Source organism: Rhamphochromis sp. 'chilingali' (genome assembly GCF_963969265.1).
Source record: "Rhamphochromis sp. 'chilingali' genome assembly, chromosome: 1".
NCBI lineage: Eukaryota > Metazoa > Chordata > Actinopteri > Cichliformes > Cichlidae > Rhamphochromis > Rhamphochromis sp. 'chilingali'.
In genome coordinates, this window is record NC_137929.1 from 12,031,191 (window position 1) to 13,184,623 (window position 1,153,433).

The 1,153,433-nt window shown below is 42.3% G+C and overlaps 27 protein-coding genes, 11 long non-coding RNA genes and 1 pseudogene across 72 annotated transcripts; 15 read left to right on the plus strand and 24 right to left on the minus strand.

The window, feature by feature from the left end:
- Window positions 1-572: 572 nt before the first annotated feature.
- ap1s1 (adaptor related protein complex 1 subunit sigma 1) lies at window positions 573-12,266 on the minus strand. Of its 2 annotated transcripts, XM_080896588.1 has the most exons (6): window positions 12,079-12,266; window positions 11,025-11,167; window positions 9,664-9,842; window positions 6,050-6,158; window positions 4,792-4,929; window positions 573-4,353 (listed from the first exon to the last, which is right to left on the minus strand). In XM_080896588.1, exons 3-6 carry the CDS (start codon window positions 9,840-9,842, stop codon window positions 4,306-4,308), a joined length of 474 nt encoding a protein of 157 aa, XP_080752714.1. In that variant the 5' UTR covers window positions 11,025-11,167; window positions 12,079-12,266; the 3' UTR covers window positions 573-4,305. The 2 variants fall into 2 exon arrangements, with proteins under 2 accessions (XP_080752714.1, XP_080752713.1); XM_080896587.1 differs by lacking the exon at window positions 11,025-11,167.
- A 4,802-nt stretch (window positions 12,267-17,068) lies between these two features.
- serpine1 (serpin peptidase inhibitor, clade E (nexin, plasminogen activator inhibitor type 1), member 1) lies at window positions 17,069-21,392 on the minus strand. Its single transcript, XM_080892259.1, has 9 exons — window positions 21,327-21,392; window positions 20,305-20,543; window positions 19,817-20,041; window positions 19,511-19,705; window positions 19,209-19,407; window positions 18,989-19,089; window positions 17,923-18,009; window positions 17,510-17,593; window positions 17,069-17,424 (listed from the first exon to the last, which is right to left on the minus strand). The coding sequence occupies exons 2-9, from the start codon at window positions 20,540-20,542 to the stop codon at window positions 17,381-17,383; spliced, it is 1,173 nt and encodes a 390-aa protein (XP_080748385.1). The 5' UTR covers window position 20,543; window positions 21,327-21,392; the 3' UTR covers window positions 17,069-17,380.
- A 15,168-nt stretch (window positions 21,393-36,560) lies between these two features.
- On the plus strand, window positions 36,561-40,142 carry LOC308407452 (MAM domain-containing protein 2-like; the record flags this gene model as incomplete). Its single annotated transcript, XM_080899093.1, has 5 exons — window positions 36,561-36,564; window positions 36,904-37,053; window positions 37,180-37,445; window positions 39,749-39,833; window positions 39,982-40,142. 5 exons carry the CDS (start codon window positions 36,561-36,563, stop codon window positions 40,140-40,142), a joined length of 666 nt encoding a protein of 221 aa, XP_080755219.1.
- A 388-nt stretch (window positions 40,143-40,530) lies between these two features.
- Window positions 40,531-142,627, plus strand: zanl (zonadhesin, like; the record flags this gene model as incomplete). The annotated part of the gene is made up of 148 exons (XM_080899106.1): window positions 40,531-40,561; window positions 40,661-40,758; window positions 40,849-40,927; window positions 41,042-41,323; window positions 41,430-41,623; window positions 42,492-42,633; window positions 46,276-46,520; window positions 48,537-48,685; window positions 49,153-49,281; window positions 49,368-49,506; window positions 49,706-49,847; window positions 50,248-50,444; window positions 50,633-50,771; window positions 51,299-51,415; window positions 51,690-51,814; window positions 52,115-52,260; window positions 52,702-52,845; window positions 52,975-53,082; window positions 55,273-55,442; window positions 56,010-56,212; window positions 56,749-56,893; window positions 57,160-57,353; window positions 57,443-57,584; window positions 57,747-57,991; window positions 59,763-59,911; window positions 60,379-60,507; window positions 60,594-60,732; window positions 60,932-61,073; window positions 61,474-61,670; window positions 61,859-61,997; window positions 62,524-62,640; window positions 62,915-63,039; window positions 63,475-63,620; window positions 64,062-64,205; window positions 64,335-64,442; window positions 66,634-66,803; window positions 67,371-67,573; window positions 68,110-68,254; window positions 68,521-68,714; window positions 68,804-68,945; window positions 69,108-69,352; window positions 71,123-71,271; window positions 71,739-71,867; window positions 71,954-72,092; window positions 72,292-72,433; window positions 72,834-73,030; window positions 73,219-73,357; window positions 73,819-73,935; window positions 74,210-74,334; window positions 74,771-74,916; window positions 75,358-75,501; window positions 75,631-75,738; window positions 77,549-77,718; window positions 78,241-78,443; window positions 79,132-79,276; window positions 79,543-79,736; window positions 79,826-79,967; window positions 80,130-80,374; window positions 82,455-82,603; window positions 83,718-83,846; window positions 83,933-84,071; window positions 84,271-84,412; window positions 84,813-85,009; window positions 85,198-85,336; window positions 85,864-85,980; window positions 86,255-86,379; window positions 86,816-86,961; window positions 87,419-87,562; window positions 87,692-87,799; window positions 90,156-90,325; window positions 90,848-91,050; window positions 91,739-91,883; window positions 92,150-92,343; window positions 92,433-92,574; window positions 92,743-92,987; window positions 95,071-95,219; window positions 96,334-96,462; window positions 96,549-96,687; window positions 96,887-97,028; window positions 97,429-97,625; window positions 97,814-97,952; window positions 98,499-98,615; window positions 98,890-99,014; window positions 99,450-99,595; window positions 100,037-100,180; window positions 100,310-100,417; window positions 102,220-102,389; window positions 102,912-103,114; window positions 103,803-103,947; window positions 104,214-104,407; window positions 104,497-104,638; window positions 104,801-105,045; window positions 107,128-107,276; window positions 108,391-108,519; window positions 108,606-108,744; window positions 108,944-109,085; window positions 109,486-109,682; window positions 109,871-110,009; window positions 110,536-110,652; window positions 110,927-111,051; window positions 111,487-111,632; window positions 112,090-112,233; window positions 112,363-112,470; window positions 114,778-114,947; window positions 115,469-115,671; window positions 116,360-116,504; window positions 116,771-116,964; window positions 117,054-117,195; window positions 117,358-117,602; window positions 119,686-119,834; window positions 120,949-121,077; window positions 121,164-121,302; window positions 121,502-121,643; window positions 122,044-122,240; window positions 122,429-122,567; window positions 123,094-123,210; window positions 123,485-123,609; window positions 124,046-124,191; window positions 124,645-124,788; window positions 124,918-125,025; window positions 127,463-127,632; window positions 128,154-128,356; window positions 128,989-129,133; window positions 129,296-129,543; window positions 130,051-130,228; window positions 130,334-130,442; window positions 130,745-130,839; window positions 132,453-132,629; window positions 133,388-133,596; window positions 133,682-133,826; window positions 133,927-134,024; window positions 134,115-134,261; window positions 134,364-134,528; window positions 134,708-134,835; window positions 135,799-136,070; window positions 136,149-136,357; window positions 136,539-136,683; window positions 136,781-137,028; window positions 137,119-137,248; window positions 137,341-137,536; window positions 137,811-137,972; window positions 138,232-138,362; window positions 138,745-138,947; window positions 139,030-139,165; window positions 139,583-139,726; window positions 140,218-140,314; window positions 140,521-140,564; window positions 142,055-142,627. The coding sequence occupies 148 exons, from the start codon at window positions 40,531-40,533 to the stop codon at window positions 142,108-142,110; spliced, it is 22,800 nt and encodes a 7,599-aa protein (XP_080755232.1). The 3' UTR covers window positions 142,111-142,627.
- On the minus strand, window positions 95,229-95,956 carry LOC308411926. The gene is made up of 3 exons (XR_013974471.1): window positions 95,798-95,956; window positions 95,580-95,724; window positions 95,229-95,496 (listed from the first exon to the last, which is right to left on the minus strand). It is a non-coding gene; the product is annotated as an uncharacterized lncRNA (long non-coding RNA).
- On the minus strand, window positions 107,420-108,013 carry LOC308411937. The gene is made up of 3 exons (XR_013974478.1): window positions 107,855-108,013; window positions 107,637-107,781; window positions 107,420-107,553 (listed from the first exon to the last, which is right to left on the minus strand). It is a non-coding gene; the product is annotated as an uncharacterized lncRNA (long non-coding RNA).
- Window positions 119,868-120,571, minus strand: LOC308411932. Its single transcript, XR_013974474.1, has 3 exons — window positions 120,413-120,571; window positions 120,195-120,339; window positions 119,868-120,111 (listed from the first exon to the last, which is right to left on the minus strand). It is a non-coding gene; the product is annotated as an uncharacterized lncRNA (long non-coding RNA).
- Window positions 142,628-148,738: 6,111 nt separating the features above from the next.
- Window positions 148,739-165,308, minus strand: trappc14 (trafficking protein particle complex subunit 14). Of its 4 annotated transcripts, none has more exons than XM_080903794.1 (12): window positions 164,758-165,308; window positions 162,386-162,448; window positions 159,158-159,287; window positions 158,878-158,964; window positions 157,904-158,024; window positions 157,639-157,786; window positions 154,475-154,536; window positions 152,985-153,157; window positions 152,364-152,497; window positions 151,981-152,126; window positions 151,104-151,265; window positions 148,739-150,616 (listed from the first exon to the last, which is right to left on the minus strand). In XM_080903794.1, the coding sequence occupies exons 1-11, from the start codon at window positions 165,190-165,192 to the stop codon at window positions 151,124-151,126; spliced, it is 1,641 nt and encodes a 546-aa protein (XP_080759920.1). In that variant the 5' UTR covers window positions 165,193-165,308; the 3' UTR covers window positions 148,739-150,616; window positions 151,104-151,123. The 4 variants fall into 4 exon arrangements, with proteins under 4 accessions (XP_080759920.1, XP_080759921.1, XP_080759919.1 ...); XM_080903795.1 differs by having other exon boundaries at window positions 157,639-157,708; window positions 162,365-162,448; window positions 164,758-165,307; XM_080903793.1 differs by having other exon boundaries at window positions 151,996-152,126; window positions 162,365-162,448; window positions 164,758-165,307.
- Window positions 165,309-167,669: 2,361 nt separating this feature from the next.
- gal3st4 (galactose-3-O-sulfotransferase 4) lies at window positions 167,670-192,195 on the minus strand. Of its 4 annotated transcripts, XM_080882471.1 has the most exons (5): window positions 192,068-192,195; window positions 189,831-190,086; window positions 176,262-176,378; window positions 172,706-173,006; window positions 167,670-171,945 (listed from the first exon to the last, which is right to left on the minus strand). In XM_080882471.1, exons 2-5 carry the CDS (start codon window positions 189,845-189,847, stop codon window positions 170,869-170,871), a joined length of 1,512 nt encoding a protein of 503 aa, XP_080738597.1. In that variant the 5' UTR covers window positions 189,848-190,086; window positions 192,068-192,195; the 3' UTR covers window positions 167,670-170,868. The 4 variants fall into 4 exon arrangements, with proteins under 4 accessions (XP_080738597.1, XP_080738596.1, XP_080738595.1 ...); XM_080882470.1 differs by lacking the exons at window positions 189,831-190,086; window positions 192,068-192,195 and adding an exon at window positions 180,487-180,798 and having other exon boundaries at window positions 172,706-173,003; XM_080882469.1 differs by lacking the exons at window positions 189,831-190,086; window positions 192,068-192,195 and adding an exon at window positions 180,487-180,794.
- An 8,369-nt stretch (window positions 192,196-200,564) lies between these two features.
- On the minus strand, window positions 200,565-204,373 carry LOC308403142 (lysophosphatidic acid receptor 6; the record flags this gene model as incomplete). Its single annotated transcript, XM_080892399.1, has 2 exons — window positions 204,114-204,373; window positions 200,565-201,527 (listed from the first exon to the last, which is right to left on the minus strand). The coding sequence occupies exons 1-2, from the start codon at window positions 204,213-204,215 to the stop codon at window positions 200,565-200,567; spliced, it is 1,065 nt and encodes a 354-aa protein (XP_080748525.1). The 5' UTR covers window positions 204,216-204,373.
- A 1,439-nt stretch (window positions 204,374-205,812) lies between these two features.
- Window positions 205,813-208,513, minus strand: mblac1 (metallo-beta-lactamase domain containing 1). Its single transcript, XM_080871105.1, has 2 exons — window positions 208,061-208,513; window positions 205,813-206,623 (listed from the first exon to the last, which is right to left on the minus strand). The coding sequence occupies exons 1-2, from the start codon at window positions 208,478-208,480 to the stop codon at window positions 206,381-206,383; spliced, it is 663 nt and encodes a 220-aa protein (XP_080727231.1). The 5' UTR covers window positions 208,481-208,513; the 3' UTR covers window positions 205,813-206,380.
- A 3,863-nt stretch (window positions 208,514-212,376) lies between these two features.
- mpdu1b (mannose-P-dolichol utilization defect 1b) lies at window positions 212,377-217,798 on the plus strand. The gene is made up of 7 exons (XM_080898902.1): window positions 212,377-212,536; window positions 214,406-214,471; window positions 215,821-215,953; window positions 216,070-216,155; window positions 216,459-216,577; window positions 216,894-217,004; window positions 217,183-217,798. The coding sequence occupies exons 1-7, from the start codon at window positions 212,410-212,412 to the stop codon at window positions 217,300-217,302; spliced, it is 762 nt and encodes a 253-aa protein (XP_080755028.1). The 5' UTR covers window positions 212,377-212,409; the 3' UTR covers window positions 217,303-217,798.
- A 3,820-nt stretch (window positions 217,799-221,618) lies between these two features.
- Window positions 221,619-225,546, minus strand: sox19b (SRY-box transcription factor 19b). Its single transcript, XM_080905327.1, has 2 exons — window positions 224,522-225,546; window positions 221,619-222,957 (listed from the first exon to the last, which is right to left on the minus strand). The coding sequence occupies exons 1-2, from the start codon at window positions 225,181-225,183 to the stop codon at window positions 222,696-222,698; spliced, it is 924 nt and encodes a 307-aa protein (XP_080761453.1). The 5' UTR covers window positions 225,184-225,546; the 3' UTR covers window positions 221,619-222,695.
- A 4,283-nt stretch (window positions 225,547-229,829) lies between these two features.
- Window positions 229,830-234,591, minus strand: eif4a1a (eukaryotic translation initiation factor 4A1A). Its single transcript, XM_080866782.1, has 11 exons — window positions 234,476-234,591; window positions 233,258-233,300; window positions 233,026-233,158; window positions 232,787-232,926; window positions 232,504-232,672; window positions 231,982-232,091; window positions 231,737-231,880; window positions 231,514-231,651; window positions 231,337-231,426; window positions 230,648-230,727; window positions 229,830-230,495 (listed from the first exon to the last, which is right to left on the minus strand). The coding sequence occupies exons 1-11, from the start codon at window positions 234,496-234,498 to the stop codon at window positions 230,351-230,353; spliced, it is 1,215 nt and encodes a 404-aa protein (XP_080722908.1). The 5' UTR covers window positions 234,499-234,591; the 3' UTR covers window positions 229,830-230,350.
- A 2,268-nt stretch (window positions 234,592-236,859) lies between these two features.
- Window positions 236,860-256,426, minus strand: senp3b (SUMO specific peptidase 3b). Its single transcript, XM_080867080.1, has 12 exons — window positions 256,256-256,426; window positions 254,782-254,924; window positions 252,586-253,260; window positions 252,081-252,194; window positions 249,936-250,047; window positions 248,401-248,548; window positions 247,368-247,415; window positions 243,067-243,144; window positions 239,769-239,906; window positions 239,266-239,349; window positions 239,089-239,139; window positions 236,860-238,134 (listed from the first exon to the last, which is right to left on the minus strand). The coding sequence occupies exons 2-12, from the start codon at window positions 254,867-254,869 to the stop codon at window positions 238,024-238,026; spliced, it is 1,647 nt and encodes a 548-aa protein (XP_080723206.1). The 5' UTR covers window positions 254,870-254,924; window positions 256,256-256,426; the 3' UTR covers window positions 236,860-238,023.
- A 783-nt stretch (window positions 256,427-257,209) lies between these two features.
- On the minus strand, window positions 257,210-285,295 carry lrch4 (leucine-rich repeats and calponin homology (CH) domain containing 4). 2 transcript variants are annotated; one of them, XM_080881609.1, is made up of 18 exons: window positions 284,928-285,295; window positions 270,000-270,144; window positions 269,071-269,200; window positions 268,771-268,876; window positions 268,282-268,528; window positions 267,331-267,427; window positions 267,096-267,189; window positions 266,929-267,020; window positions 266,784-266,836; window positions 263,970-264,125; window positions 263,738-263,806; window positions 263,544-263,607; window positions 263,396-263,459; window positions 262,999-263,100; window positions 262,825-262,922; window positions 262,525-262,662; window positions 262,031-262,108; window positions 257,210-257,608 (listed from the first exon to the last, which is right to left on the minus strand). In XM_080881609.1, the coding sequence occupies exons 1-18, from the start codon at window positions 285,097-285,099 to the stop codon at window positions 257,498-257,500; spliced, it is 2,016 nt and encodes a 671-aa protein (XP_080737735.1). In that variant the 5' UTR covers window positions 285,100-285,295; the 3' UTR covers window positions 257,210-257,497. The 2 variants fall into 2 exon arrangements, with proteins under 2 accessions (XP_080737735.1, XP_080737734.1); XM_080881608.1 differs by lacking the exon at window positions 257,210-257,608 and adding an exon at window positions 260,137-261,840.
- A 10,299-nt stretch (window positions 285,296-295,594) lies between these two features.
- LOC308393358 (histone H2A.Z) lies at window positions 295,595-297,335 on the plus strand (the record flags this gene model as incomplete). 2 transcript variants are annotated; one of them, XM_080877061.1, is made up of 5 exons in its annotated part: window positions 295,595-295,705; window positions 296,005-296,082; window positions 296,227-296,340; window positions 296,418-296,547; window positions 296,774-297,335. In XM_080877061.1, the coding sequence occupies 5 exons, from the start codon at window positions 295,595-295,597 to the stop codon at window positions 296,833-296,835; spliced, it is 495 nt and encodes a 164-aa protein (XP_080733187.1). In that variant the 3' UTR covers window positions 296,836-297,335. The 2 variants fall into 2 exon arrangements, with proteins under 2 accessions (XP_080733187.1, XP_080733186.1); XM_080877060.1 differs by having other exon boundaries at window positions 295,606-295,722.
- A 12,711-nt stretch (window positions 297,336-310,046) lies between these two features.
- LOC308394433 (uncharacterized protein) lies at window positions 310,047-312,233 on the plus strand (the record flags this gene model as incomplete). Its single annotated transcript, XM_080878769.1, has 5 exons — window positions 310,047-311,151; window positions 311,279-311,366; window positions 311,447-311,555; window positions 311,787-311,895; window positions 312,124-312,233. The coding sequence occupies exons 1-5, from the start codon at window positions 311,088-311,090 to the stop codon at window positions 312,231-312,233; spliced, it is 480 nt and encodes a 159-aa protein (XP_080734895.1). The 5' UTR covers window positions 310,047-311,087.
- A 52-nt stretch (window positions 312,234-312,285) lies between these two features.
- On the minus strand, window positions 312,286-313,814 carry LOC308394662. The gene is made up of 2 exons (XR_013971272.1): window positions 313,452-313,814; window positions 312,286-312,776 (listed from the first exon to the last, which is right to left on the minus strand). It is a non-coding gene; the product is annotated as an uncharacterized lncRNA (long non-coding RNA).
- A 2,930-nt stretch (window positions 313,815-316,744) lies between these two features.
- Window positions 316,745-432,349, minus strand: LOC308407468 (NACHT, LRR and PYD domains-containing protein 12-like; the record flags this gene model as incomplete). Its single annotated transcript, XM_080899117.1, has 10 exons — window positions 316,745-316,991; window positions 320,169-320,345; window positions 367,116-367,292; window positions 413,538-413,714; window positions 416,902-417,078; window positions 425,994-426,170; window positions 427,909-428,082; window positions 429,593-431,420; window positions 431,537-431,932; window positions 432,325-432,349. 10 exons carry the CDS (start codon window positions 432,347-432,349, stop codon window positions 316,796-316,798), a joined length of 3,504 nt encoding a protein of 1,167 aa, XP_080755243.1. The 3' UTR covers window positions 316,745-316,795.
- LOC308393988 (protein NLRC3-like) lies at window positions 381,756-384,483 on the minus strand. Its single transcript, XM_080878070.1, has 3 exons — window positions 384,338-384,483; window positions 382,429-384,196; window positions 381,756-381,810 (listed from the first exon to the last, which is right to left on the minus strand). Exons 1-3 carry the CDS (start codon window positions 384,453-384,455, stop codon window positions 381,771-381,773), a joined length of 1,926 nt encoding a protein of 641 aa, XP_080734196.1. The 5' UTR covers window positions 384,456-384,483; the 3' UTR covers window positions 381,756-381,770.
- LOC308399841 (neuroligin-2-like) lies at window positions 398,674-403,600 on the plus strand (annotated as a pseudogene). The gene is made up of 4 exons: window positions 398,674-398,712; window positions 400,403-400,573; window positions 401,124-401,449; window positions 401,755-403,600. The product of its transcript is annotated as a neuroligin-2-like (transcript).
- A 2,095-nt stretch (window positions 432,350-434,444) lies between the features above and the next one.
- Window positions 434,445-567,867, minus strand: LOC308393937 (protein NLRC3-like). Of its 2 annotated transcripts, none has more exons than XM_080878005.1 (5): window positions 567,751-567,803; window positions 438,364-438,495; window positions 438,181-438,279; window positions 437,935-438,033; window positions 434,445-437,171 (listed from the first exon to the last, which is right to left on the minus strand). In XM_080878005.1, exons 2-5 carry the CDS (start codon window positions 438,450-438,452, stop codon window positions 437,021-437,023), a joined length of 438 nt encoding a protein of 145 aa, XP_080734131.1. In that variant the 5' UTR covers window positions 438,453-438,495; window positions 567,751-567,803; the 3' UTR covers window positions 434,445-437,020. The 2 variants fall into 2 exon arrangements, with proteins under 2 accessions (XP_080734131.1, XP_080734130.1); XM_080878004.1 differs by lacking the exons at window positions 434,445-437,171; window positions 437,935-438,033; window positions 438,181-438,279; window positions 438,364-438,495 and adding exons at window positions 555,717-556,156; window positions 557,667-559,494; window positions 559,611-559,687; window positions 564,942-565,077 and having other exon boundaries at window positions 567,751-567,867.
- On the minus strand, window positions 463,279-501,074 carry LOC308407479 (protein TANC1-like; the record flags this gene model as incomplete). Its single annotated transcript, XM_080899128.1, has 10 exons — window positions 463,279-463,387; window positions 484,783-485,019; window positions 486,225-486,347; window positions 486,585-486,693; window positions 488,782-489,389; window positions 494,021-494,187; window positions 494,297-494,528; window positions 499,402-499,436; window positions 500,146-500,472; window positions 501,068-501,074. 10 exons carry the CDS (start codon window positions 501,072-501,074, stop codon window positions 463,322-463,324), a joined length of 1,911 nt encoding a protein of 636 aa, XP_080755254.1. The 3' UTR covers window positions 463,279-463,321.
- On the minus strand, window positions 504,511-506,917 carry LOC308407488 (carboxy-terminal kinesin 2-like; the record flags this gene model as incomplete). The annotated part of the gene is made up of 4 exons (XM_080899138.1): window positions 504,511-504,662; window positions 504,901-505,039; window positions 505,171-505,335; window positions 506,909-506,917. The coding sequence occupies 4 exons, from the start codon at window positions 506,915-506,917 to the stop codon at window positions 504,511-504,513; spliced, it is 465 nt and encodes a 154-aa protein (XP_080755264.1).
- Window positions 546,061-863,485, minus strand: LOC308393841 (NACHT, LRR and PYD domains-containing protein 12-like). Its single transcript, XM_080877862.1, has 14 exons — window positions 863,097-863,485; window positions 862,468-862,696; window positions 860,535-862,326; window positions 858,249-858,425; window positions 854,879-855,055; window positions 851,514-851,690; window positions 746,844-747,020; window positions 744,299-744,475; window positions 706,039-706,215; window positions 650,893-651,069; window positions 647,523-647,699; window positions 639,275-639,451; window positions 589,374-589,547; window positions 546,061-546,964 (listed from the first exon to the last, which is right to left on the minus strand). The coding sequence occupies exons 1-14, from the start codon at window positions 863,097-863,099 to the stop codon at window positions 546,955-546,957; spliced, it is 3,801 nt and encodes a 1,266-aa protein (XP_080733988.1). The 5' UTR covers window positions 863,100-863,485; the 3' UTR covers window positions 546,061-546,954.
- Window positions 567,929-572,426, plus strand: LOC308394565. Its single transcript, XR_013971239.1, has 3 exons — window positions 567,929-568,432; window positions 569,684-569,735; window positions 571,755-572,426. It is a non-coding gene; the product is annotated as an uncharacterized lncRNA (long non-coding RNA).
- On the minus strand, window positions 600,769-602,133 carry LOC308394625. 2 transcript variants are annotated; one of them, XR_013971261.1, is made up of 4 exons: window positions 602,022-602,133; window positions 601,809-601,930; window positions 600,932-601,063; window positions 600,769-600,847 (listed from the first exon to the last, which is right to left on the minus strand). It is a non-coding gene; the product is annotated as an uncharacterized lncRNA (long non-coding RNA). The 2 variants fall into 2 exon arrangements; XR_013971262.1 differs by having other exon boundaries at window positions 601,809-602,108.
- Window positions 616,385-617,741, plus strand: LOC308394616. The gene is made up of 4 exons (XR_013971257.1): window positions 616,385-616,699; window positions 616,952-617,059; window positions 617,165-617,280; window positions 617,423-617,741. It is a non-coding gene; the product is annotated as an uncharacterized lncRNA (long non-coding RNA).
- On the minus strand, window positions 621,775-626,628 carry LOC308394590. Of its 2 annotated transcripts, XR_013971245.1 has the most exons (5): window positions 626,498-626,628; window positions 624,477-624,568; window positions 623,593-623,750; window positions 623,110-623,167; window positions 621,775-622,188 (listed from the first exon to the last, which is right to left on the minus strand). It is a non-coding gene; the product is annotated as an uncharacterized lncRNA (long non-coding RNA). The 2 variants fall into 2 exon arrangements; XR_013971246.1 differs by lacking the exon at window positions 626,498-626,628 and having other exon boundaries at window positions 624,477-625,375.
- LOC308394035 (protein NLRC3-like) lies at window positions 657,900-660,794 on the minus strand. Its single transcript, XM_080878151.1, has 3 exons — window positions 660,700-660,794; window positions 658,767-660,558; window positions 657,900-658,145 (listed from the first exon to the last, which is right to left on the minus strand). The coding sequence occupies exons 1-3, from the start codon at window positions 660,719-660,721 to the stop codon at window positions 658,106-658,108; spliced, it is 1,854 nt and encodes a 617-aa protein (XP_080734277.1). The 5' UTR covers window positions 660,722-660,794; the 3' UTR covers window positions 657,900-658,105.
- LOC308399852 (protein NLRC3-like) lies at window positions 711,346-716,566 on the minus strand (the record flags this gene model as incomplete). The annotated part of the gene is made up of 4 exons (XM_080887264.1): window positions 716,484-716,566; window positions 715,226-715,361; window positions 713,333-713,409; window positions 711,346-713,216 (listed from the first exon to the last, which is right to left on the minus strand). The coding sequence occupies exons 2-4, from the start codon at window positions 715,333-715,335 to the stop codon at window positions 711,346-711,348; spliced, it is 2,058 nt and encodes a 685-aa protein (XP_080743390.1). The 5' UTR covers window positions 715,336-715,361; window positions 716,484-716,566.
- Window positions 729,418-734,441, plus strand: LOC308399870 (neuroligin-2-like; the record flags this gene model as incomplete). The annotated part of the gene is made up of 4 exons (XM_080887279.1): window positions 729,418-729,456; window positions 731,162-731,332; window positions 731,901-732,214; window positions 732,520-734,441. The coding sequence occupies 4 exons, from the start codon at window positions 729,418-729,420 to the stop codon at window positions 733,346-733,348; spliced, it is 1,353 nt and encodes a 450-aa protein (XP_080743405.1). The 3' UTR covers window positions 733,349-734,441.
- On the plus strand, window positions 794,600-800,536 carry LOC308394245 (uncharacterized protein). Of its 11 annotated transcripts, none has more exons than XM_080878493.1 (11): window positions 794,600-794,766; window positions 795,841-796,305; window positions 796,401-796,469; window positions 796,622-797,220; window positions 797,444-797,675; window positions 797,773-797,951; window positions 798,048-798,141; window positions 798,451-798,568; window positions 798,643-798,734; window positions 798,836-798,929; window positions 799,291-799,730. In XM_080878493.1, the coding sequence occupies exons 5-11, from the start codon at window positions 797,619-797,621 to the stop codon at window positions 799,422-799,424; spliced, it is 768 nt and encodes a 255-aa protein (XP_080734619.1). In that variant the 5' UTR covers window positions 794,600-794,766; window positions 795,841-796,305; window positions 796,401-796,469; window positions 796,622-797,220; window positions 797,444-797,618; the 3' UTR covers window positions 799,425-799,730. The 11 variants fall into 11 exon arrangements, with proteins under 11 accessions (XP_080734619.1, XP_080734621.1, XP_080734620.1 ...); XM_080878495.1 differs by having other exon boundaries at window positions 797,121-797,220; XM_080878494.1 differs by having other exon boundaries at window positions 795,841-795,932.
- LOC308394078 (uncharacterized protein) lies at window positions 826,705-832,604 on the plus strand. 12 transcript variants are annotated; one of them, XM_080878244.1, is made up of 15 exons: window positions 826,705-826,854; window positions 827,929-828,020; window positions 828,489-828,557; window positions 828,710-829,084; window positions 829,209-829,308; window positions 829,532-829,763; window positions 829,861-830,039; window positions 830,136-830,229; window positions 830,537-830,654; window positions 830,729-830,820; window positions 830,922-831,015; window positions 831,377-831,447; window positions 831,677-831,842; window positions 831,968-832,123; window positions 832,351-832,604. In XM_080878244.1, exons 6-15 carry the CDS (start codon window positions 829,707-829,709, stop codon window positions 832,404-832,406), a joined length of 1,083 nt encoding a protein of 360 aa, XP_080734370.1. In that variant the 5' UTR covers window positions 826,705-826,854; window positions 827,929-828,020; window positions 828,489-828,557; window positions 828,710-829,084; window positions 829,209-829,308; window positions 829,532-829,706; the 3' UTR covers window positions 832,407-832,604. The 12 variants fall into 12 exon arrangements, with proteins under 12 accessions (XP_080734370.1, XP_080734363.1, XP_080734362.1 ...); XM_080878237.1 differs by having other exon boundaries at window positions 827,929-828,013; XM_080878236.1 differs by having other exon boundaries at window positions 828,489-829,084.
- LOC308394439 (uncharacterized protein) lies at window positions 846,323-847,751 on the plus strand (the record flags this gene model as incomplete). The annotated part of the gene is made up of 5 exons (XM_080878786.1): window positions 846,323-846,668; window positions 846,796-846,883; window positions 846,965-847,073; window positions 847,305-847,413; window positions 847,642-847,751. The coding sequence occupies exons 1-5, from the start codon at window positions 846,605-846,607 to the stop codon at window positions 847,749-847,751; spliced, it is 480 nt and encodes a 159-aa protein (XP_080734912.1). The 5' UTR covers window positions 846,323-846,604.
- A 232,882-nt stretch (window positions 863,486-1,096,367) lies between the features above and the next one.
- On the plus strand, window positions 1,096,368-1,098,532 carry LOC308394570. The gene is made up of 3 exons (XR_013971240.1): window positions 1,096,368-1,096,780; window positions 1,097,684-1,097,770; window positions 1,098,129-1,098,532. It is a non-coding gene; the product is annotated as an uncharacterized lncRNA (long non-coding RNA).
- Window positions 1,098,533-1,100,256: 1,724 nt separating this feature from the next.
- LOC308394620 lies at window positions 1,100,257-1,102,661 on the plus strand. The gene is made up of 3 exons (XR_013971258.1): window positions 1,100,257-1,100,909; window positions 1,101,813-1,101,899; window positions 1,102,258-1,102,661. It is a non-coding gene; the product is annotated as an uncharacterized lncRNA (long non-coding RNA).
- Window positions 1,102,662-1,104,531: 1,870 nt separating this feature from the next.
- Window positions 1,104,532-1,106,513, plus strand: LOC308394577. Its single transcript, XR_013971241.1, has 3 exons — window positions 1,104,532-1,104,761; window positions 1,105,665-1,105,751; window positions 1,106,110-1,106,513. It is a non-coding gene; the product is annotated as an uncharacterized lncRNA (long non-coding RNA).
- Window positions 1,106,514-1,153,433: the final 46,920 nt, after the last annotated feature.

A 1,153,433-nucleotide genomic window follows, 5' to 3' on the forward strand; every position in this document is an offset into this window, starting at 1 on the left:
GGGCAGACGTTACAAAGACAACAAGTGTAGTGGTACAGGCTTAGTACACAGAGACAAGGGTGCCGGATTTAAGCGCTAAGGTGTTGGGAAAAATGAGTGAAAAAAGTAAACTAAGCAGCACTTGGCTGCATTTTAAATAATACTGAAGACTGCTGAGTGCAGAATCTATCAAACTAGGAGCTGGCTAAAGTGACACCAGATTTTATTTTCAGCCATTTGCCATTATGGAGGACAAAAGGTTTCAAACTTGTCCAGGCCTTAAAGCTGATGTGTGCTCTCCCATATAGTAATAAATGCATAAAAAAATAAGGCTTTTCTGAAAACAATGAATAGAAAAGTCTCACAGGCCAGAATACATGCTTCAAGCCATTTATAATTCTTACCCTGTTTGATCTGTTGCTCACCACAAACAAGCACAAGAAAAATTTGTTACCCTAAACTTTAGTTGCATAAGTTTTACAGCTTTCCCCACTGATAAAAACGCTTCATACTACACAAAATAATTAAGCAAAAACAACTGAATGAAAAAACAACTAAACGTATATCAAAAAAATGGAGTCTGAGCAATGAGCTACCAGAACTTTACACATTTATTTCTTACACTGAAAACCAAAGAGTCATGCTGACAGATTTGTCACAGCAGCTTTTTCTTTACCATCTAGAAACAGTTCAGAATCAGAATCAGCATACTTTATTAATCCCTAAGGAAATTATGTAAATATGTAACTTCTTTACAGTGACGTTGAGTTTCACTAGTCCAGCCCCTTAAGATCAACATTTGCTGTAGATCCTGGTGGTGTGGATCAGTGAACCAGTGTCTCCTTCACTCCTGGCATACAGCTTGATATCATCCGTGTAGAGGAGGTGGCTAATAATTGCTTAAGTCCTTGGCCAGCCTGTTTGATGATCTGACTGACGGGGGTTCAGGCCTATGCAGAACAGTAGTGTGGGGCAGAACATCTCCTTGGTAAATCCTGCACTTGAAGCTGACCTCTAGTGTTCGCCAAATCCCCATCAAATTCCTTATGGTCCTGTCTTGTACAGTCAGAGGAATCCCAGGATCCATGAGTGAGGCACTGAGTCATAGGCTTTCTTATGGTCAATCAAGGGAGTGCACAGGTTGGTCAGTCTTGTCTTACAGTCTCTGGTAACTGCTCAACCAGTAGCAGGTTTTCACCACTCTCACCACCCCAACATAGCACACTGGAACCTTCAACAGTTTTAGTAAATCCTTTTGTAACCAATGCCATCAGTATATTTTGTAACAAGCTTGCGAAGCTCTTGACAGAGCACACTGGTTTTACACAACATGAGATGTTCCTTGTGTGACACCTTTTTATAGGCCATCAGTTGGGACTTGAGAATTAGCTGATATTAATCTGCACCTGGCGGCAGGAATGCTTTCTAATTACAGAGGGAGTCTGACAAGAGCCAAATTGTGATAGCTAGACCACTGGATCAGCACATTTCCAAAACTGCAGCTCTTATGGAGTGTTCTCAGTCTGCAGTAGTCAAAAGTGGTTGAAAAGGACTAGCGATGAACCAGTGACAGGGTCATGAGCGGCCAAGGCTCACCAGTTCATCTGAGGAGCAATGGCTGGCCCGTGTGGCTGGTCCAACAGACAAGGTACTGTAGGCTTAAACTGCCCCCAAAATATTGGTTCTGAAAGGTTACTGAAAAACAGTGCATTGCATTTTGTTGGGTATGGAACTACATAACAGCAGAACAATATGGGTGCTCATGACCCATCCATCACCAAAAACACCAAAAATGGGCACTTGAGCATCAGAACTTAAATGCCTTAATGCAACTGCTGTTGTGATTTGGTGCCATTTAATTGAAATGGAACTGAATTGACCGTGGTGCCATGGAAGAAGGTAGCCTGGTCTGGGAATCATGCTTTCTGGGAATGGCCAGGTTCTGCTGGGGAACCTTGAGTCCTGTCATTCATGTGGATGTTACTTTGACATGTACAGCCAACCAAAGCCTTGTTGTAGACCATGTACATCCTTTCACTGAAATTGTAATCCCTGATGGCTGTGGCCTATTTGAGCAGGATAACCCTCGCTGCCACAAAGCAAAAATGTTTCAAGAATGGTGTGAGGAGCTATCTGTTTCTAACGCCTTGGTGCAAGGTGTGTGTGTGTGTAAACTGTAATCGTTTTAGCAGTTTATCTATTAAGAAGTAGGGATGGGTATCGTTTAGGTTTTATCTGATACAAGTACCAAACCGGTACTTTTGAAACGGTGCCGGTGCTTAAACGGTGCTCAAACCGGTGCTTAAAGAATGGAGAACACAAAATTGGTCCAAAAACCTCTCATGTTTAGCTGTTTTCCACTTTTTCTTTGGTCATTTTAGCCTTTTTGGCCAGGGTGAAGGGAGTACCTGTCATCAAACAAGAAGACAGCTGCATGTAACTACGACGGTGTTTGCTAGTTCATCTTACATGCATTAATGTAATAACGTGGTTAGCCTACTCAACGTAAATTACACACGAACAACATTAAGCTACTCACACAGAGAAGAGGAACGGCAGAGATGTGCACGGTGTGAGGTCTCGCAGCAAGCTATCAAATACGACGCTTTTCTCGGCTTTTAAAAAAACGCTATGCGTCGCCAGGTGTTTCATCAGATTCGAGGTGTTACCTCCTTTGCACAGTATCAGCTTAAAGCACTTGTTGCAGGCTGCTGAGTTTTAATCTTTTGCTGTGAAGTACAGCCAGACTTTTGACCGCTTCGCCTTGGGCATTTTTAATCTGTAGCTCTGCTCTAAAAGAATGTACGTACCTGGGCCCGCCTACTACGCTCGCAAAGGTAAAATGATTGGCTGGAATCCAAAGTGCATGACATCTCAGGAAAAAAAAAAAAAAAAAAGCACCGAAATAAAGCACCGAAATGTGCGCTGCTTTTCGGTCTGGTTACTACCATTTATGTCAGAACCGATACCGGTACCCATCCCTATTAAGAAGTCTATTATCCTGGAATTTTGTCAGGGGTATCAGCCTGGAAATTTTTCAACTTGTTCAACTGATTTTGAATGACCCGTTCCATTACTGCCCACTGCTCATTCAGCAAAAGTCTGTTTTTCACACAGATGTCACACTGAAAACAAAACTTTGTAAAACATTTACAGAACAATAAAATATAGTTAAGCTAGATAATTCTATCTGCCTTGTAATTTCACCCCAGCCCAAACAAGTAACCACTGCACACAGCATGTCCCTCCTATAACTTTCAACTCTGACCTTTACCTGTGTTCCTTCTCATTCTAAGTTGCACTTTTCTTAAACTGCATATGACATTTCCACCTCATCAGGATACAGTACATATTAATGGTTCAAATGTAAATAAGATCCTTTTTTTTTTAGTTCTGATGCCATTCTAAAATGTCTTTGGTTTATTCTTCACTATCAGTTTATCAAAGTTGTGCAATGAAAGATGGGCCAATAACAAGGAATATTCATACAATCTAAAAATATTAAACACCTGAAATAAACGTGATATATTCACACACCAATTGATTACCTAGTACAAGAACAATTTGAGTGGAGCCAGAAAATTAAAATGTCTAATTCTTGTAATTGTTTTGTTTTTAATTTCTTCACTGTTTTATGTAGCGCCTGCATTTCTTAACATGGTGTAAATATACTGTACAAGGCAGGAACACAAGCCATCATACGAGCGAATGGATTATCTAAATAACAGAATGACATTAAATGTTGTTAAATGTATGTATAAATTAAGTGTTTTTTCCCCAACTTACCATCGTCAATGCTTTAAAATTCACTAGTAGCACTTGTAGTGACATTAAATATTTATTACAGTCTTACTACTCAAGTGAGCCCATAGTCAGTACCTGACAAAGCTTCATGACATAATGTGCCTGCTCAACCAGTTTTTGTATCATAGCCCAGTCACACTGCAAAATCACAATACTGTGATAAACATTCAGCAAAATGTTACTTTGCTGAAGTGTATATAACCCACAGTGGTAAACACTGTGGGTTATTTTCTTAGCTGGACTCTGCCTTACTCCTTAAAAAGAATATAAACACACAACTCTGGCAGCCACATAGAAGTGACCTCCCCACCCACACACACGCACACTATCACCCACCCACCCAGAGCTAAAGGGCCTGGCACTGCAAGGTTCTTCCACTAACTGAGTCTCTCCCCCAGTTAAACAGTGTATATCAGTCCCCATTCACATATACATAGTACCAGTACTGTCAAGTTGATGCATGTTCTACCCTACACTGACCCACCCCCTGCCTTCTATATTCTCCCATAACGCTGCTGTGGGCTATGCCAAGCCCATCTCCTCCAGTACACTTCTCGGTGATTCGTCCTCCTGAAAAGATAAACAAATGGAAGACGCAACTTAAATTACAGACAACAAATTGTTCCATTCACATTGCATGGAGCTGTCACCTCTCACAGGCATACGTAGAAAGATGACCGTATGCCATTTATATTAGTATTACTGTATTATATGCAAAAAAAAATGCAACAGTTAGGGCTAGCTGACTCAGAGTGCAGGCAGAGAGGAAACTTACACAAAACTGTTTTTTCACCGACCAGGGAGGAACAAAAACGACACAAATTTACATATGCAGAGTGTACGAACTGCACAACTCCAAACTGAAGTTAGTCTGGTGATCATTAACACAACAAAATGTGTCCCACAGTCAGTCCATGACTTGTGACTGACTTTTCAGTGATAACTCACAGGTCACTAACTTTAACGCATCGTCTTCTTGAGTCATGTCAACTCTGAAGCCCAGCTTACCTCCTGCAGTAGGTCAGCTTGTTCAATGGCTTTGAGGACACTCTTTTTAGATGTGTCCTGAATCTCTCCTCCCATCAGGAACTCGTCTAAAATGAAGTAGGCCTTCTCAAAATTAAAGATGATGTCCAGCTCACATACCTACACATACACAAAACGCCACTCTTTACCATGCCAGGGAAAGTCTCAGAATGGTCTTTCAACTTTTCCCTTTTGAGAATTCAAACAAAATTATGTTTGAATTCATTGTGAGTACATTTTAACAAGTAGACATTTATCTTTCTGACAATAATAATTTTAGAAAACGTATACAAAATGATTCAAAGAGTGACTGCATGTATTATAGGAGTACATTTTTACTTAAACCAACTAAGGATAAGTTGCTGTACTAAGAATTATTGTTACCCCTGGACAAAATGTCAAACGAAATGTCAAACGATCACTGCGGCATCAATGAGTTAAACTGTCTAAATGCTTTCATCTTTAATAAAATGATCAGTGTTGCAACTTTACCAGGTGTAACAATTAAGTTTAACATCCAAGCATCCATGAAAACAGCATTTATTAAATTCAGCAGTTAGAAGTTAGCAGGAAGTTAGCTTGCTAGTTTCCATGTAAATATACCATGCTCTGAGAGATTTCAGAAAGAAAAAAAAATCAAACTTACAGCACTGCTGTCACTTAAATGAGGACAGAAAAACTAAACCGAACTGACCTTTGTAGGGTTACTGAAGTTGGGCTAGCTGGAATATAATGGTTTGCTACATGCTGGCTAGCTACAGAGCTATAGTTAGCATGATATAAAAACATTAGCACAGTGAAGCTGGAGGATGAAATATAAGTTTTTCCTGTTCCTGTTTCCATGTTAAGTTCCTGATCTTCAGCTTCATGTTCCCATTCCAATCTTTATTTGCCTCAGAGTGATTCTTTTCTGACTCATTCAAATTTTTGGTGTCTGAGCAGCTGGGTTGTAGTTACATGGTAAGGTTTTAAAACTGAGCTTTAAAAAGTGTTGCAGATGAATAGTAGTAATGAAAACCCAGACAGGTCGACAGTGATCATGGACTATTTTTAGGGGCTTGTTCTGATTAAACAGAACAAGATGCAAAGCATTAAAACATGCCAAAAACACAACAGCCTTAAAAAACGCAGAGTAGTTTGGACCCGGAAGCAGGATTCATATGCCGTCAACTAGTCTCTTCCTTCAAAGTAATTCACATGCAAATCAGAAAAATCACATTAAGATGCACATATGACTTACACTGCCAAAATATTTATCCAGCAACTCTACGAAACGGTGTATAACTTCGAGTGTGATCAGCTCATTGTCTTGCTCTTCAATGGCACAACAGAAATAAAGGCTGGCATACCTGCAAGACAATATACACAGAAGTAGAAACAACTTTAAAATCCTACATTGCCTTGTTCTCAAGTTATCGCATTCACTAGATTTGCAGAAAACGTAACCTCTGACCTTTATGTTAAGGCCACTGAGATTGAAACTCAAACATATTAAGTGGATTCACCTATGGTATCAATTTGAAAACCCAATGTCGCCTCGTTCTCAAGTTAACAAAAACCACCAAGGCCGCAGACTGCCTGCTGTGAGATCCAGTTAAGACTTTCTGCCTCAAAATTCATCACAGATTTTAAAAAAGAAAGAAAGACGAAGAACAACAACAACAACAACAACAGAAATGTACATACAGTCGAAGTATGACAGTTTACCATACCTGTGTAGGGCTGCCAGACAGAGCAAGCGTGCAGAGTTCTTTCAGTCCAATAACCTGTGTTTGGGTGCTGACCTATGAAGTAGCATCTGTGTTTTAATCAGTCACTTATCCCCCTGATCTTGTTGACTTGCCTGATTTTGTAATTTGTCCAAGGTAAGTGGGCTAAATGATTAAATCCTTAATTCTGCTTTCTGTTTTAAATGCATTGTTTGCCTAGTTGTGTTGTAACCTCCAAGTTGTGCTTGCGTTTTGGTTATTAACACATCAATATCTCATTATTATATCAATATCCCAAAGGTGTTCTATTGAATTAATATCTGGTGACAGTGGGGGCGATGTGAGTATAGTGAACTCATTGTCATGTTCAACAAACCAGGTGACTGGGGGAAGCTGTCGTCACAGGATGGGCACAATGTGAGCATAAGGGTTGGACGGGTCAGGAAAAATACTCAGGTAATGATCCCATTTAACACCTGCCTGAACATTTCATACAGTGTAGGATAGCCCCATGCTTACAGTGTAGGATAGCCCCATGCTTGCATACTATTTATGTCGAACTCTGACCCTCTCATCCAAACGTCGGATAAGAAACTGAAGCTCAACAGACCACACAATCGTCTTCCAATATTCTATTTCCCTATTTTGGTGAGCACATACAAAGGAATGGCACCCAGTGTGGTCTGCTGCTGCCATCTTGTCTTTTGCATACTTTGGCTGTAATGCAGGGTTATGTTGGTACTATGGTAAATGGACTGGTTCTTATATAGCTCTTTTCTACTCCACCTGAGCATTCAAAGTGTTTTATACAACTTGTCTTGTTCACCCATTTACACAAGCTCTTATTTTTCTCTGTACATGCTTTCTACCACATTCACACACATTCAAACTCAGATGGATGCATTGAAGAGCAACTTGGGGTTAGTATCTTTCCCAGGGATATTTGGCACATATGTATTTGGAACAGCCATGGATTGAACCACCAACCTTCTGATTAGCGCACAATGTGCTATACCTGCTGAGCTACAACAACCCTTATCAGATAGAAGAAGTCTTCTTCTCTGAAATGAACAAGTTATTTTTGCCCAAAGACCCACTGCTCCCTGCATATTTTCTCCTTTTCAGAACTTTCCCTTTAATTTCTAAAGAGGGTTGTTAGAAAATAGATCACCAATTTGTGAAACACTCAGAATAGCGTGCGTCAGAGCAACATCCATGCCACATTCAGTCACCTGAATTACATTTCTTCCCCATTCTGAGGTGCTGACCATGTCTACATAAATGCATGGACTGGGTTGCTGCAATGTCAGTGGCTGATTAGACATTCAACAAGTAGTTAAAAAGTTGTACCTAACAAAGGTATACCTAACCTATCTATAGACTTGGAGTACTGTGTTAAGCCACCCATCCTTTCTTTATATTTTGCTTCCACTGAGCCAGACTCTTAATTTTTTGTAATTTTTATTCAAAACTTTTACCTGGACATTGTTAGGGCTGTTTTTGTTTTTGTTGTGCATCTGCACCTTATTGTTGTCAATGCCTACGCATGGGACAGTGTGAAACGTAATTTCAATTCCTTTGTATGGCAAGTACATTTGAAGAAATTGACAAATAAAAGTATTCTATTCTATTCTATTCTAATTGTAGTTCACTGCCCAGACTGTCCTGTATTTACGAATCACTTTTGTTTTTTTGATTGATGAAATCTCCATAGTAGATAGTGAAAAACAGGAACTTTCCTGTCAATTAAATGTTTATGCTGGTGTAGCATGAATGGCTGTAGATGAAGTCTTTATCAACAGAAAAGATTGTTAGAAATTATTATTAAAAAAAAATAAAAATACAGTTAAAAGTCCAAAAATGTATGCCCTCCATCACATGTTCCAAAGACTCCAGTGGGCTGAATTGGTGTCTTTGCTGGATTGATTCTGCTCCCCTGGTCTTATGTTTAGCACCACTGATTTAGTCCAGTGTTAGACTATACTTGTAGAGGGGATGCGTTCTTTAGTGATGGTCAAGGGTGGTTCTGTGCCACATAAGATGGTTAGTCTAATTTCCTTCCCTTCGCCTCAGCTGAACTTGTCCGGTCTGTAAAATCTCAAGTATGCCTTCCAAAGCTCTGATGCAGAAAAGCAAATGTTCTAAGGCTTGTTGTGTCAACATTGGACTCAGCCATTAACTCTGCTAGGTGTGGCAAAGCCAGCTGATGTGGCTGGCCATAGTGGGAAGTAGGAGAGGCCACTGTGTCACTATATTAGTTACTATAGTGTGAAATGTGTAGGCTTCTTCAAATTTCAAATGACTCATAAAAATCTAATAATGTAACATTCAACAGAAAGACCTGATGCATCTTCTAAACCAAGTTGTTTTCCTTGGGTACAGCTGGTTTAAGTCCTTAAGATGTGTTTCTCTGACCAGGGAAGTCAAGGGAAGCAGGCCAGTAGTAACTTGCCCTGATGCTAAGAGCTCCTGGCAGTTAAGGCAATGCAAATCCAGCCCATGGCCCTGGTGATCAGGGCCACCCATATTCCTCCACTGATCACCGGATGTATGAGGCCATGGTTAGGTTCTCTGTAGTTAGAGCTCAAAGGCAGTAGTTCACCTAATTTGCCAAAGCAGACTTATAGTTCATCTACGTGTTCCACCAGTGGGGGCTGGGCTGGCAGTGAAAGACCATGTACCACTGTGGTGGACGTGGGCCTATCGTCCCCATCTATATGAAAGCAGCTTCTCTTTCCAACAGACATTAATTTTAATGAAATACTCAAATACAGACAAATATGTAGTTTTCCTTCCTGCTGTTTCTTTCTTGGAGACGAAGCACTGCCACATCTCATCCTTTTTACATGTTTAATACTGTGTTACTAACATTTCTTTTAAAAATTTCTAAACAATAAAGGCTACTGCCTAAATGTATAAAAGCACTAGTGCATTTCTTTAGTTTCTTGATAATTAGTGATAAATCAACAGCAGTTCATAGCACGAGTTAGCTACAAAAGAAAATGAAACTGTAAATATCTACTCTAGAAACAACTGTCAGTAACGTTAAAATGAGAAAAGATGAAAATAGTGTAAAGAAAGTACCACAAGAAGCACGTGATGATGTGATGAGTACAAAATGCAGGACTGCCCATGGCACTTTTACCTTTTATAGACAATCTTGAGGTCGCGCCATTCTAGAAAACTGCACATCTTTGGTTTGCGAGCCAACACTATCTGCATCAGCTCCCTGACCATCTTCTTCTTGTCACGCTCAGCTGTGGCTGTGTACCACTTCTGCAGTCGCAGCTTGCCCTGCCGGCTGAACAGCAGCATGAAGCGCATCTACATGCAAAAACAGAACAGCCCCCAAAAAGACAGTACAGCATATATGAGAACATGTATTCAATGTGTAGGTACATGTCAATACATAAATGTAAATTTGAATTACTGGCCCAGTAAAGGAACCTTTCCTGTTAACTGCATTCTTGTGCCCAATTATGAGTCACTTCATCACAGTTTTTTATCATTTGCTCTTTTTGTAAACATTATTATCAAGTCTGACATCATTAACAATTTCTGTGTTCAAATGCTCTTTCAACTCCCAAAAGCAAAGAAATACAGGGACGTCATTAAGAGTTAAATATGGTCAAAACTATTTCAGCTCCAATAAAATAATCAGTGTGGCTGCTCAAGTGTTGCACCATTATGATAAAGAGGATAAATAGGAGGGCCCCATATTAATAGAGGCAGATGCCATCATATGGTAGGAATCAATGGTATGGTATCAACGTTTTGCAATGTGGTCTGGATTACTTGCTTAGAAAAGGTTCAGGTTCAAAGTTTAATATACAGTGAAATCTGAAGTCAGCCCAAGAGAATCACATCCTTGGTGACAAATAAACCTCAGTGTGCACTGTGAGTCTTTAGAAATTAAACCATGTCAACAGTGCACATCTTTTAGAGCACGCGGCGGCTCCTGTCTGCTCAAATAACAAAGAACTGCACCATGTTTGAAATCCAGCAGAATAGATGCTTGGACTGAGATGTGCTGCACTCAAAAATCAACTCTGACATTTTGTGAGACTTTAACTTGTGGTAAACATTTCAGTAGACATATACTGCAAAAAAAGAGAATAGCATGCCAAATTGTTTTCTCAAATCACAATTAAAAAAAAAAGGTCTAATCTCCACTTGGTGTCTATATTATTAGATCATCATCCCATATCTACTTGGTCCAAGGGAGTGTCACAATGAAACACATAGGGAGTTAAGCCAGCATTATAAAATAGCCATTTTAAAATGTTATCCAGTCAAACCTACCAAAAAAACAAATAAAACAAAACAACCTCATGGCTTTCTGTAATAGGTTATTTAAATTCCAGTCTACTTATCCCACGCCCTCCAAATCCCTCAGTTGTTAATGCAATATCTCTCTGATACGTCCCAAGTACACTACTGAAAACTGGCAGTTCAAAAGTAGAAGGTGAACAAAGTGGAGCATTTAGCAGTTGAAGAGTCAGTTACCTTTTTCAGGTGCTGGAAGACCAAATTAGGACTAAAACCAAAATTAATAATGGATTTGGTCACTAAAGACTTGCACTAGGATGACAATCTTTAAATATTCTTTGTGAAGTCAGCTGGGATAGGCTTCAGCACCCCCCGCGACCCTGAAAAGGATAAGCAGAAGCAAATGGATGGATGGATGGAATGGATATGAAAGTCTATAATAACATAATGGCCATGACAAATTTACATTGCGATTGTATGTGGCGAGTGTTTCATCATCCTATGCTGTTTCCCCACTGGTAAAGGAAAGGGAGGAACTGACATCAAATGGCTATAATATTTTGGTTTGATATTACCTACACACATAGACGTCTTATACTGCATTTAAAGCAAACCCATATACATAACACTTCAATCACATAATGAAACCACTGGTATAAACTTAAGCTGTAATGTGTATTACAGCTATTTTAAAACTTTGCAGATTTGGCAATACTAATCCCCCGTATCACTTACTAATTATGTTTACTTACATGTGCCTGTTACCAGTCTACAGTCTATTTGGCAGGGACGAGTGTGGGAGCTATGGCAGGTAATATTAACATCACCAGTGTCAGTCACATCATTCGGCCACGCAGAGTTTCAAAAACAACTGCGCTGAGGTTAAGCAGAAAGTTAGCCACATAATGAAACCTATTTCATTACTTTATGTTGTAACCCTAGGCTGGCAGAAAGTAGGAAGCACGGCATCACCTCCGTTGCTGACGATAACTAAAACCTACAGATAAACTAATTACCTGCAACAAGGGCAGTCACACTAGTTTGTCCCTTATCTGTCATGCTAAAGTCTGACTAACATCACACAGATCACAAGCTGCACGAAAGCTATATACAGCGTAAAAAGCATGAAGCATGTTTCTTATGCTGGCCTGTTAGCTTGCAAGGCTATGCTGACAGAAGCCAGGTGTAGTTACCGCAGGTGGTGACTTCCTGGAATCATACACCTTGATAGCATTAGCGTAGCATACCCTCCACGTACACTTTTCCAGGCAGGTGAGACGTAATAACTTACCATTCTGTGGGATTTTTAACGTTTGTGTCACGTTACAAACGGACTGTACTCCCTCGTTGCCCACTCAGACGTACACCCGAACTAATGCCGAAAGTTCATTCCCGTGTGAGGTGCTCAACTACTGCGCTTGTAATAAGCGCAAACCCTTCCCCGACCGTTGCTTCTGCCAAAGCGCTTCCACATCCGAGGAGCATGCGCACTCCGGCACGTCTAACGTGACGTTTATGATTTCGTCTCACTTCCGGAGGGTTCGAATGATCTTAAAGTGTATGAAGTGTAGTGTTACATCCTCACCGTGTGTAACTGCGGACACTGAGTCCCTGGTAAAGAAAAAGAGAGAGTCTCCGTAGCGGTAGGATTTTCCATCATCATCATTCATTAAACACCGAAAAACCAGGTTTCTCTTCAGCATTGAAGCCACGCTCACAAAAAGTCAGAGCTCTGCTGAGTCAAGCATTCCTTTAACTTCATTGATTAAAAAAAAATAAATGAAATTTTATCTATTGAAGAACAAATACTCAAAGCCATAGACACATCATTATTTTAAGCTACTTTAAATGTCATTTATATTTATTTAGACTCTTTCACTTCAGCTAATCTAAATCTGAAATAACTTTAGTAATCGCTTCCTCCAGGTCATCAACGTGTCCATTAGACCTCATTACCCATTCCTGCTCAAACTATTACAATTAGTAAATGCTTTAATCTTAAATATGATCATCTATCTCTATTAATAGGCTATGTGCAATTAAGGTGGCAATCATTAAACTATTACTTAAAAAGCAGTAACTTGACCCAGCTGTCTTATGTAATTACTGACCACTCTCCAGCATTCCTTTTATCTCAAAAATTCTTGAAAGAGTTAAACAGCTAACCGATCATCTGCAGAGGAATGAAAAGAGTTTCAGTCAGGTTTCAGAGTTCATCACAGCACAGAAACGGCTTTAGTGAAGGTTACAGATCCTTTCCTCTGGCCTCTGACAGTGGACTCATCTCTGTGCTTGTTCTGCAAGACCTCAGTCCATCGTTGATACTGTTGACCACAGTATTTTATTACAGAGATTAGGACTTGCCATAGGTTTTAAAGTATGGCACTGTAGGGCTTTGCATGATATCTGTCTGATAGACTCCGTTTTTTTTTTTTTTTTTAAATAATAATGATGGATTGGATTTATATAGCACTTTCCAAGGCACCCAAAGCGCTTTACAATGCCATTATTCATTCACTCTCACATTCATACACTGGTGGAGGCAGCTACAGTTGTAGCTACAGCTGCCCTGGGGCAGACTGACAGAAGCGAGGCTGCCATATCGCGCCATCGGCCCCTCTGGCCAACACCAGTAGGCGGTAGGGTAAAGTGTCTTGCCCAAGGACACAACGACCAGGACAGAGAGCCCAGGGATCAAACCGGCGACCCTCCGGTTACAGATACGCTTCCCAACCCCCTGAGCCACGGTCGCCCTGTTTTTCATGTAAACGGAGAGTCCTCTTTACACACTAAGTTTAATTATCCAGTCTTTAAGTGATGGCGGGATGAACCCTGCTTCTGGGTCAAAACTACTCTGCGTTTAATAAGGCTGTTGTGTTTTTAAAATGTTAAAATCTTTTTCTATTTATTCTGAACTTCAGCACCCCTAAAAAGCGGGGTGGCTTTTTAGGGACTTGTGCTCAGTTGGTAGAGCAGGTCAGATACTAACCGGAAGGTTGGTGGTTCGAGCCCAGGCTCCTCCTCTCAGTGATGCCGCAGTGTTCGTTTGAGTTTGGGACCTGAAGCGGAGTTTGGACCCCAAAACAGCTAATGATGTCAGACTTAAAGACCGGATTGAGTTCCACATGGTTCTGTGCTAGGACCAATTCTGTTTACATTATACAAGCTTTCAGTAGTATCATTTGAAGTCACAGTATAGATTTTCCTCGCTAGCAGATGACACAACATGGTGTCTAACCAGATACTTAGTATCTAAATATGATGGGACGCAGAGTCTTCAGCTTTTAGGCCTTCTTTTCTAAAGTATATAGTTAGTGCTCGATCTGGTAACTCTAAATCCTTCCTTATTTGGACCTAGACTGCTGCAGGCTTCCTGTGATGCACGGACTGTTTCTTCATCTTCACTTACCTTTTTCACATGTGTAACTTGCTAACCTAGCCCTGTAGAGTCAGTGTTAAACACCTGGAATGCACAGAGTTGATTGGTTAAGTGGTATCATGTGGTATGGCTTAGCTTCCATCCAATTGGTCTGTGCATTTCTGCAGCCACTGAACCACTATCATAAAGACCAGAATAGCTGAACCAGTTAAAAATAGAAGTGCCCTCCCTGGTGTTAAATCATAAACTTCTGTTTTGGCTGTAGGTCTGGGTCCATATGGGACAGCCTGTGGGTCTGGATCTGGACCTTGGTCCACATAGTGGCCTCTGCTATAGAGGTTACACAGGTAGTCCAACTCCTCCAGGATGGTACATTAATATGTAAGGTTTTGCTGTGTCTCCCAGCATAGTCTCAAAGCATGAAGGAGATTGTTACAGAACCGCTCCTTTGTCACAGTAGGAACAGAATTAACAATTTTTGGAGAGTCTTTGAATTCAGCCCTCTGTAGGTTGAAAATGTTCATTTCCAGTGAACATTGTGGCATCTTTTTGTTCCCAACAGATCGCATATTACATATTATTATAGCTATATAGCACATTTTTTTTCTTATCAAGATCTAATATGTTTTCCAAGTTCCTTTAATTATGTGTTTGGGATATGATGCTGAAAAATGAAGACCTCTTGCCACTCATTTTCACTCCAGTTCTTGTGTAATGTTTCCCCTTCTTACAGTTTTTCTCAGTCGCTTTGGTGCATTTCTCACAACAGAATTAAACATTGCACAACAGTTAGTTCAACCACCACAACATGTAGTCGTTTTGGCACAACCCTGTGGCGGTTTCACGTTCACTGCGTCCAAAGGCAAATGCCTTTGGACATGAAGCAGTTGAGTGAGTACAAATATCTAAAGAATGGTCACGTTTGACTTCCTATTCATCACTATCTCCTTTCTTTTATCATGAATGTCACAATTATTCATACTTGTACCGGCTGAATAGTCATTGTCCTCACAACTAATAGTCTTCATTTCATTGCTTGTGTCAGTGCACTCAAAATTGTTGAACATCTTGTCAAACACTTTGTACACCCATTTTGAAAACCCTATTTTTAAGGAGTTTCCATGAAACCCCTGCACACGTTTGTATATCTTGACGAAGCGGGATTCAATCTTGCAAAAGGCGTGAACGAAATCACATTGGAGAAATAGCCACCATTGATGTCCCAGGCCAACGAGGAGGAAATATTTCAATGTGTGCAGCAATCTCAGAAAATGGCGTTCACACCCATATTCCTCGTATTGGTGCATACAATACACAACACCGGTTGGCTTTTCTGGACGCTCTTTATAGGGACCTAATCCCACAAAATGAAAGGGATGATCCTGGTGACAATCGGACAATGTATGTAGTGGTTTGGGATAATGTTAGCTTCCATCACTCTGCTGTAGTCGGGCAGTGGTTTGCAGCACACGACAGGATACTTATGGAGTTTCTTCCTCCTTACACTCCATTCCTAAATCCAATTGAGGAGTTTTTCTCTTTCTGGAGGTGGAAGGTATATGACAGGCATCCACATACCCAAATGACCCTGCTAGCAGCTATGGATGCAGCTTGTGATGACATCACAGCAGAGTCCTGCAGAGAGTGGAGTTGACACTCCAGAAGATACTTTCCCCGATGCATCGATAGAGCTGACATTCGCTGTGATGTTGATGCAAATATGTGGGCAGACAGACGGGAGCGTCTAGATATCAATGATTGATATGCAGCAGTGTCTGTTTTTCAGTTTTGTTTTTTTGTTTCATAACCACTGGAGTGAGGTTTACTGTCTAAGTGAGTTTATGTTTGCTGTAAAATGTTTGATTTACTGTATTTCCCCAGTTTGCACAATGCTGTGAACAGTTTCAATTAAATATTATCAAGAGTGCATATGGAGTGTCTTGATTTTCCTTTACAATTTATGGTTTTCAACATGCCATGCATGCTGTCCAGACTTGACATGTCATTGGGAAGCACCTACAAAGAAATCCGTCACAATGAGAACATGTTCAAACCATTTGATTTTGTGACCAAAGGTGCTGGTGTAATGACTTGTAATTGTGACAGCCCTGACACTTTGATTGATATAAGTACTTGCTTTTGATGAATGTATTATCTGTTTTGCTCAAGGGATTTGTTGTTGATGCATTGACAACTTATTTTGGACACCTGACTTTTCTTTTTGATGGAGTGACTCACTTTTGCAAGTTATCCACCATGTTTTGCAGTTTGCACTAATTGTTTTGAGAAGTGCCTTAGTAGTGGTGGAGAGTTCAATTCTGTTGTGAGAAATGCACCAAAGCGACTGAGAAAAACTGTAAGAATGGCTTCCTGACAGGTTTTCTTTGCTTTGGCGAATCAGTGACCCCACCCCACCCTATATCTTGCTTTCAGATACTGTTCATCTACTGTAGATAGATACAGATTTTTTTAGACATGCTTTTGTCTTCCACTTGTCTAGTTTCCTCAGTCACTGCACACCATGCTAGGTGTTCAGGTTTTCAGCTAATACCTATTTTGCAGCTTAATAGTACAAAAATGCTGTTTTGTGCGAAGCTTATCTTTGGCAGATTTAACTAAAGCAATGGGAACTAATATTTCTGTTATGTGTAGAAACTATATTGATTTGTTAGGTCCCTTTTGATGCTTGAGTCAGGGGGGGAACAGAAAAAGTCAATGTTAACCTTTCAAAGAACTCCTCAAAGACTGCAACAATGTAAAAAATATAGTAGTTTAATAAATACAAGCATAGTGACAGAAATAAAAATGTAAGAACAAAACAAACAAAAAGTATGAAATATATTTTTTAACAGTAATAATATCAAAATATAACTATTTATAAATACTAATCCATTCAGCGTCCCTCCCTTACAATTAAATCAATATCTTTTGTATCAGGAACAGGTGAAATACCTCATATGTTCACTTTCCTTTATATCACAATATGTTTTATCACTCAGAAACATTCAGAGAAATAAATAATCTATAAAGAAATATATATATATTTAGCAAAATCTTTTTCAATAATGTTGTAAATAAACCTTCCAGTGATAAAGTTTACAGTTTCAAATATGTCATCTGATGTAAGTAGTATATGTCAGATATGTCATCCATTGGATGGTCATGTGGAATTTTAGTAGCCTCACGCAGGGGAATGAAAGGTTTTCAGAGCGGGTTACTGCTGAGGCTGGTTGAACTGACCCATGAAAAGAACAGCACCTAAACATAAAAAGGAGAACATTAGGGAGCCACTCTACCAATTAGCAGTCGGTCATTGTAAAATTGTATTCTAGTGAAAGGTTACCTGTGAGTTTGTGCTGGATAAGGAAAAGGAACGGTCGGTCTAGAATGATCTCCTCTACGGCCATACGAGAAAACAAGACAGCAGCTAACAGAATAATGAAAAAGAAAGGGGGGTCAGTGCTGGGTTTATGTGGGGACCTCATTTGGACCCCTCACATCATCTTCAAATAGTTCTCCTGATACATTTTTTGTTGAAAAGTATTTGTTACAATTTGATTAATCACAAAAAATGATTAAAATATTTTCTCTGTGTCTATAAATCAATATCTATAAACATTAAGAACTCTGCTTCTGTTGCCTATTTTCAACATCCCCTTTTAGCTTACATCATATTATGTTCCATACTACCATAAAAAATCAATTATATCACCTGTGCCACAAATAAATATATATAGACTTGAGAAATGAGGGTACCTGTTGATGCTGCTCCTTTGGTTCCCTCTTCATTCACCTCAATTTTCAGTTTTTGCAGGACCTTCGACACACACAGCCTTTGATCCACTTGAGGCAAAAACACAAAAAAACAAAAACAAATGAGTAAATAAAGAACAAAACAATTACATAAAATGTGTTTTTTTTTCATTATGTAGTTTTTTTAAACCTTAAATTTTTTTATCTGCTTATTTATAATCTATCATTAAGGCTTAAAATGCTTCAATTTTTAAATATGGATAGTCTTGACACACAGGCTTTTAAGGTGGTTGTAATGAAAAGATAGATAGATAGATAGATAGATAGATAGATAGATAGATAGATAGATAGATAGATAGATAGATAGATAGATAGATAGATAGATAGATAGATAGATAGATAGATAGATAGATAGATAGATAGATAGATAGATAGATAGATAGATAGATAGATAGATAGATAGATAGATAGATAGATAGATAGATAAAAAAACTGAATGATCATCTCTGAAAGACTGGTTTATTTCAAAAGCTCCAGTCAGGATTAAGAGTGTATCATAGTGCAGAAACAGCTTTAGTGATGGTCATGAACTATCTTCTGGACTCATCTCTTTGTTTGTCCTGCTGGACCTCATTAAAACACCATTCGTGTTAAACAGTTCAGTTGTTTGAATTCTATCTGTAACACACTCCGATTTGTTCATATAACAACACAATACACTCATGACTCCAAGTTTGTAAGGAATCTTGGAGTCATTCCTGACTCCAAGATGATAGCACTGATAGCACTGTTCTATCTACCCGAACACTCACAGTGCTTTATACAACTTCTCTCATTTATACCATTCATATGCTTAAGTGCTTTCTATCTAACATTCACACTTAATTATTCTCCAGTGGATGCATCGGAGAGCAGCTTGGGATTAGTATCTTGCCTGAGGATATTTGGCATACAGACTGGGGTAGCTTGGGATCAAACCTCCAACTTTCTGATTGGTAGATGACCTGCTGCACCTCTGGAACTACAGTTACCCCCAAGAGGTGAACATTTAACAAAAAGGTTGACTTACAGGTGATGCGTGTGAAGTCTGCAGTAGCTGGGTTGAAGATGTCTCCTAGTCCCATGTTAACTAGCGCAGTCTTCAGATTCACCTCGGAGTCCAGAGTAAACCTTCAAAACACCAGTCTTTCAGTTTCTTGTGTTTTGTTTAGGCTGACAGCCTTGTGATAATCAATATGAATCAATATAATTTATTGTTAGCTCCAAAGATACACTCTGACCACTCTTACCTAGGCAAGGCCAGCTGCCTCCTGACATTCCTCAGCTCTGTCCTCCACTGTCGGATCTTCTGGCTGCTCAGATCTGCACTGAGCGTGCTCAGAGGAACTTCAGGCTCAAAGGGAGACACCAAGAGCATGCTCAGTAAGTCGCCCTCATATGGGACCTCAATCACATCGTAATCCACTCCATCAGCGGTTACAAACTCTCCTGTTAATTGAGGGGAAAAGAAAGGCCTTAATGAGTAAATACAGATAGAGACCTTAGTCATCTGTGGAACCGTCTGATAAACAAGTGCAACAACGTGGCCCACCGTAGTTGAAGCGGTTGGTGATTCTCATCATGTGGACTGGCACAGTGCTGCCATTAGCACAGTGGAACATCCTCTCCTGTGTCAGTTTTGGGTCAAAGGGAATTTTCCAGAGCCCCTGGAAGTGGAGCGCATTAAGGAGGACGAGGCGTGTCTGATCAGTCAGAGATCCAGACTGCAAGAATTCAGGGATAAGACCTGCAGAAGAGATGACCAAACGATTTCAAAGATGGACACAAAGATAGACGTCAGCAGAAATCAAAGCTGATGGAGGTTTCAGACGGGTTTGAGTCTGCTATATGAATATACCTGCAGTGTGATCTGAGACCCATGCATTGATAACGCTGATGGCTTGGTCTGGCTTCGTGAAGTCCACCTGGTGAGGGTTGGTCTTGAAGGCCTTGGCCAAGGTCCGGTGATATCTCTTCTCCAGATTCATCTTCCTCTCCACCATCACCCCGTTGGCTATTTCTACCCCTTCCTCAGTGGACAGGCCCCGCTGCAGAAGCCACTGCTGCCGAAGCATCCCCCGCTCTGCGGGACGAGTTTTGTTTTTTCATGGTTATGGTCTTGACATGCTCTAGTCTACCAAAGTCACAAAACTACCTTTTTTTAATCTTTCTTTAACTTAGTTACAAACTTCCTTTTGCAAACGCTACAGTATGTGTAAAAACAGTAAATAGTGCCATATTGTTGTCCTGATGCTAAATACTTTATGGATATATTCTCATTATTTCCTGTAACCTGTTCCTGTTGCCGCAGTCCCACTTTGTTGTCTGGATCTAGATGTCACTCACCTTGCAGAGAAAAACCCATAGCTGTAGTTAAGGCCTTGCTGGTGTTTCCATTTGCACCAAGCTGAGCCATGGCCAGAACAGAGGCCACGCCATATGGGGACAAGACCACATTCTTGTCTGTTGACTCCTGGGCCAACTGGTAGAAGACCTTCAGCCCAAAATCAGTCTGCTTATCCTGCAGAGAACTCAGTCCCACTCTGCTCAGAGCCAGCACCAGGAAAATATATACACAAAGCATTCTGGAAAAGAAAAATGAGAATTTCATCAAATATGAATAGTGGTGATTCAGTATGCAGCAGACACTCTGTATCTGGCACCTGCAAGTATAACCTTTCTTCTCAAACAGCTTTTCTCGCAGTGATTGTACACTACATCACTAAAACTGATGCATTCTTTAGAAATAGGTATTGTTTCCATTTAAAGAGGAGTGGGTTTTTGTTTAACCTTGTGTCTGTAGATCCTTTCTGATTCTTAGTAAGAAACTGCACTGGATTACACAGTGGTACAGAGAAAGGTTAGAGACCTGTCAAAAGTTGGCCATAAAATGATGTCTTAAAAGTATGACTGTAAAAACTTGCATACAGAAAGGTTCAAGCAAAGAGTATGAAAATAAATAAAGACAGAAAGAAAACGTGTCAAACTAGCCACAACTGGTAGATGTAAAAAAAAAAGAAAGAAAAGAAGAAGAATATATTAGTCCACTTCTAACTGTGCTTCAGTCAAACACTGACTCAGGATAATGAGATTTAATAATAATAATTCAGGATAGGATTTATAACAGATTCAGTTTGTTCTTAGGAACTGAATGCAAGTCAACATAATAGACATGTGTATTAAAAAAAGCTGTGCACATGTGATTGATGATGTAATTTATGGATGTGGACAAGATCCACTGAAAACTACTCAAGAGGCTAAATTACACTTTATTGTATTAAATACCAATTTCCCTTCTAATTCCTTGTAATGCTGTGTGTGCCTGTATGTATAAGATAAAGTCTGAACTGTCAGGTTCAGGTCCTTACCTTGTAGCTGGCGTGTGTCCAGTGTAGTATTTCAAATCCCTGTTTGTTCAGGTTGGGTCTTCTCTGCTGGTCCCTGAGTTTGAAATACTGACAGCGGTTTGCCTATTTATACTAAAAGACTGCCTCCCTCCTACGCACACACATAAACACACAAAGCGTTGGAGACGATGATGTCATCTGACACTGTCTGGACAGACTTCCTTTTCATGAACACACATGTCCACTCACCCTCCCTCTCACTTTTTTCCTTGTCTCTTTTTCCAAGTTATCATTGAGGATATGGAAAGTCACTTAACTCTTTCCCCACACGGACACACACACATTAGTCTGTTCTTCCTGCTCATGCTGGAACAGTTAGTCAGAGGTGAATGCACAGTAATGTTTCGTAATCACTAATAAATATTGCTGGCTGACAGGCAAGTGCTGCACTCTCGAATGCTCTGCATTTTTCTACAGGAAATATGGTGTGGAAGTAAAAGTGCTATCTGTTATTTGTTTTTCTTTGGAAGGCTATTTTTGACTTCTTTTAGCGTGTCACAGGTTAAAAACATATATAATCCAGTGCTGCAGTGAGTGGTATACATGCTCATGTGCTTTCACTTTGGGTGGGGATGCATCAGAATTCCAAATTTAGTCACAACTTTTAACATTCCTTATCCCACTACTCACCAAGCATCTGGTAGACAGGACAGAGAGTTGCATTTTACACACTTTTTCCAAGTCTATCTACGGAAGCTTGTGGCAGCCTAACAAAATTGTAATTGAAGCCATTTGTTATATAGAAGAAAGCAAAATCAAAGAGCTTCCTGGACCTGATTTTGTTATGGAGTGTTTCAATTTCCATTACTAAGAAACAAAGAAACAAAAAGGACAAGAAGATGTTAAAACACTGCAGATACCCAGGAGACACAGAAATTACCAAACTGCATCCCTTAATCATCAGAATACAGTGTCAACAATTTTTCCTAAGAAGTAGGACCAAAACCATCTGTGGATTATCCAGAGTAACAGAAACATAAGAATCACCAAAAACACAAACTAAGTATAAAATACATAAATAAAAAAGGTGAACAGATGTTGTGCTGCTGGAACATCGTTTCTGTGAGGGGACCTTATATAACAAGCTGCATTCACACAAGCTGTTTCATCCTTGAGAGCTTTTCTAACATTCACTCACATTCTGATGGATGCACTGGGAGAACTCGGGATTAGGATCTTGTCGAAGTATAGTTGACATGCAAACTGAAGCATCCAGGGATCAAACCACCAACCTACTGATAAGTAGATGATGTACCTCTTGAGTTATACTCAGACTGAAAAGATGTGCAAATGTAATTTCATGAATACCTTATTAACAGAGAAAATCAGTTTAAACTAGTTCACCTTGTGTAAAACATTCAAAATAATTCCAAAGAAAAACACAAACCTAGGCTACAAATTTTAATGACAAGGTTTGGGAACCAGATCTTTCTTTATTCTAAGATAACTGAGTCTTTGACAAATGTTTATGGCCATTGACAGTGTCTGGCATTTTTTGCCCTGGCTTTTAAATAGATGTAGTTTTCTGTCTTCAAAATACTCAAAATTTGTTTATTAAGCCTGAGAAGCTCCCACTACTAATACCCTGGGAATGTGACACAGCCACAACAGTGAGAGAATAACAACAGTGAACAATGGGATGACAAGTCCGTTATCAAGCCTTTAGGATCACCACTGTTATTTTTACACATTATGCTGTTTTTGCTTTAGACAATGTTTCCTAAAATATAAAGATGCATCAGCACATCTGGTTACTGTAACTTGGCCCCACAACCCCTGAGGATTTAGTACATTCCATGTAAGGCTGTGACTGGAAATTTGGTTTGTACACCCACTCAGTTCTCTGTGAGAGAAAACAGGAATGAACTGTTGCCAAGACAGCAAATAACACCACACACTGACTCTTAGTTTTGTTATTGCTTAGCTATTGATTTGTATTTATTCCCAGGTATTTTTGTCCTAGTTATTGGGTTTATTTGTTCCCTCTGTGGGGCTCGTCCCTCTGTATCACTTTTCTCTGGTTAATTTATTTATACATCCATGTTTCTCTATTTAGTTATAAGTCTTATTTCCTGTTTTATATCACCTTCTCATATTGGTAAATGGACTGGTTCTAATCAATCTGAGCGCTCGAAGCAATTTACACAACTCCACACAGTCTGGCTACACTGTCACTAATAACTCTGCGTGCTCTTTGGTTAGAATCCAGGTGACTTGAATAAACCTCATGGGTTTGAAAATAGAGTTAAAATTAAGAGGATAAACAGAAATTTCAGTTCAGTTGTATTTATATTGTGCTAGTTCACAACATTATTACTTTATATATAATTATAAATTTCAACAAAACCTAAAGGCTTAAAATTAACATTTGCACTAATTTTCAGCAATAATATGGTATATTACAGCTGATATATTGTTATAGTATAGCCTAAAAAAAGTGTGGTGACTGCTGCCTTTTGAGTAATACGGTGAGGGATGATCATGTTATGACTGATGTGTCAGAGTGTGGTTGTTCCTCTGTATCAGCCCATCACAGCTGCAGGGACATGTACAATAAGTCCTGAGTGTAACATTTCTGTAGAGACCTATCTCCACACATCAAAGCTGATGTGGTCCTTGTGTTGACTCATCCACTTTCTGTCTGTCTTGCTACATCATGCTCTCTTCTCTCCTGTTTTATGTTCATTAACTGCACCTTCTGTTTCAGGGTCTTCCTCTGTGTGCCACCTTTGCATCCAGCACACCTATATTTCTTCTCTGTGCAGGTACCTGGTTGTGTCTGAGGGACTTGCCAAGAGCGAGTTTTTCCTTGAGAAACAGTTTATCTGTGAATCTGTAGTGGAGACCAGGACATTCCAGCTATCATTCCTTATGCTGTCTGTTGTTTTTACCTTCACTGTAAATAAACACACTGTTAGTGAACCTACTGAGTCCAGTCTTCTCTAGTGTTCATGATGAAAGCATTTTGGCAGCTACCAAAATGCATCCTGATTTTTCTTAAAAACAAGAAATAATGGACTGTAATTATTCTGCTGATCAGTTCTAATAGTTTGTGGTTTAAAAGTAATTAACAGGGTTCATAGCAGTTTGGCCGATCTCAGATGAAAATAATTTGTCAAAACAATTCATCCATGTGTTTTATCTTAATTACTCCCCTTTTTATCCATTTCTTTCAGAAAACTATCAAAAAATGTCAAAACTTTGAAGCGCTCCATATTAACAGCAGGTACTTTTGTTGACTTGGAGGCCCCATTATTTCAGAAGTTTTGGTTAAAACTTAAAGTACATAAATATCTCTGAAGACAAAAGTCACTGATGAAGATACACTGTCTTACTTTCAAACTAGCCTCTCCTTTTCTAAATGTATTCTCTATGAAATAAGCAGAGAGGGGGCCAATCACATTTATACTGAAATTTACTAACATGGTTATCATACAAAACACTAGAGTAATGTGACAGTTACTTTTAGTGTATTGACTATCATGTTGAGCTGTATACGACACGGCTCTCAGCCATCCTACCAAAATGAGATAAAACTGAGGCACAGTTATCATATTCATATCCAGCAGTATTCCTCAATTATTTTAACATTTTACTGATATACAGGGACCAAGCCTACAAAAACAACAGAAAGTAATTTTGTTACATAAGTTCCTGCTGTATGTATGATGAAACAGTTTTATATAATCCCTGAAAGTGCAAAGCAGTCAATGAGAGACAGAAGAAATGGAAAACTCAAGTGTTTGTGGTTAGGTGAGTAAATGGGTGTGATTGTGGTGAACAGATAGAAGATCGCTTATGTTCAGAAAACGGGAATTTCCATCCATGAAATGTATTCGCTACTTCATATTCCACAATCAACTGTTTATTATATTCTAACAAAGTTGATGCGATTTGGATTGAAAGCAACTCCACGTAAAATCACAATGGGATCAGTGGATAGTGAAGCGCGTGGTGTACAGTCGTCCCAACTCTCTGCAGAATCAAACGACAGTTAGTCTGCTGTCTGCGGCAGGGGAGCAAACTTCCGGCGGCATGCGAGAATGTGTGACTTATTAGTGACCCGTCAGTAAGTGCGAGCTTCACCGGCCTGCTGACAAACCATGCAGGCAGGGGCGGGGCTTTGTGTTTATGGACACCAATCACACGCAAAGACAGACTAGGATCATACCATTACGTGAAACAAGGAAGGGGGAGGGGGCAGACATTCCAAAGACACCAAGTTAGTGGTACAGGCCGGGTACACAGAGGAGATGAGCATCTGGCTGCATTTCAGTGCGATTGGAGACCGCAAAGCAGAATGCAGAATTTATAAACTTAGGAGCTGGATAAAGTTTTGGAGGATGAAAGGTTTCACATTTCTCCTTAAACCTCATGCTCTTCTCCCTAGCAGTAGTAAATGAATTTAAAAAAAAATGATGTAGCACTTATCTATCTATACTATTAGGCGAGTTATGTAAACTGCTTTGAGTGCTCAGATAGATATAAGAAGGTGAAGGAAAACTAAGCACGAGAAACAAATAACTGTCAAAGCAGGCAACTTCTAAATATCTCGTGTTGCCACATGTATTTCCACGTGTGGGACTAATAAAGGTTATCTTATCTTATCTTATCTTATCTTATTGCCTTCCAGTAAGTTTTAATAACCCGACAGTCCCAGAAAATATAATAGTCTGCATTTGTGTTTCCACATCACAGTCATAGTGAGATTTTTGGTATGTTGTAATAAAGTAACTTATCAGGCTTTTCCAACCAAACTCCCTCCAGCTCACACAGCGTCTTTGAATGGCAGAGATGTAGAAATGTGTGCATGTAGCACAGAGTCATGGTTCACTGAGTCTCAATGAGTCTCACAGGCCGGAATGTGCTTGAAGACTTTTACAATTCTTAACTTGTTTGATCAGCTGCTCACCACAAACGAGCACACATTTGACTTTTAACAGTTTATCCCACATTCATACTACGTGAAGTCATCAAGCAATAAACAGGAAATGACAAGAGTTTGTTTTTACTTTCTAATGTCCAAGTTTGTTTTGTTTTCCAACTACAGGTTAAAAAACAAAAAAAAAACTGGAGAGTCGGGGCAATGAGCAGGACAATACAGGACTGTTAATTAAGACACTTTATTAACAAACATTAGCTTACAAGGCTCGCTGTCACGATGCTGTCCTAGTTAAAGAGCAGCTCAGTAAAATATTTAAACAACCATTTTGACCAGCCACTTGGGGAGGGAACCTACACGGGGGAGTGCCCAAGGGTGCCACCAATTACTCACCCGTGCAGTCTCTCTGCAACTTAAACTCCTATTAAAAGCATGATTAAAGTACAACAGTTAACACTAAAACACCATAAAACACAAAGAACCAGTCTATGCCAGTCAACACAACCACAACAAAGCAACAACAAGGCTACAACAAGACAGCAGCAGTGCGTAGGCCTGTAACAAGAGAAAGAAAGCAGTGATCCAGGGCCCACCCTGCTATAAGCCAAATTCCAGACAATCTACAACAGTGGTCCCCAACCCCCCAGGCATCGGACCGGTACCGGTCCGTGAGTCGTTTGGTACCGGGCCGCGAGAGTTGAGGCTCAGGTGTGAAATGTATAGTTTTCAGGGTTTTTATCGGTTTTCAGCATTATTTTGTTATCGTTTTTATCGTTTACTCGGTTTTCCTTGGTCTTTTCACTGTGTTATGAATAAATTTTCTGTTTTTCGGTACCGGTACTAGTTTTATTTTGTTGTATTTATCCGCGACACCTTAAAGGCCGGTCCGTGCAAACCAGCTTCTGGTTAACAGCTAAGGGAAGGGTGACTGTTCATGCTGCAATCAGACACCATGTGTGAACCTAACACCTCCTATCAAGTCTAACCCACTCATACCTGTTATTAATCTCTGTCTCTCTTCCACAGCATGTCTTTGTCCTGTCTTCCTTCTCTCACCCCAACCGGTGGCAGCAGATGGCCCGCCCCTCCCTGAGCCTGGTTCTGTTGGAGGTTTCTTCCTGTTAAAAGGGAGTTTTTCCTTCCCACTGTCACCAGTGTGCTTGCTCATAGGGGGTCACATGATTGTTGGGTTTTTCTCTGTATGTATTATTGTAGGGTCTACCAAATTGCCTTGAGGTGACTGTTGTTGGGATTTGGTGCTGTATAAATAAAACTGAATTGAAAAAATGACTTCTCGTAGCCTCTCATAGTGTGAGATGCTTAGGTCAAAGATATATCCAAACAGAGATATAGCCTGACTGCTCTTGAATACTGGAATATTGTGGAGTACTGTACATGTGTACCAGCAGATAAAAAGTTTCCTCTACCTGTAGTGACTAAATCCATTATTTTGACACTGTGGTTTCTAATTGTTTGGTAGTAGTTTTAACGTTCACTCAATCAAAGTTCACCATGCCGATCTTTGTTTCCATTCATATTCATGAGTCATTTATTTCATTTGCATTGTCTGGTTTTCTTGCCATTTCCATTTATAAAACGCAACAGGTAACTTGATTAAGCACAGGAGAAAACCATTTCTCATCAGCAACACCTGAACAGAATTACCCATGACCTTAAATAACCCTGTACCCGCTTCTGCCATAACCAGTACATAAAATGAAAAACAACCCTCTAGTGGTGATAAAGATAGGGAAACACTACCTCTGTGTGAACCTCTTTGCTCCACTGTTTGACAGTCAAAAGAGGCACGATCCCAAAGGTGTCAGACTGCTTACCCATAAAATGTTTTAGAGTCCATCACTCATGGGTTAAACAGAAAGAAAAACCTAAAAATGGCTAACCATGCACTGTTACAAAGGTTGTTATATGTCAGTATAATCATAAAAAGCAGTTTGTAGAAATTCCCATAATGGTAATATATGTCCATATTTTTTTCTAGACATTTACCGTATTTTGTTCCTCAGGAGCCCTGGAAGCTGAAGGCTCTGCCTTCCATTCAACTTTTCCAACTTTGTTTTATTGATTTCAACCATGACATACAAAGTCAGCAACAGCAAAGTCGATTTTGATTTCAGAACAATTGTATGTCCATTACACCCTCCCAAATTCTCCCCCTTCCAGGTCCACCCTAGACAAGACACCGCAGAGATCCAGTCTCTGCACATAAAAAATACCTCAAGACCCATACACATAACAAGCATAACAAAAAAAGAAAAAACCCACCAACAACAAAACGAAAGGAAAAAACCCCCAAAAGAGAACAAAACAAAAGCTTTATAACGTAGCCTCACTCAGTTCACTTCAGTCTCAGGAAGTACAGTAATGGTGACAACCAGTAAAAGAAATGATTTCCAGGTTTTGTTAAATTTCCTAATAGAACTTCCATTCAACTTTTAAATACCCTTTGAGCCACAAGTGAACCAGCAGTCTTTGTCAAAGGGTGTGACACTGGCGACATGTTTTACCATCAAGCACAAAATTGCTGTACTCAAAGAGACCTTGTCTAATCTTGTCCTTGTCTAATCAACGCGATAACACTGATATGGCCGTTGTTAGCAAAAGTTAAAGTGCCACCTAGTGGCAACTGGAAATGTCACGTTTGAATTTTTAATGCACTGCTCCTCACATGTTGATCCCATCCACCTGAAATCTAGTGTGGGTACATATCAGACGCTTCATTGTGAAAATTGTGAGATTTCACTGAAAGGCATGCCGAGTTACCAGGGAGCAGGAAGTAGCTTTAGAGGGGCTTGGAAAGCTCAAAAACTCATGAATCTTAGCATACTCCTCTAATGTGCAGCTTTCCACTTCTGTAGCTGTTATTAGAGCACGAATCTTAACAGTGATTTTTGCACATCAGGTCATCTTGCATATTAAGCTCATGGCTCCTTTGCATTTTGTTTTCTTTCTGTCAACCCTTAACCTATCCGGCATTTGTGTGTGGCAGCAAAGAGAAATGCTTTTTCTTCTTGTACATATGACAATAAACGCTTTGAATATTGAATCTACAGACCTTGATTATGCTAAACTGAGAAGCTTTTGGGGTTTCGTGAAACGGCGTGGTCATGACAGCATGCCGAGTTTCGATCATTCACCATGAAGCATGAAATGCTGTAGCTCATTGACTAGCCTCTATCAAGCTTGACAGGCATGGTGACAGTCCCACCCCGAACAGATTGATATGCTATTTGTCAGCAGTAGTTAGAGTGCCACCTAGTGGGAAAAGAAAATATGCAAATAGGTATAATTATCAATCTTAATGAAAATTTACTTTGCAGTTCCACACACGATATGCATCAGTGTGACATTTTGGTCAATTGTTATCCTCCATTGCCACCTAGTGGGCTTAGAAGGTGCTCAGCAGGGCTCGACCGCATCGGGGTGCAGCTCTCGCATGGCTGCCTGCAGTGCCCCACTTGATTACTTGCTGTTTCTCCCCGATGCTACTAAATAACAATATATTAAGTTTATATTAACTTGTAATACATTTCATTATGATATTGTGACTAATATAGACAACTTTTAAATAAATATTTTCTTTTCATATCAGGCGTGTATAGCCCTTCCATCCATTTTCTTCCATGTATCCTAACTAATGGTTGAAAACTCATTTAAAGCCGATCTTCAGCGAATTCAAGTTCTAGTTAGCTCTCTCCAGAAGTCGGTGACCAGGTTAGCGCCCCATCTCCGTACATCCCTGGCTCAGTTTGAATACGTCTTTATCATAAGTCCTCCTCATGTTTACTAGAGTTCCTCTTGACTCAGCGCTATGTTAAGGATTGACACATGTTTGGGTCCGGCCGGTCTTCACAAAGTTTCGTTTTAAAATTTTCCGGGTAAGTCTACATCTTTAACACAAAAATAGCACGGCTGCGGAGTAGGTGGCGCCGTGGCTTAGTTGGTTAAAGCGCCTGTCTAGTAAACAGGAGATCCTGGGTTCGAATCCCAGCGGTGCCTTTTTATGGAAACACATAATTTACTGCCAATTGTTAGAATAATTGTGAAGTACTTTTAATATCCGTATAACATAGACTATCGGACTGACATTTAATCAATGACTCAAATGGGCTCATAGTCTTTTTTCGTTTTAGATAGCGTAATATTTTTATTTCATAGATAACCATCTTTAGATTCCAAGAATAGAGTCAGTAAATTTACATTTTTCTATGAATAAAAGTAGTGAAAGGAAAGCACACGCTGCGAGCAGGGTTCGAACCTGCGCGGGAAGATCCCATTGGATTTCAAGTCCAACGCCTTAACCACTCGGCCATCGCAGCTAAGCCACTACATGGTGGGTATTGTTTTGATAAGTGAGTAAGTCGTATAAGTCGAATAAGTGGGAAAAAAGTGGGCATGTGTTTTGTTTTTCCTTTTCCAGAATTCTGAGAAAAATGTCAGAAGACTTTAGTATCACACATTAATCTCAGAATTCTGACTTTAATCTCAGAATTCTGGAAAAGAAAAAAAAAAGATGTGCCCACCCTCACTAGTTATGTTTCTGATTGAGGCAGTATCACTTATAATGGAGATGTCAGGAATAGACACGGTTGTGGCACTGATTCACTCTTTAGCACTATGGTCACCCCGGTGTGTTGGCCAGAACACCACTTAAGGCCAAGTTGTCCCAGAGTATAGAAGAAGGAGCTTGAGGTTTGGTTTGAGGCACTTTATTCTCAAAGCTCAGTTCCTGTGGCTGTAATCACACGGGTGTGTGTGTGATTTTTTATCATTCACGCACACATCACATCCCACAGGAATCAGTGCATCCCCACCGGACTAACACCGCTCGTCCGACACTAAAACTGCCCACCTTACTAACTGGATGATGTCACCAGACGGTGGGCTGGCTCAAACTGACAGAAGAAGAAGGATTTTCTCCTTCCAAATTGAGTTAAAACTGAGGTTATTGTACTCTGCCGTAGATGTGCCTTAAAAATGTGAAAGCTTAACTTTATCTTATCTTATATCTCAGAAATGTGGTGTGAAACCAGATACTTGTCTTCCAGTAACATTGAGAGGAATCGAGGAGTTGTTATTGACTAGAATATGTCCTTCAAACCACAGATTAAAAAAAAATTCTGTGTAGTGTTTTGAAAAAAGTTTTTTAAAACTGCAATTTGAGTGTAAAGCAGGACTTGTGCTTGTAGTTTAGCAGGATTGGTTCTGGGGATTGGTGGATCAGTTACATGTTGTAGTCATTGTGTCTGAAGTACAAGTAATTGTGTGTAAACAATTGGGGGAAACTGTAACAGGCTGTACTAAAAACTCCCTGAAAAGCCTTCAGTTAATCCAAAATGCTGCAGCAAGAGTCCTGACAGGGACTAGAAAGAGAGAGCAGATTTCTCCTGTATTGGCTTCCCTTTGTTGGCTTCCTGTTAAATCCAGAACCAAATTTAAAATCGTTCTTCTCACACACGAGGTCTTGAATAGCCCCATCTTATCTTAAAGGCCTCATATAGAGCACTTTGTACTCCATCCACATGTCAAAGGAAAAGTGTTTCATTGTTGCTACCCTACTGTATGTGTTGTTAATTTCATTTACACATAAGCAGCTGAAACTGATTAACAACCCTGTCTGCTACTTCACTGACCAGACCAAGAACCCAGAACTTGAACTGACTTGATGCCATACTGTCATTACAAAGTGTTGCTTTAATCTTTTGAGCAGTATAGTATCTAAAACTTGTCACTTGTTTAAGACCGACAGGCAATTATTCATTGTCACATCTACACTTACAGCTTATTTAGAATAACCACCTAACCAAAGAAGCATATAGATCACGCTCCACAGAAAGGGCACAGCTACTTTAGAACAGAATATTTCTGCATTCAGGCGACTCACTACCACAGCACCCAGATCTCATGTGAAACACTTGGTTCTTACTTGGTGTAAAAAAATTTAACTTCTGGTTGCAGTGTGTGATTTTAAACCACACCCCTGAGAAACACACTATGGTCACAATGGCAACCAACACAAAGGTCCTTACTTTGAAGGACTTCACTCACGTCTCAGTATCTTTATTGGACTAGAACTTTCATGCACACCCATAGCTGATTCATGTTGATGATTTTATATTTTAATGATTCAAGCTAAGCCACCATCCACAGATCATCTGTGTTTAAAGGTTATTTTTCTATATGATGCGTTCACAAGTAAACATAGAAGCTTGTCCGTTGATTTTAAAAAGATCTCATTTGAAAACGACGTACAGAGCTATTATTAAATTAGGTTTATATGCTGTCCAGTACAATCGATGCAATGCTTTACTTGTAAGATTCACTGCAAGGTAGAAAACTTATGTAACACTTTTTAGGGCATAGTGTGATAGCTCTGCATTCATCAAACCAGCAGGAAACTCAAGTCAGAGCTGAATCAGTTTAAAACAAGGATGTTACCTCAATTTTAACATTTTATACCTAATTCGGAATTATTATTATAATGTTGCTGCTGAGCATGTTTGCTATTTGCCTCATTTAATTTATCTTATTTCATAATTTATTCAAGAAATATCAGGAAAATGTTTTGTCTATGTGGGTCATAAAAGCCCAAACCCATTTTCACTGTCAGGAAAACGATGGGAGAGTCCCTGTTGAAACTTTAACAGGAACTTTCTTCCGTGTGTAAAAGGACAGTGACACCTGTATCACCTTGGGTTCTTATGGGTTTAGAACTAAGGAAACAAGGAAGTAGTCCAGGGACCAAGATATAAGAAAAGATAAAGATAATGTTCTGGACATTAACATAGTGCAGTAATATGAGAGAGAATCAGCTGCATCTACGATGACATTCAAGCTCCTGTATCATTTTGTGCATCGTCCTGTATCTTTATTGTTTAATCTCTTCTGTCCAATTCTTGTCATTGACATGAAATATGAGAGCTAGTATTCTGAATTGTTGAGATAAAGTCATTGCTAAGTTGATTGTTTCTGGGTGTGGCCATCATATTTTATTTTATACGTGTTTTATTACAAATTTCTCTTTGGTTTTTCCCTACTCTCAGATCTCTGATATGATACCACACAAATTCTCAAAAAAGATGATTAGATGATTCTTCATATCAGAAATGTCATTTAGGTTGTCATCTAATGTTGTGTCCACTCTTAATAATTTTAAGTGGAGCATGGGATTCAATTTTCCATAACTAAAACCAGCAGAACTTCGAGACTTATTTATGCAATCATGCCAAAGGACTGTTTTTCTAGAGCTTTTAAAGTGAAGGGCCACCACCGCTACCTATAAACCTTTGCAAAAACTTAATGAGCTTAATTGTGAAAGCAGAAAGAGTGTCTGTCTTCAAATCTGAACTGAGATGAGATGATGATGAGATGAGAGCCTTTATTTGTCAGTTGCAGGTCTTTTACCCACAACCGAGATGACAGACCTTGCCGACCATACATACAATACACAAACATCACATTGGGGAGACGGGTCAGGCTAGGTAGCGAGGAAAAAAACATTGAAATGTGTAACACTGAAGGATAATAGAGGAATGCACAGGTATCAACACACCATAGCACAATAAACACAGACAGCAACATGGGAAAGAGTTCCAGTGTGTACATCTGATCTGGGGCCGCTGCAATCTTCGACTGCGCCTCCAACTGACCCGATGTCCACATCAGAGGGGAGGTAAGCGTTGGAGGTGGCGTTGGATCCGGGGTAGGGAGGGTGATGCGTCAGTGAGGGCTTATCAGTATCAGTATATCTATGTGTGTGCGTGTCCATAGTTCAGCTGAGACAGTGTCCTTCGCCCTGCCAGGCTAAGTAAACAGTCTTCCAGCCAACCCAGGTGGCCTTGCATGGAATGGGAAGGAACAGACTCAACACAGTCGTTATCAGGGTGTTGATGTTCAGCTCCGGTCTTGCAGCTGGCGCCGAGAGGGTATCCGCATAAGTGATGGTATTTTTTACTTTAGTGCGAACAGCTCATATGAATTTCAAAGCAGTTCTACAGTCCAACACTGGTCTCTCAATCTCCCGTTGGAGAGCCGCGAGCTTCGCCATACTTGCGTTCTGTGATGTTGTCATTTCTTGTGCTCAAGGAGCCGATTTCTGAGAACTCACGGCAGTGTGCCTCCCCGAGATGTCATCCAATTTTGCGCCCAGAGATGTTATTCCGAGCGAGCCCTTCCGAGATGTATCCAGTCTGCAGTCAGAGATCTTATTCTGAGTATTCACAGCAGCCGTAGCCTCTCCAAGATCTTATCCGTGCTGCGCTCAATGAGCCCATTTTGAGAAACTCACGCCTCTCCCATCGTTTCAATCCCAGCGGGCAGCCTTGTGGGGGTTTGAACAGCCGGTTCCGCTTCCTTAATTCTTCGATAAGTCAGGGCCAAGCCAGCTCCGATCAGCCAGAACCCTGTTACCATGGTTCCGAATAGGTAGCACTCAGGCTCACCCCAGCCCAAACTTCTCGTTGAGAAAGGGGTGTCAATTGCAATCCATAATTCCTCTTTTAGGTTTTAGAGAACAGACTGTGAGAGAATGTAAGCAGGGAAGATAAGGGAGAGGAGAAAAAGTGTGTCCGCCAAAGAAGAAAAGCTGGGAGCTTGTTTCACAGAAGGCGTCTGAAAACTGAAGGTTTTGCTTCCTTATCTACTTTTAAATACCTGAGGAGCAACAAGTAATTCTGAAATCTGAGAGAGAAGTGCTCTTTTGGTTCTTTAAGAGTTCTTTAAGATATGATGATAATACATGCATGAACTAGTTTTTCAGTGTCACTCTGAGACAGGGTCGTTCTAGTTTTTCTGGTGTGAAACATTTCTAAGATACCTGAATGTAGAAGTAGTGTGTACTGTTCATGCTGATGCACAGATATAAAATGTAGGTATATCAGATAAAGAAAAGGAATAGGAAATGCTGATGTGAGGTTTCGTATTTGCTGCAGTATGAGCTGTCCTCACAACATGATTCCTTGAAGCTTACTGGTTGAGAGTCCATGCAGTAGTCGGTCCACATCGTGTTAACGGTCCATCCGTAAGTTGGTGGTAAAGAAGAACAAATATGTGAACGCAAGTGGCCTTCCTAGAATCACTGTCAATATACATTACAAGCTAAAAAGGTGTGTCCCTCTGATCAAAGTTTCATGTTTATTACACAATAAGCTTGATAATTTCTTAAGTTCTTTTTTATAATATGATGTTTGAGGAACATCCCCACCCTGCTCGTGAACTCCTGAGGTCAAAAGGCACACATGCACACACGTATCCAGTCACGCCTAACGGGACCACACCCTCTCCCTATCATTCACAGTTACTCATTTACTCATTTTGATACACAATATACAGCAGTTCAGCATCCACACCACCTACTCAATTTATCCATCCTGGTTTCCACCCAGCATGCCCCTGACTCATCCCCAGCCTATAAAAAGTCCTGTACTCTGTGTCTCTGTCTTCTTGCACTGGTATCTCAAAGTTAGCCATGGAAATATTAAAGTTTTTAATTTTCTTATTGTGGATGTGTGATTCCAGAGCAGGACAGTTACAGTACAGGTGAGTTCTTAATGCATAACAACTATATAATCAGTTAAGTTGCTAATTATTCATATAGCTGGATCCTTCTAATAAGTTATGACTTTATCGAGCAGGAACGCGTCGTTTCTTTTCTGGTTGTTCTCAATAGCTGCCTTCTTTAATAATTGCTTTAAGTGATCAGTAAGCCTAGAAAAGCACTATGCCACTATGACTCTTATGTATAAAAATGTAAGGCTTAAATCACAAATATATGTCATTATTAGACCTTTTTTTTTGTTAAGAATTGGGAATTTATTTAGTTATTTATTTCTACCTTTAACTTGACTTTCAGTTTCTTTGGATAACTAGGCCTTCTTTGGAATATGGAATGAGTAAAGTGCTTCTTAAATGGACAAAACGACGAGTTTCCTACTTCACAAATGACTGTCACGGCCCATCCATGTTCATGTGCTCATGTGTTTTTTGTAATTTGGCGAATTGTATCGCAGTAGTTGCACTTAATTAATTAACTCTAATGATGTAAGCCACCACATGAATAACAGAGACACAGAGAATTCTGTTTGAAGCACATTTACTTTATGCACTTTGGCCTGTCTTCCACCATCAATGTGTTCCTTGGAGAGTCTTTTTTCTTCTTTTCAATGTCCTGCGCAGTTTTAACCAGACTCTAACCTGCATCTTTCTCTTGTTTGCAGTGCGCAGAATGAGCAGACAGAAGATGGTATGTTGGTTTTTTTTATCATCTACGACATGTTCAAGACATATAAAGTGCACTTATGGGTAACATACTATCACAGAGATGTGACATTACTGCAACGCTGTATCCAACACAGTCCCTGTGTTGGATTTGAACCTTAACTCTTTACAGCTCCTTATCTTAAGTAATGATAATAATGTCCGGCCTAAACGTACAGAAAAATAAACAGTTGTCTCTCATTGTAGAATCAGTTTAATGTCTGTTACTGGGATGTTAACTGTCAGTAACGATTAGGCATAGCTTGAAACCTGACACTAATAAACAGATGCTTGTTTGCATTTAAACACTTGAACTACTCTATCATAGAGAATTCTTCATGAACATGTTTGGCCTTGTGTTCCGTCTGTAATGTGTTTCTACAGCCGTAGTGGTGACTTCATGCGACTTTAACCAAGACAGTGGCCCATTCTGCGATTTCATCCAGGATAGCACAGACAGCAGTGACTGGACCCGGCACAGAGGTCCAACTCCCACAACTGACACTGGTCCCAGTGGAGACTACCCTGATGGAGGTTTGCATGCTTTATTAAAAACACGTTTATTCCGTACTATTGTCGTGATTGTACTGAATGGGATTAATTAAGAGTTCGAGGGTGTAAACAAATAAACATGTTTCGTCTGTGTCCTTCTTTCTGCAGAGGGATACTACATCTATCACGAGGGGGACAATGTGTCTAATGGACAGAACGCTCGCTTGCTGAGCCCCCCCATCACCTCATCAGCCTCTGAGATCTGTGTTCAGTTCAACTACTACATGTACGGGATTGACAATGCCAATAATTTGAGAATTCTGGCAAAATTACCCAGTAGTGAGGCAGAGGTGTGGAAGAGGACTGGAATCCAGAGTCCAAACTGGTTGACCGGCTCTGTTACCGTATCGAAAGCGAGCAGCCAGAGCATTACCGTGAGTGTTACCAGATCACTTTAACAACTTTAAACAGCATCAACAGTAGCAACAGGAGCTTGGGACTTTAGCTATGAAGTGAAGTCATTCAGACACTAAACTCTCATCAGACATTAGTAAGTGACATTAATAAGGTGAAGGAAGCTGCTTTAAACAGCTTTGCAAATATAGAAATCCTTCTGTATTATTATCCTCTAATTTTATTAAGGAACTAATTTAAAGTTTCATTTTGTCGCTGATAATTGAGAACAATTTTTCTACATGCCAAATGAATACACGCAATAAGCAATATTTAGCATTACAAAACAGATAGTCGAAGGTAATAATAGTCAACACACGTAAAGATTATTTTACAGCTGCTTTTATGTCTTTGTAATTGCAACAACAGCTGTAAAACAACCATTCAAAATGCTGAACGAGACAAGAACAGACAGATATGTGCTGAGGCCCATGATAACGCTCTGCTCTTTAAAACATGTTCATAAAGTTTCGGACTGTCACACCCTCAACAGTATTCTGAAGGAGTTGCTTAACGTCTAGTGTATCATATTTGATACATACAGTTTTTGGCACTTCCACATCATCAGTGTGAATTTTCCCCCTGAAAAACCTAAATAAATTGCACAATACCTTTTTTAGCAATTAAAAAAAACAGATAAGCAAATACAAATTAAATTTCATATACAGAAATTGAAATGTGATTTATTTTTTAAAAACTTAAACAAAAGGAGGTTAAATAAACACTATTTTCAAAGAATTACAATTTTCTGGCAATGATTTCATGATTCAGGCTTTAAAGGGTTAAAGTAACAGCTGTGCTGTTTCTTACATTTTTTGCACAGTGCTTATCATGTAACAGCTTACCCAGTGCTGTTCAGAACCACACTGTCTGTTATACGCTTCACTTTTGGTGAAGTGAAAGCTCAGGAGGAGGAATTTGAAACGAGTCAGGAAACTCAATAATTAAAGATTGTTTGCAGGTTATTATGTAAAATCAATATATAACACACACAGTGTGTTCTAGCAGACACTTCTGGTCATGTATGTGTGTCGGTTACATCGCAGTATTTAACAACATGAAATCAAAGTACTTACATGCAGGACTAAGGTCGTAGCTTTATGGTCTGAACTATGATACCTTTGTGTCTCATTAGTCTGATACTTCTTCACCTTTTCTAAGAATCCTTTGGTGCCTCTTCTGTCTGTCACACTTCTCATCTCTCACCTCTTTCTTCTCTTGTTCATAAGAGGCCAAATCCTTAAAAACGTTTTGTTTTCATGACTAAATGAAAAAGCTTCAAATATTTAAGAGTCCAGCCACTACCACATGTCAAAGACATGTCCTGTAACCAGTTTTTACTGTCTCAGTTTCTTTATTTTTGAAACACATCCTTATGAGTACATTAAAGTGTAACGGCAGAATGCTGCTGGAATGACACACAGCGGCGGCTTCCTCTGTGTGTCTATTTCTGGAGGAGTGGAATGATTCTTATCATCTTTCACATTTTATTGTTTGGCCAACTCGTCCACTTTGTCACGTGTAGACATGATTTTCTGCTTCCTAAAAGTTAGCTGTAAAAATATTTTCAGGGCCCAAACATCAATGTGCTGAAAAACTGATGAAGCACACAAAGTTATTCATCACTGACACTTGTACTGTTTATGTTGAGGTTGAGCTGACATGAAAACTTTTTGTTCACTTGCCCGCCAGACTTTTATTGGGCAACTAATCTCACTTGCAAATGTTTCCTTCCATCTCTAAAAGCATCAGAGCAATTGTCATTTTGATCAGAAAATGATGTTTAGATAAACTGACTATAGCTTTAAAAATTACTGTTAAAATATGATTGTTATTTATTATAAATTAATTAAAATTACTAGCAAATGGTGCAGATGGCCCCGCCCCTCCCTGAGCCTGGTTCTGCCGGAGGTTAAAAGGGAGTTTTTCCTTCCCACTGTCACCAAAAGTGCTTGCTCATAGGGGTCATATGATTGTTGGGTTTTTCTCTGAATGTATTATTGTAGCCTTACAATATAAAAGCGCCTTGAGGCGACTGTTGTTGTGATTTGGCGCTGTATAAATAAACTGAATTGAATTGAATTGGATTACTTGGGTATCTGGAATAAAAGAAAATAAACCCTTAAGTCTTTTACACCCCCCCAGTTTGTTTCTGCTCCTACCGCTTAGATGGAAATCAAGGCTTTATTGAAGAAAAACTCTTTCTTTAAGTTACTGTGTATATTATGTATATAAATCTCTAGCTTTTTTTGTGTAGGGTGATATTTTCTTTGCATGTCTACAGATCGTCTTTGAGGCTCAGAGAGGCTTATCTTCTTCTTGTGATTCAGCTTTGGACAACATCGTCATCACTGAAGGAGCATGTCCCTGTGAGTTCACACACATGCACATAAAGACACACACACACACACACACACACACACACACACACACACACACACACACACACACACACACACACACACACACACACACACAATCACATTTTGAGCTGATATATAAATGTTTTGTTCACAGCTTGTATTTTTGGCTGTGATTTTGACACTTCCGGTGACCTCTGTGGATGGACAACTCAAACTGAGGATCCCAATATGTTTGGCTTCAGTCAGTGGACAGGAGGAACTGAAACTGAAGGCACTGGACCTGATGATGACTTTTCAAAACCTGGTCGTAAGTGATTTTTCTTTGTGAGGTCTAAATGGAAGTGAATGTTTTACCAAGACTGGCTCTATTTTCCTCTTGCAATATTTGCAAAACATAGAACGCTGCTTTCTGGCCTGATTAAGCACTAACTGACACTATTGTGGTACTGACAATAAATCAGAAATATAATAACAATTCTAATAATAATTTACAATTATTACTACTAGTAGTAGTAATATTATTTGCATTGTTATTATTATGCTTTTAACCCTTACACATGTAGTTGGATCCTATCTGTTGTTGGATTCTCCCGAGGCTATACCTGGAGTCAGTGCTCAGATCACAAGTCCTTTAACAACTCCCTCCTCCTCTGCATGTCTCGAGCTTACCTTCCATTACTACCTGTATGGCACTAGTACTACTATGCAGATCAGTGTCCACACGATCACTACAGGTAAAAGAAAAAAAGGGTGCACTATCATAATAGAAGAATGTTTGACCAAAAGCTAGAAAAGAGGAAAATCTTTTTTTGAATTGTTTTTCTCTTTACCAGATGAAACCCTCGGACCTGCTCTCTTCACTGTAACAGGGAACCAGGGACAAGGCTGGAAGCCGGCAAACGTCCGCTTTCTGGGAAATAATGCTATTAAGGTAAATAGTAGAACACCACAAGTCTCTTTATGTGTGTATTCCTGTGTGTGCACAGGCTTCACATCATATGCACATTTATATGCATTTCAGTTTGCAATTGTGGGTACCTATGGAGAAACGCCTCAGACAGATATTGCTATCGATGCTGTTTGTATCATGACCTGCACAGGTGAGAAATCAACCCAAGACGTTTAATTTGCCTTCTTGCACATTCAGAACCTTCAGAAATATGGATCAGTTGTGTCGGTGTTTACATGAGAAACTATATCTGTTTCATTTATAGGTCAGCCTGTTACACCCAAACCACCAACTGCTGCTCCAACTACACCTAAAACAACAACACCCAAACCACCAACTCCTGAACAAACTACACCTAAAACAACAACACCCAAACCACCAACTCCTGAACAAACTACACCTAAAACAACAACACCCAAACCACCAACTCCTGAACAAACTACACCTAAAACAACAACACCCAAACCACCAACTCCTGAACAAACTACACCTAAAACAACAACACCCAAACCACCAACTCCTGAACAAACTACATCTAAACCACCAAGTAAGACTTGTTTTATCAGATATTTCCATTAATACTTCATTCCAGAAGTCCAGAAGTTCTTTCATTCATGCTCCTTTTTATTTTCCATCTTATTCTTTCTATCCAGACCCCTGTCCTCCTAACGCAGAGTATATAGAGTGCGGTCCAGCTTGTATACCCACCTGTATGGAACCCTCCACCAATTGCTCCGGCTCCTGTATCAGTGGCTGCTTCTGCAAACCAGGCTTTGTTTTTAAGGGACGGCGTTGCATACCACTGGAGAGTTGTGGCTGTTTAGACGATGAGAATAACTATTATGAGGTCAGATGTCCTATTTACATATACTACATAAATTCCCGGTCAGTAAACACAGATATACAGTCAACCTCTGCCTATTCAGTATTTGTTGATTTTTCTGTGGAATGTAACTCTAAATTATTGGCAGAAAATTTGCCTATTTGTGGATTTTTTGATAAAGCATATCTAAAATATTCATTAGTTATTTTCATCACGGTGATTTCATGTTTGAACTATTAAAACAGGCAGTTATAAGCGTTTTTAGAGGGCGTTCTTAAGTATTCCCAGAGTGATTGTGGTCCCTAACCACAATCGGGGGTCGACTGTAGTAACAAAATAGCAAGCATAAGTTGTATTTCAGGTCCCTCTTCTGTGAAACCAGCCCTCAGTTTAGATTTGCAAAACAGACGCGCTCTCTGCTTTTAGGATTATGCTTACAATTTTTTGATAAAGCTCATACTTAGGGTAGAAGCAGGTGACCCTAAAATAGTTAGTTATACTGCAATAGGTCAAGGCTACTAAGGCGTTCGTATGATAGACTGAATGTCTCTTCTTTGCTTAACTCTTTTCACTTTTTGTGTTTATTTATAAAACACTTTTCATCTCATCATTACTTATCTGGCTGTGTTCCATAGTGTGTCTTTTTTCTTATTTGCCTTTATTTCTCTTTTTCTCAACTCCAACCAGTCACAGCGGATGGCTACTCCTCACTGTGCCTGGTTTGGCAGGGATTTCTTCCTGTCAAAAGGGAGTTTTTCCTTCTGACTGTTGTGAGAAATAAAATAAATATAGAGGCGACTACTGTTGTTAAATAACTAAAAATGGAATGAATTGAATAATATGTAATTATACACCACGCTTTCTTAGTTTTGATTGTGTTAATTCTTTTCAGCCTGGTGAGATCGTATTTGGAGATGGCTGCTCAAAGCTGTGTCGCTGTGCAGGGAACTACACTTTGGAATGTGTTGATAACTCCTGTGACCCCACTGAAGAGTGTCGGGAAGTTAATGGTGTAGCAGGCTGTTATCCTAAAGGTAATAATGTTTGGCAACAAAAAATTTGTCTTGAAACTACAACATGCATCTTAAAATGTGTAATTTTAATAGATGAATATGCAATGGATGGTCTAGTCACATCTAAAGAGAAAAATATTTTAAAGTAGTCACGTCCACAACTACCACTCCACTGTTCAAAGATTGTTGATATAATACTCCAGAGGTTGATTCTGTTCATCTGGACGTAGCGTTTTTGTGGGAGAAATGTTTTGTCACTCATCCAAGTGACTTCTTCAGTCTCAGCTGACTGCAGGTTTCTCCAATCTCATAAACAGTACATTTGCATAATGACTGAAACCAGCCCGCAGAAGGAACAATGGGCTGGAGCCTGGAAAGAAAAAGCATCTGGACTTCTTTAAGTTGCTTGAAGACATTTCACCTCTCATCTGAGAAGCTTCTTCAGTTATAGCGTCAAATGGTGGAGAGTCCCAGATTTAAACCCTGTGGGAGTAACCCCACCGAGAGGGCCAAAGGACCCCTAATGATCCTCTAAATAATCGCATGTCAGATGGCCCAGGATGTGAGTGGGCGTTGAGGCGTCTGGGAAGGAAAAACAAAACTGGATTATAGATGGCAGACAGTTGGTGTCGTAAACCACCGCTTCTGTTCAAAGATGGTCGCTCACAGTGGACAAATGGCTTATTTTATTCCTCTTTCAAACCATCTGTCTTCTCTGTCCAAAATGTGAACATTGGCATCCTCGAAAGAGTGACCTTTGTCCTTTAGACGCAGTTGGACAGCCGAGTCTTGTCCTGTGGAGGTGGCTTTTCTATGTTGTGCCATACGTTTGTGAAGTGGCTGTTTGGTCTCTCCAATGTAGAGGTCTGGGCATTCCTCGCTACACTGTACAGCATACACCACATTGTTAAGTTTGTGTTTAGGAGTTTTGTCTTTAGGATGAACCAGTTTTGGTCTGAGTGTGTTGCTGGGTCTGAAAGAAGCTTCTCAGATGAGAGGTGAAATGTCTGTAAGCAACTTAAAGAAGTCCAGACGCTTTTCTTTCCAAGCTCCTTAGACTACGATGACCTGGATGACTGAGAACCTTCACAGTTAGTTCCTTGATCTTAATTATGCAAATTCTCATGACCATTGATCAACAACCACTGATCAATAACCATGAGTCCCATTCACAGAGAGTTGGGGAATGGCTGCAATCACAGCATTGTAAGATGGTGACAGATGTACCCTTAGGCCCCCTCCTCGATTCAGAGATGGTCTTTCCCTTTTCACGTAAATTTTCACGTTCCTCCCTGTCCAGGATGTTACATCCTCATCATTGAAAGAGTGTCACTGGCCTGTAGGTGTAAATAGACTGCAGAGTCCTGGCCTGACGAGGTGGCTCTTCTGTGTTGTAGCCAGAGGTTGTTTGGTTTCCCTGATGTATAAATCCTGACAATCCTACTGGCACTTAACAGCGTACACTATGTTACTCTGTTTGTGTCGGGGGACCCGATCCTTGGGGTGGACCCATTTTTGGCGCAGCGTGTTTTGGGGTTTAAAAGCCACAGAGACCCGGTGTTTAGAAAAAATGCATCTCAACTGCTTCGATACTCCTGACATACTCCTGACATGTACGGGATAGCTATAGGTCACTATATAGTCAGCGGTTGTCCTTCTCTCCTGGAGCTTTCTTTAGGTGGCTTTTCTTTAGGTGGTAGTAGGAGGACGCAATGTGCAGACACTCAGAGGCGGAACGTAAACTGAAAAGGGTAACAAAACTAGGAATACAAAATACACTTACACAGATAGAAAACGCAGCTAGATAACGGTAGATCGCAACGCGGACACAGAGAAACACAGGGCTTAAATACACGGAGGGAGGAATCAGGGAATGGGTAATAGGAGGGAAACACAGCTGAGGGCCAGGACTCTCCTCTTCGGGGATGTTGCTAACTCCGGGTCAATAACAGGCACCACATCCGCAGTAAATGTGCTTGGTGCGAGGTCTTGCAGCAAGCTATCAAATACAGTGCATTTCTCAGCTTTTAAAAAAACGCTATGCATCGCCAAGTGTTTCATCAGATTCAAGGTGTTACCTCCTTTGCACAGTATCACCTCAAAGCACTTGTTGCAGGCTGCTGAGTTTGCATCTTTTGCTGTGAAGTACAGCCAGACTTTTGACCGCTTCGCCTTGGGCATCCTCGGAAACGTAAAATGATTGGCTAGAATCTAAAGTGTATCACAGCTCAGGAAAAAAAAGCACCGAAATGTGCGCTGCTTTTCGGTCTGGTTATCAGAATCAGAATCAGAATCAGAATACTTTATTGATCCCTGGGGGAAATTATTTTTTGTTACAGTGCTCCATTTTAAACCAACATTAAGACAAGACAGACAATACACTAACTAAGAATAGTACAATATATACATATATATACATACATACATACATAAGTCACTCATAAATAAATAGTTGGAAAAGAAACATGTGTAGTTGTAGCAGCAAACAGTCTGTTAAGTGGATGCGTTGTACAGGGAGATGGCCACAGGCAGGAAAGATTTCCTGTGTCGTTCAGTGGTGCTTTTTGGTAATCTCAGTCTCTCACTGAACGTGCTCCTGTGACTGACCAGCATGTCATGGAGTGGGTGGGAGGTGTTATCCAACATTGTCTTTATCTTGGACAGCATCCGCCTCTCCGACACCACCTTGAGGGAGTCCAGCTCCATCCCCACAACATTGCTGGCCTTACGGATTAGTTTATTAAGTCTGTTGGCATCTGCGACCCTCAGCCTGCTCCCCCAGCATGCAACAGCATAGAGGATCGCACTGGCCACAACAGACTCATAGAAAATCCTCAGCATTTTCTGGCAGATGTTGAAGGACCTCAGTCGCCTCAAAAAATAGAGACGACTCTGGCCCTTCCTGTAAAGTGCTGTGGTGTTTGCAGCCCAGTCCAGTTTATTGTCAATGTGTACTCCAAGGTATTTATAGTCCTCCACAATGTCAACACTGACCCCCTGAATTGAAACAGGGGTCAAGTGTTTATGTCATACCGTTTATGTCAGAACCCATCCCTAATTGGGAGTGGACCTAAGGGGGCCATGGACCCCCTAATGTTCCTCTCCATTATCACATGAGCCACGGTTAGAAAACAGGTGTGGGTCACAATCAGCACAGGTTTCGGGTGAATCCATTGTGAGACCTAGCCTCAACCTATCATGTGACTTACTGAGGTGAAATGACCCAGTATGTGAATGGGTGTTAAGGCGTCTGGGAAGGATCTCAAAACTGCATTATAGATGGCAGACAGTCGGTGTCGTAAACCTGTCCCTCTGTTGAAAGATGGTCATTCACAGTGGACAAATGGCTTATTTTATTCCTCTTTCAAACCATCTGTCTTCTCTGTCCAAAATGTGGACATTGGCATCCTCTTAGGGACACTCCCAATAGGGCTTAAAAGTCTGTGACTGTCCACCAGTTGCTCTTAGAACTGAAGAAGCTGAAGAGGTGAAATGTCTTAAAGAAAAGTCCAGACACTTTTCTTTCCAAGGTTCTTAGACTACGATGACCTGGATGGCTGAGAACCTTCACGGAAAAATCTGCCTTAAATTCTTGATTACATCAATACATTACATTCGTATCAAAATGCCAATATACCATTTATCTCTTGTTATTTTCTTTAGGTACATCCACGTGCGTTGCATCTGGCGATCCACACTACACCAGCTTTGACAAACGCAAATATGACTTCATGGGCAACTGCAGCTATCTGATGTCTAGTCCATGCAATGACACAACTGTGCCCTACTTTGAGGTCCATACTGACAATGAAAACCGGTATAACAGGCCGACCATCTCCTATGTGAATGCCGTACATGTATACGCACAGATGATAAAGATCTCCATTCTCAAAGGTGGCACTGTGCAGGTAAGAAATAAGAGAAGGAAGGAAAACAAATCACGCTATCACGTTATCAGGCACTACTGCATTACAAACAAACATCATTCTGTGGTACAAATCACTGCACATGCTCAGGAACACTTCTGAAAACCACTGCAATTGACCATGGAAAGAAACTTGCACTTACACTTACCACTTTGCACATGTTCAGGAGTTGAGTGATCACATTTGTTGATCACTCAACTGGCACTGGTTTCGCTAGCTACCAGTGCTAGCTAGCGAAACCTGGCTAGCACTGGTAGCTAGCCAGGTTTCGCTAGCTACCTGGTTTCGCTAGCCAGGTTTCGCTAGCTACCAGTGCCATCGGAATGACAATAGTTCAATAGTCTGATCTTGATCCTAACATTCAGGGACGTCGAGTTCCAAATAGGTTAGAGATAGGTCCTTCTCTCACCCCAACCAGTCGCAGCAGATGGCCGCCCCTCCCTGAGCCTGGTTCTGCCGCAGGTTTCTTCCTGTTAAAAGTCGCCTTTGTCGCCAAAGTGCTTGCTCATAGGGGGGTCATATGATTGTTGGGTTTGTTCTCTGTATGCATTATTATAGGGTCTACCTTCAAATATAAAGCACCTTGAGGTGACTGTTGTTGTGATTTGGCACTATATAAATAAAATTGAATTAAATTGAGTAGAACTGGAAACATCGGAAGACTTCGGCCGCCTTCCCTACTCTGAAGTCGCATCCTTGTCTGATGCCAGTATTAATCTTGAAGAACTCCATTGAGAAATCGTCTCTCCGGACGCAGCAGCAGGAGTTGGAGTAGAGACCACAAAAGGCATCTACAAACTTGCTGGGGGACTTCATATTGAAGTTAGATAGCCCTTAGAGTCAGCCGGTGGACGCTGTCAAAAGCCGTCTCAAAGTCGATGAAATTAATAGAAATCTTCTTTTGGTATTACGATGTTTGTTCAATGATCATGCGGAGGGTGAATATTTGGTTGACTCAGGACTGGCCACTCCGAAAGCCAGTCTGCTCTTCTCCCAGTCGTTCGCCCACTGCACATCGTAGCAAACTCAAAAGAATGAGGAAAAACACTTTCCCGGGTACCAACAGCAATGTGATGCCCTGCCAGTTGTTACAGTCGCCCAAATCACCTTCCTTCCGAAGTTTGATGATGATGACTGTAATTGAGCATTTCAGGGAGGATCTCGTCCAGGCCAGCAGCCTTTCCACTCTTGAGGAATCGGATCGCTTTCTTGACTTCGGCGTGTGTTTGACTCAACGTTGGTCTTGCTCAGCTAGGGTGAGCGGGACTCGTCCATTTTTCTCTTGGATTTGGACGCAGCAGCCACCGCGAGCCCCAGTTAGATCTCGTACAATGCGACATAAGGTTCAGGTATCGTTCGGCTGCTTCTTGGGCTTCCATGCCTTTGGTTTCGATCCACTCTCACTTGTCACACCGGCAGCTGCATTTGACCTGTCCGACAAGGTCTTAGTATGCGGCCGTGGCCCTCTTAGGCTGCTCTGCAGGAGCATGCGGGTCAAAGGCCAGCTGGTCCTGAACCAACTTCACCAAACAACTTTGAACTAGAAGGCTTTTGACAGCGTCCACCGGTTTGGGACTGGCAACGGTGGAGTTGATGTAAAGAAAACAAACATATAATAAGATCCAGAAAGGCTTCCATACCACATCACCAAAAACAACTACACCCAAACCAAGAACTCCTGGGCCAACTACACCCAGACCCAAACAAACAATTCAAGGACCGGTTGTGATTTTGTTGCGTTAACACAGCTATAAATGTGCCCATGTGCCAATTGTTATTGAAATGGGTTAGAGTGGAATCAAGTTGAAAATAATCAATTATTATGTTGTCCTTCTTTTTTTTTTATGTCATAATCTGTTGCTCAGCCATCATTGGCATGATGAGGGAACGTTTCTTTTTAGTTACGGTTAGTAATGTTGTGACATGGGTAATTCGAAAATGAAAATGTTGGCTAATAATTGACCAGATTTGATGTACTGCGCCTATTTCCCCATACAGGTTAATGGGACCAATGTCAATCTGCCACTGTCCCCGGCCCCTGGTATTTCTGTGTTCAAGTCAGGAAAACACTACACTGTCTCCATGAACTTTGGTGTGACGGTTCGCTATGATGGAAACGCCTTCATGGACATCAAAGTAATCGAAGAGTGAGTGAAGACCAAATTCATGGTTTCCTTATAAAGTGGTGTTTTAATCACAAGTTCACCAGTCCAGAAATCTACATCCATACTGATACAACTAAAACTATAACACATATTCATATACTGAACATGAATCCTTTATCTGTAAGGAGTAGTAAGGTGATGAAGGCAGAGATTAATGACACAGCTAGGATATTTTATTTAAACAATTTAGCAGGGGCAACACAAACAGCTCCCTCAAAATTTCAAGATAAAATCACACAAAACTTCTAATTTCCTGACTAGTTAATTCTATGCTGATGCTATCAAACGCATCAAATGTACATGTCTGATCTTTTAGTCTTACTAATGTGTGGGGTTTAGTCTACTGCTGAAAAGAAACTTGGCTGGAATTAAAACACGTTGTAGTTCTGGCTGACTTGTTAGTCTTTCTTGCATAAGACTCTAACACAATCATTTTCTGCAATCTGCAGCTATCATAACAAGCTGTGTGGCCTGTGTGGCAACTATGATGGAGATACCAAAGATGACTTCCGCAAACCAGATGGAAGCTTAGCTGAAAATGCCAATGACTTTGGACACAGTTGGAACATGAATCCAGAGTGAGTATTGCAGAGATGCAAGTGTAAAGAAACATTTACCATTGACAAAAGACAAATGTTCTTAAGATGATGGTCTGTCTTGACAGATGTAATGAGAAACCCAACACTACCATCCCTGGGTGCAATGAAGAAGAACAGGAACTGTATGAAAGCTCTGGATATTGTGGCATTCTGCTGGACAAAAATGGACCTTTTGCTGTGTGCCATCCCAAAGTCAACCCCAATGTATGTTCATGTAGAGGATAGTGCACATATAATGAACAAATGTGGAACCAGTCCTTATTCTGAGCTTGTTGTATTTGTCTATGTGTGTGTGCATTCAGGGTGAAAATGTGATATTCGTAATAGTGGAATAATTTGAATATGTGGTTTTAGATGGTCACACAATATAAAGCATTGTAACAAAGTGATTGTTTGTTCTCAGAATTACTTCAGGGACTGTGTCTTTGACTTGTGTGAGCTGGATGGTGCCAAGCCCATTTTGTGTGAAGCCATTGAAGCCTATGTCAATGAATGCCAAGATCGTGGGGTCAACCTTGGACCATGGAGGAATGAAACCTTCTGCCGTGAGTATTGGAAGGACAAATGATTTAATTTAGTAGTAAAATATCTTTAGGTATATCATTAGGTAAAAATCAGCTTGGCTGAGTAGTTGGGAGAAAATAACACAAAGAAGTTTATGTCAGTTTTGACTTGTGGAAGAGTACTTCATACGGGCTTCCTACTCACTAAAGTTAACCGAGGGAGTGCTGCTTTAGCATACCTAGTTGGGCAGACAACATATACCAAGAGGCTGCAGGAGACTGGGTTACCACCAAACTCAAACAATCTAGTTACACGGAAGACAACACAGCTGGAAGTGCCAAAGACGTATCTCTTTTCTTGTGAAAAGCTGTCATTTTATATTTTAACCAGCACATACTTTTGTTTCCTATCACTAACTTCAACCTCTTGTGGTCTGCTTAGCACTGAGCTGTCCCCCAAACAGCCACTACGAACCTTGTGCAGATCCTTGTCAGGAAACATGCTTTGGAAAACCCCCCTCCTGCTCTGGTCCCTGCTCTGAGTCCTGTGTGTGTGATCCCAGCTATGTCCTGAGTGCTGGCAAGTGCGTTAAGGAGAACATGTGTGGCTGCAACCACACGAACGGCCAGTATTATGAGGTATGGTGAAGTGGGTCTGATAGGCCGGCAGTGAATCATTTGGTCCTTTGTATTTCAAGTCAGGTCACTTGCAGTCTCTTTATGTCCTCTCTAAAACAACATTTTCATACATACATGCATAAAAGGATCTACAAAGAATCATCTGTGCCTGCTATGCTTAATTGTCAATTTTGTTGTCTGTTTGTCAGCCTGGAGAGGAGTTTTTTGAGGAAGACTGCAAGCGAAAATGTTGGTGTGGTGCAGCTGGAATTACCTGTGAAGCCTCTGAATGCCCCCCAATGCATGAATGTAAACTTCAGGATGGAGAGCTGGGCTGCTATCCTACGAGTATGTTTGTAATGTTCACGCCTAAAAAAACACAGCAAAGCTGTAGCCATTATATTCTAAGTAGGTTTCCAGATCTCATGGGTTGGACTGCCAACCTGAAAAGTTTTGCAACTGTGTCTGACGTGATGCTGTAGACTTTGTCAAAGTTCTCAAACTAGCATTTTCTATCCCTGCTCTAATATACATAATTAGATTGAGTAATGGAAGATAGAGAAGCACAAACCACAGGTGTCTTTTACTTTCAATAACAGTGAAATATTTATGTGTGTGTTGCTGTTATGTTTCTTTTGCTCTCTTCTGTACAGTTTGTCTATAACAACACGTGTTACATGCATTTCTTTATAATACAAAATCACAGAGTTGCAGAAAAATTTTGTCTAGTCAGGAAAGGATATATTCCTTGCATCTATTTTAATGCCAGTACAAGTCCAAAGCAGCAGTGAACTGCACTGTTATTAGGTAATTGTTCTACAGTGGCTTCATCTGTGTTTCAGTCTGATGTTCCTGATGTTTTTCCCCTCTCTCAGGCTTTCAGGATTGTGTAGTTTCTGGGGATCCACACTACAACACCTTTGACAAGAAGTACTACAGCTTCATGGGAACCTGTACTTACACACTGGCCAGAAGCTGTAGGAACAGCACAGGTACACACTATTTTGAGACATTTATTCATTAAGATGTTTGGGTTTCATTGCACCTGTTCTAGTCTTGCCACACCACACGCACAAATGAAAGTTTAAATGAGCTAAATTTACTCATTTATTATTTTCATCGCAAAGCATGACAGATGTTGTTTTCATTCACGTTTGCTGCAAAGAGAAGACACTGAATGTCAGTTGTGGTTTGTATGTTAATGCCAATATTCACCTTTAATATAAACACACAATATTCCTGATTGTCGTGGTCTTCCCTGTGCAGGCCCTTGGTTCTCTGTGGAGGCAAAGAATGAAGAGAGAGGAGTTGCAGGAGTGTCATACCTGAGGAAGCTATATGTGACAGTGGATGGAATTACTGTGACCCTGATGAAGAGCAGTAGAACACTGGTCAGTATATGAATGAATTACTATCTCTTGTATTTCCCATCTTTAAGTAAAATGTGTGCCAGCAGACATCCCACACAGAAGTTGTATCATCACCATGGATGTCTTATGTCTACACATAACTGACATTTTAGCAAAGAACTCAAATTATATCTTTAGTTACTTTGTTGCTAACAACATGTAAAAAAAACAAAACAGATTTTTCCCATTTTGTCAGTTGAATCTATGCCAAAGATAACACAGTCTGTTTAACATCTTTATATTCTTATGTTCTTAACATCTTTTTCTTCATCACTGAATCAGGTGAACGGAGTACGGGTGGCTCTGCCCCACTCCCCCTCTCCTCTCATGTCTATTAGTCTTGCTGGTCAGTTCATCACGCTTCAAACATCCTTTGGCCTGAGGGTGCGTTGGGATGGAAACCATTATGCCCAGATCTCAGTTCCCAGGTTAGTATAAATATTGGTTTGAACTATTTTGATATTGTAGAACTTCTTTTTATTTGCTTCACACATTCATACAATACACCTGACCACTGTCTCCATTGCTCCATCATTCTTTTTTTGATGACCACTTTCCTCCGATGCAACCATAACCTAACGATCTGAAGAAACTCTGATAGATAACGATCTAAACTGCTGAACATCACCAGTTGTTTTATGTATGTTGTGAAAACAAAGCAGTCCATTTGTGTGCATATTGTGGACTTATGCAACTTTTAATATATACTAACGATGCCCTGGTTTATTGTATCAGGGATTTTTGCATTCTCTTCATTTGTTTCTAGAATTACAATAAAAGGCCAAGCAACACCTTATTAAACATTGCAAATATTCTTAAGCTTGTCTTATTTTAATCCTACATATCCTGCCTTGACTTTGTCCTACCAGCTCCTACTATGACCAAATGTGTGGCCTTTGTGGTGACTATGATGGGAACCCAGACAATGACTTCACTAAACCAGATGGCACTGTGGCAGGAAATAGTAATGACTTTGGGAACAGCTGGCAGACCAAAGACGATGAAGATGACTCGTGAGTTCCAACATATCTATCTTTCTGTCTTTTGGATTTCTTCTGGTTACGTCTTTTGTTACCTTACTGTCGGACTCTTTCTGACAAACTGAAGAGGATGTAACTGTGTTTTGTATTTGTGTTGACCAGATGTACCCCAGGAACAAAGCCTGATCCAGACTGTGACCCCAACTTGGAAGCTGAAGTTGTAAAACCAGAGAAATGTGGTAAAATTACAGACCCTACTGGACCCTTCCGGTAAGAATTCACAACCCCTCCACTTTTGGTTATCGACTTGGTTAAACTGATGGGATTCCTGGGTTTTTACAACGTTTTTTCCTGACCTTATAAAATCATGAACTAGATGGCAGCATGCCTGGTAATCACCCAACTGACCTGTAAAATATGAATAAATATTTTCAATACTATTACTGTAATGCTGTAATGAACCCGTCTGGCACTGGGATGCCAGTTTCGTTCTTTGTCCCTCATTCTCAAACGCAGCAGCAAGTTTTTACCAATGACTTGCCAGTTTATCTCTATCTATCGTTGCAAAAAACCTGGGATACCAGGTTCTTTCTATAACCCTCCTTTGCAAATGCCACAGTGAGCTTTTGGCACCAGGATGCCAAGTTATTATTCCTCATTTGCAAATGCATCAACAAGGTTTTCTACCCAGGAGATTCCAGTTTCCCTTCCCCTCTATCCCTCCCTCGCACAATGCAGCAGCATGCTTCTTGGCACTAGGATGTCAGGCTTTCTTTATCTACCCCTCCTTCTTAAATGCAGGAGCAAGCTTTTAGCACCGGGTTGCCAGTTCCTCTTCCCTCACTCCCCTTTTCACAAAAATGCAGCAGCATGTGTTTTGTCACTGGAATGCCAGGTTCTCTTTCTCTGTCCCTCGTTTGCATATGTACCAGCAAGCTTTTGGCCCCGGGATTCTGGGTTTCTTTTTCTGTTCTTCCTTTACAAATGCAGCAGCAGGCTTTTAGTACTGGGATGCCATGTTTTCTTTCTCTTTTCCTCCTTTACAAATCCAGCCGAATGCTTTTTGCAATGGTATTCCAGGTTCTATTTCTCTGTCCGTCTTTTTCAAATTCGCCAGCATACATCTGGCACCGGGATGCCAGGTTCTTTTCCTTCATTTGCAGTAGCAAGCTTTTCTTCCCTCTATCTCTCCTGAGCAAAATGCAGCAGCGTGCTTTTTGGAACCTGGAAGCCAGTTTCTCTTTCCTCTTTCCCCAATAACTTGGATGCCAGGGTCCATGCATCTATCTATCTTTCACAAAATGTAACAGTGCACATTCCTGACACCATATTGCCAGTCTTTGTCTCCATATCGATCATTTTCAAACACAGCAGTAAAAGCTTTTACGAGCCGTCAAGCCATTGCCTCATGTCTTAAAATACAGACATGCATCCATCCAGCCTCCACACCAGTCGAGCCACGTTGCCACTCGATCAGGGGTTCTCCTCATTCAACTATTATGGTCTTTCGTTGTCTGAAATTTGCTTTGATGTCTTCTCCCACCATTCCTTCGTAATTTTCCGAACTCAACCACTCCACTCTCTGGAATCCTTGACCACCTTCTCCCTGCGCTTCTCTTTTGTCCTGCTTTCCTTCTTCCACCTCAACCTGTAGCGGCAGATGGCTGTCCTTCCATGGGAATGGTTTTGCCAGAGGTTTCTTCCCGTTAAAAGGAGTTGTTCCTTCCCACTGTCGCCAAAGTGCTTGCTCATAGGGAGTCATATGATTGTTGGGTTTTCTCTGTAGGTATTACTGCAGGGTCTACCTTACATATAAAGCGCCTTGAGGCGATTGTTGTTGTGATTTGGGGCTGTATAAATAAATTGAATTGAAAAATTGAATTATTACTGCAGAGGTCTTTCACCTTCACAATGCACCGTTATTGCTGCCTCTAGGGGGCCAGTCCCCTCTGCGCCCTTCCCTAAAGCTCAGTTCAAATCATGTTTAAGCCATTCACCTTTTTCTAATAGAAACACTGTAAAATGTAAAATGAGGATGTGGGCTCAGCTAGTGAATTAGAGATAAAGTATCCAAACACTTCCCTTCCTGTTCTTATCTATATATAATCCCCCAGTTCTACTAGCTGTTTGTTCTTCCATTCATTCCCAACCCTCCCTCCCCTTTTTCAATTTCAATTCTTTCACTGTTTCACTTCTCATTAGTACATGGGGATCTGCCAGCCCAGGAGCCGCCGCCAGTCCCCAGCGAGGCCTTCCCCAAACCGCAGTTCAATTCATGTTTAAGCCATTCACCTTTATTCACTGGCCCCATCTAGTGAATTGTTGCTAAACTTATGCAACAATTGTTGACTGTTTCACCACCAAATGTAGCTTTTTTGTTTGTTCGAACTCAGATTTTCAGTATATATGAGCCTCTGCCTTTTCCTACCTAAGCTAAGTGAGTGCTTTTCTCTGTTACAGGGAGTGCATCAGTGTAGTTAATCCCACTCCATTCTTCCAAAGCTGTGTGTATGACATGTGTCAGTTCAACGGCCAGCAGCATGTGCTGTGTGACCAGCTCCAGGCCTACACTGACGCATGTCATAGTGCTGGAGCCAAAGTCTACCAATGGAGAACTCCAGACTTCTGCCGTAAGTTTGAATCTGAGATATACCAAATATATCTAAATGATATATGATAGTTTAATAATAATATCAGCTGTTCTTTCTGAACATCATAAAGTATATATAAAACATAGTCACAGTGACATCACCCATTGGCTTGATGAGCCCCAAATTGAAGCATGAATGAATAAAGCCTTGAATAATACTTTTTCATGTTGGAAACATGAGCCTTCAGCATTTTCCCTTTTAAATGGGGTGCATGCCATAGCTTCTCCATTTGGAAGTTGTCTCCACCTGTAAATATAACTAAGATATATTACATCCTGCTCACCAACATTATAATTGAACTTATAATCATATTTATAATTGTATAGGGAGGAGAGTTTAAGATACAGTGCACAATGCTGAAACCAATGTAAAATATTCAATGCAGTTAATATTGTCCTTGCTTTCATTTATGACACTGAGTTAAATCAATATGAGATACATAGGTGCCCTGTCTTTGAATCATCCTACTCCCCCTCCCTTCTCTGTTGCTATTTGTCCACCATTGTTCCCTCTCATTATTGTTCATCCCTGTGTTTGTCCACACAGCTCTGACCTGTCCTCCCAATAGCTCCTACTCCCTTTGTGTGAATTCATGTCCTGAGACATGTCTTGGTGTGGTGGGACCACCTGGCTGTGAGGAAGTGTGTGTGGAGGGTTGTGAGTGTAACCCTGGCTTCATTCTCAGTGATGACAAATGTGTGGAACTGAGAGACTGTGGTTGTGTGGACCCCAGTGGAACCTATCACCCTGTAAGTGGAAACAGCCTCCAAACAATTAAAACCATATTCCATTTACCTTTAAAATGTGCTAAGCTCATGCTAACATCATTTTCAGTTCTCTTTATGACTTCAACAGGAGAGACGCCAAAAGACACAAAGACCCTACAGTAAAAAAGAAATTAAAACTCAACTAAATTAAGGGTGCATAGACTGCAGTGAACTGTTGGCACACAAATATTGGTTTTACAACAAAGATTTTTACTTTCAACTTATCAAGCACAGGTTATATTTATTATGCTGTATTTTGCCTGAATTTAAAAGACACTGGTGTTATAGAATTTGTATTTTTGTCACAGCATTTACATACTGGTGCCACCACAATTAGCAAGCCCAAAATCAATAAATAAATGAGTAAAGGTTGGCCTAATTAGTTAGTGGCATACAGAATCCCTGGTTTGCATCCAAATGTATATTTATCATTTAGATCTTTATATTCGTGTGATGTATAAGAGAGAATTACATGACAGAATTTTGATTGTTTTTTGTATTCTGTGTACATTTGTCAGGTGGGCGATGACTGGTACTTGGAGGGTTGTGAACAAAAGTGTATGTGTCACAGTGGAGGTCTGCTACAGTGTCATAACACCAGCTGTAACCCAACTACTGAGAGCTGCCAACTACAAGATGGAGAATATGAATGCCACCCTCTGGGTATGTTAATCACACAGCTTCACATAGAAATAGCTGCATGAATGCATGGATGTGGATTACAGTGTCAAGTGCTTTATCCGACTGGCCCTAGAAATGCAGTAAATAAATGCAGTCATTTTAGCAACAGGCGCTCCAAACCTCCACTGTCTCAACTGATGTTGTTTTTTTGGACTGAGTTTGTTAAGACTGCATAATAACTTCCTACCTTTTTAGTTCCTGAAAGAGTATCTGCACATTTTCCAGTAATCCTTTTTCTTTCTACCCAGACCTGTGTCCTCCTAACGCAGAGTATATAGAGTGCGGTCCAGCTTGCATTCCTACATGTATGGAACCCTCTACCAACTGTTCTGGCTCCTGCATCACTGGGTGTTTCTGCAAACCAGGCTTTGTCTTCAAAGGACGGCACTGCGTGCCGCTGGACAAGTGTGGTTGTTTAGATGACAACAATAACTATTATGAGGTCAGATGTCCTAGTTAGTACTGTGTACAGTGTACATTTAAAGACATACAGTATACTTTCTCAGTACTGATTGTTTTCATTTTATCCAGCCTGGTGAGATAGTATTTGGAGATGGCTGCACAAAGCTGTGTCGCTGTGTAGGGAACTACACTTTGGAATGTGTTGATAACTCCTGTGACCCCACTGAAGAGTGTCGAGAGGTTAATGGTGTTGCAGGCTGTTATCCTAAAGGTAATAATGTTTGTTGACTTTATTGTTGTTGACTTGATTTAATGCAGTGTAATAAATTACATCTGCACAAGGAGCACATTGTGTTGTGCTTTACAGTCAGTCGGTATAACTTGATAGTTGACAGTGTGGAAATTACAATTTTCTCATATATTATTCCTTTAGGTACATCCACATGCATTGCATCTGGCGATCCACACTACACCAGCTTTGACAAACGCAAATATGACTTCATGGGCAACTGCAGCTATCTGATGTCTAGTCCATGCAATGACACAACTGTGCCCTACTTTGAGGTCCATACTGACAATGAAAACCGGTATAACAGGCCGACCATCTCCTATGTGAATGCCGTACATGTATACGCACAGATGATAAAGATCTCCATTCTCAAAGGTGGCACTGTGCAGGTAAGACATGAGAAGAAGAAACAGGATGTTTTGCATGTGAAAACCAATCACGCTTTCACGTTATCAGGCACTACTGCATTACAAACAAACATCATTCTGTGGTACAAAACACTGCACATGCTCAGGAACACTTCTGAAAACCACTGCAATTGACCATGGAAAGAAACTTGCACTTACACTTAGCACTTAGTTCCTCCTACGCCGAGCAACGCATCAGGCAGCTAACAATCTCCATCGATGTCGGTCAGGGGCGAATGTTTCAGCTTCGTCCCAGGCGATGTCGACTGTTTTCAGATCATCCATAAACATTCGACGTCATGTGATATTTGGTCGGCCTTGCTTTCGCTGGTTCTGCCAAAGGCTTCTTCCTGTTAAAAGACGCCTCTGTCACCAAAGTGCTTGGTCAATGGGGTCATATGATTGTTGTTTTTTTTCTCTGTATGTATTATTGTAAGGTCTATCTTACAATATAAAGCACCTTGAGGTGACTGTTTTTGTGATTTGGGGCTATATAAAAAACATTGAATTTAAATGAATTGAATTGGAGATGTCGGAGGACACCGGCAGCCTTCCCTACTCTGGAGTTGACATCTTGATCAGAGATCCCATAATTCGAGATGATGCTGCCCAGATATGTGAAATTTTCCAACTTATCAGCACGTTATTGGTTGATTATGACGGGAACATGGGCAGTTGTGTAGCCAACTCCGAGTACCTTGGTTTTCTTGGCGCTGATTCGTAATCCGACTTCCTCACCTGCCTCTGCAAAGCTGCAGTCCATTCTTGGAGGTCTTCCGTAGTCGAGCCCAGTAGGGGCCCAGTAGCCAATTCAAAAGAATGAGGCAAAGCACTTTCCCGGGTACCGACAGCAGCGTGATGCCCCGGCAGTTGTTACAGTCACCCAAATCGCCTTTCGGGAAGTTTGGTGATAACACCTTTTGCCCATTCATAGGGTACACGCGATGTTGTCCAGCAGGCGTTTAGGGGTCTTCTAAGGGCGCCATCCAATCATCTGTCTGGACGCAGAACCGGGAGTTGGAGCAGAGACCACAAAAGGCGTCTACAAACTGCTGGGGGACTCCATATTGACGTGGGATAGCCCATAGAGTCGGCCGGTGGACGTTGTCAAAAGCTTTCTTGAAGTCATTGAAATTACCCATTCATAGGGTACACACGATGTTGACCAGCAGGCATTTTGGGGACTTCTAAGGGCGGCATCCAACTGGGCTTCGTCATCCTTCAGCATTGTGGGGAGGAACTCGTCCAGGCCAGCATCGCTGTCTTGACTTCGGCGTTGATGATTTTTCCGATATCGACAGGAAGAAGATCCATGGAGGGTGCAAGTTCTTTGGCCTCGAACAAGTGGAGTGGCTCGGGCTGGTTTAAAGTATCGCAGAACTGTTTGGCTCAACATTGGTCTTGCTCAGCTTCAGTGAGGAGGACTCGTCCATTTTGTCTCGGATTGGGACCAAGCGGCCACTGCGAGCCCCTGTTAGATCTGGTACAATGCGATTTAATATTCGGGTATCGTTCTGGTCTACTGTTTTCTTGGGCATCCATGCCTTTGGCTTCGATCCACTCTCGCTTGTCATGCCGGCAGCTGCATTTGACATGTCGGGCAAGAGCTGAGTTGTTCAGACATCATTGGCATGATAAAGGAACGTTTCTTTTCAGTTACAGATAGTAATGTTGTGACATGAGTAATTCAAAAATGAAAATGTTGGCTAATAATTGACCAGATTTGATGTACTCTGCCTATTTTCCCATACAGGTTAATGGGACCAATGTCAATCTGCCACTGTCTCCGTCCCCTGGTATTTCTGTGTTCAAGTCAGGAAAACACTACACTGTCTCCATGAACTTTGGTGTGACGGTTCGCTATGATGGAAACTCTTTCATGGACATTAAAGTAATCGAAGAGTGAGTGAAGACCAAATTCATGGTTTCCTTATAAAGTGGTGTTTTAATCACAAGTTCACCAGTCCAGAAATCTACATCCATACTGATACAACTAAAACTATAACACATATTCATATACTGAACATGAATCCTTTATCTGTAAGGAGTAGTAAGGTGATAAAGGCAGAGATTAATGACACAGCTAGGATATTTTATTTAAACAATGTAGCAGGGGCAACACAAACAGCTCCCTCAAAATTTCAAGATAAAATCACACAAAACTTCTAATTTCCTGACTAGTTAATTCTATGCTGATGCTATCAAACGCATCAAATGTACATGTCTGATCTTTTAGTCTTACTAATGTGTGGGGTTTAGTCTACTGCTGAAAAGAAACTTGGCTGCAATTAAAACACGTTGTAGTTCTGGCTTACTTGTTAGTCTTTCTTGCATAAGACTCTAACACAATCATTTTCTGCAATCTGCAGCTATCATAACAAGCTGTGTGGCCTGTGTGGCAACTATGATGGAGATACCAAAGATGACTTCCGCAAACCAGATGGAAGCTTAGCTGAAAATGCCAATGACTTTGGACACAGTTGGAACATGAATCCAGAGTGAGTATTGCAGAGATGCAAGTGTAAAGAAACATTTACCATTGGCAAAAGACAAATGTTCTTAAGATGATGGTCTGTCTTGACAGATGTAATAAGAAACCCAACACTACGATCCCTGGGTGCAATGAAGAAGAACAGGAACTGTATGAAAGCTCTGGATATTGTGGCATTCTGCTGGACAAAAATGGACCTTTTGCTGTGTGCCATCCCAAAGTCAACCCCAATGTATGTTCATGTAAAGGATAGTGCACATATAATAAACAAATGTGGAACAGGTCCTTATTCTGAGCTTGTTGTATTTGTGTATGTGTGTGTGCGTTCAGGGTGAAAATGTGATATTAGTAATAGTGGAATAATTTGAATATGTGGTTTTAGATGGTCACACAATATAAAGCATTGTAACAAAGTGATTGTTTGTTCTCAGAATTACTTCAGGGACTGTGTCTTTGACTTGTGTGAGCTGGATGGTGCCAAGCCCATTTTGTGTGAAGCCATTGAAGCCTATGTCAATGAATGCCAAGATCGTGGGGTCAACCTTGGACCATGGAGGAATGAAACCTTCTGCCGTGAGTATTGGAAGGACAAATGATTTAATTTAGTAGTAAAATATCTTTAGGTATATCATTAGGTAAAAATCAGCTTGGCTGAGTAGTTGGGAGAAAATAACACAAAGAAGTTTATGTCAGTTTTGACTTGTGGAAGAGTACTTCATACGGGCTTCCTACTCACTAAAGTTAACCGAGGGAGTGCTGCTTTAGCATACCTAGTTGGGCAGACAACATATACCAAGAGGCTGCAGGAGACTGGGTTACCACCAAACTCAAACAATCTAGTTACACGGAAGACAACACAGCTGGAAGTGCCAAAGACGTATCTCTTTTCTTGTGAAAAGCTGTCATTTTATATTTTAACCAGCACATACTTTTGTTTCCTATCACTAACTTCAACCTCTTGTGGTCTGCTTAGCACTGAGCTGTCCCCCAAACAGCCACTACGAACCTTGTGCAGATCCTTGTCAGGAAACATGCTTTGGAAAACCCCCCTCCTGCTCTGGTCCCTGCTCTGAGTCCTGTGTGTGTGATCCCAGCTATGTCCTGAGTGCTGGCAAGTGCGTTAAGGAGAACATGTGTGGCTGCAACCACACGAACGGCCAGTATTATGAGGTATGGTGAAGTGGGTCTGATAGGCCGGCAGTGAATCATTTGGTCCTTTGTATTTCAAGTCAGGTCACTTGCAGTCTCTTTATGTCCTCTCTAAAACAACATTTTCATACATACATGCATAAAATGATCTACAAAGAATCATCTGTGCCTGCTATGCTTAATTGTCAATTTTGTTGTCTGTTTGTCAGCCTGGAGAGGAGTTTTTTGAGGAAGACTGCAAGCGAAAATGTTGGTGTGGTGCAGCTGGAATTACCTGTGAAGCCTCTGAATGCCCCCCAATGCATGAATGTAAACTTCAGGATGGAGAGCTGGGCTGCTATCCTACGAGTATGTTTGTAATGTTCACACCTAAAAAAACACAGCAAAGCTGTAGCCATTATATTCTAAGTAGGTTTCCAGATCTCATGGGTTGGACTGCCAACCTGAAAAGTTTTGCAACTGTGTTTGACGTGATGCTGTAGACTTTGTCAAAGTTCTCAAACTAGCATTTTCTATCCCTGCTCTAATATACATAATTAGATTGAGTAATGGAAGATAGAGAAGCACAAACCACAGGTGTCTTTTACTTTCAATAACAGTGAAATATTTATGTGTGTGTTGCTGTTATGTTTCTTTTGCTCTCTTCTGTACAGTTTGTCTATAACAACACGTGTTACATGCATTTCTTTATAATACAAAATCACAGAGTTGCAGAAAATTTTTGTCTAGTCAGGAAAGGATATATTCCTTGCATCTATTTTAATGCCAGTACAAGTCCAAAGCAGCAGTGAACTGCACTGTTATTAGGTAATTGTTCTACAGTGGCTTCATCTGTGTTTCAGTCTGATGTTCCTGATGTTTTTCCCTCTCTCAGGTTTTCAGGATTGTGTAGTTTCTGGGGATCCACACTACAACACCTTTGACAAGAAGTACTACAGCTTCATGGGAACCTGTACTTACACACTGGCCAGAAGCTGTAGGAACAGCACAGGTACACACTATTTTGAGACATTTATTCATTAAGATGTTTGGGTTTCATTGCACCTGTTCTAGTCTTGCCACACCACACGCACAAATGAAAGTTTAAATGAGCTAAATTTACTCATTTATTATTTTCATCGCAAAGCATGACAGATGTTGTTTTCATTCACGTTTGCTGCAAAGAGAAGACACTGAATGTCAGTGGTGGTTTGTATGTTAATGCCAATGTTCACCTTTAATATAAACACACAATATTCCTGATTGTCGTGGTCTTCCCTGTGCAGGGCCTTGGTTCTCTGTGGAGGCAAAGAATGAAGAGAGAGGAGTTGCAGGAGTGTCATACCTGAGGAAGCTATATGTGACAGTGGATGGAATTACTGTGACCCTGATGAAGAGCAGTAGAACACTGGTCAGTATATGAATGAATTACTATCTCTTGTATTTCCCATCTTTAAGTAAAATGTGTGCCAGCAGACATCCCACACAGTAGTTGTATCATCACCATGGATGTCTTATGTCTACACATAACTGACATTTTAGCAAAGAACTCAAATTATATCTTTAGTTACTTTGTTGCTAACAACATGTAAAAAAAACAAAACAGATTTTTCCCATTTTACAGTTGAATCTATGCCAAAGATAACACAGTGTGATAGGCATAAAGCAATGTCTTTCTTGCTTGTTAAAACTATACAAAGTCTGTTTTTGCCTGATATACTGCACATTGCACACTCTTTGTACTTTTATACTCCCTGACCTGTCCACCAATTAGACGTTTACACAGTCTGTTTAACATCTTTATATTCTTATGTTCTTAACATATTTTTCTTCATCACTGAATCAGGTGAACGGAGTACGGGTGGCTCTGCCCCACTCCCCCTCTCCTCTCATGTCTATTAGTCTTGCTGGTCAGTTCATCACGCTTCAAACATCCTTTGGCCTGAGGGTGCGTTGGGATGGAAACCATTATGCCCAGATCTCAGTTCCCAGGTTAGTATAAATATTGGTTTGAACTATTTTGATATTGTAGAACTTCTTTTTATTTGCTTCACACATTCATACAATACACCTGACCACTGTCTCCATTGCTCCATCATTCTTTTTTTGATGACCACTTTCCTCCGATGCAACCATAACCTAACGATCTGAAGAAACTCTGATAGATAACGATCTAAACTGCTGAACATCACCAGTTGTTTTATGTATGTTGTGAAAACAAAGCAGTCCATTTGTGTGCATATTGTGGACTTATGCAACTTTTAATATATACTAACGATGCCCTGGTTTATTGTATCAGGGATCTTTGCATTCTCTTCATTTGTTTCTAGAATTACAATAAAAGGCCAAGCAACACCTTATTAAACATTGCAAATATTCTTAAGCTTGTCTTATTTTAATCCTACATATCCTACCTTGACTTTGTCCTACCAGCTCCTACTATGACCAAATGTGTGGCCTTTGTGGTGACTATGATGGGAACCCAGACAATGACTTCACTAAACCAGATGGCACTGTGGCAGGAAATAGTAATGACTTTGGGAACAGCTGGCAGACCAAAGACGATGAAGATGACTCGTGAGTTCCAACATATCTATCTTTCTGTCTTTTGGATTTCTTCTGGTTACGTCTTTTGTTACCTTACTGTCGGACTCTTTCTGACAAACTGAAGAGGATGTAACTGTGTTTTGTATTTGTATTGACCAGATGTACCCCAGGTACAAAGCCTGATCCAGACTGTGACCCCAACTTGGAAGCTGAAGTTGTAAAACCAGAGAAATGTGGTAAAATTACAGACCCTACTGGACCCTTCCGGTAAGAATTCACAACCCCTCCACTTTTGGTTATCGACTTGGTTAAACTGATGGGATTCCTGGGTTTTTACAACGTTTTTTTCCTGACCTTATAAAATCATGAACTAGATGGCAGCATGCCTGGTAATCACCCAACTGACCTGTAAAATATGAATAAATATTTTCAATACTATTACTGTAATGCTGTAATGAACCCGTCTGGCACTGGGATGCCAGTTTCGTTCTTTGTCCCTCATTCTCAAACGCAGCAGCAAGTTTTTACCAATGACTTGCCAGTTTATCTCTATCTATCGTTGCAAAAAACCTGGGATACCAGGTTCTTTCTATAACCCTCCTTTGCAAATACAACAGTGAGCTTTTGGCACCAGGATGCCAAGTTATTATTCCTCATTTGCAAATGCATCAACAAGGTTTTCTACCCAGGAGATTCCAGTTTCCCTTCCCCTCTGTCCCTCCCTCGCAAAATGCACCAGCATGCTTCTTGGCACTAGGATGTCAGGCTTTCTTTATCTACCCCTCCTTCTTAAATGCAGGAGCAAGCTTTTAGCACCGGGTTGCCAGTTCCTCTTCCCTCACTCCCCTTTTCACAAAAATGCAGCAGCATGTGTTTTGGCACTGGAATGCCAGGTTCTCTTTCTCTGTCCCTCGTTTGCATATGTACCAGCAAGCTTTTGGCCCCGGGATTCTGGGTTTCTTTTTCTGTTCCTCCTTTACAAATGCAGCAGCAGGCTTTTAGTACTGGGATGCCATGTTTTCTTTCTCTTTTCCTCCTTTACAAATCCAGCCGAATGCTTTTTGCAATGGTATTCCAGGTTCTATTTCTCTGTCCGTCTTTTTCAAATTCGCCAGCATACATCTGGCACCGGGATGCCAGGTTCTTTTCCTTCATTTGCAGTAGCAAGCTTTTCTTCCCTCTATCTCTCCTGAGCAAAATGCAGCAGCGTGCTTTTTGGAACCTGGAAGCCAGTTTCTCTTTCCTCTTTCCCCAATAACTTGGATGCCAGGGTCCATGCATCTATCTATCTTTCCCAAAACATAACAATGCACATTCCTGACACCGTATTGCCAGTCTTTGTCTCCATATCGATCATTTTCAAACACAGCAGTAAAAGCTTTTACGAGCCGTCAAGCCATTGCCTCATGTCTTAAAATACAGACATGCATCCATCCAGCCTCCACACCAGTCGAGCCACGTTGCCACTCGATCAGGGGTTCTCCTCATTCAACTATTAAGGTCTTTCGTTGTCTGAAATTTGCTTTGATGTCTTCTCCCACCATTCCTTCGTAATTTTCCGAACTCAACCACTCCACTCTCTGGAATCCTTGACCACCTTCTCTCTGCGCTTCTCTTTTGTCCTGCTTTCCTTCTTCCACCTCAACCTGTAGCGGCAGATGGCTGTCCTTCCATGGGAATGGTTTTGCCAGAGGTTTCTTCCCGTTAAAAGGAGTTGTTCCTTCCCACTGTCGCCAAAGTGCTTGCTCATAGGGAGTCATATGATTGTTGGGTTTTCTCTGTAGGTATTACTGCAGGGTCTACCTTACATATAAAGCGCCTTGAGGCGATTGTTGTTGTGATTTGGGGCTGTATAAATAAATTGAATTGAAAAATTGAATTATTACTGCAGAGGTCTTTGACCTTCACAATGCACCGTTATTGCTGCCTCTAGGGGGCCAGTCCCCTCTGCGCCCTTCCCTAAAGCTCAGTTCAACTCATGTTTAAGCCATTCACCTTTTTCTAATAGAAACACTGTAAAATGTAAAATGAGGATGTGGGCTCAGCTAGTGAATTAGAGATAAAGTATCCAAACACTTCCCTTCCTGTTCTTATCTATATATAATCCCCCAGTACTACTAGCTGTTTGTTCTTCCATTCATTCCCAACCCTCCCTCCCCTTTTTCAATTTCAATTCTTTCACTGTTTCACTTCTCATTAGTACATGGGGATCTGCCAGCCCAGGAGCCACCGCCAGTCCCCAGCGAGGCCTTCCCCAAACCGCAGTTCAATTCATGTTTAAGCCATTCACCTTTATTCACTGGCCCCATCTAGTGAATTGTTGCTAAACTTATGCAACAATTGTTGACTGTTTCACCACCAAATGTAGCTTGTTTGTTTGTTCGAACTCAGATTTTCAGTATATATGAGCCTCTGCCTTTTCCTACCTAAGCTAAGTGAGTGCTTTTCTCTGTTACAGGGAGTGCATCAGTGTAGTTAATCCCACTCCATTCTTCCAAAGCTGTGTGTATGACATGTGTCAGTTCAACGGCCAGCAGCATGTGCTGTGTGACCAGCTCCAGGCCTACACTGACGCATGTCATAGTGCTGGAGCCAAAGTCTACCAATGGAGAACTCCAGACTTCTGCCGTAAGTTTGAATCTGAGATATACCAAATATATCTAAATGATATATGATAGTTTAATAATAATATCAGCTGTTCTTTCTGAACATCATAAAGTATATATAAAACATAGTCACAGTGACATCACCCATTGGCTTGATGAGCCCCAAATTGAAGCATGAATGAATAAAGCCTTGAATAATACTTTTTCATTTTGGAAAAATGAGCCTTCAGCATTTTCCCTTTTAAATGGGGTGCATGCCATAGCTTCTCCATTTGGAAGTTGTCTCCACCTGTAAATATAACTAAGATATATTACATCCTGCTCACCAACATTATAATTGAACTTATAATCATATTTATAATTGTATAGGGAGGAGAGTTTAAGATACAGTGCACAATGCTGAAACCAATGTAAAATATTCAATGCAGTTAATATTGTCCTTGCTTTCATTTATGACACTGAGTTAAATCAATATGAGATACGTAGGTGCCCTGTCTTTGAATCATCCTACTCCCCGTCCCTTCTCTGTTGCTATTTGTCCACCATTGTTCCCTCTCATTATTGTTCATCCCTGTGTTTGTCCACACAGCTCTGACCTGTCCTCCCAATAGCTCCTACTCCCTTTGTGTGAATTCATGTCCTGAGACATGTCTTGGTGTGGTGGGACCACCTGGCTGTGAGGAAGTGTGTGTAGAGGGTTGTGAGTGTAACCCTGGCTTCATTCTCAGTGATGACAAATGTGTGGAACTGAGAGACTGTGGTTGTGTGGACCCCAGTGGAACCTATCACCCTGTAAGTGGAAACAGCCTCCAAACAATTAAAACCATATTCCATTTACCTTTAAAATGTGCTAAGCTCATGCTAACATCATTTTCAGTTCTCTTTATGACTTCAACAGGAGAGACGCCAAAAGACACAAAGACCCTACAGTAAAAAAGAAATTAAAACTCAACTAAATTAAGGGTGCATAGACTGCAGAGAACTGTTGGCACATAAATATTGGTTTTACAACAAAGATTTTTACTTTCAACTTATCAAGCACAGATTATATTTATTATACTGTATTATACCTGAATTTAAAAGACACTGGTGTTATAGAATTTGTATTTATGTCATAGCATTTACATACTGGTGCCACCACAATTAGCAAGCCCAAAATCAATAAATAAATGAGTAAAGGTTGGCCTAATTAGTTAGTGGCATACAGAATCCCTGGTTTGCATCCAAATGTATATTTATCATTTAGATCTTTATATTCGTGTGATGTATAAGAGAGAATTACATGACAGAATTTTGATTGTTTTTTGTATTCTGTGTACATTTGTCAGGTGGGCGATGACTGGTACTTGGAGGGTTGTGAACAAAAGTGTATGTGTCACAGTGGAGGTCTGCTACAGTGTCATAACACCAGCTGTAACCCAACTACTGAGAGCTGCCAACTACAAGATGGAGAATATGAATGCCACCCTCTGGGTATGTTAATCACACAGCTTCACATAGAAATAGCTGCATGAATGCATGGATGTGGATTACAGTGTCAAGTGCTTTATCCGACTGGTCCTAGAAATGCAGTAAATAAATGCAGTCATTTTAGCAACAGGCGCTCCAAACCTCCTCTGTCTCAACTGATGTTGTTTTTTTGGACTGAGTTTGTTAAGACTGCATAATAACTTCCTACCTTTTTAGTTCCTGAAAGAGTATCTGCACATTTTCCAGTAATCCTTTTTCTTTCTATCCAGACCTGTGTCCTCCTAACGCAGAGTATATAGAGTGTGGTCCAGCTTGCATTCCTACATGTATGGAACCCTCTACCAACTGTTCTGGCTCCTGCATCACTGGGTGTTTCTGCAAACCAGGCTTTGTCTTCAAAGGACGGCACTGCGTGCCGCTGGACAAGTGTGGTTGTTTAGATGACAACAATAACTATTATGAGGTCAGATGTCCTAGTTAGTACTGTGTACAGTGTACATTTAAAGACATACAGTATACTTTCTCAGTACTGATTGTTTTCATTTTATCCAGCCTGGTGAGATAGTATTTGGAGATGGCTGCACAAAGCTGTGTCGCTGTGTAGGGAACTACACTTTGGAATGTGTTGATAACTCCTGTGACCCCACTGAAGAGTGTCGAGAGGTTAATGGTGTTGCAGGCTGTTATCCTAAAGGTAATAATGTTTGTTGACTTTATTGTTGTTGACTTGATTTAATGCAGTGTAATAAATTACATCTGCACAAGGAGCACCTTGTGTTGTGCTTTACAGTCAGTCGGTATAACTTGATAGTTGACAGTGTGGAAATTACAATTTTCTCATATATTATTCCTTTAGGTACATCCACATGCATTGCATCTGGCGATCCACACTACACCAGCTTTGACAAACGCAAATATGACTTCATGGGCAACTGCAGCTATCTGATGTCTAGTCCATGCAATGACACAACTGTGCCCTACTTTGAGGTCCATACTGACAATGAAAACCGGTATAACAGGCCGACCATCTCCTATGTGAATGCCGTACATGTATACGCACAGATGATAAAGATCTCCATTCTCAAAGGTGGCACTGTGCAGGTAAGACATGAGAAGAAGAAACAGGATGTTTTGCATGTGAAAACCAATCACGCTTTCAGTTTTTAGGCACTACTGCATTACAAACAAACATCATTCTGTGGTACAAATCACTGCACATGCTCAGGAACACTTCTGAAAACCACTGCAATTGACCATGGAAAGAAACTTGCACTTACACTTAGCACTTAGTTCCTCCTACGCCGAGCGACGCATCGGGCAGCTAACAATCTCCATCGATGTCGGTCAGGGGCGAATGTTTCAGCTTCGTCCCAGGCGATGTCGACTGTTTTCAGATCATCCATAAACATTCGACGTCATGTGATATTTGGTCGGCCTTGCTTTCGCTGGTTCTGCCAAAGGCTTCTTCCTGTTAAAAGACGCCTCTGTCACCAAAGTGCTTGGTCAATGGGGTCATATGATTGTTGTTTTTTTTCTCTGTATGTATTATTGTAGGGTCTATCTTACAATATAAAGCACCTTGAGGTGACTGTTTTTGTGATTTGGGACTATATAAAAAACATTGAATTTAAATGAATTGAATTGGAGACGTCGGAGGACACCGGCAGCCTTCCCTACTCCGGAGTTGACATCTTGATCAGAGATCCCGTCATTCGAGATGATGCTGCCCAGATATGTGAAATTTTCCAACTTATCAGCACGTTATTGGTTGATTATGACGGGAACATGGGCAGTTGTGTAGCCAACTCTGAGTACCTTGGTTTTCTTGGCGCTGATTCGTAATCCGACTTCCTCACCTGCCTCTGCAAAGCTGCAGTCCATTCTTGGAGGTCTTCCGTAGTCGAGCCCAGTAGGGGCCCAGTAGCCAATTCAAAAGAATGAGGCAAAGCACTTTCCCGGGTACCGACAGGAGCGTGATGCCCCGGCAGTTGTTACAGTCACCCAAATCGCCTTTCGGGAAGTTTGGTGATAACACCTTTTGCCCATTCATAGGGTACACGCGATGTTGTCCAGCAGGCGTTTAGGGGTCTTCTAAGGGCGCCATCCAATCATCTGTCTGGACGCAGAACCGGGAGTTGGAGCAGAGACCACAAAAGGCGTCTACAAACTGCTGGGGGACTCCATATTGACGTGGGATAGCCCATAGAGTCGGCCGGTGGACGTTGTCAAAAGCTTTCTTGAAGTCATTGAAATTACCCATTCATAGGGTACACACGATGTTGACCAGCAGGCATTTTGGGGACTTCTAAGGGCGGCATCCAACTGGGCTTCGTCATCCTTCAGCATTGTGGGGAGGAACTCGTCCAGGCCAACATCGCTGTCTTGACTTCGGCGTTGATGATTTTTCCGATATCGACAGGAAGAAGATCCATGGAGGGTGCAAGTTCTTTGGCCTCGAACAAGTGGAGTGGCTCGGGCTGGTTTAAAGTATCGCAGAACTGTTTGGCTCAACATTGGTCTTGCTCAGCTTCAGTGAGGAGGACTCGTCCATTTTGTCTCGGATTGGGACCAAGCGGCCACTGCGAGCCCCTGTTAGATCTGGTACAATGCGATTTAATATTCGGGTATCGTTCTGGTCTACTGTTTTCTTGGGCATCCATGCCTTTGGCTTCGATCCACTCTCGCTTGTCATGCCGGCAGCTGCAGTTGACATGTCGGGCAAGAGCTGAGTTGTTCAGACATCATTGGCATGATAAAGGAACGTTTCTTTTCAGTTACAGATAGTAATGTTGTGACATGAGTAATTCAAAAATGAAAATGTTGGCTAATAATTGACCAGATTTGATGTACTCTGCCTATTTTCCCATACAGGTTAATGGGACCAATGTCAATCTGCCACTGTCCCCGGCCCCTGGTATTTCTGTGTTCAAGTCAGGAAAACACTACACTGTCTCCATGAACTTTGGTGTGACGGTTCGCTATGATGGAAACTCCTTCATGGACATTAAAGTAATCGAAGAGTGAGTGAAGACCAAATTCATGGTTTCCTTATAAAGTGGTGTTTTAATCACAAGTTCACCAGTCCAGAAATCTACATCCATACTGATACAACTAAAACTATAACACATATTCATATACTGAACATGAATCCTTTATCTGTAAGGAGTAGTAAGGTGATAAAGGCAGAGATTAATGACACAGCTAGGATATTTTATTTAAACAATGTAGCAGGGGCAACACAAACAGCTCCCTCAAAATTTCAAGATAAAATCACACAAAACTTCTAATTTCCTGACTAGTTAATTCTATGCTGATGCTATCAAACGCATCAAATGTACATGTCTGATCTTTTAGTCTTACTAATGTGTGGGGTTTAGTCTACTGCTGAAAAGAAACTTGGCTGCAATTAAAACACGTTGTAGTTCTGGCTGACTTGTTAGTCTTTCTTGCATAAGACTCTAACACAATCATTTTCTGCAATCTGCAGCTATCAGAACAAGCTGTGTGGCCTGTGTGGCAACTATGATGGAGATACCAAAGATGACTTCCGCAAACCGGATGGAAGCTTAGCTGAAAATGCCAATGACTTTGGACACAGTTGGAACATGAATCCAGAGTGAGTATTGCAGAGATGCAAGTGTAAAGAAACATTTACCATTGACAAAAGACAAATGTTCTTAAGATGATGGTCTGTCTTGACAGATGTAATGAGAAACCCAACACTACCATCCCTGGGTGCAATGAAGAAGAACAGGAACTGTATGAAAGCTCTGGATATTGTGGCATTCTGCTGGACAAAAATGGACCTTTTGCTGTGTGCCATCCCAAAGTCAACCCCAATGTATGTTCATGTAGAGGATAGTGCACATATAATGAACAAATGTGGAACCAGTCCTTATTCTGAGCTTGTTGTATTTGTGTATGTGTGTGTGCATTCAGGGTGAAAATGTGATATTAGTAATAGTGGAATAATTTGAATATGTGGTTTTAGATGGTCACACAATATAAAGCATTGTAACAAAGTGATTGTTTGTTCTCAGAATTACTTCAGGGACTGTGTCTTTGACTTGTGTGAGCTGGATGGTGCCAAGCCCATTTTGTGTGAAGCCATTGAAGCCTATGTCAATGAATGCCAAGATCGTGGGGTCAACCTTGGACCATGGAGGAATGAAACCTTCTGCCGTGAGTATTGGAAGGACAAATGATTTAATTTAGTAGTAAAATATCTTTAGGTATATCATTAGGTAAAAATCAGCTTGGCTGAGTAGTTGGGAGAAAATAACACAAAGAAGTTTATGTCAGTTTTGACTTGTGGAAGAGTACTTCATACGGGCTTCCTACTCACTAAAGTTAACTGAGGGAGTGCTGCTTTAGCATACCTAGTTGGGCAGACAACATATGCCAAGAGGCTGCAGGAGACTGGGTTACCACCAAACTCAAACAATCTAGTTCCACGGAAGACAACACAGCTGGAAGTGCCAAAGACGTATCTCTTTTCTTGTGAAAAGCTGTCATTTTATATTTTAACCAGCACATACTTTTGTTTCCTATCACTAACTTCAACCTCTTGTGGTCTGCTTAGCACTGAGCTGTCCCCCAAACAGCCACTACGAACCTTGTGCAGATCCTTGTCAGGAAACATGCTTTGGAAAACCCCCCTCCTGCTCTGGTCCCTGCTCTGAGTCCTGTGTGTGTGATCCCAGCTATGTCCTGAGTGCTGGCAAGTGCGTTAAGGAGAACATGTGTGGCTGCAACCACACGAACGGCCAGTATTATGAGGTATGGTGAAGTGGGTCTGATAGGCCGGCAGTGAATCATTTGGTCCTTTGTATTTCAAGTCAGGTCACTTGCAGTCTCTTTATGTCCTCTCTAAAACAACATTTTCATACATACATGCATAAAATGATCTACAAAGAATCATCTGTGCCTGCTATGCTTAATTGTCAATTTTGTTGTCTGTTTGTCAGCCTGGAGAGGAGTTTTTTGAGGAAGACTGCAAGCGAAAATGTTGGTGTGGTGCAGCTGGAATTACCTGTGAAGCCTCTGAATGCCCCCCAATGCATGAATGTAAACTTCAGGATGGAGAGCTGGGCTGCTATCCTACGAGTATGTTTGTAATGTTCACACCTAAAAAAACACAGCAAAGCTGTAGCCATTATATTCTAAGTAGGTTTCCAGATCTCATGGGTTGGACTGCCAACCTGAAAAGTTTTGCAACTGTGTTTGATGTGATGCTGTAGACTTTGTCAAAGTTCTCAAACGAGCATTTTCTATCCCTGCTCTAATATACATAATTAGACTGAGCAATGGAAGATAGAGAAGCACAACCCACAGGTGTCTTTTACTTTCAATAACAGTGAAATATTTATGTGTGTGTTGCTGTTATGTTTCTTTTGCTCTCTTCTGTACAGTTTGTCTATAACAACACTTGTTACATGCGATTCTTTATAATACAAAATCACAGAGTTGCAGAAAATTTTTGTCTAGTCAGGAAATGACATATTCTTTGCATCTTTTTTATCATCTGTGTTTCAGTCTGATGTTCCTGATGTTTTTCCCTCTCTCAGGTTTTCAGGATTGTGTAGTTTCTGGGGATCCACACTACAACACCTTTGACAAGAAGTACTACAGCTTCATGGGAACCTGTACTTACACACTGGCAAGAAGCTGTAGGAACAGCACAGGTACACACTATTTTGAGACATTTATTCATTAAGATGTTTGGGTTTCATTGCACCTGTTCTAGTCTTGCCACACCACACGCACAAATGAAAGTTTAAATGAGCTAAATTTACTCATTTATTATTTTCATCGCAAAGCATGACAGATGTTGTTTTCATTCACGTTTGCTGCAAAGAGAAGACACTGAATGTCAGTGGTGGTTTGTATGTTAATGCCAATGTTCACCTTTAATATAAACACACAATATTCCTGATTGTCGTGGTCTTCCCTGTGCAGGCCCTTGGTTCTCTGTGGAGGCAAAGAATGAAGAGAGAGGAGTTGCAGGAGTGTCATACCTGAGGAAGCTATATGTGACAGTGGATGGAATTACTGTGACCCTGATGAAGAGCAGTAGAACACTGGTCAGTATATGAATGAATTACTATCTCTTATATTTCCCATCTTTAAGTAAAATGTGTGCCAGCAGACATCCCACACAGTATTTGTATCATCACCATGGATGTCTTATGTCTACACATAACTGACATTTTAGCAAAGAACTCAAATTATATCTTTAGTTACTTTGTTGCTAACAACATGTAAAAAAAACAAAACAGATTTTTCCCATTTTGTCAGTTGAATCTATGCCAAAGATAACACAGTGTGATAGGCATAAAGCAATGTCTTTCTTGCTTGTTAAAACTATACAAAGTCTGTTTTTGCCTGATATACTGCACATTGCACACTCTTTGTACTTTTATACTCCCTGACCTGTCCACCAATTAGACGTTTACACAGTCTGTTTAACATCTTTATATTCTTATGTTCTTAACATCTTTTTCTTCATCACTGAATCAGGTGAACGGAGTACGGGTGGCTCTGCCCCACTCCCCCTCTCCTCTCATGTCTATTAGTCTTGCTGGTCAGTTCATCACGCTTCAAACATCCTTTGGCTTGAGGGTGCGTTGGGATGGAAACCATTATGCCCAGATCTCAGTTCCCAGGTTAGTATAAATATTGGTTTGAACTATTTTGATATTGTAGAACTTCTTTTTATTTGCTTCACACATTCATACAATACACCTGACCACTGTCTCCATTGCTCCATCATTCTTTTTTTGATGACCACTTTCCTCCGATGCAACCATAACCTAACGATCTGAAGAAACTCTGATAGATAACGATCTAAACTGCTGAACATCACCAGTTGTTTTATGTATGTTGTGAAAACAAAGCAGTCCATTTGTGTGCATATTGTGGACTTATGCAACTTTTAATATATACTAACGATGCCCTGGTTTATTGTATCAGGGATCTTTGCATTCTCTTCATTTGTTTCTAGAATTACAATAAAAGGCCAAGCAACACCTTATTAAACATTGCAAATATTCTTAAGCTTGTCTTATTTTAATCCTACATATCCTGCCTTGACTTTGTCCTACCAGCTCCTACTATGACCAAATGTGTGGCCTTTGTGGTGACTATGATGGGAACCCAGACAATGACTTCACTAAACCAGATGGCACTGTGGCAGGAAATAGTAATGACTTTGGGAACAGCTGGCAGACCAAAGACGATGAAGATGACTCGTGAGTTCCAACATATCTATCTTTCTGTCTTTTGGATTTCTTCTGGTTATGTCTTTCGTTACCTTGCTGTCGGACTCTTTCTGACAAACTGAAGAGGATGTAACTGTGTTTTGTATTTGTGTTGACCAGATGTACCCCAGGAACAAAGCCTGATCCAGACTGTGACCCCAACTTGGAAGCTGAAGTTGTAAAACCAGAGAAATGTGGTAAAATTACAGACCCTACTGGACCCTTCCGGTAAGAATTCACAACCCCTCCACTTTTGGTTATCGACTTGGTTAAACTGATGGGATTCCTGGGATTTTACAACGTTTTTTTCCTGACCTTATAAAATCATGAAATAGATGGCAGCATGCCTGGTAATCACCCAACTGACCTGTAAAATATGAATAAATATTTTCAATACTATTACTGTAATGCTGTAATGAACCCTTCTGGCACTGGGATGCCAGTTTTGTTCTTTGTCCCTCATTCTCAAACGCAGCAGCAAGTTTTTACCAATGACTTGCCAGTTTATCTCTATCTATCGTTGCAAAAAACCTGGGATACCAGGTTCTTTCTATAACCCTCCTTTGCAAATACAACAGTGAGCTTTTGGCACCAGGATGCCAAGTTATTATTCCTCATTTGCAAATGCATCAACAAGGTTTTCTACCCAGGAGATTCCAGTTTCCCTTCACCTCTATCCCTCCCTCGCACAATGCAGCAGCATGCTTCTTGGCACTAGGATGTCAGGCTTTCTTTCTCTATCCCTCCTTCACAAATGCAGGAGCAAGTTTTTAGCACCGGGTTGCCAGTTCCTCTTCCCTCCGTCCCCTTTTCACAAAAGTGCAGCAGCATGTTTTTTGGCACAGGAATGCCAGGTTCTCTTTCTCTGTCCCTCCTTTGCAAATGCACCAGCAAGCCTTTGGGCCCGGGATTCTGGGTTACTTTCTCTGTTCCTCCTGTACAAATACAGCAGCAGGCTTTTAGCACTGGGATGCCATGTTTTCTTTCTCTTTTCCTCCTTTACAAATCCAGCAGAATTCCCTCCCTTTTTCACAAAATGCAGCAGCGTGCTTTTTGGCACCTGGAAGCCAGTTTCTCTTCCCTCTTTCCCCAATAACTTGGATGCCAGGGTCCATGCATCTATCTATCTTTCCCAAAACATAACAATGCACATTCCTGACACCGTATTGCCAGTCTTTGTCTCCATGTCGATCATTTTCAAACACAGCAGTAAAAGCTTTTACGAGCCGTCAAGCCATTGCCTCATGTCTTAAAATACAGACATGCATCCATCCAGCCTCCACACCAGTCGAGCCACGTTGCCACTCGATCAGGGGTTCTCCTCATTCATCTATTAAGGTCTTTCGTTGTCTGAAATCTGCTTTGATGTCTTCTCCCACCATTCCTTCGTAATTTTCCAAGCTCAACCACTCTACTCTCTGGAATCCTTGACCACCTTCTCTCTGCGCTTCTCTTTTGTCCTGCTTTCCTTCTTCCACCTCAGCCGGTAGCGGCAGATGGCTGTCCTTCCATGGGAATGGTTTTGCCAGAAGTTTCTTCCCGTTAAAAGGAGTTGTTCCTTCCCACTGTCGCCAAAGTGCTTGCTCATAGGGAGTCATATGATTGTTGGGTTTTCTCTGTAGGTATTATTGCAGGGTCTACCTTACATATAAAGCACCTTGAGGCGATTGTTGTTGTGATTTGGGGCTGTATAAATAAATTGAATTGAAAAATTGAATTATTCCTGCAGAGTTCTTTCACCTTCACAATGCACAGTTATTGCTGCTTCTAGGGGATGTCTTCTTTGGGGATCTGCCAGCCCAGGAGCCGCCGCCAGTCCACAGCGAGACCTTCCCCAAACCGCAGTTCAATTCATGTTTAAGCCATTCACCTTTATTCAATGGCCCCAGCTAGTGAATTGTTGCTAAACTTATGCAACAATTGTTGACTGTTTCACCACCAAATGTAGCTTTTTTGTTTGTTCGAACTCAGATTTTCAGTATATATGAGCCTCTGCCTTTTCCTACCTAAGCTAAGTGAGTGCTTTTCTCTGTTACAGGGAGTGCATCAGTGTAGTTAATCCCACTCCATTCTTCCAAAGCTGTGTGTATGACATGTGTCAGTTCAACGGCCAGCAGCATGTGCTGTGTGACCAGCTCCAGGCCTACACTGACGCATGTCATAGTGCTGGAGCCAAAGTCTACCAATGGAGAACTCCAGACTTCTGCCGTAAGTTTGAATCTGAGATATACCAAATATATCTAAAAGATATATGATATATAAAACATAGTCACAGTGACATCACCCATTGGCTTGATAAGCCCCATTCTGAAGCATAAATGAATAAAGACTTGAATAATACCTTCTCATTTTGGAAAAATGAGCCTTCAGCATTTTCCCTTTTAAATGGGGTGCATGCCATAGCTTCTCCATTTGGAAGTTGTCTCCACCTGTAAATATAACCACGATATATTACATCCTGCTCACCAACATTATAATTGAACTTATAATCATATTTATAATTGTATAGGGAGGAGAGTTTAAGATACAGCGCACAATGCTGAAACCAATGTAAAATATTCAATGCAGTTAATATTATCCTTGCTTTCATTTATGACACTGAGTTAAATCAATATGAGATACGTAGGTGCCCTGTCTTTGAATCATCGTACTACCCACTCCCTTCTCTGTTGCTATTTGTCCACCATTGTTCCCTCTCATTATTGTTCATCCCTGTGTTTGTCCACACAGCTCTGACCTGTCCTCCCAATAGCTCCTACTCCCTTTGTGTGAGTTCATGTCCTGAGACATGTCTTGGTGTGGTGGGACCACCTGGCTGTGAGGAAGTGTGTGTGGAGGGTTGTGAGTGTAACCCTGGCTTCATTCTCAGTGATGACAAATGTGTGGAACTGAGAGACTGTGGTTGTGTGGACCCCAGTGGAACCTATCACCCTGTAAGTGGAAACAGCCTCCAAACAATTAAAACCATATTCCATTTACCTTTAAAATGTGCTAAGCTCATGCTAACATCATTTTCAGTTCTCTTTATAACTTCAACAGGAGAGACGCCAAGAGACACAAAGACCCTACAGTACAAAAGAAATTAAAACTCAACTAAATTAAGGGTGCATAGACTGCAGAGAACTGTTGGCACATAAATATTGGTTTTACAACAAAGATTTTTACTTTCAACTTATCAAGCACAGATTATATTTATTATACTGTATTATACCTGAATTTAAAAGACACTGGTGTTATAGAATTTGTATTTATGTCATAGCATTTACATACTGGTGCCACCACAATTAGCAAGCCCAAAATCAATAAATAAATGAGTAAAGGTTGGCCTAATTAGTTAGTGGCATACAGAATCCCTGGTTTGCATCCAAATGTATATTTATCATTTTGATCTTTATATTCGTGTGATGTATAAGAGAGAATGTAAAAGGAGTCTGCAAAGAAAGGCGTCTGGACTTCTTTAAGTTGCTTGAAGACTTAAAGACTTAAAGAAGTCCAGACGCTTTTCTTTGCAAGCTCCTTTGACTACGATGACCTGGATGACTGAGAACCTTCACAGACATATAAGAGAGAATTACATGACAAAATTTTGATTGTTTTTTGCATTCTGTGTACATTTGTCAGGTGGGCGATGACTGGTACTTGGAGGGTTGTGAACAAAAGTGTATGTGTCACAGTGGAGGTCTGCTACAGTGTCATAACACCAGCTGTAACCCAACTACTGAGAGCTGCCAACTACAAGATGGAGAATATGAATGCCACCCTCTGGGTATGTTAATCACACAGCTTCACATAGAAATAGCTGCATGAATGCATGGATGTGGATTACAGTGTCAAGTGCTTTATCCGACTGGCCCTAGAAATGCAGTAAATAAATGCAGTCATTTTAGCAACAGGCGCTCCAAACCTCCACTGTCTCAACTGATGTTGTTAGTTTGGACTGAGTTTGTTAACACTGCATAATAACTTCCTACCTTTTTAGTTCCTGAAAGAGTATCTGCTCATTTTCCAGTAATCCTTTTTCTTTCTATCCAGACCTGTGTCCTCCTAACGCAGAGTATATAGAGTGTGGTCCAGCTTGCATTCCTACATGTATGGAACCCTCTACCAACTGTTCTGGCTCCTGCATCACTGGGTGTTTCTGCAAACCAGGCTTTGTCTTCAAAGGACGGCACTGCGTGCCGCTGGACAAGTGTGGTTGTTTAGATGACAACAATAACTATTATGAGGTCAGATGTCCTAGTTAGTACTGTGTACAGTGTACATTTAAAGACATACAGTATACTTTCTCAGTACTGATTGTTTTCATTTTATCCAGCCTGGTGAGATAGTATTTGGAGATGGCTGCACAAAGCTGTGTCGCTGTGTAGGGAACTACACTTTGGAATGTGTTGATAACTCCTGTGACCCCACTGAAGAGTGTCGAGAGGTTAATGGTGTTGCAGGCTGTTATCCTAAAGGTAATAATGTTTGTTGACTTTATTGTTGTTGACTTGATTTAATGCAGTGTAATAAATTACATCTGCACAAGGAGCACCTTGTGTTGTGCTTTACAGTCAGTCGGTATAACTTGATAGTTGACAGTGTGGAAATTACAATTTTCTCATATATTATTCCTTTAGGTACATCCACATGCATAGCATCTGGCGATCCACACTACACCAGCTTTGACAAACGCAAATATGACTTCATGGGCAACTGCAGCTATCTGATGTCTAGTCCATGCAATGACACAACTGTGCCCTACTTTGAGGTCCATACTGACAATGAAAACCGGTATAACAGGCCGACCATCTCCTATGTGAATGCCGTACATGTATACGCACAGATGATAAAGATCTCCATTCTCAAAGGTGGCACTGTGCAGGTAAGACATGAGAGGAAGAAACAGGATGTTTTGCATGTGAAAACCAATCACGCTTTCAGTTTTTAGGCACTACTGCATTACAAACAAACATCATTCTGTGGTACAAATCACTGCACATGCTCAGGAACACTTCTGAAAACCACTGCAATTGACCATGGAAAGAAACTTGCACTTACACTTAACACTTAGTTCCTCCTACGCCGAGCGACGCATCGGGCAGCTAACAATCTCCATCCAATCTCCAGGGGCGAATGTTTCAGCTTCGTCCCAGGCGATGTAGACTGTTTTCAGATCATCCATAAACATTCGACGCCATGTGATATTTGGTCGGCCTTGCTTTCGCTGGTTCTGCCAAAGGCTTCTTCCTGTTAAAAGACGCCTCTGTCACCAAAGTGCTTGGTCAATGGGGTCATATGATTGTGGTTTTTTTTCTCTGTATGTATTATTGTAGGGTCTGTCTTAAAATATAAAGCACCTTGAGGTGACTGTTTTTGTGATTTGGGACTATATAAAAAACATTGAATTTAAATGAATTGAATTGGAGACGTCGGAGGACACCGGCAGCCTTCCCTACTTTGGAGTTTACATCTTGATCAGAGATCCCATAATTCGAGATGATGCTGCCCAGATATGTGAAATTTTCCAACTTATCAGCACGTTATTGGTTGATTATGACGGGAACATGGGCAGTTGTGTAGCCAACTCCGAGTACCTTGGTTTTCTTGGCGCTTATTCGTAATCCGACTTCCTCACCTCCCTCTGCAAAGCTGCAGTCCATTCTTGGAGGTCTTCCGTAGTCGAGCCCAGTAGGGGCCCAGTAGCCAATTCAAAGGAATAAGGCAAAGCACTTTCCCGGGTACCGACAGGAGCGTGATGCCCCGGCAGTTGTTACAGTCACCCAAATCGCCTTTCGGGAAGTTTGGTGATAACACCTTTTGCCCATTCATAGGGTACACGCGATGTTGTCCAGCAGGCGTTTAGGGGTCTTCTAAGGGCGCCATCCAATCATCTGTCTGGACGCAGAACCGGGAGTTGGAGCAGAGACCACAAAAGGCGTATACAAACTGCTGGGGGACTCCATATTGACGTGGGATAGCCCATAGAGTCGGCCGGTGGACGTTGTCAAAAGCTTTCTTGAAGTCGTTGAAATTACCCATTCATAGGGTACATGCGATGTTGACCAGCAGGCATTTAGGGGACTTCTAAGGGCGGCATCCAACTGGGCTTCGTCGTCCTTCAGCATTGTGGGGAGGAACTCGTCCAGGCCAACATCGTTGTCTTGACTTCGGCGTTGCTAATTTTTCCGATATCGAAAGGAAGAAGATCCATGGAGGGTGCAAGTTCTTCGGCCTCGAACAAGTGGAGTGGCTCGGGCTGGTTTAAAGTATCGCAGAACTGTTTGGCTCAACGTTGGTCTTGCTCAGCGTCAGTGAGGAGGACTCGTCCATTTTGTCTCGGATTGGGACAGAGCGGCCACTGCGAGCCCCTGTTAGATCGTACAATGCGATTTAATATTCGGGTATCGTTCTGGTCGACTGTTTTCTTGTGCATTCATGCCTTTGGCTTCGATCCACTTTCGCTTGCCATGCCGGCAGCTGCGTTTAACATGTCGGGCATGACATTTACAGACATCATTGGCATGAGAAATGGTAAATGGCCTGTATTTATATAGCGCTTTACTAGTCCCTAAGGACCCCAAAGTGCTTTACATATCCAGTCATCCACCCATTCACACACACATTCACACACTGGTGATGGCAAGCTACATTGTAGCCACAGCCACCCTGGGGCGCACTGACAGAGGCGAGGCTGCCAGACACTGGCGCCACCGGGCCCTCTGACCACCACCAGTAGGCAACGGGTGAAGTGTCTTGCCCAAGGACACAACGACCGAGACTGTCCAAGCCAGGGCTCGAACCGGCAACCTTCCGATTACAAGGCGAACTCCCAACTCTTGAGCCACGATCGCCCACTAAAGGAACGTTTCTTTTCAGTTACAGATAGTAATGTTGTGACATGGGTAATTAAAAAATGAAAATGTTGGCCAGATTTGATGTACTCTGCCTATTTTCCCATACAGGTTAATGGGACCAATGTCAATCTGCCACTGTCTCCGTCCCCTGGTATTTCTGTGTTCAAGTCAGGAAAACACTACACTGTCTCCATGAACTTTGGTGTGACGGTTCGCTATGATGGAAACGCCTTCATGGACATCAAAGTAATCGAAGAGTGAGTGAAGACCAAATTCATGGTTTCCTTATAAAGTGGTGTTTTAATCACAAGTTCACCAGTCCAGAAATCTACATCCATACTGATACAACTAAAACTATATGTCATGCGCCACGGCGCGCGTGCACAAAAGGATCCAGATGCAGACTCCGCGCTAACAGAAAAGACACTTTATTGAAATAACGAAAGGCGACCCGGGAAAACTAGAGAGCAAAACAAGAAACTAAAAACCCGGGGAATAATGACACGAGGAAGCCAAGATCGGGACCATGGGAGGCTGCAATAGAAAGGGGAGATGATTACTAGGGAGCCGGAAAGTAGGGAAAACACATCAGGACTGAGTTAGAGTAGGGGGCTTACGATGGAACGGGACTGTGGGAGCTCGGGAGGGAAGTGTGGCAGTCCGTGAGCAGAAAGTCCGTGGAAATAGCGAATGGGCCAGATGATGCACCGAGTGATCCAGTTGAGCCGGAGGACAGGCAGGTGGCAGACGCCGAGTCGAAACCTGGACACAAGTAGGCAGATTAAACACAGTTCCAACCAGAAGGGAATGCACGCTTTCGTGGAAGTCTAGTTACCACTGTGGGGGGACTAACGGACTGGCGTGGAGCCTTCCATCAGTGCCGGGTTCAGTAGATCTCCGTGTAGTCACCGTGATGGAGAACAGATGTGCCGGTGATAGCCCGGGGGTGTGGCTACCCGAGCGTCACGCATTCCTCAGACACAGGACCACGGACCATGACACTATAACACATTTTCATATACTGAACATGACTCCTTTATCTGTAAGGAGTAGTAAGGTGATAAAGGCAGAGATTAATGACACAGCTAGGATATTTTATTTAAACAATTTAGCAGGGGCAACACAAACAGCTCCCTCAAAATTTCAAGATAAAATCACACAAAACTTCTAATTTCCTGACTAGTTAATTCTATGCTGATGCTATCAAACACATCAAATGTACATGTCTGATCTTTTAGTCTTACTAATGTGTGGGGTTTAGTCTACTGCTGAAAAGAAACTTGGCTGCAATTAAAACACGTTGTAGTTCTGGCTTACTTGTTAGTCTTTCTTGCATAAGACTCTAACACAATCATTTTCTGCAATCTGCAGCTATCAGAACAAGCTGTGTGGCCTGTGTGGCAACTATGATGGAGATACCAAAGATGACTTCCGCAAACCGGATGGAAGCTTAGCTGAAAATGCCAATGACTTTGGACACAGTTGGAACATGAATCCAGAGTGAGTATTGCAGAGATGCAAGTGTAAAGAAACATTTACCATTGACAAAAGACAAATGTTCTTAAGATGATGGTCTGTCTTGACAGATGTAATGAGAAACCCAACACTACCATCCCTGGGTGCAATGAAGAAGAACAGGAACTGTATGAAAGCTCTGGATATTGTGGCATTCTGCTGGACAAAAATGGACCTTTTGCTGTGTGCCATCCCAAAGTCAACCCCAATGTATGTTCATGTAGAGGATAGTGCACATATAATGAACAAATGTGGAACCAGTCCTTATTCTGAGCTTGTTGTATTTGTGTATGTGTGTGTGCATTCAGGGTGAAAATGTGATATTAGTAATAGTGGAATAATTTGAATATATGGTTTTAGATGGTCACACAATATAAAGCATTGTAACAAAGTGATTGTTTGTTCTCAGAATTACTTCAGGGACTGTGTCTTTGACTTGTGTGAGCTGGATGGTGCCAAGCCCATTTTGTGTGAAGCCATTGAAGCCTATGTCAATGAATGCCAAGATCGTGGGGTCAACCTTGGACCATGGAGGAATGAAACCTTCTGCCGTGAGTATTGGAAGGACAAATGATTTAATTTAGTAGTAAAATATCTTTAGGTATATCATTAGGTAAAAATCAGCTTGGCTGAGTAGTTGGGAGAAAATAACACAAAGAAGTTTATGTCAGTTTTGACTTGTGGAAGAGTACTTCATACGGGCTTCCTACTCACTAAAGTTAACTGAGGGAGTGCTGCTTTAGCATACCTAGTTGGGCAGACAACATATGCCAAGAGGCTGCAGGAGACTGGGTTACCACCAAACTCAAACAATCTAGTTCCACGGAAGACAACACAGCTGGAAGTGCCAAAGACGTATCTCTTTTCTTGTGAAAAGCTGTCATTTTATATTTTAACCAGCACATACTTTTGTTTCCTATCACTAACTTCAACCTCTTGTGGTCTGCTTAGCACTGAGCTGTCCCCCAAACAGCCACTATGAACCTTGTGCAGATCCTTGTCAGGAAACATGCTTTGGAAAACCCCCCTCCTGCTCTGGTCCCTGCTCTGAGTCCTGTGTGTGTGATCCCAGCTATGTCCTGAGTGCTGGCAAGTGCGTTAAGGAGAACATGTGTGGCTGCAACCACACGAACGGCCAGTATTATGAGGTATGGTGAAGTGGGTCTGATAAGCCGGCAGTGAATCATTTGGTCCTTTGTATTTCAAGTCAGGTCACTTGCAGTCTCTTTATGTCCTCTCTAAAACAACATTTTCATACATACATGCATAAAATGATCTACAAAGAATCATCTGTGCCTGCTATGCTTAATTGTCAATTTTGTTGTCTGTTTGTCAGCCTGGAGAGGAGTTTTTTGAGGAAGACTGCAAGCGAAAATGTTGGTGTGGTGCAGCTGGAATTACCTGTGAAGCCTCTGAATGCCCCCCAATGCATGAATGTAAACTTCAGGATGGAGAGCTGGGCTGCTATCCTACGAGTATGTTTGTAATGTTCACACCTAAAAAAAACACAGCAAAGCTGTAGCCATTATATTCTAAGTAGGTTTCCAGATCTCATGGGTTGGACTGCCAACCTGAAAAGTTTTGCAACTGTGTTTGATGTGATGCTGTAGACTTTGTCAAAGTTCTCAAACGAGCATTTTCTATCCCTGCTCTAATATACATAATTAGACTGAGCAATGGAAGATAGAGAAGCACAACCCACAGGCGTCTTTTACTTTCAATAACAGTGAAATATTTATATGTGTGCTGCTGTTATGTTTCTTTTGCTCTCTTCTGTACAGTTTGTCTATAACAACACTTGTTACATGCATTTCTTTATAATACAAAATCACAGAGTTGCAGAAAATTTTTGTCTAGTCAGGAAATGATATATTCCTTGCATCTATTTTAATGCCAGTACAATTCCAAAGCAACAGTGAACTGCACTGTTATTAGGTAATTGTTCTACAGTGGCTTCATCTGTGTTTCAGTTTGATGTTCCTGATGTTTTTCCCTCTCTCAGGTTTTCAGGATTGTGTAGTTTCTGGGGATCCACACTACAACACCTTTGACAAGAAGTACTACAGCTTCATGGGAACCTGTACTTACACACTGGCCAGAAGCTGTAGGAACAGCACAGGTACACACTATTTTGAGACATTTATTCATTAAGATGTTTGGGTTTCATTGCACCTGTTCTAGTCTTGCCACACCACACGCACAAATGAAAGTTTAAATGAGCTAAATTTACTCATTTATTATTTTCATCGCAAAGCATGACAGATATTGTTTTCATTCACGTTTGCTGCAAAGAGAAGACACTGAATGTCAGTGGTGGTTTGTATGTTAATGCCAATGTTCACCTTTAATATAAACACACAATATTCCTGATTGTCGTGGTCTTCCCTGTGCAGGGCCTTGGTTCTCTGTGGAGGCAAAGAATGAAGAGAGAGGAGTTGCAGGAGTGTCATACCTGAGGAAGCTATATGTGACAGTGGATGGAATTACTGTGACCCTGATGAAGAGCAGTAGAACACTGGTCAGTATATGAATGAATTACTATCTCTTGTATTTCCCATCTTTAAGTAAAATGTGTGCCAGCAGACATCCCACACAGTAGTTGTATCATCACCATGGATGTCTTATGTCTACACATAACTGACATTTTAGCAAAGAACTCAAATTATATCTTTAGTTACTTTGTTGCTAACAGCATGTAAAAAAAAACAAACAGATTTTTCCCATTTTGTCAGTTGAATCTATGCCAAAGATAACACAGTGTGATAGGCATAAAGCAATGTCTGTCTTGCTTGTTAAAACTATACAAAGTCTGTTTTTGCCTGATATACTGCACATTGCACACTCTTTGTACTTTTATACTCCCTGACCTGTCCACCAATTAGACGTTTACACAGTCTGTTTAACATCTTTATATTCTTATATTCTTAACATCTTTTTCTTCATCACTGAATCAGGTGAACGGAGTACGGGTGGCTCTGCCCCACTCCCCCTCTCCTCTCATGTCTATTAGTCTTGCTGGTCAGTTCATCACGCTTCAAACATCCTTTGGCCTGAGGGTGCGTTGGGATGGAAACCATTATGCCCAGATCTCAGTTCCCAGGTTAGTATAAATATTGGTTTGAACTATTTTGATATTGTAGAACTTCTTTTTATTTGCTTCACACATTCATACAATACACCTGACCACTGTCTCCATTGCTCTATCATTATTTTTTTGATGACCACTTTCCTCTGATGCAACCATAACCTAACGATCTGAAGAAATTTTGATAGATAACGATCTAAACTGCTGAACATCACCAGTTGTTTTATGTATGTTGTGAAAACTTTAAAAAAAAAAAGCATAGCAGTCCATTTGTGTGTATATTGTGGACTTATGCAACTTTTAATATATACTAACGATGCCCTGGTTTATTGTATCAGGGATTTTTGCATTCTCTTCATTTGTTTCTAGAATTACAATAAAAGGCCAAGCAACACCTTATTAAACATTGCAAATATTCTTAAGCTTGTCTTATTTTAATCCTACATATCCTGCCTTGACTTTGTCCTACCAGCTCCTACTATGACCAAATGTGTGGCCTTTGTGGTGACTATGATGGGAACCCAGACAATGACTTCACTAAACCAGATGGCACTGTGGCAGGAAATAGTAATGACTTTGGGAACAGCTGGCAGACCAAAGACGATGAAGATGACTCGTGAGTTCCAACATATCTATCTTTCTGTCTTTTGGATTTCTTCTGGTTATGTCTTTTGTTACCTTGCTGTCGGACTCTTTCTGACAAACTGAAGAGGATGTAACTGTGTTTTGTATTTGTGTTGACCAGATGTACCCCAGGAACAAAGCCTGATCCAGACTGTGACCCCAACTTGGAAGCTGAAGTTGTAAAACCAGAGAAATGTGGTAAAATTACAGACCCTACTGGACCCTTCCGGTAAGAATTCACAACCCCTCCACTTTTGGTTATCGACTTGGTTAAACTGATGGGATTCCTGGGATTTTACAACGTTTTTTTCCTGACCTTATAAAATCATGAAATAGATGGCAGCATGCCTGGTAATCACCCAACTGACCTGTAAAATATGAATAAATATTTTCAATACTATTACTGTAATGCTGTAATGAACCCTTCTGGCACTGGGATGCCAGTTTTGTTCTTTGTCCCTCATTCTCAAACGCAGCAGCAAGTTTTTACCAATGACTTGCCAGTTTATCTCTATCTATCGTTGCAAAAAACCTGGGATACCAGGTTCTTTCTATAACCCTCCTTTGCAAATACAACAGTGAGCTTTTGGCACCAGGATGCCAAGTTATTATTCCTCATTTGCAAATGCATCAACAAGGTTTTCTACCCAGGAGATTCCAGTTTCCCTTCCCCTCTATCCCTCCCTCGCACAATGCAGCAGCATGCTTCTTGGCACTAGGATGTCAGGCTTTCTTTCTCTATCCCTCCTTCACAAATGCAGGAGCAAGCTTTTAGCACCGGGTTGCCAGTTCCTCTTCTGTCCCTCCCTTTTTCACAAAAATGCAGCAGCATGTTTTTTGGCACAGGAATGCCAGGTTCTCTTTCTCTTTTCCTCCTTTACAAATCCAGCAGAATGCTTTTTGCAATGGTACTCCAGGTTCTATTTCTCTGTCTTTTTCAAATTTGCCAGCATACATCTGGCACCGGGATGCCAGTTCTTTTCCTTCATTTGCAGTAGCAAGCTTTTCTTCCCTCTATCTCTCCTGAGCAAAATGCAGCAGCGTGCTTTTTGGCACCTGGAAGCCAGTATCTCTTCCCACTTTCCCCAATAACTTGGATGCCAGGGTCCATGCATTTATCTATCTTTCACAAAATGTAACAGTGCACATTCCTGACACCGTATTGCCAGTCTTTGTCTCCATATCGATCATTTTCAAACACACCAGAATAGCTTTTACGAGCCGTCAAGCCATTGCCTCATGTCTTAAAATACAGACATGCATCCATCCAGCCTCCACACCAGTCGAGCCACGTTGCCACTCGATCAGGGGTTCTCCTCATTAAGCTATTAAGGTCTTTCGTTTTCTGAAATTTGCTTTGTGGTCTTCTCCCACCATTCCTTCGTAATTTTCCGAACTCAACCACTCCACTCTCTGGAATCCTTGACCATCTTCTCCCTGCGCTTCTCTTTTGTCCTGCTTTCCTTCTTCCACTTCAGCCGGTAGCGGCAGATGTGTCATGGTCCTGCGACCATGACTCAGTGACTTTATGTTTATGTACTTATTGTTAATACTTTCATTATTATTCATGGCTGTTTTGGGATGGTTTGTGTTTGGGATTTTAGACACTGGGTTCTGGGTTTGTGCTCCCTCTGTTGGTCCCTGGTGTTAGTGTTCCCCTGTCTCGTCAGGTTAATCAGGTCCAGCTGTTTCCCCCATCTGTGTGTGATTTCCCAGTGTCTCTTTGTGTATTTATAGCGTGTGATTTCCTCTGCTCCTCGTCGCGTCGTCTGTGTTCCTACCTGTGTTCATCCTCTGTGTTACCCTGCGTACTCTGCATCTACCCTGTGAAATCCTCTGCGTGCTCTCCCTGCTGTTCTCCCTTCGTGTTCAGGTTTGCCACTCCTTTGTGTAGTTTCACCCAGTTTAGTTCATCCGTAGTTCTGTTTTGCCATCTCCTCTTTATGTTTGTTATTATCAATAAATCACCCTCACACCTGAATGAGTGCGGCGCTTTGAGTCCTCCTTCCACTATCCACACGGCCGCTGCCCCGGACCATGACAAGATGGCTGTCCTTCCATGGGAATGGTTTTGCCAGAAGTTTCTTCCCGTTAAAAGGAGTTGTTCCTTCCCAATTCCCAAAGTGCTTGCTCATAGGGAGTCATATGATTGTTGGGTTTTCTCTGTAGGTATTATTGCAGGGTCTACCTTACATATAAAGCACCTTGAGGCGATTGTTGTTGTGATTTGGGGCTGTATAAATAAATTGAATTGAAAAATTGAATTATTACTGCAGAGGTCTTTCACCTTCACAATGCACAGTTATTGCTGCTTCTAGGGGATGTCTTCTTTGGGGATCTGCCAGCCCAGGAGCCGCTGCCAGTCCACAGCGAGACCTTCCCCAAACCGCAGTTCAATTCATGTTTAAGCCATTCACCTTTATTCACTGGCCCCATCTAGTGAATTGTTGCTAAACTTATGCAACAATTGTTGACTGTTTCACCACCAATTGTAGCTTTTTTGTTTGTTCGAACTCAGATTTTCAGTATATATGAGCCTCTGCCTTTTCCTACCTAAGCTAAGTGAGTGCTTTTCTCTGTTACAGGGAGTGCATCAGTGTAGTTAATCCCACTCCATTCTTCCAAAGCTGTGTGTATGACATGTGTCAGTTCAACGGCCAGCAGCACGTGCTGTGTGACCAGCTCCAGGCCTACACTGACGCATGTCATAGTGCTGGAGCCAAAGTCTACCAATGGAGAACTCCAGACTTCTGCCGTAAGTTTGAATCTGAGATATACCAAATATATCTAAAAGATATATGATATATAAAACATAGTCACAGTGACATCGCCCATTGGCTTGATAAGCCCCATTCTGAAGCATAAATGAATAAAGACTTGAATAATACCTTTTCATTTTGGAAAAATGAGCCTTCAGCATTTTCCCTTTTAAATGGGGTGCATGCCATAGCTTCTCCATTTGGAAGTTGTCTCCACCTGTAAATATAACCACGATATATTACATCCTGCTCACCAACATTATAATTGAACTTATAATCATATTTATAATTGTATAGGGAGGAGAGTTTAAGATACAGCGCACAATGCTGAAACCAATGTAAAATATTCAATGCAGTTAATATTATCCTTGCTTTCATTTATGACACTGAATTAAATCAATATGAGATACGTAGGTGCCCTGTCTTTGAATCATCCTACTACCCACTCCCTTCTCTGTTGCTATTTGTCCACCATTGTTCCCTCTCATTATTGTTCATCCCTGTGTTTGTCCACACAGCTCTGACCTGTCCTCCCAATAGCTCCTACTCTCTTTGTGTGAATTCATGTCCTGAGACATGTCTTGGTGTGGTGGGACCACCTGGCTGTGAGGAAGTGTGTGTGGAGGGTTGTGAGTGTAACCCTGGCTTCATTCTCAGTGATGACAAATGTGTGGAACTGAGAGACTGTGGTTGTGTGGACCCCAGTGGAACCTATCACCCTGTAAGTGGAAACAGCCTCCAAACAATTAAAACCATATTCCATTTACCTTTAAAATGTGCTAAGCTCATGCTAACATCATTTTCAGTTCTCTTTATGACTTCAACAGGAGAGACGCCAAGAGACACAAAGACCCTACAGTACAAAAGAAATTAAAACTCAACTAAATTAAGGGTGCATAGACTGCAGAGAACTGTTGGCACATAAATATTGGTTTTACAACAAAGATTTTTACTTTCAACTTATCAAGCACAGATTATATTTATTATACTGTATTTTACCTGAATTTAAAAGACACTGGTGTTATAGAATTTGTATTTATGTCACAGCATTTACATACTGGTGCCACCACAATTAGCAAGCCCAAAATCAATAAATAAATGAGTAAAGGTTGGCCTAATTAGTTAGTGGCATACAGAATCCCTGGTTTGCATCCAAATGTATATTTATCATTTTGATCTTTATATTCGTGTGATGTATAAGAGAGAATGTAAAAGGAGTCTGCAAAGAAAGGCGTCTGGACTTCTTTAAGTTGCTTGAAGACTGAAAGACTTAAAGAAGTCCAGACGCTTTTCTTTGCAAGCTCCTTTGACTACGATGACCTGGATGACTGAGAACCTTCACAGACATATAAGAGAGAATTACATGACAAAATTTTGATTGTTTTTTGCATTCTGTGTACATTTGTCAGGTGGGCGATGACTGGTACTTGGAGGGTTGTGAACAAAAGTGTATGTGTCACAGTGGAGGTCTGCTACAGTGTCATAACACCAGCTGTAACCCAACTACTGAGAGCTGCCAACTACAAGATGGAGAATATGAATGCCACCCTCTGGGTATGTTAATCACACAGCTTCACATAGAAATAGCTGCATGAATGCATGGATGTGGATTACAGTGTCAAGTGCTTTATCCGACTGGCCCTAGAAATGCAGTAAATAAATGCAGTCATTTTAGCAACAGGCGCTCCAAACCTCCACTGTCTCAACTGATGTTGTTAGTTTGGACTGAGTTTGTTAACACTGCATAATAACTTCCTACCTTTTTAGTTCCTGAAAGAGTATCTGCTCATTTTCCAGTAATCCTTTTTCTTTCTACCCAGACCTGTGTCCTCCTAACGCAGAGTATATAGAGTGTGGTCCAGCTTGCATTCCTACATGTATGGAACCCTCTACCAACTGTTCTGGCTCCTGCATCACTGGGTGTTTCTGCAAACCAGGCTTTGTCTTCAAAGGACGGCACTGCGTGCCACTGGACAAGTGTGGTTGTTTAGATGACAACAATAACTATTATGAGGTCAGATGTCCTAGTTAGTACTGTGTACAGTGTACATTTAAAGACATACAGTATACTTTCTCAGTACTGATTGTTTTCATTTTATCCAGCCTGGTGAGATAGTATTTGGAGATGGCTGCACAAAGCTGTGTCGCTGTGTAGGGAACTACACTTTGGAATGTGTTGATAACTCCTGTGACCCCACTGAAGAGTGTCGAGAGGTTAATGGTGTTGCAGGCTGTTATCCTAAAGGTAATAATGTTTGTTGACTTTATTGTTGTTGACTTGATTTAATGCAGTGTAATAAATTACATCTGCACAAAGAGCACCTTGTGTTGTGCTTTACAGTCAGTCGGTATAACTTGATAGTTGACAGTGTGGAAATTACAATTTTCTTTTTCTCATATATTATTCCTTTAGGTACATCCACATGCATTGCATCTGGCGATCCACACTACACCAGCTTTGACAAACGCAAATATGACTTCATGGGCAACTGCAGCTATCTGATGTCTAGTCCATGCAATGACACAACTGTGCCCTACTTTGAGGTCCATACTGACAATGAAAACCGGTATAACAGGCCGACCATCTCCTATGTGAATGCCGTACATGTATACGCACAGATGATAAAGCTCTCCATTCTCAAAGGTGGCACTGTGCAGGTAAGACATGAGAGGAAGAAACAGGATGTTTTGCATGTGAAAACCAATCACGCTTTCACGTTATCAGGCACTACTGCATTACAAACAAACATCATTCTGTGGTACAAATCACTGCACATGCTCAGGAACACTTCTGAAAACCACTGCAATTGACCATGGAAAGAAACTTGCACTTACACTTAACACTTAGTTCCTCCTACGCCGAGCGACGCATCGGGCAGCTAACAATCTCCATCGATGACGGTCAGGGGCGAATGTTTCAGCTTCGTCCCAGGCGATGTCGACTGTTTTCAGATCATCCATAAACATTCGACGCCATGTGATATTTGGTCGGCCTTGCTTTCGCTGGTTCTGCCAAAGGCTTCTTCCTGTTAAAAGACGCCTCTGTCACCAAAGTGCTTGGTCAATGGGGTCATATGATTGTTGTTTTTTTTCTCTGTATGTATTATTGTAAGGTCTATCTTACAATATAAAGCACCTTGAGGTGACTGTTTTTGTGATTTGGGACTATATAAAAAACATTGAATTTAAATGAATTGAATTGGAGACGTCGGAGGACACCGGCAGCCTTCCCTACTTTGGAGTTTACATCTTGATCAGAGATCCCATAATTCGAGATGATGCTGCCCAGATATGTGAAATTTTCCAACTTATCAGCACGTTATTGGTTGATTATGACGGGAACATGGGCAGTTGTGTAGCCAACTCCGAGTACCTTGGTTTTCTTGGCGCTTATTCGTAATCCGACTTCCTCACCTCCCTCTGCAAAGCTGCAGTCCATTCTTGGAGGTCTTCCGTAGTCGAGCCCAGTAGGGGCCCAGTAGCCAATTCAAAGGAATAAGGCAAAGCACTTTCCCGGGTACCGACAGGAGCGTGATGCCCCGGCAGTTGTTACAGTCACCCAAATCGCCTTTCGGGAAGTTTGGTGATAACACCTTTTGCCCATTCATAGGGTACACGCGATGTTGTCCAGCAGGCGTTTAGGGGTCTTCTAAGGGCACCATCCAATCATCTGTCTGGACGCAGAACCGGGAGTTGGAGCAGAGACCACAAAAGGCGTATACAAACTGCTGGGGGACTCCATATTGACGTGGGATAGCCCATAGAGTCGGCCGGTGGATGTTGTCAAAAGCTTTCTTGAAGTCGTTGAAATTACCCATTCATAGGGTACATGCGATGTTGACCAGCAGGCATTTAGGGGACTTCTAAGGGCGGCATCCAACTGGGCTTTGTCGTCCTTCAGCATTGTGGGGAGGAACTTGTCCAGGCCAACATCGCTGTCTTGACTTCGGCGTTGCTAATTTTTCCGATATCGAAAGGAAGAAGATCCATGGAGGGTGCAAGTTCTTCGGCCTCGAACAAGTGGAGTGGCTCGGGCTGGTTTAAAGTATCGCAGAACTGTTTGGCTCAACGTTGGTCTTGCTCAGCGTCAGTGAGGAGGACTCGTCCATTTTGTCTCGGATTGGGACAGAGCGGCCACTGCGAGCCCCTGTTAGATCGTACAATGCGATTTAATATTCGGGTATCGTTCTGGTCGACTGTTTTCTTGTGCATTCATGCCTTTGGCTTCGATCCACTTTCGCTTGCCATGCCGGCAGCTGCGTTTAACATGTCGGGCATGACATTTACAGACATCATTGGCATGAGAAATGGTAAATGGCCTGTATTTATATAGCGCTTTACTAGTCCCTAAGGACCCCAAAGTGCTTTACATATCCAGTCATCCACCCATTCACACACACATTCACACACTGGTGATGGCAAGCTACATTGTAGCCACAGCCACCCTGGGGCGCACTGACAGAGGCGAGGCTGCCAGACACTGGCGCCACCGGGCCCTCTGACCACCACCAGTAGGCAACGGGTGAAGTGTCTTGCCCAAGGACACAACGACCGAGACTGTCCAAGCCGGGGCTCGAACCGGCAACCTTCCGATTACAAGGCGAACTCCCAACTCTTGAGCCACGATCGCCCACTAAAGGAACGTTTCTTTTCAGTTACAGATAGTAATGTTGTGACATGGGTAATTAAAAAATGAAAATGTTGGCCAGATTTGATGTACTCTGCCTATTTTCCCATACAGGTTAATGGGACCAATGTCAATCTGCCACTGTCTCCGTCCCCTGGTATTTCTGTGTTCAAGTCAGGAAAACACTACACTGTCTCCATGAACTTTGGTGTGACGGTTCGCTATGATGGAAACGCCTTCATGGACATCAAAGTAATCGAAGAGTGAGTGAAGACCAAATTCATGGTTTCCTTATAAAGTGGTGTTTTAATCACAAGTTCACCAGTCCAGAAATCTACATCCATACTGATACAACTAAAACTATATGTCATGCGCCGCGGCGCGCATGCACAAAAGGATCCAGATGCAGACTCCGCGCTAACAGAAAAGACACTTTATTGAAATAACGAAAGGCGACCCGGGAAAACTAGAGAGCAAAACAAGAAACTAAAAACCCGGGGAATAATGACACGAGGAAGCCAGGATCGGGACCATGGGAGGCTGCAATAGAAAGGGGAGATGATTACTAGGGAGCCGGAAAGTAGGGAAAACACATCAGGACTGAGTTAGAGTAGGGGGCTTACGATGGAACGGGACTGTGGGAGCTCGGGAGGGAAGTGTGGCAGTCCGTGAGCAGAAAGTCCGTGGAAATAGCGAATGGGCCAGATGATGCACCGAGTGATCCAGTTGAGCCGGAGGACAGGCAGGTGGCAGACGCCGAGTCGAAACCTGGACACAAGTAGGCAGATTAAACACAGTTCCAACCAGAAGGGAATGCACGCTTTCGTGGAAGTCTAGTTACCACTGTGGGGGGACTAACGGACTGGCGTGGAGCCTTCCATCAGTGCCGGGTTCAGTAGATCTCCGTGTAGTCACCGTGATGGAGAACAGATGTGCCGGTGATAGCCCGGGGGTGTGGCTACCCGAGCGTCACGCATTCCTCAGACACAGGACCACGGACCATGACACTATAACACATTTTCATATACTGAACATGACTCCTTTATCTGTAAGGAGTAGTAAGGTGATAAAGGCAGAGATTAATGACACAGCTAGGATATTTTATTTAAACAATTTAGCAGGGGCAACACAAACAGCTCCCTCAAAATTTCAAGATAAAATCACACAAAACTTCTAATTTCCTGACTAGTTAATTCTATGCTGATGCTATCAAACACATCAAATGTACATGTCTGATCTTTTAGTCTTACTAATGTGTGGGGTTTAGTCTACTGCTGAAAAGAAACTTGGCTGCAATTAAAACACGTTGTAGTTCTGGCTTACTTGTTAGTCTTTCTTGCATAAGACTCTAACACAATCATTTTCTGCAATCTGCAGCTATCAGAACAAGCTGTGTGGCCTGTGTGGCAACTATGATGGAGATACTAAAGATGACTTCCGCAAACCAGATGGAAGCTTAGCTGAAAATGCCAATGACTTTGGACACAGTTGGAACATGAATCCAGAGTGAGTATTGCAGAGATGCAAGTGTAAAGAAACATTTACCATTGACAAAAGACAAATGTTCTTAAGATGATGGTCTGTCTTGACAGATGTAATGAGAAACCCAACACTACCATCCCTGGGTGCAATGAAGAAGAACAGGAACTGTATGAAAGCTCTGGATATTGTGGCATTCTGCTGGACAAAAATGGACCTTTTGCTGTGTGCCATCCCAAAGTCAACCCCAATGTATGTTCATGTAGAGGATAGTGCACATATAATAAACAAATGTGGAACCAGTCCTTATTCTGAGCTTGTTGTATTTGTGTATGTGTGTGTGCATTCAGGGTGAAAATGTGATATTAGTAATAGTGGAATAATTTGAATATGTGGTTTTAGATGGTCACACAATATAAAGCATTGTAACAAAGTGATTGTTTGTTCTCAGAATTACTTCAGGGACTGTGTCTTTGACTTGTGTGAGCTGGATGGTGCCAAGCCCATTTTGTGTGAAGCCATTGAAGCCTATGTCAATGAATGCCAAGATCGTGGGGTCAACCTTGGACCATGGAGGAATGAAACCTTCTGCCGTGAGTATTGGAAGGACAAATGATTTAATTTAGTAGTAAAATATCTTTAGGTATATCATTAGGTAAAAATCAGCTTGGCTGAGTAGTTGGGAGAAAATAACACAAAGAAGTTTATGTCAGTTTTGACTTGTGGAAGAGTACTTCATACGGGCTTCCTACTCACTAAAGTTAACTGAGGGAGTGCTGCTTTAACATACCTAGTTGGGCAGACAACATATGCCAAGAGGCTGCAGGAGACTGGGTTACCACCAAACTCAAACAATCTAGTTCCACGGAAGACAACACAGCTGGAAGTGCCAAAGACGTATCTCTTTTCTTGTGAAAAGCTGTCATTTTATATTTTAACCAGCACATACTTTTGTTTCCTATCACTAAGTTCAACCTCTTGTGGTCTGCTTAGCACTGAGCTGTCCCCCAAACAGCCACTACGAACCTTGTGCAGATCCTTGTCAGGAAACATGCTTTGGAAAACCCCCCTCCTGCTCTGGTCCCTGCTCTGAGTCCTGTGTGTGTGATCCCAGCTATGTCCTGAGTGCTGGCAAGTGCGTTAAGGAGAACATGTGTGGCTGCAACCACACGAACGGCCAGTATTATGAGGTATGGTGAAGTGGGTCTGATAAGCCGGCAGTGAATCATTTGGTCCTTTGTATTTCACGTCAGGTCACTTGCAGTCTCTTTATGTCCTCTCTAAAACAACATTTTCATACATACATGCATAAAAGGATCTACAAAGAATCATCTGTGCCTGCTATGCTTAATTGTCAATTTTGTTGTCTGTTTGTCAGCCTGGAGAGGAGTTTTTTGAGGAAGACTGCAAGCGAAAATGTTGGTGTGGTGCAGCTGGAATTACCTGTGAAGCCTCTGAATGCCCCCCAATGCATGAATGTAAACTTCAGGATGGAGAGCTGGGCTGCTATCCTACGAGTATGTTTGTAATGTTCACACCTAAAAAAACACAGCAAAGCTGTAGCCATTATATTCTAAGTAGGTTTCCAGATCTCATGGGTTGGACTGCCAACCTGAAAAGTTTTGCAACTGTGTTTGATGTGATGCTGTAGACTTTGTCAAAGTTCTCAAACGAGCATTTTCTATCCCTGCTCTAATATACATAATTAGACTGAGCAATGGAAGATAGAGAAGCACAACCCACAGGCGTCTTTTACTTTCAATAACAGTGAAATATTTATGTGTGTGTTGCTGTTATGTTTCTTTTGCTCTCTTCTGTACAGTTTGTCTATAACAACACTTGTTACATGCATTTCTTTATAATGCAAAATCACAGAGTTGCAGAAAAGAAATTGAAATAATACAAATTTTTGTCTAGTCAGGAAATGATATATTCCTTGCATCTATTTTAATGCCAGTATAAGTCCAAAGCAGCAGTGAACTGCACTGTTATTAGGTAATTGTTCTACAGTGGCTTCATCTGTGTTTCAGTCTGATGTTCCTGATGTTTTTCCCCTCTCTCAGGCTTTCAGGATTGTGTAGTTTCTGGGGATCCACACTACAACACCTTTGACAAGAAGTACTACAGCTTCATGGGAACCTGTACTTACACACTGGCCAGAAGCTGTAGGAACAGCACAGGTACACACTATTTTGAGACATTTATTCATTAAGATGTTTGGGTTTCATTGCACCTGTTCTAGTCTTGCCACACCACACGCACAAATGAAAGTTTAAATGAGCTAAATTTACTCATTTATTATTTTCATCGCAAAGCATGACATATATTGTTTTCATTCACGTTTGCTGCAAAGAGAAGACACTGAATGTCAGTGGTGGTTTGTATGTTAATGCCAATGTTCACCTTTAATATAAACACACAATATTCCTGATTGTCGTGGTCTTCCCTGTGCAGGCCCTTGGTTCTCTGTGGAGGCAAAGAATGAAGAGAGAGGAGTTGCAGGAGTGTCATACCTGAGGAAGCTATATGTGACAGTGGATGGAATTACTGTGACCCTGATGAAGAGCAGTAGAACACTGGTCAGTATGTGAATGAATTACTATCTCTTATATTTCCCATCTTTAAGTAAAATGTGTGCCAGCAGACATCCCACACAGTAGTTGTATCATCACCATGTATGTCTTATGTCTACACATAACTGACATTTTAGCAAAGAACTCAAATTATATCTTTAGTTACTTTGTTGCTAACAGCATGTAAAAAAAAAAAACAGATTTTTCCCATTTTGTCAGTTGAATCTATGCCAAAGATAACACAGTGTGATAGGCATAAAGCAATGTCTTTCTTGCTTGTTAAAACTATACAAAGTCTGTTTTTGCCTGATATACTGCACATTGCACACTCTTTGTACTTTTATACTCCCTGACCTGTCCACCAATTAGACGTTTACACAGTCTGTTTAACATCTTTATATTCTTATATTCTTAACATCTTTTTCTTCATCACTGAATCAGGTGAACGGAGTACGGGTGGCTCTGCCCCACTCCCCCTCTCCTCTCATGTCTATTAGTCTTGCTGGTCAGTTCATCACGCTTCAAACATCCTTTGGCCTGAGGGTGCGTTGGGATGGAAACCATTATGCCCAGATCTCAGTTCCCAGGTTAGTATAAATATTGGTTTGAACTATTTTGATATTGTAGAACTTCTTTTTATTTGCTTCACACATTCATACAATACACCTGACCACTGTCTCCATTGCTCTATCATTATTTTTTTGATGACCACTTTCCTCTGATGCAACCATAACCTAACGATCTGAAGAAACTCTGATAGATAACGATCTAAACTGCTGAACATCACCAGTTGTTTTATGTATGTTGTGAAAGCATAGCAGTCCATTTGTGTGCATATTGTGGACTTATGCAACTTTTAATATATACTAACGATGCCCTGGTTTATTGTATCAGGGATCTTTGCATTCTCTTCATTTGTTTCTAGAATTACAATAAAAGGCCAAGCAACACCTTATTAAACATTGCAAATATTCTTAAGCTTGTCTTATTTTAATCCTACATATCCTGCCTTGACTTTGTCCTACCAGCTCCTACTATGACCAAATGTGTGGCCTTTGTGGTGACTATGATGGGAACCCAGACAATGACTTCACTAAACCAGATGGCACTGTGGCAGGAAATAGTAATGACTTTGGGAACAGCTGGCAGACCAAAGACGATGAAGATGACTCGTGAGTTCCAACATATCTATCTTTCTGTCATTTGGATTTCTTCTGGTTATGTCTTTTGTTACCTTACTGTTGGACTCTTTCTGACAAACTGAAGAGGATGTAACTGTGTTTTGTATTTGTGTTGACCAGATGTACCCCAGGAACAAAGCCTGATCCAGACTGTGACCCCAACTTGGAAGCTGAAGTTGTAAAACCAGAGAAATGTGGTAAAATTACAGACCCTACTGGACCCTTCCGGTAAGAATTCACAACCCCTCCACTTTTGGTTATCGACTTGGTTAAACTGATGGGATTCCTGGGTTTTTACAACGTTTTTTTCCTGACCTTATAAAATCATGAAATAGATGGCAGCATGCCTGGTAATCACCCAACTGACCTGTAAAATATGAATAAATATTTTCAATACTATTACTGTAATGCTGTAATGAACCCTTCTGGCACTGGGATGCCAGTTTTGTTCTTTGTCCCTCATTCTCAAACGCAGCAGCAAGTTTTTACCAATGACTTGCCAGTTTATCTCTATCTATCGTTGCAAAAAACCTGGGATACCAGGTTCTTTCTATAACCCTCCTTTGCAAATACAACAGTGAGCTTTTGGCACCAGGATGCCAAGTTATTATTCCTCATTTGCAAATGCATCAACAAGGTTTTCTACCCAGGAGATTCCAGTTTCCCTTCCCCTCTATCCCTCCCTCGCACAATGCAGCAGCATGCTTCTTGGCACTAGGATGTCAGGCTTTCTTTCTCTATCCCTCCTTCACAAATGCAGGAGCAAGCTTTTAGCACCGGGTTGCCAGTTCCTCTTCTGTCCCTCCCTTTTTCACAAAAATGCAGCAGCATGTTTTTTGGCACAGGAATGCCAGGTTCTCTTTCTCTTTTCCTCCTTTACAAATCCAGCAGAATGCTTTTTGCAATGGTACTCCAGGTTCTATTTCTCTGTCTTTTTCAAATTTGCCAGCATACATCTGGCACCGGGATGCCAGTTATTTTCCTTCATTTGCAGTAGCAAGCTTTTCTTCCCTCTATCTCTCCTGAGCAAAATGCAGCAGCGTGCTTTTTGGCACCTGGAAGCCAGTATCTCTTCCCACTTTCCCCAATAACTTGGATGCCAGGGTCCATGCATTTATCTATCTTTCACAAAATGTAACAGTGCACATTCCTGACACCGTATTGCCAGTCTTTGTCTCCATATCGATCATTTTCAAACACACCAGAATAGCTTTTACGAGCCGTCAAGCCATTGCCTCATGTCTTAAAATACAGACATGCATCCATCCAGCCTCCACACCAGTCGAGCCACGTTGCCACTCGATCAGGGGTTCTCCTCATTAAGCTATTAAGATCTTTCGTTTTCTGAAATTTGCTTTGTGGTCTTCTCCCACCATTCCTTCGTAATTTTCCGAACTCAACCACTCCACTCTCTGGAATCCTTGACCATCTTCTCTCTGCGCTTCTCTTTTGTCCTGCTTTCCTTCTTCCACTTCAGCTGGTAGCGGCAGATGGCTGTCCTTCCATGGGAATGGTTTTGCCAGAAGTTTCTTCCCGTTAAAAGGAGTTGTTCCTTCCCAATTCCCAAAGTGCTTGCTCATAGGGAGTCATATGATTGTTGGGTTTTCTCTGTAGGTATTATTGCAGGGTCTACCTTACATATAAAGCACCTTGAGGCGATTGTTGTTGTGATTTGGGGCTGTATAAATAAATTGAATTGAAAAATTGAATTATTCCTGCAGAGGTCTTTCACCCTCACAATGCACAGTTATTGCTGCTTCTAGGGGATGTCTTCTTTGGGGATCTGCCAGCCCAGGAGCCGCTGCCAGTCCACAGCGAGACCTTCCCCAAACCGCAGTTCAATTCATGTTTAAGCCATTCACCTTTATTCAATGGCCCCATCTAGTGAATTGTTGCTAAACTTATGCAACAATTGTTGACTGTTTCACCACCAATTGTAGCTTTTTTGTTTGTTCGAACTCAGATTTTCAGTATATATGAGCCTCTGCCTTTTCCTACCTAAGCTAAGTGAGTGCTTTTCTCTGTTACAGGGAGTGCATCAGTGTAGTTAATCCCACTCCATTCTTCCAAAGCTGTGTGTATGACATGTGTCAGTTCAATGGCCAGCAACACGTGCTGTGTGACCAGCTCCAGGCCTACACTGACGCATGTCATAGTGCTGGAGCCAAAGTCTACCAATGGAGAACTCCAGACTTCTGCCGTAAGTTTGAATCTGAGATATACCAAATATATCTAAAAGATATATGATATATAAAACATAGTCACAGTGACATCACCCATTGGCTTGATAAGCCCCATTCTGAAGCATAAATGAATAAAGACTTGAATAATACCTTTTCATTTTGGAAAAATGAGCCTTCAGCATTTTCCCTTTTAAATGGGGTGCATGCCATAGCTTCTCCATTTGGAAGTTGTCTCCACCTGTAAATATAACCACGATATATTACATCCTGCTCACCAACATTATAATTGAACTTATAATCATATTTATAATTGTATAGGGAGGAGAGTTTAAGATACAGTGCACAATGCTGAAACCAATGTAAAATATTCAATGCAGTTAATATTATCCTTGCTTTCATTTATGACACTGAGTTAAATCAATATGAGATACGTAGGTGCCCTGTCTTTGAATCATCCTACTACCCACTCCCTTCTCTGTTGCTATTTGTCCACCATTGTTCCCTCTCATTATTGTTCATCCCTGTGTTTGTCCACACAGCTCTGACCTGTCCTCCCAATAGCTCCTACTCCCTTTGTGTGAGTTCATGTCCTGAGACATGTCTTGGTGTGGTGGGACCACCTGGCTGTGAGGAAGTGTGTGTGGAGGGTTGTGAGTGTAACCCTGGCTTCATTCTCAGTGATGACAAATGTGTGGAACTGAGAGACTGTGGTTGTGTGGACCCCAGTGGAACCTATCACCCTGTAAGTGGAAACAGCCTCCAAACAATTAAAACCATATTCCATTTACCTTTAAAATGTGCTAAGCTCATGCTAACATCATTTTCAGTTCTCTTTATAACTTCAACAGGAGAGACGCCAAGAGACACAAAGACCCTACAGTACAAAAGAAATTAAAACTCAACTAAATTAAGGGTGCATAGACTGCAGAGAACTGTTGGCACATAAATATTGGTTTTACAACAAAGATTTTTACTTTCAACTTATCAAGCACAGATTATATTTATTATACTGTATTATACCTGAATTTAAAAGACACTGGTGTTATAGAATTTGTATTTATGTCATAGCATTTACATACTGGTGCCACCACAATTAGCAAGCCCAAAATCAATAAATAAATGAGTAAAGGTTGGCCTAATTAGTTAGTGGCATACAGAATCCCTGGTTTGCATCCAAATGTATATTTATCATTTTGATCTTTATATTCGTGTGATGTATAAGAGAGAATGTAAAAGGAGTCTGCAAAGAAAGGCGTCTGGACTTCTTTAAGTTGCTTGAAGACTTAAAGACTTAAAGAAGTCCAGACGCTTTTCTTTGCAAGATCCTTTGACTACGATGACCTGGATGACTGAGAACCTTCACAGACATATAAGAGAGAATTACATGACAAAATTTTGATTGTTTTTTGCATTCTGTGTACATTTGTCAGGTGGGCGATGACTGGTACTTGGAGGGTTGTGAACAAAAGTGTATGTGTCACAGTGGAGGTCTGCTACAGTGTCATAACACCAGCTGTAACCCAACTACTGAGAGCTGCCAACTACAAGATGGAGAATATGAATGCCACCCTCTGGGTATGTTAATCACACAGCTTCACATAGAAATAGCTGCATGAATGCATGGATGTGGATTACAGTGTCAAGTGCTTTATCCGACTGGCCCTAGAAATGCAGTAAATAAATGCAGTCATTTTAGCAACAGGCGCTCCAAACCTCCACTGTCTCAACTGATGTTGTTAGTTTGGACTGAGTTTGTTAACACTGCATAATAACTTCCTACCTTTTTAGTTCCTGAAAGAGTATCTGCTCATTTTCCAGTAATCCTTTTTCTTTCTACCCAGACCTGTGTCCTCCTAACGCAGAGTATATAGAGTGTGGTCCAGCTTGCATTCCTACATGTATGGAACCCTCTACCAACTGTTCTGGCTCCTGCATCACTGGGTGTTTCTGCAAACCAGGCTTTGTCTTCAAAGGACGGCACTGCGTGCCACTGGACAAGTGTGGTTGTTTAGATGACAACAATAACTATTATGAGGTCAGATGTCCTAGTTAGTACTGTGTACAGTGTACATTTAAAGACATACAGTATACTTTCTCAGTACTGATTGTTTTCATTTTATCCAGCCTGGTGAGATAGTATTTGGAGATGGCTGCACAAAGCTGTGTCGCTGTGTAGGGAACTACACTTTGGAATGTGTTGATAACTCCTGTGACCCCACTGAAGAGTGTCGAGAGGTTAATGGTGTTGCAGGCTGTTATCCTAAAGGTAATAATGTTTGTTGACTTTATTGTTGTTGACTTGATTTAATGCAGTGTAATAAATTACATCTGCACAAGGAGCACCTTGTGTTGTGCTTTACAGTCAGTCGGTATAACTTGATAGTTGACAGTGTGGAAATTACAATTTTCTCATATATTATTCCTTTAGGTACATCCACATGCATTGCATCTGGCGATCCACACTACACCAGCTTTGACAAACGCAAATATGACTTCATGGGCAACTGCAGCTATCTGATGTCTAGTCCATGCAATGACACAACTGTGCCCTACTTTGAGGTCCATACTGACAATGAAAACCGGTATAACAGGCCGACCATCTCCTATGTGAATGCCGTACATGTATACGCACAGATGATAAAGATCTCCATTCTCAAAGGTGGCACTGTGCAGGTAAGACATGAGAGGAAGAAACAGGATGTTTTGCATGTGAAAACCAATCACGCTTTCAGTTTTTAGGCACTACTGCATTACAAACAAACATCATTCTGTGGTACAAATCACTGCACATGCTCAGGAACACTTCTGAAAACCACTGCAATTGACCATGGAAAGAAACTTGCACTTACACTTAACACTTAGTTCCTCCTACGCCGAGCGACGCATCGGGCAGCTAACAATCTCCATCGATGACGGTCAGGGGCGAATGTTTCAGCTTCGTCCCAGGCGATGTAGACTGTTTTCAGATCATCCATAAACATTCGACGCCATGTGATATTTGGTCGGCCTTGCTTTCGCTGGTTCTGCCAAAGGCTTCTTCCTGTTAAAAGACGCCTCTGTCACCAAAGTGCTTGGTCAATGGGGTCATATGATTGTTGTTTTTTTTCTCTGTATGTATTATTGTAGGGTCTGTCTTAAAATATAAAGCACCTTGAGGTGACTGTTTTTGTGATTTGGGACTATATAAAAAACATTGAATTTAAATGAATTGAATTGGAGACGTCGGAGGACACCGGCAGCCTTCCCTACTTTGGAGTTTACATCTTGATCAGAGATCCCATAATTCGAGATGATGCTGCCCAGATATGTGAAATTTTCCAACTTATCAGCACGTTATTGGTTGATTATGACGGGAACATGGGCAGTTGTGTAGCCAACTCCGAGTACCTTGGTTTTCTTGGCGCTTATTCGTAATCCGACTTCCTCACCTCCCTCTGCAAAGCTGCAGTCCATTCTTGGAGGTCTTCCGTAGTCGAGCCCAGTAGGGGCCCAGTAGCCAATTCAAAGGAATAAGGCAAAGCACTTTCCCGGGTACCGACAGGAGCGTGATGCCCCGGCAGTTGTTACAGTCACCCAAATCGCCTTTCGGGAAGTTTGGTGATAACACCTTTTGCCCATTCATAGGGTACACGCGATGTTGTCCAGCAGGCGTTTAGGGGTCTTCTAAGGGCGCCATCCAATCATCTGTCTGGACGCAGAACCGGGAGTTGGAGCAGAGACCACAAAAGGCGTATACAAACTGCTGGGGGACTCCATATTGACGTGGGATAGCCCATAGAGTCGGCCGGTGGACGTTGTCAAAAGCTTTCTTGAAGTCGTTGAAATTACCCATTCATAGGGTACATGCGATGTTGACCAGCAGGCATTTAGGGGACTTCTAAGGGCGGCATCCAACTGGGCTTCGTCGTCCTTCAGCATTGTGGGGAGGAACTCGTCCAGGCCAACATCGCTGTCTTGACTTCGGCGTTGCTAATTTTTCCGATATCGAAAGGAAGAAGATCCATGGAGGGTGCAAGTTCTTCGGCCTCGAACAAGTGGAGTGGCTCGGGCTGGTTTAAAGTATCGCAGAACTGTTTGGCTCAACGTTGGTCTTGCTCAGCGTCAGTGAGGAGGACTCGTCCATTTTGTCTCGGATTGGGACAGAGCGGCCACTGCGAGCCCCTGTTAGATCGTACAATGCGATTTAATATTCGGGTATCATTCTGGTCGACTGTTTTCTTGTGCATTCATGCCTTTGGCTTCGATCCACTTTCGCTTGCCATGCCGGCAGCTGCGTTTAACATGTCAGGCATGACATTTACAGACATCATTGGCATGAGAAATGGTAAATGGCCTGTATTTATATAGCGCTTTACTAGTCCCTAAGGACCCCAAAGTGCTTTACATATCCAGTCATCCACCCATTCACACACACATTCACACACTGGTGATGGCAAGCTACATTGTAGCCACAGCCACCCTGGGGCGCACTGACAGAGGCGAGGCTGCCAGACACTGGCGCCACCGGGCCCTCTGACCACCACCAGTAGGCAACGGGTGAAGTGTCTTGCCCAAGGACACAACGACCGAGACTGTCCAAGCCGGGGCTCGAACCGGCAACCTTCCGATTACAAGGCGAACTCCCAACTCTTGAGCCACGATCGCCCACTAAAGGAACGTTTCTTTTCAGTTACAGATAGTAATGTTGTGACATGGGTAATTAAAAAATGAAAATGTTGGCCAGATTTGATGTACTCTGCCTATTTTCCCATACAGGTTAATGGGACCAATGTCAATCTTCCACTGTCTCCGTCCCCTGGTATTTCTGTGTTCAAGTCAGGAAAACACTACACTGTCTCCATGAACTTTGGTGTGACGGTTCGCTATGATGGAAACGCCTTCATGGACATCAAAGTAATCGAAGAGTGAGTGAAGACCAAATTCATGGTTTCCTTATAAAGTGGTGTTTTAATCACAAGTTCACCAGTCCAGAAATCTACATCCATACTGATACAACTAAAACTATATGTCATGCGCCGCGGCGCGCGTGCACAAAAGGATCCAGATGCAGACTCCGCGCTAACAGAAAAGACACTTTATTGAAATAACGAAAGGCGACCCGGGAAAACTAGAGAGCAAAACAAGAAACTAAAAACCCGGGGAATAATGACACGAGGAAGCCAGGATCGGGACCATGGGAGGCTGCAATAGAAAGGGGAGATGATTACTAGGGAGCCGGAAAGTAGGGAAAACACATCAGGACTGAGTTAGAGTAGGGGGCTTACGATGGAACGGGACTGTGGGAGCTCGGGAGGGAAGTGTGGCAGTCCGTGAGCAGAAAGTCCGTGGAAATAGCGAATGGGCCAGATGATGCACCGAGTGATCCAGTTGAGCCGGAGGACAGGCAGGTGGCAGACGCCGAGTCGAAACCTGGACACAAGTAGGCAGATTAAACACAGTTCCAACCAGAAGGGAATGCATGCTTTCGTGGAAGTCTAGTTACCACTGTGGGGGGACTAACGGACTGGCGTGGAGCCTTCCATCAGTGCCGGGTTCAGTAGATCTCCGTGTAGTCACCGTGATGGAGAACAGATGTGCCGGTGATAGCCCGGGGGTGTGGCTACCCGAGCGTCACGCATTCCTCAGACACAGGACCACGGACCATGACACTATAACACATTTTCATATACTGAACATGACTCCTTTATCTGTAAGGAGTAGTAAGGTGATAAAGGCAGAGATTAATGACACAGCTAGGATATTTTATTTAAACAATTTAGCAGGGGCAACACAAACAGCTCCCTCAAAATTTCAAGATAAAATCACACAAAACTTCTAATTTCCTGACTAGTTAATTCTATGCTGATGCTATCAAACACATCAAATGTACATGTCTGATCTTTTAGTCTTACTAATGTGTGGGGTTTAGTCTACTGCTGAAAAGAAACTTGGCTGCAATTAAAACACGTTGTAGTTCTGGCTGACTTGTTAGTCTTTCTTGCATAAGACTCTAACACAATCATTTTCTGCAATCTGCAGCTATCAGAACAAGCTGTGTGGCCTGTGTGGCAACTATGATGGAGATACTAAAGATGACTTCCGCAAACCAGATGGAAGCTTAGCTGAAAATGCCAATGACTTTGGACACAGTTGGAACATGAATCCAGAGTGAGTATTGCAGAGATGCAAGTGTAAAGAAACATTTACCATTGACAAAAGACAAATGTTCTTAAGATGATGGTCTGTCTTGACAGATGTAATGAGAAACCCAACACTACCATCCCTGAGTGCAATGAAGAAGAACAGGAACTGTATGAAAGCTCTGGATATTGTGGCATTCTGCTGGACAAAAATGGACCTTTTGCTGTGTGCCATCCCAAAGTCAACCCCAATGTATGTTCATGTAGAGGATAGTGCACATATAATAAACAAATGTGGAACCAGTCCTTATTCTGAGCTTGTTGTATTTGTCTATGTGTGTGTGCATTCAGGGTGAAAATGTGATATTCGTAATAGTGGAATAATTTGAATATGTGGTTTTAGATGGTCACACAATATAAAGCATTGTAACAAAGTGATTGTTTGTTCTCAGAATTACTTCAGGGACTGTGTCTTTGACTTGTGTGAGCTGGATGGTGCCAAGCCCATTTTGTGTGAAGCCATTGAAGCCTATGTCAATGAATGCCAAGATCGTGGGGTCAACCTTGGACCATGGAGGAATGAAACCTTCTGCCGTGAGTATTGGAAGGACAAATGATTTAATTTAGTAGTAAAATATCTTTAGGTATATCATTAGGTAAAAATCAGCTTGGCTGAGTAGTTGGGAGAAAATAACACAAAGAAGTTTATGTCAGTTTTGACTTGTGGAAGAGTACTTCATACGGGCTTCCTACTCACTAAAGTTAACTGAGGGAGTGCTGCTTTAGCATACCTAGTTGGGCAGACAACATATGCCAAGAGGCTGCAGGAGACTGGGTTACCACCAAACTCAAACAATCTAGTTACACGGAAGACAACACAGCTGGAAGTGCCAAAGACGTATCTCTTTTCTTGTGAAAAGCTGTCATTTTATATTTTAACCAGCACATACTTTTGTTTCCTATCACTAACTTCAACCTCTTGTGGTCTGCTTAGCACTGAGCTGTCCCCCAAACAGCCACTATGAACCTTGTGCAGATCCTTGTCAGGAAACATGCTTTGGAAAACCCCCCTCCTGCTCTGGTCCCTGCTCTGAGTCCTGTGTGTGTGATCCCAGCTATGTCCTGAGTGCTGGCAAGTGCGTTAAGGAGAACATGTGTGGCTGCAACCACACGAACGGCCAGTATTATGAGGTATGGTGAAGTGGGTCTGATAAGCCGGCAGTGAATCATTTGGTCCTTTGTATTTCAAGTCAGGTCACTTGCAGTCTCTTTATGTCCTCTCTAAAACAACATTTTCATACATACATGCATAAAAGGATCTACAAAGAATCATCTGTGCCTGCTATGCTTAATTGTCAATTTTGTTGTCTGTTTGTCAGCCTGGAGAGGAGTTTTTTGAGGAAGACTGCAAGCGAAAATGTTGGTGTGGTGCAGCTGGAATTACCTGTGAAGCCTCTGAATGCCCCCCAATGCATGAATGTAAACTTCAGGATGGAGAGCTGGGCTGCTATCCTACGAGTATGTTTGTAATGTTCACACCTAAAAAAACACAGCAAAGCTGTAGCCATTATATTCTAAGTAGGTTTCCAGATCTCATGGGTTGGACTGCCAACCTGAAAAGTTTTGCAACTGTGTTTGATGTGATGCTGTAGACTTTGTCAAAGTTCTCAAACGAGCATTTTCTATCCCTGCTCTAATATACATAATTAGACTGAGCAATGGAAGATAGAGAAGCACAACCCACAGGCGTCTTTTACTTTCAATAACAGTAAAATATTTATATGTGTGCTGCTGTTATGTTTCTTTTGCTCTCTTCTGTACAGTTTGTCTATAACAACACTTGTTACATGCATTTCTTTATAATACAAAATCACAGAGTTGCAGAAAATTTTTGTCTAGTCAGGAAATGATATATTCCTTGCATCTATTTTAATGCCAGTACAATTCCAAAGCAGCAGTGAACTGCACTGTTATTAGGTAATTGTTCTACAGTGGCTTCATCTGTGTTTCAGTCTGATGTTCCTGATGTTTTTCCCTCTCTCAGGTTTTCAGGATTGTGTAGTTTCTGGGGATCCACACTACAACACCTTTGACAAGAAGTACTACAGCTTCATGGGAACCTGTACTTACACACTGGCCAGAAGCTGTAGGAACAGCACAGGTACACACTATTTTGAGACATTTATTCATTAAGATGTTTGGGTTTCATTGCACCTGTTCTAGTCTTGCCACACCACACGCACAAATGAAAGTTTAAATGAGCTAAATTTACTCATTTATTATTTTCATCGCAAAGCATGACATATTGTGTTTTCATTCACGTTTGCTGCAAAGAGAAGACACTGAATGTCAGTGGTGGTTTGTATGTTAATGCCAATGTTCACCTTTAATATAAACACACAATATTCCTGATTGTCGTGGTCTTCCCTGTGCAGGCCCTTGGTTCTCTGTGGAGGCAAAGAATGAAGAGAGAGGAGTTGCAGGAGTGTCATACCTGAGGAAGCTATATGTGACAGTGGATGGAATTACTGTGACCCTGATGAAGAGCAGTAGAACACTGGTCAGTATGTGAATGAATTACTATCTCTTATATTTCCCATCTTTAAGTAAAATGTGTGCCAGCAGACATCCCACACAGTAGTTGTATCATCACCATGTATGTCTTATGTCTACACATAACTGACATTTTAGCAAAGAACTCAAATTATATCTTTAGTTACTTTGTTGCTAACAGCATGTAAAAAAAACAAACAGATTTTTCCCATTTTGTCAGTTGAATCTATGCCAAAGATAACACAGTGTGATAGGCATAAAGCAATGTCTTTCTTGCTTGTTAAAACTATACAAAGTCTGTTTTTGCCTGATATACTGCACATTGCACACTCTTTGTACTTTTATACTCCCTGACCTGTCCACCAATTAGACGTTTACACAGTCTGTTTAACATCTTTATATTCTTATATTCTTAACATCTTTTTCTTCATCACTGAATCAGGTGAACGGAGTACGGGTGGCTCTGCCCCACTCCCCCTCTCCTCTCATGTCTATTAGTCTTGCTGGTCAGTTCATCACGCTTCAAACATCCTTTGGCCTGAGGGTGCGTTGGGATGGAAACCATTATGCCCAGATCTCAGTTCCCAGGTTAGTATAAATATTGGTTTGAACTATTTTGATATTGTAGAACTTCTTTTTATTTGCTTCACACATTCATACAATACACCTGACCACTGTCTCCATTGCTCTATCATTATTTTTTTGATGACCACTTTCCTCTGATGCAACCATAACCTAACGATCTGAAGAAACTCTGATAGATAACGATCTAAACTGCTGAACGTCACCAGTTGTTTTATGTATGTTGTGAAAACTTTAAAAAAAAAAAGCATAGCAGTCCATTTGTGTGCATATTGTGGACTTATGCAACTTTTAATATATACTAACGATGCCCTGGTTTATTGTATCAGGGATTTTTGCATTCTCTTCATTTGTTTCTAGAATTACAATAAAAGGCCAAGCAACACCTTATTAAACATTGCAAATATTCTTAAGCTTGTCTTACTTTAATCCTACATATCCTGCCTTGACTTTGTTCTACCAGCTCCTACTATGACCAAATGTGTGGCCTTTGTGGTGACTATGATGGGAACCCAGACAATGACTTCACTAAACCAGATGGCACTGTGGCAGGAAATAGTAATGACTTTGGGAACAGCTGGCAGACCAAAGACGATGAAGATGACTCGTGAGTTCCAACATATCTATCTTTCTGTCTTTTGGATTTCTTCTGGTTATGTCTTTTGTTACCTTACTGTCGGACTCTTTCTGACAAACTGAAGAGGATGTAACTGTGTTTTGTATTTGTATTGACCAGATGTACCCCAGGAACAAAGCCTGATCCAGACTGTGACCCCAACTTGGAAGCTGAAGTTGTAAAACCAGAGAAATGTGGTAAAATTACAGACCCTACTGGACCCTTCCGGTAAGAATTCACAACCCCTCCACTTTTGGTTATCGACTTGGTTAAACTGATGGGATTCCTGGGATTTTACAACGTTTTTTTCCTGACCTTATAAAATCATGAAATAGATGGCAGCATGCCTGGTAATCACCCAACTGACCTGTAAAATATGAATAAATATTTTCAATACTATTACTGTAATGCTGTAATGAACCCTTCTGGCACTGGGATGCCAGTTTTGTTCTTTGTCCCTCATTCTCAAACGCAGCAGCAAGTTTTTACCAATGACTTGCCAGTTTATCTCTATCTATCGTTGCAAAAAACCTGGGATACCAGGTTCTTTCTATAACCCTCCTTTGCAAATACAACAGTGAGCTTTTGGCACCAGGATGCCAAGTTATTATTCCTCATTTGCAAATGCATCAACAAGGTTTTCTACCCAGGAGATTCCAGTTTCCCTTCCCCTCTATCCCTCCCTCGCACAATGCAGCAGCATGCTTCTTGGCACTAGGATGTCAGGCTTTCTTTCTCTATCCCTCCTTCACAAATGCAGGAGCAAGCTTTTAGCACCGGGTTGCCAGTTCCTCTTCTGTCCCTCCCTTTTTCACAAAAATGCAGCAGCATGTTTTTTGGCACTGGAATGCCAGGTTCTCTTTCTCTGTCCCTCCTTTGCAAATATACCAGCAAGCTTTTGGGCCCGGGATTCCTGGTTCCTTTCTCTGTTCCTCCTTTACAAATGCAGCAGCAGGCTTTTAGCGCTGGGATGCCATGTTTTCTTTCTCTTTTCCTCCTTTACAAATCCAGCAACATGCTTTTAGCACTGGGATGCCATGTTTTCTTTCTCTTTTCCTCCTTTACAAAACCATGGAATACCATTGCAAAAAGTGAATACTTTTTGCAATGGTATTCCAGGTTCTATTTCTCTGTCCTTCTTTTTCAAATTCGGCTGCATACATCAGGTACCGGGATGCCAGGTTCTTTTCCTTCATTTGCAGTAGCAAGCTTTTCTTCCCTCTATCTCTCCTGAGCAAAATGCAGCAGCGTGCTTTTTGGCACCTCGAAGCCAGTTTCTCTTTCCTCTTTCCCCAATAACTTGGATGCCAGGGTCCATGCATTTATCTATCTTTCACAAAATGTAACAAAGCACATTCCTGACACCGTATTGCCAGTCTCTGTCTCCATATCGATCATTTTCAAACACAGCAGTAAAAGCTTTTACGAGCCGTCAAGCCATTGCCTCATGTCTTAAAATACAGACATGCATCCATCCAGCCTCCACACCAGTCGAGCCACGTTGCCACTCGATCAGGGGTTCTCCTCATTCAGCTATTAAGGTCTTTCATTTTCTGAAATCTGCTTTGTGGTCTTCTCCCACCATTCCTTCGTAATTTTCCGAACTCAACCACTCCACTCTCTGGAATCCTTGACCACCTTCTCTCTGCGCTTCTCTTTTGTCCTGCTTTCCTTCTTCCACCTCAACCTGTAGCGGCAGATGGCTGTCCTTCCATGGGAATGGTTTTGCCAGAGGTTTCTTCCTGTTAAAAGGAGTTGTTCCTTCCCACTGTCGCCAAAGTGCTTGCTCATAGTTAGTCATATGATTGTTGGGTTGTTTCTGTAGGTATTACTGCAGGGTCTACCTTACATATAAAGCGCCTTGAGGCGATTGTTGTTGTGATTTGGGGCTGTATAAATAAATTGAATTGAAAAATTGAATTATTACTGCAGAGGTCTTTCACCTTCACAATGCACAATTATTGCTGCTTCTAGGGGATGCCTTCTTTGGGGATCTGCCAGCCCGGGAGGCACCAGTCCCCTTTGCGCCCTTCCCTAAAGCTCAGTTCAACTCATGTTTAAGCCATTCACCTTTTTCTAATAGGAACACTGTAAAATGTAAAATGACAATGTGGACTCAGTTAGTGAGTTAGAGATAAAGTATCCAAACACTTCCCTTCCTGTTCTTATCTATATATAATCCCCCAGTTCTACTAGCTGTTTGTTCTTCCATTCATTCCCAACCCTCCCTCCCCTTTTTCAATTTCAATTCTTTCACTGTTTCACTTCTCATTAGTACATGGGGATCTGCCAGCCCAGGAGCCACCGCCAGTCCCCAGCGAGGCCTTCCCCAAACCGCAGTTCAATTCATGTTTAAGCCATTCACCTTTATTCACTGGCCCCATCTAGTGAATTGTTGCTAAACTTATGCAACAGTTGTTGACTGTTTCACCACCAAATGTAGCTTGTTTGTTTGTTTGTTTGAACTCAGATTTTCAGTATATGAGCCTCTGCCTTTTCCTACCTAAGCTAAGTGAGTGCTTTTCTCTGTTACAGGGAGTGCATCAGTGTAGTTAATCCCACTCCATTCTTCCAAAGCTGTGTGTATGACATGTGTCAGTTCAACGGCCAGCAGCACGTGCTGTGTGACCAGCTCCAGGCCTACACTGACGCATGTCATAGTGCTGGAGCCAAAGTCTACCAATGGAGAACTCCAGACTTCTGCCGTAAGTTTGAATCTGAGATATACCAAATATATCTAAAAGATATATGATATATAAAACATAGTCACAGTGACATCACCCATTGGCTTGATAAGCCCCATTCTGAAGCATAAATGAATAAAGACTTGAATAATACCTTTTCATGTTGGAAAAATGAGCCTTCAGCATTTTCCCTTTTAAATGGGGTGCATGCCATAGCTTCTCCATTTGGAAGTCGTCTCCACCTGTAAATATAACCACGATATATTACATCCTGCTCACCAACATTATAATTGAACTTATAATCATATTTATAATTGTATAGGGAGGAGAGTTTAAGATACAGCGCACAATGCTGAAACCAATGTAAAATATTCAATGCAGTTAATATTATCCTTGCTTTCATTTATGACACTGAGTTAAATCAATATGAGATACGTAGGTGCCCTGTCTTTGAATCATCCTACTCCCACTCCCTTCTCTGTTGCTATTTGTCCACCATTGTTCCCTCTCATTATTGTTCATCCCTGTGTTTGTCCACACAGCTCTGACCTGTCCTCCCAATAGCTCCTACTCTCTTTGTGTGAATTCATGTCCTGAGACATGTCTTGGTGTGGTGGGACCACCTGGCTGTGAGGAAGTGTGTGTGGAGGGTTGTGAGTGTAACCCTGGCTTCATTCTCAGTGATGACAAATGTGTGGAACTGAGAGACTGTGGTTGTGTGGACCCCAGTGGAACCTATCACCCTGTAAGTGGAAACAGCCTCCAAACAATTAAAACCATATTCCATTTACCTTTAAAATGTGCTAAGCTCATGCTAACATCATTTTCAGTTCTCTTTATGACTTCAACAGGAGAGACGCCAAGAGACACAAAGACCCTACAGTACAAAAGAAATTAAAACTCAACTAAATTAAGGGTGCATAGACTGCAGAGAACTGTTGGCACATAAATATTGGTTTTACAACAAAGATTTTTACTTTCAACTTATCAAGCACAGATTATATTTATTATACTGTATTATACCTGAATTTAAAAGACACTGGTGTTATAGAATTTGTATTTATGTCATAGCATTTACATACTGGTGCCACCACAATTAGCAAGCCCAAAATCAATAAATAAATGAGTAAAGGTTGGCCTAATTAGTTAGTGGCATACAGAATCCCTGGTTTGCATCCAAATGTATATTTATCATTTTGATCTTTATATTCGTGTGATGTATAAGAGAGAATGTAAAAGGAGTCTGCAAAGAAAGGCGTCTGGACTTCTTTAAGTTGCTTGAAGACTTAAAGACTTAAAGAAGTCCAGACGCTTTTCTTTGCAAGCTCCTTTGACTACGATGACCTGGATGACTGAGAACCTTCACAGACATATAAGAGAGAATTACATGACAAAATTTTGATTGTTTTTTGCATTCTGTGTACATTTGTCAGGTGGGCGATGACTGGTACTTGGAGGGTTGTGAACAAAAGTGTATGTGTCACAGTGGAGGTCTGCTACAGTGTCATAACACCAGCTGTAACCCAACTACTGAGAGCTGCCAACTACAAGATGGAGAATATGAATGCCACCCTCTGGGTATGTTAATCACACAGCTTCACATAGAAATAGCTGCATGAATGCATGGATGTGGATTACAGTGTCAAGTGCTTTATCCGACTGGCCCTAGAAATGCAGTAAATAAATGCAGTCATTTTAGCAACAGGCGCTCCAAACCTCCACTGTCTCAACTGATGTTGTTAGTTTGGACTGAGTTTGTTAACACTGCATAATAACTTCCTACCTTTTTAGTTCCTGAAAGAGTATCTGCTCATTTTCCAGTAATCCTTTTTCTTTCTACCCAGACCTGTGTCCTCCTAACGCAGAGTATATAGAGTGTGGTCCAGCTTGCATTCCTACATGTATGGAACCCTCTACCAACTGTTCTGGCTCCTGCATCACTGGGTGTTTCTGCAAACCAGGCTTTGTCTTCAAAGGACGGCACTGCGTGCCGCTGGACAAGTGTGGTTGTTTAGATGACAACAATAACTATTATGAGGTCAGATGTCCTAGTTAGTACTGTGTACAGTGTACATTTAAAGACATACAGTATACTTTCTCAGTACTGATTGTTTTCATTTTATCCAGCCTGGTGAGATAGTATTTGGAGATGGCTGCACAAAGCTGTGTCGCTGTGTAGGGAACTACACTTTGGAATGTGTTGATAACTCCTGTGACCCCACTGAAGAGTGTCGAGAGGTTAATGGTGTTGCAGGCTGTTATCCTAAAGGTAATAATGTTTGTTGACTTTATTGTTGTTGACTTGATTTAATGCAGTGTAATAAATTACATCTGCACAAAGAGCACCTTGTGTTGTGCTTTACAGTCAGTCGGTATAACTTGATAGTTGACAGTGTGGAAATTACAATTTTCTCATATATTATTCCTTTAGGTACATCCACATGCATTGCATCTGGCGATCCACACTACACCAGCTTTGACAAACGCAAATATGACTTCATGGGCAACTGCAGCTATCTGATGTCTAGTCCATGCAATGACACAACTGTGCCCTACTTTGAGGTCCATACTGACAATGAAAACCGGTATAACAGGCCGACCATCTCCTATGTGAATGCCGTACATGTATACGCACAGATGATAAAGATCTCCATTCTCAAAGGTGGCACTGTGCAGGTAAGACATGAGAGGAAGAAACAGGATGTTTTGCATGTGAAAACCAATCACGCTTTCACGTTATCAGGCACTACTGCATTACAAACAAACATCATTCTGTGGTACAAACCACTGCACATGCTCAGGAACACTTCTGAAAACCACTGCAATTGACCATGGAAAGAAACTTGCACTTACACTTAACACTTAGTTCCTCCTACGCCGAGCGACGCATCGGGCAGCTAACAATCTCCATCGATGACGGTCAGGGGCGAATGTTTCAGCTTCGTCCCAGGCGATGTAGACTGTTTTCAGATCATCCATAAACATTCGACGTCATGTGATATTTGGTCGGCCTTGTTTTCGCTGGTTCTGCCAAAGGCTTCTTCCTGTTAAAAGACGCCTCTGTCACCAAAGTGCTTGGTCAATGGGGTCATATGATTGTTGTTTTTTTTCTCTGTATGTATTATTGTAAGGTCTATCTTACAATATAAAGCACCTTGAGGTGACTGTTTTTGTGATTTGGGACTATATAAAAAACATTGAATTTAAATGAATTGAATTGGAGACGTCGGAGGACACCGGCAGCCTTCCCTACTTTGGAGTTTACATCTTGATCAGAGATCCCATAATTCGAGATGATGCTGCCCAGATATGTGAAATTTTCCAACTTATCAGCACGTTATTGGTTGATTATGACGGGAACATGGGCAGTTGTGTAGCCAACTCCGAGTACCTTGGTTTTCTTGGCGCTTATTCGTAATCCGACTTCCTCACCTCCCTCTGCAAAGCTGCAGTCCATTCTTGGAGGTCTTCCGTAGTCGAGCCCAGTAGGGGCCCAGTAGCCAATTCAAAGGAATAAGGCAAAGCACTTTCCCGGGTACCGACAGGAGCGTGATGCCCCGGCAGTTGTTACAGTCACCCAAATCGCCTTTCGGGAAGTTTGGTGATAACACCTTTTGCCCATTCATAGGGTACACGCGATGTTGTCCAGCAGGCGTTTAGGGGTCTTCTAAGGGCGCCATCCAATCATCTGTCTGGACGCAGAACCGGGAGTTGGAGCAGAGACCACAAAAGGCGTATACAAACTGCTGGGGGACTCCATATTGACGTGGGATAGCCCATAGAGTCGGCCGGTGGACGTTGTCAAAAGCTTTCTTGAAGTCGTTGAAATTACCCATTCATAGGGTACATGCGATGTTGACCAGCAGGCATTTAGGGGACTTCTAAGGGCGGCATCCAACTGGGCTTCGTCGTCCTTCAGCATTGTGGGGAGGAACTCGTCCAGGCCAACATCGTTGTCTTGACTTCGGCGTTGCTAATTTTTCCGATATCGAAAGGAAGAAGATCCATGGAGGGTGCAAGTTCTTCGGCCTCGAACAAGTGGAGTGGCTCGGGCTGGTTTAAAGTATCGCAGAACTGTTTGGCTCAACGTTGGTCTTGCTCAGCGTCAGTGAGGAGGACTCGTCCATTTTGTCTCGGATTGGGACAGAGCGGCCACTGCGAGCCCCTGTTAGATCGTACAATGCGATTTAATATTCGGGTATCGTTCTGGTCGACTGTTTTCTTGTGCATTCATGCCTTTGGCTTCGATCCACTTTCGCTTGCCATGCCGGCAGCTGCGTTTAACATGTCGGGCATGACATTTACAGACATCATTGGCATGAGAAATGGTAAATGGCCTGTATTTATATAGCGCTTTACTAGTCCCTAAGGACCCCAAAGTGCTTTACATATCCAGTCATCCACCCATTCACACACACATTCACACACTGGTGATGGCAAGCTACATTGTAGCCACAGCCACCCTGGGGCGCACTGACAGAGGCGAGGCTGCCAGACACTGGCGCCACCGGGCCCTCTGACCACCACCAGTAGGCAACGGGTGAAGTGTCTTGCCCAAGGACACAACGACCGAGACTGTCCAAGCCAGGGCTCGAACCGGCAACCTTCCGATTACAAGGCGAACTCCCAACTCTTGAGCCACGATCGCCCACTAAAGGAACGTTTCTTTTCAGTTACAGATAGTAATGTTGTGACATGGGTAATTAAAAAATGAAAATGTTGGCCAGATTTGATGTACTCTGCCTATTTTCCCATACAGGTTAATGGGACCAATGTCAATCTGCCACTGTCTCCGTCCCCTGGTATTTCTGTGTTCAAGTCAGGAAAACACTACACTGTCTCCATGAACTTTGGTGTGACGGTTCGCTATGATGGAAACGCCTTCATGGACATCAAAGTAATCGAAGAGTGAGTGAAGACCAAATTCATGGTTTCCTTATAAAGTGGTGTTTTAATCACAAGTTCACCAGTCCAGAAATCTACATCCATACTGATACAACTAAAACTATATGTCATGCGCCACGGCGCGCGTGCACAAAAGGATCCAGATGCAGACTCCGCGCTAACAGAAAAGACACTTTATTGAAATAACGAAAGGCGACCCGGGAAAACTAGAGAGCAAAACAAGAAACTAAAAACCCGGGGAATAATGACACGAGGAAGCCAAGATCGGGACCATGGGAGGCTGCAATAGAAAGGGGAGATGATTACTAGGGAGCCGGAAAGTAGGGAAAACACATCAGGACTGAGTTAGAGTAGGGGGCTTACGATGGAACGGGACTGTGGGAGCTCGGGAGGGAAGTGTGGCAGTCCGTGAGCAGAAAGTCCGTGGAAATAGCGAATGGGCCAGATGATGCACCGAGTGATCCAGTTGAGCCGGAGGACAGGCAGGTGGCAGACGCCGAGTCGAAACCTGGACACAAGTAGGCAGATTAAACACAGTTCCAACCAGAAGGGAATGCACGCTTTCGTGGAAGTCTAGTTACCACTGTGGGGGGACTAACGGACTGGCGTGGAGCCTTCCATCAGTGCCGGGTTCAGTAGATCTCCGTGTAGTCACCGTGATGGAGAACAGATGTGCCGGTGATAGCCCGGGGGTGTGGCTACCCGAGCGTCACGCATTCCTCAGACACAGGACCACGGACCATGACACTATAACACATTTTCATATACTGAACATGACTCCTTTATCTGTAAGGAGTAGTAAGGTGATAAAGGCAGAGATTAATGACACAGCTAGGATATTTTATTTAAACAATTTAGCAGGGGCAACACAAACAGCTCCCTCAAAATTTCAAGATAAAATCACACAAAACTTCTAATTTCCTGACTAGTTAATTCTATGCTGATGCTATCAAACACATCAAATGTACATGTCTGATCTTTTAGTCTTACTAATGTGTGGGGTTTAGTCTACTGCTGAAAAGAAACTTGGCTGCAATTAAAACACGTTGTAGTTCTGGCTTACTTGTTAGTCTTTCTTGCATAAGACTCTAACACAATCATTTTCTGCAATCTGCAGCTATCAGAACAAGCTGTGTGGCCTGTGTGGCAACTATGATGGAGATACCAAAGATGACTTCCGCAAACCGGATGGAAGCTTAGCTGAAAATGCCAATGACTTTGGACACAGTTGGAACATGAATCCAGAGTGAGTATTGCAGAGATGCAAGTGTAAAGAAACATTTACCATTGACAAAAGACAAATGTTCTTAAGATGATGGTCTGTCTTGACAGATGTAATGAGAAACCCAACACTACCATCCCTGGGTGCAATGAAGAAGAACAGGAACTGTATGAAAGCTCTGGATATTGTGGCATTCTGCTGGACAAAAATGGACCTTTTGCTGTGTGCCATCCCAAAGTCAACCCCAATGTATGTTCATGTAGAGGATAGTGCACATATAATGAACAAATGTGGAACCAGTTCTTATTCTGAGCTTGTTGTATTTGTGTATGTGTGTGTGCATTCAGGGTGAAAATGTGATATTAGTAATAGTGGAATAATTTGAATATGTGGTTTTAGATGGTCACACAATATAAAGCATTGTAACAAAGTGATTGTTTGTTCTCAGAATTACTTCAGGGACTGTGTCTTTGACTTGTGTGAGCTGGATGGTGCCAAGCCCATTTTGTGTGAAGCCATTGAAGCCTATGTCAATGAATGCCAAGATCGTGGGGTCAACCTTGGACCATGGAGGAATGAAACCTTCTGCCGTGAGTATTGGAAGGACAAATGATTTAATTTAGTAGTAAAATATCTTTAGGTATATCATTAGGTAAAAATCAGCTTGGCTGAGTAGTTGGGAGAAAATAACACAAAGAAGTTTATGTCAGTTTTGACTTGTGGAAGAGTACTTCATACGGGCTTCCTACTCACTAAAGTTAACTGAGGGAGTGCTGCTTTAGCATACCTAGTTGGGCAGACAACATATACCAAGAGGCTGCAGGAGACTGGGTTACCACCAAACTCAAACAATCTAGTTCCACGGAAGACAACACAGCTGGAAGTGCCAAAGACGTATCTCTTTTCTTGCGAAAAGCTGTCATTTTATATTTTAACCAGCACATACTTTTGTTTCCTATCACTAACTTCAACCTCTTGTGGTCTGCTTAGCACTGAGCTGTCCCCCAAACAGCCACTATGAACCTTGTGCAGATCCTTGTCAGGAAACATGCTTTGGAAAACCCCCCTCCTGCTCTGGTCCCTGCTCTGAGTCCTGTGTGTGTGATCCCAGCTATGTCCTGAGTGCTGGCAAGTGCGTTAAGGAGAACATGTGTGGCTGCAACCACACGAACGGCCAGTATTATGAGGTATGGTGAAGTGGGTCTGATAGGCCGGCAGTGAATCATTTGGTCCTTTGTATTTCAAGTCAGGTCACTTGCAGTCTCTTTATGTCCTCTCTAAAACAACATTTTCATACATACATGCATAAAAGGATCTACAAAGAATCATCTGTGCCTGCTATGCTTAATTGTCAATTTTGTTGTCTGTTTGTCAGCCTGGAGAGGAGTTTTTTGAGGAAGACTGCAAGCGAAAATGTTGGTGTGGTGCAGCTGGAATTACCTGTGAAGCCTCTGAATGCCCCCCAATGCATGAATGTAAACTTCAGGATGGAGAGCTGGGCTGCTATCCTACGAGTATGTTTGTAATGTTCACACCTAAAAAAACACAGCAAAGCTGTAGCCATTATATTCTAAGTAGGTTTCCAGATCTCATGGGTTGGACTGCCAACCTGAAAAGTTTTGCAACTGTGTTTGATGTGATGCTGTAGACTTTGTCAAAGTTCTCAAACGAGCATTTTCTATCCCTGCTCTAATATACATAATTAGACTGAGCAATGGAAGATAGAGAAGCACAACCCACAGGCGTCTTTTACTTTCAATAACAGTGAAATATTTATGTGTGTGTTGCTGTTATGTTTCTTTTGCTCTCTTCTGTACAGTTTGTCTATAACAACACGTGTTACATGCATTTCTTTATAATACAAAATCACAGAGTTGCAGAAAATTTTTGTCTAGTCAGGAAATGATATATTCCTTGCATCTATTTTAATGCCAGTACAATTCCAAAGCAGCAGTGAACTGCACTGTTATTAGGTAATTGTTCTACAGTGGCTTCATCTGTGTTTCAGTCTGATGTTCCTGATGTTTTTCCCTCTCTCAGGTTTTCAGGATTGTGTAGTTTCTGGGGATCCACACTACAACACCTTTGACAAGAAGTACTACAGCTTCATGGGAACCTGTACTTACACACTGGCCAGAAGCTGTAGGAACAGCACAGGTACACACTATTTTGAGACATTTATTCATTAAGATGTTTGGGTTTCATTGCACCTGTTCTAGTCTTGCCACACCACACGCACAAATGAAAGTTTAAATGAGCTAAATTTACTCATTTATTATTTTCATCGCAAAGCATGACATATATTGTTTTCATTCACGTTTGCTGCAAAGAGAAGACACTGAATGTCAGTGGTGGTTTGTATATTAATGCCAATGTTCACCTTTAATATAAACACACAATATTCCTGATTGTCGTGGTCTTCCCTGTGCAGGCCCTTGGTTCTCTGTGGAGGCAAAGAATGAAGAGAGAGGAGTTGCAGGAGTGTCATACCTGAGGAAGCTATATGTGACAGTGGATGGAATTACTGTGACCCTGATGAAGAGCAGTAGAACACTGGTCAGTATATGAATGAATTACTATCTCTTGTATTTCCCATCTTTAAGTAAAATGTGTGCCAGCAGACATCCCACACAGTAGTTGTATCATCACCATGGATGTCTTATGTCTACACATAACTGACATTTTAGCAAAGAACTCAAATTATATCTTTAGTTTCTTTGTTGCTAACAACATGTAAAAAAAACAAAACAGATTTTTCCCATTTTGTCAGTTGAATCTATGCCAAAGATAACACAGTGTGATAGGCATAAAGCAATGTCTTTCTTGCTTGTTAAAACTATACAAAGTCTGTTTTTGCCTGATATACTGCACATTGCACACTCTTTGTACTTTTATACTCCCTGACCTGTCCACCAATTAGACGTTTACACAGTCTGTTTAACATCTTTATATTCTTATGTTCTTAACATCTTTTTCTTCATCACTGAATCAGGTGAACGGAGTACGGGTGGCTCTGCCCCACTCCCCCTCTCCTCTCATGTCTATTAGTCTTGCTGGTCAGTTCATCACGCTTCAAACATCCTTTGGCCTGAGGGTGCGTTGGGATGGAAACCATTATGCCCAGATCTCAGTTCCCAGGTTAGTATAAATATTGGTTTGAACTATTTTGATATTGTAGAACTTCTTTTTATTTGCTTCACACATTCATACAATACACCTGACCACTGTCTCCATTGCTCTATCATTATTTTTTTGATGACCACTTTCCTCTGATGCAACCATAACCTAACGATCTGAAGAAATTTTGATAGATAACGATCTAAACTGCTGAACGTCACCAGTTGTTTTATGTATGTTGTGAAAACTTTAAAAAAAGCATAGCAGTCCATTTGTGTGTATATTGTGGACATATGCAACTTTTAATATATACTAACGATGCCCTGGTTTATTGTATCAGGGATTTTTGCATTCTCTTCATTTGTTTCTAGAATTACAATAAAAGGCCAAGCAACACCTTATTAAACATTGCAAATATTCTTAAGCTTGTCTTATTTTAATCCTACATATCCTGCCTTGACTTTGTCCTACCAGCTCCTACTATGACCAAATGTGTGGCCTTTGTGGTGACTATGATGGGAACCCAGACAATGACTTCACTAAACCAGATGGCACTGTGGCAGGAAATAGTAATGACTTTGGGAACAGCTGGCAGACCAAAGACGATGAAGATGACTCGTGAGTTCCAACATATCTATCTTTCTGTCTTTTGGATTTCTTCTGGTTATGTCTTTCGTTACCTTACTGTTGGACTCTTTCTGACAAACTGAAGAGGATGTAACTGTGTTTTGTATTTGTATTGACCAGATGTACCCCAGGAACAAAGCCTGATCCAGACTGTGACCCCAACTTGGAAGCTGAAGTTGTAAAACCAGAGAAATGTGGTAAAATTACAGACCCTACTGGACCCTTCCGGTAAGAATTCACAACCCCTCCACTTTTGGTTATCGACTTGGTTAAACTGATGGGATTCCTGGGATTTTACAACGTTTTTTTCCTGACCTTATAAAATCATGAAATAGATGGCAGCATGCCTGGTAATCACCCAACTGACCTGTAAAATATGAATAAATATTTTCAATACTATTACTGTAATGCTGTAATGAACCCTTCTGGCACTGGGATGCCAGTTTTGTTCTTTGTCCCTCATTCTCAAACGCAGCAGTAAGTTTTTACCAATGACTTGCCAGTTTATCTCCATTTATCGTTGCAAAAAACCTGGGATACCAGGTTTTTTCTATAACCCTCCTTTGCAAATGCCACAGTGAGCTTTTGGCACCAGGATGCCAAGTTATTATTCCTCATTTGCAAATGCATCAACAAGGTTTTCTACCCAGGAGATTCCAGTTTCCCTTCACCTCTATCCCTCCCTCGCAAAATGCAGCAGCATGCTTCTTGGCACTAGGATGTCAGGCTTTCTTAATCTATCCCTCCTTCTTAAATGCAGGAGCAAGCTTTTAGAACCGGGTTGCCAGTTCCTCTTCCGTCCCTCCCTTTTTCACAAAAATGCAGCAGCATGTTTTTTGGCACAGGAATGCTAGGTTCTCTTTCTTTCTCTATCCCTCGTTCACAAATGCAGTAGCACGCTTTTAGCACCGGGTTGCCAGTTCCTCTTCCGTCCCTCCCCTTTTCACAAAAATACAGCAGCATGTTTTTTGGCACTGGAATGCCAGGTTCTCTTTCTCTGTCCCTCCTTTGCAAATATACCAGCAAGCTTTTGGGCCCGGGATTCCTGGTTCCTTTCTCTGTTCCTCCTTTACAAATGCAACAGCAGGCTTTTAGCGCTGGGATGCCATGTTTTCTTTCTCTTTTCCTCCTTTACAAATCCAGCAACATGCTTTTAGCACTGGGATGCCATGTTTTCTTTCTCTTTTCCTCCTTTACAAAACCATGGAATACCATTGCAAAAAGTGAATAATTTTTGCAATGGTATTCCAGGTTCTATTTCTCTGTCCTTCTTTTTCAAATTCTTCAGCATACATCTGGCACCGGGATGCCAGGTTCTTTTCCTTCATTTGCAGTAGCAAGCTTTTCTTCCCTCTATCTCTCCTGAGCAAAATGCAGCAGCGTGCTTTTTGGCACCTGGAAGCCAGTTTCTCTTCCCTCTTTCCCCAATAACTTGGATGCCAGGGTCCATACATCTATCTATCTTTCACAAAATGTAACAAAGCACATTCCTGACACCGTATTGCCAGTCTCTGTCTCCATATCGATCATTTTCAAACACAGCAGTAAAAGCTTTTACGAGCCGTCAAGCCATTGCCTCATGTCTTAAAATACAAACATGCATCCATCCAGCCTCCACACCAGTCGAGCCACGTTGCCACTCGATCAGGGGTTCTCCTCATTCAGCTATTAAGGTCTTTCGTTTTCTGAAATCTGCTTTGTGGTCTTCTCCCACCATTCCTTCGTAATTTTCCAAGCTCAACCACTCCACTCTCTGGAATCCTTGACCACCTTCTCTCTGCGCTTCTCTTTTGTCCTGCTTTCCTTCTTCCACCTCAACCTGTAGCGGCAGATGGCTGTCCTTCCATGGGAATGGTTTTGCCAGAGGTTTCTTCCTGTTAAAAGGAGTTGTTCCTTCCCACTGTCGCCAAAGTGCTTGCTCATAGTTAGTCATATGATTGTTGGGTTGTTTCTGTAGATATTACTGCAGGGTCTACCTTACATATAAAGCGCCTTGAGGCGATTGTTGCTGTGATTTGGGGCTGTATAAATAAATTGAATTGAAAAATTGAATTATTACTGCAGAGGTCTTTCACCTTCACAATGCACAGTTATTGCTGCTTCTAGGGGATGCCTTCTTTGGGGATCTGCCAGCCCGGGAGGCACCAGTCCCCTTTGCGCCCTTCCCTAAAGCTCAGTTCAACTCATGTTTAAGCCATTCACCTTTTTCTAATAGGAACACTGTAAAATGTAAAATGACAATGTGGACTCAGTTAGTGAGTTAGAGATAAAGTATCCAAACACTTCCCTTCCTGTTCTTATCTATATATAATCCCCCAGTTCTACTAGCTGTTTGTTCTTCCATTCATTCCCAACCCTCCCTCCCCTTTTTCAATTTCAATTCTTTCACTGTTTCACTTCTCATTAGTACATGGGGATCTGCCAGCCCAGGAGCCACCGCCAGTCCCCAGCGAGGCCTTCCCCAAACCGCAGTTCAATTCATGTTTAAGCCATTCACCTTTATTCACTGGCCCCAGCTAGTGAATTGTTGCTAAACTTATGCAACAGTTGTTGACTGTTTCACCACCAAATGTAGCTTGTTTGTTTGTTCGAACTCAGATTTTCAGTATATATGAGCCTCTGCCTTTTCCTACCTAAGCTAAGTGAGTGCTTTTCTCTGTTACAGGGAGTGCATCAGTGTAGTTAATCCCACTCCATTCTTCCAAAGCTGTGTGTATGACATGTGTCAGTTCAACGGCCAGCAGCACGTGCTGTGTGACCAGCTCCAGGCCTACACTGACGCATGTCATAGTGCTGGAGCCAAAGTCTACCAATGGAGAACTCCAGACTTCTGCCGTAAGTTTGAATCTGAGATATACCAAATATATCTAAAAGATATATGATATATAAAACATAGTCACAGTGACATCACCCATTGGCTTGATGAGCCCCATTCTGAAGCATAAATGAATAAAGACTTGAATAATACCTTTTCATTTTGGAAAAATGAGCCTTCAGCATTTTCCCTTTTAAATGGGGTGCATGCCATAGCTTCTCCATTTGGAAGTTGTATCCACCTGTAAATATAACCACGATATATTACATCCTGCTCACCAACATTATAATTGAACTTATAATCATATTTATAATTGTATAGGGAGGAGAGTTTAAGATACAGCGCACAATGCTGAAACCAATGTAAAATATTCAATGCAGTTAATATTATCCTTGCTTTCATTTATGACACTGAGTTAAATCAATATGAGATACGTAGGTGCCCTGTCTTTGAATCATCCTACTCCCACTCCCTTCTCTGTTGCTATTTGTCCACCATTGTTCCCTCTCATTATTGTTCATCCCTGTGTTTGTCCACACAGCTCTGACCTGTCCTCCCAATAGCTCCTACTCCCTTTGTGTGAATTCATGTCCTGAGACATGTCTTGGTGTGGTGGGACCACCTGGCTGTGAGGAAGTGTGTGTGGAGGGTTGTGAGTGTAACCCTGGCTTCATTCTCAGTGATGACAAATGTGTGGAACTGAGAGACTGTGGTTGTGTGGACCCCAGTGGAACCTATCACCCTGTAAGTGGAAACAGCCTCCAAACAATTAAAACCATATTCCATTTACCTTTAAAATGTGCTAAGCTCATGCTAACATCATTTTCAGTTCTCTTTATGACTTCAACAGGAGAGACGCCAAGAGACACAAAGACCCTACAGTACAAAAGAAATTAAAACTCAACTAAATTAAGGGTGCATAGACTGCAGAGAACTGTTGGCACATAAATATTGGTTTTACAACAAAGATTTTTACTTTCAACTTATCAAGCACAGATTATATTTATTATACTGTATTATACCTGAATTTAAAAGACACTGGTGTTATAGAATTTGTATTTATGTCACAGCATTTACATACGGGTGCCACCACAATTAGCAAGCCCAAAATCAATAAATAAATGAGTGTAGGTTGGCCTAATTAGTTAGTGGCATACAGAATCCCTGGTTTGCATCCACATGTATATTTATATACATTTTGATACATTTATATTTATATATTTATTTATCATTTTTGATCTTTCCCACAAATTTCCCACGTGTGGGACTAATAAAGGTTATCTTATCTTATCTTATCTTTATATTCGTGTGATGTATAAGAGAGAATTACATGACAAAATTTTGATTGTTTTTTGTATTCTGTGTACATTTTTCAGGTGGGCGATGACTGGTACTTGGAGGGTTGTGAACAAAAGTGTATGTGTCACAGTGGAGGTCTGCTACAGTGTCATAACACCAGCTGTAACCCAACTACTGAGAGCTGCCAACTACAAGATGGAGAATATGAATGCCACCCTATTGGTATATTAATCACACCGCTTCACATACATCTAAAGATTATTATTTCATTTAACACATCTGACATCTCAGTGCATTATCCATTTTATATAGTTCCACTGAAATCTGCATTTGTTTTGCTCATCATGGTAAATGATAAAGTAACTCCCTGCCTTCTTTGTTCAGGAAATGGTATCTGCTCAGTTTCTGGTGATCCTCACTACATAACCTTTGATAAACGTACTCACCATTACATGGGTTCATGCTCCTACACCTTGACCAAACCCTGCAATGTCTCCTCTGGCTTGCCACATTTCACGGTCCATACCCAGAATGAGCACAGAGGAAGTAATAAGAAGGTTTCCTATGTGAGGGCTGTGGTGATCAATGTGAATGGTATCACTGTCATCCTTGGCAAGGGACACACGGTCCAGGTAGGCAGAGGGTTCTTCCAGTCACTCATACAATAAACAGTATCTCTGTTTGCTATCTTAGTGCTTTTACCCATTTTATTTACTACCAACTGAATAATTTTAAGGCCAATATGTACAGCCTAGGCCTATTGGAACAAGAACCACTTGTAAGATTTTCTTTAAATCTCTTCATAATCAGATTTAAGATTTTTATAATCTGCAGCAGTCAAAATAAAACACAATTTTTAAAAAAATTAAACTAGTTCTCCACCAAATTTAAATCAACAGAATGCAAGTATAACAAAGCTATATTTATAGCAGCCTCTTTACTGAATGTGTTTTCCTAACATGTGTTTTAATAACAGATTCAGCCTCTTCTCAGTAGAAGGTGGAAACTGTCCCCTGCTGCATTTGTATATAAAGATGGTTGATTTAAAGGAAAAGTCTACTGTAGAGGAACAAAGAACAAGTACACATAATAAGCTGTGTTTTTCTGGCAATAATATTGTGATCTCTGGCTGTTGTCAGGTCAATGGCACTGCGGTTGTTCCACCTGTTACCTCCATCAGGGGAGTTAAGATCTACTTGAGTGGAAAGTTTGTTGTCTTAGAAACATCTTTTAATCTGAGGGTGCGTTTTGATGGAAACCATCATGCTGATGTCACTTTGCCAACTTCCTACAATGGCCTACTCTGTGGGATGTGTGGTAAGAGCCAGTGCAATTATTTGCTGTTGTTCCTTACTAAGTGAATAAAACACAGGATTTGACTAATTAAAATAGAGTGATTTTGAATATCTGTTGTCTCCACAGGAAATTTCAATGGGAACCCTAATGATGACAACTTGAAACCAGATAACACACCAGCTGCTAACACCAATGAGCTAGGAGACAGCTGGCAGGTTGCTGACTCAGACCCCGAGTGAGTCACATTACAGAAAACAGAATATAAGACCTTTAATTTTATCTATTTGTAGATTTTCATTTCTTCATCATTATGTCAATACAAGAATTGTTGATCCTACTTTATTCCTAAGTTCCTTTTATTTCATTGTCATTCGGCTTTGACTGCTACGTCTGCATTAAATATTGCTATTAAACTTTTCAAGTTCTTCCCAGAAATTGTCCTGTACATGTCACCAGTCTCCTGCTAATCTTAGCCTTAGAATTACCAAACACAAACATGTTGACTCCATTGCAATGAATTCTCCCATTTCCTCTCAGCTGTACTGATGGTACAGAAGAAGAAGATTGTGATGTAAAGGTGGAGGAAGAGGCCACGAAGCCTACCAGCTGTGGCATGATCACTGATCCCAACGGTATGAAAAACACATATGTGTGTGCACGCGCTCTCTCTCTCTCTCACTAAGATACACACACACACGCACACATAAAAGAATGTTATCATTACAACTAATAGTCTAATATCATCTACCCATCCATCCATCCATCCATCCATCCATCCATCCATCCATCCATCCATCTATGGTCCTGGGGGCAGTAGTTTAAGGAGACAAGCCCAGACTTTCCTCATCCTAGTCAGCTCTTCTGACATTAATAAGTTATATTTCCAGCGATCTCTCACTCCAACAAGTCCTGGAACTGACCCGCCTCCTTCAATCACAGAATACCTTAACTCAAATGTGTCCAGGTGGCATCCTAGTCAATGCCCGAACCACCTAATTGGCTCCTTTGAATGTGGAGGAGCTGCCACTCTACTCCAAGCTCTTCACCCTATCTTGGAGCCCAGCCACCCTTCGAAGGAAGCTCATTTCCACCGCTTATGTACATGACCTCATTTTTTTCGGTCGCTACCCAGAGCTCTGAACCGTAGGTCAGGGAAGGATCATAGATTACCCAGATGCTATCCCAATCCGTCTGTCAAATCAATTAAATTTTATTTGTACAGCCACAAATCACAATAACAGTTGCCTCAAGGCACTTTATATTGAAAGGTAGACCCTACAATAATACATATGCACAAGATCCCAAGACCCCTGAACTCATCCCTGACCTGGAGTGAGTGCTCCACCTTTTTCTGGCTGAGAACCGTGGTCTTGGACTTGGAGGTTCTCGCTTTACACTCAGCTGCGAAACGTTCCAGTGGAAGCTGGAGCTCACCATGTGATGAACAACAAAATCTGCAAAAGGCAAAGATGGAATCCTGATGCCACCAAATGGACAGCCTTCATTACTTGGCTGTGCCGAGATATTCTTACATAAAAACTATGAACAGAATCAGTGAGAAAGGCTGCCCCTGGCAGCCTACCACTGATTTTCCCAGGGAGGGTGAGAAATGTGATCCCTTATAGTTGGTGCACAGACTCTGCTTCCATTACAGAAGACCTGACTGTAGGATTGAGGATTGTTTGCCATTTTAATGGACTCACCAAACTCCTCCTTTTTCATCTACTGCCTTTCACTCCATTTGGCCCGCAGGTACCTGTTGGATGCCTGTAAATACTAAATAGACTGATTCTTATATGATGCTTTGTATTGTCACAAGCACGTGACTAGAACACACAAACTCCTCCACTGAAACAATATGCTGGTTTACAGTGTGTACTTAATCTTATTAAGCACTGACATTTGATGACTTCAGCACCCTTGTAGACAAAACATGGCTCTCAGCACAAGCCAGGAACTGTGGAAGCGATGCTTGGGAAATGATATGACGTATACATGCAGTAAAACAACCAATTGGTTTGGTGATGTGAAATATAGATATGTGCTGTTAGCTGAAGTAAGCCCTTCATGCCTTTTTCCCACTTTGTATATGTTTCACATATATTAAACAATCTTTACATTTACCTTAAAACTTTTGGGCTGGCCTCTCTGATATATATCACTGTTAGGCTAGACAATGTGGTGAAAATCATCCCCAAGCAGTCGCTTCAACTACACTTTGTTCTATCTTTGATCTTAACCTCAGGAATCTTTAAGCCCTGCCACTCTGTTGTATCCCCTGAGCCATACTTTGAGAGTTGTGTATTCGACATGTGTGCCACTGGAGGTGAGACCGTGGCTCTGTGCCAGGCCATAGAGACCTACGCCGACATGTGTGCTGCTGCAGGAGTCCCCATCGAATGGAGGACAAACACCTTCTGTCGTGAGTCCTGTTTTTCTTTGTGTGTGTATAGAGAAAAAATAGGATCTTAAGTAATACTTTTTCCATTGCTACCAAACGTATTACTAAAGTAATAATAACAATATTAGATGTTTCCCTGAGAAATCAGTGCCTTCATTTTGAGCGTGACAAAATGATCAGTTTAAATATAAAAAGTTGAGTATAAAGTAAGAAAATCCCCATGATTTGTCCAATACACCCAGGTCATCTTCCACTTTCTTTACTACTAGTTACATTATAGTACGTAGTTTATATTTCCATTTAAAACTGCAGTGTCTGCTGTCTAACAGAGGTTACATACGCTTGATTTTTAGGTGCTAAGGAATAATGCTTATATGCTGCTTTATGGGAAACACAAAGGTTTATTGGTCCACAGAAACATATAGTGGACATTCCAGACCCTCCCAGATTTCAAGAAAATTTACCAATATTTGTTTGTTTTTTCAGAAAAATATCCCGGTGAAAATAGTGCAGTTTAAACTATATACTCTCATTTGTTTCACTTTCACTAGGTTACATCTCTCACAACGTTTAGATAATTCCACTGCGAGCACCAAAACTGTCCCTCTTCTGAGTTAGGGGCCAACAATGGTTCAAAAAGAAATGATGTACACAAACTTTATGAGTTTTGCTGTAACATGTTTCCTGTAGACAAATACAACCTTCTTTTTGTTTATAGATATGTAACAACTGTTGTGCATTTTTACAAACAACCCTAAAAATTGCTTGACTCCCTCCAGCTCTGAAGTGCCCCCCAGGCAGTCATTACACCTCATGCGGCCCTGCATGTCCTCAGCCGAGCTGTCAGAACCCTGCAGGACACGGCGGCTCTTGCGATCTTCCCTGTGTGGAGGGCTGCATCTGTGACACTGGCCTCATCCTCAGCGGAGACAAATGTGTCCCAATCAGCCAGTGTGGATGCACTGATGGTGATGGGAAATACAGGCCGGTGGGTGTGCAGTGGGAGATTTTCCTTTTTGCAAGAAAATGTGTTTTATGTAAGGGTGCATTAAACTTTTTTGGTATATGTTTAGGTTGGAGACACTTGGTTCACAAAGGCTGACTGCTCAGAGCAATGCAAGTGTGCTGGAAACAACAACATCAGCTGTGAGTCTTGGCAGTGCAGCCCTGCACAGGAGTGCAAAGTGGTGGAAGGAGTACTAGGCTGTCATTCTACAGGTAAACTGAACGAAGGGCTGGATAATTACATGTTCACGTCACCTAAAGCTGTGTCAGTGTATGTTTTTGCCCTTTTACCGAGTCTCATATCCGACCTCAGGTAAAGGAGTGTGTCATGTAGCTGGAGATCCGCACTACTACACTTTTGATGGTGTGATGCATACGTTCATGGGAACTTGCACATATACTCTGGTGGAGGTATGGGAGGAGTTTAACTTACTTTGTACACAACAGATATTCCTGTGGTGCTGTTTTGTCTTTGAAAACAAAATATACACTATTTTAAAGGTGTGCAACGCCACCCAAGTCACTCCTTTCAACATAGTGGCTAAGAATGAGGAACGTGGTCAACCAGAGGCATCATATGTTCGCTCTGTGAAAGTCACCCTGTACCCTGGCACTGTTATTGAACTGCAAAAGGGCCGCAGAGTTCTGGTATGTGACATAGTTTATGATTTTACAGACATTCAAATATAGAGGAACTACGCCATACTGAAACAATCAGCAGCTGACATGATTTCACTTTTCTGTGCTCAGGTGAACGGACAGCGGGTGAAAACCCCAGTTTCCGTTGACTTGGCTGGAGCTAAAGTGATAACCAGTGGAGCCTATAGTCTGCTGGACACAAACTTTGGTCTACAGGTGAAATTTGACGGAGTCCATCACGTTGAGATCACTGTTCCAGGAGAATATTTTGATAAGGTATCAGAAATTAAGACCATGTTTTCTAGTGTCTGCATCACAACTCTTTCAATGTCAAGTCACATGAGGAAATTAAAAATTACAAATTGTGTATGCTAGTCATGGCTGCTTGTAGTAGCTGCTCTGCTGTATATTACAGAAACATTGCAATAACCTTGTTCCACTGGCCTCTTCTCCAGGTGTGTGGCATGTGTGGAAACTACAACCAGAACCCCTCTGATGACAACCTAATGCCCAACAAGAAACCAGCCAAGGATGACATTGAACTGGGAAACAGCTGGAAATCAAATGGAGACAGTGATCCTGGGTCAGTGGGTAACAACCAGTGAACAACTTTTAGTGTTGTTATGCGGATATTAGTTGTAACTCTATCCGGTCTTTAAGTGATGACATGTTGAATCCTGCTTCCAGGTCCAAACTACTCTGCGTTTAATAAGGCTGTTGTGTTTTTAACATGTTTTAATGCTTTGTATCTTGTTCTATTTAATCTGAACAAGCCCCTAAAAACAGTCGGCTTCTCTTGTTTTTCTTTTCTGTTTTTTTACCACTGTTCATTTTAAAGCTCAGTTTTTAAAACCTTACATGTAACTACAGCCCAGCCCATGCAGCAGTACATTAATGACTAACCTCGTATTGTGGATGGATTATCTCAGTTGTTCTCCTGACTGAAGTTTGGTCCGTTTACAGCATCCTGCCATGCGATTGCATTTTTCCCTAACCATCTGGAACCCTCATGTTAACTTTTATCGAGTGGAAAAAGTGATATATAAACATGTAGCACATGATTATATACCAGCTAGCCTACAAACGCCACTGCTGTTTAGTTTTCTGTCTTCATTTATGCTGGAAATGATAGCAGAGCTGTACATTTTGGAAATCCCTCATTCAAACATGCTATATTACATATAGATGGAAACTAGCGAGCTAACTGCTTGCTAACTTCTAACTCCATTACATTTCATAAATTCGGTTTCCATGGATTCCTGGACATTAAACTTAATTGTTCCACCTGGTAAAGCAGCAACGCTGATCATTTTATTAAAGATGAAAGAATTTAGACAGTTTTTAACTCTCAGTGATGCTGCAGTGATCGTTTGACTTTGGGACCTGCAGCGGAGTTTGGACGTCAGACTTAAAGATAGTAGTGGTCTCCAGATTCACCAAACACGCAAAACACCCCTGGTTCCAGATAGTGGTTACTCTAATGAATCAAATGTATGCTGTCCATGTTGGCGAAATTACACCCTGATCCAAATGTTCTTCTGTTCAGTTGTCAGCCAGACACCCGTCCAGACATCCACCCAAAGTGTAGCAAAGAAGAAGAGATGCTGTATGAGGCTCAGTGTGGTGGGGTCATTCTCTCCAATAACTTCAAGCCGTGCCACGCTCTAGTGCCCCCTGAGGCTTTCCTGGCTAACTGCGTCTATGACATGTGCGAGTATGACGGCATGCAGACTACGCTCTGTGACAACGTGGAGGCATATGCTCAGGCCTGTCAGAGTGCCGGTGTCACCATCAGCTGGAGAAACAGCAGCTTTTGCCGTGAGTTACAGTAACAAAGATTCACATAAAGATTTGAATTTATTGTTTGTCTTACCTCATTCTCGTCCCTCTCTGCAGCCCTGCCCTGTCTTCCTAACAGCCACTACTCAGACTGCACAGCCCCCTGCCCTCCCACGTGCTCTGACCTCTTCCCTGTCTTCTGCCATCTGCCTCCAACTACTTGTCTCGAGGGCTGCCAGTGCAATGCTGGTTACGTCCTCAGTGACGGCAAGTGTGTTACTCTGGACCAGTGTGGCTGTCTGGACTCAAACAGGGAGTACCATGATGTGAGTACAGTACTGCCCGTACTGTTGCTAGATGATGGACTCAGTGGGATGTTCCATAATAGAAAATCCTGAGCTCAAAAGTACACAGAGGCTATGAGGATTTAATATTAGCATATTGAAAACCCTTTATTCTAAGTCCAGGTATAACCAGTCCCATGCATGTCTGTGTGTGCGCCCACAGGTAGGAGATTTGTGGCTAACAGATAAATGCACTGAGTCGTGTACCTGTAACCCTGGTGGTGAAGTCAGATGTGAGGACCACAGCTGTAATTCGAATTCACTGTGTGACCTGGACAAGAATGGAAACCGCTACTGCAGACCCACCGGTGAGTTTGAGAGACTTCAAACCTTAATAAACAAGCAAAGTAACAAAAATGACTGTGGTTTTTGACCATGAATCCTCCCATTTCCCACCATCGTTAGAGTTCAATCAGTGCAGCATCTGTGGGGATCCTCACTACCTAACATTCGATGGCTTCAAGCATCACTTCCAAGGTGTCGACACCTATGAACTTGCTCTGGGTCACAACCTGTCGAGCTCCCTGACGCCCCTGGTGGTGAGAGGAAAGAACGTTAGACGTGGAATGAACAAGAGGGTGTCGTTCCTGGAGGAGATGGACATCAATGTTTACGGTGTCAATGTTAAATTCCTGCAGAAGAAGACTGTCCTGGTCAGCTGACACTTTGTTAAAAAAGAGCAGGTTTTCATGCATTTCTAATGGTAAAAATGATGTAACGCAATCCTACCTGATCTCCTGTAGGTCAACGGGGAGTATGTAACACCTCCTCTCACACCAGTTGATGGTTTGACCATCACAAGGAACTCCAGGCAGATCCAGCTCACCACTGACTTTGGACTCACTGTACGCTTTGATGGCAACAGTCGAGGAGGTAAAAGAAGAAGACAGTTCTGTCTGAGAACGTCTTAGGCTTTTGTACAAATCTGTTCACGTTCCTCTTATGTCTCTCTGTTTGTGTATCAGAAATCATACTTCCTGGTACCTATAAGAATTCTGTTAGAGGACTGTGTGGGAACTATGATGGCATCACCAGAAATGAATACATGAAGCCAGATGGGACATTAGTCAGGGATCTTAAAGAATTTGGAGATAGTTGGAAGGTCAATGATCGACCTGCCAACAGACTTAGGATCTTGGACCGTCCTATCCGTGCACTGAGGTACGATTACAACCAGGCTCACTGCTTCTACAGATTTCTGTCACTATTTAACAGAGAATATTGTTGTTAAAGAAAACTGCCTTATGTTATAAAATAAAGATAATTATTGCTGCCCGACAATAATTAGCAGAGCTTGGCCCAAGTCTGTCTGCCTGTTAAGTGCTTGATAAAAGAAAATCTTCAAACGGAATAGGCTCGTTTCATGTTACAGTTTTTGTGGAAACTAAACTTCATGTTACACACGGCTGTTACACAACAGTTTCTCTGTCTCCAGACAAGAAGCAGAGACTGATCCAGACTCAGGGTTCGAGGTGTCAGACTGCTCTCAGTCACAGCTCAGCGACTACAACAGCCCGACGAAGTGTGGGGCGCTGTCTGATTCCAGTGGGCCATTTGCTGCCTGCCACGCCACCGTGTCACCCCAAATCTACCAGGAGTAAGTAGTCTGCACTTAAGTGGGGATATGTATGAAGCTGTCTTCTGGACACATTTCAGTACAATGTTAACTTGAGCATAATCGATATAATTCATCTGAAAAACGCAACATCTAGATGAACAGAATCAGCCTTTTGGGATTTACGTACCTGGATGATTGAGCGTGCATCAAGACATATTCAATATAACACATGACAGCAGCTGTATGAACCAACGTGCATGTGTGAGCTTTTTGCTTGTGCTCATGTTTGTCCTTTCAGTGACTGTCTGTTTGACCTGTGTGCTGAGGGAGGCAGTGAAGCTATGCGCTGTGCCAGTTATGAAGCATATGCAGCAGCTTGTCAACAGGCTGGAGTTACATTAGGATTGTGGAGGCAGCAGCTGGACTGCGGTAAGAAATGCTGCCCTTCATTCACATCATGTGGGAAGACAAACAGTTCAGAGTCCATCTCCTCACTCCACCTGTTGTGTGTTTTTGTTTGTATTCATAATTTGAAGTAAAAAAAAAAACAAACTGCATTCCAAAACTGTCAGAAAACGCAGATTGTAATGTGCTGTCCTCACTGAGACAGATATGTGGTAATGCAGTTTGTATTCATCTTATATAGTTTACAGTTTCTTATTTCTTCTTTATAGTTTCTTATATAGATACTCTTGCACATTATCAAATCTCCTGTAAACGTGAGGCATTGAACTAAGACACATTTGCAAAACAAAGAATTACATTCTGTCGAACGGTTTGCTGTAAATAACATCACGTTTCTCTTTCCCAGTCCTCTCTTGCACCGCCAACAGCACTTACTCCCCCTGCATGTCATCTTGCCCCGCCTCCTGCGCCAACCTGGCAGCACCCTCGGAGTGTGAAGTCACTTCGTGTGTCGAAGGCTGCCAGTGTGCCGCCGGCTTTGTTATGAGTGAGGGGACTTGTGTGCCATATGCACAGTGTGGCTGCACCTTCCTAAACAGATACTACCCTGTAAGTGGCCTTCAGTTACACGAGTGACTGTGTATCTATGTGACCACGTGACGATGTGCGCTCATATCTCTCCATCCTGCAGCTCAAAGAGAAGTTTGTGACCGAGGACTGCTCTCAGTCTTGTGAGTGTAGCAGTACCGGTGCTGTGTGTGAGCCGAAGACCTGCCAGGACGCTTACGTGTGCACCATCTACAACTTCAAACGTGACTGCTACAAAGGTACGTGTTCATGCAAGTGTTTGAGCACTGTGTATTTTGAATCATACAATCATACAGCAGGGCTGTGTGGGAGAGTCTGGGTGCTGAACTGGTCTGTGTGCAGTCCAGGCTGATAACATAAAAGCAAAAATACAACAAAGAAAATCCAGGACCATGGAGCATCTCTAATCCCACAGTAAACAGGAATGGGACAACATTCACTCCACTAACTGGTCCCAGTTCACAGCTGTTTATGGACAGCTGTTAAAAAACTGATGTTTTTTCACAATTACCTCGTTTTTTCCTAAAACTTTATAGATTCTCAGTTTAATTCCGTGATTATGTGTTTCCTGTTGTGAATAAAATATCTTACAAATTAACTGAGAAATGAACTAAATTAAACTGTCAACAACAACACCTATTTTTGTCTTCTTGCAGCAAGTCCCTGCCTCAATTACCCCTGTTTGAACGAAGGCACATGTCAGGACTCAGGCAACAACACGTACACCTGTCTGTGTGCAGAAGGCTTTGAAGGCACAAACTGTGAGATGGAAGTGATGCCACCCACCGGTGGAGGACTTGGTACGACTGAAACATGACTTCATTCTTTAAAGCTGTCACATTTCCTCGTGAACTTTCCTGTTTCTATACTACTCTTTGTGTCTGCGATGTCTTTGTGTGTCTTTGTGGATGCAAGACTAAACACAGAAACATTTTAGTATCTAACACTGAAAAACTAACGTTCAGCTAGATGTCTCATACTTCACTGTTTATCATCATAAGATCTGTTTGCACTAGGATCAGCTGATATCAGAGGTATTAGCCAACACGGCGTTCTGGACTAAAGTAGAATTATAATGTCCGTGGTTGATATAACCCAGAAAAGTGACAATATAATGTCGAGATAAGAGGTATCATATAAAATATTGACTTAATATCTCCTCCAAGCTCAGTTTCAAATTCATGTAAGGACCCTGCACTCACTGTGATTGGTCAAATGAATTATTTCACTGAGAGTGGAGGACATATGGTTAACGGTTAAAGACTTTGTTTCTCATTTTTGTGTGTTTCAGAAACTAAGTGGATTATCCTGATTGCGGTTCTGCTCCCAGTTGCTGTCATTATCATCACCGTGACTACCATTGTTCTTGTTTGCAAAAAGAAAACCATGTGAGTGTTAACAGATCATCTTAACAAAAATATGCGCTTGAATAAGTATGTCTGTGTCCACTGTATGAACACAAATACATGTCTTAAAAATATATCTGGGCCAATATTTTTTGTTTTTTCCAAATACCGTTATAAAACTTCAAATAAATAAATAACTGTATGCATGCACACATTAAAGTCTCTAACCTCCGTTTTTCTCTTTTCAGGAAAAAGAAGAAGAAGGAGACAAATATCAGCATGGAATCAACAAGTAAGGATCAGGAAAAAGATTAAATGAGCTTAAAAACAAATCCCCAAAACGCAATAAAGCTGCTCTACCACAATAAACATCTAGTTAGTGTAACACTTGCTACTGTTAGTAGTTGTTGTTGTTGTTTCCATAATGTCACTATAAGCATCAAATTGAAAGGGTGTGTAGCAGTCAAGCTCCTGCTCATCAAATCCACATGACCATCAGAGTGACCAGTTTGCTGGGCTGGAACATTCAGGTGTATATTAACACTACACCACCAGGCAAGGATGTGCCAGCAAATCCACTCAAAGGTCTGACAGTAAAAAGCACAACGAAAGAGCAAAATATAAAAATCTCAGACTCTGTGTGCCTCGCTCAGCATGTTATGGGTAAAAATCCACGACAGCGTCCTTCGAATAAGAATAAGTGTCGCTTGTTCGGAAGCTTTTTCTCTCTTAAAAAAAGGAGCATGGCAGCCCACCTTAGGTCTGCAAAGACTTCTCTTCCTGTCAAACTGTCAACAATAGTAGAGGAGGGATGTGCTGGTCGCAAGTGTGAGTAATTCCACAGATTAGAAGTAGGTGGGTTTCTGCTTCTCGAGTCCAATTAAAGTCAAAAACACAAAAATCACAGGAGAGGAGCAAAGGTCTACGCCAGCTGTTTTATTAAACAGAGAAGCTCAGCAAAACAGAAGGAAAGGCAAAGCTCCCCTAGGGTGTTCGCTGTTAGCGCATGCAGGTTGGGACCAACCCCAACGGACAGACAGCAGGAAAAAGCCCAGAGGACTTTCCCAGATCCCCTTCTACAGGAACTCACCTCCCTGCTGTGGAGTAACTTTCCCACGCGCCCAAAAACAGCAGGTGCAGGGTCAAGTACGGGCCAGGACTCTGGCTGAGGGCCCAGCACAAAGGGGCACCCTTAAATTAACCCTTTGCTTTGCCTTCTGACAATAGGTCACAACATGGTCAAAGGTCACACATTACTACAGCAAACAGCGTACTTTTTGTGATAATCTTATGATGTACATGTGAATAATACTTGGCCTAACTACATCAAATATATGGGTTAAATACTTTACATAATAATAAACACTCCATCGTAGGTTAATAGTGTGTTTCAGTATCTCTGTTACCATGTTACTATTTTCTAAGAGCTGCATGAAAAATGTTTATTGTGTGTGTGTGTGTGTGTGTGTGTGTGTGTGTGTGTGTGCATGCGTGCGTGTGTGTGCATAAGGGCAAAATACCTCATGCCTAATATTCTACGTGAAAGCTATCTAGTACAGATAGATATACAGTGTATAGAGTTATATAGGTATACATGTCATACAAAAATCCACCACAGGGGGTGATGAAGGGGCAACATGAACTCCTCTGTATACCAGAGTCAAATGTGATGTCATCTCTCTGACAACTAAAGCTTTGTGTATAAATACTCGTATGTATATAATGTGTGTGTATTTTACTTATTTTTCAGCTCTAATATGTCTCCCATGTCTTCTGTTTTAGGTGTTCCATACACAAACATTGATAACCAGAAAAAGGAGAAAGTCACTGCTTTTTGATGACAAACTTCAATGAAACTATTTTTTCTCTATGTAACCACTTGTCATGTCAAAGAAGAGTAAAAATGAAGATAAGACTTGCTTATTTGTTTATTTGTTGCTTTTTTAAGTTATGCTTGAACATGTCATTTGAAGTGAATGTTTAATTAAATAAATAGTTATATGTGTATGTGCTTCTTGTAGTGTCTGCCCACAGTTTTTCAGAGTAATAAGTTCCACCCTGTCTTTACTTCAGAGTGTGCCCATTACTAACCTGCTGTCTAATAACCAGCCAGTAGATGTAGAGAGAGACAGCAAAGCGAAACACCACTGTCCCCTCTGCACCAAAGCTCATGGAAAAAACGACTGAAAGTAGAAAACCATTCTGTATTCAGGCAAATCAAACATTTTTCATTCTTTTGGGAAAACATGAACTCCAGACAATCTGATGGAGTCACTAAAATCATATATTAAAACAAGAATAGGACAACATTCCTCTCAAAGAAACCTCAGTTCTGAAATATTTGCAGACTGTTGAACGAATAGGAAACGCTGCACATTAGTACGCACTGCCATATCTCCTCTTTTTTGATAAATGTTGCTGTTATCAAATTTCAAATTATTTTTCCCAAAAAATCCATTTTAAATACTGGAAGTTCTGTTGTGAATAATAAATGTTTTTACAAAACTGGCCCGCTCTGTTTGTATTTACCTTTTACATGGAGTCCAAACGTTTTCAGAGCATTTGTAAGAGAGGTGGCACATTTCTGGAAAAAGTCTTTGGACAGATACAATCAAGTTTAACTTGTATCCAAATGATGGGAAGATAAAAATATAGAGAAGGAAAGGAACACCGCATGATCCAAAGCACATCATCATCTGTGAAACACCGTGGAACGTGAAGTGTGCCGGGCTACAATCACTGTGGAGAGTCAGCAAAGTGCTATAACACACTGCAAATGGGGGAAAAATGTATACTATTACCGCGCAAGCAGTAGCTGGTAGTCGGGCCACATGCGTGTCCTTGTGCAGTTGAACATAATCAACAAAGTCCGCTTGTAGTTGAAAACAAACAGGCAAACATTTATTTCCAGTCTTGAAATACAGTGATCCGTTTGAATGTTCCTGTACACGGTAAGAAAACTGTTTGACTCCACAGCTAGTTAAAGCCCCGTTACTCCACACTCGTGCACGGTTACCATGTATTAAAGGAACAGTACGTCAAAATTAAATAAGGAAAGAAAATACAATTTAATTGTAAATATTACGCTAAACAAAATTATATAGTAAAAACTGAAATTCCCTATTATCTTACACTTATCCAAACTAATTCAAATTATTAACAAATATACATTCTGTGCAATCTGAGTAAACTAAGAGATGATTAGACCTTTATCTTACACAGTATACTGTAAATGCAAGCTACATGTTTTTAAAGGCAAAACACAGGAAATTGTTCACGAGCCCAGCAAGTCAACTGTCCTCTACTCAACAGAGTTATCAAAGAACAATGCAGAAAACCCAGGAACTGAAGGCAGGGCAATAAAAGCCTGCCAGAGCATGTCACGGGCATCTGATGATGTAAATGAGCTCTAGATTTTAGGGTCACTGACTGCAAAGGATTTTATTCATATATTTAAAAAACAAACTCCTATATTTACAAGTTTAGCCTCTAAAACGTGGGAGAACATCTAACTAATGACCAGCTGGTCAACTCTACTAAAAATACACGTCTGAAAGTATGAATAGAGAATATTTTGCAGAGGTTTTATACATATTTTTATTCACAGCTTTATACAGTGTAGAACAACTGATGACACTATGAAATCCCAAATTTATTAAGAAAGTGAGCTCAAACTTACAGTCAGTCATAAAAAAGAAGAATCTAGATCGATCTATGCACGCACGCACAAACGCACAGACTTCATAGTTTCTCACACGGTACAAAATACTAAATAATCAGGAAGTTGTCACGGTCCGCTGTGACGGACCGAGTGGAGAATGCGTGTAATGGACCCAGGTGCGTACACAAGTGAACAGACGGGAGTGAGCTTTAACAGAAGGCGAGCCTTTATTATGGCTGAAAACAAGGTGTGCAAATACAGCAGGGATGGCGTGGCTAAACAAAAACCTAAACTGGTGTTATGGTTCGTTCGAGTTAGGGAAGAGAAGAAAGCAAGCCCAAGCCGAAGTAGGTGTCAAAAATAGTGATCTTTATTACACACTTTGTGCACTAAGTGTGGGAAAAGACAATTTGCAATCGAATCCTCTCGTCAACTGAAGCATCAGTCTCCTTATATTGCCATTATGACATCACAGTTGGATCTTTACTGGAAATGATCTCAAATGATGACAATTCCCCGCCTATCACAAAGTTTTCCCTTATATAGACATCAACTGCTACTCTTAAGAGAAAAACAAGTGTGTATTACATTGTGCATTTTGTGAAAGTGTATCTATCAGAGAAACTGTCCTCAGACGACCCTCCTATTATTACTAAATGTGTAGGTGAACGTGCGTGTGTGTTACATAAGTGCGTGCATGTGGTTACAGGCCGGCGTACGTGCAGAACTACACGCAGGCCTGGGCCCAACAGGACTAGTGGGTCTGTATGGTGTGACTGCACTAAAGTGCAACAACTTAAGTAGATAACAAGAATGATACAGAACCTCACTGAACAGTCAGTGTGCATTAATATTTGCTCAAAGTAACACAAATGTAATTAAAAGATTATTCTGTCAACCGATTTAACAATGGTAAATGATTAATCAATGATAACTGATTGTGAGAATACAAAATAAAATATCTCCTGATCACACTCCTCCTCTTTGGCCTTTTGAAAAAAGGCCAACATTTAGAGATATTGTGTCACTCCTCCGTCCAGGCGGCTTCTCGCAACGGCATCATATGTTCCGGACCAGCTGACCCAGCTGAACCAGAAGCTATGGCCCTGCTCACCAGATTACCCAACACCTGCCTCACCAGAGGAATGAGACAACACCCGATCAGCAACAAACCTAGAAAAACTAAAAGAGAAAACATGGCAGACATAAACAATCCCTTGTATTGCCCAAAAACAGATGTGAACCAGTCTCCCAGCCTCGAGTTCACGCCTGATTGCTCATGCATGGTTCTAGATAACGCTTTCAGATTCTCCAGCGCCCGCGTGACCGTTCCGTCCGGAGCTGTATTGTTGGGAATAAAGGTGCAACATAAATCTCCGAACATCGCACACACGCCTCCCTTCTCAGCCAATAACATGTCCAGCGCCATGCGATTTTGGATTCCCATTAACGACGTCGGACCTAATTGTTCTGCAAGACCTTCCACCGCGTCCCTAGTGAGATTAGAGAGTCTCAACACATTATAATGAACATAATTAATGCGATCAACATTTTTATTTGGAGTCACCCACAGAAACACACTTTCAAACCCAGCCGCTATCTGATCAACTAACTTATACTCATCTGGAACTCCTCTGGGAACTCCTATTGAGTCTATCCAGGTTGGCGAGTCCCGTCTTGGATCATACTTGTGGATAGCTCCTGTGGCTCTCCTCCGTCTGGGTGTAGACACATCCGCGCCTTGCTGTGGAACTGTCTCTAGCCTACTGCCTATAAGCATCAAAGGTGCAGCTAGGCGCACCAGAGCACACGTTCCCACACTCCCCAAGGGAACCTGCACCAAAAGGGTATACTCCCCACAATAATAATATAGCCCACCTCTCGCCCAGGTGCCTATAATTGTGCTTGGGTCACTTACATCATTAGTAGTCCTACCTGTGATTGTCCTCTGACACCAGCTTGGATCAATCCTTCCTAGCCTAAATCTCACTCTGTCTGTAGAAAACTCAAAACAGGTATAATTATCTCATTTTGGTGTGAATGAACCTGGTTGTGTACGTTTATCAATTGGCGGATATAAACCTGACAAAGTGGTGCAGTTACCTGTGTCCACCGCCTCTCTAGTTAATCTCAACATGCAATTATATCCCCACTCATCCTCTGGATACAGAGGAGCGGGTTCAGTAAACAAATGTGGTCGAGCGGTAGCACAAGCAACACAATCAACCACTTTCTGCTCCTTAGCATTTTGAGCCACCCAATCTAACCAAAGATTCCTATCTCCAAAACCTGTGGCACGCTCTATCAACTCCTGAGGTTTTAACCTAGTATAATCAGTGGCAACAAACCATTTTTCTTCTGGATCCTTGTAAGTAACTGTCTCTACGGGATCCGTTTGCACCGTGAGATTCAGTGCTGAGTCATTTCCCAGCGGTTTAGACCTGGGATTAAATAAATTCACCCGAATTAACCCGAATGGATCTGTCCCTACTTTATCTACCCCTACTACTAAATAAAACGCACCTCCATCAAACCCAGGTTCAGGGAGTTCACTCCATGGTCCTAGGGAAAGAGTAATAGGGTTATTTGTAACAGAATAATCTCTCTGAATAGCTATTCCTTCAAGGGCCGGTGGCACCGTTGGCTGCCATCCTACCCCTGTCCACGCGACCACATCCTGCCAAGAACACCACTGATCCATTACATAGGTGTAGATGTCACTATCCCATGATGGGCCCCACACCGACTTAGGGTAACACATCATTGGATGATAACAAACCCACACATTATATGTTCTCCAGCTATTCCCGTCACCCGAGCATTTAATTACCTCACACAAATCGAATGTGAACGCTGTCGTGGATCCATTAACATACCCAAACTCGACTCCGCCACTGGCTTTGAGACACCCATCATCCCCACCTGAACCAACCGCACGCTTGACTTTTTTCGACGATTTGATCGGTTCGGGCTCAGGAGCGGATAGACCTCTGTGTCTGGGCAATTCACCTGTCTGCCAAAAAGTCAGGTGAAATCCAAAAAGCAGAAATCTTCGCAATTTTATTCTTCAGGTTTAGATTCATTCTTTCTACCTTTCCCTGCGACTGGGGATGATATACCGTGCCAAATCTATGTTGCAACCCCAGCTTCTGTTCTACCTCTGCCAAATCTTTGTTTTTAAAATGAGTCCCATTGTCGGACCTAATCCGCTTAGGGAAACCATGCCGGGGGATGTAATGATTGATTAAACACTTAATTACACTTTTTGCATCCTCCCTCTTGGTAGGCCATGCCTCAGGCCAACCCGTCAAAGCATCTACACTTACCAGTAGATATCGAACTCCTCCTGGGCCTGGATCAATCATGTCAGTGAAGTCAATGACAATCTCTTCACCTGGTCTTTCTGGAATGGGGAACTTACCTGCCTCTGGTTTAATCACTGGCTTCGGATTGTGCCTCCCACAGATCAGACACGTCCTAGCCTTCTCCTTGATCATATCCTTCAAAAAGGGATGCCACCAATGGCACAGATGTCTCCCCATCTGGGCGACACCCACATGTCCAAGGCCGTGCGCTTCGGCAATCTTCTGTTTTGCCAAGTTGGCTGTCAACACTGGTCGACCGTCAGGTCCTCGCCAGAGACCTCCTTCTTCCCAGGCTCCTCGACTCTTCCAGATCCCCTTCTCTTCTGGGGCAGCCTCCCCTTGGGCCTTCCGGGCTTCCTCTAGCATGTTAACTCCTAATTCTTCTTCCACCGTTATTTGTACCATCTGTCGTGATGCTTTATACCCCGCTGCCTCTTTTGCAGCTCGATCGGCTTCCTGATTTCCTCTGGCCATCAGGCCGGTCCCTGAGGAGTGGCCTTTGCATTTTATGATGCTCACCTCCTCTGGATCTCCCAAGGCCTGCTCAAGTTCCTCCATTTCTTTTTTGTGGCAGATTGGTGCGTTATCTGCTGTCCTGAATCCTGCTCTTCTCCATTGGGCCAGCTCCACATGAGCCGCTCCAAAAGCATAAGCTGAGTCCGTGTAAATGTTGACTCTTTTTCCTTTTGCAAGTCTCAAAGCTCGACTTAGAGCAATTACTTCTGCTCTTTGGGCTGACTGCTGCCCTTCAAGTCTTCCAGCCTCCTTCACTTCAAATGCAGCCCCTTTTCTGCAAACTACCGCGTAGCCTGCTTTTAATCCTTCATCATCCCTGTAGCAGTATCCATCAGTGAACCAATCTTCAGCTCCTGTCAGAGGTTGTGCTTTCAAGTCTTCTCTTATCTTCTCGTCCACTTCAACTCTCTTTGCGCAGTCATGAGGTTCTCCTCCTGACTCCATTAAATCTGCCATGTTAATTCCTTCATGTGTGAAGGTCAAGTTAGGAGCGTCTAAAACTTTACACACTCTCTGTTGTGTAAGAGGTGTCATGGTGAAGGCTTGTGAGTTAACATATGCCACCACACTGTGGGTGGTCAGCACCTTCAACGGATGGTCCCTCACTATATGTGCTGTCTTTTGTATAATTTTTGACACCCCAATGGCATGCTGAGTGCATCTCGGGTGCCTTGTCTCTAATGAATTCAGCCTGATGCTGACGTACATAAGTACATCTCTTCCCCCCCCTTTTTTCTGAAACAACACCCCATTAGCTATCCCGTGTGTTTCAGAAACATCAAGATAGAAGGGTTGTTCATAATTAGGGATAGCAAGATCAGCCGATCTGGATAAGTCCTGTTTTAATGCAATAAACGCCGACTCAGTGGCCGATGTCCATGGCAGTTCAGCCTTAAGATTTCTGACACCTGCCGTTTTTACTGTGTAGCACCCACAGTGTGGTTGATGCCACTTGCTGCACTAGAGAACCAGGAACGTATATTTCCAAACTGGGTTACGTTGTTAGAAAGGTCGCTCAATACTTTTAACAAAAGCAAAAACCCAGCAGCTGTGCACAGACTCACTAAGATTACAGTCTCAGCTGCACATATTCAGGATGTTGTGTCCTATGTACACTGTGCTGAACACAACTGTTCTAATGAGAATGAGAACTTTGATGGCCCATGATGCCCTAACCCTAATACATTCACAAAGTATTACATCATCTGACCCTGACAGTCACTGCACATACCTGTAACTGTTACGTCCGTTTTTTAATTGTAAGCCTATTTTTGCATTTAACTCTACTAAACTGTGCACAATGTTTAGGCAGATGCTCAGATTCTAAGACATTGGTACCACCAGTGCAATGACTCCAAACATGCACTCGCACATGCAATCATCTTCAGTCTCAATAAAAATGAGTTACAGTGGGATGCAAACGTTTGGCAGCCTTGTTAATAGTCCTTATTTTCCTGTATAAATCGTTGGTTAATAAAGAATGTCAGTTAAATATATCATACACACACACAGTGATATTTGAGAAGTGAAATGAAGTTTATTGGATTTACAGAAAGTGTGCAATAATTATTGTAACAACCAACGATTTATACAGGAAAATAATGACTATTAACAAGGTTGCACAAACGTTTGCATCCCACTGTACGTCCTCTTTAAACTGTCAGCCTCCTACAGTATCGCTCGTTTTCTACTGCACAGAAAAAGCAGTTTTAATAAAATCAGTGTTAGCAAAAATTATATTCACAACTAAAGTGCAGATTTTATAATTGTTAATGTTTTTTATGTAAAAAAAAATCAAGCAGCTGTTTCTAAGCCGCATCGGGCCCATTTTTGGTCCACGTTCACAAAGTTGAGTGCGCTGCCCGCCAGCTCAGCTGCTGGGATATTTACTCTGGTTATCCTCGTCTTTTTATGATCTGGAACATGCAAGTCTAATAAATCAAAAACAAGAAGGAGATGAAGGAGGGGGCAAATATCACAGCAGGAAGGTCTGAAATATTAGACAGTGCTGCTAGAAGTTAAATCAAAAGATAAACTGAAAGTAAGTAAGTAACTACTGCAAGGGCTCGACACACTCTGACTGGATCCTACTATAAAACAAAACTTTTAGCCCATCAGTCTCTGTGCAAACCATAGAGGCTGACATAAGAATAGTTTAAGACATAAATCCTTTAAGTTTGAGGCAAGAAGCCAAGAACCAGCTGTAAACCTTTGACATGTTAAATAGAATGAGTAATTACATTTTTATTGTTACATATAAAGGCCACATGGCACAGTATGCAAAACAAAACAAAAAACATTTCTTTACAAAAACGTAAAAAGTAAAAAGTTTTGTTATCACATCCACATTTTGAGACATGAACATACTGGAGCTTACTTTGTGCTATTGAGCCTGACTCAATGATGCTAAAAGGAAACTCGAGCGAAACCAACAGATTCAAGCATAAACAGAGACGTGTATGAACAGTTATACACAGTTAAACAGGTTTAGCAAAAACAAACATTTTTAAAAGGTCTTTAAAGGAAATAAAAATGTTGATGTGATGGAGGGAATTTGTCATCAGGGAGAAGCGTAACAAACAGAAGTATCCCTCCACTGACCTGAGCTCACATCAGAATCTCATCAGCACCAGTCCTCTGACTCATCTTTCATTCCTCATTCACTGACTCCATCTTTACCATTTATTATAGTAGGACTGCTGCTTCTTCTTCATGAAGACAAAGATCTGACGGCTGCTCTGTGTTGAAGCACAGCCACAGAACAGTGATGCTTTTGTCATAAGCTCCCACAGTCCAGATCACCTGAACGGAGAAACAGAGTGAGAAGAAGTTTAAAATGCTCCTAGGAAATGTACCAACATTAGACCAGTTTGCAGTAGATTTACATTTGTGTACATTTTGATAGATGGACATTTTTCACCACTATCCATTTGATGGCAAATAATCGAAATACAAATTTCATTCCAATTAATTTTAGGGGGTCTAAAGTTACTTAGAATCAAACCGCTCCTTCCAGTCAGCTTGGACAAAGGTTACTAACACTTTCGGCTGTCGTGTTGCTTTAGTCCCATGATAGCTTGTTGTATTGTTTTTCTACAGCCAGAAGCTGAATGTTAACCATGAACATTAAGTAACATGAAACGTATTTCACTCCAGCTTCCTAAGTTTTGTCTTATTTTTACAACATTAAGAGCCAGTCCATTTTGATTGTGCAACTACAGAAGGCGGTTAATGTTTCACCTCAATAAAACAGGTAATGTTGAACAGTACATGCACCAAAGTTTCCTACCTTTTGTGTACATCTTTGATTCATTCCAGCACTAGCACCTTACACTCTCTCTTGGCTATTTTTACCAGTGAAACAAAGCTGGGGTCGGGGGGCAGGTGAGGGGCTCGATTAACAGTTCCTGCAGGAGAGGTTGTTGTCTGGAGCTCTGCCATAGCGCCTGACCTGGACCCAGAACAAAGATATCACAGACATCATTGTGGACTGCAATATGAAAGATTGTCTTAAATGCGTCTCCAATCTTGCATAACTACTACAATGTCTCTAAAAAGTGTATCGTCTATTATGTGAATCTTTTATACAAACATATTTGGCTTAAATCTGACATAGCTCAAAGGAATTTCCATCCATCTTCTTCTTCTGGAAACAACCTAAGCAGAGAAGTCTCCAGCCACCTCCCACAGCTTATTCAGGGGGACGCCAAGTCGTTTCCATGGCAGCAGAGAGATATAGTCTTACCAGTTTGTCTTGGGTCAGCTACAGGGTTTCCTCCAGGTGGGACACCTTGGAACACCTGACCTGAGAGGAGCCAATGAGGCAACCTATAGATGCCCAAAACAATGACCCGGCTCATTTCCAGAAGCAATAGCTCGACTCTGAGCACTTCTTGAATGACTGAACTTCTCACCATCTCTAAGGGAAAGGGCAGCCACCCTCTGGAGAAAGCTCGTTTCTGTTGCTTGTATCTTTGATCTTGGTCACAACCCTCGCCCACCCAAGTTGATAAAAGGTCATTTCTTCCCTTTTTACAGTTTTCAATTAATTCAACTTAACTTTACTCATTTAATAAAAACTTTTTTTCCCAGTCGCCCACACCCCAGTGGAAGTATCTCAGTGCCCCACAGTTTGAGAAGCAGTCTTGTACAATGACCCTCCATACCTGAGATTTACTGACCAAAATGGCTGGTGGTGGGGGAAGCTCTTTAACCGGCTCAGGCTTCGTCCTTCGAAGGTGTTTTTCAAAGGTGACTGAGGCTCCGTGGGCGGTGCGGGCACAGAAGCTGTAAACTTCATATGCTGGCTCAGCTACCGCGTTATCATAGACATGTGGAAGATGGAAAGCCATTACTTACATTTTTTGTCAAGCAAAACTGTGCTAAATAAAAACAATACAGCAGTATGAGCGGTGTAGTAATTCCTGGTTTAAAGTTCTTCAAGGATCAAACATTAAACGGAGCATAAACAGGATTTACTGGGCTGGGTTTGTGCACTGTTAATATTAAGACAATGTCAATACATTTAACAACTTATTTCCTTTGGTACCTCAAAAATCCCAGTTTTGAGAATCTGGAAGGCCACAGTGAAGGACAGCATGGAACCTTTCTTACACTGGCCCAGGTTGTTGAGTGGAGACTGGCACACAACCGCTCCCACACTGGGATCCTGCTCACTTCCTCCTAGATGGATGCATGGACAGTGAGGAGCAGGTAACAAACATAAGCAGGGGGAAGAATGAGAATTTAGACTGGATTAGGTATCCGATAGAGGATTGGAGCAGAGAATATTTATCCAATGCAAGAATCTAAGGCTACGTTCACACTGCAGGTCTTAATGCTCAAATCTGATTTTTTTTATCAAATCCAATTGTTTTGGCTGCTTGTTCACAATACAAATAAAATGTGACAGCAAACGCGCTCTAGGGTGAACCCTCAAAGCGGCCCGCATGTGCAAAAGCAGACGTCACACACAACGCGCTCTGTTTACGGAAGTAAAAATGGTGGCTACGGATCTAGTAGGTGTTGTTGCAGCAGTCTATCAATTTCTCTCCATGCTAATCAAGTCCAAAACCTCAGTTTCTGTCCATTGACTCGCTGCAGATTCAGGAGAGGGAGCAAATAATTATTTCCCACACGCTAGGAACTGTCTGTAGGATTTGATACTCACCCTCTGAATTCCAGATCAGACGAACAGCAAGGAAATCTTGCAAATTGTTGAGCAGCGTATATTTCACCCAGAAGTGTTGTTGAGGCCTGACGGTCCTTGGGCAGGACGCCATCATCACCAACTCCGGACGATTTAAGTGAACACTGGGTATCGAGTAACAAGTAGAGATGCATCTGGAGAGAGCATGATAAGTATTATATTTCTATTATTAGAACATATAGCAGGAATTCTTCTTATAAGAGAAAACAAATAGCACAACAAGACTACAATTTCAATTCTATACAATTATAAACAGAAAAAAGTCATTTAATGTTCTTATATGGAGAGTGTTTTGGTTTCTTCTTTAATACATTTTGTATTTCACACATAAAGGCATACAAAATGACACAATGTGCTTATCCCTGTCAGGGTCACGGGGGGCAGGAGCCTAGCTCGGCTACCACAGGGCGAGAGACAGGGTACACCCCGGACAGGTCGACCAGTCTATTGCAAGACTGATACATAGAGACAGACAACCATTCCCACTCACAGTCGTACTTATGGGCAATTTAGAATTATAAGTTAACTTAATCCCACTAAACTTTGGTCTTTGGACTGTGGGAGGAAGAGAACCCACGCAAACTCCACACAGAAAGGCCCCAGGCGCTGGAACTGTGTTACTCCTGCTTGCGTTTGTTGAGCAATTGCTGTCCTTCTACAGCAATGCATAGTGGTCAAAGGTCTAATGTAGTGCAGCCACATACATGATCCATAGTTGCTACAGTCTGCGCTAAGGGTGCAAACACGCACTCAGTTGTTATTTAAAATAGATGTTAAACTACAAATTCTGGAAGTCATATAAATATCATCTCTTAAATTGTTTAAAAAATTGTTTTTATTTTGCCACAGTTGGTGAAATTAATCAATTTACTTTTATACTAATTTTCTCTAAATCCTGTTATATGTTTGTGTTCAGTCAAATAACATAATAGTGCTGTAGATCCAAAAATATAGGATTATAGATCTCTCTCTCTCTCTCTCTCTCTCTCTCTCTCTCTCTCTCTCTCTCTCTCCATATATATATATATATATATATATATATATATATATATATATATATATATATATATATATATATATATATATATATATATATATATATATATATATATATATTAAAGGTTATTTGTATTTAGAAGCCTGCAGCCTTTTGATGATCCTTTGGTGCCCTCTAGTGACTCATGTGAAATAGTGATCAACTGGGAAATTAATGTTATTTCTGTTAAATAAACTTGTACGATCTTTATTTGTAGACCACACTAAGCAAAAGATAAATAAAAACTCAAAGGGAACTTTAAGTCTGTTTGCCATCCTTTACTGGATGCAAGCAGCAGCTGTAATTACTTTAAAATACACAGCAGTCGTTTCATATACACAGTACATGCAGACTCCAGGATTGTTATGTACTGCTACTGCTACAGAAATACCTCAACAAGAAGACAAATAGTTACCTCATGGCAGGATGTACTGGACTGTGCCACTGTAGGACAGCCAACAATGGGACTTCCAAACCCTATGAAAAGACAACAACATTATTTAATAATTAAAACCTCCTCTTCGACCCCTCTACCTCTCACATTGGACTCTCCGGGAGGCTTCAGACTGAAAGCCCCATAGAGGGCAGAGAAGTGACAAGGTGATGAGAGGCATTATGAGGTATGGTCTTTCCATGTGATTTCCATGCATCCTCATTAAATTTTCAGTTTTTACAGGTGGGATAAGGTCCCTAGGCTAGTTGCCCCATGCTAACCAAGCCTACCTCGGATATGGGCAAGAGAAAAGGGAAACCATACCATCGCCAGGATTAACAAGGTCCCTGTCAGGTGTTGAGGAGCCAGGATACTGATGAAAAGTGTACTGAAACAAGAAGGCTCAAGTCGGCAAGAGATGAGAACAGGGCACTGTTGGAGTACTAATATGCAAGTAACCCCAGGAGAAGAGGTTACATGAGCGGGATGTGGGACCTCTGGTATCTCCAGCATCCAGATTGTCAGCAAAACAACTACTAACTCAGTGTTCCAACATTTGGAGGAAGGAACTGCTGTCACAGCTAGAGACTGACGAGGTACAACACACAAGCTACGGCAAGGGGGAGCCAGGAAGACAAGTTGGGGGGAGATATCATCATCACCCCCACCCGAGCTTGGGTACCAAGCCCAGGTACGATGGAAGAAGGAGCGCTGAGTGTGAGAGAAACTGACCTGAAAGGTAGGATCATGGTGAAGCTTTAAATTTGGACCCTCCGTATTCGGTTACCAAGATTACGTGAAGCACTCTCTGAAGGTCTACTAGATGATGTGAATGCAGCACTACGGACAGTTCCTACTGTAACCATCACTGAGACTAATCAATACCCTTCAGTACCCTGGAGAAGGAGACTGGAGGTCAAGATCAAGGTAGCGTGGAGGGAAGTTATCGGTATTGAAGTAGAAAGAAATACAGCAAGCATGATAACCTGCCTCAGTACCACATGGAAGCTCCTGTCAGGCATCATATCGGAGGCTGAACAGGCAAATGGTTCAATACATGAGCGGCGCACAGAAAGGAATCAGCAGGAATACTAGAGGAGTGAATCCCCAGCTACTGGTAGACAGAGCAGGCGCCTGAGACTGCAAGAGTTTGAATAATACAGGCTAAGGGAAGCATGTATAAAGTAAACAGAAAAGGCAGAGTGCCTTTAATTCCTATGGCATGTTCTAACCTCTGTAATACAAACGGTGGTGACCAGTAATGAAAGCAGCACTGTGATGTGGCAGATTTCTTTTCTGATGTATTAATCATACATTTTTATCGTGTCACATTAGTAATAGTAATAGCAAGAGCACTCCTGTCACTTAGTTGTATGCATGTGCACTACAAATGGGCCTTATGCTCTACACACACACACTTGACGCAGTGAGGCCAGTGTTAGTTCATGGGAGAGGTTAAACAGATAGTGAGCCTCCTGTTTATCAGGGACGTAAATCCTTGGGTGACGGCCAAGCAGAAAACAAAGTCATAATTCTGTCTGTGAGGGAGAATTATGACTCTGCGGTCCTACCTACCTATGTCATGTTTGGTGACAGGGTGTGTACCACACTCAACATGGACCAGAGGAAGCAAAGGAAAGAGTTGTCTCAGGAGATTAGAAAGAAAATCATAGACAAGCATGTTAAAGGTAAAGGCTATAAGACCATCTCCAAGCAGCTAGATGTTCCTGTGACTACAGCTGCACATATTATTCAGAAATTTAAGATCCATGGGACTGTAGCCAACCTCCCTGGACGTGGCCGTAGGAGGAAAATTGATGACAGATCAAAGAGACGGATAATCCGAATGGTAACAAAAGAGCCCAGAAAGACTTCTAAAGAGATCCAAGGTGAACTTCATGCTCAGTGAACATCAGTGTCAGATCGCACCATCCGTCGCTGTTTGAACCAAAGTGGGCTACATGGGAGACAACCAAGGAGGACACCATTGTTGAAAACAAATCATCAAAAAGCCGGACTGGAATTTTCCAAACTACATGTTGACAAGCCACAAAGCTTCTGGGAAGATGTCCTGTGGACAGATGAGACCAAAATTTTACTTTTTGCCAAGACACATCAGCTCTATGTTCACTGACAGAAAAATGAAGGAGGAGGAGGCTCGGTTATGTTCTGGGGCGTCCTCTGGGGTTGAATCTGTGCAGGGTACATTGAAATCTGAAGATTGTCAAGGTATCCTAGAGAGAAATGTGCTGGCCAGTGTCAGACAGCTTGGTCTCAGTCGCAGGTCATGGGTCTTGCAACAGGACAATGACCCAAACACACACAGAAACACCCAAGAATGGCTGAGAGGAAAACACTGGACTATTCTAAAGTGGCCTTCTATGAGCCCTGACCTCAATCCTGTTGAGCATCTTTGGATGAAACATGCCGTGTGGAAAAGGCGCCCTTCAAACTGGAAACAACTGGAGCAGTTTGATCAGGAGAAGTGGGCCAAAATACCTACTGAGAGGTGCAGAAGTCTCATTGACAGTTACAGGAATCGCTTGACTGCAGTGTTTGCCTCAAAAGGTTGTGCAACAAAATATTAAGTTGTGGGCACCATCGTTTTTGTCCAGGTCTGTTTCATGCATTTAGTTTTTTTTAAATAATTCTGTTCAAGCATGGTTAAAAAGCAATGTGTGACTTTCAATGGTTAACATTCATAGAATTTGTATTTACTTATACTTTTGTTTTACAGTTATTTCTGTGACCATTGTGAGTTTTTCGCTCATTGACTGAAGGGTACCAAGAATTTTGTCCACGTCTGTAAATCATATATAAATCACGGTTTATGCAAGCAAATTGTTAGTACAATCACTTCCTTTATTTCTACCGTGTGTGGACTCAGTGGAGACCTTCAAAAAGCAGCTAAAGACGTGTTTATTTCAAAAAGCTTTTAATTGGAACAGGGTTTTATGATATATGTGTTTTTACCTTGTAAAGCACTTTGTGACACGTGTCTGTGAAAGGTAATATATAAATAAACTTTACTTCCTTACTATTTATTGTAATCATTTGGCAGCTTTAACTTTGCACTAAAACTTGTTTTCACAAAATCGCACTGGTTTTAAAAAAGTAACGACACACTCTCCAGTGTGCCTTCTCACCTTGCTGGATTGCTGTTCTTCTTTCTCTTGTAGCTGCAGCTGAAAAATGAAGGTCTGCTCCTCCAGGGCACTAAGCATACAAGGTAAATGTGATGATTTGTTGTCTATCCGACAGAATGAAGCCATGCTGATCTCTGCTGACTGGTGGCTTTAATAGAAAGTATAAAGCGTTATGCTCATTAGGAGGCTAAAGAACACAGAAAACAACTTGCCAATTACTTCCCTGCTTACAAAGCATTTGCACACCGAGTGCATATGTACTTACCAGACATTGTCGACTACGAGCACTGAGCCATCAGGCATCATGGGAAGGTAAGACGAGTTATAGTTTGGAAGAATCTTCACATCTTTGACACACATTCTGTCCTGTGAGCTGCAGTTCATCACTGAGGAAAAAGTAACCCACTAATCATTAGCTGTTTATGAGCTTATTGTACTTCTAGGTACAATTGCATCATTTTGGTGTTTTGCTAACTTGACGCAGTTTTCTGGACCATTCAAATTCCCAATTTTTGCTAAATTTAACAGAATAGTATTGTATATTGTGTATATTCATTTTGTTTGAAGTTTAAAATGCAGTAAAAATCAGATGAAGGTAGCGTGACAGACGTTTACTTTGATTACACAAAAATGAGGCAGGACTACGTGATGGATAATTCTAAGGAGCTCGGAAAGCAACCAGCTGGGCTTCTTTAAGTTTCTTGAAGACGTTTCACCTCATACTTAAGCTCTAAAATCAAATAGTGGCGAGTCACAAGTAATTACACCCTATTTAAACCCCAGTGGGCTGCCCCCTACTGTTGCATTTAAACCGTATTTAAACGTGTTTGGGTTTATGTTAGGACTACTCCTGGCAACGAATTTCTTACTTGACTAACTATGTGGGGGGGAAATGAGACACTTGCTTAAAACTAAGAAACACTCAAATATTCATTTGAGAACTGTATGATGAAAAAATGTCAATTCCATAATAACAAAAGGGATTTGAAACCACGTATCACACTGTTTAGTAATGAATCATGGCGCTTAACTGTGTGGCGTCTGACATGGTTAATGATCAACATTAAACATTACACGTAGCTGCTTTAGTTTAAGGGTCGTGATATAGCGGCTGCTGTTTCACTTAATACTGAGACAGGTAGCTGTCGTTTAGGAGAGATCCAGATTTGGGAAAATACAATTAAAAAAATAATAAAAGTCCACGTTTTGTGTCTGTGTGTGCATGAGCTGCTGTTCTACCCTTGAGGACGGTCAGATGTTTTCCAGAAACAGTCATATGTCGACACTGGACACTGGGAGGTGGAAGAACATCCAGGGTAGTGCTGACTAGGAAAGAGGAAACCATGGTGTTTGTTTACTATCAGACTGGACAATGGAATTATAATTTATATGTAATCCAATGGGACAGATACTGGTTTCCTAGTCTTATGACCTCATTAGTTGTAGGTTTTAGACTACAATCCTTTTTAACTCTTGTGACACACAGAGCTCATTCAGTATGTTGAGATGGCGTGTTTACCTTGTGCCTTGAAGGTGCTAAGATCTTGTCTGAAGGTGCATGTTGGACTCCTAAACTGCAGCAGAGTCAGGTAGCCAAGCTCCCTTAATTCTGCATTTTCCTCCATCTGCTTCCACACAGTGACTACAATCTGTCATCACAGAGAGGCATTCAACTACAGGTTCCACCTCTAGAGTTCATCATACAGGGTACTATGCAAAAGTCTTAAGCCACCTTTAATTTCTTACACTTTGTTAGGAAAACTGGAAATAATAATAATGGATTGCATTTATACAGCGCTTTTCGGGGCCCCAAAGCACTTTACAATGCCACTATTCATTCACTCTCACATTCACACACTGGTGGAGGCAGCTACGGTTGTAGCCACAGCTGCCCTGGGGCAGACTGACAGAAGCGAGGCTGCCATATCGCGCCATCGGCCCCTCTGGCCAACACCAGTAGGCGGTGGGTGAAGTGTCTTGCCCAAGGACACAACGACCGAGACTGTCCGAGCCGGGGCTCGGCAACATTCCGGTTACAAGACGAACTGCCAACTCTTTGAGCCACGATCGCCCTTATACATAAATACATAAAGTTTTACTGAAACTCAAGTTGTCTGCAGCGTTTCCTGACTGCCAGTGCCAGCCTTGTCCCTGAGACGCTGCGAAGGGCGAACTGAACCTCCAGCCTCCCGGGGATCCGGCAGCTTATGCGCCACAGCAGACGCAGCTGCAGCAGGAGGCAGAGGGCCAGCAGCTGCTGGAGCGTCGTCATCCTCGGCTCCTAACGTGTTCGAGTCAGGGGTCACCAATGTGGAGGTAAACACAGACGAGACGAGAGCTCTCACACGCCAACGTTTCTCACTCTAACGTTATTCTTGAACAAACAACAACTGCAAACATCGTACCACAAAACTCAGCAACACACTTCCTGCGTGTGAGTGGAGTCCACCACAGTGGAAATAAAGCAAAAACAAGAGTTTGTAGATAAGATAAGCTTTCTTGTCATTTCTGTCTTCACAAAGATTTTTCCGGGCTTCTTGAAGGGCTTTCCAGAGGTCTAATAGGGTTGTTGGCTGCTGCTGTTCTCTGTAAAGATGATGCGGGCTCCGAGGAGGCCGATCCATGATGTACTCCATTGTGTGTTTTTCTCTTCAGGTACGCTTTTACTCCTCTTTTTTACTTTAGTTTGGTTTTAAAAATTTTGTCATCTAGTTTTTGTTTTTAGTTTAGTTTTGGTTGATTGTAATAACATTTCTACTCAGTAGTGTGCAAGCCTGACAATATCAGGCAGAACTGATCCAGGGTATCACTGAGCTGGATCGTCTCAGGTGCATAGTCTCAGATTGACCGAAACAATGTCTAGATTGAGGTCAGGCATGTGTGGGGGCTGGTCAATAGTATCAGTTCCTTCATCATACTCTTGTCACATGAGACCATGTGACCATTCTGGTGCAACACAAGAAACCCAGGACCTGCTACACCAGCGTATCATCTGACAGTGGCTCCAAAGATTTCACTCTGACACCTAACGGCCATCAAGCTGCCGTTGCCTAGCTTGCAGAGGGATGTGCATCCCTCCATGGATGAGGTTGCCCATTCCCTAACCTACAAACAAACCAGTCATGCTGAGCATTATTACAGGCAGCATAACATCCCCCATGACTTCTCCATTACTTTCACATTTGCCACATCCACTCAGGGTGAACCTGTTAAGAGGTAAATGAATTGGTTTTTATCAGCACCTCCAAGTCTGAGGCCATGTACCTCAGCTGGCAAAGGGCGGAGAGCCCACGCCGGGTCAGCGACAAGTTCCTGGTTGAGGTTGTTCAGGAGTTGGGTGCCTCCTGGGTGAGGTGTTCCAGGCATGTCCTACCAGGTGGAGGCCTCGGGGCAGACACAGGACATGTAGGAGAGATTATATGTCTCTACAGGCCTGCGAACGCTTTAGTGTTCCACGGGATAGGCTAGAGGAGGAGGCAGGAGGTCTGGGCGTCTCTGCTTAGGCTGTTGCCCCCGTGACCAAGGGTTGAATTTATTTAATGCTTTACTTTGATTAAAAAGTGTTCCTGTAATTAGTTTGAGTGTATAAAGAAATCAGGGATGAGTCAAGACTTTTGAACAGTTTTGTACCATTTAGGAACAATAAGCACAGTACAAACAAACACTAACAAATATAAACACTAGAACCTATACAATACATGTTTACGTTTTTTTACACCATTTAAATTCCTTTTACTGAAGGCATCAGAACTATGAATGAACACATGTGGAATTCTGTAATAACAGAAAAGTGTGAAATAACTCAGAACATGTTTGATATTTCAGGTTCTTCCAAACAGCCTTTGCTTTGAGTCCTGCTTTGCTCACTCTTGGCGTTCTCTCCATGAGCTTCATGAGGTCGTCTCCTGAAACGGTTTCCAACAGTCTTGAAGGAGTTCCCAGAGATGCTGAGCACTTGTTGGTCCTTTGCCTTCACTCTGAGCTCCATCTCATCCCAAACCATCCACACTGGGTTTAGGTCAGGTGACTGTGGAGGCCAGGACCCATCAGACCAAAGCACAGATGTCCTCTGGTCTAATGTCCACTCCTTGTGTTTCTCAGCAGCTGTTTGACCATAAAGGCCTGATTCACACAGTCTCCTCTGAACATGTAGAGATGTGTCTGCTACTGGAGCTCTGTGTGCATCTATCTGGGCTCTGATCTGAGCTGCTGTTAACTTGTGATTTCTGAGGCTGGTGACTCGGATGAATGTAGAGGGGACTCCTGCTCTTCCTTTCCTGGGGCGTCCTCATGTCAGACAGTTTCATCGTGGTCTTGATGGTTTTTGTGACAGCACTTGGGGACACATTCAAAGTTTTAGCAGTTTTACAGCCTGACTGAGCTTCAGTTCTGAAAGTAATGACGGACTGTTGTTTCTCTCAGCTGATTGGTTCTTGCCATAATATGAATTCTAACAGTTGTCAAATATGGCTGTCAGCTGTGCACCAACCTGACTGCTGCACAACACACCTGATGGTCCCAACCTCATTAAGAAGGCAAGAAATTCCACAAATGAGCCCTGACAGGCTCACCTGTGAGGGGAAACACGTCAGGTGACCCCATCATGAAGCTCACTGAGAGAAGGCCGAGGGTTTGCAGCGCTGTCAATCTATCTACATCTATACACACACACACACACACACACACACACACACACTACGTGTACATGCATACAGGTGTGTCCAACCTTGGCTTTACGTGTACTGACTGGCAGCTTGTCCAAAGAGACAGTGAGACAGAAGATAAGCTGGTCTTCCAACACCCAAGCAGACTGCAGGAGATCAACATAAGACAATTTTTGTTTAAATAAATAAAATAATATGGACTGAGTTAAACAATCAGTCACAACAGTACGATATCTAACAGCTGCCATCACAGGTAAAACTCTTAAAACAAACACTTTGGTAAATAAAAAATGAAACCTGTGCTCGCTTAATGCTAGTTTAGCTTTAATTGTGGTGGAAAATAATGTATGCGTTTCAGTTTTCTGTTTGCAGATATTTATGTATAGACATTTACAACAGCTGATAAATTAAAATTTAAAGAATAGTTTTACAATCATTTGTTGTATGTGTTTGTTTTTTCCTGAACAGTTTGTTGTAGCAACTCTTTTAACTCTGCATGTTATGGTAATTCAACTGTGCAGGTGCCCTGCTGCGACTGCTGCATGGATGTACGGCTCCTGAATGACTGGCTGCAGCCTTATATATAAAGCCTGGAGCGCTTCACACACTTCTCCTAACAGCTGAGGAAGTGGAGTGGGTGAGCTGCCGTTACTTTGAACACATCGTTTTCTCCTGTTTTTGGACAGGAGGTCAGACTCTGTCTTTATTTTGGTTCCTTTCCTCTGTGAGGTCGTGTATGTTGGCATCCATCAGACCTTAGCTTTGTTTTATTTACTATTTTGGCCTCAGGTCACCCTGAAGTGTTGACACTCCTGTTCTGTTGTTTTTGCCTCATTACTTTGTAAATAAATGCCATGTAATGACCAGTGATTGTTTCCTGTGGCTGCGTGGGTGTTGGTGGGGAGCAAGTGCCTCATCCATGCCATCTCCTGGCCCGCAGACGGGTTGTAACAACAGGGACTAGACAGGAGAGTGCTGGGAGTGTTTTTGTACTTATGTAGTTTGTTTTTCTAAAAGTAACCTTTTACTTTCACTCCTCACATTTTCAAAAACAGACTCATTACTTTGCATTCAAGAGGAGTTATTATTTGTTACTGCGAGCCTCCAAACATCAAACTGATTTATGTGTAAACAGTAACACATCCATGGCAGTCCTGTTGTGTAATCGTCAGCAGAGGATGATGCATAAAAGAGCTGAAGTGTGTCAAAGTCAGGGGTTAAAACTGGGCTTCATGAGCTGCAGGGCTTCAGCATCTAGTCAGCCCCACAGAAGGTGAGTGAACATAAAGGGAGTAATGTGTTACTGAAGGTCATTTCAAATGCAGCATTTCTGCAAACACACAAATTGTTTTTGCGCAGTTTGTGTAACAGTGTGTTGACAGGGAGAGAAAAGAAAGAGCTAACTTCACTCAGACAGACAGGACGTGGCAGGAAGAAGAGAGCTTACATTTAAAGGTAAGGATGCTCGTGGGATTTTTTAAAACGAGATACTTTGTTTGTATATGTGACTTTTTTTTTAATTTTGAAACATGCTGCAAATCAAACTAAGGCATGAAAACCCTCTGCAGGTTAGTTTTCTGCACTGGGACGACTTAAAGTAAAGCACATTGGCTGTGGGTTCATGGCCACAGTTAGCTTAAATCACATGTAGCAGAGAGTCACATGAATTTGATGAGCTTAGATCCACTGATGAACTCCACCTTGATACTGGTTTTATAGCATCTAGTATAAAGACAGTATAAATTGTGGAGGATGAAACATCTGCTCACATCTGGTTGAATCCAGGTGTGTCCATCCACAGAGAGCAGCAGGTCAGCTGATCACAGCCTGCACAGTAAGAACACCTACTGGAGCTCTCAGGAGAAATGAGTGTGAGTTTGATTCAGTTCCCCACACTGAGCCGTGACAACCAGTTTTAGGTTCCCCACCTGCTGAACCCACTTTAACCTCTGACTGTGCACACTTCCTGTTTACAGGCAAAGTCCCCTCTACAATGGAGGCAACAGCAAATAGATTTGATTTTCCTTTTTCTTCAGACTCAAGCTGAGTATAATTAGAATCAAAAATAGACTAAAGTTTGTGTTCCCCTCTACTGATATTATTCTATCATTATGTTCACATAGCACAGGGTTCAGCATCCTCCTTTACTTCGAGCACATTTAGAGCCTTTACTTTTTTTTAATCAAGTAAATAAGTAGAATCAGTACTGTAACTTTTACTGGAGTATTTTTACTAGTAGTATCTGCACTTCTACTCGAGTACAGACAATCTAAACCACCCTGTTTTTTGTTTTGTTTTTTATCTAATTAGGACATATGTGTAGGTTACTTAAAAACCAATTTTTTTCCTGTCTCGTTGTAGGTAACATGCGACAATGAGTGATGACAGTTCTGCAGAAACATTAGATGTGTGTAAATCTATGGACTTCCTCTTCTTCAGTACTGGCTTATTTTACCTTGGCTTGTTCTGTCTCGCTGTGCATCGCTGCACTACTGGGTGAGCACTTATGACTGAGGAGTTGGTGACACTGTGTGAAGGTCTGCTTGTCCCCCCGTCTTCTTCCGCTCTGTTCTGCGGTCCTACACTCTACATCCTCGCTGTCTTCACTGCAGCTGCTCATGCGGTCACACTGCTCAGCCGGTGTCTGCCTCCAGCTCTCCGCGGCGCACACGCTCGCCAGAGCGCACAAAGAACCCCCCAGGTCCTTCCGAGACAGAGCACCATCGTCCCTGTCCGTTAAGCCCCGAAACCGCAACACCAGCAGAAACTGGAGAGTCTCCCCGAGGTAGACGTTCTTTCGCTGAGGAAGCGTTGTGTAGTTTGCTGCGTCTGATAAACTCGATATTTGGGCGACAGGAAAATACAAACAAAACTTGTATTGCGACTCCATCGTGGCGGTGGCTAACTCTGCCTCTGCATTTCACCGCGCCTGAACAGGAGCTTACTGAAAGCGCCCACCGATGTGTGCATCCTGCTTCCTTTCACTAATAGCGACAAAACAACAGGACGATTAATCGATGTAGAGAAGACGAATCAGACCAATGCAATCAAAAGTCAGTGACGAAAACCAGAAAAACGAAGGCATGCTGTACCAGGATGCAGTTTACATAAATAACATTTATAATAAGATCATTTTACGTCACCTTGCAGTGACTTCCTACTAAAGCTTAACTCTAAGCCCATGCAGCCCTAACTGACAGCTGCCACACGATATTGCCAACAATATTTGCTCATCTGCAAACACACACATGAACCTGAGTGAGATCCCATTCTTAATCAGCTCACCTGGGAACCTTGTTTTCCACAAGGTGCAGGTCTGTGTTTATGGGAAATCTGACCAGTCTGACCATTTGTGAGGTCAGACACTGATGTTGAACCAGACGCCCGAATCACAATCTCTGCTCTAGTTATTTCCTCAGGTGTTCTGTCAGGTGTTCATTCACACCAAACTGTCTGATCCATGAACAGGGAGGGGTCGTACCCATCACTGGGAGCATGAAGCTGAAATCCATGAAGCTCTCTGCACACTGTTCTTAAGGTAATATTACAGCCACAGTCTTGGAGGTTTGCTGGCAGCCTCTTTCATTCCCAATCACGTCCACTTCATTATAACTGTGTCAGTTGGCGATATCCTCCTAAGACCCAGCAATTAACTTTTGTCCTCCTTTGGGGACACGAGTCTGATACTTCTACATCATGCACCATATATATGACTCCTGCTGTACTGTCAGGGGGCATCCTGGCTTTTGTGTGGGCTGGGCAAACAGAACACATCAGCTTCCATATTTTATGGCCATGAGAGATTAAGTGATACTTCTGTTTTTTGTAGATTCTATTGCTTAAACTCAAATTGTTCCTTCTTTAATTTGAGCATCTTAACTTAGATCTAGATTTCTCAAATGTGTAGTAATTACAGGCTTTCCAAAACAAAACTTTTATTCTGTGTTCTTTTAAGTCGGCAGAACTTACTACCTCATAACCGATTGGAACAGTGTCTATACTTCAGGAAGTAGAGGGCAGAATGAGGCAGAAAGGATTTTACTCAGAGCTGTCGAAAAGGAATCAGTCAAACGATGAAGTGGAGGAAGGCCAGACATCAGAGAGGGAAGGTGAAAGCTAAAAGGAGGTGATGCACCTCATCCAAAATAAGAACTGTTAAATGTAGGGCTGTGAAGTTTTTAGGCACAACAGTATCAAACAACGTGGCCCACAACCACGTGATTCTCTGACTACATCAAACAGAAAATAGGCAACACTTTGAAATAAATATTAGCAAGTCCATTAAGGCAACAAATGAGAACAAATGTCCTCAACAAGGCTGCCAAGGAAAGATGTTTCCCTTCACAGGCGATCTCCTGTCTGAGAAACCAAACCTCATAACTTCAGAGCTTATACATCTTGTCCATAATAGACTGTGGGTGTCATCATTTTGCCCGTTCTCAGGCTCCTCAAACGCTGGCACGTCCTTTAATCTTTTTGTTTGCCCTGTCTGTCCTGCATCTCTGACAACTTCCACAGTTCTGAATAAAATATTTTTCAGCTTCACTCAGCTTCACATTCTGTGATCAAACAAGCTGATGTCCACTTCAAGGAACAGAATATTACAAAAAAAATGTTTCTGTGAAATTAAATTATCTAAAAGAATCTAAATATCAAAACATGTCTCGGGAGGAGTGTTATGAACTCCTTGGCCTGCTGTATGATCTGATTCGAGACAGTTTATACCTCAGTATATTTCTGAGTGCTAACTATAATGTACAAAGCAGCCTGCTAACTAAACTCACTAGCTTTAGCTGATAACTGAGCAGTCCAACCTGTCGATCAAATATGGTTGTTTCACAGAATAGTTATAAAATGACATGGTTTCACGTATCTACTAATTCTACGTCATTTAAACCTGCAGTGTTTCTAATGCTGGCAGGGCATCCTCGGGTTGCATGAACACTGCATAGAAGTCTACGGGAAATGATTGTGTAGGTCTGTGAGCTCAGTAAAAAGATTTTTAAAGACATTTTTCATTGAATAAAATGTGGAGTCTATGAAGATGTTCAATATGTTCAACTTGAATATGATCTAACGATGTACACAAGCTTGAATAACAAGTTTTAATTCTTAAATTTAAAGATGAAACAATTGTGAAAATAGTCACAAATATGGAGGCTGATATTTGCACAGATGCAACGGCAGCTGTAAACTTACAGTTTGCTTTGCACTCACTGCATTTTCTGTTTCATGATTATAAATGTAACAATTTACACATAAAGTTCTTTGATCTTTTTACTCAGGACATTTTAATGCAGCACAGAACAACCACCGTATCACACAGCTGCTGTCAAATGTTACAAACAAGGAGGCAAAAAGACGTAGGAGAGTTAAAGATTTTTTTAATTATTTAGTACAAGAAAACAAACACAACAGATGCACACAAAGAGCGTGATCTACTACAAATTTCCGACAGAATACAGTTTCAAGTAAGATCATAGCCACATATACTGCAGCTGCTCGGCCTGCTCAGTAACATCTGGAGCAACATGAGGAGTTCTCTGTGAAATGTCCTGTCAGGGCTGTGGGAGTGGCTGAATAGAGATCGTTGGCGAAGTGGGCATGACAGAAGGTAAATCACACCACCTACCACTGCTTCTTACTCTGACCTGTACCGCTCTTGTCCACTATGTACAACATGGAACTTTAATACTGAAAACGAGCTACAAAATGAGTCACATTACAGTATTTGCGAAAATTCAAATAAAGCTTTATCCTAGATCGGGAAGCAAAGTTTGACTTTCTGGTACCTTCTAGTACCAGAAGCTGTTTTTAATGGAGTGTAATTAAAAGGAAGAAAACACACACACACGTGTTTAAACACCAATAAAAAGTATGAGCAGACAGAGGTGACAACACAGTTACTGTCCTGAATTTAAGAAACAGGTTTAACTTTGTTATTTATTTATGTGAAAATGTTTCACCTCATTTTATTTTTACTTGTTTACATTTTTCAACTTGTTTGCCATCTTCCATATTTATATTGGAATTAAGTGTGTAATAAAGAAATTTCCTCAGCATTAATAAAGTCTTTTTATTTCTTTATTACACTGTGCTGATTACATGACACGACTGTGGTATCCTATAGAAGGGCGCTCGAAAAGCACAAAAACATTATGATGGAGTTTTCAGCGTATTAACTGTTTGTCGTCCATGTTGGCAAGAATTGATTGGCATTCGTCAGCGATTGAGTACCGACATGTATGCTGTGTGTAAATATGACTTATCACCACTAACCTTCAGAGAGTGACAAAATGTACCTGGATATAATAGTCACAGTTATCTAATAACCAAAATATAAGGGACACTTATGTTACAGCATGTAGTAGCACTCTATGATAAAAAAAAATCCATATTGTGTAATTTTTTGAATGTTCAGCTGTTACTGGTGTAAAACACGAACAAGCAGAATAGGAAGCGATATTCTTCGAAATCTAAACGAAAGCTGGCAGGTGCAAAAGACAGAAAGGTCTCTTTCAGTGAAGTCAACACGACGTGACTTGGAAACCAGGAAAACCACGGGAAAGGAAACCATTTACTTCAGTTACGCTGCTGTGACATAGAAGCAGCCGTGCACACGCTGCTGCTGTAACATAGAAGCAGCCGTGCACACGCTGCTGTGACATAGAAGCAGCTTCTGTCATTCCAAACGTCTGCGTAGGCTTGACCTCCAGAGACCTTTCTGGATGTGACATCGAGCACATTTTAATTAGCGCGACTGAAACAATGTTGTTGAGACCCCAGACAGGACTATGACACTCCTGAAGCAAGAGTTTCACTGTTAATGATGGCTTATTTATGAATGAAGAGAAAGTCAGAGTTTTAGAGTAAACTAAAATAAATCACTGGTTTCCTGAGTGAAGGGAAATAAACACCTTATGTCCCTTTGATTTTAAGACGTTGTTCAGTATTGACTCTCTTTAAACAGACTGACTGTAAGAGATGAATAATATCCTTTCATCAGAGGAGGTAGCCACTCAAACACAGTATGCCTGAATCTCCCTTACGGGCCACTGCTGAGGTGACCAGATGTGCGCTGTGTAGGGTGGCCGACTCTGGACGGAGAACAAGACGATCGAATGTTTGACACTGGGCAATAAATTCAATACTTTCAACAATGAACGAACATGTACGATCTAGGAAACAACCTGTTGTAAGGAGGTTCATTTAAAAACAAAGTGGCGCATGCATATTTCCTGTATATGCATGCAGTCACGTCTGACGCTGTCTGTCACCTGTGCTACCTCGCATGCAGGGATGACCCTCACTAAGGCAGGGCCAACACTGTCAGTGAACCCACTCTGTGACACTTCTTATGCAATCAAAGAAACGTTGTTTTCAGCCTGTGTTAGATTGTACGGACAGCAGTTGGTGAAGAACACAACTGAAACAGTCGTCTAGCTTTAGCACTTTACCTGCTAAAACTCCTAATATGATCTGTGACTCTACTTTCCTTCCACAGGCACGTCCTCAGAAAGGAGGGAAAGGTAAGCATGCTGGCCCTGCACTTGCCCAATGTAGCTTTGGACCTCAGTATGGAAGAGCAGGTCAATGACAAAATGAAACTGGGACTGCTGTGAGTCACTGGAAACAACAGCGAGCCATAAGCTTTCTGCCCGACAGGTGCAGACGTGGTTAATGTTGCTGAAAGTGTGGATCTGAAACAATATAGCAATCTTAGTCTAAAGCTAAAAGATGTATTTTCCTAAATGTAAACAAACTGTGGCAGAAAACTGAAACTCATAATCCAGAAATAGCTTTTAGAGTCCAGACTCACCACTCGACAGCACAAACAAGCCTGTGGTGTTTCAGGAGACACGCCCACAGGCACTTATTTTGAAGCACTACCTTAATTTCACTGGGAAAAAAATCATTACACAAACCTGATGTAAATCAAAACATTTAAAATCCTGCCTAAAAGTGAATTTTTAAAAATTCATCTGGAAGATGTACCTGCACCACCACAGCTGCTATCTGCGGACTTCTCCTATAGATGAGATTTGCTGTCTCTGAGCCGCGTTTAAAGGCAAGCTTATGTAAAAAACAGTCTGTATGTTAAAATACAAAAAAAGATTTGAGCAAGGAAGCGATCATTTGTCTGATGAAATCAATAACAGCTGTTAATGCAACAACAAACCTAAAATGTCTTGGTTTTCTGCAGTGCTCTGTCCAGCGAGACTGTCTTCATGTTTTTATTTTCACAAACTCCCGCCTGTGTCGGATCAGCCACAAGACCCGAGCGGTGTACCCCTCCTCTGTAACCTTGGGACAGCTTGTAACTTTCATTTAATTTAAGCATCAACACAATAAGAAAATGCAGTTCCAATAATAAAATAGACTGTCACTGGGAGTAATTGCCAAAGATGAAAACATACCAAACCAGAGAGTGTGTTCAGGAAAAGAAAGAAAACTGGAAGTGCTGCAGAGAAGCTTGTTTCTTTCTCACATGTAAACTAAATTTGGCTCAGGCGTCTCTGGTCCGTTTCCCCTCACAAATCAAAGGTAACATGTAACTCACCTTAAACTATCTCAATCTTTCTTTTTCTCGCACTCCTTTTAAAGTCTGGTTACGCTTCATTATACGGCTTCCATCCCAGTCTCTTTCTCTTTCCATCTCAGCTTCTCCCATCATCATTTTCTCTCCTGTCCTAGATGAATCATGTCTTACAAAAGCACCACCAGCTGCTAGCTGTCCCTGCTGTCCCAGCTGGGGTTGGACAGCCCGTGGGAACTGTTTACTATCCAGCAAATCTTTGTATTGGATCTCGGGCCTAATCATCCTCAGACAGGCCGTCCTGGTAGCATTGTCGAGACCCGGCTGGAGCTCGTATCCAAGAATCTTTACTACTCCGCTCTGAAAGGGTCGGATATTTTTGTCTCGTATCCGGTATGCTTCTACGGGCTTTCCACCATCCTTCAGACAAACCCGGCCCAGGATTTCCCGCCGCATCCTGAGAAGAGCTACTTCTTGCTCCATCTGGGCACGACCAAACTTGTCGATATCCTCCCAGAACGTGCGGTTGAAGGCTTTGTATAGGTACCAATCTAAGGCGTTCCACTGGCGTAGCTTCTCCCGCTGATGATCCGTTAGCGACAGATTGGGCAACATCTTGCCTTGTAAGCGTCCAGCTCTAGCACCGACGCCAGCCGCTACGGCAGCTTTGCCGACCCAGCTTCCGCTCATTACGCTGTTGCTGCTGGGCTTTTGCTGCCGAGCGTTAAGGCTAAATGAGACTACAGCATCCAGTGGCCAGCAGAGGGCATGTCTCAGCAGGATCATAGACTGGTCAAAGTACTCGGACACAAGAATCAGTCTGAATGTCTGGCGGATCATGGCCTCACCATGCTGAGCTAATTCCACTGAGAAATTAGCATTATTGTCCATGCCAAAATCAAACCACAGCAGGTTGCGGGCATAGTGGTTGTTGCGAAGACGAGGGTCATAGTATTTATTTGGGTCGTCGACAAAGTCGCCCAGCCCTTTTGCCTTCCGAAAGGCAGGAGCTACTTCTTTGTAATAAGCAAAAGAGGACTCCGCCAGCGCGACAGGATCCCTGATGATAGAAAAGTAGAATGTGTCTGCAGGCATCACTTTCTCCACCTGGAAGACAAAAATTGAAACAGTTACAAATAACGATACTACTGCAGTAGCATCACGTATTGTCTCTGACATCAGCAACGGTTCAACTATCCATTGTTGTAATTATGAAACCAACAGAAGCTCCTCTGATGTCATTCTACCGCTGAGCATGCTCAATCTGGACAGAGGGTTTGGCTTGCTGACACGGGTATTTACAGGTATTTACACTAGCAGTCTGGTGATTAGCCAGAATGACAAATAGTGCTAATGCACAGCCCGGCAGAGTTAGGCTAACCAATCCCACTGGGACCTTCTAGTGCTGGTTGAAGGGTTCAGTTTCCTAAGAGTCTGAAGGTTTGGATGGGCTGGCAGTCCTCCTACAGTCATACAGGCAGTTAGGTTAAGTCAGACTAAGCATGGAGTTTAGTGTCTGTAGTGTTTTTAGTCCAATTTGAGCAAATTTCTAAATGAACATCACTTTAGCCCACAAAACGACCTCTGTGTATTATTTTTGTGTATTTTGTTCATTAGTTGTTGTTGATTATCTTCTGCCAATTTTTATTATATGGCTGAGGCTACTGATGTCACATCTGTATATGAGTTTGTACACTTTCATTTTCTATATATAAACTATAAAATGAGTCTCTTTAAGATGTCCAGCCATGTTGGAAATTTGAACAGTAGAGGATTATACAGATGGCTGTATGATTATCAAACCATTTTCAGTCATTACTGTCAGCCTTCTATTTTACCCACCATTCTCTTCGTGTGAACGACTTACCTCTGGCTTATTAAACCTCATGTGATTGCCCATGATGTGAAACTCCGTGGCTCGGGGACCTCGATAACCTTTGACTCTGTGAGCATTGAAGGGTAGTGGGTACCCCAGCTGGTAGCCCAGTGGAAGGGCAAAGCGAAGGTTGCGTTCCTCTCCAAAGCGGTACAGCATGTTGAGCACTGTGCTGCTTGCTGTCTTGTGTGTCTTGAGGAACATGATGTGAGTGTGGGGCTGACAGGAGCCCAGAGATGGCCCCTGGGCATCAGGGGATGAAAAGATGGAGTGAGCAGCTGGTTGGGCACTGCTGTTGGACGAGTGGGAAGAGAGGAGCAAACTGTAAATAATTATTGTTCAGAACATCTCTGGGATTTTACCACAACTCAAATCTACTCACCATATGATAGTATTGACATTTCTACAATCAATGCAAATCAATTCTTGGTCTTACTTGTACTACAAAATCAGTAGGTTTTCACCCCACATCAGAAATCATGTTTAAACCAAACAGCTTAGCAGCATCACACTGTCTCAACCGATAGAACTGATGTGGCTGTTCACAGGAAATGTAAAAGAAAGGCAAGGCAAGGCAAGTTTATTTGTATAGCACAATTCAACAACAAGGTGATTCAAGAAAGGACAACAAACAGAAACAGTTCAGTTGCTGAGTACACTTTGAACCTAACTCCTTACTTCATGCAAAGTTAAAATGTCTTAAAGAAGTATAAACGTATGAGCTTTGAATTTATTAGTTGCTGTGAACTGATTTTATAACTGAGTTTTATTCCTGTCTGGATGGTTTCCTTCTAAGCAGATGTTACATAAACACAGACACATCACAGCCAAAATGTTCAAAGCTATACTGTGGTAGCACGGGGATTTCATTTCACACAGGCACAAATACTCCAAGAAAGCAGCAGCAATCATTTCTTCATCATTAATAGCAAACTGAATGAGAAGCATGTGATTGGGTAGCATTTGTCCTGCAGCTGTGGCTTAATGGTTGGGTAATAGTGTGACAGCAAGGACAACAGTATTTCACAACATTCAGGGCCCTGTTCTGTGGAACCAGGGTTCAGGAGACAGACAGTATCTCTACTTTGAAGACTAGGCTTACAGATACAGCCACTTTAAAAACGGCTGTCTCATCCCTGACAGGACCGTGGGTGGGCGCGTGACGGATTTCTGACCAATTGCCAGCTGATGGGTGGCTGTAATGATACCCTCACCTGGACGATGCAACCATGGGTGGTAACGTCCCAAAAGCAGCATTTAGGAAAACCGGTGGTAATATCTTGTGTATCCACCAGGGGGCGCAGTGTGGAGGCTCTTCTGCATTGTTTGGTCTCATGTGTCTCATCTTTCTCTTGGCAAAGCCCGTTCAGGTCACGTGAGTTTGCTGGCCAATCAAGCACAATTATCCCATGGTCATTGAACAAGGTTTTACTAAACCGTCATGACTTTGTTTCTGAGAGTGTCTCATGACAATGACGTAAGCCCGTGCGACGTCCGTGGCAGCAACAGATGTTTGCAGATCAATAATGGACGACCATGCAGCGTTTAAAGCGTGAAAGTAATCACATTACTTTGAGTTTGATTCTGTAAAAAGTGACAAAAACATCAGCGTTTGCTGCACACTCTGCGCGGAAAGAAAACTTCTTTCTACACCGAAACATTAAACTTCAACTCTGAGCGAGCAGCGAGCACGCTGCCACGGGAATGTGACGTTCACAGAGAAACCCCCGGATCCTCCCACTGACAGGACCACTGTGGGCAAACCTCCACCCGCCCCACTCCTGCTAAACAGGTGACAATAGATTTAAGAGCTGCTGAGTCTTTGATTTTATTTATTTTCTGCTGTGTTTTACTCGCATCTATTTGAAAGAGTGAAAACACAAAACATTATTTTATTTTATGTGCTGGAATATGCAGAAAATAGATTTAAATGTTAAACATTCTTCCAGTCAGAGAATGTCGCATATTATTTAATTTTTGCTTCATGCATGAAGTTAAAAGATTAAAACTAACAAAACAAGTTTTTCATTTGATTACATTTTATATGATGGATTATGCAGAAAAAGTAGAACTGGGCTGAAAGGTCTGTTGCTCTATTACATATTCAGGTTGTTTATCATGGTTTTAAAATGTAACTAAGTAACTAATTACTTTTGAAAATAAGTAATCAGTAAAGTAACAGGATTGCTTTCTTGGAAAAGTAATCAGTAATTAGTAACTAATTACTTTTTCAACTAACTTGACCAACACTGCTCGCCATTCTTCCTCCAGACTCTAGGACCTTGGTTTCCAAATGAGATGCAAATTTTGCTCCCACCAGAAACTGGACTTTGTGCCACAGATTAACAGAGCAGTTCTTTTATTCTTTAGCCAGGTGATTCTGTTTGTTGTTCAGGATCAGCTTGACATGAGGAATAGAGCATTTGAAGCTCAACTCCAGGATCCGTCTGTGTGTTGCACTAACTCCAGCCTCAGTCACTCCTTGTGAAGGTCTCTCACACTGTTGAACGGCCTTTTCCTAACAATCCTGTCCAGGCTGAGGTCATCCCTGCTGCTTGTGCACCGTTTTCTTCCACAGAACTTTCTATTAATGTGCTTTGATGCAGCACTTTGAGAACATCCAACCTCTTTTGCAATTACCTTTTGAGGTGTTCCCTCTTTATGGAGGCTGTAGTGATGGTTTTCTGCACAACTGTCAGGTCAGTAGTCTTCCCCATGAACCAGACTGAGAGACCATTTAAAGGCTCTTTGCAGGTGTTTTGGATTAATTAGCTGATGAGAGCGTGACACTTTGAACCTACGATATTGAACTTTTTCAAAATATTCAAATTTGCTGAGCTTTTGAATTTGAAGTTTTCATAAGCTGTAAGCCATAATCATCAAAATTATAACAAATAAAGGCTTGAAATATCTCGCTTTGCATGTAATGAACCCAGAGCAGCATCTAGCGGTGTGGCTGTTATTTTACTATTACTGTATTATAGTATATATATTGCTATATGCAATACTGTTGAGCATGTATTTGCCTATGTAGAGCTTACAGAGAGGGGGTTTTCAACCACTGCAAATGTACTCCCATGCTGTAGTCCTCCACAATACCAACTGCATGTTGCTCGACATGGATGATGCTGTATGTTAGTTAATGCCAACTGGTTGACAAGTCAACAGGTACTAGCGCGATAATAGTTGACCAGGAATGAGACAAGTACAAAGACATTACACACTCGTTTATGCTGAGTTAGTATGAAACGTAGAGAGAGCTGTTTATGACCACAAACCAGTGATCTCTGTTTCACTTTCGGTCTGTACAACTTCACTTTTCTTCACAGATGGACGAAAAAAGGACATCCAATGGTTGTACCAGCTCTACCACATATTTGTGACACTGTTACCATGTGACAAAAACCCACTCTATAGGAACACGGGCAGCCCACAGTTGTCCATGAACTGCCAACATAATTTCCTCATAATAGAGAGAAAGAAAACTAAATCTGACGCAAAAATGTAAAAATCCAATGCAGTTCAAATTGAAAAAGCAAAACCATACCTCTTGTTGAAGATGATTCCCAGCAGCTGGGTGGCAAAAGCAATGGCCACAAAGAATAGCAGCGCTTTCCACATCCAAACTGGACCCAGCCGACCACAAACCAGCGATCGCAACATCCTGTGAGGAGGAGAGAAGGATGGATGAATGGAATGATGCACATAGTTGTGAGCCCAAAGCAGTCAGTGGAAGAGGAAGATACAGAAAAAGAAGGGGAAAAGTGTGTGGAAAGAGAGTAATACGGATGGATGGATGGATGGATGGATGGATGGATGGATGGATGGATGGATGGATGGATGGATGGTAGTCGGACGATTGGATGGATGGATGGATGGATGGATGGATGGATGGTAGTCGGACGATTGGATGGATGGATGGTAGTCGGACGATTGGATGGATGGATGGATGGATGGATGGATGGATGGATGGATGGTAGTCGGACGATTGGATGGATGGATGGTAGTCGGACGATTGGATGGATGGATGGATGGATGGATGGATGGATGGATGGATGGATGGATGGATGGATGGTAGTCAGACGATTGGATGGATGGATGGATGGATGGATGGATGGATGGATGGATGGATGGATGGATGGATGGATGGTAGTCGGACAATTGGATGGATGGATGGATGGATGGATGGATGGATGGATGGATGGATGGATGGTAGTCGGACGATTGGATGGATGGATGGTAGTCGGACGATTGGATGGATGGATGGATGGATGGATGGATGGATGGATGGATGGTAGTCAGACGATTGGATGGATGGATGGATGGATGGATGGATGGATGGATGGATGGATGGTAGTCGGACAATTGGATGGATGGATGGATGGATGGATGGATGGATGGATGGATGGATGGATGGATGGATGGATGGAAGAATCAAACACAGTAAGATAATGTCATTAAAGTGACAGGATAGGGTTTGAAGAGGAGAAAAGGCATGAAGAGACGGGGACAGCTGGATGAGTCATAAAACAAAAACGACTGAAGTATCTTCGGGAAGGAAACCAGTCTGAAAATAGATCTTGTATTCCTTAGATTCCTTAGATACTGATGTCCGGTTCATTCTTATAACAGAAGATGAATAAACTCAAAGCATACTTTTAACCAAAATTTAAATACTAATCAGTTAAAGGTTCAAGTTAATTTTACATAGCACCATGGACTTTTCCTTGGCTAGGAAAGGCTACCACTCGCCATTGAACAGAGTTTTTTATAATGTGGCACAAACAAGGCATGAATGTGATTGGTTTGAAAAAGTTGGGGAGGGGTCACAGTTTAAACCTGGCCTCCCTACTGGTCTTTGTTCTGGTGTCTGGCTCATGTTTCCCCTTACACTTTGTGCAGGGGGCTTGTCTCTGTAATGAGAAGAAAGATGACTCCTCTCTACTTTACCATGGCAACCACCTCTCTTCTCGAGTCAGTCCACTGGAGAGTGAAACTCTTGACACCTTGAAATTTTTGTACCGTGCTGCACCATCTCCAATGAATTCATTCCCCAAAAATTCCTAAGGGGGGACGGGGGGGTCCTCCCTGTTTATGCTGTGTTTTAGTTAGTATCCGTGTACCAGTCTGCCTCTGATACCAGTGTCTTGATTTTTCCTGTGGGTTTATATGTATGGGTGTGGCATTTTCTTACAACACTCTATTCTATGATACATATTTGTGTAGTAATGTTAGAACAAATTATGAGGTAATTGTGAAACCTAAAATAATGGGGTGTATATGTAATAAAGATTTTTAAAAATGTGTTCAAATGTGTATCTGTTCATTGTAAACATGTATGTATTAATGTCTGTAACTGTAACTTTAACCTCAGCCAAACGTCTCCGAAAACGTCGGAGCGCTTTTGCAAATATGTGGTGTCTTGATAAACCGAGCAGATATTTGAAGTTTACACAGCTACAGTATCGCCTGAAAATGTGTTAAAGGTTTATTTTGTGACCCAGAAATAATAAGAGTAATATTAAAACTAAGTAGCTGCTGCCATTGTTGGAAACTGGAATTGGCTGAGTTGTGCTATGAATTCTAGGAAAGGTTGGTCCACGAAGGATACACCCATCCTTCAAATCTGGGGAGAAGGAGGACACATTTTTCTGAGTCTTCGAATTTAGACATTTGTCACGTCGCTGTAACGTAATCAGCCAACAAATGTGGCCTGCGAAGGATGCAGCCCCTGAATTTGTACACAGCTACGATACTGGACACAGCTTCTTCTTCTTCGGGGTTTAACGGCAGCTGGCATCCTTGTACATGCAGTGCTGCCATCTTCTGTTTCAGTCCGTTATTACACTCTTAAATCCTGCTACTTATTCCTGCGTCTTTTGGGATCTTACAAAGCTTCAAATGACGCGTCGAATATTAAATCAGTCGTCGACGATTTTGATAGTCGACGTAATCGTGACTGGTCGACTAATCGTGGCAGCCCTAATGTCTATTGATGTCTATGGTGTTTCCATAGTTGGCACTACTAATTATTAAAAGGGTTTGCCCATCTTAAACAGTAAGTGTGACAATACTTTCCATTATCAAGCATTTAAATAAAAACCCAACACCACTAGAAAAGGGATAAAAATATACATCAATAAAAGTCTTTTTTTTAACATATTCATGCATATGTAACAAGTTCTATGTAAAAGAGCCTGTAGTGAGCTGTCAAATGAAATAGTACTTTCAGACAGTCTGTTTTTCAGTGACATTGATTGCTGTCACACAATCACACTGGAACAGATCAATGTAACAGGATTTGTGATAGATGTGTGTTCATTGGTTTGGAATCACACACAGATGTCATCAGAGCGTGAACACAACTGGCATGGTCTTTTTGTGTTTGATAACAAAGGAACACTCACAGGAAGTGGCTGTTATGTCATACAATTGCACGTATATTAAACCTAATTTAACCTAATGCATTTTAGTAAAATGCTTATTGGTAATAAGCTGCTACATATTGCCAAAACAACCTTGCAACTCTGTTGAAAGGAAGCGTATTTCCTCACTTTTGGTTTTTATCATACTGATAAAGAGCTGATACACTTATCAAAGCCTCCCACGGGTCTTTAAAGCTGAGAGGGGCTCAGTGTAAAGACCATAACATATGATTCACATCAATTCAATTTTATTTTTATAGCACCAAATCACAACAACTGTCCCCTCAAGGCGCTTTATATTGTAAGGTAGACACTACTAAAACAATCATATGATACCTATGAGCAAGCACTGTGCTGGCGACAGTGGGAAGGAAAAACTCCCTTTAACAGGAAGAAACCTCCGGCAGAACCAGGCTCATATTCATATCTATCCAACTTAACAGTGATGCCTCGTTCCATCCAGCTGGGCGAACAGAAAAAGAAAGAGACCATTCACACTATTACAGCAATATTGTTTTCAGAGGATAAAGGCAACTTTGTCGACTTTGCCACATTAGCTTTGTACTGTTAATACGTGCATAGAATTTATGCTTCTATTACAATTTTGTAAAAACATCTTTATTAACTTTATTTTTTTTATTTAACCCTAAAAAATTAATTTAAAAAAACCTCTACAGTTAAAAATGTCTTATACTGATGTATATTACTATTTCAATCGACCCAGTTACGTTACTGGCTAATGGGACACTGGAAAAGTTTGGGGAAAAACTTCTTCAGTGGACTTGGAGACGTTGATGACTAGAATAATCTTCTGACACTCTCCTAATATGTGATGGACTAGTTCTCTATGATAATTTGACATTTAAACCCAGACGGATTCATAACTTTGCAGTCAGGCACGTTACAGTGTGGTATGTCATATGACAGCTGAAATCACACTTCCTCTAAATAGATTTGTGCATTTCACTGTTCACTTTGATCAGATCTGATCACACTGCCTCTCCGTCTGATTGTCACTTCTGCAGACCAATGTGAGATTAATATTAGGGCAGCAGCCACCACCCTGTTCACCACATATTACAAGTCTGAAATGCCCAAGCGGAGTTGGAGGGAGAGGCTGTATATATGTATATGGTTCCCGAACTTGTGACCATGTTAAGACTTGGCGTGTGAAGAATCCCTACACCCACACCTTCGCCCATGTCTCTGCAAAATCGCAGCCTAGCGCCGCCCATTGTACACCACAGTCTCTCCATCCTAATAACCCCGTTATGGTTTTGCTATCAGCATCTTGTTCTGTGCCCACTTGTTCCATTCTCACATCTATTGCTAGCTATTTCAAGTTACCTGGCTCTCCGTCTGAAAATCATAGCTGTGTCCCCAGGCCGGTATCGGTGACGCTGTTATTGTGCAGCTGCAGAGAGCTCGGAGCATCTCGGAGGCTTCAGCTGCGGCAGATCCACTGCTCGGGCCGTGGACCCGGATCAGCCCCGCGGAGGGACACGGGCCGGAATACGTCCCTGTTGGGCTGAAAGCCCGTCTAGTTCCGAGGACGTAAAACGAAATTTTCTTTCTTCCAGCTGTAAACCTTCCTGCCTATTGTGCTGATAATGAGAATACAGTAGAGTCAAGAAAAGAACAGAGGATGTGGCGTACTTCCGGTAAACATCAAAATAAAAGCATTCATGTGTCTGGACCGTGAACAAGCCGTGAAGGGTATTAGCGTTAGTCGACGTGGGTGCCGAGCAGTGGGTCGGGGGGTCTGGGTCCGTTCATAAAACTCACTGTACCCCGTCCGATGAACTATATACATACTCAGTCTACAGGTTTGAATTTGACATGTCGCCTGTAAAAGTGGCTCCGCGTTGTATCCGGCTGCTCTTGCTGTCGCACACCGTGCTTTTATTAAGTGCGTTATTCCGCTTCGGTTTGTTTTATTGACGTCAGCTTGGCGAAGGGGGTTCGCCATATGTGACGTCACACGGTGACGCTGTTAGAAAGGCATCCGCAGAAAAAGAAAGATTCGTTCCCATCGCTTTTCCTTGACCTCCAGGGAAACAAATCCAAGTCCAGGAAAGGTGGTAAGAGAACTGATAAGGAGTTAGGAAAATGCTCTGAAAATCCGAAAGACCCTGCGCTTGTCTCATTATCAGTGTGATGCCGGATATCCGCCATATTTAAACTACTAAGTGCACGTTCTACTCCTTTAATCGAATCTCGGCAGTATTTGGACCTTTATTACAAAGGTTGGAAATTTGACGAAAACGGAAAAATTAGGCCAGATTTACTAACGCAAGGGGGAGTAAAAATACATGGCCTTGTGACATGTATTTGTAAAGAGGAGAATATTTAAATGAGTCACTACAAAATCTGTGCCACACAGTTTATTGCAAATTGCATAATATCTAAAGCCCCAAAAATCATGTCTTATGCCTGCTGCTGTTGTGATAGCTACATCTTTTTGTTTGTTTGTTGCTTAAAGACAGGAGATAGATGGTGATGTGGATGTTGCAAAGCTGTGCCAAAACCGTGTCTCAGTAAAACTTTGCACTCAAGCTTATAGGCGAGCCCCGCGTATTGCTCTTCAATAATTCTGGGATTTTCATGTAAAACTACAAAAACAACCACAACTCAGATTCTCTTTCTCAGCAGTGTGCACACAATACATCTTATTTTCTCGTATTAACCTGCTGCGATCTAGTGGAACTCCTTTCCTCCACGGTTAGGATTTGTGTGACTGCAGTACATCCATCCATCAAAAGTTTATCAAAAGAAGTAAAAGTTTATGATGTCCCTAAAAGGACCCATCTCATCTTCAAGAACTCATTGTACTGTATCTCCTCTTTAGAGTACTTTGCTCTAAGACTGCTGGCTTACTTGTGGTTCCCAGGTAGACGTAGTAATGGGAGGCAGAGCCTGCTCTTCTGTAGAAGCCTGTTTCTGCTGGCACTTAACCGTACAATCGAATGTGCCTTAAAGCAACTGTTTATGTGGTTTGGTGATTGAATTGAATAAAGTCTGCAATGTGACAAAGAGCATTACCAATAATGCAAACTAACTGTACAGAACCTCAGACAGACTGTTATCAGTAAATATATATCAGAATTTTTATCTTCTAAATCTGCCTTCTTAATAGGAGACCGCGACTCAACTAAAAGTTGTTTTTATTCCTGTTGTGTAATGTTCAGAGTGCAGCTGTGCATTTAACAGGCTGTTGCTAAAACTAAAAATATAGGGTTGAAGAAACATTGGGACGAATGTGTAAAATGTATCATCCTGATCCATGCTCTGGTAAGAAAATCCCAGAAAGTTGATTCAGTGTTTTCAGAAACGTTTCATCACAACAGTCCTCAAATGTCTGGGATATACCTCATCATAACTTCTTGGAGGTTTCCCTGAGAGAATAAGCAATCTTATAGCTGGTGGCTGCCCACTACACCTAATCTTAAGGTCAGCATAAAGTTATTTTCCCTGTAGGAATCAGTAAAAGCTACCTTAGTCTACAATTTGGGGCTTAATGTTGAAAAAGATCTAATACCTTTTGACACAAAATTCCACTAATCACTGTCACACTTTCCTGATTTGGTCTCACTGCCATTACTGAATATTAAAAGTAATAAATGACAGGTTTGGTGATATTTTCATAAACTATTCATTTACCACATCAATAAACACCATGACGGCGCAAAATGTTTTTTCTAACATGGCAACCTTTAAAAAGTGAAAGGAGACAGAAAGACAGGTGGGAAAGAATACAACTTAATGAACTTTTTGATGCCATTTTACACACAGTACTGGTGCAGAATCTAGAAAATGTGGGGAAATACTGGCATCATATACAGTACTTACTTCTGAAGAAATTATGATGGGACCCTGAAATCAGTGGCGTGTCTAGAAAATTTTTGTTGGGGGGGCCAGGTAGGGGCACAGATTTGGAGAAGGGTGGCAGATGTAATTGGCAGATAATGTTAAAAACAATTCCACCAACCCTTAACCATAATTCAGTAACCCTGTAAACCTAATAACCGAATGCGCTTTTAACTCTTATTAGAATGAGATTTTAACCACTACGGTGCAAAGTTTTTAGATACTGCGTTGATAAAGTACAAGAGATACAATCAGTCAGTGTTTATTCAGCATTCAAGGACATCAATAGTTGCATAGTATTTTTACTGACATGTAGTGCACATATGTTTTGGGCAAAAACATTTTTGAATATTAAAATACGAACATTTGTAGCAAACAATTGACAAATTAGCCAGTTCCAATGTAAAACTTTCTCTGCCTGTTAAAAAAAGAAGATAATCTTCTCACAAACTGGTGATTTATTTTGAAACAGGAAAAAAGTGGAGAAACAACTGAAAAGACTAACATTTGAATAGAACCTGAAAGCAAGTAAATACTTTCTCTGCTGCCTTATGGTAAACTTTGATAATATTGATAAAGAACAACACTGGCTGATGATGAAATACAGTCAGCTGGCATGGTGACACTGCCAGTATTAACCTGCAGGGCTGGACTGGGACAGAAAATCGGGCATTTTGACTACAGACCGGCCCACCAGGTATTAAAGCCATAAAGCCTTTGAATGAAAACAAACCCTGTTGTGACAGTGATGTACAGTCTTGTTGGTATATGTATGATTTCTATACATTTTACGTCAGATAAAAACGTTGGTTGTAAGCTTCAGATAATTAATTAATAAAAACTAGATATTTTAAATGAGAATAAGAAAGTATTTCCTTGTGCCCCCCTTTCCCTGTTAATGCTCTACCTGCCCCCTGGCAACACTTTGCTAGACCCGCCCCTGCACAGTTACCAGCTGTCAGCTACATAAAAAAGGATCCTGGTGTTATTTGTCTCTCAGAAACAGTTCATAACTTCCCTTCAACTCATTCATGTCACCTAAAAGGTAAACCTGTTTCTCCATCACCTGTTCAGCTCTGATGATTCAGTGAGGACATCTCCTGGTTTCATCCTCATGTTTCCCTCTCACCACATATCCAAACCGATATCATGACCAGCAGCTTTACAGCTGTGGCTCCAGCAAACATCAGCTGATACTAGAAATTAATATTAAATAAATTCTAACAACAGCTGATCAAGCTTAAACGTGCTGCTGTTGTTTAGCGCGACATCCGCTGGTTTCCTCTTTCTGGCGCAAAGTGGGCGATAAACAAACAAGAGAGCCGATCAGCTGATCATTGATCAGTTTCATGATTGAAGTAGAAACAGGAGAGGGAGGGGGAGAGAATGAGAGAAGAAGAAACAGCTGTGCAGCGTAACGACAGAATGACTCCAGCTTTGTGTGTTTTTTTTTTCATTGTAGCTGAAGTCCGGGACAAACTGTGTTCCTTTTCAGCTCAACACGAAACGCGTAATATTTTCTCTGAATACGAGACGATTCCGTTTTTTACAGGACGGTTGGCAACTCTACTAACTAACCTTATGAATAAAGTTCACTATCAGTAACATCATAGCACCACCCAGCTGTATAAACTCCGTCATGCTAGCTAGTACGCAGTACGAGTTATTGTAACTGACTGTAAAAAGTCAGCATAATGAAAATAAACTCCACCTAAACTTGGTTTATATCTGACCCAGATAGACTGCAGGTCATAACTTCTTACCTGAAGTTCAGTTCACCTGACACTCCGGCCGCTGCTACCTTGGGTCTCTGCTCCTCCTGCCTCCCCTTTCCCTCATCCACCTGTTGCCTCTGTGGAAGCTCCGCCATAGCCACCACCAAACAACTGACTTATTTTTACACATCTGCCAGCATCTGGCCAATCCACCACCGTTCATTGTTTGTACCGTTAAGGGAAGAAAGACAACAAAAAAGCATTGACACCAGGCGGTGGGCCGATGGCCAGTCCAGCTATGGAGAGTTATCAACCTCTGTCTCTCTTCCACAGCATGTCTTTATCCTGTCTTCCTTCTCTCACCCCAACCAATCACAGCAGATGGCCCCGCCCCTCCCTGAGCCTGGTTCTGCCGGAGGTTTCTTCCTGTTAAAAGGGAGTTTTTCCTTCCCACTGTCGCCAAAGTGCTGCTCATAGGGGGTCATATGATTGTTGGGGTTTTCTCTGTATCTATTATTATAGGGTATACTGTACAATATAAAGCACCTTGAGGTGACTGTTGTTGTAAATTTGGCATTGTATGAATAAAGTTGAATTGAATTAATCTGTAGTGGAATACATTTAAAAACATCCATCATAAAGACAGGGGCTGTTATTGTCCCTGAATCTTCTCATGCTTTCCTGCCTGTTATCTCTCTCTGTCTCTCTGTCACAAAGGTAGTGGTTGCCCCATGATCGGAAGGTCAGGGGTTTCAATCCACTGAACGGCTACCCTGAGGTACCCCTGAGCCAGGTACCGTCCCTACACACTGCTGCCTGGGTGCTGCACTGGTGGCTGCCCACTGCTTCACTGGGTGAATGGGTTAAATGCAGAGGAGTAATTTCCCTACAGGGACTAACACATACACATTAGGTATATCACATTAGCCACCTGAAAGCATGAAGAAGGCTAAAAGCACTTGGTTAAGGGAAGAGATGAGAAAGATGGGTCTATATGGTTCTCTGTGGATTATTTGATGCTTATTCACTGCCCTGGGTCGACAAACTCCTGGTTGGATTAAGTACTGTTCGTCTTTATACAACACACCAAGGACTACTTGTAGATTGCCTTGTCTCCAGAATCCACACAGATATATATTTTGGAATATCACGTTTAATGGGGGCAACTTTTCTAATGTGCACCTCGAAAAATTACACAGTGTAGTAACCAGAGATGGGCAGTAACGCGTTACTTGTAACGCGTTACTGTAATCGGATTACTTTTTTCAAGTAACGAGTAATGTAAGGGATTACTATTGCAAAAACGGTAATTAGATTACCTTTACTTTCCCGTAGGAGTTCCTACGTTACTAAAACCGTGAACTTTTTGCGAGAATGTCTCATGACAATGACGCAAGCGAGTGCGACGGCTATGGTAGCTCGTGTGTCAACAATAGAAAACATGGAGCGAGGGATAGAGTACGATCGTGCAGCATTTAATACTTGGAAATACCGACATTATTTTGAATTTGACTCTTTAAAAAGCGACAAAAACATAAGCGTACGTTGTACACTCTGCATCGGAAGAAAACTTCTTTCTACGTCGAAAAATTCCACTTCCAACCTGAGCAAGCACCTAGCACGCTGCCACAAGAATGTTAAATTGACAGAAAACCCCCAGGATCCCCTCACTGACGTGACCGCTGTGGCTACCACATCTACTTCCACCGGGCAAAGCTCAGATGGACCCACTCCTGCTAAACAGGTTAAACTAGATGTAAGAGCGACAGGACTTAGTGCCGCTGAACTGAAGAAGCTTGTCGCTGCCTATATCGTCGAGGACATGTTGCCGATTTCCACTGTTGACTCTGAATCATTCCGACGCATCGTAGAAAAAATACCAACTAAAAGTGGTGTCAAGCTGCCCCAGAGAAAGTCATTTGTAGGACACCTTGAGAGAGAATATGACAAAATGAACTCTAACTTGAAGGCTACACTCGAAGAGGCAGAGTTTGTTTCCACCACTGCTGACATCTGGACGGTAAATAATAAAAGTTTTATGGGTGTAACAGTTCACTGGATTAATTCCACATTACAACACAACAAGGCCGCTCTAGCATGCAAGAGAATTAGAGGCAGCCATACCTATGATGTAATTGGAGCAGAGATTGAAGAAATCCATTCATCATATGGACTACAAGGCAAAGTTATTGCCACTGTAACGGATAATGCATCCAATTTTGCCAAAGCATTCAGAGTATGTCAGCCCTGTCATTTGGAGTCTGAATCTGAAAATGAAGAAGGTGATGACGAGGAACCGACCTTTACTGATGTCATAGAAGCTCTTTCAGCTGCATCTGGTGATGCACAGTTTAGCCTCCCTCCACACTACAGATGTGCATCGCACACAATTAACTTGATTTCAACAAGCGATGTTGACAAACATCTAAATTCCTGTGCAGACACCAAGGCTGTATATAGGAGTAGCACTGCAAAATGTTCTGCTCTTTGGACTAAAGCAAGTCGATCAACATTAGCCTCTGAACAGGTGGAGGAAGTCAGTCGGAGGAAACTAATGGTACCGACATCCACAAGGTGGAATTCCCTGTATGAGGCCATTTCTAGAATCATCACAATTCCCTTGAATGAACTTAATCCCCTGTGTGTAAAACTGGGAATCAAGTGCCTTAATGAAAGGGAGTACCAGTTCTTGAAAGAGTACTGTACTGTGATGAAGCCCCTGACAGTGGCTCTGGACATCTTACAAGGGGATGAGTGCACCTACGGGGCTTTACTGCCAACACTCACAAGCCTGATGTCAAAGACCCTTGCCCTGAAAGATGACCTCTCTAGAATGACAGCCAGCCTTCCAGATGTCATTGTAAAGGTAAGATTATTATTAATTGCTTTGGGTGGATTTGTTAAATTTATTATACCATTCACAGTGGGTGGATGTTATACTTTGTTTTAAGCAGTGGGTACAATTATTAAAATGATAGAATAAAAGACCAAGTATTCACCCCTTGTTAAATATCAGGGACATTGATCATCATTAATCATGAATATTAATCATAATATCAACAAAAGCCTCAGCCAAAATTAAATCTCATACAGTATTGATAATAGAAAATATAGATGGTTTAGAGCTGTAAAGCCCACAAAATATTGACAATAGGTAATTATACAGTAAAATAATTGTATTCTTAGTTGCATCATATTGTATGTTACAGGCCATCAAGACTCGTTTTGATGCTGTTCTGGACAGCCAAGAAGGACTTCTCGCAGCGGCCACTTGTCCCAAGTTTAAACTTCGTTGGCTGAGAGATGAGCGTAGGAGAGAGTATGTGAAGGAGCTCCTGATAACAGAGTGTCGTAAAGCTGCTCCTGCAACTGAGAACACTAATGTGTCCCAAATCCCAGCCAGCCCAGCCGAAATGGACTTTTTTGAATTTCAGAATCAGCCCACAGAAAGCTTCTCAGCAGAAAAAGAAATAACTGACTTTTTAAGGTCAGGCTATGAGCTTGAGATTCTGAATCAGTTCCCAAATCTCAAAAAGATGTACATGAAATACAACAGTCCAACTCCATCCAGTGCACCAGTGGAACGGCTGTTCAGTTTAGGTGGATTGGTGCTTTCCCCAAAAAGGAACAGAATGTCTGATAGAAGGTTTGAGAAGCTTCTGCTGATGCGATATAACCACTGTTTCAGTCCAAAAGAAAACAATAAAACATAGGTCTTTTTCAGGGTTGCCACAAACTGAGACTGGATTAACAGCCTGAATGTAGCATGCAATAGCATTTTCTGTTTTTGTAATCTCAATATTATGCCTCTCTGCACTTTACAAACTGTTAAAAGATGTTTTTGTTAATTTTATTTATTTTATTTATTTATTTTTTGCTTTATTTATATGAAAAGATGTGTGTATACACAAAAATAATTTATGTTATATGCTGGAGTATGCAGAAATACAGTTTAAGCCTTTATTTTCTTAAAATATGGTGTAATGTGCAGAAATATGTTCAAATGTTAAACAAATTTATTAAAGTCAAAGACTGTTGAATTTAATTTAATTTTTGTTTGATGCACTGTTTATAAAGTTAAGATTAAAAGTAATAAACAATTTTTTAAAAAGACACTTTTCCATTTGATTCACTTTTATATGATGGATTATGCAGAAAAAATAGCATTGGCCCAAAAGGTCTATTGCTTTATCAAGCATTCAGGTAGTGTATCATGTTTTTTAAAAGTAACTAAGTAACTAAGTAATTAATTACTTTTGAAAACAAGTAATCAGTAAAGTAACGGGATTACTTTTTTTGAGAAGTAATCAGTAATCAGTAACTAATTACTTTTTTCAAGTAACTTGACCAACACTGGTAGTAACCAAACGTGATATTCAAAAAGATATATCTGGACAATGATTTTGTTTTTTGTTCAACTAAACCAGGGGTCGGCAACCTGCGGCTCCGGAGCCACATGCGGCTCTTTAGTCTTTATACTGCGGCTCCGTGGTTTGGGGAAATAAATTGTAAAAGTATTTAGCTGAAGTGTATTTTATTTATGTTAGTTTTTTTTTAACTTGTAGTTCTAAATTGGAAGATTATCGTGATCTTGAAATATCTTGAAAAAAATAAAATCCCCACATCCCCACGGCTTGCCCTGGCAAACCGTGACAATGCCTAATTTGTGGATTGTCGATCTTCAGATCCTCATACGTATTTGAGCAGCTTTTCTCCACCATGAACTATGTTAAAAACAAAAACCGCTCACGCCTCACAGACAACAGCTTACAGTCCTGCGTAAAGATGAAAGTGACTTCGTACAGCCCCGGTCTCCAGACGCTGTGCGCAGAGGTTCAGGAGCAAAAGTCCCATGTCAAACATATCACGGCAGACCCAACGATGTTTGCATGAACAGAATGGCTGTCGCCATCCTCCATCTTTAAAATGTATTACCCTTCCAGGACCTGAAGTTAAGTAAAGCGCCAGGGTTCTTATCAGTGTTTTCCGTATTGGACCTTATCACTGTTTAGTTTTCACATTTCCTGTTTTATTGTGTTAGCCTCGGACTGTGTGTATGTTCCACTTCCTGTGTCATTAGTTAGATTTAGTCCAGCTGTGTGTACTCACCTGTTTCTTGCCATCATGAGCCGGTGTATTTAAACCCTCAGTTTCTCTCAGTTCCTCGTCTTATCATCGTCTAATCCACAGGTGTGTTTCCAGGTCTACTTCAGTCAGCCAGTCTTTCAGTTTCAGATAGCTTCTGTCCGTCCAGCCTCACTAATAAATACCATCCACACCTTCAATCTGCCTGCGAGTCCTGCATTTGGGTCCACTCGCCCTCTCTCTACAGTGTGACCCTGACAACTTGACATCGACCAATCAGCTGAAAGGAAGAAAAATCTTGTCAAAATTTGTATGTGCAAGTTGAAACTCACACGCATGCGAGGGAACTTGAACAGGAAGCTTCACACATATTTTTTTGCCTTCTATCCGTAAACAGACATTAACCAAACAACTTGTAACTTGTTTAATTATCTTTTACAAATACAAATCTTTTTTAGGCACACATTTTAGATATTTTGATTTACAAGGTTACAAAACTCACTTCACAACTAGACAGTCTGATTTACAAGTACAAAATATTTATGACCATAATTTGAGCCTCTGAATCAATCTGCAGTCCTAATCCCGAGACCCCTTTGCACAGTGTTCAGAAGAGTTGTTCCTTATATTTCTTAAAATGTTTCTTAAAGGCACATTTATATTCCTTCAGCCTCCTCTCATTTTGCATATAAAATAAAATACATCTAATTTTCTTTGATGTACTTGCTGTGTAACTCTTGTCCTCCATACATCACAGACCGCTAATCACACTTTTATCAGTTAATATCTAATATAGCGTTCCATGTTCTTCCTCCTGCAGCAACTGTGTTATAAACAATGAAACGCAAAATGCAGTTACAACGAAGATTCACACAATCTGCTCAACTGTGTTTATGCTGCTCTCTATAAAACAGGAAGTGATGTGTGACCTAATACAACAGACTTCACACAAGAGGGAGAAACGCTGAGGGAAGAATTTGGAACAAATAACTGGATTAAGTTCACAAAGAGAACCAATACAGGAAATAACCTAAACATTATAAAAAACCATCCCTTGATAAATAACCAAAACAGTCCAAAACACTGAAAACAACTGACCGAGGACCATGACCGTGTGTATTTGGGGATTTGTTTGCATTCATTTACACACACTCCATTTTCCCAAGACTTCAGGATGGACACATAGTTGAAAAACTAGATGAAGTTCCCATCGATCCAACCATTCTCTTCCGCTTATCCTTTTTCAGGGTCATGGGTGCTGGAGCCTATCCCAGCTGTCTTAGGGTGAGAGGCAGGGTACACCCTGGACAGGTCGCCAGTCTGTCGCAGGGCAATGAAATTCCCCAAATCCGAAAAGCAAATCCAGAATCTAAAAGTGTGTATTTATTTAGGAGTTTAAATGTAATTAATTCCCAATTAAAAAACAAGTTAACTTTGCAGAAACTCACCACTGCTCACACTGTGGGGACAGGAAGCTGTCCTGATTCTAAATTTAGAAGCAAAGCCTCTTATCAGTTCACTGGTGCCTTTGTTAAGGAGCACAACACCTGCTGCTCCTGACCAGAGTCTACTCCACTTTAATCTACATGGCCCAGTTCAGAGAGTCGTAACAAAAACGAGCACAAGTAAACATGCACTGCGATATCTGCTTTTGTTCTATTAAACACAAAAACAGCTGCAAAGAGGAACTGATGAAGTCACTGTGTTTAGAATAAGTAACGGTGTGCTTAGTGGTTGTGTTAATGTTTTGTCCCAGCATGGTTTTCTAATAATGACGACAAGTACAGTAATACTCATCATTACATTATCAGAAAAAAGAGAAAACAAACTGTGTCAGTTTATTTTTATAAAGCTTTTATAAGTTTTATAAAGCCTTATGAAGGGAATCGTTTTACAACATCAGTGTTACATCCCTGAATCAATGTGACATCATGTGCACCAAACTGCACCGTTTATGCTTTTGTAAAATGACTTTTCCTGTGAAAAACTAAGAATGCTCCATGATTCAGTGCCACCTTTTACACCTTTAGTAAGAAGGTACAGGCGTGAGGCAGGTTAATGCTTCACTGCTGTGAAGCTGTAATAAACCTGTCACAAATCTTTCTCTCTAATAATTTTGTCTTAACTTCAGATTCAAGTTTTATGTTTCATTAAAGGGAAATCAGACTGCCTCGTTTTATTGCCACCTCCAGGTTAACACCCTGATGTTGCGCAGTTTACAACGTCGCTGTTTGGATGTTTTAAAAGCAAAATACACTCACGGTGCGGTTCAGCAGGTCTTCCTCGTATAGCGGTGTCCGGTTAGTGAAGAAAACAAAGGGCGTCCTTGTTGCACTGCTCCTGTTGGCTCAGCAGACGGCTGAGAAAGACCTCTGAAGTTACCGTGTCATGTGGTTCCTCTGCGCCACACAAACACCATCACGGACACGTCACTTACCCACTTTCCCGTTTTTAACTTTAGCTCCTGAATAAAAAAGTTTTAAATTCGGTATTGGGGGAAACAGTAATGAATACATGTGAGCTGGAAAATGTCTCAACACGTTTATTATAATATACAACCCTGAATTATACTGATTCAATTCAAGTCTATTTTATTTATATAGCGCCAAATCACAACCACAGTCGCCTGAAGGCGCTTTATTACTGATGACCCAAAGACAATTCAGTCCACTGATGAGCAGAATGCGCATCAGGCAGCTACGTGAAGTTCACCACAATTAAAAAATGAAGCTTGGAGAAAAAATAGATCCCGGGGTCAAATACGTGATGAAACAGGCTTTTGTGTAGCTACCATTCACTGCGCGTTGTTAGTTAGTTTATGTCACACTGGTTACAAACTATACTGCAGCTAAAGTATGTTGATAGTCGCACTTTCATTCCAGGCGCATTTGTCTGTCCTGCTTTGTGTTTCTTTGCTTTTTGCGCTGTCCACGGCACGTGCTGCAGAGACATCTTGTGGTCATCTTGTGAACGTTTAATGGGTTGTGATTGTTATTTTAGAAATTCAGAGCTTTGAATTCGTTTTAGAATAGTAACATCACAAGTTTAAATTAGATAAAAGACTCTTGACAGCTTACAGGAAACAGAATCTGCATATACTGCACTATTTCAAATTGCTGACTGAATCCTCCACATTGCTGCTGTCTTTCCAATTTGAATAAAGCATTTGTTTTTCGTACATGGCTTAATTTTTAGCTAGATCAAATCGTTGACTATTTCAGAATCAGAATCAATGAAACGTACAACAGACACCAAGCAATCATATAAAGTATAGAAATAGAGATATAAACATAAATATTAAAGTATTAACACTAATGTTTCTGGGATATTACAGGTGTGAGTGCACAGGTGCACAAATATACTTTGTGGCGTACAAAAAGTGACAGAGTGTCTGGTTCAGTGTGTGGGTCTGACCCAAGTAGATGCATTAGTTTGATAGAGGGAGGCAGGAACAACCTCCTGTGTCATTCCCTCAGACTGCAAGGTTGAAGAAATCGCTCTTCAGTGTGTTACGGAGAGGGTGGGAGTCATTGTCCGTGACCGGCAGCTGTCATGAAACGGCCCAAATGCAGGCTCGTATGTGGGGGGAGCCTGCATCTGTGAGACAGACACGCAAAATTAAAAAGGAAACCATGAGAACAGACATGAAAACTTGACTAGACGTGACACATGGAGCACAAAGGAGGCACAATAACAAAACCCAAGATCTAAAACTCATTAAAGAAAACCAGAAACTAAATTCAAGATCCAAAATTATTTATTTGTCACATGCATCGTTATACGAGTACAACATGGGCTCCGTAGGCTGCAGCGCCCCTGAGAAGGACAAATGGATGGATGGGTTTTTAAATAAATCTAACACCAGATGTTTGTTCTGACTGATAGATCCACCGCCCATTTCCCAATAGGAAGGGATCTAAGCAGCTTCTAAAGAAAAATGTGTGGACTTCTTGAAGTTTTTCAAGAAACTTTTCTTTCCAGGCTCTTTAGACTTCGATGACCTGGATGACTGAGAACCTTCACAGACATAATATGAAGGGATATTGATTCATCTATTTTGGGGAGCTGTTACGGTTCAGCGTGGGGGACTCAAGCGCAGGAAGCCAGAATCAGCTGTACACAAGAATTTATTTACAGAATCCACCAGGTGTATAAACAGGAAGTGCAGGGCAGTGCTATATACAACAAGGTGAGGGACGGCGCTCCAGGGAAATCCAAAGGGGTAGTCACTCGTTCTCCAATTCTCCACACACACACATGACCACAGGTCCACTCTCCACTCTCCACACACTGATTCACACGGGAAGGTATCCAGGAGTCCTGTAGACGAGGAAACGAGAATTAATTACAACGTTCACAATGTTAACTGAGCTGTAACTTTGACTCTCACTGACGGGTGGCAGACAACGATCCAGCGAAGACCAGCAGACTCCTTCTGGCTTAAATGCCGATCGCCTTGATGGGCATCAGGTGTGTTCCCCTTCCGTGGGCGTGAACCCACAGTGAGTTCTTCCCCGGCGACAGAGAGGAGGAGAGAGAGAAAGGTAGAAATGGCCGATCAACGTCCTGCTGACCCCCCAGGCCGTGACAGGAGCGTCCTATATATAACTTGGGAGTTCTGAGAAACTGTGCACACTTGATGGTGTTTTTCATTTAGACTTGATTAGGTTTAAATTTCTTTTTTATTATACATTTCATTTGTTGATATTCTAAAAATCTTTTCTTGTTGAACCCGTACTGTAGAACTAATCTGTCGAACAGAATAAAGTCTGTTCCTTCTAAAATATGTTCCAAGTATTTGATTCCTTTACGACTTCAATCTGTGAAGTTTATCATATTATTGTTTTGTAATATGTCCGGATTGTTCCAGATAGGTGTACGTTTGCATGGGATTCATGAAGACTGTTATTTTTAGAAACTCCCACCATGCTGTCAGAGAGGAGCTGATGTTGATGCTTTTAAAGCATTCATGTCGTTTGATGTTTGAGCTGATAAATGGTCAGAAATCTCCAGATTATTGCACAGTGCCTGTTCTACAAGGCTCATCTTAGTGGGCGTGTTTTAACCATCCAGAGATGAACTGAAGCCTGTTGGTTAAAAAGTAGTGTTGAAAGTTAGGCGGCTCTAGTCCTCCTTTATCCTTGGCCCTTTGTAGCATTTTTCAGCTGATACGTGCAGGTTTATATTTCCAAAGGAATTTAGAAATGTACGAATCCAGAGATCTGAACCAGGCAGCTGATGGTTCACTCGGGATCACATAAAATAATCAAACCACCATTTTTCTTGAAGCAATCCTTCCCATGAGTGATAGGGACAGAGACTTCCCTCGAGTCAGATTGTCTTCTACTTTCATTAAAAGTGGCATGTTGGTTAATTCAGTTAAATCTGCAAGCCTAGGAGAGTTAGCTCTTCTGTGTTGTGCCACTGGCTCAGCAAGAGGTTGTTTAGTTTCCCTGGAGTGTAAATCTTTGCAATCTTCCTGGCACTTCACAACAGTCCTGGTGATATGTTAAATAAGGAATTGTTGTGGAATTTGGTGATATAAATTAGACTTGTTTTGCGGTAAATCTTTTAGAACCTACCATCATATTAAACACTACAGCCAAAGAAACGAAAAAGTGCTCACAGATTATCCTAACAAAGGAAAATTAACTCAAAAAAGCCTTTTAAACAATCTTGTGTTTTTGGATTACAAATGAATTAATTTACGAGATGCACTGTAGGTACTGTGCATTGCCCAAGAATGTAAGTGTGCACATTGTTTTCATGATCAATAATATAAATTATTGATCATTTTGAAGTAGATGTTCTTGCTGATGTTCAGTTTTACATGAATGTCTGCAAGAACTTTTCCCATCCTTTTGTTCAACCACTTGGAGTCACCAAAAGCTTATATTTTACACTGCATGATTTACACTGAGATGTACGCTTCATTGCCCAAGTGTACAAATAACTAACTAATATGTAAACCGTTTCACCATAACGTAGGAATGCTACTGTGTTTAGTAACGACTGTGTCGTCCATGTGGCCTCGGTCTCCACATCAACCAATTATTCTGATTGATTGACTGAGTATTTGCAGATATGTCCTTACAGCCTTTATTATAAAGAAGATGTGATTGTGAGCTTCTGATAAAGCTTCAAAGCCAGAAAGTATAATCCTAGAAAAAGTGAAAAAATGCTGTTCTTCTTTTTATTTTTAATGCATTTTGTTATTAATAGTTGTCCTACATTGTCACTGTAATACATCGAAATGACAAACACATCTGTACCATAGCTACAAAAATAAAAGCACTTATTGGTCAGGAATCGTCGCATATCCACCACTAACTAAAGTAGTGATTTAGCAAACGCCTCCTTGCCTGAGACCCTCTGAGACTTTATACAAACTCTTTTTCATTTGAAGGCTTGTGCAGTACTCTGCTCTCTGCTCTACTGATGTGTTATTATAGGGCTGATCCACCTCTGTGTGTCTTTAAATATTACATTATTATACTACTTTAAAACATAAGGGAAATGATCTGATGCCAATGTAAAACTGTACAGTTGTATGATGAAGAATAAAATGTGTAGCCTTCCAATAAAGACATGGTTGATATTCCAGGTCCTAATGCTGGATGAAGTGTTCAGATTTTTAAAGTAGCATTCTCAGCTGAACCTTCCGATTGCTTTGATTCTAAATGTTGATTTTAAACTTAATTTGGTCCTCGCAAAGAAACACACTCCTTAAAGCCACAGCGGCATGCTTTTCACAAGTAAAAATACAGTTTCTTTACACATTCAAGCATTTCAGTTTGAACAAGAGGAAGTTACAGCAAAACTAGAGCCTTTGTGTCTAAGGTCTGTTGTTTTTAGAGATCACACACATAGACAACCACACCACAGGAAGCCACAGACATGAACACAATTTCAACTTCTCATAAAGATCTGTCTGTTAAAGTTGTGCAGTCAAAGCAAAAGCAGAAGGTTCAAGGTTCTTTATTTGTCACATGCATAGTTATACAAGTATAACACACAGTGAAATGTAGCCTGACACGCTCCTCGACATGAGCAAAAAAATGGGGGGGGGGGATGTAGAGGAAGAACATTATATATATATATATATAGTATATACACATTGGGTGAATGTGCAGTAGCAGCAGCAAGCAGGTGAATTCTGTACATTAATATGAATGGACATCTGACTATTTTACAGGATAGACAATATAAACATATTTAAAATTAAAGGAATTGAAATGTACATTGTGCCTTGGTTTAGTGTCTGGAAGAGAGTCCTGTCTCAGTCAATTATAGATGATGTGAGAGGGCGGGTGTGTGTGTTTAGGGCCCGGATGGCTTGGGGATAGAAGCTCCTCTTGAGTCTCTCTGTCCTTGCCCGGAAGATGCGGAACCTTCTACCAGATTGCAGAAGTTGGAACAGTTTGTTGCCAGGATGGGACGGGTCCTTCAGTATCTGCGCTGCTCTAGTCCGGCATCTCCTGGTGTAGGTGTCCTGAAGCGGGGGGAGAGCAATCCTGCAGCAGCGTTCTGCTGTACGGATCACTCTCTGGAGAGCTTTTTGGTCCTTCACACAGCTGTTCCCGAACCACGATGTCATGTTCTGTGTGAGGATGCTCTCCACAGCGCCTGTATAGAAAATCCTGAGGATCTTTGGAGAGACCCTGAACTTCCTCAGTTGTCGTAGGTGATACAGGCGCTGCCTAGCCTTTTTGGTCTGGACCTGAATGTGGGCAGCCCATGTCAGGTCTGAGGAGATGTGGACACCAAGATACTTGAAGGACTGCACCCTCTCCACTGGAGCTCCATTGATGATAATGGGCTTGTAGTCTCTGTGCTGACTCCTTCTGAAGTCCACCACCAGCTCCTTGGTCTTGCTGACGTTCAGCTGGAGGTGGTTGTCCTGGCACCACGATGCCAGATTCTTCACTTCATCCATGTAGGCCGCCTCATCGTTGTTGGAGATGGCACCCAACACCACTGTGTCATCAGCAAACTTCACAATGGTGTTGGAGCCATGGGTGGCCACACAGTCAGAAACACCAAAGCTGTTCCTGCCCTTCAATTACAGAGCACACTGTTTTATTCACTTCAGCAAACAATTGTAATTACAAGAAAAACGCTGTGTAAATTCTTAAGTTGAATACTTTGTATGATGCTGAGGTATAATGACCTTTGAAGACACCGTCTGTATGAAGAAACATGCTGCAGGCACTGCTCAGGTGTGGCTTTGGCCCATTCTCCCACACATTCAAATCCTGAAGGTCCCGTGGCCCGTGCTATAACTCCCCATAGATTTGGATTCAGGGCAGCTGATTGGCTGGTACCAGTTTAGAGTTTCCTTGGCCGTGTGTTTGGCATCATTGTCTTGCTGAAACATGCACTCTTTGTTCATCCTCCTGGTAGATTTTTGTCAGGAATGTCTCAGTACATTATTCCATTCATGCAAATTCAGCTCCCAGAGTCCTCAGTGGAAGCTTCGGTAGTTTAGACATTCTTCTGTAACCAATGTCATCGTTATGTTTCGCAGCAATACGATTGCAACAGTCCTTAGACGCTCACTGGTTTTATATATCATGAAATGTCCATTGTGTGGCACATTGGTAATGACACAACGTTTTATTGGCCATCAATTAGGCCTGAACCAGCTGATAATAATCAGTACTAAGTGACAGGATTGCTTTCTAATTACTGACAGATTTCAGCTGATGTCATGACTTTCCATGTGATTTCCCTTTCTTCATGTGTTCGGTACTTTTTCCCCGCATCTTTTCTTATTGTTACACATCGATGGTTTGATTTCTTTAGATTTATCGCATAACTGCTGCATCTATTTCATGCATCAGGCATTCATACATTTAGTCCAAAATGTGTTTATAGAAAGATTATTTGACTTTAAATTCACTTTATCACAATTCCAAGGCTGCTCAGCACCTAAGAAGCCACTGCTTTACAATGAAAAGCCAGGATAAAGTTTCCAACTTCCCAACAATCTTACTTTAGTGAGAACTCCCCAGTAAACTGATGGAACAAAATGTTTGGCCATAAAGGCTGAAATAAGCAAACTTGAAGCCTAAGAGGTCCAATTTTGATATTCCTTTGAAACTCCCACGATGAGGAACCTAATGAGGAGGATGATTGAAGGTTGTTATCATCATGTCCTCATCCAATCAGAATGCAAAATAAAACAGCCACCAGGTTGTTGTTTGTTTGTTTTTTTTAGTTTTGTGACCTTTTCAAAGTGGACAGACAACAATAAAGAGACAGGAGATAACAGCAGGGGACTTTTCATTTAGCGACTTGACACAGAGAATACAAGAATATCATTTCATTTATTCATTATACATGTTTTGGAGCTGCAATATGCTGGTGTACAGACAAGCTCTGTTTCAGAGATGGGCTTTTAACCAGACGCATTATCTACAGTTTCCAACAGCATTGCTTTCTGGTAAAAGAGTCCAGGTGCTGAACTTGCAAGATAAAGTTACAACATTCGATTTGTTGTGTCCAGTGTCCTGACTTTTTTGGAAACAGGTTTAGAAATGATGAAAGAATACAATCAAGTCTTGGCCCCTGTGCTATCCAACATAACAGAACATAGTAATAAATAATATGGTCTTCAGATGATGCACATACAATTTCAGGTGAACAACAAAATCAGACATCTTACATCGTATAATTATTTATTTAACAAAACGAAGCCAACACACAGAAGCAGTGTGTGAAAAATTAAATACAATATTACTGCTTCAGCGGGAGTCACGTAGCCGCTAGCTGCTAATAATCAGATAATCTGTTTATGTGCTTCTTATATAAATTTTTTAGTGCTGTCAGTGTTAATCTCTTTAAAATGATGTTAACGCCATGACCGCATTAATGCGGCAAATCTCAGTTAGCGAGTTAAGGTGGATCTCCCCGTGCGTGGGGCTGCACGGCATCAACGTGTTGACGAGCTAACCACGCTAACGCATTGATGCCATGCAGCTCTATGCACGGGGCGATCCACTTTAACTCGCTGAGATTTGCCGCATTAATGCGGACAGCACTAAAAAAATTTGGAACAGAATAAATGGACCCTTGCAGAGCAATAGCAATTCATGTTTACGTAGTTCAAACGTGTATAATAAAAGATATTATCTTCTACTTTTTTATAATAGAATATTATTTTATTGCATCTCCATGAGCTTTGTGCATTACATTGTTTGTTTTTAGAATCTGTTATTGCATGGTAAAAAAAACCAAAAAAAAAACCTTTATGACCATTGTGAAGACATAGTATATACAAGATTATGCAAGATGTGTTGTTGTGGAGAAACACTTCCCTGTGATGGCTTAGTATTGTGCAAGCATAATACTTGCCTTGGTGGTTGATGAAACAGTGTCTCTGGCTGCACTGTGCTGTGCTGCAGGTTTGATATTAAAACTAAAATTAATGCCAGTGAGTTAAGAACCTTTTGGAAGGACCCTCATTTAAAGAACACCTCATAAATAAGACGTTAAAGGTTGAGTAGCAATATAGAGAAAAGCAAAAGTCATTTCACAGTCTGCTTGTATTTCATCAAATGTGATGGAAAGAGCACAAAGGAGAAAAACAGAACTCTTGCTGGTGATGATGTTGGTGAGAACATAAACCAAAGACAGACAGCTACAGACAACTGAGGAAAACATGCCCAGAATGCACCTTTCAGGATAACAGTGACCCATGGAGCTAAGTGGGACTAAGAGATCCTCCAACATCTTTCAGCTATTGTGAGCACTCAGCTATCTCTGCCCTGAACTCAGATTGTACAGGGGGAACATCTTTTGAACAGTGCCTATCACCATGTTCTTCCTGAAGGTATCTGTGGTGAAATAATACGCAATGGGGTTAAGCACTGTGTTTAGACAAGCCACCACCAGGCTGTAGCGGTATGCAGCCAACATGGGGTGCATACTGCTACAAGTTCTAGAGGTTATAGGCTCTCTGTGCAGGGAGAGGACAACTAGGGTAGCATGGTATGGAGAGAAACTGAATAGGAAAATAAGCAGACTTGTAGCAATCATCCTCCGGATCTTTCTGCTGTTCAGCAGATTTGTCTGAGCCACAGTGCTTTTTTGAACAGTATGAACCAATATCCAGGAGCATACTAGCATAATTGCTAAAGGGAGCCCAAACCCCAGAAATAAAGTGGAAAAAACTACTGCTGGTTGTGTGGCATAAACCGGTGGGTTATCAAAGCAATGTTTAGTAACATTTAAAGAAACATTTTCACGCTTGAGGATGTAGATTGGCACACTTGGACCAAAGGACAGTATCCACACTCCAAGACAAATCAACCATGACTTCTGTCTTGCTCTCTGAATTCTTGTAGACATAGGAAAGCTGACAGCGACACAGCGGTCAAAGCAAATACAAGCGAGGAATAAGATGCTCCCATACATGTTGGCCTTCAGGATCAAGCCAAGGCAATCACACAACACCAGAGGAATGCCTTCTAATCCAAGGTGGTAGTAGATTCTCACTGGCAATGTGAGGATGAGTAAAAAGTCCGCCACGGTCAGGTTGGTCATGTAGACAACTGTTGGGGATCTGGATTTGATTTGACAAAAAAAAAATACCAGAGCTATAACATTCAAAGTAAGACCCACGATGAAGATGAAGGAGTACAAGCACACGTGGATGATGTCGAAGTGGTTCGTACTGTCATTGGTGCAGGTAGTGGTGTTGCTGATGGACATCGTGACCTGTGAGAAAGCAGAAAAAATAATGCATGAAAAAAACAGGTTTGTTGCAGGTTTAAGTATCAAAGAACAATTCATGTTCAGCTCAGATGTCGTCAATCAAATAACTGTAACTTATGTCATGTCAACATAAAGCTTCTTTGATTACTACGGCAGCAATGTTACAAACTACTATCTCAGCTGGGAAACAGTCAAAGAAGCACACGCTGATCAGAACCATAAGTGAAGCAGCTCACTGAAGTGACTACACACAGTCACACACAGTTCTGAACTGGTGTAAGAAAGACAAACTGTCAGACTCCAACCTGATTCACCAAATCGAAACTGGACTTAAAACGAATCACAGTGAAGCTGGAATTACTGAAGCCGTCGTCAGGCCTAAGTCTTTGCAATATGTTAGTGATTAAAACAGACCTCGCCCTCGCACAGCTTCATACCACTGAAGGGACACTACAAGGATGATTGAGCTCTATCATTGGCTATTTGCTGGGTGGGCTGAAATCACATTCAGGTTACCCACAGAAGAGGCTCCGCAGTCAAAGCTTCTAGTACCAGTATTAGTAGCTCAGGAAGATAGGGTGGCAGAGGAGCCAATCACTGGCTTCAATGTGATTGAACACATGTTAGAGAGGGGAATAGAGCCGCCTCGTGCTGTGAAGGAGGATGTTAGCACAGTATTCTCCACTGACTGTAAGAAAGCGGAAGTCTTTTTAAAGGTGAGTTTGTTAGGAGCAACTCAGGCGGACCCCAGCAGCAGATCACAGTACGCATTTAGCTAGAGTGTAAATGACTTATCTACAGTGACAGAGTAACAATAACAGTTCTGGGATTGCAGGGATAACTGGCGGAGGACTTGAACGGTCTATGGGAAGAAAAGGGAGCAGAGATTACTGAGTGGACACTAGACTTGTAGTCAAGACCGCCTAAACCAAGACAATACCAAGACCACAAGGTATCGAGACCAAAACCAAGACCAAGACAAAGTCGAGACAAGACCAAGGCCACGTAAAAGTGGTCTCGAGACTGGTATCGAGACCAAGACAGGTCTTAAGACATCCAACTCTAGTGGACACGGAGAGAGGAAGACGAGGGTTGTGTGAGGTAATAGAGTTGGAGAGCTTATTTGTCACGAGTTTGGTAGAAGGCTCGGGCAGTGGTAGTGAGGAGCTGGGGGCTGAGGAGAGAAGAGTGCGTGCTGGTGGCACAGGCAGATGGGCGTGGCCAGTTCCCCTTCTCCAGCACAGCAGCAGAAGGTAAGACAGCTATTGAGGGAGGAGATTGACATGTTTGCACCCAATGGTTTTTCTTACAGCACCTCCTTCTCAAAACTCCACCTGTCTTCTCCTGCCTGCTCACCCTCTCTGCCTCTCTGCATGACTCCGAGGAATTTGGACTCAGTGTATCCCTCTCATTTGAGTAAATTATGGTTGTGGAGAGATTACTCGAAAATGATGCATGGACTAATTCTCCTGTCTTCCTTCCCCCAGACCATATCTGTTCCTCGAGTCACAGTCCACTGGCTTCACTTAAACCCTCACCACCATATGGCCCAAGTGTGTGCATGTGTTTAACTGAGAACATGCAACTCAGTCCTGCTCTCTTGCCTGTTCTCGTCTAGGCCTTGCACTTGCACTTAGTCTGCATGCCTCCAGTTTAACCATTCATAACAGAACAGCACAGGAAATAAAAATCTGGAGTCTGGCAAAGCTGTTTCCACAGGGTGCAATCGTGGAAAAATAATCCCCCTCTGTGGAGTTTTTGCTACATAATCTGTAAAAGCTGTACTCAAAAGGCATTGTAGCTCCAACAGTACATACACAGTATAAACTTATTGCTTCACTAACACGTTATCAGGAAAGATAGCACTTTAAATGGCATATGTCCTTAAGTAGTTTGGGAGGACGAATGTAAAACAGTCTATCACATATGTTGCCATGCATATCCCCCAACCTACTCAAATATGTATGTGAGAAAAGAAATGAATGGACATGATGAAAAATTAGTCGTCCTATGTATTCTTTTGTTACAAGATCCCAAATCCACCATAAGAGCCTATTGCAGAGTACTTAAAAGTACTTCTAATGTTACCTTTCATAATTACACATCATACAAGTGCTCTGGGTTTACAGCTCATTCACTGTAACATTTCCATTTGGTTATAACAAATAGCTGTCATTGGCTACCTGGAAGATTTTAGCTGAGAGCTTGTAAATGAAAATCCACGTTTGGCCAAATGTTGCGCTTTACTTTAGTTTACTGGGTTTTTGTTTTTTTGACAATTTGTAAAACATTTCACACCATGAAGACATGCAAAGGTACAACAGTATCTCTGTTTCTAAACATTATTTGTGTATGTTTGAAATAACATGAAATAGTCAGTGCATTTTCAAACCAGTACATTTCTTTCAGTTTCATGTCGTTCACACAGACTAAGATAAGGACAGGAAGATACACAAATAACATTCCCCACAATTTTCTGGTTTGGTTTTACCCTCTGTAGAGCTGAGTGACAAGTACTAAAATAGTGTTAAATAGTATAAAATAGTGTTTAAAGGTAATTTGTAAATGCGCTGATAGTGTGAGTTTTACCTGTTTGATGATTAAATTTATAAAGATCCAGTGGAAGCAGAAGAAGAGCACTTCTGTGGTGAGCTGATATCTTTGCCACAAGGCAGCTTCCTGTGCTGACATCGGTCAGCTTCTCTCTGCTCAGTTTTCACACGTGTGTGTGGTACGAATACTTTCTTTACATTTTCTGTACGTGTTATGGAAATGTATCCACACACAGTCTGTAGTTTGCTCTCATATCGTTATTGTTTGTGTAAACATAAACAAAATTAATTATGTTACAAATGTTATTGGGTCATCTCCAAGCAGATCTAAAAATCTTTGTATTAAAATAAAAATGACTATTTTCTAAATTCAAAGTCATGTGACAAAACAGACGAGGCTCGTTGTCTTTTTTAAGTTTTAGTTATTATTGACTGGCTTACATGAATAATGCTGAGCTTGATTTACTTCTAGCTTGATGTTAAATTTACATCATATTTATATCTTAGAAGAGAGATCCCTCTAGAGGCGAGCAAATCACCCGGGTTCTGTTCATCTGGATGTTGGAGGAAACATCAGTGGAACAAACCTTTCTTCAGTCACAGCTGACAGGATGTTACCCCAACCTTCCCCAAACCCCAACTAACAGTGACCCTGAGAGGTCAAGTGGACTGGAACTTAAGAAAACAACAGCAAATAGAAAAAAGCTGCAAAAGAACACAAAACACAACAGAAACAGGAAAAAACACAAAACAAGCCCCAAAACTGGCATCGTTTTGGGGCTACATAGTTCTACAGTGGCAGAACTATGTAGATGTAAATGTGACTGAAGGAGCAGAACAAGTGTCAGGCTTAAAGAGTGTTTCAGTATTAGACATGCTGTGGCATATTAACATATTAATCTGTAGAGTTTAATTCGGCTCTCTCGTGTTTGTCAAATATTTTCACTATGTAAAAATAAATTTTTTAATTCAAGTTTCTTTTGTTTTTTCTCTTTTTCTGCTGTTTTTTTAAAATCGTCAAACACGTGACCTTTCATCAGAGTCGGATATCAACCACACACAAAACTGCATGTCAGGATCCAGACTGGCTGGTCCTCCTCCTCCTATCAACCCTCCCACATATCTGACTTCCTGAGTGGGCCGTAGTTCTTCCCACAGTTCTTCAAATCAGCGAGGAAGAGCGCGACGGTGCGAACGACTGAGTCTGCAGACAGTTTATGTAGGAGGCTCGTCGCACACCCTCCTGTACACGCTGAGTCTGCAGAGTTCTGCTTTTCACCAAGTGTCCACATTTTCAAGTTTACAGATAAAATGTTCATGTTTGTGTTTTAGCTCTCATGGGTCCTCAGATGCAGCTAAAGGTGGGGCTTTAACAAATCACCCCTTCAAAGGAGTTCTCTTTAACTCATCGATCCTTGCTTCTTTGATATCGAGTCCTCTAAAGGTCAACAGCACTAAATGTTTAAAAAAGAAAATGTATTTTCTCATCACGAGCCCTAAATCAGCTGAGTCACATGTCACAGATGCACCTCCATGCATTTGTGTTGATAACACACTGATAACAAGCTGTGGGTCTGTGTGAGGGTACGTCGATGATTTTGATCTTTTCAGAGAAGAATTTGTCTTTGGGCTGTGGAAATGACTTTAACCAGACACGAGCAGATACATGTAGCTTCAGGCTCACCTGTTTGTTTAGCTGTATGTCCGAGACTAACTTCACATGTGGGACAGAAAAGTTTGTTTCTTCGTCTTTAATCCATTACATCGTTTCAAAACCCAGCTCGTTTTGAATAGTCTTTATTAGATGACGCATTAATGATTACAGACAACGGAGTTTGGATTTCTTTGGAAGTTCAGGATCGGTTATAAACTTGCTGACCAACAGTGATAAAGAAACAATGGAGATTTCTTTGTGAACAAATGTTCTGTAGACACCAGTTTGATATTTGAGGCTTTAATAGTGGAACAATAAACATTTCCTGTCACTGACCTCATTTGTGTCGTGTGCTGATGTCAGTGGTTCCACCACAACTTTGCAGCTACATGTTGAAAAGTCCATACAAGTTTTATTATGAGTTCATTTAACATTAACCAGAGAATGTTTTTTCTCAGTCCACTGTGAAAGGTAAGCGAATTAAGGCAGAAATGTAGAAAATCCCACAGCAATTCACAGAAAACTACATTCAGTGTCACAGTGGTGTATGTGGAAGTTTGTCTTCCTGCCAGAAGTTCTTAACTTTGGCTTGAATGATCCGAGTCGAGCTCCTAGTATTCAGTAAAGTCCCTTCAATTCACAAGTTGGAGTCACTTGTTCCTGAGAACTCTGAATGGAAGTCCGTGTCCTGGTATGATCACGTCGGCAGTACGTAAGGCCTCCTGGCGGCTGACCTCGTGTACTGCAGCGTTCATACTTAGATCCCGCCAGCTGTTCTCGTCTGAGCAGCACTCAAACAGATCTCCTGCGATCAGCACGGTGCCTGCTGAGGTCCCCTTCACCTGCACGCTGATATCTTGTCCTGTGTGGCCTGGAGTGGGAACTATAGACACCTGTGGATGAAACAAGACTATTTAAAAACACTACATACATTTAGAAAAACCAACGAGATCACCAACTCTGTCACAGGACTCAAATTTTGAGATTATTGTTGAAATTATTTAATAGTTTTTCTTTATTTTTACTACTTTCTACATTGTAGATACAAACTGAAGACGTCACCTATATGAAGCAAGATATATGGGATTATGTAGTAAAGACAAAAGTGATAAATATGTTTTATATTTTAGGTTCCACCCTTTGCTTTGTTGGCAGCGCTGCAAACCCTCGGCCTTCTCTCAGTGAGCTTCATGATGGGGTCACCTGACGTGTTTCCCCTCACAGGTGAGCCTGTCAGGGCTCATTTGTGGAATTTCTTGCCTTCTTAATGAGGTTGGGACCATCAGGTGTGTTGTGCAGCAGTCAGGTTGGTGCACAGCTGACAGCCATATTAGAGAACTATTATAATTCATATTATGGCAAGAACCAATCAGCTGAGAGAAACAACAGCCCATCATTACTTTAAGAACTGAAGCTCAGTCAGGCTGTAAAACTGCTAAAACTTTGAATGTGTCCCCAAGTGCTGTCACAAAAACCATCAAGACCACGATGAAACTGTCTGACATGAGGACGCCCCAGGAAAGGAAGAGCAGGAGTCCCCTCTACATTCATCCGAGTCACCAGCCTCAGAAATCACAAGTTAACAGCAGCTCAGATCAGAGCCCAGATAGATGCACACAGAGCTCCAGTAGCAGACACATCTCTACATGTTCAGAGGAGACTGTGTGAATCAGGCCTTTATGGTCAAACAGCTGCTGAGAAACACAAGGAGTGGACATTAGACCAGAGGACATCTGTGCTTTGGTCTGATGGGTCCTGGCCTCCACAGTCACCTGACCTAAACCCAGTGTGGATGGTTTGGGATGAGATGGAGCTCAGAGTGAAGGCAAAGGACCAACAAGTGCTCAGCATCTCTGGGAACTCCTTCAAGACTGTTGGAAACCGTTTCAGGAGACGACCTCATGAAGCTCATGGAGAGAACGCCAAGAGTGAGCAAAGCAGGACTCAAAGCAAAGGCTGTTTGGAAGAACCTGAAATATCAAACATGTCCTGAGTTATTTCACACTTTTCTTGTTTACTACAGAATTTCATGTGTTTATTCATAGTTCTGATGCCTTCAGCGAGAATTAATGTAATCCGAATGAGAATACTTTATTAATCCCTAAGGTAATTATGTAAATGTAAATAGTGTAATAGTTCATTACTGCGTAAATAGTAATGACAACTGGTACACACACACACACACACACACACACACACACAGTCCGTGTTTGCATCGCGGTGGTTTCAGTGTGTTGTATTCCAGCTAAATGAAGATCAAAATAAGAAATAAATCTCTCGGTTCAACCTTTAAATTTCAGTGTGTGTTGTGACAAAAATGAAAAACTCACATGTTCATCAACGGTGTAAGTCTGTCCCTCTGCCAGCTCGCTGGGACTGTATCTGTCCCCTTCACTGACGTCATATCCTACAATCATCTTTGCAGTTGGGAAAAGACTCAGATTTCCAATGTGGTCTGAGTGTCCGTGGGTGCCCACGACCAACTCAATGTTTTCTGGGTCCAAACCTCTCTTTTTTAAGGTCGTCAGAAGGAAGTCCCGGTCCCACGGCCCCCCAGTGTCGACCAGGATATTCTTCAGTCCCGTTATCAGAGTGATGGTCCCGTCGGCTCTGAAGTTCCCGTCAGTCTCCGGACAACAATATCCGGGTTTCAGGACGGACACGGAATACGCCTGACCGCAGAAATCCAACTCCGTCTCTGACAGAGGGACTTTCTTAAGGGAACAACATCCACCAGAGGTTACCTCCATCACTGCAGTTACGGAAGTGGTGTGGAGCGTTTCTTCTTCTTCCTGAAAAAGCGGAATAAACAGAGAAGTCTGCTGCCCTCTAATGGTTGTTATCTGTTACTGCGGGTTTAAACCGACGACTGAAAGCATCTTTTATATAGTCATTGGGTTGGAGCAAAGCACGAAGGAGTATTAGGGCTTTATTCAGAAAAATATATTATTGATCAGTTTGAGAATAAAGCTGAAATAATACTCTGGACTTTACTCTCTTTATTATTAAAAAAAAGTCTGTGGTGATTATTGGCCTCTGCAAAACGCCTTCTGTAGATGAGTTAATGAGATCATACTTCAGAGTCAGTTTTAGTCATAGGAAATGATTTCTCTTTCAGCACAAACACAGTGTGGTGATAAGAATAAGGACAATGAAGAGATGGAACAGAAAGCAGGAAATGAAATGGCTGGAAATAAGACAGATGCCAGCATACAGATAGTTACACCCTCGTGAAAAAAGACGATGTATGTTGTTTCACAAGACACAGTAAGACAGCTGGTCAAGTGGTCTGTGTAGGTTCACCATCATCTAGGTCATGGGAATCTAGAGTTTAGAAATAAGAGCAACTGGACTTCTTAAGTTTCCTGAAGACGTGTCACTTCATATCCGAGAAGCCTGGAACTGAAGAAGCTTCTGGATGAGACACTGGGAATGTCTGAGGCCCCAGTCTGCCAGTTCTTCGACTTCCACCTTAAGCAAAGCTTCAGTTGCATTACAAGGGAAGCTGAAGCTCATGGTTCTCCTCCAATTTTCTCAAACTTAACAGTAATAAAACTGAAGTTTTATTACGTCCTGGATTGATTACTGTAATTCCCTCCTGTTTGGTCTTCCTGAAAGGTCCCTTCATAAACTCCAACTTCTTCAAAGTTCTGCAGCTCGGGTCATAACTTGCACTCCGTGAAGAGCTCATATTACCCCAGCTCTTCAGCAGCTTCACTGGTTGCCCATAGAAGCCAGGATAAATTTTAAAATCTTATTTCTCACGTACAAGTGTCTCCATAAATCTGCTCCTTCATATTTGTGTGACCTGCTCCACTGTTTCCCGCCCTCTCAGATCCTCATCTGCTATTCATCTTACTGTTCCGTCCGCGGGTCTCATCACTGTGGGTCACAGAGCTTTCAGTGAGCTTTCAGTCGCTCGGCTCTGGAACTCTCTTCCTCCAGCCATAAGAAATATTGACTCCCTTTCTGTGTTTAAGTCACAGCTCAAAACACATCTGTTCAAACTGGTTTATTCACTTTAGTGCTGATTTGATCTGTTGTCAAGTTCTGTTTTGCAATTTTAACTTATTTTATGTATTTTATGACTATTGTTCCTTTTATTAATTTTGTTCTTTGTAAGGTGACTTTGGGTTTCTCGTAGATCTCTTAGGACTGTCCTGGCTGACATGTGTCTGCAACGTTGAGGTTGGGGTGGCCTCTAGATGGGCAAACTGAAGTGATGGTTCCCCTGATTAAGAAGGGGCCTGTAGGATGTGGCTCCAACTATTGAGGGATTATACTCCCCAATAAAGTCTATCCCAGGGTAATGAAGAGAGAGTTTATCTGTTAGTTGAACCTTGGATTCAGGAGGACACATGTGGTTTTCATCCTGGTCATTGAAACACTGGACCAGCTCGTTATCCTCTCAAGGATATTCGGGGGGGTGTGGGAGGTTGCCCAACCAGTCTACACGTGTTTTTATGGAGAAGGCATCTAACCAGGTATCTCAGGGTATCCTCTGGGTGCTTTTGGAGTATGAGGTGTCTGGCCTGTTGTTAGGGGCCATTCAATCCCTGTACAACCATAAAGCTTGGTTTGTATTGCCAGCAGTAAGTTCAACTAGCTTCCAGTAGGTGTTGGACTGTGTCTTTGTTACCCTTTATCAGCAGTTTTAGTCATAGCTTTTATGGACAGAATAGCTAAGTGTAGACAGATGATGGAGCAAACTAACCAAAAAACAAGTTAAACATAAAGGAAATCGCACAGAAAGAACAATATAGTGTCCACAGCTCCACCACAGAGTAACACAGTGAAACATTAGGTCCCTGTTAGTATACAAATTAATGATGAATTAATATATTGATTGACTCTGTCTTACAGAAACATAAAGGTTATGATTATGTTAGTTTAAGCACCACCCCGACCCATACTAACTATCTGAATACTTGCCGCACAGGCTGAAGCGAGGAAATGGCAGCAATCACCCCCTGTAGCATAGCAACCAAAGACACAGACAGTGTTTCAATTCGTTTCAAAGCCTGACGCTTGTCTACCCTGGAAAACTCAAACACGGTTTTATTTGTGTTCACTTGGCCCATACTCTGAGCTTCTATCTGATCTCTCTGACTTTTTGTCTTATTTCATGTTTTCTAAAAGGAAACTCATCTGTTACTATGCTAAATAAGTGAAGCTCATCTATTTGTTAATTCTAGCTTCCTTTCCATATGAAAGTGGAGATCATAACGGATCTCAGAACACCAAAAGCCCTCAGAGAGAAAGACGACTACACTTTGTAATGAGACTAAATACAGCTTTCAGCAACAATAGCTAACTGCAGCCACAAGATGGTAGTAATGGAAAGGCTGGATGCACATATTAACAGACAGGAGCTTTATGATCAAATCTGTTTCAGCTGCTCCTGACTTTTTCTCCTCACTTTTTTCTTTGACTTTCACTCAGTATTTTAGAGTATTCATTTGTTTCAATAGCTTTCTTTTCAAAAACCAAGACATAATTTTCGTAAGGCTTAATAAAGTTTTCTGATTCTGAAAGGACAGAGATTGGTCTAAATCTTAAATTCTGTTTTAGATTTGACAAACTGCTTCCCTTGCTTGTCCTAATGGAATCCCACTGGTAGGACTGCTTTCTTCCATTTGCGCAACATCTCTAAAATTAGAAATATCCTGTCTCAGAGTGACACTGAAAAACTAGTTCATGCATTTATTACTTCCAGGCTGGACGACTGTAATTCATTATTATCAGGAAGTCCTAAAAACTCCCTGAAAAGCCTTCAGTTAATCCAAAATGCTGCAGCAAGAGTCCTGACAGGGACTAGAAAGAGTGTGTGTATTTTGCCCATAATGGCTTCTCTTCATTGGCTCCCTGTTAGGTCCAGAATCAAATGTATAATCATTCTCATCACACACAATGTCTTCAGGCCCCTGCTGCTTTACTTGTGGTTTAACTACATAGAGTATTTAAAAGTAGAATGGGAGGCAGAGCCTTCAGCTCAGACACAGACACCGTCTCTACTATTAGAATTGCACTTAAAAATTTCCTTATTAAAAAATGCATAGTTAGGGCTGGATAAGATGACCCTGAATCCTGTCTTGGTTATACTACAAAAGGTTTAGTCTTTCTTCTTCACGTACTTTTTTCACTCACTGTGTGTTTATACACCACTCTGCATTTATTTATTAGTTGATCTCTGGCTTTCTCTCCTCATCCCCAAACGATCGTGCCAGATGGCCAACCTGATGTCTCAGCCTGATTCTGTCAGAGATTTCTTCCTGTTCTTCCCACTGTCACCAAGCGTCAGGCTTAGTTCTTGTGAACTATGGCTATAGAAATTGAATTGAAATAGTAATCGACCTAAAACCATAATAAGTGTGATTTACTTTAATTCCACTGTAATAATGCGGTGAATTTGATTGCTATCCGATCCCTTACAGTTAGTTACAGCTCCATCGTTTGTAAAAGACACTTTTTCAGCTTCTAGAAATGTTGTTTTTATCTTTTAGGTGGTACCTGTGTAACTGATATATATGTAAGAAATTAACTAAACACGTACTGTAATGTTACATGATGGAGTCGAGCACTTTATGACAGCACACTGTTAGCGGAACACTTGTGATGTCATTTGAACCGGTGGGATCTTGTTTCTGTTACACATTAACGGCGACGTCACATCTTGACAATGGCGGAAGAAGCCGTTGTTGTTGAGGGTTTGTCTTTCATGGATCCTTTCAAAGGGCTTCTGTTGACATATTTTATGCCAGAATCATGCTACGACGAGTTCTTCCTCAAGTTCAACTTTCTAGACGGTAAGAGGCTCGTCGTAGTTTGACAAGCGCAGTTTATTCCCGGAAAGTGTAACTCTGAGGGTCCGATGACAGGACACGAGCGACGTTTCCACGTTAGGTGTAAATAAAGTGAGAGTCATGTGGTGTCGGAACGCTTAGTTAAAATGTAACGATATTTGAATACAGCTGCATGCAAACAATGAGGGAGCTCGTTTGAACCAGCAGTCTGCTACAAAGTAACGACACGAATGTACCTGAACACGGGCTCGACACGACTGGCAACACCGTGTCAGTTCCACTCTGTTACTCCAACTACGAACTACAAAGTCAGAAAAACAGCAAACAGGAAAAAGTTATTGGAGGAATATTTGTGTTTTTATTCTCTCAATTTATTTCAAAAAGTTCATTTTAAAAAATCAGGTGAAGGAAATGTCTTTAAAGTTGATTCACAGATTTAAGTCACGATGTCATTTACTGTAGAAACGTCGTTTTGTTAGCTCTGATTATTCTAGCTACCTTTTCTCTTATTAATCACATGCTGATTTTTGCCAAGTTCATTATTCACAAATGTAGGTTTACAAGCAGATGGCTTCATTTTCGTGAGATTATAAAAGAATTGTAGCAAATGTCTCCGTGATTTCTTTTTCACAAAATCGAAACGCTGGCAGTTCCAATCTCTGTAATGTTGAAGTAAACTTAGTGTAATCCTGTTTGCCGTGTGTTCTGTTTCACTGGAGTTAGAAGTGAATCTTATTGAGAGAGGAAAATGTATTTACGACACAGACTGTGGTACAGAGTTATTATAATTTAATATTTAAATTAGTTTTTGTTCTTGTTCACTTTGGGGGCCTCAGGATCTGATCTTTGGTTTTTGCGGGCGATGCGGTTCTTTTAGCTTCTTGGGATCATGACCTCCAGCTTGCACTGGAGCTGTCTGTGGAGAAGAGAATTAGCGCCTCCATGTCAAAGACCATGGTTCCCAGACAGAAAAGGGTGGCGAGCCCACTCTGAATCTGGGATAGGTTACTGCCTGAAATACAGAAGTTCTCGGGGTCGTGTTCCTGAGCGAGGGGAACGCCGGATTGGGGCGGTATCTGGAGCGATGCGGACGCAGTTTGTTGAGGTGAAGAGAGAGCTGAGTATGAGAGCAAGGCTGTCGATTTAGCGGTCTATATTCCTACCTCACCTGTGGAACAAGCTCTGAGTAGTGACTAAAGAGGTTACGGCTACAAGTGCCAAGAGATGAGTTTCATTCAAAGAGCGGCCGGGCTCTCCCTTACAGAAATGGTGAGCTTGGTCATTGAAGAGGGACAGAGTAGAGCCATAGCTCCTCCACATTGAAAGGAGCCAGCAGAGGCATCCACTAGGATGAATCCTGGACACCAGCTAGGTGACGTGTTCCAGCCATGTCCTACCTCCTGCCTGGCCTCAGTCAGACTTGCAACCTGAGCCCAGATACACAGCAGAAAAATTACTCTATAATTTCCTTCAGGATTAATAAAGTATTTCTGATTCTGATGGATGCTTTGAACCGAGTTGAGTTGTTTCCTTTTCGGTTAGTTTCCAAAATAGTTTTTCTGGTTTTAGTTTAGGCTTTATTACTAAATATGAAATTAAAGATGCCTAAATGTTTGTTCACTAATAGGTTCAGTTAACTTTAATATCCCTGCTGTAGAAACAAAGGCCTGTTTGTTTGGTTTGTTTTGCAACTTTACGATTTTTATTCAAAATCAGTTTAACAGTGCAGTGATTTTTTTTTCTTCACTTAACTGTTTTCCTTTACTGCAAATAAAAAAATAATAAATAAAATAATAATAAATAATGAATGTATTGCTGCAGACATTACATTCCAAAGGTCCTGATAATCATTCAGCCTGTGTTTTCTTCCAGTGCCATGTCTGAAGATTGTACTGAGCAAAGGCCTGGGGATCGGCATCATACTGGGATCAGTGATGGGTAAAATGCTTCCTCCACCTCTCTTTGTACCTGCTGTTATCTGAATTGCTGCCTTAGTCAATCAAAAGATAGAATATATTATTTGGCTTATTTGTTTTTAATTATAAATAAACATCAATTTCATTTAATTTTAGTGAAATAATTAATTATAGTCATATATCCTATGTAGTATAGGCCCATATTTGCCTCAAGGTGCTTTATATCATGAGGTAAAGGAAGGTTGGAGATTGGCCTATAATTAGCTAAGACTGCTGGGTCTAGAGATGCTTTTTGAGTAAAGGTTTATCTACAGCCAGCTTGTGAGAAGACGTCAGGAACAGTAAGATGAATAGCAGATGAGGATCTGAGAGGGAAACAGTGGAGCAGCTCACACAAATATGAAGGAGCAGATTTATGGAGACACTTGTACGTAAGAAGTAAGATGTTAAAATTTATCCTGGCTTCTATGGGCGACCAGTGAAGCTGCTGAAGAACTGGGCTAATATGAGCTCTTAACGGAGTGCAAGTTATGACCCGAGCTGCAGAACTTTGAAGAAGTTGGAGTTTATGAAGGGACCTTTCAGACCAATAATAAATAAAATAATTAATAAGCAATTGGAGTTAAAAAGAAATCATGGGATCACTTTATGGACCAAAATGTAACAGCTGAACACAGTCGTGGCTTCTTTCTGCAACAGAAATCAAATCTTCTCCCGTATCTGTAGCAGAAGTTCCCATGAATGTGGGAATTTATGGTTGCTTTGCTTTCAGTCTTCTGTCCAGTTCAAACCAGCTCGATGGGGTTTCAGTCTGGAGGCTGTGATGGACACTCCGTGTTTCCAAGCTCTCCATCTTGTTCTTTTTTTTCAGACCTGCATGTATAAGTGTTGTGATCTTCTGTCTCTCTTTCATTGTTAATCGCCTTTTCCTCACATCACTCTACTTTCTGCAGTACAGCACTGTTCAGCTGATGCTGACGAGGCTTTGGTACCACAGTGTGTCCAGCACTGCTTTATGCAGACAGAGGGGGCTGGAGCTGTAGGAGCAGCAGCTTCTGCACTGCTGCAGAGCAGCTTCAAACTGTTAGCCCATGTTGTCCCTGAAAAAGGGCTTTTTGTATCATTGTGAATGAGCATTATGTTGTTTAACCTCTGACAGTTCAACACTTTGTACCATTTCAAGCTCTTGACTGGTAGTGTATACACTGTATACAAATCCAAAACCCATTGTTTGCTTCAGTAAATCGCTGCACCCATCTTCCACCTATTTTCCTTGAAAATATAAAGAGGCGAGGGGCGGTGCAGGACTTCTGTACGGCGGTACTGTGTGTTAAATTATTTTATAACTTTTCCCCAATTGTTTTTTAACAGTGAAGCTTCCTCAGATCTTAAAGCTTCTTGGAGCGAAGAGCGCTGAGGGGCTGAGCTTCAAGTCTGTGCTGCTGGAGCTGTTGGCGATCACAGGGACAATGGCTTACAGTGTTGCCAACAACTTCCCTTTCAGGTTGGACCATGTTTGGTTGAAGTAGAAATGGACACAAGGTGCTCTGAATTCTGCATGTTATTGTAATCAGTGTTTATTAAGGGTCCAGGTTTTCTTTATGCCGTATGTCACTGCAGTTCCTGGGGTGAGGCTCTTTTCCTCATGCTGCAAACAGTCACCATTGGCTTCCTCATTCAGCATTATGGAAAAAGAACCAGCACAGGTAAGACTTCATGCAAACTGAACTGTTACCAGAACTGCTTCGGTCGTTGTAGAATTTTGTGAAGCTTATAGTCGCCTCGAGCATGTATTCATGTGGCGTATAACTGTGACCAATGGTTTGACTTCTCCCCTTGATGTTATTAAATACCAAAATATACATGAAAAAGACATTTTACATCTCACAGCTAGTCTTAACTGAACGGATACCTTTTTGTTTGTTTGTTTTTGTGGCGGAAACGTGCTTCCACATGAGACGAATCATTCAGTTTAACATTGTTACATCGACATGTTGCTTCCCTTGCAGGTCTCCTATTCATGGTTATATACTTTATCCTGCTGGTCCTGCTGCTGTCTCCAGTGACTCCTATGTCAGTGGTTACCTCCTTGCAGGCCTTCAACATGCCGGCGATCATCATTGGGAGGGTAGGCCTGCACACGTCACACGCGTGGTTTTAAATCATCTGTAGCTTTTTTCAGACGTTGTCTTTTCAGGCATTCCTGTAACACAGTACAGTGCATCCAGACAGACTGACAGTACTCAGAGTGATTAGCTTGTAATACATTTTCAAGACCTCATTGTGTGTATGATATGTCAGCTAACACGTGTCATCAGATGAATCCATCTTTACAGTTACACCGACAGTGTCCACTAACAACATGCAGATAGAAGAACGTGTCAGCCTCCACAAACAAACGCTCGAGCTTGAGTAACACGTGATAATCTGTCCGGTTCTCTCAGCTCATCCAGGCATCCACCAACTACGCTAACGGTCACACCGGCCAGCTCTCCGCCGTGTCTGTTTTCCTGCTGTTCGCTGGGTCCCTCGCACGCATCTTTACCTCAGTACAGGTGAGACGATTAAAATACAATGCACACCTCCGTGTCTTTGCCCTGGTTTGAGCAGTTTTTACGGGGACCATTCCTCATCAGAGCGTTAGCTCTTTATTGAACTAAGATCTCATTATAGAGGACATGGTTCACATTCTGCAAAAAGTAAATTATTGAGCTTTATGCTGTCTTTTTACAGGAAACTGGAGACTCACTGATGGCGCTCACCTACGTCATATCCTCAACCTGTAACGGCATTATTACTCTGCAGGTTCTTTACTACTGGAACAGTTCACCTCAGAAGAAAAAAGAGGATTAGACAAATAACCGTCACTAAACGTGGATAACAGAGAGCCATCTACATGTTCGTTAGACACTATGTGTGTCTTTAAACTTGGAAGACCAAACTTACACATGAAATGTTTGTACAAAGCCTTTGGGACACATGGTATTATAGATGTGCACCTGACTGACGTACAGGTGAAATTGTAACAAGCCAGGCTGATCATTCAGCTTTTATGATGAACAGCTTTGGTGGTGGGGTTAAATTATGGGTCGAGCTGCTGCTCTAGTCCTCTCCCTCCCTGCACTGTCCTTACATTCCTTTTGATGCAGTTTCCCTGATTGTGGTTCACACTGGTTTTAATCATCACAGGGTTAAATCTGTAGGCCCTGTGGAGGAAACACGCCGAGTAACCATTGCACATTTGTTTATCATATATATTCCACTGACTTGTATTGTAACAGCAGCGAGCGACACAACATATCCTTATATTGAATTTCTCTTCAGCTGAAATAAAATATTGTGATTCTAAGTTGGAGGTTTACAGTTTTTCTTTTCTGCATCATCACATAAAGAGTGTGTGTGTCTGTGCGTGTGTGTGCGCGCGTGTGTGCGCGCGTGTGTGTGTGTGCGCGCGTGTGTGTGTGTGTGTTCCTGTCTAGCTATCTTTGTGAGGACCGAAATCTGCATTCTACTATAGTTGTGAGAACCAACAGGCACTTGTGAGGACGCACTCACCGGTCCTCACAAGTGTGAAGCCATTTTGAGGCTCAAAATGTGGTTTTAGTGTCAGGGTTACAATTAGGTTATGGTCAGGTTTAGAGTAAGGGTGAGGCATTCATTTTTAATGGTTAAGATTAGGGTAAGGGGCTAGGGAAACCATTCTGTCAATGAAGGTCCTCACTAAGATAGCTGAACGGGCTTGTGTGTGTGTGTGTGTGTGTGTACATATTTTTTTCCTGTTTTCTTATAAGTTCAGTGAAGTGATGCAGAAACCAGAGACTGAGAGCTGAACGTGTGCATATTTACTCGCTGGTTAACTTTGAAGAACGTCCACGTCCTGCAAAGAGTTTGTGGATCTCAGGTTTTTGGGTCTTTACCTTACAAAATAAAGAGTTGTTGTTGTTGTGATTTGTTGTCATTTAAATAAAACTAAATTGAATCTTGAATGTAAACACTGAATCACACTTTAAAGCTCTGTTGGTAACCACCACCTGATGCTCACACACAACACTCACACAAACAGAGAATGACTGCAGCTCTTTGTAAAGACTTTTAAGTCACTCTTGGCATATCCATGGCAACCACTTTTTGAAGCCTCATTGCTTGTTGCTAGGTGAGGAGATGTACTGGACCAGAAAATCCTTCCATTGACACTCCCTCCACCTCCTCCTCCTCCCACACTACTCTTTCTCCCCCTTCTATCCAATTCCTATCCTCGCATGGTCCCATGGACCTCAGCAAAAACACCAACGTGTGTGCTTCAACGTCTCCCACTTAGAACAAATGGTCAACGATTGTTCCCGTGCTACTTCTGTTGTCATGTCACATGGTTTGCTGTTCTTGGTTTTTATATTTTTATAGCTACTCCCTAAAAGATCCCTGTTTTACATTTTAAGAATCAAGAGTGTTGTGGGAAAGTGTTAAAGGTCCACATCCTAGGAGGGTCCATACCGCCTTCCAAGAGATGGATGGATATAGAGATGTGTGTCACCCTAAAATATGTCATGTTGAAGGGCTGAGAAGCTATAGGTTTTTGCAGTCTCTTATATGTGCTCTATGTTGTTATGCCCCTCCTGTTGTTGGTCTCGGTGCGCTCATCTTTTCTCCCTTTCCTCAGGATCCTATCCCCTCCCCTCAGTGACCGATTAGCCAGTGCGTGATTCCCTCCCATTTCCATGAGAAAGGCGCTGCTCGGTGAAAGGGTTAAGCCTGTGGACTAAGTCCTAAAAAGCAACCCTAATTTTCTGCTCGGTGGGGGAGTGAGGAAAGCGGGGAGTGGGAACAAAGACGCCCAGGGGAGGAGCGGGGACTCTGGGTTTACTATATGCACCTGCGACTTGAAAAGCCACGGACAATGTGCTTCTGAAACGGCCAATTACGAACGGGCCATCCACTCGCTTTTTCTGTGGAAAGACGTGGGGGAGGAGGAAAGACGAGTCTAAAGGAAGGAAGAGACTAAGGAAAGTGAATTTTTAAAGAGGGTAAAGATAAGAAAGTAAATAATCGAGCTCTAAATAATTCTGGGGACAATAGAGGACACCCTGTCCTGCCTTCCCAGCCCCCAAAATTCATCCTCCCATATCACATGATCCCCTGTGTTCTCCCGCTTTAAGTTCATTTTTGTCCCAAGTGTTATCCTGCCTCGGGCAGAGCTAATGGCTCCACCCGGTAGGAGGAAAAGTGTCTCTGGAATGCTGAGAAACACAATTTAAACTTGTTCAATTCAGCTTTAAAGTCAAAGATTCTCTTTTTTTGATGCAAAGCAAAAATTTACGACTGATAAACTCAGAACATTGTGACAACAGGAAAAAAAGGTTTTCCTGTTTTTCTTTTTTTGCATATTTGTAACAGTTTTCAGATCTTCAAACAAATTTTCATATTAGGCAACAATAACCCAAGTAAAACAAAAGTCCTGTCCTTCTGTTGAAGGACAATTTCATTTATTAAGAGGAACAAAGTTACCAAACCTGCGGTCCAAAGTGAAAAAGGAATTGTCCATTTTTAAATCATAAATTAACACGAAGGCCTGATTACTGCCAGAACTGATGAACAACAAATCACTTAAACCGGGCTAAGTGAAGTTGGGTTAAGTGAAGGTTAAGACATCTCAAAGCAACACTTTATGTTGTGATCTAAAGAAACTCACTAACGGATCAGAAACAAAATCATCGATATCATGTCCAAGTCTCCAGCGGACCACGGTGACAACTATTATCAACGAACTTAGCAGAGCGGCTGTCTTCCCGGGAGTGACCGGCCTACCAAATGACTCCAAGCCTGTGTCGCTGACGTGTCCAGGAGGCGATAAAAGAACCAGAACTACATGAAAAGAACCTCAGGCCTCACTTACCTCAGCTAAGTGTTCATGATTCAACAGGGAGAAATAGACTGGGACAAAATGGCATTCATAGATTTCAGAGTGAAAAAGAGCTAAAAAGTCTCGGGGAAAATCACAGGAGTCTGATACAGAAATGTAACTCTGTCCCATCCATCAGGGATGTGTTAGTGTTTGTTGGTGTCAACTTTGGGAGCCGACACGTTTCATAAAAATGAAACCTTACCAACAGTCGAACATGGCTGCAGCGTGACGGTCTGGGGCTGCTCTGGTGCTTCAGGATCGATGACTTGCTGGAACCACGAATTTGCAAATTGATGGAACAATGAGTTCTGCTCTCTACCAGAAAATCCCAAAGGAGGATGTCGGATGTCAGTTTGTGCCCTGAAGCATGAAATGATGTTCGGCCTTCAGGGTTTCAGGTTATGGAGCAGAATGATGATCTAAAACACACCAGTCCCCTTTAAAAAGGGGAAAAGTGAACAAAACAATGGTTTTGGAGCGGCCTGGACAAAGTGCTGACTTAAATCCTCACCGCCGTTCGTACTCAAAACCCTCCATTAAGGCTTATAGTGGGGTACACTCATACTGCATTCATAATGCAAATATTATAATTCAATAAAAGTTCAAGTGTCAAAGCAGGTAAATACTAGGCCGACATTAAAATGGTGAAAAATCAAATTGTATTAAAACAATGTCAGAATCATCAGTCTGTGTAAATGTGGCTCATGATTGTTCTCTTGAGTAGTTTTAAGGGGAAATCGTTTCCAGAATTACTTGTATTCACTATATAATTGTAGTATTCTAACCCACAACCTACCCACCTAATCCAGCCCAGCACTGTGCAAATGGATGAATGATTACAATATAAACTAAGAAGCCGGCGAGAGCATGAAGGCTGGATTAGTGAGTTATTGGATTGGAGACAAAGTGAGCTGCTGTAATTTCATTTTCATGAAACGTGTTGGCATATACCTAATTTATTAATGTTGTTATGAAAGCCACAAATCTTTTCCATCAAAAAGGAATCAGACTCTTAGTCTAAGAGCTTCATATACATACTGTTTGCATAAATGCTGCCTACGGTAACTTACACATGACACTGGGCAGGTTAAACCCCGAATGCTGGACATAGTTCAGCTATGATGACTAGAACAGAATTATATCACAGTACGTGACTGACATGTCCCGCTTGTGTTTGAAGATCACACTTTGAATCCAACCAGGACTAAACTTAAAAAAGAAATTAGCATTATCTCAACGTTTGTTACTGCAAAAAGTTTAGAAACAAGAATAAAGGTTTTCTGAGGTTTAATCAGGAACACGCATCCATTCTCTTTAAAAGTTATAAAAATACAACTGACAGTTCATTTAAAAACAACTCTGGTCTTTTTCCAATCCAGCGTCCTTGTATGGAGACATTTGAAAGACCAACTGAAAATCTAGCAGTTCACATAAAAATCCTTTCAATTATTTAAAAGCATAGAAAAAGAAATACTACACCTGCCTAGCGCAAGAGGACATGAATATAAATTCAGCATGCTCAGTTCAGATCGATGCATCGAAACATGAAAATGTCCTAAAACTAAATTATAGCAAATAAAACACCTGCACACAGTGAACACAGTCAGATCTTAGAGCCGAAAGTGTGATTCTGACTGAGGCTGCTTGTATTACTGCATGTAGGAGGTACTACTGCACAAAGCCAGTCCTTTTCCTCGTAGACACGGTGGTGATTGTCCAACAGAAGTTTGTTTCATTTCATTCAAATGTAACTGAAGAGTAGAAGTCCAGATCTAACACAAGGCTACTAAACCAAAGCCACATGGCAAAGAGTTAGATTTTAAAAAGCTCTGTTATTCAAGTTGTGCATTTCATTCTCGAGTTTCCTGCTGACGCGTCACAGCAGGACTAACGAATGGCCAGCAGCTCAGGTGATGTGGCTATCACATGATTTCAGATGGCAGAAAGTGACAGTCGCCATTCGAAGACGTGGCCACGGGAACCAGTCCAACCAGCACTGACTGTGCTGGAACCATAATGAAAGCCAGTATCGCAAGTATTTAGGGTGGTTCTAAAACACAAGTTCTATAATACACAAAACACTAGAAAATATTACATGTTATGTACAACAGACACCCCGGCTTCACTCCAGACATTCAGTGAGAGACGCCTGTGGCAGGGTGGTGGGTGGAGTCTCAGCGCTGCGTGTGTGGCCTGGATGCGTCGTGGCACCAAAGAGTACATTCGGATACTTGTCGTACTGCAGACACATCATCAAAAACTTCACAACTTCTTTATGCTGACATTCTGAAGTACTCCACACCCGATTCCATCTCCTCTCTAGCTGCTCGTGAACCGTTCGTCAGTCCTAGATGTGTGTGAGAGGAACCGTTCCAGTGAGGTAGTGCTGCTGCACACTGGTGTAGCCCCTCTGTGCTGTCGAAGGGTCGCTGGCATCTCCTCCCGGTCCAGGAATGTACATGCTGATCATGTCTCTGAGGTCACCCTGCAAAGCCCCCCGATGGTGGTTTGGTGTTCCCGTGGGAGGAGAGTGGGACACCGGTTCTGATTTCACCATGGACATAGTGACAGGGCTGGGCTGCTGTGGACTGCTGCTGTATGACATGGGGCTGTGGGGTGAAGACGGCATTACAAGTTAAACAACATCAAAACAACGTAATTGTTTTGGAATAAAAACGTCAGGATGTACTGCTGAACTACAATTCTGTCCTGTCTTTGTCCACCATAAAAACCAGTGTGCACCGAGCTAGTTACAGCACTTTATCATCAAACACACTCCTGCATTACTGGAAACTCTGCAATAGTTATTTGAATCCGGTGTAGTAATTATATCCAGTTAACTTTTAAGCACCAGATATTTTCAGTTCTGTGTAACATAGATAATAATGCCGCAGAGCGAAATACAGAATTACTTCTCTTACACTGAGAATTTATACATACATATTTTTATCTTGCACTGGGGATTTTGTTGCTATCATCACGTATAAAAATTCCCAATATGTTAACAAACCACAGCGTGAACTCTACAACAGACATGAGTGAGCGCACAGCAGACTATGTTTGATTTTGTAGGAAAACTGACTGGTCTATGTGTCACAGCTGTTTTCTTTCAGTACATCTGCTTTTCTATCTGAATCCTCTATCATAGTTAAATGCGTATTAATGTACACTGATGCAAACTTGTCTTGATTTTCGACACTAAAATGCATTCATTAAATACATGTAGAGAGATATTTTCAGTGTTGGAAGAGACTGGATGGATTATAAAGTTGATACGTGTTCCTGATAAATCTTCAAAATACTGTCTGAGAAAATTTTTAAAATTTGGATTCGACTTGTGTTTAAAAGCTTAAAGGAAAAATCTCAAGCTTCAATGATTCCACTGCTGTATTAAAAATGCAGTGACAGATACAGCTGCAGACCAGTCAGCAGAACCAATCAAACTGGGAACTACTGCAATAAATTGCAGCATCATCCATCCTTACACCTGAAAATTTATCAAGTGTTCAGACTTTGTTTAGGGTCATGAGATCTGTGCTAGGAGGCAAAATCTCCCCTAACACAGGACAATGGTTTGGACGGGGGTCTGTGGGCAGGGGACCACACACGGAGCAAGCCTGCTTGCCAACAAGTTATACTGATAAAGACTGCAGGCAGAGGAATGCAGACAAACCTCGTTGCTCAATCATATGTAGACTTCTTTGTGATTCGGTGGGAATGGATGCAACATATGTGCCTCATTTGAATAAACTCAGCATGATGAGTCCTGTGGCAGTTTGAGAACATCCAGCATTACTTATTTCTGGTATCTTAATTTTCATTCAGTAAAAAAGACATTTCTCAGACTCGTTTTTTAAAATCAGAATCAGGATACTTTATAAATCCCCAAGGAAATTATGTAAAACAATATAGCAGTGAGGGGATTTTCAGCACAGAGAAATAAATTCACCGAGTGAAAGTCCAAGGAACCATGAAGTCGCACTAACGAAGGATTGCACGCTCCGTTTCCACCAGATTTTAACACCTTTGACCTGAGTTTGGAGAACTCAATGAAGAAGTAACCTACAGTTTAAACGCTGCTGCTCAGTATCGTATCTGCGCGCTTTGCCATCTTTAACGAGCGCTGGGAACATGCGCGGTTGTTGTTTTGCAGAAACGCAGACACACACTCACCTGTATGAGTTGGCCCCGTTCATGTACGTCTGCGGCGCCGTCATTGCAGGTGGGTACTGGAGAGCTGACAGCTCATACCGGTGGAGCTGCTGTGTGTAGCCCAGTGCCTCGCCCTGCATGCCGGCGTATCCTCCGGTGGGGCCCCAGCCATAGCTCTCCATCCTGGGGCTCCCACCTTGGCTCTGTGCCGCTGCCACCAGCAGGTTTCCCGCTGTCAGTGGGTACTTGCCTACCTGAGTGTCTTTTTTGAGTAAAGGCTTTGTCTTGCGTCGTGGCTTGTACTTGTAGTCAGGGTACTCCTTCATATGGACCGCACGGAGCCGCTTGGCCTCGTCAATGAAAGGCCGCTTCTCAGCATCGTTCAGAAGTTTCCACTCGGCCCCCAGCCGCTTGCTGATTTCAGAGTTGTGCATTTTCGGGTTTTCTTGTGCCATCTTGCGCCTCTGCCCCCTGGACCAGACCATGAAAGCGTTCATGGGCCGCTTGACTTTATCCATGGGGTCGGCTCCAGGTGCGCATGCCGTTTTAGAGCTCGGGTGAGAGTTTCCATTGCTGCCCATGCTCCCGGTCATGGTGCCGGTGACCGGTGACATTCCCTGGGAGGTCTGATGAGAAGGGGGCTGGCCAGTCGGCTTCAGCTCGTGTTCCATCATGCTGTACATGCTGGGAAAAGTAGGAAAGTTGAGTTACAAATAAACGATCGAGCACTCAGGAGCCTTCGTCGCCGTCAATCTGGCGACTTTTGGCCAGGTTTAGTTACACGTTTCCCCGGGGCTTACGCACGACACACCCGTGAGACTGCAGCGGACAACCTGCCCCCCCCTTTCTTAAATTAAAAGTCTCTCGAGGCAGTCATTAAACTAGCACTGAGATACACTTTCACAGTAAAGTTTTGCGGTTTCAGTGCAGTGAAAGAGTTTACGGAAAACCACTTGTTGTCAGACAGCCAGCTCACACACTGAACTCATCTGTCTGTTCACTCCCAAAGTTCTCCTATTCTCGTGCAGTCAGGCATGAACCAATGGGAATGGCAAAAAGCTTCATTCTGTGCGTGTGCATTTGCAAATGAAAGGGCTCCGGGGGTGCGTGAGACACTTGTTGATGACGGAGTTGGTGAGAGGAAGCATTCCAGTAAGACAAGACGATCTTAATAATCCCCGGGCAACTGTAAACTATATACTGAAAACGAGGTTTTAGCAAAGTTGTCTGTGGAGGCAGCCACGCAGGCTGTCACGCGTCTCCGGGCTTAAAATATGGTTCGAAAGATCCGCAAATATAAATGTATCTATAATCATGAAAGTTGAAATAGTACAAACAACAAAAACTAAAAGAGTAAACAGGGTTTTGTGTTTATAACCAGTTCGATTTCATTTATAAAGCACAACAACAACAGTGTTTGAAACTGCGGGGTAACCGTCCGACAATATCACAAAGAAACCCCCAACGATGAGAGCTCCTCTGTGGGCAACACGGGGGACACAACTCCCTCTAACTGTTAGCCAGGGCCAGGCTGAGAGAGGAGCGCATGCTGCCGCTGGTTGGTTAGGGAGGTGCAAGAGAAAAACCATCAATAATTTCATTTCAACAGAGACATATTGTGTCGCACAGCCTGTCGGGACTGTTTCACACACGCAGCTCTGGTTCCAGAGTTTTTAAAAGAGCAAGAGACTTTCAACTTAGCATTTCAAACCTAAAAGTTTTTCTAGAAAGAGTAAATTATTTGCACACAGTAACAGAATTATGTAAAAATAGCTCCTGAAAACTAACCATGTTATTGAGTAATAGCACAAACCATGGGTGTGCAATGGCTTTGTAAAACTTGTAGCTGGTAAAATCTGACTGAGGCTTATCTTCCAGTTTACATCCAACAGAAGTTTGAGCTGCAGCTTTAGAAAGCTTCATGCCAAAAGCGAAAGAAATCAGTTTAGCTTGAGGAAAAGATATGTTGGTGTTCATAACTCAGGAGGTGGATATGAAAAGTTCCAACTGTCAAGAACTGGAGTGGAAGTGTCATCGAGAAACTCAAAGAGAGCCAGAACAAGCCTTACAGAGGTAGGAAGTAAAAGACTAGTGAGAGATGCATCCAAAGATCCCAGAACAACTGCCGACACACAAGTGACCCCAGTAGGACAGTCACAATTGTTATTTCAAGGAAGACAGTTACTTGCACCCTGCACAGGAAGCAGAGCAATGGAAACTGTGCAGACACCTTCAAGTCAGACTGAGATACGCTAAAGACAACCTGGAGAAAGACTATGCACACTGGAAGCCCGTCCTTTGGTCAGAGAGAACTAGCCATAGAGACGCTGCTTATGTTTGGAGAAAGAACACAATCCCCACAGTGACACACAATGACGAGAGTACTAATCTGCAGGGATGCTTCGGAGCGTCTGGAACTGTGAATGTCGTCAAAGTGGAAGGAATCGGGAAAATCTGGAACCCTGAAGCAGTCGGCAGCAAAGCTGGGTCTGGGTCGCTGCTTTATCTTCCAACATGACAACAACACCAAACACACATCCCTCATGGTGAACCACCTTCAGAACAACAAGTAAAAAAGCTCTGACTTGAATTCCATTGAAAGTCCTTGACAGTTTAATTTGGAGGAGCTTGAAAGTCGCTAAGAATGTACTGGGATTACTTTGGAGATGTGCGAGTCTTGTTGAACCACAGCAAACGACTGCAGCAATGTCGACAACCCTGGTAGTTTTGTAAAATGATTTTATCACCGTGAAGTGAAGTTGCTTGAAAAAGCTGAATTAAAAGTGTTTGTTCTGTTGGTACGTAACCAAATCATGTGTTAACATCAGTTATCAGAGTGTCCTTAAAGCCAACACTGATGAGACAATCATAACGAGAAGCTTCAGATGAGAGTTTGGGTCGAATTTAGTTCCAAGAACTTCAACGTTATTTATACCAAATCACAACAACGTGTTTTATATTGGAAGGTAAAGACCTCTACAATGTAGCCAGCTCTGATTAGTACTCACAATCAGAGCCTTAAAGAATGATAATAGAGTACGATGTGGCTGTTTCGATTACTTTAATTATGCCGTACTATCTCCTGCTGACTTTGTGAACATGTCAGAGAATCAGAGACTCTTTTAATGTTAAAGAGCTTGGACCGTGACATTTCCATTATATCTCCTCATTCAGCAGACCCACGAAATAATGATGAGATTCAAATGTTTTGGAACGCATCAAAGTCCAAACAGCTTGATGGAAAGGAGGGGAAATCTGAATGAACAGAAATAAAGTTGGATAAAATACGCTGGGGTTTGGAGGTCAGAGAAGTGGGTAAAGGCTATAGATTTATAGGGGGAGAAATAACCAATGAAAACAGGGAAGGCCAGAAAATGAAGGTGAAAAGAAAGGAGGAGGGATGCAATGATGAAGGGATGGATGATGAAGGGGTGGGTGATGGGTTGGTGCAGGAGGGTGGATTTGGATGACAGGGCTTGAATAGACCTCTATTCTTCCCTACGCTGGCTTCTCTTATCATGCAAAACAGGCCCGTTCAGCCTCCCAGCCATCCGTCACACAAAGAAAGACCATGGCAGCCTTTTTACAAGCCTCACACTCACATAATCCACCCACCCCATCCCACCATCTCTCAACCCTGCGATCCAACACCCAACAGGGAGCGAGTTGGTACCCACAGTGTGCATGTGGCATTTGGGGGATGGGCACAGGGTACATTCACCACAAACAGCGCCTTTGGAAAAGGGACCACCTAACCTGAGAAGCAGGCCACAAAGTTGAGCTGTGCACCATGTTTTGAGGCTGTGCAGACACGATTATTGAACCACGGGAAGCTGGAATAAGGCTGCCCGTCCATCCCAGGGCTAACATTTCTCTATCTTACGTCTGTGCCTGTGAGCTGGAAATTAGTCTGTGGATAAACTGTCAGTGTCGCTCCTCCAGCAGGCTGGGAGAGAAAGAAAATGCAAATCCACAAGAGTGTGCATGTGTGCTACAGAGAGTACAGGGCTGATTATGTTAGCAAGGCTGAATCGACGTCTCCCTCTAGTGGACGGAGACGTTATCGTTCATACATTTGTTGGCCTCCTGCAGGACATGCTGATGGTGCTGCTTCTCAGACAGCTTCTATTTGCTCAGCAGGAAAAACACTGTATGCGTCTCTATTTCATCATTTTATATTCCAGCTTTATTACAAATGCACACATGTATCTTTACCTTATCGTAGACATGCCTTATGCCGTTACATGTTTAGTACTTTATTATGAAGAATTGCACTCTATGCAAGAGTCCGTCAACCAGCCGCAGCCTCAGTAAACTGGTACGGTCTGTAGCTGCTGCACCCACGGTGGGTGAGTCAACCTCAACACCGTTTCACACAAACATCAAATATTTGAATAAGAGCAAATTAATTCAGTCCTATGACGCTCCTGTTGTCTCAGGGCTGTCTCTTTTTAATGAAGAGTCAGATCTTAATGAGCTCTCTTTAATTGGGAGAAAGAAAAAAAAGACAACGGGAAAATAAATGATGGGAAATGCAACAGAGACACTGACACGTTCTCCTCTGATGGGACACAAACGTGTCTGAAGATGTGACTATTATAAGAGTTCCAGCTCTAACATTGACTGCTCCACTCCATCGCCCACGTCACTGAGTGAGCTTTGCCACAAAAGTAGACACCACACAGGATTTGGCCAACAGAGGGCTGCTTTACAGCTTTAAAGAAAAGGAAAAGAAAAGGATGTTTTTATTGTTTTTCTTTTAAAGACCAATAAAATAAATACTATACAGTATCCAATGTAGAAAACCTGATACACTGTCTCAAAAAAAAAAAAAAAAAAAAAGAAAGAGGGGAAACAATCCATACATTTGGGGGAAAAATAAAAAATATTAGCACTGATAGCACACACCTCATAATACGAGAGCTCAGAAACTTTTGGTGGAGTGGAAAGCAAGATAAAAATCTCTATATACTTTTATATTTGTAGTTTGGTCCAGATGACACTCCCCATTCATCTATAAGATTTGGATGAGGTAGGTTACAAAACATGACCACAACCATTTGAAATCTTATATTCCCTGTAAAAAAAAAAAAAAACAAAAAAAAAAAACTCCTCCAATCTCAACTAACTGGAGACGGGGAAAAAAATAAAAACCAAAAAGCCGCTTGGATCTGGGTCAGGAGGCCAAATCGCTACAACTCACCGTTTCTGCCTGCAAGCACTCCTCATCTGAACTCTACTGTACAAATGGCTGAACAGGGTTACGGCCGCAATGGGAAAGGAGGAAAAGCAGAGAAGCACAGCAGTAAAGAGGATCAAATTTGTCAGCCACTGTACAGCTCATTTTATTGATCATGTCCTGTTTACTTCCAGAACCCAAAACCTGCTGTAAACATGACCGTGGGCGTGCGTTGTGCAAATACACTGAAGATTGTTTAAATACTGAGCTAGTCAATCACACCGCTGTTCATTCAGAACACCGTCGAGTCCAGACTGCTCGGGTCAGCCGACCGACGCTGCAACAGCCAAACCTCACACAAGCTGCAAATCAACAGTGTCTCTTTGCCAACAATCAGCAAGTATAATGTCATCACTGGACTTTAAATGTGCTTTTGGAAACAGTTCTGGCGTGAAGCAGAGTATTTAACCGCTGGGAAAATTTCAGGGTCGATAAAAGACAATGGCAGATGGAGCGGGTCAGCAAGTCATTCTTCCAAAATCATGTCAAATGCTGAGTAAATTCAGGGTGGAATTTAGAAAAAGGAAGTTTTTAGTATTCGTATTGTAGGAAACAAGCTTTTACTTCTAAAACAATCGGATATGGGTGGACAAACAGAAGCGGGGAGTCTTCTAGATAAGATCGGCCACGTTCATGGGCATCTCCTCCACGGTGGTGTTGTAGAATGTCTCAATGTCCCTCAGTGTTCGCTTGTCATCCTCGGTTATCATGTTAATGGCTACTCCCTTTCTGCCGAAACGACCTCCCCGACCGATCCTGTCAAAAACAAAAGGGATCACCGTCACTGCAGATATCATCTCTTTGGGTTTGCTGCTCATGCTCACGTTGGACAAAGAGTTGACGTGAACATTTCATTTGCCTGTTGTGCATAGCTGCCAATCATGTCTGCAAACCGTTTATGTCCTCACCTGTGGATGTAGTTTTCCCTGTTGGTTGGCAGGTCGTAGTTGATGACAAGGGAAACCTGCTGAACATCAATACCTCTGGCCTGAGAAGAAACAAACACCTTTACTTACATGGCACAACTCAATTTTGGATCTAACAGCGAGCCAAAGCAGGAGAAGGATGGTCTCTGAAAATGTACTGCTCCCCCCTTCCCCTGGAGTTTCTCTGCATCACTCTGAGACAGGATATTTTAGAGATGGTAAGCAGCCTTACATATTTGTTTAATATGTGCATTGAAGGATATGTCCTGGTCAAACAGGAGGCCGAGGTCATGCCATCCAAGAGGAATCTGGCTGTCAGGGCCGAGCACAATAACCTCAGTTTGATCTTTATGGCCATCTATCAATTAAAATTGGGCCGTAAACTGGATGTTTCTTTGCACTCATGTCCTGAATAAGAGCTAACCCCACATACAAACTGGTGGTGGGTCCAGTTTCTATGACCCACCACAGCTTTACCCAGAACTCTCACAGGTGAGCTAAAGGAATAAATGTAATCTGCCAATTAGTTGTGAGTCAGGGATTTCAACCCAGCTACAGTGGAGGGCAGATCTCTGCTCTACCAAGGAACTTTCAGTCCTTTACCAACACTGCAGCTGGCAGGAGAGGGAACCTTGGACTGCAAACAGCACTAATAAGAAGCCGTTACATACCAACAGGTCAGTGGTAATAAGGACTCGACTGGAGCCCGAGCGGAACTCCCTCATGATCAGGTCTCTCTCCTTCTGGTCCATGTCACCGTGCTGAAAAGACAGAATGAAGTCTTACAACATGCACTGAAAGTTTCCACACTTGTACCAAATGTGTCAGTCACACAAAGAGGTTCGTACCAGAGCAGAAACTGTGAAGTCTCTGGCATGCATCTTCTCAGTAAGCCAGTCCACTTTTCTCCTTGTGTTGATGAAGATCACAGCTTGTGTGATGGTCAAGGTTTCGTACAAGTCGCACAAGGTATCCAGCTTCCATTCCTGAGGACCACCAGGTCAGACTGTTAGCACAGCAAGCTCAGCATGAACACCCTGATTACAGGGAAAGCGAGTGCACGTTTTTCACCTCTTTTTCCACATTTATGTAAAACTGGCGGATGCCCTCAAGTGTCAGCTCCTCCTTCTTCACGAGGATTCTGATAGGCTCACGCATAAACTTCTTTGTGACCTCCAAAACATCAGCTGGCATGGTGGCAGACAGTAGGACAACCTTAAAAAGATTTAGAGATATCCGTCAGCTACAAGCAGAGTTCATATTTCAAGCAAGGATCTTTGGCTCGGCCGTTACGGCGCTGACACCAAAGTTCTAACCTGGATGTTGCTCGACAGCTTCTGGAAGATCTCGTAGATCTGATCCTTGAATCCTCGACTAAGCATCTCATCAGCCTCGTCCAACACGAACATTTTGATGTATTTAGAAGCTGCAAAAAGGGAACCACCATGTTACACATACGGGCACATAACACAGCCATACGTTTGCACACCGATACAACTGATTCATGTTGGATTTAGGAATCACGTGCCACTAATGAGGTTTCGGTAATGAAGCGTCTTCAGGTGTAAAGGTGCCGTATTCAGAAGTAATGAACGTATGATCATGCCTCTGGACCTCTGTTGTCATGAAAGCTCGAGCCAGCAGAACGCCGACCACAGCTACACCACAGCAGGGGCTTACAGTGTCAGCTGACACGCATGGGTTTCATCATTATACAGCATTATACAATAACTGACCTCCGAGGTGATCAAAGTCACCAGAGACTCGTGTTAATTTCTTTCTTTGTGGTCACACATTTCAAACTAAGCCTGATTTAACTCCTTCTCAGGAAGACTTACAAAGGTTTTTGCGAGTTAGCATGTCAAAGACGCGTCCGGGAGTTCCCACCACGATGTGTGGGGCTTCAGCCTGCAGTTTCTGGACCTCACTGCGGATGTTGGTCCCTCCAATGCAGGCATAGCAGCTGGCTCCCATGTAGTCGCCCAGGGCAAGGACCACTTTCTGAATCTGAAAGAAAGTCAAAGACCAGACGTTAAGCCATGCAAAAGGCTACATGAGAGATCCTTAAGAAACAATAGCACAATATGTCACTAGTGTAAGAGGGCGGGTGTGGAAGCCTACCTGCTGAGCCAGCTCCCTAGTGGGAGCCAAGACCAGAGCCTGAGTGCCTTTCAGCTCCACATCAATCTGCTGAAGGATGGAAATGGCAAAGGTGGCAGTCTTCCCAGTGCCAGATTGGGCCTGAGCAATCACATCGTAACCTGAAATTAAAACATGTGCAATTTAGTATCCAGGGAATTCTTGGGGTTGTTAACTGCTAAGTGTTAGAAACACATCATTATATATTGAAGCACGCTTACCCTTGATACAAGGCATAATGGCCCTTTGCTGGATAGCTGAAGGTTTCTCAAAACCATAGGCATAAATTCCCCTGAGCAGGGTCTCACGTAGGCTCATCTCATCAAAACTATCCACAATCTGGTTCCAATTGCTCTGGAAAGGTTAGAAAGAGCACAGGTTTATTGTCAGTTCATTACATGCTGTGCTGTGAAGAACGTCACAGTGTTGGTGAGAGTTTCATAGGAGACTTACCTCAATGATCCCATCTGGCTCCATGCCTTCAGGGCCATTGTCTCTGTGAATGACAGAAACTCAGTTATCTTTCCTCTCAAGCTGCACTTGTAAATGACCTTAATGCACTAAATCCTCTCTGCCCACGAATAATGAGAATAAAAAGAATCTTCTGTGGCACAAAAATATCCCCCTTTAAGTAAACGCGCTGATATAATCATTACCAGGCTCGCCGTTATATCATTCTTCCCAAACTTGGCATGAAAAAAGAAGCCTTCGCCCCTTGTGCTGTGACGCGCGGCCTTGTGGAGAGGCCGCCATTTTTGCTACATACAATCAAGATGGTCGTTTCTCCATTCAGGGGAGGAAAAGACAGGGGCGGGTGGACGCTTCACGGAGGAAACAGAGCCACAGCCACGTCGAATGTGGCCAAGTAGTCGACAAACGCCGACATCTTTGTGTTCAAAGCGTTCGGATCATTTAGAGTTGTCCGCGATGCTATGAAGAAAGCGGCAGAAGAAGCTTCGCGGCTTTCCGCCGCGGCCTGCTCCGCATTAGCTGCTAGCAACAGGGCCTGCTAGTCTGTAACTGTCGGCGAAAGTCGGCGAAAGCTATTGTTCCTTTAGACACGTAAGGCACAGCGCTTTATGGAGGCAGCACACAGCTCCACCACATGCAGCGTGTGTAAGCGGAAAAACGACCATTTTCAGCGGCCTTAAAGCGGCCTTTGTTTAAAACGCCGACCATCCGTACTAAGACCATGTGACTCCATCGAACAGCACGAAACGGCATTAATTCACCTTTACAGACAAAATAAGGTTCGTTACGTGTATTACACCCGAAAATATCGTAGTTCCGATGTTTTGGCTTCAATATCAAATTACTACAAATGAAAAGAGGAAGAATTTTTAAAGGCCTACATCAGGCTTGTTCACGTGCTGTCGCCGGATGCCGATAACGACCGCAGTCTGTATCCACATCTGAAGCATTAAGACTAATATAACTTCTGACTAGCATGACTTTAACGATCTAAAACATTCAATCTTATTTCACACTCGTCTCCTGAAACGCGCAGAGTCCTAATGTTCATCTAAGACAAAAAGTCCCCGAATGTTACTCGACTACAAAACTCGGTTAAAAATCTGCATTCTTGAGAACATCAAGTAAAATATGACGGATTGAAGAAGAAAATACGCCCTAGAACTCACACTTTATGCGACCAAAAGTAGCCCTCCTTACCTGTTATCATATTCAGCCGACATTATTTCAAAGAAAGAATCCGCAGCAGAAATCTCTTATATAGGTTATGCGCACAAAGAGGCTTTCTCATTGTAAAAGCTCACCGTCACTTAGCTGTGGTCCCGCCCACAGGCACTTGCGATTGGACGAGCTCTACGTCACGTAAAAGTAAGCAGACCCACGGGGCGGACCGTTTCCGTTTACAGTATGCTCGTAATTCACGCTCGTGCCCGAGTTCTTTAGCCAAAGAGGCGGGGTTTCAGTTTTTACGGAACCCGTTGGTGACGCAACCGGGTTTCTTCAGTCCGCCTGCCCAGGTGTGTCCCCGCTGCTTTGTTCAGACATTAAAAAACGCCGAATTAAAAATAAACACAATTTTTAAAAATTAAAAATAAACACAATTTTTAAAAATTAAAAATAAACACAATTTTTAATTCGGGTCATGCAACGTGTTAATGTTCCAGCATTACGTCGAGTATTTACAGCCTATCAGAAATGAGGCTCCTGTGTAATATGCATCAACACACTGCTCTTTACATTCACTCATACTCTATCACGGGAAAGAGTTAAAAAAAAACTATTTCTGTTGATTATCTCAATTTCGTGCTGAATCTGGATAATGGACAAATCTAATGACAGTGCAGTAGGTTAGCTCCATAAATGTAAATAAATAAATAAAGCTTGAAAAACTAATGTCTATAATGGCACATTTTAATGCTTTAAAAAAACCATAACCACAAAATGACACCATGAAATTAAACTGAACATTGTCCCAGTGACAATAATGTGGCATCTGTACCTGGTTTAGAACTTTTTAAGTGTTATCATGTATATGAAGAACCCATCGTGTCTTTCTAGTCTCTACATGTGCTGAGAATCATTCAGATATTTGCTCTGAAATGGGGTTTTATTACTTTCATGTAATGTGTTTTTTATTTCTTGATCTAATATTCTGTCTCCATTAAAATTAAACTACCATAAACAACTAGGCTGCTCATTTCTTTGTGAGCAAACTTACAAATTCACCAGATCATCAGATGATTGTACCACTGTACTAATATTCACTTTCTACACAGATTGATGCTTTTTCTTTGTGGATTCCCTCATCAGGTATTGCTTTTCTGTATGGGGCCGATTTGGACTTCACACCATGTGGGCAGCAAAAACAAAAAAGCACTTGGGTTTTGGTTACGACTTGTTCTCTCAGTGCTTATGTATCGTCTGAGTGTCGACACCTATCACAAAAAATACTGCAGTGGCTTTCCTCACTTTCACAGCCGTTAGAAAGGGACTGTGAAAAGGTGTTGTGGCAGTGATCGAAGCGCCCATTACAGCAGGTATCAGTGTGAAAGGGTCTGCAACCATCCCCTCTGCAAAGAGCTGGTTGAATACCTGATACTGCAGGTTAATGAGGCACGCATTCACACCCCTCACCCACCACATCCTGGTAGTAGTCACTGCAAGGCCCCCTTTGTACTTTGTGGATGATGCAATCAATATGGGACTGAATGATATCCTATAATATCTAGATGCAGTTAGTTTAGCGACATGTTCAAGGCCGTCAGCTGTGCACCCCCAGCTTCCCCAGAGAAAGAGTCTGGTTTGGTGCAGCCACAGAGCACGGAAGCTCAAAGCAGACAGTTCAGAACTGGGATCACTATCACGAGGAACAAACCATAATGTGATGAAGAAATGACCCAAGAAGACCTCTAACTACTTTAACTTTTCATGAAACCCAAACATATTACCACAATCACTGACAGAGACAGGAAAAAATTAAATGCAATGTAAATATAGTTCTTTGAGCCAACAGGTCATTTCAGTTCAATCTCCCACAAGCTGTTTGTGACTAGAAAGTTTGACTAGGACTAAATTACATCTGCAGAGCTTATGGGGTGTTCCCCGTTTGCAGGAAGAAACAGTGGTTCTGATGGAGACTGCATAGCTGTCTACATCTGCGTGCCGGTTAAACACACTCTTTCAAAATGCTAATGTCCACATTTTGGACAAAGGTTTGAAAGAGGAGTGAACGACCCTCTTTGAACAGACGTGGCGTCTCACACCGACAGCGTCTGCCATCTACGATACAGCTTTGAGATCCTTCCCAGACGCCTTAACACACATCCTGGGCCTTTTGACTTCAGTAAGTCACATGATGGGGGGCAATGGGTTCACCTGAAACCTTGGCTGAGTGTGACCCACCCCATTTTCACACCTTGGCTCATGTGATTATGTAGAGAATCAATAGGGGGTCAACGGCCCTCTTAGGGACAACAGGGCTTAAAATCTGGGACTGATTCTCAGACGAAACGTCTTGAAGAAACTGAACGTAGTCCTTCCATTACTATGATGTGGACGAGTGAAAACCTTCACACACACACACACACGTTTGCCACATATTTTTATTTTTAGCAGTCATAACGTATTGTAGAAGATATATAAAACAGCTCTCTTGCATCAGCTCCTTCTTGGAAAAAAAAAAAAGCAAAGCCAAAAACAACTATTCACAAGTTTTCTTTTGTTATAAAAAGAATAAGAGAGCACTGTATCTCCACTGTGGACATATGCCTGGTGTGTATTTGTGGTCCTCAACAAAATGGCTTTTATACTAACCAGAAAATCTAAACAAAAACAAAAAAAATAACAAGAAAAAAAACAAATCGTCTTTTTTCTTGATCTTTTATGAAACCCAAACATGTTACCACAATTACTGACAGAGATTGAAACACATTAAAAATTAAATGCATTGTAAATATACTTCTTTGAGCCATTTCAGTTCAATCGCTTTCAAGGTTTATGACTTGAAAGCGATCGAGGGGGAAAGTTTCTACTGTGTGGGCCAGCATGAGGCGGGACTCATGGATGCTGCAGAAATCCAACTTTCCCTGAGATTCACCAGAAAAAAGTTTTACCTGCCAACATAACCATGGATTCCCACTAAACTCCAGCTGAGCAGACCGCAGGAAACTGTTAAAAATATTGTACATGGAAGTTTCACACTGTAATACACTGGCAAACATTTTGTGCTGAACAGCTCGTCCACAACGGTGGCCATTGCATGGGGTACGTTTCATTTGCAAAGATGTCAAGTAATGACTGGCTGGATGGAAAAGTCACTGCAGCCCTCTAAACACAAACTCCACTGTGGGACTTCCCTTCATACCTCCTGGACGCAGGCTTTTCCGTACCTCAGTGCTCCCTCTCCAACCAGAAAACTAGTGGACTATCTTTACACGGATAACTAGCACATCCCCAAAATAAGACAGCTAGTCTTGGCCTCTCACAACCACAAAGAACTATGACAGATATTTAAATCAGTGTTTTTCAAACAAACCGAGGGAAGCAGAACCTGAAAAAATAAAGTCAAACAATGTTCGCATCTAGAAGAATTTCTCTGCATGGTGGAAGAGAAAAAGTTAGGTTTGTAATGTTTATTTTCCCCCAGTCACTTGCTCCCATTTTCCTCTTGTTTTAACACTGTCCCTCCATCCTGTTAGACTTCAGGGACGGAGCAGGTGTAGCTGGCCACAAACGATGGAAATGAAGGGTCACACCATAAGCTTGCAGTGACACAGTTCTTTGTACATCTGTCTTCTGAGGCGGGGCATGTCTTGCTGCCCAAAGTTGAACTGCTGCCCGAGTGCCAGACACTTGCAGTACTGCAGGATAGCAGATAAGGAAAGGTCAGGGTCAGATACTGAAACACATTTAAAACAATCTGATGTGTGGTAATTACCATCTATGCAGTAGGTACATGTTTCCCTCATAAATGCTATAAAGAAGTGGAACAGACTAATCCAAATTGTCTATGGCTAGCTCTCAACAACGAGAGTTCGTGTTTATATCAGGGCTGGGCGATATATCGAGTATATTTGATACGTACGATGGTTAAAATGGTTTTATCGTAACCATCGAGTGTAGGTTCCCGCACGCTGCAAATGCATCATCAATCCCCCCTCCTAGCTGGAAAATGTTCTACCTGCCACACTGTGCTGAGCATGCGTGTTTATATGCTAGCAGATGGGAGAAATATGGTGACAGCGGGAGTTTCGGACTCGCTGTCGTCTGGATTTCACGAGAAGGTTGTCGAACAACATGAATAAACTCTGCATGTCAACATCTCCCCACACACCAAAGGAAACGTTAAATACACCAGCTGTGATTAGAGCTACGACGGCCTCTGTTGAAGGAAACCGTTCACGTTATTGTTTATCGTTCCTGAAGCATATTTGTGGCCTTCTTTTGCTGCTGGTTCAGATCGTTTTGGTTGGAGAGTGACGAAACCTTTGATGTTAGACAATGTGACGTTTGCTGGGTTACATGAAGCTGAGTGTGGCTTTGTTGTTTGTGTTTAGGCACATAACCTTTTTAATTGTTGTGTTGGCCGTTTGGTGTTTGCAGAAATGGTTTCTATGAGCTTGTGGCTGAGACTTGGAAGTTTCTGTGGATACCACACACGTTGATATTTACATAAAAAACCCGACCTCACTGAGGCTCACACTGCAGCCCACCCCCTTTGCTGCTCAAGACATATCGCGATATAGCCAAACAATATGGCAATATTAGAGTTTCCTCATATCACCCAGCCCTCATGCACACTGTAGAAAACTCACCTGTAACACAAAAGCCCCACAGTCACTGTCATTGTTCTGGCGGCCCACATTCTGCAACATTACAAATACATTAGCATTAGCAATGGTACCATTTCAACTAAAGTCTACTTCTCGTTTGATTTTTACTCAAAGTCTCACCAGAGCTTTGGTAAGTGTTATAAAGAAAAGTCGTGTTACCATTTTGAAAAAGCCGGTCCATCCTGTCAGGAAGTCTTGCTGGTCTTTTTTGATGGCTTCAGCTTGCAGGTATTTGTAAATGTGCTGGAATCAAAATGAACACGTTCAAAGAGACTGAGACACCTGTTTCCAAAAACAGGGATTCTGACTTTGAGCAGTAGATTCATGGATACACTATAGGTGTGACAGCCCGCCCTCTCCTATCAGCAACTGAATCACTGGCAGGACAGACAGAGCAGCAGCTCTGGACCCGAACATTTGGGTTTAACACAACCCAACTGAAGAGGTTACAAAAACTTTGGTCTTTTACAACAAATTTGCAGTGTTAAAAAATACTAAGTTTTTTTAAAAAGCAACAATATTAGCTACCAGAAATATCACGCAGCTGCTTATTTGCTACTATTAATCATTTTGACAGAATAAGCATCTATACCCACTGACCTTTCTTCAAAAACCGTTCTATCATCCACTCATTCCTTTTCCAAAAGCTGCCTGATCCCTACCTTTGGGCAACGCCTGTTCAAAGTCCTCTGAGAGTCAAAGTAGGTGATGGCTCGACGAGGAATGTCAACGCTGACCAGCGACCAGTGGACCTCAAGATGGATGGGGATCAACAACAGATCCTTCTGAAAGATGTCGACCTGATAAATGAACAGAAATAAACGAGAGTTTGAGAGACGTAACAAAAATCTTGGTTAAGCTGTCGGTTTTCAATTATACGATGCCCCCACCCTGTAACACTAAGCCAGCAGTGCTCCTAATGTGGTCTGAAGCAATGTAACCAACACACAGATGGAAAAGCTTGTAAAGTGGTGTATGCGGCTGCTAGCCAAGAGCTAATTCAGTTATGAACCAAACAAAGCCAGACGCTAACAATGTGAGAAGTATGTTCTTCCTACTAAGACAAGCAGATGAGTAAGGCTGTCATCACATCATCGCTTTCAGTTCTATAAAAACCCGTCACAACATTTTTCCATGGGATTTTACAGGTACTGCAGATAAACCACATGCAAGTATTTCATTGCTTTGGTGTATATTTGTTACACGTTTCAGACCAAACTAATTTTACTCACATTTATCCAAAAACACCTTGATGATCAAAGATAGTTTTACACAGAATATTCTCAAAAAACTAACAGCATTGAATATGATAATATATGGTAACATGTGATATTAAACAATGATATATTAATATAACAAGACGAGGACGGAGTAATGTCCATGGCTGCTCTGCTGCTTCGGGACCTGGACGACTGCAATTGATTCAACCATGAATTCTGACCATGTCCAGCCATCAGGTCACTCAGTAAGCTTAACCACAGGTGGGCAATGCAGCAGGACTGAATATTGTCTAATATTTCATTATGTTTGATTATCTTAAAATGTGTGAACAAGACAAACGTGCAAGAAACTAAGAAATGAGGAACGGGGCATATCCTTGCTCAACAATGCTGGATGATCAGGGTCGAACAGAAACGGAGGCACACACGTTATCTCAACAAAAAACTTTAAAGTAAAACTTTAATCTCCAGACACTCGTGGGATCTTTTTAGTCATCAGATCGTAAGGTTGCATGATGATGATGATGATGTGCCTTCTATGTGTATAATATTAGGATGAGATTTAGAAACCAAAACTATTTTATATTTACAAGTGAGCTGGAACTGTGGATAAACAATTACAATTTAAATGTTAAAAAATATTCTGTTTAAACCTTTGAAAAAATAAATTGTAATTGTGCTGTTTATATTATTCCTCTCATGAAAACTGGGACGGGCTTTCAAATCTTAACTTGGAGAAGCAGCTAACTAAACGTATAAAGTTGACTGTTTTTTATTCAAGCACTAAAAGAGCGAGTCAGGATGGCTCCTTTCAGGGGTTTGTAACAAGCTGTAACAGTAATCATGTAAAGACAACATGCTTATCTGAAACTATACAGGAGACAGTTTAAGTTCATTTTGTAACAAAGAACCTTTGAAGTTTGAAAGAACTGGACTCAGTTTCAGATGAACTCTCCGTGCTCTGCTTGCTGCAGAGCTCTTATGTTTGAAATACAAACTAGACTTTTGTCTTAACCAAAGTTAGTCTGACGCCTTGTTTTTGACTAAAGATCCCAGAGAAGATCAAAATGGTCCATTGGTAGTGTCAGTAGATACCAAATAAAAAAGCTGAACCACAGTGGTTTTTGGACAAACAGCTGATTTCCATCTAAAGCCAAAGCACAGAGCAGACACAACTGTGCGTACAGCTCAGGCTTTGTTATGTTTGAATGAAAAGAGCACATAAACAGTCAGATCTAAAAAAAAAAACTAAGACATAAAAATATATGTTCATTTTCATTTTGATGTCACAACGTTCTTTGAAAGTTCAAACTGAAGCAAACTGACATTTACAGCACTGAGCCATCAGAAAATGGTCAACGGTCAGAAATGTACTGAAACATGCAAACACACATGGAAATCTAAGGCAAAAATACATTTGGTGAGACCAGCCTGAACTCTCAGGTTCAGTAAAAACTTTCTAGCTTGAATAAAGATCAGTCCAAAGGTCTTCTTTGTTCCCTTTGTTCCCTTGAGAAGGGAACAAAGGGAACAAAGGGAGGAATCTTGAGGATTCCAGTTTCAACATCTCTGAGGTCCAAACCCTGAGTGGGTCATTCTACGACTGACCAGGTTTCATTGTTTTTCTATCCAGGTCTTTGCTGCATTACCTGTGTGTTTGACATCGCTGCTGTAAAATAAAGCAGTCAGATGCTTTCCAGCTGGAACTGAAGGGTGGCGCAAAATCTCAGTTTGTTCTGCATTCAGTATTACTTCAGGTTTAAGAAGATCCTGAGCTGGCTGACATGCAGTCTCTGTTGTACAGACGAGACCGTTACTGCACCTGTTCATCTACAATCTGAAGCTAAAATCTCACATTTGGACGCATCACTCTATCAGACTGGTTGCCACCAATTTTTAGTGTAGTTGTTGAGTTGTCTGGCACTCCTCAGCTTGTTGTCAGTTTACCCTGCTTCTTTAGATATTTAAGACAGCTACTACTACTTTTGTCTTCCACTTGTCCAGTTTCTTGACTGCATACAATGCCAACATCTGCAGGAGTTTACAGGAAAAAGCTCTTTTTGTCACCGTGTTGGTCACAGAACTACACAGCAGTGTTCAAACAAAAGAAATCTGAACCAATTATGTGTTTCGAAACTGTGACAATGTTTCATCCCCCAGAAAAAAACTACTGCTCAACACCACTCGGGTCTTTCTCCTTGGAAGCAAAGACTTCAAGAAATGGGCGGCTGGCTCAAGACCTTTGTGGAGTTAGTAAAGTGAGAAGACTAATCTGTGTAGTTTTAAAAGCAGAGGGTTTTCCCCACTCTTACTCCAGATGTGTAAGAAAACCCCACGGACAGTGAGGCTTTAACCTAGACCAGTGCAGATCATACAATCATGCATCACACACAGAGTCGTATAGAGATTCTTTGACTCTGATATTATGTACCGACTTAATGAAAAACTCAAACTCTTCTAAGCAGATGAAACACGGTTTCCACTCGTGTGCAGCCTGTCATGACGTTTGAAATGTGCTACTGATGTTCAGAAAGTTCTTAGTTGCAACTGTCTGCATGAGAGGTCTGAATTATTTAGACCACCTTCATAAATTTGTGTTACATTGTAATTTAAAGACAAGACTGAATGTCTTTTATCATCCAGCTCTAACGACACTCCTCATTGTTTTATTCCTGCATATTGATACAAAGTGTTAATATGCTGCTAAACTACTCCGAGTATGTTGGCCACATTCACTTACATTTTTTGTCCACCGTTTGACTCCTTCGTAGCCTTTTGTCCTTAGCTTATCGTAAAAGAAGCTGTTGAAAAAATGGACCTGAAAAAGAAAAAAAATGATTTTGATTGATGACAGTAAACATGTAGTAATGGGATTACACAGACCATTACTACGGGAGCAGCAAGGCTCCAGTCATCGCAGCCAGAGACAGGACTCGGCACAGTCCAACGTTTTGTTTTTATTTTTTTACCATCATAACATGACAGCAAAAGGAAAAAAGCTCCTTAATCCATAATTGGCAGCTCGTTATACCCGTCTGCTGATAGCCACACATCCTGCCAGGCGTGTTTCCACACTTTATAAAAAGAACATCAATTAGCATTCAGACAAACTCTGTGAGGCCCAGGTGGACGAGAACAACAGATAAGACTGGTTTTGGTTTTTCCAGCTGGGGTGGACAAGGCTGAGCATCAGGCCTTCAAACCTCGGCCTGTGCTTCGAGGTTTCCGATGGTTAGAACGACTCAGGGGTGTTGAACCCCGACTATTATGACAAGTTACTCTAAACATGTTACAAATTATCTCCACTACATAAAGACATACTTGAGAAAAACTAAAAAAAAATTTGTTATTCATTAAATCTTTGTTGGTTGAAACTATCTTGGAGCCGTGGGAGCAGCCATGTTTTTTCGCACACAATGCATTCTGGGACGATGACGTGTATTGGTTGTCGGTAGTATAGGTGCTTTCGTTCAGCTAACCTGTTTTGTTTTTTAAAGTGTAGCAACCGTATTAATTAACTTGCCTATTACCTGGTTACGACTTGGTAGACCAGCACTATGCGGTCTTTGAGTCTGATGTTATTAGCCATGTCTGGGCCCAAACTCAGCTGCAAAAGTCAAATGATCACTGCGGCATTACTGAGAGTTAAAAAACTGTCTAAAGTTGTTCATCTGTAATAAAATGATCAGTGTGGCTGCTCTGCCAGGTGTATCAATTAAGTTTAATATCCAGGCATCCATGAAAACTGAATTTATGACATTTAACTGAATTAGGAGTTAGCAGGAAGTTAGCTCACTAGTTTCCATCTAAATATAATATACAGTGGAACCCCGAATTATGAAATTAATTCGTTCCAGAGGGTCTTTCGTAAGTCAAATTTTCCTAAGTCGAAGCACCTTTTTCCATCGCCTTTTGAGTGAGGCGATGCTGGCTGAAGACGAAGTTCTTGGTGGAGGAGGTTGAAGAAAGCATACGCATGCATGCATACATACGTACATGTACATAACATTATGGAATTTAATTTAATTTTTTAAAATTTTCTATATTATCCATTTCGTTACGCGGGCACTTTGCCGTACCACGGGCAGAAATATTGCCGTTAAGTGCCTTCGTAACTTGAATTTTTCGTTAAATGGGGTCTTTGTAAGCCGGGGTTCCACTGTACCTGTACCACTGTGTTCTGACTGAGAGATTTATTATCAAATTCAAACGTACAGCTCTGCTATCTCCTCCAACATAAATGAAGACTAAACAGCAGTGACGTTTGTAGGGTTACTGAAGTTGGGCTAGCTGATATATAATGATGTGCTACGTGAACGCTATGTTAGCATAACATAAACAGTAAAGCTGGAGGATGAACGCTAACAAACTGAGGACTTTTTTCCCACTTGATAAAAGTTCATATGAGAGTTCCCAATGGTTAGGGACGAATGTAATCGCATGGCAGGATGCTGTAAACGGACCAAACTTCAGTCAGGACTGAGATAATCCATCCACAATACCAGGTTAGTCATTAATATACTGCTGCTACATGGGCTGGGCTGCAGTTACATCGTAAGGGTTTAAAATCTGAGCTTTAAAATGATTGGCGGTAATAAAAACCGTGAGAAGCTGACAGTGATCACTGACTGTTTTTAGGGGCTTGTTGAGTTTAAATCGAACAAGATACAAAACATTAAAACATGTTAAAAACACAACAGTCTTATTAAAGGCAGACTACTTTGGGCCCGGAAGCAGGATTCATCACGTTATCACTTAAAGACCGGATACCGGTCATGGAGGCTAACAAGGGCTGCCCAAAGAACATCTGGATTAAGACAAACGCTCTGAGACGCCGTTGCCATTGGCAAGCAGTAGCCGCATAGACACCAGTAGTTTTCCCTCACTCTCTCGTCATCGTTTGACGGATTGTTTTCATCTTCATCTAAACTAAGTGCTGGTTGACTGTTTTCGGTTTGCTCTGGTTCAAACTGGAAAGGTTGAACAGAAGTGATTTCCAGTGCGCTGCTAACTGTGAACTGGATGCGGTGCAACCGTGTGACGTCACTACCCAGAGTGCATTGAGAAGTAAATAACAATGGCGACCTACTGGTAAATCGGTTTTATATAAAATGTGCTTAGAAGGAAAACATTTAGTATATTTTAATACCACATGTGTTATTGAAAGCACAGTACACATTTTAGCGCAAACATGTCTTAATAACCGGGGTTCCCTTTAAACTAACATAATCATCCTGCTGTAACCAGGTAAATCCATTTGTTTATTAATTAATGTACTAACAGGGACTTAGAAGAGAGGGACGCAATGTTTAAAGTTTAACATTTAACTGTTTTACTCTTTGGTGCTGTTGAGGACACGATATTGTTCTTTCTTGGTTATTTGTATTTAAATCATTTGCTCAAGTTTGGTTTGTTTTTGTCTGGCAGCAGAACGATTAGACACAAGAAGGTGTTGGTGGTGTACCGGGGGCTTCTGTTTAGAACTATGCTTCCTCATCCCCGTCACCCAGCCATCTTTTTACTCTCAGGTCAATCTGCCAGGGGAGAGCTAACGGAGCCTACGCTACCTTTGACTGCACTGGCTACAGCGGCCTGGCTAGTTACGGGTTTTTCCAATCAGTGATCCTGGCCTCCACAAACGGGCTACATTTATTACATGTATTTCTTATTCATTAACATCTGACCTAATGAGCAGGAAAGTGCAGGAGGAACAGGTCAAGAGGCCACACTGCTAACAAGTCGGCTATGAGCTAAGCTAGTGAATCGCTGAAGACACAGTGAGTGAAAACTGAAAATAACTAGTGTGTGAATCAGAGAGTGCTCTGGACAAACCACGTGAAGATTACACTCTGAAATAAGACGTTATCTGTAAGTTTCCAATTAAATCGACTACACAGATAAGCTACACAAAAACAACAGTGTATGTTTGAAAAGGAACAGAGAGTGATACAGTACAGACAGCAAACATCAAGTGATGAGGAATAGTCAGGCCCCATCTTATCTTAATGACCTTGTAGTACCATATCACCCTATTAGAGCACTTCACTCTCGCTCTGCAGGCCTACTTGTTGTTCCTAGAGTATTTAAAAGTAGAATGGGAGGCAGAGCCTTCAGTTTTCAGGCCCCTCTTCTGTGGAACCAGCTTCCAGTTTGGATTCGGGAGACAGACACCATCTGTACTTTCAAGATTAGGCTTCAAACTTTCCTTTTTGCTAAAGCATATAGTTAGGGCTGGACCAGGTGACCCTGAATCCTCCCTTAGTTATGCTGCAGTAGGTGTAGGCTGCTGGGGGATTCCCATGATGCACTGGGTGTTTCTTCTTCACTAACTGTGTGTTAGTAGACCTCTCTGCACTGAATCGTTAGTTACTGTTAATCTCTTCCACAGCTTGTCTTCGTCCCGTCTTCCTCCATCACCCCAACAGATCCCGTTAGATGGCCCCGCCCCTCCCTGAGCCTGGTTCTGCCGGAGGTTTCTTCCTGTTAAAAGGGAGTTTTTCCTTCCCACTGTCACCACAGCGCTTGCTCATAGGGGGTCATGTGATTGTTGGCTTTTCTGTTTTCTTTGCACTATTGTAGGATCTCCAACCTGATAATATAAAGCGGTTTGAGGCAACTGTGTTGATTTGGTGCTCTATAATTAACACTGAATTGAACTACACCAATTCAAATAATCAATAGTTTCTGCTCTAAATATATTATTATTATTATTCAGTTATTAGACCCTCCACAAAAATATTTACCATAATAACAATGAAAAACGAAGGAACATATCACAGCTGTAAGATCTTTGTATACTCAGTTTATATATTCTGAGTGGCTGTTTTCATTATGATACATCAAGTATTTGATGTAGTTGATCTTGTGCACTGATGTATCGAGTGAAGCATGGTTTCAGTGTGTTCAGCACAGAAGGTTCAAACAAGGCTGAAGAATCTCAGAAGATGTTACATATGGCTTTTGCAACGACACAATAATAACTGTGGGTAGGTAAACCATCCACAGCACAAGCTGCAACAGTTTCGTTTGCAGCTTCCTCACCTTCTTTGGCACAGAGTCCATGACCAGCTCACCGTACATGTTCATCACCTGAATAACACAAAAACAATGTAAGAATTAAAGTGCAAAGAGAAATGTTCTCAGGCAGCAACACTTTTGATACAATTCTCTTTACTTTTAAGGCCCGAGTGTGAAACCAAGCAGCCGTTTTCATAAACACAGTCTGATTTTAAAGCCTCGCTGAGGGCCTAAACTTTGCACACGCATCTGCTCTGGTGAAAACGTACATATTTTATGGGTCTGGCATGTGGACAGTACAAAATGATTCTGCATACATGGTTCCACCTGTGTGGGTGAAATTTGGTACACGTGTGCAACTTTCCAAGATCAGTTCAGAGAAGCTTTGAGACAAACCCAACAGGAAGTCTGCCGTTTGTCATTTCCAGATATTACACTTTGTGGTTGACAAGGAATGTTGAAACTTTGGTTTGGAAAGTCTTCAGTAGTTTGTTTTACAGTTTGCCTCAAAGTTACGACAGGAAGCACAAACCTGCATATTTGACGTGATCGTTGAGGAGTTTGATTTAAATATGATTAGAGGAAATGGCTCAACTGCACCACTCCACCTCCAGCCAACTGAAATTTTCAATTCAGTTCAGTTCAGTTTAACTTCGATAGCCCCAAAGCACAACAGCAGTCGCTTCATGGCACTTTATTCTGGAAGGTAAAGACTCTACAATAAACCAAAGAGTGAGTGTCCTGTCATCACTGCTCACAGCTTTAATTTGTTTTGCTTTTCTTGATGATGAAACATTGGATGTTGTAACATCTGGACTTTGGAGAACGAGAACATATACTGACGTACCTAACTCAGCCGATGCCATGCACCTGCATCATTTACAGCACGTACAAGTTACGAAGTATTAACAGCAGTATCTCTAAAATGTGCCACCGCAGGAACAACACAGGTGTACTGAATCACATTTTAATGACTCCCTTTGGACTTAGGTGCACTAATGCCTAAGATTAAGTCAAAATTCCCCCCAAAAGCCCCAGTTAGAGTGTACTAGCATACCTGGTCATTGAGCCAGTTCTGTCCATACAGAGTGCCCAGGTCGTCCATGGTCAGAACATGCCGCTTGTAGTTGACTCTGAAGGTTTTAGCTACAACAGATCCTGATGAGCGGTGGAAGGAGTGTATTAGATGTTGGACCACTGCTTTTCTAAGGAAGAACGAATCAAAATCAGATGTACAGTTAGCTCCATGTATTCAGACATCGCTAATGAAAGCTTTCACTACACAGCCCAAATCAAAGGATCGCTACAGCAAGTGAAAGAGGACACCTTTGCTGCAAAAACAAAACAACTGCAGTTACATAGTGATTCTGTGAACATTAAGTTGTGAGTTGTGAAAACAAAGCTTAACGTCTCATTCACCCAAACATTCATGCAAGCATGTTTCTGTACATCTAAGAGCTTTTATCCATCTCCACACGCCGCTGAATGCCTCACGAGCAACTCAAGATTCTGCAGCTTCCCCAAGGATACTGAAGCATGCAGCCTGGAAAAGCTAATGGATAAAGAAAACACCAATTTTCCGATGAGTAGATGACCTGCTCTACGTTCACAGCCACACTAACCCCGGTTCTCTGAAAACCAAGTGAGCTATGAAGTATGCCATCCTGGTGTGACCAATCACGGGAGCTCCGCTTCCACCACATCAAGAAGATGGTTCAAGCACACAGGGTCCCCAGACCCCCTCTATAGGAGCCCCTGGCTCCACACCAGGCAAGTGTTTCTTTGATGTGACCATGAAGTCCGGCAGCATGGTGAGATACCGGCTTTGGTTTTCAGAGAACTGGGGTTGCTCGTGTAACCAAACAGTGTGTATCTCACTACAGGAGACTGCATGCTCCAGAGACTATAACACCTCGACCGAGGACACGCCCGAGCTCGGTACGGAGCTAACAGCATGCTAAGCATCAAGAGTCCAGTGAGTGCACAGTCACATCAAGGCCAAAAACAAAACCCTAACACATGTGTGGGGATGCAACACCCTTAAAAAGAGAGCCCCTAAAGGGTCCACCTTCCTCTGGTGGACTTAGCAGGTCCACAGCAGAACTACCTCACTGTGGTTGGAGGGAAAGTTTCCACAGGAAGTATTGCTACATAAAATTCACTCATCCCCACACACTCCACAGGCTCAAAACTCAGCCCTGAAACTCTGACACTGCGGCTAAGTCCCAGGAGGGAACAACCTGTTTAACAGCAGGCGTCAGGCGGTGGGGCCCCTTATCAACTGCTTCATTCCCAAATGCAACATGGCTGAAATTGGAGCTAAACACACTTTAATAGTGGGAAATGCTCCCAAGTTATCCAGAAAATCCTGAAGGAGCAAAACACATTTGATTACGAGACGCACACATGTCTCAAATATGCATCAGTAAGTGATGGTGTTGAAGCTCTACGTGGTCTCAACCGCCCTCAGAGTAGTGCTGCAGATTACAGCGTAGATATGGACACCAGCTTAACCTTTACTGCACAGAAGGATGAGAGAAGGATGGTAACAACACAGAACACTGTTAACACAACAGTATCACTACGTCTCACCTGTGTGGGTGTGAGAAGTTTTCATTGAAGATGTCCTGAAGTTTCTCCACAACATCATCCACGTGGATGGGGATCAAACTGCCGTACTGCCGTAGCGACTCTTCCAGAATACCTCGAGACAGATGACAGCCACATGAATGAGGGCTGCGCCACACACAGGTATAATACAGGTAACATCATACAACATGTCCAGCTGAGATACATGCATTTACATTTGCGAGCACCAACAATGAGCAAACCCGAGCAGTGAGTTTCATACTGGCTGATGTTCAACAACAGAGGACGTCCAGCACAAACTGAAACACACTCTGTGCTCCTCCATGAAGAGCACAAGGCTGTGACGCAGCAGGGTTACAAACCTGTGAGACTGTACAAGCTCTGGCTCACGTGCTGCTAACGTTCACATGTTCCGCCTCCATCACACATGATGTTAACCATACAAACGGTCTCCCTGCTACCCTCTGGATAAATAACAGTGTGCAGCTGCAGCACTGTGGAAACGCCACATTATTCATGTTCAGTGTTTAGTGCAGTCGAGCTATAGTCTATATTCAACTCATATTCTTTGTGTCAATACTTCACTTTAACTCTTAGCTGTCACCATGTAAATGCCAGCGTTTCACCCACATTTCAAACTATCTGGGAGCAGCGAGTGACAACGTTAAGCCCCACAGCTCCCAGTTTTTAAACAAAAAGCACCAGTGAAGATGATGCTGCCATAGTTTAATGTCCACACACACTAAACAGAAGTGTCAGTCTTCCACAAAAGCACAGCAACTCGTTAGTTTTGTACTTCATTTAGATTTCATATAAACCACATTCATGAAAACGATACCGCTAAGCTGAAAACAGTTTATTTGAGAACATGAACACAAAGGTTTCATTTGTTTTTTGACAGATGTCAAACTTTAAATGAAAAACATTTGTAAGATGAAACCAACGAGCAGTTCATGTTGAGACGTCTTTTCCTCTTATCACGGCTCATTAATGACATCCAAATATTTCTTGGCCAATGATGGAAATCAGTGGAATACTCGATTACTAGGATAATCTGACCCACCTGCCACAGAGGCAACAACAGGGAACGAGTGGGTACAAAGACACAGCTCTGCTTTACACGGGTCCAGAAAGACTTTACAGAACCAGGTTGGACCGACACGGCACTGCTGACACAGTTACACACGAGACATACAAGGCCACAGACACAGCATGAACTGTTACTGATGCATCACACATGTGTGAGCATGTGTTACAGTACACTCTGTAACATGAACACTGTAGGACCTCACATTGATGCTGACATGAGAAGCAGCGCACACTGAAACACAACAGGGAGGTACACAAGGACGGACATGAACCAGGACGTCACCCAGTCACAATGAAGGGACGCACTACAGGAAACACGTGTCAGTCTAAAAGCAGTTTAGAGACTCACAGCTAAAGACAAACTCTAGACCCAACAAAGACAGCGGACACCTCAGACCCTGGACGTAAAGTCCGGATCGCTGCAGTCAAAGCAGCTGTTACGTGAGGTTTACAGCTGAGGATAACAGGACATTATGGAGGAGCAACAAGTGTGTGGACTGATTGGTGCCTCCATATATATATATATGAGATAAAAGCAATGACAGCTGGATGAATCTCGAGTTATGGGGTCCCGGGCTGCCGTGTAGAGTGTCCCCCCGACTCAGACATGTGACGTAAGGAACATGAAAACAGTTATGTGGAAACAGCCTTCCTCACTATCAGTACGACACATTCAGCATCTGCAGCTCAGACTGTTCAGTAAGGATACGTGTTTAACTCCAAGACTGATTCAAGTCTTTGGGTATTAAGACAGAGCAGACGTCATGTTTGATGCGAGCTGGCAATCACCGCTGCTGCCCGTCAGCCTCCTGCTAGACACACCGATGTTTTTCATTTTCAAAGCCTACGTCGCCTCATTCACAAGCTCTCACATTCAGAAAACCTGACCTCTTCAGCTCGCTGATATTCAAACTCGTCCAAGACTTGATGCCCATGCTGTAGAAGTTTGAAGCGCCTACGTCGCCTCGTTCTCACATTCACGACCTTGAGCGTCCGTGCTGCCCACGCTGGTACTGCACAAACATTTAAGGCAAGGCTAGAAGCATTTGTGATACATACCATTCACACAACTTGTGTGTTCTTCAGTAAGAGCCAGCTCTGCCGGCCTGACCTCTGCCTCCAGGGTCACTCGGTCCTCCTGCTTTCTTGAGGAGGAGCCGTTTATTTGCTGATCTGCCAAAGGAAAGAAATCATATTTGTTATGGAATCTGCAGACTCAGGCATTTTTATCAAATTCCAAAAATAACAGTTAAATCAATTTGGGTCAAAGGTAACTTAACTGCAACTTTTAACAGTAACAGGGAGGCTAAACTAAACTCTACTAAGCATGACGCTGCAGCGTATCACAGCTGGTGTCACTGCAGGTTATGGAAATTTATTATTATTCCCACTTATTCAAATGCCTCGTGGGGATTTTTTCACAAAAGCAGTAAAACTGGCGACTGAAGCAGACTGAAAACATCTGTTACTTTTGTTATGGTACTCTGATTGTTGCCACTGACAAAACATATCATTTTAAATGCCTGCTATTCCCATTACTTAGCATTCCCACACGAATACGTACCTCTGTCAGACTCTGTGTGCCCGTCATCACTGCCGTCATACTCCTCGTGCCCGTACGGGGGGCCCTCATACCGTTTCAGTCTCCTCTGTTCTCTTTGAGTGTTCCTTTGCCCTTTGTGGCTGCACCTGGGTCTTACGGAGCACATCCACCGGGCCTGCTGGCGCCAGCTCTTCCAGTGCTGAGAGAGCCGAAATCCAAGACCTCCACGGCATCGCAAGCGCCCGAGTCTTCTCAGAGCCCTGTACTTGCTTAGGCGGGACCTAAACAAGTCTCCCGCTTCAGCCTGGCTTAGTGCGTGAGCTACGGGGGCCTCGCCGATCTCTTCAGCCTTCTGTTCTGGTCTCTGATGATCGTGCTGCTGTGAATGAAGGTGCTCGGAAGACTGGGAAGAAAAATCTGAGATTCCCCACTCCTCCACCTCCTGGTCTCCATCCTCTTCAACATCTTCATCCTCGTTGTTTTCCAAACTCTTGCTGTCAAACTTACCCATGTCTTCACCATCAAAGTTGTTAACTTCATCGTCACCTACAGCTTCAGTCCCACCTATGCCATCTTCCTCATCCACTACATATTCACCCGTCCACACCTTTTCTTTATGTTCCAGTCTCAGGTGCATGGGGGTGGATACACTGTGATCTGACACTGGGACTATGAGGCGGTCCGCTGGAATCCCACCTATGAAACAAACAGCAGTGATTATCGACCAATCAGGCATCACGACAGCCCAAAAGTACTGCTGCAGCTCATTACAACAGGTAACAATGTATCTATGAGCTCTTCCTACACAATATAAACAAGGCACACTTATCTGTACTTATCTGTATCACATTACTTAGCAACCACCTACCAACAGGCCAAACTATCCCATTTGTAGTGAGCATGGACCTCTGACACATTAAAAAAAGCATCGTATCGTCTTCATTTCACTAAAAAATAACATCTACCCCACAGTGCTGTCCAAAGGCCTTGAGTCACCCCCTCAGGCTTACTTTGAATATTTGAACACAGCCTTAAGTAACAGCTCTAGCTGCTGCTTCAGTTTTCCTTGGGACATCATTAATTTTTTATTTTTGGAGGTTTGGTTTTTGGCCTCATTTCACTCAGTGACGTTGGGGATCTTGTCAAAATCGAAATCTGGAAAAGTATGTCCAAATTTGGGTCGACCCTGCAAAACCACGAGGAAACGTTCTGCCTGGGAACACATTCAATCATTCGTCTGTGTGTTTAGTATCGGTTAATCCGACATCCTTTGTATCCTGGCAAAGAGAGACTACCAGAGTCTGATTAGTGTTTGTTGTATGATCACCAAAAAGAGCTTAAAGACACTATAGAAAAGCAGCAGTTATAATAAGATGAGAGCATGTGTGCATACATTCAGTCCGTGTTTATTAAGGTATCGATGTGTGCTGTGATCACTCCATCCTCGATGAAATGAATGAAATATCCTGGTGGGAAACCTAAGCTGCATGCTGGTTTCACACACCACCCACGTCCACGTTTTAGATACCAAGTAGATCGGGGGTGGGGAACTCCAGGCCTCAGGTCCTGCAGGTTTTAGACCTCACACTGGGTCAACACACCTGAATCAAACGAGTTCATTCACAGGCCTCTGGAGAACTTCAAGACATGTTGAGGAGGTCATTTAAATCAGCTGACACATCTAAACCTGCAGGACACAGGCCCTCGAGGCCTGGAGTTCCCCACCCCTGATGAAGACTTTGAAATCAAAGACTTTCTGGGGCCCCTGAGGGCCACAGCTCACTGCTGGACTTCACTGGTTACTAGATCGATTTTTTTTAAATGGCATAAAAAGCAAGTTCTTAAAACATACATGAGACACAATAAAGAAAAAGGAAAACAAATTGAGGCAAGTTTTATAAACCTACACCACACTGTTGTTGAATATTCACTCATTTATCACCGACATTTAACTTCAGGGGCACAGAGAGGATGAGAAAGTCAGTGCAGGGACTCCAGCAACACGTCATCAGGGTGATGATGACCCTGATGAAGGCCACAAGTAACTCCGTAAAGTTGTTCCTCTTTACTTTTAAGTGTTGTGACATTTCATTTCAAAAATGGAAGTGACCTCGTGTCCATCAACCTCTTAGGGTTTCCACAGATGCCTGACCCAGTGGTCTGAACGTCCACCCTACTGGGGGGTAAATATTTTACACACAAACAGTGAGTGCTAACCTCCTCCTGTGTCGTTCTGCCCCACAGCGGTCAGACCCAGGTCTCTCTGCCAGCGGTTCTGGGCTAGGCTACCACCACTGTCTCGCATTATCCAAGAAAAACCCACAACCTGCGCCAGCTCGTCACCTACAAACAAACACAGTCTGCAACGGTGGGAGAGAATACAGTCAGTTCATGAAGTCCACAGTGGACATCAGAATAACACAGTAGCTGCTTCTGTCTGTTTGGATTTTTAAGTGACAAAAAGAAAACTCTATGAATCACTTTGCTTCATAGAGATGCAGTGTTATATACCAAAATGTAAAGATGAAAGTACACATTTCCATGCAGATTATTCTAGTTTGTAAATTACAACGATATGCAGTTGAGTGTTTTCACAGCATTTATACATGAGTTGATCTGATTCAGCATAGATCCAACACTGAGACAGTGCTCCATAGGCAGTACAGGACACTCAGGACCCTGGGATAGCCTGGGATATTGTATTTTGTAGGGGAGTCTCTAACACTTTAGGGCTACCGTGGACCCGCCATGTCTTACAATAAAATAAGAACTGGGTGGTTACAAAACATATTCATAAGTAGCCTATAAAAGACAACTTCACACGAATGAAAGCCTATGGTTCAATAAAAAGTAGAAGTATTAGTAAATTTCATTAATTTGACATGGCAGCGCTTTTCTAATCTTACTGAACACTTGGAATGTAAACAAGCCGTTACATAGTCTTGACTTGTTGTTACGAAGTACTGAAGCTAATTTTGGCACAATTATTACAAAACAACTACTAGGAATATAAAGGCAGTAATAATGACCTAAAACCCCCACGCCGTAATTTTACAACTAACGCGTGGGACCGTTTCAGTGGGCAGCCACAGGCTTTGCTACACAGACAGAATACACGTCCCGGTGCCTCCACGCTGCTTCACTTATCCTGCTCACTGATGTTAGTCCTGCAGTTTGTCTTGCTAGCTTCACTCCGACCACTGTGTGATGACAGCGGCATTGACAAAAAGCGACAGGAACTACACGTAGTTATGGACTTAACTGTTTACGTGCAGGATTAAAAAAATAAATTACTAAATAAATCCTCTTCTCAATAAAACTCTTCCATTATGAACACTTCTGCAGGAAATAGTCTACACCAATGCTATCTCGTGAATGCTAATAGCTAGCTTACCGTTGTTTCATCAAATTAGACTGAATAAAGCTCACACCAACTGCAAACTCCTTTTTATTATAATATATCATGACTATTGACAACCAAAGCATCAACACGAACATAAGGAATAAGGTGAAGTTATTCAAATTTGCCGAGTTCTTTAATTATCTGTTGAGTGTGCGGGCTAACCTTTGAGCTATAACCATGTTGTCCTCAGCTAGCTAAGCGGACTGTAGGCAGATACCATGCTAGCAGAAAAATAAACCGCCCAGTGTGTGTTTGTTTCCTAGCTAAATGTTGCCACTGCATGCTTACCCTTGATCTGTAGGGGTGTAGAAATCTCTATCCGCGTTCTTCTGACAGAATGTGAGCGTATTCTGTGTGCAGAACACTGACCCAAAACAAACGCTAATTGATGTTGAATCTCATTCAATGAAGTCAAGTGTGGGGTAGCTGTTTCCACACTCTCCCTCCGCTTCCTCTCTTCTTCTTGTGTTTGAAGACGATTGGCCATTAGCTGTTAGGCACTATACCGCCCCCACGTGGTATGGTGTGGTATAGCGGTTGGAAAGACTCAAACTCGGACTTCAACGTTTACCGGTTTCCTGCTTGTTTTGCCACTTTTGGTCTGCTCCCAGGGGATGAACCATTATTATGTCTACACATTGCAGACAGCCTTTGTAATAGCAAAAAAAAGTCAGGCTGTATAATTTATCTTTAGAATCTTTTTTCCATATGTACTGCCCATTTATGTTTGCACATTGCAATAAATCACTTCATATGCTTTTTTTTTTTTGGCAAAATAAAGAAATAAGGGATGGCACAAGCCTTTGGTCCTAGAGCTGCTGTGCAAACAGAACCATTAGAAATTATTCAGGTGATTCTTTCATTGTTGGTCTGCTCCAGGCCGTGCAGACCATCATGGAACTAAAGGAAACCAGATTCACACGCAACAGGTTCTGTCCATGTCTACGGTTAGAAGATGGAACGCGTCGAGTGACCCACATTCATTCAAACTGAACTCTGAGGCGAAAGCAGTGACATTAAGTTATTGTTTACTGTGCTGTCAGGACTGAATATTGAGCTGCAGAGAACAGCAACTCACTGATAATGTTCAGCTGAACTTACCCTCCCAGCGTGCTTGGCAGTGAGAGCAGCTTGCTGGTTCCTGCTGAACTGACGACTTGCATCCTTCGCAGTTCATATTTCAAGTCATAGAAACCGTTTTCCATCGCTCACATCAACAAATTGTAGCTTTGATATATTTTTTATTGTTCATTAACCACTTGTGTTTGTTTTGAACTCACTGCAGTACGACTACAGGTACACAAAAACGTCACAGACTCTCTAAAATGGTACGGATACAACGAGCGCTTGAGTGATTTACAGATCTATTTGAACCGTTACCTTTTTTATGAAATTTGAAAGCTGTTCTTAATACAAACTCTGTAAAGTTGATCAAATATGAAGCATATAAAAATAAAACACTGGCCCTGAGATACTGCTGGCGTGGCACTGGGGTGCCGAGACTGCTTTGAGCTAGCAGCCACAAAGGCTTCATGTTTTTGGGGCTCGCTGGTCTGCCAGATCGGACAACGTCTGGACAGTCTGGGCCAACCGACTCAGGCCTTCGTCCTCCATGATGAGTTGAGGTGAACACAAAGAATCCTGGAAGGGGACGGAAAGAGCAGGAAGTAGATCCAAGTAAGAAACATACACTTCTACACATTCACCAGTAAGCAGTCACTCATTAATATCAAAGTAACAGTATGTCCAGCTTTATAACTTTGATAATGCTGCATATTTCTAAGTGTGGTTTGATCAGATTTGAAAAACTTTGCTAATGAGACAAAACCAAGGAGTCCTGTCACTTAATGAGAGGATGCAGCTACATCACAGTGCAAATGTTCCCCTGAATACCAGAGCATGACTTTTACTGACGTATTCATTCTTTACTGAAGATGATGCATTTGACTGTGTGTACTTACCTGTGTGAGCACGAGCTGCCTCAGGACTAATGCAGGTGTTTAAATGGGTTTGAAATACAGATGCTGCTGTCACTGTATTATAGAAACTCTGAAAGGTTTTTGTTCTTCTAACAGAAAAAACTGAACCGAGAGGTTTCAGACTCATTAGCAGTTTTGATATTAGTTTGATGGTTTGTCACAACTCACACATGACGGGTCGACAATGAAGACAGATGAGACAGTTTCAGGAGGCGAGGTGGACGCATGTAAGCTTCACAAAATGAGACACTGAAGCTGCAGGAAGACAACAGCAGCAAAGCAAACACAGCAGAGAAGCACCAAAAAGTTCTTTTGAAATCATTTAATTACAACAGACAAAGAGTCAAAAATCATCCTCGTTAGTAAAAGGTGTAGAAATATACAATACAAATGCATTTGGACTAACATTAAAGAATATGTCTGCATCATTGTGGATTTTATCAGTTAGTGTTCGTCCAGTTTGACCTACAAAAATATACATCTGAGCTGAAACAACAGCAGAGTGCTCATAAAACTGTCAGATATAAGAAGCAGTTATTTTGGTTTTACAATGGACAAAAATCTAAATCAGTATAAAACAGCGTCCTCACACCAGAGCCAATCAATCCCACTGCACTCACACTGAGGGGGCGGAGCAGAGCCAACATCGCCATCGTGAACGGAGCTCAGCTTCTACAACTATCACTTGCACCTACTTCATATATCATGTCTAAACTGAAATAAACACTTGTGTCCTTGATTTTGCTCGGTCATTGGTCTGTAACCACTACAAAAATAGAAATTTAAACACCATAAAACAATAAATACAATAAAATTTCCTTCAGGAGAACCTGTTGAAACAGGAACTCCAGAAAGTGAGAATTGTTAAATAAGCTTTAAACAGAAAGTAAGGAAACGCTGTTTGTTGCAACGAGGCGTCTGTTCTCACACAGCGCGTCCTTCACCATGAAAACCTGCCACAGCTTCTCTGTCAGCACCAAGCAGCCTATTCTGACACTCTTACGCTGACCATGTGGTGCTGACAGTCAGGTGCTGACTGGAGCCTGAACAGGTCAAAGTGTGGAGGTGACATAACAGGACTCTTACCTGATAAGGTAAGAAAGCACCTTTGGTGGGAGATGCGCCAAAGGTGCTCTGTTCAGAGTTTGGGGACGGTGAGGTTGGAATAGCCTAGCCACAGTGCTGACCTCAGTCCCATCAAACACTCCTAGGATCAGCCTGTTTGTCCCAGACTAACCAACACAATCACACCAGTTGACTTGTGACGCATGCTGGTCAGAGGCCGTCCAACAGCAGCGTGTGAGCTGCATGAACCCAGGCTGCTGTACCTGCGTACGGTTCTTCCACAGGCCGATGAGTCGTGTTTCAATCCAACAAGCAGAATAAGCTGTTTGGCATCAGCAGAGAAGGTCTGGCAAGTTTGTCCTGTTATTTCCTCACAAATGTGGCACATTTAAGGGGAAACAGCGGCTCCTGCCAAGCAGCACAGTTACAGCACAGAAGTAAGTGCTCACACACAAATGTGCACACTTACTGTTTGTTTAGACGTTTGTTACACAACTAAATTTACAATAGCTTCTGATTCAGGTACCGAGTGCTTCACATTAAATAATAATGATGAATGCAGTGTGTTACATGTAAATGAGCCCATAATCTATTTACATAGAGAATTACAGGTGGACCCATGTAAGTCTGGGATAACCAAAGTTCATATGAAACAATAGACACGTGTAACAGGAAGGCGCTGCTCGCCGCTCTGAGCTGTGCTGCTCTCTCATCTCGTCAGATTAAAGGCTCGAGGCAGCTACTGTCGCTTCATATTTGGTGCCATTTATATAAACTGATCCAATCAGCTGGCCCACAACATACAGCTGATAGACTGAAGCAGCCTTTAGGTAAAGTGGCCCTGAAGCCAAAAGCCAGACTGCAGCGTCTAGTTTTAGTCCCACAACAACAACAGTGATGGAAATGAATCGTTTGTAAAAAGAGCCATCGTCTTTAAATCAATGGTTTTTACATGAATAATGTCCCATTTTAGTCAGCGGGCTGATTCAGTTGCTGTTACATCTAACAGCAGTGCCAAACTCATCATGAATAAACAACAAACTGTGTCTCAGCAGAGTGACATCACAGGAAGTTTACACCACGCTGACGGGCTAAACCGGCTCCTCAGAGTTCCTTAAAGTGAGATCAACACCAGGCTGTGGTGATGTGCACACTCACTCACTTAGCAAGGACACTGCTGTAAAGCCAAACAGAAAGTTATAGAAATAATAAAGTCAGCACATAAAGAAAGCCCAGAGTTACACAGAGGGACTTTTAATCAGGGCTCATCACATGAAAGGAAGCACAGCAACTTTTTTAAGGAAGTTGAAGTGACGACGTGTATGAAGCTAAAAGGAAACCGTTTTCATTTCCTATTTCTCCCAGTGAAATACTATCGCCTACACTCAGAGTTTCAGATGTTTGAATATTTGCTCAAACACTGAATGTAGCCTGAATCTCCCAAATGTCTCGTCCTGCGGGTTAAACAGCTGCAGTAACGAGTGTGTCATGTTGGTTGCACACACTGGCCCTGAGTAGAAACAGCAAAGTTTCCACGCTGAGCCAATCACATCTGTGAATCTCCAAAGGAAACTTTGTAACAGGGTTATTTTACCTGGATACATCTAATTGACCTGCTAGTGACTTAAAGTGCGCACACTAATCTCACAAAGTTTTAAAACTACTAAGATGTTGGACTTGTTTCACCGAGACAACCAAACATAGAACAAAATAAATAAAGCAATAATTTAATGACCTGTTTACATTTATACAGACAGGTTAGAGTCCGGGTTAACCGTGATTGGTCAAACAGACCATTGACAGTAATGGAGCTGACACAGAGAGCGTCCTGGAGGGGTTTGAACCTCAGGTCTGAGGCAGTAACGGCGCCCCCTGCTGAAGCGCAGGCATGTTTCACTCGCTCACATCAGGAAACATCACAACATGAGCGCTTAAGACGGAAACATTATCCTTTATTTTGTGTATTCTTGTATTAAATAATGAGGTGCAGATGCTCTCTATGAGCTCCTCACGAGGTCAGCAAAAGCAGAGATCCCTTAGATGGGTGTGTCAGGCATAGAGGCCCCGCCCACCTGTCAGGTACAGCTAATCAGACAGACTGGCTAAGAGCGAGGATTATCTGGAGGGGAGAGGGCTGCAGCAAGGGCCAGCGTAGGAAACATCAGGAACTGTGAATCATGCAAAGCATCGAGCCCAACAACACAAACACACACAGTGAGACTTGGTCACAGCTTCTCTCTGTGAGCTGGAACATCCTCCTGCATGTCTAATGAGACACTTGGTTAACCTGAGATTTCAAATACACAGAACAGCTGGGCTCTGTTTCCCTCAGACTTCCACCAGTATAACCAGTGTCATCAGGACAGATAGCAGTTACCTTTCACTTGTCACTAATGGAGCGACCCAGGTTTAAACGAACTTCCAGGAGATGGTTGGTGATGGTGCAGGAAGCTGTGACACAGACAATCATCACGGAGCGCTTCTGTTCAGTCACCAGTACAAAGCAGCACACTTACAGGTCTTACAACACGAGCACCGTTTGCTTTCTATGCTAACAGCCTGTTGCTATGGCGAACGTACTCCGTGTCACATGTCGTTGCTTTAAGGGAGCAGGTAGCAGTAGAGGACGTAGAGCAGCGCCATGACTGCACAGTAGAAGAGCAAGAAGTCTGCGGACAGCAGCGAGGTGGAGGACGACGAAGCCTCAGGCGAGGAGTGGAGGCGGGGCCGGTCCTTCTCCTCCCCCTCCACGGCCAGCAGGGCTGTCACACAGCGCAGCACATTGGGCAGCTTACACAGAAGCACATCAGAGCACACACACACTTCAGTCTGGACAGGAGAGGACACACACGCACGCAAACGCACAGAAAGACAATATGAATAGTTATATTGTTAAAGCTAGGACATCAGAGACGACAGGACAAAGGGCAGAACAGCAAAAAGCAGATTTAGACTTGATTCAAAGCACTGTCATCACAGCAGACTACACCAGGACAGCGTCGGGACATGCACACGTTACCTCGGGGACTCCCAGCCGGCGACAGGCGGCGACAAAGTTTTCCACGTTGAGTCGACACTTTGCCAGGCTCAGTTTGGGCTGCGAAACACACACACACACACACACACACACACACACACACACACACACACACGAGTTATTCTCCATCACAGCAGGAAGCTGCAGCTGTACTTTTACACTCTCTTTGCCGTTTCACATTCAACATCTTCTGGAAGCTTTTAATGTGAAATCTGAGAAGGAAGTAGGAAGAAGCTACAAATATGTAACAGCAGTGTTAGTTGTGACATGAATCGTTCTGCCTGTAGGAGCACTTCGTGTTTCTGATCATAGCGAGCCGACTTTATCTGCACAGACGCGCTGCAGCTCTCACAAACTGCTTGTTTTACAAAGAAAGGTGACGCGACCGACAGGTGAGTGGACAATGACCAGGTGAGTCATACAGACTCTACTGCTAACAGCAGCGTCATATTTCGTTTCAAGGCTTCCAGACTCACCACCGCTGGGGAAGGAATGTGGATGATGGACACAGAGCGTGGGCGGATGTGATTCACCAGCTGGCAGAGGATGGTGCCATTGGCCAGAGCTTCACCCATATCCTCTGGTAGAGTGATCTTCAGCCGGGACTCTAGAGTCTGATTAAGGACACAGAGCGTCATGGTTTAAAGTAGACCCCACTCAGGTGCCATGACACTAACACAACTCTTATTAGTTCGTCCGATGAGGAGCCTGACTGTGACACCAAGCGTCCAGTTTCCCGTTTAGATCACGAGGAAGTGTTGGTCTGTGGGGCTGACCTTGCGTAGCTGAGTGATGTCCGGTCTTTCCTCTTTAGGCAAGCGCAGCGTCGTGCGAGACTCGCTTCTGCCAGACTCCCCAAGAGAAAAAATGGCCCCTGAAAGCAGACAGGTAAATAAAGGTGTAAAGGTGTGTGGATTGTGGAGTGACGCTGTGGCGTGTTCTTTGGGTACCTGTGGGTTTGACGCTGCTGTGAGAGGACGTCCGAAACAGGAAGCTGCTGGGTTTCTGGGCCTGACCAGGAGGAGGGGACGTCTTGGGGGAGGACGGGAAATCTGATGCAAACGTCAACAATGCAAAGTGTTAAAGACGCACTCTCACTCACATCACAACACAAAATGACACACACATACAAACTGAATCGAACATATTTCATAATTACAACACGGCTCCTCTTCATCAAAGCGTGACTGCAACCACTCGTATGTGGAAGACTTGATTGCTTCACTGAAATGTGTGCTTCTGAGGAACTACACTTTGATGTGTTACAGCACATGTTGCACAGTGGGATTTAAAAGAGCGTGTAATTGTGAAACATTCCACCCACACACACTCTCTCTCCTTTGTTACCTGTCTTGCTGCTCGATCGCTGCAGAGAGACTGAAGGAGCGCCTGTGCTCATTTGGTCAGCGCTCTGAGGGAGAAACAAGTGTGATTTAAAACAGCAGACACACAAACCCGTTTACCTCAGTGAACTGAAGACAAGGACAGTACTCACTGCACATCTGTGTCGCAGGCCAGATGTGCCATTCTCTGCTTTGCTGCTTTCTGGTGATGTACCACTAGAGAGAGACACACGCCACTATCAGCAGCAGAACCTCAGCCCTTTGTTACCACTTTAACATAGATTTTTGAACAGGCGTTTGTCTCTATGGCAGGCCTCACGTGTGTTTATCTGCACGCCATCCTTACCATGAACTACTTCCCATCTGCTGTGCAGTGGCCACATGACTTCCTGTTTTGGTGGAGAACTTCAGCGAACTACAAAATAACAGGTTAAGACAGGCAACAGCGTATAATTAGATGAGAGCACAGTTACAGCGTTGACTCGAGGGACACGTAAGGTAAGCAGAAACGCCGAGTCATCTTCAAAATAAAAGAAATGTGCAGACGCTAAAAGCAGAATATCTCCGTCAGTATCAACCTTGCTTTCTCCTTTTGCTGCTGCTGAAGCCGTTCTCTCTCCTGCCAGATAAACAAGGTACCAGGTCTCCTTCGCTCCTCTAGGGAGGGGCTGGAGGGGGACAGAGGAGACGAGGAGGCTGAAGATGAAGAGCCCAGCTCGATGTGGAGGCTAGATCTGGGAGTGACAGACACAAAATGGATACAATCAGAGTTTTTTATCCGATTGTTTCCAAGCTCGTGAGCCGACTTCCAGGACTTCTTATTACTTATCACTGGCAGCTTGTCTGTTAGAGACGCTGCTGACATACAAACTAAACTAGGACTCTCTGAGAAGAAGCTTCCAACATTTAAACTCTGATTCCTCTTCAACAACACAAACTTTCATATCCAAATGTTTCCCATTACTGATGTTTACGTACGATTTACATTCACAGACGTTTGAACCTTTTACTTTATCCAAAGGAAGTCGGGCAAATACGGAGGGCTAAACGTGCACAACTAAACAAAAGAAAAACACATACGCTGTTCCAAATATCGTTTTAATCAGAGAATGGCATCAAGTCGGTTCAACATGTGAGATACTGATCTGGTCATCTAAGGAGCTGCTCTGCTATTAAACTAACAGGAGCAACAATGAGACAAAGTCCAAAATAAATAAAATGGTTTTATAGGTGAAAGCCGCTGAGTTTGGTCAGTGTTACTGCTGACTGGCTGACACCTGGATCATACAGAGGCTGCACAGGTAGTCCGACTCCTCCAGGACGGCACATCAATACGTGCCACTGACACAAGGTTTGCTGCCTCCCAGCACAGTCTCAGAAGCATGAAGGACACAGCTAACTCTAGCTTGACATTGCCAGAGAAGGTGCTTAACCCAACAGCATTACCAGGATCTGCTCCTTTGTGCCATGAGCTACAAAATGACCTTCAGCAAGCCACGAGCGTGACCGTCTCTGACCAACAATCAGACTTGGGCCCTGTGCTCACTGCCTGCCCTGGGGCCTGACAGGTCCAGGAGCGGTGCTCCGTCCTTTCCACAGATGAGAGCAGGTTCACCCTGAGCACAAGTGACAGGTATGAAAGGGTCTGATACCTCCAGACCCGGACTTTCATCAAGCATCTCAAACTTGGGATGGACTGGTCCTGTGGTGATTGACTGGAATTGGACATACCACCACAGACAGACCCTTCAACCACAACTCAAAAGCTTTGCAGAGGTCTTTGGACTGAACTTCCCAAACATCATGCTGAGCCAGTGAAATCTGTAGGAAAAGTCCAAGATCAGAAACAGCAAAACCCCGTCGATGTCAAATATTTGATTTTAAAAAGTCACACATGGCACTATGGCTCCAGTTTTCCTCACCCACCAGCATAAAATACAAAAAGCTTTATCACAACAGCAGCGCGAGCAAAGGTCCACGACAATCGTCACACCGAGTCAAACATTCCCTCAGATCGTCAGAAAGGAGAGAGGCTGTTCTTGTTAACAGCTGGTGTAACCCTGCTCACGTCTCCATCACAGAGCCCACTGCGTGCCTGAACTGTGCGCTGCTGGACTCGAGTTGTGTCATTTGCAAGTGAATTTACCCACGTGACCTTGGTGGCTGTGGACGTTCCTTCCTCTACTAACCCACAGTGCACGTGACACTATCCACTCGGCCACAGCGTGGTTACAGAATCAGCACCCTGGCGTCTCCATTGCTGTCTCGGGTGACTTCAACCACGTCACCTTGGACATGACACTTCCACCCTTCACACAGGACGTGGTCTGTGCCACGGACCGACTGCATGCTAATGTCAGGGAGGCATACAGTTTCTCCTCCTTTCAGCTCTATGTGCCTACTGTGAAGATGCAGAGTGTGACCACAGGAGGTGGTCAGAGGGCTGTTTTGAGGTGACAAGCACCCACTGAGACCCACGGTGAGGACATCAATGGGCTCACCCAGCGTATCACTGAGCGCATAACCTCCTGCACAGACTCTGTTGTCCCTCCATTGTTACCCAGATAACAAGCCGACACTGAAGATGAACTGAAGGAGTCCAGATGTGGACTGACATTAGACTGACACCAGAGCTGAGGACACCAGCATCTACCTACTCAATCGAGTCTACGCCCTGGACCAGCCGGAGAGGAGCGTGAGCGTCATGTTGTTTCAGTTTCCTGGTGCATTCAGCAGCATCAGACAGACCTGCTGGGTGATGATCTGACAGCGATGCAGGTGGATGCCTCGCTCGTCCTGGATTGTTGATTACCTGACAGGAAGACTAGAATATGTGCGTCTTCAACACTGCGTGTCTGACCAGGTGATCAGCAACACAGGGAACCACAGGGGGCCTCTTCACTCTCTACACCACAGACATCAGCCACTGCACCTTAATACCACTTTCCACCACCGACATCTACCAAAGCTTTAGCTTTTAGCTAACTAAATGCAAACAGTCTTAATATATTTGCCAAGTCTTGTTTTGTTTAGTGTGCTGTGTGCAAAATATAAAGTTATGCATCAGCATTGCTCAATCACACTAAAGGCCTAAAGTTTCTTCTAATAACATGTATCACTCTGGGTTCCAGTGTTATAATACAGTATGAAGTGGATTCATGTTGTGTGAACCTGCAACATATTTAACCTGGAGAACTTTTGTGCTGCACAAAGCAAGTATTGCAGCTACACTTTGGGAGGTGAGATTTGTGCAGATAATCAATATTCCTCTTTTAATTTTGAATTCAGATTTCTGCTTGTGGTGTTACAGAGCAGACCCTGCGCTCTGAGGTTTGAACCTACTGCAGGTGATACAGCCATGCAAAACTCTGACTGTGCTTCACACCACTGACCTGGATGTTGTTGACTCCTGGGATTGCAACGGTGACGATCTGTCCTTCTGATCCTGAAAAACCAATACGCAGTCAACATAATCAACACAAACACAGGACACGACACTGCGTGACAGCTGCAGATCGGCGTGAGGATGACTGGTACCGAAGGAGGCGTGGATGTATTGGTCCTGATGTCGTCCTCTTCCTCTGTCACACTGCTGTCAATGAAGTCAACCTGCTCCGCATTTCCATTCACTGTGAAGAGTACGATGGTGTTCAACACGTCTCACAGCACAAACAATGATTTATGGCCTGTGCCTCTTTCCTCACCTCTGTTGGATTCCTCTTCTTCCTCCGCCAGGTTACTTTGGTCTCTGTTGACCTCAGCCATGCGGAGGGAGCGCTCTGAGAAGTCGTCAGCAGACTGAACACACAGCACATGTCAGTGAAACACTGATCTGTTTATCTAATACTACACAATGCATTTCTATATCCACTATTATAGATATTAATAGAAGAATATATAATGCAGTCACATGTGACAGTGTGTATCCTGTAACGTTACCTCGTTCCCAGACCATCGTTTGCTGCCGCTGTCAACGCTGTTGAAGCCAGAGTCCAGCCCTCCTAACTGACCTGGAAACAGTTCCTGGTCTGACAGACTGCAGGGAAAACACCATAAGCACCCATTAAAATGAAGAAGAGCAAACATTGTGTTAGTCGGGGCAAACTGTGAAAGAGCGCCGCTCTAAAGGGCAGTGACTCATGTTTTTAGGCTCTGGTGCAGTGTTAGAGTGGATTTCCCACAGCAGAGTTACTCCTCTTATCTCTGTCCTTGGTTCAAGTACTACAATGTTACTGGGCGGCTAAATGGAATGCATTGAATTACAATGGTACTATTTTCATTTGAGTGTAGATGGATACTGAGCGGTGCCCAACCCCCGGGCCACGGACCAGTACGGGGCCGCGAGAGTTGAGGTTTGGATGTGAAATTGACAGTTTTCAGGGTTTTTATCGTTAACTCTGTTTCCCTGGGTCTTTTCTCGTGTTGCAGTTGTGCGTCTTATTTTGAAAGAAATATTTATGCGTTACCATAGCGACCAGAGAACATTGGGGTTGGGGTTTAAAGCGTTAAGAGGCACAGAGGAGGAAGTTACGCTAAATGTTGTTGGCGCATTTCAGGAGGACGCTGCTAATCAAGTTACACAGTGAATCTGCATTTATTATTATATTTACCAAACCCCACAGTTTGTGTCTTGGTCGTATCATTTTATTTTGTTGTCTCGCTGAGGAAATCAACTTCCAAAGTATTTGTTACTCACAGAGGTAAATTTACAGGATTATAATATCCAGACAATCCAAACACGCTGGCGTAGCACCTCCACATAGAAATATGTATCATCACACGTGTTCTTAGGATCTGACTGTTACAGCAGGAAATTGCACACAGCGTCTTCACTGACTTAACCCAACCAGTTAAAGAAGTCTTGACTATCTCTTAGACCTTTGTCCTTACCAGCTGTTAAATCCAGTGGGTCTCAGGTGTTTCTCCAGCTCTTCTTGGCTCCTCTTACAGGCCTCCATGTTGAGGTACTTGAAGATGTGGTATTTGCCCTTGGAGCAGATCTGCGCTGGTGGCATCTGCAGTGGATTGCTATCCAGTGAGATGCTTTGCAGATGCCTGAGGTGACGGTAGCACAAAGGCAGATGGGAAACTCGGTTGCAGGAGACATCGAGCCTAACGAGGGGCAGCTCGGATATTTCTGTGTGGGGAACAGAGAGGGTAAGAGTCAGTCGCTCCGGGCTTGGAGCTTCGTAAACATTAAACTGACTTCATACAGTTGAAACCTCAACTCCTTCACCACTGGACGTCGATCCAATAAGAATTCACTTCTATATTATATTATCTACATTCCCTCTCTGATTGGCCTGTTCAGCACTCTCTTTTCCTACTGTGGATTTTCAAGTAAGCATGAGTGGCAAAGGGCTCCAAGTTTATTTGTACCTTCAGGCAACGTGGTGAGCCGGTTCCTTCTTAGGTTCAAGTCTCTCAAACACTCCAACTGCCCGAGCTCTGCTGGCAGACGCTGAAGTTCATTACAGCTTACATCCTGAGAGAGAAAAAACTATAATAAACCAAGAGGAAAACTGCAACACAGAAATGTGACAGTGATTAAACTGTAAGACTGGACGTCTGACCATGAATCACAGGAAGGTGAAAGGGATGCTGTGAGGGGTACCACTGTACCCTCCACAGTACAAACAGAACATTTCAAGGAGAAATGATGGTGTGAGTGTGTCGTACCAGCTGTCTGAGTTGTGTGAGGGAGTATATGGAGGCGGGCAGTGAAGACAGCTTGTTGTTACTGATGATGAGCACTCGAAGGAGGGGGAGCTGAAAGACCGAAGGCTGTAAACTGGACAGGAGATTACGACTGTGGAGTCACAGAGAGAGTGATGCAGTTTAGGAGGTGTGACCTGGGACTGCACACAAACACAGTTAGATGCTTTACTACGTTACACAGTGTGTTTGCTGTGAGCTGCACTTTTCCTGCTCCAACTAACAACAACCTGGAGGGTTCGCCTTGTCTCCTAGCAACAGCAAAATTAAAGTGTCCAGGCCCACATTAACAAACACTAAGACACAGAGGCTCGCCTCAGAGGTGAACCTGATTACCGACTGCTGCCTTTGCACTAACCAGCGCCTGGTTCTACCAGCCTACTGTGTGCTCCCTGATTATTATCAACAGTTGGATTAGTGATCAGCCCATGATTGTTTTATATAGACTGGATGAACAGTGTACAGATGGAATGATCACTGTTTGTGTCACTGACACCAAACTATGACTGCTGACTACTCAGTAAGTTTGTTTTTAAAATGTATCATTTTATATGAACAAAAACAGCATTTTTATTGGACTGAACGTGGCCCAACAGTCCACCTAAAATAGTTCAGGACCAAAGCTAAACCTGTTTCCATTTTGCCAGAAATGTTCAAATGTTGCTGCAGAACAGCTGCAGTAACAGTGTTTCTCACTGTTTTTGAAGTAGGACTGGCCTCCATCTGACGTTACGACAGAAGCGCGTTACCTCTGCTCTTCCATTACCACGGCTCTAAGAACTGTTGGAGGTCTACATTTGTCACAACATTACTTACTACAACAGAATACAACGCTACTGCTAAACAATGCAGTGCAGTAATCAGAGTCACGTGTTGCGGTGTGTAGGAGTTACCTGAGGTTGAGGTAGGTGAGAGCCTGCAGGTTGCTGAGGCTGGAGGACAGGGACCGCATCCCATTGTGGTACAGGCTCAGTGTCTCCAGGGAGATGAACTGACACAGCTCCTCTGGCAGCTCACACAGGCGGTTCTTTGACAGATCTGGAAAACATCAAACGGCCCAAACTTCAACAGTTGTAGATACATTGATACAAATGTTAAAATGGACCAAATGTTTATTAAATGTTTTTATGAATGAGATCTTTGTTTTATGCCACATACAGCAGCTTGCACTGTAAAACCTGCAGCATAGACTTAACCACCACCGCCTCCTGCCTTTCACATTACTGTACAACACTGTCAGTCACCATGAAGACAGCGTGGCGCAGCAGTCACGTCTCAGCTCAAATTAGACATTTAAATGAACAAATGCAGTCAAAGGATCAACTTGATACATTTTTTTTGTTTTAATTACTTTACAAATTGTTTTTATTTGTTTATATTTTGTATGTGTTGGTAAACTTAAAGGTCAAAGGTCAAGTTTCCTGATAATCTCATGAATGCAATAACCCTGAAAGAAGTCACCTAGCACTTTGCATTTGATACCACGAGTGTATCCACTAATAATCTCAAACAAGGTTAAATCTCAGGTCAGAGGTCAGAGGCTGACATGTTCATGCTTCAACAGGACATCTGTGCTGTAGCTGTGTCTATGTAATCGCACACACCCCTGAAACCCGACACTGTGACCCGAGGTATATCCTGATGTGCACGCCCCTGCATTGATTTCAAAATCCTACACTGCATTGTTATCTGGAATTATTGCACCTCTGACCCCTGACTTTGAGGTCAAGGTCACTGAGATTCATCAAACTCCAAGATTTTTAAGAGATACACCAATGGGATCAGTGTAAAACTCCTACTTTGCTTCGTTCTTGAGTTATTGCATTCATAACCTCGGGTATTCCGGTCACCCACCTTCCTGCCTGGCATAATGACGACGATATCACATCAGCCTTTCATGGCCGAGGGCTAAAAATGTAACTTAACGTTGGGTCAGTGCAGGTCTCAACTATTGTCATTGGGCCGTTCGATACCATCAGATCCTCCTGGACATTTATGGCTAATTTTTAGATGCAAGTTTCCTCATTTATGAGTGAGACGATAACAATCACCAATATAAGGACTCAGAAATGTCAGCAAATTCCCAGAGGGAGGTTGCTGACATCATCTGAAAGGACATGAGGGAACATAAAAAGAAATGGAGGGACAAATATGTCTGACCTCACGAAAGAGTAGAGACTAAGGAGGGAAAAGGTTACTGCATGTAATTTTTTTCTATCATGGGCAGAAACACATAAAAACAAATAGATAATTAACTGGGACACAAACACACGGTACAGTAATTAGCACCAAACACACCAGCACAAGCAGGTCGTAGGTCTACAAATATTTCCTGCTGAAGCCTAAATCAAAGATCTCGGCTGGTGAGAACAGGACACCGTCACTGTGTGGGTGTGGAGTTTTTGTAAAATCTCTTTCAGTTTAGTTAAGAATTAGATTAAATGACTAGTAAGCCTGGTACCAGGTAGTGACAACACCGATGATTAGTCGATTAGTTATTCCCTAACCTTACCCAAGAAAACCTCACCAGCCCAAACTCTGCTGACCTTGTTAGCAGAGTCAGACTGATTTCACATTAGAAAGTGTCCTGCTGTGTTTCAGCCTGGCATTAAGCAGAAACGCTCCACAGCGAGGAGGCGGCCCAGCACGTCACCATGATAAGAACTGAAACCTTTTGTCAAAGCTGACTCAGACCAGCTCTCTTCAAACACTGCTGTTTTCTCTGTCCTCTCTGGGGAATCAGCTCACATTCAGCTGAGCTGAAATGTGATTGGATTTCCTCGTCAGGACACATGGTGCAGCTTCTTACTTCCTTCAGTGTCTACAGTAGAGGTGAAGAGAACAAATCCACGATACTCTATAAAATCTAATATATGGTTAAAAAACCTGAATGTTCTTTTTATTTACATTTATTTTATTCTCTTATTATTTAGTCCTCGCTCCCACTCTGGGACTCAAAGCAGTTCAGCTGCACACAACCCAAAAGACAAAACATTAAGAACTGAAAAAAGTAAAACGCGTGTTGAAGAAGCAGAACAGAAACTCAAATATATGACAAAAACTTTGTCCACATAGTGTGTAGGGCTGTAATAATCTATCAATTACTCTATTAGTTAATCGAGTGATTATACAAAAGCAAAAAGACAAAATGAACAATGTTTTAATGTTTAACTACGACATTTGTATTTACGTGCTACATTAAAGTGTCATTATCTAAAGAAAACATTTTCTTGAAAAAAAATCTATAATTTTAAGTACAGTCAAATACAGAGTAAATAAGATAAATATGCAAACTGCACTAAGGCTTAAAAAATGCTCTGTGTTGTTTCTGACATTAATAGGAGGCAACGAGACGTTATGAAGGTGCACATGTTAAAATCCACCCAACACCCTCATGGCCTCAGTTTTACTGGTCCATGTACTTTTTTTTATGGGCCTGTGAAAAACTTTACAATTTCATATTTTTAGAAATTACAAAATTTTATATTATTTTACTTTAAAAATGTTATGAAAGCCTTGAAATAAATGTGGTCTAGTACTATCTAGTAATATCAGTCTGCACATGCTCCAGAGAGCTTTTCTTCAAATTCTTTAATTCTCACTCGCTTTCGCAACTTTGTACTTTTGTGTTACTCGATGCTACAAACGCGTTTTCTTTTCCCTGACTCACTTTACCTGTCATTGTTCGATTACTTAGATATAAAAATGCTTTGTTAATATAAATATATATCATGTTTATGGTTATTAAATGACTCCTCCTTGTTGGCTGTATTTCAATCAAAGAAAATTCAGACCAGCTAGATCTGTATGTGTTCACTCAATGAGAAGTAACAACGACTTTCATTGCTAAGCATTGCACATGCTGCTGCACACTCTGGAAAAAGTTCAAATCTAACCAAGCAGGAACAAATGTTGGATCGCTGTTAAGCTAACACATCATCAGAGCTACTTTCTGCGTCTTGAATATCAAGGGTAAGTAATGCATGTGTACAAATATAGACCTGAATATATTCATTTCTGCAGGGGTGGCGAGTAACCCTCTACCTTCATGTCACAGGTCGTTCAGTGTTACCCTGTCTCACAGGATTATCGGCCACTTCAGGATACCTGCTGACCTGGATCGACTCCCGTTAAATTACCACAGTGGGTGTGGAGATGTTTCACCAGGCTTAAGAACAGGGTCAGCGATTATTAGCTCGGAGAAACTGGATCAAAAATATAAACAAGGAAAAGCACACAACAAGAAAAAACAGTATGCAGGTTATAGCAAGCTCTCACTTGCCCTGTGCCACCGTCACACTCTGTGGGTATTTTCCAGTAAAAGTCACAGGCCTAACCAGTTTGAGCCCTGGTCCATATGCAGACACTCTGACAGTGAGCAGAGAGCCGTTAACAGCTGCTGTGGATCAATGATTGTGCTGTGGCCAGAGGGCACAGTAAAACACAGGGTAATGAACCCTGTTAGCAGTAAGACGGCAGCTCTGAAGCTCCACGTCTGCTATAAGGGACCTAAATATATATAAACACTGTCAGATTAACCATAACGTCTCACTGTCAATGCCATTAACTACAGACATCATGGTGAAGCTAATTGGAACGTGACATTTCACAGCATTTGTGCATCCATCAGGTTCATTGATGCTTTTTGTTCTCAACCGTATCAGCAATGGATGTGAATAACTGGTCAAATGAGACACGTCTGGAGGAAGGACCAGCACGCTCTGGGCACGCTTCATGTAACTGAAGGAAGGATGAATGGAAGACGTACCGAGACCTTCTGCTACCAGGATGATGAAGATGAAATGAAGACAATGATCCCAAACACACGGCCAAGGAGACTCTGAATTGGTTAAGAAAATAAAGCTGGCGCAGCCAATCGCCTGACTCTAATCTGACATCTGTGGAAAGAGCTAAAGGTCAGAGTTCAAAGTAGGGGCTTATGGAGCAGGTTATGGAGCACTGTTTATGTGGAAGAATGGGCCAAAGTCATGTGACTAGTTTCTCTATACAGGACGTTACCTCATCAATAGGCTTCTGTACAAAGTACTAAATACATTTTTGTTCAATACTTTCCTGTTTCACTGTGTCATTACTAGAGATGGACCGATCCGATATTACGTATCGGTATCGGTCCGATACTGACCTAAATTACTGGATCGGATATCGGAGAAAAATAAAAAATGTAATCCGATCCATTAAATATCACGAAAGCACCTCACAAAACTTGCAACACGCCGTAACTCACCTCAGAACGTTAGCACGTCGGAGCAGTATGCATCACGTGATAGAGCGGCTGTGGCATGCGGGACCTGTCGGTGGTCTGGATAGCATTTGGAGCTTCGCTAGCAACCCGGCATTTCATCTCCAACAAAGTTATCCCGAGAGAAGTAAAGCAAGTGTGTAAGTCCATCTCTGAATGTTTGTAAAGCATTCCCGCGTTAAGCTTACCAAGCGATATATGGAGCGACTGCCTCTTCTTGCTGCTACTTCAATCATGAAACTGCTAATGATCAGCTGATCGGCTTTTCTGTCGCGAGTCCGTCTCTCTTGTTTATCGCCCACTTTGCACCAGAAAGAGGAAACCAGCGGCTGAACAACAGCAGCACGTTTAAGCTTGATCAGCTGTTGTTAGAATTTATTTATTATTACTTTCTACACCAGGATCTTTTTCTACGTAGCTGACGCTGGTAACTGTGCAGGGGCGGATCTAGCAAAGTTTAGCCAGGGGGGCCGATAGGGCATTAACAGGGAAAAGGGGGCACAAAGACATACTTTTCTTTCTTATTCTCATTTAAAATGTCGAGCTTTTAATAAATAATTATCCGAATCTTACACCGAAAGTTTTAATTTGATGTAAAATGAATAGAAGTCAATTACTGTATATAGTAACTATTAAGTCTAATATATATACCCTAGTAAGCTATAGTACTTTTTCCTTTGGAAAGGTACCATCTGTGCAGTCTGCAATTTTGTTGAAGAAAGATGTTGAATCTATTTAATATTTCTTGAAAAATAATTGATTTCTGTGCATTTTTTTCCACACTGCATCAAATTAAGGTTGATTACGTCGATTAAGCATCATGAGGTGGAGCGTGAGGGGTGGTTCCCTATTTTTTATTTATTTAATTTTGTTGTTGCTGGGAGTTGGAACCCTATTAGTTAGCATAAATATTAAGCAACCTAAGTACTCTTTAAAATACCAGAATAGGGAGGATGGTGTAGGTTTAAGTTTATTAGATTGATCAGTATTGCTGAACTATGAAATTTTTTTTTTTTTGCATACAGGTATAACAGAATAGCTTTAGTGTAGTTGTTGTTTTAAACTTGAGTATGAACTTATACAAAATGCAGCAAGATATTTAAAAAAAAAAAACAGTTTTGTTGATTAAAAAACACTATATCGGATTCATATCGGTATCGGCAGATATCCAAATTTATGATATCGGTATCGGACATAAAAAAGTGGTATCGTGCCATCTCTAGTCATTACACACAAGTCAACATCTATAGTTTCATTTCTTTGCATGTGTGGATTGCATGGCTATTACTGACATTCGGTCACAATGGCAGCACGTTTACTTTTAAATAGAGTTGCAAGTTTTCCAAAATGTAAAAGTAGGGAAGGTGTATTTACTGGAACAATGAAAGCAGATCATGAGGCTTAAAAGGGGGCTGAAGGTTTTAAACAGATCAGTAGAAAGAGGAGGATTTTCCTGTCAGAGCAAAGCTCTGCATCTAATTACAGGCTCTGCAGGAGGCTTTATCCTGGACACTTACGTCACCTCTCACACATTGATCAGACAGAACTCTGTGGAGGGCTTCCAAACACCTACAGCATGATAACACAGGACACGAGCTCGAGACATCAAACAGGTTTAAACTCATTGTTTAAAAAAGAAAAAAGTCAAATGAAGTCATCGGCCCTCTTATGTTCCACCCTGTATTGCATAACAGCGGGCCTGAGGAGCTGCTCAGCACACGTTTGTTTGTGTTATGAGCTTCATTTGATCACAGCTGACACACTGAAACATTACAGCCTTCAAAGTCTGAATATTTATCCAGGTAAGATGGACAGATGGACATAACCTGGACTTCATCTGCACAAAACGCATCTATGTTTCATGAGAAAGTCACCACTACTACAAAACACAGCAGTGTCTCCCACGAGTACTTGGGCGAGTACTTGGGAGAGTACTTGGGCGAGTACTTGGGCGAGTACCTGGTCGAGTATTTATGTAAATATAAATATCATTATATAATCCATTGGCTATGCTGTCCACCCCTGCTGTACATTTTTTTACCAGCTTTAGTCGTTTCTAGGATGTGACTGATGCTCTGCATGAAACTGACCAGGTGAAGACCACATTGTGAATGACATATTAAATAGCATTTCATTGTTGTTCACTTTAACTGCGGTGGCTGATATCATATAAACAACATAAGCACATTTTACAAACAAAATAAAATAATATTTCTTTAGTTGAATTTGTGAAACAGACACAAACATTACAGTTTGACATCATAAAAATAGTATTTCTGCACCAATGAGGTGATTCCCAAAAAGCTATTAGCCAAAATGTTGGCACCTTTAGCATGCTGTGCTTAAAACAATTAGAGGGAACTGGATAACTCAAAGACGTGACGGGGCTAAAAATGACATTTAAAATGAAATCTGATCCTTTGTTTGCAGACGCTTCATCACAAACTCTCATTGGAAGATGTGTTGTCAAGAAGCCATCTCTAAGGAAGGGAAATGAGATAAACACTGAGGTGGATCCAATTACACAAACACTGCACTGAAAATCAGTAGCAACACAGCTCAGAGTGATGAATCCAGATTTGAAACTGTCATTGCATGATCTGTTTAGCAGATCTTATGAAAAACTGGCTCCATTACCGATTGTCCCATATCACGTTTCCTGCACATTCTCCACCTGCCTGTGCTGAGGTGTGTTCACGTTAACAACATGAGCCTGAGTTAGTGGGCAGGCACCACTGCCAGGAGACAACAAAAGAACTGAGAAGACACAAATAAATGAGTCACAAGGAGAGGCTGTAGGCAAACGTGTGCGTCGCTTTTTGTAATAACATGAAACAACTTAGCAACAAGTGCTCGACATATGAGACAACCTTACATTTGTATTCGTGTGTGTCAGAACATCTAATACTGACTGACAGTTATAGACTAAAGTTACTTTACTAGAGTTCGACCAACCACGCGTCTTGGAAATGACCTCGTTTGACTACTTTACAGCATTAAATATGCACTGAACAAGCATTCCTGCTGCTGTGAGCGACTACAGCGACATCAAGCTTTATTATACATTCGATTTAGCGCCATGTAGCAACCAGCTACCTCTTCCCCTCACCCTGGCTCTTTTTCATAAGACAGCATCAGACCGCAACGTCTGTTCTGATGCTGTTTGTTTCGCAATGTTGCCAGTGACAACACAACTCTGTGTCTGCTGAAAGACAGGATGTGGCTGTGTGGATTCCTGTTACAGTGTTAGTGATAGCAAGCCGATGAGCAGCACTACAGACAGAAGCTAAAGGCGTTCGGTACAGCGTGTGTGAGAATAGACAGAAACTGCACTATTTCATTAGGTGGGAATCTAAATGTTTCTGTGAGTGATGGAGACGTGCAGCAAGTTACCATTTAAATCATAGCGAGATGTTTGGATATGACCCGATCTTAACCAGCAGCGTGTTCCAGCAGCGTGTTTCCTACCAGCAGTATAACTAGCAGCTCTGTCTGACTCATGTGAAACAGACTGAGAATGTTGCCTCATTATTTGATGCCCTTATTATTTTATTCATTATCTTTTATCCTGTCACACCTCCAGTCTTCTTTCTGTTAAAGCCATACAGACTGCAGGTTTTGCTTTAGCTCCATATGCAAAGCTCAGTGTGTCCATGCAAAAGGCAGAACATGCTGCTCAGCACACTGACAAACAAATAATACGACACAATGCATGATGGGCATGAAAAACTAAATCTAACTAAATAAATGTCCCATGGTGGTTGGAGGTAAAAACATAAATAACATTGTTTAAAGACTTCTTTTTAGTTTTAGTTTGTTTTCCACTGAGTTATCAGCTTTGTCACTGGTTAGCTAACAGAAACTATTGTAAGTCTAACTGCTACCAACCAACCAAACCCAGTGACGTAAAGGTTTGTACTGGCACCAAACGTGTTCTAGAAACTCTGAGCACTTATGTCTTAAATGCAGTTGCACAGTTTGAGGACAGGGAGGCTCCATAACTGACCTAAACTACAGTTCGTATAAATCTGTTAAACTACTTTCCTTTCATTTAAACTCGCCTGAACCTACCTCTTGATTAAAGACACCAACAACCTACAGCCACATTATTAAGAAGCACATATTTCATCTATCAAATTGTAAAAACTTTGACGTTTGCTACAATAATAACAATAAATGGGTATATGTGCACATACAGTATTTATTTCAACCCCTCGAGGCCCCGTCTTCTACCCACTTGCACAGTGAATCTGCTGTTACGTAAGAGAGGGACGGCCTCAGCTTTCATTATAGAGGAGGCGGTCCTCTCCACACAATTCGATTATTTACACACCAATAGTGGTAGATTGTGTTTGAGGGAAAAACACAGGACTATGTGACCTGGGTTTATGGATCACGTGGTCTCTAGCTCATGTGTGTTGTCATGGCCCCGTAACACAGAACGTGTTATTTTTTCTCCTATACCGGACTATTTAAGATCAGATAACTCTCTTTATTGTCATTGCACAGTCATACATAGTACAATGAGATTGGAAAACTGTCCTACGTCGGCACTACATATGACACAACACGATATGAGACATCACATCACAACGCAACACAAACAACACAACACAGTATATTAACTTAGTAATAAAAAAAAAGAAGAATAAGTGCATGTGTATTGCAAACTGTTATTATTGCACATTAATTATAATTGCACCTTGTTATAAATATAAATATTATTATTGTTTTAAACATCGTTACCTCCCCCCCCCAAAAAAGTCCAAGGAGGTAGCCAGTCAGGTCAGCTATTTGCACTGATCAGGGCTACTGCCCTGTTGTAAAAGCTGTCCTTTTTGGGAATTGAAGATGGTAGATTACTTCATATTTTTTTTTAATGAAACAGGTTAACTTTAAACTTTTAACTGGAAAAATGGAAACGTACTGTTGGAATTTACATCCAGTTTGTAGTGGTTAGCAGGCTACGACTTCCTGAATAATAAAGTAGCCTGGAACGCCGGACCTGTTGGAATTTAATGCATTTAAAACAATGTGGTTAAACAACAACAAACAGCTTTAACAAGGAAAGAAAACATATCAGCAGGAGGAAACTCTACACTCACATACCGTGAAACTTATTCAAGTTCCAAATACAACGTTCAGTTCAGCTCTATTTAAACTAGCACCAAATCACAACAACAGTCACCTCAAGTCACTTACTAGTGTAAGAAAAGGACCCCACAAGAACACAGAAAACTCCAATAATCAGACGACCCCCTATGAGCAAGCACTTTGGTGACAGTGGGAAGGAAGAATTCCCCTTAAACAGGAAGAAACCTTTGGAAGAACCAGGCTCAGGGAGGGGCGGGGCTTAGAAAGATGGGACAAACCATAAACTATTGTCAGTCCTTACAAACAGATCAAAATAACAGTAACATGTCTCACAACTTCCTACACACTGAAGACCAACAGCTATGGGAACATAGGAGTTCTGACTACACACAGACACACACAGGCCACAGACCCAAACTAGTTATCGTCCTTAAAGCTGAAGACAGACTCTGGATCAGAGAGAAAAAACAGCAGCAACCTTTAAAGCAAACAGCTGTTTGTTACTAAAAGCACTACCATGAAAAGATGTCATACTGAAAACTCACTCTGAACTAAAGTGAAAGACTCTGATTAACAGAGCCATCCATGAAGACCACCAGGCTGCCCTGTTCACCAACAAAAAAGAAAACCCTTTTCCTCACAATGAGATGTCCCATCCAGTCTTATCAGTTCATGAGACGCTCCTTCAGTATTCCCATGGATATGTTTGAGGAAACTGGTGGTTGGTTCATAGACTCACTGTGATGTTTTTAGTCTCTTACACTGACATGACAGCTGGATGGAAACATGGTGCCTGGCTAACAGAACCTGCTCGGTAATCGGAAAGGGAAAGCAGGGAGGCTCACAGAAGAAAAAGCAGAACTAAAGACTGAGTGAACATGCCGCCCACATCCGCAGAGTAAAGGAAATAAGACCTCTCTCTCACAGAGCAGATGCCAGCTACTGACAACAAGGCTCGAAGCCATACAGAATCCATACTGAAGCCACACAGCAGGTAAAATAAGTATTGAACACATCACCAATTTTCGTAGTACATATATTTGTAGTAGCACGAATTGCTCAGGTGTGATTTTGGCCCAGATCTCATTATTACACATAACTTATGGACCTCTGTGATTAATTTCTTTAGCATCCGTGGGCTGAATGGGTCGCTACAGACGTCTGGTGAGAATTTCATCTCATTAGCATCTTTAGAAATATATTTAATTTGTTCAATACTTATTTTACCCACTGTGTGTTAAAGTGTGTTCACCGAGTTCACAAAGTACAGAATAGCTTTGTAGCTTCTAGCAACACTTCCCAAATATGTTCCCTTGGATCCCCTGTGGAGGCACCGTGGGCAGACACACACTGCACTGTGGGCCCCTGCAGGGGTTGGTGCTAGCATACCTACATTATGCCCACACACAACTGCTCAAGTGTGGACAAGAACCCCCAAGGGATTTATGTCTCTACCCAGACTCAACAAGATATACTATGGAGCTGTTTACAGAAAATAAGATAATCACATGTGGCCTAATATCATTGACTTCTTTAGTTGGTCAGCAGTACATCAATAAGGTCTCCATCACCCTTTCTCTGCCCCTTGCTGACAGTGTGATGGCTGGAGATTAATAATAACTGATAATTGAATGTAGTGGTGTATAAACATATAGTGAGTGAGAAAGGTGACTGAAAGAGAAACACCCAGTGCATCAATGGAGTCCCCCAGCAGCCTACACCTATTGCAGCATAACTAAGGGAGGATTCAGGGTCACCTGGTCCAGCCCTAACTATATGCTTTAGCAAAAAGGAAGGTTTGAAGTCTAATCTTAAAAGTAGAGATAGTGTCTGTCTCCTGAATCCAAACTGGAAGCTGGTTCCACAGAAGAGGGGCCTGAAAACTGAAGGCTCTGCCTCCCATTCTACTTTTAAATACTCTAGGAACAACAAGTAGGCCTGCAGAGCGAGAGCGAAGTGCTCTAATAGGGTGATATGGTACTACAAGGTCATTAAGATAAGATGGGGCCTGATTATTTAAGACCTTGTATGTGCGGAGCAGGATTTTGAATTCTGGATTTAACAGGAAGCCAAAACAGGAGAAATCTGCTCTCTTTCTAGTCCCTGTCAGGACTCTTGCTGCAGCTGCATTATACATGTAAGCATGTATAATGTAAACAGAATTGGTCCTAGCACTGAACCCTGTGGAACTCCATAATTAACCTCAGTGTGTGAAGAGGACTCTCCATTTACATGAACAAATTGGAGTCTATTAGATAGATATGATACAAACCACTGCAGCACAGTACCTGTAATACCTACAGCATGTTCTAATCGCTCTAATAGGATATTATGGTCGACAGTATCGAACGCTGCACTGAGGTCTAGCAGGACAAGCACAGAGATGAGTCCACTGTCAGAGGCCATAAGAAGATCATTTGTAACCTTCACTAAAGCTGTTGGTGGCTATGAACGATGTCCGTCAATTGAACGGGTGGTGGTGTGGACATGAGGCAGCCAGTCATCACAGAATGCATTTCAAACAGGATCACCAGGAGCAATGGTGAAGGAACGTGTCCCAAAAAGTACGTTCTAACATACTTTTGTTTATGTATCACCAAATATGCAATACATGAGATTTTTTTAAAGCAAGAATGTTGTTGCGGTCGATTTGCCAAGATAAGATAATTACTCCAACATTATCTGAGATGTCAGGTCTAGAATCAGCTCTGATGTTGATGTGTGAGCCTCACAAACAGAAGCTGTCAATAACCAGAAGGGACAGGACCGAGGAGGATTTATTAGAATAAATAACAGTATGGGACAGAGGTGGTAATACCAGTACTCTATCGTATTGTTTTTGCCTTATACGCTTCATTTCCAAATATGAAGACATGATGGGTGTCTCTAGACTTTGGCACATAACTGTATCTATATGAAAAATGTAAAACATAAACAAATGCGCGCGCGCGCACACACACACACACACACACACACACACACACACACACACCAAGTGAGCAGCTGGGGTTCTCAGTGCCGGCTGTCCAAATCCCCTCGTGCTCTCAGCATAGCTGTACGACCAGCAGGACCCCAGCAGCCTTTATTAGGAATTTGGAGACGTGGCGAACGACACTACAGGACAACTTCAATTCTTCAACAATTTTCTTCTTAAAATGCTTAAGAAAAAGTTACCCAAGTTTCTCAGCAGTCCATTTAATCTGCTTGCTGCATTGAAGCATACTTGGGGATTAGCCGAAACCTAACCTCACAGCACTATAGCTCCAGAACAGCTTGGTGAATCAGCACTAGCTGAGTACGTCCCTTACAATCACAGAATCAGTGGGTGCAGTTTTCTGCTGATATAACGTCTGTGTCAGGAGGCACAACTACCAGGTACTTCTGTGAAACTCAAAGCATCTCATTAGGCAAGACACTCAAATACAGGCTAGATGCTACAAAACTGACTGTTTCCTGCTAAACAACAACTGAGTCACTGTGAGCCAGTGTGAATGACAGATGTCAGCAGCTGCCTTGTTAATGAGGACAACTGAAACGCTGATTTCAAGATTCTGCCACATGCCTCGCAAATGTATTAAACTTTAAATAAAAAATGCTTTATTAAGTAACTAACACATTTGTTAAAGGGCTGTGTGTCACCGCTTCTCCAATCAAGCCACAAACGCGTAGTATATGAAAGTCTGTGCACCACTGCATCTGAAAATTTAATTCTCTGCTAAGACTTCAGTCTCCAAATGTTCAATTCATACACTTAACCTTATAGAGTGAAGAGTATGTAAACAGAATTATCATTAACAGTCTCAGCGGCATTCACTTTGATGATATAGTGATGAAAGCCTGAAATACTTCCTCATCCTTTATTATCAAAAAGCACTGACTGAGTGACACACAGGAAAAATGATGTGTCAAGTAGGCATTTAAGCGAGGCCTTGGGACATAAACACCCAATAAGAATCCAAGCATCGTAGCCTCTTTCATATCACAGTCACCACTCAGTGAGAGAAAGCAGAGCTTAAGCTGATGGATAAACTCAAACACCCAGATAAATGATAAAGATTAGGACAGCGATACTGTAACTAATAGATGTCCAGGTATATTTTGCAGCTTATTTTAGCTTTTATTTTTTAGCCTCCCACCCTGTCACAGCACATGCCTGACCTCCCTGAGCCTGGTTCTGCCAGAGGTTTCTTCCTGTTAAAAGGGAGTTTTCCTTCCCACTGTTGCCAACAATCAGGAGGAATGTGGTTGTTTGGGTTTATCTGTATTAGCGTTAAGTCTTTACCTAAAGTGCCGAGGTGACTGTTGTGATTTGGGCCTATATACACTGAACCGAATCCGCCCAAAAAATGTTACAAAAGATTTTTACTGTTGGGGATTACTGGATCCCACCTCTTATTTTGAAAGATCAGATGCTGCTAACCAGCTAGCCCAGTTTCAAGTCCAGTTTCTCTGCTGCAAGCTGATCAAGTCACTGTTGCAGAGGATGTCGTTCAGATGCCTCTCCTTCAGGCCACGAGGGCCCATTTCACAACAGAGTAGTGGCTTTAAATGCTGTGCTTGACTCTTTCATCCAACACAGGTTCTTGAACAGGTTCACACTTCTTCCACTACTGATCTTTAATGTAAAACCACGACATCCCAACATTAATGCTGTACACAGCTATCCCCCACAGTCATGAGTGCCCCACTCATGCCCGTAAAGCAAAGAGCCAGATGGTTACAATATGCAAAGCAGCAGCAGCAGCACTGCGATCAGACTAATTTCACCCGCTTGGATGAGGTAATCCTCTTTCACCATCGCTAGGCTAATCCACACCTACTTCACTGTTTTTACTACTTTTACTCTGTTACCAACAGCACTCTGCTTTGATAATGATAACTAGCATGAATCACCGGTAAACACAAAGTCTAAACCCCGTTGAGGGTTTCACATGATAAGTTGAGGAAGAGGAACCCGTCTGGCGTTTTTTCCTTTTCTCGTTGGAAGTTAGCTTCCTGAGAATAGCAGCTTTCTTAAAAGCGATACTTATGACTGTGCTCAACTAGAAACGGAACTACAACCTCATATGTTTGAAGCTCTTAAGCAGAAATGTATTTGGGAGTTATATTGGCCGCTAACGGCGCCGCTCAGGCCGGTGGGAGACGGGCCAGCTGTACGAGGCTGAATCCCTGTTAGAGATACTTGACGTTCATACGGTTAGTCACGTTAACCTGCCGAAGCAAGAAGTCGCTATGAAACATATAAAACAAGTCAGTTAAAACGTAGAGAGGCTGGCCATGTAGCTAGGACAGGATCGGGGAAACTTTGAAAACAGTGTTGTGCAACGCGGCGGGGAGGGGAAGGATGAGTGTTCGCCCTGAGCAGAAAGAAGCAGGTGGCGATACAACAAAAGGCGTCTCTCATAATTAAAGCTAGCATGATGGCAGGCTTTTTCAACTTACTTAGAAAAGTGAAAAACAAGCTAACCTGCGTGTGTTATGTCGGACAGGTCATAGTTCTTGGCGCTCCGAGGAAACTCCTTCAGTTTACGGTTTGACAAGTTGAGAGCCCCGCTCGTGGCAGCCTCCTCGAGCGCTTTTTCCACGCTACGACTGGCCGCTACTGTGGCAGGCAGCTGGGCTCCATCCCCAGCAGCCATCAAACGTACAGGTCTACCTCCTCTTACACTTTGTTTGAAGCGTCCACTCCACGTTCATACCCTGTAGGTCCGTGTAAAATCCAGAGTGGGCGTTCTTCGTGGACACTTTCAAAGCAGGGAATTATTTCTTTTTTTAACGCAGGCTTCGCTCAACAACGGAAGCTCTCGATTCCGTTACTGAACCAGGGGCTGTCAATCTTCCAGGAAGTCGCGCCAAGCTACAAAATGTCGCAACTGTTTTACGGGAAGCCCGGGTTTCTCCTTCAAAATAAAATACCAGAACCAAAATAAAATAGTGTAGTAAACCTCCGACGGTTATGAGTGCTGCTCTGTATGTGGCAGGCTTTTAGCAGAGCAAACAGAAAAATAACATTGCACCAATAAAAGAGCTCACAATCCTGACAACTGTGCATATTTTAAGTAACTAACTAAACTCATTTTTAGCGATAGATGATATGGTTTGGACATTTTATCGTCAGTTGTGATAATTTTAGGTTCAGATTTTGACTTCTAGGCTCCTCGTTACATGAAGAAGAATTGCAAAATGTTGGGAACTGTAACACTGGCACTATCATAAGGGTTCAGTTTAGAATGAACTGGCTTTACAGCACATATCTATTCGCTTTACATGTCAAATGATGTACGGTCCATCACAAAGAAATATATAGAGAAATAAATGTTGATAGGTTACATGAAAAGTAGAATAGCCTTTTATTGTCATTGTACATGTACGGTGAAATTGTGGGTGCTCCACACTAACTGTGCATGAAATGGTAAATGGTAAAAGCGCTTTACACATCCAGTCATCCACCCATTCACACACACATTCACACACTGGTGAATGTGTGTGTGGAATAAAATATAAACAGTTGTATAGACAGAATTAATAACAGCCAAGAGGAGTACATACAAACAAGAGAACCATATACAAAACAGGAGGAGGGCGCACATTACAGTTTTGAAACTGATGAAGGTTAATCAGACCATGGCTCAGATTGGTAAGTGGGTGGGTAGGGGTGGGGTGTGGGAGGGATAGTGTTTGTTAACAGTCTGAATGGCCAGAGGGATGCAAGGGATGCAGTAGAAGGCCAGCATCAGCTTCTGGTCCAGGTTATTCTTCCTCAGGACACGGAGGAAGTGTAGCTGCTGCTGAACAAGGCTTGGTTTGGTCCAGGAGTACAGGAGGAGGCCCTAATCTATACTCATTACAGAATATTTAAGTGTCCTTCCTGAATGTGGCTTAAACTCTACAATAATCAGGACTGAGTTAAGTAAGGTTAAATTAGAACACGTGGGTTAAACCTCATAAGGATAAGTAATCATACATAGTGCTGAAAGTATTCATGGGTTCAAAATACATATATTAAATGAAAACTGTGCAGAAATGATTTCTGTTGAATATTTGCTGCTCATTGTTGAACTGAGATATAGAATTAGTAAAAAGGTTACTGTGACCATTTAATCCTCTCTGAAACCGAGCGTAGAATTTAAAAAGAAATATTGAATCACAAGTTCCACCTTTCCAACTAGAATGATCTTTGTAGAAATTACGACTACATACGCTCACCGTGATGACTGAAATCCAGTTGTATGGTTGCATAACCCTCAGCACCAGGTGCTGATGGGCAGCTGATGGAAACATGACAGCCACCTACACAAATACTCATTCTTGGCGACCTCCCACACCGTGGTCGACTTGGTCAGCAGCGCTGGGAAATTTAATGTAGACACTGCTCAGTTCACAAATATCCCTGCAGACTTTATCTGCCAGTTGACCTCTATTGATGAGTACAGAAATCACGTGCCTGTTGGTGTTCATTTACTAATATTGCCAAACAAAAGTCAAATCAGTGTCCATGAAGGATTAATTTAAAGCCTCTGTGCAGTCACAGCACTCCTGGTTAAATCTGTAATTATTCAAAAGTCTTGAAAAACTAATCGCTTTGAGCTAAGACAGATGAAATGGCCATTTGAATTAACTTTGTCTATTAAGCGTTAGAACGCAGTTATGTTGCCTATTCTGGGTTTTATTTTGTTAGGATTGACCGGAAGTGAAGCAACGCTGTGTTTGTCGACGTAGCTTTCACGGGAGTTATAAGGGGTGCGGCCAACGCGAGGGTAGAGGGAAGCATGGGCGTCGCCTCAATGAAAGTATTTTTGAGGCAGACTGAGGAGGCGGAGACTATGTGAAGCCTGTTAATATAATAAATGTATTTATATCTACATTAAAGTTTCAGAGTGTAAACTTTTTACAACACAATCATAATCACACACAAGCTTTTTCCAAACGAAGGCAGAAGTTAATGAAATTTTCTTTAATCTTTCATTTTCATTGTAGTACCGTCGGGATTAAATTCAATATTACTGTGTCCAGTATTTTCATGTTTTAAGCATCCATATGAGACATACTATAGCTATAGTTATAGAGTGATTCACTGTGTGTTTGTGATTCGGATGCATTCCGGTTTGCAGTGTGTGGCTCTTGTTGGAGGGTTGTTTGGGTTTATAAATAGTTGATATGGAGGATTCATCATCCTGCAGGAATCATAGGTTTGTCCTTCTTTAATCTACATTCAATGTCCCCATTTTAAAGTGTGATGGTTGTAAAATAGTTTACATTATTAAAGAAATGCAGTTTCTTATCCCTTTATTTCTGCTGGCAATGTGTTGTTTCAGTTCTCTGACTGATCGTTGATAATTACAGTGTAAATAATGTTTGTTTATTCTCCACCATAACTTTGTCATGGTCCTGGATTCTGAGCGTAGCATAATGTTTTAGTTCTGTTTAATATGACGTTTTCCACATAGTCTGCTCTTCATTTACATCCTTTGAAGTTTGTATTTAAGTTTAAATCTGAGTTTATTTTTCATGAGTCTACTCTCTGATTTCCCTACTTTTATCCACAGTTAAAGTCATTCCCTACTCTTCAATCTTCTTACCCTGTTCCCTGTTCTTAAGTCAGCTTTGGTGTCAGATGTTCACGTTTCGTTATTTCCTGTTTTATTATAGCTTCTTCCCTCCTGTGCACTGTATTTAGCTTTGTGTCCTGTGTTTTGTTTTACCTGTTCCAGCTGTGCACAAAATGTGCACATTGTGCTTTTCATTTCAGGTGGTAGAGCGGGTCACCTACTCACCGGAAGGTTAGTGGTTCGATCCCCGTCTGCTCTAGTCTGCATGCCTTGGGCAACGCCCATGTTCCGATGCATCCATCAGAGCATGAATGTGAGTGGATGTTAGATAGAAGCACTAAAAACCTTAGATAAAGTGTGTGAATGGGTGGATGCACGAGTTGTATAAAGCTCTTTGAGTGCTCAGTGACAGTAGAAAAGCGCCATATAAGAGTTGTATCCTTTGTCTCACTTCAGTTCTTTGTTGTGTCATACTAACCATTTGTCTGCCTTTGTATATTAGTCACGTCGCGAGTCGCCTCGGGGGGACACCCTAGCATGTTGATCCAAACCGAGCTGACGTTCCATGTGATGTGACAAAAGATGCCCTGACCGATGTGTCACGTCATGTGTCGCCAGGGACCCACACCGTTGGCCCAGGACCAAGGATCCTTGTTTCCAGCTGGCACCATGAGGAGGTGGTGTTGGGGTTTCACCAGACCCTCCGGATGTAGGCTCACGAGCCTACGCAGCATGGCCTAAATGGTGCGAATCCACTGGCATCCAGTGCGTTAAGAGGATGCCCAAACACCTCAAAGCTAAGATCAACAAGAGAGTCATACGGCCGGTGGCCCTATAGGAGCAGAAGATGGAGATGAAGATGCTCAGGTGGATGGTGGGCGTAACCCGCCTGGATCATGTGACGAATGAAGGTGTTTGAAAACAACTCGAAGTTGCCCCAATTGAAAAGAAGATGAGGCAAGCGCACCTACAGTGGTATGGACACGTCATGTGCAGTGAGGAGAATTTGGTGTCAAGAACAGCCCTCTGACTTGACCCTGGATCTGCCGACTGCAAGGAAGACCGAAGAAGCGGTGGATGGACGCAATCACCAATCTCGCCGTAGAGGACACCCAAAACTGATCCAAATGGAGAAGACAGAGCCATGCAGCATGGAGGAGAGGAAGGCACTCACATCACTTAGTAATGACAACAATATTATCATCCTTCAGACAAGGGTAGGTGCACAGCTCTGCTAAACCAGAAAGACTGTCATGAGAAATAGACAAAAATACTTATGAGGCCTTAAAACCAGACCCAGGTTGTGGTTACAGGAAGAAGGTGATAGATTTTCTGGCTTCGATCTTCAACCCGCTGGTGGGCAGCTCTGAACACCACATCCAGAACATCCTGGGTTTTGTTGAGAAGGTGAGAGATGTCATGATGGAGGCAGATGAAACCATGGTCTCCTACGACGTTACATCTCTCTTCACTTGCATCCCAGTCACAGACGTGTTGGAGGTAGTTCGTAAGAGATTACAGGATGACCCCAACCTCAGCAACAGGACCACTCTCAGCATCGACCAAGTGTGTTTGAACTGTGTCTTCATTCCACCTACTTCACATACAAGGGTCAGTACTACAGGCAGAAACATGGGTGTGTCATGGGCTCCCCAGTTTCACCCATCGTGGCCAATTTGTACATGGAAGAAGCAAAAAAGAGGGCTTTGCTATCCTACCCTGGAACACCACCAAGCCTTTGGTTCAGATATGTGGATGACACCTGGGTGAAAATCAAATCTCAGGATATTCCACAATTCATGGATCACATTAACTCTGTGGACCGACACATCAAATTCACCAGGGAAGATATGAAAAGTGGCAAGTTAGCCTTCTTAGACTGTGAGATTTCCATCAGTAATGGGGGACATCTAAAAGCTGACGTGTACCATAAACCTACATATACGGATCAGTATTTAAGGACACCCACAAACTGGGTGTCATCAGGACGCTACAACACAGAGCGAACACCATCCCCACAGACACAGCAGCCAGGGAGGCAGAAGAACAGCAAGAAGGCCCTGAGTAAATGTGGTTATCCCAGCTGGACTTTTGTCAAAGCTGGAAAAACGCCTAAAGAAAGCTCCAGCCGATCCAGGAGAGAAGGACAACCGCTGCCCAAGCGAAAACCTGTAGTGATCCCGTATGTGTCAGGAGTATCGGAGCAACTGAGACGCATTTTTTCTAAACACCGGGTCTCTGTGGCTTTTAAACCCCAAAACACGCTGCGCCAAAAACTGGTCCACCCCAAGGATCGGGTCCCCCGACACAAACAGAGTAACATAGTGTACGCTGTTAAGTGCAGGATGATTGGCAGGATTTATACATCGGGGAAACCAAACAACCTTTGGCTACAACACAGCAGAGCCACCTCGTCAGGCCAGGACTCTGCAGTCTATTTACTCCTACAGGCCAGTGGACACTCTTTCAATGATGAGGATGTAAAATCCTGGACAGGGAGGAACGCTGGTTTGAGGGCGGAGTCAAGGAGGCCATTTACGTGAAAAGGGAAAGACCATCTCTGAATCGAGGAGGGGGCCTAAGGGTACATCTTTCAATCATGCTATGTTGCTGTGTGTAACTGTGGTCATAAAAATTACTACAGTGAATTTTTTTTTTAATTGTATAGTAGAAAGTAAAAAAGAGACATTTTTCTGTCGTTTACCCGTTTATAGCTTAATGACTTTTTGTAGTATGAAGGCCAATAAGGGAGGTTTTTATCAGCAGGAAACGCTGTTAAAGTCCATTCTGCTTGTACTTGTTTGTGGTGCACAGCAGCTCAAACAAGTTGGGAATTATAATATAATAATAGACTAATTTAAACACCCAGACAATGAACCATGGCTACATGCACAAAGACACTTTGTATATAGTTTATTTTATGTAATATTTAATACTGAATTGTAAACTAAGTCTTTTTAAGGAAGCAAGTTTTTGTTCAGTGTTATCATAACAGCTTTATTTTTATGCATTTACTACTGCCAGGGAAAGCACACATGAGGCTAAAGTTGTGGACAAGTTTGAAACATTTCATTGACTAACATGGAAAATGCCTGAAAATAAAAAAAGAGCATCATCCATCCATCCAGTCGCTTCCACTTATCCTTTTCAGGGTCACGGGGGGCGCTGGAGCCTATCCCAGCTGTCATGGGGCGAGAGGCAGGGTACAACCCGGACAGGTCGCCAGTCTGTCGCAGGGCAAACACACAGAGACAGACAACCATTCGTACTTAGTGGCAATTTGGATTATCCAATTAACCTATCCCCACAAGCTGCATGTCTTTGGACGGTGGGAGGAAGCTGGAGTACCCGGAGAGAACCCACGCAAACACAGGGAGAACATGCAAACTCCACACAGAAAGACCCCGGCCTGATGGTGGAATTGAACTCAGGACCTTCTTGCTGTGTGACAACAGTGCTAACCACCGTGCCACCGTGCTGCCAAAACGAGCATCACTTTATCCTAATTTCACTACTTTACCGCTAATTTTACAGATAGACTCTGGGCATTGGCATCCTTCATGCAGTGGAGCCAGTGCATCCGAACAGAGGGCGGCCCAGGAGGTAATAATAAAGAGAGTTGATGTGTATCTGGCCTCCTGCTCTGACAGTTTCCTGCTCATGTAAATGTTCGGGCAGCTGATCCCCTTTACTTGGAGTGTAGAGCAGGGGTTCCCCACAGAGTAATGTGACGACCGACCCGACACCCTGTCATGCTTGTCACATTGGGAGTGTTCTTTCAGTACCCAGTACAGTGGTCTCCAGCTTCAACTATATAAAGGAGAGAAACCTCATTAGTTTTATCATGCACACCTGTCCCTCCAACCCTACTGCCACTGCCCCTTGAGCTCGCTGCACCACCCCTCCCCTGCAGCTGAGGCAGGGACCACATCTCCGCCACAGCCTTCTCTGTACGAACGCTGCCTGACACTGCTTCGTCCACTGGACCAGACCTGGGGCGAGATCAGTCAACGGGCTGATCAGTTCCGTGAAGCCTGGCATGAACTGACAGTAGCACCCAGCCAGCCCGTGGTCAAATCCAGTGTTGTGAAAAAACGAGCAGTGCGTACCTGGTCCAGGAGCTCAGCTCCCCTTGCTTTCACTCTGTCTTTCCTCAAACAAAGGAACACTGCAGACTCCTATGGGAGTCACTGACAAACTTATGCTTACAGCTAGATAGCGCAATGAAAAAACACCTCTAAGTACTGGGTGAATCCGACAGAACTAGACATGCAGTATAGAATGAAAATATACATTAGGCACTATTCTCAGGAACCAAGAATGCCTGCGGTGAAAATACTGGCTTTGAGGTAAACCAGTACGAAACTAACATTTAAAGTCTACATTTTTTGAACATCAAAGATAAAGTTACCCAAGAGAAAGAAAAATACACTCCTCAAAACGTGAAGTATAAACCGGAAACATTTAGCAACTGCGAATCGGCATCCGTGGACGCTGACAATTGGTCGTCTTCCAGAACACCAATGATGCGGATGTTTTGACACCGGGACTCCAAATCTTCATATTTATCCTCCAACTTGGCCACCGCCTTAGTTAGATGGTCCACTTTTCTCTGGAGGCTGATGATGTCGTCAGTACAGGTGGACAGGGATTGCTGCATCTCGGTAACCGTTACTTTTAGTTAGGTGAAACTCTCCTACTCTACTTTGAGAGCACTGACACGGTTACTATCGGTGGCCTGGGCCCCAGTCCCCGACTCAGGACAGGTCAAGGGCTCATCAGGAGAAGCTGGAGGCGAGGCTGGATCAGGTTTCCTCATTTAGTCGGCTTTGGTGGCATTTTAGTGACCGAAATATAAAAGTTTACAATTGTAAAAGGACTTGTAAAATGTGTGTGTGAATGGGTGGATGACTGGATGTGTAAAGCGCTTTGGGGTCCTTAGGGACTAGTAAAGCGCTATACAAATACAGGCCATTTACCATTTACTTTGATATTGCTTGGGGTCGAGTCAGAGAAAAAGTGCTCAGTAATAATTGAAAAATAGGGGCAGCACGGTGGCACGGTGGTTAGCACTGTTGCTGCACAGCAAGAAGTTCCTGAGTTCAATTCCACCATCAGGCCGGGGTCTTTCTGTGTAGAGTTTGCATGTTCTCCCCGTGTTTGCGTGGGTTAACTCTGGCTTCCTCCCAACATCCAAAGACATGCAGTTTGTGGGGATAGGTGAATTGGTTAATCCAAATTGCCAGTAGGTTGTCTGTCCCTGTGTGTTGGCCCTGCGATAGACTGGCGGCCTGTCCAGGTTGTACCCCGCCTCTCGCCCCATGACAGCTGGGATAGGCTCCAGCGACCCTGAAAAGGATAAGCGGAAGCGAATGGATGGATGGATATTGAACCAATGCCAAATAATAACGTTGGGTTTGTAAAGCTCATTCCTTCAGCACTCTTTAAAGGTTGAATTTCCCGTGTTGGCTGGTAATAACTAGCGCAATGGATTAGTTCACTCAACACATTGAGCTATTTTTGTCTTTCATTTTTGTCTTTCATCAGTGACCCAGTCAGCTACTCTCCAGCTGCACTATTTTCCCACCAAAGATTTTGTTTATTTATTTTCTATTTTTGCTTCCGCTCAAGTCCCAGCAGGAAAAATGACATCAGCGCTTCTCACGCTCTTTATGCCTTTTTCTTCTGAGCTGTCCCTCTCTTTCTCTCCTACACTCAGTATTTCCCTCATGTGGATGTGATCTCTCCATAACCAGGACATGATGGCTCACACTACAATATTACTGATTTTACAGTATTGTGATGCAGCCATGTACAACAAAGAGCCAACAAGACAGCTCTTCTTATGACTTTACAAAAAGTTCTGATGATTTATTTATTTATTTTTTCAAAGTCCATCTGCTGTGTTAGTCAGCCTCCCCTGACACCACACATCCCCCAGCAGACCCATGGCTGATTTCCTCTCCTGCTTAGGGGGGTGGGGGTGGGGTCAGAGGACGCTGACCAACACAGCAGATCTCCATCAGCTAATCATCCCTCCTCTCTTTTAGCCGGCTGTTGCGAGCAGTGCCGGACTGAGCTGGAGTGTGACAGCTGGAAAGCTGCACAAACAGACTGACAGGTCCTTCTGTTACAAGCATAGAGCATATTATTGGTCCCCGGTCCTTTGAATGTTAAATCAGTCTAAAGAAGTGGGCATCGTACTGGATTCACTTTATCTGGCCAGGATCGCTCTGATTTTGAAACAGAACTGTGACCCTACTTTCATCTCATAGTACAGACCTGTATCTCTCCTCTCAGTCCAAGCAAAACGACTAACCAAGATCTAAGCATCTGAAAACTTATACTGCCAAAATCATACTTCTGGATCAGACAAAGTTCATACCCTGTGGGCATATTCATTTCAACATGCAGAGACTTTGATATCATCTACAGTATATCCCTGCTCACAGCAGACTTTTCACCTCTTCCTGTATCATCTGGGGTGGTTGGAACAAGTGGTGTAAAAGATCATTATGATGCTCGAGCCATTTCCTTATCAAGGCTGAGTGGAACAGAGTCTACACCCAGTCTTTGGCTAAAATCTTGCATATCTGAGCCACAGCTGTAGGAAGTGATAGATTTCTGGCTGATCTTTATGAGTGGCCGTTGCTCTGTCTCTCTCTCTTTCTGCCTGGGAATTTTTACAGGTAGCTTGTGACATCTATGTAACACACAGAGATTCATTCAACATTCATTTAGGATGGATGGATTGATGCAGGCTGTAATTAAATTACTTCAAACACAGAGCACCAACTTTTTCTTCAGTTTGCTTTCTTTGTCTGCTTGTGGCTGGTTGCTTTATCCTGTTGATGGTGTGGCCAGTTGTCCCAGTCAGCACAGGGAATCCCATTATTTTAAACATTTGATCATGCTGCTACAGCAAAGTTCTTCCAGTTATACAAGAATAGCAGCAATTTCCCAACCTTAGAGTTAAATGATATTCAGAGCAATTAGATTTCCAGGCTATTGCACTGACCTCTGCTCGAGTACATATGTGTTTTTAGAAAAGAGGTAACGTGCAAGACCCTGATAATTGGTACGTGGGGGAGGCGGGGTGAGCACTCTGCTGTGCTTCATATACTAAACTACATGGTAAATGGCCTGTATTTGTATAGCGCTTTACTTAGTCCCTATGGACCCCAAAGCACTTCACACTACATTCAGTCATCCACACATTCACACACAGGTGATGGCAAGCTACATTGTAGCCACGGCTGCCCTGGGGCGCACTGAGGCGAGGCTTGACCAAATGGGGCTATTTAATTTTACCATCAACTTTGATAGGTTTCTGCCTGCTAAACCCTAAACTGGATAAGCAGATAAGAAGATGAATGTATGTGGGGACTTCTATCTATACTAAATTAAAAGTTAATGCCATGTGAAAGAAAAACTAAAGCCAGCTCATTTCGATATAAAATGGGAAAGAGATACGCCACATAAACTACATTACCCATAAGCTCTTAGAACGGAACCGCACAGAGAGCTCATTTATTGGCTGAAAAGCTTCAGCGGTAATCACGTGACTGCCGTCATCCGGGTAGCCATGGCTGTATATAACGACCCGCGGTGGGGGGGAGGGGGTCTAGTTCAAACAACAGTCGATATTCAGTGTAGACGGAGGATATTATTTTGGCTGCCGAGTCAGAGTTTCTTTGTAAGTTTTTAAATATGGTACGTATTATATGTCGTATTAACAAAATATTATAACGACACACTCTGTTTAGGTAGTTTATTTGAAATAAATCTTTATTTGGTAGCGTTGCGTTTTCTTTATTAGTTAACAGTTGGCCGCTAGCATTGGCTGGTGTAGTGGATTAGCATGCTAAATACCCACTGGCTTCACTGGGGAAGCGCTAGCATGGCTAGCGAATATTAAGCGGACCTTAAGTTAATGTTGGGCTACAATAAGGCGCGTTTCGGCGGAGGCACACTAATAGTACTGGTGTTTTACAGGCTGGTGGTAAAGCTGGTAAAGACTCTGGAAAGACCAAGACCAAAGCGATTTCGCGCTCTCAGAGAGCAGGACTGCAGGTTTGTCCCCAAATTTCATTCATTTTCTCGGTTGCACAAGCACGAGCTATTAGCCAAAAGTCAGTGGCTCTTTGTCGGTGGCGGGCTCTCATCGGGCGGCCAGCACGGCTTTGCTTCTGTTCACTCGTGTCATTATCCCCGCAGTTCCCGGTAGGCCGTATCCACAGACACCTCAAGTCCAGAACAACGAGCCACGGCAGAGTAGGAGCCACCGCGGCGGTGTACAGCGCGGCTATTCTCGAATACCTTACTGCTGAGGTGACCCTAAGCTCCGTTTATCTTGCACTTCGTTGCTTGAAGTGTTGATCTTTTTGTAAAGGCTGTCTCTCTTTCAGGTTCTAGAGTTGGCAGGAAATGCATCAAAGGACCTTAAAGTAAAGCGTATAACCCCACGCCACTTGCAGCTGGCTATTAGAGGAGACGAAGAGCTGGATTCACTTATCAAGGCCACTATTGCAGGCGGAGGTACGAACATTACAGAGAACTGTGTTACGGTCTTATACTCTCGTACTCTAGGGGTTTACACATTTTGTTGAGGCACAAATCCCTTTTGTGTTGCATCTGGTGTAAAACTGTAACATCAACACTATTGTGGCAACTCTTTGTTACAAGGGAGCAGCTGAAAGTGGTTACTGAAATTAAAACTTAACTGTTCAAGTATATAAACTGTTATAACATTGATTTTTTTCAGGCGTGATCCCACACATCCACAAGTCTCTGATCGGGAAGAAGGGCCAGCAGAAGACTGTATAACCTGAAGGGTTCAGCAAGTTGTGCCATCTCAGGATGAAGTCTGCATCAAGTGGTTAAATGTCTTAGATTAGTAATCTTACATTATTTTATGGTAGTGTGCATTTACTACTCTGGGTGGGGTCTGTTTTGGGTTTTTTTGTTTTGTTTTTTTAATAGTGGGCCCCTCCCCTCTCCTGCAGGTTTTTGGGGGCGGGGGGCGGCTCCAGCCGGCTTGTCTTGGATGTATACGTGTATTTGGCCTTTCTGTTTTTAATCTTCACAGCTTTGAAAGGAGCTCACAGCCACCAAACCTAGTCGATACAGAGTACAGGATGTGCATAGCTTTTGTGAAAACTCAAGATGTGCTTATGTGCTTTGTATGTACCTTTAATGCAGACCATCCATTTCAGACTTGTATTTCAAAGCATGTTCATTCTCTTTACCACTGGACTGTCATGGACCGGTTCATAACCTTGTTGGTATTTTTGGATTCCTGAATAAAGACTGGATTTGGCACAGTCTGAGTGTTTCCCCTAGTTTGTCTTATTCTCTTTGAACAGAGTGCTGTGGCTTTTGTCTTAATCATGCAGTGATGTATGACTACAGGTGGTGTAATGTGAAGCTTTGACTTTCATTCCACCTTTGTTCAGTTTTACACAAAATTGGAGGAATGCTAATGGACCAGTTAGGTGAGGTGGCTTCACGCAGTGTTATAGATTTCATCTTTATTTTCATTGCATAAACGGCCAAGTTTTAAACTGTCAGGGTTCATCCCCCTGACGTCCCTACTGCAGTGACCTAAACATCTGTGGTCTAGTGCACTCGGTGGCTTTTTAAAGTGCTGCAGTGCCAACACGCAAGAGTTTTCTGTCTTTGCCTGTGTTCAGAGTTACAGGAGTGTTGTACATGTGAGTTTTTAAAATGATATACTGCAGGCGTAACATCATAAACCCAATTGTAGTATATGATTCACTTCATAGAAACAACTGGGAGACCACGTTTTTATTTCATTTCACTGAAATGTTAAGAATTCTGATTGTTTTTAAAACTGAAGGTGCCTCAAGTTTACTTTTAGAAACCAAAGAAGCGTTTGGACATTTCCCATTACTGCAAACATATTAGACTGGTCTCTGCTGCATTTAAAAGGTTCTTCAATGCAGCACCCATACCTGATATTGAATACATGCTTTCTAATGCATTAAAGTTTACTGAGTAAAATGTTCATAGAAATTAAAACAGAAAGCTAACAGCAAGATATCATTTAATTGTAATTGAACTGTCCACTGTTGCCCACTCACATCCTGGGCCTTCTGACCTCAGTAAGTCACATGATAGGGTGGGGCTACATTTCACAGTGGGTTCACCTGAAACCATGGCTGTATCCCAATTCAGGGTCTGCAACCTTAAAGTACTGTCTAACCTTCGTAGCGCTGCCCAGGTTGCCTAGCAACCATGATAGTAACAGCTGGAAACGTTTCATACAGCTTTGTTTGACAGAAATGAAGGAGGACGTATTTTGTACATTTCTTTCTACATGAGCTCTGTGTGATGTGATAACTATCTGAGGCTGAGACCACAGGACTGTAAAACATGATTGTTGGGCTTCATTTCTGTACTGAACAGTCATTTTAGATTAGTTAGTAAATAACAATTAGTTAATGTTGTTCATGAGACTAAAGTCATCTCACTGTGGTAATGTAAATATAATATGGCCAATATTATATTAATCATTATTAGTTATTACAGCAGTGAACATGAACTCTGAGCTTCAGTAAAGATTCAAGTTGCATTTATTTATATTTCCTATCACCTTCCTATCATCTTCACTCAAAGACAAGTGTCTGTGACAGTGTGTATATAGATGTATTACATACAAGAGACAAATATTGTTCTTTTAATATGTTGGCATTACTAAATGTGGCTCAGTGCTTACATATATGTGTAAAAAGCAAATGTACGAGCTGTGATAACTGTGTCTGATAGAATGAAGAGTAGACTGATAAATGAAATATTCCTTTATTGGGTGAGAAAATCAGACCATGTCATAACTGCTTTAAGTCACACAGAATAGATATACTCAAAGCTTCATAGAACTGAAACAAACATTTATTTTTAGCTCCATTCTGCTGCTGATACAGACTTTAGGTTTCTGAACATTAAACTTGTTGCTGCCTTTCATAGTGTGTAACTTGAAGGCCCTGAGTACTTTCTCCCACACTGAAAACACTGGGATGATCACATTATGTGAACATTACCTAATAAGACTGATTCAGGACAGACAGTTATGTTAAACTTTCCTAGCAGTCCTTCACAAACAGGGAACAGTCTGTCTATTCTCTCCATCTGTCAGCTGCTGCTGGCTCTTCCTCCTCCTCTTCCTCACACACTGCTGAGTTTGTCCTGGTGGATCATCAGGGCTGCAAAGCCTCACAGATGATGTGCAGCAGTGGGTCCCTCAGTCTGTCCTCACTCTGGACACTTGCAGTCGTCACACATGGAAATCAAATGTGTGATAAGCTGCAGGATTCAAACACAAGTGTGACTTATAAACACATGTTCATACTTTTATTCCACAACCAGAGAGAAAGAAACAGAGAGAGAGTGCAGGACAGACAGACAGGTGACAGTCTCAGGTGTACACACTGCTACAAACAGGAGGATTTAGTGTTTGTGTCATTATGAGTGCAAACAAGAAGAGTTCCCAGATGGTGCAGTGGACACATGTGTGACTGCTGTGATTAAAGCATCTTTCTTTCAGCTTAACGAGTGAACCGTCAGCTCGTTCAAACACACGTTAAAGTCCGTTTGGCTCGACACCACCGAACAGAGGCAGCAATATAACACAGCTAACATTAACAGTGCAGTGAATCCTGCTTGTGCCGTGATATTCAGGACTGCAAACCGAGCAGCATCACTGACTTTCAGCTTGTTGTGTTTGTGGATATATGACTGACTTTAATTATCCACAAAATCATCACATTCTCTGTAGGATTAAGGTCGACTATTGAACAGCGTATATTTTAAAGTAAAGGCTTTAAAACCAAGTAAACGCTGAAAGTACAAACATCACTAATGTCACATAACTTTGCCAACATGTGGCCAACAGGAATGTTTTAATGTTCTTCATTATTAAACATTTGCACATAAATAAGTGACATAATATTCAGTACTTACTTCTGAAAGTTTACTCTTCAGCCGCCCCTCTTCCGCCGTTTTTTTAGCAAAATTATCCACACCCACCGCCGCGCTATGGAGTCTGGGATATGTTGGGTCATGAAGTCTACACCGCCACATCCTTAAAATTCAGGGAAATGAAGGACGCATTTGAGGGCCGCATTTCGAGCAGCCTTTGAATTGGGACAGCCTTCGTCGCGTCGCTGTGACGTAATCGTCCTTAAAATGCGGCCTTTGAGGCTTCAGACCCTGAATTGGGATACAGCCCTTGGCTGATTGTGACCTACACCCGTTTTCACACCTTGGCTTGCGTGATTAGGCAGAGGATCAATAGGGAGTCCATGACCCTCTTAGGGGGACACTCACACCGGACCTAAACCTGGGATTCTCCACAGTCGCTCTCAGAACTGAAGAAACTTCTTGGATAAAACGTCTTCAAGAAATTTAAAGCAGTTCAGACACTTTTCTTTCCCAGCTCCTCAGACTGTCCACCCTGTTAGCTTCGTTAAGCAGCCATGAAGAGTAGAAGGCCAAGTATGAGTTTCAAACAGTAAACACATTTTTAAACCCTGCAAACAGTAGCGGTTTCAGATACGGGCGACACGGACGGTTGCCCGGGGCGGCATCATGGGCATCGGCAAAAAAAAAAAAAAAGTTGCTCGTACTCATGCTGCCCCGACGTCAGCCAGCGCATATTGGGAATTGCATACGCACCTATCGGTTTTGGGAGTAAGGGCGCCCTCCATTTGCAAGGTGCGCCTGCTGCCTGCGGCACTGAGAGGAGAGGGCGGGGGATTCTCTGACCGGCTGGAGCAGCATCTAATAACCAACTCACAAAATAAAGAAAAATAAAAACAAACCAACAAACACAAAAACACCAGGCATCATGATACAGACTTATAATTTGCACCAATGTTTTTTCGAAATTCTATACACGAAAGTGAGCGCGAGAGCCCTCGGTGCGCCTGCTCGCTGCCAAAGTCAAAGTAAACTTTATTGTCATCTCTGCTACAGACAGTCCAGTATACAGAGATATGAGATGACGAGGCTCCAGTTACAGCAGTGCAAGTAAACAAACAATAAGAAGAGTAAGAAAATAAATATACACTTTAGGACCAGGGGTAAAGGATCAATAACAATTTAAATTTACAGTTTGAGGGGAGGGGGCCCCTGCTGCTTCCAAAAAGAGCACATTTCATTTATAATGTTGTAAATCCAAGTCCATTATGTATTCATGATTTGAATCCTGGGTTGTGTGAAATCTCAGAAATGCACCCTAGATGAAGTGAATCTGTGAACTAAGGTGTAGGTCTATTAGATCATGTTGTGGTGATCCTTGTGTTGGGGGATTTGTGTTCATACTGGAGTGCAAAATTAAAACCGATGGAAGATGGACAAGAAAAGTTCAAAGCCATCATGGTGCTCAACTTAGAAAAAATAGAAAAGAAGAGGAGGAGAAACGAGCAAAAGATGCAGGTAAGCAGATGTGTGATTGGATAATGGCAGGTCATCCTGAAACTATCAGAATCAGAGTGAGTCAGAAATTATGTGGGTTACAGTTGCTCCAAGAAGAAATGGTAAAAAAACAAACAGTAACAGACTAAACTCCAAACAATACATTATGTTACAGATTTAAATATTAATTAGTCCTTGTCAATTGTTGATTTGTCCTGTTCTCATTGTATGACGAATTATGATGGCTGTTTGGTAGCCGTCTGCATACAATGGCTACTCTCTCTGTGTGTGTGTGTGTGTGTGTGTGTGTGTGTGTGTGTGTGTGTGTGTGTGTGTGTGTGTGTGTGTGTGTGTGTGTGCAGCAGCTTTATGTTAATGTGTGTAAGGATTTGTGTCTGTGTGTGTGTGTGTGTGTGTGGGGGGGGGCGCGCCAGAGGGATTGTTCGCCCAGGGTGCCAAACAGGCTAGGACCGCCACTGCCTGCAAATAAACAACATTGACATCAAAAGTTTTACATTTCCTAAATGTATCCCACAATCTGAATATAACACCCACTTCCCCACGTTTGATCCGCTGTGTTAAATATGATTAAGAACAGAATGCAATCATTTGCAAATCCTATGAACCAGTATTTTAAACAAAGTGAGAAAATGAAACATTTAAAGAAAAATATTAGCCCATTTTGAATTTGATGGCAGCATCCTCTCTCCATAAACTAAAGGCTTTACGATGTTTAGTGCTGGACCATGTTGGTTAATGTGTAAACTCAACAGTTTCCATTTTGATTAACCTGACCAACATCTAACATAGAACACCTTTGAAGTGGACCTCGCAGCCTGTGGATAACTTCAAACACGTCGAGGTCTTCAGAGGCTGAACTTTGACCCAGCATCACAAGGAGCGCCATAAACACTTGTTACGGTTATTAGAAGGAAGCCAGCCTTTAGACATCCCCACAACGACATCGTGACCAAGGGTCTGTTGCATGATTTTTAACATGACTACAATGTGTCGTCTGCTGAGTCATCGTTTAATACAACAACGTACTGAAAGAGAGCATTCAGCATCTGACTGAGCTGGACTAACCTTCCCTTTCAAAAGTGAAAACTGCAACATAAAACTGGAATACAACCAACTTCTAATGAAATGTAACATTTTATAACATGAACACAGATTCCAGGTGAGCTGTGTCTTCCAGGACTGGATTTACCAGAACAGGTATGAGGACGGTGCCTGACGGGCATGTACGAGCTGGAGTGGATCCCAGCTAACACAGGGTGAGGAGACAGACGACTGTTCACGCTCACACTTATTCACCAGTTAACCTAACCCCACTACCTGAATGTGTGTGAACTGTGGGAGGAAGCCAGAGTCCCCTGAGAGGACCCACACAAACACGGGGAGAACATCCAACCTCCACAGAGACTCTCTCTGCACTAAAAGCACAAAATAAAAATCACACCGTCATGTAATTTAAGAAACTGGTCTTAAAAAACAGTTAATCTAATATGTCCACATGGAGCCCGTGTTAAGGTCCGTACTGGGCTTCAGAACATCAAGTGAACAACGTCAGATGGGACCTGGGTGCGTTGTCTCCTGATAGAAAGTGCTGAGGATCAGAAGGACTCAGGGACAACACGATATCTGTCCAGCAGAGGGCGGCATTATTCCAAACGGCTCCATCCTAGAAACATGATGTGGAACAGCTGACCTGTAGATCTGCTCAAGAACAATCGTCACAGTCTGATCACAGTCAGTCCCACGTCTGCCATGTTCTCAGCTTCCTTTAGTACAGGTAGCTTTAATGATCATTTCAAGTGTGGTTGTTTCATGGAAACAGAGAGCAGACTGCAACATCTGTGACAGCCACCTCTAACACTCTGATGGACGTGTGGACAGCAATGCTGCCTTGAACAGTACCGATGTTTCAGGGCTGATGACGTTTTTGGGTGGGACATCTACATCCTGACATATCAAGGTTACTTTACTTTTACGTAAATTTGCTTTACAGAAAAATAATAGCATTTGTCATCCCTTCACAAACACACACATCGATTTAAACCTGACAGACACACATTTGGAAAGTAGACGCGATGAATCAAATCAGAAAAACAGTTATTAGTTATTAAGTTTAGTGACGGCAGCAGGGACAAAGCTGCTTTTATAAGACTTTGTCCTGCATCATTCTCATGATAAAACAGACTCAATGGCCCCAAGATATTTATATGACTGCACTTGCTCAGGTTTGTCCGGATTTCAAACTGTTCTAAAAGTCTTTTGATTCAAATCTGGGGCTGTGTTATTGAAAGCAGCAGAGAAATCGATGAACTGAAGTCCTTTACTCTCTACATGTTTGACAATCAGGTGAAGTAGAATCAAAAGCGCGTCCTCCACTCCTCTGTTGGGCTCATGTGCAATCTGCATTGAATCAAGCTGAAGTTCAGTGTCTTCCATAATCACATTTCTGATGATTTGTTCAAAGACTGAGGTGAGGGCAGCAGGCCTGAAGTCGTTTAGAACTTTTGGACGACTAGATTTAGGACCAGGAACCACGACAGCTTCTTTCCCAAGAGAGGGCATGAACGATTTATTCAGAATAACCTAAAATATAGGACTGAGTTCTTGAGCACAAGTGTAGGAGCCATATGAGTTGTTCCTTTTTGTTTTGGATTAAGAGGGTTGGTTTAAATGCACACCTTGTATTGGTGCACGGGTGTGGGGCGTGACTCGTGGGCGTGTTAGGTGATAAATGTGGTTGCACTCACCTGATGAGCAGAAAGGTCGGGTGAGCATGAGGGGAAACCTGTTGACCCCAGCTTGAGTCATTTTGATGCATTTTTGGCTGTAACTTGATGTATGTTTTATGCACTAATTGATGCCATAGGCCGATGTTGTAGTTTGGTGTAGTAATTGGTGTAATTCGTTGTGAGTTGCAGTCATTGTGTTTGTGCAGTCTGTGCATTTGTTTAATAGTTCGATGAGCCGTTTGGAATAATGCCGCCCTCTGCTGGACAGATATCGTGTTGTCCCTGAGTCCTTCTGATCCTCAGCACTTTCTATCAGGAGACAACGCACTCAGGTCCCATCTGACGTTGTTCACTTGATGTTCTGAAGCCCAGTACGGACCTTAACACGGGCTCCATGTGGACACATTAGATTAACTGTTTTTAAGACCAGTTTCTTAAATTACATGACGGTGTGATTTTTATTTTGTGCTTTTAGTGCAGAGAGAGTCTCTGTGGAGGTTGGATGTTCTCCCCGTGTTTGTGTGGGTCCTCTCAGGGGACTCTGGCTTCCTCCCACAGTTCACAGACATTCAGGTAGTGGGGTTAGGTTAACTGGTGAATAAGTGTGAGCGTGAACGGTCGTCTGTCTCCTCACCCTGTGTTAGCTGGGATCCACTCCAGCTCGTACATGCCCGTCAGGCACCGTCCTCATACCTGTTCTGGTAAATCCAGTCCTGGAGGACACAGCTCACCTGGAATCTGTGTTCATGTTATAAAATGTTACATTTCATTAGAAGTTGGTTGTATTCCAGTTTTATGTTGCAGTTTTCACTTTTGAAAGGGAAGGTTAGTCCAGCTCAGTCAGATGCTGAATGCTCTCTTTCAGTACGTTGTTGTATTAAACGATGACTCAGCAGACGACACATTGTAGCCATGTTAAAAATCATGCAACAGACCCTTGGTCACGATGTCGTTGTGGGGATGTCTAAAGGCTGGGTTCCTTCTAATAACCGTAACAAGTGTTTATGGCGCTCCTTGTGATGCTGGGTCAAAGTTCAGCCTCTGAAGACCTCGACGTGTTTGAAGTTATCCACAGGGTGCGAGGTCCACTTCAAAGGTGTTCTATGTTAGATGTTGGTCAGGTTAATCAAAATGGAAACTGTTGAGTTTACACATTAACCAACATGGTCCAGCACTAAACATCGTAAAGCCTTTAGTTTATGGAGAGAGGATGCTGCCATCAAATTCAAAATGGGCTAATATTTTTCTTTAAATGTTTCATTTTCTCACTTTGTTTAAAATACTGGTTTACAGGATTTGCAAATGATTGCATTCTGTTCTTAATCATATTTAACACAGCGGATCAAACGTGGGGAAGTGGGTGTTATATTCAGATTGTGGGATACATTTAGGAAATGTAAAACTTTTGATGTCAATGTTGTTCATTTGCAGGCAGTGGCGGTCCTAGCCTGTTTGGCACCCTGGGCGAACAATCCCTCTGGCGCCCCCCCCCCCCCCCCCCCCCAAACACACACACACACAGACACAAATCCTTACACACATTAACATAAAGCTGCTGCACACACACACACACACACACACAGAGAGAGAGAGAGTATGCATTGTATGCAGACGGCTACCAAACAGCCATCATAATTCGTCATACAATGAGAACAGGACAAATCAACAATTGACAAGGACTAATTAATATTTAAATCTGTAACATAATGTATTGTTTGGAGTTTAGTCTGTTACTGTTTGTTTGTTTACCATTTCTTCTTGGAGCAACTGTAACCCACATAATTTCTGACTCACTCTGATTCTGATAGTTTCAGGATGACCTGCCATTATCCAATCACACATCTGCTTACCTGCATCTTTTGCTCGTTTCTCCTCCTCTTCTTTTCTATTTTTTCTAAGTTGAGCACCATGATGGCTTTGAACTTTTCTTGTCCATCTTCCATTGGTTTTAATTTTGCACTCCAGTATGAACACAAATCCCCCAACACAAGGATCACCACAACATGATCTAATAGACCGACACCTTAGTTCACAGATTCACTTCATCTAGGGTGCATTTCTGAGATTTCACACAACCCAGGATTCAAATCATGAATACATAATGGACTTGGATTTACAACATTATAAATGAAATGTGCTCTTTTTGGAAGCAGCAGGGGCCCCCTCCCCTCAAACTGTAAATTTAAATTGTTATTGATCCTTTACCCCTGGTCCTAAAGTGTATATTTATTTTCTTACTCTTCTTATTGTTTGTTTACTTGCACTGCTGTAACTGGAGCCTCGTCATCTCATATCTCTGTATACTGGACTGTCTGTAGCGGAGATGACAATAAAGTTTACTTTGACTTTGGCAGCGAGCAGGCACACCGAGGGCTCTCGCGCTCACTTTCGTGTATAGAATTTCGAAAAAACATTGGTGCAAATTATAAGTCTGTATCATGATGCCTGGTGTTTTTGTGTTTGTTGGTTTGTTTTTATTTTTCTTTATTTTGTGAGTTGGTTATTAGATGCTGCTCCAGCCGGTCAGACTCATCTGGCTAACCTAACAGCAGTCCTGGCCAGGCTAGAAAAATATGGATTGAGAGCAAACAAAAACAAATGTGAGTTCTTCAAGGATGCCATTGAGTATTGTGGACACAAGATCGACAGACATGGGCTCCACAAAACCGAGGACAAAGTTGAAGCAGTCCTGAAGGCACCAGACACTAAAAATGTGAGTCAGCTACGTTCATTCTTGGGCTTAATTAATTATTACCACAAGTTTCTACCAAACCTTTCAACAGTCCTGCACCCGCTGAACTCTCTGCTGCAACAAAATGTCAAATGGAAATGGACAAAAAACTATGAAGAGGCATTTAATTTAGTTAAGTTAAACAGCTCATTACATCAGAGGAGGTTCTGACACACTTTGACCCCAAGCTACCACTTCGCCTCGCCTGTGATGCCTCACCATATGGCATTGGTGCCGTGCTATCTCACAAAATGCCTGATCGATCCGAACGACTACTTGCCTTTGCCTCAAGGTCCCTAAATGCAGCCAAGCGCAACTATACGCAGATAGACAGAGAAACACTCAGTCTAGTGTGGGGAGTGAAGAAGTTTAATCAGTATTTATATGGATGACACTTCACCCTGATCACAGACCACCGACCGCTGGTGTCCATCTTTAACCCTCAGAAAGGTATTCCAACCATGGCTGCGGCACGCTTGCTTGGGCTTTGTTCCTGGGTGCACACACCTACACCATTGAGTTCAAAGGGACAAAGCTACATGGAAATGCAGATGGACTTTCACGTCTTCCACACATGCAACCCACCGAAGAAATGACTGATCCAGCTACTGTGTTTCATGTTACACAAATGGAACCCCTACCTGTCACAAGTGCTCAGGTGAAAAGAGAAACGAGCCAAAACACAATCTTGTCAAACGATCTTACTGTGAATGGTTGGCCGTCCTGTAGTGACACTCAGTTCTCTGCGTACTCCACCCACAAAGACCAACTATCCGTTTGCCAAGGATGTGTCATGTGGGGAACTCGTGTCATCCTGCCACCCAAACTACGTACAAAGGTACTGGATTCACTGCACGATGGACATTTGGGTGTTAAGATGAAAGGTCTTGCTAGAAGCTATGTTTGGTGGCCAGGCACTGATTGTGAAATGGAGAATATGGCTAAATCCTGCATTGTTTGCCAGCAGACGCTGCGCCAGCCTCAAACAGCACCTGTACACGCGTGGGAGTGGCCATCCGCTCCATGGCAACGCATTCATATAGACTATGCTGGCCCATTTATGGACTAAATGTTCCAGATTGTGGTTGATGCCCACTCAAAGTGGCCAGAAATCTTCCCCGTAAAGCAAGCAACAGCTGCCAGCACGATCAATAGTCTTTGGTCACCGTTTGCACGCACAGGTCCGCCACAACAGCTCGTAAGTGACAATGGTCATCAGTTTACTGGAGAGGAGTTCCAGTGTTTCCTTAGGAGTAACGGCATACGACATATCACTTCAGCTCCCCATCATCCTGCAACAAAGCTGAACCAGCCAGTCGCACAGAGGGGAAACCGCTACAACAGAAAATTGACAATTTTTTTACTGTCTTACCACTCATGCAACAACTGGACACACACCTGCAATGCTCTTCATGGGATGAGATCTGAGATCACATCTAGATTTGCTGAAACCAGACATTCGCAAGGATGTCCAAGATAAACAGTCTTCCATGGTGGAAGCAACAAGAAACAAAACCAGGTTCTTCAATGTTGGACAAAAAGTTCTCACCAGAGACTACAGAGACCCAAGTCAGAAATGGCATTCTGGCACGATTCGTTCACGGACCGGACCGCTGATATACACCATAAATGTTGGAGCCAACTTAGTCTGGCGTAGACATGTTGATCAGATTCTAGATGCAGAATGTCACGTGGTTCCAGAGCAACCTGAGAGGACACATCTACACCTCAAGATTCAGAAGAGTTTGCCCTCGCTTCACCACCTGAGGTTCAGGGTTTACGTGAAACCACCAATGTTCAAACACCTGAACTTTCCACACAGAGCACTATGGACTCTGACCAAACAGGCAGACGTTACCCTGAGAGAAATCCCAGAGCACCTCAGAGACTGAACTTATAGGTTTCCAGTTCATTTTGTAAGGAAAGCGGTTAAAATGTTTAAGAGGAAACAACCTACCTCTATGTTGTAAATCACTGAATAGGTGTCATATTTCAGTTTAAGTACAATTATTGGGTTACGGCATTTACCTGAAAATATCTCGATTGTTTGATACTTAATGTGTTCATCAAAGCTGGATGGGAGGAACTGTGATGTATTTAGTAAAATCAGTTTATATTTTGTGGTAAAGTAGAGAACACCAAGCGTGGTGCATGTGCGCATTGATATGCCACAACATGGTTAATAAAGTAAGTTACTAACAACCAAAAATGTGTTGTTACTTTACCAGTTAAGTTATAAGAGAGAACATAACAAACTGGTTGAGATCCTGGATTAAAGAGGGAATGGGAAGGGAAGAGGAGTACAGAGGACTGATTGGTCGGTTCGTGAGGAGAATCACCTGAAACTGAATGTGGCCAAAACAAAGGTGCTGGTGGTGGACTAATTGTAATTTAAAATGTGAAAATTTTAGCTGTCCTCCATCATTCTCCCTGAGGAGTCGAGTTACGGTGACTTTGTATCTTCTACAAGAGACGCACAAGAGCAAGTTTAAAAAAAACTGTAGAGGAAAATATGGCAAAGTCCCAAGACTTACAAAAGGAAGCTTATGCTAGACGAGTCCAGAAGTACAGAAACCTTGTGTACAGCGTTGGAGATGAAGTTCTTCTCTTGAACATGAAACGTGGAAGGAAGGGAGGAAGACTTGATCCAGATTTTTCAGGACCCTACACCATTCAAGACATCGCTGGCAAATGTGTGAGATTAAAAAACACAGAAGGAGCAACTTTAAGAAATCACTACAGCATTGACCATATCAAGCCGTACAGAAGAAGCCACCATGTAAATATCAGTGACAATTAAAAATACCCAACTCGCAGTCAGACAGTGAACAGCAGCACAGACCTGAAGATGCCTCCCTGCCATCCTACTGCTAACCCTCAGTGCCAGCAAAGTCCAGAGGATTCATTATGCACCCAAAACGGCTGACACAAGGAGTTTAATTGTGTTCCAGGACCAGAAACGCGTGAACAAGAACTTCCCTCCCAGAAACAAAGCTTAGAAAATGAAGGTGACATAGTGAACAACTCTTTTTGACCAGTTGGTCATTTGTTGCCAGTTTGGCGTTGCAACTTAATTGACTGTTGCATGACTTTGTTTGCATTTTGAAGTCTTCAACTCATATTGGATATAAAGAAACATGCAACGTGCACTGAGCTTGTGGAAGTCTAGAAATGGATCTGCCTGTCAGTAATTTTCTCTTTTGCCCACCCGCTGTACCTTTCCTATTTCTCTGCGTGTAAATGCATGCCTATTGTATTGACTTTTTTCCTGTTGTGGCCCGTTGGCCTTTACCAAGCTTATCCACTACAAATCTCATGCATGCCTGAGCTAACTTATCATATTTTTCTTTTAGTAAAGAGGCTATGGCGTGCAAAGGATACTGGGCGCTTGGAGGCAGCTGTTGGACCATACAAGTTATTGGATTCCTCTTTTCGAACACTGCAGGGGTCACGGTGGCTTTCTGATGAGGTAAGAGAACTTATCATTATTGATTCTGATTTCGAGGTTCTGCTCCTTCTGAAGCATTTGCAGTGCAGAGACCATTAATAGTTTAAAATGTGCGAGTAGGTCGGGGGGTTTGTATTGCAAAACTCTGATAAGGTTTCACCCATTCACTTCAACAGGAAAAAATGTTATCAACCACAACACAGATGTTGTGACATCTGTGACATCATAATACCCAGTTTCAGTATATGCAGAAAGAACCTTTATCAGCAATTCTATTCCTTTAGATGTTTTTGTGTACAGCACTCAAGCAGTTACTTCAAAAATTGTTGCTGTTGTTGTATAAACTCAGATTTTTCAAAACAGGTCATTGATGCATATCTGCACCGTGTTATTGACAGACGAAAGGTAAGTAAGAAATGTCATTTACCTACTAATTTTGAAATAAAAAAAAACCCTATTTACTGTTCTATAACATTTTTCTATACTTGTGCAGAATGCTGCACACCTGCTCTGTTCAGTAGTTGCAAGCTCGTTGTTTTCTGGGCAGTTCAGATGCCTCAACTGGTATGTTGAAAGCTCAGAAGTGGTCCAAACAGTTGACTCCTTTCTGTTGCTGAGGAAAGAGTTCGGTTCCTTTAAAGAAGACTATATTTGAAAACACCCTGAGACGCATGGTACCTAAGTAAATCCAAATTACTCTGCACTTCCAATCCCACAGATGAAGTTCCCAGTTGAAGACGTGGCTGTGCCCTGTGAACTTTGGTACACACTGGATTCTTGTGGTATGTGTTCATTTTGTTATTAATTTGCATAATTTGTTGTGAAGCAGTTTCTTGCACAAAGTGTTATTTTTAAATAAGTTTTCAGTGGCACAAACAATTGTAATTTTTAATTTAACTTTTTCTTTAGATTGTCAACATTTCTGCACAGAAAATACTGCTCATAGACCCCATGGGAATGAAGGTGTTTATGACAGGAAAATTCTGCGCAACTGGAGGTATGTATGATACTGAGGTGTTATTCTTAGATTAAAAAAAAAAAAATCTTGTTTCATTACAAACACTTTTGTTCAACTAGGAATTTTCTGAGGATGAGAGGGCATGAAGACACCATGGAGTGGCAGTTACAGACTATGCAACACAACAAGCGACAGGATTCCAGCAGTTGTGGAGTTTTACTGTTAAAGGTAACCCGTATTCAAATGATTCAGTTTCTTGTTAGCTAGAATTAAGACTTTAAGTGAATTTAAGTGAAGTGAAAGTTATTTCGGTCAACAACAACAAAGATGATCATTTTACATAGAAGTACTTAATCATACAGTAACTGAAAAAGGAATAGGCTGAAGCCTTGTGGCTTATAATTATCCTATCCTTTACCTAATTAAGACTTTACATTCTAATTATGATCAATCTCACAGTTTGCAGAACACTACCTTGATTTTGGAGAGGTCAGTGAGGTGTCAACCACTACAGAGCCAGTTGTGCTGGAGCGAATGCAGATAGCTTGCACCCTACTTGAAAATCGAGGTAAGTCCAGTAAAGTCCTTATCACGTTAGTGCGTACTTCCAATTTAAATAGTGCTTTTCAAACAGCACAGTACAAATAGTGCTCTTCAAACACTTTCAGATAAGACCCTTCTCAAAGTCTAATTTAGAGTAATTTTCCAGGAAGTATATTTGGAAAAAATGTACTATTATTTTTTAATTATTCAATAAATAATGTTTGATTAAAACCTAACTATGATTGTGTTTCAGGGAACGCTGAGGACTACTGCATTGTTTGCTCCATGTTAGATGCTAACGCTGACCGCAGCATGATTGAAATGGTAAAACAAAACAAAACAAAAGAAACACATAAGTCTTAGTATCATTACTTGCCAATCATAATTAAAATGTTGAGTAATAGTATTCACCAAACAGAATATGAGCCATTTATTTTTCCTTTCCAGGTGCAGTGTGAATCTTGCCAAAGATGGGCACATTTTGCATGTGAAAAATATAAAGAGAGCAACCAAGAATATAAATGCCAAAAATGTAGCCAGAGTCAGACAGAGACTGTGCAGAGACTGTAGAAGGACAGAGCAGCAGCAGAGCAGTCCAGATACACTGATGATCCTCTGTCAGATCCAGAGGGACACACAGGGATGATGCTGGACTCTACATTGTGTCTGACAGTGGAGCTGTTCTCAGAGCAGTTCACTCTGCAGCACTGACAGTCATCTGCACTTCTTCTCATTCCTCTGTCAGTCACTGCTGGATGAAGCTCTCCTCTCCACCTCCCAGTAACATGGCCCAGTCAGAGCGTCTCTACACACAAGCTGCTGCTGCTTCAACCTCTCTGGATCATCAGGACACAGCTCCTCCTCTCTCAGCACACACACCGTCCTGTTTACCATCATCACCTCCACCTGCAGAGAGAAGAAGGAAGAGCAGAGGAGATAAACGAGTGTTTCCAGAGACTCTTCATCAGCTGTCAGTCAGTGATGCAGCACATCCAGTATAAAGAGCAGCAGGGACTTCAGTGCTGGGACTGTACTAGGACTCATTGTTGCTTCACTTTTTCTAATCTTTGGATTTTTATTGAAGTTGATGAAAATGTTTTTCCCTCCTAGTTTGAGTTTGGACTTTCATTCATTAGAAGAACCTTGGTGTGTCCACTCTGAGCTCTGTAGGAACCCCAACAACAAGCCCAACAATCCAGATGGACGGTTCCAGCTGTTAACTGGAGGAATTCCATCCAAACATCTGCTCTCACTAAATTCTTCCTCACCTACAGACTGTGTTCTTCACTGCTTTAAACTTGGAAACGAATGCAGTCATTGGTCTGCGTGCTGCTTTGTTCAGAGAGCTGATTGGCTGTTGACAGCGTTTGATCAGAGCGTGTCAGCTGTTACTATGGTGACCATAAAGGTGAGAAACAGGAAGTGTTTGTGTCCAATCCTGAAGCCTGTCACCATTCTCCTCTCACAGCTTCACTGAGAAGCTGCAGCTTTACAGGAAACACTGGATCTTTGTTTCATACTGACTGTGTTTAGTACAATACTGCTGACAGCACCACCCACTCACTCCATCACTCTATTGACCTCAGAGTCTCCAGTCTGTAGTCTGGACTCTGCTGAAGATCAGACAGCTGCTTCACTCCTGAATCCTGCAGCTTGTTGTTGGAGCTCAGGTCCAGCTGTCTCAGATGGGAGGGGTTGGACTTCAGTGCTGCTGCCAGATAATCACAGCTGATCTCTGACAAACCACAGCCCCTCAATCTGTATAAAGAATGAAAGATGTAAGTTTATTAGACAAAGTGTGAGCTTGAAATCATTCAGTGTTTCATCATCTGTTCAGAGCTGAAGAAGGTTCAGAATGTAGAAGTTTAGAAAATGGAAACTCCAAACAGCTGACAGAGTTCATACGCCTTTGTCAGGGTCAAATTCAAGCAAGACCATGTGAAAATTAAAACACATCATCCTAGGTGAACTTAAACACCTTTGTTCCCCTTTTGTTAAGACATAGAAAAGTACACCACACAAAAATACTGCAAAAGGAAACGGTCGCCTTATATACATAGTGTATAAACTCAAAATGCACATTTCACTTCAAATTAAGATTAAGGCTTTGAACAGATCACATAGTTCAGTTCAACATATAAGACTTTAAGAATGCACAAGCATCTACTTAAAATCTATTTAATTTATCATCCATGATATTATTTTGTACAATTCCAATGTATTTTGTTCATCTCCCTTAAATAAACAGGCAGTCTTAAAGTATGAAATATTCATATACAAACACATATAAATGTGTGTACTGTCTCAGTGGCTGATAGTACCCCACAGGCCTCAGTGTGAGCTTGAAGACATTTATAATGTTTAAGTAGTTTAATGTGCAGGTGCTGACGATAAACACATTTTGAATGAAAGCCGGGGAACTTTGGTAGCACAGAAACAAGTGGCTATTCTTTGTGACTATATGGATCACTCACAATACCATTATTTCACACAAAGGCACCAAATTAATACTCAAAAAAGCTGCAGCAATACACACAAATATAAACAGTACTTGGTGACAACTTTGCTTTTAGCCTTTAACCTTTCTTGACTACTTTTGATGTGGCCTCTATATTTTACCTTTAAAAACAGTTCATCTTGCCAATCTGTTATTTTCTCATTTTGACCAACTGTATCAGCACAATTTATCTAAATTCAGACAAAATTTAAAATACACGTAGAAAGTGATATTTTGACTGTAAAAACCACACACATGTTTAACGAATCATCTTCATAACTTGAAATGCAAATAGAGATTGTACACTTTTAAAAATACGCACACGTTTTGCAAACAACAAAGTTATATGGTACTATTTACCAAAAAATGCAGCCAAGGCTCAGACGTTTTTCATATAATCATTTCAAACTATTTACAGAACAATCAGGTGTCAAACAATAGTTTGTGTCACTCTAACACATATGAGAACAGCACAGGGATAAACCTGCAGGTCTGACAGCAGGTGTGTCACTCAGCGTTTACACTGCAATCTGCCTTTGTTGGCTTTAAGGCAGCAACTGTGACGATCACTAGTAGAACTGACACACAAAACAAAACAACAGCTAAATACACAAGACAACAAACTAACTTGAGACCAAACACGGTAAACGTCACAAATCTCTCACGTATCAAAACTCTCTCTCTCTTTCGCTCACTCGCTCTCTCTTGCCGGTCACTCCTAAAACTTCCCCCTTTTGCTAAACAACCAAATGTCATGTTTCCATATCATTTTTGATTGGTCGACATGGTACATTTTCCCACCTATAGGGCTTTGGAGCGTGATGTCATGGGAGATGGGCCACGCCCCCTTCCGCCATGACAGTAGGCCAGCCAAAGGATACCATTTCAGCTATGGATCGTACGTGTTGTGTTGTCGGTTGCAACGTTAGATCACACGATCGTGAAGGCAAGAAGCTGGATAACGGGCTCTCTTTTCATCGTTTTCCGTCCTGGAGGCAACGTGAGGGATCCCATGTATCCGATATTACTAAACAAAGACGTCAGGCTTGGATTGCAGCGGTGAGACGAGCGGATATCGAGTTCTCTGCAATCCCCAGCTTTTTGTTGGTTTGCTCACGGCATTTTCTTTCCGGTGAGTTCTAAATTAATTCATATCACTCTTGAAAGGCTTTTAGTGTTATTTTCAATGTGCTGAGGTCATAGATAATGAGATAAAACATGCTAATGTGTGATGCTGCAGAACCACATCATGTCGACTGAGTAGCTTATGATTTGGCATTATTGCAGGCAAACCAGCATATGAAATGGATGTAACAAATCCAGACTGGGCACCAACACTGCACATGGGGCATGACGACATACCTGTATCAGACTCGGACCGGCACTCAAGGCGTACGCAACGGAAGCGAAAAAGAGCACCCATCGGAGGTAAACAACCCCCCCCCCCCCTCTAAAAACATACTAAATTGCTATCACTGTACACTAATCCGCACATAACTTCCAGATGAATCACACACCTGTCATTGGAATATTGGTGTACATTTACCTTATGTCTAATTTTATCTTACAGGCTTTCGTTATGCAGCTGCAGAGTCTGAAGGTGTGCCCCGTGCAGAAGTGATTGATGAAGATCTGACAGAAGACCAACAGCAAAATCACAATGTCATGGAGGCAGTGGACAGCAGTTGTGTTGGACAAGTGGAGGTTGAGGTAGCAGCTGCAAATGTGGATATACTGAAGAAATGTAAACCTTTTAAAATGATGACAGATTACAAACTCTCAGCTGTGTCTGTAATCAAACCTCTGTAACTTTGCTTCACTTCAGCAGCATCAGCTCATGTTCACATGTTGATTCATGGTTTGCTTCAGTTTTTGATGGACTGCAGAATATTTTGAAGGTTATCTGCTATAAAAAGCCAGAACAGGAAAATCTGCTTCATGTGTTTCTGTTTGATCCTCAGTGACTTTGACACAAAGGTCTGCTGTGATGATCACACCTCTGATCAAGTCTCACAGTGTCAGCTTTGTTTTTATACATATGGATATGTGCTGATAAATGATCAGAGTTATAATATTTCCCACTGTCTGCTGTGTGCCGTGACCTTTGACCTGCTAAAGACAGTCAGCTGTGGATTATTCATTGTTGTGTCTGATACTTAGAACTGTGAGGAAGAACACTACACAGTTAATCAGGGTCCCCTCTCTCTGAATCAGGGAAGGTGGGCAGGCCGCGTGTGGGCCGCGGGCCATACGTTGAGTCTCACTGTTTGAAATGTGAACATTGTTCTGCTGCAGTCAATGGACTAAACCAGAGAAGAAGAAAACAGACTTTACCATGAAGATCCTCAGTGTGGATCAGTATAATATCAGCCTGATGTCTGCAGTTTAGTGTCAGCACAACTTTCACATCATATTCATCTCAGCACAACTAAAACATGCTGACTGACCCCAGAGTTTCAAGTCCACATCCTGGACTCTCCAGGAAACCACACAGATGCTTCACTCCTGAATCCTGCAGCTTGTTGTTGGAGCTCAGGTGCAGCTGTCTCAGATGGGAGGGGTTGGACTTCAGTGCTGCTGCCAGATAATCACAGCTGATCTCTGACAAACCACAGCCCCACAATCTGTATAAAGAATGAAAGATGTAAGTTTATTAGACAAAGTGTGAGCTTGAAATCATTCAGTGTTTCATCATCTGTTCAGAGCTGAAGAAGGTTCAGAATGTAGAAGTTTAGAAAATGGAAACTCCAAACAGCTGACAGAGTTCATACGCCTTTGTCAGGGTCAAATTCAAGCAAGACCATGTGAAAATTAAAACACATCATCCTAGGTGAACTTAAACACCTTTGTTCCCCTTTTGTTAAGACATAGAAAAGTACACCACACAAAAATACTGCAAAAGGAAACGGTCGCCTTATATACATAGTGTATAAACTCAAAATGCACATTTCACTTCAAATTAAGATTAAGGCTTTGAACAGATCACATAGTTCAGTTCAACATATAAGACTTTAAGAATGCACAAGCATCTACTTAAAATCTATTTAATTTATCATCCATGATATTATTTTGTACAATTCCAATGTATTTTGTTCATCTCCCTTAAATAAACAGGCAGTCTTAAAGTATGAAATATTCATATACAAACACATATAAATGTGTGTACTGTCTCAGTGGCTGATAGTACCCCACAGGCCTCAGTGTGAGCTTGAAGACATTTATAATGTTTAAGTAGTTTAATGTGCAGGTGCTGACGATAAACACATTTTGAATGAAAGCCGGGGAACTTTGGTAGCACAGAAACAAGTGGCTATTCTTTGTGACTATATGGATCACTCACAATACCATTATTTCACACAAAGGCACCAAATTAATACTCAAAAAAGCTGCAGCAATACACACAAATATAAACAGTACTTGGTGACAACTTTGCTTTTAGCCTTTAACCCTTCTTGACTACTTTTGATGTGGCCTCTATATTTTACCTTTAAAAACAGTTCATCTTGCCAATCTGTTATTTTCTCATTTTGACCAACTGTATCAGCACAATTTATCTAAATTCAGACAAAATTTAAAATACAAGTAGAAAGTGATATTTTGACTGTAAAAACCACACACATGTTTAACGAATCATCTTCATAACTTGAAATGCAAATAGAGATTGTACATTTTTAAAAATACGCACACGTTTTGCAAACAACAAAGTTATATGGTACTATTTACCAAAAAATGCAGCCAAGGCTCAGACGTTTTTCATATAATCATTTCAAACTATTTACAGAACAATCAGGTGTCAAACAATAGTTTGTGTCACTCTAACACATATGAGAACAGCACAGGGATAAACCTGCAGGTCTGACAGCAGGTGTGTCACTCAGCGTTTACACTGCAATCTGCCTTTGTTGGCTTTAAGGCAGCAACTGTGACGATCACTAGTAGAACTGACACACAAAACAAAACAACAGCTACACACTAAATACACAAGACAACAAACTAACTTGAGACCAAACACGGTAAACGTCACAAATCTCTCACGTATCAAAACTCTCTCTCTCTTTCGCTCACTCGCTCTCTCTTGCCGGTCACTCCTAAAACTTCCCCCTTTTGCTAAACAACCAAATGTCATGTTTCCATATCATTTTTGATTGGTCGACATGGTACATTTTCCCACCTATAGGGCTTTGGAGCGTGATGTCACGGGAGATGGGCCATGCCCCCTTCCGCCATGACAGTAGGCCAGCCAAAGGATACCATTTCAGCTATGGATCGTACGTGTTGTCGGTTGCAACGTTAGATCACACGATCGTGAAGGCAAGAAGCTGGATAACGGGCTCTCTTTTCATCGTTTTCCATCCTGGAGGCAACGTGAGGGATCCCATGTATCCGATATTACTAAACAAAGACGTCAGGCTTGGATTGCAGCGGTGAGACGAGCGGATATCGAGTTCTCTGCAATCCCCAGCTTTTTGTTGGTTTGCTCACGGCATTTTCTTTCCGGTGAGTTCTAAATTAATTCATATCACTCTTGAAAGGCTTTTAGTGTTATTTTCAATGTGCTGAGGTCATAGATAATGAGATAAAACATGCTAATGTGTGATGCTGCAGAACCACATCATGTCGACTGAGTAGCTTATGATTTGGCATTATTGCAGGCAAACCAGCATATGAAATGGATGTAACAAATCCAGACTGGGAACCAACACTGCACATGGGGCATGACGACATACCTGTATCAGACTCGGACCGGCACTCAAGGCGTACGCAACGGAAGCGAAAAAGAGCACCCATCGGAGGTAAACAACCCCCCCCCCCCTCTAAAAACATACTAAATTGCTATCACTGTACACTAATCCGCACATAACTTCCAGATGAATCACACACCTGTCATTGGAATATTGGTGTACATTTACCTTATGTCTAATTTTATCTTACAGGCTTTCGTTATGCAGCTGCAGAGTCTGAAGGTGTGCCCCGTGCAGAAGTGATTGATGAAGATCTGACAGAAGACCAACAGCAAAATCACAATGTCATGGAGGCAGTGGACAGCAGTTGTGTTGGACAAGTGGAGGTTGAGGTACCAGCTGCAAATGTGGATATACTGAAGAAATGTAAACCTTTTAAAATGATGACAGATTACAAACTCTCAGCTGTGTCTGTAATCAAACCTCTGTAACTTTGCTTCACTTCAGCAGCATCAGCTCATGTTCACATGTTGATTCATGGTTTGCTTCAGTTTTTGATGGACTGCAGAATATTTTGAAGGTTATCTGCTATAAAAAGCCAGAACAGGAAAATCTGCTTCATGTGTTTCTGTTTGATCCTCAGTGACTTTGACACAAAGGCCTCTGCTGTGATGATCACACCTCTGATCAAGTCTCACAGTGTCAGCTTTGTTTTTATACATATGGATATGTGCTGATAAATGATCAGAGTTATAATATTTCCCACTGTCTGCTGTGTGCCGTGACCTTTGACCTGCTAAAGACAGTCAGCTGTGGATTATTCATTGTTGTGTCTGATACTTAGAACTGTGAGGAAGAACACTACACAGTTAATCAGGGTCCCCTCTCTCTGAATCAGGAAAGGTGGGCAGGCGCGGGCCATACGTTGAGTCTCACTGTTTGAAATGTGAACATTGTTCTGCTGCAGTCAATGGACTAAACCAGAGAAGAAGAAAACAGACTTTACCATGAAGATCCTCAGTGTGGATCAGTATAATATCAGCCTGATGTCTGCAGTTTAGTGTCAGCACAACTTTCACATCATATTCATCTCAGCACAACTAAAACATGCTGACTTACCCCAGAGTTTCAAGTCCACATCCTGGACTCTCCAGGAAACCACACAGATGCTTCACTCCTGAATCCTGCAGCTTGTTGTTCAGGCTCAGGTTCAGCTGTCTCAGATGGGAGGGGTTGGACTTCAGTGCTGCTGCCAGATAATCACAGCTGATCTCTGACAAACCACAGCCCCACAATCTGTATGAAGAATGAAAGATGTAAGTTTATTAGACAAAGTGTGAGCTTGAAATCATTCAGTGTTTCATCATCTGTTCAGAGCTGAAGAAGGTTCAGAATGTAGAAGTTTAGAAAATGGAAACTCCAAACAGCTGAAGCCAACAGGAAGCAGCTTCAAATAAACACAACAAGAGAAAAAACTCTGAATGTTTCACATTAAAGTCGTACATTTATCATAAAAACAGGACAAAGACTTGAAAAAGTCGTGTTTTTCCTTCCAGGAACCACAAGGCTTCACTTTTAAAGGTGAAGTGTGAAAGAAATGGACATATTTGAAGTCCAACACCTTTTTCCAGTCACATTATTAAAGCAGACAAACTACAAGCTCATTTTCATTCCAACAAGTCATCTTCTGACCTGGACTAACAACACTGGTCTCTATGTGCAGCTGGCTGTGAGACCAGTGCTCAGGGAGCGTCTACAAAGTGCAACACTGAAAGAACATCACACACTAGCTGTGTCCCAAAACGTCGGCTGCATCCTTCGGAGGACCCGGTATTCGCGGTCTACGTGGGCCGGGTCCTTCAAAGATCGAAAAGGCTGGAAGTGCGAGGCTGTGAAATGGGACGGTCGAGCCTTCAGATTTGCGTCACCGCTGTGTTGGTGGAGTTTAATAAACTCGGCCGTCTGCTCCTTGCTATCTAAAATATAACAGGACACTGGCGTAAACTCTCGACCGTCTCACACTTCTGTTTAATCAGTTTCCTGTTTAACGTTTATTCAGCTGTGTGAAAATCCCGGAGGAACTTTGATCTCAGCCAAACCGATTTACTCCGGAACAAATAAAACACAGAAAAAAGGCAAACAATTACATTTTTAAGTTATCCGGGTGACTTATATATCATGTTTAACCTGAGTAGCGAAAGAGCGGGGTCTGAAAACGATGAAGCCGGGCGTCCGCTGCTCTCGCCGGCTGGAGTGACCATTGAACCCCCCGGCTTGCTAGCGAGCGGGTGGGGAACAGACGTCTCCGAAAACGTCGGCACACTTTTGCAAATATGCGATGTCTTGATAAACCAAGCAGATATTTGAAGTTTACACAGCTACTTTCTCGCCTGAAAATATGTTAAAAGTTTATTTTGTGACCCAGAAAGATTAATAAGAGTAATTTGAAAACTTAGTAGCTGCCGCCATTGTTGGCAGCTGAAATTTGGCTGGGCCGCGCTATGAATTCTGGGATATGGTGGGCCACGAAGGACACACCCGACGAATCCTTCAAATTCGGGGAAATGAAGGACGCATTTGTCGGGCACATTTGAAGGAGTCGACAAATACGGACAGCCTTCATTGCCTGGCTGTGACGTAATCGGCCTTCAAATGCAGCCTCTGGAGGATGCAGCCGACGTTTTGGGACACAGCTACTAATTTGCTTCCATCATCCAACCTGAAGAGGAAACAGAGACGCCTCCCCTTCAAAGTAAAAGCTGCTCCTTTTGGACACAGTATCAAAGAAAGTCTACAGTATAACATAGAAAAGACAGAACAAAGTTTTGGTTGTTTTTAAATTGTGCAGAAATGAAACTACACTAAGCTCAATTATGTGACAGACATTTCATCCCATGTCAGTTTGGCCTCATCCTGGGCCGGATTATCCAGCACACACTCTGACCACAGGTCCAGGGGCCACGCACAGCTGGGCTCCATCCAAGAGACAGCAAACAAACCAACACAATAATAAAAAGCACCATGTGATCTTCTTACATCTTCAAGACAAACATAGTAAAAACATGAGCACATTTGTTTCCTGATAAAATGATGTGACAGGTAGAACAGAGTAAAGTGGTGGTGTTACAGCCTTTCTCCCCTCTGCTGCCGAGGCTGTTAGTCTCTCCCAAACTCAGCTACAGGACTTCCAAATGAATGAAAGCAGCAGAAGTGGCTTTACAAATGAAAGAGGAAGAGGAGAAGAAGAGGAGAGGGAGGCCACCCTGACCATCACTCCAGCTGAAAACATCACACTTCCATTAAAGTTGGTGAGGAAATGTTGAGCAGGATGAGCTGCTGGCTAATCTGGAGGCTGTAGCAGCAGCTCACAGTCACAGTGGATTTCCACTCATGAAAAAGCTCTGGCTGCTTCATTTCTCATCTCATATCAGAGACTTTAATGCTTCACTGAAGCTGTACTGTGATGCTTCCATATCCCAGTGAGGCCTCCATAATGATTTCAGCTGTTCTGTACACACACTGTGTGCCCTGTATGGCTCAAAGTCTCTGCAGCCTGTTTTTATCTGCTATCATCAGATCTTCATCATCCTCATTCACATCCCTCACACACTCTACAGCCTCATCAGCACCGACTTCATCTTCACTGACTGATGGAGCACAACATGAACCTGTGGAGGCTGAAACACTGTCCTGTCAAACATCTCCCCGTCACCACTCCACTTCTGTCAGCCTTTAAATGAACCCTGCTCAAGTCTGTCACTTCTGTTTGGAGCCAAAAGAGCTTAAAGATTACGCCACTACATTCTTGTCTAGAAAATATTAAAGTGTATTTGGTGACACACAAAAAAGGGTAAAAGTATAGTTTGGGTCCACACATGTCCAAACCCTGGTGTGTAGGCCTACTTAGTATTGAGAAAAGCCCACTAAAAGAACGCCCACCAGACCAAAGCAATGGTGTTGACTTGATCAGCATTAACCCCGCCCCCTGACTTTGATGGGTGAAGCTGACAAATAAAATGTATTTATGAACAGCAATGCAGGGCCAGGAGTAGCAATGTGAATTAAATAAATACATCATTAAATAATTCATTAAATGTGTCAGTAAAATAATTAAAATAGAAAACAAACCAACAAAATATGTAATTAACTAATTTGAATTGTACATAAATACTTAATGAATTATTTTAAATGAAATTAACCGATAATTCATTGTGATTTTGTTTTGTGTTTTGATGAGCTAATAATCAGCTCTCTTTTTCTCATTGTTGTTCTAAGCCGCTTATCCAAAGGTAAGGCACTACCTGTTGAATTATTTCCAAAGTGTGCCAAATTGGACATTACAAATTAAAGTCTACTCACTGAAATTACTGGGGAATGTCTGCTTTGATTTTGATGAGAATCTCATGACAGTACTGAGGATTTAATGCGGTTGGACTGCTAAAAATGATTGAATGCGGTTGGACCGCTAAAGGATTTAATACGGTTGGACGGTGGAAAGCAGTTGGACTGCTGAGTGATTTTAGTATATTAGGGAATTTGGTTATTGTTTGGGGTGGAGCCCGTATTGGTTATAAGGTTGGACCTGCTTCAGTCTTACACTTTTTTGGCTGTTTTACTGTTGTTCCAAAGTATTATAAATTATTCAAGAACGTCAGTTGGACTGATAGGAAGCGCAGTGCTCAGAGGTAACGCTTGCCAATGCCAAGGACGCTTAGGCATTGTCCTCGAAGAGGGATAGTCAGTTGGTCACTGTGGAGCTTGGGGCACTCCAGAATAACTAGGAGTTAGAGTCTCCTTACCGTTTGGAACGGTAGTCTGCACTTTTTTGGCCAGCAGAAGTTGGACTTCGGGCGTGTAACTTTAACTTAAAACTTCGGGGTAAGTCTTGGCTGTGAAATGCCAAAAATAGAGCTTCAGGCAAAGTTTGGGTTGGTTGACGCTTTTAAATTGAGTTAGGGATTTTAGAGATGAGGCCAGTTGGACAGATACTGGTTAATTGATCACAAAAAAGTTGGACTTTATCGGTTGGACCGTTAACTTAAATTTGTCGAAATTGTTTAGGCGCTAAAGCTGACAGATGTGACAGTGGTTGTAAATATAAGACGTCTTTGTAATATAAAATAAGAGATCTCTGTGTGAAAGGAGTCTGAGGCAGTGCTGGAGCTATTTTTAGACTGTGTGTGTGTGAGTGTGAAAATGCAAATTAGTCAGCAGTGAACTGTTTAAACCACAGTTGGTTTTACAAATACTGCTGCAAACATTGTTGAGTGTGTGTTTAAGACGCCATTTATGTTCATTAGAGGGCTATAAATAAAGTTTTGAGTTGCCGTAGTGGATGTATAGTAATTGACTGAGTTTTGATATATAAATATAGTGAGTGCACTGTATATATTTAAGACTAACATATTACTTTTAGGAGTAACCTCTCATCAGCAATAAATGCTGGTGTGTTTTATTTTTTCTATTCTATGTGTGTGCTGTGAGAATTAATAGAGGTTTCAATTGTTTTCTTTGACTTGCTCTTTCTGATTATGAAAGGCATGTCTGAAATACTCTTAGGAAAGCGTGTTGTGAGTATATTCCTCAACTCTTGTCACAGTTTAAGTGTGTGAATGCTGTGAGTAGCAGGTTTTGAGTGATTGGGTGTGATTTGTACAAAATAATAAATAATAATAACACTATGAAAGTTGATAGTAGAGTGAGTGCAGAAGTGGAAGTGTGAGAGAAAAGGCGGTGTGTGTGTGAGACGATCTGACAAACGCAAAGAATTTAGTATATTTAGAAGTGTGTGCGTGAAATAAGGGTGAATTGTTTTAGATCAAGACTTAGTAAAACAAGAGTTTTATTAGCCTGTAAAAAAAACAAAACAGGAGAGATAGAAACAGAAAATATGGTTCTGAGCAGCTGCAAGGTTGACAGGAAATGGTGTGTGTGACAGGAACTTTGCATGCCCATAAAAGGAACTGACTGTGACAAGTGAGCACACAGAGAGAGAAACATACGAGTTAAACTCCAGGCAGATGAAGCAAATGGAGGTTTTAAGAAAAGAAATGAAAAGGATATTAATTGTATGCTTTAGTGTGTCAATACAGGTGGACTTCTTTCAACCTAGAATCTTGAGTACAAAACCATTGATTAACAGAATTGGGAGGAAAACAGGCCAGATTTTGGCTTAAAATTTTACAGCTTGACCTCCCACTTGTCCCGATCCTGAGAAGAAGCTCATAGGACAGTTAATCTCCTGATGAAGACCGACAGAACATCGTGGACTTCAAGAATTAACAGCAGGCAAAAGACAGTGCAACTGAAACTACACTGACGATACCAGCAGCAGCATGGAAGAAAAGCACGTGATGGAAAATGCACGGTGAACTGCAGGCTGGTAAGAACAGTGTGACATAACTGTTTAAAGACACTGAATGGGATATTTTGCCAGGCTGGGATTTAATCTAAAAGGAAAATACTGAAAAGAGCAACGGAGAAGAAACAGAGAAGAAACAGACTGTGTTTGCTGGGGATCACAAGACAACAAAGGACACTAAGAGAAGGGCACAGGGGCCAGTGGGAAGGTGAAGCCCAGACGAGTTCGACTGCGAGAATAGAGGGTACAATTGGGTTGAAATTGAAGCCGGAACTCAGGATGGTTTAGGGATGTCCACGTCACAAACAAAGAGGTAAACAAAAAGAAGGTAAAATAAAGAGAGAAAATAACTGACAATTACATTAATGAATAGAAGACACACAGATATTACATAGATTTATTTTTAGGATAAAGGGGAGAGCTTATACGTAGAAATGACTTTTTATACATATTGCATTTTGTGCCTTTAAGGGAGTTGTGGCTCAATTCGTCTCTTGTGGGTCACGAGCCTTTGGCTAGCGCTATTATTAGCCAATCTACTGTGAGGATGATATGAGTTATTGAAGGATTGCACACGCTTACAGACATATAGAGTCCATAAACACACATGACAGTATTGATTCCAGGCAAAAGGCCTCAAATTAATTTAGCGTTTAACTGAACTTGAGCTGGCCCTGTAACAAGTGACAGAAAAGAGGAACTGAATAGGAGTTTCTTGCTTTAGAGAAGGACCAAAGGAAGGAAAGCATATATTTTGGTTAAGTCTGATAAACTAGAATGAGAAGGTATTGTTACATCAAAGGAGCAAGATGAAATAAAAAGGCTGTACCAAAAACAGGCTATAACATAGGAAATGTGAGTTTTAAAATGAAGTTAGTGTTAACACACAGGAGTTGTTTCAAGGCAGCGTTTAGCTGTGATAAAATGTATGCAGGAGTAATTGCTTATATGTTTAAACTTAATTGATTAAAGTGGTTGTTTTTTTTGGATCTTTTAGTAGAATAGGCGCTTATAATGATTTTCTTGTGAAAGGAGATTCTAGGTCAGAGTGGAGGCCTTGCAGCAGCGAGACTTCTGTGTACAGGATGTTGATGATTAGATAAGGCAAGCGACAGGAAACGCATGCAGGGACGTGAAAGCAGCGTTTTAAGAGTTTTAAAATGATGAGTAATGTTGAAGAATATATATAAATACAAGTCAATAAGTCAAGAAGATAATTAGGATCAGGCTTTTGATTAAAGAGTCCCAAAGATGATAAGTTAGGGAGGTGCAGGAAAAGGTGTTTGGTTTGCTTTACAGAAGATCTCGGCGACCACAGGGGGGTGAGGATCCTGGAGGCCCGAGGCATGATGGACCACAAGAGAGGGACGCAGAAAAAACCTAATCTTACGCATGGAGTGTTCTCGAGGGGGAGCTGGTGTTTATTACTGGACCACTTAGATGACATGAGGTTGTCTGATTTGCTGAGCCAGAGGACGGCTAGAGAGGGTCAGAGCGGGAGTGGTGACCCCGATGTCCATGATGCCATGGATGGACATGGAAGCAGCTGAGTGGGCCGAGGAGTGACCCAACACAATGTATTGTGACCTCTGGTGTTCCAGAGGTCGAGAGAGGGAGTATTGAGATTGGAGAGATATTTTGCTGCTATTGTTAAAGGCTCATGTTCTCACTTAGATCATCGATTTCTACTTGCATTTCTTTCTGGGAAAAATGGGGATTACTTTGGAAACAGGAAGTATTTTCCCCAATAAGCAGCCCTGGATTAGTAAATCACTCCAACATGTTCTCAGGCAGAAGAAGCTGTCTTGTTATGAGGGAGAGAAGAAAAAGATTGAGGCACAGAAACTTGTTGAAAGAGAGATAAAGCAGCTAAAATCAGGTGTAAAAGTAAAGCAGAGGATGAGCTGAATAAAGGACACTCAAGGCTGGCTTGGAAAGGAATGAAGTCCATGGTGGGGATGCAGGACAAGGAGCAAAGATGAATGTGATGCTGAATCAGCAGAAGACTTGGACTCATTTGATTCCAGCTTTGATATCATTGATTTCAATGAAGAGCTTTGTGATTGTAGCAAAGGGCTGGTAGCTCTGAGAGTCCCACTGATGAGGTGTTTGTGTGGAAATCTCTTAGTGGGACCAAAGAGAGAAAAAGCCCTGGTCCTGATGCTGTGGGAGGGAAATGATTGAAGTGTGCTGTGAGGAACTGACTGGGAGATTTTCACACATTTTCCAGTCCTCCTTGGAACAACAGGAAGTTCCCAGCATATGGAAACAAAGGTTAAGTGTCCTATGGCACTCAGTGATGATGGTGCTGTGGCCCCACCACCTCCACCTCTTTGTAAAGGAACTAACTATAATCTGAAGCTTCAAATGGAACTAAGACTTCCTCCACTAGGTGGCAGTGTCTGATGAGAAAGTGTTAGTGGAGCTGGCCTGGAGTCAGAAACAGGAAGATGCAGGATTTGGGCTGAAATGGGGAAAAGTGGTTCGCACTAGTGCCTTAAAGCAAGAAGGTTGTAGGTTGAAGCTTGTTGGCCTTTCTGTGGAGGTTGGATGTTCTCCCACAGTCCAATGAAATGCTGCTTAGGTTCATTGGTGCTTCTAAATTGGCTGTAGGTGTGGATGTGAGAGAGTGCTTCTCTGTCTCTCTCTGTTGGCCCTGTGATGGACTGCTCACCTGTGCAGGTGGACCACGCCTCTTGCCCTATGACAGCTAGGGCACAGGCTGCAGCCCTGTGAGCCTAAGCTGAATAAACAGTTAGCAAAAATGATCCATAGATGGCCTGAAATCCCCCAGTTAGCAGTTTGGTAGATAGCTATGACATGCTAATCCCATCCAGCAGCTGTATTCTACCTGTAAGCTGATCCCTGCTGAGCCAAAGCACTTTTTCATATACAAATTACAACCTTTAATAGAAACCTATTGGTCAGCATCTTATTAGCCTGCTGTTAGCTTCATTCCACAGAAAACTGAGAGAAACTAACAGAGTTGATAAAGAATAAAGAGAAATGTGCTGATTTAAAGCCTTTGAAGTGCTTCAGATGATCTCTGTCCACTTCTGTCCACTCATTCATTCATGTAAGCTTTCTAATGCAGCTTTGATCTTCACAGTCTGCTTCATGAAACTCATTCTAACCCTGAATGTCAGAGTGTTCCTCCTTCTCTTTCCCATCATTCATGCTGGCAGTGGAGGAGATTTGGATGTTGGACTGTGTTTTGGATGATGTGTGTATGTTTGTGTTGGACTGCTGTCTGTAAAGCAAACGCACATTTTGCTTTGGATTTCAGTGTCAGACAGACTTTAAGGTGGAATGAAGAGTTGGAGAGTTTCACAGTGAATTATCCAGTGGAGGATTTTTCTTCTTCTTTGAAGGTTTGAAATGTGAACATTGTTCTGCTGCAGTCAATGGACTAAACCAGAGAAGAAGAAAACAGACTTTACCATGAAGATCCTCAGTGTGGATCAGTATAATATCAGCCTGATGTCTGCAGTTTAGTGTCAGCACAACTTTCACATCATATTCATCTCAGCACAACTAAAACATGCTGACTGACCTCAGAGTTTCAAGTCCACATCCTGGACTCTCCAGGAAACCACACAGATGTTTCACTCCTGAATCCTGCAGCTTGTTGTTGTACAGGTCCAGCTCTCTCAGATGGGAGGGGTTGGACTTCAGTGCTGCTGCCAGATAATCACAGCTGATCTCTGACAAACCACAGCTCTCCAATCTGTATAAAGAATGAAAGATGTAAGTTTATTAGACAAAGTGTGAGCTTGAAATCATTCAGTGTTTCATCATCTGTTCAGAGCTGAAGAAGGTTCAGAATGTAGAAGTTTAGAAAATGGAAACTCCAAACAGCTGAAGCCAACAGGAAGCAGCTTCAAACAAACACAACAAGAGAAAAAACTCTGAATGTTTCACATTAAAGTCGTACATTTATCATAAAAACAGGACAAAGACTTGAAAAAGTCGTGTTTTTCCGTTCCAGGAACCACAAGGCTTCACTTTTAAAGGTGAAGTGTGAAAGAAATGGACATATTTGAAGTCCAACACCTTTTTCCAGTCACATTATTAAAGCAGACAAACTACAAGCTCATTTTCATTCCAACAAGTCATCTTCTGACCTGGACTAACAACACTGGTCTCTATGTGCAGCTGGCTGTGAGACCAGTGCTCAGGGAGCGTCTACAAAGTGCAACACTGAAAGAACATCACACACTAGCTGTGTCCCAAAACGTCGGCTGCATCCTTCGGAGGACCCGGTATTCGTGGTCTACGTGGGCCGGGTCCTTCAAAGATCGAAAAGGCTGGAAGTGCGAGGCTGTGAAATGGGACGGTCTAGCCTTCAGATTTGCGTCACCGCTGTGTTGGTGGAGTTTAATAAACTCGCCCGTCTGCTCCTTGCTATCTAAAATATAACAGGACACTGGCGTAAATTCTCGACCGTCTCACACTTCTGTTTAATCAGTTTCCTGTTTAACGTTTATTCAGCTGTGTGAAAATCCCGGAGGAACTTTGATCTCAGCCAAACCGATTTACTCGGGAACAAATAAAACACAGAAAAAAGGCAAACAATTACATTTTTAAGTTATCCGGGTGACTTATATATCATGTTTAACCTGAGTAGCGAAAGAGCAGGGGTCTGAAAACGATGAAGCCGGGCGTCCGCTGCTCTCGCCGGCTGGAGTGACCATTGAACCCCCCGGCTTGCTAGCGAGCGGGTGGGGAACAGACGTCTCCGAAAACGTCGGCACACTTTTGCAAATATGCGATGTCTTGATAAACCAAGCAGATATTTGAAGTTTACACAGCTACTTTCTCGCCTGAAAATATGTTAAAAGTTTATTTTGTGACCCAGAAAGATTAATAAGAGTAATTTGAAAACTTAGTAGCAGCCGCCATTGTTGGCAGCGGAAATTTGGCTGGGCCGCGCTATGAATTCTGGGATATGGTGGGCCACGAAGGACACACCCGACGAATCCTTCAAATTCGGGGAAATGAAGGACGCATTTGTGCATTTGCATGCGCAAAAGAAGACTTCACACACAACGCGCTCTGTTTAGACCCAGAGCAAAGAATATTGTTTGACAGATGACCCTTAATATGAAGACTTCGGACTTTACGTTTCCCAATTTTTGCTTTAAGTTATTTTGTTATTTACATAATAATGTAGATAACCTAATAATGATCCTTATTGCTGTTTTAGAGGAGCGGTGCTTCAAAGGATAGCTGCAGATTTCTCTCAGAATCTGTAGATTATACAGTACAAATAAAATGTTCACGTTTCTCCAACGTTGTCTTCCCAACAGTTTCACTGACATCTACACGGGATGGACAGGAAGCGTTCGCGATGTCTTATCGGGCGCTGATAATTGGCGTCTGTCTTGTGTTGGTGACGTAAAAGACGGATTTAATGCGACATGACCGTTCAAACAGCAGTCGCTTTCTAAAACATCGGATATGTATCGGATTCAGTACCACATACGAAAGTGACCCAGGTCGGATTTGAAAATATCGGATTCGCGACGTTCACACTGTCATAGCATGATCGGATATGGGTCGCATAGGGTCAAAAAAGTCAGATTTATAAAGGTCAGAAAAATCGGATTTGATGCGCTTTCGCCTGCAGTGTGAACGTAGCCTTACTCTCAAATCCTCCCTAATAACAATAACATAATTACACTTTAGCCACAAGAGGGCAGCAGCATTAAGTCGCATGTATATAAAGGTACAGTGATTATATTACAGTGATTTTGACAAAAACAAAACAGAAGTTCATGGCAGTGTGTTTTTCATAACATACCAACCAAATTAAATAATAAAAACTTTATAACTTACAGAACTTTTTTAGAGGCTTTGACCACTGGCAGCAGCCTCAGAAGAGCCTCCTCTGAAGCAGAGTATTTATTCAGGTCAAACACATCCAGATCTTTTTCTGATGACAGTAAGATGAAGACCAGAGCTGACCACTGAGCAGGAGACAGTTTATCTGTGGAGAGACGTCCTGATCTCAGGGACTGTTGGATCTCCTCCAGTAGAGAACGATCATTCAGTTCATTCAGACAGTGGAACAGATTGATGCTTTTCTCTGCAGACAGATTCTCACTGAGCTTCTCCTTGATGTACTGAACTGCTTCTTGATTGGTCTTTGAGCTACTTCCTGTTTGTGTCATCAGGCCTTGCAAACGAGTTTGATTAGTCTTCAGACCCAAGAGAAAACGAAGGAACAAGTCCAGGTGTCCATTGGGGCTCTGTAAGGCCTTGTCCACAGCACACTGGTAGAAGTATTTCTTTGAAGATTTTCTTGTTTGAAACACCTTCCAAGTTGTTTCTTGCTCTTCCAGCAGATTGAGTCCAGAGTTGATGAAGGTCAGGTGGACATGAAGAGCAGCCAGAAACTCCTGAACACTGAGATGAACAAAGCAGAACACCTTGTTCTGGTACAGTTGTTTCTCCTCTTTAAAGATCTGTGTGAACACTCCTGAGTACACTGAGGCTGCTCTGATATCGATGCCACACTCTGTCAGGTCTGGTTCATAGAAGATCAGGTTTCCTTTCTGCAGCTGATCAAAAGCCAGTTTTCCCAGTGACTCAATCATCTTCCTGCTCTCTGGACTCCAGTGTGGATCTGTCTCAGCTCCTCCATCATATTTGATCCTCTTGACTTTGGCCTGAACCACCAGGAAGTGGATGTACATCTCAGTCAGGGTGTTGGGCAGCTCTCCTCCCTCTCTGGTTTCCAGCACATCCTCCAGAACTGTAGCAGTGATCCAGCAGAAGACTGGGATGTGACACATGATGTGGAGGCTTCGAGCTTTCTTGATGTGGGAGATGATCCTGCTGGCCTGCTCCTCATCTCTGAATCTCTTCCTGAAGTACTCCTCCTTCTGTGGGTCAGTGAACCCTCTGACCTCTGTCACCATGTCGACACACTGAGGAGGGATCTGATTGGCTGCTGCAGGTCGTGTTGTTATCCAAAGGCGAGCAGAAGGGAGCAGGTTCCCTCTGATGAGGTTTGTCAGCAGCTCATCCAATGAGGTGGACTTTCTTGTTTCAGTCAGGATTTTAGTTTTGTTGAAGTCCAAATTAAGTCGACACTCATCCAGACCATCAAGTATGAACACAACCTGGAAGTCTTCAAGCCTACAGATTCCTGATTCGTTAGTTTGATTAAAGAAGTGATGAACAAGTTCCACCAAGCTGAACTTTTCCTCTTTCAGCACATTCAGCTCTCTGAAAGTGAATGGAAATATGAACTGGATGTCCTGGTTGGCTTTGTCTTCAGCCCAGTCCAGGCTGTATTTCTGTGTTAAGACTGTTTTCCCAATGCCAGCCACTCCCTTTGTCAGCACTGTTCTGATTGGTTCGTCTCTTCCTGGTGAGGCTTTAAAGATGTCTTCTTGTCTGATTGTTGTTTCTGGTCTGTCTGGTTTCCTGGATGCTGTTTCAATCTGTCTGACCTCATGTTCCTCATTGACCTCTGCAGTCCCTCCCTCTGTGATGTAGAGCTCTGTGTAGATCTGATTCAGGAGGGTTGGGCTTCCTGCTTTAGCGATGCCCTCAAACACACACTGGAACTTCTTCTTCAGTTGGGCTTTAAGTTCACGTTTACAGAGTGGAGCAAATATTTCTGAAGGTAAGAAATTCAGAAACAAATATTATATAATAAATATCATAGCCTTTCAGTACCCTGAAAGGATGAATGTCTATTGGTCCATTTCTTGAGCTATTAGGAAAGATCAATATTCAGTCTTTAGAGAAATTCTCTTACTGCTCTGCAGATGGTCAGCCATCTCATGCTGCTTAAGTCTCCTCAAGAAGTGGAGTGTGATCTTCAGAAATGCTTCTCTGCAGCTCTTTCTTTCATCTTCATCCTCACCTTCAAACATCTCCTCATCCTCCATCTGGCTCTTTAAAGTTTCTGGGTGATCTGGACTCAGAAGCTTCTGGATCTTCTTCAGCTCGTTCTTCACAAACATGGTGATGTTGTCCTCCAGCCGCTGGAAAAGAAGACTATATGAATTACCCAGTGGTAAATGGACTGGTTCTTATATAGCTCTCTTTGATACTCTGTGCACACAAAGCATTTATACAACATGCCTCATTCAACCAAGCACATTGTTCTATGCTTAAATACTTTCTTTCACACTCTGATGGATGCATCAGAGGGCAGCTTGGGTTTAGTACGTTACCCAGTACATTTGCCAGCCAGGGTTTGATTCACAAACCTAACTAGTAGCTGACCTGCTCACCTCCTGAGCTACAGTCACCCCAATCTGACTGAAATCATGGAGCCCAAACTCTGACTTATGTTGGACACACTGACAATCCTCTGGTCCACAAAGTGCAGCATAGAGGTGACTGAAAAGAACAAATGTAAACGTAGTACTACAAACCATAACCACAGAGTCCAGGTGTGTTTGATGCTGCTGTGCAGACTGACCAGTGGAAACCTCTGCTCTCTGCTGGTCCACTCTGTGGAGGAGTAATGTATAATTAGCTCATGTTATGTCTGTCCACACACAGACACAAGCTAAAGGTCCATGAAGTGATGTTTGGATGGGTTCAGTCAATCAGATGACTGTCATGGTGAAGCTTTGCTAGTCCTGCTGATCCCACTGAGAATTAACAACTCAGTTTCCAGATGTCTGTAGTTTTCTGCTCAGTTTCTTTAGTCCCAACAGCTCTTACCATCTCCTGCATAAAGCTTTCCCTCCATGCTCAGATGCCCTGGAACAAGGTGCTCTCTTTATATCAGTGACTGGTTTAAAGGGACAACTTGCAGTGCTCGCCAAACTTTGTGTCAGCAAAAGTAGTTCTAATGTTTCTTACATTTATTACATTTTTACATTTTTACACACACAAATCAATGAACGCAAAAACATAAACTTTCCAGATATTTTGTTTCACAATGTTACAAAACTCAGTTCAAAACTACACAGTCTGATTTACAAGTACAAAATATTTATGACCACAGTTTGAGCCGATGTATGTCCCGAGTCTGTGGACTCAGTAGTTTTGTTTTGATTGTTATTGTCTTTTGTTACAATTTCATTCTGATTAAGATTTTCTAGTTCTGAGGTTTTGGTTTCTGTGTTCCCTCTGTACTGTGTTAGTATTGTGTCTCTGTGTTCACTTCCTGTTTTATTTTGACAGTGCCATGTCCTATGTTAGTGTGTCTACTTTTGCTTCCCCTTGTCTGGTTATGTCCAATGAATCCTGCTGTGTCTCCCTTTTCTCATTCCCTGATGGCTCTTTTGTGTATATGAGCTCTTTGTTTTCTCCTGCTTGTTGCTGGTTCGTCTGTGTTGTCTCCCCGTGTCTCCGTTTAAGGTTTCAGGTTAGTTTTGTAGTTTTTCAGTAGAGGTTATCTTAGCTTCTGCACAGGCCATCTCCACTGCACTTCACCGTTTCAATAAAGCTCACTCACTTCACAGCAGTGTCGGCATCTTGGGTCCTTTATTAAATTCAACATGGCTCGCCCCGCTAGCCGTGACATAAGATGTGAAAACAATATCCAAAAAACACGAGAGACAAACAGGAAATAGTTTTAAGGTGCAGGGCCAACAAACTGAGTCTAGCCATGAACTCAGAGTTGATTGAATTAGCATTTTGAATTGGCTGATCTGAGTTACTTCAATCAAGTCTATGTTCACTTTGAGTTAAGATTATACGTGATTGATGGAAAAGAAAAAAGCCATCATCAGCAACTGATTCTGATTTAGCAGGTTTTCAAATCTAAACGGTACCCATCCCTAGCTGGCTGTAGTTAAACCTTTACTTAAAAAGCATCCCTAGACCCAGCTGTCTTAGCTAATTATAGGCCAATCTCCAACCTGACAATCCTTGAAAGAGTAGTTGGGGGGCGACAATCAGAGGGGCAGTGTGATGATCTTAGGTTACGAACTACCGCAGTCAAGTCATTAAGGGAGACGGGATCAAACTGCTCTAAGACAGCTGAGCACACAGGAGAAAGACTCGGATCTGAGGCAGCAGTCGGCGAGACAAGAGCCCTAATAGATAGAAGCTTGTTGTTAAAAAATGCTAAAAAGAGTGACGCTGAAAAACTAGTTCATGCATTTATTACTTCCAGACTGGACGACTGTAATTCATTATTATCAGGATGTCCTAAAAACTCAGTGAAAAGCCTTCAGCTGATCCAAAATGCTGCAGCAAGAGTCCTGACAGGGACTAGAAAGAGAGCAGATTTCTCCTGTTTTGGCTTCCCTTCATTGGCTGCTCCTCACATACAAGGTCTTAAATAATCAGGCCCCATCTTATCTTAATGCTGCACCACAACACCTGATCTCTGGTTTCCTCACCTCTTCAATCCCACTTTAATACTTGACTAAACTCATTTTCCTGTTTAGGTGTTGAGGCAAAGCCGCCCATCTACAATGCAGGCAACAGCAAACGGAGCTATTTTTGATTCCCTTTGAGTTTTTTCTACTTTTGTGCTACAAAATGTTCAAGCTGATTAAATTCATTAGAATAAAAGTTCAGATAATTTTCTCATATTAATGTTGGAGGTAGAAATTCAGGGAACTTTGCACAAAAACTGGCAGAAATTTCCTTCAAAGATGGCGTTTTTACTTTAATACTGTGAGTACATTTCAGAGCCTGTACTCTTTTACCTTTACTTGAGTAAAGAAGTTGAATCATTATTTCAGCTTTAAGAGGGTATTTTAACACAAACATCAGTCCTTCTACTTAAGTATGTTTGACACTTTGTTTAATCATCATTTTTAATGATCAAATATAATTATGTTTGTTATTTGTGGATTTTAAATGTCCTTGACAGAGACAGATGATGATCATTATCCTGCACTGTGGTCTCAGGTTTGGTCGAGCTAGCACAAAGAATGGCTATGTTGAACTTCCTCCTGGGATCTACACTAAGAAGTGAGTCCAACATTAGCAGGGTCTCTTTCCTTTATCTGATTCACTTTAGCATTCACAGTCACGTGGAGCTTGTTATTAACTCGATAAGTCAACCCAGGGTTTCAGCTGAGCGCTCACATGAAACACATGGTGTTGGCAGCATCTGATCAATCATATTCATGGAGACGTGTATCAGCAACAGAGCAGCTGAGTTTGCAGAAGGACGTCAAACTAAACCACAGGAACAATATGAGGAGATTACACACATAATAAAATACTAGCAGTAACACAGCTGCTGCAGACAAATCAGTCGTGTGATCGTGTGTGAGAGGAGAAGGACTGTAAAGGAGTTTGGTGTTAAAAGCTCTGTATGAATGTGGGAGACTTTGAAGGGCTTTAAAAAGGCCAATATAAAATAAAAGGCAGCAAAATTGCTGAGTGTGAAAGTCACCAGACTTATCAGAGCTCTGTGATTAAGACCTGTAAGAACACCTGTTTGTACTTGTTGGCATTATATCAAACACACACGTATATTAAGCCTTTGTTTGAACTCTGGTTGAATTTGTTACTTTCAGACTGTGAAACATCACAGAGGCTGCAGCTGCAGATCTTTTATTCACCTGGAAATTTACTTTAAATGTTAGATGGAAAATGTGTTGCTCAGTTTAACCAAAGTAAGAACAAGAATCCATAAACCTTCATAAAGACAAACATCTCCCAGAACATTGAGCTGCTGAAGTGTCACTGAAGGGAAAAACTATTTGTCCTCCTCCATCCAGCAACACCTGAAACACCTGAGTGGAAGCTCCTCCCTACACTGTGTTTGAAGCAAAGCACAAAGGAGACACCTGCTGGAGCAGCTGGAGTCCTACAGACACTCAGCCTCTTCACTACACAAACACCTCCTACAACATCCACTCTTTCCACTCTGACTGCTGTGTTTGTGGAAACACTCCAACACACACCGCTTCACATACCAACATAGAAATGTGTGTGAAAAAGAGCTGAGCTGATATTAAACATGAGGATTTATTCAGAAATACAGAGTCAGGAACAACATCTAGACACACATTACCTCTCAGCAGCAGAAGAACAGCCTTTAAAGTTTATATCAGCACCCTTCGACTCGTTGCTCTTTAAGGAAACACAGCTGGGTTCAGGTCCAGGCTCTGGATTAGTTTCAGGGTTATGTCCAGCTGAGCCTGGTACGCCCCACAGCTCTGGGCTTTAAAACAACACACACAGAGGTATGAGTGTGAATAATGATGGAGCAGTGATGTGAGTGCTGAGCTGTGACATGGAGAAGAGTCATGGACAGTTAGAGATGGTCATCTCACCTCTGAGCTTTGGTCTGGCTCTCATGTTCCCCACACAGAGTGCTTTTAGAGGGAGGGACTCCCTCCTCTCTGTCCTCACACTGATCCATGCTGCTCAGTTCACATCAGCTCACACACACTTTCTACCTTCACCTGCAGAGGAAACACAAATCATTCATGTGCACATCAACTGAGAGCTGCAGAGGTCGTGTCTGATGTGTTGGACTAACATCCATCTGAGACGCAGCTTTCATCAGTTCACTACAAAAAGTGTCACAGAGCCCAGTTCAGCCTCCAAATCCTCCATTACTGTAGTCCTACAAAGCAGCAGGTCAAACATGGCTGCAGAGAGCAGCTTTATGTCAGTAACCATGTCCAGGACCGAGCTGACTGCTTACAGAGTTCATACTCTAACTGCTAGCTGCTCTGCTAGCTAAGCTAACTCAGTAACAGTGACTCTGACAGCAGTTACTGTGGAACAGCGGCCGAGCTCAGGACACATTCAGTGTGTTTAGTCTGAGTCCTGGACTCTGATTCAATGGATTCAATCCAGCTCAGAGTTTCATGTGTTCATCAGAATAAAATACATGTACTAATATAACAGAAGTAATGCTCTGAATGCAGGACTGTAATGGAGGATAAATAAGGTTTTTACAGCCTGAAAGAAACATTCAGTTCATATATTTGTAGACAGTGAAGCAGTTTTTAATACTGCAGCTGTTTCCTTCACCTGTGTGTGTGTGAGCCACACCTTCATGTGCTGCTTTAGAAATATGTGGTCTGACTGCTCAGACTGAGTCTAGGAGGAAAGTTCACACGCTGGAGAAAGTTTTGTTCCTAACTTTGTCAGAGTTCGGCTCCAAAGACAAAGAAGACGGAGCTCACAGTCTGTAGATGGTCCTCAGTGTGTGTGTGAAGCCAAGAGAGCACACAGGAGTGTGTTTATGTCAGCAAATCAGTGTGTGTGAAGAGTCTGAGGGAGTGTGTGAATGAGACTCAACACTGAAACCAACAGTCCAAGAAAAGCGTCTGGACTTCTTTAAGTTTAACTTAAAGAAGTCCAGACGCTTTTCTTTTTGTCTCCATAATGTCTCCATAATGCTGCAATGTTATCTGCCCCAGAAACACTGTGCAGAAGCTCTGATGGTGACACAGAAAAGTCACAGTGGAGATACTTCTGTCCACCTTTGATTAGACTCATTATAAAAAGGAAAACAAAGTTTGAACACAGTCATGTTTCCAGTTCACTGACTTACATTTATTCCATGGACACTCACTCTAACCTGAAGCACAGCTACAACCCAACATTGTTGAGGCCTCATCTCCTCCTTTCCTGACTGTAGAGGTTAAATATGCAACAACCGACAAATAAAAGAATTTGGTTCATTTCAAAGAAATTCACACGGTGACCAAGTAAAGTAACCGTAGTAAAGGAGACAACATCCCGTTGATGGTGGGATTATTTGAAAGATTTGCTTTGGTCACGTCACCAAATGCAGTTGAACCACCCGTGGATCCATGTTTGACCATTCTACCACTCTGAGCTCTGCTTTTTAATCATTTTATTATTATCATCATTCATTTATTCATTCTTTGGAGGGGGGCTATTTCCTAATGCCGCCCTAATAAGCTGATGTTCAAGGGGAAATATAACAGAAACTCTTTCAGTGTTATTCATTAATAAATTAACAGATAAACTGTGAAGAAGAAAAAACTGAGATTTAAAGGAGAGAGTGAGAAACTTGATCATCCATCCTCATAATACATGTTTATCAGTATCTGCTGTGACCATACTGCAGTAATAACTACAAGTCTACATTTCTGTGACTGTTGATCAATCACAGCAGGAATCTGAGCTCATCTCTGCACACAGAGCAGCTTCAGCTCTGGGATAAACTGCTCGCTTCACGTCCTTCTCAGCTCACAGACACTCATCCTCATATTTTCCTTTAACATTTGATGGTATAATTCATCTGAGTTTACACTTTATCTGCATAAATACAGAAAAACAGACCCAAACACCAGAAACCATCAGTTTCACGATCAACGGGAAGTGGCTCAAACGTCACAGTTTCATAACGTCACCCTGAACTCCACTCACGGAGTTTCTGTCGCCATTGTAGTTTTTAAAGTCCCGTGATAAAGGCGGGTCTTTCTGTGAATCCGCACGCTCATTGGCTAATAGCTCGAGATTGACACATCGTTATCCAATGAGCGTGCGGGAACTTCCGACATAAAGTTGTTTCCTTTGAAAAACCAAAGTCTGATTATTTTTGCCTCCACTGACAGAGCCTGTTGTTCCCGCCACAGAGACACAGTAATGTCAGAGCGGTGTTAACACTCACCCTGCCTCAGCACAGCTCTCACTCTCCTCCTGCTCTCTCACACTAAACGGAGGCTCAGCTAAACTCACTTCCTCTCTACTTACAGGAAACCAGCGCTCAGAGGAGCCGACCGGCCTCACATTTCACCCACAGACACGAACAGCGTGGAATTATTTTATGTCATAAGAAGAAACATATTCATGTTAACACTCACCTGCCTCAGCTCCACCTTCCTCCTCCTGCTTTCACTTTCACTGCTGCTCCCTAAACACAGAGGATGCTGGGACTTGTAGTTTTTTCCTTCCGGTGCGGTCTTCCTCTTTGTTTGTTTGTGTTTGTGTTCAAGTTATTTCGATCATGTAAACATCAACAGAACACGTGAAGCCACACAGAGTTTGTATGTCGAGGTGGGTAGGAGGGTTTGAGGGTTTGGGGAGGGGTCAGAGGGAAGAGGTCTCTCAGTCTTGACAATCCACATTGATGGCATTGCATCTTTCAACGTGTTTGTGGGTCGATTTGGATGCTCCAGGTGTGAGAGCAGCCACTCAGCCTCTGCTGCAGATGTGTGTCACAAGTTCATCTAGTAGTGAGACGGTGGCGCAAGATGGCGAGTTGAGCAGTCGCACGAATTAGGAGCTCGTTGAACTTGTCCCAGAATTTACTTTGTGTTCGTTATTGTTTCCACTCGAAAGTAGTAAAATGACTGCCCCAAGTATAGTTAAACCTGCTAAATTCACGTGTGTTATTTAGGAGTCAATGGTCCTAAATAACACACGTGGGTTATGACAGTTGGAAGAAATAATATTTGCAAAATATTCCCTTTTTGCCTCTTTAACAGTGTTCTGGTAGCGATGCCAGCAGTCTTTGAGAATTTGAAATGATACATGCAGTTTATCCTTTTTCCACCTCCGTTCTGCTCGACGACATTCCCTCTTAACAGCACGACTGCTCTCATTAAACCAAGGCTCAGGTTTAGCCTTAAGCTGCCTGGTTTTTAAAGGAGCCACAGAGTCCATGATTTTTTGACAGCAAGAATTAAACCAGGAATGTAGGTCTTCTGTGTCAGAGGAATTATTTTGATTAAAAACAGTCACATTAAGGGGTTAACTGTGATGGGTGAACAGATAATAATCAGTCAGCTGGCAGATGATACCACCCTGTTTCTAAGAAATGAGGACCAGATTCCTTTAGCCTTGCAGGCGATCAACCATTTCTCCAAAGCTTCTGGCCTACAGCTGAATATTAATAAATGCAAAATTCTAGCTCTGCATGAGTGTCCCCTGCAAGCAATAAATAATATGCAGATCAAAAAAGAGGTGAAGTATCTGGGCATTGTAATTTGCAAGGATAAGACATCAACAGAAAATAAGAATATCTGTACCAATATAGAAAAGTGTAAGTCAATTTTAAACATGTGGCTGCAAAGGGACATAACTCTGTTTGGGAGAATCTTGCTAACCAACATGGACAGTCTGTCCAGACTCATCTATCCAGCCTTTTCTCTGCCCATACCTCCAAAACTAATTAAATCTATAAATACTCTTAATTTTAGGTTCATATGGAGGAACAAATGTCATTATATAAAGAAAAATGATGTGATTAAGAATTATGAAGAGGGTGGGGCTAATGCCACTGACTTTGATGTTATGAATGGTGTACTAAAATTGAAATGGTTAAGATCTTTCATTAGGAACAAAAATTCCTTTTGGAACATTATTCCCAATGTGATTTTTGGCAAAATGGGTGGAATAGACTTTTTGTTACGTTGTGACTTTGATTGCAGTTCGTTACCTGTTAAACTCTCAGCTTTCCATCAGCAGGTCCGTCTCTACTGGAAATTAATCTATAAACATAGCTTTACTCCTCACAACACCCCTATATGGAACAACAGGTATATCCGTTTGTGTAGGAAACCTGTGTACGTGGATGAATGGAGATCTAAAGGGATTTGGGCTGTAGCTCATTTTATGGATGATAATGGGGTCTTACTAAAACATGAGACGTTTTGTGAGAAATTTGATGTAAGATGTACTGCTAAGAGATATAAATCCCCAGTGAAAGCCATCCCAGTCCCTTTGAGATCAATGATAAAAGAAGATATTGTGCACTCTAAAATTTCTCCTGGACTGAGGCAGCTCTGCATAGCTGGAGTTGAATTTGGTGACAGCAGGTTTACAAACAAAGTGATCAGGAATATTTTGATAAATGAAATTTGCCCTAATCCGGTTAAAAGAAATTATATCCTTAAAGAATTTGAGACCATGGAGGTTAAGGCGATAAGACAAAAGTCTACAGGGAGAGCAGAATTATTAGGCAAATGAGTATTTTGTCCACATCATCCTCTTCATGCATGTTGTCTTACTCCAAGCTGTATAGGCTCGAAAGCCTACTACCAATTAAGCATATTAGGTGATGTGCATCTCTGTAATGAGAAGGGGTGTGGTCTAATGACATCAACACCCTATATCAGGTGTGCATAATTATTAGGCAACGTCCTTTCCTTTGGCAAAATGGGTCAAAAGAAGGACTTGACAGGCTCAGAAAAGTCAAAAATAGTGAGATATCTTGCAGAGGGATGCAGCAGTCTCAAAATTGCAAAGCTTCTGAAGCGTGATCATCGAACAATCAAGCGTTTCATTCAAAATAGTCAACAGGGTCGCAAGAAGCGTGTGGAAAAACCAAGGCGCAAAATAACTGCCCATGAACTGAGAAAAGTCAAGCGTGCAGCTGCCAGGATGCCAGCATAGGAAAATTGGGTTGAACAGTGAGACTGCATTTGTGGGGTTTAGAAACATCCAGAGCATCGCAACAGAAAGGTAAATAAAAAAAGTAAGAGAGAGAGAGAGATAAAGAAATAAATGAACTAATAATACATAAATGAATAGAAAAATAGAAAACACACATGTAGAAATTGTCACATGTGAAATTGTTTTTGGAGAGAATCAGAAGTGAGACAGTTTGAATCCACAGTTCAGCGCAAAGATGCAGGAATTAAATCTGATTATAAAAACACATCGAGGCAACGAAGACCAGCTTACACTCAATATTAATATGAACACACAACATACACGCAATGAAGACATGCTTACACTCATGAATGTGAATACATGACATAAATGCTGAATGGTGTAGATTTAACACACTTAAAGGCTGAAGCTGAGGAATAACTCAGGAAGTTGCAGGACAATAGAGCGACTTTTGTGACAAGGAAAAAGTGACTGGGAGGACCAACCAGGGATTAGAAGCTTAAAGCAGGTTTAAAATAGTGAATTAGAAGTGGTTTCCAGCTGATTGAGCAAAAGAAGTGACGACTGTAGAAATAAAAATAAAATAATAATAATTGAATTATGCAGCAATGTTTTGAATATGCATTTCTGTTGTCAGGGCAACTTCTCGAGATGTGACTCAATATGCAAATTAGTTGAATGAGTGGGGACAGAAAAAAAAAGAAAAACTCAAGTTTCCTGTCTGAGACATGAGTGAAGTTTGCATTGAGAGAAATATATCTGTGACTGTGTGAGAAGAACTGTTTGGTAAAATATATGATAGCAGCCGCAGGACAATTAAATAAAGTCTGTGACTAAGTGCAGTCGTGCAGATCTGGAGAAGAAGTTTATAATTTAGTGATGACACATTGTTATAAAGTGTTTAGAAAGGGCTTAATGGGAATATTACTGTTGGGCAAACTGTGCGGCTTTAACAAGATTTTCTGTGTATTTAGCAGGTGAAACTCTGTCAGCTGACTTCAGACTGTCAGGAAGCTGAAGAACCTGAGGCCAACCACTGAAACATGATGTGGGCAAAATGAACAGAGGGAGGGATTTTAAAGGTGAACATTTAGGACTTACTGCAAATGTTACTATGTCAAAGTTACTGTGACTCAAACAGAGGAAATTCTGATTTTTTTCTTTCCACACCCAGCATGTTTTGGGTGTTATATGCTATTAAATACTTTTAAATAAATTAAAAAGTATTTAATAGCATATAACACCCAAAATATGCTTCGGTTCACATTTAACTCCAGAAAATCATCAGTCAAAACATGGATATTACCTGACCACAGATTCGTGGTGACGTCACTGCTCTTTTAACTGTTCGGTGTCTTTGTTTGTTTGCTGGTTGTAGAAATGGTTTATATGAGCTTTGAGCTGAGAGTCAGAGGTTTCTGTGGACACTGCTCATGTCGGCACTTATATTTCTGACCTTTTCTTATAACCGATTAAACATGATCTCCTCCCTTTTGCCCCCATTTTTGGTGGTGTAGGTACAAATGATCAGGCATGACATTCTCATAATAAATAAGATACTGCAAATAATTATTTCTGCATTTGTGCGATTGAAGTGAATTGAAAATGTGTATGAAATGACACTGTTTTAAAGATTTGGCCTAAATAATTTTGGAGTGAATGAGTCTAAACATGATGACCTAACTAGTGATATCCTGACACACACACACACACACACACACACACACACACACACACACACACACACACACACACACACACACACACACACACACACACACACAGCATGTTATGCCAGTTTCAGCTGAAACTATGTTTCAAACCATGTTCCGGGTTTTTAGTTCACCATTTATGAGGCTTCAAGAAGAAAATAAAAGACAGATCTGAATGTTTGAAAATGTTTTGGAAAGATTCTGTAAAGATGAGATGAAAAATACTCAAAGGATAAATTTAATTGGTTTATTATTTAGATAAGTTGAAAAAAGTTAAACAAGTAAATGAAGAAACAAGGCAGAGGAGAGAAAAGCCCAACAATCCCCTCTGAGCAAGCAGTTGGCGACAGTGGGGAGGAAAAACTGCCTTTAAACGGGCAGGAACCTCCGGCAGAACCAGGCTCAGGAGGGGACAGTCAACGGCCGGGACTGGTTGGGGGGGTTAACAGAGGTGGAGCAAGACGAGGCTACATCAGGTGAGGAAGCAGTAGCGTCTCTCCTCCGGAACAAGTGGAACCATTTTCTCTTTTTTTTCATGCACTTTTCCACGAGCGCTTTTTTCTCCAGGATGAGATTTCTCAGCTCATCGATGGTTTCTGCGTTTTGTTCTTCAAGTTTCTCACATCTTTGTTCCACCTCTTCCAATGTTGCTTGTTGTTCTTCAAGCTTGTCTTTGAGTTGTTTGGATGTTGCCTCCTGTATCAGCTTGTCCTTGTGCATGTCTGCATTTCTCTGTTGGACCTCTTTGTGCTTGTCTTCTAACTGCTCGTTTCTTTTCTGGATTTCTTGGAGCGTGAGCTGCAGGTCTTCATGTATTTTGTCTTCTTGTTGTTTTTGCGCCTGCATTTGAGTGTTTTCACGCTTCAAGTTATTGAATTCCACCAAAATCCCCTTAACGAGCTCGGAGTTGTTTCTCGCTATCTGATCGATCCTTCTCTGCATCTGTGAGCAGCGTTTCTCCAGTTTGTCCTTTTCTTCTTCCACTTTAGTTGCTTTGTCCTCCAGCTGATTACAAAACTCTTGCAGTTTTAGATTTTTAGACTCAAAGTCCTGGACGATACGTTTTCCTTCTTTCAGTCTTTCCTGCTGTTGCTCTTTCTGTTGAAGAAGGTCTTTATTTTGGCGCAGTGTTTCATCCAGGCTTTCTTTCAGCATGCGGTATTTTTCCTGCATGCTCTTCAGTTCGTGCTGCATGTCTCGTTGCTTTTTGTCCTGCTCTTCCTTCTGTTGGAGGAATTCTTTCTTTTCTTCCACAGCTTCATGGAGCTGTCCTTGGAGGAGCCGATTTTTTCGGTCCATGTATTGGAGATCCCGTTGTATCTTATCAGTCATCGTTTTCTTGTCTTGGAGCTGGTTGGTCATTTCTTTGAGTTCTGCACTCTTTTGCCTGTTTTCTTTAATGAGGTGCACAATCTGCTCTCGGGTCTGAGCAAACTTGATTCCCCAGCCCTCATTAATAATTTTTATGTCCGGCTGGCGCTGTTGTCTTTCTTCCAGCTCTTTATTTTGGGCTTCCATTCGTCTACATTTGTCCTCCAGTTGAAGTTTCTCTTCTTCAATTTGTTGCATTTTTTTCTGGAGAAGGTAGTTTTCCTTCCTACTCTCCTCTAACGCCCTTTGGAAGGATGAGGAGCCATTTGGGGAAATTGGCCGGCCACGCCAGGAAGGAGAGGCGGCGTAATCTTTTTGAATTGGTTGTTTTTTTCTTGGAAACATGTTGGAGTTTCTATACGATGACTTTGAAGAGCTTGTGGTGAACGTTTTGTAGGCTGCAAACACAGATGCTGCTGAAACGAACTAAAACTTGCTGTTTCTCACCCCTACTTAAGGAAAAACATCAAAGGACTTAAGATTCTTAAGATCTATGACATCATCACTCCCTAAGCCAATGAGATTGTCACAAGACATTTTGGAATGGGGTATTTTTTTTTAAACTGTTTTCAAACTTAACGTAAAATTTCAGTGTTTCCTGGTTGTGGACTATTGGTTAGTCCAGCCGATTAAGAAATTAATTGTCACAAACATCACTAATATTATATAACAGACGACAGAAAACACGAGTTTTTTTTAAACGCAATAGAGGTATAATAAAAGTTTTTTTAATTATCCTACTTTTTATAAAAGAGAACATTTATTAAAGATTATGTATTTAATTAAAAAACTCTGTTCATCTAAAGCAGGGGTCAGCAACCTTTAAGACCCAAAGAGCCAAAGAGCCATAATTGGCCTATCTGGGGTTGAAAGGCTCGATAAATGCACGGCGTTTCGCCGGGTACACCGGCTTCCGCGAGTGTGACGCTTATTTTGAGCGATGAAAAAATAAGAAAATATAATTTTATTTGTATATTGCAAAATCACAATAATCTTCCAATTTAGAACTACAAGTTTAAAAAAAGAACTAACATAAATAAAATACACTTCAGCTAATTTATTTCCCCAAACCACGCGGAGCCGCACTATAAGGACTAAAGAGCCGCAGGTTGCCGACCCCTGATCTAAAGGGTTTAACAAAAAGGGGGAGCTTCCTGCTGGAAATTGAAATGTCCCCATGTCCCAACTGGGCGATCGTGGCTCAAGAGTTAGGAGTTCGCCTTGTAATCGAGCCCCGGCTTGGACAGTCTCGGTCGTTGTGTCCTTGGGCAAGACACTTCACCCGGCAAGACACTTCACCCGTTGCCTGCTGGTGGTGGTCAGAGGGCCTGGTGGCGCCCCAGGGTGGCTGTAGCTACATCACCAGTGTGTGAATGTGTGCGTGAATGGGTGGATGACTGAACGTGGGTGCTTAACTAGTTAAAAAAACAAACAAACATCTGTCTCTTATTTTTTATGTCACACAGGAAAGAAGCTTCAATGTCTGATGAGAAGACATTAATTTGTTGGTGTTTGTGGTGTTTGGTGCAGTTTTCTTGTTCTCTGGCTTGTTGTTTATTTACAGTGGAGATGAAGATCTCTAACAAGTTGATTTGTTCACATTTGCACATCTTAATTTTTAAGAGGAATGTGTTTTTTGAGTTTGTACACTATATGCATGTAAGGCAACCGTTTCCTTTTTCTGTATTTTTGTGTGCTGCTCTTTTAACAAAAGGGGAACAAAAGACATTTAAATCGACCTCAGATGATTTGTTTAAATTTTTACAAGGTCTTACTGAGGTGATGCAAAGTGAAACATGCTTCTTTTTTGGTAATGTGCTGGAAAAGCTTGAAAATTGACCTTGAATGTGCTTAAAAAGTGCTTGAATTTGACCCTAAAAATGTGTATGAACCCTGCATATATTGCAGTATTTACAGTTTATAGTAGGAATTTCATGGCAACAGCTAATCTTTATTTTGTTTACTGGGAAATGAAATGCTGCCAATTCACAAAGCTGTGCTTCAGCTGCACTTCCTGTTGTAGACTTGTGATGCACACAGGCTCTGTTCCAGCACTCAGCATGTTCTTCCTTATTTGCTCCACCAGGGGGAGCTCCTAAACTATGACATCTTGATAGGAGTGAACCAGGGAGAGGGGCTGAAGTTTGTGGACGACAGTGAGGACAACGACGGCATCTCAGCTGCGGCGTTCGACTACACCATCTCCAACTTTGTTGACAACCTCTACGGCTACCCAGAGGGTGAGGACGCCACCTCTGTACACTGCCACTTTTTCAGTTATTCCATTTTACAGCCTCCTCTCACTTAACTGCATTTTGCAGCATCATCAGGTTTTGTCTCATTAGGAGCCGCGTTTGTTGATTTGTTCGTTTTTTTCTGTTTGCTGTATTCATTAAAATAAACGGATAATCGTCAAAATGACAAATGTGGACAATTATCAAAGCTTACATTACAATTCTGACAGCTTGAGTTCACATGAATTTTCAAAAGAATATAAAAAGCTGTGAAAGTGCTTTAAGCGTTTAAAACATGCGAGTAAAGAATGGAATCAGTAACATGTGAGCCCAGTGAAGTGCATCAAACAAGACAAGCGTGCTAAAGAGAGCCACTCATCCACATCACGGCGTGTCTGCGCCTTAACCTTTGAGGCTCTGTGGGCAGTAATGCTATCATCCCCCAGGTAGTGGGCTCCCAATCTCAGTGTCGGTGTTTCTGACAGATCGGCCTGCGAACCCCTCACAGCCGGACCACAGTCACAGTACAGACATGTTTGGATAATGCAGTCATGCTTCCTCTCTGCTGCCTGTCACTCCTTCTGTTATCAGAAAGACTTTTTTTTCCTCTCTAGATTTCTCACTCACTTCCTGTTTACGGACCACCAGTGGGTGGCACCAGCTGTGGCTGTGGCCACTGCCAAACTCCATGCTGAGTTTCAGTCCCCAGTTTACTTTTACACGTTCTACCACCACTGCCAGACCGAGACGCGGCCCGAGTGGGCTGACGCCGCACACGGAGACGAGATACCTTACGTGTTCGGCGTACCGATGATCGGTGCCACGGACCTGCTCCCGTGCAACTTCTCCAAGAACGATGTGATGCTGAGCGCTGTGGTCATGACTTACTGGACTAACTTCGCAAAGACTGGGTAGGCCTCATGTCACAGTAGTGTAAACTGTACACGTTACTGTATGTTCACTGATAGCCTTCTAGTCATCTTGAATACTTGAATCTAGGTTGCTAGTTTAATTCCCGTGTGGCTTTGAAGAATTGAACATACTGGTTCACCAAAAGCATCCAGATCCCAGAGCAGCCGGTTGGTCTTAGATAGTTTAAAGGTTGCACAGAGAATGGGCCTCCTGTCTGTATTCAGTGTATTGATGCCACATGTTACTTATAATGGAGACTGAATATAACTTTGAACTGAAACGTTTAACCTTTATGCTCCACCAGGGACCCCAACCTGCCCGTCCCTCAGGACACCAAGTTCATTCATACCAAGCCCAACCGCTTCGAGGAGGTCATCTGGACCAAGTTCAACTGGAAGGACAAGCAGTACCTTCACATCGGTTTGAAACCTCGTGTCAGAGACAACTACAGAGCTAACAAAGTGGCCTTTTGGCTGGAATTAGTCCCTCATCTTCACAGCCTGCACGACGTGCTCTTTCCCACCACTACGCGCTCCCCCGCAGGCCGTGACCCCGGCACCAGATGATGCGCTGGGCCTTCGTTCTGTCCTCTTATTCTCTTCTTTCTCCAAAAGCAACTACACCTGCTGCGTCATGTGCTGTGAAACTTGGCAGCTCCCTCCACTGGTGGCATGTGGAGGTGCAACTGAAGTGTCCAGCAGCAGATGAGCAGTTTGGGGTGGGTGACTCAGATCTTTCAAAGATACTGTTTTCAAAGACGGTCTGCTGTTTCCAGGCTCATGACCTCCAACATTTGTCAAAGGGACGAATGCTCTCTCGCTCCTCGCTGTTTTCTCTTTTTTACGTTGGCGTCATCTCTTTTTCCATCTCCTGTGTGTTATGTGCACATTATGCTTCTCTTTTCTACATCCGTGTTTTATTACTGCTCTCTTCCTCTCATTTGACACGCCTCCCTCCTGCTCTTCTCTAAAAATTCCCGATCTGCTGAGCAGTTTGGAGGCGGGAGGCGTACACTAAACATATAACTATGAAAACACTGATATCTTTCATTCTACCAGCATTTTTAGGTGCCAAGTAAGTACTGCTGTGTTTCATTTCTCATCGAGGGAGAAGAAAAACCAAAGAAAAATAGAGTTTCGCTATTTACCGTCAACTAACAGAGTTCTGTCATGTTCTCATGACAAAGTGCCAAACTGGCCTCAGTCGTGATTTTCTTTCTTCCATCTTCTCTCTTTTTGTTGTTTTGTTTGAAGCATTTGTTTAATTGTTGTTTTTTATTGTGTGGAAAGATTTTTTCTGAAAATATAGATATAGAGAAATGATATTATATATAGTTCTATATAAAATGTGTACAAAGGAGAAAGTATATAAAAGGGTTTTCTCAGTGGGGGATCTATGCATGAATTATTTTTAAAGACGCGGGGAAAAGGACACTGTACCTGTCGATGCACGTTTCCCAAAATCTAAACGAGTCATATCGCTCCATGTTTGCTACTTTTGGTTTTTGGTTTTCTCCCGCAGAGTAAGAGCAGCGCAGGAGCATCGTAGGAGCATCGCAGGAGCATTGCAGGAGCTCCTGAAGTCAAACGACGCCTCCCAGCACTCATTTATTAAAACGGAGTCGATGCCAAAAGTCTTAAACGTTAGAATCAAAGCAACAGCTGTGAACTCAGTCATGGTGTCATGTGCAGCCTCCGTCTTACTGTCACTACTTTTTCATTTTAGGGTACGTGAGGTAAAGCGTCCGTCGATGTAGCTTGATTGTACAAAACTATTTTTCTACGTTATTAACAAAACAGAGCAGAGACTGATGCTGCTCCTGTCTGACCCCCTTATGTCTGCCACATGTGTATTCTGACTTCATATCATCACTGCTCCCTCCCTCCTCCTCTCTCCATCCTACACCGCCTTTGTTATTTAACACCGCCCCCCCCAAACTGATAATCAGACAAATTCCCAAACAGCTGACTTCACTGTGTCGACACCGTTCCTGACTATTTCTGACCTCAGCTCAGCTCTGCTATTATCCTCACATTAAGGGTTCGTTCACCTGCCTGCAGATGATCTGTGAGCTCGTCGGTTGTAAATTAAACTCTAAGCACACTGAGGGTAACCGGGAGGCGTTCAGGGCCTGCAGTGCAGAGCTGCAACATGAAAAAAAGGGATGGGGGCTCAGATCTCCTGAACAGGGTGGAAACAACACGGTGGGTTTGTGCTGTTTGTGATTCCTGCTCCGTCACTCTGGTGGAGACGACTGCAGCTCAGCAGCGCTCCCTGCTGATCCTCTGATGAAGATGTCAACAGTATGTAAACTGAGCTGATGTGCTGCTGTTTGAGCCCACGTGGTAGCGTACGTCCAGTATGGGAGAACTTAGTCACCGGTGCTGTCTTTGCTTGTGCTCTAGCTTTAGCCTGTTTGATTGTTTGTTTTCTATTTTATTACTGCCTAAAAGGGGAGGTGGGGGAAACACATGCCTGACTTCTCCTGTCAGAGGTTTTGTAAGCTCAGTGGAAGGGAAACGTGCACAATGTAAATCATAAAACAACTGAGTGGGGCTGTGCTGCAGGTGGATCAGTGCTGTGGACAGTAGCTGTGGAAAAGAGACTGGACAAAGACTCTCAGCCTTAAATACAGGACAGAGGATGATCCGATCATCTTTCAGCTAACAGTGTCGAGCAGAAGGACGGCCGGCTGATGCGTCCGTACGAACCCTTTTGTACTCACTCCTGTGTATAAGGAGGTGGCGAGGGGTTGTGTAGTTAACCTCAGTGATAGGTTTGTAGCATAAACCTATTCGTTGGAACGTTAAGGACAATTTAATTACATAGCAAAGCAAGACACGAGTAGGCAAAGTTCTTCATGTTTCCCGTGCACGGGAGAGAACCGGACAAACGCCGTTCCTTCGCTTCACCCCAGTTGCTCTCGTCCGCTCCCCCGTAACACTGCTCTTTTATTGAGGTTACATGAATATACATATGACGTTCATTAACATATGACGTCTACATACAAACAAAGAGTACGTTGCCTGTGTGTGTGTGTGTGTGTGTGTGTGTGTGTGTGTGTGTGTGTGGGGGGGTCAGAGTGTGACCCCATAAAGACTTCCCTAAACCTGCTGGTCTGGAAGTCCAGCAGTTCATCTAAACAAAAGGCACTTAGCCTAAATCAGATATAGATACATTTATCCTAAATGAACAGAGGGAGTGACTTTAAGTCTGATTTCAGACTATGTCAGTATTAGTTAAGCCAAGAGTCGGGCAAAAGCTTTATGACCCGGAAAGTTCTAATTCCCACAACATATTGTTGGATTAGTAAGCAAAACTTTTCTGTGATGAAGATTTTTGGGGTTGTTGTTTTAGTGATGGGTTCATTCTGTCAGTTAGCTTTGGCTTGTTTTCGTATTTCAATAGAGGGAGTTTTACTAAACATGGACATGTCGAGGAGCGGCTCATTATTTCTGTAACAGTGCACTTAGAGAAAACTGTCAGGTGTCGCCCCCTTTGGTGATGATGTTTTGTGCTCTGATGAGCTAATAATCAGCTCTCTTTTCCTCCTTCTTTGTTCTAAGCAGGCCTGCAAGATTGAATTAACAGCGCTGTAAAACATTGTTGTGAGAGCAAATATAAGGTGAGCTTTTCCAGATTACAATGGGCTGAGGAAAAGGTCACCTGTGGGAACCTGCGAGTTCCTGTCTAAAAGGATTGCAGCGAGTCAATCCAGTCCAAGATCATAAAGAACTCTTTTTCTAAAAACAAAAGAAAGAACAAATAAATGAGCTCATATTGATGAGGGTGGAGAATCTGATGCTTTGTGCGTGAGGCTCCACTATCAGCAAGATCTAGTGTGAATGCGTGTGCATGATGTGTGTGACTGGACTGTGACTGGACTGACCATGTGGACTAAAGTGTTGACTGACTTGACACTGAGACAAAGACTGGACCAACGTTAGGATGAGTAGATGTTGACAAACAATTCACGACGCCGGTAAGAAAAGGGTGGATGCTTTGCTTTGCTTTTGGCAGGAGCAGGAGCACAAGAGAGAGAGGGAGACCGAAAGGTATCGATTTGTCACATGGCATCGGTTTGTCACATGGCATCGGTTTGTCACATGGCATCGGTTTGTCACATGGCATCGGTCTGTTAGGTTTTGGGATGAGAACGTGTTGGATGGTTATCTGTCTTGGTCTGGTGGAGGTCTCTTCCCATAAGAAGACTGATGACTTTTTCATTAACACTGAAGTGTTTCTTTCTTCTCTCTCCCCTCAGATGACTTCACACTATAACCAAGGACACCTCATAGGGGATCATCTGATTGTGGCTTCTCTAATAATCTTTCTAATAGTAATATTGTTCACTGTTATGTTACAGAGTGAAGTGAGATTAGTGCTGTAAAACTTCCACAACACTGAACAGATGCCACCACAGATATGTTGAAATCTCAGTCAAAACTAGCAAAAACAAATGAAATCCATGAATCAGAAATGCTGATTGTTGAACAGATAATTCAGTCTGTACATGAGGAGGATCCACTTTAGACTAAACTACATACAGAAACACAGGAACCAGGGCACAGTGTAAATCCAGGACCTCTGTGTGCAACAGCTGACCTGTATGAACACAAAACACTGATTGAAGTCCACGTTGATGCTTTCTGTCTGTTTAACTTTTACATTTGAAGCAACACATTTTACTTCAAACACACAGATCAGGTAGAAAACTGTGGATTAGAAAACAAATTCATCAAGAAGGTCCTGAAGCAAGAAGTTCATCATTGCATAGAGTAAGAAAAAGGACATGAATCATCCCACGGGTCTGTGCAGTCGTTATATTATCATCACCTAAATCATGTCTGCATACTGTGTGTGTGTGTGTGTGTGTGTGTGTGTGTGTGTGTGTGTGTGTGTGTGTGTGTGTGTGTGTGTGTGTGTGTGTGTGTGTGTGTGTGTGTGTGTGAGTGTGTGTGAGTGTGTGTGTGTGTGTGTTGCTTTTTTAAATCTTCTACTTAGAGTTCAAACTTGGATAGTGATAAAAACATTGCACTGCTTCATTTAATATCTAATTGAACACATCTGTGATTGAATTTGAATCTTAAATGTTTTGATTTCAAAGATGTGGTTCTGATACGAAGGAACAGAAAGTAAATTGTTGCCATGGATACAGTGAGACAGACGCCTCAGACCCTTATTTTTTATTTCTTTGACTTTTTATTTTATTGATTCATTTCTTTATTTTTACATTTTAAAAAGTGTATTTGTCTGAATGAACTAATCCCCATTTCCCATGCTTTGTGTCACTGGTCATACTGGGAACAGCCATAGAAAATGTTTGTAAAGAAGAAATCTTAAACATGAGCAGATTCTCAGGCGATTTCTGTTTCCTAACCATTGTTTCAGTGCACACGTCCCATCACTACATGTGTGTTAAAGATTTCTTTGGGATCAAAATCATCCACTGACAGTTATCAGTACAAACAGGATGCAAAAATCCAAAGTTCAGACTTCAGAGTTACTAAAACAGAGATGTGAGGAAAACTGGTTCTTCACACGACGTTTCATGTGTGAACAGTAGAGGTGGTTTCATTTTCACATGTAGGTGTTGCAGTGAGGATTGCAGGGAGACATTTGCTGAATAGCTGCAGCTCTGCTCCTGTAGACTGCCTCTGAATGTGTGTGTGGTAATAAAGTCATTTTAATTAAAGTCACCTGTCAGGGAAAACTTTGTGTTGACTGAAGAAAGTTCACTTCTCTTTCATTGCAGCTCCACTCTTATTTTTGATGCACTCATTTGTTTCATAAATTATTTCAATGATTTTGCCACAGCTCTGCATTGTCAGGTCGGAGCATGTGTGCTTTTGATGAAATGCTGATATGATGACGCTTGATTGGGGAAAGATTTCCACAGGTGGTGTTGTTGGTCTCCTTCTTCCAGTTTTCTTGTTGCTGCCTCTCTCCTCGCCTCAGTTGCTGCAGCTGTATCATGTATGTTGTTATGTTACATACAAAGAGGAATTTGTGACATTAAAGAGTAAAGATTCTTCTAATTGTTTTCATCTCATCTCCTACTGCTTTAGTCTGCGTGGACAATATATGAGTAAATCATTACCAAGTCAGATTATATTTGGAATATTTCAAACAGAGGACATTACAGTGAAATCTGCTTTCAATGTGACATTTACTTTGATCCTTTAAGACACAGTTTATACATCAGACAAGCTGTTTGCAGAGCGATTAAATGTTTGATATTGTTGTTAAAGTTGTACAGATGAGCGTTAATCACCAACAGCTTCATTCATGTGGATGAACTGGACGGTTCCAGGGAAACTATCAGGATCACACGCCTCCAGTGGTCACTGTGAGTAACTACAACTCTGCACATACAATAATTAAGATGAAGAAATGTTTTTATTGTAGAAAGATGAACCAAATGTAGTTTGACTCTCTGACAAACGATGGCAAGATAAAAGTAGTTTGTTAAAAAAGACACAAAAATGGTAACAATGCAAACAAATACAAACAACAGCATATCCTGATATGAGGCTCACAGATCAGGATCAGTACAATACGTAGCAACCGACATTGATGTTGCCATGGTGACCGCTGCTATATATAGTGTTTCTGTTACCTCACTTGTCTTAAACATCAACGCTGGCTGTTTTTCATTTTACTAATGAGTTCACTCTCTTCCCTCACTTTCGTCTCTTCCTCGTGTTTGAGCTCCTCTCAGAGAGGATTTAAGAAAGAGCTTTGATGATGGCTGTAGCTCAGGAGACAGAGCAAGGCATCTAATGATCAGAAGGTTGGTGGTTCAATCCCTGACTGCTCCAGCTGGCACACAAAGTATCCTTGAGCAAGACACTAACCCTCTCCGATGCATCCATCAGAGTATGAACGTGTTAAACAAGAATCAGTCCATTCACCATGGAAACATCAAAGTAGAAAGTGATGGCAGTTATGATTGGCTGCACAGCTGGATCACATGACCAGGTGAGTGGTACAAATAACAGGAAGCTTCTCTTGTGGCTTTAATAATCATTTGAATTGATAACTTGTGATTTACAGACTGTTCTTTATCTTTTCATTGTCGTCTGAAACACAGAAAAATATCAATGTTGGAAAATATGACATTTATATCTAGTTTCTACAGGATGGTTTAATTCTCCAAAGGCCACCACAGACATGACAAAGTTATTTCATCATTATAATGCACAAAAACAAAAAGCAGGATGAGCCCTGCTGCTCACCAAACTTGTGTTGAATAATAATTTGTGAATCATTTAGTTTAAAACATCAACTGACTGAATCCATGAATCTCATCATGTGTTTCTGAGTGAAAGACACAGACATGAACAGACGGAACTGTTTCTCTACCAGGTAAGACTAACTACACAGAGTCACTGACTCAGGGCCAAGGAAAAATCTTCCTACAGTCTTCTTCATAAGTTTGAAAGGAGAAATCTCAAAATCAGAAGTGTTTCTCAACCCAAATCCAGGATAAAGAGGTTCAGTGAATGTGGTGTGGAAGGTGTGGAGGTGGATCAGAGAGTCAGAGGAGACTCTGTAGAAGGACAGAGTGCCAGCAGGACAGTCCACATACACTGCTGCTCTGTTAGAGACAGAGGAGGAGGAGGAGGAGGAGGAGGAGGAGGAGATGGGTGTTTGTCTGTTATTGTGCCACACAGAGGAATAATGATCAGAGCAGCAAAGACTCCAGGACTGATCATTTCCACCAAACACACACTCATCACTCCTTCCTTTCCTTTTGATTCCTCTGTAACTCACTGATATCCGAGCCCTCCTCGTCCACTCGACCTCCCAGTAACAGCGACCAGTCAGACCATCTCTACACAGCAGCTGTTCACAAACATCAAATCTGTCTGGATGATCAGGATGTGACTGAAGCTCCTCCACATGTGTCACCTTCCTGTTGTTGTCAGACAGTTGGAGCTTTGTGTTCACTGTGTTTGTGTCGATTGTGAGTTGACAGGAATCTAAGTTCAAAATACTTATTAAATATATACATCATTGATTTAATGCCAAATAATTTCATTTCCAACATTTACAATAAATTAATTAAAAATTTAATGATTTTTAAATAAATGTAATTAATCAATTAATAACACATTTAATTAATTATTTAAGAATCTATTTATTTAATTCATTTGGGCCCTTCTAGCCCTGCAGCTGTGCATGTGCTCACATATCCACTGGTATGTGTCCTACAGGTATTCTCACAGCAGTGCTGCTGAACATTAAATGACCAGCAGATGTCAGTTCTTCATAATAAGCAGTTAAACTTTGTGTGATCTGCCTTTGGGTGAAGCAACAAAGCCGGAAAAATTGGACACATTCACAGAGCTTTACCACACCATCACTAGACAACAATGGAATTATTTTAACTAAAAACAAATAATCAGAAAGTCTTCTGCCTGGTCTCGTACCTCTGTGTTTCTGTAACATGAATAATGAGCTGAAATTCTCCTCACGACACCACCGATCAGCTCGAAGGGCCCTCGAGTTTACCTGCATGCATCCTGTTCACCTGTCAGCTGTTTAACACCTGCTGCTTATTCAGCAAACACGCCCACATTACCTGGTGACAGTCACAGTTTAATGTGGGCCGCTGTTTGTCAATATAAAATAGTTTAGTTCCAATATTGTGCACATAATTTGCAAATGCACCATATTTTACAGACCATGAGGCTCACTGGATTATAAGGCGCATTAAGCGAAACAAAAATGTCGCATGAGTCAAACTTTACTCAGCTCATTCTTCTTGCTTCCTCCACTTCCGTACCATTGATTCATTCATGTTTAATTCTCTCACAGCTGCTTTATTCCCATGTTGGGAAGGGCGATGGACACTAAGATAACTACAGAATACTTTATAAGTGAACCTGATGCTTTAATCAGGATTTGGGCTATTTGCATTTAAATTAAATCAGTAATATAGTTCTGCCACTTATCTGCTCTAATGACTGGAAATCTGATATCCAGTCACCAGCACAGCTCACTCACTTACAGTCACTGACTTCACTGTTTTTGCTCCTGAGCAAATCAGTTTGTTTTAGATTAAAGTTGTTTCATAACTGCATCATTTTACTGAAGTTTAATGTGTCAGCGGAGCACATGTGGAACTGAACCATTCGCTTGTCTTAATTATCTGATGTTTATATGTGTTACACTTTTTTAATCTTTCATTTTAAATTGAAACTAACATTTAAAAACATTTGGTACAATGTGGAAAGAGGAAGAGTATTTCCAGCAGGAGCAGAAACGTCTGACTCAGCATGACGATGCTGTTGGTGGATACTGAAGAGCTCAGCCTGTCAAGACAGGATTAGGTTATCGTTTTCAAAAATGTTTATTCAATTATATTCTGAGGCCAGTTATCTGGTATAATCTTTGGAAGTCTATTAAAATAAAAATGAAATCAGATGTGTGGACTTTTGGTTGTTTTTTTGTTCAATAAGCAGATGTTGGTGTTTCAGCAATGCAGTAACTTAAGTTTAAAAGGCTTGTTAGAAACTATGAAACACATCATACAGACTTGTGGACATTAGAAGACGACTAATAATCATCATGAATAAGACTAAAGGCAGGAAGGTGTCCTTTATAACTAATAATATTAATAACTAATAATATTAATATCATAGTCTGTCTGCAGCTGAGACAATACAAACTCAAACTGTGGGGAGAAGATTATATCACTTCAGTTTAAATTGACCTTAAGTGCCACATTTTCACAGACTTCTTTATTTACAGCATTTTTTACGTGCTGTATAGATTATACAGTTGGGTCCATAAATATCTGGACAGAGAGAACTTAGTTTCTGATTTTGGTTCTGTACATACACTAAAATCTATTTTAAATGCAACAACTCAGATGTGTTTGAAGTGCAGACTTTCAGCTTTAATTCAGGGGGTTGAACAAAGAGATGCAGAAAAATGTGAGGAACTAAAGCATGTTCAACACAATCCCTTCATTTCAGGGGAAATGTAGAGGAAAAATTAGAAAAATTAAATAACTTAATTAAATTGATTAAATCATAAGATTGTCAGCTGATAACCAGCTTCATGCGACCGCTTATCCTGGTCCCAGTGTTAGGGTCAGTGAATCCAGTTAACAGAAAGATATCCTGGATATACTTGACTGACTTTTTAGACTCAAGATTAATAATCATTATAAAAATTATAGTCTAACATCCAGAAATCTGCACGATGTGTTTCATTATGTCTAACAAGCCTTGTACAGTTAAAGCTAACAGTTACTACATGCATCAGTACATTTCTATATTTTTATATCTATAAAAATAAATCTGACACTTGCCAGACTTTATCAAAGCTGTGAGCATCACAGCAGAGGCCTTTGTGTCAAAGTAGCTGAGGATCAAACAGAAAAACATGAAGGTTTTCCTGGCCTGGGATTTTATACAAATATTCTGCAGTACATCAAAAACAAAAGAAAACCATTAATGAACATATGAACATGACCTGATGCTGCTGACGTGAAGCAGAGCAAAGTTACAGAGGTTTGATTACAGACACAGCTGAGCGTTTTGCAATTTTGCATCATTTTAAAAAGTTTAAATTTGTTCAGTATTGAACGGCAGAAACAAGGCTTTGTTTTCAGAAGTAAGTAAAAGAAAAAAAACAGCGGCCGACAGGCTGTAAGAACGGTAGACTTGTGCGTAACAAGCAAGCGAATAATGCAGAAAACAGGAAACTGTTCTAGAAGTACAGAGAGAGAGAGAGAGAGAGAGAGAGCTGTGCATGAAGTGTGATTTTATCCTGGTGGCAGCAAAACAATCAGAGGGAATTCATGACGATGTTTATGTGAAGCGTAGTTTGGAGCTTCTTTTGCTGCTGGTTTACTCAATATTGTTTGGAGAGACATCAAACCTGCAGCTTCAGAATCAGCTCAAAAAGGGCGTAAACACAAAGCACGGAAACATCAGAATCAGCGAGCTGTCGGCTTTCAGCTCGTGTCCGTGCCGTCAGGTGAGAAAGTCACATCTCACTGATTCTGATGCGTCGGTGGCTCCGCGCTTTGTGTTTACGTCTTTGTGCAGAATCCATGTTCCTGCTCTCATTTACTGTTTTAGCTGTTTGGTGGTTGTTGAAACTTTGGGAGGTTTAACCTGAGATTCTGGCGTTTTGGCCAAAATAAATTTATATTAAAAATCGATTCAGGATTTTAATGAATCGATATCACGTTATCCAAGCCAGAATCGATTTTAATCGATAAATCGATAATCAAAACCACCTCGATGCATATACACGGGTCACACTGCTTATTGAAACCCCCCAAACATCAGATCTTAATCAGACAGGTTTTTGTTTTTTGTTTTCAAAGTTTAGACTTTGCTTCTATTGGACTTTTTATCAGTAACACGTGCTTACTTTTTGCAGGAACAGTTGAAACTAACATAAATAAATAACTCCAGAGCTGATAGTCAGCAGGGGGTTTACAAGTTGTGGCCGCGTTGTCGGCGGTATGAGCTCGACCACTTGCAAGGTGAGCTGGCAGACATCACTGAATTCATCAGAGATGATCAGGTTCATTTTGACAAAGTGAGCAGATATTTAACCTCCTAGGACCTGGCGTCCACATATGTGGACATCACAATTTGGGTTGTTTAGACCAAAATACTACATTTTGCTCTACAAGGGCCTGATATCCACTCACAAGGATGTTACACTGTCACTGTGCTATCAAAATTTTAGACAAATATCCTCATATGTGGCTCTCATTTTTCTCAGAAACAAAAAATGTGGTAATTCTTTGTTTTTACATTCATCAGGTCCCAATCAGCCCAAATATCAAAGAGAAATTAAAAATGAATGCCACGGAGGAGTTTGGGTCTTAGGAGGTTAAAGATTGTGCCACTACATTCTTGTCTAGAAGATATTAAAGTGTATTTGGTGACACACAAAATAGGGTAAAGTTTAAGTATAGTTTGGGTCCACACATGTCCAAACCCTGGTGTGTAGGCCTACTTAGTTTTGAGGAATTGTCATGGGACCGGGGTCTGGGTGACCCAGGGCCTGTAAGAAGTTATGGACATGTGTGTTTTTGGTGCTGCTGTCTCCTGTTTCCATGTTTGTGTATCTAGGTGTGTGTGTGTGTCAGCCAGGAGCCTGGCCACACCTGCGGAGGAGAATTACTCACACCTGCAGCTGATCAAGCCTCGTCAGAGGAGCTACTTAGGAGTGTGGTGGAGCTGTCTCTGATGCTGGATCATTGCGTAACTTCACGTTAGTCTCTTGGCGAGTTAGTTAAGGTTAGTCTGCTGCATTGTGGTGTTGCTGACGGCTGCCTCTTTGTTATTCCCCAGGAGGAGTGTGGAGACGAGAGGGCAGCGAGCACGGGGTGCTCAGACACTGAGGAGTGGAGACAAAGAACACTAACACTGGCAAGAGGACATGTCAGAGTCGGGAACGCACTGGGGATTTATTGTTGTTTGGATTATTTAGCATCACTGTAAATAAACGCACTGACCTCATCAAAGAGTCCAGCATTTGGGTCGTCCTTCCCCTCATCATAGTCTGCCACGCAGGCCGTGACAGAAAAGCCCACTAAAAGAACGCCCACCAGAGCAAAGCAATGGTTTTGACTTGATCAGCATTAACCCCGCCCCCTGACTTTGATGGGTGAAGCTGACAAATAAAATGTATTTATGAACAGCGATGCAGGGCCAGGAGTAGCAACGTGAATTAAATAAATACATCATTAAATAATTCATTAAATGTGTCAGTAAAATAATTAAAATAGAAAACAAACCAATAATTGATTAAATATGTAATTAACTAATTTGAATTGTATATAAACAAATAATGAAACATTTTAAATGAAATTAATGGATAATTCATTATTAATATATTTCTTTAATTGACTATGTACATTTTTAAATTAATTACTGAAATAATTAATTCATTAGTGATGTATTAATTTAATACAACCATAAAATACCATAAAATTGCTAATTTACTCAAAATCTATTTAAAACATCAATATTAAAGGTTAAATTATGATAATGAATACATGCAACTATAACTGATGACATAAAAATGAGGATTTCTTCAGCTGAAGCCAAAGTGCTGACTCATTTTTCATGTTACTCTCAAATGTTTTCCTTAATAACAATAACATAATTACACTTTAGCCACAAGAGGGCAGCAGCATTAATACAAGTCACATGTATATAAAGGTACAGTGATTATATTACAGTGATTTTGACAAAAACAAAACAGTTGATGGCAGTGTGTTTTTCCATGACAGAATAATTACGCACACCCCACTTTGCAGTTATTTATTGTAAAAAATGTTTGGAATCATGTATGATTTCCGTTCCACTTTGTGTTGGTCTTTCACGTGGAATTCCAATAAAACTGATTCATGTTTGTGCTGTAATGTGACAAAATGTGGGAAAGTTCAAGGGGGCCGAATACTTTTGCAAGCCACTGTAAAGTTCACTATCAGTAACATCATAGCACCACCCAGCTGTATAGAAACTCCGTCATGCTAGCTAGTAGCAGTACGAGTTATTGTAACTGACTGTAAAAAGTCAGCACAAGGAAAATAAACTCCACCTAAACTTGGTTTATATCTGACCCAGACAGACTGCAGGTCATAACTTCTTACCTGAAGTTCAGTTCACCTGACACTCGGACCGGCGGCCGCCTCGGGTCTCTGCTCCTCCCGGCTCCCCTTTCCCTCATCCACCTGCTGCCTCTGTGGAAGCTCCGCCATAGCCACCACCAAACAACTGACTTATTTTTACATATCGACCAGCATCCGGACAATCCGCCACCTTCCATCGTTTATACCGTTACAAAAAAATAAAAAAACATCATCAGCCCATAAAAATGAAAAATCACCATCAGTATGCCCGATGGCCAGTCCAGCTATGGTCGTGCCATCAGTTAACCCTTCACGTGGCAGCTGTGACACGCGTGCCCAGGGTTGCCGACCCCTGCTCTGAAGCATCTGATTTGGATTCCTGAGATCAAATATATTTTCCTTTGTGTTTGTTTTCTTCCCATTTGTGGCTTTAATGTAGTGTTACATCCTGTTTGTTTGCTTCCCTCTGTATACATGTCCAGATTCACTGTTATGTTTCTATTCTTACATTGCTGTGTGATCACTGTTCCCTCTGCTGACTGATGTGACCTTTTGTATCTCACACTGATACTTGTCATATTTGTATCTGCGCCTAAAAGATAAAAAGTTTTCCATGCTAAAACACAGCTCCACCTCCTGCAGTTCTCCCTCTGAACCACTAGATGTCTCTGTTATCTAAATGAAGACGTGCAGCACAGCAACCACAGCAGCGCTCAGATCACACGTGTCCTGTTATTATGTATAAAAGCATGAAACAGGTGAGACAGGTGGGATCAATATTAATGTTGTGGAAATATATGAAAAAGCAACAGAAGAGTGAAAACATTTCGTGTTTCTAGAAAGATCTTTCAGCTCATAGCTGCTCACAGACTGTATTTACAAGTGACAAACTGCAACTCTACAGTACATCTACAGTATATATCAAATATATTCTGTATTCAAATCTATTGAGTGATGTTTGAAAGTCTTTCCAGGTGAGTTTGATCCAGGAGGGTCTGAAGCCAGAGTCAGACAGAGACTGTGCAGAGACTGTAGAAGGACAGAGCAGCAGCAGAGCAGTCCAGATACACTGATGATCCTCTGTCAGATCCAGAGGGACACACAGGGATGATGCTGGACTCTACATTGTGTCTGACAGTGGAGCTGTTCTCAGAGCAGTTCACTCTGCAGCACTGACAGTCATCTGCACTTCTTCTCATTCCTCTGTCAGTCACTGCTGGATGAAGCTCTCCTCTCCACCTCCCAGTAACATGGCCCAGTCAGAGCGTCTCTACACACAAGCTGCTGCTGCTTCAACCTCTCTGGATCATCAGGACACAGCTCCTCCTCTCTCAGCACACACACCGTCCTGTTTACCATCATCAGCCCCACCTGCAGAGAGAAGAAGGAAGAGCAGAGGAGATAAACGAGTGTTTCCAGAGACTCTTCATCAGCTGTCAGTCAGTGATGCAGCACATCCAGTATAAAGAGCAGCAGGGACTTCAGTGCTGGGACTGTACTAGGACTCATTGTTGCTTCACTTTTTCTAATCTTTGGATTTTTATTGAAGTTGATGAAAATGTTTTTCCCTCCTAGTTTGAGTTTGGACTTTCATTCATTAGAAGAACCTTGGTGTGTCCACTCTGAGCTCTGTAGGAACCCCAACAACAAGCCCAACAATCCAGATGGACGGTTCCAGCTGTTAACTGGAGGAATTCCATCCAAACATCTGCTCTCACTAAATTCTTCCTCACCTACAGACTGTGTTCTTCACTGCTTTAAACTTGGAAATGAATGCAGTCATTGGTCTGCGTGCGGCTTTGTTCAGAGAGCTGATTGGCTGTTGACAGTGTTTGATCTGAGCGTGTCAGCCGTTACTATGGTGACCATAAAGGTCAGAAACAGGAAGTGTTTGTGTCCAATCCTGAAGCCTGTCACCATTCTCCTCTCACAGCTTCACTGAGAAGCTGCAGCTTTACAGGAAACACTGGATCTTTGTTTCATACTGACTGTGTTTAGTACAATACTGCTGACAGCACCACCCACTCACTCCATCACTCTACTGACCTCAGAGTCTCCAGTCTGTAGTCTGGACTCTGCTGAAGATCAGACAGCTGCTTCACATCTGGATCCTTCAGGTTGTTTCCCCACAGGTCCAGCTCTCTCAGATGGGAGGGGTTGGACTTCAGTGCTGCTGCCAGATAATCACAGCTGATCTTTGACAAACCACAGTAACTCAATCTGTATAAAGAATGAAAGATGTAAGTTTATTAGACAAAGTGTGAGCTTGAAATCATTCAGTGTTTCATCATCTGTTCAGAGCTGAAGAAGGTTCAGAATGTAGAAGTTTAGAAAATGGAAACTCCAAACAGCTGAAGCCAACAGGAAGCAGCTTCAAACAGGAAACTGTGCAGAGTTTCAGACTATATGTCCTGATGCAGCCAGTTGGATTTTGGAGATTTGAATCTCTGTTCTGTGACTAAGTCCTTGAATCATTTCTTCCAGTTGGTCCAACAAGACAGACTAAGTGTTGGACATGTGTTGTGGCTCCATTAGGGGAGCTTCTAAATGTGATGTGATGGCCCCTCTGGGTCTGTCAGGTCACAGGACTGAAGAGAGCTCAAACTGGGCACACAGTTGTTCCAGTCTGGACCAAAGACTCTATACTGGGACTGAGGGACTGCTTTGACTGCACCCACTGGGACTTTTTAAAGGCTCATGTTCTCACTTAGATCATCGATTTCTACTTACATTTCTTTCTGGGAAAAATGGGGATTACTTTGGAAACAGGAAGTATTTTCCCCAATAAGCAGCCCTGGATTAGTAAATCACTCCAACATGTTCTCAGGCAGAAGAAGCTGTCTTGTTATGAGGGAGAGAAGAAAAAGATTGAGGCACAGAAACTTGTTGAAAGAGAGATAAAGCAGCTAAAATCAGGTGTAAAAGTAAAGCAGAGGATGAGCTGAATAAAGGACACTCAAGGCTGGCTTGGAAAGGAATGAAGTCCATGGTGGGGATGCAGGACAAGGAGCAAAGATGAATGTGATGCTGAATCAGCAGAAGACTTGGACTCATTTGATTCCAGCTTTGATATCATTGATTTCAATGAAGAGCTTTGTGATTGTAGCAAAGGGCTGGTAGCTCTGAGAGTCCCACTGATGAGGTGTTTGTGTGGAAATCTCTTAGTGGGACCAAAGAGAGAAAAAGCCCTGGTCCTGATGCTGTGGGAGGGAAATGATTGAAGTGTGCTGTGAGGAACTGACTGGGAGATCTTCACACATTTTCCAGTCCTCCTTGGAACAACAGGAAGTTCCCAGCATATGGAAACAAAGGTTAAGTGTCCTATGGCACTCAGTGATGATGGTGCTGTGGCCCCACCACCTCCACCTCTTTGTAAAGGAACTAACTGTAATCTGAAGCTTCAAATGGAACTAAGACTTCCTCCACTAGGTGGCAGTGTCTGATGAGAAAGTGTTAGTGGAGCTGGCCTGGAGTCAGAAACAGGAAGATGCAGGATTTGGGCTGAAATGGGGAAAAGTGGTTCGCACTAGTGCCTTAAAGCAAGAAGGTTGTAGGTTGAAGCTTGTTGGCCTTTCTGTGGAGGTTGGATGTTCTCCCACAGTCCAATGAAATGCTGCTTAGGTTCATTGGTGCTTCTAAATTGGCTGTAGGTGTGGATGTGAGAGAGTGCTTCTCTGTCTCTCTCTGTTGGCCCTGTGATGGACTGCTCACCTGTGCAGGTGGACCACGCCTCTTGCCCTATGACAGCTAGGGCACAGGCTGCAGCCCTGTGAGCCTAAGCTGAATAAACAGTTAGCAAAAATGATCCATAGATGGCCTGAAATCCCCCAGTTAGCAGTTTGGTAGATAGCTATGACATGCTAATCCCATCCAGCAGCTGTATTCTACCTGTAAGCTGATCCCTGCTGAGCCAAAGCACTTTTTCATATACAAATTACAACCTTTAATAGAAACCTATTGGTCAGCATCTTATTAGCCTGCTGTTAGCTTCATTCCACAGAAAACTGAGAGAAACTAACAAAGTTGATAAAGAATAAAGAGAAATGTGCTGATTTAAAGCCTTTGAAGTGCTTCAGATGATCTCTGTCCACTTCTGTCCACTCATTCATTCATGTAAGCTTTCTAATGCAGCTTTGATCTTCACAGTCTGCTTCATGAAACTCATTCTAACCCTGAATGTCAGAGTGTTCCTCCTTCTCTTTCCCATCATTCATGCTGGCAGTGGAGGAGATTTGGATGTTGGACTGTGTTTTGGATGATGTGTGTATGTTTGTGTTGGACTGCTGTCTGTAAAGCAAACGCACATTTTGCTTTGGATTTCAGTGTCAGACAGACTTTAAGGTGGAATGAAGAGTTGGAGAGTTTCACAGTGAATTATCCAGTGGAGGATTTTTCTTCTTCTTTGAAGGTTTGAAATGTGAACATTGTTCTGCTGCAGTCAATGGACTAAACCAGAGAAGAAGAAAACAGACTTTACCATGAAGATCCTCAGTGTGGATCAGTATAATATCAGCCTGATGTCTGCAGTTTAGTGTCAGCACAACTTTCACATCATATTCATCTCAGCGCAACTAAAACATGCTGACTGACCTCAGAGTTTCAAGTCCACATCCTGGACTCTCCAGGAAACCACACAGATGCTTCACTCCTGAATCCTGCAGCTTGTAGTTGCAGCTCAGGTCCAGCTCTCTCAGATGGGAGGGGTTGGACTTCAGTGCTGCTGCCAGATAATCACAGCTGATCTCTGACAAACCACAGCCCCTCAATCTGTATAAAGAATGAAAGATGTAAGTTTATTAGACAAAGTGTGAGCTTGAAATCATTCAGTGTTTCATCATCTGTTCAGAGCTGAAGAAGGTTCAGAATGTAGAAGTTTAGAAAATGGAAACTCCAAACAGCTGACAGAGTTCATACGCCTTTGTCAGGGTCAAATTCAAGCAAGACCATGTGAAAATTAAAACACATCATCCTAGGTGAACTTAAACACCTTTGTTCCCCTTTTGTTAAGACATAGAAAAGTACACCACACAAAAATACTGCAAAAGGAAACGGTCGCCTTATATACATAGTGTATAAACTCAAAATGCACATTTCACTTCAAATTAAGATTAAGGCTTTGAACAGATCACATAGTTCAGTTCAACATATAAGACTTTAAGAATGCACAAGCATCTACTTAAAATCTATTTAATTTATCATCCATGATATTATTTTGTACAATTCCAATGTATTTTGTTCATCTCCCTTAAATAAACAGGCAGTCTTAAAGTATGAAATATTCATATACAAACACATATAAATGTGTGTACTGTCTCAGTGGCTGATAGTACCCCACAGGCCTCAGTGTGAGCTTGAAGACATTTATAATGTTTAAGTAGTTTAATGTGCAGGTGCTGACGATAAACACATTTTGAATGAAAGCCGGGGAACTTTGGTAGCACAGAAACAAGTGGCTATTCTTTGTGACTATATGGATCACTCACAATACCATTATTTCACACAAAGGCACCAAATTAATACTCAAAAAAGCTGCAGCAATACACACAAATATAAACAGTACTTGGTGACAACTTTGCTTTTAGCCTTTAACCCTTCTTGACTACTTTTGATGTGGCCTCTATATTTTACCTTTAAAAACAGTTTATCTTGCCAATCTGTTATTTTCTCATTTTGACCAACTGTATCAGCACAATTTATCTAAATTCAGACAAAATTTAAAATACAAGTAGAAAGTGATATTTTGACTGTAAAAACCACACACATGTTTAACGAATCATCTTCATAACTTGAAATGCAAATAGAGATTGTACACTTTTAAAAATACGCACACGTTTTGCAAACAACAAAGTTATATGGTACTATTTACCAAAAAATGCAGCCAAGGCTCAGACGTTTTTCATATAATCATTTCAAACTATTTACAGAACAATCAGGTGTCAAACAATAGTTTGTGTCACTCTAACACATATGAGAACAGCACAGGGATAAACCTGCAGGTCTGACAGCAGGTGTGTCACTCAGCGTTTACACTGCAATCTGCCTTTGTTGGCTTTAAGGCAGCAACTGTGACGATCACTAGTAGAACTGACACACAAAACAAAACAACAGCTACACACTAAATACACAAGACAACAAACTAACTTGAGACCAAACACGGTAAACGTCACAAATCTCTCACGTATCAAAACTCTCTCTCTCTTTCGCTCACTCGCTCTCTCTTGCCGGTCACTCCTAAAACTTCCCCCTTTTGCTAAACAACCAAATGTCATGTTTCCATATCATTTTTGATTGGTCGACATGGTACATTTTCCCACCTATAGAGCTTTGGAGCGTGATGTCACGGGAGATGGGCCACGCCCCCTTCCGCCATGACAGTAGGCCAGCCAAAGGATACCATTTCAGCTATGGATCGTACGTGTTGTGTTGTCGGTTGCAACGTTAGATCACACGATCGTGAAGGCAAGAAGCTGGATAACGGGCTCTCTTTTCATCGTTTTCCGTCCTGGAGGCAACGTGAGGGATCCCATGTATCCGATATTACTAAACAAAGACGTCAGGCTTGGATTGCAGCGGTGAGACGAGCGGATATCGAGTTCTCTGCAATCCCCAGCTTTTTGTTGGTTTGCTCACGGCATTTTCTTTCCGGTGAGTTCTAAATTAATTCATATCACTCTTGAAAGGCTTTTAGTGTGATTTTCAACGTGCTGAGGTCATAGATAATGAGATAAAACATGCTAATGTGTGATGCTGCAGAACCACATCATGTCGACTGAGTAGCTTATGATTTGGCATTATTGCAGGCAAACCAGCATATGAAATGGATGTAACAAATCCAGACTGGGCACCAACACTGCACATGGGGCATGACGACATACCTGTATCAGACTCGGACCGGCACTCAAGGCGTACGCAACGGAAGCGAAAAAGAGCACCCATCGAGGTAAACAACCCCCCCCCCCCCCCCCCCTCTAAAAACATACTAAATTGCTATCACTGTACACTAATCCGCACATAACTTCCAGATGAATCACACACCTGTCATTGGAATATTGGTGTACATTTACCTTATGTCTAATTTTATCTTACAGGCTTTCGTTATGCAGCTGCAGAGTCTGAAGGTGTGCCCCGTGCAGAAGTGATTGATGAAGATCTGACAGAAGACCAACAGCAAAATCACAATGTCATGGAGGCAGTGGACAGCAGTTGTGTTGGACAAGTGGAGGTTGAGGTAGCAGCTGCAAATGTGGATATACTGAAGAAATGTAAACCTTTTAAAATGATGACAGATTACAAACTCTCAGCTGTGTCTGTAATCAAACCTCTGTAACTTTGCTTCACTTCAGCAGCATCAGCTCATGTTCACATGTTGATTCATGGTTTGCTTCAGTTTTTGATGGACTGCAGAATATTTTGAAGGTTATCTGCTATAAAAAGCCAGAACAGGAAAATCTGCTTCATGTGTTTCTGTTTGATCCTCAGTGACTTTGACACAAAGGCCTCTGCTGTGATGATCACACCTCTGATCAAGTCTCACAGTGTCAGCTTTGTTTTTATACATATGGATATGTGCTGATAAATGATCAGAGTTATAATATTTCCCACTGTCTGCTGTGTGCCGTGACCTTTGACCTGCTAAAGACAGTCAGCTGTGGATTATTCATTGTTGTGTCTGATACTTAGAACTGTGAGGAAGAACACTACACAGTTCATCAGGGTCCCCTCTCTCTGAATCAGGAAAGGTGGGCAGGCCGCGTGTGGGCCGCGGGCCATACGTTGAGTCTCACTGTTTGAAATGTGAACATTGTTCTGCTGCAGTCAATGGACTAAACCAGAGAAGAAGAAAACAGACTTTACCATGAAGATCCTCAGTGTGGATCAGTATAATGTCAGCCTGATGTCTGCAGTTTAGTGTCAGCACAACTTTCACATCATATTCATCACAGCACAACTAAAACATGCTGACTGACCCCAGAGTTTCAAGTCCACATCCTGGACTCTCCAGGAAACCACACAGATGCTTCACTCCTGAATCCTGCAGCTTGTTGTTCCTGCTCAGGTCCAGCTGTCTCAGATGGGAGGGGTTGGACTTCAGTGCTGCTGCCAGATAATCACAGCTGATCTCTGACAAACCACAGTTGATCAATCTGTATAAAGAATGAAAGATGTAAGTTTATTAGACAAACTGTGAGCTTGAAATCATTCAGTGTTTCATCATCTGTTCAGAGCTGAAGAAGGTTCAGAATGTAGAAGTTTAGAAAATGGAAACTCCAAACAGCTGAAGCCAACAGGAAGCAGCTTCAAACAAACACAACAAGAGAAAAAACTCTGAATGTTTCACATTAAAGTCGTACATTTCTCATAAAAACAGGACAAAGACTTGAAAAAGTCGTGTTTTTCCTTCCAGGAACCACAAGGCTTCACTTTTAAAGGTGAAGTGTGAAAGAAATGGACATATTTGAAGTCCAACACCTTTTTCCAGTCACATTATTAAAGCAGACAAACTACAAGCTCATTTTCATTCCAACAAGTCATCTTCTGACCTGGACTAACAACACTGGTCTCTATGTGCAGCTGGCTGTGAGACCAGTGCTCAGGGAGCGTCTACAAAGTGCAACACTGAAAGAACATCGCACACTAGCTGTGTCCCAAAACGTCGGCTGCATCCTTCGGAGGACCCGGTATTCGCGGTCTACGTGGGCCGGGTCCTTCAAAGACCGAAAAGGCTGGAAGTGCGAGGCTGTGAAATGGGACGGTCGAGCCTTCAGATTTGCGTCACCGCTGTGTCGGTGGAGTTTAATAAACTCGGCCGTCTGCTCCTTGCTATCTAAAATATAACAGGACACTGGCGTAAACTCTCGACCGTCTCACACTTCTGTTTAATCAGTTTCCTGTTTAACGTTTATTCAGCTGTGTGAAAATCCCGGAGGAACTTTGATCTCAGCCAAACCGATTTACTCCGGAACAAATAAAACACAGAAAAAAGGCAAACAATTACATTTTTAAGTTATCCGAGTGACTTATATATCATGTTTAACCTGAGTAGTGAAAGAGCGGGGTCTGAAAACGATGAAGCCGGGCGTCCGCTGCTCTCGCCGGCTGGAGTGACCATTGAACCCCCCGGCTTGCTAGCGAGCGGGTGGGTAACAGACGTCTCCGAAAACGTCGGCACACTTTTGCAAATATGCGATGTCTTGATAAACCAAGCAGATATTTGAAGTTTACACAGCTACTTTCTCGCCTGAAAATATGTTAAAAGTTTATTTTGTGACCCAGAAAGATTAATAAGAGTAATTTGAAAACTTAGTAGCTGCCGCCATTGTTGGCAGCTGAAATTTGGCTGGGCCGCGCTATGAATTCTGGGATATGGTGGGCCACGAAGGACACACCCGACGAATCCTTCAAATTCGGGGAAATGAAGGACGCATTTGTCGGGCACATTTGAAGGAGTCGACAAATACGGACAGCCTTCATCGCCTGGCTGTGACGTAATCGGCCTTCAAATGCAGCCTCTGGAGGATGCAGCCGACGTTTTGGGACACAGCTACTAATTTGCTTCCATCATCCAACCTGAAGAGGAAACAGAGACGGCTCCCCTTCAAAGTAAAAGTTGCTCCTTTTGGACACAGTATCAAAGAAAGTCTACAGTATAACATAGAAAAGACAGAACAAAGTTTTGGTTGTTTTTAAATTGTGCAGAAATGAAACTACACTAAGCTCAATTATGTGACAGACATTTCATCCCATGTCAGTTTGGCCTCATCCTGGGCCGGATTATCCAGCACACACTCTGACCACAGGTCCATGTTGAGCAGGATGAGCTGCTGGCTAATCTGGAGGCTGTAGCAGCAGCTCACAGTCACAGTGGATTTCCACTCATGAAAAAGCTCTGGCTGCTTCATTTCTCATCTCATATCAGAGACTTTAATGCTTCACTGAAGCTGTACTGTGATGCTTCCATATTCCAGTGAGGCCTCCATAATGATTTCAGCTGTTCTGTACACACACTGTGTGCCCTGTATGGCTCAAAGTCTCTGCAGCCTGTTTTTATCTGCTATCATCAGATCTTCATCATCCTCATTCACATCCCTCACACACTCTACAGCCTCATCAGCACTGACTTCATCTTCACTGACTGATGGAGCACAACATGAACCTGTGGAGGCTGAAACACTGTCCTGTCAAACATCTCCCCGTCACCACTCCACTTCTGTCAGCCTTTAAATGAACCCTGCTCAAGTCTGTCACTTCTGTTTGGAGCCAAAAGAGGTTAAAGATTACGCCACTACATTCTTGTCTAGAAAATATTAAAGTGTATTTGGTGACACACAAAAAAGGGTAAAAGTATAGTTTGGGTCCACACATGTCCAAACCCTGGTGTGTAGGCCTACTTAGTATTGAGAAAAGCCCACTAAAAGAACGCCCACCAGACCAAAGCAATGGTGTTGACTTGATCAGCATTAACCCCGCCCCCTGACTTTGATGGGTGAAGCTGACAAATAAAATGTATTTATGAACAGCGATGCAGGGCCAGGAGTAGCAACGTGAATTAAATAAATACATCATTAAATAATTCATTAAATGTGTCAGTAAAATAATTAAAATAGAAAACAAACCAACAAAATATGTAATTAACTAATTTGAATTGTACATAAATACTTAATGAATTATTTTAAATGAAATTAACCGATAATTCATTGTGATTTTGTTTTGTGTTTTGATGAGCTAATAATCAGCTCTCTTTTTCTCATTGTTGTTCTAAGCCGCTTATCCAAAGGTAAGGCACTACCTGTTGAATTATTTCCAAAGTGTGCCAAATTGGACATTACAAATTAAAGTCTACTCACTGAAATTACTGGGGAATGTCTGCTTTGATTTTGATGAGAATCTCATGACAGTACTGAGGATTTAATGCAGTTGGACTGCTAAAAATGATTGAATGCGGTTGGACCGCTAAAGGATTTAATACGGTTGGACCGTGGAAAGCAGTTGGACTGCTGAGTGATTTTAGTATATTAGGGAATTTGGTTATTGTTTGGGGTGGAGCCCGTATTGGTTATAAGGTTGGACCTGCTTCAGTCTTACACTTTTTTGGCTGTTTTACTGTTGTTCCAAAGTATTATAAATTATTCAAGAACGTCAGTTGGACTGATAGGAAGCGCAGTGCTCAGAGGTAACGCTTGCCAATGCCAAGGACGCTTAGGCATTGTCCTCGAAGAGGGATAGTCAGTTGGTCACTGTGGAGCTTGGGGCACTCCAGAATAACTAGGAGTTAGAGTCTCCTTACCGTTTGGAACGGTAGTCTGCGCTTTTTTGGCCAGCAGAAGTTGGACTTCGGGCGTGTAACTTTAACTTAAAACTTCGGGGTAAGCCTTGGCTGTGAAATGCCAAAAATAGAGCTTCAGGCAAAGTTTGGGTTGGTTGACGCTTTTAAATTGAGTTAGGGATTTTAGAGATGAGGCCAGAAACTGTTGGACAGATACTGGTTAATTGATCACAAAAAAGTTGGACTTTATCGGTTGGACCGTTAACTTAAATTTGTCGAAATTGTTTAGGCGCTAAAGCTGCCAGATGTGACAGTGGTTGTAAATATAAGACGTCTTTGTAATATAAAATAAGAGATCTCTGTGTGAAAGGAGTCTGAGGCAGTGCTGGAGCTATTTTTAGACTGTGTGTGTGTGAGTGTGAAAATGCAAATTAGTCAGCAGTGAACTGTTTAAACCACAGTTGGTTTTACAAATACTGCTGCAAACATTGTTGAGTGTGTGTTTAAGACGCCATTTATGTTCATTAGAGGGCTATAAATAAAGTTTTGAGTTGCCGTAGTGGATGTATAGTAATTGACTGAGTTTTGATATATAAATATAGTGAGTGCACTGTATATATTTAAGACTAACATATTACTTTTAGGAGTAACCTCTCATCAGCAATAAATGCTGGTGTGTTTTATTTTTTCTATTCTATGTGTGTGCTGTGAGAATTAATAGAGGTTTCAATTGTTTTCTTTGACTTGCTCTTTCTGATTATGAAAGGCATGTCTGAAATACTCTTAGGAAAGTGTGTTGTGAGTATATTCCTCAACTCTTGTCACAGTTTAAGTGTGTGAATGCTGTGAGTAGCAGGTTTTGAGTGATTGGGTGTGATTTGTACAAAATAATAAATAATAATAACACTATGAAAGTTGATAGTAGAGTGAGTGCAGAAGTGGAAGTGTGAGAGAAAAGGCGGTGTGTGTGTGAGACGATCTGACAAACGCAAAGAATTTAGTATATTTAGAAGTGTGTGCGTGAAATAAGGGTGAATTGTTTTAGATCAAGACTTAGTAAAACAAGAGTTTTATTAGCCTGTAAAAAAAACAAAACAGGAGAGATAGAAACAGAAAATATGGTTCTGAGCAGCTGCAAGGTTGACAGGAAATGGTGTGTGTGACAGGAACTTTGCATGCCCATAAAAGGAACTGACTGTGACAAGTGAGCACACAGAGAGAGAAACATACTGTCAAGGCTCGGCTGTGTGGCAGGCAGGAGGAGGACCCAAACGCAAAACTCACAGACACGGGGATGAACTCAAAATCACAGCTTTAATGCTGGAATGGCAGAACATAGGAAATACAAAACTAAACTGGGAAAAGTAAACTAACATACGCAGAGAGACACAGGGAGATCCACACAACATGAGGGACGACGTCACGCTGAACAGAGGGAGACGCAGACAGAAATACACAGAGGGTTAACGAGGGAAGTGGGAACACACGGGGAACACAGGTGACACTGATAATCATAACGAGACAGGGCGGGGTGAACTGAACACTGACGGGAGAGGTGAAACAGGAAGTACAGAGGTTCAGACAGGAGGAGAGAGAGCACGAGTAGAACACCAACGTAACAGGCAGGGGAGACACGGAATAAACACGAAAAGGGGACGAGGGCTCATAAATACATAGAGGGCACACAGGGGGGAAGAGAGAGCACGGGGAGAACTTAGACATAATGGGCAGGGGAAGCATGGAATAAAACATAAGGAGAGACGAGGGCTCACAGATACACAGAGGGGCACACAGGGGGTAAGAGCCATGAAGGGAGAACACTTAGGGAACAACACAACAGGGCAACTCAGAAAACATGGCCTAAGCAAGGAACAAAATACAAACATACAAGGAAACTAAGAACACTGGGCCAACATGGCCCAGGACCATGACAGTACCCCCCCCTCAAGGGCTGGCTCCAGACAGCCCAAACACAGAAAAACAAAACCAAACAGAAAACAACCCAGGGCGGGCGGCGGGGGCCCAGGACGGAGGGCTCGGAACAGAAAACAAAAGAAGAGCACAGCAAACACCGGAGCCCAAGAAAATAACCCAAACACAGAGCAGTTCAGGGGGCCGACCATGCGGAAGGCAACGGCGGAGACGTGGAAACAGTTCAGGAGGCCGGCCGTGCGCAAGGCAACGGCGGCGACGTGGAAACAGTTCAGGAGGCCGGCCGTGCGCAAGGCAACGGCGGCGGCGAAGGAGACGACGGAGCAGTTCAGGAGGCCGACCGCGCGGGAGGCGGCGGCGACGATGACAGCGCTGGTCCGGGGGCCGACCGTGCGGAAGGCGACGGCGGCCACTCAGGCGAAGGCGGTCCGGGGGCCGGCCGTGCGGAAGGCGACGGCGGCCACTCAGGCGATGACGGTGCAGTTCAGGGGGCCGGCCGCGCGGAAGGCAGCGGCGGCGGCTCTCCAGTGTCAGGCGTACTGGCCGAGGCCCGGTGGGCACAGGACCAGTCGAGACGGGACCAGGCGAAGCACAGGCTGAGGCTGCAGCAGACGAAGGCTCCGAGGAGGCTGCAGCAGACGAAGGCTCTGAGGAGGCTGGGCCAGACGAGGACGAAGACTCTGAGGCGGCTGGGCCAGACGAGGACGAAGACTCTGAGGCGGCTGGGCCAGACGAGGACGAAGACTCTGAGGCGGCTGGGCCAGACGAGGACGAAGACTCTGAGGCGGCTGGGCCAGACGAGGACGAAGACTCTGAGGCCGGACCAGGCGTAGCAGATGCAGAGGCTGAGGCCGGACCAGGCGTAGCAGATGCAGAGGCTGAGGCCGGACCAGGCGTAGCAGATGCAGAGGCTGAGGCCGGACCAGGCGTAGCAGATGCAGAGGCTGAGGCTGGCCCAGGCGATGACGAAGCGGTCGCAGATGGCGGCTGGACAGGCTCCTCGGGCCCTCCAGCTGATGCGGCGTGAGGCTGAACGGGCCCCTCGGACCCTCCAGCGGAGACAGGAGGCTGAACGGGCCCCTCGGACCCTCCAGCGGAGACAGGAGGCTGAACGGGCCCCTCGGACCCTCCAGCGGAGACAGGAGGCTGAACGGGCCCCTCGGACCCTCCAGCGGAGACAGGAGGCTGAACGGGCCCCTCGGACCCTCCAGCTGACGAGGCGTGAGGCTGAACGGGCCCCTCGGACCCTCCAGCGGAGACGAGGAGGTGCTGGCCGGGCTCACTGGAACCCCCAGCGGATGAGGTAGATGGCGGCGTGGGAGCCACGGAGTCCTGGATGAGCTCATCCGAGCTTCCAGCAGGAGCTGATGTAGAGCCAGAGAGGTTTGGGACCCCTGGCTGAATGTTAAGCCGAACAGAAGACCGTATTGCTATCGGGGACTGGGCCAATGGTTCAGGTGCGAGCTGAGCTACTGGAGAGGCGGATGAGAGTGGGAGCTGAGCTACTGATGGTGGTGAAGTAGATAACTGCACGGGGGACTGAACTGAGGGCGTCTGCACTGGCACAGGGGACTGAACTGATGTCTGTTGTAACGGAGGTGGTGAGAGTGGAGTAGGCAGTGGAGTAGATGACTTCACAGGAGAATGAACCAGAGGTGAGTGCACAGGAGATTGAGCTAGAGGTGGTAGTGGTAGTTGAGGGGAAAGTGGAGCTGGTGATTGAGTGGATGACTGCGCTAAGGGATGCTGCACTGGGGACACTGGAGGCTGCACTGGGGACACTGGAGGCTGCACTGGGGACACTGGAGGCTGCACTGGGGACACTGGAGGCTGCACTGGGGACACTGGAGACTGCAGTGATGGTTGTAGTGGAGGTGTAACGGGTGAAGGAGTGGCTGAAGTGGCTGTGGGTCGGGCGGCTAGTGGCTCAGCTACAGGGTATAGTAACGGCAGGGCTATGGGTTGAATGACTGACTGAGTAGCAGCCTGAGTGGCTGGGTGTAGTGACGGTTGTGGTGGAAGAGAAACAGGTGGTAGTGTGGATGATGGAGCTAAGGGCGACTGAGTGGCAGACCGAACTGATGACTGAAGCGATGGTAGAGGTGAAAATGGAGCTTGTGGTGGAGCTAACTGAACTGAGGGTGGCTGCGAGGGAGCTAACTGAACTGAGGGTGGCTGCGAGGGAGCTAACTGAACTGAGGGTGGCTGCGAGGGAGCTAACTGAACTGAGGGTGGCTGCGAGGGAGCTAACTGAACTGAGGGTGGCTGCGAGGGAGCTAACTGAACTGAGGGTGGCTGCGAGGGAGCTAACTGAACTGAGGGTGGCGGCGAGGGAGCTAACTGAACTGAGGGTGGCTGCGAGGGAGCTAACGGAGCTGTGAAGGGCTGCGAGGGAGCTAACGGAGCTGTGAAGGGCTGCGCAGGCGATAAGCAGCTCGCATTGACTTCCGCCACACAAAACACAGCCCCTGAATGAACAGTCATAATGTCTGGAAAAGACACAGAGTTCTCACTCACCACAGCAGGTGAATTAGAAGGCCGAATGTCCGGCTGTGGGGTGGCGCGTCGGCGGCGTGAATGCCGTTTTCCTCGGGAAGCCGGAGGTGCGGTGATGGAGGAAACCGGCAACGACGGAGAGATCGCGGCCGGCTCCTCATCCTCCGACCACATTGCTGCGAGAAAAGCAGCGGGTGAGTGACAGTCAGAGTGGAGGGTGGATGGAGAGGAGTCCAGTGGCAGCAGCGTGGAAACGTTTCCCGATTGCGGCGGTCGCTGTTGCGGTATGACGAGCTCGCGGATTTGTACTGTCTCCTTGGCTTTCTGCAGATTGGACAGTAGGCCCGAAAATCCTGAGAGCTCGTGGAGATGGGGATTCCCTTTGAGAATAGCCTCGATGGCGTTTATCCCAATGGACATGGTTTTAATGTCCGAGGCGTGGGAAACTCGCTCCCACAGGCCGAAGATGCGGGCCAAATCGCTTTCCCGGGAGGAGCCTGCTGGGTCCATGTCTGGTGACGTCGTACTGTCAGGGCTCGGCTGTGTGGCAGGCAGGAGGAGGACCCAAACGCAAAACTCACAGACACGGGGATGAACTCAAAATCACAGCTTTAATGCTGGAATGGCAGAACATAGGAAATACAAAACTAAACTGGGAAAAGTAAACTAACATACGCAGAGAGACACAGGGAGATCCACACAACATGAGGGACGACGTCACGCTGAACAGAGGGAGACGCAGACAGAAATACACAGAGGGTTAACGAGGGAAGTGGGAACACACGGGGAACACAGGTGACACTGATAATCATAACGAGACAGGGCGGGGTGAACTGAACACTGACGGGAGAGGTGAAACAGGAAGTACAGAGGTTCAGACAGGAGGAGAGAGAGCACGAGTAGAACACCAACGTAACAGGCAGGGGAGACACGGAATAAACACGAAAAGGGGACGAGGGCTCATAAATACATAGAGGGCACACAGGGGGGAAGAGAGAGCACGGGGAGAACTTAGACATAATGGGCAGGGGAAGCATGGAATAAAACATAAGGAGAGACGAGGGCTCACAGATACACAGAGGGGCACACAGGGGGTAAGAGCCATGAAGGGAGAACACTTAGGGAACAACACAACAGGGCAACTCAGAAAACATGGCCTAAGCAAGGAACAAAATACAAACATACAAGGAAACTAAGAACACTGGGCCAACATGGCCCAGGACCATGACACATACGAGTTAAACTCCAGGCAGATGAAGCAAATGGAGGTTTTAAGAAAAGAAATGAAAAGGATATTAATTGTATGCTTTAGTGTGTCAATACAGGTGGACTTCTTTCAACCTAGAATCTTGAGTACAAAACCATTGATTAACAGAATTGGGAGGAAAACAGGCCAGATTTTGGCTTAAAATTTTACAGCTTGACCTCCCACTTGTCCCGATCCTGAGAAGAAGCTCATAGGACAGTTAATCTCCTGATGAAGACCGACAGAACATCGTGGACTTCAAGAATTAACAGCAGGCAAAAGACAGTGCAACTGAAACTACACTGACGATACCAGCAGCAGCATGGAAGAAAAGCACGTGATGGAAAATGCACGGTGAACTGCAGGCTGGTAAGAACAGTGTGACATAACTGTTTAAAGACACTGAATGGGATATTTTGCCAGGCTGGGATTTAATCTAAAAGGAAAATACTGAAAAGAGCAACGGAGAAGAAACAGAGAAGAAACAGACTGTGTTTGCTGGGGATCACAAGACAACAAAGGACACTAAGAGAAGGGCACAGGGGCCAGTGGGAAGGTGAAGCCCAGACGAGTTCGACTGCGAGAATAGAGGGTACAATTGGGTTGAAATTGAAGCCGGAACTCAGGATGGTTTAGGGATGTCCACGTCACAAACAAAGAGGTAAACAAAAAGAAGGTAAAATAAAGAGAGAAAATAACTGACAATTACATTAATGAATAGAAGACACACATACAGATATTACATAGATTTATTTTTAGGATAAAGGGGAGAGCTTATACGTAGAAATGACTTTTTATACATATTGCATTTTGTGCCTTTAAGGGAGTTGTGGCTCAATTCGTCTCTTGTGGGTCACGAGCCTTTGGCTAGCGCTATGATTAGCCAATCTACTGTGAGGATGATATGAGTTATTGAAGGATTGCACACGCTTACAGACACAGAGTCCATAAACACACATGACAGTATTGATTCCAGGCAAAAGGCCTCAAATTAATTTAGCGTTTAACTGAACTTGAGCTGGCCCTGTAACAAGTGACAGAAAAGAGGAACTGAATAGGAGTTTCTTGCTTTAGAGAAGGACCAAAGGAAGGAAAGCATATATTTTGGTTAAGTCTGATAAACTAGAATGAGAAGGTATTGTTACATCAAAGGAGCAAGATGAAATAAAAAGGCTATACCAAAAACAGGCTATAACATAGGAAATGTGAGTTTTAAAATGAAGTTAGTGTTAACACACAGGAGTTGTTTCAAGGCAGCGTTTAGCTGTGATAAAATGTATGCAGGAGTAATTGCTTATATGTTTAAACTTAATTGATTAAAGTGGTTGTTTTTTTTGGATCTTTTAGTAGAATAGGCGCTTATAATGATTTTCTTGTGAAAGGAGATTCTAGGTCAGAGTGGAGGCCTTGCAGCAGCGAGACTTCTGTGTACAGGATGTTGATGATTAGATAAGGCAAGCGACAGGAAACGCATGCAGGGACGTGAAAGCAGCGTTTTAAGAGTTTTAAAATGATGAGTAACGTTGAAGAATATATATAAATACAAGTCAATAAGTCAAGAAGATAATTAGGATCAGGCTTTTGATTAAAGAGTCCCAAAGATGATAAGTTAGGGAGGTGCAGGAAAAGGTGTTTTGTTTGCTTTACAGAAGATCTCGGCGACCACAGGGGGGTGAGGATCCTGGAGGCCCGAGGCATGATGGACCACAAGAGAGGGACGCAGAAAAAACCTAATCTTACGCATGGAGTGTTCTCGAGGGGGAGCTGGTGTTTATTACTGGACCACTTAGATGACATGAGGTTGTCTGATTTGCTGAGCCAGAGGACGGCTAGAGAGGGTCAGAGCGGGAGTGGTGACCCCGATGTCCATGATGCCATGGATGGACATGGAAGCAGCTGAGTGGGCCGAGGAGTGACCCAACACAATGTATTGTGACCTCTGGTGTTCCAGAGGTCGAGAGAGGGAGTATTGAGATTGGAGAGATATTTTGCTGCTATTGTTAATAATCATCATCATTACCATTGCATTAATAATATAATCTACAGAATTGATATTGCATTCAGATGTTTAAACAGTGTGTGTCTTTCAGAAAGACTAAGTTGCAGGCTGACAGGAAGTTGCAGGTTTGAAGAGTGTGCCTTTTGCAGAACTGAAACCGAAAGCAGAGTCTACGTGCAGGTTATTTTGAGGAGCCTTTAAGGACGAGGCACACACTTAGTTAAAGAGAATCATTTATAGGTGGAAGTTTAATCATGTTTTGCTCGGGGTTGCAAAAGAGCAGTTTGTCGCAGAACTGCTGCTGATGTGTCAAGATGATAAGCGAGCATCCGGCAGTGACAGGAAGTACCTGCCATGAAGATAGGAGATAATGTTCTTTTAAACTGTGTTAAAAGTCATTGTGGTTTTGATTTGACGTCTGCATATATTCTGTTTGTGACGTATGAGGGGGCGTCATTAAATTCAAGCCCTGATGGTATAAAATATCTGTTTATGCTTTGATTAAGTCGGAGATCAGCCCGGTCTGCGAACGGAGCTGGTCTTCCCACGGGTGTATTTCATTAAAATCGTTTGACCAAGTTCTGGACCATGGTTGTTTGTACTCTCCTTCCCCAATATTTGAACCTTAACATTAGTTTACTCAAAATAAATTTAAGACATCAATATTAAAGGTTAAATTATGATAATGAATACATGCAACTATAACTGATGACATAAGAATTTGGATTTTTTAAGCTAAAGCGAAGGTGCTGACTCTCTTGGCACGTTACTCTCAAATCCTCCCTAATAACAAGAACATAATTACACTTTAGCCACAAGAGGGCAGCAGCATTAATACAAGTCACGTGTATATAAAGGTACAGTGATTATATTACAGTGATTTTGACAAAAACAAAACAGAAGTTGATGGCAGTGTGTTTTTCATAACATACCAACCAAATTAAATAATAAAAACTTTATAACTTACAGAGCTTTTTTAGAGACTTTGACCACTGGCAGCAGCCTCAGAAGAGCCTCCTCTGAAGCAAAGTATTTCTGCAGGTCAAACACATCCAGATCTTTTTCTGATGACAGTAAGATGAAGACCAGAGCTGACCACTGAGCAGGAGACAGTTTATCTGTGGAGAGACGTCCTGATCTCAGGGACTGTTGGATCTCCTCCAGTAGAGAACGATCATTCTGTTCATTCAGACAGTGAAACAGATTGATGCTTTTCTCTGCAGACAGATTCTCACTGAGCTTCTCCTTGATGTACTGAACTGCTTCTTGATTGGTCTGTGAGCTACTTCCTGTCTGTGTCATCAGGCCTTGCAAACGAGTTTGATTAGTCTTCAGACCCAAGAGAAAACGAAGGAACAAGTCCAGGTGTCCATTGGGGCTCTGTAAGGCCTTGTCCACAGCACACTGGTAGAAGTATTTCTCTGTCTGAGAGCTTGTTTCTTGCTCTTCCAGCAGATTGAGTCCAGAGTTGATGAAGGTCAGGTGGACATGAAGAGCAGCCAGAAACTCCTGAACACTGAGATGAACAAAGCAGAACACCTTGTTCTGGTACAGTTGTTTCTCCTCTTTAAAGATCTGTGTGAACACTCCTGAGTACACTGAGGCTGCTCTGATATCGATGCCACACTCTGTCAGGTCTGGTTCATAGAAGATCAGGTTTCCTTTCTGCAGCTGATCAAAAGCCAGTTTTCCCAGTGACTCAATCATCTTCCTGCTCTCTGGACTCCAGTGTGGATCTGTCTCAGCTCCTCCATCATACTTGACCTTCTTCACTTTGGCCTGAACCACCAGGAAGTGGATGTACATCTCAGTCAGGGTGTTGGGCAGCTCTCCTCCCTCTCTGGTTTCCAGCACATCCTCCAGAACTGTAGCAGTGATCCAGCAGAAGACTGGGATGTGACACATGATGTGGAGGCTTCGAGCTTTCTTGATGTGGGAGATGATCCTGCTGGCCTGCTCCTCATCTCTGAATCTCTTCCTGAAGTACTCCTCCTTCTGTGGGTCAGTGAACCCTCTGACCTCTGTCACCATGTCGACACACTGAGGAGGGATCTGATTGGCTGCTGCAGGTCGTGTTGTTATCCAAAGGCGAGCAGAAGGGAGCAGGTTCCCTCTGATGAGGTTTGTCAGCAGCTCATCCAATGAGGTGGACTTTCTTGTTTCAGTCAGGATTTTAGTTTTGTTGAAGTCCAAATTAAGTCGACACTCATCCAGACCATCAAGTATGAACACAACCTGGAAGTCTTCAAGCCTGCAGATTCCTGATTCGTTAGTTTGATTAAAGAAGTGATGAACAAGTTCCACCAAGCTGAACTTTTCCTCTTTCAGCACATTCAGCTCTCTGAAAGTGAATGGAAATATGAACTGGATGTCCTGGTTGGCTTTGTCTTCAGCCCAGTCCAGGCTGTATTTCTGTGTTAAGACTGTTTTCCCAATGCCAGCCACTCCCTTTGTCAGCACTGTTCTGATTGGTTCGTCTCTTCCAGGTGAGGCTTTAAAGATGTCTTCTTGTCTGATTGTTGTTTCTGGTCTGTCTGGTTTCCTGGATGCTGTTTCAATCTGTCTGACCTCATGTTCCTCATTGACCTCTGCAGTCCCTCCCTCTGTGATGTAGAGCTCTGTGTAGATCTGGTTCAGGAGGGTTGGGCTTCCTGCTTTAGCAATGCCCTCAAACACACACTGGAACTTCTTCTTCAGTTGGGCTTTAAGTTCACGTTTACAGAGTGGAGCAAATTCTGAAAGTAAGAAATTCAGAAAAAAATATTATATAATAAATATCATAGCCTTTCAGTACCCTGAAAGGATGAATGTCTATTGGTCCATTTCTTGAGCTATTAGGAAAGATCAATATTCAGTCTTTAGAGAAGTTCTCTTACTGCTCTGCAGATGGTCAGCCATCTCATGCTGCTTAAGTCTCCTCAAGAAGTGGAGTGTGATCTTCAGAAATGCTTCTCTGCAGCTCTTTCTTTCATCTTCATCCTCACCTTCAAACATCTCCTCATCCTCCTTCTGGCTTTTTATGGTTTCTGGGTGATCTGGACACAGAACCTTCTTGATTTTCTCCAGCTCATTCTTCACAAACATGGTGATGTTGTCCTCCAGCCGCTGGAAAAGAAGACTATATGAATTACCCAGTGGTAAATGGACTGGTTCTTATATAGCTCTCTTTGATTCTCTGTACACACAAAGCATTTTATACAACATGCCTCATTCAACCAAGCACATTGTTCTATGCTTAAATACTTTCTTTCACACTCTGATGGATGCATCAGAGGGCAGCTTGGGTTTAGTACGTTACCCAGTACATTTGCCAGCCAGGGTTTGATTCACAAACCTTCTGACTAGTAGCTGACCTGCTCCCCTCCTGAGCTACAGTCACCCCAATCTGACTGAAATCATGGAGCCCAAACTCTGACTTATGTTGGACACACTGACAATCCTCTGGTCCACAAAGTGCAGCATAGAGGTGACTGAAAAGAACAAATGTAAACGTAGTACTACAAACCATAACCACAGAGTCCAGGTGTGTTTGATGTTGCTGTGCAGACTGACCAGTGGAAACCTCTGCTCTCTGCTGGTCCACTCTGTGGAGGAGTAATGTATAATTAGCTCATGTTATGTCTGTCCACACACAGACACAAGCTAAAGGTCCATGAAGTGATGTTTGGATGGGTTCAGTCAATCAGATGACTGTCATGGTGGAGCTTTGCTAGTCCTGCTGATCCCACTGATAATTAACAACTCAGTTTCCAGATGTCTGTAGTTTTCTGCTCAGTTTCTTTAGTCCCAACAGCTCTTACCATCTCCTGCATAAAGCTTTCCCTCCATGCTCAGATGCCCTGGAACAAGGTGCTCTCTTTATATCAGTGACTGGTTTAAAGGGACAACTTGCAGTGCTCGCCAAACTTTGTGTCAGCAAAAGTAGTTCTAATGTTTCTTACATTTATTACATTTTTACATTTTTACACACACAAATCAATGAACGCAAAAACATGAACTTTCCAGATATTTTGTTTTACAATGTTACAAAACTCAGTTCACAACTACACAGTCTGATTTACAAGTACAAAATATTTATGACCACAGTTTGAGCCGATGTATGTCCCGAGTCTGTGGACTCAGTGGTTTTGTTTTGATTGTTATTGTCTTTTGTTACAATTTCATTCTGATTAAGATTTTCTAGTTCTGAGGTTTTGGTTTCTGTGTTCCCTCTGTACTGTGTTAGTATTGTGTCTCTGTGTTCACTTCCTGTTTTATTTTGACAGTGCCATGTCCTATGTTTGTGTGTCTACTTTTGCTTCCCCTTGTCTGGTTATGTCCAATGAATCCTGCTGTGTCTCCCTTTTCTCATTCCCTGATGGCTCTTTTGTGTATATGAGCCCTTTGTTTTCTCCTGCTTGTTGCTGGTTCGTCTGTGTTGTCTCCCCGTGTCTCCGTTTAAGGTTTCAGGTTAGTTTTTTGGTTTTTTCAGTAGAGGTTATCTTAGCTTCTGCACAGGCCATCTCCACTGCACTTCACCGTTTCAATAAAGCTCACTCACTTCACAGCAGTGTCTGCATCTTGGGTCCTTTATTAAATTCAACATGGCTCACCCCGCTAGCCGTGACATAAGATGTGAAAACAATATCAAAAAAACATGAAGGACAAACAGGAAATAGTTTTAAGGTGCAGGGCCAACAAACTGAGTCTAGCCATAAACTCAGATTTGATTGAATTAGCATTTTGAATTGGCTGATCTGAGTTACTTCAATCAAGTCTATGTTCACTTTGAGTTAAGATTATACGTGATTGATGGAAAAGAAAAAAGCCATCATCAGCAACTGATTCTGATTTAGCAGGTTTTCAAATCTAAACGGTACCCATCCCTAGCTGGCTGTAGTTAAACCTTTACTTAAAAAGCATCCCTAGACCCAGCCGTACGGCTTATCTACCGAGCAGCGCAGTGTCAGAGTGAACAACACAGGAAAATGATCAGAGATGCCCAACTCAGATATTTCAGTGACGCACACATCCCGCCCGTGGAAAAGCTCCAAGTCTAGTGTGTGACCTTTTTCATGCGTGGGACCAGTAACCCACTAGGTCAAGTTAAAAGAGTCAATAATATTTAAAAAGTCCTTGACCAGAAGTTTAAAGTCACAGCAGACATGGATGTTGAAATCACCAAGGCAGCCTCATCAGAAGCCATAGCACACCCAGCTCTATCTGTCCATGAAGCCAGATAACACACACCAATGAGTTAAACTGCAGGAATGTCTTAAAGACACAAAGACCTGGATGGCCGCTAACTTTCTGCTTCTTCATTCAGATCAAACTGAGGTTATTGTACTCGGCCCTGAAAAGCTTAGAAATATGGTCTCTAAGCAGATTCTTACTCTGGATGGCATTACCTTGGCCTCCAGTAACACTGTGAGGAACCTTGGAGTCATTTTTGACCAGGACATGTCCTTCAACGCACATATTAAACAAATATGTAAGACTGCTTTCTTCCATTTGTGCAACATCTCTAAAGTTAGAAATAGCCTGTCTCAGAGTGACGCTGAAAAACTAGTTCATGCATTTATTACTTCCAGGCTGGACGACTGTAATTCATTATTATCAGGATGTCCAAAAAACTCACTGAAAAGCCTTCAGCTAATCCAAAATGCTGCAGCAAGAGTCCTGACAGGGACTAGAAAGAGAGCAGATTTCTCCTGTTTTGGCTTCCCTTCATTGACTTCCTGTTAAATCCAGAATTCAAAATCCTGCTCCTCACATACAAGGTCTTAAATAATCAGGCTCCATCTTATCTTAATGACCTTGTAGTACCATATCACCCTATTAGAGCACTTCGCTCTCGCTCTGCAGGCCTACTTGTTGTTCCTAGAGTATTTAAAAGTAGAATGGGAGGCAGAGCCTTCAGTTTTCAGGCTCCTCTTCTGTGGAACCAGCTTCCAGTTTGGATTCAGGAGACAGACACTATCTCTACTATCAAGATTAGGCTTCAAACTGTCTTCTAACTTAACGATTAAGTCCCTGTATTCCACCGTTATATGGAAATCAGCCATTATAACTTGTGTCAAATCTACTTGTACCTCACAGTTTTCTAAGTGCACAGAGAGCAGTAAACCTCAGAGCAGCAGCACATCAGACTGTGTGCAAAAAATCTAGAAGAGAAAATATTTTGACCCATTTCTAAATGATTCTTGTGACCATGCTGCACCACAACACCTGATCTCTGGTTTCCTCACCTCTTCAATCCCACTTTAATACTTGACTAAACTCATTTTCCTGTTTAGGTGTTGAGGCAAAGCCGCCCATCTACAATGCAGGCAACAGCAAACGGAGCTATTTTCTACTTTTGTGCTACAAAATGTTCAAGCTGATTAAATTCATTAGAATAAAAGTTCAGATAATTCTCTCATATTAATGTTGGAGGTAGAAATTCAGGGAACTTTGCACAAAAACTGGCAGAAATTTCCTTCAAAGACGGAGTTTTTACTTTAATACTGTGAGTACATTTCAGAGCCTGGACTCTTTTACCTTTACTTGAGTAAAGAAGTTGAATCAGTATTTCAGCTTTAAGAGGGTATTTTAACACAAACATCAGTCCTTCTACTTAAGTATGTTTGACTCTTTGTTTAATCATCATTTTTAATGATCAAATATAATTATTTTTGTTATTTGTGGATTTTAAATGTCCTTGACAGAGACAGATGATGATCATTATCCTGCACTGTGGTCTCAGGTTTGGTCGAGCTAGCACAAAGAATGGCTATGTTGAACTTCCTCCTGGGATCTACACTAAGAAGTGAGTCCAACATTAGCAGGGTCTCTTTCCTTTATCTGGATTCACTTTAGCATTCACAGTCACGTGAAGCTTGTTATTAACTCGATAAGTCAACCCAGGGTTTCAGCTGAGCGCTCACATGAAACACATGGTGTTGGCAGCATCTGATCAATCATATTCATGGAGACGTGTATCAGCAACAGAGCAGCTGAGTTTGCAGAAGGAAGTCAAACTAAACCACAGGAACAATATGAGGAGATTACACACATAATAAAATACTAGCAGTAACACAGCTGCTGCAGACAAATCAGTCGTGTGATCGTGTGTGAGAGGAGAAGGACTGTAAAGGAGTTTGGTGTTAAAAGCTCTGTATGAATGTGGGAGACTTTGAAGGGCTTTAAAAAGGCCAATATAAAATAAAAGGCAGCAAAATTGCTGAGTGTGAAAGTCACCAGACTTATCAGACCTCTGTGATTAAGACCTGTAAGAACACCTGTTTGTACTTGTTGGCATTATATCAAACACACACATATATTAAGCCTTTGTTTGAACTCTGGTTGAATTTATTACTTTCAGACTGTGAAACATCACAGAGGCTGCAGCTGCAGATCTTTTATTCACCTGGAAATTTACTTTAAATGTTAGATGGAAAATGTATTGCTCAGTTTAACCAAAGTAAGAACAAGAATCCATAAACCTTCATAAAGACAAACATCTCCCAGAACATTGAGCTGCTGAAGTGTCACTGAAGGGAAAAACTATTTGTCCTCCTCCATCCAGCAACACCTGAAACACCTGAGTGGAAGCTCCTCCCTACACTGTGTTTGAAGCAAAGCACAAAGGAGACACCTGCTGGAGCAGCTGGAGTCCTACAGACACTCAGCCTCTTCACTACACAAACACCTCCTACAACATCCACTCTTTCCACTCTGACTGCTGTGTTTGTGGAAACACTCCAACACACACCGCTTCACATACCAACATAGAAATGTGTGAAAAAGAGCTGAGCTGATATTAAACATGAGGATTTATTCAAAAATACAGAGTCAGGAACAACATCTAGACACACATTACCTCTCAGCAGCAGAAGAACAGCCTTTAAAGTCAGCAACAATACCCTTCGACACGTTGCTCTTTAAGGAAACACAGCTGGGTTCAGGTCCAGGAGATTCTGGCCTCTTATTGATCCTAAAAGAAAAACAATAAATGTCACAGCTTCATGAGACAGGAAGGAAAACTGGAAATATTAAATTAAAGACATGATGAACAATGTGAAACTCATAAAAATAATGTGCTTACTCTTTGTCACATAACAGTCTTTTGTTAAATTTTACACCAACACCCTTCGACATGTTGCTCTTTAAGGAAACACAGCTGGGTTCAGGTCCAGGTTCTGGATTAGTTTCAGGGTTATGTCCAGCTGAGCCTGGTACGCCCCACAGCTCTGGGCTTTAAAACAACACACACAGAGGTATGAGTGTGAATAATGATGGAGCAGTGATGTGAGTGCTGAGCTGTGACATGGAGAAGAGTCATGGACAGTTAGAGATGGTCATCTCACCTCTGAGCTTTGGTCTGGCTCTCATGTTCCCCACACAGAGTGCTTTTAGAGGGAGGGACTCCCTCCTCTCTGTCCTCACACTGATCCATGCTGCTCAATTCACATCAGCTCACACACACTTTCTACCTTCACCTGCAGAGGAAACACAAATCATTCATGTGCACATCAACTGAGAGCTGCAGAGGTCGTGTCTGATGTGTTGGACTAACATCCATCTGAGACGCAGCTTTCATCAGTTCACTACAAAAAGTGTCACAGAGCCCAGTTCAGCCTCCAAATCCTCCATTACTGTAGTCCTACAAAGCAGCAGGTCAAACATGGCTGCAGAGAGCAGCTTTATGTCAGTAACCATGTCCAGGACCGAGCTGACTGCTTACAGAGTTCATACTCTAACTGCTAGCTGCCCTGCTAGCTAAGCTAACTCAGTAACAGTGACTCTGACAGCAGTTACTGTGGAACAGCGGCCGAGCTCAGGACACATTCAGTGTGTTTAGTCTGAGTCCTGGACTCTGATTCAATGGATTCAATCCAGCTCAGAGTTTCATGTGTTCATCAGAATAAAATACATGTACTAATATAACAGAAGTAATGCTCTGAATGCAGGACTGTAATGGAGGATAAACAAGGTTTTTACAGCCTGAAAGAAACATTCAGTTCATGTATTTGTAGACAGTGAAGCAGTTTTTAATACTGCAGCTGTTTCCTTCACCTGTGTGTGTGTGAGCCACACCTTCATGTGCTGCTTTAGAAATATGTGGTCTGACTGCTCAGACTGAGTCTAGGAGGAAAGTTCACACGCTGGAGAAAGTTTTGTTCCTAACTTTGTCAGAGTTCGGCTCCAAAGACAAAGAAGACGGAGCTCACAGTCTGTAGATGGTCCTCAGTGTGTGTGTGAAGCACACAGGAGTGTGTTTATGTCAGCAAATCAGTGTGTGTGAAGAGTCTGAGGGAGTGTGTGAATGAGACTCAACACTGAACAGTCCAAGAAAAGCGTCTGGACTTCTTTAAGTTTAACTTAAAGAAGTCCAGACGCTTTTCTTTTTGTCTCCATAATGTCTCCATAATGCTGCAATGTTATCTGCCCCAGAAACACTGTGCAGAAGCTCTGATGGTGACACAGAAAAGTCACAGTGGAGATACTTCTGTCCACCTTTGATTAGACTCATTATAAAAAGGAAAACAAAGTTTGAACACAGTCATGTTTCCAGTTCACTGACTTACATTTATTTCATGGACACTCACTCTAACCTGAAGCACAGCTACAACCCAACATTGTTGAGGCCTCATCTCCTCCTTTCCTGACTGTAGAGGTTAAATATGCAACAACCAACAAATAAAAGAATTTGGTTCATTTCAAAGAAATTCACACGGTGACCAAGTAAAGTAACCGTAGTAAAGGAGACAACATCCCGTTGATGGTGGGATTATTTGAAAGATTTGCTTTAGTCACGTCACCAAATGCAGTTGAACCACCCGTGGATCCATGTTTGACCATTCTACCACTCTGAGCTCTGCTTTTTAATCATTTTATTATTATCATCATTCATTTATTCATTCTTTGGAGGGGGGCTATTTCCTAATGCCGCCCTAATAAGGTGATGTTCAAGGGGCTGTGTACCGGGGCCTGCGCTTTGTCTGTAATAACAGCTCGATTGCTTGCGAGGCGAGCGGGTCTGTCCCACGCTAAAGTAAGTAAAACCAGTAAAAACCACCATCACTTCATGCGGAGACCCCTTCTGCGCCAGCTGCGGTCTCAAGGCTGGAGCTGAACAACAACTCCCTGATAACGACTGTGTTGAGACTGTTCTTCCCATACTATGCAAGGCCACCTGGGTTGGCTGGAAGACTGTTTACTTAGCCTGGCAGGGCGAAGGACACTGTCCCAGCTGAACTCTGGACATTCATGTGCTATGTGCAGAGGTGGGTTTTTTTCTGTTCTCAAACTGATCTCCCTGTTGGAGCTCAGTCTGGGGGGAGTTATTTTTTTCTCCTTATCTTTCCTCATGTTGTGCTTTTCCATGTTATACCCCTCTGACCTGTCTTCCCCATGTGATGTTTGTGTAATGTATGTAGGGTCGGATGGGTAAGACGGCGCTGGCACGGCTGGCAGCCTTAACCCAATTTCCCTCGGGATGAATAAAGTACAATCAATCAATCAATCAATCAATCAATCAATCAATCAATCAATCAATCAATCAATTGATCGATCAATCAAAGCTCCTGGTCATGACGGCTTGACTGCAATCTTTTATAAATTCTTCTGGAAAGAAATAAAAGAATTTTTCTTCAAAACTATTAATGAAATCATTAGTAATGAAATGTTAGCAACGACAATGAAACAGGGTCTTATCTCCCTTATTCCCAAACCTGGTAAAGATAAAAGACTAATCGATAATCTACGACCAATAATATTAGATTGGTTTTAGATCTACTGGATCCTAATCACTTAATTGAAGATGATGGTGTGATTCTTTTTTTAGACTTTTATAAGGCATTTGATACGGTCGAACATCCTTTTATTTTAAAAGCTCTACCCTATTTTGGTTTTGGTAAACAAAACTTCATAGATTTCATTTCTTTATTATACTCTGACTCAATAGTTCTGTTTCTTTACCTTTTGGAACATCTAAACGCTTTAATGTTAGACGAGGAATCGTCAGTTTTTATAGAACATGAATGAAATTTCACTTTTCTCAAAGGCTTCTGGTTTGTACCTGAATATTAGAAAATGAGAATTATTAACTATTCATGATTGTGACCTAGTAGCTCTCTTAACATAGCTGTTAAAACTGACATTAAATATTTGGGTATTATAATGTCAAAGAACACAAATAATAGAGAAAATCTACATTTTGAGCAAATTACCCAGAAATCAAAAAGATTACAGGCTACAAAGACACCTCTCCATCTTTGGACGTGTCTTGCTTACTAAAACAGAAGGTATCTCTGGATTGATTTATCCATCACAATGTTTATATGTTTCCAATAGTCTAATCAATAATAAAAATCGAATTAATTTCAATTACATTTGGAGAAACAAGCAACATTATGTTAGGAAGAATGATATAGTGAAGTCATTTGAAGAAGGAGGTTTGAATGCGATTGATTTTGAAGCAATGATGGTTCCATCAAACTCAAATGGTTGCAATCTTTCATAAATAATTCAAACGTTATTTGGTTTTATTTCCCCAAAGTAATTTTGGAGAAGCTGGGTGGCATTGAATTTCTTTTAAAGTGCGACTTTGAAATTTCCAAATTAAATTATCCAATTTTCACAAACAGGTTCTCCAGTACTGGAAAATGATACACAAGCATATTTTTTCTCCACATACAAATTCGATTTGGAACAACAGATGTATACGATAAAAGAAAATCCATCTTTTATAAGGATTGGATGGATCACGGCATTTGGACGGTTTTACACCTTTTAGACAATGAAATGTGTTAACATATAACAAACTCATAGATCATTATGGCAAATCATGTACTCAGAGTAAATTCATTAAAGTTGTGAAAGCCATTCCCCCTGCAATGATTCAGATGTCTTCCCCCGATTGAACAACAACCTGTCAACAACATGCTGAGCTGTGACTCTTCTTCCCTCTAAAGTCCTGGTGTTAACACTCACCCTGCATCAGCTTCACCTTTTTTAAATTGGTTTTCCTTTTCAAACCGACGGATCATTTGAAGCCAACCATCCAAAAACTGCTTCAGCTGTGTTTGATGTTTATGCTACAGCCTGTTTACCAATATAATCAATATCAGATATCAGAGCAACAGAAACCTCGGTGATCAGGACGCTGGGACTGAGAACAGGAAGTGGCTCAAACGTCACAGTTTCATAACGTCACCCTGAACTCCACTCACGGAGTTTCTGTCGCCATTGTAGTTTTTAAAGTCCCGTGATAAAGGCGGGTCTTTCTGTAAATCCGCACTCTCATTGGCTAATAGCTCGAGATTGACACATCGTTATCCAATGAGCGTGCGGGAACTTCCGACATAAAGTTGTTTCCTTTGAAAAACCAAAGTCTGATTATTTTTGCCTCCACTGACGGAGCCTGTTGTTCCCGCCACAGAGACACAGTAATGTCAGAGCGGTGTTAACACTCACCCTGCCTCAGCACAGCTCTCACTCTCCTCCTGCTCTCTCACACTAAACGGAGGCTCAGCTAAACTCACTTCCTCTCTACTTACAGGAAACCAGCGCTCAGAGGAGCCGACCGGCCTCACATTTCACCCACAGACACGAATTATTTTATGTCATAAGAAGAAACATATTCATGTAAACACTCACCTGCCTCAGCTCCACCTTCCTCCGCCTGCTGCTCTGAACGGAGGCTCAATACTTTCACTTTCACTGCTGCTCCCTAAACACAGAGGATGCTGGGACTTGTAGTTGTTTCCTTCCAGTGCGGTCTTCCTCTTTGTTTGTGTTTGTGTTCAAGTTATTTCGATCATGTAAACATCAACATTAATTACAACAATTAATTACAGCAAAAACCATCATTATAATGATCTTGATTGATATTGTAATCTCAGTTTTCAACACAATTGTTCATTAACTTAAACAATGTTACAAGATAAATATATATTCTTAGTGCTTATTTTCTGATTAGACTGTTTTATGTATTTTAATAAGAGAGGCCTTTATAAACCAATCGCAGTGTGTGTCTGGCAGGAAGTGAAGCAGGAAGTCTGAATATAGCTTGTGAGCTTGTGAGAGACGTTTCAAAATGAAAACAGAGGAATTAGAGAATGAAAGTGCAAAGTAATAGTAATGAAAATGATATTAAATAAATGTCTTAGTGTGTTAATACAGGTGCCCATGGACTTGCTCAACCTCCTGGAAGAATACAGCAGAAAAATGATAGATTAACAGAATTGGGACGAAAACAGGCTTTGGTTTAAAATGTCACAGCTTCACCTCTCATCCTGTCCTTATCCTGAGAAGAAGCTTAAAGGACAGTTAATCTCCTGATGAAGACAGAAGACAGACAGAACAACACCGTGGACTTGAAGAATTAACAGCAGGCAAAAAGACAGTGCACCTGACCTACAACACTGAAGGGTCCAGCAGCATGTATGTTGATGGAAACATGCGCTCTGAATTACAAGCTGGAAAGTGTACCAGTGACATGACTGTGTGAAACCACTGGATGGGACTGTCTGAGTTCATATTTGCCATGCTGGGAGTTAAGCGCCAAGAAAAGACTGAAAAGAGGAAGAGAGAATGAAGAGAGAAGAAGAAACAGCTGATTTGGGCCTGTGTTTGATTTGGGAGGCCACACAGGAAGTTGAGAGAAGAGGGGACGAGGACCGGTGAGAGGTGAAGGCTGGACGTGTTAAAGTGACAGCAGAGGAAAGTTGGGTTGAACATTGAGGCTGAATTTGTGGGTTTAGAAACATCCAGAGCATCACAACAGAAAGGTAAATAAAAAAAGAAAGAGAGAGAGATAAAGAAATAAATAAACTAATAATACATAAATGAATAGAAAAATATAAAACACACATGTAGAAATTGTCACATGTGAAATTGTTTTTGGAGAGAATCAGAAGTGAGACAGTTTGAATCCACAGTTCAGCGCAAAGATGCAGGAATTAAATCTGATTATAAAAACACATCGAGGCAACGAAGACCAGCTTACACTCAATATTAATATGAACACACAACATACACGCAATGAAGACATGCTTACACTCATGAATGTGAATACATGACATAAATGCTGAATGGTGTAGATTTAACACACTTAAAGGCTGAAGCTGAGGAATAACTCAGGAAGTTGCAGGACAATACAGCGACTTTTGTGACAAGGAAAAAGAGACTGGGAGGACCAACCAGTGATTAGAAGCTTAAAGCAGGTTTAAAATAGTGAGTTAGAAGTGGTTTCCAGCTGATTGAGCAAAAGAAGTGACGACTGTAGAAATAAAAATAAAATAATAATAATTGAATTATGCAGCAATGTTTTGAATATGCATTTCTGTTGTCAGGGCAACTTCTCGAGATGTGACTCAATATGCAAATTAGTTGAATGAGTGGGGACAGAAAAAAAAGAAAAACTCAAGTTTCCTGTCTGAGACATGAGTGAAGTTTGCATTGAGAGAAATATATCTGTGACTGTGTGAGAAGAACTGTTTGGTAAAATATATGATAGCAGCCGCAGGACAATTAAATAAAGTCTGTGACTAAGTGCAGTCGTGCAGATCTGGAGAAGAAGTTTATAATTTAGTGATGACACATTGTTATAAAGTGTTTAGAAAGGGCTTAATGGGAATATTACTGTTGGGCAAACTGTGCGGCTTTAACAAGATTTTCTGTGTATTTAGCAGGTGAAACTCTGTCAGCTGACTTCAGACTGTCAGGAAGCTGAAGAACCTGAGGCCAACCACTGAAACATGATGTGGGCAAAATGAACAGAGGGAGGGATTTTAAAGGTGAACATTTAGGACTTACTGCAAATGTTACAATGTCAAAGTTACTGTGACTCAAACAGAGGAAATTCTGATTTTTTTCTTTCCACACCCAGCATGTTTTGGGTGTTATATGCTATTAAATACTTTTAAATAAATTAAAAAGTATTTAATAGCATATAACACCCAAAATATGCTTCGGTTCACATTTAACTCCAGAAAATCATCAATCAAAACATGGATATTACCAGACCACAGATTCGTGGTGACGTCACTGCTCTTTTAACTGTTTGGTGTCTTTGTTTGTTTGCTGGTTGTAGAAATGGTTTATATGAGCTTTGAGCTGAGAGTCAGAGGTTTCTGTGGACACTGCTCATGTCGGCACTTATATTTCTGACCTTTTCTTATAACCGATTAAACATGATCTCCTCCCTTTTGCCCCCATTTTTGGTGGTGTAGGTACAAATGATCAGGCATGACATTCTCATAATAAATAAGATACTGCAAATAATTATTTCTGCATTTGTGCGATTGAAGTGAATTGAAAATGTGTATGAAATGACACTGTTTTAAAGATTTGGCCTAAATAATTTTGGAGTGAATGAGTCTAAACATGACCTAACTAGTGATACCCTGTCACACACACACACACACACACACACACATACATACATACACACACACACACACACACACACACACACACACACACACACACACACACACACACATACATACATACACACATACATACACACACACACACACACACACACACACAGCATGTTATGCCAGTTTCAGCTGAAACTATGTTTCAAACCATGTTCCGGGTTTTTAGTTCACCATTTATGAGGCTTCAAGAAGAAAATAAAAGACAGATCTGAATGTTTGAAAATGTTTTGGAAAGATTCTGTAAAGATGAGATGAAAAATACTCAAAGGATAAATTTAATTGGTTTATTATTTAGATAAGTTGAAAAAAGTTAAACAAGTAAATGAAGAAACAAGGTAAAATGAAGTAATAATGAAAAAAGTTAAACAAGTAAATGAAGAAACAAGGCAGAGGAGAGAAAAGCCCAACAATCCCCTCTGAGCAAACACTTGGCGACAGTGGGGAGGAAAAACTGCCTTTAAACGGGCAGGAACCTCCGGCAGAACCAGGCTCAGGAGGGGACAGTCAACGGCCGGGACTGGTTGGGGGGGTTAACAGAGGTGGAGCAAGACGAGGCTACATCAGGTGAGGAAGCAGTAGCGTCTCTCCTCCGGAACAAGTGGAACCATTTTCTCTTTTTTTTCATGCACTTTTCCACGAGCGCTTTTTTCTCCAGGATGAGATTTCTCAGCTCATCGATGGTTTCTGCGTTTTGTTCTTCAAGTTTCTCACATCTTTGTTCCACCTCTTCCAATGTTGCTTGTTGTTCTTCAAGCTTGTCTTTGAGTTGTTTGGATGTTGCCTCCTGTATCAGCTTGTCCTTGTGCATGTCTGCATTTCTCTGTTGGACCTCTTTGTGCTTGTCTTCTAACTGCTCGTTTCTTTTCTGGATTTCTTGGAGCGTGAGCTGCAGGTCTTCATGTATTTTGTCTTCTTGTTGTTTTTGCGCCTGCATTTGAGTGTTTTCACGCTTCAAGTTATTGAATTCCACCAAAATCCCCTTAACGAGCTCGGAGTTGTTTCTCGCTATCTGATCGATCCTTCTCTGCATCTGTGAGCAGCGTTTCTCCAGTTTGTCCTTTTCTTCTTCCACTTTAGTTGCTTTGTCCTCCAGCTGATTACAAAACTCTTGCAGTTTTAGATTTTTAGACTCAAAGTCCTGGACGATACGTTTTCCTTCTTTCAGTCTTTCCTGCTGTTGCTCTTTCTGTTGAAGAAGGTCTTTATTTTGGCGCAGTGTTTCATCCAGGCTTTCTTTCAGCATGCGGTATTTTTCCTGCATGCTCTTCAGTTCGTGCTGCATGTCTCGTTGCTTTTTGTCCTGCTCTTCCTTCTGTTGGAGGAATTCTTTCTTTTCTTCCACAGCTTCATGGAGCTGTCTTTGGAGGAGCCGATTTTTTCGGTCCATGTATTGGAGATCCCGTTGTATCTTATCAGTCATCGTTTTCTTGTCTTGGAGCTGGTTGGTCATTTCTTTTAGTTCTGCACTCTTTTGCCTGTTTTCTTTAATGAGGTGCACAATCTGCTCTCGGGTCTGAGCAAACTTGATTCCCCAGCCCTCATTAATAATTTTTATGTCCGGCTGGCGCTGTTGTCTTTCTTCCAGCTCTTTATTTTGGGCTTCCATTCGTCTACACTTGTCCTCCAGTTGAAGTTTGTCTTCTTCAATTTGTTGCATTTTTTTCTGGAGAAGGTAGTTTTCCTTCCTACTCTCCTCTAACGCCCTTTGGAAGGATGAGACGCCATTTGGGGAAATTGGCCGGCCACGCCAGGAAGGAGAGGCGGCGTAATCTTTTGGAATTGGTTGTTTTTTTCTTGGAAACATGTTGGAGTTTCTATACGATGACTTTGAAGAGCTTGTGGTGAACGTTTTGTAGGCTGCAAACACAGCTGCTGCTGAAACGAACTAAAACTTGCTGTTTCTCACCCCTACTTAAGGAAAAACATCAAAGGACTTAAGATTCTTAAGATCTATGACATCATCACTCCCTAAGCCAATGAGATTGTCACAAGACATTTTGGAATGGGGTATTTTTTTTTAAACTGTTTTCAAACTTAACGTAAAATTTCAGTGTTTCCTGGTTGTGGACTATTGGTTAGTCCAGCCGATTAAGAAATTAATTGTCACAAACATCCCTAATATTATATAACAGACGACAGAAAACACGAGTTTTTTTTCTACTCAATAGAGGTATAATAAAAGTTTTTTTTAATTATCCTACTTTTTATAAAAGAGAACATTTATTAAAGATTATGTATTTAATTAAAAAACTCTGTTCATCTAAAGCAGGGGTCAGCAACCTTTAAGACCCAAAGAGCCATAATTGGCCTATCTGGGGTTGAAAGGCTCGATAAATGCACGGCGTTTCGCCGGGTACACCGGCTTACGCGAGTGTGACGCTTATTTTGAGCGATGAAAAAATAACAAAATATAATTTTATTTGTATATTGCAAAATCACAATAATCTTCCAATTTAGAACTACAAGTTAAAAAAAGAACTAACATAAATAAAATACACTTCAGCTAATTTATTTCCCCAAACCACGCGGAGCCGCACTATAAGGACTAAAGAGCCGCAGGTTGCCGACCCCTGATCTAAAGGGTTTAACAAAAAGGGGGAGCTTCCTGCTGGAAATTGAAATGTCCCCATGTCCCCACTGGGCGATCGTGGCTCAAGAGTTAGGAGTTCGCCTTGTAATCGAGCCCCGGCTTGGACAGTCTCGGTCGTTGTGTCCTTGGGCAAGACACTTCACCCGGCAAGACACTTCACCCGTTGCCTACTGGTGGTGGTCAGAGGGCCTGGTGGCGCCCCAGGGTGGCTGTAGCTACATCACCAGTGCGTGAATGTGTGCGTGAATGGGTGGATGACTGAGCGTGGGTGCTTAACTAGTTAAAAAAACAAACAAACATGTGTCTCTTATTTTTTATGTCACACAGGAAAGAAGCTTCAATGTCTGATGAGAAGACATTAATTTGTTGGTGTTTGTGGTGTTTGGTGCAGTTTTCTTGTTCTCTGGCTTGTTGTTTATTTACAGTGGAGATGAAGATCTCTAACAAGTTGATTTGTTCACATTTGCGCATTTTTAAGAGGAATGTGTTTTTTGAGTTTGTACACTATATGCATGTAAGGCAACCGTTTCCTTTTTCTGTATTTTTGTGTGCTGCTCTTTTAACAAAAGGGGAACAAAAGACATTTAAATCGACCTCAGATGATTTGTTTAAATTTTTACAAGGTCTTACTGAGGTGATGCAAAGTGAAACATGCTTCTTTTTTGGTAATGTGCTGGAAAAGCTTGAAAATTGACCTTGAATGTGCTTAAAAAGTGCTTGAATTTGACCCTAAAAATGTGTATGAACCCTGCATATATTGCAGTATTTACAGTTTATAGTAGGAATTTCATGGCAACAGCTAATCTTTATTTTGTTTACTGGGAAATGAAATGCTGCCAATTCACAAAGCTGTGCTTCAGCTGCACTTCCTGTTGTAGACTTGTGATGCACACAGGCTCTGTTCCAGCACTCAGCATGTTCTTCCTTATTTGCTCCACCAGGGGGAGCTCCTAAACTATGACATCTTGATAGGAGTGAACCAGGGAGAGGGGCTGAAGTTTGTGGACGACAGTGAGGACAACGACGGCATCTCAGCTGCGGCGTTCGACTACACCATCTCCAGCTTTGTTGACAACCTCTACGGCTACCCAGAGGGTGAGGACGCCACCTCTGTACACTGCCACTTTTTCAGTTATTCCATTTTACAGCCTCCTCTCACTTAACTGCATTTTGCAGCATCATCAGGTTTTGTCTCATTAGGAGCCGCGTTTGTTGATTTGTTCGTTTTTTTCTGTTTGCTGTATTCATTAAAATAAACGGATAATCGTCAAAATGACAAATGTGGACAATTATCAAAGCTTACATTACAATTCTGACAGCTTGAGTTCACATGAATTTTCAAAAGAATATAAAAAGCTGTGAAAGTGCTTTAAGCGTTTAAAACATGCGAGTAAAGAATGGAATCAGTAACATGTGAGCCCAGTGAAGTGCATCAAACAAGACGAGCGTGCTAAAGAGAGCCACTCATCCACATCACGGCGTGTCTGCGCCTTAACCTTTGAGGCTCTGTGGGCAGTAATGCTATCATCCCCCAGGTAGTGGGCTCCCAATCTCAGTGTCGGTGTTTCTGACAGATCGGCCTGCGAACCCCTCACAGCCGGACCACAGTCACAGTACAGACATGTTTGGATAATGCAGTCATGCTTCCTCTCTGCTGCCTGTCACTCCTTCTGTTATCAATATGACTTTTTTTCCTCTCTAGATTTCTCACTCACTTCCTGTTTACGGACCACCAGTGGGTGGCACCAGCTGTGGCCACTGCCAAACTCCATGCTGAGTTTCAGTCCCCAGTTTACTTTTACACGTTCTACCACCACTGCCAAACCGAGACGCGGCCCGAGTGGGCCGACGCCGCGCACGGAGACGAGATACGTGTTCGGCGTACCGATGATCGGTGCCACGGACCTGCTCCCGTGCAACTTCTCCAAGAACGATGTGATGCTGAGCGCTGTGGTCATGACTTACTGGACTAACTTCGCAAAGACTGGGTAGGCCTCATGTCACAGTAGTGTAAACTGTACACGTTACTGTATGTTCTCTGACAGCCTTCTAGTCATCTTGAATACTTGAATCTAGGTTGCTAGTTTAATTCCCGTGTGGCTTTGAAGAATTGAACATACTGGTTCACCAAAAGCATCCAGATCCCAGAGCAGCCGGTTGGTCTTAGATAGTTTAAAGGTTGCACAGAGAATGGGCCTCCTGTCTGTATTCAGTGTATTGATGCCACATGTTACTTATAATGGAGACTGAATATAACTTTGAACTGAAACGTTTAACCTTTATGCTCCACCAGGGACCCCAACCTGCCCGTCCCTCAGGACACCGAGTTCATTCATACCAAGCCCAACCGCTTCGAGGAGGTCATCTGGACCAAGTTCAACTGGAAGGACAAGCAGTACCTTCACATCGGTTTGAAACCTCGTGTCAGAGACAACTACAGAGCTAACAAAGTGGCCTTTTGGCTGGAATTAGTCCCTCATCTTCACAGCCTGCACGACGTGCTCTTTCCCACCACTACGCGCTCCCCCGCAGGCCGTGACCCCGGCACCATGAGGCCCAGAAACAACGTTCCTCGAACCACTCGTCATCCTTACCCTACCTTCCCATCAGATCCTGAGCCCGAGGGCTCAGAGCGCCCGCCCCAGGACCTCTTTCCCGGAAACACCCGCGACTACTCCACCGAACTGAGCGTGACAGTTGCAGTTGGAGCGTCGCTCTTCTTCCTCAACATCCTGGCCTTCGCGGCCCTTTACTACAAGCGTGACAAGCGGCACGAGATGCGCCGGCACCGGCTGTCCCCTCAGCGGGGCGGCCCCGCCAACGACCTGGCTCACAGCCAGGAGGAGGAGATCATGTCCCTGCAGATGAAGGACTGGGAGCACGACGCTCACCACGACATGGAGCCCCTGCGACCCCACGACATCCTGCGGCCCGCCTGCCCTCCCGACTACACCCTGGCGCTGCGCCGCGCCCCCGACAACGTGCCGCTGATGAAGCCAAACACCATCACCGTGATCCCCAGCACCATCACCAGCATGCAGCCTCTTCACGCCTTCAACACATTCCCCTCCACCGGCCACAACAACACCCTGCCCCACCCCCACTCCACCACCAGGGTATAGTAGGGACAGGCCCGACACAGCGCCACCTAGGGACCAGGAACACTGGCTCTGCTTCCGCTCTGGAAGGGAGGCCTCTAGACGTGGGCCTTCGTTCTGTCCTCTTATTCTCTTCTTTCTCCAAAAGCAACTACACCTGCTGCGTCATGTGCTGTGAAACTTGGCAGCTCCCTCCACTGGTGGCATGTGGAGGTGCAACTGAAGTGTCCAGCAGCAGATGAGCAGTTTGGGGTGGGTGACTCAGATCTTTCAAAGATACTGTTTTCAAAGACGGTCTGCTGTTTCCAGGCTCAAGACCTCCAACATTTGTCAAAGGGACGAATGCTCTCTCGCTCCTCGCTGTTTTCTCTTTTTTACGTTGGCGTCATCTCTTTTTCCATCTCCTGTGTGTTATGTGCACATTATGCTTCTCTTTTCTACATCCGTGTTTTATTACTGCTCTCTTCCTCTCATTTGACACGCCTCCCTCCTGCTCTTCTCTAAAAATTCCCGATCTGCTGAGCAGTCTGGAGGGGGAGGCGTACACTAAACATATAACTATGAAAACACTGATATCTTTCATTCTACCAGCATTTTTAGGTGCCAAGTAAGTACTGCTGTGTTTCATTTCTCATCGAGGGAGAAGAAAAACCAAAGAAAAATAGAGTTTCGCTATTTACCGTCAACTAACAGAGTTCTGTCATGTTCTCATGACAAAGTGCCAAACTGGCCTCAGTCGTGATTTTCTTTCTTCCATCTTCTCTCTTTTTGTTGTTTTGTTTGAAGCATTTGTTTAATTGTTGTTTTTTATTGTGTGGAAAGAATTTTTCTGAAAATATAGATATAGAGAAATGATATTATATATAGTTCTATATAAAATGTGTACAAAGGAGAAAGTATATAAAAGGGTTTTCTCAGTGGGGGATCTATGCATGAATTATTTTTAAAGACGCGGGGAAAAGGACACTGTACCTGTCGATGCACGTTTCCCAAAATCTAAACGAGTCATATCGCTCCATGTTTGCTACTTTTGGTTTTTGGTTTTCTCCCGCAGAGTAAGAGCATCGCAGGAGCATCGCAGGAGCATCGCAGGAGCATTGCAGGAGCTCCTGAAGTCAAACGACGCCTCCCAGCACTCATTTATTAAAACGGAGTCGATGCCAAAAGTCTTAAACGTTAGAATCAAAGCAACAGCTGTGAACTCAGTCATGGTGTCATGTGCAGCCTCCGTCTTACTGTCACTACTTTTTCATTTTAGGGTACGTGAGGTAAAGCGTCCGTCGATGTAGCTTGATTGTACAAAACTATTTTTCTACGTTATTAACAAAACAGAGCAGAGACTGATGCTGCTCCTGTCTGACCCCCTTATGTCTGCCACATGTGTATTCTGACTTCATATCATCACTGCTCCCTCCCTCCTCCTCTCTCCATCCTACACCGCCTTTGTTATTTAACACCGACCCCCCCCAAACTGATAATCAGACAAATTCCCAAACAGCTGACTTCACTGTGTCGACACCGTTCCTGACTATTTCTGACCTCAGCTCAGCTCTGCTATTATCCTCACATTAAGGGTTCGTTCACCTGCCTGCAGATGATCTGTGAGCTCGTCGGTTGTAAATTAAACTCTAAGCACACTGAGGGTAACCGGGAGGTGTTCAGGGCCTGCAGTGCAGAGCTGCAACATGAAAAAAAGGGATGGGGGCTCAGATCTCCTGAACAGGGTGGAAACAACACGGTGGGTTTGTGCTGTTTGTGATTCCTGCTCCGTCACTCTGGTGGAGACCACTGCAGCTCAGCAGCGCTCCCTGCTGATCCTCTGATGAAGATGTCAACAGTATGTAAACTGAGCTGATGTGCTGCTGTTTGAGCCCACGTGGTAGCGTACGTCCAGTATGGGAGAACTTAGTCACCGGTGCTGTCTTTGCTTGTGCTCTAGCTTTAGCCTGTTTGATTGTTTGTTTTCTATTTTATTACTGCCTAAAAGGGGAGGTGGGGGAAACACATGCCTGACTTCTCCTGTCAGAGGTTTTGTAAGCTCAGTGGAAGGGAAACGTGCACAATGTAAATCATAAAACAACTGAGTGGGGCTGTGCTGCAGGTGGATCAGTGCTGTGGACAGTAGCTGTGGAAAAGAGACTGGACAAAGACTCTCAGCCTTAAATACAGGACAGAGGATGATCCGATCATCTTTCAGCTAACAGTGTCGAGCAGAAGGACGGCCGGCTGATGCGTCCGTACGAACCCTTTTGTACTCACTCCTGTGTATAAGGAGGTGGCGAGGGGTTGTGTAGTTAACCTCAGTGATAGGTTTGTAGCATAAACCTATTCGTTGGAACGTTAAGGACAATTTAATTACATAGCAAAGCAAGACACGAGTAGGCAAAGTTCTTCATGTTTCCCGTGCACGGGAGAGAACCGGACAAACGCCGTTCCTTCGCTTCACCCCAGTTGCTCTCGTCCGCTCCCCCGTAACACTGCTCTTTTATTGAGGTTACATGAATATACATATGACGTTCATTAACATATGACGTTTACATACAAACAAAGAGTACGTTGCCTGTGCGTGCCTGTGCGTGCCTGTGCGTGCGTGTGTGTGTGTGTGTGGGGGGGGGGGGGTCAGAGTGTGACCCCATAAAGACTTCCCTAAACCTGCTGGTCTGGAAGTCCAGCAGTTCATCTAAACAAAAGGCACTTAGCCTAAATCAGATATAGATACATTTATCCTAAATGAACAGAGGGAGTGACTTTAAGTCTGATTTCAGACTATGTCAGTATTAGTTAAGCCAAGAGTCGGGCAAAAGCTTTATGACCCGGAAAGTTCTAATTCCCACAACATATTGTTGGATTAGTAAGCAAAAGTTTTCTGTGATGAAGATTTTTGGGGTTGTTGTTTTAGTGATGGGTTCATTCTGTCAGTTAGCTTTGGCTTGTTTTCTTATTTCAATAGAGGGAGTTTTACTAAACATGGACATGTCCAGGAGCGGCTCATTATTTCTGTAACAGTGCACTTAGAGAAAACTGTCAGGTGTCGCCCCCTTTGGTGATGATGTTTTGTGCTCTGATGAGCTAATAATCAGCTCTCTTTTCCTCCTTCTTTGTTCTAAGCAGGCCTGCAAGATTGAATTAACAGCGCTGTAAAACATTGTTGTGAGAGCAAATATAAGGTGAGCTTTTCCAGATTACAATGGGCTGAGGAAAAGGTCACCTGTGGGAACCTGCGAGTTCCTGTCTAAAGGATTGCAGCGAGTCAATCCAGTCCAAGATCATAAAGAACTCTTTTTCTAAAAACAAAAGAAAGAACAAATAAATGAGCTCATATTGATGAGGGTGGAGACTCTGATGCTTTGCGCGTGAGGCTCCACTTGTCTGCTGTGCAGCCGTGACAAAGACTGGACCAGCGTTAGGATGAGTAGATGTTGACAAACAATTCACGACGCCGGTAAGAAAAGGGTGGATGCTTTGCTTTGCTTTTGGCAGGAGCACAAGAGAGAGAGAGGGAGACCGAAAGGTTCACATGAGAGTGGAGCTGCAGACTCCACCCTTGGGCGGCTAATTTTGGGTTGCTGATGTTTGCTTTAAGAAAATGTTGTTTTATTGACTGGGTTTAGATGATGGTGTCACATTATATTGTTGGGAAAATGCCAAATGCTGAAGGGGAGAAAATGTTTGATATTACTGATGTTACCATTAACCAAAGCAGGCCACTGTAGAAGTCACTGACATTTTATAGAAGGAAAACAGAACCAAAGCCAAATGTAGGAGTTATATAGGGGATTGGTGGACTTGTCACATTCCAAATCCAGTTATGGAACAACAAACACTGGTCCAAGGGAAAGGGCAGGTGATACGAGGTGGTGCTGGAGGGAAACGAGCAAAGTAAAGACAGCAAACCTATTTTGGTTCGATTTGATAAAGTCAAATTAAAAGAAGTACCATGACACTCAGAGGATCAACGTGAAACTAAAACATACGCACATTTTGTATGAAGCACATGACTGATAACTGTTGTGTTTTAAGTTTAGTTTCTTATAGCACAGAGTGGATCACAGTGAGGGAAGGACAGGGGGGGAACTGAGTTTAAATGTGAAGTTGATGCTAATATACAGGTTTTGTTTCTAGGTCGTTCTGGGGATGCAGGCTCTGGGTGGAGCCAGGAGCTGAAAAGATCGAACATGATAATTAAACTGATTTTATTATTTAAACACAGGTTTGCAGGCCCGGAGCAAATATACTCGAGAGGAGAATCGCTGAGGTTTTCTGAGAAATGATCTGATGAACCTTTTTCTTTTAATTTTCTAGTTGTGGTTTTGTTTGACACATGAAGATGTGTCAAAAGGGGGAGTTTTAGGTCTAATTTGAAACAATGGATTATATGATCGATGATGCAATTCTACACTGCAATCATCGAGTCCATCCTCACCTCCTCCATCACCGTGTGGTACGCTGGAGCCACTATCAGGGACAAACAGAGACTGCAGCATGTTGTGCGCTCTGCTGAGAAGGTGATTGGCTGCAGACTCCCATCTCTGCAGGACCTGTACACCTCCAGGACACTGGGGCGTGCAGCTCAGTCACAGCTGACCCTTCTCACCCTGGACACAGTCTGTTTGACCTGCTCCCCTCAGGCAGGAGGCTCCGGTCCATTCGCACCAGAACCTCTCGCCATAAGAACAGTTTCTTCCCCTCTGCTGTTGGACACATGAACAATAACCGTATGACTGTTCCCACCACTACCACGTGACCCTACGCTGTGTTCACTGCATCATTCCATGTTTGGCCCTGATCACCACCTGCACTCATGTATATATCTATCTACTTAGCACTTTTAATCCTTATTTTTATTTTTATTTAAGTGTTATATGACAGTATGTTTGCACTGAAGCACCGCAGCAATTTCCTAATGTTGTAAACCTGCTCAACATTTGGCAAAAAAACCGTTTTTGATTCTGATTACTGTCAGCATTTTAATCGCTAGTTTAAAGGCTGCAGCTGTTGCTCTAACATAAATGTAACAGGCCTCAGTGCTGGTTCTAATAGTCTGAGCTGCTTCCAGCTTTATTTGTGAAGAGCACAGCAGCTTACAAAACACGTAGCTAGCTCGTACAGCTGCGACGTTAAACTTTCATGAGCTAAGATGACCTTAAAATAACGGGGCTACGTGTGGTGATGCTAGCGTTAGCCACGTTAGCGCGTTAACTTCACAGGTGGTCAGACTGAGTAAACAGGCACTAAGTCAGAGGTTGGGCTCTCCGTTTCGCTGCAGGATCCCTTCATTCATGCAATTTATGCAGTTTATTAAAGTGCAATTGGAAAAAGGATTTTGAAATGCAGTTTTTAAAAGCATTTCAAAAATCAGTTTATTAAATGGGAATTCAAAAATGAATTTACAAATGCAGAATTTATTCTATAATTCATTACTTAAGCACAGAATTCTTTATTTCGATGCGCGTGGCTCTTGTGGTCCTCCATACAGGAGTGAGAACGTGTTGGCATTTGGGTCCTCCTTCCCCTCATCATAGTCTGCCACGCAGGCCGTGACAGAAAAGCCCACTAAAAGAACGCCCACAAGACCAAAGCAATGGTTTTGACTTGATCAGCATTAACCCCGCCCCCTGACTTTGATGGGTGAAGCTGACAAATAAAATGTATTTATGAACAGCGATGCAGGGCCAGGAGTAGCAACGTGAATTAAATAAATACATCATTAAATAATTCATTAAATGTGTCAGTAAAATAATCAAAATAGAAAACAAACCAATAATTGATTAAATATGTAATTAACTAATTTGAATTGTATATAAACAAATATTGAAAAATTTTAAATGAAATTAATGGATAATTCATTATTAATATATATCTTTAATTGATTATGTAGATTTTTTAAATTAATTACTGAAATAGTTCATTCATTAGTGATGCATTTATTTAATGCAACCATAAAATTATTGCTAGTTTAAGTAAAATCAATTTAAGACATCAATATTAAAGGTTAACTTATGATAATGAATACATGCAACTATAACTGATGACATAAAAATGAGGATTTCTTCAGCTGAAGCCAAAGTGCTGACTCATTTGTCATGTTACTCTCAAATGTTTTCCCTAATAACAAGAACATAATTACACTTTAGCCACAAGAGGGCAGCAGCATTAATATAAGTCACATGTATATAAAGGTACAGTGATTATATTACAGTGATTTTGACAAAAACAAAACAGTTGATGGCAGTGTGTTTTTCCATGACAGAATAATTACGCACACCCCACTTTGCAGTTATTTATTTGTAAAAAAATGTTTGGAATCATGTATGATTTCCGTTCCACTTTGTGTTGGTCTTTCACGTGGAATTCCAATAAAACTGATTCATGTTTGTGCTGTAATGTGACAAAATGTGGGAAAGTTCAAGGGGGCCAACACTCGGACCGGCGGCCGCCTCGGGTCTCTGCTCCTCCCGCCTCCCCTTTCCCTCATCCACCTGCTGCCTCTGTGGAAGCTCCGCCATAGCCATCACCAAACAACTGAGTTATTTCTACACATCGACCAGCATCCGGCCAATCCACCACCTTCCATCGTTTATACCGTTACAAAAAAAAAAAATCATAAAAAAACATCATTGGCCCAGAAAAACGAAAAATCATCATCAGTATGCCCGATGGCCAGTCCAGCTATGGTCGTGCCATCAGTTAACCCTTCGCTTGCCAGCTGTGACACGCGTGCCCAGGGTTGCCGACCCCTGCTCTAAAGCATCTGATTTGGATTCCTGAGATCAAATATATTTTCCTTTGTGTTTGTTTTCTTCCCATTTGTGGCTTTAATGTAGTGTTACATCCTGTTTGTTTGCTTCCCTCTGTATACATGTCCAGATTCACTGTTATGTTTCTATTCTTACATTGCTGTGTGATCACTGTTCCCTCTGCTGACTGATGTGACCTTTTGTATCTCACACTGATACTTGTCATATTTGTATCTGCGCCTAAAAGATAAAAAGTTTTCCATGCTAAAACACAGCTCCACCTCCTGCAGTTCTCCCTCTGAACCACTAGATGTCTCTGTTATCTAAATGAAGACGTGCAGCACAGCAACCACAGCAGCGCTCAGATCACACGTGTCCTGTTATTATGTATAAAAGCATGAAACAGGTGAGACAGGTGGGATCAATATTAATGTTGTGGAAATATATGAAAAAGCAACAGAAGAGTGAAAACATTTCGTGTTTCTAGAAAGATCTTTCAGCTCACAGCTGCTCACAGACTGTATTTACAAGTGACAAACTGCAACTCTACAGTACATCTACAGTATATATCAAATATATTCTGTATTCAAATCTATTGAGTGATGTTTGAAAGTCTTTCCAGGTGAGTTTGATCCAGGAGGGTCTGAAGCCAGAGTCAGACAGAGACTGTGCAGAGACTGTAGAAGGACAGAGCAGCAGCAGAGCAGTCCAGATACACTGATGATCCTCTGTCAGATCCAGAGGGACACACAGGGATGATGCTGGACTCTACATTGTGTCTGACAGTGGAGCTGTTCTCAGAGCAGTTCACTCTGCAGCACTGACAGTCATCTGCACTTCTTCTCATTCCTCTGTCAGTCACTGCTGGATGAAGCTCTCCTCTCCACCTCCCAGTAACATGGCCCAGTCAGAGCGTCTCTACACACAAGCTGCTGCTGCTTCAACCTCTCTGGATCATCAGGACACAGCTCCTCCTCTCTCAGCACACACACCGTCCTGTTTACCATCATCGCCTCCACCTGCAGAGAGAAGAAGGAAGAGCAGAGGAGATAAACGAGTGTTTCCAGAGACTCTTCATCAGCTGTCAGTCAGTGATGCAGCACATCCAGTATAAAGAGCAGCAGGGACTTCAGTGCTGGGACTGTACTAGGACTCATTGTTGCTTCACTTTTTCTAATCTTTGGATTTTTATTGAAGTTGCTGAAAATGTTTTTCCCTCCTAGTTTGAGTTTGGACTTTCATTCATTAGAAGAACCTTGGTGTGTCCACTCTGAGCTCTGTAGGAACCCCAACAACAAGCCCAACAATCCAGATGGACGGTTCCAGCTGTTAACTGGAGGAATTCCATCCAAACATCTGCTCTCACTAAATTCTTCCTCACCTACAGACTGTGTTCTTCACTGCTTTAAACTTGGAAATGAATGCAGTCATTGGTCTGCGTGCTGCTTTGTTCAGAGAGCTGATTGGCTGTTGACAGTGTTTGATCAGAGCGTGTCAGCCGTTACCATGGTGACCATAAAGGTCAGAAACAGGAAGTGTTTGTGTCCAATCCTGAAGCCTGTCACCATTCTCCTCTCACAGCTTCACTGAGAAGCTGCAGCTTTACAGGAAACACTGGATCTTTGTTTCATACTGACTGTGTTTAGTACAATACTGCTGACAGCACCACCCACTCACTCCATCACTCTACTTACAGCAGAGTCTCCAGTCTGTAGTCTGGACTCTGCTGAAGATCAGACAGCTGCTTCACATCTGGATCCTTCAGGTTGTTTCCTCTCAGGTCCAGCTCTCTCAGATGGGAGGGGTTGGACTTCAGTGCTGCTGCCAGATAATCACAGCTGATCTTTGACAAACCACAGTCCCACAATCTGTATAAAGAATGAAAGATGTAAGTTTATTAGACAAAGTGTGAGCTTGAAATCATTCAGTGTTTCATCATCTGTTCAGAGCTGAAGAAGGTTCAGAATGTAGAAGTTTAGAAAATGGAAACTCCAAACAGCTGAAGCCAACAGGAAGCAGCTTCAAACAGGAAACTGTGCAGAGTTTCAGACTATATGTCCTGATGCAGCCAGTTGGATTTTGGAGATTTGAATCTCTGTTCTGTGACTAAGTCCTTGAATCATTTCTTCCAGTTGGTCCAACAAGACAGACTAAGTGTTGGACATGTGTTGTGGCTCCATTAGGGGAGCTTCTAAATGTGATGTGATGGCCCCTCTGGGTCTGTCAGGTCACAGGACTGAAGAGAGCTCAAACTGGGCACACAGTTGTTCCAGTCTGGACCAAAGACTATATACTGGGACTGAGGGACTGCTTTGACTGCACCCACTGGGACTTTTTAAAGGCTCATGTTCTCACTTAGATCATCGATTTCTACTTACATTTCTTTCTGGGAAAAATGGGGATTACTTTGGAAACAGGAAGTATTTTCCCCAATAAGCAGCCCTGGATTAGTAAATCACTCCAACATGTTCTCAGGCAGAAGAAGCTGTCTTGTTATGAGGGAGAGAAGAAAAAGATTGAGGCACAGAAACTTGTTGAAAGAGAGATAAAGCAGCTAAAATCAGGTGTAAAAGTAAAGCAGAGGATGAGCTGAATAAAGGACACTCAAGGCTGGCTTGGAAAGGAATGAAGTCCATGGTGGGGATGCAGAACAAGGAGCAAAGATGAATGTGATGCTGAATCAGCAGAAGACTTGGACTCATTGGATTCCAGCTTTGATATCATTGATTTCAATGAAGAGCTTTGTGATTGTAGCAAAGGGCTGGTAGCTCTGAGAGTCCCACTGATGAGGTGTTTGTGTGGAAATCTCTTAGTGGGACCAAAGAGAGAAAAAGCCCTGGTCCTGATGCTGTGGGAGGGAAATGATTGAAGTGTGCTGTGAGGAACTGACTGGGAGATTTTCACACATTTTCCAGTCCTCCTTGGAACAACAGGAAGTTCCCAGCACATGGAAACAAAGGTTAAGTGTCCTATGGCACTCAGTGATGATGGTGCTGTGGCCCCACCACCTCCACCTCTTTGTAAAGGAACTAACTGTAATTTGAAGCTTCAAATGGGACTAAGACTTCCTCCACTAGGTGGCAGTGTCTGATGAGAAAGTGTTAGTGGAGCTGGCCTGGAGTCAGAAACAGGAAGATGCAGGATTTGGGCTGAAATGGGGAAAAGTGGTTCGCACTAGTGCCTTAAAGCAAGAAGGTTGTAGGTTGAAGCTTGTTGGCCTTTCTGTGGAGGTTGGATGTTCTCCCACAGTCCAATGAAATGCTGCTTAGGTTCATTGGTGCTTCTAAATTGGCTGTAGGTGTGGATGTGAGAGAGTGCTTCTCTGTCTCTCTCTGTTGGCCCTGTGATGGACTGCTCACCTGTGCAGGTGGACCACGCCTCTTGCCCTATGACAGCTAGGGCACAGGCTGCAGCCCTGTGAGCCTAAGCTGAATAAACAGTTAGCAAAAATGATCCATAGATGGCCTGAAATCCCCCAGTTAGCAGTTTGGTAGATAGCTATGACATGCTAATCCCATCCAGCAGCTGTATTCTACCTGTAAGCTGATCCCTGCTGAGCCAAAGCACTTTTTCACATACAAATTACAACCTTTAATAGAAACCTATTGGTCAGCATCTTATTAGCCTGCTGTTAGCTTCATTCCACAGAAAACTGAGAGAAACTAACAGAGTTGATAAAGAATAAAGAGAAATGTGCTGATTTAAAGCCTTTGAAGTGCTTCAGATGATCTCTGTCCACTTCTGTCCACTCATTCATTCATGTAAGCTTTCTAATGCAGCTTTGATCTTCACAGTCTGCTTCATGAAACTCATTCTAACCCTGAATGTCAGAGTGTTCCTCCTTCTCTTTCCCATCATTCATGCTGGCAGTGGAGGAGATTTGGATGTTGGACTGTGTTTTGGATGATGTGTGTATGTTTGTGTTGGACTGCTGTCTGTAAAGCAAACGCACATTTTGCTTTGGATTTCAGTGTCAGACAGACTTTAAGGTGGAATGAAGAGTTGGAGAGTTTCACAGTGAATTATCCAGTGGAGGATTTTTCTTCTTCTTTGAAGGTTTGAAATGTGAACATTGTTCTGCTGCAGTCAATGGACTAAACCAGAGAAGAAGAAGAAAACAGACTTTACCATGAAGATCCTCAGTGTGGATCAGTATAATATCAGCCTGATGTCTGCAGTTTAGTGTCAGCACAACTTTCACATCATATTCATCTCAGCACAACTAAAACATGCTGACTGACCTCAGAGTTTCAAGTCCACATCCTGGACTCTCCAGGAAACCACACAGATGCTTCACTCCTGAATCCTGCAGGTTGTAGTTGGAGCTCAGGTCCAGCTCTCTCAGATGGGAGGGGTTGGACTTCAGTGCTGCTGCCAGATAATCACAGCTGATCTCTGACAAACCACAGTCCCACAATCTGTATAAAGAATGAAAGATGTAAGTTTATTAGACAAAGTGTGAGCTTGAAATCATTCAGTGTTTCATCATCTGTTCAGAGCTGAAGAAGGTTCAGAATGTAGAAGTTTAGAAAATGGAAACTCCAAACAGCTGACAGAGTTCATACGCCTTTGTCAGGGTCAAATTCAAGCAAGACCATGTGAAAATTAAAACACATCATCCTAGGTGAACTTACACACCTTTGTTCCCCTTTTGTTAAGACATAGAAAAGTACACCACACAAAAATACTGCAAAAGGAAACGGTCGCCTTATATACATAGTGTATAAACTCAAAATGCACATTTCACTTCAAATTAAGATTAAGGCTTTGAACAGATCACATAGTTCAGTTCAACATATAAGACTTTAAGAATGCACAAGCATCTACTTAAAATCTATTTAATTTATCATCCATGATATTATTTTGTACAATTCCAATGTATTTTGTTCATCTCCCTTAAATAAACAGGCAGTCTTAAAGTATGAAATATTCATATACAAACACATATAAATGTGTGTACTGTCTCAGTGGCTGATAGTACCCCACAGGCCTCAGTGTGAGCTTGAAGACATTTATAATGTTTAAGTAGTTTAATGTGCAGGTGCTGACGATAAACACATTTTGAATGAAAGCCGGGGAACTTTGGTAGCACAGAAACAAGTGGCTATTCTTTGTGACTATATGGATCACTCACAATACCATTATTTCACACAAAGGCACCAAATTAATACTCAAAAAAGCTGCAGCAATACACACAAATATAAACAGTACTTGGTGACAACTTTGCTTTTAGCCTTTAACCCTTCTTGACTACTTTTGATGTGGCCTCTATATTTTACCTTTAAAAACAGTTTATCTGTTATTTTCTCATTTTGACCAACTGTATCAGCACAATTTATCTAAATTCAGACAAAATTTAAATTACAAGTAGAAAGTGATATTTTGACTGTAAAAACCACACACGTGTTTAACGAATCATCTTCATAACTTGAAATGCAAATAGAGATTGTACACTTTTAAAAATACGCACACGTTTTGCAAACAACAAAGTTATATGGTACTATTTACCAAAAAATGCAGCCAAGGCTCAGACGTTTTTCATATAATCATTTCAAACTATTTACAGAACAATCAGGTGTCAAACAATAGTTTGTGTCACTCTAACACATATGAGAACAGCACAGGGATAAACCTGCAGGTCTGACAGCAGGTGTGTCACTCAGCGTTTACACTGCAATCTGCCTTTGTTGGCTTTAAGGCAGCAACTGTGACGATCACTAGTAGAACTGACACACAAAACAAAACAACAGCTACACACTAAATACACAAGACAACAAACTAACTTGAGACCAAACACGGTAAACGTCACAAATCTCTCACGTATCAAAACTCTCTCTCTCTTTCGCTCACTCGCTCTCTCTTGCCGGTCACTCCTAAAACTTCCCCCTTTTGCTAAACAACCAAATGTCATGTTTCCATATCATTTTTGATTGGTCGACATGGTACATTTTCCCACCTATAGGGCTTTGGAGCGTGATGTCACGGGAGATGGGCCATGCCCCCTTCCGCCATGACAGTAGGCCAGCCAAAGGATACCATTTCAGCTATGGATCGTACGTGTTGTGTTGTCGGTTGCAACGTTAGATCACACGATCGTGAAGGCAAGAAGCTGGATAACGGGCTCTCTTTTCATCGTTTTCCATCCTGGAGGCAACGTGAGGGATCCCATGTATCCGATATTACTAAACAAAGACGTCAGGCTTGGATTGCAGCGGTGAGACGAGCGGATATCGAGTTCTCTGCAATCCCCAGCTTTTTGTTGGTTTGCTCACGGCATTTTCTTTCCGGTGAGTTCTAAATTAATTCATATCACTCTTGAAAGGCTTTTAGTGTGATTTTCAACGTGCTGAGGTCATAGATAATGAGATAAAACATGCTAATGTGTGATGCTGCAGAACCACATCATGTCGACTGAGTAGCTTATGATTTGGCATTATTGCAGGCAAACCAGCATATGAAATGGATGTAACAAATCCAGACTGGGCACCAACACTGCACATGGGGCATGACGACATACCTGTATCAGACTCGGACCGGCACTCAAGGCGTACGCAACGGAAGCGAAAAAGAGCACCCATCGGAGGTAAACAACCCCCCCCCCCCCCTCTAAAAACATACTAAATTGCTATCACTGTACACTAATCCGCACATAACTTCCAGATGAATCACACACCTGTCATTGGAATATTGGTGTACATTTACCTTATGTCTAATTTTATCTTACAGGCTTTCGTTATGCAGCTGCAGAGTCTGAAGGTGTGCCCCGTGCAGAAGTGATTGATGAAGATCTGACAGAAGACCAACAGCAAAATCACAATGTCATGGAGGCAGTGGACAGCAGTTGTGTTGGACAAGTGGAGGTTGAGGTACCAGCTGCAAATGTGGATATACTGAAGAAATGTAAACCTTTTAAAATGATGACAGATTACAAACTCTCAGCTGTGTCTGTAATCAAACCTCTGTAACTTTGCTTCACTTCAGCAGCATCAGCTCATGTTCACATGTTGATTCATGGTTTGCTTCAGTTTTTGATGGACTGCAGAATATTTTGAAGGTTATCTGCTATAAAAAGCCAGAACAGGAAAATCTGCTTCATGTGTTTCTGTTTGATCCTCAGTGACTTTGACACAAAGGCCTCTGCTGTGATGATCACACCTCTGATCAAGTCTCACAGTGTCAGCTTTGTTTTTATACATATGGATATGTGCTGATAAATGATCAGAGTTATAATATTTCCCACTGTCTGCTGTGTGCCGTGACCTTTGACCTGCTAAAGACAGTCAGCTGTGGATTATTCATTGTTGTGTCTGATACTTAGAACTGTGAGGAAGAACACTACACAGTTAATCAGGGTCCCCTCTCTCTGAATCAGGAAAGGTGGGCAGGCCGCGTGTGGGCCGCGGGCCATACGTTGAGTCTCACTGTTTGAAATGTGAACATTGTTCTGCTGCAGTCAATGGACTAAACCAGAGAAGAAGAAAACAGACTTTACCATGAAGATCCTCAGTGTGGATCAGTATAATATCAGCCTGATGTCTGCAGTTTAGTGTCAGCACAACTTTCACATCATATTCATCTCAGCACAACTAAAACATGCTGACTGACCTCAGAGTTTCAAGTCCACATCCTGGACTCTCCAGGAAACCACACAGATGCTTCACTCCTGAATCCTGCAGCTTGTTGTTGTAGCTCAGCTCCAGCTGTCTCAGATGGGAGGGGTTGGACTTCAGTGCTGCTGCCAGATAATCACAGCTGATCTCTGACAAACCACAGTCCATCAATCTGTATAAAGAATGAAAGATGTAAGTTTATTAGACAAAGTGTGAGCTTGAAATCATTCAGTGTTTCATCATCTGTTCAGAGCTGAAGAAGGTTCAGAATGTAGAAGTTTAGAAAATGGAAACTCCAAACAGCTGAAGCCAACAGGAAGCAGCTTCAAACAAACACAACAAGAGAAAAAACTCTGAATGTTTCACATTAAAGTCGTACATTTCTCATAAAAACAGGACAAAGACTTGAAAAAGTCGTGTTTTTCCTTCCAGGAACCACAAGGCTTCACTTTTAAAGGTGAAGTGTGAAAGAAATGGACATATTTGAAGTCCAACACCTTTTTCCAGTCACATTATTAAAGCAGACAAACTACAAGCTCATTTTCATTCCAACAAGTCATCTTCTGACCTGGACTAACAACACTGGTCTCTATGTGCAGCTGGCTGTGAGACCAGTGCTCAGGGAGCGTCTACAAAGTGCAACACTGAAAGAACATCGCACACTAGCTGTGTCCCAAAACGTCGGCTGCATCCTTCGGAGGACCCGGTATTCGCGGTCTACGTGGGCCGGGTCCTTCAAAGACCGAAAAGGCTGGAAGTGCGAGGCTGTGAAATGGGACGGTCTAGCCTTCAGATTTGCGTCACCGCTGTCTTTGTGGAGTTTAATAAACTCGGCCGTCTGCTCCTTGCTATCTAAAACATAACAGGACACTGGCATAAACTCTCGACCGTCTCACACTTCTGTTTAATCAGTTTCCTGTTTAACGTTTATTCAGCTGTGTGAAAATCCCGGAGGAACTTTGATCTCAGCCAAACCGATTTACTCCGGAACAAATAAAACACAGAAAAAAGGCAAACAATTACATTTTTAAGTTATCCGAGTGACTTATATATCGTGTTTAACCTGAGTAGTGTGATCAGGAGATATTTTATTTTGTATTCTTATAATCAGTTATCATTGGTTAATCATTTACCATTGTTGAATCAGTGGACAGAATAATCTTTTAATTACATCTGTGTTACTCTGAGCAAATATTAATGCACACTGACTGTCTATTGAGGTTCTGTATCATTCTTGTTATCTGCTTAAGTTGTTGCACTTTAGTGCAGTCACACCGCTCAGACCCACCAGTCCTGTTGGACCCAGGCCCGTCTGCGTTCAGTTCTGCACGTACGCCGGCCTGTAACCACATGCACGCACTTATATAACACATGCACGTTTACACTCACACTTAGTAATAATAGGAGGGTCGTCTGAGGATAGTCTCTCTGAGAGCTACACTATCACAAAATGCACAATGTATTACACACTTGTTTTTCTCTAAAGTAGCATATGATGTCCATATAAGGAGAACTTTTTGAGTGCGAGGAACTGTTATCATTGCCAGTAAGGTCTAACTGTGTGACGTCATAATGACTATAAAGCTTTCTGTCTTTGTGCAAACGAAGAAGAAGTCCGGCTCTTCCCACACTGTAATGTGTGTTTTAATAAATGATCTGTGCTGACCCAAACTATATCCCAGTCGTAGTCTCTTCCTCAAAATCCGGACCATGACAGTAGCGAAAGAGCGGGGTCTGAAAACGATGAAGCCGGGCGTCCGCTGCTCTCGCCGGCTGGAGTGACCATTGAACCCCCCGGCTTGCTAGCGAGCGGGTGGGTAACAGACGTCTCCGAAAACGTCGGCACACTTTTGCAAATATGCGATGTCTTGATAAACCAAGCAGATATTTGAAGTTTACACAGCTACTTTCTCGCCTGAAAATATGTTAAAAGTTTATTTTGTGACCCAGAAAGGTTAATAAGAGTAATTTGAAAACTTAGTAGCTGCCGCCATTGTTGGCAGCTGAAATTTGGCTGGGCCGCGCTATGAATTCTGGGATATGGTGGGCCACGAAGGACACACCCGACGAATCCTTCAAATTCGGGGAAATGAAGGACGCATTTGTCGGCCACATTTGAAGGAGTCGACAAATACGGACAGCCTTCATCGCCTGGCTGTGATGTAATCGGCCTTCAAATGCAGCCTCTGGAGGATGCAGCCGACGTTTTGGGACACAGCTACTAATTTGCTTCCATCATCCAACCTGAAGAGGAAACAGAGACGCCTCCCCTTCAAAGTAAAAGCTGCTCCTTTTGGACACAGTATCAAAGAAAGTCTACAGTACAACATAGAAAAGACAGAACAAAGTTTTGGTTGTTTTTAAATTGTGCAGAAATGAAACTACACTAAGCTCAATTATGTGACAGACATTTCATCCCATGTCAGTTTGGCCTCATCCTGGGCCGGATTATCCAGCACACACTCTGACCACAGGTCCATGTTGAGCAGGATGAGCTGCTGGCTAATCTGGAGGCTGTAGCAGCAGCTCACAGTCACAGTGGGTTTCCACTCATGAAAAAGCTCTGGCTGCTTCATTTCTCATCTCATATCAGAGACTTTAATGCTTCACTGAAGCTGTACTGTGATGCTTCCATATTCCAGTGAGGCCTCCATAATGATTTCAGCTGTTCTGTACACACACTGTGTGCCCTGTATGGCTCAAAGTCTCTGCAGCCTGTTTTTATCTGCTATCATCAGATCTTCATCATCCTCATTCACATCCCTCACACACTCTACAGCCTCATCAGCACTGACTTCATCTTCACTGACTGATGGAGCACAACATGAACCTGTGGAGGCTGAAACACTGTCCTGTCAAACATCTCCCCGTCACCACTCCACTTCTGTCAGCCTTTAAATGAACCCTGCTCAAGTCTGTCACTTCTGTTTGGAGCCAAAAGAGGTTAAAGATTATGCCACTACATTCTTGTCTAGAAAATATTAAAGTGTATTTGGTGACACACAAAAAAGGGTAAAAGTATAGTTTGGGTCCACACATGTCCAAACCCTGGTGTGTAGGCCTACTTAGTATTGAGAAAAGCCCACTAAAAGAACGCCCACCAGACCAAAGCAATGGTTTTGACTTGATCAGCATTAACCCCGCCCCCTGACTTTGATGGGTGAAGCTGACAAATAAAATGTATTTATGAACAGCGATGCAGGGCCAGGAGTAGCAACGTGAATTAAATAAATACATCATTAAATAATTCATTAAATGTGTCAGTAAAATAATTAAAATAGAAAACAAACCAACAAAATATGTAATTAACTAATTTGAATTGTACATAAATACTTAATGAATTATTTTAAATGAAATTAACCGATAATTCATTGTGATTTTGTTTTGTGTTTTGATGAGCTAATAATCAGCTCTCTTTTTCTCATTGTTGTTCTAAGCCGCTTATCCAAAGGTAAGGCACTACCTGTTGAATTATTTCCAAAGTGTGCCAAATTGGACATTACAAATTAAAGTCTACTCACTGAAATTACTGGGGAATGTCTGCTTTGATTTTGATGAGAATCTCATGACAGTACTGAGGATTTAATGCAGTTGGACTGCTAAAAATGATTGAATGCGGTTGGACCGCTAAAGGATTTAATACGGTTGGACCGTGGAAAGCAGTTGGACTGCTGAGTGATTTTAGTATATTAGGGAATTTGGTTATTGTTTGGGGTGGAGCCCGTATTGGTTATAAGGTTGGACCTGCTTCAGTCTTACACTTTTTTGGGTGTTTTACTGTTGTTCCAAAGTATTATAAATTATTCAAGAACGTCAGTTGGACTGATAGGAAGCGCAGTGCTCAGAGGTAATGCTTGCCAATGCCAAGGACGCTTAGGCATTGTCCTCGAAGAGGGATAGTCAGTTGGTCACTGTGGAGCTTGGGGCACTCCAGAATAACTAGGAGTTAGAGTCTCCTTACCGTTTGGAACGGTAGTCTGCGCTTTTTTGGCCAGCAGAAGTTGGACTTCGGGCGTGTAACTTTAACTTAAAACTTTGGGGTAAGCCTTGGCTGTGAAATGCCAAAAATAGAGCTTCAGGCAAAGTTTGGGTTGGTTGACGCTTTTAAATTGAGTTAGGGATTTTAGAGATGAGGCCAGAAACTGTTGGACAGATACTGGTTAATTGATCACAAAAAAGTTGGACTTTATCGGTTGGACCGTTAACTTAAATTTGTCGAAATTGTTTAGGCGCTAAAGCTGCCAGATGTGACAGTGGTTGTAAATATAAGACGTCTTTGTAATATAAAATAAGAGATCTCTGTGTGAAAGGAGTCTGAGGCAGTGCTGGAGCTATTTTTAGACTGTGTGTGTGTGAGTGTGAAAATGCAAATTAGTCAGCAGTGAACTGTTTAAACCACAGTTGGTTTTACAAATACTGCTGCAAACATTGTTGAGTGTGTGTTTAAGACGCCATTTATGTTCATTAGAGGGCTATAAATAAAGTTTTGAGTTGCCGTAGTGGATGTATAGTAATTGACTGAGTTTTGATATATAAATATAGTGAGTGCACTGTATATATTTAAGACTAACATATTACTTTTAGGAGTAACCTCTCATCAGCAATAAATGCTGGTGTGTTTTATTTTTTCTATTCTATGTGTGTGCTGTGAGAATTAATAGAGGTTTCAATTGTTTTCTTTGACTTGCTCTTTCTGATTATGAAAGGCATGTCTGAAATACTCTTAGGAAAGCGTGTTGTGAGTATATTCCTCAACTCTTGTCACAGTTTAAGTGTGTGAATGCTGTGAGTAGCAGGCTTTGAGTGATTGGGTGTGATTTGTACAAAATAATAAATAATAATAACACTATGAAAGTTGATAGTAGAGTGAGTGCAGAAGTGGAAGTGTGAGAGAAAAGGCGGTGTGTGTGTGAGACGATCTGACAAACGCAAAGAATTTAGTATATTTAGAAGTGTGTGCGTGAAATAAGGGTGAATTGTTTTAGATCAAGACTTAGTAAAACAAGAGTTTTATTAGCCTGTAAAAAAAACAAAACAGGAGAGATAGAAACAGAAAATATGGTTCTGAGCAGCTGCAAGGTTGACAGGAAATGGTGTGTGACAGGAACTTTGCATGCCCATAAAAGGAACTGACTGTGACAAGTGAGCACACAGAGAGAGAAACATACGAGTTAAACTCCAGGCAGATGAAGCAAATGGAGGTTTTAAGAAAAGAAATGAAAAGGATATTAATTGTATGCTTTAGTGTGTCAATACAGGTGGACTTCTTTCAACCTAGAATCTTGAGTACAAAACCATTGATTAACAGAATTGGGAGGAAAACAGGCCAGATTTTGGCTTAAAATTTTACAGCTTGACCTCCCACTTGTCCCGATCCTGAGAAGAAGCTCATAGGACAGTTAATCTCCTGATGAAGACCGACAGAACATCGTGGACTTCAAGAATTAACAGCAGGCAAAAGACAGTGCAACTGAAACTACACTGACGATACCAGCAGCAGCATGGAAGAAAAGCACGTGATGGAAAATGCACGGTGAACTGCAGGCTGGTAAGAACAGTGTGACATAACTGTTTAAAGACACTGAATGGGATATTTTGCCAGGCTGGGATTTAATCTAAAAGGAAAATACTGAAAAGAGCAACGGAGAAGAAACAGAGAAGAAACAGACTGTGTTTGCTGGGGATCACAAGACAACAAAGGACACTAAGAGAAGGGCACAGGGGCCAGTGGGAAGGTGAAGCCCAGACGAGTTCGACTGCGAGAATAGAGGGTACAATTGGGTTGAAATTGAAGCCGGAACTCAGGATGGTTTAGGGATGTCCACGTCACAAACAAAGAGGTAAACAAAAAGAAGGTAAAATAAAGAGAGAAAATAACTGACAATTACATTAATGAATAGAAGACACACATACAGATATTACATAGATTTATTTTTAGGATAAAGGGGAGAGCTTATACGTAGAAATGACTTTTTATACATATTGCATTTTGTGCCTTTAAGGGAGTTGTGGCTCAATTCGTCTCTTGTGGGTCACGAGCCTTTGGCTAGCGCTATGATTAGCCAATCTACTGTGAGGATGATATGAGTTATTGAAGGATTGCACACGCTTACAGACATATAGAGTCCATAAACACACATGACAGTATTGATTCCAGGCAAAAGGCCTCAAATTAATTTAGCGTTTAACTGAACTTGAGCTGGCCCTGTAATAAGTGACAGAAAAGAGGAACTGAATAGGAGTTTCTTGCTTTAGAGAAGGACCAAAGGAAGGAAAGCATATATTTTGGTTAAGTCTGATAAACTAGAATGAGAAGGTATTGTTACATCAAAGGAGCAAGATGAAATAAAAAGGCTGTACCAAAAACAGGTTATAACATAGGAAATGTGAGTTTTAAAATGAAGTTAGTGTTAACACACAGGAGTTGTTTCAAGGCAGCGTTTAGCTATGATAAAATGTATGCAGGAGTAATTGCTTATATGTTTAAACTTAATTGATTAAAGTGGTTGTTTTTTTTTTGGATCTTTTAGTAGAATAGGCGCTTATAATGATTTTCTTGTGAAAGGAGATTCTAGGTCAGAGTGGAGGCCTTGCAGCAGCGAGACTTCTGTGTACAGGATGTTGATGATTAGATAAGGCAAGCGACAGGAAACGCATGCAGGGACGTGAAAGCAGCGTTTTAAGAGTTTTAAAATGATGAGTAACGTTGAAGAATATATATAAATACAAGTCAATAAGTCAAGAAGATAATTAGGATCAGGCTTTTGATTAAAGAGTCCCAAAGATGATAAGTTAGGGAGGTGCAGGAAAAGGTGTTTGGTTTGCTTTACAGAAGATCTCGGCGACCACAGGGGGGTGAGGATCCTGGAGGCCCGAGGCATGATGGACCACAAGAGAGGGACGCAGAAAAAACCTAATCTTACGCATGGAGTGTTCTCGAGGGGGAGCTGGTGTTTATTACTGGACCACTTAGATGACATGAGGTTGTCTGATTTGCTGAGCCAGAGGACGGCTAGAGAGGGTCAGAGCGGGAGTGGTGACCCCGATGTCCATGATGCCATGGATGGACATGGAAGCAGCTGAGTGGGCCGAGGAGTGACCCAACACAATGTATTGTGACCTCTGGTGTTCCAGAGGTCGAGAGAGGGAGTATTGAGATTGGAGAGATATTTTGCTGCTATTGTTAAAGGCTCATGTTCTCACTTAGATCATCGATTTCTACTTGCATTTCCTTCTGGGAAAAATGGGGATTACTTTGGAAACAGGAAGCATTTTCCCCAATAAGCAGCCCTGGATTAGTAAATCACTCCAACATGTTCTCAGGCAGAAGAAGCTGTCTTGTTATGAGGGAGAGAAGAAAAAGATTGAGGCACAGAAACTTGTTGAAAGAGAGATAAAGCAGCTAAAATCAGGTGTAAAAGTAAAGCAGAGGATGAGCTGAATAAAGGACACTCAAGGCTGGCTTGGAAAGGAATGAAGTCCATGGTGGGGATGCAGAACAAGGAGCAAAGATGAATGTGATGCTGAATCAGCAGAAGACTTGGACTCATTTGATTCCAGCTTTGATATCATTGATTTCAATGAAGAGCTTTGTGATTGTAGCAAAGGGCTGGTAGCTCTGAGAGTCCCACTGATGAGGTGTTTGTGTGGAAATCTCTTAGTGGGACCAAAGAGAGAAAAAGCCCTGGTCCTGATGCTGTGGGAGGGGAATGATTGAAGTGTGCTGTGAGGAACTGACTGGGAGATTTTCACACATTTTCCAGTCCTCCTTGGAACAACAGGAAGTTCCCAGCATATGGAAACAAAGGTTAAGTGTCCTATGGCACTCAGTGATGATGGTGCTGTGGCCCCACCACCTCCACCTCTTTGTAAAGGAACTAACTGTAATCTGAAGCTTGTAATGGAACTAAGACTTCCTCCACTAGGTGGCAGTGTCTGATGAGAAAGTGTTAGTGGAGCTGGCCTGGAGTCAGAAACAGGAAGATGCAGGATTTGGGCTGAAATGGGGAAAAGTGGTTCGCACTAGTGCCTTAAAGCAAGAAGGTTGTAGGTTGAAGCTTGTTGGCCTTTCTGTGGAGGTTGGATGTTCTCCCACAGTCCAATGAAATGCTGCTTAGGTTCATTGGTGCTTCTAAATTGGCTGTAGGTGTGGATGTGAGAGAGTGCTTCTCTGTGTCTCTCTGTTGGCCCTGTGATGGACTGCTCACCTGTGCAGGTGGACCACGCCTCTTGCCCTATGACAGCTAGGGCACAGGCTGCAGCCCTGTGAGCCTAAGCTGAATAAACAGTAAGCAAAAATGATCCATAGATGGCCTGAAATCCCCCAGTTAGCAGTTTGGTAGATAGCTATGACATGCTAATCCCATCCAGCAGCTGTATTCTACCTGTAAGCTGATCCCTGCTGAGCCAAAGCACTTTTTCATATACAAATTACAACCTTTAATAGAAACCTATTGGTCAGCATCTTATTAGCCTGCTGTTAGCTTCATTCCACAGAAAACTGAGAGAAACTAACAGAGTTGATAAAGAATAAAGAGAAATGTGCTGATTTAAAGCCTTTGAAGTGCTTCAGATGATCTCTGTCCACTTCTGTCCACTCATTCATTCATGTAAGCTTTCTAATGCAGCTTTGATCTTCACAGTCTGCTTCATGAAACTCATTCTAACCCTGAATGTCAGAGTGTTCCTCCTTCTCTTTCCCATCATTCATGCTGGCAGTGGAGGAGATTTGGATGTTGGACTGTGTTTTTGGATGATGTGTGTATGTTTGTGTTGGACTGCTGTCTGTAAAGCAAACGCACATTTTGCTTTGGATTTCAGTGTCAGACAGACTTTAAGGTGGAATGAAGAGTTGGAGAGTTTCACAGTGAATTATCCAGTGGAGGATTTTTCTTCTTCTTTGAAGGTTTGAAATGTGAACATTGTTCTGCTGCAGTCAATGGACTAAACCAGAGAAGAAGAAAACAGACTTTACCATGAAGATCCTCAGTGTGGATCAGTATAATATCAGCCTGATGTCTGCAGTTTAGTGTCAGCACAACTTTCACATCATATTCATCTCAGCACAACTAAAACATGCTGACTGACCTCAGAGTTTCAAGTCCACATCCTGGACTCTCCAGGAAACCACACAGATGCTTCACTCCTGAATCCTGCAGCTTGTTGTTCAGGCTCAGCTCCAGCTGTCTCAGATGGGAGGGGTTGGACTTCAGTGCTGCTGCCAGATAATCACAGCTGATCTCTGACAAACCACAGTTGATCAATCTGTATAAAGAATGAAAGATGTAAGTTTATTAGACAAAGTGTGAGCTTGAAATCATTCAGTGTTTCATCATCTGTTCAGAGCTGAAGAAGGTTCAGAATGTAGAAGTTTAGAAAATGGAAACTCCAAACAGCTGAAGCCAACAGGAAGCAGCTTCAAACAAACACAACAAGAGAAAAAACTCTGAATGTTTCACAGTAAAGTCGTACATTTATCATAAAAACAGGACAAAGACTTGAAAAAGTCATTTTTTTCCTTCCAGGAACCACAAGGCTTCACTTTTAAAGGTGAAGTGTGAAAGAAATGGACATATTTGAAGTCCAACACCTTTTTCCAGTCACATTATTAAAGCAGACAAACTACAAGCTCATTTTCACTCCAACAAGTCATCTTCTGACCTGGACTAACAACACTGGTCTCTATGTGCAGCTGGCTGTGAGACCAGTGCTCAGGGACCGTCTACAAAGTGCAACACTGAAAGAACATCACACACTCATTTGCTTCCATCATCCAACCTGAAGAGGAAACAGAGACGGTCCCCTTCAAAGTAAAAGCTGCTCCTTTTGGACAAAGTATCAAAGAAAGTCTACAGTATAACATAGAAAAGACAGAACAAAGTTTTGGTTGTTTTAAATTGTGCAGAAATGAAACTACACTAAGCTCAATTATGTGACAGACATTTCATCCCATGTCAGTTTGGCCTCATCCTGGGCCGGATTATCCAGCACACACTCTGACCACAGGCCCAGGGGCCACGCACAGCTGGGCTCCATCCAAGAGACAGGAAACAAACCAACACAATAATAAAAAGCACCATGTGATCTTCTTACATCTTCAAGACAAACATAGTAAAAACATGAGCATATTTGTTTCCTGATAAAATGATGTGACAGGTAGAACAGAGTAAAGTGGTGGTGTTACAGCCTTTCTCCCCTCTGCTGCCGAGGCTGTTAGTCTCTCCCAAACTCAGCTACAGGACTTCCAAATGAATGAAAGCAGCAGAAGTGGCTTTACAAATGAAAGAGGAAGAGGAGAAGAAGAGGAGAGGGAGGCCACCCTGACCATCACTCCAGCTGAAAACATCACACTTCCATTAAAGTTGGTGAGGAAATGTTGAGCAGGATGAGCTGCTGGCTAATCTGGAGGCTGTAGCAGCAGCTCACAGTCACAGTGGATTTCCACTCATGAAAAAGCTCTGGCTGCTTCATTTCTCATCTCATATCAGAGACTTTAATGCTTCACTGAAGCTGTACTGTGATGCTTCCATATCCCAGTGAGGCCTCCATAATGATTTCAGCTGTTCTGTACACACACTGTGTGCCCTGTATGGCTCAAAGTCTCTGCAGCCTGTTTTTATCTGCTATCATCAGATCTTCATCATCCTCATTCACATCCCTCACACACTCTACAGCCTCATCAGCACTGACTTCATCTTCACTGACTGATGGAGCACAACATGAACCTGTGGAGGCTGAAACACTGTCCTGTCAAACATCTCCCCGTCACCACTCCACTTCTGTCAGCCTTTAAATGAACCCTGCTCAAGTCTGTCACTTCTGTTTGGAGCCAAAAGGAAAAACTGTTGTTCAGTCGTTTGGAAAGACAACATTTCTGAAAGCACTCAAACTTCTTCACATTTGTCTTCAGACACATCCTGAACATTTAGGAACTAAAGAAAGTTTCAAACATCAAAGACCTGAAATATAGAAAAACAACAACAGCTGCAGTCAGTGAACTCACCTCAGAGTCTCCAGTCCACAGTTTGGACTCTCCAGTCCAGCACACAGAAGCTTCACACCTGAATCCTGCAGCTTGTTCCAACTCATGTCCAGCTGTGTCAGATGGGAGGGGTTGGACTTCAGAGCTGAGGCCACAACTTCACAGTGAGACTCTGAGAGTCGACACTGAGTCAGTCTGTGATGATAGAAAATATAAAATGTGTTATTATAAAAGCAGAAAATCTGCATTATAAACACAGACTGAATGTATATGAAGACAAAACAGAGTGAGGTCATAATCTGATGAATCTGCTCTTCACATCTGTGCTTCAGCTCCTCTTACTGTGTTTGACATGACACAACGATTGAGTCTCTCTCAGACCTGCAGACTTTTAATGAGAATCTTTGTTTGGCTTTAATCTGCAGATGAAGGAGGAAGATGGTGTCACATTTAGGCTTCCATAATGTCCACAGTCTGTCACTGAGATCTGATCCAGAGTCAGAGTGAAGACACACATTTGGACTGTTTCCTGTTTTGACTCCAGAACATTTTGAATGAGTTCAGCTCAGTGAAGAGTTCCAGCTGGAAAGATGATCTCTGTTTGCTACCTGCTGTCAGGTACGACTGTTCACGTACACACGCAGGAAAAACCTGCTGACTGTTACCAAACGTAGCAGAAATCTCATCACTGGACAATAATGATGAATGAACTCAGAGCTGCTGATATCAGATCTGATTTCAGGGGAACTAAACACAGAAATGATTGGCTCATTTGAGCTTTCTGAGCCATTATCTGCTGGTGTGTCGCTAGTTGGCAGAAAATGATTTGTATTCCTGTTCAGGGCTTCAGTGTTTATGAGTCCAGATCCAGGTGACAGCAAGTCAAAATGATGTTACCTGTCTGTGTCCAGCAGCAGCCTGTATTCACTTTGAATATTGTTATAACCTGACATGGATCAGTTTGTCTTTGATTGGTTTGTAAATGTCACTGTTTCCATTGGACCTGAGTGACGTACAAAGACAGAGAGGGAGAGAAAGGAGAGAGAGGATGGAGACAGCAAAGAGAGAGCAAACACAAACAGGTGAGAGTGGACAGGTGACCAAGGTCAGCAACCAATCAGAGAGCTTCTGTTTGACCCACAGTCACTGATGATGACTGCACATAACCAAGCAGTGTGTTACTCTGATATCAAATATGGATCCTGCTCTTATAATAATGATCATCAGATGATATTATTGTGTTATTTTGTAGCTGAATACGATGTTTGTGTGATTATCAGTGAAAGAAGCAGTGAGGAGGATGGAGAGAGAGAGAGGACACAGGGTGAAGTTAGAAACACTAAAAGGATTTTTCATGGATTTCATGGATGATTTGAGTGATTTCCAGCAGGACACTTAAACATGTCAGTGGACGTCCTAAAGAACATATTCACTGATATGAAACGTGTCATTGAACAGGATTAATATCAGTGGAAACATGGTGGAAACAGCTGTGACTGCATGGATGTGACACACTTCAAATCTGTTCTCCACTCTTGGATTTGGGATCCATGGAGCTGCTGCTGAGTCTGTACAATAAAGGAATAGTGTGGAAGGTTGCAGCGTACGGACACAAACACTTTGTGCTTACAATCTGATTTTATTTTCAACATTAAACTACTAACCTACACTGATCAATGATGTTAATGATCACATCTGGACTCACCCAGCCTTTCTGCAGTTCCTCACAGCTGGAATCAGTCTCTGTCGTCCCCGCTCTGATGTTTTGTACTTCAGCAGGTCCAACTCATCCAGAACCTCCTCTGACATCTGCAGCATGAAGGCCAGAGCTGAGCACTGGATCTCAGAGAGTTCCTTCTCTGATCTGTTCTCTGACTTCAGGAACTCTTGGATCTCCTGATGTACTGAGAGGTCGTTCATCTCCATCAGACAGTGGAAGATGTTGATGCTTCTGTCAGGAGAGATTTCATCACTGTTCATCTCCTTCAGGTTGTTGATGACTCTCTGGATGGTTCCTGGACTGATCTCTGTCTGACCCAGCAGACCTACTAAGAGTCTCTGGTTGGACTCCAGACAGAGGCCATGAAGGAAGCGAACAAACAGGTCCAGGTGGCCATTTTTACTCTGGAGGGATTTCTCCATGGCTCTGCTTAGAAATACATCAAGTGATTGGAGATCTTTGTCATCAAAAAGACTGAAAATCATCTTGGTGAAAGATTCTGATTTTAGAAACATCTTCAGCACCTTTGTCTTCCTGTTGGTGTGACAGTGGAACATGTAGACAGCAGCCAGAAACTCCTGAATGCTCAGATGAACAAAGCAGTAGACTGGTTTCTGGAAGATCACACACTCTCTTTTGAAGATCTCTGTACAAACTCCTGAGTACACCGAAGCCTCTGTCACATCCAGACCACACTGCTCCAGGTCTTCTTGGTAGAACATGATGTTTCCTTTCTCCAGATGTTCAAACGCCAGCCTCCCCAGCTTCAGAAGAACTTTCCTGTCAGCCTCCGTCAGCTCCTGTGGACTCGTCTCATGTCCCTCATGGTACTTGTTCTTCTTTCTCTTTGTCTGAACCAGCAGGAAGTGTGAGTACATGTCAGTCAGGGTCTTGGGCAGCCCTCCTCTCTGCTCTGTAGTCAACATGTGCTCCAGAACTGTAGCAGTGATCCAGCAGAAGACTGGGATACTACACATGATGTGGAGGCTCCTGGATGTCTTCATGTGGGAGATGATTCTGCTGGACAGCTCTTCATCACTGAATCTCCTCCTGAAGTACTCCTCCTTCTGGGCGTCAGTGAAGCCTCGTACTTCTGTTAGCCTGTCAACACATGTAGGAGGGATCTGATTGGCTGCTGCAGGTCGGGAAGTTATCCAGACGAGAGCCGAGGGAAGCAGATTCCCCTGGATGAGGTTTGTCAGCAGCTGGCTGACTGATGACTTCTGTGTGACATCAGACAGCAGCTTCCTGTTGGTGAAATCCAATGAAAGTCTGCTTTCATCCAGGCCGTCAAAGATGAACAAAAGCTGAGAGACAGCCAGCTTCTCTGCTGTGACCTTCTGTAATGTTGGATGGAAAACATGGAGCAGCTCCAGAAGACTGTACTGCTCATCTCTGATCAGGTTCAGCTCCCTGAATGAAAGCAGAACCACCACACTGACATGTTGGTTCTCCAAGCCCTCTGCCCAGTCCAGAGTGAACTTCTGCACTGAGAAGGTTTTTCCAACACCAGCCACGCCGTTGGTCAGAACCACTCTGATGGGTCTCTGTTGGTCAGGTAAGGCTTTAAAGATGTCCTGGCACCTGATTGGAGCGTCATGGAGGGCGTCCATCTTGGAAGCTGTCTCCAGCTGCCTCACCTCATGTTGGGTATGAACCTCTTCACTCTGTCCCTCTGTGATGTAGAGCTCAGTGTAGATCCTGTTGAGGAGGGTTCTACTTCCTGTTTCATCACTTCCTTCAGTCACACGTTCACATCTCCTCCTCAGACTGATCTTATGTTCATCTAAAACCTCCTGCAGACCAACATCTGCTGAAAGAAAGAAAAACAATGAGACTAAAGAGAAAGAAAACTCTTCAATGTCTGAACAACACAAGAAGTCCAGTTTTCAGAAATGAGTCCATCAGCAGACAGATGTTCAGTCTTACTTTGTACACAGCTGCTCTGACTGGCTGTCTGCAGTCCAGCTCTGCTTCTGGATCTTTCTCCACACTGGGGACAGGAGGAGTCTCCTGATGAAGCAGACTGGTCCCAGTATGAGGAGATGCACTGTCTGCAGAACCAGTGTCCACAGCTGGTAGAGACTGGATCCTTAAGGACGTCCTGACACAAAGCACAGCAGGACGGCTGCTCCTCCTCACAAACACCACTCCTCTTCCTCTCTCTGTGAACACATTTCTTTATCACTAAAACATTTACTGTCAGTGAAAAACATCCAGATGTGACCAAACTGCAGTTCCTCACAGTTCCTTTGATTTCATCAACACTAATGAGCTGCTCTTCCTGTCTGCCTGTCTCATTAAACACTGAGTGATGAATACAAACTCAACACTTCCTGCAGACTTCCTGACTTCACAATAAAAGCTTTCCATCAGAGAGACAGTTATGACTTTCACTGTTTTACAGCCGCTGTGTGCAGATTATCTGGGTCAGTTCACTCTGAAGCAGCTTAGAAGTGTCCGTGTAGAGCCGTGGTCTGACACACAGAGACTTCTGATTTTCTCTATTTAAACAAACATGATGAAGATGAGCAGGTTTCTCTTCTAGTATAAACTCTGTGTCTCTCTGGCTGGCTCATGATGGCTTTTCAGGTTTTATGTTTTGCTCTCTCCTGCTAGCGTTTTGCCTGCCTGGGTGGAGATTGTAATGGCCTCTCGCTCTTGGTCCACACAGCTATGATGATTACACCACCTGTTGCTGATTCACCTGGGCTTACCGGTAACCATTAAACGCTGCGGCATGGAGCAGTTTGTTGCTGGGACATTGACCCTCCTGTGTTCATGATCTCAGCTCCTTGCTAAGAAATCTCTCTAAATTCACCAGTTGGGTTAAGTTTGAGTATACTTTGAGTAAATATTTCCCCGGACCTGGTTACAGACGCTTACCTGTGACTCCCGTGTGTGGCTGTGTGAGTGCAGAGCAGGACGAGAGTGACTGAAGAGGAGTGAGTGTGGACTCCCGTCCCTATTTTCCCTGGAGCCCTGGACCCCCTCCCCAACTCACTGTACATATATAGAGCACTGTGGTTCACCCCTTTGGTAAATAAACTGTCACCTTTTTGTTTGTCAGAACTCAGTCTGTGCTTGAGTTCCTCTGTTAGCCATGACATTTTGTTGGTTCTCTCTCTTCAGGTCCCTGTAAGTGTTTGATCTAAAACATTATATTTATTCTGCTTTGATTGTTTTGTGTGCTGAGGGACATTGTTGCATGATCCACTTTTTCTTATCACTCAAATATCCTGATACTTTCAGAAAGTTGGAGAGCTCTCCTGGCTTGCTTAGTCTTTGCTCTGTACTGCAGTACTTGCATTGGTTTCACTGGACAAGTCTGCATGTGAATCTACAACTGATCTGACATTGTGGCACAAACACAGTAAACAAACACTACGAGCACCTTGTTTCATGTGCAGTGGCTTTCTTCTCATTCTGTTACTGAACACTGTATGAAAAGCCTCTCACTGCCAGCATCCTTCCAGCCCCACGACAACAAGACCAACTCACATCTTCATAACACCAAGAATTTTTCCCCTTTTCTTTGGAGAAACTGAGAAGCCAATAGGATTGTAGCTCAAACTTGCCCACAGTCCTGCTTCATCACTGCTCACTCCTACCTGTGTTGGTGCTCAGTGGACAGTCATTAGGGTTGCCAACTCCCTGAAAAATAAATAAGGGACACCTCGTGGCCAGGGCCGGGCAACCTAGTTGTCTTCACCCTTCCCAGTGTGGTGAATTTTTTAGCTCTTTTTTGTGTGTGTGAAATTATTTTTTAACCATTTGACTTGAATTTGATTTAAGCAGATGCATGTTCTTTGTGATATGACCATATGGGAAACAAATGATCATTTAGCCATTTATTTTTAGCTCAAAATGACAACATTAACACAGTAAAACAGGTCTCCTTCTTAAACAGAAGCCTGTCATGCTTAACTTTTAAGAATATAAGTAAATCTTTCTTTAAAAGAACTCTGTCCTGCTTAACTTAAAATTATATAAATTAATAGAAAGCAATAGAACGAAAAATATTCTTGTAACAGTGCACATATAGTGCATTTAGTACAATTGGCTTCAGCTGAGGTATTATTTCAGCTTTTCTAATGCTAATCAGCTGCTCCTGTTTGTAAACCCGCTTGTTCCCATGATTACGCATCATAACTCATCATCATTATTCATCTATGTATTACTTTTATGTATTAGTGATCTATTTGTTGTAATCATCTATCCTTGCAGTTGTTTATTACACAAAATAAATTATATTATCACACTTCTGGCCACATAGCGCTGATATTCACTGCACATGCCCATATTAACCTTAACCAGAGGGTTTAAAAAACAAACCAGTGTTTACATACCATATCTGCTTCTGCCGTGGCCTGGTGGACAAAAAATTGGTTTAGGGTTCCCCGAGCTTTCACGCCCCTCATGTTCTTCATGTGCCCACCATTAGAAGCATGCCTATGGAAAAAGTGCGCCGGCACACAGTGCAGTGCGCTTTATATGTGTTATCGTGCACTTTTCCAGCCAGGCGTTTTCCTTTTCCCATTCCTCCCTGTACTTTTGCAGCCTTTTTTTCTTTCTCTGAGGGGAACAAACATTGCTGCTCTAATGCTGGGCTCACACTGTGCGATTTTTGGCCCATTTTGAGATGATTTTTGAGTCATGCGACCGATTTGGCGATCGGCCCGATTTTGCCCTTCATTGTGTGTCGTGTAGTATACGTGGGGTAACGAGAAGCGATTAACACCTCACGACCAGCTCCCGATCATCAATCGCTCGTGAGCGTGTCACCACAGGCGCTCACACTGCTCACGCACAAACACGTAAACGTTGGTGAAAAAGACGGAGCAGCACGGCTGTGCAGCGTGTGATCTGGACACAAGCGATGGAGGCACAACTTGTAGAACTTTGGAAAGCTCATCCGAGCCTTTTCAATGTGGCATCACAAAATTATCACGACCACAACAACCGTGAACATAGTTGGATTTACATTGCTGCTCAATCACAGCTGCCTGATCAATGTTTTTCATTAGCAATTTAGCAAAGTTGATGGTGGTGGTGTGTCTGTGTGAGAGAAAGACAGAGAGAGAGCGACAGATTTTCTGTTATAACCTTCATTTTATGGAGGCACAGTGTGAGCACTCAGGTCGCATCAGAGCATCGGGCCGTATAGTGTGAGACCTGCATCGTGACCTACCAACTGCGAGTCAATCGTGCAGTTTGAGCAGGAGCTGAATAACGTGACTGAAAAAATCGCACAGTGTCTGCCCAGCTTTAGGTGTACTGTCGTCCGAGACTTGCACCGCAGTGTCGGCGTTTGTTTCCCTGTTGGCCATGCTTCTTTTTGTGGTCATCTGTTGTCTTCCGGTATTTTCTCCGCAAGCGACCTTTCCTCGACCAATGAGATGAGCGGTAATCTGAATTGTCATTCTCGAATTGTCATAAGTGTGCTGTCAGCTCATTGGTCACAAAGCAGGAGAGGGGCTGGGAATTATGTTTTCAAACAAAGCGTTAATTCCATTAACATTTATAGACTACTTTTGATTCTCACTGTATTACGGGACAAAGTGCGTCCCTTATTAGCTCAATATGGGACAAAGTGCGTCCCTTATTAGCTCAATACGGGACGTGTACTTTTGTTTCTAAATACGGGACGATTCCGTTTTTTAAGGGACGGTTGGCAACCCTAACAGTCATAGCCTGCTGCTAGCATGAATGCTAAACGTACTGCTGTGGATGATCAGCAGAAAAACATGTGGTCAGTTTGACTGTTTGCTGTATTTAAAGTGTTTTTCTCAGTTCGTCTGTATTCAAAGTGCATTCGGGGCTTTAGCTGACAGCTCTTTGTGCTAACAAACTAAACTCTCTTAGTTTAAGCCAACAGACTTTACCAAACACAAAGCCTGCTGCTGCCTCCATGGGTTAGCTTGTGTGACTGGTGTTTGCACCAATGAAATCTAAATCACACTAATGTGTCCTCCAAGGTGTTTGGTGGGAGCACTGAGTGAAACATAAGAGCTCTGGTTAAGCCTCATCAGCTGGATAGGCTGTCCACCCTAGTCCAGGCTTTAACTCAAATCTCTGACTGGCTTTCTAACAGCTACCTTGTTAGAACAAGACAGAGACCATGATCATAGCTCCTCCTGATCTATATTCTAAAATCAGTCAAGTTGTTGCCCCTTTCTGTTCTTCTGCTGAGCCAAATATTCGAAATCTTGGAATAATATTTGACTCTTCTTTGGGCCTTGACTCACATGTAAAGTCTCTGTCTCGTTCCTGTTTCTTTCATTTAAGGAATATTTCTAAACTGCGACATATGGTCTCCTTAGCTGAACTGGAAAAAATTGTCCATGGATTTGTGTCATCGTGTTTAGATTATTGTAATTCCCTGTTTACCAGCTTGGATAAATCATCTCTTTCTCGCCTCCAAGCTGTACAAAACGCAGCAGCCAGACTACTAACTCGCTCTACCCAGCGAGCTCACATCACTCCTATTTTATGTTCTTTACATTGGCTCCCAATAGATTTTAGAATTCTTTTTAAATGATTGTTTTAACGTACAGAGCACTAAATGGCCCCAGATTATTTATCCAAGCTTCTCACTAAATACACTGCTGCTCGCTGTCTCTGCTCACAGACTCAGAGTTTGTTGGTTGCTCCCAGAACACGTCTGAAGACGAAAGGGGGCGGAGCCTTTCAGTCTGTGGCACCAAGGCTGTGGAACAGTCTACCTCTACAACTACGTTTGGTTGACTCTGTGGGATCCTTTAAAAAACAGTTAAAAACTTTACTGTTTAAACAAGCTTTCTGTTGACCAATGCTGTTTACATTGTTATATTTTTAATTTACATTTAAACTCTATATTGTGTATATTGTGCATTTTGCTATTTATCATACTGTTTATTTTAATCTCTGTGTGCAGCACTTTGTGACTACCTGTCTATGAAAAGCGCTTAATAAATAAACTTTACTTACTTACTTACTAAAATAATAAACAGGGCTGTGAGAGCAACTGAAGTGATAAAAATACTGTTTAAAGATAAAAACACTTTGATGTTCTCTCGTTACCTAACAAAGTCCAAACCCTGTGAACTATTTTAGCTTTAATAACTGTGGATTCAGGTATCCTGAACCCATCTTTGGACATTTGTAATGAAATATTTTAAAACTCCATCAGAGACTCCTGATGTGGCTGTTTGGAGAAGGAAAAGAGGGACAAAGTGGAGCATCGAGCTGAGGCTTCATTCACTGCAAACCTACAGTTATGTTTTCTTATTTCTGCTGTTTGCATGTTCACAGCTGAAATAAAGCTGCCTCTTTGACTTCATCCTGTTGTGTTTGGGTCCAATCCTGCCTGCCACACAGCGCTACAGGACAAAGTCTAAGATTTTTATCTTTTTAATGAATCTTTGGTCATATTTATCCAGGAAAACACAAACATGTAAAGGAGTCATCACAGTTCTCTGACCTCGTTGGTCCAGGTTCATCACTGAACTCTGGAGGTTTATGTCTGGACCGGTCACTCCTCACAGACGGACAGCTGGATCCTGCAGACTGTGACCTCTGACCTCTGCAGACACAAACATGTTTTATTCAATGATCAATTCTCTGATAAAGTGATTGAAGCAGCTGTGATCACACAGACTGCAGATAATGCAGCTGTTTCCTGTCAGTAACAGTCCTCTTAGATTAGAGTTCAGCTTTTTACAGGAAAACAAATGTCCCTGAATGCAACAGTGAGACACAGTCTGCCTGTGTGGCTGTGATAGCTGCCGTTAGGAGCGCTCATGTGTTTGCAGTTAGACGAGGAGATGTTACCATCATGGACACGTTAACAAATCCTGCAGCATCACGTGGCACAAACACTTTGTGTTCCTGTCATCTGCAAGCAACAGGAAGTTCATTAATAAAGGCGGGATGGAGACGCGACTGTGATGGTTCTCCTTCATCCAGCTGTTACACACATCTGGGCTCACACGACGAGCCTTTGTCTAATACAGCAGCTGCTCTCTGAACACTTTTCTGAAGAGGAGCTGCACAAACCTTTGTTTGCTTTCTAGAGCAGCGTATCAAAGTCAAACTACCCACTGCTAGCAGCTGTTTCTATCATAGTTTAGGATCCAGATGTGTGAGGTCTAAATTTACACCTCTGATTAAAATACATAGTTAAAAACAGCCAATTGAGTCCAAATGTGTCTTAAACCAGATAAACTGACAGTTACAGCTGAGCCTGTGTGTCCTTGGAGACACTGCTCTGCTACAGAGATGCATTTTAGAAACCAGGAAACATCAAAATCATTTAAATCAGAGAGTTCTTGTTACTAACAGCTCACCTCTCTGCAGCAGACACAGGCTGGGATTTAAAACCAATGAATCGATGATTGGACCAGTCACTCTTTAAGGACACAGAGCTGGATGGTTTCTCATTGACGCTAAAAATATGTGAACATGTGTCACATCCAATGTGACCAATACATTACATAAAAAGTATAAACTATGTAAATAGTATATTATTTAAATCGTTGAATAGTAAAAAGCTGATTAAAATTTCAAACATTTTAATACTGACATGAACTTACTTTTTGTCAGATGACTTTTTTTGCCCTAAATTACGAAAGAAATGCTTCACCCGTTTGCTCTTAGAGGACACACTTCTGGGTGGAGGTCCAGGCGGGTTCCTGTGAATAATGATGCAGCAGTGATGTGAGTGCTGAGCTGTGACATGGAGAAGAGTCATGGACAGTTAGAGATGGTCATCTCACCTCTGAGCTTTGGTCTGGCTCTCATGTTCCCCACACAGAGTGCTTTTAGAGGGAGGGACTCCCTCCTCTCTGTCCTCACACTGATCCATGCTGCTCAATTCACATCAGCTCACACACACTTTCTACCTTCACCTGCAGAGGAAACACAAATCATTCATGTGCACATCAACTGAGAGCTGCAGAGGTCGTGTCTGATGTGTTGGACTAACATCCATCTGAGACGCAGCTTTCATCAGTTCACTACAAAAAGTGTCAAAGAGCCGAGTTCAGCCTCCAAATCCTCCATTACTGTAGTCCTACAAAGGTCAAACATGGCTGCAGAGAGCAGCTTTATGTCAGTAACCATGTCCAGGACCGAGCTGACTGCTTACAGAGTTCATACTCTAACTGCTAGCTGCCCTGCTAGCTAAGCTAACTCAGTAACAGTGACTCTGACAGCAGTTACTGTGGAACAGCGGCCGAGCTCAGGACACATTCAGTGTGTTTAGTCTGAGTCCTGGACTCTGATTCAATGGATTCAATCCAGCTCAGAGTTTCATGTGTTCATCAGAATAAAATACATGTACTAATATAACAGAAGTAATGCTCTGAATGCAGGACTGTAATGGAGGATAAATAAGGTTTTTACAGCCTGAAAGAAACATTCAGTTCATATATTTGTAGACAGTGAAGCAGTTTTTAATACTGCAGCTGTTTCCTTCACCTGTGTGTGTGTGAGCCACACCTTCATGTGCTGCTTTAGAAATATGTGGTCTGACTGCTCAGACTGAGTCTAGGAGGAAAGTTCACACGCTGGAGAAAGTTTTGTTCCTAACTTTGTCAGAGTTCGGCTCCAAAGACAAAGAAGACGGAGCTCACAGTCTGTAGATGGTCCTCAGTGTGTGTGTGAAGCCAAGAGAGCACACAGGAGTGTGTTTATGTCAGCAAATCAGTGTGTGAAGAGTCTGAGGGAGTGTGTGAATGAGACTCAACACTGAACAGTCCAAGAAAAGCGTCTGGATTTCTTTAAGTTTAACTTAAAGAAGTCCAGACGCTTTTCTTTTTGTCTCCATAATGTCTCCATAATGCTGCAATGTTATCTGCCCCAGAAACACTGTGCAGAAGCTCTGATGGTGACACAGAAAAGTCACAGTGGAGATACTTCTGTCCACCTTTGATTAGACTCATTATAAAAAGGAAAACAAAGTTTGAACACAGTCATGTTTCCAGTTCACTGACTTACATTTATTCCATGGACACTCACTCTAACCTGAACCACAGCTGCGACCATATTTGTAATAACTACAACCCAAACATCAGATGTTAATCGAAATTTTTTGCTCTCTCTCCTCCTTAAATGTGTTTTTAATGTTAGTTATAATTCAGAATTGGCGACTGGAATACGTATGACACATACGAACATCAGGAAATAAAAACTCGATAAATATAACCTCAGTAAATGAAGTCAGTGTACAGCGTGGAATTATTTTATGTCATAAGAAGAAACATATTCATGTTAACACTCACCTGCCTCAGCTCCACCTTCCTCCTCCTGCTGCTCTGAACGGAGGCTCAATACTTTCACTTTCACTGCACCTCCCTAAACACAGAGGATGCTGGGACTTGTAGTTGTTTCCTTCCGGTGCGGTCTTCCTCTTTGTTTGTTTGTGTTTGTGTTCAAGTTATTTCGATCATGTAAACATCAACAAAACACGTGAAGCCACACAGAGTTTGTATGTCGAGGTGGGTAGGAGGGTTTGAGGGTTTGGGGAGGGGTCAGAGGGAAGAGGTCTCTCAGTCTGGACAATCCACATTGATGGCATTGCATCTTTCAGCGTGTTTGTGGGTCGATTTGGATGCTCCAGGTGTGAGAGCAGCCACTCAGCCTCTACTGCAGATGTGTGTCACAAGTTCATCTAGTAGTAGGCTATGGCACTTGGCCACAGGTGGCAGCAGTGGACTGGTATTAAAACCCGATTCTTTGATCCCCATGATAGAACAGAGAAAACCCGACTCATAGTGGTCAAAACATTTATAATTCTTTATTCAATCATCTTCCGGAAGAGATCAGATGGGCCCAATGGCAGTTGTAGGATCTCTAACATTAGAAGCTAAAAATGTGTCTCATATAGGTGTTATTTTGGTACTTTACACGTCACACAGTTTCAACAACTCCTTATATGGTACAAGTTTGTTTTTTCTATCTGGCTTCCTGTATTTATTAATATGCTTGTATATTTCTACACTAACTTCCTGTTTTTCAGTCTGGCTGAGCACTTAGTTTGTGAGTCAAAAGTGGCCTTGCTTTACAAACCTTCATTATTAAAGTACATAAAACAATATAATTAGAAAATAAGCACTAAGAATATATTAATTACATGACAGTTCTTCCCTTTTCGTGTTTCCTAAGAAACACGACATAATTCCTAATTTATCCCATTAAGTTTACCTGCATGTTAAAAGGCTAAAATATAACAAAAGAGATTATGCTAAACAAAATGAAACCTTTCAATTGCCCAACCCTATCTGTCCCCTCAACGGGTTTTATGTTTTCAATGTTTCATTATTATTTTGTCATAATTACTTCTATCCACAACAAATAAATAAAGCTCTAAGACAGCACCTGTGAAATGTGAAATGTCCTAAATCTACTTCCTACACCCCCTTTTTTTACCCAGAATCCCAATTTAAACCCACTTCTGACTTCCCTCAGTGCTCACTGTAAACTGCAGATACAATCAGTTATATATATATATATATATATATATATATATATATATATATATATATATATATATATATATATATATATATATATTTATAAAAAAAAACCCAGCACGCCCCTGCGGGCGGTTTATCCTTCAAGCTCGGGTCCTCTACCAGAGGCCTGGGAGCTTGAGGGTCCTGCGCACATATATATATATATATATATAAGAAAAATCACCTTTGTGAATGGTATACCGGAGTCTCTGAGTGACGATGTCCTTTTACCTCCGGATAAGAACGATGTGATGAATACTGCGTCTGACAGCATAGAAGTTCAAAATGTGTTCACACAATATGTTCATCATAGGAACTTGAGCTGCATGTATTTAGTTCAGAATTTGTTTATGCAACAATTTCGTTGAACACTAATTATTTAACTCTGTTTAACAACCCCAGAGATAAATATCAAATTTCAGTTTTAGGTAGACAGATGTTTCCAGGTAATACAAAATACTTCTTAGAAGCTTTTAATGATGCCACATCCACCCCATACGGGTATCTTCTAATCGATTATAAATCTAAGACGCCTGACTATTTAAGACTCAGAACCAATTTGTTGTCAGATCGTCAAGTTGTTTATATCCCCAAAAAACGGCTAAAGCGGTAAAAAGGATGTCGTATTCACGGATGCAGAGAAACATTGCACTGTTGGAGTTGTTGTATAAATCCCCACCCAGCGTACGGAGGAATATTATTTGTAATGCAAGCATGGATTTTATTAATGCTCTGTGTGAGATATCGCTCAATGTTTTGAAAGGTGTTATCCCGCTGACTGATCAACAGTACTGTTAGGGAAAATATTCTAAAACACTTCTTCAGTAAAGACTGACTGATCAAAATGACTGATCAACAGTACAGACAGCTAAAAAAGAAGTGCAGTGGGAGGGGTCTTAGAAGGTTTGGGTTTATACACATACAAGCCGTTGCCATCCTGCTTAGTAGATGTTGTCTTGGTTATGTTGGATATCACATCAGACACTATGCCTGATGCTGCTGTTTTTAGGTGGGGTTTGACTGTGCTGACTCCTTTTTTAAACAATGGTACAGCAATTCTAAACAGGCTGCTGAACAAACCTCCCAGACCTGCGCCACATTGCGTGCTGGTCCCAATATAACCATTCAATTCGCCACCAGCCTGAAAAAGGGTATGTGTTGATTTTGGTCGTCTTTCAAATCAATTTCTATGTCATCGATTAAGGATTTCGAGACCGGTGTGTAGTGTGGGCTGTCAAACTGAAGAATGGCTCCCCGACGGTCATCGTCTGTTATATTTATTGCTCTTAATAGCCGCGCATGGGCGTCACCCACAAGCTGGTAATCAACGATATCTGCATAAATAAAAATGTTCTATTTTCCGCCGTATACGTCTGCAGGATGTGATGCGTATGTGTTTTTATAATGAAGTACAAACGGGTCTTCTGATTTGAATCCTAAGATTCCTGCCAGTCTCCCTCTAAATGTGAGAACTGTGCCCCTATAGGGCCCATAACACTAACATAGTTACTAACTTCACTGTATTGTGTTTTAATGTCGGTGTTATGTTTTAATGTTTTATTATCTGCGCCACAGATGCATAATGCCCCACAGACAGCTCAATCACGGTTATGGACAATGCTCCATTTGTGACTGGATCATAAATTTCCACTCGCGAATCTGATTGTGGAAAAGACAACCATAGTCTTGGGTATTGAAATTCTATAACACCGACCTCATACGGTTCATTTAAAACAACAGGTGTTATAACCTCAGGATAAAAATGCTCGGAAACTCAAGTGCCAAGTGCCTCTTTTTTTCTGCCAAGTATTTTCTCTATTTTAAACCTTTTGTTTTTGTCAATAGTCACCTGCTGTATCTCAGGTTCGTAAATTACACCTTTCACTGCAGCTCCTGTGAGATCCTCCAGTTTGTATACGGGAGGGTCTCTTCCTAAACGCTCCTTTATGGTAAAGTACTCGTCTGTGTAGGTCTGATGGTAACCCTTTCAGAATATGCCTCGTAGTTTAGATATTCTCTCTGTATCGCCCACATTAAATTTAAAAGTCACCGGTTTTTGGGGTTTCATTTTGTACAGGGTGTTAAAGACTGCTTTCTCATTATCTTTGCACACCTCGGTGGGGTCATTTTGATAGAGCTGTGATAAGACAGGTTATAGGACTGTACAAGATCTTGGATCACATTAACATATCTTGGCGAGTTAACTGATGTTAAGTATTTCCACATTTTCCCCTTTAAGGTGCGGTTAAAACGCTCTACCACACATGATTTCATTTCACTAAAGGTTGAAAAATGTGTGATGTTATGCTGCTCCATTAGTTTTTTAAATGTTTATTATAAAATTCCTTCCCTAAATTTGTTTGGAGTTTTTCAGGCACACGGCCCTCTCTCAGAATATCACCAAAAGCCTCAGCAACAGCCTGTCCTGTCTTGGTTTCAAGGCACCTAACCCATGCATACTTAGAAAACACATCTATGCATGTCAATAAGTACCTAACATTATCATCATCCGCAGAATATTCACGCATGTCAACCAAATCAGCTTGAAACTGTTTGTCAGTCCCGTTAACCAAAACTCTATTTCTGTATCCTTGCATTTCTGTATCCTTGCATTTCTGTGTCCTCTATCCTTGCAGGTTTATGAAGAGTATATGTGTCATCTCCTTTTAAAAACGCTCCACGTCAGGTAATGACGGCTTTAAGCCTGTTGCCTCACTGACAGCGATACGGAGCTTCTTTACACTTCCTAAACCCCCTGGGTGTGCAGGGTTGTGATATATTTTTCTCAGCGTGTTTTCCATAATCACTCTGACCAAACACAAACACAAATGACCAGAAAAAAGTGTTAGCATACGTTTTTATTTCATTTTCTGTGTAGTGCACAGTAAGGTTTTTATAACAGATGTGCATTAAATCTTGTGTCTCCCAGACCAGTAGTTTCCAATCATGTGGAGCAGCGCTGATTTAACTCCGCGGGTGTGATGATTGGTATTTAGCAGGTATCCGACATTCTCATCAGTGGTGCAAACAATGTGCGGCACTGATCTCAGTTCACACAGAAGACGCTCTGCAGTGCTGATGATTTGTGCTTCAGCCTCACTGACACTGTATGAGCAAACAAACAGACGGATGGCCGGGATGAATCGGGGCGTCCGGAGCTTTTCCATCACCTCATCATAGCAGGTCTCGAAGAAAAACACAGGCAGCTCAAACAGGCAACTGTGGTGTAACTGGCTGGGGTGACCGGATTGGCATCCATAACATATCTCCTGCACATACTCATTCAGTGCCATCGACAGCAGGTGGAAGGTTGTGAGTTTAATGTTGAGTTCCGTTTCCTCAGACGGGTGTGATCCTGCAGAGTCCTGTGAGCATCCTGGAGAGGGGGGCGGAGTCGGTGGGGTCTGGATTAGCAGTGCTGGAGGGGGAGACTCTGAGCGGTCCACAATATGGCAGATGTTGTCTGTAAAAGAAATCCACGCATTGCATTTTTTTTTAAATATCGGGTTTAATGCCAACGTCTCTCACACAGAGACAACCTACCTTTTGTTTTGTTTTTTTGTTTTTCTGTCCTCAAGGTTTTTGATGATTTTTGGCCTGAACATGGCAGAAGGTAAACCAATCTTCGGGCCATGTGCGAGCTGATCATATACAAGACGCTTCCTAATATTCTCATAAGAAGAGTTGACCTTGTCTCTCTTGATAGTCTTATCGACCTCATTAAACACCCGCTGCAGTGCTCTCCAGTCTGACCACTGAATAAAAAACAAATCCTTAAACCATGATAAACGTTCTTCAAGGGTGAGGGGGGATGGGTTCAACCTCCAGCTTTCAAGGCCCCAGAGTGAAACCTCTGTAACGTTGAGGTTTCACCCGGTGCAATTGTGGCTCTTGTAACTGTTGTGATATTTTGATACCATGGTAGCATTTACAGGATATTGTTTTATAGTGATATTATACAGGAAAACTGTTACTCAATAAGGCCCATTTACTAGTTGTTTTTCTCTTTCTCTGTAACCTAAGAATTAATGTGTAAGAATCACAGGTTGGTACCTCAAGGTTGAAAACACCACAGAGATCACTTCCTTACTCCCATCCTCCCTTCCTTATCTCTTAGAAAGGAGCTTGTTAAAGGCCAGGTGGTTCGTTTCAGAATTCACTAATGAAAGAACTCTGTATTCTGTGTCTAGGAGTGTATTTTGCTGGGATGATCATAAATTGTAGCTGAACTGATAAACTATACAAAGGATACTTCTTTGCTCACAAGGCAGGAAGACGTTCCCTTATTTGGTCTGTACCGGTTTGAACTGAGAATCTGTTGACAGACGAACCTTTTTCCTCTATATATACTGTTGTCTGATGAATAAACCTTTGAGTTGATTTTGGGAAAGCAACCCGTACAGTCTCTGTGTCGTTTTGTTCTCCCAGCTGCTCCCGACGTCGTAACTAACACGCTGAATGGCATATTTGACTGTTACTTGAGAATATTTCTTTGAGTTCTATAGGTTATGGACAATCTCTGCTGATAGGTGCTCACGCCTCGAAGGAAACCCGATCCACAGACGGAGATTTCTTTCAGTAACCATAAATGGTAAGCTGCTCTTTTGTCACACACTACATACACAATATATGTGTTTTAGTGCAAATTGTACATTGCTACATTGTTTTGAATTACCCTCGGCCCGCAGTATATGTAGGCACCTGTCAAAGGTCATTTGGATTTACCAGACCGCTTTGAAAACAACATGAAACAAATGAATGTCTTTGTTGAGCCATGACTGGATTTATCCTAATCCTTCCTAAAGGCCGTTATAACCTTGCACTGCCAGTGGTGAGCTGCACCAGCTGTGGCCTAATGTGGTCCCCCTCAGTTAAGGACTTCCAGGGTGGTGGATATTGGCCTGGCACCTTAAATTTCTGCACCCTGTTTTCAATGGATGCCTTTCAGTCTTTCTATGACATTAAGGTCATAAGTAGTTTACTGACAATTATTTAACATTTGAAATGAAAAGATCCGTCAGTCCATTCACATATATACTGTTCAGAGAAGGCATGTAGTTTAGAGCAAAGTGTAGTAGTGTGAAGTGGCTAAACACACTCACCAATTGTTCTAAAATAAACAATTTATCAAAACATTAACAGTCTTTCACACATACATACGGTTTATACACTATTTTAAAAAGAAGGGGTTGAAGACCTGATTGATTACAAAAAGTCTATTAAAATGTTCTGGGTAACCACAGAAATCTTAGTCAGTTATGTCTGAGAGAGAATGTTTATGACAGAAGTAATGCCAAAATCTCAACAAACCAAAGTTACATACATGCTAAAGAGAAAGATCAAACAGTGCTGAAATTAGGAAGTGGGCAATATAGGGCTTCCCCAGTGAAATAACTGATCTGAAATAATTGAGGCACAAATTAATAAATGACATACTAGTAATCCACAGAAGGGGAGGCCTCTGGGAAAATGTAGAAAATCAATGGGAATTTCTACAGTAGCACGAGTTACCAGTCAATACCAGTCCTGGTATTGGTTATGTTGAAGTGATGGGTTTTATAATTCATTTTTGGTCCACTGAAGGGATTGTTTTGTAACCCCAATATTGATATTTTGTAAATAAAAAATATGACCTCAATTAAACCTTTAAATTCCCTGCACTTGTCATAGATATCTACATGATGTCCAAAAAATATACATCAAGTCCAAGGTTCTAATGTTGAACGCCATATTGATGTCCAGCTTAAATCATGGTTGGACCTCCAAATTGTTGGAAAAGTTCAAATGCAGTACAGACCTCCAGAATTGGTCATGGACCAACAGAACCAATATAGACACGATCTGTACATCTATCTGACTTTCTTTGTTTAGTTGGTAGCTAACTGAATTGTCTTACTTTTTTTTTATAGATGAAAGAAAATGTCCCTGAAACATACAGTATGAAACAATGAGTGTCAGGTTTATATTTATAGTCTACATCACATTTAAGTGGTACCCATATGTCAATTTGTTTGAGCCTAAAACACAGACTACTCCATGACCCGAATGATTGTTTAATCCTTCCCATCAATACCTCTCAGTTCCACATCTCTAACTCATGTTATTCTCCATGCAGCTCTAACAGCAGTGGTCCAAACACAGCAGACTGTGCTGGCAGCAGTGGGAGAAGATGCTGAATTCAGCTGTCAGCTCTTGGACACTAAAGACGTCCTTCAGGTCACATGGCAGAAAATCTCACGTGATGTGGAGACAAATGTTGCCACCTACAGCAAGTACTATGGTCAGAGAGTGAATGATGGCTTTAACGATAAAGTCAAGTTTAAATACACTGGACTACAGAACTGCTCCATAGTCATCAGGAATGTGACGGAGCAGGATGAAGGATGCTATCACTGTCTGTTTAACACTTATCCTGAAGGCTCCTTCACTGGTAGAACCTGCTTCCAAGTCTATGGTAAGAACTTTTGCATTAATGTGTTTAAATGTGCTAGAAACTGATTTCCTTTCAACAACATATTCCTTGCAATATCTCCTGATCCTTCACAGAGCTGCATGTTGATGTCAGAGAGTCAAACTCTGCTGAAGAGTGGGTTGTTTCCTGTTCAGCCACTGGTCGACCTGCTCCCACTGTAACACTCTCACAACAAGACCTCAGCTTCTCACAGTACAACACTGTCAGTGTGTCCAACACCAACGCTACATTCACTGTCACCACTACAGCTGTGCTCTCAGGTTCACGTAAACACAGCACACAGGTGGGATGTGCAGCACGAGTGCTCTCTGCTCCTCACAGAGAGGTGATGGAGACGATTCCTGAGGTCCAGCAGACGTCAGATTATCAGTGATGGTGAGAAACTGAGATGCAATAACAATGCATTGTGGTAGTATGCATTTTCTCTTTGATCAATAATTGATGTATTCATTTTGATCAGTGTCACATTTTTCCTGCTTTTTCAAGTTTCCTCCTGGATCATTGTATTAGCTGCAGTATTGGTGATGATGGTGTTTGTCAGTGTAGCTGCTCTGCAGTAGGCTACTCTTTAAAGAAAAAGACCAGATAACTTTCATTTTTCATTTCTTGTCATTTTTTTCTACACCAAAATCTATCCAATAATATCTGCATAACATTTTCTACTTGTGATTTAGTTATTAATTCTTTGCTTCATGATTCAATCGGTCTTTGTCTAGTATTAAATTTTATGTTTCCCATTTAATCCCACTGGCTTTAAAGTGTTTCACCAGATTTTTACGAAGTATTTCCAGTCTTTTGTTGTCTCTGTCCCAAATGTTCTGAAATGTGTTGCATGTATTAAAAGAAGTTGGACCAAAAAATGTACTATGTACTTATAAACTTACATTTATGAAAGCTGAACAAACACTGATATACTTGACTTTTGTAACAGTGAAAAGGCGATCTGTTTTTATTGATAAATATATATGTTTGCATTACTGTTATTTAGATTGCCATGTTAGAACGTAGCAAACAACATTGTTTGTTCCTCTATGGTTTCTTTATTTTTACAAATCTAAATGTTTTTTGTCAAAAGATTAATAATTTCATATTGAGGTCAGATGGTCAGCAGTTTTGATGTTTTTGCAGAGATTTTATTTTTTGCAAAATAGCACAAGTAAACATTAAAAGTAGTTCCTAAATCAAGGCATTTATTATTAAGGCGGCCATTATTATGGCCCTGTGTGGAAAAAGTGATTGCCCCCTAAACCTAATAACTGGTTGGGCCACCCCGAGTAGAAACATCTGCAATAAAGCGTTTGGGATAACTGGCAATGAGTCCTTTACGAGGTGCTGGAAGAATTTCTGCCCACTCATCTTTGCAAAATTGTTGTAATTCAGCCACACTGGAGGGGTTTTGAGTATGAACCACCTTTCCAAGGTCACAGCACCTCAATCAGATTCACGTATGAACTTTGGCTAAGCCATTCCAAAGTCTTTCTTTTGTTTTACTTAAGCTGCTTAGAGGTGGACTTGTTGGTGTGCTTTGGATCAAGTGCACTTCAGCTTGTGGTCGTGAACAGATGGCCAGACATTCTCCTTCAGGATCCCAGAAACTGGATTCTGTTCATCTTGACGTTGCATCTCCAGACTGAGAGATCTCAATTACTTTGTTTCTTATTTGCTTCTGAATTTCCTTGGATTGCGCCATGATGTGTAGTTTTTGAGGATCTTTTGGTCTACTCTACTTTGTCAGACAGGTCCTGTTTAAGTGATTGATTCAGCACAGGTTTGGCAGTAATCGGGCCTGGCTATGACTATGGAAAAATTGTATATTTTCTATTGATAAATGCAAATATTTTATGTCTGTTATGTGCATTGCCGTGTGGAGAATATAAGGAAAACAATTGTGTGGTTTACATTGTTTCTTCCTCTTAGATTTCTTGATTTTTTTTTAAAATTGCAATAACTTTATGTTAATTTCAGTGCACTTTCACATTTCTTTAAATTCAAACTACAGTCCTGTGAATAACTAGAAACACTTCTAGCAGCACAAATGTGAGGTAATTGTTTTCTGCTTGACTTTATCAGTCTCTCATATTGTTGTGGAGGAATGTTGGCCCACTCTTCATTACAACGTTGCTTCAGTTCTTTGAGCTTTGTGGGCATTTATTTAAGCACAGCTCTCTGAATGTCCCAGGTTGAGGTCTGGACTTTGCTTTTCAGCTATTCTGCTGTAGATTTGCTGCTGTGTTTGGGATCATTGTTCGACTGCAAGACCTAAACTTTACCTATTAAACAGTTAACTCTGTATTTTACACTTTATGTGAATATTGTTGCAGATTTCAATTATTAATGTTTTTATAACTTTGTTCTTTCTTATATTTAATATTATACAATATTTATACTTCATGTCTCTGTCTTCTTTTGAACACTCCAGCACAGCATCACTATAACTTTGTCCTCACTGACAATAAAGCTGTTTTATATATTTCATTGCAAATGTTTCAAGCAATTTGTAGCTGTATCTTAAGATATTTTGTTAATAATATAGTATTTTATATTGTTTTTTTCCCCATATTTGAGAAATATTTAACATGTAAAAGTCTGTTTATGTACAATTTGGTGATATTAGCCCTGATTATTGGAGGAACTTGTACATGAAGCAGATTTCTGAGACTTCAGATTTGAAGGTTGTTGTCATATAATCTAAATGATGGCAGATTAACGTTCCCTACCTCTGTCCTACAACCACAGGACTCCTTTGCATTCGACTGATAGAAATTTCAAGCTCAGTGTTAATGAAGATTTCAAAGGCCTTAGTGCAGGGGTAGGGAACGTCTAAAACCTGCAGGGACACCGGCCCTCGAGGCCTGGAGTTCCCTACCGCTGCCTTAGTGTGAAAGGAATGAAGCTGTAGCGCCTCCCCGTGGTTGAAAAGAGGTACACAAGAGGTTTTGCAACCTGCTGTTTAATGAAGGTAATCAGCTGGGACAAAGGTACATTATGAGAATAATATCTCTGACAAACCTCTCCCTCAATTAAAAGATGCATTTTGATTTACATGAATGCATTTCATCTTCTCTGCAAAGGCTACACAACCTTCTTTGCCATTTGAGTGTGTCCAGTCCAGCTGAAACCAGCTCATTACTGATGGCATGAAAACGATCTGTGAGGTAACATTTTTACTGTCATTCATTCCTGTTGAAAACTTGTCACGTGTTTGCTTAGGTTCTTCTCAATAATCCTCCCGTATCCTGTGTAAAAACTACCCGAGCTTAAAGTATACAGACTGCCGGGAGGGGCGAGACGGGAATTTTCATTGCATATATATATATATATATTAAAATACAGATAGCAGCAGCCACGAAAACATAGGCAAGAGAGAGCATAGCAGTGTCGTAGATGTAGCCAAATAAGACAGATAAATTAAGATGGAAAATCCCCAAAACAAAACCCAATCTTTAGTGTGGGAGCATTTCCATGTCATTCCCAAAGGTGTAATTATTTTCAGCGACTGCAAACTGAACACAAACTTTTCATAACTGAGTTTGTTTCTTCAGTTGTATTTTGGTAATGCTGTTGTACAGCAGGGAAGCAAACACAAGTGCTAACGCTAACAACATCCAATCAGGATTTATTGGTTAGATCAAAGCTAACATCTGCATTACATGTGAGCACTACACATGTTATTTAACATATATAACGTATAAGATTTTTACATCTTTCTCTTTCCCTCGAGAAGAACTGCTAAAACTGTAGAAATAACATTACAGAAAAGCAGGACATGCTCAAGCAAAACATTATAGAAAGTCTGTCACGGTTCTGGGTCAGTTTGACCCAGTATTTTGAGTTGTCATGTTTTTGCAGGTTTAGTTTAGTTCCATGTGTCATTTTCTGTCTCTCTCTCTATGTCGAGTCTGCGTCTTAGTGTGATGGTTTCTTGTTCCTGTTTTATTGTGAAGGTCTGCGTCTCATGTGAGTGTGTTCAGTTTTACCTCTGTCTCGTCTTGGTGATTATTCCCAGCTGTGTCCACCACCTGTGTGTAATTCCCCTGTGTTTCTCTGTGTATTTAAGTCGTGTCCTCTGTCATTGTAGTTGCTGGTCCGTCTGTGTGTCCACCATGTCTCACCCGTGTGTTTGTGCTCTGTAGTTTAGTTGTTTCCAGTCTAGTTTAGTTCGTGCTCCATTTGCTGTTTGTCCATATTTATTTTTGTGTTCAATAAACCACCTTCACTTCTCCACTACTGCCTGCGATTGGATCCTCATTTATTATTTTCACACGGCTCTCCTCACCCGCCGTGACAGTACGGACCAGCCAGATATGGATCCAGCGGCAGTCACCCCACCTAGGGAGCTTCAGGAGGCCGTTATCGACTCTGCTTCTAAATTGATTTACCAGCTGTTAGAGCATGAGGGAGAAGTGTCTCTTTACACTGTGGAAGCCAACCTACAACACCTTATTTCCAGTTACCCCTGGTTATTGGACTCACTGCATCCGCTCGTACAGAATTTTGTTCTTCACGAGCTTCACCTACACCCCCCCGCCGCTACCGCTCGCCTGCTCATGCAGTGATATCATCAGTGACAAGTCAGGTGATAGAGGCTAATGCAAAATGGTGTTTCAGTGAGGCAGAATTTATTATGACAATACATTTTTTTAAAATACTCAGTATGAATTAAACAGGTTAAAGGTCAATGCTCTGTTGTAATATAAAGACAAAATGATTGACAGCAGCCCAGCAATATCAGTAAAACACAAATTAGCCACATGGTGCAATGTAAGGAGCTCTGTGATTGGTTAGGAAAGGACAGACTGGCCACCTCGATTTTTCTTCACTGCACATTGATCCATAGCTTTGCTCTGTAAAGGCTAACAAAGTGCTTTTGCTTTACAAAGACATTCAGCGTCGGTATTCACTCTTTTAAAATGCCACTGAACACTGGAGTGAAATGGAGCCCTGATCCTCAGAGTTTTATTGTTGCTAACATTTCTTATAGATAGCACAGATAGTGCCCCACTGCAGTAATCACTCATGTCTAGATATTCCTGTTAAAAAGGAGTTTTTCCTCCCCACTGTAACATGGCAAACATAGCAAACGGATAATCCAGCTGAAGCTTCAGACAGCCGTCAGACAGTGAAACACTGCCATCTGCTGGACGCGAATAACAAAGACGCTGCTTTGACGGGTGAGGGAGTTTCAACAAGTCTGCAACGACTCAAGCATCAAACTACAGAACTATTCTAGCGGACATGGTGCTCTAATGACTGCTTCATTAACGCAGCTCAGAAAGGATAATAGAAACTCAATAAATTATGAAATACAAAACTTACTGGTTCACTGCACACACAAAACGTCTCTTATTAGCACAACACTGCTCAGGGCTCAGAGTGTATTCCTTATAACCTATTAAACCTTAGCATGTTATTTTGAAGTGTTACAGGTGAAACAGCCAACCAGTGAAGTTACCTGTAATTTCAACATTGAGCTACAAAAATGCTTTTTTTTAAATTTCTTTTTACAGTTTTGCAATTTTACACAAGTTTTATCATCAGTGTCACAATGACTGCTGCTAAAATTGAGTATGAGCTTGTTGTTGGTCTGATTAAAAGGTTAAATGTAAAAGCATAATTTAAACATGTGATGTGAGGTCATTAATTACAGTGCAGGTGTCCTGCTTTAGGATCATATATTAATACTTCCAAAACAGTAAAGTTGTAGAGAATCTATGTTCATTATCGTTGCTAATCATGGAAAGACAAAGACGTCAGACTCTGCTGAAAAATATTACACCCTCCTACTCTCTGCACACAGCGGTCTGAGGGACCTTCCAGGATCGGGGATTTTATTTATTTTGTTCTTTTTTTGGTCTTACTGGTTAGTAGGTGGTGATTTTGTACCTGGTGATCTCACATTTGGAACATAAATTGCTTTGGAGCAGATTAGGTTCAAAGGATAACTTGGCTCTTGAAGTTAGCCGGATAAGACAGCGTTCTGCTTCACAGTTGAGGCCTCAGAGAGTTGTTGCTAACCAAAGTCTATCTTGTACGGCCATGCAGCATCTTATGACATTTTGTAACCTGAGCAGTGAAATGATTGCTGTTTTAGTGCACATACACAGTGTGGGGATCAGTATCAGGACAATAAAGTTATGGTGCAAAAAGCTGCATCTGGTCAGAAGGAAAAGCACGCACACTTGGAAGACTTGACCATTTGCACAAAATGAATGGCTGACACTGGACAGATGAGAGAATGTGGATGGTCACACCCTCGTGCATTAAAGAGGGCTTTCAGTTCATTGAAAACACAAAACCAAACACACAAAAGACACAATGAGACAGCTGATCAGTTTGCTTCACTAAATCATCGACACAAGCCGTGTTGTAGAGGGTACTGCAGCCGTGGCAGGTTATCATCTTAATGTGGCCCTGACACTCCATTGTACGCCACAAAGCTGTGAATAAATGAAAAGCAAAGAGGCATCATCACTAACATAATAACTGTAGAAGTTATCCCGCTGCATTACATTTATCAGGATATCGTAATAAATGTTCATATGTTGCTTTGCCCCATCATTGTTGTCATTAATATCGGTACGTGACACTGGACACTTCCTGTCATTCATATGTCCTGACTTTGTGATCAGTGTAGCAGCTTGAAAATAACTGCTTGGTTAACAGCAGGTGTACAGGCAGGTGCTCTGATCAAATAACATGTTTGGCTAAAGAAACAGAAAATAAAAACATGTAAATAGGAACACCCACATCTCTACTTCTTCTTCTATTTTCCATTTCACACTTACAAAAAAGTTCTCCTGCGTAGGTGTTGAGACAAATATATGTCAATTTAATACTTCAGACAGGCCCCAGAGCAGGTCTGAACAATTAGTCCACTTAAAATCAAAACTGCAATTTGAAACCATGCAATTAGCAATTTTGCAAAGAAAACTTGGCTAGGCTAAGCTAAGCTAACTGTTAGACAAAGTAGAGGAGTTGGAAGAGTAAAGGATTCTGGTTAACTCCAGTTCAACTTAACATTAAATTAAACTGACAAATATCATGTTTATATTCATATCTTAGTCTTTTGATGAGCTCTATCTTATAAATCTATTAGACTCAGACGAGGTCGGCACAGGGACAGGCCTCGGGGGTCCAGGCCCACCCGGTGAAGTCCTTCTTCCCCAACATCTTCTGATGTACTTCATTTATACATTTTGGTAATGAAGTACTTAAACTACCACCTCACTGATTAGTTATTGCAGTGTGAGCTCAGTTCAATTAATCAGGTCACAGTAGTTTAGCACTTCTACAGCAATCATGCAACCAGCATGACTGAGGAGGACACTGGGTGGACGGGCTTTGCAGGTCAGACTTTGAAACTATCTTTTATTGTCATTACGCCAAAAGCAGTGAAATTATATGCTGTCCCATTCAGTGCAAATAAAGAATCTGTGTTTACTGACAGGACAAAGCACTGAACATGATTTCATCTGTTAACCTGGACAAATTCCAAAACAATTCCTTATTATTTCTTTTTCTTAAGTAAAACCAGTAAAAGCTTCTACTTCAAAAATATGGACTTAACACTGAGATCCTGATATTTTAGACCAGTTGAATTTAGATGATCTTTTTTAGTTCGTTCAGTTTGCTGGTTCTAACGACGACGGTCTTCATCAGTTTTAATGTCACTGTGACTCATATCTCTGCATGGCTGTTTTGTTCTGAGTGCACTGTGACAATTAAGTTAAGATCCGGTGATCAGCACAGCAGCCTGGGAGTGACTGCTTGGTTAACGACAAGGTTTACAAGACCTGATCAAATGTCACACTGGAAATATTTTGCAAGTGAAACAGCAAATGAAAAAATGTAAATATGTTAACTGGACCACCTACATTGTTTCGAGAGCAGGGGTGAACTAAAGAGTGCGACCCATCACTTCAGTTTCAGCATATAATTTCTATTTAACACTCAAAAAAATCTGTTGTACAAGTATTAAAAATATATTCACAAATGAAATTTACATGCCTGAGATGAAAACATTACTCATACAAGTTGTCAGGTAAAGTCTATAGCACTGTTACATCTAAATATGGACACTGAGCTGGGACGATGTCACAGATCTGAGCCTCTGCACCTTCACTATACGTTTGTGTATGTCAGGCCTGTCCTGTATCTCTCCACCACCTGATCCAACACACCACCAAATCCTGATCAGCTGATCATCTCTGCTCCTCTAATCACCTGAATATCCAAGTATCCGAAAGTGTCCATCGATCTGACAATACAATTGTAAACCCGATCACTGACCTGTGCCCTAATGTGTTCTGTGCACTTGTGAACACACTTCCTTATGGAGTACGTTTATTAAGGACACTCTTTCATTAGCACACAGGTTCAATAACACAACAAATAACCTCCAATAAACCTTTTAATAAACTGTCATTGGAGGCTGATGTGTTCTCTCTTGGCTTGTTTTCTTGTTGTGTGCCACACAGAAAATAAATGCATGGTGTCTTAACTCACTGATACTGGGATATCAATGAGCACAGAGTCCAGCCAACGATGGCACAAAGTCAAACCTCCTTCAAGGAAACTGGAGAGTCCAACACTGGCATTGAGGCTACCCCAACAATATCAATATGGTGTAACTTCCTGCTCTAACTCAGGCGCCTTCCCCACAAGAAAGATGATATTTTATGTACTCGAAGTCAGACCTGGAATCTGTGGGTCAGACTTCCTGGGCCCCCGACCCCTGACCTCTGAGATTTTCATGTCTTGTATTTTATAATATTTATCTTTTGTTCTCCTGCCAAAATTGTAAACACTGTCATCATGCCATATTGCACTGTTGTTCGATCAGCTTCATTAAATATACTTTTATATATACTTTTATCCTTTGTTTTGTTATACATCCATTTAAATCCTCATATGAAATTATTACAACCAACTGGTAGTAAAACAAAAATAAAAAGATTGTTCAACATTTTAACTGCAAATGGTCAAAACATTCACTTTATTTGCCAAAAATTATACTTAAAAAGGGGGAAAAGAAGTGTTAATAGTTTATTTGAAAGGTCAAAATATACCAACACATCTTTTTATTTTAAATCTATTTGTTTGTGCATTAATTTTTTTTCTAAAGCCAGATGTGGAAAAACAGGCTGCATCTACATGCAGGTTCTTGTGGTCAGTGGTCATCATATTTGCATTATCTTTCTGAGTCACAAGCAGGGAAGTGTTAAAGTTTCCTAGAAGTGGTGGGCCAGTGATGTAGGTGTGGATGCAAAGGATTATTTGAGGTGGTGCTGATCAGAAGTATAAAAATCAAAGTGTCCAGATCCAAACACACTTTGTTCCTCTGTGACAGAAGTGAACTAGAACTCACAGCAGCATCTGAACTGCAGAAGAGATCTCTGCTCATCTCCGTCTGCATTCCTCTTTTGGTAAGAACTTATTATGTATCATTTAAAATGATTTTCCTTTTAAAGCTGGGCAGCAGGGTCACGTTGAACATCTCCATAAACTGTCATAATTCTGCTGCTACACTAAACACTGCATTCGGTGAGCACACTAAACTTACGTAAGCTGTATATTTGCACGGTGAGAGACCTGTTTTTGCTGATTTGTGTTCAAATACAACAAGATCTTATTTAAACTGACTGTCAGATGTTGCCTATCCAGTTATGTAATGAACCCACTATATACATGAACCACAGACCCTTCACGACATCTTCATCACCTGCTGTTCCAGACAACCAACTTATACCTGAACCACTGCAGGTTAATCATCATCATTAGTAAAGGAAAAAAAGGTGAGTGTCTTATTATTTTTATTTTGCAGTGTGTCACTGTTACTACAGAGCACACTGAAACATGTGACAGGAAAGAATAACTGAGTGCAGAAAGGCATTTATATTAAATCGGATTTAAACTTTGTTCTTAATGAACCGGATCTATTATGACCTGGACTTTTATCTATAAAATGGGCTTGTGAAACCCAGAGGAAAACTCTCTCAATATATCTGTAGATATAAATATATATTTATCCAAATCACATCAAGTAAAAAAGGCAAAATGACAAAATTAAAAAAAAGAATAACAAAAAGTATAAATGAAAACACAAAATTTTAAGGCAAAAACAAATATCTTGATGTCTTAATACGATGAATATAAAATATAAAGTAATACAACAAGGTTAAATATCTAAACATTTAAACTACTTCAGCTTTTCAAAGCTTCTTTTTCCAGTTGAAAATGACATCATCACGCCTGAATCTGCTTCCAGGAGCCGTCCAGATCAGGCTTGTTCAGGATATTTAGAAATCGTCCTAACAGTTGAAAAATAAAAAATAAACAGAGAACAAAGTAATATATATGATTAGAAATAAATAAAAAAGAAAACTATAAATAAAACGACTTCTTTCATTTAAAGAAAAAGGTCTATCAGTCCTCTTGTCGTGTGTTTGCAGCTCACAAAGACGACTTGCTGAGCTGCAGGATCCAAAAGGATGTATCTGCCAAATTCTTAATGTGGAAAAATGTCCATGTGTTTTCTTCTCCAGGAGACGATGAAGACACTGTTTGTCTGCACGATGCTCGTGCTGCTCTTTGCTTCCGGATTTTCCAAAGTGAACAATTTTCAACCAAGCGAGCACCGACCTGAAGAAACACCTTATGAAAAGTTTAGAAGACAGCATGTAGATGCTAAGATGACTGAAAAGCTGTGTAACACAGAAATATCAAATAGGAATATCTACAAACTTGACAACAGTTGTAAGGAAACCAACACATTCATCCTCAGCATTCCAGCAAAGGTCAAATCCATTTGTAGAGGTGATGGGAGGTACGATGAAAATAGCGGCATGACGTATAGTACCGCAACGTTTCGCATAATTAAATGTAAGCTAAAGCATCAGGGAGCCAGGAAACCCAGCTGCCAGTATGAAGGCAGGCTTCTCACTAACAGGATCATTGTCGTGAAATGTGAAGGGAAGTTACCTGTGCACTTCGATCGGGACCTTCTACCCTCTGAGAGCAACGATGGCGAGCAACTATGAGGAAAGAGTGGTGTGGAGGGGGGCGTGGTCTGCGATGCTGCTGCAGGTCAGATGGATGTACCTGCGCTGCATTTGCTATCACGCCTCGCCAACTTAAAAGGCTTTGTGCTGTCTGAGTTGTTGGTGTTGTGGATGTGTTGGCTGGCAGTCCACAGACAGACTGATTTACACAGCTGTGGAAAAAATAAAATTAATAAATAAAATAAATTGGAAAACATAGATGTGTCATTATTTCATATAGATTTCAAATAACATACCATTTGATGTCAACATGGTTTAGTTGCATTTGCAGTGCTCGTGCTGTTATATTCTTATGATTCTGTTCATTTTATGAGTGTATCCTTCAGCCTTGCTTCACATATTTACTGCTGCTTGATCAGCTTTAGTCCTGCTAGCATCAGCACAGGTAGAAACAGATCACACATCAGAGAATCGGCCGTGCATCTAAATGCAAATGGAAACTAAAAATGAAAACATAGATAACTGAGCTGAACTTCATAGATCTGAAAGTTGACCAATGCATACATAGTGCTAAAAATCAGGTATCGGGAAAACACATTATTTTATATTATGCTGATGTCAGGGCTCTGAGTGCGGGCAGGTGGAAATGTGGATCCAAATGCAGGACTCCGAGACGAAATGTAACTAAAACCACAGCTTTTATTGCTGGCATGAAACAAAAACAGAAACCAAACCATGAAACCAAGCAGGAACACACAGGCAGGGTCTGAGGGTACGACGCGACACCAAGCGTGGGAAAACACAGGGCTTAAATACACAGGGTAGTAATGAGGGAATGGGCCACAGAAGGGAGACACAGCTGGGGGAGCTGAACTTCATAGATCTGAAAGTTGACCAATGCATACATAGTGGCAACACATTATTTTATATTATGCTGAAGTCAGTTTTTATCCAATTTTATAACTATATCATATAATAAAGTCTGTTTTGAAGTTTACTATGGTAACAATTCATCTTTTTAGGCTTTTCAGAAACACTGTAACTTCATAGGTATGAACCAACAAACCATTTTTCATCATGACAATAAAAAATAAATCTAAAGGAGATAAACATCACAACTGTTCAACCAAGCATTAAGTCCATTTTGAAACAAAGAACGATGTACACTCAGCCAATCACATGGCAGCAACTCAATGCAGTGTAAAAGGTGAGATGTAAAATAAAACAATTAAAAATATTAATTAATCTTAATCAATCTTAAAATATGAAGCAATCTTCTAACTCCCCTTTACATACAAAGCTGTGGCCAACCTTACAAACCATTTTGAATTTTTTCCAGCCGAGGCGTTCAAAATAACCAAACTGCTAATAGTCACGGTTTAATTTGGGCAGCTGCCTGCCTAATATAATGTAAAATCATCACAATATTTTACACAAAGAGAGTAAATGTATCCTTGTACTCAGCTAAGACAGCTGGGCTGCTGTGGCTTGTGTTTATGTTCAGAGTGACATCTGATTTAAAAGCACACTGTCATGGTTGCGGCTGTGTGCAGGCAGGATGAGGACCCAAACGCAAGCTCACGGAGGCAGGAATGAACTCAAAACACAGCTTTATTGCTGGAGAGAGAAACCATACAACCTAAACGAGGAAACTATAACGTAATACACAGAAACACACGGCCATGAATGAGGGAGAACGCGACACAGAACTGAGGGAGACGCAGACATAAATACACAGAGGGTTAACGAGGGAAGTGGGAGCACACGGGGAACACAGGTGACACTGATAATCATAACAAGACACGGCAGGAGTGAACGCAACACTGACGGGAGACTGTCAAAGTAAAACAGGAAGTACACGGAGGTTCAGAGAGGAGGAGAGACAGCACGGGGAGAGCACGGACATAACGGGCTGGGAAAACATGGAATAAAACTCAAGGAGGGGAAACGAGGGCTCACAGATAAACAGAGGGGCACACAGGAGGTAATCAAATAAGGAACATCTTAACAGAAACCATGGCATAAATAAAGAACAACACACAAAACATACGAAAACTAAGAATGCTGGGCCAACATGGCCCAGGATCATGACAGACAGCAAAAGACACTGAGCAGCATATCAGTCAGCATGGGAAAAATGCCATAGATTTAAGGAACCAGGCTAAAATAATTGGTTTCTAGTGGGTTCTATTGTAAGTGCTCTATATTTCAGCATGACATACTGTATGCATCCTACACTGAGAACCCTTGAAGCTGATCATCAGGGTATGCTGTGTACTTCTTACACAGAAGATAAAATAACATGCAAAGATTTTAGATGGTTGTGGTTGGTCCTTACACACAGATGTAAGGTCAAAAAAAAAAATCACCCACAATGGATCGTTCACAGACGCTGGTCCAGTGGAACCCACTTCCACAAAGGCTGCACCTGCTCTGGCAGAACAGGAAGCATCAACTACATAGTAGCTATTTTCATAATTAAGACATCAACTATAGGTGTTCCCAAAATGTGCCATGTTGTCTGCACACCTGACAGCTCAATAAGTCCTGTGTTGATTACAGATGGTGGTTGTTTCCAGAAACAGCACTTGCATAAAACAAGTACAGAGCACTTTATGAGCCAACCTGCTTCTTTAATGAGCATTTAGGTTGTTTGTATTCAGTGTTCACAGATAATATGCTCATTAAAAGGGGGGATCCACTATGTCCTTCTTCACAATCCTGTCTGCCAACTTTAAGAAGAAATCAGAGTGACGCAGAAGCTTTAAAACAGTGTTCAGAATAATCAGTGATGCTTTTATCTGAACTGATGACAGATAAAGATGAACGTGAGTGTGGCAGAAGAGTAAGTTCTCCCTCTTTCTTGGAAGTATACAAAAGTCTGTTGTTTATAAAAAGTTAATAAACAAACAACAAGTTCTTACAGAATGAGACGTGAAGCCTGGAGACGAGCAGTTCAGACACGCTGTTATTAAATTCTACCTGAGCAGGTTATAGTTCACCTCAGTTACGGAAGAACAAATAACACTTGGCTCTGGGAGCTTCAGTTTTTATACACTGTCGTAGCACCACCCTAAGCCATCATTTGCATCAACACCTACATCACTAGCCCAGCAGTTCTAAGAAACTTCTCTGTTTGTGGTTCAGAACCTAATGTGACACCAATGAGCACAACAGCATGCAGCTGCAGGTTGTTGTTCATACCTGGCTTTACAATAAAGAGCCATGTTTGCAGGCAGCTGTTTGAAGTTTTGTGTAAAATATCATTTTTATAGAAATAAACCAAATGTGTCTAAATATATTAAGTAAACAATCAGAATAAGAACATTTTGAAATAAAATCCAAAAACTGCATCTGGCTTAGTTTTTGTTGAATAAATAATGACTCTGTGTAATATGTCATGTGTTGTATATGTAAGTTGTATTTGTACAATGAAGCCAGGCTTTCTTTGTGTTAGCTGCCTGACAAAACCTAAAACTCTAGTCAGAGATTGCAGGTGTCACAACAGACATGATCAGCTTTCTCTGTCGATCCTATCTTTCTGTTTCACACTCTGTGCACTCATAGAAATAAATCTTTAAAAAAACAATCACATGACTCTTCTTCCACACAACATGATCCCTGAGTGCCGCCTGCTCCAACCAGACATGTTCTCACAGCGACGATGGTGATAATTAAAATCTACAAAGAACGTGATAAACATTATTAAAATGCAGCACTGTTAAAGCAACGTGATTAATGCTGCATTAAAATGAGCCTTTAGCACATAGAGATGATTCAACAGTTTCATTTGACTTCATTGTTTCTAAGGCAGATGCTACACCAGTGAAGGTGCACTTAGTTTTCACACACTGCTTCTGCATTGTGTCTTAGTTTTAGTGGATTAAATAATGACACAGTGTTTGTTTGTTTTTCTTTAGTAACAAATGACCTCAGACCAGCTTATAATATTTTATAAACAAATAAGCATAAATGCATAAACTCAGCCTGGAATCACATGGGATAAACATGGGATGTGCATTTTTTTATTTGTTTTGTGTTACTGAGTCTTGCAAGAATGCCAACCTTACCAGCAGCAGCTTGGTTTTTTTGTTTGTTGTTTTTTTAATTGAATGAGTGCTGAAAGTTGAGCAACAGCTGTGACAACGAGAGAAGATGGAGCCAATCAGAAACAACTGTGAAAATGTACAATATGCAAGCTAAGAAAGCAAAGTGTAGCAATGTTGCCATCATTTTTGTTGTTGTGGGATTTTTTTCAACATTCACTGAAAATCACTTCTCTCATATTTCCTCTTTATTATTTTCATCACTGTTTAAGAAACGTAACAAAGTCTTATAAAGCATCTAAACCAGCATCATGAAGTGATGTTTAAAGATGGCAGCAAGCTCACAGCATCTCTCAACTCAAGAGCAACATTCAAAGTGCACAGGCTGAAGGAAAGTATTGATTTTATCACATGCAATTACAATACGCCTTTTCATCTGTATCTGGATGTACAATGGGTATCGTTGTTTGTCCCAGCAGTTTACAATACAGAATGTGCACGTCTGTGGGGCTTTTATAAAGATTTCTATTTGCATTGATACAATTGCTTGGATCACAAATTGTTCCAACTTGATTAAAGTCACCAATGATAAAGGTATTCTTGCGCTTACAGTTACCATTATTATCTCTGTTTGCTATCAGATCATCACATCCCCCTTGTGGGATCATGTTGATGATATGCTGGTTTTCTGAACACGTCCGTTAGTCATGCAGAGCACAGTGCCAGAGAGCGCCACCAGCAGGAACATGGAAGTCTTCATTGTATTTCTATATCGAAAAAGTAAACAGAGTGAATATATAAATCAGTATTATTTCATTTCATTTATTAACTTGTTTATTTTTGTTTCCTAAATGTTAATCGTGCTTAACTATTAAAGTAAAAATACAGATAGATAGGAAACTCTCTGAAAAGTCAAACTGTTTTCAGTGAGTTTATATATTTGCCAGAGGAAAGGTCAGAATCTGCATATCTGACCACTTTGAATCAATTTATATCTAAACAGAAATCAGTAAAAGTTCAAATCAGTTTATCAATATCCTCACTTATGAGGATATTGATATCCGTATAACTGGAGTTATTATAGATTTTCATACATGACATTTCTGAAAAAGGCGAGGGTGTCAGGGTCCCTGTGTCTACCCGCTCGCCTCAGTGTGGCTACATGTGTTTTTTTGTTTTGATTTTGTCCCCGCTCTCTCCCTCCCTCCTTCTCTCACTGCCTGGGCGGAGCTCATCTGTGGGCTCCTGCCCTTGGCCCACGCACCTGGTGACACCTGTGGCTCATCACCCAACAGTGTTCCAGTCCCCTTATAAGATGGCAGCCCTGTATTTCTCGTCGCTGGACCGTTGCCGACTCTCGTCAGTGTTAACCCCAGCTCAGTTCGTTCTCGTGTTTCCCTAGCGATCTTCTTACAGTAACCTTTTGCATCTCTGTGAATAGATTTCCCTGGACCTGCCCCTGTGTTACCTGAGCGATCAAGTGTGTGAGGATTGGAGCGAGCTTTTGTGTTTCTTGTGGAGTGTGAAGAGGAGCGTGGAGCGTGGATGGAGTGAGGACTTTGGAGCGTGTGTGGACTGCAAGTGTCTTTCCCCCCTCCTGTTCGTGTGTGGAGTTTTATAAAACGATCTCATTTAAACGGATAATCCAGCTGAAGCTTCAGACAGCCGTCAGACAGTGAAACACTGCCATCTGCTGGACTCGAATAACAAAGACGCTGCTTTGACGGGTGAGGGAGTTTCAACAAGTCTGCAACGACTCAAGCATCAAACTACAGAACTATTGTAGCGGACATGGTGCTCTAATGACTGCTTCATTAACGCAGCTCAGAAAGGATCAAACATATCAATAAATTATGAAATAAAAAAATTACTGTTTCACTGCACACACAAACCTTCTCTTATTAGCACAACACTGCCCAGGCCTCAGAGTGTATTCCTTATAGACTATTAAACCTTAGCATGTTATTTTAAAGTCTTACAGGTGAAACAGCCAACCAGTGATCCTAACTGTAATTTAAAATATTCAGCTGCAAAAATGCTTTTAGCAAATAGTTTTTTATGACTGTGCTAAGATTCAATACTAGATTTTTGCTGGTCTGATTAAAAGGTTAAATGTAGAAGTTTTGGGATCATATATTAATACTTCCAAAACAATAAAGTTGTTGTAGAGAATCTATGTTCATTATTGTTGCTCATCATGGAAAGACAAAGACATCAGACTCTGCTGAAAAATTTTACACTCCTACTCTCTGCACACAGCGGTCTGAGGGACCTTCCAGGATCGGGGATTTTATTTATTTTGTTCTTTTTCGGTCTTACTGGTTAGTAGGTTGTGATTTTCTACCTGGTGATCTCTCATTTGGAACATGATTTGCTGTGGAGCAGATTAGGTTCAAAGCATGAGTTGACCTGGCATTATGTCTTGGATTACAAAAAAATCCCACATTAAACCTTGAAGTTAGCCGGATAAGACAGCGTTCTGTTTCACAGTAAAGGCCTCAGAGAGTTGTTGCTAACCAAAGTCTATCTTGTACAGCCATGCAGCATCTAATGACGTTTTGTAACCTGTCACTACAAAGGAGCAGTGAAATGATTGCTGTTTTAGCGCACACACACAGTGTGGTGATCAGTATAAGGACATTAAAGTGATGTTGCAGAAAGCTGCATCTGGTCAGAAGGAAAAAAAACACGCACACTTGGAAGACTTGGCCAGATTTGCACAAAATGAATGGCTGACAGTGGACAGATACAAGGATGTGGATGGTCACACCCTCGTGCATTAAAGAGGCCGTTCACAAAACCAAACACTCAACAGACACAATAAGACAGCTGATCAGTTTGCCTCACTAACTCATCTACACAAGGCGCGTTGTAGAAGTAGAGCAGGGCGATATGGCCAAAAATATTCATCACGATATAAATTTGAAAATGTGCGATAACGATATAACTGACACGAGACAAAATACTTTACAACTCCACTTCATTTGTGCAAAAAAAAAAAACAACAATCAATGTATTTTCACTTAAATAAGCAGCTGCTTTTCATGTGCATTAAACTTATATAAAAATGTAACAGTGCAAATGCAAATTCCTCGCTGACAGTTTAACCAAAAGGCATTTCCAGTGGAAACTGGCCGACATATCCTCAGCACAACCATGTATAATATCCACAAAACTTAAAAAGAGGTTAAACAAACACACAATACAGTAATATTATGTTGAAGCACAGTACGTATCACTCCGCGGGGCTCCTGCCTACGATAGCCGTAATGCTCCAACAATCCATCAAGCGGTGCGGCTTCGTAGCTTAGCAAAGTCGTACTAAAACATTTGACAGATTTTCGAGCGCCGTGCACATAAAATCGTTTCCAGGTCAGTAAACACAACCAGGATTCATACAGTGGCTTGCAAAAGTATTCGGCCCCCTTGAACTTTTCCCCATTTTGTCACATTACAGCCACAAACATGAATCAATTTTATTGGAATTCCACGTGAAAGACCAACACAAAGTGGTGAACACGTGAGAAGTGGAACGAAAATCAGACATGATTCCAAACATTTTTTACAAATAAATAACTGCAAAGTGGGGTGTGTGTTCAGCCCCCTTTGGTCTGAGTGCAGTCAGTTGCCCATAGACATTGCCTGATGAGTGCTAATGATTAAACAGAGTGCACCTGTGTGTAATCTAATGTCAGTACAAATACAGCTGCTCTGTGACGGCCTCAGAGGTTGTCTAAGAGAATATTGGGAGCAACAACACCATGAAGTCCAAAGAACACAGCAGACAGGTCAGGGATAAAGTTACTGAGAAATTTAAAGCAGGCTTAGGCTACAAAAAGAAACAACGTCCCACGGAGCACTGTTCCAGCGATCATTCAGAAATGGAAGGAGTATGGCACAACTGTAAACCTACCAAGACAAGGCCGTCCACCTAAACTCACAGGCCGAACAAGGAGAGCGCTGATCAGAAATGCAGCCAAGAGGCCCATGGTGACTCTGGACGAGCTGCAGAGATCTACAGCTCAGGTGGGGGAATCTGTCCATAGGACATCTATTAGTCGTGCACTGCACAAAGTTGGCCTTTATGGAAGAGTGGCAAGAAGAAAGCCATTGTTAACAGAAAACCATAAGAAGTCCCGTTTGCAGTTTGCCACAAGCCATGTGGGGGACACAGCAAACATGTGGAAGAAGCTGCTCTGGTCAGATGAGACCAAAATGCAAAATGCTCTGTGTGGAAAACTAACACTGCACATGACTCTGAACACACCAGCCCCACTGTCAAATATGGTGGTGGCAGCATCATGCTCTGGGGGTGCTTCTCTTCAGCAGGGACAGGGAAGCTGGTCAGAGTTGATGGGAAGATGGATGGAGCCAAATACAGGGCGATCTTGGAAGAAAACCTCTTGGAGTCTGCAAAAGACTTGAGACTGGGGCGGAAGTTCACCTTCCAGCAGGACAACGACCCTAAACATAAAGCCAGGGCAACAATGGAGTGGTTTAAAAGCAAACATATCCATGTGTTAGAATGGCCCAGTCAAAGTCCAGATCTAAATCCAATCAAGAATCTGTGGCAAAATCTGAAAACTGCTGTTCACAAATGCTGCCCATCTAATCTGACTGAGCTGGAGCTGTTTTGCAAAGAAGAATGGGCAAAGATTTCAGTCTGTAGATGTGCAAAGCTGGTAGAGACATAAGGCAAACCGGATTATAAGGAGCACTGTCAATTTCCAGAAAAATCAAAGGACTGATTTTTAGAGTGCCTCATTTTCCGAAAAGCACAGTAATAACATAATAACAACGGCCCGCTAGCATGCTCTTGGTTGCTGAGGGCTATGCTGTGGCTGAGCTGCAAGATTAACTCTGCAAAACCAACTTTCATCAAGTAACAGGGCTCTAGAGTGCAACCAATTTGGTCGCAAATGCGAATCCATGTAAATGAGAGCAGGTACACTGATTCCACACAAAGACGTAAACACAGAACGGACCGACGCATAAGAATCAGCTTTGTCTTTCTCGGCTTTCTCACCCGACGGCTCGTAGACGGACACGCTCTCGGAGCTTAGCGATCCTGATGCGTCCGGTCCGCGCTGCGATTACGTCTTCTTGCGCTGATTCTGAGCTGCAGGTTTTGTCTCTCCAACCTACTTGGTAAGATTTTGAGTTTTTGCAGTGCATGTGACAATCTGATTGGCTTAGGAGTGATGATGTCACAAGGATGTCACAAGGATGTCACAAGGATCCTTTGAAGTTTTTCTATAAATAGGGGTGAGAAACAGCAATTTTCAGTTCGTTTCTTCGCAGCCTTTGTGTTTGCAGCCTTCAAACGTTGACTACAGAAAAATTTGGAAACCTCTCAGAGTCATCGGATACAAACGCCAACATGTATCCAAGATTACGGCAACCGAGACAAAAAGATTTCGCCGCCTCTCCTTCCACGCGTGGCCGGCCAATTTCTCCAAATGGCCTCTTATCCATCCAAAGGGCATTACAGGAGAGTAGGAATGAAAACAACCATCTCCAGAACAAAATTCGACAAATTGAAGAAGAAAAACGTCACCTGGAGAAGAAGTGCTTACAGATGGAAGCACAAAACAAACACCTGGAAGAAACACTACAGCGCCAGCCCGACATCAACATTATTAATGAGGGCTGGGGGATCAAGTTTGCTCAAGCCAGAGAGCAGATTGTATCCCTCATCAAAGAAAACAAGAAAAAGAGCGCTGAAGTTAAAGAAATGTCCGAGCAGCTTCAAGGCAGGAAAGCCACGATTGATAAAATGGAGTGGGATCTGCAATACATGGACCAAATGAATCACCTGCTCCAAAGAAAGCTTGATGAAGCTGAAGAAAAAAATAAAGAAGTCCTCCAACAGAAGGAACAACAGGACACAAAGCAAAAAGACCTGCAGCGCGAGCTCCAAGGCATGCAGGAAAAGTACAGAATGGTGAAGGCAGAGTTGGAACAAACATTGGTCCAAAATAAAGACCTCCTTCAAGAGAAAGAGCAACAGAAAGAAAGACTGCCAGAAGAAAAGTGCATTATCAAGGACTTTGAGAGTAAAAATCAAAAGTTGCAAGGATTCTGTGATGAACTGAAGGTCAAAACAAGTGAGCTGGAGGGAGAAAAGGAAACACTAGAAAAACGATGCTCACACATGCAGAAAAAGATTGATCACATGGCCAAAAACAACTCAGAGCTCATTAAGGGGATATTGTTGGAATTCAACAACTTGAAGCGGGAAAACACAGAAATGCAGGCCCAAAAGCAAAAACAAGACAAAACGCATGAGGACCTGCAGTGTACGCTCCGCGATATCCAGAAAAGAAATGAGCAGCTAGAAGGCCTGCACAAAGAAGATCAAGTGAGAAATGCAGACCTGCAGAAGGCAAAGCTGACACAGGAGGCAACATCCAAAGACCTCAAAGAAAAGCTTGAAGAAACACAAGCAACATTAGAACAGGTGGAACAAACATGCAAGAAACTAGAGAGGCAAAACACAGAAACCATCGATGAGTTGAGAACCCTCATCCTGGACAAAAAGGCGCTCGTGGAAAAGTCCATGAAAAAGAAGAAAAGATTCTTCAGCTTTTTCCGGTAGAGGGACAATACTGCTTCTTCAACTGATGTAGCCTCGTCTTGCTCCACCTCTGTTCACCCCCCCAACCAGTCCCGGCAGTTGACTGCCCCCTCCTGAGCCTGGTTCTGCCGGAGGTTTCTGCCCGTTTAAAGGCAGTTTTTCCTCCCCACTGTCGCCTAGTGCTTGCTCAGAGGGGATTGTTGGGGTTTTCTCTCCTCTACCTTGTTTCGTTATTTACTTGTTAACTTTTTGCTCTTACCTCATTTAACCTTGTTTCGTTATTTACTTGTTAACTTTTTGCTCTTACCTCATTTAACCTTGTTTCGTTATTTACTTGTTAACTTTTTACTCTTACCTCATTTAACCTTGTTTCGTTATTTACTTGTTAACTTTTTGCTCTTACCTCATTTAACCTTGTTTCGTTATTTACTTGTTAACTTTTTGCTCTTACCTCATTTAACCTTGTTTCGTTATTTACTTGTTAACTTTTTGCTCTTACTTCATTTAACCTTGTTTCGTTATTTACTTGTTAACTTTTTGCTCTTACCTCATTTAACCTTGTTTCGTTATTTACTTGTTAACTTTTTGCTCTTACCTCATTTAACCTTGTTTCGTTATTTACTTGTTAACTTTTTGCTCTTACCTTATTTAACCTTGTTTCGTTATTTACTTGTTAACTTTTTGCTCTTACTTCATTTAACCTTGTTTCGTTATTTACTTGTTAACTTTTTGCTCTTACCTCATTTAACCTTGTTTCGTTATTTACTTGTTAACTTTTTGCTCTTACCTCATTTAACCTTGTTTCGTTATTTACTTGTTAACTTTTTGCTCTTACCTCATTTAACCTTGTTTCGTTATTTACTTGTTAACTTTTTGCTCTTACTTCATTTAACCTTGTTTCGTTATTTACTTGTTAACTTTTTGCTCTTACTTCATTTAACCTTGTTTCGTTATTTACTTGCTTGTTTAACTTTTTTTTCAACTTATCTAACAAAATAAAACAGTTGAATTTATCCTTTGAGTATTGTTCATCTAATCTTTACAGAGTTTTTCCAAAACACTTTCAAACATTCAGATCTGTCTTTCATTTTCTTCTTGAAACCTCATGAACGGTGAACTAAAAACTCTGGAACATGGTTTGAAACACTGAAATTGTTTCAGCTGAAACTGGCAAAGTCATACGTGCGTGTGTGAGTGTCACAGGTGATATGGTGTCATTAGTCCGGTCATCATGTTTAGGCTCATTCACTCCAGAATTATTTAGGCCAAATCTTTAAAACAGTGTCACTGCACACACATTTCAATCACACAAATGCAGGATTAATTCTTTGCAGTATTTTATCTGATTTATTATGAGAATGTCACGCCTGATCATTTGCACCCACAACATCAAAAATGGGGGCAAAAGAGAGGAGACCACGTTTAATCGATTATAACACGAGGTCAGAAATATAAGTGCTGACATGAGTAGTGTCCACAGAAACCTCTGAATCTCAGCTAAAAACTCATGTAAACCATGTCTACAAACACCAAACAAAGCAAAGACACCAGACAGTTAAAAGAGCAGTTACTGCACCATGAATCTGTGGACAGGTAATATCCCTATTTTGATTTATGATTTTCTGGAGTTAAATGTGAACCAAAGCATATTTTCAAAGGTGTTATATGCTATAAAATACTTTTAAAAATTAGGTGAGGGAAATAAAAAATCATTTTTTCTATGTTTGAGTCACAGTAACTTTGACATAGTAACATCTGCAGTAATATTTACAGCTCTGATGACATCTCACCAGTGTTAGCTTTATTTTGACACCAAGACTGTTTACACAGAGTTTGTAATTGCAGAGAAATATATTTATTTTGGTCATTTCCTTTTCAAGCAGGAAGCTCACCCTTCTTGGTATACCCTTTAGATGAATACAGAGTTTTTAATTAAATACATATTCTTTAAATAATGTTCCCTTTTAGAAAAAGTAGGATAATTAAAAAAACAAAACATTTATTATAGCTCTGTCACGTAGAAAAAAACCTGTCTTTTTTCTGTGGTCTGTTATATAACATTAGGGGTGTTCGTGGCAATTAACTTTTTAATCGACTAAGCGGGTCAAGTAAGAAACACTTAAATATTAAGTTACATTTGAAAACTGTTTAAAAAAAAACATATCCCCATTCCACATTCCAAAATGTCATGTGACAATCTGATTGGCTTAGGAGTGATGATGTCACAAGGATGTCACAAGGATGTCACAAGGATCCTTTGAAGTTTTTCTATAAATAGGGGTGAGAAACAGCAATTTTCAGTTCGTTTCTTCGCAGCCTTTGTGTTTGCAGCCTTCAAACGTTGACTACAGAAAAATTTGGAAACCTCTCAGAGTCATCGGATACAAACGCCAACATGTATCCAAGATTACGGCAACCGAGACAAAAAGATTTCGCCGCCTCTCCTTCCACGCGTGGCCGGCCAATTTCTCCAAATGGCCTCTTATCCATCCAAAGGGCATTACAGGAGAGTAGGAATGAAAACAACCATCTCCAGAACAAAATTCGACAAATTGAAGAAGAAAAACGTCACCTGGAGAAGAAGTGCTTACAGATGGAAGCACAAAACAAACACCTGGAAGAAACACTACAGCGCCAGCCCGACATCAACATTATTAATGAGGGCTGGGGGATCAAGTTTGCTCAAGCCAGAGAGCAGATTGTATCCCTCATCAAAGAAAACAAGAAAAAGAGCGCTGAAGTTAAAGAAATGTCCGAGCAGCTTCAAGGCAGGAAAGCCACGATTGATAAAATGGAGTGGGATCTGCAATACATGGACCAAATGAATCACCTGCTCCAAAGAAAGCTTGATGAAGCTGAAGAAAAAAATAAAGAAGTCCTCCAACAGAAGGAACAACAGGACACAAAGCAAAAAGACCTGCAGCGCGAGCTCCAAGGCATGCAGGAAAAGTACAGAATGGTGAAGGCAGAGTTGGAACAAACATTGGTCCAAAATAAAGACCTCCTTCAAGAGAAAGAGCAACAGAAAGAAAGACTGCCAGAAGAAAAGTGCATTATCAAGGACTTTGAGAGTAAAAATCAAAAGTTGCAAGGATTCTGTGATGAACTGAAGGTCAAAACAAGTGAGCTGGAGGGAGAAAAGGAAACACTAGAAAAACGATGCTCACACATGCAGAAAAAGATTGATCACATGGCCAAAAACAACTCAGAGCTCATTAAGGGGATATTGTTGGAATTCAACAACTTGAAGCGGGAAAACACAGAAATGCAGGCCCAAAAGCAAAAACAAGACAAAACGCATGAGGACCTGCAGTGTACGCTCCGCGATATCCAGAAAAGGAATGAGCAGCTAGAAGGCCTGCACAAAGAAGATCAAGTGAGAAATGCAGACCTGCAGAAGGCAAAGCTAACACAGGAGGCAACATCCAAAGACCTCAAAGAAAAGCTTGAAGAAACACAAGCAACATTAGAACAGGTGGAACAAACATGCAAGAAACTAGAGAGGCAAAACACAGAAACCATCGATGAGTTGAGAACCCTCATCCTGGACAAAAAGGCGCTCGTGGAAAAGTCCATGAAAAAGAAGAAAAGATTCTTCAGCTTTTTCCGGTAGAGGGACAATACTGCTTCTTCAACTGATGTAGCCTCGTCTTGCTCCACCTCTGTTCACCCCCCCCAACCAGTCCCGGCAGTTGACTGCCCCCTCCTGAGCCTGGTTCTGCCGGAGGTTTCTGCCCGTTTAAAGGCAGTTTTTCCTCCCCACTGTCGCCTAGTGCTTGCTCAGAGGGGATTGTTGGGCTTTTCTCTCCTCTACCTTGTTTCGTTATTTACTTGTTAACTTTTTGCTCTTACCTCATTTAACCTTGTTTCGTTATTTACTTGCTTGTTTAACTTTTTTTTCAACTTATCTAACAAAATAAAACAGTTGAATTTATCCTTTGAGTATTGTTCATCTAATCTTTACAGAGTTTTTCCAAAACACTTTCAAACATTCAGATCTGTCTTTCATTTTCTTCTTGAAACCTCATGAACGGTGAACTAAAAACTCTGGAACATGGTTTGAAACACTGAAATTGTTTCAGCTGAAACTGGCAAAGTCATACGTGCGTGTGTGAGTGTCACAGGTGATATGGTGTCATTAGTCCGGTCATCATGTTTAGGCTCATTCACTCCAGAATTATTTAGGCCAAATCTTTAAAACAGTGTCACTGCACACACATTTCAATCACACAAATGCAGGATTAATTCTTTGCAGTATTTTATCTGATTTATTATGAGAATGTCACGCCTGATCATTTGCACCCACAACATCAAAAATGGGGGCAAAAGAGAGGAGACCACGTTTAATCGATTATAACACGAGGTCAGAAATATAAGTGCTGACATGAGTAGTGTCCACAGAAACCTCTGAATCTCAGCTAAAAACTCATGTAAACCATGTCTACAAACACCAAACAAAGCAAAGACACCAGACAGTTAAAAGAGCAGTTACTGCACCATGAATCTGTGGACAGGTAATATCCCTATTTTGATTTATGATTTTCTGGAGTTAAATGTGAACCAAAGCATATTTTCAAAGGTGTTATATGCTATAAAATACTTTTAAAAATTAGGTGAGGGAAATAAAAAATCATTTTTTCTATGTTTGAGTCACAGTAACTTTGACATAGTAACATCTGCAGTAATATTTACAGCTCTGATGACATCTCACCAGTGTTAGCTTTATTTTGACACCAAGACTGTTTACACAGAGTTTGTAATTGCAGAGAAATACATTTATTTTGGTCATTTCCTTTTCAAGCAGGAAGCTCACCCTTCTTGGTATACCCTTTAGATGAATACAGAGTTTTTAATTAAATACATATTCTTTAAATAATGTTCCCTTTTAGAAAAAGTAGGATAATTAAAAAAACAAAACATTTATTATAGCTCTGTCACGTAGAAAAAAACCTGTCTTTTTTCTGTGGTCTGTTATATAACATTAGGGGTGTTCGTGGCAATTAACTTTTTAATCGACTAAGCGGGTCAAGTAAGAAACACTTAAATATTAAGTTACATTTGAAAACTGTTTAAAAAAAAACATATCCCCATTCCACATTCCAAAATGTCATGTGACAATCTGATTGGCTTAGGAGTGATGATGTCACAAGGATGTCACAAGGATGTCACAAGGATGTCACAAGGATCCTTTGAAGTTTTTCTATAAATAGGGGTGAGAAACAGCAATTTTCAGTTCGTTTCTTCGCAGCCTTTGTGTTTGCAGCCTTCAAACGTTGACTACAGAAAAATTTGGAAACCTCTCAGAGTCATCGGATACAAACGCCAACATGTATCCAAGATTACGGCAACCGAGACAAAAAGATTTCGCCGCCTCTCCTTCCACGCGTGGCCGGCCAATTTCTCCAAATGGCCTCTTATCCATCCAAAGGGCATTACAGGAGAGTAGGAATGAAAACAACCATCTCCAGAACAAAATTCGACAAATTGAAGAAGAAAAACGTCACCTGGAGAAGAAGTGCTTACAGATGGAAGCACAAAACAAACACCTGGAAGAAACACTACAGCGCCAGCCCGACATCAACATTATTAATGAGGGCTGGGGGATCAAGTTTGCTCAAGCCAGAGAGCAGATTGTATCCCTCATCAAAGAAAACAAGAAAAAGAGCGCTGAAGTTAAAGAAATGTCCGAGCAGCTTCAAGGCAGGAAAGCCACAATTGATAAAATGGAGTGGGATCTGCAATACATGGACCAAATGAATCACCTGCTCCAAAGAAAGCTTGATGAAGCTGAAGAAAAAAATAAAGAAGTCCTCCAACAGAAGGAACAACAGGACACAAAGCAAAAAGACCTGCAGCGCGAGCTCCAAGGCATGCAGGAAAAGTACAGAATGGTGAAGGCAGAGTTGGAACAAACATTGGTCCAAAATAAAGACCTCCTTCAAGAGAAAGAGCCACAGAAAGAAAGACTGCCAGAAGAAAAGTGCATTATCAAGGACTTTGAGAGTAAAAATCAAAAGTTGCAAGGATTCTGTGATGAACTGAAGGTCAAAACAAGTGAGCTGGAGGGAGAAAAGGAAACACTAGAAAAACGATGCTCACACATGCAGAAAAAGATTGATCACATGGCCAAAAACAACTCAGAGCTCATTAAGGGGATATTGTTGGAATTCAACAACTTGAAGCGGGAAAACACAGAAATGCAGGCCCAAAAGCAAAAACAAGACAAAACGCATGAGGACCTGCAGTGTATGCTCCGCGATATCCAGAAAAGAAATGAGCAGCTAGAAGGCCTGCACAAAGAAGATCAAGTGAGAAATGCAGACCTGCAGAAGGCAAAGCTGACACAGGAGGCAACATCCAAAGACCTCAAAGAAAAGCTTGAAGAAACACGAGCAACATTAGAACAGGTGGAACAAACATGCAAGAAACTAGAGAGGCAAAACACAGAAACCATCGATGAGTTGAGAACCCTCATCCTGGACAAAAAGGCGCTCGTGGAAAAGTCCATGAAAAAGAAGAAAAGATTCTTCAGCTTTTTCCGGTAGAGGGACAATACTGCTTCTTCAACTGATGTAGCCTCGTCTTGCTCCACCTCTGTTCACCCCCCCAACCAGTCCCGGCAGTTGACTGCCCCCTCCTGAGCCTGGTTCTGCCGGAGGTTTCTGCCCGTTTAAAGGCAGTTTTTCCTCCCCACTGTCGCCTAGTGCTTGCTCAGAGGGGATTGTTGGGGTTTTCTCTCCTCTACCTTGTTTCGTTATTTACTTGTTAACTTTTTGCTCTTACTTCATTTAACATTGTTTCGTTATTTACTTGTTAACTTTTTGCTCTTACCTCATTTAACCTTGTTTCGTTATTTACTTGCTTGTTTAACTTTTTTTTCAACTTATCTAACAAAATAAAACAGTTGAATTTATCCTTTGAGTATTGTTCATCTAATCTTTACAGAGTTTTTCCAAAACACTTTCAAACATTCAGATCTGTCTTTCATTTTCTTCTTGAAACCTCATGAACGGTGAACTAAAAACTCTGGAACATGGTTTGAAACACTGAAATTGTTTCAGCTGAAACTGGCAAAGTCATACGTGCGTGTGTGAGTGTCACAGGTGATATGGTGTCATTAGTCCGGTCATCATGTTTAGGCTCATTCACTCCAGAATTATTTAGGCCAAATCTTTAAAACAGTGTCACTGCACACACATTTCAATCACACAAATGCAGGATTAATTCTTTGCAGTATTTTATCTGATTTATTATGAGAATGTCACGCCTGATCATTTGCACCCACAACATCAAAAATGGGGGCAAAAGAGAGGAGACCACGTTTAATCGATTATAACACGAGGTCAGAAATATAAGTGCTGACATGAGTAGTGTCCACAGAAACCTCTGAATCTCAGCTAAAAACTCATGTAAACCATGTCTACAAACACCAAACAAAGCAAAGACACCAGACAGTTAAAAGAGCAGTTACTGCACCATGAATCTGTGGACAGGTAATATCCCTATTTTGATTTATGATTTTCTGGAGTTAAATGTGAACCAAAGCATATTTTCAAAGGTGTTATATGCTATAAAATACTTTTAAAAATTAGGTGAGGGAAATAAAAAATCATTTTTTCTATGTTTGAGTCACAGTAACTTTGACATAGTAACATCTGCAGTAATATTTACAGCTCTGATGACATCTCACCAGTGTTAGCTTTATTTTGACACCAAGACTGTTTACACAGAGTTTGTAATTGCAGAGAAATACATTTATTTTGGTCATTTCCTTTTCAAGCAGGAAGCTCACCCTTCTTGGTATACCCTTTAGATGAATACAGAGTTTTTAATTAAATACATATTCTTTAAATAATGTTCCCTTTTAGAAAAAGTAGGATAATTAAAAAAACAAAACATTTATTATAGCTCTGTCACGTAGAAAAAAACCTGTCTTTTTTCTGTGGTCTGTTATATAACATTAGGGGTGTTCGTGGCAATTAACTTTTTAATCGACTAAGCGGGTCAAGTAAGAAACACTTAAATATTAAGTTAAATTTGAAAACTGTTTAAAAAAAAACATATCCCCATTCCACATTCCAGAATGTCATGTGACAACCTGATTGGCTTAGGAGTGATGATGTCACAAGGATGTCACAAGGATGTCACAAGGATGTCACAAGGATCCTTTGAAGTTTTTCTATAAATAGGGGTGAGAAACAGCAATTTTCAGTTCGTTTCTTCGCAGCCTTTGTGTTTGCAGCCTTCAAACGTTGACTACAGAAAAATTTGGAAACCTCTCAGAGTCATCGGATACAAACGCCAACATGTATCCAAGATTACGGCAACCGAGACAAAAAGATTTCGCCGCCTCTCCTTCCACGCGTGGCCGGCCAATTTCTCCAAATGGCCTCTTATCCATCCAAAGGGCATTACAGGAGAGTAGGAATGAAAACAACCATCTCCAGAACAAAATTCGACAAATTGAAGAAGAAAAACGTCACCTGGAGAAGAAGTGCTTACAGATGGAAGCACAAAACAAACACCTGGAAGAAACACTACAGCGCCAGCCCGACATCAACATTATTAATGAGGGCTGGGGGATCAAGTTTGCTCAAGCCAGAGAGCAGATTGTATCCCTCATCAAAGAAAACAAGAAAAAGAGCGCTGAAGTTAAAGAAATGTCCGAGCAGCTTCAAGGCAGGAAAGCCACGATTGATAAAATGGAGTGGGATCTGCAATACATGGACCAAATGAATCACCTGCTCCAAAGAAAGCTTGATGAAGCTGAAGAAAAAAATAAAGAAGTCCTCCAACAGAAGGAACAACAGGACACAAAGCAAAAAGACCTGCAGCGCGAGCTCCAAGGCATGCAGGAAAAGTACAGAATGGTGAAGGCAGAGTTGGAACAAACATTGGTCCAAAATAAAGACCTCCTTCAAGAGAAAGAGCAACAGAAAGAAAGACTGCCAGAAGAAAAGTGCATTATCAAGGACTTTGAGAGTAAAAATCAAAAGTTGCAAGGATTCTGTGATGAACTGAAGGTCAAAACAAGTGAGCTGGAGGGAGAAAAGGAAACACTAGAAAAACGATGCTCACACATGCAGAAAAAGATTGATCACATGGCCAAAAACAACTCAGAGCTCATTAAGGGGATATTGTTGGAATTCAACAACTTGAAGCGGGAAAACACAGAAATGCAGGCCCAAAAGCAAAAACAAGACAAAACGCATGAGGACCTGCAGTGTACGCTCCGCGATATCCAGAAAAGAAATGAGCAGCTAGAAGGCCTGCACAAAGAAGATCAAGTGAGAAATGCAGACCTGCAGAAGGCAAAGCTGACACAGGAGGCAACATCCAAAGACCTCAAAGAAAAGCTTGAAGAAACACAAGCAACATTAGAACAGGTGGAACAAACATGCAAGAAACTAGAGAGGCAAAACACAGAAACCATCGATGAGTTGAGAACCCTCATCCTGGACAAAAAGGCGCTCGTGGAAAAGTCCATGAAAAAGAAGAAAAGATTCTTCAGCTTTTTCCGGTAGAGGGACAATACTGCTTCTTCAACTGATGTAGCCTCGTCTTGCTCCACCTCTGTTCACCCCCCCCAACCAGTCCCGGCAGTTGACTGCCCCCTCCTGAGCCTGGTTCTGCCGGAGGTTTCTGCCCGTTTAAAGGCAGTTTTTCCTCCCCACTGTCGCCTAGTGCTTGCTCAGAGGGGATTGTTGGGGTTTTCTCTCCTCTACCTTGTTTCGTTATTTACTTGTTAACTTTTTGCTCTTACTTCATTTAACCTTGTTTCGTTATTTACTTGTTAACTTTTTGCTCTTACCTCATTTAACCTTGTTTCGTTATTTACTTGTTAACTTTTTGCTCTTACTTCATTTAACCTTGTTTCGTTATTTACTTGTTAACTTTTTGCTCTTACCTCATTTAACCTTGTTTCGTTATTTACTTGTTAACTTTTTGCTCTTACCTCATTTAACCTTGTTTCGTTATTTACTTGTTAACTTTTTGCTCTTACTTCATTTAACCTTGTTTCGTTATTTACTTGTTAACTTTTTGCTCTTACCTCATTTAACCTTGTTTCGTTATTTACTTGTTAACTTTTTGCTCTTACTTCATTTAACCTTGTTTCGTTATTTACTTGCTTGTTTAACTTTTTTTTCAACTTATCTAACAAAATAAAACAGTTGAATTTATCCTTTGAGTATTGTTCATCTAATCTTTACAGAGTTTTTCCAAAACACTTTCAAACATTCAGATCTGTCTTTCATTTTCTTCTTGAAACCTCATGAACGGTGAACTAAAAACTCTGGAACATGGTTTGAAACACTGAAATTGTTTCAGCTGAAACTGGCAAAGTCATACGTGCGTGTGTGAGTGTCACAGGTGATATGGTGTCATTAGTCCGGTCATCATGTTTAGGCTCATTCACTCCAGAATTATTTAGGCCAAATCTTTAAAACAGTGTCACTGCACACATATTTCAATCACACAAATGCAGGATTAATTCTTTGCAGTATTTTATCTGATTTATTATGAGAATGTCACGCCTGATCATTTGCACCCACAACATCAAAAATGGGGGCAAAAGAGAGGAGACCACGTTTAATCGATTATAACACGAGGTCAGAAATATAAGTGCTGACATGAGTAGTGTCCACAGAAACCTCTGAATCTCAGCTAAAAACTCATGTAAACCATGTCTACAAACACCAAACAAAGCAAAGACACCAGACAGTTAAAAGAGCAGTTACTGCACCATGAATCTGTGGACAGGTAATATCCCTATTTTGATTTATGATTTTCTGGAGTTAAATGTGAACCAAAGCATATTTTCAAACGTGTTATATGCTATAACATACTTTTAAAAATTAGGTGAGGGAAATAAAAAATCATTTTTTCTATGTTTGAGTCACAGTAACTTTGACATAGTAACATCTGCAGTAATATTTACAGCTCTGATGACATCTCACCAGTGTTAGCTTTATTTTGACACCAAGACTGTTTACACAGAGTTTGTAATTGCAGAGAAATACATTTATTTTGGTCATTTCCTTTTCAAGCAGGAAGCTCACCCTTCTTGGTATACCCTTTAGATGAATACAGAGTTTTTAATTAAATACATATTCTTTAAATAATGTTCCCTTTTAGAAAAAGTAGGATAATTAAAAAAACAAAACATTTATTATAGCTCTGTCACGTAGAAAAAAACCTGTCTTTTTTCTGTGGTCTGTTATATAACATTAGGGGTGTTCGTGGCAATTAACTTTTTAATCGACTAAGCGGGTCAAGTAAGAAACACTTAAATATTAAGTTACATTTGAAAACTGTTTAAAAAAAAACATATCCCCATTCCACATTCCAAAATGTCATGTGACAATCTGATTGGCTTAGGAGTGATGATGTCACAAGGATGTCACAAGGATGTCACAAGGATGTCACAAGGATCCTTTGAAGTTTTTCTATAAATAGGGGTGAGAAACAGCAATTTTCAGTTCGTTTCTTCGCAGCCTTTGTGTTTGCAGCCTTCAAACGTTGACTACAGAAAAATTTGGAAACCTCTCAGAGTCATCGGATACAAACGCCAACATGTATCCAAGATTACGGCAACCGAGACAAAAAGATTTCGCCGCCTCTCCTTCCACGCGTGGCCGGCCAATTTCTCCAAATGGCCTCTTATCCATCCAAAGGGCATTACAGGAGAGTAGGAATGAAAACAACCATCTCCAGAACAAAATTCGACAAATTGAAGAAGAAAAACGTCACCTGGAGAAGAAGTGCTTACAGATGGAAGCACAAAACAAACACCTGGAAGAAACACTACAGCGCCAGCCCGACATCAACATTATTAATGAGGGCTGGGGGATCAAGTTTGCTCAAGCCAGAGAGCAGATTGTATCCCTCATCAAAGAAAACAAGAAAAAGAGCGCTGAAGTTAAAGAAATGTCCGAGCAGCTTCAAGGCAGGAAAGCCACGATTGATAAAATGGAGTGGGATCTGCAATACATGGACCAAATGAATCACCTGCTCCAAAGAAAGCTTGATGAAGCTGAAGAAAAAAATAAAGAAGTCCTCCAACAGAAGGAACAACAGGACACAAAGCAAAAAGACCTGCAGCGCGAGCTCCAAGGCATGCAGGAAAAGTACAGAATGGTGAAGGCAGAGTTGGAACAAACATTGGTCCAAAATAAAGACCTCCTTCAAGAGAAAGAGCAACAGAAAGAAAGACTGCCAGAAGAAAAGTGCATTATCAAGGACTTTGAGAGTAAAAATCAAAAGTTGCAAGGATTCTGTGATGAACTGAAGGTCAAAACAAGTGAGCTGGAGGGAGAAAAGGAAACACTAGAAAAACGATGCTCACACATGCAGAAAAAGATTGATCACATGGCCAAAAACAACTCAGAGCTCATTAAGGGGATATTGTTGGAATTCAACAACTTGAAGCGGGAAAACACAGAAATGCAGGCCCAAAAGCAAAAACAAGACAAAACGCATGAGGACCTGCAGTGTACGCTCCGCGATATCCAGAAAAGAAATGAGCAGCTAGAAGGCCTGCACAAAGAAGATCAAGTGAGAAATGCAGACCTGCAGAAGGCAAAGCTGACACAGGAGGCAACATCCAAAGACCTCAAAGAAAAGCTTGAAGAAACACAAGCAACATTAGAACAGGTGGAACAAACATGCAAGAAACTAGAGAGGCAAAACACAGAAACCATCGATGAGTTGAGAACCCTCATCCTGGACAAAAAGGCGCTCGTGGAAAAGTCCATGAAAAAGAAGAAAAGATTCTTCAGCTTTTTCCGGTAGAGGGACAATACTGCTTCTTCAACTGATGTAGCCTCGTCTTGCTCCACCTCTGTTCACCCCCCCAACCAGTCCCGGCAGTTGACTGCCCCCTCCTGAGCCTGGTTCTGCCGGAGGTTTCTGCCCGTTTAAAGGCAGTTTTTCCTCCCCACTGTCGCCTAGTGCTTGCTCAGAGGGGATTGTTGGGGTTTTCTCTCCTCTACCTTGTTTCGTTATTTACTTGTTAACTTTTTGCTCTTACCTCATTTAACCTTGTTTCGTTATTTACTTGTTAACTTTTTGCTCTTACCTCATTTAACCTTGTTTCGTTATTTACTTGTTAACTTTTTGCTCTTACTTCATTTAACCTTGTTTCGTTATTTACTTGTTAACTTTTTGCTCTTACTTCATTTAACCTTGTTTCGTTATTTACTTGTTAACTTTTTGCTCTTACCTCATTTAACCTTGTTTCGTTATTTACTTGTTAACTTTTTGCTCTTACTTCATTTAACCTTGTTTCGTTATTTACTTGTTAACTTTTTGCTCTTACCTCATTTAACCTTGTTTCGTTATTTACTTGTTAACTTTTTGCTCTTACTTCATTTAACCTTGTTTCGTTATTTACTTGTTAACTTTTTGCTCTTACCTCATTTAACCTTGTTTCGTTATTTACTTGTTAACTTTTTGCTCTTACTTCATTTAACCTTGTTTCGTTATTTACTTGTTAACTTTTTGCTCTTACCTCATTTAACCTTGTTTCGTTATTTACTTGTTAACTTTTTGCTCTTACTTCATTTAACCTTGTTTCTTTATTTACTTGTTAACTTTTTGCTCTTACTTCATTTAACCTTGTTTCGTTATTTACTTGCTTGTTTAACTTTTTTTTCAACTTATCTAACAAAATAAAACAGTTGAATTTATCCTTTGAGTATTGTTCATCTAATCTTTACAGAGTTTTTCCAAAACACTTTCAAACATTCAGATCTGTCTTTCATTTTCTTCTTGAAACCTCATGAACGGTGAACTAAAAACTCTGGAACATGGTTTGAAACACTGAAATTGTTTCAGCTGAAACTGGCAAAGTCATACGTGCGTGTGTGAGTGTCACAGGTGATATGGTGTCATTAGTCCGGTCATCATGTTTAGGCTCATTCACTCCAGAATTATTTAGGCCAAATCTTTAAAACAGTGTCACTGCACACACATTTCAATCACACAAATGCAGGATTAATTCTTTGCAGTATTTTATCTGATTTATTATGAGAATGTCATGCCTGATCATTTGCACCCACAACATCAAAAATGGGGGCAAAAGAGAGGAGACCACGTTTAATTGATTATAACACGAGGTCAGAAATATAAGTGCTGACATGAGTAGTGTCCACAGAAACCTCTGAATCTCAGCTAAAAACTCATGTAAACCATGTCTACAAACACCAAACAAAGCAAAGACACCAGACAGTTAAAAGAGCAGTTACTGCACCATGAATCTGTGGACAGGTAATATCCATATTTTGATTTATGATTTTCTGGAGTTAAATGTGAACCAAAGCATATTTTCAAACGTGTTATATGCTATAAAATACTTTTAAATATTAGGTGAGGGAAATAAAAAATCTATTTTTCTATGTTTGAGTCACAGTAACTTTTAAAGTGTTTGTGCTAATAACATCATGTACAGTAAGACAGGCATGGAGAACAGCACTGACTGGGAGAGCCTTTGAACAGATGACATTCAGTTCAATTCAACATATAAGACTTTAAGAATGAACAAGCATCTAAGTAAAATCTATTTATTTAGTCTATCATCTGTGATATTATTATGTATAATTATAATGTATTGTTCACCTCTCTTAAATAAACAGGCAGCCTTAATGTATGAAATATTCATTCATTAAAACACTAAAATTTGTCTGTTGTCTCAGTGGCTGATAGTGCCCACAGGCATCAATAGCTTGAAATAGCTTGAAGCTATTTATAATTTTTATGTTTAATGGGTGGGTGCTCACGATAAACAGATTTTGAATGAAAGCCCGGGAACTTCAGTACCACAAAAAGTGGCTATTCTCTGTGCCCATATGGATCAGTCCCTCTTATTACCATTATTCCCTTAAGCCTCAAGTTGGCTAGTTAAGTATCAGACTAACGTTTAAAGCTTTTACTTGAGTGAAGTAACTCACATTACTGCTACTGCTAAGTAATGTTAGCTATGTTTACAGCATATACCATAAATCACCATGCCATAACCAACTACTGTACTATCACACTCAGTGCATTTCTCCAGCACGTTTGATAGCTAGCAAAATAATAATAATAGTTTTAAAATTAGCATGTGTTATGTACACATACTCGAAAATTATTTACTAGGACTCACCTGTCATGTGACTCAGAGTGCAAATTCCACCAGTGTCGTTTTCCATCAAACACTCATTAAAACAGCAACGTCAAGTTAGTGCACTCATCCCCAGGGGGAGGGCGGGGTCACACATTGAAACAGACTGGCACGCAGAGGTGCAAGGCAGACCAGATGGAGAAATTTTGCTTTCACACTTTGTGACTCATTCAGTTATTTGTGGTGAATGAAATATGGTTTCAACCACGTTTAAGCACCACATCTAAAATTCAAGCACTATTCAAACCTTGAAAAGACAATATTTAAATTCAAGCCTTTTTTAATGATTTCAAGCACCCATACAAACCCTGCATATGAAAAAGCCAGAAATCCAGAAAGATGGCCAAATGAAACCAAATGTCTATGATCACAAGAAAACTACATCAGTAGAGTTGTCAAGTAGTCACAATATGAAAAGTCCTCACCTTAGCCTCCTTTTTACAGAGCAGCATGACTTGTCCCAAGTGTCCTGCAGCAGCTGAGAAGCAGAGGGGGCTCATGCCGTTTTCTGAAACAACATCCACGCTGGCGCCGAACTCGAGCAGCAGTGAGACAATTTCCTGGTGACCGAGGTGACACTGGACGCAAAGCACTGGTGCGTTGTTCAGGACTTCTGTGCGGTAATTCACGTTTGCCCCTCCCAGCATCAGGAGACGGCTTACCTGATCATACAAGCAAAAAAATAAATAAAAAATGCAGAAAGCATTCACGTTTGAATATTTATTTCAAGGTCTTTGCAAAGAAGTGAATTTTTTATCACATGTACTTAAAGGTGAAAGAAATCTGAATTAAAAATAAATGTTATTCTCTTAAGAAGAGATGACTGTTTAACTATTTTACTCTTTATTGGCTAAATTATACACTTAAAAATGTGAACTACCACCCATGTTTGAGCAGCAGAATTGTTTCCATTACTCATTTTATGGCTCATACAGAGATCAAACTTCTTATTCTCATCTTCAGATTTTTCAGACGGCAAATGAAACGGCCACATTCTAGCGAATGCAATTATCAAGTGTGGTATTCGCTTTCATTACGAGTAAATCAATAATAAAGGCCTAGTCAAACAAAACCAAAGAGTGAAATGAGTGTTTGACGACAGGAGATGAAAGTGTGTGTTATTTTCTGGATCCTCTGTAGCATAATTAACCCCCCCACCCCTCCCCCAGAGGAGAGAATAAGGTCATTTTGTAAATGTCTGTTTGACTAATACTACACATTTATACAATAACTCACAAACAGACACCAGGTGATGGAACGCCCTCTGAAACAATAACACTAACGGCAAAGAAGTACGGAGGATAATTTTTCTTCGAGCCAGAATGCATCATGCTGGCAGAACAGCCTTTCCAGGAAAGGCCAAATGATTATCGCCCTTCGAAACACGACTGAAAAGCAGTACACAGGAAGTTGGCTCGTGCGCGAAGCTTATTAACATTTACCTGTCAAATTATAATTGGACACATTAACAATATAAAAGGACAGCGGTTATTAATAAAACATTCTCTGCGTGGAGCAACATTCGGGGATTAAAAGTGTAACTAAAATCTAAAGAAAGTTGCAGTTATTTCTGAGATGCATTTGCTTTAAAATGACCTAACCAGTGTATATGATTATATTACTCCAATGTAACAAAAGGGTTATGAAAATGCTGAAAATTGGATACATATACTGTGTGTTTAATATATAGTGTTTAAAGGTTTCCTATATCCCCTCAAGAAGCTTATACTTTGCATTTCAACAAAAGCAACCTGTTGCATTTAGGCATTTCAGGTTATCAATAATGTGTTTTTTTCATCGTTAGCTAATAAGCCGATTGTTCTGCATTCAACAGACGCGCAGGAGCAAACCTGAAGCAAAGGCTTACCTTGACATTAGGTGTGTAGAGGTTCCTCAGGGAGGCCAGGGCTGCAGAAAGGCCGTCAGTGCTGCAGTTTATCCACAGAGCCTGAAGGACACTGGATGACACGCCTGTCTTCTTGCTCAGACCCTGCACGCACGCCGATGCATAAATGCATGAGTAAATACACAAACACACATATGTAAAAACCAGCGAATCTGAGGGGCATAAGCTGTCAATGTTGCTTTCCACATCCCACGGCTTATCCTCTGGTGAACCATTGTCACAGTGCATAAATCAAGAGAAAGTGAACACCAAGAAATTCCTGCAAGGGATGGATTTCAAATAAAGATGAATGCATAGACCACGTAGGTTCCACATCTATACCTTGAAGATGTGTGCTTTGAGTATGTGGTGTCCCAGCTCCATTGTCTGCTGCCGATTCAGTTTCCCCTCTTGGCGCGATAACATGAAAGCCATGAGAGCGTGACCGGTCCTGGGTTAGAAAACAAGGGAACAGATAGGATACTCAGTCGTCAACAGTAGGAATGATTGTTCCTCTGCTTCAAACGACATGAAAGTACTGATTCATTCTGCTGATGACGAGGAGCCTGGCACTGTCATGGAGAACTATTGTATTCTGGAGCTAGTGTGAATAAGCTAAAAATGTTTGGCAATGACCCTCTGAACAACAGGGGGGAAGAGTGTCACTGAGGCACTAATTAATGCAGAACTTCATTAAAAAGGCATGCATGATTGCGAATCCCTTTGATCTGGATAAAAATCCTCTCTAGTTGTGCCCAGGCACAAACAGAGAGGCAGTGCAGGAGGCTTTTGTCTCTCTGTGCATCTCCTGCGCCAGACTACAAGCCTTTGTTTTTTTAATGATGGAGCTGGAAGGCTGTGAATGACCAGAATACGAAGCTCAGCTCTCGTCCGTTTGGAGGCATCGCCGTGTGAGCAGAGGTGAGCAACAGGGAGGAAAAAAGTGACATCATTCAATTTATGAAGTGTGAATGACTGAAATCTCTCATTTGCGTGTGGCTCCAGCATTTCAATTAGGTAAGCACTGCAAGTACTGCTAAAAGAGATAAGCCTGCCTCGCATTGCAACATGCAATATCTGCAAAATGCATAGGTCAGTACCCCCCCTCCCTCACAAAAAGCACTATTTATTAAAACAGGGCAAATCAGTGTGAGGCTGCAAGACAACAAAAAAAAAAAAGCACTGATCAGGAGTCAAAAGTTGTGCGGGTGATCTACTAACAAAGCACAAATTCATGAGCACAGACGCAGCAGTTCATTTTACCGATGACCAATGCAAGCTGCCAACAGCAGCGCAAATTAGTGGGTTGCAAACAAGCAGATGAGGGAGCGAGTAATCCACTAACAACGCTGGTGCGGCTTGTTATTTGAAATTTGACAATTATAATACGGTACCAGCACATGTGAACAATTCAGACCGGGGAGAGGCAGTGGAAGGAGAATTGATGTGTTTGATATGAGGGTGAAGTCTGCAGTCAGGCATCTGAACTCGGATGAATCCTGACAGCTCCAAAAGAGCACAGGATTTATCTGCAGAGGTGCTGCTTTATTACAAACAGCTTCACTGTATCAAAGGTGCATTCTGAGATGACCTTTTGAATGTGCTGTACATCGCAAACAGGCCTTGTGCTAATGAATTTAGTGCTGTGATGTGTCTGTAAATGCTCACATCATCACATCACTTCACACTCAATTTTTTTTCTGCATGCCGTGTGTATTTTTTCCGAGACAAAGGAAAGACTTTGGCATGCAACAAGCTGACACCAACAAACAGGACTTCAGGGAGTCTAATGTTTCTGCAAAATCTCAAATTACATTCAGTGAAGCCTGAATGTCATTGTTGCAAGATTCGAGCATTAATCTAACATGCTTCACTTCCACAGCTGTATTCTCACATTCTCACAAATGTTATGCAATGGAGTCATTATGCAAGAGAAGACGACTCGAAGAAGTGAAACAGCCTGCTTGAAATCTGATCTATGATGTTGCAGGGCTGCGTATGCAAACTGCTGACTAAAGGGGTTTATTTACAAATGGAAGCTTTGGTGCAGTCTGCAGTGTTTATTATGGACCGATTTCTGCGCAGATATGTGAAGAAAAACACTGAATTACTGCCTCTAATACATCCAGAGCCAGCTATTCTCCCCTTCTGCAGACATATCCCACGTTAAATTCTGCTCTCCTGCATTAAAATTGAGGACCGGAAATAAGCAGGACACTGCTTTAAACATTTTAGGTAAGAACTTTGTGACAACCGACAGGATGGACACCAAATTTAGGCATGATTAAAGCTGTCAGAGACCTAAAACAACTAATTCAGAAGCACTCTGAGATGCAAAACTTCATTCACATGAAGACACGTTTATCATATTATTCTGCAGCATTAGTTGTACTTTTCTTACTGTCCTACATGCCTATTTGTGCAATTCAAGAACCTTTTCTAAATGCATTACTGAAACATACGCAAACTCTAAATGCATTACAGAAGCCTGCAAACCACATTGAGAGCTGCGAAGTTATTGCATTAGCAGAAAACTGACCTGGGGTCACAAAGGAAGTCCGTACTCTCTCCATCAGCTCTCCACACCAGCCACTCTCTGAAGGAAGGGTGACAAAACATGCGCGTCTTGTCCCTCCGTTTGATGAGAAAGCACGAGAGCAGCTCCATGCGTTGCTGAAAGTCCTCCCATTGTAGCTCCCCCTGGACGAACCCCGCGTTGATGGCGTTGAACAGCTGCTCGTCAGTCAGGGGGTGCAGCGAGGCGAGCGATACGTTGAGGATCGGCAGTGAGCGCTCAAAGGCTGAATTGGTCATGAATTTCATGTTACACTGTAACTGGTACAGTTCTGCCAGTGAAACAGGCACGACTTTGTAACTGGCACTTTTGATCACGAGGTGGCCTCTTTCAAACAGATCCAGGGTGAGTTTGAGATACAGGTAGGACCCTTGGCTGCGGGAGATCAGGTGGCTACTTAGCTTGCCGACTGTGATAGGATCGGCCTTGCCGTTCAGGCTAATATTGTTCATGATGTCCTTGCTGCCGTTGATACGATACTGGATATATGCGTTGAGGTCATTGCTGATCTCTTTGTTGTCAGAAAAGTCATCCAGGGAGATTTTGGAGAAGGGCAGGAGGCTGGTGATCTCCTATTGAAGACAAGATAAAGACAGAGCGTGACATAAAAACATACACCTGAGCTTCAATGTACTATTAAAGTGTCAATGCATGAAAAAAAGTAATTTGGTGCAGTGTTTGCATTACAGACACAGCTGTATTACTCAATACCACAGCCAATAAATAAATAATTTAATTAATTAAAAGCAAAAATATTCTTTGCATCCTGAGCTGCCATTAAGAAAAACAAAATCTGCCTGTGTACGTGTATTATCAGAAGAGTTTCTTTGAGCAGTGGGGAAGCAAGCATGCTGAGCTATCAGGCCAAAGCAGACACTTGTTACTGTTCAAAATGTGGCTGTGAGGAAAACAGGAGTGGGGAAACTGAGTATTAAGAGGCAGGGGATGGATGGGATGGTAGCTAGCGGGCAAGCAGAGGTCTGAACTAGGGCTCACATTTCAATCTGTGTCCCAGGGGTTGGAGAAATCAATGCACCTTAATCCTCCAATCCTCTGCCTGTCTGAGGCTAGAGAAACATTGCCTCTGCAAGATAACATTTTTCCTCTCCCTCATCATGAGAAGGCAGCGCAAACAGACAAACACACACAAGCACATGTATGCACACGCTCAATAAAACATACCGAACACAATCCACAAGATTGGGGGGAGGGGGTGCAAACAACACCTCAGAGATTGTCCAGATATTAGTCTAGCAGGCAAGGGCCAATATATCGAACCCTTCCTCCGAGGTGAGATGCTATTTGTCTGTTCAAAGCACAAAACAATAGCGTGACAATTTCATCTCTATGCACAACTCTGATTCTGTCTGCAAATAAGAAACATTTCATGCCTTCATATTTTCTTGTCTTAACAATGCTATCTTGATTATTCTTCCATGATTCATTTTTGCTATGCCCCGAGTTAGTCGGGCAGTAAAGCAGATAAGCTTTATTTATTCACTGAGGGTTTTTTTGCAAGAGACACCTGAGTACAAGCGACAAGTACAAATGTACACGCATAATATTACAAGTATGAAGTGATAATGCTTTAAAGTCGATCATTTAGTGCTTCCAATTTCAAGCTAAATTGCAGCTTATACAAACACTAAGCTGCAGAGTTTCTGAACTTGTAGCCGAAAGCTTAGATAGCAAAGCCATACACACACAGACGCAGGTTTACCGATGGCTTTTGCATATTAATGATGGCCAAATGGTTCAGATAACTTACAAAGCCAAATGTAACCACTGTCTGCACTGAATGGCAATGCTGCTGACTGCTGTGTCCAGAGCTTTAATGTTAGGGGAAACGGTATGAGAATACAGCATGGAGCGTACAGTTTGTGCTTTTGATCTTTTGTAGGAACTTGCTCTAAAAACTTTTGAAGGAAGTAGGAACCATCATCATTAGCTCATATTTCAGTTTCAAGAACCTTTGAGTAATGCAAGTGTATGGTCATTATAGTCTATTGCATGGAGCAGGACTGACAACCATCATGTCCAAACAACATTTTATATACATTTTCTTTATTTACTGTATTTATTTCTCTATTTATTTTATTTTGAATGCTGTGCATGGTCCAGTTATCGTAGAATATCTTCAGTTTATCATTAATTCTGTTATTAAGCATTGTGCTGTCGTTATGTGTCATGGCATGTGGTTGTACACAGCCCTGTTTGTTCATTGTTTTCATTTTGAATTCTGCTTTTGTAATATTTCTCATCACGTCCCACCGGACATAGAGAATTCAATTTTGGAATTTCTTTGTGATTTTGCAACCATTTCCTGCATCTTACCCAAATATGTGGACTCGTAGCCCCCCCCCCCCCCAAAAAAAAAATAAACAATAAAAAGAGAGGACATACAGGGTTTTTCTGCAAAAGACTGCCAACTCTCTTAAAAACTATTTAACTGACTTCTGTTACATTTTTGGAAAATTAGACATTTTCAGTCAGTGACTAACAGCCTTTCCATTGCACTTAAAGGGAACTTACTGAACATCATAGGAGCCTGATTTACAAAAACATTGTCAAACCGACTCCGAGGTTTTCACATGTGAAGTCGTCATATAGCTCCCATTAAAACAACAGTGCCATTTGATTCATTACTGCAGACAACTGCTAAGTGGTTACAGTGGGAATGTGAACAAAACAGAAATATAACAAGAAAAATATGATTACAAGAAAGTAAAAGACACATATGGCATGGTTAACAATGTGCTATCCTTTGCCACAGACCAGCATGTGCACAGGATTCACTAACAGAGGTTATAAAAAAAACAGCTACTGTTACATATGCCTTAAACCACACGTTTCCTTTCCAGCACAGTTGTTACTATGAAATCTACCACACGGACAACAAAAACACATCTCCGATAACCGACTGCAACCTTGTTGTTGTTGCTGTTCTTGCTTTGCCAGCCTCCAGGTGGCTAAAAACGTCACCCTAGCAAATTCACACAAACAGTAACTCCCTCTCATTAAACACTGTTTCACTTTGTCAGAAGACATTACAACACATATGTTGCAGTGTTCTGCTTATGGATGGATGGATGGATGGATGTTGCAGTGTAGTCGAAATGTATTACTTTAAGTGCAGTCACCTGGAACATCTTTCCACGTCAAAAAACCAATTCTAATGCATTAATAGAAGAGCATAAGAGGTGAATACAAAATATCAGCGCTACAATATATTGATTCACCACACTGACAGGGCCTTGCCTGAATTCTTAATAGCTAGGCTGAATTCACTATATAGTACAGCCCACACTGATGGACAACACTCGACCCTGGCTTCTGACTGAGCAATAATAACTCAAATTCCAGATGTCAATCAAAAACCACATTATTATCCAAGGCTCAGTGCTTTCTTTTTTCCCCCAGCAAGGAAAATAAGTTTTCATGTAGTTCATCAGTAGTGTCAAAGCCTCAGTTGTCAGCAGCGTGAATTTAATCCAAGTCCATAGCATTTCTGGAACTGGTCAACCTAGTGTCAGCTCAAGGTGACTGACTCATCTCTCTCCTGCCCTGCAGGTCATGTGTCTCAATTCTTTCCTGAATGTTGCTGGATATGCCTGACTCTGTAAAGAGTAGAATAACAAGCGGGAGCAGCTCAGGAAACACTTGTCAAAATGTAAAAATGTGCAGGGTCTGGTGACAGTGAGTGAGTGCCTAGAGAGGTGACGGCATGTCCAGCTAGACATTTGTTAAAATGAGAGAATTTTGATTCATTTCTTTTCTAGGGTTGCCACAGTGTTAGATTTTCCGATTTAGGATATGAAATGTTCTGGTCAACAAATCAATAAATGTGTTTTACAGTGTTTTATGGATTGGGAAACAGGGCCAGTGTGAACTGTAAGTGCAGGAGGACTGTTGGCTACAACCGGCATACTTTTTTTTTCTGCACTATAAGCCGCACTTAAAATCCTTTAATTTTCTCAAAAATCGACAGCGTTGATGCTTTATCAGGTGTAACTATTAAGTTCAACATCCAAGCATCCATGAAAACAAAATTTATTAAATTTAACGGAGTTAGAAGTTAGCTCACTAGTTCCACCTAAACATGATATACATGACTAAGAGATTTCTGAAAAAATTTAAATGTACAGCTCTGCCGTCCCTTTCGACATAAATGAAGACAGAAAACTAAACAGCAGTGACATTTATAGGGTTACTGAAGCTTGGCTAGCTGGTATAAAATGATATGCTAGCGACACAGCTATGTTAGCATAACATAAACACAGTGAAGCTAGAGGATGAAGGCTAACTTTTTTTCACTCATAAAAGTTAATGTGAGGGTTCCCGAGGGTTAGGGACAAATGCAATCGCATGGCGGGATGCTGTAAACGGACCAAACTTCAATCAGGAGAACAACTGAGGTAATCCATCCACAATACAAAGGTTAGTCATTAATATGCTGCAACAACATGGGAATAGAGCAGCTGCAAGAGAATTCAGCATTTATGAATCAATGTGGATTGGAGGAAGCAAGAAAAATGAGTTGACTTATCTGACTGTTTTGTTTCGCTTAATGCGCCTTATAATCCGGTGCGCCTTATGGTCCGAAAAATACAGTATATTAAGTAAGTGAAAACTAGCACTAATAACATTAAAATATATTAAAAGGTAAGACTGTAAAAGCACTTAGTTAAAGATGCTTAGTTAAACCAGCCTGTGCAAATTTCATTCAATTTGTATAAAAAAATATAACAACAGAAGTCTTGAGTGTTCAAACTTTTTGATAAGCTTCAGCTCAGAGCGCTTGGAAAGCAGATAGTAGAGGATAAGAGCAGACACGAAACTGGTAATTAAGTTAAGAATCAAGCCCTTAACAGCTTGCCTGTATCCAGTACTTCACTCAACAGTGTAACAGCCAAACTGCACCTGTGTGAGTTCATTGTGGGAAGCGAGTCTCTGAGTGTGTGAGAGAAGCAGCTGCAGCAACAGAAGAGTGAATGCCATTAGCAGTAGTTACTTTAATCAGCCGTAAAGTGTGCGGATAAGCAGAGTAGTTACCGAGAGGGAAGAAAGAGTGATAAACTTTTTAAAACTAAAACTCATCACCAGTATAATGTGACATCTGTAATTCTGACTCGAGGTGATTATAACACTGAATATTTTGTCATCTGAGTGAACTCAGAGCCATGCTTTATAAGTTCTTTCTTACCACCAAGTTGATTCGAACAGTGACAACCAGTTTTAGCCAGGAGGGGAACTTGGCAATGATTTTTGTGATGAAGGATGCAATGGTGTCTCCATAGTCTGGTTTGTGGAACTCCGCTTCATTCAGCCCGTCTATTAAGATTATGTAATCTTCCTCTGGAATCCTTCGCTCTGCAAAGACATTTACAAATAAATTAATATTAAAATACTATGAAATGAGATTAGTGGTCTCATACACGATGAAAATGAAATAGTGCAATATACAACTACAGTGTTTTACCTTTCCGAAGGTTGGCCAACGGTTCCAGGACTCCTCTCCGGAAAGCAGCCATGGGGTCTTGGACACAGGAGCGCAGACTGAGCATGCTCTGGAGGTGGGGCTCTTTCAGCAACAGCTCCCGGTACGCACTCAGTTGATGAGCTCTGCACAGAAGGGCTGCGATGCTGTGCACAAATTCTGGGACCAAGCAAGTGTACGTGTTATCTGCCTGGCAATAATGATAAGCCACCACCTGGAAGACAAAAGGAACGAGAACAAACGCGAGTGAAGCCATTGCTTTTTGAGAATCAGGAAGAATTAAAAATATGATTCACTGACTGATGGGTACATTTGATAACTTTAAAGCGTTTACAAACAACACGTTTGAACATTCAGACACAAATGAGAAAATCTGATCCCTCATATCGATAAACGTTGTTTTATTTGCAAAGAGGCTGATATCAGCACGCACTGATGTTTGGTCCATTTGTCTGCCTATTACTCCTAAGACCCGAACTCTTCCACGGCATGCATTTTTAATTTCTCTTTGATATTTGGTCACATTGGGGCCCGATGAATGTAAAAACAAAGAATTACCAGATTTTCTTTTTAACCTTATTTTTGTTTTTTTTTGAAAAATAAGAGCCACATATGAGGATATTAGTTTAAAATTTTGAGAGAACAGTAGCAGTATAATGTCCTCATAAGTGGATATCAGGCCCTTGTAGAGCAGAATTGAGTATTTTGGTCTAAATAACCCAAAATGTGATGTGGTAAATATTAAGGGATAATTATTATTGTAATAATTGCATAGCCTTATGCTAAGATCAACAACATTTACTTTAAAAAAAACAAACCACCACTGTAACTGCTCCATAAGCTATTTCATATATATAAATGCCTCTGTGGTTAGCTAACGCTCTGTTCCTTTTAAGATTGGGCATTTGATAAGCCCTAATCTGTCAATGGAGTGCCGAGCACAATTTTAAAAGGGGCTTTCAAACGGATTGATCTGTAACAGATTTTATTTTTCTCCTGCTGTGACAGCTGGACCAAACAATTCTCTGAAAAAAGGGCACGTTAGAAGATGTCTCTGTGACCTTTTCATGCTCGAGAAAATGAATGGGCTTTCTTTCCTCTTTTTGTTTTCATTTTAAACTCTGCACTAAACAGATCAATATATACATGAAGCCAGAAGCAGAAGTGACTCCCGTGTCTACCTGGAGACATCGCACACACTGTTGGCATGTCTTTAAACATGATCACACAGCCTAAAACAATACAATAGACCACATGGTCTCAGAAACTACCGGGAAAGACAGCAAATGAGAGCAAATGAGATAAATTAGTGTGAGATTATTAAATTTAAGGGCTACGCCACTTTATGAGTTTGTAATTACTGTGTGACCTTTGCAAACATCTTTAAATCATAGGTTGTATTTATGTGGAAAAGGTTAAGATGATTTTAGTCGTTCTAATAAAACACAAAAGCATTCAGATGTTACCTCATCAGTGTTTTAGTAGACAAACAACATATCCTCGAATTTGCCTGTCAGCAGTCCACAGTCTTGGCTCCGTTATCATTCGTGAAGAGAGCCCGGCGCACGAGCTTTGCCAGAGGAATGTATGACTTTGGAGTACAAGCGAGCAATGAGTGCGCCATACCTGACTTTGTCTCAAACCACAAAGCTCTGCTGAATAGCTAAACACCACACAAGCATTGTAGCACCATTCCTCCGCCACGGTGACCCTCACTCAAATCTCCCTGTCTGAGAAACCCAACCACAAGCAGCTCAGGCTAAGATTTCAAAACCATGGAATTCCAGTGGCCAACACTAATATGGCCCTTTGACTCTGTAAGCCTTTATAGAGGAAAAAAGAAAAAAGCTCAACTCCAATTACTCAAAATTAGGATTCTTATAAACTGAGTATATCACCTCAGAGAGGAGGTGAAATTCCATCAACAACTCTAGTTTATACAGAAGATCTTACAATAGAGGCGACAGATAGATGTAAATAGTGGATTGCAAATAATAAAACAAAGAAAACACCAGAGCATAGAGTTAATTTACAAGTGCTTATTACTAATCCTGATGCTGAAATTTGACATCAAGTTTAATTTACCACAGCACTGCTTTTTGGTTTGATGGAACTATTTGGGGGAAACAGGGCAGACTGGCTTCACTTTCACAGAAACTGATATAGAGAAGTTCACAAAGCACCTGGAAGCCCGGGAAAAAGCTGTTCCCATTTATTTCAGGCTCTTAGTGCATCTTACACCCAATGCACCTGCCACGTTTGTTAGATTTAATGAACAGCTGTTGTAAACATGATTACACGTAGATTATTTCACGTATTAGATCTTTAAATGCAATATTTCGATGCCAGATGAAAATCAGTAACAATTTTAACAACCTTTTAAATCTGCCTCAGCAGCAGTTTCCTTTAGGAGGTGGACAGTAATATACAATCCCTAATATAAAGCTCTGCTAAAGACAAATCTAAATGAATTCATGTTGTTCTTGTAACATTTGTGCAATTTGTCACAGGACATGTTGGCACCAAAAAGTGGCGCTCCCACCAAAACCTAGGGACACCCACGCTACATGCAACATCAAGGCAGTGCAAACGACAGTTCTCAGCAATATGCAGACATTCCTTCTACATAATTACGGAGACTTCAAGAGGCCCAGCAATGCATCTGTTGATCGGCATCAGACAGATGGCCAAAATACACTCTGACACTAAGAAAGTGTGACCTTTGTCCAACAACGAGCCATTTTACAAACAACTGTCTGGTGAGTCTTGATTTCTGCTGTGACACTTGAATGCTTAAGGTGAGAATTTAGCTTAAACAACATGAAAGCATTGATCCATTCTTGGTGGTGGTTCTCTGCACTTTTTAGCCTGTTAGTACCAACTGAACATGGTTTTAAATGCCACAGGCCACCTGGGTATTGTTGCTAACCATGTCGATCCCTTGTGTCCAAAGTGTACTCATCTTCTGTCTATAAAAACGAGTTTACAGTACTCACTCTACCTCCACAGTCACCAGATCTCAATCCAATAGAGCACCTTTGGGATGTAGTGAAACAGGAGATTCACATCATGGATGAGCAGCAACTATATCATGCCATAATTTCAATCACTCTGAGGAATGTTTCCAGCACCTTGTCTTTTTGGTGGAGATAATCATAAGATAAAATTAAAAACTAATAGCAATACTGTAGCATGAAGCAATTATGCCCTAAATGAACTCATGATTATTTGTTTGCTTCTGCCTTTAATCTCTGTGCTCCTATTTAATATCTATCAATAAAATAAAGAGAAATTTATAGATTAACCAGACAGCTCATTATCTCAGATGCTGTTTCACAAACACAGGACAAACAATAGTCACCAAGGTTCTGGCACAGAATGAATGCACTCATGATGAATACATATTATGTTTCGCCGTGGTAGCTTCTTTTCTCTCATTGCTTCTTTAGACTCGTTACTTTTTGGGGGTTTTTACCGAATACAATTTCCTTGAACAGAAGTGCCGTCTCTGCTATGCTGTGACCCCAAGAAAGATTTTACACTGTGTGACGAAACCCTGGGAGAGAGCATCAAGGACGCGATGAGACAACTTCATTTATGGCCTGAACCAATCTAAGGTGCGTGTTCTGCCGGTCTCAGAGGGCAACACTGCATAACTATGACATCAGCCCATAAACTCTGGGAGGACAGACAGACACAAGCACACCGGTGCTCACACGCAAACCAACACACATAAACAGCCAAACATTTTCTGGTCTGTTAAGCTTTATGAGCCACTGTGCGCCTGGACCGTCCAGGTTTATGTCACACACAATAATGATGAGATGTAAAAATGGTACGGACTCTTGGAACAATAGAATCATCAGGGAACAACACATCCAACTGTGGGCTGCAGAAAATATCAAAGCAGTGGCCACTGTGTAAAATACATGCGCAAGCTATGAGCTATGGTATGCAAGGAAATATCAGTACCGTGAGCCTACCATGTACTACTCCTTACTTCTTCTATAGCTTGTCCTCATCCCATCTTACTCCATTACTGCCTTCACAAGTTAAATTGCTTACCTGCTTCTAATTGTAAGGGCCTAGAGTGGACATTACACAGTTGCATTTCTCTGGTATGTTGAATAGGAACTGGGACTAGATTTTATCAAAGAGAGAAAACAGTCTAGAAGTAGACACACGGGAACTGTTACTATATTTCATCAAGAATAAACCCAAGGGAGGCAGGAGTCAAGTATCTGAACTTCAAAACATTGGCAGCTGCTACATACAGACTAAAGAGGTAAAGCAAAACAACATATTCAAGGAAGATTCTAGAGGAAAAAGTCTCATGAGGTCTTTTAAACTTTGAGTCGTCTCTGTCTAGGCCAGGTGTTTGACCTGAGTCACTCATGTTTTTATGCTTCTTTTCACAGCTCAGCCCAGGTTGCCCCTGCTGTGATTTTCCCTCACTGGCAGAATTGTCTGCTTTCAAAATTCAATGTAACAAACATTTCATCTGTGCTCTAAACTGTTTGTCTTTTCTTCTCTTTCTGTTTGCTCCTTTGAGTTGGACTCTAATGTAGTCTCACTCTTTTGTTTCTACAGCCTTACAGTTAACATACCACTCTGGTCCGTCAACGTTTATTCAAGTGTACATTCATTCTATCAACAAGCATGGGCAGCCCTGCTAATTATGGAGTAAAATCATTAGCATAAGCTTGCATTAACATTTGAGCCATAAAATATACTCCTGATTAGTTCAAGATTCACTTACGTGTCAAAATACAGATGCACCGAGTCTATGTCCATGCGGAACATGTACACGGCGGTGCAGGCAAATAGTCGCAATCAAACTTATAGCTACATGCTAATATGTTGCTAGTGTGAAGTATGTCAGGGAAAGCTGGGTATAATTCTTTGTGCCTCTTTGCAATAGCAGAGCACTTTATTTTCAACTAAGTGTGAGAAGATCTTGCAACTTACTGCAGCTTGAGGGAAAGTTTGATCATGTCTTTTGTAATAAAAAATAATATTTTGCATTTGAAAGGTAATTTTTTGGGGGGGGTCCTGCGCATCTCTAGTCAAACCTGTCCAGGGCGTACCCCACTAGGATAAACTGCAGGCAACGCCTCCAACCCTGAATGGGATAAGGAGTAAAGAAGGGAGGTGGGTGAGTGAGTGGATGATAAAAGCTGTACATGACTCATACTGTCAGCTTAGCTACAAACTGCATTTAGGCAAAATTATATATAGGAAAATGCTAAACGTACTGCTGTTTGATTCACCAAAAATAGGCCGAGGTCAAAAGCAATAAGGTATGAGGAGACCTGGGAATAGTATGGGTGAAAAGACATAAGGGAAAAGGGGGTGAAGGGGGAAATATCAACAACTGTGACAGCTGTGTGGATATGGTAAGCTGAACCACAACAGGGAGGCTCCAGGGCAGGAATGCAGAACAGATCAGCCAGACCGGAGCGTGTGCTTAGGTTTGACATGGCGAGGCAGTGGCGAGCCACACCACACAGCAGCTGTCTAATCCCAAACTTCTGCCTTGATACTCCTGTTCTGAAAAGCACAGTCCGTTCTTTGAACTATTGACTTCTTATTTCTTCTAAACCTACTACAGATGCTCTCACTCTTCGGTGTCTATCACTCGCTTGGATTAAACTGACATGCCACATGTCAGCCTCTGGCACGCCACATGTCAGCCTCTGGCACAGGTCGTATCTCACGGTTACGATCTTGACAGGCAACACAATGCAGTCACAGATGAAAAGTATACAGAGCATTTCCTGTATACTTCTTGAGCTCCAGATGTCAAGACCTCAAAAACCAAGGAGTCTTACCTGCTACAGAGTTTGGCCTCGGCATCATGAGGGAAGCTGATGTCTGTGGCGGGTACGCAATGGGTCCCTCAGGTGAGTGACTTGGAGGGTGTGGTGGCCCTGGAGCACCCGCAGATATGTTAGGGTGCTGCTGGTCTGTCCTGGATGGGGTGTCTGCAGGTGTTGCTGTGGCACTGCTGGAGTCTTCTTCGGCCACAGGAGAGCAGGTGTCCGCCCGCACGCTCTGTGCCAGGCCATGGCGACCGCTGCCTCTTAGGCTGCCATCTTTACTCCACTCCAGGCTGGAGCCGCTGCGGTCATCATTCTCTGAAGAACTAGTGATGGTGGCTGAGAGCAGATTTACATTAAAAAAAAAAAAAAAAAAAAAAAAAAAAAAAAGAGAGAGAGAGAGAGAGAGAGAAGGGATTTTCAGCAAGTGAGGGAGGTGAAATGAGGGGAAGAGGCACAAGATATATCTGAGTAATGGTCTTTATGTGCGATGAACATTTATCCGTCTTAATCTCTAGTGAGACACCGAGCTGTAATGGAACTTTCAGCTTTGAGTGGCTTGGTGGTTTTGCTGATTGCCCTATCAACAGTTCTCAGAAGCTCATTTTATATTTACAGCGATCGTCTTCCTATACTCGTGAAACTCGGAAAGTAATATTGCACAGATTTATAGAACGTAATGTATTGTTATTGTTAAGAATCAGCGTTTGAATGATTTGGAATCATCCAGTGCAAACAGCAACTGCAACTGCAACAACTAGTCGGAGGGGAAAATGCAAAAGAGCAGGAATAACAATATAAAACCAAACATGGACATTTTTTTTTACCCCTTCAGTTTAGACAGGTGTCTCTTCTAGAAGAAGAACTCCTTTAATCTCCCCTCGAGCCAACACAGCGACCTACCACAATCTTAAAAGCAAAGGAAAGGACTAACTCTCCATGATGACAGGCAGCTGGATACAGGAACATCAGCACTGTTAGTGGACTGGAGCCGGCCAGCCAGCTGGCCATGTTTGCATCACACACTACTAATCTGGATTTCATAATGGCGCAGCACGTTGCATCACCACTAATATTAATACAACAAACACATCTTGGACCCTGTGATTCCTGCGCTGGTTTCCTGGGCAAACATGAAGTCCTCTCATGGCAGCAGTCACGATAAACCCTGCTCGGACCACGGCATTAAAAGTCATCGTGATCTGACTGGCTAAACTACAGGACCTTGCTAAGAAGAATATGTAATTATTTATTCAAGCTTAGTGAAAATTTGAATTTTTATTTTATAAACAACTACATGCAGTCAAGTCCAGGCCCCTCGTGAAGGACCTTCTGAGGGAGCTGTTTTGTAAATGTTAAGACATTGCAAAGTCTCACTAATTCCATCAAGGAGCTTTTAATGCAAAACAAAGCCAAATTAATGTGCTTCTGAAATCAGAGTCAAAGTGAAACTTCAAAGAACAGAGAACATTAATCACAGGCATCAGTCTGACTTGTGGACGCACTGTGACTTTGTTCTTTCTTTTCCTTCCTGCACAATTTTATTAAGGAGTGTGGGTGGGATGTTGTAGACCAGTGGTACTTTACACCCCCTTCCCAAAAACACTCCACCCGCCCACTCAAGTACATAGCAGACTAGCATGCCATAGTCACCGATGTAACAATTTAATTTAACATCACTCTGCTGCAGATTTAAAAGCCCTCTGCTGCAGATACAGCTCAAGAATCTGCTGTTAGCAGTGAAGCAGCCAGTCAGTCACAGCTTCAAAGGATAGCTAAACACAGCTAATTAGACTCGAAAATTACATGCACATGGCATTTCATAGTTTGTAATGGGTGTACAATAAAGGGGTCGTAGAATTAGGGATCAAGAAAGGAAAACAAGCTGACCATAGTTATAGCACATGCTGCATTTCTGCAAAACTGTGTTCTGTCCGTTTCAAAGTTCAGGTGTTTGATAGTTGCTCATAACGTCTTCATTACTGACAGATTTTGATGCACAACTAGTGTTACTTTCTGCATGTCTGTGTGGGTCTGTGGGTTTGAGCAGCTAATGCACCCTCCCAGCAATCTGTCTGTGACCACAGCAAAGAGCTGAGAGAGACGGAGGCACCGATTTCCATTAAGAACTGGGTTTTATGCAGCATGACTTTACTTCATACCAGCTCGTTTCGCTAACTTTCCTGAAACCTGCTTACTGAAGTTAACAACCACACTTGCAGAGATGGCATTCTCTCACAAAACTCATTTTGAGTTAACTAAAGTAACGTAATTGCGTGCAACTGACAGCAACACATTTGGCACCAGTGCACATCTTATCCTGGGTGGTGTCAAAGCTGCAAGCTGGAAGATACTATATCGCAGCTTACATAAATTATTCAGCACGTTAGCAATGATATTGCTTTGGGGGGCAGAATGACTGAATCATGGTAATCATTTATGTCAACTCTGGAGTATTGGAAATCCAAATTGTTGTGTTGGATCTTGCTTCGGCATGCATTACTTTCTCCTGCATAACTATAATTTTCATCAGCAAGTCCGATATTCTTATTAGTTCAAGAATATCAGACAAATATAAGGGCAAGGGAAAAGTTTAAAATCTGGCACCCTGTCCTCTAGTCTAGGAGTGCAGTCAGGGAAAAAAAAAAAGGGGGGGGGGGGGGGGGGGGGGTTCAACAGTGGATAAATACAGCATCATAGAGTTACAATTTGCGCTATTCATTCCTCACTCAGAATGGAATCCCAGCATTTTTATAGGCACTGGAGGCTTTGTGAGTAGAAACGGCAGTTGAATTAATGCATCAATAGACTATGCCATCTTCCTGTCAGCTTGAGTAAATCCCCTGACGTCTTTTAGGGCTATTACTACAGATACAGCACAACGTCACACTGTGGCAACTGTCACCTTAACGCCGTCTCATGCCGATACAGCTCTGTCTAAACCCAATGACGTACATGGGGAAGGATGAATATAATATGACACAGATGGTATTCGATCCCAAAAGGTTTCACACAACGAGTAGTGACTGACACTGCACAGGTGTGTTTTCTTTGTTCTAACTCATAGTGCAGATGAAGCAAGTCAGATTGCAAATTAAAATTAGAAGAGCTTCACAGGAAGTGATTAGTGATTATAAGCAATGCTGCAAAGGGGACTGGGTGTCCATGCTAAAGTGCAAACTAATAGACTACTAAGGAATCAGCAGAGCTGTTGGTATTATTAATGTTCTCATCAAACCCAGAAACCAGTGCAGGCACTGGTAAGCTACAAGTGATAAATTGGAGGCTGGTGTTACATTTTTGTCATTGCTATGAGCTGTGCTACTAGTGCATCTCGCACCAAGCTGCTCAGTCATGCAGGACACATGGTTGAAAGGGTGAGGTGGGGACTAATTTGCACAGGTCCATGCAAACTAAATGAGGAGGCAATGGTGAGGCCATATTTCTGAGCTATGCACAAAAGAAATTATTTTCACTGAAAATTTCTTTTTTAGATTTATGTAATTTGGATTAAAAGAGATGATGTGAAAAGTAACAGTTTAATCAAAGACCATTCATTTAAATGAAATTTAAGTGCCACCTACTTCCACCTCTGACCTGTGTATAGCTGCTAGATTATGAACAAAGTAAGACATTTTTAAATGCATACAGCGCAACCATGAACTTCTGTACACATTACCCCGTAAAGAGTATTCAAATATCCTTCAAAGTCGACATTAAATGTTGTTTAATCTGTCAGATCCTTAGTACAAAGTACAAATGGACCGATCAACTGGCCAGGGATCGGAATCAGACGATATTCAACTTCTCGACATGGAGTAGTGACTGGCTGATCAGCTTCCAGTATGTCTGATTACAAGCCAGCTAGTTTCATATATGTGCACAGTGCCACAGACATATAGGCACACACACTCACAGACACACACTAACCTGTTGTTAGAGGCAAACCGCCTCACTGTGTTTCCAACATCAAACTCCACAGACCCTTAAATCACCCTCACCCAGCTGAACATTGAATATTTTAAAGAAGGTAAGGAAGAAGAAGATGTTGTTAAAGTTAAAGCTATCCAGAGCTCATAGCCAGCCCCAAGCCAGCAGCCTTGGTATGAGTAAAGATCAACACAAAAGAAAAATTCCAGAGATGAGTAAAAAAAAAAAAGCGAGAGAGAGAAAGGATCAATGCCCTGTGATCTGGTGAAGTTCCTGACATTTGTTTTGGTATATGAATCTGTTGTACCTGCTTTATTTGTAAAGGTAAAATATGTCAGGCAGTGTGGATGCACAGCAACTCATTATTAGACAATTCTTTGAACTTGTTTCCAATAGACACATCATGCTCATCTGATCTGATCTTCTTTTGCTTCCTTAAAAAACCAGTCAGCTGCAGACCTTTTTGGCCAGAGCGGCGATAACGACGCCCAGGTTGGACAGTGAGCTGTTGATGGCGGTCATCTCTTTGAAACGGTCACCCTGAGACTGGCTCTTCACCATTCGCTCACTGCCAGCCAAGTCCACCAGGCACAGAGTGGCTACACACACAGAGAAAACCAACTCTTATAGGAAGCAGTGATCCGTTTTTCCTTCCATTAAAGGTAGTTTTAATACTTTACAAAACACTTCTTTTAGCGCTCAGGGACTCAAACATTAACGTTGAGTCATCATAGCAGATTTTGCACTGGTTACAGTAACAATAACTAACCAGACTAAATATTATAGATCCAAAAAGAAGAAGCCACATTCCTGATGCTGGTACTTCCAGTGTGATACATTTGCACTTGACATCCCTGCCGGCATTAACTCCCTCAATATCCAGCTGGAAGACTGAGTGGGAGCGAGACGAGCGGTCATTCTGGGCTGTCTGGGCAGTGGAGCGATTCTGATTGGCCAAAGCAATCAGACGGAGAACCTGAGAGGACGAGGGAACGTTTTAAAACATAGAGCATCGATAAAGTTTGATGTATTTTCAAAGTTTGGTAACAATTTGTCAGCAGATTTGAAATTAATTTGTTCTGAGCTACAGATGTCTGTCTGCTGTACCTGATCCTCATTGGAGACCCGCTCATAGGTGAGATTAGTGATTGTCAATTCGTTGCTGGCTGTCTTGCGGATCTCATGCTCAGGTCTCTTGCTGGACTTGCCGGTGAACACAAGGTCCCTCAGGGTCTCATTGTAAATTTCGACGAAGCTCGCTGTGAACGTGAACTGTGAAGTGAGTGGGGGTTAATGCCCCACACTCTTTTCTGTCACTGCTTTGAATGCACAGACTGGTCTTAATGTTGATCTTTGTAATCTTCAGTGTTACGACCCGGCTCAAAAGCCGCAACATAAAAACAGAGATGAATAGCAGAGTGTGGGTGATGTTGTGATATTTTGATACCACGGTTAGCATTTACAGGATATTGTTTTATACAGGAAAACTGTTACTCAATAAGGCCCATCTACTAGTTGTTTTTCTCTTTCTCTCTGACCCAAGAATTGATGTGTAAGACTCACAGGCTGGTACCCCAAGGTCGAAAACACCACAGAGATGAGACCACTTCCTTACTCCCATCCTCCCTTTTTCTTTATCTCCTGGAAAAGGCTCGTTAAAGGCTAGGTGGTTTGTTTCAGAATTCACTGATGAAAGAACTCTGTATTCTATGTCTAGGAGTGTATTTTGCTGGGATGATCATAAATTGTAGCTGAACTGATAAACTACACACAGGATACTTCTTTGCTCACAAGGCAGGAAGACGTTTCCTTATTTGGTCTGTACCGGTTTGAACTGGGAAAGCTGACACACGAACCTTTTTTTCCTCTATATAAGCTGTTGTATACTTAATAAACCTTTGAGTCGATTTGGGAAGACAACCTGAAGCAGTCTGTGTTTCCTTGTTCTCCCAAGCTGCTCCCGACGTCGTAACTAACCCAGCTGAATGGCATACCTGAGTGTTACTTTAAATAATTAGGAATCTTAGAAGGAAAGGACAGAACTCTGCTTATCGCTCGTGCCTTGGAGGGAAAACCGGGATGGACATTTTTTCCTTCAATTTGGCGTCAGAAGTGGGATGGACTGACAGAAGGTAAATATGCGTCTTTCATATTTATATAAAGACCGTATTATACCTCTCTCAGTGATCGATCCATAAAAAAACGGGATATGCTGACGAAGTTTCACTTAGTGATCCAGAGAGATACACTGACGACTTCCTCAGTCCCCGAATAAAGTAAATTAACCCTTGTGTGGTGTTGGTGGACCCTAGAGTTGTGGCTTTCCAAATTAACACTATCAAACAATTTTATGTTAAATTACTATGAATTAATGTGCTTCTCGTTTTTCTTTTATATAAAATGTTATAAATAAATCAGTTATAATCAAGTGGAAAGACACAACACATTTATACGTAAAAAAAATAATAATAATAATTAATTGTTTAATTTTTCTTTTGAAAAAAAAAAAAAAAAAAAAAAAAACCACGGGTCTCAAGGGTTAAAAGCAGTAAATTAAAAGCAGAAAGACACAGGGAGTTGCCTGTTGTTAAGCGAGAAGTTGCTCGTTAAGTGAGAGTTGCTCACCCAAACAAAAATTGCTAGCAATAAATTTAAAGTGACCTCAGCTGTGCCGCAGCGAAAATACTAACCTAAATCCTCCTAGCGTGTAAACCCCTCTGGAAATCACTGAACATGGGTCAGAATAATTCAAAGACCACAGACAGGTCCGATAAAAAATCTAAAGTACCTGTAAAACCAAAAATTAATAAAATACAAAATAAAGTCTCAAATAACGGTTCAGTACAACTCCCATTTCCGGTTACGTGTAACCCACGTCCGCGAATCGGTGAAGACGTCCATGATCACGTATCCAGAACATGCGGAAGTGCTTATGTGACTGACTTTGTTTACAACTTACGGACTGTAAGTTCAATGCATTCTAATTTATTTCCGGAGCCCTATCCCGAACGATTATCGCCAGAAAACAGGTCAGTAAAACTGAAGGCCAGTGCAGATACTACCACGAAAGCTAAAAGTGTTAAGATAATGTTGAATTTTGATGTAGAAGGCTCAGAGGAAAGTGAGAAACTAATGTATGCAGGATTACCCGCTCCAGCACAGCAAGGAAGTTTCAGAGGACGGAAAGATAAAAGTAGAGATGTGTGTTTTTGCTGTGGAATGGTAGGACACTGGTCCAGAGAATGTCGCTTTGCAGCCACCAACAGGGCACACGCGCCTCGACCACAGAACGCAGTACAAGTTCCTGCCACTAGGCGTCAGCGGAGCTCTTCCAGACAAGGTAACTGGCAACAAAGGGAAGCATGCAATAATGGCCCCACAGGTGCAAATTTAGCTCAGTTTTCCAGCAGCCGCAGACACCCAGAGCAAAAATGAATTTGTGTATGTCATTTAACATAAAGGGTGAAATGTTTGCTGACACTGATAACAGCTTATGTTTTCTCTGCCCTATGTACCGACATGATGGAGAAGGAACATCCTCTGTGTCAGCTGGACCCTCAGCAGAGAATGAACTCAACATCCTTTTTGTCCGGTACTCTATGTCACACACTGTGCCAAAAAAAAAAACGTGTACAGACGCCACTACCAGGTAATCCCATGACTGGGAGCCACACTTTTGTTTCTCTAAGGTCAAACAGTGATTTTGTCACATAACTCAGACATAGTTTATGACATAACTACACCATGTCGTCACATAGATCTAACCTACCCTATCGACTGTACTATTTCTGCACTTACGTTGCCAGCTGAATACCAGAATATGACATTGTGGTCTAAAAGTGAGAATGATATAGGATTTATTGACTGTACACTTTATCACGTACACCTATTAAAACACAACAAGCCAGTATATGTCAAGCAACATCCCATTTCTGCCGAAAAAGCCGCAGCCCTAGATGTCATGATAGGAGATTTATTGACTACAGGAGTAATAAAGCCCACACTCCTGTCAATCCTGTGCCAAAGCCTAACAAACCTGGCGTATGGCGTTTCATACAAGACTTAAGGCAAATTAATGCAGTCAACATTCCTCTGCCACCTCTCGTTTCAGATGTTCACAGCATATTGACATGCATTGCATACACATTTTACCGTGGTGGATTTATGCTCCGCTCCTTTTTCTCAGTACCTGTGCATGAAGACACACAGCCGTTATTTGCATTCACACATAGAAATAAGCAGTACACTTGGACTCGTTTGCCCCAAGGCATGATAGACAGCTCTGCTGCTTTCTCAATGGTGCTTCACTCCTCCAGGGCTGCACCCTGATCCACACGTGGATGACCTCCTCCTCTGTGCTCCGAGTGAAAAACTATGTCAAACTGCTACACACATGCTTCTCCAGCACCTCCAAAAGACTGGCCACAAAGCATCAGCAAAGAAAATGCAGTACTGTCAGACTTCTGTTCAATATTTGGGATTCACACTGTCTCACGGAAAACGTTCCATGACTGCAGACAGGGTCAAAGCTGTGACCTCCGTCCCTCGTCCCACTACACAGAAGGAAATGTTGTCCTTCTTAGGCATGGTGAACTATTGCAGACAGTGGATACCAGACTGTTCTTTTCATGACCACATTCTGCGTGACTGTTGTAAAAAAGACAAGCCTCCTCGAATACTGTGGTCCACAGAAATGACTGCCTCTTTCAATGCATTAAAGGGAGTGCTGACCTCCGCCACTCAAAGGTGCTGCCTGAATTGTTCAGGAATGCCGGCCTGCCTGAGGGCAGTAGCAGCTTGCTCTATCATGATAAGGGACTGCGAGAAGCTTACACTCTCACATGACACTATTCTACACACCAATCACCAGGTCACGACCATTGTAGCAAACATAACTACACAACATATGCAAATCTCACTATAAAAGCGAGCAGCACACCTGATTCGCCAGCACATTTATTGATCCTATGCTGTGTTCTTCTGACCGACAGGATGGCTCAGACAGGCTTGATGATCATGACTGCATGACACGTATACAGGAATCCACAGCACCACGTCCAGATTTAGAGCAAACACCTATCCCAGACTCAGCCACGGTTTATGTGGACGGGTCCTGTTCAAGGCCGAGTGACAACTCATTTCTTTGTGGCTATTCAGTGGTAACAGTGCCTGACATCATACTAGAGGCTCACTCATTACCATTTCACTCAGCACAAAAAGCAGAGCTCATGGCTTTAATACGCGCCTGTGAGCTACATTTGGATAAGCATGTGACAATTTACGCAGACAGCCGCTATGCATTTGGCGTTGTGCATGACTTTGGCACATTGTGGAGACAGAGAGGATTTAGATCTGCTGATGGAAAATAAATTGCTAAATTCTGATTTTGTTCAAAGACTTTTTCAGGCTATACAGCTACCATCGGCCGTTGCAGTTGTAAAAACGAAAGGATACAGTACAGCTGACACAGACGAAGCAACAGGTAATGCCTTAGCAGACGTGACAGCCAAAGCTGCAGCTGCATCACAGCTCCCACCTCCGCAGGAAGTATTATCTGTGCCCCTACAGCTGCCACTTGTTAAACTCGCAGACTATTTAGACACAAATGTTGATTTAAAATTCATACAAGAGCAAGCCTCTGCATGTGATTACACCTATTGGGAGAATAATGACTGTACCTTAGATGACAGAGATGGCTTATACAAAATCTTAGGGGTTTGATTGCCCTCCCATATTCCCTGCTGCCAGTCCTTGCCCGACATTTTCACTGTGTGAGTCATGTCGGACAAAGAGGGGTAATAGGGGCAATAAAATCAAGATTTGTAATTGAGAAAACATCACATGCAGTAAAAAGCATATTAGCAACCTGTCTAACATGTGCGCGAACTAATGTAGGTAGCTCAAAAGCAAAACATCAGCATTTACCACAACCAGATTTTCCATTTCATACATTACAAATTGATTTTACACATATGCCAGCGCAAGGAAGCATCAAGTACTTACTGGTAATAGTGGATCAATTTAGTAAATGAGTAGAAGCTTATCCAACCTCAAAAGAAACTGTAGAAGTAGTCTATCAAAAGTTGAGCAATGAAATAATACCCAGATTCGGAATACCTCACCAGATTAACAGTGATAGAGGATCTTCATTCACATTAGAAGTAATTCAAAAGTGTGCTAAAACTTTAATGACCTGGGTCAAATTACTTCCTCAAATCCTCTGTGAGATTAGAATGACTCCATCTGCAGTAACCAAATTATCTCAATTTGAAATAAGACCATTTCCAACACCATGGTCAGCTTCCAGAGGGGCACCGCTAGTAGAAGGTGATGTATATTGCATTGTCCACTGATGTTCACAACCTGGTAGAAAAACTGAATAATAACTATCAGAAAGTTTGTCTCTCTCAGCCTTTCCCCTCCACAGTTCCACCAGTGGAGACAAGGAGATGCGTGTTGGAGAAATTGCTAAAACCAAGGACACTCTGGGAGGCCGCGCGTGTTCCAGCCCCAGACTGTACTGGCAGTGACGAAGAACCAGCATCCTCACAGACGGACAACCTCAGTGGATTCATGCCAGCAGGGTTAAGACCAGCCCAATCGGACCATCTCAGGCGTCGGATCAAGCAGACGACATCTCCGGCGGGCCAACGCCCGGAACTAGAGCAAATAAACACACACGGGTAGATGACATCTCAGGCGAGCCAGCGCCCGGATCCAGTGTACATACACACACGCAATCACTGATTAACACACAACGTCTGAAAGAGCCACAGCAAGGTACTCAAACATCCAGCAGGAACAGAAAGCCAAAAGTACCACATGATGCCTAACCTGATAAAGCCAGACTCACTCCATCCTGATAATGGAGAAAATGAAATGCCCATTGTCATCATACGACCCTTATTCAATGTCTCTCGAACCTGGGACCAGGCCAGAAGACGACTGAAGAACTGTTTTTCTTATATATTTAGGTTATCTATCATATCTATCGCATTAACCTTAGGATTTTTCTTTGCTATTTTGTGTTGTAGACCGCAACCATGTTCACATTTCTGCAGGTCATATTTTGCTGACTATACCTCATGCTCTATTTTGCAAGACACCTACTTAATGCACTCCTCACGCTCCCTAAAATCAGTAAATAGCAACATAGACGCCACTAATAAACCATCTTATGCGCCCTCTAGAACAGGAGTCAACTCCTGGTATGAAAATGCCAGAACAGCCGCTCGTGACTTAGGAAACAGTAACTGTTATGTCTGTTCAAAGGCTAATCCAGAACAGGTAATAGTAGGATACCCCACATCCGGTTTCCCCCTCACTGAGGGACTAGAGAAAATCGGCGGAGATAATGCTCTCCTTAAAGACACTTTACAGTTGACTCTGAGCCCTCTCGACTGCCTACTTAGACACACACACACACCAACTAACCCTGAGACTCCATTAGGCGAATTATTGAAGTTATCTACTGACACCGCAGGGACCTGCGCCCCAATGAAACGCCCTAAGAATAGGTTAAAGCCCTCACTGCCCTTAGGACAGATCCCTCTCCATTTTAATACTAGTATGATATGTCTGCGCAGACTAAAGTTAACTGGCCCAGACACACACATAGATTATACAAAGGATAACTATACATTCTTCTCTGACTCCCCAGGTGCACGCTGTAATGAGACATGGCTAGCTGTCTCTGTGGCTGAAGTTTTATCATATCTGGAGGAACACACACACAGTTCAAGTTCGAGCAGAGAATCGATCATTGTTCCCCCAGAGGGTGTCTTAAATGATACTGACTGGGGGGAGTTAGTTAAATCACACATGGTCACGCGCCTAACTAGACCAATCCCACATGCTTATTGGTTGTGCAATAATACCCTTAGATTAGCTTTACCTGTTAATTGGACCGGTACCTGTGGTCTAGTAACCGTTGATGTATGCTGTACTTTCATTCCCAATAATACCGCTCCTAACGGTTCATTCACACAAGCTATGAATAAACTTGAAGCATTGAAGATAGAACTAATTGCCAATACAGGTCACGGTCAGTGGCTAGATAAGTGGCTACAGGACACGTTTGGAAAATGGAAGGAACTACTTGTAGCTTTTGTAACCATTGTAGCATGTATTATTTTGTTTTTGATGATTATTGTCTGTTGTGTGGTACCCTGTGTACGTTCAATGATAACTCGTATAGCTACTAGTACAGCTACTTCAATGTATTTGCAATTGGCACAAATTGACCCAGATTATGTGTCAGATGTCATCAATGATGATCCTGATGTGTGTATTGAGCATTAGATTGTGAATTACTCGATTGTCTAAGAAGAGAATGACGTTTTCTTCTTTTTCTTTTCTTCTTTTTAAAATTTTGATATTAAGCTTACTCGAAGGACTAGTTACATTTATGATTTCTTTCACATTTATGATTTGTTTCACATTTATGATTTGTCTTTATATTATGTTATTACATTCTGTCTTTATACTATGTTATCATTTCATGATAAAAGGAGAGAACTGTTGTGATATTTTGATACCACGGTTAGCATTTACAGGATATTGTTTTATACAGGAAAACTGTTACTCAATAAGGCCCATCTACTAGTTGTTTTTCTCTTTCTCTCTGACCCAAGAATTGATGTGTAAGACTCACAGGCTGGTACCCCAAGGTCGAAAACACCACAGAGATGAGACCACTTCCTTACTCCCATCCTCCCTTTTTCTTTATCTCCTGGAAAAGGCTCGTTAAAGGCTAGGTGGTTTGTTTCAGAATTCACTGATGAAAGAACTCTGTATTCTATGTCTAGGAGTGTATTTTGCTGGGATGATCATAAATTGTAGCTGAACTGATAAACTACACACAGGATACTTCTTTGCTCACAAGGCAGGAAGACGTTTCCTTATTTGGTCTGTACCGGTTTGAACTGGGAAAGCTGACACACGAACCTTTTTTTCCTCTATATAAGCTGTTGTATACTTAATAAACCTTTGAGTCGATTTGGGAAGACAACCTGAAGCAGTCTGTGTTTCCTTGTTCTCCCAAGCTGCTCCCGACGTCGTAACTAACCCAGCTGAATGGCATACCTGAGTGTTACTTTAAATAATTAGGAATCTTAGAAGGAAAGGACAGAACTCTGCTTATCGCTCGTGCCTTGGAGGGAAAACCGGGATGGACATTTTTTCCTTCAGGTGAGAAGAGGTTTCATCCTAAAATGGAAAACCAGGTTGGCTAAAATGGCTGGTGCCACCAAGGCAAAGACTAGTGCACTGCCGGGAAGCTTGCCTCAGGTATGCTTTTATCCACACCTGACTAGGTGTGGCCAATTAGCACCAGCTGAAAACACTGAGACGATTAGAAGCTGCAGAGGGACGTAACATTCAGTATTGATATTTGTAAATGTAAACTATGAGGATTTATTTATTTTTAATTCTTTTCTTTTTTTTTCTTTTTTTCCCTCTTTTTTTCTTTTTCCAAATAAATGTCCCGATTGAGTAATGAAACTAACCCAAAGGAGAATTCTAACAATATTAGACAGGCCATTCAATATGCTTTATCGTGGACAACTCGTGGCTAAAAACCCACACACACACACACACACACAAACCTCTAATCAAACATGAAAACGGATAATCCAGCTGAAGCTTCAGACAGCCGTCAGACAGTGAAACACTGCCATCTGCTGGACTCGAATAACAAAGACGCTGCTTTGACGGGTGAGGGAGTTTCAACAAGTCTGCAACGACTCAAGCATCAAACTACAGAACTATTCTAGCGGACATGGTGCTCTAATGACTGCTTCATTAACGCAGGTCAGAAAGGATCAAACATATCAATAAATCATAAAACACAAAACGTCTCTTATTGCCCAGGGCTCAGGAAGTGAGTGTGTTCCTTATAGCCTATTAAACCTTAGCAGGTTATTTTGATGTGTTACAGATGAAACAGCTATCCAGTAACATTCAGCTACAAAAACGCTTTTTTATAATTACTTTTTTACAGCTTCGCACTTTTACACAAGTTTTATCATCAGTGTCACAATGGCTGCTGCTAAAATTGAGTACAAGATATTTGTTGGCCTGATTAAAAGGTCTTGATGCGTGCTCAATCATCAGGGAAGTAAATCTCCAAAAGTTGATTCTGTTCTTCTGGACGTAGCGTTTTCAGTCAGAGAAACCAGCCGACTGAAGGAACAATGGGCTGGGAGGTCAGTTCCTTAATCATGATTATGCAAATTCTCATGACCATTGATCAACAACCACTGATCAATGGTCCTGAGTACCATTCACAGAGAGTTGGAGAACGGCTGCAATCACAGCATTGTAAGATGGTGACAGATGTACCCTTAGGCCCCCTCCTTGATTCAGAGAGGGTCTTTCCCTTTTCACGTAAATGGCCTCCTTGACTCCGCCCTCAAACCAGCGTTCATTGCAGTTATTGTTGACAATCACATTGTGTCGTGTAACCATCCAGCTCACATATTCAATGTAAATGATTTGTTGAACTGAAGACATGATGAATGTTCCTGCATTAAAACACATCCAGCCTAGTGTTCTCACTCTCCCTAAATGGATCTGTTACATTAGTGATATATGGGAGTTGTGTTTCAGTCTTTTCCACATGAGGACATTTACATTTAGTTTTTGCTTTACTGATGAGTGGCTGGTTAACCTGCAGTGGTTGAAGCATGTGTCGGTCGTCTGGAAGAGTAGGTGTAGAAGACGTCTTTAATGAATGTAATGCTCTGAAGGTGTCAGTGATTACTGTGAATTCATTATAAAAGTGGATTTCAGTGAATAAAGTGAATAAAGACAGGCCCTCATGGTGACGCTCAGGTGTCCATAAAGTGTAACAGGAGAGCTTTGTCATACTTTCAGAGATTTTACATGAGCCAGTCTTTCAAAAATTACATAAATAAATAATTCATTCATTCATCCACAGGAAACACAATGCTCATATCTGAAAGTAAACTCTGATATATATCCCCGACTAGAGTTACTACTAAATAAAGGATCGCCCCAAAATGACTAAATATATAAAGACACTCTCCAGAAGAAGTTAAAGGGATTTTATTTATTGTACAAGCAATATCTTCATAAGAATTACAAATTCTGCAGACATATTACCTTCTTACTGAACCTGAACAACTCACACACAGACGTGTCTGCTGCTTATCTTTGTTCAAACATGATGTTTTATCTTCTCTTCAAAACACATTACTCATCTTTCTGGCATCGTGTTACATGAAAACACCTGCATTCTACCTGTGTCATTGTACCACAAAGACAATGATTGCAACACTGTGCTTGCAAAATAGAAGAAATAAGACGACCAGCAAATACATAAAAGATGGTAAAAGTGATTCCATCTTTGTGTCTCCTCCCATTGTTTCCCCAGTCTGTCTAGTTCCCATATTCCCAGGACACCGCTGGACAACAAGTGGGTATTCCAAGACTGAGAGACAGCCAGAGTTGGCAAAAGATCAGACATTCTCCACTTAAGTAGAAGTAAAAATACTATTGTTCCAGTGAAAGTTAAAGTACTGATTCAACTTCATTACTCAGCTAAAGCAAAAAAGTACAGGCTCGAAGCGCTTACAGAGAAAAGCAGACAACAGAATACAACAGAATGCTGATGGCGGCAGTAACACACACTTGGAGGAGAGGCTCCAGCCGTCCATTCCAGCCCTATCCCTAACATTAACTCTAACCATAACTTTAACCTTAACCCTATCAGGTCTTGTTTTACAAAGCGATTCATGATTAGAACAAAAAACACATTTACACATACCGATGATTTGTCACATAGCATCGTTACCTGTTGGGATGAGAACGTGTTGTTTCCAGAGCACCACAAATTGGGGTGTCTGTAGCTCAGGTAGAGCAGGAAACCTACTAATCAGAAAGTTGCTGGTTCAATCCCCGCCTGCTCCAGCCTGCATGCCAAATATCCTTGGGCAAGACGCTAACCCCAAGTTGCTCTCCGATGCATCCATCGGGAGGATGAATGCGTATTAATGTTAGATAGAAAGCACTTACAGAGAAAAAGCATAGAAAAAAGTGAGTGCATGAATGAGGCAAGTTGTAGAGAGTAGAAAGGTTTTATACAAGAACCAGTTCATTTACCGTTATATTTTAGTTTCATTTTCAGTTCTGTACTTTTTACATGTAATATTGATTCATTAGATTGACTACATGCATTAGACCTAACTTGCTGACAGCAAATTTAAACAACCGTAATAATTTATTTTCAGCGTCTGAAATATTTATTTAGTTTGTTTTTTGTTTTCTTTTTGGCTCCTGATATTAGTCAACTACTATTTGTCAATGTTGAACTAATAATGAATCTAAGAAAAGCTATTTGTCATGGTTGGCCAGCGTCAACCGTGGGGATGTGAGGAAGGAGGAGCCAGGCACGGAGCTCTGAATGCAAGCAGTGCGTTTATTTACAGTGAATGGAAAATAACAATAAATCCGCAGTGCGTTCCCGACTCCCGTGAAATGTCCTCTTCCCAGTGCTAGTGTTCCTTGTCTCCGCTCCTCAGTGTCTGAGCACCCCGTGCTCGCTGCCCTCTCATCTCCACGCTTCTCCTGGGGAGATAACAAACAGGCAGCCGTAAGACACATACAATGCGGCAGACTATCCGTACTGACTGGCCGAGAGACTAACGTGAAGTCACGCAATGATCCAGCGTCAGAGAGAGCGCCACCGCATTCTTAAGTAGCTCCTCCGACAAGGCTTGATCAGCTGTGTGATGGTCTTCAAGTGTGGCCAACCACCTGGCAGGGCCACACCCACCAGGCCTGAAGGTGCCTGTAAACGGGTGCTCTCAGAAACTCCGGCATCCACACACACACACAGATATACCTGCAAGCAGGGAGAACGAGGGACAGCACACCAAAAACACACATGTCCATAACTGCTGGGTCGTTTAGACTCCTGAGCTGTGCACGAGGGGTCGAACACCCACTGGAAGGCCGGGCACTCGTTTTCAACCGTAATATACCTGATGTGCTCAGGTAACCTGTAGCGCCATGAAACCACTGTCACACCAGAGCGCATAAGAAATGATGCTTTAAGAGACTGATGGGATCGGGCAGCAGGGAAAACATCCACAAAATGCTACTTTCAGTTTGACTCCCTAAGACTACCTAAACTAAGTAGAGTCATTACATGCTTGTTAAAAGCAAACTCTCATATAGTTTTTAATGTGCTTCTTTCATTACAATGACTAGATAAAGAATGTGGCCCTGTCTCTATTTAACACTGGCTACCCCAAAATGTTTCCAAACCTACAACCGTAACTTTCACTGAGAGATTTTTAGATACGGTTATTGAAGCTGTGGGGTTAATTTTTTTAAGTAACATGAGAGAGAGGCAGCAGCATACTGTTAGATTATAATATTATTTTATGCCATGTTATACCCCTAACTAAAGATTGTGAATTATTATGTAGTTTTAGTTTGCATTATTCTCCTGAATTAGAAGAAGCTGATAACTATTGCATTAGTTAAACTGATTTGCATTACATTAGACTGCTGATTTATTGTGGATGAATGATATTGTTTTATGATGCATAATACTGCTGCAGAAAGTCATCGCCTTATTTGTCTGATTAGAAGAGAACAGAGCATGCTGGAGTTTTCTGCCCCAACTCAGCAGGAGCAGATAAACGGGGAGCCAAGGTCGTAGCTTAGGCGCCGTGTGAGAGAAAAGCATGTGAATGTTTAGGCTTTTATGATAAGGTGGAGGCACCAGAGGCTATAAGAGTTTGAGCAATGCTCCACCATTTTGAGATCTGAGGCTGTCTGCATCAGTGTCCATCTCCCACGCGTGTGATCATCATCGTTTGACTCAACCCGACCGGACCAGTGTTGTTATTGTGATTTTTCTCTTGTCTCCATCCCCAGTATTTTGAACCTTAACAGTACCGATTTAAAATCCTACATGTCTTTGTTCTCAGGTTTTCACGTTCACAAACTTTGGTGTCCACGCTATTTGCCTGCCAGGCTGACAATGATTTAGATCACAGAAATCCAACAACATTTTTAAGCTGTTATTCCTGGTTTCACAGTGGAAAACTCCGGGTAACGTCCATTATCTTTGCTCCTGTATAAGACTTTCCTGAATGCTGAGGTTTGGTCTTCCACATGAAATTCAGTACTTTTGTTTCAGTTTCATTAATGATGCATTGATTTTGGACATCGATGTAATATATATGTGATACACGACAGTCTTTGAGTCCGTCCTTCTCATATATAATCCCACTGTTTTTGCACTTCAGATGATTCCAGTAATGACTGATTTAAAAAAGAAAAGTGAAATGTTTCTAATGAACTCACCACGATTCTTATTTCAAACTTCATTAAGAGCTGCTGGATCAACAGGGGTGTCCTGGATTTGTTAGTAATATAATATAGTAATATATTATTATTAGTTTTAATTATTTAGTCAAAAATCAATTCCAGACTGCTCTGAGCAACATGCTGCAGCGAGAGTCCTGACAGGGACTAGAAACAGAACATTTATTGGCTCCCTGTTTTATCCAGAATAAAAGATTCTTTTTTCTTTTGTGTGTCCCGTTTGGATCTATAGCCATCAGAATTGTTGTCTTAAGGCCAAGAAAGATGCCAAGAGGATTTATTTTACCAAGTGGGTCATCATGGCCTTGCCATATTGGTCCATTTGATTGACCTTTATTATAATTATGAATTTATTTTATTTTCAGTTGCTACAAACGGGACAGACATGACTGTGGGATAGGACAGGGAGAAAGAATGAAAGAAAGAGAGGGAGAGAAAGAAAACCAAAGGGGAGAAGAGACGGTGAGAAGGGGGGGAAGAGAGAAAAAAAAACCAAAACTCCTGGGTCACCTGTATGGAGAAAAAAAAAACAGAAGAGAAAGCAAACAACAAAGAGCAACATAATAAGAAAAACCAGCACCATCACAATAAACTAGCTAGCAGTAGATATCAATAGTTACTAAATAATAAACGATATTGTGCAGCACGCAAGATAGACAGCGCACAATGTGCTTTGAGGCAGCAGCCAAGAAAGCTGTAGTCCGCGTCTGTGAATACCCGTGTGTACACCTGTGTGCATACCTGCGTGGATCAGCATGCTTGTATTCCAAAGGTTTCTCCATGTAACGATCTGCTAGGGAGTGTGTGTGTGTGTGTGGGGGGGGGGGCACAGCCCCGTCCTCCAGGGCATGAAGCAGGTATGAAGGAGATCAAAACTCGAGACATCCAGAGGCCCCCAGAACACAAGACACCAAGGAAGACCCACAGAGGGGCAGCCGCGCCACTGTCCCAGTAAGAGCTGAGGAGAGTCCCAGATGAGGGCTCATTCAGCAGCCGCAGAGCAGAAGCCAAGGGGAGTTGCAGTGACGCGCCCGTGAGCTCCGCCAGCAGCCAGCTGTGCCTGAGTGACCAAGCCCCAGGCCGAGAGGCCGGGGGCACCCCACCTCCGAAGTGCCCCAGGCTCCAGGCCCCGACAAGCGGCCGCCAAGGAGTGAGCCGGTGTGTACCCGGACGCCCACCCCCAGACACAAAGAACCACCAACGCACCGACACCTGAGGGAGTCCGCCACCGGCAGGGGAAGTGGTGGTGGGGGGAGATAGGCCTCCAAACCTTGGAGGGCCTGAGATGTCCCCAGAGAGGTGGCGTCTGATACCCAACCTGACATATAGACACAGACATACAGGCACACACAGACACAAACATCCATTCCCCCCCTCATGCTCTCATATGCACTTACTCCACACTCAACCGACGTGGAGACAGACATAAAGAGACGCTGTATACACGATCACACTCCCCAAGCGTACTCTACGAACTGGGTCTAGGTACCCTTGCCCCTGGAGGGGGGAACTGCACCCAGACCCAGGTAGTGTTACCCTTTTCCCTGCGGTGGGGAGAGGCAGACCACCCCGACTCCGCAGCAGCAGGGAGGCCCCACACCCCAGACCGCAGCCGGACGGCCAACTCCTCCTAGCCCCCCCGCTCCAGCAGGCCGCAGAGGATGGGGGTGAGAGAAGACTCCAAACCTCCCTCCACCCGCTCATTGTAGTGTTGATGCATGTGTGTTCTAAGGTGTAATTAAAACCCAGGAGGGCATGGAGCTACCTGCCAGAGAGCAGCAGGTAAGCGCATAGTCCCTCCTGCTAGCCCTCAATGTCTACGTGTATTTAAAATTGAGAGGTGGGCAACGATGCCAGGGGTGAGGTGTACACCCTGATGGTAACTTGGACTCCGTGTATCGTGCCCACCCCCAAGATCCTATATGTATGTGCAATGAGGGTGTGAGTAATGTGAATGTCTAAGTTGTGGGATAAAATTGTCCATCTCCCACGCGTGTGATCATTAAAATCATCGTTTGACTTAACCCGGCCGGACCAGTGTTGTTATTGTGGTTTTTTTTCTCTTGTCTCTTGTCTCCATCCCCATATTTTGAACCATAACAATACACACAGAGCATCAGTGATAGAAAGCTAGGCTAACATAGGGTAGCTACCTGTTCAAGGAGAAACATGTATAGGCCCATCTCAAGTGCCAGTGAACATCTAAATGATGATGCTGTGGGGAGATGAAACCAAATTCCAATTATGTGGCTTTAACTGACCTTTTGAAATAGGAGTGTGATGCAAAAAATAGCATCCCCGCAGTCAAGCAGAGAGATGGAAACATTATGATGTGGGCTACAGGACGACTTAGTCGGGGTTCCAAGCAGTCAGGAAATGTGACATCATCAGACTGCAGGCCACGGATTGGCTCGTCAGTCGCGGCACTCAATGAGTCATGAGACGGTGTCTTTCACTAAAATCAAAACTGCAGTTTTTTAAAAACCCTGCAACAAGGCAAATAGCTGCACAACACCGTGGTTTCCAAGTGTGACAAAAAGCCACAGATACATCATTCACACATTCACACACTGGTGATGGCAGCTACATTGTAGCCACAGCTGCCCTGGGGCGCACTGACAGAACATTGCAGAACCTTCAGCACCTCGTATGAAAAATATTTGACTGTGTGCATGCTTTTAGCACTGTTTGGATTTGAGAAAATCTAAAATAAATCGAAATTTGCTTTTAGAAGTTGTTTTATAAAGTTCAGTGGTATATTATGCATACAATAGGACATCTATTTAGATTTACATCTTCCACAGAAAAAACTGCACATTACTGAAACTTAGTATACTGGACTTTGTTGTTGTCCCACACAGGTTCAATTTCGAGTGGTAGATGGCTCAGTGCTCAGTCAACCAAGATTTTATGATAGTGGGCACAATGAGATAGATAAGCTGCTTGTAAACAGTACTTTTATTCTCTCTTTTTCCATTTGGATAAGAAAGAAAGAACCAGGAAACAAAGGCAAACAAATAATCTGTGCCTTTATCCCAGATTCACATTATAGGAACAGCTGCTCAATGACCACTGTAGTCTTTGCTTACAGCACTTTTATCTAGATCTATGCAAAGTGATCCACTACACCTACTTTTACAGTTAAATCATTTTATGAGCACTGATGCCATTTTAATCTGAGTTTCTACTCAAATACAATCAGTAAAGAAAAACACAGCCTGTGACGTTTGTTTTGAAGGAAAAGGTATTCCCTGCAAATGTTTATCTGTGTGAGACTATTCAGAAAACAGTCATTTTGTTTTATAGGTGAGACACTTGGCCTCTTTTTTCCTTGTTCTACGTTTGTCTTTTGTCCGATTACTCTGGAACACAAGATGGAAAACTGATATTCTCATGTTAAAAATATAGAAAAAGGATTTTATCACCCATAAATGTTAACTTCTCATGCCTCTAAGCACAAGCAGGAGCAGAAGTGCCCTCTGCAGTTTGTGTGTGGAAGTGCAAAAGCTTACAGCACCTGGTTTTCCCAGGCGGTCTCCCATCCAAGTACTGACCAGGCCCGACCCTGCTTAGGTCACGATATCGGGCAAGCAGAGCTGAAGAGGAGGATGCAGGAGGCCTGTGTGTGTTCAGCAGCCTGCTGCATTGGAGTTTGCCTGGTAACAGATGACTCAAACAGCCCACACACCCGCTGGACGTGACCGCAAACATGCCCCCCTACACCTTTTACATAGCCCGGCTGCTCGAGTTCTTTTGCTGGTTTTTCCTGCGACCCCCCACCTTCTTCAAATCCAACAAAAGTGGTATCAAACGTTTATGCTACGTTTGTGCTGTAAAAATTTTTGTTTGTGCTGCTATCATTTTAAAGATATTCAAGAAAATTTCTAGAGGTCCCCAGAGGTCAACCAGCCCCCCCACATTAATTAAATCAAACAAAACTGGTGTCAATCAACTGTGCTACGCTTGTGCTGGTTTGTGCTGCTAAAATTCTCGTTTCTGCTGCTTCTGTTTTAAAGATATTAACGAAAATGTAAAGGTCAAAAGGTCTCTTCAGTATCCTTCCTGATGGCAGCAAACTGAAGACGCTGTTGAAGAGATGAGTGGAGTCACCTGTAATGAAGAGGACCTTTCGAATGAGGCAGGCACAGTAGATCTCCTGGGGAGGGAGGCAAGAGAGGACCCTGCAATCCTCTCCACTGCTCTCACTACCCGTTGTCATATTTTTCCTGCAGGACCCAGTGCAGGAGTCATACCACACAGTGATGCAGTTGGTGAGGATACTTTCAGTGGTGCTCTTTAGAAGGTGCTCATAGTGGGGGTTGAATCTCTTGTCAGCAGAGTGAAGAGAATTGTTATGTGCATTATTATTCAGCCCCCTTTGGTCTGAGTGCAGTCAGTTGCCCATAGACATTGCCTGATGAGTGCTAATGACTAAATAGAGTGCACCTGTGTGTAATGTAATGTCAGTACAAATACAGCTGCTCTGTGACGGCCTCAGAGGTTGTCTCAGAGAATACTGGGAGCAGCAACACCATGAAGTCCAAAGAAACACTCTGATGGACGTGTGGACAGCAATGCTGCCTTGAACAGTACCGATGTTTCAGGGCTGGGTGACGTTGTTGGGTGGGACATCTACATCCTGACATATCAAGGTTACTTTACTTTTAGGTCAATTTGCTTTACAGAAAAATAATAGCATTTGTCATCAAGATATTTATATGACTGCACTTGCTCAGGTTTGTCCGGATTTCAAACTGTTCTAAAAGTCTTTTGATTCAAATCTGGGGCTGTGTTATTGAAAGAAGCAGAGAAATCGATGAACTGAAGTCCTTTACTCTCTACATGTTTGACAATCAGGTGAAGTAGAATCAAAAGCGCGTCCTCCACTCCTCTATTGGGCTTATGTGCAATCTGCATTGAATCAAGCTGAAGTTCAGTGTCTTCCATAATCACATTTCTGATGATTTTTTCAAAGACTGAGGTGAGGGCAGCAGGCCTGAAGTCGTTTAGAACTTTTGGACGACTAGATTTAGGACCAGGAACCACAACAGCTTCTTTCCAAAGAGAGGGCATGAACGATTTATTCAGAATAACCTAAAATATGGGACTGAGTTGTCTGTGACGGTTCTCAGTCATCCAGGTCATTGTAGACTAAGGAGCTTGCAAAGAAAAGCGTCTGGACTTCTTTGAGTTGCTTGAAGACGTTTCACCTCTCATCTGAGAAGCTTCTTCAGTTCTAAGGGTCAGTTGGTGGGGAGTCCCAGATTTAAACCCAGTGGGAGTTTCCCCCCAAAGAGGGACAAAGGACCCCCTGATGATCCTCTACGTAATCACATGAGCCAAGGTGTGAAAGCGGGTGGGGGTCCTAATCAGCCAGGGTTTCGGGTGAGCTCATTGTGAAACCTGGCCCCACCCTATCATGTGATTTCCTGAGGTCAGATGGCCCAGGATGTGAGTGGGCGTTAAGGTGTCTGGGGAGGGAACTCAAAACTGGATTATAGATTATTTATATTATATATTGATATTATTTATCTGAATATTTATTTATCATAACTCTGTTTCTACACTCACTTTATATGAGTGCTTGTTGTTTCTTGTATATTTGCTGCTATGACAACTCAGTTTCCCTCCTGGATTAATAAAGTTTCTCTGATTCTGAAATACAGTGAGCCATTATATTTGTAGTTTCTAACTAACAATATAAAGGCTCTGCAACCGATAGTGCCACAGCACGTCCCACTGGCAGCTGAAGGAGCTTTTATACAAAGGACTTTGTAATTGAAGCTTTATTTATACAGGTCGGCTCATTGAGACTCAATGTCTCATTTACAAGAGAGACCTGTTCCAGACACACATATTAAAATTACAACAATAAGAGAAAAGTTTGTGTAATGTGCTCAGTCACATTAAAAACGAGAACAAGTTCCCAGAGATGGTTTCACAAAAACATGTGTACGTCTTTTGAAGTCTGCAAGTGAAATCAACGGAGAGCCTTAAATCCTTCGGTTATGTTTTCCATGAAGACGGAGCAGAAAAGGAGAACGCCTTCTTCCCAAGCTCTGCATGAACTGATGGAACAGTGGATGTAATGATGTCCTGAGACTGCAGGCTGTGACTAAACTGTTTGCCTAACATGTACTCTGATGAATAGGAGGCAGTAACCCAGAAACAGATTTATAGATAAAATGATACTAATGGACCATCCTGTGTAAGACCAATGAGGACCAGTTAACCAGAGAACACAGAGTATAGTGGTGTTCTTCTGTTGTAGAGAAAGATTAAAAATATAAGACACTGGCTCAGCTATGATATTTGCAGCCAAGTGCAAGAAGGAAGGAGAACGATTGTGAGGACGAGTTTCTGGTGTTGGGGCTATTCAAAGCCTTACAAACCTCTTCTACTGTGACAGGTGTGAAGGAAAAGGTATCAGTAAGCAGGAACTACGAGCAGAGTTGTGTGCAAGAGGTTTACCATCAGATACTGTGCTGAACAAAGAGCAAGAAGCAACAAAGTGTTTGTTAAAGCAACATTTCAGTTTTGTCTGACACAGGAGTGGAGTCGATATTTAAGTGAGGAGGAAGCTCTGAGGAGTCACAGCTGGCAGAGACACTTTATAGTTTGCCAAAACCTCCTACGGTCGTTTGGACTGTCAGTCGTTAAAGTAAAAAATAGTTACATCTTGATGATGGAGGCAGTAATCCGATTACACAGCTAATGAAAACGTAGCCAATCAGCATCAGAGCCAGACTTCCTGCCCAGGCCTGGTTTCTCTCATGTAGGAGATCGGCCGGTACTGAACCAAACCAGGCCTGTCCCGACCTTTCACCCTGACCTGGCAAAAAGGGGCGTGTCTGTCCACAAAGTAGACACAACTCTCCTGTAAATGTTCCCAAACTGACATTGTCAGCCTGTTTAATACGACCCCAGTTCAAACTGATGCGGGCTCGGAGCGTGAGATTTTAGTGTTTCTCACAGCACCAACTACGCAGTGATCACTCAGGTCGTTGGCAAAAACTGCAGATGTGGAAAACTTACGCAGCATATTAGTTAAAAAAGGTCAATAAGAGCAGATTTATCTGGGTGTTTAGGATCAAGGCGTGTGAGGCTTTAAATAATTTGAGTCAGTTTTAAAAACAAGCAGCGTGCCTTAAAATCATCAGACACAGAAGAAAGCCAGTCCCAATGAAAATCATCCATCTGAAAGACGTCATTAAAATGCAGCTCAGATAAAAGTTGAACCAGAGACGGTGATGTGCTGGGGGAAGCAGGTGGAGGCTGATAGCAGCCAACAACAGTCTGATTTCCAAACAGATCAATAGTTAAGGCCAAGATTTCAAATGGCTGAGGTGCAGATGGAGAGAACAAGACTTGAGCAGCAAGACAGAGCTTCACATAAACTTCCAGACCTCCGCCTTTTCTGGGACAGTCTGAGAGCTAAATGTTAAATCCATCAGTTGCTACGTTTTTATCCAGTAAAGATTTGGAAAGTCTCAGAAACAACAACGATACCAGCACCGCTTGAACAGCCCAGATTCCAATCATATCCATGTCAGGAAGCACACGACGTGATGCACGTGTAACCCAGACAGTTTTTAACATCTGCTGGTGTTTCACATTCAGCCAGAGGCCCAGGGTTAGGTTGGATACCAGACAATAATAAAAGCATCGTTATTAGACTCTAGAGCTCGTTTATAGCTGACACCACATGTAGAGTTTAAGTTCACACAGAGACGATGACATTTTTCTACAACCAGCAAACAATAAACAAGAAATGTAACAAGAGTTTCAGAAGAAGCTGTTTTACAGAGAAATGATTCCCTGAAGACAAAATTATTATTATCATCTTTATTTCTCCAGGTGAAAATTTAATTGAGATTAAAAATGTTGTTTTCAAGAGAGACCTGGCATCATGGCAGCAAGAGTCAGAAATACATCATAATTCAAACAAATACAAAATAGGAGAAACATCCTACATAAACTTCATAAAGTTTCATTAACAGACTTTGAACAATGGACTTCAAACTTCCCCCCAAAACAACAGAAACACATTTGAAGATAATGAATGACATTTATCCCTCTAAAGAAGGACTTAGACTACGATTTAATATGAATGAGAACATGTTCATAAATGGATGCAATCAAAGATTTCATCAATCCCTGATTTAGAGACAACAGAACATTTGGTTTGATTTCACAAGATAAGAATGACGACTGAGTTGGAAGATTGTTTTACGTTTAGTCAAATCTTTCATACATAAAGTCGGATTACAAAATCATCCCCTAAGTTTGTTGTTTTATTCAAGGAATTGAAATTATAGAGAAAATCTGTGAAATGACTTAAAGAAAACAAACCACAAAAACTCTATGATGCTCTAAACCCCCTGGTTTAGGTCGGACACCTTTCTGATGATGAGTGCATCTAACATTTCCTCAGAAGTCAATGTGCCATATGATTGCATTAGCAATAAATTACACACTATATAGAACCACTTCATAGGATTATATTTGTGCGCAGATGTTTGCAGCTATCAGCGAATATTTATCAGCTATTTTGAAACAAAAAAAGACTTTTTATCCATAACAGCAAATGAACTGTACAACAGAAAATACAAATGCTATTTATGGTCTCCTCACAACAATGATAAGAAAAATAAACTGGGCCAATATGTCATGTTTGTTAATACAGGGACACACATGTTAATGTGATCTCTGGTCTCCTCTGAGTGGGAGTTATTATAACTGACTGTAAAAAGTCAGCACAAGGAAAATAAACTCCACCTAAACTTGGTTTATATCTGACCCAGACAGACTGCAGGTCATAACTTCTTACCTGAAGTTCAGTTCACCTGACACTCGGACCGGCAGCCGCCTCGGGTCTCTGCTCCTCCTGCCTCCCCTTTCCCTCATCCACCTGCTGCCTCTGTGGAAGCTCCGCCATAGCCACCACCAAACAACTGACTTATTTTTACACATCGACCAGCATCCGGCCAATCCGCCATCTTTCATTGTTTATACCGTTACAAAAAAATAAAAAAACATCATCAGCCCATAAAAACGAAAAATCACCATCAGTATGCCCGATGGCCAGTCCAGCTATGGTCGTGCCATCAGTTAACCCTTCACGTGGCAGCTGTGACACGCGTGCCCAGGGTTGCCGACCCCTGCTCTAAAGCATCTGATTTGGATTCCTGAGATCAAATATATTTTCCTTTGTGTTTGTTTTCTTCCCATTTGTGGCTTTAATGTAGTGTTACATCCTGTTTGTTTGCTTCCCTCTGTATACATGTCCAGATTCACTGTTATGTTTCTATTCTTACATTGCTGTGTGATCACTGTTCCCTCTGCTGACTGATGTGACCTTTTGTATCTCACACTGATACTTGTCATATTTGTATCTGCGCCTAAAAGATAAAAAGTTTTCCATGCTAAAACACAGCTCCACCTCCTGCAGTTCTCCCTCTGAACCACTAGATGTCTCTGTTATCTAAATGAAGACGTGCAGCACAGCAACCACAGCAGCGCTCAGATCACACGTGTCCTGTTATTATGTATAAAAGCATGAAACAGGTGAGACAGGTGGGATCAATATTAATGTTGTGGAAATATATGAAAAAGCAACAGAAGAGTGAAAACATTTCGTGTTTCTAGAAAGATCTTTCAGCTCAGAGCTGCTCACAGACTGTATTTACAAGTGACAAACTGCAACTCTACAGTACATCTACAGTATATATCAAATATATTCTGTATTCAAATCTATTGAGTGATGTTTGAAAGTCTTTCCAGGTGAGTTTGATCCAGGAGGGTCTGAAGCCAGAGTCAGACAGAGACTGTGCAGAGACTGTAGAAGGACAGAGCAGCAGCAGAGCAGTCCAGATACACTGATGATCCTCTGTCAGATCCAGAGGGACACACAGGGATGATGCTGGACTCTACATTGTGTCTGACAGTGGAGCTGTTCTCAGAGCAGTTCACTCTGCAGCACTGACAGTCATCTGCACTTCTTCTCATTCCTCTGTCAGTCACTGCTGGATGAAGCTCTCCTCTCCACCTCCCAGTAACATGGCCCAGTCAGAGCATCTCTACACACAAGCTGCTGCTGCTTCAACCTCTCTGGATCATCAGGACACAGCTCCTCCTCTCTCAGCACACACACCGTCCTGTTTACCATCACCAGCTCCACCTGCAGAGAGAAGAAGGAAGAGCAGAGGAGATAAACGAGTGTTTCCAGAGACTCTTCATCAGCTGTCAGTCAGTGATGCAGCACATCCAGTATAAAGAGCAGCAGGGACTTCAGTGCTGGGACTGTACTAGGACTCATTGTTGCTTCACTTTTTCTAATCTTTGGATTTTTATTGAAGTTGATGAAAATGTTTTTCCCTCCTAGTTTGAGTTTGGACTTTCATTCATTAGAAGAACCTTGGTGTGTCCACTCTGAGCTCTGTAGGAACCCCAACAACAAGCCCAACAATCCAGATGGACGGTTCCAGCTGTTAACTGGAGGAATTCCATCCAAACATCTGCTCTCACTAAATTCTTCCTCACCTACAGACTGTGTTCTTCACTGCTTTAAACTTGGAAATGAATGCAGTCATTGGTCTGCGTGCTGCTTTGTTCAGAGAGCTGATTGGCTGTTGACAGTGTTTGATCAGAGCGTGTCAGCCGTTACCATGGTGACCATAAAGGTCAGAAACAGGAAGTGTTTGTGTCCAATCCTGAAGCCTGTCACCATTCTCCTCTCACAGCTTCACTGAGAAGCTGCAGCTTTACAGGAAACACTGGATCTTTGCTTCATACTGACTGTGTTTAGTACAATACTGCTGACAGCACCACCCACTCACTCCATCACTCTACTGACCACAGAGTCTCCAGTCTGTAGTCTGGACTCTGCTGAAGATCAGACAGCTGCTTCACATCTGGATCCTTCAGGTTGTTTCTCCACAGGTCCAGCTCTCTCAGATGGGAGGGGTTGGACTTCAGTGCTGCTGCCAGATAATCACAGCTGATCTCTGACAAACCACAGCTCCTCAATCTGTATAAAGAATGAAAGATGTAAGTTTATTAGACAAAGTGTGAGCTTGAAATCATTCAGTGTTTCATCATCTGTTCAGAGCTGAAGAAGGTTCAGAATGTAGAAGTTTAGAAAATGGAAACTCCAAACAGCTGAAGCCAACAGGAAGCAGCTTCAAACAGGAAACTGTGCAGAGTTTCAGACTATATGTCCTGATGCAGCCAGTTGGATTTTGGAGATTTGAATCTCTGTTCTGTGACTAAGTCCTTGAATCATTTCTTCCAGTTGGTCCAACAAGACAGACTAAGTGTTGGACATGTGTTGTCGCTCCATTAGGGGAGCTTCTAAATGTGATGTGATGGCCCCTCTGGGTCTGTCAGGTCACAGCACTGAAGAGAGCTCAAACTGGGCACACACTTGTTCCAGTCTGGACCAAAGACTCTATACTGGGACTGAGGGACTGCTTTGACTGCACCCACTGGGACTTTTTAAAGGCTCATGTTCTCACTTAGATCATCGATTTCTACTTACATTTCTTTCTGGGAAAAATGGGGATTACTTTGGAAACAGGAAGTATTTTCCCCAATAAGCAGCCCTGGATTAGTAAATCACTCCAACATGTTCTCAGGCAGAAGAAGCTGTCTTGTTATGAGGGAGAGAAGAAAAAGATTGAGGCACAGAAACTTGTTGAAAGAGAGATAAAGCAGCTAAAATCAGGTGTCAAAGTAAAGCAGAGGATGAGCTGAATAAAGGAGACTCAAGGCTGGCTTGGAAAGGAATGAAGTCCATGGTGGGGATGCAGAACAAGGAGCAAAGATGAATGTGATGCTGAATCAGCAGAAGACTTGGACTCATTTGATTCCAGCTTTGATATCATTGATTTCAATGAAGAGCTTTGTGATTGTAGCAAAGGGCTGGTAGCTCTGAGAGTCCCACTGATGAGGTGTTTGTGTGGAAATCTCTTAGTGGGACCAAAGAGAGAAAAAGCCCTGGTCCTGATGCTGTGGGAGGGAAATGATTGAAGTGTGCTGTGAGGAACTGCCTGGGAGATTTTCACACATTTTCCAGTCCTCCTTGGAACAACAGGAAGTTCCCAGCATATGGAAACAAAGGTTAAGTGTCCTATGGCACTCAGTGATGATGGTGCTGTGGCCCCACCACCTCCACCTCTTTGTAAAGGAACTAACTGTCATCTGAAGCTTCAAATGGGACTAAGACTTCCTCCACTAGGTGGCAGTGTCTGATGAGAAAGTGTTAGTGGAGCTGGCCTGGAGTCAGAAACAGGAAGATGCAGGATTTGGGCTGAAATGGAGGAAACCTGGTCTTGTTAGGAGAGACGGCATCCATCCCACTTTGGATGGAGCAGCTCTCATTTCTAGAAATATGGACAAATTTATTAAACCCCCCAAAATATGACTATCCAGAGTTGGGACCAGGAAGCAGAGTTGCAGTCTTACACGCTTCTCTGCAGCTTCTCTCCTCCTGCTACCCCCCCAAAAACCCATCTCCATAGAGACTGTGTCAGCTTCCAAAAAGACAAAAAACAAACTAAAAACCAGCAACAAACAACTTAAACATAAACAATCACAAAGAAAGAACAATACAGTATCCACATCTGAACCAAAGAGTAAAACAGTGAAATGTGGATTATTAAATATTAGGTCTCTCTCCTCCAAGTCTCTGTTAGTACATGACTTAATAATTGATCAACAAATTGATTTACTCTGCCTTACAGAAACCTGGTTGCAGCAGGATGATTATGTTAGTTTAAATGAATCAACACCCCCGAGCCATTCTAACTACCAGAAACCTCGAAGCACAGGCCGAGGGGGCGGTGTGGCAGCAATTTTTCACACCAGCCTATTAATTAATGAAAGACCAAGACAGACTTTTAATTCATTTGAAAGCCTGATGCTTAACATTGTCCACCCCAGCTGTGAAACTCAGAAACCAGTCTTACTTGTTATCATCTATCGTCCACCTGGGCCTTACACAGAGTTTCTGTCTGATTTCTCAGACTTTATATCTAATTTAGTTCTGAGCTCAGATAAAATAATTATTGTGGGTGATTTTAACATCCATGTAGATGCTAAAAATGACAGCCTCAACATGGCATTTAATCTGTTATTAGACTCAATTGGTTTCTCTCAAAATGTAAAAGAACCCACCCACCACTTTAATCACACTCTAGATCTTGTTTTAACATATGGCATCGAACCTGAACATTTAACAGTGTTTCCTGAAAACCCTCTCCTGTCTGATCATTTCCTGATAACATTTACTTTTACAATAATTGATTACACAGCGGTGGAGAGTAGACTTTATCACAGTAGATGTCTTTCTGAAAGCACTGTAACTAAGTTTAAGAATATAATCCACCCACTGTTATCATCTCCAATGCCCTGTACCAACACAGAGCAAAGCAGCTATCTGAACGCTACCCCAACAGAGGTCGATTATCTTGTTAATAATTTCACCTCCTCACTACGTACGACTCTGGATACTGTAGCTCCTGTGAAAACTAAGGCCTCAAATCAGAAGTACCTGACTCCGTGGTATAATTCTGAAACACGTACCCTAAAGCAGATGACTCGTAATCTGGAGAGGAAATGGCGTGTCACAAATCTAGAGGATCATCATTTAGCCTGGAGAAATAGTTTGCTGCTTTATAAGAAAGCCCTCCGCAAAGCCAGAACATCTTACTATTCATCACTGATTGAAGAAAATAAGAACAACCCTAGGTTTCTCTTCAGCACTGTAGCCAGGCTGACAAAAAGTCAGAGCTCTTTTGAGCCAACCATCCCTTTAACGTTAACTAGTAATGACTTCATGAACTTCTTCACAAATAAAATTTTTATCATTAGAGAAAAAATTACCAATAATCATCCCACAGATGTAATATTATCTACAGCTACTCTTAGTACCATTGATATTAAGTTAGACTCTTTTTCTCCAATTGATCTTTCTGAGTTAACTTCAATAATTACTTCCTCCAAACCATCAACGTGTCTTTTAGACCCCATTCCTACAAAACTGCTCAAAGAAGTCCTGCCATTAATTAATTCTTCGATCTTAAATATGACCAACCTATCTCTAATGATCGGCTATGTACCACAGGCCTTCAAGCTGGCTGTAGTTAAACCTTTACTCAAAAAGCCATCTCTAGACCCAGCAGTCTTAGCTAATTATAGGCCAATCTCCAACCTTCCTTTCATATCAAAAATCCTTGAAAGAGTAGTTGTCAAACAGCTAACAGATCATCTGCAGAGGAATGGTTTATTTGAAGAGTTTCAGTCAGGTTTCAGAGCTCAGCACAGCACAGAAACAGCTTTAGTGAAGGTTACAAATGATCTTCTTATGGCCTCTGACAGTGGACTCATCTCTGTGCTTGTCCTGCTAGACCTCAGTGCAGCGTTCGATACTGTTGATCATAATATCCTATTAGAGCGATTAGAACATGCTGTAGGTATTACAAGTACTGCGCTGCAGTGGTTTGTATCATATCTATCTAATAGACTCCAATTCGTGCATGTAAATGGAGAGTCCTCTTCACACACTGAGGTTAATTATGGAGTTCCACAGGGTTCAGTGCTAGGACCAATTCTGTTTACATTATACATGCTTCCCTTAGGCAGTATCATTAGAAGACATAGCATACATTTTCACTGCTATGCAGATGACACCCAGCTCTATCTGTCCATGAAGCCAGATAACACACACCAATTAGTTAAACTGCAGGAATGTCTTAAAGACATAAAGACCTGGATGGCCGCTAACTTTCTGCTTCTTAATTCAGATAAAACTGAGGTTATTGTACTCGGCCCTGAAAATCTTAGAAATATGGTATCTAATCAGATTCTTACTCTGGATGGCATTACCTTGGCCTCCAGTAACGCGGTGAGGAACCTTGGAGTCATTTTTGACCAGGACATGTCCTTCAACGCACATATTAAACAAATATGTAAGACTGCTTTCTTCCATTTGCGCAACATCTCTAAAATTAGAAATATCCTGTCTCAGAGTGACGCTGAAAAACTAGTTCATGCATTTATTACTTCCAGGCTGGACTACTGTAATTCATTATTATCAGGATGTCCAAAAAACTCACTGAAAAGCCTTCAGCTAATCCAAAATGCTGCAGCAAGAGTCCTGACAGGGACTAGAAAGAGAGAGCATATTTCTCCTGTTTTGGCTTCCCTTCATTGGCTTCCTGTTAAATCCAGAATTGAATTCAAAATCCTGCTCCTCACATACAAGGTCTTAAATAATCAGGCCCCATCTTATCTTAATGACCTTGTAGTACCATATCACCCTATTAGAGCGCTCCGCTCTCGCTCTGCAGGCCTACTTGTTGTTCCTAGAGTATTTAAAAGTAGAATGGGAGGGAGAGCCTTCAGTTTTCAGGCCCCTCTTCTGTGGAACCAGCTTCCAGTTTGGATTCGGGAGACAGACACTATCTCTACTTTTAAGATTAGGCTTAAAACTTTCCTTTTTTCTAAAGCATATAGTTAGGGCTGGACCAGGTGACCCTGAATCCTCCCTTTGTTATGCTGCAATAGATGTAGGCTGCCGGGGGATTCCCATGATGCATTGAGTTTTTCCTTTCCAGTCACCTTTCTCACTCACTATGTATTAATAGACCTCTCTGCATTGAATCATATCTGTTATTAACCTCTGTCTCTCTTCCACAGCATGTCTTTATCCTGTCTTCCTTCTCTCACCCCAACCGGTCGCAGCAGATGGCCGCCCCTCCCTGAGCCTGGTTCTGCCGGAGGTTTCTTCCTGTTAAAAGGGAGTTTTTCCTTCCCACTGTCGCCAAAGTGCTTGCTCATAGGGGGTCATATGATTGTTGGGTTTTTCTCTGTATCTATGAAGCGCCTTGAGGCGACTTTTGTTGTGATTTGGCGCTATATAAATAAAATTGAATTGAATTGAATTGAATTGAAAATGGGGAAACGTGGTTCGCACTAGTGCCTTAAAGCAAGAAGGTTGTAGGTTGAAGCTTGTTGGCCTTTCTGTGGAGGTTGGATGTTCTCCCACAGTCCAATGAAATGCTGCTTAGGTTCATTGGTGCTTCTAAATTGGCTGTAGGTGTGGATGTGAGAGAGTGCTTCTCTGTCTCTCTCTGTTGGCCCTGTGATGGACTGCTCACCTGTGCAGGTGGACCACGCCTCTTGCCCTATGACAGCTAGGGCACAGGCTGCAGCCCTGTGAGCCTAAGCTGAATAAACAGTTAGCAAAAATGATCCATAGATGGCCTGAAATCCCCCAGTTAGCAGTTTGGTAGATAGCTATGACATGCTAATCCCATCCAGCAGCTGTATTCTACCTGTAAGCTGATCCCTGCTGAGCCAAAGCACTTTTTCATATACAAATTACAACCTTTAATAGAAACCTATTGGTCAGCATCTTATTAGCCTGCTGTTAGCTTCATTCCACAGAAAACTGAGAGAAACTAACAGAGTTGATAAAGAATAAAGAGAAATGTGCTGATTTAAAGCCTTTGAAGTGCTTCAGATGATCTCTGTCCACTTCTGTCCACTCATTCATTCATGTAAGCTTTCTAATGCAGCTTTGATCTTCACAGTCTGCTTCATGAAACTCATTCTAACCCTGAATGTCAGAGTGTTCCTCCTTCTCTTTCCCATCATTCATGCTGGCAGTGGAGGAGATTTGGATGTTGGACTGTGTTTTGGATGATGTGTGTATGTTTGTGTTGGACTGCTGTCTGTAAAGCAAACGCACATTTTGCTTTGGATTTCAGTGTCAGACAGACTTTAAGGTGGAATGAAGAGTTGGAGAGTTTCACAGTGAATTATCCAGTGGAGGATTTTTCTTCTTCTTTGAAGGTTTGAAATGTGAACATTGTTCTGCTGCAGTCAATGGACTAAACCAGAGAAGAAGAAAACAGACTTTACCATGAAGATCCTCAGTGTGGATCAGTATAATATCAGCCTGATGTCTGCAGTTTAGTGTCAGCACAACTTTCACATCATATTCATCTCAGCACAACTAAAACATGCTGACTGACCTCAGAGTTTCAAGTCCACATCCTGGACTCTCCAGGAAACCACACAGATGCTTCACTCCTGAATCCTGCAGCTTGTTGTTGGAGCTCAGGTGCAGCTCTTTCAGATGGGAGGGGTTGGACTTCAGTGCTGCTGCCAGATAATCACAGCTGATCTCTGACAAACCACAGCTCCTCAATCTGTATAAAGAATGAAAGATGTAAGTTTATTAGACAAAGTGTGAGCTTGAAATCATTCAGTGTTTCATCATCTGTTCAGAGCTGAAGAAGGTTCAGAATGTAGAAGTTTAGAAAATGGAAACTCCAAACAGCTGACAGAGTTCATACGCCTTTGTCAGGGTCAAATTCAAGCAAGACCATGTGAAAATTAAAACACATCATCCTAGGTGAACTTAAACACCTTTGTTCCCCTTTTGTTAAGACATAGAAAAGTACACCACACAAAAATACTGCAAAAGGAAACGGTCGCCTTATATACATAGTGTATAAACTCAAAATGCACATTTCACTTCAAATTAAGATTAAGGCTTTGAACAGATCACATAGTTCAGTTCAACATATAAGACTTTAAGAATGCACAAGCATCTACTTAAAATCTATTTAATTTATCATCCATGATATTATTTTGTACAATTCCAATGTATTTTGTTCATCTCCCTTAAATAAACAGGCAGTCTTAAAGTATGAAATATTCATATACAAACACATATAAATGTGTGTACTGTCTCAGTGGCTGATAGTACCCCACAGGCCTCAGTGTGAGCTTGAAGACATTTATAATGTTTAAGTAGTTTAATGTGCAGGTGCTGACGATAAACACATTTTGAATGAAAGCCGGGGAACTTTGGTAGCACAGAAACAAGTGGCTATTCTTTGTGACTATATGGATCACTCACAATACCATTATTTCACACAAAGGCACCAAATTAATACTCAAAAAAGCTGCAGCAATACACACAAATATAAACAGTACTTGGTGACAACTTTGCTTTTAGCCTTTAACCCTTCTTGACTACTTTTGATGTGGCCTCTATATTTTACCTTTAAAAACAGTTCATCTTGCCAATCTGTTATTTTCTCATTTTGACCAACTGTATCAGCACAATTTATCTAAATTCAGACAAAATTTAAAATACAAGTAGAAAGTGATATTTTGACTGTAAAAACCACACACATGTTTAACGAATCATCTTCATAACTTGAAATGCAAATAGAGATTGTACATTTTTAAAAATACGCACACGTTTTGCAAACAACAAAGTTATATGGTACTATTTACCAAAAAATGCAGCCAAGGCTCAGACGTTTTTCATATAATCATTTCAAACTATTTACAGAACAATCAGGTGTCAAACAATAGTTTGTGTCACTCTAACACATATGAGAACAGCACAGGGATAAACCTGCAGGTCTGACAGCAGGTGTGTCACTCAGCGTTTACACTGCAATCTGCCTTTGTTGGCTTTAAGGCAGCAACTGTGACGATCACTAGTAGAACTGACACACAAAACAAAACAACAGCTACACACTAAATACACAAGACAACAAACTAACTTGAGACCAAACACGGTAAACGTCACAAATCTCTCACGTATCAAAACTCTCTCTCTCTTTCGCTCACTCGCTCTCTCTTGCCGGTCACTCCTAAAACTTCCCCCTTTTGCTAAACAACCAAATGTCATGTTTCCATATCATTTTTGATTGGTCGACATGGTACATTTTCCCACCTATAGGGCTTTGGAGCGTGATGTCACGGGAGATGGGCCACGCCCCCTTCCGCCATGACAGTAGGCCAGCCAAAGGATACCATTTCAGCTATGGATCGTACGTGTTGTGTTGTCGGTTGCAACGTTAGATCACACGATCGTGAAGGCAAGAAGCTGGATAACGGGCTCTCTTTTCATCGTTTTCCATCCTGGAGGCAACGTGAGGGATCCCATGTATCCGATATTACTAAACAAAGACGTCAGGCTTGGATTGCAGCGGTGAGACGAGCGGATATCGAGTTCTCTGCAATCCCCAGCTTTTTGTTGGTTTGCTCACGGCATTTTCTTTCCGGTGAGTTCTAAATTAATTCATATCACTCTTGAAAGGCTTTTAGTGTTATTTTCAACGTGCTGAGGTCATAGATAATGAGATAAAACATGCTAATGTGTGATGCTGCACAACCACATCATGTCGACTGAGTAGCTTATGATTTGGCATTATTGCAGGCAAACCAGCATATGAAATGGATGTAACAAATCCAGACTGGGCACCAACACTGCACATGGGGCATGACGACATACCTGTATCAGACTCGGACCGGCACTCAAGGCGTACGCAACGGAAGCGAAAAAGAGCACCCATCGGAGGTAAACACCCCCCCCCCCCCCCCCTAAAAACATACTAAATTGCTATCACTGTACACTAATCCGCACATAACTTCCAGATGAATCACACACCTGTCATTGGAATATTGGTGTACATTTACCTTATGTCTAATTTTATCTTACAGGCTTTCGTTATGCAGCTGCAGAGTCTGAAGGTGTGCCCCGTGCAGAAGTGATTGATGAAGATCTGACAGAAGACCAACAGCAAAATCACAATGTCATGGAGGCAGTGGACAGCAGTTGTGTTGGACAAGTGGAGGTGAAAAGTGTGTGACGTTACGTGAAAAGGGAAAGACCATCTCTGAATTGAGGAGGGGGCCTAAGGGTACATCTGTCACCATCTTACATGCTGTGATTGCAGCCGTTCCCCAACTCTCTGTGAATGGGACTCATGACCATTGATCAGTGGTTGTTGATCAATGGTCATGAGAATTTGCATAATTAAGATTAAGGAACTGACCTCCCAGCCCATTGTTCCTTCAGTGGGCAGGTTTCAGTCATCATGCAAATGTCCTGTTTATAAGATTGAATCCTGCAGTCAGCTGAGACTGAAGGAGTCACCTGGATGAGAGACGAAATGTTTCTCCCACAAAACGCTACGTCCAGATGAACTGAATCAACTTTTGGAGAAAGAAGTTGAATCAGTATTTCAGCTTTAAGAGGGTATTTTAACACAAACATCAGTCCTTCTACTTAAGTATGTTTGAAACTTTGTTTACACCTAAATTAACTTTACTGTTAACCAGTTTTCATGTTTCTGTAATCCACCAGTGTGCTCATGCTTTTTTAAGTGAAAACATATTTTTAATGATCAAATATAATTATGTTTGTTATTTGTGGATTTTAAATGTCCTTGACAGAGACAGATGATGATCATTATCCTGCACTGTGCTCTCAGGTTTGGTCGAGCTAGCACAAAGAATGGCTATGTTGAACTTCCTCCTGGGATCTACACTAAGAAGTGAGTCCAACATTAGCAGGGTCTCTTTCCTTTATCTGGATTCACTTTAGCATTCACAGTCACGTGAAGCTTGTTATTAACTCGATAAGTCAACCCAGGGTTTCAGCTGAGCGCTCACATGAAACACATGGTGTTGGCAGCATCTGATCAATCATATTCATGGAGACGTGTATCAGCAACAGAGCAGCTGAGTTTGCAGAAGGAAGTCAAACTAAACCACAGGAACAATATGAGGAGATTACACACATAATAAAATACTAGCAGTAACACAGCTGCTGCAGACAAATCAGTCGTGTGATCGTGTGTGAGAGGAGAAGGACTGTAAAGGAGTTTGGTGTTAAAAGCTCTGTATGAATGTGGGAGACTTTGAAGGGCTTTAAAAAGGCCAATATAAAATAAAAGGCAGCAAAATTGCTGAGTGTGAAAGTCACCAGACTTATCAGAGCTCTGTGATTAAGACCTGTAAGAACACCTGTTTGTACTTGTTGGCATTATATCAAACACACACGTATATTAAGCCTTTGTTTGAACTCTGGTTGAATTTGTTACTTTCAGACTGTGAAACATCACAGAGGCTGCAGCTGCAGATCTTTTATTCACCTGGAAATTTACTTTAAATGTTAGATGGAAAATGTATTGCTCAGTTTAACCAAAGTAAGAACAAGAATCCATAAACCTTCATAAAGACAAACATCTCCCAGAACATTGAGGTGCTGAAGTGTCACTGAAGGGAAAAACTATTTGTCCTCCTCCATCCAGCAACACCTGAAACACCTGAGTGGAAGCTCCTCCCTACACTGTGTTTGAAGCAAAGCACAAAGGAGACACCTGCTGGAGCAGCTGGAGTCCTACAGACACTCAGCCTCTTCACTACACAAACACCTCCTACAACATCCACTCTTTCCACTCTGACTGCTGTGTTTGTGGAAACACTCCAACACACACCGCTTCACATACCAACATAGAAATGTGTGAAAAAGAGCTGAGCTGATATTAAACATGAGGATTTATTCAGAAATACAGAGTCAGGAACAACATCTAGACACACATTACCTCTCAGCAGCAGAAGAACAGCCTTTAAAGTTTATATCAAAATCCTTTGACTCGTTGCTCTTTAAGGAAACACAGCTGGGTTCAGGTCCAGGAGATTCTGGCCTCTTATTGATCCTAAAAGAAAAACAATTGTCGCGTATTCAGAATATTGAGGATGAGAACAAAACAACGAAGGTCCAGAAGAATTAGGTCAAACGATGATATTAATGAACACATGCGTAGGGAGATGAACACCGTTACACAATCAGCGTCGATCTCCGCCCAAAAGCACACAAGCAGTTGCTTTTATAACATCAGGGTATTATTACGCCCCCTCTTGCGTCAGAGCAGATACTTGCATGAGTTAAAAACACAAATGTTCTGTTGACAACTTTTGACACAGTTTGAAAAGAACATCGTCTCCACGCCAGGTGCTTCCTGTAGCTCGTCTTGCTTTCACTTATCCCTGGAACATCAGACGCACGTCCTGCAGCAAACTATCACTTATGCAGGCACAAAATGCAGTTACAAGCAAAATATGTCTGAACTCTAACCTAGAATATAAGTCTACCTACGGTGTGTGTGTGTGTGTATGTGTGTGTGTGTGTATATATCTCGACCTCAATTGCACTCTGTCTCACCTCTCGCCTACTAAAGCTCACACCCAGACTCTCATATGTGTAACAATTTAACTGAAACTATATGTGTAATATATTGAATAAATGCTTTAATCAAATGCCACTACTCAAAGCTCAATAAAAAGGATATAAACGAATAAAAGATAATAATGAATACTTGTATCATGTGTGTTTTGTAAGCGTGTAGGCAATCCTTCCATACCTCTAAGTCACTTTGCACAATAGATCGGCATCGCGACATCGCGCCAGACGAAGCTTCTGACCATCAATTATCAGACTGAGCTTAAACTCTTTAAAAGCACAAACTGCAAGATGTGTATAAAAATAGTTATAACTGCACCTGGAATAAAGGTTAATATGGGATTATGATAACACCTGTAAAACAAGTTTTAACGTAATACCAACAGCATCAATAAATGCTTTGATGAAATGATGATTAATGCAATGGTAATGATAATGGTTATGACAGTAACAGTAACATATCTCCCTGATCTCCACACAATAAATGTAACAGCTTCATGAGACAGGAAGGAAAAAATGGAAATGTTAAATTAAAGACATGATGAACAATCTGAAACTCATAAAAATAATGTACTTACTCTTTGTCACATAACAGTCTTTTGTTAAACTTTTCAATAATACCCTTTGACATGTTGCTCTTTAAAACACACTTTTACTCCCTGACCTTTGACCCAGTGTGACATGTTGACTCACTACCTCAGACAGCTTAAAATAGTCTTTTTGTTTTTTGGTGCTGCCTAAAAGAACCGTAAAATATCTGTCCTATATACAGTTATGTTCATATATTTTTGTACTACATCAGGAAACTCAAAAACATAGTTTGTAACATTTTAATCCTTATTTTTAAAACTGTTTTTGTCATTTTTCTTCTCCCATTGCATCAAAAATCATTATTTACACTGAATAAATGAGTCAGCAGCTCTCTTACATTGTTGCTGCAGGTTCATTACTGAAGAATGGAGGTTGTTCTTTGGACCAGTCACTCCTCACAGACACACAGCTGGATGCTGCAGATCCTACTCCATCCTTTTCCTCCATCTTCTTGATGTCAGGGTGGAGTTAGTCTGAGAGGTAAACACACACACTCAGAGGTGCTGTTGTACTGGAAGCATCACACTGACGGGTTTCTAAAGTTCTCATTGATCATTTCATGGAGTTTCTGTGGTAAACACTGTCCTGTGACGTATGTGTCATGGTGAGGGTCATGAGGGCTAACCAGCCCCACTCCTTACTCCTCATATTTCAGCCTGAAGCACAATAACAGCCTAAACCTAACCAGGAGGCTGTAACCTCAAAGGGACTTCATGGTTAGAAATAAAGGTTCAATGAAATGAAGCAGATCATAAAAACATGAGTTCCAACTTTAAAAGAAGCATCCACACGATGACGGCACAGCAGAGGAGCACTTTCTCTAACACACTGATTCAGTTCCACTGACACAAGGACACACACAGGAAGGCACACACACACACAAGCCTTTATAAGAAACAACACAATCATCTGCGCTTGACTTGTCAATCCAAGTCCTTAGCCCATGAGCCCGCGGTATCAGACCACAGATATTCCCTTACTTTGAAAAAATAAAGCCAGTTTTCAGAACAGACCTGATGTTTATGCTACAGCCTGTTTACCAATATAATCAATATCAGATATCAGAGCAACAGAAACCTCGGTGATCAGGACGCTGGGACTGAGAACAGGAAGTGGCTCAAACGTCACAGTTTCATAACGTCACCCTGAACTCCACTCACGGAGTTTCTGTCGCCATTGTAGTTTTTAAAGTCCCGTGATAAAGGCGGGTCTTTCTGTGAATCCGCACGCTCATTGGCTAATAGCTCGAGATTGACACATCGTTATCCAATGAGCGTGCGGGAACTTCCGACATAAAGTTGTTTCCTTTGAAAAACCAAAGTCTGATTATTTTTGCCTCCACTGACGGAGCCTGTTGTTCCCGCCACAGAGACACAGTAATGTCAGAGCGGTGTTAACACTCACCCTGCCTCAGCACAGCTCTCACTCTCCTCCTGCTCTCTCACACTAAACGGAGGCTCAGCTAAACTCACTTCCTCTCTACTTACAGGAAACCAGCGCTCAGAGGAGCCGACCGGCCTCACATTTCACCCACAGACACGAACAGCGTGGAATTATTTTATGTCATAAGAAGAAACATATTCATGTAAACACTCACCTGCCTCAGCTCCACCTTCCTCCTCCTGCTTTCACTTTCACTGCTGCTCCCTAAACACAGAGGATGCTGGGACTTGTAGTTGTTTCCTTCCGGTGCGGTCTTCCTCTTTGTTTGTTTGTGTTCAAGTTATTTCGATCATGTAAACATCAACAGAACACGTGAAGCCACACAGAGTTTGTATGTCGAGGTGGGTAGGAGGGTTTGAGGGTTTGGGGAGGGGTCAGAGGGAAGAGGTCTCTCAGTCTTGACAATCCACATTGATGGCATTGCATCTTTCAGCGTGTTTGTGGGTCGATTTGGATGCTCCAGGGCCCTGTTTCAGGAAGCCGGTTTAGAAAACTCAGAGTGAAAAACGATACTCAGGGTTGAGTAACCCCGAACTGTCCAACTCGGAATATTCGGTTTCAGAAAGGCTGATAACAATTAGTTCAGTCAACGCGGAGTTGCTTTAACCCCAAGTGAAGCGCGCGGACGAGGATACATAAAGCCCTGATAAGCGGAGCACAGATTAAGCGAGTCACCATGGAGACGGAGGGAAAGAAGGCGCGGTCAATGTATTTTACAGCGCTTGAGGCCGAAATTCTGATGGCAGCATATGCCGATAACATGCAAATTCTGTGGAAAAAAGTAACACAGCCACAGCTGCAAAAGAAAGGGAGCATGCATGGCAAAACATAGCCGACAGAGTCAATGCGTGAGTGTTAATTTAAACATTGATCTAGGGATTTCCACCCATTCAACACGTTATTTTATCATATGTTATTTTATTTGTTATTTTATACATTTTATTTTGTGATGTGATGTGAGCGCAGGTGCAACCCAACAGGCCCCAAACGTTCCTGGCAGCAAGTAAAAATGAAATATAAAAATATAGTCCAAACAGGTAAGGTGTAATTGTATTATGAGCCATAGTGCTTGGTCTGTTTGTCCGATGTAAATCAATTGCAGTTAGAGGCTACATTAATTTTCTTTCTGTAAGCACTTATTGAAATTATCTGAGCACATTACAAGTACATATTTGCTTACTCTGTATGCTCAAATGTGACCCGTTATAGCCAACAGAAAAAAAGCGGAGGCCCGAAAAACAGGTGGGGGTCCTCCACCACCACCACTCACAGAGGCTGAGCAGTTGCCCTCAGCCAAAACAGTGGGCGCCCTGTGGCCGAAGGCATCTCTGCGGGGACATCCTCTGAGTCAATAACCCCGCAAGACACAAGTGCCTACATAGGGGGTAAATTCAAAATAATACATGATGTGCATACATCCTTTCTTCACAGTCACCTTTGCAGTGCTACTCATTCATTTGATAAACTCTTTACCATAATGAATTATTTTGTAGTGAAGTTATTTTCCGACTGATTTTGCCTTCCCTCAGTCTTGGTTGTCTTTGAGAGCATAATGACAATGAAGTGTAAGGTGCTTGGTATGTTTGTTAATTGCCATTTGGTCCCTTGTAAGTTATAAGTGACCTGTATAAACCTCATATTCTATCAGTTGATGGTGGTGGTGTACTGCATCTGGTGCAGCCTCCTGTTGAGCCAGACCAACATGCAGTTGTGAGTAATACTCCACAGATTATATGAGTTTACAGTAGAACAGCAATGTTGTTAATTTCTTTACTGCAGGAAAATAATGAAGAAACATTGACAGCTGTTACAGAGGAGGAAGCAACAGAGACACTTTATGAGGTTTACATCTTTTAATACTTTGTGTACAGGAAATACAGGCGACCAATAAAGCCAGTTGAACAAAAAATCTGTTTATTCTTCTTTCAACATGTTGAGGTGATGGGTCAAAGGAAATGATTGTGACATATGGTGTCTCTGACTGCTCTTCCATCTTGTATGTCCGTGGGAGGGTCAGGATGTTCATGGTTTGGATCACTGCTGATGTTTGGTTCAGAAGGACAGTGTTCTCCTCTAATTGTGGCAATGTTGTGAAGAATCACACATGCCACAATAATGTCACATGCCCTTTCTGGGGTGACCCTGAGTCTTTGCAGGCACTGGAACCGGGCCTTAAGCATTCCGATAGTCATTTCAATTCTGGCTCTTGTCCTGCAATTAGCCAGATTATATCGCTGCTGTGGGCCCGGTTCAGGGTCAGGGTAAGGGGTAAGCAAATAGGGTAAACATGGATACCCCCTATCACCAAGCAAGTAGCCAGTGAACTCTCCTAAGACAGAAGGATACACTTCAGTTCAAATGTCCTTGAAGCAATTGGTCTTTATATATTTTAAAGTATTCTCAACTCACCATGTCCAAATTTTGTGCTCAGTGTACATTCACGGAATATTTGTGAGTCATGGACAGAGCCTGGCCACTTGGCTTCCACATTTGTGATAATGTTGGCAGCATCACATATGATCTTCACAGTGCAGAGAACACAAATTAGCATCCATTACTATAATGAAATAATTTGTTAGTTTGAAATGCTACAGGGAACTATGTACCTGTACATTAATGCTGTGGAAAGACTTCCTGTTCACATAGTCTCCTTCATTTAGTGAAGGAGCAATGATTGGAATGTGAGTGCCATCTGTACAGCCAATCACGCCTGGGAACCATGAAAATAAATGTAAAATTTAAGTAGTAGTTCAAGTATCACCACATCATAAATTAAGTTTTGGTCATCCTGATACCTGCAATTTTGTGGCATCCCTCTTTGATAAATCTTGTGGGTCTATGACCGGGGAACACCACAGACGAGTACAGGAGACGTTTCAGTGCAACTGTAACATTCCTGACTGCCCGACAGACGGTAGCCTTGGAAACGTGCTCAGCGTCACCAATATTATACAGAAAGCTCCCGTTTGCAAAAAACCGAAGTGCAATACAAATAATATGTACAGAACTGAGAGCATGTCCGCGATGTGTCACATGAGCAATATATGGCCTGAGGATGTTATCCAAATAAATTATAGATTGTGCTGAGAAACGGTGACGTTCGCACAGAAACTCATCAGGAAATGATAAAATGTCCAAACGCGCTCTGATCACTCTCTCCCGGCGGAGAGCTCTGCGGAGAATTTGGGCTTCACGATCTACTGGCTCTTCAAGGAAGGAGCACGCCATGTCCGACACTTCCTACTGTCAGGTTTCCGACAAAGGGGCGGAGACAGTCAGGGTTAGTTGTAGTAAACCTGCTAGGGGGCAGGTTAGCTTCACGGCGTGTGTCGTCATAGTGACTCACTCAGGCTTCAGCTGAACTCGCTTTGTGAAACCGAAAACCCGGAGTTTTCGTTAACTCAGGGTATACTTACTCAGAGTTTGCACTAAACCGGCTTCCTGAAATAGGGCCCTGAGATCAAATATATTTTCCTTTGTGTTTGTTTTCTTCACATTTGTGGCTTTAATGTAGTGTTACATCCTGTTTGTTTGCTTCCATCTGTATACATGTCCAGATTCACTGTTATGTTTCTATTCTTACATTGCTGTGTGATCACTGTTCCCTCTGCTGACTGATGTGACCTTTTGTATCTCACACTGATACTTGTCATATTTGTATCTGCGCCTAAAAGATAAAAAGTTTTCCATGCTAAAACACAGCTCCACCTCCTGCAGTTCTCCCTCTGAACCACTAGATGTCTCTGTTATCTAAATGAAGACGTGCAGCACAGCAACCACAGCAGCGCTCAGATCACACGTGTCCTGTTATTATGTATAAAAGCATGAAACAGGTGAGACAGGTGGGATCAATATTAATGTTGTGGAAATATATGAAAAAGCAACAGAAGAGTGAAAACATTTCCTGTTTCTAGAAAGATCTTTCAGCTCACAGCTGCTCACAGACTGTATTTACAAGTGACAAACTGCAACTCTACAGTACATCTACAGTATATATCAAATATATTCTGTATTCAAATCTATTGAGTGATGTTTGAAAGTCTTTCCAGGTGAGTTTGATCCAGGAGGGTCTGAAGCCAGAGTCAGACAGAGACTGTGCAGAGACTGTAGAAGGACAGAGCAGCAGCAGAGCAGTCCAGATACACTGATGATCCTCTGTCAGATCCAGAGGGACACACAGGGATGATGCTGGACTCTACATTGTGTCTGACAGTGGAGCTGTTCTCAGAGCAGTTCACTCTGCAGCACTGACAGTCATCTGCACTTCTTCTCATTCCTCTGTCAGTCACTGCTGGATGAAGCTCTCCTCTCCACCTCCCAGTAACATGGCCCAGTCAGAGCATCTCTACACACAAGCTGCTGCTGCTTCAACCTCTCTGGATCATCAGGACACAGCTCCTCCTCTCTCAGCACACACACCGTCCTGTTTACCATCATCAGCCCCACCTGCAGAGAGAAGAAGGAAGAGCAGAGGAGATAAACGAGTGTTTCCAGAGACTCTTCATCAGCTGTCAGTCAGTGATGCAGCACATCCAGTATAAAGAGCAGCAGGGACTTCAGTGCTGGGACTGTACTAGGACTCATTGTTGCTTCACTTTTTCTAATCTTTGGATTTTTATTGAAGTTGATGAAAATGTTTTTCCCTCCTAGTTTGAGTTTGGACTTTCATTCATTAGAAGAACCTTGGTGTGTCCACTCTGAGCTCTGTAGGAACCCCAACAACAAGCCCAACAATCCAGATGGACGGTTCCAGCTGTTAACTGGAGGAATTCCATCCAAACATCTGCTCTCACTAAATTCTTCCTCACCTACAGACTGTGTTCTTCACTGCTTTAAACATGGAAATGAATGCAGTCATTGGTCTGCGTGCTGCTTTGTTCAGAGAGCTGATTGGCTGTTGACAGCGTTTGATCAGAGTGTGTCAGCTGTTACTATGGTGACCATAAAGGTCAGAAGCAGGAAGTGTTTGTGTCCAATCCTGAAGCCTGTCACCATTCTCCTCTCACAGCTTCACTGAGAAGCTGCAGCTTTACAGGAAACACTGGATCTTTGTTTCATACTGACTGTGTTTAGTACAATACTGCTGACAGCACCACCCACTCACTCCATCACTCTACTTACCCCAGAGTCTCCAGTCTGTAGTCTGGACTCTGCTGAAGATCAGACAGCTGCTTCACATCTGGATACTTCAGGTTGTTCCAGCTCAGGTCCAGCACTCTCAGATGGGAGGGGTTGGACTTCAGTGCTGCTGCCAGATAATCACAGCTGATCTTTGACAAACCACAGCTCCTCAATCTGTATAAAGAATGAAAGATGTAAGTTTATTAGACAAAGTGCTTGAAATCATTCAGTGTTTCATCATCTGTTCAGAGCTGAAGAAGGTTCAGAATGTAGAAGTTTAGAAAATGGAAACTCCAAACAGCTGAAGCCAACAGGAAGCAGCTTCAAACAGGAAACTGTGCAGAGTTTCAGACTATATGTCCTGATGCAGCCAGTTGGATTTTGGAGATTTGAATCTCTGTTCTGTGACTAAGTCCTTGAATCATTTCTTCCAGTTGGTCCAACAAGACAGACTAAGTGTTGGACATGTGTTGTGGCTCCATTAGGGGAGCTTCTAAATGTGATGTGATGGCCCCTCTGGGTCTGTCAGGTCACAGCACTGAAGAGAGCTCAAACTGGGCACACACTTGTTCCAGTCTGGACCAAAGACTCTATACTGGGACTGAGGGACTGCTTTGACTGCACCCACTGGGACTTTTTAAAGGCTCATGTTCTCACTTAGATCATCGATTTCTACTTGCATTTCTTTCTGGGAAAAATGGGGATTACTTTGGAAACAGGAAGTATTTTCCCCAATAAGCAGCCCTGGATTAGTAAATCACTCCAACATGTTCTCAGGCAGAAGAAGCTGTCTTGTTATGAGGGAGAGAAGAAAAAGATTGAGGCACAGAAACTTGTTGAAAGAGAGATAAAGCAGCTAAAATCAGGTGTAAAAGTAAAGCAGAGGATGAGCTGAATAAAGGACACTCAAGGCTGGCTTGGAAAGGAATGAAGTCCATGGTGGGGATGCAGAACAAGGAGCAAAGATGAATGTGATGCTGAATCAGCAGAAGACTTGGACTCATTTGATTCCAGCTTTGATATCATTGATTTCAATGAAGAGCTTTGTGATTGTAGCAAAGGGCTGGTAGCTCTGAGAGTCCCACTGATGAGGTGTTTGTGTGGAAATCTCTTAGTGGGAGCAAAGAGAGAAAAAGCCCTGGTCCTGATGCTGTGGGAGGGAAATGATTGAAGTGTGCTGTGAGGAACTGACTGGGAGATTTTCACACATTTTCCAGTCCTCCTTGGAACAACAGGAAGTTCCCAGCATATGGAAACAAAGGTTAAGTGTCCTATGGCACTCAGTGATGATGGTGCTGTGGCCCCACCACCTCCACCTCTTTGTAAAGGAACTAACTGTAATCTGAAGCTTCAAATGGGACTAAGACTTCCTCCACTAGGTGGCAGTGTCTGATGAGAAAGTGTTAGTGGAGCTGGCCTGGAGTCAGAAACAGGAAGATGCAGGATTTGGGCTGAAATGGGGAAAAGTGGTTCGCACTAGTGCCTTAAAGCAAGAAGGTTGTAGGTTGAAGCTTGTTGGCCTTTCTGTGGAGGTTGGATGTTCTCCCACAGTCCAATGAAATGCTGCTTAGGTTCATTGGTGCTTCTAAATTGGCTGTAGGTGTGGATGTGAGAGAGTGCTTCTCTGTCTCTCTCTGTTGGCCCTGTGATGGACTGCTCACCTGTGCAGGTGGACCACGCCTCTTGCCCTATGACAGCTAGGGCACAGGCTGCAGCCCTGTGAGCCTAAGCTGAATAAACAGTTAGCAAAAATGATCCATACTGTAGATGGCCTGAAATCCCCCAGTTAGCAGTTTGGTAGATAGCTATGACATGCTAATCCCATCCAGCAGCTGTATTCTACCTGTAAGCTGATCCCTGCTGAGCCAAAGCACTTTTTCATATACAAATTACAACCTTTAATAGAAACCTATTGGTCAGCATCTTATTAGCCTGCTGTTAGCTTCATTCCACAGAAAACTGAGAGAAACTAACAGAGTTGATAAAGAATAAAGAGAAATGTGCTGATTTAAAGCCTTTGAAGTGCTTCAGATGATCTCTGTCCACTTCTGTCCACTCATTCATTCATGTAAGCTTTCTAATGCAGCTTTGATCTTCACAGTCTGCTTCATGAAACTCATTCTAACCCTGAATGTCAGAGTGTTCCTCCTTCTCTTTCCCATCATTCATGCTGGCAGTGGAGGAGATTTGGATGTTGGACTGTGTTTTGGATGATGTGTGTATGTTTGTGTTGGACTGCTGTCTGTAAAGCAAACGCACATTTTGCTTTGGATTTCAGTGTCAGACAGACTTTAAGGTGGAATGAAGAGTTGGAGAGTTTCACAGTGAATTATCCAGTGGAGGATTTTTCTTCTTCTTTGAAGGTTTGAAATGTGAACATTGTTCTGCTGCAGTCAATGGACTAAACCAGAGAAGAAGAAAACAGACTTTACCATGAAGATCCTCAGTGTGGATCAGTATAATATCAGCCTGATGTCTGCAGTTTAGTGTCAGCACAACTTTCACATCATATTCATCTCAGCACAACTAAAACATGCTGACTGACCTCAGAGTTTCAAGTCCACATCCTGGACTCTCCAGGAAACCACACAGATGCTTCACTCCTGAATCCTGCAGCTTTTTCTTGTTAGTAAACCACAGATCCTGCAGGCTGTTGTTGTAAATTGAAGAACAGCTACTCAGGTCCAGCTGTCTCAGATGGGAGGGGTTGGACTTCAGTGCTGCTGCCAGATAATCACAGCTGATCTCTGACAAACCACAGACGCTCAATCTGTATAAAGAATGAAAGATGTAAGTTTATTAGACAAAGTGTGAGCTTGAAATCATTCAGTGTTTCATCATCTGTTCAGAGCTGAAGAAGGTTCAGAATGTAGAAGTTTAGAAAATGGAAACTCCAAACAGCTGACAGAGTTCATACGCCTTTGTCAGGGTCAAATTCAAGCAAGACCATGTGAAAATTAAAACACATTATCCTAGGTGAACTTAAACACCTTTGTTCCCCTTTTGTTAAGACATAGAAAAGTACACCACACAAAAATACTGCAAAAGGAAACGGTCGCCTTATATACATAGTGTATAAACTCAAAATGCACATTTCACTTCAAATTAAGATTAAGGCTTTGAACAGATCACATAGTTCAGTTCAACATATAAGACTTTAAGAATGCACAAGCATCTACTTAAAATCTATTTAATTTATCATCCATGATATTATTTTGTACAATTCCAATGTATTTTGTTCATCTCCCTTAAATAAACAGGCAGTCTTAAAGTATGAAATATTCATATACAAACACATATAAATGTGTGTACTGTCTCAGTGGCTGATAGTACCCCACAGGCCTCAGTGTGAGCTTGAAGACATTTATAATGTTTAAGTAGTTTAATGTGCAGGTGCTGACGATAAACACATTTTGAATGAAAGCCGGGGAACTTTGGTAGCACAGAAACAAGTGGCTATTCTTTGTGACTATATGGATCACTCACAATACCATTATTTCACACAAAGGCACCAAATTAATACTCAAAAAAGCTGCAGCAATACACACAAATATAAACAGTACTTGGTGACAACTTTGCTTTTAGCCTTTAACCCTTCTTGACTACTTTTGATGTGGCCTCTATATTTTACCTTTAAAAACAGTTTATCTTGCCAATCTGTTATTTTCTCATTTTGACCAACTGTATCAGCACAATTTATCTAAATTCAGACAAAATTTAAAATACAAGTAGAAAGTGATATTTTGACTGTAAAAACCACACACATGTTTAACGAATCGTAGTGTTTCCTCCCTTAAATGAAGTATCTACTTTGCAAGTATTGCAAGTTGCCCTGTTGTCATCCATTCTTGTAAAGTATAACCAAACTTTTTAGCGTTTGAGCCGCCATGTTTCCTGCCAGGTAAATGACGCTCCGCAACGTGGTGACGTCATTCGGGGCGACTGGAATCGATAAGGGAATCGTTTGCAAAAATGGCAAACAATTCCCTTATCGAAGGAATTGAAACAGTGGGAACCGGTTCTCAACAAGAACCGGTTTTCGATACCCATCCCTAGTCACAGATCTTCTCATCGCTGGATGATTGTGCGACTGACGTTAGTCTTTCTTTCCAGCTCCCGTGGTCTTATACCTTTACACCCTACCTTCGTGATTTGTGAGTGATTTCTTGTTCCAGTTTATCTTCCCGGACCTGTGACCTCCCCGCGGTACGAACGTGTGTGAGTCGGATGTGAGGACGTGAGCGAGCGTGAGAGAGAGAGCCTTCCCCTAATCCCCTGGAACCCTGGATTTTCCCCGTCACTGTATATATTATTGCACTGGTGTGTTAATAAATGGTGTTCTGAGACGTCAACCTGCTCTGCGCTTGAGTCCCTGCTTTATGTTTGTGACACAAACAGCTGAAGCCAACAGGAAGCAGCTTCAAACAAACACAACAAGAGAAAAAACTCTGAATGTTTCACATTAAAGTCGTACATTTATCATAAAAACAGGACAAAGACTTGAAAAAGTCGTGTTTTTCCTTCCAGGAACCACAAGGCTTCACTTTTAAAGGTGAAGTGTGAAAGAAATGGACATATTTGAAGTCCAACACCTTTTTCCAGTCACATTATTAAAGCAGACAAACTACAAGCTCATTTTCATTCCAACAAGTCATCTTCTGACCTGGACTAACAACACTGGTCTCTATGTGTAGCTGGCTGTGAGACCAGTGCTCAGGGAGCGTCTACAAAGTGCAACACTGAAAGAACATCACACACTCATTTGCTTCCAGCACTTTCACACAAACATCTACTGTCATTATTGTCACCAAACTCTGTGGATCCTTTATTGCAAATTCAAATGGGATCAAATGCTCAGACAAAAGAGGGTTATGAGGAAATATGATGAAATGTTGTGTATTAGCAGCAAGTTATTGAATCATTTTCCTCAGAAACCAAACAAAATGATTGACAAACATGTTTTTACAAACTCAGTGTTGGACTTGGATCAGCAGGATAAGCTGATGTTTAAAGGCATTTGAGTCTCGCTGTATGAGAGTCCAGTTATTACTCAATATTTATGGATGATGTTCTTTCAGTGTTGCACTTTGTAGACGCTCCCTGAGCCTCACAGCCAGCTGAACATGGACCAGCTGACATTACCCAGCATTAGAGGCGGCTGTAAAAAAATGGATTTTCCTATTTAAATGGTTTTAATTTGAATAAAGTGATGTTGATTCATTCAATCCTGAATCGATTTTTAATATAAATGTATTTTGCCAGAATCTCAGGTTAAAGCTCCCAAAAGTATTTCAACAACAAGCAAACAGATAAAACAGTAAATGAGAGCAGCTAAACACACAAAGATGGAAACACAGAGCGTGGATCGTTCACTCGACGGCACGTACACGGACACGCCGTCGGGGCTGAAAGTGGACAGCTCACAGATCCTGAAGCTGCAGGTTTCATCTGCCTCCAACCAAAACTGACTGAACCAGCAGCAGAAGAAGATCCAAACTACGCTTTACGTTTGATGAACATCGTCATGAATTCTCTCTGACTTTGACGTTTACTTCCTGCACAGCTCTCTCTCTCTCAGTGTACTTCAAGAACAGTTTACCTTCAAAAATCTGTTTCCTGCATTATTCACTGCTTATTACGCACCAGTCTGCTGTTGTGTTCACTGCTGTCGGCCTCCCAAAACAAAGTCTCATTTCTGCTGTTCAATACTGAAGAAATTTAAACCTTTTAAAATGATGACAGATTACAAACTCTCAGCTGTGTCTGTAATCAAACCTCTGTAACTTTGCTTCACTTCAGCAGCATCAGCTCATGTTCACATGTTGATTCATGGTTTGCTTCAGTTTTTGATGGACTGCAGAATATTTTGAAGGTTATCTGCTATAAAAAGCCAGAACAGGAAAATCTGCTTCATGTGTTTCTGTTTGATCCTCAGTGACTTTGACACAAAGGCCTCTGCTGTGATGATCACACCTCTGATCAAGTCTCACAGTGTCAGCTTTGTTTTTATACATATGGATATGTGCTGATAAATGATCAGAATTATAATATTTCCCACTGTCTGCTGTGTGCCGTGACCTTTGACCTGCTAAAGACAGTCAGCTGTGGATTATTCATTGTTGTGTCTGATACTTAGAACTGTGAGGAAGAACACTACACAGTTAATCAGGGTCCCCTCTCTCTGAATCAGGAAAGGTGGGCAGGCCGCGTGTGGGCCGCGGGCCATACGTTGAGTCTCACTGTTTGAAATGTGAACATTGTTCTGCTGCAGTCAATGGACTAAACCAGAGAAGAAGAAAACAGACTTTACCATGAAGATCCTCAGTGTGGATCAGTATAATATCAGCCTGATGTCTGCAGTTTAGTGTCAGCACAACTTTCACATCATATTCATCTCAGCACAACTAAAACATGCTGACTGACCTCAGAGTTTCAAGTCCACATCCTGGACTCTCCAGGAAACCACACAGATGCTTCACTCCTGAATCCTGCAGCTTGTTGTTGCCGCTCAGGTCCAGCTCTGTCAGATGGGAGGGGTTGGACTTCAGTGCTGCTGCCAGATAATCACAGCTGATCTCTGACAAACCACAGTCCCACAATCTGTATAAAGAATGAAAGATGTAAGTTTATTAGACAAAGTGTGAGCTTGAAATCATTCAGTGTTTCATCATCTGTTCAGAGCTGAAGAAGGTTCAGAATGTAGAAGTTTAGAAAATGGAAACTCCAAACAGCTGAAGCCAACAGGAAGCAGCTTCAAACAAACACAACAAGAGAAAAAACTCTGAATGTTTCACATTAAAGTCGTACATTTCTCATAAAAACAGGACAAAGACTTGAAAAAGTCGTGTTTTTCCTTCCAGGAACCACAAGGCTTCACTTTTAAAGGTGAAGTGTGAAAGAAATGGACATATTTGAAGTCCAACACCTTTTTCCAGTCACATTATTAAAGCAGACAAACTACAAGCTCATTTTCATTCCAACAAGTCATCTTCTGACCTGGACTAACAACACTGGTCTCTATGTGCAGCTGGCTGTGAGACCAGTGCTCAGGGAGCGTCTACAAAGTGCAACACTGAAAGAACATCACACACTAATTTGCTTCCATCATCCAACCTGAAGAGGAAACAGAGACGCCTCCCCTTCAAAGTAAAAGCTGCTCCTTTTGGACACAGTATCAAAGAAAGTCTACAGTATAACATAGAAAAGACAGAACAAAGTTTTGGTTGTTTTTAAATTGTGCAGAAATGAAACTACACTAAGCTCAATTATGTGACAGACATTTCATCCCATGTCAGTTTGGCCTCATCCTGGGCCGGATTATCCAGCACACACTCTGACCACAGGCCCAGGGGCCACGCACAGCTGGGCTCCATCCAAGAGACAGGAAACAAACCAACACAATAATAAAAAGCACCATGTGATCTTCTTACATCTTCAAGACAAACATAGTAAAAACATGAGCATATTTGTTTCCTGATAAAATGATGTGACAGGTAGAACAGAGTAAAGTGGTGGTGTTACAGCCTTTCTCCCCTCTGCTGCCGAGGCTGTTAGTCTCTCCCAAACTCAGCTACAGGACTTCCAAATGAATGAAAGCAGCAGAAGTGGCTTTACAAATGAAAGAGGAAGAGGAGAAGAAGAGGAGAGGGAGGCCACCCTGACCATCACTCCAGCTGAAAACATCACACTTCCATTAGAGTTGGTGAGGAAATGTTGAGCAGGATGAGCTGCTGGCTAATCTGGAGGCTGTAGCAGCAGCTCACAGTCACAGTGGATTTCCACTCATGAAAAAGCTCTGGCTGCTTCATTTCTCATCTCATATCAGAGACTTTAATGCTTCACTGAAGCTGTACTGTGATGCTTCCATATCCCAGTGAGGCCTCCATAATGATTTCAGCTGTTCTGTACACACACTGTGTGCCCTGTATGGCTCAAAGTCTCTGCAGCCTGTTTTTATCTGCTATCATCAGATCTTCATCATCCTCATTCACATCCCTCACACACTCTACAGCCTCATCAGCACTGACTTCATCTTCACTGACTGATGGAGCACAACATGAACCTGTGGAGGCTGAAACACTGTCCTGTCAAACATCTCCCCGTCACCACTCCACTTCTGTCAGCCTTTAAATGAACCCTGCTCAAGTCTGTCACTTCTGTTTGGAGCCAAAAGGAAAAACTGTTGTTCAGTCGTTTGGAAAGACAACATTTCTGAAAGCACTCAAACTTCTTCACATTTGTCTTCAGACACATCCTGAACATTTAGGAACTAAAGAAAGTTTCAAACATCAAAGACCTGAAATATAGAAAAACAACAACAGCCGCAGTCAGTGAACTCACCTCAGAGTCTCCAGTCGACAGTTTGGACTCTCCAGTCCAGCACACAGAAGCTTCACACCTGAATCCTGCAGGTTGAGGTTGTCACTCATGTCCAGCTGTGTCAGATGGGAGGGGTTGGACTTCAGAGCTGAGGCCACAACTTCACAGTGAGACTCTGAGAGTCCACACTGAGTCAGTCTGTGATGATAGAAAATATAAAATGTGTTATTATAAAAGCAGAAAATCTGCATTATAAACACAGACTGAATGTATATGAAGACAAAACAGAGTGAGGTCATAATCTGATGAATCTGCTCTTCACATCTGTGCTTCAGCTCCTCTTACTGTGTTTGACATGACACAACGATTGAGTCTCTCTCAGACCTGCAGACTTTTAATGAGAATCTTTGTTTGGCTTTAATCTGCAGATGAAGGAGGAAGATGGTGTCACATTTAGGCTTCCATAATGTCCACAGTCTGTCACTGAGATCTGATCCAGAGTCAGAGTGAAGACACACATTTGGACTGTTTCCTGTTTTGACTCCAGAACATTTTGAATGAGTTCAGCTCAGTGAAGAGTTCCAGCTGGAAAGATGATCTCTGTTTGCTACCTGCTGTCAGGTACGACTGTTCACGTCCACACGCAGGAAAAACCTGCTGACTGTTACCAAACGGAGCAGAAATCTCATCACTGGACAATAATGATGAATGAACTCAGAGCTGCTGATATCAGATCTGATTTCAGGGGAACTAAACACAGAAATGATTGGCTCATTTGAGCTTTCTGAGCCATTATCTGCTGCTGTGTCGCTAGTTGGCAGAAAATGATTTGTATTCCTGTTCAGGGCTTCAGTGTTTATGAGTCCAGATCCAGGTGACAGCAAGTCAAAATGATGTTACCTGTCTGTGTCCAGCAGCAGCCTGTATTCACTTTGAATATTGTTATAACCTGACATGGATCAGTTTGTCTTTGATTGGTTTGTAAATGTCACTGTTTCCATTGGACCTGAGTGACGTACAAAGACAGAGAGGGAGAGAAAGGAGAGAGAGGATGGAGACAGCAAAGAGAGAGCAAACACAAACAGGTGAGAGTGGACAGGTGACCAAGGTCAGCAACCAATCAGAGAGCTTCTGTTTGACCCACAGTCACTGATGATGACTGCACATAACCAAGCAGTGTGTTACTCTGATATCAAATATGGATCCTGCTCTTATAATAATGATCATCAGATGATATTATTGTGTTATTTTGTAGCTGAATACGATGTTTGTGTGATTATCAGTGAAAGAAGCAGTGAGGAGGATGGAGAGAGAGAGAGGACAGAGGGTGAAGTTAGAAACACTAAAAGGATTTTTCATGGATTTCATGGATGATTTGAGTGATTTCCAGCAGGACACTTAAACATGTCAGTGGACGTCCTAAAGAACATATTCACTGATATGAAACGTGTCATTGAACAGGATTAATATCAGTGGAAACATGGTGGAAACAGCTGTGACTGCATGGATGTGACACACTTCAAATCTGTTCTCCACTCTTGGATTTGGGATCCATGGAGCTGCTGCTGAGTCTGTACAATAAAGGAATGGTGTGGAAGGTTGCAGCGTACGGACACAAACACTTTGTGGTTACAATCTGATTTTATTTTCAAAATTAAACTACTAACCTACACTGATCAATGATGTTAATGATCACATCTGGACTCACCCAGCCTTTCTGCAGTTCCTCACAGCTGGAATCAGTCTCTGTCGTCCCCGCTTTGATGTTTTGTACTTCTGCAGGTCCAACTCATCCAGAACCTCCTCTGACATCTGCAGCATGAAGGCCAGAGCTGAGCACTGGATCTCAGAGAGTTTCTTCTCTGATCTGTTCTCTGACTTCAGGAACTCTTGGATCTCCTGATGTACTGAGAGGTCGTTCATCTCCATCAGACAGTGGAAGATGTTGATGCTTCTGTCAGGAGAGATTTCATCACTGTTCATCTTCTTCAGGTTGTTGATGACTCTCTGGATGGTTCCTGGACTGATCTCTGTCTGACCCAGCAGACCTCCTAAGAGTCTCTGGTTGGACTCCAGACAGAGGCCATGAAGGAAGCGAACAAACAGGTCCAGGTGGCCGTTTTTACTCTGGAGGGATTTCTCCATGACTCTCCTCAGAAATACATCAAGTGATTGGAGATCTTTGTCATCAAAAAGATTGAAAATCATCTTGGTGAAAGATTCTGATTTTAGAAACATCTTCAGCACCTCTGTCTTCCTGCTGGTGTGACAGTGGAACATGTAGACAGCAGCCAGAAACTCCTGAATGCTCAGATGAACAAAGCAGTAGACTGGTTTCTGGAAGATCACACACTCTCTTTTGAAGATCTCTGTACAAACTCCTGAGTACACCGAGGCCTCTGTCACATCCAGACCACACTGCTCCAGGTCTTCTTGGTAGAACATGATGTTTCCTTTCTCCAGATGTTCAAACGCCAGCCTCCCCAGCTTCAGAAGAACTTCCCTGTCAGCCTCCGTCAGCTCCTGTGGACTCGTCTCACGTCCCTCATGGTACTTGTTCTTCTTCCTCTTTGTCTGAACCAGCAGGAAGTGTGAGTACATGTCAGTCAGGGTCTTGGGCAGCTCTCCTCTCTGCTCTGTAGTCAACATGTGCTCCAGAACTGTAGCAGTGATCCAGCAGAAGACTGGGATACTACACATGATGTGGAGGCTCCTGGATGTCTTCATGTGGGAGATGATTCTGCTGGACAGCTCTTCATCACTGAATCTCCTCCTGAAGTACTCCTCCTTCTGGGCGTCAGTGAAGCCTCGTACTTCTGTTAGCCTGTCAACACATGTAGGAGGGATCTGATTGGCTGCTGCGGGTCGGGAAGTTATCCAGACGAGAGCCGAGGGAAGCAGATTCCCCTGGATGAGGTTTGTCAGCAGCTGGCTGACTGATGACTTTTGTGTGACATCAGACAGCAGCTTCCTGTTGGTGAAATCCAATGAAAGTCTGCTTTCATCCAGGCCGTCAAAGATGAACAAAAGCTGAGAGACAGCCAGCTTCTCTGCTGTGACCTTCTGTAATGTTGGATGGAAAACATGGAGCAGCTCCAGAAGACTGTACTGCTCATCTCTGATCAGGTTCAGCTCCCTGAATGAAAGCAGAACCACCACACTGACATGTTGGTTCTCCAAGCCCTCTGCCCAGTCCAGAGTGAACTTCTGCACTGAGAAGGTTTTTCCAACACCAGCCACGCCGTTGGTCAGAACCACTCTGATGGGTCTCTGTTGGTCAGGTAAGGCTTTAAAGATGTCCTGGCACCTGATTGGAGCGTCATGGAGGGCGTCCATCTTGGAAGCTGTCTCCAGCTGCCTCACCTCATGTTGGGTATGAACCTCTTCACTCTGTCCCTCTGTGATGTAGAGCTCAGTGTAGAGCCTGTTGAGGAGTGTTCTACTTCCTGTTTCATCACTTCCTTCAGTCACACGTTCACATCTCCTCCTCAGACTGATCTTATGTTCATCTAAAACCTCCTGCAGACCAACATCTGCTGAAAGAAAGAAAAACAATGAGACTAAAGAGAAAGAAAACTCTTCAATGTCTGAACAACACAAGAAGTCCAGTTTTCAGAAATGAGTCCATCAGCAGACAGATGTTCAGTCTTACTTTGTACACAGCTGCTCTGACTGGCTGTCTGCAGTCCAGCTCTGCTTCTGGATCTTTCTCCACACTGTGCAGAAGCTCTGATGGTGACACAGAAAAGTCACAGTGGAGATACTTCTGTCCACCTTTGATTAGACTCATTATAAAAAGGAAACAAAGTTTGAACACAGTCATGTTTCCAGTTCACTGACTTACATTTATTCCATGGACACTCACTCTAACCTGAACCACAGCTACAACCCAACATTGTTGAGGCCTCATCTCCTCCTTTCCTGACTGTAGAGGTTAAATATGCAACAACCGACAAATAAAAGAATTTGGTTCATTTCAAAGAAATTCACACGGTGACCAAGTAAAGTAACCGTAGTAAAGGAGACAACATCCCGTTGATGGTGGGATTATTTGAAAGATTTGCTTTAGTCACGTCACCAAATGCAGTTGAACCACCCGTGGATCCATGTTTGACCATTCTACCACTCTGAGCTCTGCTTTTGAATCATTTTATTATTATCATCATTCATTTATTCATTCTTTGGAGGGGGGCTATTTCCTAATGCCGCCCTAATAAGCTGATGTTCAAGGGGAAATATAACAGAAACTCTTTCAGTGTTATTCATTAATAAATTAACAGATAAACTGTGAAGAAGAAAAAACTGAGATTTAAAGGAGAGAGTGAGAAACTTGATCATCCATCCTCATAATACATGTTTATCAGTATCTGCTGTGACCATACTGCAGTAATAACTACAAGTCTACATTTCTGTGACTGTTGATCAATCACAGCAGGAATCTGAGCTCATCTCTGCACACAGAGCAGCTTCAGCTCTGGGATAAACTGCTCGCTTCACGTCCTTCTCAGCTCACAGACACTCATCCTGATATTTTCCTTTAACATTTGATGGTATAATTCATCTGAGTTTACACTTTATCTGCATAAATACAGAAAAACAGACCCAAACACCATAAACCATCAGTTTCACCATGTAGAATATATTGTTGTTTCCTTGCTTTTAATTCAGAGAAAAACTCTGATTTGGATTTTCTCTGTTCTCTTTGCCACAGCCCATCCCAGCAGCAGCTGAAGCAGCTGACTGTCACAACACTGAACAACACTTTAGGAGGAATTTCAGAGGTCAGTAAAGCTCCAGTTTCAACATCAGTTAATTAATCATAGTTCATCATAAATGTGAACCTGGCTGGCACACATGTTAATGTTAGCCATTTAAATATTAGCAGTTAGCTGAGGCCACAAGAAGAAGAGGCCCTAGAAGAACAATGGATGATAAGATTAGATTTTCAAGACTAGGCAGAGACGTGTTTTCCTTACCTAACCTAACCTACAGTTATGTTTCCTTATTTCTGCTGTTTGCATGTTCACAGCTGAAATAAAGCTGCCTCTTTGACTTCATCCTGTTGTGTTTGGGTCCAATCCTGCCTGCCACACAGCGCTACAGGACAAAGTCTAAGATTTTTATCTTTTTAATGAATCTTTGGTCATATTTATCCAGGAAAACACAAACATGTAAAGGAGTCATCACAGTTCTCTGACCTCGTTGGTTCAGCACTGAAGTCTGGAGGGTGACCTTTGGACCCATCACTCCTCACAGATGGACAGCTGGATCCTGCAGACTGTGACCTCTGACCTCTGCAGACACAAACATGTTTTATTCAATGATCAATTCTCTGATGAAGTGATTGAAGCAGCTGTGATCACACAGACTGCAGATAATGCAGCTGTTTCCTGTCAGTAACAGTCCTCTTAGATTAGAGTTCAGCTTTTTACAGGAAAACAAATGTCCCTGAATGCAACAGTGAGACACAGTCTGCCTGTGTGGCTGTGATAGCTGCCGTTAGGAGCGCTCATGTGTTTGCAGTTAGACGAGGAGATGTTACCATCATGGACACGTTAACAAATCCTGCAGCATCACGTGGCACAAACACTTTGTGTTCCTGTCATCTGCAAGCAACAGGAAGTTCATTAATAAAGGCGGGATGGAGACGCGACTGTGATGGTTCTCCTTCATCCAGCTGTTACACACATCTGGGCTCACACGACGAGCCTTTGTCTAATACAGCAGCTGCTCTCTGAACACTTTTCTGAAGAGGAGCTGCACAAACCTTTGTTTGCTTTCTAGAGCAGCGTATCAAAGTCAAACTACCCACTGCTAGCAGCTGTTTCTATCATAGTTTAGGATCCAGATGTGTGAGGTCTAGATTTACACCTCTGATTAAAATACATAGTTAAAAACAGCCAATTGAGTCCAAATGTGTCTTAAACCAGATAAACTGACAGTTACAGCTGAGCCTGTGTATCCTTGGAGACACTGCTCTGCTACAGAGATGCATTTTAGAAACCAGGAAACATCAAAATCATTTAAATCAGAGAGTTCTTGTAACTAACAGCTCACCTCGCTGCAGCAGAGACTTTAAACTCAATGATAAAATCTTACGCCTAAATTAACTTTACTGTTAACGAGTTTTCATGTTTCTGTAATCCACCAGTGTGCTCATGCTTTTTTAAGTGAAAACATATTTTTAATGATCAAATATAATTATGTTTGTTATTTGTGGATTTTAAATGTCCTTGACAGAGACAGATGATGATCATTATCCTGCACTGTGCTCTCAGGTTTGGTCGAGCTAGCACAAAGAATGGCTATGTTGAACTTCCTCCTGGGATCTACACTAAGAAGTGAGTCCAACATTAGCAGGGTCTCTTTCCTTTATCTGGATTCACTTTAGCATTCACAGTCACGTGAAGCTTGTTATTAACTCGATAAGTCAACCCAGGGTTTCAGCTGAGCGCTCACATGAAACACATGGTGTTGGCAGCATCTGATCAATCATATTCATGGAGACGTGTATCAGCAACAGAGCAGCTGAGTTTGCAGAAGGAAGTCAAACTAAACCACAGGAACAATATGAGGAGATTACACACATAATAAAATACTAGCAGTAACACAGCTGCTGCAGACAAATCAGTCGTGTGATCGTGTGTGAGAGGAGAAGGACTGTAAAGGAGTTTGGTGTTAAAAGCTCTGTATGAATGTGGGAGACTTTGAAGGGATTTAAAAAGGCCAATATAAAATAAAAGGCAGCAAAATTGCTGAGTGTGAAAGTCACCAGACTTATCAGACCTCTGTGATTAAGACCTGTAAGAACACCTGTTTGTACTTGTTGGCATTATATCAAACACACACGTATATTAAGCCTTTGTTTGAACTCTGGTTGAATTTGTTACTTTCAGACTGTGAAACATCACAGAGGCTGCAGCTGCAGATCTTTTATTCACCTGGAAATTTACTTTAAATGTTAGATGGAAAATGTATTGCTCAGTTTAACCAAAGTAAGAACAAGAATCCATAAACCTTCATAAAGACAAACATCTCCCAGAACATTGAGCTGCTGAAGTGTCACTGAAGGGAAAAACTATTTGTCCTCCTCCATCCAGCAACACCTGAAACACCTGAGTGGAAGCTCCTCCCTACACTGTGTTTGAAGCAAAGCACAAAGGAGACACCTGCTGGAGCAGCTGGAGTCCTACAGACACTCAGCCTCTTCACTACACAAACACCTCCTACAACATCCACTCTTTCCACTCTGACTGCTGTGTTTGTGGAAACACTCCAACACACACCGCTTCACATACCAACATAGAAATGTGTGTGAAAAAGAGCTGAGCTGATATTAAACATGAGGATCTATTCAGAAATACAGAGTCAGGAACAACATCTAGACACACATTACCTCTCAGCAGCAGAAGAACAGCCTTTAAAGTGAACACCAACATCCTTTGACTCGTTGCTCTTTAAGGAAACACAGCTGGGTTCAGGTCCAGGAGATTCTGGCCTCTTATTGATCCTAAAAGAAAAACAATTGTCGCGTATTATTGAGGATGAGAACAAAACAACGAAGGTCCAGAAGAATTAGGTCAAACGATGATTTTAATGAACACATGCGTAGGGAGATGAACACCGTTACACAATCAGCGTCGATCTCCGCCCAAAAGCACACAAGCAGTTGCTTTTATAACATCAGGGTATTATTACGCCCCCTCTTGCGTCAGAGCAGATACTTGCATAAGTTAAAAACACAAATGTTCTGTTGACAACTTTTGACAAAGTTTGAAAAGAACATCGTCTCCACGCCAGGTGCTTCCTGTAGCTCGTCTTGCTTTCACTTATCCCTGGAACATCAGACGCACGTCCTGCAGCAAACTATCACTTATGCAGGCACAAAATGCAGTTACAAGCAAAATATGTCTGAACTCTTACCTAGAATATAAGTCTACCTACGGTGTGTGTGTGTGTGTGTGTGTGTGTGTGTGTGTGTGTGTGTGTGTGTGTGTGTGTGTGTGGATGTCTCGACCTCAATTGCACTCTGTCTCACCTCTCGCCTACTAAAGCTCACACCCAGACTCTCATATGTGTAACAATTTAACTGAAACTATATGTGTAATATATTGAATAAATGCTTTAATCAAATGCCACTACTCAAAGCTCAATAAAAAGGATATAAACGAATAAAAGATAATAATGAATACTTGTATCATGTGTGTTTTGTAAGCGTGTAGGCAATCCTTCCATACCTCTAAGTCACTTTGCACAATAGATCGGCATCGCGACATCGCGCCAGACGAAGCTTCTGACCATCAATTATCAGACTGAGCTTAAACTCTTTAAAAGCACAAACTGCAAGATGTGTATAAAAATAGTTATAACTGCACCTGGAATAAAGGTTAATATGGGATTATGATAACACCTGTAAAACAAGTTTTAACGTAATACCAACAGCATCAATAAATGCTTTGATGAAATGATGATTAATGCAATGGTAATGATAATGGTTATGACAGTAACAGTAACATATCTCCCTGATCTCCACACAATAAATGTAACAGCTTCATGAGATAGGAAGGAAAAAATGGAAATGTTAAATTAAAGACATGATGAACAATCTGAAACTCATAAAAATAATGTACTTACTCTTTGTCACATAACAGTCTTTTGTTAAACTTTTCAATAATACCCTTTGACATGTTGCTCTTTAAAACACACTTTTACTCCCTGACCTTTGACCCAGTGTGACATGTTGACTCACTACCTCAGACAGCTTAAAATAGTCTTTTTGTTTTTTGGTGCTGCCTAAAAGAACCGTAAATATCTGTCCTATATACAGTTATGTTCATATATTTTTGTGCTACATCAGGAAACTCAAAAACATAGTTTGTAATATTTTAATCCTTATTTTTAAAACTGTTTTTGTCATTTTTCTTCTCCCATTGCATCAAAAATCATTATTTACACTGAATAAATGAGTCAGCAGCTCTCTTACATTGTTGCTGCAGGTTCATTACTGAAGTCTGGAGGTTCTCCTTTGGACCAGTCACTCCTCACAGACAAACAGCTGGATGCTGCAGATCCTGCTCCATCCTCTTCCTCCATCTTCTTGATGTCAGGGTGGAGTTAGTCTGAGAGGCAAACACACACACTCAGAGGTGCTGTTGTACTGGAAGCATCACACTGACGGGTTTCTAAAGTTCTCATTGATCATTTCATGGAGTTTCTGTGGTAAACACTGTCCTGTGACGTATGTGTTATGGTGAGGGTCATGAGGGCTAACCAGCCCCACTCCTTACTCCTCATATTTCAGCCTGAAGCACAATAACAGCCTAAACCTAACCAGGGCCCTATTTCAGGAAGCCGGTTTAGAAAACTCAGAGTGAAAAACGATACTCAGGGTTGAGTAACCCCGAACTGTCCAACTCGGAATATTCGGTTTCAGAAAGGCTGATAACAAGTAGTTCAATCAACGCGGAGTTGCTTTAACCCCAAGTTAAGCGCGCGCACGAGGATACATAAAGCCCTGATTAGTGGAGCACAGATTAAGCGAGTCACCATGGAGACGGAGGGAAAGAAGGCGCGGTCAATGTATGTTACAGCGCTTGAGGCCGAAATTCTGATGGCAGCATATGCCGATAACATGCAAATTTTGCAGAAAAAAAGTAACACAGCCTCAGGTGCCAAAGAAAGGGAGCATGCATGGCAAAACATAGCCGACAGAGTCAATGCGTGAGTGTTAATATAAACATTGATCTAGGGATTTCCACCCATTTAACATGTTATTTATTATATTTCATTTTTTATTTTATACATTTTATTTTGTGATGTGATGTGAGCGCAGGTGCAACCCAACAGGCCCCAAACGTTCCTGGCAGCAAGTAAAAATGAAATATAAAAATATAGTCCAAACAGGTGAGGTGTAATTGTATTATGAGCCATAGTGCTTGGTCTGTTTGTCCCATGTAAATCAATTGCAGTTAGAGGCTACATTAATTTTCTTTCTGTAAGCACTTATTGAAATTATCTGAGCACATTACAAGTACATATTTGCTTACTCTGTATGCTCAAATGTGACCTGTTATGGCCACTAGAAAAAGAGCGGAGGCCCGAAAAACAGGTGGGGGTCCTCCACCACCACCACTCACAGAGCCTGGCCACTTGGCTTCCACATTTGTGATAATGTTGGCAGCATCACATATGATCTTCACAGTGCAGAGAACACAAATTAGCATCCATTACTATAATGAAATGATTTGTTAGTTTGAAATGCTACAGGGAACTATGTACCTGTACATTAATGCTGTGGAAAGACTTCCTGTTCACATAGTCTCCTTCATTTACTGAAGGAGCAATGATTGGAATGTGAGTGCCATCTATACAGCCAATCACGCCTGGGAACCGTGAGAATAAATGTAAAATTTAAGTAGTTCAAGTATCACCACATCATAAATTAAGTTTTGTTCATCCTGATACCTGCAATTTTGTGGAATCCCTCTTTGATAAATCTTGTGGGTCTGTGACCGGGGAACACCACAGACGAGTGCAGGAGACGTTTCAGTGCAACTGTAACATTCCTGACTGCCCGACAGACGGTAGCCTTGGAAACGTGCTCAGCGTCATCAATATTATACAGAAAGCTCCCGTTTGCAAAAAACCGAAGTGCAATACAAATAATATGTACAGAACTGAGAGAATGTCCACGATGTGTCACATGAGCAATATTAGGCCTGAGGATGTTATTCAAATAACTTATAGATTGTGCTGAAAAACGGTAACGTTCACACAGGAAATCATCAGGAAATGATAAAATGTCCAAACGCGCTCTGATCACTCTCTCCCGGCGGAGAGCTCTGCAGAGAATTTGGGCTTCAACATCTACTGCAGGGGTGCCCAATCCCAGTCCTCGAGCGCTACCGTCCTGCAGCTTTTAGATGCATCCTTGTTCCCACACACCTGAATCAAATGAATGGCTTGTTATCAGGCCTTTGCCAAACATGATGGCATGCTGAAGAGATCAAACCATTTGATTCAGCTGTGTTGGAGTAGGGATGCATCTAAAAGCTGCAGGACGGTAGCGCTCGAGGACTGGGATTGGGCAGCCCTGATCTACTGGCTCTTCAAGGAAGGGGCACGCCATGTCTGACACTTCCTACAGTCAGGTTTCCAACACAGAGGCGGAGAAAGTCAGGGTTAGTTGAAGTAAACCTGCTAGGGGGCAGGTGAGCTTCACGGAGTGTGTCGTCATAGTAACTCACTCAGGATTAATCTAAACTCGCTTTGTGAAACCGAAAACCCAGAGTTTTCATTAACTCAGGGTATACTTACTCAGAGTTTGCACTAAACCGGCTTCCTGAAACAGGGCCCTGAACCCTGAACAAACCCACCTGTTCTCTGATTGGATTGTTAAATTTGTGATTGACATGACATTGGCCAATCAGATGAAAGGCAGAAAAATAGGGACGTACTTGTAACTTGAAACTTGAGTGCAGAGTTTCACACGTATTCCTTGGCTAAGTCCACACACAAATTATTTTTCCACCTACAAATCCTGATTTACAAGTACAAAATATTTATGACCACAATTTGAGCCCATACAGCCACAGACTGACGGAGGCAGGAGAAGCTGCCTACAGACATCAGTCAGTGGATCCACAGTAACATCGAGTTCAGCTGCTGATCATCAACTGTTTCTGTCTCGTTCCCAGACTCTGATCTCACATAAAACGAAGCAGATTTATGCTGAAACTAAGCTGCACACAGCTGATGTCAGCCAGGAAAACAGTACAGACTGCTAACGTTACCTTAACTTCGAGACGATCAACTGCGCCACAACATTCACGAAAGCGAAAGTAAAAGCGACGGAAGGAAACGCCCAGAGAGGCGTTTGAGGGACGGTCAGAGTCAGGAACCTCAGAAACGCATCAGGCTGGGGTTTAATTCTGTTTTCATCTTTAGAAACACCTGGAAATAGTTATAAAAACGCTGCGTAATAAAGAAAAATAGTGTAGATTAGTTTGAGTTGTGTTTAGCTGAGCTGTGTCTTTAATCTGAAGTTCATTTTGTGGAGGAGCAGCAAGACTTTCAGTGTTACTCTCAGAGAAAGCCTCCCAAATGTCTGTTGTCTTAATAGTGGAATTATCTGGAAAATGAACCAGTTCTTATGAGCTGCTTTTCTGTATGAGCAGTCAAAGCATTTTATACAGCGTGCTTCATTCACACAAGCACTTCTTTTTCTAACAATGACACTATGATGGATGCATCGGAGAGCAAGTCGGGGTTCCACATCTTGCCCAAGGATACCGTGGCGTGCAGACTGGAGCAGCCAGGGATCAAACCTCCAACCTTCCAGTTAGTAATTCTACCTGCTGAGCTACAGTCTGTACTTCCTGAACAACACACCCTCCTTTTGTTTCTTTATTTCCAGTAGCAACCAGGACCATAATGAACCCTGACTCCAACAGACACTCAGGAGCCACCTGCCCAGTAAGTCACCCGCTAACTGCAACTATCAGAGCCCTGACCTTCTGCAGAGACGAGTCACACTGAACACAGCAAGTGTCCCTGCTCTCAGATACAAAACCCGCCTTTAAAAGTTCAGAGTAATGAAATCAGCAGTTCTGGTTCTAGAATTTGTAGTCTCACACACATGTGCAGAGCACTTTTGTTGTTTTGGTTCACATCGGTTGATATTCTGCTGCAAACAACTAATGAGGACATTTTCTAAAAGCTTTGAGTGTCCATCAGGATCCTGTAGAAACAGCTTCTGGCTGCAGCCACTGTGGAGCTCCACAGTAACCGGAAACACGTAACTTCAGTTAAATCGACTTTGACAGCGAAACTAAATTGCGTTTTTGTTACTATTGATGCTGCTGAGAAATAAAAATGGTTTTAAGTTTTTTTTAACACTCTGGGTTTGTTCATAAAAATTCCCCTAAATTGTTCGTGGCCAAAAGTGACACTTGCTGTTTCGCTGATTCATTTATTTTTTTTACAGTACATCGTGTTGTGCGTTCTGATTGCTGTAGACCATTGTCAATCAATCTAGTCCAGTGTCTCCTGTACAGGAGCGGTCCCTAATAGGCCCACGGACCGGTCCGTGAGTCTTTTGGTACCGTTCCGCGAGAGTTGATCCTCCGGTGTGAAATGTATGGTTGTAGTTGTGTGTCTTATTTTGAAAGAACTATTTACGCGTTACCATAGTGACCAGAGAGCATTAAAAAGCAGAGAGGAGGATGTCACTGTCATTGTTGTTGGCGCACAGCTCAAGTCACGTTTATTATTATATTTACAAAACATCACAGTTTCTTTTTTTTATTCTTTTGTTGTATTTATCCGCGACACCTTAAAGGTCGTTCCCTGAAAATATCGTCTGACATTAAAGTGGTCTGTGGTGCAAAAAGGTTGGGGACTCCTGCTGTACAGTACAGAATGCGTTTAGCTTGTCGAATTTACATAAATCTTCGATCGCTAGCAGTGTAACTCTGAAGTGCTGCACTGTGTGTTTGTACGTTTTCTCCCAAACAAACACAACAATGCCGACGAAACGTTTTGCACCCTCAAATGCACCTTCAGGTTTCATTCCATGATACTGGACTTATGTTTCTAGGAAGGTTTGAACTCTAAGAGTGTTTAACATGATAGTGATTTATTGATTCTGACCCTAAATCTATCCAGTAATGTCTGCACATATTTTCAGTACTGATTTTAAAGTGTTTTAATCCTTCTGTCACTCAGGGAACCCAATAAGGATTCAAATACTTCAAAAGTCAACCAATGACATTGATGTGTAAGACTATTTAATAATTATTTATTGTTTATATTTCATTTATTCATTCATTCTTTGCACTGTGATTTAACCCATCTTTGTGTAAAGCAGGGGTGTCAAACTCCAGGCCTTGAGAGCCAGCGTCCTGAAGCTTTGAAATGTATCTCTGCTGCAACACACCTGAATAAAATTATTAGGTCATTAGCATGACTCTACCCTACTCAAGTAAATTTAAATAAATGTAAGTACATACCACCAGGTAGCTCCACTCGTACCCAGTGTAACGGGAAGTGAGAGGGTTAGGTTTTGGCGCTTTGAATGTTCAGTTGTGTGATGCAGCGATTAACGTTTGAGTAAAATATCGGGCTCCCTCGTGTCTTCCCTACATTCCTCCACAATGTCCGTTTTTGCAAAAATGTACTTCTAGAAGTACTTTTATTGCACGATGTTCATTCACTCATGAGCTGCTGCAACATGAATCAAATGGCTGAACTGCCACCTTGGCGTGCAGTCAAGTTCTACAGTCTGCTAATGATCTAATAATAAGTATTAATATTCCTCACTCACCTTACTAAATGTTTGTGAACACAGCCAGAAACATTTGCATCACAAACACAGACTAGTGTTTATTAGCAGAAGCTTTTGGGTGGTTGCTCTCAAACCTGTGTACAAGTTGAAGCATTAATGGTCCCTTCACTGATTTCCAGGTATCCAATGTCAGGGCTAACAGATGGATTCAGACGCAGGCAGCGTTCTGGCAAGCAAAGGGTTGACAATTTATTAACACAGAAGGGAAACCACAGTGATGTGTATATACAGTGAATGGGGCAGGGCTTCAGGGCTCCAGGGGAAGGAATCCACACTCGCTCTCCACTCGGCCCAAACTCCGCCACTCCTCTTCTTACGCACACTCGCTTCTCCACAGCCACTCTCGCTCCAATTTCCACTTATGTTGACACACACAGGGATCACAGGTCAGGGTCCGCCACCAGTTCCGGGGAGATCTAAACACAAAGAGTCCAATTAGATCAATACGCCACACAACACTGAGAGAGTTTGTCTTAGGAGAGCTGAGAGCACGAACATGGGAGGTTCAACGTTCCAGTGCCGAATACTCCGTGCCGCAGCGTTAAATAGGCAAGGGGGACGCCGCCTGATCAGCAACAGGTGTAGAAATCACCGCAGATACGTGGGCCAAGGGTGAGAGCCCACAATGAGCTCCACCCAGGGAAGCAGGAGAGAAAACAAAACAAACCTGTGGCCAACATGAGCGAGCCGGAGAGGCACAGGGACCATGACAGCCAATACCAAGTGCACAAGTTCACCCCAGATGGTTCCTCTTCTCTGTAACTTGGAGGATGTGGAGTAGGCTGTATTTTAATCAAAGACATATCAATCAATCAATCAATCAATCAATCAATCAATCAATCAATCAATCAATCAATCAATAACCATGTCTAAAAACAACACAGGTTGACCAAAGTGCTGTACACAGTAAAAGAAAAAGTAAAAAGTAGAAACAAATACACACAATGAACAAAACAAAAAATAATCCCAAATTTCGTTTTTTTTCCTGAAGGGGTCAAACACTTTTATGCAAGAATGACAGCGAGGTGAAAAACCTTCACCCGCAAGAAAACTCGAGCTGTGACTCATAGTACGAACACACACCTCACAGTAACACACTTTGTTTAATGTGAACTTTTTGCCAAGCTAGCTAATCCTGACCAACACACCAGACACAGAAGATAAAGGAACGATGTTTTACTGTTAGAGACAGAAAGGTTAAAACATTTTGGCAGAGGGCTAAAAGGGGCTAAAATTACCCAAAAAGAAATTCCATTTGACCAAAAACACTTAATTTTTAAAAAATTAAGTATATAGTTAAGAATAATGAACAAATAATTAACAAACTGGGGTTTATAAATCGTGTAACACATCCTTATGGTAAGAAATTTTACCTTCATGCGTTACATGTGTTAGAAGTCAATGTATCTTTAACAATATGCTCCTTATTTTATATCTCCTGATCCTTCACAGAGCTGCATGAACCTGTTGTTGATGTCAGAGAGTCAAACTCTGCTGAAGAGTGGGTTGTTTCCTGTTCAGCCACTGGTCGACCTGCTCCCACTGTAACACTCTCACAACAACACCTCAGCTTCTCACAGTACAACACTGTCAGTGTGTCCAACACCAACGCTACATTCACTGTCACCACTACAGCTGTGCTCTCAGGTTCACGTAAACACAGCACACAGGTGGGATGTGCAGCACGAGTGCTCTCTGCTCCTCACAGAGAGGTGATGGAGACGATTCCTGAGGTCCAGCAGACGTCAGATTATCAGTGATGGTGAGAAACTGAGATGCAATAACAATGCATTGTGCTAGTATGCATTTTCTCTTTGATCAATAATTGATGTATTCATTTTGATCAGTGTCACATTTTTCCTGCTTTTTCAAGTTTCCTCCTGGATCATTGTATTAGCTGCAGTATTGGTGATGATGGTGTTTGTCAGTGTAGCTGCTCTGCAGTAGGCTACTCTTTAAAGAAAAAGACCAGATAACTTTCATTTTTCATTTCTTGTCATTTTTTTCTACACCAAAATCTATCCAATAATATCTGCTTAACATTTTCTACTTGTGATTTAGTTATTAATTCTTTGCTTCATGATTCAATCGGTCTTTGTCTAGTATTAAATTTTATGTTTCCCATTTAATCCCACTGGCTTTAAAATGTTTCACCAGATTTTTACAAAGTATTTCCAGTCTTTTGTTGTCTCTGTCCCAAATGTTCTGAAATGTGTTGCATGTATTAAAAGAAGTTGGACCAAAAAATGTACTATGTACTTATAAACTTACATTTATGAAAGCTGAACAAACATTGATGTACTTGACTTTTGTAACAGTGAAAAGGCGATCTGTTTTTATTGATAAATATATATGTTTGCATTACTGTTATTTAGATTGCCATGTTAGAACGTAGCAAACAACATTGTTTGTTCCTCTATGGTTTCTTTATTTTTACAAATCTAAATGTTTTTGGTCAAAAGATTAATAATTTCATATTGAGGTCAGATGGTCAGCAGTTTTGATGTTTTTGCAGAGATTTTATTTTTTGCAAAATAGCACAAGTAAACATTAAAAGTAGTTCCTAAATCAAGGCATTTATTATTAAGGCGGCCATTATTATGGCCCTGTGTGGAAAAAGTGATTGCCCCCTAAACCTAATAACTGGTTGGGCCACCCTGAGTAGAAACATCTGCAATAAAGCGTTTGGGATAACTGGCAATGAGTCCTTTACGAGGTGCTGGAAGAATTTCTGCCCACTCATCTTTGCAAAATTGTTGTAATTCAGCCACACTGGAGGGTTTTTGAGTATGAACCACCTTTCCAAGGTCACAGCACCTCAATCAGATTCACGTATGAACTTTGGCTAAGCCATTCCAAAGTCTTTCTTTTGTTTTACTTAAGCTGTTTAGAGGTGGACTTGTTGGTGTGCTTTGGATCAAGTGCACTTCAGCTTGTGGTCGTGAACAGATGGCCAGACATTCTCCTTCAGGATCCCAGAAACTGGATTCTGTTCGTCTTGACGTTGCATCTCCAGACTGAGAGATCTCAATTACTTTGTTTCTTATTTGCTTCTGAATTTCCTTGGATTGCGCCATGATGTGTAGTTTTTGAGGATCTTTTGGTCTACTCTACTTTGTCAGACAGGTCCTGTTTAAGTGATTGATTCAGCACAGGTTTGGCAGTAATCGGGCCTGGCTATGACTATGGAAAAATTGTATATTTTCTATTGATAAATGCAAATATTTTATGTCTGTTATGTGCATTGCCGTGTGGAGAATATAAGGAAAACAATTGTGTGGTTTACATTGTTTCTTCCTCTTAGATTTCTTGATTTTTTTTAAAAATTGCAATAACTTTATGTTAATTTCAGTGCACTTTCACATTTCTTTAAATTCAAACTACAGTCCTGTGAATAACTAGAAACACTTCTAGCAGCACAAATGTGAGCTAATTGTTTTCTGCTTGACTTTATCAGTCTCTCATATTGTTGTGGAGGAATGTTGGCCCACTCTTCATTACAACGTTGCTTCAGTTCTTTGAGCTTTGTGGGCATTTATTTAAGCACAGCTCTCTGAATGTCCCAGGTTGAGGTCTGCACTTTGCTTTTCAGCTATTCTGCTGTAGATTTGCTGCTGTGTTTGGGATCATTGTTCGACTGCAAGACCTAAACTTTACCTATTAAACAGTTAACTCTGTATTTTACACTTTATGTGAATATTGTTGCAGATTTCAATTATTAATGTTTTTATAACTTTGTTCCTTCTTATATTTAATATTATACAATATTTATACTTCATGTCTCTGTCTTCTTTTGAACACTCCAGCACAGCATCACTATAACTTTGTCCTCACTGACAATAAAGCTGTTTTATATATTTCATTGCAAATGTTTCAAGCAATTTGTAGCTGTATCTTAAGATATTTTGTTAATAATATAGTATTTTATATTGTTTTTCCCCCATATTTGAGAAATATTTAACATGTAAAAGTCTGTTTATGTACAATTTGGTGATATTAGCCCTGATTATTGGAGGAACTTGTACATGAAGCAGATTTCTGAGACTTCAGATTTGAAGGTTGTTGTCATATAATCTAAATGATGGCAGATTAACGTTCCCTACCTCTGTCCTACAACCACAGGACTCCTTTGCATTCGACTGATAGAAATTTCAAGCTCAGTGTTAATGAAGATTTCAAAGGCCTTAGTGCAGGGGTAGGGAACGTCTAAAACCTGCAGGGACACCGGCCCTCGAGGCCTGGAGTTCCCTACCGCTGCCTTAGTGTGAAAGGAATGAAGCTGTAGCGCCTCCCAGTGGTTGAAAAGAGGTACACAAGAGGTTAGAAATAAGAGGCTGTAGAAATAACATTACAGAAAAGCAGGACATGCTCAAGCAAAACATTATAGAAAGTCTGTCACGGTTCTGGGTCAGTTTGACCCAGTATTTTGAGTTGTCATGTTTTTGCAGGTTTAGTTTAGTTCCATGTGTCATTTTCTGTCTCTCTCTCTATGTCGAGTCTGCGTCTTAGTGTGATGGTTTCTTGTTCCTGTTTTATTGTGAAGGTCTGCGTCTCATGTGAGTGTGTTCAGTTTGACCTCTGTCTCGTCTTGGTGATTATTCCCAGCTGTGTCCACCACCTGTGTGTAATTCCCCTGTGTTTCTCTGTGTATTTAAGTCGTGTCCTCTGTCATTGTAGTTGCTGGTCAGTCTGTGTGTCCACCATGTCGCACCCGTGTGTTTGTGCTCTGTAGTTTAGTTGTTTCCAGTCTAGTTTACTTCGTGCTCCATTTGCTGTTTGTCCATATTTATTTTTGTGTTCAATAAACCACCTTCACTTCTCCACTACTGCCTGCGATTGGATCCTCATTTATTATTTTCACACGGCTCTCCTCACCCGCCGTGACAGTACGGACCAGCCAGATATGGATCCAGCGGCAGTTACCCCACCTAGGGAGCTTCAGGAGGCCGTTATCGACTCTGCTTCTAAATTGATTTACCAGCTGTTAGAGCATGAGGGAGAAGTGTCTCTTTACACTGTGGAAGCCAGCCTACAACACCTTATTTCCAGTTACCCCTGGTTATTGGACTCACTGCGTCCGCTCGTACAGAATTTTGTTCTTCACGAGCTTCACCTACACCCCCCCGCCGCTACCGCTCGCCTGCTCATGCAGTGATATCATCAGTGACAAGTCAGGTGATAGAGGCTAATGCAAAATGGTGTTTCAGTGAGGCACAATTTATTATGACAATACATTTTTTTTAAATACTCAGTATGAATTAAACAGGTTAAAGGTCAATGCTCTGTTGTAATATAAAGACAAAATGATTGACAGCAGCCCAGCAATATCAGTAAAACACAAATTAGCCACATGGTGCAATGTAAGGAGCTCTGTGATTGGTTAGGAAAGGACAGACTGGCCACCTCGATTTTTCTTCACTGCACATTGATCCATAGCTTTGCTCTGTAAAGGCTAACAAAGTGCTTTTGCTTTACAAAGACATTCAGCGTCGGTATTCACTCTTTTAAAATGCCACTGAACACTGGAGTGAAATGGAGCCCTGATCCTCAGAGTTTTATTGTTGCTAACATTTCTTATAGATAGCACAGATAGTGCCCCACTGCAGTAATCACTCATGTCTAGATATTCCTGTTAAAAATGAGTTTTTCCTCCCCACTGTAACATGGCAAACATAGCAAACGGATAATCCAGCTGAAGCTTCAGACAGCCGTCAGACAGTGAAACACTGCCATCTGCTGGACGCGAGTAACACAGACGCTGAAGGAAAAGCACGCACACTTGGAAGACTTGACCATTTGCACAAAATGAATGGCTGACACTGGACAGATGAGAGAATGTGGATGGTCACACCCTCGTGCATTAAAGAGGGCTTTCAGTTCATTGAAAACACAAAACCAAACACAGAAAAGACACAATGAGACAGCTGATCAGTTTGCTTCACTAAATCATCGACACAAGCCGTGTTGTAGAGGGTACTGCAGCCGTGGCAGGTTATCATCTTAATGTGGCCCTGACACTCCATCATACGCCACAAAGCTGTGAATAAATGAAAAGCAAAGAGGCATCATCACTAACATAATAACTGTAGAAGTTATCCCGCTGCATTACATTTATCAGGATATCGTAATAAATGTTCATATGTTGCTTTGCCCCATCATTGTTGTCATTAATATCGGTACGTGACACTGGACACTTCCTGTCATTCATATGTCCTGACTTTGTGATCAGTGTAGCAGCTTGAAAATAACTGCTTGGTTAACAGCAGGTGTACAGGCAGGTGCTCTGATCAAATAACATGTTTGGCTAAAGAAACAGAAAATAAAAACATGTAAATAGGAACACCCACATCTCTACTTCTTCTTCTATTTTCCATTTCACACTTACAAAAAAGTTCTCCTGCGTAGGTGTTGAGACAAATATATGTCAATTTAATACTTCAGACAGGCCCCAGAGCAGGTCTGAACAATTAGTCCACTTAAAATCAAAACTGCAATTTGAAACCATGCAATTAGCAATTTTGCAAAGAAAACTTGGCTAGGCTAAGCTAAGCTAACTGTTAGACAAAGTAGAGGAGTTGGAAGAGTAAAGGATTCTGGTTAACTCCAGTTCAACTTAACATTAAATTAAACTGACAAATATCATGTTTATATTCATATCTTAGTCTTCTGATGAGCTCTATCTTATAAATCTATTAGACTCAGACGAGGTCGGCACAGGGACAGGCCTCGGGGGTCCAGGCCCACCCGGTGAAGTGCTTCTTCCCCAACATCTTCTGATGTACTTCATTTATACATTTTGGTAATGAAGTACTTAAACTACCACCTCACTGATTAGTTATTGCAGTGTGAGCTCAGTTCAATTAATCAGGTCACAGTAGTTTAGCACTTCTACAGCAATCATGCAACCAGCAGGACTGAGGAGGATACTGGGTGGACGGGCTTTGCAGGTCAGACTTTGAAACTATCTTTTATTGTCATTACGCCAAAAGCAGTGAAATTATATGCTGTCCCATTCAGTGCAAATAAAGAATCTGTGTTTACTGACAGGACAAAGCACTGAACATGATTTCATCTGTTAACCTGGACAAATTCCAAAACAATTCCTTATTATTTCTTTTTCTTAAGTAAAACCAGTAAAAGCTTCTACTTCAAAAATATGGACTTAACACTGAGATCCTGATATTTTAGACCAGTTGAATTTAGATGATCTTTTTTAGTTCGTTCAGTTTGCTGGTTCTAACGACGACGGTCTTCATCAGTTTTAATGTCACTGTGACTCATATCTCTGCATGGCTGTTTTGTTCTGAGTGCACTGTGACAATGAAGTTAAGATCCGGTGATCAGCACAGCAGCCTGGGAGTGACTGCTTGGTTAACGACAAGGTTTACAAGACCTGATCAAATGTCACACTGGAAATATTTTGCAAGTGAAACAGCAAATGAAAAAATGTAAATATGTTAACTGGACCACCTACATTGTTTCGAGAGCAGGGGTGAACTAAAGAGTGCGACCCATCACTTCAGTTTCAGCATATAATTTCTATTTAACACTCAAAAAAATCTGTTGTACAAGTATTAAAAATATATTCACAAATGAAATTTACATGCCTGAGATGAAAACATTACTCATACAAGTTGTCAGGTAAAGTCTATAGCACTGTTACATCTAAATATGGACACTGAGCTGGGACGATGTCACAGATCTGAGCCTCTGCACCTTCACTATACGTTTGTGTATGTCAGGCCTGTCCTGTATCTCTCCACCACCTGATCCAACACACCACCAAATCCTGATCAGCTGATCATCTCTGCTCCTCTAATCACCTGAATATCCAAGTATCCGAAAGTGTCCATCGATCTGACAATACAACTGTAAAATCGATCACTGACCTGTGCCCTAATGTGTTCTGTGCACTTGTGAACACACTTCCTTATGGAGTACGTTTATTAAGGACACTCTTTCATTAGCACACAGGTTCAATAACACAACAAATAACCTCCAATAAACCTTTTAATAAACTGTCATTGGAGGCTGATGTGTTCTCTCTTGGCTTGTTTTCTTGTTGTGTGCCACACAGAAAATAAATGCATGGTGTCTTAACTCACTGATACGGGGATATCAATGAGCACAGAGTCCAGCCAACGATGGCACAAAGTCAAACCTCCTTCAAGGAAACTGGAGAGTCCAACACTGGCATTGAGGCTACCCCAACAATATCAATATGGTGTAACTTCCTGCTCTAACTCAGGCTCCTTCCCCACAAGAAAGATGATATTTTATGTACTCGAAGTCAGACCTGGAATCTGCGGGTCAGACTTCCTGGGCCCCCGACCCCTGACCTCTGAGATTTTCATGTCTTGTATTTTATAATATTTATCTTTTGTTCTCCTGCCAAAATTGCAAACACTGTCATCATGCCATATTGCACTGTTGTTCGATCAGCTTCATTAAATATACTTTTATATATACTTTTATCCTTTGTTTTGTTATACATCCATTTAAATCCTCATATGAAATTATTACAACCAACTGGTAGTAAAACAAAAATAAAAAGATTGTTCAACATTTTAACTGCAAATGGTCAAAACACTCACTTTATTTGCCAAAAATTATACTTAAAAAGGGGAAAAAAGAAGTGTTAATAGTTTATTTGAAAGGTCAAAATATACCAACACATCTTTTTATTTTAAATCTATTTGTTTGTGCATTAATTTTTTTTCTAAAGCCAGATGTGGAAAAACAGGCTGCATCTACATGCAGGTTCTTGTGGTCAGTGGTCATCATATTTGCATTATCTTTCTGAGTCACAAGCAGGGAAGTGTTAAAGTTTCCTAGAAGTGGTGGGCCAGTGATGTAGGTGTGGATGCAAAGGATTATTTGAGGTGGTGCTGATCAGAAGTATAAAAATCAAAGTGTCCAGATCCAAACACACTTTGTTCCTCTGTGACAGAAGTGAACTAGAACTCACAGCAGCATCTGAACTGCAGAAGAGATCTCTGCTCATCTCCGTCTGCATTCCTCTTTTGGTAAGAACTTATTATGTATCATTTAAAATGATTTTCCTTTTAAAGCTGGGCAGCAGGCTCACGTTGAACATCTCCATAAACTGTCATAATTCTGCTGCTACACTAAACACTGCATTCGGTGAGCATACTAAACTTACGTAAGCTGTATATTTGCACGGTGAGAGACCTGTTTTTGCTGATTTGTGTTCAAATACAACAAGATCTTATTTAAACTGACTGTCAGATGTTGCCTATCCAGTTATGTAATGAACCCACTATATACATTAACCACAGACCCTTCACCACATCTTCATCACCTGCTGTTCCAGACAACCAACTTATACCTGAACCACTGCAGGTTAATCATCATCATTAGTAAAGGAAAAAAAAGGTGAGTGTCTTCATTTGGAAAAGCTTGAAATAAAAAAATCCTATAAATTACACAAACAGATACGAATTGGAGGAAAATCCATAGTGTCTTGAGTTCTGTTTTATTTTTATTTTGCAGTGTGTCATTGTTACTACAGAGCACACTGAAACATATGACAGGAAAGAATAACTGAGTGTAGAAAGGCATTTATATTAAATCGGATTTAAACTTTGTTCTTAATGAACCGGATCTATTATGACCTGGACTTTTATCTATAAAATGGGCTTGTGAAACCCAGAGAAAAACTCTCTCAATATATCTGTAGATATAAATATATATTTATCCAAATCACATCAAGTAAAAAAGGCAAAATGACAAAATTAAAAAAAATAATAACAAAAAGTATAAATTAAAACACAAAATTTTAAGGCAAAAACAAATATCTTGATGTCTTAATACGATGAATATAAAATATAAAGTAATACAACAAGGTTAAATATCTAAACATTTAAACTACTTCAGCTTTTCAAAGCTTCTTTTTCCAGTTGAAAATGACATCATCACGCCTGAATCTGCTTCCAGGAGCCGTCCAGATCAGGCTTGTTCAGGATATTTAGAAATCGTCCTAGCAGTTGAAAAATAAAAAATAAACAGAGAACAAAGTCATATATATGATTATAAATAAATAAAAAAGAAAACTATAAATAAAACTACTTCTTTCATTTAAAGAAAAAGGTCTATCAGTCCTCTTGTCGTGTGTGTTTGCAGCTCACAAAGACGACTTACTGAGCTTCAGGATCCAAAAGGATGTATCTGCCAAATTCTTAATGTGGAAAAACGTCCATGTGTTTTCTTCTCCAGGAGACGATGAAGACACTGTTTGTCTGCATGATGCTCGTGCTGCTCTTTGCTTCCGGATTTTCCAAAGTGAACAATTTTCAACCAAGCGAGCACCGACCTGAAGAAACACCTTATGAAAAGTTTAGAAGACAGCATGTAGATGCTAAGATGACTGAAAAGCTGTGTAACACAGAAATATCAAATAGGAATATCTACAAAATTGACAACAGTTGTAAGGAAACCAACACATTCATCCTCAGCATTCCAGCAAAGGTCAAATCCATTTGTAGAGGTGATGGGAGGTACGATGAAAATAGCGGCATGACGTATAGTACCGCAACGTTTCGCATAATTAAATGTAAGCTAAAGCATCAGGGAGCCAGGAAACCCAGCTGCCAGTATGAAGGCAGGCTTCTCACCAACAGGATCATTGTCGTGAAATGTGAAGGGAAGTTACCTGTGCACTTCGATCGGGACCTTCTACCCTCTGAGCGCAACGATGGCGAGCAACTGTGAGGAAAGAGTGGTGTGGAGGGGGGGCGTGGTCTGCGATGCTGCTGCAGGTGAGATGGATGTACCTGCGCTGCATTTGCTATCACGCCTCGCCAACTTAAAAGGCTTTGTGCTGTCTGAGTTGTTGGTGTTGTGGATGTGTTGGCTGGCAGTCCACAGACAGACTGATTTACACAACTGTGGAAAAAATAAAATTAATAAATAAAAAAAAATGGAAAACATAGATGTGTCATTATTTCATATAGATTTCAAATAACATACCATTTGATGTCAACATGGTTTAGTTGCATTTGCAGTGCTCGTGCTGTTATATTCTTATGATTCTGTTCATTTTATGAGTGTATCCTTCAGCCTTGCTTCACATATTTACTGCTGCTTGATCAGCTTTAGTCCTGCTAGCATCAGCACAGGTAGAAACAGATCACACATCAGAGAATCGGCCGTGCATCTAAATGCAAATGGAAACTAAAAATGAAAACATAGATAACTGAGCTGAACTTCATAGATCTGAAAGTTGACCAATGCATACATAGTGCTAAAAATCAGATATCGGGAAAACACATTATTTTATATTATATTACTTTTTTTTAAAGTACATTTGTGGACATTTTATTTTCAAATTATCCAATCACAGAATCAAAGGCACAAAGCCTGTGATGTCATCAAAGGCACAAAGCTTGTGATGTCATCACATTCTGTCATTGGAAGGAGAAATTCAGTCAACTGCAGCAACTCTTTGGTGGCAGAACTACAAAACAACCTGTTTCTTAAAACCAAGATAAGGAAGACACAGAGACGCAGAAGCAGACGCTGAAGCACACGCATATAAAATGGCAGAAGCACAGATGGAAGTGGTCGTGAGCCCAAATATAACAGTTTTGCAAAGATCGGAAAATGACCTCAAAAAACCCCAAACACCAAATCCTGAAACACGTCCTCTGGCACAAGTTCAAACAGAAGTGGTCGTGAAAGGCAAGAAAAAAAGGGGGCAAAAACAGAAAAGAGTGGCTGAAGAACCCAGACGACCGATTACTCGGGCGTATGCTCGGGCTCTTCTAGAAGCCCAAAACAACGTGGCTGATGGAAGCAACCTGAGAAATGAAGAAGTGTCAGGAAACCCTGAAGGAACCTCTGAAAGGGAAAACCCTGAATCCCTCCCTATGTCAGAACCAAAGGACGACGTGAATATGGAGACAGAGGCAAACATGAATAACGCCAGTGGACAAAACCCTGGGCCAAATGGAGGGACGTGGCAACATCAGCCAAATCCCAGATTTATACCCCATCATGGCAGAGTCCAGTATGATTCATGTTGTGAGATTGCTGCTCTCAGGCATCAACTACAAGCTTCCCAAAACCACCAGAACGAGCTTTACTGGAAACTGGTAGCTGCTTGTAGAGGGCTTCTTATTACCAGTCTAAGGTGACCAAACTTCATGCACAGATGATCGCCGACAAAAAACAGCATGAAGAAACAATTAAAGAGCTCATAGAGTAACTGGAGGAGGCTAATGATAATAATAAGCCTGATAAGAGCAAAACAGAGGTTCAAGCAAAGGACAACCAAGCAGTTGTCATGCTGGATGACATGATCCGTGTCCTGCACGAAGACGTCAGCGACCCTACCACAGAGCAGTGTGTGGATTCTTCTACACAAACCACAGAGGCTTCACACACGGACTGTGTAGGTCTGAAGGAGGCTCAATTTGAAGTCCAATACAAGACTCAACAAGAGCAAATAGGAACACTCCAACAACAGCTCCTAGAAGCTCAACACCAACTCAAGGAACAGGAAGACAAACATAGGCAGGACCAGGAGACACTGAACATGGAAATCAGTGAGCTTAAATCCCAGCTCTGCTCCAACAAGGAGCTTCATGACATGAAAGTAGAGACTCTTTATCAAGAGTTGAAAGAAGTCAAAGCGTCCTACATTAAAATCACACAGGAGCAAAATGAACAAAATTCCAACACAGCAAATGGAAAATCTGAGCTTCTGGTGGAAAAAGACACCAAAGAACAGGACAAGGAAGAAGAAGAAGACTCCCTGACATCAACTGAGATGTCTCTGCATGACTCTCTACAACAAACAGAAGACAGAGAGAAAACGATAACTACCAATCCAGCTGAACTCGAAACTGAAGCTAAGACTGTGCCAGAGAAAAAACCCAAGAAGAAGAAGAAGAGGAACTGGCTGCGTCGGCTTTTCAGCTGTACCAGTCCACAGACAGACTGATTTACACAACTGTGGAAAAACGAAATAAATACAAAAAAAAAAAAATTGGAAAACATAGATGTGTCATTATTTCATATAGATTTCAAATAACATACCATTTGATGTCAACATGTTTGACATCAACAATGACTAGCCAATTTAGCTTCCACTTGGCTGAAGCTAAAGCCTAGCTAAAAGCCATTTGGCTGCTCTCCGGGTTTTAAAGGTAGAAAGGTAGAAGCCTGGGACTCCTAGTGCTATGGATAGCCAAGAAAACTGTCCTCATGAACTGGAAAAATGAAAACAATCTTAATTCTAACCAATATAGAAATTATCTATTAGATTACATTAGTCTTGATACAGCCTCTGCCACCACATCAGGTCAATTGCTCTGGGCTCCTTTGATCAGCTCCATCACCTAGTGGGGGTGGGGGGTCATAGTTTGGTCCCGCCTTCAATGTTGTGATTGGTGTGGGGGTAGGGACAGGCTTAGGGCGTCGGGGGGTTCCCCGGAGGCATCTTCCTTGGGGGGCTCAACCCGGGGTAGCGGTCATGTCCGGTTGGGGGCTCTTTTCTGACTGTTTCCTCATGGCTGCGTGCAGCGGGGCTAGGGGAGGGTCTGTGCTGACGGACGTGGGTTACTGACCTGGTAGCCTGTCTGCCCCTGGGTGGGTCCGGGATGGGCGTGAGGTTCTGGGGGCGCTCCGTCTCTGGGCTGGGGCCCTGGCCGGGCCTCGGGGCCTTGGGTCCTGGTTTGTGTGTTGCCGGGATTGTGGGCGGGTGGGTGCATGGGGCCCATCCCTGGCGCAGGGTGCCGCCAGTGTGTCGAGCCACCTGGGGGGCTCTTCAACTGGTGGGGGAGATTGTCACACCTTGCAGGAGCTTTCCTCTCCTCAGGAACTCTCTGCAGGAGGGGGAGATACAGGAGAGGTGGAGGAAGATCTCAGCCTGGGCGTCTATCGTCTCATGTAGTCTGGAAGATGAGTGGATGGTGGGGTGGGTGCAGTTTTCTCTGTGGTGGGGTTGGGTGGACTGTCCCGGGCTCTGTGGGGCCGGGGGGCGCTGCTGCGCTGGGCCCCGGTCTGGATGGGCCTGGGCCCCCTTTCCCTGGCGGGTCGCGGAGTATGGGAGTGCCTACTGGGGTCAGCGGGGGAGCTGGCCCCAGGGAGGGGTCACCTGCCCCTCCCTTCCTTCCCTCCCCATCTCCAGCTGCCTCCCTCTTCCCGCTCCACCACAACCACCCACACATGCAGGGCCTTGGAGTGTGGGGCCTCCCTGCTGCTGCGGAGTCGGGGCGGTCTGCCTCTCCCCACCGCAGGGAAAAGGTTAACACCACCTGGGTCTGGGTGCAGTTCCCCCCTCCAGGGGCAAGGGTACCTAGACCCGGTTCGTAGAGTACGCTTGGGGAGTGTGATCGTGTGTACAGCGTCTCTCTATGTCTGTCTCCATGTCGGTTGAGTGTGGAGTAAGTGCACATGAGAGCATGAGGGTGGGAATGGATGTTTGTGTCTGTGTGTGCCTGTATGTCTGTGTCTATATGTCAGGTTGGGTATCAGACGCCACCTCTCTGGGGACATCTCAGGCCCTCCAAGGTTTGGAGGCCTATCTCCACCCACCACCACTTCCCCTGCCAGTGGCGGACTCCCTCAGGTGTCGGTGCATTGGTGGTTCTTTGTGTCTGGGGGTGGGCGTCCGGGTACACACCGGCTCACTCCTTGGCGGCCGCTTATTGGGGCTCGCTCGGGCCACTTCGGAGGTGGGGTGCCCCCGGCCTCTCGGCCTGGGGCTCGGTCACTCAGGCACAGCTGGCTGCCGGCGGAGCTCACGGGCGCATCACTGCAACTCCCCCTGGCTTCTGCTCCGCGGCTGCTGAATGAGCCCTCATCTGGGACTCTCCTCAGCTCTTACTGGGACAGTGGCGCGGGCTGCCCCTCTGTGGGTCTTCCTTGGTCTCTTGTGCTCTGGGGGCCTCTGGATGTCTGGAGTTTTGATCTCCTCCATACCTGCTTCATACCCTGGAGGACAGGGCTGTGGCTCCCCACACTCCCTAGCAGATCATTACATGGAGAAACCTTTGGAATGCAAGCATGCTGATCCACGCAGGTATGCACACAGGTGTACACACGGGTATTCATAGACGCGGACTACAGCTTTCTTGGCTGCTGCCTCAAAGCACATTGTGCTCTTTCTGTCTTGCGTGCTGCACAATATCGTTTATTATTTAGTAACTATTGATATCTACTGCTAGCTAGTTTATTGTGATGGTGCTTTTTTTTTTTTATTATGTTGCTCTTTGTTGTTTGCTTTCTCTTCTGTTTTTTTTTCTCCATACAGGTGATCCAGGTGTTTTGTTTTTGTTGTTTGTTTGTTTTTTTTCTTTCTTCCCCCCCTTCTCACCGTCTCTTCTCCCCTTTGGTTTTCTTTCTCTCCCTCTCTTTCTTTCATTCTTTCTCCCTGTCCTATCCCCCAGTCATGTCTGTCCCGTTTGTAGCAACTGAAAATAAAATAAATTCATAATTATAATAAAGGTCAATCAAATGGACCAATATGGCAAGGCCACGATGATCCACTTGGTAAAATAAATCCGCTTGGCATCTTTCTTGGCCTTAAGACAACAATTCTGATGGCTATAGATCCAAACAGGACACACAAAAACAAAAAAGAAAAAAGAAAATTGGGTTGAACATTGAGGCTGAATTTGTGGGGTCTAGAAACATCCAGAGCATCGCAACAGAAAGGTAAAGAAAAAAAAAGAGAGAGATAAAGAAATAAATAAACTAATAATACATAAATTAATAGAAAAATAGAAAACACACATGTAGAAATTGTCACATGTGAAATTATTTTTGGAGAGAATCAGAAGTGAGACAGTTTGAATCCACAGTTCAGCGCAAAGATGCAGGAATTAAATCTGATTATAAAAACACATCGAGGTAACGAAGACCAGCTTACACTCAATATTAATATGAATACACAACATACGTTTGCTAGTTCACCTTACATGCATTAATGTAATAACGTGGTTAGCCTACTCAACGTAAATTACACACGAACAACATGAAGCTACTCAGGCAGAGAAGAACGGCTGCTGCTGCCATCATCATCCTCATCATTTCTGCTACACTGGCAGGGCTAGGGGCCAGGACTCTCCTCTTCGGGTTCTTGAGGGATTTTGCTAACTCCGGGTCCGATAACAGGCACCACACCCGCAGTAGACGTGCACGGTGTGAGGTCTCGTAGGAAGCTATCAAATACGGCGCCTTACTCGGCTTTTAAAAAAAACGCTATGCGTCACCAGGCGTTTCATCAGATTCGTGGTGTTACCTCCTTTGACAGTATCACAGTATCAGCTTAAAGCACTTGTTGCAGGCTGCTGAGTTTGCATCTTTTGCTGTGAAGTACAGCCAGACTTTTGACCACTTTGCCTTGGGCATTTTTAATCTGTAGCTCTGCGCTAAAAGAACATACCGGTAAATACCGGTACCCATTCCTACATACAATCAATATCAGACTCCACCAACAAAAAGGCTCTCAAAACAATATATGTGAATTTTTGCGTGTATTCATATAATTATTACTTTTTTCTTTTTACCCTTGGTTTTGTGTGTTCATGTTCTGTTCTTATGTATACTTCATCTGTTCGTATGTTGTATACTCATTGTTTGTTAAATAAAGTTCTTTAAAAAAAGGAAAAAAAGTCGATGACCCATGCAGGAACGTATCTCTGCCTACTGTGGAGGTCACTTGTTTCCGGTTAGTGTGGAGGTCCCAATATGGCGCTCCCCAGTGGCTGCAGCCAGACCTTTCTCCCTCCTGCCTCCCCTTTCCCTCATCCACCTGCTGCCTCTGTGGAAGCTCCGCCATAGCCACCACCAAACAACTGACTTCTTTTTACACATTGACCAGCATCCGGCCAATCCACCATCTTCCATCGTTTATACCGTTACAAAAAAAACCATCATCGGCCCATAAAAATGAAAAATCACCATCAGTATGCCCGATGGCCAGTCTGGCTATGGTCGTGCCATCAGTTAACCCTTCACATGGCAGCTGTGACACGTGTGCCCAGGGTTGCCGACCCCTGCTCTAAAGCATCTGATTTGGATTCCTGAGATCAAATATATTTTCTTTTGGCTTTGTTTTCTTCCCATTTGTGGCTTTAATGTAGTGTTACATTATATCGGGCGATCGTGGCTCAAGAGTTGGGCGTTCGCCTTGTAATCGGAAGGTTGCCGGTTCGAGCCCCGGCTTGGACAGTCTTGGTCGTTGTGTCCTTGGGCAAGACACTTCACCCGTTGCCTACTGGTGGTGGTGGTCAGAGGGCCCGGTGGCGCCAGTGTCCAGCAGCCTCGCCTCTGTCAGTGCGCCCCAGGGCAGCTGTGGCTACAATGTAGCTTGCCATCACCAGTGTGTGAATGTGTGTGTGAATGGGTGGATGACTGGATATGTAAAGCGCTTTGGGGTCCTTAGGGACTAGTAAAGCGCTATATAAATACAGGCCATTTACCATTTACATCCTGTTTGTTTGCTTCCATCTGTATACATGTCCAGATTCACTGTTATGTTTCTATTCTTACATTGCTGTGTGATCACTGTTCCCTCTGCTGACTGATGTGACCTTTTGTATCTCACACTGATACTTGTCATATTTGTATCTGCGCCTAAAAGATAAAAAGTTTTCCATGCTAAAACACAGCTCCACCTCCTGCAGTTCTCCCTCTGAACCACTAGATGTCTCTGTTATCTAAATGAAGACGTGCAGCACAGCAACCACAGCAGCGCTCAGATCACACGTGTCCTGTTATTATGTATAAAAGCATGAAACAGGTGAGACAGGTGGGATCAATATTAATGTTGTGGAAATATATGAAAAAGCAACAGAAGAGTGAAAACATTTCGTGTTTCTAGAAAGATCTTTCAGCTCACAGCTGCTCACAGACTGTATTTACAAGTGACAAACTGCAACTCTACAGTACATCTACAGTATATATCAAATATATTCTGTATTCAAATCTATTGAGTGATGTTTGAAAGTCTTTCCAGGTGAGTTTGATCCAGGAGGGTCTGAAGCCAGAGTCAGACAGAGACTGTGCAGAGACTGTAGAAGGACAGAGCAGCAGCAGAGCAGTCCAGATACACTGATGATCCTCTGTCAGATCCAGAGGGACACACAGGGATGATGCTGGACTCTACATTGTGTCTGACAGTGGAGCTGTTCTCAGAGCAGTTCACTCTGCAGCACTGACAGTCATCTGCACTTCTTCTCATTCCTCTGTCAGTCACTGCTGGATGAAGCTCTCCTCTCCACCTCCCAGTAACATGGCCCAGTCAGAGCGTCTCTACACACAAGCTGCTGCTGCTTCAACCTCTCTGGATCATCAGGACACAGCTCCTCCTCTCTCAGCACACACACCGTCCTGTTTACCATCATCAGTACTTCCACCTGCAGAGAGAAGAAGGAAGAGCAGAGGAGATAAACGAGTGTTTCCAGAGACTCTTCATCAGCTGTCAGTCAGTGATGCAGCACATCCAGTATAAAGAGCAGCAGGGACTTCAGTGCTGGGACTGTACTAGGACTCATTGTTGCTTCACTTTTTCTAATCTTTGGATTTTTATTGAAGTTGCTGAAAATGTCTTTCCCTCCTAGTTTGAGTTTGGACTTTCATTCATTAGAAGAACCTTGGTGTGTCCACTCTGAGCTCTGTAGGAACCCCAACAACAAGCCCAACAATCCAGATGGACGGTTCCAGCTGTTAACTGGAGGAATTCCATCCAAACATCTGCTCTCACTAAATTCTTCCTCACCTACAGACTGTGTTCTTCACTGCTTTAAACTTGGAAATGAATGCAGTCATTGGTCTGCGTGCTGCTTTGTTCAGAGAGCTGATTGGCTGTTGACAGCGTTTGATCAGAGCATGTCAGCCGTTACTATGGTGACCATAAAGGTGACAAAAAGGCAGAAATAGGAAGTGTTTGTGTCCAATCCTGAAGCCTGTCACCATTCTCCTCTCACAGCTTCACTGAGAAGCTGCAGCTTTACAGGAAACACTGGATCTTTGTTTCATACTGACTGTGTTTAGTACAATACTGCTGACAGCACCACCCACTCACTCCATCACTCTACTTACACCAGAGTCTCCAGTCTGTAGTCTGGACTCTGCTGAAGATCAGACAGCTGCTTCACATCTGGATCCTTCAGGTTGTTTCCCCACAGCTCCAGCTCTCTCAGATGGGAGGGGTTGGACTTCAGTGCTGCTGCCAGATAATCACAGCTGATCTCTGACAAACCACAGTCCATCAATCTGTATAAAGAATGAAAGATGTAAGTTTATTAGACAAAGTGTGAGCTTGAAATCATTCAGTGTTTCATCATCTGTTCAGAGCTGAAGAAGGTTCAGAATGTAGAAGTTTAGAAAATGGAAACTCCAAACAGCTGAAGCCAACAGGAAGCAGCTTCAAACAAACACAACAAGAGAAAAAACTCTGAATGTTTCACATTAAAGTCGTACATTTCTCATAAAAACAGGACAAAGACTTGAAAAAGTCGTGTTTTTCCTTCCAGGAACCACAAGGCTTCACTTTTAAAGGTGAAGTGTGAAAGAAATGGACATATTTGAAGTCCAACACCTTTTTCCAGTCACATTATTAAAGCAGACAAACTACAAGCTCATTTTCATTCCAACAAGTCATCTTCTGACCTGGACTAACAACACTGGTCTCTATGTGCAGCTGGCTGTGAGACCAGTGCTCAGGGAGCGTCTACAAAGTGCAACACTGAAAGAACATCACACACTCATTTGCTTCCAGCACTTTCACACAAACATCTACTGTCATTATTGTCACCAAACTCTGTGGATCCTTTATTGCAAATTCAAATGGGATCAAATGGTCAGACAAAAGAGGGTTATGAGGAAATATGATGAAATGTTGTGTATTAGCAGCAAGTTATTGAATCATTTTCCTCAGAAACCAAACAAAATGATTGACAAACATGTTTTTACAAACTCAGTGTTGGACTTGGATCAGCAGGATAAGCTGATGTTTAAAGGCATTTGAGTCTCGCTGTATGAGAGTCCAGTTATTACTCAATATTTATGGATGATGTTCTTTCAGTGTTGCACTTTGTAGACGCTCCCTGAGCCTCACAGCCAGCTGCACATGGACCAGCTGACATTACCCAGCATTAGAGGCGGGTGTAAAAAAATGGATTTTCCTATTTAAATGGTTTTAATTTGAATAAAGCGATGTTGATTCATTCAATCCTGAATCGATTTTTAATATAAATGTATTTTGCCAGAATCTCAGGTTAAAGCTCCCAAAAGTATTTCAACAACAAGCAAACAGATAAAACAGTAAATGAGAGCAGCTAAACACACAAAGATGGAAACACAGAGCGTGGATCGTTCACTCGACGGCACGTACACGGACACGCCGTCGGCGCTGAAAGTGGACAGCTCACAGATCCTGAAGCTGCAGGTTTCATCTGTCTCCAACCAAAACTGAGTGAACCAGAAGCAGAAGAAGATCCAAACTACGCTTTACGTTTGATGAACATCGTCATGAATTCTCTCTGACTTTGACCTTTACTTCCTGCACAGCTCTCTCTCTCTCAGTGTACTTCAAGAACAGTTTACCTTCAAAAATCTGTTTCCTGCATTATTCACTGCTTATTACGCACCAGTCTGCTGTTGTGTTCACTGCTGTCGGCCTCCGAAAACAAAGCCTCATTTCTGCTGTTCAATACTGAAGAAATTTAAACCTTTTAAAATGATGACAGATTACAAACTCTCAGCTGTGTCTGTAATCAAACCTCTGTAACTTTGCTTCCCTTCAGCAGCATCAGCTCATGTTCACATGTTGATTCATGGTTTGCTTCAGTTTTTGATGGACTGCAGAATATTTTGAAGGTTATCTGCTATAAAAAGCCAGAACAGGAAAATCTGCTTCATGTGTTTCTGTTTGATCCTCAGTGACTTTGACACAAAGGCCTCTGCTGTGATGATCACACCTCTGATCAAGTCTCACAGTGTCAGCTTTGTTTTTATACATATGGATATGTGCTGATAAATGATCAGAATTATAATATTTCCCACTGTCTGCTGTGTGCCGTGACCTTTGACCTGCTAAAGACAGTCAGCTGTGGATTATTCATTGTTGTGTCTGATACTTAGAACTGTGAGGAAGAACACTACACAGTTAATCAGGGTCCCCTCTCTCTGAATCAGGAAAGCTGGGCAGGCCGCGTGTGGGCCGCGGGCCATACGTTGAGTCTCACTGTTTGAAATGTGAACATTGTTCTGCTGCAGTCAATGGACTAAACCAGAGAAGAAGAAAACAGACTTTACCATGAAGATCCTCAGTGTGAATCAGTATAATATCAGCCTGATGTCTGCAGTTTAGTGTCAGGACAACTTTCACATCATATTCATCTCAGCACAACTAAAACATGCTGACTGACCTCAGAGTTTCAAGTCCACATCCTGGACTCTCCAGGAAACCACACAGATGCTTCACTCCTGAATCCTGCAGGTCATAGTTGAAGCTCAGGTCCAGCTCTCTCAGATGGGAGGGGTTGGACTTCAGTGCTGCTGCCAGATAATCACAGCTGATCTCTGACAAACCACAGCCCCTCAATCTGTATAAAGAATGAAAGATGTAAGTTTATTAGACAAAGTGTGAGCTTGAAATCATTCAGTGTTTCATCATCTGTTCAGAGCTGAAGAAGGTTCAGAATGTAGAAGTTTAGAAAATGGAAACTCCAAACAGCTGAAGCCAACAGGAAGCAGCTTCAAACAAACACAAGAAGAGAAAAAACTCTGAATGTTTCACATTAAAGTCGTACATTTATCATAAAAACAGGACAAAGACTTGAAAAAGTCGTGTTTTTCCTTCCAGGAACCACAAGGCTTCACTTTTAAAGGTGAAGTGTGAAAGAAATGGACATATTTGAAGTCCAACACCTTTTTCCAGTCACATTATTAAAGCAGACAAACTACAAGCTCATTTTCATTCCAACAAGTCATCTTCTGACCTGGACTAACAACACTGGTCTCTATGTGCAGCTGGCTGTGAGACCAGTGCTCAGGGAGCGTCTACAAAGTGCAACACTGAAAGAACATCACACACTCATTTGCTTCCAGCATCCAACCTGAAGTGGAAACATAGACGCCTCCCCTTCAAAGTAAAAGCTGCTCCTTTTGGACACAGTATCAAAGAAAGTCTACAGTATAACATAGAAAAGACAGAACAAAGTTTTGGTTGTTTTTAAATTGTGCAGAAATGAAACTACACTAAGCTCAATTATGTGACAGACATTTCATCCCATGTCAGTTTGGCCTCATCCTGGGCCGGATTATCCAGCACACACTCTGACCACAGGCCCAGGGGCCACGCACAGCTGGGCTCCATCCAAGAGACAGCAAACAAACCAACACAATAATAAAAAGCACCATGTGATCTTCTTACATCTTCAAGACAAACATAGTAAAAACATGAGCATATTTGTTTCCTGATAAAATGATGTGACAGGTAAAACAGAGTAAAGTGGTGGTGTTACAGCCTTTCTCCCCTCTGCTGCCGAGGCTGTTAGTCTCTCCCAAACTCAGCTACAGGACTTCCAAATGAATGAAAGCAGCAGAAGTGGCTTTACAAATGAAAGAGGAAGAGGAGAAGAAGAGGAGAGGGAGACCACCCTGACCATCACTCCAGCTGAAAACATCACACTTCCATTAAAGTTGGTGAGGAAATGTTGAGCAGGATGAGCTGCTGGCTAATCTGGAGGCTGTAGCAGCAGCTCACAGTCACAGTGGATTTCCACTCATGAAAAAGCTCTGGCTGCTTCATTTCTCATCTCATATCAGAGACTTTAAAGCTTCACTGAAGCTGTGCTGTGATGCTTCCATATCCCAGTGAGGCCTCCATAATGATTTCAGCTGTTCTGTACACACACTGTGTGCCCTGTATGGCTCAAAGTCTCTGCAGCCTGTTTTTATCTGCTATCATCAGATCTTCATCATCCTCATTCACATCCCTCACACACTCTACAGCCTCATCAGCACTGACTTCATCTTCACTGACTGATGGAGCACAACATGAACCTGTGGAGGCTGAAACACTGTCCTGTCAAACATCTCCCCGTCACCACTCCACTTCTGTCAGCCTTTAAATGAACCCTGCTCAAGTCTGTCACTTCTGTTTGGAGCCAAAAGGAAAAACTGTTGTTCAGTCGTTTGGAAAGACAACATTTCTGAAAGCACTCAAACTTCTTCACGTTTGTCTTCAGACACATCCTGAACATTTAGGAACTAAAGAAAGTTTAAAACATCAACCAAAGACCTGAAATATAGAAAAACTACAACAGCCGCAGTCAGTGAACTCACCTCAGAGTCTCCAGTCGACAGTTTGGACTCTCCAGTCCAGCACACAGAAGCTTCACTGCTGAATCCTTCAGCTTGTTCTCATTCATGTTCAGCTCTGTCAGATGGGAGGGGTTGGACTTCAGAGCTGAGGCCACAACTTCACAGTGAGACTCTGAGAGTCCACACTGAGTCAGTCTGTGATGATAGAAAATATAAAATGTGTTATTATAAAAGCAGAAAATCTGCATTATAAACACAGACTGAATGTATATGAAGACAAAACAGAGTGAGGTCATAATCTGATGAATCTGCTCTTCACATCTGTGCTTCAGCTCCTCTTACTGTGTTTGACATGACACAACGATTGAGTCTCTCTCAGACCTGCAGACTTTTAATGAGAATCTTTGTTTGGCTTTAATCTGCAGATGAAGGAGGAAGATGGTGTCACATTTAGGCTTCCATAATGTCCACAGTCTGTCACTGAGATCTGATCCAGAGTCAGAGTGAAGACACACATTTGGACTGTTTCCTGTTTTGACTCCAGAACATTTTGAATGAGTTCAGCTCAGTGAAGAGTTCCAGCTGGAAAGATGATCTCTGTTTGCTACCTGCTGTCAGGTACGACTGTTCACGTCCACACGCAGGAAAAACCTGCTGACTGTTACCAAACGGAGCAGAAATCTCATCACTGGACAATAATGATGAATGAACTCAGAGCTGCTGATATCAGATCTGATTTCAGGTGAAATAAACACAGAAATGATTGGCTCATTTTAGCTTTCTGAGCCATTATCTGCTGGTGTGTCGCTAGTTGGCAGAAAATGATTTGTATTCCTGTTCAGGGCTTCAGTGTTTATGAGTCCAGATCCAGGTGACAGCAAGTCAAAATGATGTTACCTGTCTGTGTCCAGCAGCAGCCTGTATTCACTTTGAATATTGTTATAACCTGACATGGATCAGTTTGTCTTTGATTGGTTTGTAAATGTCACTGTTTCCATTGGACCTGAGTGACGTACAAAGACAGAGAGGGAGAGAAAGGAGAGATATGGATCCTGCTCTTATAATAATGATCATCAGATGATATTATTGTGTTATTTTGTAGCTGATTACGATGTTTGTGTGATTATCAGTGAAAGAAGCAGTGAGGAGGATGGAGAGAGAGAGAGGACAGAGGGTGAAGTTAGAAACACTAAAAGGATTTTTCATGGATTTCATGGATGATTTGAGTGATTTCCAGCAGGACACTTAAACATGTCAGTGGACGTCCTAAAGAACATATTCACTGATATGAAACGTGTCATTGAACAGGATTAATATCAGTGGAAACATGGTGGAAACAGCTGTGACTGCATGGATGTGACACACTTCAAATCTGTTCTCCACTCTTGGATTTGGGATCCATGGAGCTGCTGCTGAGTCTGTACAATAAAGGAATGGTGTGGAAGGTTGCAGCGTACGGACACAAACACTTTGTGGTTACAATCTGATTTTATTTTCAACATTAAACTACTAACCTACACTGATCAATGATGTTAATGATCACATCTGGACTCACCGAGCCTTTCTGCAGGTCCTCACAGCTGGAATCAGTCTCTGTCGTCCCCGCTCTGATGTGTTGTACTTCTGCAGGTCCAACTCATCCAGAACCTCCTCTGACATCTGCAGCATGAAAGCCAGAGCTGAGCACTGGATCTCAGAGAGTTCCTTCTCTGATCTGTTCTCTGACTTCAGGAACTCTTGGATCTCCTGATGTACTGAGAGGTGGTTCATCTCCATCAGACAGTGGAAGATGTTGATGCTTCTGTCAGGAGAGATTTCATCACTGTTCATCTCCTTCAGGTTGTTGATGACTCTCTGGATGGTTCCTGGACTGATCTCTGTCTGACCCAGCAGACCTACTAAGAGTCTCTGGTTGGACTCCAGACAGAGGCCATGAAGGAAGCGAACAAACAGGTCCAGGTGGCCATTTTTACTCTGGAGGGATTTCTCCATGGCTCTCCTCAGAAATACATCAAGTGATTGGAGATCTTTGTTATCAAAAAGACTGAAAATCATCTTGGTGAAAGATTCTGATTTTAGAAACATCTTCAACACCTTTGTCTTCCTGTTGGTGTGACAGTGGAACATGTAGACAGCAGCCAGAAACTCCTGAATGCTCAGATGAACAAAGCAGTAGACTGGTTTCTGGAAGATCACACACTCTCTTTTGAAGATCTCTGTACAAACTCCTGAGTACACCAAGGCCTCTGTCACATCCACACCACACTGCTCCAGGTCTTCTTGGTAGAACATGATGTTTCCTTTCTCCAGATGTTCAAACGCCAGCCTCCCCAGCTTCAGAAGAACTTTCCTATCAGCCTCCGTCAGCTCCTGTGGACTCGTCTCATGTCCCTCATGGTACTTGTTCTTCTTCCTCTTTGTCTGAACCAGCAGGAAGTGTGAGTACATGTCAGTCAGGGTCTTGGGCAGCTCTCCTCTCTGCTCTGTAGTCAACATGTGCTCCAGAACTGTAGCAGTGATCCAGCAGAAGACTGGGATACTACACATGATGTGGAGGCTCCTGGATGTCTTCATGTGGGAGATGATTCTGCTGGACAGCTCTTCATCACTGAATCTCTTCCTGAAGTACTCCTCCTTCTGGGCGTCAGTGAAGCCTCGTACTTCTGTTAGCCTGTCAACACATGTAGGAGGGATCTGATTGGCTGCTGCGGGTCGGGAAGTCATCCAGACGAGAGCCGAGGGAAGCAGATTCCCCTGGATGAGGTTTGTCAGCAGCTGGCTGACTGATGACTTCTGTGTGACATCAGACAGCAGCTTCCTGTTGGTGAAATCCAATGAAAGTCTGCTTTCATCCAGGCCGTCAAAGATGAACAAAAGCTGAGAGACAGCCAGCTTCTCTGCTGTGACCTTCTGTAATGTTGGATGGAAAACATGGAGCAGCTCCAGAAGACTGTACTGCTCATCTCTGATCAGGTTCAGCTCCCTGAATGAAAGCAGAACCACCACACTGACATGTTGGTTCTCCAAGCCCTCTGCCCAGTCCAGAGTGAACTTCTGCACTGAGAAGGTTTTTCCAACACCAGCCACGCCGTTGGTCAGAACCACTCTGATGGGTCTCTGTTGGTCAGGTAAGGCTTTAAAGATGTCCTGGCACCTGATTGGAGCGTCATGGAGGGCATCCATCTTGGAAGCTGTCTCCAGCTGCCTCACCTCATGTTGGGTATGAACCTCTTCACTCTGTCCCTCTGTGATGTAGAGCTCAGTGTAGATCCTGTTGAGGAGGGTTCTACTTCCTGTTTCATCACTTCCTTCAGTCACACGTTCACATCTCCTCCTCAGGCTGATCTTATGTTCATCTAAAACCTCCTGCAGACCAACATCTGCTGAAAGAAAGAAAAACAATGAGACTAAAGAGAAAGAAAACTCTTCAATGTCTGAACAACACAAGAAGTCCAGTTTTCAGAAATGAGTCCATCAGCAGACAGATGTTCAGTCTTACTTTGTACACAGCTGCTCTGACTGGCTGTCTGCAGTCCAGCTCTGCTTCTGGATCTTTCTCCACACTGGGGACAGGAGGAGTCTCCTGATGAAGCAGACTGGTCCCAGTATGAGGAGATGCACTGTCTGCAGAACCAGTGTCCACAGCTGGTAGAGACTGGATCCTTCAGGACGTCCTGACACAAAGCACAGCAGGACAGCTGCTCCTCCTCACAAACACCACTCCTCTTCCTCTCTCTGTGAACACATTTCTTCATCACTAAAACATTTACTGTCAGTGAAAAACATCCAGATGTGACCAAACTGCAGTTCCTCACAGTTCCTTTGATTTCATCAACACTAATGAGCTGCTCTTCCTGTCTGCCTGTCTCATTAAACACTGAGTGATGAATACAAACTCAACACTTCCTGCAGACTTCCTGACTTCACAATAAAAGCTTTCCATCAGAGAGACAGTTATGACTTTCACTGTTTTACAGCCGCTGTGTGCAGATTATCTGGGTCAGTTCACTCTGAAGCAGCTTAGAAGTGTCCGTGTAGAGCCGTGGTCTGACACACAGAGACTTCTGATTTTCTCTATTTAAACAAACATGATGAAGATGAGCAGGTTTCTCTTCTAGTATAAACTCTGTGTCTCTCTGGCTGGCTCATGATGGCTTTTCAGGTTTTATGTTTTGCTCTCTCCTGCTATGGTTTTGCCTGCCTGGGTGGAGCTTGTAATGGCCTCTCGCTCTTGGTCCACACAGCTATGATGATTACACCACCTGTTGCTGATTCACCTGGGCTTACCGGTAACCATTTAACGCTGCGGCATGGAGCAGTTTGTCGCTGAGACATTGACCCTCCTGTGTTCATGATCTCAGCTCCTTGCTAAGAAATCTCTCTCTAAATTCACCAGTTGGGTTAACTTTGAGTATACTTTGAGTAAATATTTCCCCGGACCTGGTTACAGACGCTTACCTGTGACTCCCGTGTGTGGCTGTGTGAGTGCAGAGCAGGACAAGAGTGACTGAAGAGGAGTGAGAGTGGACTCCCTTCCCTCTTTTCCCTGGAGCCCTGGACCCCCTCCCCAACTCACTGTACATATATAGAGCACTGTGGTTCACCCCTTTGTTAAATAACCTGTCACCTTTTTGTTTGTCAGAACTCAGTCTGTGCTTGAGTTCCTCTGTTAGCCATGACATTTTGTTGGTTCTCTCTCTTCAGGTCCCTGTAAGTGTTTGATCTAAAACATTATATTTATTCTGCTTTGATTGTTTTGTGTGCTGAGGGACATTGTTGCATGATCCACTTTTTCTTATCACTCAAATATCCTGATACTTTCAGAAAGTTGGAGAGCTCTCCTGGCTTGCTTAGTCTTTGCTCTGTACTGCAGTACTTGCACTGATTTCACTGGACAAGTCTGCATGTGAATCTACAACTGATCTGACATTGTGGCACAAACACAGTAAACAAACACTACGAGCACCTTGTTTCATGTGCAGTGGCTTTCTTCTCATTCTGTTACTGAACACTGTATGAAAAGCCTCTCACTGCCAGCATCCTTCCAGCCCCACGACAACAAGACCAACTCACATCTTCACAACACCAAGAATTTTTCCCCTTTTCTTTGGAGAAACTGAGAAGCCAATAGGATTGTAGCTCAAACTTGCCCACAGTCCTGCTTCATCACTGCTCACTCCTACCTGTGTTGGTGCTCAGTGGACAGTCATAGCCTGCTGCTAGCATGAATGCTACATGTACTGCTGTGGATGATCAGCAGAAAAAGATGTTGTCAGTTTGACTGTTTGCTGTATTTAAAGTGTTTTTCTCAGTTCGTCTGTATTCAAAGTGCATTCGGGGCTTTAGCTGACAGCTCTTTGTGCTAACAAACTAAACTCTCTTAGTTTAAGCCAACAGACTTTACCAAACACAAAGCCTGCTGCTGCCTCCATGGGTTAGCTTGTGTGACTGGTGTTTGCACCAATGAAATCTAAATCACACTAATGTGTCCTCCAAGGTGTTTGGTGGGAGCACTGAGTGAAACATAAGAGCTCTGGTAAAATAACAAACAGGGCTGTGAGAGCAACTGAAGTGATAAAAATACTGTTTAAAGATAAAAAACAATTTGATGTTCTCTCGTCACCTAACAAAGTCCAAACCCTGTGAACTATTTGAGCTTTAATAACTGTGGATTCAGGTATCCTGAACCCATCGTTGGACATTTGTAATTAAATATTTTAAAACTCCATCAAAGACTCCTGATGTGGCTGTTTGGAGAAGGAAAAGAGGGACAAAGTGGAGCGTCGAGCTGAGGCTTCATTCACTGCAAACCTACAGTTATGTTTCCTTATTTCTGCTGTTTGCATGTTCACAGCTGAAATAAAGCTGCCTCTTTGACTTCATCCTGTTGTGTTTGGGTCCAATCCTGCCTGCCACACAGCGCTACAGGACAAAGTCTAAGATTTTTATCTTTTTAATGAATCTTTGGTCATATTTATCCAGGAAAACACAAACATGTAAAGGAGTCATCACAGGTCTCTGACCTCACTGGTCCAGGTTCAGCACTGAAGTCTGGAGGTTCAGGTTTGGACCAGTCACTCCTCACAGACGGACAGCTGGATCCTGCAGACTGTGACCTCTGACCTCTGCAGACACAAACATGTTTTATTCAATGATCAATTCTCTGATAAAGTGATTGAAGCAGCTGTGATCACACGGACTGCAGATAATGCAGCTGTTTCCTGTCAGTAACAGTCCTCTTAGATTAGAGTTCAGCTTTTTACAGGAAAACAAATGTCCCTGAATGCAACAGTGAGACACAGTCTGCCTGTGTGGCTGTGATAGCTGCCGTTAGGAGCGCTCATGTGTTTGCAGTTAGACGAGGAGATGTTACCATCATGGACACGTTAACAAATCCTGCAGCATCACGTGGCACAAACACTTTGTGTTCCTGTCATCTGCAAGCAACAGGAAGTTCATTAATAAAGGCGGGATGGAGACGCGACTGTGATGGTTCTCCTTCATCCAGCTGTTACACACATCTGGGCTCACACGACGAGCCTTTGTCTAATACAGCAGCTGCTCTCTGAACACTTTTCTGAAGAGGAGCTGCAAAAACCTTTGTTTGCTTTCTAGAGCAGCGTATCAAAGTCAAACTACCCACTGCTAGCAGCTGTTTCTATCATAGTTTAGGATCCAGATGTGTGAGGTCTAAATTTACACCTCTGATTAAAATACATAGTTAAAAACAGCCAATTGAGTCCAAATGTGTCTTAAACCAGATAAACTGACAGTTACAGCTGAGCCTGTGTGTCCTTGGAGACACTGCTCTGCTACAGAGATGCATTTTAGAAACCAGGAAACATCAAAATCATTTAAATCAGAGAGTTCTTGTTCCTAACAGCTCACCTCTCTGCAGCAGACACAGGCTGGGATTTAAAATCAATGCCTCGATCATTGGACCAGTCACTCTTTAAGGACACAGAGCTGGATGGTTTCTGATTGATGCTAAAAGTAAGTGAACATGAAACATGTGTCACATCCAATGTGTCCAATACATTACATGAAAAGTATAAATAAAGTATGTAAATAGTTTATTATTTAAATCGTTAAATAGTAAAAAGCTGATTAAAATTTCAAACATTTTAATACTGACATGAACTTACTTTTTGTCAGATGACTTCTTTTGCCCTAAATTATGAAAGAAATGCTTCACCCGTTTGCTCTTAGAGGACACAGAGCTGGGTGGAGGTCCAGGCGGGTTCCTGTGAATAATGATGGAGTAGTGATGTGAGTGCTGAGCTGTGACATGGAGAAGAGTCATGGACAGTTAGAGATGGTCATCTCACCTCTGAGCTTTGGTCTGGCTCTCATGTTCCCCACACAGAGTGCTTTTAGAGGGAGGGACTCCCTCCTCTCTGTCCTCACACTGATCCATGCTGCTCAATTCACATCAGCTCACACACACTTTCTACTTTCACCTGCAGAGGAAACACAAATCATTCATGTGCACATAAACCAAAATCCTCCTTTCCATCATGTGCTGTCCAAATATCAGCTGAATGCAGTCAGACAGCAGTGTGAGGCACAGGAAGCTGCCATCAGCTGCTCTACTTCTACTATCAGTCCACTAGATGGAGCCATGAAGCACACATGATGCATTCACTGACACACACTGATTCACTGTGACTGCAAGTTTAAGTACATTAAGCCTCCACTCATCTACATTGTGCTTACAACCCACTGCCCCCATCTCCCACCCCCATCAACCTCCTGGGGCCAGGAATGACTGGAACTGAATTGGAAACGGGCGTAATCAAACATAAATCTGTTATTCTTATCCAACCTGTCTGCCTGGACACAGTCTGCTGACCAATCATGGAGCCTATGATTCGCTTGGACAACAACTTCATGAATGTGGAAATGAAACTGAGTGTCAGCTGAGTGTCGAGCAGAAGAGGAATCAGAGAAAAGTGACAGAGCTGCTGACTTTACAAAGAAAACTAAAACCATGTTGAAGAGATTAAACAGATAATACAATCTAACAACAACACAGCTGCTGCTGCTGCAGACAAAACACATATATGAGTGTGTGACAGGAAAAGCACTGAACAGAAGTTTACTATTAAAAATGCAGCATGTTGTAAAAAGTTTGGTCAGTGAGACTGAAAAATGGCTGCATGAGTTACTATTGTGAACAAACCCCTATAAGAACCCTGATATTACCTGAATAAGATCACATCCTGATACGTAGTGCAGACCTTGGTAAGAGATACGGTCCAACTGGAATATAAACCTTTGGTGTGTTTAATCCAGTCAGTCTCTGAGTAACTCCACTCCTCTGCTTTCTGTTGGAAGAGACAAAAGTTTGTAGCACGATCCTTTTCCTCAGAGGCCTGTGTTGGATTTATATTACATCTAAGATAAAAAATAATTCACAAAGTCTGCTCTGTCCTCCTGTCCTCCCTGCAGTCTCTGTGAGCTCCGCAGAGTGATTATAAAGACCCGGAGCTCAGAGTTTCTCCAACACCGTGGTCAAGTGTGAGCCACGCCCGCCACCCGTTATCTGCCAAACTTGAGCTTCAACGCTAAGTTTTACGGTAGTGCTGCTTCTTATCCCTTTTTGCTGATCACACACATAACAACACACATGATTTTCAGGAAGTTAACAGAAATAAAGCCACAGTGTCATTTGTTTTTCACTCAAGTTGTCTTTTCTTCTTAATTTTTCTGGTAATGCTTCTTCATTCATGATTCATTCAAATCTAAAATAACTTCAAAAAATGTAAAATATTTCTGAAAATCATCTCTTATAGTTGAAATTCAGTTGTCATTTGGCTCAGCTGCTCTTTCATGCATCCATAGTTTCACCTCAAACTGCTGCTTGAGACACGAGAAATTAAAGAACAACTCTGTTCAAACGGAGAAACTTTGAAGGAACTCAATAATGTCATTTAAATGGTTTCAGGTAGGTGTATGAAGGTTCTGTATTCAATCATATATGATAGTTGACATGAAATTCTGAATTCATCTTCTTGGACACCCACACTGCAAAATTCTGTAGAAATGAAATTAGTCATTTCTAATCAATTTCAACATCAAATATCATAACATTGCATCAAAATGCGTAAAAATGATTCTTGATAGCTGACCTTAAAGTCTCTGTGCATTCTTCCTCTGGGTTACCTTCTCTATATATTTGCAGTTTAACCACCAAAAGCTGCAAGGTTTCAGAGAAATAAAAGGAGCGTTCTACTCAAATTTAATAAGATTCATTTAATAAACAATAGAAAAAAAACTTTGACAGTTGTCATAAAATTCTTAACAAACTCCTCTTCTGTCTGTAGCTCAGGAGTTAGAGCAGGGGCCCGTTCTTCGTACGTCACTTACTACATCCAAGACCAAATCATCGCGCTAACCGTGAGCTCGCTAATCCGGTTCTCCGAACACACCTGCTGTTGACGATTAGTACAGCTGGATGAAGTAATGTGAGATCACTGGGTGGCTTAACAGGGGCTACGCATCGATAGTAGAAACATTGATCGGCAACCCTTTGATTGGTCGGCGAAAATGTCGAAGGAGCGCGCTCGGTATTTTTCGGCAGCAGAGCAAGAACTCTTGAGTGAGGGATTTCAGGAGTTTCAGAGTTTAATCAGAACGCAAGGGAACACTGCAAAGGCTGCAAAAGCAAGGAGAGAGGGCTGGCAGAAAGTTGCTGACAAATTAAACTCGTAAGTAATTTCATATCACACTATATTATCCAATATTATATTACATTATATTATATTATAATATGTTATATTATATCCCCTTTCACATTAGAGCCACAACAGGACCCACTAGAACATGGGAACAAGTAAAAGTGAAATAAGAATATTCTACAGAATGGTAATATTTATCACTTATATTGCTTTTCGTCTCTTGGAAAGAGACCCTGAAATACTCTGTTTGTTTGTTTATAACAGCAACCAAGAAAAGGGCAGAGCAAAAAAAGACAGGTGGTGGTCCTGCACCCCCTCGTCAACAAGTTGGTTAAGTAAATAATAGCCTCACGGGAAAATCGATATCTCTCTATGAGCACACTGTCGCGCTGAGCTAAAGGATCCTGTCTATCCCGCAATATACGCTGAATTCTGAGGACTCTCCTTATCAATCTTGCACCTTCCGCAATGGGTGGCTCGCGTATACGGACAGGACATGGCTGCGACAGACTTCCCAAATCCACCTTCGCTTTTATAGCCGTGGTCTCCCATCTTGATTACACGAAGTAATTTACAATTACTACTCTGAAATATGAATTACATCTGTAATAATCACATACATGTAATAGAATGTTAATAGTACATTTCCCTTTTTTAGGGAATGACCTGTATGTATCTGTGTGACATCAATAAAAGGATCAAGTGCTGCATTATCTTTAGTTACATTGATGTTATTTATTTATGGTGAAACAGTGGTGAAATATCGCTGTTGCTTTCGTATAAATGAAGCGGACATACCTGCGTGGCCACGATCTAATCCTGTTTACATAAAGTAAACCTGCTCCCGAGCAGGTTTACGCTTACGGCTCTGTTGCTACGACAGCAAGTCCCGGATGAGCTTCGGGGAACCGAACGATCCAAGATCACGCGAAATCGTCAACAATCAAATCCAGCTAACTTACTTAGCGAGGTACGAAGAACAGGCCCCTGGTCACGAAGTAACTGGAAGGTTGGTTGTTTGATACGAGATACTAACCCCAAGATAGAAAACTCTTCTGCACAGGAAAAGTCCTTGAATGAGTCATTTGTATGAAGCACTTTGAATGCTCAGAGTAGAAAAGCACCATATCAGAACCAGCCTCACCCACTTGTGATGGGTGGGTGGCTGTGGCTCAGGTGGTAGAGCAGATCAGCTGCTGATTGGAAGGTTGGTGGCTCGAACCTTGGCTTCCCCAGCCTGCATGCCAAATATCCTTGGGCAAGATACTAACCCCAAGTTGCCCTCTGATGATTAGTTTGCACTTGTGTATAGAAGTGCTTGTGTGAATGAGGCCTGTTGTATAGAGCACTTTGAAAACTCCAGGAGAGTAGAAAAGCACTATATAAGAATCAGTCCATTTACTACATGTCCGCAAAGTTTCATCTCCAACCACTGCAATATTATTTGTTAGGATCGCTGTTCTCTCCGGGTACTCCGGCTTCCTCCCACCGTCCAAAGACATGCAGCTTGTGGGGATATTTAGTTGGATAATCCAAATTGCCACTAGGTGTGAATGTGTGAGTGAATGTGAGTGCGAGTCGTTGTCTATCCCTGTGTGTTGGCCCTGCGACAGACTGGCGATCTGTCCAGGGTGTGCCCCGCCTCTCGCCCTATGACAGCTGGGATAGGCTCCAGCGCCCCCGCGACCCTGAAAAGGAGAAGCGGAAGCTGATGGAGGATCGCTGTTTTTTTTCCTCAGGGTTTTGTGATGCCTTTTTGTTTTCGAGAGTCTTTTGTGTTTTAGTTTGGCTCTTTGTATATAAGGATGGTTAATAGTTTGCTTTAGGATTTACTATATCCCATGTACCCTGTTTTCATATTGTAGTTTGTCTTCTTGGTTTTGTAACACTAAATATCTGCTTTTGTGATCCCTTTCTGTACTTCAGTTATGTCCCTTTGTCTGTCTTGTCTCTCTGTTTGTCTGTCATTGTCTGATTTCCCCATCTGTCATGTTTCCCATTCACTTATATTTTCCTTTCTGTTTTCTACATGTCTGCGTATGTCTCTGTGTATCATTTCCTTTTTTTATCGTCTCGTGTCTTGTGAACTTAGCTTTGAGTTTTACTTCCCCATTTGGTTAATGATTTGTTCCCATCAGTGTCTCAGTCTCGTCTGCATTTATCTATCTCATGTTCCCCTGTCCAGTCTGTTCTCCTCTATGTAATTTAAGCCTTGTTCTCCATGTTTTCCTGTTTTATTGTTTTAACTGTTGCTTCCTGTGACTATTGTAGTTTTCTCCTGCATCATGTCTCTCACCCGTTGCCTCTTGTCTCATTATCCAGTGTGTATTTATTGTCCCCGTCTTCTTGTGTACTTTGTGCTTTCCTTGCTCTGTGTTCCCATGGTTTTGGGGGCGGTGGTGTGGGATTGATTAAGGAAATGGCTGAGTTAATAGGAATGACCAAAATGAGAAAAATAAATCAATCTTCAATAAGAGAAAGGATTATTCTAAGAAGGAATATTTTTGATGGATCAGAATTATATAATGAAATATGAACAAAATCTTTTGTTAATCATTGTTTATTAACTGAACCTTGTTGAATTTGAGTAGAACTGTTTTTTAATTTGGCAGAAACATGGCAGCAGTTTGAAATGAAACTATCCAGGCTGTAGAGTAGACGAGCAAAGTCAAGAATCCACTGAGATTTTCATGACAATAACTAAGAAGGATTTCTTAAATGAATTGTTGATACGCTGTTATGATAATCCACTGAGCTTATTGAATTTGGGGAGAAATGTCCTTTAATGTGCAATCACACAGTGGGCTGAGATGAAACTGCACACAGTGTGGGTGTCCCAGAAGAGAAATCAGTTAAAAATTTAGTGTCAGCTAGTAAGCAAGAATTTAAAAAATATTTTTATAATATCAAATTTGTTCTGTTATATAAAACTCTAATTTATACTAGTCAGGTGGATCATCAACAATCATCAATCAGTGCAGTACCAGCTAAATTCAGACAGACAGACAAACACACACATGCACAATTTTACTGTCTTAACACAGTATCATAAATCTAATTAGAATATGCTATAGTCCTTTAAATACCAATTTAAATATATTTCAAAAATATATTACAGCTTTTTTCAGTCTGTTGAACAAAAATCCCCAAAGAAGAAGAAGCACTACCATAAAACTTTGTGTAAAAGTGCACGAAAGTTTAAGAGGCTTACAAATGACGGCTCACATAACTGCGGTGTTACAAGTCAACCTCGTTGATATCTGTCATCATGAACAATGCTATGGTTTGTGCTGGAGCCAAGCTGCACACAGCTGATATTATCAGAAAAAAATACATACTGATTCGATTACCTTCACACGCAGATTCACACAAAGACGACCAGCTGCATCAGCGAATTTTAGAAGACAGACAGTGAAACTTAAAAAAAGGAAACAGACAGATTTGTGGGAATGCTGGGGCTGGGGAACATTAGTAATTAGAAACACAAAATGTTTCTAAGCATTTGTAAATGTTTGTTGGAGGGTTTAGAGGAGCTGAATCATTTTGTGTGAAAGTTAAAGTCAAACACACTCTTAGTGTTTTTAAATCATGGTTTTTATTTGTTCTTGTTTCTAATGTCTCTGTAAAGCACTTTGAATCACCTTGTTGTTGAATTGTGCTATACAAATAAACTTGCCTTGCCTTGCCTAGTAGAGACAGACTGTGTCTGCAGATCAAACAGGTCTCACTGTGATGTCCCTTTAGTCAGACTCTGTCTCTGCTACATTAATGACTGAAAGTTGTCACGTTCTTATTTAGTTAATACTCTTTAAACCAGGTGTACACTTTTAGTTTAATACATTATAGATTCTCTGATGAAGAAATACGGTATATATATGTAACCTGATGAAGCGGTATCTAAAATGTTTTTATGTTTGACATACCAAGACTGTTTCACACTGCAGGAGTTGCAGATGATAAAACAAAGACTGTAAAGCGAAGCAGCTTGTTTGCTGTTTATCACTGCCTGTCCATTAGTCAAATTAATATTACTTTTATCAAAAATAATTTCCCGTCTGTATTTGGTCTTCCTCCATAGTCGCCATAGTCACATCATTGTGTTTTGTTGATGTTTCCCCTCCTTGTGATTCACTCAGTGTTCCCATGTCTGTTTCGCCCCCGGTCCCTGTGTGTCGAGCCGTGTCTCTTAGTTTGTATCCTGTTTTATTTGGAAAGTCTCGTGTCCTGTTCAGTGTGTTTAGTTTTGCTTTCTCCTGTCTCATCACATCTAATTTGTCCCTGCTGTGTCCTCATGTGTTTCCATTTCCCTTATCATCCCTCTGTGTATATATTGTGTGACTTTCCTTTTGTTCATTGTCAGGTTGTCTGTTTATTATGCGTTATGTGTCGGGGGCTGGATCTGTGACCCAGTATTTTGAGTTGTGTGTTTTTGGAGGTCTTATATTATATTGAATATATGCTTAGTTCTTGTGTTGCCATTATTAGTTAGGATTTAGTTGGGTGTTATTCTAGCTTAGGTTTCCATCTTACACCTTAAAGGTCGTTCCCTGAAAATATTGTCTGACATTAAAGTGGTCTGTGGCGCAAAAAGGTTGGGGACTCCTGCTGTACAGTACAGAATGCGTTTAGCTTGTCGAATTTACATAAATCTTCGATCGCTAGCAGTGTAACTCTGAAGTGCTGCACTGTGTGTTTGTACGTTTTCTCCCAAACAAACACAACAATGCCGACGAAACGTTTTGCACCCTCAAATGCACCTTTAGGTTTCATTCCATGATACTGGACTTATGTTTCTACGAAGGTTTGAACTCTAAGAGTGTTTAACATGATAGTAATTTATTGATTCTAACCCTAAATCTATCCAGTAATGTCTGCACATATTTTCAGTACTGATTTTAAAGTGTTTTAATCCTTCTGTCACTCAGGGAACCCAATAAGGATTCAAATACTTCAAAAGTCAACCAATGACATTGATGTGTAAGACTATTTAATAATTATTTATTGTTTATATTTCATTTATTCATTCATTCTTTGCACTGTGATTTAACCCATCTTTGTGTAAAGCAGGGGTGTCAAACTCCAGGCCTTGAGAGCCAGCGTCCTGAAGCTTTTAAATGTATCTCTGCTGCAACACACCTGAATAAAATTATTAGGTCATTAGCATGACTCTACCCTACTCAAGTAAATTTAAATAAATGTAAGTACATACCACCAGGTAGCTCCACTCGTACCCAGTGTAACGGGAAGTGAGAGGGTTAGGTTTTGGCGCTTTGAATGTTCAGTTGTGTGATGCAGCGATTAACGTTTGAGTAAAATATTGGGCTCCCTCGTGTCTTCCCTACATTCCTCCACAATGTCCGTTTTTGCAAAAATGTACTTCTAGAAGTACTTTTATTGCACGATGTTCATTCACTCATGAGCTGCTGCAACATGAATCAAATGGCTGAACTGCCACCTTGGCGTGCAGTCAAGTTCTACAGTCTGCTAATGATCTAATAATAAGTATTAATATTCCTCACTCACCTTACTAAATGTTTGTGAACACAGCCAGAAACATTTGCATCACAAACACAGACTAGTGTTTATTAGCAGAAGCTTTTGGGTGGTTGCTCTCAAACCTGTGTACAAGTTGAAGCATTAATGGTCCCTTCACTGATTTCCAGGTATCCAATGTCAGGGCTAACAGATGGATTCAGACGCAGGCAGCGTTCTGGCAAGCAAAGGGTTGACAATTTATTAACACAGAAGGGAAACCACAGTGATGTTTCTCTGCTCCTCACAGAGAGGTGATGGAGACGATTCCTGAGGTCCAGCAGACGTCAGATTATCAGTGATGGTGAGAAACTGAGATGCAATAACAATGCATTGTGCTAGTATGCATTTTCTCTTTGATCAATAATTGATGTATTCATTTTGATCAGTGTCACATTTTTCCTGCTTTTTCAAGTTTCCTCCTGGATCATTGTATTAGCTGCAGTATTGGTGATGATGGTCTTTGTCAGTGTTGCTGCTCTGCAGTAGGCTACTCTTTAAAGAAAAAGACCAGATAACTTTCATTTTTCATTTCTTGTCATTTTTTTCTACACCAAAATCTATCCAATAATATCTGCATAACATTTTCTACTTGTGATTTAGTTATTAATTCTTTGCTTCATGATTCAATCGGTCTTTGTCTAGTATTAAATTTTATGTTTCCCATTTAATCCCACTGGCTTTAAAGTGTTTCACCAGATTTTTACGAAGTATTTCCAGTCTTTTGTTGTCTCTGTCCCAAATGTTCTGAAATGTGTTGCATGTATTAAAAGAAGTTGGACCAAAAAATGTACTATGTACTTATAAACTTACATTTATGAAAGCTGAACAAACATTGATGTACTTGACTTTTGTAACAGTGAAAAGGCGATCTGTTTTTATTGATAAATATATATGTTTGCATTACTGTTATTTAGATTGCCATGTTAGAACGTAGCAAACAACATTGTTTGTTCCTCTATGGTTTCTTTATTTTTACAAATCTAAATGTTTTTTGTCATAAGATTAATAATTTCATATTGAGGTCAGACGGTCAGCAGTTTTGATGTTTTTGCAGAGATTTTATTTTTTGCAAAATAGCACAAGTAAACATTAAAAGTAGTTCCTAAATCAAGGCATTTATTATTAAGGCGGCCATTATTATGGCCCTGTGTGGAAAAAGTGATTGCCCCCTAAACCTAATAACTGGTTGGGCCACCCTGAGTAGAAACATCTGCAATAAAGCGTTTGGGATAACTGGCAATGAGTCCTTTACGAGGTGCTGGAAGAATTTCTGCCCACTCATCTTTGCAAAATTGTTGTAATTCAGCCACACTGGAGGGGTTTTGAGTATGAACCACCTTTCCAAGGTCACAGCACCTCAATCAGATTCACGTATGAACTTTGGCTAAGCCATTCCAAAGTCTTTCTTTTGTTTTACTTAAGCTGCTTAGAGGTGGACTTGTTGGTGTGCTTTGGATCAAGTGCACTTCAGCTTGTGGTCGTGAACAGATGGCCAGACATTCTCCTTCAGGATCCCAGAAACTGGATTCTGTTCATCTTGACGTTGCATCTCCAGACTGAGAGATCTCAATTACTTTGTTTCTTATTTGCTTCTGAATTTCCTTGGATTGCGCCATGATGTGTAGTTTTTGAGGATCTTTTGGTCTACTCTACTTTGTCAGACAGGTCCTGTTTAAGTGATTGATTCAGCACAGGTTTGGCAGTAATCGGGCCTGGCTATGACTATGGAAAAATTGTATATTTTCTATTGATAAATGCAAATATTTTATGTCTGTTATGTGCATTGCCGTGTGGAGAATATAAGGAAAACAATTGTGTGGTTTACCTTGTTTCTTCCTCTTAGATTTCTTGATTTTTTTTTAAAAAATTGCAATAACTTTATGTTAATTTCAGTGCACTTTCACATTTCTTTAAATTCAAACTACAGTCCTGTGAATAACTAGAAACACTTCTAGCAGCACAAATGTGAGGTAATTGTTTTCTGCTTGACTTTATCAGTCTCTCATATTGTTGTGGAGGAATGTTGGCCCACTCTTCATTACAACGTTGCTTCAGTTCTTTGAGCTTTGTGGGCATTTATTTAAGCACAGCTCTCTGAATGTCCCAGGTTGAGGTCTGGACTTTGCTTTTCAGCTATTCTGCTGTAGATTTGCTGCTGTGTTTGGGATCATTGTTCGACTGCAAGACCTAAACTTTACCTATTAAACAGTTAACTCTGTATTTTACACTTTATGTGAATATTGTTGCAGATTTCAATTATTAATGTTTTTATAACTTTGTTCTTTCTTATATTTAATATTATACAATATTTATACTTCATGTCTCTGTCTTCTTTTGAACACTCCAGCACAGCATCACTATAACTTTGTCCTCACTGACAATAAAGCTGTTTTATATATTTCATTGCAAATGTTTCAAGCAATTTGTAGCTGTATCTTAAGATATTTTGTTAATAATATAGTATTTTATATTGTTTTTTTCCCCATATTTGAGAAATATTTAACATGTAAAAGTCTGTTTATGTACAATTTGGTGATATTAGCCCTGATTATTGGAGGAACTTGTACATGAAGCAGATTTCTGAGACTTCAGATTTGAAGGTTGTTGTCATATAATCTAAATGATGGCAGATTAACGTTCCCTACCTCTGTCCTACAACCACAGGACTCCTTTGCATTCGACTGATAGAAATTTCAAGCTCAGTGTTAATGAAGATTTCAATGGCCTTAGTGCAGGGGTAGGGAACGTCTAAAACCTGCAGGGACACCGGCCCTCGAGGCCTGGAGTTCCCTACCGCTGCCTTAGTGTGAAAGGAATGAAGCTGTAGCGCCTCCCAGTGGTTGAAAAGAGGTACACAAGAGGTTAGAAATAAGAGGCTGTAGAAATAACATTACAGAAAAGCAGGACATGCTCAAGCAAAACATTATAGAAAGTCTGTCACGGTTCTGGGTCAGTTTGACCCAGTATTTTGAGTTGTCATGTTTTTGCAGGTTTAGTTTAGTTCCATGTGTCATTTTCTGTCTCTCTCTCTATGTCGAGTCTGCGTCTTAGTGTGATGGTTTCTTGTTCCTGTTTTATTGTGAAGGTCTGCGTCTCATGTGAGTGTGTTCAGTTTGACCTCTGTCTCGTCTTGGTGATTATTCCCAGCTGTGTCCACCACCTGTGTGTAATTCCCCTGTGTTTCTCTGTGTATTTAAGTCGTGTCCTCTGTCATTGTAGTTGCTGGTCCGTTTGTGTGTCCACCATGTCTCACCCGTGTGTTCTCCCTGCTGTCCATCTCCTCTGCTCGTTCTTGTCCAGGTTTGTGCTCTGTAGTTTAGTTGTTTCCAGTCTAGTTTAGTTCGTGCTCCATTTGCTGTTTGTCCATATTTATTTTTGTGTTCAATAAACCACCTTCACTTCTCCACTACTGCCTGCGATTGGATCTTCATTTATTATTTTCACACGGCTCTCCTCACCTGCCGTGACAGTACGGACCAGCCAGATATGGATCCAGCGGCAGTCACCCCACCTAGGGAGCTTCAGGAGGCCGTTATCGACTCTGCTTCTAAATTGATTTACCAGCTGTTAGAGCATGAGGGAGAAGTGTCTCTTTATACTGTGGAAGCCAACCTACAACACCTTATTTCCAGTTACCCCTGGTTATTGGACTCACTGCGTCCGCTCGTACAGAATTTTGTTCTTCACGAGCTTCACCTACACCCCCCCGCCGCTACCACTCGCCTGCTCATGCAGTGATATCATCAGTGACAAGTCAGGTGATAGAGGCTAATGCAAAATGGTGTTTCAGTGAGGCAGAATTTATTATGACAATACATTTTTTTAAAAAAATACTCAGTATGAATTAAACAGGTTAAAGGTCAATGTTCTGTTGTAATATAAAGACAAAATGATTGACAGCAGCCCAGCAATATCAGTAAAACGCAAATTAGCCACATGGTGCAATGTAAGGAGCTCTGTGATTGGTTAGGAAAGGACAGACTGGCCACCTCGATTTTTCTTCACTGCACATTGATCCATAGCTTTGCTCTGTAAAGGCTAACAAAGTGCTTTTGCTTTACAAAGACATTCAGCGTCGGTATTCACTCTTTTAAAATGCCACTGAACACTGGAGTGAAATGGAGCCCTGATCCTCAGAGTTTTATTGTTGCTAACATTTCTTATAGATAGCACAGATAGTGCCCCACTGCAGTAATCACTCATGTCTAGATATTCCTGTTAAAAATGAGTTTTTCCTCCCCACTGTAACATGGCAAACATAGCAAACGGATAATCCAGCTGAAGCTTCAGACAGCCGTCAGACAGTGAAACACTGCCATCTGCTGGACGCGAATAACAAAGACGCTGCTTTGACGGGTGAGGGAGTTTCAACAAGTCTGCAACGACTCAAGCATCAAACTACAGAACTATTCTAGCGGACATGGTGCTCTAATGACTGCTTCATTAACGCAGCTCAGAAAGGATCAAACATATCAATAAATCATAAAACACAAAACGTCTCTTATTGCCCAGGGCTCAGGAAGTGAGTGTGTTCCTTATAGCCCAACACGTTCTCACTCCCAACTCGTCAAACGTGTGACGCATGGTCAGGCTCCCTCTGCTTCACTTATGGACCATATGGACCACCAGGTAAGACCATTTAAACGGACAGCATTTATAGAATGACTATTAAAAGTCTGCGAGTGTCAGTAATGTTAATGTGGTTATGTTAGTAATACACCGAGTGCTAATATAACAGCTTTAAGATGCATTTGTAGATGTTATTACGTGTTTTACCGTCTTTATGGTGCTAGCTTAAAGTTACGGTGTAAACGTTAGCTTATATTGGAGGAAAGCTGTTACTGTTTAAACGATGTTAGCACAGAAATATTAGCTTCTGTCATGACTGATGAAGTTACTAGTTAATAAAGTTTCCAGTAAAGTGTTTAATCGCAGCCACAGACTGACAGCAAATATCTCGATTAGCTTCAGTGCATCTGTAATAAATATGTGCAAGTTTCAGTGCTTCGTTTAAACTGTATGATACTTATACTGACCCAGGGTCAGTGTAAAATACAATCCTAGCTGTGTGAACAAAGCCTGGCTGCTTTAATCCTGCATGACAAACCTCAGGATGCAGGTTATTATTACTCTTTCCTGCTGGCACACCTGTCACACCTGAGAGTCAGCTAGAAACTCACAGTGACGTGGACATCATGCAAAGACTGCCAGACTCTGTAATACTGCAAATGATCAGTGACTCAGGTTATCACTAAACTTTAAACGGCACCTCTGTGTCTCTGTGTGCTGAACATCTAGGATTGAGTCAGGCTGCATCAGCTGAAGCTGTTATTTGTATATATCAGTATTTTTTATTCAGGTGTGGGGAAAATACGTAAGACTGCAGTGAAGCGATGCACCAGATTAATCCCTGGCCAAAGGTATCGTACTTAAATCAGACTACTGATCCAGCCACATCAGCCTTTTGTGAGGTCTGTTTAAAGTTGACTAAAAATGAACTGCAGGTTCCTGAGAGGTGGACTGTGAGCACAGAAACACATGTTCATACATACAGCTGCAGCAAACTTACATTAATTTTAAATAGATTTGTTACTCTGATGTCTGTCTCTGTGTTAGTCCTCTGACAGACTGGTGACCTGTCCAGGTGTGCTCTACCTATGACTACTGGGACAGGCTCTAGCCTCTGTAATAGAAATTTTCTGTTATTCTCATTTAAAGTATTTAAGTGCTTATGCATATGCTTAGTTGTGACACTGTTACTGTTCAGTGAAAGTTTCTAAAACTAGATGAACTTACTTCAGCGTCAGCAGTTTGAGAAAACAACTCCCTTTACAGGTGCTGATAAGGCCAAGGGCACAAAACAGCATAACCATTGATGCGTTAGGTTTCATAGCGAGACACGTGAAGTGTGGTAGGATCAGTTTGTAACTTCCTCCCTCTTCCTTGGAATGCATAAAGGAGGAGGAGCACCACTTCTGTGGCAGCGCTGACATGACTGAACTGTGATGTTTGATGTGTGTTGGTGCAGTAATAAAAAGCTTGATCACAGCTCTTTCTGTGTTGCAGACTTTATTAAAAAAATTCCACGACACCCCCCCCCCCCCTCCCACTGTGAACCTGAATTGAATATTCAGAAGACATTTGTTTAAATAGTTCTACAAATCTGAGCTGTGGGTGTGTCCTTGGATTGTGTGGTAATAATATTAGAGCCTGCAATCTTTCTTACTGAATCTCTACTATGAGTCATGTTACCTGAGATTAATTCTATGTTTACCTGTCAGCCTGGACGAATGTGCTGTGTGAAGGAAATTAAATTAAATCAGATCTGAACTGCGTACATTTAAGGAATCTGTTCATATTTAATTGAAATATGAACCAGTGATTTTTTGATTGCTGATTCCAAGAGAGTCTTTGTGGAAATCCTGTTTGGCTTTTTGTTATTTTAATTCTCTTCTCTGTTTTCCAGAACAGTTCTCCACAGTCGCTGTCCACATGGGTCAGTGGGACCAAGAAGCACTCTGCTAATGTGGGACTCTGACCAGCAACATCCAGCAGGACCCAGACAGCGTTTTCTATCTCCCAGCTGCAGTTTTTGTTTGTCAGTGACTGGAGAGTCAGATTTTTGTTGAGCTTCACACTTGCAGAGCTAAGTCAGTTTGCAGAGATCCCTCCCACCCTGGCTTTTATGTGCTAGATTTCTTATCTGAAACAGTAATATTTCAGTGACTGCTGCTTATACCACAGGTTAATACTGATCCCTGATGGGAGAATCATCAATTTTGGCAACAAAGAAGCCTGGTGGATGTTTGTTTACAGTCTGATGATGGGACATCATGCTCTGCATCTTCAAAGTTTGCCTCCTCATTATTATTCATACCCAGTAATGTGAAGTATGCTCATATCTGCTATAACTGAACCAACCTGGTGCTCTTCATTTATGGAGGCTGTTGAGTCTGAATGTTGGATGTTGTGTATCTCGTGTTCTCTGGGCTTTGTTGTCCTCAGTCTTTTTGCAGGATCAGAAAACAAAACCAGGAGGCGCGTAAATGTTTCTTCTCCATGATGTTTCTCCAAATGTTTCTTCTGGATGATGATAAGACTGTGACACGGGATGCCACCTTTGGTCTTGTGATGAAGCAAAGCTCAGGAAGAAGTGGGATTAAATGGTACCCACATGCTGAGAAGGATGTACAGGGGCACCTGCAGCCAAATGCAAGCCTCAGGTTAGTTGTAGTTGCAGAATGCTACAGATCGCTATAGACTGAGACAGCTGAGGCATCAAATGTTTGATTAAACGGATGAAAAAGAGAAGTTTCTTCCCTATAATTATCACTTCTTAAAATCTGTAGCAACTTCAAGTCTGTCAGCGTGCTGAGCATGCTCAGAATGTGACAATATATTTTTGTTCAATATTTAATTTCTTTCAGTTGAAATGGTTAAATGAAAAAAAAATAAAAATATATTCTTATAATTTAGCAAACTAATTTATCAAAAAATATATACATATATCTGCATTAGTTTTAATAAATTAATTTGACAGCTGTATTGAAAATACCATATTGTATTCATACAGAATCAGTTTGGTATCATTGTTTGTCTGCTCACTGATTGTTGAAGCTAAGAGCTGCTTTGATCTGTTTAGATCTAAAGTATCCAAAGTTGAGCTCTGATGTTTCTTCACCCCTGTGTGTGTGATATGTGATTCCTACATGCTGGCAGAGCAGAGCAGCAGTTTGTGCTCACAGATGGTGACGGTGTGGAGAGTCGGTGGTGTTTCCTCAGAAGAACCAGCAGAGTCACAAAGGACACCAGTCCATCTCACCACCGTGACTCGCTGACTGATGCTCGTCTGCACTGCACAGAGGAAATCAGCTGACCGAGGTTTGTCCAGTGACGTGTTATGAAATGTATATTTGTTTTATGCTTACAGATGTGTTTTTCTTGACAGAGGCTCTGCAGAGGTTAGACAAAGCAGAGAAAACATGTGCTTTACATTTTACTGTGATTTATTGAGATATTTGTTGCCTGATGTTCAGCAGGAATGGAGAAATAGAATCAAAGGGAGATGTTTTTGCTGTTTTTGTAATGATGTAAGTAAATCTTCAATATTATTTATTTGCTTGGTTATATTAGGAGTGTTTCTGAGTGAGGGGGGAGGAGTCATCATCCAGGTAAAGTGACGTGGATCAGTGGATACACTTGTCTCCCCTTTAAAGGAGACGATCAGAGTCATCCTTAAATGTTAGTGCTTTCAAATACACAAACATTTTTAAAGGACAGAAATGAACATCCAACTTTGACTGTAACACAAAATAAATCTTTGCATGTGTGTTTTCAAACTCTCAGATGGGCAGCATATCAGTCTTGGACTGTCTAACCTGCAGCACTGAATGACCACCACACATGAGCATGTTCCTGCAACATTCAGCATCTGATCCTTCATCTGTGTGCTTCTGCTTTTGGTAAGTACAGTTACCCAACTCCAGTAACTCTAAACACATGCCATCCATTTCTAACGGCCTGGTTACTTCCTGTCAGTTACTTTAGAAACCATGTGGTCACCTGACCTAACACTGTTTCTTCTTCTTCCCCTTAATGTTGAAGTGTCAAATGTCCAACAGCTGGAGAGGAAACTACACCAGCGTACTGAGATGTTTCAGCAACATGTGCCAGATGCTGTTCCTTCATGGTGACATCACCAGAGACAGCCCCGCCCACCTCAGGACCTCGCCATTGATCATGATGATTATAATGATGACAGCGAGCGGAACTAAGACTGTAAAAATCCACGACCAGAATGTTTCTTTCTAATTATTAATGAATACTGAGAGCCTCTTTCTGTGTTTTCTCTGTTTTATTTTTTACCTCATTTGTTACTAACAAAGTTCACAAACTCACACAGTTTACATTCTGTATGTTTCCATCTTTACCAGCCACACTCCAGAGGTGTGGACTCGAGTCACATGACTTGGACTCGAGTCAGACTCGAGTCATTAATTTTATGACTTTAGACTTGACTTGAAAAAATGTTCTAAGACTTGTGACTTGACTTGGACTTTTACACCAATGACTTGGGACTTGAATTGGACTTGAACCGGTTTACTTGAAAAGACTTGATATTTTACCCCAAATATAAAATTTAACATGCATATTATATAGAGATTAAAAATGTGACGTCATTCACGGGTAGAACCGCAAAGGATTCTGGGAACTCGTGGCAAGCGGTACTAGCGCACGCAGGCTTTCAATTAAAATCAGTCACACAGCGATAAAAAGAAACACAAAAATGTCAAGAAGCTGTTGTATTATTAACTGCAATAGCCGGTCGCATGACAGCCACGGGAAGCCGACGGGTAAAGAGATCGGTTGTTATCGGATTACGTCGTTGAAGAGAAATTGTTCGAGCCATGTTTCCGAAGTAACAAAGAGGCGACGGATGGCCTGGATTGCAGCCATTCAAAGATCAAATATAACGTCCCAGAACCCTCCAGCTCACAGGTTAGTCTGCTCCAAGCATTTACACGAAGGTCAGTGTTTTTTAGTAGTTAATACGTCATTTTCATAACATAATTGGTGATATAGGTTACAAGCAAGTCTGGCGCTGAACAGAAATGGTCGCGCTATGCTCCTTTATTTATTGTGCATAAATAGTGAATTGTCCTGACACAATATTGCGTTTCGCTTCTGTTATTATGGTACATTGACAAAAACATATACTTTTATTCACAGGATAAAACAGGTTTTTTGTATGACTAATTGCCCAGTACGATTACAGCATACAGTATTGTTGTCACTGCTACATTTCTGTGATGGGTACCAGAAATTATTTCCACTACTAATTAATTACCGTTGAGCTCAAAGGTCCTATTAATAAACGGTTAACGAATGTGTATTTATGATGACGATTTGTGAGACTGGTAAACTTATGATATGTACGATGGTCTTTCGTTCTACACGGTGCATTTCAAGGTCCTGCACCCATCCGTCGGTAAACTGTACCTGGGCTTGTTGCAGTGACCTGAAGTTACTAAACTTCATGAGTGTATGCGCTCACTCCAAGAAGCGTATAATTATAAATATGCATATAAATATGCTACGATGAGATAGCTGACTTCATCTAACTAGCAAATGTTGTCCAGGCTACGTTGGTGATACAGTTTTTTTTAATGTGTATGATATTTTTGTCATGCGATTTTAAAGCTGGTCCTACAACCGCATCCAAGAATAACATGCAGCTTATCTCAGAACTGTCGGTGAAAATTATTCTTGGAGCTAGGTTTAATTGAGCTGCATTTTAAAGAGGTGCAATTTTACAATTTGTGTATATTTTCTAAGTTCACTATTTTGTCATGTGTTGAGAAAAACACAGATTTAAAAATTACATGGTCTAATATTTACATTTAGCATAACTGCAACATTATTTTTTCGTTTTGTTTTTTTTAAAGACTCGAAAGGACTTGAAATTCAAAGTTTCAGACTTGTGACTTGACTCGGACTTTTACACCAGTGACTTGAGACTCGACTCTGACTTGCCTGACATTACTTGAGACTTGACTTGAGACTTGAGGATAAAGACTTGAGACTTACTTGAGACTTGCAAAACAATGACTTGGTCCCACCTCTGCCACACTCTAACTGCATTTAAGAAAATAATCCTTAGAAATCGTCGTTTTTCTCTTTTGTAATTGATGATAATTCAGTGAATATACTGCGCTGCTTCCTTTTATTGCGTCACACATTGCTTTAAGTTTTTCAGTGTCCAGTTATTTTTTACTGCTGTTTGAATTCTCTGTATGTTTGACCCTGTAGACTGTTTGATGGACTGCTTGTCTTCCTGTTTGTTACCGCCGCCTGTTTTTTAATAAAGATTTGGATTTCTGACTTCAACACAGCCTCTGCGTGTCCTCCCTTTGTGTCGTCTTCCTCTGTGAATGTGTTGCATGTGTCACAGATTCCTTTTATTAACAGCTTTCCCACAGTGAGTTGCATCAGCATTCATTCACAGCACATTTCAGAAGGATTCAGATTAATACAGTGATCTTACAGTCAGAATGATCCTGACAGAGTGCCACTGTAAATGATCTTTCATCAGGTAAATTTTAAAGTTCAGTATTTCAAAGCAGGAGTTATGAAGACTCATACTGGCATTAGGACTAATAATATGTACTTACAAAGTCAACGTTTTTTAATTATGCTAGAATATTGGAAGACAATCAACTTTTAGTGTTTTCCGCATATTAATTATTCTGAAATAGAGACGGTGACCCTCACTGTACAGAAGCACTAAACAGCTGACAATCTAACAGACATCATTGGCCTGAGCCGTCATGCACAGTGAGTCTGATCCTTTGCTGTGAGAGTCTGACAAGCATGTTTCTGGTCAGTTTGGAAGAAATAAGATCACAATGTTGATCTTTCTTTCCAATATTCCTTCTCTTTTACAACATGAACTGTGATCAAAGCTACTTATGTTCACAGCATGTAATAATACTGACAGTCCAGGGCATTGTGGTCTGTTGAGCTAGGGTTAGGGTTAGCAATTCAGACATATGTAATCAATATTAAACGTCTCTGACGTGGGCCACTGTCCGCAGTGTTGGGAAATCCATACCAGGCTGGAACGAGTCAAGGTAGGTGAGCATCCACGAGAAGACAGCAGATGCATCCTACTGACAGGACCAGGAGACTCCAGAAACCGAGCATCTTCTCTTCAGTGCCATCCTCTCCTGTTACCCTCTCTGCCCGCAGCTCTTTGAGTATGGGGTAGATAAGGGCGCAGAGAAACCCTTATTACTAATTTGTATTATAATTCAATTTTCATGAAATATTCAGTATTGGTCCTTTTATATTATAACCACGTATCCACCCAGGCTCATGGTGGGGCAGGGCTCTGATGCTTGAGTACAAGGTAATGTACACCTGACCAGGTATCCAGTCTGTCAGAATTGTTTTCAATATTTGGTTCAAAAACATGAGTGACAACAAAAATCCAACTAGGATTCTTGCATATGATGAATGAAGTCTGTCTTTGACTGTATTCTCCAGCTGATCCATCAAACCCCCAGCAGGTGAACCTTATTCATGACATAACACCGCAACAATGTAAAAAATGAAACAGCAACAGTCTAAATGTAAAGTGCATCTAAAGTCCTCTTCAATAAATCATATGCAAAGAGTCATTCAGGACTGTAAAACGTGAACTACAGAACCCAGAGTCTTCATCATTAAATCTCTGGTTGCTTCATTTTTCTATCCTATATCAGATACTTTAAGGTTAGGTTAGGTAAACTTGCATTCTCATGGTGAGGCAAAGTGCTTTATGTGTGTGTGTGCGTGTCATGAACGGCTATAAAAGGCCTATAATTAAAGAACAAAGCGGGGTTTGAGTTCGAGTTGCGGCGACTGTCACTACTTGTAAGTGGAACGCAGCCTTCCTACGGCGGACAGCTAATAACAGGAATCGGATGCGGTCCACCCAAGTCCACAGCAACCACCATAGCAACCGCCTAGCATGAACTTAAAAACATATTCTGTCTTCATAACTATCAAACACGTGAAATGATTTGCAAAGTGTGAAAGTGTTACAGCTGCAGAGATCTATGGCGGTATCTTTGGAAGCTGTTTACATAGCTAATAATATACGATGTAACCATGGAGACAGTCAGTCACGTGAGCTAGCGGTGCACGTTTACTACAGCGAATAAGGTGATTGCGTGCACAGCGTCCACACGCTGCAGAGGGTAAAGACATTACTTTAATATTGTTTTATATTGATATATATTTGCCTTCTGTTCACCATCACCTCAGGTTCACCATCACAGTTTCAGCAGACAGATGCACACTGTCTAAATATCAACACATTCAAAAACTCATGTCTCAGAAATAAGCACAGCTGTTCATGTTTGTCATTAGAGTTTTATTTGTAAGAAAATTATGAGCTTCATATTGTGCATCAAATAAAAGAACATTTCACAACTCTGAGTCAACAGAAACAGGTAACAGAAATGTCTCTAATGTAGACATGTACAGTGTAGTGTAAGCATTAAAAGATCATAAAGGAAACACTAACATTTATGTGAAACTAATTGTAATAAAAAATGAGCAGGTGCTTTATAGATGTAAAAGAAAGAATCTGAAAACAACACTTTTTTGGTCTAAGTGATCAAAGTAGAAAACAGAACTGATGTTCAAGAACAAACCGTAGCTGCACTAATATTACACATCTCCATTGTTGTGGTGAACAGACATGTTGCTTTTAAAACCACATGCAGTGTGTGACCGTGACTGTTCACTGAGACCATGAACGCCACTTCGCTGAAGCCTTCGCCTTCTTCTTCTAAATTGGAAGCAGAAGGAGCTGCTTTGATCTACTGAAAGGAAAAAGCAGAACATCTGAGCTGAAACCATTAAGACAGGAACAAATTCAATGCAGTGTCTCAGGTGGCTTAGCCTGTTACAACTGTTGATACAAGCTAAATACGGTTAACACACAGTGTCAGGGAGCTCCAGTGTGGGAACTAGTGGCTTTAGGTTTGTAGTCATTTAACTTTCATCCATTCATTCATTTAATTCAGGAGGAAGAAATGCCAGGTTGGTGCAGGCTGGTTACATGCATTTGGTCCCATGCTGTCTTTAACTAAATGACTTGGTTCATTTTATGGCTGGGCTGTATGTGGGGTTATATCATGTTATTTGGGCAGGAGTTCCTGTCCTCTGTTAGACTTAGAAAGTTTCTCCATAAGTAGAGTTTCTAACTCTTCTAGCACATCTGTGGCTGACAGCTTTTTGTGGCTCTTTTTACCCCACACTGGTTGTGAGTGTGTAAATAGCCCCACTAGTTCTTTTGGGTTGCAGTTAACTTGGGAGGAAGAGGTAGGTCTGCCATGACTAGATGAATAACAATTATCTGGGATACATAAATTTCATAATGCATGCATATATCTCTATAAACCTGCCTGAGGGCTGCCATTTTTACATTCAGTTATTTCTTTGTTGAATCTAAATAATGAATGTGTTACAGTTAGACTGACACTGGTCAGTGTAAATGGCTCATTGGGACACAGAAACCTTTAAATTAAACCTGATATCGAGTGTCAAACAATATCAAAGCTGTAACAGCTGTTTACAGTCAGAATTTATAAAACTATGATTGTAAATAAATTCAAACAAGTGAGCTTTTCTCTTTGTGCTGAATATCAACACTGTGATTTCTTAGACTGTAAGCTTTACTTCAGCACAACCACTTGTAGAAGCCGTCACTCCAAATGTCTTTGATAACAAGAAAAAAAGACCTTTTCAGTCCACGGCCTGAAGTTCTTCTCTGACATCTTCTGCCATCGGCTTTGTCTGCTGGTTTGAAGACAATAAACCACAAAAAGATGATTTAGTCACTTTGTCTGCGTCATGCAGCTCGAATGTGTCGTGTAACGATGTTGAATAGCCGTCGTTATCCCTCTGCTGCGTCAGTAGGATTGTACTGTACAGCATCTCATTGATATGTGAGGAATGCTAATGTAACACGATAACAGACTTACATCATTAAAACATAAAGGGCAGGAGATATTTAGATATTTCTATATTTATATTACATTTTATAGCTGACGGATATTACTAAATAGATAGAATTTACTAAATAGCTGGATGAACATGAAAAATATGTCTATAATAACAAATGACCATGAGAGCCAGTAGAATTAATTCAACTGGACACTCGAAAGACGTCCTTAAATGCTCTTTAAGTGGCAGAACAAACAAACAAACAGTTAATCGCTTACTTGAGATTAAATCTGCTCAGCTACTTTGAAAACAGCTTCTAACTGGTTCCTCCTTTAACAGGATGGCTGCTCAGGGGTAAGGCCATCATGTAGTCCAGCAACCTTTATGGTTCTGCTTTGATTCACCAGGAACTATTAGGGAAACCTTCCAGCGCCTCCTGTGAAAGACACAGACATAAACACACAAACATTTATTAACATGTTCCACAGTCTTCCAGCTTGATTTTCTCATCCTGTGGACAACAACGTACATGGATGCAGGTTTATTGTGAACTTTTGTAAGGTTTATTTAGTGAACATATCCAGCTGCAGCTCCACTGTGATCCTGAACTGGATAAGCACTTAAGAAAATGTGTCAATAAATGCACATACATCAACTTACTATATTTATCCAAACAGACGGGACCAATAATGCTTCACTGAGTCAGAGACTTTAATGTCTCTTCTATGTAAGAATGTCTCGTGCTGATATACCTGCAAACTTGACAACAAAGGTTTTTCAGACTGCATGTAGCTGTCCTCTATGTCAGCTCACACATTTACATTTATGTCACACTTATTTCTGCTTTCCCATTTTATAATTATTACTTACATTTTGATTAGATACCTCGAGTTTGTAAATGATCAGATTACATAATTGGAATACAATGTATCCAATTCAGGGTTGCAGGAGGATGAAGCCTATCCCAGCTGATACAGGACAAAGACAGGCTGCCAGTTTATTGCAGGGCTAACACGATATGTGTAACAGAAAATCCACTTAAATGTTTGATATTTCTTATAATAATCATAATTATGACTATTATTTAAAGGTTTCTTTAAATAATACATTTTGATTTTTTATAACCTCTAAACTATAAACCTGAGCTGTTTCAGATTCTGACCTCTGACCTCACTGCAGCTCCCTCTTGGAAGTACGTCTGCTTCTTGTCTACCCCCAGTGATGACCGCCTGCCCTTGATATCACGTACTGTACCTGAGGAACAAAAAAGGACAAACACTTGCCTTCATTTAAGAAGTACATTCATACAGAGGTAATCTATGGAAACACACTAGTTCACCCTTTGGGAGAAATCAGTTCCTGTGAAACATTTCTGTAAATGAACATCATGTGGAGAATGAATGAAATGAGTTCTTCAGGTGACTCAGCAGTCCCACACTGACAAATGAAATCTAGTTAAACTATTAAGCATATTTGCTCTTCTGAAATCTGTGTTAAACAACAACAAACATAAATTAGTAACAAAAATACAGCTGAGTAGAGGCTTTACAAACCACCAGCAGCCATAATGCTAAATTTTAATCTTCAAATGTTTCTGAGCCGTCTTCAACCTGCTTTTAACACATTAAAGTCCCACAGTCAATGCAGCCTGACTCAATCCTAGATGTTCAGCACACAGAGACACAGAGGTGCCGTTTAAAGTTTAGTGATAACCTGAGTCACTGATCATTTGCAGTATTACAGAGTCTGGCAGTCTTTGCATGATGTCCACGTCACTGTGAGTTTCTAGCTGACTCTCAGGTGTGACAGGTGTGCCAGCAGGAAAGAGTAATAATAACCTGCATCCTGAGGTTTGTCATGCAGGATTAAAGCAGCCAGGCTTTGTTCACACAGCTAGGATTGTATTTTACACTGACCCTGGGTCAGTATAAGTATCATACAGTTTAAACGAAGCACTGAAACTTGCACATATTTATTACAGATGCACTGAAGCTAATCGAGATATTTGCTGTCAGTCTGTGGCTGCGATTAAACACTTTACTGGAAACTTTATTAACTAGTAACTTCATCAGTCATGACAGATGATAGGTTTGTAGCTTGAACCTATTCGCTGGAACGTTGAAGACAATATAATTACACAGCAAAGCAAGACACAAGGCACCAAAGTTCTCTGGTTTACTCATGCATGAGAGAGACCTGCCTAGAGCCAAGTGTCGTCCCACCACTTGACCTCCATCAGACTCTCAGCCAGGCTCCCCATAGCACTCCTTTTATTGTGGTTACATGAATATGCATAGGTTCATTAACATATGACGTCTACATACACACAAAGAGTACCTTGCCTGTGTGTGTGTGTGTGTGTACTGCTGATCAAAGGGTCAAACATCCTTGGTCAGGAAGAGGGTAGCCTCCCCCTCACCCTAGATGGTTCACCCTAGATAACACGGTGAGGAAGTCCTGCAGTTCATCTAAACAAAGAGCACTTAGACTAGAACAGACGCAACTACGTTAATCTTACCATAAAACAATAAGACACGGTACGACCTCTCATGCTCCCAGAGTGCTGTCTAATACACACAAAGTTTGCAGACTATCAAGGATCAAACCCTCTACCAATCTACAACTAATTACAAAACTCTAAGCATATATAAGTAAATATTTCTAAGCATAAATAACAATCAACAATACAAATCTAACAACAGAAGCTAATATTTCTGTGCTAACATCGTTTAAACAGTAACAGCTTTACTCCAATATAAGCTAACGTTTACACCGTAACTTTAAGCTAGCACCATAAAGACGGTAAAACGCGTAATAATATCTACAAATGCATCTTAAAGCTGTTATATTAGCACTCGGTGTATTACTAACATAACCACATTAACATTACTGACACTCGCAGACTTTTAATAGTCATTCTATAAATGCTGTCCGTTTAAATCAGTGGTGTCGAACTCCAAGCCTCGAGGGCCGGTGTCCTGCAGGTTTTAGATCTCACCCTGGGTCAACACACCTGAATCAAATGATTAGTTCATTACCAGGCCTCTGCAGAACTTCAAAACATGTTGAGGAGGTAATTTAGTGATTTAAATCAGCTGTGTTGGATCAAGGACACATCTAAAACCTGCAGGACACCGGCCCTCGAGGCTTGGAGTTCGACACCTGTGGTTTAAATGGTCTTACCTGTACACACTGCATATCCACCGGATTCCAGCCAGAGTGGATTCTGGAGTCTTCCACGCTCCTGTTAGTGATCCTCCATCTGGATGGATGATAACAACCTTCTGAACAATCTAGCAGGAGATGGCCCATATCTATGGGACTGATTTGTGCTTATAACGCCCATTGTATGGACTGATAACAGCCGAGCGGGTGAATAAAGTCACCCAGTCGCTAGCTGTGCCATTACCCAGCATACATCACTCCCTCCATAAATGCAATAAACGATACAAAAGCATCGTTCTACCTGTTTTTCAGGTAGTTGTTTACATTATATAATTTATTGTGTTCAGCAGGGGCGGAGCGTGGGGGTGGCTTACTGGGCTTAAGCCCGGGTTGTTTTGTCAGAAGCCCGGGGTCTTTTGGAGTGTAATTTTTTCATAGTTAGATGCCTGGCTGACAAGTGTATAAAACAAAAAGTACACACAATATTCGAAGCACATAGTGCACACTGTGGGAATTTAGGACTGTGCGTGAATCCCCCCTGATATTGGTATAGAATATTCTTTATTGTCATTGTCACAAGTACAATGAAATTGAAAGATGTCTCCGGTCAGTGCAACATCACGAAAGATAAATACTTAAAAACTATAATAGATATGATATAAAAGATAGAAATACATATAAAATACAGTGTTCTCATACAGTAAATACACCCAAGCAATCCAGGCCTAAGGCCCCATACAGACACTCAACATACGACCTAGTTGATATATCACTCAAACAATCAATCACTCAGTCAATTTGTTAGCGCATCCAACAAAACATGTCTGAAAGCATTCCAACATCAAGGGCACAAATGACAACAGGGGCAATGAAAGTCATCTACTTTTAGTAGCATTGAGACATGATATTGCAATTGGGTAGAAATTGTGTTTGAGTCTGTTAGTCCTTGTGTATGTTGTTCTATACCGTTTACCTGAAGGCAGCAGTTCGAACATGGAGTGTCCAGGGTGTGAGGTGTCCTTTATGATGTTATGGGCTCTTTTGAGGCAGCGGGAACTGTGTAGGTCTTTCAGTTTGAGGAGAGGGCAGCCGATTGTCCTTTGGGCAGCGTTGATTACTCCCTGGAGTGCTTTCCTCTGAGCCACTGTGCAGCTAGCGTACCATATGCCTATGCAGTACGTTAGTATGCTTTCGATGGAGGCTCTGTAGAAAGACACCAGCAGTCTCTGTGTGATGTTGTTCTTCCTAAGCACTCTCAGAAAGTACAGTCTCTGTTGTGTCTTTTTCAGTAGCTCAGAGGTATTCACACTCCAGGATAGGTTTCCCTCTATGCTGACTCCCAAGAAGCGGAAGTCTGCCACCCTCTCCACATAGTCGTCGCTGATGATTAGTGGTTGGATTTCTGTCTTGTGTCTTCTGTAGTCAATTATGAGTTCTTTGGTCTTTTTCGTGTTTAGGAGAAGGTTGTTATCCTTGCACCATGAAGACAGCCGCTCCACCTCATCTCTGTAGGCAGACTCATCTCCCCCAGATATGAGCCCCACCACAGTAGTGTCATCTGCGAACTTTACAATGGTGTTGCTCTGGTGGGCGGGGGTGCAGTCGTGTGTGTAAAGCGAGTAGAGCAGTGGACTAAGCACGCAGCCCTGTGGCGACCCAGTGCTTAGATTTAGGGCTGGAGATGTGTAACGTCCCACTCTCACTCTCTGTCTGCGGTCGGTGAGGAAGCTATTGATCCACTTACAGGTGCTGTGAGGAAGCCCTAGGTCTTTTAGCTTGGCGTCCAGTTTGTATGGAAGAATGGTATTAAATGCCGAGCTATAATCCACAAAGAGCATACGCACATAGCTTCCTTGCCTCCCCAGATGTGTTAATGCTACATTGAGTGCTGTTGCTATGGCGTCCTCTGTCGATCGGTTTGCTCTGTAGGCAAACTGGTGTGGGTCAAGGCTGCTGGGTAGGGCTGCTGTGATGTGGTAACGCACAAGTTTCAAGTATGATCCGAGCTCAGGCACTAAGCGACTGAGCGAGGGGGCAGCTGCTGCCAGCAGTGAGTGCGCTGTTGGAGAAACGGAGCCAGCCATACTAAGGAGAGCTGAAGTTTGACCAGGTACCAAAGCAAATCATTCGCACCGTACAAATAATGTAAATATGACGGTGCATCACGAAAGATTGATATCAAACTGATCACTTGACCAATATTACGTTAATTGCTCTTCAAGTAAATCAACAAATGGCGAAATGAAAAGCTGAACAAGTGCTATTTTTTTAGAGAGTCTTAGCTTATGTGTGTTTATTTCATATTTTCAGTTCTTACCCTCCCCGACTAAATCGGTTTCAGTTATGTACTGAAATATAAGAATGGACATTAGAGGCTTCTTTCAAAGAAAAAACTTGTAAATGTTATTTTATATATTATGCTTTGTATGTTGTTCAGTATATTTCTATGCAAAACAAGAGGGATTTCAATACACAGCAGGATATTCACATTTGTAACCAGATATTTACATACACTTTAGGGAGAAAACATAAAACATTTTTACTGTACAACATCAATTTAGAGTAAACTTTTGTTTTAGATAAATATTGAAATATCTTTTGAATTAGTTAAATGTCAGAATAAAGAGAGACAGAGCAAACGCGCTCCTTTATGGACCCTCAAAGTGGCCCGCATACGCAAAAGCAGACGTCACACACAACGCGCTCTGTTTAGATCCAGACCAAACAGCATTGTTTGACTGATGGCCTTAATATAAAGACTTGTTTCAGACTTTACGTTGTCCAATTTTGCTTTAAGTTATTTTGTTATTTATATATGGCCTAATAATGATCCTTATTGTTGTTTTAGAGAGGAGCGGTGCTTCAAAGGATAGTTGCAGATTTCTGTCAGAATCTGCAGATTATACAGTACAAATAAAATGTTCACGTTGTCTTCCCAACAGTTTCACTAATATCTGCACGGGATGCACACGAAGCGCTCGTGTGTTCTCAATGTCTTCTCCAGCTCTGATAATTGGCATATGTTTTGTGTCAGTGAAATAAAAGACGGATTTAAGGTGACATGACCATTCAAACAGCAGTTGCTTTCTAAAACATCAGATATGTATCGGATTAAGTACCACATATGAAAGTGACCCAGATCGGATTTGAAAATATCAGATTTTGGCTGTTTTTACACCGTCATACCATGATTGGATATGGGTCGCATACGGTCAAAAAAGTCGGATTTGATGCGTTTTCGCGTGCAGTGTGAACGTAGCCAGAGCCTCCACATGTTCTCACTCTAATTTGCACCTCATGAAGGAATTTATGATTGCACTAATTTGAATGTTCGGGAGAAAATCAAACGCATTTTACTCACAGTACCCTACAAACGTCACTGCTGTTTAGTTTTCTGTCTTCATTTATGTTGGAAGTGATAGCAGAGCTGTACGTTTGAATTTGTTTCAGAAATCCCTCATTTAGATGGAAGCTAGCGAGCTAACTTCCTGCTAATTTCTAACTCTGTTAAATGTCATATATTCCGTTTCATTTTCATGGATGCCTGGATGATAAACTCAATTGTTACACATGGTAGAGCAGAACGCTGATCATTTTATTACAGATGAAAGACTTTAGACAGTTTTTCAACTCTCAGTGATGCCACAGTGATCCTGTGATTTATGGACGTGCAGCGGAGTTTGAGCCCAGACACAACTAGTGACATCAGACTTAAAGACCGGATAAAGAGTGATATGAACATATCTATAACTTACGGGAATGAAAATGTCTGGAGCACACCAACAGATACTAACTAGACAATCCTGTATACTCCAACCCAACGCCATATAATACCAATAAATTTAATGTTGGAGGGGTGTACATGATTTTTTTTTTAAATTTTACTTCATGAGTGGCACTGGCTAATCTCTCTTGAACTTTGACCATACAGTTTTAAAAATGTTCAAATACATAAATAAAGTGAATGCAAAAAGTTGCACAAATCTGGCACTAACTTATCTCACGGTTAGCTGGTACTCTGGCTTTCATACTTAGTGCTCAGCTAAACCTTAAGGGTGTTTTCGCACCTGTCATTTGTTTACTCAGCTCATGGGTTTGTAAGCTTGTAGTGTTTTTCTATGGTTTCATTTGACATAGAAAAAACTCCAAGTGAACTAAAAATGCATGACTACAAACCGCATTAGAACATTTAATGTGCTTATTGATCAGATGTGTCTGTGGCAGCAGCGACATATTAAATACAGGAAGAAGGTTCTTTGTTCTCAAAGTTGCAATTGGATTGCATCACATTCCCACTATAAACGCTGGAGTTTGTTTTGAACCGGACAAACATCACCTTCTCCAAAGGGTCTTGGTGCAGTTGTTTTTGTGTGATTACGGCGTTCACACTTACACAAGTTAACTGCTTCAAAGGGGGGAAAAATTTAGTTTGTTATCAACGGACTAAACACATCTAAAATTGTGTTAAAATTTCTTCAGGAGAATTTCTAAGGCACTATGTGTTTTGTGGGCAGTTTATTTACGTAACAAAAACAAGTCACATGTTCTCATTGTTCTCAACAGCTATCTGTTGGTATTGAAGCTGTGACAGTGCATTAGTCAGCCTGTCAGAGTGCATGATACGGAAGCGTAGAGCTGCCACCCAGGCAAAAGAAAAATACAAGTGTATCACGTTATAACGTGAAAGGTTTATTGTTCTAACAAGATACTTTTCCTGTTTGTACAATATACTATCATGTTTGTACAATATACTTTTCACGTTTGAACAACATAATATCACGTTATTACAATATACATAATTATCACCTTCGTACAATATAATATTTATATTGTACGAACGTGATCCTATATTGTACGAACGTGATAATTATGCCTCTCACCCTATGACAGCTGGGATAGGCTCCAGCGCCCCCCGCGACCCCGAAAAGGATAAGCGGAAGCGAATGGATGGATGGATGGATGGTTTTAATCGTGACCGTTTGAAAGTCAGAGCTAGGTCTGCACCACCACCTGCTACATCCGCCATCTTTCACTCTTTCACTCTTGCTATTGATGCTTGATGTTTCATTCGAAGAAGATTTTAGATTCGGAAATTAGACCTATGAAGCTGTTCACAAAATGTTGTATGAATTGAGTGGACTGATGCAAATACTGAGTGGACCTTTTCTAATATTGCATCTGTTCTTTCCCATAGAAGGTCTATGGATATTCATAAATTAATTATGTACATTTTTTAATTAATTACTGAAATAATTAATTCATTAGTTATGTATGTATTTAATACAACCATAAAATTATTGCTAGTTTAAGTAAAATCAATTTAAGACATTAATATTAAAGGTTAAATTATGATAATGAATACATGCAACTATAACTGATGACATAAAAATTAGGATTTTTTAACATGCCAAGTGCTGACTCACTTGTCATGTTACTCTCAAATGTTTTCCCTAATAACAAGAACATAATTACACTTTAGCCACAAGAGGGCAGCAGCATTAATATAAGTCACATGTATATAAAGGTACAGTGATTATATTACAGTGATTTTGACAAAAACAAAACAGAAGCTGATGGCAGTGTGTTTTTCCATGACAGAATAATTACGCACACCCCACTTTGCAGTTATTTATTTGTAAAAAATGTTTGGAATCATGTATGATTTTCGTTCCACTTTGTGTTGGTCTTTCACGTGGAATTCCAATAAAACTGATTCATGTTTGTGGCTGTAATGTGACAAAATGTGGGAAAGTTCAGGGGGGCCGAATACTTTTGCAGCCACTGTAAAGTTCACTGTCAGTAACATCATAGCACCACCCAGCTGTATAGAAACTCCGTCATGCTAGCTAGTAGCAGTACGAGTTATTGTAACTGACTGTAAAAAGTCAGCACAAGGAAAATAAACTGCACCTAAACTTGGTTTATATCTGACCCAGACAGACTGTAGGTCATAACTTCTTACCTGAAGTTCAGTTCACCTGACACTCGGACCGGCGGCCGCCTCGGGTCTCTCCTCCTCCTCCCTCATCTTCCCTCATCCACCTGCTGCCTCTGTGGAAGCTCCGCCACAGCCACCACCAAACAACTGACTTATTTTTAGAAATCAACCAGCATCCAGCCAATCCACCACCTCTCATTGTTTATACCGTTACAAAAAATAAAAAAAAACATAAAAAAACATCATCGGTTCATAAAAACGAAAAATCACCATCAGTATGCCCGATGGCCAGTCCAGCTATGGTCGTGCCATCAGTTAACCCTTCAAGTGGCAGCTGTGACACGCGTGCCCAGGGTTGCCGACCCCTGCTCTAAAGCATCTGATTTGGATTCCTGAGATCAAATATATTTTCCTTTGGCTTTGTTTTCTTCCCATTTGTGGCTTTAATGTAGTGTTACATCCTGTTTGTTTGCTTCCATCTGTATACATATCCAGATTCACTGTTATGTTTCTTTTTTTTTTTTCAATATATTTTTATTGATTTTATAATTGAGCAGTATACAACTATCACCTTCAAAAGAACACAATAGAAGGTGGACGGCAAGTCAACAAGGTGGTAATACAGCATACATAAATGTTAAGACAGAGTATATTTCACTTAAGTTTATCAGGCTAATGACTGGTTGCCAAATCTTATAAAACACACTCTCTCGGTTAGACAAGGTAAACCTGATTTTCTCCAGATGGAGTACATTTCCAAATTCTCTCAACCACATTTCAAAGGTAGGAGGTTTATCAGACTTCCAGCAGAGAAGTATCAGCTTTCTAGCCACAAGTGTGGTCATTGACACAACCTGCGTCTCTGTCTTGTCTCTTGCCCATCCCGGTTCAGACACCCCAAACAATGCTGCAAAGGGGGTACATGGGACCTCCCTGCCAATGGCCTTGGTCAGAAAATCAAACAAATGATTCCAAAAAAGCTGTAGTTTTTGGCATTGAAAGAAAAGGTGAGATAAAGTTCCTCGACCACTTGAACACTTAACACAGAGGGCTGAAACGTTCTTATATATTTTTTCCACTTTAGTGGGAGAAAAATGCAACCTATACACAACCTTAAATTAGATCAGACAATGTCTAGCATTTATAGAACTACAATATATATTCTTAATGCACTCTTGCCAGAGATCATCAGTAACATCCACCCCCAGTTCTTCCTGCCACTGCTCCCTAAAAGTATTAGATGAAGGACTGTATATCTAGTAAGGCCCTGTAAAAGCGAGACACAGCACCTCTAGTATAGGGCTCAACTGATATGAAGCTGTCAAGCACTGAGTTTCGAGGAATCAAATTGTATTGTGGAATAGATGCTTTGATGAAATGTCTTAATTGTAAAAATCTGAAAAAATGTGAATTTGGAAGATTAAATTTCACCCTCAATTGCTGAAAAGATGGAAAATGTCCATCAATGTGAATATCTTTGAGAGAACAAATCCCTCTTCCCTGCCATGTCACAAACGTGATGTCCTCCAGCCCAGGCCTGAAGGCATGATTGTTACATATTGGAGCATCCAAATACATTTTAGGAGCCTTTACTGTGCCCAATAGTTGGTTCCAGACCTTAATTGAATTTTGAATCACAGGATTTCTGCCATATAGTGTATTCTTCACTTTTATCGGGCTATTAAGCAGGGCTGGAAGACAAGTTGGTCTACAAGACAGGTGTTCCATCATCAACCATGAAGGTTGTCCTTCCAAATCAGCACCTGGAGTACACCTTCGCCAAAATGAAAAAATATTTAAGTGTGCAGCCATATAATATAATCTAAAATTTGGGAGTCCAAGGCCACCACAAGTCTTATGTTTAACAAGATGCTTTTTGGAAATTCTAGGAACCTTACCCGACCAAACAAAGGAGGATACAATAGATTCCAGCTTTTTAAAATATGACTGGGGAATGCACACTGGGATTGACTGAAAGATGTACAAAAATCTGGGCAAAACTACCATTTTGATGGCATTAATCCGCCCTACCATGGAAATTGGCAATGTGATCCAAAACTCAATATTCTTCTCCAATTGATTAACTTTTCTATCCCAATTTTGCTTTAAAAGTTGTGACACGTTACATGTGACTGTGATACCGAGACATTCAAACTTATCTAGCGCTATTCTAAATGGAGTATTATGCAGATAAGCCATGTCCACCCCATCCGACAGAGGCATAAGTTCACTTTTCGTCCAATTTATCTTATACCCTGAGAGAGAGCCAAATTCGTTAATAAGCTGCAATAGTGGACTGATCGAGGTCTTAGGTTTTGATATGAATAAGACTACGTCATCAGCATAAGTGGAGAACTTATGAGGAATACCCTGATGTATAATCGGTAGTATATCAGAACTTAGCCGTATACGAGCTGCTAAAGGTTCTAGGGCCAGGGCAAAAATAAAAGGAGAAATGGGATCTCCCTTTTCGCGTGCCCCTGTGCAATCGAAAAGGGTTTGATACATCATTATTAGTCCTTACCGAGGCCATAGGTCCTTTGTACAAAATTCTAATCCAATTGATAAAAGAATCACCAAATCCAAATTTGCATAATACAGTAAACTTATACGGCCACCCGACCTGATCAAAAGCTTTTTCAGCATCCAAAGCTATTACCACAGAATCATCTGAACACCTAGCAGGACTATATATAAGATTAAATAATCTACGCAAATTAAAATAAATGTAGCGGTTCGGGATAAACCCTGACACTGTTATGTTTCTATTCTTACATTGCTGTGTGATCACTGTTCCCTCTGCTGACTGATGTGACCTTTTGTATCTCACACTGATACTTGTCATATTTGTATCTGCGCCTAAAAGATAAAAAGTTTTCCATGCTAAAACACAGCTCCACCTCCTGCAGTTCTCCCTCTGAACCACTAGATGTCTCTGTTATCTAAATGAAGACGTGCAGCATAGCAACCACAGCAGCGCTCAGATCACACGTGTCCTGTTATTATGTATAAAAGCATGAAACAGGTGAGACAGGTGGGATCAATATTAATGTTGTGGAAATATATGAAAAAGCAACAGAAGAGTGAAAACATTTCCTGTTTCTAGAAAGATCTTTCAGCTCACAGCTGCTCACAGACTGTATTTACAAGTGACAAACTGCAACTCTACAGTACATCTACAGTATATATCAAATATATTCTGTATTCAAATCTATTGAGTGATGTTTGAAAGTCTTTCCAGGTGAGTTTGATCCAGGAGGGTCTGAAGCCAGAGTCAGACAGAGACTGTGCAGAGACTGTAGAAGGACAGAGCAGCAGCAGAGCAGTCCAGATACACTGATGATCCTCTGTCAGATCCAGAGGGACACACAGGGATGATGCTGGACTCTACATTGTGTCTGACAGTGGAGCTGTTCTCAGAGCAGTTCACTCTGCAGCACTGACAGTCATCTGCACTTCTTCTCATTCCTCTGTCAGTCACTGCTGGATGAAGCTCTCCTCTCCACCTCCCAGTAACATGGCCCAGTCAGAGCATCTCTACACACAAGCTGCTGCTGCTTCAACCTCTCTGGATCATCAGGACACAGCTCCTCCTCTCTCAGCACACACACCGTCCTGTTTACCATCACCAGCTCCACCTGCAGAGAGAAGAAGGAAGAGCAGAGGAGATAAACGAGTGTTTCCAGAGACTCTTCATCAGCTGTCAGTCAGTGATGCAGCACATCCAGTATAAAGAGCAGCAGGGACTTCAGTGCTGGGACTGTACTAGGACTCATTGTTGCTTCACTTTTTCTAATCTTTGGATTTTTATTGAAGTTGATGAAAATGTTTTTCCCTCCTAGTTTGAGTTTGGACTTTCATTCATTAGAAGAACCTTGGTGTGTCCACTCTGAGCTCTGTAGGAACCCCAACAACAAGCCCAACAATCCAGATGGACGGTTCCAGCTGTTAACTGGAGGAATTCCATCCAAACATCTGCTCTCACTAAATTCTTCCTCACCTACAGACTGTGTTCTTCACTGCTTTAAACTTGGAAATGAATGCAGTCATTGGTCTGCGTGCTGCTTTGTTCAGAGAGCTGATTGGCTGTTGACACTGTTTGATCAGAGCGTGTCAGTTGTTACTATGGTGACCATAAAGGTCAGAAACAGGAAGTGTTTGTGTCCAATCCTGAAGCCTGTCACCATTCTCCTCTCACAGCTTCACTGAGAAGCTGCAGCTTTACAGGAAACACTGGATCTTTGTTTCATACTGACTGTGTTTAGTACAATACTGCTGACAGCACCACCCACTCACTCCATCACTCTACTGACCCCAGAGTCTCCAGTCTGTAGTCTGGACTCTGCTGAAGATCAGACAGCTGCTTCACATCAGGATCCTTCAGCTTGTTTCCTCTCAGGTCCAGCTCTCTCAGATGGGAGGGGTTGGACTTCAGTGCTGCTGCCAGATAATCACAGCTGATCTTTGACAAACCACAGTCGACCAATCTGTATAAAGAATGAAAGATGTAAGTTTATTAGACAAAGTGTGAGCTTGAAATCATTCAGTGTTTCATCATCTGTTCAGAGCTGAAGAAGGTTCAGAATGTAGAAGTTTAGAAAATGGAAACTCCAAACAGCTGAAGCCAACAGGAAGCAGCTTCAAACAGGAAACTGTGCAGAGTTTCAGACTATATGTCCTGATGCAGCCAGTTGGATTTTGGAGATTTGAATCTCTGTTCTGTGACTAAGTCCTTGAATCATTTCTTCCAGTTGGTCCAACAAGACAGACTAAGTGTTGGACATGTGTTGTGGCTCCATTAGGGGAGCTTCTAAATGTGATGTGATGGCCCCTCTGGGTCTGTCAGGTCACAGCACTGGAGAGAGCTCAAACTGGGCACACAGTTGTTCCAGTCTGGACCAAAGACTCTATACTGGGACTGAGGGACTGCTTTGACTGCACCCACTGGGACGTTTTAACGGCTCATGTTCTCACTTAGATCATCGATTTCTACTTACATTTCTTTCTGGGAAAAATGGGGATTACTTTGAAAACAGGAAGTATTTTCCCCAATAAGCAGCCCTGGATTAGTAAATCACTCCAACATGTTCTCAGGCAGAAGAAGCTGTCTTGTTATGAGGGAGAGAAGAAAAAGATTGAGGCACAGAAACTTGTTGAAAGAGAGATAAAGCAGCTAAAATCAGGTGTAAAAGTAAAGCAGAGGATGAGCTGAATAAAGGACACTCAAGGCTGGCTTGGAAAGGAATGAAGTCCATGGTGGGGATGCAGAACAAGGAGCAAAGATGAATGTGATGCTGAATCAGCAGAAGACTTGGACTCATTTGATTCCAGCTTTGATATCATTGATTTCAATGAAGAGCTTTGTGATTGTAGCAAAGGGCTGGTAGCTCTGAGAGTCCCACTGATGAGGTGTTTGTGTGGAAATCTCTTAGTGGGACCAAAGAGAGAAAAAGCCCTGGTCCTGATGCTGTGGGAGGGAAATGATTGAAGTGTGCTGTGAGGAACTGACTGGGAGATTTTCACACATTTTCCAGTCCTCCTTGGAACAACAGGAAGTTCCCAGCATATGGAAACAAAGGTTAAGTGTCCTATGGCACTCAGTGATGATGGTGCTGTGGCCCCACCACCTCCACCTCTTTGTAAAGGAACTAACTGTAATCTGAAGCTTCAAATGGAACTAAGACTTCCTCCACTAGGTGGCAGTGTCTGATGAGAAAGTGTTAGTGGAGCTGGCCTGGAGTCAGAAACAGGAAGATGCAGGATTTGGGCTGAAATGGGGAAAAGTGGTTCGCACTAGTGCCTTAAAGCAAGAAGGTTGTAGGTTGAAGCTTGTTGGCCTTTCTGTGGAGGTTGGATGTTCTCCCACAGTCCAATGAAATGCTGCTTAGGTTCATTGGTGCTTCTAAATTGGCTGTAGGTGTGGATGTGAGAGAGTGCTTCTCTGTGTCTCTCTGTTGGCCCTGTGATGGACTGCTCACCTGTGCAGGTGGACCACGCCTCTTGCCCTATGACAGCTAGGGCACAGGCTGCAGCCCTGTGAGCCTAAGCTGAATAAACAGTTAGCAAAAATGATCCATAGTTGGCCTGAAATCCCCCAGTTAGCAGTTTGGTAGATAGCTATGACATGCTAATCCCATCCAGCAGCTGTATTCTACCTGTAAGCTGATCCCTGCTGAGCCAAAGCACTTTTTCATATACAAATTACAACCTTTAATAGAAACCTATTGGTCAGCATCTTATTAGCCTGCTGTTAGCTTCATTCCACAGAAAACTGAGAGAAACTAACAGAGTTGATAAAGAATAAAGAGAAATGTGCTGATTTAAAGCCTTTGAAGTGCTTCAGATGATCTCTGTCCACTTCTGTCCACTCATTCATTCATGTAAGCTTTCTAATGCAGCTTTGATCTTCACAGTCTGCTTCATGAAACTCATTCTAACCCTGAATGTCAGAGTGTTCCTCCTTCTCTTTCCCATCATTCATGCTGGCAGTGGAGGAGATTTGGATGTTGGACTGTGTTTTGGATGATGTGTGTATGTTTGTGTTGGACTGCTGTCTGTAAAGCAAACGCACATTTTGCTTTGAATTTCAGTGTCAGACAGACTTTAAGGTGGAATGAAGAGTTGGAGAGTTTCACAGTGAATTATCCAGTGGAGGATTTTTCTTCTTCTTTGAAGGTTTGAAATGTGAACATTGTTCTGCTGCAGTCAATGGACTAAACCAGAGAAGAAGAAAACAGACTTTACCATGAAGATCCTCAGTGTGGATCAGTATAATATCAGCCTGATGTCTGCAGTTTAGTGTCAGCACAACTTTCACATCATATTCATCTCAGCACAACTAAAACATGCTGACTGACCTCAGAGTTTCAAGTCCACATCCTGGACTCTCCAGGAAACCACACAGATGCTTCACTCCTGAATCCTGCAGCTTGTTGTTGCAGCTCAGGTCCAGCTCTCTCAGGTGGGAGGGGTTGGACTTCAGTGCTGCTGCCAGATAATCACAGCTGATCTCTGACAAACCACAGTCCCTCAATCTGTATAAAGAATGAAAGATGTAAGTTTATTAGACAAAGTGTGAGCTTGAAATCATTCAGTGTTTCATCATCTGTTCAGAGCTGAAGAAGATTCAGAATGTAGAAGTTTAGAAAATGGAAACTCCAAACAGCTGACAGAGTTCATACGCCTTTGTCAGGGTCAAATTCAAGCAAGACCATGTGAAAATTAAAACACATCATCCTAGGTGAACTTAAACACCTTTGTTCCCCTTTTGTTAAGACATAGAAAAGTACACCACACAAAAATACTGCAAAAGGAAACGGTCGCCTTATATACATAGTGTATAAACTCAAAATGCACATTTCACTTCAAATTAAGATTAAGGCTTTGAACAGATCACATAGTTCAGTTCAACATATAAGACTTTAAGAATGCACAAGCATCTACTTAAAATCTATTTAATTTATCATCCATGATATTATTTTGTACAATTCCAATGTATTTTGTTCATCTCCCTTAAATAAACAGGCAGTCTTAAAGTATGAAATATTCATATACAAACACATATAAATGTGTGTACTGTCTCAGTGGCTGATAGTACCCCACAGGCCTCAGTGTGAGCTTGAAGACATTTATAATGTTTAAGTAGTTTAATGTGCAGGTGCTGACGATAAACACATTTTGAATGAAAGCCGGGGAACTTTGGTAGCACAGAAACAAGTGGCTATTCTTTGTGACTATATGGATCACTCACAATACCATTATTTCACACAAAGGCACCAAATTAATACTCAAAAAAGCTGCAGCAATACACACAAATATAAACAGTACTTGGTGACAACTTTGCTTTTAGCCTTTAACCCTTCTTGACTACTTTTGATGTGGCCTCTATATTTTACCTTTAAAAACAGTTTATCTTGCCAATCTGTTATTTTCTCATTTTGACCAATTGTATCAGCACAATTTATCTAAATTCAGACAAAATTTAAAATACAAGTAGAAAGTGATATTTTGACTGTAAAAACCACACACATGTTTAACGAATCATCTTCATAACTTGAAATGCAAATAGAGATTGTACACTTTTAAAAATACGCACACGTTTTGCAAACAACAAAGTTATATGGTACTATTTACCAAAAAATGCAGCCAAGGCTCAGACGTTTTTCATATAATCATTTCAAACTATTTACAGAACAATCAGGTGTCAAACAATAGTTTGTGTCACTCTAACACATATGAGAACAGCACAGGGATAAACCTGCAGGTCTGACAGCAGGTGTGTCACTCAGCGTTTACACTGCAATCTGCCTTTGTTGGCTTTAAGGCAGCAACTGTGACGATCACTAGTAGAACTGACACACAAAACAAAACAACAGCTACACACTAAATACACAAGACAACAAACTAACTTGAGACCAAACACGGTAAACGTCACAAATCTCTCACGTATCAAAACTCTCTCTCTCTTTCGCTCACTCGCTCTCTCTTGCCGGTCACTCCTAAAACTTCCCCCTTTTGCTAAACAACCAAATGTCATGTTTCCATATCATTTTTGATTGGTCGACATGGTACATTTTCCCACCTATAGGGCTTTGGAGCGTGATGTCACGGGAGATGGGCCATGCCCCCTTCCGCCATGACAGTAGGCCAGCCAAAGGATACCATTTCAGCTATGGATCGTACGTGTTGTGTTGTCGGTTGCAACGTTAGATCACACGATCGTGAAGGCAAGAAGCTGGATAACGGGCTCTCTTTTCATCGTTTTCCATCCTGGAGGCAACGTGAGGGATCCCATGTATCCGATATTACTAAACAAAGACGTCAGGCTTGGATTGCAGCGGTGAGACGAGCGGATATCGAGTTCTCTGCAATCCCCAGCTTTTTGTTGGTTTGCTCACGGCATTTTCTTTCCGGTGAGTTCTAAATTAATTCATATCACTCTTGAAAGGCTTTTAGTGTTATTTTCAACGTGCTGCGGTCATAGATAATGAGATAAAACATGCTAATGTGTGATGCTGCAGAACCACATCATGTCGACTGAGTAGCTTATGATTTGGCATTATTGCAGGCAAACCAGCATATGAAATGGATGTAACAAATCCAGACTGGGAACCAACACTGCACATGGGGCATGACGACATACCTGTATCAGACTCGGACCGGCACTCAAGGCGTACGCAACGGAAGCGAAAAAGAGCACCCATCGGAGGTAAACAACCCCCCCCCCTCTAAAAACATACTAAATTGCTATCACTGTACACTAATCCGCACATAACTTCCAGATGAATCACACACCTGTCATTGGAATATTGGTGTACATTTACCTTATGTCTAATTTTATCTTACAGGCTTTCGTTATGCAGCTGCAGAGTCTGAAGGTGTGCCCCGTGCAGAAGTGATTGATGAAGATCTGACAGAAGACCAACAGCAAAATCACAATGTCATGGAGGCAGTGGACAGCAGTTGTGTTGGACAAGTGGAGGTTGAGGTAGCAGCTGCAAATGTGGATATACTGAAGAAATGTAAACCTTTTAAAATGATGACAGATTACAAACTCTCAGCTGTGTCTGTAATCAAACCTCTGTAACTTTGCTTCACTTCAGCAGCATCAGCTCATGTTCACATGTTGATTCATGGTTTGCTTCAGTTTTTGATGGACTGCAGAATATTTTGAAGGTTATCTGCTATAAAAAGCCAGAACAGGAAAATCTGCTTCATGTGTTTCTGTTTGATCCTCAGTGACTTTGACACAAAGGCCTCTGCTGTGATGATCACACCTCTGATCAAGTCTCACAGTGTCAGCTTTGTTTTTATACATATGGATATGTGCTGATAAATGATCAGAATTATAATATTTCCCACTGTCTGCTGTGTGCCGTGACCTTTGACCTGCTAAAGACAGTCAGCTGTGGATTATTCATTGTTGTGTCTGATACTTAGAACTGTGAGGAAGAACACTACACAGTTAATCAGGGTCCCCTCTCTCTGAATCAGGGAAGGTGGGCAGGCCGCGTGTGGGCCGCGGGCCATACGTTGAGTCTCACTGTTTGAAATGTGAACATTGTTCTGCTGCAGTCAATGGACTAAACCAGAGAAGAAGAAAACAGACTTTACCATGAAGATCCTCAGTGTGGATCAGTATATGTGGCGGAGGCGTGGCCCCGGGCGCAGCTGCAGGGGAGGAGTGCAGCAGAAGGCTCAACAGGGCGGCGCTGCGAGGCCGGTAAGAACAGCTGATGGTGTTTATGTACTGATGATGGTCTCCCTCCGCTGTGTTTATAGTGAGACGGGGAGGGGCGGCCAGAAGAGAGATCAGCTGGGCTCGTGAGCTGTCAGACTGTACGACTGAGTCAGCTGTCAAAACTCAACACTCAAAGCTTCAATAAATGTGGAAGTTGGCAGTACATACCTGTGTGTGCGTGTGTCTGTGCCTGGTGTATTCCACAAGTGGTGCCGAAACCCAGGAAAGTGCCGGTGGGGGAATGTCCGACCCACAGGCCGCGCCACCCGCCCAGCCTCTGCAATTCTTGGCGCAGATGCTAGCGGAGATGGCGACGATGAGCCGGGATCAGGCGGCCGACCAGCGTGCCCACCTGGCCGCGCTGCAGGAGCAGACGGACCGACAGACGCAAATTCTGGAACGGCTGGTCGGGGCCGCTGCCACGCCGAAGCCCTCGCCACTGTCGGTGGCGGTGCCCCGGATGGGGGACGGGGACGACCCACAAATTTTTTTGGAGACCTTCCGTGCCACGGCGGAGGCTTGCCAATGGCCGCGGGAGGAGTGGGCTCCGCGGCTGCTCCCCCTGCTGTCTGGGGAGGCACAAACAGCGGCCCTGAGTCTGCCTCCGGCGTCGAGGAGCAGCTTCCCGGACGTGAGCCGGGCGGTGGTGGACAGGCTGGGGCTCACCGCCGAAGACCATCGCCGGCGGTTCCGGGCCTGTCGGCTGGCGACAACGGACCGACCATTCGCCTGGGCCCGGCAGCTGCGCGACGCGGCGGTGCGCTGGCTGCAACCGGGGGCATCGGAGGGCGAGACGAAGCTGGTGGACAAGGTGGTGCTGGAGCAGTTCACGGAGGGGTTGCCAGCGGAGACGGCGAGATGGGTCCGGTGCCACCGGCCCGCAAGCTTGGAGGTAGCAGTGACGCTGGCGGAGGACCACCTTGCCGCTGGAGCAGGGGAACCCGGGGACGCCGGACGGAGGCCGAACAGACAGGCCCCAGTGCCGGCCCCGAGGCGCCGTGTGCCGGCACCAGGGCAGGCCGAGCGGCTGCCGGCGCTGAGCCCCACTAACCCTTTCGTGGCGTTGGTGCCGTCCAGGGGAGCCGAGCCAAGTGGAGCCGCCCCCGAGCCACGGAGAGCAGCACAGACGCCGGGGCCGGAGTGTTGGAAGTGCGGGCAGCCGGGGCACCTGAGGAGGGATTGTCCGCTTATGGAAGTGGGGCAGGTGTTCCGCGTTGCTGGCGCCCCAGCACCCTCCCCCGGTCCAGGAGGGACATACAGTATTCCGGTAAGGACTCGAGGGGGTATACGCCAGGCGTTGGTGGACACGGGCTGCACGCAGACCCTCGTACACCAAAGCTTGGTTCGCCCCGGGGCATTGCTGGAGGCAGAATGGGTGGAGGTGAGGTGTGTGCATGGTGACGTTCACAGGTATCCCATAGTGCCGCTGTTATTAAAGTATAAGGGCAAAATGCATAGAGTAACGGCGGCGGTTAGCCCGCGCCTGTCGCACCCCCTGATTCTGGGTACCAATTGGCCGGGGTTTCATCAGCTACTGGGGCAGTACGCGGGGGTGCGATCACGACCGGAAGCGGGGTGTAGCGTGTGCGCGGCATTCAGCGGTGACGCGGGGTCGTCCGACACCGACTCCGGGGGGGAGGAGCCGGCGGGTCCCTCACGGGACGTCCCGCCGGCCCCGGAAGTGTCCCCCATGGGTGATTTCCCACTGGAGCAGTCTCGTGACGGCACCCTACGCTCAGCCTTTGACCAAGTGATGGCTATTGATGGTCACGTGGTGCGCCCTGAGGCCGCGCAGACCTACCCGCGTTTCGTCTTATTAAACGACCGGTTATATCGAGTGAGTCGTGACACTCAGACCGAGGAAACACACACCCAGTTGTTGGTGCCGCAGGGCCGCCGGGAAACGCTTTTCCAGGCGGCCCACTATAACCCCATGGCAGGGCATATGGGCTACGAGAAAACTCTGGAGCGAATAACGGCCCGATTTTATTGGCCGGGCATCCGAGCGGATGTGCGCTGCTGGTGCGCGTCCTGCCCGGACTGCCAACTTGTTAACCAGCCGGCCATACCGAAGGCGCCGCTGTGCCCTCTCCCCCTCATTGAGGTCCCGTTTGAGCGCATCGGCATGGACCTCATCGGCCCGTTTCACCGGAGTGCACGCGGCTACCGCTTTGTGTTAGTCCTGGTGGATTACGCAACGCGGTACCCGGAAGCAGTTCCGCTGCGCACCATCTCTGCAAAGAGTGTGGCGCAGGCACTGTTTCAGGTCATCTCCCGAGTCGGAATCCCGAAAGAGATACTGACTGACCAGGGCACGTCGTTTATGTCTCGTACACTGCGGGAACTGTACGAATTACTGGGCATTAAATCTATTCGGACCAGCGTCTACCACCCTCAGACTGACGGGCTGGTGGAGCGGCTGAATAAGACTTTAAAGTCCATGATTCGGAAGTTCATTAACGAGGATGAACGCAATTGGGATCACTGGCTAGACCCTCTGTTATTCGCAGTGCGGGAGGTGCCCCAGGCCTCCACGGGATTTTCTCCCTTTGAACTGCTGTTCGGCAGGAGGCCACGTGGGGTGCTCGACCTGATTAAAGAAAGCTGGGAGGACGGTCCGAGCCCCGCCAAAAATGAGATTCAGTACGTGTTGGACCTGAGAGCAAAACTCCACACTTTGGGGAGGTTGTCACGGGAGAATTTGCTCCAGGCTCAGCAGCGTCAGCAACGCCTGTATGACAGAGGGGCTAGGCTCAGGCAATTCTCACCGGGAGATAAAGTGCTTGTGTTACTCCCTACTTCCAGCTCGAAGTTGCTCGCCAAGTGGCAAGGACCCTTTGTGGTCACACGGCGAGTCGGGGACGTGGACTACGAGGTCGCTCGGTCGGACAGGGGAGGAGCCACGCAGATTTATCACCTCAATCTCCTCAAACTGTGGCGAGAGGTTGAAACCGCTTCTCTGGTGAGCTTGGTGAAGGAGAGAGATGAGTTGGGGCCTGAGGTGCCAAATTCTATCATTCCCGCCTCCCTCCCTTGTGATGACCATCTCACACAGGCCCAGAGAGCGGATGTTGTCGCGTTGCAACAGCGTTTTGCGGACGTGTTCTCCCCCCTGCCCGGCCGGACGTCCCTCATCGAGCACCATTTCGTGACGCAGCCTGGCGTGACGGTGCGTTCACGGCCCTACAGGCTCCCGGAGCACAAGCGAAAAATCGTGCAGAGGGAATTGGCGGAAATGCTGAGGATGGGAGTAATAGAAGAGTCGCACAGCGCCTGGTGTAGCCCCATCGTTCTGGTGGCGAAGAAGGATGGGTCTATACGGTTCTGTGTCGACTATCGCAGGGTGAACGAAGTGTCACGCTTTGATGCCTACCCCATGCCTCGGGTCGACGAGCTCCTGGACCGGTTAGGCACGGCCCGCTTTTTCACGACACTGGACTTAACCAAGGGCTATTGGCAGATTCCCTTGTCTGCCGAGGCCAGGGAGAAAACGGCCTTCTCCACTCCGTACGGTTTGTACCAGTTCGTGACACTTCCGTTTGGCCTGTTCGGGGCCCCGGCCACTTTCCAGCGTCTCATGGACCGGGTACTGCGTCCGCACGCAGCGTATGCTGCCGCCTACCTGGATGACGTGATCATCCACAGCGACACCTGGGCGGAGCATGTGCTGCGGGTGGCCGCGGTCCTGGAGTCCCTGAGGGGGGCGGGGCTCACGGCCAATCCGAAGAAGTGCGCGGTTGGACGGAGGGAGGTGCAGTATCTGGGGTACCACCTGGGGGGCGGGCAGGTGCGTCCACAGGTGGAGAAGACGGCGGCTATCGCATCCTGCCCGCGCCCCAGGACGAAAAAGGAGGTGAGACGGTTCTTGGGGTTGGCGGGTTACTATCGTCGCTTTGTGCCGGGGTTTGCGCAGCTAACCAGCCCCCTGACCGATCTCACTCGAAAGGGTGCCCCGGATCTGGTCCAGTGGACGGGGCCGTGCCAGGCGGCGTTTGTGCAGGTGAAAAAGGCTCTCTGTGGGGAGCCGCTGCTTCACACTCCTAACTTTTCCCTCCCTTTTGTTCTGCAGACTGACGCCTCGGACAGAGGGCTGGGAGCCGTTTTGTCCCAGCAGGTGAGGGGGGCTGACCGCCCTGTCCTGTACATCAGCCGGAAGCTAGCGGAGCGCGAGCGCCGGTACAGCACCGTGGAGAAGGAGTGCCTGGCCATCCGGTGGGCGGTCGGCTCCCTGCGCTATTACCTCCTGGGACGCTCATTCACCCTCTGTTCGGACCACGCCCCGCTGCAGTGGCTCCACCGCATGAAGGATGCCAACGCCCGGATCACCCGGTGGTATCTGGCGTTGCAGCCCTTTAAGTTCAAGGTGATCCATAGGCCGGGGGCGCAGATGGCGGTGGCCGATTTCCTCTCTCGCTCGCGGGGGGGAGTTGGCTCGGCCGGACGGCTCCCCGGCCTCGAACGGGCGGTGGGGGTGTGTGGCGGAGGCGTGGCCCCGGGCGCAGCTGCAGGGGAGGAGTGCAGCAGAAGGCTCAACAGGGCGGCGCTGCAAGGCCGGTAAGAACAGCTGATGGTGTTTATGTACTGATGATGGTCTCCCTCCGCTGTGTTTATAGTGAGACGGGGAGGGGCGGCCAGAAGAGAGATCAGCTGGGCTCGTGAGCTGTCAGACTGTACGACTGAGTCAGCTGTCAAAACTCAACACTCAAACTTCAATAAATGTGGAAGTTGGCAGTACATACCTGTGTGTGCGTGTGTCTGTGCCTGGTGTATTCCACAGTATAATATCAGCCTGATGTCTGCAGTTTAGTGTCAGCACAACTTTCACATCATATTCATCTCAGCACAACTAAAACATGCTGACTGACCTCAGAGTTTCAAGTCCACATCCTGGACTCTCCAGGAAACCACACAGATGCTTCACTCCTGAATCCTGCAGCTTGTTGTTGGAGCTCAGGTCCAGCTCTCTCAGATGGGAGGGGTTGGACTTCAGTGCTGCTGCCAGATAATCACAGCTGATCTCTGACAAACCACAGCCCCTCAATCTGTATAAAGAATGAAAGATGTAAGTTTATTAGACAAAGTGTGAGCTTGAAATCATTCAGTGTTTCATCATCTGTTCAGAGCTGAAGAAGGTTCAGAATGTAGAAGTTTAGAAAATGGAAACTCCAAACAGCTGACAGAGTTCATACGCCTTTGTCAGGGTCAAATTCAAGCAAGACCATGTGAAAATTAAAACACATCATCCTAGGTGAACTTAAACACCTTTGTTCCCCTTTTGTTAAGACATAGAAAAGTACACCACACAAAAATACTGCAAAAGGAAACGGTCGCCTTATATACATAGTGTATAAACTCAAAATGCACATTTCACTTCAAATTAAGATTAAGGCTTTGAACAGATCACATAGTTCAGTTCAACATATAAGACTTTAAGAATGCACAAGCATCTACTTAAAATCTATTTAATTTATCATCCATGATATTATTTTGTACAATTCCAATGTATTTTGTTCATCTCCCTTAAATAAACAGGCAGTCTTAAAGTATGAAATATTCATATACAAACACATATAAATGTGTGTACTGTCTCAGTGGCTGATAGTACCCCACAGGCCTCAGTGTGAGCTTGAAGACATTTATAATGTTTAAGTAGTTTAATGTGCAGGTGCTGACGATAAACACATTTTGAATGAAAGCCGGGGAACTTTGGTAGCACAGAAACAAGTGGCTATTCTTTGTGACTATATGGATCACTCACAATACCATTATTTCACACAAAGGCACCAAATTAATACTCAAAAAAGCTGCAGCAATACACACAAATATAAACAGTACTTGGTGACAACTTTGCTTTTAGCCTTTAACCCTTCTTGACTACTTTTGATGTGGCCTCTATATTTTACCTTTAAAAACAGTTTATCTTGCCAATCTGTTATTTTCTCATTTTGACCAACTGTATCAGCACAATTTATCTAAATTCAGACAAAATTTAAAATACAAGTAGAAAGTGATATTTTGACTGTAAAAACCACACACATGTTTAACGAATCATCTTCATAACTTGAAATGCAAATAGAGATTGTACATTTTTAAAAATACGCACACGTTTTGCAAACAACAAAGTTATATGGTACTATTTACCAAAAAATGCAGCCAAGGCTCAGACGTTTTTCATATAATCATTTCAAACTATTTACAGAACAATCAGGTGTCAAACAATAGTTTGTGTCACTCTAACACATATGAGAACAGCACAGGGATAAACCTGCAGGTCTGACAGCAAGTGTGTCACTCAGCGTTTACACTGCAATCTGCCTTTGTTGGCTTTAAGGCAGCAACTGTGACGATCACTAGTAGAACTGACACACAAAACAAAACAACAGCTACACACTAAATACACAAGACAACAAACTAACTTGAGACCAAACACGGTAAACGTCACAAATCTCTCACGTATCAAAACTCTCTCTCTCTTTCGCTCACTCGCTCTCTCTTGCCGGTCACTCCTAAAACTTCCCCCTTTTGCTAAACAACCAAATGTCATGTTTCCATATCATTTTTGATTGGTCGACATGGTACATTTTCCCACCTATAGGGCTTTGGAGCGTGATGTCACGGGAGATGGGCCATGCCCCCTTCCGCCATGACAGTAGGCCAGCCAAAGGATACCATTTCAGCTATGGATCGTACGTGTTGTGTTGTCGGTTGCAACGTTAGATCACACGATCGTGAAGGCAAGAAGCTGGATAACGGGCTCTCTTTTCATCGTTTTCCGTCCTGGAGGCAACGTGAGGGATCCCATGTATCCGATATTACTAAACAAAGATGTCAGGCTTGGATTGCAGCGGTGAGACGAGCGGATATCGAGTTCTCTGCAATCCCCAGCTTTTTGTTGGTTTGCTCACGGCATTTTCTTTCCGGTGAGTTCTAAATTAATTCATATCACTCTTGAAAGGCTTTTAGTGTGATTTTCAACGTGCTGAGGTCATAGATAATGAGATAAAACATGCTAATGTGTGATGCTGCAGAACCACATCATGTCGACTGAGTAGCTTATGATTTGGCATTATTGCAGGCAAACCAGCATATGAAATGGATGTAACAAATCCAGACTGGGCACCAACACTGCACATGGGGCATGACGACATACCTGTATCAGACTCGGACCGGCACTCAAGGCGTACGCAACGGAAGCGAAAAAGAGCACCCATCGGAGGTAAACAACCCCCCCCCCCTCTAAAAACATACTAAATTGCTATCACTGTACACTAATCCGCACATAACTTCCAGATGAATCACACACCTGTCATTGGAATATTGGTGTACATTTACCTTATGTCTAATTTTATCTTACAGGCTTTCGTTATGCAGCTGCAGAGTCTGAAGGTGTGCCCCGTGCAGAAGTGATTGATGAAGATCTGACAGAAGACCAACAGCAAAATCACAATGTCATGGAGGCAGTGGACAGCAGTTGTGTTGGACAAGTGGAGGTTGAGGTAGCAGCTGCAAATGTGGATATACTGAAGAAATGTAAACCTTTTAAAATGATGACAGATTACAAACTCTCAGCTGTGTCTGTAATCAAACCTCTGTAACTTTGCTTCACTTCAGCAGCATCAGCTCATGTTCACATGTTGATTCATGGTTTGCTTCAGTTTTTGATGGACTGCAGAATATTTTGAAGGTTATCTGCTATAAAAAGCCAGAACAGGAAAATCTGCTTCATGTGTTTCTGTTTGATCCTCAGTGACTTTGACACAAAGGCCTCTGCTGTGATGATCACACCTCTGATCAAGTCTCACAGTGTCAGCTTTGTTTTTATACATATGGATATGTGCTGATAAATGATCAGAGTTATAATATTTCCCACTGTCTGCTGTGTGCCGTGACCTTTGACCTGCTAAAGACAGTCAGCTGTGGATTATTCATTGTTGTGTCTGATACTTAGAACTGTGAGGAAGAACACTACACAGTTAATCAGGGTCCCCTCTCTCTGAATCAGGGAAGGTGGGCAGGCCGCGTGTGGGCCGCGGGCCATACGTTGAGTCTCACTGTTTGAAATGTGAACATTGTTCTGCTGCAGTCAATGGACTAAACCAGAGAAGAAGAAAACAGACTTTACCATGAAGATCCTCAGTGTGGATCAGTATAATATCAGCCTGATGTCTGCAGTTTAGTGTCAGCACAACTTTCACATCATATTCATCTCAGCACAACTAAAACATGCTGACTGACCCCAGAGTTTCAAGTCCACATCCTGGACTCTCCAGGAAACCACACAGATGCTTCACTCCTGAATCCTGCAGCTTGTCGTTGTATCTCAGGTCCAGCTGTCTCAGATGGGAGGGGTTGGACTTCAGTGCTGCTGCCAGATAATCACAGCTGATCTCTGACAAACCACAGTCCCACAATCTGTATAAAGAATGAAAGATGTAAGTTTATTAGACAAAGTGTGAGCTTGAAATCATTCAGTGTTTCATCATCTGTTCAGAGCTGAAGAAGGTTCAGAATGTAGAAGTTTAGAAAATGGAAACTCCAAACAGCTGAAGCCAACAGGAAGCAGCTTCAAACAAACACAACAAGAGAAAAAACTCTGAATGTTTCACATTAAAGTCGTACATTTATCATAAAAACAGGACAAAGACTTAAAAAAGTCGTGTTTTTCCTTCCAGGAACCACAAGACTTCACTTTTAAAGGTGAAGTGTGAAAGAAATGGACATATTTGAAGTCCAACACCTTTTTCCAGTCACATTATTAAAGCAGACAAACTACAAGCTCATTTTCATTCCAACAAGTCATCTTCTGACCTGGACTAACAACACTGGTCTCTATGTGCAGCTGGCTGTGAGACCAGTGCTCAGGGAGCGTCTACAAAGTGCAACACTGAAAGAACATCACACACTAGCTTTGTCCCAAAACGTCGGCTGCATCCTTCGGAGGACCCGGTATTCGCGGTCTACGTGGGCCGGGTCCTTCAAAGACTGAAAAGGCTGGAAGTGCGAGGCTGTGAAATGGGACGGTCTAGCCTTCAGATTTGCGTCACCGCTGTGTTGGTGGAGTTTAATAAACTCGGCCGTCTGCTCCTTGCTATCTAAAATATAACAGGACACTGGCGTAAATTCTCGACCGTCTCACACTTCTGTTTAATCAGTTTCCTGTTTAACGTTTATTCAGCTGTGTGAAAATCCCGGAGGAACTTTGATGTCAGCCAAACCGATTTACTCCGGAACAAATAAAACACAGAAAAAAGGCAAACAATTACATTTTTAAGTTATCCGAGTGACTTATATATCGAGTTTCACCTGAGTAGCGAAAGAGCGGGGTCTGAAAACGATGAAGCCGGGCGTCTGCTGCTCTCGCCGGCTGGAGTGACCATTGAACCCCCCGGCTTGCTAGCGAGCGGGTGGGTAACAGACGTCTCCGAAAACGTCGGCACACTTTTGCAAATATGCGATGTCTTGATAAACCAAGCAGATATTTGAAGTTTACACAGCTACTTTCTCGCCTGAAAATATGTTAAAAGTTTATTTTGTGACCCAGAAAGATTAATAAGAGTAATTTGAAAACTTAGTAGCTGCCGCCATTGTTGGCAGCTGAAATTTGGCTGGGCCGCGCTATGAATTCTGGGATATGGTGGGCCACGAAGGACACACCCGACGAATCCTTCAAATTCGGGGAAATGAAGGACGCATTTGTCGGGCACATTTGAAGGAGTCGACAAATACGGACAGCCTTCATCGCCTGGCTGTGACGTAATCGGCCTTCAAATGCAGCCTCTGGAGGATGCAGCCGACGTTTTGGGACACAGCTACTAATTTGCTTCCATCATCCAACCTGAAGAGGAAACAGAGACGCCTCCCCTTCAAAGTAAAAGCTGCTCCTTTTGGACACAGTATCAAAGAAAGTCTACAGTATAACATAGAAAAGACAGAACAAAGTTTTGGTTGTTTTTAAATTGTGCAGAAATGAAACTACACTAAGCTCAATTATGTGACAGACATTTCATCCCATGTCAGTTTGGCCTCATCCTGGGCCGGATTATCCAGCACACACTCTGACCACAGGCCCAGGGGCCACGCACAGCTGGGCTCCATCCAAGAGACAGGAAACAAACCAACACAATAATAAAAAAGCACCATGTGATCTTCTTACATCTTCAAGACAAACATAGTAAAAACATGAGCATATTTGTTTCCTGATAAAATGATGTGACAGGTAGAACAGAGTAAAGTGGTGGTGTTACAGCCTTTCTCCCCTCTGCTGCCGAGGCTGTTAGTCTCTCCCAAACTCAGCTACAGGACTTCCAAATGAATGAAAGCAGCAGAAGTGGCTTTACAAATGAAAGAGGAAGAGGAGAAGAAGAGGAGAGGGAGGCCACCCTGACCATCACTCCAGCTGAAAACATCACACTTCCATTAAAGTTGGTGAGGAAATGTTGAGCAGGATGAGCTGCTGGCTAATCTGGAGGCTGTAGCAGCAGCTCACAGTCACAGTGGGTTTCCACTCATGAAAAAGCTCTGGCTGCTTCATTTCTCATCTCATATCAGAGACTTTAATGCTTCACTGAAGCTGTACTGTGATGCTTCCATATCCCAGTGAGGCCTCCATAATGATTTCAGCTGTTCTGTACACACACTGTGTGCCCTGTATGGCTCAAAGTCTCTGCAGCCTGTTTTTATCTGCTATCATCAGATCTTCATCATCCTCATTCACATCCCTCACACACTCTACAGCCTCATCAGCACTGACTTCATCTTCACTGACTGATGGAGCACAACATGAAGCTGTGGAGGCTGAAACACTGTCCTGTCAAACATCTCCCCGTCACCACTCCACTTCTGTCAGCCTTTAAATGAACCCTGCTCAAGTCTGTCACTTCTGTTTGGAGCCAAAAGAGCTTAAAGATTACGCCACTACATTCTTGTCTAGAAAATATTAAAGTGTATTTGGTGACACACAAAAAAGGGTAAAAGTATAGTTTGGGTCCACACATGTCCAAACCCTGGTGTGTAGGCCTACTTAGTATTGAGAAAAGCCCACTAAAAGAACGCCCACCAGACCAAAGCAATGGTGTTGACTTGATCAGCATTAACCCCGCCCCCTGACTTTGATGGGTGAAGCTGACAAATAAAATGTATTTATGAACAGCGATGCAGGGCCAGGAGTAGCAACGTGAATTAAATAAATACATCATTAAATAATTCATTAAATGTGTCAGTAAAATAATTAAAATAGAAAACAAACCAACAAAATATGTAATTAACTAATTTGAATTGTACATAAATACTTAATGAATTATTTTAAATGAAATTAACCGATAATTCATTGTGATTTTGTTTTGTGTTTTGATGAGCTAATAATCAGCTCTCTTTTTCTCATTGTTGTTCTAAGCCGCTTATCCAAAGGTAAGGCACTACCTGTTGAATTATTTCCAAAGTGTGCCAAATTGGACATTACAAATTAAAGTCTACTCACTGAAATTACTGGGGAATGTCTGCTTTGATTTTGATGAGAATCTCATGACAGTACTGAGGATTGAATGCAGTTGGACTGCTAAAAATGATTGAATGCGGTTGGACCGCTAAAGGATTTAATACGGTTGGACCGTGGAAAGCAGTTGGACTGCTGAGTGATTTTAGTATATTAGGGAATTTGGTTATTGTTTGGGGTGGAGCCCGTATTGGTTATAAGGTTGGACCTGCTTCAGTCTTACACTTTTTTGGCTGTTTTACTGTTGTTCCAAAGTATTATAAATTATTCAAGAACGTCAGTTGGACTGATAGGAAGCGCAGTGCTCAGAGGTAACGCTTGCCAATGCCAAGGACGCTTAGGCATTGTCCTCGAAGAGGGATAGTCAGTTGGTCACTGTGGAGCTTGGGGCACTCCAGAATAACTAGGAGTTAGAGTCTCCTTACCGTTTGGAACGGTAGTCTGCGCTTTTTTGGCCAGCAGAAGTTGGACTTCGGGCGTGTAACTTTAACTTAAAACTTCGGGGTAAGCCTTGGCTGTGAAATGCCAAAAATAGAGCTTCAGGCAAAGTTTGGGTTGGTTGACGCTTTTAAATTGAGTTAGGGATTTTAGAGATGAGGCCAGAAACTGTTGGACAGATACTGGTTAATTGATCACAAAAAAGTTGGACTTTATCGGTTGGACCGTTAACTTAAATTTGTCGAAATTGTTTAGGCGCTAAAGCTGACAGATGTGACAGTGGTTGTAAATATAAGACGTCTTTGTAATATAAAATAAGAGATCTCTGTGTGAAAGGAGTCTGAGGCAGTGCTGGAGCTATTTTTAGACTGTGTGTGTGTGAGTATGAAAATGCAAATTAGTCAGCAGTGAACTGTTTAAACCACAGTTGGTTTTACAAATACTGCTGCAAACATTGTTGAGTGTGTGTTTAAGACGCCATTTATGTTCATTAGAGGGCTATAAATAAAGTTTTGAGTTGCCGTAGTGGATGTATAGTAATTGACTGAGTTTTGATATATAAATATAGTGAGTGCACTGTATATATTTAAGACTAACATATTACTTTTAGGAGTAACCTCTCATCAGCAATAAATGCTGGTGTGTTTTATTTTTTCTATTCTATGTGTGTGCTGTGAGAATTAATAGAGGTTTCAATTGTTTTCTTTGACTTGCTCTTTCTGATTATGAAAGGCATGTCTGAAATACTCTTAGGAAAGCGTGTTGTGAGTATATTCCTCAACTCTTGTCACAGTTTAAGTGTGTGAATGCTGTGAGTAGCAGGCTTTGAGTGATTGGGTGTGATTTGTACAAAATAATAAATAATAATAACACTATGAAAGTTGATAGTAGAGTGAGTGCAGAAGTGGAAGTGTGAGAGAAAAGGCGGTGTGTGTGTGAGACGATCTGACAAACGCAAAGAATTTAGTATATTTAGAAGTGTGTGCGTGAAATAAGGGTGAATTGTTTTAGATCAAGACTTAGTAAAACAAGAGTTTTATTAGCCTGTAAAAAAAACAAAACAGGAGAGATAGAAACAGAAAATATGGTTCTGAGCAGCTGCAAGGTTGACAGGAAATGGTGTGTGTGACAGGAACTTTGCATGCCCATAAAAGGAACTGACTGTGACAAGTGAGCACACAGAGAGAGAAACATACGAGTTAAACTCCAGGCAGATGAAGCAAATGGAGGTTTTAAGAAAAGAAATGAAAAGGATATTAATTGTATGCTTTAGTGTGTCAATACAGGTGGACTTCTTTCAACCTAGAATCTTGAGTACAAAACCATTGATTAACAGAATTGGGAGGAAAACAGGCCAGATTTTGGCTTAAAATTTTACAGCTTGACCTCCCACTTGTCCCGATCCTGAGAAGAAGCTCATAGGACAGTTAATCTCCTGATGAAGACCGACAGAACATCGTGGACTTCAAGAATTAACAGCAGGCAAAAGACAGTGCAACTGAAACTACACTGACGATACCAGCAGCAGCATGGAAGAAAAGCACGTGATGGAAAATGCACGGTGAACTGCAGGCTGGTAAGAACAGTGTGACATAACTGTTTAAAGACACTGAATGGGATATTTTGCCAGGCTGGGATTTAATCTAAAAGAAAAATACTGAAAAGAGCAACGGAGAAGAAACAGAGAAGAAACAGACTGTGTTTGCTGGGGATCACAAGACAACAAAGGACACTAAGAGAAGGGCACAGGGGCCAGTGGGAAGGTGAAGCCCAGACGAGTTCGACTGCGAGAATAGAGGGTACAATTGGGTTGAAATTGAAGCCGGAACTCAGGATGGTTTAGGGATGTCCACGTCACAAACAAAGAGGTAAACAAGAAGAAGGTAAAATAAAGAGAGAAAATAACTGACAATTACATTAATGAATAGAAGACACACATACAGATATTACATAGATTTATTTTTAGGATAAAGGGGAGAGCTTATACGTAGAAATGATTTTTTATACACATATTGCATTTTGTGCCTTTAAGGGAGTTGTGGCTCAATTCGTCTCTTGTGGGTCACGAGCCTTTGGCTAGCGCTATGATTAGCCAATCTACTGTGAGGATGATATGAGTTATTGAAGGATTGCACACGCTTACAGACACAGAGTCCATAAACACACATGACAGTATTGATTCCAGGCAAAAGGCCTCAAATTAATTTAGCGTTTAACTGAACTTGAGCTGGCCCTGTAACAAGTGACAGAAAAGAGGAACTGAATAGGAGTTTCTTGCTTTAGAGAAGGACCAAAGGAAGGAAAGCATATATTTTGGTTAAGTCTGATAAACTAGAATGAGAAGGTATTGTTACATCAAAGGAGCAAGATGAAATAAAAAGGCTGTACCAAAAACAGGCTATAACATAGGAAATGTGAGTTTTAAAATGAAGTTAGTGTTAACACACAGGAGTTGTTTCAAGGCAGCGTTTAGCTGTGATAAAATGTATGCAGGAGTAATTGCTTATATGTTTAAACTTAATTGATTAAAGTGGTTGTTTTTTTTTTGGATCTTTTAGTAGAATAGGCGCTTATAATGATTTTCTTGTGAAAGGAGATTCTAGGTCAGAGTGGAGGCCTTGCAGCAGCGAGAGTTCTGTGTACAGGATGTTGATGATTAGATAAGGCAAGCGACAGGAAACGCATGCAGGGACGTGAAAGCAGCGTTTTAAGAGTTTTAAAATGATGAGTAACGTTGAAGAATATATATAAATACAAGTCAATAAGTCAAGAAGATAATTAGGATCAGGCTTTTGATTAAAGAGTCCCAAAGATGATAAGTTAGGGAGGTGCAGGAAAAGGTGTTTGGTTTGCTTTGCAGAAGATCTCGGTGACCACAGGGGGGTGAGGATGCTGGAGGCCCGAGGCATGATGGACCACAAGAGAGGGACGCAGAAAAAACCTAATCTTACGCATGGAGTGTTCTCGAGGGGGAGCTGGTGTTTATTACTGGACCACTTAGATGACATGAGGTTGTCTGATTTGCTGAGCCAGAGGACGGCTAGAGAGGGTCAGAGCGGGAGTGGTGACCCCGATGTCCATGATGCCATGGATGGACATGGAAGCAGCTGAGTGGGCCGAGGAGTGACCCAACACAATGTATTGTGACCTCTGGTGTTCCAGAGGTCGAAAGAGGGAGTATTGAGATTGGAGAGATATTTTGCTGCTATGGTTAATAATCATCATCATTACCATTGCATTAATAATATAATCTACAGAATTGATATTGCATTCAGATGTTTAAACAGTGTGTGTCTTTCAGAAAGACTAAGTTGCAGGCTGACAGGAAGTTGCAGGTTTGAAGAGTGTGCCTTTTGCAGAACTGAAACCGAAAGCAGAGTCTAAGTGCAGGTTATTTTGAGGAGCCTTTAAGGACGAGACACACACTTAGTTAAAGAGAATCATTTATAGGTGGAAGTTTAATCATGTTTTGCTCGGGGTTGCAAAAGAGCAGTTTGTCGCAGAACTGCTGCTGATGTGTCACGATGATAAGCGAGCATCCGGCAGTGACAGGAAGTACCTGCCATGAAGATAGGAGATAATGTTCTTTTAAACTGTGTTAAAAGTCATTGTGGTTTTGATTTGACGTATGCATATATTCTGTTTGTGACGTATGAGGGGGCGTCATTAAATTCAAGCCCTGATGGTATAAAATATCTGTTTATGCTTTGATTAAGTCGGAGATCAGCCCGGTCTGCGAACGGAGCTGGTCTTCCCACGCGTGTATTTCATTAAAATCAATTGTTTGACCAAGTTCTGGACCATGGTTGTTTGTACTCTCCTTCCCCAATATTTGAACCTTAACATTAGTTTACTCAAAATAATTTTAAGACATCAATATTAAAGGTTAAGTTATGATAATGAATACATGCAACTATAACTGATGACGTAAGAATTTGGATTTTTAAGCTAAAGCGAAGGTGCTGACTCACTTGACATGTTACTCTCAAATCCTCCCTAATAACAAGAACATAATTACACTTTAGCCACAAGAGGGCAGCAGCATTAATACAAGTCACGTGTATATAAAGGTACAGTGATTATATTACAGTGATTTTGACAAAAACAAAACAGAAGTTGATGGCAGTGTGTTTTCCATAACATACCAACCAAATTAAATAATAAAAACTTTATAACTTACAGAACTTTTTTAGAGACTTTGACCACTGGCAGCAGCCTCAGAAGAGCCTCCTCTGAAGCAAAGTATTTCTTCAGGTCAAACACGTCCAGATCTTTTTCTGATGACAGTAAGATGAAGACCAGAGCTGACCACTGAGCAGGAGACAGTTTATCTGTGGAGAGACGTCCTGAACTCAGGGACTGTTGGATCTCCTCCAGTAGAGAACGATCATTCAGTTCATTCAGACAGTGAAACAGATTGATGCTTTTCTCTGCAGACAGATTCTCACTGAGCTTCTTCTTGATGTACTGAACTGCTTCTTGATTGCTCTTTGAGCTACTTCCTGTTTGTGTCATCAGGCCTTGCAAACGAGTTTGATTAGTCTTCAGACCCAAGAGAAAACGAAGGAACAAGTCCAGGTGTCCATTGGGGCTCTGTAAGGCCTTGTCCACAGCACACTGGTAGAAGTATTTCTCTGAAGATTTTCTTGTTTGAAACACCTTCCAAGTTGTTTCTTGCTCTTCCAGCAGATTGAGTCCAGAGTTGATGAAGGTCAGGTGGACATGAAGAGCAGCCAGAAACTCCTGAACACTGAGATGAACAAAGCAGAACACCTTGTTCTGGTACAGTTGTTTCTCCTCTTTAAAGATCTGTGTGAACACTCCTGAGTACACTGAGGCTGCTCTGATATCGATGCCACACTCTGTCAGGTCTGGTTCATAGAAGATCAGGTTTCCTTTCTGCAGCTGATCAAAAGCCAGTTTTCCCAGTGACTCAATCATCTTCCTGCTCTCTGAACTCCAGTGTGGATCTGTCTCAGCTCCTCCATCATATTTGATCCTCTTCACTTTGGCCTGAACCACCAGGAAGTGGATGTACATCTCAGTCAGGGTCTTGGGCAGCTGTCCTCCCTCTCTGGTTTTCAGCACATCCTCCAGAACTGTAGCAGTGATCCAGCAGAAGACTGGGATGTGACACATGATGTGGAGGCTTCGAGCTTTCTTGATGTGGGAGATGATCCTGCTGGCCTGCTCCTCATCTCTGAATCTCTTCCTGAAGTACTCCTCCTTCTGTGGGTCAGTGAACCCTCTGACCTCTGTCACCATGTCGACACACTGAGGAGGGATCTGATTGGCTGCTGCAGGTCGTGTTGTTATCCAAAGGCGAGCAGAAGGGAGCAGGTTCCCTCTGATGAGGTTTGTCAGCAGCTCATCCAATGAGGTGGACTTTCTGGTTTCAGTCAGGATTTTAGTTTTGTTGAAGTCCAAATTAAGTCGACACTCATCCAGACCATCAAGTATGAACACAACCTGGAAGTCTTCAAGCCTGCAGATTCCTGATTCGTTAGTTTGATTAAAGAAGTGATGAACAAGTTCCACCAAGCTGAACTTTTCCTCTTTCAGCACATTCAGCTCTCTGAAAGTGAATGGAAATATGAACTGGATGTCCTGGTTGGCTTTGTCTTCAGCCCAGTCCAGGCTGTATTTCTGTGTTAAGACTGTTTTCCCAATGCCAGCCACTCCCTTTGTCAGCACTGTTCTGATTGGTTCGTCTCTTCCTGGTGAGGCTTTAAAGATGTCTTCTTGTCTGATTGTTGTTTCTGGTCTGTCTGGTTTCCTGGATGCTGTTTCAATCTGTCTGACCTCATGTTTCTCATTGACCTCTGCAGTCCCTCCCTCTGTGATGTAGAGCTCTGTGTAGATCTGATTCAGGAGGGTTGGGCTTCCTGCTTTAGCGATGCCCTCAAACACACACTGGAACTTCTTCTTCAGTTGGGCTTTAAGTTCTCGTTTACAGAGTGGAGCAAATATTTCTGAAGGTAAGAAATTCAGAAACAAATATTATATAATAAATATCATAGCCTTTCAGTACCCTGAAAGGATGAATGTCTATTGGTCCATTTCTTGAGCTATTAGGAAAGATCAATATTCAGTCTTTAGAGAAATTCTCTTACTGCTCTGCAGATGGTCAGCCATCTCATGCTGCTTAAGTCTCCTCAAGAAGTGGAGTGTGATCTTCAGAAATGCTTCTCTGCAGCTCTTTCTTTCATCTTCATCTTCTCCTTCAAACATCTCCTCATCCTCCATCTGGCTCTTTAAAGTTTCTGGGTGATCTGGACTCAGAAGCTTCTGGATCTTCTTCAGCTCGTTCTTCACAAACATGGTGATGTTGTCCTCCAGCCGCTGGAAAAGAAGACTATATGAATTACCCAGTGGTAAATGGACTGGTTCTTATATAGCTCTCTTTGATACTCTGTGCACACAAAGCATTTATACAACATGCCTCATTCAACCAAGCACATTGTTCTATGCTTAAATACTTTCTTTCACACTCTGATGGATGCATCAGAGGGCAGCTTGGGTTTAGTACGTTACCCAGTACATTTGCCAGCCAGGGTTTGATTCACAAACCTTCTGACTAGTAGCTGACCTGCTCCCCTGCTGAGCTACAGTCACCCCAATCTGACTGACATCATGGAGCCCAAACTCTGATTTATGTTGGACACACTGACAATCCTCTGGTCCACAAAGTGCAGCATAGAGGTGACTGAAAAGAACAAATGTAAACGTAGTACTACAAACCATAACCACAGAGTCCAGGTGTGTTTGATGTTGCTGTGCAGACTGACCAGTGGAAACCTCTGCTCTCTGCTGGTCCACTCTGTGGAGGAGTAATGTATAATTAGCTCATGTTATGTCTGTCCACACACAGACACAAGCTAAAGGTCCATGAAGTGATGTTTGGATGGGTTCAGTCAATCAGATGACTGTCATGGTGGAGCTTTGCTAGTCCTGCTGATCCCACTGAGAATTAACAACTCAGTTTCCAGATGTCTGTAGTTTTCTGCTCAGTTTCTTTAGTCCCAACAGCTCTTACCATCTCCTGCATAAAGCTTTCCCTCCATGCTCAGATGCCCTGGAACAAGGTGCTCTCTTTATATCAGTGACTGGTTTAAAGGGACAACTTGCAGTGCTCGCCAAACTTTGTGTCAGCAAAAGTAGTTCTAATGTTTCTTACATTTATTACATTTTTACATTTTTACACACACAAATCAATGAACGCAAAAACATAAACTTTCCAGATATTTTGTTTCACAATGTTACAAAACTCAGTTCACAACTACACAGTCTGATTTACAAGTACAAAATATTTATGACCACAGTTTGAGCCGATGTATGTCCCGAGTCTGTGGACTCAGTGGTTTTGTTTTGATTGTTATTGTCTTTTGTTACAATTTCATTCTGATTAAGATTTTCTAGTTCTGAGGTTTTGGTTTCTGTGTTCCCTCTGTACTGTGTTAGTATTGTGTCTCTGTGTTCACTTCCTGTTTTATTTTGACAGTGCCATGTCCTATGTTAGTGTGTCTACTTTTGCTTCCCCTTGTCTGGTTATGTCCAATTAATCCTGCTGTGTCTCCCTTTTCTCATTCCCTGATGGCTCTTTTGTGTATATGAGCCCTTTGTTTTCTCCTGCTTGTTGCTGGTTCGTCTGTGTTGTCTCCCCGTGTCTCCGTTTAAGGTTTCAGGTTAGTTTTTTAGTTTTTCAGTAGAGGTTATCTTAGCTTCTGCACAGGCCATCTCCACTGCACTTCACCGTTTCAATAAAGCTCACTCACTTCACAGCAGTGTCTGCATCTTGGGTCCTTTATTAAATTCAACATGGCTCGCCCCGCTAGCCGTGACATAAGATGTGAAAACAATATCCAAAAAACACGAGGGACAAACAGGGAATAGTTTTAAGGTGCAGGGCCAACAAACTGAGTCTAGCCATGAACTCAGAGTTGATTGAATTAGCATTTTGAATTGGCTGATCTGAGCAATCAAGTCTATGTTCACTTTGAGTTAAGATTATACGTGATTGATGGAAAAGAAAAAAGCCATCATCAGCAACTGATTCTGATTTAGCAGGTTTTCAAATCTAAACGGTACCCATCCCTAGCTGGCTGTAGTTAAACCTTTACTTAAAAAGCATCCCTAGACCCAGCTGTCTTAGCTAATTATAGGCCAATCTCCAACCTGACAATCCTTGAAAGAGTAGTTGGGGGGCGACAATCAGAGGGGCAGTGTGATGATCTTAGGTTACGAACTACCGCAGTCAAGTCATTAAGGGAGACGGGATCAAACTGCTCTAAGACAGCTGAGCACACAGGAGAAAGACTCGGATCTGAGGCAGCAGTCGGCGAGACAAGAGCCCTAATAGACAGAAGCTTGTTGTTAAAAAATGCTAAAAAGAGTGACGCTGAAAAACTAGTTCATGCATTTATTACTTCCAGACAGGACGACTGTAATTCATTATTATCAGGATGTCCTAAAAACTCAGTGAAAAGCCTTCAGCTGATCCAAAATGCTGCAGCAAGAGTCCTGACAGGGACTAGAAAGAGAGAGCAGATTTCTCCTGTTTTGGCTTCCCTTCATTGGCTTCCTGTTAAATCCAGAATTCAAAATCCTGCTCCTCACATACAAGGTCTTAAATAATCAGGCCCCATCTTATCTTAATGCTGCACCACAACACCTGATCTCTGGTTTCCTCACCTCTTCAATCCCACTTTAATACTTGACTAAACTCATTTTCCTGTTTAGGTGTTGAGGCAAAGCCGCCCATCTACAATGCAGGCAACAGCAAACGGAGCTATTTTTGATTCCCTTTGGGTTTTTTCTACTTTTGTGCTACAAAATGTTCAAGCTGATTAAATTCATTAGAATAAAAGTTCAGATAATTTTCTCATATTAATGTTGGAGGTAGAAATTCAGGTAACTTTACACAAAAACTGGCAGAAATTTCCTTCAAAGATGGCGTTTTTACTTTAATACTGTGAGTACATTTCAGAGCCTGGACTCTTTTACCTTTACTTGAGTAAAGAAGCTGAATCATTATTTCAGCTTTAAGAGGGTATTTTAACACAAACATCAGTCCTTCTACTTAAGTATGTTTGACACTTTGTTTAATCATCATTTTTAATGATCAAATATAATTATGTTTGTTATTTGTGGATTTTAAATGTCCTTGACAGAGACAGATGATGATCATTATCCTGCACTGTGCTCTCAGGTTTGGTCGAGCTAGCACAAAGAATGGCTATGTTGAACTTCCTCCTGGGATCTACACTAAGAAGTGAGTCCAACATTAGCAGGGTCTCTTTCCTTTATCTGGATTCACTTTAGCATTCACAGTCACGTGAAGCTTGTTATTAACTCGATAAGTCAACCCAGGGTTTCAGCTGAGCGCTCACATGAAACACATGGTGTTGGCAGCATCTGATCAATCATATTCATGGAGACGTGTATCAGCAACAGAGCAGCTGAGTTTGCAGAAGGAAGTCAAACTAAACCACAGGAACAATATGAGGAGATTACACACATAATAAAATACTAGCAGTAACACAGCTGCTGCAGACAAATCAGTCGTGTGATCGTGTGTGAGAGGAGAAGGACTGTAAAGGAGTTTGGTGTTAAAAGCTCTGTATGAATGTGGGAGACTTTGAAGGGCTTTAAAAAGGCCAATATAAAATAAAAGGCAGCAAAACTGCTGAGTGTGAAAGTCACCAGACTTATCAGACCTCTGTGATTAAGACCTGTAAGAACACCTATTTGTACTTGTTGGCATTATATCAAACACACACGTATATTAAGCCTTTGTTTGAACTCTGGTTGAATTTGTTACTTTCAGACTGTGAAACATCACAGAGGCTGCAGCTGCAGATCTTTTATTCACCTGGAAATTTACTTTAAATGTTAGATGGAAAATGTATTGCTCAGTTTAACCAAAGTAAGAACAAGAATCCATAAACCTTCATAAAGACAAACATCTCCCAGAACATTGAGCTGCTGAAGTGTCACTGAAGGGAAAAACTATTTGTCCTCCTCCATCCAGCAACACCTGAAACACCTGAGTGGAAGCTCCTCCCTACACTGTGTTTGAAGCAAAGCACAAAGGAGACACCTGCTGGAGCAGCTGGAGTCCTACAGACACTCAGCCTCTTCACTACACAAACACCTCCTACAACATCCACTCTTTCCACTCTGACTGCTGTGTTTGTGGAAACACTCCAACACACACCACTTCACATACCAACATAGAAATGTGTGTGAAAAAGAGCTGAGCTGATATTAAACATGAGGATTTATTCAGAAATACAGAGTCAGGAACAACATCTAGACACACATTACCTCTCAGCAGCAGAAGAACAGCCTTTAAAGCATACAGCAACATCCTTCGACTCGTTGCTCTTTAAGGAAACACAGCTGGGTTCAGGTCCAGGCTCTGGATTAGTTTCAGGGTTATGTCCAGCTGAGCCTGGTACGCCCCACAGCTCTGGGCTTTAAAACAACACACACAGAGGTATGAGTGTGAATAATGATGGAGCAGTGATGTGAGTGCTGAGCTGTGACATGGAGAAGAGTCATGGACAGTTAGAGATGGTCATCTCACCTCTGAGCTTTGGTCTGGCTCTCATGTTCCCCACACAGAGTGCTTTTAGAGGGAGGGACTCCCTCCTCTCTGTCCTCACACTGATCCATGCTGCTCAGTTCACATCAGCTCACACACGCTTTCTACCTTCACCTGCAGAGGAAACACAAATCATTCATGTGCACATCAACTGAGAGCTGCAGAGGTCGTGTCTGATGTGTTGGACTAACATCCATCTGAGACGCAGCTTTCATCAGTTCACTACAAAAAGTGTCACAGAGCCCAGTTCAGCCTCCAAATCCTCCATTACTGTAGTCCTACAAAGCAGCAGGTCAAACATGGCTGCAGAGAGCAGCTTTATGTCAGTAACCATGTCCAGGACCGAGCTGACTGCTTACAGAGTTCATACTCTAACTGCTAGCTGCTCTGCTAGCTAAGCTAACTCAGTAACAGTGACTCTGACAGCAGTTACTGTGGAACAGCGGCCGAGCTCAGGACACATTCAGTGTGTTTAGTCTGAGTCCTGGACTCTGATTCAATGGATTCAATCCAGCTCAGAGTTTCATGTGTTCATCAGAATAAAATACATGTACTAATATAACAGAAGTAATGCTCTGAATGCAGGACTGTAATGGAGGATAAATAAGGTTTTTACAGCCTGAAAGAAACATTCAGTTCATATATTTGTAGACAGTGAAGCAGTTTTTAATACTGCAGCTGTTTCCTTCACCTGTGTGTGTGTGAGCCACACCTTCATGTGCTGCTTTAGAAATATGTGGTCTGACTGCTCAGACTGAGTCTAGGAGGAAAGTTCACACGCTGGAGAAAGTTTTGTTCCTAACTTTGTCAGAGTTCGGCTCCAAAGACAAAGAAGACGGAGCTCACAGTCTGTAGATGGTCCTCAGTGTGTGTGTGAAGCACACAGGAGTGTGTTTATGTCAGCAAATCAGTGTGTGTGAAGAGTCTGAGGGAGTGTGTGAATGAGACTCAACACTGAACAGTCCAAGAAAAGCGTCTGGATTTCTTTAAGTTTAACTTAAAGAAATCCAGACGCTTTTCTTTTTGTCTCCATAATGTCTCCATAATGCTGCAATGTTATCTGCCCCAGAAACACTGTGCAGAAGCTCTGATGGTGACACAGAAAAGTCACAGTGGAGATACTTCTGTCCACCTTTGATTAGACTCATTATAAAAAGGAAACAAAGTTTGAACACAGTCATGTTTCCAGTTCACTGACTTACATTTATTCCATGGACACTCACTCTAACCTGAAGCACAGCTACAACCCAACATTGTTGAGGCCTCATCTCCTCCTTTCCTGACTGTAGAGGTTAAATATGCAACAACCGACAAATAAAAGAATTTGGTTCATTTCAAAGAAATTCACACGGTGACCAAGTAAAGTAACCGTAGTAAAGGAGACAACATCCCGTTGATGGTGGGATTATTTGAAAGATTTGCTTTAGTCACGTCACCAAATGCAGTTGAACCACCCGTGGATCCATGTTTGACCATTCTACCACTCTGAGCTCTGCTTTTTAATCATTTTATTATTATCATCATTCATTTATTCATTCTTTGGAGGGGGGCTATTTCCTAATGCCGCCCTAATAAGCTGATGTTCAAGGGGAAATATAACAGAAACTCTTTCAGTGTTATTCATTAATAAATTAACAGATAAACTGTGAAGAAGAAAAAACTGAGATTTAAAGGAGAGAGTGAGAAACTTGATCATCCATCCTCATAATACATGTTTATCAGTATCTGCTGTGACCATACTGCAGTAATAACTACAAGTCTACATTTCTGTGACTGTTGATCAATCACAGCAGGAATCTGAGCTCATCTCTGCACACAGAGCAGCTTCAGCTCTGGGATAAACTGCTCGCTTCACGTCCTTCTCAGCTCACAGACACTCATCCTGATATTTTCCTTTAACATTTGATGGTATCTGGAATAGTTGGCAGTAATAAGGATGATTTTCTGTAAAATAATATTGATATGAGCCGTGAATTATTCATAGATGAGCGTTAGATTAGTTTGATGGGTTAACTCAGAGAGCTGAAGATATCGTGGACATGCTGACCTCGCTCCGTGGTGTACAGGGCCGTTTACCCTCATGATTAATATTCACAATAAAAAAATGAGGCGAACATCATGAAGTCTGTGTGTGTTTCATAGTGTCGAACCACCTTTGTACAGTTAAACCTAACAGTTACTACATGACGGAAACACCAACGTTATTTCTTTTATGCGTTTATCAGGTCACGCTGATTATTGAACAAAAACCCAAACATCAGATGTTAATCGAATCTTTTTGCTCTCTCTCCTCCTTAAACATGTTTTTAATGTTAGTTATAATTCAGAATTGGTGACTGGAACACGTATGACACATACGAACATCAGGAAATAAAAACACGATAAATATAACCTCTGTAAATGAAGTCAGTGTGCAGCGGGGGTTATTACAGCTGTGTACCGGCCTGCGCTTTGTCGGTGGTAATAGCAGCTCGATTGCTTGCGAGGCGAGCGGGTCTGTCCCACGCTTTGCCGTGAGACTGGGCTGGGCAGACATCTCCGAAATCATCGAAGCACTTTTGCAAAAAAGCTGTATCTTGACAAACCGACCAGACATCTGAAGATTAAACCGCTACATTCTCGGCTAAAAAATATTAAAACGGTATTTGGTGAGACACAAACTGTCATGGTCCCCGTGTCTGCCCGGCTGACTCAGGTTGGCTACATATGTTTCTTGTTTACATCTACCTCTCTCACGCTAGCTGTGTCTCGCCAGGGCGGAGCTCATTGCGGGCTCCCGCCCCTGGCCCTTGCACCTGAAGTTAATCACACATCTGTGGCTCATTGCCTAAACTCATCCACTACTTAAGGCAGAGGCTGGAAACATCTCGTCGCTGGACTATTGAGTAACCTCGGTAGTAAGCTCCGGAGTACTAGTCTCTTGTTGCCTTTTCGTATCGCTGACCCTTTGGATTAATCACTTGTTGTCTGTAAACAGGAATTCCGTTTCCCTGGAACCCTTGGTGTGCTGTGTTTTTTATGAAGTCCCTCGTGTGTGAAGAGCTCCTTTCCCGGATTTCCCTGTGCCCTGGATTCCCCCTGCCATCTCACTTGTATATATTTGCACCTGGTGTTGTATAGTAAAAAACGGAACTGTATTCTAGCTGCCTTGTCTGCGCTTGAGTCCATCCCACACACAAACACAAACAGGGTTTTTCAAAGTTCAGTTCTGTTAGTTTCCACATGGCAGTTGTTGGTGTGCAGTAACGCCTTCTAAAAACAATGGCCACCAGGCCAAAGCAATGGTTCTGACTCGATCAGCATTAACCCCGCCCCCTGGGTTTGATGGGTGAGGTTGACACATAAAATAAATTTATGGTGAGACCTGAAGGAGTCAACTGTGCCAAAATGAATTAATTAAATACACCATTAAATAATTATTTAAATGTGGCAATAATTAATTAAAACGTGAAATAATTAATTAATTAATTAAATGTGTCAAAAAATGTTTATTTAATTATTTATTTCCCATTTTAATTAATTATTTCAAATTTTAATTAATTATTGTCACATTTAATTTATTATTCAATGGTGCATTTAATTAATTCATTATGGCACTCCTGGCGTTCCATACTGTGGTTGGGTCGACTTTACTATATAGATGTTTCACATGTTTCCATCTCAGCAGCCCCGTTGACAGATCACAGTATTATTACTTTTAAACTTAACCCTGAAAATAAAACGCAGTTTAAAAAAGATTACTGGAAATTAAATGCAGATCTATTAATTGATGACGGGTATGTTAAGATAGTTAAAGAGCTCCTCCATAACATTTACAACAACGTAACAATTGGCAATTACATACATAGATGGGAATTTTTTCATTTAAAGTTAGAGAATTTTCAATTACGTTTAGTAAAATGAAAAGTAGACAACAGAAGGAATTTGAAAGTAAATTACTTTACGATATAAATAACTATTGTAATAGACATTTTATGTCAGAGGCTGATAAGAAATCCCTGTTGTCTTTACTCAATTAGATGATCTATACAAGAAAAAGGCTCATGGAGCTTACATTAGAGCTCGTGCAAAATGGATAGAAGAAGCTGAAAAAGTGCTTCATATTTCTACAATTTGGAGAAACGGAGGCAAGAAAAGAAATCTATTAATACATTAATCATAAATGGGGAGGAATGCACAAATCATAAGACTGTAGCGGAAGAAAAACATAAATTTTACTCAAATTTATTCTCCTCAAAATATTTAATTGCTGATTCATTAACTTTTTGTGATCAGATTGAACCTTATACTCCAAAAATCGATTCTGCATTCAGAGAAATTTGTGATTCTGATATATCACTGGATGACTGAGATCAAGCCTTAAACAAACTGAAAATGGACAAAGCTCCTGGTCAGGATGGCTTGACTGCAATCTTTTATAAATTCTTCTGGAAAGAAATAAAAGAATTTTTCTTCAAAACTATTACTGAAATCATTAGTAATGAAATGTTAGCAACGACAATGAAACAGGGTCTTATCTCCCTTATTCCCAAACCTGGTAAAGATAAAAGACTAATCGATAATCTACGACCAATAATATTAGATTGGTTGTAGATCTACTGGATTCTAATCACTTAATTGAAGATGATGGTGTGATTCTTTTTTTAGAAGGCATTTGATACGGTCGAACATCCTTTTATTTTAAAAGCTCTACCCTATTTTGGTTTTGGTAAACAAAACTTCATAGATTTAATTTCTTTATTATACTCTGACTCAATAGTTCTGCTTCTTTACCTTTTGGAACATCTAAACGCTTTAATGTTAGACGAGGAATCGTCAGTTTTTATAGAACATGAATGAAATTTCACTTTTCTCAAAGGCTTCTGGTTTGTACCTGAATATTAGAAAATGCAAATTATTAACTATTCGTGATTGTGACCTAGTAGCTCTCTTAACATAGCTGTTAAAACTGACATTAAATATTTGGGTATTAAAATGTCAAAGAACACAAATAATAGAGAAAATCTACATTTTGAGCAAATTACCCAGAAATCAAAAAGATTACAGGCTACAAAGACACCTCTCCATCTTTGGACGCGTCTTGCTTACTAAAACAGAAGGTATCTCTGGATTGATTTATCCATCACAATGTTTATATGTTTCCAATAGTCTAATCAATAATATAAATCAAATTAATTTCAATTACATTTGGAGAAACAAGCAACATTATGTTAGGAAGAATGATATAGTGAAGTCATTTGAAGAAGGAGGTTTGAATGCGATTGATTTTGAAGCAATGATGGTTCCATCAAACTCAAATGGTTGCAATCTTTCATAAATAATTCAAACAGTATTTGGTTTTATTTCCCCAAAGTAATTTTGGAGAAGCTGGGTGGCATTGAATTTCTTATAAAGTGCGACTTTGAAATTTCCAAATTAAATTATCCAATTTTCACAAACAGGTTCTCCAGTACTGGAAAATGATACACAAGCATATTTTTTCTCCACATACAAATTCGATTTGGAACAACAGATGTATACGATAAAAGAAAATCCATCTTTTATAAGGATTGGATGGATCATGGCATTTGGACGGTTTTACACCTTTTAGACAATGACGGAAATGTGTTAACATATAACAAACTCATAGATAATTATGGCATATCATGTACTCAGAGTAAATTCATTAAAGTTGTGAAAGCCATTCCCCCTGCAATGATTCAGATGTCTTCCCCCGACTGAACAACAACCCGTCAACAACATGCTGAGCTGTGACTCTTCTTCCCTCTAAAGTCCTGGTGTTAACACTCACCCTGCATCAGCTTCACCTTTTTTTAAATTGTTTTTACTTTTCAAACCGACGGATCATTTGAAGCCAACCATCGAAAAACTGCTTCAGCTGTGTTTGATGTTTATGCTACAGCCTGTTTAGAATGTGTTACATACTTAAAAGGATAAATCAATATGAAGAACATGAAAGTAATTTGGGCTAAATGTGGAAGGAAAAATCGTCATTGACATTTAGTAGTGCTGTATATTGCTGATTATCCTGATTTGTTGTTTAGTTTTGCATTGTTACATAAAGATACATGTTAGAGGGATTTTTGGGTTGTTGGCGCCCTCTTGTAAGAATAATTACATTGCAGATAGGGGGCAGGTGCTGAGAAGAATTTTTTCTTCTTCCTGTTCCTTTTCACCCATGGGTGCAGTGTTATATTAATGGGAAGGAGGATCTGTATGTAGGAAACAAAACACTGTTGAACCACGTGTGAAATAAATAAATAAATGAAATGAAATATAATCAATATCAGATATCAGAGCAACAGAAACCTCGGTGATCAGGACGCTGGGACTGAGAACAGGAAGTGGCTCAAACGTCACAGTTTCATAACGTCACCCTGAACTCCACTCACGGAGTTTCTGTCGCCATTGTAGTTTTTAAAGTCCCGTGATAAAGGCGGGTCTTTCTGTGAATCCGCACGCTCATTGGCTAATAGCTCGAGATTGACACATCGTTATCCAATGAGTGTGCGGGAACTTCCGACATAAAGTTGTTTCCTTTGAAAAACCAAAGTCTGATTATTTTTGCCTCCACTGACGGAGCCTGTTGTTCCCGCCACAGAGACACAGTAATGTCAGAGCGGTGTTAACACTCACCCTGCCTCAGCACAGCTCTCACTCTCCTCCTGCTCTCTCACACTAAACGGAGGCTCAGCTAAACTCACTTCCTCTCTACTTACAGGAAACCAGCGCTCAGAGGAGCCAACCGGCCTCACATTTCACCCACAGACACGAACAGCGTGGAATTATTTTATGTCATAAGAAGAAACATATTCATGTTAACACTCACCTGCCTCAGCTCCACCTTCCTCCTCCTCTCAATGGAGGCTCAATACTTTCACTTTCACTACTGCTCCCTAAACACAGAGGATGCTGGGACTTGTAGTTTTTTCCTTCCGGTGCGGTCTTCCTCTTTGTTTGTTTTTGTTTGTGTTCAAGTTATTTCGATCATGTAAACATCAACAGAACACGTGAAGCCACACAGAGTTTGTATGTCGAGGTGGGTAGGAGGGTTTGAGGGTTTGGGGAGGGGTCAGAGGGAAGAGGTCTCGCCAGTTGCAGGATCTCTAACATTAGAATCTAAAAATGTGTCTTATATAGGTGTTATTTTGGTACTTTACACGTCACACAGTTTCAACAACTCCTTATATGGTACAAGTTCCTCTTTTCTGTCTGGCTTCCTGTATTTATTAATATGCTTGTATATTTCTACACTAACTTCCTGTTTTTCAGTCTGGCTGAGCACTTAGTTTGTGAGTCAAAAGTGGCCTTGCTTTACTAACCTTCATTATTAAAGTACATAAAACTATATAATCAGAAAATAAGCACTAAGAATATATTAATTACATGACAGTTCTCCCCCTTTTCGTGTTTGCTAAGAAACACGACATAATTCCTAATTTATCCCATTAAGTTTACCTGCATGTTAAAAGGCTAAAATATAACAAAAGAGATTATGCTAAACAAAATGAAACCTTTCAATTGCCCAACCCTATCTGTCCCCTCAACGGGTTGTATGTTTTCAATGTTTCCTTATTATTCCGTCATAATTACTTCTATCCACAACAAATAAATCAAGCTCTAAGACAGCACCTGTGAAATGTGAAATGTCCTAAATCTACTTCCTACACCCCCTTTTTTACCCAGAATCCCAGTTTAAACCCACTCCTGACTTCCCTCAGTGCTCACTGTAAACTCCAAACAGATACAATCAGCTTTTCTGGTAAAAGGCCCTAGATTATTTTGTCAATCTTTGGAAACATCCTCCATAGAGTTAGCCCATTTCATCTTCCAAACTTAGTCCTGGTTTCTTTGCCCCCTTTAACGTGTAGAGCATATCCGGCCTGAATACTGTGTTTGGGCAATTTACATAACATAGAAATCCTGCAACTGTTCCTAAAGTCCCTCTCATTACTCTTCATTACTTTTATGCTCACATTTAACCTGTGTCTAACGAGCTTTTAATCTCCTAAACAACACATTTTCTGGAACTATGGTTCTCTGTGCTCTGTGCTTCTTTTGGTTCCCCTTTCTCTGGTTGGTTCCGTGCGGTCTGGGGCTTCCAGGATTCTCGCCACCAATGTGGTCGCTGTGGTCCTGAAATCTTCTCCTGTAAAGGATAGAAAACAAAACGCCTCTCTCTGCTACACCTCAATAATCTACTGTGTGCATCTATTGTTCCCTTAATTATTCAAAGTTGGTTCAAGATATCATGTTCTGGGCTCTGTCCTTTATATTAACTTTACTTAATCTTTAATTAATCTTAATTTACTTGATCTCAATGTTCTTTATGTGTGTGAGCAACACTTTTAATTTTATTAAACACACCCAGGGTCAGATATACACCATCACCATATCAGCATAAAAACAGACAGAGACGTTCCTCTTTCTGTCACATTCTTCCATACATGACAATTTGTTTCACCTTCCAGATGATTCCTGGGGACTTACAATTTCTTGACTCTTCTTCTGTCACTTGTTACTAGGCAGCTCAAATGCATTTAGAAGCTAAATGAATTCCAGGCCCTCGGCCTGGCCCATGTTTAAATCATTTGTGTTTGTAAGCGTGTATGCGGTTTAACCTTCTGCTGCTCCAAGTCACTTACACAATAGATCATCGGGACTGAGCATCAACTCTTTCATGATCACAATATGCAATGTGTGTATACAATGATTATAGCTGCACCTTTAATAAAAGTTTTAGTCTAATGCCAGTAGCTTTAATAAACATTTTAATGCAATGTTAATGATGAAGGCTATATTGTAGCAGTAAAGTATTTTCTTTATTCCCACATTCCCTCTCTTGACCTTTCAAAAAGAAAGGTCACCACACTTCGTGTTGTGTCACTCCTCGGCCCATTTGGCCGCTTCTAAGTCCATCAATGGCATCATGGCCACTGGAACGACCGTTCTGGGGTCCACTGCCCTCGTTATTACCTTTTCCAGCAGTCCTCTGGCGCAAGGAATGAGACAACAACCGCAGGTGACCAGTATCGCTAAAAAGTGGCAGTAGAAAACATTGCAGACATGAAAAACCCCTTCCATTTCCCAAACACTGAGGTCATCCAGCTGTCCAGCCGATTGTCAATTCCCGAGTGCTCATGCATGGTTTTAGACAGAGTTTTCAGCCCCTCCGTATCCGTTACCGTATCCGTATCCGTTGAGAATTTAAAGCATGTGTAGTTGTTTCGTTTGGGCATGAATGGTCCTACTTGTGTTTGCTTGTGAATTAGGGGAAATAAGCTGGACAAGATAGTCCAGTTGCCAGTGCTCACCGCTTCTCTAGTCAACCGCAACATGCAGTCATAGCCCCACTTGTCCTCTGGATACAGTGGTGCGGGCTCCGTGAACAAACGTGGTCTAGCTGAAGCACAGGCAACACAATCAGATACATGTTGTTCTTTAGCATTTTGAGCCACCCAGTCCAGCCAGAGGTTACTGTCACTGAAGCCGGTGGCACGCTCAATCAGGTCCTCAGTCCTAGTGTAATCCACCGTCAGGACTGGCCTCCCGTTTGTTTCCTGCTCCTCTTAATGTAATGGTACATTTTATTTTACTTTATCAGACTTACCCAAAATATATATGCTTTCGTTACTTTGCTGCTGTTTTAATAATTTACTGTTTAAAAGTCAAGTCAAGTCAAGTCAAGTATTTATTTATTGTCATTGTCAAAGAACAATGAAATTGCGTTTGGGGCTTCCGTACAACCCGTAAAAAAATAAAAAAAATTAAAAAATACCCCTTAAAACCCAAGTGTAAATATTTAACCCAGTGTGACTTCAGTGCAATGAGACAATCCTTAGCAACAACATGAGAACAAGACAGGTAATGGTCATAGGACATTCAGACAAAGACCTGAGAAACATGACAAACTGCAACAATGCAACCCGTTCAATATTATTGTACTGTGAGATATGATGGTTGTCTATTTAAGAAAGGGGGGGGGGGGGGAGGGAAAAAAACCTTGGTCACTTGGACAAGTCTTTGTAATTATTTTCCTCTATCAAATTTAATTGACTTCTACAGTGGCCTGCTTTTGTTAATAGTAACATGAGTAACATCCAACATTTTCTCCCCTTTAGCATCTGGTATTTCCCCCTACTATATAATGTACTACCATAATCTACACCCAGTCAATAAAACAGAATTTTCTCAAAGCAAACATCGGCAACCCAAAATAAGCAGCCCCAGAATTAAGTCTTCTGCTCCTCCTGCTCATGGCAAAAGCAAAGCAAAGCAAAGCAAAGCAAAGCATCCCCTTTCTCTTGCCAGCATGGTGAATTGTTTGTCAGCATTTATTCATCCTACTCTTGGTCCAGTCTTTATCTCAGTGTCCAGTCAGTCCAACCTTTAGTCCACATCATCAGTCCAGTCACAGTCCATTCACACACATTCACACCAGATATTGCTGAGGGTGGAGACTCCTGCGCAAATAATCAGATTCTCCACCCTCAGCAACGTGAGCTCATTCATTTGTTTTATTTTGTTTTTTGTTTTTTAGGGAAAGAGTTCTTTATGCTCTTGGACTGGATTGACTCGCTGCAATCATTTTAGACAGGGACTTACAACCTGATCAGGTCCCCACAGGTCAGCTTTTCCTCAGCCAGTTGTAATCTGGAAAAGCTCACCTTATATTTGTTCTCCCGAAAAATTTTACAGCGCTGTTAATTCAATCTTTCAGGCCTGCTTAGAACAAAAATGAGAAAAAGAGAGCTGATTATTAGCTCATCAGAGCACAAAACATAACCACCTGACAGGTTTTCTCTAAGTGCACTGTTACAATGTTAAAGGGCCCAGTTCTAACCATGTCCATGTTTAATAAAACTCCCTCTATTAAAATAAGAAAACAACCCAAACCTAACCGACAGAATCAACCCATCACTAAAACAACAACCCCAAAAATCTTAATCACAGAAAAGTTTTGCCTCAAGTTCTTCAGCGTCCTGACAGTCTGAGGTCAACTGACATAGTCTCACCTGCTCAATACACAGAAAATCTTGTTAAAAGCTGCACAGTTTTGCACACCATTGATATTCTCATTAAGCCCTTTCTAAAGACGTTATAACCATCTATCATCACTAAATTCTAAATTTCTTTTCCAAATCTGGACGACTGCACGTAGTCACAGACCTGACCACTTTATTTAATTATCCTGTCTGTTACCAAGCCTTTCTTCTCACACAGTCACAGTGTGTGTTTCAGTGCAAGCTTCACTCATCCAGTCAGACAGGAAACACAAGTTCTCCTTTTTCTGTTCCTGTCCCCAGTCATTCAACTCATTTGCATACTGAGTCATATCTCAACGTCTCTGAGTTATTCCTCAACTTCAGGGTTTAAGTGTGTTACATTCACACTATTTTAACACTGATGAAAGATAACAAGCTGATTTTCATTGCATGTGTGTTATTAGTCAGGTTTAATCGATGTCTGTGCAGTGGAGCTGCAGATCCACCAGGACATGTTCTCAAAGCTGCCTTTCCTACACATTTCTCTGCTATAACTGGATCATTTTTAACTACTTTGATATTAGTCCAATGATCTTTGTATCACTTTTTCTTCACACTAAGTGACTTGGACAAGATGATAAACAGACTCACATGCTGAAGATGTTGTCTAATCTTCATGAGCTCTCTTGTATTTGTAAGTGTCAGTAAGGTTAATACATTTTCTGCTTGTGTGTGTGATTTTGTGTATGTTTCTTTTTGCAGTGTTTCAGACTCCTTCACAATTTTCCCACTTAAGCAGTCAGTTTTCTTTTCCCCAGGTTTGCTAACCCAAATTTAGATTTCCCACATTAAATAACAGCGTTCCTCTGTGTTCTCACCTACTGCTCTCACTCCTTTGTCCTCTCCCACTTCAACAATCCAATAACAGGAAGTTCTCTTTCAGCTTTGTCCTGCATTCTCCACTGTCGCTCTTTAACTGCCGTGTTATTGCTCTTTGGAGCTGCATTCCTCGTCTTCAGTTAAGAGTGAGAGCTCGCTTGTCAGGTTTAGTGACACATGACGCTGTAAACAATTCAACCAGAAACTTGGCCTGAAACACCAGAAACACCAGAAACTCCAATTTTCCATTCATGAGTGTAAGCGTGTCTTTGTTGCGTGTATGTTGTGTATTCATATTAATATTGAGTGTAAGCTGGTCTTCGTTGCCTCGATGTGTTTTTATAATCAGGTTTAATTCATGTATCCACTACAGAAGGCCTAAATACCGTGGCGATACATTTATAGCCCATAATTCTTCGGGTTTCGACAGCTATATTCTCCTGGAATACCTCGTTAAACAGGGTATTGCTCCGGGTGTAACAATGAGAGGGAGTCGTGTCGTTCTAATGTATGACAAATCCTATGATCAGAGATGGATGGACTCATTTAGCTCTCTGCCTTCTGCCTTGGGATTCGAGGACCTTGAAAAAGGCTTCTTTCCACACACATTTAACACAAGGGCTGACGAATTCTATGTAGGTCCTTATCCTGCCCCGTCTTTTTACGGGTATGAAAAAATGTCTGAATTTGAAAAGGAGAAATTGATGACGTGGTACAAGCCTGCCTGCAAGAAACCATTTGATTTACAGGCTGAAATGCGTAAGTACTGCATTAATGATGTCGAAGTGTTGAGAATGGCTTGTAAAATATACCGCGAGACCTTGATGGAGTGCACGCAGATTGATCCATTTTCACACGCCACCCTGGCATCATACTGCATGGGGATTTTCAAAACCTTGTTTCTTCCAAAAGACACCCTGGCACTGACTCATCACGGTGCGTATGTTGATCAGAATAAGACATTTTCAGACGTGTCTCTTGAATGGCTTCAATGCGAAACAAAACATTGTTATCAAGCATGCTCTCAGAGGCGGCGAACAAAAAGTAGGACCTTATTTTGTGGATGGATTTGATGCTTCCAGCAGAAGTGCATATGAATTCTTTGGGTGTTTCTATCACGGTTGTCTCCGCTGCTACCCGGAGAGTGATGTTAACCCTGCCGCCAAGCTGTCATATGGCGAGTTGTATCATGCAAGTTGTGAGAAGGTGAATGCTCTAAGAATGCATTATGGTCTTAATGTCGTGGTCATGTGGGGGTGTGATTGGTCATCATTAAAGTCGACTGATCAGTCAGTCAAGGACTTTATGCGCAAATACAAAAAGCCTGAGCCTCTGGACCCTAGAGACGCGTTGTTTGGGGGGAGGACTAATGCGATGAAACTGTACCACAAGGTTGATGATGGTGGAGATGAAAAGATCAGATACTATGATTTTACAAGTCTTTACCCCACTGTTCAGTGCACGAAGAATTATCCAATAGGTCACCCTCAGATCATATCCAATAATTTTGACAGAGTTGAAAATTATTTCGGGTTTGTTAAGTGCACTGTGCTTCCTCCAAGGGGTCTATTTCATCCTGTTCTGCCCTACAAGTGCCACAATAAGCTGATGTTTCCTCTCTGCAGAACGTGTGCTGAAGAGCAGCGCCAGCACAGTGATTGTGTGCATGCTGAGCGTGAGAGGCAACTGTCAGGTACTTGGGTTTCCTTTGAGCTTGAAAAGGCTATTGAAAAAGGGTATCAGATTGTCTGCATCGCTGAAGTTTGGCACCTCCCTAATAAGACTGACACACTCAAAACATTTTTGAAATTGAAGCAGCAGGCATCTGGATACCCGAAAAATGTCAAAACAGCTGAGGAGCAGCAGAAGTTTGTTCAAGACTATTATGAGAGAGAAGGCATCAGACTTGACCCTGCTAAGATTTGTGTAAACAAAGCAATCAGAAGTTGTAATAAACTGCTTCTGAACTCTCTCTGGGGGTGATTCTGCATGCGAACAAATATGCCATCTTGCGAGCTGATTACAGACCCTGCCAGATTCACACAGCTGATGTTCAGTGACCATTATGACGGACGCCAGTTTTGTTTCATCTCTGATGATGTTGCAGTGGTTCAGTGGTGTCACGCTGATGGTAGAGGGTCGCGGGTGAAGGATGTGAATGTCTTTGTCGGTGCTATGACTACGGCCTATGCGAGGCTCACTCTGTATGACTTGTTAGACAAGCTGCAGGAACGCATTCTTTACTGCGACACAGATTCAGTTATCTTCACCTCTCATCCCGGGGAGTGGGTACCCCCTTTAGGACCATACCTTGGTGAGCTGACTGATGAGCTCAGTGATGGCGGGTCTGGAGAGGATGATCACATTACTGAGTTTGTCTCTGGAGGTCCAAAATGCTAATGTTATTACACAAAACAGGGCAAGACTCAGGTTAAGTGTAAAGGTGTAACACTCAATGATGTTAATTCTAAAGTTGTTACCCATGAATCGTTGAAAGGCTCAGTCAAGGCATTTGTGGCCAACAGGGATGCGCGTTTAGTTGCAGAGTCTGACACCATCAAACGCAACAAGAAGAGGTTTCATCTCAGGAATGAAACAGTTGTAAAAAAAGTTCAGGTGGTCTATAACAAGAGAAGGGTGCTGCCTGACTATACAACACTCCCTTATGGATACTGATCAGGATCAAGCCTTTGATGGGAGGCTCCAGCACCCTTTAGTTTAGTTATTAGCGGGCCGAGTAATTGTGGAAAGACTTTCTTTGTCAAAAGCATCATTGAAAAAGCATCCACTATTATTTCAGCCAAAATTGACAATATTGTTTACATCTACTCCTGCTGGCAACCTTTATACAATCAACTTCTTCAGATAAGAAAAATCACCTTTGTGAATGGTATACTGGAGTCTCTGAGTGACGATGTCCTTTTACCTCCGGATAAGAACAACTTGCTCATTATCGACGATGTGATGAATACTGCGTCTGACAGCATAGAAGTTCAAAATGTGTTCACACAATACGTTCATCATAGGAACTTGAGCTGCATGTCTTTAGTTCAGAATTTTGTTGAACACTAATTATTTCAGTTTTAGGTAGACAGATGTTTCCAGGTAATACAAAATACTTCTTAGAAGCTTTTAATGATGCCACATCCACCCCATACGGGTATCTCCTAATCGATTATAAATCTAAGACGCCTGACTATTTAAGACTCAGAACCAATTTGTTGTCAGATCGTCAAGTTGTTTATATCCCCAAAAAACGGCTAAAGCGGTAAAAAGGATGTCGTATTCACGGATGCAGAGAAACATTGCACTGTTGGAGTTGTTGTATAAATCCCCACCCAGCGTACGGAGGAATATTATTTGTAATGCAAGCATGGATTTTATTAATGCTCTGTGTGAGATATCGCTCAATGTTTTGAAAGGTGTTATCCCGCTGACTGATCAACAGTACAGACAGCTAAAAAAGAAAAAAAGTAATCAGACTGGTTCCAGACAAAAAGGTCAAAAGTTTGAAAAAGAGAAGATCCATCAACCAATCTGGAGGATTTTTGCTACCGTTATTAGGGGCTGCCATACCCTTCATCACCAGTCTTATAGCAAACAGGTGAAAATGGAGCACACACAGAAAATGTTTTTGGTCCCGCAGCATCAGTTGGACATGTTAAACCATCAGCAGCAACAACATACAGGCTCCGTCAGACATGTAGAGCAAAACGAGCGAGACAAAGCTATGGTTGAAGTGCTGCAGCTGCAGATTTGGATGTGTATGAGAGGCTAAAAAGTATTCTGCCATTCTTCAGAGATACCGTTCACTTGTGAAACAAGGCATGAGTGAAAAAAATGTGCTAACACTATCTTTGCCTTCTGAAACCGGTCAGGATGCATCTGACCACCAAAGCAATGTTGGTGGCGACAGACAAAAAGACATGTTTGGGATGAGATTTTGTCCTATATGGCAAAAAGGAGCAGAAAAAATGCAGAGCTTATTTTAACAGCGCTCACTCGTGCGTCGGGAGTTTCTTGGAATGATAGGGGTGAGATTATTATTGACAACCAGAGAATCAGAGGTTTGCATCTCTATGATTTGATCAAAAGTGCAACAGCAACACGTAGAGCAACAGATGTTTCATGGCCTGCAGGGTGGTCGACATTTTTAAAAACACTCGCCCGCTTAAATGTTCCTCTGTCTGCTTTTCCTAATGCTGAGGTGAGGAGGACTATTAGCCAATATAAAGGCGACACTGGCGACCCGAGTGTTGAAACAAATGGTTTGCACAAGAAGCGGTCACTGAGTGATCAAAGCTTATTTACTACACATAAAAAATCAAGGCAGAGTAGAAGCGGGTGGATCGATTTTTAATGAATTTTAAAATGATGTTTGTTTTTCTTATTCTTGAAAAAAAGATCATTTAGCCTCGCATTTGTTTCCCTTTTTATACACTACTACTTATGTGTTTTTTCTTATTTATGTCTATATTGTTTAGTTAAACAGATGACAGTTTTCCCCTTTTTACTACTTTTTGAACTCTATGCTGATGTTTAAAGATTTTATTATTACTAAATAATGTTTTTAGCAATTAGGTGAAAATAAATACCAGATGAAACGATATTCTCTTCTGTTATCTTTTATTATTTGTGACTTGAATCAGTATCCGCGCTGCACACAATCAAAGTTATTTTCAAAACATGCAGAAACAGGTCTTATTTTGTTAACAAAATGACAAACCATTGCATCGTTACAAACAAGGTTATCACTGTACATATTAATTATTCTTGAATAAGACGCTCCTTTTTGGACATGATATAGAAAAAGCACACAGTGTTGTCCGCAGGTTACCGAAAAGTCCTTCTGAACCTGTCTCCCAGAATACAATATCCGAGCGGTGTTTTTAAAAGAAAAACTTTTATCTCGGGTGAAAACTTATCAGGTGAGTTACCGAAGCTGTCAAAAAAGTGCCCTTGCTTGTCTTTTGTGATATAGAACGCCAACCAGTGCTTCCCAGGTAAGTCTGATGGATCTGTATTCACAATGCCCATGCATGGATATCTGATGGGCTTTGTTGGCAGCTGGTCACATGCTAAGACGCCTAGAAGATGAGCCCTGTTACTAATCCTTTTAACAATGCTGGTTAGTTCTATTGTATTCATTTTGAATCTTTAGTAGTCGTCCAGCAGCACTTGTCTCATATTAGATATTTGGATGACTGAATCAAATACAGAGTAACACACCAGGTTCATTGTTCGGGGTAGCGGATTTCTGAAACGGGTTTCCAGCCTCACGCTCCCTGTTTGAACTAACGATACCTTCCCTGAATGTCCTTCATCAGCTTCCAGATTGAAACAGAATAATGTGTAGCCAAAGTCCTCACGTGTTATGGCCAATGGTCTATCCTTTAAATGTCTTCCAGTGGTTTGTATCAGCTGATAAAATTCTCTGGTGTAGTGTTTTCTCTGAAAATTTGGCTGGAATTGTTTGGCCGGATACGACTGTCCATCAGCGTATAAACACATGAATTCTATATCACAGTTTTAAAATTAAATGGATTACGTGTAAAAGAACCAGGATAAGCTTCATTATCCACGAAGGCGATGATGACAAATTTAGGCAACCTGCCCATAAATAAATTAGTTGATATTCTTGCCCCAGCAGGTGTGGAGAAGGTCTTTAAAGAAACTCTGCCTACAGCATATTTTGCATTTGCATGATGCAGCGCCTTGCCGTGTGCCAGCCTGACACTTGGTGAGACACTGATTCTTTTCACAAATAAGCTGGCAGAGACGATTTTAACTTTATACGCGGTGTTAGCTTCAGTCATGAGAGCAAATTCGTCTTTAGAGCGCACAAATTTCAGCGACAGATCGATTCCATTAAGTAATAATTTTTCTTGAAAAAACAGGTCTGCGTGTGCTGGAGCAATCAATTCAACAATACTGCTATTCGCTGTATAAGTACCTCTGGTCACCAGACCCTGGCTCTCCCCTTCTATACATGTATCATTCATGTGCGAGGCTGTGTCTGTACAGAATAAAGCGCTGCTGAACTGTGTGTCTAAAGTCTGCTTATTATAATTGATAAGACATTCTATTATGCCTCTGTATGGATACGTGTTGGATGATTGGCTGATCAAGCGATCCACCAAATTTACATCTACCTGACTAAATAAGGTGCAACCTGGATAATTAACAAGTCCCACGTTTGCATCCCTGCCTAAGTTTGTGCCGTCAGCATCTGTGATTCTTACTCGTGTGTAGATATAGGAATCGTTTAGATCCAGGTAATCCTCTCCGGACGATGAGATTTAAACTCGATTGGACCTCCGTCTGTGATTGCAGAAACTGGCGGAATTTCAATAAAGGTCGTTTTCTCTATGGACGTTTGTGTGTATGGGACAGTAAAAAGATCGAGCTCTGTTTTTAGACATTCTCTGATTGGTTGTGTAACAGAGCCATTTAGAAGATGTCACATGCTGTAGTTTTTGAACGACTGGTTCTGGGTCTTTTCACTCCGCGTGGTTGTCTCCGTTTGGTGGCTTTCCTGGCAGGTTTTGTCGTTTTACGCTTTTGAGGCGGCGGCGTATCACGCATGCGTGCAGTGGGAGGGGTCTTAGAAGGTTTGGGTGTATACACATACAAGCTGTTGCCATCCTGCTTAGTAGATGTTGGCTTGGTTATGTTGGATATCACATCAGACACTATGCCTGATGCTGCTGTTTTTAGGTGGGGTTTGACTATGCTGACTCCTTTTTTAAACAACGGTACAGCAATTCTAAACAGGCTGCGCAACAAACCTCCCAGACCTGCGCCACATTGCGTGCTGGTCCCAATATAACCATTCAATTCGCCACCAGCCTGATTTAAATAATATCTTACAGATTTTGCTTCATCTGTGTTGTAGACAGACATCCTTATTTTTTACAAATGGTGTCTTATGGGTCGGAAGTGGAGCTTGACAAACACCTTCCCGTATAAAAACGGTATGTGTTGATTTTGGTCGTCTTTCAAATCAATTTCTATGTCATCGATTAAGGATTTCGAGACCGGTGTGTAGTGTGGGCTGTCAAATTGAAGAATGGCTCCCCGACGGTCATCGTCTGTTATATTTATTGCTCTTAATAGCTGCGCATGGGCGTCACCCACAAGCTGGTAATCAACGATATCTGCATAAATAAAAATGTTATATTTTCCGCCGTATACGTCTGCAGGATGTGGTGCGTATGTGTTTTTATAATGAAGTACAAATGGGTCTTCTGATTTGAATCCTAAGATTCCTGCCAGTCTCCCTCTAAATGTGAGAACTGTGCCCCTAGGGCCCATAACACTAACATAGTTACTAACTTCACTGTATTGTGTTTTAATGTCGGTGTTATGTTTTAATGTTTTATTATCTGCGCCACAGATGCATAATGCCCCACAGACAGCTCAATCACGGTTATGGACAATGCTCCATCTTTGACTGGATCATAAATTTCCACTCGCGAATCTGATTGTGGAAAAGACAACCATAGTCTTGGGTATTGAAATTCTATAACACCGACCTCATACGGTTCATTTAAAACAACAGGTTTTGCTCGCTTTGTTCTAAAATTAGATTTCTTATTGCCTGGATAAACATGTGCTGAAGCATTCGAGAAGAGGCTCACATAAAAGCCTGCGTTGTTGTTGTTCGTTTTATCCATTCCTTCCTTCCTTCCTCAGTCTTTGTCTAGTGCAGAATGAAAGTATGCAGAGCTGCGGCGTCTCTGTTAATCACACTTCAACGATGTCTTTTTCAGGGATCCATGAATTCAAATGAGAAGGCCAACCGAGCCATTTGACCAGCGCTAACTTTTTTCGGTCCTCTTTTTTTCTGCCAAGTATTTTCTGTATTTTAAACCTTTTGTTTTTGTCAATAGTCACCTGCTGTATCTCAGGTTCGTAAAATACACCTTTCACTGCAGCTCCTGTGAGATCCTCCAGTTTGTATACGGGAGGGTCTCTTCCTAAACGCTCCTTTATAAAGTACTCGTCTGTGTAGGTCTGATGGTAACCCTTTCAGAATATGCCTCGTAGTTTAGATATTCTCACTGTATCGCCCACATAAAATTTAAATTAATTAATTTATTACCCAAGATGGTGCCGCGTATGGATGCCCTGGTGCTTCAGTGCGTTACTACTGTTTTGTTTTTGTGCATAACTTCTGTGTCTGGGCACTCCTCTGGATATTCTTACACCAGAGAAGAGCTTCTTAACTACAGGACTACAACACCTGTGGATTTACTTCCAATATTTGTCGCATCTGCGGCAGATTTACTGCTGACTCTGATCAGGAAAGTGAGACGCCGAAAGAGAGGTAAGCGAGCCGGCGCACTCGTGCGTCTGAGGAGACGCGGACTGCGAACTGCTCTTCCTGGGATCTTCCTTTCCAATGTACGCTCACTCAGGAATAAGATTGACGAACTGGCCCTGATGAGATGCATGAACAGAGACTTTGCCTCCTCCTGTGTCTTATGTTTTACGGAGTCGTGGCTCTGTGAGGACATCCCGGACAGCGCGCTCAAGCTGGAGGGCTTTCATCTGCTGCGCGCGGACCGGCAGGCCTCTCTCTCTGGTAAGACCACATCAATAGTGGCTGGTGCACAGATGTGACAGTGATTGCTCAGCACTGCTCTTCCTCTCTGGAATATCTTTGTATCCACTGCAAACCGTTTTATTCTCCGCGGGAGTTTGCTTCATTCATCCTGGCCGCTGTTTACATCCCGCCAGACGCAGATGCGCAGGCAGCTCAGTGCGCACTCGCGGAGCAGATTCTCCACACGGAGCGGACATTCCCGGATTCTCTCATTATTGCTCTTGGGGACTTTAACAAAGCCAATCTGAGCCATGAGCTTCCGAAATACAAGCAGTATATTAAATGCCCGACCAGAGAGGAGAGGACATTAGACCACTGTTACAGCACGATCAGCGGGGCCTATCGTGCGGTGCCCCGCGCTTCACTCAGACTTTCTGACCACGTCATGATCCACCTAATCCCCGCGTACAGACAGAGGCTGAAGCTCTCCAAACCTGTCGTGAGGACTAAAAAACTGTGGAGCAACGAGGCTGTGGAGGAGCTTCGCACGTGTTTGGAGTCTACAGACTGGGACACAATGAAGGCTGCTTCTAACAGCTTGGACGAGTTTACGGACACTGTCACCTCCTATATCCACTTCTGTGAGGACAGCATTGTGCCATCACGCACCAGGGTGAGTTATAACAATGACAAACCCTGGTTTACTCCTAAACTCAAAAAGCTGTGGCTGGAAAAGAGAAAGGCGTTCAGAAGCGGAGACAGGGACTGCTACAGAGAGGCCAAGTACAGGTTCACTAAAGAAGTGGACATTGCTAAACATCAGCACTCTGAGAAGATGCAGCAGCAGATCTCAGAGAATGACTCGGCCTCTGTGTGGAAAGGTTTTAGGAATATCACAAACTACAAGCCTAAAACCCCCCACTCCACTGATGACTTGCTCTTGGCCAACACCCTCAACGACTTTTACTGCCGTTTTGACGAGCCATCAGGCAGCCTTCACACCTCCAACGGCCCCAACAATAGAGACACTTTGGACACTCATTCCCCCACCTCTCCCCCCTCCATAGAGCCATCACCACCTTCAAACACTTCACCTACAACACCCCCCTCCTCTCCCCACACAAAAGAGGATTTCACACCACCTCCTCCCACCACAACTCTTCATATTCATGAAGCAGATGTGAGGAAGCAGTTTAAGAGTCTGAATGCTCGAAAAGCTCCCGGCCCAGACGGTGTGTCTCCTGCCACCCTCAGACACTGTGCAAACGAGCTGGCCCCAGTGTTTTCTGGCATTTTCAACTCCTCACTGCAGGCATGTCATGTGCCTGCCTGCTTCAAGTCCTCCACCATAATCCCTGTCCCCAAGAAACCTAGGATCACTGGACTAAATGACTACAGACCCGTGGCTCTGACATCTGTGGTCATGAAGTCATTTGAGCGCCTGGTTCTCTCCTATCTCAAGACCCTCACGGCCCCCCTCCTGGACCCCCTGCAGTTTGCATACAGAGCCAACAGGTCTGTAGACGACGCCATCAACATGGCCCTACACTTCATCCTGCAGCATCTGGACTCCCCAGGAACCTACGCCAGGATCCTGTTTGTGGACTTCAGCTCTGCCTTCAACACCATCCTTCCAGACCATCTCCGAGGCAAGCTTTCCCAGATGAATGTGCCTGATCCCATCTGCCGGTGGATCACTGACTTCCTGACGGACAGGAAGCAGCACGTGAGGCTGGGAAAGAATGTCTCGGACTCCCGGACCATCAGCACCGGCTCCCCTCAGGGCTGTGTTCTTTCTCCTCTGCTCTTCTCCCTGTACACCAACTGCTGCACCTCCACCCACCAGTCTGTCAAGCTAATCAAGTTCGCAGATGACACCACCGTCATTGGGCTCATCTCTGACGGGGATGAGTCTGCCTACAGGAGGGAGGTTGAACGTCTGGTGTCTTGGTGCAGCCACAACAACCTGGTGCTGAATGCCCAGAAGACAGTGGAGATTATTGTGGACTTCAGGAAGCACACAGCCCCACTCCCCCCCATCATCCTGACTGACACCCCCATCACCTCTGTGGACTCATTCCGCTTCCTGGGTACCACCATCACCCAGGACCTGAAGTGGGAGCCCACCATCACCTCCGTCATCAAGAAAGCCCAGCAGAGGATGTACTTCCTGAGGCAGCTGAAGAAATTCAACCTGCCAACACGGACGATGATGCAATTCTACACTGCAATCATCGAGTCCATCCTCACCTCCTCCATCACCGTGTGGTACGCTGGAGCCACTATCAGGGACAAACAGAGACTGCAGCGTGTTGTGCGCTCTGCTGAGAAGGTGATTGGCTGCAGACTCCCATCTCTGCAGGACCTGTACACCTCCAGGACTCTGCGGCGTGCAGCCCGGATCTCAGCTGACCCTTCTCACCCTGGACACAGTCTGTTTGACCTGCTCCCCTCAGGCAGGAGGCTCCAGTCCATTCGCACCAAAACCTCTCGCCATAAGAACAGTTTCTTCCCCTCTGCTGTTGGACACATGAACAATATCCGTATGACTGTTCCCACCACTAACACATGACCCTACGCTGTGTTCACTGCATCATTCCATGTTTGGCACTGATCACCACCTGCACTCATGTATATATCATGTATATATCTATCTATCTACTTGCACTTTTAATTCTTATTCTTATTTTTATTTTCATGTCTATTTAAGTGTAATTTATAACAGTATGTTTGCACTGAAGCACCGCAGCAATTTCCTAATGTTGTAAACTCAACATTTGGCAATAAAACCCTTTCTGATTCTGATTCTGATTCTGATTCTGAAAAGTCACTGGTTTTTGGGGTTTCATTTTGTACAGGGTGTTAAAGACTGCTTTCTCATTATCTTTGCACACCTCGGTGGGGTCATTTTGATAGAGCTGTGATAAGACAGGTTATAGGACTGTACAAGATCTTGGATCACATTAACATATCTTGGCGAGTTAACTGATGTTAAGTATTTCCACATTTTCCCCTTTAAGGTGCGGTTAAAACGCTCTACCACACATGATTTCATTTCACTAAAGGTTGAAAAATGTGTGATGTTATACTGCTCCGTTAGTATTTTAAAATGTTTATTATAAAATTCCTTCCCTAAATCTGTTTGGAGTTTTTCAGGCACACGGCCCTCTCTCAGAATATCACCAAAAGCCTCAGCAACAGCCTGTCCTGTCTTGGTTTCAAGGCACCTAACCCATGCATACCTAGAAAACACATCTATGCATGTCAATAAGTACCTAACATTATCATCATCCGCAGAATATTCACGCATGTCAACCAAATCAGCTTGAAACTGTTTGTCAGTCCCGTTAACCAAAACTCTATTTCTGTATCCTTGCATTTCTGTATCCTTGCATTTCTGTGTCCTCTATCCTTGCAGGTTTATGAAGAGTATATGTGTCATCTCCTTTTAAAAACGCTCCACGTCAGGTAATGACGGCTTTAAGCCTGTTGCCTCACTGACAGCGATACGGAGCTTCTTTACACTTCCTAAACCCCCTGGGTGTGCAGGGTTGTGATATATTTTTCTCAGCGTGTTTTCCATAATCACTTTGACCAAACACAAACACAAATGACCAGAAAAAAGTGTTAGCATACGTTTTTATTTCATTTTCTGTGTAGTGCACAGTAAGGTTTTTATAACAGATGTACATTAAATCTTGTGTCTCCCAGACCAGTAGTTTCCAATCATGTGTAGCAGCGCTGATTTAACCCTTGTGTGGTGTTCATATTTTTGTTACTCAGCCAGTGTTCATGGGTCTGGTGGACCCACAAGAGTTTTGGCTTTCCAAATTAACACTATCAAACAATTTTATGTTAAATTACTCAACAGATGTTTACTTCATCCCAATTACAAGCCATATGAACAGCAAACATGGTTAATTTTTTCCCTTTACCTTTGTTAGATCACATTTATGAATTAATGTGCTTCTCGTTTTTTTTTTTTTTTATAAAATGTTATAAAAAAATAAATAAGTTATAATCAAGTGGAGTGAGTGGAAAGACACAACACATTTACACGTGAAGCAATATGTTTCACAACTAAATGGGATCAGCTGCTCATCAATGGTGACATTAGGCCCAGGGTTGTAAAACAGGTGGAGGTGGTGCACACACTTATCCCACACTGTCCTGATGGCAGCTAGCTTGTCTCTCTGCCGTCGAGCTGGTCTGTCGTCTCGGTTATCAAAACGGATAATCCTGGAAATTTTGTGGAAGTTTTCCAGAGACACTGATGCACGGAAAGGTTCGTGCCGGTTTCTGAATCCCACAGGGATTCTGTGGATTCCCCTTTGGACCTGAAAACTCCTGCAAGGATAAGAACCCCAAACTAGGCCTTTGGGGTTCTTAGATGAATTTGGTCCATCTCCTTCCACCTCTCTCCAAAAACACACCTTCCTTCTAGATTACTGCAATCCAGAATAATTTTCTGGATGGAATCTGGGATGAAAAGCTCAAATGAAGACTTGATGTCCTGCACATGAGTAACTGTCAGCCGTGTTGGCCCTGGCTTATCACAGTAACAGCTCTGCAGGGTGGCTCATTTCTTGGGCAAGAAGACCATTCAATTTCACCAGTTATTGACATCCATATTTCTTCACTTGCTGTCTGGTGGGCTTGTTCTGGTCCTGGAGCTGGCTGCAGATGGGGTACTCGTCTTCGTTTTGTTACTAAATGGTGCTCAACCTCATCCTCTTCTTCAAAGTCACTGTCAGACTCTGAATTTTCAGAAATGTGAAATATTCTGAAGCCTCTTTGTCAACATCATCATCCGAAGCCCCTCTCTCTTCCAAAATCAATTGGATGGCCCTCGCAGCAGATAATCTTTTGCCATCTTGATCAGCTGTGATAAAGAACTACACTGGCAAAGTCTTATTTATAGTATTATGCCCCTAATTTGCAGGTGGGACAGGGTATGAGAAAATAAAATTTGGATCCCTCAAGAAAGAGGGTAAAATGTGTGGGAATGTAAGGGCAGACGGTGTTGATAGTTGAATTTTCAACAATGTTGCAACTTTGTGCGGAGCAGGAGGGGAAGAAAACACTATCAGCAGCACCAGAAAGGAGGAAGACAGAGTGTGGGAACACAGGACCTACACTTTCAATACTTTTATTAGACCTGGGTCCAGTGGACCCCAACACCTTGTATGTAATGTAAATGCGTGGGGGGAGGTACAGTATGAGGTCACTGAAAATTAGTTCGGATTTATGTTCTTCACAGAAAATAAGCCAAAGCCAATGAATTTCAGTTTGAAAAAATAATTAATTGTTTAATTTTTCTTTTGAGAAAAACTGAAAACGGGTCTCACAGACCCGAACACCATACAAGGGTTAACACTGCGGGTGTGATGATTGGTATTTAGCAGGTATCCGACATTCTCATCAGTGGTGCAAACAATGTGCGGCACTGATCTCAGTTCACACAGAAGACGCTCTGCAGTGCTGATGATTTGTGCTTTAGCCTCACTGACACTGTATGAGCATACAAACAGACGGATGGCCGGGATGAATCGGGGCGTCCGGAGCTTTTCCATCACCTCATCATAGCAGGTCTCGAAGAAAAACACAGGCAGCTCAAACAGGCAACTGTGTTGTAACTGGCTGGGGTGACCGGATTGGCATCCATAACATATCTCCTGCACATACTCATTCAGTGCCATCGACAGCAGGTGGAAGGTTGCGAGTTTAATGTTGAGTTCCATTTCCTCAGACGGGTGTGATCCTGCAGAGTCCTGTGAGCATCCTGGAGAGGGGGGAGGAGTCGGTGGGGTCTGGATTAGCAGTGCTGGAGGGGGAGACTCTGAGCGGTCCACAATATGGCAGATGTTGTCTGTAAAAGAAATCCACACATTGCATTTTTTAAAAATATCGGGTATAATGCCAACGTCTCTCACACATAGACAACCTACCATTTTTTTTTTCTTTTTTCAGTCCTCAGGGTTTTTGATGATTTTTGATTTTGAAAACAACATGAAATCTTCACAACATGAAACAAATGAATGTCTTTGTTGAGCCATGACTGGATTTCTCCTTATCCTTCCTAAAGGCCGTTATAACCTTGCACTGCCAGTGGTGAGCTGCACCAGCTGTGACCTAATGTGGTCCCCCTCAGTTAAGGACATCCTGAGTGGTGGATATTGGCCTGGCACCTTAAATTTCTGCACCCTGTTTTCAATGGATGTCTTTCAGTCTTTCTATGACATTAAGAAGCTGCAGCAGGGATGTCACTTAAGGCATTTGTCAAAGTGCTGGATGAACGAACAGCCCATTTTGGAAGGGTGAGTTTCTAAATTTGTCAAGTTTAAGGAAATTGTGCAAATCAATGTTTATGATGACTGTCCTTGAATATTCTGTTGTTTGTCCTCTACTTAAAAGACTGGCCGAATATCAGCTGATGCCTTCAGCAAAAGTTTCTTGGAGTGGAGTGCTGTAAAGTTTGAGGTGGACAGGATGTGCAAGGAGCCATGCTTTAGCTGCCCTGCCTGCACTCCAGACATGCTCGCCGTGTCAGTTGATGGAAACGACAAGCTTTATCGCTTTCAATCAAATGCAAGGTACGTTATGCATTGTGGACATAAATCAAATATGGATTTGTACAAAAATTGAATTTTGATGTTTCTTTTCAAACAACTGTCACTGTGTTCGTTCAGCACTTCAGAGCAGGGGAACTTTGAAGGTGTCTTCATTGAAAAAGATGAGGAAGTTGCTGAGTTTGTGAAATACATCCAGAGACACACAAATGATGTAAGATACACATATATATCAGTGCTGTCAGCGTTAATCTTGTTAAAATGACGTTAACGCCAACCAGAGGACCAAATCAAACTATTAAAACATGCTTCCTGCTGGGATTTATATAGGTAGCGTGTTCAGATGGCCCAATCAAACTATTAAAACATGCTTCCTGCTTGGATTTATATAGGTAGCATGTTCAGATGGCCCAATCACACTATTAAAACATGCTTCCTGCTGGGATTTATATAGGTAGCATGTTCAGATGGCCCAATCACACTATTAAAACATGCTTCCTGCTTGGATTTATATTGGTAGGATGTTCAGATGACCCAATCACACTATTAAAACATGCTTCCTGCTGGGATTTATATAGGTAGCGTGTTCAGATGGCCCAATCACACTATTAAAACATGCTTCCTGCTTGGATTTATATAGGTAGCATGTTCAGATGGCCCAATCACACTATTAAAACATGCTTCCTGCTTGGATTTATATAGGTAGCGTGTTCAGATGGCCCAATCACACTATTAAAACATGCTTCCTGCTTGGATTTATATTGGTAGCATGTTCAGATGGCCCAATCACACTATTAAAACATGCTTCCTGCTTGGATTTATATAGGTAGCGTGTTCAGATGGCCCAATCACACTATTAAAACATGCTTCCTGCTTGGATTTATATAGGTAGCGTGTTCAGATGGCCCAATCACACTATTAAAACATGCTTCCTGCTGGGATTTATATAGGTAGGATGTTCAGATGGCCCAATCACACTATTAAAACATGCTTCCTGCTTGGATTTATATAGGTAGTGTGTTCAGATGACCCAATCACACTATTAAAACATGCTTCCTGCTGGGATTTATATAGGTAGCGTGTTCAGATGACCCAATCACACTATTAAAACATGCTTCCTGCTGGGATTTATATAGGTAGTGTGTTCAGATGACCCAATCACACTATTAAAACATGCTTCCTGCTGGGATTTATATAGGTAGTGTGTTCAGATGACCCAATCACACTATTAAAACATGCTTCCTGCTGGGATTTATATAGGTAGTGTGTTCAGATGACCCAATCACACTATTAAAACATGCTTCCTGCTTGGATTTATATAGGTAGCGTGTTCAGATGACCCAATCACACTATTAAAACATGCTTCCTGCTTGGATTTATATAGGTAGCATGTTCAGATGACCCAATCACACTATTAAAACATGCTTCCTGCTTGGATTTATATAGGTAGGATGTTCAGATGGCCAAATCACACTATTAAAACATGCTTCCTGCTGGGATTTATATAGGTAGCGTGTTCAGATGACCCAATCACACTATTAAAACATGCTTCCTGCTGGGATTTATATAGGTAGCGTGTTCAGATGGCCCAATCACACTATTAAAACATGCTTCCTGCTTGGATTTATATAGGTAGCATGTTCAGATGACCCAATCACACTATTAAAACATGCTTCCTGCTGGGATTTATATAGGTAGTGTGTTCAGATGACCCAATCACACTATTAAAACATGCTTCCTGCTTGGATTTATATAGGTAGCGTGTTCAGATGACCCAATCACACTATTAAAACATGCTTCCTGCTGGGATTTATATAGGTAGCGTGTTCAGATGACCCAATCACACTATTAAAACATGCTTCCTGCTTGGATTTATATAGGTAGCATGTTCAGATGACCCAATCACACTATTAAAACATGCTTCCTGCTTGGATTTATATAGGTAGGATGTTCAGATGACCCAATCACATTATTAAAACATGCTTCCTGCTTGGATTTATATAGGTAGCGTGTTCAGATGGCCCAATCACACTATTAAAACATGCTTCCTGCTTGGATTTATATTGGTAGCATGTTCAGATGGCCCAATCACACTATTAAAACATGCTTCCTGCTTGGATTTATATAGGTAGGATGTTCAGATGGCCCAATCACACTATTAAAACATGCTTCCTGCTTGGATTTATATAGGTAGTGTGTTCAGATGACCCAATCACACTATTAAAACATGCTTCCTGCTGGGATTTATATAGGTAGTGTGTTCAGATGACCCAATCACACTATTAAAACATGCTTCCTGCTGGGATTTATATAGGTAGTGTGTTCAGATGACCCAATCACACTATTAAAACATGCTTCCTGCTGGGATTTATATAGGTAGCGTGTTCAGATGACCCAATCACACTATTAAAACATGCTTCCTGCTGGGATTTATATAGGTAGCGTGTTCAGATGACCCAATCACACTATTAAAACATGCTTCCTGCTTGGATTTATATAGGTAGCGTGTTCAGATGACCCAATCACACTATTAAAACATGCTTCCTGCTTGGATTTATATAGGTAGCGTGTTCAGATGACCCAATCACACTATTAAAACATGCTTCCTGCTGGGATTTATATAGGTAGCGTGTTCAGATGACCCAATCACACTATTAAAACATGCTTCCTGCTTGGATTTATATAGGTAGCATGTTCAGATGACCCAATCACACTATTAAAACATGCTTCCTGCTTGGATTTATATAGGTAGGATGTTCAGATGACCCAATCACATTATTAAAACATGCTTCCTGCTTGGATTTATATAGGTAGCGTGTTCAGATGGCCCAATCACACTATTAAAACATGCTTCCTGCTTGGATTTATATTGGTAGCATGTTCAGATGGCCCAATCACACTATTAAAACATGCTTCCTGCTTGGATTTATATAGGTAGGATGTTCAGATGGCCCAATCACACTATTAAAACATGCTTCCTGCTTGGATTTATATAGGTAGTGTGTTCAGATGACCCAATCACACTATTAAAACATGCTTCCTGCTGGGATTTATATAGGTAGTGTGTTCAGATGACCCAATCACACTATTAAAACATGCTTCCTGCTGGGATTTATATAGGTAGTGTGTTCAGATGACCCAATCACACTATTAAAACATGCTTCCTGCTGGGATTTATATAGGTAGTGTGTTCAGATGACCCAATCACACTATTAAAACATGCTTCCTGCTGGGATTTATATAGGTAGTGTGTTCAGATGACCCAATCACACTATTAAAACATGCTTCCTGCTTGGATTTATATAGGTAGCGTGTTCAGATGACCCAATCCCACTATTAAAACATGCTTCCTGCTTGGATTTATATAGGTAGCATGTTCAGATGACCCAATCACACTATTAAAACATGCTTCCTGCTTGGATTTATATAGGTAGGATGTTCAGATGGCCAAATCACACTATTAAAACATGCTTCCTGCTGGGATTTATATAGGTAGCGTGTTCAGATGGCCCAATCACACTATTAAAACATGCTTCCTGCTTGGATTTATATAGGTAGCGTGTTCAGATGACCCAATCACACTATTAAAACATGCTTCCTGCTGGGATTTATATAGGTAGTGTGTTCAGATGACCCAATCACACTATTAAAACATGCTTCCTGCTTGGATTTATATAGGTAGTGTGTTCAGATGACCCAATCACACTATTAAAACATGCTTCCTGCTTGGATTTATATAGGTAGCGTGTTCAGATGACCCAATCACACTATTAAAACATGCTTCCTGCTTGGATTTATATAGGTAGCGTGTTCAGATGACCCAATCACACTATTAAAACATGCTTCCTGCTTGGATTTATATAGGTAGCGTGTTCAGATGACCCAATCACACTATTAAAACATGCTTCCTGCTTGGATTTATATAGGTAGGATGTTCAGATGGCCAAATCACACTATTAAAACATGCTTCCTGCTGGGATTTATATAGGTAGTGTGTTCAGATGACCCAATCACACTATTAAAACATGCTTCCTGCTGGGATTTATATAGGTAGCGTGTTCAGATGGCCCAATCACACTATTAAAACATGCTTCCTGCTTGGATTTATATAGGTAGCATGTTCAGATGACCCAATCACACTATTAAAACATGCTTCCTGCTGGGATTTATATAGGTAGTGTGTTCAGATGACCCAATCACACTATTAAAACATGCTTCCTGCTGGGATCTATATAGGTAGTGTGTTCAGATGACCCAATCACACTATTAAAACATGCTTCCTGCTGGGATTTATATAGGTAGCGTGTTCAGATGGCCCAATCACACTATTAAAACATGCTTCCTGCTGGGATTTATATAGGTAGCGTGTTCAGATGACCCAATCACACTATTAAAACATGCTTCCTGCTTGGATTTATATAGGTAGCGTGTTCAGATGACCCAATCACACTATTAAAACATGCTTCCTGCTGGGATTTATATAGGTAGCGTGTTCAGATGGCCCAATCACACTATTAAAACATGCTTCCTGCTTGGATTTATATAGGTAGTGTGTTCAGATGACCCAATCACACTATTAAAACATGCTTCCTGCTTGGATTTATATAGGTAGTGTGTTCAGATGACCCAATCACACTATTAAAACATGCTTCCTGCTGGGATTTATATAGGTAGCGTGTTCAGATGACCCAATCACACTATTAAAACATGCTTCCTGCTTGGATTTATATAGGTAGTGTGTTCAGATGACCCAATCACACTATTAAAACATGCTTCCTGCTGGGATTTATATAGGTAGCGTGTTCAGATGGCCCAATCACACTATTAAAACATGCTTCCTGCTTGGATTTATATAGGTAGGATGTTCAGATGACCCAATCACACTATTAAAACATGCTTCCTGCTTGGATTTATATAGGTAGCGTGTTCAGATGACCCAATCACACTATTAAAACATGCTTCCTGCTTGGATTTATATAGGTAGGATGTTCAGATGACCCAATCACACTATTAAAACATGCTTCCTGCTTGGATTTATATAGGTAGCGTGTTCAGATGACCCAATCACACTATTAAAACATGCTTCCTGCTGGGATTTATATAGGTAGCGTGTTCAGATGGCCCAATCACACTATTAAAACATGCTTCCTGCTTGGATTTATATAGGTAGCGTGTTCAGATGGCCCAATCACACTATTAAAACATGCTTCCTGCTTGGATTTGTATAGGTAGGATGTTCAGATGACCCAATCACACTATTAAAACATGCTTCCTGCTTGGATTTATATAGGTAGCGTGTTCAGATGACCCAATCACACTATTAAAACATGCTTCCTGCTGGGATTTATATAGGTAGCGTGTTCAGATGGCCCAATCACACTATTAAAACATGCTTCCTGCTTGGATTTATATAGGTAGGGTGTTCAGATGACCCAATCACACTATTAAAACATGCTTCCTGCTGGGATTTATATAGGTAGCATGTTCAGATGACCAAATCACACAACATTAATTAAGGTGGGGGGTGGACAATGGCTATTACACTCGATGCACTCCAGCTGACTTACCTTGGTATTAATGACGACGTACTCATAGTTTGGCGGCTTGAAAATAGTCAAATCTTGCACCCAGCCATTTGTAAATTGGATGTGCGCCTCCAGTGACTTGTAATTACGAAACTGGTTCGCAGTGTGAGCGCTTACTCCACAAACAAGATACGTGAAGATATCAGGGTAGGACAGTGGTGGTAAGTCGTCTGGGTCTTTACTCCACTGCCGTATTTCATATGGGTCCAGATTTGCGATGCACTCTAATGTTTTTCGAGTGCTGCTGCTTCGCCTCTGGATGCAATCGGTCTCTATACCGCCCGTTTTCTTTTGAGCTGCTTTTAAGCATGTTTCTTGTCGTCGTCGTTCCAACACGGTGCGTTTGTTTTGATTTGTGGACCCGGAAAATGGCGCAATACATTGCGGCATGAAGCAGGTGTAGGACTGAACTCTCCCACACACACCACATCACTATAAGACTGGACTCTCACACACATCACATCACCACACGCACTCTGGTTTTTCTTCATGTGCACTTACTTATAATCTCTTTCTGCTATTTGCACATTTTTACTGTAAATTTCTAAGTTAAATCTGTAAATTTTGTAATAACCTGTGATAGGTTTGTAGCGTAAACCTATTCGCTGGAACGTTAAGGACAATTTGCTACACAGCAAAACAAGACACGAGTAGGCAAAGTTCTTCATGTTTCTCGTGCACAGGAGAGAACCGGACAAACGCCGCTCCTTCGCTTGACCCCAGTTGCTCTCGTCTGCTCCCCCGTAACACTGCTCTTTTATTGAGGTTACATGAATATACATAGGTTCATTAACATATGACGTCTACATACAAACAAAGAGTACATTGCCTGTAAGTTTTGTAAGTGTGTGTGTGTGTGTGTGTGTGGGGGGGGGGGGGGGGGGGTCAGAGTGTGACCCCATAAATGACTTCCCTAACCCTGCTGGTCTGGAAGTCCAGGGCCCTGTTTCAGGAAGCCGGTTTAGTGCAAACTCTGAGTAAGTATACCCTGAGTTAACGAAAACTCTGGGTTTTCGGTTTCACAAAGCGAGTTTAGATTAATTCTGAGCGAGTTACTATGACGACACACTCCGTGAAGCTAACCTGCCCCCTAGCAGGTTTACTTCAACTAACCCTGACGTTCTCCGCCTCTTTGTCGGAAACCTGACTGTAGGAAGTGTCAGACATGGCGTGCCCCTTCCTTGAAGAGCCAGTAGATGTTGAAGCCCAAATTCTCCGCAGAGCTCTCCGCCGGGAGAGAGTGATTAGAGCGCGTTCGGACATTTTATCATTTCCTGATGATTTTCTGTGTGAACGTCACCGTTTTTCAGCACAATCTATAATTTATTTGAAGAACATCCTCAGGCCTAATATTGCTCATGTGACACATCGCGGACATCCTCTCAGTTCTGTACATATTATTTGTATTGCACTTCGGTTTTTTGCAAACGGGAGCTTTCTGTATAATATTGGTGACGCTGAGCACGTTTCCAAGGCTACCGTCTGTCGGGCAGTCAGGAATGTTACAGTTGCACTGAAACGTCTCCTGTACTCGTCTGTGGTGTTCCCCGGTCATAGACCCACAAGATTTATCAAAGAGGGATTCCACAAAATTGCAGGTAGCAGGATGAACAAAACTTAATTCATGATGTGGTGATACTTGGACTACTACTTAAATTTTACATTTATTTTCACGGTTCCCAGGCGTGATTGGCTGTACAGATGGCACTCACATTCCAATCATTGCTCCTTCAGTAAATGAAGGAGACTATGTGAGCAGGAAGTCTTTCCACAGCATTAATGTACAGGTACATAGTTCCCTGTAGCATTTCAAACTAACAAATTATTTCATTATAGTAATGGATGCTAATTTGTGTTCTCTGCACTGTGAAGATCATATGTGATGCTGCCAACATTATCACAAATGTGGAAGCCAACTGCTCAGCCTCTGTGAGTGGTGGTGGTGGAGGACCCCCACCTGTTTTTCGGGCCTCTGCTTTTTTTCTGTTGGCTATAACGGGTCACATTTGAGCATACAGAGTAAGCAAATATGTACTTGTAATTTGCTCAGATAATTTCAATAAGTGCTTACAGAAAGAAAATTAATGTAGCCTCTAACTGCAATTGATTTACATCGGACAAACAGACCAAGCACTATGACTCATAATACAATTACACCTTACCTGTTTGGACTATATTTTTATATTTCATTTTTACTTGCTGCCAGGAACGTTTGGGGCCTGTTGGGTTGCACCTGCGCTCACATCACATCACAAAATAAAATGTATAAAATATAAAATAAAATATAATAAAATAACGTGTTAAATGGGTGGAAATCCCTAGATCAATGTTTACATTAACACTCACGCATTGACTCTGTCGGCTATGTTTTGCCATGCATGTGTGAGGGGCTGCTAGCCCGGCTATGTAGGGGTAGAGGGGCGCACAGGCTGCCTTGGACGACTAGCGGGTGGTGGGATCTAAGTCTGTAACCCCCCTCTAGCACAATTGACCCGGACACTTACTTCAGTAAGAATGGGGTTAGTTACCTGGCAACAGTAGGCACAAAAGGAGGACTCCAGGCCCGGACCTGCAGTGATAGCAGCGCCTGCACATGGAACACTAGCACGGTCCCACTTAACTCCGTCGTCCTGTGCCTAACCAAATAACTCGGGTGCCCCTACTCCAAGGCAACCTGGGTCAGACAAAAGCATTCAACAACGACCTTTTAAACCACGTGGCTCCTTTTATTTTTCTGGAGAGCCCCCCAAAAAAACCCCAACCTTGGTTGACAATGTCCACAGGGCCCTGGAGAGCAAAGGGAAAACAGCAAAGAACCTCCCCAGGACCAAAGAAATGAAAGAAATAAAATGAGGTAAAATAAATCAAAACAGACTGGTGAGACCCAGAGTTGGGAGTCCTCGACTCCACACAACCCACCCTAGTCACAGGAAAAACACCCACAACACAGCAGAACAGTAAAAGTTAACACAGCAAATATTCTGTCTAAAATGGTCGACACAGTCTCATCACATCATTTACAATGTCCGACACACCAAAGGAACATTTTCAGTCTTTACAGTTCACTCCAGTAAATTGTCTCTGGGGTGGGACGGACAGATAGTTCTAGGGGTATGTGTCATTAACCGGAGTTGCAGTCTGTTAGGCTGTCCAGAACTTCCACAGCCGGAATAGAATGTTCATTCTCTGGTCCACATCAAAGCAAGGAAATAAAACACAGAAACTGTACCTTTGCCCCTCCTGAAATGGAGCGTAATGAACCCACGGGTAGGTGAAACTTTTACACACAGCCAGCTGAAGCAGGGTGAACAACCGGAGCGTCGTCTGGGTGGCAGGGTACTCCAAACACCGCCGACATCGGGGCCCAAGATGGCGGTCCCGCGGGCTAACGGAGCTACGGCAGTCCCCAGGCCGTGCAAAGTGAGGCCGCCCAATTCCTCTCCCGGAAACTCGCTGGTCCTTCGCCAGACAGCCAGCCGTGCTGTCTCGCTTTCTAAACGTTCTTGTCGCCAAACTCTACTGGCAACGCCGGGAAACTGAGGCCGATTGGAGGGGAGCGGCCGCTAGCCTTAGCTCTCGATTAGCCCCTCTGCTAGCGCTATCTCCGCCGACACTTCGCCCCGACGTTACACCCGTAAGGCCGCTGTAGCCGGAGTCAGAGTGCATACACGGACGGAAACCCAGCCGAGACTCGCTGCGGTACCGTATACTGTCTCGCTAACCTCCCGTTTATACTTTGTTCGGGTCTCTTCCTGACCGCGGCCCTTTCCTAGCGTCTCTTCTCATCCGGACACGTGTGCTTTTTTTTTGCTCCGCTCGTCTTCTCTCCCACTGCGCATGTCCGTCTTCTTCACGCTACGTCACTCCCTCTTGGCTGCTTCAGGCTGTAAACAACCCCGTGACCGTTTTCTAAGGGTTGTAAATATGTGCCCTCACACATGCTTCCTTTCTTTTGCAGCTGAGGCTGTGTTAGTTTTTTTCTGCAAAATTTGCATGTTATTGGCATATGCTGCCATCAGAATTTCGGCCTCAAGCGCTGTAAAATACATTGACCGCGCCTTCTTTCCCTCCGTCTCCATGGTGACTCGCTTAATCTGTGCTCCACTAATCAGGGCTTTATGTATCCTCGTGCGCGTGCTTAACTTGGGGTTGACGCAACTCCGCGTTGATTGAACTACTTGTTATCAGCCTTTCTGAAACCGAATATTCCGAGTTGGACAGTTCGGGGTTACTCAACCCTGAGTATCGTTTTTCACTCTGAGTTTTCTAAACCGGCTTCCTGAAACAGGGCCCAGGTCTGTTCTGAAAACTGTCTTTAAACAGGGCCGGCTTCCTGAAACAGGGCCCAACAGTGCTCCCAGGATGTAGGTGTGAATGCCAGAACACTCTGGAATGCACACCAAGCCTTTGCAGACTATTAAGGATCAAACCTCTACCAATCTAAAACTAATTATAAACTATAAAACTCTAAGCATATATAAGTAGATATTTCTAAGCATAAATGATAATCAACAATACAAAACCTGACAACCTGTAAATTGTAAATACTGTAAAACCACTGTCATTTAATGGTCGGGCATTGCACAGCTTCAAGCATTTCACCTCATGTCATACTGGGTTATGGTTGTGTGTGTGACAAATAAAATTTGAATTTGAAAGTCTTTCCAGGTGAGTTTGATCCAGGAGGGTCTGAAGCCAGAGTCAGACAGAGACTGTGCAGAGACTGTAGAAGGACAGAGCAGCAGCAGAGCAGTCCAGATACACTGATGATCCTCTGTCAGATCCAGAGGGACACACAGGGATGATGCTGGACTCTACATTGTGTCTGACAGTGGAGCTGTTCTCAGAGCAGTTCACTCTGCAGCACTGACAGTCATCTGCACTTCTTCTCATTCCTCTGTCAGTCACTGCTGGATGAAGCTCTCCTCTCCACCTCCCAGTAACATGGCCCAGTCAGAGCGTCTCTACACACAAGCTGCTGCTGCTTCAACCTCTCTGGATCATCAGGACACAGCTCCTCCTCTCTCAGCACACACACCGTCCTGTTTACCATCATCGCCTCAACCTGCAGAGAGAAGAAGGAAGAGCAGAGGAGATAAACGAGTGTTTCCAGAGACTCTTCATCAGCTGTCAGTCAGTGATGCAGCACATCCAGTATAAAGAGCAGCAGGGACTTCAGTGCTGGGACTGTACTAGGACTCATTGTTGCTTCACTTTTTCTAATCTTTGGATTTTTATTGAAGTTGATGAAAATGTTTTTCCCTCCTAGTTTGAGTTTGGACTTTCATTCATTAGAAGAACCTTGGTGTGTCCACTCTGAGCTCTGTAGGAACCCCAACAACAAGCCCAACAATCCAGATGGACGGTTCCAGCTGTTAACTGGAGGAATTCCATCCAAACATCTGCTCTCACTAAATTCTTCCTCACCTACAGACTGTGTTCTTCACTGCTTTAAACTTGGAAATGAATGCAGTCATTGGTCTGCGTGCTGCTTTGTTCAGAGAGCTGATTGGCTGTTGACAGTGTTTGATCAGAGCGTGTCAGCTGTTACTATGGTGACCATAAAGGTCAGAAACAGGAAGTGTTTGTGTCCAATCCTGAAGCCTGTCACCATTCTCCTCTCACAGCTTCACTGAGAAGCTGCAGCTTTACAGGAAACACTGGATCTTTGTTTCATACTGACTGTGTTTAGTACAATACTGCTGACAGCACCACCCACTCACTCCATCACTCTACTTACACCAGAGTCTCCAGTCTGTAGTCTGGACTCTGCTGAAGATCAGACAGCTGCTTCACATCTGGATACTTCAGGTTGTTTCCTCTCAGCTCCAGCTCTCTCAGATGGGAGGGGTTGGACTTCAGTGCTGCTGCCAGATAATCACAGCTGATCTTTGACAAACCACAGCTCATCAATCTGTATAAAGAATGAAAGATGTAAGTTTATTAGACAAAGTGCTTGAAATCATTCAGTGTTTCATCATCTGTTCAGAGCTGAAGAAGGTTCAGAATGTAGAAGTTTAGAAAATGGAAACTCCAAACAGCTGAAGCCAACAGGAAGCAGCTTCAAACAGGAAACTGTGCAGAGTTTCAGACTATATGTCCTGATGCAGCCAGTTGGATTTTGGAGATTTGAATCTCTGTTCTGTGACTAAGTCCTTGAATCATTTCTTCCAGTTGGTCCAACAAGATAGACTAAGTATTGGACATGTGTTGTGGCTCCATTAGGGGAGCTTCTAAATGTGATGTGATGGCCCCTCTGGGTCTGTCAGGTCACAGGACTGAAGAGAGCTCAAACTGGGCACACAGTTGTTCCAGTCTGGACCAAAGACTCTATACTGGGACTGAGGGACTGCTTTGACTGCACCCACTGGGACGTTTTAAAGGCTCATGTTCTCACTTAGATCATCGATTTCTTCTTACATTTCTTTCTGGGGAAAATGGGGATTACTTTGGAAACAGGAAGTATTTTCCCCAATAAGCAGCCCTGGATTAGTAAATCACTCCAACATGTTCTCAGGCAGAAGAAGCTGTCTTGTTATGAGGGAGAGAAGAAAAAGATTGAGGCACAGAAACTTGTTGAAAGAGAGATAAAGCAGCTAAAATCAGGTGTAAAAGTAAAGCAGAGGATGAGCTGAATAAAGGACACTCAAGGCTGGCTTGGAAAGGAATGAAGTCCATGGTGGGGATGCAGAACAAGGAGCAAAGATGAATGTGATGCTGAATCAGCAGAAGACTTGGACTCATTGGATTCCAGCTTTGATATCATTGATTTCAATGAAGAGCTTTGTGATTGTAGCAAAGGGCTGGTAGCTCTGAGAGTCCCACTGATGAGGTGTTTGTGTGGAAATCTCTTAGTGGGACCAAAGAGAGAAAAAGCCCTGGTCCTGATGCTGTGGGAGGGAAATGATTGAAGTGTGCTGTGAGGAACTGACTGAGAGATTTTCACACATTTTCCAGTCCTCCTTGGAACAACAGGAAGTTCCCAGCATATGGAAACAAAGGTTAAGTGTCCTATGGCACTCAGTGATGATGGTGCTGTGGCCCCACCACCTCCACCTCTTTGTAAAGGAACTAACTGTAATCTGAAGCTTCAAATGGAACTAAGACTTCCTCCACTAGGTGGCAGTGTCTGATGAGAAAGTGTTAGTGGAGCTGGCCTGGAGTCAGAAACAGGAAGATGCAGGATTTGGGCTGAAATGAGGAAAAGTGGTTCGCACTAGTGCCTTAAAGCAAGAAGGTTGTAGGTTGAAGCTTGTTGGCCTTTCTGTGGAGGTTGGATGTTCTCCCACAGTCCAATGAAATGCTGCTTAGGTTCATTGGTGCTTCTAAATTGGCTGTAGGTGTGGATGTGAGAGAGTGCTTCTCTGTCTCTCTCTGTTGGCCCTGTGATGGACTGCTCACCTGTGCAGGTGGACCACGCCTCTTGCCCTATGACAGCTAGGGCACAGGCTCCAGCCCTGTGAGCCTAAGCTGAATAAACAGTTAGCAAAAATGATCCATAGATGGCCTGAAATCCCCCAGTTAGCAGTTTGGTAGATAGCTATGACATGCTAATCCCATCCAGCAGCTGTATTCTACCTGTAAGCTGATCCCTGCTGAGCCAAAGCACTTTTTCATATACAAATTACAACCTTTAATAGAAACCTATTGGTCAGCATCTTATTAGCCTGCTGTTAGCTTCATTCCACAGAAAACTGAGAGAAACTAACAGAGTTGATAAAGAATAAAGAGAAATGTGCTGATTTAAAGCCTTTGAAGTGCTTCAGATGATCTCTGTCCACTTCTGTCCACTCATTCATTCATGTAAGCTTTCTAATGCAGCTTTGATCTTCACAGTCTGCTTCATGAAACTCATTCTAACTCTGAATGTCAGAGTGTTCCTCCTTCTCTTTCCCATCATTCATGCTGGCAGTGGAGGAGATTTGGATGTTGGACTGTGTTTTGGATGATGTGTGTATGTTTGTGTTGGACTGCTGTCTGTAAAGCAAACGCACATTTTGCTTTGGATTTCAGTGTCAGACAGACTTTAAGGTGGAATGAAGAGTTGGAGAGTTTCACAGTGAATTATCCAGTGGAGGATTTTTCTTCTTCTTTGAAGGTTTGAAATGTGAACATTGTTCTGCTGCAGTCAATGGACTAAACCAGAGAAGAAGAAAACAGACTTTACCATGAAGATCCTCAGTGTGGATCAGTATAATATCAGCCTGATGTCTGCAGTTTAGTGTCAGCACAACTTTCACATCATATTCATCTCAGCACAACTAAAACATGCTGACTGACCTCAGAGTTTCAAGTCCACATCCTGGACTCTCCAGGAAACCACACAGATGCTTCACTCCTGAATCCTGCAGCTTGTAGTTGTCACTCAGGTCCAGCTGTCTCAGATGGGAGGGGTTGGACTTCAGTGCTGCTGCCAGATAATCACAGCTGATCTCTGACAAACCACAGAGCCTCAATCTGTATAAAGAATGAAAGATGTAAGTTTATTAGACAAAGTGTGAGCTTGAAATCATTCAGTGTTTCATCATCTGTTCAGAGCTGAAGAAGGTTCAGAATGTAGAAGTTTAGAAAATGGAAACTCCAAACAGCTGAAGCCAACAGGAAGCAGCTTCAAACAAACACAACAAGAGAAAAAACTCTGAATGTTTCACATTAAAGTCGTACATTTATCATAAAAACAGGACAAAGACTTGAAAAAGTCGTGTTTTTCCTTCCAGGAACCACAAGGCTTCACTTTTAAAGGTGAAGTGTGAAAGAAATGGACATATTTGAAGTCCAACACCTTTTTCCAGTCACATTATTAAAGCAGACAAACTACAAGCTCATTTTCATTCCAACAAGTCATCTTCTGACCTGGACTAACAACACTGGTCTCTATGTGCAGCTGGCTGTGAGACCAGTGCTCAGGGAGCGTCTACAAAGTGCAACACTGAAAGAACATCACACAGTCATTTGCTTCCAGCACTTTCACACAAACATCTACTGTCATTATTGTCACCAAACTCTATGGATCCTTTATTGCAAATTCAAATGGGATCAAATGGTCAGACAAAAGAGGGTTATGAGGAAATATGATGAAATGTTGTGTATTAGCAGCAAGTTATTGAATCATTTTCCTCAGAAACCAAACAAAATGATTGACAAACATGTTTTTACAAACTCAGTGTTGGACTTGGATCAGCAGGATAAGCTGATGTTTAAAGGCATTTGAGTCTCGCTGTATGAGAGTCCAGTTATTACTCAATATTTATGGATGATGTTCTTTCAGTGTTGCACTTTGTAGACGCTCCCTGAGCCTCACAGCCAGCTGCACATGGACCAGCTGACATTACCCAGCATTAGAGGCGGCTGTAAAAAAATGGATTTTCCTATTTAAATGGTTTTAATTTGAATAAAGCGATGTTGATTCATTCAATCCTGAATCGATTTTTAATATAAATGTATTTTGCCAGAATCTCAGGTTAAAGCTCCCAAAAGTATTTCAACAACAAGCAAACAGATAAAACAGTAAACGAGAGCAGCTAAACACACAAAGATGGAAACACAGAGCGTGGATCGTTCACTCGACGGCACGTACACGGACACGCCGTCGGGGCTGAAAGTGGACAGCTCACAGATCCTGAAGCTGCAGGTTTCATCTGTCTCCAACCAAAACTGACTGAACCAGCAGCAGAAGAAGATCCAAACTACGCTTTATGTTTGATGAACATCGTCATGAATTCTCTCTGACTTTGACGTTTACTTCCTGCACAGCTCTCTCTCTCTCAGTGTACTTCAAGAACAGTTTACCTTCAAAAATCTGTTTCCTGCATTATTCACTGCTTATTACGCACCAGTCTGCTGTTGTGTTCACTGCTGTCGGCCTCCCAAAACAAAGCCTCATTTCTGCTGTTCAATACTGAAGAAATGTAAACCTTTTAAAATGATGACAGATTACAAACTCTCAGCTGTGTCTGTAATCAAACCTCTGTAACTTTGCTTCCCTTCAGCAGCATCAGCTCATGTTCACATGTTGATTCATGGTTTGCTTCAGTTTTTGATGGACTGCAGAATATTTTGAAGGTTATCTGCTATAAAAAGCCAGAACAGGAAAATCTGCTTCATGTGTTTCTGTTTGATCCTCAGTGACTTTGACACAAAGGCCTCTGCTGTGATGATCACACCTCTGATCAAGTCTCACAGTGTCAGCTTTGTTTTTATACATATGGATATGTGCTGATAAATGATCAGAGTTATAATATTTCCCACTGTCTGCTGTGTGCCGTGACCTTTGACCTGCTAAAGACAGTCAGCTGTGGATTATTCATTGTTGTGTCTGATACTTAGAACTGTGAGGAAGAACACTACACAGTTAATCAGGGTCCCCTCTCTCTGAATCAGGGAAGGTGGGCAGGCCGCGTGTGGGCCGCGGGCCATACGTTGAGTCTCACTGTTTGAAATGTGAACATTGTTCTGCTGCAGTCAATGGACTAAACCAGAGAAGAAGAAAACAGACTTTACCATGAAGATCCTCAGTGTGGATCAGTATAATATCAGCCTGATGTCTGCAGTTTAGTGTCAGCACAACTTTCACATCATATTCATCTCAGCACAACTAAAACATGCTGACTGACCTCAGAGTTTCAAGTCCACATCCTGGACTCTCCAGGAAACCACACAGATGCTTCACTCCTGAATCCTGCAGCTTGTTGTTGTAGCTCAGGTCCAGCTCTCTCAGATGGGAGGGGTTGGACTTCAGTGCTGCTGCCAGATAATCACAGCTGATCTCTGACAAACCACAGCCCCTCAATCTGTATAAAGAATGAAAGATGTAAGTTTATTAGACAAAGTGTGAGCTTGAAATCATTCAGTGTTTCATCATCTGTTCAGAGCTGAAGAAGGTTCAGAATGTAGAAGTTTAGAAAATGGAAACTCCAAACAGCTGAAGCCAACAGGAAGCAGCTTCAAACAAACACAACAAGAGAAAAAACTCTGAATGTTTCACATGAAATTCGTACATTTCTCATAAAAACAGGACAAAGACTTGAAAAAGTCGTGTTTTTCCTTCCAGGAACCACAAGGCTTCACTTTTAAAGGTGAAGTGTGAAAGAAATGGACATATTTGAAGTCCAACACCTTTTTCCAGTCACATTATTAAAGCAGACAAACTACAAGCTCATTTTCATTCCAACAAGTCATCTTCTGACCTGGACTAACAACACTGGTCGCTATGTGCAGCTGGCTGTGAGACCAGTGCTCAGGGAGCGTCTACAAAGTGCAACACTGAAAGAACATCACACACTAATTTGCTTCCATCATCCAACCTGAAGAGGAATCAGAGATGGCTCCCCTTCAAAGTAAAAGCTGCTCCTTTTGGACACAGTATCAAAGAAAGTCTACAGTATAACATAGAAAAGACAGAACAAAGTTTTGGTTTTTTTAAATTGTGCAGAAATGAAACTGTTGGGTCTGTGTTTCCACAAACCCCGCTAATTCTAGAGACTTATTCATCATGAAGAAAACAAGACAGTCGATCGATCCATTACTTGCGCAAGGGAGGCCTCTCATCTGTGTCCAGCACGACAAAGACCCCGATGATGGCCTCCTCTCGCTGCCTTTTATTGACAAACTTCAAACAATAGTTTACAAAACACCTCCCCTTGCAACCCCCTTTGGTTACAAAGACAAGGCACTGTATGTAAGTGTGTGTGTGTGTGTGTGTGTGTGTGTGTGTGTGTGTGTGTGTGTGTGTGTGTGTGTGTGTGTGTGTGTGTGTGTGTGTGTGTGGCCTCCTGCTGACCAAAGGGTCATAAACCCAGGAAGTTTACATCAAAAGAAACAGATCTTTCAGATAGGATGTATCTACAATAAAACCTCCCCCAGCACAGAGTGGTTGGAGAGGTGGCCAGGATCAAAGGAATGGCTTTGATCCTACTGCTTAAACTAAGAAACACAATGGCAACATTCAACAATTAGACTTAACAGAAACTACACTAAGCTGAATTATGTGACAGACATTTCATCCCATGTCAGTTTGGCCTCATCCTGGGCCGGATTATCCAGCACACACTCTGACCACAGGCCCAGGGGCCACGCACAGCTGGGCTCCATCCAAGAGACAGGAAACAAACCAACACAATAATAAAAAGCACCATGTGATCTTCTTACATCTTCAAGACAAACATAGTAAAAACATGAGCATATTTGTTTCCTGATAAAATGATGTGACAGGTAGAACAGAGTAAAGTGGTGGTGTTACAGCCTTTCTCCCCTCTGCTGCCGAGGCTGTTAGTCTCTCCCAAACTCAGCTACAGGACTTCCAAATGAATGAAAGCAGCAGAAGTGGCTTTACAAATGAAAGAGGAAGAAGAGGAGAGGGAGGCCACCCTGACCATCACTCCAGCTGAAAACATCACACTTCCATTAAAGTTGGTGAGGAAATGTTGAGCAGGATGAGCTGCTGGCTAATCTGGAGGCTGTAGCAGCAGCTCACAGTCACAGTGGGTTTCCACTCATGAAAAAGCTCTGGCTGCTTCATTTCTCATCTCATATCAGAGACTTTAATGCTTCACTGAAGCTGTACTGTGATGCTTCCATATTCCAGTGAGGCCTCCATAATGATTTCAGCTGTTCTGTACACACACTGTGTGCCCTGTATGGCTCAAAGTCTCTGCAGCCTGTTTTTATCTGCTATCATCAGATCTTCATCATCCTCATTCACATCCCTCACACACTCTACAGCCTCATCAGCACTGACTTCATCTTCACTGACTGATGGAGCACAACATGAACCTGTGGAGGCTGAAACACTGTCCTGTCAAACATCTCCCCGTCACCACTCCACTTCTGTCAGCCTTTAAATGAACCCTGCTCAAGTCTGTCACTTCTGTTTGGAGCCAAAAGGAAAAACTTTTGTTCAGTCGTTTGGAAAGACAACATTTCTGAAAGCACTCAAACTTCTTCACATTTGTCGTCAGACACATCCTGAACATTTAGTAACTAAAGAAAGTTTCAAACATCAATCAAAGACCTGAAATATAGAAAAACAACAACAGCCGCAGTCAGTGAACTCACCTCAGAGTCTCCAGTCGACAGTTTGGACTCTCCAGTCCAGCACACAGAAGCTTCACTGCTATGATATTATTGTGTTATTTTGTAGCTGAATACAATGTTTGTGTGATTATCAGTGAAAGAAGCAGTGAGGAGGATGGAGAGAGAGAGAGGACAGAGGGTGAAGTTAGAAACACTAAAAGGATTTTTCATGGATTTCATGGATGATTTGAGTGATTTCCAGCAGGACACTTAAACATGTCAGTGGACGTCCTAAAGAACATATTCACTGATATGAAACGTGTCATTGAACAGGATTAATATCAGTGGAAACATGGTTGAAACAGCTGTGACTGCATGGATGTGACACACTTCAAATCTGTTCTCCACTCTTGGATTTGGGATCCATGGAGCTGCTGCTGAGTCTGTACAATAAAGGAATGGTGTGGAAGGTTGCAGCGTACGGACACAAACACTTTGTGGTTACAATCTGATTTTATTTTCAACATTAAACTACTAACCTACACTGATCAGTGATGTTAATGATCACATCTGGACTCACCCAGCCTTTCTGCAGTTCCTCACAGCTGGAATTAGTCTCTGTCGTCCCCGCTCTGATGTTTTGTACTTCTGCAGGTCCAACTCATCCAGAACCTCCTCTGACATCTGCAGCATGTAGGCCAGAGCTGAGCACTGGATCTCAGAGAGTTCCTTCTCTGATCTGTTCTCTGACTTCAGGAACTCTTGGATCTCCTGATGTACTGAGAGGTGGTTCATCTCCATCAGACAGTGGAAGATGTTGATGCTTCTGTCAGGAGAGATTTCATCACTGTTCATCTCCTTCAGGTTGTTGATGACTCTCTGGATGGTTCCTGGACTGATCTCTGTCTGACCCAGCAGACCTACTAAGAGTCTCTGGTTGGACTCCAGACAGAGGCCATGAAGGAAGCGAACAAACAGGTCCAGGTGGCCATTTTTACTCTGGAGGGATTTAGACATGACTCTCCTTAGAAACACAGAGGATTCACCCAGAGATGGTTTAATGTGGGGAAACCGATCTAGAAGAAAATTAGTATCATCATCATAGTAAAAATCAGAGTCAGAATCATTACAAAAGTATCTCAGGAAGTCCTCCAGCACCTCTGCCTTCCTGTCGGTGTGACAGTGGAACATGTAGACAGCAGCCAGAAACTCCTGAATGCTCAGATGAACAAAGCAGTAGACTGGTTTCTGGAAGATCACACACTCTCTTTTGAAGATCTCTGTACAAACTCCTGAGTACACCGAGGCCTCTGTCACATCCAGACCACACTGCTCCAGGTCTTCTTGGTAGAACATGATGTTTCCTTTCTCCAGATGTTCAAACGCCAGCCTCCCCAGCTTCAGAAGAACTTTCCTATCAGCCTCCGTCAGCTCCTGTGGACTCGTCTCACGTCCCTCATGGTACTTGTTCTTCTTCCTCTTTGTCTGAACCAGCAGGAAGTGTGAGTACATGTCAGTCAGGGTCTTGGGCAGCTCTCCTCTCTGCTCTGTAGTCAACATGTGCTCCAGAACTGTAGCAGTGATCCAGCAGAAGACTGGGATACTACACATGATGTGGAGGCTCCTGGATGTCTTCATGTGGGAGATGATTCTGCTGGACAGCTCTTCATCACTGAATCTCCTCCTGAAGTACTCCTCCTTCTGGGCGTCAGTGAAGCCTCGTACTTCTGTTAGCCTGTCAACACATGTAGGAGGGATCTGATTGGCTGCTGCGGGTCGGGAAGTTATCCAGACGAGAGCCGAGGGAAGCAGATTCCCCTGGATGAGGTTTGTCAGCAGCTGGCTGACTGATGACTTCTGTGTGACATCAGACAGCTGCTTCCTGTTGGTGAAATCCAATGAAAGTCTGCTTTCATCCAGGCCGTCAAAGATGAACAAAAGCTGAGAGACAGCCAGCTTCTCTGCTGTGACCTTCTGTAATGTTGGATGGAAAACATGGAGCAGCTCCAGAAGACTGTACTGCTCATCTCTGATCAGGTTCAGCTCCCTGAATGAAAGCAGAACCACCACACTGACATGTTGGTTCTCCAAGCCCTCTGCCCAGTCCAGAGTGAACTTCTGCACTGAGAAGGTTTTTCCAACACCAGCCACGCCGTTGGTCAGAACCACTCTGATGGGTCTCTGTTGGTCAGGTAAGGCTTTAAAGATGTCCTGGCACCTGATTGGAGCGTCATGGAGGGCGTCCATCTTGGAAGCTGTCTCCAGCTGCCTCACCTCATGTTGGGTATGAACCTCTTCACTCTGTCCCTCTGTGATGTAGAGCTCAGTGTAGATCCTGTTGAGGAGGGTTCTACTTCCTGTTTCATCACTTCCTTCAGTCACACGTTCACATCTCCTCCTCAGACTGATCTTATGTTCATCTAAAACCTCCTGCAGACCAACATCTGCTGAACGAAAGAAAAACAACGAGACTAAAGAGAAAGAAAACTCTTCAATGTCTGAACAACACAAGAAGTCCAGTTTTCAGAAATGAGTCCATCAGCAGACAGATGTTCAGTCTTACTTTGTACACAGCTGCTCTGACTGGCTGTCTGCAGTCCAGCTCTGCTTCTGGATCTTTCTCCACACTGTGCAGAAGCTCTGATGGTGACACAGAAAAGTCACAGTGGAGATACTTCTGTCCACCTTTGATTAGACTCATTATAAAAAGGTAAACAAAGTTTGAACACAGTCATGTTTCCAGTTCACTGACTTACATTTATTCCATGGACACTCACTCTAACCTGAACCACAGCTACAACCCAACATTGTTGAGGCCTCATCTCCTCCTTTGCTGACTGTAGAGGTTAAATATGCAACAACCAACAAATAAAAGAATTTGGTTCATTTCAAAGAAATTCACACGGTGACCAAGTAAAGTAACTGTAGTAAAGGAGACAACATCCCATTGATGGTGGGATTATTTGAAAGATTTGCTTTAGTCACGTCACCAAATGCAGTTGAACCACCCGTGGATCCATGTTTGACCATTCTACCACTCTGAGCTCTGCTTTTTAATCATTTTATTATTATCATCATTCATTTATTCATTCTTTGGAGGGGGGCTATTTCCTAATGCCGCCCTAATAAGCTGATGTTCAAGGGGAAATATAACAGAAACTCTTTCAGTGTTATTCATTAATAAATTAACAGATAAACTGTGAAGAAGAAAAAAACTGAGATTTAAAGGAGAGAGTGAGAAACTTGATCATCCATCCTCATAATACATGTTTATCAGTATCTGCTGTGACCATACTGCAGTAATAACTACAAGTCTACATTTCTGTGACTGTTGATCAATCACAGCAGGAATCTGAGCTCATCTCTGCACACAGAGCAGCTTCAGCTCTGGGATAAACTGCTCGCTTCACGTCCTTCTCAGCTCACAGACACTCATCCTGATATTTTCCTTTAACATTTGATGGTATAATTCATCTGAGTTTACACTTTATCTGCATAAATACAGAAAAACAGACCCAAACACCAGAAACCATCAGTTTCACCATGTAGAATATATTGTTGTTTCCTTGCTTTTAATTCAGAGAAAAACTCTGATTTGGATTTTCTCTGTTCTCTTTGCCACAGCCCATCCCAGCAGCAGCTGAAGCAGCTGACTGTCACAACACTGAATAACACTTTAGGAGGAATTTCAGAGGTCAGTAAAGCTCCAGTTTCAACATCAGTTAATTAATCATAGTTCATCATAAATGTTAACCTGGCTGGCACACATGTTAATGTTAGCCATTTAAATATTAGCAGTTAGCTGAGGCCACAAGAAGAAGAGGCCCTAGAAGAACAATGGATGATAAGATTAGATTTCCAAGACTAGGCAGAGACGTGTTTTCCTTTACTGTCTCTTACAGAGGAGGGAGCAGATACCAGACGAGGTCACGGAGGTACGGGGAGGATTCGCAGCAGACAGCAAGACTGCCACGTCCATGCGAGAGAGCGATGGCTACGATAATCTCTGTTTTTGTCTCCCTATATAATGTTGTACAGCCCATGTGAGGGTTATCCTCTCTGTGAACCAGATGCTTGATTTCACACAGAGGTCCACCAACTGAATTTGATCAGTTATGGAACGATTTACCTCGACAGGCTCCTTCACTCGCTGCTTTTAAACCTCCTTTAAAACACACTTTTACTCCCTGACCTTTGACCCAGTGTGACATGTTGACTCACTACCTCAGACAGCTTAAAAATAGTCTTTTTGTTTTTTGGTGCTGCCTAAAAGAACCGTAAATATCTGTCCTATATACAGTTATGTTCATATATTTTTGTACTACATCAGGAAACTCAAAAACATAGTTTGTAATATTTTAATCCTTATTTTTAAAACTGTTTTTGTCATTTTTCTTCTCCCATTGCATCAAAAATCATTATTTACACTGAATAAATGAGTCAGCAGCTCTCTTACATTCTTGCTGCAGGTTCATTACTGAAGTCTGGAGGTTTTCCTTTGGACCAGTCACTCCTCACAGACACACAGCTGGATGCTGCAGATCCTGCTCCATCCTCTTCCTCCATCTTCTTGATGTCAGGGTGGAGTTAGTCTGAGAGGTAAACACACACACTCAGAGGTGCTGTTGTACTGGAAGCATCACACTGACGGGTTTCTAAAGTTCTCATTGATCATTTCATGGAGTTTCTGTGGTAAACACTGTCCTGTGACGTATGTGTTATGGTGAGGGTCATGAGGGCTAACCAGCCCCACTCCTTACTCCTCATATTTCAGCCTGAAGCACAATAACAGCCTAAACCTAACCAGGAGGCTGTAACCTCAAAGGGACTTCATGGTTAGAAATAAAGGTTCAATGAAATGAAGCAGATCATAAAAACATGAGTTCCAACTTTAAAAGAAGCATCCACACGATGACGGCACAGCAGAGGAGCACTTTCTCTAACACACTGATTCAGTTCCACTGACACAAGGACACACACAGGAAGGCACACACACACAAGCCTTTATAAGAAACAACACAATCATCTGCGCTTGACTTGTCAATCCAAGTCCTTAGCCCATGAGCCCGCGGTATCACACCACAGATATTCCCTTACTTTGAAAAAATAAAGCCAGGTTTCAGAACAGACCTGATGTTTATGCTACAGCCTGTTTACCAATATAATCAATATCAGATATCAGAGCAACAGAAACCTCGGTGATCAGGACGCTGGGACTGAGAACAGGAAGTGGCTCAAACGTCACAGTTTCATAACGTCACCCTGAACTCCACTCACGGAGTTTCTGTCGCCATTGTAGTTTTTAAAGTCCCGTGATAAAGGCGGGTCTTTCTGTGAATCCGCACGCTCATTGGCTAATAGCTCGAGATTGACACATCGTTATCCAATGAGCGTGCGGGAACTTCCGACATAAAGTTGTTTCCTTTGAAAAACCAAAGTCTGATTATTTTTGCCTCCACTGACGGAGCCTGTTGTTCCCGCCACAGAGACACAGTAATGTCAGAGCGGTGTTAACACTCACCCTGCCTCAGCACAGCTCTCACTCTCCTCCTGCTCTCTCACACTAAACGGAGGCTCAGCTAAACTCACTTCCTCTCTACTTACAGGAAACCAGCGCTCAGAGGAGCCGACCGGCCTCACATTTCACCCACAGACACGAACAGCGTGGAATTATTTTATGTCATAAGAAGAAACATATTCATGTAAACACTCACCTGCCTCAGCTCCACCTTCCTCCTCCTGCTGCTCTGAACGGAGGCTCAATACTTTCACTTTCACTGCTGCTCCCTAAACACAGAGGATGCTGGGACTTGTAGTTGTTTCCTTCCGGTGCGGTCTTCCTCTTTGTTTGTTTGTGTTCAAGTTATTTCGATCATGTAAACATCAACAGAACACGTGAAGCCACACAGAGTTTGTATGTCGAGGTGGGTAGGAGGGTTTGAGGGTTTGGGGAGGGGTCAGAGGGAAGAGGTCTCTCAGTCTGGACAATCCACATTGATGGCATTGCATCTTTCAGCGTGTTTGTGGGTCGATTTGGATGCTCCAGGTGTGAGAGCAGCCACTCAGCCTCTACTGCAGATGTGTGTCACAAGTTCATCTAGTAGTAGGCTATGGCACTTGGCCACAGGTGGCAGCAGTGGACTGGCCTCCATGTGAGACTGCTCCAGCTGCTATGTGATAGTCCAGCTGCAAACTGAAGATCATATGCAAGTTTTGGAAATTAAACTGTACAATATAAAGCGCCTTGAGGCGACTGTTGTTGTGATTTGGTGCTATATAAATAAAATTGAATTGAAACTCAGAATATTCTTAACTTAGCTTTAAAACCAACCCAATCTCTCCTCCACACTCACAAACAAAGACAAACCAACTGACACATCTGAGTCCCTCACTTTCTTCAATCCACTCACTCTCACAAGCTCCACTTAGTCACACTGGCTCTGTTTATTACTAATTACTATTGTCTCCCCAGAAACACTTCCGTTTTCTTTTTTCCTATTTCAGTTGTGTTTTTTGTGCTTTTGCAGCGTTTTTTTTATTGCTGGTGTTTTCTTAAGTTGCAGTCCGTTTGGCCTCTCAGGGCCACCGTAGATAAAGGCCAAAAATAAATACATAACATCATTTCAAATCAGTTTAAAGGTTTATTTGCAAGACACAAAAACAGAAAAAATTAAAAGTTACAAATGTATTGTGCATGAAACAGGAATTCAAACGTGGCTCAGATGTGTGTCACAAGTTCATCTGGCTGTAGGCTATGGCACTTGACCACAGGTGGCGCTAATTGACTTGACTCCATTTGAGTGCACACAAAGTAAACTGCACACTTTAGTTGTGAAGCGAAAACGCTGAAATCGCAGTAATAACACGCACGAGGGGAACGATAACGAAGACCAGATGCTCCTGATCGTTACTCTTGCTGTCCTGTGAACAGCATCGGCGTGGTGTTAATGGTTTGCTTTTGTTTTGGCGATCGCCCCGTGAATGAGAATATGACCAGGTAAACCCGCGACATTTTTAAATAGTTTGTCGTTCAACAGCAACAAGACTGACGGAGTGTGTTTGAGGAAACCTCACAAATGTCACAGATGAAATATTTGGTGTTTATTTGCTGGTTTGTCGGTAGCAGCTCCTTCAAAGTAAGTCTACCACACATCTGTTTGACCAACACCAGTTGATTTGGATCACCGGTCCAAACAATTTGAACCATTGTTGTGTTTCCTTTTGTGTTGAGTTTGACTGATATTTGCTGGATAGCAAATGTTTTAAAGCTGTGCAACCTTTATCTGCACATAGCAGTTAAACTGTTTAGATCAATCTTTATTGATAATATACATTATTTATTTATGAATTACTGTGTACACAAGAATAAGTTAATGTATTAAGATAAACTGGCTGAAATTTTTGTATTATTCTTGTGATTTTTGTTTTATTGGCCCTGTTTAGTTACAGGCCAGGTGACCCTTTAGGGGTTTAAAATGCCGAGCCAATGAACGGCTGGGAGCAGGAATCTTTCCTCACTGAAGCTTCCACTTCCACGGGTCTGGTAGGAAGTTGTCCAAGCCAACAAAACAAACAGACAAAAAATCCATCTATCAATCACCTGGATCACCTGTTGAGAAAGAAAAAAGAGAAAACAAGCAAACAAAAGAGAGCAATATAATAAACAACAGCATCGCGATGATCTATGTGAATATAACTGTAAATACTAAATATTGAATAATATTGTGCAGCACGTAAGATCGACAGCGCACAGTGTGCTTTGAGGTAGCAGCCAAAATGCAAGGCAAGTTTCTTTATATCGCACAATTCAACAACAAGGTGATCCCAAGTTCTTTACAGAACATTAAAAAACAAAAACAGATAAAAAGCATGATTTAAACGTGATGTGCCCGTGAGCTCCGCCGGCAGCCAGCTGTGCCAGAGTGACCGAGCCCCAGGCTGAGAGGCCAAAGGCACCGCACCCTGAAGGAGCCCGAGCGAGCCCCAGGCTCCAGGCCCCGACAAGCAGCCACCAGGAGTGAGCCGCTGCGTACCTGGACGCCCATCCCCAGACACAAAGAACCACCAACGCACCGATGTCTGAGGGCGTCTGCCACTGGCAGGGGGAGTGGTGGGGGGAGATAGGCCTCCATACCTTGGAGGGCCTGAGATGTCCCCAGAGAGGTGGCGTCTGATACCCGACCTGACATATGGACACAGACAAACAGGCACACACAGATACAAACATCCATTCCCACCCTCATGCTCTCATATGCAATTACTCAGCAGCAGGTAAGCGCAGAGCCCCTCCTGATAGCCCTCAATGTCTACGTGGATTTAAAATTGAGAGGTGGGCAACGGCGCCAGGGGTGAGGTCGTACACCCTGATGGTCTTCTGGATGCCGTGTAGCGTTCCCACCCCCAAGGTCCTATATGTATGTGTTATGAGAGTGTGAGTAATGTGAATGTCTAAGTTGTGGGATAAAATTGAGGCAGAGGCAGCCAAAAGGGGACAGAGGGGGGGATGCCTCCTCTGCACCCTGGTGACACACCTTTACCCCAAGGCCCTGCATGTGTGGGTGATTGTGGTGGAGCGGGAAGAGGGAGGCAGCTGGAGATGGGGAGGGAAGGAAGGGAAGGGCAAGGGGGCCCAAGCCCATCTGGACTGGGGCCCAGTTCAGCAGCGCCGCCCGGCCCCACAGAGCCCAGGACGGCCCACCCGATCCCACCACAGAGAAAACTGCACCCACCCCGTCATCCAAATTCAAATTCAAATTCAAATTTTATTTGTCACGTACACAGTCATACACAGTACGATATGTAATGAAATGCTTGGACAACTGCTTGTGACCTAAAGAAAACAAAAAAGGAAAAGGCTATGAATAAGATAGGAAATAAATATGAAAAATTAAAAAGGGTAAATTTAACTAGGAAGGAATAAAATATAAATTAAGGTTAAAAATGAAATAACTGTACAACACAAATTAGAATGAAGGGTAAATTTAACTGGGAAAGAATAAGATAAAATATATAAATTAAAGTTGAAAATAAAATAACTGTACAACAAAATACACAATATAGAACTATATAAGAATGTATGAAGAAATATAAATAAATATATACACAACAACAGCAGCTGTACAAGTATTAACCTGAAATGAAGAATATAATGTCCAGTGTTGTGCAATCCACATTATTTAGTGTCTTGTGCAGTGCAAATATGCTTAAAGTGATTTAAGTGATGAAGTGAAAACAATGTCCAGAAAGTCCAGTGTGTGTGTAAGAACTGTATGTGTGGGTCAGTACTGTGTGGTGGTGTGATTGAGAGACCGTATCGCCTGCGGGAAGAAGCTCCTCCTCAGTCTCTCTGTGTTGGTCTTCAGGGAGCGGAATCGCTTTCCTGACCTCAACAGAGAGAACAGTCTGTTGTTGGGATGGCTGAGGTCCTTCACGATCTTCCTGGCCTTGGTCCAGCACCGCCTGCTGTAGATTGAGTGCAGGTCAGGGAGCTCGGAGCGGATGGTGCGCTCAGCTGACCGCACAACCCTCTGTAGAGCTCGTCTGTCCTGCATGGTGCTGTTCCCGAACCAGGTTAAGATGTTTCCCGTCAGGATGCTCTCTATGGTGCACGAGTAAAAGTTCCTGAGCACCTTGGAGGGCAGTTGGAAGTCTCTCAAGCGTCTGAGGTGGTAGAGACGCTGTCGGGCCTTTTCACCACGGTGTTGATGTGACAGGACCATGACAGGTCCTGCGTGATGTGAACTCCGAGGTATTTGAAGCTGTCCACTCTCTCCACTGGGCACTCGTTGATGATGGGGGTCTGGTAGTTCCTCTCCTGCTTAGTGCTGAAGTCCACTATCAGCTCCTTTGTCTTACTGACGTTTAGAAGGAGGTTGTTCCTCTGGCACCAGTTCTCCAGATTCCTAATCTCCTTCAGGTAGGCCGTCTCGTTGTTATCAGAGATCAGGCCCACCACGAGAGTGGTGGAGGCTGAGACATGTCCGCCCATCCTTACGGCCTGTGGTCTGCCAGTTAGGAAGTTGGAGATCCACTGACACATATGAGCTGAGTCCCAGATGCTCCAGCTTGGTGGTGAGTGTTGAGGGAATTATGGTGTTAAATGCAGAGCTGTAGTCTATGAAGAGCATTTTAACATAATTCCCCCTTCTAGTGTCCAAGTGAGTGAGTGATGTGTGGAGGAGATGAGAGATGGCATCGTCTGTGGAACGATTTGGACGGTAAGCGAACTGTAGTGGGTCCAGTGTGTCTGGTAGTGAAGAAATGATGAAGTCTCTGACCAGGCGTTCAAAGCACTTCATCACTACTGAGGTGAGGGCTACAGGGTGATAGTCATTGAGAGAAGCAGGGTGGGGTTTCTTCGGGACAGGAACAATGATGGACTCTTTGAAGCATGTGGGGATCACCGACTGAGATAAAGAGATGTTGAATATCTCAGTGAACACAGGAGCTAGCTGGTATGCGCAGTCTCTGAGGATACGACCTGGGATGCCGTCTGGTCCTGCTGCTTTCCTGGTGTTCACTCTTTTGAAGGCTCTCCTTACTTCATGCTCGGAGATGACGAGCACGTTTCCGGTGCTGGCAGTATGTTCCTGTCTGCAGCCGTTAGCGCCGCTAGCACTAGCATTGTTGGAGTCCTTAGCTGCAGCCTCGAAGCGAGCATAGAAAGTGTTCAGCTCGTCTGCCAGAGTCACGGCCGCGTTCGTCATACCGGTTGTTGGTGCTTTATAGTCTGTTAATCCACTCATCCTCCAGACAACACAAGACATAGACACCCAGGCTGAGTTCTTCCTCCACCTCTCCTGTATCTCTCCCACCTGCAGAGTGAGTTCCTGGAGAGAGGAGACCTCCTGCAAGATGTAACAGCCTCCCCCACCAGTCTTCCATACAAACGTTAATCATGCAAACACTTAACACAGCAACACTGAAAGCATTTGAGTGTAAATTTCATTCAAATCAAACTTTATACACAATTACAATAATGGAAAAAAGTCTAAATATTAAAACACTACAACCGCCGAAGAAACAAATAAAACCAATCACAATCAACATCAAAATATGATCATAGAAAAATAGAAGAAGAAGATGACAGCTCCAGCACCGCCCACGACCCTGAAAAGGAGATGTGGAAGCGAACGGATGGATGGAAAAATAGAAGAGACATATCATACAATTCATACACGTTCATGTGATATCTTTGGGTTCAAAAACCCAATAACCTTGAATCCTTCTTTTAAATTACATTTAAATTTCAGCTGGCAGCAAAGAAATGAATCACAAATTAACCACAATTAATCTGCAGCTTCATCAATGTGATGCTGAGTTTCTGACTGAAATTCAGTCTGAACATGTCTGACTCTGTGAAACAGTCAGAGTGTTTCTCTGACAGCAGGAGCCTCTTTACACTCAGCTTCACACAGACGATCAAGCAAACTTCTTCTTCTGTCATTTTTTTTTTCTTTTTTGTGTCCCGTTTGGATCTTTAGCCATCAGAATTGTTGTCTCAAGGCCAAGAAAGATGCCAAGCGGATTTATTTTACCAAGTGGATCATCATGGCCTTGCCATATTGGTCCATTTGATTGACCTTTATTATAATTATGTATTTATTTTATTTTCAGTTGTTACAAACGGGACAGACATGACTGGGGGATAGGACAGGGAGAAAGAATGAAAGAAAGAGAGGGAGAGAAAGAAAACCAAAAGGGAGAAGAGACGGTGAGAAGGGGGGGAAGAGAGAAAAAAAAACCAAAACTCCTGGGTCACCTGTATGGAGAAAAAAAACAGAAGAGAAAGCAAACAACAAAGAGCAACATAATAAGAAAAAAAAAGCACCATCACAATAAACTAGCTAGCAGTAGATATCAGTAGATACTAAATAATAAACGATATTGTGCAGCACGCAAGATAGACAGCGCACAATGTGCTTTGAGGCAGCAGCCAAGAAAGCTGTAGTCCGCGTCTGTGAATACCCGTGTGTACACCTGTGTGTATACCTGTGTGGATCAGCATGCTTGCATTCCAAAGGTTTCTCCATGTAACGATCTGCTAGAGGGTGTGGGGAGCCACAGCCCCGTCCTCCAGGGCATGAAGCAGGTATGGAGGAGACATCCAGAGGCCCCCAGAACACAAGAGACCAAGGAAGACCAACAGAGGGGCAGCCGCGCCACTGTCCCAGAAAGAGCTGAGGAGAGTCCCAGATGAGGGGTCACTCAGCAGCCGCGGAGCAGAAGCCAGGGGGAGTTGCAGTGACGCGCCCGTGAGCTCCGCCGGCAGCCAGCTGTGCCTGAGTGACCGAGCCCCAGGCTGAGAGGCCGGGGGCACCCCACCTCCGAAGTGGCCCGAGCGAGCCCCAGGCTCCAGGCCCCGATAAGCGGCCGCCAAGGAGTGAGCCGGTGTGTACCCAGACGCCCACCCCCAGACACAAAGAACTACCAACCCCTGAGGGGGTCCGCCACTGGCAGGGGAAGTGGTGGTGGGGGGAGATAGGCCTCCAAACCTTGGAGGGCCTGAGATGTCCCCAGAGAGGTGGCGTCTGATACCCGACCTGACATATAGACACAGACATACAGGCACACACAGACACAAACATCCATTCCCCCCCTCATGCTCTCATATGCACTCACTCCACAGTCAACCAACGTGGAGACAGACATAAAGAGACGCTGTATACACGATCACACTCCCCAAGCGTACTCTACTAACCGGGTCTAGGTACCCTTGCCCCTGGAGGGGGGAACTGCACCCAGACCCAGGTGGTGTTACCCTTTTCCCTGCAGTGGGGAGAGGCAGACCACCCCGACTCCGCAGCAGCAGGGAGGCCCCACACTCCAGACCGCAGTCGGACGGCCAACTCCTCCTAGCCCCCCCGCACCAGCAGGCCGCAGAGAACGGGGGTGAGAGAAGACTCCAAACCTCCCTCCACCCGCTCATTGTAGTGTTGATGCATGTGTGTTCTAAGGTGCATTTAAAACCCAGGAGGGCATGGAGCTACCTGCCAGAGAGCAGCAGGTAAGCGCATAGTCCCTCCTGCTAGCCCTCAATGTCTACGTGTATTTAAAATTGAGAGGTGGGCAACGACGCCAGGGGTGAGGTGTACACCCTGATGGTAATTTGGACTCCGTGTAGCGTGCCCACCCCCAAGATCCTATATGTATGTGTAATGAGAGTGTGAGTAATGTGAATGTCTAAGTTGTGGGATAAAATTGAGGCAGAGGCAGCCAGAAGGGGACAGAGGGGGGGGGGGGGGGGGGGGGGGGGGTAGCCTCCTCTGCACCCTGGTGACATACCCCTACTCCAAGGCCCTGCATGTGTGGGTGGTTGTGGTGGAGCGGGAAGAGGGAGGCAGCTGGAGATGGGGAGGGAAGGAAGGGAGGGGCAGGTAACCCTTCCCTGGGGCCAGCTCCCCCGCTGACCCCAGTAGGCACCCACATACTCCGCGACCCGCCAGGGAAAGGGGACCCAGGCCCATCCAGAAACAGTCAGAGTGTTTCTCTGACAGCAGGAGCCTCTTTACACTCAGCTTCACACAGACGAGCTGAGGAACGATCAAGCAAACTTCTTCTTCTGTCATTTTTAACAGCAGCTTGCATCCAAAGATGTTGCACTACTGCCATCTCCTGGCTTTTACTCTTACTTCTCTTCCAGATCCCCAGATCCTCTTGATGACATCAGTATTTCTCAAAAATGAAAAACCACTCCTTTCACCTCATCAGGACTTAACTGATTAACCACTTTTTCAAACGTAAGTTTCATTTCACCACCAGTTCCCACCCTCAACACTCTCCTTTGACTTCTATACTTCAACTAATAACCACATGTTCAACCGTCTCCATAGCATTACACCATCACATAACCCAGTCGGATGTTTCCCCATCATAAAAAGAGAACCATTCAGAAAGCAGTGACCTGTTTGTATTCTCCTGCTGCCTATTTAACCCACTACTCCTCTTAACTTCTATTGTGTTTTGTACCCCATGTCTCCCTTTTGTTCCATTATCCCATGCCATTCTCCAGAAATTCTTACTTTGTGTCCAAACTATTCTTTTCCCTCAGATTTCAACAATGGTATCTGCACATCTATGTCTACTTTTTTAACAGCTGCTTTAGCCAACCTATCTGCTCTTTCATTACCCACAATACCTCGGTTGAGGGGGTCAGACCAGCACAGTCTCTTTCAGCACACATGGATATTTCATCAGTCTCATAGACGCTGAGAACAATTTGTGTATGAGACTAAAGAAACAGTCCACACATAATTGAACAAAAGGCCTCTAAAGTTCTGTGGTTGCCACATTTCCACATGACTGTTTAATTACAGCAAAAACCATCATTATAATTATCTTGATTGATATTGTAATCTTAGTTTTCAACACAATTGTTCATTAACTTAAACAATGTTACAAGATAAATATATATTCTTAGTGCTTATTTTCTGATTAGATTGTTTTATGTATTTTAATAAGAGAGGCCTTTATAAACCAATCGCAGTGTGTGTCTGGCAGGAAGTGAAGCAGGAAGTCTGAATATAGCTTGTGAGCTTGTGAGAGACGTTTCAAAATGAAAACAGAGGAATTAGAGAATGAAAGTGCAAAGTAATAGTAATGAAAATGATATTAAATAAATGTCTTAGTGTGTTAATACAGGTGCCCATGGACTTGCTCAACCTCCTGGAAGAATACAGCAGAAAAATGATAGATTAACAGAATTGGGACGAAAACAGGCTTTGGTTTAAAATGTCACAGCTTCACCTCTCATCCTGTCCTTATCCTGAGAAGAAGCTTAAAGGACAGTTAATCTCCTGATGAAGACAGAAGACAGACAGAACAACACCGAGGACTTGAAGAATTAACAGCAGGCAAAAAGACAGTGCACCTGACCTACAACACTGAAGGGTCCAGCAGCATGTATGTTGATGGAAACATGCGCTCTGAATTACAAGCTGGAAAGTGTACCAGTGACATGACTGTGTGAAACCACTGGATGGGACTGTCTGAGTTCATATTTGCCATGCTGGGAGTTAAGCGCCAAGAAAAGACTGAAAAGAGGAAGAGAGAATGAAGAGAGAAGAAGAAACAGCTGATTTGGGCCTGTGTTTGATTTGGGAGGCCACACAGGAAGTTGAGAGAAGAGGGGACGAGGACCGGTGAGAGGTGAAGGTTGGACGTGTTAAAGTGACAGCATAGGAAAGTTGGGTTGAACATTGAGGCTGAATTTGTGGGTTTAGAAACATCCAGAGCATCACAACAGAAAGGTAAATAAAAAAAGTAAGAGAGATAAAGAAATAAATAAACTAATAATACATAAATGAATAGAAAAATAGAAAACACACATGTAGAAATTGTCACATGTGAAATTATTTTTGGAGAGAATCAGAAGTGAGACAGTTTGAATCCACAGTTCAGCGCAAAGATGCAGGAATTAAATCTGATTATAAAAACACATCGAGGCAACGAAGACCAGCTTACACTCAATATTAATATGAACACACAACATACACGCAATGAAGACATGCTTACACTCATGAATGTGAATACATGACATAAATGCTGAATGGTGTAGATTTAACACACTTAAAGGCTGAAGCTGAGGAATAACTCAGGAAGTTGCAGGACAATAGAGTGACTGTTGTGACAAGGAAAAAGTGACTGGGAGGACCAACCAGGGATTAGAAGCTTAAAGCAGGTTTAAAATAGTGAATTAGAAGTGGTTTCCAGCTGATTGAGCAAAAGAAGTGACGACTGTAGAAATAAAAATAAAAGAATAATAATTGAATTATGCAGCAATGTTTTGAATATGCATTTCTGTTGTCAGGGCAACTTCTCGAGATGTGACTCAATATGCAAATTAGTTGAATGAGTGGGGACAGAAAAAAAAGAAAAACTCAAGTTTCCTGTCTGAGACATGAGTGAAGTTTGCATTGAGAGAAATATATCTGTGACTGTGTGAGAAGAACTGTTTGGTAAAATATATGATAGCAGCCGCAGGACAATTAAATAAAGTCTGTGACTAAGTGCAGTCGTGCAGATCTGGAGAAGAAGTTTATAATTTAGTGATGACACATTGTTATAAAGTGTTTAGAAAGGGCTTAATGGGAATATTACTGTTGGGCAAACTGTGCGGCTTTAACAAGATTTTCTGTGTATTTAGCAGGTGAAACTCTGTCAGCTGACTTCAGACTGTCAGGAAGCTGAAGAACCTGAGGCCAACCACTGAAACATGATGTGGGCAAAATGAACAGAGGGAGGGATTTTAAAGGTGAACATTTAGGACTTACTGCAAAAGTTACTATGTCAAAGTTACTGTGACTCAAACAGAGGAAATTTTGATTTTTTTATTTCCACACCCAGCATGTTTTGGGTGTTATATGCTATTAAATACTTTTAAATAAATTAAAAAGTATTTAATAGCATATAACACCCAAAATATGCTTCGGTTCACATTTAACTCCAGAAAATCATCAATCAAAACATGGATATTACCTGACCACAGATTCGTGGTGACGTCACTGCTCTTTTAACTGTTCGGTGTCTTTGTTTGTTTGCTGGTTGTAGAAATGGTTTATATGAGCTTTGAGCTGAGAGTCAGAGGTTTCTGTGGACACTGCTCATGTCGGCACTTATATTTCTGACCTTTTCTTATAACCGATTAAACATGATCTCCTCCCTTTTGCCCCCATTTTTGGTGGTGTAGGTACAAATGATCAGGCATGACATTCTCATAATAAATAAGATACTGCAAATAATTATTTCTGCATTTGTGCGATTGAAGTGAATTGAAAATGTGTATGAAATGACACTGTTTTAAAGATTTGGCCTAAATAATTTTGGAGTGAATGAGTCTAAACATGATGACCTAACTAGTGATACCCTGTCACACACACACACACACACACACACACACACACACACACACACACACACACACACACACACACACACACACACACACACACAGCATGTTATGCCAGTTTCAGCTGAAACTATGTTTCAAACCATATTCCGGGTTTTTAGTTCACCATTTATGAGGCTTCAAGAAGAAAATAAAAGACAGATCTGAATGTTTGAAAATGTTTTGGAAAGATTCTGTAAAGATGAGATGAAAAATACTCAAAGGATAAATTTAATTGGTTTATTATTTAGATAAGTTGAAAAAAGTTAAACAAGCAAGTAAATGAAGAAACAAGGTAAAATGAAGTAATAATGAAAAAAGTTAAACAAGTAAATGAAGAAACAAGGCAGAGGAGAGAAAAGCCCAACAATCCCCTCTGAGCAAGCAGTTGGCGACAGTGGGGAGGAAAAACTGCCTTTAAACGGGCAGGAACCTCCGGCAGAACCAGGCTCAGGAGGGGACAGTCAACGGCCGGGACTGGTTGGGGGGGGTGAACAGAGGTGGAGCAAGACGAGGCTACATCAGGTGAGGAAGCAGTAGCGTCTCTCCTCCGGAACAAGTGGAACCATTTTTTCTTTTTTTTCATGCACTTTTCCACGAGCGCTTTTTTCTCCAGGATGAGATTTCTCAGCTCATCGATGGTTTCTGCGTTTTGTTCTTCAAGTTTCTCACATCTTTGTTCCACCTCTTCCAATGTTGCTTGTTGTTCTTCAAGCTTGTCTTTGAGTTGTTTGGATGTTGCCTCCTGTATCAGCTTGTCCTTGTGCATGTCTGCATTTCTCTGTTGGACCTCTTTGTGCTTGTCTTCTAACTGCTCGTTTCTTTTCTGGATTTCTTGGAGCGTGAGCTGCAGGTCTTCATGTATTTTGTCTTCTTGTTGTTTTTGCGCCTGCATTTGAGTGTTTTCACGCTTCAAGTTATTGAATTCCACCAAAATCCCCTTAACGAGCTCGGAGTTGTTTCTCGCTATCTGATCGATCCTTCTCTGCATCTGTGAGCAGCGTTTCTCCAGTTTGTCCTTTTCTTCTTCCACTTTAGTTGCTTTGTCCTCCAGCTGATTACAAAACTCTTGCAGTTTTAGATTTTTAGACTCAAAGTCCTGGACGATACGTTTTCCTTCTTTCAGTCTTTCTTGCTGTTGCTCTTTCTGTTGAAGAAGGTCTTTATTTTGGCGCAGTGTTTCATCCAGGCTTTCTTTCAGCATGCGGTATTTTTCCTGCATGCTCTTCAGTTCGTGCTGCATGTCTCGTTGCTTTTTGTCCTGCTCTTCCTTCTGTTGGAGGAATTCTTTCTTTTCTTCCACAGCTTCATGGAGCTGTCTTTGGAGGAGCCGATTTTTTCGGTCCATGTATTGGAGATCCCGTTGTATCTTATCAGTCATCGTTTTCTTGTCTTGGAGCTGGTTGGTCATTTCTTTTAGTTCTGCACTCTTTTGCCTGTTTTCTTTAATGAGGTGCACAATCTGCTCTCGGCTCTGAGCAAACTTGATTCCCCAGCCCTCATTAATAATTTTTATGTCCGGCTGGCGCTGTTGTCTTTCTTCCAGCTCTTTATTTTGGGCTTCCATTCGTCTACATTTGTCCTCCAGTTGAAGTTTCTCTTCTTCAATTTGTTGCATTTTTTCTGGAGAAGGTAGTTTTCCTTCCTACTCTCCTCTAATGCCCTTTGGAAGGATGAGACGCCATTTGGGGAAATTGGCCGGCCACGCCAGGAAGGAGAGGCGGCGTAATCTTTTTGAATTGGTTGTTTTTTTTCTTGGAAACATGTTGGAGTTTCTATACGATGACTTTGAAGAGCTTGTGGTGAACGTTTTGTAGGCTGCAAACACAGATGCTGCTGAAACGAACTAAAACTTGCTGTTTCTCACCCCTACTTAAGGAAAAACATCAAAGGACTTAAGATTCTTAAGATCTATGACATCATCACTCCCTAAGCCAATGAGATTGTCACAAGACATTTTGGAATGGGGTATTTTTTTTTTAAACTGTTTTCAAACTTAACTTAAAATTTCAGTGTTTCCTGGTTGTGGACTATTGGTTAGTCCAGCCGATTAAGAAATTAATTGTCACAAACATCACTAATATTATATAACAGACGACAGAAAACACGAGTTTTTTTTCTACTCAATAGAGGTATAATAAAAGTTTTTTTAATTATCCTACTTTTTATAAAAGAGAACATTTATTAAAGATTATGTATTTAATTAAAAAACTCTGTTCATCTAAAGCAGGGGTCAGCAACCTTTAAGACCCAAAGAGCCAAAGAGCCATAATTGGCCTATCTGGGGTTGAAAGGCTCGATAAATGCACGGCGTTTCGCCGGGTACACCGGCTTCCGCGAGTGTGACGCTTATTTTGAGCGATGAAAAAATAAGAAAATATAATTTTATTTGTATATTGCAAAATCACAATAATCTTCCAATTTAGAACTACAAGTTAAAAAAAGAACTAACATAAATAAAATACACTTCAGCTAATTTATTTTCACAAACCACGCGGAGCCGCACTATAAGGACTAAAGAGCCGCAGGTTGCCGACCCCTGATCTAAAGGGTTTAACAAAAAGGGGGAGCTTCCTGCTGGAAATTGAAATGTCCCCATGTCCCCACTGGGCGATCGTGGCTCAAGAGTTAGGAGTTCGCCTTGTAATCGAGCCCCGGCTTGGACAGTCTCGGTCGTTGTGTCCTTGGGCAAGACACTTCACCCGGCAAGACACTTCACCCGTTGCCTACTGGTGGTGGTCAGAGGGCCTGGTGGCGCCCCAGGGTGGCTGTAGCTACATCACCAGTGTGTGAATGTGTGCGTGAATGGGTGGATGACTGAACGTGGGTGCTTAACTAGTTAAAAAAACAAACAAACATCTGTCTCTTATTTTTTATGTCACACAGGAAAGAAGCTTCAATGTCTGATGAGAAGACATTAATTTGTTGGTGTTTGTGGTGTTTGGTGCAGTTTTCTTGTTCTCTGGCTTGTTGTTTATTTACAGTGGAGATGAAGATCTCTAACAAGTTGATTTGTTCACATTTGCACATCTTAATTTTTAAGAGGAATGTGTTTTTTTGAGTTTGTACACTATATGCATGTAAGGCAACCGTTTCCTTTTTCTGTATTTTTGTGTGCTGCTCTTTTAACAAAAGGGGAACAAAAGACATTTAAATCGACCTCAGATGATTTGTTAAAATTTTTACAAGGTCTTACTGAGGTGATGCAAAGTGAAACATGCTTCTTTTTTGGTAATGTGCTGGAAAAGCTTGAAAATTGACCTTGAATGTGCTTAAAAAGTGCTTGAATTTGACCCTAAAAATGTGTATGAACCCTGCATATATTGCAGTATTTACAGTTTATAGTAGGAATTTCATGGCAACAGCTAATCTTTATTTTGTTTACTGGGAAATGAAATGCTGCCAATTCACAAAGCTGTGCTTCAGCTGCACTTCCTGTTGTAGACTTGTGATGCACACAGGCTCTGTTCCAGCACTCAGCATGTTCTTCCTTATTTGCTCCACCAGGGGGAGCTCCTAAACTATGACATCCTGATAGGAGTGAACCAGGGAGAGGGGCTGAAGTTTGTGGACGACAGTGAGGACAACGACGGCATCTCAGCTGCGGCGTTCGACTACACCATCTCCAACTTTGTTGACAACCTCTACGGCTACCCAGAGGGTGAGGACGCCACCTCTGTACACTGCCACTTTTTCAGTTATTCCATTTTACAGCCTCCTCTCACTTAACTGCATTTTGCAGCATCATCAGGTTTTGTCTCATTAGGAGCCGCGTTTGTTGATTTGTTCGTTTTTTTCTGTTTGCTGTATTCATTAAAATAAACGGATAATCGTCAAAATGACAAATGTGGACAATTATCAAAGCTTACATTACAATTCTGACAGCTTGAGTTCACATGAATTTTCAAAAGAATATAAAAAGCTGTGAAAGTGCTTTAAGCGTTTAAAACATGCGAGTAAAGAATGGAATCAGTAACATGTGAGCCCAGTGAAGTGCATCAAACAAGACAAGCGTGCTAAAGAGAGCCACTCATCCACATCACGGCGTGTCTACGCCTTAACCTTTGAGGCTCTGTGGGCAGTAATGCTATCATCCCCCAGGTAGTGGGCTCCCAATCTCAGTGTCGGTGTTTCTGACAGATCGGCCTGCGAACCCCTCACAGCCGGACCACAGTCACAGTACAGACATGTTTGGATAATGCAGTCATGCTTCCTCTCTGCTGCCTGTCACTCCTTCTGTTATCAGAAAGAGTTTTTTTTCCTCTCTAGATTTCTCACTCACTTCCTGTTTACGGACCACCAGTGGGTGGCACCAGCTGTGGCCACTGCCAAACTCCATGCTGAGTTTCAGTCCCCAGTTTACTTTTACACGTTCTACCACCACTGCCACACCGAGACGCGGCCCGAGTGGGCCGACGCCGCGCACGGAGACGAGATACCTTACGTGTTCGGCGTACCGATGATCGGTGCCACGGACCTGCTCCCGTGCAACTTCTCCAAGAACGATGTGATGCTGAGCGCTGTGGTCATGACTTACTGGACTAACTTCGCAAAGACTGGGTAGGCCTCATGTCACAGTAGTGTAAACTGTACACGTTACTGTATGTTCACTGATAGCCTTCTAGTCATCTTGAATACTTGAATCTAGGTTGCTAGTTTAATTCCCGTGTGGCTTTGAAGAATTGAACATACTGGTTCACCAAAAGCATCCAGATCCCAGAGCAGCCGGTTGGTCTTAGATAGTTTAAAGGTTGCACAGAGAATGGGCCTCCTGTCTGTATTCAGTGTATTGATGCCACATGTTACTTATAATGGAGACTGAATATAACTTTGAACTGAAACGTTTAACCTTTATGCTCCACCAGGGACCCCAACCTGCCCGTCCCTCAGGACACCAAGTTCATTCATACCAAGCCCAACCGCTTCGAGGAGGTCATCTGGACCAAGTTCAACTGGAAGGACAAGCAGTACCTTCACATCGGTTTGAAACCTCGTGTCAGAGACAACTACAGAGCTAACAAAGTGGCCTTTTGGCTGGAATTAGTCCCTCATCTTCACAGCCTGCACGACGTGCTCTTTCCCACCACTACACGCTCCCCCGCAGGCTGTGACCCCGGCACCATGAGGCCCAGAAACAACGTTCCTCGAACCACTCGTCATCCTTACCCTACCTTCCCATCAGATCCTGAGCCCGCGGGCTCAGAGCGCCCGCCCCAGGACCTCTTTCCCGGAGACACCCGCGACTACTCCAACGAACTGAGCGTGACAGTTGCAGTTGGAGCGTCGCTCTTCTTCCTCAACATCCTGGCCTTCGCCGCCCTTTACTACAAGCGTGACAAGCAGCACGAGATGCGCCGGCACCGGCTGTCCCCTCAGCGGGGCGGCCCCGCCAACGACCTGGCTCACAGCCAGGAGGAGGAGATCATGTCCCTGCAGATGAAGGACTGGGAGCACGACGCTCACCACGACATGGAGCCCCTGCGACCCCACGACATCCTGCGGCCCGCCTGCCCTCCCGACTACACCCTGGCGCTGCGCCGCGCCCCCGACAACGTGCCGCTGATGAAGCCAAACACCATCACCGTGATCCCCAGCACCATCACCAGCATGCAGCCTCTTCACGCCTTCAACACATTCCCCTCCACCGGCCACAACAACACCCTGCCCCACCCCCACTCCACCACCAGGGTATAGTAGGGACAGGCCCGACACAGCGCCACCTAGGGACCAGGAACACTGGCTCTGCTTCCGCTCTGGAAGGGAGGCCTCTAGACGTGGGCCTTCGTTCTGTCCTCTTATTCTCTTCTTTCTCCAAAAGCAACTACACCTGCTGCGTCATGTGCTGTGAAACTTGGCAGCTCCCTCCACTGGTGGCATGTGGAGGTGCAACTGAAGTGTCCAGCAGCAGATGAGCAGTTTGGGGTGGGTGACTCAGATCTTTCAAAGATACTGTTTTCAAAGACGGTCTGCTGTTTCCAGGCTCAAGACCTCCAACATTTGTCAAAGGGACGAATGCTCTCTCGCTCCTCGCTGTTTTCTCTTTTTTACGTTGGCGTCATCTCTTTTTCCATCTCCTGTGTGTTATGTGCACATTATGCTTCTCTTTTCTACATCCGTGTTTTATTACTGCTCTCTTCCTCTCATTTGACACGCCTCCCTCCTGCTCTTCTCTAAAAATTCCCGATCTGCTGAGCAGTCTGGAGGGGGGAGGCGTACACTAAACATATAACTATGAAAACACTGATATCTTTCATTCTACCAGCATTTTTAGGTGCCAAGTAAGTACTGCTGTGTTTCATTTCTCATCGAGGGAGAAGAAAAACGAAAGAAAAATAGAGTTTCGCTATTTACCGTCAACTAACAGAGTTCTGTCATGTTCTCATGACAAAGTGCCAAACTGGCCTCAGTCGTGATTTTCTTTCTTCCATCTTCTCTCTTTTTGTTGTTTTGTTTGAAGCATTTGTTAAATTGTTGTTTTTTATTGTGTGGAAAGAATTTTTCTGAAAATATAGATATAGAGAAATGATATTATATATAGTTCTATATAAAATGTGTACAAAGGAGAAAGTATATAAAAGGGTTTTCTCAGTGGGGGATCTATGCATGAATTATTTTTAAAGACGCGGGGAAAAGGACACTGTACCTGTCGATGCACGTTTCCCAAAATCTAAACGAGTCATATCGCTCCATGTTTGCTACTTTTGGTTTTAGGTTTTCTCCCGCAGAGTAAGAGCATCGCAGGAGCATCGCAGGAGCATCGCAGGAGCATCGCAGGAGCTCCTGAAGTCAAACGACGCCTCCCAGCACTCATTTATTAAAACGGAGTCGATGCCAAAAGTCTTAAACGTTAGAATCAAAGCAACAGCTGTGAACTCAGTCATGGTGTCATGTGCAGCCTCCGTCTTACTGTCACTACTTTTTCATTTTAGGGTACGTGAGGTAAAGCGTCCGTCGATGTAGCTTGATTGTACAAAACTATTTTTCTACGTTATTAACAAAACAGAGCAGAGACTGATGCTGCTCCTGTCTGACCCCCTTATGTCTGCCACATGTGTATTCTGACTTCATATCATCACTGCTCCCTCCCTCCTCCTCTCTCCATCCTACACCGCCTTTGTTATTTAACACCGACCCCCCCAAACTGATAATCAGACAAATTCCCAAACAGCTGACTTCACTGTGTCGACACCGTTCCTGACTATTTCTGACCTCAGCTTAGCTCTGCTATTATCCTCACATTAAGGGTTCGTTCACCTGCCTGCAGATGATCTGTGAGCTCGTCGGTTGTAAATTAAACTCTAAGCACACTGAGGGTAACCGGGAGGCGTTCAGGGCCTGCAGTGCAGAGCTGCAACATGAAAAAAAGGGATGGGGGCTCAGATCTCCTGAACAGGGTGGAAACAACACGGTGGGTTTGTGCTGTTTGTGATTCCTGCTCCGTCACTCTGGTGGAGACAACTGCAGCTCAGCAGCGCTCCCTGCTGATCCTCTGATGAAGATGTCAACAGTATGTAAACTGAGCTGATGTGCTGCTGTTTGAGCCCACGTGGTAGCGTACGTCCAGTATGGGAGAACTTAGTCACCGGTGCTGTCTTTGCTTGTGCTCTAGCTTTAGCCTGTTTGATTGTTTGTTTTCTATTTTATTACTGCCTAAAAGGGGAGGTGGGGGAAACACATGCCTGACTTCTCCTGTCAGAGGTTTTGTAAGCTCACTGGAAGGGAAACGTGCACAATGTAAATCATAAAACAACTGAGTGGGGCTGTGCTGCAGGTGGATCAGTGCTGTGGACAGTAGCTGTGGAAAAGAGACTGGACAAAGACTCTCAGCCTTAAATACAGGACAGAGGATGATCCGATCATCTTTCAGCTAACAGTGTCGAGCAGAAGGACGGCCGGCTGATGCGTCCGTACGAACCCTTTTGTACTCACTCCTGTGTATAAGGAGGTGGCGAGGGGTTGTGTAGTTAACCTCAGTGATAGGTTTGTAGCATAAACCTATTCGTTGGAACGTTAAGGACAATTTAATTACATAGCAAAGCAAGACACGAGTAGGCAAAGTTCTTCATGTTTCCCGTGCACGGGAGAGAACCGGACAAACGCCGTTCCTTCGCTTGACCCCAGTTGCTCTCGTCCGCTCCCCCGTAACACTGCTCTTTTATTGAGGTTACATGAATATACATATGACGTTCATTAACATATGACGTCTACATACAAACAAAGAGTACGTTGCCTGTGTGTGTGTGTGTGTGTGTGTGTGTGTGTGTGTGTGTGTGTGTGTGTGTGGTGGGGGGGGTCAGAGTGTGACCCCATAAAGACTTCCCTAAACCTGCTGGTCTGGAAGTCCAGCAGTTCATCTAAACAAAAGGCACTTAGCCTAAATCAGATATAGATACATTTATCCTAAATGAACAGAGGGAGTGACTTTAAGTCTGATTTCAGACTATGTCAGTATTAGTTAAGCCAAGAGTCGGGCAAAAGCTTTATGGCCCGGAAAGTTCTAATTCCCACAACATATTGTTGGATTAGTAAGCAAAACTTTTCTGTGATGAAGATTTTTGGGGTTGTTGTTTTAGTGATGGGTTCATTCTGTCAGTTAGCTTTGGCTTGTTTTCTTATTTCAATAGAGGGAGTTTTACTAAACATGGACATGTCGAGGAGCGGCTCATTATTTCTGTAACAGTGCACTTAGAGAAAACTGTCAGGTGTCGCTCCCTTTGGTGATGATGTTTTGTGCTCTGATGAGCTAATAATCAGCTCTCTTTTCCTCCTTCTTTGTTCTAAGCAGGCCTGCAAGATTGAATTAACAGCGCTGTAAAACATTGTTGTGAGAGCAAATATAAGGTGAGCTTTTCCAGATTACAATGGGCTGAGGAAAAGGTCACCTGTGGGAACCTGCGAGTTCCTGTCTAAAAGGATTGCAGCGAGTCAATCCAGTCCAAGATCATAAAGAACTCTTTTTCTAAAAACAAAAGAAAGAACAAATAAATGAGCTCATATTGATGAGGGTGGAGACTCTGATGCTTTGCGCGTGAGGCTCCACTTGTCTGCTGTGCAGCCGTGACAAAGACTGGACCAGCGTTAGGATGAGTAGATGTTGACAAACAATTCACGACGCCGGTAAGAAAAAGGTGGATGCTTTGCTTTGCTTTTGGCAGGAGCACAAGAGAGAGAGAGGGAGACCGAAAGGTTCACATGAGAGTGGAGCTGCAGACTCCACCCTTGGGCGGCTAATTTTGGGTTGCTGATGTTTGCTTTAAGAAAATGTTGTTTTATTGACTGGGTTTAGATGATGGTGTCACATTATATTGTTGGGAAAATGCCAAATGCTGAAGGGGAGAAAATGTTTGATGTTACTGATGTTACCATTAACCAAAGCAGGCCACTGTAGAAGTCAACGACATTTTATAGAAGGAAAATAGAACCAAAGCCAAATGTAGGAGTTATATAGGGGATTGGTGGACTTGTCACATTCCAAATCCAGTTATGGAACAACAAACACTGGTCCAAGGGAAAGGGCAGGTGATACGAGGTGGTGCTGGAGGGAAACGAGCAAAGTAAAGACAGCAAACCTATTTTGGTTCGATTTGATAAAGTCAGATTAAAAGAAGTACCATGACACTCAGAGGATCAACGTGAAACTAAAACATACGCACATTTTGTATGAAGCACATGACTGATAACTGTTGTGTTTTAAGTTTAGTTTCTTATAGCACAGAGTGGATCACAGTGAGGGAAGGACAGGGGGGGAACTGAGTTTAAATGTGAAGTTGATGCTAATATACAGGTTTTGTTTCTAGGTCGTTCTGGGGATGCAGGCTCTGGGTGGAGCCAGGAGCTGAAAAGATCGAACATGATAATTAAACTGATTTTATTATTTAAACACAGGTTTGCAGGCCCGGAGCAAATATACTCGAGAGGAGAATCGCTGAGGTTTCCTGAGAAATGATCTGATGAACCTTTTTCTTTTAATTTTCTAGTTGTGGTTTTGTTTGACACATGAAGATGTGTCAAAAGGGGGAGTTTTAGGTCTAATTTGAAACAATGGATTATATGATCGATGATGCAGTTCTACACTGCAATCATCGAGTCCATCCTCACCTCCTCCATCACCGTGTGGTACGCTGGAGCCACTATCAGGGACAAACAGAGACTGCAGCATGTTGTGCGCTCTGCTGAGAAGGTGATTGGCTGCAGACTCCCATCTCTGCAGGACCTGTACACCTCCAGGACACTGGGGCGTGCAGCTCAGTCACAGCTGACCCTTCTCACCCTGGACACAGTCTGTTTGACCTGCTCCCCTCAGGCAGGAGGCTCCGGTCCATTCGCACCAGAACCTCTCGCCATAAGAACAGTTTCTTCCCCTCTGCTGTTGGACACATGAACAATAACCGTATGACTGTTCCCACCACTACCACGTGACCCTACGCTGTGTTCACTGCATCATTCCATGTTTGGCCCTGATCACCACCTGCACTCATGTATATATCTATCTACTTAGCACTTTTAATCCTTATTTTTATTTTTATTTAAGTGTTATATGACAGTATGTTTGCACTGAAGCACCGCAGCAATTTCCTAATGTTGTAAACCTGCTCAACATTTGGCAATAAAACCGTTTTTGATTCTGATTACTGTCAGCATTTTAATCGCTAGTTTAAAGGCTGCAGCTGTTGCTCTAACATAAATGTAACAGGCCTCAGTGCTGGTTCTAATAGTCTGAGCTGCTTCCAGCTTTATTTGTGAAGAGCACAGCAGCTTACAAAACACGTAGCTAGCTCGTACAGCTGCGACGTTAAACTTTCATGAGCTAAGATGACCTTAAAATAACGGGGCTACGTGTGGTGATGCTAGCGTTAGCCACGTTAGCGCGTTAACTTCACAGGTGGTCAGACTGAGTAAACAGGCACTAAGTCAGAGGTTGGGCTCTCCGTTTCGCTGCAGGATCCCTTCATTCATGCAATTTATGCAGTTTATTAAAGTGCAATTGGAAAAAGGATTTTGAAATGCAGTTTTTAAAAGCATTTCAAAAATCAGTTTATTAAATGGGAATTCAAAAATGAATTTACAAATGCAGAATTTATTCTATAATTCATTACTTAAGCACAGAATTCTTTATTTCGATGCGCGTGGCTCTTGTGGTCCTCCATACAGGAGTGAGAACGTGTTGGCATTTGGGTCCTCCTTCCCCTCATCATAGTCTGCCACGCAGGCCGTGACAGAAAAGCCCACTAAAAGAACGCCCACCAGACCAAAGCAATGGTTTTGACTTGATCAGCATTAACCCCGCCCCCTGACTTTGATGGGTGAAGCTGACAAATAAAATGTATTTATGAACAGCGATGCAGGGCCAGGAGTAGCAACGTGAATTAAATAAATACATCATTAAATAATTCATTAAATGTGTCAGTAAAATAATCAAAATAGAAAACAAACCAATAATTGATTAAATATGTAATTAACTAATTTGAATTGTATATAAACAAATATTGAAAAATTTTAAATGAAATTAATGGATAATTCATTATTAATATATATCTTTAATTGATTATGTAGATTTTTTAAATTAATTACTGAAATAGTTCATTCATTAGTGATGCATTTATTTAATGCAACCATAAAATTATTGCTAGTTTAAGTAAAATCAATTTAAGACATCAATATTAAAGGTTAACTTATGATAATGAATACATGCAACTATAACTGATGACATAAAAATGAGGATTTCTTAAGCTGAAGCCAAAGTGCTGACTCATTTGTCATGTTACTCTCAAATGTTTTCCCTAATAACAAGAACATAATTACACTTTAGCCACAAGAGGGCAGCAGCATTAATACAAGTCACATGTATATAAAGGTACAGTGATTATATTACAGTGATTTTGACAAAAACAAAACAGTTGATGGCAGTGTGTTTTTCCATGACAGAATAATTACGCACACCCCACTTTGCAGTTATTTATTTGTAAAAAATGTTTGGAATCATGTATGATTTCCGTTCCACTTTGTGTTGGTCTTTCACGTGGAATTCCAATAAAACTGATTCATGTTTGTGCTGTAATGTGACAAAATGTGGGAAAGTTCAAGGGGGCCAACACTCGGACCGGCGGCCGCCTCGGGTCTCTGCTCCTCCCGCCTCCCCTTTCCCTCATCCACCTGCTGCCTCTGTGGAAGCTCCGCCATAGCCACCACCAAACAACTGACTTATTTCTACACATCGACCAGCATCCGGCCAATCCACCACCTTCCATCGTTTATACCGTTACAAAAAAAAAAAAATCATAAAAAAACATCATTGGCCCAGAAAAACGAAAAATCACCATCAGTATGCCCGATGGCCAGTCCAGCTATGGTCGTGCCATCAGTTAACCCTTCACGTGGCAGCTGTGACACGCGTGCCCAGGGTTGCCGACCCCTGCTCTAAAGCATCTGATTTGGATTCCTGAGATCAAATATATTTTCCTTTGTGTTTGTTTTCTTCACATTTGTGGCTTTAATGTAGTGTTACATCCTGTTTGTTTGCTTCCCTCTGTATACATGTCCAGATTCACTGTTATGTTTCTATTCTTACATTGCTGTGTGATCACTGTTCCCTCTGCTGACTGATGTGACCTTTTGTATCTCACACTGATACTTGTCATATTTGTATCTGCGCCTAAAAGATAAAAAGTTTTCCATGCTAAAACACAGCTCCACCTCCTGCAGTTCTCCCTCTGAACCACTAGATGTCTCTGTTATCTAAATGAAGACGTGCAGCACAGCAACCACAGCAGCGCTCAGATCACACGTGTCCTGTTATTATGTATAAAAGCATGAAACAGGTGAGACAGGTGGGATCAATATTAATGTTGTGGAAATATATGAAAAAGCAACAGAAGAGTGAAAACATTTCCTGTTTCTAGAAAGATCTTTCAGCTCACAGCTGCTCACAGACTGTATTTACAAGTGACAAACTGCAACTCTACAGTACATCTACAGTATATATCAAATATATTCTGTATTCAAATTTATTGAGTGATGTTTGAAAGTCTTTCCAGGTGAGTTTGATCCAGGAGGGTCTGAAGCCAGAGTCAGACAGAGACTGTGCAGAGACTGTAGAAGGACAGAGCAGCAGCAGAGCAGTCCAGATACACTGATGATCCTCTGTCAGATCCAGAGGGACACACAGGGATGATGCTGGACTCTACATTGTGTCTGACAGTGGAGCTGTTCTCAGAGCAGTTCACTCTGCAGCACTGACAGTCATCTGCACTTCTTCTCATTCCTCTGTCAGTCACTGCTGGATGAAGCTCTCCTCTCCACCTCCCAGTAACATGGCCCAGTCAGAGCGTCTCTACACACAAGCTGCTGCTGCTTCAACCTCTCTGGATCATCAGGACACAGCTCCTCCTCTCTCAGCACACACACTGTCCTGTTTACCATCATCGCCTCCACCTGCAGAGAGAAGAAGGAAGAGCAGAGGAGATAAACGAGTGTTTCCAGAGACTCCTCATCAGCTGTCAGTCAGTGATGCAGCACATCCAGTATAAAGAGCAGCAGGGACTTCAGTGCTGGGACTGTACTAGGACTCATTGTTGCTTCACTTTTTCTAATCTTTGGATTTTTATTGAAGTTGATGAAAATGTTTTTCCCTCCTAGTTTGAGTTTGGACTTTCATTCATTAGAAGAACCTTGGTGTGTCCACTCTGAGCTCTGTAGGAACCCCAACAACAAGCCCAACAATCCAGATGGACGGTTCCAGCTGTTAACTGGAGGAATTCCATCCAAACATCTGCTCTCACTAAATTCTTCCTCACCTACAGACTGTGTTCTTCACTGCTTTAAACTTGGAAATGAATGCAGTCATTGGTCTGCGTGCTGCTTTGTTCAGAGAGCTGATTGGCTGTTGACAGCGTTTGATCAGAGCGTGTCAGCCGTTACCATGGTGACCATAAAGGTCAGAAACAGGAAGTGTTTGTGTCCAATCCTGAAGCCTGTCACCATTCTCCTCTCACAGCTTCACTGAGAAGCTGCAGCTTTACAGGAAACACTGGATCTTTGTTTCATACTGACTGTGTTTAGTACAATACTGCTGACAGCACCACCCACTCACTCCATCACTCTACTTACACCAGAGTCTCCAGTCTGTAGTCTGGACTCTGCTGAAGATCAGACAGCTGCTTCACATCTGGATACTTCAGGTTGTTTCTCCACAGGTGCAGCTCTCTCAGATGGGAGGGGTTGGACTTCAGTGCTGCTGCCAGATAATCACAGCTGATCTTTGACAAACCACAGTCCCACAATCTGTATAAAGAATGAAAGATGTAAGTTTATTAGACAAAGTGCTTGAAATCATTCAGTGTTTCATCATCTGTTCAGAGCTGAAGAAGGTTCAGAATGTAGAAGTTTAGAAAATGGAAACTCCAAACAGCTGAAGCCAACAGGAAGCAGCTTCAAACAGGAAACTGTGCAGAGTTTCAGACTATATGTCCTGATGCAGCCAGTTGGATTTTGGAGATTTGAAACTCTGTTCTGTGACTAAGTCCTTGAATCATTTCTTCCAGTTGGTCCAACAAGACAGACTAAGTGTTGGACATGTGTTGTGGCTCCATTAGGGGAGCTTCTAAATGTGATGTGATGGCCCCTCTGGGTCTGTCAGGTCACAGGACTGAAGAGAGCTCAAACTGGGCACACAGTTGTTCCAGTCTGGACCAAAGACTCTATACTGGGACTGAGGGACTGCTTTGACTGCACCCACTGGGACTTTTTAAAGGCTCATGTTCTCACTTAGATCATCGATTTCTACTTACATTTCTTTCTGGGAAAAATGGGGATTACTTTGGAAACAGGAAGCATTTTCCCCAATAAGCAGCCCTGGATTAGTAAATCACTCCAACATGTTCTCAGGCAGAAGAAGCTGTCTTGTTATGAGGGAGAGAAGAAAAAGATTGAGGCACAGAAACTTGTTGAAAGAGAGATAAAGCAGCTAAAATCAGGTGTAAAAGTAAAGCAGAGGATGAGCTGAATAAAGGACACTCAAGGCTGGCTTGGAAAGGAATGAAGTCCATGGTGGGGATGCAGGACAAGGAGCAAAGATGAATGTGATGCTGAATCAGCAGAAGACTTGGACTCATTGGATTCCAGCTTTGATATCATTGATTTCAATGAAGAGCTTTGTGATTGTAGCAAAGGGCTGGTAGCTCTGAGAGTCCCACTGATGAGGTGTTTGTGTGGAAATCTCTTAGTGGGACCAAAGAGAGAAAAAGCCCTGGTCCTGATGCTGTGGGAGGGAAATGATTGAAGTGTGCTGTGAGGAACTGACTGGGAGATTTTCACACATTTTCCAGTTCTCCTTGGAACAACAGGAAGTTCCCAGCATATGGAAACAAAGGTTAAGTGTCCTATGGCACTCAGTGATGATGGTGCTGTGGCCCCACCACCTCCACCTCTTTGTAAAGGAACTAACTGTCATCTGAAGCTTCAAATGGAACTAAGACTTCCTCCACTAGGTGGCAGTGTCTGATGAGAAAGTGTTAGTGGAGCTGGCCTGGAGTCAGAAACAGGAAGATGCAGGATTTGGGCTGAAATGGGGAAAAGTGGTTCGCACTAGTGCCTTAAAGCAAGAAGGTTGTAGGTTGAAGCTTGTTGGCCTTTCTGTGGAGGTTGGATGTTCTCCCACAGTCCAATGAAATGCTGCTTAGGTTCATTGGTGCTTCTAAATTGGCTGTAGGTGTGGATGTGAGAGAGTGCTTCTCTGTCTCTCTGTTGGCCCTGTGATGGACTGCTCACCTGTGCAGGTGGACCACGCCTCTTGCCCTATGACAGCTAGGGCACAGGCTGCAGCCCTGTGAGCCTAAGCTGAATAAACAGTTAGCAAAAATGATCCATAGATGGCCTGAAATCCCCCAGTTAGCAGTTTGGTAGATAGCTATGACATGCTAATCCCATCCAGCAGCTGTATTCTACCTGTAAGCTGATCCCTGCTGAGCCAAAGCACTTTTTCATATACAAATTACAACCTTTAATAGAAACCTATTGGTCAGCATCTTATTAGCCTGCTGTTAGCTTCATTCCACAGAAAACTGAGAGAAACTAACAGAGTTGATAAAGAATAAAGAGAAATGTGCTGATTTAAAGCCTTTGAAGTGCTTCAGATGATCTCTGTCCACTTCTGTCCACTCATTCATTCATGTAAGCTTTCTAATGCAGCTTTGATCTTCACAGTCTGCTTCATGAAACTCATTCTAACCCTGAATGTCAGAGTGTTCCTCCTTCTCTTTCCCATCATTCATGCTGGCAGTGGAGGAGATTTGGATGTTGGACTGTGTTTTGGATGATGTGTGTATGTTTGTGTTGGACTGCTGTCTGTAAAGCAAACGCACATTTTGCTTTGGATTTCAGTGTCAGACAGACTTTAAGGTGCAATGAAGAGTTGGAGAGTTTCACAGTGAATTATCCAGTGGAGGATTTTTCTTCTTCTTTGAAGGTTTGAAATGTGAACATTGTTCTGCTGCAGTCAATGGACTAAACCAGAGAAGAAGAAAACAGACTTTACCATGAAGATCCTCAGTGTGGATCAGTATAATATCAGCCTGATGTCTGCAGTTTAGTGTCAGCACAACTTTCACATCATATTCATCTCAGCACAACTAAAACATGCTGACTGACCTCAGAGTTTCAAGTCCACATCCTGGACTCTCCAGGAAACCACACAGATGCTTCACTCCTGAATCCTGCAGCTTGGTGTTGGAGCTCAGCTCCAGCTCTCTCAGATGGGAGGGGTTGGACTTCAGTGCTGCTGCCAGATAATCACAGCTGATCTCTGACAAACCACAGCCCCACAATCTGTATAAAGAATGAAAGATGTAAGTTTATTAGACAAAGTGTGAGCTTGAAATCATTCAGTGTTTCATCATCTGTTCAGAGCTGAAGAAGGTTCAGAATGTAGAAGTTTAGAAAATGGAAACTCCAAACAGCTGAAGCCAACAGGAAGCAGCTTCAAACAGGAAACTGTGCAGAGTTTCAGACTATATGTCCTGATGCAGCCAGTTGGATTTTGGAGATTTTAATCTCTGTTCTGTGACTAAGTCCTTGAATCATTTCTTCCAGTTGGTCCAACAAGACAGACTAAGTGTTGGACATGTGTTGTGGCTCCATTAGGGGAGCTTCTAAATGTGATGTGATGGCCCCTCTGGGTCTGTCAGGTCACAGGACTGAAGAGAGCTCAAACTGGGCACACAGTTGTTCCAGTCTGGACCAAAGACTCTATACTGGGACTGAGGGACTGCTTTGACTGCACCCACTGGGACTTTTTAAAGGCTCATGTTCTCACTGAGATCATCGATTTCTACTTACATTTCTTTCTGGGAAAAATGGGGATTACTTTGGAAACAGGAAGTATTTTCCCCAATAAGCAGCCCTGGATTAGTAAATCACTCCAACATGTTCTCAGGCAGAAGAAGCTGTCTTGTTATGAGGAAGAGAAGAAAAAGATTGAGGCACAGAAACTTGTTGAAAGAGAGATAAAGCAGCTAAAATCAGGTGTAAAAGTAAAGCAGAGGATGAGCTGAATAAAGGACACTCAAGGCTGGCTTGGAAAGGAATGAAGTCCATGGTGGGGATGCAGGACAAGGAGCAAAGATGAATGTGATGCTGAATCAGCAGAAGACTTGGACTCATTTGATTCCAGCTTTGATATCATTGATTTCAATGAAGAGCTTTGTGATTGTAGCAAAGGGCTGGTAGCTCTGAGAGTCCCACTGATGAGGTGTTTGTGTGGAAATCTCTTAGTGGGACCAAAGAGAGAAAAAGCCCTGGTCCTGATGCTGTGGGAGGGAAATGATTGAAGTGTGCTGTGAGGAACTGACTGGGAGATTTTCACACATTTTCCAGTTCTCCTTGGAACAACAGGAAGTTCCCAGCATATGGAAACAAAGGTTAAGTGTCCTATGGCACTCAGTGATGATGGTGCTGTGGCCCCACCACCTCCACCTCTTTGTAAAGGAACTAACTGTCATCTGAAGCTTCAAATGGGACTAAGACTTCCTCCACTAGGTGGCAGTGTCTGATGAGAAAGTGTTAGTGGAGCTGGCCTGGAGTCAGAAACAGGAAAATGCAGGATTTGGGCTGAAATGGGGAAAAGTGGTTCGCACTAGTGCCTTAAAGCAAGAAGGTTGTAGGTTGAAGCTTGTTGGCCTTTCTGTGGAGGTTGGATGTTCTCCCACAGTCCAATGAAATGCTGCTTAGGTTCATTGGTGCTTCTAAATTGGCTGTAGGTGTGGATGTGAGAGAGTGCTTCTCTGTCTCTCTGTTGGCCCTGTGATGGACTGCTCACCTGTGCAGGTGGACCACGCCTCTTGCCCTATGACAGCTAGGGCACAGGCTGCAGCCCTGTGAGCCTAAGCTGAATAAACAGTTAGCAAAAATGATCCATAGATGGCCTGAAATCCCCCAGTTAGCAGTTTGGTAGATAGCTATGACATGCTAATCCCATCCAGCAGCTGTATTCTACCTGTAAGCTGATCCCTGCTGAGCCAAAGCACTTTTTCATATACAAATTACAACCTTTAATAGAAACCTATTGGTCAGCATCTTATTAGCCTGCTGTTAGCTTCATTCCACAGAAAACTGAGAGAAACTAACAGAGTTGATAAAGAATAAAGAGAAATGTGCTGATTTAAAGCCTTTGAAGTGCTTCAGATGATCTCTGTCCACTTCTGTCCACTCATTCATTCATGTAAGCTTTCTAATGCAGCTTTGATCTTCACAGTCTGCTTCATGAAACTCATTCTAACCCTGAATGTCAGAGTGTTCCTCCTTCTCTTTCCCATCATTCATGCTGGCAGTGGAGGAGATTTGGATGTTGGACTGTGTTTTGGATGATGTGTGTATGTTTGTGTTGGACTGCTGTCTGTAAAGCAAACGCACATTTTGCTTTGGATTTCAGTGTCAGACAGACTTTAAGGTGGAATGAAGAGTTGGAGAGTTTCACAGTGAATTATCCAGTGGAGGATTTTTCTTCTTCTTTGAAGGTTTGAAATGTGAACATTGTTCTGCTGCAGTCAATGGACTAAACCAGAGAAGAAGAAAACAGACTTTACCATGAAGATCCTCAGTGTGGATCAGTATAATATCAGCCTGATGTCTGCAGTTTAGTGTCAGCACAACTTTCACATCATATTCATCTCAGCACAACTAAAACATGCTGACTGACCTCAGAGTTTCAAGTCCACATCCTGGACTCTCCAGGAAACCACACAGATGCTTCACTCCTGAATCCTGCAGCTCGTAGTTGCAGCTCAGGTCCAGCTGTCTCAGATGGGAGGGGTTGGACTTCAGTGCTGCTGCCAGATAATCACAGCTGATCTCTGACAAACCACAGTCCCACAATCTGTATAAAGAATGAAAGATGTAAGTTTATTAGACAAAGTGTGAGCTTGAAATCATTCAGTGTTTCATCATCTGTTCAGAGCTGAAGAAGGTTCAGAATGTAGAAGTTTAGAAAATGGAAACTCCAAACAGCTGAAGCCAACAGGAAGCAGCTTCAAACAAACACAACAAGAGAAAAAACTCTGAATGTTTCACATTAAAGTCGTACATTTCTCATAAAAACAGGACAAAGACTTGAAAAAGTCGTGTTTTTCCTTCCAGGAACCACAAGGCTTCACTTTTAAAGGTGAAGTGTGAAAGAAATGGACATATTTGAAGTCCAACACCTTTTTCCAGTCACATTATTAAAGCAGACAAACTACAAGCTCATTTTCATTCCAACAAGTCATCTTCTGACCTGGACTAACAACACTGGTCTCTATGTGCAGCTGGCTGTGAGACCAGTGCTCAGGGACCGTCTACAAAATGCAACACTGAAAGAACATCACACACTAGCTGTGTCCCAAAACGTCGGCTGCATCCTTCGGAGGACCCGGTATTCGCGGTCTACGTGGGCCGGGTCCTTCAAAGACCGAAAAGGCTGGAAGTGCGAGGCTGTTAAATGGGACGGTCTAGCCTTCAGATTTGCGTCACCGCTGTCTCGGTGGAGTTTAATAAACTCGGCCGTCTGCTCCTTGCTATCTAAAATATAACAGGACACTGGCGTAAATTCTCGACCGTCTCACACTTCTGTTTAATCAGTTTCCTGTTTAACGTTTATTCAGCTGTGTGAAAATCCCGGAGGAACTTTGATCTCAGCCAAACCGATTTACTCCGGAACAAATAAAACACAGAAAAAAGGCAAACAATTACATTTTTAAGTTATCTGAGTGACTTATATATCGTGTTTCACCTGAGTAGCGAAAGAGCGGGGTCTGAAAACGATGAAGCCGGGCGTCCGCTGCTCTCGCCGGCTGGAGTGACCATTGAACCCCCCGGCTTGCTAGCGAGCGGGTGGGTAACAGACGTCTCCGAAAACGTCGGCACACTTTTGCAAATATGCGATGTCTTGATAAACCAAGCAGATATTTGAAGTTTACACAGCTACTTTCTCGCCTGAAAATATGCTAAAAGTTTATTTTGTGACCCAGAAAGATTAATAAGAGTAATTTGAAAACTTAGTAGCTGCCGCCATTGTTGGCAGCTGAAATTTGGCTGGGCCGCGCTATGAATTCTGGGATATGGTGGGCCACGAAGGACACACCCGACGAATCCTTCAAATTCGGGGAAATGAAGGACGCATTTGTCGGGCACATTTGAAGGAGTCGACAAATACGGACAGCCTTCATCGCCTGGCTGTGACGTAATCGGCCTTCAAATGCAGCCTCTGGAGGATGCAGCCGACGTTTTGGGACACAGCTACTAATTTGCTTCCATCATCCAACCTGAAGAGGAAACAGAGACGCCTCCCCTTCAAAGTAAAAGCTGCTCCTTTTGGACACAGTATCAAAGAAAGTCTACAGTATAACATAGAAAAGACAGAACAAAGTTTTGGTTGTTTTTAAATTGTGCAGAAGTGAAACTACACTAAGCTCAATTATGTGACAGACATTTCATCCCATGTCAGTTTGGCCTCATCCTGGGCCGGATTATCCAGCACACACTCTGACCACAGGCCCAGGGGCCACGCACAGCTGGGCTCCATCCAAGAGACAGGAAACAAACCAACACAATAATAAAAAGCACCATGTGATCTTCTTACATCTTCAAGACAAACATAGTAAAAACATGAGCATATTTGTTTCCTGATAAAATGATGTGACAGGTAGAACAGAGTAAAGTGGTGGTGTTACAGCCTTTCTCCCCTCTGCTGCCGAGGCTGTTAGTCTCTCCCAAACTCAGCTACAGGACTTCCAAATGAATGAAAGCAGCAGAAGTGGCTTTACAAATGAAAGAGGAAGAGGAGAAGAAGAGGAGAGGGAGGCCACCCTGACCATCACTCCAGCTGAAAACATCACACTTCCATTAAAGTTGGTGAGAAAATGTTGAGCAGGATGAGCTGCTGGCTAATCTGGAGGCTGTAGCAGCAGCTCACAGTCACAGTGGATTTCCACTCATGAAAAAGCTCTGGCTGCTTCATTTCTCATCTCATATCAGAGACTTTAATGCTTCACTGAAGCTGTACTGTGATGCTTCCATATCCCAGTGAGGCCTCCATAATGATTTCAGCTGTTCTGTACACACACTGTGTGCCCTGTATGGCTCAAAGTCTCTGCAGCCTGTTTTTATCTGCTATCATCAGATCTTCATCATCCTCATTCACATCCCTCACACACTCTACAGCCTCATCAGCACTGACTTCATCTTCACTGACTGATGGAGCACAACATGAACCTGTGGAGGCTGAAACACTGTCCTGTCAAACATCTCCCCATCACCACTCCACTTCTGTCAGCCTTTAAATGAACCCTGCTCAAGTCTGTCACTTCTGTTTGGAGCCAAAAGAGGTTAAAGATTACGCCACTACATTCTTGTCTAGAAAATATTAAAGTGTATTTGGTGACACACAAAAAAGGGTAAAAGTATAGTTTGGGTCCACACATGTCCAAACCCTGGTGTGTAGGCCTACTTAGTATTGAGAAAAGCCCACTAAAAGAACGCCCACCAGACCAAAGCAATGGTGTTGACTTGATCAGCATTACCCCCGCCCCCTGACTTTGATGGGTGAAGCTGACAAATAAAATGTATTTATGAACAGCGATGCAGGGCCAGGAGTAGCAACGTGAATTAAATAAATACATCATTAAATAATTCATTAAATGTGTCAGTAAAATAATTAAAATAGAAAACAAACCAACAAAATATGTAATTAACTAATTTGAATTGTACATAAATACTTAATGAATTATTTTAAATGAAATTAACCGATAATTCATTGTGATTTTGTTTTGTGTTTTGATGAGCTAATAATCAGCTCTCTTTTTCTCATTGTTGCTCTAAGCCGCTTATCCAAAGGTAAGGCACTACCTGTTGAATTATTTCCAAAGTGTGCCAAATTGGACATTACAAATTAAAGTCTACTCACTGAAATTACTGGGGAATGTCTGCTTTGATTTTGATGAGAATCTCATGACAGTACTGAGGATTTAATGCAGTTGGACTGCTAAAAATGATTGAATGCGGTTGGACCGCTAAAGGATTTAATACGGTTGGACCGTGGAAAGCAGTTGGACTGCTGAGTGATTTTAGTATATTAGGGAATTTGGTTATTGTTTGGGGTGGAGCCCGTATTGGTTATAAGGTTGGACCTGCTTCAGTCTTACACTTTTTTGGCTGTTTTACTGTTGTTCCAAAGTATTATAAATTATTCAAGAACGTCAGTTGGACTGATAGGAAGCGCAGTGCTCAGAGGTAACGCTTGCCAATGCCAAGGACGCTTAGGCATTGTCCTCGAAGAGGGATAGTCAGTTGGTCACTGTGGAGCTTGGGGCACTCCAGAATAACTAGGAGTTAGAGTCTCCTTACCGTTTGGAACGGTAGTCTGCGCTTTTTTGGCCAGCAGAAGTTGGACTTCGGGCGTGTAACTTTAACTTAAAACTTCGGGGTAAGCCTTGGCTGTGAAATGCCAAAAATAGAGCTTCAGGCAAAGTTTGGGTTGGTTGACGCTTTTAAATTGAGTTAGGGATTTTAGAGATGAGGCCAGAAACTGTTGGACAGATACTGGTTAATTGATCACAAAAAAGTTGGACTTTATCGGTTGGACCGTTAACTTAAATTTGTCGAAATTGTTTAGGCGCTAAAGCTGACAGATGTGACAGTGGTTGTAAATATAAGACGTCTTTGTAATATAAAATAAGAGATCTCTGTGTGAAAGGAGTCTGAGGCAGTGCTGGAGCTATTTTTAGACTGTGTGTGTGTGAGTGTGAAAATGCAAATTAGTCAGCAGTGAACTGTTTAAACCACAGTTGGTTTTACAAATACTGCTGCAAACATTGTTGAGTGTGTGTTTAAGACGCCATTTATGTTCATTAGAGGGCTATAAATAAAGTTTTGAGTTGCCGTAGTGGATGTATAGTAATTGACTGAGTTTTGATATATAAATATAGTGAGTGCACTGTATATATTTAAGACTAACATATTACTTTTAGGAGTAACCTCTCATCAGCAATAAATGCTGGTGTGTTTTATTTTTTCTATTCTATGTGTGTGCTGTGAGAATTAATAGAGATTTCAATTGTTTTCTTTGACTTGCTCTTTCTGATTATGAAAGGCATGTCTGAAATACTCTTAGGAAAGCGTGTTGTGAGTATATTCCTCAACTCTTGTCACAGTTTAAGTGTGTGAATGCTGTGAGTAGCAGGTTTTGAGTGATTGGGTGTGATTTGTACAAAATAATAAATAATAATAACACTATGAAAGTTGATAGTAGAGTGAGTGCAGAAGTGGAAGTGTGAGAGAAAAGGCGGTGTGTGTGTGAGACGATCTGACAAACGCAAAGAATTTAGTATATTTAGAAGTGTGTGCGTGAAATAAGGGTGAATTGTTTTAGATCAAGACTTAGTAAAACAAGAGTTTTATTAGCCTGTAAAAAAAACAAAACAGGAGAGATAGAAACAGAAAATATGGTTCTGAGCAGCTGCAAGGTTGACAGGAAATGGTGTGTGTGACAGGAACTTTGCATGCCCATAAAAGGAACTGACTGTGACAAGTGAGCACACAGAGAGAGAAACATACGAGTTAAACTCCAGGCAGATGAAGCAAATGGAGGTTTTAAGAAAAGAAATGAAAAGGATATTAATTGTATGCTTTAGTGTGTCAATACAGGTGGACTTCTTTCAACCTAGAATCTTGAGTACAAAACCATTGATTAACAGAATTGGGAGGAAAACAGGCCAGATTTTGGCTTAAAATTTTACAGCTTGACCTCCCACTTGTCCCGATCCTGAGAAGAAGCTCATAGGACAGTTAATCTCCTGATGAAGACCGACAGAACATCGTGGACTTCAAGAATTAACAGCAGGCAAAAGACAGTGCAACTGAAACTACACTGACGATACCAGCAGCAGCATGGAAGAAAAGCACGTGATGGAAAATGCACGGTGAACTGCAGGCTGGTAAGAACAGTGTGACATAACTGTTTAAAGACACTGAATGGGATATTTTGCCAGGCTGGGATTTAATCTAAAAGGAAAATACTGAAAAGAGCAACGGAGAAGAAACAGAGAAGAAACAGACTGTGTTTGCTGGGGATCACAAGACAACAAAGGACACTAAGAGAAGGGCACAGGGGCCAGTGGGAAGGTGAAGCCCAGACGAGTTCGACTGCGAGAATAGAGGGTACAATTGGGTTGAAATTGAAGCCGGAACTCAGGATGGTTTAGGGATGTCCACGTCACAAACAAAGAGGTAAACAAAAAGAAGGTAAAATAAAGAGAGAAAATAACTGACAATTACATTAATGAATAGAAGACACACATACAGATATTACATAGATTTATTTTTAGGATAAAGGGGAGAGCTTATACGTAGAAATGACTTTTTATACATATTGCATTTTGTGCCTTTAAGGGAGTTGTGGCTCAATTCGTCTCTTGTGGGTCACGAGCCTTTGGCTAGCGCTATGATTAGCCAATCTACTGTGAGGATGATATGAGTTATTGAAGGATTGCACACGCTTACAGACATATAGAGTCCATAAACACACATGACAGTATTGATTCCAGGCAAAAGGCCTCAAATTAATTTAGCGTTTAACTGAACTTGAGCTGGCCCTGTAACAAGTGACAGAAAAGAGGAACTGAATAGGAGTTTCTTGCTTTAGAGAAGGACCAAAGGAAGGAAAGCATATATTTTGGTTAAGTCTGATAAACTAGAATGAGAAGGTATTGTTACATCAAAGGAGCAAGATGAAATAAAAAGGCTATACCAAAAACAGGCTATAACATAGGAAATGTGAGTTTTAAAATGAAGTTAGTGTTAACACACAGGAGTTGTTTCAAGGCAGCGTTTAGCTGTGATAAAATGTATGCAGGAGTAATTGCTTATATGTTTAAACTTAATTGATTAAAGTGGTTGTTGTTTTTTTGGATCTTTTAGTAGAATAGGCGCTTATAATGATTTTCTTGTGAAAGGAGATTCTAGGTCAGAGTGGAGGCCTTGCAGCAGCGAGAGTTCTGTGTACAGGATGTTGATGATTAGATAAGGCAAGCGACAGGAAACGCATGCAGGGACGTGAAAGCAGCGTTTTAAGAGTTTTAAAATGATGAGTAATGTTGAAGAATTTATATAAATACAAGTCAATAAGTCAAGAAGATAATTAGGATCAGGCTTTTGATTAAAGAGTCCCAAAGATGATAAGTTAGGGAGGTGCAGGAAAAGGTGTTTTGTTTGCTTTACAGAAGATCTCGGCGACCACAGGGGGGTGAGGATCCTGGAGGCCCGAGGCATGATGGACCACAAGAGAGGGACGCAGAAAAAACCTAATCTTACGCATGGAGTGTTCTCGAGGGGGAGCTGGTGTTTATTACTGGACCACTTAGATGACATGAGGTTGTCTGATTTGCTGAGCCAGAGGACGGCTAGAGAGGGTCAGAGCGGGAGTGGTGACCCTGATGTCCATGATGCCATGGATGGACATGGAAGCAGCTGAGTGGGCCGAGGAGTGACCCAACACAATGTATTGTGACCTCTGGTGTTCCAGAGGTCGAGAGAGGGAGTATTGAGATTGGAGAAATATTTTGCTGCTATTGTTAAAGGCTCATGTTCTCACTTAGATCATCGATTTCTACTTACATTTCTTTCTGGGAAAAATGGGGATTACTTTGGAAACAGGAAGTATTTTCCCAATAAGCAGCCCTGGATTAGTAAATCACTCCAACATGTTCTCAGGCAGAAGAAGCTGTCTTGTTATGAGGGAGAGAAGAAAAAGATTGAGGCACAGAAACTTGTTGAAAGAGAGATAAAGCAGCTAAAATCAGGTGTAAAAGTAAAGCAGAGGATGAGCTGAATAAAGGACACTCAAGGCTGGCTTGGAAAGGAATGAAGTCCATGGTGGGGATGCAGGACAAGGAGCAAAGATGAATGTGATGCTGAATCAGCAGAAGACTTGGACTCATTTGATTCCAGCTTTGATATCATTGATTTCAATGAAGAGCTTTGTGATTGTAGCAAAGGGCTGGTAGCTCTGAGAGTCCCACTGATGAGGTGTTTGTGTGGAAATCTCTTAGTGGGACCAAAGAGAGAAAAAGCCCTGGTCCTGATGCTGTGGGAGGGAAATGATTGAAGTGTGCTGTGAGGAACTGACTGGGAGATTTTCACACATTTTCCAGTCCTCCTTGGAACAACAGGAAGTTCCCAGCATATGGAAACAAAGGTTAAGTGTCCTATGGCACTCAGTGATGATGGTGCTGTGGCCCCACCACCTCCACCTCTTTGTAAAGGAACTAACTGTAATCTGAAGCTTCAAATGGAACTAAGACTTCCTCCACTAGGTGGCAGTGTCTGATGAGAAAGTGTTAGTGGAGCTGGCCTGGAGTCAGAAACAGGAAGATGCAGGATTTGGGCTGAAATGGGGAAAAGTGGTTCGCACTAGTGCCTTAAAGCAAGAAGGTTGTAGGTTGAAGCTTGTTGGCCTTTCTGTGGAGGTTGGATGTTCTCCCACAGTCCAATGAAATGCTGCTTAGGTTCATTGGTGCTTCTAAATTGGCTGTAGGTGTGGATGTGAGAGAGTGCTTCTCTGTCTCTCTGTTGGCCCTGTGATGGACTGCTCACCTGTGCAGGTGGACCACGCCTCTTGCCCTATGACAGCTAGGGCACAGGCTGCAGCCCTGTGAGCCTAAGCTGAATAAACAGTTAGCAAAAATGATCCATAGATGGCCTGAAATCCCCCAGTTAGCAGTTTGGTAGATAGCTATGACATGCTAATCCCATCCAGCAGCTGTATTCTACCTGTAAGCTGATCCCTGCTGAGCCAAAGCACTTTTTCATATACAAATTACAACCTTTAATAGAAACCTATTGGTCAGCATCTTATTAGCCTGCTGTTAGCTTCATTCCACAGAAAACTGAGAGAAACTAACAGAGTTGATAAAGAATAAAGAGAAATGTGCTGATTTAAAGCCTTTGAAGTGCTTCAGATGATCTCTGTCCACTTCTGTCCACTCATTCATTCATGTAAGCTTTCTAATGCAGCTTTGATCTTCACAGTCTGCTTCATGAAACTCATTCTAACCCTGAATGTCAGAGTGTTCCTCCTTCTCTTTCCCATCATTCATGCTGGCAGTGGAGGAGATTTGGATGTTGGACTGTGTTTTGGATGATGTGTGTATGTTTGTGTTGGACTGCTGTCTGTAAAGCAAACGCACATTTTGCTTTGGATTTCAGTGTCAGACAGACTTTAAGGTGGAATGAAGAGTTGGAGAGTTTCACAGTGAATTATCCAGTGGAGGATTTTTCTTCTTCTTTGAAGGTTTGAAATGTGAACATTGTTCTGCTGCAGTCAATGGACTAAACCAGAGAAGAAGAAAACAGACTTTACCATGAAGATCCTCAGTGTGGATCAGTATAATATCAGCCTGATGTCTGCAGTTTAGTGTCAGCACAACTTTCACATCATATTCATCTCAGCACAACTAAAACATGCTGACTGACCCCAGAGTTTCAAGTCCACATCCTGGACTCTCCAGGAAACCACACAGATGCTTCACTCCTGAATCCTGCAGCTTGTTGTTGGAGCTCAGGTCCAGCTCTCTCAGATGGGAGGGGTTGGACTTCAGCGCTGCTGCCAGATAATCACAGCTGATCTCTGACAAACCACAGCTCTCCAATCTGTATAAAGAATGAAAGATGTAAGTTTATTAGACAAAGTGTGAGCTTGAAATCATTCAGTGTTTCATCATCTGTTCAGAGCTGAAGAAGGTTCAGAATGTAGAAGTTTAGAAAATGGAAACTCCAAACAGCTGACAGAGTTCATACGCCTTTGTCAGGGTCAAATTCAAGCAAGACCATGTGAAAATTAAAACACATCATCCTAGGTGAACTTAAACACCTTTGTTCCCCTTTTGTTAAGACATAGAAAAGTACACCACACAAAAATACTGCAAAAGGAAACGGTCGCCTTATATACATAGTGTATAAACTCAAAATGCACATTTCACTTCAAATTAAGATTAAGGCTTTGAACAGATCACATAGTTCAGTTCAACATATAAGACTTTAAGAATGCACAAGCATCTACTTAAAATCTATTTAATTTATCATCCATGATATTATTTTGTACAATTCCAATGTATTTTGTTCATCTCCCTTAAATAAACAGGCAGTCTTAAAGTATGAAATATTCATATACAAACACATATAAATGTGTGTACTGTCTCAGTGGCTGATAGTACCCCACAGGCCTCAGTGTGAGCTTGAAGACATTTATAATGTTTAAGTAGTTTAATGTGCAGGTGCTGACGATAAACACATTTTGAATGAAAGCCGGGGAACTTTGGTAGCACAGAAACAAGTGGCTATTCTTTGTGACTATATGGATCACTCACAATACCATTATTTCACACAAAGGCACCAAATTAATACTCAAAAAAGCTGCAGCAATACACACAAATATAAACAGTACTTGGTGACAACTTTGCTTTTAGCCTTTAACCCTTCTTGACTACTTTTGATGTGGCCTCTATATTTTACCTTTAAAAACAGTTTATCTTGCCAATCTGTTATTTTCTCATTTTGACCAACTGTATCAGCACAATTTATCTAAATTCAGACAAAATTTAAAATACACGTAGAAAGTGATATTTTGACTGTAAAAACCACACACATGTTTAACGAATCATCTTCATAACTTGAAATGCAAATAGAGATTGTACATTTTTAAAAATACGCACACGTTTTGCAAACAACAAAGTTATATGGTACTATTTACCAAAAAATGCAGCCAAGGCTCAGACGTTTTTCATATAATCATTTCAAACTATTTACAGAACAATCAGGTGTCAAACAATAGTTTGTGTCACTCTAACACATATGAGAACAGCACAGGGATAAACCTGCAGGTCTGACAGCAGGTGTGTCACTCAGCGTTTACACTGCAATCTGCCTTTGTTGGCTTTAAGGCAGCAACTGTGACGATCACTAGTAGAACTGACACACAAAACAAAACAACAGCTACACACTAAATACACAAGACAACAAACTAACTTGAGACCAAACACGGTAAACGTCACAAATCTCTCACGTATCAAAACTCTCTCTCTCTTTCGCTCACTCGCTCTCTCTTGCCGGTCACTCCTAAAACTTCCCCCTTTTGCTAAACAACCAAATGTCATGTTTCCATATCATTTTTGATTGGTCGACATGGTACATTTTCCCACCTATAGGGCTTTGGAGCGTGATGTCACGGGAGATGGGCCATGCCCCCTTCCGCCATGACAGTAGGCCAGCCAAAGGATACCATTTCAGCTATGGATCGTACGTGTTGTGTTGTCGGTTGCAACGTTAGATCACACGATCGTGAAGGCAAGAAGCTGGATAACGGGCTCTCTTTTCATCGTTTTCCGTCCTGGAGGCAACGTGAGGGATCCCATGTATCCGATATTACTAAACAAAGACGTCAGGCTTGGATTGCAGCGGTGAGACGAGCGGATATCGAGTTCTCTGCAATCCCCAGCTTTTTGTTGGTTTGCTCACGGCATTTTCTTTCCGGTGAGTTCTAAATTAATTCATATCACTCTTGAAAGGCTTTTAGTGTTATTTTCAACGTGCTGAGGTCATAGATAATGAGATAAAACATGCTAATGTGTGATGCTGCAGAACCACATCATGTCGACTGAGTAGCTTATGATTTGGCATTATTGCAGGCAAACCAGCATATGAAATGGATGTAACAAATCCAGACTGGGAACCAACACTGCACATGGGGCATGACGACATACCTGTATCAGACTCGGACCGGCACTCAAGGCGTACGCAACGGAAGCGAAAAAGAGCACCCATCGGAGGTAAACAACCCCCCCCCCCCCCCCTCTAAAAACATACTAAATTGTTATCACTGTACACTAATCCGCACATAACTTCCAGATGAATCACACACCTGTCATTGGAATATTGGTGTACATTTACCTTATGTCTAATTTTATCTTACAGGCTTTCGTTATGCAGCTGCAGAGTCTGAAGGTGTGCCCCGTGCAGAAGTGATTGATGAAGATCTGACAGAAGACCAACAGCAAAATCACAATGTCATGGAGGCAGTGGACAGCAGTTGTGTTGGACAAGTGGAGGTTGAGGTACCAGCTGCAAATGTGGATATACTGAAGAAATGTAAACCTTTTAAAATGATGACAGATTACAAACTCTCAGCTGTGTCTGTAATCAAACCTCTGTAACTTTGCTTCACTTCAGCAGCATCAGCTCATGTTCACATGTTGATTCATGGTTTGCTTCAGTTTTTGATGGACTGCAGAATATTTTGAAGGTTATCTGCTGTAAAAAGCCAGAACAGGAAAATCTGCTTCATGTGTTTCTGTTTGATCCTCAGTTACTTTGACACAAAGGCCTCTGCTGTGATGATCACACCTCTGATCAAGTCTCACAGTGTCAGCTTTGTTTTTATACATATGGATATGTGCTGATAAATGATCAGAGTTATAATATTTCCCACTGTCTGCTGTGTGCCGTGACCTTTGACCTGCTAAAGACAGTCAGCTGTGGATTATTCATTGTTGTGTCTGATACTTAGAACTGTGAGGAAGAACACTACACAGTTAATCAGGGTCCCCTCTCTCTGAATCAGGGAAGGTGGGCAGGCCGCGTGTGGGCCGCGGGCCATATGTTGAGTCTCACTGTTTGAAATGTGAACATTGTTCTGCTGCAGTCAATGGACTAAACCAGAGAAGAAGAAAACAGACTTTACCATGAAGATCCTCAGTGTGGATCAGTATAATATCAGCCTGATGTCTGCAGTTTAGTGTCAGCACAACTTTCACATCATATTCATCTCAGCACAACTAAAACATGCTGACTGACCTCAGAGTTTCAAGTCCACATCCTGGACTCTCCAGGAAACCACACAGATGCTTCACTCCTGAATCCTGCAGCTTGTTGTTCCAGCTCAGGTCCAGCTCTCTCAGATGGGAGGGGTTGGACTTCAGTGCTGCTGCCAGATAATCACAGCTGATCTCTGACAAACCACAGCACCTCAATCTGTATAAAGAATGAAAGATGTAAGTTTATTAGACAAAGTGTGAGCTTGAAATCATTCAGTGTTTCATCATCTGTTCAGAGCTGAAGAAGGTTCAGAATGTAGAAGTTTAGAAAATGGAAACTCCAAACAGCTGACAGAGTTCATACGCCTTTGTCAGGGTCAAATTCAAGCAAGACCATGTGAAAATTAAAACACATCATCCTAGGTGAACTTAAACACCTTTGTTCCCCTTTTGTTAAGACATAGAAAAGTACACCACACAAAAATACTGCAAAAGGAAACGGTCGCCTTATATACATAGTGTATAAACTCAAAATGCACATTTCACTTCAAATTAAGATTAAGGCTTTGAACAGATCACATAGTTCAGTTCAACATATAAGACTTTAAGAATGCACAAGCATCTACTTAAAATCTATTTAATTTATCATCCATGATATTATTTTGTACAATTCCAATGTATTTTGTTCATCTCCCTTAAATAAACAGGCAGTCTTAAAGTATGAAATATTCATATACAAACACATATAAATGTGTGTACTGTCTCAGTGGCTGATAGTACCCCACAGGCCTCAGTGTGAGCTTGAAGACATTTATAATGTTTAAGTAGTTTAATGTGCAGGTGCTGACGATAAACACATTTTGAATGAAAGCCGGGGAACTTTGGTAGCACAGAAACAAGTGGCTATTCTTTGTGACTATATGGATCACTCACAATACCATTATTTCACACAAAGGCACCAAATTAATACTCAAAAAAGCTGCAGCAATACACACAAATATAAACAGTACTTGGTGACAACTTTGCTTTTAGCCTTTAACCCTTCTTGACTACTTTTGATGTGGCCTCTATATTTTACCTTTAAAAACAGTTTATCTTGCCAATCTGTTATTTTCTCATTTTGACCAACTGTATCAGCACAATTTATCTAAATTCAGACAAAATTTAAAATACACGTAGAAAGTGATATTTTGACTGTAAAAACCACACACATGTTTAACGAATCATCTTCATAACTTGAAATGCAAATAGAGATTGTACATTTTTAAAAATACGCACACGTTTTGCAAACAACAAAGTTATATGGTACTATTTACCAAAAAATGCAGCCAAGGCTCAGACGTTTTTCATATAATCATTTCAAACTATTTACAGAACAATCAGGTGTCAAACAATAGTTTGTGTCACTCTAACACATATGAGAACAGCACAGGGATAAACCTGCAGGTCTGACAGCAGGTGTGTCACTCAGCGTTTACACTGCAATCTGCCTTTGTTGGCTTTAAGGCAGCAACTGTGACGATCACTAGTAGAACTGACACACAAAACAAAACAACAGCTACACACTAAATACACAAGACAACAAACTAACTTGAGACCAAACACGGTAAACGTCACAAATCTCTCACGTATCAAAACTCTCTCTCTCTTTCGCTCACTCGCTCTCTCTTGCCGGTCACTCCTAAAACTTCCCCCTTTTGCTAAACAACCAAATGTCATGTTTCCATATCATTTTTGATTGGTCGACATGGTACATTTTCCCACCTATAGGGCTTTGGAGCGTGATGTCACGGGAGATGGGCCATGCCCCCTTCCGCCATGACAGTAGGCCAGCCAAAGGATACCATTTCAGCTATGGATCGTACGTGTTGTGTTGTCGGTTGCAACGTTAGATCACACGATCGTGAAGGCAAGAAGCTGGATAACGGGCTCTCTTTTCATCGTTTTCCATCCTGGAGGCAACGTGAGGGATCCCATGTATCCGATATTACTAAACAAAGACGTCAGGCTTGGATTGCAGCGGTGAGACGAGCGGATATCGAGTTCTCTGCAATCCCCAGCTTTTTGTTGGTTTGCTCACGGCATTTTCTTTCCGGTGAGTTCTAAATTAATTCATATCACTCTTGAAAGGCTTTTAGTGTGATTTTCAACGTGCTGAGGTCATAGATAATGAGATAAAACATGCTAATGTGTGATGCTGCAGAACCACATCATGTCGACTGAGTAGCTTATGATTTGGCATTATTGCAGGCAAACCAGCATATGAAATGGATGTAACAAATCCAGACTGGGAACCAACACTGCACATGGGGCATGACGACATACCTGTATCAGACTCGGACCGGCACTCAAGGCGTACGCAACGGAAGCGAAAAAGAGCACCCATCGGAGGTAAACAACCCCCCCCCCTCTAAAAACATACTAAATTGCTATCACTGTACACTAATCCGCACATAACTTCCAGATGAATCACACACCTGTCATTGGAATATTGGTGTACATTTACCTTATGTCTAATTTTATCTTACAGGCTTTCGTTATGCAGCTGCAGAGTCTGAAGGTGTGCCCTGTGCAGAAGTGATTGATGAAGATCTGACAGAAGACCAACAGCAAAATCACAATGTCATGGAGGCAGTGGACAGCAGTTGTGTTGGACAAGTGGAGGTTGAGGTACCAGCTGCAAATGTGGATATACTGAAGAAATGTAAACCTTTTAAAATGATGACAGATTACAAACTCTCAGCTGTGTCTGTAATCAAACCTCTGTAACTTTGCTTCACTTCAGCAGCATCAGCTCATGTTCACATGTTGATTCATGGTTTGCTTCAGTTTTTGATGGACTGCAGAATATTTTGAAGGTTATCTGCTATAAAAAGCCAGAACAGGAAAATCTGCTTCATGTGTTTCTGTTTGATCCTCAGTGACTTTGACACAAAGGCCTCTGCTGTGATGATCACACCTCTGATCAAGTCTCACAGTGTCAGCTTTGTTTTTATACATATGGATATGTGCTGATAAATGATCAGAGTTATAATATTTCCCACTGTCTGCTGTGTGCCGTGACCTTTGACCTGCTAAAGACAGTCAGCTGTGGATTATTCATTGTTGTGTCTGATACTTAGAACTGTGAGGAAGAACACTACACAGTTAATCAGGGTCCCCTCTCTCTGAATCAGGAAAGGTGGGCAGGCCGCGTGTGGGCCGCGGGCCATACGTTGAGTCTCACTGTTTGAAATGTGAACATTGTTCTGCTGCAGTCAATGGACTAAACCAGAGAAGAAGAAAACAGACTTTACCATGAAGATCCTCAGTGTGGATCAGTATAATATCAGCCTGATGTCTGCAGTTTAGTGTCAGCACAACTTTCACATCATATTCATCTCAGCACAACTAAAACATGCTGACTGACCCCAGAGTTTCAAGTCCACATCCTGGACTCTCCAGGAAACCACACAGATGCTTCACTCCTGAATCCTGCAGCTTGTTGTTGGAGCTCAGGTCCAGCTGTCTCAGATGGGAGGGGTTGGACTTCAGTGCTGCTGCCAGATAATCACAGCTAATCTCTGACAAACCACAGTCCCTCAATCTGTATAAAGAATGAAAGATGTAAGTTTATTAGACAAAGTGTGAGCTTGAAATCATTCAGTGTTTCATCATCTGTTCAGAGCTGAAGAAGGTTCAGAATGTAGAAGTTTAGAAAATGGAAACTCCAAACAGCTGAAGCCAACAGGAAGCAGCTTCAAACAAACACAACAAGAGAAAAAACTCTGAATGTTTCACATTAAAGTCGTACATTTATCACAAAGCTCAATTATGTGACAGACATTTCATCCCATGTCAGTTTGGCCTCATCCTGGGCCGGATTATCCAGCACACACTCTGACCACAGGCCCAGGGGCCACGCACAGCTGGGCTCCATCCAAGAGACAGCAAACAAACCAACACAATAATAAAAAGCACCATGTGATCTTCTTACATCTTCAAGACAAACATAGTAAAAACATGAGCATATTTGTTTCCTGATAAAATGATGTGACAGGTAGAACAGAGTAAAGTGGTGGTGTTACTGTTAAGTCTAATTGTTGAATGTTGCCATTGTGTTTCTTAAATTTGTACAGTCTTAGTTCAAGCAGTAGGATCAAAGCCATTCCTTTGATCCTGACCACCTCTCCAACCTCTCTGTGCTGGGGGAGGTTTTATTGTAGATACATCCTATCTGAAAGATCTGTTTCTTTTGATGTAAGCTTCCTGGGTTTATGACCCTTTGGTCAGCAGGAGGTAACACACACACACACACACACACACACACACACACACACACACACACTTACATACAGTGCCTTGTCTATGTAACCAAAGGGGGGTTGCAAGGGGAGGTGCTTTGTAAACTATTGTTTGAAGATTGTCAATAAAAGGCAGCGAGAGGAGGCCACCATTGGGGTCATTGTCGTGCTGGACACAGACGAGGCCTCCCTTGCGCAAGTAATGGATCGATCGACTGTCTTGTTTTCTTCATGATGAATAAGTCTCTAGAATTAGCGGGGTTTGTGGAAACACAGACCCAACATTTATTTGGTCCTTCGGAGCCGGAGCCTAACACATTGCATCCACCGAGGAGAGGGAGAGGACGCCACCGCAACGTCTGGGATGATTGACGTAAAGCCCTGGTGTTTTTGGCTTGCCACCAGGCCGGGAAGTTTGCTCCTGACCGCCCCTCGGGATGGATGACGATTGACGGGATCCAGAGGCTCTTCCCATGAACGTAAACAAACCGTGAGTACAGAAGGCCTTAGAGAGCGGCTACGGGCTGTGCGTTAAACGTGAGTCCGGGAGCGCGCTAGCCGCGTGAGAGAGACGCAGGCTTCTCCGCCATTTGGGGCGTAGAGAGTTCTCTGCCATTTGGGGCGTGGAGATAACCTAGGTTCGGCGTCTCCGCCGTGAAGGAGTCCGGAATCTCCGCCATTTGGGGCGTTAGAGAGTGTCCGAAGGTTGAATTCTCCGCCATATGGGGCGTTTGAGAGTTTTCAACAGAGAGCGCTAGCTGTGCGTGCAGACGCAAGCGATAGGCCTATGTTGTGTGTGTGTGCGGGCCAGACGTGGTCTGCGTGAGTGTGGCTGATTGTTAATGGAGAATAAAATGTGTAAGTCTGCCTTAGAAGGAGATTTAAAATTTATGGAGAAATTTTTACCAGGCAGCACGCAGTATGTAGGTTGTTGGCGTAAGAAATGTGGATTTGAAGGGACATTAGTGGAAGTTCAGTGTAAAATGCTGGTAGAAAGAATAGCTGTAAGTGTAGCTGGTAAAACAGGTAAAGCGAAGCAGAGGAAGGAATTGCAGTTAGCAATTGCTAAGTTGTGGCTGGAGCAGGTTCAGAAGAGGAGAGAAGCAAGAATGTTAGCAGAAAGTAGAGCCAGAGAAGAGCGTGAGAGAGCAGAGGCTGAGTATGGAGAGACATTGGGAGAAGCATTGAGTCCAAGACAGACTGGGCAGGGTAGGAAACAGAAAGTAAAGTTAGTGAACACAAACGTTACAACTACATATCCATCCCTGACACAAAACAAACAAACAAACAAACAAAAAAAAATATGGTGTTTCTGTAACAGAGTGTGAAGATGAAGAAAGTTTTTCTCCTGATCCAGTCCGTGAGTGTGTCTGACGTCATGGTGTGTGTGAAAGGTATCCAGCTGGGGCAGACGTGATTCTGCAGGTCACCTGCCCAGTGGACAAAAAGAAATAAAATAGTTGTGTGGATGAATGATAGCACGAAGAGTGTTTGGTGTTTCTAAGTCTGAAACAGCTGTAATGCTATTTTCTGTTTTGGAGAAAAGTACAGTTAAAGAAAAAAAAAAACAGAGAGAGATGTGTGTTGTTTTAAGCAGTGATGAAAATAATGAAAGTGTGATGAGAGAAGAACACAAAAACATACTGAAAATGCATTAACTATACTAACCCTACATGCATTTACACATAAATGATACTCATGAAGACCAGACAGCATCTTAAGCATGAGATTCTGTTTGTCATCTTGTCCAAGTCACTAGTAAGATGAAAGTGATACATAGACTAGTGGACTGAATATTATAGGAGGACAGATGGTTGCATCATAGATGAGAGGTCTTAAATGAGTGAGCTGAGTGAGCTGATTGTGAGTTTCTGGTGTGTGAAGAAGTTTTACCATGGCACACATTTAGTTACATGAGAACTAAAACTTATTATGTGCTAAGACAACAGGGTTATGCTGTATGTTGTGTGTATGGCTGATTGGATGAATGTTTGAGATTAAACTGGCTGTTTGATTTGTCTTTTGTTATTTAAGTTGAGCCTGCCAATTGGGTTGTGACGATTTATCCCCCTGGCATGAAGAACACGTGTCATGACTTAAACAAGGCCTTTCTTTCCTTTGATTTCCTTTATTTTCTTTCTTTTATTTTGTTACTTTCATGGTGCACTGAAAGTTTTGTTTGATGATCTCTGTTTGAGCACGATCAGAATCGAAGCGTCGTCGAGAAAACTGTTGCAAAGTGAGCTTCTCCAAAATTAAAATGGGCTCAGGAGAAATCCACTTATTTGAGACAAGTTCCTGTCCAAAAGGATTCAGCGAGGAAATCCAGTCTAAATTATTTTTCTTTTTGAAATGACGTTGTTTTGCTGAGCGTGGAAACGGATGCGACGATAATTTCCACAATTAGCAAAAGAAGGAATCACTGAGTGAATGAGTAAGAGTTTTAAAATAAATGGGAAACTGACTGACTGACAAAAGCTGACAAGACTGACTGACTTAACACCATTGTGTGAAGTCAACCCCCACCTGACAAAGGTGTGGATGTGTCTCTGTGTGTGTCTCTGTTGCAGGAGCAGAAGGAGACCACAGGAGGAAACTTGGGTCACATGACTATGTGAACTCTGAAAATTTAACCTTTTTAGTTTAAATTCTATGTCTGTGAATTTACCATGTGTGTGTCATTCACTACCTTGTGTTGCTCACAGAGATTACTGTGAGAAAGTGTGTACACACCTGCGCAGCGCTAACATTTACATTTCTCTTTACAGCAGATGGTTAATCATGTGATTTGATCATGTGGTTTACAGCAGGACACAACTTAATGATGTTTCTCTACCACAGGATTACTGAGATTTTGTATGAAGAGAACTGTAGTTACAGGCTATATGTTGATGATGAAATTACACTGTGTTTTTGAGAGAATGTTACAGGGAAGAAATGAATGCAGTGTGAGACATACTGTGATGAGACCATTGTTACTTTTTCCACAGCGAGTGTTAACTTTATGACTTTTCACAGCTCCTCTGGAATCTGGATGGCCGACACCTGACAACCGGGATGAACCTTGTGTTTGGCTAATGTTGTTTTTCTTTAAGAGTGCTTGTAAAGGATTCAGCACAGACAGACGAGTGACAATTGAACAGATGTGCAGTGGTTACAGAATAGTTACATGGAGCTCATTATCTGACCACACTGTTGGGCTCATGGTGAGTAACAAACTTAAGGGACGTCACTGATTACAATGTGGAATGACGGTGAGATGTTAAATAATTTGGAACAAATTATGGGGAAAAGTAGGAGTTTAATGAGTTTAGAATAAACCTGCAATGATACTTGTCTCTGTGATGCTGAATACTTTATTACTCTTATGATCTATAGTTGGTTGCAAATGTGAAGTTGTTTTAATTTTAAGACTTTGTCTTCTAGGATACAGGAGCTGGGAGCTAAACAAGCTGAACATTTCAATGCTGACTAATGTTTTTACACAGGGTTACAGCTTGGAGTGAAGCTGCTCCAAGGGACAAACCTTGGAGATTGTTTTAGGGAGACTGTGCAACACTCTTGTACATGTCTCATTGGGGAGTTGACACATGGCGAAAGCCGTGTGGCGAGAGGAGTGTCATTTTTTAATTTGTAGATATCGTGAGGTGCCATGACGAGAAGGAGTGACTGAGAGGATCGTCCACAAGATGGAAGCTGAGGCCAGGAGAGAGTTTTCAGGAGGATCGGAGATCACCTTCAGCACAGAGAGCTGTGTTACTGGTCTTCCAAAGGATCGTCACGAGGAGACTTTGCACAGCAAATCTTAAATAAGATGAAAGAGTTTCGACGTTGACGTTAAGGAAGACAACTAAGCTGTTTGCGTGTCGAGGAGCCTGTGCCATCACCAGGGAAGTCTCAAATGTCCCAGGAATGGGTGGACCAAAGACCAGCTTTCCAGAGTCATTATTTTGTTTTAGGAGTTTTATTTTTCATTTTGTTAGACATGGCACAGTTGAAAGTAAAAGAAGACCACTCTAATTTGTCATGTGTTGTCATATTTTGATATATTTGATTACTTTTCATTGGTTATATTATATCGGGTAAAAATCACCCGGCATTAGTGATCGTGTTACTATTTATAGCGATAGTGTTCTAGGGTTAAATCTTCAGCAGCGTTGGAAAATGGAACCTGAGGGAGCGTGCCAAGCTCCAGAAAGTGACAGCGCAGAGGAGGTCCAGCGATGGACTTGTGGTTCTGTGAACAGCACAAATGCCAGGTGACTGTAAAATAACTAACAGCACTTTTTCCACAAGTGAAGCCAGTAACTTACTATCCTAAAAGATTAGCTCTAGTTGCTCGTGCTTTACCTCCATGCGTGAGATCAGTATGTGCAGCAGTTTAAGCTGTACAATGTTTCAATAGTTTATTTCACCTTTTGACATTGTTAGTTCCACACGAGGTAGATGTCTACTACTGCAGACTAAACTTACATTTCTGACACCTACAAGACACTTGTCTTTAATGTTACTCTCACAACCACACATATTACCATAAAGTGGTGCACAATTCTGAATCTGTCCAACCCTTTTTGCCAACGGAGGAGGGCACTTCTCATGAGTGTAGAGAGCGCGAGGAGAAGAAGTGTAAGCTGAGGGATGACTTAATAGATGTGCCACTCGTTGAGGGAAAGGTTTGGTTTGCTGATGGTTTGAGTTTTACAACAGCAGAGGGACAGACTAGAACACGTTTTACTGTAGCAGACAGTGAGAGAGAGTTATCTATGTAGGACAACTAGCATGTTTCATATTTGCTTGAGCAGCAGAGATGCTAGCTTTAACGGAAGTGTGTAAAGCTGTAGAGAGACAATATACACTGATAGGCAGTATACATTTGCTACTGTACATTTCTTTGTAGTGCAGTGAGTGAGACGAGGTGTGACAACCTCTACAGGGAAACCTGCAGAACACACCAAACTCTTGCAAAATCTGCTGGAGGCAGTGTTATTAACCAGTAGAATTGCCGTTTGTAAATGTGCAGCACACATGTGAGGGAAAGATCCAGTTGCATTAGGGAAAGTTTTTGCAGATAAGATCACAAAAGAAGCAGCTGTAGTTAAACATGGTGTTAACCTTTTATCAGTACAGCATCAGCAGACATGCAGGCCCACTCACCTACAGCAGGAAAACAGTTGTGACTTACAGAGGGAGCAAGCTTGCAGGATGATGTTTTTTATCTGTGTGATAAACCAGTACTGCCTGATAATTTGTATAAGACTGCTGCTATTTTGAGCCATTGGCTTTGCCATGTCTCAAACAGGAGGGAAATGAGCAGTCGTTATATTCATTCTAGGATTATTAAATACTTTTAAAAAAAAAAAAAAAAAACTTTTGCAGGCAGAGAGAACTAATGGAACAGTAAAGTTAAGATTTAGGAAGACAGGCAGGACATGGTTAGACTGTATAGAATAAGTACATGAGGATTACTCCAACAGAGAAATGTCTGACTCTTTGAGATTACACATGTTAGAGCATTTAGAGTTCCAGTCTTCTGTAGTGATGATAGAAAAGCAGAAGAGAGAGCGTATTAGCAGATTAGATGCTTGAAAATGTTTAAAAGTAAAGTAGTCATGAGAACAAATGATCTGCCAGATGATTCTGTTTCTCCGCAGGAGCAGAGTCTGAAGTCTGGAGATTGGATGTTGATAAGGCCATGGAGAGGAAGTGCTGGTCCAGTCCATGGTGGGAAGGTCCATATCGGATGCTGCTGACGACGACCACAGCAGTGAAGATTGCTGGAAGGAACACTTGGATATATCAAGCGCACTGCAAGAAGGTGACACACATCCAGGCCAGCTCGGAGTAAGTGGCAGGAAGACCGGGAACAAAGGGGGGGGAAAGCCTCCAGGGCCCCTCGTCTCAATCCGGTGAAGAAACCAACTGAGCCACAGGTACTCATCAGAATGGCTGGGAATGTGCTGTGCATCTTCTTGTGCCTGTGGACCCTGAGTGGGATGACAGGGAGCGCACTGGAACAGAGCAAACCACACCCAGTACCAGCATGGGTTTTCAACAACTACTGGTGGCAGTTTAAGAACACAACCGCTCACATAAAGAATGAGACCAATGGTTATGCTTGTGATGCCACTGGCTACACATTCTTCTGGACTGTGGCCCTATAGCATCACTGAGAGCGAGGCAGTTTGTCTGGTTGCTTTAGCAACACATCCGGGAACACTGCCAACTTTTCAACTGCTCTGAACCTGAATGGAAGGTTGATTCACCAGTAGCTGGGAAGGTGAACTGCTCTGGTGAGACAGACCTGCTCGTCTGACTCAAAGAATATGACTTGTTGCAGGACATTGAACAGCTAAACGAACTGGAAACAGGCCAATTGCCTATGTGTATGAAGGACAATGGATTAGCCCAAGTTGGAGATCAACCATGGAACATGGCAACATCACCTATTCTTTTTGTTTTCTGCAAGAAGGATGTAAACAGAGAAGCCTTTTGTCTACATTACATCATGAACACTTGAGGTTTCGAGCCAAGAAGTTCAAAACAGCTTGATCCAATTTCCTTTACAAAGCTTTTTCTGTGGTGACAACAGGACAGGAGAAGAGTTGTAAATGCAGATAATTCACCAGTTGACTCTAACCCCCACAGGATGCCTACAGTGAAAAGATTTGGGGGGTTGATAGGAGTCATAAAGAAGGGTGTTGACCAGGCTGCAGCTTTGAAGTTAGCTGAGAGCCATATGGACAAACAATAAAGTCAACTGATGCGTTTAAATACCTATGTCTGTATACAGTTGGATTGTAGTGACATATGATTTTTGAGAATGATGATTCTTCTTGTTTGACCTTTGACATTCAGTTGTTTACTTGAAGAAATACATAATGAATTGCACGACAGGAGTAGATCCGCCACAAGGCTGGATAGCTTGGTTACCGTCTGGTCCTTGGTGGCATCTTCTTTTGAAAAAATTAATTCCTGTTTTTGGACTGTTGATACTGATTTGCTTATGTATAGGATGTAGTTTACTGTGTATGAATGAAATCTATACTGACACTGTCCAAACAAAGGGTGCATAAGTTGAAATTTAAGAACAATGACAAAAAGGAGGGAAATGTTAAGTCTAATTGTTGAATGTTGCCATTGTGTTTCTTAAATTTGTACAGTCTTAGTTTAAGCAGTAGGATCAAAGCCATCCCTTTGATCCTGACCACCTCTCCAACCACTCTGTGCTGGGGGAGGTTTTATTGTAGATACATCCTATCTGAAAGATCTGTTTCTTTTGATGTAAACTTCCTGGGTTTATGACCCTTTGGTCAGCAGGAGGTAACACACACACACACACACACACACACACACACACACACACACACACACACACACACACACACACACACACACTTACATACAGTGCCTTGTCTATGTAACCAAAGGGGGGTTGCAAGGGGAGGTGCTTTGTAAACTATTGTTTGAAGATTGTCAATAAAAGGCAGCGAGAGGAGGCCACCATTGGGGTCATTGTCGTGCTGGACACAGACGAGGCCTCCCTTGCGCAAGTAATGGATCGATCGACTGTCTTGTTTTCTTCATGATGAATAAGTCTCTAGAATTAGCGGGGCTTGTGGAAACACAGACCCAACAGTTACAGCCTTTCTCCCCTCTGCTGCCGAGGCTGTTAGTCTCTCCCAAACTCAGCTACAGGACTTCCAAATGAATGAAAGCAGCAGAAGTGGCTTTACAAAGGAAAGAGGAAGAGGAGAGGGAGGCCACCCTGACCATCACTCCAGCTGAAAACATCACACTTCTATTAAAGTTGGTGAGAAAATGTTGAGCAGGATGAGCTGCTGGCTAATCTGGAGGCTGTAGCAGCAGCTCACAGTCACAGTGGGTTTCCACTCATGAAAAAGCTCTGGCTGCTTCATTTCTCATCTCATATCAGAGACTTTAATGCTTCACTGAAGCTGTACTGTGATGCTTCCATATCCCAGTGAGGCCTCCATAATGATTTCAGCTGTTCTGTACACACACTGTGTGCCCTGTATGGCTCAAAGTCTCTGCAGCCTGTTTTTATCTGCTATCATCAGATCTTCATCATCCTCATTCACATCCCTCACACACTCTACAGCCTCATCAGCACTGACTTCATCTTCACTGACTGATGGAGCACAACATGAACCTGTGGAGGCTGAAACACTGTCCTGTCAAACATCTCCCCGTCACCACTCCACTTCTGTCAGCCTTTAAATGAACCCTGCTCAAGTCTGTCACTTCTGTTTGGAGCCAAAAGGAAAAACTGTTGTTCAGTCGTTTGGAAAGACAACATTTCTGAAAGCACTCAAACTTCTTCACATTTGTCTTCAGACACATCCTGAACATTTAGGAACTAAAGAAAGTTTCAAACATCAAAGACATGAAATATAGAAAAACAACAACAGCCGCAGTCAGTGAACTCACCTCAGAGTCTCCAGTCGACAGTTTGGACTCTCCAGTCCAGCACACAGAAGCTTCACACCTGAATCCTGCAGCTTGTAGTTTCTGCTCATGTCCAGCTCTGTCAGATGGGAGGGGTTGGACTTCAGAGCTGAGGCCACAACTTCACAGTGAGACTCTGAGAGTCGACACTGAGTCAGTCTGTGATGATAGAAAATATAAAATGTGTTATTATAAAAGCAGAAAATCTGCATTATAAACACAGACTGAATGTATATGAAGACAAAACAGAGTGAGGTCATAATCTGATGAATCTGCTCTTCACATCTGTGCTTCAGCTCCTCTTACTGTGTTTGACATGACACAACGATTGAGTCTCTCTCAGACCTGCAGACTTTTAATGAGAATCTTTGTTTGGCTTTAATCTGCAGATGAAGGAGGAAGATGGTGTCACATTTAGGCTTCCATAATGTCCACAGTCTGTCACTGAGATCTGATCCAGAGTCAGAGTGAAGACACACATTTGGACTGTTTCCTGTTTTGACTCCAGAACATTTTGAATGAGTTCAGCTCAGTGAAGAGTTCCAGCTGGAAAGATGATCTCTGTTTGCTACCTGCTGTCAGGTACGACTGTTCACGTCCACACGCAGGAAAAACCTGCTGACTGTTACCAAACGGAGCAGAAATCTCATCACTGGACAATAATGATGAATGAACTCAGAGCTGCTGATATCAGATCTGATTTCAGGGGAACTAAACACAGAAATGATTGGCTCATTTGAGCTTTCTGAGCCATTATCTGCTGGTGTGTCGCTAGTTGGCAGAAAATGATTTGTATTCCTGTTCAGGGCTTCAGTGTTTATGAGTCCAGATCCAGGTGACAGCAAGTCAAAATGATGTTACCTGTCTGTGTCCAGCAGCAGCCTGTATTCACTTTGAATATTGTTATAACCTGACATGGATCAGTTTGTCTTTGATTGGTTTGTAAATGTCACTGTTTCCATTGGACCTGAGTGACGTACAAAGACAGAGAGGGAGAGAAAGGAGAGAGAGGATGGAGACAGCAAAGAGAGAGCAAACACAAACAGGTGAGAGTGGACAGGTGACCAAGGTCAGCAACCAATCAGAGAGCTTCTGTTTGACCCACAGTCACTGATGATGACTGCACATAACCAAGCAGTGTGTTACTCTGATATCAAATATGGATCCTGCTCTTATAATAATGATCATCAGATGATATTATTGTGTTATTTTGTAGCTGAATACGATGTTTGTGTGATTATCAGTGAAAGAAGCAGTGAGGAGAACAATGTTCTGGACATTTTCCAGTCTGGTTTCCGCAAATTGCACTCCACTGAAACCGCTTTGCTTAAAATGTCTAGTGACATTCTGATGGCAGCAGACTCTGGAGAGTACACTGTTCTGGTTATGTTGGATCTCAGCTCTGCTTTTGATACTGTTGATCACAGCATCATGATAAATAGGCTGAAGGACTTGTTTGGGATTACTGGCGTTGTTTTAAAATGGTTTATGTCATATCTATCTGAGAGATCCTTTACTGTCTATATAAATCATGTGCTGTCGGAAACATCAGTTCTGTCTTCTGGGGTACCTCAAGGATCTGTTTTAGGTCCTATTCTCTTTTTGCTGTATATCCTCCCTCTAGGCCACATTATCAGACGTTACAATAATATTTCTTATCATCTCTATGCTGATGACATTCAGTTGTACTGTTCTTTCAAAGCTTCTGAGTTGTATAAATTGTCTTGTTTAAATAATTGTCTGTCAGAAATCAAACAATGGTTAAATGACAATTTCCTTCAGTTAAATGCAGATAAAACAGAAACTTTGATTATTGCACCTGATCACATGCTCTCAGAAATTAGGCAGCATATCAGTTTTTTAGACCCTTCATTTCAGTCGAGTCTCAGAAACTTAGGTGTTATATTTGACAGTTCGATGTCTCTTGAGAAACACTCTAAACAACTTGTCCGGAACTGTTTTTATCATCTAAGAAACATTTCTAAACTCAGGCTACTGGTGTCAAAGGCAGAACTTGAGATGATTATTCATGCTTTTATCTCTTCTCGTTTGGATTATTGTAACGGTCTTTTTACGTGTCTTAACAAATCAGCTCTGGATCGCCTTCAGTCTGTACAGAATGCAGCGGCAAGACTTTTAACTGGTACAAACACATTACTCCAGTTTTGGCTTCTCTTCATTGGTTGCCTGTAAATTTTAGGGTTCATTTTAAAATTTTAGTTGTAACTTTTAGAGCTCTGCATGGTGAAGCTCCCCAGTATATCTCTGACCTGTTGAAACCTCATGCTTCATCCCGAGCACTTAGGTCTTCAGGTCAGAGGCTACTGGTGGTCCCACGTACTAGGTTTAAAACACGTGGGGATCGGGCTTTTCAGGCACTGGCACCTAGGCTGTGGAACTCTCCGCCGTTGTCTTTACTACTGTGTCTAGACTCTACTGACTCCTTTAAAAAGCAGCTGAAGACATTTTTATACAAACGGGCTTTTAATTAATTTAATTAATTTTAACTTGTATGTCTGATCTTACTGTAAAGCACTTTGTGATTTTTATCTGTGAAATGTGCTATATAAATAAATTTTACTTACTTACTTACTTACTTACTAGGATGGAGAGAGAGAGAGGACAGAGGGTGAAGTTAGAAACACTAAAAGGATTTTTCATGGATTTCATGGATGATTTGAGTGATTTCCAGCAGGACACTTAAACATGTCAGTGGACGTCCTAAAGAACATATTCACTGATATGAAACGTGTCATTGAACAGGATTAATATCAGTGGAAACATGGTGGAAACAGCTGTGACTGCATGGATGTGACACACTTCAAATCTGTTCTCCACTCTTGGATTTGGGATCCATGGAGCTGCTGCTGAGTCTGTACAATAAAGGAATGGTGTGGAAGGTTGCAGCGTACGGACACAAACACTTTGTGGTTACAACCTGATTTTATTTTCAACATTAAACTACTAACCTACACTGATCAATGATGTTAATGATCACATCTGGACTCACCCAGCCTTTCTGCAGTTCCTCACAGCTGGAATCAGTCTCTGTCGTCCCTGCTCTGATGTGTTGTACTTCTGCAGGTCAAACTGATCCAGAACCTCCTCTGACATCTGCAGCATGAAGGCCAGAGCTGAGCACTGGATCTCAGAGAGTTTCTTCTCTGATCTGTTCTCTGACTTCAGGAACTCTTGGATCTCCTGATGTACTGAGAGGTCGTTCATCTCCATCAGACAGTGGAAGATGTTGATGCTTCTGTCAGGAGAGATTTCATCACTGTTCATCTTCTTCAGGTTGTTGATGACTCTCTGGATGGTTCCTGGACTGATCTCTGTCTGACCCAGCAGACCTACTAAGAGTCTCTGGTTGGACTCCAGACAGAGGCCATGAAGGAAGCGAACAAACAGGTCCAGGTGGCCATTTTTACTCTGGAGGGATTTCTCCATGGCTCTGCTCAGAAATACATCAAGTGATTGGGGATCTTTGTCATCAAAAAAACTGAAAATCATCTTGGTGAAAGATTCTGATTTTAGAAACATCTTCAGCACCTCCGTCTTCCTGTTGGTGAGACAGTGGAACATGTAGACAGCAGCCAGAAACTCCTGAATGCTCAGATGAACAAAGCAGTAGACTGGTTTCTGGAAGATCACACACTCTCTTTTGAAGATCTCTGTACAAACTCCTGAGTACACCGAGGCCTCTGTCACATCCAGACCACACTGCTCCAGGTCTTCTTGGTAGAACATGATGTTTCCTTTCTCCAGATGTTCAAACGCCAGCCTCCCCAGCTTCAGAAGAACTTCCCTGTCAGCCTCCGTCAGCTCCTGTGGACTCGTCTCATGTCCCTCATGGTACTTGTTCTTCTTCCTCTTTGTCTGAACCAGCAGGAAGTGTGAGTACATGTCAGTCAGGGTCTTGGGCAGCTCTCCTCTCTGCTCTGTAGTCAACATGTGCTCCAGAACTGTAGCAGTGATCCAGCAGAAGACTGGGATACTACACATGATGTGGAGGCTCCTGGATGTCTTCATGTGGGAGATGATTCTGCTGGACAGCTCTTCATCACTGAATCTCCTCCTGAAGTACTCCTCCTTCTGGGCGTCAGTGAAGCCTCGTACTTCTGTTAGCCTGTCAACACATGTAGGAGGGATCTGATTGGCTGCTGCGGGTCGGGAAGTTATCCAGACGAGAGCGAAGGGAAGCAGATTCCCCTGGATGAGGTTTGTCAGCAGCTGGCTGACTGATGACTTCTGTGTGACATCAGACAGCAGCTTCCTGTTGGTGAAATCCAATGAAAGTCTGCTTTCATCCAGGCCGTCAAAGATGAACAAAAGCTGAGAGACAGCCAGCTTCTCTGCTGTGACCTTCTGTAATGTTGGATGGAAAACATGGAGCAGCTCCAGAAGACTGTACTGCTCATCTCTGATCAGGTTCAGCTCCCTGAATGAAAGCAGAACCACCACACTGACATGTTGGTTCTCCAAGCCCTCTGCCCAGTCCAGAGTGAACTTCTGCACTGAGAAGGTTTTTCCAACACCAGCCACGCCGTTGGTCAGAACCACTCTGATGGGTCTCTGTTGGTCAGGTAAGGCTTTAAAGATGTCCTGGCACCTGATTGGAGCGTCATGGAGGGCGTCCATCTTGGAAGCTGTCTCCAGCTGCCTCACCTCATGTTGGGTATGAACTTCTTCACTCTGTCCCTCTGTGATGTAGAGCTCAGTGTAGATGGTGTTGAGGAGGGTTCTACTTCCTGTTTCATCACTTCCTTCAGTCACACGTTCACATCTCCTCCTCAGACTGATCTTATGTTCATCTAAAACCTCCTGCAGACCAACATCTGCTGAAAGAAAGAAAAACAATGAGACTAAAGAGAAAGAAAACTCTTCAATGTCTGAACAACACAAGAAGTGCAGTTTTCAGAAATGAGTCCATCAGCAGACAGATGTTCAGTCTTACTTTGTACACAGCTGCTCTGACTGGCTGTCTGCAGTCCAGCTCTGCTTCTGGATCTTTCTCCACACTGTGCAGAAGCTCTGATGGTGACACAGAAAAGTCACAGTGGAGATACTTCTGTCCACCTTTGATTAGACTCATTATAAAAAGGAAAACAAAGTTTGAACACAGTCATGTTTCCAGTTCACTGACTTACATTTATTCCATGGACACTCACTCTAACCTGAAGCACAGCTACAACCCAACATTGTTGAGGCCTCATCTCCTCCTTTCCTGACTGTAGAGGTTAAATATGCAACAACCAACAAATAAAAGAATTTGGTTCATTTCAAAGAAATTCACACGGTGACCAAGTAAAGTAACCGTAGTAAAGGAGACAACATCCCGTTGATGGTGGGATTATTTGAAAGATTTGCTTTAGTCACGTCACCAAATGCAGTTGAACCACCCGTGGATCCATGTTTGACCATTCTACCACTCTGAGCTCTGCTTTTGAATCATTTTATTATTATCATCATTCATTTATTCATTCTTTGGAGGGGGGCTATTTCCTAATGCCGCCCTAATAAGCTGATGTTCAAGGGGAAATATAACAGAAACTCTTTCAGTGTTATTCATTAATAAATTAACAGATAAACTGTGAAGAAGAAAAAACTGAGATTTAAAGGAGAGAGTGAGAAACTTGATCATCCATCCTCATAATACATGTTTATCAGTATCTGCTGTGACCATACTGCAGTAATAACTACAAGTCTACATTTCTGTGACTGTTGATCAATCACAGCAGGAATCTGAGCTCATCTCTGCACACAGAGCAGCTTCAGCTCTGGGATAAACTGCTCGCTTCACGTCCTTCTCAGCTCACAGACACTCATCCTGATATTTTCCTTTAACATTTGATGGTATAATTCATCTGAGTTTACACTTTATCTGCATAAATACAGAAAAACAGACCCAAACACCAGAAACCATCAGTTTCACCATGTAGAATATATTGTTGTTTCCTTTTAATTCAGAGAAAAACTCTGATTTAGATTTTCTCTGTTCTCTTTGCCACAGCCCATCCCAGCAGCAGTTGAAGCAGCTGACTGTCACAACACTGAATAACACTTTAGGAGGAATTTCAGAGGTCAGTAAAGCTCCAGGTTCAACATCAGTTAATTAATCATAGTTAATCATAAATGTGAACCTGGCTGGCACACATGTTAATGTTAGCCATTTAAATATTAGCAGTTAGCTGAGGCCACAAGAAGAAGAGGCCCTAGAAGAACAATGGATGATAAGATTAGATTTTCAAGACTAGGCAGAGACGTGTTTTCCTTTACTGTCTCTTACAGAGGAGGGAGCAGATACCAGACGAGGTCACGGAGGTACGGGGAGGATTCGCAGCAGACAGCAAGACTGCCACGTCCATGCGAGAGAGCGATGGCTACGATAATCTCTGTTTTTAAGATAAGATAAGAGATAAGATAAGATAGAACTTTATTAATCCCTCGGGTGGGTTCCTCTGGGAAATTCGACTTCCAAAAAGCACAGCAACGACCGAAGTTACAGTTACAGAATTGTTTTATTATTTATATATATATATATATATATATATATATATATATATATATATATATACACACACACACACATATAAATACAGAGACAGATATAAATAAAATATACAAAGGGGATAAATAGAATAAATAGGAATAAAAAATAAAATAAAAATACAATGTCTCCCTATATAATGTTGTACAGCCCATGTGAGGGTTATCCTCTCTGTGAACCAGATGCTTGATTTCACACAGAGGTCCACCAACTGAATTTGATCAGTTATGGAACGATTTACCTCGACAGGCTCCTTCACTCGCTGCTTTTAAACCTCCTTTAAAACACACTTTTACTCCCTGACCTTTGACCCAGTGTGACATGTTGACTCACTACCTCAGACAGCTTAAAAATAGTCTTTTTGTTTTTTGGTGCTGCCTAAAAGAACCGTGAAATATCTGTCCTATATACAGTTATGTTCATATATTTTTGTGCTACATCAGGAAACTCAAAAACATAGTTTTTAATATTTTAATCCTTATTTTTAAAACTGTTTTTGTCATTTTTCTGAATAACACTTTAGGAGGAACGTCTTGATGCATTCTCAATCATCCAGGAACGTAAATCTCCAAAAGTTGATTCTCTTCATCTGGACGTAGCGTAAATGTGTCCCAGCTGGACTTTTGTCAAAGCTGGAAAGGCTCCTAAAGAAAGTTCCAGTCGATCCAGGAGAGAAGGACAACCGCTGCCTAAGAGAAAACCTGTAGCTATCCCATATGTGTCAGGAGTGTCGGAGCAGCTGAGTCGCATTTTTTCTAAACACTGGGTCTCTGTGGCTTTTAAACCCCAAAACACGCTGCGCCAAAAACTGGTCCACCCCAAGGATCGGGTCCCCCGACACAAACAGAGTAACATAGTGTACGCTGTTAAGTGCAGGAGGATTGTCAGGATTTATACATCGGGGAAACCAAACAACCTCTGGCTACAACACAGAAGAGCCACCTCGTCAGGCCAGGACTCTGCAGTCTATTTACACCTACAGGCCAGTGGACACTCTTTCAATGATGAGGACGTAACATCCCGGACAGGGAGGAACGCTGGTTTGAGGGCGGAGTCAAGGAGGCCATTTACGTGAAAAGGGAAAGACCATCTCTGAATTGAGGAGGGGGCCTAAGGGTACATCTGTCACCATCTTACATGCTGTGATTGCAGCCATTCCCCAACTCTCTGTGAATGGTACTCATGACCATTGATCAGTGGTTGTTGATCAATGGTCATGAGAATTGCATAATTAAGATTAAGGAACTGACCTCCCAGCCCATTGTTCCTTCAGTGGGCTGGTTTCAGTCATTATGCAAATGTCCTGTTTATAAGATTGAATCCTGCAGTCAGCTGAGACTGAAGGAGTCACCTGGATGATGACGAAATGTTTCTCCCACAAAACGCTACGAACAGATGAACAGAATCAACTTTTGGAGAAAGAAGTTGAATCAGTATTTCAGCTTTAAGAGGGTATTTTAACACAAACATCAGTCCTTCTACTTAAGTATGTTTGACACTTTGTTTACACCTAAATTAACTTTACTGTTAACCAGTTTTCATGTTTCTGTAATCCACCAGTGTGCTCATGCTTTTTTAAGTGAAAACATATTTTTAATGATCAAATATAATTATGTTTGTTATTTGTGGATTTTAAATGTCCTTGACAGAGACAGATGATGATCATTATCCTGCACTGTGGTCTCAGGTTTGGTCGAGCTAGCACAAAGAATGGCTATGTTGAACTTCCTCCTGGGATCTACACTAAGAAGTGAGTCCAACATTAGCAGGGTCTCTTTCCTTTATCTGATTCACTTTAGCATTCACAGTCACGTGGAGCTTGTTATTAACTCGATAAGTCAACCCAGGGTTTCAGCTGAGCGCTCACATGAAACACATGGTGTTGGCAGCATCTGATCAATCATATTCATGGAGACGTGTATCAGCAACAGAGCAGCTGAGTTTGCAGAAGGAAGTCAAACTAAACCACAGGAACAATATGAGGAGATTACACACATAATAAAATACTAGCAGTAACACAGCTGCTGCAGACAAATCAGTCATGTGATCGTGTGTGAGAGGAGAAGGACTGTAAAGGAGTTTGGTGTTAAAAGCTCTGTATGAATGTGGGAGACTTTGAAGGGCTTTAAAAAGGCCAATATAAAATAAAAGGCAGCAAAACTGCTGAGTGTGAAAGTCACCAGACTTATCAGACCTCTGTGATTAAGACCTGTAAGAACACCTGTTTGTACTTGTTGGCATTATATCAAACACACACGTATATTAAGCCTTTGTTTGAACTCTGGTTGAATTTGTTACTTTCAGACTGTGAAACATCACAGAGGCTGCAGCTGCAGATCTTTTATTCACCTGGAAATTTACTTTAAATGTTAGATGGAAAATGTATTGCTCAGTTTCACCAAAGTAAGAACAATAATCCATAAACCTTCATAAAGACAAACATCTCCCAGAACATTGAGCTGCTGAAGTGTCACTGAAGGGAAAAACTATTTGTCCTCCTCCATCTAGCAACACCTGAAACACCTGAGTGGAAGCTCCTCCCTACACTGTGTTTGAAGCAAAGCACAAAGGAGACACCTGCTGGAGCAGCTGGAGTCCTACAGACACTCAGCCTCTTCACTACACAAACACCTCCTACAACATCCACTCTTTCCACTCTGACTGCTGTGTTTGTGGAAACACTCCAACACACACCGCTTCACACACCAACATAGAAATGTGTGAAAAAGAGCTGAGCTGATATTAAACATGAGGATTTATTCAAAAATACAGAGTCAGGAACAACATCTAGACACACATTACCTCTCAGCAGCAGAAGAACAGCCTTTAAAGTTTATATCAATATCCTTCGAGTCGTTGCTCTTTAAGGAAACACAGCTGGGTTCAGGTCCAGGAGATTCTGGCCTCTTATTGATCCTAAAAGAAAAACAATTGTCGCGTATTCAGAATATTGAGGATGAGAACAAAACAACGAAGGTCCAGAAGAATTAGGTCAAACGATGATTTTAATGAACACATGCGTAGGGAGATGAACACCGTTACACAATCAGCGTCGATCTCCGCCCAAAAGTACACAAGCAGTTGCTTTTATAACATCAGGATATTATTACGCCCCCTCTTGCGTCAGAGCAGATACTTGCATGAGTTAAAAACACAAATGTTCTGTTGACAACTTTTGACACAGTTTGAAAAGAACATCGTCTCCACGCCAGGTGCTTCCTGTAGCTCGTCTTGCTTTCACTTATCCCTGGAACATCAGACGCACGTCCTGCAGCAAACTATCACTTATGCAGGCACAAAATGCAGTTACAAGCAAAATATGTCTGAACTCTAACCTAGAATATAAGTCTAGGATGTCTGGATGTCTCGACCTCAGTTGCACTCTGTCTCACCTCTCGCCTACTAAAGCTCACACCCAGACTCTCATATGTGTAACAATTTAACTGAAACTATATGTGTAATATATTGAATAAATGCTTTAATCAAATGCCACTACTCAAAGCTCAATAAAAAGGATATAAACGAATAAAAGATAATAATGAATACTTGTATCATGTGTGTTTTGTAAGCATGTAGGCAATCCTTCCATACCTCTAAGTCACTTTGCACAATAGATCGGCATCGCGACATCGCGCCAGACGAAGCTTCTGACCATCAATTATCAGACTGAGCTTAAACTCTTTAAAAGCACAAACTGCAAGATGTGTATAAAAATAGTTATAACTGCACCTGGAATAAAGGTTAATATGGGATTATGATAGCACCTGTAAAACAAGTTTTAACATAATACCAACAGCATCAATAAATGCTTTGATGAAATGATGATTAATGCAATGGTAATGATAATGGTTATGACAGTAACAGTAACATATCTCCCTGATCTCCACACAATAAATGTAACAGCTTCATGAGATAGGAAGGAAAAAATGGAAATGTTAAATTAAAGACATGATGAACAATCTGAAACTCGTAAAAATAATGTACTTACTCTTTGTCACATAACAGTCTTTTGTTAAAGTTTTCAATAATACCCTTTGACATGTTGCTCTTTAAAACACACTTTTACTCCCTGACCTTTGACCCAGTGTGACATGTTGACTCACTACCTCAGACAGCTTAAAAATAGTCTTTTTGTTTTTTGGTGCTGCCTAAAAGAACCGTAAATATCTGTCCTATATACAGTTATGTTCATATATTTTTGTACTACATCAGGAAACTCAAAAACATAGTTTGTAATATTTTAATCCTTATTTTTAAAACTGTTTTTGTCATTTTTCTTCTCCCATTGCATCAAAAATCATTATTTACACTGAATAAATGAGTCAGCAGCTCTCTTACATTGTTGCTGCAGGTTCATTACTGAAGTCTGGAGGTTCTTCTTTGGACCGGTCACTCCTCACAGACACACAGCTGGATGCTGCAGATCCTGCTCCATCCTCTTCCTCCATCTTCTTGATGTCAGGGAGGAGTTAGTCTGAGAGGCAAACACACACACTCAGAGGTGCTGTTGTACTGGAAGCATCACACTGACGGGTTTCTAAAGTTCTCATTGATCATTTCATGGAGTTTCTGTGGTAAACACTGTCCTGTGACGTATGTGTTATGGTGAGGGTCATGAGGGCTAACCAGCCCCACTCCTTACTCCTCATATTTCAGCCTGAAGCACAATAACAGCCTAAACCTAACCCGGGCCCTGTTTCAGGAAGCCGGTTTAGAAAACTCAGAGTGAAAAACGATACTCAGGGTTGAGTAACCCCGAACTGTCCAACTCGGAATATTCGGTTTCAGAAAGGCTGATAACAATTAGTTCAATCAACGCGGAGTTGCTTTAACCCCAAGTTAAGTGCGCGCACGAGGATACATAAAGCCCTGATTAGTGGAGCACAGATTAAGCGAGTCACCATGGAGACGGAGGGAAAGAAGGCGCGGTCAATGTATCTTACAGCGCTTGAGGCCGAAATTCTGATGGCAGCATATGCCGATAACATGCAAATTTTGCAGAAAAAAAGTAACACAGCCTCAGGTGCCAAAGGAAGGGAGCATGCATGGCAAAACATAGCCGACAGAGTCAATGCGTGAGTGTTAATTTAAACATTGATCTTTGGATTTCCACCCATTTAACATGTTATTTATTATATTTCATTTTTTATTTTATACATTTTATTTTGTGACGTGATGTGAGCGCAGGTGCAACCCAACAGGCCCCAAACGTTCCTGGCAGCAAGTAAAAATGAAATATAAAAATATAGTCCAAACAGGTAAGGTGTAATTGTATTATGAGCCATAGTGCTTGGTCTGTTTGTCCCATGTAAATAAATTGCAGTTAGAGGCTACATTAATTTTCTTTCTGTAAGCACTTATTGAAATTATCTGAGCACATTACAAGTACATATTTGCTTACTCTGTATGCTCAAATGTGGCCCGTTATAGGCAACAGAAAAAAAGCGGAGGTCCGAAAAACAGGTGGGGGTCCTCCACCACCACTCACAGAGCCTGGCCACTTGGCTTCCACATTTGTGATAATGTTGGCAGCATCACATATGATCTTCACAGTGCAGAGAACACAAATTAGCATCCATTACTATAATGAAATGATTTGTTAGTTTGAAATGCTACAGGGAACTATGTACCTGTACATTAATGCTGTGGAAAGACTTCCTGTTCACATAGTCTCCTTCATTTACTGAAGGAGCAATGATTGGAATGTGAGTGCCATCTGTACAGCCAATCACGCCTGGGAACCGTGAAAATAAATGTAAAATTTAAGTAGTAGTTCAAGTATCACCACATCATGAATTAAGTTTTGTTCATCCTGATACCTGCAATTTTGTGGAATCCCTCTTTGATGAATCTTGTGGGTCTATGACCGGGGAACACCACAGACGAGTACAGGAGACGTTTCAGTGCAACTGTAACATTCCTGACTGCCCGACGGAAACGTGCTCAGCGTCACCAATATTATACAGAAAGCTCCCGTTTGCAAAAAACCGAAGTGCAATACAAATAATATGTACAGAACTGAGAGAATGTCCGCGATGTGTCACATGAGCAATATTAGGCCTGAGGATGTTATTCAAATAACTTATAGATTGTGCTGAAAAACGGTGACGTTCATACAGAAAATCATCAGGAAATGATAAAATGTCCAAACGCGCTCTGATCACTCTCTCCCGGCGGAGAGCTCTGTGGAGAATTTGGGCTTCAACATCTACTGCAGGGGTGCCCAATCCCAGTCCTCGAGAGCTACCGTCCTGCAGCTTTTAGATGCATCCTTGTTCCCACACACCTGAATCAAATGAATGGCTTGTTATCAGGCCTTTGCCAAACATGATGGCATGCTGAAGAGATCAAACCATTTGATTCAGCTGTGTTGGAGTAGGGATGCATCTAAAAGCTGCAGGACGGTAGCTCTCGAGGACCGGGATTGGGCACCCCTGATCTACTGGCTCTTCAAGGAAGGGGCACGCCATGTCTGACACTTCCTACAGTCAGGTTTCCAACACAGAGGCGGAGAAAGTCAGGGTTAGTTGAAGTAAACCTGCTAGGGGGCAGGTGAGGTTCACGGAGTGTGTCGTCATAGTGACTCACTCAGGATTAATCTAAACTCGCTTTGTGAAACCGAAAACCCAGAGTTTTCATTAACTCAGGGTATACTTACTCAGAGTTTGCACTAAACCGGCTTCCTGAAACAGGGCCCTGAACCCTGAACAAACCCACCTGTTCTCTGATTGGATTGTTAAATTTGTGATTGACATGACATTGGCCAATCAGATGAAAGGCAGAAAAATAGGGACGTACTTGTAACTTGAAACTTGAGTGCAGAGTTTCACACGTATTGCTTGGCTAAGTCCACACACAAATTATTTTTCCACCTACAAATCCTGATTTACAAGTACAAAATATTTATGACCACAATTTGAGCCCATACAGCCACAGACTGACGGAGGCAGGAGAAGCTGCCTACAGACATCAGTCAGTGGATCCACAGTAACATCGAGTTCAGCTGCTGATCATCAACTGTTTCTGTCTCGTTCCCAGACTCTGATCTCACATAAAACGAAGCAGATTTATGCTGAAACTAAGCTGCACACAGCTGATGTCAGCCAGGAAAACAGTACAGACTGCTAACGTTACCTTAACATGGAGACGATCAACTGCGCCACAACATTCACGAAAGCGAAAGTAAAAGCGACGGAAGGAAACGATCAGAGAGGCGTTTGAGGGACGGTCAGAGTCAGGAACCTCAGAAACGCATCAGGCTGGAGTTTAATTCTGTTTTCATCTTTAGAAACATCTGGAAATAGTTATAAAAACGCTGCGTAATAAAGAAAAATAGTGTAGATTAGTTTGAGTTGTGTTTAGCTGAGCTGTGTCTTTAATCTGAAGTTCATTTTGTGGAGGAGCAGCAAGACTTTCAGTGTTACTCTCAGAGAAAGCCTCCCAAATGTCTGTTGTCTTAATAGTGGAATTATCTGGAAAATGAACCAGTTCTTATGAGCTGCTTTTCAATATGAGCAGTCACAGCATTTTATACAGCGTGCTTCATTCACACAAGCACTTCTTTTTCTAACAATGACACTATGATGGATGCATCGGAGAGCAAGTCGGGGTTCCACATCTTGCCCAAGGATACCGTGGCGTGCAGACTGGAGCAGCCAGGGATCAAACCTCCAACCTTCCAGTTAGTAATTCTACCTGCTGAGCTACAGTCTGTACTTCCTGAACAACACACCCTCCTTTTGTTTCTTTATTTCCACTAGCAACCAGGACCATAATGAACCCTGACTCCAACAGACACTCAGGAGCCACCTGCCCAGTAAGTCACCCGCTAACTGCAACTATCAGAGCCCTGACCTTCTGCAGAGACGAGTCACACTGAACACAGCAAGTGTCCCTGCTCTCAGATACAAAACCTGCCTTTAAAAGTTCAGAGTAATGAAATCAGCAGTTCTGGTTCTAGAATTTGTAGTCTCACACACATGTGCAGAGCACTTTTGTTGTTTTGGTTCACATCGGTTGATATTCTGCTGCAAACAACTAATGAGGACATTTTCTAAAAGCTTTGAGTGTCCATCAGGATCCTGTAGAAACAGCTTCTGGCTGCAGCTGCTGTGGAGCTCCACAGTAACCGGAAACACGTAACTTCAGTTAAATCGACTTTGACAGCGAAACTAAATTGCGTTTTTGTTACTATTGATGCTGCTGAGAAATAAAAATGGTTTTAAGTTTTTTTTAACGCTCTGGGTTTGTTCAAAAAAATTCACCATCCCCTAAATTGTTCGTGGCCAAAAGTGACACTTGCTGTTTCGCTGATTCATTTATTTTTTTTACAGTACATCGCGTTGTGCGTTCTGATTGCTGTAGACCATTGTCAATCAATCTAGTCCAGTGTCTCCTGTACAGGAGCGGTCCCTAATAGGCCCACGGACCGGTCCGTGAGTCTTTTGGTACCGTTCCGCGAGAGTTGATCCTCCGGTGTGAAATGTATGGTTGTAGTTGTGTGTCTTATTTTGAAAGAACTATTTACGCGTTACCATAGCGACCAGAGAGCATTAAAAAGCAGAGAGGAGGACGTCACTGTCATTGTTGTTGGCGCACAGCTCAAGTCACGTTTATTATTATATTTACAAAATACCACAGTTTCTTTTTTTTATTCTTTTGTTGTATTTATCCGCGACACCTTAAAGGTCGTTCCCTGAAAATATTGTCTGACATTAAAGTGGTCTGTGGTGCAAAAAGGTTGGGGACTCCTGCTGTACAGTACAGAATGCGTTTAGCTTGTTGAATTTACATAAATCTTCGATCGCTAGCAGTGTAACTCTGAAGTGCTGCACTGTATGTTTGTACGTTTTCTCCCAAACAAACACAACAATGCCGACGAAACGTTTTGCACCCTCAAATGCACCTTTAGGTTTCATTCCATGATACTGGACTTATGTTTCTACGAAGGTTTGAACTCTAAGAGTGTTTAACATGATAGTGATTTATTGATTCTAACCCTAAATCTATCCAGTAATGTCTGCACATATTTTCAGTACTGATTTTAAAGTGTTTTAATCCTTCTGTCACTCAAGGAACCCAATAAGGATTCAAATACTTCAAAAGTCAACCAATGACATTGATGTGTAAGACTATTTAATAATTATTTATTGTTTATATTTCATTTATTCATTCATTCTTTGCACTGTGATTTAACCCATCTTTGTGTAAAGTAGGGGTGTCCAGGCCTTGAGAGCCAGCGTCCTGAAGCTTTGAAATGTATCTCTGCTGCAACACACCTGAATAAAATTATTAGGTCATTAGCATGACTCTACCCTACTCAAGTAAATTTAAATAAATGTAAGTACATACCACCAGGTAGCTCCACTCGTACCCAGTGTAACGGGAAGTGAGAGGGTTAGGTTTTGGCGCTTTGAATGTTCAGTTGTGTGATGCAGCGATTAACGTTTGAGTAAAATATTGGGCTCCCTCGTGTCTTCCCTACATTCCTCCACAATGTCCGTTTTTGCAAAAATGTACTTCTAGAAGTACTTTTATTGCACGATGTTCATTCACTCATGAGCTGCTGCAACATGAATCAAATGGCTGAACTGCCACCTTGGCGTGCAGTCAAGTTCTACAGTCTGCTAATGATCTAATAATAAGTATTAATATTCCTCACTCACCTTACTAAATGTTTGTGAACACAGCCAGAAACATTTGCATCACAAACACAGACTAGTGTTTATTAGCAGAAGCTTTTGGGTGGTTGCTCTCAAACCTGTGTACAAGTTTAAGCATTAATGGTCCCTTCACTGATTTCCAGGTATCCAATGTCAGGGCTAACAGATGGATTCAGACGCAGGCAGCGTTCTGGCAAGCAAAGGGTTGACAATTTATTAACACAGAAGGGAAACCACAGTGATGTGTATATACAGTGAATGGGGCAGGGCTTCAGGGCTCCAGGGGAAGGAATCCACACTCGCTCTCCACTCGGCCCAAACTCCGCCACTCCTCTTCTTACGCACACTCGCTTCTCCACAGCCACTCTCGCTCCAATTTCCACTTATGTTGACACACACAGGGATCACAGGTCAGGGTCCGCCACCAGTTCCGGGGAGATCTAAACACAAAGAGTCCAATTAGATCAATACGCCACACAACACTGAGAGAGTTTGTCTTAGGAGAGCTGAGAGCACGAACATGGGAGGTTCAACGTTCCAGTGCCGAATACTCCGTGCCGCAGCGTTAAATAGGCAAGGGGGACGCCGCCTGATCAGCAACAGGTGTAGAAATCACCGCAGATACGTGGGCCAAGGGTGAGAGCCCACAATGAGCTCCACCCAGGGAAGCAGGAGAGAAAACAAAACAAACCTGTGGCCAACATGAGCGAGCCGGAGAGGCACAGGGACCATGGCAGCCAATACCAAGTGCACAAGTTCACCCCAGATGGTTCCTCTTCTCTGTAACTTGGAGGATGTGGAGTAGGCTGTATTTTAATCAAAGACATATCAATCAATCAATCAATCAATCAATCAATCAATAACCATGTCTAAAAACAACACAGGTTGACCAAAGTGCTGTACACAGTAAAAGAAAAAGTAAAAAGTAGAAACAAATACACACAATGAACAAAACAAAAAATAATCCCAAATTTCGTTTTTTTTCCTGAAGGGGTCAAACACTTTTATGCAAGAATGACAGCGAGGTGAAAAACCTTCACCCGCAAGAAAACTCGAGCTGTGACTCATAGTACGAACACACAGCTCACAGTAACACACTTTGTTTAATGTGAACTTTTTGCCAAGCTAGCTAATCCTGACCAACACACCAGACACAGAAGATAAAGGAACGATGTTTTACTGTTAGAGACAGAAAGGTTAAAACATTTTGGCAGAGGGCTAAAAGGGGCTAAAATTACCCAAAAAGAAATTCCATTTGACCAAAAACACTTAATTTTTAAAACATTAAGTATATAGTTATGAATAATGAACAAATAATTAACAAACTGGGGTTCATAAATCGTGTAACACATCCTTATGGTAAGAAATTTTACCTTAATGCGTTACATGTGTTAGAAGTCAATGTATCTTTAACAATATACTCCTTATTTTATATCTCCTGATCCTTCACAGAGCTGCATGAACCTGTTGTTGATGTCAGAGAGTCAAACTCTGCTGAAGAGTGGGTTGTTTCCTGTTCAGCCACTGGTCGACCTGCTCCCACTGTAACACTCTCACAACAAGACCTCAGCTTCTCACAGTACAACACTGTCAGTGTGTCCAACACCAACGCTACATTCACTGTCACCACTACAGCTGTGCTCTCAGGTTCACGTAAACACAGCACACAGGTGGGATGTGCAGCACGAGTGCTCTCTGCTCCTCACAGAGAGGTGATGGAGACGATTCCTGAGGTCCAGCAGACGTCAGATTATCAGTGATGGTGAGAAACTGAGATGCAATAACAATGCATTGTGCTAGTATGCATTTTCTCTTTGATCAATAATTGATGTATTCATTTTGATCAGTGTCACATTTTTCCTGCTTTTTCAAGTTTCCTCCTGGATCATTGTATTAGCTGCAGTATTGGTGATGATGGTGTTTGTCAGTGTTGCTGCTCTGCAGTAGGCTACTCTTTAAAGAAAAAGACCAGATAACTTTCATTTTTCATTTCTTGTCATTTTTTTCTACACCAAAATCTATCCAATAATATCTGCATAACATTTTCTACTTGTGATTTAGTTATTAATTCTTTGCTTCATGATTCAATCGGTCTTTGTCTAGTATTAAATTTTATGTCTCCCATTTAATCCCACTGGCTTTAAAGTGTTTCACCAGATTTTTACGAAGTATTTCCAGTCTTTTGTTGTCTCTGTCCCAAATGTTCTGAAATGTGTTGCATGTATTAAAAGAAGTTGGACCAAAAAATGTACTATGTACTTATAAACTTACATTTATGAAAGCTGAACAAACATTGATATACTTGACTTTTGTAACAGTGAAAAGGCGATCTGTTTTTATTGATAAATATATATGTTTGCATTACTGTTATTTAGATTGCCATGTTAGAACGTAGCAAACAACATTGTTTGTTCCTCTATGGTTTCTTTATTTTTACAAATCTAAATGTTTTTTGTCAAAAGATTAATAATTTCATATTGAGGTCAGACGGTCAGCAGTTTTGATGTTTTTGCAGAGATTTTATTTTTTGCAAAATAGCACAAGTAAACATTAAAAGTAGTTCCTAAATCAAGGCATTTATTATTAAGGCGGCCATTATTATGGCCCTGTGTGGAAAAAGTGATTGCCCCCTAAACCTAATAACTGGTTGGGCCACCCTGAGTAGAAACATCTGCAATAAAGCGTTTGGGATAACTGGCAATGAGTCCTTTACGAGGTGCTGGAAGAATTTCTGCCCACTCATCTTTGCAAAACTGTTGTAATTCAGCCACACTGGAGGGTTTTTGAGTATGAACCACCTTTCCAAGGTCACAGCACCTCAATCAGATTCACGTATGAACTTTGGCTAAGCCATTCCAAAGTCTTTCTTTTGTTTTACTTAAGCTGCTTAGAGGTGGACTTGTTGGTGTGCTTTGGATCAAGTGCACTTCAGCTTGTGGTCGTGAACAGATGGCCAGACATTCTCCTTCAGGATCCCAGAAACTGGATTCTGTTCATCTTGACGTTGCATCTCCAGACTGAGAGATCTCAATTACTTTGTTTCTTATTTGCTTCTGAATTTCCTTGGATTGCGCCATGATGTGTAGTTTTTGAGGATCTTTTGGTCTACTCTACTTTGTCAGACAGGTCCTGTTTAAGTGATTGATTCAGCACAGGTTTGGCAGTAATCGGGCCTGGCTATGACTATGGAAAAATTGTATATTTTCTATTGATAAATGCAAATATTTTATGTCTGTTATGTGCATTGCCGTGTGGAGAATATAAGGAAAACAATTGTGTGGTTTACCTTGTTTCTTCCTCTTAGATTTCTTGATTTTTTTTTTAAAATTGCAATAACTTTATGTTAATTTCAGTGCACTTTCACATTTCTTTAAATTCAAACTACAGTCCTGTGAATAACTAGAAACACTTTTAGCAGCACAAATGTGAGCTAATTGTTTTCTGCTTGACTTTATCAGTCTCTCATATTGTTGTGGAGGAATGTTGGCCCACTCTTCATTACAACGTTGCTTCAGTTCTTTGAGCTTTGTGGGCATTTATTTAAGCACAGCTCTCTGAATGTCCCAGGTTGAGGTCTGGACTTTGCTTTTCAGCTATTCTGCTGTAGATTTGCTGCTGTGTTTGGGATCATTGTTCGACTGCAAGACCTAAACTTTACCTATTAAACAGTTAACTCTGTATTTTACACTTTATGTGAATATTGTTGCAGATTTCAATTATTAATGTTTTTATAACTTTGTTCTTTCTTATATGTAATATTATACAATATTTATACTTCATGTCTCTGTCTTCTTTTGAACACTCCAGCACAGCATCACTATAACTTTGTCCTCACTGACAATAAAGCTGTTTTATATATTTCATTGCAAATGTTTCAAGCAATTTGTAGCTGTATCTTAAGATATTTTGTTAATAATATAGTATTTTATATTGTTTTTTTCCCCATATTTGAGAAATATTTAACATGTAAAAGTCTGTTTATGTACAATTTGGTGATATTAGCCCTGATTATTGGAGGAACTTGTACATGAAGCAGATTTCTGAGACTTCAGATTTGAAGGTTGTTGTCATATAATCTAAATGATGGCAGATTAACGTTCCCTACCTCTGTCCTACAACCACAGGACTCCTTTGCATTCGACTGATAGAAATTTCAAGCTCAGTGTTAATGAAGATTTCAAAGGCCTTAGTGCAGGGGTAGGGAACGTCTAAAACCTGCAGGGACACCGGCCCTCGAGGCCTGGAGTTCCCTACCGCTGCCTTAGTGTGAAAGGAATGAAGCTGTAGCGCCTCCCAGTGGTTGAAAAGAGGTACACAAGAGGTTTTTGCAACCTGCTGTTTAATGAAGGTAATCAGCTGGGACAAAGGTACATTATGAGAATAATATCTCTGACAAACCTCTACCTCAATTAAAAGATGCATTTTGATTTACATGAATGCATTTCATCTTCTCTGCAAAGGCTACACAACCTTCTTTGCCATTTGAGTGTGTCCAGTCCAGCTGAAACCAGCTCATTACTGATGCCATGAAAACGATCTGTGAGGTAACATTTTTACTGTCATTCATTCCTGTTGAAAACTTGTCACGTGTTTGCTTAGGTTCTTCTCAATAATCCTCCCGTATCCTGTGTAACTACCCGAGCTTAAAGTATACAGACTGCCGGGAGGGGCGAGACGGGAATTTTCATTGCATATATATATATATTAAAATACAGATAGCAGCAGCCACAAAAACATAGGCAAGAGAGAGCATAGCAGTGTCGTAGATGTAGCCAAATAAGACAGATAAATTAAGATGGAAAATCCCCAAAACAAAACCCAATCTTTAGTGTGGGAGCATTTCCATGTCATTCCCAAAGGTGTAATTATTTTCAGCGACTGCAAACTGAACACAAACTTTTCATAACTGAGTTTGTTTCTTCAGTTGTATTTTGGTAATGCTGTTGTACAGCAGGGAAGCAAACACAAGTGCTAACGCTAACAACATCCAATCAGGATTTATTGGTTAGATCAAAGCTAACATCTGCATTACATGTGAGCACTACACATGTTATTTAACATATATAACGTATAAGATTTTTACATCTTTCTCTTTCCCTCGAGAAGAACTGCTAAAACTGTAGAAATAACATTACAGAAAAGCAGGACATGCTCAAGCAAAACATTATAGAAAGTCTGTCACGGTTCTGGGTCAGTTTGACCCAGTATTTTGAGTTGTCATGTTTTTGCAGGTTTAGTTTAGTTCCATGTGTCATTTTCTGTCTCTCTCTCTATGTCGAGTCTGCGTCTTAGTGTGATGGTTTCTTGTTCCTGTTTTATTGTGAAGGTCTGCGTCTCATGTGAGTGTGTTCAGTTTGACCTCTGTCTCGTCTTGGTGATTATTCCCAGCTGTGTCCACCACCTGTGTGTAATTCCCCTGTGTTTCTCTGTGTATTTAAGTCGTGTCCTCTGTCATTGTAGTTGCTGGTCCGTCTGTGTGTCCACCATGTCTCACCCGTGTGTTTGTGCTCTGTAGTTTAGTTGTTTCCAGTCTAGTTTAGTTCGTGCTCCATTTGCTGTTTGTCCATATTTATTTTTGTGTTCAATAAACCACCTTCACTTCTCCACTACTGCCTGCGATTGGATCCTCATTTATTATTTTCACACGGCTCTCCTCACCCGCCGTGACAGTACGGACCAGCCAGATATGGATCCAGCGGCAGTCACCCCACCTAGGGAGCTTCAGGAGGCCGTTATCGACTCTGCTTCTAAATTGATTTACCAGCTGTTAGAGCATGAGGGAGAAGTGTCTCTTTACACTGTGGAAGCCAGCCTACAACACCTTATTTCCAGTTACCCCTGGTTATTGGACTCACTGCGTCCGCTCGTACAGAATTTTGTTCTTCACGAGCTTCACCTACACCCCCCCCGCCGCTACCGCTTGCCTGCTCATGCAGTGATATCATCAGTGACAAGTCAGGTGATAGAGGCTAATGCAAAATGGTGTTTCAGTGAGGCACAATTTATTATGACAATACATTTTTTTAAATACTCAGTATGAATTAAACAGGTTAAAGGTCAATGCTCTGTTGTAATATAAAGACAAAATGATTGACAGCAGCCCAGCAATATCAGTAAAACGCAAATTAGCCACATGGTGCAATGTAAGGAGCTCTGTGATTGGTTAGGAAAGGACAGACTGGCCACCTCGATTTTTCTTCACTGCACATTGATCCATAGCTTTGCTCTGTAAAGGCTAACAAAGTGCTTTTGCTTTACAAAGACATTCAGCGTCGGTATTCACTCTTTTAAAATGCCACTGAACACTGGAGTGAAATGGAGCCCTGATCCTCAGAGTTTTATTGTTGCTAACATTTCTTATAGATAGCACAGATAGTGCCCCACTGCAGTAATCACTCATGTCTAGATATTCCTGTTAAAAACGAGTTTTTCCTCCCCACTGTAACATGGCAAACATAGCAAAAGGATAATCCAGCTGAAGCTTCAGACAGCCGTCAGACAGTGAAACACTGCCATCTGCTGGACGCGAATAACAAAGACGCTGCTTTGACGGGTGAGGGAGTTTCAACAAGTCTGCAACGACTCAAGCATCAAACTACAGAACTATTCTAGCGGACATGGTGCTCTAATGACTGCTTCATTAACGCAGGTCAGAAAGGATCAAACATATCAATAAATCATAAAACACAAAACGTCTCTTATTGCCCAGGGCTCAGGAAGTGAGTGTGTTCCTTATAGCCCAACACGTTCTCACTCCCAACTCGTCAAACGTGTGACGCATGGTCAGGCTCCCTCTGCTTCACTTATGGACCATATGGACCACCAGGTAAGACCATTTAAACGGACAGCATTTATAGAATGACTATTAAAAGTCTGCGAGTGTCAGTAATGTTAATGTGGTTATGTTAGTAATACACCGAGTGCTAATATAACAGCTTTAAGATGCATTTGTAGATGTTATTACGTGTTTTACCGTCTTTATGGTGCTAGCTTAAAGTTACGGTGTAAACGTTAGCTTATATTGGAGGAAAGCTGTTACTGTTTAAACGATGTTAGCACAGAAATATTAGCTTCTGTCATGACTGATGAAGTTACTAGTTAATAAAGTTTCCAGTAAAGTGTTTAATCGCAGCCACAGACTGACAGCAAATATCTCGATTAGCTTCAGTGCATCTGTAATAAATATGTGCAAGTTTCAGTGCTTCGTTTAAACTGTATGATACTTATACTGACCCAGGGTCAGTGTAAAATACAATCCTAGCTGTGTGAACAAAGCCTGGCTGCTTTAATCCTGCATGACAAACCTCAGGATGCAGGTTATTATTACTCTTTCCTGCTGGCACACCTGTCACACCTGAGAGTCAGCTAGAAACTCACAGTGACGTGGACATCATGCAAAGACTGCCAGACTCTGTAATACTGCAAATGATCAGTGACTCAGGTTATCACTAAACTTTAAACGGCACCTCTGTGTCTCTGTGTGCTGAACATCTAGGATTGAGTCAGGCTGCATTGACTGTGGGACTTTAATGTGTTAAAAGCAGGTTGAAGACGGCTCAGAAACATTTGAAGATTAAAATTTAGCATTATGGCTGCTGGTGGTTTGTAAAGCCTCTACTCAGCTGTATTTTTGTTACTAATTTATGTTTGTTGTTGTTTAACACAGATTTCAGAAGAGCAAATATGCTTAATAGTTTAACTAGATTTCATTTGTCAGTGTGGGACTGCTGAGTCACCTGAAGAACTCATTTCATTCATTCTCCACATGATGTTCATTTACAGAAATGTTTCACAGGAACTGATTTCTCCCAAAGGGTGAACTAGTGTGTTTCCATAGATTACCTCTGTATGAATGTACTTCTTAAATGAAGGCAAGTGTTTGTCCTTTTTTGTTCCTCAGGTACAGTACGTGATATCAAGGGCAGGCGGTCATCACTGGGGGTAGACAAGAAGCAGACGTACTTCCAAGAGGGAGCTGCAGTGAGGTCAGAGGTCAGAATCTGAAACAGCTCAGGTTTATATTTTAGAGGTTATAAAAAATCAAAATGTATTATTTAAAGAAACCTTTAAATAATAGTCATAATTATGATTATTATAAGAAATATCAAACATTTAAGTGGATTTTCTGTTACACATATCGTGTTAGCCCTGCAATAAACTGGCAGCCTGTCTTTGTCCTGTATCAGCTGGGATAGGCTTCATCCTCCTGCAACCCTGAATTGGATACATTGTATTCCAATTATGTAATCTGATCATTTACAAACTCAAGGTATCTAATCAAAATGTAAGTGATGCCGCCCTTGACAGACAGGGAGATTTTATTCCTCAAAGACCATCATCCAGTCGAAGTACTAGTTGCCACGTGGTCAGTGTTCTCACAACCATTGATTTTATCTCACAACTTGTTTTCACCAAAGAATTTCAGTAAGTAAATATTCTTCAATCTCTTTTTCCCCCCAGTGTCTGCAGATCAGCATCAGTGTCCACGTGAAGAACCTAGTTATGTTGCCAGTGTCAACCCAACAAAAGGTACTTTACCTTCTTGTATATATTGTGATTCCTTTACTTTTATATTTGTTGTTATAGTTGAGTTAGGCAGGGCTTTTGTGCAGTCCTAAGAAACATACTGCCTAGAGTGTTTTTCACTTTGTGGAAGAGTTTCTTTATTTTTTTTCTGTTAGTGTGTGGAACTGAGGTGCTTCGTCAGGAGCTCCTTCAGTTGTTGGAGGATGGAGAAGAGGACGCAGCCATGACTTGTGAGACGTTGTCTGAGTCAGCTGCTACTCACTGGGCGATCAGAAACATGGTGTCCTTGCTAAAGTGGAAAGAGGCCAGGCCTTGTCTTATAGACAATATGTTAGCTACTCTGGATCCACAGTCACACCGTGTGTGTCAGTGTGGCAAACAAGTAGTTGTGAGGTGTCTGGACTGCCTGCCTCTTCCATTCCTTTGTGCTGACTGTGATATTGCAGTTCACACACGCTTTGTCCTGCACAGCAGAGAGGCAGTAACAGGAGGGTTTTTGCAGCCTTCATCAGAGTTTCACAATCCAATATGTACGGTTTTTAAGTCTTATGCATTTATTGCTATGTACTATGAGTGTGTGCTGTTATTGTATATTTATTGTGTATCATTTAATTTCCAATTCTTTTTATATATATTGTGTGTTTTTAATGTTAGTTCGGCTGTTGCCTGTGCAAAGACCAGACTGTGTGTGACTGCCCAGCAGGTAACGTTGAGGTTTCACCCGGTGCAATTGTGGCTCTTGTAACCATAAATGGTAAGTTGCTCTTTTGTCACACAGCACATACACAATAGATGTGTTTGCAGGTTTTATTGCAAATTGTACATTGCTACATTGTTTTGAATTACCCTCGGCCCGCAGTATATGTGGGCACCTGTCAAAGGTCATTTGGATTTACCAGACCGCTTTGAAAACAACATGGGAAAAAATGAATGTCTTTGTTGAGCCATGACTGGATTTCTCCTTATCCTTCCTAAAGGCCGTTATAACCTTGCACTGCCAGTGGTGAGCTGCACCAGCTGTGGCCTAATGTGGTCCCCCTCAGTTAAGGACTTCCAGGGTGGTGGATATTGGCCTGGCACCTTAAATTTCTGCACCCTGTTTTCAATGGATGTCTTTCAGTCTTTCTATGACATTAAGAAGCTGCAGCAGGGATGTCACTTAAGGCCTTTGTCAAAGTGCTGGATGAACGAACAGCCCATTTTGGAAGGGTGAGTTTCTAAATTTGTCAAGTTTAAGGAAATTGTGCAAATCAATGTTTATGATGACTGTCCGTGAATATTCTGTTGTTTGTCCTCTACTTAAAAGACTGGCCGAATATCAGCTGATGCCTTCAGTAAAAGTTTCTTGGAGTGGAGTGCTGTAAAGTGTGAGGTGGACAGGATGTGCAAGGAGCCATGCTTTAGCTGCCCTGCCTGCACTCCAGACATGCTCGCCGTCTCAGTTGATGGAAACTGCAAGCTTTATCGCTTTCAATCAAATGCAAGGTACGTTATGCATTGTGTACATAAATCAAATATGGATTTGTACAAAAATTGTATTTTGATGTTTCTTTTCAAACAACTGTCACCGTGTTCGTTCAGCACTTCAGAGCAGGGGAACTTTGAAGGTGTCTTCATTGAGAAAGATGAGGAAGTTGCTGAGTTTGTGAAATACATCCAGAGACACACAAATGATGTAAGATACACATATATATCAGTGCTGTCAGCGTTAATCTTGTTAAAATGACGTTAACGCCATAACCATATACTCATACGTGTGTGTGTGTGGATACATATTTGGATGGGTGGATATTTATTTTGTTTTTCTCTTGGTGTTGTCGTAATACTATTTACTTGACTTTATCTTAATGTGTACTTAATTTTGAGTAGCTCACACTTGGATGTGCGAGGTATACTGCAGCTTGTAGTCTTGGATACGTTTAAGACATTTTGTTATAAGGTTGAATGAATTCAGCAGTCATGTATTGTGACCTCCTTTCTATAGATCAAATGGGGAGGTGCGTTTCAGGATGGGGACGGTTCTACAGTTGGAGAAGAGGTGGAGCAAGTAAACAGTTTCCTGTCTAGGGCGGCCATCACAACGAAGTACATGTCTAAAGCAGGTGTGTGTCTGTGTGTGAGATTCCACTCAGTCTCCTGCTCATTCATTCTTATTTGTATACTAACTGAAATGCAGGGCGAACAGACATGCTGAGCCTCCTGGCTTTGGGCTGGAACAAAGGGAAAGTGGAACAACTGGGCCGCACTTTGAGCCAGAGATATCTAAAGGTCATTTTTTCAACACCCATTTTAATGTGTGTGGTAATGGGGGGGAAACACCAGTACTCTAAAAATGTCCATATGAATGACATTTATTAATGTATTCTTAGATCATAAGGATCCTTAGAGAACAAGTGGAGAGCCTGAATGCGAGCAGAAATGAGCTGGGTGTGGATGACGACACACTGCAGCAATGGGCTGAAGGTGAGTCTCAATATAATGCACTCGTGTATAACAACAGGACCCACCATGGCCTCATTAAAGAACTTAGAGTTAAGATCTTTCTGACAGTGTCAACAAACAATGAAAAATAAGCTTGTAAAAGCAGAATTGATGGCAGAGTTGTTGCGTTTGATCAAATTGGATTGGACCTGGGTTGAAGTGATGTCGTACTAGTTGGTTTTATAAAGCTGAACACCAACATACTTGTTATCTCATGATAATGCAGCACATGAAGGCTCCAGATGTCTTATAATGAATATCATCAAGTCAGTGATTACAGAGTCCACTGTAGTTTGGTGACTGTTACTCATCCTGTGTTCTGATTAATATTCCTCTCACTTAGAAACGGATCAAACTGATGGCAGCCTTGGAGCGTTGCAGGCACGAGTAGAGCAGCTTGTCATCATCATCAGAGTGCGAACACAAAGTCTTTACAGACAAAATGGTGTCACAGTTTCTTTGAAACGGACCGTTTGATGCTCAGTTTGTACAGCTTGTACAGCTACTTTGTAAACAGAATAAAATCAGATCCAGGTTTGTTTAAGCTGGATGTGATTTGTTCTAGCAAACGAATTGATGAGTGTAGATTAAAATGTAAATATATGCATTATGTGAAGGTGTTCCTTTTTATGATTATTTACAGATAGCAACAAGAGGCGACACAGAATTCACAAGGTCATCTTAGATGAGAAGAAACGCTTGGCGGCTGCTGTTGACGACTACAACAAGGAAACAAGCAACAAAGCAAATCGTATCCAGTGATGCCCTCATGCAGAGCGACGTTTGGCCCTGGCAGAGCACAAGTGAACGTAAGCTCTTGATTTCTAAATATCCTTTTTAAACAAACTCCCAGTATCTGAGCAGCAGTTGAATGTTTTGTTCTTGAATCATAATATGCTGCTATGTTTTCCCATCTGATGTTGTTAAACTGCAGCTGCTGCTGACCTCCGGACAAAGAGAAAGGTCTTTGAGAAGGTGATGGCTGTGAGGCGCCTGAGAGAGGAGGAGATGATCCTTTGCAGGGAGATGCAGCATCACTGGACAGTGTTGCAAATGCGATCTGTGGTGTTGGGGACAATCTCCTCAGACTGTAAGCACATCTTTTATTTATTTATACATTTGGTGATGAATTGATTGAAAATAATAGCAGATGCTAAAGTCTTACTGGATCTTTTACCTATATTTGGGTTGCTAGCTAACACTGCCTTCTCCCTTAAAAAAAGTTTAATTACATGATCCTAACTCCTTGTGTTTATGAGGTGAGTTTTTTTGTCTGTTTGTTTGTTTTACTTATATTTAATAGTTTTGTTGTTTTTACAGCCTCCCTTGTTGGCATGTCGGAGGATGCACAGAAAGGACTCCATAGCCTGGTTTAAAAACAAAGTGAACTGAAAGCTGAAACGCTCAAAGTAAAGGACGTGTACAAGAGAATCCTCAGCCACCAACCACTCCTGGAAATGGACTCAGAGGAGGAGGAGGACATTCCAGACGATGAGAGTGATTTGAGCACTTCTGATGAAGACTGATTGTGTCATCATTGATGTTATGTTTGCTAGAATAAAAAGTTAATCACATCTGTTTAATGTGATTTTCATAATGTCTGTTTTAGAAATTGCTTATCAACAGACATTTTACATGTTGAGAAGAAAAATGTAATTCCCTTGGTGCAGTTGTTTACCCTGAATCATTCTTTCCCATCTAATTTAATGACTCGTGTACATGTTCAGATACAATAACATAATTGAATTCATGGGATGCTTTCTGGGCTGCTCAAATTACCACAAAATGTAAAAGCACCAGGCAGCACACTCACAAGGACATGTTTTGTTCAGTGTTTTGTTGAAGAAATCAACAAGTACAACTGAGATGTTTGCTGTAGTGGTGTGTTTGTTAAGAAGCATGCCAGCACACTGGTGAACTGACAGTCCCAGAATGCACCCGAGCCAGTGACTCGCCCCAGAACAAATGACATTAATTATCTAGAAAGACAACCGTGATCAAAGACTAAGTAAAAGAGTAGGAAACAAAAGATAAGGAAAGGTACTGTGGGGTAGGAAAGAAAGGCCAGAGCCGTGCAAAATGACCTCCAGCAGGCCACAAATATGCACGTCTGCTCAAACGGTCAGATACTGACTCCATGAGGGTGGTATGAGGGCTCGACGTCCACAGGTGGGGGTTGTGCTTACAGCCCAACACCGTGCAGGATGTTTGGCATTTGCCAGAGAACACCAAGCTTGGCAACTTTGCCACTGGCGCCCTGTGCTCTTCACAGATGAAAGCAAGTTCACACTAAGTACTTGTGACAGAGTCTGGAGACATATTGGAGAACCTTCTGCTGCCTGAAACATCCACCAGCATGATGGTTGGGCAGTGGGTGACTAATGGTGTGGGTGGCATTTCTTTGGGGGACCGCACAGCCCCCCGTGTGCTCGGCAGAGGTAGCCTGACTGCCATTAGGTGCTGAAATTAGATCCTCAGACCCCTTGTGAGACTATATGCTGGTGCGGGTGGCCCCGGGTTCCTCCTAATGCAAGACAGCGCTAGACCTCATGTGGCTGGAGTGTGTCAGCAGTTCCTGCAAGACGAAGGCATTGATGCTGTGGACTGGCCCGCCCATTCCCCAGATCTGAATCCATTTGAGGACATCTGGGACATCACGTCTCACTCCATCCACCAACTGCACCACAGACTGTCCAGGAGTTGGCAGATGCTTTAGTCCTGGAGTCTGGGAGGAGATCCATCAGGAGACCATCTGCCACTTCATCAGGAGCATGCCCAGGTGTTGTAGTGAGGTCATACAGGCATGTGGAGGCCACACAGACTACAGAGCCTCATTTTGACGTGTTTTAAGGACATTACATCAAACCAGATGAATGATTCTGTATTGCACTGATCAAGGAACCAACCCAATAGGAGCTAAAGGCATCCTCTTCACATTACTTAACATAGTGAGTTTATACTATGTTTAATGTGCATTTTCTTCATCAGTCTAGAACATAACATGTTAGCGCTCCCTGGTTCTTTTTGGAGACAGATCCTGAGACAGCAGGCAGCTTTGGAGAACTCATGCCAGCTGTGGTCATTAAGGAATCCTTTGATTTAATATTGATTTCATGACAACTATCCTCAGGCACATATTCCTGGATATATACAATGACACGAGTAGACACTAACCCCCAGCAGTCTGGTGCTATGACAGCATAACTAAGGGCTGACCTGAACCAGCCCCAACTATAAGCTCTATAAAGAAGTGAAGTCTTATGCCAACTCTTAAAAGTCTTGACCATGTCCACCTCCAAAACTCATAATGGACTTTGGAGGTGGACAGCTATCAAGCTCCTCACAGAGGAGCAGCTTGACAGCTAACAGCTCCCAATTTAGTTTAGTCCAAATACATGAATTCAAATTGAGGTGATAACTATTTATCAACAGTATGAATGTCTGTTCCCGTCCAACAAAGTTGTTACTACATACCATGTTGAGCAGGGCTTCCACTTGACTTTAACTTCTTTTTCCTGAAAAACATGATATAAACAAACAATTAATTCAGAAAGACATGCAGGTTGCATACAAAAAGGAGCCTACAAACATTTGTGTACTGTTGAATGGCTCAATATATTATACAGTTAGTTTACAAAAATATAAGAACCACTACAATGCTTGTACTGCCAGCATCGAGTGCATGTCAGCAAAGCAACACTGCTTACATTGTGGCTCACAAGCTCCACTCCTTTTCATCAAAACCAAAATTTTATCTACATTCTGTTTTTTACACTTTAAATCCCAGTTAGGTTAAGTATTACCAGTAGCTTTTCAGATAAAACAGTAATAAAGTCCTAATGGTTTCATAAATCTTCATATTTTTTTTCATATAAGCATCGGGGACAAGGCTGTCTTGCAACTGTTGAGGTCACTAGTGTGCGCCCTATTTCTTCCAGGATCACTCTTCATTTGTAGGTTTTAGTGGACTCCTACTACTGTGAAGTGGTTTTCATGGGACAGGGGCTTGTATTCCAAGATCTGGGAGATTGTAGAAATGAGCAGTGATGCCCTTCTTGCCATCTTTCCAGAAATATCAGTGATCTGGAAGCTGTTAGGCTGACTTACAGCAGCAGCACTTTCTGCACCTGCAGAAACTCCAGGACACATTTACTAACAGTGTTTGTTGCTGTGTGTGCTGCAGCTGCAGCTTTGAATTTTTTTTGAGAGCTAATATTTTGGCTATGGTGTCTTGTTATGAAATGTACAAGAGTAAGAGTGTTAGCATGTGTGTCAAAGCTACGTTTGACTGGGAAACTCAAAGCTCAATAACCTGTATCAACAACAATTCACTGCAGCCTGTGTAATATTTGATGCATCATAATTTATTCCAGTCTATCTTGCAAATACATGTTTGCGTTGCAATGTCATGCACAACACACACAACTATTAGAGCCTTAGGATCAAACCTGCGTCATTCTTTTGGTCCACTGCAGTGTAGCAGTCAAACAAGGAGAAGTGAAGTGGCCCCAAATGGCCAGGATAGAGATCAGAGGGTTAATGCGTAAAATGCATAAAAATATTATTGATTACAGGATAATACATTAATGTTAATATCAACAATAAGCTTTTTACTCTGAAGTTACAAGTATAAACAATGCTGTTACATTTACACTTAAATTTTTTACTATAAGCATGGAAACAAGTGAACAGCATTTTATAATAAGTTTAACTGGAATTCTGTACACTGAAAAACAAACAACAGATAAAAAACACAAACAAACAGCCAGTGCCTTCATCTGTCCATTAAATGTCAAACATCGCTTTGACCTGTAGTCTCTGCTCGTCAGCACATGCTTTTAAAAAGAGCTCCATGTCCTCTGCAAACTGAAAAACAAAGAGGAAGAAGTCCCTCTACACAAAAACACTGTGGATGACAGGCCAGGCAAACATCTATTGACCTGTTTGAATGCCTCCTCATCATGTGAGCCTTGAAGTTTTTTTGTAAGAAGACTAAGACCACAGTGAGGACGTTTCATTTTCATTGACTTTCCACAAGCCCCAGTTTCATTTAGCACAGAGGGTGGAGCACATGAATGTTCTACCCAAGATTCAGGAAATGGTTTAGATGCTGGAGACGAGACATGGAGAGGGAGACGAGGCTCCACGGAGAGTTCAGTGGGGAGCAGTCCTGAATGCTGACATGACAATAATTGCCTTGCCATATCCCCACGCTGTATGACTGTCATGTTACAGAAGGGCAGTGAAAGTGCACCGGCACATCATTTTGTCTGTAAGAGAGAAAAAAAGAAAAAACATGTAATTTAAATGTAGTTGTATAGAATGCAATCAGTTTATCTAACAATCAGATTGTACATATTAACAAAAATATCCAAGCCGTCCTCAATAATGAAAGCAAAATGGTGTGGATCACAAGAGCTGTCAGGAAATGTGGTGAACAGGAAAAATATTTAATGAAAACACTTTTTTCTCTCGCTGATGAATGAACTGAACTGTACAATGTGAAAAATAACTTTTAAGTCAACAAAGACCTGCAGAGGTGCTGAAAAGAAGTGCATATTTATGACTTTAACTATGAGGTATATTTAATACCAACATACCTTTGAAAGGCAAAGCACTTTGAATGTGTCCATTTATATGCTGCTCAATCTTTGCCCTGACAGCAGGGCTGAAAGTGGGGCACAGAGGGCAGTGAAACAGCCAACACGTGGTGCATTCCTGCAACTCTGGCCTGGAGGCAGAACTCCAATTTGATATTTGCATCTAAAACAGAGAGAAAAACAGATAAACACCATATACACATTTAAGTTCAGGTTTTAGCAGAAATAACACGTTACAGTTAGCATGTAAGAGATTTGGGAGAAAATTCTTTACAAAAACATAATTTACAAGAAACTTTTATTTGTGACATACGTATCTATTGACATATAAAAGACAATTGAACAAAGGCTAACTAACATCTGGGCAATAAAACAGAATAAATAGAGAATATTAGTATTTATACATATATAAAACTCTCTGTGACGACCTTTACAATGTTTTTGCAGGTGGAATGAGAGATATGAATAAAGTGCAATATGCAGTAAATGGAACAATGTGCATTGATGTTACAGATCGTGAAAAGTAGTGAAGTGAATTTGTTCATAACAAGCAAAAATCAAATACGTTTGAAACTGACCACTAAATGCTAACCAGAGGTGTCAAAAGTGCACATTCTTACTAAAGTTTAGATGCCTCGGGGGTCTGACCGTTGTTGTAGCGCTAACAAAGTGCCAACGTAATCAGTGTAAGCAAACTAGATGATTCCTACAATTATATAATTATTAACGGCAAATTTAGACATGAAAGACTCTGTAACAACCTTTACGATCCACTTGCAAGGTTTCCACAGTCGATGGCTGTATCCCAATTCAGGGTCTGCAGCCTTAAAGTTCGCAGCCTCAACGGTCCATGAACTCTGAACATCTGAACTCTGAAGCATGAACTCTGTGTCAAAGATTCAAGCTGCAGTTATTTATATTTCCTATCACCTTAAATCTTCACTCAAGTATCTGTGACAGTGTATATATAGATGTATCATATATAAGAGAGAAATATTGTTATTTTAATATGTTGGCATTACTAAATGTGGCTCAGTGCTTACATATATGTGTAAAAAGCAAATGTACGAGCTGTGATAACTGTGTCTGATAGAATGAAGAGTAGACTGATAAATGAAATATTCCTTTATTGGGTGAGAAAATCAGACCATGTCATAACTGCTTTAAGTCATACAGAATAGACATCAGAGCCTTAAACAGGCTGACTTCTGCTAAATGGGTCAAACTGGGCAGAAAGTCTACAAACACATAACATCCTTATAGAAAATGATGTAACACTATAGATCAACTTAGCTCAGAATATATAAAGCAAATAAACAATTACAGCAATATGATGCAACAAACACAGCAGTGCTACTGATCCAAAATACTCAAAGCTTCATAGAACTGAAACCAACATTTATTTTTAGCTCCATTCTGCTGCTGATACAGACTTTAGGTTTCTGAACATTAAACTTGTTGCTGCCTTTCATAGTGTGTAACTTGAAGGCCCTGAGTACTTTCTCCCACACTGGAAACACTGGGAGGATAACATTATTTGAACATTACCTAATAAGACTGATTCAGGACAGACAGTTATGTTAAACTTTCCTAGCAGTCCTTCACAAACAGGGAACAGTCTGTCTATTCTCTCCATCTGTCAGCTGCTGCTGGCTCTTCCTCCTCCTCTTCCTCACACACTGCTGAGTTTGTCCTGGTGGATCATCAGGGCTGCAAAGCCTCACAGATGATGTGCAGCAGTGGGTCCCTCAGTCTGTCCTCACTCTGGACACTTGCAGTCGTCACACATGGAAATCAAATGTGTGATAAGGTGCAGGATTCAAACACAAGTGTGACTTATAAACACATGTTCATACTTTTATTCCACAATCAGAGAGAAAGAAACAGAGAGAGAGTGCAGGACCATAGCTGGACTCGCCAGCGGCCCACCGGGCATTTGCCCGGTGGGCCGCTGGCGATTTTTTGCTTTTATGGGCCGATCGATTTTTTTTTTTTTTTTGGAAGGGTATAAATAATGAAAGGTGTTGGATTGGCCAATTGGTCATGATCGACTCTGGGCTGGACCAATTACAGCCGAGGAGGGCGGATGCACCCTCCCCCTTGTTTAGCAATCTTATAGATGAACTAAAGAAAATGGAGAACAAAAAAAGGAAAGAAGGTGCAGAAAAAATTAGGGCCAAAAAGAAACAAGCCCTTCAGGCAGACGCTGCCAAATGTGTAAAAATAACTGAATTGTTTGGCGGTAGCTGTGGCATAGCTTCCACAGATTTAGCAACTTCAGCAAGTGGTGGAGGCCAGCAGGTGGATAAGGGAAAGGGGAGGCAAGAGGAGGAGAGACCTTGTCTTCAAGAAATTTAAAGCAGTTCAGACGCTTTTCTTTCCCAGCTCCTCAGACTGTCCACCCTGTTAGCTTCGTTAAGCAGCCATGAAGAGTAGAAGGCCAAGTATGAGTTTCAAACAGTAAACACATTTATTTTTAAACCCTGCAAATAAACAACATTAACATCAAAAGTTTTACATTTCCTAAATGTATCCCACAATCTGAATATAACACCCACTTCCCCACGTTTGATCCGCTGTGTTAAATATGATTAAGAACAGAATTCAATCATTTGCAAATCCTATGAACCAGTATTTTAAACAAAGTGAGAAAATGAAACATTTAAAGAAAAATATTAGCCCATTTTGAATTTGATGGCAGCATCCTCTCTCCAAAAACTAAAGGCTTTACGATGTTTAGTGCTGGACCATGTTGGTTAATGTGTAAACTCAACAGTTTCCATTTTGATTAACCTGACCAACATCTAACATAGAACACCTTTGAAGTGGACCTCGCAGCCTGTGGATAACTTCAAACACGTCGAGGTCTTCAGAGGCTGAACTTTGACCCAGCATCACAAGGAGCGCCATAAACACTTGTTACGGTTATTAGAAGGAAGCCAGCCTTTAGACATCCCCACAACGACATCGTGACCAAGGGTCTGTTGCATGATTTTTAACATGGCTACAATGTGTCGTCTGCTGAGTCATCGTTTAATACAACAACGTACTGAAAGAGAGCATTCAGCATCTGACTGAGCTGGACTAACCTTCCCTTTCAAAAGTGAAAACTGCAACATAAAACTGGAATACAACCAACTTCTAATGAAATGTAACATTTTATAACATGAACACAGATTCCAGGTGAGCTGTGTCTTCCAGGACTGGATTTACCAGAACAGGTATGAGGACGGTGCCTGACGGGCATGTACGAGCTGGAGTGGATCCCAGCTAACACAGGGTGAGGAGACAGACGACCGTTCACGCTCACACTTATTCACCAGTTAACCTAACCCCACTACCTGAATGTGTGTGAACTGTGGGAGGAAGCCAGAGTCCCCTGAGAGGACCCACACAAACACGGGGAGAACATCCAACCTCCACAGAGACTCTCTCTGCACTAAAAGCACAAAATAAAAATCACACCGTCATGTAATTCAAGAAACTGGTCTTAAAAACAGTTAATCTAATATGTCCACATGGAGCCCGTGTTAAGGTCCGTACTGGGCTTCAGAACATCAAGTGAACAACGTCAGATGGGACCTGAGTGCGTTGTCTCCTGATAGAAAGTGCTGAGGATCAGAAGGACTCAGGGACAACACGATATCTGTCCAGCAGAGGGCGGCATTATTCCAAACGGCTCATCGAACTATTAAACAAATGTTTAATAGATTAAATATTAAATATTTTATTAAATAAATGTTTAATAAAAAAACAAAAGTTTTGTGTAAAATATCATTTTTATAGAAATAAACCAAATGTGTCTAAATATATTAAGTAAACAATCAGAATAAGAACATTTTGAAATAAAATCCAAAAACTGCATCTGGCTTAGTTTTTGTTGAATAAATAATGACTCTGTGTAATATGTCATGTGTTGTATATGTAAGTTGTATTTGTACAATGAAGCCAGGCTTTCTTTGTGTTAGCTGCCTGACAAAACCTAAAACTCTAGTCAGAGATTGCAGGTGTCACAACAGACATGATCAGCTTTCTCTGTCGATCCTATCTTTCTGTTTCACACTCTGTGCACTCATAGAAAAAAATCTTTAAAAAAAACAATCACATGACTCTTCTTCCACACAACATGATCCCTGAGTGCCGCCTGCTCCAACCAGACATGTTATCACAGCGACGATGGTGATAATTAAAATCTACAAAGAACGTGATAAACATTATTAAAATGCAGCACTGTTAAAGCAACGTGATTAATGCTGCATTAAAATGAGCCTTTAGCACATAGAGATGATTCAACAGTTTCATTTGACTTCATTGTTTCTAAGGCAGATGCTACACCAGTGAAGGTGCACTTAGTTTTCACACACTGCTTCTGCATTGTGTCTTAGTTTTAGTGGATTAAATAATGACACAGTGTTTGTTTGTTTTTCTTTAGTAACAAATGACCTCAGACCAGCTTATAATATTTTATAAACAAATAAGCATAAATGCATAAACTCAGCCTGGAATCACATGGGATAAACATGGGATGTGCATTTTTTTATTTGTTTTGTGTTACTGAGTCTTGCAAGAATGCCAACCTTACCAGCAGCAGCTTGGTTTTTTTGTTTGTTGTTTTTTTAATTGAATGAGTGCTGAAAGTTGAGCAACAGCTGTGACAACGAGAGAAGATGGAGCCAATCAGAAACAACTGTGAAAATGTACAATATGCAAGCTAAGAAAGCAAAGTGTAGCAATGTTGCCATCATTTTTGTTGTTGTGGGATTTTTTTCAACATTCACTGAAAATCACTTCTCTCATATTTCCTCTTTATTATTTTCATCACTGTTTAAGAAACGTAACAAAGTCTTATAAAGCATCTAAACCAGCATCATGAAGTGATGTTTAAAGATGGCAGCAAGCTCACAGCATCTCTCAACTCAAGAGCAACATTCAAAGTGCACAGGCTGAAGGAAAGTATTGATTTTATCACATGCAATTACAATACGCCTTTTCATCTGTATCTGGATGTACAATGGGTATCGTTGTTTGTCCCAGCAGTTTACAATACAGAATGTGCACGTCTGTGGGGCTTTTATAAAGATTTCTATTTGCATTGATACAATTGCTTGGATCACAAATTGTTCTAACTTGATTAAAGTCACCAATGATAAAGGTATTCTTGCGCTTACAGTTACCATTATTATCTCTGTTTGCTATCAGATCATCACATCCCCCTTGTGGGATCATGTTGATGATATGCTGGTTTTCTGAACACGTCCGTTAGTCATGCAGAGCACAGTGCCAGAGAGCGCCACCAGCAGGAACATGGAAGTCTTCATTGTATTTCTATATCGAAAAAGTAAACAGAGTGAATATATAAATCAGTATTATTTCATTTCATTTATTAACTTGTTTATTTTTGTTTCCTAAATGTTAATCATGCTTAACTATTAAAGTAAAAATACAGATAGATAGGAAACTCTCTGAAAAGTCAAACTGTTTTCAGTGAGTTTATATATTTGCCAGAGGAAAGGTCAGAATCTGCATATCTGACCACTTTGAATCAATTTATATCTAAACAGAAATCAGTAAAAGTTCAAATCAGTTTATCAATATCCTCACTTATGAGGATATTGATATCCGTATAACTGGAGTTATTATAGATTTTCATACATGACATTTGTGAAAAAGGCGAGGGTGTCAGGGTCCCTGTGTCTACCCGCTCGCCTCAGTGTGGCTACATGTGTTTTTTTGTTTTGATTTTGTCCCCGCTCTCTCCCTCCCTCCTTCTCTCACTGCCTGGGCGGAGCTCATCTGTGGGCTCCTGCCCTTGGCCCACGCACCTGGTGACACCTGTGGCTCATCACCCAACAGTGTTCCAGTCCCCTTATAAGATGGCAGCCCTGTATTTCTCGTCGCTGGACCGTTGCCGACTCTCGTCAGTGTTAACCCCAGCTCAGTTCGTTCTCGTGTTTCCCTAGCGATCTTCTTACAGTAACCTTTTGCATCTCTGTGAATAGATTTCCCTGGACCTGCCCCTGTGTTACCTGAGCGATCAAGTGTGTGAGGATTGGAGCGAGCTTTTGTGTTTCTTGTGGAGTGTGAAGAGGAGCGTGGAGCGTGGATGGAGTGAGGACTTTGGAGCGTGTGTGGACTGCAAGTGTCTTTCCCCCCTCCTGTTCGTGTGTGGATTCCCGGAACCCGTCTTTTCCCCACTGTGTAAATAGATCACCTGGTGCTTCTGTAAATAAAAAACCTTTATTGTTCCCTACTCAGAGCCTACGCGTGAGTCCGTTCAGTCCCGTTGTGACAGAGGGTAAGGACGTAAATCGACTGGTAAAGAGGGACTGGTGAAGAGTCTGCAGCCGCAGCACCGATCCATCTGTCCATCTCCTGTTCCCTTCTCTGATCACTCGTGAACAAGACTGCGAGTTTTGTAACTTAATAAAAGCAGTAATTTGTTTGCCAGAGTGCCCCTTCCACGTCACACCCTGTTCTTTCCTTCTTGTCTTATATGAAAATTCACTTTGTGGAGCTTTTTGGGAAATTGTTAAACTTCAGGAAGATTCTGAACATGCCCCATCGTTTAGCCAGCTCTTTGGAGCTGAGCAGGTTCAGGCCTGTTGTTGTAAGTTTTATAAAACGATCTCATTTAAACGAATAATCCAGCTGAAGCTTCAGACAGCCGTCAGACAGTGAAACACTGCCATCTGCTGGACGCGAATAACAAAGACGCTGCTTTGACGGGTGAGGGAGTTTCAACAAGTCTGCAACGACTCAAGCATCAAACTACAGAACTATTCTAGCGGACATGGTGCTCTAATGACTGCTTCATTAACGCAGGTCAGAAAGGATAATAGAAACTCAATAAATTATGAAATACAAAACTTACTGGTTCACTGCGCACACAAAACGTCTCTTATTAGCACAACACTGCTCAGGGCTCAGAGTATATTCCTTATAACCTATTAAACCTCAGCATGTTATTTTGAAGTGTTACAGGTGAAACAGCCAACCAGTGAAGTTACCTGTAATTTCAACATTGAGCTACAAAAATGCTTTTTTTTTTTTTAAACTTTTTTTTTAAATTTCTTTTTACAGTTTTGCAATTTTACACAAGTTTTATCATCAGTGTCACAATGACTGCTGCTAAAATTGAGTATGAGCTTGTTGTTGGTCTGATTAAAAGGTTAAATGTAAAAGCATAATTTAAACATGTGATGTGAGGTCATTAATTACAGTGCAGGTGTCCTGCTTTAGGATCATAAATTAATACTTCCAAAACAGTAAAGTTGTAGAGAATCTATGTTCATTATCGTTGCTCATCATGGAAAGACAAAGACGTCAGACTCTGCTGAAAAATATTACACCCTCCTACTCTCTGCACACAGCGGTCTGAGGGACCTTCCAGGATCGGGGATTTTATTTATTTTGTTCTTTTTTGGTCTTACTGGTTAGTAGGTGGTGATTTTGTACCTGGTGATCTCACATTTGGAACATAAATTGCTTTGGAGCAGATTAGGTTCAAAGGATAACTTGGCTCTTGAAGTTAGCGGATAAGACAGCGTTCTGCTTCACAGTTGAAGCCTCAGAGAGTTGTTGCTAACCAAAGTCTATCTTGTACGGCCATGCAGCATCTTATGACATTTTGTAACCTGAGCAGTGAAATGATTGCTGTTTTAGTGCACATACACAGTGTGGGGATCAGTATCAGGACAATAAAGTTATGGTGCAAAAAGCTGCATCTGGTCAGAAGGAAAAGCACGCACACTTGGAAGACTTGACCATTTGCACAAAATGAATGGCTGACACTGGACAGATGAGAGAATGTGGATGGTCACACCCTCGTGCATTAAAGAGGGCTTTCAGTTCATTGAAAACACAAAACCAAACACACAAAAGACACAATGAGACAGCTGATCAGTTTGCTTCACTAAATCATCGACACAAGCCGTGTTGTAGAGGGTACTGCAGCCGTGGCAGGTTATCATCTTAATGTGGCCCTGACACTCCATCGTACGCCACAAAGCTGTGAATAAATGAAAAGCAAAGAGGCATCATCACTAACATAATAACTGTAGAAGTTATCCCGCTGCATTACATTTATCAGGATATCGTAATAAATGTTCATATGTTGCTTTGACCCATCATTGTTGTCATTAATATCGGTACGTGACACTGGACACTTCCTGTCATTCATATGTCCTGACTTTGTGATCAGTGTAGCAGCTTGAAAATAACTGCTTGGTTAACAGCAGGTGTACAGGCAGGTGCTCTGATCAAATAACATGTTTGGCTAAAGAAACAGAAAATAAAAACATGTAAATAGGAACACCCACATCTCTACTTCTTCTTCTATTTTCCATTTCACACTTACAAAAAAGTTCTCCTGCGTAGGTGTTGAGACAAATATATGTCAATTTAATACTTCAGACAGGCCCCAGAGCAGGTCTGAACAATTAGTCCACTTAAAATCAAAACTGCAATTTGAAACCATGCAATTAGCAATTTTGCAAACAAAACTTGGCTAGGTTAAGCTAAGCTAACTGTTAGACAAAGTAGAGGAGTTGGAAGAGTAAAGGATTGTGGTTAACTCCAGTTCAACTTAACATTAAATTAAACTGACAAATATCATGTTTATATTCATATCTTAGTCTTTTGATGAGCTCTATCTTATAAATCTATTAGACTCAGACGAGGTCGGCACAGGGACAGGCCTCGGGGGTCCAGGCCCACCCGGTGAAGTCCTTCTTCCCCAACATCTTCTGATGTACTTCATTTATACATTTTGGTAATGAAGTACTTAAACTACCACCTCACTGATTAGTTATTGCAGTGTGAGTTCAGTTCAATTAATCAGGTCACAGTAGTTTAGCACTTCTACAGCAATCATGCAACCAGCATGACTGAGGAGGACACTGGGTGGACGGGCTTTGCAGGTCAGACTTTGAAACTATCTTTTATTGTCATTACGCCAAAAGCAGTGAAATTATATGCTGTCCCATTCAGTGCAAATAAAGAATCTGTGTTTACTGACAGGACAAAGCACTGAACATGATTTCATCTGTTAACCTGGACAAATTCCAAAACAATTCCTTATTATTTCTTTTTCTTAAGTAAAACCAGTAAAAGCTTCTACTTCAAAAATATGGACTTAACACTGAGATCCTGATATTTTAGACCAGTTGAATTTAGATGATCTTTTTTAGTTCATTCAGTTTGCTGGTTCTAACGACGACGGTCTTCATCAGTTTTAATGTCACTGTGACTCATATCTCTGCATGGCTGTTTTGTTCTGAGTGCACTGTGACAATTAAGTTAAGATCCGGTGATCAGCACAGCAGCCTGGGAGTGACTGCTTGGTTAACGACAAGGTTTACAAGACCTGATCAAATGTCACACTGGAAATATTTTGCAAGTGAAACAGCAAATGAAAAAATGTAAATATGTTAACTGGACCACCTACATTGTTTCGAGAGCAGAACTAAAGAGTGCGACCCATCACTTCAGTTTCAGCATATAATTTCTATTTAACACTCAAAAAAATCTGTTGTACAAGTATTAAAAATATATTCACAAATGAAATTGACATGCCTGAGATGAAAACATTACTCATACAAGTTGTCAGGTAAAGTCTATAGCACTGTTACATCTAAATATGGACACTGAGCTGGGACGATGTCACAGATCTGAGCCTCTGCACCTTCACTATACGTTTGTGTATGTCAGGCCTGTCCTGTATCTCTCCACCACCTGATCCAACACACCACCAAATCCTGATCAGCTGATCATCTCTGCTCCTCTAATCACCTGAATATCCAAGTATCCGAAAGTGTCCATCGATCTGACAATACAATTGTAAAACCGATCACTGACCTGTGCCCTAATGTGTTCTGTGCACTTGTGAACACACTTCCTTATGGAGTACGTTTATTAAGGACACTCTTTCATTAGCACACAGGTTCAATAACACAACAAATAACCTCCAATAAACCTTTTAATAAACTGTCATTGGAGGCTGATGTGTTCTCTCTTGGCTTGTTTTCTTGTTGTGTGCCACACAGAAAATAAATGCATGGTGTCTTAACTCACTGATACGGGGATATCAATGAGCACAGAGTCCAGCCAACGATGGCACAAAGTCAAACCTCCTTCAAGGAAACTGGAGAGTCCAACACTGGCATTGAGGCTACCCCAACAATATCAATATGGTGTAACTTCCTGCTCTAACTCAGGCTCCTTCCCCACAAGAAAGATGATATTTTATGTACTCGAAGTCAGACCTGGAATCTGCAGGTCAGACTTCCTGGGCCCCCGACCCCTGACCTCTGAGATTTTCATGTCTTGTATTTTATAATATTTATCTTTTGTTCTCCTGCCAAAATTGTAAACACTGTCATCATGCCATATTGCACTGTTGTTCGATCAGCTTCATTAAATATACTTTTATATATACTTTTATCCTTTGTTTTGTTATACATCCATGTAAATCCTCATATGAAATTATTACAACCAACTGGTAGTAAAACAAAAATAAAAAGATTGTTCAACATTTTAACTGCAAATGGTCAAAACACTCACTTTATTTGCCAAAAATTATACTTAAAAAGGGGAAAAAAGAAGTGTTAATAGTTTATTTGAAAGGTCAAAATATACCAACACATCTTTTTATTTTAAATCTATTTGTTTGTGCATTAATTTTTTTTCTAAAGCCAGATGTGGAAAAACAGGCTGCATCTACATGCAGGTTCTTGTGGTCAGTGGTCATCATATTTGCATTATCTTTCTGAGTCACAAGCAGGGAAGTGTTAAAGTTTCCTAGAAGTGGTGGGCCAGTGATGTAGGTGTGGATGCAAAGGATTATTTGAGGTGGTGCTGATCAGAAGTATAAAAATCAAAGTGTCCAGATCCAAACACACTTTGTTCCTCTGTGACAGAAGTGAACTAGAACTCACAGCAGCATCTGAACTGCAGAAGAGATCTCTGCTCATCTCCGTCTGCATTCCTCTTTTGGTAAGAACTTATTATGTATCATTTAAAATGATTTTCCTTTTAAAGCTGGGCAGCAGGCTCACGTTGAACATCTCCATAAACTGTCATAATTCTGCTGCTACACTAAACACTGCATTCGGTGAGCACACTAAACTTACGTAAGCTGTATATTTGCACGGTGAGAGACCTGTTTTTGCTGATCTGTGTTCAAATACAACAAGATCTTATTTAAACTGACTGTCAGATGTTGCCTATCCAGTTATGTAATGAACCCACTATATACATTAACCACAGACCCTTCACCACATCTTCATCACCTGCTGTTCCAGACAACCAACTTATACCTGAACCACTGCAGGTTAATCATCATCATTAGTAAAGGAAAAAAAGGTGAGTGTCTTATTATTTTTATTTTGCAGTGTGTCATTGTTACTACAGAGCACACTGAAACATGTGACAGGAAAGAATAACTGAGTGCAGAAAGGCTTTTATATTAAATCAGATTTAAACTTTGTTCTTAATGAACCGGATCTATTATGACCTGGACTTTTATCTATAAAATGGGCTTGTGAAACCCAGAGGAAAACTCTCTCAATATATCTGTAGATATAAATATATATTTATCCAAATCACATCAAGTAAAAAAGGCAAAATGACAAAATAAAAAAAATAATAACAAAAAGTATAAATTAAAACACAAAATTTTAAGGCAAAAACAAATATCTTGATGTCTTAATACGATGAATATAAAATATAAAGTAATACAACAAGGTTAAATATCTAAACATTTAAACTACTTCAGCTTTTCAAAGCTTCTTTTTCCAGTTGAAAATGACATCATCACGCCTGAATCTGCTTCCAGGAGCCGTCCAGATCAGGCTTGTTCAGGATATTTAGAAATCGTCCTAACAGTTGAAAAATAAAAAATAAACAGAGAACAAAGTAATATATATGATTAGAAATAAATAAAAAAGAAAACTATAAATAAAACGACTTCTTTCATTTAAAGAAAAAGGTCTATCAGTCCTCTTGTCGTGTGTGTTTGCAGCTCACAAAGACGACTTGCTGAGCTTCAGGATCCAAAAGGATGTATCTGCCAAATTCTTAATGTGGAAAAATGTCCATGTGTTTTCTTCTCCAGGAGACGATGAAGACACTGTTTGTCTGCATGATGCTCGTGCTGCTCTTTGCTTCCGGATTTTCCAAAGTGAACAATTTTCAACCAAGCGAGCACCGACCTGAAGAAACACCTTATGAAAAGTTTAGAAGACAGCATGTAGATGCTAAGATGACTGAAAAGCTGTGTAACACAGAAATATCAAATAGGAATATCTACAAAATTGACAACAGTTGTAAGGAAACCAACACATTCATCCTCAGCATTCCAGCAAAGGTCAAATCCATTTGTAGAGGTGATGGGAGGTACGATGAAAATAGCGGCATGACGTATAGTACCGCAACGTTTCGCATAATTAAATGTAAGCTAAAGCATCAGGGAGCCAGGAAACCCAGCTGCCAGTATGAAGGCAGGCTTCTCACTAACAGGATCATTGTCGTGAAATGTGAAGGGAAGTTACCTGTGCACTTCGATCGGGACCTTCTACCCTCTGAGCGCAACGATGGCGAGCAACTGTGAGGAAAGAGTGGTGTGGAGGGGGGGCGTGGTCTGCGATGCTGCTGCAGGTGAGATGGATGTACCTGCGCTGCATTTGCTATCACGCCTCGCCAGCTTAAAAGGCTTTGTGCTGTCTGAGTTGTTGGTGTTGTGGATGTGTTGGCTGGCAGTCCACAGACAGACTGATTTACAAAACTGTGGAAAAAATTAAATTAATAAATAAAATAAATTGGAAAACATAGATGTGTCATTATTTCATATAGATTTCAAATAACATACCATTTGATGTCAACATGTTTTAGTTGCATTTGCAGTGCTCGTGCTGTTATATTCTTATGATTCTGTTCATTTTATGAGTGTATCCTTCAGCCTTGCTTCACATATTTACTGCTGCTTGATCAGCTTTAGTCCTGCTAGCATCAGCACAGGTAGAAACAGATCACACATCAGAGAATCGGCCGTGCATCTAAATGCAAATGGAAACTAAAAATGAAAACATAGATAACTGAGCTGAACTTCATAGATCTGAAAGTTGACCAATGCATACATAGTGCTAAAAATCAGGTATCGGGAAAACACATTATTTTATATTATGCTGATGTCAATTGTTATCCTTTTTTAAAACTATATCATATAATAAAGTCTGTTTTGAAGTTTACTATGGTAAAAAAAATATTTTAAGGCTCTTCAGATATACTGTAACTTCATAGGTATGAACCATCAAAGCATTTTCATCATGAATATAAAACTTCATTAGGTAGATCTGTTCAAATACTCATTAATGCAAATATCTGATCAGCCAATCACATGGCAGCAACTCAATGCAGGTGTAAAAGGTGAGGTCTAAAAAGAACCTTTAAGAAAATATGAATCATCTTAATCAGTCTTTAATTATGAAGCAATGGCCTAACTCCCTCTGACAAACAGACCTGTGGCAAAATTTATAAACCACTTTTGACTTTTTCCAAGGTGAACATTGTCTGGCAGCAGGTGCCCTTCCCCTCCCAGATCACGGTTCATATCTGATTTTCAGCTCTAAAGTTTATTTTTCTCTTCATAACAACTGTGCAAAGGATGATTTCTGAGGATGATGACTCATTTAAAATGCTTGGATGCTGACAATTATGCAGAGTCAGGCATGGAAAGGCTGCTCTTTGTGACAGGTGGGTGCTGTCATACATGGGTGTAGCTGCCAGCTGTCCTCGAGGCTTCACCTCTGCTAAACGTGTGTCTCTGAACTTGACCTGGTCTCATAAACTCTCCTGTGATTTTTATTTTGCATCCTTGGTTATTCAAATGAATGATTAATATATTAATATGAGTCTATACAGATTTGTCCACACTGGATATGACAGTAAGAGTTAGTAAAGCTCTGTTAACGTGTCCCTCTACAGCCTGTTGTTTCTTAGTTTCACCAGTGAAACTGAATTAAAAACAAAACATAGATGACATATTGTCGCCTAGGCAACCACCAAGCTCCCAGTGCCTACAGACATTCACTAAAACATGCTGGTCATTGGATCGTTTGAATAAATACCTTTAACTAAATATCAATGTTTTCGACATGTCTTAGTTTACATTATTACACAGTTATTATGAGAGAGCATGTCTAATATTTTTCCACTAAACAGTCGTCTTCTCCTTTGGTTTGTTTGTAACAACCATTTATAAAAACTTGTGTTTTGCTTTTGTTTTATTTTTAACTGCAATTCTGGTCGAGTAGCTTTTATAGTGTTAATTCAACATATACTACAAAATAAAATGACTTTTTTTAAAGTACATTTGTGGACATTTTATTTTCAAACTATCCAATCACAGAATCAAATGCACAAAGCCTGTGATGTCATCAAAGGCACAAAGCTTGTGATGTCATCACATTCTGTCATTGGAAGGAGAAATTCAGTCAACTGTAGCAACTCTTTGGTGGCAGAACTACAAAACAACCTGTTTGTTAAAACCAAGATAAGGAAGACACAGAGACGCAGACGCAGACGCAGAAGCAGACGCTGAAGCAGACGCATATAAAATGGCAGAAGCACAGATGGAAGTGGTCGTGAGCCCAAATATAACAGTTTTGCAAAGATCGGAAAATGACCTCAAAAAAGCCCAAACACCAAATCCTGAAACACGTCCTCTGGCACAAGTTCAAACAGAAGTGGTCGTGAAAGGCAAGAAAAAAAGGGGGCAAAAACAGAAAAGAGTGGCTGAAGAACCCAGACGACCGATTACTCGGGCGTATGCTCGGGCTCTTCTAGAAGCCCAAAACAACGTGGCTGATGGAAGCAACCTGAGAAATGAAGAAGTGTCAGGAAACCCTGAAGGAACCTCTGAAAGGGAAAACCCTGAATCCCTCCCTATGTCAGAACCAAAGGACGACGTGAATATGGAGACAGAGGCAAACATGAATAACGCCAGTGGACAAAACCCTGGGCCAAATGGAGGGACGTGGCAACATCAGCCAAATCCCAGATTTATACCCCATCATGGCAGAGTCCAGTATGATTCATGTTGTGAGATTGCTGCTCTCAGGCATCAACTACAAGCTTCCCAAAACCACCAGAACGAGCTTTACTGGAAACTGGTAGCTGCTAATAAGAGGGCTTCTTATTACCAGTCTAAGGTGACCAAACTTCATGCACAGATGATCGCCGACAAAAAACAGCATGAAGAAACAATTAAAGAGCTCATAGAGCAACTGGAGGAGGCTAATGATAATAATAAGCCTGATAAGAGCAAAACAGAGGTTCAAGCAAAGGACAACCAAGCAGTTGTCATGCTGGATGACATGATCCGTGTCCTGCACGAAGACGTCAGCGACCCTACCACAGAGCAGTGTGTGGATTCTTCTACACAAACCACAGAGGCTTCACACACGGACTGTGTAGGTCTGAAGGAGGCTCAATTTGAAGTCCAATACAAGACTCAACAAGAGCAAATAGGAACACTCCAACAACAGCTCCTAGAAGCTCAACACCAACTCAAGGAACAGGAAGACAAACATAGGCAGGACCAGGAGACACTGAACATGGAAATCAGTGAGCTTAAATCCCAGCTCTGCTCCAACAAGGAGCTTCATGACATGAAAGTAGAGACTCTTTATCAAGAGTTGAAAGAAGTCAAAGCGTCCTACATTAAAATCACACAGGAGCAAAATGAACAAAATTCCAACACAGCAAATGGAAAATCTGAGCTTCTGGTGGAAAAAGACACCAAAGAACAGGACAAGGAAGAAGAAGAAGACTCCCTGACATCAACTGAGATGTCTCTGCATGACTCTCTACAACAAACAGAAGACAGAGAGAAAACGATAACTACCAATCCAGCTGAACTCGAAACTGAAGCTAAGACTGTGCCAGAGAAAAAACCCAAGAAGAAGAAGAGGAACTGGCTGCGTTGGCTTTTCAGCTGTACCAGTCCACAGACAGACTGATTTACACAACTGTGGAAAAAATAAATAAATACAAAAAAAATAAATAAATTGGAAAACATAGATGTGTCATTATTTCATATAGATTTCAAATAACATACCATTTGATGTCAACATGTTTTAGTTGCATTTGCAGTGCTCGTGCTGTTATATTCTTATGATTCTGTTCATTTTATGAGTGTATCCTTCAGCCTTGCTTCACATATTTACTGCTGCTTGATCAGCTTTAGTCCTGCTAGCATCAGCACAGGTAGAAACAGATCACACATCAGAGAATCGGCCGTGCATCTAAATGCAAATGGAAACTAAAAATGAAAACATAGATAACTGAGCTGAACTTCATAGATCTGAAAGTTGACCAATGCATACATAGTGCTAAAAATCAGGTATCGGGAAAACACATTATTTTATATTATGCTGATGTCAGGGCTCTGAGTGCGGGCAGGTGGAAATGTGGATCCAAATGCAGGACTCCGAGACGAAATGTAACTAAAACCACAGCTTTTATTGCTGGCATGAAACAAAAACAGAAACCAAACCATGAAACCAAGCAGGAACACACAGGCAGGGTCTGAGGGTACGACGCGACACCAAGCGTGGGAAAACACAGGGCTTAAATACACAGGGTAGTAATGAGGGAATGGGCCACAGAAGGGAGACACAGCTGGGGGAGCTGAACTTCATAGATCTGAAAGTTGACCAATGCATACATAGTGGCAACACATTATTTTATATTATGCTGAAGTCAATTGTTATCCTTTTTTAAAACTATATCATATAATAAAGTCTGTTTTGAAGTTTACTATGGTAACAATGCATCTTTTTAGGCTTTTCAGAAACACTGTAACTTCATAGGTATGAACCAACAAACCATTTTTCATCATGAAAATAAAAAATAAATCTAAAGGAGATAAACATCACAACTGTTCAACCAAGCATTAAGTCCATTTTGAAACAAAGAACGATGTACACTCAGCCAATCACATGGCAGCAACTCAATGCAGTGTAAAAGGTGAGATGTAAAATAAAACAATTAAAAATATTAATTAATCTTAATCAATCTTAAAATATGAAGCAATCTTCTAACTCCCCTTTACATACAAAGCTGTGGCCAACCTTACAAACCATTTTGAATTTTTTCCAGCCGAGGCGTTCAAAATAACCAAACTGCTAATAGTCACGGTTTAATTTGGGCAGCTGCCTGCCTAATATAATGTAAAATCATCACAATATTTTACACAAAGAGAGTAAATGTATCCTTGTACTCAGCTAAGACAGCTGGGCTGCTGTGGCTTGTGTTTATGTTCAGAGTGACATCTGATTTAAAAGCAGACTGTCATGGTTGCGGCTGTGTGCAGGCAGGATGAGGACCCAAACGCAAGCTCACGGAGGCAGGAATGAACTCAAAACACAGCTTTATTGCTGGAGAGAGAAACCATACAACCTAAACGAGGAAACTATAACGTAATACACAGAGAAACACACGGCCATGAATGAGGGAGAACGCGACACAGAACTGAGGGAGACGCAGACATAAATACACAGAGGGTTAACGAGGGAAGTGGGAGCACACGGGGAACACAGGTGACACTGATAATCATAACAAGACACGGCAGGAGTGAACGCAACACTGACGGGAGACTGTCAAAGTAAAACAGGAAGTACACGGAGGTTCAGAGAGGAGGAGAGACAGCACGGGGAGAGCACGGACATAACGGGCTGGGAAAACATGGAATAAAACACGAGGGGAAACGAGGGCTCACAGATAAACAGAGGGGCACACAGGAGGTAATCAAATAAGGAACATCTTAACAGAAACCATGGCATAAATAAAGAACAACACACAAAACATACGAAAACTAAGAATGCTGGGCCAACATGGCCCAGGATCATGACAGACAGCAAAAGACACTGAGCAGCATATCAGTCAGCATGGGAAAAATGCCATAGATTTAAGGAACCAGGCTAAAATAATTGGTTTCTAGTGGGTTCTATTGTAAGTGCTCTATATTTCAGCATGACATACTGTATGCATCCTACACTGAGAACCCTTGAAGCTGATCATCAGGGTATGCTGTGTACTTCTTACACAGAAGATAAAATAACATGCAAAGATTTTAGATGGTTGTGGTTGGTCCTTACACACAGATGTAAGGTCAAAAAAAAAATCACCCACAATGGATCGTTCACAGACGCTGGTCCAGTGGAACCCACTTCCACAAAGGCTGCACCTGCTCTGGCAGAACAGGAAGCATCAACTACAGAGTAGCTATTTTCATAATTAAGACATCAACTATAGGTGTTCCCAAAATGTGCCATGTTGTCTGCACACCTGACAGCTCAATAAGTCCTGTGTTGATTACAGATGGTGGTTGTTTCCAGAAACAGCACTTGCATAAAATAAGTACAGAGCACTTTATGAGCCAACCTGCTTCTTTAATGAGCATTTAGGTTGTTTGTATTCAGTGTTCACAGATAATATGCTCATTAAAAGGGGGGATCCACTATGTCCTTCTTCACAATCCTGTCTGCCAACTTTAAGAAGAAATCAGAGTGACGCAGAAGCTTTAAAACAGTGTTCAGAATAATCAGTGATGCTTTTATCTGAACTGATGACAGATAAAGATGAACGTGAGTGTGGCAGAAGAGTCAGTTCTCCCTCTTTCTTGGAAGTATACAAAAGTCTGTTGTTTCTAAAAAGTTCATAAACAAACAACAAGTTCTTACAGAATGAGACGTGAAGCCTGGAGACGAGCAGTTCAGACACGCTGTTATTAAATTCTACCTGAGCAGGTTATAGTTCACCTCAGTTACGGAAGAACAAATAACACTTGGCTCTGGGAGCTTCAGTTTTTATACACTGTCGTAGCACCACCCTAAGCCATCATTTGCATCAACACCTACATCACTAGCCCAGCAGTTCTAAGAAACTTCTCTGTTTGTGGTTCAGAACCTAATGTGACACCAATGAGCACAACAGCATGCAGCTGCAGGTTGTTGTTCATACCTGGCTTTACAATAAAGAGCCATGTTTGCAGGCAGCTGTTTGAAGTTTTGTGTAAAATATCATTTTTATAGAAATAAACCAAATGTGTCTAAATATATTAAGTAAACAATCAGAATAAGAACATTTTGAAATAAAATCCAAAAACTGCATCTGGCTTAGTTTTTGTTGAATAAATAATGACTCTGTGTAATATGTCATGTGTTGTATATGTAAGTTGTATTTGTACAATGAAGCCAGGCTTTCTTTGTGTTAGCTGCCTGACAGAACCTAAAACTCTAGTCAGAGATTGCAGGTGTCACAACAGACATGATCAGCTTTCTCTGTCGATCCTATCTTTCTGTTTCACACTCTGTGCACTCATAGAAAAAATCTTTAAAAAAAACAATCACATGACTCTTCTTCCACACAACATGATCCCTGAGTGCCGCCTGCTCCAACCAGACATGTTCTCACAGCGACGATGGTGATAATTAAAATCTACAAAGAACGTGATAAACATTATTAAAATGCAGCACTGTTAAAGCAACGTGATTAATGCTGCATTAAAATGAGCCTTTAGCACATAGAGATGATTCAACAGTTTCATTTGACTTCATTGTTTCTAAGGCAGATGCTACACCAGTGAAGGTGCACTTAGTTTTCACACACTGCTTCTGCATTGTGTCTTAGTTTTAGTGGATTAAATAATGACACAGTGTTTGTTTGTTTTTCTTTAGTAACAAATGACCTCAGACCAGCTTCTAATATTTTATAAACAAATAAGCATAAATGCATAAACTCAGCCTGGAATCACATGGGATAAACATGGGATGTGCATTTTTTTATTTGTTTTGTGTTACTGAGTCTTGCAAGAATGCCAACCTTACCAGCAGCAGCTTGGTTTTTTTGTTTGTTGTTTTTTTAATTGAATGAGTGCTGAAAGTTGAGCAACAGCTGTGACAACGAGAGAAGATGGAGCCAATCAGAAACAACTGTGAAAATGTACAATATGCAAGCTAAGAAAGCAAAGTGTAGCAATGTTGCCATCATTTTTGTTATTGTGGGATTTTTTTCAACATTCACTGAAAATCACTTCTCTCATATTTCCTCTTTATTATTTTCATCACTGTTTAAGAAACGTAACAAAGTCTTATAAAGCATCTAAACCAGCATCATGAAGTGATGTTTAAAGATGGCAGCAAGCTCACAGCATCTCTCAACTCAAGAGCAACATTCAAAGTGCACAGGCTGAAGGAAAGTATTGATTTTATCACATGCAATTACAATACGCCTTTTCATCTGTATCTGGATGTACAATGGGTATCGTTGTTTGTCCCAGCAGTTTACAATACAGAATGTGCACGTCTGTGGGGCTTTTATAAAGATTTCTATTTGCATTGATACGATTGCTTGGATCACAAATTGTTCTAACTTGATTAAAGTCACCAATGATAAAGGTATTCTTGCGCTTACAGTTACCATTATTATCTCTGTTTGCTATCAGATCATCACATCCCCCTTGTGGGATCATGTTGATGATCTGCTGGTTTTCTGAACATGTCCGTTAGTCATGCAGAGCACAGTGCCAGAGAGCGCCACCAGCAGGAACATGGAAGTCTTCATTGTATTTCTATATGGAAAAAGTAAACAGAGTGAATATATAAATCAGTATTATTTCATTTCATTTATTAACTTGTTTATTTTTCCATTTTCCTAAATGTTAATCGTGCTTAACTATTAAAGTAAAAATACAGATAGATAGGAAACTCTCTGAAAAGTCAAACTGTTTTCAGTGAGTTTATATATTTGCCAGAGGAAAGGTCAGAATCTGCATATCTGACCACTTTGAATCAATTTATATCTAAACAGAAATCAGTAAAAGTTCAAATCAGTTTTATCAATATCCTCACTTATGAGGATATTGATATCCGTATAACTGGAGTTATTATAGATTTTCATACATGACATTTGTGAAAAAGGCGAGGGTGTCAGGGTCCCTGTGTCTACCCGGTCGCCTCAGTGTGGCTACATGTGTTTTTTTGTTTTGATTTTGTCCCCGCTCTCTCCCTCCCTCCTTCTCTCACTGCCTGGGCGGAGCTCATCTGTGGGCTCCTGCCCTTGGCCCACGCACCTGGTGACACCTGTGGCTCATCACCCAACAGTGTTCCAGTCCCCTTATAAGATGGCAGCCCTGTATTTCTCGTCGCTGGACCGTTGCCGACTCTCGTCAGTGTTAACCCCAGCTCAGTTCGTTCTCGTGTTTCCCTAGCGATCTTCTTACAGTAACCTTTTGCATCTCTGCGAATAGATTTCCCTGGACCTGCCCCTGTGTTACCTGAGCGATCAAGTGTGTGAGGATTGGAGCGAGCTTTTGTGTTTCTTGTGGAGTGTGAAGAGGAGCGTGGAGCGTGGATGGAGTGAGGACTTTGGAGCGTGTGTGGACTGCAAGTGTCTTTCCCCCCTCCTGTTCGTGTGTGGATTCCCGGAACCCGTCTTTTCCCCACTGTGTAAATAGATCACCTGGTGCTTCTGTAAATAAAAAACCTTTATTGTTCCCTACTCAGAGCCTACGCGTGAGTCCGTTCAGTCCCGTTGTGACAGAGGGTAAGGACGTAAATCGACTGGTAAAGAGGGACTGGTGAAGAGTCTGCAGCCGCAGCACCAATCCATCTGTCCATCTCCTGTTCCCTTCTCTGATCACTCGTGAACAAGACTGCGAGTTTTGTAACTTAATAAAAGCAGTAATTTGTTTGCCAGAGGGTGTGACCCACGTCACACCCTGTTCTTTCCTTCTTGTCTTATATGAAAATTCACTTTGTGTAGCTTTTTGAGAAATTGTTAAATTTCAGGAAGATTCTGAACATGCCCCATCGTTTAGCCAGCTCTTTGGAGCTGAGCAGGTTCAGGCCTGTTGTTGTAAGTTTTATAAAACGATCTCATTTAAACGAATAATCCAGCTGAAGCTTCAGACAGCCGTCAGACAGTGAAACACTGCCATCTGCTGGACTCGAATAACAAAGACGCTGCTTTGACGGGTGAGGGAGTTTCAACAAGTCTGCAACGACTCAAGCATCAAACTACAGAACTATTCTAGCGGACATGGTGCTCTAATGACTGCTTCATTAACGCAGGTCAGAAAGGATCAAACATATCAATAAATCATAAAACACAAAACGTCTCTTATTGCCCAGGGCTCAGGAAGTGAGTGTGTTCCTTATAGCCCAACACGTTCTCACTCCCAACTCGTCAAACGTGTGACGCATGGTCAGGCTCCCTCTGCTTCACTTATGGACCATATGGACCACCAGGTAAGACCATTTAAACGGACAGCATTTATAGAATGACTATTAAAAGTCAGCGAGTGTCAGTAATGTTAATGTGGTTATGTTAGTAATACACCGAGTGCTAATATAACAGCTTTAAGATGCATTTGTAGATGTTATTACGTGTTTTACCGTCTTTATGGTGCTAGCTTAAAGTTACGGTGTAAACGTTAGCTTATATTGGAGGAAAGCTGTTACTGTTTAAACGATGTTAGCACAGAAATATTAGCTTCTGTCATGACTGATGAAGTTACTAGTTAATAAAGTTTCCAGTAAAGTGTTTAATCGCAGCCACAGACTGACAGCAAATATCTCGATTAGCTTCAGTGCATCTGTAATAAATATGTGCAAGTTTCAGTGCTTCGTTTAAACTGTATGATACTTATACTGACCCAGGGTCAGTGTAAAATACAATCCTAGCTGTGTGAACAAAGCCTGGCTGCTTTAATCCTGCATGACAAACCTCAGGATGCAGGTTATTATTACTCTTTCCTGCTGGCACACCTGTCACACCTGAGAGTCAGCTAGAAACTCACAGTGACGTGGACATCATGCAAAGACTGCCAGACTCTGTAATACTGCAAATGATCAGTGACTCAGGTTATCACTAAACTTTAAACGGCACCTCTGTGTCTCTGTGTGCTGAACATCTAGGATTGAGTCAGGCTGCATTGACTGTGGGACTTTAATGTGTTAAAAGCAGGTTGAAGACGGCTCAGAAACATTTGAAGATTAAAATTTAGCATTATGGCTGCTGGTGGTTTGTAAAGCCTCTACTCAGCTGTATTTTTGTTACTAATTTATGTTTGTTGTTGTTTAACACAGATTTCAGAAGAGCAAATATGCTTAATAGTTTAACTAGATTTCATTTGTCAGTGTGGGACTGCTGAGTCACCTGAAGAACTCATTTCATTCATTCTCCACATGATGTTCATTTACAGAAATGTTTCACAGGAACTGATTTCTCCCAAAGGGTGAACTAGTGTGTTTCCATAGATTACCTCTGTATGAATGTACTTCTTAAATGAAGGCAAGTGTTTGTCCTTTTTTGTTCCTCAGGTACAGTACGTGATATCAAGGGCAGGCGGTCATCACTGGGGGTAGACAAGAAGCAGACGTACTTCCAAGAGGGAGCTGCAGTGAGGTCAGAGGTCAGAATCTGAAACAGCTCAGGTTTATATTTTAGAGGTTATAAAAAATCAAAATGTATTATTTAAAGAAACCTTTAAATAATAGTCATAATTATGATTATTATAAGAAATATCAAACATTTAAGTGGATTTTCTGTTACACATATCGTGTTAGCCCTGCAATAAACTGGCAGCCTGTCTTTGTCCTGTATCAGCTGGGATAGGCTTCATCCTCCTGCAACCCTGAATTGGATACATTGTATTCCAATTATGTAATCTGATCATTTACAAACTCAAGGTATCTAATCAAAATGTAAGTGATGCCGCCCTTGACAGACAGGGAGATTTTATTCCTCAAAGACCATCATCCAGTCGAAGTACTAGTTGCCACGTGGTCAGTGTTCTCACAACCATTGATTTTATCTCACAACTTGTTTTCACCAAAGAATTTCAGTAAGTAAATATTCTTCAATCTCTTTTTCCCCCCAGTGTCTGCAGATCAGCATCAGTGTCCACGTGAAGAACCTAGTTATGTTGCCAGTGTCAACCCAACAAAAGGTACTTTACCTTCTTGTATATATTGTGATTCCTTTACTTTTATATTTGTTGTTATAGTTGAGTTAGGCAGGGCTTTTGTGCAGTCCTAAGAAACATACTGCCTAGAGTGTTTTTCACTTTGTGGAAGAGTTTCTTTATTTTTTTTCTGTTAGTGTGTGGAACTGAGGTGCTTCGTCAGGAGCTCCTTCAGTTGTTGGAGGATGGAGAAGAGGACGCAGCCATGACTTGTGAGACGTTGTCTGAGTCAGCTGCTACTCACTGGGCGATCAGAAACATGGTGTCCTTGCTAAAGTGGAAAGAGGCCAGGCCTTGTCTTATAGACAATATGTTAGCTACTCTGGATCCACAGTCACACCGTGTGTGTCAGTGTGGCAAACAAGTAGTTGTGAGGTGTCTGGACTGCCTGCCTCTTCCATTCCTTTGTGCTGACTGTGATATTGCAGTTCACACACGCTTTGTCCTGCACAGCAGAGAGGCAGTAACAGGAGGGTTTTTGCAGCCTTCATCAGAGTTTCACAATCCAATAGGTACGGTTTTTAAGTCTTATGCATTTATTGCTATGTACTATGAGTGTGTGCTGTTATTGTATATTTATTGTGTATCATTTAATTTCCAATTCTTTTTATATATATTGTGTGTTTTTAATGTTAGTTCGGCTGTTGCCTGTGCAAAGACCAGACTGTGTGTGACTGCCCAGCAGGTAACGTTGAGGTTTCACCCGGTGCAATTGTGGCTCTTGTAACCATAAATGGTAAGTTGCTCTTTTGTCACACAGCACATACACAATAGATGTGTTTGCAGGTTTTATTGCAAATTGTACATTGCTACATTGTTTTGAATTACCCTCGGCCCGCAGTATATGTGGGCACCTGTCAAAGGTCATTTGGATTTACCAGACCGCTTTGAAAACAACATGGGAAAAAATGAATGTCTTTGTTGAGCCATGACTGGATTTCTCCTTATCCTTCCTAAAGGCCGTTATAACCTTGCACTGCCAGTGGTGAGCTGCACCAGCTGTGGCCTAATGTGGTCCCCCTCAGTTAAGGACTTCCAGGGTGGTGGATATTGGCCTGGCACCTTAAATTTCTGCACCCTGTTTTCAATGGATGTCTTTCAGTCTTTCTATGACATTAAGAAGCTGCAGCAGGGATGTCACTTAAGGCCTTTGTCAAAGTGCTGGATGAACGAACAGCCCATTTTGGAAGGGTGAGTTTCTAAATTTGTCAAGTTTAAGGAAATTGTGCAAATCAATGTTTATGATGACTGTCCGTGAATATTCTGTTGTTTGTCCTCTACTTAAAAGACTGGCCGAATATCAGCTGATGCCTTCAGTAAAAGTTTCTTGGAGTGGAGTGCTGTAAAGTGTGAGGTGGACAGGATGTGCAAGGAGCCATGCTTTAGCTGCCCTGCCTGCACTCCAGACATGCTCGCCGTCTCAGTTGATGGAAACTGCAAGCTTTATCGCTTTCAATCAAATGCAAGGTACGTTATGCATTGTGTACATAAATCAAATATGGATTTGTACAAAAATTGTATTTTGATGTTTCTTTTCAAACAACTGTCACCGTGTTCGTTCAGCACTTCAGAGCAGGGGAACTTTGAAGGTGTCTTCATTGAGAAAGATGAGGAAGTTGCTGAGTTTGTGAAATACATCCAGAGACACACAAATGATGTAAGATACACATATATCAGTGCTGTCAGCGTTAATCTTGTTAAAATGACGTTAACGCCATAACCATATACTCATACGTGTGTGTGTGTGGATACATATTTGGATGGGTGGATATTTATTTTGTTTTTCTCTTGGTGTTGTCGTAATACTATTTACTTGACTTTATCTTAATGTGTACTTCATTTTGAGTAGCTCACACTTGGATGTGCGAGGTATACTGCAGCTTGTAGGCTTGGATACGTTTAAGACATTTTGTTATAAGGTTGAATGAATTCAGCAGTCATGTATTGTGACCTCCTTTCTATAGATCAAATGGGGAGGTGCGTTTCAGGATGGGGCCGGTTCTACAGTTGGAGAAGAGGTGGAGCAAGTAAACAGTTTCCTGTCTAGGGCGGCCATCACAACGAAGTACATGTCTAAAGCAGGTGTGTGTCTGTGTGTGAGATTCCACTCAGTCTCCTGCTCATTCATTCTTATTTGTATACTAACTGAAATGCAGGGCGAACAGACATGCTGAGCCTCCTGGCTTTGGGCTGGAACAAAAGGAAAGTGGAACAACTGGGCCGCACTTTGAGCCAGAGATATCTAAAGGTCATTTTTTCAACACCCATTTTAATGTGTGTGGTAATGGGGGGGAAACACCAGTACTCTAAAAATGTCCATATGAATGACATTTATTAATGTATTCTTAGATCATAAGGATCCTTAGAGAACAAGTGGAGAGCCTGAATGCGAGCAGAAATGAGCTGGGTGTGGATGACGACACACTGCAGCAATGGGCTGAAGGTGAGTCTCAATATAATGCACTCGTGTATAACAACAGGACCCACCATGGCCTCATTAAAGAACTTAGAGTTAAGATCTTTCTGACAGTGTCAACAAACAATGAAAAATAAGCTTGTAAAAGCAGAATTGATGGCAGAGTTGTTGCGTTTGATCAAATTGGATTGGACCTGGGTTGAAGTGATGTCGTACTAGTTGGTTTTATAAAGCTGAACACCAACATACTTGTTATCTCATGATAATGCAGCACATGAAGGCTCCAGATGTCTTATAATGAATATCATCAAGTCAGTGATTACAGAGTCCACTGTAGTTTGGTGACTGTTACTCATCCTGTGTTCTGATTAATATTCCTCTCACTTAGAAACGGATCAAACTGATGGCAGCCTTGGAGCGTTGCAGGCACGAGTAGAGCAGCTTGTCGTCATCATCAGAGTGCGAACACAAAGTCTTTACAGACAAAATGGTGTCACAGTTTCTTTGAAACGGACCGTTTGATGCTCAGTTTGTACAGCTCGTACAGCTACTTTGTAAACAGAATAAAATCAGATCCAGGTTTGTTTAAGCTGGATGTGATTTGTTCTAGCAAACGAATTGATGAGTGTAGATTAAAATGTAAATATATGCATTATGTGAAGGTGTTCCTTTTTATGATTATTTACAGATAGCAACAAGAGGCGACACAGAATTCACAAGGTCATCTTACATGAGAAGAAACGCTTGGCGGCTGCTGTTGACGACTACAACAAGGAAACAAGCAACAAAGCAAATCGTATCCAGTGATGCCCTCATGCAGAGCGACGTTTGGCCCTGGCAGAGCACAAGTGAACGTAAGCTCTTGATTTCTAAATATCCTTTTTAAACAAACTCCCAGTATCTGAGCAGCAGTTGAATGTTTTGTTCTTGAATCATAATATGCTGCTATGTTTTCCCATCTGATGTTGTTAAACTGCAGCTGCTGCTGACCTCCGGACAAAGAGAAAGGTCTTTGAGAAGGTGATGGCTGTGAGGCGCCTGAGAGAGGAGGAGATGATCCTTTGCAGGGAGATGCAGCATCACTGGACAGTGTTGCAAATGCGATCTGTGGTGTTGGGGACAATCTCCTCAGACTGTAAGCACATCTTTTATTTATTTATACATTTGGTGATGAATTGATTGAAAATAAGAGCAGATGCTAAAGTCTTACTGGATCTTTTACCTATATTTGGGTTGCTAGCTAACACTGCCTTCTCCCTTAAAAAAAGTTTAATTACATGATCCTAACTCCTTGTGTTTATGAGGTGAGGTTTGTTTGTTTGTTTGTTTTACTTATATTTAATAGTTTTGTTGTTTTTACAGCCTCCCTTGTTGGCATGTCGGAGGATGCACAGAAAGGACTCCATAGCCTGGTTTAAAAACAAAGTAAACTGAAAGCTGAAACGCTCAAAGTAAAGGACGTGTACAAGAGAATCCTCAGCCACCAACCACTCCTGGAAATGGACTTGGAGAAGGAGGAGGACGTTCCAGACGATGAGAGTGATTTGAGCACTTCTGATGAAGACTGATTGTGTCATCATTGATGTTATGTTTGCTAGAATAAAAAGTTAATCACATCTGTTTAATGTGATTTTTATAATGTCTGTTTCAGAAATTGCTTATCAACAGACATTTTACATGTTGAGAAGAAAAATGTAATTCCCTTGGTGCAGTTGTTTACCCTGAATCATTCTTTCCCATCTAATTTAATGACTCGTGTACATGTTCAGATACAATAACATAATTGAATTCATGGGATGCTTTCTGGGCTGCTCAAATTATCACAAAATGTAAAAGCACCAGGCAGCACACTCACAAGGACATGTTTTGTTCAGTGTTTTGTTGAAGAAATCAACAAGTACAACTGAGATGTTTGCTGTAGTGGTGTGTTTGTTAAGAAGCATGCCAGCACACTGGTGAACTGACAGTCCCAGAATGCACCCGAGCCAGTGACTCGCCCCAGAACAAATGACATTAATTATCTAGAAAGACAACCGTGATCAAAGACTAAGTAAAAGAGTAGGAAACAAAAGATAAGGAAAGGTACTGTGGGGTAGGAAAGAAAGGCCAGAGCTGTGCAAAATGACCTCCAGCAGGCCACAAATATGCACGTCTGTTCAAACGGTCAGATACTGACTCCATGAGGGTGGTATGAGGGCTCGACATCCACAGGTGGGGGTTGTGCTTACAGCCCAACACCGTGCAGGATGTTTGGCATTTGCCAGAGAACACCAAGCTTGGCAACTTTGCCACTGGCGCCCTGTGCTCTTCACAGATGAAAGCAAGTTCACACTAAGTACTTGTGACAGAGTCTGGAGACATATTGGAGAACCTTCTGCTGCCTGAAACATCCACCAGCATGATGGTTGGGCAGTGGGTCACTAATGGTGTGGGTGGCATTTCTTTGGGGGACCGCACAGCCCCCCGTGTGCTCGGCAGAGGTAGCCTGACTGCCATTAGGTGCTGAAATTAGATCCTCAGACCCCTTGTGAGACTAAATGCTGGTGCGGGTGGCCCCGGGTTCCTCCTAATGCAAGACAGCGCTAGACCTCATGTGGCTGGAGTGTGTCAGCAGTTCCTGCAAGACGAAGGCATTGATGCTGTGGACTGGCCCGCCCATTCCCCAGACCTGAATCCATTTGAGGACATCTGGGACATCACGTCTCACTCCATCCACCAACTGCACCACAGACTGTCCAGGAGTTGGCAGATGCTTTAGTCCTGGAGTTTGGGAGGAGATCCATCAGGAGACCATCTGCCACTTCATCAGGAGCATGCCCAGGTGTTGTAGTGAGGTCATACAGGCATGTGGAGGCCACACAGACTACAGAGCCTCATTTTGACGTGTTTGAAGGACATTACGTCAAACCAGATGAATGATTCTGTATTGCACTGATCAAGGAACCAACCCAATAGGAGCTAAAGGCATCCTCTTCACATTACTTAACATAGTGAGTTTATACTATGTTTAATGTGCATTTTCTTCATCAGTCTAGAACATAACATGTTAGCGCTCCCTGGTTCTTTTTGGAGACAGATCCTGAGACAGCAGGCAGCTTTGGAGAACTCATGCCAGCTGTGGTCATTAAGGAAAACTTTGATTTAATATTGATTTCATGACAACTATCCTCAGGCACATATTCCTGGATATATACAATGACACGAGTAGACACTAACCCCCAGCAGTCTGGTGCTATGACAGCATAACTAAGGGCTGACCTGAACCAGCCCCAACTATAAGCTCTATAAAGAAGTGAAGTCTTATGCCAACTCTTAAAAGTCTTGACCATGTCCACCTCCAAAACTCATAATGAACTTTGGAGGTGGACAGCTATCAAGCTCCTCACAGAGGAGCAGCTTGACAGCTAACAGCTCCCAATTTAGTTTAGTCCAAATACATGAATTCAAATTGAGGTGATAACTATTTATCAACAGTATGAATGTCTGTTCCCGTCCAACAAAGTTGTTACTACATACCATGTTGAGCAGGGCTTCCACTTGACTTTAACTTCTTTGTCCTGAAAAACATGATATAAACAAACAATTAATTCAGAAAGACATGCAGGTTGCATACAAAAAGGAGCCTACAAACATTTGTGTACTGTTGAATGGCTCAATATATTATACAGTTAGTTTACAAAAATATAAGAACCACTACAATGCTTGTACTGCCAGCATCGAGTGCATGTCAGCAAAGCAACACTGCTTACATTGTGGCTCACAAGCTCCACTCCTTTTCATCAAAACCAAAATTTTATCTACATTCTGTTTTTTACACTTTAAATCCCAGTTAGGTTAAATATTACCAGTAGCTTTTCAGATAAAACAGTAATAAAGTCCTAATGGTTTCATAAATCTTCATATTTTTTTTCATATAAGCATCGGGGACAAGGCTGTCTTGCAACTGTTGAGGTCACTAGTGTGCGCCCTATTTCTTCCAGGATCACTCTTCATTTGTAGGTTTTAGTGGACTCCTACTACTGTGAAGTGGTTTTCATGGGACAGGGGCTTGTATTCCAAGATCTGGGAGATTGTAGAAATGAGCAGTGATGCCCTTCTTGCCATCTTTCCAGAAATATCAGTGATCTGGAAGCTGTTAGGCTGACTTACAGCAGCAGCACTTTCTGCACCTGCAGAAACTCCAGGACACATTTACTAACAGTGTTTGTTGCTGTGTGTGCTGCAGCTGCAGCTTTGGATTTTTTTTGAGAGCTAATATTTTGGCTATGGTGTCTTGTTATGAAATGTACAAGAGTAAGAGTGTTAGCATGTGCGTCAAAGCTACGTTTGACTGGGAAACTCAAAGCTCAATAACCTGTATCAACAACAATTCACTGCAGCCTGTGTAATATTTGATGCATCATAATTTATTCCAGTCTATCTTGCAAATACATGTTTGCGTTGCAATGTCATGCACAACACACACAACTATTAGAGCCTTAAGATCAAACCTGCGTCATTCTTTTGGTCCACTGCAGTGTAGCAGTCAAACAAGGAGAAGTGAAGTGGCCCCAAATGGCCAGGATAGAGATCAGAGGGTTAATGCGTAAAATGCATAAAAATATTATTGATTACAGGATAATACATTAATGTTAATATCAACAATAAGCTTTTTACTCTGAAGTTACAAGTATAAACAATGCTGTTACATTTACACTTACATTTTTTACTATAAGTATGGAAACAAGTGAACAGCATTTTATAATAAGTTTAACTGGAATTCTGTACACTGAAAAACAAACAACAGATAAAAAACACAAACAAACAGCCAGTGCCTTCATCTGTCCATTAAATGTCAAACATCGCTTTGACCTGTAGTCTCTGCTCGTCAGCACATGCTTTTAAAAAGAGCTCCATGTCCTCTGCAAACTGAAAAACAAAGAGGAAGAAGTCCCTCTACACAAAAACACTGCAGATGACAGGCCAGGCAAACATCTATTGACCTGTTTGAATGCCTCCTCATCATGTGAGCCTTGAAGTTTTTTTGTAAGAAGACTAAGACCACAGTGAGGACGTTTCATTTTCATGGACTTTCCACAAGCCCCAGTTTCATTTAGCACAGAGGGTGGAGCACATGAATGTTCTACCCAAGATTCAGGAAATGGTTTAGATGCTGGAGACGAGACATGGAGAGGGAGACGAGGCTCCACGGAGAGTTCAGTGGGGAGCAGTCCTGAATGCTGACATGACAATAATTGCCTTGCCATATCCCCACGCTGTATGACTGTCATGTTACAGAAGGGCAGTGAAAGTGCACCGGCACATCATTTTGTCTGTAAGAGAGAAAAAAAAGAAAAAACATGTAATTTAAATGTAGTTGTATAGAATGCAGTCAGTTTATCTAACAATCAGATTGTACATATTAACAAAAATATCCAAGCCGTCCTCAATAATGAAAGCAAAATGGTGTGGATCACAAGAGCTGTCAGGAAATGTGGTGAACAGGAAAAATATTTAATGAAAACACTTTTTTCTCTCGCTGATGAATGAACTGAACTGTACAATGTGAAAAATAACTTTTAAGTCAACAAAGACCTGCAGAGGTGCTGAAAAGAAGTGCATATTTATGACTTTAACTATGAGGTATATTTAATACCAACATACCTTTGAAAGGCAAAGCACTTTGAATGTGTCCATTTATATGCTGCTCAATCTTTGCCCTGACAGCAGGGCTGAAAGTGGGGCACAGAGGGCAGTGAAACAGCCAACACGTGGTGCATTCCTGCAACTCTGGCCTGGAGGCAGAACTCCAATTTGATATTTGCATCTAAAACAGAGAGAAAAACAGATAAACACCATATACACATTTAAGTTCAGGTTTTAGCAGAAATAACACGTTACAGTTAGCATGTAAGAGATTTGGGAGAAAATTCTTTACAAAAACATAATTTACAAGAAACTTTTATTTGTGACATACGTATCTATTGACATATAAAAGACAACTGAACAAAGGCTAACTAACATCTGGGCAATAAAGCAGAATAAATAGAGAATATTAGTATTTATACATATATAAAACTCTCTGTGACGACCTTTACAATGTTTTTGCAGGTGGAATGAGAGACATGAATAAAGTGCAATATGCAGTAAATGGAACAATGTGCATTGATGTTACAGATCGTGAAAAGTAGTGAAGTGAATTTGTTCATAACAAGCAAAAATCAAATACGTTTGAAACTGACCACTAAATGCTAACCAGAGGTGTCAAAAGTGCACATTCTTACTAAAGTTTAGATGCCTCGGGGGTCTGACCGTTGTTGTAGCGCTAACAGGGGAGGAAGCCAGAGTCCCCTGAGAGGACCCACACAAACACGGGGAGAACATCCAACCTCCACAGAGACTCTCTCTGCACTAAAAGCACAAAATAAAAATCACACAGTCATGTAATTCAAGAAACTGGTCTTAAAAAACATTTAATCTAATATGTCCACATGGAGCCCGTGTTAAGGTCCGTACTGGGCTTCAGAACATCAAGTGAACAACGTCAGATGGGACCTGGGTGCGTTGTCTCCTGATAGAAAGTGCTGAGGATCAGAAGGACTCAGGGACAACACGATATCTGTCCAGCAGAGGGCGGCATTATTCCAAACGGCTCCATCCTAGAAACATGATGTGGAACAGCTGACCTGTAGATCTGCTCAAGAACAATCGTCACAGTCTGATCACAGTCAGTCCCACGTCTGCCATGTTCTCAGCTTCCTTTAGTACAGGTAGCTTTAATGATCATTTCAAGTGTGGTTGTTTCATGGAAACAGAGAGCAGACTGCAACATCTGTGACAGCCACCTCTAACACTCTGATGGACGTGTGGACAGCAATGCTGCCTGGAACAGTACCGATGTTTCAGGGCTGATGACGTTTTTGGGTGGGACATCTACATCCTGACATATCAAGGTTACTTTACTTTTACGTAAATTTGCTTTACAGAAAAATAATAGCATTTGTCATCCCTTCACAAACACACACATCGATTTAAACCTGACAGACACATATTTGGAAATTAGACGCGATGAATCAAATCAGGAAAACAGTTATTAGTTACTAAGTTTAGTGACGGCAGCAGGGACAAAGCTGCTTTTATAAGACTTTGTCCTGCATCATTCTCATGATAAAACAGACTCAATGACCCCAAGATATTTATATGACTGCACTTGCTCAGGTTTGTCCGGATTTCAAACTGTTCTAAAAGTCTTTTGATTCAAATCTGGGGCTGTGTTATTGAAAGCAGCAGAGAAATCGATGAACTGAAGTCCTTTACTCTCTACATGTTTGACAATCAGGTGAAGTAGAATCAAAAGCACGTCCTCCACTCCTCTGTTGGGCTCATGTGCAATCTGCATTGAATCAAGCTGAAGTTCAGTGTCTTCCATAATCACATTTCTGATGATTTGTTCAAAGACTGAAGTGAGGGCAGCAGGCCTGAAGTCGTTTAGAACTTTTGGACGACTAGATTTAGGACCAGGAACCACAACAGCTTCTTTCCCAAGAGAGGGCATGAACGATTTATTCAGAATAACCTAAAATATGGGACTGAGTTCTTGAGCACAAGTGTAGGAGCCATATGAGTTGTTCCTTTTTGTTTTGGATTAAGAGGGTTGGTTTAAATGCACACCTTGTATTGGTGCACGGGTGTGAGGCGTGACTCGTGGGCGTGTTAGGTGATAAATGTGGTTGCACTCATCTGTTCACCGCACCTGATGAGCAGAAAGGTCGGGTGAGCATGAGGGGAAACCTGTTGACCCCAGCTTGAGTCATTGTGATGCATTTTTGGCTGTAACTTGATGTATGTTTTATGCACTAATTGATGCCATAGGCCGATGTTGTAGTTTGGTGTAGTAATTGGTGTAATTCTTTGTGAGTTGCAGTCATTGTGTTTGTGCAGTCTGTGCATTTGTTTAATAGTTCGATGTGCTGATTTGTATAGTGGACAGTAACACGTGGAATTAAAGGAGCAAATAGTGCAGAAGTGCATCTCATGTGTTTGTTGTTGTCGTCATCAGCGTCCTCATGTTTAGCCTGCTGCGGCCATTTGCTGGAGGAGCCACAACAACTTGTCAACAGAAGAGTTTGTAGGTTTTATTAGATTATTTATATATAGTTTTATTGGTGAGAGTTTTATGCTTCGCTGTTGCCTTTTAGAGTAAGCCTGTGGCTTCACACAGCTGTTTCAATCAGGAGTCTTATTCCCCTGTTAGGTTTCAGCAGTTTCACCTGCATTAGGCGTTGTACTGATTTGCTTTCTATTGTGCATCAGGCGGCTGAAGCCATTGGCTTGGGAGTACCGCCGCAGTTTGTGTTTAAGACAGTTTGTCTTCCTCACAGCTGACGGTATGGAGGTGCATAAATACCCATCGCCAGTATGTACGGAAGACTAGGCTGGGTTAGCTAGGTTTAACAGGCAGATTAGTGGGGATGTTACTCCTGTTAATTGTGTGTGTCCAAGGTTTATTGAAAGGAACGTCATTAATTTGATGTGTTGGAATGAAGCTCTGTGGCATAGGTGCAGTTCAGCGTTTGGATTTTGTAATGTTTGAGTTATGAGTTATGTGAGTTATGCAAACAACAAAGTTTTTTGCAGCTGTTCACCTAAAAATGCAGCCAAGACGTTTTTAAAATAAGCATTTCAAACTATTTACAGAACAATCAGCTGTTCGGCATCAAATCTGATGCCACACAAATTATTTGTGCCACTGCAAAAAATAATTTCTGTCCACTATGAGATAAAGGAGAACAACAGCCTGATACCTGCAGGCCTGACAACAGCAGATGTATCACTCCGCATCAGCCACGCCGCTTTGCTAGCTAAAACACATAAGGACACTGTCATAGCCTGTCAACCATGTTGATTAGCTGCGTATATACACGAATGTGAATCGCATCATTGGCTGGACTATGGGATAAGGTGGCATCATTCTAATCGCATACAGGAGCAGCCGGACACTTACTGACTATTAACTACTCGATTTAAATCAAGACGCAACCTCTCGCTCTCTCTCTCTCTCTCTCTCTCTCTCTCTCTCTCTCTCTCTCTCTCTCTCTCTCTCTCACTCACTCACTCACTCACTCACTCACACACACACACACACACTCTCACACACACACACACACACACACACACACACACACACACACTTTCTAACAGCCATCTTCAAGATAAAACAAATCAAGCTCCAATAACTAGTGAAAAATGTAAAAACTCTCCAAGACATCTGGATTAACGTTAAATCCTAATAACTGTGAACTCTTTGCCATAAATGATAAACTGTAAGATTCCTGTTAAATCAGAAATAAGATATTTGGAAATTCATCTCACAAAGGACCAAAAAGTAAATCGGTCGTTGAACGTGGAGAAGAAACTAAAAGAATTCAAGACCAAACTGAACTCTGGGCTTTTGTCACGGTTCTGGGTCATTTTGACCCAGCATTTTCAGTTCTTATATTACTTTGTATTATGGTTTGTATCCCGATGCTTTTGTTTATTGGTATTCCATGTTTCTGTTATTCTTAGTGAGGGATTAGTTCTTAGGTTGTGTCTCGTGTTTAGTATAGGTTCAGTGTCAAGTCTGCGTCTGTTTCTTGTTTCCTGTTTTATTGTGAAGGGTTGTCTCATGTCAGTGGCTGTATCCCAATTCAGGGTCTGCAGCCTTAAAGTACGCATTTCAAGGCCGATTACGTCACAGCGGCGCGCCGAAGGCTGTCCCAATTCAAAGGCTGCTCCAAATGCGGCCGTGAAATGCGTCCTTCATTTCCCTGAATTTTAAGGCTGTGGCAGTGTAGACTTCGTGGCCCAACATATCCCAGAATGCATAGCGCGGCAGTGGGTGTGGATAATTTAGCCGAAAAATGGCATTAAAACGGATCTCCAATGTGCACTGGACGACAGGAGGGGGAAATCCTTGTGAAAGTGGCCAAAAGACACGAAAAAGGTTACGGCAAAAACAACTAATCATCCGTGTGGATACTAACTCACTCGCCTGGCTAGTGCGCTGCAGAGAGGACGTGAGTAACATCAGTTCTTTTAAGTGAAGGATGTTTTTGAAAATACTGAGAAAATGTCAGGAGGCGTTGGACAAATGGACATTTTTGATAATGGCAAAGAGGATTGAACAACATATGTGGTGAGAGATGAACAATATTGTCTGGCTAACAAAATAGAGGATGAGAGGAAAGTTGCTGTGTTCCTGAGTGTCATGGGAGGAAAAACATACAACTTGCTGCGCAGCATCAAACAAAAACTAAATGTGCAAAAGAGACCGAAAGCTGCATGAAGTAACTGAGAAAGACTCAAATGATTCTCAGGAGGATTTGGCATGCCTGGAGCTGTACACAATGCAAGAGAAAGACAATGATGCAATATGGCTCACACCAAAAATACAAGAGGTTGAGTTACAGATGGAACTGGACACTGGGTCTGCCCTCTCACTGATCTTATATGAAGATTACAGAGACAAATTCCCCAATCTGAAACTGAAACACACCTCGGTGAAACTGAAAACATACACAGGTGAAAGAATAACTCCTCTGGGAAAAGTGAAAGTGGAATATGAGAAAAAGAAACGCAACCTGGAACTTTATGTCAATGAGACTGGAACGAGGCCCGAGTGCACATTCTGTGGATGAAAGACTGAAACAGAAACTTAATAACCGTGCCCAGGTGTTCAAAGATGGAATCAGCACCCTGAAAAATATTAAAGCACAGATCATACTGGAGGACAATGCAAAACCAAGATTTCACAAGGCACGTCCTGTACCTTATGCTTTATGCCCCAAAGTCGAAGCAGAGCTCCAGCGCTTGGAAGAGCAAGGAATACTCACCAAGGTGGAATGGTCAGATTGGGCTACACCAATAGTGTCAGTAAGCAAGAAAGCAAGTGACAGAGTGCAGATCTGTGGTGATTTTAAGGTTTCAGTGAACCCAGTTCTCCACATAGATCAGTACCCACTTCCGCGGATAGAAGACATATTCACAGCAGTCGCAGGTGGCAAACACTTTTCAAAAACTGACCTTGCCCAGGCTTATCTCCAGTTGGAAGTAGAAGAGACATCCAGGAAATATGTGGTGATAAACACTCACAAAGGCCTATATCAGTACAACAGGCTGGTATTTGGTATCGCCAGTGTCCCAGCAGTATGGCAACGTGCAAGGGATCAGGTCCTACAAGGCATTCCAGGAACAGTGTTTTCTGGATGACATAATAGTCACTGGTGTTGATGAGGAGACTCATCTGGCTAACCTAACAGCAGTCCTGGCCAGGCTAGAAAAATATGGATTGAGAGCAAACAAAAACAAATGTGAGTTCTTCAAGGATGCCATTGAGTATTGTGGACACAAGATCGACAGACATGGGCTCCACAAAACCGAGGACAAAGTTGAAGCAGTCCTGAAGGCACCAGACACTAAAAATGTGAGTCAGCTACGTTCATTCTTGGGCTTAATTAATTATTACCACAAGTTTCTACCAAACCTTTCAACAGTCCTGCACCCGCTGAACTCTCTGCTGCAACAAAATGTCAAATGGAAATGGACAAAAAACTATGAAGAGGCATTTCATTTAGTTAAGTTAAGCAGCTCATTACATCAGAGGAGGTTCTGACACACTTTGACCCCAATCTACCACTTCGCCTTGCCTGTGATGCCTCACCATATGGCATTGGTGCCGTGCTATCTCACAAAATGCCTGATAGATCCGAACGACTACTTGCCTTTGCCTCAAGGTCCCTAAATGCAGCCGAGCACAACTATACGCAGATAGACAGAGAAACACTCAGTCTAGTGTGGGGAGTGAAGAAGTTTAATCAGTATTTATATGGACGACACTTCACCCTGATCACAGACCACCGACCGCTGGTGTCCATCTTTAACCCTCAGAAAGGTATTCCAACCATGGCTTGCGTACGCTTGCTTGGGCTTTGTTCCTGGGTGCACACACCTACACCATTGAGTTCAAAGGGACAAAGCTACATGGAAATGCAGATGGACTTTCACGTCTTCCACACATGCAACCCACCGAAGAAATGACTGATCCAGCTACTGTGTTTCATGTTACACAAATGGAACCCCTACCTGTCACAAGTGCTCAGGTGAAAAGAGAAACGAGCCAAAACACAATCTTGTCAAACGATCTTACTGTGAATGGTTGGCCGTCCTGTAGTGACACTCAGTTCTCTGCGTACTCCACCCGCAAAGACCAACTATCCGTTTGCCAAGGATGTGTCATGTGGGGAACTCGTGTCATCCTGCCACCCAAACTACGTACAAAGGTACTGGACTCACTGCACGATGGACATTTGGGTGTTAAGATGAAAGGTCTTGCTAGAAGCTATGTTTGGTGGCCAGGCACTGATTGTGAAATGGAGAATATGGCTAAATCCTGCATTGTTTGCCAGCAGACGCTGCGCCAGCCTCAAACAGCACCTGTACATGCGTGGGAGTGGCCATCCGCTCCATGGCAACGCATTCATATAGACTATGCTGGCCCATTTATGGACTAAATGTTCCAGGTTGTGGTTGATGCCCACTCAAAGTGGCCAGAAATCTTCCCCGTAAAGCAAGCAACAGCTGCCAGCACGATCAATAGTCTTTGGTCACCGTTTGCACGCACAGGTCCGCCACAACAGCTCGTAAGTGACAATGGTCATCAGTTTACTGGAGAGGAGTTCCAGTGTTTCCTTGGGAGTAACGGCATACGACATATCACTTCAGCTCACCATCATCCTGCAACAAAGCTGAACCAGCCAGTCGCACAGAGGGGAAACCGCTACAACAGAAAATTGACAATTTTTTTACTGTCTTACCACTCATGCAACAACTGGACACACACCTGCAATGCTCTTCATGGGATGAGATCTGAGATCACATCTAGATTTGCTGAAACCAGACATTCGCAAGGATGTCCAAGATAAACAGTCTTCCATGGTGGAAGCAACAAGAAACAAAACCAGGTTCTTCAATGTTGGACAAAAAGTTCTCGCCAGAGACTACAGAGACCCAAGTCAGAAATGGCATTCTGGCACGATTCATTCACGGACCGGACCGCTGATATACACCATAAATGTTGGAGCCAACTTAGTCTGGCGTAGACATGTTGATCAGATTCTAGATGCAGAATGTCACGTAGTTCCAGAGCAACCTGAGAGGACACATCTACACCTCAAGATTCAGAAGAGTTTGCCCTCGCTTCACCACCTGAGGTTCAGGGTTTACGTGAAACCACCAATGTTCAAACACCTGAACTTTCCACACAGAGCACTATGGACTCTGACCAAACAGGCAGACGTTACCCTGAGAGAAATCCCAGAGCACCTCAGAGACTGAACTTATAGGTTTCCAGTTCATTTTGTAAGGAAAGCGGTTAAAATGTTTATGAGGAAACAACCTACCTCTATGTTGTAAATCACTGAATAGGTGTCATATTTCAGTTTAAGTACAATTATTGGGTTACGGCATTTACCTGAAAATATCTCGATTGTTTGATACTTAATGTGTTCATCAAAGCTGGATGGGAGGAACTGTGATGTATTTAGTAAAATCAGTCTATATTTTGTGGTAAAGTAGAGAACACCAAGCGTGGTGCATGTGTGCATTGATATGCCTGTGCCGTTCCACAACATGGTTAATAAAGTAAGTTACTAACAACCAAAAATGTGTTGTTACTTTACCAGTTAAGTTATAAGAGAGAACATAACAAACTGGTTGAGATCCTGGATTAAAGAGGGAATGGGAAGGGAAGAGGAGTACAGAGGACTGATTGGTCGGTTCATGAGGAGAATCACCTGAAACTGAATGTGACCAAAACAAAGGTGATGGTGGTGGACTAATTGTAATTTAAAATGTGAACATTTTAGCTGTCCTCCATCATTCTCCCTGAGGAGTCGAGTTACGGTGACTTTGTATCTTCTACAAGAGACGCACAAGAGCAAGTTAAAAAAAAACTGTAGAGGAAAATATGGCAAAGACCCAAGACTTACAAAAGGAAGCTTATGCTAGACGAGTCCAGAAGTACAGAAACCTTGTGTACAGCGTTGGAGATGAAGTTCTTCTCTTGAACGTGAAACGTGGAAGGAAGGGAGGAAGACTTGATCCAGATTTTTCAGGACCCTACACCATTCAAGACATCGCTGGCAAATGTGTGAGATTAAAAAACACAGAAGGAGCAACTTTAAGAAATCACTACAGCATTGACCATATCAAGCCATACAGAAGAAGCCACCATGTAAATATCAGTGACAAGTAAAAATACCCAACTCGCAGTCAGACGGTGAACAGCAGCACAGACCTGAAGATGCCTCCCTGCCATCCTACTGCTAACCCTCAGTGCCAGCAAAGTCCAGAAGATTCATTCTGCACCCAAAACGGCTGACACAAGGAGTTTAATTGTGTTCCAGGACCAGAAACGCGTGAACAAGAACTTCCCTCCCGGAAACAAAGCTTAGAAGATGAAGGTGACATAGTGAACAACTCTTTTTGACCAGTTGGTCATTTGTTGCCAGTTTGGCGTTGCAACTTAATTGACTGTTGCATGACTTTGTTTGCATTTTGCAGTCTTCAACTCATATTGGATATAAAGAAACATGCAACGTGCACTGAGCTTGTGGAATTCTGGAAATGGATCTGCCTGTCAGTAATTTTCTATTTTGCCCACCCGCTGTACCTTTCCTATTTCTCTGCGTGTAAATGCATGCCTATTGTATTGACTTTTTCCTGTTGTGGCCCGTCGGCCTTTACCAAGCGTATCCACTAGAAATCTCATGCATGCCTGAGCTAACTTATCATATTTTTCTTTTAGTAAAGAGGCTATGGCGTGCAAAGGATACTGGGCGCTTGGAGGCAGCTGTTGGACCATACAAGTTATTTTTCGAACACTGCAGGGGTCACGGTGGTTTCTGATGAGGTAAGAGAACTTATCATTATTGATTCTGATTTCGAGGTTCTGCTCCTTCTGAAGCATTTGCAGTGCAGAGACCATTAATAGTTTAAAATGTGCGGGTAGGTCGGGGGGTTTATATAGCAAAACTCTGATAAGGTTTCACCCATTCACTTCAATAGGAAAAAATGTTATCAACCACAACACAGATGTTGTGACATCATAATACCCAGTTCCAGTATATGCAGAAAGAACCTTTATCAGCAATTATATTCCTTTAGATGTTTTTGTGTACAGCACTCAAGCAGTTACTTCAAAAATTGTTGCTGTTGTTGTATAAACTCAGATTTTTCAAAACAGGTCATTGATGCATATCTGCACCGTGTTATTGAGAGACGAAAGGTAAGTAAGAAATGTCATTTACCTACTAATTTTGAAATAAAAAAAACCCTATTTACTGTTCTATAACATTTTTGTATACTTGTGCAGAATGCTGCACACCTGCTCTGTTCAGTAGTTGCAAGCTCGTTGTTTTCTGGGCAGTTCAGATGCCTCAACTGGTATGTTGAAAGCTCAGAAGTGGTCCAAACAGTTGACTCCTTTCTGTTGCTGAGGAAAGAGTTCGGTTCCTTTAAAGAAGACTATATTTGAAAACACCCTGAGACGCATGGTACCTAAGTAAATCCAAATTACTCTGCACTTCCAATCCCACAGATGAAGTTCCCAGTTGAAGACGTGGCTGTGCCCTGTGAACTTTGGTACACACTGGATTCTTGTGGTATGTGTTCATTTTGTTATTAATTTGCATAATTTGTTGTGAAGCAGTTTCTTGCACAAAGTGTTATTTTTAAATAAGTTTTCAGTGGCACAAACAATTGTAATTTTTAATTTAACTTTTTCTTTAGATTGTCAACATTTCTGCACAGAAAATACTGCTCATAGACCCCATGGGAATGAAGGTGTTTATGACAGGAAAATTCTGCGCAACTGGAGGTATGTATGATACTGAGGTGTTATTCTTAGATTAAAAAAAAAAAAAATCTTGTTTCATTACAAACACTTTTGTTCAACTAGGAATTTTCTGAGGATGAGAGGGCATGAAGACACCATGGAGTGGCAGTTACAGACTATGCAACACAACAAGCGACAGGATTCCAGCAGTTGTGGAGTTTTACTGTTAAAGGTAACCCGTATTCAAATGATTCAGTTTCTTGTTAGCTAGAATTAAGACTTTAAGTGAATTTAAGTGAAGTGAAAGTTATTTCGGTCAACAACAACAAAGATGATCATTTTACATAGAAGTACTTAATCATACAGTAACTGAAAAAGGAATAGGCTGAAGCCTTGTGGCTTATAATTATCCTATCCTTTACCTAATTAAGACTTTACATTCTAATTATGATCAATCTCACAGTTTGCAGAACACTACCTTGATTTTGGAGAGGTCAGTGAGGTGTCAACCACTACAGAGCCAGTTGTGCTGGAGCGAATGCAGATAGCTTGCACCCTACTTGAAAATCGAGGTAAGTCCAGTAAAGTCCTTATCACGTTAGTGCGTACTTCCAATTTAAATAGTGCTTTTCAAAGAGCACAGTACAAATAGTGCTCTTCAAACACTTTCAGATAAGACCCTTCTCAAAGTCTAATTTAGACTAATTTTCCAGGAAGTATATTTGGAAAAAATGTACTATTATTTTTTAATTATTCAATAAATAATGTTTGATTAAAACCTAACTATGATTGTGTTTCAGGGAACGCTGAGGACTACTGCATTGTTTGCTCCATGTTAGATGCTAACGCTGACCGCAGCATGATTGAAATGGTAAAACAAAACAAAACAAAAGAAACACATAAGTCTTAGTATCATTACTTGCCAATCATAATTAAAATGTTGAGTAATAGTATTCACCAAACAGAATATGAGCCATTTATTTTTCCTTTCCAGGTGCAGTGTGAATCTTGCCAAAGATGGGCACATTTTGCATGTGAAAAATATAAAGAGAGCAACCAAGAATATAAATGCCAAAAATGTAGCCAGAGTCAGACAGAGACTGTGCAGAGACTGTAGAAGGACAGAGCAGCAGCAGAGCAGTCCAGATACACTGATGATCCTCTGTCAGATCCAGAGGGACACACAGGGATGATGCTGGACTCTACATTGTGTCTGACAGTGGAGCTGTTCTCAGAGCAGTTCACTCTGCAGCACTGACAGTCATCTGCACTTCTTCTCATTCCTCTGTCAGTCACTGCTGGATGAAGCTCTCCTCTCCACCTCCCAGTAACATGGCCCAGTCAGAGCATCTCTACACACAAGCTGCTGCTGCTTCAACCTCTCTGGATCATCAGGACACAGCTCCTCCTCTCTCAGCACACACACCGTCCTGTTTACCATCATCAGCTCCACCTGCAGAGAGAAGAAGGAAGAGCAGAGGAGATAAACGCGTGTTTCCAGAGACTCTTCATCAGCTGTCAGTCAGTGATGCAGCACATCCAGTATAAAGAGCAGCAGGGACTTCAGTGCTGGGACTGTACTAGGACTCATTGTTGCTTCACTTTTTCTAATCTTTGGATTTTTATTGAAGTTGATGAAGATGTTTTTCCCTCCTAGTTTGAGTTTGGACTTTCATTCATTAGAAGAACCTTGGTGTGTCCACTCTGAGCTCTGTAGGAACCCCAACAACAAGCCCAACAATCCAGATGGACGGTTCCAGCTGTTAACTGGAGGAATTCCATCCAAACATCTGCTCTCACTAAATTCTTCCTCACCTACAGACTGTGTTCTTCACTGCTTTAAACTTGGAAACGAATGCAGTCATTGGTCTGCGTGCTGCTTTGTTCAGAGAGCTGATTGGCTGTTGACAGTGTTTGATCAGAGCGTGTCAGCCGTTACCATGGTGACCATAAAGGTCAGAAACAGGAAGTGTTTGTGTCCAATCCTGAAGCCTGTCACCATTCTCCTCTCACAGCTTCACTGAGAAGCTGCAGCTTTACAGGAAACACTGGATCTTTGTTTCATACTGACTGTGTTTAGTACAATACTGCTGACAGCACCACCCACTCACTCCATCACTCTACTGACCTCAGAGTCTCCAGTCTGTAGTCTGGACTCTGCTGGAGATCAGACAGCTGCTTCACATCTGGATCCTTCAGGTTGTTAAGTTGTAGCTCCAGCTGTCTCAGATGGGAGGGGTTGGACTTCAGTGCTGCTGCCAGATAATCACAGCTGATCTCTGACAAACCACAGCTCCTCAATCTGTATAAAGAATGAAAGATGTAAGTTTATTAGACAAAGTGTCAGCTTGAAATCATTCAGTGTTTCATCATCTGTTCAGAGCTGAAGAAGGTTCAGAATGTAGAAGTTTAGAAAATGGAAACTCCAAACAGCTGAAGCCAACAGGAAGCAGCTTCAAACAGGAAACTGTGCAGAGTTTCAGACTATATGTCCTGATGCAGCCAGTTGGATTTTGGAGATTTGAATCTCTGTTCTGTGACTAAGTCCTTGAATCATTTCTTCCAGTTGGTCCAACAAGACACACTAAGTGTTGGACATGTGTTGTGGCTCCATTAGGGGAGCTTCTAAATGTGATGTGATGGCCCCTCTGGGTCTGTCAGGTCACAGGACTGAAGAGAGCTCAAACTGGGCACACAGTTGTTCCAGTCTGGACCAAAGACTCTATACTGGGACTGAGGGACTGCTTTGACTGCACCCACTGGGACTTTTTAAAGGCTCATGTTCTCACTTAGATCATCGATTTCTACTTACATTTCTTTCTGGGAAAAATGGGGATTACTTTGGAAACAGGAAGTATTTTCCCCAATAAGCAGCCCTGGATTAGTAAATCACTCCAACATGTTCTCAGGCAGAAGAAGCTGTCTTGTTATGAGGGAGAGAAGAAAAAGATTGAGGCACAGAAACTTGTTGAAAGAGAGATAAAGCAGCTAAAATCAGGTGTAAAAGTAAAGCAGAGGATGAGCTGAATAAAGGACACTCAAGGCAGGCTTGGAAAGGAATGAAGTCCATGGTGGGGATGCAGAACAAGGAGCAAAGATGAATGTGATGCTGAATCAGCAGAAGACTTGGACTCATTTGATTCCAGCTTTGATATCATTGATTTCAATGAAGAGCTTTGTGATTGTAGCAAAGGGCTGGTAGCTCTGAGAGTCCCACTGATGAGGTGTTTGTGTGGAAATCTCTTAGTGGGACCAAAGAGAGAAAAAGCCCTGGTCCTGATGCTGTGGGAGGGAAATGATTGAAGTGTGCTGTGAGGAACTGACTGGGAGATTTTCACACATTTTCCAGTCCTCCTTGGAACAACAGGAAGTTCCCAGCATATGGAAACAAAGGTTAAGTGTCCTATGGCACTCAGTGATGATGGTGCTGTGGCCCCACCACCTCCACCTCTTTGTAAAGGAACTAACTGTAATCTGAAGCTTCAAATGGGACTAAGACTTCCTCCACTAGGTGGCAGTGTCTGATGAGAAAGTGTTAGTGGAGCTGGCCTGGAGTCAGAAACAGGAAGATGCAGGATTTGGGCTGAAATGGGGAAAAGTGGTTCGCACTAGTGCCTTAAAGCAAGAAGGTTGTAGGTTGAAGCTTGTTGGCCTTTCTGTGGAGGTTGGATGTTCTCCCACAGTCCAATGAAATGCTGCTTAGGTTCATTGGTGCTTCTAAATTGGCTGTAGGTGTGGATGTGAGAGAGTGCTTCTCTGTCTCTCTCTGTTGGCCCTGTGATGGACTGCTCACCTGTGCAGGTGGACCACGCCTCTTGCCCTATGACAGCTAGGGCACAGGCTGCAGCCCTGTGAGCCTAAGCTGAATAAACAGTTAGCAAAAATGATCCATAGATGGCCTGAAATCCCCCAGTTAGCAGTTTGGTAGATAGCTATGACATGCTAATCCCATCCAGCAGCTGTATTCTACCTGTAAGCTGATCCCTGCTGAGCCAAAGCACTTTTTCATATACAAATTACAACCTTTAATAGAAACCTATTGGTCAGCATCTTATTAGCCTGCTGTTAGCTTCATTCCACAGAAAACTGAGAGAAACTAACAGAGTTGATAAAGAATAAAGAGAAATGTGCTGATTTAAAGCCTTTGAAGTGCTTCAGATGATCTCTGTCCACTTCTGTCCACTCATTCATTCATGTAAGCTTTCTAATGCAGCTTTGATCTTCACAGTCTGCTTCATGAAACTCATTCTAACCCTGAATGTCAGAGTGTTCCTCCTTCTCTTTCCCATCATTCATGCTGGCAGTGGAGGAGATTTGGATGTTGGACTGTGTTTTGGATGATGTGTGTATGTTTGTGTTGGACTGCTGTCTGTAAAGCAAACGCACATTTTGCTTTGGATTTCAGTGTCAGACAGACTTTAAGGTGGAATGAAGAGTTGGAGAGTTTCACAGTGAATTATCCAGTGGAGGATTTTTCTTCTTCTTTGAAGGTTTGAAATGTGAACATTGTTCTGCTGCAGTCAATGGACTAAACCAGAGAAGAAGAAAACAGACTTTACCATGAAGATCCTCAGTGTGGATCAGTATAATATCAGCCTGATGTCTGCAGTTTAGTGTCAGCACAACTTTCACATCATATTCATCTCAGCACAACTAAAACATGCTGACTGACCTCAGAGTTTCAAGTCCACATCCTGGACTCTCCAGGAAACCACACAGATGCTTCACTCCTGAATCCTGCAGCTTGTTGTTGTAGCTCAGGTCCAGCTCTCTCAGATGGGAGGGGTTGGACTTCAGTGCTGCTGCCAGATAATCACAGCTGATCTCTGACAAACCACAGCCCCTCAATCTGTATAAAGAATGAAAGATGTAAGTTTATTAGACAAAGTGTGAGCTTGAAATCATTCAGTGTTTCATCATCTGTTCAGAGCTGAAGAAGGTTCAGAATGTAGAAGTTTAGAAAATGGAAACTCCAAACAGCTGACAGAGTTCATACGCCTTTGTCAGGGTCAAATTCAAGCAAGACCATGTGAAAATTAAAACACATCATCCTAGGTGAACTTAAACACCTTTGTTCCCCTTTTGTTAAGACATAGAAAAGTACACCACACAAAAATACTGCAAAAGGAAACGGTCGCCTTATATACATAGTGTATAAACTCAAAATGCACATTTCACTTCAAATTAAGATTAAGGCTTTGAACAGATCACATAGTTCAGTTCAACATATAAGACTTTAAGAATGCACAAGCATCTACTTAAAATCTATTTAATTTATCATCCATGATATTATTTTGTACAATTCCAATGTATTTTGTTCATCTCCCTTAAATAAACAGGCAGTCTTAAAGTATGAAATATTCATATACAAACACATATAAATGTGTGTACTGTCTCAGTGGCTGATAGTACCCCACAGGCCTCAGTGTGAGCTTGAAGACATTTATAATGTTTAAGTAGTTTAATGTGCAGGTGCTGACGATAAACACATTTTGAATGAAAGCTGGGGAACTTTGGTAGCACAGAAACAAGTGGCTATTCTTTGTGACTATATGGATCACTCACAATACCATTATTTCACACAAAGGCACCAAATTAATACTCAAAAAAGCTGCAGCAATACACACAAATATAAACAGTACTTGGTGACAACTTTGCTTTTAGCCTTTAACCCTTCTTGACTACTTTTGATGTGGCCTCTATATTTTACCTTTAAAAACAGTTTATCTGTTATTTTCTCATTTTGACCAACTGTATCAGCACAATTTATCTAAATTCAGACAAAATTTAAAATACAAGTAGAAAGTGATATTTTGACTGTAAAAACCACACACGTGTTTAACGAATCATCTTCATAACTTGAAATGCAAATAGAGATTGTACACTTTTAAAAATACGCACACGTTTTGCAAACAACAAAGTTATATGGTACTATTTACCAAAAAATGCAGCCAAGGCTCAGACGTTTTTCATATAATCATTTCAAACTATTTACAGAACAATCAGGTGTCAAACAATAGTTTGTGTCACTCTAACACATATGAGAACAGCACAGGGATAAACCTGCAGGTCTGACAGCAGGTGTGTCACTCAGCGTTTACACTGCAATCTGCCTTTGTTGGCTTTAAGGCAGCAACTGTGACGATCACTAGTAGAACTGACACACAAAACAAAACAACAGCTACACACTAAATACACAAGACAACAAACTAACTTGAGACCAAACACGGTAAACGTCACAAATCTCTCACGTATCAAAACTCTCTCTCTCTTTCGCTCACTCGCTCTCTCTCTTGCCGGTCACTCCTAAAACTTCCCCCTTTTGCTAAACAACCAAATGTCATGTTTCCATATCATTTTTGATTGGTCGACATGGTACATTTTCCCACCTATAGGGCTTTGGAGCGTGATGTCACGGGAGATGGGCCATGCCCCCTTCCGCCATGACAGTAGGCCAGCCAAAGGATACCATTTCAGCTATGGATCGTACGTGTTGTGTTGTCGGTTGCAACGTTAGATCACACGATCGTGAAGGCAAGAAGCTGGATAACGGGCTCTCTTTTCATCGTTTTCCGTCCTGGAGGCAACGTGAGGGATCCCATGTATCCGATATTACTAAACAAAGACGTCAGGCTTGGATTGCAGCGGTGAGACGAGCAGATATCGAGTTCTCTGCAATCCCCAGCTTTTTGTTGGTTTGCTCACGGCATTTTCTTTCCGGTGAGTTCTAAATTAATTCATATCACTCTTGAAAGGCTTTTAGTGTGATTTTCAATGTGCTGCGGTCATAGATAATGAGATAAAACATGCTAATGTGTGATGCTGCAGAACCACATCATGTCGACTGAGTAGCTTATGATTTGGCATCATTGCAGGCAAACCAGCATATGAAATGGATGTAACAAATCCAGACTGGGCACCAACACTGCACATGGGGCATGACGACATACCTGTATCAGACTCGGACCGGCACTCAAGGCGTACGCAACGGAAGCGAAAAAGAGCACCCATCGGAGGTAAACAACCCCCCCCCCCCCTCTAAAAACATACTAAATTTCTATCACTGTACACTAATCCGCACATAACTTCCAGATGAATCACACACCTGTCATTGGAATATTGGTGTACATTTACCTTATGTCTAATTTTATCTTACAGGCTTTCGTTATGCAGCTGCAGAGTCTGAAGGTGTGCCCCGTGCAGAAGTGATTGATGAAGATCTGACAGAAGACCAACAGCAAAATCACAATGTCATGGAGGCAGTGGACAGCAGTTGTGTTGGACAAGTGGAGGTTGAGGTAGCAGCTGCAAATGTGGATATACTGAAGAAATGTAAACCTTTTAAAATGATGACAGATTACAAACTCTCAGCTGTGTCTGTAATCAAACCTCTGTAACTTTGCTTCCCTTCAGCAGCATCAGCTCATGTTCACATGTTGATTCATGGTTTGCTTCAGTTTTTGATGGACTGCAGAATATTTTGAAGGTTATCTGCTATAAAAAGCCAGAACAGGAAAATCTGCTTCATGTGTTTCTGTTTGATCCTCAGTGACTTTGACACAAAGGCCTCTGCTGTGATGATCACACCTCTGATCAAGTCTCACAGTGTCAGCTTTGTTTTTATACATATGGATATGTGCTGATAAATGATCAGAGTTATAATATTTCCCACTGCCTGCTGTGTGCCGTGACCTTTGACCTGCTAAAGACAGTCAGCTGTGGATTATTCATTGTTGTGTCTGATACTTAGAACTGTGAGGAAGAACACTACACAGTTAATCAGGGTCCCCTCTCTCTGAATCAGGGAAGGTGGGCAGGCCGCGTGTGGGCCGCGGGCCATACGTTGAGTCTCACTGTTTGAAATGTGAACATTGTTCTGCTGCAGTCAATGGACTAAACCAGAGAAGAAGAAAACAGACTTTACCATGAAGATCCTCAGTGTGGATCAGTATAATATCAGCCTGATGTCTGCAGTTTAGTGTCAGCACAACTTTCACATCATATTCATCTCAGCACAACTAAAACATGCTGACTGACCCCAGAGTTTCAAGTCCACATCCTGGACTCTCCAGGAAACCACACAGATGCTTCACTCCTGAATCCTGCAGGTTGTTGTTGTAGCTCAGGTCCAGCTGTCTCAGATGGGAGGGGTTGGACTTCAGTGCTGCTGCCAGATAATCACAGCTGATCTCTGACAAACCACAGCTCCTCAATCTGTATGAAGAATGAAAGATGTAAGTTTATTAGACAAAGTGTGAGCTTGAAATCATTCAGTGTTTCATCATCTGTTCAGAGCTGAAGAAGGTTCAGAATGTAGAAGTTTAGAAAATGGAAACTCCAAACAGCTGACAGAGTTCATACGCCTTTGTCAGGGTCAAATTCAAGCAAGACCATGTGAAAATTAAAACACATCATCCTAGGTGAACTTAAACACCTTTGTTCCCCTTTTGTTAAGACATAGAAAAGTACACCACACAAAAATACTGCAAAAGGAAACGGTCGCCTTATATACATAGTGTATAAACTCAAAATGCACATTTCACTTCAAATTAAGATTAAGGCTTTGAACAGATCACATAGTTCAGTTCAACATATAAGACTTTAAGAATGCACAAGCATCTACTTAAAATCTATTTAATTTATCATCCATGATATTATTTTGTACAATTCCAATGTATTTTGTTCATCTCCCTTAAATAAACAGGCAGTCTTAAAGTATGAAATATTCATATACAAACACATATAAATGTGTGTACTGTCTCAGTGGCTGATAGTACCCCACAGGCCTCAGTGTGAGCTTGAAGACATTTATAATGTTTAAGTAGTTTAATATGCAGGTGCTGACGATAAACACATTTTGAATGAAAGCCGGGGAACTTTGGTAGCACAGAAACAAGTGGCTATTCTTTGTGACTATATGGATCACTCACAATACCATTATTTCACACAAAGGCACCAAATTAATACTCAAAAAAGCTGCAGCAATACACACAAATATAAACAGTACTTGGTGACAACTTTGCTTTTAGCCTTTAACCCTTCTTGACTACTTTTGATGTGGCCTCTATATTTTACCTTTAAAAACAGTTTATCTTGCCAATCTGTTATTTTCTCATTTTGACCAACTGTATCAGCACAATTTATCTAAATTCAGACAAAATTTAAAATACACGTAGAAAGTGATATTTTGACTGTAAAAACCACACACATGTTTAACGAATCATCTTCATAACTTGAAATGCAAATAGAGATTGTACATTTTTAAAAATACGCACACGTTTTGCAAACAACAAAGTTATATGGTACTATTTACCAAAAAATGCAGCCAAGGCTCAGACGTTTTTCATATAATCATTTCAAACTATTTACAGAACAATCAGGTGTCAAACAATAGTTTGTGTCACTCTAACACATATGAGAACAGCACAGGGATAAACCTGCAGGTCTGACAGCAGGTGTGTCACTCAGCGTTTACACTGCAATCTGCCTTTGTTGGCTTTAAGGCAGCAACTGTGACGATCACTAGTAGAACTGACACACAAAACAAAACAACAGCTACACACTAAATACACAAGACAACAAACTAACTTGAGACCAAACACGGTAAACGTCACAAATCTCTCACGTATCAAAACTCTCTCTCTCTTTCGCTCACTCGCTCTCTCTTGCCGGTCACTCCTAAAACTTCCCCCTTTTGCTAAACAACCAAATGTCATGTTTCCATATCATTTTTGATTGGTCGACATGGTACATTTTCCCACCTATAGGGCTTTGGAGCGTGATGTCACGGGAGATGGGCCATGCCCCCTTCCGCCATGACAGTAGGCCAGCCAAAGGATACCATTTCAGCTATGGATCGTACGTGTTGTGTTGTCGGTTGCAACGTTAGATCACACGATCGTGAAGGCAAGAAGCTGGATAACGGGCTCTCTTTTCATCATTTTCCATCCTGGAGGCAACGTGAGGGATCCCATGTATCCGATATTACTAAACAAAGACGTCAGGCTTGGATTGCAGCGGTGAGACGAGCGGATATCGAGTTCTCTGCAATCCCCAGCTTTTTGTTGGTTTGCTCACGGCATTTTCTTTCCGGTGAGTTCTAAATTAATTCATATCACTCTTGAAAGGCTTTTAGTGTTATTTTCAACGTGCTGAGGTCATAGATAATGAGATAAAACATGCTAATGTGTGATGCTGCAGAACCACATCATGTCGACTGAGTAGCTTATGATTTGGCATTATTGCAGGCAAACCAGCATATGAAATGGATGTAACAAATCCAGACTGGGCACCAACACTGCACATGGGGCATGACGACATACCTGTATCAGACTCGGACCGGCACTCAAGGCGTACGCAACGGAAGCGAAAAAGAGCACCCATCGGAGGTAAACAACCCCCCCCCCCTCTAAAAACATACTAAATTGCTATCACTGTACACTAATCCGCACATAACTTCCAGATGAATCACACACCTGTCATTGGAATATTGGTGTACATTTACCTTATGTCTAATTTTATCTTACAGGCTTTCGTTATGCAGCTGCAGAGTCTGAAGGTGTGCCCCGTGCAGAAGTGATTGATGAAGATCTGACAGAAGACCAACAGCAAAATCACAATGTCATGGAGGCAGTGGACAGCAGTTGTGTTGGACAAGTGGAGGTTGAGGTAGCAGCTGCAAATGTGGATATACTGAAGAAATGTAAACCTTTTAAAATGATGACAGATTACAAACTCTCAGCTGTGTCTGTAATCAAACCTCTGTAACTTTGCTTCCCTTCAGCAGCATCAGCTCATGTTCACATGTTGATTCATGGTTTGCTTCAGTTTTTGATGGACTGCAGAATATTTTGAAGGTTATCTGCTATAAAAAGCCAGAACAGGAAAATCTGCTTCATGTGTTTCTGTTTGATCCTCAGTGACTTTGACACAAAGGCCTCTGCTGTGATGATCACACCTCTGATCAAGTCTCACAGTGTCAGCTTTGTTTTTATACATATGGATATGTGCTGATAAATGATCAGAATTATAATATTTCCCACTGCCTGCTGTGTGCCGTGACCTTTGACCTGCTAAAGACAGTCAGCTGTGGATTATTCATTGTTGTGTCTGATACTTAGAACTGTGAGGAAGAACACTACACAGTTAATCAGGGTCCCCTCTCTCTGAATCAGGGAAGGTGGGCAGGCCGCGTGTGGGCCGCGGGCCATACGTTGAGTCTCACTGTTTGAAATGTGAACATTGTTCTGCTGCAGTCAATGGACTAAACCAGAGAAGAAGAAAACAGACTTTACCATGAAGATCCTCAGTGTGGATCAGTATAATATCAGCCTGATGTCTGCAGTTTAGTGTCAGCACAACTTTCACATCATATTCATCTCAGCACAACTAAAACATGCTGACTGACCCCAGAGTTTCAAGTCCACATCCTGGACTCTCCAGGAAACCACACAGATGCTTCACTCCTGAATCCTGCAGCTTGTTGTTGGAGCTCAGGTCCAGCTGTCTCAGATGGGAGGGGTTGGACTTCAGTGCTGCTGCCAGATAATCACAGCTGATCTCTGACAAACCACAGTCGATCAATCTGTATAAAGAATGAAAGATGTAAGTTTATTAGACAAAGTGTGAGCTTGAAATCATTCAGTGTTTCATCATCTGTTCAGAGCTGAAGAAGGTTCAGAATGTAGAAGTTTAGAAAATGGAAACTCCAAACAGCTGAAGCCAACAGGAAGCAGCTTCAAACAAACACAACAAGAGAAAAAACTCTGAATGTTTCACATTAAAGTCATACATTTATCATAAAAACAGGACAAAGACTTGAAAAAGTCGTGTTTTTCCTTCCAGGAACCACAAGGCTTCACTTTTAAAGGTGAAGTGTGAAAGAAATGGACATATTTGAAGTCCAACACCTTTTTCCAGTCACATTATTAAAGCAGACAAACTACAAGCTCATTTTCATTCCAACAAGTCATCTTCTGACCTGGACTAACAACACTGGTCTCTATGTGCAGCTGGCTGTGAGACCAGTGCTCAGGGAGCGTCTACAAAGTGCAACACTGAAAGAACATCGCACACTAGCTGTGTCCCAAAACGTCGGCTGCATCCTTCGGAGGACCCGGTATTCGCGGCCTACGTGGGCCGGGTCCTTCAAAGACCGAAAAGGCTGGAAGTGCGAGGCTGTGAAATGGGACGGTCTAGCCTTCAGATTTGCGTCACCGCTGTGTCGGTGGAGTTTAATAAACTCGGCCGTCTGCTCCTTGCTATCTAAAATATAACAGGACACTGGCGTAAATTCTCGACCGTCTCACACTTCTGTTTAATCAGTTTCCTGTTTAACGTTTATTCAGCTGTGTGAAAATCCCGGAGGAACTTTGATCTCAGCCAAACCGATTTACTCCGGAACAAATAAAACACAGAAAAAAGGCAAACAATTACATTTTTAAGTTATCCGAGTGACTTATATATCATGTTTAACCTGAGTAGCGAAAGAGCGGGGTCTGAAAACGATGAAGCCGGGCGTCCGCTGCTCTCGCCGGCTGGAGTGACCATTGAACCCCCCGGCTTGCTAGCGAGCGGGTGGGGAACAGACGTCTCCGAAAACGTCGGCACACTTTTGCAAATATGCGATGTCTTGATAAACCAAGCAGATATTTGAAGTTTACACAGCTACTTTCTCGCCTGAAAATATGTTAAAAGTTTATTTTGTGACCCAGAAAGATTAATAAGAGTAATTTGAAAACTTAGTAGCTGCCGCCATTGTTGGCAGCTGAAATTTGGCTGGGCCGCGCTATGAATTCTGGGATATGGTGGGCCACGAAGGACACACCCGACGAATCCTTCAAATTCGGGGAAATGAAGGACGCATTTGTGCATTTGCATGCGCAAAAGAAGACTTCACACACAACGCGCTCTGTTTAGACCCAGAGCAAAGAATATTGTTTGACAGATGACCCTTAATATGAAGACTTCGGACTTTACGTTTCCCAATTTTTGCTTTAAGTTATTTTGTTATTTACATAATAATGTAGATAACCTAATAATGATCCTTATTGCTGTTTTAGAGGAGCGGTGCTTCAAAGGATAGCTGCAGATTTCTGTCAGAATCTGCAGATTATACAGTACAAATAAAATGTTCACGTTTCTCCAACGTTGTCTTCCCAACAGTTTCACTGACATCTACACGGGATGGCCAGGAAGCGTTCGCGATGTCTTATCGGGCGCTGATAATTGGCGTCTGTCTTGTGTTGGTGACGTAAAAGACGGATTTAATGCGACATGACCGTTCAAACAGCAGTCGCTTTCTAAAACATCGGATATGTATCGGATTCAGTACCACATACGAAAGTGACCCAGGTCGGATTTGAAAATATCGGATTCGCGACGTTCACACTGTCATAGCATGATCGGATATGGGTCGCATAGGGTCAAAAAAGTCAGATTTATAAAGGTCAGAAAAATCGGATTTGATGCGCTTTCGCCTGCAGTGTGAACGTAGCCTTACTCTCAAATCCTCCCTAATAACAAGAACATAATTACACTTTAGCCACAAGAGGGCAGCAGCATTAAGTCGCATGTATATAAAGGTACAGTGATTATATTACAGTGATTTTGACAAAAACAAAACAGAGGTTCATGGCAGTGTGTTTTTCATAACATACCAACCAAATTAAATAATAAAAACTTTATAACTTACAGAGCTTTTTTAGAGGCTTTGACCACTGGCAGCAGCCTCAGAAGAGCCTCCTCTGAAGCAAAGTATTTCTTCAGGTCAAACACATCCAGATCTTTTTCTGATGACAGTAAGATGAAGACCAGAGCTGACCACTGAGCAGGAGACAGTTTATCTGTGGAGAGACTTCCTGATCTCAGGGACTGTTGGATCTCCTCCACTAGAGAACGATCATTCAGTTCATTCAGACAGTGAAACAGATTGATGCTTTTCTCTGCAGACAGATTCTCACTGAGCTTCTTCTTGATGTACTGAACTGCTTCTTGATTGGTCTTTGAGCTACTTCCTGTTTGTGTCATCAGGCCTTGCAAACGAGTTTGATTAGTCTTCAGACCCAAGAGAAAACGAAGGAACAAGTCCAGGTGTCCATTGGGGCTCTGTAAGGCCTTGTCCACAGCACACTGGTAGAAGTATTTCTTTGAAGATTTTCTTGTTTGAAACACCTTCCAAGTTGTTTCTTGCTCTTCCAGCAGATTGAGTCCAGAGTTGATGAAGGTCAGGTGGACATGAAGAGCAGCCAGAAACTCCTGAACACTGAGATGAACAAAGCAGAACACCTTGTCCTGGTACAGTTGGTTCTCCTCTTTAAAGATCTGTGTGAACACTCCTGAGTACACTGAGGCTGCTCTGATATCGATGCCACACTCTGTCAGGTCTGGTTCATAGAAGATCAGGTTTCCTTTCTGCAGCTGATCAAAAGCCAGTTTTCCCAGTGACTCAATCATCTTCCTGCTCTCTGGACTCCAGTGTGGATCTGTCTCAGCTCCTCCATCATATTTGATCCTCTTGACTTTGGCCTGAACCACCAGGAAGTGGATGTACATCTCAGTCAGGGTCTTGGGCAGCTCTCCTCCCTCTCTGGTTTCCAGCACATCCTCCAGAACTGTAGCAGTGATCCAGCAGAAGACTGGGATGTGACACATGATGTGGAGGCTTCGAGCTTTCTTGATGTGGGAGATGATCCTGCTGGCCTGCTCCTCATCTCTGAATCTCTTCCTGAAGTACTCCTCCTTCTGTGGGTCAGTGAACCCTCTGACCTCTGTCACCATGTCGACACACTGAGGAGGGATCTGATTGGCTGCTGCAGGTCGTGTTGTTATCCAAAGGCGAGCAGAAGGGAGCAGGTTCCCTCTGATGAGGTTTGTCAGCAGCTCATCCAATGAGGTGGACTTTCTTGTTTCAGTCAGGATTTTAGTTTTGTTGAAGTCCAAATTAAGTCGACACTCATCCAGACCATCAAGTATGAACACAACCTGGAAGTCTTCAAGCCTGCAGATTCCTGATTCGTTAGTTTGATTAAAGAAGTGATGAACAAGCTCCACCAAGCTGAACTTTTCCTCTTTCAGCACATTCAGCTCTCTGAAAGTGAATGGAAATATGAACTGGATGTCCTGGTTGGCTTTGTCTTCAGCCCAGTCCAGGCTGTATTTCTGTGTTAAGACTGTTTTCCCAATGCCAGCCACTCCCTTTGTCAGCACTGTTCTGATTGGTTCGTCTCTTCCTGGTGAGGCTTTAAAGATGTCTTCTTGTCTGATTGTTGTTTCTGGTCTGTCTGGTTTCCTGGATGCTGTTTCAATCTGTCTGACCTCATGTTCCTCATTGACCTCTGCAGTTCCTCCCTCTGTGATGTAGAGCTCTGTGTAGATCTGATTCAGGAGGGTTGGGCTTCCTGCTTTAGCGATGCCCTCAAACACACACTGGAACTTCTTCTTCAGTTGGGCTTTAAGTTCTCGTTTACAGAGTGGAGCAAATATTTCTGAAGGTAAGAAATTCAGAAAAAAATATTATATAATAAATATCATAGCCTTTCAGTACCCTGAAAGGATGAATGTCTATTGGTCCATGTCTTGAGCTATTAGGAAAGATCAATATTCAGTCTTTAGAGAAATTCTCTTACTGCTCTGCAGATGGTCAGCCATCTCATGCTGCTTAAGTCTCCTCAAGAAGTGGAGTGTGATCTTCAGAAATGCTTCTCTGCAGCTCTTTCTTTCATCTTCATCCTCACCTTCAAACATCTCCTCATCCTCCATCTGGCTCTTTAAAGTTTCTGGGTGATCTGGACTCAGAAGCTTCTGGATCTTCTTCAGCTCGTTCTTCACAAACATGGTGATGTTGTCCTCCAGCCGCTGGAAAAGAAGACTATATGAATTACCCAGTGGTAAATGGACTGGTTCTTATATAGCTCTCTTTGATACTCTGTGCACACAAAGCATTTTATGCAACATGCCTCATTCAACCAAGCACATTGTTCTATGCTTAAATACTTTCTTTCACACTCTGATGGATGCATCAGAGGGCAGCTTGGGTTTAGTACGTTACCCAGTACATTTGCCAGCCAGGGTTTGATTCACAAACCTTCTGACTAGTAGCTGACCTGCTCCCCTCCTGAGCTACAGTCACCCCAATCTGACTGAAATCATGGAGCCCAAACTCTGACTTATGTTGGACACACTGACAATCCTCTGGTCCACAAAGTGCAGCATAGAGGTGACTGAAAAGAACAAATGTAAACGTAGTACTACAAACCATAACCACAGAGTCCAGGTGTGTTTGATGTTGCTGTGCAGACTGACCAGTGGAAACCTCTGCTCTCTGCTGGTCCACTCTGTGGAGGAGTAATGAATAATTAGCTCATGTTATGTCTGTCCACACACAGACACAAGCTAAAGGTCCATGAAGTGATGTTTGGATGGGTTCAGTCAATCAGATGACTGTCATGGTGAAGCTTTGCTAGTCCTGCTGATCCCACTGAGAATTAACAACTCAGTTTCCAGATGTCTGTAGTTTTCTGCTCAGTTTCTTTAGTCCCAACAGCTCTTACCATCTCCTGCATAAAGCTTTCCCTCCATGCTCAGATGCCCTGGAACAAGGTGCTCTCTTTATATCAGTGACTGGTTTAAAGGGACAACTTGCAGTGCTCGCCAAACTTTGTGTCAGCAAAAGTAGTTCTAATGTTTCTTACATTTCTTACATTTTTACATTTTTGCACACACAAATCAATGAACGCAAAAACATGAACTTTCCAGATATTTTGTTTTACAATGTTACAAAACTCAGTTCACAACTCCACAGTCAGATTTACAAGTACAAAATATTTATGACCACAGTTTGAGCCGATGTATGTCCCGAGTCTGTGGACTCAGTAGTTTTGTTTTGATTGTTATTGTCTTTTGTTACAATTTCATTCTGATTAAGATTTTCTAGTTCTGAGGTTTTGGTTTCTGTGTTCCCTCTGTACTGTGTTAGTATTGTGTCTCTGTGTTCACTTCCTGTTTTATTTTGACAGTGCCATGTCCTATGTTAGTGTGTCTACTTTTGCTTCCCCTTGTCTGGTTATGTCCAATGAATCCTGCTGTGTCTCCCTTTTCTCATTCCCTGATGGCTCTTTTGTGTATATGAGCCCTTTGTTTTCTCCTGCTTGTTGCTGGTTCGTCTGTGTTGTCTCCCCGTGTCTCCGTTTAAGGTTTCAGGTTAGTTTTGTAGTTTTTTTCAGTAGAGGTTATCTTAGCTTCTGCACAGGCCATCTCCACTGCACTTCACCGTTTCAATAAAGCTCACTCACTTCACAGCAGTGTCGGCATCTTGGGTCCTTTATTAAATTCAACATGGCTCGCCCCGCTAGCCGTGACATAAGATGTGAAAACAATATCCAAAAAACATGAAGGACAAACAGGAAATAGTTTTAAGGTGCAGGGCCAACAAACTGAGTCTAGCCATGAACTCAGAGTTGATTGAATTAGCATTTTGAATTGGCTGATCTGAGCAATCAAGTCTATGTTCACTTTGAGTTAAGATTATATGTGATTGATGTAAAAGAAAAAAGCCGTCATCAGCAACTGATTCTGATTTAGCAGGTTTTCAAATCTAAACGGTACCCATCCCTAGCTGGCTGTAGTTAAACCTTTACTTAAAAAGCATCCCTAGACCCAGCTGTACGGCTTATCTACTGAGCAGCGCAGTGTCAGAGTGAACAACACAGGAAAATGATCAGAGATGCCCAACTCAGATATTTCAGTGACGCACACATCCCGCCCGTGGAAAAGCTCCAAGTCTAGTGTGTGACCTTTTTCATGTGTGGGACCAGTAACCCACTGGGTCAAGTTAAAAGAGTCAATAATATTTAAAAAGTCCTTGACCAGAAGTTTAAAGTCACAGCAGACATGGATGTTAAAATCACCAAGGCAGCATCATCAGAAGACATAGCACACCCAGCTCTATCTGTCCATGAAGCCAGATAACACACACCAATTAGTTAAACTGCAGGAATGTCTTAAAGACATAAAGACCTGGATGGCCGCTAACTTTCTGCTTCTTCATTCAGATCAAACTGAGGTTATTGTACTCGGCCCTGAAAAGCTTAGAAATATGGTATCTAAGCAGATTCTTACTCTGGATGGCATTACCTTGGCCTCCAGTAACACTGTGAGGAACCTTGGAGTCATTTTTGACCAGGACATGTCCTTCAATGCACATATTAAACAAATATGTAAGACTGCTTTCTTCCATTTGTGCAACATCTCTAAAGTTAGAAATATCCTGTCTCAGAGTGACGCTGAAAAACTAGTTCATGCATTTATTACTTCCAGGCTGGACGACTGTAATTCATTATTATCAGGAAGTCCTAAAAACTCGCTGAAAAGCCTTCAGCTAATCCAAAATGCTGCAGCAAGAGTCCTGACAGGGACTAGAAAGAGAGAGCAGATTTCTCCTGTTTTGGCTTCCCTTCATTGGCTTCCTGTTAAATCCAGAATTCAAAATCCTGCTCCTCACATACAAGGTCTTAAATAATCAGGCCCCATCTTATCTTAATGACCTTGTAGTACCATATCACCCTATTAGAGCACTTCGCTCTCGCTCTGCAGGCCTACTTGTTGTTCCTAGAGTATTTAAAAGTAGAATGGGAGGCAGAGCCTTCAGTTTTCAGGCCCCTCTTCTGTGGAACCAGCTTCCAGTTTGGATTCAGGAGACAGACACTATCTCTACTTTCAAGATTAGGCTTCAAACTTTCTTCTTACTTAACGATTAAGTCCCTGTATTCCACCGTTATATGGAAATCAGCCATTATAACTTGTGTCAAATCTACTTGTACCTCACAGTTTTCTAAGCACACAGAGAGCAGTAAACCTCAGAGCAGCAGCACATCAGACTGTGCAAAAAATCTAGAAGAGAAAATATTTCGACCCATTTCTAAATGATTCTTGTGACCATGCTGCACCACAACACCTGATCTCTGGTTTCCTCACCTCTTCAATCCCACTTTAATACTTGACTAAACTCATTTTCCTGTTTAGGTGTTGAGGCAAAGCCGCCCATCTACAATGCAGGCAACAGCAAACGGAGCTATTTTTGATTCCCTTTGGGTTTTTTCTACTTTTGTGCTACAAAATGTTCAAGCTGATTAAATTCATTAGAATAAAAGTTCAGATAATTTTCTCATATTAATGTTGGAGGTAGAAATTCAGGGAACTTTGCACAAAAACTGGCAGAAATTTCCTTCAAAGATGGCGTTTTTACTTTAATACTGTGAGTACATTTCAGAGCCTGGACTCTTTTACCTTTACTTGAGTAAAGAAGTTGAATCAGTATTTCAGCTTTAAGAGGGTATTTTAACACAAACATCAGTCCTTCTACTTAAGTATGTTTGACACTTTGTTTAATCATCATTTTTAATGATCAAATATAATTATGTTTGTTATTTGTGGATTTTAAATGTCCTTGACAGAGACAGATGATGATCATTATCCTGCACTGTGGTCTCAGGTTTGGTCGAGCTAGCACAAAGAATGGCTATGTTGAACTTCCTCCTGGGATCTACACTAAGAAGTGAGTCCAACATTAGCAGGGTCTCTTTCCTTTATCTGGATTCACTTTAGCATTCACAGTCACGTGAAGCTTGTTATTAACTCGATAAGTCAACCCAGGGTTTCAGCTGAGCGCTCACATGAAACACATGGTGTTGGCAGCATCTGATCAATCATATTCATGGAGACGTGTATCAGCAACAGAGCAGCTGAGTTTGCAGAAGGAAGTCAAACTAAACCACAGGAACAATATGAGGAGATTACACACATAATAAAATACTAGCAGTAACACAGCTGCTGCAGACAAATCAGTCGTGTGATCGTGTGTGAGAGGAGAAGGACTGTAAAGGAGTTTGGTGTTAAAAGCTCTGTATGAATGTGGGAGACTTTGAAGGGCTTTAAAAAGGCCAATATAAAATAAAAGGCAGCAAAATTGCTGAGTGTGAAAGTCACCAGACTTATCAGAGCTCTGTGATTAAGACCTGTAAGAACACCTGTTTGTACTTGTTGGCATTATATCAAACACACACGTATATTAAGCCTTTGTTTGAACTCTGGTTGAATTTGTTACTTTCAGACTGTGAAACATCACAGAGGCTGCAGCTGCAGATCTTTTATTCACCTGGAAATTTACTTTAAATGTTAGATGGAAAATGTATTGCTCAGTTTAACCAAAGTAAGAACAAGAATCCATAAACCTTCACAAAGACAAACATCTCCCAGAACATTGAGCTGCTGAAGTGTCACTGAAGGGAAAAACTATTTGTCCTCCTCCATCCAGCAACACCTGAAACACCTGAGTGGAAGCTCCTCCCTACACTGTGTTTGAAGCAAAGCACAAAGGAGACACCTGCTGGAGCAGCTGGAGTCCTACAGACACTCAGCCTCTTCACTACACAAACACCTCCTACAACATCCACTCTTTCCACTCTGACTGCTGTGTTTGTGGAAACACTCCAACACACACCGCTTCACATACCAACATAGAAATGTGTGTGAAAAAGAGCTGAGCTGATATTAAACATGAGGATTTATTCAGAAATACAGAGTCAGGAACAACATCTAGACACACATTACCTCTCAGCAGCAGAAGAACAGCCTTTAAAGCATACAGCAACATCCTTCGACACGTTGCTCTTTAAGGAAACACAGCTGGGTTCAGGTCCAGGAGATTCTGGCCTCTTATTGATCCTAAAAGAAAAAGAATAAATGTCACAGCTTCATGAGACAGGAAGGAAAAACTGGAAATATTAAATTAAAGACATGATGAACAATCTCATAAAAATAATGTACTTACTCTTTGTCACATAACAGTCTTTTGTTAAAGTCTTCACCAATATCCTTCGACATGTTGCTCTTTAAGGAAACACAGCTGGGTTCAGGTCCAGGTTCTGGATTAGTTTCAGGGTTATGTCCAGCTGAGCCTGGTACGCCCCACAGCTCTGGGCTTTAAAACAACACACACAGAGGTATGAGTGTGAATAATGATGGAGCAGTGATGTGAGTGCTGAGCTGTGACATGGAGAAGAGTCATGGACAGTTAGAGATGGTCATCTCACCTCTGAGCTTTGGTCTGGCTCTCATGTTCCCCACACAGAGTGCTTTTAGAGGGAGGGACTCCCTCCTCTCTGTCCTCACACTGATCCATGCTGCTCAGTTCACATCAGCTCACACACACTTTCTACCTTCACCTGCAGAGGAAACACAAATCATTCATGTGCACATCAACTGAGAGCTGCAGAGGTCGTGTCTGATGTGTTGGACTAACATCCATCTGAGACGCAGCTTTCATCAGTTCACTACAAAAAGTGTCACAGAGCCCAGTTCAGCCTCCAAATCCTCCATTACTGTAGTCCTACAAAGCAGCAGGTCAAACATGGCTGCAAAGAGCAGCTTTATGTCAGTAACCATGTCCAGGACCGAGCTGACTGCTTACAGAGTTCATACTCTAACTGCTAGCTGCTCTGCTAGCTAAGCTAACTCAGTAACAGTGACTCTGACAGCAGTTACTGTGGAACAGCGGCCGAGCTCAGGACACATTCAGTGTGTTTAGTCTGAGTCCTGGACTCTGATTCAATGGATTCAATCCAGCTCAGAGTTTCATGTGTTCATCAGAATAAAATACATGTACTAATATAACAGAAGTAATGCTCTGAATGCAGGACTGTAATGGAGGATAAATAAGGTTTTTACAGCCTGAAAGAAACATTCAGTTCATATATTTGTAGACAGTGAAGCAGTTTTTAATACTGCAGCTGTTTCCTTCACCTGTGTGTGTGTGAGCCACACCTTCATGTGCTGCTTTAGAAATATGTGGTCTGACTGCTCAGACTGAGTCTAGGAGGAAAGTTCACACGCTGGAGAAAGTTTTGTTCCTAACTTTGTCAGAGTTCGGCTCCAAAGACAAAGAAGACGGAGCTCACAGTCTGTAGATGGTCCTCAGTGTGTGTGTTAAGCCAAGAAAGCACACAGGAGTGTGTTTATGTCAGCAAATCAGTGTGTGTGAAGAGTCTGAGGGAGTGTGTGAATGAGACTAAACACTGAACAGTCCAAGAAAAGCGTCTGGACTTCTTTAAGTTTAACTTAAAGAAGTCCAGACGCTTTTCTTTTTGTCTCCATAATGTCTCCATAATGCTGCAATGTTATCTGCCCCAGAAACACTGTGCAGAAGCTCTGATGGTGACACAGAAAAGTCACAGTGGAGATACTTCTGTCCACCTTTGATTAGACTCATTATAAAAAGGTAAACAAAGTTTGAACACAGTCATGTTTCCAGTTCCCTGACTTACATTTATTCCATGGACACTCACTCTAACCTGAAGCACAGCTACAACCCAACATTGTTGAGGCCTCATCTCCTCCTTTCCTGACTGTAGAGGTTAAATATGCAACAACCGACAAATAAAAGAATTTGGTTCATTTCAAAGAAATTCACACGGTGACCAAGTAAAGTAACCGTAGTAAAGGAGACAACATCCCGTTGATGGTGGGATTATTTGAAAGATTTGCTTTGGTCACGTCACCAAATGCAGTTGAACCACCCGTGGATCCATGTTTGACCATTCTACCACTCTGAGCTCTGCTTTTGAATCATTTTATTATTATCATCATTCATTTATTCATTCTTTGGAGGGGGGCTATTTCCTAATGCCGCCCTAATAAGCTGATGTTCAAGGGGAAATATAACAGAAACTCTTTCAGTGTTATTCATTAATAAATTAACAGATAAACTGTGAAGAAGAAAAAACTGAGATTTAAAGGAGAGAGTGAGAAACTTGATCATCCATCCTCATAATACATGTTTATCAGTATCTGCTGTGACCATACTGCAGTAATAACTACAAGTCTACATTTCTGTGACTGTTGATCAATCACAGCAGGAATCTGAGCTCATCTCTGCACACAGAGCAGCTTCAGCTCTGGGATAAACTGCTCGCTTCACGTCCTTCTCAGCTCACAGACACTCATCCTCATATTTTCCTTTAACATTTGATGGTATAATTCATCTGAGTTTACACTTTATCTGCATAAATACAGAAAAACAGACCCAAACACCAGAAACCATCAGTTTCACGTTCAACAGGAAGTGGCTCAAACGTCACAGTTTCATAACGTCACCCTGAACTCCACTCACGGAGTTTCTGTCGCCATTGTAGTTTTTAAAGTCTCGTGATAAAGGCGGGTCTTTCTGTGAATCCGCACGCTCATTGGCTAATAGCTCGAGATTGACACCTCGTTATCCAATGAGCGTGCGGGAACTTCCGACATAAAGTTGTTTCCTTTGAAAAACCAAAGTCTGATTATTTTTGCCTCCACTGACGGAGCCTGTTGTTCCCGCCACAGAGACACAGTAATGTCAGAGCGGTGTTAACACTCACCCTGCCTCAGCACAGCTCTCACTCTCCTCCTGCTCTCTCACACTAAACGGAGGCTCAGCTAAACTCACTTCCTCTCTACTTACAGGAAACCAGCGCTCAGAGGAGCCGACCGGCCTCACATTTCACCCACAGACACGAACAGCGTGGAATTATTTTATGTCATAAGAAGAAACATATTCATGTTAACACTCACCTGCCTCAGCTCCACCTTCCTCCTCCTGCTGCTCTGAACGGAGGCTCAATACTTTCACTTTCACTGCTGCTCCCTAAACACAAAGGATGCTGGGACTTGTAGTTGTTTCCTTCCGGTGCGGTCTTCCTCTTTGTTTGTGTTTGTGTTCAAGTTATTTCGATCATGTAAACATCAACAGAACACGTGAAGCCACACAGAGTTTGTATGTCGAGGTGGGTAGGAGGGTTTGAGGGTTTGGGGAGGGGTCAGAGGGAAGAGGTCTCTCAGTCTTGACAATCCACATTGATGGCATTGCATCTTTCAGCGTGTTTGTGGGTCGATTTGGATGCTCCAGGTGTGAGAGCAGCCACTCAGCCTCTACTGCAGATGTGTGTCACAAGTTCATCTAGTAGTGAGACGGTGGCGCAAGATGGCGAGTTGAGCAGTCGCACGAATTAGGAGCTCGTTGAACTTGTCCCAGAATTTACTTTGTGTTCGTTATTGTTTCCACTCGAAAGTAGTAAAATGACTGCCCCAAGTATAGTTAAACCTGCTAAATTCAAACTCGACCTCAAAAAACAAGAAACAACATCGCCATGTGATGGAAAGGAAGACAGCAGAGAAGGAACGGATCATGACTACGTAGGGTTGCCATCTCCCTGAAAAATAAATAAGGGACACCTCGTGGCCAGGGCCGGGCAACCCAGTTGTCTTCACCCTTCCCAGTGTGGTAGCTCTTTTTTTGTGTGTGAAATTATTTTTTAACCATTTGACTTGAATTTGATTTAAGCAGATGCATATTCTTTGTGACATGACCATATGGGACACAAATGATCATTTAGCCATTTATTTTTAGCTCAAAATGACAACATTAACACAGTAAAACAGGTCTCTTTCTTAAACAGAAGCCTGTCATGCTTAACTTTTGAGAATATAAGTAAATCTTTCTTTAAAAGAACTCTGTCCTGCTTAACTTAAAATTATATAAATTAATAGAAAGCAATAGAACGAAAAATATTCTTGTAACAGTGCACATTTAGTGCATTTAGTACAATTGGCTTCAGTTGAGGTATTATTTCAGCTTTTCTAACGCTAATCAGCTGCTCCTGTTTGTAAACCCGCTTGTTCCCATGATTACGCATCATAACTCATCATCATTATTCATGTATTACTTTTATGTATTAGTCATCTATTTGTTGTAATCATCTATCCTTGCAGTTGTTTATTACACAAAATAAATTATATTATCACACTTCTGGCCACATAGCGCTGATATTCACTGCACATGCCCATATTAACCTTAACCAGAGGGTTTAAAAACAAACACACCAGTGTTTACATACCATATCTGCTTCTGCCGTGGCCTGGTGGACAACAAATTGGTTAAGGGTTCCCCGAGCTTTCACGCCCCTCATGTTCTTCATGTGCCCACCATTAGAAGCATGCCTATGGAAAAAGTGCGCCGGCACACAGTGCAGTGCGCTTTATAGGTGTTATCGTGCACTTTTCCAGCCAGGTGTTTCCCTTTTCCCATTCCTCCCTGTACTTTTGCAGCCTTTTTTTTCTTTCTCTGAGCGAACAAACATTGCTGCTCTAATGCTGGGCTTACACTGTGCGATTTTTGGCCCATTTTGAGACAATTTTTGAGTCATGCGACCGATTTGGTGATCGGCCCAATTTTGGCCTTCATCGTGTAGTATACGTGGGGTAACGAGAAGCGATTAACACCTCACGACCAGCTCCCGATCATCAATCGCTCGTGAGCGTGTCACCACAGCCGCTCACACTGCTCACGCGCAAACACATAAACGTCGGTGAAAAAGACGGAGCAGCACGGCTGTGATGTGGACACAAGCGATGGAGGCACAACTTGTAGAACTTTGGAAAGCTCATCCGAGCCTTTTCGATGTGGCCTCACAAAATTATCACGACCACAACAACCGTGAAAATAGTTGGATTTACATGCTGCTCAATCACAGCTGCCTGATCATGTTTTTCATTAGCAATTTAGCAAAGTTGATGGTGGTGGTGTGTCTGTGTGAGTGAAAGACAGAGAGAGCGACAGATTTTCTGTTATAACCTTCATTTTATGGAGGCACAGTGTGAGCACTCAGGTCGCATCAGAGCATCGGGCGGTATAGTGTGAGACCCTGCATCGTGACCTACCAACTGCGAGTCAATCGTGCAGTTTGAGCAGGAGCTGAATAACGTGACTGAAAAAATCGCACAGTGTCTGCCCAGCTTTAGGTGTACTGTCGTCCGAGACTTGCACCGCAGTGTCGGCGTTTGTTTCCCTGTTGGCCATGCTTCTTGTTGTGGTCATCTGTTGTCTTCCGGTATTTTCTCCGCAAGCGACCTTTCCTCGACCAATGAGATGAGCGGTTATCTGAATTGTCATACTCGAATTGTCATAAGTGTGCTGTCAGCTCATTGGTCACAAAGCAGGAGAGGGGCTGGGAATTATGTTTTCCAACAAAGCGTTAATTCCATAAACATTTATAGACCACTTTTGATTCTCACTGTATTACGGGACAAAGTGCGTCCCTTATTAGCTCAATACGGGACGTGTACTTTTGTTTCTACAAAAAAAACGATTCCGTTTTTTAAGGGACGGTTGGCAACCCTATGACTACGTAGCAATGGACGTAGCAGTGATGAGCAAAAGGGAACGGGGCAACGATTCGGTTCCATTAGATTAGATTAGATTAGATAGAACTTTATTAATCCCTCGGGTGGGTTCCTCTGGGAAATTCGATTTCCAAAAAAGCACAGCACTGACAGAAGTTACAGAGTTACATAATATTATATATATATATATAATACACACACACACACACACATATATATATATATATATATATATATATATATATATATATATATATATATATATATATATATATATATATATATATATATATAAGGGACTGCTCTCACAGCTAGAGATTGACGAGGTACAACATAAATGCTACGGCAAGGAGGAGTCAGGACGCCAGGTCAGGGGGGAGATATCATCACCCCCACCCGAGATTGGGTACATAGCCCCAAGTGCGATAGGAGAAGGATCGTTGAGTGCGAGAGGAACTGACCTGAAAAATAGGATAATGGCCAAGCTTGAAACCTGGATACCCCGTAGCCGGTTACCAAGATTACGTGAAGTACCCTCAGAAGGTCTGCTAGATGATGTTAATGCAGCACTACGGGCAATACCTACAACCACAATTACCGACACTAACAAGCTGATCTACAATACGGCAGCAGTGATCAGTGAGATGCTTGGCTACAAGTTGAACAGCCACAAGGGGCAGTACCCTCCATGGAGAAGGAGGCTAGAGGCCAAGATCAAAGTAGCACGGAGGGAGGTTAGCCAACTAACGGAGTTGCAGAAAGGTGCGACAAAGAAGGTGCATAAGAAATACAGCAAGCTGTCCATACCTGAGGCCTTGGAAACTGCCAAGCAAAGACTCACAGCCTTGGCCAGCTGCTTGAGAAGGTACACCAGAGAGATAGAAGGCAGGAGAATAAACCAGCTGTTCTCCACAGAACCAGCAAAGGTGTACTCTCAGTGGCAAGGGAACAATAAGAGAACAGCACCACCAAGGCTGGAGACAGAGCAATACTGGAAGAGCATATGGGAGAAGGACGCAACCCATAACGGCAATGCTCAGTGGCTAGTGGATCTGAGGGCAGACCACAGCGACCTCCCTGAACAGGGTCCAGTAACCATCACAGTGGCAGATATCCAAGAAAGGGTCTCCAGTATGAAGAGTTGGACAGCACCAGGGCCCGACATGGTTCACGCCTACTGGCTAAAGAAGCTGACTGCACTCCACGAGCGTCTGGCAGCACAAATGAACCAGCTGCTAGTTAACGAGAGACACCCGGAATGGCTAACCGAAGGTCGGACGGTCCTGATCCCCAAGGACCCCAAGAAGGGACCGGTCCCCTCCAACTACCGACCAATAACCTGCCTCAGTACTACATGGAAGCTCCTGTCAGGCATCATATCGGCTAAGATGAACAGGCACATGGGTCAATACATGAGTGGGACACAGAAAGGAATTGGCAAGAATACCAGAGGCGCAAAACACCAGCTACTGGTAGACAGAACAATCAGCCGAGACTGCAAGACCAGACTGACCAACCTGTGCACTGCCTGGATTGATTACAAGAAGGCCTATGACTCAATGCCCCACAGCTGGATACTGGAATGCCTAGAATTGTACAAGATCAATGGGACCCTAAGAGCCTTCATCAGGAACTCAATGGGGATGTGGCGTACAACACTAGAGGCCAACTCCAAGCCCATAGCACAAGTCACCATCAAGTGCGGGATCTACCAAGGAGATGCTCTGTCCCCACTGCTGTTCTGCATAGGCCTGAACCCCCTCAGTGAGATCATTAACAAGACTGGCTACGGATACCGACTACGGAACGGAGCAGTTGTCAGCCACCTCCTGTACATGGATGACATCAAGCTGTATGCCAAGAGTGAACGAGACATCGATTCACTGATCCACACTACCAGGCTATACAGCAATGACATTGGAATGTCGTTCGGACTGGAGAAGTGTAGTCGGATGGTAACAAAGAGAGGGAAGGTAGTCAGAACTGAGGGGATTGAACTACCAGAAGGCAACATTGCAGACATAGAGGACAGTTACAAGTACCTGGGGATCCCGCAGGCAAATGGGAACCATGAAGAGGCCGCTAGAAAGGCTGCAACCACCAAGTACCTGCAGAGGGTCAGGCAAGTCCTGAGGAGTCAGCTGAATGGTAAGAACAAGATCCGGGCCATCAACACGTACGCCCTGCCCGTGATCAGGTACCCTGCTGGGGTAATAGGCTGGCCAAAGGAGGAGATAGAAGCCACTGACATAAAGACAAGAAAGCTCCTTACCATGCATGGAGGGTTTCACCCCAAGTCCAGCACCCGGAGGCTGTACGCTAAGCGGAAGGAAGGGGGCCGGGGACTGGTGAGTGTCAGCACCACAGTCCAGGATGAGACAACGAACATCCAAGAATACATTGGGAAGATGGCCCCAACTGACCGAGTGCTCAGTGAATACCTCAGGCAGCAGAAACCCAAGAAAGAGGAGGGAGACGAGGAACCATCATGGAAGGACAGGCCCCTGCACGGTATGTACCACCGGCAGATAGAGGAGGTGGCTGATATCCAGAAATCCTACCAGTGGCTGGACAAAGCTGGACTGAAAGACAGCACAGAGGCACTAATCATGGCAGCACAAGAACAAGCTCTGAGTACAAGATCCATAGAGGCTGGGGTCTATCACACCAGGCAAGACCCCAGGTGCAGGCTGTGTAAAGATGCCCCAGAGACAATCCAGCACATAACAGCAGGGTGCAAGATGCTAGCAGGCAAGGCATACATGGAACGCCATAACCAAGTGGCCGGCATAGTGTACAGGAACATCTGTGCCGAGTATAACCTGGAAGTCCCGAGGTCAAAATGGGAGATGCCCCCAAGGGTGGTGGAGAATGACCGAGCTAAGATCCTGTGGGACTTCCAGATACAGACGGACAAAATGGTGGTGGCTAACCAACCGGACATAGTGGTGGTAGACAAACAGAAGAAGACGGCCGTAGTGATCGATGTAGCGGTTCCGAATGACAGCAATATCAGGAAGAAGGAACACGAGAAGCTGGAGAAATACCAAGGGCTCAGAGAAGAGCTCGAGAGGATGTGGAGGGTGAAGGTAACGGTGGTCCCCGTGGTAATCGGAGCACTAGGTGCGGTGACTCCCAAGCTAGGCGAGTGGCTCCAGCAGATCCCGGGAATAACATCGGAGATCTCTGTCCAGAAGAGCGCAGTCCTGGGAACAGCTAAGATACTGCGCAGGACCCTCAAGCTCCCAGGCCTCTGGTAGAGGACCCGAGCTTGAAGGATAAACCGCCCACAGGGGCGTGCTGGGTGTTTTTTTTTTTTTTTATATAAATAAATACAGAGACAATATAAATAAAATATACGAAGGGGATAAATAGAATAAATAGGAATAAAAATAAAAATACAAGTGAATTGCACATTTCAAGTATTGAGTCTATTGCACCGTTGACTATTTACAAAAGTATTGCACAAAAGGTATTGCACAGTGAGGTGAAGAGGCACTACAGCTTAGTTGTTCCCCCCTCCTTTGTCCTCCTGTTTCCCCTCCCTCTCCCCTCCAGGGAGGAGTTAAACAGTCTGATGGCGTGTGGGACAAAGGAGTTTTTAAGTCTGTTAGTTCTTGTCTTTGGGAGAAGCAACCTGTCACTGAACAGACTCTTCTGATTGTTTATGGCCGTGTGCAGAGGATGTCTGGCATTGTCCATAATGCCCATCAGTTTCTTTAATGTCCTTTTCTCTGCCACTGTCACCAGAGTGTCCAGCTTCATGCCGACCACAGAGCTAGCCCTCCTGATCAGTTTCTCCAGCCTGGATGAGTCCTTCTTTGCTGTGCTGCTCCCCCAGCACACCACTGCATAGAAAAGTACTCCAGCAACCACCGACTGGTAAAACATCCTCAGGAGCTTCCTGCAGATGTTAAAAGACCTCAGCCTCCTGAGGAAGTACAGTCGGCTTTGGGCTTTTTTATACAGGTGCTCTGTGTTGCATGACCAGTCCAGTTTATTGTCCACCCACAGCCCGAGGTACTTGTACTTGTTGACCACCTCCACCTCCTCCCCCTCTATCTGAACCGGCAGTGGACCTGCTCTAGACCTCCCGAAGTCCACAACCAGTTCCTTAGTCTTTGAGGTGTTGAGTTGCAGGTGGTTTGTGTGACTCCATGCGACAAAGTTCCTCACCAGACTTCTGTACTCCTCTTCCTGATCATCCCAGATACACCCCATGATGGCTGTGTCGTCTGCAAACTTCTGAATGTGGCATAATTCAGAGTTGTAGCAGAAGTCAGAGGTGTACAGGGTGAAGAGAAGAGGGGACAGCACAGTTCCCTGTGGTGCTCCTGTGCTGCTGACCACTGTGTCAGACGTGATGTCCTTCAGCCTGACGTACTGTGGTCTGTCGGTGAGGTAGTCGGAGATCCAAGCCACCAGGCAGGGGTCCACCTCCATCCTGTTCAGTTTTTCTTGAAGCATACAGGGCCGGATGGTATTAAAGGCACTGGAAAAGTCAAGAAACAGGATCCTGACCGTGCCTTTTCCCCCATCCAGGTGTGAGTGGGCTCTGTGTAGGAGGTACAGGATGGCATCCTCCACTCCGACACCCGCCTTGTATGCAAACTGTAGTGGGTCCTGGGCATGTTGTACCTGTGGTCGGAGGAGGTTGAGGAAGAGCCGCTCTAGAGTCTTCATAAGATGTGACGTCAGTGCCACCGGTCGGAAGTCATTCAGCTCATTGGGCCGGTTCTTTTGGGGGACTGGGACGATGCAGGATGTCTTCCATAGGGCGGGCACTCTCCCCAGTCGCAGACTGAGGTTGAAGACTCGTTGTAGCGGCTCCCCAAGTTCAGCAGCACACGCCTTTAGCATCCTAGGACACACCTTGTCTGGGCCTGCTGCCTTTCTGGGGCGAAGCTTCCTCAGTTGTCTCCTGACCTGATCCACTGTGACACTGGGAGATGTTTGGGAGGAGGGGAGGGGGGGAGATGTCTTGCTGCTGAGAGAGGGATTGGAGGAGGGGGGTGTCATGGTGTCAGGAAGGGGGGGAAGCGAGGGAGGTAGGAGAGTGGGGATTGGACTCTGTAGTGAAGGTGAGGGTGGGGGGGTTGTGGGCTGGTCAAACCTGTTGAAGAAGTTGTTAAGTTCGTTTGCCTTCTCCACAGTCCCCCCCACTGTGCTTTTCTTGGTGTTGTGGCCTGTGATGGTTTTCACACCATTCCAGACCTCCCTCATGTTGTTCCTCTCCAACTTCTGCTCCACCTTCCTCCTGTAGGTGTCCTTTGCTTCCCTCAGGCAGCGTTTCACCTCCCGCTGTGCTGCCTTCATCTCCTCCTTCACTTTGCTCCTGAAAGCCTTCTTCTTCATGTTGAGGACAGCTTTGACTTCCTGTGTTACCCACGGTTTGTTATTAGGATCTACACCTTGTAAGAAGCCTGCAGAAAAGAAAGCTAAGTCAGCAGAGATAAGTGAAAGTGACGAAGTCTCCAATGCTACTATATTGAAAGCAATTCTAAACCTTGAAAAAAGAGTGGACGAGCAGCTAGCTGACCTGAGTGTGCAATGCAAGCAAGCTAGTACGATGCTAGCCAGCCTAGCCAAAGCGGTTCAGTTCAACTCGGAGGAGGTGAAAGAATGTAAACAAAAGGTTAAAGAGTTGGAGAGACGAAACGAGCAGTTGACCAAAGATAACTACGATCTCAAGGAGAGAGTGTGAGAGCAAGAAAGGTACAAAATGAGGTGGTGCCTCCGGATTAAAGGATTAGAAGAGAAAAGAGATGAAGGTGTCAGATCGCTGGTTATTGGAATTCTTGGCAAGATCGCACCTGATATGATATCAAAGCTTGAAGAATCTGTGGATGTGGTGCATAGAGTTGGGAAGAAGATTGAGAACAAGGTCCGACATATCATCATTCTGTTTGCTCTGAGACACGTGAAAGAGGAGATTTGGCGTCGCACCAAAGATTCGGCTGTCTGTAAGAACGGCGGTTTCCACTTCGCTGAGGTACTGCCGCGGGAGGACTGGGAAGAGAGGAGGCGGCTGTGGCCGCAAATTGAACAAGCCAGACGGGCTGGGAAACGGGCCTTTTTCCGGGGTCCTCATGGATACATCGAAGGACGGAGGATCATCGACGTTGAATGAAAGACTTGATGTAAGACTGTATACAGTGGAATATTATTAATGGGACAAAAGAGTTCTACTTAAAGTTAAAGGTTATTAGTCACTGAGTTGGTGACAAGTGTTACAATTTAAACTCATGTTTATATATTTTTCTTTTCTTTTTAAAAAAAAGTTATTTTCTTAGCATACTCTTATTATGGTTCACTCAAAAATTTCTTTTGGTTCATTAAACGTTCGGGGTTTGAAGGAAATTGTTAAGAGAAAGGCACTTTTTTTATTTTGCAAGGGGCAAAAATGTCACTGTCTGTTTTTACAAGAGACTCACTCTGTGGATGCCGATGTTACCTTTTGGGCTAATCAGTGGGGAGACAAGATTCTTTTCAGTCGTGGATCTAACAGATCTGGAGGTGTGGCGATTTGTTTTAATAAGTTCCCAGGGGAGATTATAACATATAAAGCTGATAGTGAGGGTCATTGGTCAACTGCAGCTTGAAGAGCGAAGGTATATTTCTAATTGTTACAAATCTTTATGGACATAATAACGAAGGTCAAAATAAACGTCTATTGGAAAATCTAACAAATGTTATTTCAGAGTTTAAAGTTATGTACCCCACAGATTACATCCTAGTAGGAGGAGACTGGAACATGACCTCAGATGAATGGATGGACAGATGGCCTCCTCGCTTAGGAAGGAGGCAACAGAATAACATTATTGAGAACTTTTCTAGTGATAATAATTTTACAGACATTTGGAGAAGTTTGAATCCTGGAGTTAAGAATTATTCATGGTTTAAACCTAATGGAGAAAGCAGGTCAAGAATTGATTATTGGTTAGTGAGCGATGACATTTTGAGGTGTACTTCACCATCTAAAATCTCCAAAGCACCCCTATCTGATCACTGTTTCATTGATCTTGTCTTAGAACCAACAAGGATGAAACGTAGTAGCAGGGGATATTGGAAATTTAATGCCAGCCTTTTAAATAAGGACAAGTATTGTGATAAAATTAGACATAAAATTACAGATATAAAAAATGATGACTCAGTAGTGGGTAATATACAGAAATGGGAACTTATTAAATTCAAAATCAGAGAATTCACTATAAAATTCTGCAAAGAACTGAACAGGGAAAAACGGGAATATGAAAGTAATTTACTTCGTGAAATAACTCAGTGCTGTAGTAAAGAAAAACTAAACGTGCAAGAGAAGAATAAATTGATGGAGTTACAAACTAAATTAAAGCTGCAAGCAGCGTTATGAGGGCCCTCGCACCCCCGGCGCGTCGAGCCACGCCCAACACCTAAAACCAGCACGTCCGATCTGATGTCACATTGATGGAATTCATGCATTTAACCACCAGTTAACATTTCATTTGGTTCAACCATGAGTATAGTCGTCCCACTAGGTGGCGCTCTAACCATTATAGACAAAGGGCATAACAAACATTTCCGAGCTCGAGTCTCATCACGCCTGCGACCTTTGGGAGAGATTGGACTTTGTGTCTTTGAGTGACAGCATATTACTGCTTTTTGGCGAGTGATTGAAACTCCACGTGCCGCCATGACCACCCCGTTTCCTTGAACGTAAAAAGCTTCGCAATTTAACATCACAAAGGTCTTTAGATTCCACACACTGGAGAATGGTTCAATATGATGAAATCCCTTGGAGGAGTTCGTCAAAGTATGAAGCCTGAAAAGAGGGGAAAATGCCGCCAAAATTACACATTAATTTTAAAATGGCTGACTTCCTGTTGGATTTGGGATATTGCTCCAAGAGACTTTTTTGTACATCTTGATATTTTCCATAAGCTTACCAGGTTTCAGACTCATAGATGAAACACAGAGCTGGGGCTGATGTTTTGAAATTTTGTAGGGGGCGCTGTGGAGCAATTTCGCGCTATTCAAGGAAAATGGTCACATAACTAGAAAGCCTACATCCATTTGGAGGTGTGTGCCAAATTTCAAGCCTCTATAAACTTTCCAAGTCCCTCAAAAGCCACTTCATCTTTCATGGTGAACCGCGTTGTCACCAGGGTGCGCCGTTCAGTTTAAAGTCACAATTTTTGCACTGAAGCATCACGAGGGACTGATGTTGATATTCACCGCTTTTGAGGTGGCCACGATGAACCTGTGAAAATCAGTACAACAAAATTAAAGCCATGACATTTCCTGTTGCCACTAGGTGGCGCTGTCCGTATTCCCGACAATGGGCACATCAATCTGTTCAGGGTGGGTCTGACATCATGCCTGTAAAGTCTGGTACTGATCAGACTGGATTTCATTGAGTTATACTAATTTGTTTCTTCATGGCGTGACATCAAAGTTCGCCATGCTGCTGGGGTCACACCCTTTTGCGAAAACTCACAGTTTTCACTGTAACCCAAGACCAACTCCTTAAGGCTTTCCTGGAGAAATTTGAGGCTGCAGGTGTCACCCATCACAATACTGTACCCCAAAGTGTAAAACATGACATTTCCTGTTCCCACTAGGTGGCGCTGTCCTTGATGTCAAATATGGCAGTTGAAATATGTTCAGGGGTGGAGTCTTATCATATGTGTTCACTTTGGTCAAGGTCAGAAAATGTATGACAAAATGAGAGGCAATAAGATTTTCATGGCGAGTCATCGAAATTCGCCATGGCGCCACGGCGTCACCGTATTGTGAAAACTCAAAAGCTCCGCAATTTAACATGGCACAAGGGTGTAGTTGACACTGACCAAATATGAAGGTTATGAAATCAAACCCCAAGGAGGAGTTCGCAAAAGTTCGAGGCATGGAAATGGCAAAATTAGAGCCAAAATGTCACCTTCTCTTCCAAATGGCGGACTTCCTGTTGGGTTTGCGTCAATGGGCCCACTGACTTTTTTGTTCGTCTTGGCATGATACACATGTGTGCCAAATTTCATACATGTAGCTCAAACGATGTGGTCGTAGGGCTGCATTTAACAAGGCATAGGTGGCGCTCTAGAGCCATTTCCCAGTGCTCATATGTAAAACCATTAAAATACAAAATTTTTCACCAGACCTGGCATGTGTGCAAAATTTCATGAGTTTTTGAGCATGTTTAGGCCCTCAAAAAGGCCCTTGTTTCGCCTGAATAATAATAATAATTAAAGCTGCAAGCAGCGTTACGAGGGCCCTCGCACCCCCGGCACGTCGAGCCACTGCCAACACCTCAAACCGGCACGTCCGATGTGATGTCACATTGATGGATTTCATGCTTTTAATCACCAGCTAACATTTCATCTTATTCAACCAGGATTATAGTCATGCCACTAGGTGGCGCTCTAACCATTATTGACAAATAGCATAACAAACATTCCCAAGCTCGAGTCTCATCACACCTGCGACCTTTGGGAGAGATTGGACATTGTGTTTTTTAGTGACAGCAGATTACTGCTTTTTGCGAGTGATTGAAACTCTACGTGCCGCCATGACCACCCCGTTTCCCTGAACGGAAAAAGCTTCGCAATTTAACATCACAAAGGTCTTTAGATTCTACACACTGAAGAATGCTTCAATATGATGAAATCCCTTGGAGGAGTTCATCAAAGTATGAGGCCTGAAAAGGGGGGAAAATGTCATCAAAATTACACATTAATTTTAAAATGGCTGACTTCCTGTTGGATTTGGGATATTGCTCCAAGAGACTTTTTTGTACATCTTGATATCTTACACAAGCTTACCAAGTGTCAGACTCATAGATGAAACACAGAGCAGGGGCTGATGTTTTGAAATATTGTAGGGGGCGCTGTGGAGCCATTTTGCGCTATTCAAGGAAAATGATCACATGACAACAAAGCCTTCGTCCATTTGGAGGGGTGTGCTAAATTTAAAGCCTCTATAAACTTTCCAAGCCCCTCAAAGCCACTTCATCTTTCATGATGAACCGCGTTGCCACCAGGGTGCGCCGTTCAGTTTAAAGTCACAATTTTTGCACTGAAGCATCACGAGGGACTGATGGTGATATTCACCGCTTTTGAGGTGGCCACGATCAACCTGTGAAAATCAGTACAACAAAGTTAAAGCCATGACATTTCCTGTTGCCACTAGGTGGCGCTGTCCGTATTTCCGACAATGGGCACATCAATCTGTTCAGGGTGGGTCTGACATCATGCCTGTAAAGTCTGGTACTGATCAGACTGGATTTCATGGAGTTATACTAATTTGTTTCTTCATGGCGTGACATCAAAGTTCGCCATGCTGCTGGGGTCACACCCTTTCGCGAAAACTCACAGTTTTCACTGAAACCCAAGACCAACTCCTTAAGGCTTTCCTGGAGAAATTTGAGGCTGCAGATGTCACCCATCACTATACTGTACCCCAAAGTGTAAAACATAACATTTCCTGTTCCCACTAGGTGGCGCTGTCCTTGAGGTCAAATATGGCAGTTGAAATATGTTCAGGGGTGGAGCCTTATCATATGTGTTCACTTTGGTCAAGGTCAGAAAATGTATGACAAAATGAGAGGCAATAAGATTTTCATGGCGAGTCATCGAAATTCGCCATGGCGCCACGGCCTCATAGTATTGTGAAAACTCAAAAGCTCCGCAATTTAACATGGCACAAGGGTGTAGTTGACACTGTCCAAATTTGAAGTTTATAGGACCAAATCCCAAGGAGGAGTTCGTTAAAGTTCGAGGCATGGAAATGGCAAAATTAGAGCCAAAATGTCACCTTCTCTTCCAAATGGCGGACTTCCTGTTGGGTTTGCGTCAATGGGCCCACTGACTTTTTTGTTCGTCTTGGCATGATACACATGTGTACCAAATTTCATACATGTAGCTCAAACGATGTGGTCGTAGGGCTGCATTTAACAAGGCATAGGTGGCGCTGTAGAGCCATTTCCCAGTGCTCATATGTAAAACCATTAAAATACAAAATTTTTCACCAAACCTGGCATGTGTGCAAAATTTCATGAGTTTTTGAGCATGTTTAGGCCCTCAAAAAGGCCCTTGTTTGGGGTGAATAATAATAATAATAATAATTAAAGCTGCAAGCAGCGTTACGAGGGCCCTCGCACCCCCGGCGCGTCGAGCCAAGCCCAACACCTAAAACCAGCACCTCCGATCTGACGTTTGGGAGAGATTGGACATTGTGTTTTTGAGTGACAGCAGATTACTGCTTTTTGGCGAGTGATTCAAACTCTAAGTGCCACCATAACCACCCCGTTTCACTGAACGTAAAAAGCTTCGCAATTTAACATCACAAAGGTCTTTAGATTCCACACACTGGAGATTGGTTCAATATGATGAAATCCCTTGGAGGAGTTCGTCAAAGAACGGTGCCTGGAAAGAGGGGAAAATGTTGCCAAAATTGCACATTAATTTTAAAATGGCTGACTTCCTGTTGGATTTTGGATATTGCTCCAAGAGACTTTTTTGTACATCTTGATATCTCCTATAAGCTTACCAGGTTTCAGACTCATACATAAAACACAGAGCTGGGGCTGTGGTTTTGAAATTTTGTAGGGGGCGCTGTGGAGCCATTTCGCGCTATTCAATATAAATGATCACATGACAACAAAGCCTTCATCCATTTGGAGGGGTGTGCTAAATTTAAAGCCTCTATATACTATCCAAGCCCCTCAAAAGCCACTTCATCTTTCATGGTGGACCGCGTTGCCACCAGGGTGCGCCGTTCAGTTTAAAGTCACAATTTTTGCACTGAAGCATCACGAGGGACTGATGGTGATATTCACCGCTTTTGAGGTGGCCACGATGAACCTGTGAAAATCAGTACAACAAAATTAAAGCCATGACATTTCCTGTTGCCACTAGGTGGCGCTGTACGTATTCCCGACAATGGGCACATCAATCTGTTCAGGGCGGGTCTGACATCATGCCTGTAAAGTCTGGTACTGAACAGACTGGATTTCATTGAGTTATACTAATTTGTTTCTTCATGGCGTGACATCAAAGTTCGCCATGCTGCTGGGGTCACACCCTTTTGCGAAAACTCACAGTTTTCACTGTAACCCAAGACCAACTCCTTAAGGCTTTCCTGGAGAAATTTGAGGCTGCAGGTGTCACCCATCACTATACTGTACCCCAAAGTGTAAAACATGACATTTCCTGTTCCCACTAGGTGGCGCTGTCCCTGGTGTCAAATATGGCAGTTGAAATATGTTCAGGGGTGGAGCCTTATCATATGTGTTCACTTTGGTCAAGGTCAGAAAATGTATGACAAAATGAGAGGCAATAAGATTTTCATGGCGAGTCATCGAAATTCGCCATGGCGCCACGGCCTCATAGTGTTGTGAAAACTCAAAAGCTCCGCAATTTAACATGGCCCAGGTGTGTAGTTGACACTGACCAAAGATGAAGCTTATACAACCAAATCCCAAGGAGGAGTTCGCAAAAGTTCGAGGCATGGAAATGGCAAAATTAGAGCCAAAATGTCACCTTCTCTTCCAAATGGCGGACTTCCTGTTGGGTTTGCATCAATGGGCCCACAGACTTTTTTGTTCGACTCGGCATGATACACATGTGTGCCAAATTTCATACATGTAGCTGAAACGATATGGTCGTAGGGCTGCATTTAACAAGGCATAGGTGGCGCTGTAGAGCCATTTCCCAGTGCTCATATGTAAAACCATTAAAATACAAAATTTTTCACCAGACCTGGCATGTGTGCAAAATTTCATGAGTTTTTGAGCATGTTTAGGCCCTCAAAAAGGCCCTTGTTTCGCCTGAATAATAATAATAATAATAATAATAATAATAATAATAATAATAATAATAAGAAACGGAGCAGATACAATAGGGCCTTCGCACTCTCAGTGCTCGGGCCCTAATAATAATAATAAACAGAGCAATTACAATAGGGCCTTCGCACTGTCAGTGCTCGGGCCCTAATTAAAGCTGCAAGCAGCGTTATGAGGGCCCTCGCACCCCCGGCGCGTCGAGCCACGCCCAACACCTAAAACCAGCACCTCCAATCTGATGTCACATTGATGGAATTCATGCATTTAACCAACCAGCTAACATTTCAACTCATTCATTCATGATTAGTTAGTCGTTCCACTAGGCGGCGCTCTAACCATTATGTACAAATGGCATAACAAACATTTCCGAGCTCGAGTCTTATCACGCCTATGAGCTTTGGGAGAGATTGGACATTGTGTCTTTGAGTGACAGCAGATTACTGCTTTTTGGCGAGTGATTAAAACTCTACGTGCCGCCATGACCACCCCGTTTCCCTGAATGTAAAAAGCTTCGCAATTTAACATCACAAAGGTCTTTAGATTCCACACACTGAAGAATAGTTCAATCTGATGAAATCCCTTGGAGGAGTTCGTCAAAGTACGGTGCCTGAAAAGATGGGAAAATGTCGCCAAAATTACAGATTAATTTTAAAATGGCTGACTTCCTGTTGCATTTGCGATATTGCTCCAAGAGACTTTTTTGTACATCTTGATATCTCCTATAAGCCTACCAGGTTTCAGATTCATACATAAAACACAGAGCTGGGGCTGTGGTTTTGAAATTTTGTAGGGGGCGCTGTGGAGCCATTTTGGGATATTCAATGAAAATGATCACATGACATCAAAGCCTTCATCACATTGGAGGTGTGTGCCAAATTTCAAGCCTCTATAAACTTGCCAAGACCCTCAAAAGCCACTTCATCTTTCATGGTGGACGGCGTTGCCACCAGGGTGCGCCGTTCAGTTTAAAGTCACAATTTTTGCACTGAAGCATCACGAGGGACTGATGGTGATATTCACCGCTTTTGAGGTGGCCACAATGAACCTGTGAAAATCAGTACAACAAAATTAAAGCTATGACATTTCCTGTTGCCACTAGGTGGCGCTGTCCGTATTTCCGACAATGGGCACGTCAATCTGTTCAGGGCGGGTCTGACATCATGCCTGTAAAGTCTGGTACTGATCAGACTGGATTTCATTGAGTTATACTAATTTCTTTCTTCATGGCGTGACATCAAAGTTCGCCATGCTGCTGGGGTCACACCCTTTTGCGAAAAGTCACAGTTTTCACTGTAACCCAAGACCAAATCCTTAAGGCTTTCCTGGAGAAATTTGAGGCTGCAGATGTCACCCATCACTATACTGTACCCCAAAGTGTAAAACATGACATTTCCTGTTCCCACTAGGTGGCGCTGTCCTTGATGTCAAATATGGCAGTTGAAATATGTTCAGGGGTGGAGCCTTATCATATGTGTTCACTTTGGTCAAGGTCAGAAAATGTATGACAAAATGAGAGGCAATAAGATTTTCATGGCGAGTCATCGAAATTCGCCATGGCGCCACGGCCTCATAGTATTGTGAAAACTCAAAAGCTCCGCAATTTAACATGGCACAAGGGTGTAGTTGACACTGTCCAAATTTGAAGGTTATGAAATGAAACCCCAAGGAGGAGTTCGCAAAAGTTCGAGGCATGGAAATGGCAAAATTAGAGCCAAAATGTCACCTTCTCTTCCAAATGGCGGACTTCCTGTTGGGTTTGCGTCAATGGGCCCACAGACTTTTTTGTTCGTCTTGGCATGATACACATGTGTGCCAAATTTCATACATGTAGCTCAAACGATGTGGTCGTAGGGCTGCATTTAACAAGGCATAGGTGGCGCTCTAGAGCCATTTCCCAGTGCTCATATGTAAAACCATTAAAATACAAAATTTTTCACCAGACCTGGCATGTGTGCAAAATTTCATGAGTTTTTGAGCATGTTTAGGCCCTCAAAAAGGCCCTTGTTTCGCCTGAATAATAATAATAATAATAATAATAATAATAAGAAACGGAGCAGATACAATAGGGCCTTCGCACTCTCGGTGCTCGGGCCCTAATAATAATAATAAGAAACGGAGCAGATACAATAGGGCCTTCGCACTCTCGGTGCTCGGGCCCTAATAATAATTAAAGCTGCAAGCAGCGTTATGAGGGCCCTCGCACCCCTGGCGCGTCGAGCCACGCCCAACACCTAAAACCAGCACGTCCGATCTGATGTCACATTGATGGAATTCATGCATTTAACCACCAGCTAACATTTCATCTCATTCAATCATGATTATAGTTGTCCCACTAGGTGGCGCTCTAACTATTACTGACAAATGGCATAACAAACATTTCCTAGCTCGAGTCTCATCACGCCTGCGACCTTTGGGAGAGATTGAACATTTTGATTTTGAGTGACAGCAGATTACTGCTTTTTGGCGAGTGATTGAAACTCCACGTGCCGCCATGACCACCCCATTTCCCTGAATGTAAAAAGCTTTGCAATTTAACATCACAAAGGTCTTTAGATTCCACACACAGGAGATTGCATCAATCTGATGAAATCCCTTGGAGGAGTACGTCAAAGCACGGTTCCTGAAAAGAGGGGAAAATGTTGCCAAAATTGCACATTAATTTTAAAATGGCTGACTTCCTGTTGGATTTGGGATATTGCTCCAAGAGACTTTTTTGTACATCTTGATATCTCCTATAAGCCTACCAGGTTTCAGATTCATACATAAAACACAGAGCTGGGGCTGTGGTTTTGAAATTTTGTAGGGGGCGCTGTGGAGCCATTTTGGGATATTCAATGAAAATGATCACATAACAACAAAGCCTTCGTCACATTGGAGGTGTGTGCCAAATTTCAAGCCTCTATAAACTTGCCAAGACCCTCAAAAGCCACTTCATCTTTCATCGTGAACAGCGTTGCCACCAGGGTGCGCCGTTCAGTTTAAAGTCACAATTTTTGCACTGAAGCATCACGAGGGACTGATGGTGATATTCACCGCTTTTGAGGTGGCCACGATGAACCTGTGAAAATCAGTACAACAAAATTAAAGCCATGACATTTCCTGTTGCCACTAGGTGGCGCTGTCCGTATTTCTGACAATGGGCACATCAATCTGTTCAGGGCGGGTCTGACATCATGCCTGTAAAGTCTGGTACTGAACAGACTGGATTTCATTGAGTTATACTAATTTGTTTCTTCATGGCGTGACATCAAAGTTCGCCATGCTGCTGGGGTCACACCCTTTTGCGAAAAGTCACAGTTTTCACTGTAACCCAAGACCAACTCCTTAAGGCTTTTCTGGAGAAATTTGAGGCTGCAGATGTCACCCATCACTATACTGTACCCCAAAGTGTAAAACATGACATTTCCTGTTCCCACTAGGTGGCGCTGTCCTTGATGTCAAATATGGCAGTTGAAATATGTTCAGGGGTGGAGCCTTATCATATGTCTTCACTTTGGTCAAGGTCAGAAAATGTATGACAAAATGAGAGGCAATAAGATTTTGATGGCGAGTCATTGAAATTCGCCATGGCGCCACGGCCTCATAGTATTGTGAAAACTCAAAAGCTCCGCAATTTAACATGGCACAAGGGTGTAGTTGACACTGTCCAAATTTGAAGTTTATAGGACCAAATCCCAAGGAGGAGTTCGTTAAAGTACAAGGCATGGAAACGGTAAAATCAGAGCCAAAATGTCACCTTCACTCCAAAATGGCGGACTTCCTGTTGGGTTTAGGACATTGCCATAATAGACTTTTTTGTTCGACTCTGAAAGTTATATAGGTGTACCGACTTTCAAACTTGTAGGTCATACCCATACCGGGGGCTCGCGTTTTTCATTTTTCTAGGTGGCGCTACTGAGCTAACTTTCCCTGGCCATGTCTGAGAACATTAAAATACGTAAATTTTCACCAGACCTGACGCGTGTGCAAAATTTCATGAGTTTTCGAGCATGTTTAGGCCCTCAAACGGCCAATTCATTTGCCGGAATAATAATAATAATAATAATTAAAGCTGCAAGCAGCGTTACGAGGGCCCTCGCACCCCCGGCGCGTCGAGCCACGCCCAACACCTAAAACCAGCACCTCCGATCTGATGTCACATTGATGGAATTCATGCATTTAACCACCAGCTAACATTTCAACTCATTCATTCATGATTAGTTAGTCGTTCCACTAGGTGGCGCTCTAACTATTATGTACAAATGGCATAACAAACACTTCCGAGCTCGAGTCTCATCACACCTGAGACGTTTGGGAGAGATTGGACATTGTGTTTTTGAGTGACAGCAGATTACTGCTTTTTGGCGAGTGATTCAAACTCTAAGTGCCACCATAACCACCCCGTTTCACTGAACGTAAAAAGCTTCGCAATTTAACATCACAAAGGTCTTTAGATTCCACACACTGGAGATTGGTTCAATATGATGAAATCCCTTGGAGGAGTACGTCAAAGAACGGTGCCTGAAAAGAGGGGAAAATGTTGCCAAAATTGCACATTCATTTTAAAATGGCTGACTTCCTGTTGGATTTGGGATATTGCTCCAAGAGACTTTTTTGTACATCTTGATATCTCCTATAAGCTTACCAGGTTTCAGAATCATACATAAAACACAGAGCAGGGGCTGATATTTTGAAATATTGTAGGGGGCGCTGTGGAGCCATTTCGCGCTATTCAATGAAAATGATCACATAACAACAAAGCCTTCATCACATTGGAGGTGTGTGCCAAATTTCAAGCCTCTATAAACTTTCCAAGCCCCTTAAAAGCCACTTCATCTTTCATGGTGGACCGCGTTGCCACCAGGGTGCGGCGTTCAGTTTAAAGTCACAATTTTTGCACTGAAGCATCATGAGGGACTGATGGTGATATTCTCCGCTTTTGAGGTGGCCACGATGAACCTGTGAAAATCAGTACAACAAAATTAAAGCCATGACATTTCCTGTTGCCACTAGGTGGCGCTGTCCGTATTCCCGACAATGGGCACATCAATCTGTTCAGGGCGGGTCTGACATCATGCCTGTAAAGTCTGGTACTGATCAGACTGGATTTCATTGAGTTATACTAATTTGTTTCTTCATGGCGTGACATCAAAGTTCGCCATGCTGCTGGGGTCACACCCTTTCGCGAAAACTCACAGTTTTCACTGTAACCCAAGACCAACTCCTTAAGGCTTTCCTGGAGAAATTTGAGGCTGCAGATGTCACCCATCACAATACTGTACCCCAAAGTGTAAAACATGACATTTCCTGTTCCCACTAGGTGGCGCTGTCCCTGATGTAAAATATGGCAGTTGAAATATGTTCAGGGATGGAGCCTTATCATATGTGTTCACTTTGGTCAAGGTCAGAAAATCTATGACAGAATGAGAGGCAATAAGATTTTCATGGCGAGTCATCGAAATTCGCCATGGCGCCACGGCCTCATAGTATTGTGAAAACTCAAAAGCTCCGCAATTTAACATGGCACAAGGGTGTAGTTGGCACTGACCAAATATGAAGGTTATGAAATCAAACCCCAAGGAGGAGTTCGTCAAAGTTCGAGGCATGGAAATGGTAAAATCAGAGCCAAAATGTCACCTTCAATCCAAAATGGCGGACTTCCTGTTGGGTTTAGGACATTGCCATAATAGACTTTTTTGTTCGACTCTGAACATTATATAGGTGTACCGACTTTCAAACATGTAGGTCATACCCATACCGGGGGCTCGCGTTTTTCATTTTTCTAGGTGGCGCTACTGAGCTAATTTTCCCTGGCCATGTCTGAGAACATTAAAATACGTAAATTTTCACCAGACCTGACGCGTGTGCAAAATTTCATGAGTTTTCGAGCATGTTTAGGCCCTCAAACGGCCAATTCATTTGCCGAAATAATAATAATAATAATAATAATTAAAGCTGCAAGCAGCGTTACGAGGGCCCTCGCACCCCCGGCACGTCGAGCCAAGCCCAACACCTAAAACCAGCACCTCCGATCTGATGTCACATTGATGGAATTCATGCATTTAACCACCAGCTAACATTTCAACTCATTCATTCATGATTAGTTAGTCGTTCCACTAGGTGGCGCTCTAACCATTATGTACAAATGGCATAACAAACATTTCCGAGCTCGAGTCTCATCACGCCTATGAGCTTTGGGAGAGATTGGACATTGTGTTTTTGAGTGACAGCAGATTACTGCTTTTTGGCGAGTGATTCAAACTCTAAGTGCCACCATAACCACCCCGTTTCACTGAACGTAAAAAGCTTCGCAATTTAACATCACAAAGGTCTTTAGATTCCACACACTGGAGATTGGTTCAATATGATGAAATCCCTTGGAGGAGTTCGTCAAAGAACGGTGCCTGGAAAGAGGGGAAAATGTTGCCAAAATTACACATTAATTTTAAAATGGCTGACTTCCTGTTGGATTTGGGATATTGCACCAAGAGACTTTTTTGTACATCTTGATATCTCCTATAAGCTTACCAGGTTTCAGAATCATACATAGAACACAGAGCAGGGGCTGTGGTTTTGAAATTTTGTAGGGGGCGCTGTGGAGCAATTTCGCGCTATTCAATGAAAATGATCACATGCCAACAAAGCCTTCATCCATTTGGAGGTGTGTGCCAAATTTCAAGCCTCTATAAACTTGCCAAGACCCTCAAAAGCCACTTCATCTTTCATGTTGAACAGCGTTGCCACCAGGGTGCGCCGTTCAGTTTAAACTCACAATTTTTGCACTGAAGCATCACGAGGGACTGATGGTGATATTCACCGCTTTTGAGGTGGCCACGATGAACCTGTGAAAATCAGTACAACAAAATTAAAGCCATGACATTTCCTGTTGCCACTAGGTGGCGCTGTCCGTATTTCCGACAATGGGCACATCAATCTGTTCAGGGCGGGTCTGACATCATGCCTGTAAAGTCTGGTACTGATCAGACTGGATTTCATTGAGTTATACTAATTTGTTTCTTCATGGCGTGACATCAAAGTTCGCCACGCCGCTGGGGTCACACCCTTTCGCGAAAAGTCACAGTTTTCACTGTAACCCAAGACCAACTCCTTAAGGCTTTCCTGGAGAAATTTGAGGCTGCAGATGTCACCCATCACTATACTGTACCCCAAAGTGTAAAACATGACATTTCCTGTTCCCACTAGGTGGCGCTGTCCTTGATGTCAAATATGGCAGTTGAAATATGTTCAGGGGTGGAGCCTTATCATATGTGTGCTCTTTGGTCCAGATCAGAACATGTATGACAGAATGAGAGGCAATAAGATTTTCATGGCGAGTCATCAAAATTCGCCATGGCGCCACGGCCTCATACTATTGTGAAAACTCAAAAGCTCCGCAATTTAACATGGCACAAGGGTGTAGTTGACACTGTCCAAATTTGAAGTTTATAGGACCAAATCCCAAGGAGGAGTTCGTTAAAGTACAAGGCATGGAAACGGTAAAATCAGAGCCAAAATGTCACCTTCAATCCAAAATGGCGGACTTCCTGTTGGGTTTAGGACATTGCCATAATAGACTTTTTTGTTCGACTCTGAACGTTATATAGGTGTACCGACTTTCAAACATGTAGGTCATACCCATACCGGGGGCTCGCGTTTTTCATTTTTCTAGGTGGCGCTACTGAGCTAATTTTCCCTGGCCATGTCTGAGAACATTAAAATACGTAAATTTTCACCAGACCTGACGCGTGTGCAAAATTTCATGAGTTTTCGAGCATGTTTAGGCCCTCAAACGGCCAATTCATTTGCCGAAATAATAATAATAATAATAATAATAATAATAATTAAAGCTGCAAGCAGCGTTACGAGGGCCCTCGCACCCCCGGCGCGTCGAGCCATGCCCAACACCTAAAACCAGCACCTCCGATCTGATGTCACATTGATGGAATTCATGCATTTAACCACCAGCTAACATTTCAACTCATTCATTCATGATTAGTTAGTCGTTCCACTAGGTGGCGCTCTAACCATTATGTACAAATGGCATAACAAACACTTCCGAGCTCGAGTCTCATCACACCTGAGACGTTTGGGAGAGATTGGACATTGTGTTTTTGAGTGACAGCAGATTACTGCTTTTTGGCGAGTGATTCAAACTCTAAGTGCCACCATAACCACCCCGTTTCACTGAACGTAAAAAGCTTCGCAATTTAACATCACAAAGGTCTTTAGATTCCACACACTGGAGATTGGTTCAATATGATGAAATCCCTTGGAGGAGTTCGTCAAAGAACGGTGCCTGGAAAGAGGGGAAAATGTTGCCAAAATTACACATTAATATTAAAATGGCTGACTTCCTGTTGGATTTGGGATATTGCACCAAGAGACTTTTTTGTACATCTTGATATCTCCTATAAGCTTACCAGGTTTCAGAATCATACATAGAACACAGAGCAGGGGCTGATGTTTTGAAATTTTGTAGGGGGCGCTGTGGAGCAATTTCGCGCTATTCAATGAAAATGATCACATGCCAACAAAGCCTTCATCCATTTGGAGGTGTGTGCCAAATTTCAAGCCTCTATAAACTTGCCAAGACCCTCAAAAGCCACTTCATCTTTCATGTTGAACAGCGTTGCCACCAGGGTGCGCCGTTCAGTTTAAACTCACAATTTTTGCACTGAAGCATCACGAGGGACTGATGGTGATATTCACCGCTTTTGAGGTGGCCAAGATGAACCTGTGAAAATCAGTACAACAAAATTAAAGCCATGACATTTCCTGTTGCCACTAGGTGGCGCTGTCCGTATTTCCGACAATGGGCACATCAATCTGTTCAGGGCGGGTCTGACATCATGCCTGTAAAGTCTGGTACTGATCAGACTGGATTTCATTGAGTTATACTAATTTGTTTCTTCATGGCGAGATATCAAAGTTCGCCATGCCGCTGGGGTCACACCCTTTCGCGAAAAGTCACAGTTTTCACTGTAACCCAAGACCAACTCCTTAAGGCTTTCCTGGAGAAATTTGAGGCTGCAGATGTCACCCATCACTATACTGTACCCCAAAGTGTAAAACATGACATTTCCTGTTCCCACTAGGTGGCGCTGTCCTTGATGTCAAATATGGCAGTTGAAATATGTTCAGGGGTGGAGCCTTATCATATGTGTGCTCTTTGGTCCAGATCGGAACATGTATGACAGAATGAGAGGCAATAAGATTTTCATGGCGAGTCATCGAAATTCGCCATGGCGCCACGGCCTCATAGTATTGTGAAAACTCAAAAGCTCCGCAATTTAACATGGCACAAGGGTGTAGTTGACACTGTCCAAATTTGAAGTTTATAGGACCAAATCCCAAGGAGGAGTTCGTTAAAGTACAAGGCATGGAAACGGTAAAATCAGACCCAAAATGTCACCTTCAATCCAAAATGGCGGACTTCCTGTTGGGTTTAGGACATTGCCATAATAGACTTTTTTGTTCAACTCTGAACGTTATATAGGTGTACCGACTTTCAAACGTGTAGGTCATACCCATACCGGGGGCTCGCGTTTTTCATTTTTCTAGGTGGCGCTACTGAGCTAATTTTCCCTGGCCATGTCTGGGAACATTAAAATACGTAAATTTTCACCAGACCTGACGCGTGTGCAAAATTTCATGAGTTTTCGAGCATGTTTAGGCCCTCAAACGGCCAATTCATTTGCCGGAATAATAATAATAATAATAATTAAAGCTGCAAGCAGCATTATGAGGGCCCTCGCACCCCCGGCACGTCGAGCCACTGCCAACACCTCAAACCGGCACGTCCGATGTGATGTCACATTGATGGATTTCATGCTTTTAATCACCAGCTAACATTTCATCTTATTCAACCAGGATTATAGTCATGCCACTAGGTGGCGCTCTAACCATTATTGACAAATAGCATAACAAACATTTCCAAGCTCGAGTCTCATCACACCTGCGACCTTTGGGAGAGATTGGACATTGTGTTTTTAGTGACAGCAGATTACTGCTTTTTGCGAGTGATTGAAACTCTACGTGCCGCCATGACCACCCCGTTTCCCTGAACGGAAAAAGCTTCGCAATTTAACATCACAAAGGTCTTTAGATTCTACACACTGAAGAATGCTTCAATATGATGAAATCCCTTGGAGGAGTTCGTCAAAGTATGAGGCCTGAAAAGGGGGGGAAATGTCATCAAAATTACACATTAATTTTAAAATGGCTGACTTCCTGTTGGATTTGGGATATTGCTCCAAGAGACTTTTTTGTACATCTTGATATCTTACACAAGCTTACCAAGTGTCAGACTCATAGATGAAACACAGAGCAGGGGCTGATGTTTTGAAATATTGTAGGGGGCGCTGTGGAGCCATTTTGGGATATTCAAGGAAAATGGTTACATAACAACAATGCCTTCATCAATTTGGAGGTGTGTGCCAAATTTCAAGCCTCTATAAACTTTCCAAGCCCCTCAAAAGCCACTTCATCTTTCATGATGAACCGCGTTGCCACCAGGGTGCGCCGTTCAGTTTAAAGTCACAATTTTTGCACTGAAGCATCACGAGGGACTGATGTTGATATTCACCGCTTTTGAGGTGGCCACGATGAACCTGTGAAAATCAGTACAACAAAATTAAAGCCATGACATTTCCTGTTGCCACTAGGTGGCGCTGTCCGTATTTCCGACAATGGGCACATCAATCTGTTCAGGGCGGGTCTGACATCATGCCTGTAAAGTCTGGTACTGATCAGACTGGATTTCATTGAGTTATACTAATTTGTTTCTTCATGGCGTGACATCAAAGTTCGCCATGCTGCTGGGGTCACACCCTTTCGCGAAAACTCACAGTTTTCACTGAAACCCAAGACCAACTCCTTAAGGCTTTCCTGGAGAAATTTGAGGCTGCAGATGTCACCCATCACTATACTGTACCCCAAAGTGTAAAACATGACATTTCCTGTTCCCACTAGGTGGCGCTGTCCTTGATGTCAAATATGGCAGTTGAAATATGTTCAGGGGTGGAGCCTTATCATATGTCTTCACTTTGGTCAAGGTCAGAAAATGTATGACAAAATGAGAGGCAATAAGATTTTCATGGCGAGTCATCGAAATTCGCCATGGCGCCACGGCCTCATAGTATTGTGAAAACTCAAAAGCTCCGCAATTTAACATGGCACAAGGGTGTAGTTGACACTGACCAAATATGAAGGTTATGAAATGAAACCCCAAGGAGGAGTTCGCAAAAGTTCGAGGCATGGAAATGGCAAAATTAGAGCCAAAATGTCACCTTCTCTTCCAAATGGCGGACTTCCTGTTGGGTTTGCGTCAATGGGCCCACAGACTTTTTTGTTCGTCTTGGCATGATACACATGTGTGCCAAATTTCATACATGTAGCTCAAACGATGTGGTCGTAGGGCTGCATTTAACAAGGCATAGGTGGCGCTGTAGAGCCATTTCCCAGTGCTCATATGTAAAACCATTAAAATACAAAATTTTTCACCAGACCTGGCATGTGTGCAAAATTTCATGAGTTTTTGAGCATGTTTAGGCCCTCAAAAAGGCCCTTGTTTCGCCTGAATAATAATAATAATAATAATAATAATAATAATAATAAGAAACGGAGCAGATACAATAGGGCCTTCGCACTCTCAGTGCTCGGGCCCTAATAATAATAATAATAATAATAATAATAATAATAAACAGAGCAATTACAATAGGGCCTTCGCACTGTCAGTGCTCGGGCCCTAATAATAATAATTAAAGCTGCAAGCAGCGTTATGAGGGCCCTCGCACCCTGGCGTGTCGAGCCACGCCCAACACCTAAAACCAGCACGTCCGATGTGATGTCACATTGATGGAATTCATGCATTTAACCACCAGCTAACATTTCATCTCATTGAACCATGATTATAGTCGTCCCACTAGGTGGCGCTCTAACTATTACCGACAAATGGCATAACAAACATTTCCGAGCTCGAGTCTCATCACACCTGCGACGTTTGGGAGAGATTGGATATTGTGTTTTTGAGTGACAGCAGATTACTGCTTTTTGGTGAGTGATTGAAACTCTAAGTGCCGCCATGACCACCCCGTTTCCCTGAACGTAAAAAGCTTCGCAATTTAACATCACAAAGGTCTTTAGATTCCACAAACTTCAGATCGGTCCAATCTGATGAAATCCCTTGGAGGAGTTCGTCAAAGTATGAAGCCTGAAAAGAGGGGAAAATGTCGCCAAAATTACACATTAATTTTAAAATGGCTGACTTCCTGTTGGATTTGGGATATTGCTCCAAGAGACTTTTTTGTACATCTTGATATCTCCTATAAGCCTACCAGGTTTCAGATTCATACATAAAACACAGAGCTGGGGCTGTGGTTTTGAAATTTTGTAGGGGGCGCTGTGGAGCCATTTTGGGATATTCAATGAAAATTATCACATGACAACAAAGCCTTCGTCACATTGGAGGTGTGTGCCAAATTTCAAGCCTCTATACACTTGCCAAGACCCTCAAAAGCCACTTCATCTTTCATGGTGAACAGCGTTGCCACCAGGGTGCGCCGTTCAGTTTAAAGTCACAATTTTTGCACTGAAGCATCACGAGGGACTGATGGTGATATTCACCGCTTTTCAGGTGGCCACGATGAACCTGTGAAAATCAGTACAACAAAATGAAAGCCATGACATTTCCTGTTCCCACTACGTGGCGCTGTCCGTATTTCCGACAATGGGCACATCAATCTGTTCAGGGCGGGTCTGACATCATGCCTGTAAAGTCTGGTACTGATCAGACTGGATTTCATTGAGTTATACTAATTTGTTTCTTCATGGCGTGACATCAAAGTTCGCCATGCTGCTGGGGTCACACCCTTTCGCGAAAACTCACAGTTTTCACTGTAACCCAAGACCAACTCCTTAAGGCTTTCCTGGAGAAATTTGAGGCTGCAGATGTCACCCATCACTATACTGTACCCCAAAGTGTAAAACATGACATTTCCTGTTCCCACTAGGTGGCGCTGGCCTTGATGTCAAATATGGCAGTTGAAATATGTTCAGGGGTGGAGCCTTATCATATGTGTGCTGTTTGGTCCAGATCGGAACATGTATGACAGAATGAGAGGCAATAAGATTTTCATGGCGAGTCATCAAAATTCGCCATGGCGCCACGGCCTCATACTATTGTGAAAACTCAAAAGCTCCGCAATTTAACATGGCACAAGGGTGTAGTTGACACTGTCCAAATTTGAAGTTTATAGGACCAAATCCCAAGGAGGAGTTCGTTAAAGTACAAGGCATGGAAACGGTAAAATCAGACCCAAAATGTCACCTTCAATCCAAAATGGCGGACTTCCTGTTGGGTTTAGGACATTGCCATAATAGACTTTTTTCTTCGACTCGCAACGTTATATAGGTGTACCGACTTTCAAATATGTAGGTCATACCCATACCGGGGGCTCGCATTTTTCATTTTTCTAGGTGGCGCTACTGAGCTAATTTTCCCTGGCCATGTCTGAGAACATTAAAATACGTAAATTTTCACCAGACCTGACGCGTGTGCAAAATTTCATGAGTTTTCGAGCATGTTTAGGCCCTCAAAAGGCCAATTCATTTGCCGGAATAATAATAATAATTAAAGCTGCAAGCAGCGTTATGAGGGCCCTCGCACCCCATCGCGTCGAGCTACGCCCACCACCTACAACCAGCACCTCCGATCTGATGTCACATTGATGAAATTCATGCATTTAACCACCAGCTAACATTTCATCTCATTCAATCATGATTATAGTCGTCCCACTAGGTGGCGCTCTAACCATTACTGACAAATGGCATAACAAACATTTCCGAGCTCGAGTCTCATCACGCCTGCGACCTTTGGGACATATTGGACATTTTGATTTTGAGTGACAGCAGATTACTGCTTTTTGGCGAGTGATTGAAACTCCACATGCCGCCATGACCACCCCGTTTTCCTGAACGTAAAAACCTTCGCAATTTAACATCACAAAGGTCTTTAGATTCCACACACTGGAGATTGGTTCAATATGATGAAATCCCTTGGAGGAGTTCGTCAAAGAACGGTGCCTGGAAACAGGGGAAAATGTTGCCAAAATTGCACATTAATTTTAAAATGGCTGACTTCCTGTTGGATTTGGGATATTGCTCCAAGAGACTTTTTTGTACATCTTGATATCTCCTATAAGCTTACCAGGTTTCAGACTCATACATAAAACACAGAGCTGGGGCTGTGGTTTTGAAATTTTGTAGGGGGCGCTGTGGAGCAATTTCGCGCTATTCAATGAAAATGATCACATGACAACAAAGCTTTCCTCCATTTGGGGGTGTGTGCCAAATTCCAAGCCTCTATAAACTTTCCAAGCCCCTCAAAAGCCACTTCATTTTTCATGGTGAACAGCGTTGCCACCAGGGTGCGCCGTTCAGTTTAAAGTCACAATTTTTGCACTGAAACATCACGAGGGACTGATGTTGATATTCACCGCTTTTTAGGTGGCCACGATGAACCTGTGAAAATCAGTACAACAAAGTGTAAGACATGACATTTCCTGTTCCCACTAGGTGGCGCTCTTCATATTCCTGACAATGGGCACATCAATCTGTTCAGGGCGGGTCTGACATCACGCCTGTAAAGTCTGGTACTAATCAGACTGGATTTCATTGAGTTATACTAATTTGTTTCTTCATGGCAAGATATCAAAGTTCGCCATGCTGCTGGGGTCACACCCTTTGGCGAAAAGTCACAGTTTTCACTGTACCCCAAGACCAACTCCTTAAGGCTTTCCTGGAGAAATATGAGGCTGCAGATGTCACCCATCACAATACTGTACCCCAAAGTGTAAAACATGACATTTCCTGTTCCCACTAGGTGGCGCTGGCCCTTATGTCAAATATGGCACTTGAAATATGTTCAGGGGTGGAGCCTTATCATATGTGTGCTCTTTGGTCAAGGTCAGAAAATGTATGACAAAATGAGAGGCAATAAGATTTTCTTGGCGAGTCATCGAAATTCGCCATGGCGCCACGGCCTCATGGTATTGTGAAAACTCAAAAGCTCCGCAATTTAACATGGCACAAGGGTGTAGTTGACACTGTCCAAATTTGAAGTTTATAGGACCAAATCCCAAGGAGGAGTTCGTTAAAGTACAAGGCATGGAAACGGTAAAATCAGAGCCAAAATGTCACCTTCAATCCAAAATGGCGGACTTCCTGTTGGGTTTAGGACATTGCCATAATAGACTTTTTTGTTCGACTCTGAACGTTATATAGGTGTACCGACTTTCAAACATGTAGGTCATACCCATACCGGGGGCTCGCGTTTTTCATTTTTCTAGGTGGCGCTACTGAGCTAATTTTCCCTGGCCATGTCTGAGAACATTAAAATACGTAAATTTTCACCAGACCTGACGCGTGTGCAAAATTTCATGAGTTTTCGAGCATGTTTAGGCCCTCAAACGGCCAATTCATTTGCCGAAATAATAATAATAATAATAATAATAATAATAATAATAATAATAATAAACAGAGCAATTACAATAGGGCCTTCGCACTATCAGTGCTCGGGCCCTAATAATAATTAAAGCTGCAAGCAGCGTTATGAGGGCCCTCGCACCCCGGCGTGTCGAGCCACGCCCAACACCTAAAACCAGCACGTCCGATGTGATGTCACATTGATGGAATTCATGCATTTAACCACCAGCTAACAATTCAACTCATTCATTCATGATTAGTTAGTCGTTCCACTAGGTGGCGCTCTAACCATTATGTACAAATGGCATAACAAACACTTCCAAGCTCGAGTCTCATCACACCTGAGACGTTTGGGAGAGATTGGACATTGTGTTTTTGAGTGACAGCAGATTACTGCTTTTTGGCGAGTGATTCAAACTCTAAGTGCCACCATAACCACCCCGTTTCCCTGGACGTAAAAAGCTTCGCAATTTAACATCACAAAGGTCTTTAGATTCCACACACTGGAGAATGGTTCAATATGATGAAATCCCTTGGAGGAGTTCGTCAAAGTATGAAGCCTGAAAAGAGGGGAAAATGTCGCCAAAATTACACATTAATTTTAAAATGGCTGACTTCCTGTTGGATTTGGGATATTGCTCCAAGAGACTTTTTTGTACATCTTGATATTTTCCATAAGCTTACCAGGTTTCAGACTCATAGATGAAACACAGAGCTGGGGCTGATGTTTTGAAATTTTGTAGGGGGCGCTGTGGAGCAATTTCGCGCTATTCAATGAAAATGATCACATGACAACAAAGCCTACATCCATTTGGAGGTGTGTGCCAAATTTCAAGCCTCTATAAACTTTCCAAGCCCCTCAAAAGCCACTTCATCTTTCATGGTGAACCGCGTTGCCACCAGGGTGCGCCGTTCAGTTTAAAGTCACAATTTTTGCACTGAAGCATCACGAGGGACTGATGGTGATATTCACCGCTTTTGAGGTGGCCAAGATGAATCTGTGAAAATCAGTACAACAAAATTAAAGCCATGACATTTCCTGTTGCCACTAGGTGGCGCTATCTGTATTTCCGACAATGGGCACATCAATCTGTTCAGGGCGGGTCTGACATCATGCCTGTAAAGTCTGGTACTGATCAGACTGGATTTCATTGAGTTATACTAATTTGTTTCTTCATGGCGTGACATTAAAGTTCGCCACGCCGCTGGGGTCACACCATTTTGCGAAAAGTCACAGTTTTCACTGTAACCCAAGACCAACTGCTTAAGGCTTTTCTGGAGAAATTTGAGGCTGCAGATGTCACCCATCACTATACTGTACCCCAAAGTGTAAAACATGACATTTCCTGTTCCCACTAGGTGGCGCTGTCCCTTATGTCAAATATGGCAGTTGAAATATGTTCAGGGGTGGAGCCTTATCATATGTGTGCTCTTTGGTCAAGGTCAGAAAATGTATGACAAAATGAGAGGCAATAAGATTTTCATGGCGAGTCATCGAAATTCGCCATGGCGCCACGGCCTCATAGTATTGTGAAAACTCAAAAGCTCCGCAATTTAACATGGCACAAGGGTGTAGTTGACACTGTCCAAATTTGAAGCTTATAGGACCAAATCCCAAGGAGGAGTTCGTTAAAGTTCGAGGCATGGAAACGGTAAAATCAGAGCCAAAATGTCACCTTCAATCCAAAATGGCGGACTTCCTGTTGGGTTTAGGACATTGCCATAATAGACTTTTTTGTTCGACTCTGAAAGTTATATAGGTGTACCGACTTTCAAACATGTAGGTCATACCCATACCGGGGGCTCGCGTTTTTCATTTTTCTAGGTGGCGCTACTGAGCTAATTTTCCCTGGCCATGTCTGAGAACATTAAAATACGTAAATTTTCACCAGACCTGACGCGTGTGCAAAATTTCATGAGTTTTCGAGCATGTTTAGGCCCTCAAACGGCCAATTCATTTGCCGAAATAATAATAATAATAATAATAATAATAATAAACAGAGCAATTACAATAGGGCCTTCGCACTGTCAGTGCTCGGGCCCTAATAATAATAATAATAATAATAATAAACAGAGCAATTACAATAGGGCCTTCGCACTGTCAGTGCTCGGGCCCTAATAATAAACAGAGCAATTACAATAGGGCCTTCGCACTGTCAGTGCTCGGGCCCTAATAATTAAAGCTGCAAGCAGCGTTATGAGGGCCCTCGCACCCCCGGCACGTCGAGCCACTGCCAACACCTCAAACCGGCACGTCCGATGTGATGTCACATTGATGGATTTCATGCTTTTAATCACCAGCTAACATTTCATCTTATTCAACCAGGATTATAGTCATGCCACTAGGTGGCGCTCTAACCATTATTGACAAATAGCATAACAAACATTTCCAAGCTCGAGTCTCATCACACCTGCGACCTTTGGGAGAGATTGGACATTGTGTTTTTTAGTGACAGCAGATTACTGCTTTTTGCGAGTGATTGAAACTCTACGTGCCGCCATGACCACCCCGTTTCCCTGAACGGAAAAAGCTTCGCAATTTAACATCACAAAGGTCTTTAGATTCTACACACTGAAGAATGCTTCAATATGATGAAATCCCTTGGAGGAGTTCGTCAAAGTATGAGGCCTGAAAAGGGGGGAAAATGTCATCAAAATTACACATTAATTTTAAAATGGCTGACTTCCTGTTGGATTTGGGATATTGCTCCAAGAGACTTTTTTGTACATCTTGATATCTTACACAAGCTTACCAAGTGTCAGACTCATAGATGAAACACAGAGCAGGGGCTGATGTTTTGAAATTTTGTAGGGGGCGCTGTGGAGCCATTTTGCGCTATTCAAGGAAAATGATCACATGACAACAAAGCCTTCGTCCATTTGGACGGGTGTGCTAAATTTAAAGCCTCTATAAACTTTCCAAGCCCCTCAAAGCCACTTCATCTTTCATGATGAACCGCGTTGCCACCAGGGTGCGCCGTTCAGTTTAAAGTCACAATTTTTGCACTGAAGCATCACGAGGGACTGATGGTGATATTCACCGCTTTTGAGGTGGCCACGATGAACCTGTGAAAATCAGTACAACAAAATTAAAGCCATGACATTTCCTGTTGCCACTAGGTGGCGCTGTCCGTATTTCCGACAATGGGCACATCAATCTGTTCAGGGCGGGTCTGACATCATGCCTGTAAAGTCTGGTACTGATCAGACTGGATTTCATTGAGTTATACTAATTTGTTTCTTCATGGCGTGACATCAAAGTTCGCCATGCTGCTGGGGTCACACCCTTTTGCGAAAAGTCACAGTTTTCACTGTAACCCAAGACCAACTCCTTAAGGCTTTTCTGGAGAAATTTGAGGCTGCAGATGTCACCCATCACTATACTGTACCCCAAAGTGTAAAACATAACATTTCCTGTTCCCACTAGGTGGCGCTGTCCTTGAGGTCAAATATGGCAGTTGAAATATGTTCAGGGGTGGAGCCTTATCATATGTGTTCACTTTGGTCAAGGTCAGAAAATGTATGACAAAATGAGAGGCAATAAGATTTTCATGGCGAGTCATCGAAATTCGCCATGGCGCCACGGCCTCATAGTATTGTGAAAACTCAAAAGCTCCGCAATTTAACATGGCACAAGGGTGTAGTTGACACTGTCCAAATTTGAAGTTTATAGGACCAAATCCCAAGGAGGAGTTCGTTAAAGTTCGAGGCATGGAAATGGTAAAATCAGAGCCAAAATGTCACCTTCAATCCAAAATGGCGGACTTCCTGTTGGGTTTAGGACATTGCCATAATAGACTTTTTTGTTCGACTCTGAACATTTTATAGGTGTACCGACTTTCAAACATGTAGGTCATACCCATACCGGGGGCTCGCGTTTTTCATTTTTCTAGGTGGCGCTACTGAGCTAATTTTCCCTGGCCATGTCTGAGAACATTAAAATACGTAAATTTTCACCAGACCTGACGCGTGTGCAAAATTTCATGAGTTTTCGAGCATGTTTAGGCCCTCAAACGGCCAATTCATTTGCCGAAATAATAATAATAATAATAATAATAATAAACAGAGCAATTACAATAGGGCCTTCGCACTGTCAGTGCTCGGGCCCTAATTAAAGCTGCAAGCAGCGTTATGAGGGCCCTCGCACCCCCGGCACGTCGAGCCACTGCCAACACCTCAAACCGGCACGTCCAATGTGATGTCACATTGATGGATTTCATGCTTTTAATCACCAGCTAACATTTCATCTTATTCGACCAGGATTATAGTCATGCCACTAGGTGGCGCTCTAACCATTATTGACAAATAGCATAACAAACATTTCCAAGCTCGAGTCTCATCACGCCTGCGACCTTTGGGAGATATTGGACATTGTGTTTTTTAGTGACAGCAGATTACTGCTTTTTGCGAGTGATTCAAACTCTAAGTGCCGCCAAAACCACCCCTTTTCCCTGAACGTAAAAAGCTTCGCAATTTAACATCACAAAGGTCTTTAGATTCCACAAACTTCAGATCGGTCCAATCTGATGAAATCCCTTGGAGGAGTTCGTCAAAGTACGGTGCCTGAAAAGAGGGGAAAATGTCGCCAAAATTACACATTAATTTTAAAATGGCTGACTTCCTGTTGGATTTGGGATATTGCTCCAAGAGACTTTTTTGTACATCTTAATATCTTCCATAAGCTTACCAGGTTTCAGACTCATAGATAAAACACAGAGCAAGGGCTGATGTTTTGAAATATTGTAGGGGGCGCTGTGGAGCCATTTCGCGCTATTCAATGAAAATGATCACATGACAACAAAGCCTTCATCCATTTGGAGGGGTGTGCTAAATTTAAAGCCTCTATAGACTTTCCAAGCCCCTCAAAAGCCACTTCATCTTTCATGGTGGACTGCGTTGCCACCAGGGTGCGCCGTTCAGTTTAAAGTCACAATTTTTGCACTGAAGCATCACGAGGGACTGATGGTGATATTCACCGCTTTTGAGGTGGCCACGATGAACCTGTGAAAATCAGTACAACAAAATTAAAGCCATGACATTTCCTGTTGCCACTAGGTGGCGCTGTCCGTATTTCCGACAATGGGCACATCAATCTGTTCAGGGCGGGTCTGACATCATGCCTGTAAAGTCTGGTACTGATCAGACTGGATTTCATTGAGTTATACTAATTTGTTTCTTCATGGCGTGACATCAAAGTTCGCCATGCTGCTGGGGTCACACCCTTTCGCGAAAACTCACAGTTTTCACTGTAACCCAAGACCAACTCCTTAAGGCTTTCCTGGAGAAATTTGAGGCTGCAGATGTCACCCATCACTATACTGTACCCCAAAGTGTAAAACATGACATTTCCTGTTCCCACTAGGTGGCGCTGTCCTTGATGTCAAATATGGCAGTTGAAATATGTTCAGGGGTGGAGCCTTATCATATGTGTTCACTTTGGTCAAGGTCAGAAAATGTATGACAAAATGAGAGGCAATAAGATTTTCATGGCGAGTCATCGAAATTCGCCATGGCGCCACGGCCTCATAGTATTGTGAAAACTCAAAAGCTCCGCAATTTAACATGGCACAAGGGTGTAGTTGACACTGTCCAAATTTGAAGTTTATAGGACCAAATCCCAAGGAGGAGTTCGTTAAAGTACAAGGCATGGAAACGGTAAAATCAGAGCCAAAATGTCACCTTCAATCCAAAATGGCGGACTTCCTGTTGGGTTTAGGACATTGCCATAATAGACTTTTTTGTTCGACTCTGAACGTTATATAGGTGTACCGACTTTCAAACTTATAGGTCATACCCATACCGGGGGCTCGCGTTTTTCATTTTTCTAGGTGGCGCTACTGAGCTAATTTTCCCTGGCCATGTCTGAGAACATTAAAATACGTAAATTTTCACCAGACCTGACGCGTGTGCAAAATTTCATGAGTTTTCGAGCATGTTTAGGCTCTCAAACGGCCAATTCATTTGCCGAAATAATAATAATAATAATAATAATAATAATAATAATAAACAGAGCAATTACAATAGGGCCTTCGCACTGTCAGTGCTCGGGCCCTAATTAAAGCTGCAAGCAGCGTTATGAGGGCCCTCGCACCCCCGGCGCGTCGAGCCACGCCCAACACCTAAAACCAGCACCTCCGATCTGATGTCACATCGATGGAATTCATGCATTTAACCACCAGCTAACAATTCATCTCATTCAATCATGATTATAGTTGTCCCACTAGGTGGAGCTCTAACCATTACTGACAAATGGCATAACAAACATTTCCTAGCTCGAGTCTCATCACACCTGAGACGTTTGGGAGAGATTGGACATTGTGTTTTTGAGTGACAGCAGATTACTGCTTTTTGGCGAGTGATTCAAACTCTAAGTGCCACCATAACCACCCCGTTTCACTGAACGTAAAAAGCTTCGCAATTTAACATCACAAAGGTCTTTAGATTCCACACACTGGAGATTGGTTCAATATGATGAAATCCCTTGGAGGAGTTCGTCAAAGAACGGTGCCTGGAAAGAGGGGAAAATGTTGCCAAAATTACACATTAATATTAAAATGGCTGACTTCCTGTTGGATTTGGGATATTGCACCAAGAGACTTTTTTGTACATCTTGATATCTCCTATAAGCTTACCAGGTTTCAGAATCATACATAGAACACAGAGCAGGGGCTGTGGTTTTGAAATTTTGTAGGGGGCGCTGTGGAGCAATTTCGCGCTATTCAATGAAAATGATCACATGCCAACAAAGCCTTCATCCATTTGGAGGTGTGTGCCAAATTTCAAGCCTCTATAAACTTGCCAAGACCCTCAAAAGCCACTTCATCTTTCATGTTGAACAGCGTTGCCACCAGGGTGCGCCGTTCAGTTTAAACTCACAATTTTTGCACTGAAGCATCACGAGGGACTGATGGTGATATTCACCGCTTTTGAGGTGGCCAAGATGAACCTGTGAAAATCAGTACAACAAAATTAAAGCCATGACATTTCCTGTTGCCACTAGGTGGCGCTGTCCGTATTTCCGACAATGGGCACATCAATCTGTTCAGGGCGGGTCTGACATCATGCCTGTAAAGTCTGGTACTGATCAGACTGGATTTCATTGAGTTATACTAATTTGTTTCTTCATGGCGTGACATCAAAGTTCGCCATGCTGCTGGGGTCACACCCTTTCGCGAAAACTCACAGTTTTCACTGTAACCCAAGACCAACTCCTTAAGGCTTTCCTGGAGAAATTTGAGGCTGCAGATGTCACCCTTCACTATACTGTACCCCAAAGTGTAAAACATGACATTTCCTGTTCCCACTAGGTGGCGCTGTCCTTGAGGTCAAATATGGCAGTTGAAATATGTTCAGGGGTGGAGCCTTATCATATGTGTGCTCTTTGGTCCAGATTGGAACATGTATGACAGAATGAGAGGCAATAAGATTTTCATGGCGAGTCATTGAAATTCGCCATGGCGCCACGGCCTCATAGTATTGTGAAAACTCAAAAGCTCCGCAATTTAACATGGCACAAGGGTGTAGTTGACACTGTCCAAATTTGAAGCTTATACGACCAAATCCCAAGGAGGAGTTCGTTAAAGTACAAGGCATGGAAACGGTAAAATCAGAGCCAAAATGTCACCTTCAATCCAAAATGGCGGACTTCCTGTTGGGTTTGCGTCAATGGGCCCACAGACTTTTTTGTTCGTCTTGGCATGATACACATGTGTGCCAAATTTCATACATGTAGCTGAAACGATGTGGTCGTAGGGCTGCATTTAACAAGGCATAGGTGGCGCTCTAGAGCCATTTCCCAGTGCTCATATGTAAAACCATTAAAATACGTAAATTTTCACCAGACCTGACGCGTGCGCAAAATTTCCAGAGTTTTCGAGCATGTTTAGGCCCTCAAAAGGCCGATTCATTTGCCGGAATAATAATAATAATAATTAAAGCTGCAAGCAGCGTTATGAGGGCCCTCGCACCCCCGGCGCGTCGAGCCACGCCCAACACCTAAAACCAGCACGTCCGATCTGATGTCACATTGATGGAATTCATGCATTTAACCACCAGCTAACATTTCAACTCATTTCATTCATGATTAGTTAGTCGTTCCACTAGGTGGCGCTCTAACCATTATGTACAAATGGCATAACAAACACTTCCAAGCTCGAGTCTCATCACACCTGAGACGTTTGGGAGAGATTGGACATTGTGTTTTTGAGTGACAGCAGATTACTGCTTTTTGGCGAGTGATTCAAACTCTAAGTGCCGCCATAACCACCCCGTTTCCCTGGACGTAAAAAGCTTCGCAATTTAACATCACAAAGGTCTTTAGATTCCACAAACTGCAGATCGGTCCAATCTGATGAAATCCCTTGGAGGAGTTCGTCAAACTACGGTGCCTGAAAAGATGGGAAAATGTCGCCAAAATTACACATTAACTTTAAAATGGCTGACTTCCTGTTGGATTTGGGATATTGCTCCAAGAGACTTTTTTGTACATCTTAAGATCTTCCATAAGCTTACCAAGTTTCAGACTCATAGATAAAACACAGAGCAGGGGCTGATATTTTGGAATTTTGTAGGGGGCGCTGTGGAGCCATTTTGCGCTATTCAAGGAAAATGGTTACATAACAACAAAGCCTTCATCACATTGGAGGCGTGGGCCAAATTTAAAGCCTCTATAAACTTTCCAAGGCCCTCAAAAGCAACTTCATCTTTCATGGTGAAATGCGCTGCCACCAGGGTGCGCCGTTCAGTTTAAAGTCACAGTTTTCGCACTAAACCATCATGAAGGACTGATGGTGATATTCACCGCTTTTGAGGTGGCCACAATGAACCTGTGAAAATCAGTACAACAAAGTGTAAGACATGACATTTCCTGTTCCCACTAGGTGGCGCTCTTCATATTCCTGACAATGGGCACATCAATCTGTTCAGGGCGGGTGTGACATCATGCCTGTAAAGTCTGGTACTAATCAGACTGGATTTCATTGAGTTATACTAATTTGTTTCTTCATGGCGTGACATCAAAGTTCGCCATGCTGCTGGGGTCACACCCTTTCGCGAAAAGTCACAGTTTTCACTGTAACCCAAGACCAACTCCTTAAGGCTTTCCTGGAGAAATTTGAGGCTGCAGATGTCACCCATCACTATACTGTACCCCAAAGTGTAAAACATGACATTTCCTGTTCCCACTAGGTGGCGCTATCCTTGATGTCAAATATGGCAGTTGAAATATGTTCAGGGGTGGAGCCTTATCATATGTGTTCACTTTGGTCAAGGTCAGAAAATGTATGACAAAATGAGAGGCAATAAGATTTTCATGGCGAGTCATCGAAATTCGCCATGGCGCCACGGCCTCATAGTATTGTGAAAACTCAAAAGCTCCGCAATTTAACATGGCACAAGGGTATAGTTGACACTGTCCAAATTTGAAGCTTATAGGACCAAATGCCAAGGAGGAGTTCGTTAAAGTTCGAGGCATCGAAACGGTAAAATCAGAGCCAAAATGTCACATTCAATCCAAAATGGCGGACTTCCTGTTGGGTTTGCATCAATGGGCCCACAGACTTTTTTGTTTGACTCGGCATGATACACATGTGTGCCAAATTTCATACATGTAGCTCAAACGATGTGGTCGTAGGGCTGCATTTAACAAGGCATAGGTGGCGCTGTAGAGCCATTTCCCAGTGCTCATATGTAAAACCATAAAAATACAAAATTTTTCACCAGACCTGGCATGTGTGCAAAATTTCATGAGTTTTTGAGCATGTTTAGGCCCTCAAAAAGGCCCTTGTTTGGGGTGAATAATAATAATAATAATAATAATAATAATTAAAGCTGCAAGCAGCGTTATGAGGGCCCTCGCACCCCCGGCACGTCGAGCCACTGCCAACACCTCAAACCGGCACGTCCGATCTGATGTCACATTGATGGATTTCATGCTTTTAATCACCAGCTAACATTTCATCTTATTCAACCAGGATTATAGTCATGCCACTAGGTGGCGCTCTAACCATTATTGACAAATAGCATAACAAACATTTCCAAGCTCGAGTCTCATCACACCTGTGACCTTTGGGAGAGATTGGACATTGTGTTTTTTAGTGACAGCAGATTACTGCTTTTTGCGAGTGATTGAAACTCTACGTGCCGCCATGACCACCCCGTTTCCCTGAACGGAAAAAGCTTCGCAATTTAACATCACAAAGGTCTTTAGATTCTACACACTGAAGAATGCTTCAATATGATGAAATCCCTTGGAGGAGTTCGTCAAAGTATGAGGCCTGAAAAGGGGGGAAAATGTCATCAAAATTACACATTAATTTTAAAATGGCTGACTTCCTGTTGGATTTGGGATATTGCTCCAAGAGACTTTTTTGTACATCTTGATATCTTACACAAGCTTACCAAGTGTCAGACTCATAGATGAAACACAGAGCAGGGGCTGATGTTTTGAAATATTGTAGGGGGCGCTGTGGAGCCATTTTGCGCTATTCAAGGAAAATGGTTACATAACAACAATGCCTTCATCCATTTGGAGGTGTGTGCCAAATTTCAAGCCTCTATAAACTTTCCAAGCCCCTCAAAAGCCACTTCATCTTTCATGGTGAACCGCGTTGCCACCAGGGTGCGCCGTTCAGTTTAAAGTCACAATTTTTGCACTGAAGCATCACGAGGGACTGATGTTGATATTCACCGCTTTTGAGGTGGCCACGATGAACCTGTGAAAATCAGTACAACAAAATTAAAGCCATGACATTTCCTGTTGCCATTAGGTGGCGCTGTCCGTATTTCCGACAATGGGCACATCAATCTGTTCAGGGCGGGTCTGCCATCATGCCTGTAAAGTCTGGTACTGAACAGACTGGATTTCATTGAGTTATACTAATTTGTTTCTTCATGGCGTGACATCAAAGTTCGCCATGCTGCTGGGGTCACACCCTTTTGCGAAAAGTCACAGTTTTCACTGTAACCCAAGACCAACTCCTTAAGGCTTTCCTGGAGAAATTTGAGGCTGCAGATGTCACCCATCACTATACTGTACCCCAAAGTGTAAAACATGACATTTCCTGTTCCCACTAGGTGGCGCTGTCATTGATGTCAAATATGGCAGTTGAAATATGTTCAGGGGTGGAGCCTTATCATATGTGTGCTCTTTGGTCCAGATCGGAACATGTATGACAAAATGAGAGGCAATAAGATTTTCATGGCGAGTCATCGAAATTCGCCATGGCGCCACGGCCTCATAGTATTGTGAAAACTCAAAAGCTCCGCAATTTAACATGGCACAAGGGTGTAGTTGGCACTGACCAAATATGAAGGTTATGAAATCAAACCCCAAGGAGGAGTTCGTCAAAGTTCGAGGCATGGAAATGGTAAAATCAGAGCCAAAATGTCACCTTCAATCCAAAATGGCGGACTTCCTGTTGGGTTTAGGACATTGCCATAATAGACTTTTTTGTTCGACTCTGAACATTATATAGGTGTACCGACTTTCAAACATGTAGGTCATACCCATACCGGGGGCTCGCGTTTTTCATTTTTCTAGGTGGCGCTACTGAGCTAATTTTCCCTGGCCATGTCTGAGAACATTAAAATACGTAAATTTTCACCAGACCTGACGCGTGTGCAAAATTTCATGAGTTTTCGAGCATGTTTAGGCCCTCAAACGGCCAATTCATTTGCCGAAATAATAATAATTAAAGCTGCAAGCAGCGTTATGAGGGCCCTCGCACCCCCGGCACGTCGAGCCAAGCCCAACACCTAAAACCAGCACCTCCGATCTGATGTCACATTGATGGAATTCATGCATTTAACCACCAGCTAACATTTCAACTCATTCATTCATGATTAGTTAGTCGTTCCACTAGGTGGCGCTCTAACCATTATGTACAAATGGCATAACAAACATTTCCGAGCTCGAGTCTCATCACGCCTATGAGCTTTGGGAGAGATTGGACATTGTGTTTTTGAGTGACAGCAGATTACTGCTTTTTGGCGAGTGATTCAAACTCTAAGTGCCACCATAACCACCCCGTTTCACTGAACGTAAAAAGCTTCGCAATTTAACATCACAAAGGTCTTTAGATTCCACACACTGGAGATTGGTTCAATATGATGAAATCCCTTGGAGGAGTTCGTCAAAGAACGGTGCCTGGAAAGAGGGGAAAATGTTGCCAAAATTACACATTAATTTTAAAATGGCTGACTTCCTGTTGGATTTGGGATATTGCACCAAGAGACTTTTTTGTACATCTTGATATCTCCTATAAGCTTACCAGGTTTCAGAATCATACATAGAACACAGAGCAGGGGCTGTGGTTTTGAAATTTCGTAGGGGGCGCTGTGGAGCAATTTCGCGCTATTCAATGAAAATGATCACATGCCAACAAAGCCTTCATCCATTTGGAGGTGTGTGCCAAATTTCAAGCCTCTATAAACTTGCCAAGACCCTCAAAAGCCACTTCATCTTTCATGTTGAACAGCGTTGCCACCAGGGTGCGCCGTTCAGTTTAAACTCACAATTTTTGCACTGAAGCATCACGAGGGACTGATGGTGATATTCACCGCTTTTGAGGTGGCCAAGATGAACCTGTGAAAATCAGTACAACAAAATTAAAGCCATGACATTTCCTGTTGCCACTAGGTGGCGCTGTCCGTATTTCCGACAATGGGCACATCAATCTGTTCAGGGCGGGTCTGACATCATGCCTGTAAAGTCTGGTACTGATCAGACTGGATTTCATTGAGTTATACTAATTTGTTTCTTCATGGCGTGACATCAAAGTTCGCCACGCCGCTGGGGTCACACCCTTTTGCGAAAAGTCACAGTTTTCACTGTAACCCAAGACCAACTCCTTAAGGCTTTCCTGGAGAAATTTGAGGCTGCAGATGTCACCCATCACTATACTGTACCCCAAAGTGTAAAACATGACATTTCCTGTTCCCACTAGGTGGCGCTGTCCTTGATGTCAAATATGGCAGTTGAAATATGTTCAGGGGTGGAGCCTTATCATATGTGTGCTCTTTGGTCCAGATCGGAACATGTATGACAGAATGAGAGGCAATAAGATTTTCATGGCGAGTCATCAAAATTCGCCATGGCGCCACGGCCTCATACTATTGTGAAAACTCAAAAGCTCCGCAATTTAACATGGCACAAGGGTGTAGTTGACACTGTCCAAATTTGAAGTTTATAGGACCAAATCCCAAGGAGGAGTTCGTTAAAGTACAAGGCATGGAAACGGTAAAATCAGACCCAAAATTTTACCTTCAATCCAAAATGGCGGACTTCCTGTTGGGTTTAGGACATTGCCATAATAGACTTTTTTGTTCGACTCTGAACGTTATATAGGTGTACCGACTTTCAAACATGTAGGTCATACCCATACCGGGGGCTCGCGTTTTTCATTTTTCTAGGTGGCGCTACTGAGCTAATTTTCCCTGGCCATGTCTGAGAACATTAAAATACGTAAATTTTCACCAGACCTGACGCGTGTGCAAAATTTCATGAGTTTTCGAGCATGTTTAGGCCCTCAAACGGCCAATTCATTTGCCGAAATAATAATAATAATAATAATAATAATAAACAGAGCAATTACAATAGGGCCTTCGCACTGTCAGTGCTCGGGCCCTAATAATAATAATAATAATAATAATAATAAACAGAGCAATTACAATAGGGCCTTCGCACTATCAGTGCTCGGGCCCTAATAATAATAATAATAATAATAAGAAACGGAGCAGATACAATAGGGCCTTCGCACTCTCAGTGCTCGGGCCCTAATAATAAACAGAGCAATTACAATAGGGCCTTCGCACTGTCAGTGCTCGGGCCCTAATAAACAGAGCAATTACAATAGGGCCTTCGCACTGTCAGTGCTCGGGCCCTAATTAAAGCTGCAAGCAGCGTTATGAGGGCCCTCGCACCCCCGGCGCGTCGAGCCACGCCCAACACCTAAAACCAGCACGTCCGATCTGATGTCACATTGATGGAATTCATGCATTTAACCACCAGCTAACATTTCAACTCATTCATTCATGATTAGTTAGTCGTTCCACTAGGTGGGGCTCTAACCATTATGTACAAATGGCATAACAAACATTTCCGAGCTCGAGTCTCATCCCGCCTATGAGCTTTGGGAGAGATTGGACATTGTGTTTTTGAGTGACAGCAGATTACTGCTTTTTGGCGAGTGATTCAAACTCTACGTGCCGCCATGACCACCCTGTTTCCCTGAACGTAAAAAGCTTCGCAATTTAACATCACAAAGGTCTTTAGATTCCACACACTGGAGAATGGTTCAATATGATGAAATCCCTTGGAGGAGTTCGTCAAAGTGTGAAGCCTGAAAAGAGGGGAAAATGTCGCCAAAATTACACATTAATTTTAAAATGGCTGACTTCCTGTTGGATTTGGGATATTGCTCCAAGAGACTTTTTTGTACATCTTGATATTTTCCATAAGCTTACCAGGTTTCAGACTCATAGATGAAACACAGAGCAGGGGCTGTTGTTTTGAAATTTTGTAGGGGGCGCTGTGGAGCAATTTCGCGCTATTCAATGAAAATGATCACATGACAACAAAGCCTACATCCATTTGGAGGTGTGTGCCAAATTTCAAGCCTCTATAAACTTTCCAAGTCCCTCAAAAGCCACTTCATCTTTCATGGTGAACCGCGTTGCCACCAGGGTGCGCCGTTCAGTTTAAAGTCACAATTTTTGCACTGAAGCATCACGAGGGACTGATGGTGATATTCACCGCTTTTGAGGTTGCCACGATGAACCTGTGAAAATCAGTACAACAAAGTGTAAGACATGACATGTCCTGTTGCCACTAGGTGGCGCTGTCCGTATTCCCGACAATGGGCACATCAATCTGTTCAGGGCGGGTCTGACATCATGCCTGTAAAGTCTGGTACTGATCAGACTGGATTTCATTGAGTTATACTAATTTGTTTCTTCATGGCGTGACATCAAAGTTCGCCATGCTGCTGGGGTCACACCCTTTCGCGAAAACTCACAGTTTTCACTGTAACCCAAGACCAACTCCTTAAGGCTTTCCTGGAGAAATATGAGGCTGCAGATGTCACCCATCACAATACTGTACCCCAAAGTGTAAAACATGACATTTCCTGTTCCCACTAGGTGGCGCTGGCCCTTATGTCAAATATGGCACTTGAAATATGTTCAGGGGTGGAGCCTTATCATATGTGTGCTCTTTGGTCAAGGTCAGAAAATGTATGACAAAATGAGAGGCAATAAGATTTTCTTGGCGAGTCATCGAAATTCGCCATGGCGCCACGGCCTCATGGTATTGTGAAAACTCAAAAGCTCCGCAATTTAACATGGCACAAGGGTGTAGTTGACACTGTCCAAATTTGAAGTTTATAGGACCAAATCCCAAGGAGGAGTTCGTTAAAGTTCGAGGCATGGAAATGGCAAAATTAGAGCCAAAATGTCACATTCTCTTCCAAATGGCGGACTTCCTGTTGGGTTTGCGTCAATGGGCCCACAGACTTTTTTGTTCGTCTTGGAATGATACACATGTGTGCCAAATTTCATACATGTAGCTCAAACCATGTGGTCGTAGGGCTGCATTTAACAAGGCATAGGTGGCGCTCTAGAGCCATTTCCCAGTGCTCATAAGTAAAACCATTAAAATACAAAATTTTTCACCAGACCTGGCATGTGTGCAAAATTTCATGAGTTTTTGAGCATGTTTAGGCCCTCAAAAAGGCCCTTGTTTGGGGTGAATAATAATAATAATAATAATTAAAGCTGCAAGCAGCGTTATGAGGGCCCTCGCACCCCCGGCACGTCGAGCCACTGCCAACACCTCAAACCGGCACGTCCGATGTGATGTCACATTGATGGATTTCATGCTTTTAATCACCAGCTAACATTTCATCTTATTCAACCAGGATTATAGTCATGCCACTAGGTGGCGCTCTAACCATTATTGACAAATGGCATAACAAACATTTCCAAGCTCGAGTCTCATCACACCTGCGACCTTTGGGAGAGATTGGACATTGTGTTTTTTAGTGACAGCAGATTACTGCTTTTTGCGAGTGATTGAAACTCTACGTGCCGCCATGACCACCCCGTTTCCCTGAACGGAAAAAGCTTCGCAATTTAACATCACAAAGGTCTTTAGATTCTACACACTGAAGAATGCTTCAATATGATGAAATCCCTTGGAGGAGTTCGTCAAAGTATGAGGCCTGAAAAGGGGGGAAAATGTCATCAAAATTACACATTAATTTTAAAATGGCTGACTTCCTGTTGGATTTGGGATATTGCTCCAAGAGACTTTTTTGTACATCTTGATATCTTACACAAGCTTACCAAGTGTCAGACTCATAGATGAAACACAGAGCAGGGGCTGATGTTTTGAAATATTGTAGGGGGCGCTGTGGAGCCATTTTGCGCTATTCAAGGAAAATGGTTACATAACAACAATGCCTTCATCCATTTGGAGGTGTGTGCCAAATTTCAAGCCTCTATAAACTTTCCAAGCCCCTCAAAAGCCACTTCATCTTTCATGGTGAACCGCGTTGCCACCAGGGTGCGCCGTTCAGTTTAAAGTCACAATTTTTGCACTGAAGCATCACGAGGGACTGATGTTGATATTCACCGCTTTTGAGGTGGCCACGATGAACCTGTGAAAATCAGTACAACAAAATTAAAGCCATGACATTTCCTGTTGCCATTAGGTGGCGCTGTCCGTATTTCCGACAATGGGCACATCAATCTGTTCAGGGCGGGTCTGCCATCATGCCTGTAAAGTCTGGTACTGATCAGACTGGATTTCATTGAGTTATACTAATTTGTTTATTCATGGCGTGACATCAAAGTTCGCCATGCTGCTGGGGTCACACCCTTTTGCGAAAAGTCACAGTTTTCACTGTAACCCAAGACCAACTCCTTAAGGCTTTCCTGGAGAAATTTGAGGCTGCAGATGTCACCCATCACTATACTGTACCCCAAAGTGTAAAACATGACATTTCCTGTTCCCACTAGGTGGCGCTGTCCTTGATGTCAAATATGGCAGTTGAAATATGTTCAGGGGTGGAGCCTTATCATATGTGTGCTCTTTGGTCCAGATCGGAACATGTATGACAAAATGAGAGGCAATAAGATTTTCATGGCGAGTCATCGAAATTCGCCATGGCGCCACGGCCTCATAGTATTGTGAAAACTCAAAAGCTCCGCAATTTAACATGGCACAAGGGTGTAGTTGGCACTGACCAAATATGAAGGTTATGAAATCAAACCCCAAGGAGGAGTTCGTTAAAGTTCGAGGCATGGAAATGGTAAAATCAGAGCCAAAATGTCACCTTCAATCCAAAATGGCGGACTTCCTGTTGGGTTTAGGACATTGCCATAATAGACTTTTTTGTTCGACTCTGAACATTATATAGGTGTACCGACTTTCAAACATGTAGGTCATACCCATACCGGGGGCTCGCGTTTTTCATTTTTCTAGGTGGCGCTACTGAGCTAATTTTCCCTGGCCATGTCTGAGAACATTAAAATACGTAAATTTTCACCAGACCTGACGCGTGTGCAAAATTTCATGAGTTTTCGAGCATGTTTAGGCCCTCAAACGGCCAATTCATTTGCCGAAATAATAATAATAATAATAATTAAAGCTGCAAGCAGCGTTATGAGGGCCCTCGCACCCCCGGCGTGTCGAGCCACGCCCAACACCTGAAACCAGCACGTCCGATCTGATGTCACATTGATGGAATTCATGCATTTAACCACCAGTTAACATTTCATTTGGTTCAACCATGAGTATAGTCGTCCCACTAGGTGGCGCTCTATAGACAAAGGGCATAACAAACATTTCCGAGCTTGAGTCTCATCACGCCTGCGACCTTTGGGAGAGATTGGACTTTGTGTCTTTGAGTGACAGCATATTACTGCTTTTTGGCGAGTGATTGAAACTCCACGTGCCGCCATGACCACCCCGTTTCCTTGAATGTAAAAAGCTTCGCAATTTAACATCACAAAGGTCTTTAGATTCCACAAGCTGGAGAATGGTTCAATATGATGAAATCCCTTGGAGGAGTTCGTCAAAGTATGAAGCCTGAAAAGAGGGGAAAATGTCGCCAAAATTACACATTAATTTTAAAATGGCTGACTTCCTGTTGGATTTGGGATATTGCTCCAAGAGACTTTTTTGTACATCTTGATATTTTCCATAAGCTTACCAGTTTTCAGACTCATAGATGAAACACAGAGCTGGGGCTGACTTTTTGAAATTTTGTAGGGGGCGCTGTGGAGCAATTTCGCGCTATTCAATGAAAATGATCACATGACAACAAAGCCTACATCGATTTGGAGGTGTGTGCCAAATTTCAAGCCTCTATAAACTTGCCAAGACCCTCAAAAGCCACTTCATCTTTCATGTTGAACAGCGTTGCCACCAGGGTGCGCCGTTCAGTTTAAACTCACAATTTTTGCACTGAAGCATCACGAGGGACTGATGGTGATATTCACCGCTTTTGAGGTGGCCAAGATGAACCTGTGAAAATCAGTACAACAAAATTAAAGCCATGACATTTCCTGTTGCCACTAGGTGGCGCTGTCCGTATTTCCGACAATGGGCACATCAATCTGTTCAGGGCGGGTCTGACATCATGCCTGTAAAGTCTGGTACTGATCAGACTGGATTTCATTGAGTTATACTAATTTGTTTCTTCATGGCGTGACATCAAAGTTCGCCACGCCGCTGGGGTCACACCCTTTTGCGAAAAGTCACAGTTTTCACTGTAACCCAAGACCAACTCCTTAAGGCTTTCCTGGAGAAATTTGAGGCTGCAGATGTCACCCATCACTATACTGTACCCCAAAGTGTAAAACATGACATTTCCTGTTCCCACTAGGTGGCGCTGTCCTTGATGTCAAATATGGCAGTTGAAATATGTTCAGGGGTGGAGCCTTATCATATGTGTTCACTTTGGTCAAGGTCAGAAAATGTATGACAAAATGAGAGACAATAAGATTTTCATGGCGAGTCATCGAAATTCGCCATGGCGCCACGGCCTCATAGTATTGTGAAAACTCAAAAGCTCCGCAATTTAACATGGCACAAGGGTGTAGTTGACACTGTCCAAATTTGAAGCTTATAGGACCAAATCCCAAGGAGGAGTTCGTTAAAGTTCGAGGCATGGAAACGGTAAAATCAGAGCCAAAATGTCACCTTCAATCCAAAATGGCGGACTTCCTGTTGGGTTTAGGACATTGCCATAATAGACTTTTTTGTTCGACTCTGAAAGTTATATAGGTGTACCGACTTTCAAACATGTAGGTCATACCCATACCGGGGGCTCGCGTTTTTCATTTTTCTAGGTGGCGCTACTGAGCTAATTTTCCCTGGCCATGTCTGAGAACATTAAAATACGTAAATTTTCACCAGACCTGACGCGTGTGCAAAATTTCATGAGTTTTCGAGCATGTTTAGGCCCTTAAACGGCCAATTCATTTGCCGAAATAATAATAATAATAATAATAATAATAATAATAATAATAATAATAATAAACAGAGCAATTACAATAGGGCCTTCGCACTGTCAGTGCTCGGGCCCTAATTAAAGCTGCAAGCAGCGTTATGAGGGCCCTCGCACCCCCGGCACGTCGAGCCACGCCCAACACCTAAAACCAGCACCTCCGATCTGATGTCACATTGATGGAATTCATGCATTTAACCACCAGCTAACATTTCAACTCATTCATTCATGATTAGTTAGTCGTTCCACTAGGTGGCGCTCTAACCATTATGTACAAATGGCATAACAAACATTTCCGAGCTCGAGTCTCATCACGCCTGCGACCTTTGGGAGAGATTGAATATTTTGATTTTGAGTGACAGCAGATTATTGGCGAGTGATTGAAACTCCACGTGCCGCCATGACCACCCCATTTCCCTGAATGTAAAAAGCTTCGCAATTTAACATCACAAAGGTCTTTAGATTCCACACACAGGAGATTGCATCAATCTGATGAAATCCCTTGGAGGAGTACGTCAAAGCACGGTGCCTGAAAACAGGGGAAAATGTTGCCAAAATTGCACATTCATTTTAAAATGGCTGACTTCCTGTTGGATTTGGGATATTGCACCAAGAGACTTTTTTGTACATCTTGATATCTGCTATAAGCTTACCAGGTTTCAGACTCATACATAAAACACAGAGCAGGGGCTGATGTTTTGAAATTTTGTAGGGGGCGCTGTGGAGCCATTTTGCGCTATTCAAGGAAAATGGTTACATGACAACAAAGCCTACATCCATTTGGAGGTGTGTGCCAAATTTCAAGCCTCTATAAACTTTCCAAGCCCCTCAAAAGCCACTTCATCTTTCATGTTGAACAGCGTTGCCACCAGGGTGCGCCGTTCAATTTAAAGTCACATTTTTTGCACTGAAGCATCACGAGGGACTGATGGTGATATTCACCGCTTTTGAGGTGGCCACGATGAACCTGTGAAAATCAGTACAACAAAATTAAAGCCATGACATTTCCTGTTGCCACTAGGTGGCGCTGTCCGTATTTCCGACAATGGGCACATCAATCTGTTCAGGGCGCGTCTGACATCATGCCTGTAAAGTCTGGTACTGATCAGACTGGATTTCATTGAGTTATACTAATTTGTTTCTTCATGGCGTGACATCAAAGTTCGCCATGCTGCTGGGGTCACACCCTTTCGCGAAAACTCACAGTTTTCACTGTAACCCAAGACCAACTCCTTAAGGCTTTCCTGGAGAAATTTGAGGCTGCAGATGTCACCCATCACAATACTGTACCCCAAAGTGTAAAACATGACATTTCCTGTTCCCACTAGGTGGCGCTGTCCTTGATGTCAAATATGGCAGTTGAAATATGTTCAGGGGTGGAGCCTTATCATATGTCTTCACTTTGGTCAAGGTCAGAAAATGTATGACAAAATGAGAGGCAATAAGATTTTCATGGCGAGTCATCGAAATTCGCCATGGCGCCACGGCCTCATAGTATTGTGAAAACTCAAAAGCTCCGCAATTTAACATGGCACAAGGGTGTAGTTGACACTGTCCAAATTTGAAGTTTATAGGACCAAATCCCAAGGAGGAGTTCGTTAAAGTTCGAGGCATGGAAATGGCAAAATTAGAGCCAAAATGTCACCTTCTCTTCCAAATGGCGGACTTCCTGTTGGGTTTGCGTCAATGGGCCCACAGACTTTTTTGTTCGTCTTGGAATGATACACATGTGTGCCAAATTTCATACATGTAGCTCAAACCATGTGGTCGTAGGGCTGCATTTAACAAGGCATAGGTGGCGCTCTAGAGCCATTTCCCAGTGCTCATAAGTAAAACCATTAAAATACAAAATTTTTCACCAGACCTGGCATGTGTGCAAAATTTCATGAGTTTTTGAGCATGTTTAGGCCCTCAAAAAGGCCCTTGTTTGGGGTGAATAATAATAATAATAATAATAATAATAATAATAATAATAATAAGAAACGGAGCAGATACAATAGGGCCTTCGCACTCTCAGTGCTCGGGCCCTAATAATAATAATAATAATAAACAGAGCAATTACAATAGGGCCTTCGCACTATCAGTGCTCGGGCCCTAATTAAAGCTGCAAGCAGCGTTATGAGGGCCCTCGCACCCCCGGCGCATCGAGCCACGCCCAACACCTAAAACCAGCACGTCCGATCTGATGTCACATTGATGGAATTCATGCATTTAACCACCAGCTAACATTTCAACTCATTCATTCATGATTAGTTAGTCGTTCCACTAGGTGGCGCTCTAACCATTATGTACAAATGGCATAACAAACACTTCCAAGCTCGAGTCTCATCACACCTGAGACGTTTGGGAGAGATTGGACATTGTGTTTTTGAGTGACAGCAGATTACTGCTTTTTGGCGAGTGATTCAAACTCTAAGTGCCGCCATAACCACCCCGTTTCCCTGGACGTAAAAAGCTTCGCAATTTAACATCACAAAGGTCTTTAGATTCCACAAACTGCAGATCGGTCCAATCTGATGAAATCCCTTGGAGGAGTTCGTCAAAGTACCGTGCCTGAAAAGATGGGAAAATGTCGCCAAAATTACACATTAACTTTAAAATGGCTGACTTCCTGTTGGATTTGGGATATTGCTCCAAGAGACTTTTTTGTACATCTTAAGATCTTCCATAAGCTTACCAAGTTTCAGACTCATAGATAAAACACAGAGCAGGGGCTGATATTTTGGAATTTTGTAGGGGGCGCTGTGGAGCCATTTTGCGCTATTCAAGGAAAATGGTTACATAACAACAAAGCCTTCATCACATTGGAGGCGTGGGCCAAGTTTAAAGCCTCTATAAACTTTCCAAGCCCCTCAAAAGTAACTTCATCTTTCATGTTGAACAGCGTTGCCACCAGGGTGCGCCGTTCAGTTTAAAGTCACAATTTTCGCACTAAACCATCATGAAGGACTGATGGTGATATTCACCACTTTTGAGGTGGCCACAATGAACCTGTGAAAATCAGTACAACAAAGTGTAAGACATGACATTTCCTGTTGCCACTAGGTGGCGCTGTATGTATTCCTGACAATGGGCACATCAATCTGTTCAGGGTGGGTCTGACATCATGCCTGTAAAGTCTGGTACTGAACAGACTGGATTTCATTGAGTTATACTAATTTGTTTCTTCATGGCGTGACATCAAAGTTCGCCATGCCGCTGGGGTCACACCCTTTTGCGAAAAGTCACAGTTTTCACTGTAACCCAAGACCAACTCCTTAAGGCTTTGCTGGAGAAATTTGAGGCTGCAGATGTCACCCATCACTATACTGTACCCCAAAGTGTAAAACATGACATTTCCTGTTCCCACTAGGTGGCGCTGTCCTTGATGTCAAATATGGCAGTCGAAATATGTTCAGGGGTGGAGCCTTATCATATGTGTTCACTTTGGTCAAGGTCAGAAAATGTATGACAAAATGAGAGGCAATAAGATTTTCATGGCGAGTCATCGAAATTCGCCATGGCGCCACGGCCTCATAGTATTGTGAAAACTCAAAAGCTCCGCAATTTAACATGGCACAAGGGTGTAGTTGACACTGTCCAAATTTGAAGTTTATAGGACCAAATCCCAAGGAGGAGTTCGTTAAAGTACAAGGCATGGAAACGGTAAAATTAGAGCCAAAATGTCACCTTCAATCCAAAATGGCGGACTTCTTGTTGGGTTTAGGACATTGCCATAATAGACTTTTTTGTTCGACTCTGAACGTTATATAAGTCTACCGACTTTCAAACATGTAGGTCATACCCATACCGGGGGCTCGCGTTTTTCATTTTTCTAGGTGGCGCTACTGAGCTAATTTTCCCTGGCCATGTCTGAGAACATAAAAATACGTAAATTTTCACCAGACCTGACGCGTGTGCAAAATTTCATGAGTTTTCGAGCATGTTTAGGCCCTCAAAAGGCCGATTCATTTGCCGGAATAATAATAATAATAATAATAATAATTAAAGCTGCAAGCAGCGTTATGAGGGCCCTCGCACCCCCGGCGCGTCGAGCCACGCCCAACACCTAAAACCAGCACCTCCGATGTGATGTCACATTGATGGAATTCATGCATTTAACCACCAGCTAACATTTCAACTCATTCATTCATGATTAGTTAGTCGTTCCACTAGGTGGCGCTCTAACCATTATGTACAAATGGCATAACAAACACTTCCGAGCTCGAGTCTCATCACACCTGAGACGTTTGGGAGAGATTGGACATTGTGTTTTTGAGTGACAGCAGATTACTGCTTTTTGGCGAGTGATTCAAACTCTAAGTGCCACCATAACCACCCCGTTTCACTGAACGTAAAAAGCTTCGCAATTTAACATCACAAAGGTCTTTAGATTCCACACACTGGAGATTGGTTCAATATGATGAAATCCCTTGGAGGAGTTCGTCAAAGAACGGTGCCTGGAAAGAGGGGAAAATGTTGCCAAAATTACACATTAATATTAAAATGGCTGACTTCCTGTTGGATTTGGGATATTGCACCAAGAGACTTTTTTGTACATCTTGATATCTCCTATAAGCTTACCAGGTTTCAGAATCATACATAGAACACAGAGCAGGGGCTGTGGTTTTGAAATTTTGTAGGGGGCGCTGTGGAGCAATTTCGCGCTATTCAATGAAAATGATCACATGCCAACAAAGCCTTCATCCATTTGGAGGTGTGTGCCAAATTTCAAGCCTCTATAAACTTGCCAAGACCCTCAAAAGCCACTTCATCTTTCATGTTGAACAGCGTTGCCACCAGGGTGCGCCGTTCAGTTTAAACTCACAATTTTTGCACTGAAGCATCACGAGGGACTGATGGTGATATTCACCGCTTTTGAGGTGGCCAAGATGAACCTGTGAAAATCAGTACAACAAAATTAAAGCCATGACATTTCCTGTTGCCACTAGGTGGCGCTGTCCGTATTTCCGACAATGGGCACATCAATCTGTTCAGGGCGGGTCTGACATCATGCCTGTAAAGTCTGGTACTGATCAGACTGGATTTCATTGAGTTATACTAATTTGTTTCTTCATGGCGTGACATCAAAGTTCGCCATGCTGCTGGGGTCACACCCTTTCGCGAAAACTCACAGTTTTCACTGTAACCCAAGACCAACTCCTTAAGGCTTTCCTGGAGAAATTTGAGGCTGCAGATGTCACCCTTCACTATACTGTACCCCAAAGTGTAAAACATGACATTTCCTGTTCCCACTAGGTGGCGCTGTCCTTGAGGTCAAATATGGCAGTTGAAATATGTTCAGGCGTGGAGCCTTATCATATGTGTGCTCTTTGGTCCAGATCGGAACATGTATGACAGAATGAGAGGCAATAAGATTTTGATGGCGAGTCATCGAAATTCGCCATGGCGCCACGGCCTCATAGTATTGTGAAAACTCAAAAGCTCCGCAATTTAACATGGCACAAGGGTGTAGTTGACACTGTCCAAATTTGAAGCTTATACGACCAAATCCCAAGGAGGAGTTCGTTAAAGTACAAGGCATGGAAACGGTAAAATCAGAGCCAAAATGTCACCTTCAATCCAAAATGGCGGACTTCCTGTTGGGTTTGCGTCAATGGGCCCACAGACTTTTTTGTTCGTCTTGGCATGATACACATGTGTGCCAAATTTCATACATGTAGCTGAAACGATGTGGTCGTAGGGCTGCATTTAACAAGGCATAGGTGGCGCTCTAGAGCCATTTCCCAGTGCTCATATGTAAAACCATTAAAATACGTAAATTTTCACCAGACCTGACGCGTGCGCAAAATTTCAAGAGTTTTCGAGCATGTTTAGGCCCTCAAAAGGCCGATTCATTTGCCGGAATAATAATAATAATAATAATTAAAGCTGCAAGCAGCGTTATGAGGGCCCTCGCACCCCCGGCGTGTCGAGCCATGCCCAACACCTGAAACCAGCACGTCCGATCTGATGTCACATTGATGGAATTCATGCATTTAACCACCAGTTAACATTTCATTTGGTTCAACCATGAGTATAGTCGTCCCACTAGGTGGCGCTCTAACCATTATAGACAAAGGGCATAACAAACATTTCCGAGCTCGAGTCTCATCACGCCTGCGACCTTTGGGAGAGATTGGACTTTGTGTCTTTGAGTGACAGCATATTACTGCTTTTTGGCGAGTGATTGAAACTCCACGTGCCGCCATGACCACCCTGTTTCCTTGAACGTAAAAAGCTTCGCAATTTAACATCACAAAGGTCTTTAGATTCCACACACTGGAGAATGGTTCAATATGATGAAATCCCTTGGAGGAGTTCGTCAAAGTATGAAGCCTGAAAAGAGGGGAAAATGCCGCCAAAATTACACATTAATTTTAAAATGGCGGACTTCCTGTTGGGTTTAGGACATTGCCATAATAGACTTTTTTGTTCAACTCTGAACGTTATATAGGTGTACCGACTTTCAAACTTGTAGGCCATACCCATACCGGGGGCTCGCGTTTTTCATTTTTGTAGGTGGCGCTACTGAGCTAATTTTCCCTGGCCATGTCTGAGAACATTAAAATACGTAAATTTTCACCAGACCTGACGCGTGTGCAAAATTTCATGAGTTTTCGAGCATGTTTAGGCCCTCAAACGGCCAATTCATTTGCCGAAATAATAATAATAATAATAATTAAAGCTGCAAGCAGCGTTATGAGGGCCCTCGCACCCCCGGCACGTCGAGCCACTGCCAACACCTCAAACCTGCACGTCCGATGTGATGTCACATTGATGGAATTCATGCTTTTAATCACCAGCTAACATTTCATCTTATTCAACCAGGATTATAGTCATGCCACTAGGTGGCGCTCTAACCATTATTGACAAATAGCATAACAAACATTTCCAAGCTCGAGTCTCATCACACCTGCGACCTTTGGGAGAGATTGGACATTGTGTTTTTTAGTGACAGCAGATTACTGCTTTTTGCGAGTGATTGAAACTCTACGTGCCGCCATGACCACCCCGTTTCCCTGAACGGAAAAAGCTTCGCAATTTAACATCACAAAGGTCTTTAGATTCTACACACTGAAGAATGCTTCAATATGATGAAATCCCTTGGAGGAGTTCGTCAAAGTATGAGGCCTGAAAAGGGGGGAAAATGTCATCAAAATTACACATTAATTTTAAAATGGCTGACTTCCTGTTGGATTTGGGATATTGCTCCAAGAGACTTTTTTGTACATCTTGATATCTTACACAAGCTTACCAAGTGTCAGACTCATAGATGAAACACAGAGCAGGGGCTGATGTTTTGAAATATTGTAGGGGGCGCTGTGGAGCCATTTTGCGCTATTCAAGGAAAATGGTTACATAACAACAATGCCTTCATCCATTTGGAGGTGTGTGCCAAATTTCAAGCCTCTATAAACTTTCCAAGCCCCTCAAAAGCCACTTCATCTTTCATGGTGAACCGCGTTGCCACCAGGGTGCGCCGTTCAGTTTAAAGTCACAATTTTTGCACTGAAGCATCACGAGGGACTGATGTTGATATTCACCGCTTTTGAGGTGGCCACGATCAACCTGTGAAAATCAGTACAACAAAATTAAAGCCATGACATTTCCTGTTGCCATTAGGTGGCGCTGTCCGTATTTCCGACAATGGGCACATCAATCTGTTCAGGGCGGGTCTGCCATCATGCCTGTAAAGTCTGGTACTGATCAGACTGGATTTCATTGAGTTATACTAATTTGTTTATTCATGGCGTGACATCAAAGTTCGCCATGCTGCTGGGGTCACACCCTTTTGCGAAAACTCACAGTTTTCACTGTAACCCAAGACCAACTCCTTAAGGCTTTCCTGGAGAAATTTGAGGCTGCAGATGTCACCCATCACTATACTGTACCCCAAAGTGTAAAACATGACATTTCCTGTTCCCACTAGGTGGCGCTGTCCTTGATGTCAAATATGGCAGTTGAAATATGTTCAGGGGTGGAGCCTTATCATATGTGTGCTCTTTGGTCCAGATCGGAACATGTATGACAAAATGAGAGGCAATAAGATTTTCATGGCGAGTCATCGAAATTCGCCATGGCGCCACGGCCTCATAGTATTGTGAAAACTCAAAAGCTCCGCAATTTAACATGGCACAAGGGTGTAGTTGGCACTGACCAAATATGAAGGTTATGAAATCAAACCCCAAGGAGGAGTTCGTCAAAGTTCGAGGCATGGAAATGGTAAAATCAGAGCCAAAATGTCACCTTCAATCCAAAATGGCGGACTTCCTGTTGGGTTTAGGACATTGCCATAATAGACTTTTTTGTTCGACTCTGAACATTATATAGGTGTACCGACTTTCAAACATGTAGGTCATACCCATACCGGGGGCTCGCGTTTTTCATTTTTCTAGGTGGCGCTACTGAGCTAATTTTCCCTGGCCATGTCTGAGAACATTAAAATACGTAAATTTTCACCAGACCTGACGCGTGTGCAAAATTTCATGAGTTTTCGAGCATGTTTAGGCCCTCAAACGGCCAATTCATTTGCCGAAATAATAATAATAATAATAATAATAATAATAATAATTAAAGCTGCAAGCAGCGTTATGAGGGCCCTCGCACCCCCGGCGTGTCGAGCCATGCCCAACATCTGAAACCAGCACGTCCGATCTGATGTCACATTGATGGAATTCATGCATTTAACCACCAGCTAACATTTCATTTGGTTCAACCATGAGTATAGTCGTCCCACTAGGTGGCACTCTAACCATTATAGACAAAGGGCATACCAAACATTTCCGAGCTCAAGTCTCATCACGCCTGCGACCTTTGGGAGAGATTGGACTTTGTGTTTTTGAGTGACAGCAGATTATTGCTTTTTGGAGAGTGATTCAAACTCTAAGTGCCGCCATAACCATCCCGTTTCCTTGAACGTAAAAAGCTTCGCAATTTAACATCACAAAGGTCTTTAGATTCCACAAGCTGAAGAATAGTGCAATCTGATGAAATCCCTTGGAGGAGTTCGTCAAAGAACGATGCCTGAAAAGAGGGGAAAATGTTGCCAAAATTGCACATTAATTTTAAAATGGCTGACTTCCTGTTGGATTTGGGATATTGCTCCAAGAGACCTTTTTGTACATCTTGATATCTCCTATAAGCTTACCAGGTTTCAGACTCATACATAAAACACAGAGCAGGGGCTGTGATTTTGAAATTTTGTAGGGGGCGCTGTGGAGCCATTTTGGGATATTCAATGAAAATGATCACATAACAACAAAGCCTTCATGCATTTGGAGGGGTGTGCTAAATTTAAAGCCTCTATATACTTTCCAAGCCCCTCAAAAGCCACTTCATCTTTCATGGTGGACTGCGTTGCCACCAGGGTGCGCCGTTCAGTTTAAAGTCACAATTTTTGCACTGAAGCATCACGAGGGACTGATGTTGATATTCACCGCTTTTGAGGTGGCCACGATGAACCTGTGAAAATCAGTACAACAAAATTAAAGCCATGACATTTACTGTTGCCACTAGGTGGCGCTGTACGTATTCCCGACAATGGGCACATCAATCTGTTCAGGGCAGGGCTGACATCATGCCTGTAAAGTCTGGTACTGAACAGACTGGATTTCATTGAGTTATACTAATTTGTTTCTTCATGGCGTGACATCAAAGTTCGCCATGCTGCTGGGGTCACACCCTTTCGCGAAAACTCACAGTTTTCACTGTAACCCAAGACCAACTCCTTAAGGCTTTCCTGGAGAAATTTGAGGCTGCAGGTGTCACCCATCACTATACTGTACCCCAAAGTGTAAAACATGACATTTCCTGTTCCCACTAGGTGGCGCTGTCCCTGGTGTCAAATATGGCAGTTGAAATATGTTCAGGGGTGGAGCCTTATCATATGTGTTCACTTTGGTCAAGGTCAGAAAATGTATGACAAAATGAGAGGCAATAAGATTTTCATGGCGAGTCATCGAAATTCGCCATGGCGCCACGGCCTCATAGTATTGTGAAAACTCAAAAGCTCCGCAATTTAACATGGCCCAGGTGTGTAGTTGACACTGACCAAAGATGAAGCTTATACAACCAAATCCCAAGGAGGAGTTCGCAAAAGTTCGAGGCATGGAAATGGCAAAATTAGAGCCAAAATGTCACCTTCTCTTCCAAATGGCGGACTTCCTGTTGGGTTTGCATCAATGGGCCCACAGACTTTTTTGTTCGACTCGGCATGATACACATGTGTGCCAAATTTCATACATGTAGCTCAAACGATGTGGTCGTAGGGCTGCATTTAACAAGGCATAGGTGGCGCTGTAGAGCCATTTCCCAGTGCTCATATGTAAAACCATTAAAATACAAAATTTTTCACCAGACCTGGCATGTGTGCAAAATTTCATGAGTTTTTGAGCATGTTTAGGCCCTCAAAAAGGCCCTTGTTTGGGGTGAATAATAATAATAATAATAATTAAAGCTGCAAGCAGCGTTATGAGGGCCCTCGCACCCCGGCGTGTCGAGCCACGCCCAACACCTAAAACCAGCACGTCCGATGTGATGTCACATTGATGGAATTCATGCATTTAACCACCAGCTAACAATTCAACTCATTCATTCATGATTAGTTAGTCGTTCCACTAGGTGGCGCTCTAACCATTATGTACAAATGGCATAACAAACACTTCCAAGCTCGAGTCTCATCACACCTGAGACGTTTGGGAGAGATTGGACATTGTGTTTTTGAGTGACAGCAGATTACTGCTTTTTGGCGAGTGATTCAAACTCTAAGTGCCACCATAACCACCCCGTTTCCCTGGACGTAAAAAGCTTCGCAATTTAACATCACAAAGGTCTTTAGATTCCACACACTGGAGAATGGTTCAATATGATGAAATCCCTTGGAGGAGTTCGTCAAAGTATGAAGCCTGAAAAGAGGGGAAAATGTCGCCAAAATTACACATTAATTTTAAAATGGCTGACTTCCTGTTGGATTTGGGATATTGCTCCAAGAGACTTTTTTGTACATCTTGATATTTTCCATAAGCTTACCAGGTTTCAGACTCATAGATGAAACACAGAGCTGGGGCTGATGTTTTGAAATTTTGTAGGGGGCGCTGTGGAGCAATTTCGCGCTATTCAATGAAAATGATCACATGACAACAAAGCTTACATCCATTTGGAGGTGTGTGCCAAATTTCAAGCCTCTATAAACTTTCCAAGCCCCTCAAAAGCCACTTCATCTTTCATGGTGAACCGCGTTGCCACCAGGGTGCGCCGTTCAGTTTAAAGTCACAATTTTTGCACTGAAGCATCACGAGGGACTGATGGTGATATTCACCGCTTTTGAGGTGGCCAAGATGAATCTGTGAAAATCAGTACAACAAAATTAAAGCCATGACATTTCCTGTTGCCACTAGGTGGCGCTGTCCGTATTTCCGACAATGGGCACATCAATCTGTTCAGGGCGGGTCTGACATCATGCCTGTAAAGTCTGGTACTGATCAGACTGGATTTCATTGAGTTATACTAATTTGTTTCTTCATGGCGTGACATTAAAGTTCGCCACGCCGCTGGGGTCACACCCTTTTGCGAAAAGTCACAGTTTTCACTGTAACCCAAGACCAACTCCTTAAGGCTTTTCTGGAGAAATTTGAGGCTGCAGATGTCACCCATCACTATACTGTACCCCAAAGTGTAAAACATGACATTTCCTGTTCCCACTAGGTGGCGCTGTCCCTTATGTCAAATATGGCAGTTGAAATATGTTCAGGGGTGGAGCCTTATCATATGTGTGCTCTTTGGTCAAGGTCAGAAAATGTATGACAAAATGAGAGGCAATAAGATTTTCATGGCGAGTCATCGAAATTCGCCATGGCGCCACGGCCTCATAGTATTGTGAAAACTCAAAAGCTCCGCAATTTAACATGGCACAAGGGTGTAGTTGACACTGTCCAAATTTGAAGCTTATAGGACCAAATCCCAAGGAGGAGTTCGTTAAAGTTCGAGGCATGGAAACGGTAAAATCAGAGCCAAAATGTCACCTTCAATCCAAAATGGCGGACTTCCTGTTGGGTTTAGGACATTGCCATAATAGACTTTTTTGTTCGACTCTGAAAGTTATATAGGTGTACCGACTTTCAAACATGTAGGTCATACCCATACCGGGGGCTCGCGTTTTTCATTTTTCTAGGTGGCGCTACTGAGCTAATTTTCCCTGGCCATGTCTGAGAACATTAAAATACGTAAATTTTCACCAGACCTGATGCGTGTGCAAAATTTCATGAGTTTTCGAGCATGTTTAGGCCCTCAAACGGCCAATTCATTTGCCGAAATAATAATAATAATAATAATAATAATAATAAACAGAGCAATTACAATAGGGCCTTCGCACTGTCAGTGCTCGGGCCCTAATTAAAGCTGCAAGCAGCGTTATGAGGGCCCTCGCACCCCCGGCGCGTCGAGCCACGCCCAACACCTAAAACCAGCACCTCCGATCTGATGTCACATTGATGGAATTCATGCATTTAACCACCAGCTAACATTTCAACTCATTCATTTATGATTAGTTAGTCGTTCCACTAGGTGGCGCTCTAACCATTATGCACAAATGGCATAACAAACATTTCCGAGCTCGAGTCTCATCACGCCTATGAGCTTTGGGAGAGATTGGACATTGTGTTTTTGAGTGACAGCAGATTACTGCTTTTTGCGAGTGAATGAAACTCTACGTGCCGCCATGACCACCCCGTTTCCCTGAACGGAAAAAGCTTCGCAATTTAACATCACAAAGGTCTTTAGATTCTACACACTGAAGAATGCTTCAATATGATGAAATCCCTTGGAGGAGTTCGTCAAAGTATGAGGCCTGAAAAGGGGGGAAAATGTCATCAAAATTACACATTAATTTTAAAATGGCTGACTTCCTGTTGGATTTGGGATATTGCTCCAAGAGACTTTTTTGTACATCTTGATATCTTACACAAGCTTACCAAGTGTCCGACTCATAGATGAAACACAGAGCAGGGGCTGATGTTTTGAAATATTGTAGGGGGCGCTGTGGAGCCATTTTGCGCTATTCAAGGAAAATGGTTACATAACAACAAAGCCTTCATCACATTGGAGGCGTGGGCCAAGTTTAAAGCCTCTATAAACTTTCCAAGCCCCTCAAAAGTAACTTCATCTTTCATGTTGAACAGCATTGCCACCAGGGTGCGCCGTTCAGTTTAAAGTCACATTTTTTGCACTGAAGCATCACGAGGGACTGATGTTGATATTCACCGCTTTTGAGGTGGCCACGATGAACCTGTGAACATCAGTACAACAAAATTAAAGCCATGACATTTCCTGTTGCCACTAGGTGGCGCTGTCCGTATTTCCGACAATGGGCACATCAATCTGTTCAGGGCGGGTCTGACATCATGCCTGTAAAGTCTGGTACTGATCAGACTGGATTTCATTGAGTTATACTAATTTGTTTCTTCATGGCGTGACATCAAAGTTCGCCATGCTGCTGGGGTCACACCCTTTCGCGAAAACTCACAGTTTTCACTGTAACCCAAGACCAACTCCTTAAGGCTTTCCTGGAGAAATTTGAGGCTGCAGATGTCACCCTTCACTATACTGTACCCCAAAGTGTAAAACATGACATTTCCTGTTCCCACTAGGTGGCGCTGTCCTTGATGTCAAATATGGCAGTTGAAATATGTTCAGGGGTGGAGCCTTATCATATGTGTGCTCTTTGGTCCAGATCGGAACATGTATGACAGAATGAGAGGCAATAAGATTTTCATGGCGAGTCATCGAAATTCGCCATGGCGCCACGGCCTCATAGTATTGTGAAAACTCAAAAGCTCCGCAATTTAACATGGCACAAGGGTGTAGTTGACACTGTCCAAATTTGAAGTTTATAGGACCAAATCCCAAGGAGGAGTTCGTTAAAGTACAAGGCATGGAAACGGTAAAATCAGACCCAAAATGTCACCTTCAATCCAAAATGGCGGACTTCCTGTTGGGTTTAGGACATTGCCATAATAGACTTTTTTGTTCGACTCGCAACGTTATATAGGTGTACCGACTTTCAAATATGTAGGTCATACCCATACCGGGGGCTCGCATTTTTCATTTTTCTAGGTGGCGCTACTGAGCTAATTTTCCCTGGCCATGTCTGAGAACATCAAAATACGTAAATTTTCACCAGACCTGACGCGTGTGCAAAATTTCATGAGTTTTCGAGCATGTTTAGGCCCTCAAAAGGCCAATTCATTTGCCGGAATAATAATAATAATAATAATAATAATAATAATAATAATAATAATAATAATAATAATAATAAACAGAGCAATTACAATAGGGCCTTCGCACTGTCAGTGCTCGGGCCCTAATAATAATAATAATAAGAAACGGAGCAGATACAATAGGGCCTTCGCACAGTCAGTGCTCGGGCCCTAATTAAAGCTGCAAGCAGCGTTATGAGGGCCCTCGCACCCCCGGCGCGTTGAGCCACGCCCAACACCTAAAACCAGCACGTCCGATCTGATGTCACATTGATGGAATTCATGCATTTAACCACCAGCTAACATTTCAACTCATTCATTCATGATTAGTTAGTCGTTCCACTAGGTGGCGCTCTAACCATTATGTACAAATGGCATAACAAACACTTCCTAGCTCGAGTCTCATCACACCTGAGACGTTTGGGAGAGATTGGACATTGTGTTTTTGAGTGACAGCAGATTACTGCTTTTTGGCGAGTGATTCAAACTCTAAGTGCCGCCATAACCACCCCGTTTCCCTGGACGTAAAAACCTTCGCAATTTAACATCACAAAGGTCTTTAGATTCCACAAACTGGAGATTGGTTCAATATGATGAAATCCCTTGGAGGAGTTCGTCAAAGAACGGTGCCTGGAAAGAGGGGAAAATGTTGCCAAAATTGCACATTAATTTTAAAATGGCTGACTTCCTGTTGGATTTTGGATATTGCTCCAAGAGACTTTTTTGTACATCTTGATATCTCCTATAAGCTTACCAGGTTTCAGACTCATACATAAAACACAGAGCTGGGGCTGTGGTTTTGAAATTTTGTAGGGGGCGCTGTGGAGCCATTTCGCGCTATTCAATAAAAATGATCACATGACAACAAAGCCTTCATCCATTTGGAGGGGTGTGCTAAATTTAAAGCCTCTATATACTATCCAAGCCCCTCAAAAGCCACTTCATCTTTCATGGTGGACCGCGTTGCCACCAGGGTGCGCCGTTCAGTTTAAAGTCACAATTTTTGCACTGAAGCATCACGAGGGACTGATGTTGATATTCACCGCTTTTGAGGTGGCCACGATGAACCTGTGAAAATCAGTACAACAAAATTAAAGCCATGACATTTCCTGTTGCCACTAGATGGCGCTGTACGTATTCCCGACAATGGGCACATCAATCTGTTCAGGGCGGGTCTGACATCATGCCTGTAAAGTCTGGTACTGAACAGACTGGATTTCATTGAGTTATACTAATTTGTTTCTTCATGGCGTGACATCAAAGTTCGCCATGCTGCTGGGGTCACACCCTTTTGCGAAAAGTCACAGTTTTCACTGTAACCCAAGACCAACTCCTTAAGGCTTTCCTGGAGAAATTTGAGGCTGCAGGTGTCACCCATCACTATACTGTACCCCAAAGTGTAAAACATGACATTTCCTGTTCCCACTAGGTGGCGCTGTCCCTGGTGTCAAATATGGCAGTTGAAATATGTTCAGGGGTGGAGCCTTATCATATGTGTTCACTTTGGTCAAGGTCAGAAAATGTATGACAAAATGAGAGGCAATAAGATTTTCATGGCGAGTCATCGAAATTCGCCATGGCGCCACGGCCTCATAGTATTGTGAAAACTCAAAAGCTCCGCAATTTAACATGGCCCAGGTGTGTAGTTGACACTGACCAAAGATGAAGCTTATACAACCAAATCCCAAGGAGGAGTTCGCAAAAGTTCGAGGCATGGAAATGGCAAAATTAGAGCCAAAATGTCACCTTCTCTTCCAAATGGCGGACTTCCTGTTGGGTTTGCATCAATGGGCCCACAGACTTTTTTGTTCGACTCGGCATGATACACATGTGTGCCAAATTTCATACATGTAGCTGAAACGATATGGTCGTAGGGCTGCATTTAACAAGGCATAGGTGGCGCTGTAGAGCCATTTCCCAGTGCTCATATGTAAAACCATTAAAATACAAAATTTTTCACCAGACCTGGCATGTGTGCAAAATTTCATGAGTTTTTGAGCATGTTTAGGCCCTCAAAAAGGCCCTTGTTTTGCCTGAATAATAATAATAATAATAATAATAATAATAATAATAATAATAATAAGAAACGGAGCAGATACAATAGGGCCTTCGCACTCTCGGTGCTCGGGCCCTAATTAAAGCTGCAAGCAGCGTTATGAGGGCCCTCGCACACCCGGCGTGTCGAGCCATGCCCAACACCTGAAACCAGCACGTCCGATCTGATGTCACATTGATGGAATTCATGCATTTAACCACCAGTTAACATTTCATTTGCTTCAACCATGAGTATAGTCGTCCCACTAGGTGGCGCTCTAACCATTATGTACAAATGGCATAACAAACATTTCCGAGCTCGAGTCTCATCACGCCTATGAGCTTTGGGAGAGATTGGACATTGTGTTTTTGAGTGACAGCAGATTACTGCTTTTTGGCGAGTGATTCAAACTCTAAGTGCCACCATAACCACCCCGTTTCACTGAACGTAAAAAGCTTCGCAATTTAACATCACAAAGGTCTTTAGATTCCACACACTGGAGATTGGTTCAATATGATGAAATCCCTTGGAGGAGTTCGTCAAAGAACGGTGCCTGGAAAGAAGGGAAAATGTTGCCAAAATTACACATTAATTTTAAAATGGCTGACTTCCTGTTGGATTTGGGATATTGCTCCAAGAGACTTTTTTGTACATCTTGATATCTCCTATAAGCTTACCAGGTTTCAGAATCATACATAGAACACAGAGCAGGGGCTGTGGTTTTGAAATTTTGTAGGGGGCGCTGTGGAGCAATTTCGCGCTATTTAATGAAAATGATCACATGCCAACAAAGCCTTCATCCATTTGGAGGTGTGTGCCAAATTTCAAGCCTCTATAAACTTGCCAAGACCCTCAAAAGCCACTTCATCTTTCATGTTGAACAGCGTTGCCACCAGGGTGCGCCGTTCAGTTTAAACTCACAATTTTTGCACTGAAGCATCACGAGGGACTGATGGTGATATTCACCGCTTTTGAGGTGGCCAAGATGAACCTGTGAAAATCAGTACAACAAAATTAAAGCCATGACATTTCCTGTTGCCACTAGGTGGCGCTGTCCGTATTTCCGACAATGGGCACATCAATCTGTTCAGGGCGGGTCTGACATCATGCCTGTAAAGTCTGGTACTGATCAGACTGGATTTCATTGAGTTATACTAATTTGTTTCTTCATGGCGTGACATCAAAGTTCGCCATGCTGCTGGGGTCACACCCTTTCACGAAAACTCACAGTTTTCACTGTAACCCAAGACCAACTCCTTAAGGCTTTCCTGGAGAAATTTGAGGCTGCAGATGTCACCCATCACTATACTGTACCCCAAAGTGTAAAACATGACATTTCCTGTTCCCACTAGGTGGCGCTGTCCTTGATGTCAAATATGGCAGTTGAAATATGTTCAGGGGTGGAGCCTTATCATATGTGTGCTCTTTGGTCCAGATCGGAACATGTATGACAGAATGAGAGGCAATAAGATTTTCATGGCGAGTCATCGAAATTCGCCATGGCGCCACGGCCTCATAGTATTGTGAAAACTCAAAAGCTCCGCAATTTAACATGGCACAAGGGTGTAGTTGACACTGTCCAAATTTGAAGCTTATAGGACCAAATCCCAAGGAGGAGTTCGTTAAAGTTCGAGGCATGGAAATGGCAAAATTAGAGCCAAAATGTCACCTTCAATGCAAAATGGCGGACTTCCTGTTGGGTTTAGGACATTGCCATAATAGACTTTTTTGTTCGACTCTGAACGTTATATAGGTGTACCGAGTTTCAAACTTGTAGGCCATACCCATACCGGGGGCTCGCGTTTTTCATTTTTCTAGGTGGCGCTACTGAGCTAATTTTCCCTGGCCATGTCTGAGAACATTAAAATACGTAAATTTTCACCAGACCTGACGCGTGTGCAAAATTTCATGAGTTTTCGAGCATGTTTAGGCCCTCAAACGGCCAATTCATTTGCCGAAATAATAATAATAATAATAATTAAAGCTGCAAGCAGCGTTATGAGGGCCCTCGCACCCCCGGCGCGTCGAGCCACGCCCAACACCTAAAACCAGCACGTCCGATCTGATGTCACATTGATGGAATTCATGCATTTAACCACCAGCTAACATTTCAACTCATTCATTCATGATTAGTTAGTCGTTCCACTAGGTGGCGCTCTAACCATTATGTACAAATGGCATAACAAACATTTCCGAGCTCGAGTCTCATCACACCTGAGACGTTTGGGAGAGATTGGACATTGTGTTTTTGAGTGACAGCAGATTACTGCTTTTTGGCGAGTGATTCAAACTCTAAGTGCCGCCATAACCACCCCGTTTCCCTGGACGTAAAAAGCTTCGCAATTTAACATCACAAAGGTCTTTAGATTCCACACACTGGAGATTGGTTCAATATGATGAAATCCCTTGGAGGAGTTCGTCAAAGAACGGTGCCTGGAAAGAGGGGAAAATGTCACAAAAATTACACATTAATTTTAAAATGGCTGACTTCCTGTTAGATTTGGGATATTGCTCCAAGAGACTTTTTTGTACATCTTGATATCTCCTATAAGCTTACCAGGTTTCAGACTCATACATAAAACACAGAGCTGGGGCTGATGTTTTGAAATATTGTAGGGGGCGCTGTGGAGCCATTTTGCGCTATTCAATGAAAATGATCACATAACAACAAAGCCTTAAGCACAATGGAGGTGTGTGCCAAATTTCAAGCCTCTATAAACTTTCCAAGCCCCTCAAAAGCCACTTCATTTTTCACGGTGAACAGCGTTGCCACCAGGGTGCGCCGTTCAGTTTAAAGTCACAATTTTTGCACTAAAGCATCATCAAGGACTGATGGTGATATTCACCGCTTTTGAGGTGGCCACTATGAACCTGTGAAAATCAGTACAACAAAGTGTAAGACATGACATTTCCTGTTCCCACTAGGTGGCGCTCTTCATATTCCTGACAATGGGCACATCAATCTGTTCAGGGCGGGTGTGACATCATGCCTGTAAAGTCTGGTACTAATCAGACTGGATTTCATGGAGTTATACTAATTTGTTTCTTCATGGCAAGATATCAAAGTTCGCCATGCTGCTGAGGTCACACCCTTTCGTGAAAAGCCACAGTTTTCACTGTACCCCAAGACCAACTCCTTAAGGCTTTCCTGGAGAAATTTGAGGCTGCAGATGTCACCCATCACTATACTGTACCCCAAAGTGTAAAACATGACATTTCCTGTTCCCACTAGGTGGCGCTGTCCTTGATGTCAAATATGGCAGTTGAAATATGTTCAGGGGTGGAGCCTTATCATATGTGTGCTCTTTGGTCCAGATCGGAACATGTATGACAGAATGAGAGGCAATAAGATTTTCATGGCGAGTCATCGAAATTCGCCATGGCGCCACGGCCTCATAGTATTGTGAAAACTCAAAAGCTCCGCAATTTAACATGGCACAAGGGTGTAGTTGACACTGTCCAAATTTGAAGTTTATAGGACCAAATCCCAAGGAGGAGTTCGTTAAAGTACAAGGCATGGAAACGGTAAAATCAGACCCAAAATGTCACCTTCAATCCAAAATGGCGGACTTCCTGTTGGGTTTAGGACATTGCCATAATAGACTTTTTTGTTCGACTCTGAACGTTATATAGGTGTACCGACTTTCAAACTTGTAGGCAATACCCATACCGGGGGCTCGCGTTTTTCATTTTTCTAGGTGGCGCTACTGAGCTAATTTTCCCTGGCCATGTCTGAGAACATTAAAATACGTAAATTTTCACCAGACCTGACGCGTGTGCAAAATTTCATGAGTTTTCGAGCATGTTTAGGCCCTCAAATGGCCAATTCATTTGCCGAAATAATAATAATAATAATAATAATAATAATAATAATAATAATAATAAACAGAGCAATTACAATAGGGCCTTCGCACTATCAGTGCTCGGGCCCTAATAATAATAATAATAATAAACAGAGCAATTACAATAGGGCCTTCGCACTATCAGTGCTCGGGCCCTAATTAAAGCTGCAAGCAGCGTTATGAGGGCCCTCGCACCCTGGCGTGTCGAGCCACGCCCAACACCTAAAACCAGCACGTCCGATCTCATGTCACATTGATGGAATTCATGCATTTAACCACCAGCTAACATTTCATTTGGTTCAACCATGAGTATAGTCGTCCCACTAGGTGGCGCTCTAACCATTATAGACAAAGGGCATAACAAACATTTCCGAGCTCGAGTCTCATCACGCCTGCGACCTTTGGGAGAGATTGGACTTTGTGTCTTTGAGTGACAGCAGATTACTGCTTTTTGGCCAGTGATTGAAACTCCACGTGCCGCCATGACCACCCCGTTTCCTTGAACGTAAAAAGCTTCGCAATTTAACATCACAAAGGTCTTTAGATTCCACACACTGGAGAATGGTTCAATATGATGAAATCCCTTGGAGGAGTTCGTCAAAGTATGAAGCCTGAAAAGAGGGGAAAATGTCGCCAAAATTGCACATTAATTTTAAAATGGCTGACTTCCTGTTGGATTTGGGATATTGCACCAAGAGACTTTTTTGTACATCTTGATATCTCCTATAAGCCTACCAGGTTTCAGACTCATACATAAAACACAGAGCTGGGGCTGTGGTTTTGAAATTTTGTAGGGGGCGCTGTGGAGCCATTTTGGGATATTCAATGAAAATGATCACATGACAACAAAGCCTTCGTCACATTGGAGGTGTGTGCCAATTTTCAAGCCTCTATAAACTTGCCAAGACCCTCAAAAGCCACTTCATTTTTCATGGTGAACAGCGTTGCCACCAGGGTGCGCCGTTCAGTATAAAGTCACAATATTCGCACTGCAGCATCATGAAGGACTGACGGTGATATTCACCACTTTTGAGGTGTCCACAATGAACCTGTGAAAATCAGTACAACAAAGTGTAAGTCATGACATTTCCTGTTCCCACTAGGTGGCGCTGTACGTATTCCCGACAATGGGCACATCAATCTGTTCAGGGCGAGTCTGACATCATGCCTGTAAAGTCTGGTACTGATCAGACTGGATTTCATTGAGTTATACTAATTTGTTTCTTCATGGCGTGACATCAAAGTTCGCCATGCTGCTGGGGTCACACCCTTTTGCGAAAAGTCACAGTTTTCACTGTAACCCAAGACCAACTCCTTAAGGCTTTCCTGGAGGAATTTGAGGCTGCAGATGTCACCCTTCACTATACTGTACCCCAAAGTGTAAAACATAACATTTCCTGTTCCCACTAGGTGGCGCTGTCCTTGATGTCAAATATGGCAGTTGAAATATGTTCAGGGGTGGAGCCTTATCATATGTGTGCTCTTTGGTCCAGATCGGAACATGTATGACAGAATGAGAGACAATAAGATTTTCATGGCGAGTCATCAAAATTCGCCGTGGCGCCACGGCCTCATGGTATTGTGAAAACTCAAAAGCTCCGCAATTTAACATGGCACAAGGGTGTAGTTGGCACTGACCAAATATGAAGGTTATGAAATCAAACCCCAAGGAGGAGTTCGTCAAAGTTCGAGGCATGGAAACGGTAAAATCAGAGCCAAAATGTCACCTTCAATCCAAAATGGCGGACTTCCTGTTGGGTTTAGGACATTGCCATAATAGACTTTTTTGTTCGACTCTGAACATTATATAGGTGTACCGACTTTCAAACTTGTAGGCCATACCCATACCGGGGGCTCGCGTTTTTCATTTTTCTAGGTGGCGCTACTGAGCTAATTTTCCCTGGCCATGTCTGAGAACATTAAAATACGTAAATTTTCACCAGACCTGACGCGTGTGCAAAATTTCATGAGTTTTCGAGCATGTTTAGGCCCTCAAACGGCCAATTCATTTGCCGAAATAATAATAATAATAATAATAATAATTAAAGCTGCAAGCAGCGTTATGAGGGCCCTCGCACCCCGGCGTGTCGAGCCACGCCCAACACCTAAAACCAGCACGTCCGATGTGATGTCACATTGATGGAATTCATGCATTTAACCACCAGCTAACAATTCAACTCATTCATTCATGATTAGTTAGTCGTTCCACTAGGTGGCGCTCTAACCATTATGTACAAATGGCATAACAAACACTTCCAAGCTCGAGTCTCATCACACCTGAGACGTTTGGGAGAGATTGGACATTGTGTTTTTGAGTGACAGCAGATTACTGCTTTTTGGCGAGTGATTCAAACTCTAAGTGCCACCATAACCACCCCGTTTCCCTGAACGGAAAAAGCTTCGCAATTTAACATCACAAAGGTCTTTAGATTCCACACACTGGAGAATGGTTCAATATGATGAAATCCCTTGGAGGAGTTCGTCAAAGTATGAAGCCTGAAAAGAGGGGAAAATGTCGCCAAAATTACACATTAATTTTAAAATGGCTGACTTCCTGTTGGATTTGGGATATTGCTCCAAGAGACTTTTTTGTACATCTTGATATTTTCCATAAGCTTACCAGGTTTCAGACTCATAGATGAAACACAGAGCTGGGGCTGATGTTTTGAAATTTTGTAGGGGGCGCTGTGGAGCAATTTCGCGCTATTCAATGAAAATGATCACATGACAACAAAGCCTACATCCATTTGGAGGTGTGTGCCAAATTTCAAGCCTCTATAAACTTTCCAAGCCCCTCAAAAGCCACTTCATCTTTCATGGTGAACCGCGTTGCCACCAGGGTGCGCCGTTCAGTTTAAAGTCACAATTTTTGCACTGAAGCATCACGAGGGACTGATGGTGATATTCACCGCTTTTGAGGTGGCCAAGATGAATCTGTGAAAATCAGTACAACAAAATTAAAGCCATGACATTTCCTGTTGCCACTAGGTGGCGCTGTCCGTATTTCCGACAATGGGCACATCAATCTGTTCAGGGCGGGTCTGACATCATGCCTGTAAAGTCTGGTACTGATCAGACTGGATTTCATTGAGTTATACTAATTTGTTTCTTCATGGCGTGACATTAAAGTTCGCCACGCCGCTGGGGTCACACCCTTTTGCGAAAAGTCACAGTTTTCACTGTAACCCAAGACCAACTCCTTAAGGCTTTTCTGGAGAAATTTGAGGCTGCAGATGTCACCCATCACTATACTGTACCCCAAAGTGTAAAACATGACATTTCCTGTTCCCACTAGGTGGCGCTGTCCCTTATGTCAAATATGGCAGTTGAAATATGTTCAGGGGTGGAGCCTTATCATATGTGTGCTCTTTGGTCAAGGTCAGAAAATGTATGACAAAATGAGAGGCAATAAGATTTTCATGGCGAGTCATCGAAATTCGCCATGGCGCCACGGCCTCATAGTATTGTGAAAACTCAAAAGCTCCGCAATTTAACATGGCACAAGGGTGTAGTTGACACTGTCCAAATTTGAAGCTTATAGGACCAAATCCCAAGGAGGAGTTCGTCAAAGTTCGAGGCATGGAAACGGTAAAATCAGAGCCAAAATGTCACCTTCAATCCAAAATGGCGGACTTCCTGTTGGGTTTAGGACATTGCCATAATAGACTTTTTTGTTCGACTCTGAAAGTTATATAGGTGTACCGACTTTCAAACATGTAGGTCATACCCATACCGGGGGCTCGCGTTTTTCATTTTTCTAGGTGGCGCTACTGAGCTAATTTTCCCTGGCCATGTCTGAGAACATTAAAATACGTAAATTTTCACCAGACCTGACGCGTGTGCAAAATTTCATGAGTTTTCGAGCATGTTTAGGCCCTCAAACGGCCAATTCATTTGCCGAAATAATAATAATAATAATAATAATAATAATAATAATAATAATAAACAGAGCAATTACAATAGGGCCTTCGCACTGTCAGTGCTCGGGCCCTAATAATAATAAACAGAGCAATTACAATAGGGCCTTCGCACTATCAGTGCTCGGGCCCTAATTAAAGCTGCAAGCAGCGTTATGAGGGCCCTCGCACCCCCGGCGCGTCGAGCCACGCCCAACACCTAAAACCAGCACGTCCGATCTGATGTCACATTGATGGAATTCATGCATTTAACCACCAGCTAACATTTCAACTCATTCATTCATGATTAGTTAGTCGTTCCACTAGGTGGCGCTCTAACCATTATGTACAAATGGCATAACAAACACTTCCGAGCTCGAGTCTAATCACACCTGAGACGTTTGGGAGAGATTGGACATTGTGTTTTTGAGTGACAGCAGATTACTGCTTTTTGGCGAGTGATTCAAACTCTAAGTGCCGCCATAACCACCCCGTTTCCCTGGACGTAAAAAGCTTCGCAATTTAACATCACAAAGGTCTTTAGATTCCACAAACTGCAGATCGGTCCAATCTGATGAAATCCCTTGGAGGAGTTCGTCAAAGAACGATGCCTGAAAAGAGGGGAAAATGTTGCCAAAATTGCACATTAATTTTAAAATGGCTGACTTCCTGTTGGATTTGGGATATTGCTCCAAGAGACTTTTTTGTACATCTTGATATCTCCTATAAGCCTACCAGGTTTCAGATTCATACATAAAACACAGAGCTGGGGCTGTGGTTTTGAAATTTTGTAGGGGGCGCTGTGGAGCCATTTTGGGATATTCAATGAAAATGATCACATGACAACAAAGCCATCGTCACATTGGAGGTGTGTGCCAAATTTCAAGCCTCTATAAACTTGCCAAGACCCTCAAAAGCCACTTCATCTTTCATGGTGAACAGCGTTGCCACCAGGGTGCGCCGTTCAGTTTAAAGTCACAATTTTTGCACTAAAGCATCATCAAGGACTGATGGTGATATTCACCGCTTTTGAGGTGGCCACTATGAACCTGTGAAAATCAGTACAACAAAGTGTAAGACATGACATTTCCTCTTCCCACTAGGTGGCGCTCTTCATATTCCTGACAATGGGCACATCAATCTGTTCAGGGCGGGTGTGACATCATGCCTGTAAAGTCTGGTACTAATCAGACTGGATTTCATTGAGTTATACGAATTTGTTTCTTCATGGCGTGACATCAAAGTTCGCCATGCTGCTGGGGTCACACCCTTTCGCGAAAAGTCACAGTTTTCACTGTAACCCAAGACCAACTCCTTAAGGCTTTCCTGGAGAAATTTGAGGCTGCAGATGTCACCCATCACAATACTGTACCCCAAAGTGTAAAACATGACATTTCCTGTTCCCACTAGGTGGCGCTGTCCTTGATGTCAAATATGGCAGTTGAAATATGTTCAGGGGTGGAGCCTTATCATATGTGTTCACTTTGGTCAAGGTCAGAAAATGTATGACAAAATGAGAGGCAATAAGATTTTCATGGCGAGTCATCGAAATTCGCCATGGCGCCACGGCCTCATAGTATTGTGAAAACTCAAAAGCTCCGCAATTTAACATGGCACAAGGGTGTAGTTGACACTGTCCAAATTTGAAGGTTATGAAATGAAACCCAAAGGAGGAGTTCGCAAAAGTTCGAGGCATGGAAATGGCAAAATTAGAGCCAAAATGTCACCTTCTCTTCCAAATGGCGGACTTCCTGTTGGGTTTGCGTCAATGGGCCCACAGACTTTTTTGTTCGTCTTGGCATGATACACATGTGTGCCAAATTTCATACATGTAGCTCAAACGATGTGGTCGTAGGGCTGCATTTAACAAGGCATAGGTGGCGCTGTAGAGCCATTTCCCAGTGCTCATATGTAAAACCATTAAAATACAAAATTTTTCACCAGACCTGGCATGTGTGCAAAATTTCATGAGTTTTTGAGCATGTTTAGGCCCTCAAAAAGGCCCTTGTTTGGGGTGAATAATAATAATAATAATAATAATAATAATAATAATAATAATAATAATAATAATAATAAGAAACGGAGCAGATACAATAGGGCCTTCGCACTCTCGGTGCTCGGGCCCTAATTAAAGCTGCAAGCAGCGTTATGAGGGCCCTCGCACCCCCGGCACGTCGAGCCACTGCCAACACCTCAAACCGGCACGTCCGATGTGATGTCACATTGATGGATTTCATGCTTTTAATCACCAGCTAACATTTCATCTTATTCAACCAGGATTATAGTCATGCCACTAGGTGGCGCTCTAACCATTATTGACAAATAGCATAACAAACATTTCCAAGCTCGAGTCTCATCACACCTGCGACCTTTGGGAGAGATTGGACATTGTGTTTTTAGTGACAGCAGATTACTGCTTTTTGCGAGTGATTGAAACTCTACGTGCCGCCATGACCACCCCGTTTCCCTGAACGGAAAAAGCTTCGCAATTTAACATCACAAAGGTCTTTAGATTCTACACACTGAAGAATGCTTCAATATGATGAAATCCCTTGGAGGAGTTCGTCAAAGTATGAGGCCTGAAAAGGGGGGAAAATGTCATCAAAATTACACATTAATTTTAAAATGGCTGACTTCCTGTTGGATTTGGGATATTGCTCCATGAGACTTTTTTGTACATCTTGATATCTTACACAAGCTTACCAAGTGTCAGACTCATAGATGAAACACAGAGCAGGGGCTGATGTTTTGAAATATTGTAGGGGGCGCTGTGGAGCCATTTTGCGCTATTCAAGGAAAATGGTTACGTAACAACAATGCCTTCATCCATTTGGAGGTGTGTGCCAAATTTCAAGCCTCTATAAACTTTCCAAGCCCCTCAAAAGCCACTTCATCTTTCATGATGAACCGCGTTGCCACCAGGGTGCGCCGTTCAGTTTAAAGTCACAATTTTTGCACTGAAGCATCACGAGGGACTGATGGTGATATTCACCGCTTTTGAGGTGGCCACGATCAACCTGTGAAAATCAGTACAACAAAGTTAAAGCCATGACATTTCCTGTTGCCACTAGGTGGCGCTGTCCGTATTTCCGACAATGGGCACATCAATCTGTTCAGGGCGGGTCTGACATCATGCCTGTAAAGTCTGGTACTGATCAGACTGGATTTCATTGAGTTATACTAATTTGTTTCTTCATGGCGTGACATCAAAGTTCGCCATGCTGCTGGGGTCACACCCTTTCGCGAAAAGTCACAGTTTTCACTGTAACCCAAGACCAACTCCTTAAGGCTTTCCTGGAGAAATTTGAGGCTGCAGATGTCACCCATCACTATACTGTACCCCAAAGTGTAAAACATGACATTTCCTGTTCCCACTAGGTGGCGCTGTCCTTGATGTCAAATATGGCAGTTGAAATATGTTCAGGGGTGGAGCCTTATCATATGTGTGCTCTTTGGTCCAGATCGGAACATGTATGACAGAATGAGAGGCAATAAGATTTTCATGGCGAGTCATCGAAATTCGCCATGGCGCCACGGCCTCATAGTATTGTGAAAACTCAAAAGCTCCGCAATTTAACATGGCACAAGGGTGTAGTTGACACTGACCAAATATGAAGGTTACGAAATCAAACCCCAAGGAGGAGTTCGCAAAAGTTCGAGGCATGGAAATGGCAAAATTAGAGCCAAAATGTCACCTTCTCTTCCAAATGGCGGACTTCCTGTTGGGTTTGCGTCAATGGGCCCACTGACTTTTTTGTTCGTCTTGGCATGATACACATGTGTGCCAAATTTCATACATGTAGCTCAAACCATGTGGTCGTAGGGCTGCATTTAACAAGGCATAGGTGGCGCTCTAGAGCCATTTCCCAGTGCTCATATGTAAAACCATTAAAATACAAAATTTTTCACCAGACCTGGCATGTGTGCAAAATTTCATGAGTTTTTGAGCATGTTTAGGCCCTCAAAAAGGCCCTTGTTTCGCCTGAATAATAATAATAATTAAAGCTGCAAGCAGCGTTATGAGGGCCCTCGCACCCCATCGCGTCGAGCTACGCCCAACACCTAAAACCAGCACGTCCGATGTGATGTCACATTGATGGAATTCATGCATTTAACCACCAGCTAACATTTCATCTCATTGAACCATGATTATAGTCGTCCCACTAGGTGGCGCTCTAACTATTACCGACAAATGGCATACCAAACATTTCCGAGCTCGAGTCTCATCACACCTGAGACGTTTGGGAGAGATTGGACATTGTGTTTTTGAGTGACAGCAGATTACTGCTTTTTGGAGAGTGATTCAAACTCTAAGTGCCGCCATAACCACCCCGTTTCCCTGAACGTAAAAAGCTTCGCAATTTAACATCACAAAGGTCTTTCGATTCCACACACTGGAGAATGGTTCAATATGATGAAATCCCTTGGAGGAGTTCGTCAAAGTATGAAGCCTGAAAAGAGGGGAAAATGCCGCCAAAATTACACATTAATTTTAAAATGGCTGACTTCCTGTTGGATTTGGGATATTGCTCCAAGAGACTTTTTTGTACATCTTGATATTTTCCATAAGCTTACCAGGTTTCAGACTCATAGATGAAACACAGAGCTGGGGCTGATGTTTTGAAATTTTGTAGGGGGCGCTGTGGAGCAATTTCGCGCTATTCAATGAAAATGATCACATGACAACAAAGCCTACATCCATTTGGAGGTGTGTGCAAAATTTCAAGCCTCTATAAACTTTCCAAGCCCCTCAAAAGCCACTTCATCTTTCATGGTGAACCGCGTTGCCACCAGGGTGCGCCGTTCAGTTTAAAGTCACAATTTTTGCACTGAAGCATCACGAGGGACTGATGTTGATATTCACCGCTTTTGAGGTGGCCACGATGAACCTGTGAAAATCAGTACAACAAAATTAAAGCCATGACATTTCCTGTGGCCACTAGGTGGCGCTGTCCGTATTTCCGACAATGGGCACATCAATCTGTTCAGGGCGGGTCTGACATCATGCCTGTAAAGTCTGGTACTGATCAGACTGGATTTCATTGAGTTATACTAATTTCTTTCTTCATGGCGTGACATCAAAGTTCGCCATGCCGCTGGGGTCACACCCTTTTGCGAAAAGTCACAGTTTTCACTGTACCCCAAGACCAACTCCTTACGCCTTTCCTGGAGAAATTTGAGGCTGCAGATGTCACCCATCACTATACTGTACCCCAAAGTGTAAAACATGACATTTCCTGTTCCCACTAGGTGGCGCTGTCCTTGATGTCAAATATGGCAGTTGAAATATGTTCAGGGGTGGAGCCTTATCATATGTGTTCACTTTGGTCAAGGTCAGAAAATGTATGACAAAATGAGAGGCAATAAGATTTTGATGGCGAGTCATCGAAATTCGCCATGGCGCCACGGCCTCATAGTATTGTGAAAACTCAAAAGCTCCGCAATTTAACATGGCACAAGGGTGTAGTTGACACTGTCCAAATTTGAAGTTTATAGGACCAAATCCCAAGGAGGAGTTCGTTAAAGTACAAGGCATGGAAACGGTAAAATCAGAGCCAAAATGTCACCTTCAATCCAAAATGGCGGACTTCCTGTTGGGTTTAGGACATTGCCATAATATACTTTTTTGTTCGACTCTGAACGTTATATAGGTGTACCGACTTTCAAACTTGTAGGCCATACCCATACCGGGGGCTCGCGTTTTTCATTTTTCTAGGTGGCGCTACTGAGCTAATTTTCCCTGGCCATGTCTGAGAACATTAAAATACGTAAATTTTCACCAGACCTGACGCGTGTGCAAAATTTCATGAGTTTTCGAGCATGTTTAGGCCCTCAAATGGCCAATTCATTTGCCGAAATAATAATAATAATAATAATAATAATAATAATAAACAGAGCAATTACAATAGGGCCTTCGCACTGTCAGTGCTCGGGCCCTAATAATAATAATAAGAAACGGAGCAGATACAATAGGGCCTTCGCACTCTCGGTGCTCGGGCCCTAATTAAAGCTGCAAGCAGCGTTATGAGGGCCCTCGCACCCTGGCGTGTCGAGCCACGCCCAACACCTAAAACCAGCACGTCCGATCTCATGTCACATTGATGGAATTCATGCATTTAACCACCAGCTAACATTTCATTTGGTTCAACCATGAGTATAGTCGTCCCACTAGGTGGCGCTCTAACCATTATAGACAAAGGGCATAACAAACATTTCCGAGCTCGAGTCTCATCACGCCTGCGACCTTTGGGAGAGATTGGACTTTGTGTCTTTGAGTGACAGCAGATTACTGCTTTTTGGCCAGTGATTGAAACTCCACGTGCCGCCATGACCACCCCGTTTCCTTGAACGTAAAAAGCTTCGCAATTTAACATCACAAAGGTCTTTAGATTCCACACACTGGAGAATGGTTCAATATGATGAAATCCCTTGGAGGAGTTCGTCAAAGTATGAAGCCTGAAAAGAGGGGAAAATGTCGCCAAAATTGCACATTAATTTTAAAATGGCTGACTTCCTGTTGGATTTGGGATATTGCACCAAGAGACTTTTTTGTACATCTTGATATTTTCCATAAGCTTACCAGGTTTCAGACTCATAGATGAAACACAGAGCAGGGGCTGTTGTTTTGAAATTTTGTAGGGGGCGCTGTGGAGCAATTTCGCGCTATTCAATGAAAATGATCACATGACAACAAAGCCTTCATCCATTTGGAGGTGTGGGCCAAATTTCAAGCCTCTATAAACTTGCAAGCCCCTCAAAAGCCACTTCATCTTTCATGTTGAACAGCGTTGCCACCAGGGTGCGCCGTTCAGTTTAAAGTCACAATTTTTGCACTGAAGCATCACGAGGGACTGATGTTGATATTCACCGCTTTTGAGGTGGCCACGATGAACCTGTGAAAATCAGTACAACAAAATTAAAGCCATGACATTTCCTGTTGCCACTAGGTGGCGCTGTACGTATTCCCGACAATGGGCACATCAATCTGTTCAGGGCGGGTCTGACATCATGCCTGTAAAGTCTGGTACTGAACAGACTGGATTTCATTGAGTTATACTAATTTGTTTCTTCATGGCGTGACATCAAAGTTCGCCATGCTGCTGGGGTCACACCCTTTTGCGAAAAGTCACAGTTTTCACTGTAACCCAAGACCAACTCCTTACGCCTTTCCTGGAGAAATTTGAGGCTGCAGGTGTCACCCATCACTATACTGTACCCCAAAGTGTAAAACATGACATTTCCTGTTCCCACTAGGTGGCGCTGTCCCTGGTGTCAAATATGGCAGTTGAAATATGTTCAGGGGTGGAGCCTTATCATATGTGTTCACTTTGGTCAAGGTCAGAAAATGTATGACAAAATGAGAGGCAAAAAGATTTTCATGGCGAGTCATCGAAATTCGCCATGGCGCCACGGCCTCATAGTATTGTGAAAACTCAAAAGCTCCGCAATTTAACATGGCACAAGGGTGTAGTTGGCACTGACCAAATATGAAGGTTATGAAATCAAACCCCAAGGAGGAGTTCGTCAAAGTTCGAGGCATGGAAATGGTAAAATCAGAGCCAAAATGTCACCTTCAATCCAAAATGGCGGACTTCCTGTTGGGTTTAGGACATTGCCATAATAGACTTTTTTGTTCGACTCTGAACATTATATAGGTGTACCGACTTTCAAACTTGTAGGCCATACCCATACCGGGGGCTCGCGTTTTTCATTTTTCTAGGTGGCGCTACTGAGCTAATTTTCCCTGGCCATGTCTGAGAACATTAAAATACGTAAATTTTCACCAGACCTGACGCGTGTGCAAAATTTCATGAGTTTTCGAGCATGTTTAGGCCCTCAAACGGCCAATTCATTTGCCGAAATAATAATAATAATAATAATAATAATAATAATAAACAGAGCAATTACAATAGGGCCTTCGCACTATCAGTGCTCGGGCCCTAATAATTAAAGCTGCAAGCAGCGTTATGAGGGCCCTCGCACCCTGGCGTGTCGAGCCACGCCCAACACCTAAAACCAGCATGTCCGATGTGATGTCACATTGATGGAATTCATGCATTTAACCACCAGCTAACATTTCATCTCATTCAACCATGATTATAGTCGTCCCACTAGGTGGCGCTCTAACTATTACCGACAAATGGCATAACAAACATTTCCGAGCTCGAGTCTCATCACACCTGCGACGTTTGGGAGAGATTGGATATTGTGTTTTTGAGTGACAGCAGATTACTGCTTTTTGGTGAGTGATTGAAACTCTAAGTGCCGCCATGACCACCCCGTTTCCCTGAACGTAAAAAGCTTCGCAATTTAACATCACAAAGGTCTTTAGATTCCACAAACTTCAGATCGGTCCAATCTGATGAAATCCCTTGGAGGAGTTCGTCAAAGTATGAAGCCTGAAAAGAGGGGAAAATGTCGCCAAAATTACACATTAATTTTAAAATGGCTGACTTCCTGTTGGATTTGGGATATTGCTCCAAGAGACTTTTTTGTACATCTTGATATCTCCTATAAGCCTACCAGGTTTCAGATTCATACATAAAACACAGAGCAGGGGCTGTGGTTTTGAAATATTGTAGGGGGCGCTGTGGAGCCATTTTGGGATATTCAATGAAAATGATCACATGACAACAAAGCCCTCGTCACATTGGAGGTGTGTGCCAAATTTCAAGCCTCTATACACTTGCCAAGACCCTCAAAAGCCACTTCATCTTTCATGGTGAACAGCGTTGCCACCAGGGTGCGCCGTTCAGTTTAAAGTCACAATTTTTGCACTGAAGCATCACGAGGGACTGATGGTGATATTCACCGCTTTTCTGGTGGCCACGATGAACCTGTGAAAATCAGTACAACAAAATGAAAGCCATGACATTTCCTGTTCCCACTAGGTGGCGCTGTCCGTATTTCCGACAATGGGCACATCAATCTGTTCAGGGCGGGTCTGACATCATGCCTGTAAAGTCTGGTACTGATCAGACTGGATTTCATTGAGTTATACTAATTTGTTTCTTCATGGCGTGACATCAAAGTTCGCCATGCTGCTGGGGTCACACCCTTTCGCAAAAACTCACAGTTTTCACTGTAACCCAAGACCAACTCCTTAAGGCTTTCCTGGAGAAATTTGAGGCTGCAGATGTCACCCATCACTATACTGTACCCCAAAGTGTAAAACATGACATTTCCTGTTCCCACTAGGTGGCGCTGTCCTTGATGTCAAATATGGCAGTTGAAATATGTTCAGAGGTGGAGCCTTATCATATGTGTGCTCTTTGGTCCAGATCGGAACATGTATGACAGAATGAGAGGCAATAAGATTTTCATGGCGAGTCATCAAAATTCGCCATGGCGCCACGGCCTCATAGTATTGTGAAAACTCAAAAGCTCCGCAATTTAACATGGCACAAGGGTGTAGTTGACACTGTCCAAATTTGAAGTTTATAGGACCAAATCCCAAGGAGGAGTTCGTTAAAGTACAAGGCATGGAAACGGTAAAATCAGACCCAAAATGTCACCTTCAATCCAAAATGGCGGACTTCCTGTTGGGTTTAGGACATTGCCATAATAGACTTTTTTGTTCGACTCTGAACTTTATATAGGTGTACCAACTTTCAAACATGTAGGTCATACCCATACCGGGGGCTCGCGTTTTTCATTTTTCTAGGTGGCGCTACTGAGCTAATTTTCCCTGGCCATGTCTGAGAACATTAAAATACGTAAATTTTCACCAGACCTGACGCGTGTGCAAAATTTCATGAGTTTTCGAGCATGTTTAGGCCCTCAAACGGCCAATTCATTTGCCGAAATAATAATAATAATAATAATTAAAGCTGCAAGCAGCGTTATGAGGGCCCTCGCACCCCGGCGTGTCGAGCCACGCCCAACACCTAAAACCAGCACGTCCGATGTGATGTCACATTGATGGAATTCATGCATTTAACCACCAGCTAACAATTCAACTCATTCATTCATGATTAGTTAGTCGTTCCACTAGGTGGCGCTCTAACCATTATGTACAAATGGCATAACAAACACTTCCAAGCTCGAGTCTCATCACACCTGAGACGTTTGGGAGAGATTGGACATTGTGTTTTTGAGTGACAGCAGATTACTGCTTTTTGGCGAGTGATTCAAACTCTAAGTGCCACCATAACCACCCCGTTTCCCTGGACGTAAAAAGCTTCGCAATTTAACATCACAAAGGTCTTTAGATTCCACACACTGGAGAATGGTTCAATATGATGAAATCCCTTGGAGGAGTTCGTCAAAGTATGAAGCCTGAAAAGAGGGGAAAATGTCGCCAAAATTACACATTAATTTTAAAATGGCTGACTTCCTGTTGGATTTGGGATATTGCTCCAAGAGACTTTTTTGTACATCTTGATATTTTCCATAAGCTTACCAGGTTTCAGACTCATAGATGAAACACAGAGCTGGGGCTGATGTTTTGAAATTTTGTAGGGGGCGCTGTGGAGCAATTTCGCGCTATTCAATGAAAATGATCACATGACAACAAAGCCTACATCCATTTGGAGGTGTGTGCCAAATTTCAAGCCTCTATAAACTTTCCAAGCCCCTCAAAAGCCACTTCATCTTTCATGGTGAACCGCGTTGCCACCAGGGTGCGCCGTTCAGTTTAAAGTCACAATTTTTGCACTGAAGCATCACGAGGGACTGATGGTGATATTCACCGCTTTTGAGGTGGCCAAGATGAATCTGTGAAAATCAGTACAACAAAATTAAAGCCATGACATTTCCTGTTGCCACTAGGTGGCGCTATCTGTATTTCCGACAATGGGCACATCAATCTGTTCAGGGCGGGTCTGACATCATGCCTGTAAAGTCTGGTACTGATCAGACTGGATTTCATTGAGTTATACTAATTTGTTTCTTCATGGCGTGACATTAAAGTTCGCCACGCCGCTGGGGTCACACCCTTTTGCGAAAAGTCACAGTTTTCACTGTAACCCAAGACCAACTGCTTAAGGCTTTTCTGGAGAAATTTGAGGCTGCAGATGTCACCCATCACTATACTGTACCCCAAAGTGTAAAACATGACATTTCCTGTTCCCACTAGGTGGCGCTGTCCCTTATGTCAAATATGGCAGTTGAAATATGTTCAGGGGTGGAGCCTTATCATATGTGTGCTCTTTGGTCAAGGTCAGAAAATGTATGACAAAATGAGAGGCAATAAGATTTTCATGGCGAGTCATCGAAATTTGCCATGGCGCCACGGCCTCATAGTATTGTGAAAACTCAAAAGCTCCGCAATTTAACATGGCACAAGGGTGTAGTTGACACTGTCCAAATTTGAAGCTTATAGGACCAAATCCCAAGGAGGAGTTCGTTAAAGTTCGAGGCATGGAAACGGTAAAATCAGAGCCAAAATGTCACCTTCAATCCAAAATGGCGGACTTCCTGTTGGGTTTAGGACATTGCCATAATAGACTTTTTTGTTCGACTCTGAAAGTTATATAGGTGTACCGACTTTCAAACATGTAGGTCATACCCATACCGGGGGCTCGCGTTTTTCATTTTTCTAGGTGGCGCTACTGAGCTAATTTTCCCTGGCCATGTCTGAGAACATTAAAATACGTAAATTTTCACCAGACCTGACGCGTGTGCAAAATTTCATGAGTTTTCGAGCATGTTTAGGCCCTCAAACGGCCAATTCATTTGCCGAAATAATAATAATAATAATAATAATAATAAACAGAGCAATTACAATAGGGCCTTCGCACTGTCAGTGCTCGGGCCCTAATAATAATAAACAGAGCAATTACAATAGGGCCTTCGCACTGTCAGTGCTCGGGCCCTAATAATAAGAAACGGAGCAGATACAATAGGGCCTTCGCACTCTCGGTGCTCGGGCCCTAATAATAATAATAATAATAAACAGAGCAATTACAATAGGGCCTTCGCACTGTCAGTGCTCGGGCCCTAATAAACAGAGCAATTACAATAGGGCCTTCGCACTATCAGTGCTCGGGCCCTAATTAAAGCTGCAAGCAGCGTTATGAGGGCCCTCGCACCCCCGGCGCGTCGAGCCACGCCCAACACCTAAAACCAGCACGTCCGATCTGATGTCACATTGATGGAATTCATGCATTTAACCACCAGTTAACATTTCATTTGGTTCAACCATGAGTATAGTCATCCCACTAGGTGGCGCTCTAACCATTATAGACAAAGGGCATAACAAACATTTCCGAGCTTGAGTCTCATCATGTCTGCGACCTTTGGGAGAGATTGGACATTGTGTTTTTGAGTGACAGCAGATTACTGCTTTTTGGCGAGTGATTCAAACTCCACGTGGCGCCATGACCATCCCGTTTCCCTGAACGTAAAAAGCTTCGCAATTTAACATCACAAAGGTCTTTAGATTCCACACACTGGAGAATGGTTCAATATGATGAAATCCCTTGGAGGAGTTCGTCAAAGTATGAAGCCTGAAAAGAGGGGAAAATGTCGCCAAAATTGCACATTAATTTTAAAATGGCTGACTTCCTGTTGGATTTGGGATATTGCACCATGAGACTTTTTTGTACATCTTGATATTTTCCATAAGCTTTCCAGGTTTCAGACTCATAGATGAAACACAGAGCAGGGGCTGTTGTTTTGAAATTTTGTAGGGGGCGCTGTGGAGCCATTTCGAGCTATTCAATGAAAATGATCACATGACAACAAAGCCTACATCCATTTGGAGGTGTGTGCCAAATTTCAAGCCTCTATAAACTTTCCAAGCCCCTCAAAAGCCACTTCATCTTTCATGGTGAACCGCGTTGCCACCAGGGTGCGCCGTTCAGTTTAAAGTCACAATTTTTGCACTGAAGCATCACGAGGGACTGATGTTGATATTCACCGCTTTTGAGGTGGCCACGATGAACCTGTGAAAATCAGTACAACAAAATTAAAGCCATGACATTTCCTGTTGCCACTAGGTGGCGCTGTACGTATTCCCGACAATGGGCACATCAATCTGTTCAGGGCGGGTCTGACATCATGCCTGTAAAGTCTGGTACTGATCAGACTGGATTTCATTGAGTTATACTAATTTGTTTCTTCATGGCGTGACATCAAAGTTCGCCATGCTGCTGGGGTCACACCCTTTCGCGAAAACTCACAGTTTTCACTGTAACCCAAGACCAACTCCTTAAGGCTTTCCTGGAGAAATTTGAGGCTGCAGATGTCACCCATCACTATACTGTACCCCAAAGTGTAAAACATGACATTTCCTGTTCCCACTAGGTGGCGCTGTCCTTGATGTCAAATATGGCAGTTGAAATATGTTCAGGGGTGGAGCCTTATCATATGTGTGCTCTTTGGTCCAGATCGGAACATGTATGACAAAATGAGAGGCAATAAGATTTTCATGGCGAGTCATCGAAATTCGCCATGGCGCCACGGCCTCATAGTATTGTGAAAACTCAAAAGCTCCGCAATTTAACATGGCACAAGGGTGTAGTTGACACTGTCCAAATTTGAAGGTTATGAAATGAAACCCGAAGGAGGAGTTCGCAAAAGTTCGAGGCATGGAAATGGCAAAATTAGAGCCAAAATGTCACCTTCTCTTCCAAATGGCGGACTTCCTGTTGGGTTTGCGTCAATGGGCCCACAGACTTTTTTGTTCGTCTTGGCATGATACACATGTGTGCCAAATTTCATACATGTAGCTCAAACGATGTGGTCATAGGGCTGCATTTAACAAGGCATAGGTGGCGCTCTAGAGCCATTTCCCAGTGCTCATATGTAAAACCATTAAAATACAAAATTTTTCACCAAACCTGGCATGTGTGCAAAATTTCATGAGTTTTTGAGCATGTTTAGACCCTCAAAAAGGCCCTTGTTTGGGGTGAATAATAATAATAATAATAATAATAATAATAATAATAATAAGAAACGGAGCAGATACAATAGGGCCTTCGCACTCTCGGTGCTCGGGCCCTAATAATAATAATAATAAACAGAGCAATTACAATAGGGCCTTCGCACTATCAGTGCTCGGGCCCTAATAAACAGAGCAATTACAATAGGGCCTTCGCACTGTCAGTGCTCGGGCCCTAATTAAAGCTGCAAGCAGCGTTATGAGGGCCCTCGCACCCCCGGCGCGTCGAGACACGCCCAACACCTAAAACCAGCACGTCCGATCTGATGTCACATTGATGGAATTCATGCATTTAACCACCAGCTAACATTTCATTTGGTTCAACCATGAGTATAGTCGTCCCACTAGGTGGCGCTCTAACCATTATAGACAAAGGGCATAACAAACATTTCCGAGCTCGAGTCTCATCACGCCTGCGACCTTTGGGACATATTAGACATTTTGATTTTGAGTGACAGCATATTACTGCTTTTTGGCGAGTGATTGAAACTCCACGTGCCGCCATGACCACCCCGTTTCCTTGAACGTAAAAAGCTTCGCAATTTAACATCACAAAGGTCTTTAGATTCCACACACAGGAGAATGGTTCAATATGATGAAATCCCTTGGAGGAGTTCGTCAAAGTATGAAGCCTGAAAAGAGGGGAAAATATCGCCAAAATTGCACATTAATTTTAAAATGGCTGACTTCCTGTTGGATTTGGGATATTGCTCCAAGAGACTTTTTTGTACATCTTGATATTTTCCATAAGCTTACCAGGTTTCAGACTCATAGATGAAACACAGAGCAGGGGCTGTTGTTTTGAAATTTTGAAGGGGGCGCTGTGGAGCAATTTCGCGCTATTCAATGAAAATGATCACATGACAACAAAGCCTACATCCATTTGGAGGTGTGTGCCAAATTTCAAGCCTCTATAAACTTTCCAAGCCCCTCAAAAGCCACTTCATCTTTCATGGTGAACCGCGTTGCCACCAGGGTGCGCCGTTCAGTTTAAAGTCACAATTTTTGCACTGAAGCATCACGAGGGACTGATGTTGATATTCACCGCTTTTGAGGTGGCCACGATGAACCTGTGAAAATCAGTACAACAAAATTAAAGCCATGACATTTCCTGTTGCCACTAGGTGGCGCTGTCCATATTTCCGACAATGGGCACATCAATCTGTTCAGGGTGGGTCTGACATCATGCCTGTAAAGTCTGGTACTGATCAGACTGGATTTCATTGAGTTAGACTAATTTGTTTCTTCATGGCGTGACATCAAAGTTCGCCATGCCGCTGGGGTCACACCCTTTTGCGAAAAGTCACAGTTTTCACTGTAACCCAAGACCAACTCCTTAAGGCTTTCCTGGAGAAATTTGAGGCTGCAGATGTAACCCATCACAATACTGTACCCCAAAGTGTAAAACATGACATTTCCTGTTCCCACTAGGTGGCGCTGTCCCTGATGTAAAATATGGCAGTTGAAATATGTTCATGGGTGGAGCCTTATCATATGTGTTCACTTTGGTCAAGGTCAGAAAATCTATGACAGAATGAGAGGCAATAAGATTTTCATGGCGAGTCATCGAAATTCGCCATGGCGCCACGGCCTCATGGTATTGTGAAAACTCAAAAGCTCCGCAATTTAACATGGCACAAGGGTGTAGTTGACACTGACCAAATATGAAGGTTATGAAATCAAACCCCAAGGAGGAGTTCGCAAAAGTTCGAGGCATGGAAATGGCAAAATTAGAGCCAAAATGTCACCTTCTCTTCCAAATGGCGGACTTCCTGTTGGGTTTGCGTCAATGGGCCCCCAGACTTTTTTGTTCATCTTGGCATGATACACATGTGTGCCAAATTTCATACATGTAGCTCAAACGATGTGGTCGTAGGGCTGCATTTAACAAGGCATAGGTGGCGCTGTAGAGCCATTTCCCAGTGCTCATATGTAAAACCATTAAAATACAAAATTTTTCACCAGATCTGGCATGTGTGCAAAATTTCATGAGTTTTTGAGCATGTTTAGGCCCTCAAAAAGGCCCTTGTTTTGCCTGAATAATAATAATAATAATTAAAGCTGCAAGCAGCGTTATGAGGGCCCTCGCACCCCCGGCGTGTCGAGCCATGCCCAACATCTGAAACCAGCACGTCCGATCTGATGTCACATTGATGGAATTCATGCATTTAACCACCAGCTAACATTTCATTTGGTTCAACCATGAGTATAGTCGTCCCACTAGGTGGCGCTCTAACCATTATAGACAAAGGGCATACCAAACATTTCCGAGCTCAAGTCTCATCACGCCTGCGACCTTTGGGAGAGATTGGACTTTGTGTTTTTGAGTGACAGCAGATTATTGCTTTTTGGAGAGTGATTCAAACTCTAAGTGCCGCCATAACCATCCCGTTTCCTTGAACGTAAAAAGCTTCGCAATTTAACATCACAAAGGTCTTTAGATTCCACAAGCTGAAGAATAGTGCAATCTGATGAAATCCCTTGGAGGAGTTCGTCAAAGAACGATGCCTGAAAAGAGGGGAAAATGTTGCCAAAATTGCACATTAATTTTAAAATGGCTGACTTCCTGTTGGATTTGGGATATTGCTCCAAGAGACTTTTTTGTACATCTTGATATCTCCTATAAGCTTACCAGGTTTCAGACTCATACATAAAACACAGAGCAGGGGCTGTGATTTTGAAATTTTGTAGGGGGCGCTGTGGAGCCATTTTGGGATATTCAATGAAAATGATCACATAACAACAAAGCCTTAACCACATTGGAGGTGTGCGCCAAATTTCAAGACTTTTTAAACTTTCCAAGCCCCTCAAAAGCCACTTCATCTTTCATGGTGAACCGCGTTGCCACCAGGGTGCGGCGTTCAGTTTAAAGTCACAATTTTTGCACTGAAGCATCACAAGGGACTGATGGTGATATTCACCGCTTTTGAGGTGGCCACGATGAACCTGTGAAAATCAGTACAACAAAATTAAAGCCATGACATTTCCTGTTCCCACTAGGTGGCGCTGTCCGTATTCCCGACAATGGGCACATCAATCTGTTCAGGGCGGGTCTGACATCATGCCTGTAAAGTCTGGTACTGATCAGACTGGATTTCATTGAGTTATACTAATTTGTTTCTTCATGGCGTGACATCAAAGTTCGCCATGCTGCTGGGGTCACACCCTTTTGCGAAAACTCACAGTTTTCACTGTAACCCAAGACCAACTCCTTAAGGCTTTTCTGGAGAAATTTGAGGCTGCAGATGTCACCCATCACTATACTGTACCCCAAAGTGTAAAACATGACATTTCCTGTTCCCACTAGGTGGCGCTGTCCTTGATGTCAAATATGGCAGTTGAAATATGTTCAGGGGTGGAGCCTTATCATATGTGTTCACTTTGGTCAAGGTCAGAAAATGTATGACAAAATGAGAGGCAATAAGATTTTCATGGCGAGTCATCGAAATTCGCCATGGCGCCACGGCCTCATAGTATTGTGAAAACTCAAAAGCTCCGCAATTTAACATGGCACAAGGGTGTAGTTGACACTGTCCAAATTTGAAGGTTATGAAATGAAACCCCAAGGAGGAGTTCGCAAAAGTTCGAGGCATGGAAATGGCAAAATTAGAGCCAAAATGTCACCTTCTCTTCCAAATGGCGGACTTCCTGTTGGGTTTGCGTCAATGGGCCCACAGACTTTTTTGTTCGTCTTGGCATGATACACATGTGTGCCAAATTTCATACATGTAGCTCAAACGATGTGGTCGTAGGGCTGCATTTAACAAGGCATAGGTGGCGCTGTAGAGCCATTTCCCAGTGCTCATATGTAAAACCATTAAAATACAAAATTTTTCACCAGACCTGGCATGTGTGCAAAATTTCATGAGTTTTTGAGCATGTTTAGGCCCTCAAAAAGGCCCTTGTTTGGGGTGAATAATAATAATAATAATAATAATAAGAAACGGAGCAGATACAATAGGGCCTTCGCACTCTCGGTGCTCGGGCCCTAATAAGAAACAGAGCAGATACAATAGGGCCTTCGCACAGTCAGTGCTCGGGCCCTAATTAAAGCTGCAAGCAGCGTTATGAGGGCCCTCGCACCCCCGGCACGTCGAGCCACTGCCAACACCTCAAACCGGAACGTCCGATGTGATGTCACATTGATGGATTTCATGCTTTTAATCACCAGCTAACATTTCATCTTATTCAACCAGGATTATAGTCATGCCACTAGGTGGCGCTCTAACCATTATTGACAAATAGCATAACAAACATTTCCAAGCTCGAGTCTCATCACACCTGCGACCTTTGGGAGAGATTGGACATTGTGTTTTTTAGTGACAGCAGATTACTGCTTTTTGCGAGTGATTGAAACTCTACGTGCCGCCATGACCACCCCGTTTCCCTGGACGGAAAAAGCTTCGCAATTTAACATCACAAAGGTCTTTGGATTCTACACACTGAAGAATGCTTCAATATGATGAAATCCCTTGGAGGAGTTCGTCAAAGTATGAGGCCTGAAAAGGGGGGAAAATGTCATCAAAATTACACATTAATTTTAAAATGGCTGACTTCCTGTTGGATTTGGGATATTGCTCCAAGAGACTTTTTTGTACATCTTGATATCTTACACAAGCTTACCAAGTGTCAGACTCATAGATGAAACACAGAGCAGGGGCTGATGTTTTGAAATATTGTAGGGGGCGCTGTGGAGCCATTTTGCGCTATTCAAGGAAAATGGTTACATAACAACAATGCCTTCATCCATTTGGAGGTGTGTGCCAAATTTAAAGCCTCTATAAACTTTCCAAGCCCCTCAAAAGCCACTTCATCTTTCATGATGAACCGCGTTGCCACCAGGGTGCGCCGTTCAGTTTAAAGTCACAATTTTTGCACTGAAGCATCACGAGGGACTGATGGTGATATTCACCGCTTTTGAGGTGGCCACGATCAACCTGTGAAAATCAGTACAACAAAGTTAAAGCCATGACATTTCCTGTTGCCACTAGGTGGCGCTGTACGTATTCCCGACAATGGGCACATCAATCTGTTCAGGGCGGGTCTGACATCATGCCTGTAAAGTCTGGTACTGATCAGACTGGATTTCATTGAGTTATACTAATTTGTTTCTTCATGGCGTGACATCAAAGTTCGCCATGCTGCTGGGGTCACACCCTTTGGCGAAAAGTCACAGTTTTCACTGTAACCCAAGACCAACTCCTTAAGGCTTTCCTGGAGAAATTTGAGGCTGCAGATGTCACCCTTCACTATACTGTATCCCAAAGTGTAAAACATGACATTTCCTGTTCCCACTAGGTGGCGCTGTCCTTGATGTCAAATATGGCAGTTGAAATATGTTCAGGGGTGGAGCCTTATCATATGTGTGCTCTTTGGTCCAGATCGGAACATGTATGACAGAATGAGAGGCAATAAGATTTTCATGGCGAGTCATCGAAATTCGCCATGGCGCCACGGCCTCATAGTATTGTGAAAACTCAAAAGCTCCGCAATTTAACATGGCACAAGGGTGTAGTTGACACTGTCCAAATTTGAAGCTTATACGACCAAATCCCAAGGAGGAGTTCGTTAAAGTACAAGGCATGGAAACGGTAAAATCAGAACCAAAATGTCACCTTCAATCCAAAATGGCGGACTTCCTGTTGGGTTTGCGTCAATGGGCCCACAGACTTTTTTGTTCGTCTTGGCATGATACACATGTGTGCCAAATTTCATACATGTAGCTCAAACGATGTGGTCGTAGGGCTGCATTTAACAAGGCATAGGTGGCGCTCTAGAGCCATTTCCCAGTGCTCATATGTAAAACCATTAAAATACGTAAATTTTCACCAGACCTGACGCGTGCGCAAAATTTCAAGAGTTTTCGAGCATGTTTAGGCCCTCAAAAGGCCGATTCATTTGCCGGAATAATAATAATAATAATAATTAAAGCTGCAAGCAGCGTTATGAGGGCCCTCGCACCCTGGCGTGTCGAGCCACGCCCAACACCTAAAACCAGCACGTCCGATCTCATGTCACATTGATGGAATTCATGCATTTAACCACCAGCTAACAATTCATCTTATTCAACCAGGATTATAGTCATGCCACTAGGTGGCGCTCTAACCATTATTGACAAATAGCATAACAAACATTTCCAAGCTCGAGTCTCATCACACCTGCGACCTTTGGGAGAGATTGGACATTGTGTTTTTTAGTGACAGCAGATTACTGCTTTTTGCGAGTGATTGAAACTCTACGTGCCGCCATGACCACCCCGTTTCCCTGAACGGAAAAAGCTTCGCAATTTAACATCACAAAGGTCTTTAGATTCTACACACTGAAGAATGCTTCAATATGATGAAATCCCTTGGAGGAGTTCGTCAAAGTATGAGGCCTGAAAAGGGGAGAAAATGTCATCAAAATTACACATTAATTTTAAAATGGCTGACTTCCTGTTGGATTTGGGATATTGCTCCAAGAGACTTTTTTGTACATCTTGATATCTCCTATAAGCTTACCAGGATTCAGACTCATACATAAAACACAGAGCTGGGGCTGTGGTTTTGAAATTTTGTAGGGGGCGCTGAAGAGCCATTTTGCCCTATTCAATGAAAATGATCACATGACAACAAAGCCTTCATCCATTTGGAGGTGTGTGCCAAATTCCAAGCCTCTATAAACTTTGCAAGCCCCTCAAAAGCCACTTCATCTTTCATGTTGAACCGTGTTGCCACCAGGGTGCGCCGTTCAGTTTAAAGTCACAATTTTTGCACTGAAGCATCACGAGGGACTGATGGTGATATTCACCGCTTTTCAGGTGGCCACGATGAACCTGTGAAAATCAGTACAACAAAATTAAAGCCATGACAATTCCTGTTCCCACTAGGTGGCGCTGTCCGTATTCCCGACAATGGGCACATCAATCTGTTCAGGGCGGGTCTGACATCATGCCTGTAAAGTCTGGTACTGATCAGACTGGATTTCATTGAGTTATACTAATTTGTTTCTTCATGGCGTGACATCAAAGTTCGCCATGCTGCTGGGGTCACACCCTTTTGCGAAAAGTCACAGTTTTCACTGTAACCCAAGACCAACTCCTTAAGGCTTTTCTGGAGAAATTTGAGGCTGCAGATGTCACCCATCACTATACTGTACCCCAAAGTGTAAAACATAACATTTCCTGTTCCCACTAGGTGGCGCTGTCCTTGAGGTCAAATATGGCAGTTGAAATATGTTCAGGGGTGGAGCCTTATCATATGTGTTCACTTTGGTCAAGGTCAGAAAATGTATGACAAAATGAGAGGCAATAAGATTTTCATGGCGAGTCATCGAAATTCGCCATGGCGCCACGGCCTCATAGTATTGTGAAAACTCAAAAGCTCCGCAATTTAACATGGCACAAGGGTGTAGTTGACACTGTCCAAATTTGAAGTTTATAGGACCAAATCCCAAGGAGGAGTTCGTTAAAGTTCGAGGCATGGAAATGGCAAAATTAGAGCCAAAATGTCACCTTCTCTTCCAAATGGCGGACTTCCTGTTGGGTTTAGGACATTGCCATAATAGACTTTTTTGTTCGACTCTGAACGTTATATAAGTGTACCGACTTTCAAACATGTAGGCCATACTCATACCGGGGGCTCGCCTTTTTCATTTTTCTAGGTGGCGCTACTGAGCTAATTTTCCCTGGCCATGTCTGAGAACATTAAAATACGTAAATTTTCACCAGACCTGACGCATGTGCAAAATTTCATGAGTTTTCGAGCATGTTTAGGCCCTCAAACGGCCAATTCATTTGCCGAAATAATAATAATAATAATAATTAAAGCTGCAAGCAGCGTTATGAGGGCCCTCGCACCCTGGCGTGTCGAGCCACGCCCAACACCTAAAACCAGCACGTCCGATGTGATGTCACATTGATGGAATTCATGCATTTAACCACCAGCTAACATTTCATCTCATTGAACCATGATTATAGTCGTCCCACTAGGTGGCGCTCTAACTATTACCGACAAATGGCATAACAAACATTTCCGAGCTCGAGTCTCATCACACCTGCGACGTTTGGGAGAGATTGGATATTGTGTTTTTGAGTGACAGCAGATTACTGCTTTTTGGTGAGTGATTGAAACTCTAAGTGCCGCCATGACCACCCCGTTTCCCTGAACGTAAAAAGCTTCGCAATTTAACATCACAAAGGTCTTTAGATTCCACAAACTTCAGATCGGTCCAATCTGATGAAATCCCTTGGAGGAGTTCGTCAAAGTATGAAGCCTGAAAAGAGGGGAAAATGTCGCCAAAATTACACATTAATTTTAAAATGGCTGACTTCCTGTTGGATTTGGGATATTGCTCCAAGAGACTTTTTTGTACATCTTGATATCTCCTATAAGCCTACCAGGTTTCAGATTCATACATAAAACACAGAGCTGGGGCTGTGGTTTTGAAATTTTGTAGGGGGCGCTGTGGAGCCATTTTGGGATATTCAATGAAAATTATCACATGACAACAAAGCCTTCGTCACATTGGAGGTGTGTGCCAAATTTCAAGCCTCTATACACTTGCCAAGACCCTCAAAAGCCACTTCATCTTTCATGATGAACAGCGTTGCCACCAGGGTGCGCCGTTCAGTTTAAAGTCACAATTTTTGCACTGAAGCATCACGAGGGACTGATGGTGATATTCACCGCTTTTGAGGTGGCCACGATGAACCTGTGAAAATCAGTACAACAAAATTAAAGCCATGACATTTCCTGTTGCCACTAGGTGGCGCTGTCCGTATTTCTGACAATGGGCACATCAATCTGTTCAGGGCGAGTCTGACATCATGCCTGTAAAGTCTGGTACTGATCAGGCTGGATTTCATTGAGTTATACTAATTTGTTTCTTCATGGCGTGACATCAAAGTTCGCCATGCTGCTGGGGTCACACCCTTTCACGAAAACTCACAGTTTTCACTGTAACCCAAGACCAACTCCTTAAGGCTTTCCTGGAGAAATTTGAGGATGCAGATGTCACCCATCACTATACTGTACCCCAAAGTGTAAAACATGACATTTCCTGTTCCCACTAGGTGGCGCTGGCCCTTATGTCAAATATGGCAGTTGAAATATGTTCAGGGGTGGAGCCTTATCATATGTGTTCACTTTGGTCAAGGTCAGAAAATGTATGACAAAATGAGAGGCAATAAGATTTTCATGGCGAGTCATCGAAATTCGCCATGGCGCCACGGCCTCATAGTATTGTGAAAACTCAAAAGCTCCGCAATTTAACATGGCCCAGGTGTGTAGTTGACACTGTCCAAAGATGAAGCTTATACAACCAAATCCCAAGGAGGAGTTCGCAAAAGTTCGAGGCATGGAAATGGCAAAATTAGAGCCAAAATGTCACCTTCACGTCCAAATGGCGGACTTCCTGTTGGGTTTGCGTCAATGGGCCCACTGACTTTTTTGTTCGTCTTGGCATGATACACATGTGTGCCAAATTTCATACATGTAGCCCAAACGATGTGGTCGTAGGGCTGCATTTAACAAGGCATAGGTGGCGCTCTAGAGCCATTTCCCAGTGCTCATATGTAAAACCATTAAAAAACAAAATTTTTCACCAGACCTGGCATGTGTGCAAAATTTCATGAGTTTTTGAGCATGTTTAGGCCCTCAAAAAGGCCCTTGTTTGGGGTGAATAATAATAATAAAAAGAAACGGAGCAGATACAATAGGGCCTTCGCACTCTCGGTGCTCGGGCCCTAATAATAATAAACAGAGCAATTACAATAGGGCCTTCGCACTATCAGTGCTCGGGCCCTAATTAAAGCTGCAAGCAGCGTTACGAGGGCCCTCGCACCCCCGGCGCGTCGAGCCAAGCCCAACACCTAAAACCAGCACCTCCGATCTGACGTTTGGGAGAGATTGGACATTGTGTTTTTGAGTGACAGCAGATTACTGCTTTTTGGCGAGTGATTCAAACTCTAAGTGCCACCATAACCACCCCGTTTCACTGAACGTAAAAAGCTTCGCAATTTAACATCACAAAGGTCTTTAGATTCCACACACTGGAGATTGGTTCAATATGATGAAATCCCTTGGAGGAGTTCGTCAAAGAACGGTGCCTGGAAAGAGGGGAAAATGTTGCCAAAATTACACATTAATTTTAAAATGGCTGACTTCCTGTTGGATTTGGGATATTGCTCCAAGAGACTTTTTTGTACATCTTGATATCTCCTATAACCTTACCAGGTTTCAGAATCATACATAGAACACAGAGCAGGGGCTGTGGTTTTGAAATTTTGTAGGGGGCGCTGTGGAGCAATTTCGCGCTATTCAATGAAAATGATCACATGCCAACAAAGCCTTCATCCATTTGGAGGTGTGTGCCAAATTTCAAGCCTCTATAAACTTGCCAAGACCCTCAAAAGCCACTTCATCTTTCATGTTGAACAGCGTTGCCACCAGGGTGCGCCGTTCAGTTTAAACTCACAATTTTTGCACTGAAGCATCACGAGGGACTGATGGTGATATTCACCGCTTTTGAGGTGGCCAAGATGAACCTGTGAAAATCAGTACAACAAAATTAAAGCCATGACATTTCCTGTTGCCACTAGGTGGCGCTGTCCGTATTTCCGACAATGGGCACATCAATCTGTTCAGGGCGGGTCTGACATCATGCCTGTAAAGTCTGGTACTGATCAGACTGGATTTCATTGAGTTATACTAATTTGTTTCTTCATGGCGTGACATCAAAGTTCGCCACGCCGCTGGGGTCACACCCTTTTGCGAAAAGTCACAGTTTTCACTGTAACCCAAGACCAACTCCTTAAGGCTTTCCTGGAGAAATTTGAGGCTGCAGATGTCACCCATCACTATACTGTACCCCAAAGTGTAAAACATGACATTTCCTGTTCCCACTAGGTGGCGCTGTCCTTGATGTCAAATATGGCAGTTGAAATATGTTCAGGGGTGGAGCCTTATCATATGTGTGCTCTTTGGTCCAGATCGGAACATGTATGACAGAATGAGAGGCAATAAGATTTTCATGGCGAGTCATCGAAATTCGCCATGGCGCCACGGCCTCATACTATTGTGAAAACTCAAAAGCTCCGCAATTTAACATGGCACAAGGGTGTAGTTGACACTGTCCAAATTTGAAGTTTATAGGACCAAATCCCAAGGAGGAGTTCGTTAAAGTACAAGGCATGGAAACGGTAAAATCAGACCCAAAATGTCACCTTCAATCCAAAATGGCGGACTTCCTGTTGGGTTTAGGACATTGCCATAATAGACTTTTTTGTTTGACTCTGAACGTTATATAGGTGTACCGACTTTCAAACATGTAGGTCATACCCATACCGGGGGCTCGCGTTTTTCATTTTTCTAGGTGGCGCTACTGAGCTAATTTTCCCTGGCCATGTCTGAGAACATTAAAATACGTAAATTTTCACCAGACCTGACGCGTGTGCAAAATTTCATGAGTTTTCGAGCATGTTTAGGCCCTCAAACGGCCAATTCATTTGCCGGAATAATAATAATAATAATAATTAAAGCTGCAAGCAGCGTTATGAGGGCCCTCGCACCCCATCGCGTCGAGCCACGCCCAACACCTACAACCAGCACCTCCGATCTGATGTCACATTGATGGAATTCATGCATTTAACCACCAGCTAACATTTCATCTCATTCAGTCATCATTATAGTCGTCCCACTAGGTGGCGCTCTAACCATTATAGACAAAGGGCATAACAAACATTTCCGAGCTCGAGTCTCATCACGCCTGCGACCTTTGGGAGAGATTGGACTTTGTGTCTTTGAGTGACAGCATATTACTGCTTTTTGGCCAGTGATTGAAACTCCACGTGCCGCCATGACCACCCCGTTTCCTTGAACGTAAAAAGCTTCGCAATTTAACATCACAAAGGTCTTTAGATTCCACACACTGGAGAATGGTTCAATATGATGAAATCCCTTGGAGGAGTTCGTCAAAGTATGAAGCCTGAAAAGAGGGGAAAATGTCGCCAAAATTGCACATTAATTTTAAAATGGCTGACTTCCTGTTGGATTTGGGATATTGCTCCAAGAGACTTTTTTGTACATCTTGATATTTTCCATAAGCTTACCAGGTTTCAGACTCATAGATGAAACACAGAGCAGGGGCTGTTGTTTTGAAATTTTGTAGGGGGCGCTGTGGAGCAATTTCGCGCTATTCAATGAAAATGATCACATGACAACAAAGCCTTCATCGATTTGGAGGTGTGGGCCAAATTTCAAGCCTCTATAAACTTGCAAGCCCCTCAAAAGCCACTTCATCTTTCATGTTGAACAGCGTTGCCACCAGGGTGCACCGTTCAGTTTAAAGTCACAATTTTTGCACTGAAGCATCACGAGGGACTGATGTTGATATTCACCGCTTTTGAGGTGGCCACGATGAACCTGTGAAAATCAGTACAACAAAATTAAAGCCATGACATTTCCTGTTGCCACTAGGTGGCGCTGTACGTATTCCCGACAATGGGCACATCAATCTGTTCAGGGCGAGTCTGACATCATGCCTGTAAAGTCTGGTACTGATCAGGCTGGATTTCATTGAGTTATACTAATTTGTTTCTTCATGGCGTGACATCAAAGTTCGCCATGCTGCTGGGGTCACACCCTTTTGCGAAAAGTCACAGTTTTCACTGTAACCCAAGACCAACTCCTTAAGGCTTTCCTTGAGAAATTTGAGGCTGCAGATGTCACCCATCACAATACTGTACCCCAAAGTGTAAAACATGACATTTCCTGTTCCCACTAGGTGGCGCTGTCCTTGATGTCAAATATGGCAGTTGAAATATGTTCAGGGGTGGAGCCTTATCATATGTGTTCACTTTGGTCAAGGTCAGAAAATGTATGACAAAATGAGAGGCAATAAGATTTTCATGGCGAGTCATCGAAATTCGCCATGGCGCCACGGCCTCATAGTATTGTGAAAACTCAAAAGCTCCGCAATTTAACATGGCACAAGGGTGTAGTTGACACTGACCAAATATGAAGGTTATGAAATCAAACCCCAAGGAGGAGTTCGCAAAAGTTCGAGGCATGGAAATGGCAAAATTAGAGCCAAAATGTCACCTTCTCTTCCAAATGGCGGACTTCCTGTTGGGTTTGCGTCAATGGGCCCACAGACTTTTTTGTTCGTCTTGGCATGATACACATGTGTGCCAAATGTCATACATGTAGCTCAAACGATGTGGTCGTAGGGCTGCATTTAACAAGGCATAGGTGGCGCTGTAGAGCCATTTCCCAGTGCTCATATGTAAAACCATTAAAATACAAAATTTTTCACCAGACCTGGCATGTGTGCAAAATTTCACGAGTTTTTGAGCATGTTTAGGCCCTCAAAAAGGCCCTTGTTTCGCCTGAATAATAATAATAATAATAATAATAATAATAATAATAATAATAATAATAATAATAATAATAAGAAACGGAGCAGATACAATAGGGCCTTCGCACTCTCAGTGCTCGGGCCCTAATAAACAGAGCAATTACAATAGGGCCTTCGCACTGTCAGTGCTCGGGCCCTAATAATAATAATAATAATAATAATAATAATAATAATAAGAAACGGAGCAGATACAATAGGGCCTTCGCACTCTCAGTGCTCGGGCCCTAATTAAAGCTGCAAGCAGCGTTACGAGGGCCCTCGCACCCCCGGCGCGTCGAGCCAAGCCCAACACCTAAAACCAGCACCTCCGATCTGACGTTTGGGAGAGATTGGACATTGTGTTTTTGAGTGACAGCAGATTACTGCTTTTTGGCGAGTGATTCAAACTCTAAGTGCCACCATAACCACCCCGTTTCACTGAACGTAAAAAGCTTCGCAATTTAACATCACAAAGGTCTTTAGATTCCACACACTGGAGATTGGTTCAATATGATGAAATCCCTTGGAGGAGTTCGTCAAAGAACGGTGCCTGGAAAGAGGGGAAAATGTTGCCAAAATTACACATTAATTTTAAAATGGCTGACTTCCTGTTGGATTTGGGATATTGCTCCAAGAGACTTTTTTGTACATCTTGATATCTCCTATAACCTTACCAGGTTTCAGAATCATACATAGAACACAGAGCAGGGGCTGTGGTTTTGAAATTTTGTAGGGGGCGCTGTGGAGCAATTTCGCGCTATTCAATGAAAATGATCACATGCCAACAAAGCCTTCATCCATTTGGAGGTGTGTGCCAAATTTCAAGCCTCTATAAACTTGCCAAGACCCTCAAAAGCCACTTCATCTTTCATGTTGAACAGCGTTGCCACCAGGGTGCGCCGTTCAGTTTAAACTCACAATTTTTGCACTGAAGCATCACGAGGGACTGATGGTGATATTCACCGCTTTTGAGGTGGCCAAGATGAACCTGTGAAAATCAGTACAACAAAATTAAAGCCATGACATTTCCTGTTGCCACTAGGTGGCGCTGTCCGTATTTCCGACAATGGGCACATCAATCTGTTCAGGGCGGGTCTGACATCATGCCTGTAAAGTCTGGTACTGATCAGACTGGATTTCATTGAGTTATACTAATTTGTTTCTTCATGGCGTGACATCAAAGTTCGCCACGCCGCTGGGGTCACACCCTTTTGCGAAAAGTCACAGTTTTCACTGTAACCCAAGACCAACTCCTTAAGGCTTTCCTGGAGAAATTTGAGGCTGCAGATGTCACCCATCACTATACTGTACCCCAAAGTGTAAAACATGACATTTCCTGTTCCCACTAGGTGGCGCTGTCCTTGATGTCAAATATGGCAGTTGAAATATGTTCAGGGGTGGAGCCTTATCATATGTGTGCTCTTTGGTCCAGATCGGAACATGTATGACAGAATGAGAGGCAATAAGATTTTCATGGCGAGTCATCGAAATTCGCCATGGCGCCACGGCCTCATACTATTGTGAAAACTCAAAAGCTCCGCAATTTAACATGGCACAAGGGTGTAGTTGACACTGTCCAAATTTGAAGTTTATAGGACCAAATCCCAAGGAGGAGTTCGTTAAAGTACAAGGCATGGAAACGGTAAAATCAGACCCAAAATGTCACCTTCAATCCAAAATGGCGGACTTCCTGTTGGGTTTAGGACATTGCCATAATAGACTTTTTTGTTTGACTCTGAACGTTATATAGGTGTACCGACTTTCAAACATGTAGGTCATACCCATACCGGGGGCTCGCGTTTTTCATTTTTCTAGGTGGCGCTACTGAGCTAATTTTCCCTGGCCATGTCTGAGAACATTAAAATACGTAAATTTTCACCAGACCTGACGCGTGTGCAAAATTTCATGAGTTTTCGAGCATGTTTAGGCCCTCAAACGGCCAATTCATTTGCCGGAATAATAATAATAATAATAATTAAAGCTGCAAGCAGCGTTATGAGGGCCCTCGCACCCCCGGCGCGTCGAGCCACGCCCAACACCTAAAACCAGCACGTCCAATGTGATGTCACATTGATGGAATTCATGCATTTAACCACCAGCTAACATTTCATCTCATTGAACTATGATTATAGTCGTCCCAATAGGTGGCGCTCTAACTATTACCGACAAATGGCATACCAAACATTTCCAAGCTCGAGTCTCATCACACCTGCGACCTTTGGGAGAGATTGGACATTGTGTTTTTTAGTGACAGCAGATTACTGCTTTTTGCGAGTGATTGAAACTCTACGTGCCGCCATGACCACCCAGTTTCCCTGAACGGAAAAAGCTTCGCAATTTAACATCACAAAGGTCTTTAGATTCTACACACTGAAGAATGCTTCAATATGATGAAATCCCTTGGAGGAGTTCGTCAAAGTATGAGGCCTGAAAAGGGGGGAAAATGTCATCAAAATTACACATTAATTTTAAAATGGCTGACTTCCTGTTGGATTTGGGATATTGCTCCAAGAGACTTTTTTGTACATCTTGATATCTTACACAAGCTTACCAAGTGTCAGACTCATAGATGAAACACAGAGCAGGGGCTGATGTTTTGAAATATTGTAGGGGGCGCTGTGGAGCCATTTTGCGCTATTCAAGGAAAATGGTTGCATAACAACAATGCCTTCATCCATTTGGAGGTGTGTGCCAAATTTCAAGCCTCTATAAACTTTCCAAGCCCCTCAAAAGCCACTTCATCTTTCATGGTGAACCGCGTTGCCACCAGGGTGCGCCGTTCAGTTTAAAGTCACAATTTTTGCACTGAAGCATCACGAGGGACTGATGTTGATATTCACCGCTTTTGAGGTGGCCACGATGAACCTGTGAAAATCAGTACAACAAAATTAAAGCCATGACATTTCCTGTTGCCATTAGGTGGCGCTGTCCGTATTTCCGACAATGGGCACATCAATCTGTTCAGGGCGGGTCTGCCATCATGCCTGTAAAGTCTGGTACTGATCAGACTGGATTTCATTGAGTTATACTAATTTGTTTATTCATGGCGTGACATCAAAGTTCGCCATGCTGCTGGGGTCACACCCTTTTGCGAAAAGTCACAGTTTTCACTGTAACCCAAGACCAACTCCTTAAGGCTTTCCTGGAGAAATTTGAGGCTGCAGATGTCACCCATCACTATACTGTACCCCAAAGTGTAAAACATGACATTTCCTGTTCCCACTAGGTGGCGCTGTCCTTGATGTCAAATATGGCAGTTGAAATATGTTCAGGGGTGGAGCCTTATCATATGTGTGCTCTTTGGTCCAGATCGGAACATGTATGACAAAATGAGAGGCAATAAGATTTTCATGGCGAGTCATCGAAATTCGCCATGGCGCCACGGCCTCATAGTATTGTGAAAACTCAAAAGCTCCGCAATTTAACATGGCACAAGGGTGTAGTTGGCACTGACCAAATATGAAGGTTATGAAATCAAACCCCAAGGAGGAGTTCGTCAAAGTTCGAGGCATGGAAATGGTAAAATCAGAGCCAAAATGTCACCTTCAATCCAAAATGGCGGACTTCCTGTTGGGTTTAGGACATTGCCATAATAGACTTTTTTGTTCGACTCTGAACATTATATAGGTGTACCGACTTTCAAACATGTAGGTCATACCCATACCGGGGGCTCGCGTTTTTCATTTTTCTAGGTGGCGCTACTGAGCTAATTTTCCCTGGCCATGTCTGAGAACATTAAAATACGTAAATTTTCACCAGACCTGACGCGTGTGCAAAATTTCATGAGTTTTCGAGCATGTTTAGGCCCTCAAACGGCCAATTCATTTGCCGAAATAATAATAATAATAATAATAATAATAATAATAATAAACAGAGCAATTACAATAGGGCCTTCGCACTATCAGTGCTCGGGCCCTAATTAAAGCTGCAAGCAGCGTTATGAGGGCCCTCGCACCCCATCGCGTCGAGCCACGCCCAACACCTACAACCAGCACCTCCGATCTGATGTCACATTGATGGAATTCATGCATTTAACCACCAGCTAACATTTCATCTCATTCAATCATCATTATAGTCGTCCCACTAGGTGGCGCTCTAACCATTACTGACAAATGGCATAACAAACATTTCCTAGCTCGAGTGTCATCACGCCTGCGACCTTTGGGAGAGTTTGGACATTTTGATTTTGAGTGACAGCAGATTACTGCTTTTTGGCGAGTGATTGAAACTCCACGTGCCGCCATGACAACCCCGTTTCCCTGAACGTAAAAAGCTTCGCAATTTAACATCACAAAGGTCTTTAGATTCCACACACTGGAGATTGGTTCAATATGATGAAATCCCTTGGAGGAGTTTGTCAAAGAACGGTGCCTGGAAAGAGGGGAAAATGTTGCCAAAATTGCACATTAATTTTAAAATGGCTGACTTCCTGTTGTATTTGGGATATTGCTCCAAGAGACTTTTTTGTACATCTTGATATCTCCTATAAGCTTACCAGGTTTCAGACTCATACATAAAACACAGAGCTGGGGCTGATGTTTTGAAATTTTGTAGGGGGCGCTGTGGAGCCATTTTGGGATATTCAATGAAAATGATCACATAACAACAAAGCCTTAAGCACATTGGAGGTGTGGGCCAAATTTCAAGACTTTTTAAACTTTCCAAGCCCCTCAAAAACCACTTCATTTTTCATGGTGAACAGCGTTGCCACCAGGGTGCACCGTTCAGTATAAAGTCACAATTTTCGCACTGCAGCATCATGAAGGACTGACGGTGACATTCACCGCTTTTGAGGTATCCACAATGAACCTGTGAAAATCAGTACAACAAAGTCTAAGACATGACATTTCCTGTTCCCACTAGGTGGCGCTCTTCATATTCCTGACAATGGGCACATCAATTTGTTCAGGGCGGGTCTGATATCATGCCTGTAAAGTCTGGTACTAATCAGACTGGATTTCATGGAGCTATACTAATTTGTTTCTTCATGGCGAGATATCAAAGTTCGCCATGCTGCTGAGGTCACACCCTTTCGTGAAAAGTCACAGTTTTCACTGTACCCCAAGACCAACTCCTTACGCCTTTCCTGGAGAAATTTGAGGCTGCAGATGTCACCCATCACAATACTGTACCCCAAAGTGTAAAACATGACATTTCCTGTTCCCACTAGGTGGCGCTGTCCTTGATGTCAAATATGGCAGTTGAAATAGGTTCAGGGGTGGAGCCTTATCATATGTGTGCTCTTTGGTCCAGATCGGAACATGTATGACAGAATGAGAGGCAATAAGATTTTCATGGCGAGTCATCGAAATTCGCCATGGCGCCACGGCCTCATAGTATTGTGAAAACTCAAAAGCTCCGCAATTTAACATGGCACAAGGGTGTAGTTGACACTGTCCAAATTTGAAGGTTATGAAATGAAACCCCAAGGAGGAGTTCGCAAAAGTTTGAGGCATGGAAATGGCAAAATTAGAGCCAAAATGTCACCTTCTCTTCCAAATGGCGGACTTCCTGTTGGGTTTGCGTCAATGGGCCCACAGACTTTTTTGTTCGTCTTGGCATGATACACATGTGTGCCAAATTTCATACATGTAGCTCAAACCATGTGGTCGTAGGGCTGCATTTAACAAGGCATAGGTGGCGCCGTAGAGCCATTTCCCAGTGCTCATATGTAAAACCATTAAAATCCAAAATTTTTCACCAGACCTGGCATGTGTGCAAAATTTCATGAGTTTTTGAGCATGTTTAGGCCCTCAAAAAGGCCCTTGTTTGGGGTGAATAATAATAATAATAATTAAAGCTGCAAGCAGCGTTATGAGGGCCCTCGCACCCCCGGCGCGTCGAGCCACGCCCAACACCTAAAACCAGCACCTCCGATCTGATGTCACATTGATGGAATTCATGCATTTAACCACCAGCTAACATTTCAACTCATTCATTTATGATTAGTTAGTCGTTCCACTAGGTGGCGCTCTAACCATTATGCACAAATGGCATAACAAACATTTCCGAGCTCAAGTCTCATCACGCCTATGAGCTTTGGGAGAGATTGGACATTGTGTTTTTGAGTGACAGCAGATTACTGCTTTTTGGCGAGTGATTGAAACTCTACGTGCCGCCATAACCACCCCGTTTCCCTGAATGTAAAAAGCTTCGCAATTTAACATCACAAAGGTCTTTAGATTCCACACACAGGAGATTGCATCAATCTGATGAAATCCCTTGCAGGAGTACGTCAAAGCACGGTGCCTGAAAAGAGGGGAAAATGTTGCCAAAATTGCACATTAATTTTAAAATGGCTGACTTCCTGTTGGATTTGGGATATTGCTCCAAGAGACTTTTTTGTACATCTTGATATCTCCTATAAGCCTACCAGGTTTCAGATTCATACATAAAACACAGAGCTGGGGCTGTGGTTTTGAAATTTTGTAGGGGGCGCTGTGGAGCCATTTTGGGATATTCAATGAAAATGATCAGATGACAACAAAGCCTTCGTCACATTGGAGGTGTGTGCCAAATTTCAAGCCTCTATAAACTTTCCAAGACCCTCAAAAGCCACTTCATCTTTCATGGTGAACAGCGTTGCCACCAGGGTGCGCCGTTCAGTTTAAAGTCACAATTTTTGCACTGAAGCATCACGAGGGACTGATGGTGATATTCACCGCTTTTGAGGTGGCCACGATGAACCTGTGAAAATCAGTACAACAAAATTAAAGCCATGACATTTCCTGTTGCCACTAGGTGGCGCTGTCCGTATTTCCGACAATGGGCACATCAATCTGTTCAGGGCGAGTCTGACATCATGCCTGGAAAGTCTGGTACTGATCAGGCTGGATTTCATTGAGTTATACTAATTTGTTTCTTCATGGCGTGACATCAAAGTTCGCCATGCTGCTGAGGTCACACCCTTTCACGAAAACTCACAGTTTTCACTGTAACCCAAGACCAACTCCTTAAGGCTTTCCTGGAGAAATTTGAGGCTGCAGATGTCACCCATCACTATACTGTACCCCAAAGTGTAAAACATGACATTTCCTGTTCCCACTAGGTGGCGCTGGCCCTTATGTCAAATATGGCACTTGAAATATGTTCAGGGGTGGAGCCTTATCATATGTGTGCTCTTTGGTCAAGGTCAGAAAATGTATGACAAAATGAGAGACAATAAGATTTTCATGGCGAGTCATCGAAATTCGCCATGGCGCCACGGCCTCACCGTATTGTGAAAACTCAAAAGCTCCGCAATTTAACATGGCACAAGGGTGTAGTTGACACTGACCAAATATGAAGGTTATGAAATCAAACCCCAAGGAGGAGTTCGCAAAAGTTCGAGGCATGGAAATGGCAAAATTAGAGCCAAAATGTCACCTTCTCTTCCAAATGGCGGACTTCCTGTTGGGTTTGCGTCAATGGGCCCACTGACTTTTTTGTTCGTCTTGGCATGATACACATGTGTGCCAAATTTCATACATGTAGCCCAAACGATGTGGTCGTAGGGCTGCATTTAACAAGGCATAGGTGGCGCTGTAGAGCCATTTCCCAGTGCTCATATGTAAAACCATTAAAAAACAAAATTTTTCACCAGACCTGGCATGTGTGCAAAATTTCATGAGTTTTTGAGCATGTTTAGGCCCTCAAAAAGGCCCTTGTTTGGGGTGAATAATAATAATAATAAGAAACGGAGCAGATACAATAGGGCCTTCGCACTCTCGGTGCTCGGGCCCTAATTAAAGCTGCAAGCAGCGTTATGAGGGCCCTCGCACCCCATCGCGTCGAGCCACGCCCAACACCTACAACCAGCACCTCCGATCTGATGTCACATTGATGGAATTCATGCATTTAACCACCAGCTAACATTTCATCTCATTCAGTCATCATTATAGTCGTCCCACTAGGTGGCGCTCTAACCATTATAGACAAAGGGCATAACAAACATTTCCGAGCTCGAGTCTCATCACGCCTGCGACCTTTGGGAGAGATTGGACTTTGTGTCTTTGAGTGACAGCATATTACTGCTTTTTGGCCAGTGATTGAAACTCCACGTGCCGCCATGACCACCCCGTTTCCTTGAACGTAAAAAGCTTCGCAATTTAACATCACAAAGGTCTTTAGATTCCACACACTGGAGAATGGTTCAATATGATGAAATCCCTTGGAGGAGTTCGTCAAAGTATGAAGCCTGAAAAGAGGGGAAAATGTCGCCAAAATTGCACATTAATTTTAAAATGGCTGACTTCCTGTTGGATTTGGGATATTGCTCCAAGAGACTTTTTTGTACATCTTGATATTTTCCATAAGCTTACCAGGTTTCAGACTCATAGATGAAACACAGAGCAGGGGCTGTTGTTTTGAAATTTTGTAGGGGGCGCTGTGGAGCAATTTCGCGCTATTCAATGAAAATGATCACATGACAACAAAGCCTTCATCGATTTGGAGGTGTGGGCCAAATTTCAAGCCTCTATAAACTTGCAAGCCCCTCAAAAGCCACTTCATCTTTCATGTTGAACAGCGTTGCCACCAGGGTGCACCGTTCAGTTTAAAGTCACAATTTTTGCACTGAAGCATCACGAGGGACTGATGTTGATATTCACCGCTTTTGAGGTGGCCACGATGAACCTGTGAAAATCAGTACAACAAAATTAAAGCCATGACATTTCCTGTTGCCACTAGGTGGCGCTGTACGTATTCCCGACAATGGGCACATCAATCTGTTCAGGGCGAGTCTGACATCATGCCTGTAAAGTCTGGTACTGATCAGGCTGGATTTCATTGAGTTATACTAATTTGTTTCTTCATGGCGTGACATCAAAGTTCGCCATGCTGCTGGGGTCACACCCTTTTGCGAAAAGTCACAGTTTTCACTGTAACCCAAGACCAACTCCTTAAGGCTTTCCTTGAGAAATTTGAGGCTGCAGATGTCACCCATCACAATACTGTACCCCAAAGTGTAAAACATGACATTTCCTGTTCCCACTAGGTGGCGCTGTCCTTGATGTCAAATATGGCAGTTGAAATATGTTCAGGGGTGGAGCCTTATCATATGTGTTCACTTTGGTCAAGGTCAGAAAATGTATGACAAAATGAGAGGCAATAAGATTTTCATGGCGAGTCATCGAAATTCGCCATGGCGCCACGGCCTCATAGTATTGTGAAAACTCAAAAGCTCCGCAATTTAACATGGCACAAGGGTGTAGTTGACACTGACCAAATATGAAGGTTATGAAATCAAACCCCAAGGAGGAGTTCGCAAAAGTTCGAGGCATGGAAATGGCAAAATTAGAGCCAAAATGTCACCTTCTCTTCCAAATGGCGGACTTCCTGTTGGGTTTGCGTCAATGGGCCCACAGACTTTTTTGTTCGTCTTGGCATGATACACATGTGTGCCAAATTTCATACATGTAGCACAAACGATGTGGTCGTAGGGCTGCATTTAACAAGGCATAGGTGGCGCTCTAGAGCCATTTCCCAGTGCTCATATGTAAAACCATTAAAATACAAAATTTTTCACCAGACCTGGCATGTGTGCAAAATTTCATGAGTTTTTGAGCATGTTTAGGCCCTCAAAAAGGCCCTTGTTTCGCCTGAATAATAATAATAATAATAATTAAAGCTGCAAGCAGCGTTATGAGGGCCCTCGCACCCCCGGCACGTCGAGCCACTGCCAACACCTCAAACCGGCACGTCCGATGTGATGTCACATTGATGGATTTCATGCTTTTAATCACCAGCTAACATTTCATCTTATTCAACCAGGATTATAGTCATGCCACTAGGTGGCGCTCTAACCATTATTGACAAATAGCATAACAAACATTTCCAAGCTCAAGTCTCATCACACCTGCGACCTTTGGGAGAGATTGGACATTGTGTTTTTTAGTGACAGCAGATTACTGCTTTTTGCGAGTGATTGAAACTCTACGTGCCGCCATGACCACCCCGTTTCCCTGAACGGAAAAAGCTTCGCAATTTAACATCACAAAGGTCTTTAGATTCTACACACTGAAGAATGCTTCAATATGATGAAATCCCTTGGAGGAGTTCGTCAAAGTATGAGGCCTGAAAAGGGGGGAAAATGTCATCAAAATTACACATTAATTTTAAAATGGCTGACTTCCTGTTGGATTTGGGATATTGCTCCAAGAGACTTTTTTGTACATCTTGATATCTTACACAAGCTTAGCAAGTGTCAGACTCATAGATGAAACACAGAGCAGGGGCTGATGTTTTGAAATATTGTAGGGGGCGCTGTGGAGCCATTTCGCGCTATTCAATGAAAATGATCACATGAAAACAAAGCCTTCATCACATTGGAGGGGTGTGCCAAATTTCAAGCCTCTATAAACTTTCCAAGCCCCTCAAAAGCCACTTCATCTTTCATGTTGAACAGCGTTGCCACCAGGGTGCGCCGTTCAGTTTAAACTCACAATTTTTGCACTGAAGCATCACGAGGGACTGATGGTGATATTCACCACTTTTGAGGTGGCCACGATGAACCTGTGAAAATAAGTACAACAAAATTAAAGCCATGACATTTCCTGTTGCCACTAGGTGGCGCTGTCCGTATTTCCGACAATGGGCACATCAATCTGTTCAGGGCGGGTCTGACATCATGCCTGTAAAGTCTGGTACTGATCAGACTGGATTTCATTGAGTTATACTAATTTGTTTCTTCATGGCGTGACATCAAAGTTCGCCATGCTGCTGGGGTCACACCCTTTCGCGAAAACTCACAGTTTTCACTGTAACCCAAGACCAACTCCTTAAGGCTTTCCTGGAGAAATTTGAGGCTGCAGATGTCACCCATCACTATACTGTACCCCAAAGTGTAAAACATGACATTTCCTGTTCCCACTAGGTGGCGCTGTCCTTGATGTCAAATATGGCAGTTGAAATATGTTCAGGGGTGGAGCCTTATCATATGTGTGCTCTTTGGTCCAGATCGGAACATGTATGACAGAATGAGAGGCAATAAGATTTTCATGGCGAGTCATCGAAATTCGCCATGGCGCCACGGCCTCATAGTATTGTGAAAACTCAAAAGCTCCGCAATTTAACATGGCACAAGGGTGTAGTTGGCACTGACCAAATATGAAGGTTATGAAATCAAACCCCAAGGAGGAGTTCGTCAAAGTTCGAGGCATGGAAATGGTAAAATCAGAGCCAAAATGTCACCTTCAATCCAAAATGGCGGACTTCCTGTTGGGTTTAGGACATTGCCATAATAGACTTTCTTGTTCGACTCTGAACATTATATAGGTGTACCGACTTTCAAACATGTAGGTCATACCCATACCGGGGGCTCGCGTTTTTCATTTTTCTAGGTGGCGCTACTGAGCTAATTTTCCCTGGCCATGTCTGAGAACATTAAAATACGTAAATTTTCACCAGACCTGACGCGTGTGCAAAATTTCATGAGTTTTCGAGCATGTTTAGGCCCTCAAACGGCCAATTCATTTGCCGAAATAATAATAATAATAATAATAATAATAATTAAAGCTGCAAGCAGCGTTATGAGGGCCCTCGCACCCCATCGCGTCGAGCTACGCCCAACACCTACAACCAGCACGTCCGATCTGATGTCACATTGATGAAATTCATGCATTCAACCACCAGCTAACATTTCATCTCATTCAATCATGATTATAGTCGTCCCACTAGGTGGCGCTCTAACCATTACTGACAAATGGCATAACAAACATTTCCCAGCTCGAGTCTCATCACGCCTGCGACCTTTGGGACATATTGGACATTTTGATTTTGAGTGACAGCAGATTACTGCTTTTTGGCGAGTGACTGAAACTCCACGTGCCGCCATGACCACCCGTTTCCCTGAACGTAAAAACGTTCGCAATTTAACATCACAAAGGTCTTTAGATTCCACACACTGGAGATTGGTTCAATATAATGAAATCCCTTGGAGGAGTTCGTCAAAGAACGGTGCCTGGAAAGAGGGGAAGATGTTGCCAAAATTGCACATTCATTTTAAAATGGCTGACTTCCTGTTGGATTTGGGATATTGCACCAAGAGACTTTTTTGTACATCTTGATATCTCCTATAAGCTTACCAGGTTTCAGAATCATACATAGAACACAGAGCAGGGGCTGTGGTTTTGAAATTTTGTAGGGGGCGCTGTGGAGCCATTTCGCGCTATTCAATGAAAATGATCACATGCCAACAAAGCCTTCATCCATTTGGAGGTGTGTGCCAAATTTCAAGCCTCTATAAACTTGCCAAGACCCTCAAAAGCCACTTCATCTTTCATGGTGAACAGCGTTGCCACCAGGGTGCGCCGTTCAGTTTAAAGTCACAATTTTTGCACTGAAGCATCACGAGGGACTGATGGTGATATTCACCGCTTTTGAGGTGGCCACGATGAACCTGTGAAAATCAGTACAACAAAATTAAAGCCATGACATTTCCTGTTGCCACTAGGTGGCGCTGTCCGTATTCCCGACAATGGGCACATCAATCTGTTCAGGGCGGGTCTGACATCATGCCTGTAAAGTCTGGTACTGATCAGACTGGATTTCATTGAGTTATACTAATTTGTTTCTTCATGGCGTGACATCAAAGTTCGCCATGCTGCTGGGGTCACACCCTTTTGCGAAAAGTCACAGTTTTCACTGTAACCCAAGACCAACTCCTTAAGGCTTTCCTGGAGAAATTTGAGGCTGCAGATGTCACCCATCACTATACTGTACCCCAAAGTGTAAAACATGACATTTCCTGTTCCCACTAGGTGGCGCTGTCCTTGATGTCAAATATGGCAGTTGAAATATGTTCAGGGGTGGAGCCTTATCATATGTGTGCTCTTTGGTCCAGATCGGAACATGTATGACAGAATGAGAGGCAATAAGATTTTCATGGCGAGTCATCAAAATTCGCCATGGCGCCACGGCCTCATAGTATTGTGAAAACTCAAAAGCTCCGCAATTTAACATGGCACAAGGGTGTAGTTGACACTGTCCAAATTTGAAGTTTATAGGACCAAATCCCAAGGAGGAGTTCGTTAAAGTACAAGGCATGGAAACGGTAAAATCAGACCCAAAATGTCACCTTCAATCCAAAATGGCTGACTTCCTGTTGGGTTTAGGACATTGCCATAATAGACTTTTTTGTTCGACTCTGAACGTTATATAGGTGTACCAACTTTCAAACATGTAGGTCATACCCATACCGGGGGCTCGCATTTTTCATTTTTCTAGGTGGCGCTACTGAGCTAATTTTCCCTGGCCATGTCTGAGAACATTAAAATACGTAAATTTTCACCAGACCTGACGCGTGTGCAAAATTTCATGAGTTTTCGAGCATGTTTAGGCCCTCAAACGGCCAATTCATTTGCCGAAATAATAATAATAATAATAATAATAATTAAAGCTGCAAGCAGCGTTATGAGGGCCCTCGCACCCCCAGCGCGTCGAGCCACGCCCAACACCTAAAACCAGCACGTCCGATCTGATGTCACATTGATGGAATTCATGCATTTAACCACCAGCTAACATTTCAACTCATTCATTCATGATTAGTTAGTCGTTCCACTAGGTGGCGCTCTAACCATTATGTACAAATGGCATAACAAACACTTCCAAGCTCCAGTCTCATCACACCTGAGACGTTTGGGAGAGATTGGACATTGTGTTTTTGAGTGACAGCAGATTACTGCTTTTTGGCGAGTGATTCAAACTCTAAGTGCCGCCATAACCACCCCGTTTCCCTGGACGTAAAAACCTTCGCAATTTAACATCACAAAGGTCTTTAGATTCCACACACTGGAGAATGGTTCAATATGATGAAATCCCTTGGAGGAGTTCGTCAAAGTATGAAGCCTGAAAAGAGGGGAAAATGTCGCCAAAATTGCACATTAATTTTAAAATGGCTGACTTCCTGTTGGATTTGGGATATTGCTCCAAGAGACTTTTTTGTACATCTTAATATCTTCCATAAGCTTACCAGGTTTCAGACTCATAGATAAAACACAGAGCAGGGGCTGTGGTTTTGAAATTTTGTAGGGGGCGCTGTGGAGCCATTTTGGGATATTCAATGAAAATGATCACATAACAACAAAGCCTTCATCCATTTGGAGGTGTGTGCCAAATTTCAAGCCTCTATAAACTTTCCAAGCCCCTCAAAAGCCACTTCATCTTTCATGGTGAACAGCGTTGCCACCAGGGTGCGCCGTTCAGTTTAAAGTCACAATCTTTGCACTGAAGCATCACGAGGGACTGATGGTGATATTCACCGCTTTTGAGGTGGCCACGATGAACCTGTGAAAATCAGTACAACAAAATTAAAGCCATGACATTTCCTGTTGCCACTAGGTGGCGCTGTCCGTATTTCCGACAATGGGCACATCAATCTGTTCAGGGCGGGTCTGACATCATGCCTGTAAAGTCTGGTACTGATCAGACTGGATTTCATTGAGTTATACTAATTTGTTTCTTCATGGCGTGACATCAAAGTTCGCCATGCTGCTGGGGTCACACCCTTTGGCGAAAAGTCACAGCTTTCACTGTAACCCAAGACCAACTCCTTAAGGCTTTCCTGGAGAAATTTGAGGCTGCAGATGTCACCCATCACTATACTGTACCCCAAAGTGTAAAACATGACATTTCCTGTTCCCACTAGGTGGCGCTGTCCTTGATGTCAAATATGGCAGTTGAAATATGTTCAGGGGTGGAGCCTTATCATATGTGTGCTCTTTGGTCCAGATTGGAACATGTATGACAGAATGAGAGGCAATAAGATTTTCATGGCGAGTCATCAAAATTCGCCATGGCGCCACGGCCTCATAGTATTGTGAAAACTCAAAAGCTCCGCAATTTAACATGGCACAAGGGTGTAGTTGACACTGTCCAAATTTGAAGCTTATACGACCAAATCCCAAGGAGGAGTTCGTTAAAGTACAAGGCATGGAAACGGTAAAATCAGAGCCAAAATGTCACCTTCAATCCAAAATGGCGGACTTCCTGTTGGGTTTAAGACATTGCCATAATAGACTTTTTTGTTCGACTCTGAACGTTATAACGGTGTACCGACTTTCAAACTTGTAGGCCATACCCATACCGGGGGCTCGCGTTTTTCAATTTTCTAGGTGGCGCTATTGAGCTAATTTTCCCTGGCCATGTCTGAGAACATTAAAATACGTAAATTTTCACCAGACCGGACGCGTGTGCAAAATTTCATGAGTTTTCGAGCATGTTTAGGCCCTCAAACGGCCAATTCATTTGCCGAAATAATAATAATAATAATAATAATAATAATAATAATAATAATAATAAACAGAGCAATTACAATAGGGCCTTCGCACTGTCAGTGCTCGGGCCCTAATAATAAACAGAGCAATTACAATAGGGCCTTCGCACTGTCAGTGCTCGGGCCCTAATAAACAGAGCAATTACAATAGGGCCTTCGCACTATCAGTGCTCGGGCCCTAATAATAATAATAATAATTAAAGCTGCAAGCAGCGTTATGAGGGCCCTCGCACCCCATCGCGTCGAGCTACGCCCAACACCTACAACCAGCACCTCCGATCTGATGTCACATTAATGACATTCATGCATTCAACCACCAGCTAACATTTCATCTCATTCAATCATGATTATAGTCGTCCCACTAGGTGGCGCTCTAACCATTACTGACAAATGGCATAACAAACATTTCCGAGCTCGAGTCTCATCACGCCTGCGACCTTTGGGACATATTGGACATTTTGATTTTGAGTGACAGCAGATTACTGCTTTTTGGCGAGTGACTGAAACTCCACATGCCGCCATGACCACCCCGTTTCCCTGAACGTAAAAACCTTCGCAAATTAACATCACAAAGGTCTTTAGATTCCACACACTGGAGATTGGTTCAATATGATGAAATCCCTTGGAGGAGTTCGTCAAAGAACGGTGGCTGGAAAGAGGGGAAAATGTCACAAAAATTACACATTAATTTTAAAATGGCTGACTTCCTGTTGGATTTGGGATATTGCTCCAAGAGACTTTTTTGTACATCTTGATATCTCCTATAAGCTTACCAGGTTTCAGACTCATACATAAAACACAGAGCTGGGGCTGATGTTTTGAAATTTTGTAGGGGGCGCTGTGGAGCCATTTTGCGCAATTCAATGAAAATGATCACATAACAACAAAGCATTCATCACAATGGAGGTGTGCGCCAAATTTCAAGCCTCTATAAACTTTCCAAGTCCCTCAAAAGCCACTTCATTTTTCATGGTGAACAGCGTTGCCACCAGGGTGCGCCGTTCAGTTTAAAGTCACAATTTTTGCACTAAAGCATCATCAAGGACTGATGGTGATATTCACCGCTTTTGAGGTGGCCACGATGAACCTGTGAAAATCAGTACAACAAAGTTAAAGCCATGACATTTCCTGTTCCCACTAGGTGGCGCTCTTCATATTCCTGACAATGGGCACATCAATCTGTTCAGGGCGGGTCTGACATCATGCCTGTAAAGTCTGGTACTGATCAGACTGGATTTCATTGAGTTATACTAATTTGTTTCTTCATGGCGTGACATCAAAATTCGCCATGCTGCTGGGGTCACACCCTTTTGCGAAAAGTCACAGTTTTCACTGTAACCCAAGACCAACTCCTTAAGGCTTTCCTGGAGAAATTTGAGGCTGCAGATGTCACCCATCACAATACTGTACCCCAAAGTGTAAAACATGACATTTCCTGTTCCCACTAGGTGGCGCTGTCCCTGGTGTCAAATATGGCAGTTGAAATATGTTCAGGGGTGGAGCCTTATCATATGTGTTCACTTTGGTCAAGGTCAGAAAATGTATGACAAAATGAGAGGCAATAAGATTTTCATGGCGAGTCATCGAAATTCGCCATGGCGCCACGGCCTCATAGTATTGTGAAAACTCAAAAGCTCCGCAATTTAACATGGCACAAGGGTGTAGTTGACACTGTCCAAATTTGAAGTTTATACGCCCAAATCCCAAGGAGGAGTTCGAAAAAGTTCGAGGCATGGAAATGGCAAAATTAGAGCCAAAATGTCACCTTCTCTTCCAAATGGCGGACTTCCTGTTGGGTTTGCGTCAATGGGCCCCCAGACTTTTTTGTTCGTCTTGGCATGATACACATGTGTGCCAAATTTCATACATGTAGCTCAAACGATGTGGTCGTAGGGCTGCATTTAACAAGGCATAGGTGGCGCTGTAGAGCCATTTCCCAGTGCTCATATGTAAAACCATTAAAATCCAAAATTTTTCACCAGACCTGGCATGTGTGCAAAATTTCATGAGTTTTTGAGCATGTTTAGGCCCTCAAAAAGGCCCTTGTTTTGCCTGAATAATAATAATAATTAAAGCTGCAAGCAGCGTTATGAGGGCCCTCGCACCCCCGGCGCGTCGAGCCACGCCCAACACCTAAAACCAGCACGTCCGATCTGATGTCACATTGATGGAATTCATGCATTTAACCACCAGCTAACATTTCAACTCATTCATTCATGATTAGTTAGTCGTTCCACTAGGTGGCGCTCTAACCATTATGTACAAATGGCATAACAAACACTTCCAAGCTCGAGTCTCATCACACCTGAGACGTTTGGGAGAGATTGGACATGGTGTTTTTGAGTGACAGCAGATTACTGCGTTTTGGCGAGTGATTCAAACTCTAAGTGCCGCCATAACCACCCCGTTTCCCTGGACGTAAAAAGCTTCGCAATTTAACATCACAAAGGTCTTTAGATTCCACAAACTTCAGATCGGTCCAATCTGATGAAATCTCTTGGAGGAGTTCGTCAAAGTATGAAGCCTGAAAAGAGGGGAAAATGTCGCCAAAATTACACATTAATTTTAAAATGGCTGACTTCCTGTTGGATTTGGGATATTGCTCCAAGAGACTTTTTTGTACATCTTAATATCTTCCATGAGCTTACCAGGTTTCAGACTCATACATAAAACACAGAGCTGGGGCTAATAATTTGAAATTTTGTAGGGGGCGCTGTGGAGTCATTTCTCGCAATTCAATGAAAATGATCACATGACAACAAAGCCTTCGTCACATTGGAGGTGTGTGCCAAATTTCAAGCCTCTATAAACTTGCCAAGACCCTCAAAAGCCACTTCATCTTTCATGGTGAACAGCGTTGCCACCAGGGTGCGCCGTTCAGTTTAAAGTCACAATTTCTGCACTAAAGCATCACCAGGGACTGATGTTGATATTCACCGCTTTTGAGGTGGCCACGATGAACCTGTGAAAATCAGTACAACAAAATTAAAGCCATGACATTTCCTGTTGCCACTAGGTGGCGCTGTCCGTATTTCCGACAATGGGCACATCAATCTGTTCAGGGCGCATCTGACATCATGCCTGTAAAGTCTGGTACTGATCAGACTGGATTTCATTGAGTTATACTAATTTGTTTCTTCATGGCGTGACATCAAAGTTCGCCATGCTGCTGGGGTCACACCCTTTCGCGAAAAGTCACAGTTTTCACTGTAACCCAAGACCAACTCCTTAAGGCTTTCCTGGAGAAATTTGAGGCTGCAGATGTCACCCATCACTATACTGTACCCCAAAGTGTAAAACATGACATTTCCTGTTCCCACTAGGTGGCGCTGTCCCTGGTGTCAAATATGGCAGTTGAAATATGTTCAGGGGTGGAGCCTTATCATATGTGTGCTCTTTGGTCCAGATCGGAACATGTATGACAGAATGAGAGGCAATAAGATTTTCATGGCGAGTCATCGAAATTCGCCATGGCGCCACGGCCTCATAGTATTGTGAAAACTCAAAAGCTCCGCAATTTAACATGGCACAAGGGTGTAGTTGACACTGTCCAAATTTGAAGTTTATAGGACCAAATCCCAAGGAGGAGTTCGTTAAAGTACAAGGCATGGAAACGGTAAAATCAGACCCAAAATGTCACCTTCAATCCAAAATGGCGGACTTCCTGTTGGGTTTAGGACATTGCCATAATAGACTTTTTTGTTCGACTCTGAACGTTATATAGGTGTACCGACTTTCAAATGTGTAGGTCATACCCATACCGGGGGCTCGCGTTTTTCATTTTTCTAGGTGGCGCTACTGAGCTAATTTTCCCTGGCCATGTCTGGGAACATTAAAATACGTAAATTTTCACCAGACCTGACGCGTGTGCAAAATTTCATGAGTTTTCGAGCATGTTTAGGCCCTCAAACGGCCAATTCATTTGCCGGAATAATAATAATAATAATAATTAAAGCTGCAAGCAGCGTTATGAGGGCCCTCGCACCCCATCGCGTCGAGCCACGCCCAACACCTACAACCAGCACCTCCGATCTGATGTCACATTGATGGAATTCATGCATTTAACCATCAGCTAACATTTCAACTCATTCATTCATGATTAGTTAGTCGTTCCACTAGGTGGCGCTCTAACCATTATGTACAAATGGCATAACAAACACTTCCAAGCTCGAGTCTCATCACACCTGAGACGTTTGGGAGAGATTGGACATTGTGTTTTTGAGTGACAGCAGATTACTGCTTTTTGGCGAGTGATTGAAACTCCACGTGCCGCCATAACCACCCCGTTTCCCTGGACGTAAAAAGCTTCGCAATTTAACATCACAAAGGTCTTTAGATTCCACAAACTGCAGATCGGTCCAATCTGATGAAATCCCTTGGAGGAGTTCGTCAAAGAACGGTGCCTGGAAAGAGGGGAAAATGTTGCCAAAATTGCACATTAATTTTAAAATGGCTGACTTCCTGTTGGATTTGGGATATTGCTCCAAGAGACTTTTTTGTACATCTTGATATCTCCTATAAGCTTACCAGGTTTCAGACTCATACATAAAACACAGAGCAGGGGCTGTGATTTTGAAATTTTGTAGGGGGCGCTGTGGAGCCATTTTGGGATATTCAATGAAAATGATCACATAACAACAAAGCCTTAACCACATTGGAGGTGTGCGCCAAATTTCAAGCCTCTATAAACTTGCCAAGACCCTCAAAAGCCACTTCATCTTTCATGGTGAACAGCGTTGCCACCAGGGTGCGCCGTTCAGTTTAAAGTCACAATTTTTGCACTGAAGCATCACGAGGGACTGATGGTGATATTCACCGCTTTTGAGGTGGCCACGATGAACCTGTGAAAATCAGTACAACAAAATTAAAGCCATGACATTTCCTGTTGCCACTAGGTGGCGCTGTCCGTATTTCTGACAATGGGCACATCAATCTGTTCAGGGCGAGTCTGACATCATGCCTGTAAAGTCTGGTACTGATCAGACTGGATTTCATTGAGTTATACTAATTTGTTTCTTCATGGCGTGACATCAAAGTTCGCCATGCTGCTGGGGTCACACCCTTTTGCGAAAAGTCACAGTTTTCACTGTAACCCAAGACCAACTCCTTAAGGCTTTCCTGGAGAAATTTGAGGCTGCAGATGTCACCCATCACAATACTGTACCCCAAAGTGTAAAACATAACATTTCCTGTTCCCACTAGGTGGCGCTGTCCCTGATGTAAAATATGGCAGTTGTAATATGTTCAGGGGTGGAGCCTTATCATATGTGTTCACTTTGGTCAAGGTCAGAAAATCTATGACAGAATGAGAGGCAATAAGATTTTCATGGCGAGTCATCGAAATTCGCCGTGGCGCCACGGCCTCATGGTATTGTGAAAACTCAAAAGCTCCGCAATTTAACATGGCATAAGGGTGTAGTTGACACTGTCCAAATTTGAAGTTTATAGGACCAAATCCCAAGGAGGAGTTCGTTAAAGTACAAGGCATGGAAACGGTAAAATCAGACCCAAAATTTTACCTTCAATCCAAAATGGCGGACTTCCTGTTGGGTTTAGGACATTGCCATAATAGACTTTTTTGTTCGACTCTGAACGTTATATAGGTGTACCGACTTTCAAACATGTAGGTGATACCCATACCGGGGGCTCGCATTTTTCATTTTTCTAGGTGGCGCTACTGAGCTAATTTTCCCTGGCCATGTCTGAGAACATTAAAATACGTAAATTTTCACCAGACCTGACGCGTGTGCAAAATTTCATGAGTTTTCGAGCATGTTTAGGTCCTCAAAAGGCCGATTCATTTGCCGAAATAATAATAATAATAATAATTAAAGCTGCAAGCAGCGTTATGAGGGCCCTCGCACCCCCGGCGCGTCGAGCCACGCCCAACACCTAAAACCAGCACGTCCGATCTGATGTCACATTGATGGAATTCATGCATTTAACCACCAGCTAACATTTCAACTCATTCATTCATGATTAGTTAGTCGTTCCACTAGGTGGCGCTCTAACCATTATGTACAAATGGCATAACAAACACTTCCAAGCTCGAGTCTCATCACACCTGAGACGTTTGGGAGAGATTGGACATTGTGTTTTTGAGTGACAGCAGATTACTGCTTTTTGGCGAGTGATTGAAACTCCACGTGCCGCCATAACCACCCCGTTTCCCTGGACGTAAAAAGCTTCGCAATTTAACATCACAAAGGTCTTTAGATTCCACAAACTGCAGATCGGTCCAATCTGATGAAATCCCTTGGAGGAGTTCGTCAAAGAACGATGCCTGAAAAGAGGGGAAAATGTTGCAAAAATTGCACATTAATTTTAAAATGGCTGACTTCCTGTTGGATTTGGGATATTGCTCCAAGAGACTTTTTTGTACATCTTGATATCTCCTATAAGCTTACCAGGTTTCAGACTCATACATAAAACACAGAGCAGGGGCTGTGATTTTGAAATTTTGTAGGGGGCGCTGTGGAGCCATTTTGGGATATTCAATGAAAATGATCACATAACAACAAAGCCTTAACGACATTGGAGGTGTGTGCCAAATTTCAAGACTTTTTAAACTTTCCAAGCCCCTCAAAAGCCACTTCATCTTTCATGGTGAACCGCGTTGCCACCAGGGTGCGGCGTTCAGTTTAAAGTCACAATTTTTGCACTGAAGCATCACAAGGGACTGATGGTGATATTCACCGCTTTTGAGGTGGCCACGATGAACCTGTGAAAATCAGTACAACAAAGTGTAAGACATGACATTTCCTGTTCCCACTAGGTGGCGCTCTTCATATTCCCGACAATGGGCACATCAATCTGTTCAGGGTGGGTCTGACATCATGCCTGTAAAGTCTGGTACTGAACAGACTGGATTTCATTGAGTTATACTAATTTGTTTCTTCATGGCGTGACATCAAAGTTCGCCATGCTGCTGGGGTCACACCCTTTCGCGAAAACTCACAGTTTTCACTGTAACCCAAGACCAACTCCTTAAGGCTTTCCTGGAGAAATTTGAGGCTGCAGATGTCACCCATCACTATACTGTACCCCAAAGTGTAAAACATGACATTTCCTGTTCCCACTAGGTGGCGCTGTCCTTGATGTCAAATATGGCAGTTGAAATATGTTCAGGGGTGGAGCCTTATCATATGTGTTCACTTTGGTCAAGGTCAGAAAATCTATGACAGAATGAGAGGCAATAAGATTTTCATGGCGAGTCATCGAAATTCGCCATGGCGCCACGGCCTCACCGTATTGTGAAAACTCAAAAGCTCCGCAATTTAACATGGCACAAGGGTGTAGTTGACACTGTCCAAATTTGAAGTTTATAGGACCAAATCCCAAGGAGGAGTTCGTTAAAGTACAAGGCATGGAAACGGTAAAATCAGACCCAAAATGTCACCTTCAATCAAAAATGGCGGACTTCCTGTTGGGTTTAGGACATTGCCATAATAGACTTTTTTGTTCGACTCTGAACGTTATATAGGTGTACCGACTTTCAAACGTGTAGGTCATACCCATACCGGGGGCTCGCGTTTTTCATTTTTCTAGGTGGCGCTACTGAGCTAATTTTCCCTGGCCATGTCTGAGAACATTAAAATACGTAAATTTTCACCAGACCTGACGCGTGTGCAAAATTTCATGAGTTTTCGAGCATGTTTAGGCCCTCAAACGGCCAATTCATTTGCCGGAATAATAATAATAATAATAATAATAATAATAATAATAATAATAATAATAATAATAAACAGAGCAATTACAATAGGGCCTTCGCACTGTCAGTGCTCGGGCCCTAATAATAATTAAAGCTGCAAGCAGCGTTATGAGGGCCCTCGCACCCCCGGCGCGTCGAGCCACGCCCAACACCTAAAACCAGCACGTCCGATCTGATGTCACATTGATGGAATTCATGCATTTAACCACCAGCTAACATTTCAACTCATTCATTCATGATTAGTTAGTCGTTCCACTAGGTGGCGCTCTAACCATTATGTACAAATGGCATAACAAACACTTCCAAGCTCGAGTCTCATCACACCTGAGACGTTTGGGAGAGATTGGACATTGTGTTTTTGAGTGACAGCAGATTACTGCTTTTTGGCGAGTGATTCAAACTCTAAGTGCTGCCATAACCACCCCGTTTCCCTGAATGTAAAAAGCTTCGCAATTTAACATCACAAAGGTCTTTAGATTCCACACACTGGAGAATGGTTCAATATGATGAAATCCCTTGGAGGAGTTCGTCAAAGTATGAAGCCTGAAAAGAGGGGAAAATGTCGCCAAAATTGCACATTAATTTTAAAATGGCTGACTTCCTGTTGGATTTGGGATATTGCTCCAAGAGACTTTTTTGTACATCTTGATATCTCCTATAAGCCTACCAGGTTTCAGATTCATACATAAAACACAGAGCTGGGGCTGTGGTTTTGAAATTTTGTAGGGGGCGCTGTGGAGCCATTTTGGGATATTCAATGAAAATGATCACATGACAACAAAGCCTTCATCACATTGGAGGTGTGTGCCAAATTTCAAGCCTCTATAAACTTGCCAAGACCCTCAAAAGCCACTTCATCTTTCATGGTGAACAGCGTTGCCACCAGGGTGCGCCGTTCAGTTTAAAGTCACAATTTTTGCACTGAAACATCACGAGGGACTGATGTTGATATTCACCGCTTTTGAGGTGGCCACGATGAACCTGTGAAAATCAGTACAACAAAGTGTAAGACATGACATTTCCTGTTCCCACTAGGTGGCGCTCTTCATATTCCTGACAATGGGCACATCAATCTGTTCAGGGCGGGTCTGACATCACGCCTGTAAAGTCTGGTACTGATCAGACTGGATTTCATTGAGTTATACTAATTTGTTTCTTCATGGCGAGACATCAAAGTTCGCCATGCTGCTGGGGTCACACCCTTTTGCGAAAACTCACAGTTTTCACTGTAACCCAAGACCAACTCCTTAAGGCTTTTCTGGAGAAATTTGAGGCTGCAGATGTCACCCATCACTATACTGTACCCCAAAGTGTAAAACATGACATTTCCTGTTCCCACTAGGTGGCGCTGTCCTTGATGTCAAATATGGCAGTTGAAATATGTTCAGGGGTGGAGCCTTATCATATGTGTTCACTTTGGTCAAGGTCAGAAAAAGTATGACAAAATGAGAGGCAATAAGATTTTCATGGCGAGTCATCAAAATTCGCCATGGCGCCACGGCCTCATAGTATTGTGAAAACTCAAAAGCTCCGCAATTTAACATGGCACAAGGGTGTAGTTGACACTGTCCAAATTTGAAGTTTATAGGACCAAATCCCAAGGAGGAGTTCGTTAAAGTTCGAGGCATGGAAACGGTAAAATCAGACCCAAAATGTCACCTTCAATCCAAAATGGCGGACTTCCTGTTGGGTTTAGGACATTGCCATAATAGACTTTTTTGTTCGACTCTGAACGTTATATAGGTGTACCGACTTTCAAACTTATAGGTCATACCCATACCGGGGGCTCGCGTTTTTCATTTTTCTAGGTGGCGCTACTGAGCTAATTTTCCCTGGCCATGTCTGAGAACATTAAAATACGTAAATTTTCACCAGACCTGACGCGTGTGCAAAATTTCATGAGTTTTCGAGCATGTTTAGGCCCTCAAACGGCCAATTCATTTGCCGAAATAATAATAATAATAATAATAATAATAATAATAAACAGAGCAATTACAATAGGGCCTTCGCACTGTCAGTGCTCGGGCCCTAATAATAATAATAATTAAAGCTGCAAGCAGCGTTATGAGGGCCCTCGCACCCCCGGCGCGTCGAGCCACGCCCAACACCTAAAACCAGCACGTCCGATCTGATGTCACATTGATGGAATTCATGCATTTAACCACCAGCTAACATTTCAACTCATTCATTCATGATTAGTTAGTCATTCCACTAGGTGGCGCTCTAACCATTATCTACAAATGGCATAACAAACACTTCCAAGCTCGAGTCTCATCACACCTGAGACGTTTGGGAGAGATTGGACATTGTGTTTTTGAGTGACAGCAGATTACTGCTTTTTGGCGAGTGATTCAAACTCTAAGTGCCGCCATAACCACCCCGTTTCCCTGAACGTAAAAAGCTTCGCAATTTAACATCACAAAGGTCTGTAGATTCCACAAGGTGCAGATCGGTCCAATCTGATGAAATCCCTTGGAGGAGTTCGTCAAAGTACGGTGCCTGAAAAGATGGGAAAATGTCGCCAAAATTGCACATTCATTTTAAAATGGCTGACTTCCTGTTGGATTTGGGATATTGCTCCAAGAGGCTTTTTTGTACATCTTAATATCTTCCATGAGCTTACCAAGTTTCAGACTCATAGATAAAACACAGAGCAGGGGCTGATATTTTGGAATTTTGTAGGGGGCGCCATGGAGCCATTTTGCGCTATTCAAGGAAAATGGTCACATAACAACAAAGCCTTCGTCACATTGGAGGTGTGCGCCAAATTTAAAGCCTCTATAAACTTTCCAAGCCCCTCAAAAGCAACTTCATCTTTCATGGTGAACTGCGCTGCCACCAGGGTGCGCCATTCAGTTTAAAGTCACAATTTTCGCACTGAACCATCACGAAGGACTGATGGTGATATTCACCGCTTTTGAGGTGGCCACGATGAACCTGTGAAAATCAGTACAACAAAGTGTAAGACATGACATGTCCTGTTGCCACTAGGTGGCGCTGTACGTATTCCCGACAATGGGCACATCAATCTGTTCAGGGTGGGTCTGACATCATGACTGTAAAGTCTGGTACTGATCAGACTGGGTTTCATTGAGTTATACTAATTTGTTTCTTCATGGCGTGACATCAAAGTTCGCCATGCCGCTGAGGTCACACCCTTTGGCGAAAAGTCACAGTTTTCACTGTAACCCAAGACCAACTCCTTAAGGCTTTCCTGGAGAAATTTGAGGCTGCAGATGTCACCCATCACTATACTGTACCCCAAAGTGTAAAACATGACATTTCCTGTTCCCACTAGGTGGCGCTGTCCCTGGTGTCAAATATGGCAGTTGAAATATGTTCAGGGGTGGAGCCTTATCATATGTGTTCACTTTGGTCAAGGTCAGAAAATCTATGACAGAATGAGAGGCAATAAGATTTTCATGGCGAGTCATCGTAATTCGCCATGGCGCCACGGCCTCACCGTATTGTGAAAACTCAAAAGCTCCGCAATTTAACATGGCACAAGGGTGTAGTTGACACTGACCAAATATGAAGGTTATGAAATCAAACCCCAAGGAGGAGTTCGCAAAAGTTCGAGGCATGGAAATGGCAAAATTAGAGCCAAAATGTCACCTTCTCTTCCAAATGGCGGACTTCCTGTTGGGTTTGCGTCAATGGGCCCACAGACTTTTTTGTTCGTCTTGGCATGATACACATGTGTGCCAAATTTCATACATGTAGCTCAAACGATGTGGTCGTAGGGCTGCATTTAACAAGGCATAGGTGGCGCTGTAGAGCCATTTCCCAGTGCTCATATGTAAAACCATTAAAATACAAAATTTTTCACCAGACCTGGCATGTCTGCAAAATTTCATGAGTTTTTGAGCATGTTTAGGCCCTCAAAAAGGCCCTTGTTTTGCCTGAATAATAATAATAATAATAATTAAAGCTGCAAGCAGCGTTATGAGGGCCCTCGCACCCCCGGCACGTCGAGCCACGCCCAACACCTAAAACCAGCACGTCCGATGTGATGTCACATTGATGGAATTCATGCATTTAACCACCAGCTAACATTTCAACTCATTCATTCATGATTAGTTAGTCGTTCCACTAGGTGGCGCTCTAACCATTATGTACAAATGGCATAACAAATATTTCCGAGCTGGAGTCTCATCACGCCTGCGACCTTTGGGAGAGATTGAATATTTTGATTTTGAGTGACAGCAGATTACTGCTTTTTGGCCAGTGATTGAAACTCCACGTGCCGCCATGACCACCCCGTTTCCTTGAACGTAAAAAGCTTCGCAATTTAACATCACAAAGGTCTTTAGATTCCACACACTGGAGAATGGTTCAATATGATGAAATCCCTTGGAGGAGTTCGTCAAAGTATGAAGCCTGAAAAGAGGGGAAAATGTCGCCAAAATTACACATTAATTTTAAAATGGCTGACTTCCTGTGTGATTTGGGATATTGCTCCAAGAGACTTTTTTGTACATCTTGATATCTCCTATAAGCTTACCAGGTTTCAGACTCATACATAAAACACAGAGCTGGGGCTGATATTTTGAAAGTTTGTAGGGGGCGCTGTGGAGCCATTTCTCGCTATTCAATGAAAATGATCACATGACATCAAAGCCTTCGACACATTGGAGGTGTGTGCCAAATTTCAAGCCTCTATAGACTTTCCAAGCCCCTCAAAAGCCACTTCATCTTTCATGGTGGACGGCGTTGCCACCAGGGTGCGCCGTTCAGTTTAAAGTCACAATTTTTGCACTGAAGCATCACGAGGGACTGATGGTGATATTCACCGCTTTTGAGGTGGCCACGATGAACCTGTGAAAATCAGTACAACAAAATTAAAGCCATGACATTTCCTGTTGCCACTAGGTGGCGCTGTCCGTATTCCCGACAATGGGCACATCAATCTGTTCAGGGCAGGTCTGACATCATGCCTGTAAAGTCTGGTACTGATCAGACTGGATTTCATTGAGTTATACTAATTTGTTTCTTCATGGCGAGATATCAAAGTTCGCCATGCCGCTGGGGTCACACCCTTTTGCGAAAAGTCACAGTTTTCACTGGAACCCAAGACCAACTCCTTAAGGCTTTCCTGGAGAAATTTGAGGCTGCAGATGTTACCCATCACAATACTGTATCCCAAAGTGTAAAACATGACATTTCCTGTTCCCACTAGGTGGCGCTGTCCTTGATTTTAAATATGGCAGTTGAAATATGTTCAGGGGTGGAGCCTTATCATATGTGTTCACTTTGGTCAAGGTCAGAAAATGTATGACAAAATGAGAGGCAATAAGATTTTCATGGCGAGTCATCGAAATTCGCCATGGCGCCACGGCCTCATAGTATTGTGAAAACTCAAAAGCTCCGCAATTTAACATGGCACAAGGGTGTAGTTGACACTGTCCAAATTTGAAGTTTATAGGACCAAATCCCAAGGAGGAGTTCGTTAAAGTTCGAGGCATGGAAATGGTAAAATCATAGCCAAAATGTCACCTTCAATCCAAAATGGCGGACTTCCTGTTGGGTTTAGGACATTGCCATAATAGACTTTTTTGTTCGACTCTGAACATTTTATAGGTGTACCGACTTTCAAACATGTAGGTCATACCCATACCGGGGGCTCGCGTTTTTCATTTTTCTAGGTGGCGCTACTGAGCTAATTTTCCCTGGCCATGTCTGAGAACATTAAAATACGTAAATTTTCACCAGACCTGACGCGTGTGCAAAATTTCATGAGTTTTCGAGCATGTTTAGGCCCTCAAACGGCCAATTCATTTGCCGGAATAATAATAATAATAATAATAATAATAATAATAATAATAATAATAATAATAATAATAATAATAATAAACAGAGCAATTACAATAGGGCCTTCGCACTGTCAGTGCTCGGGCCCTAATAATTAAAGCTGCAAGCAGCGTTATGAGGGCCCTCGCACCCCGGCGTGTCGAGCCACACCCAACACCTAAAACCAGCACATCCGATCTGATGTCACATTGATGGAATTCATGCATTTAACCAACAGCTAACCTTTCATCTCATTCAATCATGATTATAGTTGTCCCACTAGGTGGCGCTCTAACCATAACAAACATTTCCGAGCTTGAGTCTCATCATGTCTGCGACCTTTGGGAGAGATTGGACATTGTGTTTTTGAGTGACAGCAGATTACTGCTTTTTGGCGAGTGATTCAAACTCCACGTGGCGCCATGACCATCCCGTTTCCCTGAACGTAAAAAGCTTCGCAATTTAACATCACAAAGGTCTTTAGATTCCACACACTGGAGAATGGTTCAATATGATGAAATCCCTTGGAGGAGTTCGTCAAAGTATGAAGCCTGAAAAGGGGGGAAAATGTCGCCAAAATTGCACATTAATTTTAAAATGGCTGACTTCCTGTTGGATTTGGGATATTGCACCAAGAGACTTTTTTGTACATCTTGATATCTCCTATAAGCCTACCAGGTTTCAGATTCATACATAGAACACAGAGCAGGGGCTGTGGTTTTGAAATTTTGTAGGGGGCGCTGTGGAGCAATTTCGCACTATTCAATGAAAATGATCACATGCCAACAAAGCCTTCATCCATTTGGAGGTGTGTGCCAAATTTCAAGCCTCTATAAACTTGCCAAGACCCTCAAAAGCCACTTCATCTTTCATGTTGAACAGCGTTGCCACCAGGGTGCGCCGTTCAGTTTAAACTCACAATTTTTGCACTGAAGCATCACGAGGGACTGATGGTGATATTCACCGCTTTTGAGGTGGCCAAGATGAACCTGTGAAAATCAGTACAACAAAATTAAAGCCATGACATTTCCTGTTGCCACTAGGTGGCGCTGTCCGTATTTCCGACAATGGGCACATCAATCTGTTCAGGGCGGGTCTGACATCATGCCTGTAAAGTCTGGTACTGATCAGACTGGATTTCATTGAGTTATACTAATTTGTTTCTTCATGGCGTGACATCAAAGTTCGCCATGCTGCTGGGGTCACACCCTTTTGCGAAAAGTCACAGTTTTCACTGTAACCCAAGACCAACTCCTTAAGGCTTTCCTGGAGAAATTTGAGGCTGCAGATGTCACCCATCACTATACTGTACCCCAAAGTGTAAAACATGACATTTCCTGTTCCCACTAGGTGGCGCTGTCCTTGATGTCAAATATGGCAGTTGAAATATGTTCAGGGGTGGAGCCTTATCATATGTGTGCTGTTTGGTCCAGATCGGAACATGTATGACAGAATGAGAGGCAATAAGATTTTCATGGCGAGTCATCAAAATTCGCCATGGCGCCACGGCCTCATACTATTGTGAAAACTCAAAAGCTCCGCAATTTAACATGGCACAAGGGTGTAGTTGACACTGTCCAAATTTGAAGTTTATAGGACCAAATCCCAAGGAGGAGTTCGTTAAAGTACAAGGCATGGAAACGGTAAAATCAGACCCAAAATGTCACCTTCAATCCAAAATGGCGGACTTCCTGTTGGGTTTAGGACATTGCCATAATAGACTTTTTTGTTCGACTCGCAACGTTATATAGGTGTACCGACTTTCAAATATGTAGGTCATACCCATACCGGGGGCTCGCATTTTTCATTTTTCTAGGTGGCGCTACTGAGCTAATTTTCCCTGGCCATGTCTGAGAACATTAAAATACGTAAATTTTCACCAGACCTGACGCGTGTGCAAAATTTCATGAGTTTTCGAGCATGTTTAGGCCCTCAAAAGGCCAATTCATTTGCCGGAATAATAATAATAATAATAATAATAATAATTAAAGCTGCAAGCAGCGTTATGAGGGCCCTCGCACCCCCGGCGCGTCGAGCCACGCCCAACACCTAAAACCAGCACGTCCGATCTGATGTCACATTGATGGAATTCATGCATTTAACCACCAGTTAACATTTCATTTGGTTCAACCATGAGTATAGTCGTCCCACTAGGTGGCGCTCTAACCATTATAGACAAAGGGCATAACAAACATTTCCGAGCTCGAGTCTCATCCCGCCTATGAGCTTTGGGAGAGATTGGACATTGTGTTTTTGAGTGACAGTAGATTACTGCTTTTTGGCGAGTGATTGAAACTCTATGTGCCGCCATGACCATCCCGTTTCCCTGAATGTAAAAAGCTTCGCAATTTAACATCACAAAGGTCTTTAGATTCCACACACAGGAGATTGCATCAATCTGATGAAATCCCTTGGAGAAGTACGTCAAAGAACGGTGCCTGAAGAGAGGGGAAAATGTTGCCAAAATTGCACGTTAATTTTAAAATGGCTGACTTCCTGTTCGATTTGGGATATTGCACCAAGAGACTTTTTTGTACATCTTGATATCTCCTATAATCTTACCAGGTTTCAGACTCATAGATAAAACACAGAGCTGGGGCTGTGGTTTTGAAATTTTGTAGGGGGCGCTGTGGAGCCATTTCGCGCTATTCAATGAAAATGATCACATAACAACAAAGCCTTCATCACATTGGAGGTGTGTGCCAAATTTCAAGCCTCTATAAACTTTCCAAGCCCCTCAAAAGCCACTTCATCTTTCATGGTGGACCGCATTGCCACCAGGGTGCGCCGTTCAGTTTAAAGTCACAATTTTTGCACTGAAGCATCACGAGGGACTGATGGTGATATTCTCCGCTTTTGAGGTGGCCACGATGAACCTGTGAAAATCAGTACAACAAAATTAAAGCCATGACATTTCCTGTTGCCACTAGGTGGCGCTGTCCGTATTCCCGACAATGGGCACATCAATCTGTTCAGGGCGGGTCTGACATCATGCCTGTAAAGTCTGGTACTGATCAGACTGGATTTCATTGAGTTATACTAATTTGTTTCTTCATGGCGTGACATCAAAGTTCGCCATGCCGCTGGTGTCACACCCTTTTGCGAAAAGTCACAGTTTTCACTGTAACCCAAGACCAACTCCTTAAGGCTTTCCTGGAGAAATTTGAGGCTGCAGATGTCACCCATCACTATACTGTACCCCAAAGTGTAAAACATGACATTTCCTGTTCCCACTAGGTGGCGCTGTCCCTGATGTAAAATATGGCAGTTGAAATATGTTCAGGGATGGAGCCTTATCATATGTGTTCACTTTGGTCAAGGTCAGAAAATCTATGACAGAATGAGAGGCAATAAGATTTTCATGGCGAGTCATCGAAATTCGCCATGGCGCCACGGCCTCATGGTATTGTGAAAACTCAAAAGCTCCGCAATTTAACATGGCATAAGGGTGTAGTTGGCACTGACCAAATATGAAGGTTATGAAATCAAACCCCAAGGAGGAGTTCGTCAAAGTTCGAGGCATGGAAATGGTAAAATCAGAGCCAAAATGTCACCTTCAATCCAAAATGGCGGACTTCCTGTTGGGTTTAGGACATTGCCATAATAGACTTTTTTGTTCGACTCTGAACATTATATAGGTGTACCGACTTTCAAACATGTAGGTCATACCCATACCGGGGGCTCGCGTTTTTCATTTTTCTAGGTGGCGCTACTGAGCTAATTTTCCCTGGCCATGTCTGAGAACATTAAAATACGTAAATTTTCACCAGACCTGACGCGTGTGCAAAATTTCATGAGTTTTCGAGCATGTTTAGGCCCTCAAACGGCCAATTCATTTGCCGAAATAATAATAATAATAATAATAATAATAATAATAAACAGAGCAATTACAATAGGGCCTTCGCACTGTCAGTGCTCGGGCCCTAATTAAAGCTGCAAGCAGCGTTATGAGGGCCCTCGCACCCCCGGCGCGTCGAGCCACGCCCAACACCTAAAACCAGCACGTCCGATCTGATGTCACATTGATGGAATTCATGCATTTAACCACCAGCTAACATTTCAACTCATTCATTCATGATTAGTTAGTCGTTCCACTAGGTGGCGCTCTAACCATTATGTACAAATGGCATAACAAACATTTCCGAGCTCGAGTCTCATCACACCTGAGACGTTTGGGAGAGATTGGACATTGTGTTTTTGAGTGACAGCAGATTACTGCTTTTTGGCGAGTGATTCAAACTCTAAGTGCCGCCATAACCACCCCGTTTCCCTGGACGTAAAAAGCTTCGCAATTTAACATCACAAAGGTCTTTAGATTCCACACACTGGAGATTGGTTCAATATGATGAAATCCCTTGGAGGAGTTCGTCAAAGAACGGTGCCTGGAAAGAGGGGAAAATGTCACAAAAATTACACATTAATTTTAAAATGGCTGACTTCCTGTTAGATTTGGGATATTGCTCCAAGAGACTTTTTTGTACATCTTGATATCTCCTATAAGCTTACCAGGTTTCAGACTCATACATAAAACACAGAGCTGGGGCTGATGTTTTGAAATTTTGTAGGGGGCGCTGTGGAGCCATTTTGCGCTATTCAATGAAAATGATCACATAACAACAAAGCCTTAAGCACAATGGAGGTGTGCGCCAAATTCCAAGCCTCTATAAACTTTCCAAGCCCCTCAAAAGCCACTTCATTTTTCACGGTGAACAGCGTTGCCACCAGGGTGCGCCGTTCAGTTTAAAGTCACAATTTTTGCACTAAAGCATCATCAAGGACTGATGGTGATATTCACCGCTTTTGAGGTGGCCACTATGAACCTGTGAAAATCAGTACAACAAAGTGTAAGACATGACATTTCCTGTTCCCACTAGGTGGCGCTCTTCATATTCCTGACAATGGGCACATCAATCTGTTCAGGGCGGGTGTGACATCATGCCTGTAAAGTCTGGTACTAATCAGACTGGATTTCATGGAGTTATACTAATTTGTTTCTTCATGGCAAGATATCAAAGTTCGCCATGCTGCTGAGGTCACACCCTTTCGTGAAAAGCCACAGTTTTCACTGTACCCCAAGACCAACTCCTTAAGGCTTTCCTGGAGAAATTTGAGGCTGCAGATGTCACCCATCACTATACTGTACCCCAAAGTGTAAAACATGACATTTCCTGTTCCCACTAGGTGGCGCTGTCCTTGATGTCAAATATGGCAGTTGAAATATGTTCAGGGGTGGAGCCTTATCATATGTGTTCACTTTGGTCAAGGTCAGAAAATGTATGACAAAATGAGAGGCAATAAGATTTTCATGGCGAGTCATCGAAATTCGCCGTGGCGCCACGGCCTCATGGTATTGTGAAAACTCAAAAGCTCCGCAATTTAACATGGCACAAGGGTGTAGTTGGCACTGACCAAATATGAAGGTTATGAAATCAAACCCCAAGGAGGAGTTCGTTAAAGTTCGAGGCATGGAAACGGTAAAATCAGAGCCAAAATGTCACCTTCAATCCAAAATGGCGGACTTCCTGTTGGGTTTAGGACATTGCCATAATAGACTTTTTTGTTCGACTCTGAACGTTATATAGGTGTACCGACTTTCAAATGTGTAGGTCATACCCATACCGGGGGCTCGCGTTTTTCATTTTTCTAGGTGGCGCTACTGAGCTAATTTTCCCTGGCCATGTCTGGGAACATTAAAATACGTAAATTTTCACCAGACCTGACGCGTGTGCAAAATTTCATGAGTTTTCGAGCATGTTTAGGCCCTCAAACGGCCAATTCATTTGCCGAAATAATAATAATAATAATAATAATAATAAACAGAGCAATTACAATAGGGCCTTCGCACTGTCAGTGCTCGGGCCCTAATTAAAGCTGCAAGCAGCGTTATGAGGGCCCTCGCACCCCCGGCGCGTCGAGCCACGCCCAACACCTAAAACCAGCACCTCCGATCTGATGTCACATTGATGGAATTCATGCATTTAACCACCAGCTAACAATTCATCTTATTCAACCAGGATTATAGTCATGCCACTAGGTGGCGCTCTAACCATTATTGACAAATAGCATAACAAACATTTCCAAGCTCGAGTCTCATCACACCTGCGACCTTTGGGAGAGATTGGACATTGTGTTTTTTAGTGACAGCAGATTACTGCTTTTTGCGAGTGATTGAAACTCTACGTGCCGCCATGACCACCCCGTTTCCCTGAACGGAAAAAGCTTCGCAATTTAACATCACAAAGGTCTTTAGATTCTACACACTGAAGAATGCTTCAATATGATGAAATCCCTTGGAGGAGTTCGTCAAAGTATGAGGCCTGAAAAGGGGGGAAAATGTCATCAAAATTACACATTAATTTTAAAATGGCTGACTTCCTGTTGGATTTGGGATATTGCTCCAAGAGACTTTTTTGTACATCTTGATATCTTACACAAGCTTACCAAGTGTCAGACTCATAGATGAAACACAGAGCAGGGGCTGATGTTTTGAAATATTGTAGGGGGCGCTGTGGAGCCATTTTGCGCTATTCAAGGAAAATGGTTACATAACAACAAAGCCTTCATCCATTTGGAGGTGTGTGCCAAATTTCAAGCCTCTATAAACTTTCCAAGCCCCTCAAAAGCCACTTCATCTTTCATGATGAACCGCGTTGCCACCAGGGTGCGCCGTTCAGTTTAAAGTCACAATTTTTGCACTAAAGCATCATCAAGGACTGATGGTGATATTCACCGCTTTTGAGGTGGCCACGATGAACCTGTGAAAATCAGTACAACAAAGTGTAAGACATGACATTTCCTGTTCCCACTAGGTGGCGCTCTTCATATTCCTGACAATGGGCACATCAATCTGTTCAGGGCGGGTGTGACATCATGCCTGTAAAGTCTGGTACTAATCAGACTGGATTTCATGGAGTTATACTAATTTGTTTCTTCATGGCGAGACATCAAAGTTCGCCATGCTGCTGGGGTCACACCCTTTCGCGAAAACTCACAGTTTTCACTGTACCCCAAGACCAACTCCTTAAGGCTTTCCTGGAGAAATATGAGGCTGCAGATGTCACCCATCACAATACTGTACCCCAAAGTGTAAAACATGACATTTCCTGTTCCCACTAGGTGGCGCTGGCCCTTATGTCAAATATGGCACTTGAAATATGTTCAGGGGTGGAGCCTTATCATATGTGTGCTCTTTGGTCAAGGTCAGAAAATGTATGACAAAATGAGAGGCAATAAGATTTTCTTGGCGAGTCATCGAAATTCGCCATGGCGCCACGGCCTCATGGTATTGTGAAAACTCAAAAGCTCCGCAATTTAACATGGCACAAGGGTGTAGTTGACACTGTCCAAATTTGAAGTTTATAGGACCAAATCCCAAGGAGGAGTTCGTTAAAGTTCGAGGCATGGAAATGGCAAAATTAGAGCCAAAATGTCACCTTCTCTTCCAAATGGCGGACTTCCTGTTGGGTTTGCGTCAATGGGCCCACAGACTTTTTTGTTCGTCTTGGAATGATACACATGTGTGCCAAATTTCATACATGTAGCTCAAACCATGTGGTCGTAGGGCTGCATTTAACAAGGCATAGGTGGCGCTGTAGAGCCATTTCCCAGTGCTCATAAGTAAAACCATTAAAATACAAAATTTTTCACCAGACCTGGCATGTGTGCAAAATTTCATGAGTTTTTGAGCATGTTTAGGCCCTCAAAAAGGCCCTTGTTTGGGGTGAATAATAATAATAATAATAATTAAAGCTGCAAGCAGCGTTATGAGGGCCCTCGCACCCCCGGCGCGTCGAGCCACGCCCAACACCTAAAACCAGCACGTCCGATCTGATGTCACATTGATGGAATTCATGCATTTAACCACCAGCTAACATTTCAACTCATTCATTCATGATTAGTTAGTCGTCCCACTAGGTGGCGCTCTAACCATTATAGACAAAGGGAATAACAAACATTTCCGAGCTCGAGTCTCATCACGCCTGCGACCTTTGGGAGAGATTGGACTTTGTGTCTTTGAGTGACAGCATATTACTGCTTTTTGGCCAGTGATTGAAACTCCACGTGCCGCCATGACCACCCCGTTTCCTTGAACGTAAAAAGCTTCGCAATTTAACATCACAAAGGTCTTTAGATTCCACACACTGGAGAATGGTTCAATATGATGAAATCCCTTGGAGGAGTTCGTCAAAGTATGAAGCCTGAAAAGAGGGGAAAATGTCGCCAAAATTACACATTAATTTTAAAATGGCTGACTTCCTGTTGGATTTGGGATATTGCTCCAAGAGACTTTTTTGTACATCTTGATATTTTCCATAAGCTTACCAGGTTTCAGACTCATAGATGAAACACAGAGCAGGGGCTGTTGTTTTGAAATTTTGTAGGGGGCGCTGTGGAGCAATTTCGAGCTATTCAATGAAAATGATCACATGACAACAAAGCCTACATCCATTTGGATGTGTGTGCCAAATTTCAAGCCTCTATAAACTTTCCAAGCCCCTCAAAAGCCACTTCATCTTTCATGGTGAACCGCGTTGCCACCAGGGTGCGCCGTTCAGTTTAAAGTCACAATTTTTGCACTGAAGCATCACGAGGGACTGATGTTGATATTCACCGCTTTTGAGGTGGCCACGATGAACCTGTGAAAATCAGTACAACAAAATTAAAGCCATGACATTTCCTGTTGCCACTAGGTGGCGCTGTCCGTATTTCCGACAATGGACACATCAATCTGTTCAGGGTGGGTCTGACATCATGCCTGTAAAGTCTGATACTGATCAGACTGGATTTCATTGAGTTATACTAATTTGTTTCTTCATGGCGTGACATCAAAGTTCGCCATGCTGCTGGGGTCACACCCTTTCGCGAAAACTCACAGTTTTCACTGTAACCCAAGACCAACTCCTTAAGGCTTTCCTGGAGAAATTTGAGGCTGCAGATGTCACCCATCACTATACTGTACCCCAAAGTGTAAAACATGACATTTCCTGTTCCCACTAGGTGGCGCTGTCCTTGATGTCAAATATGGCAGTTGAAATATGTTCAGGGGTGGAGCCTTATCATATGTGTGCTCTTTGGTCCAGATCGGAACATGTATGACAAAATGAGAGGCAATAAGATTTTCATGGCGAGTCATCGAAATTCGCCATGGCGCCACGGCCTCATAGTATTGTGAAAACTCAAAAGCTCCGCAATTTAACATGGCACAAGGGTGTAGTTGACACTGTCCAAATTTGAAGGTTATGAAATGAAACCCCAAGGAGGAGTTCGCAAAAGTTCGAGGCATGGAAATGGCAAAATTAGAGCCAAAATGTCACCTTCTCTTCCAAATGGCGGACTTCCTGTTGGGTTTGCGTCAATGGGCCCACAGACTTTTTTGTTCGTCTTGGCATGATACACATGTGTGCCAAATTTCATACATGTAGCTCAAACGATGTGGTCATAGGGCTGCATTTAACAAGGCATAGGTGGCGCTGTAGAGCCATTTCCCAGTGCTCATATGTAAAACCATTAAAATACAAAATTTTTCACCAAACCTGGCATGTGTGCAAAATTTCATGAGTTTTTGAGCATGTTTAGGCCCTCAAAAAGGCCCTTGTTTGGGGTGAATAATAATAATAATAATAATAATAATAATAATAATAATAATAATAATAATAATAAGAAACGGAGCAGATACAATAGGGCCTTCGCACTCTCAGTGCTCGGGCCCTAATAATAATAATAATTAAAGCTGCAAGCAGCGTTATGAGGGCCCTCGCACCCCATGGCGTCGAGCTACGCCCAACACCTACAACCAGCACGTCCGATCTGATGTCACATTGATGAAATTCATGCATTCAACCACCAGCTAACATTTCATCTCATTCAATCATGATTATAGTCGTCCCACTAGGTGGCGCTCTAACCATTACTGACAAATGGCATAACAAACATTTCCCAGCTCGAGTCTCATCACGCCTGCGACCTTTGGGACATATTGGACATTTTGATTTTGAGTGACAGCAGATTACTGCTTTTTGGCGAGTGACTGAAACTCCACGTGCCGCCATGACCACCCGTTTCCCTGAACGTAAAAACGTTCGCAATTTAACATCACAAAGGTCTTTAGATTCCACACACTGGAGATTGGTTCAATATGATGAAATCCCTTGGAGGAGTTCGTCAAAGAACGGTGCCTGGAAAGAGGGGAAAATGTTGCCAAAATTACACATTAATTTTAAAATGGCTGACTTCCTGTTGGATTTGGGATATTGCTCCAAGAGACTTTTTTGTACATCTTGATATCTCCTATAAGCTTACCAGGTTTCAGAATCATACATAGAACACAGAGCAGGGGCTGTGGTTTTGAAATTTTGTAGGGGGCGCTGTGGAGCAATTTCGCGCTATTTAATGAAAATGATCACATGCCAACAAAGCCTTCATCCATTTGGAGGTGTGTGCCAAATTTCAAGCCTCTATAAACTTGCCAAGACCCTCAAAAGCCACTTCATCTTTCATGTTGAACAGCGTTGCCACCAGGGTGCGCCGTTCAGTTTAAACTCACAATTTTTGCACTGAAGCATCACGAGGGACTGATGGTGATATTCACCGCTTTTGAGGTGGCCAAGATGAACCTGTGAAAATCAGTACAACAAAATTAAAGCCATGACATTTCCTGTTGCCACTAGGTGGCGCTGTCCGTATTTCCGACAATGGGCACATCAATCTGTTCAGGGCGGGTCTGACATCATGCCTGTAAAGTCTGGTACTGATCAGACTGGATTTCATTGAGTTATACTAATTTGTTTCTTCATGGCGTGACATCAAAGTTCGCCATGCTGCTGGGGTCACACCCTTTCACGAAAACTCACAGTTTTCACTGTAACCCAAGACCAACTCCTTAAGGCTTTCCTGGAGAAATTTGAGGCTGCAGATGTCACCCATCACTATACTGTACCCCAAAGTGTAAAACATGACATTTCCTGTTCCCACTAGGTGGCGCTGTCCTTGATGTCAAATATGGCAGTTGAAATATGTTCAGGGGTGGAGCCTTATCATATGTGTGCTCTTTGGTCCAGATCGGAACATGTATGACAGAATGAGAGGCAATAAGATTTTCATGGCGAGTCATCGAAATTCGCCATGGCGCCACGGCCTCATAGTATTGTGAAAACTCAAAAGCTCCGCAATTTAACATGGCACAAGGGTGTAGTTGACACTGTCCAAATTTGAAGCTTATAGGACCAAATCCCAAGGAGGAGTTCGTTAAAGTTCGAGGCATGGAAATGGCAAAATTAGAGCCAAAATGTCACCTTCAATGCAAAATGGCGGACTTCCTGTTGGGTTTAGGACATTGCCATAATAGACTTTTTTGTTCGACTCTGAACGTTATATAGGTGTACCGAGTTTCAAACTTGTAGGCCATACCCATACCGGGGGCTCGCGTTTTTCATTTTTCTAGGTGGCGCTACTGAGCTAATTTTCCCTGGCCATGTCTGAGAACATTAAAATACGTAAATTTTCACCAGACCTGACGCGTGTGCAAAATTTCATGAGTTTTCGAGCATGTTTAGGCCCTCAAACGGCCAATTCATTTGCCGAAATAATAATAATAATAATAATTAAAGCTGCAAGCAGCGTTATGAGGGCCCTCGCACCCCCGGCGCGTCGAGCCACGCCCAACACCTAAAACCAGCACGTCCGATCTGATGTCACATTGATGGAATTCATGCATTTAACCACCAGCTAACATTTCAACTCATTCATTCATGATTAGTTAGTCGTTCCACTAGGTGGCGCTCTAACCATTATGTACAAATGGCATAACAAACACTTCCAAGCTCGAGTCTCATCACACCTGAGACGTTTGGGAGAGATTGGACATTGTGTTTTTGAGTGACAGCAGATTACTGCTTTTTGGCGAGTGATTCAAACTCTAAGTGCCGCCATAACCACCCCGTTTCCCTGGACGTAAAAAGCTTCGCAATTTAACATCACAAAGGTCTTTAGATTCCACAAACTGCAGATCGGTCCAATCTGATGAAATCCCTTGGAGGAGTTCGTCAAAGAAGGGTGCCTGAAAAGAGGGGAAAATGTTGCCAAAATTGCACATTAATTTTGAAATGGCTGACTTCCTGTTGGATTTGGGATATTGCTCCAAGAGACTTTTTTGTACATCTTGATATTTTCCATAAGCTTACCAGGTTTCAGAATCATACATAGAACACAGAGCAGGGGCTGATGTTTTGAAATATTGTAGGGGGCGCTGTGGAGCAATTTCGCGCTATTCAATGAAAATGATCACATGCCAACAAAGCCTTCATCCATTTGGAGGTGTGTGCCAAATTTCAAGCCTCTATAAACTTGCCAAGACCCTCAAAAGCCACTTCATCTTTCATTTTGAACAGCGTTGCCACCAGGGTGCGCCGTTCAGTTTAAACTCACAATTTTTGCACTGAAGCATCACGAGGGACTGATGGTGATATTCACCGCTTTTGAGGTGGCCAAGATGAACCTGTGAAAATCAGTACAACAAAATTAAAGCCATGACATTTCCTGTTGCCACTAGGTGGCGCTGTCCGTATTTCCGACAATGGGCACATCAATCTGTTCAGGGCGGGTCTGACATCATGCCTGTAAAGTCTGGTACTGAACAGACTGGATTTCATTGAGTTATACTAATTTGTTTCTTCATGGCGTGACATCAAAGTTCGCCATGCTGCTGGGGTCACACCCTTTTGCGAAAAGTCACAGTTTTCACTGTAACCCAAGACCAACTCCTTAAGGCTTTCCTGGAGAAATTTGAGGCTGCAGGTGTCACCCATCACTATACTGTACCCCAAAGTGTAAAACATGACATTTCCTGTTCCCACTAGGTGGCGCTGTCCCTGGTGTCAAATATGGCAGTTGAAATATGTTCAGGGGTGGAGCCTTATCATATGTGTTCACTTTGGTCAAGGTCAGAAAATCTATGACAAAATGAGAGGCAATAAGATTTTCATGGCGAGTCATCGAAATTCGCCATGGCGCCACGGCCTCACAGTATTGTGAAAACTCAAAAGCTCCGCAATTTAACATGGCCCAGGTGTGTAGTTGACACTGACCAAAGATGAAGCTTATACAACCAAATCCCAAGGAGGAGTTCGCAAAAGTTCGAGGCATGGAAATGGCAAAATTAGAGCCAAAATGTCACCTTCTCTTCCAAATGGCGGACTTCCTGTTGGGTTTGCATCAATGGGCCCACAGACTTTTTTGTTCGACTCGGCATGATACACATGTGTGCCAAATTTCATACATGTAGCTGAAACGATGTGGTCGTAGGGCTGCATTTAACAAGGCATAGGTGGCGCTGTAGAGCCATTTCCCAGTGCTCATATGTAAAACCATTAAAATACAAAATTTTTCACCAGACCTGGCATGTGTGCAAAATTTCATGAGTTTTTGAGCATGTTTAGGCCCTCAAAAAGGCCCTTGTTTGGGGTGAATAATAATAATAATAATAATAATAATAATAATAATAATAAGAAACGGAGCAGATACAATAGGGCCTTCGCACTCTCAGTGCTCGGGCCCTAATTAAAGCTGCAAGCAGCGTTATGAGGGCCCTCGCACCCCCGGCGCGTCGAGCCACGCCCAACACCTAAAACCAGCACCTCCGATCTGATGTCACATTGATGGAATTCATGCATTTAACCACCAGCTAACATTTCAACTCATTCATTCATGATTAGTTAGTCGTTCCACTAGGTGGCACTCTAACCATTATGTACAAATGGAATAACAAACATTTCCGAGCTCGAGTCTCATCACGCCTATGAGCTTTGGGAGAGATTGGACATTGTGTCTTTGAGTGACAGCAGATTACTGCTTTTTGGCGAGTGATTGAAACTCTACGTGCCGCCATGACCACCCCGTTTCCCTGAACGTAAAAAGCTTCGCAATTTAACATCACAAAGGTCTTTAGATTCCACAGACTGGAGATTGGTTCAATATGATGAAATCCCTTGGAGGAGTTCGTCAAAGAATCATGCCTGAAAAGCGGGGAAAATGTTGCCAAAATTGCACATTAATTTTAAAATGGCTGACTTCCTGTTGGATTTGGGATATTGCTCCAAGAGACTTTTTTGTACATCTTGATATCTCCTATAAGCTTAGCAGGTTTCAGACTCATACATAAAACACAGAGCAGGGGCTGATATTTTGAAATATTGTAGGGGGCGCTGTGGAGCCATTTCGCGCTATTCAATGAAAATGATCACATGACAGCAAAGCCTTCATCACATTGGAGGTGTGTGCCAAATTTCAAGCCTCTATAAACTTTCCAAGCCCCTCAAAAGCCACTTCATCTTTCATGTTGAACCGTGTTGCCACCAGGGTGCGCCGTTCAGTTTAAAGTCACAATTTTTGCACTAAAGCATCACGAGGGACTGATGGTGATATTCACCGCTTTTGAGGTGGCCACGATGAACCTGTGAAAATCAGTACAACAAAATTAAAGCCATGACATTTCCTGTTGCCACTAGGTGGCGCTGTCCGTATTTCCGACATTGGGCACATCAATCTGTTCAGGGCGGGTCTGACATCATGCCTGTAAAGTCTGGTACTGATCAGACTGGATTTCATTGAGTTATACTAATTTGTTTCTTCATGGCGTGACATCAAAGTTCGCCATGCTGCTGGGGTCACACCCTTTCGCGAAAACTCACAGTTTTCACTGTAACCCAAGACCAACTCCTTAAGGCTTTTCTGGAGAAATTTGAGGCTGCAGATGTCACCCATCACTATACTGTACCCCAAAGTGTAAAACATAACATTTCCTGTTCCCACTAGGTGGCGCTGTCCTTGAGGTCAAATATGGCAGTTGAAATATGTTCAGGGGTGGAGCCTTATCATATGTGTTCACTTTGGTCAAGGTCAGAAAATGTATGACAAAATGAGAGGCAATAAGATTTTCATGGCGAGTCATCGAAATTCGCCATGGCGCCACGGCCTCATAGTATTGTGAAAACTCAAAAGCTCCGCAATTTAACATGGCACAAGGGTGTAGTTGACACTGACCAAAGATGAAGCTTATACAACCAAACCCCAAGGAGGAGTTCGCAAAAGTTCGAGGCATGGAAATGGCAAAATTAGAGCCAAAATGTCACCTTCTCTTCCAAATGGCGGACTTCCTGTTGGGTTTGCGTCAATGGGCCCACAGACTTTTTTGTTCGTCTTGGCATGATACACATGTGTGCCAAATTTCATACATGTAGCTCAAACGATGTGGTCGTAGGGCTGCATTTAACAAGGCATAGGTGGCGCTCTAGAGCCATTTCCCAGTGCTCATATGTAAAACCATTAAAATACAAAATTTTTCACCAGACCTGGCATGTGTGCAAAATTTCATGAGTTTTTGAGCATGTTTAGGCCCTCAAAAAGGCCCTTGTTTCGCCTGAATAATAATAATAATAATAATAATAATAATAATAATAATAATAATAAGAAACGGAGCAGATACAATAGGGCCTTCGCACTCTCGGTGCTCGGGCCCTAATTAAAGCTGCAAGCAGCGTTATGAGGGCCCTCGCACCCCCGGCGTGTCGAGCCATGCCCAACACCTGAAACCAGCACCTCCGATCTGATGTCACATTGATGGAATTCATGCATTTAACCACCAGTTAACATTTCATTTGGTTCAACCATGAGTATAGTCGTCCCACTAGGTGCGCTCTAACCATTATAGACAAAGGGAATAACAAACATTTCCGAGCTCGAGTCTCATCACGCCTGCGACCTTTGGGAGAGATTGGACTTTGTGTCTTTGAGTGACAGCATATTACTGCTTTTTGGCCAGTGATTGAAACTCCACGTGCCGCCATGACCACCCCGTTTCCTTGAACGTAAAAAGCTTCGCAATTTAACATCACAAAGGTCTTTAGATTCCACACACAGGAGAATGGTTCAATATGATGAAATCCCTTGGAGGAGTTCGTCAAAGTATGAAGCCTGAAAAGAGGGGAAAATGTCGCCAAAATTACACATTAATTTTAAAATGGCTGACTTCCTGTTGGATTTGGGATATTGCTCCAAGAGACTTTTTTGTACATCTTGATATTTTCCATAAGCTTACCAGGTTTCAGACTCATAGATGAAACACAGAGCTGGGGCTGTTGTTTTGAAATTTTGTAGGGGGCGCTGTGGAGCAATTTCGAGCTATTCAATGAAAATGATCACATGACAACAAAGCCTACATCCGTTTGGAGGTGTGTGCCAAATTTCAAGCCTCTATAAACTTTCCAAGCCCCTCAAAAGCCACTTCATCTTTCATGGTGAACAGCGTTGCCACCAGGGTGCGCCGTTCAGTTTAAAGTCACAATTTTTGCACTGAAGCATCACGAGGGACTGATGTTGATATTCACCGCTTTTGAGGTGGCCACGATGAACCTGTGAAAATCAGTACAACAAAATTAAAGCCATGACATTTCCTGTTGCCACTAGGTGGCGCTGTCCGTATTTCCGACAATGGACACATCAATCTGTTCAGGGTGGGTCTGACATCATGCCTGTAAAGTCTGGTACTGATCAGACTGGATTTCATTGAGTTATACTAATTTGTTTCTTCATGGCGTGACATCAAAGTTCGCCATGCTGCTGGGGTCACACCCTTTCGCGAAAACTCACAGTTTTCACTGTAACCCAAGACCAACTCCTTAAGGCTTTCCTGGAGAAATTTGAGGCTGCAGATGTCACCCATCACTATACTGTACCCCAAAGTGTAAAACATGACATTTCCTGTTCCCACTAGGTGGCGCTGTCCCTGGTGTCAAATATGGCAGTTGAAATATGTTCAGGGGTGGAGCCTTATCATATGTGTTCACTTTGGTCAAGGTCAGAAAATGTATGACAAAATGAGAGGCAATAAGATTTTCATGGCGAGTCATCGAAATTCGCCATGGCACCACGGCCTCATGGTATTGTGAAAACTCAAAAGCTCCGCAATTTAACATGGCCCAGGTGTGTAGTTGAAACTGACCAAAGATGAAGCTTATACGACCAAATCCCAAGGAGGAGTTTGAAAAAGTTCGAGGCATGGAAACGGCAAAATTAGAGCCAAAATGTCACCTTCACGTCCAAATGGCGGACTTCCTGTTGGGTTTGCGTCAATGGGCCCCCAGACTTTTTTGTTCGACTCGGCATGATACACATGTGTGCCAAATTTCATACATGTAGCTCAAACTATGTGGTCGTAGGGCTGCATTTAACAAGGCATAGGTGGCGCTCTAGAGCCTTTTCCCAGTGCTCATATGTAAAACCATTAAAATACAAAATTTTTCACCAGACCTGGCATGTGTGCAAAATTTCATGAGTTTTTGAGCATGTTTAGGCCCTCAAAAAGGCCCTTGTTTTGCCTGAATAATAATAATAATAATAATTAAAGCTGCAAGCAGCGTTATGAGGGCCCTCGCACCCCCGGCGTGTCGAGCCACGCCCAACACCTAAAACCAGCACGTCCGATCTGATGTCACATTGATGGAATTCATGCATTTAACCACCAGCTAACATTTCAACTCATTCATTCATGATTAGTTAGTCGTTCCACTAGGTGGCGCTCTAACCATTATGTACAAATGGCATAACAAACACTTCCAAGCTCGAGTCTCATCACACCTGAGACGTTTGGGAGAGATTGGACATTGTGTTTTTGAGTGACAGCAGATTACTGCTTTTTGGCGAGTGATTCAAACTCTAAGTGCCGCCATAACCACCCCGTTTCCCTGGACGTAAAAAGCTTCGCAATTTAACATCACAAAGGTCTTTAGATTCCACAAACTGCAGATCGGTCCAATCTGATGAAATCCCTTGGAGGAGTTCGTCAAAGTATGAAGCCTGAAAAGAGGGGAAAATGTCGCCAAAATTACACATTAATTTTAAAATGGCTGACTTCCTGTTGGATTTGGGATATTGCTCCAAGAGACTTTTTTGTACATCTTGATATCTCCTATAAGCCTACCAGGTTTCAGATTCATAGATGAAACACAGAGCTGGGGCTGATGTTTTGAAATTTTGTAGGGGGCGCTGTGGAGCCATTTTGGGATATTCAATGAAAATGGTCACATGACGACAAAGCCTTCGTCCATTTGGAGGTGTGTGCTAAATTTCAAGACTCTATAAACTTGCCAAGACCCTCAAAAGCCACTTCATCTTTCATGGTGAACAGCGTTGCCACCAGGGTGCGCCGTTCAGTTTAAACTCACAATTTTTGCACTGAAGCATCACGAGGGACTGATGGTAATATTCACCGCTTTTGAGGTGGCCACGATGAACCTGTGAAAATCAGTACAACAAAATTAAAGCCATGACATTTCCTGTTGCCACTAGGTGGCGCTGTCCGTATTTCCGACAATGGGCACATCAATCTGTTCAGGGCGGGTCTGACATCATGCCTGTAAAGTCTGGTACTGATCAGACTGGATTTCATTGAGTTATACTAATTTGTTTCTTCATGGCGTGACATCAAAGTTCGCCATGCTGCTGGGGTCACACCCTTTCGCGAAAACTCACAGTTTTCACTGTAACCCAAGACCAACTCCTTAAGGCTTTCCTGGAGAAATTTGAGGCTGCAGATGTCACCCATCACTATACTGTACCCCAAAGTGTAAAACATGACATTTCCTGTTCCCACTAGGTGGCGCTGTCCTTGATGTCAAATATGGCAGTTGAAATATGTTCAGGGGTGGAGCCTTATCATATGTGTGCTCTTTGGTCCAGATCGGAACATGTATGACAGAATGAGAGGCAATAAGATTTTCATGGCGAGTCATCGAAATTCGCCATGGCGCCACGGCCTCATAGTATTGTGAAAACTCAAAAGCTCCGCAATTTAACATGGCACAAGGGTGTAGTTGACACTGTCCAAATTTGAAGGTTATGAAATGAAACCCCAAGGAGGAGTTCGCAAAAGTTCGAGGCATGGAAATGGCAAAATTAGAGCCAAAATGTCACCTTCTCTTCCAAATGGCGGACTTCCTGTTGGGTTTGCGTCAATGGGCCCACAGACTTTTTTGTTCGTCTTGGAATGATACACATGTGTGCCAAATTTCATACATGTAGCTCAAACCATGTGGTCGTAGGGCTGCATTTAACAAGGCATAGGTGGCGCTCTAGAGCCATTTCCCAGTGCTCATAAGTAAAACCATTAAAATACAAAATTTTTCACCAGACCTGGCATGTTTGCAAAATTTCATGAGTTTTTGAGCATGTTTAGGCCCTCAAAAAGGCCCTTGTTTGGGGTGAATAATAATAATAATAATAATAATAATAATAATAATAAGAAACGGAGCAGATACAATAGGGCCTTCGCACTCTCAGTGCTCGGGCCCTAATAATAATAATAAGAAACGGAGCAGATACAATAGGGCCTTCGCACTCTCAGTGCTCGGGCCCTAATTAAAGCTGCAAGCAGCGTTAGGAGGGCCCTCGCACCCCCGGCGTGTCGAGCCATGCCCAACACCTGAAACCAGCACGTCCGATCTGATGTCACATTGATGGAATTCATGCATTCAACCACCAGCTAACATTTCATCTCATTCAATCATCATTATAGTCGTCCCACTAGGTGGCGCTCTAACCATTACTGACAAATGGCATAACAAACATTTCCTAGCTCGAGTCTCATCACGCCTGCGACCTTTGGGACATATTGGACATTTTGATTTTGAGTGACAGCAGATTACTGCTTTTTGGCGAGTGATTGAAACTCCACGTGCCGCCATGACCACCCCGTTTCCTTGAACGTAAAAAGCTTCGCAATTTAACATCACAAAGGTCTTTAGATTCCACACACTGGAGAATGGTTCAATATGATGAAATCCCTTGGAGGAGTTCGTCAAAGTATGAAGCCTGAAAAGAGGGGAAAATGTTGCCAAAATTACACATTAATTTTAAAATGGCTGACTTCCTGTTGGATTTGGGATATTGCTCCAAGAGACTTTTTTGTACATCTTGATATTTTCCATAAGCTTACCAGGTTTCAGACTCATACATGAAACACAGAGCTGGGGCTGATGTTTTGAAATTTTGTAGGGGGCGCTGTGGAGCAATTTCGCGCTATTCAATGAAAATGATCACATGACAACAAAACCTACATCCATTTGGAGGTGTGTGCCAAATTTAAAGCCTCTATAAACTTTCCAAGCCCCTCAAAAGCCACTTCATCTTTCATGGTGAACCGCGTTGCCACCAGGGTGCGCCGTTCAGTTTAAAGTCACAATTTTTGCACTGAAGCATCACGAGGGACTGATGTTGATATTCATCGCTTTTGAGGTGGCCACGATGAACCTGTGAAAATCAGTACAACAAAATTAAAGCCATGACATTTCCTGTGGCCACTAGGTGGCGCTGTCCGTATTTCCGACAATGGGCACATCAATCTGTTCAGGGCGGGTCTGACATCATGCCTGTAAAGTCTGGTACTGATCAGACTGGATTTCATTGAGTTATACTAATTTCTTTCTTCATGGCGTGACATCAAAGTTCGCCATGCTGCTGGGGTCACACCCTTTTGCGAAAACTCACAGTTTTCACTGTAACCCAAGACCAACTCCTTAAGGCTTTCCTGGAGAAATTTGAGGCTGCAGATGTCACCCATCACTATACTGTACCCCAAAGTGTAAAACATGACATTTCCTGTTCCCACTAGGTGGCGCTGTCCTTGATGTCAAATATGGCAGTTGAAATATGTTCAGGGGTGGAGCCTTATCATATGTGTTCACTTTGGTCCAGATCGGAACATGTATGACAGAATGAGAGGCAATAAGATTTTCATGGCGAGTCATCGAAATTCGCCATGGCGCCACGGCCTCATAGTATTGTGAAAACTCAAAAGCTCCGCAATTTAACATGGCACAAGGGTGTAGTTGACACTGTCCAAATTTGAAGTTTATAGGACCAAATCCCAAGGAGGAGTTCGTTAAAGTACAAGGCATGGAAACGGTAAAATCAGACCCAAAATGTCACCTTCAATCCAAAATGGCGGACTTCCTGTTGGGTTTAGGACATTGCCATAATAGACTTTTTTGTTCGACTCTGAACGTTATATAGGTGTACCGACTTTCAAACGTGTAGGTCATACCCATACCGGGGGCTCGCGTTTTTCATTTTTCTAGGTGGCGCTACTGAGCTAATTTTCCCTGGCCATGTCTGAGAACATTAAAATACGTAAATTTTCACCAGACCTGACGCGTGTGCAAAATTTCATGAGTTTTCGAGCATGTTTAGGCCCTCAAACGGCCAATTCATTTGCCGAAATAATAATAATAATAATAATAATAATAATAATAATAATAATAATAAACAGAGCAATTACAATAGGGCCTTCGCACTGTCAGTGCTCGGGCCCTAATTAAAGCTGCAAGCAGCGTTATGAGGGCCCTCGCACCCCGGCGTGTCGAGCCACGCCCAACACCTAAAACCAGCACGTCCGATGTGATGTCACATTGATGGAATTCATGCATTTAACCACCAGCTAACATTTCATCTCATTGAACCATGATTATAGTCGTCCCACTAGGTGGCGCTCTAACTATTACCGACAAATGGCATACCAAACATTTCCGAGCTCGAGTCTCATCACACCTGAGACGTTTGGGAGAGATTGGACATTGTGTTTTTGAGTGACAGCAGATTACTGCTTTTTGGAGAGTGATTCAAACTCTAAGTGCCGCCATAACCACCCCGTTTCCCTGAACGTAAAAAGCTTCGCAATTTAACATCACAAAGGTCTTTAGATTCCACACACAGGAGATTGCATCAATCTGATGAAATCCCTTGGACGAGTACGTCAAAGTACGGTGCCTGAAAAGAGGGGAAAATGTTGCCAAAATTGCACATTAATTTTAAAATGGCTGACTTCCTGTTGGATTTGGGATATTGCACCAAGAGACTTTTTTGTACATCTTGATATCTCCTATAAGCTTACCAGGTTTCAGAATCATACATAGAACACAGAGCAGGGGCTGTGGTTTTGAAATTTTGTAGGGGGCGCTGTGGAGCAATTTCGCGCTATTCAATGAAAATGATCACATAACAACAAAGCCTTCATCCATTTGGAGGTGTGTGCCAAATTTCAAGCCTCTATAAACTTGCCAAGACCCTCAAAAGCCACTTCATCTTTCATGTTGAACAGCGTTGCCACCAGGGAGCGCCGTTCAGTTTAAACTCACAATTTTTGCACTGAAGCATCACGAGGGACTGATGGTGATATTCACCGCTTTTGAGGTGGCCAAGATGAACCTGTGAAAATCAGTACAACAAAATTAAAGCCATGACATTTCCTGTTGCCACTAGGTGGCGCTGTCCGTATTTCCGACAATGGGCACATCAATCTGTTCAGGGCGGGTCTGACATCATGCCTGTAAAGTCTGGTACTGATCAGACTGGATTTCATTGAGTTATACTAATTTGTTTCTTCATGGCGTGACATCAAAGTTCGCCACGCCGCTGGGGTCACACCCTTTTGCGAAAAGTCACAGTTTTCACTGTAACCCAAGACCAACTCCTTAAGGCTTTCCTGGAGAAATTTGAGGCTGCAGATGTCACCCATCACTATACTGTACCCCAAAGTGTAAAACATGACATTTCCTGTTCCCACTAGGTGGCGCTGTCCTTGATGTCAAATATGGCAGTTGAAATATGTTCAGGGGTGGAGCCTTATCATATGTGTGCTGTTTGGTCCAGATCGGAACATGTATGACAGAATGAGAGGCAATAAGATTTTCATGGCGAGTCATCAAAATTCGCCATGGCGCCACGGCCTCATACTATTGTGAAAACTCAAAAGCTCCGCAATTTAACATGGCACAAGGGTGTAGTTGACACTGTCCAAATTTGAAGTTTATAGGACCAAATCCCAAGGAGGAGTTCGTTAAAGTACAAGGCATGGAAACGGTACAATCAGACCCAAAATGTCACCTTCAATCCAAAATGGCGGACTTCCTGTTGGGTTTAGGACATTGCCTTAATAGACTTTTTTGTTCGACTCGCAACGTTATATAGGTGTACCGACTTTCAAATATGTAGGTCATACCCATACCGGGGGCTCGCATTTTTCATTTTTCTAGGTGGCGCTACTGAGCTAATTTTCCCTGGCCATGTCTGAGAACATTAAAATACGTAAATTTTCACCAGACCTGACGCGTGTGCAAAATTTCATGAGTTTTCGAGCATGTTTAGGCCCTCAAAAGGCCAATTCATTTGCCGGAATAATAATAATAATAATAATTAAAGCTGCAAGCAGCGTTATGAGGGCCCTCGCACCCCATCGCGTCGAGCTACGCCCAACACCTACAACCAGCAAGTCCGATCTGATGTCACATTGATGAAATTCATGCATTCAACCACCAGCTAACATTTCATCTCATTCAACCATGATTATAGTCGTCCCACTAGGTGGCGCTCTAACCATTACTGACAAATGGCATAACAAACATTTCCCAGCTCGAGTCTCATCACGCCTGCGACCTTTGGGACATATTGGACATTTTGATTTTGAGTGACAGCAGATTACTGCTTTTTGGCGAGTGACTGAAACTCCACGTGCCGCCATGACCACCCGTTTCCCTGAACGTAAAAAGCTTCGCAATTTAACATCACAAAGGTCTTTAGATTCCACACACTGGAGATTGGTTCAATATGATGAAATCCCTTGGAGGAGTTCGTCAAAGAACGGTGGCTGGAAAGAGGGGAAAATGTCACAAAAATTACACATTAATTTTAAAATGGCTGACTTCCTGTTGGATTTGGGATATTGCTCCAAGAGACTTTTTTGTACATCTTGATATCTCCTATAAGCTTACCAGGTTTCAGACTCATACATAAAACACAGAGCTGGGGCTGATGTTTTGAAATTTTGTAGGGGGCGCTGTGGAGCCATTTTGCGCTATTCAATGAAAATGATCACATAACAACAAAGCATTCATCACAATGGAGGTGTGCGCCAAATTTCAAGCCTCTATAAACTTTCCAAGCCCCTCAAAAGCCACTTCATTTTTCATGGTGAACAGCGTTGCCACCAGGGTGCGCCGTTCAGTTTAAAGTCACAATTTTTGCACTAAAGCATCATCAAGGACTGATGGTGATATTCACCGCTTTTGAGGTGGCCACTATGAACCTGTGAAAATCAGTACAACAAAGTGTAAGACATGACATTTCCTGTTCCCACTAGGTGGCGCTCTTCATATTCCTGACAATGGGCACATCAATCTGTTCAGGGCGGGTGTGACATCATGCCTGTAAAGTCTGGTACTAATCAGACTGGATTTCATGGAGTTATACTAATTTGTTTCTTCATGGCGAGATATCAAAGTTCGCCATGCTGCTGAGGTCACACCCTTTCGTGAAAAGCCACAGTTTTCACTGTACCCCAAGACCAACTCCTTAAGGCTTTCCTGGAGAAATTTGAGGCTGCAGATGTCACCCATCACTATACTGTACCCCAAAGTGTAAAACATGACATTTCCTGTTCCCACTAGGTGGCGCTGTCCTTGATGTCAAATATGGCAGTTGAAATATGTTCAGGGGTGGAGCCTTATCATATGTGTTCACTTTGGTCAAGGTCAGAAAATGTATGACAAAATGAGAGGCAATAAGATTTTCATGGCGAGTCATCGAAATTCGCCGTGGCGCCACGGCCTCATGGTATTGTGAAAACTCAAAAGCTCCGCAATTTAACATGGCACAAGGGTGTAGTTGGCACTGACCAAATATGAAGGTTATGAAATCAAACCCCAAGGAGGAGTTCGTTAAAGTTCGAGGCATGGAAACGGTAAAATCAGAGCCAAAATGTCACCTTCAATCCAAAATGGCGGACTTCCTGTTGGGTTTAGGACATTGCCATAATAGACTTTTTTGTTCGACTCTGAACGTTATATAGGTGTGCCGACTTTCAAACATGTAGGTCATACCCATATCGGGGGCTCGCGTTTTTCATTTTTCTAGGTGGCGCTACTGAGCTAATTTTCCCTGGCCATGTCTGGGAACATTAAAATACGTAAATTTTCACCAGACCTGACGCGTGTGCAAAATTTCATGAGTTTTCGAGCATGTTTAGGCCCTCAAACGGCCAATTCATTTGCCGAAATAATAATAATAATAATAATAATAAACAGAGCAATTACAATAGGGCCTTCGCACTGTCAGTGCTCGGGCCCTAATAATAATAATAATAATAATAATAATAATAATAATAATAATAATAATAATAATAAACAGAGCAATTACAATAGGGCCTTCGCACTGTCAGTGCTCGGGCCCTAATTAAAGCTGCAAGCAGCGTTATGAGGGCCCTCGCACCCCCGGCACGTCGAGCCACTGCCAACACCTCAAACCGGCACGTCCGATGTGATGTCACATTGATGGATTTCATGCTTTTAATCACCAGCTAACATTTCATCTTATTCAACCAGGATTATAGTCATGCCACTAGGTGGCGCTCTAACCATTATTGACAAATAGCATAACAAACATTCCCAAGCTCGAGTCTCATCACACCTGCGACCTTTGGGAGAGATTGGACATTGTGTTTTTTAGTGACAGCAGATTACTGCTTTTTGCGAGTGATTGAAACTCTACGTGCCGCCATGACCACCCCGTTTCCCTGAACGGAAAAAGCGTCGCAATTTAACATCACAAAGGTCTTTAGATTCTACACACTGAAGAATGCTTCAATATGATGAAATCCCTTGGAGGAGTTCGTCAAAGTATGAGGCCTGAAAAGGGGGGAAAATGTCATCAAAATTACACATTAATTTTAAAATGGCTGACTTCCTGTTGGATTTGGGATATTGCTCCAAGAGACTTTTTTGTACATCTTGATATCTTACACAAGCTTACCAAGTGTCAGACTCATAGATGAAACACAGAGCAGGGGCTGATGTTTTGAAATATTGTAGGGGGCGCTGTGGAGCCATTTTGCGCTATTCAAGGAAAATGATCACATGACAACAAAGCCTTCGTCCATTTGGAGGGGTGTGCTAAATTTAAAGCCTCTATAAACTTTCCAAGCCCCTCAAAGCCACTTCATCTTTCATGATGAACCGCGTTGCCACCAGGGTGCGCCGTTCAGTTTAAAGTCACAATTTTTGCACTGAAGCATCACGAGGGACTGATGGTGATATTCACCGCTTTTGAGGTGGCCACGATCAACCTGTGAAAATCAGTACAACAAAGTTAAAGCCATGACATTTCCTGTTGCCACTAGGTGGCGCTGTCCGTATTTCCGACAATGGGCACATCAATCTGTTCAGGGCGGGTCTGACATCATGCCTGTAAAGTCTGGTACTGATCAGACTGGATTTCATTGAGTTATACTAATTTGTTTCTTCATGGCGTGACATCAAAGTTCGCCATGCTGCTGGGGTCACACCCTTTCGCGAAAACTCACAGTTTTCACTGAAACCCAAGACCAACTCCTTAAGGCTTTCCTGGAGAAATTTGAGGCTGCAGATGTCACCCTTCACTATACTGTACCCCAAAGTGTAAAACATGACATTTCCTGTTCCCACTAGGTGGCGCTGTCCTTGAGGTCAAATATGGCAGTTGAAATATGTTCAGGGGTGGAGCCTTATCATATGTGTTCACTTTGGTCAAGGTCAGAAAATGTATGACAAAATGAGAGGCAATAAGATTTTCATGGCGAGTCATCGAAATTCACCATGGTGCCACGGCCTCATAGTATTGTGAAAACTCAAAAGCTCCGCAATTTAACATGGCACAAGGGTGTAGTTGACACTGTCCAAATTTGAAGTTTATAGGACCAAATCCCAAGGAGGAGTTCGTTAAAGTTCGAGGCATGGAAATGGCAAAATTAGAGCCAAAATGTCACCTTCTCTTCCAAATGGCGGACTTCCTGTTGGGTTTGCGTCAATGGGCCCACAGACTTTTTTGTTCGTCTTGGCATGATACACATGTGTGCCAAATTTCATACATGTAGCTCAAACGATGTGGTCGTAGGGCTGCATTTAACAAGGCATAGGTGGCGCTGTAGAGCCATTTCCCAGTGCTCATATGTAAAACCATTAAAATACAAAATTTTTCACCAAACCTGGCATGTGTGCAAAATTTCATGAGTTTTTGAGCATGTTTAGGCCCTCAAAAAGGCCCTTGTTTGGGGTGAATAATAATAATAATAATAATAATAATAATAATAATAATAATAATAATAATAATAAGAAACGGAGCAGATACAATAGGGCCTTCGCACTCTCGGTGCTCGGGCCCTAATAAGAAACGGAGCAGATACAATAGGGCCTTCGCACTCTCAGTGCTCGGGCCCTAATAATAATAATAAGAAACGGAGCAGATACAATAGGGCCTTCGCACTCTCGGTGCTCGGGCCCTAATAATAATAATAATAATAATAATAATAATAATAATAAACAGAGCAATTACAATAGGGCCTTCGCACTGTCAGTGCTCGGGCCCTAATTAAAGCTGCAAGCAGCGTTATGAGGGCCCTCGCACCCCCGGCGCGTCGAGCCACGCCCAACACCTAAAACCAGCACCTCCGATCTGATGTCACATTGATGGAATTCATTCATTTAACCACCAGCTAACATTTCAACTCATTCATTCATGATTAGTTAGTCGTTCCACTAGGTGGCGCTCTAACCATTATGTACAAATGGCATAACAAACACTTCCGAGCTCGAGTCTCATCACACCTGAGACGTTTGGGAGAGATTGGACATTGTGTTTTTGAGTGACAGCAGATTACTGCTTTTTGGCGAGTGATTCAAACTCTAAGTGCCACCATAACCACCCCGTTTCACTGAACGTAAAAAGCTTCGCAATTTAACATCACAAAGGTCTTTAGATTCCACACACTGGAGATTGGTTCAATATGATGAAATCCCTTGGAGGAGTTCGTCAAAGAACGGTGCCTGAAAAGAGGGGAAAATGTTGCCAAAATTACACATTAATTTTAAAATGGCTGACTTCCTGTTGGATTTGGGATATTGCTCCAAGAGACTTTTTTGTACATCTTGATATCTCCTATAAGCTTACCAGGTTTCAGAATCATACATAGAACACAGAGCAGGGGCTGTGGTTTTGAAATTTTGTAGGGGGCGCTGTGGAGCAATTTCGCGCTATTCAAGGAAAATGATCACATGCCAACAAAGCCTTCATCCATTTGGAGGTGTGTGCCAAATTTCAAGCCTCTATAAACTTGCCAAGACCCTCAAAAGCCACTTCATCTTTCATGTTGAACAGCGTTGCCACCAGGGTGCGCCGTTCAGTTTAAACTCACAATTTTTGCACTGAAGCATCACGAGGGACTGATGGTGATATTCACCGCTTTTGAGGTGGCCAAGATGAACCTGTGAAAATCAGTACAACAAAATTAAAGCCATGACATTTCCTGTTGCCACTAGGTGGCGCTGTCCGTATTTCCGACAATGGGCACATCAATCTGTTCAGGGCGGGTCTGACATCATGCCTGTAAAGTCTGGTACTGATCAGACTGGATTTCATTGAGTTATACTAATTTGTTTCTTCATGGCGAGATATCAAAGTTCGCCATGCCGCTGGGGTCACACCCTTTCGCGAAAAGTCACAGTTTTCACTGTAACCCAAGACCAACTCCTTAAGGCTTTCCTGGAGAAATTTGAGGCTGCAGATGTCACCCATCACTATACTGTACCCCAAAGTGTAAAACATGACATTTCCTGTTCCCACTAGGTGGCGCTGTCCTTGATGTCAAATATGGCAGTTGAAATATGTTCAGGGGTGGAGCCTTATCATATGTGTGCTCTTTGGTCCAGATCGGAACATGTATGACAGAATGAGAGGCAATAAGATTTTCATGGCGAGTCATCGAAATTCGCCATGGCGCCACGGCCTCATAGTATTGTGAAAACTCAAAAGCTCCGCAATTTAACATGGCACAAGGGTGTAGTTGACACTGTCCAAATTTGAAGTTTATAGGACCAAATCCCAAGGAGGAGTTCGTTAAAGTACAAGGCATGGAAACGGTAAAATCAGACCCAAAATGTCACCTTCAATCCAAAATGGCGGACTTCCTGTTGGGTTTAGGACATTGCCATAATAGACTTTTTTGTTCGACTCTGAACGTTATATAGGTGTACCGACTTTCAAACGTGTAGGTCATACCCATATCGGGGGCTCGCGTTTTTCATTTTTCTAGGTGGCGCTACTGAGCTAATTTTCCCTGGCCATGTCTGGGAACATTAAAATACGTAAATTTTCACCAGACCTGACGCGTGTGCAAAATTTCATGAGTTTTCGAGCATGTTTAGGCCCTCAAACGGCCAATTCATTTGCCGGAATAATAATAATAATAATTAAAGCTGCAAGCAGCGTTATGAGGGCCCTCGCACCCCATCGCGTCGAGCTACGCCCAACACCTACAACCAGCACCTCCGATCTGATGTCACATTGATGGAATTCATGCATTCAACCACCAGCTAACATTTCATCTCATTCAATCATGATTATAGTCGTTCCACTAGGTGGCACTCTAACCATTACTGACAAATGGCATAACAAACATTTCCGAGCTCGAGTCTCATCACGCCTGCGACCTTTGGGACATATTGGACATTTTGATTTTGAGTGACAGCAGATTACTGCTTTTTGGCGAGTGATTGAAAATCCACGTGCCACCATGACAACCCCGTTTCCCTGAACGTAAAAAGCTTCGCAATTTAACATCACAAAGGTCTTTAGATTCCACACACTGGAGATTGGTTCAATATGATGAAATCCCTTGGAGGAGTACGTCAAAGAACGGTGCCTGGAAAGAGGGCAAAATGTTGCCAAAATTACACATTAATTTTAAAATGGCTGACTTCCTGTTGGATTTGGGATATTGCTCCAAGAGACTTTTTTGTACATCTTGATATCTCCTATAAGCTTACCAGGTTTAAGACTCATACATAAAACACAGAGCTGGGGCTGATGTTTTGAAATTTCGTAGGGGGCGCTGTGGAGCCATTTTGCGCTATTCAATGAAAATGATCACATAACAACAAAGCCTTATGCACATTGGAGGTGTGTGCCAAATTTCAAGACTTTTTAAACTTTCCAAGCCCCTCAAAAGCCACTTCATTTTTCATGGTGAACAGCGTTGCCACCAGGGTGCGCCGTTCAGTATAAAGTCACAATATTCGCACTGCAGCATCATGAAGGACTGATGGTGATATTCACCGCTTTTGAGGTGTCCGCAATGAACCTGTGAAAATCAGTACAACAAAATTAAAGCCATGACATTTCCTGTTGCCACTAGGTGGCGCTGTCCGTATTCCCGACAATGGGCACATCAATCTGTTCAGGGCGGGTCTGACATCATGCCTGTAAAGTCTGGTACTGATCAGACTGGATTTCATTGAGTTATACTAATTTGTTTCTTCATGGCGTGACATCAAAGTTCGCCATGCCGCTGGTGTCACACCCTTTTGCGAAAAGTCACAGTTTTCACTGTAACCCAAGACCAACTCCTTAAGGCTTTCCTGGAGAAATTTGAGGCTGCAGATGTCACCCATCACTATACTGTACCCCAAAGTGTAAAACATGACATTTCCTGTTCCCACTAGGTGGCGCTGTCCCTGATGTAAAATATGGCAGTTGAAATATGTTCAGGGATGGAGCCTTATCATATGTGTTCACTTTGGTCAAGGTCAGAAAATCTATGACCGAATGAGAGGCAATAAGATTTTCATGGCGAGTCATCGAAATTCGCCATGGCGCCACGGCCTCATGGTATTGTGAAAACTCAAAAGCTCCGCAATTTAACATGGCATAAGGGTGTAGTTGGCACTGACCAAATATGAAGGTTATGAAATCAAACCCCAAGGAGGAGTTCGTCAAAGTTCGAGGCATGGAAATGGTAAAATCAGAGCCAAAATGTCACCTTCAATCCAAAATGGCGGACTTCCTGTTGGGTTTAGGACATTGCCATAATAGACTTTTTTGTTCGACTCTGAACATTATATAGGTGTACCGACTTTCAAACATGTAGGTCATACCCATACCGGGGGCTCGCGTTTTTCATTTTTCTAGGTGGCGCTACTGAGCTAATTTTCCCTGGCCATGTCTGAGAACATTAAAATACGTAAATTTTCACCAGACCTGACGCGTGTGCAAAATTTCATGAGTTTTCGAGCATGTTTAGGCCCTCAAACGGCCAATTCATTTGCCGAAATAATAATAATAATAATAATAATAATAATAATAATAATAAACAGAGCAATTACAATAGGGCCTTCGCACTGTCAGTGCTCGGGCCCTAATAATAATAATAATAATAATAATAATAATAATAATAAACAGAGCAATTACAATAGGGCCTTCGCACTGTCAGTGCTCGGGCCCTAATTAAAGCTGCAAGCAGCGTTATGAGGGCCCTCGCACCCCTGGCGCGTCGAGCCACGCCCAACACCTAAAACCAGCACCTCCGATCTGATGTCACATTGATGGAATTCATGCATTTAACCACCAGCTAACATTTCAACTCATTCATTTATGATTAGTTAGTCGTTCCACTAGGTGGCGCTCAAACCATTATGCACAAATGGCATAACAAACATTTCCGAGCTCGAGTCTCATCACGCCTATGAGCTTTGGGAGAGATTGGACATTGTGTTTTTGAGTGACAGCAGATTACTGCTTTTTGGCGAGTGATTGAAACTCTATGTGCCGCCATGACCACCCCGTTTCCCTGAATGTAAAAAGCTTCGCAATTTAACATCACAAAGGTCTTTAGATTCCACACACAGGAGATCGCATCAATGTGATGAAATCCCTTGGAGGAGTTCGTCAAAGAACGGTGCCTGAAAAGCGGGGAAAATGTTGCCAAAATTGCACATTAATTTTAAAATGGCTGACTTCCTGTTGGATTTGGGATATTGCTCCAAGAGACTTTTTTGTACATCTTGATATCTCCTATAAGCTTACCAGGTTTCAGACTCATACATAAAACACAGAGCTGGGGCTGTGGTTTTGAAATTTTGTAGGGGGCGCTGTGGAGCCATTTTGGGATATTCAATGAAAATGATCACATAACAACAAAGCCTTCGTCACATTGGAGGTGTGTGCCAAATTTCAAGCCTCTATAAACTTGCCAAGACCCTCAAAAGCCACTTCATCTTTCATCGTGAACAGCGTTGCCACCAGGGTGCGCCGTTCAGTTTAAAGTCACAATTTTTGCACTGAAGCATCACGAGGGACTGATGGTGATATTCACCGCTTTTGAGGTGGCCACGATGAACCTGTGAAAATCAGTACAACAAAATTAAAGCCATGACATTTCCTGTTGCCACTAGGTGGCGCTGTCCGTATTTCCGACAATGGGCACATCAATCTGTTCAGGGCGCGTCTGCCATCATGCCTGTAAAGTCTGGTACTGATCAGACTGGATTTCATTGAGTTATACTAATTTGTTTCTTCATGGCGTGACATCAAAGTTCGCCATGCTGCTGGGGTCACACCCTTTTGCGAAAAGTCACAGTTTTCACTGTAACCCAAGACCAACTCCTTAAGGCTTTCCTGGAGAAATTTGAGGCTGCAGGTGTCACCCATCACTATACTGTACCCCAAAGTGTAAAACATGACATTTCCTGTTCCCACTAGGTGGCGCTGTCCCTGGTGTCAAATATGGCAGTTGAAATATGTTCAGGGGTGGAGCCTTATCATATGTGTTCACTTTGGTCAAGGTCAGAAAATGTATGACAAAATGAGAGGCAATAAGATTTTCATGGCGAGTCATCGAAATTCGCCATGGCGCCACGGCCTCATAGTATTGTGAAAACTCAAAAGCTCCGCAATTTAACATGGCACAAGGGTGTAGTTGACACTGTCCAAATTTGAAGGTTATGAAATGAAACCCCAAGGAGGAGTTCGCAAAAGTTCGAGGCATGGAAATGGCAAAATTAGAGCCAAAATGTCACCTTCTCTTCCAAATGGCGGACTTCCTGTTGGGTTTGCGTCAATGGGCCCACAGACTTTTTTGTTCGTCTTAGCATGATACACATGTGTGCCAAATTTCATACATGTAGCTCAAACGATGTGGTCGTAGGGCTGCATTTAACAAGGCATAGGTGGCGCTGTAGAGCCATTTCCCAGTGCTCATATGTAAAACCATTAAAATACAAAATTTTTCACCAGACCTGGCATGTGTGCAAAATTTCATGAGTTTTTGAGCATGTTTAGGCCCTCAAAAAGGCCCTTGTTTGGGGTGAATAATAATAATAATAATTAAAGCTGCAAGCAGCGTTATGAGGGCCCTCGCACCCCCGGCGCGTCGAGCCACGCCCAACACCTAAAACCAGCACCTCCGATCTGATGTCACATTGATGGAATTCATGCATTTAACCACCAGCTAACAATTCATCTCATTCAATCATGATTATAGTTGTCCCACTAGGTGGAGCTCTAACCATTACTGACAAATGGCATAACAAACATTTCCTAGCTCGAGTCTCATCACACCTGAGACGTTTGGGAGAGATTGGACATTGTGTTTTTGAGTGACAGCAGATTACTGCTTTTTGGCGAGTGATTCAAACTCTAAGTGCCACCATAACCACCCCGTTTCACTGAACGTAAAAAGCTTCGCAATTTAACATCACAAAGGTCTTTAGATTCCACACACTGGAGATTGGTTCAATATGATGAAATCCCTTGGAGGAGTTCGTCAAAGAACGGTGCCTGGAAAGAGGGGAAAATGTTGCCAAAATTACACATTAATATTAAAATGGCTGACTTCCTGTTGGATTTGGGATATTGCTCCAAGAGACTTTTTTGTACATCTTGATATCTCCTATAAGCTTACCAGGTTTCAGAATCATACATAGAACACAGAGCAGGGGCTGTGGTTTTGAAATTTTGTAGGGGGCGCTGTGGAGCAATTTCGCGCTATTCAATGAAAATGATCACATGCCAACAAAGCCTTCATCCATTTGGAGGTGTGTGCCAAATTTCAAGCCTCTATAAACTTGCCAAGACCCTCAAAAGCCACTTCATCTTTCATGTTGAACAGCGTTGCCACCAGGGTGCGCCGTTCAGTTTAAACTCACAATTTTTGCACTGAAGCATCACGAGGGACTGATGGTGATATTCACCGCTTTTCAGGTGGCCAAGATGAACCTGTGAAAATCAGTACAACAAAATTAAAGCCATGACATTTCCTGTTGCCACTAGGTGGCGCTGTCCGTATTTCCGACAATGGGCACATCAATCTGTTCAGGGCGCGTCTGACATCATGCCTGTAAAGTCTGGTACTGATCAGACTGGATTTCATTGAGTTATACTAATTTGTTTCTTCATGGCGTGACATCAAAGTTCGCCATGCTGCTGGGGTCACACCCTTTCGCGAAAACTCACAGTTTTCACTGTAACCCAAGACCAACTCCTTAAGGCTTTCCTGGAGAAATTTGAGGCTGCAGATGTCACCCTTCACTATACTGTACCCCAAAGTGTAAAACATGACATTTCCTGTTCCCACTAGGTGGCGCTGTCCTTGAGGTCAAATATGGCAGTTGAAATATGTTCAGGGGTGGAGCCTTATCATATGTGTGCTCTTTGGTCCAGATTGGAACATGTATGACAGAATGAGAGGCAATAAGATTTTCATGGCGAGTCATCGAAATTCGCCATGGCGCCACGGCCTCATAGTATTGTGAAAACTCAAAAGCTCCGCAATTTAACATGGCACAAGGGTGTAGTTGACACTCTCCAAATTTGAAGCTTATACGACCAAATCCCAAGGAGGAGTTCGTTAAAGTACAAGGCATGGAAACGGTAAAATCAGAGCCAAAATGTCACCTTCAATCCAAAATGGCGGACTTCCTGTTGGGTTTAGGACATTGCCTTAATAGACTTTTTTGTTCGACTCGCAACGTTATATAGGTGTACCGACTTTCAAATATGTAGGTCATACCCATACCGGGGGCTCGCATTTTTCATTTTTCTAGGTGGCGCTACTGAGCTAATTTTCCCTGGCCATGTCTGAGAACATTAAAATACGTAAATTTTCACCAGACCTGACGCGTGTGCAAAATTTCATGAGTTTTCGAGCATGTTTAGGCCCTCAAAAGGCCAATTCATTTGCCGGAATAATAATAATAATAATAATTAAAGCTGCAAGCAGCGTTATGAGGGCCCTCGCACCCCCGGCACGTCGAGCCACTGCCAACACCTCAAACCGGCACGTCCGATGTGATGTCACATTGATGGATTTCATGCTTTTAATCACCAGCTAACATTTCATCTTATTCAACCAGGATTATAGTCATGCCACTAGGTGGCGCTCTAACCATTATTGACAAATAGCATAACAAACATTTCCAAGCTCGAGTCTCATCACACCTGCGACCTTTGGGAGAGATTGGACATTGTGTTTTTTAGTGACAGCAGATTACTGCTTTTTGCGAGTGATTGAAACTCTACGTGCCGCCATGACCACCCCGTTTCCCTGAACGGAAAAAGCTTCGCAATTTAACATCACAAAGGTCTTTAGATTCTACACACTGAAGAATGGTTCAATATGATGAAATCCCTTGGAGGAGTTCGTCAAAGTATGAGGCCTGAAAAGGGGGGAAAATGTCATCAAAATTACACATTAATTTTAAAATGGCTGACTTCCTGTTGGATTTGGGATATTGCTCCAAGAGACTTTTTTGTACATCTTGATATCTTACACAAGCTTTCCAAGTGTCAGACTCATAGATGAAACACAGAGCAGGGGCTGATGTTTTGAAATATTGTAGGGGGCGCTGTGGAGCCATTTTGCGCTATTCAAGGAAAATGGTTACATAACAACAATGCCTTCATCCATTTGGAGGTGTGTGCCAAATTTCAAGCCTCTATAAACTTTCCAAACCCCTCAAAAGCCACTTCATCTTTCATGATGAACCGCGTTGCCACCAGGGTGCGCCGTTCAGTTTAAAGTCACAATTTTTGCACTGAAGCATCACGAGGGACTGATGGTGATATTCACCGCTTTTGAGGTGGCCACGATGAACCTGTGAAAATCAGTACAACAAAGTTAAAGCCATGACATTTCCTGTTGCCACTAGGTGGCGCTGTCCGTATTTCCGACAATGGGCACATCAATCTGTTCAGGGCGGGTCTGACATCATGCCTGTAAAGTCTGGTACTGATCAGACTGGATTTCATTGAGTTATACTAATTTGTTTCTTCATGGCGTGACATCAAAGTTCGCCATGCTGCTGGGGTCACACCCTTTCGTGAAAAGTCACAGTTTTCACTGTAACCCAAGACCAACTCCTTAAGGCTTTCCTGGAGAAATTTGAGGCTGCAGATGTCACCCATCACAATACTGTACCCCAAAGTGTAAAACATGACATTTCCTGTTCCCACTAGGTGGCGCTGTCCCTGGTGTCAAATATGGCAGTTGAAATATGTTCAGGGGTGGAGCCTTATCATATGTGTTCACTTTGGTCAAGGTCAGAAAATGTATGACAAAATGAGAGGCAATAAGATTTTCATGGCGAGTCATCGAAATTCGCCATGGCGCCACGGCCTCATAGTATTGTGAAAACTCAAAAGCTCCGCAATTTAACATGGCACAAGGGTGTAGTTGACACTGTCCAAATTTGAAGCTTATACGCCCAAATCCCAAGGAGGAGTTCGAAAAAGTTCGAGGCATGGAAATGGCAAAATTAGAGCCAAAATGTCACCTTCTCTTCCAAATGGCGGACTTCCTGTTGGGTTTGCGTCAATGGGCCCCCAGACTTTTTTGTTCGTCTTGGCATGATACACATGTGTGCCAAATTTCATACATGTAGCTCAAACGATGTGGTCGTAGGGCTGCATTTAACAAGGCATAGGTGGCGCTGTAGAGCCATTTCCCAGTGCTCATAAGTAAAACCATTAAAATACAAAATTTTTCACCAGACCTGGCATGTGTGCAAAATTTCATGAGTTTTTGAGCATGTTTAGGCCCTCAAAAAGGCCCTTGTTTTGCCTGAATAATAATAAAATGGCTGACTTCCTGTTGGATTTGGGATATTGCTCCAAGAGACTTTTTTGTACATCTTGATATCTCCTATAAGCTTACCAGGTTTCAGACTCATACATAAAACACAGAGTAGGGGCTGTGATTTTGAAATTTTGTAGGGGGCGCTGTGGAGCCATTTTGGGATATTCAATGAAAATGATCACATAACAACAAAGCCTTAACCACATTGGAGGTGTGCGCCAAATTTCAAGACTTTTTAAACTTTCCAAGCCCCTCAAAAGCCACTTCATCTTTCATGGTGAACCGCGTTGCCACCAGGGTGCGGCGTTCAGTTTAAAGTCACAATTTTTGCACTGAAGCATCACAAGGGACTGATGGTGATATTCACCGCTTTTGAGGTGGCCACGATGAACCTGTGAAAATCAGTACAACAAAATTAAAGCCATGACATTTCCTGTTCCCACTAGGTGGCGCTGTCCGTATTCCCGACAATGGGCACATCAATCTGTTCAGGGCGGGTCTGACATCATGCCTGTAAAGTCTGGTACTGATCAGACTGGATTTCATTGAGTTATACTAATTTGTTTCTTCATGGCGTGACATCAAAGTTCGCCATGCTGCTGGGGTCACACCCTTTTGCGAAAAGTCACAGTTTTCACTGTAACCCAAGACCAACTCCTTAAGGCTTTTCTGGAGAAATTTGAGGCTGCAGATGTCACCCATCACTATACTGTACCCCAAAGTGTAAAACATGACATTTCCTGTTCCCACTAGGTGGCGCTGTCCTTGATGTCAAATATGGCAGTTGAAATATGTTCAGGGGTGGAGCCTTATCATATGTGTGCTCTTTGGTCAAGGTCAGAAAATGTATGACAAAATGAGAGGCAATAAGATTTTCATGGCGAGTCATCGAAATTCGCCATGGCGCCACGGCCTCATGGTATTGTGAAAACTCAAAAGCTCCGCAATTTAACATGGCACAAGGGTGTAGTTGACACTGTCCAAATTTGAAGGTTATGAAATCAAACCCCAAGGAGGAGTTCGCAAAAGTTCGAGGCATGGAAATGGCAAAATTAGAGCCAAAATGTCACCTTCTCTTCCAAATGGCGGACTTCCTATTGGGTTTGCGTCAATGGGCCCACAGACTTTTTTGTTCGTCTTGGCATGATACACATGTGTGCCAAATTTCATACATGTAGCTCAAACGATGTGGTCGTAGGGCTGCATTTAACAAGGCATAGGTGGCGCTGTAGAGCCATTTCCCAGTGCTCATATGTAAAACCATTAAAATACAAAATTTTTCACCAGACCTGGCATGTGTGCAAAATTTCATGAGTTTTTGAGCATGTTTAGGCCCTCAAAAAGGCCCTTGTTTTGCCTGAATAATAATAAAATGGCTGACTTCCTGTTGGATTTGGGATATTGCTCCAAGAGACTTTTTTGTACATCTTGATATCTCCTATAAGCTTACCAGGTTTCAGACTCATACATAAAACACAGAGTAGGGGCTGTGATTTTGAAATTTTGTAGGGGGCGCTGTGGAGCCATTTTGGGATATTCAATGAAAATGATCACATAACAACAAAGCCTTAACCACATTGGAGGTGTGCGCCAAATTTCAAGACTTTTTAAACTTTCCAAGCCCCTCAAAAGCCACTTCATCTTTCATGGTGAACCGCGTTGCCACCAGGGTGCGGCGTTCAGTTTAAAGTCACAATTTTTGCACTGAAGCATCACAAGGGACTGATGGTGATATTCACCGCTTTTGAGGTGGCCACGATGAACCTGTGAAAATCAGTACAACAAAATTAAAGCCATGACATTTCCTGTTCCCACTAGGTGGCGCTGTCCGTATTCCCGACAATGGGCACATCAATCTGTTCAGGGCGGGTCTGACATCATGCCTGTAAAGTCTGGTACTGATCAGACTGGATTTCATTGAGTTATACTAATTTGTTTCTTCATGGCGTGACATCAAAGTTCGCCATGCTGCTGGGGTCACACCCTTTTGCGAAAAGTCACAGTTTTCACTGTAACCCAAGACCAACTCCTTAAGGCTTTTCTGGAGAAATTTGAGGCTGCAGATGTCACCCATCACTATACTGTACCCCAAAGTGTAAAACATGACATTTCCTGTTCCCACTAGGTGGCGCTGTCCTTGATGTCAAATATGGCAGTTGAAATATGTTCAGGGGTGGAGCCTTATCATATGTGTGCTCTTTGGTCAAGGTCAGAAAATGTATGACAAAATGAGAGGCAATAAGATTTTCATGGCGAGTCATCGAAATTCGCCATGGCGCCACGGCCTCATGGTATTGTGAAAACTCAAAAGCTCCGCAATTTAACATGGCACAAGGGTGTAGTTGACACTGTCCAAATTTGAAGGTTATGAAATGAAACCCCAAGGAGGAGTTCGCAAAAGTTCGAGGCATGGAAATGGCAAAATTAGAGCCAAAATGTCACCTTCTCTTCCAAATGGCGGACTTCCTGTTGGGTTTGCGTCAATGGGCCCACAGACTTTTTTGTTCGTCTTGGCATGATACACATGTGTGCCAAATTTCATACATGTAGCTCAAACGATGTGGTCGTAGGGCTGCATTTAACAAGGCATAGGTGGCGCTGTAGAGCCATTTCCCAGTGCTCATATGTAAAACCATTAAAATACAAAATTTTTCACCAGACCTGGCATGTGTGCAAAATTTCATGAGTTTTTGAGCATGGTAAGGCCCTCAAAAAGGCCCTTGTTTGGGGTGAATAATAATAATAATTAAAGCTGCAAGCAGCGTTATGAGGGCCCTCGCACCCCCGGCGTGTCGAGCCATGCCCAACACCTGAAACCAGCACGTCCGATCTGATGTCACATTGATGGAATTCATGCATTTAACCACCAGTTAACATTTCATGTGGTTCAACCATGAGTATAGTTGTCCCACTAGGTGGCGCTCTAACCATTATAGACAAAGGGCATAACAAACATTTCCGAGCTCGAGTCTCATCACGCCTGCGACCTTTGGGAGAGATTGGACATTGTGTCTTTGAGTGACAGCAGATTACTGCTTTTTGCGAGTGATTGAAACTCTACGTGCCGCCATGACCACCCCGTTTCCCTGAACGGAAAAAGCTTCGCAATTTAACATCACAAAGGTCTTTAGATTCTACACACTGAAGAATGCTTCAATATGATGAAATCCCTTGGAGGAGTTCGTCAAAGTATGAGGCCTTAAAAGGGGGGAAAATGTCATCAAAATTACACATTAATTTTAAAATGGCTGACTTCCTGTTGGATTTGGGATATTGCTCCAAGAGACTTTTTTGTACATCTTGATATCTTACACAAGCTTACCAAGTGTCAGACTCATAGATGAAACACAGAGCAGGGGCTGATGTTTTGAAATATTGTAGGGGGCGCTGTGGAGCCATTTTGCGCTATTCAAGGAAAATGGTTACATGACAACAAAGCCTTCATCCATTTGGAGGTGTGTGCCAAATTTCAAGCCTCTATAAACTTTCCAAGCCCCTCAAAAGCCACTTCATCTTTCATGATGAACCGCGTTGCCACCAGGGTGCGCCGTTCAGTTTAAAGTCACAATTTTTGCACTGAAGCATCACGAGGGACTGATGGTGATATTCACCGCTTTTGAGGTGGCCACGATAAACCTGTGAAAATCAGTACAACAAAGTTAAAGCCATGACATTTCCTGTTGCCACTAGGTGGCGCTGTCCGTATTTCCGACAATGGGCACATCAATCTGTTCAGGGCGGGTCTGACATCATGCCTGTAAAGTCTGGTACTGATCAGACTGGATTTCATTGAGTTATACTAATTTGTTTCTTCATGGCGTGACATCAAAGTTCGCCATGCTGCTGGGGTCACACCCTTTCGCGAAAACTCACAGTTTTCACTGTAACCCAAGACCAACTCCTTAAGGCTTTCCTGGAGAAATTTGAGGCTGCAGATGTCACCCATCACTATACTGTACCCCAAAGTGTAAAACATGACATTTCCTGTTCCCACTAGGTGGCGCTGTCCTTGAGGTCAAATATGGCAGTTGAAATATGTTCAGGGGTGGAGCCTTATCATATGTGTTCACTTTGGTCAAGGTCAGAAAATGTATGACAAAATGAGAGGCAATAAGATTTTCATGGCGAGTCATCGAAATTCGCCATGGCGCCACGGCCTCATAGTATTGTGAAAACTCAAAAGCTCCGCAATTTAACATGGCACAAGGGTGTAGTTGACACCGTCCAAATTTGAAGGTTATGAAATGAAACCCCAAGGAGGAGTTCGCAAAAGTTCGAGGCATGGAAATGGCAAAATTAGAGCCAAAATGTCACCTTCTCTTCCAAATGGCGGACTTCCTGTTGGGTTTGCGTCAATGGGCCCACAGACTTTTTTGTTCGTCTTGGCATGATACACATGTGTGCCAAATTTCATACATGTAGCTCAAACGATGTGGTCGTAGGGCTGCATTTAACAAGGCATAGGTGGCGCTGTAGAGCCATTTCCCAGTGCTCATATGTAAAACCATTAAAATACAAAATTTTTCACCAGACCTGGCATGTGTGCAAAATTTCATGAGTTTTTGAGCATGTTTAGGCCCTCAAAAAGGCCCTTGTTTGGGGTGAATAATAATAATAATAATAATAATAATAATAATAATAATAATAATAATAATTAAAGCTGCAAGCAGCGTTATGAGGGCCCTCGCACCCCCGGCGTGTCGAGCCACGCCCAACACCTGAAACCAGCATGTCCGATCTGATGTCACATTGATGGAATTCATGCATTTAACCACCAGTTAACATTTCATTTGGTTCAACCATGAGTATAGTCGTCCCACTAGGTGGCTCTCTAACCATTATAGACAAAGGGCATAACAAACATTTCCGAGCTCGAGTCTCATCACGCCTGTGACCTTTGGGAGAGATTGGACTTTGTGTCTTTGAGTGACAGCATATTACTGCTTTTTGGCGAGTGATTGAAACTCCACGTGCCGCCATGACCACCCCGTTTCCTTGAACGTAAAAAGCTTCGCAATTTAACATCACAAAGGTCTTTAGATTCCACACACTGGAGAATGGTTCAATATGATGAAATCCCTTGGAGGAGTTCGTCAAAGTATGAAGCCTGAAAAGAGGGGAAAATGTCGCCAAAATTACACATTAATTTTAAAATGGCTGACTTCCTGTTGGATTTGGGATATTGCTCCAAGAGACTTTTTTGTACATCTTGATATTTTCCATAAGCTTACCAGGTTTCAGACTCATAGATGAAACACAGAGCAGGGGCTGTTGTTTTGAAATTTTGTAGGGGGCGCTGTGGAGCCATTTTGCGCTATTCAATGAAAATGATCACATAACAACAAAGCCTTATGCACATTGGAGGTGTGCGCCAAATTTCAAGCCTCTATAAACTTTCCAAGCCCCTTAAAAGCCACTTCATTTTTCATGGTGAACAGCGTTGCCACCAGGGTGCGCCGTTCAGTTTAAAGTCACAATTTTCGCACTGCAGCATCAAGAAGGACTGATGGTGATATTCATCGCTTTTGAGGTGGCCACAATGAACCTGTGAAAATCAGTACAACAAAGTGTAAGACATAACATTTCCTGTTGCCACTAGGTGGCGCTCTTCATATTCCTGACAATGGGCACATCAATCTGTTCAGGGTGGGTCTGACATCATGCCTGTAAAGTCTGGTACTGATCAGACTGGATTTCATTGAGTTATACTAATTTGTTTCTTCATGGCGTGACATCAAAGTTCGCCATGCCGCTGGGGTCACACCCTTTTGCGAAAAGTCACAGTTTTCACTGTAACCCAAGACCAACTCCTTAAGGCTTTCCTGGAGAAATTTGAGGCTGCAGGTGTCACCCATCACTATACTGTACCCCAAAGTGTAAAACATGACATTTCCTGTTCCCACTAGGTGGCGCTGTCCTTGATGTCAAATATGGCAGTTGAAATATGTTCAGGGGTGGAGCCTTATCATATGTGTGCTCTTTGGTCCAGATCAGAACATGTATGACAAAATGAGAGGCAATAAGATTTTCATGGCGAGTCATCGAAATTCGCCATGGCGCCACGGCCTCATAGTATTGTGAAAACTCAAAAGCTCCGCAATTTAACATGGCACAAGGGTGTAGTTGGCACTGACCAAATATGAAGGTTATGAAATCAAACCCCAAGGAGGAGTTCGTCAAAGTTCGAGGCATGGAAATGGTAAAATCAGAGCCAAAATGTCACCTTCAATCCAAAATGGCGGACTTCCTGTTGGGTTTAGGACATTGCCATAATAGACTTTTTTGTTCGACTCTGAACATTATATAGGTGTACCGACTTTCAAACATGTAGGTCATACCCATACCGGGGGCTCGCGTTTTTCATTTTTCTAGGTGGCGCTACTGAGCTAATTTTCCCTGGCCATGTCTGAGAACATTAAAATACGTAAATTTTCACCAGACCTGACGCGTGTGCAAAATTTCATGAGTTTTCGAGCATGTTTAGGCCCTCAAACGGCCAATTCATTTGCCGAAATAATAATAATAATAATAATAATAATAATTAAAGCTGCAAGCAGCGTTATGAGGGCCCTCGCACCCCCGGCGCGTCGAGCCACGCCCAACACCTAAAACCAGCACGTCCGATCTGATGTCACATTGATGGAATTCATGCATTTAACCACCAGTTAACATTTCATTTGGTTCAACCATGAGTATAGTCGTCCCACTAGGTGGCGCTCTAACCATTATAGACAAAGGGCATAACAAACATTTCCGAGCTCGAGTCTCATCCCGCCTATGAGCTTTGGGAGAGATTGGACATTGTGTTTTTGAGTGACAGTAGATTACTGCTTTTTGGCGAGTGATTGAAACTCTATGTGCCGCCATGACCATCCCGTTTCCCTGAATGTAAAAAGCTTCGCAATTTAACATCACAAAGGTCTTTAGATTCCACACACAGGAGATTGCATCAATCTGATGAAATCCCTTGGAGAAGTACGTCAAAGAACGGTGCCTGAAGAGAGGGGAAAATGTTGCCAAAATTGCACGTTAATTTTAAAATGGCTGACTTCCTGTTCGATTTGGGATATTGCACCAAGAGACTTTTTTGTACATCTTGATATCTCCTATAATCTTACCAGGTTTCAGACTCATAGATAAAACACAGAGCTGGGGCTGTGGTTTTGAAATTTTGTAGGGGGCGCTGTGGAGCCATTTCGCGCTATTCAATGAAAATGATCACATAACAACAAAGCCTTCATCACATTGGAGGTGTGTGCCAAATTTCAAGCCTCTATAAACTTTCCAAGCCCCTCAAAAGCCACTTCATCTTTCATGGTGGACCGCATTGCCACCAGGGTGCGCCGTTCAGTTTAAAGTCACAATTTTTGCACTGAAGCATCACGAGGGACTGATGGTGATATTCTCCGCTTTTGAGGTGGCCACGATGAACCTGTGAAAATCAGTACAACAAAATTAAAGCCATGACATTTCCTGTTGCCACTAGGTGGCGCTGTCCGTATTCCCGACAATGGGCACATCAATCTGTTCAGGGCGGGTCTGACATCATGCCTGTAAAGTCTGGTACTGATCAGACTGGATTTCATTGAGTTATACTAATTTGTTTCTTCATGGCGTGACATCAAAGTTCGCCATGCCGCTGGTGTCACACCCTTTTGCGAAAAGTCACAGTTTTCACTGTAACCCAAGACCAACTCCTTAAGGCTTTCCTGGAGAAATTTGAGGCTGCAGATGTCACCCATCACTATACTGTACCCCAAAGTGTAAAACATGACATTTCCTGTTCCCACTAGGTGGCGCTGTCCCTGATGTAAAATATGGCAGTTGAAATATGTTCAGGGATGGAGCCTTATCATATGTGTTCACTTTGGTCAAGGTCAGAAAATCTATGACAGAATGAGAGGCAATAAGATTTTCATGGCGAGTCATCGAAATTCGCCATGGCGCCACGGCCTCATGGTATTGTGAAAACTCAAAAGCTCCGCAATTTAACATGGCATAAGGGTGTAGTTGGCACTGACCAAATATGAAGGTTATGAAATCAAACCCCAAGGAGGAGTTCGTCAAAGTTCGAGGCATGGAAATGGTAAAATCAGAGCCAAAATGTCACCTTCAATCCAAAATGGCGGACTTCCTGTTGGGTTTAGGACATTGCCATAATAGACTTTTTTGTTCGACTCTGAACATTATATAGGTGTACCGACTTTCAAACATGTAGGTCATACCCATACCGGGGGCTCGCGTTTTTCATTTTTCTAGGTGGCGCTACTGAGCTAATTTTCCCTGGCCATGTCTGAGAACATTAAAATACGTAAATTTTCACCAGACCTGACGCGTGTGCAAAATTTCATGAGTTTTCGAGCATGTTTAGGCCCTCAAACGGCCAATTCATTTGCCGAAATAATAATAATAATAATAATAATAATAATAATAATAAACAGAGCAATTACAATAGGGCCTTCGCACTGTCAGTGCTCGGGCCCTAATAAACAGAGCAATTACAATAGGGCCTTCGCACTATCAGTGCTCGGGCCCTAATAATTAAAGCTGCAAGCAGCGTTATGAGGGCCCTCGCACCCCATCGCGTCGAGCTACGCCCAACACCTACAACCAGCACCTCCGATCTGATGTCACATTGATGGAATTCATGCATTCAACCACCAGCTAACATTTCATCTCATTCAATCATGATTATAGTCGTTCCACTAGGTGGCACTCTAACCATTACTGACAAATGGCATAACAAACATTTCCGAGCTCGAGTCTCATCACGCCTGCGACCTTTGGGACATATTGGACATTTTGATTTTGAGTGACAGCAGATTACTGCTTTTTGGCGAGTGATTGAAAATCCACGTGCCACCATGACAACCCCGTTTCCCTGAACGTAAAAAGCTTCGCAATTTAACATCACAAAGGTCTTTAGATTCCACACACTGGAGATTGGTTCAATATGATGAAATCCCTTGGAGGAGTACGTCAAAGAACGGTGCCTGGAAAGAGGGCAAAATGTTGCCAAAATTACACATTAATTTTAAAATGGCTGACTTCCTGTTGGATTTGGGATATTGCTCCAAGAGACTTTTTTGTACATCTTGATATCTCCTATAAGCTTACCAGGTTTAAGACTCATACATAAAACACAGAGCTGGGGCTGATGTTTTGAAATTTCGTAGGGGGCGCTGTGGAGCCATTTTGCGCTATTCAATGAAAATGATCACATAACAACAAAGCCTTATGCACATTGGAGGTGTGCGCCAAATTTCAAGACTTTTTAAACTTTCCAAGCCCCTCAAAAGCCACTTCATTTTTCATGGTGAACAGCGTTGCCACCAGGGTGCGCCGTTCAGTATAAAGTCACAATATTCGCACTGCAGCATCATGAAGGACTGATGGTGATATTCACCGCTTTTGAGGTGTCCGCAATGAACCTGTGAAAATCAGTACAACAAAATTAAAGCCATGACATTTCCTGTTGCCACTAGGTGGCGCTGTCCGTATTCCCGACAATGGGCACATCAATCTGTTCAGGGCGGGTCTGACATCATGCCTGTAAAGTCTGGTACTGATCAGACTGGATTTCATTGAGTTATACTAATTTGTTTCTTCATGGCGTGACATCAAAGTTCGCCATGCCGCTGGTGTCACACCCTTTTGCGAAAAGTCACAGTTTTCACTGTAACCCAAGACCAACTCCTTAAGGCTTTCCTGGAGAAATTTGAGGCTGCAGATGTCACCCATCACTATACTGTACCCCAAAGTGTAAAACATGACATTTCCTGTTCCCACTAGGTGGCGCTGTCCCTGATGTAAAATATGGCAGTTGAAATATGTTCAGGGATGGAGCCTTATCATATGTGTTCACTTTGGTCAAGGTCAGAAAATCTATGACCGAATGAGAGGCAATAAGATTTTCATGGCGAGTCATCGAAATTCGCCATGGCGCCACGGCCTCATGGTATTGTGAAAACTCAAAAGCTCCGCAATTTAACATGGCATAAGGGTGTAGTTTGCACTGACCAAATATGAAGGTTATGAAATCAAACCCCAAGGAGGAGTTCGTCAAAGTTCGAGGCATGGAAATGGTAAAATCAGAGCCAAAATGTCACCTTCAATCCAAAATGGCGGACTTCCTGTTGGGTTTAGGACATTGCCATAATAGACTTTTTTGTTCGACTCTGAACATTATATAGGTGTACCGACTTTCAAACATGTAGGTCATACCCATACCGGGGGCTCGCGTTTTTCATTTTTCTAGGTGGCGCTACTGAGCTAATTTTCCCTGGCCATGTCTGAGAACATTAAAATACGTAAATTTTCACCAGACCTGACGCGTGTGCAAAATTTCATGAGTTTTCGAGCATGTTTAGGCCCTCAAACGGCCAATTCATTTGCCGAAATAATAATAATAATAATAATAATAATTAAAGCTGCAAGCAGCGTTATGAGGGCCCTCGCACCCCATCGCGTCGAGCCACGCCCAACACCTACAACCAGCACCTCCGATCTGATGTCACATTGATGGAATTCATGCATTTAACCACCAGCTAACATTTCAACTCATTCATTCATGATTAGTTAGTCGTTCCACTAGGTGGTGCTCTAACCATTATGCACAAATGGCATAACAAACATTTCCGAGCTCGAGTCTCATCACGCCTATGAGCTTTGGGAGAGATTGGACATTGTGTTTTTGAGTGACAGCAGATTACTGCTTTTTGGCGAGTGATTGAAACTCTACGTGCCGCCATGACCACCCCGTTTCCCAAAACGTAAAAAGCTTCGCAATTTAACATCACAAAGGTCTTTAGATTCCACACACAGGAGATTGCATCAATCTGATGAAATCCCTTGGAGGAGTTCGTCAAAGAACGGTGCCTGAAAAGAGGGGGAAATGTCGCCAAAATTACACATTAATTTTAAAATGGCTGACTTCCTGTTGGATTTGGGATATTGCACCAAGAGACTTTTTTGTACATCTTGATATCTCCTATAAGCTTACCAGGATTCAGACTCATAGATGAAACACAGAGCAGGGGCTGTTGTTTTGAAATTTTGTAGGGGGCGCTGTGGAGCAATTTCGCGCTATTCAATGAAAATGATCACATGACAACAAAGCCTACATCCATTTGGAGGTGTGTGCCAAATTTCAAGCCTCTATAAACTTTCCAAGCCCCTCAAAAGCCACTTCATCTTTCATGGTGAACCGCGTTACCACCAGGGTGCGCCGTTCAGTTTAAAGTCACAATTTTTGCACTGAAGCATCACGAGGGACTGATGTTGATATTCACCGCTTTTGAGGTGGCCATGATGAACCTGTGAAAATCAGTACAACAAAATTAAAGCCATGACATTTCCTGTTGCCACTAGGTGGCGCTGTCCGTATTTCCGACAATGGGCACATCAATCTGTTCAGGGTGGGTCTGACATCATGCCTGTAAAGTCTGGTACTGATCAGACTGGATTTCATTGAGTTATACTAATTTGTTTCTTCATGGCGTGACATCAAAGTTCGCCATGCTGCTGAGGTCACACCCTTTTGCGAAAAGTCACAGTTTTCACTGTAACCCAAGACCAACTCCTTAAGGCTTTTCTGGAGAAATTTGAGGCTGCAGATGTCACCCATCACTATACTGTACCCCAAAGTGTAAAACATGACATTTCCTGTTCCTACTAGGTGGCGCTGTCCTTGATGTCAAATATGGCAGTTGAAATATGTTCAGGGCTGGAGCCTTATCATATGTGTTCACTTTGGTCAAGGTCAGAAAATGTATGACAAAATGAGAGGCAATAAGATTTTGATGGCGAGTCATCGAAATTCGCCATGGCGCCACGGCCTCATAGTATTGTGAAAACTCAAAAGCTCCGCAATTTAACATGGCACAAGGGTGTAGTTGACACTGTCCAAATTTGAAGTTTATAGGACCAAATCCCAAGGAGGAGTTCGTTAAAGTACAAGGCATGGAAACGGTAAAATCAGAGCCAAAATGTCACCTTCAATCCAAAATGGCGGACTTCCTGTTGGGTTTAGGACATTGCCATAATAGACTTTTTTGTTCGACTCTGAACGTTATATAGGTGTACCAACTTTCAAACTTGTAGGCCATACCCATACCGGGGGCTCGCGTTTTTCATTTTTCTAGGTGGCGCTACTGAGCTAATTTTCCCTGGCCATGTCTGAGAACATTAAAATACGTAAATTTTCACCAGACCTGACGCGTGTGCAAAATTTCATGAGTTTTCGAGCATGTTTAGGCCCTCAAACGGCCAATTCATTTGCCGAAATAATAATAATAATAATAATAATAATAATAATAATAATAATAATAAACAGAGCAATTACAATAGGGCCTTCGCACTATCAGTGCTCGGGCCCTAATAATAAACAGAGCAATTACAATAGGGCCTTCGCACTGTCAGTGCTCGGGCCCTAATAATAATAATAATAATAATAAACAGAGCAATTACAATAGGGCCTTCGCACTGTCAGTGCTCGGGCCCTAATAATAATAATAATAATAATAAGAAACGGAGCAGATACAATAGGGCCTTCGCACTCTCGGTGCTCGGGCCCTAATTAAAGCTGCAAGCAGCGTTATGAGGGCCCTCGCACCCCCGGCGCGTCGAGCCACGCCCAACACCTAAAACCAGCACGTCCGATCTGATGTCACATTGATGGAATTCATGCATTTAACCACCAGCTAACATTTCAACTCATTCATTCATGATTAGTTAGTCGTTCCACTAGGTGGCGCTCTAACCATTATGTACAAATGGCATAACAAACACTTCCAAGCTCGAGTCTCATCACACCTGAGACGTTTGGGAGAGATTGGACATTGTGTTTTTGAGTGACAGCAGATTACTGCTTTTTGGCGAGTGATTCAAACTCTAAGTGCCGCCATAACCACCCCGTTTCCCTGGACGTAAAAAGCTTCGCAATTTAACATCACAAAGGTCTTTAGATTCCACACACTGGAGAATGGTTCAATATGATGAAATCCCTTGGAGGAGTTCGTCAAAGTATGAAGCCTGAAAAGAGGGGAAAATGTCGCCAAAATTGCACATTAATTTTAAAATGGCTGACTTCCTGTTGGATTTGGGATATTGCTCCAAGAGACTTTTTTGTACATCTTAAGATCTTCCATAAGCTTACCAAGTTTCAGACTCATAGATAAAACACAGAGCAGGGGCTGATATTTTGGAATTTTGTAGGGGGCGCTGTGGAGCCATTTTGCGCTATTCAAGGAAAATGGTTACATAACAACAAAGCCTTCATCACATTGGAGGCGTGGGCCAAGTTTCAAGCCTCTATAAACTTTCCAAGCCCCTCAAAAGTAACTTCATCTTTCATGTTGAACAGCGTTGCCACCAGGGTGCGCCGTTCAGTTTAAAGTCACATTTTTTGCACTGAAGCATCACGAGGGACTGATGGTGATATTCACCGCTTTTGAGGTGGCCACGATGAACCTGTGAAAATCAGTACAACAAAATTAAAGCCATGACATTTCCTGTTGCCACTAGGTGGCGCTGTCCGTATTTCCGACAATGGGCACATCAATCTGTTCAGGGCGGGTCTGACATCATGCCTGTAAAGTCTGGTACTGATCAGACTGGATTTCATTGAGTTATACTAATTTGTTTCTTCATGGCGTGACATCAAAGTTCGCCATGCTGCTGGGGTCACACCCTTTCGCGAAAACTCACAGTTTTCACTGTAACCCAAGACCAACTCCTTAAGGCTTTCCTGGAGAAATTTGAGGCTGCAGATGTCACCCATCACTATACTGTACCCCAAAGTGTAAAACATGACATTTCCTGTTCCCACTAGGTGGCGCTGTCCTTGATGTCAAATATGGCAGTTGAAATATGTTCAGGGGTGGAGCCTTATCATATGTCTTCACTTTGGTCAAGGTCAGAAAATGTATGACAAAATGAGAGGCAATAAGATTTTCATGGCGAGTCATCGAAATTCGCCATGGCGCCACGGCCTCACCGTATTGTGAAAACTCAAAAGCTCCGCAATTTAACATGGCACAAGGGTGTAGTTGACACTGTCCAAATTTGAAGTTTATAGGACCAAATCCCAAGGAGGAGTTCGTTAAAGTTCGAGGCATGGAAATGGCAAAATTAGAGCCAAAATGTCACCTTCTCTTCCAAATGGCGGACTTCCTGTTGGGTTTGCGTCAATGGGCCCACAGACTTTTTTGTTCGTCTTGGAATGATACACATGTGTGCCAAATTTCATACATGTAGCTCAAACCATGTGGTCGTAGGGCTGCATTTAACAAGGCATAGGTGGCGCTGTAGAGCCATTTCCCAGTGCTCATAAGTAAAACCATTAAAATACAAAATTTTTCACCAGACCTGGCATGTGTGCAAAATTTCATGAGTTTTTGAGCATGTTTAGGCCCTCAAAAAGGCCCTTGTTTGGGGTGAATAATAATAATAATAATAATTAAAGCTGCAAGCAGCGTTACGAGGGCCCTCGCACCCCCGGCGCGTCGAGCCACGCCCAACACCTAAAACCAGCACCTCCGATCTGATGTCACATTGATGGAATTCATGCATTTAACCACCAGCTAACATTTCAACTCATTCATTCATGATTAGTTAGTCGTTCCACTAGGTGGCGCTCTAACCATTATGTACAAATGGCATAACAAACACTTCCGAGCTCGAGTCTCATCACACCTGAGACGTTTGGGAGAGATTGGACATTGTGTTTTTGAGTGACAGCAGATTACTGCTTTTTGGCGAGTGATTCAAACTCTAAGTGCCACCATAACCACCCCGTTTCACTGAACGTAAAAAGCTTCGCAATTTAACATCACAAAGGTCTTTAGATTCCACACACTGGAGATTGGTTCAATATGATGAAATCCCTTGGAGGAGTTCGTCAAAGAACGGTGCCTGGAAAGAGGGGAAAATGTTGCCAAAATTACACATTAATATTAAAATGGCTGACTTCCTGTTGGATTTGGGATATTGCACCAAGAGACTTTTTTGTACATCTTGATATCTCCTATAAGCTTACCAGGTTTCAGAATCATACATAGAACACAGAGCAGGGGCTGTGGTTTTGAAATTTTGTAGGGGGCGCTGTGGAGCAATTTCGCGCTATTCAATGAAAATGATCACATGCCAACAAAGCCTTCATCCATTTGGAGGTGTGTGCCAAATTTCAAGCCTCTATAAACTTGCCAAGACCCTCAAAAGCCACTTCATCTTTCATGTTGAACAGCGTTGCCACCAGGGTGCGCCGTTCAGTTTAAACTCACAATTTTTGCACTGAAGCATCACGAGGGACTGATGGTGATATTCACCGCTTTTGAGGTGGCCAAGATGAACCTGTGAAAATCAGTACAACAAAATTAAAGCCATGACATTTCCTGTTGCCACTAGGTGGCGCTGTCCGTATTTCCGACAATGGGCACATCAATCTGTTCAGGGCGGGTCTGACATCATGCCTGTAAAGTCTGGTACTGATCAGACTGGATTTCATTGAGTTATACTAATTTGTTTCTTCATGGCGAGATATCAAAGTTCGCCATGCCGCTGGGGTCACACCCTTTCGCGAAAAGTCACAGTTTTCACTGTAACCCAAGACCAACTCCTTAAGGCTTTCCTGGAGAAATTTGAGGCTGCAGATGTCACCCATCACTATACTGTACCCCAAAGTGTAAAACATGACATTTCCTGTTCCCACTAGGTGGCGCTGTCCTTGATGTCAAATATGGCAGTTGAAATATGTTCAGGGGTGGAGCCTTATCATATGTGTGCTCTTTGGTCCAGATCGGAACATGTATGACAGAATGAGAGGCAATAAGATTTTCATGGCGAGTCATCGAAATTCGCCATGGCGCCACGGCCTCATAGTATTGTGAAAACTCAAAAGCTCCGCAATTTAACATGGCACAAGGGTGTAGTTGACACTGTCCAAATTTGAAGTTTATAGGACCAAATCCCATGGAGGAGTTCGTTAAAGTACAAGGCATGGAAACGGTAAAATCAGACCCAAAATGTCACCTTCAATCCAAAATGGCGGACTTCCTGTTGGGTTTAGGACATTGCCATAATAGACTTTTTTGTTCGACTCTGAACGTTATATAGGTGTACCGACTTTCAAACGTGTAGGTCATACCCATATCGGGGGCTCGCGTTTTTCATTTTTCTAGGTGGCGCTACTGAGCTAATTTTCCCTGGCCATGTCTGGGAACATTAAAATACGTAAATTTTCACCAGACCTGACGCGTGTGCAAAATTTCATGAGTTTTCGAGCATGTTTAGGCCCTCAAACGGCCAATTCATTTGCCGGAATAATAATAATAATAATAATAATAATAATAATAATAATAATAATAATAATAATAATAATAATAATAATAAACAGAGCAATTACAATAGGGCCTTCGCACTGTCAGTGCTCGGGCCCTAATTAAAGCTGCAAGCAGCGTTATGAGGGCCCTCGCACCCCGGCGTGTCGAGCCACGCCCAACACCTAAAACCAGCACGTCCGATGTGATGTCACATTGATGGAATTCATGCATTTAACCACCAGCTAACATTTCATGTCATTGAACCATGATTATAGTCGTCCCAATAGGTGGCGCTCTAACTATTACCGACAATTGGCATAACAAACATTTCCGAGCTCGAGTCTCATCACACCTGAGACGTTTGGGAGAGATTGGACATTGTGTTTTTGAGTGACAGCAGATTACTGCTTTTTGGAGAGTGATTCAAACTCTAAGTGCCGCCATAACCACCCCGTTTCCCTGAATGTAAAAAGCTTCGCAATTTAACATCACAAAGGTCTTTAGATTCCACAAGCTGCAGATCGGTCCAATCTGATGAAATCCCTTGGAGGAGTTCGTCAAAGTACGGTGCCTGAAAAGATGGGAAAATGTCGCCAAAATTACACATGAATTTTAAAATGGATGACTTCCTGTTGGATTTGGGATATTGCTCCAAGAGACTTTTTTGTACATCTTAATATCTTCCATGAGCTTACCAGGTTTCAGACTCATACATAAAACACAGAGCTGGGGCTAATAATTTGAAATTTTGTAGGGGGCGCTGTGGAGTCATTTCTCGCAATTCAATGAAAATGATCACATGACAACAAAGCCTTCGTCACATTGGAGGTGTGTGCCAAATTTCAAGCCTCTATAAACTTGCCAAGACCCTCAAAAGCCACTTCATCTTTCATGGTGAACAGCGTTGCCACCAGGGTGCGCCGTTCAGTTTAAAGTCACAATTTCTGCACTGAAGCATCACCAGGGACTGATGTTGATATTCACCGCTTTTGAGGTGGCCACGATGAACCTGTGAAAATCAGTACAACAAAATTAAAGCCATGACATTTCCTGTTGCCACTAGGTGGCGCTGTCCGTATTTCCGACAATGGGCACATCAATCTGTTCAGGGCGGGTCTGACATCATGCCTGTAAAGTCTGGTACTGATCAGACTGGATTTCATTGAGTTATACTAATTTGTTTCTTCATGGCGTGACATCAAAGTTCGCCATGCTGCTGGGGTCACACCCTTTCGCGAAAAGTCACAGTTTTCACTGTAACCCAAGACCAACTCCTTAAGGCTTTCCTGGAGAAATTTGAGGCTGCAGATGTCACCCATCACTATACTGTACCCCAAAGTGTAAAACATGACATTTCCTGTTCCCACTAGGTGGCGCTGTCCTTGAGGTCAAATATGGCAGTTGAAATATGTTCAGGGGTGGAGCCTTATCATATGTGTTCACTTTGGTCAAGGTCAGAAAATGTATGACAAAATGAGAGGCAATAAGATTTTCATGGCGAGTCATCGAAATTCGCCATGGCGCCACGGCCTCATAGTATTGTGAAAACTCAAAAGCTCCGCAATTTAACATGGCACAAGGGTGTAGTTGACACTGTCCAAATTTGAAGTTTATAGGACCAAATCCCAAGGAGGAGTTCGTTAAAGTTCAAGGCATGGAAACGGTAAAATCAGACCCAAAATGTCACCTTCTCTTCCAAATGGCGGACTTCCTGTTGGGTTTGCGTCAATGGACCCACAGACTTTTTTGTTCGTCTTGGCATGATACACATGTGTGCCAAATTTCATACATGTAGCTCAAACGATGTGGTCGTAGGGCTGCATTTAACAAGGCATAGGTGGCGCTGTAGAGCCATTTCCCAGTGCTCATATGTAAAACCATTAAAAAACAAAATTTTTCACCAGACCTGGCATGTGTGCAGAATTTCATGAGTTTTTGAGCATGTTTAGGCCCTCAAAAAGGCCCTTGTTTCGCCTGAATAATAATAATAATAATTAAAGCTGCAAGCAGCGTTATGAGGGCCCTCGCACCCCGGCGCGTCGAGCCACGCCCAACACCTACAACCAGCACCTCCGATCTGATGTCACATTGATGGAATTCATGCATTTAACCACCAGCTAACATTTCATCTCATTCAATCATCATTATAGTCGTCCCACTAGGTGGCGCTCTAACCATTACTGACAAATGGCATAACAAACATTTCCAAGCTCGAGTCTCATCACACCTGCGACCTTTGGGAGAATTTGGACATTTAGATTTTGAGTGACAGCAGATTACTGCTTTTTGGCGAGTGATTGAAACTCCACGTGCCACCATGACAACCCCGTTTCACTGAACGTAAAAAGCTTCGCAATTTAACATGACAAAGGTCTTTAGATTCCACACACTGGAGATTGGTTCAATATGATGAAATCCCTTGGAGGAGTACGTCAAAGAACGGTGCCTGGAAAGAGGGGAAAATGTTGCCAAAATTACACATTAATTTTAAAATGGCTGACTTCCTGTTGGATTTGGGATATTGCTCCAAGAGACTTTTTTGTACATCTTGATATCTCCTATAAGCTTACCAGGTTTAAGACTCATACATAAAACACAGAGCTGGGGCTGATGTTTTGAAATTTCGTAGGGGGCGCTGTGGAGCCATTTTGCGCTATTCAATGAAAATGATCACATAACAACAAAGCCTTATGCACATTGGAGGTGTGCGCCAAATTTCAAGACTTTTTAAACTTTCCAAGCCCCTCAAAAGCCACTTCATTTTTCATGGTGAACAGCGTTGCCACCAGGGCGCGCCGTTCAGTATAAAGTCACAATTTTTGCACTAAAGCATCACGAGGGACTGACGGTGATATTCAGCGCTTTTGAGGTGTCCACAATGAACCTGTGAAAATCAGTACAACAAAGTGTAAGACATGACATTTCCTGTTCCCACTAGGTGGCGCTCTTCATATTCCTGACAATGGGCACATCAATCTGTTCAGGGCGGGTCTGACATCATGCCTGTAAAGTCTGGTACTGATCAGACTGGATTTCATTGAGTTATACTAATTTGTTTCTTCATGGCGTGACATCAAAGTTCGCCATGCTGCTGGGGTCACACCCTCTTGCAAAAAGTCACAGTTTTCACTGTAACCCAAGACCAACTCCTTAAGGCTTTCCTGGAGAAATTTGAGGCTGCAGATGTCACCCATCACTATACTGTACCCCAAAGTGTAAAACATGACATTTCCTGTTCCCACTAGGTGGCGCTGTCCTTGATGTCAAATATGGCAGTTGAAATATGTTCAGGGTTGGAGCCTTATCATATGTGTGCTCTTTGGTCCAGATCGGAACATGTATGACAGAATGAGAGGCAATAAGATTTTCATGGCGAGTCATCGAAATTCGCCATGGCGCCACGGCCTCATAGTATTGTGAAAACTCAAAAGCTCCGCAATTTAACATGGCACAAGGGTGTAGTTGACACTGTCCAAATTTGATGTTTATAGGACCAAATCCCAAGGAGGAGTTCGTTAAAGTACAAGGCATGGAAACGGTAAAATCAGACCCAAAATGTCACCTTCAATCCAAAATGGCGGACTTCCTGTTGGGTTTAGGACATTGCCATAATAGACTTTTTTGTTCGACTCTGAACGTTATATAGGTGTACCGACTTTCAAACGTGTAGGTCATACCCATACCGGGGGCTCGCGTTTTTAATTTTTCTAGGTGGCGCTACTGAGCTAATTTTCCCTGGCCATGTCTGGGAACATTAAAATACGTAAATTTTCACCAGACCTGACGCGTGTGCAAAATTTCATGAGTTTTCGAGCATGTTTAGGCCCTCAAACGGCCAATTCATTTGCCGGAATAATAATAATAATAATAATTAAAGCTGCAAGCAGCGTTATGAGGGCCCTCGCACCCCCGGCGCGTCGAGCCACGCCCAACACCTAAAACCAGCACGTCCGATCTCATGTCACATTGATGGAATTCATGCATTTAACCACCAGCTAACATTTCAACTCATTCATTCATGATTTGTTAGTCGTTCCACTAGGTGGCGCTCTAACCCTTATGCACAAATGGCATAACAAACATTTCCGAGCTCGAGTCTCATCACGCCTGCGACCTTTGGGAGAGTTTGGACATTTTGATTTTGAGTGACAGCAGATTACTGCTTTTTGGCGAGTGATTGAAACTCCACGTGCCGCCATGACAACCCCGTTTCCCTGAACGTAAAAACCTTCGCAATTTAACATCACAAAGGTCTTTAGATTCCACACACTGGAGATTGGTTCAATCTGATGAAATCCCTTGGAGGAGTTCGTCAAAGAATGGTGCCTGGAAAGAGGGCAAAATGTTGCCAAAATTGCACATTAATTTTAAAATGGCTGACTTCCTGTTGGATTTGGGATATTGCTCCAAGAGACTTTTTTGTACATCTTGATATTTCCTATAAGCTTACCAGGTTTCAGACACATACATAAAACACAGAGCAGGGGCTGTGGTTTTGAAATTTTGTAGGGGGCGCTGTGGAGCCATTTTGGGATATTCAATGAAAATGCTCACATGACAACAAAGCCTTCATCCATTTGGAGATGTGTGCTAAATTTCAAGCCTCTATAAACTTGCCAAGACCCTCAAAAGCCACTTCATCTTTCATGGTGGACCGCGTTGTCACCAGGGTGCGCCGTTCAGTTTAAAGTCACAATTTTTGCACTGAAGCATCACGAGGGACTGATGGTGATATTCACCGCTTTTGAGGTGGCCACGATGAACCTGTGAAAATCAGTACAACAAAATTAAAGCCATGACATTTCCTGCTGCCACTAGGTGGCGCTGTCCGTATTTCCGACAATGGGCACATCAATCTGTTCAGTGCGGGTCTGACATCATGACTGTAAAGTCTGGTACTGATCAGACTGGATTTCATTGAGTTATACTAATTTGTTTCTTCATGGCGTGACATCAAAGTTCGCCATGCTGCTGGGGTCACACCCTTTCGCGAAAACTCACAGTTTTCACTGTAACCCAAGACCAACTCCTTAAGGCTTTCCTGGAGAAATTTGAGGCTGCAGATGTCACCCATCACTATACTGTACCCCAAAGTGTAAAACATGACATTTCCTGTTCCCACTAGGTGGCGCTGTCCTTGATGTCAAATATGGCAGTTGAAATATGTTCAGGGGTGGAGCCTTATCATATGTGTGCTCTTTGGTCCAGATCGGAACATGTATGACAGAATGAGAGGCAATAAGATTTTCATGGCGAGTCATCGAAATTCGCCATGGCGCCACGGCCTCATAGTATTATGAAAACTCAAAAGCTCCGCAATTTAACATGGCACAAGGGTGTAGTTTGCACTGTCCAAATTTGAAGTTTATAGGACCAAATCCCAAGGACGAGTTCGTTAAAGTACAAGGCATGGAAACGGTAAAATCAGACCCAAAATGTCACCTTCAATCCAAAATGGCGGACTTCCTGTTGGGTTTAGGACATTGCCATAATAGACTTTTTTGTTCGACTCTGAACGTTATATAGGTGTACCGACTTTCAAACATGTAGGTCATACCCATACCGGGGGCTCGCGTTTTTCATTTTTCTAGGTGGCGCTACTGAGCTAATTTTCCCTGGCCATGTCTGAGAACATTAAAATACGTAAATTTTCACCAGACCTGACGCGTGTGCAAAATTTCATGAGTTTTCGAGCATGTTTAGGCCCTCAAACGGCCAATTCATTTGCCGAAATAATAATAATAATAATAATAATTAAAGCTGCAAGCAGCGTTATGAGGGCCCTCGCACCCCATCGCGTCGAGCTACGCCCAACACCTACAACCAGCACCTCGGATCTGGTGTCACATTGATGAAATTCATGCATTCAACCACCAGCTAACATTTCATCTCATTCAATCATGATTATAGTCGTCCCACTAGGTGGCGCTCTAACCATTATGTACAAATGGCATAACAAACATTTCCGAGCTCGAGTCTCATCACGCCTGCGACCTTTGGGACATATTGGACATTTTAATTTTGAGTGACAGCAGATTACTGCTTTTTGGCGAGTGACTGAAACTCCACGTGCCGCCATGACCACCCCGTTTCCCTGAACATAAAAAGCTTCGCAATTTAACATCACAAAGGTCTTTAGATTCCACACACTGGAGATTGGTTCAATATGATGAAATCCCTTGGAGGAGTTCGTCAAAGAACGGTGCCTGGAAAGAGGGCAAAATGTTGCCAAAATTACACATTAATTTTAAAATGGCTGACTTCCTGTTGGATTTGGGATATTGCACCAAGAGACTTTTTTGTACATCTTGATATCTCCTATAATCTTACCAGGTTTCAGACTCATATATAGAACACAGAGCAGGGGCTGTGGTTTTGAAATTTTGTAGGGGGCGCTGTGGAGCAATTTCGCGCTATTCAATGAAAATGATCACATGACAACAAAGCCTTCGTCCATTTGGAGGGGTGTGCTAAATTTAAAGCCTCTATAAACTTTCCAAGCCCCTCAAAAGCCACTTCATCTTTCATGGTGAACCGCGTTGCCACCAGGGTGCGCCGTTCAGTTTAAAGTCACAATTTTTGCACTGAAGCATCACGAGGGACTGATGGTGATATTCACCGCTTTTGAGGTGGCCACAATGAACCTGTGAAAATCAGTACAACAAAATTGAAGCCATGACATTTCCTGTTGCCACTAGGTGGCGCTGTCCTATTTCCGACAATGGGCACATCAATCTGTTCAGGGCGGGTCTGACATCATGCCTGTAAAGTCTGGTACTGATCAGACTGGATTTCATTGAGTTATACTAATTTGTTTCTTCATGGCGTGACATCAAAGTTCGCCATGCTGCTGGGGTCACACCCTTTCGCGAAACCTCACAGTTTTCACTGTAACCCAAGACCAACTCCTTAAGGCTTTCCTGGAGAAATTTGAGGCTGCAGATGTCACCCATCACTATACTGTACCCCAAAGTGTAAAACATGACATTTCCTGTTCCCACTAGGTGGCGCTGTCCTTGATGTCAAATATGGCAGTTGAAATATGTTCAGGGGTGGAGCCATATCATATGTGTGCTCTTTGGTCCAGATCGGAACATGTATGACAGAATGAGAGGCAATAAGATTTTCATGGCGAGTCATCAAAATTCGCCATGGCGCCACGGCCTCATAGTATTGTGAAAACTCAAAAGCTCCGCAATTTAACATGGCACAAGGGTGTAGTTGGCACTGACCAAATATGAAGGTTATGAAATCAAACCCCAAGGAGGAGTTCGTTAAAGTTCGAGGCATGGAAACGGTAAAATCAGACCCAAAATGTCACCTTCAATCCAAAATGGCGGACTTCCTGTTGGGTTTAGGACATTGCCATAATAGACTTTTTTGTTCGACTCTGAACGTTATATAGGTGTACCGACTTTCAAACATGTAGGTCATACCCATACCGGGGGCTCGCGTTTTTCATTTTTCTAGGTGGCGCTACTGAGCTAATTTTCCCTGGCCATGTCTGAGAACATTAAAATACGTAAATTTTCACCAGACCTGACGCGTGTGCAAAATTTCATGAGTTTTCGAGCATGTTTAGGCCCTCAAACGGCCAATTCATTTGCCGAAATAATAATAATAATAATAATAATAATAATAATAAACAGAGCAATTACAATAGGGCCTTCGCACTGTCAGTGCTCGGGCCCTAATAATAATAAACAGAGCAATTACAATAGGGCCTTCGCACTGTCAGTGCTCGGGCCCTAATAATTAAAGCTGCAAGCAGCGTTATGAGGGCCCTCGCACCCCCGGCACGTCGAGCCACGCCCAACACCTAAAACCAGCACCTCCGATCTGATGTCACATTGATGGAATTCATGCTTTTAACCACCAGCTAACATTTCAACTCATTCATTCATGATTAGTTAGTCGTTCCACTAGGTGGCGCTCTAACCATTATGTACAAATGGCATAACAAACATTTCCGAGCTCGAGTCTCATCACGCCTGCGACCTTTGGGAGAGATTGAATATTTTGATTTTGAGTGACAGCAGATTACTGCTTTTTGGCGAGTGATTGAAACTCCACGTGCCGCCATGACCACCCCATTTCCCTGAATGTAAAAGGCTTCGCAATTTAACATCACAAAGGTCTTAAGATTCCACACACAGGAGATTGCATCAATCTGATGAAATCCCTTGGAGGAGTACGTCAAAGCACGGTGCCTGAAAAGATGGGAAAATGTTGCCAAAATTGCACATTAATTTTAAAATGGCTGACTTCCTGTTGGATTTGGGATATTGCTCCAAGAGACTTTTTTGTACATCTTGATATCTCCTATAAGCCTACCAGGTTTCAGATTCATACATAAAACACAGAGCTGGGGCTGTGGTTTTGAAATTTTGTAGGGGGCGCTGTGGAGCCATTTTGGGATATTCAATGAAAATGATCACATAACAACAAAGCCTTCATCACATTGGAGGTGTGTGCCAAATTTCAAGCCTCTATAAACTTGCCAAGACCCTCAAAAGCCACTTCATCTTTCATGTTGAACAGCATTGCCACCAGGGTGCGCCGTTCAGTTTAAAGTCACATTTTTTGCACTGAAGCATCACGAGGGACAGATGGTGATATTCACCGCTTTTGAGGTGGCCAAGATGAACCTGTGAAAATCAGTACAACAAAATTAAAGCCATGACATTTCCTGTTGCCACTAGGTGGCGCTGTCCGTATTTCCGACAATGGGCACATCAATCTGTTAAGGGCGGGTCTGACATCATGCCTGTAAAGTCTGGTACTGATCAGACTGGATTTCATTGAGTTATACTAATTTGTTTCTTCATGGCGTGACATCAAAGTTCGCCATGCTGCTGGGGTCACACCCTTTCGCGAAAAGTCACAGTTTTCACTGTAACCCAAGACCAACTCCTTAAGGCTTTCCTGGAGAAATTTGAGGCTGCAGATGTCACCCATCACTATACTGTACCCCAAAGTGTAAAACATGACATTTCCTGTTCCCACTAGGTGGCGCTGTCCTTGATGTCAAATATGGCAGTTGAAATATGTTCAGGGGTGGAGCCTTATCATATGTGTGCTCTTTGGTCCAGATCGGAACATGTATGACAGAATGAGAGGCAATAAGATTTTCATGGCGAGTCATCGAAATTCGCCATGGCGCCACGGCCTCATAGTATTGTGAAAACTCAAAAGCTCCGCAATTTAACATGGCACAAGGGTGTAGTTGACACTGTCCAAATTTGAAGTTTATAGGACCAAATCCCAAGGAGGAGTTCGTTAAAGTACAAGGCATGGAAACGGTAAAATCAGAGCCAAAATGTCACCTTCAATCCAAAATGGCGGACTTCCTGTTGGGTTTAGGACATTGCCATAATAGACTTTTTTGTTCAACTCTGAACGTTATATAGGTGTCCCGACTTTCAAACATGTAGGTCATACCCATATCGGGGGCTCGCGTTTTTAATTTTTCTAGGTGGCGCTACTGAGCTAATTTTCCCTGGCCATGTCTGAGAACATTAAAATACGTAAATTTTCACCAGACCTGACGCGTGTGCAAAATTTCATGAGTTTTCGAGCATGTTTAGGCTCTCAAACGGCCAATTCATTTGCCGAAATAATAATAATAATAATAATTAAAGCTGCAAGCAGCGTTATGAGGGCCCTCGCACCCCCGGCGTGTCGAGCCATGCCCAACACCTGAAACCAGCATGTCCGATCTGATGTCACATTGATGGAATTCATGCATTTAACCACCAGTTAACATTTCATTTGGTTCAACCATGAGTATAGTCGTCCCACTAGGTGGCTCTCTAACCATTATAGACAAAGGGCATAACAAACATTTCCGAGCTCGAGTCTCATCACGCCTGTGACCTTTGGGAGAGATTGGACTTTGTGTCTTTGAGTGACAGCATATTACTGCTTTTTGGCGAGTGATTGAAACTCCACGTGCCGCCATGACCACCCCGTTTCCTTGAACGTAAAAAGCTTCGCAATTTAACATCACAAAGGTCTTTAGATTCCACACACTGGAGAATGGTTCAATATGATGAAATCCCTTGGAGGAGTTCGTCAAAGTATGAAGCCTGAAAAGAGGGGAAAATGTTGCCAAAATTACACATTAATTTTAAAATGGCTGACTTCCTGTTGGATTTGGGATATTGCTCCAAGAGACTTTTTTGTACATCTTGATATCTCCTATAAGCCTACCAGGTTTCAGATTCATACATAAAACACAGAGCAGGGGCTGTGGTTTTGAAATTTTGTAGGGGGCGCTGTGGAGCAATTTCGCGCTATTCAATGAAAATGATCACATGCCAACAAAGCCTTCATCCATTTGGAGGTGTGTGCCAAATTTCAAGCCTCTATAAACTTGCCAAGACCCTCAAAAGCCACTTCATCTTTCATGTTGAACAGCGTTGCCACCAGGGTGCGCCGTTCAGTTTAAACTCACAATTTTTGCACTGAAGCATCACGAGGGACTGATGGTGATATTCACCGCTTTTGAGGTGGCCAAGATGAACCTGTGAAAATCAGTACAACAAAATTAAAGCCATGACATTTCCTGTTGCCACTAGGTGGCGCTGTCCGTATTTCCGACAATGGGCACATCAATCTGTTCAGGGCGGGTCTGACATCATGCCTGTAAAGTCTGGTACTGATCAGACTGGATTTCATTGAGTTATACTAATTTGTTTCTTCATGGCGTGACATCAAAGTTCGCCATGCTGCTGGGGTCACACCCTTTCGCGAAAACTCACAGTTTTCACTGTTACCCAAGACCAACTCCTTAAGGCTTTCCTGGAGAAATTTGAGGCTGCAGATGTCACCCTTCACTATACTGTACCCCAAAGTGTAAAACATGACATTTCCTGTTCCCACTAGGTGGCGCTGTCCTTGAGGTCAAATATGGCAGTTGAAATATGTTCAGGGGTGGAGCCTTATCATATGTGTGCTCTTTGGTCCAGATTGGAACATGTATGACAGAATGAGAGGCAATAAGATTTTCATGGCGAGTCATCGAAATTCGCCATGGCGCCACGGCCTCATAGTATTGTGAAAACTCAAAAGCTCCGCAATTTAACATGGCACAAGGGTGTAGTTGACACTGTCCAAATTTGAAGCTTATACGACCAAATCCCAAGGAGGAGTTCGTTAAAGTACAAGGCATGGAAACGGTAAAATCAGAGCCAAAATGTCACCTTCAATCCAAAATGGCGGACTTCCTGTTGGGTTTGCGTCAATGGGCCCACAGACTTTTTTGTTCGTCTTGGCATGATACACATGTGTGCCAAATTTCATACATGTAGCTGAAACGATGTGGTCGTAGGGCTGCATTTAACAAGGCATAGGTGGCGCTCTAGAGCCATTTCCCAGTGCTCATATGTAAAACCATTAAAATACGTAAATTTTCACCAGACCTGACGCGTGCGCAAAATTTCCAGAGTTTTCGAGCATGTTTAGGCCCTCAAAAGGCCGATTCATTTGCCGAAATAATAATAATAATAATAATAAACAGAGCAATTACAATAGGGCCTTCGCACTGTCAGTGCTCGGGCCCTAATTAAAGCTGCAAGCAGCGTTATGAGGGCCCTCGCACCCCCGGCGTGTCGAGCCACGCCCAACACCTGAAACCAGCATGTCCGATCTGATGTCACATTGATGGAATTCATGCATTTAACCACCAGTTAACATTTCATTTGGTTCAACCATGAGTATAGTCGTCCCACTAGGTGGCTCTCTAACCATTATAGACAAAGGGCATAACAAACATTTCCGAGCTCGAGTCTCATCACGCCTGTGACCTTTGGGAGAGATTGGACTTTGTGTCTTTGAGTGACAGCATATTACTGCTTTTTGGCGAGTGATTGAAACTCCACGTGCCGCCATGACCACCCCGTTTCCTTGAACGTAAAAAGCTTCGCAATTTAACATCACAAAGGTCTTTAGATTCCACACACTGGAGAATGGTTCAATATGATGAAATCCCTTGGAGGAGTTCGTCAAAGTATGAAGCCTGAAAAGAGGGGAAAATGTCGCCAAAATTACACATTAATTTTAAAATGGCTGACTTCCTGTTGGATTTGGGATATTGCTCCAAGAGACTTTTTTGTACATCTTGATATTTTCCATAAGCTTACCAGGTTTCAGACTCATAGATGAAACACAGAGCAGGGGCTGTTGTTTTGAAATTTTGTAGGGGGCGCTGTGGAGCCATTTTGCGCTATTCAATGAAAATGATCACATAACAACAAAGCCTTATGCACATTGGAGGTGTGCGCCAAATTTCAAGCCTCTATAAACTTTCCAAGCCCCTTAAAAGCCACTTCATTTTTCATGGTGAACAGCGTTGCCACCAGGGTGCGCCGTTCAGTTTAAAGTCACAATTTTCGCACTGCAGCATCAAGAAGGACTGATGGTGATATTCATCGCTTTTGAGGTGGCCACAATGAACCTGTGAAAATCAGTACAACAAAGTGTAAGACATAACATTTCCTGTTGCCACTAGGTGGCGCTCTTCATATTCCTGACAATGGGCACATCAATCTGTTCAGGGTGGGTCTGACATCATGCCTGTAAAGTCTGGTACTGATCAGACTGGATTTCATTGAGTTATACTAATTTGTTTCTTCATGGCGTGACATCAAAGTTCGCCATGCCGCTGGGGTCACACCCTTTTGCGAAAAGTCACAGTTTTCACTGTAACCCAAGACCAACTCCTTAAGGCTTTCCTGGAGAAATTTGAGGCTGCAGGTGTCACCCATCACTATACTGTACCCCAAAGTGTAAAACATGACATTTCCTGTTCCCACTAGGTGGCGCTGTCCTTGATGTCAAATATGGCAGTTGAAATATGTTCAGGGGTGGAGCCTTATCATATGTGTGCTCTTTGGTCCAGATCAGAACATGTATGACAAAATGAGAGGCAATAAGATTTTCATGGCGAGTCATCGAAATTCGCCATGGCGCCACGGCCTCATAGTATTGTGAAAACTCAAAAGCTCCGCAATTTAACATGGCACAAGGGTGTAGTTGGCACTGACCAAATATGAAGGTTATGAAATCAAACCCCAAGGAGGAGTTCGTCAAAGTTCGAGGCATGGAAATGGTAAAATCAGAGCCAAAATGTCACCTTCAATCCAAAATGGCGGACTTCCTGTTGGGTTTAGGACATTGCCATAATAGACTTTTTTGTTCGACTCTGAACATTATATAGGTGTACCGACTTTCAAACATGTAGGTCATACCCATACCGGGGGCTCGCGTTTTTCATTTTTCTAGGTGGCGCTACTGAGCTAATTTTCCCTGGCCATGTCTGAGAACATTAAAATACGTAAATTTTCACCAGACCTGACGCGTGTGCAAAATTTCATGAGTTTTCGAGCATGTTTAGGCCCTCAAACGGCCAATTCATTTGCCGAAATAATAATAATAATAATAATAATAATAATAAACAGAGCAATTACAATAGGGCCTTCGCACTATCAGTGCTCGGGCCCTAATAATAATAAACAGAGCAATTACAATAGGGCCTTCGCACTGTCAGTGCTCGGGCCCTAATAAACAGAGCAATTACAATAGGGCCTTCGCACTGTCAGTGCTCGGGCCCTAATTAAAGCTGCAAGCAGCGTTATGAGGGCCCTCGCACCCCGGCGTGTCGAGCCACGCCCAACACCTAAAACCAGCACGTCCGATGTGATGTCACATTGATGGAATTCATGCATTTAACCACCAGCTAACATTTCATTTGCTTCAACCATGAGTATAGTCGTCCCACTAGGTGGCGCTCTAACCATTATGTACAAATGGCATAACAAACATTTCCGAGCTCAAGTCTCATCACGCCTATGAGCTTTGGGAGAGATTGGACATTGTGTTTTTGAGTGACAGCAGATTACTGCTTTTTGGCGAGTGATTCAAACTCTAAGTGCCACCATAACCACCCCGTTTCACTGAACGTAAAAAGCTTCGCAATTTAACATCACAAAGGTCTTCAGATTCCACACACTGGAGATTGGTTCAATATGATGAAATCCCTTGCAGGAGTACGTCAAAGCACGGTGCCTGAAAAGAGGGGAAAATGTTGCCAAAATTGCACATTAATTTTAAAATGGCTGACTTCCTGTTGGATTTGGGATATTGCTCCAAGAGACTTTTTTGTACATCTTGATATCTCCTATAAGCCTACCAGGTTTCAGATTCATACATAAAACACAGAGCTGGGGCTGTGGTTTTGAAATTTTGTAGGGGGCGCTGTGGAGCCATTTTGGGATATTCAATGAAAATGATCAGATGACAACAAAGCCTTCGTCACATTGGAGGTGTGTGCCAAATTTCAAGCCTCTATAAACTTGCCAAGACCCTCAAAAGCCACTTCATCTTTCATCGTGAACAGCGTTGCCACCAGGGTGCGCCGTTCAGTTTAAAGTCACAATTTTTGCACTGAAGCATCACGAGGGACTGATGGTGATATTCACCGCTTTTGAGGTGGCCACGATGAACCTGTGAAAATCAGTACAACAAAATTAAAGCCATGACATTTCCTGTTGCCACTAGGTGGCGCTGTCCGTATTTCTGACAATGGGCACATCAATCTGTTCAGGGCGAGTCTGACATCATGCCTGTAAAGTCTGGTACTGATCAGGCTGGATTTCATTGAGTTATACTAATTTGTTTCTTCATGGCGTGACATCAAAGTTCGCCATGCTGCTGGGGTCACACCCTTTCACGAAAACTCACAGTTTTCACTGTAACCCAAGACCAACTCCTTAAGGCTTTCCTGGAGAAATTTGAGGCTGCAGATGTCACCCATCACTATACTGTACCCCAAAGTGTAAAACATGACATTTCCTGTTCCCACTAGGTGGCGCTGTCCTTGATGTCAAATATGGCAGTTGAAATATGTTCAGGGGTGGAGCCTTATCATATGTGTGCTCTTTGGTCCAGATCGGAACATGTATGACAAAATGAGAGGCAATAAGATTTTCATGGCGAGTCATCGAAATTCGCCATGGCGCCACGGCCTCATAGTATTGTGAAAACTCAAAAGCTCCGCAATTTAACATGGCACAAGGGTGTAGTTGACACTGTCCAAATTTGAAGGTTATGAAATGAAACCCCAAGGAGGAGTTCGCAAAAGTTCGAGGCATGGAAATGGCAAAATTAGAGCCAAAATGTCACCTTCTCTTCCAAATGGCGGACTTCCTGTTGGGTTTGCGTCAATGGGCCCACAGACTTTTTTGTTCGTCTTGGCATGATACACATGTGTGCCAAATTTCATACATGTAGCTCAAACGATGTGGTCGTAGGGCTGCATTTAACAAGGCATAGGTGGCGCTCTAGAGCCATTTCCCAGTGCTCATATGTAAAACCATTAAAATACAAAATTTTTCACCAGACCTGGCATGTGTGCAAAATTTCATGAGTTTTTGAGCATGTTTAGGCCCTCAAAAAGGCCCTTGTTTCGCCTGAATAATAATAATAATAATTAAAGCTGCAAGCAGCGTTATGAGGGCCCTCGCACCCCCGGCGCGTCGAGCCACGCCCAACACCTAAAACCAGCACCTCCGATCTGATGTCACATTGATGGAATTCATGCATTTAACCACCAGCTAACATTTCAACTCATTCATTTATGATTAGTTAGTCGTTCCACTAGGTGGCGCTCTAACCATTATGCACAAATGGCATAACAAACATTTCCGAGCTCGAGTCTCATCACGCCTATGAGCTTTGGGAGAGATTGGACATTGTGTTTTTGAGTGACAGCAGATTACTGCTTTTTGGCGAGTGATTGAAACTCTACGTGCCGCCATGACCACCCCGTTTCCCTGAATGTAAAAAGCTTCGCAATTTAACATCACAAAGGTCTTTAGATTCCACACACAGGAGATTGCATCAATCTGATGAAATCCCTTGCAGGAGTACGTCAAAGCACGGTGCCTGAAAAGAGGGGAAAATGTTGCCAAAATTGCACATTAATTTTAAAATGGCTGACTTCCTGTTGGATTTGGGATATTGCTCCAAGAGACTTTTTTGTACATCTTGATATCTCCTATAAGCCTACCAGGTTTCAGATTCATACATAAAACACAGAGCTGGGGCTGTGGTTTTGAAATTTTGTAGGGGGCGCTGTGGAGCCATTTTGGGATATTCAATGAAAATGATCAGATGACAACAAAGCCTTCGTCACATTGGAGGTGTGTGCCAAATTTCAAGCCTCTATAAACTTTCCAAGACCCTCAAAAGCCACTTCATCTTTCATGGTGAACAGCGTTGCCACCAGGGTGCGCCGTTCAGTTTAAAGTCACAATTTTTGCACTGAAGCATCACGAGGGACTGATGGTGATATTCACCGCTTTTGAGGTGGCCACGATGAACCTGTGAAAATCAGTACAACAAAATTAAAGCCATGACATTTCCTGTTGCCACTAGGTGGCGCTGTCCGTATTTCTGACAATGGGCACATCAATCTGTTCAGGGCGAGTCTGACATCATGCCTGTAAAGTCTGGTACTGATCAGGCTGGATTTCATTGAGTTATACTAATTTGTTTCTTCATGGCGTGACATCAAAGTTCGCCATGCTGCTGGGGTCACACCCTTTCACGAAAACTCACAGTTTTCACTGTAACCCAAGACCAACTCCTTAAGGCTTTCCTGGAGAAATTTGAGGCTGCAGATGTCACCCATCACTATACTGTACCCCAAAGTGTAAAACATGACATTTCCTGTTCCCACTAGGTGGCGCTGTCCTTGATGTCAAATATGGCAGTTGAAATATGTTCAGGGGTGGAGCCTTATCATATGTGTGCTCTTTGGTCCAGATCGGAACATGTATGACAAAATGAGAGGCAATAAGATTTTCATGGCGAGTCATCGAAATTCGCCATGGCGCCACGGCCTCATAGTATTGTGAAAACTCAAAAGCTCCGCAATTTAACATGGCACAAGGGTGTAGTTGACACTGACCAAATTTGAAGGTTATGAAATGAAACCCCAAGGAGGAGTTCGCAAAAGTTCGAGGCATGGAAATGGCAAAATTAGAGCCAAAATGTCACCTTCTCTTCCAAATGGCGGACTTCCTGTTGGGTTTGCGTCAATGGGCCCACAGACTTTTTTGTTCGTCTTGGCATGATACACATGTGTGCCAAATTTCATACATGTAGCTCAAACGATGTGGTCGTAGGGCTGCATTTAACAAGGCATAGGTGGCGCTCTAGAGCCATTTCCCAGTGCTCATATGTAAAACCATTAAAATACAAAATTTTTCACCAGACCTGGCATGTGTGCAAAATTTCATGAGTTTTTGAGCATGTTTAGGCCCTCAAAAAGGCCCTTGTTTCGCCTGAATAATAATAATAATAATAATAATAATAAGAAACGGAGCAGATACAATAGGGCCTTCGCACTCTCAGTGCTCGGGCCCTAATAATTAAAGCTGCAAGCAGCGTTATGAGGGCCCTCGCACCCCCGGCGCGTCGAGCCAAGCCCAACACCTAAAACCAGCACCTCCGATCTGACGTTTGGGAGAGATTGGACATTGTGTTTTTGAGTGACAGCAGATTACTGCTTTTTGGCGAGTGATTGAAACTCTAAGTGCCACCATAACCACCCCGTTTCACTGAACGTAAAAAGCTTCGCAATTTAACATCACAAAGGTCTTTAGATTCCACACACTGGAGATTGGTTCAATATGATGAAATCCCTTGGAGGAGTTCGTCAAAGAACGGTGCCTGGAAAGAGGGGAAAATGTTGCCAAAATTACACATTAATTTTAAAATGGCTGACTTCCTGTTGGATTTGGGATATTGCACCAAGAGACTTTTTTGTACATCTTGATATCTCCTATAAGCTTACCAGGTTTCAGAATCATACATAGAACACAGAGCAGGGGCTGTGGTTTTGAAATTTTGTAGGGGGCGCTGTGGAGCCACTTCGCGCTATTCAATGAAAATGATCACATGCCAACAAAGCGTTCATCCATTTGGAGGTGTGTGCCAAATTTCAAGCCTCTATAAACTTGCCAAGACCCTCAAAAGCCACTTCATCTTTCATGTTGAACAGCGTTGCCACCAGGGTGCGCCGTTCAGTTTAAACTCACAATTTTTGCACTGAAGCATCACGAGGGACTGATGGTGATATTCACCGCTTTTGAGGTGGCCAAGATGAACCTGTGAAAATCAGTACAACAAAATTAAAGCCATGACATTTCCTGTTGCCACTAGGTGGCGCTGTCCGTATTTCCGACAATGGGCACATCAATCTGTTCAGGGCGGGTCTGACATCATGCCTGTAAAGTCTGGTACTGATCAGACTGGATTTCATTGAGTTATACTAATTTGTTTCTTCATGGCGTGACATCAAAGTTCGCCATGCCGCTGGTGTCACACCCTTTTGCAAAAAGTCACAGTTTTCACTGTAACCCAAGACCAACTCCTTAAGGCTTTCCTGGAGAAATTTGAGGCTGCAGATGTCACCCATCACAATACTGTACCCCAAAGTGTAAAACATGACATTTCCTGTTCCCACTAGGTGGCGCTGTCCTTGATGTCAAATATGGCAGTTGAAATATGTTCAGGGGTGGAGCCTTATCATATGTGTGCTCTTTGGTCCAGATCGGAACATGTATGACAGAATGAGAGGCAATAAGATTTTCATGGCGAGTCATCGAAATTCGCCATGGCGCCACAGCCTCATAGTATTGTGAAAACTCAAAAGCTCCGCAATTTAACATGGCACAAGGGTGTAGTTGACACTGTCCAAATTTGAAGTTTATAGGACCAAATCCCAAGGAGGAGTTCGTTAAAGTACAAGGCATGGAAACGGTAAAATCAGAGCCAAAATGTCACCTTCAATCCAAAATGGCGGACTTCCTGTTGGGTTTAGGACATTGCCATAATAGACTTTTTTGTTCGACTCTGAACGTTATATAGGTGTACCGACTTTCAAACGTGTAGGTCATACCCATACCGGGGGCTCGCGTTTTTCATTTTTCTAGGTGGCGCTACTGAGCTAATTTTCCCTGGCCATGTCTGGGAACATTAAAATACGTAAATTTTCACCAGACCGGACGCGTGTGCAAAATTTCATGAGTTTTCGAGCATGTTTAGGCCCTCAAACGGCCAATTCATTTGCCGGAATAATAATAATAATAATAATAATAATAATTAAAGCTGCAAGCAGCGTTATGAGGGCCCTCGCACCCCCGGCACGTCGAGCCACGCCCAACACCTAAAACCAGCACCTCCGATCTGATGTCACATTGATGGAATTCATGCTTTTAACCACCAGCTAACATTTCAACTCATTCATTCATGATTAGTTAGTCGTTCCACTAGGTGGCGCTCTAACCATTATGTACAAATGGCATAACAAACATTTCCGAGCTCGAGTCTCATCACGCCTGCGACCTTTGGGAGAGATTGAATATTTTGATTTTGAGTGACAGCAGATTACTGCTTTTTGGCGAGTGATTGAAACTCCACGTGCCGCCATGACCACCCCATTTCCCTGAATGTAAAAGGCTTCGCAATTTAACATCACAAAGGTCTTAAGATTCCACACACAGGAGATTGCATCAATCTGATGAAATCCCTTGGAGGAGTACGTCAAAGCACGGTGCCTGAAAAGATGGGAAAATGTTGCCAAAATTGCACATTAATTTTAAAATGGCTGACTTCCTGTTGGATTTGGGATATTGCTCCAAGAGACTTTTTTGTACATCTTGATATCTCCTATAAGCCTACCAGGTTTCAGATTCATACATAAAACACAGAGCTGGGGCTGTGGTTTTGAAATTTTGTAGGGGGCGCTGTGGAGCCATTTTGGGATATTCAATAAAAATGATCACATAACAACAAAGCCTTCATCACATTGGAGGTGTGTGCCAAATTTCAAGCCTCTATAAACTTGCCAAGACCCTCAAAAGCCACTTCATCTTTCATGTTGAACAGCATTGCCACCAGGGTGCGCCGTTCAGTTTAAAGTCACATTTTTTGCACTGAAGCATCACGAGGGACAGATGGTGATATTCACCGCTTTTGAGGTGGCCAAGATGAACCTGTGAAAATCAGTACAACAAAATTAAAGCCATGACATTTCCTGTTGCCACTAGGTGGCGCTGTCCGTATTTCCGACAATGGGCACATCAATCTGTTAAGGGCGGGTCTGACATCATGCCTGTAAAGTCTGGTACTGATCAGACTGGATTTCATTGAGTTATACTAATTTGTTTCTTCATGGCGTGACATCAAAGTTCGCCATGCTGCTGGGGTCACACCCTTTCGCGAAAAGTCACAGTTTTCACTGTAACCCAAGACCAACTCCTTAAGGCTTTCCTGGAGAAATTTGAGGCTGCAGATGTCACCCATCACTATACTGTACCCCAAAGTGTAAAACATGACATTTCCTGTTCCCACTAGGTGGCGCTGTCCTTGATGTCAAATATGGCAGTTGAAATATGTTCAGGGGTGGAGCCTTATCATATGTGTGCTCTTTGGTCCAGATCGGAACATGTATGACAGAATGAGAGGCAATAAGATTTTCATGGCGAGTCATCGAAATTCGCCATGGCGCCACGGCCTCATAGTATTGTGAAAACTCAAAAGCTCCGCAATTTAACATGGCACAAGGGTGTAGTTGACACTGTCCAAATTTGAAGTTTATAGGACCAAATCCCAAGGAGGAGTTCGTTAAAGTACAAGGCATGGAAACGGTAAAATCAGAGCCAAAATGTCACCTTCAATCCAAAATGGCGGACTTCCTGTTGGGTTTAGGACATTGCCATAATAGACTTTTTTGTTCAACTCTGAACGTTATATAGGTGTCCCGACTTTCAAACATGTAGGTCATACCCATATCGGGGGCTCGCGTTTTTAATTTTTCTAGGTGGCGCTACTGAGCTAATTTTCCCTGGCCATGTCTGAGAACATTAAAATACGTAAATTTTCACCAGACCTGACGCGTGTGCAAAATTTCATGAGTTTTCGAGCATGTTTAGGCTCTCAAACGGCCAATTCATTTGCCGAAATAATAATAATAATAATAATAATAATAAACAGAGCAATTACAATAGGGCCTTCGCACTGTCAGTGCTCGGGCCCTAATAATAAACAGAGCAATTACAATAGGGCCTTCGCACTATCAGTGCTCGGGCCCTAATAAGAAACGGAGCAGATACAATAGGGCCTTCGCACTCTCAGTGCTCGGGCCCTAATAAGAAACGGAGCAGATACAATAGGGCCTTCGCACTCTCAGTGCTCGGGCCCTAATAATAATAATAATAAGAAACGGAGCAGATACAATAGGGCCTTCGCACTCTCAGTGCTCGGGCCCTAATAATAAGAAACGGAGCAGATACAATAGGGCCTTCGCACTCTCGGTGCTCGGGCCCTAATAATAATAATAATAATAATAAGAAACGGAGCAGATACAATAGGGCCTTCGCACTCTCGGTGCTCGGGCCCTAATAATAATAATAATAAACAGAGCAATTACAATAGGGCCTTCGCACTATCAGTGCTCGGGCCCTAATAATAATAATAATAATAATAAGAAGAAACGGAGCAGATACAATAGGGCCTTCGCACTCTCAGTGCTCGGGCCCTAATAATAAGAAACGGAGCAGATACAATAGGGCCTTCGCACTCTCGGTGCTCGGGCCCTAATAATAATAATAATAATAATAAGAAACGGAGCAGATACAATAGGGCCTTCGCACTCTCGGTGCTCGGGCCCTAATAATAATAATAATAAACAGAGCAATTACAATAGGGCCTTCGCACTATCAGTGCTCGGGCCCTAATAATAATAATAATAATTAAAGCTGCAAGCAGCGTTATGAGGGCCCTCGCACCCCCAGCGCGTCGAGCCACGCCCAACACCTAAAACCAGCTCATCTGATCTGATGTCACATTGATGGAATTCATGCATTTAACCACCAGCTAACATTTCAACTCATTCATTCATGATTAGTTAGTCGTTCCACTAGGTGGCGCTCTAACCTTTATGTACAAATGGCATAACAAACATTTCCGAGCTCGAGTCTCATCACGCCTATGACCTTTGGGAGAGATTGGACATTGTGTTTTTGAGTGACAGCAGATTACTGCTTTTTGGCGAGTGATTCAATTCTAAGTGCCGCCATGACCACCCCGTTTCCCTGAATGTAAAAAGCTTCGCAATTTAACATCACAAAGGTCTTTAGATTCCACACACAGGAGATCGCATCAATCTGATGAAATCCCTTGGAGGAGTTCGTCAAAGAACGGTGCCTGGAAAGAGGGGAAAATGTTGCCAAAATTGCACATTAATTTTAAAATGGCTGACTTCCTGTTGGATTTTGGATATTGCTCCAAGAGACTTTTTTGTACATCTTGATATCTCCTATAAGCTTACCAGGTTTCAGATTCATACATAAAACACAGAGCTGGGGCTGTGGTTTTGAAATTTCGTAGGGGGCGCTGTGGAGCCATTTCGCGCTATTCAATGAAAATGATCACATGCCAACAAAGCCTTCATCCATTTGGAGATGTGTGCCAAATTTCAAGCCTCTATAAACTTGCCAAGACCCTCAAAAGCCACTTCATCTTTCATGTTGAACAGCGTTGCCACCAGGGTGCGCCGTTCAGTTTAAAGTCACAATTTTTGCACTGAAGCATCACGAGGGACTGATGGTGATATTCACCGCTTTTGAGGTGGCCACGATGAACCTGTGAAAATCAGTACAACAAAATTAAAGCCATGACATTTCCTGTTGCCACTAGGTGGCGCTGTCCGTATTTCCGACAATGGGCACATCAATCTGTTCAGGGCGGGTCTGACATCATGCCTGTAAAGTCTGGTACTGATCAGACTGGATTTCATGGAGTTATACTAATTTGTTTCTTCATGGCGTGACATCAAAGTTCGCCATGCTGCTGGGGTCACACCCTTTCGCGAAAACTCACAGTTTTCACTGTAACCCAAGACCAACTCCTTAAGGCTTTCCTGGAGAAATTTGAGGCTGCAGATGTCACCCATCACTATACTGTACCCCAAAGTGTAAAACATGACATTTCCTGTTCCCACTAGGTGGCGCTGTCCTTGATGTCAAATATGGCAGTTGAAATATGTTCAGGGGTGGAGCTTTATCATATGTGTTCACTTTGGTCAAGGTCAGAAAATGTATGACAAAATGAGAGGCAATAAGATTTTCATGGCGAGTCATCGAAATTCGCCATGGCGCCACGGCCTCATAGTATTGTGAAAACTCAAAAGCTCCGCAATTTAACATGGCATAAGGGTGTAGTTGACACTGACCAAATATGAAGGTTATGAAATCAAACCCCAAGGAGGAGTTCGTTAAAGTTCGAGGCATGGAAACGGTAAAATCAGAGCCAAAATGTCACCTTCAATCCAAAATGGCGGACTTCCTGTTGGGTTTAGGACATTGCCATAATAGACTTTTTTGTTCGACTCTGAACCTTATATAGGTGTACCGACTTTCAAAGTTATAGGTCATACCCATACCGGGGGCTCGCGTTTTTCATTTTTCTAGGTGGCGCTACTGAGCTAATTTTCCCTGGCCATGTCTGAGAACATTAAAATACGTAAATTTTCACCAGACCTGACACGTGTGCAAAATTTCATGAGTTTTCGAGCATGTTTAGGCCCTCAAAAGGCCGATTCATTTGCCGGAATAATAATAATAATAATAATAATAATAATAATAATAATAATAAACAGAGCAATTACAATAGGGCCTTCGCACTGTCAGTGCTCGGGCCCTAATAATAATAAGAAACGGAGCAGATACAATAGGGCCTTCGCACTCTCGGTGCTCGGGCCCTAATAATAATAATAATAATAATAATAATAAGAAACGGAGCAGATACAATAGGGCCTTCGCACTCTCGGTGCTCGGGCCCTAATAATAAGAAACGGAGCAGATACAATAGGGCCTTCGCACTCTCAGTGCTCGGGCCCTAATAATAATAATAATAATAATAATAATTAAAGCTGCAAGCAGCGTTATGAGGGCCCTCGCACCCCCGGCACGTCGAGCCACGCCCAACACCTAAAACCAGCACCTCCGATCTGATGTCACATTGATGGAATTCATGCATTTAACCACCAGCTAACATTTCAACTCATTCATTCATGATTAGTTAGTCGTTCCACTAGGTGGCGCTCTAACCATTATGTACAAATGGCATAACAAACATTTCCGAGCTCGAGTCTCATCACGCCTGCGACCTTTGGGAGAGATTGGATATTGTGTTTTTGAGTGACAGCAGATTACTGCTTTTTGGCGAGTGATTCAAACTCTAAGTGCCGCCATAACCACCCCGTTTCCCTGGACGTAAAAAGCTTCGCAATTTAACATCACAAAGGTCTTTAGATTCCACACACTGGAGAATGGTTCAATATGATGAAATCCCTTGGAGGAGTTCGTCAAAGTATGAAGCCTGAAAAGAGGAGAAAATGTCGCCAAAATTGCACATTAATTTTAAAATGGCTGACTTCCTGTTGGATTTGGGATATTGCTCCAAGAGACTTTTTTGTACATCTTGATATCTCCTATAAGCCTACCAGGTTTCAGATTCATACATAAAACACAGAGCTGGGGCTGTGGTTTTGAAATTTTGTAGGGGGCGCTTTGGAGCCATTTTGGGATATTCAATGAAAATGATCACATAACAACAAAGCCTTCGTCACATTGGAGGTGTGTGCCAAATTTCAAGCCTCTATAAACTTGCCAAGACCCTCAAAAGCCACTTCATCTTTCATCGTGAACAGCGTTGCCACCAGGGTGCGCCGTTCAGTTTAAAGTCACAATTTTTGCACTGAAGCATCACGAGGGACTGATGGTGATATTCACCGCTTTTGAGGTGGCCACGATGAACCTGTGAAAATCAGTACAACAAAATTAAAGCCATGACATTTCCTGTTGCCACTAGGTGGCGCTGTCCGTATTTCCGACAATGGGCACATCAATCTGTTCAGGGCGCGTCTGACATCATGCCTGTAAAGTCTGGTACTGATCAGACTGGATTTCATTGAGTTATACTAATTTGTTTCTTCATGGCGTGACATCAAAGTTCGCCATGCTGCTGGGGTCACACCCTTTTGCGAAAACTCACAGTTTTCACTGTAACCCAAGACCAACTCCTTAAGGCTTTCCTGGAGAAATTTGAGGCTGCAGATGTCACCCATCACTATACTGTACCCCAAAGTGTAAAACATGACATTTCCTGTTCCCACTAGGTGGCGCTGTCCTTGATGTCAAATATGGCAGTTGAAATATGTTCAGGGGTGGAGCCTTATCATATGTGTTCACTTTGGTCAAGGTCAGAAAATGTATGACAAAATGAGAGGCAATAAGATTTTCATGGCGAGTCATCGAAATTCGCCATGGCGCCACGGCCTCATAGTATTGTGAAAACTCAAAAGCTCCGCAATTTAACATGGCACAAGGGTGTAGTTGACACTGTCCAAATTTGAAGGTTAAGAAATGAAACCCCAAGGAGGAGTTCGCAAAAGTTCGAGGCATGGAAATGGCAAAATTAGAGCCAAAATGTCACCTTCTCTTCCAAATGGCGGACTTCCTGTTGGGTTTGCGTCAATGGGCCCACTGACTTTTTTGTTCGTCTTGGCATGATACACATGTGTGCCAAATTTCATACATGTAGCTCAAACGATGTGGTCGTAGGGCTGCATTTAACAAGGCATAGGTGGCGCTGTAGAGCCATTTCCCAGTGCTCATATGTAAAACCATTAAAATACAAAATTTTTCACCAGACCTGGCATGTGTGCAAAATTTCATGAGTTTTTGAGCATGTTTAGGCCCTCAAAAAGGCCCTTGTTTGGGGTGAATAATAATAATAATAATAATAATAATAATAATTAAAGCTGCAAGCAGCGTTATGAGGGCCCTCGCACCCCCGGCGTGTCGAGCCACGCCCAACACCTAAAACCAGCACCTCCGATGTGATGTCACATTGATGGAATTCATGCATTTAACCACCAGCTAACATTTCAACTCATTCATTCATGATTAGTTAGTCGTTCCACTAGGTGGCGCTCTAACCATTATGTACAAATGGCATAACAAACACTTCCGAGCTCGAGTCTAATCACACCTGAGACGTTTGGGAGAGATTGGACATTGTGTTTTTGAGTGACAGCAGATTACTGCTTTTTGGCGAGTGATTCAAACTCTAAGTGCCGCCATAACCACCCCGTTTCCCTGGACGTAAAAAGCTTCGCAATTTAACATCACAAAGGTCTTTAGATTCCACAAACTGCAGATCGGTCCAATCTGATGAAATCCCTTGGAGGAGTTCGTCAAAGAACGATGCCTGAAAAGAGGGGAAAATGTTGCCAAAATTGCACATTAATTTTAAAATGGCTGACTTCCTGTTGGATTTGGGATATTGCTCCAAGAGACTTTTTTGTACATCTTGATATCTCCTATAAGCCTACCAGGTTTCAGATTCATACATAAAACACAGAGCTGGGGCTGTGGTTTTGAAATATTGTAGGGGGCGCTGTGGAGCCATTTTGGGATATTCAAGGAAAATGGTTACATAACAACAAAGCCTTCATCCATTTGGAGGTGTGTGCCAAATTTCAAGCCTCTATAAACTTTCCAAGACCCTCAAAAGCCACTTCATCTTTCATGTGGAACAGCGTTGCCACCAGGGTGCGCCGTTCAGTTTAAACTCACAATTTTTGCACTGAAGCATCACGAGGGACTGATGGTGATATTCACCGCTGTTGAGGTGGCCACGATGAACCTGTGAAAATCAGTACAACAAAATTAAAGCCATGACATTTCCTGTTGCCACTAGGTGGCGCTGTCCGTATTTCCGACAATGGGCACATCAATCTGTTCAGGGCGGGTCTGACATCATGCCTGTAAAGTCTGGTACTGATCAGACTGGATTTCATTGAGTTATACTAATTTGTTTCTTCATGGCGTGACATCAAAGTTCGCCATGCTGCTGGGGTCACACCCTTTTGCGAAAAGTCACAGTTTTCACTGTAACCCAAGACCAACTCCTTAAGGCTTTCCTGGAGAAATTTGAGGCTGCAGATGTCACCCATCACTATACTGTACCCCAAAGTGTAAAACATGACATTTCCTGTTCCCACTAGGTGGCGCTGTCCTTGATGTCAAATATGGCAGTTGAAATATGTTCAGGGGTGGAGCCTTATCATATGTTTGCTCTTTGGTCCAGATCGGAACATGTATCACAGAATGAGAGGCAATAAGATTTTCATGGCGAGTCATCGAAATTCGCCATGGCGCCACGGCCTCATAGTATTGTGAAAACTCAAAAGCTCCGCAATTTAACATGGCACAAGGGTGTAGTTGACACTGTCCAAATTTGAAGTTTATAGGACCAAATCCCAAGGAGGAGTTCGTTAAAGTACAAGGCATGGAAACGGTAAAATCAGACCCAAAATGTCACCTTCAATCCAAAATGGCGGACTTCCTGTTGGGTTTAGGACATTGCCATAATAGACTTTTTTGTTCGACTCTGAGCGTTATATAGGTGTACCGACTTTCAAACATGTAGGTCATACCCATACCGGGGGCTCGCGTTTTTCATTTTTCTAGGTGGCGCTACTGAGCTAATTTTCCCTGTCCATGTCTGAGAACATTAAAATACGTAAATTTTCACCAGACCTGACGCGTGTGCAAAATTTCATGAGTTTTCGAGCATGTTTAGGCCCTCAAACGGCCAATTCATTTGCCGGAATAATAATAATAATAATAATAATTAAAGCTGCAAGCAGCGTTATGAGGGCCCTCGCACCCCCGGCGCGTCGAGCCACGCCCAACACCTAAAACCAGCACGTCCGATCTGATGTCACATTGATGGAATTCATGCATTTAACCACCAGCTAACATTTCAACTCATTCATTCATGATTTGTTAGTCGTTCCACTAGGTGGCGCTCTAACCCTTATGCACAAATGGCATAACAAACATTTCCGAGCTCGAGTCTCATCACGCATATGAGCTTTGGGAGAGATTGGACATTGTGTTTTTGAGTGACAGCAGATTACTGCTTTTTGGCGAGTGATTGAAACTCCACGTGCCGCCATGACCACCCCGTTTCCCTGAATGTAAAAAGCTTCGCAATTTAACATCACAAAGGTCTTTAGATTCCACACACTGGAGAATGGTTCAATATGATGAAATCCCTTGGAGGAGTTCGTCAAAGTATGAAGCCTGAAAAGAGGGGAAAATGTCGCCAAAATTACACATTCATTTTAAAATGGCTGACTTCCTGTTGGATTTGGGATATTGCTCCAAGAGACTTTTTTGTACATCTTGATATTTTCCATAAGCTTACCAGGTTTCAGACTCATAGATGAAACACAGAGCAGGGGCTGTTGTTTTGAAATTTTGTAGGGGGCGCTGTGGAGCAATTTCGAGCTATTCAATGAAAATGATCACATGAAAACAAAGCCTACATCCATTTGGAGGTGTGTGCCAAATTTCAAGCCTCTATAAACTTTCCAAGCCCCTCAAAAGCCACTTCATCTTTCATGGTGAACCGCGTTGCCACCAGGGTGCGCCGTTCAGTTTAAACTCACAATTTTTGCACTGAAGCATCACGAGGGACTGATGGTGATATTCACCGCTTTTGAGGTGGCCAAGATGAACCTGTGAAAATCAGTACAACAAAATTAAAGCCATGACATTTCCTGTTGCCACTAGGTGGCGCTGTCCGTATTTCCGACAATGGGCACATCAATCTGTTCAGGGCGGGTCTGACATCATGCCTGTAAAGTCTGGTACTGATCAGACTGGATTTCATTGAGTTATACTAATTTGTTTCTTCATGGCGTGACATCAAAGTTCGCCACGCCGCTGGGGTCACACCCTTTTGCGAAAAGTCACAGTTTTCACTGTAACCCAAGACCAACTCCTTAAGGCTTTCCTGGAGAAATTTGAGGCTGCAGATGTCACCCATCACTATACTGTACCCCAAAGTGTAAAACATGACATTTCCTGTTCCCACTAGGTGGCGCTGTCCTTGATGTCAAATATGGCAGTTGAAATATGTTCAGGGGTGGAGCCTTATCATATGTGTGCTGTTTGGTCCAGATCGGAACATGTATGACAGAATGAGAGGCAATAAGATTTTCATGGCGAGTCATCAAAATTCGCCATGGCGCCACGGCCTCATACTATTGTGAAAACTCAAAAGCTCCGCAATTTAACATGGCACAAGGGTGTAGTTGACACTGTCCAAATTTGAAGTTTATAGGACCAAATCCCAAGGAGGAGTTCGTTAAAGTACAAGGCATGGAAACGGTAAAATCAGACCCAAAATGTCACCTTCAATCCAAAATGGCGGACTTCCTGTTGGGTTTAGGACATTGCCATAATAGACTTTTTTGTTCGACTGTCAACGTTATATAGGTGTACCGACTTTCAAATATGTAGGTCTTACCCATACCGGGGGCTCGCATTTTTCATTTTTCTAGGTGGCGCTACTGAGCTAATTTTCCCTGGCCATGTCTGAGAACATTAAAATACGTAAATTTTCACCAGACCTGACGCGTGTGCAAAATTTCATGAGTTTTCGAGCATGTTTAGGCCCTCAAAAGGCCAATTCATTTGCCGGAATAATAATAATAATAATAATAATAATAATTAAAGCTGCAAGCAGCGTTATGAGGGCCCTCGCACCCCATGGCGTCGAGCTACGCCCAACACCTACAACCAGCACGTCCGATCTGATGTCACATTGATGAAATTCATGCATTCAACCACCAGCTAACATTTCATCTCATTCAATCATGATTATAGTCGTCCCACTAGGTGGCGCTCTAACCATTACTGACAAATGGCATAACAAACATTTCCCAGCTCGAGTCTCATCACGCCTGCGACCTTTGGGACATATTGGACATTTTGATTTTGAGTGACAGCAGATTACTGCTTTTTGGCGAGTGACTGAAACTCCACGTGCCGCCATGACCACCCGTTTCCCTGAACGTAAAAACGTTCGCAATTTAACATCACAAAGGTCTTTAGATTCCACACACTGGAGATTGGTTCAATATGATGAAATCCCTTGGAGGAGTTCGTCAAAGAACGGTGCCTGGAAAGAGGGGAAAATGTTGCCAAAATTACACATTAATTTTAAAATGGCTGACTTCCTGTTGGATTTGGGATATTGCTCCAAGAGACTTTTTTGTACATCTTGATATCTCCTATAAGCTTACCAGGTTTCAGAATCATACATAGAACACAGAGCAGGGGCTGTGGTTTTGAAATTTTGTAGGGGGCGCTGTGGAGCAATTTCGCGCTATTTAATGAAAATGATCACATGCCAACAAAGCCTTCATCCATTTGGAGGTGTGTGCCAAATTTCAAGCCTCTATAAACTTGCCAAGACCCTCAAAAGCCACTTCATCTTTCATGTTGAACAGCGTTGCCACCAGGGTGCGCCGTTCAGTTTAAACTCACAATTTTTGCACTGAAGCATCACGAGGGACTGATGGTGATATTCACCGCTTTTGAGGTGGCCAAGATGAACCTGTGAAAATCAGTACAACAAAATTAAAGCCATGACATTTCCTGTTGCCACTAGGTGGCGCTGTCCGTATTTCCGACAATGGGCACATCAATCTGTTCAGGGCGGGTCTGACATCATGCCTGTAAAGTCTGGTACTGATCAGACTGGATTTCATTGAGTTATACTAATTTGTTTCTTCATGGCGTGACATCAAAGTTCGCCATGCTGCTGGGGTCACACCCTTTCACGAAAACTCACAGTTTTCACTGTAACCCAAGACCAACTCCTTAAGGCTTTCCTGGAGAAATTTGAGGCTGCAGATGTCACCCATCACTATACTGTACCCCAAAGTGTAAAACATGACATTTCCTGTTCCCACTAGGTGGCGCTGTCCTTGATGTCAAATATGGCAGTTGAAATATGTTCAGGGGTGGAGCCTTATCATATGTGTGCTCTTTGGTCCAGATCGGAACATGTATGACAGAATGAGAGGCAATAAGATTTTCATGGCGAGTCATCGAAATTCGCCATGGCGCCACGGCCTCATAGTATTGTGAAAACTCAAAAGCTCCGCAATTTAACATGGCACAAGGGTGTAGTTGACACTGTCCAAATTTGAAGCTTATAGGACCAAATCCCAAGGAGGAGTTCGTTAAAGTTCGAGGCATGGAAATGGCAAAATTAGAGCCAAAATGTCACCTTCAATGCAAAATGGCGGACTTCCTGTTGGGTTTAGGACATTGCCATAATAGACTTTTTTGTTCGACTCTGAACGTTATATAGGTGTACCGAGTTTCAAACTTGTAGGCCATACCCATACCGGGGGCTCGCGTTTTTCATTTTTCTAGGTGGCGCTACTGAGCTAATTTTCCCTGGCCATGTCTGAGAACATTAAAATACGTAAATTTTCACCAGACCTGACGCGTGTGCAAAATTTCATGAGTTTTCGAGCATGTTTAGGCCCTCAAACGGCCAATTCATTTGCCGAAATAATAATAATAATAATAATAATAATAATAATAATAATAAACAGAGCAATTACAATAGGGCCTTCGCACTATCAGTGCTCGGGCCCTAATAATGATAATAATAATAATAATAATAATAATAATAATAATAATAATAAGAAACAGAGCAGATACAATAGGGCCTTCGCACAGTCAGTGCTCGGGCCCTAATAATAATAATAATAATAATAATAATAATAATAATAATAATAAACAGAGCAATTACAATAGGGCCTTCGCACTGTCAGTGCTCGGGCCCTAATAATAATAATAATAAGAAACGGAGCAGATACAATAGGGCCTTCGCACTCTCAGTGCTCGGGCCCTAATAATTAAAGCTGCAAGCAGCGTTATGAGGGCCCTCGCACCCCCGGTGCGTCGAGCCACGCCCAACACGTAAAACCAGCACATCCGATCTGATGTCACATTGATTGAATTCATGCATTTAACCACCAGCTAACATTTCATCTCATTGAACCATGATTATAGTCGTCCCAATAGGTGGCGCTCTAACTATTACCGACAAATGGCATACCAAACATTTCCGAGCTCGAGTCTCATCACACCTGAGACGTTTGGGAGAGATTGGACATTGTGTTTTTGACTGACAGCAGATTACTGCTTTTTGGAGAGTGATTCAAACTCTAAGTGCCGCCATAACCACCCCGTTTCCCTAAATGTAAAAAGCTTCGCAATTTAACATCACAAAGGTCTTTAGATTCCACACACAGGAGATTGGTTCAATATGATGAAATCCCTTGGAGGAGTACGTCAAAGCACGGTGCCTGAAAAGAGGGGAAAATGTCACAAAAATTGCACATTAATTTTAAAATGGCTGACTTCCTGTTGGATTTGGGATATTGCTCCAAGAGACTTTTTTGTACATCTTGATATCTCCTATAAGCCTACCAGGTTTCAGATTCATACATAAAACACAGAGCTGGGGCTGTGGTTTTGAAATTTTGTAGGGGGCGCTGTGGAGCCATTTTGGGATATTCAATGAAAATGATCACATAACAACAAAGCCTTCGTCACATTGGAGGTGTGCGCCAAATTTCAAGCCTCTATAAACTTGCCAAGACCCTCAAAAGCCACTTCATCTTTCATGTTGAACAGCGTTGCCACCAGGGTGCGCCGTTCAGTTTAAAGTCACAATTTTTGCACTGAAGCATCACGAGGGACTGATGGTGATATTCACCGCTTTTCAGGTGGCCACGATGAACCTGTGAAAATCAGTACAACAAAATTAAAGCCATGACATTTCCTGTTGCCACTAGGTGGCGCTGTCCGTATTTCCGACAATGGGCACATCAATCTGTTCAGGGCGGGTCTGACATCATGCCTGTAAAGTCTGGTACTGATCAGACTGGATTTCATTGAGTTATACTAATTTGTTTCTTCATGGCGTGACATCAAAGTTCGCCATGCCGCTGGGGTCACACCCTTTTGCGAAAACTCACAGTTTTCACTGTAACCCAAGACCAACTCCTTAAGGCTTTCCTGGAGAAATTTGAGGCTGCAGATGTCACCCATCACTATACTGTACCCCAAAGTGTAAAACATGACATTTCCTGTTCCCACTAGGTGGCGCTGTCCCTGGTGTCAAATATGGCAGTTGAAATATGTTCAGGGGTGGAGCCTTATCATATGTGTTCACTTTGGTCAAGGACAGAAAATGTATGACAAAATGAGAGGCAATAAGATTTTCATGGCGAGTCATCGAAATTCGCCGTGGCGCCACGGCCTCATAGTATTGTGAAAACTCAAAAGCTCCGCAATTTAACATGGCCCAGGTGTGTAGTTGACACTGACCAAAGATGAAGGTTATACGACCAAATCCCAAGGAGGAGTTCGAAAAAGTTCGAGGCATGGAAACGGCAAAATTAGAGCCAAAATGTCACCTTCACGTCCAAATGGCGGACTTCCTGTTGGGTTTGCGTCAATGGGCCCACTGACTTTTTTGTTCGTCTTGGCATGATACACATGTGTGCCAAATTTCATACATGTAGCCCAAACGATGTGGTCGTAGGGCTGCATTTTACAAGGCATAGGTGGCGCTGTAGAGCCATTTCCCAGTGCTCATATGTAAAACCATTAAAATACAAAATTTTTCACCAGACCTGGCATGTGTGCAAAATTTCATGAGTTTTTGAGCATGTTTAGGCCCTCAAAAAGGCCCTTGTTTGGGGTGAATAATAATAATAATAAATATGGCAGTTGAAATATGTTCAGGGGTGGAGCCTTATCATATGTGTGCTCTTTGGTCCAGATCGGAACATGTATGACAAAATGAGAGGCAATAAGATTTTCATGGCGAGTCATCGAAATTCGCCATGGCGCCACGGCCTCATAGTATTGTGAAAACTCAAAAGCTCCGCAATTTAACATGGCACAAGGGTGTAGTTGGCACTGACCAAATATGAAGGTTATGAAATCAAACCCCAAGGAGGAGTTCGTCAAAGTTCGAGGCATGGAAATGGTAAAATCAGAGCCAAAATGTCACCTTCAATCCAAAATGGCGGACTTCCTGTTGGGTTTAGGACATTGCCATAATAGACTTTTTTGTTCGACTCTGAACATTATATAGGTGTATCGACTTTCAAACATGTAGGTCATACCCATACCGGGGGCTCGCGTTTTTCATTTTTCTAGGTGGCGCTACTGAGCTAATTTTCCCTGGCCATGTCTGAGAACATTAAAATACGTAAATTTTCACCAGACCTGACGCGTGTGCAAAATTTCATGAGTTTTCGAGCATGTTTAGGCCCTCAAACGGCCAATTCATTTGCCGAAATAATAATAATAATAATAATAATTAAAGCTGCAAGCAGCGTTATGAGGGCCCTCGCACCCCGGCGTGTCGAGCCACGCCCAACACCTAAAACCAGCACGTCCGATGTGATGTCACATTGATGGAATTCATGCATTTAACCACCAGCTAACAATTCAACTCATTCATTCATGATTAGTTAGTCGTTCCACTAGGTGGCGCTCTAACCATTATGTACAAATGGCATAACAAACACTTCCAAGCTCGAGTCTCATCACACCTGAGACGTTTGGGAGAGATTGGACATTGTGTTTTTGAGTGACAGCAGATTACTGCTTTTTGGCGAGTGATTCAAACTCTAAGTGCCACCATAACCACCCCGTTTCCCTGGACGTAAAAAGCTTCGCAATTTAACATCACAAAGGTCTTTAGATTCCACACACTGGAGAATGGTTCAATATGATGAAATCCCTTGGAGGAGTTCGTCAAAGTATGAAGCCTGAAAAGAGGGGAAAATGTCGCCAAAATTACACATTAATTTTAAAATGGCTGACTTCCTGTTGGATTTGGGATATTGCTCCAAGAGACTTTTTTGTACATCTTGATATTTTCCATAAGCTTACCAGGTTTCAGACTCATAGATGAAACACAGAGCTGGGGCTGATGTTTTGAAATTTTGTAGGGGGCGCTGTGGAGCAATTTCGCGCTATTCAATGAAAATGATCACATGACAACAAAGCCTACATCCATTTGGAGGTGTGTGCCAAATTTCAAGCCTCTATAAACTTTCCAAGCCCCTCAAAAGCCACTTCATCTTTCATGGTGAACCGCGTTGCCACCAGGGTGCGCCGTTCAGTTTAAAGTCACAATTTTTGCACTGAAGCATCACGAGGGACTGATGGTGATATTCACCGCTTTTGAGGTGGCCAAGATGAATCTGTGAAAATCAGTACAACAAAATTAAAGCCATGACATTTCCTGTTGCCACTAGGTGGCGCTGTCCGTATTTCCGACAATGGGCACATCAATCTGTTCAGGGCGGGTCTGACATCATGCCTGTAAAGTCTGGTACTGATCAGACTGGATTTCATTGAGTTATACTAATTTGTTTCTTCATGGCGTGACATTAAAGTTCGCCACGCCGCTGGGGTCACACCCTTTTGCGAAAAGTCACAGTTTTCACTGTAACCCAAGACCAACTCCTTAAGGCTTTTCTGGAGAAATTTGAGGCTGCAGATGTCACCCATCACTATACTGTACCCCAAAGTGTAAAACATGACATTTCCTGTTCCCACTAGGTGGCGCTGTCCCTTATGTCAAATATGGCAGTTGAAATATGTTCAGGGGTGGAGCCTTATCATATGTGTGCTCTTTGGTCAAGGTCAGAAAATGTATGACAAAATGAGAGGCAATAAGATTTTCATGGCGAGTCATCGAAATTCGCCATGGCGCCACGGCCTCATAGTATTGTGAAAACTCAAAAGCTCCGCAATTTAACATGGCACAAGGGTGTAGTTGACACTGTCCAAATTTGAAGCTTATAGGACCAAATCCCAAGGAGGAGTTCGTTAAAGTTCGAGGCATGGAAACGGTAAAATCAGAGCCAAAATGTCACCTTCAATCCAAAATGGCGGACTTCCTGTTGGGTTTAGGACATTGCCATAATAGACTTTTTTGTTCGACTCTGAAAGTTATATAGGTGTACCGACTTTCAAACATGTAGGTCATACCCATACCGGGGGCTCGCGTTTTTCATTTTTCTAGGTGGCGCTACTGAGCTAATTTTCCCTGGCCATGTCTGGGAACATTAAAATACGTAAATTTTCACCAGACCTGACGCGTGTGCAAAATTTCATGAGTTTTCGAGCATGTTTAGGCCCTCAAACGGCCAATTCATTTGCCGAAATAATAATAATAATAATAATAATAATAATAAACAGAGCAATTACAATAGGGCCTTCGCACTGTCAGTGCTCGGGCCCTAATAATAATAAACAGAGCAATAATTAAAGCTGCAAGCAGCGTTATGAGGGCCCTCGCACCCCCGGCGCGTCGAGCCACGCCCAACACCTAAAACCAGCACGTCCGATCTGATGTCACATTGATGGAATTCATGCATTTAACCACCAGCTAACATTTCAACTCATTCATTCGTGATTAGTTAGTCGTTCCACTAGGTGGCGCTCTAACCATTATTGACAAATAGCATAACAAACATTTCCAAGCTCGAGTCTCATCACACCTGCGACCTTTGGGAGAGATTGGACATTGTGTTTTTTAGTGACAGCAGATTACTGCTTTTTGCGAGTGATTGAAACTCTACGTGCCGCCATGACCACCCCGTTTCCCTGAACGGAAAAAGCTTCGCAATTTAACATCACAAAGGTCTTTAGATTCCACACACTGGAGATTGGTTCAATATGATGAAATCCCTTGGAGGAGTTCGTCAAAGAACGGTGCCTGGAAAGAGTGGAAAATATCACAAAAATTACACATTAATTTTAAAATGGCTGACTTCCTGTTGGATTTGGGATATTGCTCCAAGAGACTTTTTTGTACATCTTGATATCTCCTATAAGCTTACCAGGTTTCAGACTCATAGATAAAACACAGAGCTGGGGCTGATGTTTTGAAATTTTGTAGGGGGCGCTGTGGAGCCATTTTGCGCTATTCAATGAAAATGATCACATAACAACAAAGCCTTAAGCACAATGGAGGTGTGCGCCAAATTTCAAGCCTCTATAAACTTTCCAAGCCCCTCAAAAGCCACTTCATTTTTCACGGTGAACAGCGTTGCCACCAGGGTGCGCCGTTCAGTTTAAAGTCAAAATTTTTGCACTAAAGCATCATCAAGGACTGATGGTGATATTCACCGCTTTTGAGGTGGCCACGATGAACCTGTGAAAATCAGTACAACAAAGTGTAAGACATGACATTTCCTCTTCCCACTAGGTGGCGCTCTTCATATTCCTGACAATGGGCACATCAATCTGTTCAGGGCGGGTGTGACATCATGCCTGTAAAGTCTGGTACTAATCAGACTGGATTTCATTGAGTTATACTAATTTGTTTCTTCATGGCGTGACATCAAAGTTCGCCATGCTGCTGGGGTCACACCCTTTGGCGAAAAGTCACAATTTTCACTGTAACCCAAGACCAACTCCTTAAGGCTTTCCTGGAGAAATTTGAGGCTGCAGATGTCACCCATCACAATACTGTACCCCAAAGTGTAAAACATGACATTTCCTGTTCCCACTAGGTGGCGCTGTCCTTGATGTCAAATATGGCAGTTGAAATATGTTCAGGGGTGGAGCCTTATCATATGTGTTCACTTTGGTCAAGGTCAGAAAATGTATGACAAAATGAGAGGCAATAAGATTTTCATGGCGAGTCATCGAAATTCGCCATGGCGCCACGGCCTCATAGTATTGTGAAAACTCAAAAGCTCCGCAATTTAACATGGCACAAGGGTGTAGTTGACACTGTCCAAATTTGAAGCTTATAGGACCAAATGCCAAGGAGGAGTTCGTTAAAGTTCGAGGCATCGAAACGGTAAAATCAGAGCCAAAATGTCACATTCAATCCAAAATGGCGGACTTCCTGTTGGGTTTAGGACATTGCCATAATAGACTTTTTTGTTCGACTCTGAACGTTATATAGGTGTACCGACTTTCAAACATGTAGGTCATACCCATACCGGGGGCTCGCGTTTTTCATTTTTCTAGGTGGCGCTACTGAGCTAATTTTCCCAGGCCATGTCTGAGAACATTAAAATACGTAAATTTTCACCAGACCTGACGCGTGTGCAAAATTTCATGAGTTTTCGAGCATGTTTAGGCCCTCAAACGGCCAATTCATTTGCCGAAATAATAATAATAATAATTAAAGCTGCAAGCAGCGTTATGAGGGCCCTCGCACCCCCGGCGTGTCGAGCCATGCCCAACACCTGAAACCAGCACGTCCGATCTGATGTCACATTGATGGAATTCATGCATTTAACCACCAGTTAACATTTCATTTGGTTCAACCATGAGTATAGTCGTCCCACTAGGTGGCGCTCTAACCATTATAGACAAAGGGCATAACAAACATTTCCGAGCTCGAGTCTCATCACGCCTGCGACCTTTGGGAGAGATTGGACTTTGTGTCTTTGAGTGACAGCATATTACTGCTTTTTGGCGAGTGATTGAAACTCCACGTGCCGCCATGACCACCCCGTTTCCTTGAACGTAAAAAGCTTCGCAATTTAACATCACAAAGGTCTTTAGATTCCACACACTGGAGAATGGTTCAATATGATGAAATCCCTTGGAGGAGTTCGTCAAAGTATGAAGCCTGAAAAGAGGGGAAAATGTCGCCAAAATTACACATTAATTTTAAAATGGCTGACTTCCTGTTGGATTTGGGATATTGCTCCAAGAGACTTTTTTGTACATCTTGATATTTTCCATAAGCTTACCAGGTTTCAGACTCATAGATGAAACACAGAGCAGGGGCTGTTGTTTTGAAATTTTGTAGGGGGCGCTGTGGAGCAATTTCGCGCTATTCAATGAAAATGATCACATGACAACAAAGCCTACATCCATTTGGAGGTGTGTGCCAAATTTCAAGCCTCTATAAACTTGCCAAGACCCTCAAAAGCCACTTCATCTTTCATGTTGAACAGCGTTGCCACCAGGGTGCGCCGTTCAGTTTAAAGTCACAATTTTTGCACTGAAGCATCACGAGGGACTGATGGTGATATTCACCGCTTTTGAGGTGGCCACGATGAACCTGTGAAAATCAGTACAACAAAATTAAAGCCATGACATTTCCTGTTGCCACTAGGTGGCGCTGTCCGTATTTCCGACAATGGGCACATCAATCTGTTCAGGGCGGGTCTGACATCATGCCTGTAAAGTCTGGTACTAATCAGACTGGATTTCATTGAGTTATACTAATTTGTTTCTTCATGGCGTGACATCAAAGTTCGCCACGCCGCTGGGGTCACACCCTTTTGCGAAAAGTCACAGTTTTCACTGTAACCCAAGACCAACTCCTTAAGGCTTTCCTGGAGAAATTTGAGGCTGCAGATGTCACCCATCACTATACTGTACCCCAAAGTGTAAAACATGACATTTCCTGTTCCCACTAGGTGGCGCTGTCCTTGATGTCAAATATGGCAGTTGAAATATGTTCAGGGGTGGAGCCTTATCATATGTGTGCTCTTTGGTCCAGATCGGAACATGTATGACAGAATGAGAGGCAATAAGATTTTCATGGCGAGTCATCAAAATTCGCCATGGCGCCACGGCCTCATACTATTGTGAAAACTCAAAAGCTCCGCAATTTAACATGGCACAAGGGTGTAGTTGACACTGTCCAAATTTGAAGTTTATAGGACCAAATCCCAAGGAGGAGTTCGTTAAAGTACAAGGCATGGAAACGGTAAAATCAGACCCAAAATGTCACCTTCAATCCAAAATGGCGGACTTCCTGTTGGGTTTAGGACATTGCCATAATAGACTTTTTTGTTCGACTCTGAACATTATATAGGTGTACCGACTTTCAAACATGTAGGTCATACCCATACCGGGGGCTCGCGTTTTTCATTTTTCGAGGTGGCGCTACTGAGCTAATTTTCCCTGGCCATGTCTGAGAACATTAAAATACGTAAATTTTCACCAGACCTGACGCGTGTGCAAAATTTCATGAGTTTTCGAGCATGTTTAGGCCCTCAAAAGGCCAATTCATTTGCCGGAATAATAATAATAATTAAAGCTGCAAGCAGCGTTATGAGGGCCCTCGCACCCCCGGCGTGTCGAGCCACGCCCAACACCTAAAACCAGCACGTCCGATCTGATGTCACATTGATGGAATTCATGCATTTAACCACCAGCTAACATTTCAACTCATTCATTCATGATTAGTTAGTCGTTCCACTAGGTGGCGCTCTAACCATTATGTACAAATGGCATAACAAACATTTCCAAGCTCGAGTCTCATCACACCTGAGACGTTTGGGAGAGATTGGACATTGTGTTTTTGAGTGACAGCAGATTACTGCTTTTTGGCGAGTGATTCAAACTCTAAGTGCCGCCATAACCACCCCGTTTCCCTGGACGTAAAAAGCTTCGCAATTTAACATCACAAAGGTCTTTAGATTCCACAAACTGCAGATCGGTCCAATCTGATGAAATCCCTTGGAGGAGTTCGTCAAAGTATGAAGCCTGAAAAGAGGGGAAAATGTCGCCAAAATTACACATTAATTTTAAAATGGCTGACTTCCTGTTGGATTTGGGATATTGCTCCAAGAGACTTTTTTGTACATCTTGATATCTCCTATAAGCCTACCAGGTTTCAGATTCATAGATGAAACACAGAGCTGGGGCTGATGTTTTGAAATTTTGTAGGGGGCGCTGTGGAGCCATTTTGGGATATTCAATGAAAATGATCACATGACAACAAAGCCTTCGTCACATTGGAGGTGTGTGCTAAATTTCAAGACTCTATAAACTTGCCAAGACCCTCAAAAGCCACTTCATCTTTCATGGTGAACAGCGTTGCCACCAGGGTGCGCCGTTCAGTTTAAAGTCACAATTTTTGCACTGAAGCATCACGAGGGACTGATGGTGATATTCACCGCTTTTGAGGTGGCCACGATGAACCTGTGAAAATCAGTACAACAACATTAAAGCCATGACATTTCCTGTTGCCACTAGGTGGCGCTGTCCGTATTTCCGACAATGGGCACATCAATCTGTTCAGAGCGGGTCTGACATCATGCCTGTAAAGTCTGGTACTGATCAGACTGGATTTCATTGAGTTATACTAATTTGTTTCTTCATGGCGTGACATCAAAGTTCGCCATGCTGCTGGGGTCACACCCTTTTGCGAAAAGTCACAGTTTTCACTGTAACCCAAGACCAACTCCTTAAGGCTTTCCTGGAGAAATTTGAGGCTGCAGATGTCACCCATCACTATACTGTACCCCAAAGTGTAAAACATGACATTTCCTGTTCCCACTAGGTGGCGCTGTCCCTGATGTCAAATATGGCAGTTGAAATATGTTCAGGGGTGGAGCCTTATCATATGTGTTCACTTTGGTCAAGGTCAGAAAATGTATGACAAAATGAGAGGCAATAAGATTTTCATGGCGAGTCATCGAAATTCGCCATGGCGCCACGGCCTCATAGTATTGTGAAAACTCAAAAGCTCCGCAATTTAACATGGCACAAGGGTGTAGTTGACACTGACCAAATATGAAGGTTATGAAATCAAACCCCAAGGAGGAGTTCGCAAAAGTTCGAGGCATGGAAATGGCAAAATTAGAGCCAAAATGTCACCTTCTCTTCCAAATGGCGGACTTCCTGTTGGGTTTGCGTCAATGGGCCCACAGACTTTTTTGTTCGCCTTGGCATGATACACATGTGTGCCAAATTTCATACATGTAGCTGAAACGATGTGGTCGTAGGGCTGCATTTAACAAGGCATAGGTGGCGCTGTAGAGCCATTTCCCAGTGCTCATATGTAAAACCATTAAAATACAAAATTTTTCACCAGACCTGGCATGTGTGCAAAATTTCATGAGTTTTTGAGCATGTTTAGGCCCTCAAAAAGGCCCTTGTTTCGCCTGAATAATAATAATAATAATAATAATAATAATAATAATAATAATAATAATAATAATAATAAGAAACGGAGCAGATACAATAGGGCCTTCGCACTCTCAGTGCTCGGGCCCTAATAATAATTAAAGCTGCAAGCAGCGTTATGAGGGCCCTCGCACCCCATCGCGTCGAGCTACGCCCAACACCTACAACCAGCACGTCCGATCTGATGTCACATTGATGGAATTCATGCATTCAACCACCAGCTAACATTTCATCTCATTCAATCATGATTATAGTCGTTCCACTAGGTGGCACTCTAACCATTACTGACAAATGGCATAACAAACATTTCCGAGCTCGAGTCTCATCACGCCTGCGACCTTTGGGACATATTGGACATTTTGATTTTGAGTGACAGCAGATTACTGCTTTTTGGCGAGTGATTGAAACTCCACGTGCCACCATGACAACCCCGTTTCCCTGAACGGGGGGGGCAAGTGACACTGTTGAAAAGGTTAGACTGAGACAAAAGATCATTTGAAGTTTTTTGAATGTCCCTCATGATTTCAATAAATACCTGTGCTACTGGTTTTTAAGCCACTTTGCTTTTAGCAAACGAGAAGAGGAGAGCTTTGGATTTTAACATTCTGAGGATTCGAGGACATTATTTTAGACCACTATAACAAACATCACAAGAGATTATTTTTGAAAAACCCTGCCCTTGTGCAATTCTTGGTAAGTTTTATTTGTTGTAAATTGAATTTTATTTTTGGTGTAAAACCACATTTTAAATTTCAGTAACAGAATTTACTTTGTATTTAAGTTATTTTTTTATTGTTTGTGGGAGGGGTACCGGTGAAAAGTCTTTGGTTTGGTTTTCTGTTTTAGTGAATTTGGGCCATTAAGCCATTTTGTGGTCTTTTTTGAAAGACTGAAATCTGTGAAAGCTAGGCCGGGTAATTAGCCACTGATTTCTTATTACAAGTAAAGCACAACATGAATATAATGAAATACATGAAGTGTGGAACATTTTTGGCTGGTTTATGTGTGTTTAGCAGATTTTAAGCAGTTTAGTAACTGCTATTTCAATCATGCTTGTTTCTGCTGTCTTTGGTAGTTTTAGAAATGGTTTATATGACCATTTAGCTAAAATTATAAGGCTTCTGTGGATACTACGTGATATTTGCATGAAAGGTGTGATACATGGAGGTTTTTGCATAACTCTTGAGCCACAGTACTGGTGGCTATAGAGCGTAAGAGGATAATTGTAATTTTTCACATAGCTGTGATTTGTTGTGCGTTCAATCCTTTTCTTTAAGCAAATTTGAGCAGCAGACAGCAAGAGTTGGTGAGCATTATCTTAATGTCATACATTGACTAATTTACACCTTCATTCTGGATGTGTAAAGCGCTTTGGGGTCCTTAGGGACTAGTAAAGCGATATAGAAATACAGGCCATTTACCATTTATATATATGTTTTGTGTTTTTTGAATGAATGTAATTGCATTACTGATCATTATTGTGAACTAACTACATGTTTATGTGTAAGTAAAGTCTCTTTGATGCTCTCATGTTTGTATATTGTTTGAATGTTGTGTAAAATGTAACTAATTAACCTCATACTTTATCATAAATAGAGAATGGCATATGCTTCCCCAACGAAGTTTGCTGGGATTAATGATCCTGAAGTTGAATCATTGCGTCAAGAATTTCAACTATCAACTGTAAGTAACAAATATTTCTTAAATTTTATTTATAGTGTAGAAAAATTTGTTTTTACGCTACATTACCTGTTACAGAGCTGGGCAGGATGCTGTGTTTAGTGTTTCTTGTGTTTGTTTGTTTGTTTGTTTGCTCTTTCATATAAGTCACTGTTAACCCTTGTGCCATACTGGGGCCTTTTTGGGTCCCCAGGGTGATCAACGTAAGTTTTTTAAAGGATGGCACAAGGTTAAGCTGAGACTTTTATACAGCTGTTGTTGTGATCTGGCACTACAAACATTACATTGTAGCGGCAGCATAGATTGAAGCGAATAACTGTTTTCTAATTTTGTTATGATCCAAAATATTTTGTAATTTCAGTATGCCTGCTTGGACCCAGGGGTCAGCAGAGAGGATCTATATACAAGGTGCTTGCAACTTCATGCCAAGGCAATGGACCTCTTGGTTCGGCAGGTGCGGCTCAGGCGTGCAGCCGAAAGAAAGATTTCTGTTTTAAAAGAACAGCTGGATGCTGAAAAAGAAATGCTGAATAACACTGCCCAGGAGCTGGATGCATTGCAAGCTTCGATTACATTCGCACGTGATGGTAAGTCTTAATGTATTGTTTGGATGGTATAAACAGTGAATGTTGGCTTCAGTGTCTTATTTTAAGAAATGGGACTTAGAAAAAATACTCTATGAATTACTATTGAACGACTGTCTACATACAAATAAACATGAATGCGAATTATTTATTTTAGTTTATGATAAATCATTTGGAGAAAATATTAAATCCATGATTAGTATCATGTTTTGTTTTCTTCATTTGTGATTTTATAAGGATTAGATATATGCAAATGTCTGTTTTACCCATGTATATTTGTTAAAGTTGTTTATAAATACTAACTGTCAAAAAATATTATTTGTTTTTGTTTTGTTCAGATGTGACAGAGGCCACCACTCAGACAGACGAAGACTTGTGACAGATGTTTTATAATAATGCTAAGTTTTCTTAGATTAATATATTTTTTCACATTTGACCCAAAGTGGCATGTTTTAGGTCACTTTGGGTAATTTTTAATTCAGAAATAGGTGTGGTGAGACAGTTAGTGGTAGAGACTATCAATGGCTGTCTTTTGTTTTCATGTGTGAAGGGGAAGCGGGGGGGGGGGGGGGGGGGAGAAGCTGTTAAAACTGTCTATTGAGAAGGTCAAGATGTGGACTACAGATGTGGAAATTAGTGCCCTGCCGATTAAAGCTTTTAACTACTAAAGGGGAAAAAAGGTCTTGACTACTGTTTGTTGTGTTTCCAGACTGTTTTTAATTAAAACATGAAAGCAACTTTGCTGTCCATTTTGACAGCTTCTTTTAGTTTGACTGCAAGTATCCTCTGTAGTTGAATGAAGTTTACCCTGACATGCCCTGGCATGCCCGAGACTCTGGAATAATCTTCATTGATTGTGTTTTTTAAATTATGTTGACATATTGTATTTCTCATACATATTGACATATTGGCATATATCACGGCTAATCCATGTAATTAGAGCTCATCCAGATATTGGCTTCATTTTTATATAATAGGAAGAAATTGAGTAATGCTGCTTAATTGTTGTAATAATTATTGGTTATTTTGTTTAAAGCCAACAACAAACAACCAGTGATGTAGAAAAGTATAACCCCTCACCTTTCCCCCTTTGTTTTTGTGTTGTTCAGATGTGACAGAGGCCACCACTCAGACAGACGAAGACTTGTGACAGATGTTTTATAATAATGCTAAGTTTTCTTAGATTAATATATTTTTTCACATTTGACCCAAAGTGGCATGTTTTAGGTCACTTTGGGTAATTTTTAATTCAGAAATAGGTGTGGTGAGACAGTTAGTGGTAGAGACTATCAATGGCTGTCTTTTGTTTTCATGTGTGAAGGGGAAGCGGGGGGGGGGGGGGAGAAGCTGTTAAAACTGTCTATTGAGAAGGTCAAGATGTGGACTACAGATGTGGAAATTAGTGCCCTGCCGATTAAAGCTTTTAACTACTAAAGGGGAAAAAAGGTCTTGACTACTGTTTGTTGTGTTTCCAGACTGTTTTTAATTAAAACATGAAAGCAACTTTGCTGTCCATTTTGACAGCTTCTTTTAGTTTGACTGCAAGTATCCTCTGTAGTTGAATGAAGTTTACCCTGACATGCCCTGGCATGCCCGAGACTCTGGAATAATCTTCATTGATTGTGTTTTTTAAATTATGTTGACATATTGTATTTCTCATACATATTGACATATTGGCATATATCACGGCTAATTCATGTAATTAGAGCTCATCCAGATATTGGCTTCATTTTTATATAATAGGAAGAAATTGAGTAATGCTGCTTAATTGTTGTAATAATTATTGGTTATTTTGTTTAAAGCCAACAACAAACAACCAGTGATGTAGAAAAGTATAACCCCTCACCTTTCCCCCTTTGTTTTTGTTTTGTTCAGATGTGACAGAGGCCACCACTCAGACAGACGAAGACTTGTGACAGATGTTTTATAATAATGCTAAGTTTTCTTAGATTAATATATTTTTTCACATTTGACCCAAAGTGGCATGTTTTAGGTCACTTTGGGTAATTTTTAATTCAGAAATAGGTGTGGTGAGACAGTTAGTGGTAGAGACTATCAATGGCTGTCTTTTGTTTTCATGTGTGAAGGGGAAGCGGGGGGCAAACTTGAGGTCACACTGTTGAAATGAATAAGTTGTAAGGCTGTGAAACGAAGGTGAGACTGAGTCTGAGACAAAAGATTGGATTGTGTCTTTTGGCAAGGCCAAGGGTGTGGACAACAGCTATGGAAATTAGTGTACTGCTGAATAAAGGTTTTAACTAGTCAAGGGAAAAAAGGTGTTGAGTACTGTTTATTGCATTGTAACTTCACTGGTTACTTTGTGACAGTCCCTCCCCTGTTGGCTTCTGTGATTGGATCATTTGAAGTTTTTTGAATGTCCCTCATGATTTCAATAAATACCTGTGCTACTGGTTTTTAAGCCACTTTGCTTTTAGCAAACGAGAAGAGGAGAGCTTTGGATTTTAACATTCTGAGGATTCGAGGACATCATTTTAGACCACTATAACAAACATCACAAGAGATTATTTTTGAAAAACCCTGCCCTTGTGCAATTCTTGGTAAGTTTTATTTGTTGTAAATTGAATTTTATTTTTGGTGTAAAACCACATTTTAAATTTCAGTAACAGAATTTACTTTGTATTTAAGTTATTTTTTTATTGTTTGTGGGAGGGTTACCCGTGAAAAGTCTTTGGTTTGGTTTTCTGTTTTAGTGAATTTGGGCCATTAAGCCATTTTGTGGTCTTTTTTGAAAGACTGAAATCTGTGAAAGCTAGGCCGGGTAATTAGCCACTGATTTCTTATTTCAAGTAAAGCACAACATGAATATAATGAAATACATGAAGTGTGGAACATTTTTGGCTGGTTTATGTGTGTTTAGCAGATTTTAAGCAATTTAGTAACTGCTATTTCAATCATGCTTGTTTCTGCTGTCTTTGGTAGTTTTAGAAATGGTTTATATGACCATTTAGCTAAAATTATAAGGCTTCTGTGGATACTACGTGATATTTGCATGAAAGGTGTGATACATGGAGGTTTTTGCATAACTCTTGAGCCACAGTACTGGTGGCTATAGAGCGTAAGAGGATAATTGTAATTTTTCACATAGCTGTGATTTGTTGTGCGTTCAATCCTTTTCTTTAAGCAAATTTGAGCAGCAGACAGCAAGAGTTGGTGAGCATTATCTTAATGTCATACATTGACTAATTTACACCTTCATTCTGGATGTGTAAAGCGCTTTGGGGTCCTTAGGGACTAGTAAAGCGATATAGAAATACAGGCCATTTACCATTTATATATATGTTTTGTGTTTTTTGAATGAATGTAATTGCATTACTGATCATTATTGTGAACTAACTACATGTTTATGTGTAAGTAAAGTCTCTTTGATGCTCTCATGTTTGTATATTGTTTGAATGTTGTGTAAAATGTAACTAATTAACCTCATACTTTATCATAAATAGAGAATGGCATATGCTTCCCCAACGAAGTTTGCTGGGATTAATGATCCTGAAGTTGAATCATTGCGTCAAGAATTTCAACTATCAACTGTAAGTAACAAATATTTCTTAAATTTTATTTATAGTGTAGAAAAATTTGTTTTTACGCTACATTACCTGTTACAGAGCTGGGCAGGATGCTGTGTTTAGTGTTTCTTGTGTTTGTTTGTTTGTTTGTTTGCTCTTTCATATAAGTCACTGTTAACCCTTGTGCCATACTGGGGCCTTTTTGGGTCCCCAGGGTGATCAACGTAAGTTTTTTAAAGGATGGCACAAGGTTAAGCTGAGACTTTTATACAGCTGTTGTTGTGATCTGGCACTACAAACATTACATTGTAGCGGCAGCATAGATTGAAGCGAATAACTGTTTTCTAATTTTGTTATGATCCAAAATATTTTGTAATTTCAGTATGCCTGCTTGGACCCAGGGGTCAGCAGAGAGGATCTATATACAAGGTGCTTGCAACTTCATGCCAAGGCAATGGACCTCTTGGTTCGGCAGGTGCGGCTCAGGCGTGCAGCCGAAAGAAAGATTTCTGTTTTAAAAGAACAGCTGGATGCTGAAAAAGAAATGCTGAATAACACTGCCCAGGAGCTGGATGCATTGCAAGCTTCGATTACATTCGCACGTGATGGTAAGTCTTAATGTATTGTTTGGATGGTATAAACAGTGAATGTTGGCTTCAGTGTCTTATTTTAAGAAATGGGACTTAGAAAAAATACTCTATGAATTACTATTGAACGACTGTCTACATACAAATAAACATGAATGCGAATTATTTATTTTAGTTTATGATAAATCATTTGGAGAAAATATTAAATCCATGATTAGTATCATGTTTTGTTTTCTTCATTTGTGATTTTATAAGGATTAGATATATGCAAATGTCTGTTTTACCCATGTATATTTGTTAAAGTTGTTTATAAATACTAACTGTCAAAAAATATTATTTGTTTTTGTTTTGTTCAGATGTGACAGAGGCCACCACTCAGACAGACGAAGACTTGTGACAGATGTTTTATAATAATGCTAAGTTTTCTTAGATTAATATATTTTTTCACATTTGACCCAAAGTGGCATGTTTTAGGTCACTTTGGGTAATTTTTAATTCAGAAATAGGTGTGGTGAGACAGTTAGTGGTAGAGACTATCAATGGCTGTCTTTTGTTTTCATGTGTGAAGGGGAAGCGGGGGGGGGCAAACTTGAGGTCACACTGTTGAAATGAATAAGTTGTAAGGCTGTGAAACCAAGGTGACAACAGCTATGGAAATTAGTGTACTGCTGAATAAAGATTTTAACTACTCAATTTTTTTACAATTGCTTTATAAATACTGTGAATACTCAACTGTGAAAAATATTGTTTTGGTTTGTTTTGTACATATGTGACAGAGGACTCCAGTCAGACAGACAAAGTGTTGTGACAGATGTGTAAATATTTTATAATAAATGTTCCTGTTTTAAATTTTGGTTTTCTTTGACTGTTTATTCATCCTTATGGTATATGTGTTATTAGTTTAAATTCTACAACTCTACAAGTTTAAAAAAAGAGATGTATGAAGACTAAGAGGAGGATGAAACTTTTTCACATTAAATGTTTAATAATAACAAGTATTGTGAATAGGAAATAAGTTTCTAACATAATTGTTTATGAATCAAGATTTATAAAACACTAGTGGTGTCACTGGTGTCATTTTGGCTTTAAAATAAAAAAAAGCGAACTTATGTTTTATGAACAATTTGATGTTTTGATAATAACTAATAACTCCTTTCAATGTCACTGATAGTTTTAAAGACATTACTATTAAAATGTATAAATTACACTTGAAAGCTGTACACTAGTTGATTGTCAGTGTTTGTAAGTTTTTCAAGCTTTCTCTTTCTTGAAAGCTACTTCATTTTCCATGTCGAATGGCTATGTTGCAACACAACAGAGAGGAGAAGCTGAAATATATTTTTTCATATTTATGTATTCTTCTCATTCTCTAGTTGTTCTATTAAGATTCCTGTATTTTGTTGATATAAACCTAAACACTATGCTATTGCACTGCCAATGTATTAAACAGAAGCTCAATATGAACAGTAAGGAACAAGACTTGCCGTTAATCCTTAGAGCTATGGAAGATTTGTGTAGATAACTCGTGCTGGTTTTTCACCAGAATGAACTATTCTTCTTTGTTTGTCATTGACATCAATGAAGATGCTAAATAACAGTCTTTTGCTACCAAATTGATTTAACCTTCGTTGTGTCTATTCGTTGTGGGCCTTTCAATGATCTCGCAGTTTGGCAGATTCAGCCTGATTAACTGACAGAAAAACACAGAGACCACACGATAAACTCCACTGCCAATTATTCCAACAGTCTTTCACCATTCTCTGATACTGTACTTCTGAAGGAACTTTGGCTTATGCTGCTTTTTCATTTGACTGTTTTGGTTTTACGATATTTCTGCTAATTTCTTATGATTTGACAGCATCAGGTACTTGCTAAGCTTTCTTACTTTTATATGCTGTCACCCACTGGGACTGTGACCTAAAGTGACCCAAAAGTGGCATGTTTTAGGTCACTTTGGGTAATTGTTAATTCAGAATTAGGTGTGGTGAGACAGTTGGTGGCAGAGACTATCAATGGCTGTCTTTTGTTTTCATGTGTGAAGGGCAAGCAAGGGGGGGGCAAGTGACACTGTTGAAAAGGTTAGACTGAGACAAAAGATCATTTGAAGTTTTTTGAATGTCCCTCATGATTTCAATAAATACCTGTGCTACTGGTTTTTAAGCCACTTTGCTTTTAGCAAACGAGAAGAGGAGAGCTTTGGATTTTAACATTCTGAGGATTCGAGGACATTATTTTAGACCACTATAACAAACATCACAAGAGATTATTTTTGAAAAACCCTGCCCTTGTGCAATTCTTGGTAAGTTTTATTTGTTGTAAATTGAATTTTATTTTTGGTGTAAAACCACATTTTAAATTTCAGTAACAGAATTTACTTTGTATTTAAGTTATTTTTTTATTGTTTGTGGGAGGGGTACTGGTGAAAAGTCTTTGGTTTGGTTTTCTGTTTTAGTGAATTTGGGCCATTAAGCCATTTTGTGGTCTTTTTTGAAAGACTGAAATCTGTGAAAGCTAGGCCGGGTAATTAGCCACTGATTTCTTATTACAAGTAAAGCACAACATGAATATAATGAAATACATGAAGTGTGGAACATTTTTGGCTGGTTTATGTGTGTTTAGCAGATTTTAAGCAGTTTAGTAACTGCTATTTCAATCATGCTTGTTTCTGCTGTCTTTGGTAGTTTTAGAAATGGTTTATATGACCATTTAGCTAAAATTATAAGGCTTCTGTGGATACTACGTGATATTTGCATGAAAGGTGTGATACATGGAGGTTTTTGCATAACTCTTGAGCCACAGTACTGGTGGCTATAGAGCGTAAGAGGATAATTGTAATTTTTCACATAGCTGTGATTTGTTGTGCGTTCAATCCTTTTCTTTAAGCAAATTTGAGCAGCAGACAGCAAGAGTTGGTGAGCATTATCTTAATGTCATACATTGACTAATTTACACCTTCATTCTGGATGTGTAAAGCGCTTTGGGGTCCTTAGGGACTAGTAAAGCGATATAGAAATACAGGCCATTTACCATTTATATATATGTTTTGTGTTTTTTGAATGAATGTAATTGCATTACTGATCATTATTGTGAACTAACTACATGTTTATGTGTAAGTAAAGTCTCTTTGATGCTCTCATGTTTGTATATTGTTTGAATGTTGTGTAAAATGTAACTAATTAACCTCATACTTTATCATAAATAGAGAATGGCATATGCTTCCCCAACGAAGTTTGCTGGGATTAATGATCCTGAAGTTGAATCATTGCGTCAAGAATTTCAACTATCAACTGTAAGTAACAAATATTTCTTAAATTTTATTTATAGTGTAGAAAAATTTGTTTTTACGCTACATTACCTGTTACAGAGCTGGGCAGGATGCTGTGTTTAGTGTTTCTTGTGTTTGTTTGTTTGTTTGTTTGCTCTTTCATATAAGTCACTGTTAACCCTTGTGCCATACTGGGGCCTTTTTGGGTCCCCAGGGTGATCAACGTAAGTTTTTTAAAGGATGGCACAAGGTTAAGCTGAGACTTTTATACAGCTGTTGTTGTGATCTGGCACTACAAACATTACATTGTAGCGGCAGCATAGATTGAAGCGAATAACTGTTTTCTAATTTTGTTATGATCCAAAATATTTTGTAATTTCAGTATGCCTGCTTGGACCCAGGGGTCAGCAGAGAGGATCTATATACAAGGTGCTTGCAACTTCATGCCAAGGCAATGGACCTCTTGGTTCGGCAGGTGCGGCTCAGGCGTGCAGCCGAAAGAAAGATTTCTGTTTTAAAAGAACAGCTGGATGCTGAAAAAGAAATGCTGAATAACACTGCCCAGGAGCTGGATGCATTGCAAGCTTCGATTACATTCGCACGTGATGGTAAGTCTTAATGTATTGTTTGGATGGTATAAACAGTGAATGTTGGCTTCAGTGTCTTATTTTAAGAAATGGGACTTAGAAAAAATACTCTATGAATTACTATTGAACGACTGTCTACATACAAATAAACATGAATGCGAATTATTTATTTTAGTTTATGATAAATCATTTGGAGAAAATATTAAATCCATGATTAGTATCATGTTTTGTTTTCTTCATTTGTGATTTTATAAGGATTAGATATATGCAAATGTCTGTTTTACCCATGTATATTTGTTAAAGTTGTTTATAAATACTAACTGTCAAAAAATATTATTTGTTTTTGTTTTGTTCAGATGTGACAGAGGCCACCACTCAGACAGACGAAGACTTGTGACAGATGTTTTATAATAATGCTAAGTTTTCTTAGATTAATATATTTTTTCACATTTGACCCAAAGTGGCATGTTTTAGGTCACTTTGGGTAATTTTTAATTCAGAAATAGGTGTGGTGAGACAGTTAGTGGTAGAGACTATCAATGGCTGTCTTTTGTTTTCATGTGTGAAGGGGAAGCGGGGGGGGGGAGAAGCTGTTAAAACTGTCTATTGAGAAGGTCAAGATGTGGACTACAGATGTGGAAATTAGTGCCCTGCCGATTAAAGCTTTTAACTACTAAAGGGGAAAAAAGGTCTTGACTACTGTTTGTTGTGTTTCCAGACTGTTTTTAATTAAAACATGAAAGCAACTTTGCTGTCCATTTTGACAGCTTCTTTTAGTTTGACTGCAAGTATCCTCTGTAGTTGAATGAAGTTTACCCTGACATGCCCTGGCATGCCCGAGACTCTGGAATAATCTTCATTGATTGTGTTTTTTAAATTATGTTGACATATTGTATTTCTCATACATATTGACATATTGGCATATATCACGGCTAATCCATGTAATTAGAGCTCATCCAGATATTGGCTTCATTTTTATATAATAGGAAGAAATTGAGTAATGCTGCTTAATTGTTGTAATAATTATTGGTTATTTTGTTTAAAGCCAACAACAAACAACCAGTGATGTAGAAAAGTATAACCCCTCACCTTTCCCCCTTTGTTTTTGTGTTGTTCAGATGTGACAGAGGCCACCACTCAGACAGACGAAGACTTGTGACAGATGTTTTATAATAATGCTAAGTTTTCTTAGATTAATATATTTTTTCACATTTGACCCAAAGTGGCATGTTTTAGGTCACTTTGGGTAATTTTTAATTCAGAAATAGGTGTGGTGAGACAGTTAGTGGTAGAGACTATCAATGGCTGTCTTTTGTTTTCATGTGTGAAGGGGAAGCGGGGGGCAAACTTGAGGTCACACTGTTGAAATGAATAAGTTGTAAGGCTGTGAAACGAAGGTGAGACTGAGTCTGAGGCAAAAGATTGAATTGTGTCTTTTGGCAAAGCCAAGGGTGTGGACAACAGCTATGAAAATTAGTGTACTGCTGAATAAAGGTTTTAACTAGTCAAGGGAAAAAAGGTGTTGAGTACTGTTTATTGCATTGTAACTTCACTGGTTACTTTGTGACAGTCCCTCCCCTGTTGGCTTCTGTGATTGGATCATTTGAAGTTTTTTGAATGTCCCTCATGATTTCAATAAATACCTCTTGAGCCACAGTACTGGTGGCTATAGAGCGTAAGAGGATAATTGTAATTTTTCACATAGCTGTGATTTGTTGTGCGTTCAATCCTTTTCTTTAAGCAAATTTGAGCAGCAGACAGCAAGAGTTGGTGAGCATTATCTTAATGTCATACATTGATTAATTTACACCTTCATTCTGGATGTGTAAAGCGCTTTGGGGTCCTTAGGGACTAGTAAAGCGATATAGAAATACAGGCCATTTACCATTTATATATATGTTTTGTGTTTTTTGAATGAATGTAATTGCATTACTGATCATTATTGTGAACTAACTACATGTTTATGTGTAAGTAAAGTCTCTTTGATGCTCTCATGTTTGTATATTGTTTGAATGTTGTGTAAAATGTAACTAATTAACCTCATACTTTATCATAAATAGAGAATGGCATATGCTTCCCCAACGAAGTTTGCTGGGATTAATGATCCTGAAGTTGAATCATTGCGTCAAGAATTTCAACTATCAACTGTAAGTAACAAATATTTCTTAAATTTTATTTATAGTGTAGAAAAATTTGTTTTTACGCTACATTACCTGTTACAGAGCTGGGCAGGATGCTGTGTTTAGTGTTTCTTGTGTTTGTTTGTTTGTTTGTTTGCTCTTTCATATAAGTCACTGTTAACCCTTGTGCCATACTGGGGCCTTTTTGGGTCCCCAGGGTGATCAACGTAAGTTTTTTAAAGGATGGCACAAGGTTAAGCTGAGACTTTTATACAGCTGTTGTTGTGATCTGGCACTACAAACATTACATTGTAGCGGCAGCATAGATTGAAGCGAATAACTGTTTTCTAATTTTGTTATGATCCAAAATATTTTGTAATTTCAGTATGCCTGCTTGGACCCAGGGGTCAGCAGAGAGGATCTATATACAAGGTGCTTGCAACTTCATGCCAAGGCAATGGACCTCTTGGTTCGGCAGGTGCGGCTCAGGCGTGCAGCCGAAAGAAAGATTTCTGTTTTAAAAGAACAGCTGGATGCTGAAAAAGAAATGCTGAATAACACTGCCCAGGAGCTGGATGCATTGCAAGCTTCGATTACATTCGCACGTGATGGTAAGTCTTAATGTATTGTTTGGATGGTATAAACAGTGAATGTTGGCTTCAGTGTCTTATTTTAAGAAATGGGACTTAGAAAAAATACTCTATGAATTACTATTGAACGACTGTCTACATACAAATAAACATGAATGCGAATTATTTATTTTAGTTTATGATAAATCATTTGGAGAAAATATTAAATCCATGATTAGTATCATGTTTTGTTTTCTTCATTTGTGATTTTATAAGGATTAGATATATGCAAATGTCTGTTTTACCCATGTATATTTGTTAAAGTTGTTTATAAATACTAACTGTCAAAAAATATTATTTGTTTTTGTTTTGTTCAGATGTGACAGAGGCCACCACTCAGACAGACGAAGACTTGTGACAGATGTTTTATAATAATGCTAAGTTTTCTTAGATTAATATATTTTTTCACATTTGACCCAAAGTGGCATGTTTTAGGTCACTTTGGGTAATTTTTAATTCAGAAATAGGTGTGGTGAGACAGTTAGTGGTAGAGACTATCAATGGCTGTCTTTTGTTTTCATGTGTGAAGGGGAAGCGGGGGGGGGGGGGGGGGGAGAAGCTGTTAAAACTGTCTATTGAGAAGGTCAAGATGTGGACTACAGATGTGGAAATTAGTGCCCTGCCGATTAAAGCTTTTAACTACTAAAGGGGAAAAAAGGTCTTGACTACTGTTTGTTGTGTTTCCAGACTGTTTTTAATTAAAACATGAAAGCAACTTTGCTGTCCATTTTGACAGCTTCTTTTAGTTTGACTGCAAGTATCCTCTGTAGTTGAATGAAGTTTACCCTGACATGCCCTGGCATGCCCGAGACTCTGGAATAATCTTCATTGATTGTGTTTTTTAAATTATGTTGACATATTGTATTTCTCATACATATTGACATATTGGCATATATCACGGCTAATTCATGTAATTAGAGCTCATCCAGATATTGGCTTCATTTTTATATAATAGGAAGAAATTGAGTAATGCTGCTTAATTGTTGTAATAATTATTGGTTATTTTGTTTAAAGCCAACAACAAACAACCAGTGATGTAGAAAAGTATAACCCCTCACCTTTCCCCCTTTGTTTTTGTGTTGTTCAGATGTGACAGAGGCCACCACTCAGACAGACGAAGACTTGTGACAGATGTTTTATAATAATGCTAAGTTTTCTTAGATTAATATATTTTTTCACATTTGACCCAAAGTGGCATGTTTTAGGTCACTTTGGGTAATTTTTAATTCAGAAATAGGTGTGGTGAGACAGTTAGTGGTAGAGACTATCAATGGCTGTCTTTTGTTTTCATGTGTGAAGGGGAAGCGGGGGGGGGGGGGGGGGGGGAGAAGCTGTTAAAACTGTCTATTGAGAAGGTCAAGATGTGGACTACAGATGTGGAAATTAGTGCCCTGCCGATTAAAGCTTTTAACTACTAAAGGGGAAAAAAGGTCTTGACTACTGTTTGTTGTGTTTCCAGACTGTTTTTAATTAAAACATGAAAGCAACTTTGCTGTCCATTTTGACAGCTTCTTTTAGTTTGACTGCAAGTATCCTCTGTAGTTGAATGAAGTTTACCCTGACATGCCCTGGCATGCCCGAGACTCTGGAATAATCTTCATTGATTGTGTTTTTTAAATTATGTTGACATATTGTATTTCTCATACATATTGACATATTGGCATATATCACGGCTAATTCATGTAATTAGAGCTCATCCAGATATTGGCTTCATTTTTATATAATAGGAAGAAATTGAGTAATGCTGCTTAATTGTTGTAATAATTATTGGTTATTTTGTTTAAAGCCAACAACAAACAACCAGTGATGTAGAAAAGTATAACCCCTCACCTTTCCCCCTTTGTTTTTGTTTTGTTCAGATGTGACAGAGGCCACCACTCAGACAGACGAAGACTTGTGACAGATGTTTTATAATAATGCTAAGTTTTCTTAGATTAATATATTTTTTCACATTTGACCCAAAGTGGCATGTTTTAGGTCACTTTGGGTAATTTTTAATTCAGAAATAGGTGTGGTGAGACAGTTAGTGGTAGAGACTATCAATGGCTGTCTTTTGTTTTCATGTGTGAAGGGGAAGCGGGGGGCAAACTTGAGGTCACACTGTTGAAATGAATAAGTTGTAAGGCTGTGAAACGAAGGTGAGACTGAGTCTGAGACAAAAGATTGGATTGTGTCTTTTGGCAAAGCCAAGGGTGTGGACAACAGCTATGGAAATTAGTGTACTGCTGAATAAAGGTTTTAACTAGTCAAGGGAAAAAAGGTGTTGAGTACTGTTTATTGCATTGTAACTTCACTGGTTACTTTGTGACAGTCCCTCCCCTGTTGGCTTCTGTGATTGGATCATTTGAAGTTTTTTGAATGTCCCTCATGATTTCAATAAATACCTGTGCTACTGGTTTTTAAGCCACTTTGCTTTTAGCAAACGAGAAGAGGAGAGCTTTGGATTTTAACATTCTGAGGATTCGAGGACATCATTTTAGACCACTATAACAAACATCACAAGAGATTATTTTTGAAAAACCCTGCCCTTGTGCAATTCTTGGTAAGTTTTATTTGTTGTAAATTGAATTTTATTTTTGGTGTAAAACCACATTTTAAATTTCAGTAACAGAATTTACTTTGTATTTAAGTTATTTTTTTATTGTTTGTGGGAGGGTTACCGGTGAAAAGTCTTTGGTTTGGTTTTCTGTTTTAGTGAATTTGGGCCATTAAGCCATTTTGTGGTCTTTTTTGAAAGACTGAAATCTGTGAAAGCTAGGCCGGGTAATTAGCCACTGATTTCTTATTTCAAGTAAAGCACAACATGAATATAATGAAATACATGAAGTGTGGAACATTTTTGGCTGGTTTATGTGTGTTTAGCAGATTTTAAGCAATTTAGTAACTGCTATTTCAATCATGCTTGTTTCTGCTGTCTTTGGTAGTTTTAGAAATGGTTTATATGACCATTTAGCTAAAATTATAAGGCTTCTGTGGATACTACGTGATATTTGCATGAAAGGTGTGATACATGGAGGTTTTTGCATAACTCTTGAGCCACAGTACTGGTGGCTATAGAGCGTAAGAGGATAATTGTAATTTTTCACATAGCTGTGATTTGTTGTGCGTTCATTGTGAGTTGTTAAATTTGCATCATGCTAATTATGCAGGTATTGAGAAAATTTTGTTATTGTCTCACATTTATTTTAGCCTTGTGAATCTGATGTTTAATTATTTTTGGTAGGTGCACAGGTATAGATTTTAACCTGAGCATAACTGGTCATTAAAAAAACCATGCCATTTATGGGTGGGGTTTTGTCTTTGTCACAATTTTAATTGCTAGGGTTAAGGTTTCTTTATTTCTGTTTCAGTCTGAAAATGACCTTTTTCTGATCTTATGTCAATAATGTTTAATTGTACAATATCTTTTTTGTATTAGGAGATCAAACTTCCTAAGGGACATCACGTACAGATACTTCAGAAGGCTTGCTGTGAACTTTCAGCAGAACAGCTGGATTTGGTGTGAACCAAGGTAAGTTATTAAAAATGCTGACTATAGCCTTACATGCTTGAGGTTTTAACAAGGGTTTTTTGACGTTTTTTGATGCTTCCTGTTAAGAGCAAAAAGTGGAAAGAGAAGGTTTAAAAAATGTTCTCCAGTATTGTTCAGTGGGTCGTTAAGTAGTCGTTCAGTGGGCTATTCAGTCGTTTGTTCAGTCAATGGCAGGGGGGGTGAGATTCTAATCTCAATGCACTCACCCCCCCCCCCCCCACATCACTTGTATAAGTTAATAGTGTGGAGAATCTCATAAAGCCTTTAGGCAATCAAATGTAAATGACAATATTTATGAGTGTCTTAAGTTTTAAAATGGTCAGGTTTGATTTGAACATGACTGGAAGGTCATGTTCCACCCCCTTACTTTAGTGTTCGTAGTCATAATAGAGATTGACAGACCACATGACTTTCATGCATTGCATGCCGGGCACTAGTGGCAAAACAATTAAAGCAATGCATCAAATGCAAGCATTTGCAGCACCGCAAAACGTTCATTCTCCGGTTCTAATACCTTCTTGCTTTTACTTTGCCCCCCAAAAGAGGTATGTACAAAAACGAAGGAGAACAATACCGCTCCGTACAAAGACAAACTTGATGAAAAGTCAAAGAAAAGATACGAGGAAAAAAATCAAAAGAGTGAAAGGGTTAGACCCTTACGAGCACACAGAGTGGACAAAAGAGTTAGCGAGAGCCCAACTTTCACCACGCTCAAATTGATAATCATACGGTTCTTGGAGTGAGTGCATACACTCATGAAGTTTTTAGTAACTTCAGGTCACTTTAACAAGCCCAGGTCTAGTTTACCGACAGATGGGTACAGGACCTTGAAATGCACCGTGTAGAATGAAAGACCATCGTACCTATCATAAGTTTACCAGTCTCACAAATCGTCTTCATAAATACACATTCGTTAACCGTTTATTAATAGGACCTTTAAGCTCAACGGTAATTAATTAGTAGTGGAAATATTTTCTGGTTCATTACAGAAATGTAGCAGTGACAATAATATTGTATGCTGTAATCGTACTGCGCAATTAGTGATACAAAAAAAAAGTTTTATCCTGTGAATAAAAGTATATGTTTTTGTTAATGTACCATGGTAATAAAAGAAACGAAACGCAATATTGTGTCAGGACAATTCAGTATTTATGCACAATAAACACAGGCGCATAGCGCGACAATTTCTGTTCAGCGCCAGACTTGCTTGTAACCTATATCAACAATTCTGTTATGAAGAATGACATATTAGCTACTACAAAACACTGACCTTTGTGTAAATGCTTGGAGCAAACTAACATGTGAGCTGGAGTGTGGATGTTTGTTTAATATATTTTTTTTCTCTTTTTATTGTAGATGCCAAGAAAAAAGGGTTTTCGCATGCGGCGCACACCAAGAATCACCTCTGGTAAGTCCAATGCTAACCCAAATGTTTGCATTTGTGCAGAGAAGTTGCAAGCATCCATTGTTGCTGGGACTGCTGTTCAATGTGCACCATCCACTTCAGATGTGAATGCCTTAATTGCCTGCAGTGTTGTGGCTGCAATCAAGCATATGATAGCTCCAGTGTGTACATGGAAACCAGAGGATGTTGATGATATATGTGTAGAGGGGTGCCAGTTAGGTAGGTATATAGCTAAGGCAAGACAGGACATTGGCAGCAAGCATAGCGTTTGCAGGCTGATTGGGCAGCACACTGTGTTTGGCCAAAGATGGAAAGTTGATATTGGCCCGCCAGTTTACATAGCTTTTGGGCTGTCGGAAGGGGAAGCTGTGTTGTATGAAAAGCTGCAGGAACATCTGTTGAGGGATGGCATGTGTCTGTTGGATCTTCACACTGCAGTTAGTGTCATCATTCATCACAAGAATTATTTTGTTGTTGTTGATTGTGGCACACGTAATGCAGCTGGGCTGGCATCTGAGATTGGCACAGCTGTGGCTGTTTTTAACACATGCCTTGACGACCTGATGCTTCACATCAGAAATTTACAGACGTCTTTAGATGCACAATGGTATGCTGTTAGCAGCATTTCTGTGCAGGCAGGTCAAGTTGATGTTGACGTGGAGAGCAGTGCAGTGTTTGTGGACAGGGATGTTGACACGAATCTTACAGCTAAAGTTGATAACACTTCTGTCAACCTTGAAACTGTTAATGCTGTCACGGGAGTTGGAGCAGAGGATAGCTGTTGCATTATAAAGAGTGTGAGAGGATCATTTCACCAGGCTGATGATCGATTTAAATATGGAGGAGTTCAGTGTATGGCTATAGGTCTGGTTAGCCTGGCAAAACATAAAGTTGATAGCGTCTTTTCATGGGAGACAAAAGTTCTTGACAGAGTTGTAGTTTTAGGTGACCTTTTGTACACCAATTTGAGAGACGGCAACATGATAAGCAACTCATCCAGTGTGTTGTGTGTCCCTGATTTGCCTAAAAAGTATTGTATTGATGGGCAAAACTTTGAGTTTGAGTATGGAGATTTTGTCAGTGGGGATGTTGATGTGCTTGAAGGGGAACTCATTGAGAATGGTGTCTACACTACCCTGCAGACTGGGCTGCAAAAGATCTGTGCCATGTATAATACATGTCTTCTGACATTGTGTGGCAGTACATGTGCAGTCATTTCTGAGAATGGACAATATGCACTAGTTGATTCTCATGCACGCAGTGCTGTGGGTTTGGTCAGTGAGCAGGGAAGAAGTGTTGTTTTGTGCTTCAGGTCACTTGAAGATGTGGTCAGACACATCTGCCAGCTGGCAACGGGCCTGAGTCAGAAGCAAAAGCCTTTTGAAGTAGCTGGTGTTTGTGTTAGGTACCTTATGGTGTCTGATAGTGCCACACCCAAAGACAGTTGTGAAAAAACGTGCAAAACCTTTACACCAGAATCAAGTTGTGATTCAATCCAGAATGAACCAAACATCAGTGATGTTATCATCGTGGAGTCTTTAATAGAGGCAGAGAGTTGCAAAATGTCTGGAAAGACCTTGAGTTGTTCTGAGTATAATTTGGGGTTATTATGTAATGATGCAACAAGAAAGCGCAAGATTTCAGTGGGTCACAGTGAAGCTAAGAAGTTAAAACAGTATGATGTGTCTCAGGTGAATTCAGATGTTGAATTTGTTAGTGAAGTGACAAACAACAAGCTGGTGTTTAGTCCCATTTCTGAGTGGGTTTGTCAGGCTTTGTGCACACAGTTAAATGTGGAGTTTGAAAAAATTAGTGTACCAGCGTCTACATGTGTTGGTTTGTTAGGTGTTCCATGCAAAAATGAAAGTATAGTGGCTGATGGGAACTGTTTCTTCAGAGCTATTTCTCAGGTTGTGACTGGCACACAAAAGCACCATCGCAAGATAAGACTTGCCATTGTGAAAGAGTTGGAGAGGAATGCTGCAATATATAGAAATATTTTAAGATCAGAGTATTCAACAGTTGCAGACTACATTCAGAAATCTAAAATGAGAAATGTTAACAGCTGGGCTACAGAAGTTGAAATCCAAGCAACTGCTAATTGTTTAGGAGTTGATGTATTTACATTTCATGATGAGCGTTGGCTAAAATACGGCTGTAATGGCAAGCTTTTGTCAGAAAAGGGAATCTATTTAGAAAATCGTCATGGGAATCATTATGAGACGGTGGTTTGTGTTCTTAAGCCCGAAGAGCAGACCTGTTATGGCTACTGCAAAACCAGTCCATCTGTTATCGGAAGATACAGCACTAGGTCTCATAGTAAGGATAAAAGTACTTTTGAGAAAACACAGGATCACACATTTTGTGCAGATGCAGTAGTACTAGATACAGATGCTGATGTTGAGGTTTTGAATGATGAAGGTCAGAAAAAGATTAGCTTTAGTCCTCTTTCTAATGGAGTTGCACATACTTTATGCTGCAAATTTAATGTTGAATTTGAGAAGCAGGATAAAAACGTTCATTCTGTGTATGGTCCTTTAGGTGTTGTTTGTGAAACAGATAAGGTTGTAGAGGATGGAAATAGTTTCTTCAGGGCTTTGTCTCATATAATCAGTGGTTCTCAGAAGAGTCACAGGAAGATAAGGCTTGCTGTTGTAAAGTATATAGAGAATAATGGTGAAAAGTACATGAAGTTTGTGGGAAAAGATTATGCTTCAATATCAGAGTATATTTTAAAGTCAAAGATAAAGTATGTTGGACATTCTGCTACTGACACAGAATTTCAGGCTGCAGCAAATGCTTGTGGATTGGACATATTAATATATAATGGTGACAAATGGAAAAAGTACAGCTGCACGACTCCTGTTGTCATAAATGAAGGGATATATTTAACGTGTCAAAATGGTCATTTTGAGCCAGTAATTTGTGTGCAAGATGTTCATAAGGCTGTTTGTTTTGGTTTATGTAGCAAGACTAATTCATCTGCACAACAGAATATGTGTAGAATAAAAACAAAAGAACAAGCAAAGGATAATTCAGATACCTTTAGTTCAAATACTAACTATTGTTTTTCAAAGTATTTAAAAACTAAACGATGTTTACACAGTCAAATGACCTATAATGAACATGTCATGCGTAAAGCAAGATTAAAACAAATAAGCATTAGTAAATATAAACAAAACATGTCGCATAAAGAAAAGGTCAAACAAATGAGCATTAGTAAATATCAACAAAACATGTCGCATAAAGAAAAGGTAAGGCAAATGAGCATTAGTAAATATCAACAAAATGTGTCGCATAAAGAAAAGGTCAAACAAATGAGCATTAGTAAATATCAACAAAATGTGTCGCATAAAGAAAAGGTCAAACAAATGAGCATTAGTAAATATCAACAAAACATGTCGCATAAAGAAAAGGTAAGGCAAATGAGCATTAGTAAATATCAACAAAACATGTCGCATAAAGAAAAGGTAAGGCAAATGAGCATTAGTAAATATCAACAAAATGTGTCGCATAAAGAAAAGGTAAGGCAAATGAGCATTAGTAAATATCAACAAAATGTGTCGCATAAAGAAAAGGTAAAACAAATGAGCATTAGTAAATACAGATCAAATGAGTTGCACAGGAAAAAAATAAATGCAATGGCAGCTAGAAAGTATCATGGAAATCCAGAACATAAGATGCGTGTTATTGCTGGTGTCAAATTAAAAAGGCAGCAAATGAAAGAAAAGGCAGAGCAGTCTGATTTTGTGATGGAATTTTTTTTAGATAAAGTAAAAGATGGACCAGATTTTGTTTGCTGTGTCTGCCATAGGTTGTTATTTAGACATCAGGTGTTACATTGTCAAAAAAACTATTATAACAAAACTAAAACTGCAGTAATGATTGCAGAAAAATGTATAACTGAAGACTATTTACACAAATGTAATAAAGATTGTATAAATCCATGTCACTGGTTGGACACAGCTAAAGCTAAACTGTGGATCTGTTATACATGCCATTATAAAATTAATAAAAATGAAGTGCCTCCAGAGTCTGTAAAAAATAATTTAGAATTGCATCCAATTCCACCTGAATTGGCATGTTTAAATAGCTTAGAACAACATTTAATAGCTTTACACATACCATTTATGAAAATGCTAGCCTTACCTAAGGGTGGACAAAATGGAGTACATGGACCCGTGACATGTGTTCCAGCAAACATTGTAGAAACCACCAATGTCTTACCCCGTTCTAGCATGGAAGGCTCTTTATTACCAGTAAAACTAAAGCGCAAGTTAACTTATAAAGGCCATTATCAATACCAGTTTGTTGACACTATCCACATAAGACAGGCTTTGCAATATTTAAAAGGGTCAAATGTGCATTATAAAGATGTAGAGTTCAATGAAAGTTGGCAAAATCAGTTTTGTATGCAGCAAGAGGAAGCTGTGGAAGAGGAGAGTGATAAAAATGCAGTAAGCGGTGTTGCATCTTCAAATGTTGATGATGAGCTTTTGCATGACAGACAGCAGCACTGTATGTTTCAGGACACATGTCTCATGCCTGTTGATATTGGACAGGAAGCACTAGATCAATATTTTACTAACATATTAAATCTAGCTCCAGCAGAAGGGAATAATCCTGTAAAATTACTTTCAGATCATGCAAATGAAGCCAAATGTTTCCCAGTGTTGTTTCCAAATGGGTTGAATGCGTATCATGAAAACAGAGAGAAGCGTTTGACATTGTCCCGTTATTTTAATAACCGGATTTTACATGCTGATGGTAGGTTTGCACAAAATGTCGAATATATCTTTTTTGCTCAGTATATGTCTGAGATTGAACAGGTTATCTCAAATGTTTCAATAGCATTGCGAAAAGGAAAAGGTGATTGTACATATCAGAATGTTAGCCATGAGTTGTTGAAAGATGAAGAGTCTTTGAAGAAGTTGTTGGAGTTTGATGATGGGTACCGTTTTCTTAAGCCTATTAGAGGTACTCCAGCTTTTTGGCAGGCAGCACAGCGTGACCTCTTAGCTTGTGTTCGTCAGCTTGGTATCCCCACATGGTTTTGTTCATTTTCGTCAGCTGACATGCGATGGACAAATCTTCTTTATAGTATTTTGAATCAGCAAGGTAGAACAGAAACAGTTGAACAGTTAGAGTGGGCAGACAGGTGTGATTTGCTGCGTCGAAATCCTGTGACTGCAGCAAGGATGTTTGACTTTCGGTGGCATTGTTTTCTGAAGGAGGTACTCATGTCTCCATTGCATCCGATTGGTAAGATTAAGGATTACTTTTACAGAGTGGAATTTCAACAGCGAGGTTCACCACATGTGCACTGTCTGTTTTGGATAGAGAATGCTCCACAGATTGATAAAAATACAGATGAAGAGGTGATTCAGTTTATAGATGAATATGTAACATGTGAATTGCCTTCACAAGATGAGACTTTATTGGACATTGTCTCATCTGTACAACAGCATTCAAAGCGGCATTCTAAAACTTGCAAAAAAAAGAACACAGTTTGCCGGTTTAATTTTCCCAGGCCACCATCTAGTCGAACATTTATATGTCGTAGGAAAAGTGATGTTTCCGAGCAAAAATGCAAGTGTCAAGTCGATAAGAGAGAAGATGATTTACAACAATGTGCCTGTGAAAGTCAGCGTCAGCAAGACTCTATTAAGATGAGAAGAAAGCAGGCAAGTGATATCTTAACAACAATCAAGAAGGCTCTTTCAGATGAGAGTAGGAGTTTTGAAAGTGTGGAGCATTTGTTTCAGAGTTTAGGTATGAATCAGGCAACTTTTGAGGAGGCATACAAATGCTTTAGTCGAAATACACATGTTGTGTTGAAAAGGAAGTTAAACGAGGTTTGGATAAATCAATATAATAAGCCACTGTTGAAATGTTACAATGCTAATTTGGATATTCAATTTGTAATTGATGCTTATGCCTGCTGTGTTTATATAATTTCTTACATGTCAAAATCTGAAAAAGAGATGGGTTTGTTGTTAAGTAATACTCAGAAGGAAGCATATAAAGATGGAAATGTTAGTGCAAGGGAGGCTTTGAAGTCATTAGGCAGTGTATACCTTCATAACAGAGATGTTAGTGCTCAGGAGGCTGTGTATAGATTAACAAATATGCATCTAAAAGAATGTTCTAGGAAAGTTGTGTTTGTGCCAACAGGGGACAATGTAGTTAAAATGAGTTTGCCCTTAAAAGTGTTAAGACAAAAAGCAACATCACAGGATTTAACAGCAGAGGACATGTGGATGACTAGTATTGTAGACCGGTATAAGAATAGACCAAAAAACATTGATTTTAATGATATGTGTATGGCCACATTTGCCTCCGAATATCGTGTTTTGAGTAAAAGTGAAAAATCCACTAAGCCAATACAGTTGAACAATAGATGTGGTTTTGTTACTAAGAGAACACGATCACAACCTGCAGTTGTTCGTTATGCGCGATTTTCAGAGACTAAAAATGCTGAATTGTTTTATCATAGTATCATGCAGTTGTTTTTGCCATATCGTGTAGATCAGGAACTAAAGCCTTCAAACTATACAACATTTGAACAGTTTTACAAGAATGGCATTGTGAAGTTTAGCGATGGATTTCTGCATTCAGTGAAATCAGTTGTTGATGCAAATAGACGTAAGTTTGAAATAAACGCAGATAAACTGGATAACATTCAAAATACAATTGATTTGGATGGTGTAACAGAAGATGCCTGGTGTGAGCTTTGTCCAGAACAGGAGTTGGAGTGTTTAGAGTGTGAGCAGGAATGGAAAGATAAAGAGCAAATAGGGGAAGAAGACAATGAGAATATTCCAGATTTAGCTGTGTGCAGCCAACAGGTTTCACATTTAGAAAAGAGAAATGACATTATGCCCAGAAGAGACGGTTTGGCTTTAATTAGATCTCTAAATGAGACACAGCTTTCAGTCTTTTATCAGATTAGGCAGTGGTGCTTGGATAAGACAGTAGGCAAAAACCCAGATCCATTGCATGTATTTATTACTGGAGGTGCAGGAACAGGGAAAAGCCATTTGATTAAAGCAATTCACTATGAAGCAGCAAGGTTATTGTCACCAATGTGTCGTCATCCTGAAAATGTTTGTGTTTTATTAACTGCGCCTACTGGGATTGCTGCATATAACTTACATGCAACAACAATCCACAACACATTTAGCATTGGTAAAGATGTCCGCTTACCTTACACCCCTCTGGGTGAAGAAAAGTTAAATTGCCTACGTGCTAAATATTGTGATCTGCAGATCCTGATAATTGATGAAATCTCCATGGTTGATCAGAGACTAATGGCTTACATCCATGGTAGATTAAGACAGATTAAACAAATTGGAGATTTTTCGCCTTTTGGAAATGTTAGTGTTATTACTGTTGGAGACTTTTTTCAGTTGCCTCCAGTAAAAGGAAAACCCCTGTATGTTGAGGATGTTGGTATGAACTTGTGGTCTAGTCTATTTAGGGTTGTTGAACTAAATAAAATAGTAAGGCAGAGCGATGTTGGGTTTGCAGAATTATTAAACAGGTTAAGAACTCACATTAAAGGGGCTCCATTATTAGAAAAGGACATTAAAAGCTTGAAGCATTGTGAAACTGGTGAAGTTAGCTCAGCTTTACACATTTTTCCAACAAACAAACAAGTAAATGAGCATAATATGCAGCAGTTGTTTAAGTTGTGTCCTGATTATGTTGAGATACCTGCTCAGGATTTTGTCAATAGTAAGAAAACAGGGAAACTGGAGTTAAAAACTGGACATCATGCCAAAACATATAACACGTGTTTGAATGAAAAGCTTCTCTTGGGGAAAGGTGCCCGTGTAATGTTGTGTAAAAATGTAGATGTAATGGATGGTCTTGTTAATGGTGTATGTGGTACGGTAACACACATAGTTTATGTTACTGAGGACAAGAAGCTTCCCAAAACCATTTATGTAAAATTTGATGACAATCATATAGGTGCACAAAGGAGGAAAAACTGTGTGTATTACCCAGCAGTTGAAATAGGCTCTACAGGTATTGAAGCAGAAGAAGAAAAGGTAACTGAGAAAGGTGGATTGCGACGGCAGTTTCCACTGAAACTTGCATGGGCTTGTACAGTACATAAGGTACAAGGAGTTACTGTTGATGATGCAGTAGTGTCTCTTAAAAATGTGTTTGCTCCAGGACAGGCATATGTTGCCTTAAGTCGTGTTAGGAGTCTGTCAGGTTTAATAATTCAAGATTTCAATGAAAAAGCTATTTACTCTAAAGGTGGTGTAAAGGATGTAATCGAAAGAATGCCCCAATTTTTGTCTGAAAATACAGCATGTACTAAGACACGTGATTTCACAGTAGTGTTAATGAATGTGCAGAATTTAACTCTACATGTAGCTGATCTGGTATTGTGCACACAGCATTTGCAGCCTAACTGTATTGCTGTTACAGAGACATGGATGTCTGCCGATTCTTCATTAGACACTGTAAAAATTGACGGTTATGGGTTTCAGCATAATCCACGAAGTGCATCTTACACTAGAAGTAACCCAACATTTATTGAAATACAAAGCCAACAGCATGGTGGCGTTGGCATGTATACTGCAGACAGTTTGACATCTGAAATTATAGCTATACCAGATGCCAATTTAGAATGTTTACTTTGCAACTATTGTACATTGAACATTTTAATAGCAGTTATTTATCGGCCTCCTTCTTATACCATGGCACTGTTTAAACAAAACCTAGGAAAGTTACTTGATTGGCTAGATAAAAAAAGTAATACAGTAGTAGTAATGGGAGATTTTAATGACAATGTTCTAAAATCTTCAAGTATTTGCAAGTTTGTCACAGACAAAGGATTCATTCAACATGTAACACAGCCCACCACAGAGAAGGGCACATTAATTGATCATGTGTATGTTAAAACAACACATTATAATGTAAAAGCTGTAGTCTTTCCAACATATTTTAGTGACCATGAAGGGATTTTTTGTACGTTTAAATCCAAGACTCCTACATGACAAAAGGGCAGTGAGCAGCAGTGTGTGTGTGTGTGTGTGTGTGTGTGTGTGTGTGTGTGTGTGTGTGTGTAAATTTATGTAAATAATGACCTAAAAGTACAAAAAGCACAGCTAACCATGAGAGAAAAGAAATATTCCGCTCTTCTCCTCTCTTCTCTTCTTCCCTTTTCTGGAACGCAGTGGGGAGGTAGAGCGTACAGCCTAAACCGGCGGGGAGGTGTGGGAAGCCAGACCAGGCGCCCCCCTTCTAGCTCTCCTCTCTGCTCTCTCCTATCTTGTCCCTTTTGTCTTACTTCTCTCTATCACCTATTCTATCCCGTTGAAGAAGTTATCCTCCGTAAATGCTAAAGAGAAAAGAAATATTCCGCTCTTCTCCCCTCTACTCTTCTTCCCTTTTCTGGAACGCAGTGGGGAGGTAGAGCGTACAGCCTAAACCGGCGGGGAGGTGTGGGAAGCCAGACCAGGCGCCCCCCTTCTAGCTCTCCTCTCTGCTCTCTCCTATCTTGTCCCTTTTGTCTTACTTCTCTCTATCACCTATTCTATCCCGTTGAAGAAGTTATCCTCCGTAAATCCTCCGTAAATCATGAAGCAGATGTGAGGAAGCAGTTTAAGAGTCTGAATGCTCGGAAAGCTCCCGGCCCAGACGGTGTGTCTCCTGCCACCCTCAGACACTGTGCAAACGAGCTGGCCCCAGTGTTTTCTGGCATCTTCAACTCCTCACTGCAGGCATGTCATGTGCCTGCCTGCTTCAAGTCCTCTACCATAATCCCTGTCCCCAAGAAACCTAGGATCACTGGACTAAATGACTACAGACCCGTGGCTCTGACATCTGTGGTCATGAAGTCATTTGAGCGCCTAGTTCTCTCCCATCTCAAGACCCTCACGGCCCCCCTCCTGGACCCCCTGCAGTTTGCATATAGAGCCAACAGGTCTGTAGACGACGCCATCAACATGGCCCTACACTTCATCCTGCAGCATCTGGACTCCCCAGGAACCTACGCCAGGATCCTGTTTGTGGACTTCAGCTCTGCCTTCAACACCATCCTTCCAGACCATCTCCGAGACAAGCTTTCCCAGATGAATGTGCCTGATCCCATCTGCCGGTGGATCACTGACTTCCTGACGGACAGGAAGCAGCATGTGAGGCTGGGAAAGAATGTCTCGGACTCCCGGACCATCAGCACCGGCTCCCCTCAGGGCTGTGTTCTTTCTCCTCTGCTCTTCTCCCTGTACACCAACTGCTGCACCTCCACCCACCAGTCTGTCAAGCTAATCAAGTTTGCAGATGACACCACCACCCACCAGTCTGTCAAGCTAATCAAGTTTGCAGATGACACCACCGTTATTGGACTCATCTCGGACGCCCCCCTCCTGGACCCCCTGCAGTTTGCATATAGAGCCAACAGGTCTGTAGACGACGCCATCAACATGGCCCTACACTTCATCCTGCAGCATCTGGACTCCCCAGGAACCTACGCCAGGATCCTGTTTGTGGACTTCAGCTCTGCCTTCAACACCATCCTTCCAGACCATCTCCGAGACAAGCTTTCCCAGATGAATGTGCCTGATCCCATCTGCCGGTGGATCACTGACTTCCTGACGGACAGGAAGCAGCATGTGAGGCTGGGAAAGAATGTCTCGGACTCCCGGACCATCAGCACCGGCTCCCCTCAGGGCTGTGTTCTTTCTCCTCTGCTCTTCTCCCTGTACACCAACTGCTGCACCTCCACCCACCAGTCTGTCAAGCTAATCAAGTTTGCAGATGACACCACCACCCACCAGTCTGTCAAGCTAATCAAGTTTGCAGATGACACCACCGTTATTGGACTCATCTCGGACGCCCCCCTCCTGGACCCCCTGCAGTTTGCATATAGAGCCAACAGGTCTGTAGACGACGCCATCAACATGGCCCTACACTTCATCCTGCAGCATCTGGACTCCCCAGGAACCTACGCCAGGATCCTGTTTGTGGACTTCAGCTCTGCCTTCAACACCATCCTTCCAGACCATCTCCGAGACAAGCTTTCCCAGATGAATGTGCCTGATCCCATCTGCCGGTGGATCACTGACTTCCTGACGGACAGGAAGCAGCATGTGAGGCTGGGAAAGAATGTCTCGGACTCCCGGACCATCAGCACCGGCTCCCCTCAGGGCTGTGTTCTTTCTCCTCTGCTCTTCTCCCTGTACACCAACTGCTGCACCTCCACCCACCAGTCTGTCAAGCTAATCAAGTTTGCAGATGACACCACCACCCACCAGTCTGTCAAGCTAATCAAGTTTGCAGATGACACCACCGTTATTGGACTCATCTCGGACGGGGACGAGTCTGCCTACAGGAGGGAGGTTGAACGTCTGGTGTCTTGGTGCAGCCACAACAACCTGGTGCTGAATGCCCAGAAGACAGTGGAGATTATTGTGGACTTCAGGAAGCACACAGCCCCACTCCCCCCCATCATCCTGACTGACACCCCCATCACCTCTGTGGACTCATGGCATCTTCAACTCCTCACTGCAGGCATGTCATGTGCCTGCCTGCTTCAAGTCCTCTACCATAATCCCTGTCCCCAAGAAACCTAGGATCACTGGACTAAATGACTACAGACCCGTGGCTCTGACATCTGTGGTCATGAAGTCATTTGAGCGCCTAGTTCTCTCCCATCTCAAGACCCTCACGGCCCCCCTCCTGGACCCCCTGCAGTTTGCATATAGAGCCAACAGGTCTGTAGACGACGCCATCAACATGGCCCTACACTTCATCCTGCAGCATCTGGACTCCCCAGGAACCTACGCCAGGATCCTGTTTGTGGACTTCAGCTCTGCCTTCAACACCATCCTTCCAGACCATCTCCGAGACAAGCTTTCCCAGATGAATGTGCCTGATCCCATCTGCCGGTGGATCACTGACTTCCTGACGGACAGGAAGCAGCATGTGAGGCTGGGAAAGAATGTCTCGGACTCCCGGACCATCAGCACCGGCTCCCCTCAGGGCTGTGTTCTTTCTCCTCTGCTCTTCTCCCTGTACACCAACTGCTGCACCTCCACCCACCAGTCTGTCAAGCTAATCAAGTTTGCAGATGACACCACCGTTATTGGACTCATCTCGGACGGGGACGAGTCTGCCTACAGGAGGGAGGTTGAACGTCTAGTGTCTTGGTGCAGCCCCCCTTCTAGCTCTCCTCTCTGCTCTCTCCTATCCTAAAGCAATGCATTATCAGGGACTGTAATATCTAGTCCTTTAACTGAATCACAATGGCTGAGTAAGGGAGGGAAGTGGAAAGGTTACACCTCACTTCTAGCTATGCTTTATATGTTAGTCAGCCCAATTCTGTGCACACTCATTCTTAATGACTAACCTCAGCCAATTGCTATTACAGTGGTTTTTTTTTCCTGCATTAAGTGACTTTACCATTAATTAATAAACGCAATATTTTAAAGTTTTTTGTAGATATCTTTGGGTATTTCACAATAATTTACTGGGTTCTTGTGCACATGAGGAAATTCTGTCCATAGACTTCTAAATAACTGTAACTGTTTTTTCATTCATCTTTCAGATACAATGTATGCATCACACATAGAAAAATAAAATGTACAATTTGCTAAAGATAGCAGTAAGTATTCACTTTTAAATAGCACATAGTACAGTTGTGCTATCAAACAGAGTAGTCATGCTCACATGTTGTTAATGCAGGTTTTGCTTTATCCACTTAGCCTTAAAAAGCAAAAAGACACTGGTAATGGTACTCCTGGTTTACTGGGATAGGGTTCGACTCCCTGTGGTGTCCTTGCTTATGGCTATAACGGACTAATACATGCTATTGACCATTACATTTACATTAAAGTAATAAACAACCATGTCGATCCAGTTACATCTATATCGAGGGTGCTTCTGATTGATGATTAGTGCTTCAAGTTTGGTTTGTAGCTTGTAATTAGCTTTCTGGTCTGGGCAAATAAAGTCTAATAGCAAAGTGTAAAGTAGGGTTAAGTGATATGTAAAGATTTGCCAACCAACAATTTTAAGTCCAACAATCAACAATATAAAATATATATACATGCATGTGCATACTTTTTGATGGGCGGGGCAATGTAATCATGCACAGACTGATTTGAACGTTTACAACAAAGAAGTCCAAACTAATTGCCATAAAAAATAAAGTCACCAATTTAGGATTTTATTTGACTACCAAAACAGTGTGCTACTTGTGCAGATGTATAATGCAAGCAAAGGAATCAAACACGACTAACTTGCATGAGCATGTATGTGTCCACCATCCAAACATTTTTTCTAACATAGGCTCGTGCCTTTCTTTGTGTCTGTTTTGAATTTCAGTAATTGAATCACTGCACTTCGGCACACTCTGAGGAGAGTGCAAAAAAGGTGGTGTTCAAACAGTGCTGTAATTTCTATCCTCTTAACTGCTTCTATTAGTTCCATCATTATTAGCAAACTTACTTATGGGCAAATAAATAAATCGCCCATATCATCGAATTGCGAACCTTAGCAGACAGATGGAGAGGGATGACGTAAGAATGCACCAGCAGAACTTTATTCCTCTGGAGGCAGTGAACACAATATACAGCTGAACACTAATATTTCACCCAAAACGGGCTCTTGAGAAACTCTACAGTACCTTTTCTTTTTGTCACTCTCTGTAAACTTTAACTGCAAACTCTCACTCGCTAATGTGCAAACACCACACAAAGAGAGGTTGTCCTTGTCTTCTCTACCACATTGAACCTGTGGCACAGATTATATTATGTTTCAAGGCTATTAATTAATTTGTTTTTTATTTGTTTTTATGTTTTTCACCCAATTCTTGTAGAAGCCACAGCTGAAAGGGAAAGGAATTCCATGTGACTCGCAGACCTCTACAATGAGTACAAAAGTATACAACCTGGAAATTGCAAAAATGTGTCATAATGACCAAAATAATTCCAAATGGAAGGCCTAAAATGTGAAACAGAATGCTGCAAGAATCACAATTTAAAGTCAAAAACATGCAAAAATGTTTGCATTGATCCATGACATTGACCATAAAACATGAATAAAATAGGAAAACAGATAATTTTTATGGCAATATATCAAAACTCACTGTGGCACCATGGCCAAACCACTAGCTAACATTTAATCTCATTCAACAATGATTATTTTTGTCCCACTAGGTGGCGCTCTAACATTACTGACAAATGGCATATCAAATATTTCTGAGCTTGACTCTCGACTCATGCCTGCGATGTTTGGGAGAGATTGGACATTGTGTCTTTGAGTGACAGCAGATTACTGCTTTTTGGCGAGTGACTGAAACTCCACATGCCGCCATGACCACCCCGTTTCCCTGAACGTAAAAACCTTCGCAATTTAACATCACAAAGGTCTTTAAATTCCACACACTGGAGATTGGTTCAATATGATGAAATCCCTTGGAGGAGTTCGTCAAAGAACGGTGCCTGGAAAGAGGGGAAAATGTCACAAAAATTACACATTAATTTTAAAATGGCTGACTTCCTGTTGGATTTGGGATATTGCTCCAAGAGACTTTTTTGTACATCTTGATATCTCCTATAAGCTTACCAGGTTTCAGACTCATACATAAAACACAGAGCTGGGGCTGATGTTTTGAAATATTGTAGGGGGCGCTGTGGAGCCATTTTGCGCTATTCAATGAAAATGATCACATAACAACAAAGCCTTAAGCACAATGGAGGTGTGCGCCAAATTTCAAGCCTCTATAAACTTTCCAAGCCCCTCAAAAGCCACTTCATTTTTCATGGTGAACAGCGTTGCCACCAGGGTGCGCCGTTCAGTTTAAAGTCACAATTTTTGCACTAAAGCATCATCAAGGACTGATGGTGATATTCACCGCTTTTGAGGTGGCCACTATGAACCTGTGAAAATCAGTACAACAAAGTGTAAGACATGACATTTCCTGTTCCCACTAGGTGGCGCTCTTCATATTCCTGACAATGGGCACATCGATCTGTTCAGGGCGGGTGTGACATCATGCCTGTAAAGTCTGGTACTAATCAGACTGGATTTCATGGAGTTATACTAATTTGTTTCTTCATGGCGAGATATCAAAGTTCGCCATGCTGCTGAGGTCACACCCTTTCGTGAAAAGCCACAGTTTTCACTGTACCTCAAGACCAACTCCTTAAGGCTTTCCTGGAGAAATTTGAGGCTACAGATGTCACCCATCACTATACTGTACCCCAAAGTGTAAAACATGACATTTCCTGTTCCCACTAGGTGGCGCTGTCCTTGATGTAAAATATGGCATTTGAAATATGTTCAGGGGTGGAGCCTTATCATATGTGTTCACTTTGGTCAAGGTCAGAAAATGTATGACAAAATGAGAGGCAATAAGATTTTCATGGCGAGTCATCGAAATTCGCCATGGCGCCACGGCCTCATAGTATTGTGAAAACTCAAAAGCTCCGCAATTTAACATGGCACAAGGGTGTAGTTGGCACTGACCAAATATGAAGGTTATGAAATCAAACCCCAAGGAGGAGTTCGTTAAAGTTCGAGGCATGGAAACGGTAAAATCAGAGCCAAAATGTCACCTTCAATCCAAAATGGCGGACTTCCTGTTGGGTTTAGGACATTGCCATAATAGACTTTTTTGTTCGACTCTGAACGTTATATAGGTGTACCGACTTTCAAACATGTAGGTCATACCCATATCGGGGGCTCGCGTTTTTCATTTTTCTAGGTGGCGCTACTGAGCTAATTTTCCCTGGCCATGTCTGAGAACATTAAAATACGTAAATTTTCACCAGACCTGACGCGTGTGCAAAATTTCATGAGTTTTCGAGCATGTTTAGGCCCTCAAACGGCCAATTCATTTGCCGAAATAATAATAATAATAATAATAATAATAATAAACAGAGCAATTACAATAGGGCCTTCGCACTGTCAGTGCTCGGGCCCTAATAATTAAAGCTGCAAGCAGCGTTATGAGGGCCCTCGCACCCCGGCGTGTCGAGCCACGCCCAACACCTAAAACCAGCACGTCCGATGTGATGTCACATTGATGGAATTCATGCATTTAACCACCAGCTAACAATTCAACTCATTCATTCATGATTAGTTAGTCGTTCCACTAGGTGGCGCTCTAACCATTATGTACAAATGGCATAACAAACACTTCCAAGCTCGAGTCTCATCACACCTGAGACGTTTGGGAGAGATTGGACATTGTGTTTTTGAGTGACAGCAGATTACTGCTTTTTGGCGAGTGATTCAAACTCTAAGTGCCACCATAACCACCCCGTTTCCCTGGACGTAAAAAGCTTCGCAATTTAACATCACAAAGGTCTTTAGATTCCACACACTGGAGAATGGTTCAATATGATGAAATCCCTTGGAGGAGTTCGTCAAAGTATGAAGCCTGAAAAGAGGGGAAAATGTCGCCAAAATTACACATTAATTTTAAAATGGCTGACTTCCTGTTGGATTTGGGATATTGCTCCAAGAGACTTTTTTGTACATCGTGATATTTTCCATAAGCTTACCAGGTTTCAGACTCATAGATGAAACACAGAGCTGGGGCTGATGTTTTGAAATTTTGTAGGGGGCGCTGTGGAGCAATTTCGCGCTATTCAATGAAAATGATCACATGACAACAAAGCCTACATCCATTTGGAGGTGTGTGCCAAATTTCAAGCCTCTATAAACTTTCCAAGCCCCTCAAAAGCCACTTCATCTTTCATGGTGAACCGCGTTGCCACCAGGGTGCGCCGTTCAGTTTAAAGTCACAATTTTTGCACTGAAGCATCACGAGGGACTGATGGTGATATTCACCGCTTTTGAGGTGGCCAAGATGAATCTGTGAAAATCAGTACAACAAAATTAAAGCCATGACATTTCCTGTTGCCACTAGGTGGCGCTATCTGTATTTCCGACAATGGGCACATCAATCTGTTCAGGGCGGGTCTGACATCATGCCTGTAAAGTCTGGTACTGATCAGACTGGATTTCATTGAGTTATACTAATTTGTTTCTTCATGGCGTGACATTAAAGTTCGCCACGCCGCTGGGGTCACACCCTTTTGCGAAAAGTCACAGTTTTCACTGTAACCCAAGACCAACTGCTTAAGGCTTTTCTGGAGAAATTTGAGGCTGCAGATGTCACCCATCACTATACTGTACCCCAAAGTGTAAAACATGACATTTCCTGTTCCCACTAGGTGGCGCTGTCCCTTATGTCAAATATGGCAGTTGAAATATGTTCAGGGGTGGAGCCTTATCATATGTGTGCTCTTTGGTCAAGGTCAGAAAATGTATGACAAAATGAGAGGCAATAAGATTTTCATGGCGAGTCATCGAAATTCGCCATGGCGCCACGGCCTCATAGTATTGTGAAAACTCAAAAGCTCCGCAATTTAACATGGCACAAGGGTGTAGTTGACACTGTCCAAATTTGAAGCTTATAGGACCAAATCCCAAGGAGGAGTTCGTTAAAGTTCGAGGCATGGAAACGGTAAAATCAGAGCCAAAATGTCACCTTCAATCCAAAATGGCGGACTTCCTGTTGGGTTTAGGACATTGCCATAATAGACTTTTTTGTTCGACTCTGAAAGTTATATAGGTGTACCGACTTTCAAACATGTAGGTCATACCCATACCGGGGGCTCGCGTTTTTCATTTTTCTAGGTGGCGCTACTGAGCTAATTTTCCCTGGCCATGTCTGAGAACATTAAAATACGTAAATTTTCACCAGACCTGACGCGTGTGCAAAATTTCATGAGTTTTCGAGCATGTTTAGGCCCTCAAACGGCCAATTCATTTGCCGAAATAATAATAATAATAATAATAATAATAATAATAAACAGAGCAATTACAATAGGGCCTTCGCACTGTCAGTGCTCGGGCCCTAATAATAATAATAATAATAATAAACAGAGCAATTACAATAGGGCCTTCGCACTGTCAGTGCTCGGGCCCTAATAATAATAATAAACAGAGCAATTACAATAGGGCCTTCGCACTATCAGTGCTCGGGCCCTAATTAAAGCTGCAAGCAGCGTTATGAGGGCCCTCGCACTCCCGGCGCGTCGAGCCACGCCCAACACCTAAAACCAGCACATCCGATCTGATGTCACATTGATGGAATTCATGCATTTAACCACCAGCTAACATTTCAACTCATTCATTCGTGATTAGTTAGTCGTCCCACTAGGTGGCGCTCTAACCATTATGTAGAAATGTCATAACAAACATTTCCTAGCTCGAGTCTCATCACGCCTATGAGCTTTGGGAGAGATTGGACATTGTGTTTTTGAGTGACAGCAGATTACTGCTTTTTGGCGAGTGATTGAAACTCTACGTGCCGCCATGACCACCCCGTTTCCCTGAATGTAAAAAGCTTCGCAATTTAACATCACAAAGGTCTTTAGATTCCACACACAGGAGATTGCATCAATCTGATGAAATCCCTTGGAGGAGTACGTCAACGAACGGTGCCTGAAAAGAGGGGAAAATGTTGCCAAAATTGCACATTAATTTTAAAATGGCTGACTTCCTGTTGGATTTGGGATATTGCACCAAGAGACTTTTTTGTACATCTTGATATCTCCTATAAGCTTACCAGGTTTCAGACTCATACATAAAACACAGAGCTGGGGCTGTGGTTTTGAAATTTTGTAGGGGGCGCTGTGGAGCCATTTCGCGCTATTCAATAAAAATGATCACATGACAACAAAGCCTTCATCCATTTGGAGGGGTGTGCTAAATTTAAAGCCTCTATATACTTTCCAAGCCCCTCAAAAGCCACTTCATCTTTCATGGTGGACCGCGTTGCCACCAGGGTGCGCCGTTCAGTTTAAAGTCACAATTTTTGCACTGAAGCATCACGAGGGACTGATGGTGATATTCACCGCTTTTGAGGTGGCCACGATGAACCTGTGAAAATCAGTACAACAAAATTAAAGCCATGACATTTCCTGTTGCCACTAGGTGGCGCTGTACGTATTCCTGACAATGGGCACATCAATCTGTTCAGGGCGGGTCTGACATCATGCCTGTAAAGTCTGGTACTGAACAGACTGGATTTCATTGAGGTATACTAATTTGTTTCTTCATGGCGTGACATCAAAGTTCGCCATGCTGCTGGGGTCACACCCTTTTGCGAAAAGTCACAGTTTTCACTGTAACCCAAGACCAACTCCTTAAGGCTTTCCTGGAGAAATTTGAGGCTGCAGGTGTCACCCATCACTATACTGTACCCCAAAGTGTAAAACATGACATTTCCTGTTCCCACTAGGTGGCGCTATCCCTGGTGTCAAATATGGCAGTTGAAATATGTTCAGGGGTGGAGCCTTATCATATGTGTTCACTTTGGTCAAGGACAGAAAATCTAAGACAAAATGAGAGGCAATAAGATTTTCATGGCGAGTCATCGAAATTCGCCATGGCGCCACGGCCTCATAGTATTGTGAAAACTCAAAAGCTCCGCAATTTAACATGGCCCAGGTGTGTAGTTGACACTGACCAAAGATGAAGCTTATACAACCAAATCCCAAGGAGGAGTTCGCAAAAGTTCGAGGCATGGAAATGGCAAAATTAGAGCCAAAATGTCACCTTCTCTTCCAAATGGCGGACTTCCTGTTGGGTTTGCATCAATGGGCCCACAGACTTTTTTGTTCGACTCGGCATGATACACATGTGTGCCAAATTTCATACATGTAGCTGAAACGATGTGGTCGTAGGGCTGCATTTAACAAGGCATAGGTGGCGCTGTAGAGCCATTTCCCAGTGGTCATATGTAAAACCATTAAAATACAAAATTTTTCACCAGACCTGGCATGTGTGCAAAATTTCATGAGTTTTTGAGCATGTTTAGGCCCTCAAAAAGGCCCTTGTTTTGCCTGAATAATAATAATAATAATAATTAAAGCTGCAAGCAGCGTTATGAGGGCCCTCGCACCCCCGGCGCGTCGAGCCACGCCCAACACCTAAAACCAGCACGTCCGATCTCATGTCACATTGATGGAATTCATGCATTTAACCACCAGCTAACATTTCAACTCATTCATTCATGATTTGTTAGTCGTTCCACTAGGTGGCGCTCTAACCCTTATGCACAAATGGCATAACAAACATTTCCGAGCTCGAGTCTCATCACGCCTGCGACCTTTGGGAGAGTTTGGACATTTTGATTTTGAGTGACAGCAGATTACTGCTTTTTGGCGAGTGATTGAAACTCCACGTGCCGCCATGACAACCCCGTTTCCCTGAACGTAAAAACCTTCGCAATTTAACATCACAAAGGTCTTTAGATTCCACACACTGGAGATTGGTTCAATCTGATGAAATCCCTTGGAGGAGTTCGTCAAAGAATGGTGCCTGGAAAGAGGGCAAAATGTTGCCAAAATTGCACATTAATTTTAAAATGGCTGACTTCCTGTTGGATTTGGGATATTGCTCCAAGAGACTTTTTTGTACATCTTGATATTTCCTATAAGCTTACCAGGTTTCAGACACATACATAAAACACAGAGCAGGGGCTGTGGTTTTGAAATTTTGTAGGGGGCGCTGTGGAGCCATTTTGGGATATTCAATGAAAATGCTCACATGACAACAAAGCCTTCATCCATTTGGAGGTGTGTGCTAAATTTCAAGCCTCTATAAACTTGCCAAGACCCTCAAAAGCCACTTCATCTTTCATGGTGGACCGCGTTGTCACCAGGGTGCGCCGTTCAGTTTAAAGTCACAATTTTTGCACTGAAGCATCACGAGGGACTGATGGTGATATTCACCGCTTTTGAGGTGGCCACGATGAACCTGTGAAAATCAGTACAACAAAATTAAAGCCATGACATTTCCTGCTGCCACTAGGTGGCGCTGTCCGTATTTCCGACAATGGGCACATCAATCTGTTCAGTGCGGGTCTGACATCATGACTGTAAAGTCTGGTACTGATCAGACTGGATTTCATTGAGTTATACTAATTTGTTTCTTCATGGCGTGACATCAAAGTTCGCCATGCTGCTGGGGTCACACCCTTTCGCGAAAACTCACAGTTTTCACTGTAACCCAAGACCAACTCCTTAAGGCTTTCCTGGAGAAATTTGAGGCTGCAGATGTCACCCATCACTATACTGTACCCCAAAGTGTAAAACATGACATTTCCTGTTCCCACTAGGTGGCGCTGTCCTTGATGTCAAATATGGCAGTTGAAATATGTTCAGGGGTGGAGCCTTATCATATGTGTGCTCTTTGGTCCAGATCGGAACATGTATGACAGAATGAGAGGCAATAAGATTTTCATGGCGAGTCATCGAAATTCGCCATGGCGCCACGGCCTCATAGTATTGTGAAAACTCAAAAGCTCCGCAATTTAACATGGCACAAGGGTGTAGTTTGCACTGTCCAAATTTGAAGTTTATAGGACCAAATCCCAAGGACGAGTTCGTTAAAGTACAAGGCATGGAAACGGTAAAATCAGACCCAAAATGTCACCTTCAATCCAAAATGGCGGACTTCCTGTTGGGTTTAGGACATTGCCATAATAGACTTTTTTGTTCGACTCTGAACGTTATATAGGTGTACCGACTTTCAAACATGTAGGTCATACCCATACCGGGGGCTCGCGTTTTTCATTTTTCTAGGTGGCGCTACTGAGCTAATTTTCCCTGGCCATGTCTGAGAACATTAAAATACGTAAATTTTCACCAGACCTGACGCGTGTGCAAAATTTCATGAGTTTTCGAGCATGTTTAGGCCCTCAAACGGCCAATTCATTTGCCGAAATAATAATAATAATAATAATAATAATAATAAACAGAGCAATTACAATAGGGCCTTCGCACTGTCAGTGCTCGGGCCCTAATTAAAGCTGCAAGCAGCGTTATGAGGGCCCTCGCACCCCCGGCGTGTCGAGCCACGCCCAACACCTAAAACCAGCACGTCCGATCTGATGTCACATTGATGGAATTCATGCATTTAACCACCAGCTAACATTTCAACTCATTCATTCATGATTTGTTAGTCGTTCCACTAGGTGGCGCTCTAACCCTTATGCACAAATGGCATAACAAACATTTCCGAGCTCGAGTCTCATCACGCCTGCGACCTTTGGGAGAGATTGGACTTTGTGTCTTTGAGTGACAGCAGATTACTGCTTTTTGGCGAGTGATTCAAACTCCACGTGCCGCCATGACCACCCCGTTTCCTTGAACGTAAAAAGCTTCGCAATTTAACATCACAAAGGTCTTTAGATTCCACACACTGGAGAATGGTTCAATATGATGAAATCCCTTGGAGGAGTTCGTCAAAGTATGAAGCCTGAAAAGAGGGGAAAATGTCGCCAAAATTGCACATTAATTTTAAAATGGCTGACTTCCTGTTGGATTTTGGATATTGCTCCAAGAGACTTTTTTGTACATCTTGATATCTCCTATAAGCTTACCAGGTTTCAGACTCATACATAAAACACAGAGCTGGGGCTGTGGTTTTGAAATTTTGTAGGGGGCGCTGTGGAGCAATTTCGCGCTATTCAATGAAAATGATCACATGCCAACAAAGCGTTCATCCATTTGGAGGTGTGTGCCAAATTTCAAGCCTCTATAAACTTGCCAAGACCCTCAAAAGCCACTTCATCTTTCATGTTGAACAGCGTTGCCACCAGGGTGCGCCGTTCAGTTTAAAGTCACAATTTTTGCACTGAAGCATCACGAGGGACTGATGGTGATATTCACCGCTTTTGAGGTGGCCAAGATGAACCTGTGAAAATCAGTACAACAAAATTAAAGCCATGACATTTCCTGTTGCCACTAGGTGGCGCTGTCCGTATTTCCGACAATGGGGACATCAATCTGTTCAGGGCGGGTCTGACATCATGCCTGTAAAGTCTGGTACTGATCAGACTGGATTTCATTGAGTTATACTAATTTGTTTCTTCATGGCGTGACATCAAAGTTCGCCATGCTGCTGGGGTCACACCCTTTCACGAAAAGTCACAGTTTTCACTGTAACCCAAGACCAACTCCTTAAGGCTTTCCTGGAGAAATTTGAGGCTGCAGATGTCACCCATCACTATACTGTACCCCAAAGTGTAAAACATGACATTTCCTGTTCCCACTAGGTGGCGCTGTCCTTGATGTCAAATATGGCAGTTGAAATATGTTCAGGGGTGGAGCCTTATCATATGTGTGCTCTTTGGTCCAGATCGGAACATGTATGACAGAATGAGAGGCAATAAGATTTTCATGGCGAGTCATCGAAATTCGCCATGGCGCCACGGCCTCATAGTATTGTGAAAACTCAAAAGCTCCGCAATTTAACATGGCACAAGGGTGTAGTTGACACTGTCCAAATTTGAAGGTTATGAAATGAAACCCCAAGGAGGAGTTCGCAAAAGTTCGAGGCATGGAAATGGCAAAATTAGAGCCAAAATGTCACCTTCTCTTCCAAATGGCGGACTTCCTGTTGGGTTTGCGTCAATGGGCCCACAGACTTTTTTGTTCGTCTTGGCATGATACACATGTGTGCCAAATGTCATACATGTAGCTCAAACGATGTGGTCGTAGGGCTGCATTTAACAAGGCATAGGTGGCGCTGTAGAGCCATTTCCCAGTGCTCATATGTAAAACCATTAAAATACAAAATTTTTCACCAGACCTGGCATGTGTGCAAAATTTCATGAGTTTTTGAGCATGTTTAGGCCCTCAAAAAGGCCCTTGTTTCGCCTGAATAATAATAATAATAATAATTAAAGCTGCAAGCAGCGTTATGAGGGCCCTCGCACCCCCGGCGCGTCGAGCCACGCCCAACACCTGAAACCAGCACGTCCGATCTGATGTCACATTGATGGAATTCATGCATTTAACCACCAGTTAACATTTCATTTGGTTCAACCATGAGTATAGTCGTCCCACTAGGTGGCGCTCTAACCATTATAGACAAAGGGCATAACAAACATTTCCGAGCTCGAGTCTCATCACGCCTGCGACCTTTGGGAGAGATTGGACTTTGTGTCTTTGAGTGACAGCAGATTACTGCTTTTTGGCGAGTGATTGAAACTCCACGTGCCGCCATGACCACCCCGTTTCCTTGGACGTAAAAAGCTTCGCAATTTAACATCACAAAGGTCTTTAGATTCCACACACTGGAGAATGGTTCAATATGATGAAATCCCTTGGAGGAGTTCGTCAAAGTATGAAGCCTGAAAAGAGGGGAAAATGTCGCCAAAATTACACATTAATTTTAAAATGGCTGACTTCCTGTTGGATTTGGGATATTGCACCAAGAGACTTTTTTGTACATCTTGATATCTCCTATAAGCTTACCAGGTTTCAGACTCATACATAAAACACAGAGCTGGGGCTGTGGTTTTGAAATTTTGTAGGGGGCGCTGTGGAGCCATTTCGCGCTATTCAATAAAAATGATCACATGACAACAAAGCCTTCATCCATTTGGAGGGGTGTGCTAAATTTCAAGCCTCTATATACTTTCCAAGCCCCTCAAAAGCCACTTCATCTTTCATGGTGGACCGCGTTGCCACCAGGGTGCGCCGTTCAGTTTAAAGTCACAATTTTTGCACTGAAGCATCACGAGGGACTGATGGTGATATTCACCGCTTTTGAGGTGGCCACGATGAACCTGTGAAAATCAGTACAACAAAATTAAAGCCATGACATTTCCTGTTGCCACTAGGTGGCGCTGTACGTATTCCCGACAATGGGCACATCAATCTGTTCAGGGCGGGTCTGACATCATGCCTGTAAAGTCTGGTACTGAACAGACTGGATTTCATTGAGGTATACTAATTTGTTTCTTCATGGCGTGACATCAAAGTTCGCCATGCTGCTGGGGTCACACCCTTTCGCGAAAACTCACAGTTTTCACTGTAACCCAAGACCAACTCCTTAAGGCTTTCCTGGAGAAATTTGAGGCTGCAGATGTCACCCATCACAATACTGTACCCCAAAGTGTAAAACATGACATTTCCTGTTCCCACTAGGTGGCGCTGTCCTTGATGTCAAATATGGCAGTTGAAATATGTTCAGGGGTGGAGCCTTATCATATGTGTTCACTTTGGTCAAGGTCAGAAAATGTATGACAAAATGAGAGGCAATAAGATTTTCATGGCGAGTCATCGAAATTCGCCATGGCGCCATGGCCTCATAGTATTGTGAAAACTCAAAAGCTCCGCAATTTAACATGGCACAAGGGTGTAGTTGACACTGACCAAATATGAAGGTTATGAAATCAAACCCCAAGGAGGAGTTCGCAAAAGTTCGAGGCATGGAAATGGCAAAATTAGAGCCAAAATGTCACCTTCTCTTCCAAATGGCGGACTTCCTGTTGGGTTTGCGTCAATGGGCCCACTGACTTTTTTGTTCGTCTTGGCATGATACACATGTGTGCCAAATTTCATACATGTAGCTCAAACGATGTGGTCGTAGGGCTGCATTTAACAAGGCATAGGTGGCGCTCTAGAGCCATTTCCCAGTGCTCATATGTAAAACCATTAAAATACAAAATTTTTCACCAGACCTGGCATGTGTGCAAAATTTCATGAGTTTTTGAGCATGTTTAGGCCCTCAAAAAGGCCCTTGTTTCGCCTGAATAATAATAATAATAATAATAATAATAATAATTAAAGCTGCAAGCAGCGTTATGAGGGCCCTCGCACCCCCGGCGTGTCGAGCCATGCCCAACACCTGAAACCAGCATGTCCGATCTGATGTCACATTGATGGAATTCATGCATTTAACCACCAGTTAACATTTCATTTGGTTCAACCATGAGTATAGTCGTCCCACTAGGTGGCTCTCTAACCATTATAGACAAAGGGCATAACAAACATTTCCGAGCTCGAGTCTCATCACGCCTGTGACCTTTGGGAGAGATTGGACTTTGTGTCTTTGAGTGACAGCATATTACTGCTTTTTGGCGAGTGATTGAAACTCCACGTGCCGCCATGACCACCCCGTTTCCTTGAACGTAAAAAGCTTCGCAATTTAACATCACAAAGGTCTTTAGATTCCACACACTGGAGAATGGTTCAATATGATGAAATCCCTTGGAGGAGTTCGTCAAAGTATGAAGCCTGAAAAGAGGGGAAAATGTTGCCAAAATTACACATTAATTTTAAAATGGCTGACTTCCTGTTGGATTTGGGATATTGCTCCAAGAGACTTTTTTGTACATCTTGATATCTCCTATAAGCCTACCAGGTTTCAGATTCATACATAAAACACAGAGCAGGGGCTGTGGTTTTGAAATTTTGTAGGGGGCGCTGTGGAGCAATTTCGCGCTATTCAATGAAAATGATCACATGCCAACAAAGCCTTCATCCATTTGGAGGTGTGTGCCAAATTTCAAGCCTCTATAAACTTGCCAAGACCCTCAAAAGCCACTTCATCTTTCATGTTGAACAGCGTTGCCACCAGGGTGCGCCGTTCAGTTTAAACTCACAATTTTTGCACTGAAGCATCACGAGGGACTGATGGTGATATTCACCGCTTTTGAGGTGGCCAAGATGAACCTGTGAAAATCAGTACAACAAAATTAAAGCCATGACATTTCCTGTTGCCACTAGGTGGCGCTGTCCGTATTTCCGACAATGGGCACATCAATCTGTTCAGGGCGGGTCTGACATCATGCCTGTAAAGTCTGGTACTGATCAGACTGGATTTCATTGAGTTATACTAATTTGTTTCTTCATGGCGTGACATCAAAGTTCGCCATGCTGCTGGGGTCACACCCTTTCGCGAAAACTCACAGTTTTCACTGTTACCCAAGACCAACTCCTTAAGGCTTTCCTGGAGAAATTTGAGGCTGCAGATGTCACCCTTCACTATACTGTACCCCAAAGTGTAAAACATGACATTTCCTGTTCCCACTAGGTGGCGCTGTCCTTGAGGTCAAATATGGCAGTTGAAATATGTTCAGGGGTGGAGCCTTATCATATGTGTGCTCTTTGGTCCAGATTGGAACATGTATGACAGAATGAGAGGCAATAAGATTTTCATGGCGAGTCATCGAAATTCGCCATGGCGCCACGGCCTCATAGTATTGTGAAAACTCAAAAGCTCCGCAATTTAACATGGCACAAGGGTGTAGTTGACACTGTCCAAATTTGAAGCTTATACGACCAAATCCCAAGGAGGAGTTCGTTAAAGTACAAGGCATGGAAACGGTAAAATCAGAGCCAAAATGTCACCTTCAATCCAAAATGGCGGACTTCCTGTTGGGTTTGCGTCAATGGGCCCACAGACTTTTTTGTTCGTCTTGGCATGATACACATGTGTGCCAAATTTCATACATGTAGCTGAAACGATGTGGTCGTAGGGCTGCATTTAACAAGGCATAGGTGGCGCTCTAGAGCCATTTCCCAGTGCTCATATGTAAAACCATTAAAATACGTAAATTTTCACCAGACCTGACGCGTGCGCAAAATTTCCAGAGTTTTCGAGCATGTTTAGGCCCTCAAAAGGCCGATTCATTTGCCGAAATAATAATAATAATAATAATAAACAGAGCAATTACAATAGGGCCTTCGCACTGTCAGTGCTCGGGCCCTAATAAGAAACGGAGCAGATACAATAGGGCCTTCGCACTCTCGGTGCTCGGGCCCTAATAATAATAATAATAATAAGAAACGGAGCAGATACAATAGGGCCTTCGCACTATCAGTGCTCGGGCCCTAATTAAAGCTGCAAGCAGCGTTACGAGGGCCCTCGCACCCCCAGCGCGTCGAGCCAAGCCCAACACCTAAAACCAGCACCTCCGATCTGATGTCACATTGATGGAATTCATGCATTTAACCACCAGCTAACATTTCAAGTCATTCATTCATGATTAGTTAGTCGTTCCACTAGGTGGCGCTCTAACCATTATGTACAAATGGCATAACAATCACTTCCGAGCTCGAGTCTCATCACACCTGAGACGTTTGGGAGAGATTGGACATTGTGTTTTTGAGTGACAGCAGATTACTGCTTTTTGGCGAGTGATTCAAACTCTAAGTGCCACCATAACCACCCCGTTTCACTTAACGTAAAAAGCTTCGCAATTTAACATCACAAAGGTCTTTAGATTCCACACACTGGAGATTGGTTCAATATGATGAAATCCCTTGGAGGAGTTCGTCAAAGAACGGTGCCTGGAAAGAGGGGAAAATGTTGCCAAAATTGCACATTAATTTTAAAATGGCTGACTTCCTGTTGGATTTGGGATATTGCACCAAGAGACTTTTTTGTACATCTTGATATCTCCTATAAGCTTACCAGGTTTCAGAATCATACATAGAACACAGAGCAGGGGCTGTGGTTTTGAAATTTTGTAGGGGGCGCTGTGGAGCCACTTCGCGCTATTCAATGAAAATGATCACATGCCAACAAAGCGTTGATCCATTTGGAGGTGTGTGCCAAATTTCAAGCCTCTATAAACTTGCAAAGACCCTCAAAAGCCACTTCATCTTTCATGTTGAACAGCGTTGCCACCAGGGTGCGCCGTTCAGTTTAAAGTCACAATTTTTGCACTGAAGCATCACGAGGGACTGATGGTGATATTCACCGCTTTTGAGGTGGCCAAGATGAACCTGTGAAAATCAGTACAACAAAATTAAAGCCATGACATTTCCTGTTGCCACTAGGTGGCGCTGTCCGTATTTCCGACAATGGGCACATCAATCTGTTCAGGGCGGGTCTGACATCATGCCTGTAAAGTCTGGTACTGATCAGACTGGATTTCATTGAGTTATACTAATTTCTTTCTTCATGGCGTGACATCAAAGTTCGCCATGCTGCTGGGGTCACACCCTTTTGCGAAAAGTCACAGTTTTCACTGTAACCCAAGACCAACTCCTTAAGGCTTTCCTGGAGAAATTTGAGGCTGCAGATGTCACCCATCACAATACTGTACCCCAAAGTGTAAAACATGACATTTCCTGTTCCCACTAGGTGGCGCTGTCCTTGATGTCAAATATGGCAGTTGAAATAGGTTCAGGGGTGGAGCCTTATCATATGTGTGCTCTTTGGTCCAGATCGGAACATGTATGACAGAATGAGAGGCAATAAGATTTTCATGGCGAGTCATCGAAATTCGCCATGGCGCCACGGCCTCATAGTATTGTGAAAACTCAAAAGCTCCGCAATTTAACATGGCACAAGGGTGTAGTTGACACTGTCCAAATTTGAAGTTTATAGGACCAAATCCCAAGGAGGAGTTCGTTAAAGTACAAGGCATGGAAACGGTAAAATCAGACCCAAAATGTCACCTTCAATCCAAAATGGCGGACTTCCTGTTGGGTTTAGGACATTGCCATAATAGACTTTTTTGTTCGACTCTGAACGTTATATAGGTGTACCGACTTTCAAACGTGTAGGTCATACCCATACCGGGGGCTCGCGTTTTTCATTTTTCTAGGTGGCGCTACTGAGCTAATTTTCCCTGGCCATGTCTGGGAACATTAAAATACGTAAATTTTCACCAGACCTGACGCGTGTGCAAAATTTCATGAGTTTTCGAGCATGTTTAGGCCCTCAAACGGCCAATTCATTTGCCGGAATAATAATAATAATAATAATTAAAGCTGCAAGCAGCGTTATGAGGGCCCTCGCACCCCCGGCGTGTCGAGCCATGCCCAACACCTGAAACCAGCACGTCCGATCTGATGTCACATTGATGGAATTCATGCATTTAACCACCAGTTAACATTTCAACTCATTCATTCATGATTAGTTAGTCGTTCCACTAGGTGGCGCTCTAACCATTATAGACAAAGGGCATAACAAACATTTCCGAGCTCGAGTCTCATCACGCCTGCGACCTTTGGGAGAGATTGGACTTTGTGTCTTTGAGTGACAGCAGATTACTGCTTTTTGGCGAGTGATTGAAACTCCACGTGCCGCCATGACCACCCCGTTTCCTTGAACGTAAAAAGCTTCGCAATTTAACATCACAAAGGTCTTTAGATTCCACACACTGGAGAATGGTTCAATATGATGAAATCCCTTGGAGGAGTTCGTCAAAGTATGAAGCCTGAAAAGAGGGGAAAATGTCGCCAAAATTACACATTAATTTTAAAATGGCTGACTTCCTGTTGGATTTGGGATATTGCTCCAAGAGACTTTTTTGTACATCTTGATATTTTCCATAACCTTACCAGGTTTCAGACTCATAGATAAAACACAGAGCTGGGGCTGATGTTTTGAAATTTTGTAGGGGGCGCTGTGGAGCAATTTCGCGCTATTCAATGAAAATGATCACATGACAACAAAGCCTACATCCATTTGGAGGTGTGTGCCAAATTTCAAGCCTCTATAAACTTTCCAAGCCCCTCAAAAGCCACTTCATCTTTCATCGTGAACAGCGTTGCCACCAGGGTGCGCCGTTCAGTTTAAAGTCACAATTTTTGCACTGAAGCATCACGAGGGACTGATGTTGATATTCACCGCTTTTGAGGTGGCCACGATGAACCTGTGAAAATCAGTACAACAAAATTAAAGCCATGACATTTCCTGTGGCCACTAGGTGGCGCTGTCCGTATTTCCGACAATGGGCACATCAATCTGTTCAGGGTGGGTCTGACATCATGCCTGTAAAGTCTGGTACTGATCAGACTGGATTTCATTGAGTTATACTAATTTGTTTCTTCATGGCGTGACATCAAAGTTCGCCATGCTGCTGGGGTCACACCCTTTTGCGAAAAGTCACAGTTTTCACTGTAACCCAAGACCAACTCCTTAAGGCTTTCCTGGAGAAATTTGAGGCTGCAGATGCCACCCATCACTATACTGTACCCCAACGTGTAAAACATGACATATCCTGTTCCCACTAGGTGGCGCTGTCCTTGATGTCAAATATGGCAGTTGAAATATGTTCAGGGGTGGAGCCTTATCATATGTGTGCTCTTTGGTCCAGATCGGAACATGTATGACAGAATGAGAGGCAATAAGATTTTCATGGCGAGTCATCGAAATTCGCCATGGCGCCACGGCCTCATAGTATTGTGAAAACTCAAAAGCTCCGCAATTTAACATGGCACAAGGGTGTAGTTGACACTGTCCAAATTTGAAGTTTATAGGACCAAATCCCAAGGAGGAGTTCGTTAAAGTACAAGGCATGGAAACGGTAAAATCAGAGCCAAAATGTCACCTTCAATCCAAAATGGCGGACTTCCTGTTGGGTTTAGGACATTGCCATAATAGACTTTTTTGTTCGACTCTGAACGTTATATAGGTGTACCGACTTTCAAACGTGTAGGTCATACCCATACCGGGGGCTCGCGTTTTTCATTTTTCTAGGTGGCGCTACTGAGCTAATTTTCCCTGGCCATGTCTGGGAACATTAAAATACGTAAATTTTCACCAGACCTGACGCGTGTGCAAAATTTCATGAGTTTTCGAGCATGTTTAGGCCCTCAAACGGCCAATTCATTTGCCGGAATAATAATAATAATAATAATAATAATAATAATAATAATAATAAACAGAGCAATTACAATAGGGCCTTCGCACTATCAGTGCTCGGGCCCTAATTAAAGCTGCAAGCAGCGTTATGAGGGCCCTCGCACCCCATCGCGTCGAGCCACGCCCAACACCTACAACCAGCACGTCCGATGTGATGTCACATTGATGGAATTCATGCATTTAACCACCAGCTAACATTTCATCTCATTCAATCATCATTATAGTCGTCCCACTAGGTGGCGCTCTAACCATTACTGACAAATGGCATAACAAACATTTCCAAGCTCGAGTCTCATCACGCCTGCGACCTTTGGGAGAATTTGGACATTTAGATTTTGAGTGACAGCAGATTACTGCTTTTTGGCGAGTGATTGAAACTCCACGTGCCACCATGACAACCCCGTTTCCCTGAACGTAAAAAGCTTCGCAATTTAACATCACAAAGGTCTTTAGATTCCACACACTGGAGATTGGTTCAATATGATGAAATCCCTTGGAGGAGTACGTCAAACAACGGTACCTGGAAAGAGGGGAAAATGTCACAAAAATTACACATTAATTTTAAAATGGCTGACTTCCTGTTGGATTTGGGATATTGCTCCAAGAGACTTTTTTGTACATCTTGATATCTCCTATAAGCTTACCAGGTTTAAGACTCATACATAAAACACAGAGCTGGGGCTGATGTTTTGAAATTTCGTAGGGGGCGCTGTGGAGCCATTTTGCGCTATTCAATGAAAATGATCACATAACAACAAAGCCTTATGCACATTGGAGGTGTGCGCCAAATTTCAAGACTTTTTAAACTTTCCAAGCCCCTCAAAGGCCACTTCATTTTTCATGGTGAACAGCGTTGCCACCAGGGTGCGCCGTTCAGTATAAAGTCACAATATTCGCACTGCAGCATCATGAAGGACTGACGGTGATATTCACCGCTTTTGAGGTGTCCACAATGAACCTGTGAAAATCAGTACAACAAAGTGTAAGACATGACATTTCCTGTTCCCACTAGGTGGCGCTCTTCATATTCCTGACAATGGGCACATCAATCTGTTCAGGGCGGGTCTGACATCATGCCTGTAAAGTCTGGTACTGATCAGACTGGATTTCATTGAGTTATACTAATTTGTTTCTTCATGGCGTGACATCAAAGTTCGCCATGCCGCTGGGGTCACACCCTTTTGCGAAAAGTCACAGTTTTCACTGTAACCCAAGACCAACTCCTTAAGGCTTTCCTGGAGAAATTTGAGGCTGCAGGTGTCACCCATCACTATACTGTACCCCAAAGTGTAAAACATGACATTTCCTGTTCCCACTAGGTGGCGCTGTCCCTGGTGTCAAATATGGCAGTTGAAATATGTTCAGGGGTGGAGCCTTATCATATGTGTTCACTTTGGTCAAGGTCAGAAAATGTATGACAAAATGAGAGGCAATAAGATTTTCATGGCGAGTCATCGAAATTCGCCATGGCGCCACGGCCTCATAGTATTGTGAAAACTCAAAAGCTCCGCAATTTAACATGGCCCAGGTGTGTAGTTGACACTGACCAAAGATGAAGCTTATACAACCAAATCCCAAGGAGGAGTTCGCAAAAGTTCGAGGCATGGAAATGGCAAAATTAGAGCCAAAATGTCACCTTCTCTTCCAAATGGCGGACTTCCTGTTGGGTTTGCATCAATGGGCCCACAGACTTTTTTGTTCGACTCGGCATGATACACATGTGTGCCAAATTTCATACATGTAGCTCAAACGATGTGGTCGTAGGGCTGCATTTAACAAGGCATAGGTGGCGCTGTAGAGCCATTTCCCAGTGCTCATATGTAAAACCATTAAAATACAAAATTTTTCACCAGACCTGGCATGTGTGCAAAATTTCATGAGTTTTTGAGCATGTTTAGGCCCTCAAAAAGGCCCTTGTTTCGCCTGAATAATAATAATAATAATAATTAAAGCTGCAAGCAGCGTTATGAGGGCCCTCGCACCCCCGGCGTGTCGAGCCATGCCCAACACCTGAAACCAGCATGTCCGATCTGATGTCACATTGATGGAATTCATGCATTTAACCACCAGTTAACATTTCATTTGGTTCAACCATGAGTATAGTCGTCCCACTAGGTGGCTCTCTAACCATTATAGACAAAGGGCATAACAAACATTTCCGAGCTCGAGTCTCATCACGCCTGTGACCTTTGGGAGAGATTGGACTTTGTGTCTTTGAGTGACAGCATATTACTGCTTTTTGGCGAGTGATTGAAACTCCACGTGCCGCCATGACCACCCCGTTTCCTTGAACGTAAAAAGCTTCGCAATTTAACATCACAAAGGTCTTTAGATTCCACACACTGGAGAATGGTTCAATATGATGAAATCCCTTGGAGGAGTTCGTCAAAGTATGAAGCCTGAAAAGAGGGGAAAATGTTGCCAAAATTACACATTAATTTTAAAATGGCTGACTTCCTGTTGGATTTGGGATATTGCTCCAAGAGACTTTTTTGTACATCTTGATATCTCCTATAAGCCTACCAGGTTTCAGATTCATACATAAAACACAGAGCAGGGGCTGTGGTTTTGAAATTTTGTAGGGGGCGCTGTGGAGCAATTTCGCGCTATTCAATGAAAATGATCACATGCCAACAAAGCCTTCATCCATTTGGAGGTGTGTGCCAAATTTCAAGCCTCTATAAACTTGCCAAGACCCTCAAAAGCCACTTCATCTTTCATGTTGAACAGCGTTGCCACCAGGGTGCGCCGTTCAGTTTAAACTCACAATTTTTGCACTGAAGCATCACGAGGGACTGATGGTGATATTCACCGCTTTTGAGGTGGCCAAGATGAACCTGTGAAAATCAGTACAACAAAATTAAAGCCATGACATTTCCTGTTGCCACTAGGTGGCGCTGTCCGTATTTCCGACAATGGGCACATCAATCTGTTCAGGGCGGGTCTGACATCATGCCTGTAAAGTCTGGTACTGATCAGACTGGATTTCATTGAGTTATACTAATTTGTTTCTTCATGGCGTGACATCAAAGTTCGCCATGCTGCTGGGGTCACACCCTTTCGCGAAAACTCACAGTTTTCACTGTTACCCAAGACCAACTCCTTAAGGCTTTCCTGGAGAAATTTGAGGCTGCAGATGTCACCCTTCACTATACTGTACCCCAAAGTGTAAAACATGACATTTCCTGTTCCCACTAGGTGGCGCTGTCCTTGAGGTCAAATATGGCAGTTGAAATATGTTCAGGGGTGGAGCCTTATCATATGTGTGCTCTTTGGTCCAGATTGGAACATGTATGACAGAATGAGAGGCAATAAGATTTTCATGGCGAGTCATCGAAATTCGCCATGGCGCCACGGCCTCATAGTATTGTGAAAACTCAAAAGCTCCGCAATTTAACATGGCACAAGGGTGTAGTTGACACTGTCCAAATTTGAAGCTTATACGACCAAATCCCAAGGAGGAGTTCGTTAAAGTACAAGGCATGGAAACGGTAAAATCAGAGCCAAAATGTCACCTTCAATCCAAAATGGCGGACTTCCTGTTGGGTTTGCGTCAATGGGCCCACAGACTTTTTTGTTCGTCTTGGCATGATACACATGTGTGCCAAATTTCATACATGTAGCTGAAACGATGTGGTCGTAGGGCTGCATTTAACAAGGCATAGGTGGCGCTCTAGAGCCATTTCCCAGTGCTCATATGTAAAACCATTAAAATACGTAAATTTTCACCAGACCTGACGCGTGCGCAAAATTTCCAGAGTTTTCGAGCATGTTTAGGCCCTCAAAAGGCCGATTCATTTGCCGAAATAATAATAATAATAATAATAAACAGAGCAATTACAATAGGGCCTTCGCACTGTCAGTGCTCGGGCCCTAATAATTAAAGCTGCAAGCAGCGTTATGAGGGCCCTCGCACCCCCGGCGCGTCGAGCCACGCCCAACACCTAAAACCAGCACGTCCGATGTGATGTCACATTGATGGAATTCATGCATTTAACCACCAGCTAACATTTCAACTCATTCATTCATGATTAGTTAGTCGTTCCACTAGGTGGCGCTCTAACCATTATGTACAAATGGCATAACAAACACTTCCAAGCTCGAGTCTCATCACACCTGATACGTTTGGGAGAGATTGGACATTGTGTTTTTGAGTGACAGCAGATTGCTGCTTTTTGGCGAGTGATTCAAACTCTAAGTGCCGCCATAACCACCCCGTTTCCCTGGACGTAAAAAGCTTCGCAATTTAACATCACAAAGGTCTTTAGATTCCACAAACTGCAGATCGGTCCAATCTGATGAAATCCCTTGGAGGAGTTCGTCAAAGAAGGGTGCCTGAAAAGAGGGGAAAATGTTGCCAAAATTGCACATTAATTTTAAAATGGCTGACTTCCTGTTGGATTTGGGATATTGCTCCAAGAGACTTTTTTGTACATCTTGATATCTCCTATAAGCTTACCAGGTTTCAGATTCATACATAAAACACAGAGCTGGGGCTGTGGTTTTGAAATTTTGTAGGGGGCGCTGTGGAGCCATTTTGGGATATTCAATGAAAATGATCACATAACAACAAAGCCTTCGTCACATTGGAGGTGTGTGCCAAATTTCAAGCCTCTATAAACTTGCCAAGACCCTCAAAAGCCACTTCATCTTTCATCGTGAACAGCGTTGCCACCAGGGTGCGCCGTTCAGTTTAAAGTCACAATTTTTGCACTGAAGCATCACGAGGGACTGATGGTGATATTCACCGCTTTTGAGGCGGCCACGATGAACCTGTGAAAATCAGTACAACAAAATTAAAGCCATGACATTTCCTGTTGCCACTAGGTGGCGCTGTCCGTATTTCCGACAATGGGCACATCAATCTGTTCAGGGCGCGTCTGACATCATGCCTGTAAAGTCTGGTACTGATCAGACTGGATTTCATTGAGTTATACTAATTTGTTTCTTCATGGCGTGACATCAAAGTTCGCCATGCTGCTGGGGTCACACCCTTTGGCGAAAACTCACAGTTTTCACTGTAACCCAAGACCAACTCCTTAAGGCTTTCCTGGAGAAATTTGAGGCTGCAGATGTCACCCATCACTATACTGTACCCCAAAGTGTAAAACATGACATTTCCTGTTCCCACTAGGTGGCGCTGTCCCTGGTGTCAAATATGGCAGTTGAAATATGTTCAGGGGTGCAGCCTTATCATATGTGTTCACTTTGGTCAAGGTCAGAAAATGTATGACAAAATGAGAGGCAATAAGATTTTCATGGCGAGTCATCGAAATTCGCCATGGCGCCACGGCCTCATAGTATTGTGAAAACTCAAAAGCTCCGCAATTTAACATGGCACAAGGGTGTAGTTGACACTGTCCAAATTTGAAGTATATAGGACCAAATCCCAAGGAGGAGTTCGTTAAAGTACAAGGCATGGAAACGGTAAAATCAGAGCCAAAATGTCACCTTCAATCCAAAATGGCGGACTTCCTGTTGGGTTTAGGACATTGCCATAATAGACTTTTTTGTTCGACTCTGAACGTTATAACGGTGTACCGACTTTCAAACTTGTAGGCCATACCCATACCGGGGGCTCGCGTTTTTCAGTTTTCTAGGTGGCGCTACTGAGCTAATTTTCCCTGGCCATGTCTGAGAACATGAAAATACGTAAATTTTCACCAGACCTGACGCGTGTGCAAAATTTCATGAGTTTTCGAACATGTTTAGGCCCTAAAAAGGCCAATTCATTTGCCGAAATAATAATAATAATAATAATTAAAGCTGCAAGCAGCGTTATGAGGGCCCTCGCACCCCCGGCACGTCGAGCCACGCCCAACACCTAAAACCAGCACCTCCGATCTGATGTCACATTGATGGAATTCATGCATTTAACCACCAGCTAACAATTCATCTCATTCAATCATGATTATAGTTGTCCCACTAGGTGGCGCTCTAACCATTACTGACAAATGGCATAACAAACATTTCCTAGCTCGAGTCTCATCACGCCTGTGACCTTTGGGAGAGATTGAACATTTTGATTTTGAGTGACAGCAGATTACTGCTTTTTGGCGAGTGATTGAAACTCCACGTGCCGCCATAACCACCCCATTTCCCTTAATGTAAAAAGCTTCGCAATTTAACATCACAAAGGTCTTTAGATTCCACACACTGGAGATTGCATCAATCTGATGAAATCCCTTGGAGGAGTACGTCAAAGAACGGTGCCTGAAAAGAGGGGAAAATGTTGCCAAAATTGCACATTAATTTTAAAATGGCTGACTTCCTGTTGGATTTGGGATATTGCTCCAAGAGACTTTTTTGTACATCTTGATATCTCCTATAAGCTTACCAGGTTTCAGAATCATACATAAAACACAGAGCAGGGGCTGTGGTTTTGAAATTTTGTAGGGGGCGCTGTGGAGCAATTTCGCGCTATTCAATGAAAATGATCACATGCCAACAAAGCCTTCATCCATTTGGAGGTGTGTGCCAAATTTCAAGCCTCTATAAACTTGCCAAGACCCTCAAAAGCCACTTCATCTTTCATGTTGAACAGCGTTGCCACCAGGGTGCGCCGTTCAGTTTAAAGTCACAATTTTTGCACTGAAGCATCACGAGGGACTGATGGTGATATTCACCGCTTTTGAGGTGGCCACGATGAACCTGGAAAAATCAGTACAACAAAATTAAAGCCATGACATTTCCTGTTGCCACTAGGTGGCGCTGTCCGTATTTCCGACAATGGGCACATCAATCTGTTCAGGGCGGGTCTGACATCATGCCTGTAAAGTCTGGTACTGATCAGACTGGATTTCATTGAGTTATACTAATTTGTTTCTTCATGGCGTGACATCAAAGTTCGCCACGCCGCTGGGGTCACACCCTTTTGCGAAAAGTCACAGTTTTCACTGTAACCCAAGACCAACTCCTTAAGGCTTTCCTGGAGAAATTTGAGGCTGCAGATGTCACCCATCACTATACTGTACCCCAAAGTGTAAAACATGACATTTCCTGTTCCCACTAGGTGGCGCTGTCCTTGATGTCAAATATGGCAGTTGAAATATGTTCAGGGGTGGAGCCTTATCATATGTGTGCTCTTTGGTCCAGATCGGAACATGTATGACAGAATGAGAGGCAATAAGATTTTCATGGCGAGTCATCAAAATTCGCCATGGCGCCACGGCCTCATAGTATTGTGAAAACTCAAAAGCTCCGCAATTTAACATGGCACAAGGGTGTAGTTGACACTGTCCAAATTTGAAGTTTATAGGACCAAATCCCAAGGAGGAGTTCGTTAAAGTACAAGGCATGGAAACGGTAAAATCAGACCCAAAATGTCACCTTCAATCCAAAATGGCGGACTTCCTGTTGGGTTTAGGACATTGCCATAATAGACTTTTTTGTTCGACTCTGTACGTTATATAGGTGTACCGACTTTCAAACATGTAGGTCATACCCATACCGGGGGCTCGCGTTTTTCATTTTTCTAGGTGGCGCTACTGAGCTAATTTTCCCTGGCCATGTCTGAGAACATTAAAATACGTAAATTTTCACCAGACCTGACGCGTGTGCAAAATTTCATGAGTTTTTGAGCATGTTTAGGCCCTCAAAAGGCCGATTCATTTGCCGAAATAATAATAATAATAATAATAATAATAATAATAATAAACAGAGCAATTACAATAGGGCCTTCGCACTGTCAGTGCTCGGGCCCTAATAATAATAATAATAAACAGAGCAATTACAATAGGGCCTTCGCACTGTCAGTGCTCGGGCCCTAATAATAATAATAATAAACAGAGCAATTACAATAGGGCCTTCGCACTGTCAGTGCTCGGGCCCTAATAATAATAATAAGAAACGGAGCAGATACAATAGGGCCTTCGCACTCTCGGTGCTCGGGCCCTAATAATAAGAAACGGAGCAGATACAATAGGGCCTTCGCACTCTCAGTGCTCGGGCCCTAATTAAAGCTGCAAGCAGCGTTATGAGGGCCCTCGCACCC

Excerpts from the sequence above, each read along its gene's own strand:
- LOC308394245 (XM_080878491.1), top strand. The coding sequence starts at position 797,619 with ATGTCACTTAAGGCCTTTGTCAAAGTGCTGGATGAACGAACAGCCCAT. Across the intron at positions 798,569-798,642 it reads GAAGTACATGTCTAAAGCAG|GGCGAACAGACATGCTGAGC; the intron begins GTGTGTGTCTGT and ends ACTGAAATGCAG. Across the intron at positions 798,735-798,835 it reads TGAGCCAGAGATATCTAAAG|ATCATAAGGATCCTTAGAGA; the intron begins GTCATTTTTTCA and ends ATGTATTCTTAG.
- senp3b (XM_080867080.1), bottom strand. The coding sequence starts at position 254,869 with ATGCGAGACAGTGGTGGTAGCCTAGCCCAGAACCGCTGGCAGAGAGAC. Across the intron at positions 243,145-247,367 it reads TGGACTCTGTGCCAAAGAAG|GTCCATTTTTTCAACAGCTT; the intron begins GTGAGGAAGCTG and ends TTTCTTTTTCAG. Across the intron at positions 239,907-243,066 it reads TCAAACGGTGGACAAAAAAT|GTCGACATCTTTCAGAAGGA; the intron begins GTAAGTGAATGT and ends TTCATTTATCAG.
- lrch4 (XM_080881608.1), bottom strand. The coding sequence starts at position 285,099 with ATGGCTGCTGGGGATGGAGCCCAGCTGCCTGCCACAGTAGCGGCCAGT. Across the intron at positions 266,837-266,928 it reads ATACATCCACGCCTCCTTCG|GATCAGAAGGACAGATCGTC; the intron begins GTACCAGTCATC and ends TTGGTTTTTCAG. Across the intron at positions 263,807-263,969 it reads CAGCAAAAGGAGAAAGCAAG|TTCGCTGAAGTTCTCCACCA; the intron begins GTTGATACTGAC and ends GTTATTTTGTAG.
- trappc14 (XM_080903792.1), bottom strand. The coding sequence starts at position 165,192 with ATGGAGTCGCAATACAAGTTTTGTTTGTATTTTCCTGTCGCCCAAATA. Across the intron at positions 153,158-154,474 it reads CCAGTACATCCTGCCATGAG|ATGCATCTCTACTTGTTACT; the intron begins GTAACTATTTGT and ends TGCTCTCTCCAG. Across the intron at positions 152,498-152,984 it reads TCTGATCTGGAATTCAGAGG|GAGGAAGTGAGCAGGATCCC; the intron begins GTGAGTATCAAA and ends GCATCCATCTAG.
- mpdu1b (XM_080898902.1), top strand. The coding sequence starts at position 212,410 with ATGGCGGAAGAAGCCGTTGTTGTTGAGGGTTTGTCTTTCATGGATCCT. Across the intron at positions 216,578-216,893 it reads CGGCGATCATCATTGGGAGG|CTCATCCAGGCATCCACCAA; the intron begins GTAGGCCTGCAC and ends CGGTTCTCTCAG. Across the intron at positions 217,005-217,182 it reads GCATCTTTACCTCAGTACAG|GAAACTGGAGACTCACTGAT; the intron begins GTGAGACGATTA and ends GTCTTTTTACAG.
- LOC308394078 (XM_080878236.1), top strand. The coding sequence starts at position 829,707 with ATGTCACTTAAGGCCTTTGTCAAAGTGCTGGATGAACGAACAGCCCAT. Across the intron at positions 831,843-831,967 it reads CTGGCAGAGCACAAGTGAAC|CTGCTGCTGACCTCCGGACA; the intron begins GTAAGCTCTTGA and ends GTTAAACTGCAG. Across the intron at positions 832,124-832,350 it reads GGGGACAATCTCCTCAGACT|CCTCCCTTGTTGGCATGTCG; the intron begins GTAAGCACATCT and ends TTGTTTTTACAG.
- LOC308393937 (XM_080878004.1), bottom strand. The coding sequence starts at position 565,051 with ATGGAGGAAGAGGATGGAGCAGGATCTGCAGCATCCAGCTGTTTGTCT. Across the intron at positions 559,688-564,941 it reads AATGAACCTGCAGCAACAAT|AGCTTCTGCACAGTGTGGAG; the intron begins GTAAGAGAGCTG and ends TGTCACCATCAG. Across the intron at positions 559,495-559,610 it reads TCAGAGCAGCTGTGTACAAA|CAGATGTTGGTCTGCAGGAG; the intron begins GTAAGACTGAAC and ends TCTTTCTTTCAG.
- sox19b (XM_080905327.1), bottom strand. The coding sequence starts at position 225,183 with ATGTACAGCATGATGGAACACGAGCTGAAGCCGACTGGCCAGCCCCCT. Across the intron at positions 222,958-224,521 it reads AACGGGGCCAACTCATACAG|CCCCATGTCATACAGCAGCA; the intron begins GTGAGTGTGTGT and ends TTCACCCCACAG.
- ap1s1 (XM_080896587.1), bottom strand. Across the intron at positions 6,159-9,663 it reads CTCAAGATTGTCTATAAAAG|GTATGCCAGCCTTTATTTCT; the intron begins GTAAAAGTGCCA and ends ATTGTCTTGCAG. Across the intron at positions 4,354-4,791 it reads AAGCTGACCTACTGCAGGAG|GAGGACGAATCACCGAGAAG; the intron begins GTAAGCTGGGCT and ends TTATCTTTTCAG.
- LOC308394035 (XM_080878151.1), bottom strand. The coding sequence starts at position 660,721 with ATGGCTGACCATCTGCAGAGCA. Across the intron at positions 660,559-660,699 it reads GGCTGACCATCTGCAGAGCA|AAATATTTGCTCCACTCTGT; the intron begins GTAAGAGAATTT and ends TCTTACCTTCAG. Across the intron at positions 658,146-658,766 it reads AAAGTCTCTAAAAAAGTTCT|GTACTTCCTGTCACTGCCGG; the intron begins GTAAGTTATAAA and ends TCTTCATGGCAG.
- LOC308393841 (XM_080877862.1), bottom strand. Across the intron at positions 851,691-854,878 it reads TGTGGACTTGAAACTCTGGG|ATTGAGGGGCTGTGGTTTGT; the intron begins GTCAGTCAGCAT and ends TTCTTTATACAG. Across the intron at positions 744,476-746,843 it reads TGTGGACTTGAAACTCTGAG|ATTGTGGGGCTGTGGTTTGT; the intron begins GTCAGTCAGCAT and ends TTCTTTATACAG.
- serpine1 (XM_080892259.1), bottom strand. The coding sequence starts at position 20,542 with ATGCTTTGTGTATATATTTTCCTGGTGCTGGCTCTGAGCAGAGTGGGA. Across the intron at positions 19,706-19,816 it reads GGTCTCAGATCACACTGCAG|GTCTTATCCCTGAATTCTTG; the intron begins GTATATTCATAT and ends TCTCTTCTGCAG. Across the intron at positions 18,010-18,988 it reads AGACTTCACACGCATCACCT|TGGATCAAAGGCTGTGTGTG; the intron begins GTAAGTCAACCT and ends TTTTGCCTCAAG.
- LOC308393988 (XM_080878070.1), bottom strand. The coding sequence starts at position 384,455 with ATGTTTGAAGGTGAGGATGAAGATGAAAGAAAGAGCTGCAGAGAAGCA. Across the intron at positions 384,197-384,337 it reads GGCTGACCATCTGCAGAGCA|AATTTGCTCCACTCTGTAAA; the intron begins GTAAGAGAACTT and ends TCTTACTTTCAG. Across the intron at positions 381,811-382,428 it reads AAAGTCTCTAAAAAAGCTCT|GTACTTCCTGTCACTGCCGG; the intron begins GTAAGTTATAAA and ends TCTTCATGGCAG.
- mblac1 (XM_080871105.1), bottom strand. The coding sequence starts at position 208,480 with ATGGAGGTAACCTCTGGTGGATGTTGTTCCCTTAAGAAAGTCCCTCTG. Across the intron at positions 206,624-208,060 it reads CTTACACCGTTGATGAACAT|GTGTCTATAGTTCCCACTCC; the intron begins GTGAGTTTTTCA and ends TTTCATCCACAG.
- eif4a1a (XM_080866782.1), bottom strand. The coding sequence starts at position 234,498 with ATGTCGGCTGAATATGATAACAG. Across the intron at positions 233,159-233,257 it reads AGCCAGATGGGATCATTGAG|AGCAATTGGAACCAGATTGT; the intron begins GTAAGTCTCCTA and ends TAACCTTTCCAG. Across the intron at positions 230,496-230,647 it reads AGGGAAAACTACATCCACAG|GATCGGTCGGGGAGGTCGTT; the intron begins GTGAGGACATAA and ends TGTTTTTGACAG.
- gal3st4 (XM_080882469.1), bottom strand. The coding sequence starts at position 180,509 with ATGATTTTCAGACGGAGAGCCAG. Across the intron at positions 176,379-180,486 it reads ATTTTCAGACGGAGAGCCAG|GATGTTGCGATCGCTGGTTT; the intron begins GTAACTTGAAAT and ends TCCTCCTCACAG. Across the intron at positions 171,946-172,705 it reads TGAGGTTTAATAAGCCAGAG|GTGGAGAAAGTGATGCCTGC; the intron begins GTAAGTCGTTCA and ends TTTGTCTTCCAG.